Raw genomic sequence first — 1,008,997 nt, 5'->3', positions numbered from 1 at the left:
TGCGTGTTCACATCCTTTGGCCACTTCTTGATTGGGTTGTTTGTCTTTTTGTGCTTGAGTTTTAACACAATCATATAGATTTTAGAGATCAGGCGCTGGTCAGAGATGTCATAGCTGAAAATTCTTTCCCAATCTGTAGGTGGTCTTTTTAGTCTTTTGGTGAAGTCTTTAGATGAGCATAGGTGTTTGATTTTTAGGAGCTCCCAGTTATCTGGTTTCTCTTCATCATTTTTGGTAATGTTTTGTATTCTGATTATGCCCTGTATTAGGGCTCCTAAGGTTGTCCCTATTTTTTCTTCCATGATTTTTATCGTTTTAATCTTTATGTTTAGGTCTTTGATCCACTTGGAGTTAGTTTTTGTGCATGGTGTGAGGTATGGGTCCTGTTTCATTTTTTTGCAAGTGGATATCCAGTTATGCCAGCACCATTTGTTAAAAAGACTATCTTTTCCCCAATTAACTGACACTGGGCCTTTGTCAAATACCAGCTGCTCATATGTGGATGGATTTATATCTGGGTTCTCAATTCTGTTCCATTGGTCTATGTGCCTGTTGTTGTACCAGTACCAGGCTGTTTTGACTACTGTAGCTGTAAAATAGGCTCTGAAATCAGGCAGAGTGAGGCCTCCCACTTTCTTCTTCTTTTTCAGTAATGCTTTGCTTATCCAAGGCTTCTTTCCCTTCCATATGAAGTTGGTGATTTGTTTCTCCATCACATTAAAAAATGACATGGGAATTTGGATCGGAAGTGCATTGTATGTATAGATGGCTTTTGGTAGAATAGACATTTTTACTATGTTAAGTCTTCCTATCCATGAGCAAGGTATGCTTTTCCACTTAAGTAGGTCCTTTTTAGTTTCTTGTAGTAGTACTTTGTAGTTTTCTTTGTATAGGTCTTTTACATCTTTGGTAAGATTTATTCCTAAGTATTTTATGTTCTTGGGGGCTACTGTGAATGGTATTGATTTGGTGATTTCCTCTTCGATGTTCTTTTTGTTGATGTAGAGGAATGCAACTGACTTTTGTACGTTTATCTTATAACCTGAGACTCTGCCAAACTCTTCTATTAGTTTCAGTAGTTTTCTGGAGGATTCCTTAAGGTTTTCCGTGTATAAGATCATATCATCTGCAAATAGAGATAATTTCACTTCCTCCTTGCCAATCCGGATGCCCTTTATTTCTTTGTCTAGCCTAATTGCTCTATCTAGGACCTCTAGCACAAGGTTGAATAAGAGCGGTGATAAAGGGCATCCTTGTCTGGTTCCCATTCTCAAGGGAAATGCTTTCAGGTTCTCTCCATTTAGAGTGATGTTGGCTGTTGGCTTTGCATAGATGCCCTTTATTATGTTGAGGAATTTTCCTTCAATTCCTATTTTGCTGAGAGTTTTTATCATGAATGGGTGTTGGATTTGTCAAATGCCTTTTCTGCATCAATTGATAAGATCATGTGGTTTTTGTCTTTTGTTTTATTTATATGGTGGATTACATTAATGGTTTTTCTAATATTAAACCAGCCTTGCATACCTGGTATAAATCCCACTTGGTCGTGTTGGATTATTTTTTTGATATGTTGTTGAATTCTATTGGCTAGAATTTTGTTGAGGAATTTTGCATCTATGTTCACGAGGGATATAGGTCTGTAATTTTCTTTTTTTGTGATGTCTTTACTTGGTTTTGGTATCAGGGATATGGTGGCTTCATAGAATGAGTTAGGTAGTATTCCATCATTTTCTACGCTTTGAAGTACCTTTAGTAGTAGTGGTGTTAACTCTTCTCTGAAAGTTTCGTACAACTCTGCAGTAAAGCTGTCCGGGCCAGGGCTTTTTTTTGTTGGGAGTTTTTTCATTGCCATTTCAATCTCTTTTTTTGTTATGGGTCTATTTAGTTGTTCTACTTCTGAATGTGTTAGTTTAGGTAGGTAGTGTTTTTCCAGGAATTCATCCATTTCTTCTAGGTTTGCAAATTTCTTAGAGTACAATTTTTCGTAATAATCTGATATGATTCTTTTAATTTCAGTTGGGTCTGTTGTGATGTGGCCCTTCTCGTTTCTTATTCGGGTTATTTGTTTCCTTTCCTGTATTTCTTTAGTCAGTCTAGCCAATGGTTTATCAATTTTGTTAATTTTTTCAAAGAACCAGCTTTTGGCTTTAATTCTTTCAATTGTTTTTCTGTTCTCTAATTCATCTAGTTCAGCTCTAATTTTTAGTATTTGTTTTCTTCTGGTGCCTGATGGATTCTTTTGTTGCTCACTTTCTGTTTGTTCAAGTTGTAGGGACAGTTCTCTGATTTTGGCTCTTTCTTCTTTTTGTATGCATGCATTTATCGATATAAATTGACTTCTGAGCACTGCTTTTGCTGTGTCCCAGAGGTTTTGATAGGAAGTGTTTTCATTCTTGTTGCATTCTATGAATTTCTTTATTCCCTCCTTAATGTCTTGTATAACCCAGTCTTTTTTCAGGAGGGTATTGTTCAGTTTCCAAGTATTTGATTTCTTTTCCCTAATTTTTCTGTTATTGATTTCCACTTTTATGGCCTTATGGTCTGAGAAGATGCTTTGTAATATTTTGATGTTTTGGATTCTGCAAAGGTTTGTTTTATGACCTAATATGTGGTCTATTCTAGAGAATGTTCCATGTGTGCTAGAAAAAAAAAGTATACTTTGCCGCCATTGGGTGGAGTGTTCTGTATAAGTCAATGAGGTCAAGTTGGTTGATTGTAGCAATTAGGTCTTCCGTGTCTCTACTGAGCTTCTTACTGGATGTCCTGTCCTTCTCCGAAAGTGGTGTGTTGAAGTCTCCTACTATAATTGTGGAGGTGTCTATCTCACTTTTCAGTTCTGTTAAAGTTTGTTTTATGTATCTTGGAGCCCTGTCATTGGGTGCATAAATATTTAATATGGTTATATCTTCCTGGTCAATTGTCCCTTTAATCGTTATGTAGTGTCCTTTATCCTTTGTGGTGGATTTAACTTTAAAGTCTATTTTGTCAGAAATTAATATTGCTACTCTTGCTCTTTTTTGCTTATTGTTTGCTTGATACATTTTTTTCCATCCTTTGAGTTTTAGTTTGTTTGTGTCTCTAAGTCTAAGGTGTGTCTCTTGTCGGCAGCATATAGATGGATCGTGTTTCTTTATCCAGTCTGAGACTCTCTGTCTCTTTATTGGTGCGTTTAGTCCATTTACATTCAGCGTAATTACAGATAAGTATGTGTTTAGTGCTGTCATTTTGGTGCCTTTTTATGTGTGTTGTTGACAATTTCATTTTTCCACTTACTTTTTTGTGCTGAGATGTTTTTCTTTGTAAATTGTGTGTTCCTCTTTTTCATAGTATTTGACTTTATGTTTGCTGAGTCGTTATGTTTTTCTTGGTTTTTATTTTGAGTTATGGAGTTGTTATACCTCTTTGTGGTTACCTTAATATTTACCCCTATTTTCCTAAGCAAAAACCTAACTTGTATTGTCCTATATGCCTTGTATCCCTCTCCATATGGCAGTTCTATGCCACCTGTATTTAGTCCCTCTTTTTGATTATTGTGATCTTTTACATATTGACTTCAATGATTCCCTGTTTTGAGTATTTTTTTCTTTTTAAAATTAATCTTAATTTGTTTTTGTCATTTCCCTATTTGAGTTGATGTCAGGATGTTCTGTTCTGTGACCTTGTGTTGTGCTGGTATCTGTTATGATTGGTTTTCTGACCAAACAATTTCCTTTAGTATTTCTTGTAGCTTTGGTTTGGTTTTTGCAAATTCTCTAAACTTCTGTTTATCTGTAAATGTTTTAATTTCACCTTCATATTTGAGAGAGAGTTTTGCTGGATACGTGATCCTTGGCTGGCAGTTTTTCTCCTTCAGTGCTCTATATATGTCATCCCATTGCCTTCTTGACTGCATGGTTTCTGCTGAGTAGTCTGAACTTACTCTTATTGATTCTCCTTTGTTTTATCCCTGGCTGCTTTTAAGATTTTCTCTTTATCCTTGGTTTTGGCAAGTTTGAGAATAATATGCCTTGGTGATTTTCTTTTTGGATCAATCTTAAATGGGGTTTGATGAGCAGCTTGGATAGATATCCTTTCGTCTTTCATGATGTCAGGGAAGTTTTCTGCCAACAGATCTTCAACTATTCTCTCTGTGTTTTCTGTTATCCCTCCCTGTTCTGGCACTCCAATCACACGCAGGTTATTCTTCTTGATAGGGTCCCACATGATTCTTAGGGTTTCTTCATTTTTCTAAATTGTTTTATCTGATTTTTTTTCAGCTATATTGGTGTCAATTCCCTGGTCTTCCAGATCTCCCACTGTGCATTCTAATTGCTCGAGTCTGCTCCTCTGACTTCCTATTGCGTTGTCTAATTCTGTATTTTATTGTTAATCTTTTGGATTTCTGAATGCTGTCCCCTCTATGGATTCTTGCAACTTATTAATTTTTCCACTATGTTCTTGAATAATCTTTTTGAGTTCTTCAACTGCTTTATCAGTGTGTTCCTTGGCTTTTTCTGTAGATTGCCTTATTGCATTTCTGAGGTCATCCTTGTTGTCTTGAAGCATTCTGTAAATTAGCTTTTTATATTCTCCATCTGGCAATTCCAGGATTGTATCTTCATTTGGGAAAGATTTTGATTCTTTAGTTTGGGGAGTTGTAGAAGCAATCATGGTCTGCTTCTTTATGTGGTTTGATATCGACTGCTGTCTCCGAGCCATCACTAAGTTATTGTAGTGATTTATTCTATATTTGCTCACTGAGTCTTATCTTGTTTTGTTTTCTTTCAATATACGTAGACGGGTTACTAGATTGCGCTGTCTTGATTGTTGTAGCCCTTGACTCACTTATGTCCTATTACCAGCTTGTTTGGGCTGTTACCAGATATATAAGCCTGATTCCATTCACTATTTTTGAGTAGAATCTGATTTTGGGTCATCAAGTGTGTGGTGCAGACTGTCACCTATCCACCTAGAGAAGCAGTGGTGATAGTTGTGTGCACCAGATTCTAGTAGCAGCAGGAGGTCACACTCCAGGGGGCAGGATGCTGACAGGCTTCCCCCAAGTGCCAGTGAGGTAGGTGTGTCTCTATTCCTAAAGCTCTTTGGTGGGTGGGCTCTGCAGCTGTACCTTAGGCCCCCAATGCAAGTACCTCTACAGATTGGTAGGTGTCACCCTCCTTAGACCCCTCAGGCAGGAGGCTAGGTGGTCTGGGGGGAGCTTCAGCCCTCAGTTCCCTGTTGTGAGTCAGTGAGGGCTCTGTTGAATAAGCAGAGATATCAGACCTGGGAAACTTGTCTTTCCAGTAATCCGCTAAAACACTTACAGTCAGATCCCTATCAGAAATGCCTTTGCATTATAATAGCCACCTTGTTCCCTGTAGGGATGAAAGCCCAAGACTGTGGATCACATATGCTTGACTGGAGCTGGTTCTGTGTTTTTAGTCCAATTAGGGAAGGATTTTTGGTCCCTGGGTTTTTTGTAGCTGCTTCTCTCAGGCCAGGAGAATGGGTTAGGAAAAGACCAAAAAAAAAAAAAAGGAATAAAGAAAAACTGCAGTGCAGTTCACTCTCTGGCTCAGGAAATTCCAATGTTAATGAAGCCGCCTGAGAAGGGGAGGGGAGGGTTCAGATAAATAGGAGAGAGTAGCACCCCGGAATATAGACAAAGTTACTTATCTTGCTTGGGATGACTGTTTTATCTGAGATTCCTGAGGGGCGCATCGGCTGTGTGTGCTGGCTGGGTAGAGATTGCCCCTGAGGGTCAGGCCCACGTCCCGTGCTTGCGCTGTCCCAGAAGCCGTGGTTAGTTCCTCCACTCCTAGTCCAAAGCCCAGCGCCAAGGTTCCCCGCCTGGGACGCCACACTCCCGGCTCCAAAACCAGTCACTGCCTCCCGGTGACTTCTCCTCCTGTCAGCCGCGTCGCTGCGCTGCCTGCGTGCACTGGCTGGGCTTCCCCCGAGGTCAATTGTTGGGGCCAGGGCTGCGACCCATGTTTGCGCCATCACAGGATGCCGTGCTCACTCCCCTGCGCCCAGTCCAAAGCCTGGCGCCACGGTTTCCTGACTGGGACGCTGGCTCCAGGCTCCAAAAACAGTCGCTGCTTCCCCGTGGTTGTTCGTTCTCAGTCTCTGTCACTCAGGTCAACTCTTTAGATCTGTGTTTGATGGTCAGGGTTCGTAGACTGTCATGTATGTGATCGATTCACTTGTTTTTCCGAGTCTTTGTTGCAAGAGGGATCCGAGGTAGCTTCTACCTAGTCAGTCATCTTGGCCCCACCTCTGATTCAATATTATTTAAGCAGCAACCTGAATGAAGAGGAGTGAGCCTTTCAGATACCCCAAGAGTATGTTGGCAGGTAGACCAGCCAGTTAGGAGGCAATGAGACAACAAAGTGGAACAAGAAGGAGGCCACAGTGAACACAGCTAGCTAGAAAGGAGGAGAGTAGGAGAAGAGTGATAAAAAGCAGAGGGGATAGGATGGGAGTAAGAGTACATACAGCCTCCATTGTAAAAGTTAGGATTTTATTTTAAGTGTAATGGGAAGCTATTGTAGGGTTTGACCAGAAATATAATAGGATCTGACTTGCATTTTTAAAATATCACTCTGAACAGGGGCAAGAAAAAAGAAAGACCATTTAAACTATTGCTAAGGCTCAACCATGAATAATTACATAGTGTCAGAAACCTAAATTGCTTAGAGAAACACCAAAAATTAGTCTATCAGAATATATTTACTGTGAGTAGATATGATTTGAATCGGGTAGCATCACCAGAACATGTGGGCAAGGCGTTCTTAAGAGGAGACAGTGAAAACGGGTTATATATAATAAAAAAAAAAAAAAAAAAAATTATAGCTACATTAATTTCTCAAAAGATAGCATCAAAGTACAGGGCAGGTTACAGCAACAGTCAACAAAGACATGCCATACATCCTAAAACAGCCTCTAGTCAGCCCTAGAGTTCCTGCTTCTTGAAGCTGCCTGCATACAGGTCATCTTCCAGAAGAACCCAATGCCTAAGGCAAAATGATCTCCACTAAGCTGCTTTTTACTAGGCTTAGGCTATTGTTTGACTTGAAGGTGACTTTAGAAAAACAGTTCCTTAAAGGTTCAAGGTTCAAAACGACATCTAAGGGTAGATGGCTTGGGTGGGTCACCCCAACTCCATGAATCCAGAAATCTGGATTCCAGTAGAATCAAAACTATTTTGCCATTAGTCATAACAATTTAAATATTAATATTAATCCTGCCAACATGTATGATCCAATGACAGTGAAATCTCATGATTATAAACCCTATGAGAACACCACCCATGATAATGTAAATTTGGATATAGCATGATTGGTAATTAGCTCCTATCTCCAAAGCAGTCTAACCTTAGATATTTTATTAGCCTTGGAATAACTCAATCTTATACTGTAAGCAATTAAATTTTCAATATTAGTGTTATGGCAGGATTTTTTTTTTTTAATTGGGAAGATGAGGGGAAGGGATGAGTATGTGTATTGCATGTGTGTGTTGTGGTGATTTGGTATGTTGTTGTTATTGTGTGCCATCAAGTCAATTCCTACTCACAGCAACCCTATAGGACAGAGTAGAACTGCTCTGTATGGTTTCATAAGCTGAAGTCTTTACGGGAGCATATTGCCAGGTCTTTTCTCCCATGGAGTCACTGGTATTGTAGGAAGTCACCAGATAACAGTAAAAGAAATCAAGAATAAGTAGAAGTTTGAGAATAGGGGAAGTACCTCCCTTGAAATATGGAGGTAAAAACCAAAAGAAATGCATGCGTGAGGAAGGTCAGAATAGTGGGATAGTGAATGGTCAGAGGCATTTTAGCACAAGTTAGTCAGAGATACCCTCTTTAATGGAAAGACATTTCTTTTCATATTCCAAAGAAGGCAACTACAAGAAAATCTGATAGAAAAGCGTTCCAGGAACAGGAAGATAAAAATGTCTTGAGATAAGAAGGAGCTTGGTTTGTACAAACAAGTGAAAGAAAGAAAACAGCCTGTCTGGAGCTTAGAGAAAAGAGGAGGTAGACAAGGTCAGAGAGGCAGGAACAAGACTGTAATTACAGTCATGTGTCACTTAAAGTCCACTATACATTCTGTGAAATAGGACGTTATGTGATGTGGACATTGTGTGAACACTACATTACATACTTAGCAAAGCTATATGAGATACTGCTGCTACCCCAACAGTGGTTTTGCTGCATTTTTGGGAGTCCCAGTACACTTCACAGAAATATTTTTGAAAGAAAATTAAACAGAGATAATTCTATAACACTCAAGAGAAGCACAATACACAAGATTGGATGCTGCTGCCTACAAGTCAAAGCATACACTGTTCTACAATAAACATTTTTTTTTTGGAAGTAGGGAAATCTCATGTTAAAATAATAACAGAAAGAACAGTATAATACATACATAAGCCAGTAATATAGGCACTTATTATAACTATCAAGACATATGTAGCATAGATTATATATATACTGTACCATCATACACCTGGCAGCGCAATCTCTTTGCATACAAGAGACATGACACACATGTGTTGTATGTAGGAAGCTGTTGCGTTCACTACATCCTGTTCTCTGATCGGGATTTCTGAACTCTGATAAGCTTATGGGACCATGGATATATATGCTGTTGGCTGTTGCCCAAATGAATGTTATATGGGCATGACTATATATTGGAAATTGAAGTAGTTTGGGTGGTTCATTGGAGCTGGTTTGGACTTGCTCAGCAGAGCCAATTGTTAAATTTTTAACAAGTTGATTTTTAAATACAGTTATTATTAATAAAGGTAATGAATATTCAAAACTCATTTTTTACTATTATTATTTATATTTTAGTACTATACATTTTCTTGAGGTTATCTATGTCCATTGCAGGGTTTCTCAACTTTTGACATTTTGCGCCAGATAATTCTTTGAGGGTTATCTTGTGCATCAAAGAATGTTTAGCAGAATCTCTAGCATCTACTCACCAGATGTCAGTAGCACAGCTGTGACAATCAAAAATGTTTCTAGACACTGCCAAATGTCCCCTGGGGGGCAAATTCACCCATAGTTGAGAACCACTAGTCTATTCATTCTGCATGGTGAAATACCAAAAAATGGTGTGCTACTGTGCATCTCTTCCCAACTCCTGAGGCCATGTTGGCAGCTTAAAATCAGCCACGGTGGAAGTATTTACATCACTGAAATTAACAAATGTTACAAATCAGGATATAATTTATCGTTATGTCAGTTGTCTAGATTTAAGAAAGTGATGGCGACAACGTTAATAATGAAGATTAAACTTAAGTGTCATGTCTGTCACCATTACATTGTGAATAGCACATAATATGAAATATTTGTATTGAGGAACAATGAAGTTCCATGTATTCCAAGAAAGAGAATGTGGAAATTGTGTCAAATGTTGCTGAAGGGCCAAATATGTTAAGAATTAAAGAACTAGATTTATACAGATTAAGTTGCTAGTGATCCTTCTGAGAATATTTCAATGGGATATCAGGGAAGAAATTCTGGAGTGGGTTGAGGAAGTAGGAAAATTGAGACAGTGAGTACAATAACAGCTCTTTGGAGTGCTATAAGAGGGAACAGAGAAATGCAGTAGTAGCTAGAGGAAGGGAAATGGATTTGAGAGGTTTTTTTTTTAATGTGGGAGATATTAAGGCATGTTAAATGTTGGTTATGATCCAATAGTGAGGGAGAATTTAAAGATGCAAGAGTGATAAATTAAAAGAGTAAAAGTCTTTGAGTAGGTATAAGAGGATACACTCTAGAGCAGAAAAGGGAACAGGGACAGATTGCTGGCCTTAGATAAGAAAAAATATCGATTTCTCATGGTTATTATGAGGCTCCAAATAAATTAACCAATGTCAAAGCACTTCATAAATTGTACGATACTTAAAAGTACTATCAAAACACTGCTCAGGTAATGAAGGACTTTATTACACTCAGGTTCCACTTGCAGATTCAGATATAAAGATGTGGGAAGTGTATTTATTACTTTGAGAGATAACATGCCAAATCAATGATAACCTTTATTGTAACAGATCATGGGTCCCCTGATCTATTTTTAGGCTTCATGAGAAAAAGTTCACAAGGCAAGTCTTTAGATGCTCAGTTTGGCTTAACTGTTAAAGCTGTAAATAGTTTTAAAATTAATTTGCCAGAAATGGACCCTATACTTTCCCCCTACTAAATAAAGATCATCTTAAAAGCTTGTGAGCAGCCATCTAAGATACTCCACTGGTCTCACCTCATCAGGAGCAAGGGAGAATGAAGAAAACCAAAGACACAAGGGAAAGATTAGTCCAAAGGACTAATGGTTCACAAGTACCACAGCCTCCACCAGACTGAGTCCAGCACAACTAGATGGTGCCCAGCTACCACAACTGACTGGTACGACAGGGATCACAGTAGACAGTGCAGGACAGAACTGGAGAAAAATATAGAACAAAATTCTAACTCACAAAAAACGCCCAGATTTACTGGCCTGACAGAGACTGGAAAAACCCCCAGAGTATGGCCCTCGGACACACTTTTGGCTCAGTAATGAAGTCACTCCTTAAGTTTATGCTTCAGCCAAAGATTAGACAGGCCCGTAATTCAGCCAAAGACTAGACAGTCCCATAAAACAAAAGGAAACTAAAGGGGCACACCAGCCCATAGGCAAGGACTAGAAGGCAGGAGGGGAATTCAAGGCCGAGAAGGGAGAGTGTAGGCATGTCAGGAGGTTGGTAACCAATGTCTTAAAACAATACGTGTACTAATTACTCAATGAGAAGCTAGTCTGTTCTGTAAACCTTCATCTAAAGTACAAAAATAAAGATTCCCCACGTGAACTTTTTCAGTCTTGTCATTTCTCTTTTCCATTTTACCTGTGGCATTTTATACCTCAAGGAGGAAGAAGAAAAATAACTTACTCCTTAAAAATGCTTTTCCCTTCTTCATCTCTAATGTAATGAAGGACGAAAAATCATTTTACGGGTCGAATGGGGAAAAAAAAAAAAGTCCAATAAAAGCGTGAGGCAGATTAACAAGTATCTCCTCCTCGGTCTGAAGCTGCAGAGGCGGGAGCGAGGCTCTAAGAGCCCGCAGGATGGACAGTGAGCGCTTTCAACCAAACCGACGCGATTTCACGGAGGGCTAAGAAGCGCTGGGGAAACGGGCTAATCCCGGGCAAGATTATAAACGGTAGGCTGAGGCCTAGTGGGGGGCTTCAGAGAAATGAAACGTCCTCAAGGGAATGGCTGAGGGCGCGGATCTCCAGGGTATTGGACTTGTAGAGCCCTGAGACTGGGAAGGCTCGGACAAGCCGCCACCGAGGAGAGCCAAATAGGAGCGGTACCTGCTGAGAGGAAAGGGACACCGTTCCCCTCACCTGTCAATCCTCGCTGCCCGGTCCGCCTATTTCCTTGGTAACGAGCGCGGGCGGAAGTTACGTTCCTACTTCCGTTTCGCTTCACCTCCCCTAAGTCCCGCGCTCTACGCCGAGATTCCTGCCTCGCCGGTTTCCGGTGCTTATTTGGCCTTTGTATGGAAGAGGCGTGGAAGTCGGGTTGGAGGTGTAGCAAAGCGGAGGTAAAAACTGGGTTAGCACGATTTTTGCAACTCCGGGGGATCCAAAGCGATATACTATGAAGATGTTAGGACCTGATAGATCTCTCACCACTTGTCAATGGCTTTGAGGTAAAGAATTTTGGAAGGGAATCCAAAGTCGCTTTCTGTAGAATTGGGCTCAATATGTTATAAAGCCCAGATGCTTCACCCAAAGACCGTAAAGATGTTGAAGAAATATAGTGAAATCCTTTTAAAATTAATTTAATTTATTCATTTGTGAATAAGAAAACTTTTTTCCCGCCATTTAACTGTCAAAGAATTAAGTGACGTGAGACCAGCTCAATGCTGTTTCTGAATTCAAGCTTTTATCTAGAAGAACCTAAACCAGTTTTTAAGTGAAAACAAATAACCTCTTAAATGAGTTTTTAAGTAAGCTTAATTTGTACAAATACTGCATTTCTAAAGCAAATCTTGTTTGCTTGAAATCTATCTGACACTGGCAATTCTTTAGTCATATTCTTGCAATGTAGAACAGATCTTGTTTAGAAACTGTCCAGTTCTGCTACTGCCCCCTATGCTCATGCTTGTAATACCACAGCAGAGAAGACAAATGTTTAGGGTGGGAAAACCTGAAACAAATTTTCCCTGTATAATAAAAAGGAAACCCTGGTGGCTTAGTGGTTAAGAGCTATGGCTGCCAACCAAAAGGTTGGCAGTTCAAATCCACCAGGCTCTCCTTGGAAATCCTATGGAGCAGTTCTACTCAGTCCTGTAGGGTCACTATGAATCAGAATCAACTTGACAGCATCAGGTTTTATATAATAAAAACATTTGTACACAAGAAATTCCTTGTAAGCTAACTCAGTGACTCCGGAATTCTTTCAAATCATCACAATCATAATAAGCAAGGGATGAGCTTTAGTTCCCATTCATGTGTTAAGTTAATGCGGTAATTCACAGTTTTTTTTATGAATAGAGAAAAAAAAAAAAAACCTGCTGCCAGACTCTGACCCATAGCAACCCTATAGGACAGAGTAGAACTGCACTGTACGGTTTCTAAGGAGCAGCTGGTGAATTTGAACTGCCAGCCCTTTGGTTGGCAGCCAACCATTTAACTGCTGTGCCATCATTAAACTAAAAATACAGTCACGGAAACATGTACTTAATTTTTAATCTATTAGAAGCTAGTTTAAAATGTTAAATTCAAAAGTAGGCCAGCATATAGCTCAGCAAAAGCTATTTCTAAATGATAAGAATTAAACGTAGAAATATTTGCAGGGTATATGGTTTTCTATATACATTACTTTAAAAATAAGATCTGCGTATGTTTCAGTGAAGCATCTGTCTGCATCACTTATCTAAATAAATATGGTAGTTACTATTTATTGAGCATTTATTATGTTAACCTCTAATCTGATCCAGAAGAGTTCAGTCATTTCTAAGTCTTAGTCTCAGATCTTTTCCACAAAGGATTATTAAGATTTAAAACTCTCAGGTTTTCCTTTTTTTTTTTTTTTTTCCTTATTTGTATGCACTTGCTTATAACTAGGAACAGTTTACTAAGGAACTGGGTAGAACCCAAAGGAACTTCTGGGTGGCCTTATAGAAATGCCTTTCCTTTTATCCTTTACTGTACCCTCATTCTCCTATTCTCTCTCTTGTTATCATTATTTTACAATGTTATACATACTATTTATGAAAACAATACTTTCACTACAGTTAGAAGGCAAAGAACTATATAAACCATGTAAAGAGATGAGGAAACAAACTGGTATGAAAAAGGGGGACATATTTAGTGCAGAGGGAACATAACCATGATTGCATGCCATTTCTTTCCTCTGCTGCTTTGGCACTGGAACCAACTCCAACATGGGCAAGGCAGTCCCTGAATGTGAGCATTCTTTTATACTGTGGACAACATCTCATGCAGAAGAAAACAACGTTACACAGTAAGAGTGTGTGTACGTCAAAGGCATGAATCCTGTAGCAGCCTGAAGGGAGCCAGATGGACCTCCAGCCAGGCCTCAATCGTTCTGCAGCGGTGTAACAGTTTGAAAAGGCTGGGAGTAGGGAGTTGGCACCTTTGGCTAATCCTTTGCACAGAAATTAAGCGCTCGGCTGCTAACCGATAGGTTGCCAATTCAAATCCAGCAGCTAGCTGCTCTGTGTGAGAAAGATGTGACAGTCTGCTTCCGTAAATTTACAGCCTTGGAAACCCTATGGGGCAGTTCTTCTTTGTCCTATAGGGTCACTACGAGTCAGAATTGACCTGGGCTTGGTTTTGGTTTCACCCCTATGACTCTTAAGGGTTTCTCTGTTTATTAAAAGAGGCTAGTGGCATTGAAAGACCGTTCAAAATTGGGGGCCCATATGAGTCAGAAATTCTCTCACTCCTGCTTTAATATTCTGAATAATAGAAAATTTTCCCTGTTGAGTAGAACAATTTAAATTCATTAACAAAAGAATTGTATGGAGGAGGCGGGGCCAAGATGGCGGACTAGGTAGACGCTACCTCGGATCCCTCTTGCAACAAAGACTCGGAAAAACAAGTGAATCGATCACATACATAACAATCTACGAACCCTGAACAACAAACACAGATTTAGAGATAGAAAATGAACAAATATGGGGAAGCAGCGACTGTTTTCGGAGCTTGGAGCCAGCATCCCAGTCAGGTAACCTTGGCGCCGGGCTTAGGTCTGGGCCCAGGGTAGCTGAACTCATAAATCTTCTGACGGCGCAAACAAGGGGCGCAGCCCCACCCCCCTGAACTGAACCTGGGAGGGGGCCCAGCTGGTCTGCGCGGGCTGCGTGGTGACGCGGCTAGTGGGACAAGTCCCCGGCAGGCAGGGACTTGTTTTGGAACCGGGAGTGCAGCGTACCAGCCGGGGAACCTTGGCGCCGGGCTTTTGACTGGGCGCTGTCCTGGCACAAGCACGGGGCGCAGCTCTACTCCCCTGAACTAACCCCGGGAGGGGGCCCATCCGGTCTGCAGAGGCGGCACGGCGACGCGGCTGGCGGGACAAAAAGTCCCTGGGAGACAGCGACTAATTTTGGAGCCAGAAGGGCAGCGTCCCAGCCGGGGAACCTTGGCGCAGAGCTTTTGACTGGGCGCTGTCATGGCGCAAGCACAGGGCGCAGCTCTACTCCCCTGAACTAACCCCGGGAGGGGGCCCAGCTGGTCCGTGGGGGCGGCGCAGCAAAGCGGCTGGCGGCCGAGAAGCCGTCGGGAGGCAGCGACTGATTTTGGAGCCAGGAGTGCAGCATCCCAGCAGGGGAACCTTGACGCTGGGCTTTGGACTGGCAGCGGAGGATCTGACCGCGGCTTCAGTGGGCCAGACCCCCGGGGGCAATCTCCACACAGCCAGCACACATAGGCGACACGTCCTTCGGGAATCTCAGATAAAATAGTCATTCCAAGCAAGACAAGCAACTCTGGCTTTTTTTTTTTTACTCTCCTATCTCTCTGATCCCTCCCCCACCCTCCCCAGGTGGCTTCATTAACATTGGAATTTCCTGAGCCAGAGGGAGAACGGCTCCGGCTCCGTGGTGGCTTTGCTTCCCCCCCCCGCCCTTTTTTTTCTTCTTTTGGTCTTTTCCTAACCCACTCCTCCGGCCTGAGAGAAGGAACCACAAAAAACCCAGGGACCAAAACTCCATCCCTAATTGGACTAAAAACACAGAACCAGCTACAGCAAAGCGTATATGATCCAAATATCGGACTTTCATCCTTACACGGAACAAGGTGGCAGTTATAATCCAAAGGCAGTTCTGATAGGGATCTGACTGCATTTTTTTTTTAGCAGATTTTCTGGAAAAACAAGTTTCCCAGTGATGGCTCGGAGACAGCAGTCGATATCAAACCACATAAAGAAGCAGACCATGATTGCTTCTACAACCCCCCAAACAAAAGAATCAAAATCTTTCCCAAATGAAGATACAATCCTGGAATTATCAGATACAGAATATAAAAAACTAATTTACAGAATGCGTCAAGACATCACAAACGAAATAAGGCAAACTGCAGAAGAAGCCAAGGAACACACTGATAAAACAGTTGAAGAACTCAAAAAGGTTATTCAAGAACATAGTGGAAAAATTAATAAGTTGCAAGAATCCATAGAGAGACAGCATGTAGAAATCCAAAAGATTAACAATAAAATTACAGAATTAGACAACGCAATAGGAAGTCAGAGGAGCAGACTCGAGCAATTAGAATGCAGACGGCGAAATCTGGAGGACCAGGGAATTAACACCAACATAGCTGAAAAAAAATCAGATAAAAGAATTAAAAAAAATGAAGAAACCCTAAGAATCACGTGGGACTCTATCAAGAAGGATAACTTGCGTGTGATTGGAGTCCCAGAACAGGGAGTGAGTACAGAAAACACAGAGAAAATAGTTGAAGATCTCGTGACAGAAAACTTCCCTGACATCATGAAGGACGAAAGGATATCTATCCAAGATGCTCATCGAACCCCATTTAAGATTGATCCAAAAAGAAAAACACCGAGGCATATTATCATCAAACTTGCCAAAACCAAAGATAAAGTGAAAATTTTAAAAGCAGCCAGGGAGAAAAGAAAGTTCTCCTTCAAGGGAGAATCCATAAGAATAAGTTCAGACTACTCAGCAGAAACCATGCAGACAAGAAGGGAATGGGACGACATATACAGAACACTGAAGGAGCAAAACTGCCAGCCAAGGATCATATATCCAGCAAAACTCTCTCTGAAATATGAAGGCGAAATTAAGATATTTACAGAAAAACACAAGTTTAGAGAATTTGCAAAAACCAAACCAAAGCTACAAGAAATACTAAAGGATATTTGGTCAGAAAACCAATAATAACAGATACCAGCACAACACAAGGTCACAAAACAGAACATCCTGATATCAACTCAAATAGGGAAATCACAAAAACAAATTAAGATTAATTACAAAAAAAAAAAATGCTCATAACAGGGAATCACTGAAGTCAATATGTAAAAGATCACAATAATCAAAAAGAGGGACTAAATACAGGTGGCATAGAACTGCCATATGGAGAGGGATACGAGGCGATATAGAACAATGCAAGTTAGGTTTTTACTTAGAAAAATAGGGGTAAATATTAAGGTAACCACAAAGAGGTATAACAACTCCATAACAAGATAAAAGCCAAGAAAAACGTAACGACTCAACAAACAAAGTCAAACATTATGAAAATGAGGATCTCACAATTCACTAAGAAAAACGTCTCAGCACGAAAAAGTATGTGGAAAAATGAAATTGTCAACACACATAAAAAGGCATCAAAATGACAACACTAAACACTTATTTATCTATAATTACACTGAATGTAAACGGACTAAATGCACCAATAAAGAGACAGAGAGTCTCGGACTGGATAAAGAAACATGATCCATCTATATGCTGCCCACAAGAGACACACCTTAGACTTAGAGACACAAACAAACTAAAACTCAAAGGATGGAAAAAATATATCAAGCAAACGATAAGCAAAAAAGAAGAGGAGTAGCAATATTAATTTCTGACAAAATAGACTTTAGACTTAAATCCACCACAAAGGATAAAGAAGTACACTACATAATGATAAAAGGGACAATTGATCAGGAAGACATAACCATATTAAATATTTATGCACCCAATGACAGGGCTCCAAGATACATAAATCAAATTTTAGCAGAACTGAAAAGTGAGATAGACACCTCCACAATTATAGTAGGAGACTTCAACACACCACTTTTGGAGAAGGACAGGACATCCAGTAAGAAGCTCAATAGAGACACGGAAGACTTAATTACAACCATCAACCAACGTGACCTCATGGACTTATAAAGAACTCTCCACCCAACTGCTGCAAAGTATACTTTTTTTTCTAGCGCGCATGGAACATTCTCTAGAATAGACCACATATTAGGTCATAAAACAAACCTTTGCAGAATCCAAAACATTGGAATATTACAAAGCATCTTCTCAGACCACAAGGCAATAAAACTAGAAATCAATAACAGAAAAATTAGGGAAAAGAAATCAAATACTTGGAAACTGAACAATACCCTCCTGAAAAAAGACTGGGTTATAGAAGACATCAAGGAGGGAATAAGGAAGTTCATAGAATGCAACGAGAATGAAAACACTTCATATCAAAACCTCTGGGACACAGCAAAAGCAGTGCTCAGAAGTCAATTTATATCGATAAATGCATGCATACAAAAAGAAGAAAGAGCCAAAATCAGAGAACTGTCCCTACAACTTGAACAAACAGAAAGTGAGCAACAAAAGAATCCATCAGGCACCAGAAGAAAACAAATAATAAAAATTAGAGCTGAACTAAATGAATTAGAGAACAGAAAAACAATTGAAAGAATTAACAAAGCCAAAAGCTGGTTCTTTGAAAAAATTAACAAAATTGATAAACCATTGGCTAGACTGACTAAAGAAATACAGGAAAGGAAACAAATAACCCGAATAAGAAACGAGAAGGGCCACATCACAACAGACCCAACTGAAATTAAAAGAATCATATCAGATTATTACGAAAAATTGTACTCTAAGAAATTTGCAAACCTAGAAGAAATGGATGAATTCCTGGAAAAACACTACCTACCTAAACTAACACATTCAGAAGTAGAACAATTAAATAGACCCATAACAAAAAAAGAGATTGAAACGGTAATCAAAAAACTCCCAACAAAAAAAAGCCCTAGCCCGGACGGCTTCACTGCAGAGTTTACCAAACTTTCAGAGAAGAGTTAACACCACTACTACTAAAGGTACTTCAAAGCATAGAAAAAGACGGAATACTACCCAACTCATTCTATGAAGCCACCAGCTCCCTGGTACCAAAACCAGGTAAAGACATTACAAAAAAAGAAAATTATAGACCTATATCCCTGATGAACATAGATGCAAAAATCCTCAACAAAATTCTAGCCAATAGAATTCAACAACATATCAAAAAAAAAAAATTCACCACGATCAAGTGGGATTTATACCAGGTATGCAAGGCTGGTTTAATATCAGAAAAACCATTAATGTAATCCACCACATAAACAAAACAAAAGATAAAAACCACATGATCTTATCAATTGATGCAGAAAAGGCATTTGACAAAGTCCAACACCCTTTTATGATAAAAACTCTCACCAAAATAGGAATTGAAGGAAAATTCCTCAACATAATAAAGGGCATCTATGCAAAGCCAACAGCCAACATCACTCTAAATGGAGAGAACCTGAAAGCATTTCCCTTGAGAACGGGAACCAGACAAGGATGCCCTTTATCACTGCTCTTATTCAACATCGTGCTAGAAGTCCTAGCCAGGGCAATTAGGCTAGACAAAGAAATAAAGGGCATCCGGATTGGCAAGGAGGAAGTAAAGCTATCACTATTTGCAGATGACATGATCTTATACACAGAAAACCCTAAGGAATCCTCCAGAAAACTACTGAAACTAATAGAAGAGTTTGGCAGAGTCTCAGGTTATAAAATAAACATACAAAAATCACTTGGATTCCTCTACATCAACAAAAAGAACATCGAAGAGGAAATCACCAAATCAATACCATTCAGAGTAGCCCCCAAGAAGATAAAATACTTAGGAATAAATCTTACCAAGGATGTAAAAGACCTATACAAAGAAAACTACAAAGCTCTACTACAAGAAATTCAAAAGGACCTACTTAAGTGGAAAAACATACCTTGCTCATGGATAGGAAGACTTAACATAGTAAAAATGTCTATTCTACCAAAAGCCATCTATACATACAATGCACTTCCGATCCAAATTCCCATGTCATTTTTTAAGGTGATAGAGAAACAAATCACCAACTTCATATGGAAGGGAAAGAAGCCTTGGATAAGCAAAGCATTACTGAAAAAGAAGAAGAAAGTGGGAGGCCTCACTCTACCTGATTTCAGAACCTATTATACAGCCACAGTAGTCAGAACAGCCTGGTATTGGTACAAGAACAGGCACATAGACCAGTGGAACAGAATTGAGAACCCAGATATAAATCCATCCGCATATGAGCAGCTGATATTTGACAAAGGCCCAGTGTCAGTTAATTGGGGAAAAGATAGTCTTTTTAACAAATGCTGCTGGCATAACTGAATATCCATTTGCAAAAAAATGAAACAGGACCCATACCTCACACCAAGCACAAAAACTAAGTCCAAGTGGATCAAAGACCTAAACATAAAGACTAAAATGATAACGATCATGGAAGAAGAAATAGGGACAACCCTAGGAGCCCTAATACAGGGCATAAACAGAATACAAAACATTACCAAAAATGACGAAGAGAAACCCGATAACTGGGAGCTTCTAAAAATCAAACACCTATGCTCATCTAAAGACTTCACCAAAAGACTAAAAAGACCACCTACAAACTGGGAAAGAATTTTCAGGTATGACATCTCCGACCAGCACCTGATCTCTAAAATCTGCATGATTCTGTCAAAACTCAACCACAAAAAGACAAACAACCCAATCAAGAAGTGGGCAAAGGATATGAACACACACTTCACTAAAGAAGATATTCAGGCAGCTAACAGATACATGAGAAAATGCTCTCAATCATTAGCCATTAGAGAAATGCAAATTAAAACTACGATGAGATTCCATCTCACTCCAACAAGGCTGGCATTAATCCAAAAAACACAAAATAATAAATGTTGGAGAGGCTGCGGAGAGATTGGAACTCTTATACACTGCTGGTGGGAATGTAAAATGGTACAACCACTTTGGAAATCTATCTGGCGTTATCTTAAACAGTTAGAAATAGAACTACCATACAACCCAGAAATCCCACTCCTCAGAATATAACCTAGAGAAATAAGAGCCTTCACACAAACAGATATATGCACACCCATGTTTATTGCAGCTCTGTTTACAATAGCAAAAAGCTGGAAGCAACCAAGGTGTCCGTCAACGGATGAATGGATAAATAAATTGTGGTATATTCACACAATGGAATACTACACATCGATAAAGAACAGTGACGAATCTCTGAAACATTTCATAACATGGAGGAACCTGGAAGGCATTATGCTGAGCGAAATCAGTCAGAGGGAAAAGGACAAATATTGTATAAGACCACTATTATAAGATCTTGAGAAATAGTATAAACTGGGAAGAACACATACTTTTGTGGTTATGAGAGGGGGAGGAAGGGAGGGAGGGAGAGGGTTTTTTACTGATTAATTAGTAGATAAGAACTGCTTTAGGTGAAAGAAAAGACGACACTCAATACAAGGAAGGTCAGCTCAATTGGACTGGACCAAAAGCAAAGAGGTTTCCGGGATAAAACGAATGCTTCAAAGGTCAGCAGAGCAAGGGCGGGGGTTTGGGAACCATGGTTTAAGGGGACTTCTAAGTCAATTGGCAAAATAATTCTATTATGAAAACATTCTGCATCCCACTTTGAAATGTGGCGTCTGGGGTCCTAAATGCTAACAAGCGGCCATCTAAGATGCATCAATTGGTCTCAACCCACCTGGAGCAAAGGAGAATGAAGAACACCAAGGTCACAGGACAACTAAGAGCCCAAGAGACAGAAAGGGCCACATGAACCAGACACCTACATCATCCTGAGACCAGAAGAACTAGTTGGAGCCCGGCCACAATCGATGACTGCCCTGACAGGGAGCACAGCAGAGGACCCCTGAGGGAGTAGGAGATCAGTGGGATGCAGACCCCAAATTCTCATAAAAAGACCATACTTAATGGTCTGACTGTGACTAGAGGAATCCCGGCGGTCATGGTCCCCAAACCTTCTGTTGGCACAGGACAGGAACCATCCCCGAAGACAACTCATCAGACATGAAAGGGACTGGACAGTGGGTAGGAGAGAGATGCTGATGAAGAGTGAGCTAATTATATCAGGTGGACACTGGAGACTGTGTTGGCATCTCCTGTCTGGAGTGGGGATGGGAGGATAGAGAGAGTTGGAAGCTGGCAAAATTGTCAGGAAAGGAGAGACTGGAAGGGCTGACTCATTAGGGGGAGAGCAAGTGGGAGTAAGGAGTAAGATGTATATAAACTTATATGTGACAGACTGACTTGATTTGTAAACGTTCACTTGAAGCTCAATAAAAGTTAATTAAAAAAAAAAAAAGAATTGTATGATATTATCCCTGGTATACTGGTAATCCAGATCTCCAAAGCCAAACACAAAATCGTGCTTTGTAGCATTTGCTGATTTCTGGTGCTGAAAATACACCATGACCAAGTTCAAGGTACCAACGAGACTGGAGCAAAATTTAATGGAGAGCTGGTAGGAGCAGGTGCAGCACAGCACCGAACTGAGCTCTTTGCTCGGAGGGAGCTTGCTATCATGCACTCTTGAGCTTGCCATTGTAGCACCCCAGTGTTTTGAAACTTGCACTTTAAAAGCTGCTTTTTATCTGTTCTCTCTCTGATAAGATAGCTATGTAAATCTAAATTGTATCTTCCACTTAAGGAACATTTTAGAGTAATTTGGAGGGAATAGAGAACTTTTGTTGCTGCAACAAGAACAGAATCGTATAATATTTCCCCCCTTCACAAGCCTCCATGTCAGCCAAAGCTATTCCAAACAGGAGCCACTTAGTAAATGACCCAATTTCAAATGATGAAAACATGGGCAGAGGACTTAAGCCATTTTCTTTGGAGGACTTGTTTAGCTCCCACCCAGGTGGAAGTTCTCTTCTGTTTTTGTTCCATTGCTGCATGCTAGTTGTTGTAAACTAGTTGTTGTAGGTGCCGTGAAGTCAGTTCCAACTCATAGCAACTCTGTGTACCACAAAAGGAAACACTGTCCCCTGTGCCACGCTCGCAATCATTATGCTTGAGCCCATTGTTGCAGCCACTGTGTCAACAATCCATCTTGTTGAGGGTCTTCCTCTTTTACGTTTGCCCTCTACTTTACCAAGCATGATGTCCCTCTCCAGGGACTCCTGGCAGCATGTCCAGAGTATGTAAGACACAGTCTCTCCATCCTTGCTTCTAAGGAGCATTCTGGTAGTACTTCTTCCAAGACAGACTTATTTGTTCTTTTGGCAGTCCGTGATATATTAAGTATCCTCCAACACCACAATTCAAAGGTGTCAGTCCTTCTTCAGTCTTCCTTATTCGTTGTCCAGCTTTCACACGCATGTGATGTGATTGAAAACACCATGGTTTGTGTCAGGATCACCTTAGTCTTCAAGGTGACATCTTTGCTTTTCAGCACTTTAAAGAGGTCCTTTCTAGCAGGTTTGCCCAATGCAATGAGTCTTTTGCTTCCATGGGTGTTAATTGTGGATCCAAGTAAAATGAGATTCTTGACAACTTCAGTCTTTTCTTCATTTATCATGATGTTGCTTACTGGTCCAGTTGTGAGAATTTTTGTTTTGTTTATGTTGAGGTGTAATCCATACTGAAGGCGGTGGTTTTTTATCTTCGTCAGTAAGTGCTTCAAGTCCTCTTCACTTTCAGCAGCAAGGCTGTGTCATCTGCATAACGCAGGTTGTTAATGAGTCTTCCTCCAATCCTGATGCCCTGCTCTTCTTCATATAGTCCAGCTTCTCAGATTATTTGTTCAGCATACACGTTGAATAAGAAAGGATAAAACCCTAATGCACACCTTTCCTGACTTTAAACCATGCAGTATCCTCTCATTCTGCCCAAACAACTGCCTCTTGGTCTATGTACAGGTTCCTCACGAGAACAATGAAGTGTTCTGGAATTCCCATTCTTTGCAATGTTATCCATAATTTGTTATGATCCACACAGTTGAATGCCTTTGCATAGCCAATAAAACACAGGTAAACATCCTTCTGGTATTCTCTGCTTTCACCAGGATCCATCTGACATCAGCAATGATATCCCTGGTTCTGTTTCCTCTTCTAAATACAGCTTGAATTTCTGGCAGTTCCCTGTCGATATACTGCTGCAGCTGCTTTTGAATGATCTTCAGCAAAATTTTGCTTGTGTGTGATATATTGTTCGATAATTTCCTCATTCAGTTGTATCACCTGTCTTAGGAATAGGCATAAATATGGATCTGGTTGGCCAGGTAGCTGTCTTCCAAATTTCTTAGCATAGATGAGTGAGTGCTTCCAGCGCTGCATCCATTTGATGAAACATCTCAATTGGCATCCCTCAATTCCTGGAGCCTTGTTTCTCACCAATGCCTTCAGTACAGCTTGGACTTCTTCCTTCAGTACCATCGGTGCCTGATCATATGCTAGCTCTTGAAATGGTTGAACGTTGACCAATTCTTTTTGGTATGACCCTGTGTATTCCTTCCATCTTCTTTTTTTTTTTTTTAATTAACTTGTATTAAGCTTCAAGTGAACATTTACAAATCCAATCAGTCTGTCACATGTAAGTTTACATACATCTTACTCCCTTCTCCCACTAGCTCTCCCCCTATTAAGTCAGCCCTTTCAGTCTCTCCTTTCATGCCAATTTTGCCATCTTCCCTCTCTCTCTATCTTCCCATCCCCCCTCCAGTCAAGAGTTGCCAACACACTCTTCAGTGTCCACCTGATTTAATTAGCTCACTCTTCATCAGCATCTCTCTCCTACCCACTGTCCAGTCCCTTTCATGTCTGATGAGTTGTCTTCGGGGATGGTTCCTGTCCTGTGCCAACAGAAGGTTTGGGGACCATGACCGCCGGGATTCCTCTAGTCACAGTCAGACCATTAAGTATGGTCTTTCTATGAGAATTTGGGGTCTGCATCCCACTGATCTCCTGCTCCCTCAGGGGTTCTCTGTTGTGCTCCCTGTCAGGGCACTCATCGATTGTGGCCGGGCTCCAACTAGTTCTTCTGGTCTCAGGATGATGTAGGTGTCTGGTTCATGTGGCCCTTTCTGTCTCTTGGGCTCTTAGTTGTCCTGTGACCTTGGTGTTCTTCATTCTCCTTTGCTCCAGGTGGGTTGAGACCAATTGATGCATCTTAGATGGCCCCTTGTTAGCATTTAGGACCCCAGACGCCACATTTCAAAGTGGGATGCAGAATGTTTTCATAATAGAATTATTTTGCCAATTGACTTAGAAGTCCCCTCAAACCATGTTCCCCAGACGCCCGCCCCTGCTCCGCTGACCTTTGAAGCATTTATTTTATCCCGGAAACCTCTTTGCTTTTGGTCCAGTCCAATTGGGCTGACCTTCCTTGTATTGAGTGTTGTCTTTCCCTTCACCCAAAGCAGTTCTTATCTACTGATTGATCAGTAAAAAACCCTCTCCCTCCCTCCCTCCCTCCCCCCCTCGTAACCACAAAAGTATGTGTTCTTCTCAGGTTTACTATTTCTCAAGATCTTATAATAGTGGTCTTATACAATATTTGTCCTTTTGCCTCTGACTGATTTCGCTCAGCATGATGCCTTCCAGATTCCTCCATGTTATGAAATGTTTCAGAGATTCGTCACTGTTCTTTATCGATGCGTAGTATTCCATTGTGTGAATATACCACAATTTATTTATCCATTCATCCGTTGACGGACACCTTGGTTGCTTCCAGCTTTTTGCTATTGTCAGTAGAGCTGCAGTAAACATGGGTGTGCATATATCTGTTTGTGTGAAGGCTCTTGTATCTCTAGGGTATATTCCGAGGAGTGGGATTTCTGGGTTGTATGGTAGTTCTATTTCTAACTGTTTAAGATAACGCCAGATGGATTTCCAAAGTGGTTGTACCATTTTACATTCCCACCAGCAGTGTATGAGAGTTCCAATCTCTCCGCAGCCTCTCCAACATTTATTATTTTGTGTTTTTTGGGTTAATGCCAGTCTAGTTGGTGTGAGATGGAATCTCATCGTAGTTTTAATTTGCATTTCTCTAATGGCTAATGATCGGGAGCATTTTCTCATGTATCTGTTGGCTGCCTGAATATCTTCTTTAGTGAAATGTGTGTTCATATCCTTTGCCCACTTCTTGATTGGGTTGTTTGTCTTTTTGTGGTTGAGTTTTGACAGAATCATGTAGATTTTAGAGATCAGGCGCTGGTCAGAGATGTCATAGCTGAATATTCTTTCCCAGTCTGTAGGTGGTCTTTTTAGTCTTTTGGTGAATTCTTTAGATGAGCATAGGTGTTTGATTTTTAGGAGCTCCCAGTTATCTGGTTTCTCTTCATCATTTTTGGTAATGTTTTGTATTCTGTTTATGCTCTGTATTAGGGCTCCTAGGGTTGTCCCTATTTCTTCTTCCATGATCTTTATCATTTTAGTCTTTATGTTTAGGTCTTTGATCCACTTGGAGTTAGTTTTTGTGCATGGTGTGAGGTATGGGTCCTGTTTCATTTTTTTGCAAGTAGATATCCAGTTATGCCAGCACCATTTGTTAAAAAGACTATCTTTTCCCCAATTAACTGACACTGGGCCTTTGTCAAATATCAGCTGCTCATACATGGATGGATTCATATCTGGGTTCTCAATTCTGTTCCATTGGTCTATGTGCCTGTTGTTGTACCAGTACCAGGCTGTTTTGACTACTGTAGCTGTAAAATAGGCTCTGAAATCAGGCAGAGTGAGGCCTCCCACTTTCTTCTTCTTTTTCAGTAATGCTTTACTTATCCGGGGCTTCTTTCCCTTCCATATGAAATTGGTGATTTGTTTCTCTATCCCCTTAAAATATGACATTGGAATTTGGATCGGAAGTGCGTTATATGTATAGATGGCTTTTGGTAGAATAGACATTTTTACTGTGTTAAATCTTCCTATCTATGAGCAGGGTATGTTTTTCCACTTAAGTATGTCCTTTTTAATTTCTTGTAGTAGAGCTTTGTAGTTTTCTTTGTATAGGTCTTTTACATCCTTGGTAAGATTTATTCCTAAGTATTTTATCTTCTTGGGGGCTACTCTGAATGGTATTGATTTGGTGATTTCCTCTTCGGTGTTCTTTTTGTTGATGTAGAGGAATCCAAGTGATTTTTGTATGTTTATTTTATAACCTGAGACTCTGCCAAACTCTTCTATTAGTTTCAGTAGTTTTCTGGAGGATTCCTTAGGGTTTTCTGTGTATAAGATCATGTCATCTGCAAATAGTGATAGCTTTACTTCCTCCTTGCCAATCCGGATGCCCTTTATTTCTTTGTCTAGCCTAATTGCCCTGGCTAGGACTTCCAGCACGATGTTGAATAAGAGCGGTGATAAAGGGCATCCTTGTCTGGTTCCCGTTCTCAAGGGAAATGCTTTCAGGTTCTCTCCGTTTAGAGTGATATTGGCTGTTGGCCTTTGCATAGATGCCCTTTATTAAGTTGAGGAATTTTCCTTCAATTGCTATTTTGGTAAGAGTTTTTATCATAAATGGGTGTTGAACTTTGTCAAATGCCGTTTCTGCATCAATTGATAAGATCATGTGGTTTTTATCTTTTGTTTTATTTATGGGATGGATTACATTAATGGTTTTTCTGATATTAAACTAGCCTTGCATACCTGGTATAAATCCCACGTAATCAAGGTGAATTATTTTTTTGATGTGTTGTTGGATTCTATTGGCTAGAATTTTGTTGAGGATTTTTGCATCTATGTTCATGAGGGATATAGGTCTATAATTTTCTCTTTTTGTAATGTCTTTACCTTTTTTTTTTTTTTACCTGGTTTTGGTATCAGGGAGATGGTAGCTTCATAGAATGAGTTGGGTAGTATTCCGTCTTTTTTCCTTCCATCTTCTTTTGATGCCTGCTGTCTTGTTTAATATTTTCCCCATAGAATTCTTCACTATTGCATCTGCATTCTAGCAGTACTTGGCAATTCAGGTGGTGGTAGGGTTGCTCTGGGGAGGGGAAAGTTAAGGTGGTGGGGTGGGGTATGCAGGGAATTAGTGTTCATGTTTCTACAGCTGGTGCATTGTCATCTGAAGCTTGGTATTTGTTGTTGTTAGGTGCCTATGTACAACAGAACGAAACAGTGCCAAGTCCTGTGTCATCCTTACAATCACTGCTGTTTGAGCCTGTTTTTTGTAGCCACTGTGTCAGTCCATCTCTTTGAAGATCTCTTTTTCGCTGACTCTCTACTTACCAAGCATGACGTGCTTCTCTAAGTACTGGTCCCTCCTGATAGTATGAGACTAAGTCTCGCCATCCTTGCTTCTAAGGAGCATTCTGTATTTTCTCCAAGACAGATTTGTTGTTCTTCTGGCAGCCCATGGTACATTGAATATTCTTCTCCAAAACCATAGTTCAAAGGCATCACTTCTTCTTTGGTCTTCCTTATTCATTCATTGCCTAGCTTTCGCATGCATATGAGGCAATTGAAAATACTATGGCTTGGGTCAGGCACACCTTAATCCTGAAAATGATATCTTTGCTTTTTAACAGTTTGAAGAGGTCTTATGCAGCAGATTTGCCCAATGCAATATGTTGCTTGATTTCTGTACTGCTGCTTCCATGGTTGTTGACTGTGGATCCAAGTAAAATGAAATCCTGCCCACTAATGAAATTGCTGCCCACTAATTCACAATAAACATGTGGATAATAACCTTTTGGAAACCATGGAGGGAAGCTTACTCTCTGCTTATTTGAAATATTCCCTTACCACGTCCTGAACTAAATTATATGGAGCTTATGTATTAATGTATATCATTACCGAAAGGGTCAGGATTTTGTCCCAAACCCTGTGGTTTGGGGTAATATTGCTTGCCTCCTCATTCCCTGATTGTACATACTCATAGCAACTCTATAGGACAGAGAACTGTCCCCAAGGAGTTTCCAAGGAATGCCTGGTGGATTTGAACTGTTGACCTTTTTGGTTAGCAGCGGTAGCACTTAACCACTATGCCACCAGGGTTTCCAGAGAGTCACTATGAATCAGAATCAACTCGAAGGCTACAGGTTTGGTTTTATTTTTTTATTCTCTTACATCAACCCTCACAATTTAGGTGTTACTTAGTTCCCAGAAGTGTCTCCCAAGAATATTCCTCTTTTTTGTTTTTAACTCTCTTCATTTCCTCACTTTGGGCTGTCATGTCTCCCTCTGTGTTTGCTGCCCCCCTTCCAAAACCTGCTATTTCTTCCAATAAAGAAACCTCAATCTCTTAACTTTTGTATGTTGAAGAAATGCAGTGTCAGGTATTAGCGTAAAGTTAGTGGCTCCCTCCCTCTTTCACTCAGCTCTACTGACAGACTTTGCTTAGAAAACACTTAGTTTTTATCTCGGTGTATGGAATGATTCCACAAAAGGTTGGGGGTCAAGGGGGAGGGCAGCAGTGTTTGGGAAAAGGTAACTCTGGTTCTGTGCATAAGGGGGATTTCTACCCTAGAGTTTGTCTAGTTTTCTCCTCAATTATTTGAAGTCAAACATACCTCACCACCAAAAGGATGATTTTCTTTCCCTCCACACAAGAAATTTGTATCTGTTCTATCTTTGGCCTTATTATGCTAGGGGAACATTTTTCTTCTCCTTGTCCTGGGTTGCATTCTCACCATCACCTGAAAATAGTGGCGTCAAGTTCAAATATCTTTTCTTTAATATTAGATTTCTGCCCACTGGGGACTGTGTGATGGTAGTAGAAGTTTTGGCCCATTTAACTGAAGACGTTACAGAACTAAAAGTAGACCAAGTCAGTTACAGAAATGCCAAGACTATAGGTAGTTAGAATCTCTTTCTTAAAACACAGTATTTTTTTCAAACTTTTATTTAGAAAATTTACTTTATTTAAAAAGTGTATATAGTATTTCCTGTAATACAAAATTCTAGCCCTGTTAGAAGCAGCATAATGGAAAATATAAATATCCATTTTTTCCTACTAATATATTTTCTGCAGGTTTGCATTTTTCTTTATCATACAATGTGATTTATACACATAGTAAAAACAATTAAAATACTACAGAAACATTATAAGGCAAATCATAAAAATTCCCCCATCTCCACCCCCTCCCCAGATATTGGTGAATATTCTTCCAGACTTTTAACTATACGGATACTTTTTTTTTTTTTTTACATAAACGGTTTTACAGTATACATGTTGTTCTTTAACTTGCTTTTTTCACTGAACACTATCAGGGAAGTCTTTCATGACAGTATATTTAGGGCCTTTTCATTCTTTTAAATAGTTGTATTATATTCATTGCTGTATGAATATCTATTTTGCCAAATCCTTAATAATAGCTGTTTAGAGTATTTCCAATATTTTATTAATGAAAACAATGCTGCAACAAACATGGTGATAGCTTGTTTATTCAAATCCAGCTATATTTACTTACAGAGTCTTACACTCTCTCCTTTTAAAAATCAGATACTTTAAAATGAAAATTGAAATATTAAAAATGACTAATGGGATACTTGGGTAGTATGTGAATTGATATGAAAAGAATCAGGGTTTTAGTAATCCCATTTTTACTAAATCATATTGAGGCCAACAAAGCAGGAAGCCATGTAAACTGATTCTTTTTAAGGGCTATGACTGAGTTGGTAAGATGGAGGATTATCTAGGTGAAGGCTAAGCTCTCCCTGCAGAATCTCTTGAGGGGCTCCACTTTATTTCCTTCCTTTATACCCTTCCTGTTCCACTCCCAGAAAGAAGTTGCCTGGTGTGTCGCAACTTGTTTCTATTAGGCCTGTTTGGCGGCAGATGATATAAATTAAAAAAATTTAAATGTTTCTTAAAAAATGCTATTAGCCAACAGGACCCAGGGTTGGACAGCAGGAAGACGGCAGGAAGGCATGAGTGAGGCAGCCTTTCTTTTCATAATTTCAATTTTGATGAGCCCAAAACCCTTGATACAATATATAAAAGAAACTAATTCATTAAGGTCTCAGTACAGTTGCTTGTCCTTTGTTTTACACTTTTGTATGTGGTTTTGAACAATTGGTGGGTATTAGAGTTTGCTTTGGACTCTTGGCTTTGATTGCATTGATCCCAAATTTCCTTAGTTTTTGTCTAATTAAAAAAAATCCTGTGTTTATATTTATCTTCAAAGAGAACAGATATGACCACTTTAAAATGGTTACATTATTTCCCAGATGAAGTAAGTGTTTTAATTTGGAGAGTAAATATTTTAAAATTGAGAGTGTAGATAAGATGGCTGTGGTTTTTGGAGCATGTTGTTTAGTGAGCCAAATCTTGGATTGGTGGTACTACAAGGAGTGTGTAATGAATTTCTGGGCTATGATTCCAGAGGAAATTTCCAAAGTCTTTATCTTACCAACAAAAACTACTGAAATAGAGGAGGGGTCGAGTGAAGAATGGGTACTTATATCTGCTGTCAGTTTATTAGTGAACCCCAAGATACCAGGCCTTCTTCAGTCTACTGCATGCATTTCAATGTCTTCAAAGGTCCCTTTTAAAGGTTACAAAAACTTAAAACTCCTTCCACAACTACAGTTATCTTTTATCTATTCAATATATAGATGATGAATGGTACCCATAGGATGCTCCCATCTACTTTAATAACTGTGTTGCCCTTAATGGGTGTACAAGACAGACAGATTGGGAATTACTAGCTTGAAGTGTGACTTTTCCTTTATTTTTATCTGGAGCTCCAGTGAATTTAGCTAAAAATACATGAGCAGTGCCTTAAAAAAAATCCTCTTCACATCTCTATGCTACTTTTAATAACATTCATTCTCATCTTCTTTGATTATTCTTATCAGACTATTACCAAATGCCAAAAATAAGACTATAAGAGGAGAAATCATGTAGTGAGAAAATAGAAAAAAAAAAAAAAATCACAAATATTTTCCCTACATAATTGGAAGGGGAAGAGGGAAAATAAGGGATAGAAATAAACTTATGATATAATTTAGTCTCACAGGGGGTGATTTATATTTTGGCAAGCCTCTATCATCTATGATTCCCCATATTTTCTTTTTACAGAAACTGTGACATTGATGATGACAGTTCGTATTCAAAAGAAGTTAATATAAAAGATATTTGATAATGCTTGCTCTGATATTGCTATATTCAAGTTATATAAAGCCACCAAGAGAACCAGTCCACTGGGTAAAGTCTTCAGTACTGTTCTTCACAGCTTAGAGTCTATCTTAATGCTTCCATTAAAGATGGAGCCGGCATATACAGGAGTGTGAACCAGGGTACTTAAAGGTCTTCTCTTAAAGGCTTCTTCAGGAGGCACTGGCAGAGAGATGTGTTATCACCTGGCTGAGGAACAAGTTCCATTCCATCACGTATTTCAGGTTTACTGGACTGGCGCTCAGCATATTTCTGAAATGTGTGTTTGAAGGCAACAGGAATGTTAGTCCACACTTCATTCCACTGAATCCTCCCCACCCCATTGACTTGGTTCTCATGTCATGGTTTCTATTTCCTGTGTATTTTTAGACCAAAACCAAAGGTCTGGGTTGTTCCAGTCTTAAAGATACATTTTAAAACATTAGTTATTACAGGAAGTGGTGTAATATCTCATAATGTAACAAGGAATCACAATCCACAATTTCATTTTTATATAAGAAGGCTCCACAAAAGGGATGTCAAGCCAAGTGTCCCTACTGGAAACAAACAGCTTGCTGTAGCTGCCCCGAGTCGCCCCAACCCATAGGAACCCTATGTACAATGGGATCTGACTGTCGTGACCAGAGTTTCATTCGCTGATTTTCAAAAGTAGATCACCAGGCCTTTCTTCCTCATCTGTCTTAGGAAGCTCTGCTGAAACCTGTTTAGCATCTCAGCAAAATTCAAGCCTCCCCTGAAAGACAAGTAATGGCTGCACATGAGGTTCACTGGCCGGGAATCAAACTCGGGTCTCCCAGATGGACAGGGAGAATTCTATCACTGAGCCACCACTGCCCTAGAGACAAACAGTACCTGTTAGCATTTATCCTTCCCTTGTTAATGAATAATTGACTTTGTTGAGTACTCAAGTTGGCATTGATGGTAAGCATATCAAAATAAAGTTGGTGGCCTCACACGTCATCCCATTTAGTCACATGCATTTTTTAAATGGTCACAGGCCTGTGAAATCCCCCTCCACTCTGGCCACTGAACTGAAATATTCCTGTAATTGGGACATTTCAGTTAGTGGCTCTGTGTACATTTAGCTGTTCATCCCTGATATTGGGCCAAACCCAACAAAATACTAACATGAGTTCATAAGCCTAATAAATATTTTAGGGGGAGAAACTCTTACTATTAAAATTAAAGCTACAAGGGAAGTCAGCACAACTGGACCAAAGCAAAAGCTGTGAGGTTTCCTGGACACATCCAAATACTCTGAGGGGCAGAGTAGCTGGGGCTGGGGCCTGGGGACCATAGTTTCGGGGGACATCTAGGTCGACTGGAATAATGAAGTTTTTAAAGAAAATGTTCTGCATCCCACTTTGGTGAGTGGCATCTGGAATCTTAAAAGCCTGCAAGCAGCCAACTAAGATGCATCAATTGGTCCCATCCCACTTGGAGCAAAGGAGAATGAAGAAAACCAAAGACACAAGGAAAACAGTAGCCCAAGAGACTAAAGGACCACATAAACCAGAGACTCTACCAGCCTGAGCCCAGAAGAACTAGATGGTACATGGCTACCACCAGTGACCACCCTGACAGGGAACAGAACAGAGAGTCCTGGATGGAGCAGGAGAAAACTGTGGATGGAGCAGAACTCAAATTCACGTAAAAACACCAGACTTAATGGTCTGACAGAGACTGGAGGAACCCCCGAAACTATGGCCCCTGGATGCACTGTTAACCTAGAACTGAAACCGTTCCCAAAGCCCACTCCTCAGACAAAGATTAGACAGGACTATAAAACACAAAATAATACACGTGAGAAGTGTGCTGTTTAGTTCAGTCAGATACATGAGACCAAATGGGCTGCTCCTGTCCAGAGGCAGGATGAGAAGGCAGGAAGGGACAGGAACTGGTCGAAAGGACACACGGAACCCAGAGTGGAAAGGTGGAGTGTGGTGTCACATTGTGGGAATTGCAACTAATGTCACAAAACAATCTGTGTATAAATTTTTGTATGAGAAATTAACTTGACCTATAAACTTTATCTTAAAAACAACTAAAAATAAAAAATTAAAGCTAGACCAGCAGAGGGGGCAGAAGTCCTTTAAAGGCTGGACTGCTTCTAGTAAATGTTATAATTTATCATTTTTCTTTCTTTCTTTTTTAATGAAAGGATAGTATTCAGAGGCATCTGAGGAAAAAATTTTTTCCCTTAGAAAAATAAATTTATTTTTTTCTTCCTGGCTGATTTTACTTAGTAAATGCAAATTAGTTTACCCAAAGACCCAATCCTCAGATTCCCAATAAACATTTGCAGTTCAGGATTTAGCCCTAAGGTGTTAGAATTATAAATATTTTTCATTTGTTTGATTATATAGCAAGCTAAATATTTGCTTTCCACCTTGTACTCTTTCTAAAGGACTCCAGGTTATGATAGGATCTTAGGCAACAAGGAGAACAAGGAGGTGGACATTTTCTTTTTTTTAATTTTTTAACTGAACTTTAGATGAAGGTTTACAGAACTAGTTTCTCATCAGTTAGTATACACATTATCATATGACATTGGTTAATAACCCTACAACATGTCAACACTCTCCCTTCTCAGCCCTGGGTCCCCTATTACCAGATTTTCTGTTCCCTCCTGCCTTCCAGTCCCCACCCCAGGGCTGGTGCACCCCTTTAGTCTTGTTTTGTTTCATGGGCCTATTCAATCTTTCGCTGAGGGGTAAACCTCAGGAGTGACCTCATTACTGAGCTGAAAGGGTATTGGGTACCATACTCTCAGGGTTTCTCCAGTCTCTATCAGGCCAGCAAGTCTGGTCTTTCTTTTTGAGTTAGAATTTTGTTCTACATTTTTCTCCAGCTAGAAGGTGGACATTTTGAGTGGAACGAGATGTTAATGATCTTTAGTCCAACCCTCTTATTTTCTAGATGAGGAAAGATATTGTTCTCTGAGATTCAGAGAATACCTAAACTAGGAATTCCAAGACCCATTTAATAAAATATAGCACTGACAAGATGGGCGGAACATCTAATCTATATCTGTAGAGGCTCTAACCATTGTTTTTCATAATACTGAATGGAGGTCAAAATACAGTGGCCACAAAGGGACTTAGCAGCTAAGAACACTGACCTGCAGTACTCTGTAATAGTAGCAGTAAAGCCTGTGTGGCTGTAGCAGATCCCTGGCAGTCAACTGCCCTTCTTTTGCTATCTTCTTGGCTTCTTCATCATTTTCCTGAAGGGTTTAAAAATAAATAACAAATAAAAATTACTCCTGAGACCCAGAAAGAAAGCTAGGAGGGAGTGTGAGGTACGGCAGGTATGAGGTTGAATGGGAAGAGCATGGGGGAAATGGAACATAATGGAAATATAACTTAAGAATTGAGGCTGTGGATATTGGTTTGAGGTTCTATGAAGATAAGCCTTTCTAAAAAAAAAAAAAGATCGAGACTGTGGAAATAGACAAAGTACCTTCCTAGATAGCTCTGTTAAAAGAGAAATGATCACACATGTTCGGAACCAGCCCAGTAAACATACCTGCCCTGCAACAACACACAGCGTCTTAACAGTGTCTGTCTTGGTACTTACCCACCTACCCAGGAAGTAAGCTTGGGGCTTGTCATCTGTGGCCCCCATCCTAGTAATCTTTGCTTGATATTAAAATGCAAACCAGAATGGAATGAACCAGGTTTCATGTTATAACATCTTTTAAAAGGTCCATTGAAATATGAAGCAGAGCCAAAAAAATGTGTTATAAAATGGTAGTTATGAAAGAATATATTGTGGTTCTAATTAAAAATTCAGCCCTTAGTACCCTAAGGCTGTTCCTTCAGTACCAGGAATAGTCAGCATTTCTAATTATATTTTTGGAAAACAGCTAATCTTCTACCATGCTGCTCACAGGAAAAGACATTTGCAAGCAATTTTGACTCTAATAAAGCTTTGTTTAGAAGGGTCACAAAAATGATTCTGCCTCAAGCACCCAGTTATTTCCATAACCAGATATTGCTTCTCAGAAACTTAGAAACCAAATAAAGTCTTATAATAGAAGGGTAATTTTTTATATTTTTATAATAAAACACAGTACCTTTTTAATACTTTTAAAAATAATTTGTCTTTTATGGGAAACTTGATTTGGGGGATGTTGTATAGCACAATATTCATTAAGAATATGTACCTTTTTTCTACTGAGGAAAAGAAAGAGTGCCGTAATTGCCTTGAATGTTTTCTTGTGCATAAAATCCTTTAACTCTGTTTTTTTACCTGTGATTTACATTTGATATGTTCTTATTTATGTATGTAAGCATAAACAGTGATTCATTTAGAAACATCTATATTCTGTGTAACACTGGACTTAGAGTCTTATAAAAATCCTTAAAAATGTTGATAGAGGGTATACAAAATGATCCCCAAGTTGATCCTTTGGATATTTCAAGGGAACAAAATTTTCAGAAAATAAGATTTCTTATGATTAAATTACGTCATATTAAATTGTGCTGTGATAGACCTCATGTTACTAATATTGGTGAATTTGTCATTGTCTAAAGAAACTAAAATTGTGGAAAACATACCTTGGCCCATTTAACTTTTTCTAGTAAATCGCTAAGATTTCTTTTAATTGGAACATAATGTATCCAAGGCGTTAGTGCTGTGTAGAAATGCTCATAATACGGCGAGTCCTGTTTTAGAACCAGACTGTCACCCAGCATGAGATAAGGATACCTATAAGCAGCTACAGTCCCATCCACATTCACTTGATATTTGTACTAAAAGATTAAAAACAAAAACAATTATTAAAAAAAATCATTTGCTTCACTTCTGCTTCTCAACCACATTGTAATATTAAATACTGAAGAATTATTTTTCACTTTTCGACTTTAGTATTTAAAAGTTGTACACTGTATTTTATAGCTTACATTTCCTTGTATTAAAATCATAAGCAGACTTTAGCAGGTCAATTTTAAGAAACAGAATGCATTTAAAGACAAGATGGTAAAGAATTTTAGGAATTTTAAGAAATTCAACTACGTCTATGTAATAGGGAATTCAGATTTCTATAAGCAGGTAGGGAAACTATTTTCAAATGTTCTATATTTATTAAAGCCTAATATTGGTAAGAATTTACACTTCCCTTTATACATTATCTCATTTGTTCCTTGTACCCACCTATGAAACAGAAAGGCGTTATCTCCATCTTTCAGTATTAGAACTGAGAAGACAAAAGCCTGGAGAAATTTAAGGATTAACAGGATGCTGGCCACTTAGTTTTACATGTGCATACAATTTGTTGGATTAAATAAATTTGGATTTACATTTCAAAAGCACTTTTATTAGGAATTAAACCTCATTCAACTATCATAATGTAAAGTACTATTGTCTTTTTTTTTTTTAAAGAGAAAACTGGTACTCAAATAAATTTATAGAAATCTGTTTTCTGAGTCTGAATCCCATGTTCTTTTCATTATATCATACTGAGATGAACAAGATATGTTCACAGATCTGGTAATTAATTTCTTCTTTTTTTTAATTTTATTTATTTTGTTGAGAATATAAACAGCAAAACATATACCAATTCAACAGTTTCTACATGTACAATTCAGTGACACTGATCACATTCTTTAAGTTGTGCAACCATTCTTACCCTCCTTTTCTGATTTGTTCCTCCCCTATTAACATAAATTCACTGCCCATTAAGGTTCCTATCGAGTCTTTCAAGTTGCTGTTGTCAGTTTGGTCCCAAATATTTTTTTAAAAAGCATAATGCTCAAGGCAGACATTTTTACTAGTTAAGCTATTGTTTGGTTTTAAGAAGACTTCAGGGGTATTTTTGGTTTAATCTTTAAAGATTATCTCAGGGTAATAGCTTCAGGGGCTCCTCCAGCCTCCAGGAAGCCTGGAGTCTGTAAGAATTTGAAATTCTGTTTTATATTTTGATCAGGATTCTTTTATAGACTCTTTGATCAAAATGTTTAGTAATGGTAGCCAGGCACCACCCAGTTCTTCTGGTCTCATAGCAAAGGAGGCAGTTGTTGAAGGAGGCAATTAACCACACTTAATTTCTTCTTAAGTAATTGGTACCAAGGAGTTTTCTAACGTGTTAGATTTTGTCACATTGCTCACATCTTTGGCTTCTTTTGAGCCTCACAGTAATACTCTGAAGGAATTAGGCAGGCACCACGTCGCTAGAGACCAGAAGGACTAATTGATGAAGGTCCCAAAGTTAGTGGCAAAGGCAAGACTAGAGATCAAGTCTCTTGAATCCTAATTCCAGCTCTTATATTACTTATATGGTATTTATGTTTGCTGTTTACAAAAGGTATTTGCGATCGCTTCATGTAAAGACATTTATATTCTAAGTTTATTAAAACAAATACAAAACAGAGAAAAACAAGAGAATAAGTACACCAAACCCTGTGTTAGCCCTTGTACTATATTTTGAGCATTAAATTTATATCTGAGCTATTTGGTAGACAAAGTTAAAAAGCAAAACAAAACAGGAAAACCAGAAACTACAATGAGTTTTGTCATTTCCTACGTCTGATAAGAAAGTTTGTGCCAGTTTATAAAACAGAGGAAATCTGTCCAGGCCCAGCTATTTAGCAGACTTTCACCACAAGTTTATCACTTCAAATCCAGATAACCAAAAACACCAAACCCGCTGCCATCGAGTCGATTCCAGCCCATGGCACCCCATGTATTACAAAGCAGAACTGCTCCAAACTGCTTGTGTCACCACTGCTTGTTTTGTTAGGTGCCTTTGGGTTGATTTCGACTCATAGTGACCCTGTGTGACAGAGGAGAACTGTCCCATAGGGTTTTTTAAGCTGTAATCTTTATGGGAGCAGATCACTATGTCTTTCTCCAATAGAGCCACTGGGTGAGTTCAAATCACCAAACCTTTGGGTGACTAGTCGAGTGTTTAACCATTTATACCATCAGGGCTCCTTTCAGAGCCATATGAGAGGACTTAAATGCATACCTTAAAAAAGTCAAAGAAACCCATCAGCTTTGCTTTTCCAAGCTCCTTTTCCTTCTCTTGGAAAAAGAAATATCCTGTAATTCCTGCATCTAGTAGCTGTGGATTTTCTCTGGACAACTGTACCAACTGAAGCCTTTCCTCTCGGCTGTCTCTGCCTCTGAAGAAAGCTTTCTCTGTTTTATTGATCCAAGAAGGCCCTAGAAATTTGAGGCCATAAAAAAAAAGTAATTACGAATTTGACATTTTTACATGGTAAGTAAAATCACCTTTAATCTATCATTGTCACTTAAGATATTAAAGCTCTTTTATCACCATCTCACCTTCTAAAAGTAGAAGATGCTAATTCCAAAAAATAAGGGACTGAATCTAAATTTGCTAAAGATAACTTTCAGAATGAATCTTTAAAAATAAACCTTTTATTTGGTGTATCGTATTAAAGAATGCTCTAATTCCATCTACTTGTCTACTAGTGTGAGCTCACTCAAATCAAGTGTAAAAAAAAAAATTTTTTTTTTTTGTCTACTAGTGTGAGCTCACTCAAATCAAGTATCAGGGTTTTCCATTCTATGACACTAAAAAATATCCAAAATAATGTTAGACCAAGCATTAGCTGCTTCTATCTTTTGGGTTTCACAATCAAATATGAGTAAGCTTTTGTTCTTAGAGCGACCAGTGAAAACTATATAACTAAGTAATAACCACAAATCTTTAATCATTAGGTTTTTCAGCATTTTGAGCACATCATATTTTGAAAATAAGGCAGACTTCCTAATATGCCATTGAATACAAATACACAGTATATGTGTAACTCAATCATATACCTATATTTATATCTTCTCTTTTTTTGCAAGGGAATTTTTCTGGAAAAATTAATTTAAATCTGTTTGTGTTATCCTAAAGCAAGAAGTTATTAGTTAACATTTCTCAACTTTCTATGGGATGAATCATTAAATACGGAAACTGGAGAGGTCAATCTTTTTACTATTTTAGCACACTTTTCAGTAATTCACTGTTATAAAATAAAAACTAGGTCGGTTTTCATTTCATGTTATCTCTAGTTTATAAAGTCTCTGGTCTCATCTACCAAAGAAGTCCAACAAACCACAATAAGCACAAATAGAAGCTATCAACACAAGGCAGGGTTTTTGCTACTTGAGAGTTTGCTTTAAAAAAAAAAAAAAAAACTATGTTGTACCATAAATCTAAAGCCAGCAAACGGGACAGATTTTAAAGGATGAAGGGAAGTAGAAATAGGAAAGGGGAGAATTCCTTACATGTTGGAGTTAGGAACATCCTAATTATACTGATTATCACAATTCCATTAATTTGCATATTAACTATATTCACACTTTTCTCACATTGCATCCAACATTAAGGTATTAGAGTCAGAATTATATAAACTGGCAATTTTTCCAATCATATATTTTCAAATGGTGTTTACAAATGATCATCTCAAAGGTGACTCAGTTTCGCATGGAGAATAGGTTGGACATTAACAGCTCAACCCGCGTACCTTTAGTTTTGGGGCTAGAAGAATTCTAAACAAACCACTTGAGAGTTTATCGTGCTGTTTGTTGTTGTTGATAATAATGGTTATTCAAATACATGCATTTACTCTCTCTCTGAACATTCTCTTCATTTTTTTTTTTTAACTTGTAGGATTTTTCTTAGAGAATGAACCTTAATTTACCGGTATTTCCCTGAATGGAGAGGAGATCGTTCGTAACACCTCTCATTGCTTCAAGTGTGGAGTGGGTGATGTCATATGTCGGAAGGATAACATCTCTTGAGTCCAGAGAGCCACACCATGAAATGAGAGGTATAGGGCCAGGGGTCTCATTAACTTCCCGATGCTCCAAGGGCCAATCTCCAACATTAATATAAAATTCTACATCAGGGAGAAGGACCTAAATAAACAAAAGTATAATTATCAGTTCTGACAAGACCTCAGTCTTTGGTATGAAATACTCTAATCTTGTGGCTTTCTGACAGAATTGAACATTTGGAAACACTAGGAGAAGAGAGAAGAACGCCTCTTGGTCATTTAATAATATATTTTTAAAAAATTACAGCTGAGGGTGATACATGGCAAATTCATATAATAAGGAATCAGCAACCTCTATTCAGAGGTAGCACTTAAAGTTATGTTTAATATTAATATTAAAGTTATATTTAATATTAAATAATATGTTTAATATTAATATGTGATTGCATAGGGAGGTATGAATGAGCGGCTTCAAGAACTCTCTCTGCCAGCTGTCTAAGTGAAAATCTACAGAGTCAGACCTGATCCCTTGTTTTCCCTAACTGTACCCCTCTTCACATCTCCCTTTGTTTCTGGCATCTGCCACCCAATTTCCATCTCCACCTCCATGATCGATGCCATAGTTTAAGCCCCTATCATCTCTTACCTAGACTGTTGCAAGAGCTTCTTTCCTAGGTGTCCTGATTCTAGCCTCTCCCCACTCTAATCAGCTCTCCACACTGCTGCCCAAATTCTAAAACTCAATATGTCACTATGATGCTTAACAGAACCTTAAGCCTACAGGACAAGGTCTAAACTCTCTGGGTGCCATTCAAGGCCCCAGTATCTTGTCCAGCTTAGTTTGAGCCTTCATCTTCCATTTGCCCACATAGTAGTCAGACTTCTGGCTACACTTTGGAAATGCTATCCATTTTAATATGTAATTCCCTTCACTTGGAATGTTCTTCTCTTATTCACTTGGCAGTCTCCTTCTGTCCTTCAAATCCACATCAGAGGTCACCTCCTCTGTGACCGCCCTCCTCAGGCACTTTAACCCTTGGCACCTACTTTCCTTAATTGCCTATTATGTACTGGTATGATTACTTGTTTATATTCACATTCTACACCCACTTCCAAATAACAAAGCAAGTCCCACTAGAGTGAGCTGCTCAAAGCCTAACCAGGGCTTAGTCTCATTTATGTTAGATATCTTCCCAGCCACCTGACAAAGAACCTGGAACAAAAGGGAAGGGCAAGGGATGTGAATTTATAAACTCATTTTATAAACTAATTTAGCATTTAAAAACTCACTACTTAGCTCAGCATCAGAAGTTCTCACTGTAGAGCAGGGCTTCTCAAAAGCAATACTATTGGCATTTTGGGCCAGATAATTCTTTGCTGTGGGGTATTGTTCTGTGTTTTGCAGGATGTTTAACGATATCCCTGGCCTCTACCAACCAGATGACAGTAGCAACTCCTCAGCTGAAAAAGCCAAAACTATCTCTAAACATTACCAAATGTCCACTAGAGAGCAAAATCACCCACAGTTGAGAATCAATGCTAGAGGCAGTAACCTGAGTACAACCAGTAGGGAAGGAATACAGGGCAGGGTGGACTGGTGGCAGCTCAGAAAGAGAATACCACTTTTAGAATCAGCTGCCCATAATATGCTTGCAGTGTGGGCTGGAGGGAAGGGGTGACTGCTATTGAAAATTAGCACTGACTGAATATTTGGGAAGCTGTATAACTTACAAAGGGAAAGTTGGTTTTTTGTTTAGAAAATCACCTCGATGGTCTCTCTGGGCCAGACAGAGGAAGACTGTCTACACCCAACCATAACCCTGCATGATGTGGAAGCAGGATGTTCTAAAGGAGGGTTTACATTGCTCTGCTTAAGAGGAAGTTAGTGTTTTGCAAATGTTCAAATAGGGACCAAGTAGCAGATAGGGGTTTAACCATGTGGTAAAAGGCCAAGACCTGAAAAAATGGGCAGGCAGTAAGGAATTTCCGACAAGCATTACTGAGAGCTCGGTTAGAACAGGTCCCTTGTCTGTTTTTAAATGTTAGGGTTTTTGTTTGTTTTACTATGCAGTGGTGCAAAATAACCTCTCTCTCTTCGATAAAATGTGTTATGCACACTGTCTTCTAGAGGTGCTTAGGGAAAAACAAGGAAAATGTGCTCTAAGTTAAAGTCATTTTGAGGTGAAGAGAACAACGGCAGAAGGAGAAATATAAATGGAAGGAGTGTTCAGCAGGAACAATGAATTTCAAGAAGTGACCTTGAGGCTATAAACTTTCAGGAGTTCCTAGAAACTTTGGGAGTACACTGTATGGCCTAGTTACCTGGAACGGGGGGCTCCATAAATGTGTAGATTCTATGGACCCTCAAGCCCAGAATAAATTTTCATCCTTTGCGAATATTATTCTATGTATTTTCTAAGCATTTAAATGTTACAATGAAACAATTAAACTCTATTGTTTTTGGAATCAATTAATTGGTTCTCATACCTTTCTTGCCAATGATAGCAAAATCTCATCAGAGAACATTTTGAAGTCTGTGTATTTCCCTAAAGATCTCCGGTAGATGTGGTTATTGAGAATCGTGTAATGAACAATGGCACCTCTCTCATCCCCAAACCTTTTTGGGACTTCATTTAGCATCTGCTGGAGATTGATGCTGGGGAAGGAAAGAAAATCTTTCTCAATCTGCGGTTCCTTGGTTGGACATGAAAGAGTTTTCTGCCAAGCCTGAGGATCCTCTTCTGGACACTCACAGTACTCATGGTACACTGGTCCTAGGGAAGGCAAAACACGTACAATGCCATGCTTCATTAACAAGCACCACACAAAGGGAGTTTCTGTTCCTAATGTGAACATGGGATGACTTCCTGGTGAATTCTGAGATTATTATGACAATGAAAGACTTGCCTTTGACAACTAAGAAGCATTATTACCCTTACAGCCCTAGGGATCATTGCCTTAGATGGAGCCCTCACCAGACTCATGGTAGGTGTTGTTTATAATATTGCCCAGGTCCAAAACATGTCTAGGATCCTTCAAGAAGTCAGTTCTGACTCTGGGCAGTCTGTTGGTCCTGCAGAAGTCCCTGGATTTGCTAGCCAACATGGTCATGAACCACAGGATTGCCTTAGATTTATTTCCTCCTGGCTGGACAAGGGGGCGTCTGTGCAGTTGCAAACAACTCTTGCTGTATGTATGTTAATATCTCTGGGGAGGTAGAGCTTTAGGCTCAGAGAATCCTCCAACATGCTGAACGGTTGAAGACAGCCCATACCCAAATAAGTAACAATATCTGGAACCAGATTAAGGGGCACCTGCTTTCCCTGACTTGGTTCCTTCCCCTTCTGGGACCCACAGTAACAATCCTGTTGCTTTTGTTTGGCCCATGTTTGTTCTAGCTACTGGTCAAATTTGTGACTTCCAGGCTTAAACAATTCCAAATAAAGCTCATGATGCTACAGGGATACCAACCAGTCTTGGCTATAGATAACCCTAGTTCCTATAAATCTCTAGAACAGGCAGAGATTTCTACTCTATTAGGCAAGACAGCACCCATTTGCCAGCATGAAGAAGTTACAGAAGAAGAGACCTTCACCCATGTTCCCTTTAAGAATAAAGGGTATGAAACCTCTCAGGCGGGATTGAGACAGATAGGGTTAACTGTGCTGGTGGAACAAAAGAGCTTTTAAAAGATTACCTTCTAGAAGTTGGGTAAACAGGAACCCACCCTGTCAACATAAGACTGAAACAACCCCTGAATTTCTATCTCCTTCTTAGTGTTTTTCTAGTCCCCTCCTCCTTTACAGGCTCCGCGTGTGCAGAAGAACAAAGTGTGACCGCTGTTTAACCTTCCTTAGCCCTCCGAAGATAGCGACGTAGTACCAAAGATCAAGTGTGCTGGCGCTATATCCCATAATAAGTGCTGCCAAGGGCTGCTGAGAGGACTCCATCTTGAATATCAGCAGGTTCCGTCTTAGATTCCAGATGCGCACACAACCTAATTAACATACACCACCATTCTGAGAAGTACCTGCCCCTTGAAAGAAGACCACTAAATATTCATTACTCTGTTGTCTCCACAGAACCCATATAAGCCCTAGCCTTCCTTCCCTTTTTGAGTCAGTCTTTTGGAGAGGCTTAGATCCTCGCTGACTCCTTTTGCTTGACTCAAGCAAAATAAAGCTTGCTGAAGATAAAGTTTGTCTTTCGCAAGTATTCTTACTTGGGAAAAGACAAGGACCCTTTGTGTCAGATTGTCAATTGTAACAGTATAAGTAATTATTTCAGAGTCTTTCCCATCACCCTGGACAAGGTACTAGAGCAAATTCTGTCTCCCAATCTAATCTACCGTAGTGAATAAACTGAAAAATGCATTTCTAGTGAGGTATAAATTGCTGATAAACATAAACCAATTTACCTTTGTGAAATCAAATTTATGTTAAAAATAGATATTTTACTTCTATTTCAAGAGTGCTTCTCTTATCCATTAATGTAAAAATTCCTGGCCCAAAATTAATCCCCCAGCAGATATTCTTCCCTCTCACCCAAAACGGCTGCTCCAAAGAGCAGACCATAACAAAACCATTAGCCTGTGATTAAATGAGAAAGACTCCAGCTTCTTTCCTTTGAATCTCTGAGGTCTCCAGACCGCAGGTGCACGGAAGGGTGTAACCCTTTTAAATATTAACTCAGTAACCATGAAGTACTTCATCACCGTGGAAACCTGTATTCCTTACGCAGAAGTTATTTAAGTATCTGTGAATTCTCCAATCTTTAGAAGTGGCTTCCTCTTGCATGGGGAGGGGGGATTTCTCCAATTTGCAAATTGTTTATTAAATCATAGAGCTATCAAATATTGTATTATTCTTTTGAATTAATACATGATTATATTTTTAATACCTTTTAACAAGGAAAAAGGAAACACTGATTTTCAGGCATTATTATATAGTAGGGGTGGTGATTTTTTAAGACAGGGTGGGGGTCTCCTTTCTTGAGGCAGGCAGCCTCCGAGCCCAACCTTCTGTGACACACCTGCTCTGGCTTATCCTCCTACACCCAGAAGAAAAATCTGCACATCCTTCTAAAATTGTCCTTGACAAGAAAACCATAGAATGGGCCATAGATGGCCTCAACCCACCTCTGAGTGGAGACTTAACATCCTAATGAAAGAAAATTAACCTCCTCGTCCAACCTGAGGGATTGAACCCTTGTCTAAAGAAAACAGAGTCATCTGAGCACTTGCATAAAGGTCAATCCTGAATATTCATGATAAATTTACATTTCCTTGTCTGTTCTCTGTAAAAGCCCATATCTGCAAGCTGCCTGCAAGCAAACTTGGAGGCAACAGCCCAGATTGCTCCCATCTATGTACAATGAAATACAGGCATCTTTCTGATCTCTCACCTCAGCCTCTTGTTTATTGGCTGTAACAAGTCACACCAAGCAAAACCTGGGTTTTCACCTGGCAATATTCTGATCCCCTAAAATCACCTCCATCATTATGTCTCTGAGAGGAAATGTGTAACCCAAAAGGGTCTGGTGGTGTAATTTTAAGTAGCCAAACATAAGCAAAAAATTTTCTAGGAGGCTCTTTTAAAAAAGAATTCATGCAAATTTTATATCTTGTCCCAAAGTAGATCCATATTTATTTTAATACAAAAATGATTTTTAGAATTTACTTAATTTTCTTAAGGATTTTCACTTCAGACAAGTAACATCTACCAGATTGACCCTCCTACCTGAAACAACCAAAAAAAATCAGGCAAAATATATGAAATAACCTCCTTTAAGACATTGGGCATTGGGTAATAAAGGAGAGTGAGTATGAGAGATGGGAAACAAATGAGGTGAGTCCCCAGCTTACTGCCTAAAAGAATTTCTAGGTCCTGGAGTGGAAAGGGGAAATCTAGGCAAAGCCTGGTAGTTTCACTGTTGAGGAGGGTACTAGCAGAACTTCAAATTAGAGGTATTCAGACTGAGCTCACAGTAATGGGTTAACTCAGAGCGCTCTTGGGCAAACAAGGAAAGATGCAAAACTATGGGGTTGTTCTTTGTTCTCAAAAAATACTCGCTAAAGGTATTCCAGGGAACATGTGACAAAGAGATTATTGAAAAGTGCTTGCATAGCCTGTATTCAGGAAGTATATGATCAACTGATAAAGGAAAAAATTGTGTCATGCTAGACTTTGTGCATAAAAATTCACTCCTGAGCCTCATGTCCAACAGAGCACTTTGTACTTCCACTTAGTACTGCCCAACTTGAGTTGTACTATTCCTCAATAAAACTCATTTCTGTCTACAACAGAGTAAGAATTTTGTTCATTGATATTTCTGGTATCAAAGTGAGATCTTGAAGGTGGATTATCCTTCACGACTCCGAGGCATCAAGGACATGGGTTTTGATACAAGCTGAGCCATTTAAGCTCTCCACTTCTGTGAAATCTCAAGAGTCGTCCTAAGATAAATAACCTCTCAATTCCAAGCTCCGCTCTCTTGCACTGGAAGCTCTTCGAGTTTTATTGCAAGATTTGTTTTTGTACATACAAGTAAGTGTTGACTATCTTCTTTGATCACCTGTTGCTTGAATGGGAAATACCAAATCTAGGGGCAGTTCAGAGCAGCTTTCTGGAACTCCTGCCCACTATCTTTGGCCCTTTAACGTGTGCATTCTTCTCTGGTTGGCATAACCTTACCTCAGATAGTTTAGAAAAATCAGCGGCCAACATGGAATTCTTTTGATCTCTTTAAATCAGTTTTTCTACACAGTAGATTGGAAAATGAAGCTCCTGCAGTAAACTATCTCAATAGGATGCCTATTTTGATTGGTACCTAGAGGTCTCTAAAAGGCACCAGGACAGTAAAATTGCTTCCCTGCAGGACACTGACTCTAAATTAACTAAACAGAATAAAGAGTTGCAATGCCAAACTTCAGCTTCTACCCCTCTGCTGCATTTCCAGCTGCTACTCCTTTGTATTTTTCTCTGCCTTCCTATTTCTCTAATAACGCTCTGTCTGAACTCCCTTTCCAAAGAAACCAGCTTTTTGTCTGAAACGCCTTTTAAAGGATCTGTTGCAGTACGGATGCTGAGGATACTCCTTGTATTACTTTCACCCCTTGGCCTCACTCAGAGTTGTGCGGCATTGTAAAGGATTTCCCAAAACTATGCAAAGAGCCTTATAAGTTTGCTGAGGAATTGAAAATTCTTGTTGAAGCTTATCAGCCTGGGTTCCCTGATTTGTATCAACTAGCCCATATGATAATTGGGCCAGGGAGGCTCAGTTGCAGCTAGAGCAAGCTGAATGGAAGGACCCTAAAGATAGCTTGGCTCTGAATATAGATAAAACAGCTACTGACCTGTTGGAAGATACTTGGGACATGAGCAAAAGTTTGTTGGAAGCTATTCTCAAAGCCTTTCTCTTGCTAGTCAATGGGACAAAAATTCACTACTGTAAACAAAATAAAGATGAAGGCATTTATGATTATTAAACCCAGCTGCTTCAAAAGTTTTCCAAACAGTATGGACATTCCTTATTCACTTCAGGTGCTTTTAATGCTGTTTTTGTATCTGGCCTTAAACCTGAAATTTCAGCCTTGGCAAAACTGCACTGACTGAACTGGGAAATGGCTCCTATTGTTGAATTAACTAATTTGGCCTACAGGTTTTCCCAGACTCTTGACACTGAGAAGGCCTCCAGAGCTCTCAAACTAATGGCCCTCCAACTGCAACAGTTGCAATCTCCCAGTCAGAAAAAGAATCCCAAATCTACCAGTGGCTCCAAAGCTGATATTTGTCATTATTGTAAGAAGCCTGGCCATTGGAAGAATAAACGCTATAAACTGAAAAATAAATGGAAGACTCCTCTGTAGGACACCCTCAACCCAATATAGAATTGAAGGGGCTCCAGGGTAATTCAGGAACTTTTCCCATGGTGGCACTCAACTCGCAAGGGGAAACTACTATATCCATTAATGGAAAACCTTTCCAATTTCTAACTGACACCAGAGCCACTGTCATGGATTGAATTGTGTCCCCCCAAAATATCTGTCTACTTGACTAGGTCATGATTCCCAGTATTGTATGATTGTCTGCCATTCTGTCATTGATGTAATTTCTCTGTGTGTTGTAAATCCTATCACTATGATGTAATGAGATGGATTAGTGAAAGTTATATCGATGAGATCTAAAAAGTTAGATAGTGTCTTAAGTCAATCTCTTATGAGTCATAAAAGAGAAAAGCAAGCAGAGAGACGTGGGGACCTTATACCACCAAGAAAGCAGTGCCAGAAGCAGAGCACATCCTTTGGGCCTGAGGTTCCCATAGTGAGATGCTTCCAGACCAAGGGAAGACTGATGACAAGGACCTCCCTCCAGAGCCCACAGAGAGAGAAGGCCTTGCCCTGGAACTGTTGCCTGAATTCAGACTTCTAGCCTACTGCACTGTGAGGGAATAAACTTCTCTTTGTTAAAGCCATCCACTTGTGGTATTTCTGTTAGAGCAGTACTAGATGACCAAGATAGCCACCTTGTCTGCTATTAACCCTATTTGTTCACAAAAGCCTCTTCCCCGTAGTACAAAAACCTCAAAAGTAGTGGGGGTCACTAATCAAGAACCAAACCCAAACCAAACCTGTTGCCGTCAAGTGGATTCCAACTCATAGCGAACCTATGGGACAGAGTAGAACTGCCCCATAGAGTTTCCAAGGGGCACCTGGTGGATTTGAACTGCCTACCTTTTGGTTAGCAGCCGGAGCACTTAACCACTACGCCACCAGTGTTTCCTAATCAAGAACAAATGCTGAGTACTCCTGGCCTGTTCCAATATCTCTTGGCCCTATTGAAGATTTACATCCCTGATAACAGATTAACAGGAAGACCTCTTTTATCTAAATGAAATTGTCATTTACAATTTAATGAGATGGGGGAACTATTATTGAGCCTACCCGATATCCCAAAGTCAACAGAAGCAGGTTTATAATTGGATCATATCCAAAAGGAAGAGGCTATTTGTTGCATGCCAGCACTTGTCACATCTCTTCAAAACCCTCCTCTCCCTTCTGATATCTTCTCCCTAATTACTGAAACCTTATGGGCCACTACATCCATAGATGTAGGCCAAGTTTCGTCTGCTGAACGTATTAAAATCCAAGTAGATTCATCTAAACCTTTGCCAAAGGTTCTCCAGTATTCACTTAAACGCGAAGCAAAGGATGACTTATACCCATCATTCAAGATTTCCTTTCTAAGGGTTTAATTGTCTCTTGTACCAGCCCTTGCAACAGTCCTGTTCTTCTAGTAAGAAAACCAAACAATAGGGGCTGGAGAGATGTTCAAGATTTACATGCCATCAAATCACATTACTCAGATTCCCAATAGTCCCCAATCCTCTATGCACTTTACAGTTTCAGATCTTTGCAGTGTTTTTTTTTTTTTTAAAGTTTTCCTGTACATTCTGAAAGTCATTATTTATTTTTCTTTATTTGGGAAAACCAGCAATTTACCTGGACTGTAATGCCCCAAAGGTTTACTGAACGCCCTACTTATTTCTCTCAAAATTTGCACGCAAATTTGCAGCCTTTACAATTTGCCAAAAAATCTACTTTATCGCAGTATGTTGATGAACTGTTAATTTGCTCAATATCCCAGAAAGCCTGCCTCAAAAATAGTGTAAATGTATTAAAACATCTGGCTGCTAGTGGACATAAGGTTTCCAAAGAAAAATTGCAGTTAGCCGCAACTTCTCTCAAATATTTAGGTCACTTAATCTCTGCAGAAGGCATCTTCATTGATCCTAAATGAAAAGAGGCTATTTTTGCTTTCCATACACCTAAAACAAGCAATTATGAGGACTTCTAGTCCTCTGTGGCTAATGGTGGAGCCCTGTAGCACAGTGGTTAGGAGACTGGATGATAAACAAAAGGTCGGTGGTTTGAATCCACCAGCCACTCCTTGGAAAAGCTATGCGGGGGCAGTTCTACTCTGTCCAATAGGTTCTCTGTCATGGATTGAATTATGTCACCAAAAAAATGTGTGTATCAACTTGGTTAGGCCATGATTCCCAGTATTCTGTGGTTCTCCTCCATTTTGTGATTGTAATTTTATGTTAAGAGGATTAGGGTTGGATTGTAACACCACCCTTACTCAGGTCACCTCCCTGATCCAATGTAAAGTGAGTTTTCCTGGGGTGTGGCCTGCACCACCTTCTATCTCTCAAGAGATAAAAGGAAAGGGAAGCAAGCAGAGGGTTGGGGACCTTACACCACCAAGAAAGCAGTGCCAGGAGCAGAGCGTGTCCTTTGGACCTGAGGTTCCTGCACCAAGATGCTCCCAGACCAAGAGAAGACTGATGACAAAGATCTTCCTCCAGAGCTGACAGAGAGAAAAAGCCTTCCCCTTGAGTTGGTGCCCTGAATTTGGACTTGTCACCTAGTAGACTGTGAGAAAATTAATTTCTCTTTGCTAAAGCCATCCACTTGTGGTATTTCTGTTATAGCAGCACTAGATGACTAAGACAGTCACTATGAGTTCAAAATGACTCGATGGCAATGAGTTTGGTGGTTCTGGGTGGCTATTGTCAGATTTGGATCCCCAACTTTTCCCTTTTGGTTTAACCCTTATATAAATATTTAAAAGCCTTGGGTTTTTTTAAGCTGGATTCATTCCAGCTGACACCAGAAGATCAAGAAGCCATAGCTCAACTGAAGGAGGTCCTGATGAACACACCTGCTTTGGGTTTTTCTAATTACCACTTAGATTTTTCCTTATTTGTGCATGAAATATCTGAAAATGCTTTGGATATCCTTACACAAAACCACAAGGGACAACAGAAATCTGTGGGATATTATAGTATGCAACTCGACTCTGTAGCCAGGGGATATCTTCCCTGCCTTAGGGTTGTGGCAACTACAGCCAAACTGATCGAAACCACTGCAGATGTAGTATTAGGTAACTTTTCAGATGTTTATGTGTCCTACGCTATGTCTGCTTTACTTAATTCTGCCCCAACAAAACATCTTTCTGTCAGCAGACATACCTCCTGTGAGGTTCTCCTGGCTGCATCTAATATTAGGCTATGTTCTGTGACCTGTTTAAATCCAGCCACTCTTCTCCCTGCAACTAATGAAAACGGCTATCCTGCACATGATTGTCTGGACTTAGCTGAACAGATCTTGACTACTCAAAAAGATTTAAAGGAGACCCTTTCAATAAATCCTGATCTAGTTTTGTTTTTAGATGGCTCCTATCTGAAACCTGATCCTACCAGTTCTCATTATCAAGCCAGATATGTTGTTACAACTTCTACTGAGGTCCTTGAAAGTCAGGTCCTCCCTGAAGTCACTTCAGCTCAACAAGCTAAATTAATTGCCCTCACTAGAGCCTGTAGAATTGCTTCTGGAAAGTCCAGAAAGTACAGACGGTAGATATTGTTTTGGAGTAGTCTATGATTTTGGAATGTTATGGAAACAGAGAGGGTTTTTAACCTCCTCTGGAAATGCCACAAAAAATGTAGCCTTAGTAGCAGACCTCTTGGAAGCTTTATTGTTCCCCTCTGAAATTTCAGTAATAAAGATAAGAGCACACCAATCAAAAGGAGTACTCCAGACTGAGGAAATTAGAATAACCTTGCTGATATGACAGCCCAACAAGCTGCCTTTCAAATTACTTCTGCACTTATAATTAATAAAGACAGTCTCCAAATTTATTTACTGACAATTCCAACCTTTGGGAATTTAAAAAAGCTTTTAAGACACCAACGATTGGCCCAAATGGACAAGACTGAGACACAGAAAAGTCAGGGCGTTACCAAGACCTTGTTACTAAATTATGGACTGGGCCTAAGAAGAAAATCTTTTTACCTAACTTTTTGTATGTTTCCATATTATGAGCCTTACATGAAGGATCCCATATGAGATGAGATGAAATGATTGAGGTCTTAAAAAAATAGTAGTTGGGAAAATTTTTTGAGGCTGCTGAACATGTTGCCACCCATGGTCCTATTTCCCCCCACTATAATCCTGGAAAACATCTTAAAGTCCCACCAGGATGGTATCCTTTACCTTCCAGGCCTATGCTTGAATGGCAGTTAGATTTTATTCAACTTCCACCTTCAACTAGTTACAAATATGGGTAGAAGCCTTCCGCTGGCATATGCTACTGCCTCTTTTGTGGCAAAGAAGCTCCTTGAAAGCATCATATCCATCTGGGGAACTCACTTTACCAGCCAAGTTATCCAAGAGCTGTTGACTTTTCTCCATTTATCAAAGACTACATTGCCCTTAGCACCCTCAGTCTTCTGGACTAGTAGAAAGAACTAATAGGACTATAAACACTCAAATAGCAAAACTTTTTGAAGACTTAAATTTGTCCTTGACCAAGGTTCTTTTCCTTAGTTCTTTTAAACCTGAGATCTGCACTGTTTGGATCCCACAAACTGACCCCTATGAAATAGTCACTGTGGTCCGCCTTTATATTGCTTGCACTGACTCTGAAGTACAACCCAAATTACTAAAATATTGTCAATCTTTAATTTGATATTATAAAGAGTATCTTTCACAGGTGAGGGAAGCCTTTAATGAACAAAAATTGGACTCTCGAAGCCTGCCTAAGATAGCTCTAGGAGAATGTGTATACTGGGAAGACATCAACTAAAAGACTCACTTGAACCTCGTTGGAAGGGACCATCCCTACTTCTTCTCACCAATCCCCGTGCAGCCAAGCTTAAAGGAGTTAAACCTTGGATCCACCTGTCACAACTCAAGAGGGCCAAATCTCCTCTTTGGACTACTCAGCCTTCTGCGGTCTTAAAAATTCCCTGCGGCCAGATGCATATGACATCTGAGGTAGACAGCTAGTCCCAAGATCACAAAACAAGACACCTTACATGTTGCTGAAGTTTGTGGACTTTGTTTAACAGTAGTAGTTACTTTTAATAGCCTTATCATATACCTGATGTCTTATTCCGTGGTAATCTTATTTAAAGTGAAGGTTCATTTAAGTCTTATTCCTCTATTCCTAACAATTCGTTCTAGTGCTTGGACAGAGAATGTGTTTGTTAAGTTAGCTCAATCAGTAGCAAGTACCAACAACATGACTGAGTGTTGGATCTGTCATCCCCATCTGTGATATGGGCATGAAAATTAAGATTCACTAGCATCGCCTCTACTGAACTAAAATCTTGTACCCAACACTACTGTTAATTTCAGCACTACTATCAAATGAGCTATACAGGTTAGACTATGGCATTCCCCTGTGCTGTCAGATCAACCTCAGATACAATGCTTTAACTTGATCCAAAAATGGTTTGGTTGACCTAGACACTTGACCTCACCTACAAAGGATTCCTCTTGCTCCAATAGTTCCCATTCCTCTTCCTCTACTGAACTGTTACAAGAAGCAATCCCATTACATTTGGGATGATTGTCTGCTTGTAGCAATTCATTAACAGAAAACTAGACTGAACAAGTTAATCAATCCATTCCCTCCCCCACAAAATGATACGAAAAATGGTATGATTTTTGCCTCTTATGGGTATGTATTTTTGTGTGGGGGATCAAATTACAAAGAACAAAATCCAAGCAATGAATCTTACACCTGGGCACTATCTTGCTTGGATGGTTGGAGATTGATGGGTCAATGCACAATAGGGCTTTTAGGAGTTCCTTTGAATATCCACTCCTATAATGAAAGTATACTTTGGACTAGTGATCTAAAAATTCTCATTTGGAAAAGAGAGACTATCAGCCCAATTCACATAACCCAATACCTGAGAAACCTGGGATGGGATGGGTGTTCTTCCGAGCACTTCACCCAACTGTGGTGTTCCCCAGCCTGAAAAATCTATCCACAACTTATCTGCTACAATGGCTCAAACTGCTGATAATATTGCAGATGGAATGTCAGCACAACAGAAATCTTTGGAATGTCTTGTTAAGGTTATATTAGATCATAAAATAGTCCTTGATTTTCCTTTTAACCCAACAAGGAGGAGTTTGTGTTATTACCAGCAACTCTTGCTGCACTTGGATAAATAACACAGGAGAAGTAGAACAAGATATCAGAAAAATTCGCCAGAAAGCTACTTGGTTACATTCACTACCTCCAATGCCCAATTCTCCCTTTTTAGACATTGGTTCTTGGTTGCACTCTATACTGCAGACTGGATTAATCATTTTGATTTATTATAATAATTATTATAAACCAAACCAAACCTGTTGCTTTTGAGTTGATTCCAACTCATAGCAACCCTCTAGGACAGAGTAGAACTGCTCCACAGAGTTTCCAAGGAGTGTCTGGTGGATTCGAACTGCTAACATTTTGGTTAGCAGCCGTAGCACTTAACCACTATGCCACCAGGGTTTCCATAATAATTCTTATAGGACTAATCAAAAGCTTTATAAAATGTTTGCCTAATTCTTGTAACCAAAATAAGACCCCCCTTGCTATGCAAAGAACTATGTACCTCAAAGAGACATATAGTATGTAATAACCAGCTTAAGTGATCCCTTTAGCAAGTTCAAGGTAATTTTTTTTTCTGTCTTTACTAATGACTAACTTGTTTGATGAACCCCCTCTGTTTCCCAGAATGTTCTGTTTTGATTCTTATTGTCTGAGCTCCATCTGAATTTGTTCCTTCAGTGTGGCCTTGTCTGCTAAAATGACCCCAATGAAATCAACTCACCCTGAAGATGAGGCCTATTAACCTGGCAAGGTGAAGAAAAACAATTATTGAAACAAACCAAAGTCCCTTGAGGAAGGCAGGTAAAGTCCTTGCAGAAGAAAGACTACTTCATTGCTGGTAATCGACACCCCCTACCTGGGATTTGATCAAAAAGAAGGAATGTGCTAACAGAACTTCAAATTAGAGGTATTCAGACTGAGCTCAAAGTAATGGTTTAACTTGGAGCACTCGTGGGCAAACAAGAGGCAAAACTGTGCGGTTGTTCTTTGTTCTCAGAATATACTTGCTAAAGACATTCCAGGGAGCATGTGGCTAAGAGGTTATTGAAAAGTGCTTGCACAGTCTGTTTTCAGGAAAAATGTGATCAACTGATAATGGAAAAAACTGTAGTCATGCAAGACATTGTGTACAAAAACTCACTTTTGCCTCATGTCCAATGGAGCACTTTGTACTTCCACTTAGTGTCACCCAACTTGAATTGTAGTATTCCTCAATAAAACTCACTTCTTTCTTCTCCTAATAGAGTAAGGATTTTGTTCTTCAACATTTCACAGAGTTGAAAGTCCAGGGAAATCAAGGTAGTAAAGTATGTAAGACAAAATACCTGAGAGAGTTTCAGAGAGCTAAAACCCCAGAGATCGGCAGTAAGTCCCCCTCAAATACTCAGCTGAGTACTGATAAACACATACATCTGAGGAAACTATCCAAGGCCTGGGAAAGAACTATGCAAAAGAGTTAGAGGGAATAGTACCGCTGTTCACAAAGGGCTGTGAATAGTGCCTGTTCACATCAGCCAGGCTGAAAATCTATTTCACAGGGCTTTGGGTAGAGCATGCAGAAGAGAATTCCCTCAGTAGTGGGGAATAATTAGCCCCAGACTAAACATGGCTCTGGTATGCCCAACAAATCATAAAAGCCAAACTCAAAAGGATCAACCTATTTCCATGTAACTTAACTGCATCCCAGAAAGACACTCAAGAAGATTAAAATAAAAAAAATCAAGAGATGAAAAATACACTGAATGAGATTAATGACAAATTGGGCATTGCAGAAGAAAATATTAGTGACTTAAAGACATAGCAATAGAAACTATATGAAATGAAACACATAGATAGCTTCAAGCCTAATATATGAATAACTGGACTCCTTGAAAGAGAGGCTGAGGTAGAAAAAGTATTTGAAGAAATAATGCACAAAATGTTTCCAAATTTGATGAAAACTATAATCCCAAAGATCCAAGAACTCCACAAACACATGAAACATGAAGAAAATTAACAAGGTACATCATAATCCAACTGCTCAAAACCACTGATGAAGAGAAAGCCTTAAAAGCAATGGAGAGAAACAAAGATAAGGATGATGGCATATTTATTGTTGGAAACAAGGTAAGCAGGAAAACAGTGGAGCAACATCTTTAAAGTACTAAAAGAAAAAAAAAACTGTCAACTGACAACTCTATACCTAGCGAAAATGTGTTTCAAAAATGAAGGTGAAATAAAAAAACTTTTTTAGACATTCAAAAGCTGAAAGAATTTATCACCAGCATTCCCTCACTGAAAGAAATGTTAAAGGAAATCCTTTAGGCAGAAGGTAAATGATATTAGATGGAAAAATGGACCTACACAAAGGAATGAAGACACCAGAGATGGTAAGTACATGAATAAAATACATAAGGTTTTTTCTTATTATTTAAGTATCTTTAAATTACTTAGTTTATTTTCCCTTAAAATTTCACGTAAAAGGTGAACTCCAGTTTACCCTGTTGCACATGCCTTGGAGGTCATCATAACCCACTCTGACAGGCAGGAGACCTATATATTAGGCTGGCTCGTCTTCTAATAATATTAAAGGCTTCTCAATGACTGTCCTAATCATGGGCTTTGAAAAAAAAAAAAAAATATTGCTAAGCACCTTCCAAAAAGGAGCTGGGGCATTCATTTGCTACTAAGGAAAGAAAATCAGTATTTGAAACAGATTACCATCAAACTCAGAAAGTAATCATGTTCTCTCTTTGAAGTATGACCTACACCAAACAAAATGTATCCAGAATAGTCACAAAAAATGAAACTGCTTGATAATTCTTGGGTTTAGAAACTCCTAGAAAGCTTTGGTTTAAGTTTCGTTTAGCACTTTTCCCAGACTACGACCTCCTGTTCTGTTCTATTACTGCCATTGTACATGGCTAATACTTTAACAGCCCACATTGTCTGGAAAACATGCTGCCCTAGAAAATTTAATAGAATTACCAGAAGGCATGAATCATTGCTTCCAAAAAACATGCAAGTCATGGGACACCCAGAAAATTAGACCATAAATGGATTGAGATGGAACAGTAAGGACAGTACCTCATCTCTTATTCCTTTGTTTCCTAAAAAGCTCATGTATGTAAAGTCCTATATGTGGGGACAAAGATAATGGCAGATCAAAAAGTTCTGGGTTCTCTTCCCAAATAGGGAACCTCTGCAAATAGTAGCGGGAAAGTGACTGGGAAGGGATTGACTACATTCTGTCAATTTCAGGTTCTAAAAGGTTCTAGAAGTTGATCCTATGTACTATTTCTCGGTAATACATTTCTTTGTGACAGTGTTATATGAATTTCCATTAAATAGATAGGACTTTGGATTATGTAATAATCACTTACCTTTCAAAATATAGGGAGACTGAGCTACATGTTCATCACCGTAAAGTACCTCTATCTTCAGCCCTTCATTGACACTTTCATACATTCTATACCTCATCAAAAATGTTCCATCATTCCTGTCCAATGGTTTAGATACATGAATCCGGACTAACTCCTTAGGTGAAAGTGATTTGATTATTACTTTGAATAGTGTTTGACCTGAAAGAAAGAAAATATATATATACACAAATATATAAATAAGTCTACCACTTCACAGTTATTTTGCCTTAACAATTATTGGATACCAAAATAAAAAAAACAAACCTGTTGCCATCAGGTCGATTCCGACTCACAGCAACCCTAAAGGACAGAGTAGAACTGCCCCATAGGGTTTCCAAAAAGTGCCTGGTGGATTTGAACTGCCAACCTCTTTGGTTAGCAGCTATAACTCTTAACAACTATGCCACCAGAGTTTCCAATTATTGGATAGGTGTGTCTATATTGAAATTATTATTTTTTTGTATTAACTTCTATAAGAAGTTGTACATTTTACCTTGGAAGATCCTTGGCTCAACATTTGATTCATTTGTCATTCAGTGAAGACTTACTGAATGAACAAAATCAAATCATTAAAAAAAAGCACAGAAGAAATGAATTTCTATTTGATCTTTTCTCCTTTGGGTAGGATTGAAGCTCAACCATTCCAGATGGTTAAAAATTCATGAACTCTTAAAATGACAGAGCGCTAAGGTAATCCAACTTTCTACTTGTAAAATACACACAAGCTTTTTTGCAAACCATTTCCATATCTAATAACCCACAATTCTGAAAGAAAATCCCTTTTTAAAAATCCAAATTTGAAGATATACTTTTAAGCCCATTTCCTTAGTTACAAAGATTATAAGTAGTACCAGACTGTGCACAAATACATTATATGCACACACACATCTTTATAAATACTAGGGTTTACTTCTCTGAGTCTGTTTCCTCAGCTTGCAATGAAATGACTATACTAGAATGATCTAACATCCCTTCGAAATCCAAAATTCTATGTTTTCTGTTCTAGGGAAAATAATACCTACTTTTAACAAACCTACCTTTTTCTATTTGCAGTATGGAGTCCCCGGGTGGTGCAAATAGTTAATATGCGTGGCTGCTAACTGAAAGCTTGGAGATTGAAGTCCACACAGGGACACCTTGAAAGCAATGCCTGGAGATCTACTTCCAAAAAATCAGCCATTTAACACCCTATGGAGCACAGTTCTGAAGCAGGCAGTCATGAAAGGGTTATTAACCATCCCACCACAGTTGTTTTTGAGAAAATTCTACTCCTGCTACATTTTTGTTGCAACTTTTACAGCATTTCACCATGATTGATCGAATCCCCAGGTTTCTTGTCTTCTCCTGGCAAGCTGGCCGAGGCACAGGCGCACTGACTCTGAATCTACCTGCGCTATGACCTTCCTGGGGTGGCAGTAGCGAGCTGTCGCCATTTTTTACAGGGCTGCGCACAGTATTTTTAGAGCCACATGCAAAAACCCATTCAGTAAAATTATGCAGACTGCACACTCATCAAAAGACTGAAGATCCTCCCCTCACTGTTCATGCATATGTATGTCACTCCCTATAAAAGGAGCAAATCTGCCCTAATTCAGGGAGCTGGCAGCCTTAGGTCAGGAGACCCTGCCTGTCTCCCAGTTTGCAAACTGTGAATAAACCTTTCTGTCCTTCCAACCCTGTGTCTGGCTGACTTCAACTCGCTAGTCTGCTTGACAAGAACCTATTAGTTGACGGTTGCAGTTCTACTCTGATGCACATGGGGTCGCCATGAGTCGGAACTGACTTGATGGCAACCGGTTATTTGCAGTATATTAGCTAACTTACCTAGGCTTTGAAACAATATTGTTGTAATTAATGTTACGGTGGCCCAGGTAGAAATTTTGGAACCTCTTTCTTCAAAGAGTACGGTGTATATACCATTCAAATCTGATCCTTACCAAAGCAAGAACTCCACGAGCTGACTCTGACTCATAGTGACCTATAGGATAGAGTAGAACTGCCTCACAGGGTTTCCAAGGTTGTAATCTTTATGGAAGCAGACTTACACATCTTTCTCCAATGGAGTGGCTGTTGAGTTCGAACCATTGACATTTCAGCTGAGTGCTTGGCCACTGCGCCATCAGGGCTCCTAATCTGATCCTTAAACCAAAAATCAAACCCACTGCCACTGAGTGGATTCCAACTCATAGTGACCCTACAGGACAAAGTAGAATTGCCCCATAGTGTTTCCAAGGCTGTAATCTTCACGGAAGCAGACTGCCACAGCTTTCTCCTGTGGAGAGGCTGGTGGATTAGAACCACTGACCTTTCAGTTAGCAGCCAAGAGCTTAACCATTATGCCACCAGGGTTCCTTAATCTGATCCTTACCAAGTTTGAAAATAAGGAGCAGTTAATGGCCTATGGGAGCCCTGGTAATGAGTGGTTAAGAGCTTGGCTGCTAACCAAAAGGTCAGCAGTTCAAATCCAACAGGTGCTCCTTGGAAACTATGGGGCAGTTCTACTCTGTCCTATAAGGTCACTATAGGGTCGTTATGAGTCAGAATGGACTCCAAGGCAATGGGTTTTTGTTTTTTTTGAGGAATAATTAATCACCCATGCCAAGGGGAAATGTTAAAAAGGTAGTTAATCCTCTTAAATCCACAGCCCTGGTTAACAGTAAATTGTGACCAAAGTAGTCTTTCATCTTAACATCTATCACATTATGAAATTAAGCATATTTTAATACATAGTTTTCCAAATTACTGAGGAAAATTTGTCTCCTACTCTTAGTTCCCGAATCTAGTTAAGTATAAATTTGTACTTTCTCTTGATCTTCAAGGGTTTTAGTTTTTCTTGTGGGTCAGGAGAAGTGTTTCTTAGCCTCTTCAACTTAAGAATAGGAATCCAGTATCTGGCATCTTGCTATTAAATAATTATGTACCAAACAAATACTTGTTAGGATCCTTGAAACAAGTGTGATAAATTTATAAAAATCTGCTAAAATAAATGAATTACAATGTATAAACTGAGAGGATTTTTTTAAAGGTAATAACTTAATATGAAATTATTAAAAATGTTAGCCAATTACCTGAAATGTTCAAATAAAACATATAAACTTTGCAATATTTCCCATTTGGTTTCAGAAAGGCAAATGGTATGGACATGAGAAAGCCATTTCCTCTGTTCCCTCACCAAACTGGAAAAGTACAAAAAATTTTTTTCTTGCGTCTTAATCAAATAGTCCTGTTCTCTGTAATTTTATGATTTAAATAAGCAAATCAGATATAAGACAAGCATATTAATGACTGATTTTTTGGACAGAGCTGGACTTAAAGAAAACTAACTCTACAACCTTAGGCAAATCACTTCATTATTTGTAAACTGATAAATCTCTGCTGCTGTAGTGGTTAACTGCTAACCAAAGGGTCGGCAGTTCAAACCCGCCAGTCACTTCTTGGAAACTCTGTGAGGGCAGTTCTACTCTGTCCTATAGGGTCGCTACGAGTTGGAGTCGACTCGATGGCAAAGGGTTTGGTTCAGGTTTACATAAATCCTTATGGGCTCTTCCAGTTACAGTATTTTATCTCTGAAATAGAATTTGACAGTTATATTTCAAAATATATATAGAAAAATATAACAATCAGAAATACATATTTTAAATGTTGTTATTTTCATAGTAACCTTCCATGCCTATGTCATCTTTATGTCTAAAATGAATGTACGTTAGGATCAATGCAAAATAATACTGATCATGTACTGCACTGGAAATAAGTAATTCAAACCTCATAAAAGAGAAAATGAGAAGAGTATAATTACAAGTTACTTCTAATAGAAGGAACGTGAATTCTCATTTGTTCTGGGGACTAATATAATACAACAGAACTGACACTCAGTTTGAGTTTTTCTACTCCACAAATCCAAACTTCTTTAAGAGAAACGACTAATTGGATAGGAATGTAGTGATTATGTAGACATAAGAAGGTTGTCAGTATCTGTCTTAGATCATTAGAAGCCGAAATCTCGAACACTTTTGATTTGGAAAGAAATCATAAGCATTTTGTTTTCTTTAATTCACTTACTTAGTACCTATTATGTGCTGGTCCCTAAGCTTGAAATTTTCTCATCTATTTTGTATTTCATTTACTTTCTCCAATTTATTAGGTATTTGTCTCTGCCATTTTCTAGATCAGGAAACCAAGGCTCTAAGAAGTTAAATAACTTGCCCAGGTCTCATACATAACTCATATCGGAGCCAATATTTCGACAAAGCTTAAATCCATCTTCTTTCAAAGCCTGCTCTGGATCTACCTTGTCACACTGCAGAAGGTTAACACATAGAGTTGCAGAATTGAAAGTTGGAGGAATAACCTCTGGCATTCCTAGTACAATGGAGTCATCTTCCCAGTCCTAAAGGAAGTTTATTCTGTAACATAGGATTATTAAAGCTTCAATGCACATTGTTGACCAAATGAACGGAGTCCCAGAAGGCCAGGCTGGTATGCCCTGAGGCCAAATGGAAATCCTCCCAAAAACATCTGGCTGCCTTCTGACCATGGACACTCTCCAGGATCTTATTAAAAACTGATGGTTTTTAATAATATGATTAAACAATCATATTAAGGGTGATTTTATGAAAGGAAAAAAGCACTGAACTAGGTATTCAGAAGGGCTGAGGTTCTGGTCTTAGCTGTGAGATTTACTAGATACGGGACTACATGCAAGACATTTTAGCTTCACTTAAGGGCCTTAGTTTCTTATGTGTAAAATGAAGAGACTATTATTGATCCTTCCAATCTCACAAGATTATCATGGAGAGCAAATTAAAGAGGGCATTTAACACAGTTTATAACTAACGTACTACACAACTAGGAAGTAATATCATTTCATGAAATTATTATTACTGATGAAGGGAAAGGAAGTCTGAGTAGAAAATGAGTATTCATATTCTACCATCTTGGCATATTCCAACCACCGTTTCTCCAGCCCTTCTTTCTTTTCTTCTCCAATATTTACTGAGCATCCACACTAGGCATTGTGCTAGATGCTGGGAATATGACAGTATGAACAGGTCCTGCCTACATTCAAAATAGTAGAAAATGCTCAATTTAAGACAGAGGCTAGTGAAAATAAAGATATAGGCTTTTTTCCCCATCCAAGGTCACAGGCTCCCTGATCTCTATCCATGAACCCCAGTTTAAGATCCACTGCTTTAGACTAATCACATTCACAAAATGGTTGTTATCGAAGTACCTGGATGCATGCCGCTCAAAGGACTTAATAATGGTATTCAGGTAAGTGCTGCACTGTTAAATGGGTATGACAATTCAGAAGGGAATCTTGGTAAGTCATGTTAAGACGGGCTACAACTTGAGAAAAATTTTCCTCTTTTTCAACTAGTTCTTAGGAAAGAAAAGACTTCAGGACTTGTAAGTGAATCATGGGTGGCAAAAAATGTAAGAAACTGGATGGACAAGCTTTTCAGAACTATAAGGCAGCTTTTTAGATGGAAGACAGAAGTCAAATTGCCTACAAGGAAAGGAGGGGAAAACACGGTTTAAGACTTAGGTTGTCTGAAAAAACTTAGTGAAACTTTTTAGTTTTGTTTTTCTTATAACTTTTTTGCTGGTTAAAAAACATGGGCATTTTGTAGACATTTTTTGGAGGGAAAAGAGTACCAAAAGAAAAATAAACTCCTACCATCTTGCTATATACTAATAACACTGATCAGTTTAGGTATGGGTTTATTTATTTATTACAAAATTGGGACGAAATTGTGTAATTTATTTTCTATTTGTTTCATCCTTAACCCAGTACACCCATTGCCGTCGAGTCAATTCTGACTCAGAGCGACCCTATAGGACAGAGTAGAACGGCCCCATAGGAGGAGCACCTGGTGGATTCGAACTGCCAGCCTTTTGGTTAGCAGCCATGGCACTTAACCACTAGGCCACCAGCATTTCCAACCCACTTCAGGCATTATTAAATAATCTATTAAAACATTATTTTAATGTCTATAAGATATTCTATCACATGAATATACCATACTTTATTACTTTATGGTTGGCTACTTAGACTTTCTATAATAAATCATTATAAAGCTGCAATAATATCCTTGCACATAAATCTTTCACCACATTTCTGACTATTTTCTCAGGATAGTTACCTAAAAATTAGATCACTAGATTAATAGGCATGAACAGTTTTTTGGGGGTGAGGGCAAATGACATCTTTTAAAAAATTACATTTTCTAACTATTGAAACTAATTTTTTTAATATTAGGCTTGTAAATGTTTAGGACTTTTGATAGATTTGGAAATTACTTTCCAGAAAAAAACATTTTATCAATTTGTGTTCCCACCAGAAGGGGATAAAGGTCACACAACCCACTGCTGTCCAGTGGATTCCAACTCAGAGCAGCCCCGTAGGGTTTCCGAGGCTGTAATTCCCTGTGGGCGCAGACTGCCGAATCCTCCTCCCACAGAGCTGCCGGGGGTCTCAAACGGCCGACCTTCCGGTTAGCAGCTCATCACTTTAGCCACTGCACCCCCAGGGCTCCTACGAGAGCATCTCACTGCTCCCTTAACATTTGGAGTACTACCACTTAAAAAAAATCTTTGCTCACTTAGGGAACATAGGTACGATACTTCTTAGACACAACCAAACACCTTGTGAGATTGTGGTACTCTGGGTTTGAAGATTGAGGGCCATTGTCTTGTGGGACGACTCTGGCTAATTGGCATAATATAGTTCATACAGTGTAGGTTCTATATTCCATTGTGGTGAGTAGTGTCTGGGGTCTTAAAAGCTTATGAAAAGCCATCTAAGCTACAACTATTGGTCTCTAACTCATCTGGACCAAAAGAGAAAGGAAACCAAAGACTCAGAAGAAAGTAGTCTACAGGACTAACAATCACCACTAACCACGGCCTCATCTGCTGACACCAGAGGAACCAGATGGTACCTGGCTACCATTACCAACCGTTCTGATCAGAGCCACAGCAGGTGGATCCTTACAGAAAGGGAGAGAAATGTGGAACAGAATTCAAATTCTTAAAAAGTTCACACTTATTGGACTAGTTGAGACTAGAGGACTCCCTGAAACTACCGCCCTGAGATACACTTTAAACCTTAAACTGAAAACTTCCCTGGAGGTAAACTTTTAGCTAAATAACAAATTGGCTCATAAAATAAAGAATTATCACCCATGAGTAAAGAGTTTAAGAAAAATCATCCACAGAAGACCAAATTGTCAAAAATTACTCTAAAGCAGAGATAAGAAGGTAAGAGGGCAGGGAAACTACCGTACTGGAAATGGTACAATCAGAAAGGAATGAACAAGAATAATGACACACTGAGAAAAATGTAACCAATAGCACTGAATAATTTGTACAGGAATTGTTAAATGAGAATCTAATTTGCTGTGTACACTTTAACCTTAATCACAATAAAATATTAATTTAAAAAAATCTTTGCCAATATTTTTAGGAAAAAAAGCAAAATTTTATTTGAATTTGTATTTTTCATTAATGTTGCTGTTGTTTTTGTTAGGTGCCATCAAGTCAGTATAGTGACCCTATGTACAGCAGAACTAAGCATTTCCCAGGCTTGCGCCATCCTCACAATTGTTGTTATGCTTGAGCCCATTGTTGCAGCCACTGTGTCAATCCATCTCATTGAGGGTCTTCCTCTTTTTCTCTGACCCTCTACTTTACCAAGCATGACGTCCTTCTCCAGTGACTGATCCTTCCTGATAACATGTCCAGTGTATGTGAGACATAGTCTCACTATGCTTGCTTCAAAGGAACATTCTGGTTGTACTTCTTCCAAGACAGATTTGTTTGTTCTTTTGGCAATCCATGGTATATTCGATATTCTTCGCCAGCGTCACAATTCAAAGGCATCAATTCTTCTTCTGTCTTCCTTATTCATCATTCAGTTTTCAGATGCATATGAGGTGATTGAAAACATCATGGCTTGGGTCAGGAGCGCCTTAGTCCTTAAAGTGACATCTTTGCTTTTCAACACTTTAAAGAGGTCTTTTGCAGCAGATTTACCCAATGCAATGCGTTTTTTGATTTCTTGACTGCTGCTTCCATGAGTGCTGATTGTGAATCCAAGTAAAACAAAATCTGTGACAACTTCAATCTTTTCTCTGTTTATCATGATGTTGCTTATTGGTCCGGTTGTGAGGACTTTTGTTTTATGTTGAGGTGTAATCCATACTGAAGGCCGTGGTCTTTGATCTTCATCAGTAAGTGCTTCAAGTCCTCTTCACTTTCAGCAAGCAAGGTTGTGTCATCCACATATCACAGGTTGTTGATGAGTCTTCCTCCAATCCCGATGCCCCAGTCTTCTTCATATAGTCCAGTTTCTCGGATCATTTGTTCAGCATACAGATTGAATAGGTATGGTGAAATGATACAACCCTGACACATACCATTTCTGACTTTAAACTACGCAGTATCCCTTGCTCTGTTCAAATGACTGCCTCTTGATCTATGTACAGACTCCTTACGAGCACAATGAAGTCTTCTGGAATTCCCATTCTTCGCAATGTTATCCATAATTTATTATGATCCACACAGTCAAATATCTTTGCATAGTCAATAAAACACAGGTAAACATCTTTCTGGTTTTCTCCACTGTCAGCCAGGATCCATCTGACATCAGCAACGATATCTCTTGTTCCACATCCTCTTCTAAATCCGGCTTGAATTTCTGGCAGCTTCCTGTTGGTATTCATGATACTGTTTGATAATTTCCACATTCACTTGGATCACCTTTCTTGAGAACAGGCAAAAATACGGATCTCTTCCAGTCAACTGGCCAGGTAGCTGTCTTCCAAATTTCTTGTCACAGATGACTGGGAACTTCCAGCATTGCATCTGTTTGTTGAAACGTCTCAGTTGATATTCCGTCAATTCCTACAGCCTTTCTTTTCGCCAGTGCCTTCAGTGCAGCTTGGACTTCTTCCTTCATTACCATTGGTTCCTGATCATATGCTACCTCCTGAAATGGCTGAATGTTGACCAACTCTTTTTGGTGTAGTGGCTCTGTGTATTCCTTCCATCTTGTTTTGATGTTTCCTGCATCTAATATTTTCCTTGTAGAATCTGTCAGTATCGCAGCTTGAGGCCTGAATTTTTTCTTCAGTTCTTTCAGCTCGAGAAATGTCAAGCATTTTCTTCCCTTTCTGTTTTCTCTCTCTACATCTTTGTACATCATTACAATACTATGCTTTGTCTTCTCCAGCCGTCCTTTGAAATTTTCTGTTCAGGCATTTTATTTCATTTCTTTCGTTCACTTTAGCTACTCTATGTTCAAGAGCACGTTTCAGAGACATTCATTTTGGTCTTTTCTTTCTTTCCTGTCTTTTTAACGACCTCTTGCTTTCTTTATTATGCATGATATCGTTGATATCATTCTACAGCTTGCCTGGTCTTTGGTCATTAGCATTCAATGTGTCAAATCTATTCTTGAGATGGTTTCTAAATTCAGGTGAGATATACTCAAGGTCATACTTTGGCTCTTGTAGACTTTTTCTAATTTTCTTCAGTTTCAGCTTGAACTTGCATATGAGCAATTGATAGTCTGTTCCACGGTCAGCCCTTTGTCTTATTCTGACTGATGATATTGAGCTTTTCCATCTTCTTTTTCCACAGATGTAGTTGATTTGATCCCTGGGTATTCCATCTGGAAAGGTCCACGTGTGTTGTCGCCATTTATGTTCTTGAAAAAAGGTATTTGCAGTGAAGAAGTCATTGGTTTTAAACAAATTCTACCATGTGATCTCTGGCATCATTTCTATCACCATATTTTCCAAATGCCAATCCTTCTTCGTTTTCAACTTTGCATTCCCCTTCACCAGTAATTATCAATACATCCTGAATGCATGTTCAATCAATTTCAGACTGCAAAAGTGGGCAAAAATCTTCAATTTCTTCATTTTTGGCCTTAGTGGTTGGTGTGTAAATCTGAATAATGTCGTATTAATTGGTCTTTCTTGTAGGCGTATGGATATTATCCTATCAGTGACTGCGTTGTACTTCGGGATAGATCTTGAAATGTTCTTTTTGACAATGAATGCAACGCCTTTCCTCTTCAAGTTGTCATTCCCATTACCGCAGGCCATACAAATGCCTGATTCAAAATGGCCAATACCAATCCATTTCAGCTCAATAATGCCTAGTACACCAATGTTTATGTGTTCCATTTCATTTTTGACAATTTCCAATTTTCCTAGATTCATACTTTGTACATTCCAGGTTCTGATTATTAAAGAACGTTTACAGCTGTTTCTTCTCATTTTGAGTCATGCCAGATCCTGAAAATTTGACTCCATCCATGTAATTAAAGTTGAATCTACTTTGAGGAGGCAGCTCTTCCCCCGTTGTCTTTTGAGTGCCTTCCAATCTGAGGGGCTTATCTTCTGGCATTATACCAGACAATGTTCTGCTGCTATTCATAAGGTTTTCAGTGGCTAATTCTTTTCAGAACTAGACAGCCAAGTCCTTCTTCCTAGTCTGTCTTAGTCTGGGAGCTCAGCTGAAACCTGTTTGCCATGGGTGACCCTGCTAGTATTTGAATACTGGTGACATAGCTTCCCCCATCACAGCAACACGCAAGCCCCCACAGTACGACAAACTGACAGGGCTTTCAATAATAGTAGGATTAACAGTATTTCATTTTGGATCTTGCAATTTCCCTTTTTCATATATAAATTAATTTTTCCATCTCCTTTTCTTTCTTAAGTTTTAGTCTCTAATTACAAAATTCACTTTAGAAAATAAGGAAAACCATAAAGAAGAAAATACACCCCTAGTAAAAGACTCTGAAGCTGGGTTAAGAATCTTTTCTCCTGATCCTTAGGGCAATGGAAAGTTTTTCTAAGACTAAACAAACCAAAGTCATAATTTTCAAGGGTACACCTTCCAGAAACACAGATGTAACCTCTCTTCTGTTAAGATACCTTACAGACACTTTAAACAATATTTCTGGTTTTTGTGTATGTATGTATGTATGTATATACATGTGTACATATATATTTGTTGCGGAAACCCTGATGGCGTAGTGGTTAAGTGCTACGGCTGCTCACCAGGTGCTCCTTGGAAACTCTATGGGGCAGTTCTAGTCTGTCCTAAAGAGTCGCTATGAGTCGAAACTGACTCCACAACAGCGGTTTTTTTTTTTAATTTGCTGTTAGTTGCCATCAAGTTGATTCTGAATCATGACGACCCTACTTGCGCAAAGTAGAACTGCTCCACACGGTTTTCAAGGCTGTGACCTTTGAGCTAGTAGTCAGGTGCTTAACCATTTTGGGCCACCCAGGGGTGATATATAAATCTTTACGTCACTTTAAGTCATATACCACTTGGATTTTACCTGAGGGTCTTCAGTATACATCCTTACCACCCATTTATCAGTTTGTCATACTGTGGTGGACTGAGTGTTGTTATGAACTGGAAGCTATGTCGCTGGTATTTCAAATACCAGTGGGGTCACCCATGGTGGACAGGTCTCAGTGGAGCTTCCAGACTATGACAGAACAGGAAGAAAGGCCTGGTAATCTACTTCCAAAAAGCAGCCAAAGAAAATCTTATAGATCACAACAGAATATTGTCCGATACAGTGCTGGAAGATGAGTCACCTAGGTCGGAAAAACAAAAAATTTTTTTTTTTTTTGTTGGAAGGCACTTAAAATACACAGTGGCTGCCAACAATGGATTCGAGCGTACAAACAATCATGAAGATGAAGCCTCCACCGAGACCTCCCCCTGCTCCGCTGTGGTTCCCTGCCCACCGCCCCCCCCCCCCCCGCCACAGCCCACCAAGCCACAGCTTCTAACTGCAGTTTGGCCATAACCACAGTTTGAATCTGGTGCCAGAATCCTGCGCACGCGCAAACCAAGATTTTGGCACGTGCAGGACCTGAAGAGCTGTGTCCTCTGTCCTTGGACCTGAACATCACTGACATGATTCAACATCCAAACCTCCAAATGTGGACATGGGAGGGCTAAGGGCAGAGAGTTCTGGGCACCAAACCCAACCCCCAGACACCACTGTAAGACAGGGCGCAAACGCCCTGAGATTGGAGGGTGCCTGTTTGAGGAACAGCAGAGAGACTCATGTGGCTAGAGAAGCAAGTAAAAGAGAGAGAGGCTATACTATCAGGGAGGTAATAGGGGGTTGGGTGTGGAACCTAGGGACTTATTAAGACAAGGAACAAAGAGACCCCAAATCTGCAAAGTAACAAGAAATGGACCAGGGCGCAGAAACAAAGCCATTCCCCAGAACAAGGAGGCAGGGTATCTAAAAATAGCCTGCAAACTTCTTTAAAGTTGCCTTTCAGAAGCAGCTGGAGAAAACCAGCCCCAGGGATGCAGAACATCCACCTGTGACCACTTTGTGACTTTCCGCCAGGGACAGTGAGGGGCTGTAGCCCCAGCCGGGGAATCGAACCTGGGGAGCAAGAGGTTGCACAGGCACTACACCCCATAATAAGTCCTGCTAGGAATCCCAGAGGCCTCCGGAACAGGAGCCAGCTTGGAAAGCTGCTGCACGTGCACCTGAGTTAACATATCCCCGCCTGTGTCTATGAATAAACATGAATCTTTTCCTGCCCAAGAACTTTAAAAAATCTGGGGCCGTCTTTTGTTCTGTGAGACGGGGGTATGCTTCGCTCTAGGCCCTCCTTGTCTCAGCCTGCAAGCCTCTCCAATAAAGCTTGCTTTTTTTTTTTCCTGTGGAAAACTCTACATGCCTTACCTACGCATTCTTGACCAGTGAGAGTCAAGAATCTTATTCTGGTAACACTTGGAAATAAAAAGCTCCCCAGTGCCCTCAGACAGCGAGCACATGGCATTATGGTCGCTAGACCCCGCGCTGTTCCTGTCTGTGCAGAAAATAAATTTCCACTTTCTGTTTCCCTTGTAATTGGTGGTGTGGCAACCGTCTTATTTTAATTGGCTAATAGAGTAGGACAAGAACCCTCCTTCGGCTACAATGATGGCGCAAGATCAGGCAACGTTTCATTGTTGTACACGGGATCACCACAGATCAGAGCTGACTTGTCCACAACCAACAACATACACACACCACAGGTTGGCAAACTTTGGCCAGTCCAGCTCACAGCCTGTTTCTGTAAGACCAAAGAACTAAGAATGGTTTTTACATTTTTAAATAGCTTAAAAACAAGAGTAATACTTTGTGACCCATGAAAACTGTATGAAATTCATATTTCAGTGTCCATAAATACAATTTTATTGGAACACAGACATGCCCATTGTTTACAAACTGTATAAGGCTACAAGGCAGACTGAATAATTGTAACAGAGACTATGATCTGTAAAGCCTAAATTATTTATTATCTGGTACTTTTAAGAAAAAGCTTGCCAAACGCCAGTATACACTCATGAGTGCCTGCCAGTAGAGTCAGAATTATTGCGTATAAAGCATATGAAACCAGTTGTCTAAGGATTTAGAGTCTAACTGGTAGACACAGTATCAAAGTGATCATCAGAACAACCTTAGGACAGGTGTTCTAAATCAAATGCAGACAGAAGCCACTGAGGTGGCTAAGGAAGAGGTAGATTCTTGTCGTTCCTCAGCTCCGAATTCTCCAGGGGGTCTCTTATTTAGTTCTAAAATCCTTTGCTTGGCATTCAAGGCCCTTGGGGGATTTTTGGCTACATTCCTTTCTGCTCTGCATCATTTAATTACTTATTTTCCTGAACACCTTTGTATATGCTGGTGCCTCCATTTGCATGCCTACCTAACAAATCCTCTCATCCTTCACATCTCAGCTCCTGAAATCTTCCTAATTGTCCTAGGAGACTGGCGGCTCTTCTGTATTTCCACTGCATTCTGTACCTACCTTCACTAAAGTAATTATCTTGCACAGTAATTGGTTATTTGCGTGCCTGTTTTCCCAACAAACTTGAATTTTTTGATGGGCAGGCAACAGAATACCAAACTGATAGTAGTAAGTAGACAGCCAGTAAATATTTGTTGAATGAATGAAATAAAATAAAATCATTAAATCTAAAAGTGAATTACGTTTGACTCCTAAATTCTCTGCTTTGCCCACACTCCCTAGCCCGAAGCTGAGGCCCATTTCTAGCAGCTATACAAAGTTCCCAGCTCCACTGGCAGAAGAGGCACTGGGTTATTCTGATTGTCTCTTACTGATAAAACAGGGTGTGAGTTGGCTGCAGCCCCAAACTTAAACATAAGTTCGCAAAGTCTGGCTGGCAACGACTTGAAACCAGCAGGACTGGTCGTAAAACGTTGCAAAGGAGACCACGGGAGGATTGGGCGGAAGGGATTCAGGGCAAGAACCATCCTCGTGGAGGGAAAACTTAATGATTTCCAGTCAGTTTCATTAATTCCGGAAACCCTGGTGGCGTAGTGGCTAAGAGCTACGGCTGCTAACCAAAAGGTTGGCAGTTTAAATCCACCAGGCGCTCCGTGCAAACTCTGTGGGGCAGTTCTACTCTGTCCTATAGGGTCGCTATGAGTCGGAGTCGACTCGACAGCAGTGGGTTTGGTTTGGGTTTGGGTTCATTAACTCCTGTAATCTGCTTTCAAAAACTCAAAAGTATAAGAATGAAACAAAAATCTAACATGCAAACCTGCCTACATTTCCCGTATACTAGTTTTTAGTTGGCTGGTTCAAACCGATCAGGCCCGAACATTCTACTCTGGCTTGGTGACTCATCACATTAAGGCACTTTCTGCAAAGTGTAACATTTCAGGCAACTAAGTCAGAGCTGGAACGGCCACCGCCAACGTGTAACCCACACAGAGTTAATTACCACCCCGGGGGCCGGCCACTCTGAACACCAGTTCCCGCACGTTAACGTGGAAACAATTCTGGAATTCATTCATGCATTCAACAACTTTTGTTTCACCCGCCCTTTGTGTCTGGGGGCTAGAAAGGAAGTGACTAAACCCGAGAAAAGGGCAGCACACGCCGGGAGGAAGGGCGCCACACAGGCCGGGGCGCCGATCCCTAAAGAAGAGGTGGCGGCGGGAAGCGCGGCGGGGACGACGGGGGAGCGTGCAGCGGGGCGAGGAGCAGGCCGGAGACTGCATGCTACCTGGGGGCGAGCCAGTGAGGTTCTGGCCGTCCGAGCCGACCGCCTGTAGGTAGAAATAGCGCACTGGCAGAACGACGTCCGCCTGCAGCCCCGGCCCCCACACCAGGCTCCACGGCGCGCTCACGGGCGCCTCGGGGGTCCCGGTGGCTACGAGCAGGAGGAGCTGCAGCAGCAGCAGGGCCCTAGGGAGGCGGCGCATGGTCCCCACGGCCGCCGCGGTCCAGCTCTGTGGCGGCGGGGAGGGTCCGAAGCGCCGCGGGCCCAAGCGAGGCCCACCCGGGGGCGGCTCTGCCCGCGGCCGCTCGCCGTCCCGCCCCCCGGGTCTCTGGACAGGAAGGCCAGGAAACCGGGTCGTCACCGGCCTTGCGCACTGCGGAGGGTGAGCAGTGGAAACACGCCCTCCGCCCCAGCCGGGTGGGCCGGGCGAGAACAGGGATGGAGGGGTGGATATGCAGACACTAAGGTGCGAATCAGCGTCCTTGCACACCCGGCCTCCTTGTCTGGTTGCTTGAATTTGTTGAATTTGGTTGCTTGAATTTGAATTTGATTTAGGGAAAACCATTTTTTTAAAGGACGCAAGCACAGTGGTGGCTGCTGTGGGAAAGAGAAAGGACTCCGCCCGAAGAACTTCGTTGTAGTTTAAGGAAGTGCCTTTCGCCAAGGATTTCACCGGGTTTACAAGGTGCAGAGCAAACCTCGGAAACCCTGGTGGCGTAGTGCTTAGGTGCTGCGTGCTGCTAACCAAAGGGCCAGCAGTTCGAAGCCACCAGGCGCTCCTTGGAAACTCAATGGGGCAGTTTCTACTTCGTCCTGTCCACTCGAGGCACTGGGTTTTTGTTTGTTTGTTTAGAGCAAATATCGCCCTTTCTCCGCGCGCGCGCGCGCACACACACCCATACACACATTACCTTTCACAGTCCTCTGTTCACACCGTTACAGACTACGTTCTACTGTTGTCTGGGTTGTTTCTTCTCAGCTGTTGTCCTGTCTGGACTGTGTTGCCCGCTCCCCTCCCGGCCCCCGCCCCAACACACATACATACACCCTACTTCTTTCAACAAGTGTTTACTGAGCATCTACTGAGTTTGGACTGAACCCTGAGCGGCATGCTAGGCACAGTAGTGAGCAGAAGGCAGGGGTGTGGCCCTGCCCTGAGCTGGGTAGATGAGCTTCCCCTCAAAGCCAGGAACCTCCTATCCCCTGTAATCAGTGAGCAATGGTTGGTCTTGTCCATTCTTCACCGCTCCTCATAGGCTGAAGTTGGATCCTGGAAGAGGCTGGCAAGGACCCTAAGAGCCGGAAGCCCCGGTCTGTCTTTTTAGCAACACTGAGTCTGTACCAATCTGTTTTCTTTCTCATCTTAATCGTGTATCTCTAGATTAACCAATGCTTTGACCAGATTCTTTATCATAAATAAAATTTCATTCATTCCATAAACACTTTTTCCAGTGCCTGTTATGTTTTAGATGTTACACTAAGTACAGGGCAACAATGGTGAATATAATTGTCTTTGTCTTCAATACTCCTATAGCTTAGTGGAGAACAAAGACAAGCGGCAATGTGAATAGTGTGGTGAGTGCTCTACTATGGGTGTCAAGAACCGTTTAGGGTCTCAGATCTTAACCCTATTTATAAGGTACCTAGTTAGCCTGATACCGTTCACGGATGCTGTCAAAAGGCACAAGACTCCTGGGTCAGAGACAAAGGACTTTATTACTCACTGCAAAAGTAGTAGTCAAAGCTTCTTGTTGGTTTGTTTTGGTTCCCCATCCCCCCCGCCCCCGCCCAAATTCTGTGGGGGCAACGCAAATGGCCTATCATGGATGCTTGAAGTGGGTTGCATTACAGAAAAGGCACACTGAGCTTAGGGGATTTACCACTTTTAGAATAAGTGGAATCAAGCCTACTCTTTGTTGGTGGAGAAATGTCATCTCATCCCTCAAGGTTGCTTGCTGCACACATAACCCTGGATAGAGTAGCATCACATTCTTGGCGTATCCAGCAAGAATCTTAAGGGATGTTCAGGGCCCATGACAGATTGCCTCACCTAACAAAAGGTTAAAGGTCAAATAGGAATGAATAGTATAAAGAGGAGGAGGAGGGCGTTGAAGCAGGAGAAACTTGAGGAAAAATGACTCATTTCAAAAAGGTTCACATCCCCTTCACATTCAGATCCATATCGAGCTCCAATCTCACACATAGAATTGCAGTTTCTGTGTGACTCTGGAAGGTCTAAATTCAATAAAATTTTGCAGATGGTACTAGCCCCTGGAATCACACTAAGGTCATGTAAAATTGCCACCTACTGATTGTCCACTCAGTTCTACATTTCCACCTTTTCTGGTTAACTGCTCTTCTTTTTTACTATCTACATGGTGGAAACTCTGGTGGTGTAGTGATTAAGTGCTACGGCTGCTAACCAAGAGGTCAGCAGTTCGAATGCGCCAGGTGCTCCTTGGAAACTCTATAGTGCAGTTCTACTCTGTCCTATAGGGTCGTTATGAGTTGGAATCAACTTGACGGCAGTGGGCTTGGGTTTCTTTTTTTTTTTTGGATCTACGTGGTTAGCAGTGAGGCTTTGTAAAAGATGACCTTAACCCATGGCCACAGTTGATTGGCCCATGGTTTGGAGCCTGCCCCATACTGAACCTGTCAGAATCCTTTTCCTGGGAATTTAAAATCAAGGTTAGGAGATTGCAACTTGTAACTGACTGTTCTCTTAAAGAGACACAATGTTAACTTTGCCATCTTCTGCCTTGTAGACTAAAAATGGAGTAGAAATACAGAAAGCCCTCCATGTTTCCATAGTGTGCTAGGCCCTGGTATAATTCATATTTGTGGCTGAGCTGCCACAATTTAAAAATTGCTCTTTTAACTTTACAGAGTTGTCGTATTTTCAATGTCATTAATTAATAAAAATCTTACACAGGGTTAGAGGAGCTTGGATCCCAAAAATGTACCTAATTTTAATTATTTCAATAATATTTACTCAGCACTCACTTTATGACATGCATTCTGCAAGGTGCTAGGGATATAAACTCAGTCCCAGCCCCTCCAGGTATTATAGCCCATAGGATGGATTTTAGATTATGGGACAATTGGTTTAAATGATAAATTGCATCCATAACCTCACAATATAGGGGTATTTCCTCCTAAAATGTGACCACTTACTGGTCCAGCCTGAGTCAGGCACTTACTCCAGGACTAATCAATTGTGACCAAGAGCTTAGAGTTGTGGAAGAATATTTCTTCCACAGTCAATATGTGTCCTAGGCTGAGGAAGTATCAGTCAGAGAACAGAGTTCCTAGAGAAAAGAAAAAAGTGTCTACTGGACAGACAATTGTGTCAATATCCACTAACCTGTTAAATCCTTTGCCATCAAGTTGATTCTGACTCATAGTGATCCTATAGGGCAGAGTGGAGCTGAAGTAGAGAAAATACATTTTATCTAGTGTTTTAATATTAAAGTAGAGGGAATATATTTTCTAGTTTGTTTTAGTACAGCTTTATAAGCTGTGGTTAATTTCTAGTGTTTGAAAGATGGCACAGGTTCTGTTCAAGATACGGCTGAGCAGCCTGTTCCACTCTTAACGTAATAAGCATGACTGAGCTTTGTTTTATAAATGGTAAATTTTATTGAAGTCAAATGTTATCATTAGAGTAGAAGTAATTTAAGTAAGTTTAATTTGATTATAGAGCACTTAATTTTACTTCTGAAATTCCCCCCAATTGGACCTACTGGCATCTCAAAATTGAAAATGTCCTGTGACCCTAATACCTTGCAACATGTTTTCTCCTATTCAAAATGGGTGATTGAGAGCTTAACATAACTAACACCATAATGATGCTCTAAGTAATCTCTAAACACTTCTTATTGCACCAGCTGCACTGGTCTCTTGCAAAGGGGTGCGGAGCTCTCTTAGCTCCGGTGGCCTTGTTCTCTCTCCTCTTCTTTGTTCTCTTGAGAAATGGCCTTCAGCCTGCAAGATGGCAGCTAGGAAGGCTGCCTGGCATTTTTTGATCTGCAATGTTCTTTCTTGCTCCTTATCTCAGTCAGAGTGGACTTGGCAGAGCAGTTGCACTAGCCGAGAGATTCTTATGTAAGTTTTTTTCAGCCTGTTACAAACATACAGATTAGAGTCCAGATGTCTGGCATACATATCTTTAGTTTAATAAAGAGTTTCTTGTAGTTGTATTGTGATGTATAAGATCATCTATGGGCTACGTGCTTAAAAACATTAAGTAACCCTGACCTTCCCCCTATAAAACTCTCCCATTAGCCCTTTAGAGTTAGACAGAATTTGGGAGAAATTTAACCCCCTCTGTCTCTTGGACACCGGTGTTCAATAAGCCCTCTTGCTGCTTACCTCCTCAAGTCTCAGTATTGGCTTTGTAGCTGGTGGCTCAAATCCATGTCTTGCAGAAACAAAACTACCCCATAGATTTTCCAAGGCTGTAATCTTTATAGAAACAGATTGCTACATCTTTCTCCCATGAAGCCACTGGTGGGTGTAAATCGCTGATCTTTCTCTTAGCAGCTGAGCACTTGACCACTGCACTACCTGAGCTCCTTTCAATGTCCACTACTTACCTCCAAAACATTTCCGGAAGTACTTCCAAGTTTACCCTGGACTTGAACGACAGCATAATCAAGAAGGGATGGTGGGGGACAAATAAATACGGTGATTCAGTGGATTGGCTCAGTCAGCTTCCTGGTTCTTCATCTCCCTGGTTGGCAGCAGCTCCCTTGGCAGTCCAATTTCACACCACAGTTTTAGGAATTGGTCCTGGAATTTCAGCTTGAAATCTATTCCCTTGGCCCTCTCACTGAGTTTCTGAGCAAAGTATAAACCGAAAAACCCTCTACCATGAAGCTGATTCCGACTCATAGAGCAGACTGCCACATCTTTCTTCCATGGACCGACTGATAGGTTCAAACTGCCAACCTGTCGGCAGCTGAGTGCTTAGCCACTAAGCCACCAGGGCTCAAGCAAAGTATACTGTTCAATAAATCCTTTACTATTCGAACCAGCTAAAGAGGAGTCTATTGTCTGCAACTAAAAATGCTGATACAGTTAAAATTTTTTTCTTATTTATTTAAATGTAATTTTTATTGTGCTTTAAGCGAAAGGTTACAAATCAAGTCAGTCTCTCACACAAAAACCCATATACACCTTGCTACACACTCCCAATTACTCTCCGCCTAATGAGACAGTCCGCACTCTCCCTCCACTCTCTCTTTTTATATCCATTTCGCCGGCTTCTAACCCCCTCCACTCTCTCATCTCCCCACCAGGCAGGAGATGCAGACATACTCTCAAGTGTCTACCTGATCAAAGAAGCTCACTCCTCACCAGCATCCCTCTCCAACCCGTTGTCCAGTCCAATCCACGTCTGAAGAGTTGGCTTCAGGAATGGTCCGATCCTGGGCCAACAGAAGGTCTGGGAGCCATGACCACCGGGGTCCTTCTAGTCTCAGTCAGACCATTAAGTCTGGCCTTAGGAGAATTTGGGGTCTGCATCCCACTGCCCTCCTGCTCCCTCAGGCATTCTCTGTTGTGTCCCCTGTCAGGGCAGTCATCGGTTGTAGCTGGGCACCGACTAGTTCTTCTGGTCTCATGCTGATGCAGTCTCTGGTTCATGTGGCCCTTTCCCTCTCTTGGGCTTGTAATCACCTTGTGTCCTTGGTGTTCTTCATTCTCCTTTGATCCAGGTGGGTTGAGACCAATTAATGCATCTTAGATGGCTGCTTGCTAGCGTTTAAGAGCCCAGACGCCACTATTCAAAGTGGGATGCAGAATGTTTTCTTAATAGATTTTATTATGCCAATTGAATTAGATGTCCCCTGAAACCATGGTCCCCAGACCCCTGCCACTGCTACACTGGCCTTTGAAGCATTCAGTTTATTCAGAAAACTTCTTTGCTTTTAGTTTAGTCCAATTGTGCTGACCTCCCCTGTATTGTGTGCTGTCTTTCCCTTCACCTAAAGTAGTTCTTATCTACTATCTAATTAGTGAATACCCCTCTCCCACCCTCCCCCCCATCGTAACCACAAAAGAATGTTTTCTCCTCAGTTTAAACTATTTCTCAAGTTCTTATACTAGTGGTCTTATACAATATTTGTCCTTTTGCAACTGACTAATTTCACTCCGCATAATGCCTTCCAGTTTCCTCCATGTTATGAAATGTTTCACAGATTCCTTACTGTTCTTTTATCGATGCGTAGTATTCCATTGTGTGGATATACCGTAATTTATTTATCCATTCATCCATTGATGGGCACCTTGGTTGCTGCCATCTTTTTGCTACTGTAAACAGTGCTGCAATAAACATGGGTGTGCATATATCTGTTCGTGTCAAGGCTCTTATTTCTCTAGGATATATTCCAAGGAGTGGTAGTTCTATTTCTAGCTTTTCAAGGAAGCGCCAAATCAATTTCCAAAGTGGTTGTACCATTTGACATTCCCACCAGCAGTGTAGAAGTGTTCCAATCTCTCCGCAGCCTCTCCAACATTTATTATTTTGTGTTTTCTTGGATTAATGCCAGCCTTGTTGGAGTGAGATAAAATCTCATTGTAGTTTTGATCTGCATTTCTCTAATGGCTAATGACCGTGAACATTTCCTCATATATCTGTTAGCTACCTGAATGTTTTCTTTAGTGAAGTGTTTGTTCATATCTTTTGCCCATTTTTTAATTCGGTCTTTTTGCAGTTGAGTTTTTGCAGTATCATGTGGATTTTAGAGATCAGGCACTGATCAGAAATGTCATAGCTAAAAACCTTTTCCCAGTCTGTAGGTAGTCTTTTTACTCTTTTGGTGAAGTCTTTGGATGAGCATAGGTTTTTGATTTTTAGGAGCTCCCAGTTATCTAGTTTTTCTTCTACATTCTTTATAATGTTTTGTATACTGTTTATGCCATGTATTAACGCTCCTAACGTTGTCCCTATTTTTTCTTCCATGATCTTTATCATTTTAGATTTTATATTTAGATCTTTGATCCATTTTGAGCTCGTTTTTGTGCATGGAGTGAGGTGTGGGTCCTGTTTCATTTTTTTGCAGATGGATATCCAGTTATGCCAGCACCATTTGTTAAAAAGACTGTCTTTTCCCCATTTAACTGTTTTGGGGCCTTTGTCAAATACCAACTGCTCATATGTCGATGGATTTATGTCTGGATTCTCAATTCTGTTCCATTGGTCCATGTATCTGTTGTTGTACCAGTACCAGGCTGTTTTGAATACTGTGGTGGTATAATAGGTTCTAAAATCAGGTAAAGAAAGGCCTCCCACTTTGTTCTTCTTTTTCAGTAATGCCTTATTTATCCAGGGGCTCTTTCCCTTCCATATGAAGTTGGTGATTTGTTTCCCCATCTCATTAAAGAATGTCCTTGGGATTTGGATTGGAATTGCATTAAATGTATAGATCGCTTTTGGTAGAATAGACATTTTTATAATGTTAAGTCTTCCTATCCACGAGCAAGGTATGTTCTTCCACTTATGTAACTCTCTTGGTTTCTTGCAGCAGTGTACTGTACTTTTCTTTGTATAAGTCTTTTACATCTCTGGTAAGATTTATTCCTAAGTATTTTATCTTCTTGGGGGCTAGTGTAAATGGCATTGATTTAGTGATTTCCTCTTCGACATTCTTTTTGTTGGTGAAGACAAATCCAACTGATTTTTATATGTTTATCTTGTATCCTGATACTCTGCTGAACTCTTCTATTAGTTTCAGTAGTTTCCTGGAGGATTCCTTAGGGTTTTCTGTGTATAAGATCATGTCATATGCAAAGAGACACTTTTATTTTTTCCTTGCCAATCTGGATGCCCTTTATTTCTTTGTCTAGCCTAATTGCTCTGGCTAGGACTTCCAGCACAATGTTGAATAAGAGTGGTGATAAAGAGCATCCTTGTCTGGTTCCCGATCTCAATGGGAATGTTTTCAGGTCTCTCCATTTAGGGTGATGTTGGCTGTTGGCTTTGTATAAATGCCCTTTAATATGTTGAGGAATTTTCCTTCTATTCCTATTTTGCTGAGAGTTTTTATCATGAATGAGTGTTGAACTTTGTCAAATGCCTTTTCTGCATCTATTGATAAAATTATGTGATTCTTGTCTTTTGTTTTCTTTATGTGGTGGATTACATTGTTTTTCTAATGTTGAACCATCCTTGCATACCTGGTATGAATCCCACTTGGTCATGGTGAATTATTTTGTTGATATGTTGTTGAATTCTATTGGCTAGAATTTTGTTGAGGATTTTTGCATCTACATTCATGAGGGATATAGGTCTATAATTTTCTTTTCTTGTGGTGTCTTTACCTGGTTTTGGTATCAGGGATATGGTGGCTTCATAGAATGAGTTTGGGAGTATTCTGTCCTTTTCTATGCTCTGAAATACCTTTAGTAGTACTGGCGTTAACTCTTCTCTGAAAGTTTGGTAGAACTCTGCAGTGAAGCCATCCGGACCAGGGCTTTTATTCGTTGGGAGTTTTTTGATTACCTTTTCAATGTCTTCTTTTGTTATGGGTCTATTTAGTTGTTCTACCTCTGTTTGTGTTAGTTTAGGTAGGTAGTGTGTTTCTAGGAAATCATTTCTTCTAGGTTTTCAAATTTGTTTGAGTATAGTTTTTCATAGTAATCTGATATGATTCTTTTAATTTCAGTTGGGTCTGTCTTAATACCACCCATCTCATTTCTTATATGGGTTATTTGCTTCCTCTCCTGTTTTTCTTTTGTCAGTTTGGCCAATGGTTTATCAATTTTGTTGAGTTTTTCAAAAAACCAGCTTTTGGTCTTATTTATTCTTTCAATTGTTTTTCTGTTTTCTATTTCATTTAGTTCAGCTCTAATTTTTATTATTTGTGTTCCTCTGTGCCTGTGGGTCTCTTTTGTTTCTTTCTATTTGTTCAAGTTGTAGGGATAGTTCTTTGATTTGGGCCCTTTCTTCTTTTTAGATGTGTGCATTTATTGATATAAATTGACCTCTGAGCACCGCTTTTGCTGTGGCCCAAAGGTTCTGATTGGAAGTGTTTTCATTCTCCCTGGATTCTATGAATTTCTTTATTCCATCCTTAATGTCTTCTTATAATCCAGTCTTTTTTGAGAAGGGTATTGTTCAGTTTCCAAGTGTTTGATTTCTTTTCCCTGCTTTTTCTGTTATTGATTTCCACTTTTATGGCCTTATGGTCTGAGAAGATGCTTTGTAGTATTGCAATGTTTTGGATTCTGCTAAGGCTTGCTTTATAACCTAATATGTGGTCTATTCTAGAGAATGTTCCATGTGCACTAGAAAAGAAAGTATACTTGGTGGCTGTTGGGTGGAGTGTTCTGTATATGTCTACGAGGTCAAGTTGGTTGATGGTGGCATTTAGATCTTCCGTATCTTTATTGAGGTTCATTCTGGATGTCCTGTCCTTCACTGAAAGTGGTGTGTTGAAGTCTCCTACTGTTATCGTGGAGCTCTCTATCTCACTTTTCAATGCTGATAGAGTTTGTTTTATGTATCTTGGAGCCCTGTCACTGGTGCATAAATATTTAAATGGTTATATCTTCTTGGTGTTGTCCCTTTAATCATTATATAGTGTCCTTCCTTATCCTTTATGATGGATTTAACTTTAAAGTCTATTTTGTTGGAAATTAATATTGCACTCTTGCTCTTTTTTGATTGTTGTTTACTTGATATATTATTTCCCATCCTTTGAGTTTTTGTTTGTGTCTCTAAGTCTAAGGTGTGTCTCTTGTAGGCAGCGTATAGACGGATCTTGATTTTAATCCATTCTGCCACTCTCTGTCTCTTTATTGGTGCATTTAGCCCATTTATATTCAGGGTAATTGTGGATAGGTATGAATTTAGTGCTATCATTTTGATGTCTTTTTTTGTGTGTTGACAGTTTCTTTTTCCCACTTAATTTTATTTGCTGAGTAGATTTTCTTTATATATTGTCCTTTCCTCATATTGGGTGGGGTTCCTCATATTTGTTTTTGTTGATTTTGTTTCTGCTGAGTCTGTATTTTCCCCTTGTATTTTATTTTGATGAGTAGGATAGTTTGTCTCCTTTGTGGTTACCTTATTATTTACCCCTATTTTTCTGAATTTAAAAATTTTATTTCTTTGTATCGCCGTATCTTCCTCTCTATATGGAAGGTGTATGATTACATTTCTGAGTCCCTCTTTATTATTTTAATGTCGTCTTCTTTTATATAATAACATCACTGTTACCCTGTCTGGGGGTTTTTGTGTTTGGTTTTTTTTTTAAATCTTGCTTTGTTTTTTTGGATTTCCCTGTCTGAGTTGACTTCTGGTTGCTGTGCCCGGTGTTCTAGTCTTGGGTTGATACCTGATATTATTGATTTTCTAACCAAAGAACTCCCTTTAGTATTTCTCGTAGTTTTGGTTTGGTTTTTATGAATTCCCTAAACTTGTGTTTATCTGGAAATGCCTTAATTTCACGTTCATATTTAAGATATAGTTTTGCTGGATATATGATTCTTGGCAGGCAATTTTTTTCCTTCAATTTTTTAAATATGTCATCCAATTGCCTTCTTGCCTGCATGGTTTCTGCCGAGTAGTCTGAGCTTATTCTTATTGGCTCTCCTTTGCAGGTGACTTTTTGTTTTTCCCTTGCTGCTCTTATAATTCTCTCTTTATCTTTGTTTTTGGCAAGCTTGATTATAATATGTCTTGGTGACTTTCTTTTAAGATCTACCTTATGTGGAGTTCGATGAGCATCTTGGATAGATATCTTCTCATCTTTCACAATATCAGGGAAGTTTTCTGCCAACAAATCTTCAACAACTCTCTCTGTATTTTCTGTTATCCCTTCTTGTTCTGGTACTCCAATCACTCATAGTTTATTTCTCTTGATAGAGTCCCACATGATTCTTAAGGATTCTTCGTTTTTTAAAATTCTTTTATCTGATTTTTCTTCAAATATATTAATGCCAAGTGATTTATCTTCAAGTTCAGAAATTCTAGCTTCTACTTGCTCAGTTCTGCTCCTCTGACTTTCTATTCAGTTACCTAATTCTATAATTTTATTAATCTTCTGAATTTCTGATTGCCATCTGTCTATTGATTTTTCCAGCTTATTAAACTTTTCATTATGATCCTGAATAATCTAATTTCTTCAGTTGCTTTGTCTGTGTGTTCCATGGCTTGTTCTGCATGTTGCTTCATTTCCTTCCTGATGTCTTGAAGGGTTCTGTATGTTAAACTTTTGTATTCTGCATCTGGTAATTCCAGGAATGCACTTTCATCTAGAAGATCCCTGGATTCTTTGTTTTGAGGGCCTGTTGAGGTGATCATGGTCTGTTTCTTTATGTCACTTGATATTGACTGTTGTCTCCTAGCCATCTATAAGTTATTCTATTAGTTTATGCTTGCTTACTGTGTCGTAGCTGCTTGCTTTGTTTTGTTTTGGTATACCCCTATGGGTTGCTTGAGTGAGCTAGCTTAATTATTTTCACCTTTGGAGCTCTGGTGTCCTGTCCCCAGCTGGCTAGAGCTGTTATCAGGTATATCGGTCTAGGAGTCCATTCAGTTTCCTTGTATGAATTCAGCTCAGGTTTCTAGTTAGCTGATATCAAGTGTGTGGTACAGACTCTGTCCTACAGTCTTAGAGGGGCAGGGGTGATTGGCGTATATACCGGTATCTGATTGCAGCAGGGGGTCACACTCTGAACAAGACAGTGGGCTGAGAATCAACCCCCAAGTGTCTCTGAGGAAAATGCATCTCTGTTCCTTAGAGTGTGCCACTGGGTGGGTTCTGCCGAGGGACCACGGGTACCCAAAGTTTTTGGGTGTAAGGACAGGGAGGTACCAGTTATCTTTGGACCCCTGTCGTGGGTGTCTGGGTGACCTAAGTGGAGCTACCAGTCCTCAGGTCCCTGATGTGGGTAGGTGAGGGCCTTGTTTAATAGGCAATATCAAACGTCAAACACCCACCTCTCCACTGCACAGCTGAAATGGTTGGAGTTTGCCGACACGGGCCTATTCTCCCGAAATAGGCCTACACAGGTCCATGCAGAAGGGAAAGGTGCTCAAGGTCCACAGACTGTTTATGCCTGGACAGGAGCCACTTCTGTCCTGATCTCCCCCTTTTAAGGGAGCTAGCAAATTGTCTTTTCCCCCTAATTGCAAATTTTTTCCTTCCCCAACGCCGGGAGGAGGGCTCTAGGTGCTCAACAGGGTCTATCTTAGGCCCAGGGATTGAGCTGCTGAAGCTGGCTTGGAGGTGGTGGGGGAGCGGCACGATAAAATATACGCAAGTACGTAGCTTTTGCCAAGAGCACTGTTCTCCTCAGATTCCGGAGGTATGAGTAGGCAGTGTGGCTGGCTGCTTCTCCCAGAGGAAACTGCGGCCAAACACTAGTACCAGCCCGCCGCTGCTGCTGCCCCAGGAATGGTGCCTGAGGGCTCCCCGTGATTCAGGTCTGGTAACTCCTCTCCTCTTCTGAATGGCCTCTTCCTCCCCCTGCCCCCTCAGTTCATTGTCTAAGCTTGCCTTTGATGCTCAGGGCTCCCAGCTTGTCACAAATGTACTTGTTTCACTTGTTTTTTCGGGTCTTTGTTGTATAGAGGGCTCGACGGTAGGGTCTGTCTATTCCACCGTCTTGGCTCCACCTCGATACATTTTAAATTTTAACCAGTTATTTTTAATGAAATGTTGTCCACATTCAAAATTATAACACTGACCTATTCTTAGTAGAGAAAGGGCTTTTGGTTGCTTTCCTAGAAAAGTGGAAAGACTAGTATAAATCTATTAATCAATTTGTTTAACACTTATCTTTCATCAGTGCTGCTGAGCAGTGATGACCCCCAACTCCATGTAGCTCCCTCCTCCTTTATAAAACTGAGAAACTCCAGACAGAAATGCTAAGCGTCTTTATTGCTCCTGTATTATGCAACCAGGCACACTGTGGTAATGTTGATGGGTTGCTTCTTGGTAGAAATGAAAGAGAGAAGCTGCTGTTTTTAAAAACCATCCATATGACTGAGCTCATTCAATAGCCACCAGAAAGATTTTATTTGAATACTTTTGCTTTTTTTTTTAATATCTTCCTGAAACTTTCACATTTAAAAATAATCATTTGAGGATGGGACTAAAAACCAATTAAAACAGTGGATCTGTTTAAATCATTTATTTCCACACAGGCATTGGCTTATATTTGTACCTTGTCTTGTAACACATCCCAGAACAGGTTTGAGAACTACATAAAAGGATTATTTGGCAAAGCTTTAACAAAAGTGCATAAGGGTTATTTGTTTCAGAAATACAGATTTGTTAGTGACAAACAGCCACTATGTGGCAGTACATTCACAAAGTTGCTTGGACAGTCAACTATTTACATATTTACACTATACAATTAAATGGGATATTCTGAAGCATTATTACTAGTACTAATAATAAACTATTAACAACAAGACCTCTTTATCCCTCTGGCATTCAACAGAGGAATTTTCCAATTTGATTCCCATCTGTACCATAACCTAAGTGGATTTTCTTCCACCAGGTCCTACACAGGCACATATTTATCTCCTACACAAAGCAGTTTTATTACCAAACACTCATTAGTGCCAGTTGGAGTTTTATTAACACCAATGTATTTACAACAAAAATTAAATTATTTCGAGGGCGGTCTCTAAAAATTAAAATTATCTCATTAAACTTTAATTGAAATGGACTTTACAGTGTAAAATTTATAGTTATAGAAGTTCATTGTTTAAACAAGTTAATTTTTACAATGTACTTATTAGTATTGATCCCTCATGATTTACTCCATTTATGTGGATATTTATTTCAACAGTGATTATATCTTTTAGAAAACGTCATGACTAAAAACGATTATTATAAATTACCACAGCTGTAACAAAAAAGAACACTAAAAAAGCAGCCATTTGTATGTTAAAATACATAGATATTTGCTATACTTCTTTAACGAAGTACTTTATAAAAATATAAAACTATAGAAGGTGCTATTTTCTTGAATTTTCTGCTTTCTTGATTCTCAAACCCGACCAGCAAGCAAACATTATAAATGGTGCAATCGAGCATTGGTCATCAATTACCTTTGAATTCAGACAGCAGATTCCAGGGCACAGAATCTGGGCCCCAAAGCATTTATTTAGCTTTACCTTAACTTACCTAACTGCTGATATAGCCTAAACTCACTGAAAAATAAGCTGACTTCATTTCACCTTTTGTAGCATACCTGTAGACTTGGAGTATTTACTGAAATAGAGCTTGCAAGCTGATCATTAAAAAAACCAAGCATCTTAACATTAAAATATTAACTCTGAATACCTTAAAACTACACAGAAAACATAGGTCATGGTTTATGAAAATTTACTTAAATAATCAGAAAAATAGAAAAACAAAAGGCAAGGGTGGAATTTACAAACATACATAAAACAAAGAATGAAATATTATTTATTCTTTACTATATAAATTTGAAAAGTTAGAATAGTTAATTTAAAATTCTATTGTCAGTCTCTGTGAGCTCAAGATTAGTCAGAATCTGAAGTTTAAGACAATTTACAGATTTAAGGAATAGCTTTCATGTTAGTTACTGCATCTTCATTAATCCTGAGTTTCATACGAATGATGTAAACTAACCCTGGCATTTTGCTTCTAGGCAAGGCAATAATTAGGAGGATAATAATAATATAGTGGTTTCTTCCATTCCTATCAGTTCCCAATCTCCATACACTTCACGGACACCTATCATTATCCTTAATCTATATGGATGAAACAGGCTAGGTGAGACACATGAAAAAGAGAATTAGGTCAGAAAGCAAATATAAGCCAAAAAAGATGAAACCCATTCATGTTACCTCTCACAGTGCTGAGATCCAGGATGGGATGCTTTATACAGTTCTAGCAAATCATCTTTATCACCATCTATTGGTCTTTGTCCTGAATTAAAACAAACAAAAAAACCCCAAATCCATTGCCATCTAGTTGATTCTGACTCATAGCGACCCTACAGGACAGAGTAGAGCTGCCCCCATAGGGCTTTCAAGGCTGAAATCTTTACAGAAGCAGATTGCCATGTCTTTCTCTGGTGGAGCAGCTGTGTGGGTTGGAACTGCCAACTGTCCAGTTAGCAGCAGAGAACTTTAACCACTGTGCCACCAGGGCTCCTTACCCTGAATTAGAAGGGGAGAAATCACCTACAGTTCTGCATAACAACTAAAGAATAAGGAAAGCCAAATTATTTAGTCTACAAACATTATTGAAAAAAATCTTTGTGACCAGCCCTTAGGAGCTCTGCCTTATGATGAATGATGCTGTAGAGCAGCCTGTGAACCTCAGGGTGTTAGATCTGACTTGGCTGCATTTTGGGGATTTGGCCATGGCTTCCACTTGTTACTCGTGACTAAGATGCCCTACCTGGAAAGAAGTTATATCCTATAAATAAAGAGAATGGGGAAATGAATGTTGTTGTGTGGCATCAAGTGGGTTCTGACTCACAGTGATCTTACACAACTAGGTAGAACTGCCCCATAGGATTTCCTAGGCTGTAATCTTTACAGAAGCCAACTGCTACATCTTTCTCCTGCTGAGTGTCTGGTGGGTTCAAACCTCCTTTTTGTTTGCAGCCAAGTGCTTAATCACTATACCACCAGGACATCTGGGAAAATCGATTTAAAAAAAAAAAATGTTGCTGTCAAGTCAGTTCTGACTCATAGTAACCCTACAGGACAGAGTAGAACTGACCCATAGGGTTTCCAAGGAGCAGCTGGTGGATTTGAACTGCTGACCTTTTGGTTAGTAGCCCAGCTCTTAACCAGGGCTCTGGGGAAATGGATGGTTCTAGGAAAATGGGAAAAACTAGTTGCTGAGAAAGCCTGCAGTAAAGCTAAGACAGCCTCATGAAGATTTACTTATATCCGCCCCTCAGTTATGTTCCCTTCTTAAGCAGAATTTCTGCAGCTCAGCTACCATCTGTGCAGTCAGGTTGTCTGGCCTAAGTTCTTGGCTTGATTAAAATTCAGCCCTTAACAATTTAGCCAATCCCCACAAAGTCTTTCAGAGGAATTCCTAGGAATATTAATGTTCTACTGGCTCTTTTTTTTTTTTTTGTTTTTTTTACTGGCTAGCTAGGGATTCAGCTTTTCACCTGTCACCTCAAATTATGCTTCAAACACGTGCCTCCCTGGCTCTACTATGGATATAACAGGATGTTCTAAATAAAAATTCCCTTATCTTTGTTTGAAAGGAAAAAAAAAAAAAACCCTCTAAACCACCTAAATGTTGATGAGTCAAAGAGGATGATAATATTTATTCTGTTGTCATGATCCCTACATTTTATTTAATGTCATGAGTATAGGGTGTGGAAAAGGCAATAGAGGGTTTTGTGCTGGGTAATTAATAAGCTTTGTACATGCCCAGGATATTATGGCTGTAAATCACAAAGAAAGGTGTAAAAATGTTAGGGAAAAAATAAAGCAGAAAGCCAAAATTGGACCATGCATTAGAGATTAAGTTGGGGGGAAACAAACGCCACGGAACATACGCAGGGGACAGAAAACAGCAAAGAAGCCCTCAAAACAGCATTCATTGTGCTGGAACTCAGGAATGTATATACAGGGTGTGGAAGAAAAAAAGGGAGCCTGGGTTGTTTCGGGGAACCACTGTCCAGACTAGATCTTTTGTATCTATCCTTACCATCAACATACACATTTATACTTTATTACAAGATTTTGGTGAAAAGGTTATTTGTTTTATTGGAAAAAACAAAAAACCTCACAGTTCTGACTCTTTGTCTTTTTCATCCAGGTAGTATTCATCATCTGTGGTTGTGTCTGTGTCACAATCTGAGTCCACTGGGTGCTCCTCATAGATATCGAGTCGTTCAATTGAAGATAAGCCATCTTCTGGTATCTGACTGTTAGAATTTGAGCTTAATGACACTAGTGGGTTGGGAGGGTTAATTATATCATCTTTCAGGAAGCCAGGGTTCTTAAGAAAACTTGGTTTCCATAATCTTCCTTGTGTGAGTGACCTCTTTATATTCTCCAAGAAAGCCAACTGTTGTTCTTTCCCAAAAATCCCATAGTCAATAGGTCTGGATATAGATGTTGCTGACTTGGGACCTGTTTTTGGCCTGTCACTATACAAAGCCCAATTTTCATCACAGGAGGGAAGTTCAGAAAAAGATTTGAATCTTTGACTGTACCCATTGTTGACAGAGAATTCATTCCCAAGGGCCAGCTGACTCAGGGCATCGTCAATAGATGTGCTTTCAGAAAAATGGCGCTCTCTGACTTTTGGAGGGTGATTTTTGTATAGCTTATCGCCATGTACACTGATGCTTCTTACACTCTTTGAACGATACATGTGTGGCTCAAGTTCCCACTCAGGAGTTGAAGCACTCCTTTGTTGCTGCTCACATCTGGCCTCTGGAATGCTTATTGTAGGAGACTTGCATGCGGGCTCCACTGGACAAGGAGGGCTCAACCTCTTCTGACGGTCAGAGAACCCTGCTTCCCTGAGGCTGATGAATGTGGGCTGGTCCAGAGTTCCTGACTCTCTTTCCAAAGCCTGAGCTGCTATTACATCTATAGAATTTTCATTCTTTGGTAATGCCTCTGAGATGTTCTTAAATTCACTCCAATGTGGTTGTGAAATGTTGACGTTAGACTTCTGATCACGTAAGCACGCAGAAAGTTCTCTGTTGGATATTACAGTAACCTGGAGAGGGGTCTCAAATTTCTCCATATCAACTCCATCATTACTCAGTCTTCTGCTTCCATCTGTGGACTCTGCAGATGTTGGAGTGGGTTCAGGGATCAGTGGGTTGCTCTCTCGTGTGCCAGGAGCTAAACCTCCAATACTAGACCTTCTCCCACTTTCAGTGAAAATAGTAGCTACATGTCTTCTTGGGCTTAAATCTTTAACAGGGAATTTTCTGCTTGCTTTGGACATGGTCACCAATTTGTGTTTAACTGCAGACCTGTTTTTTCCTTTTTCTAGGTCATCCAAACTGGCTTTATTTTCGTTACTCCCTCCAGAAAGTGAAAGTTGATCCCATTCCAATCTCTGTATTTCATCTTTAGCCTTCCTGCTCTCTGTCTTATTTACCTCTTGACTTCTTTGAGGTAGTTCCTTGGGTTCAGACTGCAAACTCTCTACATCTGGTCTACCTAAAAAAGTCTCCTCATCGAATTGTAGCTTATGCAAAGCTAGAGTAACAGCAAAGACATGGTTTTCTGAATCAGAAAGTGTTTTATCAGTCATTTGTTGGCAATCTGTTCCAATCTTCCCTCTTACTTCCCTAGTCTGCAACCCACTGGAGCTATCATCTACAGCTATGGCTGTGCTGATATCTTCCGGGGGACATTTTCCACTTCCAGTAGATGTAATAGCTTTACCACTACCTACATTCTCCCCAGAACATCTTACAGTTTGAGAATTTTCAACATTATCGTCTGAACAGGCTGAGAGACTACAGGGACCATCATTACCTGATTTAATGGATTGCTGACAATTTTCCAATTTTTCCTCTGTAAATACTTTTTCCTGAACCATTGATGAACTATGCAGGATTTCCCTTTGCAATTTTTTTCCTTTCTTTTTTCTGCTTCGTGAATCACTTAGAAGTGTTTTAGTAAAGTTATCTGGGAAAATCTCCCTACTTTCAGATTCTCCTTTAGGAAGAGAAACACTTGCCTCAACAGAAGCCATTTCCTGTAATGTAGGTTCTGAGGACCCACTATTTGGTAACTGTAAAACAGTCACATTTGCAGTTGCATAAGAAAGATAAGGGCTGTTCTCCTGAGCAGAGTTACCCGGCATCTTTTGATCTTCAGATGAAGGTGTTCCTGACTGCTCTCGTGTAGAATAATTTAGTTTGTCGTTTTGTGAAGCATTAGGAAATATTTCAGTCCCCACTCTGGGTGATTCTGTAATTGAATCAGTATGTTGTGTATACTTTTCAAGGAGGTTACAGAATTTTTTGCTGTGTTTCCTTGGGAGAGTATAATATATTGAAACCACCTCAAGACATTTTATATTATCATCATCACCAGAAACAGAAAACACGCTAGTGGTTTTATACTTCTGTAATGCTGTCCCACTTTCCTTTCCTGACACTTCTGAGGAAAAAGGTAAAGGGTCTTCGTTTGGAAGGGAAAATATACCTGTCCTGGAGGCTACAATTTTATCATCCTTTTCAGTGTATTCTTGAGGGTATTCGTTTTGATGGTGGCTTTTAGTTAAAGAACAATCCCTAATGGACGAGTCACTTTCCAGAGTGTTAGTGACTCTCTCCCAGGGCCTTTGTGATGGAGCAGAAGCATCAGTGTCTGAGACTGAGCATTTTCCTCTTTCATCATTTCCGGTTGAGGAATATGGCTCCCCTGAAGGACATGACACAGCCCTCCTGATGAGGAAAGGAAGTGCTCCTTTTCTAACAGAAACAGATCCAATGCTTTTCATATTTGTCATCCTCTTTTCTGCAGCAGGTGCTACTGGAACTGAGTCTGAAACTACTTTGGAATATTCGCTGTCTGACTCAAGAGAACTGGGACTGATTTTGTTTGATGTGTACTTCCTGATTGGATCTTCCACATCATTTTTGATTTGGAATGGAAGTGGACAATTCCTAAATGAAGCAGCCCTTACATTACTTTCTGACCTCCTGTTATTGATGAGAAAACTGGGTGATTTTCTCGGTAAGGTACAGTAAATTGTGTAAGGTTCAGGAGCCTTGGAATTGCCTTGATTCACCTCACTGAGGTTACTGCTGTCCTTTGTGGATGTTAATCTACTTTCTGGTTTGCTTAAGTTTTCAACACAGGATACACGACGTCTTATTTTTCCTTTTCCCTTTCCATCCCTGAAAGGATGGTGTGAGTGGCATTTGACAACATCAACCATTTTATCATGTATAGGCACACAATTATCATTATTCTTTTGGCTTTCTATCGGGCTTATAGCAAACTGATTATTTTGGTTCTTGCTAGCATTGTCTTTTTCTTCTCTTTCTCCCAGAGATGGATCGTTTCCTGAAGGACTTCTCCTTGAGAACTCTGTGGTAGAAGGAATCGCCAGAGCATCAAGGAAAGAATTACTCAATGGTAAGGAATCTTGTGGTACATCTGATGACAGGCCTAAGGGATTACATGAGACATTGTGGCTGGCCGCAGACCTGTTGCAGTTGATAGAATGGGTCATGCTACATTGCTCTCGTTCAGAATCTAAAATAACAGACTCTTCTGGAGACTGTGGGTTTTGATTATTAGTAGATTCAGTGCTCCAGTGGTTATTTTTAATAATGATTGAAATATCTTCATTAAAAACTAAATCTTCATTAAAATCTTCATTACGTATTGTTAATTCCCGATGACAACCTTGATTTGGGCTGGGAAAAGACGGTGATGTTCTGCGGTCCTGAAGAAAAAGAGAGAAAGTTTCTGAACCAAGTTTTCTGTTTCCAGAAAAATTCTTTTCTTTTTTAAGTTCATTGGCTTTATCTCTGTGTGATATGCAGATTTTGGAGATCTCTTTCCTGGGAAGGACTCTGGGTGACCTCTTTGAACTTACTGTGGTAGATGCATTAAAAACAAACCGATTGTTCTCCTCGTCTGAGTCCTGGGACACGGGATTTTGAAAATCAGGTAAGGGGTTAGAGATCCCTGTCTGTAAAACAGGTTGTGGTGTTTCACCTGTCATGTTTGTCTGGTCCATTTCGTTTAGTTGTTTGTACTTTTCTACAGTAGAGTCATGCAAGCCCTTCTCGTTCTTCTCGTCTGTGACTAAGATACTAGGTTGGATTCCAGCAAGAGGTGGAGGATCAGTAAAATCATTGTTGGTCACAATGACTTCGGTATGGCTTCTTATTGGAAAACAAACAGGTTTATCGGGAATAATTTCCTGCAAAGTGACTGTGGGATTCTGAAAATTGGAACTTTGAGGGTTCCCTTTGTCATCTGAAATCTGAGAGACGGAAGTTTTGAATGAGGATGCTAAAGGCTGAGGAATTTCAAGTGAGTAAGCTTCTTTGTTCAAATGTCCTTCTCTAGGAGAACGGTCCTGTAGACATTTCAACCCACCAGATTTGATATGATATCTTGAATCAGTCATAGGACAAACATTTGGTGTGCCGAAATGAGGAGTCAACTGGTTCCCATTGCCTTGTGACACCTCCATGCTCTCCAGTGTGGATGTCTGAAAATCAAACTGCCAGGGACATGGCTCTTCTTGGTCTCTGGAAACATCTGGTCCATAACCAGGAGAAAATGATCCCCAGCGTTGAGAAGGGACACTATGGCCACGAGCAGCTGATGCACTATTTGCCTCAATGGAAATCATTTCAAAGTCTCTGTCAGAAGAAGTGAAAGGTTTCCTGTTTTGATAAAAGTCAGACCAGGAAGAATGATCTTCCTGTTGGCCCCAAAAAGGACTTTGTCCAAATCTCTGTTCTCTACCTCGTCCAAAGGTATTGCTAAAGAAAGACCTAGAGAATGGGTTGTCTTGATGGTAGAATGGCATATTCTCTGAGTTCTCGAATGGGTCAGGACTCATTCTATTGTCTAGGGGGGTGTTTAAACCAATACTTTGGTAAATACTCTGTGAATGGTAAAATTCATATCTCCCGTTCTCCTGGAAACACCTATGGTACATATATTGATCAGCAGGGTCAATTTCCATAGGTGATGGGGCCCTCAGGAACTCTTCCTGGTTCTGTCCATCTCTTAAAGAATCTGATCTATTCCATATGATGGATGATAAGGGAGTTCTCTTTGGGCTCCGCTGGTGTCTCTGTGGTATAAACCCAGTCCTGTTCTGAGCTGTGGCTGGAAAATATAAGCTTCTTGCTGTGAAATACCCTGTGGCTGGTAAGGCTGATCGTTGCCTGCTGTCAAAACACAGAGAAGAACTACCAAAAGTATTCTTTTGAACATAATCTTCTTGTAGGACTCTGGGCTTCCTTGTCCTATATGTATCAAAAATTGTCCTTGCTCTAGGAGAAAAGGTATCAAAACCTTCCCTAGGTGCTCCTGGTCTCAGGATGTCATAGATAGACATATTGGAAGTTTCATTACAGCAATTTTTGTGTCTTCCTGTGGTATTACCGGGTCTGTTCCCACGGGAGTAAAAACGACGGAACTGTGTTCGTGATTCATAGTTGAAGGGTGTTCTAGTATTCACTGAGCTTGGAGATTGTTCCCGAGCCAGTGTGCTATCCAAATCATCTAAAACTAAAAGGAGAATATGAGTCAATTTTTTTTTTTTTTTTGGTCTAAGATTTTTATAGTCTAATGATAATTTAAATTCTTGAAGGACCTTCTTGAGGAAACATACTCATTTATAATTTTACTTACATTATACTAATGCAAACACAAATGCATTAATTTTAATTATGCTTAAAAAAATTTTTTTAAGTAAGATCATTTGATTTTAACAAGACTGAGATGGAAGTTGCTTTTTGATACTTCTTTAAACAAAATAAACCTTCTATAATACCTTAAGGACTTAAAACCTAATTTTTTGACAATTAATTTTAATCTTTTTTTTTTAATGCATCTAAAGCATACTCAATTTTTATAAAACATGGCTCTAGTAATAAAGGGAAATTAATAATGTAGATTCTACTACTGATTCTAACATTGAAAAACTATGCAACCACTGGTATTAAGCCATGTCTTTCTGTTTCTTTCAGGTTATTGTCAGGTTGATTCCAACATACAGCGACCCTATAGGACAGAGTAGAACTCCCCCACAGTGTTTTCAAGGAGCAGCTGGTGGATTTGAGCTCTTAACCATTGTGCCACCTGGGCTCCTCAGGTTACTAAGTTGCCATACTACTTCCACCTATGTTTACCTCATGGGATAATAATGGGGATGAGAATTTGTAAATAGCATATGACTTCTCAGTTGTATTGTTAAGAAAACAGTATGTCACTCCAGCATTGACACTAAAGGCTTAACACCTAACTTATAAATATACTCATTTGGCTAGATTCGAGAAATACATAACATTAAAAGTTCTATACAACATTGTTGCATGGTATGCTAATGATACAGTGTCTTTCCTGAAAAAAAATTAAGACCCATTAGCATCCTCATAATTTAGCACTTTCTATGTGTCAGGCTGCAGGAGAAAGATATGGCAGTCTGCTCCCACAAAGATTTACAGCTTGGGAAATCCTATGGGGCAATTCTACTCTGTCCTATAGGGTTGCTATGAGCCGGAATAGACTCGTTGGCAGTGGGTTCGATGTGTCAGGCACTTAATAACTCAATATTTATACACCTTCCAAAGGTGGTACTATTATTATTCTCATTGTATAAATGAAGAAACTGAGGCACAAAGAGATTCAGTAAGTTGCCAAGGTCACACAGCTAGGAAGTGGCAAAGCTAGAACTTGAACCTAGACAGTCTATCTCCTGAGTCCAGACACTCAACCCCTGTGCAAGGCGACCTTTGTGCCATAAAAGCTTGTGTTTCACTTTTTGGTTTTTTATGAGCTATAACGATTTCACTACGTGCTTATATGTTTACAAGGTTGTGAAGTTGCTGTTGTTAAACAATGTTTACTTTTCTCTTGGTGACAACATCAAAGAATGGTGTCCAAGTAAGGGCCTAGTGACTGCCTTATAATACCAAGGACCCAGGCCAAGCTAAGGCTCAGGGCTCATGCTTACCAGGCCACAGTCTCTGTGACCCCAGAGAAGTCCCAACACATTTTCAGTGACATGGTTGGTATTTCTGTGAATTGTGTGTTTCCAATCATATTTGACATCTTTTCCCAAAGAAAAGCCTGTTCAAATTTACAGAGAACAATAACCTTTTAGGGTTTTTAGATTCCCTAAGGCCCAACTTGTGATAAATATATTTTATGATATTCATGTTATAATGAATACAGCCAGATTATTTGTTTACTGAAGGAACTGTCATTAATTAAAATAAAATTCAACATAAGTGATATGTGAGATTATTTAAATTGCTGGAGAAGCTTTTGGTTTATAGAAATCTTTCCTTCAGAGTTACATAAAATGGTGCACTATCCCTGGTTATTTTAAATTATTTGCCATTAAAAAAAAAAGTTATTTTAAGTCTTTAATGACAGGGAAAGTGAGTGAGACATATCTGTATTTGAGGGCATAGGATGTAGCTATGACGGGCCCTTTATATTACGGCAGGTGTTAAAGCGGTCTTTGAAGTCTGTTCTAGACCTTCCCCATCCTATTTTAGCTGTAAGTTGGTGCTATCAAGTCTGCACAGCCAACAGAACTCAGCTTAGCACTAAGGTTGTAACTAAGGAATCCTCCAGGAAATGTTTTAATACAAAAAATATTTAGGACTAATGGACCACAACTCCCACAGCCTCCACCAGACTGAGTCCAGTACAATTAGATGGTGCCCAGCTACCATCATTGACTACTCTGACAGGGATCACAATGGAGGGTCCCAGACAGAGCTGGAGAAAAATATAAAACAAAATTATAACTCACAAAAAAAGATCAGACTTACTGGCCTGAAAGAGACTGGGAAAACCCCAACAGTATGGCCCCTGGACACCCTTTTAGCTTAGTAATGAAGTCACTCCTTAGGTTCACCCTTCAGTCAAAAATTAGACAGGCCTATATCGACTCGACAGCACTGGTTGTTTTTTATTTTTTTATATATAAAGCAAAATGAGTCTAAAGGGGCACACCAGCCCAGGGGCAAGGACTAGAAGGCAGGAGAGAGCAGGAAAGCTGGTAATAGGGAACCCAAGGTGGAGAAGGGAGTGTTGACATGTTGTGGGCTTGTTAACCAATGTCATAAAACAGTATGTGTACTGTTTAATGAGAAGCTAGTTTGTCTGGCAAACCTTCATCTAAAGAACGATAAAAAAAAAAAAAAAAAATTATTTTGTCCCCAGTTCTTAAAAAAAATTCATTACCTACATTCCCAAATCAAATAACCAAACAATATATGACAGGGCAAAAGGAAAAAAAAAAAAAAAGTAATGAGTTAAAACCTGTCTTTTAAACAGATTATAATACCACTTCTTTGAAATCTGTTCTCCCTCTCAAGCTGTTTATGGCTGTTTTTTCCTTTGAATAGTCTTTTTCTGATTCATGCTCATAGCAGAAAACATAGGAAATTATAACTAAAAACAAAAACTCATTGCCATCGAGTCAATTCTGACTCATAGCAACCCTACAGGACAGAGTAGAATTGCCCCACAGGATTTCCAAGGAGCGCCTGATGGATTCGAACTGCCGACCTTTTGGTTAGCAGCCATAGCACTTAACCACTATACAGATAAAATTACCTAGAATCCTACCCAAGTGTAACCACTGTTAACATCCTCATAACTGGGTTTTAACTATTCAAGATCACCAAGAGTCCAAAGTTAATAATGCTGTTTACCGATTACTTCTAAGGTCAGAAAAATTCCTGTTCTTCTCTGTTGTATTTTAAGGGAGGCCGAACCATTTTTTTTTTTTTTCATCCCATAAACAGTAACCTTCCTCTTCAGACAAAACCTTTGCTTTGGAACAGAGATTTTTTTTTTTTCTTTCTTTCTCTAAAGTAGGTTCTCTGTGAGCAACCATCTTACTGAAGCGAGTCCTTAGGCTGATCATCTTGCTGAATGTCTGACTAGCCCATCTGTCCACTCCTATGGGGTCCAGGTGTTGTCCAGGTGATGTCACTGCCTTCACAAAAGGAATTGGTTCCTCGAGGTGAATGACCTCACAGTTCACTTTTCAAAGGGCCAGCCTTAATTTGACATATAAAGGTGAACTGTGCGCACATAATAATAAGATACATGTGCACGTGGTACTTTTGGAATTTGTTCCAATCTTTATCATTATATATTATACAAGGTTAGTTGTTTAATAACAATTAGATTTCATCACAGTGTATTTAGAAGCAATAAAAGTCTATCAAGAACAATAAACTTTATAGGTATACTGCCAAAAGATGTATTTCCTTCTTACCTGAGGTTAAATATTCATATATTTATTGGACCTTGATCAGAGAATATTTGCTTGGATTATATTTGCTTGGATTATACTTAATCATAAGGTACTTTAATATTGCGTTAGTAGCATATAACAGCATCTTCTTCAGATAAGGTAAACAAGAGGAGTGGGAAAATAAATACAGAGTTTGATATGTTTCGAGGATTTTAATGTAACTGTTATTATTTACTTCCTTTTACAAAGGCAATTTAATGCGTAGGCTTACCACGGAAAAACTCATTCTCCAGCAGAGAGGTGTCCCACGGAGACATGCCACTTCCCTCCCTCATGCCTGCTGGCTTGGGGACAAATGCACTGTCAACTGGTTGATTTTCCAGCAGTGAACTGTGTATTTTTGCCTGTTAATTTTAAAGTAAAAAACACATCATTTTTTTTATCTTCTACAACCAGAATACTCACATGTTCCCCCCCAAAATGTTCCAAGCTTAAAAGTCCTAGTCTAAGGACTGTAAATCAATCCTCCTGACATTTCTCAACTGACAATGTTTTGTCATTTTGGCCATTTGCAACTGGTCATCAACTTCATCACATCTACATTAATTCTTTTCATCATGAGGCACTCAGGCAAGACACTCAGCCTCTCTGCCAACATTTCCTACAAATTTACATAATAGCACTGTACAAATCTTGGGAACCCCTGGTTGCACAGTGTTTAAGAGTTTGGCTGCTAAACCAAAAGGTTGGCAGTTTGAATCCACCAGGTGCTCCTTGGAAACCCTATGGGGCAGTTCTACTCTGTCCTATAGGGTCACTATGAGTTGGAATTGACTTGACAGCAGTGGGTTTGGCTTTTTAATACAAATCTTATGGGGGAGGGTTTCCTGGAAAACAGGAACAAAATCAACCTCTCTGGAGTTGGAAGTGTTGTCTCCACAGCCCCACTGGCTGAGACTTTGGATTTCCTAACACTACCTATTCCATCAAGGACCTACTAGCTGGAGCTTGCAGTGGATCTTAAGACTTGTGAACTTGATGAATTCAGAAAGAAGAGTTTCTATCCACAGAGTTAATCTGGAATGGTAGAAACACCCTTCTTCCCTACCAGTCATAAGGGGCTCATTAATAGCTCTGAAACAAAGGCACTGGAAAGTACGATTTTATAAACTTAAAAAAAAAAACATTGCTCATTTTCGGGGATTTAGGAAAATAATACAGAGCTAAAGTTATTCTCTTTACCAGCATATGTTTATCTCAATTTCATCAAACCCAATCACTACCCTACTTTGTCTTCATATCCTTGAGGGAATTATGCACTCCCACACCTTCATTCTCTTTTGTCAAAACTCCATTTGTTTCTTCTCTGCCAAAATGGCTCTGTGGCTCTCATGACTCCCATCCCTGAACAGACTAGCAGCCACTTTCCAGTCCAGTTTCTTTATTTTCAGCTTCCTTTGCTACCCAGCCCTTGCTCTGAATCCTCCCCTTCCCAAGTTCTCCCATTCCACTTGATGTTTGCCATTACGCTTTATCTGACCTTTAATGCCTAAGACCAAACCTTTCCATAACTCCCAATTTTACTTCTCCATCACAGATCCGCCTGAGTCTAAAGTCCAGGTTCTTTTAGCCACACTACATTCCTCACAATCTAGTATTTTCGTTCTCTTTCTCAAGGTCTAGGTCAGTTCTTTCTTTTTAAATTTTATTTTGTTGTTGTTGAGAATATACACAACAAAATGTACACCAATTCAACAGTGTCTGCATGTATAATTTAGTGACATCGATTACATTCTTCGAGTTATGCAACCATTCTCACTCTCCTTTTCTGAGTTGTTCTTCCCCCATTAACATAAACTCACTGCCCCCTAAGTTTCCTATCTAATCTTTGGAGTTGCTGTTGTCAGTTTGATTCCATATACATAGATCTTGAAAGACCACAATGCTCAAGGCAGACATTTTTTACTAGTTATGCTAAACTATTGCTTAGTTTTAAGAAGATTTCAGGGGATATTTTTGGCTTAAGGTTTAAAGATTATCTCAGGGCATTAGTTTCAGGGGTTCATCTAGCCTCTATGGCTCCAGAAAGTCTAGAGTCCATGAGAATTTGAGGTGCTGTTTTGCATTTTCCTCCTTTTAATCAGGATTCTTCTATAGATCAGTTATTTCTTATAAAAGCCCTGCCCAAATTTCTTTGACTGTGGTTTTCGGTTTTATGGACAACTCATAACTGAATACTCACAAAGAAGATTTATTAATAAGGGGGAAAAAAAAACTCCAGTGATAATTTATTGGTCATTGGGTATAATTTAACATACTAATAACAAAATTCAGAGGTTAACAGACATTAGAGGCAAAATATGAGCACAATGAGATACCAACTAGAGGTAATAAAAACATTGACTAATCATTTGAGAAACCAGATCAGCTAAAGTTCTTTTCACTCTGAAGTACTTCAAGGTGTTCTCTTTTGTGCCTTGCCTACTTTCTCCCCTGGTGTTTATTTGTGCTAACAGAAATTAGCATGGATTTTATAAATCATTCTTCCCAAATCTGCAGTTTTGGCAGTGAGTACACAGTAGATACATCTGATTAAGACATTACCAAGTGTCATTATTTTAACCATTTTAACACCCAAACAAATAACTATTGTGGAAAGTAAATGAACTGAGGGCTCAGGTGAAGATTTGAATCTCTCTAGGCTGGGAAGGATTACTCCCATCTAGAGACTCTGAATACAACTTTGGTAATTGTCATGGATTGACTTGTGTCCCCCCAAAAATGTGACTATCAATTTGGCTGGGCCATGATTTTCCTATATGTTGTAAATCCTGCCTCAGTGATGTTAATGAGGGAGGATGGGCGGCAGTTGTGTTCGTGAGGCAGGACTCAATCTAAAGATTGGATTGTGTTTTGAGGCAATCTCTTAAGATATAAAAGAACCGAGAGGAAAGACAGGGGACCTCATACCACCAAAAAAGCAGTGCTGAGAGCAGAGCACATCCTTTGGACCTGGGGTCCCTGCGCAGAGAAGCTCCCAGTCTGGGGACAGATTGATGAGAAGGCCGACAGAGACAGAAAGCCTTCCTCTGGAGCTGACACCCTGAATTCGGGCTTTTAGCCTACTTTACTGTGAAAAAACAAACTTCTCTTTGTGAGAGTTATCCACTTGTGGTATTTCTGTTATAGCAGTACTAGATAACTAAGACAGTTATACTTTTGCCCAGATTCTCTGCTGTAAGAGCAACTCTACTCATCTAACATGTTAAGCATGCTTTGAACATGTAAATTATATGGATAACTAAGAGAAAATATTGAGAGTTTATACTCAGTTTTAATTCAGCAAAGATATTTTTTCTAGTAATAAACTTTTAAAAAAGTAACTGCTAGAGAATGGTAGAGCCCTGGTGGCGCAGTGGTTGAGAACTCAGCTGTTAACCAAAAGGTCAGCAGTTTACATCTACCAGCAGCTCCTTGGAAACCCTATGGGGCAGTTCTACTCTGTCCTACAGGGTCGCCATGAGTTGGGATCAACTTGATGGCAGTGGGTTAGTCAATGGTAGGTGTATCAGACATAAAGAAGATTGAATGCAAACATTGCTCTATAAACTTCTTACTTTTATTTAAGTTATATGTGAGATGTTATTATTATTAGCAGCAGTAACTAAACATTGATTATTCTAGGCTACATGCTAAGGGCTTTATATGGGTTATTTTATTTCATTATTTTAACAACCCTATGGGATTGTTACTATTATTATCCCCATTTGCACTTGAGAAACTGATGCTTCAAAAGGTCAGGTCATTTGCCTCAGACCACAGTGCTGGAGGGAAAGGATTCAATCCCAGTCTGTTGGGTTCCAGAGCCCATGCTGAATCACTTCACTCTACTCTTGATCAAGTTTTGCAGCTCTTGGTTTATTGCATGCTGTATCTCTGAGTCAGGATCGATGCGACGGCAATGAGATTGGTTTCTTTCAGTTTATATCCTAGCAGTAGGCATCCCCTGAGGCCAAATACAAGTATTAGAGCTGCATCTGAAGTTTTCCTTTACCTACAAAAAAAAAAAAAAACCTACAGCAGAGATAAAACCCTCTGAGCCCAAAGCAGGCACTGAACAATTGTCAGGGCTCAGTCTTAGACTCAGGATCCCCCTCAAAACATGCTCTGTGCTTGGAGTTGCCATGTAAGATGATGCTTATTTTCTTTCCTTAGCATAGAGGATAACATTAAAGACTTTTATGGAACAAAATCTGTTAAAATCCTCTTCCAGTTTTTTGATTTTAGCCTTTCCTCCCCCACTCTCTCAGATGCCCCAAGCTCACTGCAACACACTTCTCCAAAATGCCATGTACTTCTAGGCCTTTGTAGCTCTGCTTCTGAACCTTGCTCTTTCTCCTTTTCTTCTCCTGGAAAATAGTGACTTGTCCTTCAGAGTCTAATTTATATATCCTGTCTCTGTGAGCCCTCTCTCAACTCTCCCCGTAAGAATTAATCCCTATAGTATTTTTTTTTAACTGTGGTAAAAATATAACAAAACATTTGCTAACTCAATATTTTTTTACATGTACAAGTCAGTGACATTGATTACATTCATCATGTTATACAACCATTACCACTATTCTTTTCCCAACTATTCCACCACTGTTAACAGAAACCCAGTGCCCCCTAAGCAAGGACTCTCCTTTCTCCCCTCCCATCCACTGTTGGTTACCACTAATAAGCTTTGGTTTTTATACATTTGCCTACTTCATATAAGTGGGATCATACAATATTTGTCCTTTTGTGACTGACTTATTTCACTCAGCACAATGTTTTCAAGGTTCATCCATGTGGCTTCATGTATCAGGACTTCATTTCTCTTTATGGCTGAGTACTATTCCATATTATGTATGTACTGCATTTTCTTCATCCATTTATCTGCTGATGGACATTTCAGTTGTTTCCGCCTTTTAGCTACTATTGTGAATAGTGCTGCAGTGAACGCTGGTGTACAGGTTTCTGTTTGTGTTCCTGCTTTCAATGCTTCTAGATATATACCTAGAATTGGGATTACTGGGTCATATGGTAGTTCTACATTCAGCTTTTTGAGGAACCACCAAACTGTTTTCCACAGCAGCTCTACCTTTGCACTCCCACCAGCTATGAACAGATGGGGGTTCCAATTTCTCTACATCCTCACCAACAGCTGTTATGTTCCTTTTTTGTTTGTTTGTTCGTTCGTTTCTTTATCATTGCATTTTAGTGGGAGTGAGGTGGTATCTCATTGCGGTTTTGACTTTTTACGCATCTCTGATATTGCACCTATTATGTCGTATTGAAAGTTGTTTACATTATTTCAACTTCTACTTTCTCTCTAGACTTCCCTCTTCCTTCCTTCCACAAATTTCAGTTCCCACTCTGTTCTAGGTACGGTACTAGGTACCAAGCATTAAAAAATAAGTTAATTTTTGACCCTGGAAGTGGATCAACTTCTAAAATGACTAAGAAAGTATTCTACTTCATACCGTGAACACCTATCATGACCTGAACAGTATAAGAGATTGATTAATATCGATTGTATTAAATTCTAAGACTACTCTTCCCATAATAATATTTCCTTTTTCTGAGTTTCTTTAACACATTTTTGAACACCCGTTTGATACTGACTATCTTGGCATAGTGGTTAAGTGCTACAGCTGCTAACCAAAGGGTCGGCAGTTCAAATCTGCCAGGCGCTCCTTGGAAACTCTATGGGGCAATTCTACTCTGTCCTATAGGGTCGCTATGAGTCAGAATCGACTTGACGGCACTGGGTTTTTTCTTTTTATCTTATGTCTGAATAAAATCACTCTTTATTCAGTTTTTAATACATACGCTTTCATATGCTCTCTCATTTGATCCTTACAACAAATTTGCAAATTAGGAAGGGATTTTTTCATTCCCAATACACAGATGAGAAAACTGAGTTTCAGGTAAATACCTTACTCAAGTCACAGGAATGATAAAATGGAGGCACTGGACACTCATATGATCTGGACTCTAGCCCTGCTATCTCCACTATATTGATTTGTCCTATTATTTTACTAATATGCATATTTTTTCCAGTTAGATGGTAAACTATCTGAAGAGAAGTACCTTGCTTTAAACATTTCAAGCCCTCCACTGCATGTGGTGTGATACTTTGCACATACTTACAGATTGATTTATAATATACCAAAGAGGAAAACTGCATACATGAGATTTCTAGTAAAGATTATTACAAGAACTGAGACTCACTGAAAATTTACAATATTAGGACTCAGAGGCAGGTGGCATAATGGTTAAGCACATGAGCTCTACATTGGTTCAAATCCTGGTTCTGTCCCTTAATAGCCGTATAACTTTGGATAAGTTACTTAACCTCTCTGTGCCTTAGTTTCTTTTGCTATTAGATAAAAAATAATAATTACACTCACTTCATAAGGTCGCTCTGTGGATTAAATGAATTAATAGATATAAAGCATCTTAGAAAGGTGTCTATAACTTACAAAACCAAAAAACCCATTGCCGTTGAGTCGATACCGACTCATAGCGAGCCTATAGGATGGAGCAGAACTGCCCCACAAAGTTTCCAAAGAGTGCCTGGTAGATTTGAACTGCCGACCTTTTTTAGTTAGCAACCCTAGCACTTAACCCCTATGCCACCAGGGTTTCTGTCTATAACTTAGTAAGTCCTTATTATTAGCTATTACTATGCTTTTGTGGCTCTAGAGAATGTCCTGGAAGACTCCTGCTGATGCTTACAGCCTAATGAGTTGGTAAGGTGACCCACAGGATTAGAGGCCAGAGTCTCAAAATGGTGGCTTTCAGGATCTCAGTTACATTCCCAAACATAGTACGTAAAATAGGCTGAGCAAAACAAGGCTCCTTATGCAACTCCAATTCATTGTACTAATATTGTCTGCAATTCTAACATGACCAGACAACCAAGCCTTCTGTCGCAGAGTAACCGCAGAATATTTGAGAACTTCCTAGGGCAGCCAAACCTGCAGAACAGCTGTCGGAGTTTGTGCCTAAGCTCACTGATCTTATCAAGTGCATTGGCAAAGTCAACAGACTAATTTTTCAGGGTGTTTCTGTATTTGTTCTGTGTCTGTTTTCCCACAAAGATCACATCCACCAATCCACTTGTGGCTTTCAGCCACTCATTCATTTCTCCTTTCAATTCCTGAGGGCTTAGTGTATCCCAGGCCATGGGAACACACCGATGACTCAGCCCCTGCTTCAGGGAGCTCACATCTGCCCAGAAGATGAGCCCAGTGTGATAAGGACCACGGTGGAGGTATGCTTCTAGGGTATGGTCTAACAGTCAGCCAGTCAGCATTTGTTCAGAGATGAGGAGTGATCAAGTGCCTAAGGCCTTATGTTTTGCCTCTATTCTCAAAGATGGCAACTATGTTGACTTTGAATTCCTCATCTGTAAGAAGATGGTTCTTAACTGGGGACATTTTGCAATGTCTGAAGACATTTCTGATTGCCACAACTGTGTGTGGGAGAGCTTCTAGATCTAGTAATTAGAGGCCAGCGATACTGCTAAACATCCTACAATGTGTAGGCTAGCCTCCACAACAAAGAATTATCTGGCCCCAAATGTCAGTGGTGCCCAAGTTGAGAAATTTTGGATAGACGATCTCTAAATTTCTTTATATTTCTAAAAATTCTGTCTTCTGAAATCCTTTGTTTTGTTTAAGTTTATGCAAATGCTTAAATAGAAGCTTTCTTCTTTTCTGAGTGGAAGGTCATCCAACAACGTGGCACTATCTCCCATAAAGTGCTAGAATCCCCTTTGTACCATTCTTGCCAGGCTGCTGGTCACGTGATGGGAAATTCATTAACTCAGATCTTGGCAAGAATGCCATGGCACTAATGGCCAACTTCTAGCTCCTAACAGGCTAAGAGGACAGGACTTTTGTGAATAATGGAAATCTACCTGTCATACTGAACCCTTGTTTTAGACAGTAATTTCATTATTTTCTCAATCCTTTTTATATTAACTATCAACTAGAAGCAAAAATCACTGGCTTGAGTTTCACTTTCATTTTCCCAGCTCTCACCCTTTGGATACTAAAAAAAAAAAACAGATAAGGTTAAATGGTTAAATGCACTCAGCAAATCAAGAGCATCAAAGAAAGTTATCAATTAACCTCAGACTGGATTTTCAATTCCTGAGAATTTCAATTAGCTCTACCATTTTATAACTTCTAGGGGTTTCCATTTCTTTCTTCCATTCCCCATCTGTTTCAGGCTCCATAGCTCTCAAATGGCAGATGATGTGTAGCTCCAAGCACTTCTCCAGAGAAAAGAGTACAGAAGCATCCAGAAGCAGGGCTCTGTCCTACTCAGAGAGCAAAAGCTGCATGCGGAGAAAATGTCACTTCGATCCACCCTCAGTTAAAGAGCAGAGTCTGTTCTGCATAGATAAGGAGCAACTACGGACCACACGCAAACAGGGCTTCAGGGCTACAGGCAGCATTGACTTCTGGCCGTGGACTTACAGAGACCTGCGTTTTCTAATCCTGGCTCTACCATTTACCAGGGTGACCTTGAGATAATCTTTAAATTAACCTCAGTTTCTTCATCTTTAAAATGAGGTAATGACAGTACCTCCTTCACAGATCTTCTATCAGGATTAAATGAAATGATATATGTCAAGTGGCTGAATGATAGTAAATTTTCAATTAGAGTGTGTTGGCGTTAATGTCATTGTTGGGGCTTGAACATATGTAGGAGAGAAAAAAGGATTAATGTTATTATCCAGAAAAAAAGCAGCATTACTCTGGAAAAAAAAAGGAGGCTCAGTTTTGTTTTTGAAGTAAAGAACCTCTGTTTATATGCACTCCTTACCAGAAACCCAGTGCTTTTTGCAAAAAAGAGAAAGATAGGTACTGGTTACTCAAGTCATGATAACCTGAAAAAGTCCTCTTCCTCCTATTCCACTTTTAAGTCCCTTCCAAAACTCTCTGTCACCTTCAACCATAGGAGTTACACAGGAAGAAATGGGTAGATCAAGAGTTATGACCATGAAAAAGGAAGGAACAGAAAATTTATAGCTTCTCAATGTTTCTAGCATATGAACACACTGACTAAATTTAAGCCTTTGGTGGAAGGTCATTTTGGCTCAGTTCCCTTTCAGTCAAATGCTTCTTACCTATCAGTGGCTTCTGCTTTGAATACAACCGATGATCAGATCCAGAAAGAGCCCAGCCCTTTTATTTGCTACCAAAAGTGGCAGCAGCTGCCTCATGCCTTTTCGTATGCCCAACCCTTTAGGGCTGTACAAAAGTGATACATGGTAAAATATGGGAGATAGAACTGATGGCGTGAGTGGAAGTACAATGGCCTTACTTCTTCCTGGCAGAGCCTCCTGTTTGTGCATTTCAGTATCAGATCCAACTGGAAACCAACCACAACTGGGAAACTTTGTTCTTTCTGGGAGAAACCTAGGCTTGTAAAGTAAATTTAAAACAGAGCCAAGGAGAATCCCATTTAAATAGGTAGCCGACCTGGGAGTATACAAATTTTTAATTCCATTGCCAAGTAGCCCTTTAGAACCTTTAGTTCTCTGGTTACTCACCCCAGCAGTTCCCTTCACAGACACAGGAGGTCCTGCAAGCCCATCACATCTGTGGAAAGAATTTGAAATAATTTCTTTGAAGAAAGGCCTAAGTTTTACCAGAAGGAAAATCAACAGCACTGTTGCCGTTATAGCTTGATATCTTGAAATGACATATCTTTAATGCTCTGTAAAAAGACATTTCTTGATTAGTGCATTGCTGGAAGAAAAAAATGAGAAACCTTTTCCTATAATTGCTCAGAAGCAATATTTTACATCTTTGTCTCTCAGGTAGGCAAGAAAAATTTACAGCAGAAAAACATAATATAGCCTCTCCTCACTTAGCAACGTAATTAGGTTCCAAAGACCAGGTTGTTATGCAAAATTGGTGTTATGTAAAAATGCATTGTCTGTTTTTTTCCTTTTCAAACAGTTATAGAAGTCTGTACTGTTAGTGGGACAGCAACTTCCCAAAAACCACGAGTAGTGGAAAATTCAGGTGGGTGCTATATGTACCACTGGTCACATTACTGTGCAAAATAGTCAGATAGTAGATTTTTCACCATTGTCGTCAATGTGAAATGTTGGATAACGAGATGGTTGATAAGTGAGGAGAAGGTATAACAAAAAATAGCTACAGTTGTTAAGTGTTTACTATGAGTCAGATGCTATTCTTATGTCTGTGCATGTTGCTTGTTTAAATATTCACATAACCCTGTGAGATGGGTACTATTACTACTCCCATTTTATAGATGAGAAGATGGAGGTGCAAAGAAGTTAGAGTACAGTGCCGAAGGCACACAGTTAGAGCTGAGCCAGAAGTTGCCGCAGACTGTCTGAATCCAGAACCCTCCTTCTTAACCAGTATGGCACACTGACTCTTCTTGCAAATAGAAAATACAATTTCTGTTCCTGCGTATTTTTATTTTCAAGAGAGGTTAAGTCAGGAATGGACTCAACAATTCACAAGGGAATTCTTAAAAAACCAAACTCTTTAAAATGGCTTCAAGGAGTTTAATTTCATAAGGATGACTTATTTATTTTGAAACCATCTTGGAGGATTGCAATTCTGCTTTTAATATTTGTGTTGCTTCTCTCAGATTCTGCGAAAAGGTGAAAAACAAGACACAGGTTCAAGACTGAGACAGATTTTGGCCTTTTAAATCTATAATCCCATGCCAAAGAGTGCTCTGCTTGAATTACAGCAGAAGTTAACAGACCATAACAACCCAGAGCTCTGTATGAAATCAGGTCCTTTCCTCCAATAAGAGAACAGCCAAGGGAATGAAGAGTTAAAGTAACAGGGACAGTAGGTCAGGTCAGGCAAGGCACAGTTGTCCTTCATTCAAACTCATAGCTGCTTCGTGGTTCACAAAAGTTGAGCATAAGACCTGAGAGGCCAAACGATTTTACCTTTTTAAAATAGCCCTATATATTTTATAGTTTAGCTTACATTTTAAGCAGAAATTTGAAATTAATATCAGAGATATTTTTTATATTACCAAAACATAAGCCTACTAATACCTAGAAGTTAAACCCTGCTTTTATTTTTATTCTTCCTTTCCATACACCTTTATTGAGCTGGCATTTCTCATAAACGCGAAGCAACATTTTGAGTGCTTTGGAGGAAACAAATACGACTGAGATAGGGGCCCTACTGCTGCTGTTGAGTTGATTCCAACTCATGGTGATTCCATGTATAACAGAATAGAACTGTGCTCCATAGGGTTTCCAATGGCTGACTTTTTGGAAGTAGATAACCAAGTCTTTCTTCCAAGATGCCTCTGGGTGGACTTAACCTTCCAACCTTTTGGTTAATGGCTGAGCACATTAACTGTGTGCACTACCCAGGGACTCCTCAAATATAAGCTAAGTTGTGATAAGACTATAAAGACATGGAAGAAAAGTGCAGAGTCCCTGGGTGGTACAAACTGTCAATGCACTCAACGGCTAACCAAAAGGTTGCAGCTCAAGTCCACCCTGCTATGCCTTAGAAGAGAGACCTGGCCTTCAACTTCTGACAAATCAGCCATTGAAAACCATATGGAGCACAGTACTACTCCGACACAGAGTAGAACTTGAGTTGCCATGAGTTGGAGTGGGCGAATAATTCAATTTTCCTGGAGCTAAGAAAACATGCCCTTTATGAAGATTCTTTCCAGAGCCTGAGGTTAGGCTGCAGCTCAACACTCTCACCAGCTCACTAGGCCCCTGTCATATTTGGAATAAGGGCAGCAAGGGTAGGAATCAGCTTCCAAGGGTGGCAGGTAGGTGGAAGATGCAACTTTAGGGGATACCTGGGGCAAAATTGAGGCCCTGATGGCTCAGTGGTTAACAGCTACGGCTGCTAACCAAAAGGTCAGCAGTTCAAATCCACCAGCCGCTCCTTGGAAACCCTATGGGACAGTTCTACTCTGTCCTATAAAGTCACTATGAGTCAGAATCAACTTGACAGCAGTGGGTTTGGTTTTGATTTTTTTGTAGCACAACTGGGGCATAGTGTCACTGAGTGTGAAGCTGTGCAGCAAGTGTAAGGATGCACACACACCTGAGGGTGTGCATAGCCATGTGTGCTAGTGTGGATTTCCGTAGGAAGGTATAGGGATTAGCTGACTTGGAGGTCCAGAGTCTCTTACTCACTTGCAGGTTCTCCTAAAAATTAGTTTATGTTTCTGATGTGAATTGCTTCCCCTTGTGGAATGAATAAAAGGAACAGTGGTGCCATGAAAGCTATAATGGTAAATGTCCTCTGGACTTGATGATTTCCAAGGATACAAAGATGGCCTTAAAAAGAGCAATTTCAATAAAGTGGATGCAGGAGCATATGGATAGAACAATTCAACTCCCTGGGCTTCCTTAACCTCCTGGACTCAGCAACTCTCTCCTGTATCTACACCTTGGGCCTGGGCACCACTCAGACTGCTCCATTCTGAGATATGCATCACTAATATCCTATTCTCTGACTACAATCTTCTGTTCTGAAGCTCTTTTACTGCATTACTCCAACTCTAACTGTTCTTTGACTTTATCAAGACTGCGCTTCGGCATCCAAGCTGGAAATAGGTGGCATATTCAAATGAAATAACTGAGTGGTTTTACTGAAGGGTTAAGTTTGACACTATCCAGGGATGGGGAAGTACCCCAGCATTAGTAAGGGCGGAAAAGCCTTTAAAACCTCTAAGCCAGAAGGGATAAAGGGAAAGAAGAGGTACCAGAATATGGAGAGAGAACCGTAGCCTTATGAAAGGGTGACCACACAGGTGCTGTGCCCTCAATAAAGGAAGTTAGCCAATCGGGGGCCAAATGTGGAGGGATCCTGGAAATAAATACCTGAAATGCACTCTTCTCTTACATGCAGTCTCCAGCTGGTTCTCCCATTGGTCATACCAAAGAGAAAGTCAGATGCCAAGGGAGTCTGTTGATGTTACCCATAGAAGATCAACAGAGCAAGGTGGAGAAGGGTGGAGAGGGATCTGGATAGCCAACAGAGAACATATACCGTGACTTCTCCCTCTATTTTCCCTGATCATCGGCTCCATCCTAAGGAGAGTTCCTGTTCTGTCTAAATTACAAACCTCATTCCATCAGCCTAACACACACTCCAGCACTCTTATCTCGCTCAACTCCTTTGCTTTCCTGATCCCCAGCTTAGGGTCAACTTGTTTGCCTTCTTTGTTTCTACAACTCGGGTACTGAAACCTTTTAGAATAAAGTTACATTGTCCTGGTGATTGTCTATTATAATTTGGGGGAGGGGTCTTATTACCATTAAAAATTCTTTTCCCGTTTCTAGTTAAAATTTTACCACTCTTGAGTGTTCTTTCTCTCTAAAGGTGACTTTGCCTCCTATATTACAGAAAAAATTGAGGCATCACCATGGGATAAAATATCTGTTAAGAATGACACAAAAAGTATGGACAAAGTTTGAGAGAAGTAGAAAAGACATAAAATAGTTATCTCAGAGGATGAAAAAATATAGTGAGGTTACCAGGTATTTCTAAGTGCCCTTCTGATATTGGTGATATGAATGAATTAGTAATACCTAGCTATGTGGTTTTTGCAGCAACTCTCATCTGCTTGCTTAGATACAGTCATGGAGCAAGGAGGTGAGTTCAAGGTATTTTCAAGAGTGTGATTACAATGGTAGATGAAAGGATGTAAGTGAGATCAAGAAAGAAGTGAACACTGCAGAGGTATACAGAAAAAGAAAAAAAGGAGGGATTTGGTGGTCTCGATGGGATTGTGGAACTATTACAGTGGGAGCACTTCAGAAAGTGAGTTGGGAAGGTATGAGGTTTCAGTTTAAGTTTGAAATATTTGCATTAATCACAGAGGTAATATAGTTTCTTAGAAGCTATGTTTCTCAAGGTTTAGTTTACAACCCATTGATGTCAAACTTGGCCATGTGACTTGCTTTGTTAATTAATGTGAATAAAGTGACCTGTGTCACTCCCATGCAGAAATTTTAAGAGCCAATGTATGTTTGGAAACCCTGTATGTTCACCATGTCTCTTTTCCTTCCTTTCCTAAGTTCCCATTTTCTTCCCTCCCATGAAATTCCCCAGGAGTCTACTGCTTCTCTTTTCAGCCTACATACTTTTGCTTGAATATTTTATTAATCTCTATATCTTAAACTGCTACCTATATGCTGATGGCTCCCAAATTCTTGACTTTAGATTAGATTTCCCTTCCTGAGTTTCAGGCTTCTCTACCCAACTGATGAGCTTACACCTTGGTTCAGGTATCATAAACTCATACTCATCATATCTTCACTAAAGCTTCATCAAGAAACCTGAAAGTCATTTCTCTCTATTTGTACCTCATCTTCTTCATTCATTCACTCACAAGACCTATTGATGCCATTTCTTAAATGTTTCTGCCATATATCACCACCTCTCCGTCTCCACTCTCTCCCACTTACTTATATCAAACGTTTACAGTTTTGGAAACCCAGGTGGCATAGCGGTTAAGTGCTATGGCTGCTAACCAAAACGTCGGCAGTTTGAATCCACAAGGCGCTCCTTGGAAACCCTATGGGGCAGTTCTGCTCTGTCCTATAGGGTTGCTGTGAGTCAGAATCGACTCGATGGCAACAGGTTTTGCACAGTCTTTCTCCTGGTGTCCTCTCCATCCTACATACCACCAACAGAAAGAGCTGTCTAAAAGGCAAATTTTATCTTATGAATGCCCTGCTTAAAATCTTACAAGGTATTATCTAAAATCTTAACATGACATAATGCTCTTCTTCTAACTCGTAAGCCCCCATCCAACATTTCACCATTCAAGCTTTATCTTCTCATAGTCCATCCCTTCATACGTACATGTATTCCAGACTTACCAAATTAATTCCACCTCCATAAAATATTCTCTCATGTCTCCATACTTTTGCAGACACTATTCAGAATTTCTGATTCAATAGAGTAGAGTGGGGTTCAAGAATTTTCTTTTCTAAACCTAGAACCTTGGGTGATTTTCCCCAAGTGCTGATGGATCACGCTTTGATAACTAGCCACGGAAGAGATCCATCTGGATGCCCATAGACAATTCATACCCTACGTGTCCAAAAGTTAACTCTACATTCTCTTTCTATCCCTATTACTCTTTCCTATTAAATCTATCAACACATTCTATTGACTCAAACTCAGAAATCTTTCTCAAATGCATCCATCTCTCTACATCTCCCTGTCTCTATCCTAATTAAGGCATTTATTACTATAGCCCCATACTTGTCCTCTGTCTCCAGGTTTTGCTCCCATCCAACTCATTCTCTACACTTTAGCCACAGTAATCAGTAGAAATTGAACATGCCACTTCCCTACTTAATATTTTAGTGACTCCCATTTGCTCTCAGGTTAATGACCAAATTCTTCTTTCCATTTTTAATGCCCCATATGAACTAATCCTGCATAGTTTTTAGCCTCATATCACACCTTCCTGTAGCCCTTCTGCCACAATGAATTTGCCTCACCTCTGAGTCTATGCACATACTGCGTCTTTGCCCAAAACACTTTCCTACCACCTCTTTGCCTGGATAACTAGTTCATCCTTGAAGAATCATTATAAATGTCATTTTCTCAGGGAGATCTAGTCTAGGATACATACCCCTCTTTATGTGCTCCCATAGTATATGGACTTCCCAATCTTAGCACTTCTCTATCTTTCTCTGTTTCCTTGTAGGTATCCTCACAACACTAAAACCCATAAAGCCAAGGACTATGTCTGCTTTGTCTCACTCTATTCTTAACATCTGGCATGGGGCTCTACGTGGAATTCCTTGAGCAGTATTTGTTGAATAAATGAATGAATGGATTCATTCTTATCCTCATTACACCTGCTCTTCCTCCTATATTCTCTACCATCATCTACTGAGTTTCCCAAGCCAGAATGGAAAGTTTACTCCACTCCTCCTTCTTCTTCACCTGCTACATACATCTAACTTCCAGGCTGTCAGGATTCTGCATTCTAAACCTAGTACGAATCTGCTCATTTTTGCCCTCTTCCGTACCTCTGCCTTGGCTTAGGCAGCCACCATCTCAACAGTCCGTTACCTAGTCTCTGCGACTCTAGTTTTGCCCCCTCAGATCTATTCTTCGTGGTACAGCTAGAGCAAAGTCTCTCAGCCTCAGCACTATTGACATTTCGGGTTGGATAATACTTTTTTGTGATAGTCTGTCCTGTGCATTGCAGAAAACTTAGCAGCATCCCTGGCCTCTACTCAGTAGATGCCAGTAGTACTCCCCCTCCAGTTGTGAAAAAAACAAAATGTCTTTAGACATTGCTAAATGTCTCTTGGGAGGAAAATTGCCCACAGTGGAGAACCGCTGAGTCAAAGTAATCTTTTTAAAATGGAAATCTGATTATGTCACCTGTCTGTTTAAAAGCCATCAAAGAAAAAAATATATATATATGCACAAGCACACACACACACATACATATTAAAATACACCAAAATGTTAGGACTTGTCTATGTCAGAGAATTATGGGTGATTTTTTTCTATTAGGTATATATAATAAGGAAAATAATGTTACAATCCCAAAAAGTGACTAATGGCTTCCTATTGCCTACAGGATATTATGTCCAAATTCCTTAGCATTGCATTACATATAAGGTGCCCACATTCTGAACTCTGCCAACCTCTCCCGCCCCATCTTTTTATCAGTCCTTACCTTACATCATTGAATCTCAGTGACCTACATGGATTCCTGCTTGCTCCAGTCTCTGCACCTTTGCTTATGTCCTTCCTTCCCTCTGGTGCCTAGCTAACTCCTACTTGTCCTTCAAAGACTGGCTCTTGTCTTCCAAGCAGTCTTCTTGATCCCCCAGTCTGGGCTGGTGCTCTTCCTATATGTTCTCCTGGCAGGGATATCTGCATCAACCGTGGCACTTACCATACTGGGCCATAATCACTAGTTTACTCAGCTGTTTTCTAGGTGGCAGCTAGTTTATATGGTGCCCCTTTGTGAATTCTAAAAGGCTCCCTTCCTCAAGACCCTTTAACTATTATTTCCTGGAAAATTGTCATAATAAATATACAAATCTACAACAATCATGATGTGACTGCTGCCTCCTGGAGTTCCGTGGTGCACCCTGCCCAGCTGTGCGCAGCAACCTGGTGTTCTCCACAAGATGACAAGATTCTCCGGAGCAGAGACATTGCTGTATTGTCATAATTTTATCCCCAGCACTAAATGCACTGTCTGACACAGAATGGGACTTGAAAAAAAGCCCGATGAATAAATGAAAGAGAAGTTATCACATTGGCTACTACCACCCATGCCAGGATTTTGGAACCATCCATAATGGGACTAGTAAAGAGCTAAGCTGCAGTCATTTCCAAACCTAAATGAACATCAAAATATCCTAAAGAATTGAAAAAACAGAAAATGCAGCTCCCTGTACCCTTCCTGAACCTCCCTGTACCTTCTGAAGCAGAATCTCAAGGTTGCGGCCTGAAAATTTCTCATTACTTTAAAAATTGCTTTTGGTGGTTTTCTCCTTGTCTTACTTCTCCCTACTCCCACCACAACCCAACTATACTTGAAATAGCTGAAGGAACATTTCTAAGGAAGGATCTTGCCTTCTCTGGCTTCTTCAGTAAAGGTGTCTCTGATTCCTGCTTCTTCCAACACAAGTGCAGGTACCTCTCTGGTGGGTTGAATGGTGTCCCTCCTCCCCAAGACATATGTCAACATCCTAATCCTCAGAACCTATGAATGTTACCTTATTTGGAGAAGGGTGTTTACAGACACAATTAAGTTAAAGATCTTGAGATGAGGAGATCATCCTGGATTATACAGGTAGGCACTAAGTCCAACGGCAAATGTCTTTAGAAGAGTGAGGCAGAGAGAATTACACCACAGAAGAGGAGGAGGCACTGTGACCACGGAGGCAGAAATAGGAGGGATGCACCCACAATCATCAATGCAGCCACCACAAGCTGGAAGAGGCAAAGAACACATTCAGTCCTGGAATATCCAGAGGGAGTGTAGCCCTGTTGAATTTAGGACTTCTAGCCTCCAGAACTGTGAAAGGATACATTTCTGTTGTTTTAAGCCATCTGTCGTTGTTAGGTGCAATCGAGTCAGTTTCAACTCATAGCAACCCTATGTACCACAGAATGAAATACTGCCCAGTCCTGTGCCATGCTCACAATCATTGTTACGCTTGAGGCACTGTTGCAGCCACTGTGTCAGTCCATCTTATTGAGGGTCTTCCTCTCTTTTCTGCCGCTCTACTTGACCAAGCATGATGTCCCTCTCCAGAGACTGATCTTTCTTGACAACATGTCCAAAGTATATAAGCCATCCAGTTTGTGGTAATTTATTATGACAGCACTAAAAAAAACCAAAACCAAACCCACTGCCATCAAGTCGATTTCTAGGAAACTAATAAAGGACATTTTGGTGAGAGAAAAAAAAAAGTCCAGGAAAAAAAATACAATCTGCTTTTTTTAACTTTCCAAAACAGTATTTGACTTTTTTCTTAGGTAACTGAGGTTGCAGCTGGACTGTCTAAACTGTATACGCCCTACAGATCAGGCACATTTGGGCATGTCTGAAGAGCAGCTAGGTGGATCCATCCAGGCTCTTTGCATTGCATGGGAAGAAAATATTCCTCAAGGAACTGGGGTGGGCAGGCATACCCAAGATAGCAGTTGCCATTCTCTAATCCCAAACATGCAGGGACTACTCACTAGAATGCAAACACCAGGCTAATCATCAAAGAAGGGGGCCGATTTTAAATTTAACATTGTGCATGTTACCCATACAGGCTTCTGAACTAGTCGCCCTGGACTTTCACTCTGCCCTAGACCTTGGGCTGTTTTTTGCTTATACAGGTTGGTTGTTTTTCTCAGACTTGAAAAAGATCCTCTAAATTGCTTTGCTGATTTGTTCTCCAGAGCACCATGTGTGACAAAGCCAAGCCCTTGACTGCTTCAGCAAGTAGAAACCTGACTGCTGCCTTGCACAGGATGACTGTTTCCTCTGGGCCCTTTGTCAGTTCTTCCTGGTGTGCTCACAGGCAAGGAGGGACTCCTGAATCAGATGTTGTATTTTTGAAGGTTTGAAGTGAAAGATCAGAGCTGCCAAAGAAGGTTCTATCTAAGATTAAAAGGCCCCTCATAATGTATGATATACTATTTATATTACCTGCCATAGTTGTTGTTTGTTGTTGTTAGGTGCCATAGAGTCAGTTCCGACTCATAGCGACCCTATGCACAACAGAACAAAACACTGCCCGGTCCTGAGCCATCCTTACAATCGTTGTTATGCTTGAGCTCATTGTTGCAGCCACTGTGTCAATCCACTATAGTAGAACCACCAAAAACCCATTGCAGAAGAGTCGATTCCGACTCATAGTGACCCCATAGGACAGAGTAGAACTGCCCCACAGGGTTTCCAAGAAGTAGCTGGTGGGTTTGAACTGCCAGACTCTTGGTTAGCAGCCAAACTCTTAACCACTGCACCACCAGGGCTCCCCACAGCAGAGTGCTACCCTTAAAAACAACTCTTCTATGCCCTATATGCATACTTGCTCAGGATTTATATCTAAATATTAGGTCACGTTCATATTGAAAAATAAAAAGAACACACTTCTACATTTTTATTTTCTGAAACCTCCTAGGAGCAGTACCTTCATTATATTTATTCTGCACTAGCAGAATTAATAAATATTAATGCTAATAATTTTTTTAAACATAATGTTAAAATAAATATTAAATATCCCCCTTTCTTTTTTGAAAATGAAATATATTAATCACATGGCAAATTCTGGAAATGCTAAAGATAAAGGCACACACCATATATACATAAATGGTGAAATTTTTTTCCTTTCCGCATGCTGTGTTATATGCTTCAGTTCATCTGGCAAGCAGAAAACTATGAGTCATTTTGGTATATCATAAAGATAGCTGCTAAACTAGAGTTTTGCAAGAGTTTCAATTTGATCTATAACCAAAACACAAAACACCTGGAGTAAAGATTATAGATCATTTATCTTCTTAGATCCACTTTCGCGGTAACTTGCAATATGAGCTTAGAAATGACTTGCCTATAGAGATAACAGGTTCCTCAACTTGTCCCAGTTTGCTATTAAGATTGTTCAGCTATACAAAACTCTGCCTTAACTAACATCACCTAAAACACAAATTACATCTCGAGTACCAGCTATATTACACATGAAGAATATTTCTCTCCTCCTGAAGGAAATACTCGATTTTGAATGTCACCAGTGAAAGAATTAGTAATGTTTCACATATTTTTACCAAGAAAAGTAACTCACCTATTTGAAGAGTATCTCCTTGCAAGTGACTCTGGTAGGAACAATCCCATAAATACACATTTTTTTTTTTTCAGCTCTTCATTGTTTCATCAAAGACAAAAACAGCCTCAGGAGAAAGGTGGAAGTAAAAAAATCCTTCCATCCACCCAAGAGGGGAGGACAATGCCCTGCTCTCAAAGTCCCAGAGCCTCATCTCACGCCCCGCCAGCGGCTCCTGCTATTGTTTTTCAGCAATAGTGATCTCCAACACCTTTTATTTAGCGCTGCAACGCACTCTTAATGGTTTGACGGCACACAGAACACATCACGTGCCAAGCCAACACCTTAACAGGGTGGGGAAGCTTTTCAACCAGGAAGAGATGCCGAAAACATTAAGCAGTCAGCTCAATTCACGTAAGCATAGCCTTGCTTGTTTTTCACGAAACAATCCAACAATAAAATGAGTCAAGATGAACTGATTTATACAGTTTTAAACTGGGAACCATCTGGAGGGGTGCCTCCACTGCTCAAAATCAACCCCTCTCACCTTGGGTTTAAATTCTGGGCAAGGACACTGGAACAGCTGCCCTCGATGTTTCTGGTGACAGTAATACATTGTTTCCCTCTGTTTTAGAATTCAATTCTTCTCTGCTGTCTTTGTTCATCTCATATTTACTCTTATTTAGTCTTTATAACCCGTCTCTCCTTGTAACCATGGACATAAGCCTCTCCCTCCAAATTCCCGAGAGAGGGAGCAGTTTTGATTTAAATACAGCTTCACTTTTTTTTTTTTTTCCACAGCCAGGGCATAGACCAGGCTCTAGGTGCAGTAGAGAAACTGTTAATAACCGTTTTCCAACATTTAAGCCATTGTTCACCAAACGCACCACGTGGGATCTCTGCAGTTGCTTAGAAGTTGGATTTCAGATGAGACAAGTTTCACAATTTCTTAAGAATTTTTGTCACTATGCAAACTAAATTCTGATTCTTTTGTTCCTATCTGAAATTAAATTCTAAGAACAAACATTAAACATTCAGGACACAAAACAGGCTACACGCCTCTGATATCAGATAACTAATGAGCTGTCACATGATACAACTGAGCTCACCCTTTCTGGGCCAGTGCTGGAAGCTTTAAAGACTCCTTTCTGGGTTTTCTGAATGAGAACAGGGAAGCAAACGATGATCCAAAGCTCAGCCGAGAAGAAAAGGATGTTGGGGTTTTTTTATTAGGTAGATTTTTAGATCTTGATGTTTGTAATTCCACAGGATCTAAAGGAAAAATTGTAAACATTGTGCATCATTAAAATATTTCTAGATAAATACATCTCAAAGAACTAAGCCTGCACTTTTGCTTCCCTCTGTCCATCCAGTCTAGAAGCTGAGCAGACATCCCCACATGAAGACCCAGGAACCAAGGAGAGTCCAGGTTGCCTCTCAAAAGTCCTTGCGCTATGACAGTTCTTCTGAGCTAGAGAAAACCCTACAAGTTGTAGTGAACCTTTCGGTATGCACTGAGGATCACAATTCTGTAGAAGGTACCTCTGCTCCTCATAACAGCTGCCTGAATCTTTGTCAACAGGTCTTCTCCGTGCCTATCCAAAACTAATGTTGCTCTTAACCACCTTGTCCTTCAGAAATTTTTATTTTAATACTTTAAAACCATGGTGATAGGTACTATGTAACTTTTTATACTAAAGAAAGTAAAGAAAAAAGAAGTTAAACCATTCAGAATATTCCTTATTCCCTTCCCAAATCTATCTCTGTGTATATCTATTTTCTACACAGGTGGTTTATATATGTGTATTTAGCCCTAGTGGCACAACAGTTAAGCACTCAGCTGCTAAATGAAAGGTTGGTGGTTTGAACTCACCCAGGGGCTCCACTGGAGAAACACTTGGCGATATGCTTCCGTAAAGATTATAGCCAAGAAAAACCCTGTGGGGGTGTTCTACTCTGACAGATGGGGCCACTTTGAGTTGGAATGGACTCGACAGCAACCCCACAGGACAGAGTAGAACTGCCCCATAGGGTTTCCTAGGGCCACCTAGTGGATTTGAACTGCCAACCTTTTGGTTAGCAGCCGAGCTCTTAATCGCTATGCCATCAGGGTTTCCCCCAAATATATATGACTTTTTAATACTCATATAAAACTATATGTATAGTCTTAAGTATATACGAGTATATATCTACATATATAGAGAAAGAGTCTTATATGAGTATTAAAAAATCCTAAGGCAACATCAACATATATAAGTCTATAATACTATAATACTTTTGGACATGCCGAGTATGTAAATATTAGAGGAATTCAAGGTAAGTGGAAAGTCATCAACGCATTTATGGTGTCAATCTGAAACTACATTATGGGAGTTGCAAAATGTTGTCAATTTATATGTTTAGAAATATTGTTACACATTTCATGATGTTCTAATGTCAGTGACATATACACAGAATCAGTCAATGTGCCTCTGTATCAGTAAAAAGACACTTTATACTGTTATAATATTTTATAATTTCTAATGCATTTCATTATTCTCATAATAGTTCTGTGAAAGCAGGTTTTATGATCCTAATTTTGAGATGGAGAAAAAAAAGTGATTGTTGAAGTTAAGTGACATGCTGGTAGTCACATAGTTAGAAGGTCCAAAGAAGGTATCTATTAGAACTCATGTATGCTGTTTTTGTTGCCAAAATACCTCCACCTCCCCCTACTCCTTCCCTTCTCCCCTCCCTTTCCTTGCACCGTCTCCCTCCCATCAACCTCCTTCTTTGTCACCATCCCATTTATTTAAGTGCTTACTGTGTCCAGCCCAGTGTTTTATCCATATAATTTTATGTAATTCTCATAATTTTATGTAATTCTCATAACCTATGAGGTAGGTATTATTATACCCATTTAAAGACAAGAAAAATGAGATTTATAAAGAATAAGTAACTTGAATGGAGTCACACGGATAGAGACAGTGTGGAGATTTGAATCCAGGCCTTTTTTGACATCAATGTCTATGGTTCTGACCACTATATACTATCTTGCCTGGTTCTAAAAACATACCTCAAGACATTATTACAATAAAATCTAACTTTTTTTCTCACCATTTTTTGCCATCTCCCTGCTGAGCCTGCATATAAGTGGTTGTTTTAACATTTGGCTAACATCTGTTTCATTGCAAAACTTTTTTCTTTGAATTTCTTCAAACCATTCACCAGTCACTCCTTGTAGCCACCTGCTATCTCTCTTTGTCTTCTGGAGTTTGCTGAAATAAAACAGAAATATCAATTCACTCTCTAAATTCTTGGGATTTTGGCCCCCATTCACATCTAATGCAAACTCATGTGATGGGCTAAATTTTACCTGGTGTTGGAACAACACAAATTTTAAGCCCAGAAAAAAAAAATTTCCTTTCACCACTGTGTATAAATGTTAGCTGTATTCTTCCAAATATACTGACAACCTAAAAGGTTTTACCAGGAGTTAAAATAATCATGCCAGTGAGGACAACCTGAGCTGAGCAACATGCTAAAACCAGACCTAGTAATGCAATTGAATGACAGAGGCTTTAATGACATGTAGAAACTAGAATATTCTAGTTCTGGTTACTCATTCATTAATTAATTTGTTAATTAAATGTTTGTTGAGCAATGTCTACGTACCAGGCCCTGTGTCGGCAGTTAATGTGACAGATAAGGTTCTCACTGGCCCATCCAGTGGTCAAAAGTAAAAGCTAACACGCAGAAAACTGCTGAATGTAATGGTCTTTGGTATTGGGCTTCTTCCTGAAAACACTAAAGCCCAGGAGTGAGCACAGGGCTAATGCTCAGGTAGTAAGTGACGGTGTGATTTCAGCTGGACAGGAAGGCCGACCAGGGCACAAACGTGCCTGCCCCAAACCTTCCTAATACCAGGACTGCAATTATATCTTTATCTCTTTTCTTCTCCCCTGCTCTTTCCTACTTAGTCCTCTTTCAAATGAAAATGCTGCTCTAAGTCCTTAAATCTGTTGTGATTTGGTTTTGTTTCTTTTTCTAAAGCAGATCATTTCACTCTGTTTCAAGAGGACCCTAGAACTGTTTGGAAATGAGAGCTACTCGATCCAGAGGGTGGCATCCCCTGGACTGAGGGAAAAAGATCAGAAAGGGAATTTTCACAACATTATTGACAAGTCTTACACAGTGGTCAGTTTTACATAGCATTGGTGAAAAAGTTAGGCTTGTTATTGGGTTTCAAGCTTGGGAAATTCTGGGAAGTATTTCATGTGGTACAGCAGCTGTTGCCCTTTATTCGGGGTCTGCTGTGAAGGACCAGTGTTAGGGACTTTGTGTTACTAAGAAGCTGGTCGGCAAGAAATCTGCAAAGTGGCAAATTTGGGGTTAAAGGCAATGAGCCGAGATGGCTGCGAGTCAGGCTCCTGCTTGGGGCTATGATACTGCCATTTCATAAAGTAACTAAGGAAGCCAGAGACCATCCTGCCCAGACTTGCATTTTGAAAAGCATTAGGCAGCAATCATTAAGTTCTACCTGCAGAATTTGCATTAGTGCCTCCCATTTTGCCACTGCCACCCTTCTGACACCTGGCCACTCCTGTCTTCAATGCTACGTCCTTTGTTAACAGACTAAGAAGCCACAGGTATCTGCTTCTAACAAATACTGGCTGCCTCCAACTTATTAACACCTTATCAACTGCCCACATTTGCACCTGATCTCCATTTCCTCTGAGCCCTCCCAAATTTTTGGTTCCCCAGGGCCACTTCCACTCCACCTACTTCTGAACGAACACATCTATTTCATTTCAGAGGACAGTCAAGCTTAAGAACTCCCTAAATAAATAACTTTTATTTCTTTTCTAGAGGCTCAAAGGAGCCCTGATAGTGCAGTGGTTAAGCTCTTGGCTGCTAACTAAAAGGTCAGTGGTTCAAACCCACCAGCTGCTCCGTGGGAGAAAGATGTGGCAGTGTGCTCCCGTAAAGATTAAAAAAAAATCCTACAGGGCAGTTCTACTCTGTCCTACAGGGTCGCTATGAGTTGGAACTGACTTGATGGCAATGGATTTGGGCTAGAGACTCAACGTAACATTGAGTGCCTTAAAATGATCACAGTTCACTTAATCCCACCTGAAGCACTCATTCCACGTTTACACACATGTCCATCATTGTCTGTTTCTTTTCCAGCTTCTGGCCAAGGTAGTCAGAAATTTGTATTTCTTGTGAATCCTTATAGACTTTGAATTCTACTTCAGGAAATAAATTAAAAAAAAAAAATCCTTCCCCAAAATGTATTGACCTAACTAAATATTACACAGTTGCTGAAAATAATTATTCAGGCAACGTAGAATCCTGGGAAAATACATATGACAAACACAAAGCAGGACAAGCAAAATGCAACAGTTTATGATCACAGCTATGTAAAAATAATGCACACTTTGGATACTCTAGGGAAAAAAATGAAAACACCTGATCTCTTTAAAAAAATTATGAGTATCATTGATTATATTTATTCAACAAGTAGAGCTGTTTTTCTTTTAGTTTAATTGTGAATTTTTATTTATATTATCATTTTTCAATCATACTTGTTTTGAGAGACAGGAAAAAAAAACTCTATTTTTCACAGTCCTAACACAATCACTATTGCCCTTTTGGTATGATTCTTTCCTCTGCATTCCTTACATGATTGTGATAAAATTTACTCAGAAACATTTGTGTCAGGCCCTGGAATACATTGGTGAGCATGGCAGATATGGTTCCTGCCCTAGAGGGGCTTACAGTCTAATGGGAGAGATGGGCATGAATCCAGTAACGGTACAGATATATAGTAAATATGATTTAATCATTTAACATGTTTGAACTCTGGGTATAGAGCAGTGAACAAGACAAGTCCCTCCTCTTGTGGCATTTACATTCTGCTGGGGTACAGCAACCAGTAATAAAGTGTCAGGTACTATAAGAGCATATAACAAGGGGACCTGGTCTGGACGGCAGAGACGATTTCCCTGAGTAGGTGACATATGAGCAGAAGGCTGCAGGATGAGGCAAGGGGACAGTGGGCAGGGGATCTGGAAGAGGGTTTTCTAGAAAGAAGAATAGCCACTGTAGAGGAACAAAAATCTCAAGGAAAGAAGCAAGGAACTGAAATGAGGCCCCTCTGGCTGGAGTGTGAAGATGGAGAGGAAAGCTAACCCAAGGCGAGGAGAGGCAGCTGCCAGATCATGCAGGACTTGGGGGTCGGGCTAAGCAGTTTGGCCTTTAGTCTTGGAGCAATGAGAAGTGTTGCCTTAGCAGGGCCCTAACACATTGGGTTTGCTCGGGAGCTGCAGGTGGAGTGTAGATTCCAGCAGGGGCAAGAGAGAGACCTGTTTGCTTGGACCAGGATGGTGGTGGTGAAACTGGGGAAGAGTAGGAGTTCAGAGCTACTGAGAGGATAAAACTGACCTCAAAGTGATAAAGTGACTTTGAAGGCTTAGGGACAGAGGCATGTCAAGAAAGCCCCCTAGATTTCTGATTTACACAAGTACATAGAAGACACCAGTTGTAGAGATCCAAACCCAAAAAACCTGTTGCCATCAAGTCAGTTCTGACTCATAGCAACTCTACAGCACAGAGTAGAACTGCCCCCTAGGGTTTCCAGGGAGTGACCAGTAGATTTGAACTGCCAACCTTTTGGTTAGCAGGTGAGCTCTTAACCACTGCACCACCACAGCTCCTTCAGAAAGATACTGCATATACAATCTTAAACACAACATTGTATAAAAAAACACTTTTAGCATTACTCATCTTTGGAACAATCATTAGATATTTGCGTAATATTTGAACTAGTGTGCTTACAATTCATTGTGTCCTGGTGCAGGACATGGAGGTGTTCCCTTATAAATTATGCTATATTTTGTGCATTTTCCATTTTTATAGTGTCTCCAACAGACACTGAAGTAAAGTATTAGGTCAAAGGATCAAAACTGTTTTGTGACTCTTTATAAAAAAACTAGATGCTTTCGATTCGATTCCAACTCATGGCAACCCCATGTACGTCAGAGTGGAACTTCTCTCCCTAGAGTTTTCAGTGGCTGATTTTAAAGTAGACTGCCAGGCCTTTTTTCCGAGGCACCTCGGGGTAGACCTGAACCTCCAACCTTTCAGTGAGCAGCTCAGTGGTTTAACTGTTCACACCACTCAGGGACTCTGTGATTCTTTATACAGACTACCAAAATGCTTTTCAAAATGGCTATATGTGGTGCAATTGATTACTTTTCTGTGGCCTTTCTAGCCACAGTCTTGTAACTCCCACCGAGGTGATTGGGTGGGGCTGTGTGATAGGGTAATTGTGGCCCACCAAATGGACTGGTCAATTTACAATCCTGCTGAGTTTGAAAATGAGCCACTCCAGAGGAAGGAAAGAGAAGAGCCTACCACCACCAAGGAAGGAGAGACCAACAGGAGAAAGACCTGCAGGAGATGGTGCAGTGGGCTTCCCAGCCCATGGAGCGAGAAAGCTGAGTGCCTTTGGGCAGCATCTGAGGGCCAGGGAGAGGGATGCCTGTGAGCACAGCTGGAAAGAGGCTGTCCTGATGGAAGAATTGTATCCTCGAATGTTCCTGAGCCTGTATAATCATGAGCATGGTCTGTGAGTTCTGTGTGGCCATTGCAATAAATTATGGTACCTGGCAGAGAAGTAGAGAGTGCTGTGGGAGGGACAGTTGGTGTCAGAATTGGTAAAGATGGCAGAGACAGAAGGCATGTTGGACCTCTACCTCATAGGAATCAGCCTTGGGCTGTTGATCTTGATTTCTCCTTCACCACTGTGAATAGAGTAGTGGTCAGACACTGCCCTCACGCTTTTTTCACACTGTACCAATTTTACTCATGCCAGCAACGTTCAAGACTGCCATTAGCATCTTTGGAAGACTAGGTATTTACTTCAAGTTTTTTATTTTCTTAATTTAGTACTTTAAGGTACTGTGTTTATAACTGTAGCAATTATTTTTCTTTTGAGAAGTTTTATTATCTTTGTTTAATAAAACATGCTACATCTCTTTGATAAGGGGTGAGGTATGAACACCTCCCCATATGTGTGTTGACTAATCATATTTTGTGTTTTGGCAATTGTATGTTTTATCAATTTATGAATCAGTATCTCAGAGTTTTTCATTCAAAAGAGACACGTTTAATAAAAATGCTAACTCATTATTTCTCTTAATTGCTCTAAATATTTCCCACAGGCTTTTTAGCTTTTATTTTGATTAAATTTTGAATGTTGGGCCATAGAAACCTGTAAAAGATAACCAGTAAGTATGCTTATGCTAATATTTGTTCCCTGAAGACAATGAGAAATGAAATGCAACCAGCAGTTACATGCCTATATGATACACGAAGGGGCATGATTTAAAGCAATTCAGAAGCTTTTAAAGAAGAAATATTTCACAGATGATCCTGGGTATGGTTGTCAGGAAAGTGGGGGAACTTTTATAGTCAAGACCCAGAAAATTCAAGGTTCAAGTGGTCAAAAATGGCACTGTTTACCTCTTATGAAGGAGTCCCTGAATTGTACAAGCAGTTAATGTGCTTGGCTGCTAACTGAGAGGGTGGAGGTTCGAGTCCACTCAGAGGCACCTGACAACCTACTTCTGAAAAATCAGCAATTGAAAACCCTGTGGAGCATAGGTTCTACTCTGACACACATGGGGTCTCCAGGAATTGGAATTGACTTGATGGCAGCTGTTTTTTGTTTTTTAATTAATTTATTTTTTAACTCTTACCAAACCCTGGTGGTGTAGTGGTTAACTGCTGTTAACCAAAAGGTCGGCAGTTCGAATTTACCAGGTGCTCCTTTGAACCCCTACGGGGCAATTCTACCCTGTCCTGTAGGGTTGCTATGAGTTGGAATCGACTCAACGGCAATGGGTTTGGTTTGGGATTTTTTTTTTTTTTTTACTGAGAAAGCAGAATAGAAATAGTTCTGGCTTTTAAAGTACGGATGACTTAGGAAGGGAAATTATGAATGACGTAAGAGTCTAAACTTCCTGGGTACCTGTAACTCATCTCCTTAACCTTATATACTCAAGAGCCCTGTGTACTGTAAAATAGATACAGTTCGTATATTTATAATGACTATCTTGATTTAGACTCATTCATTTACTTAAGAAATAAAATATTAATGAAGCTCAATACTAGCAAGCAAGGAAAAATTATGAACATAAAGTAGGGATGCAGTGATGTATGAAACTTAAGAGGATGGTATTTTACGTTTCAACTGGCCTCAGTTTGACGGATAAAACATTAGTAAGTGGGATTCAACCACGCACATAACCAGTCTGCCCTGGGCTCTTCCTCATTTGTATTTGTTTGTTATAACTCAGCCAGCTACCTAGAAGATACAGATTGCTGTATGCCAAACAGGGCTTCGAACTGGTTCGTTCTGGTTTGGCCCCTGCTGAGAATTTGCATTTCTACCCCAGATAAACTGAATCGGAATCTACATTTTAACAAGACCTCAGGTGATTCCTAACGTATACAGAAGAACTTTAACAAGATCCCCAGGTGATTCTTAGGTTACCTGGGGATCTTGTTAAAATGTAGATTCTGATTCAGTATATCTGGTGTGGAAATGCAAATTCTCAGCAGGGGGTCGAACCAGGAAGGAACTGATTCAAAGCCCTGATGCTAATGAGAAGAACTTCAGGGTTACAAATAACATATAGGTAAATTGCAAGTACACAGCTTGGCTAATTCTAGCTTGACTCAACATATTAGAAAGGATTGTTGTTTGCACTTCTAATTTGTTTTACCCCCAGGGTGATCAACTTAATTAAAGCTGGTCTTTTCTGCTCTGCCATAGGCCCAGCCCTCTGCTCCAAGTTAAAATGCCCTTTCTTCATTCATATGAATCTTAGTCTGCTGAGTGCTGCCTTGGATTCCTTCCTAAAAAAAACCCAGTTGCCACTGAGTTGATTCCAACTCATGGTGACCCCATGTGTGTCAGAGTAGAACTGTGCTCCGTAGGATTTTCAATGACTGATTTTTCAGAAGTAGATCACCAGGCCTTTCTTCTTCCATCCGAACCAAAAAACCAAACGTATAGAGACCCTATAGGACAGAGTAGAACTGCCCCCTAGGATTTCCAAGGAGCAGCTGGTGGATTTGAACTGCAAACCTTTTAGCTGGCAGCCAAGCCCTTACCCTCTGGGCCACCGGGGTGCCTCTTCCATCCTAGCACCTTCTAAACCAGCATTTCCCCTAAGTTCCTCCTCCTGAGTTAAATTTCATTTTCCTTTATTTCCCAGACTTGAATTAATTCTACCCATAAACTCTCTTCTTCATCTTCAACTGTTCTTTGTTCACCTTTATTCTAAGAAAGTCTTTAACCTTTATTTCTATGACTAATTAAGCACTAAACATTTAAAATGTGCTCGGTAAACGATAGCTCTGTTTGTCTCCCACTGTTTGGCTATACTTGTCTGCTCCCTGTAATCAAATCGTGGTCCATTCTTGAATGGAAAGAGCACTGAACTACGGTCAGGTCATAGCTGGGTGACCTCCTTAGCTTTATTGCCTTTTTGTCAGAGTGGGTTAGATGATGTAGTAGATAGTTTGCAAAAAAGGCCTTAATTCTTCTCATCCCTGAATGAATGCTCCTTTGTAATGTGACTCTGTCAATCTCTTCCTGTCAAGAGGTGGTGTCTCTTTCTCCACCACCTGCCCCCCCCGCCCCCAAATCTAGGCTGGTCTTGCGCTTGCTTTGAGCAATAAAATGTGAATGAAATGAAACTATGATGCTTCTAGGCCTAGGCCTCAAGTGACTGTACAGCTTCTGCTCTCTCCCTCGTGGAACCTTAAGAATGCCATGCAAAGAGGCCCTGGCTAGCCTCCTTGAGGATGAGTAAGCATGTAGAAGAAGAGGTGGAGCTGAGAGTCGTCGCCAACTGCCAGACATGCGAGTGAAGCAGGGCTTTGAACTGGTTCATTCCAGTTTGACCCCCTGCTGAGAATTTACATTTCTGCCCCCAGACATACTGAATCAGAATGTATAATTTAACAAGATTCCCAGGTGATTCTTATGTGTACATAAGATCTTGTTAAAATTCTTACGCATACATAAGAATCACCTGGGGGTCTTGTTAAGCTGTAGATTCTGATTCAGCACATTGGGGTAGAAATGCAAATTCTCAGCAGTGGGTCAAGACAGAATGAACCAGTTTGAAGCCCTGGAGTGAAGCCATCTTAGATCATCCAGACCTCGTTGAGCTGCCAGACTATTAGAGCCAAATGAGTGATCCCAGGTGAGATCATTAGGAGAACCAATCAGCTGAGCCCAGCCCAAATGGATATTTCAAAGAATTGAGCTAATACACAGAAGTTTTTTAAGCCTTCCAGTTTTGGGGTGGTTTGTTATGCACAGCAACAACAACTAAAAACGGATACAAATGAAATTATCTAAAAGATGTCTGCCAGTCTTAAATCTATGGTAAAAAAAAAAAAAAAATCAGCATTCCTCCATCATATTTAAATCACAATAAAACCTCATAAAGCTGAAAGGGCCTCAAGAGATAATCTGGTCAAGCATCCTATCTTCAGGCAAATTGATAACAATAAAAATACAACAGATGATATTTATAGAGCAATAAGCAGTTTAGCCTTGGGTACTAACCAAAAGGTTGGTAGTTTGAACCTACCCACAGGCACCTTGGAAGAAAGGCCTAGCAATCTGCTTCTGAAAGGCCACAGCCATGAAAACCCTGTGGAGCACAGTTCTACTCTGCGTCACATTGGGTTGCCATTGAGTTGGAATCGACTGCACGGCAACTGGTCTGGTTTTTATTTTTTTACTGTTATAGCGTTGCTGTGAATTGGAATCGATTAGACGGCAACAGGTTTGGTTTTTGATTTTTTATCAGGGATTTTACAGCCATTATTGCTAACCCTCACAAGGGTGGTGCAGAGGTTCCAGTGTACTCATCTACAGACAGAACATGACGCTTAAGCAGGCATGTGAACTCATGCCTCTGGTTCTAAAGCCCATGTTCTCCTTACCTTGTATCTCACTGACTTTGGCTGTTATTAGCCTCAATAATAAACAAATAAGCGATCAATATAAACTTAAAGTGACTTCTGCCAATTAAAGAGGGAGAGATAATAATTCAAATATGACCGAGGAGAGAGCAGTTATGCAGATCTTGAAAACAAACAAGACCCCTCAACCAGGAAACAGGACTTAGAGCTTCCATTGTCTTGTCAGAAAAATCTCAATATTTCTCAAAATATCTGAGAAACAAACTCATAAACCCCTCATAAACTCTTCTTGCCGAAGCCTTCAATTCCTGTTTTTGTTGTTCTCACCTCTGCTTTTATCTCCTCACCTGCAAATTTTCCTCCATTTCTCTTAATTCCTTGGCTTCTGTACACATACCTTTTTTCTTTCACAACCAACCTTCTTTTAAGTGACCATCCCATTACACCTTGTTCTGCCTTCCAGTAGGGTGACCATCCTAATTCCTACCAACTTTCTACTCCTGGCTTTGAGGACCTCTTGCTAAATATTTCCCAACCCCCCACCCTATCCTGGTCTTAAGGAGCCCTGGTGGTGCAGTGGTTACACGCTCAGCTGCTAACAGAAAGGTCAGTGGTTTGAACCCACCAGCTGGTCCATGGGAGAGCAGTCAGCTTCCGTAAAGATTTACAGCCTTGGAAAACCTATGGGGCAGTTCTACTGTGTCCTGTAGGGTTGCTATGAGTAGAAATCGACTAGATGGCAACTGGTTTGGGGTTTTTTATGCTGGTCTTACAGGTTCCACTGTTAATGAGCTCCAGAATGAATTGTTCAATTACACATAATCTTGTAAAAGTAGATTTGCCACTTGAATTATATGAAATCAAAGCAGCATTAAAGCTTTCTTCCCACACAGGAATTCAAACACATTTTTGTTTCATATTGCCCGGCAACTACAGCACACAAACACACAAATGGAGCGCATGGGATGGGGAACTGTATCTTCAGTCAGAGCCTCAATTTAGGAAATAATATTGGAATTATTATTTCCTGTCCTTGAACAAAGAGAATGTGACCCAGCTGAAGCTGGGCCCACAAGGACTCACAAGGACACATCAACTGGGCACAGAGATAAAGACAATAGATGGGACAATCTTAGAAATTATCTTTTAGGGAAGAAAAATATCTTTTAGGGAACTTTTCCCATAAAGCCAATCAAACAGAACACAAAAGACTTTCCACTCTTATCTTTTTCTATTAACATTTAATGAATACAAACGTGTTGGACCAATGAAGACCCTCCTGACTGTTGGGTTACTGAAACCTATACCAACGATTGTTAAGAAAGGCAATTTAAAATGTAAGACCACAGTTTCTAGCCAACCTGTGAAAAGGTGAAGCTTTTGACAGTTCTATCCATTTTTTGTGATAATATATACTGATGATTCTGTAACCTTCCTTGTATCTGGGTAGACATTAGCCCTGGCAGCATGCTTGTCTGCTTCCCACTTTTGTCTTTTTGAATATATGCCAAATAAAACTTTCTTTTTACTTTACTAAACTTTGTGATTTTTTTCCCCCAGCTGCAACTTCGGGTTAATGTCATAATGGAGAATGGATCAGTATTCCCAAACGGGAACTTTTCAAAAACCTGAAGCCCCAAGGGAGACTCACCAGTTCAGGAAAAGGTTGCTCCTTTGTTTTCCTGCTCCAGAAGGGGGTTACTTGACAGATGCGGATTTCTTATCACTCATCCGCTAGGGAAAGCTTTCGGAAAACTATTGGGAGTTCTCAGCCAGGAAGACGCAGCGCGAAGGAAGCAAAAGTCCTTGTTCAGTGGCTGCACTGGGGCCTGGCCTCCTCTCCTCTTCTGAAAATACTGTTACTTGAGAGCTTTCGCCGCTGACATCAGAGCCTGTTTTTTAACTCAGCCCACAGCCAAGACTCAGAGAGGGGCAGGGATTAGAAAAAGCAAACAGGTATACTGAAAACATGCCCTTTTGATAATAGTAAAGGTAAGCCACAGAGTAAGGACTGAAGGAAGGGAGACTCAGATAAGCAAAAGCCATAAACCAATCTCAAGAAATCAACAATAGAAAATCTTTAGAGCTCAAAGAGCAGCAACAAAATGATGTCACCAGCACTCAAACCAAGGTAGATAATAATAATAATAAAAAAAAATAATAAAGCCTATCTTAACTTCTTAAAAGGCTGTGAGCAGAGGTCCCCTAACTTACAACCTTTTATTAATTTTTACTTTAATATTGTAGCCTTTCTGGATGTTTATTCTCACATGACACAGAAGTCACAACAGAAGGAAAAAAAGAGATGCAAGTAATAATAAAACAAAAACAGTTGCCATTGAGTGGATTCTGATTCATGGCAACCCCATGTATGTCAGAGAAGAACTGTGCTCTATAAGGTTTTCAATGGCTGATTTTTCAAACGTAGACAGCCAGGCCTTTCTTTGGATGCACCTCTAGGTGGGCTCGAACCTCAAACCTTCTGGTTTAGCAGTCAAGTGTGTTAAGCCTTTGTACCACCCATACTGGTTCAGATCACAGTGAACTTGGTTGGTGATCTGTTACCAATAGCTCCTTACAGAACATAATACAGAAGGGACTAGCTGTCCCTAAGTTCAAATTTAGAGTATAAGAGCCAATTCCTCTTGTACCCATCAGGGCTTTTCTGTCTTCCTAGGTCTATCTTATTCTTTTTTGGGTCCATTTATACCTTTTGGCACAGTGGCTAAGAGCTCGGCTGCTAACCAAAAGGCAGGCAGTTCGAATCCATCAGCCGCTCCTTGGAAACCCTATGGGGCAGCTCTACTCTGTCCTATAGGGTCTCTATGAGTTGGATTCGACTCAATAGCAACAGGTTTGGGTTTTTTTGTTTTGTTTTATTTGGGGAAGATTGAATGTGTTAATGCATATAAGGCCCACAGACCTGGGTCTGGCATAGAGAAGGTACTGAGAAAGTGTGACCCATGAAATACGCAAGACTGGTGTTAAAGTTGGTGTGGAAATTATGAATCACCTTCCCCAACACAAAAGAGGACAAGAGAATCTTTCTTAGGCTTTTCCTTTGCCTGTAAAGTGACTAAAAAGCATCAGCTGTCGAGCTTGAGCATCCGCTACGCCTTGATCTCCATGTTGCACTGAACTCAATAGCATGATGACGAGAGAATTAAACTTTGCAGCGCAGACGATCGCAAACACGCTTCAACAGCACGCTCTGGACAGGAGGAGCAGAGGAGGTGAGGCTCACTGCCCGTCACTGGGCAGAAAGCACTGACTGATGCCAAGGTTTGGGCCGTATGATTACAAAAAATATCACACATTATTTTAGCAAAAGGTCTAAAAACGTATCATTCCACACCTGAATGAGGCAAACACACAAACTGAGAAGCACTTATACTTTTAATTATTCTAAACCTGATTTCAGTCTAACTTCAGGAAGTAACTATTCATTCATCGATGGAACCAGTATTTATCGAACACGTACTGTGTGCCAGGCACTGTTCTAGGGGCTTGGAGCACATTAGCGCACGAGCGAGACAAAGCTCCTTGCTTTCCTGAAGCATCTAGCAGGTGGCTGTATTTGCACAGTTAGCTCCCTGGTCTAAACCACCAGCCTCTACATCGTGGACAGCTGCGGGAACTGCTACCTGTCTCCCTGCTTCCATTCCTGCTCCCCTTCCGAACAGTCTCCAAGCTGTAGCCACAGTGATCTTTTAAAAATGTAGGTTATATCACGCCCCTACTCTGCTTACACCTCTCCAATAGCTTCCCATCACGCTTAGAGTATAACTTCAAACTCCATGGTCTCCAAGGCTGTACAGCATCCGGTCCCCTGCCTTTTCTACCACGTTCATCATGCTGCTCTTCCCTCCCTCAGCACCTGGCCTTCTTTCTCATCCTATAACAACCGAGTATGTTCCCGCTGAGGCTTGCACCTGCTGTTCCCTCCACCTGGAAAGCTCTCCCCTAGTTTTTCACAAGGCCATTTCTTTGTATCATTTGTTATTGTTAGATGCCATTGAGTCAATTCTGACTCACAGTGACCCCATGTGACAGAGAAGAACTGCTCCATACGGTTTCTAGGCTATTACGTTTATAGGAGGAGATTGCCAGGTCTTTCTCTCGTGAAGATGCTGGGTGGCAGCCGAGCACTTAACCGTTGTGCCATCGGGGCTCCTTTGGTGTCGGTTAGGCCTCAGTTAAAATTTCGCTTCCTTAGAGAAGCCTTCCCTGACCTGCCAATATAAATTATCCACTCTCCCAACTATTGTCTCTTTCTATCAAATTACTTGCTTTACTTTTCTTAATCTCATTAATCTCTTTCTGAAATCATCTTCATTTCTTTGCCTTTTTGACTGCTTGTGTCCCCCTGTCTGCCACTAAAATATGATCCATAAGAACGAGGACCTTGCCTGTCTTCTTTAGTATCTCCAGGGTCTGGAATGATAACTGACAAAGAAGAGGGGCTGGGTAAGCCCTGCTGAACAAATGGATGAACGTGAATTTGGATAGCTCTCTTCTCTCTGGACCTACATTTCTTCATCCTCAAAACGAGAGGGTTGGATGTGAGGGTCCTTTCACTCTTTTTATGATTCTAAGGATACTTTTGCTAATGTTTCAAAGGGTATATACCCTAGTATTTGGGGGCAGGGGTGGTTCAGCTGTAGAATTCTCAACTTCCATGTGGGAGACAAGGGTTTGACTTGTCTCCCACCTCAAACACAACTACCTGTCTGTCAGCGGAGGCTTGCATGTTGCTATGATGCTGACCAGGTTTCAGCAGAGCTTCCAGGCTAAGACAGACTAAGAAGAAAGGCCTGGCAATCTACTTCTGAAAATCAACCATTAAAAACCCTATGGATCACAACAGTTTGATCTGCAACCAATCATGGGGATGGTGCATGACTGGGCAGGGTTTTGTTCTATTGTGCACGGGGCCACCAGGAGTCAGGACCCAATTGACAGGAGCTAACAACAGCAACAACTCCCGTATTTAAGAATGTGATTACAAATCCTCGTATAGCTCTGTCTGAGATCTCATGGATTCCAACTCTGTCTCCCTTGGGCCTCTGTTTTCAGTCTGAAAAGTCCCAGTCTTTCGTGTTGTCCTCATGTGTCAGCTGCCCTTTCACTCCCTTTGCCTTTTCTTTCTGCTGCTTCTGTCTGGATCCACGACATTATTGAAATGAAAAAACTAGAAGAGGATATACAATTTCAGACTGACAAGTGACTTTATGGAAGATGAAGATAATCCTTTGTATTATTTCTACTGCTCACATACTTGGGATTCTACAAGAGAAGGGAAGCTGCTCAGAATGGGACACAGGCATCTCTCATACGGCTTTTACCAGCATAGCCACAAGGCGGCTTCGAGACAATAAGGTTCTGATCCATAGATAAAATGTGTGATCTCAACAGCTTGGACTTGTTTATTGCATTATTCGTGGCTTCTTCCCGAAGACGACTACATCCTAAGTTCTGACCACATGCTCTGTACTGCTAAGTACACAGAGTTAGGTAACAAGACAGAATTGTACACGCGCCTACCTAGTGCATCCCTCCTTCACTGCCATTAATAGGAATGCAGAACATGGTTCCCCGCCCCCCCCCCCCCATATTCAGGTAATTTAATGCTAATTCTTTTAACTGTCCTGACAGGAAAAGAAGACAGTAAGAGAAATGGCCTCACAGGAGCCTAGGCAATTCCACGAGATTAAAGGAAACTGATGTCCTCATGGATTCATTCTGGACCCAGGCAGAACCATCACAAGACTATATTGCTTTCACTTCTCACACTGTAATTAAAATCCACAATTATCGCATTCAACTTGATTCAACCTCTATATCATCCAATCTTCCCCCCAAAATCATTTTTTTCTAAATTTTATTTAGTTGTTGTTGAGAACATACACAGCAAAACATACATACACCAATTCAACAGTCTCTACATGTCCTATTTAGTGACATTGATTACATTCTTCAAGTAGTACAACCATTCTCTCCCTCCTTTTCTGAGTTCTTCCTCTGCCATTAACATAAACTCACTTCCCCCTAAGGTTTCTATCTAATCTTTCAAGTTGTTCTTGTCAGTTTGATCCCATATAGATATTCCTTAAAGAGCATAATGCTCAAGGCAGGCCTTTTTTTTTGCTAGCTTAGCTAAGCTAAACTATCGTTCAGTTTTAAGATGACTTCAGGGGTATTTTTGGTTTAAGGTTTAAAGATCATCTCAGGGCAACAGTTTCAGGGGTGTATCCACCCTCTATAGCTCCAGAAAGCCTACAGTCCATGTATCATGTGATCTTAAAGATGCTAGAAAAGCAATCCAAATTCAACATTCTGGAATTAGCTTTAGCCTTAAAGAACTTCATGTTGCAATATGAGACTCCCTGCCCCTTCTTGCCCCTCACGCACTACCATTGACCAAATATGCACACCAGGAGCAAAAAAAGATGGATCTCAAATTGATATTTGTATTTTCTTTAAGACACAGAACACTGAGAAAATGCCCTGAGGTTTCCTAAATGTCACCACCATGAATGTATTGCCCCTGGGTCCCCATTAGGTCCTGTGAAGATTCACAAAGTCCACGACCTGCAAATCGTTATCCACAGCAGAAGGTTTCATTGACTGGATCAAAGCACGTTTGATGCTGACATCAGTTAAAGCTCATTGGTTTGGATTACAACATTTTCAAAATAGTTAATCCTTTGAAGTAATCCGTATCCATACAGTTGGTGCCCCTTCCAAGTGCTCTCTAGTAAATGTGCCTTACAATGATCAGTGTTGTGTATAAATTGCTTTTCTCCATCTATTTTCCTGATATACCAACACTCCACCCCAACAGAAATTACTGCAGAATTACATTCTACTCTGAATGTTTCCCCTTGAAGCCTTTCCACTAAAATTTATCATTAGAATCATTACTGTGCTGATATGTTACTATTTTCCTATAGCATTATCTCATCCAGAGAAGTCCCCACGTGGACCAAATCGTTAATGCGCTTGACTGCTAACCGAAAGGTTGCAGGTTTGAGTCTACCCAGAGATGCCTCATAAAAAAGGCCTGGCAATCTCCTTCAAAAAAATCAGCCATTAAAAACCTTATGGAGCACAATTGTACTCTGACACATATGGGACCGTGAACTGAAAACAATTAGATGGCTTATTAAGTTTTATAAGATTTTTATTTCCCAAAACATACATCTAAGACTCACTCCCAAAATGATCTGTAACAAAATCTATACCAGTGTGAGATAAAGTAATACCAGCAGTATAACTGCATATCTCTACCCTAAATTATATAGCTTATTTATGGAAGCTAAACATTTGTGTGAAAGATTTGTATCTTTGTTTTACATTATCAGTTACTGTCATTTCAACTTTCAGATTTTAAATACTTCTAAATTCTCCTTTCTCAATCTCAGTAACAAACTTTGTGTTCTCATTTCAACTTTCAGATTTTAAATACTTCTAAATTCTTCTTTCTCAATCCCAATAACAAACTTTGTGTTCTCATTTCAACTTTCAGATTTTAAATACTTCTAAATTCTTCTTTCTCAATCCCAATAACAAACTTTGTGTTCTCATTTCAACTTTCAGATTTTAAATACTTCTAAATTCTTTTTTCTCAATCTCAATAACTTTGTGTTCATTCTTCATATGTTGTAAATGCTTTATCATAAACTTTCAGTCTTCGGAGAAAAGGCTTAAATGAACATTTGTTACACAATAAAAACCACAGTGCATCATTGGAGACATTATATACTTTAAATGAATATATCTCAGTGCATCAAGAACAGGTACAGAGTAATTGTACTCAGTCTGTAAACAAGGAACCCATTTCTCAAAGATGAAAAGAAATGTCTATGTAATGAAGCAATAACGCCAGGTGTATTTTACAAGAGAAAAGGAGAAATGAAATGTTTACTTGGTGTATATATGGGTGTGACCTATTCTTTATTAACAATGACCTTAGATTTTAAAAGTAATCATTTGTTTCATTTTGAATCACTTTGGTCTTGTTTGCAAAAATTTTTATTTTCTCTCAGAAGGGATAAAGAAATATGTGCCACAGAAAAAGAAATACGGATGTTTGATCTGCCTCCTCCATCTTCTTTTTTAATCATTCTAGCAATTGTTTTCTTTATTGATATCCTTAAATAGGACTCAATTAAGCCACAGAAGTAATGAATAAAGCATGGTGGTCTAACTGTCTGAGAGGCATGGCCCATTTTTTTAGTGAGCAGGCAGCCCGTGATGTGTTGGAAGCCTGTCCCATTTAAAGCAACATGGTCATGGAAGTTGCTGTGCTTTGGGTCATGTGATCCAAAATCCCTTACATTCCTGGACCTAGGCAACTGAACTAGGGATTGGTGCTTGACCCAAAAGCTGAACATCAGCAAGGATGCCACCCAGCTCATGTGTTCTTTCTGAAGCATGATTAGCCTACTTAGTCACGTCCTTCCTCTTGGCATGTCTTGAAATCATGATGACAAGTAAGAGAGACTAAAGTGACAGAGGATGAGAGACCCACAGCAAGAAGGCATTCAGCAAGAAATACCATGAAACAGTAGAAGCCACGAGGCAATAGAGTCCTGAGTAGGAAGAAGCATGAGGCAGAGAGGAGAGGTGTAAGAACACCATCAGCCTTGACACTAGAAGTGGACGGAGAGACGTAGCGGGGAGTGCTTGAGCCACAAACCAGGCCGTAGTTCAGGGGATTACCAGAGGGCTGCTGTGATGAGCATTCCTGGCTACAGGGTTGAGGCTGCTTCCTGTGTTTCCTTATTTCCCAACTGTATCCTTACAATAAAGGACAGCCCATCACCTGAGGTAAGCTACTATGGGCCCTTGTTGATGAGCATAACTAAAACATCTAGCCATAAGCCATATACGGAGGAATCTGTTCATAAGAGAATTCTTAGCATTGGCATTAGGGAATTTCAAATATCATCAAAACTGACTTCACCATTAAATTTTTTTAAAGTTTACTTTTTCCCTAATTACAAAGGAAATTCTACTCAATGCAAAATTCTTGAAAATTACAAAATAAACCAAAAACCCAGTTGCCGTCAAATCAGCTATGAGTCATGGTGGCCTCGTGTGTCAGAGCAGAATTGTACTCCATGGGGTTTTCAGTGGCTGATTTTTTTAAGGTAGATCACCAGGCCTTTCTTTTGAGGCATCTCTGGGCGGCCTTGAACTTTCGGTTGGCAGCTCAGAATGTTAATCATTTGCACCACCTAGGGACTCCTGAGGAGCCCTGGTGCACAGTGGTTAAGCACTTGGCTGCTAACCCAAAGGCTGGTGGTTGGAACCCACCAGGTGCTCCACGGGAGAGAAGAGCTGGCACTCTGTTCCCATAAAGAGTTCAGCCTAGGAAACCCTATGGGGCAGTTCTACTCTGTCACTGTGAGTTGGAATCAACTCAACAACACACAACAATAGCAGGGACTCCTGAAGAAAAAGAAATCACTCATAACTGCCACAACGAGAGGTATTAAGTATGTATTTGTGTGTGTGTGTGTGTGTGTGTGTGTGTGTCCTCCCAGCCTGTTAAAGCAGGGGTAAAGGGATGTTACATAGCGACTCTGCCTGCCTCAGTTTTAGCTGAGGCATGAAAGCAAGAGATTCTTGAAATCCACACAAGTTGTGAGAAGACAATTCAGGAAAACTTGCTTGGTGGGATTTACAAAAATAAAAGTCAAAGCCCTCTTGTAAGGGTTATAAGTCCTCTTACCCACTTTGGCTCAGAAGAGTAGAGGCAGAGGGAGGATTTTCTTTAGGGAGAGGGGCTTTAAGACTACTGCCTGAAGAGTTTAACGTATGTCCCTTAGAATTTGCGGGAAACACAGACTGGTGTCTGACTCCTGTCTGACAAGTCTAAGTTCAGGAAATTGGTCAGCTGCTTTGACTACAGAGAGAAGGGAGATTGCTTTGCTGGCAATCAGCCTGTCCTTCCAGGGTTTCTCAGGGCAAAAGTGGTGTGTTTCCTGTGGATAAAACACAGGCCACAGGAGAGGATTAAGGAGAGGTGGGGTTCTCTTGATCCATGTCCAACAGAGTTGGTTTGAGGGGTGAAGAGACCTTAGTAGAAAGAGGCTGTGGGTAAATCACTGGATTCCTAGGGATATGGAGGGGTTGCAGAGAGCTGTAGGAGAACAATGCCTAGCTATGGGGACATCACAGAAAACCCCACACAAGCACAAGCAAGAAAAGAGATTTAAACATCAGCCCCAGGCAGGGAGTGCGAAGCCATCTCACAGTCACCCTGGTGAGCTAGAGTTTTTAGCCTACGCTCCACACCCAAACTCAAACCCCCCCTCCCATCCACCCTCCATTTCAACGCTGGTGTGGTAAAAAACAAAACAAACAGAAGCTACTGTCAAGGGGTGGAGAGACAGAGGTTAAAGGGAAAGGGAGAAGGATGAAATTAATCTTCACCGTTACGGGCTCCTCACTGGAGCAAACTACAGCTGTACAAGGGAAAGTGGCTGCTACTTGGAATAAAGTTGGAATGCATTTGGGATACAAAAAAAAACTATTGCCATTGAGTGGGTTCCGACTCATCCCACAATGAATTAAGACTGTGTTTTGTGTTTTAAAATGACCAAAGGACTTTTATTACCTAAGAGGGAGCAGGAAAGTCATGGGACTGCCCATGTTTTCATCCAGTGACATTTAACGGGATAGTAAAAACAAACAAACAAACAAAGCTGCTGTAGAGTCGATTCAGACTCAGGGTGATGCTTTGCATGTCAGATAGAACTGTGCTCCATAGGGTTTTCGATGGCTATTTTTTCAGAAGAAGATCAATACTCCTTTCTTCCAAGGCACCTCTGGGTGTACTCAAACCTCCAACATTTCGGTTAGGAGTTGAGTGCATTAGCCCTTTGCACCACCCAGAGACTACAAAGGGATAGTCCAAAACATCAAACTCACTGTCAGCAAGTCGATCCTCACTCATAGCGACCCCACAGGACAGGGTAGAACTACTCCACAGAGTTTCCAAGGAGCACCTGGTAGATTCGAACTGCTGACCTCTTGGCTAGTAGCGGTAGCATTTAGCCACTACGCCACCGGGGTTTCCAGGAAACAAAAATAAAGATGCTTTCTGATTATATGCTACGACTTCTGCTTGTTCAACATGCCAATTATACATATATGCATTTTTAAAAAGGCTTACACTATTTTGAAGCCTACTTCTCCCACCTAGTAACATATTAAGAGTATCAGTATTCTTTATCAGTATTCTTCTACCATTGTACATCTGTACCGCAATATATGTATCTGGATACTCCTCTATTGTTGGATTTATGAATTGGTTCTAATTTTTCACAATCATAATGTTGAAACGAACACAGTTCAAAATTAGCATTGTGTATATCTCTGATTAAATTCTTAGGATAAATTTCCTTAAAGTGTAATTGCTGAGCCAAAGGGTGAACATGTTTTAACAGCTTAGGAAATATATTGTCAAATTTTTCTACAGACTGATTGTACCAAATGTTTCTCCAACCAGGAGATTCTATGGTAGGGTACATTTTTCCATGTCCTTGCCAACGTTAGTTGTTACTTTTCTTTTTAATCTTGGCTAATCTGAAAGACAAAAAAAAATCTTCCTTTGATTACTGGAGAAATTGGATGTTATTTCATATGTTTACTGGATATCTGTAGGTCCTTAAATGATTTGTCTGTTCAACCCCTTTGCTTATTATTTTAACCCAGGTGTCAGTGAAGGTCTATGAAGTTCATGCCAAGGCGCCAAGGATGGCAGAGTTGGAAATTCTTCGCATGTGCTTCAGAGAGTGGCCCTCAAACTGTTCTGTCTAGTTCTAACCAGGGGCTCAGATTTGGTCACTGCAGCAAACCACAGACCAGTGCTGAATATTGTCCTCGGTACACCTAACTTTCTTAGTGGTTTGCTTCCTGTTGCTCTTGTTCCTGTTCATGTGGCAGCAATAAGAACAAAGAGAGGTATAATAGTGACCTACAGCCACTATTGTCATAAACACTACCACTGTCTTCATCTTTTCCCAGCCAGTTGTCCCCAGACTGGTGTGGTAGCATGAGATCACTGTCTGAGCTTACAGGAGGGTGCTATGCCTGGATGGTGGGGACAATCAGACGATGGGTTCTTATCCCTTTTTCACTTGAGCTGATCAAGTAACATCTCTGTGTATCATTTTCCTTATCTATAAATCTCAATTCTTCCTGTCCAGACCCCTGCCTACCTACCTGGACTTGTCTCCCTATTACTCCCTCATTTCAAAGCCCAGGTGCCAACCATTATAAACTGTTTGCCTTGTTATCTGGGCCTTTTTCCAAGTTTCTACTTGCAATCCCCTTTCTGACATATTGTTTGTCCCACAATCTAGCTCAGTACTGGCACTTAGCTAAGGCATTGAAAAATGTTTGTTGAATTACGCTAAGTGGTATAACCAGACACAAGAGGACTTTCTGGGTGGTACAGATGGTTAAGTACTTACTACTTACTAGCTAAAAGGTTGGAGGTTAGAACCTACCTAGAGGCACCTCAGAAGTCAGTCCTGACAATCTGCTTCCAAAAGGTCATAGCCTGGAAAACCCCATGAAGCACAGTTCTACTCCGCACATGTGGGGCCGTCATGAGTCAGAGTTAACTAAAACACAACCAACAATATGAAATATCTAGAACAGGCAAATATGTAGAGATAGAAAGTAGATTAGTGGTTGCCAGTTATTGCTTAATGGGTACAAAGTTTCTATTTGGGGTGATGAAAAATTTTGGAACTAGATGTGGGGATGGTTGCACAACACTGTGAATGTAATTAGTGTCACTGAATTGTACACTTGAAAATGACTAAAAGGCCAATGTTCTTCATTGTACTTTAGATGACGTTTTACAGAACAAACTAGTTTTTCATTAAACAGTACACATATTGTTTTATGACATTGGTTAACAACTCCACAACATGTCACCACTCTCCCTTCTCAACCTTGAGTTCCCTATTACCAGCTTTGCTGTCCCCTTTTGCCTTCTAGTCCTTGTCCCTGGGCTGGTGTGCCCCTTTAGTCTCATTTTGTTTTATGGGCCTGTCTAATCTTTGGCTGAAGGGTGAACCTTGGGAGTGACTTCATTACTGAGTTAAAAGGGTGTCCAGGGGCCATACTCTTGGGGTTTCTCCAGTCTCTGTCAAGCCAGTAAGTCTGGTCTTTTTTGTGTGTTAGAATTTTGTTCTACATTTTTTTCCAGCTCTGTCTAGGACTCTCTATTGTGATCTAAAAGGGCAAATTTTATGTTACAGGTAGTACAGTGGTTAGTTAGCCCTTGACTGCTAACTAAAAAGTCAGTGGTTTGAACTAACTAGCCGCTCCAAGGGAGAAAGATGTGGCAGTCAGGTTCCACAAAGATTTACTGCCTTGAAAACCATATGGGGCACAGTTCTACTCCATCCTATAGAGTCGCTGTGAGTTGGAATTGACTCGACAGCACTGAGTTTTTTTCTTTTTTTTAGCCACAATTTTTTTAAAAAAGGTTTGTTGACTCAAAAAAATGAATTCAACTATAATAAGGATCTAAATTTGTAAGAACTATGTGAAGACACTAGGAAATTCAAGACCTATTAGTAGAAAAAAGATAAGTAACAAAACAGCTGTGATACAACACCGACATGACAGATCATCTAATAGAAAGCCCATGGATCTTGCTTTGGAGTCAAGGAGATGCTGAAGATTAATTCTGGCTAAGCGCCGGGAAGGCACTCGTGAAGCTGGGCCTTAACGGACAGGTAGGATCACCCTTACTGAAGTGTAAACTCCATTAGGACAGGCTCTGAATCCGCCATCATTCATTAGTTGCGGTGCTCATTTTTCAGTTAATGATGGAATGATCTGGAGTGCAAATATGTTGTGTGGGGAGACGCGGGATGGTTGAAAGTCACAGTGCAAGTCTGGATGCTTCCTACACTCGTGTCAAGAAGATAGCTTGGAGGGGAAACTGAAGTTTTTTTTTTTTTTTTTTTTTTTTGTGGCCTCATACCAGTCACTCACTTACACAAATAGTACTAACACATTGGGTGACTGCACACTAATACAACAAATTCAACTGAAAGCCGGAAATACAGAGAAAAGTGCCACAGACCCCAGACACATATTTAACTTCCATTTTACCAGAAATGATTTTGTGCCTCTCCGTTTGTCATTTACAGAATAAATAAACACAGTTAACCTAAATATCCATCTCTGTGTGCAGGGTGAGGAATCTCTGGGTAATGCAAATGGTTAAGCGCTGGACTACTAACTGAGAGGTTGGATGTTCAGACCCACCCACAGGTGCCTAGGAAGTAAGGCCTGGCAATCTGCTTTGGAAAGGTCACAGCCTTGAACGCCCCTTGGGGTGCAGTTCTACACTGCACACCTGGGGTTGCCATGAGTTGGACTTGACTTGATGGCAACTAACAACATGTGCAAGGTCATTGAAAACCAGTGATCGTTTGCAGAAGTTACTGAAGGTGGACAGATTCCCATGGAGGTGGGAAGGAAAATGTTCCAAGGCAATTCAAGAGTTACCCACAAGAAACAAACGATCATCAAACAAAACCGTTTTTTTTAGGAGTTTAGTTCCCAGTATTGACATGGATATTCTTTCTTGGTTGAATATTTATGCATTACAACTACTAATTAAGTTCAGTGAGTGTGTTATGCAAACTTGGTTCAAAGGCAGAGTTAACAAGCCACAACTGAAAATCATTTTCCACTTATCCGTCTTCCATTTATCCATACACAACCACTTTTCAAGGCGAGGGTGACATTTTGCCTCTTTATGAAGGCTTTCTTAATAATTTTAGCCCCCATCCATCTCTCTCTCACCCCAAAACCCTACTTCATTACTGTCTGTGCCATCCACGAGGCACTCAGTCATGGACAGCCTTATACTGTTATTTAAATTTTCATGTCTTGCCCTCCTAAATAGGTCTAAATTTCTTGAGTCCTGTGCTTTGCACTGCCCAGGGCAGATTGCACAGTCCACTCAAATAGTAGATTCTCAAAATACTTGCCAAATTATCTCTTATTTTAATACAAATGAAAACATCACTAATCTTGACCCCTCAAAGAGGTTGGGGTTCATTTAAGTAAAGTCACATTACAATAAACTCGGAAAGGGGATCTCTCCTTTATCATCGTGCCTGTTGAAGATAGCATTCTCAGCCTTGCTGCTCTGAACCCAGAGGTATGAATTCAGTACATTTAAGCAAATTCTGGAAAACCAGCACCAAATGACCGTAGCAACCTTCTGGGGCTTCATGCTGGCTCACAGCAGCTTACCTGGCGGGTGCTGGTAGCATACAGCAGATGACTTTGCTTCTCGTCCTCAGGGACTCCGGACAGGCTTCCAGCCCGAGACGCACAGTGCCCTGTGCTGGTGGGCAGGGCACACTGAAGAGGGGCAGCCACTTGCTGAGGGTGAAATACCCTTCTGCTGACCCCGTACCAAAAAGGAGAATGCCACTGAAAAGCTGGCTTGTTGCTACTTTAGGGAAGGAAAACAGCAACTTGGAACGGAGTATCTTGCTTTTTTTAGGCAGGGGAGATTTTTAATTATTAGTTGGTGTCACAGTTATCTAGTGCAGCTATAAAAGAAATACCACAAGTAGGAGGTTTTAACAAACAGAAGTTTATTTTCTCACAGTTTAGGAGGCTAGAGCTCTGAATTCAGGGTGCTGGCTCTAAGAGAAGGCTTTCTTTCTCTGCTAGCTCTGGAGGAAGGTCGTTGTCTCTTTCAGCTTCTGCCCCTGGGCCATCTTCATGTGTCTTGGCATGTCTCTTTCCCCGTATCTCTTTTGCTTGTTTAATCTTTTTTATATTGCAAAAGAGGTTAACACAAGATAAACCCTACACTAATCCTGCCTCATTAACATAACAAAGACAACTCATTCCCAAATGGGATCATAACCACAGGCACAGAGGCTAGATTTATAACACTGGTGGTGGGGGTGGGGGGGTGGGGGGGGGGAGCTAATTCAATCCCTAACAGTTGGCCTTAATTGTTTTTGCTTAGAATAGGAGAAAGATAAAGCTCCTGATCCAAGTCCAAAGCCGAAAAGGGAGGAAATGAAGCCACCTGCCGTTTTTCCTCTGACTTTCTCTGTGCACTTGCTATCTGGCAGGCTGTTCACCACATCGTCCCGCATGGGGTTTCCTGTGGCCAATCAGTCCCCTCTTCTACTGGCAGGTGGCCTTCTGGCCTTCACCAGGCCATCTGGAGCTGAGCAACAACTTCCAAGCTCTCTTGCCAGCATTCTGTTTTGAAATCTGCCCATTCTTCCCCTCACCCCCAATCCTGGTCACAGGCCTGAAACCTGAGCTCAGTTGCCAAGATATGAAGTACATCCAGAGTAATGTACCTGATCCCATGTGTATGAAATAGGCAATGCCTACAGACCAAAGTTTAATAGTGGTTACCATGGAGAGGAGGGGAGGGGAAAGGGGGAGTCATTGCTTAGACTTAGTTTCTGTTAATGATAGTGGAATACTTAGAAAAAAGTGTTAATGGTTGTACAACATGATGAACGTGCCAGTGTTATCAACTGTACATGTAAAAATTGTTGAATTGGCAAATGTTATATATATTTTTTACCACAGTGACAAGAAGATAGTGTATCTAATGCTTAAAAGTTGATATTGTTGTTGTTGTTGATAGTTGCCATCAAGTCAATTCTGACACATGGCGACCCCATATGAGCAGAGTAGAACTGCTCCATAGGGTTTTCAAGGCTGTCACCTTTCAGAAGTAGATGGCCAGGCCTGTCTTCTGAGTTTCCTCTAGGTAGCTTTGAACAAATATTTAGATATGGACTATGTTACCTCATCCTGGACTCTCAAAAGTGTTTAGTCCACTTGGATCCACTAGCTTTAGTGTAAACAGTAGGTCAAACCCTAAAAACTAATCCACATCGGAAACCGGTGTTCATATGAACTCCCCCTTTCATCTCCTATAGCCAGTCAGCCACCATGTCCTGCTGATCTAACTTTCCAGTATTTCTTGAATCTGTTCCCATCTCCTCACCCTTGGCCAAGGCCCCCGTATATGTTGTTCTTATTGCTAATTGCTGTCGAGTGGCAACCTTACGTGTAACAGAAGGAGACACTGCCTGTCCTGTGCCATCTTCACGATCGTGTTTGGGTCCATCGTTGTGGCTATTGCGTCAATTCATCTCTTGGAGGATTTCTCTCATTTTTGGTGACCCTCTACAGGATCTAACATGGTGTCCTTTTCTAGCGATCGGTCTTTCCTGGTGACTTGTCCAAAGTAAGCGTGTCAAAGTCTTGTCATCCTCACTTCTAAGGAGCATTCTGGTTGTATTTCTTCTACGACTGATTTGTCCGTTCTTCTGGCAGTCCACAGTGTACTCTTCGCCAATGCCACCGTATGAAAGCATCAATTCTTCATCTATCTTCCCTTTTCATTGTCCAGCTTTCACATGCATACGAGATGACTGAAAAGACCAGGCTTAGGTCAGGCACACCCAACATCTCAAAGTGACATCTTTGCTTTTTAACACTTTAAAGACGTCTTCTGCAGCAGATTTGCCCAAATGCAATACATCTTCAGGCACTTTGGAGACCCAATTATTATCTAGTTTGAATTTTTTGTTGATACTATGTGTTTTCATTAATGAAGGCACGCTGATTAAATTAAAGGGCCAACTCAGAATTTTCATTATGAGTTATAGATTTTTATACCCATTATCTGGGATCCAATGTGACCCAGTGGACTTTGGACAACATAAATCCTACCAATACAAGTCAACGATAAAATCAGTTTTTATTAATTTTTAAATTTTATTTCTTAAAAATTTGCAAAACATGAGGTAAAACATGAAGGCACCTGGCAGTAACTGCACATACATTTTATTCTAGTTTCCTTCTTCTCAGGCTTTTTATTATTTTTCATGAAAATTTTCAAAACATGGTACAATGCATTCTTCCTTGCTGCAAAAGTAGTACTTACAGCCCAGATAAATAAAGGCAAGGGATTTTTTTTATCTCAGGGAAATTACCACTACGATGCATTCTTCATTACTGCAAAAGCAGTGCTTATAAGCCAAACGAATAGAACTAAAGGAATTTGAATCTTAGGAAAATTACCACTACTATGTGTGACCCTAATACTTTGCAACATGTTTTCCCCTTTTCAAAATGGGCGATTGAGAGCTTGACATAACTGGCACCATGATAAACCTATAGGCTTTTTCTGCCTGCCTTCTCCTTTCTGCATACTTTTGTTAATGACTTTGTTTTGTTCTGTCCCCCAGTTGCGACTTGCAACCCCCTCCACATGAAGATTAGAGCCCAGATGTCCGGCATGTATCTCTTTAGTCTGATGAAGAATCTCTTGTAATTATACTGTAATGAATAACTCATCCAGCCATGCCATCTGCAGGCTACGTGCCCTTGCAACAGCGATATATACGCTGTAATGTAAAATTGCCTTCTAGGACTCCATAAAGACAGCCTACATTGCTGCTGGACTTCCCGTTAGTGTCACCTCCTTATTTAGGAGGTGACACAGCCTTCTCTCTCTTTCTGACTTGGAGTACGTTTCATTGGCTCAACTGCTCCAGTGCATGGACCCTAATTGGGCAATACTATGTATTCTCCATTATAACACAGGTAGTACTAACAGCTAAGAAGCAGAAACAGCCACCCCAGAATACCGCAGAACTGCTCACAGCGATGCATTCCACCTGCTACACGTAGAAGCAATGATTGTGCCCTAAAATTGAATGTAGGGTAATAGTAACTTATAGGAGTTCCAATCTCTTGAAAAGTATCACTGCAATGCATTATTCCTTATTGGAAAGGCATTATTTACTGTTCAGAAGCTAGAAAAGAAGGGAGCCAGTAACACTTGGGAGCCAGTAACTTCTTCAAGGAGAAAATGGCCACTATGACTGAAGACTGGCAATTGCTTAGTCTTGAGGTAAGTACATTCTCACAAGAACACAGTAACTGGGAAACTCAGTGAGGAGGCTTATCTCACAGAAATAAAGGCAAATCTGTCAATTCTTCAGAAAATTCACACGTCCATTAGGCATCACCTAAGACAATGCTCAATCTACACAAAATGAGGCTCCAACTCAGGATTCTTGAGTTTCACGCATTTCAAAAGGTTCCCCACCTTAAGGTTAAGGATTAAAATCAGCATGCCTCCTTTCCAAAGAATTCCAGAGGTATAAAAAGTAGGTGGGATACCGTATGCCCCATCTTGAAAGGGTTAAAACTTTAAAGAGGTCTTTTGCAGCAGATTCGCCCAATGCAATACATCATTTGATTTCCTGACTGCTGCTTCCAGGGATGTTGACTGTTGATCCATGCAGAATAAAATCACTGTCAACTTCATCATCATTTACCATGATGTAGTTCTTTGGACCAGTTGTGGAAACCCTGGTGGCGTAGTGGTTAAGAGTTAAGGTTGCTAACCAAAAGGTTGGCAAGTTTGAATCCACCAGGCACTCCTTGGAAATCCTGTGGGGCAGTTCTACTCTGTCCTATAGGGTCAATATGAGTCAAAATCGACTCAATGGCAACAGGTTTTTTTTTTTTTTTTTTTCCACATTCAGGTGTAATTCATACTAAAGACTATAGGCAGTCCTTCAAGTTGTCTTCACTTGCAGCAAGCAAGGTTGTATCATCTGCATATCGCAGGTTGTTAGAGTCTTCCTCTGATCCTGATGCCACGTTCTTCATATAGTCCAGCTTTGTGGATTATTTGTTCAGTAGCAACACACAAGCCACCACAGCACAACAGACAGACAGATGGATGGTGGCCCTTATACATAACTCCCTCTAATCCAGTCTTTACCCTATACCCACAGCCATCTACCTAGGAAGCAAATTTGACCCTGTCAAACTGATCTTTGTCACTCTTAACATTTCAATGGCTCCTCACCTCTAAGTTTATCAAGCCAAGCTCTTTAGCAGGGCACATGGAGCCCTCTGTGACCCACCCCTGTTCACCTCCTAGCTCACTCTCCTGCCAGTCCTTACCTCTCACTTTATATTCTAGTAATATCCACTGTGGGTGATGCTCACACCTCTACCACAGTCGTCGCATCTCAGTGCCTTACCTAAAGATGTTTACTCCATTTGGAATGCTGACTTTTTTCACTATATATCTCCTTCCAGACTCAGTCCAGAAACCTGAATCTCCTCCAGCAAGTCTTCCCTGAGACCTCACATAGGGTTCAATGGCCTCTGTGTCCCTGTGTGTGAGTATTTTATCATTTGCCATGTTATACTGAATATAGTGATTTCAAATCTATCTCCCTTATATAGATTGTAAGATCACAAATAGCATATTTGTATCTCTGGTGCTTGGTTCATAGTAGGATCTCAAAATATACCTGCTAAATAAATGAGTATGGGGTGCTGAACAAAAACACTGTTGGATCGTGCTATGGAAAAAAAAAAAGAATCTACCTTATGGGGTTCTGACTTCTGAGAGGAATGCAGAGGTACTCAGACTCTGAGCCCTGATGTTGGGAAGCACTGTGTGAAGGGCCACCAAGGCAGCCACAGGTTCCAAAGGTGACTGCTTTAACACTAAAACAGAGGAGTTTGTCATACCTGGCTTCTCAAACAGAAAGAGGGAACATTGCAATTCTACCTCCAACACCTAATTTTGGCAGCTAGCTGACCAAGAAAAAACTTCTGGTGAGTGTCCGCCTCACAGGAAGGAAGGCAGCTCCAAACCCAAGGAGTGGCTGGGACCCGGCCAACATGACCCAGGCCCCTAGAGGTGTAGAATCTTCCATCTTTAAGGGGCTGTCACCTGTGACTGCATGCTGCACCTCAGAGATGAAATTCAGGGTAAGCTGAGAACACAAAAGCATTTTTATCACTTTAATGATAAAACATGGAGTCACTGGGTGGTGCAAACAGTTAAGCGCTCCACTACTGGCTGAAAGGCTGACAGTTGGAACCCACCCAGAAAATCCTCAGAAACTTGGCAATGTGCTCGCGAAAAGTCACAACCTTAAAAACTCTTCGGTGCTGGTAATAGGGAACCCAGGGTTGAGAAGGGAGGGTGTTGACATGTTGTGGGGTTGTTAACCAGTGTCATAGAACAATGTGTATACTAACTGTTTGATGAGAAACTGGTTTGTTCTGTAAACCTTCACCTAAAGTACAATAAAAAAAAAGAAAAACGTACCAAAACTAAAAAAAGAAAAAACTCTACGGAGCAGTTCTATTCTGTACACATAGGATCACCGTGAGTCAAAATCAACTACATGGCAAGTGAAAACAACAATGATAAAACGAAAATTGTTTTTGAGCATTGTTTGAAAATTGTGGCATTTACCATATCTATTAAAGTTTTTTTTTTTATTAGTTTGATTTTAGACACACACAAATTGTTTATGACAAAAAAATTATTTATGCAACGTTTCGTTCCCTCAATCTCTCCTTAAGGATCAGGGAGGTCTGGAACAAGTTGTTATAAGCTGACACATGGGGGAGATGAAGAGAAAGCTGGGAAAGAAGCTGGAGCCAGACAGAGCTCAGTAGAACTGGGACTACAAGGTGTCAGGCAGAGCTAGCTGAGGGTGGCGCCTAGTGTGGCTTTGAAGGTAGAGACAGCTACCCTGGAGGGAAGACGTTACTCATAAACTTTTTAAAGAGTTTTGCCTAGATGGCAGTGGCAAGGTAGTTAAATGACTGTGGACAGACATGCCCTAATTTATTGGCCTCTCTAGCTGCCTTCTGTGGAACCTGTGCTGTACTGGGAGGAACCTGCGACTAAGAATGCATTTTGGTGGAGTGAGGTGGGGGATTGCTGAGAATAGGGGAGAAACTAATGTCCTTTAGGAGGGGGAGACACTACCATGCAGACCAGAGAGAGTTGAGGGGGCAGCCATCCCTGCCCTGAAATACTCCCCACAGAGATTTCTCCTACCAACTGACCCAGCACTTTCTCTACCCTGAGGAGTAAAGTCCCGAATACAAGCTACTTAGGGCACAATTTTCAGCAAGCAGAGTTCTCACTTGTACCTTGGTGATCCTGAAGGGGAGCTATGAAGTGCCAGCTCAAGTGCAAAGGTAGCAAGTCAGTCACTTAGACCTACCCTCAAATATGCACAATCAAAAAAGTCATTTTATGTAATTCTATGGCATCTGGAAGGAGCCCTGGTGGCGTAGTGGTTAAGTGCCCGGCTGCAAACCAAAGGTCGGCAGTTTGAACCCACCAGCTGCTCCAAGGGAGAAAGATGTGGCAGTCTGCTTCCATAAAGGCTACAGCCTTGGAAACCCTATGGGGCAATTCTACCTTGTCCTATAGGGTTGCTATGAGTCAGAATTGGCGACAATGGGTTTGGTTTTTGGGTATGGCATCTGGATTACTAGCCGAAATGCTGGTAGTTGGAGGAGTCCCTGGGTGATGCAAACAGTTTCTGCATTTGGCTGCTAACTAAAAGGTTGAAGGGTTAAGTCCACCCAGAGATGTCTCGAAAGAAAGGTCTGGCAATCTGCTTCTGAAAAATCAGCCACTGAAAACCCTATGGAGCACAGTTCTACTCCGAAACACATGGGATCACCATGAGTTGGTGTCAACTCGATGGCAACTGGTTTGACTTTTTTTGGTTTATGGCATCTGGAAGAAAAGAAGAGAGCCACACATAAAATACATGACAGTGATTTTTGAAATAGGCTGTAAAAAGTTCTGGATATTAAAAGCCTAAAAAGAAAAGAATAAACTGTGTTGCCATCTGGGCTATGACACAATTTAAATAAAAATGCTGGCCATTCAGGGGACTTAGTTAAGACTCACAAGACTTATTCTTGGACAACCTGGGAGCCTCTGAGGACTGTCTTCAGGATTCCTTGGTTCCCCTGTCATTGAGGGGCTGAGGAGCAGCAGCCGGTCAGCAGCAGTGGAGCGGGGAGGGGTCTTGCTGTGAAGTTGCATTTACATTTTGGCACGTGGATCTCACTTAGACTGTATGCTTATTTGGTGTGGCTGTACAGGTGGGGGCTGATGGAGATAATGGGGTTCCTCAGCTTGACCCCACACTGCCACTACTATGGGCATTACTCACACATTCTCCTAACTGGTTTTAAACGCCCTTAAAGCTTATGCATCCCTGTGTGGTACAAACAGTGCATGTGCCTGGCTGCTAACTGAAAGGCTGGAGGTTTGAGTAAAGGCCTGGTGATCTACTTCTAAACCAGCATTGAAAACCCTGTGGAGCGCAGCTCTATTCTGACAATTGATTCCATAGCAACTGGTTTTAAAGCTTGCATTAATTTGCTTTCTAATCTGCACATCACGTCACCTTCAAGCCACAGGACACACTGGGCAAGCACTGCAGGGGAGAGTTGGGAGACCTATGTTCTAGCCCCACATCCACCACTTGACTTATGGTGGTCTCGAGCAGATCATCCCTGATCTCATTTTTCTCATCTGGGGAAAAAAAGGGTAAAAATATCGGCTGTTTCTACTTAAAGGATTTGAGGGCATGGAGTGAACACGGGAGACTTTAAAGTATTTTTATATATATTTAAGAAGTCACCAGGGATAATTATAGAATCAGCATAGAAATATATCTAATTCTTTCCTCTTCCTTTTGGCCGATTTATATTGAAACCAAATTGCTTTACTCTTTCAGAAACTCTTCAGGCTTCTATGTTACCCTTTCCTAGCCATTTCCTACTGTCTCACATTGAACATAACCACTCCACAGCCAATGCTACAAATGACTTCAAGAAAGCAAGTACTCAAGGCTTGTGGACATCACAGCATCTGGGTTTATGTGTAACCCACACTTAGTGGGCGGTAAAACAAAACAAAAACTACAAAACGTAAAAAGCAATTCTTCCAGTTGCCAAGTTAGGTAGCTCCAGAGGCAGAAGGTCTCTTTGATCCTGCCAAGCAATTTTAAAGTGGGAAAATACTAAAAACAAGGCTTATTACAAGGTTTCCATCAGACATAGCCCTCTTGATTGTCCTTCGCTAAGACTCCAGGCTTTCCCCTCCCAAGCCACAGAGATTCCTAAGAGATAAGCTGCCTGTCAACTTGTGCAAAAGAGAGGAGTGTGGGAAAGATGTGAAAGGTAAGGTCATTGACCCAAGTGCCCAGGCAGCCAGGATGGAATCCATTACTGCAGATCAGAACCATCTGTTGTTGCTGTTAGGTGCCTGTTGAGTTGGTTCTGACTCATAGTGACCCTATGTACAACAGAACAAAACACTGCCCGGTCCTGTGCCACCCTCACAGTCCTTGCTATGTTTGAGCCCACTGTTGCAGCCACTGTGTCAATCCATCTCCCTGAGTGTCTTCCTCTTTTTTGCGGATCCTCTGCTTTACCAAGAATGATGTCCTTCTCCAGGGACTGGTCCAAAGTACATGAGACGAAGTCTTGCCATCCTTGCTTCTAAGGAGCATTCTGGCTCTACTTCTTCCAAGACAGTCCATGGTATATTCAACATTCGTTCTTCTGGCAGTCCATGGTATATCCAATATTCTTTGCCAACACTGTAATTCAAAGGCACCCGTTCTTCTTTGGTCTTCCTTATTCAGTGTTCAGCTTTTGCATGCATATGAGGTGACTGAAAATGCCATGGCTTGGTTCAGGCATACCTTAGTCCTCAAAGTGACATCTTTGAGGCTCTGCTAAAATTGAGCCTGAACCCTGGCTATAGGTTAGAACCACCTGGGTACCTTTCCAGAGACCCATCTGGGGAGCTTTGAAAAGGAGGGCCATGCCCGACCTGATCACAGACAATTAAATCTGCATGTCTTGGGGTGGGGACTCACTTGGCAGTTTAAAAGGTCCCCAGGTGGTTCTAATCTATAGCCAGGATTCAGAATCTGTCTCAGCAGAGCCTTCGGTCTAAGACCTGTCATTAGAGATGCCAGGCAGACACATCAGGAGACTTGTCATCACCCTTAGTGCACAGGTAGGCAGCAAAGACGGAAGTAGAATGAGTGCAGAGAAAGCAAGTCCAACCTGCCCCTGGACAGGTGAGACTGCCACACCAACATTACATCACTTTTAGCTGAACAGATTGATCTCTAGCTCTTGCTCAGAAAAATCCAGCACTAAGCTATTCTTTCCCCAGGGATGCCACTGAACGGACATCTGACTTTGGGGCAGTCCACCCACATGCTAGCTAGAGCCCCACCAGGTGACCTTGCAGAGAATCAGCAGTTGACGAATGCAGCAGCATGAGGCAAAGGAATCCCCGGCATCCTGGGATGAGGACAACATGGGATGTGAGAGGTAAGCAGAGTGAGTGGCTTGTCCCTAGAGCTCTCTTGGTTCCCCCAAGTCGTTCAAATTCCAGTTGAGTCCATGCATGGCCTTTCTGCAAAGCCCCCTCTCCACCTAACGTGACCTGAGTGAGACTCTTTCTCTCCACCCTAAATCTCTGACTCATAGGAGCATGATGGAGTCTGCCCAAGGCACAGGAAGAACACCCAGCAAGGGGAAAGACAGGGAGAAGCAGTAGCACAGAGAAGCAATGGCAGAGTAGGGCAACTCCCAAAATGTGCAGAAGCAAGAGAAAGAAACTGTAAAAGAGCAAAAAAATGGGCATGAACAATAGTATAGGATAATGGGACGGGAAATGCATGAGAATTTTCAGCCAGGGAAGCAAAGCCTTGGCAGTATAAAAAGTGGACATGAAGCAAATACAGAATCTAAAGGATGACAACGGAGGACAACAGATCGGTCTTTTCCTACTCTGTTCTGTGCAGCTGGGGGACTTATCCCTGCAGGCTACATTTCCAGGGTTCTCACAGCCTGGTCAGCTGCTTCCAGCTGGGCTCGGCCAATGGAAGCCACTTTCAGGAGACTGGCGTGGAGAAGGGAAAAATCAGGGTATTTCTCTCCCTCCTCTGCCTCCTGCAGAATGCTCTCCATGTCTCCAAATCCCCAGACAGACCTACCGAGGCTCCAGCTTCTGATGGGGGTCCTCTCCTGCCCTCTGATTACACCATCTGCTCCCTTTGTCTCTCCAGCCAGTGGTATGCAGGAGCTGGCTTGTACAGGCTCACAAGAACAGATTGCTCAATATTTATGAATTTTGCAAGCTGGTTGTTAAACTGTTGCTAGCTTGACATTGGTCAATGCTACAGATAAGCCCCCTGTCCCGTCCCCCCCCCGCCCCAGCTAGGTGGTTACCAGCACACCACTACCTCCAGCCTAGGGGTGGCAGAGGCTTCCTGCTTTTGCCAATCTCTGGTTTGCCTCACTCTCCTCTGGTTTCTCTGCCTCTTTTTATTACTGTGTAACCAGTTCTCTGCACTAAATTCTTCTTTAAATACCTAGTAGTTAGTTTTCCTGGTTGAACTCTGACTGATAGACAGACAGTGATCTCCTAAAGACCTCTGGAATTCCTTGTGGGGGCAGATGGTTAATGCACTCAGCTGCTCACTGAAAGGCTGAAGGTTTGCGTCTGATCAGACGCGCCTTGGAAGAAAGGCCTATTGATTTACTTCTGAAAATCAGCCGTTGAAAACCCTATAGAGTACAGATCTACTCTGACACACAGGGGGTCGCAGTGAGTCGGAGTTGACTCCCCATAAACTGGTTAAAGATCTTTACCAGCCCCATTGCAAAGGATTAGTTGTTAACACTAAATTCACATCTGATAGATTTTTGTTTGCTTATTTGTCTAGTAATCCTGCTAATCACTTACCCTTGTGACTGAGTAATTAAAAAAAAAAATTTATTGCACTCTAATAAAGTGAAAGCTTGCAAATCAAGTCAGTTTCTCATACAAAAATTTATACACGCCTTGCTATATACTCCTACTTGTTCTCCCCCTTGTAAGACAGCACACTCCTCTCCACCCTGTATGCCCCGTGTCCATTCACCCAGCTCTTGTCCCCCTCTGCCTTCTCATTTCCCCTCCAGACAGGAGCTGCCCACATAGTCTCATGTGTCTACTTGAGCCAAGAAGCTCACTCCTCACCCGTATCATTTTCTATCTTATACTCCAGTTCAATCCCTATCTGAAGAACTGGTTTTGGGAATGGTTCCAGTCTTGGGCTAACAGAAGATCTGGGGACCATGACATCTGGGGTCCTTATAGTCAACTGAGTAATTTTTAAAGCAAAATAATTTTGTTAAAAGTTAAAAACCAGGGTGGAGCCAAGATGATGGAATTGACAGACGCTTCCAGCCAGCTCTCTTTACAACAAATAAGACAGGGAGCAAAGGCCCTTAGATCAAAGGGTGCCTGTTTGAGAAACTGCAAAGAGACTGGTGTGGTTGGAGGTGAGGCAAGTAAAAGAGAAATAGACTATACTATCAGGGAGTTAATAAGAGGTTGAGTATAGCACCGGGAGACTTAGTAAGAGGAGGAACAGAGGGGCCCCCAAATCTGCAAACAAAGTAACAAGAAATAAGCCAGGGCACAGAAACAAAGCTGTTCCCCAGAACAATGGGGCAGGGTATCTAAAAATAGCCCACAAACTTCTTTAAAGTTGCCTTTCAGAAGCAGCTGGAGAAAACCAGGCCCAGGGACATGCTCAGAACATCCACCTGTAACCACTGTGTGACCCTCCACCAGGGGCAGTGAGGAGCTACAGCCCCAGGCAGGGAATCGAACCCGGAGAGCAGGAGACTGTGCAGGCATGACCCACCGTAATAAGTCCTGCTACGAATCCCAGAGGCCTCCAGGACAGGAGACATCTTGGAAAGCTACTGCGCACGCACCTTAGTTAATATATCCCCTCCTGTGCATATGAATACACATGAATCTTTTCCCACCCAAGAACTTTTAAAAACTCAGGCCTGTCTTTTGTTCTGTGAGATGAGGGTAAGCATTGCTTTAAGCCCTCCTCATCTCTGTTTGCAAGCCTCTTCAATAAAGCTTTGCTCATGTGGAAAACTACGTGTCTTACCTGCTCATTCTTGACCAGTGAGAGGCAAGAACCTTATTCCGGTAACACAAAGACCCCAAAAAACAAGTGAACCGAGTATATTTATGACAAGCTAGAAGCCCTGAGCATCAAAGGCAAGCTTAGAAAACAAACTGAGGGGCAGGGGAAGGAAGAGACGGTTCAGAAGCAGAGAGGAGTTACTGGACCTGAATCGTGGTTATCCCTCAGGCACCATTCCTGGAGTGGTGGCAGCGGGCTGGTACTAGTGTTCTGCCGCCATTTCCTCAGGGAGAAGCAGCCAGCCACACACCCTACTCACTCCTCTGGAACGTGAGAAGAACGGTGCTCTCGGCAAGAGATAAGTACTTGCGTATATTTTACAGCGCCCCCCCCACCAACCCCAAGCCGGCTTCAGTGGCTGAATTCCCTGGGCCTGAGATAGGCACTGTTCAGTGCCTACAGCCATGCTCCCGGCCTTGGAGAAGGAATAAATTTGCAACTGGGGGAAAAGATAATTTGCCAGCCCAACTAACCGGGGAGCTCAGGACATAAGCGGCCCCTGTCCAGGCATAAACAGACCGTGGACTTTGAGTACCTTTCCCCTCTGCATGGACCTGTATGGGCTTATTTCAGGATAATAGGCCTTTACCGGCAGACACTAACTGTTTCAGCTGTGAGGCAGAGAGGTGGGTGTTTGATGTTTGACAGTGCTTTGCCTATTAAACAGGGTCCTCACCTACCCACATCAGGGGCCTAAGTACTGGCAGCTCCACCCAGGACACCCAGCCACCCGTGACAGGGGTCCAAGGATAACTGGTACCTACCAGTCCTTACAACCAAAAATTTTGGGTGCCCATGGTCTGTCTGCAAAACCCACCCACCTGTGCACTCTAGGGAACAGGGACACGCTTTCCTCAGAGACAAGAGGGGGATGATTCTCAGCCCCCTGCCTTGTTCAGGGTGTGACCCCCTGCTACAGCCAGATACTGGTACATACACAAATCACCCCTGCCCCTCTAAGACAATAGGACAGAACCTGTACCACACACATGATGATCAGATACCTGGACACCTGAGCTGAATCCATACAAGAAAAGTGAATGGACTCCTAGACAGATATACATGATAACAGCTATAGCCATCTGGAGATATGACGTCAGAGCTCCAAAGGCAAAAATAACCAAGCTAGCTCACTCAAGCAACGCATTTGGTATTTCAAAACAAAACAAAGCAAGAAGCTATAACACAGTAAGCAAGCATAAACTCATACAATAACTTACAGATGGCTCTGAGACAACAGGCAATATCAAGTCACATAAAGAAACAGACCATGATCATCTCAACAAGCTCTCAAAACAGAATCCAGGGATCTTCTAGATGAAAGTGCTTTCCTGGAATTACCAGAGGCAGAACACAAAAGAGCAGAATACAAAAGATTAATATATGCAACCCTTGAAGACATCAGGAAGGAAATGAGGCAATAGGCAGAACAAGCCAAGGAATACACAGATAAAGCAATTGAAGAAATTAGAAAGATTATTCAGGAACATAATGAAAAATTTAATAACCTGGAAAAATCTATAGACAGCAATCAGAAATTCAGAAGATTACCAATAAAATTACAGAAGTAGACAACTCAATACAAAGTCAGAGGAGCAGAATTGAGCAAGTAGAAGCTAGAATTTCTGAACTTGAAAATAAATCACTTGGCACTAATATATTTGAAGAAAAATCAGATAAAAGAATTTTAAAAAACGAAGAAACCTTAAGAATCATGTGGGACTCTATCAAGAGAAATAAACTATGAGTGATTGGAGTACCAGAACAAGAAGGGATAACAGAAAATACAGAGAGAGCTGTTGAAGATTTTTTGGCAGAAAACTTCCCTGATATTGTGAAAGATGAGAAGATTTCTATCCAAGATGCTCATCGAACTCCACATAAGGTAGATGTTAAAATAAAGTCATCAAGACATATTATAATCAAACTTGCCAAAACCAAAGATGAAGACAGAATTTTAAGAGCAGCTAGGGACAAGCGAAAAGTCACCTACAAAAGACAGCCGATAAGAATAAGCTCGGACTACTTGGAAGAAACCACGCAGGCGAAAGGTAATGGGATGACATATTTCAAAAACTGAAGGAAAAAAATTGCCAGCCAAGAATCATATATACAGCAAAACTGTCTCTTAAATATGAAGGTGAAATTAGGACTTTCCAGATAAACAGAAGCTTAGGGAATTCGTAAAAACCAAACCCAAACTACAAGAAATACTAAAGGGATTTATTTGGTTAGAAAATCAATAATATCAGGTATCAACCCAAGACTAGAACACCGGGCAGAGCAATCAGAAGTCAACCCAGACAGGGAAATAAAAAAAAATGGCAAAATTAAAAAAAAAAAATGCTCAAAACACAGTAACAGCAATGTTATTATATAAAAGAAGACAACATTAAAACAATGAAGAGGGACTAACAAATGTAATCATAGATCTTCCATATGGAGAGGAAGATACGATGATACAAAGTAATAAAAGTTAGGTTGAAATTTAGAAAAACAGGGGTACAGAAAAAAAAAATTTTTTTAGTTTTTTAATAAGGTAATGACAAAGGAGACAAACTACCCTACTCATCAAAATAAAATAGAAAAATACAGACTCAGCAAAAACAAAATAAACAACAAATATGAGGAAAGGACAATATATAAAGAAAATCTACTCAGCACACAAAGTTAAGTGGGAAAAAGAAGCTGTCAACAACACACAAAAAAAGACACCAAATGATAGCACTAAATTCATACCCACCCATAATTACTGTGAATGTAAATGGACTAAATGCACCAATAAAGAGAGTGGCAGAATGGATTAAAAAACAAGATCTGTCTATATGCTGCCTACAAGAGACACACCTTAGACTTAGAGACACAAACTACAGCTCAAAGGATGGAAAAAAATATATCAAGCAAATGACAATCAAATAAGAGCAGGAGTGACAATATTAATTTCTGACAAAATAGACTTTAAAGTTAAATCCATTAGGATAAGGAAGGACACTACATAATGATTAAAGGGACAATATACCAAGAAGATACAACAATATTAAATATTTATGGACCCAATGACAGGACTGCAAGATTCATAAAACAAACTCTTATCAGCATTGAAAAGTGAGATAGACAGCTCCACAATTATAGTAGGAGACTACAACACACCACTTTCGGTGAAGGAGAGAACATTCAGAAACAAGCTCAATAAAGGTATGGAAGATCTAAATGCCACAATCAACCAACCTGACCTCATAGACGTATACAGAACACTCCACCCAACAGCAACCAAGTATACTTTCTTTTCTAGTGCACATGGAACATTGTCTAGAATAGACCACATATTAGGTCATAAAGCAAGCCTTAGCAAAGTCCAAAACGCTGAAACGTTACAAAGCATCTTCTCTTATCATAAGGCCATAAAAGTGGAAATCAATAACGGGAAAAGAAATCAAACACTTGGAAACTGAACAATACCCTGCTCATAAAAGACTGGATCATAGTAGACATTAAGGATGGAATAATGAAATTCAGAGAATCCAATGAGAATGAAAACACTTCCTATCAGAACCTTTGGGACACAGCAAAAGCAGTGCTCAGAGGCCAATTTATATCAATAAATGCAGACATTCAAAAAGAAGAAAGGGCCAAAATCAAAGAATTATCACTAGAACAGATAGAAAGAGAGAAACAAAAGAAACCCACAGGCACCAGAAGAAAACAAATAATAAAAAATAGAGCAGAACTAAAAGAAAAAGAAAACAAAAACAATTGAAAGAATTAACAAGACCAAAAGCTGGTTCTTTGAAAAAATCAACAAAATTGATAAACCACTTGCCAAAATGACAAAAGAAAAAGAGGAGATGAAGCAAATAACCCGAATAAGAAATGAGATGGGCGGTATTACAACAGACCCAACTGAAATTAAGAGTCATATCAGATTACTATGAAAAATTGTACTCTAACAAATTTGAAAACCTAGAAAATGGATGAATTTCTAGAAACACATTACCTACTTACTCTAACACAAACAGAGGTAGAACAACTAAACAGACTCATAACAAAAGTAGAGATTGAAAAGGTAATCAGAAACTCTCAACAACAACAACAAAAAAAAACCCTGGCCTGGATGGCTTCACTGCAGAGCTCTACCAAACTTTCAAAGAAGAGTTAAAACCACTACTACTAAAGGTATTTCAAAGCGTAGAGAAGGATGGAGTACTATATAACTCATTCTATGAAGCCAGAATATCCCTGATACCAAAACCAGGTAAAGACACCACAAAAAAAGAAAATTACAGACCTAAATACCTCATGAATGTAGATGCAAAAATCCTCGACAAAATTCTAGCCAATAGAATTCAACAACATATCAAAAAAATAATCCACCATGACCAAGCGGGATTTATACCAGGTATGCAAGGTTGGATCAATATTAGAAAAACCATTAATGTAATCCATGATGTTAATAACATGAAAGACAAAAACCACATGATCTTATCAATTGATGCAGAAAAGGCATTTGACAAAGCCTAACACCCATTCATGATAAAAACTCTCAGCAAAATAGGAATTGAAGGAAAATTCCTCAACATAATAAAGGGCATTTATACGAAGCCAATAGCGAACATCATACTAAATGGAGAGAGCCTGAAAGCATTTCCCCCCTGAGAACAGGAACCAGACAAGGATGCCGTTTATCACCGTTCTTATTCAATATTGTGCTGGAGGTCCTAGCCAGAGCGATTAGGCTAGATAAAGAAATAAAGGGCATCTAGATTGGCAGGGAAAAAGTAAAAGTATCTCTATTTACAGACGACATGATCTTATACACAGAAAACCCTAAGGAATCCTCGAGAAAACTACTGAAACTAATTGAAGAGTTCAGCAGAATAACAGGTTACAAGATAAACATGCAAAAATCAGTTGGATTCCTCTACATCAACAAAAAGAACATCGAAGAGGAAATCACCAAATCAATACCATTCACAGTAGCCCTCAAGAAGATAAAATACTTAGGAATAAATCTTACCAAAGATGTAAAAGACCTATACAAAGAAAACTACAAAGTACTACTGCAAGAAACTAAAAGAGACCTACGTAAGTGGAAGAACATACCTTGCTCATGGATGGGAAGACTTAACATTGTAAAAATGTCTATTCTACCAAAAGCCATCTACATATGCAATGCACTTCCTATCCAAATTTCAACGACATTTTTTAATGTGATGGAGAAACAAATCACTAACTTCATGTGGAAGGGAAAGAAGTCATGAATAAGTAAGGAATTACTAAAAAAGAAGAAGAAAGTGGGAGGCCTCACTCTACCTGATTTTAGAACATATTATACAACCATAGTAGTCAAAACAGCCTGGTACTGGTACAACAACAGGCACATAGACCAATAGAACAGAATTGAGAACCCAGATATAAATCCATCCACATATGAGCAGCTGATATTTGACAAAGGCCCAGTGTCAGTTTATTGGGGAAAGATAGTCTTTTTAACAAATGGTGCTGGCATAACTGGATATCCATCTGCAAAAACTGAAACAGGACCCATACCTCACGCCATGCACAAAAACTAACTCCAAATGGATCAAAGACCTAAACATAAAGTCTAAAACGATAAAGATCTTGGAAGAAAAAACAGGGTTAACGTTAGGAGCCCTAATACATGACATAAACAGAATACAAATCATTACTAAAAATGACAAAGACAAACTAGATAACTGGGAGCTCCTAAAAATCAAACACCTATGCTCATCTAAAGACTTCACCAAAAGAGTAAAAAGACCACCTACAGACTGGGAAAAAATTTTCAACTACAACATCTCTGACCAGCGCCTGATCTCTAAAATCCATATGATTCTGCTAAAACTCAACCACAAAAAGACAAACAACCCAATTAAAAATTGGGCAAAAGATATGAACAGGCACTTCACTAAAGAAGACATTCAGGCGGCTAACAGATACGTAAGGAAATGCTCTGGATCATTAGCCATTAGAGAAATGCAAATTAAAACTACAATGAGATTCCATCTCACTCCAACAATGCTGGCATTAATCCAAAAAACACAAAAGAATAAATGTTGGAGAGGATGTGGAGAGACTGGAACACCTATACACCTCTGGTGGGAATGTAAAATGGTACAATCACTTTGGAAATCGATTTGGCATTTCCTTAAAAAGCTAGAAATAGAACTACGATACGATCCAGCAATCGCACTCCTTGGAATATATCCTAGAGAAGAGCCTTTACACAAACAGATATATGCACACCCTTTTTTTTTTGTTCACAATAGCAAAAAGATGGAAGCAACCAAGGTGCCCATCAACGGATGAATGGATAAATTATGGTATATTCACACAATGGAATACTACATATCGATAAAGAACAGTGAGGAATCTGTGAAACATTTCATAACATGGAGGAACCTGGAAGGCATTATGCTGAGTGAAATTAGTCAGTTGCAAAAGGACAAATATTGTATAAGAACACTACTATAAGAACTTGAGTAATAGTTTAAACTGAGAAGAAAATATTCTTTTGTGGTTATGAGGGGGGGAGGGGGTGGGAGGGGGCATTCACTAATTAGATAGTAGATAAGAACTACTTTAGGTGAAGGGAAAGACTGCACACAATACAGGAGAGGTCAGCACAATTGGACTAAACCAAAAGCAAAGAAGTTTCCTGAAGAATCTGAATGCTTCAAAAGCCAGGGTAGCAGGGGCAGGGGTCTGGGGACCATGGTTTCAGGAGACATCTAAGTCAATTAGCATCATAAAATCTATTAAGAAAACATTCTGCATCCCACGTTGAAGTGTGGCGTCTGGGATCTTAAACGCTAGCAAGCAGCCATACTAAGATGCATCAATGAGTCTCAACCCACCTGGATCAAAGGAGAATGAAGAACACCAAGCTCACAAGTTAATTATGAGCCCAAGAGACAGAAAGGGCTACATGAACTAGAGACTACATTATCCAGAGACAAGAAGTACTAGATGGTGTCCGGGCATAACTGATGACTGCCCTGACAGGGAGCACAACAGAGAGCCCCTGAGGGAGCAGGAAAACAGTGGGATGCAGATCCTAAATTCTCATAAAAAGATCAGATTTAATGGTCTGACTGAGACTAGAAGGACCCCAGCAGCCTCGGTCCCCAAACCTTCTGTTGGCCCAAGACAGGAACCATTCCCGAAGCCAACTCTGCAGACATGGATTGGAGTGGACAATGGGTTGGAGAGAGATGCTGATGAGGAGTGAGCTACTTGCATCAGGTGGACACTTGAGACTATGTTGGCATCTCCTGTCTGGAGGGGAGATGGGAGGGTAGAGGCGGTTAGAAACTGGCAAAATGGTCAGAGGCTGGAAGGAGGGAGCGGGCTGAATCATTAGGGGGAGAGTAAATGGTAGTATGTAGTAAGGTATATATGAGTTTATATGTGAGAGACTAACTTGATTTGTAAACTGTCACTTAAAGCACAATAAATATTATTTAAAAAAAAAAAAATTCCCAGGAACCTAATGGTGTGACTGAGACTAGAAGGACACTGGCGGTCATGGTCCCCGGACCTTTTGTTAGCCCAAGGCTGGAACCATTCCCGAAGCCAACTCTTCAGTTAGGGACTGGACAGGGCTATAAGACAGATAATGATACTGGTGAGGACTGAGCTTCTTGGCTCAAGTAGACACAGGAGACTATGTGGGCAGCTCTCACCTGGAGGCAAGATGAAATGGCAGAGAGGGACAGAAGCTGGCTGAATGGACACAGGGAATAGAGGGAGGAGAAGAGGAATGTGCTATCCCATAGGGGGAGAGCAGCTAGGAGTACATAGCAAGGTGTGTAGAACTTTTTGTATGAGAGGCTGACTTGATTTGTAAACTCATACTTAAAGCACAAAAAATAAATTAATTTATGACATTAAAAAAAAAAAAAAACTCCCAACAAAAAAAAAAGCCCTGGCCCAGATGGCTTCACTGCAGAGTTCTACCAAACTTTCGAAGAAGAGTTAATACCACTACTACTAAAGGTATTTCAGAGCATAGGAAAGGACGGAATACTTCCAAACTCATTCTATAGAGCCAGCATATCCCTGATAACAAAACCAGGTAAAGACACCACAGAAAAAAAGAAATTACAGACCTCATCCCTCATGAACTTAGATGCAAAAATCTTCAACAAAATTCTAACTAATAGAATTCAACAACATATCAAAAAAAGGACTCACCATGACCAAGTGGGATTCATACCAGCTATGCAAGGATGATTCAATGTTAGAAAAACAATTAATGTAATCCATCATATAAATAAAACAAAAGACCAGAATCACGTAATTTTATCAATTGATGCAGAAAAGGCATTTGAAAAAGTCAAACACCTGTTCATGACAAAAACTCTCAGCAAAATAAGAATAGAAGGAAAATTCCTCAACGTAATAAAGGGCATTTATACAAAACCAACAGCCAACATCATCCTAAATGGAGAGAGCCTGAAAGCATTCCCATTGAGATCAGGAACCAGACAAGGTTGCCCTTTATCACCACTCGTATTCAACATGGTGTTGGAGATCCTAGCCAGAGCAATTAGGCTAAAGAAATAAAGGGCATCCAGATTGGCAAGGAAGAAGTAAAATTATCTCTATTTGCAGACAACATGATCTTATACACAGAAAAATGCAAGGACTCCTCAAGAAAGCTACTGAAACTAATAGAAGAGTTCAGCACAGTATTAGGATATAAGATAAACACACAAAAATCAGTTGGATTCCTCTACACCAACAAAAAGAACATTGTAGAGAAAATCACCAAATCAATACCATTTACAGTAGCCCCCAAGAAGGTAAAATGCTTAGGAATAAATCTTACCAGAGATGTAAAAGGCATATATGAAGAAAACTACAATACACTTCTGCAAGAAACTAAAAGAGACCTACATAAATGGAAAAAAACATACCTTGCTCATGGATAGGAAGACTTAACATTATAAAAATGTCTATTCTATCAAAAGCAATCTATACATTTAATGCAATTCTGATCCAAATTCCAATGACATTCTTTAATGAGATGGAGGAACAAATCACCAACTTCACATGGAAGGGAAAGAGGCCCCGGATAAGTAAATCGTTACTGAAAAAGAAGAAGAAAGTGGGAGGCCTCACTCTACCTGATTTTAGAACCTATTATACTGCACAGTAATCAAAACAGCCTGGTACTGGTACAACAACAGATGTATAGACCAATGGAACAGAATTGAGAATCCAGACATAAATCCATTCACATATGAGAAGTTGATATTTGACAAAGGCCCCAAAACAGTTAAATGGGGAAAAGACAATCTTTTTAACAAATGGTGCTGGCAGAAGTGGATATTCATCTGCAAAAAATGAAACAAGACCAATACCTCACTCCGTGCACAAAAACGAGCTCAAAATGGATCAAAGACCTAAAAATAAAATCTAAAATGATAAAGATCATGGAAGAAAAAATAGGGACAACGTTAGGAGCCCTAACACATGGCATAAACAGTATACAAAACATTATAAAGAATGTAGAAGAAAAACTAGATAACTGGGAGCTCCTAAAAATCAAACACCTATGCTCATCCAAAGACTTCACCAAAAGAGTAAAAAGAGTCGGAAAAAGTTTTTAGCTATGATATTTCCAGTGAGCACCTGATCTATAAAAGCTACATGATAGTGTAAACTCATCTACAAAAAGACAACCAAATTAAAAAATGGGCAAAAGATATGTATAGGCACTTCACTAAAGAAGACATTCAGGTAGCTAACAGATACATGAGGAAATGCTCATGATCATTAGCCATTAAAAAAAAAAAAGTGCAAATCAAAAATACAATGAGATTTCATCTCACTCCAACAAGGCTGGCATTAATCCAAAAAACACAAAAGAATAAATGTTGGAGAGGCTGTGGAGAGATTGGAACACTTCTACACTGCTGGTGGGAATGTACAACCACTTTGGAAATAGATTTGGCGTTTCCTTAAAAAGCTAGAAATAAAACTACCATACGATCCAGCAGTCCCAGTCCTTGGAATATATCCTAGAGAAATAAGAGCCTTTACACGAACAGATATATGCACACCCATGTTTAGTGCAGCACTGTTTACAATAGCAAAAAGATGGAAGCAACCAAGATGCCCATGAATGGACGAATGGATAAATAAATTATGGTATATTCACACGATGGAATACTACGCATAGATAAAGAACAGTGAGGAATCTGTGAAATTTCATAACATGGAGGAATCTGGAAAGCATTACGCTGAGTGAAATTAGTCAGTTGCGAAAGGACAAATATTGTATAAGACCACTATTATAGGAACTCAAGAAATGGTTTAAACAGAGAAGAAAATATTCTTTGATGGTTATAAGAGGGGGGAGGAAGGGAGGTGGAAGAGAGGTACTCACTAATTAGATAGTAGGTAAGAACTACTTTAGTTGATGGGAAAGACAACACAGAATACAGGCAAGGTCAGCACAACTGGACTAAACCAAAAGCAAAGAAGTTTCCGGTATAAACTCAATGCTTTGAAGGCCAGCGTTGCAGGGGCAGGGGTCTGGGAACCACGGTTTCAGGAGACATCTAAGTCAATTGGCATAATAAAATCTATTAAGAAAACATTCTGTATCCCACCTTGGAGAGAGGCGTCTGGGGTCTTAAGAGCTAGCAAGCGGCCGTCTAAAATGCAACCATTGGTCTCAACCCACCTGGATCAAAGGAGAACGAAGAAAACCAAGGACACAAGGTAATTATGAGCCCAAGAGACAGAAAGAGGTACACAGACCAGAGACTATATCAGCCTGAAACCAGAAGTAGATGGTGCCTGGCTACAACTAATGACTGCCCTGACAGGGAACACAACAGAGAACCCTAAGGGAGTAGGAGAACAGTGGGATGCAGACCCCAAATTCTCATGAAAAGACCAGACTTAATTGTCTGACTGAGACTAGAAGGACCCCGGTGGTCATGGCCCCCAGACCTTCTGTTGGCCCAGGTCAGGAACCATTCCCAAAGCCAACTCTGCAGACAGGGATTGGACTGGACAATGGGTTTGGAGAGGGATGCTGGTGAGGAGTGAGCTTCATGGATCAGGTGGACACTTGAGCCTATGTTGGCATCTCCTCCCTGGAGGGGAGATGAGAGGGTTAGAAGCTGGCAAAATGGACAGGAAAAGAGAGAGTGGAGGGAAGGATCGGGCTGTCTAATTTGGGGGAGAGCAATTGGGAATATAGCAAGGTGTAGAGCAGTTTTTGTGTGAGAGACTGACTTGATTTGTAAACTTTCACTTAAAGCACAATTAAAAAAAAAAAAGTTAAAAACCACCCTAACAGGATTTTTGTTTGGGTCCTGGTGGGCAGTGGTTAAGCACTTGGCTGCTTACCAATAGACTGGCAGTTGGAACCCACCAGTGGCTCCAGGAAAGATGTGGCAGTCTACCTTCATAAAGATTACAGCCCTGGAAAGTCCATGGGGCAGTTCTTCTCTGTCCTGTAGGGTAGCTAATGGGTTGGAATCAACTCAACATCAGTGAGTTGGTTTTTGGTATCACTAGAACCAGATCTGAATGACCAACAGGTTACTCGATAATTTAAGATGAATGGTCTATATTTTCAGTGGGTTGTGTCACCTGGCACAGAAAATAGGAAGAGGAAGGAAACTAAAATAAGACTCATTAACTATGTACACACTAATAGTGTGTAACAATCACATTTTTCTGTGTAAAAGCCTCTTTCCTAGAATTTCCTTCTCAGATTTCAGGAAAACTTACATTGTAGCATTTTTCCTCAACTCTTTCTTGTTTGTTTGTTCCACAATCTTTTCCCTAAAAGGAATAGATTATAGGCTTTGAAGCAGATAAAAATAAATGATGCCAGTGCAATTGGCTAGCTATTTGGAAAAAACACAATTTATATAATGATCCCACTTTACAAGCAAAATATGCATCGGATTAATTGAACAGTTAAATTTTAAGATATTTAAAAAACGAAATGTGAATATTGATCAAATATCTAAATGGGGTAGAATTTACTAAACTTAAAAACAATATTAAAATTAAAAAAAAAACTTGGTATATTTGACTACATGAAATTAAAAAATCACTTCTATTTTCAAATAAATGAAAGTACTAACTGGAAACCAAGAAATATATTTATAACAAATAGGACAAAAGTCAACTTCTTTCATATATAAAACATATAAATCAATAAGAACAAAACCACACTACGACACACTAAGACAGCGATGGTTGCCTTCTAGAATCTATTCCCCCCGCGTCTTTTCTTTCTGATTTTGTTGTGGGCAGCAAAGTGTTTCATCCCAGGGGATGGATCATGATTGGTCTTGCAATTCCATTTCTTCCTTTCTCAATTCCCTTGCATATGGCCTGATTGTGGTCAACGACACTTAAGAGGAAATGTGCTGGGAAGATACCTGGGAAAGCTATTATTTTACGATAAAGGGGACAGATGCACTTGGCTCCATCCTCTCCCCCTTCTTTCTTCCTTGAGCATGGGTGTGATGTCTGCAGCAGCTGTAGCCACGTTGCATTGCAAAGACACCACCATGACACCCTTAAACCACTGAACTAGCAAGCAGCTACCTACAACCACGTAATGTCTTGTTATGTCAGAAAAATTTACCTCCAATTTGTTAAAGCCGTGGTTAGACTTTATGTTTTTTGCGACAAAAAGCAGTCTTGATATAGACCCTGAAATACAAATGGGATATGAATAGACAATTTAAGAAATGTGAATGACTCAGAAACATATGAAATAAATTCAAGTTCACTGTAACCACAGTCTTGGAAATTAAATCGAGTACAAGATATCTTTTTTTTTTTTTCTCCTTTTGCCTACGAAATTGGCAGGCAATTTTAAAAAAAATAGTAACACTATCCGGTATTGGGACCAGAAAAAAAACCAAACCCAGTGCTGTCGAGTCGATTCTGACTCATAGCAACCCTATAGGACAGAGCAGAACTGCCCCATAGCGTTTCCAAGGAGCGCCTGGTGGATTCGAATTGCCAACCCTTTGGTTAGCAGCCATAGCACTTAACCACTACGCCACCAGGGTTTCCCCAGTTTTGGGAAAGTCTGGTAAAATAGGGGCCATCCCACACTGCCAGTCAAGATGAAATTTGGTATAACATTTTTGGAAAGCAATTTGCTAATATGTTACAAGAATTTAGAAAATATATATATTATTTACACTAGTAATCCTACTTTTTAGAGTTTACTCTATGGAGATAATTTCAATTGAATTAAGGATATAAGCACACAGGTTTGTTACAGAGTTATTTAACATTTAATAAGAAATAAGTTAGAAAAATATGAAGTGGCTAAAATATCAGAAGGGCTACTTAAATTTAAAATGCATAGAGTAGAACAGTATTCAGCCACAAAAAAATGTTAACTCTGAGTCTTTAATTTGAAAGTTTAGTTTTATGTTATGTAAATACGAAACACATGTTCATTTGAGCACAAAAGAGAATGGGGGGGAAAATAGTTTGGTGGTTTCTCAAAAAGTTAAACGTAGAATTGCCATAACCAACCAAAATCACACCCACTGCTGTTGAGTCGATTCCAACAGAGCATAGAACCCCATAGGGCTTCCAAGGCTGTGACCTTTGCAGAAGCAAACTGCCACATCTGTCTCCCGCAGACTGGCTCCTCGGTTTGAACTGCTGACCTTTTGGTTGGCAGCTGAGTGCTTTAATCACTGCACCACCAGCGCTTCTTTAGAACTGCCATATGACCCTACTACTATTCGTAGTAGTCAAAACGTGAACAACTCAAATGTCCATCAATGGATAAATGTTTCAACAAACTATGTTATATACACACAATGAGATGTTATTCAGCCGCAAATGAAGTGCTGATACATGCTATAGTACTGAGGAACCTCAAAACATTATGCTAAGTCAAAGAAGCCAGACATAACAAGTCACAGATTGTTACATTCCATTTATATGAAATATCCAGGATAGGTAAATCCACAGAGACAGAAAACAGACTGGTGGTTGCTAGGGGCTGGGGGGAGGCAGGAATAGGGAGCAACTGCTTCATGAGTACAGGGTTTTATTTTGGGGTCATGAAAATATTTTGGAGCTAGGTAGAGGTGGTAGCTGCACAACATGCCTTAAATGCCACTAAATTGTGTATTTCAAAATGGATAATTTTTTGTTATCTGAATTTTATCTTGGTAAAAAAGTTGTTTTTTTTTTTTAAAGATAAATGTAGGGAATTCCAGTTCCAGGTGGGACTGAGTAAGCACATTCCACCCGTCTTGCCTAATGAATACAGCAATAAAACTTGGGGACAATGAATCGAGCAGTTAATCTGAGAACTCTAATGAGTAAATAAACCCATTGCAATTAGTCAATTCTGACTCATAAGCGGCCCTGTAGGACAGCGTAGAACTGCCCCATAGGGTTTCCAAGGAGTGGCTGGTGGATTCTAACTGCCGACCTTTTGGTTAACAGCTGAGCTCTTAACCACTGCACCACCAGAGCTCCTGATAAGTAAATAGTAGTAGGCAAATTGTGGAAGAATTCAAAGTACCACTGAACCAGCAGTGAATTTGCATTTTTTTCCCCTTTTAGTGTATCTTCTTGTGGACTCAAGGCAGCCTAAAACCCAGAAGTGGGCATCAGTGTGAATGGAGAGAGCTGGAGGAGAGAGAAGCCCTCTCACTCAGGCCCCAGGAGCAGGAACAGCAGTAGCAGCAGGGCACTCAAGCACTTACAACTCTGAGGAAAGGGAAACTTCCCTTCTGATCAGAGGTGCTGTGGTCCCAAAAGAAGGTGGTGAACCTCCTTTCCTTCTTTTCTCTCTTTGTCTTCCCACTACAGGATAGAGACTGATAGGGGGCGCTCCAGGAAATCAGAAATTACTGGGGAGATAGTGGAGAGAGAGGAACTGGTGAAAGCAATCCCATAAAGTGCCGAGAGAAAAGAACCATCAACCCAGAATTCTATATCCAGTGAAAATATCCGTCAGGAATGAAGGTTAAAGAAAGACATTCTTAATTGTAACATTTTTTGATGGGGTTTTCAATGCAAGTTTTAATACATAAGACAGTTACAACATAAAGTAAGGAGGTAAAGGGATCTAAATGGTGGTAAGGCTTCTACATTTCACGTGAAGTAGTAAAATACCCATTCTAGGACCCCGGAGGTCATGGTCCCCAGAGCTTCCGTTAGCCCAAGACTGGAACCATTCCCAAAGACAACTCTTCAGACAGGGATTGGACTGGGCTATAAGACAGAAAATGATACTGGTGAGGAGTGAGCTTCTTTGCTCAAGTAGACACATGAGACCTATGCTGGCAGCTCCTGTCTGGAGGAGAAATGAGAAGGCAGAGGGGGACAGGAGCTGGCTGAATTGACGTGGGGAATACAGGGTATAGAGGAGTGTGCTGTCTCATTAGGGGGACAGCAACTAGGAGTACCTAGCAAGATGTATATAAATTTTTGTATGAGAGACTGACTTGATTTGTAAACTTTCACTTAAAACACAATAAATAAATAAATAAAAATATCCATTCTAAGTAGACTGTGAAAAGTCATGTATGTATCCCTACAGCAACTACCAAAAAAAAAAATATATATATATATATGTATACACACACACGCACACAAAGAGATATAGTAAAAAGCAGAATACTAAAGCATGCTTCAAATAACTGAAAGGAATGCAAGAAAAAGGAAACAGAAGAATAAAAAACTGGGAGCAAACAGAAAACAATAAAATGGTAAAGTTAAATCTAAAAAAAAAAAATTTTTTTTAACATATCGATAATTACATTGAATGTAAATGATCTGAGTGCACCAGTTGAAAGACAGAAATTGTTAGAATGAATTTTTTTAAAAATGACCCAGCTATATGCTGCCTACCTGAAACCCGTTTCAAATATAGCGATATGGGTACATTAAAAGTAAAAAGGTGGAAAAACATATTCCATGCCAATACTAATCAACAGAAAGATGGGGTGGCTACATTAATATCAGACAAAGTAGACTTCAGAGCAAAGAATATTGCCAAGGATAAAGAGTGACATTACATAATGATAAGAGTATCAATTCACCAAGAAAACCTAACAATCTTAAATGTGCATGCATTTAATAAAAGAGCTTCAAAAACATGAAGCAAAAACAGAACTGAACGGAGAAATATATAAATCACAATTATAGTTGGAGCTTCAACACTCCTCTCTCAGTTATCAACAGAACTAGTAGTTGGATAATCAGCAAGAACATAGAAAAACTGAACAACCATGTCAGCCAAATGAATTGAAATGAGATTTATAAGACTTGCTATACAACAGCAGGATACACATTTTTTAAAAGTGTACACGGAACATTCACAATAGACCATATCTTGCATCATAAAACAAACCTTAACAAGTTTAAAAGAATTGAAATCATTTAAAGTATATTCTTGACAATAATGGAATTAAACTAGAAATTGGTGATAGAAATGTAATAGAAAAACACTTCTTAATTCATCTTACAAAGCCAGAATTATCCTGATAGCAAAACCTGACAAAAATACAAAATAGAAAAATATATACCAGTATCCCTCATGAACACAAACACAAAAATCTTCAAGAAAATACTAGCAAATTGAGTCTAAAAATATAGAAAAGAATAATATGCCATAACCCATTGGGGTTTATCCTGAGAATGTAAGGCTGGTTCCATATTTTAAAATGAATCAGTGAAAACCACCATACCAACAGTCTAAAGAAGAAAAACCACATGATCGTGTCAATTGATGCAGAAAAAGCATTTGACAAAATTCAACATACATTCATGACAAAAACTCTCAGCAAACTTGTTGGCTGCCATCGAGTCGGCCCCTGACCCATGCCAACCCCATGTACAACAGGATCGGACTGTTGTGATTCATAGAGTTTTCAGTGGCCTTTCTTCCTAGTCTATGTTAGTCTGCAACTCCTCTGAAACCTGTCCGCATCACAGCAACTCCTCTGAAACCTGTCCGCATCACAGCAACACACAACCTCCACTGACAGACAGGTGGGGGCTGTGCATGAGATGCATTGGCCAGGAATCAAAGCTGGGTCCCCCAAATGGAAAAGCACTGAACCCTCACTGCCCCCAAACAGGAAATACCAAACCAACCAGTGGCCATCCAGTCATGAGGACCCCATATGTATCAGAGTAGAACTGTGCTCCACAGGGTTTTCAATGGCTTATTTTTCAGATGTAGATTGCCAGGCCTTCTTCTGAGGAACCCTGGGTGGACTTGAACCTCCAACCTTTTGGTTAGCAGCCAAGTGTATCAACTGTTTTCACCACCATTTATGTCGTAGTGGTTTCATGAATCTATACACTCAAGTGAAAATATTTAAGGAGACTTTAACCCTTTTCTTATTATTTTATTTGCCTTTTATTCCTGTTATTTCATTATTTATTATTCTTCATCATTTTATCATATATTATAAAAAAGTAATGATGACTATTTCTTTTGATAATAAAGAGATAGAGAATGTCTGGGTATCTTTTTTACCTTCACAAACATGTCTTTTAAAATAATTTTTTTTTAATGTCTGAATATTTTTTGCCCTTGTCATTTTCTTTATAGTATTGATGTGTGCATTGGTAAGTTGGGTTCTCGGTTCCTTGCAGTCGGGGATTGTCTCAGGGATGGACAGCCTCACACACTACCTGGTACTTAGTAGGTATTCATCAGATTAAATGAACCTTGCCTTACCTCTGTGAAGTAAGTAAAAGAGATATCTGGGAAACCTCGTGAAGGACAAGAGAAGATCAGGTTAAAGTTAGCTAGAAAATTCTTCCTTCTGCATTAGCACAGATGGTCTGAAAACTGAGAACCGTCTGAAGGTCAAAGGGAGGTCAGGTTAATTAAGGTTAATCAAAAAATATTTTTCTTCCATGTTAGCACAGATAGGTCTTAAAATTGAGAAACAAAGGGTAGGAGCGAGCCTTGCTGAGACACTACATTTCACCCACACGGATGCATTCTCTCCTTCACCTTCATTCAGGTCTGTTTTTTCTGCAGTTACTCACTGCACAAGCTGTGATGTTTAAGTGGCGTAGGCTCACCTCACTCTCCTCCTCAGGAATGTTTCCTTATTGACATTGCCAATGACTCATTAAAAGGCTGTACTTAAAATATCAACTAGGCAAGGCACCAGGAGCCAGCTTCCTCATTCCACACTGTGTCTGACTTTATAATGATGAAAGAGGAAATCGGGGACTACAATGACCAAATCCATTCAAGAAAGGTTTTGATTTTTAAAATTGATACCAAATTTGCATTGGTTTCAGTTTTAAAACAATGTTTGAAATCAAGCATCTAACAGCAGGTGAAGGAATAAGGCAGGAGGGATAAAAGGATGGGTGGAAGGGTCATACACTGGAGAGTATGCCCAGTAGCCCTCAAATCATACTACGTACGTGCCCATTTACTTTCCCTTTCCTCTCCACCTCTTTTTATTTTTTCTCCTTATTATAAAAGTGATGCCTACTTTCCTCAAAAGGTTAAACACAGAGTTTCTATATGACCCAGCAATTCCACTTCTGGGTATATGCTCAAGAGAAATGAAAACATATGTCCACACAAAAACTGGTAAACAAATGTTCTTAGCAGTATTACTCTTAATAGCCCAAAAGTAAAAGCAACCCAAATATAAACCCAGTCCAACAACCCACTCATACCCAACGGATGAATGGATAAATAAAATGGAATATTATTCAGCAACAAAAAGGAATGAAGAATTGACACATGCAACAAAATGGTTGAACCTCAAAAACATGACGTTAACTGAAAGAAGCCTGTCACAAAAGACCACATACTGTAAGATTCCATTTATATGAAATGTCCAGAAAAGGCAAATCTATAGAGACAGAAAATAAATTAGTGGTTGCCGAGGGCTGAGGAGGTTGGGAGGAAAGAGGGAGTGACTACCTACACAGAAGTAAGGCTAGCCATTTAATTTGATATTGAGTACCTACTAAGTGCCAGGTAGTCTGTGAGGCTTTCCATCCCTGAGATAATCCCTTACTGCAAGGAACTCAGAATGCAAATTATCCACTGTGATAGTGAATTTTATGTGTCAAATTGGTTAGGCCATGATTTTCAGTGTTATGCAATTATCTTCTATTTTGTGATCTGATATAGTTATCCTCCATTGTGATATAATGTAATCACCTCCAAGATGTGATCTGATTTGATCAACCAGTTAGTTATAAGGGTAGTTTCCCTGGTGGGTGTAGCTTGCACTCAATACGTATAAGGATGTTCTGGCAAAGCTCACTTCCTTGCTCTAGATCCTGTTTCTGGCCCAACATCATCTGACCTCCAGTTTTTGGAACCTGAGTCAGCAGCCTGTTGCCTGATCTGCTGACTTTGGGATTCACCAGCTCTGCGGCCCTGTGAGCCAGCAGCCTGTTATCTAATCTGCTAACTTTGGGATTCACTAGCTTTGGCAGCCCTGTGAGCCAGCAGCCTGCCATGTGACCTGCTAATTCTGGGTTCCTCAGCACCTGCAGCAACATGGGTCAGGAGAAGCCTCCAGCCAACACCTGACCCACGGATTTTGGGACTTGCCAGCCTCCACAACAGCATGAACCATTTCTTTAAGATAAATCTCTCTCTATATATACACACATACATATGTGTATATATATATATATATACACACACACATTTCACTGGTTTTGCTTCTCTAGAGAACCCAGCCTAAGACACCCGTGCATACATTCATATTGTAAAGAAAAATAAGTGAAAAACAAGTGCAAAAAAAAATTCAGGTACTAAAAAAATTATTTAAAAAGATGTTTATGAAGGTAAAAAAGATAGTCATACATTTGCATCTCTTCATTATCAAAAGAAACAGTCATTACTTTTTTATAATATATGATAATAAAAATGATAAGGAATAATAAATAATGAAATAACAGGAATATAATAGGGATAATAGAATAGTAACATAAAAGGCAAATAAAACAATAATAAAAGGGTTAAAGTCTCCTTAAATACCATTCCCAAGAGATAATAATTTTAACAGCTTGGACTATATCCTTCCAAAATGATTATATGTATCTTTTTTTTTTTATGGTTTGCAATGCGGTTTTTTTTTTTTTATTGTGCTTTAAGTGAAAGTCTGTAGCTCAAGTTACTCATACAAAAATTTATACACACATTGTTGTATGACCCTAGTTGCTCTCTCTATAATGTGACAGCACACTCCTCCTTTCCACCCGTCATTTCCCGTGTCCATTCAACCAACTCCTGTTCCTTTCTGCTTTCTCATCTCGCCTCCAGACAGGAGCTGCCCATTTAGCCTCATGTATCTTTTTTTTTTTTTTTTTTTATCTACTTGAACTAAGAAGCACACTCTTCATGAGTATCATCTTACGTCCTATACTCAAGCATAATCTTTGTCTGAAGAGTTGGTTCAGGAATGGTTTTAGTTCTGGGTTAACAGAAAGTCAAGGGGCCATGTCTTCCAGGGTTCCTCTAGTCTCAGTCAAACCATAAAGTCTGGTCTTTTTACTAGAATTTGAGATCTGCACCCCACTTTTCTCCTGCTCCATCAGGGACTCTCTGTTGTGTTCCCTGTCAGGGCGGTCATTGGTGGTAGCTGGACACCATTTAGTTCTTCTAGTCTCAGGCTGATGGAGTCTCTGGTTTATGTGGCCCTTTCTATCTCTTGGGCTTATATTTTCCTTGTGTCTTTGGTGTTCTTCATTATCCTTTGCTCCAGGTGGGTTGGGACCAATTGATGCATCTTAGGTGGCCAGGTTACATGCATTTTTAACATAAATGATTACCTATGATTTTTTTCTAGAATAGTAGATATTACTGGTTGCCCCCCAAAATCCATTGCTCCGGGAGGTGGAGCTAAGATGGCAGAGTAGTCAGATGCTTCCAGTGAACCCACTTACAACAAAGACCTCCCCCCCCCAAAAAAAACAACAAGTGAAATAATTATATTTATGACAAGCTAGGAGCCCTGAACATCAAAGGCAAACTTAGAAAATGGACTGAGTGGCGGCGGAGGGAGAGACGGTTTAGAAGTGGAGAGGAGTGGCCGGAGCTGAGTTGCCAGGAACCCTCAGGCTGCAGTGGGCTGGTCCCCACAGTGTCCACAGGGAGAAACAGCCAGCTGCACAGCCTACTAACACCTCCGGAATCACAGAAGAATAGCGTACTCGGCAAAAGCTAAGTACTTGCATGTGTTTTACCATGCCCCCAGCCCCCAAGCTGGCTTCAGTGGCGTTGATTTCCCTGGGCCTGAGATAAGTCCTGTTGTGCACTCTAAGCCATTCTACCAGCCTTAGAGAAGAAAGAAATTCACAACTGGGGAAAAGATAATCTGCCAGCTCCACTACCCTGGGGAGCTCAGGACAGAAGTGGCTCCTGTCCAGGCATAAACAGTCCATGGACTTCGAATACCTTTCCCCCCCTGCATGGACCTCTGTGGGCCTATTTCAGGAGAACAGGCCCTTGTTGGCAGGCTGCAACTGTTTCAGCTGTTTGGTGGAAAGGTGGGTGTTTGATGTCTGACACTGCTTTGCCTATTACACGGGGTCCTCATCTACCCGCATCGGGGATCCAAGGACTGGTGGCTCCATTCAGGTCACCCAGCCACCCACAACAGCGCTCCAAGGATAACTGGTACCTCCCAGTCCTTACAGCTAAAAACACTGGGTGCCCATGGTCTGTCTGCAGAACCCACCCACCTGTGCGCTTTCCTCACAGACACTCGGGAGACAGTTGTCAGCCCCCTGCCTTGTTCAGAGCGTGAACCCCTGTTGCAACCAGATAACGATACCTACACCAATCACCCCTGCCCCTCTAATACTGTAGGACAGAGCCTATACCACACACTTGATGACCAACTACCTGGACACCTGAGCTGAATCCATTCAAGAAAAGTGAGTGGACTCCTAGGCTCATATACCTGGTAACAGCTTTAGCCATCTGGTGACAGGACGTTAGCTTCAAAGGTGAAAATAATCAAGCTAGCTCACTCAAGAAACCTATTTGGACATATCAAAACAAAACAAAGAAGAAGCTAGGATACAGTAAGCAAACATAAAATAAACTTATAGAGGGCTCAAAGACAAGAGTCAATATCAAATCACATAAAGAAGCAGACTATGATTGTTTCAACAAGCTCTCAAAACAAAGAATCCATGGATCTTCTAGATGAAGGTGCCTTCCTGGAACTACCAGATGCAGACTACAAATGATTAACATACAGAACCCTTTAAGACATCAGGAAGGAGATCAGGCAATATGCAGAACAAGCCAAGGAACACACAGATAAGCAGTTGAAGAAATTAAAAAGGTTATTCAAGTGCATAAAAAAATTTAATAAGTTGCAAGAATCCATAGAGAGACAGCATTCAAAAATTCAGACGATTAACAATAAAATTACAGAATTAGACAACTCAATAGAAAGAGAAGCAGAAATGAGCAGGTGAAAGGCAGAATTGGCGAGCTTGAAGATAAAGCACTTGGTGCCAATATATTTGAAGAAAAATCAGATAAAAGAATGAAAAAAAATGAAGAAACCCTAAGAATCATGTGGGACTCTGTCAAGAGAGATAACCTACCAGTGACTGGAGTACCAGAACAGGGAAAGATAACAGAAAATACAGAGAGAATTGTTGAAGATTTGTTGGCAGAAAACTTCCCTGATATAGTGTAAGATGAAAAGCTATCTATCCAAGATGCTCATTGAACACCATATAAGGTAGATCTTAAAAGAAAGTCACTATTACGTATTATAATCAAACTTGCCAAAACTAAAGATAAGGAGAGAATTTTAAGAGTAGCTAGGGATAAATGAAAAGTCACTTACAAAGGAGAGTCAATAAGAATAACCTCGGACTACTCAGCAGAAACCATGCAGGCAAGAAGGCAGTGAGATGACTTATATAAAGCACTGAAGGAAAAAAATTGCCAACTAAGAATAATATATCGAGCAAGAGTGTCTCTCAAATATGAAGGTGAAGTTAGGATATCTCCAGATAAACAGAAGTTTGGGGAATTCGTAAAAACCAAACCAAAACTACAAGAAATACTAAAGGGAGTTGTCAATTAGAAAATAAATAATATCAGATATCAACCCAAGAATAGAACAGTGGACAGAGCAATCAGATGTCAACCCAGATAGAGAAATCACAAAAATAAATCACGATTAAAAAACACTCAAAACAGGGAAACAGTGATGTCATTAGGTAAAAGAAGACAACATTAAAATGATAAAGAGGGACTAAAAAATGTGGTCATAGATCTTTCATATGGAGAGGAAGACAAGGTGATATAAAGAAATAAAATTTAGGTTTAAACATAGAAAAATAGGGGTAAATATTTTGTAACCACAAAGGAGGCTAACAATCCTACTCATCAAAATAAAATACAAGAAAAAAATAGAGACTCAGCAGAAACAAAATCAACAACAACGAATAAAAGGAAAAGACAATATATAAAGATAAACTACTAAGCACAAAAAATTAAGTGGGAAAAAGAAACTGTCAAAAACACACAGAAAAGACATCAAAATGACAGCACTAAACTCATTAAAAAAAAAAAAAAACTCATAGCTGTCCATAATTACACTGAATGTAGACAAAATAAATGTACCAATAAAGAGACAGAGAGTGGCGGAATGGATAAAAAAACATGATCCATCTATATGCTGCCTATAAGAAACACACCTTAGACTTAGAGAAACAAACTACAACTCAAAGAATGGAAAAAAATATATCAAGCAAACAACAATCAAAAAAGAGCAAGAGTGGCAAAATTAATTTCTGACAAAATAGACTTTAAAGTTAAATCCACCACAAAAGATAAGGAAGGACACTACATAATGATTAAAGGGATAATATACCAGGAAGATATAACTATATTAAATATTTATGCACCCAATGACAGGGCTGCAAGATACACAAAACAAATTCTAACAGCATTGAAAAGTGAGATAGACAGCTCCACAATTATAGTAGGAGACTTCAACACACCACTTTTGGTGAAGGACAGGACATCCAGAAAGAAGCTCAACAAAGACACGGAAGATCTAAATGCCACAATCACCCAACTTGACCTCATAGACAAATACAGAACACTCCACCCAACAGGTACCAAGTATACTTTCTTTTCTAGCACATATGGAATGGAACATTCTCTAGAATAAACCACATATTAGGGCATAAAGCAAGCCTTGGCAGAATCCAAAACACTGAAATATTACAAAGCATCTTCTCTGACCATAAGGCCATAAAAGTGGAAATCAATAACAGGAAAAGCAGGGAAAAGAAATCAAACACTGGGAAAATTCAACAATACCCTGCTCAGAAAAGACTGGATTATAGAAGAAGACATCAAGCATGGAATAAAGAAATTCTTAGAATCCAATGAGAATGAAAACACTTCCTATCAGAACCTTTGGGACACAGCGAAAGCAGTGCTCAGAGGTCAATTTATATCAACAAATGCACACATCCAAAAAGAAAGGGCCAAAAATCAAAGAATTATCCCTACAACTTGAACAAATAGAAAGAGAGCAGCAAAAGAAACCCTCAGTCACCAGAAGAAAGCAAATATTACAGCAGAGTTAAATGAAACAGAGAACAGAAATACAATTGAAAGAGTTAACAAGACCAAAAGCTGGTTCTTTGAAAAAAATGAACAAAATTGATAAAGCATTGGCCAAACCGACAAAAGAAAAACAGGAGAGGAAGCAAATAACCTGAATAAAATGAGATGGGTGATTTTACAACAGACCCAAGTGAAATTAAAAGAGTCATATCAGATTACTACAAAAAACTGTACTCTTAACAAATTTGAAAACCTAGAAGAAATGGATGGATTTCTAGAAACACACTACCTACCTAAACTAAGACAGAGGTAGAACAATGAAACAAACCCATAATAGATTGAAAATGTAATCAAAAAGCTCCCAAGAAAAAAAAAAAACCCTGTCCCAGACGGCTTCACTGCAGAATTCTACCAAACTTTCAGAGAAGAGTTAACAGCACTACTACTAAAGGTATTTCAAAGCATAGAAAAGGATGGAATACTTCCAAATTCGTTCTATAAAGCTACCATGTCCCTGATAATGAAACCAGGTAAAGACACCACAAAAAAAGAAAATTACAGACCTACATCCCTTACGAACTTAGATGCAAAAATCCTCAACAAAATTCTAGCTAATAGAATTCAACAACATATCAAAAAAATAATTCACCATGACCAAGTGGGATTCATATCAGGTATGCAGGGATGATTCAACATTAGAAAAACAATTAATGTAATCCATCATATTAATAAAACAAAAGACAAGAACCACATGATCCTATCAATTGATGCAGAAAAGGCATTTGACAAAATTCAACACCCATTCATGATAAAAACTCTCAGCAAAATAGGAATAGAAGGAAAATTTCTCAGCATAATAAAGGACATTTATACAAAGCCAACAGTCAACATCATCCTAAATGGAGAGAATCTAAAAGCATTCCCCTTGAGATTGGGAACCACTCTTATTCAACATTGTGCTGGAGGTCCTAGCCAGAGCAATTACGACAGATAAAGAAATAAAGGGCATCCAGATTGGTAAGGAAGAAGCAAAAGTATCTCTATTTGCAGATGACATGATCTTATACAAAGAAAACCCTAAGGAATCCTCCAGAAAACTACTGAAACTAATAGAAGGGTTCAGAGAGTATGAGGATACAAGAGTTCAGCAGATAAACACACAAAAATCAGTTGGATTCCTCTACACCAACAAAAAGAACATTGAAGAGAAAATCACCAAATCAGTATCATTTATAGCAGCCCCCAAGAAGATAAAATACTTAGGAATAAATCTTACCAGAGACGTAAAAGACCTGTACAAAGAAAACTACAAGACACTACCCCAAGAAACCAAAAGAGAGCTACTTAAGTGAAAAAACATACCTTGCTCATGGATAGGAAGACTTAACATTGTAAAAATGTCTGTTCTACCAAGAGCGATCTATAGATACAACACAATTCCGATTCAAATTCCAGCAACATTTTTTAATGAAATAGAGAAACAAATCATCAATTTCATATGGAAGGGAAAGAGGCCCTGGATGAGTAAAGCATTACTGAAAAAGAAGAACAAAGTGGGAGGCCTCACTCTACCTGATTTTAGAACCTATTATACTGCCACAGTAGTCAAAGCAGCTTGGACTGGTACAACAACAGATGCATAGACCGATGGAACAGAATTGAGAATCCAGACATAAATCCATCCACATATGGGCAGCTGATATTTGACAAAGGCCCAAAGTCAGTTAAATGGGGAAAAGACAGTCTTTTTAACAAATGGTGCTGGCGTGATACTGCAAAAACTCAACTACAAAAAATCAAATAACCCAATTAAAAAGTGGGCAAAGGATATGAACAGGCACTTCACTAAAGAAGACATTCAGGTAGCTAACAGATACATGAGGAAATGCTCATGGTCATTAGCCATCAGAGAAATGCAAATCAAAACTACAATGAGGGTCCATCTCACGCCAACAAGGCTGGCATTAATCCAAGAAAACACGAAATAAATGTTGGAGAGGTTGTGGAGAGACTGGAACACTTCTACACTGCTGGTGGGAATGTAAAATGGTACAAACGCTTTGGAAATTGATTTGGCACTTCCTTGAAAAGCTAGAAATAGAACTACCATACAATCCAGCAATCTCATTGCTTGTAATATATCCTGGAGAAATAAGAGCCTTTACATGAACAGATATATGCACACCCATGTTCACTGCAGCACTGTTTACAACAGCAAAAAGATGGAAGCAACCCAGGTGCCCATCAACGGATGAATGGATAAATAAATTATGGTATATTCACAGAATGGAATACTACACATCGATAAAGAACAATGATGAATCCATGAAATATTTCCTAACATGGAGGAATCTGGAAAGCATTATGCTGAGTGAAATTAGTCAGTTGCAAAAGGACAAATATTGTATGAGACCACTATTACAAGAACTCAAAAAATAGTTTAAACAGAGAAGAAAATATTCTTTGATGGTTATGAGAGCAGGGAGGGAGGAAGCGACAGGGGTTTTCACTAATGAGATAGTAGATAAGAAGTATTTTAGGTGAAGGGAAAGACAACACACAATACAGGTCAGGTCAGCACAATGGGACTCAACCAAAAGCAAAGAAGTTTCCTGAATAAACTGAACGCTTTGAAGGCCAGCACAGCAGGGGCGGGGGTTTGGGGACCATGGTTTCAGGGGACATCTAAGTCAATTGGCATAATAAAATCTATTAAGAAAAGATTGTGCATCCCACTTTGAAGAGTGGCTTCTGGGGTCTTAAACACTAGCAAGGGGGCCATCTAAGAGGCATCAATTGGTCTCGACCCACCTGGATCAAAGGAGAATGAAGAATACCAAAGATACAAGGTAATTATGAGCCCAAGAGACAGAAAGGGGCACATAAATGAGAAGAACTGAGACCAGAAGAATTGGGTGGTACCCGGCTACAACTGATGACTGCCCTGACAGGGAATACAACCAAAAGCCCCTTAGGGAGTAGGAGAGCAGTAGGATGCAGACCTCAAATTCTCATAAAAAGACCAGACTTAATGGTCTGACTGAGACTAGAAGGACCCCAGAGGTCATGGTCCCCAGACCTTCTCTTGGCCCAGGACAGGAACCATTCCCAAAGGCAACTCTTCAGACAGGGATTAGACTGGACTAAGTGATAGAAAATGATACTGGAGAGGAGTGGGCTTCTTGGATCAAGTAGGCGTGTGGGACTGTGTGGGCAGCTCCTGTCTGGAGAAGAGATGAGAGGGCAGAGTGGGCTGAAGCTGGCGGAATGAGCATGAAAATTTAGAGGGTGGAAGGGAGGTGTGTGCTGTGTCATTAGGAGGAGAGGAACTAGGAATATATAGCAAGGTGTGTCTAAGTTTTTGTATGAGAGACTGACTTGGTTTGTAAACTCTCACTTAAAGCATAACAAAAAAATTTTTTTTAAATCCTTTGCTACATTTTCCTTAGTAATAACACACTCAACTTTTAGTTGAGCACCTGGCTTCTTAGAATTTGGTGTTGTCTATTTTCATGGTCCAGTAAAAATAGCAAGAGTATTAATGTAAAAAGATTCTGATTCTGCCCGGGGTTAGATGAGCAATGTGAGGGCAGTCACTTCAACTTCTTTGTATTTTATTGGAGGAGGCAGTACTGCACAGTGGTTAAGTGCAGATGGCGTTCACAAATACGATACTTCCTAGAGGTATTATCTCAAGCAAATTACTTATCCTCTCTAAGCTCCCTCTGTAGAATGGAGATAAAAATATTCCTTAACTCATCAGGTTGTGAGAATTAAATAACATAATGCACATGAAGAGCTTAGCACAGAGCAAGGGCTCAGCAAATATTAGCTATTATTATTAGGTTTTGAAAAGAAGGATAAAAATACCTGCATTATCTGTTTAGTATGAGGATAAAAACAAACAGATATGGAAGACTTTAAAAACTAAAAGAGTTGTCATGTTACAAAGCCTAAAATAAGACACTGCTTGGAATAAAACTATAATATTATAGTACTTTCATGTACATTGCCCATAGAACCCAATCCATAGCACTAGACAGGAGAATGTGTCTGAGAAAAGATTTCCCCAACAATTTGATGTTGTCGAAAAGGGCAGACACTTCAGAGATCCACGATATTAATCTGATACCTTGTTATAAGAAAATTCAAGACTACCGTATTTTTATGCAAATAATGCACATGTATGTTTTTTTGCCAACTGCGCCACCCCCCCCCCCGCCTTACTATTTCCATAAGCAAACTATGCCGCAGTTACATGTATGGGCGCATTATTTGGGGAAAAATACGGTATAGTGCATTCCTGCGATGTCCAAGCATTGTTCTCACGGTCCCTTCCACAGGCCACACAGGAGTGGGCTACATCTATGTGAACACTGCATCCTATAGGGTCCACAACCAACCAAAAGCTTTCACAGACCCACGCAATCTGGTGCAGAATTTCTGTTTTATTCTCTGCCGTATACCAAAAAGCCCAGTGCTGTCGAGTTGATTCCGACTCATAGCAACCCCATAGAACAGAGTAGAACTGCCCCAGAGGGTTTCCAAGGAGTGACTGGTAGATTCGAACTGCCAACCCTTTGGTTAGCAGCCCTAGCACTTAGCCACTATGCCACCAGGGCTTCTACTATGTGAATAACGCCAGTTAAAGTCCTTTCCATAATCCAACAAGAAGTAGAACTGTCAGATTGGAAGTTACATTCTGATTTCCACCTTTTTATTTGGCTCTCAGAGGACTTCTGTAAGGGCTATCCCCAGACTCACAGGGCAGATTAGGATAAACTGTAACACAAGACATTATAACATGTTACAGGGTTCAAAGGAGGGAGAAATCACATCTGGTTGGGCAGTGGGTACTTGGGAGTTAAAAGAAGGAAAAACAAACCGAGAGTGAGAAGTGGGTAGAGCAGCGAAGGACTGCAGCCAGTCTAGGTAATTAATTCCTCCAAGTATTTACTGAAGGCCTATTACATGCAGGCACTTTGCCCTGTCTGTGGTGTTTCTCTCCTCTAAGCTGTGAAATCCTATACCCTTCCCCTCCTCAGCCCCTGCCCACAGCCTCAGGAGGTAGCATCTGCCCAGCATTCCTGCCCAGGCTGTAACTGATCCTTTCCCCCAGGTCTGACTTTCAGTTTTGGCAGGGGTTGGGTTGGAGCTTGGGAGCAGAGGCCCTCCCAGCTGTCAGCACAAGGCCATGCCTTTCAGCAAAACTTTACTGATGATTACTGTGTGCCAGGAGCTGTGTGAGGTCCTGGAGATTCATCAAAAGGAGCAGGGTAGATTTTTGCCCATTTTCTTCAAGTTGCTGTGCATGTGCACAGGTGACCTTAAGAAGCTGCAATAATAGCATAGGGTACCATTTTGTATCCTGTTTTTTCGCATAACAAGGTCTCATGAGCATTTTTCTCAGTTGTATCCATGATAAACTTGAGGTGTCTATAAGAAGCCAAGGCAGTTAGAAATATAAAACTAAAATATCATACAGTGTGGGAGATAATTATTTCTTCATAATTGTCATTTGTAATGACTGCTGTCTAGTTGGATACTTAGCTTTGAAATTTCCCACTACTTTGCTATTATAGGTAATGCTGCAATAAATATCTGAGCAGATACATTTTGCTTTTTCTCTACTGAATTAGATCCTGTGGGAAAAGTATGATATACCAAAAAGAATATTGGAGCCAGATAGATTTCAGTTCAAATTCCAGCTCTGCTATTTATGAACTGTGTTCTCTTGGGCAAGTTCCTTAATCTTGCTAAATTTAGTTAACCAAAAGATCAGCAGTTCGAATCCAATAGGCGCTCCTTGGAAACTCTATGGGGCAGTTCTACTCTGTCCTATAGGGTTGCTATGAGTTGGAATTGACTGGATGGCAATGGGTTTGGGTTTTTTTTTTTTTTTTTTTTCCTGTAAAAAGCACTTAATAATACTCATCCCAAGGGTGAGTTGTGAGGATTTATTCTATGCTGATAGGTAAAATAGTTTTGAGAGAGACCTGGATTTGAATTCTGGCTCTACTGCCTAAATTCAACAAGATCCTCAAGCTTTATAAATTCAGTTTTCTTCTCTGTGAAATGAGAATTAAAGTGTGTACCTAATGGGTTTATTGGGAAGATTAATGAAATACATAGAATATGTTTATTATAGTGCCTGGTATACAGTAAGGGCCCAATAATAATTGTTAGCTGTTATCATAATAATTATTATTATATAAAAAGCCAATACTTAGTAAATGTTGGAGTGGACATGTCCTGCACCTCAATCTCCTACTAATGAGAAATAGCCAAGAACTGGATTACTAGGTCAAGGGTAAGGCTATACCATTCACCAAAAGAATTATATTCAACTTACAATGCCACTAACAATATGTTGAATCTACCAAATTCACTCCAACCCTAACCAACAGTCTTTACTGTTATTTTTGTAGGGACAAAATGGTATCTTGAGGTTACTTGAACTTTCATTTCTTTATTACTGTGAAAGTGAACATTTTTCCATATGTTTTGTTTACTGTTTGGATATCCTCTAGTGTGAGTGGTTTATTCCTATATTTTGTCTATCATTTAGAATTTTGGTGTTTTTCTTGAAAATTTGAATAAACTCTTTATATAGTAGAAATATTAACTATTGCATTTAATGCAAATATTTTCCCAGTAAGCTGGAGCCAGAGAGGTCTGGTACAAATGAACGCCAACCAGGGTAAAGTTCTCTGTGTTCAGGAACATTTCTGTGAGTGGGCTTCTGTCTCCTGTCATGTTGAACTCAAACACTCTCACGACTTTAGCACCCATCTCTGGATATCTCCAACCCTGCATAACACTCTAGTTCTATACTTCTCACGAAGTATAGGATATTTAGTGGTGCCCTGATGGCGCACTGGTTAAGAGCTCAGGCTCTTAACTAAAAGGTCAGCAGTTCAAATCCACCAGCTGCTCCTTGGAAACCCTATGGGGCAGTTGTACTCTGTTCTATAGGGTTGCTATGAGTCGGAGTTGACTTAAGGGCACACAATAACATGGGATATTTATTCTTGGTTGTCTTGTAGACACTTCAAACCCAGTCTGGATATAACTGAACTCATCAGTTGTCCCTCAACCAGCTAACTTTCCAAACGTTCCCATTTGGTCCCGTATTTTCAAGAGATCTTGGGCTGTTTCTCAGTATATATGTATACATTTATAATATATATAGTAAAAAGGCCTCCCAGAGTTTCTCAGACAAGCCTCTTACTGGACTGTCTCCCAAATTATACTCTTGAATTATAAATCATGTATCCTGATTTTTGATTTGGAAAATATGATGATCACACATATCAAGAAAGTGAGCGAAGAGGAAGCCAAGTTCACAAGTTATCTCAGGCCTTTTTTGCATGCCAGCATCTGCTACTGAAACTCATACCTGTGAGCCTGAAGCAGGTAAACACAACAATCCCATGGAGACGGCATCCCTGTCACAGGTATTTGATAGTGGGAGCCAGGAATTAGCGGAAAACAAAGTACTAGAAATCATTGAGTTGGCTACTTGGCCCAAGTATCTACTTTCCTTATTTTTATATTTAATACTGTTCTTTTAAAAAATTGTTTTGGTAATTAGCTATTTTTAATAGTCACAATATTGATTTTGTTTTAGTATTATGACTTTTTCTGTTCATGCTTCAATTAGGATGTGAGCACTATAAAATCAGAAAGTATGTTTTAGCCTTCCTTCTAATGCCTAGCCCAATGGACTTTGCCACCTATGCATAGATCCAGATCCTCTAAAATCAGCTGAAGTGGGCAACATGAGTTACTATAAAGGAAACACAGCAAGGCAAGCATTAGATCAAACATAAAAAGTAAAAATTCCTTTAAATGAGAATTAAAATAAATTATATTACTATTTCTAAGAGAAGCCAAGTTGATAACATACCACATGGGTTTCTCTCCCTCCTGCTATTTCCTCATTCTCCTCCCCTATGTCCCCAAATAAACAGTGGATCACTTAAGAAGTCCCATCCTCTACAGAGACAAGAAACACCTCTGATAACACACACTCAGAGCACCACAGTTTCTCAGTCCTTTTGGATCATGTGTTGAAGCCAAACTCCAAGCAGTACTAAAGTTCTCCTTCCCAGAGTTGTGTGTGCCTATGAGTGGTACATGTGTATATGCTGTGGCACATGTACCTGTGTGTGCATGGATGTGGACATACTGTGCTCATGAAGGTGCACTTTTACACTATTTGGGGAATGATGGACCCTATTTTCCTAAAATCAGAGTAAGATAGCATGAAACCCACATTCACAAGTTTCAAATATTTGTTCCTCCCTCTCCAAGGGTTATGTCCAGGGGAGAAGAGTAAAGACAGAGCTTTAGGCCCAGTGCATTCTAATTCCTTCTACAAAGACCAACCAAGGTTTCTCTGTTTAAGTAGTGTGCTGGGAAGTTTTGGGGGAATACCTGGAAGAAGGTAGGAACCAAAAACTCATATCACCAAAGAGTTGCTCACAAATAACGTGGCTTTCTAAATTCCAATCAATGCTACTCTTTTTTGGCCTGAGGGTGCTGATCTGAATTCCCTTGCCCAGTCAACTAGAGAAGGGTTCTCCAGTTTCTGCCTGTGGCTTCTGACTCTTGACCGCCCCCTGTGCCTCAAAGTAGAACTGCACTCCATAAGGTTTTCAATCACTGATTTTTCAGAGGTAGTTTCTTCCCAGGTGTCTCTGGGCATCCTCAAACCTCCAGCCCTTGGCTTAACAGCCAAGTACTTTAACCCCCTTTTACCACCCCAGGACCCCAGAGAAGTCCTGGGATGCATCTATGTCCGGATTGGTGACCCAAAACCAAACCAAACCAGTTGCCAGTTCATCGATTCCGACTCATAGTGTCCTTGTAGACCAGAGTAGAACTGCCCCAAAGGGTTTCCAAGGCTGTAATCTTTACAAAGACAATGCCACGTCTTTCTCCCACAGAGCGGCTGGTGGGTTCCAGACGCCTACCCTTCCTTTACCAGCCGAATGCTTAACCACTGTGCCACCAGGGCTCGGGATTGGTGAGAGAGTCTCTGTAATTCATTCCGGGTTTTATCCCACACTTCCCGAACAGAAAAACTGATTAATTTACATTGCAGGTGATTATCTGGATTTAATTCACTGGTAAGCAACACCTCACCTACGACACTATGTCGTAAGGTCAAGGGCAACATTCCGCAGCGACTTCCTTCCCACAGCACTACACACAAAAAGACCCACCCACTTCAGCCAATCCTGCGAATTCCAGCCCAGCCCGGTTCACCCCACGGTAATATTTGGCAAATTCATCGAACTCGCGTCCTTGAGGGGGGAACGTTTCTTGTTGGTGAGGTGCCAGCCCTCCCGGACCTTGCTGACTGTCGGCGTAGGATGGGGAGAGGTCATTTCTTAGATGCTCTGAGGCCGAGGGATACGTGTGTTAGGAGGGTGCGGAGAACCTGGAAGAGTGTGTAAGCACGTGGGTGCGCGCAGGCCGCCGAGGGCGGGACTGTCAGAATCAGCTCCACGTAGCGCCCCACTTCAGTTCTCGTGCACCCCATGACCTAAGCCTCAGGACCGCCAAAGGTGCAAGAGGAGCACAGCGCCGCAACGCTGCGCGGACCCCCACCTCGCCGGGACCCCGCGCCACCGGTGGCCGCCCACGTGTGCCGACCCGGGCCGGGCCGCCGCGCGGGACACATCCCAGAGACACTGACGGTGGAAGGCGCCAGCTCAGCCAGGTTCGGGACCTCCTCCCGCCTGCGGAACCCGAGAGGCCCAGTCGAACCCGTCAAGCTGCAGAGTCTGGAGGGAGCAGCAATCATCCCAAAGTCTTTTAAAGAGAAACTCAGCGCAGATTTTTAACTAGTTTGCCTCTTCCGGCCCCGCAGGCCCCGCCCGCAGCGTCGGCCAGGTAGCTGAGCGGAGAGCTCGGCCCTCGCCAGGTGCAGCGTCAGGGCGCCGGGCTCCCCCGCGCACGCCCAGCTCTAGGCAAGCCGCCGGCGCCAGGGCCACCGCTGGACCCAGGGCCACCGCTGGACCCAGGCGCAGAGGAGGGAGAAAGGAATTCGCTCTGTACCTGATCCTCTCCTTCTCTGCCCTTTGTAGCTCCTCATTTCTTTCCAGCACTTGCAGAATCTTCCTGGCTTCTTCATCATTCAAGAAACTGAAGTCAAACCCCTGAGAAACTTTGGTCATCTTCTCCGAGTTACACTTAAGCTCCTTGGCGCCTCCTGTTAGGACGGCATTTTTCAAGGTAGAGAAAACTAGTTTTATGAACCTGATCCCCTAAGTTTTTACGAACCTGATCCCATAGCCAATAATAAGTCCGACCCTTTGAAAATCTAAAACCACAAACCTAGGGAACGGCCCACACCTACAGGGCTTATTTTGACAACACCTTATTGACATGATTCTCTCCACCTGTCCAACCGAGATGCAAATACACGACTAAAGGAAGAGAGGGAACCAATCCTGTTTGCAAAGAGGCGGGCCTCCCGCGTCCCCTCTATTTACCCTCCCACAGCCTGTACCTTTGACTTGTTAAGCAAACAAGTCTACGTAATTCTGTTCCTGAGCCTGAGGCTTAAAAGTTCACTCCAAAGCATTTGTTTTGGCTGTCGCTGTTCGCTCTCAGAATTTGGATTTGACTGCTAGGAGTAAAAAGGAAAGAGATTCATAACTAATTCTCCCTTTCGGTAATTAAGAGCCCACAGGAAATTGAGTTGCAAGTCGGAGCTTTTGTACTAGAGAGTCACCTTATACGAGAGACCAAGGAGGACTAAGTTCACCACACCGCCATTTGTGGGCAGACCTGGCAGAAGGGCTGAAATTACTAGTGTATACTTGGAAATGAATGCTTTGCCAAGCTTCTCATACCTCCCTAGGACACTTCCTAATCCATGTCCCACAAAAGTCAGTCTCAGACTTAATAAGGACATTTAAGGTGTAGGTCTCTTTAGTAGAAGACAGCCCTGGGGCAAAGGATGGTAGTAACACGTGTAGTTTTCTTTAAAGTTTGATAATCTCCTTAGCAAACTGTTTCAGAGAAGCAATAGAAGTGCCACTTTCAAATACTTAATCCTCTGACTAAATGAAAATGTAATTCTATGAAACCACAAAAACTTTTCCAAGATGTAATGAGCAATGAAAGATGATGAAAATTTCCAATGATATTAATATTTATGTGAACATATGTGTATGTATGTATATAAATATAAGTGTGTGTATATATAAAGTTTTGATATATATAAAATCATCAAGCACTTTGCAGAAAACACATTGCTTTTCTTGGCTTCATTTCCCACCCAGAAATTATGTCAGATCAATTTTCCTACCCCATCACCTCAGTTTGGTCCCTTCTGTTAAGTGCTATGGCTGCTAACCAAGAGGTCGGCAGTTCAAATCCACCAGACGCTCCTTGGAAACTCTATCTGGCAGTTCTACTCTGTCCTATACGGTCGCTGTAAGTTGGAATTGACTTGACGGCAGTGGGTTTGATTTTTTTTTGGTTTGAATGTGGTAGTGATGGTTGCTAACATTTAAAATGTACTTCCACTTGTATCATCTCTTCTTATGGCAAATAAAACCAATAAAGATTTTGTTTCTGTATGTTCAAGATATATATGCTGTGTATATTTAAAAAATGGCTATTTATGTTTTGGCTTCTGGGCCTTCTAGCCATCTTGATCATCATTATTTAAGGCATGTTCAGGCAGCTAGTTGTTCAAACAACATTCTGTGGGTGTGTTTGTTATTTGTATGAAGCAGGAAGCAATTCTGTTCACCAATGTTGTATAACACAAAGAACAGCTTTGTAAATAGCCTGTGTTAATGATGGTGGCTTAGAAGTATGTATTGTACATGGTGTCCAGTGCTTTCTACTCATTAATGTGTTCATTATTCACTATTTAGCATATACGTGAGACTTTTCATTGCAGGCACTGCTGGCCTTTAACCCTGTCCCCATGTATCAGTACATTACTTTCAATAACATAACATGGTGCCTATTACATGAAGGTATTCTATACTAAAAATTAGATTGTCCTTGTCTTTAAAAAAAGTTTATAATCTCACAGGGAAGACATCAAACCCTTTACTTGTACTAGGATAACTAAGATTAAAAATATATATATAGCGTTGCTATGGGTCGGAATCGACTCAACGGCACTGGGTTTGGTTTGGTTTTTGGTATACATTGGCAAGGATGTGGGAAAACTGGAACCTTTATCCATTTCTGGTGGGAATGCAAAATAGTATAGTCATTGTGGAAAACAGTGTGACAGTTCCTCAAAAAACTAAAAATAGAACTACCGTATGACCCAGCAATTCCACTCCTAGGTATATACTCAAAAGACTTGAAAGCGGTGACTCAAACAGATACCTGTACACCAATGTTCACTGCATCGCTATCCACAATAGCCAAAAGGTAGAAACCCTCTAAATGGATGTATGGGTAAACAAAATGTGATATATACATACAACAGAATACTACTCAGCAAGTAGGAGAAATGAAGTCTTGATACATGCTACAATATAAATGGAGCTTGAAGACATTATGCTGAGTGAATAAGTCAATCACAAAAGGACAAATATTGTATGACCTCACTTATATAAAAAGACAAGAACAGGCACATGTCTAGAGACTAGGAGTTTATTAGTGGTTCCCAGGGGGAGGTGGGAGGGGGAAAGAAGGGACTTTTGCTCATGGGGTACTGAGTTTCAATTTACCGTCATGAAAAAATAGCATTGATTAAGAGTAGGATTGCACAGCCAATTAATGTAATTACTGTCAATAATTTGTACACCTATAAAAAATTGAACTGGCAAAAGTTGTATGATAGATATATTTACAATAATGACCGAAAAAAAAGAGTAGTTACAGAGGCTGCTTATGTACAACCAAACACCTCATCAGATTTGGTTCCTTGGTTTGGAAGTTTAGGATCATGGTTTCATCGGACATTCCAGTTTATTGGCCTAATACGTTCAGTGCTTCTGTTCTACCTCCTAGTTTACTGCATAGTACCTAGAGTCTTAAAAGCTTGCAAGCAGCCATCCAAGGTCCAACAATTTATCTGAAGTGACAGAGGAAGGGGAAGAGTCAGGAATAGAAGGAGGAAATGGAATGTGTTGCTAATTGCCTCCCCAAACAACTTCCGCCATTGTCATTCGACCAGAAGAACTGGACAGGGCCCGTCTACTATTACTGAACATTTTGATCAAAGATTTATAGAAGAATCCTGATCAATAGGGGGAAAATGTAGAACAGACTTCAAATACACAGGAAATCCAGGCTTTCTGGAGCCATCAAGGCTAGATGAACACCTGAAACTAATGCCCTGAGATAATCTTTAAACCTTAAACCTTTAATCAAAAATATCCCCTGAAGTCTTCTTAAAACCAAACAATAGTTTAGCTTAACTAGTAAAGAATGTCTGCCTTATGCTCTTTTAAGATCTATCTATATGGGATCAAATTGACATCAGCAACTCGAAAGATTAGATAAGAACTTCAGGGGGCAGTGAGTTTATGTTAATGGGGGAGGAACCACTTGGAAAAGGAGGGTGAGAATGGTTGCACAACTCGAAGAATGTAATTAGTGTCACTGAATAGTACATGTAGAAATTGTTGAATTGGTGTATGTTTTGCTGTGTACATCCTCAACAACAATAACAATAAAATAAATTGTGTATGTATATCGAGGATAATTTTTTTTTCACAGAAGTATCTTTCTGGCCTGTTTTTGACTCTCCTTCCTGCAGAATCCGGATGTCTTCTCCTTCAACAGCAGGGGTGAGTTTGGTTGGTGGCTTTCAGTTAAGCAAGTAAACATAAGTCACCTGAATGTAAGACGTTGGTAACATGCCTTTATTAGTAAACAAGAGATACAAAATTTTAAGAACGAAGTTTTCACAGGGAGTTTGCACTGTTGTTCAATTTCATTTTTCACTATTCTGATTGTTCACTGAACAGCTTTGCAAGTCTAGGTAGGAAACTCCTTTTTTGGTTCCCCCTGAGTCTTTAGTCCCAAATCTGCAATTATGGAATAAAGATTTAATGAAAAACAGCAGCTTAAACTTTCTACACATTAGGGTTTTTTTAACCTCTAAAATAAGAATAATGGAACCAACTTCATACGATTATTATAAAAACTCAGTGAGATGATACACATAAAGCAATTGACAGTTATTACATAGTTGATGCTCAATACCTATTAATATTATTTGCACACAAAGCAGCCTACATTGTTTTTTGAAAGTTTATCTTTTTTTTTTTATATTATATTTTATTGTGTCTCAGTGAAGGTTTACACAGCAGTTTAGGTTCCCATTCAACAATTTCTGTATAAGCTGTTCAGTGACATTGGTTACATTCTTCATAATGCATGAACATTCTCATTATTTCCATTCTGGTTGTTCCATTTTCATTAATCTAGTTTCCCTGCCCCATTCACCTTCTCATCTTTGTTTTAAAGTAATTGTTAACTGTTTGGTCTCATATAGATGATTTTTTTAAAGAGACATAGTACTCATGGGTGATAGTCTTTATGTTGTGAACAAATCTATATTTAGCTAAAAGGTGGACCTTAGGGGCTAATTTCGGTTCAAGGTTTGAATTACATCAGGGCAATAGTCTCAGGAGTCCTCCAGTTTCAACTGGTCCAGTAAGCCTGGATTTTTTAAGAATTTGAGGTTGTGTTGCACATTTTTCTACCATTCTACCAGGCTCTTTCTTCCATTTTAACAGGAAGCAGCTTATATTTTTACCATTTTTTGAAGATAGCACATTAACTTTATTTCAAGCCTTTCCATCAGAGGGAAACTTTATTGTTAGCTGCTTTCGACTCACAGGGACCCACGCACCACATTGTGAGCCATAAGGTTTTCATTGGTTGATTTTTCAGTGAGATCACCAGGCCTTTTTTCCTAGACTTCGTCTAGAAACTCTGCTGAAACTTATTCAGCATCATAGCAAAATACAACCTCCACTGACAGGTGGTGGATGCACATGAGGTACATTGGTCGAGAATCAAACCTGGTTTTCCCACAGGAAGGTGAGAATTCTAACACTGAACACTAACAACAACAACAACAACAAAAAAAAACCCAAATCCGTTGCTGGGGAGTCAATTCTGACTCATAGTCTCATGGACACCCTATACAACAGAGCAGAACTGCTCCATAGGATTTCCAAGGAGTACCTGGTGGATTCAAACTGCTGACCATTTGGTTAGCAGCCAAACTCTTAACTACTGGGCTACCAGGGTTTCCACTGAACACTAAGTGGTGGGGAAATGATGGAAGCAGCCTGTAGAGAGATACATCTCCATGTGTAAATCCAGGGTGTACAAGTCAGAAACCTACAGGAAAAGGATGCCCGGAGGCTGCTCCGCAATGTAAAACTTGCCCATAGGTTCTGGCAATACTTATTTTCAGCTGTTAGTCTGCAAAACCTGAGGCTCAGAAAAAACAAAGGGCAGGGACAGGCATGCTGTGGGTGTGGTGACAGGGTTAGCATTATTCTGCCCTCCAGTTTACACTGTCCGAGTCACATTTTAGCCTACATTTTTTAAAAGTAACATTTTCTTTGAATACAAAAGCAACACCCATTTGTTAGAGTTTGGGGAATATTGAAAAAATAAAACAGCAATCAAACAGATGGAGATCAAAATAGCTTCATTACTTCCATATGGGCAGGAAGATACAGCGATACAAAGAAATAAAAGTTAGTTTTAAACTTAGAAAAATAGGGATAAATAATAAGGTAACCACTAAGGAGACAAACTATCCTACTCATCAAAATAAAATACGAAGAAAAAATACAGACTCAGCAGAAACAAAATCAACAACAACAAATATGAGGAAAGGACAATATATAAAGAAAACTACTCAGCACATAAAATTAAGTGGGAAAAAGAAACTGTCAACACACAAAAAAGACATCAAAATGATAGCACTAAATTCATACCTATCCACAATTACCCTGAATGTAAATGGACTAAATGCACCAATAAAGACATAGAGTGGCAGAATGGATTAAAAAACAAGATCCGTCTATATGCTGCCTACAAGAGACACACCTCAGACTTAGAGACACAAACAAACTACAACTCAAAGGATGGAAAAAAATACATCAAAGAAATAACAATCAAAAAAGAGCAAGAATGGCAAAATTAATTCCTGACAAAATAGACTTTAAAGTTAAATCCATCAGAAAGGATAAGGAAGGACACTATATAATGATTAAAAGGACAATACACCAAAAAGATATAACCATATTAAATATTTATGCACCTAATGACAGGGCTGCAAGATACATAAAACAAACTCTATCAGCATTGAAAAGTGAGATAGATAGCTCCAAAATAAAGGTAGGAGACTTCAACACACCACTTTCAGTGAAGGACAGGACATTCAGAAAGAAGCTCAATAAAGACACGGAATATCTAAATGCCACAATCAACCAACTTGACTTCGTAGACATGTACAGAACACTCCACCCAACAGCAACCAAGTATACTTTCTTTTCTAGCGCACATGGAACATTATCTAGAATAGACCACATATTAGGTTATAAAGCAAGCCTTAGCAGAATCCAAAACATTGCAATATTACAAAGCATCTTCTCTGACCATAAGGCCATAAAAGTGGAAATCAATAATAGAAAAAGCAGGGAAAAGAAGTCAAACACTTGGAAACTGAACAATACGTTGCTCAAAAAAGACTGGATTATAGAAGACATTAAGGATGGAATAAAGAAATTCAGAGAATCCAATGAGAATGAAAACACTTCCTATCAGAAGCTTTGGGACACAACTAAAGTGGTGCTCAGAGGCCAATTTATATCAATAAATGCACATATCCAAAAAGAAGAAAGGGCGAAAATCAAAGAATTATCCTTACAACTTGAACAAATAGAAAGAGAGCAACAAAAGAAACCCTCAGGCACTAGAAGAAAACAAATAATAAAAATTAGAGCTGAACTAAATGAAATAGAAAACAGAAAAACGACTGAAAGAATTAACAAGACCAAAAGCTGTTTTTTTTGAAACAATCAACAAAATTGATAAACCACTGGCCAAACTGACAAAAGAAAAACAGGAGAGGAAGCAGATAACCTGAATAAGAAATGAGAGGGGCGATATTACAACAGACCCAACTGAAATTAAAAGAATCATATCAAATTACTATGAAAAACTGTACTCAAACAAATTTGAAAACCTAGAAGAAATGGAATTCCTAGAAACACACTACCAACCTAAAATAACACAAACAGAGGTAGAACAACTAAACAGACCACTAACAAAAGAAGAGATTCAAAAGGTAATCAAAAAACTCCCAACAAAAAAAAGCCCTGGTCTGGATGGCTTCACTGCAGAGTTCTACCAAACTTTCAGAGAAGAGTTAACACCACGACTACTAAAGATATTTCAGAGCATAGAAAAGGACAGAATACTATCACACTCATTCTATGAAGCCACCATATCCCTGACACCAAAACCAGGTAAAGACACAACAAGAAAAGAAAATTATAGACCTATATCCCTCATGAATGTAGATGCAAAAATCCTCAACAAAATTCTAGCCAATAGAATTCAACAACATATCAACAAAATAATTCACCATGACCAAGTGGGATTCATACCAGGTATGCAAGGATGGTTCAACATTAGAAAAATAATTAATGTAATCTACTACATTTTTTTTTTTTTACCACATAAATAAAAGACAAGAACCACATGATTTTATCAATTGATGCAGAAAAGGGATTTGACAAAGTTCAACACTCATTCATGATAAAAATAGGATTAGAAGGAAAATTCCTCAACATAATAAAGGGCATTTATAAAAAGCCAACAGCCAACATCACCCTAAATGGAGAGAACCTGAAAACATTCCCATGGAGATCAGGAGCCAGACAAGGATGTCCTTTATCACCACTCTTATTTAACATTGTGCTAGAGGTCCTAGCCAGAGCAAATAGGCTAGATAAAGAAATAAAGGGCATCCAGATTGGCAAGGAAAAAATAAAAGTGTCTCTATTTGCAGATGACATCATCTTATATACAGAAAACTCTAAGGAATCCTCCAGAAACCTACTGAAACTAATAGAAGAGTTCAGCAGACTATCAGGATACAAGATAAACATAAAAAATCAGTTGGATTCCTCTACACCAACAGAAGAACATCAAAGAGGAAATCCCCAAATCAATGCCATTTTCAGTAGCCACCAAGAAGATAAAATACTTAGGAATAAATCTTACCTGAGATGTAAAAGACTTATACAAAGAAAACTACAGTACACTTCTGCAAGAAACCAAAAGAGACTTACATAAGTGGAAGAACATACCTTGCTCATGGATAGGAAGACTTAACATTATAAAAATGTCTATTCTACCAAAATCGATCTATACATTTAATGCAATTCTTATCCAAATCCCAAGGACATTCTTTAATGAGATGGAGAAACAAATCACCAATTTCATATGGAAGGGAAAGAAGTCCTGGAAAAATAAGGCATTACTGAAAAAGAACAAAGTGGGAGGCCTTACTTTACCTGGTTTTAGAACCTATTATACCACCACAGTAGTCAAATCAGCCTGGTACTGGTACAACAGATACATGGACCAATGGAACAAATTGAGAATCCAGACATAAACGCATCCACATATCAGCAGTTGATATTTGACAAAGGCCCCAAAACAGTTAAATGGCGAAAAGGCAGTGTTTTTAACAAATGGTGCTGGCATAACTGGATATCCATCTGCAAAAAAGTGAAACAAGACCCATACCTCACTCCATGCACAAAAACTAACTCAAAATGGATCAAAGACCTAAATATAAAATCTAAAACGATAAAGATCATGGAAGAAAAAATAGAGACAACGTTAGGAGCCCTAATACATTTCATAAACAGTATACAAAACATTATTAAGAATGCAGAAGAAAAACTAGATAACTGGGAGCTCCTAAAAATCAAACACCTATGCTCATCCAAAGACCTCACCAAAAGAGTAAAAAGACTACCTACAGACTGGGAAAAAGTTTTTAGCTATGACATTTCTGATCAATGCCTGATCTCTAAAATCTACATGATACTGCAAAAAGACAAATAACCCAATTAAAAAATGGGCAAAAGATATGAATAGACACTTCACTAAAGAAGACATTCAGGTAGCTAACAGATATATGAGGAAATGTTCACAATCATTAGCCATTAGAGAAATGCAAATCAAAATTACAATGAGATTTCATCTTGCTCCAACAAGGCTGGCATTAATCCAAAAAACACAAAATAATAAATGTTGGAGAGGCTGTGGAGAGATTGGAACACTTCTACACTGCTGGTGGGAATGTAAAATGGTACAATCACTTTGGAAATTGATTTGGTGCTTCCTTAAAAAGCTAGAAATAGAACTTCCATAGGATCCAGCAATCCCACTCCTTGGAATATATCCTAGAGAAATAAGAGCCTTTACACAAACAGATACATGCACACCCATGTTTATTGCAGCACTGTTCACAATAGCTAAAAGATGGAAGAAACCAAGGTGCCCATCAACAGATGAATGGATAAATAAATTATGGTATATTCACACAATGGAATACTACGCATCGATAAAGAACAGTGAGGAATCTGTGAAATATTTCATAACATGGAGGAACCTGGAAGGCATTATGCTGAGTGAAATTAGTCAGTTGCAAAAGGACAAATACTGTATGAGGCCAATATTATAAGAACTTGAGAAATAGTTTCAACTGAGAAGAAAACATTCTTTTGTGGTTATGAAAGTGGGGAGGGAGGGAGGGTGGGAGAGGGGTTTTCACTAATTAGATAGTAGATAAGAACTATTTTAGGTGAAGGGAAAGAGCACACAATACAGGGAAGATCAGCACAATTAGACTAAACCAAAAGAAAGGAATTTTCCTGAATAAACTGAATGCTTCGAAGGCCAGCGTAGCAGGGGCAGGGGTCTGGGGATCATGGTTACAGGGGACATCTAAGTCAATTGGCATAATAAAATCTATTAAGAATACATTCTGCACCCCATTTTGAAGAGTGGTGTCTGGGGTCTTAAACGATAGCAAGCAGCCAGCTAAAATGCATCAGTTGGTCTCAACCCACCTGGATCAAAGGAGAATGAAGAGCACCAAGGACACAAGGCAATTATGAGCCCAAGAGACAGAAAGGGCCACATGAACCAGAGACTACATCATCCTTAGACCAGAAGAACCAGATGGTGCCCGGGTACAACCGATGACTGCCCTGACAGGGAACACAACAGAGAATGCCTGAGGGAGCAGGAGAGCAGTGGGACGCAGACCTCAAATTCTCATAAGACCAGAGTTAATGGTCTGACTGAGACTAGAAGGACCCCGGTGGTCATGGCCCCCAGGCCTTCTGTTGGCCCAGGACAGGAACCATTCCTGAAGCCAACTCTGCAGACATGGATTGGACTGGGCAATGGGTTGGAGAGGGATGCTGGTGAGGAGTGAGCTTCTTGGATCAGGTGGATGCTTAAGACTATGTTTGCATCTCCTGCCTGGAGGGGAGATGAGAGGGTGGGGGGGGGGTTAGAAGCTGGGGAAATGGACATGAAAAGAGAGAGTGGAGGGAAAGAGTGGGCTGTCTCATTAGCGGGAGAGTAGTTGGGAGTGTGTATTAAGGTATATATGGGTTTTTGTGTGAGAGACTGACTTGATTTGTAAACTTTCACTTAAAGCACAATAAAAATTATTTTAAAAAAATACAATAAAAGTCAATTAAAAAAAAATAGCTTCATTACTGGTGAAGTTGAACAGAACAATGGCTTAGTTCTCCAGGTAAATGGGCTTACTAGTGCCATCCAAGACTAGAACATGGAGAAGAGCACCAGAGGGAGACTTAGATCTGTGGAGCAGAGATTATTGGTGGCAGGGAGAATGAGTCCCAAGTGCCTCAAGCTTTGTAATGAGTTTGTTCCTGTTATGGATTGAATTGTGTCTCCCAGAAATGTGTGTCAAGTGGCTGGGCCATGCCTCCCGGTATTGCTTGGTTGTCCACCATTTTGTAATCTGATATTATTATCCTATGTTGTAAATCCTAAACTCTATGGAATTAATGAGGCAAGATTAGAGGCAGTTATGTTAATGAGGCAGGACTCAATCTACAGGATTAGGTTGTATCTTGAGTCAAACTCTTTTGAGATATAAAAGAGAGAATCAAGCAGACAGGAGAGGGACCTTATGCCAACAAGAAAGAAGCACCGGGAGCAGACTGCATCCTTTGGACCTGGGGTCCCTGTGCTGAGAAGCTCCTAGACCAGGGGAAGATTGATGTTAAGGACCTTCCTCCAGAACTGACAGAAAAAGAAAGCCATTCCCCTGGAGCTGGCACCCTGAATTTGGACTTCTATCCCTAGACTGCGAGTGAATAAATTTCTGTTTGTTAAAGTCATCCACTTGTGGTATTTCTGTCATACCAGCACTAGATAACTAAGACAGTCTTATCCAGTCAAAAAGCATAGATCAAGGAATTACATACTCTTTCTACCCTTCAACAGGTTATCTTCCTCCTCCACCTACCCTGAGGAGTACATAAGGGCTGGGTAGAGAGCCTGGGAAGTTATCCCAGTTTGGTAGAAGTCTCCTCATAGAAAAGTAAGGCCAAGGAATGATTGTTCCTCTTAATAATTTTTAGCATATAAAAATGTAAAAATACTGTAAAGACCCAAAAACCCATTGTCGTTGAGTTGATTCCGACTCACAGTGACCCTATAGGACAGAGTAGAACTGTTCCACATGGTTTCCAAGGAGCACCCAGTGGATTTGAAGTATTAATTATCTGTGATCCAAAACTAATTTTTTTTGTACTTTTATATATTCCCATTTTCTGTGTCTGTATATATACATAGGGAAACATATGTATATATATATACATATTTTTTATATGTATGTGTATGTATTAAATATGTAGTCTTCCATAATGTCCCCTTAAATGGCTGCATAGAGTTGCCTAGGATAATGAGGTATTATGGACCCTTGAGTAACAGAGATATTATGCAAGATTAACAAAGACTTCTAGGGTGTTTAAACAAGTCACTGAGTCCTGATGTGGTAGATGCCGTAAGTGTCTGAAACCCAAGGCATTATATGAGGCAAGAGCACTAGAGCCTCCTGCACATTCAAGTCAAAATTCTATATACCTGAGGTCTAGATTTCACAGACAAAATCTCGGAATGAAGCAACCCACAGTTAGTATTCATTCATCCTAGTCCTAAACACTGAATTCTTCTTCACCCTACATCCTCACTCTAAGAGGCTTTCGGTATTGCTAGTCTACCTGAGAATGAAAGAGAGAGGCAGTGAAATCTGAGATATGTACAAACACCCCAAGTCCCTGTTCCAAAGCTCCGAAAAATAAGTAAAATATTTCTGAGGGCATTTATATAAACCTATTGTTCTCTTATGTGTCCCTGTGTGATGCAAATGGTCAATGCGCTCACCTGCTAACTGAAAGGTTGACAGTTCTAGTCCACCCAAAGGCACTTGTAAGAAAAGCCTGGCAATTTACTTCTGAAAAAATAGCCATTGAAGACCCTATAGAGCACATTTCTTTCTTTCTTCTTTTTATTGTACTTTAGATGGTTTACAGAACAAACTGGTTTCTCATTAAACAATTAGTACACATATTGTTTTATGACATTGGGTAACAACCCCATGACATGTCAGCACTCTCTCTTCTCTACCTTGAGTTCCCTATTACCAGCTTTCCTGTTCCCTCCTGCCTTCTAGTCCTTGCCCCCGGGCTGGCGTGCCCCTTTAGTCTCGTTTTGTTTTATGGGCCTGTCTAATCTTTGGCTGAAGGGAGTGACTTCATTACTGAGCTAAAAGAGTGTCCAGGAGCCACACTCTCAGGGTTTCTCCAGTCTGTCAAGCCAGTAAGTCTGGGCCTTTTTTTGTGAGTTAGAATTTTGTTCTACATTTTTCTCCACTCTGTCTGGGACCCTCTATTGTGGTCCCTGTCAGAGCAGTCAGTGGTGGTAGCTGGGCACCATCCAGCTGTGCTGGACTCAGTCTGGTGGAGGCCGTGGTAGTTGTGGTCCATTAGTCCTTTGGACTAATCTTCCCTTTGCGTTTTTGGTTTTCTTCATTCTTCCTTGCTCCTGAAGGGGTGAGACCAGTGGAGTATCTTAAATGGTCACTCACGAGTTTTTAAGACCCCAGACAACACTCACCAAAGTAGGACGTAGAACGTTTCCTTTATAAACTATGTTATGCCAATTGAGCTAGATGTTCCCTGAGACCATGGTCCCCACAGCCCTCAGCCCAGTAATTTGGTCCTTCAGGGAGTTTGGATGTGTGTATGGAGCTTCCATGACCTTGTCTTAGATAAGCTGTGCTGGCTTCCCCAGTATCATGTGCTGTCTTACCCTTCACCAAAGTTGCCACTTATCTATTGTCTGTTTAGTGTTTTTCCATCCCCACCCCCACCCCCGTAACCATCAAAGATTGTTTCTTTTCATGTGTAAAGCTTTTCATGAGTTTTTATAGTAGTAGTCTCATACAATATTTGCCCTTTTGTGATTGACTTACTTCACTGAGCATAATGCCCTCCAGATTCATCCATGTTGTGAGATGCTTCACAGATTCATAGTCGTTCTTTATCGTTGCATAGTATTCTATTGTGTGTACCTACCATAGTTTGTGTATCCATTCATCTGTTGATGGGTATCTAGGTTATTTCCATCTCTTGGCTATTGTGAACAGTGCTGCAGTGAACATGGGTGTGCATATGTCTATTCATGTGATGGCTCTTATTTCTCTAGGATGTATTCCTAGGAGTGGGATTGCTGGATCATATGGTATTTCTGTTTCTAGCTTTCTAAAGAAGCACCATATCGTTTTCCAAAATGGTTGTAACATTTTGCATTCCCACCAGCAGTGCATGAGTTCCAGTCTCCCTGCAGCCTCTCCAATATTTGTTGTTTTCTGTTTTTTTTTTTTTTTTATTTGTGCCAGTAAAGTCCAGGTGAAATAGTATCTCCTTGTGGTTTTGATTTGCATATGTCTAATAGCTTTTTTTTTTTTTTTTTTAATAGCTAGTGATGGAGAGCATTTCTTCATGTATCTGTTGGCTGCTTGAATGTCTTCTTTGGTGAAGTGTCTGTTCATTTCCTTTGCTATGGAGCTCATTTCTACTCTGACATTTGGTTGCCATGAGTCAGAATCAAATCATTGGCATTTTTTTTCCCTCTTTTTTACCCTGATAACAACACCTGAAAAAGCTAGGTCAATAAACAAACACAAAAGCACATTACAATTTTCCTATGAATGTAAAAAAATAGATGCAGAAAAAATATGTTAAGAAAACCACCAGCAAATCAAAGACTACATTATATAAAATGACTAAGTTGAGTTTATTTCAGAAACGAAAGAATGTTTTAATATTAATATAATTTACTTTATCAGGAAGTCAAAGGAAGAAAACCCTATGATCATCTCAACAGATGCCGAAAAGTTTTTTGATAAAATTCAAGACCACTTTTTGTTAAAACTAAATTAAATTTCAAATCCTTAGTAAGCTAGGTTTAGAAGGATGCTTCCTTGACATGGTAAAGAATATCTGCCCTAGAAAACACCAATATCATAGTTAATGGTAGACCAATTAGGTTTAAAAAAAAACCTCAAAGTTACCTGTTATTAGCCATATTATCTATTATCCGTACAGGGTTGCTGTAAGAATTGACTCGACGGCAGTGGGTTTATACAGGGTCTCTATGAATCAGAATTGACTTGACAGCAATGGGTTTGGTTTTTTGGGTAGTTCTAGTTGATGCAATTAAAAAAAAATGAGGTATAACTCTCAGAAAAGAGAAAATTGATCATAGATAATGATAATTAGAAAAAAGCAAAAAATTCTTTTAAAAATGATTAGAAATAAAGAGTGAATACATATACATGGCCAGTCTGTTGAGTCATTCAACAAATATTTGTGGAGTATCTATATGTGCTGGAAAAAGTCCTAGATGTTGTGTATACAGTTATGATCAAGATAAATAAGTTATTGACCTCAAGCACATTACGTTGTAATGAACAGAGACAAAAAAATAATAGACAAATAACATAAATTTGGAGTGTGATAAGTGCTATGAACCAAATTAAAGAGGGGTGAAGGGATGACGACCTGACCCCAGCGAGTGTGGTCAGGGAAGATTCTAGTGAGATACCACTTGAGCTGAGATCTGTAGGATGAGCTGGACATGTAAAGAACTGGGAAAATAAATGCACAAATGTCCCCGATGTGTCTTACATTTGAATAAAATGTGGGTAAAAATGGGCTTAGGTGCTGTTTATAAAATCTTTTGAACCTATGTCATCATCATGCAAGAAATAATCCATTGTGTTCCCTGTCTCAGATAATGTGGCTCAGAGGTTAAGGGCATTAGGAGTTGTTCAGTGTGCTGTGTGTCAGGCCCTATACCAGGTGCTAGAAACACAGAAGTACAAAGACAAAGTCTCTGCCTCAAGAAGTTTGCATTCCCCGGGGAAGAGACAGATAATATATCAGTAAATAAATAAATAATTTACAAATTGTGATAAGTGCTAAGAAGGAAATTAACAGGTGATGTGAGAAAGAGTAATTTTTGGGAAGAGTGGACTACCCTACATGAGGTAGTCAGGAAGACTACCATGAGGTGACACATAAGTGGAGGCCTGAGGATGACAATGATCCACCCAGGAGAAGGGTTTTCCAAGCAGAGGCAAGTGCAAGTACTCTGAGGTAGGAGAGAGACTGGTATGCTTTGGGCTGATATTGCTGGACCATGGTAAATACAGGAAGAGAGACATAAAAGGAGGTTGGAGAAGTAAGCATGGACCTGATAACATAAGGGATGTTAAGCCAAGGCAAGGGAGTTTAGATCTTATTGTTAAGCGCATGGGCTTAAGACTCAGGAGTCCTAAAATCAAGCTCAGGCTATACAATTTATTAGCTCTGTGACCTTGGGCAGTTATTTCACCTCCTCCTTGTGAGATGAGGGTAATAATAACATCTACCTCATAAGGTTGCTGGGTTAAATGAGATAATGTATGTGAAGTGCTTAGCACATAATTAGCCCTCATGAAGTAATGTATGGATAAGATATAGACAAAGAGAGAATCAGAGAGAGAGAGAGAGAAACCCAGCCTGGGTGACCAGCTGGATTCTGCCTGATTTTCTCCTCACACCTGGCCAGCTTCCAGGGTAAGAAAGGACTTCCAGATGACTTGACTTCTCTTCCTGCCTCCAGTCTGAAGGGAATCTTGCTTTTAGGCAGAATTCACCTCAAATCATTTGTCACTTAATGATTAAAATTGTTTTTAACTGAAAATATAGCATGGTGACATCAAAGACATTTTTGATAAAAGAAAAAGATATTTATAATCATGCCACCCTAATTCAAGAATTATTTCCATTTTTGAGTATTATCCTTTAAGTTTTTGTCTGTGTGTATGTGTGTGTGTGTATATATGTATATAGCGCTGGTGGTGTAGTGGTTAAGCGTTTAGCTAAAAGATCTATAGTTCAAATCCACCAGCCACTTCCTGGAAACCCTATGGGGCAGTTCTACTCTACATATATGTATATGTATGTACATATTTTTATAATCATAATTATATATATGTGTATAATACATATACACACATACACAAAAAAATTGTAATCACAGTGCATCTTTTGATAAAGGTTTTTAACATTGTTGCTGAAGGACCTCTATAAAGGAAAATTTCACAACCTAGCTGGGTAAAAAAAAAAGTTTGCAAAGGCTCTTTAAGAACTCTAAAGTATTCTTCAGAGATAAGATTATTTGTGCTTTTTATATTACCTTGGTAACTGGTTCTGGCCTTTTGCAGTATTCATTCTGAAAATTCTTCCTTACAGCAATTTTGTCTACTTCCATCGTGGTTGCTTTTCTTTTTAGAAGAGAGTGCACTTTTGATAAGTACCCATGTGTGCACATCAAGTGACACCTGGGGAAGAAATCTTTTTTGTTGTTGACGAATCTTCTCATCGGTAAAGAAAGCAGTGAGAACATCCACAGTGCCACTGCAAAGACTTTAATAACTATCGCCATGTCTGCTTTCAATAGAAGATTTTTAAAAAAACTCTCAGTAACTCACTTCTTCAGAATCAAAGGCTTATTTTGGTTTGCTTTGGTAATACTAATTCACTGAACTTGATTTTACTCTTAGAGTCTGGCGGATTGGTATCTGGGTAACTTGAAACATATATGGGAGGTGAGAAGACACTGCCCTGTACTTGCTTCCCTTCTATATTACATGGAGAGTGGGGAAAGCAGGATGGAAAGAGTAAAAGAAAATTGTAATACAGAAGACTAAACTCAGCTTCTTCCAAGCGTCAGAGAAATGTTTGCTGAGAATGAAAGAAGCAAGACTGAAAGTTGCATTTCCCTTTCCCCAACACTGGTACCCAAGAGCCTCTTTGCAACCTGTAATTAGCTGAGACATTATGGCTAATGAATGTACCACTCACATCAAGTCAAGTGGTGGTTCAGACTAAACCAAAGTTTGCTTTTTTTTTTTCCTTCTGTGCATTTTGAAGAGAGTTTACTAATATATTTGGATTTTTTCTTTATGATTCAAAAACGTGGGTTTTAAACAACATAAAATTGACATTTATTTAATGTGATTAGCAAGATTGTAGTTCTTCAAAACTTGTTTTGTGGCTTAAGCAGGCATATTTCCATTTTCTAAATAGAATTCGGTAATTTTATTTCTTATCTCCAAATTCATTATCAGGACCAAGCTAGTGTCTGGTTGGAAGACTTTAAACAGAACTAACTAATCAAGGTCTCCCAAATTTAACCTCCTTAACTTAATTTAGATGTATTCTAAGTACTTCTGGTCCTTCATTTTTTTACTAGTTATTTGTTCTAATATACGTGGCACACTCAATTTGTTCCCTGGTGTCATGGACTGAATTATGTCCCCCCTAAAATGTGTGTATCAATTTGGCTGGGCCATGATTCCCTGTATTGTGTAATTTTCCTGTATGTTGAAGATTCTGCCTCTATGATGTTAATGAGGGAGGATGGGTGACAGTTGAGGCAGGACTCAATCTATAAGGTTGGATTGTGTCTCGAGGCAATCTCTTGAGATATAAAAGAGAGAAGCCAGCAGAGAGACAGGAGGACCTCACCAAGGAGGATATTGACATATAAGTTTCTAAATATGAGCAGTTGAAAGAATGCCTAAGAAGCCTGGATTTATTGAGGAAAGTTGTTGCCATGTCTTGAGAAGCATGTTAACTCCTCTAGCTGAGCCCTTGAATGAGCAAGAATAGTCTACAATAGAGGGGATTTCTGCAGCTAATAGAGTATTCTTGCTGAAGGTAAAAATATGCCATGTATTTTTGCTGTCCCTGAGTTAGAATGTCTAACAAGTATTACTTGAATGGAAAGTCTACTCTCTGAGAACAGAGTAAACTCTAAAACACCCAGTTATAGTTGAGTCAATCTTGACTCATGGAGACTGCATGGGCGCCAGAGTGGAACTGTGCTCCACAGCGTTTTCAATGGCTGATTTTTCAGAAGTAGATCACCAGCCTTTCTTCAGAGGTGCCTCCAGAGGAACTTGAACCTCCAACTTGTTGGTTAGCAGGCTAGCATGTTAACTGTTTGCACCTCCCAGGAACTCCAGAGTACCTTCTAGGTCTTGCTAAATCCTATTAAACTATTATTGTGTAGCTGAAAATACACCAGGGCTCTGATTATAATACTGATACTTACACGATGGTATGTATCATATTAGATGATCAGCTGGTTAAGGAGTTTACTACATAGACAAATATTTTAATTAATAGAATACTTCAAATAATGGCCTTAATGGAAAAAATGCACTTAACATAAAAAAATGCATACTAGGAATAGTAATGCCCAAGACTGACTAAGAAATGGTCATGTAAATTTAAACCACGATAGGCACAATCCAAGCTTATAAACAATTTATATAATAACAGATGTCCTTCTACTTCTGGGTCCTTTTCATTAAAACCTTAAGTACTAGAATTCAATCAACATTTTTTTCGTCAAAGCTGTACTCTCTAGGTATAAAGGTATAAACACAGTCTGAAGTGTTTAAATACATGAACAGCAAAAGCTATAGAAACTTATATCTTAGGTGTAAATATTTGAATACAAAATGATAGATTCTCTATATCTCTTTCCTATTTGTTTTTAAGGTTGGTCCAACTGTAATGACACAGTGACCATTGACACTGCTTCCTGTCCTGGTTTATCAAATTGTCAATGGTTCACCTGTCACTTGAGCCACTATCCCTTGCATCCTGCATCCATTCCCAGGGCATCTATCTATTCATTCATCCTGGGTGATTTTAATTAATTGACTTAGGGTTATTTTTACTCGTTCATTCAAAAATATTTATCGTATAACAATAGACATATATACCAATGGACTAGAATTGAAAGTTCAGAAATAAATCCATGCATCTATGGTCAACTGATTTTCAACAAGGGTGCTAAGTCCATTCGATGTGAAAGGAAGAGTATCTTCAATAAATGGTGCTGGAAAAATTGGATTTCCACATGCAGGAGAATGAATCAGGGTCTATGCCTCATACCATACACACACAGATACAGACACACACACACACAACTGAAACTGATTAAGGACCTAAATGTGAAAACTAAAACCATAAAATTCTTAGAAGAAAATGTAGGGACAAGATTGTGGGACCTAGTGTTTAATGATAGATTATTAGATATGACAATAAAGAGCCCCAGAAGCAAAAGTCAAAATAGATAAACAGAATTACACAAAAATTAAATACTTTTGTACTTCAAAGGACTTCATCAACAAAGTGAAAAGGCCACCTACAGATTGGGAGAAAATTTTTCAGGAACCATATATCGGATAAGGGCTTAATTTCAAAAAATGTACATAAAACTTCTACAATTTAACAATGAACAGACAAACAACCCAATCAAAAAATTGGCAAAGGACTTGAACAGACAGGATATTCAAGTGGCCAAGAAGCATGTGAAAAGATGTTCAACATCATTAGTCATTACCAAAAAAACCAAAGTCGTTGCCATCGAGTCGATTCCAACTCATAGTGGCACTATAGAACAGAGTAAAACTGCCCCATAGGGTTTCCAAGGAGCAGTTGGTGAATTTGAACTGCCACCCTTTTGATTAGCAGCCGAACTCTTAACCATTGGGCCACCAGAGCTCTTCATCAGCCATTATGGAGCCGCAAATCAAAGCCACAAGGAGATATCAGCTCACCCCCATTAGAATGGCAATGCCTACTGATCAAAAAACAAAAATGGAAAACAACAAGCATTGGCAAGGTTGCTGGTGGGAATGTAGAATGGTGCAGCTGCTGTGGAAAATGGTTTGGCGATTCCTCAAAAGTTGAACACAAAACTACCGTAACACCCAGCAATCCCAATCCTAGGCATATACCCAGAAGAAGTGAAGGCAGGGATGCAGACAGAAATCTGTACATCAGTGTTCAATGCAGCACTTTTAACAATAGCCAAAAGGTGGAAACTACTGAAATGTCCATCAACAGATGAATAGATAAACAAAATGTGGTATATATACACAATGGAATATTACACAGTCATGAAGAGAAATGAAGTTCTGATGCACACCACAACATGGATAAACCCTGAAAACATTGTGCCAAGTGAAATAAGTCAGTTGCAAAAGGACAAATGCTTTATGATCTCACTTACATGAAATAAGCAAATATATAGAAATCAAATATCATTAGTGGTCACCAGGATGGGAAGTGGAAAGGGGAAGTTTTTGCTTGGAGGGCATTGAGTTTATGTTAATGGTAGTGGAATATTTTGGAAAATAATAGTAAAAATGGTGGCACAACATGAAAAATGTAATTTATGGAAGGTGCTGTATTGGCAAATGTTTTGGTGTGTGTATTCTGACCACAGGAAAAAAAATTTTTTTGTTGTTTATTGTGCTCTAGGTGAAAGTTTACAGCTCAAGTTAATTTCTCATACAAAAATTTACACACATATTTTTATGTGACATTAGTTGCAATACCTATGATGGGACAGCACACTGCCCATTTCCACCCCGGGGGTTTCTTGTGTCCATTCAACCAGTTCCTGTCCCTTCATGCCTTCTCATCCTGCCAACTGTTCTAGGACTGTTCTTTACCTCTCTATTCTATCCTTTTAGTTTAATTTCCTCCAAATTCCTGCCTTTGTCATTTAAAGCAGTTATTTGCCCCATCTCCTATACCTCTCTTTTTGAAGAGTGTACTCTATATGGATGTATGTTATCCAGCAGTTTTCTAGAAAGACAGGTTACCTGAGCCAGGGGGGGTTTGTCCTGTGTAACTGACCATTTTCTTTTGACTCCCACTTCACTAAATTGTCTTTAACATAAAGTTACTTACAAAGGGTCAATGTTGTTTTGTTGTTGTGTGCCATCGGGTCAATTCCGACTTTTGGTGACCCTAAAGGACAGATGAAACTGCCCCATACAGTTTCCAAGGAGGAGCTGGTGGATTCAAACTGCTGACCTTTTGGTTAGCAGCCTGAGCTCTTAACCACTTTACCATCAGGGCTCCAGTAAGGGGTCAATAAGGTGAGAAAATAAAATAGAAACCCAATACCTACAGCAAATACTGGGCAGGTCATACATAATTTCCCAGGTTAGTTTAAAAATCATATTTCACTGTTTTTGTCCATGGTGATAAAATTACAAACTTTTCCACCTCCACCCCAGTAGTCTAGAGAACAGTCCAAATATAAACTCAGTGTATCAAGCGTAATGCCGTTATTAACTCAGCCTCCTCGAAATCTGAAGCTTAAGTTTAGTTAAGCAGGACAACATTAAGCCAAGAAGCTATAAAACCTTTCCAAGCACAGGGACTCTGTTCTGATTTATCTCCTATTTGCTCCACATGACTTTGAGTGCTGAAACAAATAGGATCTCCACCTGTGGGTGGAGAGCAGTTCCTAACAACCACCTCATAACCATAAGAAGCAAGACTTCCTTACGGATTGACCTGAAGGAAGGAAAGGCTGTTTGTAGGAGGAGCAAGCACAGATTTCAGACATGTCAAGGTAAAGATGGTTGGGAGTCTGGAATGCTGTTGGGGAAGCATCATAAGAGTTATGTTGTTGTTGTTGGCTGGGGCTATTACACGTAAGTAAAAATACACTTGAGATGTATCTAATGGCCCAGAGTAGAAAAGAGGATGTTCTGAGGGTCGTTGATCTGTTTTAAATGTATTTTTGGAGGTAGGCAGTTATTTTTACTATATTTAATCGGGGAGGGGTACTGAATGTTTACACTCATTAAACAAAACCTATTTTCCTTTTCGGAGTCCATGGGTGGTGCAAAAGGTTAATGAGTTCAGCTGCTAATTGACAGGTTGGAGGTTAAGTCCATCCACAGGCATCTTGGAAGACAGGTCTGGCAACCTGCTTCCCAAGAATCAGCCATTGAAAACCCTGTGGAACACACTGTTTCACTCTGACATACATGGGGTTGACATGAGTCAGAACTGATTGGGTGGCAACTGCTTATGGGTTGGTATTTTCCTTTCAATTCGTCCTCTCCTCATTACCCTACCTACCCAACTTCTTGGTGTTTTCTGTATTTATTTCATGTATATTATTATTGCAAATTAGATCTCAGAGAGATTTTCCTACTGAGGAGGTCTGGGCTTCAACCCATTTTTTATAAGCAAATGGCCTGGTTTATAGGTGGCAGGATAGGAGGGCCATGGGAACACTGAGACTATGTCTTTTAAAGAAGAGCATATTGAAGAAAAGTAATCTGGAAGTAGACATGGAGTCTAATAAGAATGCCAATACCTGAGGTTCCTGAAACCCCAGAGACAAAGGGAGGAAGGGAATACAAGAAGTCCCCACCACTAGTAAGCGAGGAGAAAACTCAGGTCATGAAGGCCAAATCAAGTTTTGGCTAAACAAGGAAAGGACACTCAGAGAAAGGTCTGTAAATGTATAAGAAATTTTGATAAAGTTAACAGGGGTTTTGGAGGTCATACTATAATAAAATAGAGTAGGGAGACAGGGTTGAGTTGAATGGAGCTGCGTTGGATGTGACTGACTTGTAAAGAAGACAGTGGACAGAAGGGACGTTTCTCAGATGCAAGATCATAATGACTGGGAGAGGAGTCCCAGGCAGTAGAAAAAATTTTCTAGAAGAGTTTCAAATCAGTCATCGCCAAAGCTGATGAACAGTGGTGTGATACTGAAGCATTCCGAATGGGTGTTTCGAGGTAGAGAATCTTTCACTGCTAAAGAATTTTAACCATCGTTTCCAAAAAGAACTGGTCACAAAAGCAGTAACCCTGCTGCTTGGGCTTTTCTCATCCTGCAAAGACTCAACATCTGAGCACCACTGGCTCGAGGTTTATAAGCGAAAGTGATGGGAAAGAGCTGCCTAGGTGGAACATAGGAGGACATGTTCTTCTTATAAAAATTAGACTTCATATTAGAACAGTGGTCTCATCTGTTGTAATTTAGGATGTAATGAGGGTGATTTTGCCCCCAACAGAACATGTGACAAAGTCTGAGGAAATTTTCAATTGTTTGGCTTTGGTAGAAGCCAGACATGCTGCTAATAACCCAATAACAAAGAAGTATCTGTTCTAAAGTGTCAATAGTTCCCTAAGGTTGAGAAGCCTTGTATTTGAGTGATTTGGATTCAGAGAACCCGGATTCTGAGACATGTTCTAGTCATTGCAAACTCTGTGTCTTTGAAAAGCTACTCAGCTTCTCTGATAGATTAGATAAAGTTACTTGTCAGGCCCACTGTACTAGTGGACATTTATGATAACGAATCATTCTGACACGTATGAAGAGAAATGCAACTGGCAATCCTTTCCCACCCAATCCTGTGCTGCTGCCCCCTCCCAGGCCCTCAGCAGGATCAGAGCAGCCTCTTTGGTGGCCTCCCAGCTTGCACTCTAAGCCCTTTCTTATCCACTGCTTGAAATGGAAACTAGACTTGTTTTCCTGAAATCAGTTGAGGTCTCACTATCACCTTCTACGTAAATTCCTAAATTACATCACTCTAAATCCCCACCATGATCTGAACCCATTAAATCCCTCTATATTTGCTTTCCATCATGTCCTGGCATCTACTCTCCTGTCTTGACTAAGACTCTTTCCCTGCCTTTTGCTCCTGAATATCCTTCACTCTACTTACCTAAATCCTGCTCATCCTAAGGCTCAGTTCAGCTTTACTTCCTTTATAAAGCCCTTTGTACCTGCTCCAACTCAACTGCCCAACTTTTTCAAAACCTTACTGTACCTCTTAATCAGTTCCACACAATTTAATACTAAATTATTCAGTAACTTTTTCATATTTTTTTTGTAATTTTTATTGTGCTTTAAGTGAACATTTACAAATCAAGTCAATCTCTCACACAAAAACCCATATACATCTTGCTACACACTCCCAATTATTTTTTAATGAGACAGCCCGCACTCTCCCTCCACTCTCTCTTTTCATGTCCGTTTCCCTAGCTACTAACCCCCTCCACCCTCTCATCTCCCCTCCAGGCAGGAGATGCAAACATAGTCTCAAGTGTCCACCTGATCCAAGAAGCTCACTCCTCACCAGCATCCCTCTCCAACCCATTGTCCAGTCCAATCCATGTCTGCAGAGTTGGCTTCAGGAATGTTTCCTGTCCTGGGCCAACAGAAGGTCTGGGAGCCATGACCACCGGGGTCCTTCTAGTCTCAGTCAGACCATTAAGTCTGGTCATATGAGAATTTGGGGTCTGCGTCCCACTGCTCTCCTGCTCCCTCAGGCGTTCTCTGTTGTGTTGCCTGTCAGGGCAGACATCGGTTGTACCTGGGCACCATCTAGTTCTTCTAGTCTCAGGATGATGTAGTCTCTGGTTCAAGTGGCCCTTTCTGTCTCTTGGGCTCGTAATCACCTTGTGTCCTTGGTGCTCTTCATTCTCCTTTGATCCAGGTGTGTTGAGACCAATTGATGCATCTTAGATGGCTGCTTCCTATCGTTTAAGACCACAGACACCACTATTCAAAGTGGGATGCAGAATGTTTTCTTAATAGATTTTATTAAGCCAATTGACTTAGATGTCCCCTGTAACCATGGTCCCCAGAACCCTGCCCCTGCTACGCTGGCCTTCGAAGCATTCAGTTTATTCAGGAAAATTCCTTGCTTTTGGTTTAGTCTAATTGTGCTGACCTTCCCTGTATTGTGTGCTGTCTTTCCTTTCACCTAAAGTAGTTCCTATCTACTATCTAATTAGTGAATGCCCTTCTCCCACCCTCCCTCCCTCCCGCATCTCGAAACCACAAAAGAATGTTTTATTTTTATTTTTTTCCTTTCCCACCCTCCCTCCCTCCCCCATCTCGAAACCACAAAAGAATGTTTTCTTCTCGGTTTAAACTATTTCTCAAGTTCTCATAATAGTGGTCTTATACAACATTTGTCCTTTTGCAACTGACTAATTTCACTCCTTATAATGCCTTCCAGGTTCCTCCATGTTCTGAAATGTTTCACAGATTCCTCACTGTTCCTTATTGATGTGTAGTATTCCATTGTGTGAATATACCATAATTTATTTATCCATTCATATGTTGATGAGCATCTTGGTTGCTTCCATCTTTTTGCTATTGTAAACCACCCACTGCCGTCGAGTTGATTCCGACTCATAGCAACCCTATAGGACAGAGTAGAACTGCCCCGTAGAATTTCCAAGGAGAGCCCGGTGGATTCGAACTCCAATAAACATCGGTATGCTTACATCTGTTTGTGTAAAGGCTCTTATTCCTCTAGGATATATTCCAAGGAGTGGGATTGCTGGATCGTATGGTAGTTTTATTTCTAACTTTTTAAGGAAGTGCCATATTGATTTCCAAAGTGATTGTACCATTTGACATTCCCACCAGCAGTGTAGAAGTGTTCCAATCTCTCCACAGCCTCTCCAACATTTATTATTTTGTGTTTTTTGGATTAATGCCAGCCTTGTTGGAGCAAGATGAAATCTCATTGTAGTTTTGATCTGCATTTCTCTAATGGCTAATGATCGTGAACATTTCCTCATATATCTGTTAGCTACCTGAATGTCTTCTTTAGTGAAGTGTCTATTCATATCTTTTGCCCATTTTTTAATTGGGTTATTTGTATTTTTGCAGTTGAGTTTTTGCAGTATCATGTAGATTTTAGACATCAGGTGTTGATCAGAAATGTCATAGCTAAAAACTTCTCCCCAGTCTGTAGGTAGTCTTTTTACTCTTTTGGTGAAGTCTTTGGATGAGCATAGGTTTTTGATTTTTAGGAGCTCCCAGTTATCTAGTTTTCCTTCTACATTCTTTATGTTTTCTATACTGTTTATGCCATGTATTAGGGCTCCTAACATTGTCCCTATTTTTTCTTCCATGATCTTTATCGTTTTAGATTTTATATTTAGGTCTTTGATCCATTTTGAGTTAGTTTTTGTGCATGGAGTGAGGTGTGGGTCTTGTTTCACTTTTTTTGCAGCTGCATATCCAGTTCTGCCAGTACCATTTGTTAAAAAGATTGTCTTTTCCCCATTTAACTGTTTTGGGGCCTTTGTCAAATATCAACTGCTCATATGTGGATGGATTTATGTCTGGATTCTCAATTCTGTTCCATTGGTCCATGTATCTGTTGTACCAGTACCAGGCTGATTTGACTACTGTGGCAGTATAATAGTTTCTAAAATCAGGTAAAGTAAGGCCTCCCACTTTGTTCTTCGTTTTCAGTAATGCCTTATTTACCAGGGGCCTCTTTCCCTTCCGTATGAAGTTGGTGATTTGTTTCTCCATCTCATTAAAGAATGTCCTTGGGATTTGGGTCAGAATTGCATCAAATGTATAGATCGCTTTTGGTAGAATAGACATTTTTATAATGTTAAGTCTTCCTATCCATGAGCAAGGTATGTTCTTCCACTTATGTAAGTCTCTTTTGGTTTCTTGCAGAAGTGTACTGTAGTTTTCTTTGTATAAGTCTTTTACATCTCAGGTAAGATTTATTCCTAAGTATTTTATCTTCTTGGTGGCTACTGAAAATGGCATTGATTTGGGGATTTCCTCTTTGATGTTCTTCTGTTGGTGTAGAGGAATCCAACTGATTTTTTATGTTTATCTTGTATCCTGATAGTCTGCTGAACTCTTCTATTAGTTTCAGTAGGTTTCTGGAGGATTCCTTAGAGTTTTCTGTATATAAGATGATGTCATCTGCAAATAGAGACACTTTTATTTTTTCCTTGCCAATCTGGATGCCCTTTATTTCTTTATCTAGCCTATTTGCTCTGGCTAGGACCTCTAGCACAATGTTAAATAAGAGTGGTGATAAAGGACATCCTTGTCTGGCTCCTGATCTCCATGGGAATGTTTTCAGGTTCTCTCCATTTAGGGTGATGTTGGCTGTTGGCTTTGTATAAATGCCCTTTATCATGTTGAGGAATTTTCCTTTTATTTCTGTTTTGCTGAGTTTTTATCATGAATGAGTGTTGAACTTTGTCAAATCCCTTTTCTGCATCAATTGATAAAATCATGTGATTCTTGTCATTTGTTTTATTTATGTGCTGGATTACATTAATTATTTTTCTAATGTTGAACCACCCCTACATACCTGGTATGAATCCCACTTGGTCATGGTGAATTATTTTGTTGATATGTTGTTGAATTCTATTGGCTAGAATTTTGTTGGGGATTTTTGCATCTACATTCATGAGGTCTATAATTTTCTTTTCTTGTGGTGTCTTTACCTGGTTTTGGTATCGGGGATATGGTGGCTTCATAGAATGAGTTTGGTAGTATTCCGTCCTTTTCTGTGTTCTGAAATACCTTTAGTAGTACAGGTGTTAACTCTCCTCTGAAAGTTTGGTAGAACTCTACAGTGAAGCCATCTGGACCAGGGCTTTTTTTTTGTTGGGAGTTTTTTGATTACCTTTTCAATGTCTTCTTTTGTTATGGGTCTGTTTAGTTGTTCTACCTCTGTTTGTGTTAGTTTAGGTAGGTAGTGTGTTTCTAGGAATTCATCCATTTCTTCTAGGTTTTCAAATTTTTTTGAGTATAGTTTTTCATAGTAATCTGACATGAGTCTTTTAATTTCAGTTGGGTCTGTTGTAGTATCGCCCCTCTCATTTCTTATTCAGGTTATTTGCTTCCTCTCCTGTTTTTCTTTTGTCAGTTTGGCCAGCGGTTTATTGATTTTGTTGATTGTTTCAAAAAGCCAGCTTTTGCTCTTGTTCATCCTTTCAATTGTTTTTCTGTTTTCTATTTCATTTAGTTTAGCTCTGATTTTTGTTATTTGTTCTCTTCTGGTGCCTGTGGGTTTCTTTTGTTTCTCTCTTTCTGTCTGTTCAAGTTGTAGCGATAATTCTTTGATTTGGGCCCTTTCTTCTTTTTGAATGTCTGCATTTATTGATATAAATTGGCCTCTGAGCACTGCTTTTGCTGTGTCCCAAAGGTTCTGATAGGAAGAGTTTTCATTCTCACTGGATTCTATGAATTTCTTTACTCCATTCTTAATGTCTTCTATAATCCAGTCTTTTTTGAGCAGTGTATTGTTCAGTTTCCAAGTGTTTGATTTCTTTTCCCTGCTTTTCTGTTATTGATTTCCACTTTTATGGCCTTATGGTCAGAGAAGATGCTTTCTAATATTTCAATGTTTTGGGTTCTTCTAAGGCTTGCTTTACGACCTAATATGTGGTCTATTCTAGAGAATGTTCCATGTGCACTAGAAAAGAAAGTACACTTGGTTGCTGTTGGTGGAGTGTTCTGTATATGTGTATGAGGTCAAGTTGGTTGATTTTGGCATTTAGATCTTCCGTGTCTTTATTGAGCTTCTTTCTGGATGTCCTGTCCTTCACTAACAGTGGTGTGTTGAAGTCTCCTGCTATTATTGTGGAGCTGTCTTTCTCACTTTTCAGTGCTGATAGAGTTTGTTTTATGTATCTTGGAGCCCTGTCACTGGGTGCATAAATATTTAATATGGTTATATCTTCTTGGTGTATTGTCCCTTTAATTATTATATAGTGTCCTTCCTTATCCTTTCTGATGGATTTAACTTTAAAGTCTATTTTGTCAGAAATTAATATTGCCACTCCTGCTCTTTTTTGATTGTTATTTGCTTGATATATTTTTTCCCATCCTTTGAGTTGTGGTTTGTTTGTGTCTCTAAGTCTAAGGTGTGTCTCTTGTAGGCAGCACATAGACGGATCTTGTTTTTTAATCCATTCTGCCACTCTCTGTCTCTTTATTGGTGCATTTAGTCTATTACATTCAGGGTAATTACGGATATGTATGAATTTGATGCTATCATTTTGATGTCTTTTTTTGTGTGTTGACAGTTTCTTTTTCCCACTTGATTTTATGTGCTGAGTAGATTTTCTTTATATATTGTCCTTTCCTCATATTTATTGTTGTTGATTTTTTTTCTGCTGACTCTGTATTTTTCCCTTGTATTTTATTTTGATGAGTAGGATAGTTTGTCTTCTTAGTGGTTACCTTATTATTTACCCCTATTTTTCTAAATTTGAAACTATCTTTTATTTCTTTGTATCTCCATATCTTCCTCTCCGTATGGAAGGTGTATGATTACCTTTCTTAGTCCCTCTTTATTATTTTAATGTTGTCTTCTTTTATATAATAACATCTGTTACCCTGTTTTTTTGTTTTATATAATCTTACTTTGTTTTTTTGGATTTCCCTGTGTGGGTTGACTTCTGGTTGCCCTGCCCAGTGTTCTAGTCTTGGTTTGGTACCTGATATTATTGATTTTCTAACCAAAGAACTCCGTTTAGTATTTCTTGTAGTTTTGGTTTGGTTTTTATGAATTCCCTAAACTTGTGTTTATCTGGAAATGTCTTAATTTCACCTTCATCTTTAAGAGACACTTTTGCTGGATATATGATCCTTGGCAGGCAATTTTTTTCCTTCAATTTTTTAAATATGTCATCCCATTGCCTTCTTGCCTGCATGGTTTCTACCAAGTAGTCCGAGCTTATTCTTATTGGCTCTCCTTTGTAGGTGACTTTTCACTTATCCCTTGCTGCTTTTATAATTGTCTCTTTGTCTGTGGTTTTGGCAAGTTTGATTATAATATGTCTTGGTGACTTTCTTTTAACATCTACCTTATGTGGAGTTCCATGGGCATCTCGGATAGATACCTTCTCGTCTTTCACAATATCAGGGAAGTTTTCTGCCAACAAATCCTCAACAATTTTCTGTGTATTTTCTGTTCTCCCTCCCTGTTCTGGTACTCCAATCACTTGTAGGTTATTTCTCTTGATAGAGTCCCACATGATTCTTAAGGTTTCTTCATTTTTTAAAATTCATTCATCTGATTTTTCTTCAAATATGCCAAGTGATTTATTTTTGAGTTCAGAAATTTTAGCTTCTACAGTTCTCCTTGGACCCCTGTTGCCGATGGCTGGGTTACCTGACTGGAGCTACCAGTCCTTAGGTCCCTGATGTGGGTAGGTGAGGACCTTGTTTAATAGGCAAAGCAATGTCAAAGGTCAAACACCCACCTCTCCACTGCACAGGTGAGATGGCTAGAGCCTGCCAACAAGGGTCTATTCTCCTGAAATAGGGCCACACAGGCACATGCAGAAGAGTAAGGTGCTCAAGGTCCATGGATGGTTTATGCCTGGACAGGAGCCGCTTCTGTCCTGAGCTCCCCTGGTTAATGGAGCTAGCAACTTATCTTTTCCCCCCAATTGCAAATTTTTTCCTTCCCCAATGCCGGGAGGATGGCTCTAGGTGCTCGGCAGGGCCTATCGCAGGCCCAGGGATTTAGCTGCTGAAGCCGGCTTGAGGGTGGATAAAATATATACAAATACTTAGCTTTTGCCGGGAGTGCCGTTCTCCTCAGGTTCTGGAGGTGTGCATGGGCTGTGTGGCTAGGTGCATCTCCCAGAGGAAACTGGTCGAATGCTAGTACCAGCCCGCCGCCTCCACCGCCGCCCGGGAATGGTGCCTGAGGACTCCCTGCAATTCAGGTCCGGTAACTCCTCTCTGCTTCTGAATGGTATCTTCGTCCCCCTATCCCTCAGTTCGTTGTCTAAGCTTGCCTTTGATGCTCAGGGCTCCCAGCTTGTCACAAACATGCTCATTTCACTTCTTTTTTTGGGTCTTTGTTGTAAGAAAGGCTCGCCGGAACCGTCTGTCTATTCCACCATCTTGGCTCCGCCTCTATATTTTTATTTTTGATTCTCTAATGACATAGTAAATCCTTGAGTTTAAATCTTTTAAAGGCAGGGAGAGTTGTATACTAAAGTCTTGGCTCAAGACTCAACTTTTGTATGAAGTCTTTCCCTCCCCCTTCCTCTATGATTCATCCGGCCTAAATACACCCTCCCTCAAGCCTCATTCTACCCATACAGGCCTTTATCATAACATCTAGAACTCTTGACTGGATATTGTGTTTACATACCTTCTCACCAGCTAGACAGTAAGTATCTTAATTATTTTTGTTTTATTAAACTCTTACATTCTGCTTCAGGTTTAATTTTTTCAAAATACTGATATATTTTTGACATTTATGCACTGTGGAGAGCATTTCCATTTACCCCCACAGACTACAAGGGCCTTAAATGATGGGCTTTTCATCACAGCCACCTAAGAGTCATCAAATTGAGGATCAAGAGAAATTGGAGAGACTACCCAGTGCCCCAGGGCTGTCGAATCTAAAAATAGAGGCTTATCTCAGGAAATCCTTTGAAATATGAATATGAGAACAAACAGCACATTAGCTATTAGGCTGATACAACACAAATATAAAACATCACTAATGAAATTATCACTATCCAATGTAAGATGCTAGAAAAGGGAAGGAAAAGCCTCGTTTCTGTTTGCTTCCTTTATCAGCTGCATGTCACCCATATGCCTTGGAGAACTAGAAGGACTGAAAGATAGAATTCTGTACTAGTAATAACTTAACATTGAGAATAAGAATTATTTTTTAAACCTACTTAGGCCTATATTTAGTAAATGTCTCATGATTTTAGTAGGGGTAGAATATGGAGTCCACTGGAAAAGAACTCATCATAATTTGTCCTCATTCAATGCAAAAAATACCCACAAATAAAATATTCTTGCTTGGAAAAGAACTCGTCATAATTTGTCCTCATTCAATGCAAAAAATACCCACAAATAAAATATTCTTGCTTCCACACATGACTATCAGAGCATCAGACAATTGGAAACCACGTAATTGCTGGTACTTACATCTGGGCAGCTGGAAATGATGATGTGACTGGCATGGTGGGTCTAAAATGTGCTAACAATTGTCTGAGTTTTGTTTGGCTCATACATATATATATATATTTATACTCTTCTAATTTGCATACATAATTACCTAGATACCAAGCAATTACCCACTTTCCTCACACGGTGATTTGTACATACGAGGAATTCTTTCCCTTCACTAATCTTTCATAACTCCACCCAGAGTTGCTTCAAACAAGGACCATGTTCCTGCCAGTTGTCTTCCCTTAGACCAAAACTAGGGACATTTCTGTAGCCTTGGGACTCTGTCCTATTTTCCAGAACTCTTAGTCATGAACCAACTTTTTAAAAATTTTCACTGAAGAAAGTTTATTCAAGCATTTCTGATAAATCAAACGTTTCTAACTGGTTTCAGTATATGCTTATATTTCATCTTCTTTATTAAACTAATATTTCTCAAAGGGTGATCTAACAATCAGAATCACCTGGATTGCTTGTCAATAATGCAAATTCCTGGGGCCCACCTAGACCTACTCAATCAGAAGTGCTGGAGGTACCAGGAAACTGCATCTTAAACAAATATTGGAAGGAAATACTTACGTACACTTAGGTTTGATGTTCAAATTTTACTTTCCTAAAGTAAAGATTTGGATGGCTCTGCTTATCACCTCACAACAGCATTGTGCAAAAAAAGGTGTTTCTGTTACTACTCAGTTTTCAAAATGGGTATTCAGGACAAGCTACTGATATTCTGGATATAGCGGAAGTTTCAAATACACCACTGTTAAACTAAGGTCTTCTTAAAACTCCCATTCCATGTCACATTGGAGAATACATATTTGCTAAGACAGAAGACAACCACTTGTCTGTCAATTTGTTGTGTTGTGGTGGCTTGCATGTTGCTGTGATGCTGGAAGCTATGCCACTGGTATTTCAAATACCAGCAGGATCACCCATGGTGGACAGGTTTCAGCAGAGCTTCCAGACTAAGACAGGCTAGGAAGAAAGAACTGACCATCTACTTCTAAAAAAAATTGGCCAGTGAAAACCTTAAGAATAGCAGCGGAACATTGTCTGATAAAGTGCCAGAAGATGAGCCCCTCAGGTTGGAAGGCATTCAAAAGATGACTGGGGGAGAGCTGCCTCTTCAAAGTAGAGTTGACCTCAATGATGTGGATAAAGTCAAGAGTTCAAGACTTTCATTTGCTGACGTGGGATGACTCAAGATGAGAAGAAATAGCTGCAAACATCCATTAATAATCAGATAGAGAATGTACAGTGTATGAATCTAGAAAAATGCGAAGCTGTCAAAAATGAAAAGGAATGCCTGAAGTTTGGTTTCCTAGGCATCAGTAAGGGGAAATGGACTGGTATTGGCCATTTTGAATTGAATTTTTTTTTATGGTACACTATGTCAAAAAAAAAAAAATTTTTTTTTTTTTTTTTATGTCAGGAACGACAAATTGAATTTATTGTCAAAAAGAACATTTCAAGATCTAACCTGAAGTACAATATTGTCAGTGATAGGACAATATCCATACACCTCCAAGGAAGGTATATTATTCAAATTTATGCACCAGCTGCTATACCAAAGATGAAGAAATTGAAGGGTTTTACCAATTTCTGAAGTCTGAAATTGATCAAACATGTAATCAAGATGCATTGATAATTACTGGTGATTAGAATGCAAAAGCGGAAACAAAGAAGGAAAGTTGGAAAGCATGGCCTTGGTGATAGAAATAACACCATTGACTGCATGATAGAATTTTGCAAGACCAATGACCTATTCATTGGAAATCTCTTTTTCAACAACATAAATGGTGACTATACATGTGGACATTGCCAGATGGAATACACAGGAATCAAACTGACTATAAATGTGGAAAGAGAAGATGGAAAGGTCAATATCATCAGTCAGAACAAGGCCAGAGGCTGAATGTGAAACGGACCGTCAGTTGCTCTATACAAGTTCAGGTTGAAGCTGAAGAAAATTAAAACAGGTCCAAGAGAGCCAAAGCACTACCTTGAGTATATCCCACCTGAATTTAGAGGCCATTTAAAGAACAGATTTGATGCATTGAACACAAAAGACTGAAGACCAGATGAGCTGTGGAATGACATCAAGGATATCATACATGAAGAAAGCAAAAGGTAATTAAGAAGAAAAAGACCAAAATAGATATCAGAAGATTCTCTGAAACTTACTCTAGAACATAGAGTAGCTAAAGTGAATAGAAAAAAATGATGAAGTAAAAGACCTAAATAGAAGATTTCAAAAGGCAGCTCAAGAAGACAAAGTAAAGTATTATAATGAAATGTGCAGACGCCTGAAGTTAGAAAACCAAAAGGGAAAAACACACTTGGCATTTCTCAAGCTGAAAGAACTGAAGAAAAAATTCATGCCTCGAATTGCAATATTGAACGATTCTATGGGCAAAATATTGAATGGTGCTGGAAGCATGAAAAGAAGATGAAAGGCATACACAAAGTCACTGTACCAAAAAGAATTGATCCACGTTCAACCATTTCAGGAGGTAGCATATGACTAAGAACTGATGGTATTGAAGGAAGAAGTCCAAGCTGCACTGAAGGCATTGGCAAAAAACAATGCTCCAGGAATTGACGGGATACCAATTGAGAAGTTTCAACAAACAGATGCAGTGCTAGAAGCACTCACTCATCTATGCCAAGAAATTTGGAAGACAGCTACCTGGCCAACCAACTGGAAGAGATCCATATTTGTGCCCATTTCAAAGAAAGGTGATCTAATAGGGTGCGGAAATTATCAAACGGTATCATTAATATAACAAGCAAGTAAATTTTTGCTGAAGATCATTCAAAAACGGTTGCAGCAGTATATCCACAGAGAACTGCCAGAAATTCAAGCTAGACACAGAAGAGGACATGGGACAAGGGATATCATTGCTGGTGTCAGATGGATCCTGTCTGAAAAAGAATACCAGAAAGATGTTTACCTGTGTGTTTTATGGACTATGCAAAGTCGTTCAACTGTGTGGATCATAACAAGTTATGGATAACATTGCAAAGAACGGGCATTCCAAAACACTTAATTGTGCTCATGAGGAACCTGTATATAGATCAATAGGCAGTTGTTCTAACAGAACAATGGGATACTGCGTGGTATTCCATTTAAAGTCAGGAAAGGTATGCATCAGGGTTGTATTCTTTCATTATACTTATTCAATCTATATGCTAAGCAAATAATCTTTTAGAAACTAGACTATATGAAGAATAACGAGGCATCAAGATTTGAGGAAGACTCATTAACAACCTGAAATATGTAGATGACACAACCTTTCTTGCTGAAAGTGAAGAGGACTTGAAGCTCTTACTGATAAAGATCAATGACTATGGCCTTTAGTATGGATTACACCTCAATATAAAGAAAACAAAAGTCCTCACAACCGGACCAATAAACAACATCATGATAAACTGAGAAAAAATTGAAGTTGTCAAGGATTTCATTTTACTTGGATCCACAATCAATACCGATGAAAGTAGCAGTCAAGAAACCAAAGGATGAAAGCTAGCAAGCTGCCACCTAAGATGCATCAACTGGTCCAAACCCACATGGAGGAAAGGAGAATCTAGAATACCAAAGACACAAGGAAAATATGAGCCCAAGGAAAAGAAAGGGCCACATAAACTATAAACTCCATCAGCTTGAGACCAGAAGAAGTAGATGGTGCCTGTCTACCACCAGTGAATGCTCTGACAGGGAACATAACAGAGAGTCCCTGATGAAGCAGGAGAATAGTGGGGTGCAGAACTCAAATTCTAGTAAAAAGACCAGACTTAATGGTCTCATTGAGACTGGAGGGACCCCAGAAGACATGGCCCCTGGACTCTCTATTAGCCCAAAACTAAAACCATTCCCAAAGCCAACTCTTCAGGCAAAAATTAGACTGGAGTATAAGACATAAAATGATACTGGTGAGGAGTGTGCTTCTTAGCTCAAGTAGATACATGAGACTAAGTGGGCAGCTCCTGTCTGGAGGTGAGATGAGATGGCAGAGAGGGACAGGAGCTGATTGAGTGGACACAGGAAATGCAGGGTGGAGAGGAGGTGTGTGCTGTCACATTATAGGGGGAGCAACTAGGGTCACATAACAATGTGTGTATAAATTTTTGTGTGAGAAACTGACTTGAATTGTAAACTTTCACATTAAGCACAATAAAAAAATTAAGAAATCAAAGGATGCATTACATTGGGCAAATCTGTTGCAAAAGACCTCTTTATTAAAAAGCAAAGATGTCACTTTGAGGACTAAGGTGTGCTTGACCCAAACCATGGTCTTTTCCACAGCTTCATACGCATAGGAAAGCTGGACAACGAATAAGGAAGACCAAAGAAGAACTGATGCCTTTGAATTATGTTGTTGGTGAAGAATATTGAATATACTATGAACCGCCAGAAGAACGAACATATCTGTCTTGGAAGAAGTAGTTAGAATGCTCCTTAGAAGTGAGGATGGGAAAGAGGGACCAGTCCCTGGAGGAAGACATCATGCTTGGTAAAGTAGTGGGTCTGTGAAAAAGACGAAGACCCTCAGTGAGATGGCTTGAGCTGCAACAATGGGCTCAAGCATAGGAACGATTGTGAGGATTGCACACGAGCAGGCAGTGTTTTGTTCTATTGTACATAGGGTCACTGTGAGTTGGAACCAATTCATGTTTCCTGAAGCAACTTCCCAGCAGCTAGGAGAATTGGGCTGATCTTATCTTTGATGATACAGGTAAGTGACCAAGCAGGGATTGCAAAGACTTCCATCTTAGAGGGGCTGCTCTCTGCAGACCAAATTCTCCTCCTCAATGTGTGTATTTGTGACAGACAGAAATGAAAAGAGGAGGAGTGGGGAGAGGAGAGGAGAAAAAGGGAGGAGGTGAGGAAAGGAGAAAAGAGAACAGCTGGAGTTGAAGGCTGATACAAGCTACCACTGTTGCTGAGAATTACTCCTGCCTATTTTAGTCCACCACACTTAGACTCCTTTTGGGTTCTTAGTACCTCATTCTCCACGAACTCTGATAGCTGATATTTTCCTATTGAAGTGGTACTTAACCAGGGAAAATTTAGCTCCCCAGGTGACATCTGGCAATGCCTTGAGACATTTTTGATTTTCATGACTCAGTGCTGAGGTGGTGTGGGGTGGTGGTGCATAGAGGCCAGTGATAACCACTAAACATCCTTCAATGCACGGGACAGCCTCCACGACAAAGAGTTATTTGGTTCAAAATGTCAACAAGACAAAAGTTGAGAAACTCGTCCTATATGACATTGTCCTGCCTGGTCATTCTTCTCTTTCTTCCCAGCCCCCTACCCCATCCCCCTTTGCTGGTGTTTTTTCTACATTTCCACCCTAAGCAGGTTCCTGGTTTGGTTAATTGCCTCAGGCCAGCTTTACCATGGGACCTACCTGAACAAGTAGGACAAATTATTGAGCTCACAAGAGAGTATGTGGTTTCCTGGGCAGCTAGGGTATAAGAGAGACCCAGCCTTGCACTGTTGCTTTGCTCCTCTGCAGAAAAGTCCAGAGACGTTTCTCTCCCTTTCCTTCCATTTATTAGTTAACCTGATCTTTCAACCTCCCACTGGAAAACTGAGTGAAATAATAAAGCTCAGCGTTATCAGAGTGCTATTGCCTTCTTTGCTTCTAAAAATTTCAAGTAATTCTATTGTTATTTGTCATTTAACTTTGTAAGAGGTTCATTAATAATTAATTAAGACGTTAGTAATTAATATTTTAATTAATCCACCCTCTTTGCCTTTTGCCTGGACTTTCTATATGTAGTTACCTGAAATGACCATGCAGGTCATATGGCTGTGGTGAGGGAAGTCACTCAAGAGATCAGGGGAGTTGGGGAGCAGTAAAGGAACTGAGGGTCACACTGTGATGACCTTGGCATAGCTTTATAAACTAGGGGTAATCTCAGAGTTGTTTTTGTTTGTTAGTTTGTTTACGGAGAGGAGGGTGAAAGGATGGAATAAATCTCAAATTTGGCAATACTTCCTTCAGACTTGCAAATTTCATCATGTGCAAAATGCCAATCCTCAAATACAATAGAAAAATACATAGGATTTTGAATAAGTTAATTCAGTATTTATAAGCATCCTAGGAATCTTGAGGCATTACAGATCAGAAGTGGAATGTCACATTTTCCCATTTCCCTGTAATATAATATTGTTGTTGTTGTTAGTTGCCATCAAGTTGGCTGTGACTCATGGCAACCCATGTGCAACAAAGCAAAACTTGCCAGATGGTTGGTATGCTTGAGTCCATTCTTGTGGTCCCTGTACATTTTAAGTGCTACCCAACCTGGGGGTTCATCTTACATTACTATATCAGATAATATTCCGTTGCGATCCATCAGGTTTTCATTGGCTAATTTTTAGAAGATTGCCAGGCCTTTCTTCACAGTCTGTCCTAGTCTGAAAGCTCTGCTGAAACCTGTTCACTATGTGTGACCCTGATGGTATTTGAAATACCGGTGGCATAGCTTCTAGTATCAAAGCAACACGCAAGCCACCATGGTATATAACAAACTGACAGATGGGTATAATAGCTGCCATTTATTTACCTACTATCTTACTAATACTTTTTATGTATTTTCTTATTAATCATCATAGTAGTTGCACAAAATTAAGTATTATACAAATTTCACAGTTCCAAGGTATCCATTTTTTCACATTTAACATCTCTGAAATCAGGATGCATCATACAGGGGCTGATGTCTTATAACTACTGTCAACCAGGCAGCCATCATGACAGTGTTACTGCCGGCTTGTGAGCGAATTTGGTTGTTATTCCTGGTGACGTGAAAATACCAGCATCAAAGCATGACATGGAAGAAAATCCCGGAGGCAACAGTGAAGGCTTCTTTTAAGAAATAAGCATCATCAATGCTCTTGATGGCATAGAGACCAAATACTGTGCAGAAAAATGGGACAGTAATGACTCTGAGTCAAAAAGGGATTCAGAACAGTCTTATTTTGTGACATTTTAGAAATACATTAAGCAATTTACTTTGCTTAAATTTTTATTTTTATCGATGCATCAGAGGGATCTATGATAAAAATCTGCCTAAATATATTAAAAGAGCTCTTTCAGTAAGCATGAAATAAAAATTCTACATTATAAGAAAAAATTGTGTCTAATTAGTAGTGTTTTTGTTTATTCCTGTTGGTACATGAAAGAATGATGAGTCTTACAATAAATAGAATATTAGGTTCAATGAAATATGGTATTAGCTCTGTTTTGTTGATGAAGAAAATGGGCCTTAAAGATATTAAGTGTCTTGCCCAAGGTCACACAACTGATAAGTGGCAGAACTATCATGTGGCCCTAAAACTAATTGCCATTGAGTCAGTTCCTATAGGACACAGTAGAACTGCCTCATAGGGTTTCCAAGGCTGTAAATCTTTATGGAAGCAGATCTTTCTTCCACATCTGCCACATCTTTCTCCCACGGATCAGCTGGTGGATTCGAATCGCTGACCTTTCAGTTAGCAGCCAAGCACTTAACCACTCACCACCAGGGATCTATCAGGCCTCCCTACCCATTACCCGTTGCTATCAAGTTGGTTCTGACTCACAGCGACCCTATAGGACAAAGTAGAACTGCCCCTTAGAATTTCCAAGGAGCACCTGGTATATTTGAACTGCAAACCTTTTGGTTAGCAGTGGTAGCTCTTAACTATTACGCCACCGCAGTTTCCCAGGGCTCCCTAGTGCGCTCCAATTCCAAAACCTAGGTTTATTTTCCACTATATTGTATACTGGTCCTCCACTGAATCTTTCTTGAAAACCAAGACTTGTTAGCTTTTCCACTAATGTTTTGTGGTACTAGAGCTGGAACGCCAGTTTATATTTTAATCTCCCTTAGTTCTTTTACAATGTGATGCATGAACTCAATAAATTTATTAAGTAATACTTTTGGATTCGTGGAAGCAAAATATGACTCTTTGCCTGGAGGACATCTAGCTCAATTGGCATAACATAATTTAAAAAGAAAATATCCTACATTCTACTTTGATGAGTAGCGTCTGGGGTCTTAAAAGCTTGTATCTAAGATACTCCACTGGTCCCACTCTGTCTGCAGCAAGGCAGAATGAAGAAAACCAAAGATACAAGGGAAAGATTAGTCCATAACTACCACAGCTTCCACCAGACTGAGTCCAGGACAACTAGATGGTGCCTGATTACCACCACCGACGGCCCTCACAGGGATCTCAGTACAGGGTCCCAGACAGAGCTGTAGAAAAATGTACAACAAAATTTTAACTCTCTCTCACACACACACACACAAAAGGCCAGACTTACTGATCTGACACAGACTGGAGAAACCCCTGGACACCCTTTTAACTCAGTACTGAAGTCACTCCTAAGGTTCACTCTTCAGCCAAAGATTAGACAGGCCCATAAAACAAAATGAGACTAAAGAGGCACAACAGCCCAGGGGCAAGGACAAGAAGGCGGGAGGGGACAGGAAAGCTGATAATGTGGAACCCAAGTGTTCACATGTCGTGGGGTTGGCTACTAATGTCACAAAACAATATGAGTATTGTTTAAGGAGAAACTAGTTTGCTCTGTAAACCTTCCTCTACAGTACAATAAAAAAAAAAAGTATGGCTCTTTGTTTCTATTTTTACTAGGCCTTATCAAAACATTTTTAAATTTAAAAGATGGAATAAAGATTTATTCAGCTCCTACTCCACTAGGTTTTGTGTTCGTGAGGTATGTATTATCTGCTCTACTTTAAAGACAAAGAAATTGAGGCTCACGGAATTTAAGTAACTCATTCAAGAACATACTACTAGTAAGTGACAAAACTGAGGTTGACTTCTTTTGACTGTGAATGTGGATTTTTTCCCCAATATACAAAAACAATAACCTGTTGCCGTTGAGTCTATTTTGCCTTATAGCGACCCTATGGGACAGAGTAGAATTGCCCCATAGGGCTTCCAAGGCTGTAAATCTTTATGGAAGCAAACTGCTACATCTTTCTTTTGTGGAGCGGCTGGTAGATTTCAGTTACTGACCTTTCAGTTAGCAGCTGAGCGCTTAATCACTGTGATACCAGGGCTCCTACAAAAACAATAAAATGTATTAAATTAGTGCTACTAGATACTATTGAACTGGAGTTCTATTTGTCAAGAAAGAAATAATGTGGTGGATGAATCTGGAAGGTATTATGCTGAGTGAAATAATTCAGTCACAAAAGGACAAATATTGTATGAGACCACTATTATAAGAACTCAAGAAAAGGTTTAAACACAGAAGAAAACATTCTTTGATGGTTATGAGGGTGGAGAGGGAGGGAGAGGGGTTTTCACTAATTAGATAGTAGACAAGAGTTATCTTAGGTGAAGGGAAGGACAACACACAATACAGGGGAAGACAGCACAACTGGACTAAACCAAAAGCTAAGAAGTCTTCTGAATACAACCAAACACTTCGAGGGACAGAGTAGCAGGGGCAGGGGTCTGGGGACCATGGTTTCAGGTGACATCTAGATCAATTGGCATAACAAAGTTTATTAAGAAAATGTTCTGCATCCCACTTTGGTGAGTGGCATCTGGGGTCTTAAAGGCTAGTGAGTGGCCATCTAAGATGCATTAATTGGTTCCAACCTACTTGGCGCAAAGGAGAATGAAGAACACCAAAGACACAAGGAAAATATGAGCCCAAGAGACAGAAAAGGCCACGTAAACCAGAGACTCCATCAGCCTGAGACCAGAAGAACTAGATGGTGCCCAGCTACCAACAATGACTACCCTGACAGGGAATGCAACAGAGAGTCCCTGATGGAGCAGAAGAAAAGTGGGGTGCAGAACTCAAATTCATATAAAAAGACCAGACTTAATGTTCTCACGGAGACTAGAGCAACCCCAGAAGACATGGCCCCCAGACTCTCTGTTAACCCAGAACTAAAACCATTCCTGAAGCTAATTCTTCAGACAAAGATTAGACTGGACTATAAGACATAAGGAAACCCTGGTGGTGTAGAGGTTAAGAGCTATGGCTGCTAACCAAAAGGTTGGCTATTCGAATCCACCAGGCAGTCCTTAGAAACCATACGGAGCAGTTCTATTCTGTCCTATAGGGTTGCTATGAGTCAGAATTGACTCAATGGGTTTGGTTTCTTTTTTTGGTTTATAAGCCATAAAATGATACTTGTGAAGAGTGTGCTTCTTAGTTCAAGTAGATAACACGAGACTAAAGGAGCAGCTCCTGTCTGGAGGCAAGATGAGAAGGCAGAAAAGTTGAATGGACACGGGAAATGTGGGGCGAAAGGGGGAGTGTGCTGTCACATTACAGGGATAGCAACTAGGGTCACATAACAATGTGTGTATAAATTTGTGTATGGGAAACTAACTCGAGCTGTAAACTTTCACCTAAAGCACAATTTAACAAAAAAAAATAATGATGTGAATCTTTCCCTTATACATCCTTCTTTAATATTGTTGGGTATTAAATAGTACTTTGGTATTAACTATTTCTTCTCAGGCAGTCCCAGCCGGACATAAAACTATTTCAGTTACCAGCTCCTCAGGTAATACTTAACCAAAAACCAAAACCAAACCCACTGCCTCGAGTCGACTCCGACTCATAACGACCCTATAGGACAGAGTAGAACTACCCCATGGAGTTTCCAAGGGGTGCCTGGTGGATTCAAACTGCCGACCTTTTGGTTAGCAGCCATAGCTCTTAACCACTATGCCACCAGGGCTTCCAGATTATTACACCACTTAGGTGAGTGTTAATGCTGCATTAGGTTCCTCAGCATCCGTGAGTCCACTGGCAAAGGAGCAGTTTCTCCCTGTGCTCCAATTAGATGCATTGGAGATGCCCAGGGATCGTCCATCAAGACCGCCCATCCTCTAACTGACATAGAAACAGTGCCAATCAACGAATTGCTCCAGCCCTTCATTTTTTTTATGAGCATCCCAGGAACATGGTGCGGAATCATGCAGTAGAATCACTATTGTTTTAAGCAGCCAGTAGGCAGTAAGCTAGTGTTTAAAAAATGTACAATATATATGAATCTCTGAGATAATATTTCAAAGAAACTCAGACCATCAATTCTTGTACAAGTTGTTATCAAACTTAAATGCATTGAAACTTCTGGATTGAAAAAAAATTTTTTTTTAAAGTTCACAAAAATAACAAGATGATTAAAGTGATCATGTACACAGTTTACTTATACAAATAGTAAAACTTAAGAAATGGCTATACAGTCAGGTTTCATTGTTGTGTTAATACTCATCCAGAGGTGCCAAATGAATTACCATTATACTGAACAGGTTGACTTACAACAGGATATGTACAGCCTAATGGCATGATTTTTAAGTTTCTGTTTATGAAGTGTACCAATCAGGCACTTTGTGATGACTGAATTAAAATTGGTGAAAGATATTACAGTCATGAACAATGGAGGAAGGAATTATTTTTCATGCTGTGTCCTTACTCAACACAGATCGTAACAGAGCAGGGAGCTTTGAGTACAATGAGCAGAATACAACACTATAGTCTAAATTGCACTTGTAGGGATTTGTATGCAAGTAGGAGTCCTGGTGTTGTAATGGTTAAAGCGCTCAGCTGCTAACCAAGAGGTCGGTGGTTCAAATCCACCAGGCGATCCTTGGGAGAAAGATGTGGCAGTCTGCTTCTGTAAAGATTACGGGTTTGGAAACCGATGGAACAGTTCTACTCTGTCCTATAGGGTTGCTATGAATCAGAATTATTCAGTGGCAAAGGGCTTGGCTTGGGTTTGGGTATGCAAGTGTTTTTTATTTGGTGACTTCCAAGGTCAACAGGTGGCATTAGGAAAAGCTGCCTCTGTCAGATGCTGTAAAATAGCATTTACCAGTTAGAGAAGTTTATATGGAGGGCCTACCATATGCTCGGCATGCCAAAGTCAAGAAATGCATTAATTCATTCATTTATTCACATCAAATACATACTGGACACCCACTGTGAGGAAAACACTTTGTGGGAAGCCAAAATTGCTAAGGAGGCTGACCAGTAGAGAAAGCTTAGTTGTACAAGGGGTGATACAAAGAGGTTAAAAAGACTTAGAAAAGAATTTTTCTAAGCCTGTTAGAAGCCTATTTCTTTCTTACAACAAGCCAGAAGAAAAGCTTTGTTCATTAATCATACTGATGTATTAATGAGGGTCTGTCATGGGTTGAACTGTGTCCCCCCAAATCTCTGTCAACTTGGCTAGGCCATGATCCCCAGTATTGCGTGACTGTTCACCAGTTTTTCATCTAATGTGATTTTCCTGTGTGTTGTAAATCCTATCTCTATGATGTTAATGAGGTGGAATTAGCAGCAGTTATGTTAATGGAGCAGGACTCAATCTACAAGATTAGGTCGCATTTTTAGTCTAGTGCAAGGATACTTCGGTGGTTTAGAAAGAGGTGGAAGCTTTACCTGTTTATTACTGCCTTGTGGTGCAGATGCTGTTTGTGGTCATGAAAAGTTGAGTCACCTTGCAAAGGTGCAGATGAGGCAAGACCTTTCTTTTATCTCCTCCCTGTATTTTCTACTAATACCAGATGTACACCAGAGAAGTTCTTGACAGGTTAAAAGTGCCCTGGGCTTGTGTCTGATTAGTGCATAGTTAATAAATTTACAGTAGAATTCTGGGTAAACTGAAACACAAAAAAGTCAGCCAAAGCAGAAACTACTGAAGACAACCCTTTAAGCAGGACGCTTAAGGACGTGACTGAGAGTGTCTCACCTGTCCCATCTCCATTTCTTTCCTCACCTCTTGTAAGCTCCTGTGGCACAAAGGAGACTTACCTTTTCCTTTTACTATATATATTTGTTAGAGTGAATAATAAAATTTAAAAAATCATGAAAGTACATTAAAAAAAAAAAACTCATCTGTCTCTGAATAGATGATTTTTTTTAGAGGTTAGAAGTGAGGTGGTATGTGTATGTTTCAAATTTGTGGTCCATTAAGATTTCTGTCTCAGACGCACTTTATTTTTCTAGAGTATTCTTAGGATAATATCCTGAGGCGGAAGTCTAAGAGTATAGCTGCTTCCACTTAGCTCCTAAAACATACTGAATGGAAAAAACTCATATTGTATAGCCTCCTGCTTGAGAAATAATCAATTCTGATTTTCCCTGGAGTTTCTAGGCAGGCTGCAAGTGTCTCTTGCACAATTCATGTCTTCCATCATCCAGAATCAAATGCAGAAACCTTATAAAAAGACTTGAATTTTCAAAATAAACTACTATATTCTCTCCTTTACTCCCTCCCCCACCTATATAAATAAAATTGGAAACATCGCACTCATCATCTTCTTGTGATAAACGTGATTCATGTCTCTAGCAGCCCCTTGCAAAATCTCCTCATTCCATACTACCTGATTTTCTTGGCTGCCTGAGGCTGGTGCATGAGAAATTATGACTGCCATCCACATACTTGGGACTTTAGATCTGCATCTGGTGTCATCTTGCTACTAACGTATACTGCTGCTGTCCCAAAATGACTGGTTAACCACATTTGGCAATTTGTAATTCTTTTGCTAATTCTTATTGTTCCTTCCATTGTGCTCCTGAAAACATTTTGTCTTCTGTTAGATCAAAAGTGGTATAAATTTTGCCTCTATGTCCATGTATTTATGTATAGATTTTGTATCTCCATACATATATTCCACCCCCCCCACCCCAAAATTCTTGCAGTTTGTAACCATTCTCCAACCTTTCGGTTAGCAGCTTAAGGCAATAATCATTGACACCACCCTTACTGTATTCCTTTTGTCTACCAAAACAAGATCTTATAAATAAATCAATCCCTTACAGTCACAGTTATTAAAAATGAGTTTGATCTGGTAAATAATGACAATGCAAATGTGAACTTCATTCTCTGACCCAAACTAGTATGTGGATTTTGACAAGTGTGGCCTGGATCTTTGTTGCCTTTCCATGTAGAAACTGGTCTTGCTCCTTCCACACTTTCTAATATGCTAATATCTTGGCTTTCACTACAGTGACATTTATGGAAGTGGTAGAAGTTCTTAGTCCAGCATTGGGTTAAGAACAGGAATGGAAACTTCCAAACGTGGTAAGGCCGTCTTTGAGATTTGTGGTGGAGTGGGGAGAAGCTGGACTGTCCACACTTGTTGGGGAAATTCCACCTTTCAGCTAGCTCTTCTCTCCTCTCTTGCCTAATGGTTAGGGCAACAGGACATCTCTACTCACCCAGAAGAAATGCAGAAATTGTCTGAGTATAAAAGACCCAGATTATTTGGAGCATGCCCGAGGAGGGAAAAATACATGATTCTCATAGACAACATAGAAGAGATCGTGTTTCAATACATAAGCAATCACGTTGTGAGGTAGATCAGGATTGTTTTTCTCTATTTTGTAGCTAATAAAGGGGAGACTCAAAAAGGTTGAGTTTCTTACTAAGGTTAAATAGCTTTATGTATTACTGCAATTTTTGTAAGTTAAAAAAAAAAAAGGGTCATATAGCAGTTCCATATGGTTCAGAAAACCCAGAACTGCGTGTAGGGATTCCATTTCCCACTCCAGAGTCCTAGTTGACACATCGCTGCTTCTTTCTTGATCTTCAGTGATGATGTCAACTGTCTTTATTTTAATGTTCTTCAATATGTGCAAACATCAGACTAGGCAAAAGCTTCTAATTCATGCAGTTTTTATTCAACTAGATATCTGCAAAAACTTAAAATTAAATAAAAAGAAATCTAAAAAACCAAAAAAAAAAAAAAAAGACAATTTATCAACATGTATTTCAAGAAATAGAGGGTGCTGTTTCACTGAAAGAAAACAATGAACTAGATTTTTTTTAAACCATCAATCCATTACTTTAATGAAATATTAAATTTAATAGCACATTTCCCTATACGATACTGAAGGAGCAAAAACACTGTATTAGGATGTTCCTTCGTTGCATATTTACTGCTACACTTAATGGTCATGAACTGTTGAAAGCTTCTATGTACAGAGATGGAATTTATGTACACACCTGCTCTTTTATGACAACATGCCTTTTATAGTATTTGCTGTATGATGACTCAGGTTAATACTTCCACCACTTGTCTCTATTTGCACTACTCGTAAAACTTCCATTCATTTACACGTTGAGCCTTCACTTGGATTGAATCCACCATTCACGTATTAAGTTTGCTTCCTTTTTTTTCCCCCCGACTGGCTTATAACTAAGTAGTTTGTAATTCTACTGCGTCATGTCTTTTTCGTAAAAGCAAATAAAAGTTTCAACTGATTAACTTTTCAATGAAACCAAAGTTTTTTTCCTATGATAATGGCCTTTAGTTTTACATCATCACTGCAAAAAATAAGTTTGACTTTGTCTTAAAAAAAAAAAGTTAAACATGAGTACTACTTTGAACACAGGTAGCTACTATTTTAATATTAGGACATGCTATTTTTTTTTTATCCTAAAAGTACCCATGCATGCTTATCAACAAATTAAAAATTCAATACTAAACAGCAATTTCTAGCAACCTAGAGAACTAAGATAACAGAGAACCACCCCCCAACTCTAAAATGCTGGATACAATGTAACTATATATAATTACCATGTAGTCATACATAACTATGTAGAGAAGTGAGAAACTTCTAGCTCCAGAAATGGAAAAAAGACCTGAAAACCACATGAGCTGATACTGCAGTGGCCCTGATGGGCAGAGTTAATTGCAGTACCACTTAGTAATTAGCTCTAACATTTAGAAGCATTGGTTTTAGATTTATATTCGGACACTCAAAGGGATGAACCTCTGAAAGAAGGACTAAAAAAATGACTCCCTCTGTCCCAGGGAGATTTAAAGAACGCTTGTTAATGCCTAGGTCTTTGGGCAGAAAAAAAATGTCCATGAGAAATTAAAACCCCAAGCTTGCTCCATGCATGGATTTGGAGTATGGATCTATGTTCCTTCCACGGTCCAGGAACCCCACATGTCAAAACGTCAATGGAAAAATTAGCCTCCGTTGGTGGTAACACTCAGCAGCCTGGCAGAGCAAAAAACAAACTACTCTGAGAAAAAAAAAAAATAGAGACTTCTAAATGTAAGACTACACAGAAAAACTTTTCTAATTTTCTACAAATTTTTAGCAGCAGGTTCGTTTTCATCACGGTTACAGAATTATCCCAAACAGGCTCACATATATTCACTGTTTTGCTAAAGGGTGTTTCATTTGAGATGGGGCCTTTGCTTGGAGATATGCCCATGGTGTAACTGGTATTACTTTTAAAGGCAATCTTCCCCAGGGATCAACACAACTCTGTCCAGCATGCTTTCTGGGTGTAGCAGCTTATCCTGGGATGCAGGCTCATAAAGAGCTCAGGCTTGTAAAAAGCTCCAGGTCCTTCCTGTTCAATCCTGTTGTAAACACAAGTGCTTAAACAGTAGTGAGCTATTCTATCCTTAAATAGCAACTTTCACTGAGCGGCCCTCATTTGACTGGTTCTTTTAGGCTCTTCAGAAATGTTTGAGAAGGTCCAACTTCTAGACCTCTGCCTTTTTTATGCAGGAAAGGACACAGATTAAAGCAGAAATGATATTTAGCATTCCTCAGTTTCACAGTCTATGCTCTGTCCCTTGCCTTCACCAGTTAATCACTTTTGTTTTGATACAGTGGGTGGGGAATTGGCAATTCAATTTAATCCACAGTGAGTAATGAAATGCTTATATAAGTATACAAAACTGGAAACTCAACTAATGCAGATAAGTCTTAAAAGGTAAGCTACTCAATTCACAATACTTTAGTGTTTCTAAAGACTGTTTTGTTTGTTTGTTTTCCCAGAAAGTTGACTTTTTACAATGCAGCAGACTTTCTGGCCTGATCTGATAAAACATATTCAATGAGATAAATGTTATGGTTCCTGTCTTACAAAAAGGAAGAGACTTAGACACAGGGAAATGAGGAGCAGCAACAGCACTGGTAAAGTAAGTCATCATCTGTATCATGGGTAATTGGAAGGGTCCCAGTCCCACAATTTCTTCTCCAGTGGCCCTATCTAGGTGGCAGGTGAGAAGTCAAATAGAGAGAAAACCAGTTCACAAGGGGTCTTCTATAGCATGCTGAGAAACTTGACCTTAACTCTGAGGGCATTACAGGAAGACGTTAAATGATTTTTGCTTTTTTAAATCTTAATTAAATAACTTTATTCATAAAAATGACAAAAAATATTTACCAATGAAGCTGTCATTAACGAGAGCACACCTCTACTCTCTCCCAAGATCCCGTTAAAATTACAGTATTTAAAATGGCCAAAATCCACAAAGACAAAGAAAACAGAAAAAAAGGACATTAGGAAAAAAACTTTGAAAGTTGGAAAGCAAATGGATTAGGGTGATTTAACAGAACCAAGAATGCTAAAACCTGAGAAGTATGGGAAGCCCAGAAGAAAGCCACTTCACGCCACAGAACTGCAGAAAGGCTGGGTACCCCTAAAATCAGGGTACAGTTAAGGTTAAAACAAGAAGGTTAGTTGAAAGTCTATATGAGAAGCAAGTAGATGCGCAGGTCAACTCTCCCATTCTAACAGAAGGAAAAAAAAAAAGACTGGAATTGTAATGCTTTCCAGAAGTAGAAGCAGAGGGACTCTGGAGTGGCTGGCACCATGCTCTGTAATGAAAATGGGCAAGGTGTAAATCCACATACCCAATGGTGAGTCTACTAGGTCCAGAGACACATTACCCAATAAGCAAGGTAAGCATGTGCTTAGGCATCAACAAAACGGGGGTACCAGTTATCCAAGCAGACCTGTAGATGCCAAGCAAACAGGACACAAAGAAAAGTGAGCACCACAGTGGAATGGAACTGATGGAGCACTAAATGAAACCGATACCATTTTATAAATTTTGTATATGATAAAAATTATATTTTCCTTTTCATTTTGGACCAATTGGGTATAACCTCACATTCAGCTCTCTCTTGTCTATCACCTAAGAATGTGACAGCAGCATTATAATCATGTGACTTGTGACATATCTGGTCCTGGAAATTTTTGGGGTTTACTTGAACTTGTTCAGTTTGATCAATTTGCAGGAGGTCACATAGCAAAATATGGTAACACAGGAAAAGACAACCCATTGTATATGTCTAAAGTACATGAAAAGAATTAGTAAACCTAGCAAGTGATATAAAGTTCAACTATTTTCAGTGAAAAAAATATAGCTTGATATTTCAGTTTGTCTGTAGATTCCACTCCTGTTCTTTCTCATACAGATCAGCTAAATATTGTTTTAAGATATATGTCTCCAACAGATGGAAAACATGTTGAACAATTTATCATATTTACTAGCTTGAAAAGTCATACGAGTGAAGAAATTGCAAATCAAGTACTTCACTATGTGAAGTTTGCAAAATTGATTTTTCTAAATGCAGAGGCCAGTCCTATGACAATGCTGCCGATGCGTCAGGGCATTACAAAGGCATGCCACAGAAAATTCTAGGATGTAATGAATATGACATTTTTATACCATGTGCTGTGTGTTCACTTAAATTTGTAGGATGTAGTGCGGTAGATTGTTGTCCGGAAGCAGGCGACTTTTTTTCTACTGTTCAGTTACTCTATTTTTGCTGCCTCTATTCACCAATGGGCAGTTCTTTAAAACATATTTAGGCAATAATCGAGTATTAAAATGCCTTTCTAATATACATTGGGAAGCGCAGGCTGTAGCAACAAGTGCAATCCTGGAATCATACACTCAGATTCTAGGTGCCTTAGAAAATATTGCTGAAGACCAGACACAAAAAGGATATACCAAAAGAGAAGCTGAAAACATTGCCAAAAAAAAAAAAAAAGGCAAACACAAGAGTTTGTATGTATGTTGGTTATGTGGAGTAATACATGGCGTTTCCATTGAATGAGTTAAGATTCAGCAAGTCAAGATCACCAAGATTCAGAAGTACATCTAAAGACATGCACAGATCTCTACTGGTCATTAACAGGATATTTACAAATTTAAGAGAAAATATTGAAAACACAACAAAACAAATACTGCCAAATTCTGATAATCAAGCAGTTCAGTGTTGCAGAAGCATTAGAAAGAAACAATGACAGAAATGCTGCAGAAGTCTTCGGTGCCAGAGATCAATTTCATGTAACCACATAGTACACCATCGTTGACACACTTGAATCTTACATGAAAAGAAGGGTGAAAATGTATGAAGTTCTTTCAAATAGATTTTCCTTCTTAAACAGTGTAGAAATACCTGATGAAGAATGCATGGAGGCATCTAAGAAATTATTGCAGGTATCCTAATGGCTTAAAACTATGCTCCACAGGGTTTTCAAGGCTAGAACCTTCTGGAAGCTGATCTCCAGGTCTGTCTTTTGAGGCATTTCTGGGCGGGTTTGAACCACCAACCTTTTGGCTAGTAGTTGAGCGCTTAACCATTTGTGCCACCCATGGACTCCTTTTGATGTTTAATCCTTAAAAATGAAGAAACAACAGGTCGCTTTTCTAAATAACAAAATAATGTCATCTGTGAGTTCTGTGTTCCCTTGAAAAAAATTACCTATAGGAGACCAAACAATCAACATTTACACTAAAGCATAGATGAGAAGGTTGGGGGGTGGGGGAAGGAAGCTGGATTAATTGTAGCAGAACAACCAGAATGGAAATAGGGAGAAAGGTGGCACAATGTGGAAAATGTAACCAATGTTACTGAACAGTATGTATAACCCCCTGCCATCAAGTCAATTACAACTCATTTCTACCTCATAGGGTTTCCGAGAATGTAAATCTTTATGGAAGCAGATTGCCACATCTTTCTCCCACAAAGCCACTCACAGAATAAATTGTACAGAAATTGTTAAGTGGGAACCTAATTGGCTGTGTAAACTTTCACCAAAAGCTCAATATTTATTTTTTTTTAAATGAAAAAAAAAAAAAATGCCAAGGATCACTGGACTTTTGAGAAAATCTCTAACCAGAAAGAAGGAACTCTTAACAATCAGGGATGAAAAACAGAACGCAGAGGAAACACAATAAAGGGAGAATATATGGGTTTGTTGTATACATATACATGCATATACATATAAAATCCTCATGAAAATATAAAAAATTTGTGTTCAAGAAGCAACAAAAAGGGGCTATAGATGGGAAGATTTGGCAAACAAGATGGAATAAAATCTTGGAAAAATGATATATGAAATAAATTTAATAAAGTGTTGAAAGATCACTTTGAGGAAATTGACCATGAAATTAAGCAAAATGGCAAAGAGATGGAAATCAGGATAAATAAAAATAATAGAGGATCAGTCAGAAGATGAAAAACTAAAGAATAAAATTCCTGACAGCAAGAACAGACAAAACATAGGAGAGGAAATTATCAAAGGAATACTACAAGATAATTTCCCAAACTGAAAAACAGCAGTTTCCTGACTAAAGGAGATTACCACATTGACAAAAAAGACCTACGCAAAAGTACGTTATTGTGAAAGGAGAAAATAAGTAAGTGAATAAGTAGGGATAAAGAGAGATGTGTCACATACGAAGGATTGGGAATTAGAATGGCATCAGATTTCTCAATAGCAATATTGGAAGGTAAAAGTCTATGGAGAAATACGTTCAAATTTCTGAAGGAAAGTGATTTCCAACCTAGAATTCTATTCCCAGCCAGACTACCAAAACAGTGTTACGGTGTAATGAAAACATTTCTGACAAGCAAAGCCTCATCATTTTCATGTCTCACGTGTCCTTTCTAAAGAAGCTTCTGAAGAAGGTACCCTACCGAAACAAGGGAGTAAACTAAGAAAGAAGAAGATATAAATGCAGGAAACAGGAGATTCATCACGATAAAGAAGGGAATGCCCTCCCAGGATGATGGTACAGGAAGGTTGTGGGACAGCAGCTCTGTGGCAAGCCTTGAAAGCAATCAGTTCAAAATGGAAGAGGAGGAAGAAGGAGAGGAGGAGAGATACAGAATGAACTTCAAGATGAAGACAGAAATGATAAGAGTACTTGATGTTTCTGAATGCACTAGAAGGTGACTGGCAACCTGGTGAAGAGTTTGGTGATGAATTAATGAAAAGGACAGAGAAGATGAGGCAAGCAAATAAATGAAAGTTTTAAAAAGTTAATAATAAATATTAACTCCAGGGAAAAGAGCACATTACACCAGAAAAGTAATGACTTAATTATGAATTATATTTACATGGTCATAACAATGCAAACACAGAATATCGGCCTAGCAGAGTTATGTGTGTAGGTAAAAGGGGAGCCATTTAAAAGATCTAAATACGCATCTTCTACCTTAGAAATTCAAGATATAACAAGTCAAGCTGAAAATTAAGAGATAGCCATAAAGCATGTTGAAAAAAAAAATATATGTAGGTAAATTCTGAAAGAAACAGCTAAAAGAGTGTTTAGCTAATACACTAAGAGTCGTTGCTCCTGGAGAGTGCAAGATATTGGATTGGTGTGTGGGAAGCAGTGACTCTTGTTTACATAGCACAACTTGTAGATTTCTGATTTTTACTACTGTGATATATATAACTTGGATAATAAATAACATTCTAATAAAAATAATAACCACACCTTCCTATGGGGCTATTGGGAAGGTTGAGATAAGGTGTGAAATGCTAATTCCAAGTCTAGGTCAGAATAAGTGCTCAGTACATGTTAGCTCTTTCTATTACAGCTGATCTGAAATAATTAAAAATATTACACAATAAAGAAAAGTACAAAGAAAAAGCAATAAATTTGAAATCCAACTATCCAATAATAAGGTGGTCCATGTGTGGTGCAAAAGGTTAGGCGCTAACAGAAAGGTTAGTGGTTATATCCACCCGCAGGCACCTCAGAAGAAAGCCCTGGCAATCTACTTCCTAAGGTCACAGCCATTGCAAACCCAAGGGAGTGCAGTTCTACAATCTGCTTCCTAAGGTCATAGCCATTGCAAACCCAAGGGAGTGCAGTTCTACTCTGCAATACATGGGGTTGCTGTGAGTCGGAACTGACTTGACAGCAGTTGGTATCCAGTAACAAACAGTGTTAAGATTGAGTGACCATGTTATACACAAATACATATATATATATATACACACACACACAAATAGCGGGATGGATTGAAACATAGATGAATAGATGCATAAAAATAATTTTATAAGTGTATGAACATATATTTTTTTTAAACATAATTTTAGATTTATAGAAAAACTACAAAGACAGTACAGATTTCCCAGGTACCCTTTACCCAGCTCCTCCTAATGTTAACATCTTACTTTACTATGGGTCATTTATCAAATCTAAGAAATTAATATTAGTACAATATCGCTCATCAAACTACTGACTTTATTTGAAATTCCCCACTTTTTCCATTAATATTCTTTTTCTGTTCCAGGATACCACATTGCATTATAGTCATTGTCTCCTTTGCCTCCTCCAATATGACAGTTTCTCAATCTTTCTTTGTTTTTCATGTCCTTGATGCTTTTGAAGAGTACAAGTCAGGAGTTTTGTAGCATGCCCCTCAATTTGAATTTGTCTTCTTTTTTTTTTTTGTTTAGACTGGGGGTTATGATTTTGGGGGGAAGAATGCTTCAGAGGCAAAGTGTCCTTCTTATGGCATCATATCAGGGCACAGAATATTGAAATGATTTATTACTGGTGCTTTTGACCTGGGTCACTTGGTGAAGAGGTGGAGAAAAGTATGAGATATAATTTTATATGAATTTAATGGAAGAAAAAATAAACTGAGGAAAAGGTCAAGAAATTATTGGACTCCAGATAGGTTTTTTCACAGTGAGAGATAGTAACTTACAAAGTTCACTAAAATGTTAAGAAATTATAAAATTCATAAATAATTTAGAGCCATTATTTTAAAAACTTCTAAATTTCATTCATTCAGCAAATATTTATTGAGCATCTACTTTGTGTCAAGCACCTATCTAAGCAGTGAACAAAACAGGCAAAGATCCCTATCCTCCTGGAGTTTGCATTCTAGTTGGAGGGAAAGGATTGAGTCAAAAAACAAGCAACAAACATAATAGAACTTTATATAGTACATCTGTACTGTATGTAAGTACATCTCACAGTAGGAAGAGAAGACAATAAATCCAGCAAAGTAAGACGTAGAGCAGGTTAAGGGGTTTCAGGACTGGGAATTGGGGGACAAGTTGCAGTTTTAAATACTGTGTGAATAGACTTCATTGAGAAGTTAGTATTTGAGCAGATAGCTGGGGGAAAACTACTTCAAGCAAAGGAAGATGGTTGTTGTTGTCTTGTGGTGTGCAGTAATTCCAACTCACGACGACCACATGTGTTACAGAGTAGAACTGCCCCATAGGGTTTTCTTGGTGGTTAAGTGCTTGGCTGCTAACCGAAAGGTTGGCAGTTTGAACCCACCAGCCAATCCTCTGGAGAAAGATGTGGCAGTCTGCTTCCGTAAAGATTTATAACCTTGGCTACCCTATGGGGCAGTTATACTTTGTCCTATAGGGTCGTTATGAGCTGGAATCCACTCAACGGCAGTGGATTTCATTTGATTTTTGGTATCAGAAGAACCAGATCTAAATGACCATCAGGTCACTTGATGGAGGCTTGAAAATGAATGGTCCACATCCACTTGGGCTTGCCACCTGGCATAGAAAATGGGAAGAGAAAGGAAACTGAAACAAGACTCATTAACTATGTACACTAATATGTATAACAATCACAGTGGGTTTGGTTTTAATCTATACGGAAGCAGATTGCCAGGCCCTTTCTTCTGCAGCGTGGCTGGGTAGGTTTGAATAGCCAACCTTTCAAATACCAGCTGCGCACAAACCATTTGCACCACTCAGGCACCTTATATTATACTGCTCCTCATCAGTGCAACTGTCCTAAGGTGGGTCTAAAACAAACAAACAAAAAAACCCCACCAGGACAGTCAGAGAGGCTGGAGCACAGTGAATGGAGGGGCCACTACTAAAAGACAAGATTAGGGACATGAAAGGGCTTTGTAGGTTGCAGCAAAGACTTTGGTCTTTCCTATGCATGAAATGGAGCCCTGGTGGTGCAGTGGTTAAGAGCTCAGACTGCTAACCAAAAGGTTGGGAGTTCAAATCCACCAGCCTCTCCTTAGAAACCCTATGGGGCAGTTCTACCCTGTCCTATAGGGTCACTGTAAGTCAGAATCAACTGGATGACAACAGGTTTTTTTTTTTTTAATGCATGAAATGGCAAGCTTTTATAGGGCTTTTGAAGAGAAGAGTAGATGATAAGATGGTATTAATTTACTTGTTCCTATAGCTGGGTTCTGCTGTTATCCATAGGGTTTTCACTGGCTAATTTTTTTTTTTTTCCAAAAGTAGATCACCAGGTCCTTCCTCCTAGTCTTAGTCTGGAAGCTCCACTGAACCCTGTCCAGTATGGGCAACCCTGCTGGTATTTGGAATTCTGGCGGTATAGCTTCCAGCATCATAGGAACGTGCAAGCCACCGTGGTACAACAAACTGACAGATGAGTGGTGGCTCATGATCCAATGGAATAGAGATATTATTGAACAGTATCATTATTGAATAATATCAATATCACATGCAAGCCAAAAAAACTTACTAATGAAGATCAAAGACTACAGCCTTCAGCATGGATTACACCTTGAGATAAAGAAAGCACAACTCCTCACAACTGGGCCAACAAGCAACATCATGATACACAGGGGAAGACTGAAGTTGTCAAGGATTTCATTTTACTTGGATCCAAAATCAATGCCTATGCAAGCAGCAGTCAAGAAATCAAATGAAGTATTATTGCATTGGGCAAATATGCCGCAGAAGACATCTTTTAAAGTGTTAAAAAGCAAAGATGTTACTTTGAGAACTAAGGTGCACCTGACCCAAGCCATGGTGTTTTCAATTGCCTCATATGCACGCAAAAGCAGGACAATGAAAAAGGAAGACAGAAGATGAATTGATGCCTCTGAATTATGATACTGGTGAAAAATGTTGAATATACCATGGACTGACAGAAGGAGGAGGAAATCTCTCTTGGAAGAAGTATAGCCAGAATGCTCCTTAGAAGGGCGGATGGAGAAACTCCCTCTGCTCATGTTATCAGGAACGACCAGTCATTGGAGAAGGATGTTATGCTTGGTAGATGGTCAGTGAAAACAGAGGAAGATACTTAAGTAGATGGATTGACACAGTGGCTGCAAAAATGAGCTGAAACATACTACTATTATGGGGATGGCACAGACCAGGCAGTGTTTCGTTCTGTTATACACAATGTCACTATGAGTCTGAAACCACTGGGCAGCACCTAACAACAACGTGGCTGGGTAGAACAAGTGGTTTGTGATCAGCGGCTAACCCAAGGCTGGTAGTTGGAACCTACCTCGCCACTTTGCTGAAGATAGGCCTGGTGACCTCCTTCCATAAAGATGAAAACCAAGCAGCAGTTCTACTCTGGAACACATGGGGTTGCCATGAGCTGGGGGCTGACTTGAAGGCAGCTACCACCACCACCAACCTGGCTGTTAAGAAACCCTTGGGTGCTGTAAACAGTTAACACACTCAGCTGTTAAAAGGTTAGTGGTTCAAGTCTACCTAGAGGCACCTTGAAAGAAAGTCCTGGCGATTTACTTCCAAAAGGTCACAGCCATTGAAAACCCTATGGGGCACAGTTTTGTTCTGACACATGGGGTCTCCATGAGTCAGAATCGACTTGGGTAGCAACTGGTATGGCTGTTAATGTGAATTACAACCCTCATACATCCTCTAATCTCTCATACCAAAACCCCTAATTTTTGTTGTTGTTGTTGTTAGATTGTTTTTAGGTGCTGTCGAGTTGGTTCTGACTCATAGTGACCCTATTGCACAACAGAATTTTGAAACACTGCCTGGTCCTGTGCCATCCTTGCAATTGTTGCTATGCTTCAGCCCATTGTTGCAGCCACTGTGTCAATCCACTTTGTTGAGGGTCTTCCTCAAGAGGAAGACCCTAATTTTTGTTGCTGATAATATTTACTTTCTTTTCTGCAACCATAATTTATTAGTTTTTAGTTTTAGTCTATATATAAAATTTATCAATAACCAATACCAGTCTTATTTTTTAAAACCATGGTTTACCCCTCAGGCATCTTTTAATTCATGCCTCGATTGAACAGATTTTATTGTCTCCTTTTCAAGGACATTTATCGTTACTCTCCATGTTCCTGGAATTCTCTGATATTTGGGAATGTCTACTTCTCGACTTTATAATTGACCAAAAACTTGAATTGCCATAGTTATGGATCATACATTTGTCTCCTCAGAATTTTGATGACATGTTTCCAATATCTGGCCCGGAATGTTGATTAAGAGAAGCCTGAAGCCATCTTGATTTGTCTTCTATGTGAGTTTTTTTTTTTTTTTTTGCCTGATGGCCTAGAGATTTCTTTCTTAATCCTTTAAATTCAGTAATTTGACTAGGATAGGACTTTAAGTAGTCTGCGTCAATTTTTCCTGTATATCATGTATCCTTTCCATCTACAGACCTAGTTCTTCCTTAATTTCAAGGAAATTTTCTTGTATTAAATCTCTGAAAATTTTTTTGTTGTTGCATTTGTTGAGTTCTCTACTTTAGGAACACTAATTATTTTGATCATCTTTGCCCTCTGTATCGATCATCACCTCTCAAATTGTCTTCATCTTTTGTATGTTTTGTCTGAATTCACTGTGATCTTCTGCAGGCTTCCTTCCGTGCCATTAGATACATTTTCGATCAAGTGTGTCTTACTCCAATCAAGTTCTAATTTATTACCTCAGAAATGGTGGTATTTGGCTTCTTGTTTCCCTAGCTCTATGGTCTCTCTTTTCATATCATACTGTTGTTTTAATATCTCATTTTTCAGCCGTTTATTGAATTTTTTTTTAAGTCTTCTATTGCACAACATACACCCAAGGAATCTACTTTTTTTTTCCAGTTAATTTATTACCCAAGCTTAGTATTTCATCTCTCTTTTGCATGCCATTCTCTTATATTTTCCCTTTTATCTTTTCGTGGTTACATTATATTTGCACGGTTGCCAGGCAATTTCTTGTAAGGTTGATCCTGTTTAACATAGGCAGCTGTGTCTAGACCTATTAATTACTCTGATAGAATGGTGAATTCTCTTTCCTCCTTATGGGATTAGTTTGTTCTTCTCTGTACAAACTTCTGTTTGAGGGCTCAGTGCTACTCATAAACAAGCCATGTTTCTCTGGTCTAAGGTGAGTGCATGCCAGGGAGTGGGGGAAGCACTCAGCTGGGCCTGAGAGAATCCTAGGTTGTGGATATAGGTTCTGCCTTCTCTCTCCTGGGATCGCATTGAAAGACTTTAACCAGGGCTCACTTTAGGCAGCTAGGGTTGTGTCCAACTCTCACAATCTTTAGCCCAAGGAAGGGGGGGAGGGAAAGTATATTCCATATTGCCACAGTCCTCCCCTGACCCATTTCACACCTTTGTCTTACCTATATGTCACGTATAGGCATTTGAGCTTGAGACCCCTGCTTCCAATAAAGTGGGGATACTTACTATCTCCTGAAATATTTTATGCTTTTCCACCAATAAGTCCTTTTTGCCCATATCCTGCCCCTCCACTTGGAATGCTGCCACCTTCTCCTCCATTCCTATCTTCCCTTCCTCCAACCATTTAAACTGTTTCCCTTCCTCAAAAATTCAGAAAAAAATCCTAAATCTTTCATAAAGTCTTCCTAAAGCTGGAAGTGATCAAATAGTTCACTAAAATCTAAACGGTCTCGTTGCTTGTGTGGCCCATTTGAAATACATAGTGCTTTACATTATTAGTTTTCTTTCTATGCATGCTTATCTTCACTCCTCAATTGACTGTGAGGGTCCTTAAGAGAAGATATTACATCTTAAATTTTCTGTATTCTCTTCATTGCAATTACATGAACAGGAACTGGGGAGAGTGTAGCTAATGCTAAATATTAATTCTAGTTAATAGTTTCAACTTTCTGTTTTGCTACTGTAGAAAAAGAAGGAAATTAATAACTACAAATAAATCACTGACTAGGTCATAGCATTTCCATTGTTATTGTCTATCTTAACGTTAAACCTTTCGGTCCAGAACATCTGTATTATCTACAGAACTTCTAACATAACTTATTGGTCTTGTACTAAATCCCCTTTGGTATACCTACTTCCAACACATTTTGGGGGGACACAATTCAATCCATAACACTTGGTAACACCATCATTTCACCCAGTTTCATCCTTAATTTTTCCTCAAATCCCGTATCAAATCCATCTGCAAATCCTGCTGATTTTATCTCCAAAATAATTGCTCTTCAAGTTCTGTCCTTGCTCACATCCACGTCATCTCATGCCTAGTTTTTATTGCACTTGCTTCCTAGCCATGTCCCTCCTTCTAATCCTGCCTAGCTCAAATCTATTCTTCACATCACAGTTGAAGTGACCTTTCTAAAATGCAAAGCCCTGTGTCTTCCAGTTTTTTAAGCAGTTGGGAGCTAATCTACCATGCACTTGCTGTCTGGCCTATTCTCCAAGTGGTATGAAATATTGGCCTGGTGGGAACCTCTGAGAAGACTTTTTTTTTAATTGCACTGTAAGTGAAAGTTTACAGTTCAAGTTAGTTTCTCATACAAAAATTTATACACATTGTTATGTGACCCCAGTTGCTCTCGCTATAATGTGACAGCACACTCCTCTCCACCCTGTATTTCCTGTGTCCATTAAACCAGCTCTTGTCCCTCTCTGCCTTCTCATCTCACCTCCAGACAGAAGCTGCCCATTTAATCTCATGTATCTACTTGAGCTAAGATGCACACTCTTCACAAGTATCATTTTATTTTATAGTCCAATCTAATCTTTATCTGAAGAGTTGGCTTTGGGAATGGTTTTAGTTTTGGGCTAAAGAGAATCTGGGGGCCAAGTCTGGTCTTTTTACTAGAATTTGAGTTCTGCACCCACTTTTCTCCTGCTCCATCAGGGACTCTCTGTTGTATTCCGTGTCAGGACGGTCATTGGTGGTAGCCAGGCACCATCTAGTTCTGGTCTCAGGCTGATGGAGTCTCTGGTTTATGTGGCCCTTTCTGTCTCTTGGGGTAATATTTACCTTGTGTCTCTGATGTTCTTCATTCTTCTCTGCCCAGGTGTGTTAGGACCAACTGATGCATCTCAGATGGTCCCTTGGTAGCTTTTAAGACCCCAGATGCCACTCACCAAAGTGGGATGCAGAAGATTTTCTTAATAAACTTTGTTATGCCAATTGATCTACATGTTCCCTGAAACCATGGCTCCTGCTACTCTGTCCCTCGTTGTATTTGGTTGTATTCAGGAAACTTCCTAGCTTTTGGTGTAGTCCAGTTGTGCTGAATTCCCCTGTATTGTGTGTTGTCCTTCCCTTCACCTAAGATAATTCTTGTAGTTAGTGAATATGCCTCTCCCTCCCTCCCCACCCTGATAACCATCAGAGAATGTTTTCTTCTGTGTTTAAACCTTTTCTTGAATTCTTATAATAGTGGTCCCATACAATACTTGTCCTTTCACGACTAATTTCACTCAGCATAATGCCTTCCAGATTCATCCATGTTACAGTTCGAAGATTCATTGTTGTTCTTTATCATTGCATAGTATTACATTGTGTGAATATACCATAATTTGTTTATCCATTCATCCATTGATGGACACCTAAGTTATTTCCATCTTTTTACTATTGTAAACAGTGCTGCAATGAACATGGATGTGAATATGTCTATTCGTGTGATGGCTCTTATTTCTCTAGTATATGTTCCAAGGAGTGGGACTGCTGGATCATATGGTACTTTTATTTCTAGCTTTTTAAAAAAGTGCCAAATTGATTTCCAAAGTGCTTGTACCATTTTACGTTTCCACCAGCAGTGTATAAATGTTCCAGTCTGTCCACAATCTCTCCAACATTTATTGTGTTTTTTGGATTAACACCAGTCTTGTAGGGATGAGATGGTATCTCATTGCAGTTTTGATTTGCATTTCTCTAATGGCTAATGACTGTGAACATTTCCTCATATATCTGTTAGCCACCTCAATGTCTTTTTTGGTGAAGTGCCTGTTCATATCCTTCGTCAATTTTTAAAATTGGGTTATTTGTCTTTTTGTTGTTGAGGTTATGCAGTATCTTGTAGATTTTAAAGATTAGACACTGATCGGATTTGTCACAGCCAAATATTTTTTCCCAGTCTGTAGGTTGTCTTTTTACTCTTTTGGTGAAGTCTTTGGATGAGCATAAGTGTTTGATTTTTAGGAACTCCCAGTTATCTAGTTTCTCTTCTGGTGTTTGTGCATTGTTAGTAATGTTCTATATTGTTTATGACACACATTAGGGCTCCTAGCATTGTCCGTATTTTTCCTTCTATGATCTTTATCATTTTAGTTTTATATTTAGGTCTTTGATCCATTTTGAGTTAATTTTTTGCATGGTGTGAGGTACGGGTCTTGTTTCATTTTTTTGCAAATGGATATCCAGTTATACCAACACCATTTGATAAAGAGACTGTCTTTTCTCCAATTAACAGGGTTCGGGCCTTTGTCAAATATCAGCTGCTCATAGGTGGATGAATTTATGTCTGGATTCTCAATTCTGTTCCATTGGACTATGTATCTTTTGTACCAGTACCGGACTGTTTTGACTACTATGGCAGCATAACAGGTTCTAAAATCAGGTAGCGTGAGGCCTCCCACTTTGTTCTTTTTCTTCAGTGATGCTTTACTTATCTGGGGCCTCTTCCCTTTCCATATGAAGTTGGCGATTTGTTTCTCCATCTCATTAAAAAATGCCATTGGAATTTGGATTGGGATTACAACGTATCTGTAGATTGCTTTGGGTAGAATAGATGTTTTCACAATGTTGAGTCTTCCTATGCATGAGTAAGGTATGTTTTTTCACTTATGTAAGTCTGTTTTGGTCTCTTGCAGTAGTGTCTTGTAGTTTTCTTTGTATAGGTCTTTTACATCTCCGGTTAGATTTATTCGTAAGTGTTTTATCTTCTTGGGGGTTATTGTAAATGGTATTGATTTGGTGATTTTCTCTTTGAAGTTCTCTTTGTTGGTGTAGAGGAATCCAACAGAGTTTTGTATGTTCATCTTATATCTCGAACTTTGCTGAAATCTTCTATTAGTTCCATTGTCTGGTTCCCATTCTCAAGGGGAATGCTTTCAGACTTTCTCTATTTAGGATGATGTTGGCTGTTGGCTTTGTAAAATGCCCTTTATTATGTTGAGGAATTTCCCTTTTATTCCTATTTTGCTGAGAGTTTTTACCATGAATGGGCGTTGGGGTTTGTGAAATGCCTTTTCTGTATCAATTGGTAAGATCATGTGGTTCTTGTCTTTTATTTATACGACAGATTACATTGATTGTTTTTCTAATGTGGAACCATCTCTGCATACCTGGTGTGAATCCCACTTGGTCATGGAGAATTATTTTTTTGATATGTTGTTGAATTTTATTGGCTATAATTTTGTTGAGGATTTTTGTATCTATGTTCATGAGAGAGTTTGGTCTGTAATTTTTTTTTTTGTGGTGTCTTTACCTGGTTTTGGTATCAGGGTTATGCTGGCCTCTTAGAATGAGTTTGGGAGTATTACATTCTTTTCTATGCTCTGAAATACCTTTAGTAGTTGTGGTGTTAACTCTCCTCTGAAAGTTTGGTAGAATCCTCCATTGAAGCCACCAGGGCCAGGGCTTTTTTTTGGGGGGGGGGGGTTAAATTACCTTTTCAATCTCTTCTTTTGTTATGGGTTTATTTAGTTGTTCTATCTCTGTTTGTGTTAGTTTAGGTAGGTATTGTGTTTCTAGAAATTTGTCCATTCTCTCTAGGTTTTCAAATTTGTTAAGAGTAGGATTTTTCATAGTATTCTGTTATGATTTTTAATTTTAGTTGTGTCTGTTGTGATACTGCCCATCTCATTTCTTATTCAGGCTATTTGCTTTCTCTCTTGTTTTTCTTTTTTTCAGTTTGGCCAATGGTTTATTGATTTTGTTGATCTTTTCTAAGAACCAGCTTTTGGTCTTATTTACTCTTGTTTTTTTAGTTCTCTATTTCATTTAGTCCTGCTCTTAGTATTTGCTTTCTTCTGGTGCCTGAGGGCTTCTTTTGCTGCTCTCTATTTGTTTGAGTTGTAGGGTTAATGCTTTGAATTTTGGCCCTTTCTTTTTTGTATGTGTGTATTTATTGCTATAAGTTGATCTCTGAGCACTGCTTTTCTGCATCCCAAACGTTCTGGTTGCATGTGTTTCCATTCTCATTTGATTCTGTGAATTTCTTTATTCCATCCTTAATTTCTTCTATAACCCAGTAGTTTTTGAGCAAAGTGTTGTTCAGCTTTCATTTGTTTGATTTTTTTTTCCTTGCTTTTTCAGTTATTGATTTCTACTTTTATGGCTTTGTAGTCAGAAAAGATGCTTTGTAATATTTCGATCCTTTGAATTCTCAATAAAACTGTCCTCTGTCCCCTCCCCGCCCCCAAAAAACAAAAACAAACAAAAAAAACTATGATACATGCTACGGGAGTTCTGATATCTCCTTCCTGGATCGACCAAAAGACTGAAGGGAGAAGTCATGATTCGAGTCAACATTTAAAAAAAAAAAAAAAAATTAAATAGCTTAAAAAAAAATTTGTATAATGGGATGTATAAAAGTTTATTATAGTAATACAAGCAATGTTGAAATACAATACACAATTAATTGCCAAATAGTTTTCCAATCTATTTTCCAGGAGGGATTTCTGTTCTGTAATAAAGATGCTCAGTAAAAGAAATAGTATTAATGGTCAAATAAGTTTGAAAAACAGTCATTTTATATGGTTTTCTTGGGAACTTTGCTTTTTACTCTGGCATAGTAAGCCATGGAGAGTTTTAAGCAGGGAAATGACATGATCTGTCTTAGCGTCACTCTGGCTACTGTGTGGAAAATAGAATGTAGGGAATAAAGATCGAAATAGGGAGACTAGTGAGAAGTTATTGCAACAATCAGAGAGAAAGAGATGTGGCTTGGACCAGGATAGTGGCAGTGTAGATAACAAAAAGCAACTTAATTCTGAATGTATTTTAAAGGCAGAGGTGACAGAATTTGTGAGTGCATTAAGGATTTCCATTAAGGGTGACATCAAGGTTTTGGCCTGAGCAACCAGAAAGACTGAACTGTAATTACTTGAGTTGGGGAAGATTGGGAGGAATGGGGGCCTATCTGGGGTTCAGGTTAAGTTGGACATGTTAAATTTAAGATGTTAGTTAGACATCCAAGTGGAGATGTCAAACAGGTAGTTGGGTGTATAGAGTTGGACCACGCAGGAGTTATAAATTCGAGAGTCATCACCATAGAGATGGTATTTAAAGGCATGAGACCAGGTGACTTCACCTAGGGACTGAAGGTAGGTTAAAAAAAAAAAAAAAAAGGTTTAAAAACTTGGATTCTCTAAAATTTAGAGGTCAGGTTAAAGGGGAACCAAAAAGGAAACTCAGAGGGAGTGGCTACAGAGTCAAAAAGAAGGCCACAACTGTGTTTGTGGCCATGTGACAAGTGTTTGAGGAGATATCGACTGTGTCAAATGGTGCTGATGGGATGAAAACTGAGAATTGACCCCTAAGATTGGCACTGAAGTGAGCCTGATAGAGCAGTTGTGGTGGAAATGGTGAAGCAACAACCTCATTAGAATGGATTCAAGAGAGAACGGGAAGAAAGAAATTGAAGACACCAAGTACGGATAGACAGGACAGATGGTGCAATAGCTCATGAAGAGAAGTCCTTGTTTCTGCATTTTTTTTTCCTATTAAAAAAAGCAAAGAAGGAAAAATTGATAATGGAGGAGAAAGGGCGGACTTGCGGGCTGCAGTAAAGTCTTAGGTAGGCTAGAGGGCATAGCATCTGATGCATTCATTATAGGGCTGTCCTAAGATAGAATGATGTTTAGTTCATCCTTAGTAACCTGTATAAAATAAAAAGTGAGAAAGGGTGGTCTTTTGGACTTTGATTTCTTCTAATTTTAAGGACATGGGGCTTTACTGGAAACCCTGGTGGTGTAGTGGTTAAAAGTTTGGCTGCTAACAAAAAGGTCGGCAGTTCAAATCCACCAGGCGCTCCCTGGAATCCTATGGGGTAGTTCTACTCTGTCCCATAGGGTTGCTTTAAGTCAGAATCAACTCGACTGCAATGGGTTCGGGCTTTTTTTTTTTTAGTGGGGGGGTGGGTTTCACTATCTTGTACATTAACTGAAAAGACAACAGGGATTTAATATTTCTATTTTAATTTCACCTTGGGACTTTGATAATGGAAGGGAGTTTATGGTGTTCAAATTTCAGGTATTTTTATATTGTGAATATTTTCTTATTTGGAACACTGCCTGTTGGACTCATTGTATATCACCGTTCATATAAGAATCTACCCATTTAAGATGTACGATTCAAGGGTTTTGAATATATTCATAGACTTATGCAACCATCACCACATTCAATTTTATAACATTATCATCATCCCAAAAAGAAACCTTGTACCCATTAGTGGTCACTTTCCATTTTCCTAACCACCATCTCCCCAAAACTCCCAGCCCTAGGCAATCACTAACCTGCTTTCTGTAACTAAAGTTTTGCCTTGTCTGGACATTTCACATAAATGGAATCATACAACATATAGTCTTTTAAAATGACTTTTTTTTTTTTCCCACTTTGAGCAATGTTTTTGGCAGTGATTTTTTGAAGTTGGACATAAGACTGTCCTGATAGAGTGTTGATGTACTTTTCTGAGGGGTAAATTACACTCATGGATGGCAACATGCTTAATTATTAAGCTGGAGAGTGTTAGGGGACATGGCTTCTCCCCCACGCCTCATGTTTACACAGAGGAATTGGACTGTCTCCGAAGAATGGAAAAGCAGGGGAAGAAATCTTAAATAGCATAGGAATTCAGTGCAGGGAGGGATTACTGTGAGCTTGATGGAGAAAACATTTGCAGTATGCTTGGGGCGATGGCTCAGATTTGGATAGAAGAATCTGAGGGCATACCTAGTGCACAAAGTCAAGGAGACAGGGCATGGGAAATCTGTTAAATTATAAGCCATCCTGCGAAGGCCCAGGGATATTTTGGTTCTTGAGCTTGCATGTTAGAGAGCACCATAATCACCCAAATGGTAAAAACCGCGAATGAAAGGCTTAGAAAACCTCAGCTGAATGTTTATAGTCATATACTGCATAATTTGTTAGTAATAAAATGTGCATAACTGTGTTATGGACTCTATTGGTAAATATTTGGATTTTAAAAACCGGATGCCTCCAGAAATCATTTTCTCCTCTGCTACATTATTCTTTCCCTTGACGACTGCAGTTGCGAATAATTTTAAGTCATCAAATTCAAGGTGTAATTTGTCCGTCATATGAGGGACAAATAGAATTTTGCATCTAATGTGACCTCTAGCATCTTCTGCAATCTGCTGAGAATTTTTCATTTCACACTAGACAGCTGATGCTGACAAGAGTTTTGAAACTGTTTTCTGCTTCCAAATCAGGTTGGTAGATGCTTGCTTCTGAGCACAGGCGGATTGACCTGTTTCTACCCAAGTGATTTGTTTGTGCTGAGGAAAACTTTACCACGTAAATAGCTCTGGCAGAAGGGCTGCACATATCTACTGATGACCAAGCAGGAAATGCTTTCCATTTACTTGCTGCTTATTTGCAGAATAACTTATCTGCCTAAATCATCTAGTGGGAAGCCTTCTCTTCCATTGCTATTCTAAATATTCTACGATAAATGAAAGTATGATTGGCTGTTTCTATTCTTCTTATAATAAAGGAAAAAAAAAAAAAAAACTCTTTGCCATCAAGTTGATTCCTACTCATTGTGACCCTATAGGACAGAGTAGAACTGCCCCATATGGTCTCCAAGGAGAGCCTGGCAGATTTGAACTGCCGACCTTTTGGTTAGCAGCTGTAGCTCTTAACCAGTATGCCACCAGGGTTTCCTCATATGATAAAATAATACCTAAAATGTGGGAATGTGAAATCATCATCAATTTGTATTCTGTCAGTAACTAAATCTGGTGTTAATTCCAGTTGTGCTTTTAATCTATATCATGCTCCAGGAAACTCCACAGAGACATTGTGCGTATTACATCACCAACTGATTAAAGATGCTACCCTTTATTTACCAAGAGCTGTGTTCCAAAAGTTCACTAGTAAATCAACTGTTTATAAAAGTAAATATATTTACAGGGAAACAATATTTTATATTGTGTCTAGTTTCCCTAGACAGTCATCAAAGTCAGTTTGTTCCATATGAAAACCCTTCAATATATTTAGTTTTGAGCTAGATTTATTCTTTCTTAGCTTTCAACTTTCATTTTCTTCCTGTTAAGGTCGTCAAAGAGAGAAATTGATAGCAGGTATCCTGCTTTGATTTTTGGGTTTTCTTACCCACAAAACCAAATATTCACTTAAAAAAAAAATCCCCGACTGAAATTAATCTGCCAGTAGCTTTTCTTTCACTTGAAGTTGCAAATCCTTTCTTTCCTGTTCTTACTAAATTTGAATATCAAAAGCTATGGCTGAGTGGAGGGGCAGAAACTACGCTGTAAACTGATATCACTTGACCTCAGTAAAAGGGAGAGGGCAGGGTTCAATCAATGATGTTAGATAAGCCAGTGGTTATCTTCTATATTTCTCCCTTCTCTTTTCTTTATAGGAGCCCTGGTGGCTGGCGCAGTGGTTAAGCACTCCTCTGGAAAATGGGTTGTGTGAGATTTAGAGATAATGGACATAATAAGTCATAGCACTTCTAGGTGCTCAATAAATGTTAGCAATTATTTACCATTAATTAAAGAGTGCTGGAAAAAAAGAATTCAGGGCATTCCAGAGAAATTTGAGGAGTACTAATTACAATTACAAAGCATGTCCTTAAAACTCAGTATAATAAAAGGCAGATACACTGACCATAAACTGACTACCCCACAGGGTTTCTAAGAACTGCTGACCTTTTGGTTAGCAGTCAAGCTCTTAACCACTATGCCAAACTGATGCCTTGGTGTCTATTAAAAAAATAAATAAATAAAAAAATAAAAACCCAGGCAAAATTAATTCTAACCTCAAGGGAAAGATAGCACTTGATCTTAGACTGCCATCTTCTGGCCCGTATAGGACTAAGAAGAACTACCTGAAAGTTCCAATTCCCCACTAAGTGAAAATACTGATGAAGCTTTAGTTCATCTCAGACAAATGATTAGGGTGTGAGTTTTCAAGTATTTATATTAGTAGACTTCAATATTAGAATCGTTATATGTGACAGCCACAGTAATTTTAACTGATCAACATTGGTGAGTGAAGTTCGTTGCTGATACGCATGAGTATTACCTATAGCTCAAATGTGAATCAAAAGCATATGGAGACTGTATTTTGCACGACTGTATTTTCCTTTCATATGTAATCTTTTATAGTTTTATTATGGCTTAATTTTGGTAAGTTAAACTTGAATTAATTCAAGGTATATAATTGCCAGGAGGTGGTCTGCCTTCACAATTCCCATCCAGGATGCCTAAGCTGAAGCCCTGGACTCAGAACATTCTCACATAGGGAGGCTGGGAATTGGGTCTCTCTCTCTCTCTCTCTACCAGACCCCTCTGTCTGTCAGAGAAAGCTTCTTCCCTGTTCTGGACCCACAGTAACTTTCTCTGTCTTTTTTTATGACTACTTAATTGTACTAAAGTAATTACTCTTGTAGCTAGTGGGGAAGAAATGCTCTTTCTGGTCATACATCCGCAGTCACAGGATTGCCGTCTCGTTTGAATTTTAACAAAGCTTGGCAACAGGATAGTTGGGTCAATTGCAGCTGAGCAAAGGCTCCTTCCTCTAACCCCTTTCTCAGTTCCCATGCAGCGGGCCAATCCACACCTTCTCAGTGGGCTGATTACCAGTTTCCTGGAGGGCTGATTCGCTGCTTCCTGGCAGGCCGATCTGCAGCTTCTTGGCGGGCCAATTCCTGGCTTCCAACAGGGCAGATTTGCTGATTCCCAGCAGGCCCATGCAGGGCTTCCCGGCGGGATGATTCACTGCTTCCTACAGGGAAATAGGCCACTTCCCAGTAGGCTGCAACTGTGGCACAGGAGGCGCCGGTTCCTTGCCACGTGCATTCGTCCCACCCACACGGGCCTGCTTCTTCACTGCTGTGTCTTTGTTGCTGAGGTTGCTTTTTTTGGCCTCTTTTGGTTTTTTCTCTGCCTCTCACCTCCTGCCCCTACTTCCTCTTGAACACCTGACTCCATGTTCCATCTTTGCTTCTTCTTGACAGGTTGTGAAGCACTGCTCAGCTGAAACCTGCCCTGCGCTGACCCCCGGCTCACCTTGTTGGACCCAGTATGTGCCTCAAACAACCCATCCAAGTCCTCTGCTTCAGCTGGACCTGCCTGGCTGCACCATAGCTGAGTGACTGGCCCTGACCATTGGACAAGGAGGTGAAAAATATTGTGTCCACAGATGAGCAAACAACAAAGAATGCGCAGCTTGCCTGCTCAGACATAACCAAATAAAACAAAAAAGCAGGATGAAACAAACAAATCTACAATCAATAAATGAAGAAAATAACTACTGAATGTCCCAAAGACAGCAGGCGATATCGAAACACAAAAAACAGAAAAGGATGGTTCCAATAGGCATCCAAAATAAAATACCAGATGACTTTCCAGTAGAAGAAAAGCCATTAGAACTACCCAAGAGGGAATTCTAATCTCTAATATTCAGAGATATTCAAGAGTTGAAGCAAAAAGCAGGCAAAAATGGAGAAAAATTAGACCAATTCATGGAAAAGGCAGACAAATTCCTGGAAAATACAGACAAAAAAAAAAATGGAAGAATTCACGAAAATAATACAGGAACAAAATACCAACATAAATTCACAACTATAAATCATACAAAAACAACTAGAAATCCAAAAGATAAACAACAAGATTTCAGAAATGAATGGTGTCACAAAAGGGTTGAGGAACAGGTTTGAAACAATGGAAGACAAGATCAGCAAAATTGAAGACAGACACATGGATGCAACTTTGAGAAAAAAATCAGAGCAAAGAAAAACGAAGAAACTCTGAGAATTATGTGGGATACAATCAAAAGCAAAAATCTGTGAGTGATCAGAGTTCCAGAGGAGGAGGAGAAAATGGAAAACATAGAGAGGATCATTGAAGAACTGCTGAAAGAAACCTTCCCCAATATCATGAAAGATGAAAAGCTGACTACTGAAGAAGCTCAACAAACCCCATATAGGATAGACCCCCAAAAGAAAATCATCAAGGCACATCATAACCACACTCAATAAAACCAATGACAAAGAAAGAACCCAGAGAGCATCTGGAGAAAAACAAAAAGTCACATATAGAGGGGAAACAATAAGATTAAGATCTGATTGTTTGGCAGAAACCATGCAGGCAAGAAGCCAACAGGATGAAGTATATAAAATCTTGAAAGAAAAAAATTGCCAACAAACAATAATATATCCTGCAAAACTCTCATTCAAATATGATGGTGAAATTAAGACATTTCCAGAAATTCCCTAAACAGAAGTTAAGGGAATATGTAAAAACAAAACCAAACTTACAAGAATTATTAAAGGGAGTGCTCCGGATTGCAAACAGACAACAGCCTGAATCTCGGACATAAGATAGCACCAGCCAGATATCAACCTAGGAAATGAGCTGTTAAGGGTTATTCAAAACCAAAAGATTTACAACAGGGAACCAGAAACGTTAATCTATAAATGACAACAACGTCAGAACAATAAAAGAGGTAATAAACAGTGTAGGTATAACACTTTCTAATGGAGAGGAAACCAAGATGATACCAAGAAATAATAGACTGGATGAAACCTAGGAAGATAAGAGTAAATTTCAGGGTAACACCAAAGAAAGTTAAGAAAGCTACTCATCAAAATAAAGAAGAAAAACGTAAAGTCTCAGTAAAAACAAAATCAACAAAAACAAAGGAAACAAAAAAAATCCACAAACAAAAGGAATTTGGCACAGGAGAGTAAGAGGAACAAAGAACTAGTCAACAGCACACACACACAAAAACACTACAAAATGACAACAATAAACTCACGTATCAATAATTACACTGAACATGCTTTTGAGTGAAATTCAGTGAAATTTTACTTGTGCATGATATTAATGGTATTGTTAGATAATCTCTGCATTTGGTTGCATCACCTTTCCTTGGAATAGGCATAAGTATGGATCTCTTCGGTCAGTTAGACAGGTATCTGTCTTCCAAATTTCTTGGCATAGACAAGTGAGCACTTGCAGCACTGCATCCGTCTCTTGAAACATCTCAATTGGTGTTCTGTCAATTCCTGGACCCTTGTTTTTCACCAGCGCTGAAGACATTGGACCTCTTTCTTCAGTACCATCAGTTCCTGATCATATGCTACATCCTGAAATGGTAGAATGTTGACCAATTCTTTTTGGTGTAGTGACTGTGTGTATTCTTCCCATCTTCTTTCGATGCTTCCTGTGTTGGTCAATATTTTGCCTATAGAATCCTTCGATATTGCCACTTGAGGCTTACATTTTTTCTTCAGTTCTTTCAGCTTGAGAAATGCCAAGTATGTTCTTCCCTTTTGGCTATCTAACCCCAAGTCTTTGCTTACATTAGTATAATACTTTACTTTGCCTTCCCGAGCTGCTGTTTGAAATCTTCTGTTCACCTCTTCTACTTCATCATTTCATCCTTTTGCTTTAGCTACTTGACGTTCAAGAGCAAGTTTCAAAGTCTCTTCTGACATCTGTTTTGGTCTCTTCTTTCTTTCTTGTCTTTTTAATGGCCTCTTGCTTTCTTCATGTATGATGTCCTTCTTGTCATTCCACAACTCTTCTGGTATTTGGTCATTAGTGTTCAACGTGTCAAATTTATTCTTGAGATAGTCTCTAAATTCAAGTGGGATATACTCAAGGTTGTACTTTGGCTCTCATGGACTTGTTCTAATTTTCTTCAGCTTCAACTTGAACTTGCATATGAGTAATTAATGGTCTGTTCCGCAGTCAGCTGCTGGCTTTGTTCTGACTGATGATAATGAGCTTTTCCATCATCTCTCTTCCATAGATGTAGTTGATTTGATTCCTGTGTAATCCCTCTGATGAGGTCCACGTGTATAGCTGCCGTTTATGTTGTTGAAAAGAAGTATTTGCAATGAAGTTGTTGATCTTGCAAAATTCAATCTTGTGATCTCCTGTGCCATTTCTATCACAAAGGCTGTATTTTCTAACTATCGATCTTTCTTTGTTTCCAACTCTCGAATTCCAATCACCAGTAATTATCAAGGCATCCTGATTGCATGTTTGATCAATTTCATACTGCAGAAATTGGTAAAAATCTTTAATTTCTTCATCTTTGGACTTAGTGGTTGGTGCGTGAATTTGAGTAATAGTTGTATTAACTGGTCTTCCCTGTAGGCGTATGGATATCATCCTATCACTGACAGCATAGCATTTCAGGATAGATCTTGAAATGTTCTTTTTGACGATGAATGCAATGCCATTCCCCTTCAAGCTGTCATTTCCAGAATAGTAGACCATATCATTGTCTGATTCAAAATGGCCAATACCAGTCCCTTTCAGCTCACTATTTCCTAGGATATCAATGTTATGCATTTCATTTTTGAAGATTTCCAATTTTCTAGATTCATACTTTATACATTTCATGTTCTGATTATTAATGGATATTTACAGCTGTTTCTTCTCATTTTGAGTCATGCCACATCAGCAAATGAAGGTTCCAAAGGCTTGACTCCACCCACATCATTAAGGTCGTCTCTACTTTGAGGAGGCAGCTCTTCTCTAGTCATATTTTCAGTGCCTTCGAACCTGAAGGGTCATTTTCTGGCACTGTATCAGATAATGTTCTGCTACTATTCATAAAGTTTTCACTGGCTAATTCTTTGCAAAAGTAGACCGCCAGGTCATTCTTCCTTGTCTCTTAGTCTATTGTTAGTTGTAAAACTGACATATTTTGAAATTAGCATATATTTTATAAGCAAAGAAATATGTTAAAATTATTGGGAAAAGTGATTTGCAGTGTAAAAGACATACAAATATAATATCAAAGAATTTATGAAGAAATTCTAAGATGTTAGATATTAATTGGAAATAGCAGTGCAAACTCATAATATTAAAAAGCATATATTTTCCAGTTCTGTCCACTGAGAGAGCCTTGAAGAAATAAGCAATTAGCCTTCTTATTTAGTGAGTATATCTTAGTTTCAAAATCCAGCTCCCCACTAACATGAACCAATGGTTATTCCCCATTGTGCATTTAAAAGATTGATTCAATGTGTGTCTGGAACAATTTGTTGTGCTGAAGCAAAGAAGACTTATGCAGTTGCATAAAAAGGACCCAGAAGGTCAGCAGGGAGTGACTTTCATTGCCCAATTTGAGATAATTTGGACATTAAAAGGATTATTACCATAATTGGTTAGAAAAGCCGAAAAAATAACAATCCATAGTAATAACAAGAAAGATAAAAAGAAAGAGAGATAGCAGATGAGATGCAGAGCATAAGTGGATGATTGACCTTTGTTTGGAGAAAGGATATTTTTTGTACCGTAACAAACAGGTACAAATAAAGATGAGTTTTTTAGGGTTGTATAGTCACATGATAGCTTTTACTTTTTCAATGAAGCATGAAGCACAGCCACAGATGAAGGTAGAGGAGCAGGGATAGAAGATTAGAAGAGAAGAAGGGATGAAACGGTGGCCTCAGGAAGTGGGAAAGTAAGAGCAGATAGACCAGACAGTACTGGGGCTTATTTGAAGTCTATAATCATAAATTTAAACTAGATTACTCAGCAATGTAACTTTTTCTAACAACATTCAGTGACTCAAGTATAGGCACAGAAGAGACACACGGCAGGATATTAACTCTGGTTGGTGTTCTGGCAAGTGAGTGCTGTGGAAGGAGAAAGGAGAAAGATAGGTGGTGGTATTTTTAAGGGCATGATTGTAATAATTATCATAGATCTTTTTTTTTTGCTTAGCAAGGAGGGGAGTGAAGCCGGGAGGTGAAGATCCTTTGCTTTACTTCATCCATGTCATTATCATTAAGGTTGACTCTATTTTGAGGGGTTGTATTTTGAGTGCCTTCCAAACTGAGGGGCTTATCTCCCAGCATTATACTGGACATGTTCTATTGCTTTCCACAAGGTTTACATTGGCTAATTTTCAGGAGATCTCCAGGCCTTTCTTCCTAGTCCGTGTTGGTCTAGAAGCACCACTGAAATCTGTCCATCATGGGTGAACCTGCTGGTATTTGAAATACTAGTGGCATAGCTTCCAGGATCATAGCAACACACAACCCACCACAGTAAGACGGACTGACAGATGGCTGGTGGTAACGGTAGGTCAGTGATGTGACCCCAATACCACCCAGCATGTTTTCTCCTTTTTCAAAATGGGCAACTGATAGCTTAACATAACTACACACACACAAAAAAAAGCCATGATAAATCTATAAGTTGTTCTTCCTCTGCTTGCCTCCTTCGCCTACCTCTGTTAATGACTCTGTTTTGACCAAATGTTAATGACTTTGTTCTTTGTTTTAAACTGATGCAAAAAGGCTTTGTTCTGTGCAGACTACCTGTGGCATACAACCCCCACAGAAAAGTTGGAACCCAGGTATCAGATATGTATATTTTTCGCCTAATAAAGAAATGTCTGGCAGGGGTCTACAAAGACACTTGTAACCCTTTGTAATAAGATTCTGTATAAGCTCTAATGTAAAACTGCTCTTTGGACTCCACAGAGACAGCCTGTGTTGCTGCTGGGTCCTCGGTGATGTACAAAAAAAAAAAAAAAAAAAACTTAATAAACTTTCTCACTCTTTCTGACTTGGAGTATGTTTCATTGGCTCAATTGCTCCAGGGCACAGACCCTAGTTGGGTAACAGTGACCTGCCTTTTCTTTGGGGGCTGCCTAAATGTCAGTATATCTAAGTCTTTTCTCTTGGTTTGGTCAGTTTCCCTAGAAATGAATCTTCCAGTTTCTTGCCCAGGGTGTATATACTCCTGGCTGCTTCAGTTTTAAGAAGAGGGTGAAGAGTTACAGCTGAGGGTCTGATTGTTCTGTATGTATTTGTTGTTGTTGGTTGACCCCAAGGCAACTCTGACTCACGGAAACCTTACATATAACATATTGGAAAGTTGCCATTGAGTATGTTTGAGCCCATTGTTGTAGATATTGGGTCAATCCATCTCATGGAGTGTTTCCCTGTTTTTGCTGACACTCTACTTTGCCAAACATGATGTTCTTTTATAGTGATTGGTCTTTCCTGAGGCTGTGTTCAAAGTAAGCAAGCAGAAATCTCACCATTTTCGTTTCTAAGGAGACTTCTCATTGCATTTCTTCCCAGACTGATTTGTCCGTTCTTCTGAAAGTCCACGGTATATTCAGTGTTCTTTGCCAACACAACCTACGCTGATATAATCTTTCCTTATTGAGTGTTACTATCCACCACATGAGTATAGAGGTTCTCCAGTTCACCTTCCCCTCCCCATTCGGTAATCCATTTCCTGGTTGAGGAATGGGCAGGGGAATGTGGGGGTGGGGGGGGTGGGTAGTCATCTGGGTAAGTGAATTGGAAAGGGGATTTGAGGGCCCAAACACTCTGCATGTGAGTGGTCAACTCCATCTGTTTTCATTGCTGAGACAACCCCTCCAGCCCTCCCCCATCAGTCATTTAAAGCATTTTAAAATGATGAGATCTAGTGTGCACATGTGATGTGAAGACTCTAGTAAACAAGCCAAAACTTAATTCAGTGAAAGTCATTACACTTAAATGGCCAACTTTTAATTTGCCAAATAACTTTTGCTTAATTTTTTTTTTTTTAAATCATTTTGTCTTCAAAATAGCATTTAAAGGTACATTCAATCTGACTCTGCTCTAGTTCCCTTGCTGCTACAGCTTCTCTGTGGGGCCAGAGGAAAGGGAAAACTCAGAGAGGCGTAAGAGGAATATGCAATGTTTATTCTTCAGTCGCTGGAAATCGGAGGTCACTAACTAGCTGCTTGAACTCTGGAAACTCTTTCGGCTCCCTGGGTCTCAGTCTCTATATACATACCAAACGAATATCGCAGTTATAACTCAAAGGCAGTGAGTGCGTGCGTGCGTGCGTGAGCGAGCGTACGTGCGCGCACGCGCGTTTGGAAAGATTGAAGCAACAGCCAATCTGTACAGTTCTCAAATGTTAAGTGCTATGACGTCACCGTAGTAACAGCAACTAGTGCGCACGCGCATATTTAAAGAGCCGGTGTGCTCTTGGGCGTGGCTTAGCTCCCTCCCTGTCTTTAGATTGCTCCGCCTTGGTTTCCCAGAGACGCCTTGTGAGATGCAAGAAGCCAATCACCGCCCGCGGTTTCCTTGCCGTCATTGGCTTGTGCCCCGATTTCAAAAGTTCGGGGGTGGACACTCGGTTCGCGCAGGCGCTAGTTTCCGCTTTCTCCACGCTGGTTCCGTGTGTCATCGGTGCCTCACCTCCGCCTGGCTGTGGCTGTCTCGTGTTTGAGTGTGATCTGGTCTGTCACCGAGGCCACGATGGGCAAAACTGCTGGCTTTCTGGATCCGGGAGCCCGGCCGGACCCGGTGCGGAGCTTCAATCGCTGGAAGAAGAAACACAGCCATAAGCAGAACCAAAAGAAGCAGCTGAGGAAGCAACTGAAGAAGCCCGAGTGGCAGGTCGAGAGAGAGGTTATCAGCCGCCTCGTGCAAAACTACGAGAAGGTGAGGCGGGCACGGGCTGGCGCTAGGGAAGGGGCGCGGGTTGCGGCCGCTGCCGGGCACCGGGTGGGCAGGCAGTGGGTGTACGTGTCGCCGCGGCGATGGGCTGCTTAGGGGTGGGGTTGGACCTGTCACTGTGGACCCATCCTGGGGGTCCACTGGGCTGGAGAAGAGAGTACGGTGGGCAGGTGTCATCGGAGGCCCTGTTGAGGTCCCACGAATGTTCTGCAGGGCACTGCAACCCGGGCCTCTCGACGTCCATGCTGCTCTAATGCTCACCCCACTGTTCTTGATGAAACGATGGAAATGCAATGATACTTAAGGGTGCGGACACTGATGCTGTAGTAGTTACAGTGATATTAATAACTTTATTGTTGTCAACTATAACGGTAATAATGATGTCTACACTTTTAAGCACTCATCATGAGCATTATGTTGATTGTTTGACTAGATCTGAGTTATGGGTCTCATTATCTCTATGTTATCATATTACAGATGAGGAAATTGAAGGCCTGAGAGGATAAGAGTGTTCCAGGCTCTCACTCTTAGTAGGTGTGTGCGACTGGAACCTAGACACATGCCTTTCTGATTTCAAAGCCTTTGCTCTTAACCATTGTGCCAGACTGCCTCATCAACGTCATCCGTCTTCCTTCCTGTGCCCATCTCATTTTCTCCACTTGCTTCACGTCCCCATCCAAGAATTGGCATAGAAAACCAGGACTGCTTGCTGGTCTGTTCCTGGTAGTTCCCATCTCCACATTGCAGCAGATGTTACCAGATGAGTATCCCTGCAGTTACCAGTTGGATTTCTTGACCGTTTTCCCAGCCCAGGCTCCTTGGGCCTCTCCGCTCCCTCTGCTTCTCCTTTCCTCTAGACCCCCATGTCTTTTGGCCTTCACTCACCTCACTCAGCCTGTCAGTGATTGTCCTTTTCTAGTGTAGTGTAACCGGGGATTTAACATGTGGAACATTCATGGAATTAAACTCATCCCTTGTCTTGGTATAGCTTTCCTTTAAATGACTTGTAGATCAGTAGTAAGATTAGGTAGAGCTTAGTTTGGGGCTTTGGAGTCAAAATGATAATGATTTTGATCCCAGCTCTTGCTCACCATGTGAGTGACTTTGGGCAAGTTACTTAAACTCCATGTGCTTCCTTTTCTTGTCTTTAAAGGCACAATAATATTATTTACCTTTTAAGCTGTTGTGGGGAGTTAAAAAAGGTTTCTGCATAATGCCTGGCACATAGTAGTTATTTAGTGTGCCTTAGTTCAGGTCCCATCCTGTCTTGCTTGGATCACTGCAGTAGCTTGTGCTTATAACAGGGCTCAGCAAAGTTTTTTCTGAAAAAGGCCAGATAGTAAATGTTTTTAGCTTTGCAGGTTATAAGGCTGGAACTAAGGAGCCCTGGTGGCACAGTGGTTAAAGCAGTAGACTGCTAACTGAAAGGCTGGCAGTTTGAAACCACCAGTGGCTCCGCAGGAGAAAGATGTGCCAGTTTGTTTCTGTAGAGATTTACAGCCTCGGAAACCCTATGGGGTGGCTATGAGTAGGAATCAACTCAACAACAGCAGGGTTTTTTTTTTTTTTTTTAGGGTTGTAACTGCAGTCCCTCAGTGGTGCAGACAGTTAATGTGCTCAGCTGCTAATGGTAAGGATGGAAGTTGCAGTATGTCCTAGGAAGAAAGGCCTGGCGATCTACTTCTGTCACAGTAGAACTGTGCTCTGTAGGGTTTTCAGTGGCTGATTTTTCAGAAGTAGATCACCAGACCTTCTGAGGCATCTCTGGGTGGACTCAAACCTCCAACCTTTCAGTTAGCAACTGAGTGCATTAACCATTTGCAAGACCCAGGGACTCCTACATTGCTGCTAGAGTGATTCTTCCCAAGATGAAAATCCAAGATTAAAAGCATTCATTGATTCACTTAGTTTAAGGAAAATGGTCAAACACATTAATGTGTCTACGTATTCCAGTCTAGTGAAAAAGTAAGTTATTTGTGGCTAGGCAGACCTGGTTTAAACCTTGCTCAGTTTGAGTGTTAACTAGCTCTCTGTCTTTGGGAAAGTTCCTTAAACTCTCTATTGATTTCTTCATTCAATAAACAGGGATTATTAACTACCCGGAGTGTTTTAGGGCTCAAATGAGGTAATGTATGTAAGCCAAGTGGTATATGATAGACATACAGGAAGAAACAACGTGAAGTTTTGTGAATTGGTCAGGATCTTTGTTGCCTTTCATGGAGCTGACTCGATGGCATCTAAACAATTCTGGTACTTGATAATTATGCTCCTTGCAGTGAGTAACCCCTTTCCTCCTACCCTGTTGCTGTGTGCTATCAAGTCAATTCGGACTCATAGTGGCCCTGTAGGACAGAATAGAACTGCCCCATAGGGTTTCCAGCTGTAAATCTTTATGGAAGTAGACTGCCATATCTTTCTCCCACAGAGTGGTTGATGGGTTCCAACCGCCCACCTTTCAGTTAGCAACCGAGCGCTTAACCACTGCACTACCAGGGCTCCTTCCTCCTACCCTAGGGCTACCTATTAATCCTTCAAGATTTAGCTCAAGGCTCTCTTCCCAGCCAGGCAGAGTTAGTGCTGCTGTAGCATTTTGTATATACCTTCACTTTAGCATTTACCATGTGGCTGTAGTTATGGGTTTCTTTAACTGTCCCCCTAGATCATGAATTTGCCAAAGTTGGAGACCAGTGATATACTCACCTTTGCTCTTCGCAGATACTGATAGTATAGTGCTTGTCCTTCATAGGTGCTGAATCCGTCTTGCAGTGTTGATTGCTCCATGGCTAGATCTTCTCTTAGGTGGCTTTGTTCTGATTGGTAGCGTTGACTCATTCTCTTTTGTTCTTTGTTATAGTGATAACTATAACATTTATCAAGCTTTTATGTATGTGGACTTCCCATATCCTCACCACAACCAACCATATGGCATTGCTCCCATTATACAGATGAGGAAACTTGAAGACACAGCAGTGTTAAATAATTTGTTCAAGGCTAAAAGCTAGTGAGTTAAAAAGGAGTTCAAAGTCCAACACCAGGGCTCTAAATGACTGTACTTTGGTGTGTTGCAGTATGTTGTTGTTGCGTGCAGTCAAGTTGATTTCTACCCATAGTGATCCAATGTGACAGAGTAGAACTGCTCCTTAGGGCTTTCTTGGCTGAAATCTTTACAGAGCAGATCACTGGGTCTTTCTCCCATGGTGCTGTTGGGTGGATTCAAACTGACAACCTTTTGGTTAGCAGCCAAGTGCTTAACCTTTGTGACACCAGGGCTTCTTGTGTTGTAGTATGCAGATGTTTAAATCCCAGTGTTCTCACTAAGTTGAAGGAGAAGCCTTTCTCCCTGAGTATTGTTTGGTTTTATCTTTTTAATTTTGGAAATACTTTGTTAAGATTTGCTTAAGAAGTAAATGCAGTGTGAGAACAATACCCAGGGCTAGAAATACTGGACAACACTCAGCAGATTTTTTATTTTCTAGGTAATGAAGTGTGTATACGCTCTTCCGTATGTTGTTGCTCAGGTGGCAGCATCTGTGCAGAAAACTTCTATTATAGAGCCATGGTGTACAGGTGGTATTCACTAGCCTTACTGGTGAAATACTAAGAAATTTGGTTTAGCAACGTCTTCCGAATTTAATCAATTTGACAGGTGCTTGTTAAGGGCTGACCTGACCTGTTGCCGTTGAGTCGGTTGCGACTCATTGTGACACTATTGGACAAAGTAGAACTGCCCCATAGGGTTTTCAAGGAGCGCCTGGTAGATTCGAACTGCTGACCTTTGGGTTAGCAGCTGTAGCTCTTAACCACTACGCCACCAGGGTTTCCTGTTAACGCCTGGGTTAAAAAAAAAAGGGGAAAACACATGGCCCTTGTTCTTATGAAACTGTCTGCTATAGGCCTGGAATGGGGCTGATACACATGCTAAAATAGTAATTACAGTGCTATTTAGTCAAAGGATTGTACACTTAGAGAAAAACAAGGCTAGCTTTATCTTGTACACAGCCTCTTCTGTGCAGGTGAGTTAGGAAAACATGTTTCCTCTGGGTACTACCCTTCTCCTGTGGTTGCAGCCTTGGGCCTGGATTGGGAATCTGAGTGCAAGCTGGATTTTGTTCTGTACACCTCAGTGTCACTAGTGCCTTTTGCAGTGCACATACTGTCCAGCAACTTGTGGTAGTCATGAGTGGAGCTGGAGCCCTGGTGGTGCAGTGGTGAAGAGCTCAGCAAAAAGGTTGGCTCTTCAAATCCACCAGCCGCTTGTTGGAAACCCTATAAGTGGAGCTAGTTCTTGAATGATAAGTTCACCAGATGGAAAATATTGCCAGGGGTGTTAATAGGTGTGAAGAGCAATATGAGGAAACAAAAAAAGATGTGAAAGTGCATGGTGTTCTTTGATTGGAGGTATGCCGCTTTGATTGTTGCATGTGTCTCTGAATTGGCTTCAGATGAAGTTGGAGAAGAGGCTCGGAGCTGAATTTTGACTGGCTTTGGAAGCTGTAGTAGGCAACATAATAGCCTCCCAGAGATGTCTGCATCCTAATCCCTGGAACTTCTGAATGTGTTGTTATGTGGAAAGCAGAATTAAGATTGCAGATGGAATTAAGGTTGCTAATCAGCTGATGTATGCTTTATTGACTATGCAGAGGCATTCAACTGTGTGGATTATAACAAATTATGGATTGGATAACATTGTGAAGAATGGGAATTCCAGAACACTTAATTGTGCTCATGTGGAACCTGTACTGTAGACCAAGAGGCAGTCCTTCAAACAGAACAAGGGTATACTGCGTGTTTTAAAGTTAAGAAAGGTGCATATCAGGGCTGTATCCTTTCACCATACCTATTTAATCTGTATGCTGAGCAGTTAATCTGAGAAGCTGGACTGTATGAAGAAGAGCGAGACATCAGGTTTGGAGGAAGACTCCTAACAATCTTTAATATGCAGATGACACAGCCTTGCTTGCTGAAAGTGAAGAGGACTTGAAGCACTTATTGGTGGAGATCAAAGACCACAGCCTTTAGTATGGATTACACCTCAGCATAAACAAAACAAAAATCTTCACCACTGGACCAATAAGCATCGTATGATAAACGAAGAAAATATTGAAGTTGTAAAGAATTTCCTTTTACTTGAATCCACAATCAGTGTTCATGGCAGCAACAGTCAAGAAATAAGACTACCCGTTGCATTGGGTGAATCTGCTGCAAAAGATCTCTTCAAAGTGTTAAAAAGCAAAGATGTCACCTTGAAGACTAAGATACGCCTGACTTAAGCCGTAGTCAGTGAAAAAGAGGAAGACCGTCAATGAGATGAATTGACACAGTGGCTGCAACAGTGGGCTCAAGCCTAACAACAATTGTGAGGATGGTACAGGGCCGGGCAGTGTTGCCTTCTGTGGTATGTAGGGTCACTATAAGTTGGAACCGACTTGGCGGCACCTAACAACAACAATCAGCTAACCTTAAAATAGGAAGATTAGTTTGGATTATCCAAGCGAAGCCAATGTAATTGCAGGCATCCTTAAATGTGGAAGGGGAAAGCAGGGGAATCACTGTCAGTGATGCAGTGTGAGGAAGACCTGACATTGCTGGCTTTGAAGATGGAGAGAGTTTGGGGGGCCTTGAGCCAAGAAATTGGGCAGCCTCTCTAGAAAGTGGAAAAGGCAAGAGAACAGATGCTCCCTCAGAATCTCCATAATGAGTGCAGGTCTTGATTTTTGCCCATGAGACCCATTTTAGATTTCTGATCTTTAGAACTATAAGAGAATAAATTTTTGTTGTTTTAAGCCACTAAGTTTGTGGTAGTTTGTTATAGCAGCAGTAGGAAACTAATACAGACACCATGCTCAGAGATTGTATCTGGAAATAGTGGCAAGTCTGGGAGTAACGTAGAGAATATGTCTGAGCAGTAAATGGTCGGGGGCAAAGAGACCAGGTAAGAGATTATTGGCATAATCTAGATCTTGGGTGCTCTGAGAAACACATGATAATTAAGTGAATTGGAAATACATTGGGGGAAATGCCTGTGGATGATAAAGGAGAAGGAACAGGAGTAGGGAGGAGGGGAAACCTTCAGATCACAATATAGATCTGATTCCTGTGAAAGGAGAGGGGGAAAGATGGATTGGGTAGGAAGCAGGGATTTGAACCGGTTTGGTTATGGCTGATGAATCGAAACTGGAACACACCCAGATTTCTAAAGTCTGGCTGATCCAGAAAACCTTGGTGGCGTAGTGGTTTAGTGCTACAGCTGCTAACCAAAAGGTCAGCGGTTTGAATCCACCAGACGCTCCTTGGAAACTCTATGGGGCAGTTTTACTTTGTCCTATAGGGTCACTATGAGTCGGAATTGACTCGACGGCAACGGGTTTGGTTTTGGTTTTTTGGCTGATCCGGAACCATAACTGGAATGTGAAAAGTTACGGATTGAAGCCCTGAAACGGGAGACTTGGAAGAGGTGTAGTGAGCCCTTTTAGGAGCTTTATGTGTGAGATTAGATAATTGCCAGGACTGAGAGAGACATGCATTCAGAGGGGCACGGTTGGCTGCCATCTTTGAGTGGGACACTGCTGCTTCTGACTGCTGCATAAAATCCCAGGGGCCAGAGATTTGGTTGCTATGCAGCATGTACCAAAAAAAAAAAAGACCTGTTGCCATAGAGTTGATTCCGACTTAAAGCCACTCTATAGGACAGAGTAGAACTGCCCCATGGGGTTTCTACGGAGCAGCTGATGGATTCAAACTGCGGATCTTTTGGTTAGCAGCCAAGCTCTTAACCACTACACCATCAGGGTTCCATGCAACATGTACACTGCCCTTGTTTTCTAAGAGGGAGATTAAGTTTCTGGTAGGGCTCTGACCCATAATTTTTCCCATTTGGTTATGATTCCGGTTCACCCGATTTTTAAAAATTTAGGTCCGTTCCAGTATTGCTTCCTTGGCTTTGATTAAACTGGGAAGAACTGGTTCGAAGCCCTAGTAGGGAGTCTCAGACTGGAGCACGGTTCTGAGACTGCTTCGGCCAGGCTGATGAGTCCTTGAGCCAATGTGTCCTATTAGAGGAATCCCCCTCCTGCAGGAATGAGCCTGCCATGCTCAGCCATTGCCTGGGAGGAGCTGAGGGGAAGCATGGCCTCTGCAGTGGTGGATCGACAAGGGTGACAGCTGCGGCCATCAGTCAGCTCTGTTCCCTGAAGCAGGAGATCTGGGTGGCATATTTCCAAGGCTGTCACATAGGGTTGTGAGTTGGAGGGGCTGTTGAAAGTTGAGGATTGAGGCTTATTGAGAAATGTTTTCATTATTGCCGAATGACTCAAACTCTGATCTGGGATTAATTCATTTAGACTTCTATAGCAGTTGGTTGTGAGTTCTAATCCTGATTAGTTTCTTAATCAAAATTTGATCTGGTGTGATGTGAAGCAAATGGTTTTTCTTTTCTTGATTGCAATAGTTGGAGTATTTTAGGAAGTTTTAAATGTGTTTTTCTTGTGCTTTCAGGATATTATTATTCACCTTCATGAGAAATAGGTATTATCAGAGAAAGGGCTACAAGATATATAGGAGGGTGACTAGTGATATCTACCCCATCTTCCCTGCCCCCGGCTCCAACTTTTCCAGCAAGGTTGGGAAGCCTTTAATAAGGACTAAGGAGCCCTGGTTGCTCAGTGGGTAAGCACTCAGCTGCTAACTGAAAGGTCGGCAGTTTGAACCCACCAGTCGCTCTGTGGGAGAAAGACCTGACCGCCTGTTCCTGTAAAGATTACGACCTAGGAAACCCTATGGGGCAGTTCTGCTTTCTCCAATTGGGTCACAATATCTTGGAATTGATGCAACAACAAGAACTAATAACCATCACTGAAACATCTTTTCTTTGAATTTAGGGGAATGATAATATAGATTTTAGAAGGGAGTGTACAGGGATTCAGGAGACAGGAATGATTTTCTAAGAGAAGAAGGGGATAAAGGGAAGGAGAGGGAGTGTGTTTTTGTAGGAACTGCAGCCATCTTCTGATCTGGCTTTTAAGTATTCCTTGGAATGTACTTGTGAATTTTTTAGATTGAGGTTGGCAAGCTTTTTCTATAAAGGGCCAGATAGTCAATACTAGGCTTTGTGGGCCACGTGGTCTCTGTCACAACTACGCAGACAATGGGTGTTACCAGGGATCTCAGGTTTCACTCCGCCATGCCATAGAGACACGAAACAGGTGAAAGCAAAAGAAGCTTTATTTGGTTGTCTAAGCAAAGGAGCTCATTGGGACTTGTGTCTCCAAGGTGGCTTCCTGAACAAAAGCTGAAACAGCTTTTATTAGGGGTAAAAGCTGAGGAACGGTCTTGGCAGGAAGGAGCAAGGTCTTTGATTGGTCAGGCCTGAAAAGGTGTTCCTGGGGTCATTCCCTTGTCTGCGCTTGCTTAGTCCAAAAGGGGGTTCTCTCAAACCAGACCTTAGACTTGGACCCTTTGCTTCCGAAAGGCTGCTAAATTTTGCTTTTGTCTGGTGGGAGAAAAGTTCTAGGATCACCCAGAGGACAGGGGTTGATGGCTCTGTTCATGTTAGGTGGGCCAGATCTGGTCTTAACTGGTTCGGTGGTCTGCAACCCCAGCCTCTTGTTTTCCTTTACCTTGGGCAGGAAGTTGGCCCATTGCCTAAAAAAATCTGGAGAAACCACTTAGAAGGGGAGGTGGCTCATGCTACCCTATTTATGAGGAAGTTGGGGGTTGGTAATGGTGCCCCGAGGCTGTTGGATTCATGGCTATAGCTTTGCTCCAGTAAAACTTTATTTACAAAAACAGGCAGTGAATTAAACTTGGCCCATGGACCACAGTTTGCCGACTCCTGTTGTAGAATATCAGAAGAATCATAGTTCACTTTTGTTTGCTTGATGACTTCTTTTTAAGAATATGGGGTATAGCTTTATATGGTCACAGTTGACAGAGTGCTGGAAGAGTTTAGTTCTAAGCTTCCCTTCTTGGAAAGATGTGGGATACTTCATTTAAGTAGCCCACTTTGCCTCTGCTCTACCTCTGTTGGGGATTGAAGAGTGTTGCTAGTCTACCTCTTTCTGTAAGCATTTCATTCCCTATAAAAACAGCTTTTTGATAATTCTATAAGTAGAGGGGTGGACCCCACCTAATTTTAATGTTTGGTTTGGGAGATTATCTTCTAACTGAGGTTCTTTGCTGAAACGGGATGTTTTTTAAAGGAACTATTCTCCTTCTAATGCTAATTCGTCGACTCTGCCAACTTTCCAGTGATACCTGGAGTGATTTGTAGAGATTCAGACAATGTTTTAATGTTTGTGTTTTTAATGTTTGAGGGCAGAGAGTAACCCTGCCTGGACTACATTAGGAACCTTGGGAAAGATGATGTGTAGATTGTAAAATGAAATACAAGCTGTCCTGCCTTTACTGCCTGCTGTGTGGAGTGTGATTTAAATAAATGAACCTTACAAATGCGACTTTCCTCTTTTATGAATCATGAATAACTTGGCCGCATATTCCCACATCTGAGGAGTAGTTTCTGCTTTCTGCATCTGCAATAAAATAATTCTCCTGAGCAGCCAGAATGAAATTCAGGAAATTAGGTTTATGCTAATGAAGAACGTCAGTGATGAACATTTGGATAATGTAAAGTTAACGGACAAAATGATACTTATTGTGGCCTCAAAGCATGACAAAGGCGGTTTCCCTGATTATGGTGAAATAATACCTCTCCTTAAGGATGCCCCAAAATGAGTAGTTACCAGGTGGATTTCACACCTCACTGCATTTATGGTGAAAATTTTGAAAGGCCTGTGCTAACAAGACGTATTTATTCAACTAATTTCAATCTGTTCTCCAAGGTTTGTAAATAGAACTGCTCTCATCATGGTCTGTGATTTGTAATCATTTCCTCCTTTATTTCTTAAACTGATATCCCTTAAAGGATGACTGAAAGTTCATTTTCTTCGTAAAACTGATATAGTGATGACTTACTATGTTGTTATTAACATTTTGGAGGGAAAATGTTGTGTGTGTGTGAGTGATAGAAGGGGGGGCACATTTTTTTAAACCAATTGAAATGATTACAAATATTATATTTTTGATTCAAGACAGTTTTCTCATGGCATATTTCTTTTCAGAAGGAATGATAGTTTTTAATTAGAAGTGATGATTGAATTTTGAGTGAACTTGCAGTAGGATGAACTAGATAGCCCAATGTAACTAAATGTCGAGAAATAAAGGGTTTTATTGTGAAACAAATAAGTTGTACAGTAGGTTATTTTTTTTCTTATCTGACGCAGTTCCCTCTTTTTATTTCCCCAGATAAATGTTAATGAAATTACGAGATTTTCAGATTTCCCCTTGTCCAAAAAAACATTGAAAGGTAGGTACACGGTGATCCTGGGACATGTTATTGGATTTCTTGATTTTTTTTTTTTTTTTAAATAAATGGAAGAGGGTTCAGAGAGAGTTTAACCTGAAAAATCTTATTTTGGCAAGTGATTTTGGTATGATGGCAACCTACAACAAGAAATAATATCAATTTATTGAGTTTTACCAATTTGTCGGTCTCTCCATCCTTTCTAAATAGGTTAAAGAACAGTAGTAAAAATACAAGACAGTAGGAGCCTTTGAATAATTCAAATGAAACCTAATTGTGTTAGTAAAATAAGCAAGGAAACAAAAATGTAACGCCTTTTTGCAGGGATTTTCTAAATCATCATTCTCCTCCCCTCCACACTACCAGGTTTGCAAGAAGCCCAGTACCGTTTGGTAACTGAGATACAGAAGCAGACCATTGGGTTGGCTTTGCAAGGTAAAGATGTGCTTGGAGCTGCCAAAACTGGATCTGGCAAGACTTTGGCTTTCCTTGTTCCAGTAAGTATTTTACTCATAATGGGTCGGGTCCCCCATTAGACAATTGTATAACCTCTCCTTTATGGCCCTTGATGTAGGTGCAAATGAATCTATAAAGAGCTGCCTCACATTGGATCTCCTAGCTAGAGTGCAAGCCCCAGCAGGTGGGCCACATCTGTCTTGTTCTCTGTCGTGTTCCCCAGGTCCTAGCACAGTACCATGTACGTGGCGAGCGCTCAGCATCTTATTGAATGAGTGGATTATCATGCCTTCACAAGTCATTACATTCTTATAATGTGGGGCGTTCCCCCATGGCAGGTCAGAATGGTTCTATTCTGCAGTAAGACAGGCGGGGAAAGCTCTTCCTGCTGTCACCTTGCAAACCCGCCAGTTGCATTTACCCTTGCACCTGTTTAGGATAAAGCTGATGTATGCTCACTTGAAGGAGATTTGGTCATTGGTTGAGAATTTTCTGGGGCATTAATAAAACCAAAACCAAACCTGTTGCCATTGAGTGGATTCCGACTCATAGCGACCCTATAGGACAGAGTAGAGCTGCCTCCATAGGGTTTCCAGGGAGTGGCTGGTAGATTTGAAATGCCGACCTTTTGGTCAGCAGCCAAGCTCTTAAATCATTACACCCCCAGGGCTCTGGGACATTAATAGCTGTGCTTTATAACAGTAAAACAAGAAAACCTTTTAGAAATTTATTTACATCTCATTTATGCAGTTGATCTTCTAATTTTGGACTTCCTACGAAATAATTGGCCTAGAAAAATCACATTTTAAGTTTTGTTCTAAGTATTGCAAAATCATTTCTTTCTTTTAAATCTTAGGTTTTTTTTTGAGCAAAGTCTTTCCACTCTTAGAGAATTCAGTCATTGTGTAACCACAGTCATTGTATATATAACCACAGCAGCTACGCAGAGGGAAGCTCACTGTTTAGAAAATGATGATGATAAAGATTTTTGTTTAATCTATTTTAACTGTCTGTGAGGCTGTACATGCCAGTCTGCTGATGGTACAGCTCTGGCAGCAGCTGGACTGCTATGGGGCTTCTTTTTCCAGCCTTGGTGGCGTGGTGGTTAAGAGCTCAGTTGCTAACCAAAAGGTTGGCAGTTCAGATCCACCAGCTGTTCCTTGGAAACCCTATGGGGCAGTTCTAATCTATCCTATAGGGTCGCTATGAGTCGGAATCAACTCAGCGGCCAACAAGTTTGCTTTGGTTTTATGGGTTGAGGATGGACACTCTGGTGGATGGTGGAAAGAAAAAAAAAAAAACAAAAACCATACAGAATCTCACCTTCTGATTGATTGTATAAAACTTGTGTCTGAAAGGCCTTCTGTTTAGAAGGTGCCTGTAATTTGGAGGGGCAAGGTTGAGGCTCAGGGATCAAAAAGATGCCTTTCCTAAGGGGTTATTGACTACTTATTTGCTGTCTGTTTTGAGGTACTGGAAGCCTTATATCGTCTGCAGTGGACCTCAGCAGATGGGCTGGGGGTTCTGATAATCTCGCCTACCAGAGAACTGGCTTATCAGACCTTTGAGGTTCTCCGAAAAGTGGGAAAGAATCATGACTTTTCAGCTGGTCTCATCATTGGTGGAAAGGTTTGTCCTTTTGTCCTGGCCCTTCCTTTTTCTTTCCCTTTACAACTTAACGTTGGGGCACTGTGGCAGTTGACAAGGAAGAGGTGGAGATTTCATTAAAAAGACAGTCTGGGCCCCTAGACAGGGTCTTGGGGGGTGGTAGCATCTTGGCGTGGTCACTGTTGTCTAGAATTTGGTTGTCAGCATTGCAGGCCGAGAAAGTCCGTTTTATCAGAGTATCTGGAATTCGTCCGGCTCTTTGAGACTAATATACTCTAACCAATGTGTAAATCTATCTGTTAATGTACATTAGGAAAGATGCCATTTAATAAGGTATCTAAGAGGTTGAATAAATTCAGGGCATTACTTGGCTAGTAGCAGAAGAAAGGAGGGTAGATAGTTTTGAGGAATGCTTATTTTAGGCCATGGTTAAAAACCTGCTGTTTAACCTTTCCTCTGTCTTATATATATATATAAAAAAAATAGTACACCTAGAATCCTTATATCTGCTAAAGTCTATTCTAGACTGTAAAGATAGACACTTGACTTCTTGATTTTATGTGCAGACATACATGAAAGAAAAAATCGCATCACAGACACTCACCTAGCTCATCACCTACCTTTAACAGTTAACAGCATTCTGCAGTTCTTGTTTCAAGGAGAAAACTTGTGATATGTGCAGAGCTCAGCCATTTTTTCAGTCCACAAGGTACAGTGAATGGTGTCAGGGAGTCTGTTCAATGCTCCTACACCCTGACTTTTTAGCAAATGGAAGTAATTCTAGTTTTTTAGTCAGTTCTGGCAGACCTAATGGGAAATCAAGACTTGGAGCATTCATTTAATGATATTTTTCTTGTCCTTAAAATGTGGGTATAACTGGGAATCTAGAGGAACTCTGAGCTCATTAGGTCTTCAGGAAGGACTTTATTTAGCCTGGAAATTTGGATGTGCTGCAGAGATAGAAGGGAGAAATCAGGTTTATTTCTGGAGAATCTGAATTGCTGTGATGCAGTGCCACATGCATTTTTTCGTAGTCTTGGTGCATTAGCTGCTCAGAGCGATGTGTCTGTGTATTCTAAAGAAGCACCTGTTTTCAGGATCTGAAACATGAAGCTGAGAGGATCAATAACATAAATATCCTAGTTTGCACACCTGGTCGGCTTCTTCAACACATGGATGAAACAATATGTTTTCATGCTACCAATCTCCAAATGTTAGGTGAGTCTAATAGGTTTCTAATGAAAACCCTCAGACTTAGAAGAGAGCCTTTACAAATTTTAATAGTTGAAATGTTACATTAGGTAAATGTTATGGTTAAGAACAATCTGAGGAATAACATGTAAAAACATTTTATTTTGGCCTATGGATTCCAAACTCAGAGAGTATAGCTAGACCTTTTTTTTTTTTTTCATTAAAACAGTAGTGTATAAGTAATCTTACGCATGTGGAATTAGGCACTTGAGCGTTAGGCACTGCAGAGATTTTTTTTAGAGTCCCTGGATGGTGCAAATGGTTACTGTGCTTGGCTGCTAACTAACAGTTTGGAGGTGCAAGTCCATCCAGAGGCGCCACGACTTCTGAAAACTTAGCCATTGGAAACCCTGTGGAGTACAGTTCTCCTCTGACACACGGGTCACCATGAGTTGGAATTGACTCGGTGGCAGTTGGTTTTTAAAGAATTTTTTATTTTACTTTTTTAAGTAACATTCACTTATGATAACTTGGAACATCAAATTGGCATTTTTTGGTGAACCTTTTTTTAATACTTGGTGATATTACCTAATATGTTTGTTTGTTTTTAAATAGCTTACTGTTTTGGAATAATTTAAACTTACAGAAAAGTTACAATGATAATACAGAGAGTTTCCATACACCCTTTACCCAGTTTTGCTTAGTGTTGACATTTTATATAACTATGGTGTCTTTGTCGAAACTAACAGATTAATGTTGCTGTATTTTTACTAGTAAAACTCCAGACTTTATTAGGATTTCATCAGTTTTTCCACTAATGTCCTTTTTCTGTTTGAGAGTCCAGCCAGGATACCACATTACATTAATCCTAATGTATATGTTAAATATTATAGTTCAGCTTGCATTTTCCCTTTTTAGTTCTTGATGAAGCAGATAGAATCTTGGACATGGGCTTTGCTGATACTATGAATGCCGTTATCGAAAATCTTCCTAAGAAACGTCAGACTTTGCTTTTCTCAGCAACACAAACCAAATCTGTAAAGGACCTTGCACGCTTGAGTTTGAAAAACCCTGAGTATGTCTGGGTTCATGAGAAAGCAAAATACAGGTATGCACTATTGGAAACCTTATTTGATTCAGTTAAAAAAAAATGAAGGTTCTCTTTTTTAGTTTAAGAATTTGATATTTTAAATTATTACTTTCTAGGAAATAAAACATTATTTTATGAGTTTGTTATTATTAGATGTGTAAAACATAATAAATACATGAATTAAAATTACTCAAATTTAGCATATACCAGATATGAGAATACTCTAAAGCAGCATTTTCCAAAATGTGGCCGAGGGAACAGATATTTTTTTCTGTAAGATGTTAGTAGGTATGTTACCATTCATCAAGCTACTGTCCACAGATGAGGAGGAGAATATTTCCTGGGTAGATAAACAGCATATGTTGAGTTAAAATCAAACTGTTTTTTTTTTAACATCAAGACTTCTCAGAACCTTTAATATGTCCGTGAACATTGTGACTGTCCGAAGCAGTGGGAAGGGGACATAGCTTGCTGCATTTCCCAAAATTATTTTGGTGTAGAATCATTCTACTCAGGTGTGTTATCCAGGGCTAGTGTGCTATGGAACATATTTTATCAAATACATTAATACTTAGTGAGGTACTTTTCTGTTTACAATTGTTCTAGCAACTGTTGCTTTCGTTTTTGTTTCACTAAAAACTGGAGAATAATGCGTGTATGTTTATGTGCCAGTAAAAAGTGTGTGTGTGTTTCATACATTGGTTGGGGGAAATATGTTTACACGTGTGTTTTGATATGACAACGACATATATGCGTAGATACTCCTTTTTACAATTGCATGGTATTTAATTGCGTAGATGTGGAATGGTTCATTTTTAAAGTTCCCTATTGATGGACATTTGGGTTGTTTTTCATCATTTTTGCTTTATAAATACTGTTGTATCTTTCTGTATGTTTACCAGAGTCTTTAGAATCCTAAAAGTGGGTTCGTTAGCTCAAAGAGTACATGCGTATGTGTTTCTTTTCAACATTTTATTGTGAAAAATTTGAAACATACAGCACAATTGAAAGAATTTTACAGTGAGCGCTATATGCTTGTCACCTAGATGTTACTTAATGGTAGCATCCATTTACTATCCATTTATCCATCCCTCTAGCCATATATCAGAAACCCCGGTGGCATAGTGGTTAAGAACTACGCCTGCTAACCAAAAGGTCGGCAGTTCGAACCTACCAGGCACTCCTTGGAAACTCTATGGAGCAGTTCTACTCTGACCTGTAGAGTCACTATGAGTTGGAATCTACTTGATGGCGATGGGTTTGGTTTTTTGGTTTAGCCATGTATCAGCCCATCTTATTTTTTGATGCATTTCAAAGTAAATTGCAGATATATGTACACTTCTTCTTGACTACAGTTTGGTATTTTTTCATGTAAAATTTACATACAATGGGATGTATAAACCTTAAGTACATTTGCTGAGATTTGACAAATGTGTATACTTGTGCAACCCATACCCCTGATAAGATGTACAACATTGCCATCAGCCCAGTAAGCCCCCTCACATCTCTTTGCAGTCAGTTCCTAATCCCACTCTTTCTGGGACAACCACAGTTTGCATGTATATTTTTAGTATCTATTCTATAATTTTTTTATTCTATAAGGGATTTTGAATGTATCTTAGTCATGCGTTGAATTTATTTCCCAAAGGACAAAAGAAAAAAAGGATTTTTTTTGAGGGATGTGCCACTGTTAAAAATTTAACCGTTGGTGTTTTTTTGGTCTGGGTTTCAAAATTAACCAATAGAGCATATTTTTAATGCTTTTATTCCTCTCAATTCTACAAGCACCCCTGCCACTTTGGAACAGAACTACATAGTTTGTGAGCTGCACCAAAAAATAAGCGTGCTATATTCCTTTATGAGAAGCCACCTGAAGAAGAAGAGTATTGTATTTTTCTCCAGTTGTAAAGAGGTACTGTATGTTTATTTTTCTTTTTGAACTTCTTTATGTTGAATCATCCATTTTAAAATAGCAGATTTGAATTAGACAAATAGTGATTTTTTTCTACTGCGTGAGAAATACAATGCTAGAAGCGGTGAGGGATCTGTAGTTAATGTAGTCTTTGTTCTAAAGACTCTAAGCTCCCAAGAATGTAGAAGCTGTTTCTGTCTTTACTTCAATATCATTAGCACCTATCATCATTGCCCTCAATAAATATTGGTAGAATGAGCATTTGAATGGCCAGGGCAAGCGAGTGTCTTTTCAATCTGACATGCTGCTCTACTCTCCATTGGTATTGATCTGTGTTTGCTACAGCAGTATATGTCATTTATTACCTCTTATTTCCATGCCTCATACTTTTGTTCGTGCTGATCTCTCTGTCTGGAGTGACCTCCCTGCATCCGTTCACGCTAATTCTGGGTAAATGTTTAGTATCTTTTAAGGCTAAACTGGAGTCCCTGGGTGGGGCAGATATTTAACACATATTGGAGGTTTGAGTCTACCCAGTGGCACCTCAGGAGAAAGCCCTAGTGATCTACTTCTGAAAAATCAGCCATTGAAAACTCTGTGGAGGATAGTTCTCCCATACACGTAGGGTTGCCATGAGTCAGAATCTATTCAACTGGTAACTGACGATAAGGCTAAGCTCAAATGCTATACCTGAAAGTCTTTTTCTGACACTCCCCAATTTCCTTTTTAAAATAAATTGCTCTCTTTCCTATCCTTCTGTATTGTTTTTCTTATATCTTTAATTTGTTCAGTTACTAAACATTTCTTGAACACCATCCATGTGCTAGGAAACGGGTTCAGAGGTTTGTAAGAAAACCTGGTCTCTTCCTTTAAGGAAAAAGGACCGCGTTCGATTTTTATGTGTCACTTTTCCTTACCTATATTTCAGAATCCCCAGTGACATATAGTTGTTGCCATATAATAGATTGATTTCTAGATTTACAGCTTTTGGAATAGCTTAACGTGTTAAATTTGTTTCTCTCCAGCTTGTGCGACAGATTAAATGGCGATCTATTGTCAGAGTTTTCCGATGTAATTTTACCATGTAAAAATGATTTCAGATTTTTTTAGGACCTATTTTAGCTTTTCAAAATGTTGCATATCCTAAAGAAGTGAGTTTTTTGGTATTTACCAAAAACAAACAAACAAACAAATCAAGCCCGTTGCCCTTGAGTCCATTTGAACTTATAGCAACCCTGTAGGACATAGTAGAACTTCCCCACAGGGTTTTCAAGGTTGTAGTCTTTACAGAAGCAGACTGCTTCATCTTTCTCCCATGCAGTGGCTGGTTGGTTCAAACCATTGACCTTTCAATTAGCAGTCTAGTGCTAACCACTGCACCACGAAGGCTCCTTTTTTGATATCTGTTAGGTTGTTGTTAGATGTTGTCCAGTTGGTTCTGACTCATAGCAACCCTATGTACAACAGAACAAAACACTGCCCGGTCCTGTGCCATCCACATAATCGTTTTTATGGTTTATCCCGTTGTTGCAGCTGCTGTATCAATCCATCTTGTTGAAGGCCTTCTTCTTTTTCGCTGACCCTCTACTTTACCAAGTATGATGTCCTTTTACGGGACTGGCCCCTCCTGATAACATGTCCAAAGTATGTGAGACATAGTCTCGCTGTCTTTGCTTTTAAGGAGCATTCTGGTTGTACTTCTTCCAAGACAGATTTATTCTTTCTTTTGGCAGCCCCTGGTATATTCCAACATTGTTTTTAGTTTGTTTTTATTTTAAGTGAAAGTTTACACATCAAGTCAGTCTCTAATCTGATTTTTCTTCAAATATATTAGCGCCAAGTGATTTTTCTTCAAGTTCAGAAATTCTGGCTTCTGCTTTTGCTCAGTTCTGCTCCTCTGACTTTCTGTTGAGTTGTCTACTTCTGTAATTTTATTGTTAATCTTCTGAATTTCTGATTGCTGTCTGTCTATGGATTTTTCCAGCTTATTAAACTTTTCATTATGTTCCTGAATAATCTTTCTAATTTCTTCAATTGCTTTATCTATGTGTTCCTTGGCATGTTCTGCGTATTGCCTCATTACCTTCCTGATGTCTTGAAGGGTTCTGTATATTAAACTTTTGTCTTCTGCATCTGGTAATTCCAGGAATGCACTTTCATCTAGAAGATCCCTGGATTCTTTGTTTTGAGAGCCTGTTGAGGTGATCATGGTCTGTTTCTTTATGTGACTTGATATCGACTGTTGTCTCTGAGTCATCTAGTAAGTTATTGTATTAGTTTACGTTTGCTTACTGTGTCGTAGCTTCTTCCTTTGTTTTGCTTTGATATGCCCGAATGGGTTGCTTGAGTGAGCTAGCTTGATTATTTTCCCCTTTGGAGCTCTGGTGTCCTGTCCCCAGCTGGCTAGAGCTGTTATCAGGTATATCAGTCTAGGAGTCCATTCACTTTTCTTGTATGAGCTGAACTCAGGTGTCTAGGTAGCTGATCATCAAGTATGTGGTACAGGCTCTGTCCTACAGTCTTAGAGGGGCAGGGGTGATTGTTGCATGTACCGGTATCTGGTTGCAAAAGGAGGTCACGCTTTGAACAAGCCAGGGGTTTGAGACCCGAGCCCCTCGTGTCTCTGAGGAAAGCGCGTCCCTGTTCCCTAGAGTGTGCAGGTGGGTGGGTTCTGCAGATGGACCATGGGCACCCAGTGTTTTTGGTTGTAAGGACTAGGAGGTACCAGTTATCTTTGAACCCCTGTCGCAGGTGGCTGGGTGACCTGAGTAGAGCTACCAGTCCTTAGGCCCCTGATATGGGTAGGTGAGGACCCTGTTTAATAGGCAAAGCAATGTCAAACATCAGACACCCCCCTCTCCACCACACAGCAGAAATGGTTGGAGTCTGCCAACAAGGGCCTATTCTCCTGAAATAGGCCCACACAGGACCATGCAGAAGGGAAAGGTGCTCAAAGTCCACAGACCGTTCATGCTTGGACAGGAGCTGCTTCTGTCCTGAGCTCCCCCGGTTCGTGGAGTAGGCAAATTATCTTTTCCCCCAAATGCAAGTTTATTTCTTCTCCAAGGCTGGGAGGATGGCTCTAGGCACTCAACAGGGCCTATCTCAGGCCTAGGGAATTCAGCTGCTGAAGCTGGCTTGGTGGTGCGGGGGGCTCGTTAAAGTATACGCAAATACTTAGCTTTTGCCGAGAGTACTGTTCTTCTCTGGTTCTGGAGGTGCGAGTAGGCAGTGTGGCTGGATGCTTCTTCCTGAGGAAGCCGCAGCTGAATGCTAGTACAAGCCCACTGCCGCGGCTCTGGGAGTGGTGCCTGAGGGCTCCCTGCGATTCAGGTCTGGTAACTCCTCTCCGCTTCTGAACCGTCTCTTCCTCCCCCTGCCCCCCTGTTCGTTTTCTAACCTTGCCTTTGATGCTCAGGGCTCCTGCTTGTCGTAAATATACTCGTTTCTCTTGTTTTTCCTGTCTTTGTTGTAAGAGGGCTCACCGGAAGTATCTGTCTATTCCGCCTTCTTGGCTCCTCCTCAAGTCAGTCTCTCATACAAAACCTAATATATACCTTGTTATATACTCTTAGTTGTTTTCCCCCTAATGAGACAGCACGTTCCTTCCCTCCACCCTGCGCTTCCGTGTCCATTCAGCCAGCTTCTGTCCCCCTTGGCTTCACATCTCAGCTCCAGACAGGAGCTGCCCAGATAGTCTCATGTGTCTACTTGATCCAAGAAGCCCACTCCTCACCAGTATCATTTTCTGTCCTGTAGTCCAGTCAAATCCTTGTCTGGAGAGTTGGCTTTGAGGATGGCTTCTGTCTTGGTCTAACAGAAGGTCTGGGGACCATGACCTCCAGGATCCCTCTGGTCTCAGTCAGACCATTAAGTCTGGTATTTTTACTAGAATTTGGGATCTGCATCCCATTGCTCTCCTGCTCCTTCAGGGATTCTTTGTTGTGCTCCCTGTCATGGCAGTCATCGGTTGTAGCTGGGCACCATCTAGTTCTTCTGGTCTCAGGCAGATGCAGTCTTTGATTTATGTGGCCCACTCTGACTCTCGGGCTCATACGTGTGTATTTGGTGTTCTTCGTTCTTCTTTGCTTCAGGTGGGTTGAGACCAATTGTTGCATCTAGCGTTTAAGACCCCAGATGCCACTCTCCAAAGTGGGATTCAGAATGTTTTCTTTATAGTTTTTATTATGCCCATTCACCTAGGTGTCCCCTGAAACCATGGTCCCCAAACCCTGGCCCCTGCTACTCTGGCCTTTGAAGCATTTGGTTTATTCAGGAAACTTCTTTGCTTTTGGTATAGTCCAGTTGTGCTGACCTCTCCTGTTTGTTTGTTGTCCATCCCTTCACCTAAATTAGTTCTTGTCTGCTATCTAAGCAGTAAGTCCCCCTCTCCCTCTCTCTCTCCCTCCGTCCTCTCATAACCATCAAAGAATATTTTCTTCTCTGTTTATACTATTTCTTGAGTTCTTATAATAGTGGTCTTATATAATATTTGTCCTTTTGCACCTGACTAATTTCACTCAGCATAATGCCTTCTAGGTTCCTCCATGTTATGAAATGTTTCACAGATTCATTGTTATTCTTTACTGATGCATAGTATTCCATTGTGTGAATATGCCATAATTTATCCATTCATCCGTTGATGGGCATCTTGGTTGCTTCCATCTTTTTGCTATTGTAAACAATGCCGCAATGAACATGGGTGTACATGTATCTGTTCTTCTGCGTATTGCCTGATCTCCTTCCTAATCCTTTTCCTGATGTCTGGAAGAGTTTTGTATATTAATCTTTTGAATTCTGTATCTGGTAATTCCAGGAATGCGCCATCATCCAGAAGATCCGTTCATTCTTTGTTTCGAGAGCTTGTTGAGGTGATCATGGTCTGTTTGCTTATGTGACTTGATATTGACAGTTATTTTTGAGCAATCTATATGTTATTGTATTAGTATATTTTATGTCTGCTTACTGTATTGTAGCTTATTGCTTTGTTTGTTTTTGATATGGTCAAATGGGTTTCTTGAGTGAGCTAGCTTGATTATTTTCATCTTTGATAATCTGATGCCCAGTCACCAGATGGGTAGAGGTATTATCAGGTATATCATTCTAGGAGTCCATTTGCTTTTCTTGTATGAATTCAGCTCAGGTGTCCAGGTAGCTGATCATCAAATGTGTGGTACAGGCTCTGTCTTACAGTCTTAGAGGGGCAGGAGTGATTGGTGTAGGTTCTGGTACCTGGTTGCAGCAGGGGGTCATGCTCTGTACAAGGCAGGGGGCTGAGAACTGTCCCCTGAGTGTCTGTGAGGAATGCGTGTCTTTGTTCTCTGTAGTGTACTGGTGGATGGGTTCTCTAGACGGACCATGGGCACCCAATGCTTTTGGTTGTAAGGACTGGGAGGTACCAGTTATCCTTGAACCCCTGTTGTGGGTGGCTGGGTGACCTGAGTGGAGCCACCAGTTCTTAGGCCCCTGATGTGGGTAGGTTAGGACTCTGTTTAATAGGCATAGTGGTGTCAAATATTAAACACCTACCTCTTGACTGCACAGCTGAAACTGTTGCAGTGTGCCAACAAGGGTGTATTCTCCTGAAATAGGCCCACACAGGTCCATGCAGAGGGAAAGGTATTGAAAGTCCACAGACCGTTTATGCATAGACAGGAGCTGCCTCTTTCCTGAGCTCCCCATGTTAGTGGCGCAGGAAAATTATCTTTTCCCCGAATTCTGAATTTATTAATATTCCAAGGTCGGGAGGATGGTTCTGGTCACTCAGTAGGGCCTATCTGAGGCCTAGGGAAATCAATAGCCTCTGATGCTGGCTTGGTGGCAGGGGCGCAGTAAAATATACACAAATACATAGCTTTTGCTGAGAGCGCTGTTCTTCTCTGGTTCCGGAGGTGTGAGTAGGCTGTTTGGCTGGCTACTTCTTCCTGAGGAAACTGCGGCTGAACGCTACCACCAGACCGCCGCAGCCGCTCCTGGGAATGGTGCCTGAGGCATCTCGGTGATTCAGGTCCAGCAACTCCTCTCCGCTTCTGAATGGTCTCTCCTTCCGCCTGCTGCTTAGTCCATTTTCTGATGTTTCCTTTGATGTTCAGGGCTCCTAGCTTGTCATAAATATAATCATTTCAGTTGGTTTTTTTGGGCCTTTGTTGTAAGAGCTCTTGCAGGAAGAATCTGGCTATTACATAATCTGGGCCCCAGCTCCTAAAAAAAAAAAAAATTTTTTTTTAATTTTTATTGTTTTTATGATTTCCGTGTATGAGTTGATATCTTGTTCTGTTCTGTGTTCTAGTGTTGGATTGATATCTGATATTAATGATTTTCTATCCAGAGAATTGCCTTTAGTATTTCTTGTCATTTTTGATTTGGTTTTTGTAACTTCTCTAAGCTTCTATTTATCTGTAAATGTCTTAATTTCACCTTCATATTTGAGAGACAGTTTTGCTGGATGTATGACTCTTGACTGGCAGTTTTGCTCCTTCAGTGCTTTATATATGTCATCCCATTGCCATCTTGCCTGCGTGGTTTCTCCTGAGTACCAAACCCCGTGTCGAGTCCATTCCGACTCATAGCGACCTTATAGGACAAAGCAGAATTGCCCCATAGAGTTTCCAAGGAGTGCCTGGCGAATTTAAACTGCCAACCCTTTGGTTAGCAGCCGTAGCACATAACCACTGTGCCACCAGGGTTTCCTTCTGCCAGGTAGTCCAAACTTAATGATTCTCTTTTGTATGTGACTTTTCGCTATTCCCTGGCTGCTCTTAAAATTTTCTGTTTATCTTTGGCTTTGGCAAGTTTGGTGATAATATGTCTTGGTGACTTTCTTTTGGGATCTACCTTGTATGGGGTTCAGTGCATCTTGGATAGCTATCCTTTCATCTTTCACGGTATCAGGGATGCTTGCCATCAAATCTTTAACAACTTTCTTTGTATTTTCTGTTATCCCTCCCTGTTATGGTATTCCAATCACTTGCAATTTATTCTCCTTGATAGAGTCCCATGTGATTCTTAAGGTTTCTTCTTTTTTTTTTAAATTCTTTTATCTGATTTTTCTTCAAATATATTGGTGCCAAGTGATTTATTTTCAGTCTCACAAATTCTGCCTTCCAGTTCCTGAATTCTGCTCCTCTGACTCTCTACTGAGTTCTCTAATTCTGTAGTTGTTAATCTTCTGAATTTCTGAATGCTGTCTCTCTATGGATTCTTGCAGTTCGTTAAATTTTCATTAAGTTCTTGAATAATCTTTTTAATTTCTTCAATTCCTTTATGTTTGTGTTCCTTAGTTTTTCCCAAAACATAAAATTGAGAACTCTCCCAGATGAAGATGTATTCCTGGAAATACCAGGTGTAGAATACAAAAGATTAATATGCAGAACTCTTCAAGACATCAGGAATGAGATCAGGCAACAAACAGAAAAGACCAAGGAACACAAACATAAAGGAGTTGAAGAAGCAATCGTGGTCCACTTCTTTATGTGATTTGATATCTACTGTTGTCTCTGAGCCATTTATAAGTGATTGTATTAATTTATTTTATGTTTGCTTACTGTGTCCTAGTTTTTTTTTTGCTTTGTTTTGTTTCAATATAAGTGCATAGGCTACTAGAGTGAGCTAACTTGGTTATTGGAGCCTTTGAAGCACTAGTGTCCTGTTACCAGATGGCTAGAGCTGTTACCAGGTGTATGAGCCTAGGAGCCCATTCAGTATTCTTGTGTAGATTCAGCTCAGGTGTCCTGATAGTCGGTCACCTAGTGTATGGTGTATGCTCTCAGCTACTGTCTTAGAGGAGCAATGGTGACAGGTGTACGCATTGGTTTCTGGTAGCGGCAGGGGTTCACACTCTGAGGAAGGCAGGGGGTTGACAGCCTTCCCCCAAGTGTCAGTCAGAAAGGAGCATCTCTGTTCTTTAGAGTATTCTGGTTGGTAGACTCTGCAGCTGTACTTTCGGCACCCAATGCTTATATCTGTAAGGACCGGTAGGTGCTGCTATCCTTTTGCCAGTGGCTAGGTCATGTGGATGGAGCCTCCAGTCTCCAGGCCCCTGCTGTGGGCAGATGAAGGCCCTTTTTACTAGGCAGAGTGGTATCAGACCTCGAAAACTTGCCTCTTCCCACACAGCTGAAACAGATACAGTCAGATCTCAGACAGATTTGCCTTTGCTATACAATAGCCACCTGGATCTGTGTAGGGGTGAGAGACCAAGTCTGTGGATGGCTTATGCCTGGACTGGAACGGCTCTTGCTCTGAGCTTCTAGAGTAGGGGACTCTGCAGAGTATTTTTTGCCCGGTTTGCTAATTTGTTCCTTCTCCCAGGCAAGGAGTATGGCTCAGAGAGTGCAGCAGGTTCTATCTCAGGCTGGGAATCAACTGTCAGTGAAGCCATCTGGGGCAGAGAGGTGAGGGATCAGACAGAAGAGAGTTCTTTCAAAATTGTGGTAACTTAGATAAAATCACTTACCTTGTGTCGAGAGTGCTGTTTTATCTCAGATTCTAGAGGCCTGTGTAGCCTGTATGCGCTGGTTCGGTCCCTGCTGAGATTGCCTCGGGGGGTTACGGCTGTGTGCGTCTTGCCTTCTTTTGCTTAAGGAGCTGTGTCCTAAACTCCACAGCCAGTCCTGTGGCCGTCATGCCAGGGGGTCGGTGTGCTGGCATTTTGGTTGCCTTCTTTCGCTGAAGCAGCCGCTTTCTATACGCCGCAGCCAGCCCCATTGTAGACCCGCCACAGGGTCAGGGGTGTGCCACTCTACTTGCTTTCTTTCGCTGGAGCGGCTGTGACTCAGGGAGTCATCCGCACTGGAGTCGCACCAAAGAACAGTGCCAAGAAATTGGAGCTAAGGTGATGCGCGGGCTTGGCAACTCGTTGCTGCTTCTGCATTATCTGTTACTCCCCTGTCGTTCAGACCGATTCCTTAATTTTGCCTTTGATGCTCAGGTATTCTAGCTTGTCGTATGTATGATTGATTCACTTGTTTTTTCAGATCTTTGTTGTTAGAGGGATCAGCGGAACGTACTGGCTAGTTTGCCATCTTTGCCCCACCCTCCATATTCAACATTCTTCACCAACACCACATTTCAGAGGTGTCAATAATTCTTCGGTCTTCCGCATTCATCGTTTAGCTTTCACACGCATATAAGGCGGTGGAAAACACCATGGCTTGGGTCAGGCACACACTAGTCCTTAAAGTGAGATCTTTGCTTTTTAACGCTCTGAAGAGGTCTCTTGCAGCAGATTTTCCCAATTTAATGTATTTTTTGATTTCTCGACTGCTGCTTCTGTGGGTATGAACTGTGGATCTAAGTAAAATGAAATCTTTGATGACTTCAGTCTTTTCCCCTTTTATCATGATGTTACTTATTGGTTCAGTTGTGAGGATTTTTGTTTTCTTTATGTTGAGGTATAATCCATAGTGAAGGCTGTAGTCTTTAACCTTCATCAGTAAGTGCTTCAAGTCCTCATCAGTTTCAGTAAGCAAGATTTTGTCATCTGCATTACGCAGGTTGTTAATGAGTCTTCTTCCGATCATGATGCTGAGTTCTACTTCATACAGTCCAGCTTCTTAGATTATTTGCTCAGCATACAGGTTGAGTAAGTATGGTGAAAGGATCCAACCCTGACCCACACCTTTCCTGACTTGAAACCATGCAGTATCCCTTTTCTGTTCAAGTGACTGCCGCTTGGTCTATATACAGGTTCCGCAGGACCACAATTAAGTGTTTTGGAATTCCAGTTCTTTGCAGTGTTATCCGTAATTTGTTATGATCCACACAGTCAGATGCCTTTGCATAGTCCATGAAACACAGGTAAACACCTGGTATTCTCTGCTTTCAGCCAGGATGAATCTGACATCAGCAATGATATCCCTCATTCCACATGCTCTTCTGAAAGTGGCTTGAGTTTTTAGTAGTTCCTTGTCTATTTACTGTTGCATCCCCTTTTGAATGATCTTCAGCAAGGTTTTACTTGCATGTGACGTTAATGATATTGTTACATAATTTCTGCATTTGGTTGCATGACCTTTCTTTGGAATAGGCATACATACAGATCTTTTCCAGTTGGTTGGCTAGGTAGGTGTGTTCCAAATTTGTTGACATAAAGGAATGAGCACCTCCAGCACTGTATCCATTTGTTGAAACATCTCAGTTGGTATTCCCTCAATTCCTGGAGCCTTGTTTCTGGTGTCTAAATCCTAGGAAATAATGTTGAGAGTTTTCTGTTTAAAATGTCTCCTTTGTAATACTCTAATAGTCAGCTTTTCCTCTTTTTATCTATGACAAACCCTTCTATGTGTGCTCCAGATCTCACACTCTCTTCTGCAGAAGGCCTTTGTTGATGTAATTATCCCCTTTCTCTCCTGTGTCTCCTTTTCCCCCTGTTCTTTACTACTGCCCATATTAAGGATAAAAACAAACCTCATGTCCCTTTACAGTCACTCTGTCTTTTTTCTGCTCTTCTTAGCAAAACTCTTCTAAAGAGCCGTCTCTATGAACTGAATCACTTTCTCATCTTCTATTTTCTCTTTAGTGCTTCACTGAATTGGCCCTAATCAAGGGATACACCTTGCCAGAATCAGTGATCAATTACAAGTCCTTATATTATTTGACCTCTGTTATGGATTGAATTGTGTCCCCCAAAAATGTGTGTCATTTTGGCTAGGCCTAGATTCCCAGTATTGTGTGATTATCCACCGTTTTGTCATCTGATGTGATTTTCCTATGTGTTCTAAATCCTACCTCTGTGATGTTAATGAGACAGGATTAGAGGCAGTTATGTTTATGAGGCAGGACTCAATCTACCAGATTAGGTTGTGTCTCAAGTCAGTCTCTTCTGAGATATAAAAGAGGAATGAGCAGAGAGACAGGGGGACCGTAGACCACCAAGAAATAAGAACCAGGAGCACAGCACGTCCTTTGGACCTGGAGTCCTTGTGCGGAGAAGCTCCTAGACCAGGGGAAGATTGATGACAAAGTCCTTCCCCCAGAGCCGACAGAGAGAGAAAGCTTCCCCTGGAGCTGACACCCTGAATTCAGACTTGTAGCCTCCTAGACTGAGAGAATAAAGTTTTCTTTGTTAAAGCCATCTACTTGTGGTATTTTTGTTATAGCAGCAGTAGGTAACTAAGACAGCTTCTCAGAAGCATTTGATACAGTTGACCATTCACTCTTTCTTGAAACCCTTCTTTAGACTTCTGTGACTCCACACTCAGTCATCTGTTTTTTTTTTCCCCTTGCTTTTTTGCTGCTCTAATGTTAACCTCCTTTGCTGAATTTTCTGCCTCTGCTTCAGTGCTACAGTTTGGAGTGTCTCAGACCTCTGTGATGTCTGCCTTTTACCCATCTGTACTAACTCTAGGTCACCTCATCAGTTGCATGGGTTTAGACTTTATCAATATACTGACAACTTCCAAATCCTAAGCTTTAGACCTGTACATCTACCGGACTACTGTATATTTCCAACTGAGGGTCTAAAAGGCATCTCAAATTTAACATAGAAAATGCAACTTAAGATTTTCTGTCCCTAGTTCTGTTATTACAAGTCTTCCTCATTTCAATAAATGGCTGAAATCTTAATTCCTGCCTTCCTTCATCCAGTCCACCAATAAATCTCATTAGCTTTACTACTTCTCACCACCTGTGATGCTACAGTGAAGTCTGAGCCATATTTACCTTTCTATTAGCCTCCTAATTGGTCTTCTTACTTCTTCACTTTCTTCCCTATAGTTCTTCCACATTATAGCCAGAGTGGTCTTTGAAAAGTGGAAACAAATATGTTACTGCTTTGCTTAAAACTCTCCAATGACTTTTCATATAAATGAGAATTAATTTTAAACTCCTTACTAGAGCCTGCTGTTGTTGTGTGCAGTCAAGTCGATTCCAACTCATAGCGATCGTATAGGACAGAGTAGAACTGCCCCATAGGGTCTCCAAGGCCGTAAATCTTTACGGAAGCAGACTGCCACATCTTTTCCCATGGAGCAGCTGGTGGGTTTAAACTGCTGACCTTTTCCTTAGCAGCTGAGCGCTTAACGATTGTGTCACCGGGGCTCTTTCTACTACAGCCTACTTGACCTTATTCTTAATACCTCTTCTACCTCAGCTAGTTCATTAAAGTGTAGGAATTCAAGGTCAGTCTTGATTCAAGGAATGCAGATTGCAGAAAGTTTTCATGGACTCAGTTTGTTATTTCTTCAATTTCTGCATACACTTTTTCTAAGATTGATTTGTCTGAGAGTGCATCTTGTGCTCTATGGGTTCTCCTTTCCTATGTCCTTTTTCACAGTAGCCCTTCCTAGAGTTTTACAAAAGAAAGACGAATGCCTGTTTATCCCTATTCTTACTGGTACATTGTCCCAGGATGAGAAAACCTCTCCGGTGCCACAGTATTGCTGTTGAGAAAGTGAATGACTCTAAGGATTTGATAACAAATTGTTTTGCAATTTAGATGGCTTTTCGTTCTTTACTTTGAACAAAATTAAAGAGAGACTTAATGGAGTTATTTGTTGGTAAATTATTACAAATTTTGGTCAACTAGCGTAGTGATTTTTGGCATATTACTTTGTTCAGAGTTGAGGTTCCTTCAGTCCCTTTTCTCTATTTAGGTGAACAATTTTTTTAACACCTACGTGGGAAAGAAAATAGACAAAATTCTGTGGGATTATGAAGAGGAAATACGAATTAAAGGAAGAGAAGTGAAATAAAAGTTCTTTCTGTTAAAAGAGTTTCTTCCTGTATCTTTTAAATGGTTGGTGGTAGGTATCAAATTGCTCTGGTAGTTAGATTCCATTGGATCTATTTCTAAGCAGTAAGTATTTTAAAATATCAATATTTACAACATGTCAGAAATTGATATAACAGTATTTGCAGCTATTTGTTTGGAAAAATTTTAGCTATCAACTTAAAAACGTAAGGGGAGCTTATTTTAAAAAATTCTTACAGGAAATAACGGAGAAAAAAAGTTTGAAGACCACAACTCTAGATTACATTTCCCTGCTACTCTATATTTGTGCTTAATTTATTTTTGCTGTTTATGTTTAAGCTTACTTTAGTGCTGCCATTTAGAAATAACAAACTCAATTTTTGCCAATGCCCAGGTTCAGTATCTGTACCGAGTGTTTTGCCGACTACGTCCTGGTGTTTCTATCCTTGCCCTCCATGGTCGACAGCAGCAGATGAGAAGAATGGAAGTTTATAATGAATTTGTCCGCAAGAGAGCTGCCGTACTCTTTGCTACAGATATTGCAGCCAGGGGGCTGGGTAAGAGAACTTCCTACAAGGAAATGTGCTATGATCATGGGAAATATAATTTGCTTATAAATGATGTTTTTCAGGAACCCAAATGTATGTAAATTGTTGGGGTTCTCTTTTGTTTTTGCATGACAAAAACAAGTAATAAGTTACTGACAGATGGTTAACATTAAGGGTATGCCTTGGGGTCAGTGAAAATATCCATAATATCTTAATCTTTTGTACATTTACTATTGTTTTATGGTAATAATTATATTGTAGAATCCTAAGGAGCCTATAAACTCATCAAAGGAAGATTAAAGATACAAACGAAATGTTTTTTTCCCCCACACTTAAATAAGTTTGATTCCATTTCTTTGAAAATTGGAAACTTGTGGGTAAATATTTAAACACATTTAGTAAAAAACTGTGAAATCCATCTTTTCATAAGCCATTCTAATTTTCATTTTAAGATGACTATATTTAATGTATTTAATCTCTCAGAAAGCCATTAAGATAATAACCTACAACTTGGGGGTCAAAGTAGTTAGAGGTGAAACTAGTTTAGTGGTAAGTGCAAAGAACAGTAATTTGAATTTTTAGTCACTTTATTGAATTTTTTGACTGTAATGGGGAATTTACATACACAAAAAGACTAACCTAGTGACCCCTCATATTCATATTATCCAGCTTCTACAATTACCTTTTTTCATGATTTCTCCTCTGCTCCTACCCCTTTTGGAGTATTTTTAAAGCATATCTCAGACATTATACCTGTTGTATCTTCAATCATTTTAGATAAATATGTGGCTAGAGACAGTAGGCAACCATGCCTATTTTAAAAAAGCTTTTTAGGCTATTTTCTCAGCCCCACAGCAACTTACCCCTTCACCTCCTCAATACTATTTGATTAAATAATTTTGAAACATTTTAGTTGTGCTTACAGTACACTCGTTTTTGAACTTAAATAGTTCAGGTCAATAAAAGCAAATTTTGAACTCAAGTTTACCCTTTGATGGATCAGATTCCTTCCTTTTAAATTATAATAATTAAAAAAAAATTTATGCCAGCCACTCGTAGTGAACAGATATTAATATCATATGTTCTTTGGCTTTTTTTTTTAATTAAAGGAATCAAGTATTAATAGATACAGTTGAGATCATGTTTATTCCCTGTCCCATTTCACTCCCTTCCTCTGCCAGCAAAGTTGCTATCAGCTATTTGATGTGTATTCTTTTAATTGAGGGTTCTTGACTTCTAGTCCAAGGAGCTCATGGGATCTGTAAACTTAGATGGGAAAAAATATATTTTCACTAACCTTTAACTGAAATTAGCTTTTTTTTTTTTGAATAATTTATTTACTTTGCTGTCGTCGTTGAAAATTACACACAGCAAAACATGCACCAGTTCAACAGTTTCTGCATGTACAATTAAGTGACGGTGATTACATTCTTCAAGTTGTGCAACCATTCTCACCCTCCTTTTCTGAATTGGTCCTCTCGCATTAACATAAACTCATTGCTCTCTAAGGTTCCTGTCTAATCTTTCAGGTTGCTATCGTCGATTTAATCCCATATAGGTAGCTCTTAAAAGAGCATAATGTTCAAGGCAGACATTGTTTAATAGTTAAGCTAGACAAACTTTGGTTTGGTTTTATGAAGACTTAAGGGGGTATGTTTGGTTTAAGGTTTAAAGGTTGTCTCAGGGACTAGAGGGACCCTGGAAGTCATGGTCCCTGGACCTTCTATTAGCCCAAGACTAGGACCATTCCCGATGCCAGCTCTTCAGATGGGGATTGGACTGGACTTTAAGACAGAAAATGATACTGGTGAAGAGTGAGCTGCTTGGCTCAAGTAGACACATGAGACTATATGGGCCGCTCCTGTCTGGAGGTGAGATGAGAAGGCAGAGAGGGACGTGGTTGAATGGACACGGGGAATACAGGGTGGAGAGGGGAGGAGTGGGCTGTTTCATTAGGGGGCGAGCAGCTAGGAGTACATAGCAAGGTGTATATAAGTTTTTGTATGAGAGACTGACTTGATTTGTAAACTTGCACTTAAAGCACCACTTAAAAAAAAAAAAAAAAGATTGTCTCAGGGCAATAGTTTCAGGGGTTCATCCAGCCTCCATTGAAATTTAGCCTTTCCTTCAATTATGAATGAAAGCAACAAACCACAGTACAGTAGTCCCCTGTTATGCATGGGGAATACGTTCCAAGATTCCCATGGGTGCCTGATACTGCAGATAGTACTAACCCTGTATATATACTGTGTTTTATCTTGTGCATACATACCTGTGATAAAGTGTAATTTATAAATTAGGCACAATTTTAAGAGATAAACAAAGATAAGTAATAAAAAAATAGAACAATTATAACAGTATACTGTAATAGAAGTTTTGTAAATGTGGTCCTTGGGTGGGATGGAGTAGAATGGCACAGGATTTCTTCACTCTACTCATTTAACGTTTTTGGACTGAGGTTGACCGTAGGTAAGGGGGGACTACGGTAGTATTAGTAGTACCTGTGACTTTGTCTCCAATTGTAGTCATAGGTGCTTTCATTTATGTTATGGTTTTGGCACAAGTATCCTGAAATACTGTTTATGCTAAATAGTATTTTGATATTATGGTAGTTATTAGACCTACAACTAGATCATGCTATTTAATGTGTTAATGAACAAGCATATGCATTACTATGTGAGACATTTATTAAAAAGGTTGATATCAGTATTTCATATTTTTCTTTTGTAATTCTATTTATTGTATGCATTTCAAAACATTCTGGGAAGGGGTTCATAGGCTTTATCTATGGCATAAAAAATGTTAACTTCTGTTCTAGGTTACTTAAAAAATACGTTTTCTCCATGTGAATGTACCCGTAGGCAATACGTAATACTGTTTTGCATGTTTTAAACATTTACATTAGTGATACCCTTACACACATTAGTCTGTGACTTGTTTTTGAAATCTTTCCATGTTGATGTATAAAGATCCAATTTATTAGACTTTCCCATAGTATGAATTTAACTAGTTATTTATCAGTTCCTATTATAATGAACATTTAAGTTGTTTTCAGTTTTTTTCTATTCCAAAAATTGTTCAGTACATATTCTGAAACTGTCTTCTTACATATATGTCCAGGAATTTCTTTAGGGAACACCAGTATCTTTTTTCTTAAACTTTATTTTATTTTTATAGTTAAGTTTATTTTTAATAAACTATACATGCACACGGTTAAAAAAGTCAGTTTTAACGAAATGTAGCAGGCCTTGCTCTACCCTTTCTTATTCTCCAGAAGCAACTACTAAAAACTCTTATTTTAGTTCCATATTTCAAAATTCTGTTCTTATATCGCCATTTCGTAATTTATCAACGTTAGAAATTATCTAATGAGTTCCCTTTATGGTAGTTGAGGATTTACCTCTCTAACTACCACCCTTTGACTACCACCTCTCTTCTGCTACCCCCATCTTTCAATAAAGTTATATCATGATTTTGGTTAAATAACATCCAGTATTTACATTGTTTTGACTATGTAATTATTGTATGCTGCTGAGGGAAGATGTATACCAAGATTTTTTTCCTTTCTTGTGTTTTTTTTTTGTGTTGTGCTATGAGTTAATTGCCTCGTTAAAATTTTTTTTATAAGACCGGTCTACCTTCCTTCTTCCCTGTGTCTCTTCCTCCCTCCCTCCCTTCCTTCCTATTGATTTTTCTCTTTCTAGAAGAAGTATTTCACCTCTTTGATTAATCTTGTAATTTTTCTATTTTTTTTTCACTCTCCTGTTGCCATCTCTTTGTCTTCTTGTTCTTCTTGGGGAATTTTTTTGACATTACAACTTTCCTATTAAAGTTTTCATTTTTAAGCTCTAAGAGCTTGTTCTTTTTGAACAGCCTCTTTTTCTTGTTTGATGGATGCATTGTTTCTTTTCACTCTGAGGATGGTACATTGTTTCTGTTCCTGTTGAGTTCCGTTTTCACTCTTTCTGTTGTCTCTGTGTTTCATGCTTGAGGCTTTTCTCACATGTCTGCAGTTGGGTGTCATTTTATATTTATGAGACACAAAAAAGCTTATTTGAAGTAATTTGGACGTGAATGAGACTTGCTGACTGATGATCCTCATTCTAAGGAGGTTTGGACAGAGTTGATCGTTATGTAGGGGGCTCCAGCGTCCAAGTCTTTTCTCTTTGAACATTCAGTTTCTCCAGAAGAATACTCTGATCTCATGAGCAGAGGGATTAACTTTGCTGCTGGCTTTCTGGAAGCCTAGCAAGGAAGTCAGAGAACCCCGGTGACACAGACAGTTAAGTGCTTGGCTGCTAACAGAAGGGTTGGTGGTTTGAACCCTCCTAGTGGCTCCACGGGAGAAAGATCTGGTAATCTGCTTCTGTAAAGATTGCAGCTAAGAAAACCCTATGGGGCAGTTCTGCTTTGTCACGTGGGTCGTTACGAGTCGGAATCAACTCGATGGCACCTAACAACAACAATAGCAAGGAAGTCAACTCAAGGGCCTCCCAGTCAGCCTGCAGACTTTCACTCAGTACCCCTGTTTTCATCCTGGCTGTGGTGTCCCTGCCTTCCACCCTAGATGGTGTCTCACACCCATTCTCTGGGATAAGACTTTCGGCCTCTGTCAGGATATCCAAATGTACAGGATAGCACAGGGGACCTGAAAGTCCAACTGTTGCCTTCAACTTACCTTCTATTTATAGCTCCAAACATGCCCCTGCCTCTGAGGTACCTGGTTACTTCAAACTGAGAGAGAGAGGTTCTTAATATCTCTGTTTTTCTCGCCCTCCCCCACTAAAATTTAAGCCTTTGAATAGATTGTATATGACTTAGTGATAGTTTTGATGCTCAGAAGTATTATCTTCTAATATATATTTTTGGGTTGCTCAGCCCTTTTTCTCTCTGACACAAATTGATCTGAAATCCTTGCAGCAAAATCCATGAATAATCGATTAACAGTAGTTCTTTTAAGGAGACGAGAACAGAGTTTTCTGGAAATAAATGGAGCCTGCAGTCCCCAGAAATATGTGTGGGCTAATTAATGCTAAGAAATGGGAAGGAGGAACTGGAAAGACATCATCAGTTTGAATGGAGTTTGGGAGTAGCAGGAAAAGTAAACCTTCATTTAAATTTAGAAACCAGTTTTATAGTTCACTCAGAGCCCACGAGAAGTGGTTCTTTTAGGTTATTAAGTGAAAATTAGGGTATTTCATTATCTGTCTGACACAAAGCAGTCTGTCTCTTCTGTGTCACATCTGAAGTAATCTTACATTCAAACACTGTTGTTAATTTTAGTTCACTTTGCCAAAGGACAGAAGTGTTTATTATCTCTTGGTACTTGCAGTTAATTTTTTTTTAATAGTGTTCACAGATGATACCTATCAGTTTGTTGTGACTGAGAGCCCTGGTGAGGATGGCTGTAAAATAAAAATAGTGCAGCAGGGCTGGTCTTGAAATTGATTTCCTAACTTGACATTCATTTTGTACAGATTTCCCAGCTGTGAATTGGGTTCTTCAGTTTGACTGTCCAGAGGATGCCAACACATACATTCACAGAGCAGGTAGAACTGCCAGGTAGGTGTCCTAGCCCACCTTGCTTTTGGTGCTACCTAAAAAACAAAGCGTGTGTCCCCAGCTGCAGGCAGAGAATGGAGGAATTCAGGTAAGTGAATGCTGGTTTGGCATTTTCTGCTGTGGGTTGATAGTAATTTGGATAGCTCTTAGAAGTCATTATGGCTGTCACCTGATGAGCGCTGAGAAAAATCACTGAAAATCTTAAAAGCATTATTAACTTTTTGTTTTAGCTTTCTTCCCTTACTAAACTTCTCACCAGAGCTGCTCACTGAGCATCATCTCCTTGAATTCTAATGACCCTGCAGTGAAGCATAGGACTGTTATCCATATTTTCAGATAAAGAAGCTGAATCTCACAGTGGTTAAAGCATTTGTTCAGTGAACAAATCTTGAACCCAGGCAGTGTGAGTCCTCTAGTTTAGATCTTGTGGTCTTAACTTCTGTGCTGACTAGGTGCCAATAAGAGGCAAGGTGGTTTTGCATCATAGATCTTTCTTTTCTGTTTTTTTAGTGCAGGAATTAGAGGTACTGCTGGAGGCTACCTAGGAGAGATATTTCCTCTTCTTTCTGTCCCACCTCCCCTCCAAAAAGCACCCCCATATTTGCCCAAAGGGTCATTGGTAGTTCAGTGGCAGAATTCTCGCCTTCCATGTGGGAGACCCAGGTTCATTTCCCGTCTATCAGTGGAGGCTTGCATGTTGCTATGATGCTGACCAGGTTTCCGCGGAGCTTCCACACTGAGGCAGACTAGGAAGAAAGGCCTGGCGATCTACTGAAAATCAGCCAGTGAAAACCCTATTGCTCATGATGGTCTGATTCACAAGTGATCAGGGAGATGGTGCAGGACAGGGCAGCATTTCGGCATGGGGTTGCCATGAGTCAGGGACCAACATGATGGTAGCTAACAACAGCAAAAAACGTATTTGCCCAAGAGCTGTGGAGAAGTTGTCTGAAAAACGATATAGGAAAATCATAGTCATTTGGGACTAAATGGCATAGGATGGAATCTGAATGAATAAAAGGGTGATAAACTTTTTCATTGCTATTGAGGTTGCATTTTGATGTTTAAAGAATAATAGAGTTTGTGTAGTGTGTATTTCTGTATGTTAGGCATTGATGCTAGGTGCTAGAGGGTATGGCTTAGTTATAAAGACACTGGACTGGGGAACCTTAATTTTAAGCTGTGCAAAAGAGTTAACAGAGCTGGCCTGAGACTGCTGTACTTAGGAAGTCCTGCTGTGATGGCTGGAGTCTGGAAGCTTGGCTAGTAAACAATTCCCTATGCTGATACAAACTTTTCCTAAATGGTAAGGGTAGCTCACTGCACCTGGAGTGTGTAAGCAACAGCTGCATTCATTCTGAGAATCCAGAATTTTGGTGCATGCTGTGAAGAGGTTGCCTACCTGACAACCCCTGATAAAACCGTGGGCGCTGAGTCTCTGAGGGGCTTTCCTGGGCAGAAACATTGCGCACATGTTGCTGCACTTTCACTGCTGGGGGAGGAATGTGCTTTGTGTGACAAGGGAGGCCAGAGCCTGCACGTGGATTGCTCCATGCTCTACCTTTGTCTCTTCCCGTTGTGGTCTGGCTGTGAATTATTTCTACATTGCTGTAGTAAATCTTAGCCGTGAGTACAACTATATACTGAGTCCCCTGAGTTCTTCTAGTGAATCTCTGAATGTGGGGTGGTCTTGGGAATTCTTGACCCATGTCCTGCCGCCCTCAGGATGTCATTTCTTGGCTTGAGTGTCCTCATCTTTAAAATGAGAGACATTGGTCTAGAGGTGATTGATAAGTTATTTACCAGCTTGAAAATTATTTGGGATTTTTTTTTTTTTAATCCTTTGGGTGTATGTTTCTTCTTTTCCACTGTAATTTTTTTTTTTAACTTTTATTGAGCTTCAATTGAACGTTTACAAATCAAGTCAGACTGTCACATATAAGTTTATATACATCTTACTCCGTACTCCCACTTGCTCTCCCCCTAATGAGTCAGCCCTTCCAGTCTCTCCTTTCGTGACAATTTTGCCAGCTTCCAACTCTCTCTATCCTCCCATCCCCCCTCCAGACAGGAGATACCAACACAGTCTCAAGTGTCCACCTGATATAATTAGCTCACTCTTCATCAGCGTCTCTCTCCCACCCACTGTCCAGTCCCTTTCATGTCTGATGAGTTGTCTTTGGGGATCGTTCCTGTCCTGGGCCAACAGAAGGTTTGGGGACCATGACTGCCGGGATTCCTCTAGTCTCAGTCAGACCATTAAGTCTGGTCTTTTTATGAGAATTTGGGGTCTGCATCCCACTGTTCTCCTGCTCCCTCAGAGGTTCTCTATTGTGCTCCCTGTCAGGGCAGTCATCGATTGTGGCTGGGCACCAGCTAGTTCTTCTGGTTTCAGAATGATGTAGGTCTCTGGTTCATGTGGCCCTTTCTGTCTCTTGGGCTCTTAGTTGTCGTGTGGCCTTGGTGTTCTTCATTCTCCTTTACTCCAGGTGGGTTGAGACCAATTGATGCATCTTAGATGGCCGCTTGTTAGCATTTAAGACCCCAGACGCCACATTTCAAAGTGGGATGCAGAATGTTTTCATAATGGAATTATTTTGCCAATTGATTTAGAAGTCCCCTTAAACCAGGGTCCCAAAACCCCGGCCCTTCCTCGGCTGATCTTTGAAGCATTCATTTTATCCCGGAAACTTCTTTGCTTTTGGTCCAGTCCAGTTGAGCTGACCTTCCATGTATTGAGTGTTGTCCTTCCTTTCACCTGAAGCAGTTCTTATCTACTAATTAATCAGTAAAAAACCCTCTCCAACCCTCCCTCCCCCCGCTCCGTAACCACAAAAGTATGTGTTCTTCTCAGTTTATACTATTTCTCAAGATCTTATAATAGTGGTCTTATACAATATTTGTCCTTTTGCCTCTGACTAATTTTGCTCAGCATAATGCCTTCCAGGTTCCTCCATGTTATGAAATGTTTCACAGATTCGTCACTGTTCTTTATCGATGCGTAGTATTCCATTGTGTGAATATACCACAATATATTTACCCATTCATCCGTTGATGGACACCTTGGTTGCTTCCAGCTTTTTGCTATTGTAAACAGAGCTGCAATAAACATGGGTGTGCATATATCTGTTTGTGTGAAGGCTCTTATTTCTCTAGGGTATATTCTGAGGAGTGGGATTTCTGGGTTGTATGGTAGTTCTATTTCTGACTGTTTAAGATAATGCCAGATCGATTTCCAAAGTAGTTGTACCATTTGACATTCCCACCAGCAGTGTATAAGAGTTCCAGTCTCTCTGCAGCCTCTCCAACATTTATTATTTTGTGTTTTTGGGATTAATGCCAGCCTTGTTGGAGTGAGATGGAATCTCATCGTGGTTTTAATTTGCACTTCTCTAATGGCTAATGATCGAGAGCATTTTCTCATGTATCTGTTAGCTGCCTGATTATCTTCTTTAGTGAAGTGTGTGTTCATATCCTTTGCCCACTTCTTGATTGGGTTGTTTGTCTTTTTGTGGTTGAGTTTTGACAGAATCATATAGATTTTAGAGATCAGGCGCTGGTCGGAGATGTCATAGCTGAAAATTCTTTCCCAGTCTGTAGGTGGTCTTTTTACTCATTTGGTGAAGTCTTTAGATGAGCATAGGTGTTTGATTTTTAGGAGCTCCCAGTTATCTGGTTTCTCTTCGTCATTTTTGGTAATGTTTTGTATTCTGTTTATGCCTTGTATTACGGCTCCTAACATTGTCCCTATTTTTTCTTCCATGATCTTTATCGTTTTAGTCTTTATGTTTAGGTCTTTGATCCACTTGGAGTTAGTTTTTGTGCTTGGTGTGAGGTATGGGTCCAGTTTGATTTTTTTGCAAATGGATATCCAGTTATTCCAACACCATTTGTTAAAAAGACTATCTTTTCCCCAATTAACTGACACTGGTCCTTTGTCAAATATCAGCTGCTCATATGTGGATGGATTTATATCTGGGTTCTCAATTCTGTTCCACTGGAATATGTGCTTGTTGTTGTACCAATACCAGGCTGTTTTGACTACTGTGGCCGTATAATAGGTTCTGAAATCAGGTAGTGTGAGGCCTCCCACTTTCTTCTTGTTTTTCAGTAATGCTTTGCTTATCCGAGGCTTCTTTCCCTTCCATATGAAGTTGGTGATTTGTTTCTCTATCACCTTAAAAAATGACATTGGAATTTGGATCGGAAGTGCATTGTATGTATAGATGGCTTTTGGTAGAATAGACATTTTTACTATGTTAAGTCTTCCTATCCATGAGCAAGGTATGTTTTTCCACTTAAGTATGTCCTTTTGAATTTCTTGTAGTAGAGCTTTGTAGTTTTCTTTGTATAGGTCTTTTACATCCTTGGTAAGATTTATTCCTAAGTATTTTATCTTCTTGAGGGCTACTGTGAACGGTATTGATTTGGTTATTTCCTCTTCGATGTTCTTTTTGTTAAAGTAGAGGAATCCAAGTGATTTTTGTATGCTTATCTTATAACCTGAGACTCTGCCAAACTCTTCTATTAATTTCAGTAGTTCTCTGGAGGATTCCTTAGGGTTTTCTGTGTATAAGATCATGTCATCTGCAAATAGAGATAATTTTACTTCCTCTTTGCCAATCCGGATACCCTTTATTTCTTTGTCTAGCCTAATTGCTCTGGCTAGGACTTCTAGCACAATGTTGAATACGAGCGGTGATAAAGGGCATCCTTGTCTGGTTCCCGTTCTCAAGGGAAATGCTTTCAGGTTCTCTCCATTTAGAGTGATGTTGGCTGTTGGCTTTGCATAGATGCCCTTTATTATGTTGAGGAATTTTCCTTCAATTCCTATTTTGGTGAGAGTTTTTATCATAAATGGGTGTTGGACTTTGTCAAATGCCTTTTCTGCATCAATTGATAAGATCATGTGATTTTTGTCTTTTGTTTTATTAATATGGTGGATTACATTAATGGTTTTTTAAATATTAAACCAGCCTTGCATACCTGGTATAAATCCCACTTGGTCGTGGTGAATTATTTTTTTGATATGTTGTTGAATTCTATTGGCTAGAATTTTGTTGAGGATTTTTGCATCTATGTTCATGAGGGATATAGGTCTGTAATTTTCTTTTTTTGTGATGTCTTTACCTGGTTTTGGTATCAGGGAGATGGTGGCTTCATAGAATGAGTTGGGTAGTATTCCGTCATTTTCTATGCTTTGGAATACCTTCAGAAGTAGTGGTGTTAACTCTTCTCTGAAAGTTTGGTAGAACTCTGCAGTGAAGCTGTCCAGGCCAGGGCTTTTTTTTGTTGGGAGTTTTTTGATTACCGTTTCAATCTCTTTTTTTGTTATGGGTCTATTTAGTTGTTCTTCTGAATGTGTTAGTTTAGGTAGGTAGTGTTTTTCCAGGAATTCATCCATTTCTTCTAAGTTGGCAAATTGGTTAGAGTACAATTTTTCGTAATAATCTGATATGATTCTTTTAATTTCATTTGGGTCTGTTGTGATGTGGCCCTTCTCGTTTCTTATTTGGGTTATTTGTTTCCTTTCCTGTATTTCTTTAGTCAGTCTAGCCAATGGTTTATCATTTTTGTTAATTTTTTCAAAGAACCAGCTTTTGGCTTTGTTAATTCTTTCAATTGTTTTTCTGTTCTCTAATTCATTTAGTTCAGCTCTAATTTTTAGTATTTGTTTTCTTCTGGTGCCTAATGGATTCTTTTGTTGCTCACTTTCTATTTGTTCAAGTTGTAGGGACAGTTCTCTGATTTTGGCTCTTTCTTCTTTTTGTATGTGTGCATTTATCGATATAAATGGGCCTCTGAGCACTTCTTGTGCCGTGTCCCAGAGGTTTTGATAGGAAGTATTTTCCTTCTCGTTGCATTCTATGAATTTCCTTATTCCCTCCTTGATGTCTTCTATAACCCAGTCTTTTTTCAGGAGGGTATTGTTCAGTCTCCAAGTATTTGATTTCTTTTCCCTAGTTTTTCTGTTACTGATTTCTAGTTTTATTGCCTTGTGGTCTGAGAAGATGCTTTGTAATATTTCGATGTTTTGGACTCTGCAAAGGTTTGTTTTATGACCTAATATGTGGTCTATTCTAGAGAACGTTCCATGTGCGCTAGAAAAAAAAGTATACTTTGCAGCAGTTGGGTGGAGAGTTCTGTATAAGTCAATGAGGTCAAGTTGGTTGATTGTTGCAATTAGGTCTTCCGTGTCTCTATTGAGCTTCTTACTGGATGTCCCATCCTTCTCCGAAAGTGGTGTGTTGAAGTCTCCTACTGTAATTGTGGAGGTGTCTATCTCAGTTTTCAATTCTGTTAAAATTTGATTTACGTATCCTGCAGCCCTGTCATTGGGTGCATAAATATTTAATATGGTCATGTCTTCCTGATCAATTGTCCCTTTTATCATTATGTAGTGTCCTTCTTTATCCTTTGTGGTGGATTTAAGTCTAAAGTCTGTTTTGTCTGAAATTAATATTGCTACTCCTCTTCTTTTTTGCTTATTGTTTGCTTGATATATTTTTTTTCATCCTTTGAGTTTTAGTTTGTTTGTGTCTCTAAGTCTAAGGTGTGTCTCTTGTAGGCAGCATATAGACGGATCGTGTTTCTTTATCCAGTCCGAGACTCTCTGTCTCTTTATTGGTGCATTTCGTCCATTTACATTCAGCGTAATTATAGATAAATACGTGTTTAGTGTTGTCATTTTGATGCCTTTTTATGTGTGTTGCTGACAATTTCATTTTTCCACTTACTTTTTTGTGCTGAGACGTTTTTCTTAGTAAATTGTGAGATCCTCATTTTCGTAGCGTTTGACTTTATGTTTGTTGAGTCGTTATGTTTTTCTTGGCTTTTATCTTGAGTTATGGAGTTGTTATACCTCTTTGTGGTTACCTTAATATTTACCCCTATTTTTCTAAGTAAAAACCTAACTTGTATTGTTCTATATTGCCTTGTATCACTGTCCATATGGCAGTTCTATGCCACCTGTATTTAGTCCCTCTTTTTGATTATTGTAATCTTTTACATATTGACTTCAATGATTCCGTTATGAGTATTTTTTTTTTTTTAATTAATCTTAACTTGTTTTTGTGATTTCCCTATTTGGGTTGATATCAGGATGTTCTGTTTTGTGACCTTGTGTTGTGCTGGTACCTGATATTATTGGTTTTCTGACCAAACAATATCCTTTAGTATTTCTTGTAGCTTTGGCTTGGTTTTTGCAAATTCTCTAAACTTGTGTTTATCTGTAAATATCTTAATTTCACCTTCATATTTCAGAGAGAGTTTTGCTGGATATATGATCCTTGGCTGGCTGTTTTTCTCTTTCAGTGGTCTGTATATGTCATCCCATTGCCTTCTTGCCTGCATGGTTTCTGCTGAGTAGTCTGAACTTGTTCTTATTGATTCTCCCTTGAAGCAAACCTTTCTTTTCTCCCTGGCTGCTTTTAAAATTCTCTGTTTATCTTTGGTTTTGGCAGGTTTGATGATAATATGTCTGGGTGTTTTTCTTTTTGGATCAATCTTAAATGGGGTTCGATGAGCATCTTGGATAGATATCCTTTTGTCTTTCATGATGTCAGGGAAGTTTTCTGTGAGCAGATCTTCAACAATTTTCTCTGTGTTTTCTGTCCTCCCTCCCTGTTCTGGGACTGCAATCACACTTAAGTTATCCTTCTTGATAGAGTCCCACATGATTCTTAGGGTTTCTTCATTTTTTTTAATTGTTTTATCTGATTTTTTTCCAGCTATGTTGGTGTTAATTCCCTGGTCCTCCAGATTTCGCCGTCTGCATTGTAATTCTCGAGTCTGCTCCTCTGACTTCCTATTGCATTGTCTAATTCTGTAATTTTATTGTTAATCTTTTGGATTTCTGAATGCTGTCTCTCTATGGATTCTTGTAACTTATTAATTTTTCCACTATGTTCTTGAATAATCTTTTTGAGTTCTTCAACTGTTTTATCAGTGTGTTCCTTGGCTTTTTCTGCAGTTTGCCTTATTTCATTTCTGATGTCTTGAAGCATTGTGTAAATTAGTTTTTTGTATTGTGTATCTGATAATTCCAGGATTGTATCTTCATTTGGGAAAGATTTTGATTGTTTTGTTTGGGGGGTTGTAGAAGCTGTGATGGTCTTCTTCTTTATGTGGTTTGATATCGACTGCTGTCTCCGAGAAAAAAAGATATAGTAGTGGTTTATTCTATAATTGCTCACTGAGTCTTATTTTGTAGTTCAGTTTCCCTAGGCCCAGACCTAAGCCTGGTGCCAAGGTCACCTGACTGTGACGCTGGCTCCAGGCTCCGAAAACAGTCGCTGCTTCCCGGTATTTGTTCGTTCTGCGTCTCTAAATCTGTGTTTGTTGTTCAGAGTTCGTAGATTGTTATGTTTATGATCAATTCACTTGTTTTTCCGAGTCTTTGTTGCAAGAGGGATCCGAGGTAGCGTCTACCCAGTCCACCATCTTGGCCCCGCCTCCACTGTAATTTTTAAGAGAAGCATTTATTTTCTGCTTAACTACTTTTCTACTGCCTTTCCACTCCCTCATTCCCTGGCAAGTAACTAGCCTTCCATTTTGCTAGCTTAGAATTAAGGGTTTGTCTCTTAGTCATTACCTGAGGTGGGCAAGATTTTCTTTTAATACTTTATGTTTACAAAGACTTTCCAAAGCCTTCCCATATCAGGTTATTGCTGAGCATAGCCATGAGTAAGGGAGAAAACACACAACTCAGTGTGGTGTTGGCGTTCAGCATGATAGAGGGAATATGACCTTTTGTTTAGTGAAATATTAAGTTCAGGTAACAAGCAGATAAGAAATCCTGGTGGCACAACAGCTAAGCTCTCGCGTGATAACAGAAGGTTGGTGGTTTGAACGTACCCAGCAGCTCCGTGGATGAAAGACCTGGCGATCTGCTCCCATTAAGATTACAGCCAAGAAAACCCCATGGGGCAGTTCTCCTCTGTCACAGGTGGTATCTGTGAGTTGAAATTGACTCGACAGCACCTGAGAGCCACAACAACTAGATGACTTCTGTGTATTGGCTTTTGATGGTCTTACAAAGCTTCTAGAGACTTTTGGAATCTTACAAAACTTTTTAGGCTCCTTAAGCCTGAATTGTATCAAGTAGATTAAATGTGAAGTAATTATTTGTTTCATTTATGTTAATATTTAAAACTGTTTTTTCTGTAGTTTTAAGGGCATTTTAAAAATTACCTTAAACTAGATTTCCCTGGAGGTCGTCTTTTCTTCGTTTATTTTCCTAATAAGGGTTTATGGAACTGCCTCAGTTTGTGGGTTACAGCTTTTAGATTAAATTTGGAAAAATTTTAGCCTCTATTTCTTCAGATATTTTCTATGTTCTTCGTTTTCCTCTCATTTAGGAACTCCAGTTACATGTGTGTTTGATTACTTGATTTCTCTCATAGGTCATTAAAGCGCCGTTAATTTTTCCCCATGTTTTTCTTTCTGTGCTTCAATTTGGATAATTTCTTTTGATCTGTTTTCAAGGTCACTGATCCTTTCTTGTATCCAACACGTTGTGTCTCATCCCATCCTATGAATTTTTTATTTCAGTGATTTATTTCTCAGTTTCAGGGGTTACTTCTGGTTCTCTAAATCTTGCTGGAAATTGTCTTTTTGCTCGTTGTATCCATCTTTAATTGTTGCTATTTAAAAAAGGATATTTAGTGGTTACTTTCACGTCCTTGTCTAGTAATTCCAACACCTGACTTGCCTGCGGGTCTATTCTATTGACTACTTTTTCTCTTGCCTATGAATCACATTCTTCTGCTTCTTTGCACAATTTATAATTTTTTCTTTTAATCTACTGGATATTGTATCTAAAAGAATAGTTGAAGCCGAAATAGATAATGTATTTTATTTCTTTTTTGTCTTTGCCTCACTCCCTCCTATCCATCCGTTCGTCCATCTGTCCATCCATCAGAAGGAGAGTGCTGTTTCCTCTCTGAGGCAGCTCGGGTGATGAGCGTTTAGGTTTGCTTTAATTTGTGGTGGGGCTGTGGCTTTAACTGCTCTAGCGCAGGGTTTTTCAACCTTGGTGCTGTTTTGGGCCAGGTAATTGTTTGATGTTGAGGGGCTGTTCTGCGCATTTGTAGGATGTTTAGCAGCATTCTGGCCTCTGTGCAGTAGAGGCCAGTAGCACCCCCCAAGTAACAACCAAAAATGTCTCTAGACGTTGCCGAATGTCCCCGAGGGGCAGAGTTGCTCTTGTTGACAACCACTGCTCTCGTTGTTGGTAGTTGCTGTGCAGTGGATTTCTACACATGGGGTCCTTTTGAATTTTAAGAACTGCTCTAATAGTATCTTAGAATTAAAAAAGTAGGAGCCTAAGGAAATCTTTTTTGTTTTTCAACCTAGCCACCAACTTCTGTGTACCCACAAAGTTGTTATCTTTGCTCTTACCACAAGTTGATTTATGATTTTGATTAAAGCCTTTGGTTAGACTCAGTTAATCTCTGGCCTCAAAGGCTTTGAGGTTGAGATCAAGGCTGTCTCTTCAGGGTGGCTTGGCATGAAACATCCCAAGATTATTAGACCTTGAAATCTAGGCTACAAGACCGGGCAACTAAGAAATTGGGGGTTATCTTTCCAGCCGTGTTCATAGCCTGTGCTTACTCAACAAAGTTTCCTTGTAAGAGAATTACTTGGTGGAAATATTTTTGCTTTGAGGTCCCTAGATTTAAATCTTACACATGTGCTCATGGCTGCCTCAGATGTTTCACTGGTGTTTTACCTCATCCAGGCTGATCGTACTTCTTTGACAGGGTTACTCTTCCCCTGCGCAGCTGCCTAGTTTAGCAGGTTTAGCAAGTGGCCCAGATGTGAAAGAGTCATCTACCTCTTGTTTATCTAGGAAGGCCCTCTGTAGTTTAGGACTTTTAGATTTCTTTGTGTCCATAGTTCTCCATGACATTAGTGAAAAGTATGATTTTGTTTGTTAGGTGATTTTTACTTCAATTGAAGTGAAGATTTTTCATGTCCTTCTGCATCCTAATCAGAAGTAGAACACTACTTTCATTTTCATTTTCTAATTTTCATGAAAGGTATTTAAGCATATGTTGATTGATTTGTATTTATCCAGTGGGCCATCTTCAGACATGGACTGTCATAAACATGTACTTATTTAAGTTACATGCAAACTACCACATTTTTCTCCTGTGGAGCCACTGGTGGTTTAGGGCCACGAGCCTTTCGGTTAGTAATCAATCACTTTAACTACTGTGCTACCACAGCTCCTTCAGTACATGTACAAAGTAGCTATAAATTTGTGCACCCATGTGTTGTAGGGATGAATTTGTGTACCCATGCACACATTTGCATTTTGTGGTCCTGTGGTCCTCTGGAGAGGTAAGGTTGAAAAACATCTTACTGGTGTATTGGACTAGCAGATTGCAGGCTTTTATCTATACCAGTGGTGTGGACGTGGAGATAACAAACTGATTCCCTTGTAGAATGCATGTAGCTGTATTTTTTTTTTTGTTACTTTTCTTATATGAAGATTATGGGATAGCATACTATTTCAAAATTAAGTTCAAGAAATGGAACTATTTCTGGGTATTTTTTTCCTGGAGAAAATATTGAAAACCTTATATAGTTGAACATGCCATTAAAAAAAAAAAAGACCTGTTGCCGTCAAGTCGATTCTGACTCATAGTGACCCTGTAGAACAGAGTAGAACCTCCCCATAGAGTTTCCAAGGAGTGCCTGCTGAATTGGAACTGCCAACCTTTTGGTTAGCTGCCATAGCGCTTAACCACTAGGCAACCAGGGTTTCTGAACATGCCATGGTGTTAAATTGAACCTTAATGGCTGCAGAGATGAAGAGGGGTTAGAACAACCTCACTAATTGTGTTCGAAGACAGTGAATACTAATTTGAAAAATTGTTTTAGTGCAATTTCTAATGTGGTCATTAATTTTTAAAGTACAAGCCTGTTTGACCCTTTGTAACCAATTAAATATATTTTTAGTTGACTATTTTAAATGTAAATCAGTAGAAATACACTTTAGCATATGTAGTTCTTATTTTTTCTCAGGCAACTTAATGATAACATAACCAAATTGCAGTTTAAAAGTTACCATCAATGGGCATAGAGATAATCAGAAAGTTTTGTGGGCCATGAGACTGGATAATTGAATTGAATAAAGGCGAAATTAAATTTTGAAACTAATTAAAATCCTGTGTATAATGCTGTAATTAAAACCAGGTTGCCAGATAGTGTTTGCCTTTGGAATTGAACTATAATATATGGATATACAAAAATGAACTCACTGTTTGTTTTGCGGCAAAATAGCTAAGGTTTGGGGAATCAGTTTTTTTCTTTTCTGTGTTTTGGTGAAATGAAAATAAAGGTTGATTCAGATATTTATTCAGATATTTGTTGCCTGAAATACTGTGTTTTACTTTTTTTGCCCCTTTTTTTTTTTGCATCAGTTTTACCAATTATTTAACCTTTTTTTTCTGTTGTACTTTAGATGAAGGTTTATAGAGCAAATTAATACACATGTTGTTTTGTGACATTAGTTTCAACTCCACGACATGTCAACATTCTCCCCTCTCGACCTTGGGTTCCCCATTACCAGTTTTCCTGTCCCTTCCTGCCTTCTCGTCCTTGCCTCTGAGCTGGTGTGCTCATTTAGTCTTGTTTTATGGGCCTATCTGATCTTTGGCTGAAGGGTGAACTTTAGGAGTGACTTCAATACTGAGTTAAAAGGGTATCCAGGGACCATATTCTCGAGGTTTCTCCAGTCTCTGTCAGGCCAGTAAGTCTGGTCTTTGTGAGTTAGAACTTTGTTCTACATTTTCCTCCAGCTCTATCTGGGACCCTCTATTGTGATCCTTCAGAGAGCAGTTGGTGGTGGTAGCCGGGTACCATCTAGTTGTACTGGACTCAGTCTGGTGGAGGCTGTAGTAGTTGAGGTCCATTAGTTCTTTGTATTGATCTTTCCCTTGTGTCTTTGGTTTTCATCATTCTCCCTTGCTTCACATGGGGTGGGAACAGTGGAGTATCTTAGATGGCAACTCACAAGCTTTTAAGACCCCAGACGCTACTTACTAAAGTAGAACATTTTCTTTATAAACTGTGTTATACCAGTTGAGCTAGATGTTCCCTGAGACCATGCTCCTCAGCCTTCAGTCTAGTAATTTGGCCCCTCAGGGAGTTTGGATGTGTCTATGAAGCTTTCATGGCCTTGCCTTGGTCAAATTGTGTTGACTTCCCCAGTATTGTGTACAGTTTTTCCTTCACCAAAGTTACTGCTTATCTACCATCTAGTTAGTATTTTTCCTTTCCCACTACTCTCCTCCCTAGTAACTATCAAAAATTTTTTTTTTTTTTTTTTTCTGTGTAAACCTTTTCATGAGTTTTTGTAATAGTGGTCAAAAACAGTATTTGTTTTTTTGTGATTGACCTTCTTCACTCAGGGTACTGCCCTCCAGATTCATCATTGTTGTGAGATGTTTTGCAGATTCATCATTGTTCTTTATCCTTGTGTAGTATTCCATTGTGTGTAGGTACCATGGTTTGTTTATCCATTTATCTGTTGATGGGCACTTAGGTTGTTTCCATCTTTTTGCTACTGTGAATAATACTACAATGAACATGGGTGGGGATATGTCTATTTGCGTGACAGCTCTTTGTTCTCTTGGATGTTTCTAGGAGTGGGACTACTGGATCGTGTGGTATTTCTAACTTTTTAAGGAAGCGCTGTATTGTTTTCCAAAATGGTTGTACCATTTTGCATTCCCACCAGAAGTGCATGAGAGTTCCAGTCTTCCTACAGACTCTCCAACATTTGTTATTTTCTGTTTTTATGATTGTTTTATTTTCTGTCTGAAGAATTGGCTTTAGGAATGGTTCCTGTCTTGGGCTAACAGAAGGACTGGAGACCATGACCTCCGGGATCCTTCTAGTCTCAGTCAGACCATTAAGTCTGGTCTTTTTATGAGAATTTGAGGCCTGCATTCCACTGCTCTCCTACTCCCTCAGGGGTTCTCTGTTATGCTCCCTGTCAGGGCAGTCACTGGTTGTAGCTAGGCACAATCTAGTTCTTCTGGTCTCAGGCTGATGTAGCCTCTGGTTTATGTGGCCCTTTCTGTTTTCTGGGCTTGTAATTACCCTGTGTATTTGGTGTTCTTCATTCTCCTTTGGTCCAGGTGGGTTGAGACCAATTGATGCATCTTAGATGGCCACTTGCTAGCATTTAAGACCCCAGATGCCACTCTCCAAAGTGGGATGCAGAATGTTTTCTTAATAGATTTTATTATGCCAATTGACCTAGATGGTCCCCAAACCCCCGCCCCTCCCACGCTGGCCTTCGAAGCATTCAGTTTATTCAGGAAACTTCTTTGCTTTTAGTCCAGTTGTGCTGACCTCTCCTGTATTGTGTGTTGTCTTTCCCTTCACCTAAAATAGTTCTTGTCTGCTATCTGATCTCTGCCTCCCTACCTTCCCACTCTCGTAACCATCAAAGAATATTTTCTTCTCTGTTTCTCAAGTTCTTATAATAGTGGTCTTATACAATATTTGTCCTTTCGCAACTGACTAATTTCACTCAGCATAATGCCTTCCAGATTCCTCCATGTTATGAAATGTCTCATGGATTCATCATTGTTCTTTATCAATGCGTAGTATTCCATTGTGTGAATATACCATAATTTATCCATTCATCCATTGATGGGCACTTTGGTTGCTTCCATCTTTTTGCTATTGTAAACAGTGCTGCAATGAACACGGGTGTGCATATATGTCTTTGTGTAAAGGCTCTTATTTCTCTAGGGTATATTCCAAGGAGTGGGGTTGCTGGATCCTATGGTAGTTCTATTTCTGGCTTTTTATGGAAGCACCAAATCGATTTCCAAAGTGATTGTACCATTTTACATTCCCACCAGCAGTGCATAAGTGTTCCAGTCTCTCTACAACCTCTCCAACATTTATTATTTTGTGTTTTTTGATTAGTGCCAGCGTTGTTGGATTGAGATGGTATCTCATTGTAGTTTTGATTTGCATTTCTCTAATGGCTAATGATTGTGAACATTTCCTTATGTATCTGTTAGCTACCTGAATGTCTTCTTTAGTGAAGTGTCTGTTCATATCCTTTGCCCATTTTTTAATTGGGTTATTTGTCTTTTCGTAGTTGAGTTTTTGCAGTACCATATAGATTTTAGAGATCAGACGCTGATCAGAAATGTCATAGCTAAAAACTTTCCCAGTTGGTAGGTAATCTTTTACTCTTTTGGTGAAGTCTTTGAATGAGCATAGGTGCTTGATTTTTAGCAGCTCCCAGTTATCTAGTTTTTTTTCTGCATTGTTAGTAATGTTTTGTATGCCGTTTGTGCCATGTATTAAGGTTCCTAGTGTTGTCCCTATTTTTTCTTCCATAGTCATTATCGTTATACATTTTTAAAATTTTTATTGTGCTTTAAGTGAAAGTTCTGAATTTCTGATTACTGTCTCTCTATGGATTCTTGCAGCTTATCAAATTTTTCATTATGTTCTTGAATAACCTCTTTAATTTCTTTATCTGTGTGTTCTTTGGCTTGTTCTGCATATTGCCTGATCTTCTTCCTGATCTCATTCCTGATGTCTTAAAGAGTTCTATGTATTAATCTTCTGTATTCTGCATCCGGTAATTCTAGGAATGCACCTTCATCCAGAAGATCCCTTGATTCTGTGTTTCGAGAGCTTGTTGAAGCAATCATGGTCTGTTTCTTTATGTGATTTGATATTAACTGTTGTCTCTGAACCATCTATATGTTATTGTATTAATTATCTTATATTTGCTTACTATATCCTAGCTTCTTGCTTTGTTTTGTTTTGATATGCCCAAATAGGTTGCTTGAGTGAGCTACCTTAATTATTTTAGTCTCTGAAGCTCTAATGTCCTGTCACCAGATGGCTAGAGCTGTTAGTAGGTATATCAGCTTAGGAGTCCGTTCACTTTTCTTGTGTGGATTCAGCTCAGGTGTCCAGGTAGTTGGTTATCAAGTGTGTGGTACAGGCTCTGTCCTACAGTCTTAGAGGGATAGGGGTGATTGGTGTAGGTACTGTTATCTGGTTGTAGCAGGGGGTCATACTCTGAACAAGGCAGGGGGCTGACAACCATCTCCCAAATGTCTCTGAGGAAAGCGCGTTCCTGTTCCCTGGAGTATATTGGTGCGTGGGTCCTGCAGATGGACCATGGGCACCCAGTGCTTTTGGTTGTAAGGACTGGGAGGTACCAGTTATCCTTGGACCTCTGTCTCGGGTGGCTGAGTGACGTGGGTGGAGCCACCAGCCTTTAGGCCCCTGATGTGTGTAGGTGAGGACCCTGTTTAATAGGCAAAGCGGTGTCAAACATCAAACACTCACCTCTCCACTGCACAGCTGAAACAGTTATGGTTGGACAACAATGGCCTATTTTCTTGAAATAGGTCCATGCAGAGGGGAAATGTATTCAAAGTCCATGGACTGTTTATGCTTGGACAGGAGCCGCTTCTGTCCTGAGCTCCCCAGGTTCTTGGATCTGGCAGATTATCTTGTTCCCCAATTGTGAATTTATTCCTCCTTCAAGGCCAGGAGAATGGATTGGGGTGCTCAGCATGGACTATCTCAGGCCCAGGGAAATTGACAGCCACTGAAGCCATCTTGGGGGCTGGGGGCATGGTAAAATATACGCAAGTACTTAGTTTTTGCCAACAGTGATGTTCTTCTCTGGTTCCGGAGGTGTGAGTAGGCTGTGCAGGTGGCTCTCTCTCCCTGAGGAAACTGTGGCTGTAACACTACTGCCAGCCCGTTGCAGTCGCTCCCGGGAATGGTACCTGAGGGATCCGGGCAATTCAGGTCCAGCAACTCCTCTCCAGTTCTGAACCGTCTCTCTCTCCGCCTGCCACTCGGTCTGATTTCTAACTTTGCCTTTGATGTTCAGGGCTCCTAGTTTGTCATAAATATAATCGTTTCACTTGTTTTTTCAGGTCTTTGTTGTAGGAGGGATCACCGGAAGTGTCTGACTACTTAGCTCTCTTGGCCCTACCCCTGAATGTTTTCCTTGGTGACGTGTCTGTTCATAGCCTTTGCCCATTTTTTAATGGCTTACTTGTTTTTTGTTGTAGAGGTGTCGGATTTCCCTATAGAGTGTAGAGATTAGACCTTTGTCGGATTTGTCACAGCCAAAATTTTTCTTCCCAGTCTGTAGTTTCTCTTTTTACTGTTTTGTGAAGTCTTTTGATGAACATAAGTGTTTAATTGTTAGTTATGGTTTGTATGCTGTTAATGCCATGTATCAGGGCTTCTAGGATTGGCCCCGGTTTTTCTTCTATGATCTTTTCCTTTTATTTTCTTGAATTATCTACACCCCTTTTAACAAAATGATTTCCTTTGGAGACATAATGGAGTGTGAGGTTAAGAATTACTTTACTTCAAGTGGTTTGGCCTTAGTCCCTGGCCTCTGTGAAGTAACTGTTAGAGTGGTTGGGCTCCACTGGCCACACCTGAGGATTTGTACTAATGTGTGGAAGTTGGTCTGGGAGCCCACCTGGTAACCAACAATGAATGTATAGGCTGGCTGATAAAAACCGGAGACACTGAAGCTTGAAGAAGCTTTCTGAGGGAGAGAATCCTTGAAGGAGAGCTTTCTGGTTTAGAAATCTTCCCAAGCCTCACCAGAGTGCCTCTTCATGTTGCTCCTGAGTTACTCTTGGTTGTATCCTGTTACTCTTGCCTGTTGGTATCCTGAGTTATATGCTTTACCCTAATAAATCATACAACCGTAAGTATAGTCTGTGATTTCTGTGTGACATTGCAGCAAATTACCAAACTCAGCAGAGAAATAGGAATGAGGGGGAGGGAGGGCTTGTGTTAGAGACAAGGAGAAGTCAGAGAGCAGAGATATGATTGACCTTTGCCTCTTAGGAACCAGCTCTGTGGTGACTCTTAGGTGCGAAATGATCCATTTAGGGAGAAAAACTCTTGGCCTACTCTTGTTTCCTTGGGTCCATTTGGATGAGGATGAGAAACTTTAACTGAGGCAAGGTCTATTAGTATACTTTTATAAAGCTGTATCCTGTGATACACTGAACCACTTAAAAGGGCCTGCAGTTTTTGGTGCTCGTGAAATGAAGCTCTTGTAAAAATACCCAAATGAAAATTGGCAATGAAAAGTAGGCAAACATCAGATACTCCTGGTATTTTTTTAAAAGCTTTTATTAAGGTAGTGTGATGTGGGTGGAAGATGGGAGTTTATACTGTATATGACCCCCCCAGTGGAGAATAAAATAATTTCAGCATTATTCCAACTCAGCTATATTTGCTTTGCTGCGTTTTGTGAATCTCATAGATTTTATTTATGATTTAGGTAGCAGAATGCGATTCCACTAGGGGACAGCAGAGGCCAAACTTTTGCATTATACATTCACTGGCAGCAGTAGTTTAGGTCTCAACATAGCAAATATTAAGATGGAAACTAGTTTAAAATTTCTAATGTTATAACTTGTGAAAAGTTCATGGTTTGTTTATGAAAAATTCTTGTACTTTATAGAATAGATAATGAGGGAAGTTTTTCTTTATTGTATTTTTAATTGGTTTCTAAATTGAAATATTAAAAGTGAAAAGACAATTTTTATGGGCATTAACTTACTGAAGCTTACTATTTATATCATAGATAGAAGATAGGAATAATTTTTGCTAGTGAAATTTCTCCTTTCTTTAGCTTGATTTTGTGAAGGTCCTATCTTTAGTTAGCTCCTCACAGAGAGAAGCTGATGCTCCCTTATAGGGACTTCTGCCTTTGTCTATTGGTAACTGATTTAAAGCTTTACTAAAAGGGCAAAATCAGTTCTTTATTTCTCATTTTGAAGCAGTGAGGAGGTAGAGTAGAATATAGCCAGTGTAGCTATAAAAAAATCAGTTGCCGTTGAGTTGATTCTGACTCATAGCAACCCTATAGGACAGAGTAGAACTGCCGCATAGGGTTTCCAAGGAGTGGCTGGTGGATATGAACTGCCACCTTTTTGGTTAGCAGCCAAACTCTTAACCACTCCATCACCGGGGCCCCAGTGTAGCTATAGTGGTAAATAAAAGCAAAACTAAAACCAGACTCGTGGCCATGAAGTCAATTCCAGCTCATAGTGACCTTATAGGGCAGAGTAGAACTGCCCCATATGGTTTCCAAGGAGCGTCTGGTGGATTCGAACTGCCGACCTTTTGGTTAGCAGCCTTAGCTTGTAACCACTATGGCACCAGTGGTAGATAAGGGGGCTGATATTTCTTAGGTGTCTGCCGTTTACCAGGCACTTCCCCTTGTGCTCTGCTATGGTCTTTTCTCAACACAGTAGCCAAGTCAGATCATGCCGCTCCTCTGATGGCTTCCCATTTCATGCAGAATAAAAGCCAAAGACCTACTGAGCCCTCTGCTGTTCTTCACTGCCCACTCCTTTCCTGTTATTCGGGGACTTGTTCTTTATGCTCCACACTGGTCTCCTTGCTGTTACTCATACATGCCAGGCATGTTTTTACCTTGAGGCCTTTATATATTAGCTATTTCTCCCACAGGAATGCTTTTTCCTTAAGTATCCACACGGCTGTCTTTCTTTCCTTCCCATCAACCTCTCCTTGTTACTTGCTCTACTTTTTCTTTTTTTTCGTAGCACTTAATCACCTTCAGATACACTGGAGCATTTATTTATTATTTTATTATTTCTCTTTTTCATTAGAATGTAAGCTCCATGATAACACGAACTTTTGTCTATCGAGTTCATTGGTATACCCTGAGTACTTAGAATAGGGTCTGGCATGTGGTAGACACCTGAGATAACCCAGAGAATTGGATTTTTAAATCAGACTCCTGAATCAGAGATCTTACCCAATATATTAGATATCCATTTCTGTGTAACAAATTACCCCACATTTGCATTTTTAGACTTGACTGGGGGTTGAGGGTAGATCCATTTCCAGACTTGCTCAAGTGGTTGTTTGCAGGATTCATTTCCTTACCGGTTGTTGACCAGAGGCTTCCATAGAGAAACTTACCACATAACAGCTGGCTCCACAGGATAGAGCATATGAGAGGGTAAGTGATTGTAAGATGGACATAGTCCTGGAAGTCACACTTCGTCTTATCTGCATTATCCTAGTGGTTACAAAGCCAGCCCTATTTATTATGTGTAGGAGGGACTACACAAGAGTGTGAATACCAGGAGGCAGAGATTATTGGGAACCTTTCTACAAGCTGCCTGCCACACCCAGCATTATCACACTTACTAAAATTTCAAGGATAAAAGTCATCACAAGGTACAGGTGAAATGAGGAGAGGCCTGAGACTTTCATTACAGCTTCCCAGAGCTTCTCTTGCCACATCTGGATGTGCTCTGGTCCAGACCAACATAGTAGTCTCTAAGTGATGTGTGCAGCATATCAGTTAAACACAGATAAGCCGTTTGTATACGCAATTACATAGCGCTGGGAAGACGTAGATGTAAACAAACCTGGTACACCTGTTGAAAGCATTTCGTAGATACAGCTCTTATGTCAGCAGGTGCCCTGTTTATTTCCCAGGAGGTCTGTTATTAGCATATTTACAAAGAGATTTTACCTTACTGCTTTTTTTTTTTCCTGTGAGGCACCCTCCACGCCAATCTGCCACAGGAACCTGTACAGGGAAAAAATGAATTGTTACCTAACCATTTACTTCCTAATGTTCAATAAATACTTGTTGAGTGAATAAATGAATGAACTTGTTTAGCCCTTAAAACAGCCCTGTGAAGGAAATTTTCTTATTAGGAAACTCTTGCTCGGAGACTCTGAGGTAAAATGTGTCCAAGATTACTCAGTTTAATAGGTAGGTAGGTACTAGGGCCGGGATTTATACTCACGTTTTTCTGACTAAAACTGATGTACTTGCCAGTGTGCTCAAAATCTAGCTATTATGGAAGTCATGCAGAATTTTCAGAATGCATGAAAGCCAGGTACTTGGGGAAGGAAGATTTGCTGCCATATGCTGTCATGAAGATAAAATATATTCATGTTTCTTCTTTGTTTATTTGGAGTATGGGAGACAAGTGTCCTATAGTTGATCAAACACTAGCCTTAAAACTCAGGAAACTTAGATTTTAGTTGGGCTGCGTCACCTTATGGCTGAGTACGTTTGAACCTCTCTACACTTCATTTTCTTTTCTTGTAAAGTGTTGTTAGTCATAACTAACTGTCAGTTGTTTCCTGAGTTCTCTTTTTGCTACTTACCTGTAAATTTTTTTATTTTTTTGGGCACAGAGTTGATAGAATTTAATGATTTCTGTCCTTTCCGTGTGAACTCCATAAATCATTGTCCTTATATCAGTTTGTTAGAAGCTTTCTATGCATTTCTATCCATTTATTTTATGGTGAATTTCATTTGTCAAACTGTTGAACCTATCATGGTATCCCTGCTCATATTTCTAATGTCTTAGGCTGCAGACAAGGTCCTTTTTCCGAGAATGGCATTTTCATTTTTAAACCTAGTGTAGAATCTTTAGACATTCTGTAAGATACGCGTTTCCCTGGAATAAGCTCTCCTTTGTACCTGCATTGTGCTGGAGGAACAGAACAGTTGGACTCTGATTCCTTATTGCTGTCTTTCTGCATCTGAATGACTTGACTACATTATTCTCTGCACGGTGACATGAAATTTGTGAAGATGATTGCCATAGGTAAAGCCGAAGTACAGGGAGAATAGAAGGAGATACAGGGAGGGAAGAAGAGAAAAGGGCTGCGTAATAGCAGAGTGTTAACCAGCAATTTTCTTCATTTCTCTACCTCTTCATAATACATACTTATATTGTGAACAGCAACAGATATGTTAATAGAATCTCAGTGGTAGAACTTTAGATCCAGAAGGTACCTAGATCATCTAATTCAACTTACATCTTTATAAATACGAAAATATATAGAGGTAATGTCATTTGTCTAAAGCTATACTGGGACTTGAATCCAAATCTAGTGTTTTATGTACTTATGCAATCTGTAGTGGTTGGTTTGTGTTCATTCACTCAGCAAATATTTATTAAGCAGCCCTTAGATACAAACGCTATGGGGAATACATGTCCTCAGATTTAATGTTCGGGATAAGGAAATACAACAAATACTAGTATGATTAGGATAACTTCTTATGTGTACCTACGTTGTGTTGTAGGAACAGAACAATTGGACTCTGATTACTTACATGAAGTAAAAATGTTAAATTTTTATTGTAAAAGCATTAAATGAAGTAGAAGTGATACAAAAGATAGAGGCTTTGAAAGCATGTAGAGAAAGTTTTTTCACTTTTTTAAAATATAAACATTTCTTCGAGCAGTTTAAGTTTGTAGAAAAATTGTGCAGAAAGTACAGAGTTCCCATATACCCCCTTCACTCCTATGGTATATTTGCTGTAATTGATGAACCATTATTGGTAAATTATAATGAACTAAAGTCCATAGTTTACACTAGCTTTCACAGTTTGTATTATACATTCCAAATACATACAGTTCTGTGTCCACTATTACAGGATCATACAGAATAGTTTCACTGCCCTAAAAATGCCCCATGTTCCACCTGCTCATCCCTCCTCCCTCCCGCAGAGCCCCTGGCAACCACTGGTCTGTTCACTCTCTGTATAGTTTTGTTATATCTGGAATGCTGTATGGTTGGAATCATGCAGTATGTAGCTTTTTCAGATTGGCTTCTTTCATTTAGCAATATGCATTTAAAGTTCTTCCATGTCTTTTTGTGGCTCGATAGCTCATTTCTTTTTATCACGGAATGATACTCCGTTGTATGGATGTACCACAGTATGTTTATCTGTTCATCTTTTGAAGGACATTTGGTTGCTTCCAATTTTGGGGGATTATGAATAAAGCTGCTATAGACATTCATGTGTGGGTTTTTAAGTGGATATGCATTTTCATCTCAATTGGGTGAATACCTGGGAATGTTACTACTGGATCATATGGTAAGCCTGTATTTAGCTTTGTAAGAAACTGCCAGACTGTCTTCCGTAGTGGCTGTGCCATTTTGCAGTACCACCAGCAATAAATGAGACTTCCTGTTACGTCACATCCTTGCTAGCATTTGGTGGTGTTAGTGTTTTGGATGTTAGTCTTTCTAGTAGGTGTGTAGTGATATCTTACTGTTGTTTTGTTTTACAATTCCCTCATGACATGTTGCTGAACATTTTTTCATATGCTTATTTGCCATCTGTATATCTTCTTTGGTGAGCTGTCTGTGCAGATCTTTTGCTCATTTTGTATTTGGGTTGTTTTCTTATTGTTGAGTCTCTACATTTCTTTGTGTATTTTGGATACAAGTCCTTCATCAAGTATGTGTTTTGCAAATACTCCCATTCTGTGGCTTATCTTTTCATTCTTGTAACAGGGTCTTTTGCAGAGCAGAAGTTTTTAATTTTAAGGCTGTCCAACTTACTGATTTTTTCATTTATGAATTGTGCTTTTGGTGTTGGATCTAAAAGGTCATTGCCAAACCCAAGATTACCTAGATATTCTCCTGTGTTACCTTCTAGAGGTTACATAGCTTTGCATCTTACATTTAGATATATGATCCATTTTGAGTTATTTTTTGTGAAAGATGGAAGTTTTGTATCTAGATTTTTTTTTTTTTTTTGCATATGGATGTCCATATGTTCCAGAACTGTTTGTTGAAAAGACTGTTCTTTCTCCATTGAATTGCCTTTGCTCCTTTGTCAAAAATCAATGGACTGTTATTTGTGTGAGTCTATTTCTTTGCTCTCTATTCTGTTCCACTGATCTATTTGTTTATTCCTTCACCAATATCACACTGTCTTAATCACTGTAACTTTATAGTAAACCCCGAAGTCAGATTAAAAAAACCAAAAAACCCATTGCCATTGTATTGATTTCGACTCACAGTGACCCTACAGGAGAGAGTAGAACTGCCCCGTAGGGTTTCCAGGGGGTGGCTAGTGTTTCAGACTCTCCATCTTTTGGTTAGCAACTGAACTCTTAACCATCGCACCAACAGGGCTCCTGAAGTCAGATAGTGTCAGTTTTTTTTATTTGTTTTTAATAACTGTGTTTTATTACAAAAGTAATGCTTATCCAATATACAAATTTTAGATAATAGTGACAAAACAATTAAACCAAAACCCACCACCCGGAAAATCTTTTTTCACTCACATATGTTTATTATTTTAACTAAAAAATGCAGTTATCTTAAATACATTCTTTTGTATCCTGGTTTGTAACCTGAACAACCAGGCTGGGAGAATTGAGGGTGGCTGGCCATCCGTGAACCCTGCTCGATCACGCTACCACAGTCTCTGCAGCTATGAGTGGGCGAGGTTTAATGGACAGTCACAGGGTTCAGCTGGAATGGAGTTTGTGTGTCAAGGTTCAATGGACAGTCACAGGGTTCAGCTGGAATGGAGTCTGTGTGTTGGAGAATCCGAACCTCAGTAGTTAAGGATTTAATGGTTTATGAGTAGAAGGTAAATTTTTGCCAAGATGGCAGGGTTTTTTTTATCTCTCTGGCCACGGTTTGTTTCAAGATTACTTCAACGGGCAAATTACCTCGTGAACCCAGGCGAATGGTCTGGATCTCCTATATTAGCTGGTAATACTAGTGAGATGCAGGATCAGCTTTCTGATATCAGTTAAACAATCATAATCAAACTATTGAGGATCCTTGTTTCTGGAGGAAATAAATCCTGGTACAGTTGTTTAGAAGTTGTACTTAAGTAGACTGGACTGTAGTCTGATGTATAGTAGTAACCAGCTGGTTTAGCCCAATTACTCCACCTTTCAGGAACTTTATTATTTTTTAAAATTCGCTTTCTGCATTAGTTGCATAATTATCAATGCATCTCGATTGCATGTTTGTTCAATTTCAGACTGCAGAAGTTGGCAAAAATCCTGAGTTTCTTCAACTTTGGTATTAGTGGTTGGGGTGGAAATTTGAATAATAGTCATATTAACTGATCTTGCTTGTAGATATATGGATATTACCTTATCACTGACAGTGTTGTACTTAGGGTAGATCTTGAAATGGTTTTTTTGACGATGAATGCAAAGTCATTCCTCTTCAATTTGTCATTACCGGTATAGTAGACCATATGGTTGTCTAATTCAACATGACCAGTATGAGTCCATTTCAACTCATTAATACTTAGGATATTGATGTTTATGAGTTCCATTCCATTTTTGATGATTTCTAGTTTTCCTAGATTATACTTCATACAGTCCATGTTCCAATTATTAATGGGTATTTGCAGCTGTTTCTTCTCATTTTTAGTTGTGCCACACATCAGCTGACGAAGGTCCCGAAAACTTGACTCCATCCACATCATTAAGGTTGAGTCTACTTTGAGGAAGTGCCTCTTCCCCAGTACTGTTTTGAGTGCCTTCCAACCTAAGGGGCTCATCTTCTGGCACTATATCTGACAATGTTCTACAGTTATTCATAAGGTTTTCACTGGCCAGTTTTTTTCAGAAGTAAACTGCCAGGTCCTTCTTTCTAGTCTTAGTCTGGAAGCCCTGCAGAAACCTGTTCACCATGGGTGACCTTGCTGATATTTGAAATACTGATGGCTTAGCTTCTACCATCACAGCAGCATACAAGCCACCACAGTATGACAGACTGACAGACAAGTGATGGATTTCATTTTACTTGGATCCACAATCAATGCTCATGGGATCAGTGGTCAAGAAATCAAACGATGTATTAGGAAGTCTGCTGCAAAAGACCTCGTTAAAGTGTTAAAAAACAGAGATGTCACTTTGAGGAGTAAGGTGTGCCTGACCCAAGCCATAGTATTTTCAGTCATCTCATATGCATGAGAAAGCTGAATAGTGAAGAAGGAAGACTGTAGAAGAATTGATGTCTTTGAATTATGGTGTTGGGGAAAAATATTGAATACACCATGAACTGCCAGAACAATGAACAAATGTGTCTTGGAAGAAGTACAGCAAGTGTTCCTTAGAAACAAGGATGCCATGACGTCGACTCACATACTTTGACATGTTATCAGGAGGGACCAATCCCTGGAGGAAGACATTGTGTTTAGTAAAGTAGAGGGTCCGCGAAAACAAGGAAGACCCTAAAGGAGATAAATTGACACAGTAGCTGCAACAGCGGGCTAAAATATAGCAACGGCTGTGAGGATGACACAGGATTGGGCAGTGTTTCGTGCTGTTATATGTAGGGTTGCTATGAGTTGAAATCGACTCGACGGCACCTGACAACAAAAACAACATTAGTTGTATGCTTTTAAAATAAGCAAATTAATGTAACATAAAGTTCTTCATAAATTCTGAAGAGCTGCATAAATGTAAAAAAAATAAAAAGAAAAATCTTTTTATTTATTTATTTAGTATTAATTCTGATGGTGGGAATGAAATTTACTTGTTTCAGACTCAGGACTTTTTATATAATGCCTGGAATATCTTTTCAAATCTGTCTCAATTTATAGTTTTAAAATACAGGTCTTATGAAGAACATTTATTTCTCCTTATATTTAGCCTCAGGCCTTGGATATTGCTTTTGAAATCTAACAGCAAGCTCATGGGTAAACAGTTTATTCTTGTATCCATTAAAAAAAATGTGAAATGTGCTTATGCCTTTCTTTTAAAAGCGCTTTTATTCTTGGAATAAAAGCTTACTGGAAGTTTTTGGACATTGATGTGTGGGAGATAATTTGTGCTTTACATTGTTTCTGGGAAAAGATGTGTAAAATAGGTAAAATGGCCAGTGATGCACTTTTTAATAGATGATTGTCTTGTGGTATTTGATTTTGGATACCCTCTCACCTTTCCTTTTTTTTTTTTCTCCCCCCGTTTTAAATTTAATCGTTGCAGTCTGTCTTAATCTTTTCTAGCCTTTTATATATATTCAGTTAGCTATATTCTAAAAGGTTTGGGTATAGCCTTTTTGCGACTTCGATCCCGACTCATTCTTCCAAGTTCTCTCTGTGTACATGGAAGAGTAGGTAAAGTGGATGTAGGTGTTTAGACTTCTTACTCTTGATTATGAGTTGGCTGGAAGATCAGAATTCATTCAGCGGATGCCTTTTTTGATCTCTTTTACCCCTTTGCCACAGTTTGTGTCCTGTGTAGACTTTTATTTATTTACTTATTTCATTTTGCCATTTCTGACTTTGGATATAGATAAAAGGGTTGGTTATCCTTTAACCCACTGCTCACTCTCCTTTCTAATTGTTTCTTTTTGGGCCACACAAAATAATAAGCCTTTTCATATTAGAAGGTAAATTCCCTTCACCTCAAGAGTGTGGCTTTCTTGAGGGTGTTTTGGTAAGTGCAACTGTGAAGTGGTCTCTGTTGGTTTGCTAAGGAGGCAGTATTAACTGACACCTTAGTTCTTTCCTTAACCTATCCTTGGTGAGGTCTTCAGGCCTTAGGGTTGTTAATGTCTCTCAGATATCTTGTCTTCAGGTAGTGCCTCAAAGCTTTATATGCTTGTATATCAATAATTTCTGTCTTTATTGGTGGTTTAGTCTAACACTACTTAGGGGGAATGCTTTAAATTTATATTCTTCATAGTAAATTAAGGTGAAAAAAATTGAGTCATGTTATTCTATTTTAAAATACAGTAAGGAGGGTGTTTATACTAGTTCTTAGCCATGAAACAGATATTTGGTAAAAGGAGTAAAAGTATATTCAGCTTTCTTTTACTTTTTCCCCCTGTTTAATACACAAATTTTTAGCAAATAAGCATCAAGAGGACAAAAATTTGTCCACTGGGTCCTCAGATGTGCTCCCTTTCCTTTTCTATCTGTAATACTGAACTCCCATCCTTATCTCAATGTTTGACTGATTCCTAACTATTCTTTAGGGTTCAGCCTACATGTCATTCACTCAGGGCAGTTTTCCTTGACCCTTGGACTGCATTCATTGGACCTCTTTGTCGTATGTTCTCACAGCTTCCTGTCTATTTACCATGACACTTGTAATACTTTATTATTACTGGTTTTAGTGTTTGTCCCTGATAAGCTGTAAATCTGTGAAGGCAAGGACCATGTCTTTTGTATCACTCTCTCTCAGTGCCTTGTTTATAGTTGCACCTTAATAAGAAATTTTTGAGCAAATAAAAGAACTCAAAGAAAAGTTTCATTTCATACTTTTCTCTTGTGTATGAGTCAGCATTGACTTGACGGCAACCGGTTACGAGTTATTGTGTACACATTTATATTTCCCATGTAGGTGAGATTAGAGTCTCATCTTAGTGTAGGAGTTGAGTTTTAAAGTCAATGTGTGAGATAAAAATTACCCTTCAATCCTTAAAATAGAGTACAGTACACTAAGTCAGCCCAGCTAGTCTTCCCCTCCAGCACTGGGTGACAGAGTTCTACTTACATACAGTAGTATTTACTCTCTCTGTACAGAGGCATTCATATTCTCCTAACATAGAGTCTAAAGTGCTTTTCTTGCAATCTTTCCTCTTATCCGCTGATGCAGACCTGCTTCGCTGGAGTTTCTCCTACCTTTAGTTCACTCTCTCCTAAACTTGCCTTGTGTTTTCTGGTTTCCACTCCTGTGTTCATGCTGTTCTCCCCTTTGCAATGCCTTTGCTTGCTCTTTTCTCTTCATCTTCATAACACAGGCTTGGCTCAAATTCCATCATCTATGACTTATTCATACTTGTTTTTCTCTAATACTGAGTGTTCTCTTTTCACTACTGAGATCATGGCATTTACTGACCTTTGCTGATGTGTTTTATTTTATTTTTAATAAATTATGGTAAAATATATATAACAATGCATTTATCATTTCAGCCATTTTTATGTGTACATTTCCCACCCATTGTTCGTCGAGCCGATGCCAACTCATAATGACCCCATAGGACAGAGTAGAACTGCCCTGTAGGGTTTTCAGGGCTGTAATCTTTATGGGAGCAGACTGCCACGTCTTTTTCCCATGGAGCTGCTGGTGGTTTCTAATTGCTGACCTTTCGGTGAGCAGCCAAGCGCTTAACCACTGAGCTACCAGGGCTCCTCATGTGTATAATTCGTGACGTTAATTACGTTTACCATGGTGTGCAGCCATCACCACTGTCTGTTTCCAAATTTGTGGTTGTCTCTTGCCACTTACTTTACTGTTCTGTGACGGTTACCGTGAATCTCCAGTTTCTCTTGCTTTTGCATAGGTTTGTTCTATTTAGATTGTTAGCTCACTAAAGACAGGAATATTCACCTTCTCTTTCTTTGTGTTCTTCACAGTTTATGCCTGGCACAAAGTTTTTCAGTTAACTAGTTATTTGTAAGAATTATTCCTTCATGTTTTATTGTGTGAACCCTGAAGAGAGTGCTTTGATGAAATTGCTATTTCTATTGTTTCTTTAAAAGATTTTCCCGAACAGCAATTTCCATTCTCTATTTTACTGCTTGTAAGTAGCAGCGGATACTAAGGTATCAAGGCAATCTGTATGCAAGTAGCACAAGAAGCTTGAGTAACTACACATGCATTGCTGCCCCTGAAGTACACATTTCTGAAGGTGCAGCATGAAGTAAGATTTTACTAGGTGAGGGAAAGGCGTCCTGGTGGCGTAATGGTTAAGCACTTGGCTGCTACTAGAAAGGTTGATGGTTCAAACCCACCAGTGGTGCTGCAGAAGAACAGAGCTGGTGATCTGCTCCCATAAAGATTATTGTCTAGGAAATCCTATGGGGCAGTTCTGCTCTGTCCTATAGGGAGGCTATGACTTGGAATCGACTCAGTGGTACACAACAACAACAAATGAGCAGTTCGTGTAGGTCATCAGTTCTTAAAAGCTTGCCAGTGGCCATCCAAGGTCCAACAATTCATCGCTGTTCGCCTAGAGCAACAGAAGAAGAAAGAGAATCAGGAATAGGAGGAGGAAATGGAATGTGTGGCTAACCGCCTCCATGAGCCTGCCTCCTTTGCCATGAGACTAGAAGAACTGAATGGTGCCCAGCCACTATTGCTGAACATTTTGATCAAAGGTTCTGTAGCTGAAGCCTGATCAAAAGGGGTAACATGCTGAACAAAATTTAAAAATTTTCATAGAATCCTGACTTTCTAGAGCACAGAAGCTGAGTGAACCCCTGAAACTATTACCCTGACATAGTCTTTAAACATTTAACCAAAAATATCACCTGAAAACTTTTCAAAACCAATCAGTAGTTTAGCTTAACTAGTAAAAATGTCTGCCTTGAGCATGATGCTTGTTGAAGAACTGTGTATATGGGATCAATTGACAATAGCAACTTGAAAGATAGGAAGCTTAGGGGGCACTGAATTTATTTTAATGGGGAAGGAACAACTTGGAAAAGGAGGGCGAGAATGGTTGTGTAATTGGAAGCACGTAATCATTGTCACTCACTTGTACATGTAGAAATGTTGAATTGGAGTATGCTTTGCTGTATATATTCTCACAACAACAAACAGAGAAGTGCATGAATTGGAGACCAGCTTTTTACCTGAGCAGAGATCCATTTTTTCTAACCGATGGATCTGAATAATTTTACTCCCAAAGTAGAAATAAAATCCCTAGGAAGATGAATTGATTTCCTTGAAACATTGGGTGCCATGTTTGTTAAATGACTAATTTTTTTTTTACAGTCCTCCAGTGGCTTGAATGAGAAACTGTTCCCTTACTATAAGTAGAGAACTATGTAAAAATTGCTTTTTAATTGATTCGTTAGCTCTTCTGTGGCATAGCCTAAAAGTCACTAGGAATTATAACTGTTGTTGTTAGTTGCCATCAAATTGAGTCGCACTCAAGGCAACTTGACTAGTGATGAAAATTTGACATAAGCTACTCAGAGCCCTAGTTTTTTGTTGTCATAGAAGATTTAAAGAAAATGATATTCTTAATATTTACTAATTAGATGAACTTGCTTCCTTGTTACTTGCTCATCAAACTGCACAATTTAAAATGCATATTGCATTGATCTGGAAATGATTTTGTTTCTTTTAGGTACAAAGAAGATGGTGAAGCTTTATTAATTTTGCTTCCCTCGGAAGAAAAAGGGATGGTGCAGCAGCTCCTCCAGAAGAAAGTACCTGTGAAGGAAATCAAGTAAGAACTCTGTGTTGCTGTTAGGAAAATGAGAACATGGAATTATTATGCTTAATTATGTATACCTAATGCTCTCCTCCCCTTAATACATTCTGCTGTCTAGTTTGTGACCATTATTTTTAGAAGACTACTAGTGGAGAAAATAAGAGATGAAAGGAAAAGGTTAGTCTCAAGAGGCATTGATGGTTGGAAGGATTAAACCTCTCGAATGAAATTATTTTTAGGATTGTCTGTCTGTTTCCGAGGATTATAGGCTCCTGTTATTAAAATATATAGATTGAGCATCAGCAGAGTCAGTTAGGATCTCTCACTTGTATTGGGACCCTTAAAATACATTGGCTTGATTTGCTTCAAGATATTGTGGCGGTGTTGGTGAGATGGAAAGAAGAGTGGGTGAGGATATAGATGAGATAGGATTGGCCATGAATTGATAATTTTTAAAGTGGAGTGAATGTTTTCCACCCTTACCTATTTTGAAATTTTCTGTAATAAAACTGTAAAAACTACCTCACCCACTGTTATGGATTGAATTGTGTCCCCCAGAAATGTGTGTCAACTTGGCTAGGCTGAGATTCCCAGTATTGTGTGATTGTCCACGATTTTGTCAACTGATGTGATTTTCCTGCGTGTCGTAAATCCTACCTCTATGATGTTGATGAGTCAGGGTTAAAGGCGTAGGAGGCAGGACTCAATCTACAGGATTAGGTTGTATCATTAGTCAATTTCTTTTGAGATATAAAAGAGAGGCAGAGAGATGGAGACCTCATTACCACCAAGCAAGAAGAGCCAGGAGCATGTGTCCTTTGGACCCTGGGTCCCTGTGCTGAGAAGCTCCTAGACCAGGGGGAAGACTGATGACAACGGCCTTTTCCCCAGAGCTGACAAAGAGAGCGCCTTGCCTTGGAGCTGGCACTCTCAGTTTGGACTTCTAGCTTCTTAGACTGTGAGAAAATAAATTTCTCTTTGTTAAAGCTGTCCACTTGTGGTATTTCTGTTGTAGCAGCACTAGAAAATTAAGGCACCCACCATCACCCTGACATTTTAGGAACAAGGTAGTTCTGCCTAAGTCAGGGAAATAAGTGCCATTCCTTTTGTGAAACCTAGTCCCGTGTAAGGATTTCATTCTTTATGGTAGCCTCCCTGGGCAGAGTTAAGTAACATCTCTGTTATATTATGCCTAATTTCTAGATAAAGAAAACACTATTTATATCCCTGACCTCTTGTTTATTATTTGATATTGATTTGTGAAATTTTACTGAAAATGGCAGTATCTACAAAATGACATTAGTTTTCATTTATTCCATTTCATTGACTACCTCTCTCAGGAGGCTGTTATCTTTATAGATTCAGGAAGTGACTAATGCTAATTGCAGTGTTTATCTCAAGCATCTTTCACTCGCTCAGCATGGGGTGTTTCCTTAGAGAAAACATCTGATCATCCATTCCTTTTTTATCTGTATTATGCATAAGATGCAAGAGAGTCAAGTTTATGTCCAGTGTAATTTCAGTCTAATCTGGTTCATAAATGAGAAATAATGTCATATTTAAAAATAATACTGAGGAAAATAGAAAAGTGCTGTGTACTATTTTTAACTTCTAAAAATGAGATGTCTTAGTTTAACTTTTACTTTTGTTACAAAGAATCAATCCAGAAAAACTTATAGATGTCCAGAAAAAAATGGAATCGTTTCTAGCCCAAGATCAAGATTTAAAAGAAAGAGCACAAAGGGTAAGTTCTTGAATTGGATACTTTCATTGCGGTGGAGCATGTAATAAAGTTAAATTCCATTTTTTCTGCTGTTTCTAGGTTTCATGGTCATGCCTCAGATATTCACTGTAATGTTCAGGCCAGTTTAGCTTATTCTTCAGTTTTCTAAAAATATATATTTCTTAGAATAACCTGGAACAATGTCTATTCTTCTTTGTAATCTTGTCAGAGACAGAAAATTCTCTTAAAGATGATTTCTAGGTACACAGTGGTATGGCTTCTAGTACACTCAATGAAGTTATCAACTTTTCATCTCTTCAGTGAAGTTGGTACCACTCCTGACTTCACTTTCTTGACAATAAGATTAATAGTTTTCTCTATTAGGTTAAATTTCCAGATTTCTAAATTATCCTCGGGAATGAGGCTTCTATCTATAAATATGATTTAATGTCTCAAATTTCTTTTCTGGGCTTAGTAATTCTGATTAGAAAATACAGAAAGTGTTAAAAAGTTAAATTTACTTTTTAGCTCTTCGACTGTTCAGCTGTAGATTCTTTGGAAAATGCTTATTTAACATTATTTTGCATTGTGCTTATAGCTGTCCAGTCTTTAAATGAACAAATATCTGAATTTCTATTTTGAAGCTCTTCATTTTTATCACTCTTTCACTGCCTTATGTTGTTATGAGATCTTTGCATCTCCTATAACATCAACAATGAGCTAGAGAGTAGAAGTTCAGAGGTCGGATTCTATTTCAGCAGGTAGATGAAATGGGAGGAAGAAAATAAGGAGGAGATATGAAAAGGGCATCCTAAATAGATGGAGCAGAAAAACAGTCAACAGGCTTTTATGTTATGGTTTTGAAACTGGATATTCTCAGCAAAGAAGTTAAGTTTCATTTAAAGTGAAAATGTTATATTTTTTGCTAACTTATTTTTTATCAACTGTCATCACTGTGCTTGAAATAACAGTATTAATGACGCAGGTAAAACCTGAGTGTTTGCTGTGTGCAGGCCCTGTCTTAATCATGACAGGATTACATGACCGTTTAACGTCCACTGAGTTATTTTATCCCCCCTTGTAATCTGTGACATGGGTCTTGTTGTCTCAGTTTTACAGAGGAGTAAACGTTAGCTCGAAATCATTGAAAGCCTTGTCTAAGTTCACACAGTTATTAAGGGTCAGACTTGAGATTCAGGTCTAGGTTTGTCTGACGTTCTGAGAATTCCTGTGCTACATCACGAGAAGTTGCTTCTGAAATATACCAAGACCGAAACGATGAACCGTGCAAAGTTGGACCTAACTATATGCTCTTTCCACCAGAAACCCAATGAAAAGAACCTTTAAGCAAGTTTTTTTCTTTTTTTTTAAAATATATTTTCTTTGTGCATGCATTTTCATCATGTGCCTGTTTTATCTAGCAAACACACTTCAAGTCAGGAGTTACATTTTATTTTAGAAGTTTGGAAATGGCATGAAGCTTTAGAAGTTTCAGAACACATGAATTCTGATGTATTATGATTTACTCACACCTAGGAGGTCATTCAGTCATGAATCAGGAAATGTGAAACATTGGAAGGATGTTGTCTCGCTGGTTTGTGCGTATAGCAAATGAGCCTTCCAGAACAGAGATTACAGAGCAGCGCATGGAAATCCGTGTGATTTACTGGGTGTCACGCATGGGTTAGCAGAGCGGCTAACTGCATCGCTAGCTGCAGCAGCAAGCTATCTAGTTTCCTAGAAGTGATTGTCTAGCTTTCGATTATGATCTAAATAGAACAAAAACAAGCCACTCGGGTGATTTATTGTGGACAATTGTAGGGGAAAAAAATTTACTCTTGAACTGGCACTATTCGTTGTTTTTCAAGCTTATAGAGATAAAAGTATTTTGAAGATTAGTTGGGTGTAAGGGATTAGTATCAAGTCGGAGAGAATGTGAGGTTGTGTAAATATGGGAATGAGAATTACATGTACTTTACACAAATTCATTTAAAAATAAATAGTAATGTAGACATGTTTCATCATTGTCACCTGTCTAGTTTACAAACCGACAAAGGATCAGGACGACATTTACTTTTTTGATTTGTGTAGCTCTGATATACAGATAGGTTTTGAGTTTTTGTTTTATTTAGACACTGCAAATTGATGAATTTCTAGAAATTATAATAAAAAAGAAAAGCTTTAAAAACGAACTTTTCCTGTCATGATTTTGTTAAGCCTCATTTAATTAATGCCGTAAAGCTTTGTTGGAAAACTTAAGCTCTATTACAGTAATAATTATTATCAATAATAACTAACATTTATTGGTACTTACTATATTCCAGAAGGTGTGCTAGCTATTCTACATGCCTTTTCTCATTTAACTCTCATACTACTCTGTGTAGGTGGTATTGTTGTCACTGATTTATAGATGAGGAAAGTGAATTTAGAGAAACAAGAAACATGCTCATCTAGTAAGATATGGAGGTCAGAGTAGATCCCAGATTGTATTATTCCAAACTGTTTTTTTCCATTGTTCCTTTTTACAGCTGAATGATACTAACTTTTGGAATTGCTTTTAGGGAAGGTTATATTCTGTATCGAGTTCGCTTGATGAGATCGCATTTTAGACTTTTCTAATATTACAGTTCTAAAAGTTAGGCTTTCTTTCTTTTTTTTAAATTATGTTAGATGGAGATAGGCCAAAATATCTTGTAATTCTATTCATTGCTGTTGAATCTCTCTCTTTGGTTAACTTTTTTTATGTTGGTTTAAATTACTTTTCCATTGTTGTTACTGCATACCATACGTTTAAAACTCTTATTTTGTAGTGTTTTGTCTCCTACATACGTTCAGTATATCTGATGAAGGATAAAGAAGTGTTCGATGTGACCAAGTTGCCTCTACCTGAATATGCTCTGTAAGTATTCATAGTATAGTTGTAATTGAAAATCCTTAAAGTCAGAGGGAATTTGTTTCAAACCTGGTTCTCCTAGAGTCCCAGTTTAAAATACCGTCACCAGACGTTTACCTTAAAAGAACCTGGTCGAGCCCTCCAAAGAAAAAGATTCTATAAATTCTGTAGAAAACTAGTTGAGTGTTAAGTTCTTGTCAGAAGGAAGTTTCTTTTAAGTATAAATTCCTTAAAGTTACATAGGCATTTTCATATAGTTTGATCTCAGAGGAGGTGGAGAGAACTGATAAACATCCTTTGAAATCTTTAAATGTCTGTGTAGCCTTTGTAATCCTTTTCTTGTTTTCTGAAACACTGGATTGCCATAGACATTCTACAATGCGTGTTTCTTTACCAGTTCTTCTCCTATTTTATACTGCGATTCCCAGACTGCTTTATTGCTTGAATATTCTATCTCGGTGTTTCTTCCGAGTACTCACAGTTATTGTGGCAAGATGTCCCTGTTTAGTAATGGAGGTTACTGTTGTACAAATTGGAATTATTGGTCTTGTTTTGGCTTAGTATTTGAGGAAGTTTTCTTTCTTTCTTTTTTTTTTTTTTTTTTAACTTTTTCAGCTATGAAGGAGGAGTGTTTGTTTTTCTATGGGTCCTACTTGTGGGGAAAGCATTGACAAAATCCTATAAAAGCACCCTTGAGATTAATCATACTTTGAATATCAGCATGAAATTTTTCAGGCGGTGAGGAAATATGTACTTACAGGCAGAATTCTGCTATCCAGGAATTTGAGTGCCTTGTATCTGGGTCAGCTGTTGTTTTCCATTCTTTAGGTTATATTTTAAGTTTAGTATAACAGGTGATTTGTCACTTGTAACATTTTAGAACCCTTAAAATAACAGAGTAAGGCCACTGACTTTCCATTTAGGTAATAGATGAAAAATCACATGCCGTGGATAGCATTCTTCTCCCCGCTCCACATCATTTATATACCAGTCTGTAGTTTCATCATTTCTGAGTATGATCGGTAATTTAGGTCATTAGTTAATATTTTGTACTCTGTGTGAAGTTCTTCTCTGGTTTTCTAATAGAGTTGGCTGGGATTTTAGAAAGGGGCATCGGTCTTTTATACTGCTGGGCCGTTTTTTGGGGATATTTTGTGGCAACTAGGAGTCTGGTGGTGCAGTGGTCAAGAGCTTGGCTGCTAACCAAAAGGTCAGTGGTTCGTGTCCACCAGTTGCTCCTTGGAAACCCTACAGGGCAGCTCTACTCTGTCCCATAAGGTTGCTATGAGTTGGAATCGACTCAATGGCAACGGGGTTTTGTTGGAGCTATGAGTTGGAATTGACTGGATGGCGATGGGTTTGATTTTTTTTTTGGTTTTGTTGCAGCAGACTTCAGGAAGTCTCACTGTTTACAGTTGAAGGCCATTGCTGGAGATACTTAGAAAAGGCAGAAAATTAACTTCTGAGCCTAACTTATTGATACAATGTAATTTAATGTTTTCATTTAATTTTTGTGGATGTTTAGATGTGTAATTTCCTTGAGATGTATAATTTCCTTTAGAATACTTTGACCCTAACACAATGCTGTGTAGGTAGGCTATAAAAAAGTTTTTAAAAAATATTCTACTAAAAAAATGTGTATCGAATGCCTAATCTGTACAGGTCATCGTGCTAGATATTAGAGCTGTAAAAAAACCAAACCAAACCCAGTGCCGTTGAGCTGATTCTTTCATAGCAACCCTAAAAGACTGAGTAGACCTGCCCCAGATGGTTTTGAAGGAGAGGCTAGTGGATTCGAACTGCTGACCTTTTGGTTAGCAGCCGAGCTCTTAGCCACTGCACCACCAGGGCCCCGTTAGAACTATAGATGTGTAATATGTGCTTGCCACCTTCAAGGAGCTCAAAGTTTTACTAAAAAAAAAAATCTAAAGTTTTACTAAAGTAGCTGAGAAAGATACGTAAATACGATTGTAATACATTGAGAAAAGTGCTCTGATGGATTCAAGTTAGTGATCCTAATCCCTAGCCACCACAGCAGTTATAATGATGACCTCAAGTGCTCAGTCAAAAAACCAAACCCGTTGCAGTTGAGTCAGTTCTGACTTATAGTGACCCTATAGGACAGAGTAGAACTGCCTCGTAGGGTTTCCAAGGCTGTAACCCTAGTGGTGTAGTGGTTAAGTGCTATGGCTGCTAACCAAAGGGTCGGCAGTTCAGATCCCCTAGGTGCTCCTTAGAAACTCCGTGGGGCAGTTCTGCCCTGTCCTGTAGGGTTCCTCTGAGTCGGAATTGACTTGATGGCAATGGGTCTCTCTCTCTCAGTCTTTACAGAAGTAGACTGCTACATCTTTTTCCTGAGGAGCAGCTGGTGGGTTTGAACCACCGGCCTTTTGGTTAGCAGCCAAGCTCTTAACCACTGTGCCATCAGGGCATCTTAATGCTCAATAGTTGCTACTTGTGTGCTAGGTGCCATTTTAAGTGCTTTACATTTGTGAACTTTTTATTCTTTTTTTTTTTTTTTCTTGTGGGTGTGAAGTGGTATCTCATTGTGACTTCGATTTTCATTTCTTTGATGACTAATGACATTGAGCATCTTTTTATGTGCTTCTTGGCCATTTGTATATCTTCCTTGGAGAAATATCTATTCAAATCCTTCACCCATTTTTAATTGGGTTATGCTTCTTATTATTCAGTTATAAGTGTTCTTTATGTATTCTGGATACAAATTTCTTACTGTATATATGATTGAAAAATACTTTCTCCCGTTCTGTGGGCTCTTTTTACTTTCTTGGTGGTGTCCTTAGAAGCACAGAAGTTTTTAATTTTTATGAAGTCCGGTTTATTTTCTTTTGTTGTTCGTGCTTAGAGTATATTAATAAGAATTCTTTGCCAAATCCAAGGTCATGAAAACTTACTCCTGTGTTTTCTTGTAAGAGTTTTATAGGTTTAGCTCTGATACTTAGGTCTTTGATCCATTTTGAGTTAATTTTTATGTATAGTGTGAAGAAAGAGTCCACTTTTATTCTTTTGTGTGTGCAGATCCAGTTGTCCCAGCACCATTTGTTGAAAAGACTTTTCTTTCCCCACTGGATGGTCTTGGCATCTTTGTTGAAGATCAGTTGACCATAGATGTACAGGTTAATTTCTGGACTCTCAGTTCTATTCCGTTGATCTACATGTCTGTTCTTGTGCCAGTACCCCACTGTTTTTTTTTTAATATGTGTGTGTGTGTGAACTCATTTATTCTTAAGAACCCTGTGAAGTGGGTACCATTATCATCCCATTTTACAAACGGGAAAACTGAGGTATATGGAGATTAAATAATTTTCCTGAGATCATGCAGTCAATAAGTATCAGCCAGGATTTGGACATCAGTAGTCCCATATCTGAATCCATGTTTCTCACCACTACGCTCTACTGCCTGTCAGTTTCTATGCCGTGTGTTGTATAGAAAAGGGGCAGAGGATCCATGTTATAATGTTAGTTGTTTTTTATAGCAGACCTTGCTTGAGGATTCTATTTCCAGTCCACCAGTGGGAACAGTGAAAGCTGTTAACTTTGAGCCAAGCTAGGAAAGACCTGACCTTTGAATGAATCTCAGAAGGGGAAAACAAGATTTCTTTTTTTAAATCATATTTTATTATGTTTTCGATGAAAGTTAACACAGCAAATTAGGTACCCATTTAACAATTTTTATATAAATTGTTCAATAACAATGGTTACATTTTTCACAATGTGTTAATGTTCTCATTATTTCTGTTCTGGTTAATTTCCATTAATCTAGTTTCCCTGCCCTCCTTACCATCTCATCTTGGCTTTAGAGTAAATGTTGACCGTTTCGTCTTATAAAAAAAAAAAAAAAAAAAAAGTTTCGTCTTATAGAGATGATTTTTTAAAGGAGCATAGTACTCACAAATGATATTCTGTATTTTATGAGCCAGTCTGTTATTTACCTGACCTCCAGTAGTTTCAATTCAAAGCTTAAAGGTTATCTGAGGGTGATAGTCTCAGAGGGTCCTCTGGTCTTAACCGGTTCAATAAGTCTGGACTTCTTAAGAATTTGAGTTCTGTTTGACATTTTTTCCCCATTCTATCAGGACCCATCTATTTCTTTCCTTCTTTCTTTCTGTCGTCTCTGCTTTACAAAAATCCTTTCTTTTTAATAGGAATGCTTGTGTCCTATTCCCTGTTTCACATGAGGGGACGATGATGCTTGAGTTCATTCTTTGCAGAGAACTGTGTTTTGTCCTTCCATGGCCCTGCCTCTTCCAGTTTATTTAGTACTTATATCTTACAATGTGAATTCATATACTGTAGTTAGTTAACCTGATCTTTACAACAGCTGTGAGTTAAGTCTGGCAGGTGTTCGTATCCTGTGTTATAAGGAAGGTGAGGTTGAGAGCGTCAAACTGGAAATTGGCAGGTCTAGTACTTGAACTATGGTCATCTTCTTACTGACTTAATGCTCTTTATTTTATACCATGTTAACTTCTTAAAGAAAAATGAGGTATCTGCAAATGTTTTCCTACAGGTACTCAGTTTTTTCGGCTTGCCGTTTGGGTCATCTAACCTGTCAGGATTTTCTTTAAAATAGCTTTAAAGACAGATTTCAGCTTTTGAGGAAAAAACACCATTAGTGTATTGAGATAATTATTTTTGTTTTTCCTGTACTTAAGGTCTCTTGGTCTTGCTGTGGCACCGCGAGTGAGATTTCTTCAGAAAATGCAGAAACAACCCACCAAAGAATTGTTAACGAGCCAAACCAAGAGAGTAATTGAGCCAAGGGCTCCCTCCCTGACCAATGATGAAGTAGAAGCATTTAGAGCCTATTTCAGTGAGAAAATGTCCATCCTTCAGAAAGGTGGGAAAAGATCAGAAGAGATAGAATACAGACTGGCTAATGGTAGTAGTGATGAAGAGGAGGAGGAGGAGGAGGAAGTTGAAGAAATAGAAGAGAAAGTGGGAAAATCAAAAGATTCTCGAACTGTTTCTGACACCAGTGAGACACAGAAGATCAAGGAAGTTCCTGTGCAGTTCATGGACAGAGCAGAGGAGGATGATGATGAACCTGATGCTGATTTCTTTAAGGTGAAGCGGCACAATGTGTTTGGGTTGGACCTTAAAGAAAAGAAAGCATTACAAGTAAGTTTCCTCCCAACGGAGGGTCTTCTGTTGTTTCTCACTTCTTTCTGCCGTGTGCTAGTTGTTGCTTTTTGGAAACTATGGGGAATTACGAAGTAGGAGAACATTATAGAATGACTTTGTTTTCAGTGAACTACCCAACCACCCACCATATTTAAACAGAATAGGTGCCGGACTGTTCTCATATTCTTCATAATTTTGGGACCTCTAGGGGGTTGAAAACTTTAATCTTCTCATTTATTGGTTTTCTGGTACTCTGTTTTAAAAGTAGGTAAAGCCATGATCATAACATTAAGGAAGGTGATGGGGTCCCATGGTTTATGGCGTGAGGATCCTTCATTGTGATTCTTAACATACTACTTTCTGATTTAAATCATTACAAATATTCCTTACAATAATTTAATCTCTCTAACTATGAATTTTATTCTTAATGAGACATTTGCTTTTGGGAACCAAGCCAGTATCTTAAATAGAAAACCACTTCTTTTTAAAGGGCACTTATGAAGATTTATTAAAAGATTACATGTAGGTCTTTTGTTTTTCTAGTAAGTACCTGCTAGGAGGAACCTGCTAGGAGGAACAAGAGATAATCTTGATAAAGCACTTATTTTCTAGGATATTTGTAGGTACACAGTAAATGTGGGCTTCTCCTCCTCTTCTCCTGTGCCCGTTTCTACTTTGTATGCCTTTATTCTTGATCATTTCTTTAATGAAAATTGAAGCCCAGCTCTTATTCTTTACACAGTGCTTGCTATATTTTTATGCAAATAATGTGTGCCTTCTATGTTTGTTTGCCAACCCCCCCTTCCTCCACCTCGTGAGGTATTTTCAGAAGCACCGCTATGCCAATTTTTTTTTTAACATGTTGCTGTAAAAAAATTGGCATGGGGAGAGGGTGCAGTTGGCAAACATAGAAGGTGTGTGTTATATGCATAAAATATAGTAATAAGTAAAATTCTAAGACACACAGTATGAAATACATATTAAATTTTGACCTGTGAAACTTGGAAGGGTGTTTCTTTAAGTAACTAAATAATACTAAAAATGAAAGTAGTGAATATACTTACTGAGCCCTTGGTATATATTAAAGCTACTTCAGTAGGCATTTTCTAAATATTATCTCATTCCACCCTTGAAAAAACCCTGTGAGATAGGAAAACCCTTGGAAACCTTATTATCTCATTTACAAGTAAGGAACAAAAACTGAGGCACAGACGATAAAATAGTGAGTGTACAAACTAGTAAGTGGCAAAGGCATGATTTGAACCTGGGTGTTCTGAATTTAGTGTCTGTGCTCTTGACCGATAATCCTGTCCTTTTTACCTACTTCAAGTTTAGCCATTTTAAGTCTGCAATTAAATCTCATTTTACCAAGTGAAACAAGGACTAGAAATTAGATTTTGTTTTAAAAAATTTTTATATACTATTCTCTAAGAATGATGTGAATGACAAATTGAAGTTAAGATAATGAAAGAATGATTATATAATTTTTTAATAACACAAATTGTTCACATTATAAATAAGGTATGTACCTTAAGTACTAATGGCTCATCCAGCATTTAAAACATTAAATGTATGTAGAAAAACTTTTAGCTATTTAAAAAGAAGTCAGTTTAATTGAGATATAACTGACATAGTGTAAAATTAACTTTTTTAAGTGTATAGTTTGATGAATTTTGGTAAATGTATGCCGTTGCGTAATCACCACTACAGTCAAGAAATGGAACAGTTCCATCACCCCAAAGTATTTTCTTGCCTCTTTTTCAGCCAGTGATTTCCCTCTAACCTTAACCTTTCTGATTTTAGTTCTTATAATTCAGCATTTTTCATAATGACATACGCATGTAACTATAGCCTTTTGCGTCTGGCTTCTTTCACTTAGCAAAATGTTGGATGTATTAGTAGTTTGTTCCTTCAAATTACTGAGTAGTAAGTATTTCATTGTATGGATGTACCACAGTTTTTTTTTTTTTTTAACAGGTGTTGGGTTGTTTCCAGTTTTTGGTGATTATGAAAAAACTACTGTAAACATTCATATGCAGGTTTTTGTGTGGACATTTTTTTCATTTCTCTTGGTTGCATATCTAGGAGTGGGGTTGTTGGGATGTATGGTAAGTGTATGTTTAACTTTATGAGAAACTACCCAGTTCTTTTCCAGTTTGACGATTCCACATTATGTTCTGGCCAGCAATGTGTAGGAGTTCCAGTTTTTTTTTACCTCTTTGTCAGTGCTTGGTGTGGTCCGTCTTTTCAATTTTAGGCATTCTAGTAGGTGATGCAGTGGTTAAGCACCTAGCTGCTAACTGGAAGGTTGGTAGTTCAAATCCACAAGGAGCACCATGGGAAAAAGATGTGGCAGTCTTCTTCCATAAAGATTTACAGCCTTGGAGACCCTTTGGGGCAGTTCTACCCTGTCCTCTGGAGTCACTCTATAGTTGGAATTGACTCAGCAGCAATGGGTTTTTTAATTGGTACGTTGTAGCATCTTACTGTAGTTTTAATTTGCTTTCCCTAATGTGATGTTGAACATCTCTTATGCTTTTTGCCATCCATGTATCTTCTTTTATGAAATGTCTGTTCAAATCATTGCCTCCTCCCCCTTTTTAAATTGTGTTGCTTGTCTTCTTCTTATTGAGTGTTAAGAATTTTTAATATATTCTGGATACAAGTCTTTTATCAGATATATATTTTGCAAATATTTTCTTCCAGTCTGTCTTGTCTTTGTATTTTCTTAACACTGTCTTTCGAAAAGCAGAAGTTTTAAATTTGTTTAAGTCCGATTTATTAATTTTTCTTTTATAATTTGTATATTTTGTGTCATGTCTGGTAAATATTTGGGGAGCCCAAGATCACAAAGAGTTTCTCCTAAAAGTTTTATAGTTTTAGCACTTACAGTTAGTACCAGAATTCATTTCAAGTCAATTTTTGTATGTGGCGCTAGGTAAGAGTTAAGGTTCATTTATTTTTCCTGCATATGGATGTTTAATTGATCCAGTACTGTTTGTTGAAAAAACTATACTTTTTTCCATTGAATGACCTTGACTCTTTGAAAATCAGTTGACTAATATATATATATATATATATATATATATATATATATATATATATATATATATATATATATTTGTGTGTGTATGTGTGTGTGTCTATTCCTGGTCTTAATTCTGTTCTACATGTCTATCCTTTTAGTAATAACACTTGTGTTGATAATTATAGCTTTATAGTAAATCTTAAATCATATAGTATGAGTCCTTTATATTTTAAAAATTGTTTTGGCTGTGTTTGGACCATTGCATTTCCATATAAAATTTTGAATCAGCTAGTTAATTTGTACAAAAAATCTTCTGGTATTTTCACTGAAAATGCATTGAATCAATTTGGAGAGAACTGACATCTTAACAATACTGAGTGTTCTAATATCTCATTATTAGTACTTAGGCTGCTTTTAATAATGTAATTTTAAGCACACATCTTGCACATATTTTGTTAGATTCATCACTTAGCATTTTATGTTTTTCAATGCTATTAGAAATGATATTTAAAAAATGTCAATCTTCAGTTGTTTGTTGCCAATATGTAGAAATATGATTAACTTTGTGTACCTGTCTTTCTAAACTTGCCTATTCTGGTGCCTTTTTTGTAGATTTTTTTTGGTATTTTCTCTGTAGATGATTATGTTGTTTGCAAATAGGGATGGTTTCATTTCTTCCTTTCCAATTCGTATGCATTTTTTTTTGTTTTCTTTCCTTATTGCACTGGCTAGGATCTCTAGCATAGTGTTAACTAGCAGTGGGAAGAGCAGACTTTTTTTTATGCCCTAAGGAGAGGGAAACATCCAGTCTTTTACTATTATATCTGATATTAGTTGTAGGTTTTTTGCAGATGCCCTTTATGTGATTGAGAAAGTCCATTCTGTTCCTAGATGGTTTAGTGTTTTTATCATAAGTGGATGGTGAATTTTGTCAGGTGCCTTTTCTGCAAGTATTGAGGTGATCATGTGGTGGTTCTTATTTAGCCCGTTAAGGTGCATTGATTGATTTTCTAATGTTGAACCAACCCTTAATTCCTGTAATAAACCTTTCTTAGTTTTCCATTGTTTATAATGCAAGATTCCATTTGCTAATATTTTGCTAAGAATTTTTGCTTTTTTCATGAGGGATATTGATTTTGTAGTTTTCTTATAACGTCTTGGACTTGGGAAAAGACACATTTTTTAAGAGATTTCGATAGATTTTGCCAAATTAATCCTAAAGAGAGGTCATGCCAATCATTGTCCTACTAGCTATATGCATCAGTGCCCATTAACTCACACCAGCCCTGAATACTAACACATTTTTATTGTTTTGAAAAAAAGTTAGTGAAAAATGTTTTATCTTTTGAATTTGTCTTTCCTTGATGCTGTCATTGAACATGATTGAATTTTTTTTTTAGCCAGTTGTATAATTTGTGTGTATATGTGTAAATTGCTCATACGTATCATTTTTTCCCCATTGTTACATTATTGGTCTCTTACCTGTTGACTTGCAAGATGTCCTCCAACATTAAGGATATTGTTCCTGGTTTTTTAACTTTTTAATAAATCCCCTGTCACATAAAATTGTTTATTTTTATTCCCTATTGGACTCAATTCATTGAAAATACTGTCTTTACTGCTAATTGTATTTTCAGGGCCTGTACAAAGTATCTACCACTTTTTACAAATTCTGTAAATGCTTTATGCATGAATGAGTGAATCGTTTATTTTTTAATATATTCTTTCACTTTGATAGTTGAACATTCGCTATGACTTATATATAGAATTATTTATGTAGGATTTATTCATGGAAAACCTGTAGTTTGAAACTGTGCAAAGCGTACCTGATTGACTTACAGTGATTCTGAAAGTATTTTTGAACTTTCTGTAAATGTGAACATAAATAGCTTATTTATTTGACTGTAAATGATATACTTGTGCAGGCCAACCTTTCTAATTTAGGTGGTAAATGATAGTGGCTAATAGTAATGTAGTGACCCTACCATAAAGTTCTGTTTAGCAAGATTACGCTTGCATGTATACTGTAAAGAGTTCTATCTTTAAAATTCCTGCATGGTTTTTTTTATTATAATAAATTGGAAATATTATGGCATATCTGTCAAGACTGTGAGAAACACTTTGCTGATAAGGAACGTTTTTCTGTTTCGTCCTGCACATTCCCTAGTACCACACACAGAGTTGAAGCTGTTGGATCTTTAGCTAAAATAAAAAGAGAGAGGACAGGCTTGCTGCTTTTCTTCACTGCCTTACCTAGTCTTGCAAGCTTCACCTGTTGTCTGCCTTTGGATTTTGTTAATACTTATTTGTACTCAAATTAATCATCTTTTTGATTCTTCTTATTGATAAGGCATTTGGTTTTGAGTATGATTTTTGCATCCACAATCTCAGTCGGCCTTCTATTTCAACTCTTACTCTTGCATTTTACATTTTACTATTGTCTTGCAGCTGTCCCTCACTGGAGGCTACTTTTCTCTTTTATTAACTCTTTTTAAGGACAGACCTGATAAAATAAAGAAAACCAAACAAACCATACACAAAATGGAAAACAAATATGATCACTTACACATGAGTATATACCCTTTGGGAAAATTTAGTGCTTTTTTTATACACTGCTGCCTTTGTTCAAATATTTTTTGTTGCCCCTGTTTTAGAATTGTCTTTAGAGACAGCATACAAGACACACAAGAGAGCTGGTTTCATTACCTCATGGTCATAGCCTATTCTCTTTGCCTTGATTATATTTTTCCTTCTTTCTTGCCTTCCTGGACAATTGAGAAAATTTATAGAACTAAATTGAAGGTTGGAGCAGATGACATGGAATTTGTTTAATAATCATCATAGTTGTCATCACTAACATAACAATAATATTTGGTGTTTTACCATAGACATAATACCTTCATCATAAGTCATGACAGGAAGGGAAGAAGATATTTATATTTCACAGAGGAGGAAACGAAGACTTTTAAACGGTGTGGCCTAGGCTTGTTTTCAAACCTGTCTCCCATTGCCAAGTCACATTCTCTTTCTATACCTTCTGCCTACCATTGTCTGTGTGTTGTTTACCTTCTGTAAATGGTTAATGTTGGTGTAATTGACAGAGCTGTAAATAATTTTGGACCTACAGTTGTGTCCAGACACTTGGAACACAGAATTGCTATGTTTGGCCCTCTTGATTTAGTTACAAATGAAGGAGAAGTGTACTGAGTGGCAGGTGTAAGCAGTCCCTTCTGGCTGACTGCCTTGTTGCCGTCCTTTTCTATTTGACAGGGTCAATGCATTGAAGTAGAGATAGATAGCCTTGGCAAATGGAGATCTAATATATACCTGCTGGGGTGACCGGACAGTAAGGCAGTAATAGAAGGCTGGTTGACTTCCCGTCATAGTGGGGAGACTTTGGCTTCGGCTGGTTTTATTGGCTCTTAGAAAGCTGACCTCCAGGGAAACATTGTTAGGGAAGAACATGGATATGTGATTAAAGTGATAGCGTTGAAAATGATTGAAAACATTTTCTTAAATATGAGAATGAAATCTTTGATAAGCATACACTTTTGGCTTTTTATGTTTTATAATTGTGTAGAAATGAAACTGACAGGTGAATTCCGTCTGAGCTCAGCAAGTGTCCTTGTAACACTTTCATAACAGTGGACATTTATAGGTCAGTTTTAATTAAGACTTGAACGATACTCATGGATTATTCTGTGTACTTCAGAGTTGATTCTAGATCCTGTTTACCTTGAGGTTTTCATTTTTTGCAGCACTTTTTTAGTATTGAAGGAACTCAACTGTTGGTGGTAAAGAAGAGATTAGTTAACTTTGAAGCCAAGTATTTATACGTGCATTCTTCTTATTAAAATATTCTTAGTTCCAAATCAAGGCTTTGATATATGGGAGCAGGGTTTTTTTTCTGCCTCTTTTCTCTTCCAGTTTTATTTCCCTCTCCACTTCTTTTTTTCTCATTCCAGCAGCAATTAATCAGTACCTAGGTGCTTGGGACAGTACTAAACACTTAGTGACTTCTAGAAGCTTATATTTTGGTTAAGGTACCAGATTATTAAATCAATAGTTTCAGTACAGAATCTCAGCTGTCTGTTCATTCATCTGTGGTAGTGCAATGGTCAAATACTTGGCTGCTAATCGAAAGCTCAGTGGTTCAAACTCAACAGCCACTCCACGGGAGAAAGATGTGGCAGTTCACTTCTGTAAAGATTACAGCCTTGGATTCGTATGGGGGCAGTTCTACTCTGTCCTGTAGGGTCGCTATAAGTCAGAATCAACTTGATGACAATAGGTTGGGGTATTTTTTTGCTACCATAGTAAGGAAGATGTCTTAGAGGAAGGTGTACCTTAAAGAATGGTTAGGAGTCAATAGGAAGGAGAAAAAGTATCCTAAGCAAAGAGTATAGGAATGAGCAAAACCGTGGCAACAAAGTATGTGGTGGGTGTGGTAAGCTATTGTTGTTGTGTTGTTAGGTGCCGTCGAGCAGGTTCCGACTCATAGCGACCCTATGCACAACAGAACGAAACACTGCACGGTCCTGAGCCATCCTTACAATCGTTGTTATGCTTGAGGTCATTGTTGGAGCCACCATGTCAATCCACCTCGTTGAGGGTCTTCCTTTTTTCCGCTGACCCTGTACTCTGCCTAGCATAATGTCCTTCTCCAGGGACTGATCCCTCCTGACAACATGTCCAAAGTACGTAAGACACAGTCTCGACATCTTTGCCTCTAAGGAGCATTCTGGCTGTACTTCTTCTAAAACAGATGTCTTTGTTCTCTTGGCAGTCCTTGGTATATTCAATATTCTTCGCCAACACCACAATTCAAAGGCGTCAATTCTTCTTCGATCTTCCTTATTCATTGTGCAGCATTCACATGCGTATGATGTGATTGAAAATACCATGGCTTGGGTCAGGCGCACCTTAGTCTTCAAGGTGGACATCTTTGCTCTTCAACACTTTGAAGAGGTCCTTTGCAGCAGATCTGCCCAATGCAATGCGTCTTTTGATTTCTTGACTGCTGCTTCCATGGCTGTTGATTTTGGATCCCAGTAAAATGAAATCCTTGACAACTTACAATCTTTTCTCTGTTTATCACGATGTTGCTCATTGGTCCAGTTGTGAGGATTTTTGTTTTCTTTATGTTGAGGCGTAATCCATACTGAAGGCTGTGATCTTTGATCTTCATTAGTAAGTGCTTCAAGTCCTCTTCACTTTCAGCAAGCAAGGCTGTGTTGTCTGCATAAAGCAGGTTGTTAATGAGTCTTCCTGCAATCCTGATGCCCCGTTCTTCTTCATATAGTCCAGCTTCTCGTATTATTTGTTCAGCATACAGATTAAATAGGCATGGTGAAAGAATACAACCCTGCTGCACACCTTTCCTGACTTTAAACCAATCAGTATCCCCTTGTTCTGTCCGAACAGCCGCCTCTTGATCTATGTAAAGGTTCTTCATGAGCACAATTAAGTGCTCTGGAATTCTCATTCTTCGCAGTGTTATCCATAGTTTGTTATGGTCCACACAGTCGAAGCTATTATTGGCATGATATTTAGTGGATAACCTTTCTGAGCCCTAGTGTCTGTCTCTGTAAAATGGGGCCTATAATGATATCTGCTTGACAGAGTTAGTGTGATACTTAGAAATAAATATAAAGCACCCATGACATTATAGAAGGGGCATAATTAACTTCAGCAGTGTCTGAGACAGGTGCTGAAAAATAAGGCCTTTTTCTGAGTGAGGATCCCTTGTAGAAAGAAGAGATAATGCGTTTCCTTTATTTCATCCATAGCATCAGGAATCACTTAACTTTTATGATTATAGAGTAGTTGGTTGATTGAGCGTTTTTCATATTCTCTGTGTGCAAAACCAGCCTGTACCGGTAGCAGAGATCTAGCTCACATAACTGTCTAATGTTTATTAAGTGATAATGTGTATGCAGCACTGTGTTGACTGCTCTACAGCATAGCATGAGTTAAGGAGAGTTCATAACTTATGACAATATAATCAAACCATAAATAGGCAAGCACAGTGCCCAGTAGAAATGAATTGATTGCTTGTAAATAGAATTGAAAATGGTATTAACAAGAGGTATATATTTCCTGTGTGAAGTCATTAAATGAAATTCATTGTTAGTATTAAATATTTTTCTGGGAGTTGTCTGTCCAGTTAATTGGCAATATTTTTATGGATAGTAATACCATACAGTGTATTTCTAAAAGGTGTTTTTTTGTGTAGAAGATAATATCTAATAGATTATGGGTATTGCTTATAGTTTTAATATTTTGTTGGACTAAAAATGGACAGGAGAAAAAGTAATACCTTCTTTTGGGGAGTGGTTGGTCATGCTGATGAGTTGCTTTAGGAGAGTGCTGGTCTAGATGTTTTTACCCTTAAATTCTTTGTCCACTGACCTCTAGATTCTAATTGTCTAGTTTGCTCATATTTTTCTTTTTGGCATTTCATAATATTCCCCCATGAACCTCTTAAATTTTATTTCTTACATACCTAGTGATTACTGAGATTTTCATAACTTTTGTGTGCAAGGCTCTTAGATAATACTCAGTTGAAATAAACAGAAGGAAGAGCTCTTTAAGAGAAAACCTGGGGGTCAAGATTACTGTGTGCCCAATTTTTGGTACCATGAAGTGGAGCTATGGTGGGATAATGTTAAGCGTTAAGTAGTTCAAGTAGGGTATTGATACATATGCTGTTTTGTCTTCTCATAGGTGTCTGTTTCTTGAACCCAGCAGTTAATTTTTTAACTGTAATTTAAACTTCCTTCCAAGTCAAAAGGAACAGTTAACTTAGATGTATGTACTCAGTTGCTATATATATAATTTCCTCCGCTTTTTTGAGTTTTGTATGCAGATGATTTCCTGAGGATGTAAATTTACAGTGGAAAGCTAAAAGCTGCTTTTGGCTTGTTTATTCTCTCACATGCTGGATCTTTGTTGTCTCAAAAATATTTTCACTTGTTTCCCTTCATTTCCTGCTTTTATACAACACTCAATACTTAAAGCATCTGCTGACTTAATATTGCAGAATTTTCTCATGACCTACATTTGTAGTTAAAATTATAGGAATTACGTTTATTAAGGTATGCTTATCTTCATTTTAAGGTAGTTAGAATAGAGGTAATGAAAGAGAAATGGGAGATAGGGCAGGTTATTCTTCACGGTTATGCCCGTTGCTCTTCTGGAGGCTGAGGGTTTCTTTTGTTGCTCTCTTTCCATTTGTTGAAGTTGTAGGGATAATTCTTTGATTTTGGCCCTTTCCTCTTTTCGGGTATGTGCATTTATTGATATAAATTGACCTCTGAGCACTGCTGTCTCTGTGTCCCAAAGGTTCTGATAGGAAGTGTTTTCATTCTCATTGGATTCTGTGCATTTCTTTATTCCATCCTTAATATCTTCTATAATCCAGTCTTTCTTGAGCAGGGTATTGTTCAGTTTCCAAGTGTTTGATTTCTTTTCCCTGCTTTTCCTGTTATTGATTTCCACTTTTATGGCCTTATGGTCAGAGAAGATGCTTTGTAATATTTCAGTGTTTTGGATTCTGCTAAGGCTTGCTTTACGACCTAATATGTGGTCTATTCTAGAGAATGTTTCATGTGCACTAGAAAAGAAAGTGTATTTGGTTGGGTGGAGTGTTCTGTATATGTCTACGAGGTCAAGTTGGTTGATTGTGGCATTCAGATCTTCTGTGTCTTTATTGAGCTTCTTTTTGGATGTCCTGTCCTTCACCGAAAGTGGTGTGTTGAAGTTTCCTGCTATTATTGTGGAGCTGTCTCTCTCACTTTTCAGTGCTGATAGAGTTTGTTTTGTCATTGGGTGCATAAATATTTAATACGGTTATGTCCTTCTGGTATATTGTCCCTTTAATCATTATATAGTGAAATTCCTTATCCTTTGTGGTGGATTTAACTTTAAAGTCTATTTTGTCAGAAATTAATATTGCTACTTCTGCTCTTTTTTGATTGTTGTTTGCTTGATATGTTTTTTCCATCCTTTGAATTTTAGTTTGTTTGTGTCTCTGAGTCTAAGGTGTGTCTCTCGTAGGCAGCATATAGACAGATCGTGCTTTTTAATCCATTCTGCCACTCTCTGTCTCTTTATTGGTGCATTTAGTCCATTTACATTCAGTGTAATTATGGATAGGTATGAATTTAGTGCTCTCATTTTGATGTGTTTTTTTTGTGTATTGTTGACAGTTTCTTTTTCCCACTTAATTTTTTGTGCTGAGTAGATTATCTGTATATATTGTCTTTTCCTCATATTCGTTGTTGTTGATTTTGTTTCTGCTGAGTCTCTTTTTTTCTTGTATTTCATTTTGATGTGTAGGATAGTTTGTCTCCTTTGTGGTTACCTTATTATTTACCCCTGTTTTTCTAAATTTAAACCTAAATTTTATTTCTTTGTATCGGCCTGTCTTCCTCTCCGTATGAAAGGTCCGTGAATATATTTCTTAGTCCCTCCTTATTGTTTTAATGTTGTCTTCTTTTACTTAATAACATCGCAGTTTCCCTTTTTGAATGTTTTTTTTATCTTGATTTATTTTTGTGATTTCCCTGTCTGAGTTGACTTCTGGTTGCTCTGACCAGTGTTCTCGTCTTGGGTTGATACCTGATATTATTGTTTTTCTAACCAAAGAACTCCCTTATAGTATTCCTTGTAGTTTTGGTTTGGTTTTTACAAATTCCCTAAACTTCTGTTTATCTGGAAATGTCCTAATTTCACCTTCATATCTGAGAAAGAGAGTTTTGCTGGATATATGATTTTTGGCTGGCAGTTTTCTTCCTTCATTTTTTCGTTTAAGTCATCCCATTGCCTTCTTGCCTGCATGGTTTCTGCCGAGTCGCCCGAGCTTATTCTTATTGACTCTCCTTTGTAGGTGACATTTCATTTATCCGTAGTTGCTCTTAAAATTCTTTCTTTATCTTTGGTTTTGGCAAGTTTGATTATAATATGTCTTTGTGACTTTCTTTTAACATCTACCTTATGTGGAGTTCGATGAGCATCTTGAATAGATATCTTCGCATCTTTCACTATATCAGGGAAGTTTTCTGCCAAAAAATCTTCAACAATTCTCTCTGTATTTCCTGTTATCCCTCCCTCTTCTGGTACTCCAGTCACTCATAGGTTATTTCTCTTGATAGAGTCCCACATGATTCTTAAGGTTTCTTCATTTTTTAAAATTGTTTCATCTGATTTTTCTTCAAATATATTGGTGCCAAGTGATTTATCTTCAAGTTCAGAAATTGCATCTTCCACTTGCTGAATTCTGCTCCTCTTTCTATTGAATTGTCTACTTCTGTAATTTTATTGTTAATCTTCTGAATTTCCGATTGCTGTCTATGGATTTTTCTAGCTTATTTATTTTTTTACTATGTTCCTCAGTAACCTTTTTAATTTCTTCAACTGCTTTTCTTTGTGTTCCTTGGCTTGTTCTGCGCATTGCCTCATTTCCTTCCTGATGTCTTGAAGGGTTCTGTATGTTAAATCTTTTGTATTCTGCCTCTGATAATTCCAGGAAGTCACTTTCATCTAGATGATCCCTTGATTCTTTGTTTTGAGAGCTTGTTGAGGAATCATGGTCTGTTTCTTTATGTGACTTGATATTGACTATTGTCTCCAAGCCATCTATAAGTTGTTGTGTTAGTTTATTTTATGTTTGCTTACTGTATCGTAGCTTTTTGTTTTGTTTTGATATGCACAAATGGGTTGCTGGAGTGAGGTAGCTTGATTATTTTCACCTTTGGAGCTCTGATGTCCTTTCCCCAAATGGCTAGAGCTGTTATCAAGTATATCAGTCTAGGAGTCCATTCACTTTTCTTGTATGAATTCAGCTCAGGTGACCAGGTAGCTGATTATCCACCATGTGGTACAGGTTCTGTTCTACAGTCTTAGAGGGGCAGGCGTGATTGGTATAGGCACTGGTATCTGTTTGCAGTAGGGGGTCACGCTCTGAACAAGGCAGGGGGCTGAGAATCGTCGCCACGTGTCCCTGAGGAAAGCGTGTCCCTGTTCCCTGGAGCGTACAGGTGGGTGGGTTCTGCAGAGGGACCATGGGCACCCAGTGCTTTTAGTTGTAAGGATTGGGAGGTACTAGTTATCCCTGGACTCTTGTTGCGGGTGGCTGGGTGACCTGAGTGGAGCTACCTGTGCTTAGGCCCCTGATGTGGGTAGAAGAGGACCCTGTTTAATAAGCATAACGGTGTCAAACATCAAATATTCACCCCTCTACCATACAGCTGAAATGGCTGGAGTCTGCCAACAAGGGTCTGTTCTCCTGAAATAGGCCCACACAGGTCCACACAGAGGGGAAAGGTACTCACAATCCACGGACTGTTTATGCCTGGACAGGAGCTGCTTCTGTCCTGAGCTCCCCCGGTTAGTGGCGCTGGCAAATTATCTTTTCCCTCAATTGCAAATTTATTCCTTTTCCAGGGCCTGGAGCATGGCTCTACGTGCTCAGCAGGGCCTTTCGCAGGCCCAGGGAAATCAACAGCTGCTGCAGCTGGAGGGGGGCGGGGTGGTGTGTGGCATGGTAAAATATACGCAAGTACTTAGCTTTTGCCGAGAGCATCGTTCTTCTCTGGTTCCGGAGATGTGAGTAGGCTGTGTGATGGGCTGCTTCTCCCTGAGGAAACTGTGGCCAAATGCTAGTGCTAGTCTGCCACTGCCACTCCCAGGAATGGTGCCTGAGGGCTCCCCGTGACTCAGGTCCAGTAGCTCCTCTCCACTTCTGAACCATCTCTTCCTTCCCCTGCCCCTCAGTTCATTTTGTAACCTTGCCTTTGATGTTCAGGGCTCCTAGCTTGTCATAAATATACTCGTTTCACTTGTTTTTTCAGGTCTTTGGTGTAAGAGGGCTCGCTGGAAGTGTATGTCTATTCTGCAATCTCGGCCCCGCCTCCATGCCAGTTGTTCTTAATGAACCCTGGCTGCGCAGTGGTTATAACGCTCCGCTGCTAATAGAAAGGTCAGCACTTTGAGCCCATTAGATGTTCACAGGAAGAAGATGCAGCAGTCAGCTTCCGTAAAGATTACCCAGAAACCCTAAAGATTACAGCCTTGGAGATCTTTTGGGGGCAGTTCTCCTCTGTCCTATAGTGTTGTGATTTGGAATCCACTCGAGGGCAACTTTTTCGTTCTTTTTGTTGCCCTTCAACTTGACTGTTATATGAGACTCAGAAATAAGATATTAACAAGTACCTGTTTTTATAGCTCTAACAAGTATAACTTTTGAACATTTAGGCTAATATCGCAGATCCTCTGCTTGTTAACGTTCGTTTCCAAAGTGCTGTTTATCAGGTAACTTATCTTTAAGTCTGTTGGTGTGTGTACTTTTACTTGAAATTTTAACGAGTGTGATGGCATTAGACTTACTTACTTTTTAACTTTCTTGAAATTGTCAAAATGTATTTCTAGCTGTTTTTTTTCCCCCAACATGTTTTTGGAAACACAGCTTGAAAGATAAACGCTGAATCTAAGCTAAGGCAGCAGCTGAAACTATTGCCTTCTGTTGGTGACAGTCAGAGTTAACTCACTTTTGCTTTGTAAAATCGAAATGTTCTTTATCTTGAATGTTTACATTTTTGGGTGAAATGGAGGCTTATTAAATAAAGGTCTTACAGGATCTTTAGAAAAATTTATTCACTTTGCATGTATTTATAGAGCATCTGCCCTGTGCCAGGCATTGAGAAGTGTTCGCAAAAGAAACGACATTCCCTGTCTTTGTGGGGAGAAGACAGACAGAAGTGGTCACTTGTGCTATGGGAAAAAAGAAGTAGGATGAGGAGGAGGCACAGTTGAGGGAATGGGGAGGGGTGTTGGACTTTCAAAGGGAACTGTCAGAGGCGGCCTCCCTGGGAACGTCACCCACGAGTGGGTTAAGTGCATTAATGCGTTAAGATGTTTAGGGATTTGAAGACCTGAGAGAAATGGTGCGTTCTCCATCTATAATTTGAAACAAAACTCAAACTAAAGTTTAAAACAGCAGCAAGAAATCCCTTCAATTCTCAGTTTTGCCATGATGACTGCTTCACTACTTTTGTTGAAATAAATTGTTTCAAACATTAGAGTTTTTTTTTTTTTTTTAGCTACTCTAGCTTTGCAGGTACCCTGAGCATATGTATAGTGGGTGTGCTGGTTAAGGGGGTAATGAGTTGCTAGGCCCCGCTGGTGGTCTAGCGAGTTAGAGTGACATTTTAAGATTAACACATAGTTTTCATCATGATTACCATTTTAAGTCTTTAGGCAGTGCTTCTCAGGCTGTTTTTGGTGAAGGACTAATGTTTTGATTTCCAGTTCATCGAGGACCTTAAAGATAAATTACTAGGGAAGTGAAATGAACCAGTTTTTCTTACTCTTTTTCTTCTTTCACTACCTTTTGTGCTTCTTTCTCTATGTTCCTCTAGACTGGATTGTTTTTCTTCTGCGTTTTGACCCTAAACCCACCCTCCTTCTGCATTCCTTTTTCTGTCTCTTCTGTTGATCTAGGATAATACAGTATTATGGAATCTGTTTGTGTATCTGTGTAACTTCATGACTAATGCTCAATGAATGAAACATACTTTTTGTCATTCAGAAAATTGTACAGTTTCTCTGTATCCCATGCCCTATCTTTTGTGGTTTTTTTCTTTTGAGTTATTTTTGATGGATGGAATTTTGCTGCATAAGGGATACCACCACAGTTGGAATATGAGGGCTCCTTAACCCCTTTTGGTATTGTGCACTTCCCCTCAAACAAACAAAAAACAAAAAAGAAGAAAGCCTTAAACTAAGAAGAGTTAGTAAATAGGCTTTTGGTAGACACTTATAGGCTCCCTTGATGATACAGTGAAATGTATAGTCAGATTAATCTCCTTGAGAGCTGGTAACGTTTCTTGCTTGTATCTGTATTCTCTGCAGCGTCTTTCACGTGGTAGACAATGTTTGCTTGTAGTGTGGGGCCATTTTCTTTAAATAAGCCTCTCCCGTGGCGTACGTGGACAGCACTTTCATTCCTAGTATCCAAATACAGGGAATAAAATGGAGTTCTTTGTGAACACATCATGATTAGAAACATCTGTGACTGAAGTTTTGATGAAATTATTTTAATTTTATTTTTTAAGCCAAAAATAGTTTCATCATAGAATGAAAAAGTTTATTTCTATAAAGCTGGCAGCAGATTATCAATCTCAGATGGTTTACACCCCCCCCCCCCCAAAGACTGTTGCTGTTTTTGGTTTGTTTTCTTTTCCTTTGCCTGCTGGCTGTTAGAATAGAGGTGACAGACAGTCCTGATATACTGCTGGGCAGAGATATCTGCTGGTTTTTATTTGGCCTAATAAATGACGGAAATCAGAGTGATATTTTGTTTCAGTTCTAATAAAGCCAACACAGCAGTGATTCTTACAGTGCATTAATTTTAAGCTCCTGAAGCAAGCGGCTTAATATACTGGGCAATGTAACTGTCCCTACAATGTATGAAGGAAATCCTAAGCATTGGACAATGTATAGGATAGAAACCATTTACTACAACTTTTTTTCATTAAAACACATAAAGAATGAAGCTCATGTTTTCAGGTACAGTTTTCCATTTTGTTCATCTATTCCCAACCTACCTCTCACACTGGTGGAGTCAGTGAATCAATTAATATCGCAGTAACAATCACTTTAAAGTCTGACTCCGAATAATAGTCTTATTTTAAAGTGTGCTTTCTAAATTAAAATGGATTATTTCCTAATAAATCTTTTGGGTGATCATGATTAGAACAATTCTTCTACCCACATGCATTTTCCTATCTGCCGCCTTAACTGGTTTTTGTTATGGGAAGCAGTGGAACAGAGGGGTGCTTTCTCTGTTGCTGCAATACCTAATTCTGGAAGGTGTACTTATTTCCAAATGTTTGATGTAGGAAATGTACTCTCTCCTGTGGTTTGATTCAACATTGTTTTCTTTGCATGTTTTGATCTATCTGGACTGTCTTCCTACTTGCTGATATTTCCATAAAGTTGAACTTTACAAATCACAGAGTAGGTAAATTTGTATTAGGCTGTCTCAGCCCAAATGTTTTGAGACTAAAGCCTTTTATTTTTAAATTCAATCTTAAGCATTTTTGATCAAGGTTGTTTAGAATGGGCTCAGTTTCTAGCACATTTAGTGATATGTATTTTAATAGTTATGTGGTTGTTAGGTGCCGTCGAGTCAGTTCCAACTCATAGCAACCCTATGCCTGGTCCTGTGCCATCCTTACAATCATTATGCTTGAGCTCATTGTTGCAGCCACTGTGTCAATCCACCTTGTAGAGGGTTTTCCTCTTTTCTGCTGACCCTGTACTCTGCCAAGCATGATGTCCTTCTCCAGGGACTGACCCCTCCTGACAACATGTCCAAAGTATGTAAGACGCAGTCTCGCCATCCTTGCCTCTAAGGAGCATCCTGGCCGCACTTCTTCCAAGACAGATTTGTTTGTTCCTTTGGCAGTCTGTGGTATATTCAATATTATTCACCAACACCACAATTCAAAGGCGTCAACTCTTTTTCGGTCTTCCTTATTCATTGTCCAGCTTTCACATGCATATGATGTGATTGAAAATGCCATGGCTTGGGTCAGGTACACCTTAGTCTTCAAGGTGACATCTTTGCTCTTCAACACTTTGAAGAGGTCCTTTGCAGCAGATTTGCCCAGTGTAATGCGTCTTTTGATTTCTTGACTGCTGCTTCCATGGTCGTTGATTTTGGATCCCAGTAAAATGAAATCCTTGACAACTTCAATCTTTTCTCCATTTATCATGCCGTTACTCATTGGTCCAGTTGTGAGGATTTTTGTTTTCTTTATGTTGAGGTGTAATCCATACTGAAGGCTGTGGTCTTTGATCTTCATTAGTAAGTGCTTCAAGTCCTCTTCACTTTCAGCAAGCAAGGTTGTGTCATCTGCATAAAACAGGTTGTCAGTGAGTCTTCCTGCAATCCTGATGCCCCGTTCTTCTTCATATAGTCCAGCTTCTTGAATTATTTGTTCAGCATACAGATTAAATAGGTATGGTGAAAGAACACAACCCTGACACACACCTTTCCTGACTTTAAACCAATCAGTATCCCTTTGTTCTATGCGAACAACTGCCTCTTGATCTATGTAAAGGTTCCTCATGAGCACAATTAAGTGTCCTGGAATTCCCATTCTTTGCAGTGTTATCCATAGTTTGTTATGATCCACACAGTTGAATGCCTTTGCATAGTCAATAAAACACAGGTAAACATCCTTTTGGTATTCTCTGCTTTGAGCCAGGATCCATCTGACATCAGCAATGGTATCCCTGGTTCCATGTTCTCTTCTGAAACCGGCCTGAATTTCTGGCAGTTCCCTGTTGATATACTGCTGCAGCCGTTTTTGAATGATCTCCAGCAAAATTTTGCCTGCGTGTGATATTAATGATATTGTTCTGTAATTTCCACATTCGGTTGGATCACCCAACGTGGATCCCCCACGTGTCTGTCAGTTTGTCATACTGTGGGGGCTTGCGTGTTGCTGTGATGCTGGAAGCTATGCCACCAGTATTCAGATACCAGCAGGGTCACCCATGGAGGACAGGTTTCAGCTGAGCTTCCAGACTAAGACAGACTAGAAGAAGGACCCAGCAGTCTACTTCTGAAAAGCATTAGCCAGTGAAGACCTTATGAATAGCAGCGGAACATTGTCTGATACAGTGCTGGAAGATGAGCCCCCAGGTTGGAAGGCGCTGAAAAGACGACTGAGGAAGAGCTGCCTCCTCAAAGTAGAGTCGACCTTAATGACGTGGATGGAGTAAAGCTTTCGGGACCTTCATTTGCTGATGTGATGCGACTCAAAATGAGAAGAAACAGCTGCAAACATCCATTAATAATCGGAACCTGGAATGTACAAAGTATGAATCTAGGAAAATTGGAAATCGTCAAAAATGAAATGGAATGCATAAACATCGATATCCTAGGCATTAGTGAGCTGAAATGGACTGGTATTGGCCATTTTGAATTGGACCATCATATAGTTTACTACGCTGGGAATGGCAACTTGAAGAGGAATAGTGTTGCATTCATCGTCAAAAAGAACGTTTCAAGATCTATCCTGAAGTACAACGCTGTCAGTGATAGGATAATATCCATACGCCTACAGGGAAGACCAGTTAATATGACTATTATTCAAATTTACGCACCAACCACTAGGGCCAAAGATGAAGAAACAGAAGATTTTTATCATCTGCTGCAGTCTGAAATTGATCGAACATGCAATCAAGATGCATTGATAATTACTGGCGATTGGAATGCGAAAGTTGGTAACAAGAAGGATCAGTAGTTGGAAAATACGGCCTTGGCGATAGAAACAATGCCGGAGATCGAAGGATAGAATGTTGCAAGACCAACGACTTCTTCATTGCAGATGCCTTCTTTCACCAGTATGAATGGCGACTGTACACACGGACCTCACCAGATGGAACACACAGAAATCAAACTGATTACATCTGTGGAAAGATACGATGGAAAAGCTCATTAATGAATAGTTATTGAGCTGTTTTATTTAATAATTTGAAAATATTGTTTTGTAATGGGTATTTTTTGGAAATAATACATAGTTTTCTATTTCTAATTCTCTTCTAGGAAGATGAGTGAAGAGAATATGCCAATTTGTAAGTTAAGTTACAGGATTAGGTCTGGTGTTCTGGGTTACTCCTCCTCTCTTCGTCAACTTTCCCTCCTCTTCGCCATGAACTAGTCCAGTTTCATAGCATAAATTGCAAATTCAGTGGGCTTTCCTTACTCATTTACTGAAGACAGATAACCAAAATGATTTCTTAGGGTAAAGAAACTGTGAAGAGTCTTGCTACTTGCAAGTTAACAAGTTAGTCTGTCACATTTTCATATGTGTTGCTAGACAGAGGACTTTATTACTCATGGCACAGCAGGCAGCATGGACTTCACATTTACATTGGTGTCCTTTGCCTTCCACGTCCCCAGGGGTGATGCTGAGGTACACAAAGGTGGGTGCTGTCACAAGTGCGTTTATGTCACAGCTGAGAAACCTTGAGTTTAGGAAACCCCCAAACTCAAAAGGGAAATGCTAGTAAACCTGCCTAACCTTTGTTTCCTGAGGGAGACATTATCCTTATTGTCCTGGTTAGGAAACAAATCTGCCCTCTGCCCCTCGCCCTCCCCAAGGAGATACTATCTCCAGTTTCCAAGGCCATAACCTACATTGAGCGTTGGTGCCGCAGTGGTTAAGAGCTTGGCTGGTAGCCAAAAGGTTGGCAGTTTGAATGCACCAGCCACTCCTTGGAAACCCTTTGGGGCAGTTCTACCCTGTCCTGTAGGGTCACTATGAGTCAGAATTGACTCCAGGTAGTGGATTTTTGGGTTTTAGCATGCTTACTGCCAGACTACCTCTTCAAGGATGCCTCTATAGAGGCATCCTTGAAGAGGTAGTCTGGCAGTAAGACTGATAGAAGGCTTGCAGCAACATAAGAGGCCTGTGGAAGATTGACACTCAATGCTAGGTAGCAGTAAAAAGTCAGGGAACTATTTCCACCTCTCTCTTTTTTTTTTTTCCCAGCTTGGTCCTTTTTTTCTAGATCAGGAAATAGAAAAATTGTTTTAGTTTAAATAATCAACATGAGTTTCAGAGAGACACAGATACCTTGATGCCAAAACTATTGCTTTTATTTGATAAGGTCTTTATACAGTGAGTCCCAAAGTGTGCTGCACATTGGAATTATATGAGGCGTTTTTAAACATTCCTATCTCTGTGGTTATGAGGCAGGCATTTTTTTTTTTTAACATGTGGAGCAAAGGTTAGGAACCACTGTCATAAAAGAAAATTTCCTAATTTTAGCTTTTCCCACCAACAGCCCCTAATAAAACAATGGTCTGTTAAAGCAATTGGTAAGTGAGAAGTATTGTGTTGTAATTCAGAGTGTGGCTTCTGGAATGGAAATACTTGAATGTAATTCTAGACTCTACCATTTAAAAGGAAAATTGTGCATGTCCACCTTTTTGAGCTTTAGTTTTTTCACTTGTAATATAGACTGTAGGGATTCAGTCAGATAACAGAATATTAAAATGCTTAGGACAGACATATGTATTAATGAAGGGATCAGTCTGGGAGTGTGAGGTTCTATAATACCATTACTCATTTTTGGTAGAAACACTTAAATAATTGTATAAGTAATACATGGATATAGACATTCAAATAATACAGAAGTATATAGAGAAAAAAAATGGAGGTTTTTCTTCATTCTGTATTAAACTGAATATGTGTTATTTCAACTTTGATGTCTAAAAGGCGCCTAAAACATAGCATGGCCAAAACGGAACATTTGGATCCCCGCTCCCACCCCCAGCTTGTTCCTCTATCAGAGTTTTTCCCATCTTGGTAGGTGGCAGCAGCATCTATTCGGTTATTCAAGGAAAACAAATCTAGGTTTTATACTTCATTACTTTATTTTTTCTCCCACGCCCACCTCCCATCCAGTTCTGTCAACTCCACATCCAAAACAGATTCTGAATCATTCCATTTCACTCCATCTACACAACTACCACCTTAATCTAAACTACTACTGTCTTCTCCTAGCTAGTCTTCAAACCAAAAAAACAAAAAACACCCCAAACTCTCTGCCATTGAGTAGGTTCTGACTCCTTAAGACCCTGTAGGACAGGGTTTGCAAGGCTGATCTTTACAGGAGCACACTGCCGCATCTTTGCCCCGTGTAACAGCTGGTGTCTTGAACCACCTGTCTTTTGGTTAGCAGCTAAGCACTTTAACCTCTGAGCATTGCCGTGGAGTCAAATTTCGACTCATGGCGACCCTATAGGATAGAGTAGAACTGCCCCCATGTGGTTTTCCAAGACTGAAAATCTTTACTAAAGAAGACTGCCACATCTTTTTCCCACAGAGCTGCACCAGAGGGACATTAAAAAAAAAAAAAAAGATCAGATGACAGCTTGGCCAGTGGTTCTCTGTTTAAAACCTTCCAATGGTTTTCTGTCATATTTAGAGTAAAAGCTAAACTCCTTACTCTAGTTTACAAAGCCTTACTTACTGATCCTTGCTTACTTCTTCAATCACCTCTTATGCCCCCGTCTGCCTTCGCTGTCTTTTAGCCATACTTAGCTTCTTACCTCAGGTCCTTTGTACTCAGATCTTCCTATGGCTGAATGTCTTACTCAGATCTCAGCTGAAATGTCTCCTCAGAGATACCTTTCCATGACCAACTGTTGGAAAGCATCCATTTAGTTGCTTGCTGTCATATTGTTTAATTCTCTGCGTGATGGTGATGGCATTTCTGTTATTTATTGATAGTCTACCTTCCCCCACTAAAATATAAGCTCCCTGAGAGTAGAAAACCAAAAACCTGTTGCCATTGAGTCGATTTGGACTCATAGTGACCCTAAAGGACAGAGTAGAACTGCCCCATAGGGTTTCCAAGTTTGTAAATCTTTACGGAAGCAGTCCCTGGGAACAGCTTTAGCAGCCTGAGTGCTCAGCCACTGTGCCACCAGGGGTCCCTGAAAGTAGGGACCCTTTTTCTGTCTGGTTTACTGCAGTATCCTCAGCAGTTAGAACCATACAACAATAGTAGGTGCTCAGTAAATATTTTAGTGAATGAATGTTGCTTTTAACCTTGTTTCAGAGTCTCAGGACTCTGAAGAGGTACACAGTTGGCAAATTATTTACTGTTTTTTACCCTGACTTCCTCCTCTCTCCCTTCATCAGAAAGTTGGGCCGGGGCAAGGGACAAGGCTAGGATGGGAAATTCAAAAAAATATATATATATTTATATCTAAATATATATGTAGTTGCTATAGAGTTGTGTCCACAGACAAAAAAAAAAAAAGTCACTCCAAAGCTGAGCATGTGACGATGAGCATGAAACTGTAGAATAATTACTAAGGAATTGGCCTTTTTTAAACCTCTTCCTTTATCCTGTAGCTGTTTGTATGTACTATAATTTGAAAGAATACTATTTCTTGGTTATTAGGAAGAATGATTTTTAAAGTTTAATTATAGGTCACAAATTATGATGAGATCTTAAGCAGTGCTATTTCATGGGGGAGAAGACTTTTTTTTAACAGTAGTTTGTAGTAGAGTTTGAAGCTTGTAATTATTTAAATGCACACTGGTATTCTTCTCTGTATGGCTTCAAGACATCATTTGGGAACAAAACTTCACCAAAGCCTACAACTGAAATTACAGTACCCTTTGGGAATGGGGCTTCTTCAATTTGATCTCTATTCACGTGTGCAGTGTTCTTTGATAATACAAACAAAATAAGATACTAGTACGTGGTACGTATCGGTTACCCTGTTTACTGCTCGTAAATTAGACTTGCATATGAAGGGATTGTAATTCTTGTTTTCAGGTGGGAAGAATTTGAAAAACCTAGCTTTTAGGCTTTTCGAAAAATCTTTGTACTTAGTATGAATTACTTTTTCTCTTAATTTAGAAGCTTTTACAATATTTAATTCTCTTACTGAGTCTAAGTTAGGGTGATATTTATCAATAAGTGTGTGATGCCTGTGTTCAGGGTTGTTTTTCTTCTCTGAATCAAGTCTAGAGTGTGCTTTCTGAGCAGTCCATGCGTACTTGTGCTGTCCCATTGTGTTTATTTGTCCCCACTATCCTGTATACCTTTGTGATGGCAGGAAATGTGTATTAATCATTTTTGTGTTTTTATATCTGTGTTTCGGGGTTGCTTGTCATTACCGTAAGTTCTTGATAGCTGTTTGTTGAATGAATGAATGAATGAGTAAAAAAAAGAATGAATGAGTAGAACCTCTTTAATTCAGGTTTGTTTTATCTTTTATCCATACAGTGTGCTTAAGCACTTGGCTGCTAACTGAAAAGTCAGCAGTTAGAACCCACCAGCTGCTCCTCAAGAGAAAAGACTTAGTGATCTGCTCCCATAAAGATTAACCAACCAAAAACCAAACCCATCGGTGTCAAGTTGATCCAACTCATAATGACCTTATAGGACAGAGTAGAACTGCCCCGTAGGGTTTCCAAAGAGTGGCTGGTGGATTCGAACTGCTGATCTTTTGATTAGCAGCCGAGCTCTTAACCACTGTGCCACCAGGGTTCCATCTTATAAAGATTACAGGTTAGGATACCCTATGGGGCAGTTCTACTGTCATATATAGTTGCTGTGAGTCTGAATCAACTTGATGACATACAACACCCCAATTTTAGGCCGTACCATTTGATGGAAAAATTACCTGGAACATACTAAGGGGTCTGTAAATATCTGTTCACCGAATGTCTAACCTAGATAGTTCATGTTGGGTTTGAAAAGCTGGATCAGATACAGAGTAAATATTTTGTGTGAAATCACTCCTAAACCTGAATTAATCCATTCATCATCCTTCATCTTCATATTGGATTGCTTGTTCTCCAGAACATGCTATCTTTATATGATTGTTCAAGTTCTCTAGAAAAATAAGAACTTAAATGAAAAAATTTGTCTACCTACCTCTTCCAAAGATGGGTGAGAAGATTCTTCAGAAAAAATACTGTTTTACATTGAACCGTCAGTGATTTTATCTTAGAGTGAGTTCATTGTAGAGATTAGAGATCAGTTAGATCTTATTGCTGTCCCATCGATGGCTTGTTGTGAGTCTAAATGTGTGTACAGTTTTGGGTGAGGAATGGGGTTAAGATGAAGGGTGAGTGGGTCAATTACTGTTGCCAAAAAACCATTAAAGACAGTTGTACTTCTTCAGCTGAAGATACAACTTTGCAAAGGCAGAGGCAAATGGAACCAAGTTTCCCATTTCTCTGTGCCAGCACAAATGCTCCTCCACAGGCACAGGACTCCACTGAATCCTGTTTTCCCCTCATTGAAGAAGCTTGGAGAAGCAGTCTGAAAACCGCTAGGTAATACTTGTGCTATCCTTTTTGAGGAAACCCTGGTGGCGTAGTGGTTAAGTGCTATGGCTGCTAACCTAAACGTCGGCAGTTCAAATCCGCCAGGTGCTCCTTGGAAACTATGGGGCATTTCTACTCTGTCCTATAGGGTCGCTATGAGTCGGAATCGACTCAACGGCAACGGGGTTGGTTTTTTTTTTTGGTATCCCTTTTGAGGAATTTGAGCAAGCATGATAATCAAGTTACCTCGTTATTTTTAAACCAGAAATGAAAGTAGAATTGTTTTGGCAGGTTTGTGCGTTCACATCTGCTTTGGGTTTGTATGTTCTTGCCAAGAGTGTCTTTAGTATAAAGGAGAAAAATGATTCATGAGCACATTCAAATTCATGCCTACGACTCATTTATACTTAATTATATTGCCATTAATATGAATGGCTTTATGTGGTTTTCTAGGAATTCTTCAGATCGTGAGTTGAGGGAAAGAATAATTTGGTCACAGTTGGGGATCAGTTTTGCATAGCGTTTGTGTATTGAGTCCCACACATCATGTGAAATATAAAGCTGAGCAGATGCCAAGAAATGATTATTTAATAAGGCTATTTATGTCTCTTGTTTTCTCAGGTTGAAAGACACTGCTGGACTACTTAGAACATCAGCTTCTTTCTTATTCTGTTGAGATTTCTATAGATAGAGGTGAAAACACCCACAGCCACTTCAGGGACTGATTTATTCCTGCTTTGAGTGAAGTAGTTCATAGTGCCGAGAATAAAAAATCTACTGAGGAAATAATAAAAATACTGAGCTTTTAGGCAGAGCAGGTTAGCTTGAGCATTTGGGATTGTGTCAATTGACTGTAGATATCCTCTGTTACATTTTCCTATAGTTAATCAAGTGTTACTTTTAATTTAAACAACTTAATATAGACATGTAACTGTGCCAAATATGAAAAAAAATTAGACTGCTGCCAGCCTTTGGTAAACTTACCTAGCTGAGGAGACAGGACATTCTATGGAACCTTTTTTCTTTTTTAAATTAACTTTTATTGAGCTTCAAGTGAACGTTTACAAATAAAGTCAAACTGTCACATATAAATTTATATACATCTTACTCTGTACTCCCACTTGCTCTCCCCCTAATGAGTCAGCCCTTCCAGTCTCTCCTTTCGTGACAATTTTGCCAGCTTCCAACTCTCTCTATCCTCCCATCCCCCCTCCAGACAGGAGATGCCAACACAGTCTCAAGTGTCCGCCTGATACAAATAGCTCATTCTTCATCAGCATCTCTCTCCTACCCACTGTCCAGTCCCTTTCATGTCTGATGAGTTGTCTTCGGGAATGGTTCCTGTCCTGGGCCAACAGAAGGTTTGGGGACCATGACCGCTGGGATTCCTCTAGTCTCAGTCAGACCATTGAGTATGGTCTTTTTGTGAGAATTTGGGGTCTGCATCCCACTGATCTCCTGCTCCCTCAGGGGTTCTCTATTGTGCTCCCTGTCAGGGCAGTCATCGGTTGTGGCCGGGCACCAACTAGTTCTTCTGGTCTCAGGATGATGTAAGTCTCTGGTTCATGTGGCCCTTTCTGTCTCTTGGGCTCATAGTTATCGTGTGACCTTGGTGTTCTTCATTCTCCTTTGATCCAGGTGGGTTGAGACCAATTGATGCATCTTAGATGGCTGCTTGTTAGCATTTAAGACCCCAGATGCCACATTTCAAAGTAGGATGCAGAATGTTTTCACAATAGAATTACTTTGCCAATTGACTTAGAAGTCCCCTTAGGCCATAGTGTCCAAACCCCCGCCCTTGCTCCACTGGCCTTTGAAGCAGTCAGTTTATCCCGGAAACTTCTTTGCTTTTAGTCCAGTCCAGTTGAGCTGACCTTCCATGTATTGAGTATTGTCCTTTATGGAAGCTTTAAGTGAAGTAATACAAGAGAGCAGTGTAAGAACAACAGTGTAAAATACTTAACTCTATATTAAACTTGTTGGAGAACTGCCTGGCTATTTTCCAAAACAGCTGCACCATTTTACATTCCCTCAAACAGGATATGAGAGTTCCAATTTCTCCACATCCTTGCCCACACTTGTTATTATCTGACTTTTTAATTATAGCCATCACATTTGGGTGTGCTCTGCTGATACCCTCTATTCCTTGCCCCCAATGCAAAGGTCCAGGTAACTTATTTTCTTTACCAGGAAGGAAGGAGCTGCTGACGCATTGCAAGAAGAGACTCCTTATCTTAGAACATGCCCTTGAACTCCAAACTTCCACTCCAATTTCTGAATTAAACATGTTGCGCTGTGTAACTTTATTACATAGTGGTATTTCTTTGTTCTTTGAAATAACGAACCTCATACAATGATTGTAGTTGAATAGAAGACCGCTTTTATTATCATTGCCTGCGGTGACTAATGGTTGAATGCTTATTATATTCATGGCAGTGAAAAAAGTGTTGGGAATACATAGAGGTTATGAAATAAGGTCTTTATACTAATGTTGCCTGTAGTTTGAGTATGGAGAGCATAAGCACTAAAAGGGAATTAAAAATACCTGTTAGCTTAGGTTTGTTATAAAAAATGTTTTATAGGGAGGTTGTACAGTGGGCTATAAGGACAGGCCTTGAATTGAGCCTTGAAGAACAGAATTTATCCAAGAACTGTGGTTCCAAGGGCTTTCTGGCAAGGGGGATAGCATGCACAAAGAAAGGGTTAGAGATCGAAATGCACACATGTCATCATGTGAGAAGGGACGTGGTGGAGTTATGAACATAGGGAGTTGCAGCTAAATTTGGGGAGGCTGATTGTGCTAGATTAAGAGGCTAATTGTATAAATTTGAGTTTGATAGTGTAAATAAAAAAAAAAAGGGTCATTAAAAAATTTTTTTTCAGTGATTATATATAAGTTCATCACTCTGGTCAAAGTATAAATCAGGGATAAAACCTATTGCCACTGAGTCAATTCTGACTCATAGTGACCCTGTAGGACAGAGGAGAACTGCCGCATAGGGTTTCCAAGGAGAAGCTGGTGGATTTGAACTGCCAATGTTTTGGTTGGCAGTCAAGCTCTTAACCTTTGAGACACCAGGGCTCCAAAATCAGGGATAGCAGATACAAAAAACATACTGAATGTAAAAAAAAATCCAAATGGAAATCTTAGAACTTAAAATTATAGTGTCTGAGTATAATTCACTGAATAGGCTTAATAGTGGAATGGAGATGATCAAGAGTCAGTGAACATAGTGATGACTCACTGGAAATTATCCAGTTTGGAGAAGAGAGGGAAAAAGATTTAAAAAAAAAAAAAAGTTTCAGATTTGTGGGGCAACAGGAAAAGATCTAATGTACGTGTAACTGGAGCATCAGAAGGCGGGGGGAGAGTGAATGGGACAGGAAAAAAAGTTAAAAAAAAAAAAAAGACTATGAAATTCCAAAATTGGTGAAAGACATAAATTTACAGATACAATAAGCTAGTGAACTCCAAAGTAAACTCAAAGAAAACAATGCAGAAACACATCAAACTGCTGAAAACCAAAGAGAAAGAGAAAAATCTTGAAAGGAGCCAGAGAAAAACAATATGTAAAGTACCAGGGGACAATGATTTGGGTGACTGTGAACTTCTTACCAGAAGTTTTGGAAGTCAGAAGACAGTGGAAGAACATCTTTGAAGTTTTTTTTTTATAATTTTTATTGTGCTTTAAGTGAAAGTTTACAAATAAAGTCAGCCTCACACAAAAACCCATATACACCTTGCTACACACTCCCAATTACTCTCCCCCTAATGAGACAGCCTGCTCTCTCCCTGCACTCTCTCTTTTCCTGTCCATTTTGCCAGCTTCTAACCTCCTCCACCCTCTCATCTCCCCTCCAGGCAGGAGCTGCCAACATAGTCTCAAGTGTCCACCTGATCCAAGAAGCTCACTCCTCACCAGCATCCCTCTCCAACCCATTGTCCAGTCCAATCCATGTCTGAAGACTTGGCCTTGGAAATGTTTCCTGTCCTGGGCCAACAGAAGGTCTGGGAGATATGACCACAGGGGTTCTAGTCTCAGTCAGACCACTAAGTCTGGCTTTATGAGAATTTGGGGTCTGCATCCCACTGATCTCCTGCTTCCTCAGGGGTTCCCTGTTGTGTTCCCTGTCAGAGCAGTCATCGGTTGTAGCTGGGCACCATCTAGTTCTTCTGGTCTCAGGATGATGTAGGTCTCTGGTTCATGTGGCCCTTTCTGTCTCTTGGGCTCTTAGTTATCATGTGACCTTGGTGTTCTTCATTCTCCTTTGATCCAAGTGGGTTGAGACCAATTGATGCATCTTAGATGGCTGCTTGCTAGAGTTTAAAGTTAAGACCCCAGATGCCACTCCTCAAAGCGGGGTGCAGAATGTTTTCTTAATACATTTTAATATGCCAGTTGACTTAGATGTCCCCTGAAACCATGGTCCCCAGACCCCTGCCCCTGCTATGCTGGCCTTCGAAGCATTCAGTTTATTCAGGAAACTTCTTTGCTTTTGGTTTAGTCCAATTGTGCTGACCTCCCCTGTATTGTGTGCTGTCTTTCCCTTCACCTAAAGTAGCTCTTATCTACTATCTAATTAGTGAATGCCCCTCTCCCACCCCGCTCCCTCCCACCTCTCGTAACCACAAAAGAATGTTTTCTTCTCAGGTTAAACTGTTTCTCAAGTTCTTATAATAGTGGTCTTATACAATATTTGTCCTTGTGCAACTGACTAATTTCACTCAGCATAATGCCTTCCAGGTTCCTCCATGTTATGGAATGTTTCACGATTCCTCACTGTTTTTCATCGATGCATAGTATTCCATTGTGTGAATATACCATAATTTATTTATCCATTCATCCGTCTATGGGCACCTGGGTTGCTTCCATCGTTTTGCTCTTATAAACAGTGCTGCAATAAACATGGGTGTGCGTATATCTGTTCGTGTAAAGGTTTTTATTTCTCTAGGATATATTCCAAGGAGTGGGATTGCTGGATCCTATGATGGTTCCATTTCTAGCTTTTTAAGGAAGCGCCAGATCGATTTCAAAAGTGATTGTACCACTTTATGTTCCCACCAGCAGTGTAGAAGTGTTCCAATCTCTCCACAGCCTCTCCAACATTTATTCTTTTGTGTTTTTTGGATTAATGCCAGCCTTTTTGGAGTGAGATGAAATCTCATTGTAGTTTTGATCTGCATTTCTCTAATGGGTATTGATCTTGAACATTTCCTCATATATCTGTTACCTACCTGAATGTGTTCTTTAGTGAAGTGTCTATTCATATCTTTTGCCCATCAATTGATAAAATCATATGATTCTTGTCATTTGTTTTATTTATGTGGTGGATTACATTAATTGTTTTTCTAATGTTGAACCATCCCTGCATACCTGGTATGAATCCCACTTGGTCATGGTGAATTATTTTTTGATATGTTACTGAATTCTACTGGCTAGAATTTTGTTGAGGATTTTTGCATCTACATTCATGAGCGATATAGGCCTATAATTTTCTTTTCTTGTGGGTATCAGGATATGGTGGCTTCACAGAATGAGTTTGGTAGTATTCTGTCCTTTTCTATGCTCTGAAATTCCTTTAGTAGTAGTGGTGTTAACCCTTCTCTGAAAGTTTGGTAGAACTCTGCAGTGAAGGCTTCCGGACCAGGACTCTTTTTTGTTGGGAGGTTTTTGATTACCTTTTCAGTCTCTTCTTTTGTTATGGGTCTATTTAGTTGTTCTGCCTCTGTTATTGTTAGTTTAGGTAGGTAGTGTATTTCTAGGAATTCATCCATTTCTTCTAGGTTTTCAAATTTGAGTATAGTTTTTCATAGTAATCTGATATGATTCCTTTAATTTCAGTTGGGTGTGTTGTAATATCGCCCCCCTCATTTCTTATTCGGGTTATTTGCTTCCTCTCCTGTTTTTCTTTTGTCAGTTTGGCCAATGGTTTATCAATTTTGTTGAGTTTTTCAAAAAACCAGCTTTTGGTCTTGTTAATTCTTTCAATTGTTTTTCTGTTCTCTGTTTCATTTAGTTCAGCTCTAATTTTTATTATTTGTTTTCATCCGGTGCCTTTGGGTCTTTTTTGTTACTCTGTATTTGTTCAAGTTGTAGGGATAATTTTTTGATTGTGGCCTTTTCTTCTTTTTGGATGTGCATTTATGATATAAATTGACCTCTGAGCACCACTTTTGCTGTGTCTCAAAGGTTCTGTTAGGAAGTGTTTTCATTCTCATTGGATTCTATGAATTTCTTTATTCTATCCTTAATGTCTTCTATAATCCAGTCTTTTTTGAGCAGAGTATTGTTCAGTTTCCAAGTGTTTGATTTCTTTTCCCTGCTTTTCCTGTTATTGATTTCATCTTTTATGGCCTTATGGTCAGAGAAGATGCTTTGTAATAGTTCCATGTTTTTGTATTCTGCTAAGGCTCGCTTTATGACCTAATATGTGATCTATTCTAGAGAATGTTTCATGTGCACTAGAAGAGAAAGTATACTTGGTTACTGTTGGGTGGAGTGTTCTGTGTATATCTACGACATCAAGTTGTTTGATTGTGGCATTTAGATCTTCCTTGTCTTTATTGAGCTTCTTTCTGGATGTCCTGTCCTTCACCGAAAGTGGTATGTCAAGTCTCCTACTATTATTGTGGAGCTGTCTATCTCACTTTTCAGTGCTGATAGAGATTGTTTTATGTATCTTGATACCTGTCATTAGGTGCATAAATATTTAGTATGGTTCTATCTTCTTGGTGTATTGTCCCTTTAATCATTATATAGTGTCCTTCCTTATCCTTTGATGGATTCAACTTTAACGTCTATTTTGTCAGAAATTAAGATTGCCACTCCTGATTGGTGTGTGCTTGATATATTTTTTTCCATCCTTTGAGTTTTTGTTTGTGTGCGTAAGTCTAAGGTGTGTCTCTTTTTGGCAGTATATAGGCAGATCTTGTTTTTTAATCCATCTTGCCACTCTCTGTCTCTTTATTGGTGCATTTAGTCCATTTACATTCAGGGTAATTATGGATAGGTATGAATTTAATGCTATCATTTTGATGTCTTTTTTTGTGTGTTGACAGTTTCTTTTTCCCACTTGATTTAATGTGCCGAGTAGATTTTCTTTATATATTGTCCTTTCCTCATATTTGTTGTTGTTAATTTTGTTTCTGCTGAGTCTGTGTTTTTCCCTTGTATTTATGAGTAGGACAGTGTGTCTCCTTTGTGGTTACCTAATTATTTACCGCTGTTTTTCTAAGTTTAACACTAATTTTTAAGTTTTTGTATTGCCATATCTTCCTCTCTGTATGGAAGGTGTATGATTACATTTCTTAGTGCCTCCTTATTATTTTAATGTTGTCTTTTATATAATAACATCAATGTTACTGTGTTTTGGGCTTTTTTTTTGGATTTTTCTGTCTGGGTTGACTTCTGGTTGCTCTGCCCAGTGTTCTAGTCTTGGGTTAATACCTGATAGTATTGATTTTCTAACCAAAAAACTCCCTTTAGTATTTCTTGTAGTTTTTGTTCGGTTTTTATGAATTCCCTAAACTTGTGTTTATCTGGAAATAACTTAATTTTACCTTCATATTTAAGAAAGAGTTTTGCTGGATACATGATTCACGGGAGGCAATTTTTTTCCTTCAACTTTTTAAATATGTCATCCCATTGCCTTCTTGCCTGCATGGATTCTGCCAAGTAGTCCGAGTTTATTCTTATTGGCTCTCATTTGTAGGTGACCTTTCGTTTGTCCCTTGCTGGTCTTATAATTGTCTCTTTATCTTTGGTTTTGGCAAGTTTGAGTATAATATGTCCTGGTGACTTTTTTTTTTAACATCTACCTTATGTGGAGTTCAATGAGCATCTTTGATACACATCTTCTCATCTTTCACAGTATCAGGGAAGTTTTCTGCCAACAAATCTTCAACAATTTTCTCTGTATTTTCTTTTATCCCTCCCTGTTCTGGTACTCCAGTCAGTTGTAGGTTATTTATCTTGATAGAGTCCCACGTGATTCTTAAGGTGTCTTCATTTTTTAAAATTTCTTTTATGTGATTTTTCTTCAAATATATTAGTGCCAAGTGATTTATCTTCGAGTTGAGAAATTCTAACTTCTACTCGCTCAATTCTGGTCCTCTGACTTTCTATTGAATTGTCTAATTCTGGAATTTTATTGTTAATCTTCTGAATTCCTGATTGCTGTCTATGGATTTTTCCAGCTTATTAAACTTTTCATTATGTTCCTGAATAATATAATTTCTTCAGTTGCTTTATCTGTGTGTTCCTTGGCTTGTTCTGCATATTGCCTCATTTCCTTCCTGATGTTTTTGAAGGGTTCTGTATATTAACCTTTTGTATTCTGCATCTAATAATTCCAGGAATGCACTTTCATCTAGAAGATCCCTGGATTCTTTGTTTTGAGAGCCTCTTGAGGTGATCATGGTCTGTTTCTTCATGTGACTTTATATTGACTGTTGTCTCCGAGCCATCTATAAGTTATTCTGTTAGTTTATGCTTGCTTACTGTGTCGTAGTTGCTTGCTTTTTTTTGTTTTGGTATACCCCTATGGGTTGCTTGAGTGAGGTAGCTTGATTATTTTTGCCTTTGGAGTTCTGGTGTCCTGTCCCCAGCTGGCAAGAGATGTTATCAGGTATATCAGTCTAGGAGTCCATTCAGTTTTCTTGTATGAATTCAGCTCAGGTTTCCAGGTAGCTGATATCAAGTGTGTGGTACAGGCTCTGTCCTACAGTCTTAGAGGGGCAGGGGTGATTGGTGTATATACTGGTATCTGATTGCAGCTCTGAACAAGGCAGGGCGTGAGAGCCGACCCCCATGTGTCTGTGAAGGAAACACATCTCTTTTCCCTAGAGTGTGCTGGTGGGTGGGTTCTGCAGAGGGACCACGGGCGCCCAAAGTTTTTGGTTGTTAGGACTAGGAGGTTCCAGTTATCTTTGGACCCCTGTCGCGGGTGGCTGGGTGACCTGAGCGGAGCTTCCAGTCCTTCGTTTCCTGATGTATGTAGGTGAGGACCTTGTTTAATAGGCAAAGGAATGTGAAACCTCAAACACCCACCTCCCCACCACCAGCTGAAATGGTTGGAGCCTGCCAAGAAGGGCCTGTTCCCCCAAAAGAGGCCCACACAGGTGCATGCAGAAGGGAAAGGTGCTCAAGGTCCACAGATGGTTTAGCTCCTGCCTGAACAGGAGCTGCTTCTATCTTGTGCTCCCCTGGTTAATGGAGGTAGCATATTATCTTTTCCCCACAGTTGCAAGTTTTTTCCTTCCCCATGGCAGGGAGGATGGCTTTAGGTGCTCACCAGGGTCTATCTCAGGCCCAGGGATTCAGCTGCTGAGGCAGGCTTGGGGGTGGGGTGGGGTGTTGTAAAATATACCCAAGTACTTAGCTTTTGCCGTGAGCACCATTTTCCTCAGGTTCCTGAGTTGTGAGTAGGCTGTGCGGCTGGCTGCTTCAACCCAAGGAAGCTGTGGCCGAACGTTAGGACCAGCTCGCCGCCGTTGCCGCCACTCTTGGAATGGTGCCTGAGGGCTCCCCGTGATTCAGGCCCAGTAACTCCTCTCCAGTTCTGAACGGTTTCTTCCTCTCCCTGCCCCTCAGTTTTTTTTTGAAGCTTGCCTTTGATGCTCAGGGCTCCCAGCTTGTCACAAATATAGTCGTTTCACTTGTTTTTTTTTGGTCTTTATTGTAAGGAGGGCTCGACGGAAGCATCTGTGTATTCCGCCATCTTCTCTTTGAAGTTTTGAAGGAAAAAAATAATTAACCTAGAGTTCTGTCTATATTTAGAAAAAAATATTCTTTCCCAAAGGAAGGTGAAATAAAGACATGTTCAGTTAAAGAAAACCAAGAGAATTTGTCGCTTGCAGTCCTGCATTGGTATAGTAAATGCTAAAAGAAGTTCTTTAGGCTGAAGGGAAATGATATTGGAAGAAAACCTATGTTTCCAGGAAAGAATGAAGAATGTAGGAAAAAAAATCAGTGATTACATTAAATGTTAATGGGTTGAAGACTCTAATTGAAGGACAGAGATTATCAGAATGAAAACAAATGGAAGACCCACTTTTATGCTGTCTATAAAAGACACACTTCAAATACAAAGATACCGGTAGAATGAATGTAAATGAGTAGAAGATGTTCCATGCAAACGGTAAGGGGTAACAAGGCATAGGTGGTTATATTAACATTAGATAAAATAGAATTCAAGGCAAAGAGTATTAACTAAAGGGACATTGCATAATGTTAAAAGGGCCAGTTTATTCATAAAGACAATGAGAGGTGTGTATGTGCCAAATAACAAAGGAAAAATTCACAAAATTAAAGAAAAAAAAAGAGAAGTAGACAATTCTGGTCATTGCAGGTGTTTTTAACGTCTCTTTGTCAGCAGTTGATAGAGTAAGTAGATTAAAAAATCAGTTAAGACAAACAAAGACAGAATATGGACAATACTATCAACCACCTGGAAACCCTGGTTGCATAGTGGTTAAATACTATAGCTGCTAACCAAGAGTTTGGCGGTTTGAATCCGGCAGGCGCTCCTTGGGAACTCTATTGGGTAATTCTACTCTGTTCGATAGAGGCGCTATGAGTCGGAATCAACTCTACGGCAGTGGGTTTGGTTTTTTTTTTTGTTATCAACCACCTTGACTTAATAGATATTTTAGAATGTTATATCCAACCACTGTAGAATATTCACCCTCTTCTAGTTCATGTGGTGGATTCATCATAATATATCACACACTGGATCATGAAATGAGTTTCGGTTCATTTAAAAGTGTTGAATTCATATGGAATAAATATGTACTTTGATTGCAGCAGAATTAAAGGAGAAATCTAGACATCTAGAAAGACCCCAAAATGTTGGGAAATTATGTCTCTTTAGGTCTTTAGGTAGTGGATGGCCTCATTAATTAGCTGTTTTTGGCTTCTCAGGTCTTGTATTGATTTGCATACTTATTTTTCATGGTGAGGTAGAGTTAGAGAGGAACACAGAATGGGTTACATATCAACTACTGAAGGCCAGAGTGGTGATGGAAATAGAAGTGCATCATTATACACAATTCATAAAATCGAGGTTTGTGACCAAACCAAAAACAAAAACCCAAGCCCATTGCCGTTGAGTCAATTCCGACTGATAGCGACCCTGTAGGACGGAGTAGAACTGTCCCATAGAGTTCCATAGGGTTTCCAAGGCTGTAAATTTTTATGGATGGAAGCAGACTGCCAGATCTTTCTCCTTTGGAGTGGCTGGCTGGTGAGTTCAAATTGCCAAGGTTTCGGTAACAGCCGAGTACTTTAACCACTGCACCATCAGGGCTTAAAATAGAGATTTGAGGTAGGGTACTATATTTCTCCCAAATTGGCGTTTACACAGTAATGTCAACCTTTGTTTGAGAGATAAGCACTGCTGTCATATTTCTTTCACCATTCAAGTTTGTTAGTTTACTGACAAGCTTGTAGGAATTATTAGATCAAAATTAAATTTTTTTGATACTTAAAGGTCAAAGAATGATTTTTTTTTGGTTGTGCTTTTAAGAGGAATTGTATAATTTTTCTATTAAAACCTTCACTTAAATACTTGGCTTTCTTTCCTCATGCTCTTTGAAGGTATCACTGCTATAATTCTTTTCTGTAAATGTCAGTACATATAGTATATATAAGTTAGTGAGAAAATTAGGTAAAAACAAATGTTTAAGAACTGTATTTTGCTGAAATCTTATGTGGAATTTTCACTTCTTTGTGTAGTATGATGGACAGTCCTATAAACATTCTATAAAAATGATTTTTGTCTTGAGCTTGTAATTTCCTTTTTTAAAGAGGAAGAAAAAAGGTTGATTAGATTCCAGTGTGACTGAAACTAAAATAAATTGCAAAATCTGTATCAAGTACAGCTGTTGCTTTGAATGTTGTAGTTTATGGAAATAAGAGGCCTTATTAAGATTCTGTTATGAAAGGTTCCATTTGTGAAATTGGCTGTTGCACAGTGTCATTGTTTTCTTTTGGGGGAAACAACCAGAAAAAGCTAACTTCAAAGAAATCTTTTGTTTCAGTATATTTAGCAGGGAATGATGCTACAGCACCCAACTACCAGCTTGGTTTGCCCTTCATTTACTACTGAATAAACAGGTGTGGTTCAGACTGAAAGTCAGTTACATAGTTGACTGAAAATTTTCTTAAGATTTAGTTGCCCAGAGTAGTAATAGGAAGATAATAGGAAACCTAAATGTTAAGTTTTCCACTAACTAGTTACAAGATATTGAACTAGTCACACAACTGTGTTGTACATCAGTTTCCCTATTGTGCAGGGATTCCTAAACTTTCCCTTTGTCTCTCTTTTTCCTTCTCTTTATTGCTGTGGACTCTTTTGGCAGTCTGAATATGCCTATAGGCCCCGTCCAAGAATAATGTTTTAGATGCATAAAATAAAATATATAGGATTACTTGGTACCAGGCTCATGGTCCCCCTGACTTTTTATCACATATCAAGTCCAGAGTAAGAACTTTTGTCGTAGGAGAATTGAATTAGATGAACACCTTCACTTTTTAAAATCTTTGATTCTAAACCTGTGGAGAATCTCCTTTGATTATGATGAAATATCTTAACTAATGTGAACACTCCTTGTTTTATAATTATTGTGGTTCTTCAGCTGTCCTATACCTACCTTGTCCCAAACCTTATACTTTACTCGTGTTAAAATATATAGCCTGTGTAAAATAAGCACTGAAACATTTGTATCACACATTCAACTTATTAAACTCTTTTCTGAGTATATATTTTAGCAAAGCACAGTGCGCTACAGATACTAGGAATATAAAGCAACAATCATTTTCTTCGTGGAACTTTAAAATATAGTTGGAAGACCCTCTACGTATTAAAACAATGATTTAAGGCTTAAAGAAACTAAGAAACCAGTGAAAACACACAGAATGGAGCCAGGGTGTGAATTAGGGATATTTTCCTCCAAAGCTAAATAGACTTTTTCCCTCCATAGCATGAAGTCTTAATAGTAAAGTTTTCAATGAATGTTACAGACTTTAAGTTCTAAAGCTCTCTCTTGATGAGTTGGGTGGCAAAGATAGATAAATTGTGAAGAATGACACAGACATTTCAACATGGTGAGGTTATGTTTTGGGGATGGTGATGACAGAAAGTTTAGCTGCAGTGACTTCATTTTTACGTGGAGGTGTTAGAAATATATTTGTGGAGGGTCTTCAGGTTTAGCCTGGAGTTTCTCTCACGTCTTGCTTTTGATGCATACTTAACACAAGACAGAGAAAACAGGTAGAGGTGTCCTAGTAATTCCTTCAGCATGTGCAGTGTTTTGAGTTTCTGTCATGGATTTCTATTTCATTTTCTATTCTGTGGCATGAATTGGGTGGAGGTGGCTCACCAAGAAATTTATCTAGCACCTTGATTAAGTTCACATTTGTTACTACCTGATCGCAAGAACATCCAATAGTTTTTATCTGGTAACCATGCCATCATTACTGTGGTTTTGTGCCATTATTATGGATCCATCTGGGAGTACTTCGGAATGTCTGCTCTGAGTGAGTGGGTAGCTGATGACTGTCGTGAGTCAACTGGAACAATTCTGTTGTCTGGTCCAGCAGCCAGATTAGGTATCCACAGGCCATGTGGTAGTCATTCATTGTGGCTGATTACATTGGAGGATTCTTGTGATGTTTATTTAAAATAGTTCTGTATTTGTCATATATTGTATATACTTTTTAAATAGACTTGGTAGAAAATGACAAAACAATGTTTTCCCAGTACCACAGTATAAAGGTAGCCTCACATCTTTGCCTCTGTGAGCAGTAACACTTTAGTTTTTTAATATTCTCCATGTGATTAAATGTTATCTTTTTGATGCTAGATTTTGAGTCATTGCTAAACAGTGAATATCCCAAAGAGATCCATTTTTTACCTTTGGAGCCTGGCATGTAGTAGTTGACCAATAAATGTTCACTGAATTGAATTCTATTAGGGAAGCTATAATGTTGAAAAATATAAAGCGCTTCCTCATAAATTAGAAATGTGTTTGAATATCTACGACCGGTGATTATTAGCAGTCTTTATTTCAGAAGGGAGAGCTTTGTAACCCATAATAATTTGTATAAACCAAATGCATTTAATTGTCTTCTATAGATGGAGCAGCAGCAAGACTTGAATGCTTATTAAAGATATCTTAATCATAAGGCACAAACTTTTCGTAATTACTTAAATGTTTATCTTTGGTTGGGCAAAGAGTGTTTAAATAGAAGTACTGTTTTTAATTTGATATTGGCTTATTTTTACGTACATAGAAATAACAGAAATTGTTAAAAGTATAAGATATAGATTGTTCTCAACATACAAACAAATCTATAAAGTGGAGGAGGCATCCACTCAAACTTGGATAAACATTTACCAAAGGAATCAGCATCACTGTACACACTGTCCTGATACGCATCTGTAAAACAAACATATTTTGATAGTAATTGTCAAAGGTACTGCCAAGTGCCCAACCATTCCCAATCTGTCATGTTGTCATTGGTTACAGTTTTTATGCATCATGAGTAGAAAGGGTTCTTGATACCTGCAAGCCTGATTTAGAACAAAATGGGAATCCAGAGTAAACCTTTAAGACATTTAGTTCCTATATTCTCATTTGAAGATTGAAAAGCATCATGAAAAATTGGAGATATTGAACACAATAAGAAATAAGCATAAGTATTTTCCTGGAACTAATCTGGACTTTTTATACGAATATAAGTTATTGCATGAATGAGTTTAAATTTTAATTTTGAGCCACATGGTGCTTGCTTTATAGAAGTACTGAGAGGTTTAATGAATTAATTCTTAGGCTGTTCTTTAGATGCGTTACGAATAGAAAGTGCTGAGTACAGGATGCTTTAAATATGTCTGTGTAAATTAACATAGTTATATACTGCATTTATTATTATTGGCTGTCCTTCTTTCCCTTTAAAAATTCAATCCATGACATTAATTTCCCAATTTACCTTTTTGCTTCAGTGTTGACATTATTCTCATTCATTAAAGAATTTGTTTCTAACAAAATTAGTTTTGGTGCTGATTTATGTTGCAGTAAAGTAGCGGACTCTCTCCATAGTGGCCTGTTTTCTGTTCACATTTGATATTGCTGTTTTGTCTGGAATGCATTTTATAATGGAATCATTTGTTGTTCTCATAACACAGTATGGATTTTCAAGGCCCAGCATTACTATGACCTTCTCTGTCTTCCTTCCCCGGTAGGTGTTCCAAGTGCAAGGAGTCATCTGCCCATTGGTGTTCTCCAGGAGCTTTATACACTCACATACTTGAATATAGCACTCATTTTACAGGGATTGTTTTGGTAGTGCCAAGTTGGAACTGTAGTAGTGAAATGAGCTTTATGGGACCTTCTTTCTTGATTCTTTGGGAAAACAGTTTGGGAGATTTTGCCTCCAAGCCCTGAGCAGTTACCTTTGCCATAGATTTCTGCTCCAGAGGGTTTGTTAGTTTTGTCTAGGTAGATTGACATTTCCTGGGTAAGCTGTAAACAACTGAATGGTTTGATACTTTTTGTATAGCCCTGGGCTGCAGTCTGTCCTGTGATTGGTCTGTTCTACGTACCTTGCAGGAATTGGTTGGTTTACTGGGTCTATTCAGGGACTTGCACCTCCAGTCCACCAAGGAAATTGATCAGTTTGTAGTCTTGCTGGGAGTGCTATACCTTGAAATAGACAAGAGTTGTTTATATAAGCAGCCAGCCCCTACCTTTTAGCTGTAGAGAGGTGAGAAGAGAGAAGCAGCAGAGAGAGAGGAGGTTTGGAACCTTCTAAAAGAGCTGTAACATGGGTAAAGGGCTGTAACACTAATGACAGAAAGAGGCCTGGAAGAGGCCTTGCATCAGACCTGACAGCCACAGGCCCAGAAGGGGTTCAGGCAAAGAGTTGGTGTAACAGCGGAAACTTGCTGCTAGAAAAGCAGCTAATAGAGCTGAACAAGCTGCTACACACTGGCTATGAGCAGAATCTGGTAGTAGTGGAGAGGCCAAAGGCAGAGAGGCATATGTGGCTGAGAGGGGACATGCACAGCCAAGAGGAAGCTTGTCCTCTGGTAACTGAGAGGAGGCCTGCATGGCTGAGAGACATCACGTAGCCAAGAGAAGGCCTGTTCTGAGGAGGCTGAGAACAGGCTTCCGTGTCTAAGAGGGGATGTGCACGGCTAAGAGGAGACCTATCCTGAGGGGGCCAAGAGGAGGTCTCCACAGCTGAGGGGATATGCACAACTGAGAGGGGGTGTGCATAGCTGAGAGAAGAACCTACTCACTTGCAGGAATGAGAGGAGCTGAGAGAACAGTCTTGCAGTGAAGAAGGGAGGGGGGTATGTTCTCCACTTCGAGGGCGCCTTCAAGACTTTGCATGTTTCCTGATCCTGATCCTGAGTTGTACCCTGTTACTTCCTTAATAAACCACTTAACTGTGAGTATGGTTTGGGAATTCTGTATGGCCTTTGCAATGAATTATTGAACCAAGCAGAGAAGTAGACAGTGCCATGGGGGGTGGGTTGGGGGGATAGCTGGTGTCAGAAATGGTGAAGAATTGGGAAAGTGGAGGTAGTCACACTTCCACCTCATAGGAATTGGCTTTGTGGTGATACAGATTCTTACTGTACGTAGGGAATATAGACGATTTCTGATGGTACCACAACACAGGAACATGCTGCCATAATCTGGTTTTCCAAGTGGAATGTGCTTCATGATGCTAGGGGTACAGGAAGAAGATATTAAAACTTTTTATAATCTTTCTTTTTTTTTCTGGGATTATTAGATTTTATATACACATACAATCAAGTTTTATAAATAAAAACATGTTGAGTGTATTTTTTAAAATATTCCTATGAAAAGATGATTAAAAACATTTGGAAACCAAATAGGTAAAGGGCAAAATACAAAGCCACTGTCCCAAAAAGAATTGGTTGACATTGAGCCATTTCAGGAGGTTGAATATGATCAAGAACTGATGGTATTGAAGGAAGAAGTCCAAGCTGCACTGAAGGCAGTGGTGAAAAACAAGGCTCCAGGAATCGACAGTATACCAACTGAGATGTTTCGACAAACAAATGCAACGTAGGAAGCACTCACTTGTCTTTGCCAAGAAACCTGGAAGACAGCTATCTGGCCAACCAACTGGAAATGATCCATATTTGTACCCATTCCAAAGAAAGGTGATCCAACAGAATGCTGAAATTATTGACCAATACCAGTAATATCACGTGCAAATAAAACCATGCTGAAGATTATTCAGAAACAGTTGCAGCAGTACATCAACAGGGAACTGCCAGAAAGTCAGGCTGGATTCAGAAGAGGACATGAAACAAGGGATATTATTACTGATGTCAGAGAGACCTTGTATGAAAGCAGAGATAGCAGAAAGATGTTTACCTGTGTTTATTGACTACGTAAAGGCATTCGACTGTGTAGATCATAACAAATTATGGATAACATTTTGAAGAATGGGAATTCCAGAACACTTAATTGTGCTCATGAGGAAGCTGTACGTAGATCAAGAGGCAGTTGTTTAAATAGATCAAGGGTGGTTGAAAGTCAGGAAGAGTTTGCATCAGAGTTGTGTCATACTTATTCTATCTGTATGCTCAGCAAATAACCTGAGAAGCTGGACTATATGAAGAAGAATTGGGCATCAGGATTTGAGGAAGACTCATTAACAACCTTTCACACGCGGATGACACAACCTTGCTTGTGCAAAGTGAAGAGGACTTGAAGTCCTTACTGATGAAGATCAAAGACTACAGTCTTTAGTATGGATTATACCTCAACATAAAGAAAACAAAAATCTTCACAACTGGACCGACAAGCAACATCATTGTAAATGGAGAAAATATTGAAGTTGTCAAGGATTCCATTTTACTTGGATCCACAATCAACACCCATGGAAGCAGCAGTCAAAAAATCAAATGATGTATTGCATTGGGCAAATCTGCAAAAGACCTCTTTAAGGTGTTAAAAAGCAAAGATACCACTTTGAGGACTACGAGGACTGTAGTGTGCCTGATCCAAGCCATGGTATTTTCCATTCCCACATATACATACGAAAGGTAGACAGCGAAAAAGACTGAAAAAGAATTGATGCCTTTGAATTATGGTGTTGGTGAAGAATATTGAAGGTACCGTGGACTGCCAGAAGAACGAACAGATCTGTCTTGGAAGAAGTACTGCTAGAATGCTCCTAGATAGCGAGAATGGCAAGACTTAATCTCACATACTTTGGACGTGCTATCAAGAGGGACCAGTCCCTGTAGAAGCACACCATGTTTGGTAAAGTAGAGGGTCAGCGAAAAAGTGGAAGACCGCCCCTTAAACGCTAGCAAGCAGCCATCTAAGATGCATCAATTGGTCTCAACCCACTTGGATCAAAGGAGAATGAAGAACGCCAAGGACACAAGGTGATTATGAGCCCAAGAGACAGAAAGGGCCACATGAACCAGAGACTACATCAGCATGAAACCAGAAGAACTAGATGGTGCCTGGCTACAACCGATGACTGCCCTGACAGGGAACACAATAGAGAAGCCCTGAGGGAGCAGAAGAGCAGTGGGATGCAGACCCCAAATTCTCATAAGACCAGACTTAATGGTCTGACTGAGATTAGAAGGACCCCGGTGGTCATGGCCCCCAGATCTTCTGTTGGCCCAGGACAGGAATCATTCCCGAAGCCAAGTCTTCAGACATGGATTGGACTGGACAATGGGTTGGAGAGGGATGCTGGTGAGGAGTGAGCTTCTTGGATCAGGTGGACACTTGAGCTATGTTGGCATCTCCTGCCTGGAGTGGAGATGAGAGGGTGGAGGGGGTTATAAGCTGGTGAAATGGACACGAAAAGAGAGAGTGGAGGGAGAGAGCGGATTGTCTCATTAGGGGGAGAGTAATTGGGAGTGTGTAGCAAGGTGTATAGGGGTTTTTGTGTGAGAGACTGACTTGATTTGTAAACTTTCACTTAAAACACAATAAAAATTAAATAAATAAATTGGCTCAAGACACAATCTTAAAAAAAAAAAAAAAGTTGAAGTTCTAATTTCTGTACCTGTGAATGTGACCTGGTTTGGAAGTAGGATTTTTCTTTTGTTATATTAAAGAGGTCAAACCAGTAATAGGGTGGGTCCTAAGCCTAATCACTTTTAAGTAGTATCTTAAAAAAAAAGAAAATAGACTTGGAGAGACACACACGAGAAGAGGACAGACACCATGTAAAGATCCTTCTACAAACCAAGAAGTGCCAAAAATGCCCAAGGCTGCAGAAGCTGCACTGGCAAGGAAGAACCTTGCCCAAGAGCCTATACAAGGAGAGCATAGCCTAGTCTACTACCCGAATTCAGAATTCTAGCTTTCAAAACTGTGAGACAATAAATTTTTGTTCTTTAAAGCCACTCAAAAGAAAAGAAAAGGTGGAAGACCCCCAGTGACATGGATTGGCAAGTGTCTGCAATAGTGGGCTCAGACATAGGAATGATAGTGAAGAGGGCGCAGGACTGGGTAGTGTTTTCTTTGCTGTGAGTTGGAACCGACTCAGTGGCACCTGACAACAACAAAGGTCAAAATTAGTGTGGTAGCGTTTGGAATTTGAGAGGAGGGGGACTGCTTCAGGATATTCTCCGCATTTAGCTCTAAGTTGAGTAAGTTGGATAATAAGATGAGTGATAGATGGGTCAATGACAATTCCATTTTCTTGTTCATATCTTCAGTTAGCTTGGAAGAATTGAGAAAACAGAAGATGGAGAACAATCTGTGTTCTCTGTTTTAGCCCTTATACCTGGGTGGGCACCCAGAAGGATAACGTTAAAACTAGAAAGTTAGAGTATCAGAAATGGTTGAAATTTCAGATGATAACATTTACACCTGTTTAATTTGTATATGCTAACTAAGGTGGGCTCTCATACACTTCCTGCCGTCCCTGTTCCAGGAAATCTGATTTTATTTGCTGAATGTTATGGGCCCCCACCCTAATAGAACAGATGCTGTTGATGGTGAATAAACGTGTGCCCTGGTGCAAACTGCTGTGGTTTTGTAAGCCCTGTTCTTGGCAGGAGATACTACCTTCCCAGGGTAGAAAAACCTACTGGTGTCCGTGAGAGGTTACAAAGACAGAAGCTGCTACTAATTAACAAAACAATGCATTTTAACATACAATTAAAAATAAAAATCTGTAAATAAAGCCGCTTGCCCTGGAGAAGGTCCTTGGTGATTCTTATTATTACCTGTTTGCGGATTTTTCTGTAACTTATACAGGAGTCAGAAATTTTATATTATGCTCAACCTTTTAAAATTTCTTTTGCTCACGAACTAGCCCAGGGTTTAGCAAACTACAGCCTCTGAGCTAACTCTGGCCCATTGCCTGTTTCTAAATAAAGTGTTATTTTTAAATAAAGTTTTCTTGGAACACAGCCATGTTCATTTGTCTGTGGTTCCTTTCAGGCTGCAACAGTAGAGTTGAGTAGTTGTGACAGAGACCATGTAGCCCCCAAAAAACCTAAAATATTTACTGCCTGGCCCGTTAGAGAAAATATTTGCTGATTCCTGAACCAGTTGAGTTTGTACATATTTTATGGATAGTTATCTTTTTCCCTTTCCCCAGTTAGATGGCATTTCCTAAGCTTGTATGGAGAAACTTTTTACGTGACTGTGTTAGAATGGTTAACAACATTGGCTCTGGAGTAAAACTTTTATGGATTCAGATCTTGCCTCAGCTGTTTATAAACTGTGTCATTTGGGAAATACTCTCTTTGCTTTAGTATCCCCTTCAGGGAGGGGATTAGGGCTAGTAAGAGTACTTAGCTGAAAGGATTGCTGTAAGAATTAAACCGATTAAGATTCTAGTGCTTGACAAGTGGCTCGGTAAATATTTGCTGTTTTTTACTTCAGGTTTTTTTTGTTTTCTTTGAATTCTGAAGTAAAGGGAAGGTAAAAAGAAGTATTCCTGAAGATCTGCTCTTGTAAAAATTATGCATAGGAAACCCTATGGGGCAATTCTACTCTGTCATATAGGGTTGCCGTGAGTCAGAATCAATTTGATGTCACACAGCAGCGAGATCATGCATTGAGTCAGATGTTTGAACCTTCCCTCGTACTTAGCATCAGGTTACATTGATCGTGCTGCTACAGTATTTCTCCTTAAATATATCTGTTCAAACCACAAGGAAGGTTTGTTTGAAAAAAATATATTATTTAATGTGATTTTTGTTGGTTTCTACATGTCTGTTATTTTTTTGTACATTGATTTAGTAAGTTTCACTTGGAGTCTGCTTGTTGTATTGCCTATGGTATCTGGGACAACTGTCCCAGAATATAGAAGAGAATTCGCTAGTGCTGTGCGACCTCATGTAGCTGGATGTCAAATTCACTTAAATCAAATTGCATTCTTCATCTGCTTTAATCAGATTGCAACATAATGAAGTTTAAATTTATAGTTGTCTTGAGAAGAAGGCCATTGAATAGTCCAGAGATAAATTGAAATTGACCCCATATTTTCACTCAAGGTGATTTACTCGCTTCACTGTGCTGTTTAGCTTTTTAGGTTGCTGCATGTAGTTGGATTTCTGTGTTGCTTTAAGATAAGGCAGACTTAGCTGGTCTTTGTTTTACATTGTACTGAACTCTAGTAGCTTTGTTCCTGTATCATTTTTGTCATTTTGCTACTACAGCTGAAAATTCGTGAGAGCAATGAATTAATTTTCTCCAGATTTCAGGTTGACTACTTGTAGATATCCTCCTCAGTGCAGCCTGACTGAAGCAAATAAGATAACCGTTTTCATGTTATTGTCTGAATATCTCTGTATGCTTTCTTGACAGCTTGTAATGCCCACTAGGTTTTTGGCTATCTTTACAGTGTGAAACATGGCAGTTCTTGTGTTTCAGTAAATTGTTGTCAGCATCTGCCTAGATATATCTTGCTTTCAGATTCTTTTGATCTTAATTGGAGGAGAATTAGTTGCAAAGTGATTTATTAAGTAGAATTATCTCTCCTGATTCTCCAGGCATCTCAGCACACATTAATTATCTCCCCTGACCTAAGAAAGATCTGAGAAACAAATACAGCAAACGGAGCATTTGATTTTAGTCTCGGTTTATGCTGAACTTTTCAGTGAAATAAATTCCCCTCATGGAGTAGACAGAGGGTAAGAATGGTGAGAAAGGTGCTGGGTTGGGAAGCTGAATGACCTTTTGGAGCCTGTGGTCTATGGTTTCATTAGGTTTTCTTAGGCATAACCGTAGCAATCCAATCACAACAGAACTTTCCCTACAAAGAATTCCCCAAATCAAAACGTCAAGGTATTTGTGTTTACCTTCACCTTCATCATTCTTTCCTGTCCCTACAGAAGAAATGTTTCGCATTCCAAGATTCACGTTGCACATCAAAATAATTTGATACACAAAAACTTTATAAATTCAACAAAATTGATAAAAACTGAGCTGCAACCTGTCTAACATAGCGATATCTGTTAATTATAAGTTTATATAATTATCCAGTTAAAAATGTTTATGGGTAACCATATTTTTACAGTTTTGAAGACTATTTACAGGGCTTGGAAGCATATTTGTGCACATGCAACTCATCTATTATGATAACTTCGCAGCTAAAATGGGCCTAGGTCTAAATAGCAAAGGGAATGCTTGGGTGTCACCAATGGTTAAGTCGTCAACTACTAACCAAGAACTCTGTGGTCAAGAGTGGCCCCGAGGGGTTTTTCTGTAAGAGTGTAGTTACCTTCCTTGGGGCCAACCTTAAAAATTAAATGTATATTTCAGCTTCTCTTGATACTTCCGTGATTCTGGCAGTCACTGGGTGATGCAAACGGTTAAGCACTGGACTACTAACTGAGAAGATGGCAGTTCAAACTCTTCCAGAGGCACTTCGGAGGACAGGCCTGGTAATCTGCTTCTGAAAATTACAGCCTCAAGAACCCTACCCTGCACACATGGGGTTGCTATGAGTCGGGGTTGCTATGAGTCAGGGTCGACTCCATGACAACTAACAACAACAAATTAAAAATGAAGAAATTAAGATGTAAAGGACACAAATCATCCCTTCTGGGCTTAAAAGAAAACCAGTTGGGTATATAAGAAGGAAAGGTCTACTGAAACTTATTCATGGTGCCAATTTTACTATAATGTTTTATCTCATTCTACTCCTTCATACACTGAGAGGTGGTAGAAATTTTTTAAATAAATGATTTAAATTTATTTTACTGAATACCCACTGAGCAGGAAACTGCACGAGGTGTTAAGAATACAAAACTACAACTTGTGGCTCAGCTCTTACCTATTCAGTTCCTACTATGGTCCAGAATATAAATTACTAAGGTTTTTAGATTGTTGTTGACATGAAAATGCAAAATTACGAAATTCTTATAGCAGACTTTTAGACCCTTATACCTTATGAGATTTCATCTGTACTGAGGCTTTCAAGACTCCAGCTTGCCAGATACTAAAGTAGGCAGATGTTTTTGTGTCTCATCCTGCTGTCACTGTGTCTTTTCCTTCATGGGATAATATCACATGGCCTAGATGTGCTGTGAATTTCTTTGATCCAGTTGCTAAGATTAGGATGTGGCAATAAAACGTTTGCCTTAAGATACTGCCTATCCTAGATATGATATTTTACCAAGAATTTTTAGTCTTGTTATAAAATCCCCAGGTAATTTTTTTTTTTAATTAACTTTTATTAAGCTTCAAGTGAACGTTTACAAATCCAATCAGTCTGTCACATATAAGTTTACATACATCTCACTCCCTACTCCCACTTGCTCTCCCCCTCTTGAGTCAGCCCTTTCAGTCTCTCCTTTCTTTACAATTTTGCCGGCTTCCCTCTCTCTCTATCCTCCCATCCCCCCTCCAGACAAGAGTTGCCAACACAATCTCAAGTGTCCACCTGATATAATTAGCTCACTCTTCATCAGCGTCTCTCTCCCACCCGCTGACCAGTCCCTTTCATGTCTGATGAGTTGTCTTCGGGGATGGTTCCTGTCCTGTGCCAACAGAAGGTCTGGGGACCATGGCTGCTGGGATTCCTCTAGTCTCAGTCAGACCATTAAGTCTGGTCTTTTTATGAGAATTTGGAGTCTGTATCCCACTGATCTCCTGCTCCCTCAGGGGTCCTCTGTTGTGCTCCCTGTCAGGGCAGACATCGATTGTGGCCGGGCACCAACTAGTTCTTCTGGTCTCAGGATGATGTAGGTCTCTGGTTCATGTGGCCCTTTCTGTCTCTTGGGCTCTTAGTTGTCGTGTGCCCTTGGTGTTCTTCATTTTCCTTTGCTCCTCACCAGGTAATTTTATAGGAATCCATGCTATGCCAAGGAAGAGATATTTTTGTGTGGAAGCTGTTTTTCTTAGTCTTCTTCCATTTTATCATCTTGCTGAATTTGTCTCTGAAAGAAACAGTTTTGATATATTTTTAGATATTGCCTCCTTTGACCTGTGCAAAACAATTATAATCCCTATCTGCGAGAGTTCGAGATACAAATTGTATGTGTGATGGGAGAGTTGACGTTGTCAGGTACCATCAAGTTGATTCTAACTCATAGCCACCCTGTTTACAACAGAATGAAACACTACCCGGATCTGCACTATCCTCACAATCATTCCTATGTCTGAGCCCGTTGTTACAGGCACTGTGTCAGTCCATCTCGTTGAGGGTCTTTCTCTCTTTCATCGACCCTCTGTTTTATCAAGCATGATGCCCTTCTCCAGAGACTGGTCCCTCCTGATAACACATCTAAAGTGCATGAGACGGTTTCATCGTCCTCACTTTTAAGGAGCATTCTGTCTGTACTTCTTGTAAGACAGATCTGTTTATTCTCCTACCAGGCCATGGTATATTCAACATTCTTCACCAACACCATAATTCAAAGTCATCGATTCTTCTTAGGTCTTCCTTACTCATTGTATGGCCTTGGAGTGCATATGTGGTAATTGAAAATACCATAGCTTGGGTCAGGCGCACTGTAGTCCTCAAAGTGACATCTTTGCTTTTTAACACTTTAAAGAGCTCTTTTGCAGCAGTTTTTCCAATGCAATATGTTGTTTGATCTCTTGACTGCTGCTTCCCATGGGCACTGATTTTGTAGATCCAAGTAAAATGAAATCCTTGACAACTTCACTCTTTTCTCCATTTATCATAATGTTGCTTATTGGTCCAGTTGTCAGATTTTTTGTTTCATGTTGTGGTATAATCCATATTGAAGGCTGTAGCCTTTGATCTTCATCAGTAAGTGCTTCAAGTCCCCTTTGCTTTCTGCAGGCAAGGCTGTGTTATCTGCATATGGCAGGTTGTTAATGAGTCCTCCTCTAATCCTGATGCCTAGTTCTTCACATAGTCCAGCTTCTCGGATTATTTGCTCAGTGTAGGTTTTGAATAAGTATGATGAAAGGACATAACCTGCCATACACCTTTCCTGATTTTAAGCCATGCAGTACCCCCTTGTTTTGGTGAAACGACTGCCTCATGGTCCATGTACAGATTCCTCATGAGCACAACTGAGGGTTCTGGAATTTCCATTTTTTTGTAGCATTATCCATAATTTGTTAGGATCCACAGAGTCAGATGCCTTTGCCTAGTCGATAAAGGGCAGGTAAACATCTTTCTGGTGTTCTCTGCATTCAGCCAAGATCCATCTGACATCAGCAGTGAGAGCCCTCATTCTACATCCTCTTCTGAATCTGGCGTGAATATATGGCAGTTCCCTGCTGATGTACTGCTGCAACCATGTTCGAATTATCTTCAGCATAATTTTATTTTCATGTGATACTAATGATATTGTTTGATAATTTCCATGTTCGATTGGATCACCTTTCTTTGGAATGGGCATGTATAAGGATCTTTTCCATTTGGTCGGCCAGGTAGCTGTGTTCCAAATTTTTTGGTATAGACAAGTGAGCCCTTCCAGCATTGTGTCTGCTTGTTGAAACATCTCAATCAATACTCCATCGATTCCTGGAGCCTTGTTTTTCGCCGGTGCCTTTATTGCGTCTTGGACATCTTTCTACAGTAATGTCGTTTCTTGATCATATGCTACCTCTTGAAATGGTTGAAGGTCAACCAGTTCTTTTTGGTACAGTGACTGTGTATTCCTTCCATCTTCTTTTGATCACTCCTCCATGGTTCAGTTTTTTTTCTCCGTAGAATCTTTCAGTATTGCAACTCAGAGCTTGAATTTTTTCTTCAATTCTTTCAGCTTGAGAAGTGCCAAGACTGTTATTCCCTTTCGGTTTTCTAACTCCAGGTCTTTGCATACTTCATTATAACGCTCCACTTTGTCTTCCTTAGCTGCCCTTTGAAATCTTCAGCTCTTTTATTTCATCATTTCTTTCATTCACTTTAGCTACTCCACATTCAAGTTTCAGAGTCTCTTCTGACTTCCATTTTGGTGATTTTTTTCTTTCCAGTCTTCTTAATGACCTTTTGCTTTCTTCATGTATGATGTCCTTCCACATCTCGTCCAGTCTTCAGTCATTAGTGTTCAGTGTGTCAAATCTATTCTTGGGGTGTTCTCTAAATTCAGGTGCAATGTATTCATGGTCGTACTTTGCCTCTTATGGACTTGTTTTAATTTTCTTCAACTTCAGCTTGAATTAGCACATGAGGATTGATGGGTCTACTCCACAGCTGGCCCCTGGCCTTGTTATGACTGATGATATTGAGCTTCTCCATCGTCTCTTTCCACAAATGTAGTCAATTTGATTCCTGTGTATTTCATCTGGTGAGGTCCATATATATAGTTGGAAACCCTGGTGGCACAGTGGTTAAGAGCTTGGCTGCTAATCAAAAGGTCAGCAGTTTGAATCTACCAGCTGCTACTTGGAAACCCTATGGGGCAGTTCTACTCTGTCCTCTCAGGTTGCTATGGGTCGGAATCGACTTGATGGCAAAGGGTTTGTTTTTTTTTATTTGTGTGTGTACTTGCCATTTATGTCATTGAAAAAGTATTTCCAATGAATAAGTTGTTGGTTGTGCAAAATTTTATCATGTAATCTTCAGTGTCGTTTCTGTCACCAAGGCCATATTTTCCAACTACTACAATAAATAAGTGGTAATTTTGGTGAAGGGTAAGACATTACACAATACTGGGAAAGCCAGCACAGCTTGTACAAGCCAAGGTCATGGAAGCTCTGTAGGTGCATCCAGACTATCTGAGGGACTGAATTACTGGGCTGAGGGCTGTGGCGACCATCGTCTCAGGGAACATCTAGCTCAATTGGCATAACATAGTTTTTAAAAAACTGTTCTCCATTCTACTCTGGTGAGTAGCGTGTGGGGCCTTAAAATTTTGTGAGTGGCCATCTAAGATATGCCACTGGTCTCACCCCATCTGGAGCAAGGAAGAATGAGGAAAACCAAAGATACAAGAGAAAGATTAGCCCAAATGACTGATGGACAAGTACTGCAGCCCTGACCAGAGTCCAGCACAACTAGATGGTACTTGGCTACCACTACTGACCGCTCTGACAGGGATCACAATAGAGGGTTCTGGACAGAGCTGGGAAAATGTAGAACAAAATTCTAACTTAGAAAAAAAAAAAGACCGGACTTACTGGCCTGACAGACTGGAGAAACCCCAAGAGTAGGGTCTCCGGACACCCTTTTAGCTCGGTAATGAAGTCACTTCAGAGATTCACCCCTCAGCCAAAGATTAGACAGGCCCATAGAACAAAATGAGACTAAAGGGGCGAAGATCAGAAGGCAGGAGGGGACAGGAAACCTGATAATAGTGAACCCAGGCTTGAAAAGGGGAGAATGTTGACATGTCACGGGGTTGGTAACCAGTGTCACAAAACAATAACGAGAAGTTAGTTTGTTCTGTAAACCTTCATCTAAAGTACAACAACAACAAAAGTTCTTATATTGATCTTTTAGAATTACAGGTGGTAGATTTATTTCGACAGCTCAGGAACCTTATTAGTTTATGGATAACTTGTTTGATGTTGTATTTGTTAATGTAGTACATGTACATCAAATTATGAGCATGCTTTTATTTGGACAATATGAAATCACATTGGGATTTGATTCAGGGCATGTTTCTATTAAAGTGCAGCATAGCATTGTTATAGCTCAGGGGCTATAATAGGAAAGCTGCTTACCCTTACTGTTTATGCCCCTTCAATTTACAGATGAATGACCATGGAGGCAGGAATCTAGAGGTTTTTTTTTTTTGCTTCTTTAAAAAGTTGGCACTTTTGATCTTGGCCCTTGCCATGTATTATTTTTCATGGATTTTTTGATGATTATTTTCTATGATTGACAGATTAGCTACCTACACCTTCCTCGAAGTTATGTAAAAACTCCTGTGGCATAGAACATTAGTAAATAAAGTAGTTCAGTCACCTGAGCACACCCTGTTGGTTCCGACTCACAGCCACCCTATGTACAACAGAACAAAACCCTGCCCAGCCCTGCGCCATCCTTGCAGTTGTTGCTATGCTTGAGCCCATTGCTGCAGCCAGTGTCAGTCCATCTCGTTGAGGATCTTCTTTTTCTCTGACCCTCCACTTTACTGAGGATGATGCCCTTCTTCAGGGACTGATCCCTTCCATTCCATATTCTGATTATTAATGGGTGTTTGCAGCTGTTTCTTCTCACTTTGAGTCATGCCACATCAGCAAATGAAGGTCCAGAAAGCTTGACGCCGTCCATGTCATTGAGGTCGACTCTACTTTGAGGAGGCACCTCTTCCCCAGTCATCTTTTGAGTGCCTTCCAACCTGGGGGGCTCATCTTCCAGCACTATATCAGACAATGTTCCACTGCTATTCATAAGATTTTCACTGGCTAATGCTTTTCAGAAGTAGACTGCCGGGTCCTTCTTCCTAGTCTGTCTTAGTCTGGAAGCTCAGCTGAAACCTGTCCTCCATGGGTGACCCTGCTGGTATCTGAATACTGGTGGCATAGCTTCCAGCATCACAGTAACACACAAGCCCCCACAGTATGACAAACTGACAGACGTGGGGTATTAGAATTCCAGCTGTGTGATAAAATCTGACTCATAGATGGTGCTTATCAGGGTCTGTAGAAAGAATGATACAAATATAAAATAAAAAATGAAATCAATTTTCAAACTCTCATCACTTTTAGTTAGTTCTTTTTTTAGTCTGTGATATGACCTCCTAGGACATGGTTAGCGTTCTCTGCTTCGTCTTGCCCAAGTGTACCAACAGTGTGAGTTAAATGCTCAAAACAGAGAAGTTGTACAGGAAGCCTGATTCTATTATGACAAAAATTTATTATACATACTTGTGTTTTTTTCTCTTCCTTTCCTTTTGGAGAACAGTAGTCTAGAGGCAGACCATTTCCTAATTTTTTTTGTGGTCTTCATTTTGCGTGGGAGTAGCTAGGGGGATTTAGATCACTTTGCTTTGGTCCTCTCTGATTCTGAACTTTCTTTCTAAATGGCTGTTAATGGTAACTTTTTTTGGACCTTCTGGACTTTGAAGCCCCTCTAGTGTAAAATCTCCTTGATTGAGGCTGCTCTTTTTCCTGGCTTGGTGAGAATACTCTTCCCGTATCATTGTATTGTCCTTTGTGATCAGGAGATTGCCTGGAAGAGCGCCTTTGTTAGCCAGGGATGTCAGAGAAATGTTTGACACTATCACTGAGAGAAGTATTTATAGGGAAAGGACCAAGTAAAAATTCACATCTGTTTGCCTTGTAAGACATTTCAGCAGCCCTAGTGTTCTTTCTGATTCAAATTACTTATCTTTTGGCTCCTGCCATTTGGGGACAGAATGAAAAAGGACCATCAGATAAAAGAAGCATCTAGTAGTGAGCAGTGAAACTGAACTGGTAGCTTAGTGGTAGCAGGTGCATTGCAGGGAATTTGTACACTCTGTGGAAGCACAGTGTCTTACTACTATGGGAGCTTTACTAAGAGTGGAATATAAGGTGTGAATTGTAAGAAATCATTTAGTAAATATAATATTTCTGTAGCCTTATAAATATATGAAAAACCCATGTTTGACTTATTGTTCCTTCTTAAAAATGAGTATGATTGATGTTTATTCTGTGGGACTTTTCAGGCTCAATTGTGGCAGTTGAATTAGAACAATAATCCTTCTTTTGGGTTGAACCCCCTGTTCCTGATTTTCTTAACACTATTTTGAAAATGAAGGCCTGCATATATTTAAACAAAGAATTATGAGCAGTGGGATATTGGCTATCCCAATAGTATACCTGGATAAAGGTTCGTTTACTAAACCTGATTCATTTACTAAATCTCTTTTATGTTGAGAACATTAATATTACAGCCTTCCAGGTATGAATCAGAGGTAACCTTTGCTTAACTCTCTATCTCAGACTCCTCCTGATTTGCCATAATTACTGCTTTGTGGATATGATAAAGCTTCTGGTACAGAGCAAGCAACTTGACCTTATTTTAAATGTTAGATGTATTCAATCAAAGTTGGAAAAAGGACTTGTGCCTTAAAAATATTTCCCTGTTGAGTTCTATTTTAACGTAATAACAAAGAATTTGTGCCCAATACATAATAAAAATCAGTCTTAATAATTTAGGTATTGAAATCAAGGGTACATTTTGCTTTTAGCAGTATGAAGTCTGTGAGCATTTAATCTCCAGTAACCCATTCAAATGGACAAGTCTTTATGACCTTACCGTTAAGAATGCTTGAATATGTCAAAATGATAGTTAATTCATATTAATTCTCAGTGACTTCTGTCCTTGTTACAGAGTAAGCACTCAACCAATTTCAACTAAACTGAATTTAAATATTTAAGCATCTGGATTGACTCCAGGAAACTGCAATTTTCTAGTCATGGATTCTTTTCATTTTCTCCATCCTCCCTAATTCTACCCTCTTCCTTTTGCCTCAAACAATGAAGAGTTGATTTTGGCATCATAGAATTATTTGCTTGGCTTCTAAATATTTGATTTATAAAGAAGTACCCAGAAGTTAGGAGAAAGACACTTGGTGAATAAATTTTTTATTTTTTTTAATCTGCTGATAGCTTCTCTAATGGCGGGCCATGCCACTGATGTCTAATTTCATAGGCCTTCTTGAAGGCCATTCTCACTTTGGCTTATTTTTACTTAGTCACTCTCCTATTAATTTAAAGAAAAGCCATAATAATGTAAACATTAAAAAAATACATGTCCACAAGGGCAACCAAAAAATTTGAAAACAGTGACAATGGTTGTACAACTTGGTGAACGTAGTTTATGTCATTGAATTGTATATCCAAAACTGGTAAAAATGGCAAATTTTTTTTAAGGTGTATTTTACCACAATTAAAAAAAAAAATTCACAAGACATTATGTTACTAGAAACAATATGTTAATAACACAAATATAACTTAAAAGCATCAGGTGGGAGATCTACAGTCATGTGGAACACCTAACACGCAGAATGCACACGTGTTAAGGATTTACCATATCACTGAGCACCATGCTTTTTTCAGTGTTGAATTTATTGCATTTGCTTTTTAAGTGGCCTAGGAAGCATTGAATTTTTGAAGTGTTTTCTAGTTGTATTTCGATATGACCTAAGTCATTGGTGGAGAACAGTAGACTTTCTTAATTGAACCTTTAAATTGAGTTTTGAATCATTGGTCAGTAGGTTCTGTTTTAACGGAGAGAAAAAAAATATTTTGTTCTGCTCAAAATACATGTATAGTAAAAGACAGAAGTTTTTATTCATAATAAATATTCAGTACCTAGTAATTTACTTTAGGTTTAAAATCTTGTGTAAGAATAGCTGATATTCGAAGAAAATGTGGGTTAAAGTTTTTTTGCAGAGAATGCAAATTGGCACACATTAATTATCTCAAATATGAAGATTTCATAATTTTATCCACCAGGTGAAAAGAGAGAAGGGAAAATTAGGAGAATGGTATAAATGGACTTTTTTTTTTCCTTTTTAAGAAAACATCTGTGTAAAACCTTTGGTAGGTTTCTGAATGAAAAATCTTTGTATTTTAGTTCATCCTTACGACTCAGACTCATGTATAAGAACTGGCTTTGGAAGTTGTATATGTTGTGTTAGATAAGCAGCAGAATGAAGTTTGCCTCCTTCAATTTTATTTTTTTTAAAGCTTCCTAGCATGGAATTACTAAGTGCAACATCAAAGGAATTTCATTCTTTCCAGTGAATTTTTGGTTTAGCCAGGTAGAACGCAAGATGAGGAGTGAAAGAGGTGCCTACTGGGGTTCATAATTAATTTTTTGGGGTGAGGAAAAGAAGGGAAAAATAGCATCCTGAGGCTGCTTTTAAAAAATAAAGCTCTCTACCAACACAGACCGGTTTCACTATGTTTACAAATAGACATTTTAAAATTAGGATGGCATTCCAAAGGCAAAACAATGACAAAAAAATGAAACAAAAAATGCTTACCCTGATACTTTGGCTGTAACACAGGAAGTAAGTAATAATGTTCAATTCGAGATGGGATGAGGTGTGGCATAGGATGCATTTCTTAACGTTACTCTCCCTGACTTCAGGTCTTAGAAATCTGATGCTGATTGGAAAACTGTGATCATAAACAATGAATAAGTACATGGATAAAATGATTTTTGAAGTATCAAATCTTTGGTGAGTCTAATATAAATTAAAACTTTATTTCCAGTCTATTAGCTGTGGAATAAAAAGCCTGTTCTTTAAAAGTATGTTTTCTTATTTTAGACAGTTCCAACATGGAAAAAAAAAAAAAAGCATATAGATTGCAAGTTAGAATTTTTATCCCTTTTTAAAAAATTTTTTTATTTAGTAAGATAGTAACTTTTATGCCAGGTTTTAATGGACCTTTAAATTTAATAAAAATACGCTAATGAAAGGAAAATGTTTTCATAGACTTGAAACAGAGGAAGAGAAATCAAGAGGAATAATTGTAAAAATGGCATGCAGGCAGCATATGACCTTTTCCAACCTCAGGGTGGGGGAAGGAGAATCAAGACCAACAGCCCAAGTCTGATTCCTGTGAGGCAGAGGTCAAACATGCTTCTTTTCTCCACCATCTTTACCAATTCTGAAACCAGCCTTCCCTCCCATGGTACTCTCTACTTCTCTGCTGGATTCAGTAATTCATTGCAATGGCCACACAGAACTCATAGACAATAGTTATGATTATGGGGGTTTATTAGGGAAGTAATGGCTTACAATTCAGGTTCAGGAAACCACAGGATACAGTTCTTCCATCAGAACAGCCTCTTCGCAGCCATGCCCGCAGGCACCTCTTTGAGGCACACACCCTCGGCCTCTGCCCTGCTAGGGCAAATGTTACAAAGATCTTTTGGCTCTGCAAATAAGTGCCTCAGAAATCCTGGTGGCGTAGTGGTTAAGTGCTACGGCTGCTAACCAAAGGGTTGGCAGTTTGAATCCACCAGGCGCTCCTTGGAAACTCTATGGGGCAGTTCTCCTCTGTCCTGTAGGGTTGCTATGAGTTGGAATCAACTTGATGGCACTGGATTTGGTTTTTTTGGTTTTAATAAGTGCCCAGAGGCACCACACTCAGCCAGTAAGCCTTGGCCTGAGGGTGCTCAGCTCTAGCTCCATAGGTCCGCAAACCTAGCTCTGCCAAGTGCCCAGAGGCACCCTACCCTTCCACCAAGCCTCCTGCTCAAAGGCCCTTAGCTTTCTCCCTCTGTGGGCCGGGAGGTCTACCATATCGTTTCCTGCGGCCATTTCTCTGCTGCTGCTTCTTGCCATCTGCAGTGTTACAGCGCTCTCTCTCTCTCCCCCCTTTGGTCTCCTGGTTCCAGGAGCTTCTCAGTGCAGGACCCTGGGTCCAAAGGACACACTATGCTCCTGGCTCTTTCATCCTTGGTAGTGGTGAGATGTTCTTCCCGCCTCTGGGATGGCTCATATTAAGCCTAGCAGGATGGCAAAATTGACGAATCCCTTTGTTAGGGTTCCATAGACCTGCCCAAGTGATTGAGTTACAAGACCAAGGCGAGAAAGGCCACATAAAAGTAATCCATCCTACTGCGATGATACTCTACCAACATGTGTCTGTCATTCTGTCAAACTGTGGGGCTTGGGTGTAACTGTGATGCTGGAAGCTCTGCCACTTGTATTTCAAATAAACAGCAGGGTCACCCATGGTAGACAGGTTTTAGCTGAGCTTCCAGGCTAAGACAGACTAGGAAAAAGGACTTGGCGGTCTACTTCAGAAGAATATTAGCCAGTGAAAACGTTACGAATAGCAACAGAACATTGTCTGATATAGTGCCAGAAGATGAGCCCCTCAGGTTGGGAGCCACTCAAAAGACGACTGGGGAAGAACTGCCTCCTCAAAGTAGAGTCAGCCTTCATGATGTGGATGGCATCAAGCTTTCCGGATCTTCATTTGCTAAGGTGGCATGACTCAAAATGAGAAGAAACAGCTGCAAACATCCATTAATAATTTAAACATGGAACATAAGATTTACGAATCTAGGAAAATCGGAAATTGTAAAAAATGAAATGGAATGCATAAATATCAATATTCTAGTTATTAGTTAGATGAAATGCGCTGGTATTGGCCGTTTTGAATCAGACAATCCTATGGTCTGCTATGCCAGGAGTGACAAATTGAAGAAGAATAATGTTGCAATCATCATCAAAAAGAACATTTCAAGATCTATCCTGAAATACAATGTTGTCAGTGACAGGATAGTATCCACCCAAGGAAGACCAGTTAATAAGACTATTACTCAAATTTGTGCACCAACCACTAAGGCCATAGATGAAGAAATTGAATGTATTTACCAACTTCTGCAATCTGAAATTGAACATGCAATCAGGATGCAATGATAACAACTGGTGATGGGAATGTGAAAGTTGGAAACGAAGAGTGATCTGTAGTTGGAAAATTATGGCCTTGGTGATATGATACTGGAGATCACATGATAGAATTTTGCAAGACCAAGGGCTTCTTCATTCCAAATACCTTTTCTCAACAACATAAATAAGACTATGTACGTGGACCTCACCAGATGGAATACACAGGAATCAAATCTACTACATCTATGGAAAGAGATGGTGATAAAGCTCAATATCATCAGTCATAACAAGGCCAGGGGCCAGCTGCAGAACAGACCATCAATTGCTCATACAGCAGTTCAAGTTGAAGCTGAGGAAAATTAGAACAAGTCCACGAGAGCCAAAGTATGACTGAGTGTATCCCACTTGAATTTAGAGACCATCTAAAGAATAGATTTGACACGTTGAACGCTAATGACCGAAGACCAGATGAGCTGTGGAGTGACATGAAGCACATCATACATGAAGAAAGCAAGAGGTCCTTAAAAAGACAGGAGAGAAAGAAAAAACCAAAATGGATGTCAGAAGAGACCCTAAAACTTGCTCTTGAAAATCAAGTCGCTAAAGCAAAGCGACGAAATGATGGTAAAAGAGCTGAACAGAAGATATCAAAGGGTGGCTCGAGAAGGCAAAGTAAAGTGTTGTAATGACATGTGCAAAGGTCTGGAGTTAAAAAATGAAAAGGGAGGAACAGCCTTGGCATTTCTCAAGCTGAAAGAACTGAGGAAAAAATTCAAGCCTCAAGTTGCAATAGTGAAGGACTCTATGAGCAAAATACTGAACAATACAGGAAGCACCCAAAGAAGATGGAAGGAATACAAAGAGTCACTGTACCAAAAGGAATTGGTTGGTGTTCAGTCATTTCAGGAGGTAGCATATGCTCAAGAATTGATAGTACTGCAGGAAGACGTCCAAGTTGCACTGAAGGCATTGGTGAAAAACAAGGCTGCAGGGATTGGTGGAATATCAGTTGAGATGTTCAACGAACAGATGTGCACTGAAAGGACTTCCTCATCTGTGTCAAGAAATTTGGAAGACAGCTACCTGGGCAATGACTGAAAGAGATCCATGTTTATGCCTATTCAAAAGAAAGGTGATCCAACCAAATGGGGAAATTATCGAACAATGTCATTAATATCACATGCAAATCAAAACCATTCAAAAGTGGTTGCAGCAATACATTGACCGGTAACTGCCAGAAATTCAAGCCGGATTCAGAAGAGGATATGGAACGAGGGATGTCATTATTGACGTCAAATGTGTCTTGGTTGAAAGAGAATACCAGGAAGATGTTTGCCTGTGTTTCATTGACTGTGCAGAGGCATTCGACTGTGTGGATCATAACAAATTATGGATAATATTAAGAAGAATTGGAATTCCAGAACACTTCATTGTGCTCATTAGGAATCTGTACATAGATCAAGAGGCAGTCTTTCAAACAGAAGGAGATACTACATGGTTTAAAGTCAGGAAAGGTGTGCATCAGGGTTGTAACCTTACTCCACTCGTATGCTGAGCAAATATTCTGAGAAGCTGGACTACATGAAGAACACGGCATCAGAATTGAAGGAGGACTATTAACAACCTGAGTTACGTAGATGACACAACCTTGCTTGCTGAAGGTGAAGAGGACTTGAAGCACTTACTGATGAAGATCAAAGGCCACAGTCTCCAGTATGGATTATACGTCAACATAAAGAAAACAAACATCCTCACAACTGGACCAGTAAACAACAACATCATGATAAACGGAGAAAAGATTGAAGCTGTCAAGGATTTCATTTTCCTTGGATCCGCAGTCAGTGACTTTGGAAGCAGCAGTCAGGAAATCAAAGGACACACATTACATTGGGCACACGTGCTGCAAAAGACCTCTTTGAAGTGTTCAGAAGCAAAGATTTCACTCTCGTTCTGTGGACTAAAGCATATCTGACCCAAACCATGGTGTTTTCAGCGGCTTCATATACGTGTGAGAGCTGGGCAATGAGTAAGAAAGACCAAGGAAGAATTGACGCTGTGGAAGTATGGTGTTGTCAAAGAATATTGAATACACCAGGGACTGCCGAAAGGATGAACGAATCTGTCTTAGAAGGACAACAGCCAGGATGCAGAAGCAAGGATGGCAAGACTTCGTCTCATGTACTTTGGACATGTTATCAGGAGGGACTAGTCCCTGGAGAATGATAGCATGTTTGATAAAGTAGAGGGTAATGGAGAAAGAGGAAGGCCCTCGATGAGATGGATTGACACAGCGGCTGCAACAATGGGCTCGTGCAAAGCAATGATTGTGAGGATGGCCCCGGACTGGGCAGTGTTTCATTCTGTTGTACATGAGGTGGCTATGAGTTGGAACCGACTCAGCGGCACCTAACAACGACAATTTTCCGAAGCAAGTTTGTATACCTTGACTCTGAGGGAGCAAATAATACAATCTATTACTTGCTTTAAATTGATTTAAGTAACTATCACAATAGCTATAGTTGTGCTGAATTTAAAAAGTAAGCTGCTACAGGAGTTTTAAGGTAAGTCTCTATATTGCCCCTTCATTGAATTCTTAAATCCAAATCAAATTAATCATAGTATTTGAAAAGGGATGTGAAAATATTAATATTCAAGTTTCATTTGTAATAGTTTTAGAAAATTACAGCTCTTTAAGAAATGTTGCTTAGGACTAGATGACAAGGTGTCCTTAGTTTTTAGGTAAATTAGGTGCTCCATCTTTAAATTTGGCCCAGAAAAATATTTGTAGCATAATTTCACTTCAGCTGCCAAAATCAAATAAAATATTTTGACTGCAGTTTGAGAAATTTGACAACCGCATATTAAATCCAAGAGTTATTCTGTAATACATGTCAGTTTACTTCTGCATTGCAAATATATTACTAACCATGATTTTTGACATTTGTTCATTCACTTTATTTTTGATCTGAGTATCACAAAATACTTTCGATGTGTGTCTAAATAAATTAGATTTTCTTTTAAGCCAACCAGCTCTCCAGTTCTGCAATTATATAATTTCCAGTGTGTGCTTTCTCCATTACTTCACATACTGAGAGGATATAAAGGTATAAAATGAAAAGGAAGATTGTTGTTACGGTAAAGGGGTTTACATTGTTGATGAATTTGGACATGTTTTAAGGAATTTTAAATGTTTTCACATTAATTTGTTGATATTTAATCAAAGGTGGCTACAAAATCAGATGACTGTAGCATTAGCCACAATTGTATACCTAACTTCAGCAAAACCTTATTTAAGTTTAGTTGATGCTGTATTATTTTTAAAAGTTAATTTGAATTGGTCATTTCCTCCGTGTAATAATCCTTGGGCCTCTACATTATACCTCTAATTATGTTTTCCTTTCTTTCTGTTATTTTTGTATCTTCCTTCTCCTTCAGTAGGCTCTGCACTTACCAGGGTACAGCTATGTTTCGTTTACCTTTATATCCCCCTCAGGATCGAGCCATTTCCTTCAAAAGAAGTTAATGCATGATTTTACAATTGATTTTGTATCATATAGTCAGTATTACGTATTTCTTTTCTTTTTTAATGTCTCATCTGTATCTTTGTAATTTGTTATGAAAATAGTGTAGAATTAAAAAATTTTTTTTTACTTCATTCAAGTACATGTTGATCTTTTTTTTTTATTAACTTTTATTGAGCTTCAAGTGAACGTTTACAAATCAAGTCAGACTGTCACATGTAAGTTTATATACATCTTACGCCATACTCCCACTTGCTCTCTCCCTAATGAGTCAGCCCTTCCAGTCTCTCCTTTCGTGACAATTTTGCCAGCTTCCAACTCTCTCTATCCTCCCATCCCCCCTCCAGACAGGAGATGCCTACACAGTCTCAAGTGACCACTTGATATAATTAGCTGACTCTTCATCAGCATCTCTCACCTACCCACTGTCCAGTCCCTTTCATGTCTGATGAGTTGCCTTCGGGGATGGTTCCTGTCCTGTGCCAACAGAAGGTTTGGGGACCATGACCGCCGGGATTCCTTTAGTCTCAGTCAGACCATTAAGTATGGTCTTTTTATGAGAATTTGGGGTCTGCATCCCACTGATCTCCTACTCCTCCAGGGGTTCTCTGTTGTGCTCCCTGTCAGGGCAGTCATCGATTGTGGCCGGGCACCAACTAGTTCTTCTGGTCTCAGGATGATGTAGATCTCTGGTTCATGTGGCCCTTTCTGTCTCTTGGGCTCTTAGTTATCATGTGACCTTGGTGTTCTTCATTCTCCTTTGCTCCAGGTGGGTTGAGACCAATTGATGCATCTTAGATGGACGCTTGTTAGCATTTAAGACCCCGTATTGCCACATTTCAAAGTGGGATGCAGAATGTTTTCATAATAGAATTATTTTGCCAATTGACTTAGAAGTCCCCTTAAACCATGGTCCCCAAACCCCTGCCCTTGCTCCGCTGACCTTTGAAGCATTCATTTTATCCCGGAAACTTCTTTGCTTTTGGTCCAATCCAGTAGAGCTGACCTTCCATGTATTGAGTGTTGTCCTTCCCTTCACCTAAAGCAGTTCTTATCTAGTAACTAATCAGTAAAAAACCATCTTCCACCCTCCCTCCCTCCCCGCCTCGTAACCACAAAAGAATGTGTTCTTCTCAGTTTATACTATTTCTCAAGATCTTATAATAGTGGTCTTATACAATATTTGTCCTTTTGCCTCTGACTAATTTTGCTCAGCATAATGCCTTCCAGGTTCCTCCATGTTATGAAATGTTTCAGAGATTCGTCACTGTTCTTTATTGATGCGTAGTATTCCATTGTGTGAATATACCACAATTTATTTACCCATTCATCCGTTGATGGACACCTTGGTTGCTTCCAGCTTTTTGCTATTGTAAACAGAGCTGCAGTAAACATGGGTGTGCATATATCTGTTTGTGTGAAGGCTCTTGTTTCTCTAGGGTATATTCTGAGGAGTGGGATTTCTGCGTTGTATGGTAGTTCTATTTCTAACTGTTTAAGATAACGCCAGATAGATTTCCAAAGTGGTTCTACCATTTTACTTTCCCACCAGCAGTGCATAAGAGTTCCAATCTCTCCGCAGCCTCTCCAACATTTATTATTTTGTGTTTTTTGGATTAATGCCAGCCTTGTTGGAGTGAGATGGAATCTCATCGTGGTTTTAATTTGCATTTCTCTAATGGCTAATGATCGAGAGCATTTTCTCATGTATCTGTTAGCTGCCTGAATATCTTCTTTGGTGAAGTGTGTGTTCATATCCTTTGCCCACTTCTTGATTGGGTTGTTTGTCTTTTTGTGGTTGAATTTTGACAGAATCATACAGATTTTAGAGATCAGGCGCTGGTCGGAGATGTCATAGCTGAAAGTTCTTTCCCAGTCTGTAGGTGGTCTTTTTACTCTTTTGGTGAAGTCTTTAGATGAGGATAGGTGTTTGATTTTTAGGTGCTCCCAGTTATCTCGTTTCTCTTCGTGATTTTTTGTAATGTTTTGTATTCTGTTTATACCTTGTATTAGGGCTCCTAAGGTTGTCCCTATTTTTTTTTTCCATGATCTTTATCGTTTTAGTCTTTATGTTTAAGTCTTTGATCCACTTGGAGTTAGTTTTTGTGCATGGTGTGAGGTATGGGTCCTGTTTGATTTTTTTGCAAATGGATATCCAGTTATGCCAGCAGCATTTGTTAAAAAGACTATCTTTTCCCCAATTAACTGACACTGGGCCTTTGTCAAATATCAGCTGCTCATATGTGGATGGATTTATCTCTGGGTTCTCAATTCTGTTCCACTGGTCTGTGTGTCTGTTGTACCAGTACCAAGCTGTTTTTGACTACTGTGGCTGTATGATAGGTTCTGAAATCAGGTAGAGTGAGGCCTCCCACTTTCTTCTTCTTTTTCAGTAATGTTTGCTTATCCGAGGCTTCTTTCCCTTCCATATGAAGTTGGTGATTTGTTTCTCTATCACCTTAAAAAATGACATTGGAATTTGGATCGGAAGTGCATTGTATGTATAGATGGCTTTTGGTAGAATAGACATTTTTACTATGTTAAGTCTTCCTATCCGTGAGCAAGGTATGTTTTTCCACTTAAGTATGTCCTTTTGAATTTCTTGTAGTAGAGCTTTGTAGTTTTCTTTGTATAGGTCTTTTACATCCTTGGTAAGATTTATTTCTAAGTATTTTATCTTTTTGAGGGCTACTGTGAATGGTATTGATTTGGTGATTTCCTCTTCGATGTTCTTTTTATTGATGTAGAGGAATCCAAGTGATTTTTGTATGTTTATCTTATAACCTGAAACTCTGCCAAACTCTTCTATTAGTTTCATTTTTTTTCTTGAGGATTCCTTAGGGTTTTCTGTGTATAAGATCATGTCATCTGCAAATAGAGATAATTTTACTTCCTCCTTGCCAATCCAGATGCCCTTTATTTCTTTGTCTAGCCTAATTGCTGTGGCTAGGACTTCTAGCACAATGTTGAATAAGAGCGGTGATAAAGGGCATCGTTGTCTGGTTCCCGTTCTCAAGGGAAATGCTTTCAGGTTCTCTCCATTTAGAGTGATGTTGGCTGTTGGCTTTGTGTAAAAAGTAGATGCCCTTTATTATGTTGAGGAATTTTCCTTCAATTCCTATTTTGGTGAGAGTTTTTATCATAAATGGGTGTTGGACTTTGTCAAATGCCTTTTCTGCATCAATTGATAAGATCATGTGGTTTTTGTATTTTGTTTTATTTATATGGTGGATTACATTAATGGTTTTTCTAATATTAAACCAGCCTTGCATACCTGGTATAAATCCCACTTGGTCGTGGTGAGTTATTTTTTTGATATGTTGTTGAATTCTATTGGCTAGAATTTTGTTGAGGAGTTTTCCATCTATGTTCATGAGGGATATAGGTCTGTAATTTTCTTTTTTTGTGATGTCTTTACCTGGTTTTTTTTATCAGGGAGATGGTGGCTTCATAGAATGAGTTGGGTAGTATTCCGTCATTTTCTATGCTTTGAAGTACCTTTAGTAGTAGTGGTGTTAACTCTTCTCTGAAAGTTTGGTAGAACTCTGCAGCGAAGCCGTCCGGGCCAGGGCTTTTTTTTTTTTGGGGAGTTTTTTGATTACCGTTTCAATCTCTTTTTTTGTTATGGGTCTATTTAGTTGTTCTGCTTCTGAATGTGTTAGTTTAGGTAGTGTTTTTCCAGGAATTCATCCATTTCTTCTAGGTTTGCAAATTTGTTAGAGTACAATTTTTCGTAATAATCTGATATGATTCTTTTAATTTCAGTTGGGTCTGTTGTGATGTGGCCCTTCTCGTTCCTTATTCGGGTTATTTGTTTCCTGTATTTCTTTAATCAGTCTAGCCAATGGTTTATCAATTTTGTTAATTTTTTCAAAGAACCAGCTTTTGGCTTTGTTAATTCTTTCAATTGTTTTTCTGTTCTCTAATTCATTTAGTTCAGCTCTAATTTTTAGTATTTGTTTTCTTCTGGTGCCTGATGGATTCTTTTGTTGCTCACTTTCTGTTTGTTCAAGTTGTAGGGACAGTTCTCTGATTTTGGCTCTTTCTTCTTTTTGTATGTGTGCATTTATCGATATAAATTGGCCTCTGAGCACTGCTTTTGCTGTGTCCCAGAGGTTTTGATAGGAAGTATTTTCCTTCTCGTTGCTTTCTATGAATTTCCTTATTCCCTCCTTGATGTCTTCTATAACCCAGTCTTTTTTCAGGAGGGTATTGTTCATTTTCCAAGTATTTGATTTCTTTTCCCTAATTTTTCTGTTATTGATTTCTAGTTTTATTGCCTTGTGGTCTGAGAAGATGCTTTGTAATATTTCGATGTTTTGGATTCTGCAAAGGTTTGTTTTATGACCTAATATGTGGTCATTCTAGAGAATGTTCCATGTGCGTTAGAAAAAAAAGTATACTTTGCAGCAGTTGGGTGGAGAGTTCTGTATAAGTCAATGAGGTCAAGTTGGTTGGTGGTTGTAATTAGGTCTTCCGTGTCTCTGTTGAGCTTCTTACTGGATGTCCTGTCCTTCTCCAAAAGTGGTGTGTTGAAGTCTCCTACTATAATTGTGGAGGTGTCTATCTCACTTTTCAGTTCTGTTAAAATTTGATTTATGTATCTTGCAGCCCTGTTATTGGGTTCAATATTTAATATGGTTATATCTTCCTGATCAATCGTCCCTTTTATCATTATGTAGTGTCCTTCTTTATCCTTTGTGGTGGGTTTAAGTCTAAAGTCTATTTTGTCAGAAATTAATATTGCTACTCCTCTTCTTTTTTGCTTGTTGTTTGCTTGATATATTTTTTTCCATCCTTTGAGTTTTAGTTTGTTTGTGTCTCTAAGTCTAAGGTGTGTCTCTCGTAGGCAGCATATAGATGGATCGTGTTTCTTTATCCAGTCCGAGACTCTCTGTCTCTTTATTGGTGCATTTAGTCCATTTACATTCAGTGTAATTATAGATAAATAAGTATTTAGTGTTGTCATTTTGATGCCTTTTTATGTGTGTTGTTGACAATTTCATTTTTCCACTTACTTTTTTGTGCTGAGACGTTTTTCTTAGTAAATTGTGAGATCCTCATTTTCGTAGTGTTTGACTTTGTTTGTTGAGTCGTTACGTTTTTCTTGGCTTTTATCTTCAGTTATGGAGTTGTTATACCTCTTTTTCTAAGTAAAAACCTAACTTGTATTGTCCTATATTGCCTTGTATCACTGTCCATATGGCAGTTCTATGCCACCTGTATTTAGTCCCTCTTTTTGATTATTGTGATCTTTTATGTATTGACTTCAATGATTCCCTGTTAATGAGCATTTTTTTTTAATTAATCTTAATTTGTTTTTGTGATTTCCTTATTTGAGTTGATATCAGGATATTCTGTTTTGTGACCTTGTGTTGTGCTGGTGTCTGATATTATTGGTTTTCTGACCAAACAATTTCCTTTAGTATTTCTTGTAGCTTTGGTTTGGTTTTTGCAAATTCTCTAAGCTTGCGTTTATGTGTAAATATCTTAATTTCGCCTTCATATTTCAGAGAGAGTTTTGCTGGATATATGATCCTTGGCTGGCAGTTTTTCTCCTTCAGTGCTCTGTATATGTCATCCCCTTGCCTTCTCGACTGCATGGTTTCTGCTGAGTAGTCTGAACTTATTCTTATTGATTCTGCCTTGAAGGAGAACTTTCTTTTCTCCGTGGCTGGTTTTAAAATTTTCTCTTTATCTTTGGTTTTGGCAAGTTTGATGATAATATGTCTTGGTGTTTTTCTTTTTGGATCAATCTTAAATGGGGTTCGATGAACATCTTGGATAGATACCCTTTCGTCTTTCATGATGTCAGGGAAGTTTTCTGTCAGGAGATCTTCAACTATTTTCTCTGTGTTTTCTGTCCTCCCTCCCTGTTCTGGGACTGCAATCACACGCAAGTTATCCTTCTTGATAGAGTCCCATGTGACTCTTAGGGTTTCTTCATTTTTTTTAATTGTTTTATCTGATTTTTTTTCAGCTATGTTGGTGTTAATTCCCTGGTCCTCCAGATTACCCAGTCTGCATTCTAATTTCTCGAGTCTGCTCCTCTGACTTCCTATTGTGTTGTCTAATTCTGTAATTTTATTGTTAATGTTTTGGATTTCTACATGCTGTCTCTCTATGGATTCTTGCAACTTATGAATTTTTCCACTATGTTCTTGAATAATCTTTTTGAGTTCTTCAACTGTTTTATCAGTGTGTTTCTTGGCTTTTTCTGCAGTTTGCCTTATTTCATTTCTGAGGTCATCCCTGATGTCTTGAAAAGGATTCTGTAAATTATTTTTTTATATTCTGCATCTGATAATTCCAGGATTGTACCTTCATTTGGGAAAGATGTTGATTCTTTTGTTTGGGGGGGTTGTAGAAGCTGTGATGGTCTTCTTCTTTATGTGGTTTGATATCGACTGCTGTCTCTGAGCCATCACTGAGTGGGACGCTGGCTCCAGTCTCAGAAAACTGTTGCTGCTTCCCCGTATTTGTTCGTTCTCCGTCTCTAAATCTGTGTTTGTTGTTCAGGGTTCATAGATTGTTATGTATGTGATCGATTCACTTGTTTTTCCACGTCTTTGTTGCAAGAGGGATCCGAGGTAGTGTCTACCTAGTCTGCCATCTTGGCCCCGCCTCCATGTTCCTTTTTAAAGTACCTCTGCACTCATGGACTTTTGAGACTCATACTTGAAAACCAGTGTAAGCTAGTTATTATCTTTCAGACCTTTTTCATGATTGTAATCATTATTAGCAGACATTTAGCACCTGCCGCGGAAACCCTGGTGGTGTAGTGGTTAAGTGCTAGTGCTGTTAACCATGAAATCGGCAGTTGAAATCCGCGAGGTACTCCTTCAAACTCTATGATGCAGTTCTATTCTGTCCTCTAGGGTCGCTGTGAGTTGGAATTGACTCGACGGCAGTGGGTTTGGTTTTTTTGTTTTTTTGGTGTAAGATGTGGAGCTCTGGTGACATAGTGGTTAAGACCTTGCCTGCCAACCAAAAGGTCGGCAGTTCGAATCTGCCAGAAGCTGCTTAGAAACCCTACAGTGCAGTTCTATCCTGTCCTGTAGGCTTGCTATGAGTCAGAATTGACTCGATGACAGTGGGTTCAGTTTTTTTTTTTTTTTGGTGTAAGATGTGTTTGTGTTTTCGTCAAAAGTGTTTAGATTTGGAGTTTACATTTTTTTAGTAACTTGCCACGTAGGTCTTAATTTGTGGTCTTCAGAGAATTTTAAACAAAGCAATATACAGGTAGTCCCCAACTTACAATATATTAGAGTTACAATGAACCACATTTAGGAGCACCCGTGTTTTTTTTCTTGGTATATCTTATCATTAGTAATATGTTGCAATGCATAATTTGTTGGTGTTACCAGTCTCAGATGTTCACTTGCAGATGTTCAATTTTATGATTTCTGTTCAAAACACTGCTGGGTTTATAAAGATACTGAAAATAAAAGGCAATAATAATGAAAATAAAACAAAACAAGAGAAAAGAGGTATTCTACTCACACCAGAACCTATTTATGAAGGAGTCATTGTTACAGAGCCCCATTATAAGTAAAGGCAGTTGTAGTTTAAGGACTCCCAAGCCTCTTGAGGTTAAACTGTGATAAGCAGGGGAAATGCAGTGTCATATTTGGCAGGAACATCTGCTTTCATCATGGCATACGCATATTGTCAGTGGCTGGTACATAGTTAACACTTGTTGAGCATTCAAATGACTGACTGAATGAACGAACAATAAATGAATAAGGAAACAAATATAATTGCAGAGGGTTGGTGGAGAATACTTAACTGACCAGGCTGGTGTATAACCATCAGGACTTGAATTGTGAGTCGATTTAAAGGTTTGATTTGACTTCAAGGATATGGACCTCTTAGTGTCAGCACCCCTTATTAAGTAACTGGTGCTAATTGACTAGTGTCTTTAAGAGGTTGTTAGGGAAGACAATCTGACTTCAGCTTTTGAGATATCAATTTTTTCAGCTCTCATATTGGACAGTCAGAGAGAAAGGAATGTGAGACACTAAGCAATAGGAACCTCGTATGTATCCCTAGTAGTCTTTGACATCTATATACCCTTTCAGTAGCCTGCAGATTATTCATCTGTGGAATTGTGTTATTGCTTATTGGAACTCAGTATTGTGATTACTTATTTTATTCTGAGATGCATTCTGAGAAAAGGCAGTATAAAAGTCCATCTATGCTGAAGAAATTCATTTTATCCAATAAAGTAGAAGTCAGGTTTCATGTTCCTTTGGGGCCAAACAATAAAATCCTGTCTACTTTCCAATTCAGGTAGATATATTCAGGCATATGAGACTTTATAACATGTGTATGGAACATTGATTACTTAGAGGAGAAGAAGGTGAAAAAGATTAGACTGCCTCACTACGATCCTTTGGCAGCATTATCACTTACAGTGGTGATAAGAACCTTCTTGGTTTTTAGAAGGACTGAATTGCAGGGATGTGTGCTGTATGAAAACCCAACATCTGAACTGCAAATTTCAGGCTGTTTTTAGTTTTCCTTCATAGCTATCCTGTTTTACCCTTTTGCCTTTTCTCATGCTATTGTGTCTCTTTGGAAAACCCATTACTTAGCCCCTTCTTTGCCTAGTTAACGAATTGTTTATCACAGGAATGGTTATTCCTTCTGGGCCAGCTGTCCCTTCTGTAGAATCCTGGGCATACACCTCTGTCTGCCGTTTCCAAACTGAAAAGCAGGATGGTATGCAAGAGGAAGAGAGATTTTCTATTTACGTCTCTTAAGTAGAAGAAATTAATCTTTGCCAGTATTTATCATATGGATTGGCAGTGGCATTCTCATTGTCTCGTTTGTTGAATAGACACTATTTATATATAATGTGAGGAGTATCCTGAGGAAGAGTAAAAATTTGTGAAACACAGAAGAGTTTGTATCAGTATCTACACTGATTTGTTGACTTTCATCATATTGCAGGGTATTTTAGTTTGTTGTGTGTCCCTGGTTGTCATAAGCATTCGAACTTTGTGGTTACCCTTCATATTATAAAAGCATACTTGACTAAGTCTTAAAGTAACTAATACCTCTACTGTCCTATTATACAATATGAGGCCCTCGGAACACTTTAACTCTAGTTGCCTTTTCCATCTCAAATGTTACTGTGTTCAGTATTGTACTTAAATATTTTGTGATGCTTTCAGAATTAGTGGTTATCCTCTCCCCCAGATACCAGTGCTTGTCATTTAAAGTATACCTGCACAGTTATCTATTTGCTCAAGTCTTTCTTGTGCCTCACTTTTCTTTGTTTTGATTTTGTTTTCTTCTCAAAAGAAGAGACACTTCTCATATCTCTTTCTTTGAGAGTATGTTAGTAGTAAATACTTTGAAAATGTCTTTGTTTTACTCACAAATGTTAGTTTGGTTGGGTATGATAGTTAAATTGGTTAATCTGAAGATATGCTGATTCTCACTTGTGTGCTATAGCCAGTATTAGTCTACTTGCCATTCTTTTGTAGTAATTTTTCTTTACTCCAAACAACAATGTAAATAAGCCTTCACATGTTTCTAACTGTTCATTTAATTTGTTCTGAACTGGGGTGTTTGTGTGCACACCCTTAGTTTCATATTACTGAGATTGGAAACTTTCATTTAAGCAGTGGGAATTAAGTTAATTCAGTTATGTTGTAGCTGCTAATTATTGTGTGCAGATACTGTGTGGAGTTGAATACGGGTAGTTCCAGACTTACAATGTGTTTGAGTTACAGCAAACTGCACTTAGGGCTGTCCCTTTTCTTGTATCTCTTATTAGTAATATGTATTACATACAGTGTTGAAGCCTGTAATTTGCTGATGCTGTCATTTTTGTGCCAAACCACAGAGACAAAGGTTGGATTTATAAAAGTACTTAAAATAAAAGGCAACAATAACGGAAAAAAAAAAGTTCAGTTTATGTCCGAACTGGCTTAATGACGAATCGTTGGAACGGAACCCCATCGTAATTTGGGGACTACCTGTACTCTGAATGTAGATTATTTGTCCCAGGAGGTTACTGAAGCAGGTGGATAGGAGGAGGAGTAAGGTTGTTTTGAAAAGTAGGAATGGTTTTGAGCAGTGATTTTCAAAATTCTGGGCTCAGGAAAGCTGGACACTCTTAGAGACTATTGAGGACCCCAAAGAGCTTTTGCTTCTCTAGGTTATGTCTATAAATGTTTACTGTATTTGAAATTAACACTCAGAAATTTTTACAGTATTTATTAATTAAAACTATAAATGCATCCTAATATAAATAACAGTTTCTATGAAGCATAGCTGTTTTCCAAAATAAAATTTTAGTGTGAAAGTAGCACTGCCATATTTTTTTTTTTTTCAAATCTGTTTAATGTCAAGCTTAATAGAATAAAAGACAGCTGGATTTTTATAATAGTTTATGTGTCCATTTTGTTGCAATATGGTTCATCGAAGAATATAAATAAAATCTGGTCTCATATAGATATGTAGTTGGAAGAGGAAGGAATGTTTTAATAGTTTTTTTTTAGATAATATTGGATATTCTTCTTTGATATTACACCAGAACTCAACAAATGGTCATTTCTGTTTTTAGTTTTATTTATTTTGTTGTTGTTACTGAGAATATACACTGCAAAACATAACACCGTTTCTACATATACCATTTAGCAATATTGATTACATTCTTTGAGTAACACAACCATTCTCACCTGCTTTTCTGAGGTGTTCCCCCCCATTAACATAAATTCACTGCCCCCAAGGTTCCTATCTAATCTTTTAAGTTGCTGTTATCAATTTGATTCCATCTAGATAGTACTTACAAGAGCATAATGCTCAAGGCAGGCATATTTTACCAGTTAAGCTAAACTATGTCCATATTTTCCTTTGTTTTAAGAAGAGTTCAGGGGATAGTTTTGATTTAAGGTTTAAAGATTATGTCAAGGCAGTGGTTTCAGAAGTTCATGCAACCTTCATGGTTCCTGGAAGTCTGGAGTCCTTGAGAATTTGGAATTTGTTGTGCATTTTCCCCCTTTTGATCAGGGTTGTTCTGTAGAGTCTTTGATCAAAATGTTCAGTAATGGTAGCTGGACATCATCCAGTTCTTGTCTCATGGCTATGGAACAAGTGGTAATTTCTTAAAGATTAGCTGCAGGATGGAATCCAAAACCACATCAATGGACCTTTTGTTCTGTTAAAATAAAATCCATTGGTGTTTTTTTTTTTTTTTTGTACTCTGTAAAGACCTTTTACCTCATGTATGATTTTTTAACATCATACTTAGTTGTATTTGGAAAATATTTGTTCTGAGTTGTGCATATCTTCTAAATGTTGACCCATTTCATTATACAGTATACAAAGATTACATTCGTTAATGTCACTACCAATCTCATTATAAAAATTTTTAAATATTGGAAGCCGTCCAGTACACAGTAGATGTAAGTTTTCAAAAAAATAAAATTTTCTCCCTGAAAGCTTGAATTTTATCTTTGACAGCAAATAATGTCCATATTTTCCTTGAAGTAACAGGCTCACTTTGTTCCTTTTTAAGGAAATGTCTGCCAAATGCCCAGAGCCTAGTAACCTTTGTCAGTGCCTTGTAGCCAAAGATCCTGAGGAACATACCTGTATTGGAACAAGTTGAGTTTATTACTTGTTGCAGTGAAGGAGAACGCACACCGTGGAGAACTGCGGGATGCCTTTGTAAGAAGTTGTTGGAAAGAACTTATTATAGGATCTGGGCTTATGATAGATGACTTAGGGGAGGGTTAAAGGAAGGGGACTTTGCTCTGGATTAGATGCTGTAGGGAAATGGGGTGATTCCATGACTGAGGATCTTAATAAATCCTATAAAGAGGGGAATAAATGAAGACTGAAGCTTTGGTAAAGAAGCAACGGTCACTCATATTAGTCAGGAAAGGGGGATATTTGGTCATTTTTCTGTTTGGATAATGTTCATGTTTTTGTGTTCAGACATGGTGTGGACGTGGTCTTGTTTTTATCTTAATCCATCATGGTCAGTGACCTTGTCTGATGTTGGTGTTCTGTTTCACACTAGAGTACTGAGGCTTAGCTGTGAGGGTAGGCCTAGCAACACCCAGACCTCACTGATAGTACCAGACAAATTTCTAGCTGTCAGGGACTCCTTTTCTCTTTTCACTGTAGTTTGTCACTTGTTCTTTCAAGTAAAATGGTATCCATGCAGAAAACTTCTAGTTCAGCTTGCAACTCAAACAATCTTAACAGTGCTTTTCCTTGAGGTGACCATTATACTTTGCTATGCAGCAGAAGTGCTGTATGCTTCCCAGTGCTCACACAGAATATTAAAACGGTTTGTTGTAGTGGGCTGAGTGGTGACCTCCCCAAAAGATACGTCCCTGTCCTAATACTTGAAACTTGTAAATGTTACCTTATTTGGGAAAAGGGTCTTTGTACACGTAATTAAGTTGAGGATCTTAAGGAGATGCTCTTGGATTAACCAAGTGGGCCCTAAATCCAGTAACAAGCGTCCTTGTAGGAGAAAGACACACAAAGACAAGAAGAGAAGGCACGGACAAAGAAGAGTAGAGGCTGTGTGACCATGGAGGCAGCGATTGGAGTGATGTGGCCATAAGCCAAGGAAAGCCTGGAGAAGAAACTGAAAAGGGCAAGGAAAGGATTTTCACCTAGTGCTGAAACATTAATTTTGGACTTCTGGCCTGTAGAACTGTGAGAGAATAGATTTCTATTGTTTTAAGCCAAGTTTGTGGTTATTTGTTCGAACAGCCTCAGGAAATGAGTGCACTTATACTTACAGGTTGAAATGTAATTTTCACTGGTTTACGAAGGGCATTAGAAATTTTTTTTTTTGTTGTAAGATGTATATATAATTAAGAAATTGCCATTTTAACAATTTATAAGTGTGTAATTTAGTGTCATTGATTATGGTCACCATGTTCTACAACCATCACCACTATTTCTAAAAGTATGAAGGACATTTTTAAGTGAAACGGGCACCCTTAAAGTGAGTGCGTGCATGTAGGTGGAGAATACGATGACTATTAATAAAGTTTGTTGCTGCTGCCTTGATTTGTACTAATGTGCCAATAGTTTTACCCACTGTTGCTTTTGCATCGTAACTGCAAATTTCAATTCAGTGAAAAGAGTATTATTATGAAGATATATGTGTTATATATAATGTTATTATGATCTTGTATTCCTGAAAGGATATTGGGAGTCTGGGGACCCTACTTTGAGAGCCAGGTGCATGTTATTTGTGTAAAAATACGATATTACCTTTTCTTATGATTGGTTTCTTGCCAAAAGCAGAAGACACATCAGTTTGTGAGTGGATGGCTGGCAGCAGCTCAACACTTGGTAATTTGTTAACAAGTTTTCTTACCATGCTGTGCTCTTACGGAAAGGACTCAATACCAAGTACCTTTATCAGTGACAGAGTGAAATGTTTTTCAGTACCTATTCAGAATTGGACGTTGGCTCCTTTAAATGGTTGGTATTGCCAAATGCATCCAGTTCTGAACGAAGTGAAATTAATGTGAAAGCTGTCTTTGGTTCATTAATGAAATGAAGGAAACGTTGTGAATATGAGGGTAAACTGTCATGGGAAATTAAATGGAAATGAAAAATGTTAATAATCTTAAATTGGTTTTGCCATGCATACCAGCTTTTAAATGTGACAGGTTACATTGGCAGATGGATGCTGTGAAGACCTTGACCTTCACAAGGAAATACACAGTTCATTTGACAATTGAGAGAATGTGTCAAAATTAAATGAGTGAGATCTGTTTAATTCAGAAATTGGAGACCAGCTAACTGAAAAGAGTAAAAAGGAATTTATGCTAAGCCTTATTATTTGGGTTGGGGTATAGAAACGCAGATATCTGTCAAGTAAAGTATAGCATCTCAAAGCAATGCCCTACAATTTTGCTTTGCTCATTTAGCACCCTGTGGCAAGGAATAGTTTGGCTTCCTTACTTCCCTGCCTAAGTGCTGTTTAAAATTTAAATATATAACTGTGGCATCAAAAAATTATCTTGTCTAGAGAAGTAAAACCAGTGCAGCATATAAATATATGTAGATATTTATAGAAAGGAAATGGCTCACCCCTACATCCTTCAAGTCCTTGACAGTAACAGTTATCTCTGTAGTCCCTCTAGGAATGCCGTATTGTGTTTGGTTTACTATTTTCCTAGGTAGGGGCAGTTCTAATGGCTTCCAGTTGGCTTTTCCTACCATAAAAGCCCTTATTCCACTTGTCAGAAATCCAGCGTGGGGGTTCTGCCAGTTGCTGAGTATAGCAGTGATTGTGAGGATGACATAGGACTGGGCAGCATTTCGTTCTTGTACATAGGGTCGCTATGAGTTGGAACCAACTTGATGGCACCTAACAACAAAGTTGTGTTTCAATTGTATACTGCGTATTCTAGATGCCATATTGTAGAGAATCTAGATTTTATCATCTTTCTCTGAAAAGTATTTTTTTCTAGCAGCAGGGTTACTGACAGACCACCTTGAATTTATGGGGATTTGATTTTAGGCCTTATTAAGGCAGATCTGTTGGGTTTGCCCTTAGATTATGGCACGTTCCTTAGTCCTAGAACCTTTTTGGAGTTGCAGTGGAAACCTTGGCAAGTTGACCTTTTTTGCCTCACCTGCCTCTTACGTGAAAAAGAAAAATTATCCTTTGTACTTGTTGAAGGACTGAATGATACAGTTTAATAGAAAGCACTGGGCAAAGAATGGACACTTAATGGTAGATGAGAAGTTGAAGATAATGGCCATGGCTTCGATGTGCTTGCTTTAATCTTTACCATCTTGCTTTCCAGAGGTAAAATGCCAGTTTATGGTTGGATTGCTGTTTTTTAATAGTCTTCTGTAACTAATGAAACAAAGAGGAACAGCTACAAACAGTAGAGCAAAGGAGAAATGGAAGAACAGAGTTCAGAATACTTGTTGTTGTTGTTGTTAGGGGCCGTCGAGTTGGATCCAACTCATAGCAACCCTATGCACAACAGAACGAAACACTGCCCAGTCCTGCACCATCCTTACAATTGTTGTTCTGCTCGATCTAATTGCTGCGGCCACTGTGCCAATTCACCTTGTTGAGGGTCTTCCTCTTTTCCGCTGACCCTGTACTCTGCCAAGCATGTTGTCCTTCTCCAGGGACTGATCCCTCCTGACAACATGACCGAAGTATGTAAGACATAGTCTCGCCATCCTTGCTTCTAAGGAGCATTCTGGACGCACTTCATCCGAGACAGATTTGTTTGTTCTTTTGGCAGTCCGTGGTATATTCAATATTCTTCGCCAACACCACAATTCAAAGGCGTCAGTTCTTCTTCGGCCTTCCTTATTCATTGTCCAGCTTTCACATGCATATGATGTGATTAAAAATGCCATGGCTTGGGTCAGGCACACCTTAGTCTTCAAGGTGACATCTTTGCTCTTCGACACTTTGAAGAGGTCCTTTGCAGCAGATTTGCCCAGTGCAATGCGTCTTTTGATTTCTTGACTGCTCCTTCCATGGCTGTTGATTGTGGATCCAAGTAAAATGAAATCCTTGACAAGATTCAGTCTTTTCTCCGTTTATCCTGATGTTGTTCATTGGTCCACTTGTGAGGATTTTTGTTTACTTCATGTTGAGGTGTAATCCATACTGAAGGCTGTGGTGTTTGATCTTCATCAGTAAGTGCTTCAAGTCCTCTTCACTTTCAGCAAGCAAGGTTGTGTCATCTGTATAAAGCAGGTTGTCAATGAGTCTTCCTCCAATCCTGATAACCCATTCTTCTTCATATAGTCCAGCTTCTCGTATTATTTGTTCAGCATACAGATTGAATAGGTATGGTGAAAGAATACAACCCTGACGCACACCTTTCCTGACTTTAAACCAGTCAGTATCCCCTTGTTCTGTCTGAACAACTGCCTCTTGATCTATGTAAAGGTTCCTCATGAGCACAATTTCGTGTTCTGGAATTCCCATTCTTCGCAGTGTTATCCATCCTTTGTTATGATCCACGCAGTCAAATGCCTTTGCATAGTCAATAAAACGCAGGTAAACATCCTTTTGGTATTCTCTGCTTTCACCCAGGATCCATCTGACATCAGCAGTGATATCCCTGGTTCCATGTCCTCTTCTGAATTTCTGGCAGTTCCCTGTCGATATACTGCTGCAGCCGTTTTTGAATGATCTTCAGCAAAATTTTGCTTGTGTGTGATACTGATGATATTTGATATTCTATAATTTCCACGTTCGGTTGGATCACCTTTCGTGGGAATAGGCGTAAATATGGATCTCTTCCAGTCAGTTGGCCAGGAAACTGTCTTCCATATTTCTTGGCATAGAAGAGTGAGTACCTCCAGTGCTGCATCTGTTTGTTGAAACATCTCAATTGATACTCCATAAATTCCTGGAGACTGTTTTTCGCCAGTGCCTTCAGAGCAGCTTGAACTTCTTCCTTCAGTACCATCGGTTCCTGACTGTATGCTACCTCTTGGAATGGTTGAATATCGACTAACTCTTTTTGGTATAATGACTCTGTATTCCTTCCACCTTCTTTTGATGCTTCCTGCGTCATTTAATATTTTCCCCATGGAATCCTTCACTATTGCAACTCGAGGCTTGAATTTTTTCTTTAGTTCTTTCAGCTTGAGAAACGCCGAGCGTGTTCTTCCCTTTTGGTTTTCCATCTCCAGCTCTTTGCACAGGTATTTTAATGGCCTTGGTGATAGAAACAATGCTGGAGATCAAAGGATAGAATTTTGCAAGACCAATGACTTTTTCATTGCAAATATCTTCTTTCACCAACTTAAATGGCGACTATACACATGGACCTTGTGAGATGGAACACACAGAAGTCAAATTGACTACATCTGTGGAAAGAGACGATGGAAAAGCCCAATATCATCAGTCAGAACAAGGCCAGGGGCCGACTGTGGAACAGACCATCAGTTGCTCATATGCAAGTTGAAGCTGAAACTGAAGAAAATCAGAGCAAGTCCATGAGAGTCAAAATACAACCTCGAGTATATTCCACCTTAATTTAAATACATTTGATGCGTTGAACACTAGTGACTGAAGAACAGACGCGTTGTGGAATGACATCAAGGACATCATCCGTGAAGAAAGCAAGAGGTCACTGAAAAGACAGGAAAGAAAGAAAAGACCAAGATGGATGTCAGAGGAGACTCTGAAACTTGCTCTTGTGTGTCGAGCAGCTAAAGCAAAAGGAAGAATTCATGAAGTAAAAGAACCAAACAGAAGATTTCAAAGGACCTCTCAAAAAGACAAAGCAAAGTATTAATAATGAGATGTGGAAGGAGCTGGAGTTGGAAAACCAAAAGCTAAGAACATGCTTGGTGTAGATTTCAGAATACTAGCATTGGTATATTGGGTGCTGAATCAGTGCTCCAAAAGATACTAATTGTCCTGGTCTCATGAGTTTGTGCATCAAAAGAAACTCCTTCTGAGATGACTAAGAGGGCTGACTTCTTGGCTCCTTTTTCTCTGTGTAGTGTTGGTTCAGCCTGTCTATTTGGGCCGCTAAAGTGTATTATCTGGTTTGTTTCCACTATAGCTGCTGTTTGAACAATCCAAAATTCTAAAAAAAGAGCTAGAGGTGTTTATCAAGCGCTAATTGGATTTGTAATTTTCCTGCTTTACTACAGTCTCAATAAGTATACTTCTCTCAGTGTCCCAAAGGGTGCTGTTTTATTATAATGCATTGAAATAATATATTCTTAGTATTGTACTCAGAATACTTAGCACTTTGTTAATATAGATGCCTGGGTTATATTGTTACAAAATGTTTCCATGTTATTGATAAGTTGCTCTCTTTTTATTTGGATGGGGCAGTAAATAAAGGTACTTAATTTACATAAGCCTATTAAATAAATTCCCAAGAGGAAGGAAGATAATTTTAAATGCAGCTTATAGTGTGGTGACAGCTGATCCACTTACAAACAAGCTTATTTAATGGAATTGGGATGAATGAAAAAACTTTATGGTTTCCTAACATTTGTGACACACAAAATGGTACTCATAATATTGAGCTGGTTGGAAGGATTTGCTGCTTTCCTATTGGCCTCTTCTGTTTACTCTCCCAAACCCCATAGGATAAAAGAAGAAAGGAGTGTTTGTTTTGTTTTCCAAAATGGTGCTATCAATTTGTGGTTGAAATGGCTTTCTTTTAACTGGGAAGCAAAGAGGCAAAGCTGTAGTTATCAGAGATTCTGTAGGGTTGCTATGAGTCGGAATCAACTTGATAGCAATGAGTTTGGTTTTTGGTTTTAAATGGCACAAGCAGTTAAGTTCTTCAGTACTTGCTGAAAATTTGGTAGTTCAGACCCATTCAGAGGCACCTCAGAAGACAGGCCAGGCAATCTGCATCTGAAAGGTTGCAGCCTTGAAAACCCTGTGAAGCAGTTTTATTCTGTACACATGGGGCTGCCATGCTGCCAACTAACAACAACAAAAGTGTAAAGTTGCAAATCAGAGAATTGCACACTGTTTCCTTTCTTGGATGAAGAATTTGGAGATTGTTCTCTCCCCACCTTGAAGAAAAATTAGTATCAGAGTATGAACAGGGCAAATGAATTGGTCTATTTTTGTTTTCTCTCTAAACATTTTTTAAAGCTTCCTCTGTAATAGTATAAGCAAAGGCTTCTATTTACTTTGGCCGTTGTCTTAGTTATTTACTGCTGCTATGACAGAAATACCACAGGTGAATGGCTTTAATAAAGAGAAATTTATTCTCTCACAGTTTAGGAGGCTACAATCCAAATTTAGGGTGTCAGCTCCAGGGGAAGACTTTCTCTCTCTGTTGGCTCTGGAGGAAGGTCCTTGTCATCAATCTTCCCTGGTCTAAATTCAGTGTTCTGCTCCTGGTGCTTCTTTCTTTGTGGTATGAGGTCCCCATTTCTCTCTGCTCGCTTCTCTCTTTTATATCTCAAAAGAGATTGGCTTAAGACACTATTTAACCTTTTAGATTCATCAATATAACTGCCACTAATCCATCTCATTACATCACAGTGATAGGATTTACAACACAGAGAAATCACAGGATACGACAAAATGGTAGACAGTCATATAATACTGGGAATCATGACTTAGACAAGTTGACAGATATTTTTGGGGGATGCAGTTCGATCCCTGACAGCCGTTGAGTATTAAGAGCATAGCCATCAGAAGACATTATTCTCAGTTTATTTTTCTTTGACCTGTACGTAAGTGAGTTTTCTCCTTGAGAAGGCCTCTCACAAATTGAGCTGATGTAAGAATGTGGAGTTCATTTGTTTAAAGGCATGTATCTTGGGGCACAAATATAACATATCTACTCTACTAAGGTCTGACAGGCTGAGGTGAGGACTTTGATATGTTAGGCTGTGTATGTTATAGGTATGGGCCTTGGTTACTTTAAAAACCAGCTGTTAAGTTTCCGCAAGCAATTCTGCAGAACATTTTCAGATGTAAACCTTAAGGTAGAGGAACTCACATTCTTCAGAAAAAGCACAAGCCTAGAATTCTTCTCCCATCAGTTCATTCAGCAATCTTTTTTTTTTTTAATGTTAACGTCCTCTGGACATGTTTAAAACTTCTATGATCAGTTTTTCTCATCTGTAAATAAATTCTAGATAGACTGTTTAGGTTCCGTGTTTTCATTTCTCCGGGATCAGTTTGTGCTTGTTTCTGTTTAGTACATATTATTAGCCTGTTCTAGTGTACCTTAGACCACTCTTCATAGACTCTATTCTCAGGACTGCTGTGTTTTTTTTTTTTTAATATGTTAATTTGTACAGTACTTCTTAATCAAATCAATTTATTTGGCTGTATTCTGTAATGATAATCCTATGAAGAGAATTGAAGATATTTTTGCTTATAGGTACCATCATTAAAATCACAAATGAAAATGTACCTGTTTCTTCGTAGTAGACCTGTTTGTGGTGTTTACCAAATTACCAGCCTGTAGGCTTGGATTAAACCTTCCCGAGAGCATATACAATGTGAGGAGGATGAGGACAGGACTCCTGGGAACTAAAAGAGAATCCAACCAAAGGGAGGGGTAGGAGGAAAAACGGGAGAGAATATCAAGAAAAGAAGAGAAGTCAATGGTATTGAATTAATTAACCATCTGACAGGTTAATTAATTTCTTCTAGATCCATTCTTTTCTCTCTGTACTCGCTGCTATTGCCAGAGTTTAGGCTGTTTATTCTTTACGCACATGTTCTGACTAAAATACCCTTTCTGTCCATATCATCTTTATGAATTCCTGTTAAGTCTTGAAAGCTCAAAATCTCTCTATTCCTTCAGCTGTATAGTTCTGAGCCCCCACATCCTGTGATTTCCCTATATCACGCATAGCTTTTTGCCATTGAACTTACCCCATAGTGTTAGAATTACCTCCCATTAGACTGTGAGCTTTTTAAGATAGCTGTTGAACATCTTTGAACATCAAGGGCTTAACATAGTGTTTGACTTTAGTTGTTGTTGTTAAGTGCCTTCGAGTTGTTTCTGACTCATAGTAATGCTAAGTACAACAGAACAAAACATTGCCTGGTCCAGTGCTATCCTCATGATTGTTATGCTTGAGCCCATTGTTACAATCACTGTGTTAGTCCATCTTGTTGAGGATCTTCCTCTCTGTCACTGATCCTCTACTTTACCAAGCATGATGTCCTTCTCCAAGGAGTGATCTCTCCTGATAACATGTCCAAAGTATGTGAGATGAAGTGTCGCCATCCTAGCTTCTAAAGAGTATTCCGGCTGTACTTCCTCCAGGACAGATTTGTTCATTTTTCTGGCAGTCCATAGTATATTCAGTATTCTTAGCCAATACCATACTTCAAAGGCGTCAGTTCTTTGGTCTTCTTTATCATCTAGCTTTTGCATGCATAGAGGCGATGTAAAACACCATGGCTTGGGTCAGGCACCCCCGTAGTCCTTAAAGTGACATCTTCGCTTTTTAACACTTCAAAGAGGTTCTTTGCAGCAGTTTTGCCCAAAGCAGTGGATCATTTCTTGACTTCTGCTTCCGTGGGTGTTGATTGTAGATCTAGGTAAAATGAAGTACTTTACAACTTCAGTCTTTACTCTGTTTATCGTGATGTTGCTTATTGGTCCAATTGTGAGGATTTTTATTTTCTTTATGTTAAGATGTAACCCATACGGAAGGTCGTAGTCTTTGATTTTCATCAGTAAGTGCTTCACGTCCTCTTCATTTTTGCAAGCAAGATTGAGTTTCCCTCCAATCCCGATGCCTTGTTCTTCATATAGTCCACCTTCTCAGATTATTAGTGCAGCATACAAATGGAATAACTATGGTGGAAGGATACAACCCTGACATATACCTTTCCTGACTTTAAACCACACAGTTTCCCCTTATTCTGTTCAAATGAATGCCTCTTGAACTATGTACAGGTTCCTCATGAGCACAATTAAGTGTTCTGGAATTCCCACTCTTTGCAGTGTTATCCATAATTTGTTATGATCCACACAGTCGAATACCTTTGCATAGTCAATAAAACATAGGTAAACAGCTTTCTGGTATTCTCTGGTTTCAGCCAGGATCCATCTGACATCAGCAATGATATCCCCGGTTCCACGTTGTCTTCTGAATCCAGCTTGAATTTCTGGCAGTTCCTTGTTGATGTATTGCTGCAACCACTTTTGAATCATTTTCAGCAAAGTTTTACTTGCATGTGATATTAAAAGCTTAAGAATGATCAAGGAAGAAATATGAAGACTACAAAGGGGTTATTTACATTTAGCGATGAGGCAATAATTGTTGACCTTTCCCTGAGTATTTTTAATCAAGTGATGGAGGTGGAAGCCATATTGAAGTGAGTTGACAAATGAATGGAAGAGAAGATGAGTGGAGTGACTACACTGCCAGAAGGTTGGGAGTGGAAGCTATAACTGGCAGAGAAATGAATATATGGTGCAGAGTTTTATACCGATAAAAGAACCGGAAGATGTGGGCATGTTTATAGGTGCTTCAGAGTAGAACCTCTAGCCATTTGGAGAGACAGTTGAGCAGATACATGCCTATTTGTTCAAATATTCAATATTAGATTATTTTATAAGTTGTAGAAAGATACTTTCACGTACAGTAAAATGATATTCTTTGCTGGTTCATTCTTTGCTGTCAACGAAACTGGAGTTCTGCTTCCTGTTTTTAAAACCAAACTTTTATCCTGAAAATTGTATTGCCAGGTATAACATGTAGAGTAATTTTCTATGCTAGTAACAGAAAACACAACCAGAAGTGGCATAAAGAATGAGGAAAATACATTATTTCACATAATGAGAAATCTGGATGAAGACAGTTCTTGGGTCGATTAATTCACAACTGTCAAGGTCAAGGTTCTATCTGTCTTTCTGTGCTTACAGTCTTAGTTCTTCATACCATTGTCCTCAGACTCATCCCTTCATGATTTAAGTACGCTATAACTCCAGACTAACTAAATTGGAATCTCTGGGTGGGGGAACCAGGCCTTGGTGTTTTAAAAGCTTCCAAATGATTCTAATGTGTAGCTAGCTAGGAATGAAAACACTGAATTAGTTTTTTCCTGGAGATTATAAACCCAGCTTCCTTGAATGACGTGACCGCTTGAAATCTGATGAAAACAGAAGTTCTTTTAATAAGGAATAAGGGAGAGGAAGTGACTACTGAGAATTCAACTAACTTTATCCTGCTACAGATAATTTAAAGTTTAAAAAAAAACTGAAACATTATGTTTTGAATTCATGTGCAATCACTTTTATCACTTAAAAAAAAAAGCTGTATAAATTGTTCCCACCTCTTGCCTCAAAGACATATCTCCTGATCCAAACCAAAACCAAACCCAGTGCCATCGAGTCGATTCTGACTCGTAGCGACCCTATAGGACAGAGTAGAACTGCCCCATAGAGTTTCTAAGGAGCGCCTGGCGGATTTGAACTGCCAACCCTTTGGTTTGCAGCCGAAGCACTTAACCACTATGCCACCAGGGTTTCTTATATCTCCTGATAGGCAGCTTTATTAACCCAGTGAACTACAAAGAGAAAATTTTTGACCAGGCCGGAACAGGGGTCTTCGGTATACTTTTCATTCATTTTATACAAGAGATAAATATCAGTCTTTAGGTAAATGTAAAATGACGATCTCCATACCTGGTTCAGAAGAATTGTAGCTACCTCTTGATTAATCAGGACTTTGTCTTGCTTAATAGTATGACTATTTCCCAGAGGATCCAGGTTTGCCCAGAGGCACTGGTCACTGAGACATTTCATTTGTACTCGTGCGGTGTCTCTGGCCAGCACGCTTTCCCTTCATTCTTGATTACAGACGTTTTGCCACTTCAGGACATCTTTTGCTTTTTACCCTTGTAGTATTACCTTCAAAGCGTTTTCCCTCCCCACACCTTCTTCAGTGTCTCTGTGTTCTAATTTATTCCTAATAGTGCTTCTAGAGTTATTATCCAAAAATATAAATGGTATTGTGTTTTCTTGTCCAAATTGATCCCAATTTAACTACGGGGTAAAAATCCAATGTTGTAAATTATCTTTTCCAATATGTTAAAATATCTCCCATCCCCCATTCTTTGCTTTACAGTGTAATTATTTTTTAATATTGTGTTTCTGGTGAAGGTTTACGTAGCAGTTTAGGTTCCTATTCAACAACTTATACACACTTTGTTCAGTGACATTAGTAACATTGCTCACAATGTGTGGACATTCTCATTATTTTCATTCTGGTTCTGTTTCCATTAATCATTCCCCCCCCCCCCCCGCCACACCTTACATTCACATCTTTGTTTTAAAGTGATTTTTGACTGGTATCACATAAAACCAAAACCAAACCCATTGCCATCGAGTCGATTCCGACTCATAGCGACCCTACAGGACAGAGTAGAACTGCCCCATAGAGTTTCCAAGGAGCGCCTGGTAGATTCGAACTGCCAGCCTTTTGGTTAGCAGCTGTAGCACTTAACCGCTATGCCACCAGGGTTTCCTTGGTCTCATGTAGATGGTTTTTAAAAATACTTGATAGTGTTTTAGGTGAAAGTTTACACAGCAAATCAGATTCCCATTCAGCAATTCATACACAAATTGTTCCTTGACTTTGGTTACACTCCCAGCAATGTGTCAGTGCTTCCATCATTTCTACCCGCCTGTCCCGTTCTCATCCATCCAGTTTCCCTGCCCCTCCATGCCTTCTCTTCTTTGCTTTTTGGTAAATGTCAACTATTTGGTCTTGTATAGTTGATTGTTTAAAGGAGCGCATTCATCACGGGTGTTACTGTTTATTTTATAGCCCTACTTTCTGTCACTACAGTTTGGTCTTTTCTAGAAAGGAAAACTTTCTGTACTAGTTTCGGCTGTTATCAATAAATCTGTTGTGGACGTCGTCATGTAAGTCTTCATGTAGACATATGTTTTGATTTCTCTTGGCTAGGAACTAAAGAGCGGGGTTCTTGGGTCATATGGTAACATTTGGTTAAGTTTTTAAGAAACTGCCAAACCTTCTCAAGGTAGTGGCAACTATTTTAGATTCTCAGCAGTGTATTGGAGTTCAGTTGCCCTGTGCCGTAGGCTGGGTTCTCTAGAGAAGCGAAACCAGTAAAGTGCATAATATATATAGAGAGAGAGATTCATATCAAGGAAATGGCTCATTGGATTGTAGAGGCCGGAACCTTCTAAGTCCATGGATCAAGATAGAGGCTTCTCCTGATTCATATAGCTGCAGGGGCTGGTGAACCCAAGACTGGCAGATCAGAGAGCAGGGCTTTTGTTCCTAGGTTTTGAAGATCTGTGAATCCCAAGATCGACAGATAAGCTGCTAGCCCGAGTCCCAAGAACTGGAGGTCAGACAAACATGAGCCAGCTGCAGGATCCAGAGCAGGCAAAAGTCAGAATGTCTACTTATATTTGGATGCAGGCCACGTGCCCAAGGAAACTGCATTTCAACTGATTGGCTACTCATAGCAGATCGCATCATGGGGGTGGTCACATATAAATACTGAGAATCATTGCCCAACCAAGGTGACACACAGTCTTAGCCATCACAACCTGAATCCTCACCAGTTGTAGTGAGTGTGAAGCAATATCTCATTGCTGTTTTAATTTGTATATTCCTAATGACCGAAGGGAAACCCTGGTGGCGTAGAGGTTAAGTGCTGCAGCTACTAACCGAAAGGTTGGCAGTTCAAATCCACCAGGCGCTCCTGGGAAGCTCTATGGGGCAGTTCTACTCTGTCCTGTAGGGTCACTATGGGTCAGAATCGACTCGACAGCACTGGGTTTGGTGTGTTTTTGGAATGACTAAAGCTATTGACATCCTTCCTGTGTTTGCCATCTCTGTATTCTTTTTGATGAAGTGTCTGTTTAAATCTTTCACCATTTGAAAACATTGCTTGTCTTTTTAATACTTAGTTTTAATATTCTTTAGATATTTGGGACTTAAGTTCCCTATCAGATATATCCACCAGTCATTTGTCAGTTTGTCCTCCTGTGACTTACATGTTGCTGTGATGTTGGAAGCTGTGCTACCAGTATTTCAAATACCAGCAGGCTCTCTCATAAAGGACCCTGCTGGTATTTGAAATACTGGTAGTTTCAGTGGCACTTCCAGACTAAGACAGACTTGGAAGAAATGCCTGCTGGTAGACTTCTAAAAATTAGCCAGTGAAAATGTTGTAGATCGTAACAGAAAATTATCTGATACGGTGCTGGAAGATGGGCCTCCTAGGCTGGAGGGCACTGCATGACAGCTGCAACAATGGGCTAAAACACGACAGTGATCATGAAGATAGTGCAAGACTGGGCAGTGTTTCATTCTGTTGTATGTAAAATCGTCATGAGTCAGCTGACTCAGTGGCAACGAACAACAACAAATTATAAATGGTGTTGTTTAAAAATCTTCTGTTTCCAGTTGCTTATTGCTAGCAAATGGAAATTAAGGAATGATTTTTATATAATGACTTTGTATCTTGTGACCTTGCTGGCTCATTAATTTTTATAGATTTTTTTAGGAATTTCGACATTGATGATCATGTAACCTTTGAATAAGGATAGTTTTTCTTCTTTCTTTTCAATCTGTATGCCTTTTATTTCTTTTTCTTGCCCTGTGGTACAGGCTAGGACCTCTAATACAATGCCGAGTAGAAGTGGTGACAGTAGACATCTTTGCCTTTTTATGATTTTAGAGAGAAAGCATTCAGTCTCTCTGCATTAAGTAGGGTGTTTGGCTCTAGGTTTTTTGGCGATGTCCTTTATTGAGTTGAAGAAGTTTCTTTGTCTATTTCAATTTTTTTTTAAATCAAATGGGTGTTGAATTTTGTCAAATGCCTTTTCTACATCTGTTAAGATAATTGAGTTTTTTAAATTTTTTAATTTTTAGTTGGTATTACTCCGGTAATAGGGTGAATTATATTGATTTTCAAATGTTAAACCACCTTTACTTTCTTGTGATTGACTCCTCTTGACCTTGCTTTCTTTTTTTTTTTAATACATACTGCTTGCTTTAATTTGCTAATATTAAGGATTTTTGTTTTTATGTTTAGGAGAGCTTTTGATCTGTAGTTTCCTTTTTGTGTCATGTCTTTGTCTGGCTTTGATATCGTGGTAATGCTTGCCTCATCAAATGATTTGGAAAGTGTTCCCTCTTCAGTACTTTGCACAACTTTGTTATTATTTCTTTCTCAAGCGTTTGGTACAATTCACCAGTGAAACCCTTGGGACTAGAGTTTTCCTTGTGGGAAGGTTTTTAAACTACAGTTTCTCTAATAAATAAAGAGGTATGCAAGCTATCTGTTTCTTCTTGAGTGACCATTGGTGGTTTGTACAATTCTAAGTTACTGAATTTGTGGATACACAGTTATTTATACTACTCCTTATCATCTTTTTAATGTGTATATGATCTCTGGTAATGTCCTGTAGCTCATTCTTGACACTGACTGGAGTTTGTTCCCTTTTTTTCTGATCTTCACGCTTATCAATTTTATCGATCTTTGAAAGAGCCAGTTTTGGCTTCCTTGGTTTCTGTTTTGTGATGACATAACTACTCTTGTTCCTCCTGACCTTTTTAGTACTGATCCTTGTATCTTGTGTTCTAGTTGACTGTATGCTTGTTTATCTCCTAGCAGACAGCATGCTTCTTAGGAAAAAGGTTGTTGATTATTCATCTCTCTTTTTTTCATGAGCTCTTGAATTAAATTGAACTCAGTAATGGTGAATAAAAGATCTTGAAAGTTGGTATAATCAGTTGATTTTCTCTTGTGATAACTGTCTCATATAGAATTCAATAATAAGTTAAAACAAAAAGATTTCATTTTTGGGATGGCAAATCTAACAGCTAATCTAACAGCTGTAACCCAAAAGTTGTCTCTATAATGTAGTATAAATATTTAAATTTTATTATGATTCACATTCTTGTTAATATGCTTTAGATGATTTTGGCATCTGAAAAGGAGACAGGCTCTTTTAGCACCTTTATCTGATTTGGAGCTTTCTCTTTGCCTCATTCTGAGCCTTTTCTGCCATGCTGCAGTAGAAATGAATGTGGAAGTATCCACATTAAAAAAAAAAAAAAAAAACAAAATAGATGAATGATTTCTGTTACAAAAGGATCCACTGTAGAATAGAGACTTCTGTCTAGTAAATAAGGGCTTACCCTGTACATTTAACATGACAATTTTATTTGTAAAATATTTAGAATTGCATTCATTATGTAATTCGTAAGGAGAGCTGTGTCGTTACCTCAGCAGGTTAAATTCTGGGGTGTGTACTTGGCCAGCAGCAAGTAACAGAGCAGTGGTTATTTGCTGACCTTTTCAGACCTTTTTTCAGGTGTGTAAAGGTATAGATAAATAAAGCAATTCTTTGATTCCTGATAAATGGGCTGTAGGCTGAAGAGTAATAGAAAGGGTCTTGTTCTGCATAGTATACAGTTTACTGCCCCTCTGTCTACCTGCTCAGTCAGTTCTTAATAATGATCCCCAGGGAGCAGCACCCAGACTGCATCCTTCCACTTACCCATGCTAGCAGCCTACCTAACTTTGTCTTCGAACTCATCCTTTGACTTCTCACTTCTTTCAGTTTTTCTAAAACTGCTTCGGTTAACTCATTACTTCCAGTTCTCACCCCATCTATTTTAACATACTGTTGCTGTTGTATTAATCTCCCTAAATGAGCATTTCAATTGTGCCCTTTGCCTCCAAATCTTCAATGCCTGTAGAATAAAAGACTCCAAAACTCTTTGTCTTCAGTAAAGGTTCTTTTGGCTTCACTTTCTTGGGACATAGACTCATCCTTAGTTTTTCACCATTCGTTCTCAGTGAGTTTATCAGATCTCATTTTTTTTTTTTATTAACTTCTATTGAGCTTCAAGTGAACGTTCACAAATCAGGTCAGGCTGTCACATATAAGTTTATATACACCTTACTCCGTACTCCCACTTGCTCTCCCCCTGATGAGTCAGCCCGTCCAGTCTCTCCTTTCGTGACAATTTTGCCAGCTTCCAACTCTCTCTATCCTCCCATCCCCCCTCCAGACAGGAGATGCCAACACAGTCTCAAGTGTCCACCTGATACAAATAGCTCACTCTTTATCAGCATCTCTCTCCTACCCACTGTCCAGTCCCTTCCATGTCTGATGAGTTGTCTTCGGGAATGGTTCCTGTCCTGGGCCAACGGAAGGTTTGGGGACCATGACCGCCGGGATTCCTTTAGTCTCAGTCAGACCACTAAGTATGGTCTTTTCATGAGAATTTGGGGTCTACATCCCACTTATCTCCTGCTCCCTCAGGGGTTCTCTGTTGTGCTCCCTGTCAGGGCAGTCATCGATTGTGGCCGGGCACCAACTAGTTCTTCTGGTCTCAGGATGATGTAGGTCTCTGGTTCATGTGGCCCTTTCTGTCTCTTGGGCTCTTAGTTGTGTGACCTTGGTGTTCTTCATTCTCCTTTGCTACAGGTGGGTTGAGACCAATTGATGCATCTTAATGGCCGCTTGTTAGCATTTAAGACCCCAGACGCCACATTTCAAAGTGGGATGCAGAATGTTTTCATAATAGAATTATTTTGCCAATTGACTTAGAAGTCCCCTTAAACCACGGTCCCCAAACCCCCGCCATTGCTCCGCTGACCTTTGAAGCATTCATTTTATCCCGGAAACTTCTTTGCTTTTGGTCCAGTCCAGTAGAGCTGACCTTCCATGTATTGAATATTGTCCTTCCCTTCACCTAAAGCAGTTCTTACCAGATCTCATTTTAAGAGCAGGTTTTTTTTTAGTGGGGAAAAGGTTGAGAATGTTAGAATAGTAGATATCTAAGAAACAATACTGTGGTTTGACCAGGTAGGGTGGAGGAAACTGAATCCGGGACTGCTGAGGTTTTTAATTTTGCTTAGATAACTTGTTAACCTATTTTCTGGGTTGCTTCTAAGTATTAATAATGCCTGAGTTTTTATATTTTTATTTAGGTAACCGTCCATCCTGGACCTAGTTTGTAGCTAATAAGCATACTGATTCTGTTACTGTGTATTTGCTATTCTAAGAATCACCTTTTCCTTGCAGTTTGTGATGTATGTGTTTTTTTCATTGAAGAACTATAAAAATTGTAATATAAATGTCTTTTGGGTTCATGATTAACCAGATAATTTGAAAATTTAGGTTTTTTTTTTTTTTAATGAAAACATGTTTTTATTTTCTACTTCTTGAAAGGCAGTTTTGCTAACTGATGGCTTTTTTTTCTATTGTACTTTAGATGAAGGTTTACAGACCTAGCTCCTCATTAAACAGTTAGTACACATATTGTTTTATGACATTGGTTAACAACCCCACGACATGTCAGCACTCTCCGTTCTCGACCTTGGGTTCCCTATTACCAGCCTCCCTGTCCCATCCTGCCCTCTAGTTCTTACCTCTGGGCTGGTGTGCCCCTTCAGTCTCTCTCTCTTTTTTTTTATAGTGCTTTAAGTGAAAGTTTACAAATCAGGTCATCATCTCATACAAAAATTTACATCCACCTTGCTATACACTCCTAATTGCTCTCCCTCTAATGAGATAGCACAGTACTTCCCTCCACTGTCTCTCCTTGTGTCCATTTGGGTAACTTCTGGCCCCCTCTGCCCTCTCACCTACCCTCCAGACAGGAGATGCCAACATAGTCTCATGTGTCCACTTGATCCAAGAAGCTCGTTCTTCACCAGTATAATTTTCCATCCCCTATTCCAGTCTAATGCCTGTCTGAAGAATTGGCTTTGGGAATGGTTCCTGCCCTGGCCTAACAGAAGGTCTGGGGTCCATGGCCTCCGGGGTCCCTCCAGTCCCAGTCTGACCATTAAGTCTGGTCTTTTTACGAGAATTTGGGGTCTGCATCCCACTGCTGTCCTGCTCCCTCAGGGTTTCTCTGTTGAGTTCCCTGTCAGGGCAGTCATCGGTTGTGGCTAGGCACCATCTAGCTCTTGTGGTCTCAGGCTGATGTAGTCTCTGGTTTATGTGGTCCTTTCTGTCTCTTAGGCTCATAATTACTTTGTATCTTTGGTGTTCTTCATTCTTTCTTGTTCCAGGTGGTTTGAGACCGATTGATGCATCTTAGATGGCTGCTTGCTAGTGTTTAAGACCCCAGACGCCACTCTCCAAAGTGGGATGCAGAATGTTATCTTAATAGATTTTATTATGCCATTTGACTTAGATGTCGCCTGAAACCTTGGCCCTCAAACCCCTGCCCCTGGTATGCTGGCGTTTGAAGTGTTCAGTTTGTTAAGGAAACTTCTTTGTTTTGGGTTTAGTCCATTTGTGTTGACCTCTCCTGTATTGCGTATTGTCTTTCTTTTCACCTCAAGTGAAACTTACCTAATATCTAATTAGTGAATACCGCTGTCCCTTGTTCCCTCCCCCTTTCGTAACCATCAAAGAATATTTTCTTCACTGCTTAAACTGTTTTCCCAGTTCTTATAATAGTGGTCTTATACAATATTTGTCCTTTTGCAGTTGACTAATTTCACTCAGCATAATGTCTTCCAGATTTCTCCATGTTATGAAATGTTTCATGGATTCAACCTTGTTCTTTATTGATGTGTAATATTCCATTGTGTGAATATACCATTGTTTTTTTATCCATTCATCCGTTGATGGGCACCTTGGTTACTTCCAACTTTTTGCTATTGTAAACAGTGCTGCAGCGAGCATGGATGTGCATATATCTGTTCGAGTAAAGCCCCTTATTTCTTTAGGATATGTTCCAAGGAGTGGGAATGCTGGATCACATGGTAGTTCTATTTCTAGCTTTTTAAGGAAGTGCCAAATCGATTTCCAAAGCAGTTGTACCATTTTACATTCCCACTAGCACTGTATAAGTGTTTCAGTCTCTCCACAGCTTCTCCAGCATTTATTGTTTTGTGTTTTTTGGATTAATGCCAGCCTTGCTGGAGTGAGTTGGTGAAATCTTACTGTAGTTTTGATTTGAATTTCTCTAATGGCTAATGATCGTGAGCATTTCCTCATGTATCTGTTAGCCACCCGAATGTCTTTGTGAAGTGCCTGTTCATATCCTTTGCCCATTTTTTTAATTGGGTTGTCTTTTTGTAGTTGAGTTTTAGCATACTTACGTAGATTTTAGAGAACAGGTGCTGATTGTAAATGTCATAGCTGAAAACTTTTTCCCAGTCTGTAGATAGTCTTTTTACTCTTTTTGTGAAGTCTTTGGGTGAACATAGGTGTTTGATTTTTAGGAGCTCCCAGTTATCTGGTTTGTCTTCGGCATTTTTAGTAATGTTGTCCCTATTTTTTTCTTCCATGATCTTTATCGTTTTAGACTTTATGTTTAGGTCTTTGATCCATTTTGAGTTAGTTTTTGTGCACGGAGTGAGGTATGAGTCATGTTTCATTTTTTTGCAGATGGATATCCAGTTATGCCAGCACCATTTGTTAAAAAGACTGTCTTTTCCCCAATTAACTGACACTGGGCCTTTGTCAAATATCAGCTGCTCATATGTGGATGGATGGATGTCTGGATTCTCAGTTCTGTTCCATTGGTCTATGTGTCTGTTGTTGTATCAGTACCAGTCTGTTTTGACTACTCTGGCAGTATAATAGGTTCTAAAATTAGGTAGAGTGAGGCCTCCCACTTTGTGCTTCTTTTTCAGTAATGCTGTACTTATCTGGTGCCTCTTTTCTTGCCTTATGAAGTTTGTGATTTGTTTCTCCATCTCATTAAAAAATGCCAATGGAATTTGGATGGGAATTACATTGTATCTATAGATGGCTTTTTGTAGAATAGACATGTTTACCACGTTAAGTCTTCCTATCTATGAGCAAGGTATGTTTTTTCACTTATGTACGTCTGTTTTGGTTTCTTGCGTAGTGTTTTGTAATTTTCTTTGTATAAGTTTTTTACATGCCTGGCAAGATTTATTCTTAAGTATTTTATCTTCTTGGGGGCTACTGTAAATGGTATTGATTTGATGATTTCCTCTTTGATGTTCTTTTTTGTTAGTGTAGAGGAATCCAACTGATTTTTGTATGTTTATCTTGTATCCTGATAGTCTGCTGAATTCTTCTCTTAGTTTCAGGAGTGTTTTTGAGGATTCCTTTGGGTTTTCTTTGTACAAGATCATGGCATCTGCAAATAGAGATACTTTTACTTCTTCCTTGCCAATCTGGAAGCCTTTATTTCTTTATCTAGCCTAATTGCTCTGGCTAGGACTTCCAGCACAATGTTGAATAAGAATAGTGATAAAGGGCATCCTTGTCTGGTTCCCGATCTCAGTGGGAATGTTTTCAGGCTCTCTCATTTAGGGTGATGTTGTCTGTTGGCTGTGTATAAATGCCCTTTATTATGTTGAGGGTCTGTTGAGATACGGCCCATCTCATTTCTTATTTGGGTTATTTTTTTCCTTTCCTGTATTTCTTTAGTCAATCTGGCCAATGGTTTATCAATTTTGTCAGTTTTTTCAAAGAACCAGGTTTTGGTCTTGTTAACTTTTTCAATTGTTTGTCTGTTCTCTAATTCATTTAATTCTGCTCTAATTTTTATTATTTGTTTTCTTCTTGTACCTGAGGGTTTCTTTTATTTCTGTCTTGCTGTTTGTTCAAGCCGTAGGGATAGTTCTTTGATTTTGGCTCTTCTTTTTGGATGTGTGCATTTATTGATATAAATTGACCTCTGAGCACCCCTTTTTCTGTGTCCCAAAGGTTCTGATAGGAAGTGTTTTCATTCTCATTGGATTCTATGAATTTCTTTATTCCCTCCTTAATGTCTTGTTTAACCTAGTCTTTTTTGAGCAGGGTATTGTTCATTTTCCAAGTATTTGATTTTTTTTCCCCCTGTTTTTTCTGTTATTGATTTCTAAATTTATGGCCTTATGGTCTGAGAAGATGCTTTGGAATATTTCAATGTTTTGGATTCTGCAAAGGCTTGCCTTATGACCTAATAGGTGGTCTCTTCTAGAGAATGTTCCATGTGCACTAGAAAAGAAAGCATCCTTTGCAGCTGTTGGGTGGAGTGTTCTGTATATGTCTATGAGGTCAAGTTGGTTGATTGTGGAAATTAGATCTTCCATGTCTTTATTGAGCTTCTTACTTGGTGTGCTTTCCTTCATCTGTAGTGGTGTGTTGAAGTCTCCTTCTATAATTGTGGAGGTGCCTATCTCACTTTTCAATGCTGTTAGAGTTTGTTTTATGTATCTTGGAGCCCTGTCAATAGGCGCATAAATATTTAATATGGTTATATCTTCTTGGCGTATTGTCCCTTTAATCATTATATAGTGTCCTTCCTTATCCTTTCTGATGGATTTAACTTTAAAGTTTATTTTGTCAGAAATTAATATTGCCACTTCTGCTCTTTTTTGATTGTTGTTTGCTTGATATATTTTTTCCCATCCTTTGAGTTTTAGTTTGTTTGTGTCTCTAAGTCTGTCTTTTGTAGGCAGCATATAGTTGGATTATGTTTTTTTAATCCAATCTCCAATTGGCTCTTTAGTCCACTTACATTCAGCGTAATTATAGATAGGTATGAGTTTCATGCTGTCATTTTGATGCCTTTTTTTCTGTGTTGTTGACAATTTCATTTTTACACTTATTTTTTTGTGCTGAGTTTTTCTTTGTAAATTGTGTGTTCCTGTATTTCATTGTAGTTGAGTTGATTTTTGCTGAGTCCTTATGTTTATCTTGGTTTTTATTTTGAAGTATGGAATTGTTAGTCCTCTTTGTCCCTATTTTTCTAAGCAAAAACCTAACTTTTATCTCCCTATATCTCCTTAATTTCCTCTCCATATGGAAGATCTGTGCCTCCTGTATTTAGTCCCTCTTTTTTGACTATTGTCATCTTTTACATAATGACATCATTGGTTCCCTGTTTTGAGCATTTTTTGTTTTTGTTTTTTAAAATCTTACTTTGTTTTTGTGACGTCCGTATCTGGTATCAGGATGTTCTATTCTGTGTCCTTGTGTTGTGTTGATATCTGATATTATTGATTTTCTTACCAAAGAATTTCCTTTAGTAATTCTTTTAGCTTTGGTTTGATTTCTGCAAATTCTCTAAGCTTGTGTTTATCTGTAAATGACTTAGTTTCACCCTCATATTTGAGAGAGAGTTTTGCTGGATATATGATTCTTGGCTGGCAGGTTTTCTCCTTAAGTATTCTGTATATGTCATCCCGTTGCCTTTTTTCCTGTATGGTTTCTGCTGAGTGGTCCGAACTTATTGATTCTCCCTTTTTGTAGGTGACTTTTCGTTTATCTCTGGCTGCTTTTAAAATTTTCTCTTCATTTGGCACGTTTGATGATAATATGTCTTGGTGATTTTCTTTTGGGATCTATCTTGTATGGGGTTCGATGTACATCCTGGATAGATGTCCTTTCATGTTTCACGATGTCAGGGAAGTTTTCTGCCAACAGATCTTCAACAATTGTCTCTGTATTTTCTGTTATCCCTCCCTCTTCTGAAATTCCAATCACAGGCAAGTTATTCTTCTTGATAGAGTCCCACATGATTCTTAGTGTTTCTTCATTTTTTAAAATTCTTTTATCTGATTTTTCTTCAGATATGTTGGCACCAATTGCCTTATCCTCCATCTCCCCAGTTCTGCATTCCAATTCCTCAATTCTTCTCTTCTCACTTCCTATTGAGTTGTCTAATTCTGTAATTTTATTGTTAATGTTTTGAATTTCTGAATGCTGTCTCTTTGGATCCTTGCAGTTGATTAGATTTTTCACTACGTTCTTGAATAATCTTTTTGATTTCTTCAACTGCTTTGTGTGTGTGTTCCTTGGCTTTTTCTGTACATTGCCTTTTTTCATTTCTGATGTCTTGAAGCGTTCTGTATCTTAGTCTTTTATATTGAATATCTGGCAATTCCAAGAATATATCTTCATCTGGTAAAGGTCTTGATTCTTTGATTTTGGGGTTTGTAGAAGTAATCATGGTCAGCTTCTTTATATGATTTTATATCGACTGCTGTCTCCTTGCCAAGTATAAGTTATTATAATGATTTATTTTATATTTGCTCACTGAGTCTTATCTTTTGTTTTGTTTCAGTATACCCAGGTGGGCTACCAGAGTGCACTAACTCGATTGTTTAAAAAAAAAAAAAAAAAAAAAAATTTTTTTTTTCCCGATTGTTAGAGCCTTTTAATCACTTATGTCCTGTTACCAGATGATTAGAGCTGTTTTCTGGTATATGAGCCTATGAGTCCATTCACTTTTCTTGAATAGAATCAGCTCAGGTGTCCTGATAGCGGGTTACCTAGTGTATGGTGTAGGCTCTCACCCACTATCTTAGAGGAGTAGTGGTTATGGTTGGGTGAGCCGGTTTCTAGTAGTGGCAGGTGGTCACACTTCGAGGAGGGCAGAGTGCTGATAGCCTTTCTGCAAGTGCCAGTGAGGAAGAAGTGTCTCTGTTCTCTAGAGCGCTTTGGTAGGTGGGCTCTGCAGCTGTACCTTAGACACCCAATGCTTGTACCTGTAAAGACTGGTAGGCACCACTATCCTCAGATCCCTTTTGCAGATGGCTAGGTGGCGTGGATGGAGCCTCAGCTCTCAGTTCCCTGCTGTGGGTTAGTGAGGGCTCTGTTTAATAGGTAGAGAGGTATTTTAGCTCCAAAACCTGCCTCTCCACTGCTCAGTTGAAACAATTACAGTCAGACCTCTGACAGAATTGCCTTTGCATTATCATAGTCACCTGGTTCCATGTAGGGGTGAAAGGCAAAGACTGTGGATCTCTTATGCTTGAACTGGAGCTGCTTCTGTTCTGATCTTCTAGTTTAGGGAAGTCAGGAAAAGATTTTTCCCCTGATTGTCAATTGCTAGTTTTTCCAGGCCAGGAGAATGGGCTAGAAAAAAGCAGGGCACTTCTGTCTCTGGCCCAGGGAATTCAAATGTTAATGAAGCTGGGATCAGATGGATAGGAGAGAGTAGCGGGGTAGAATACACAAAATCACTTATCTTGTGTGGTGAGGACTGTTTTATCTGAAATTCCAGAGGATTGTGTAGCCTGTGTGCTGGCTGGGTCCTGGCCGAGTTTGCCCCAGGGTGTTAGAGCCCTTCCCGTGCTTACCTTGTCTCAAGAATCCACCTTCAGCCCCACTGCAGTTACTCCAAAGCCCAGCACCAAGGGATCAGGGCTGGGGTACTGCTTTTGCATGGTCTCTGGCTCCCTTGTCACTCAGGTTGGTGTGTAGCCTGTGTGCGCTGGCTAGGTCCCCGCGGTGACTGACCCTGAGGGTTAGGGCTGCGCCCCATGCTTGCCTTGTGTCAGGAAGGCACCATCAGTTCTGCTGCACTTGCTCCAAAGCCTAGCACCAAGGCATCAGGGCTGGGGTGCTGCCCGCTGGGCTATGGAACCAGTCTGCTTTCGTGCCGTCTCTTGTTCCCCTGTCAGCCAGGTTGGTGTGGAGCTAGCGTGTCCTGGCTGGATCCCTGCCAGGATTGCCCCAGGGGGTTAGGGCTACCTCCCGTGCTTGGCTTGTCTCAGGGAGCCAGGATCAGCCCCACCGCACTGGCACCAAAGCACCGCTCCAAGGGCTCGGGTGGGGCCCTGTGCACCGGCTCCTGAAGTACTTGCTGTTTCAGTGCCACCTTTCCCCTGTCACACAGGCCAATTCCTTAGTTCTGTGTTTGACGGTCAGGGTTTGTAGATTGTCACATATATAATCGATTCACTTGTTTTTTCTAGTCTTCGTTGCAGCAGGGTTTAGCGGAAGCTTCTGCCTAGTCAGCCATCTTGGTCCTGCCGCTTCAATCTGCTTTTCTTTTATGGGCCTGTCTAATCTTTGGCTGAAGGGTAAACCTCAGGAGTGACTTCATTACTGTGTTCAAAGGGTGTCTGGGAGCCATACACTTCAGGTTCTTCCAGTCTCTGTCAGGCCAATAAAACTCATTTTTTTTTTTTTAAGTTAGAACTTTGTTCTACATTTTTCTGCAGCTGTGTCTGGGACCCTCTATTGTGATCTCTATCAGAGCAGTCAGTGCTGGTAGCCGGGCACCGTCTAGTTGTACTTAACTCAGTCTGGTGGAGGCCGTGGTAGATGTGATCCATTAATCCTTTGGACTGATCTTTCCCTTGTATCTTTAGTGTTCTTTATTTTCCCTTGCTCTGGAAGGGTTAAGACCAGTGGAGTATGTTAGATGGCCACTCACAGGCTTTTAGGACCTCAGATGCTACTCACCAAGGTAGAATGTAGAATATTTTCTTCATAAACTATGTTATGCCAGTTGAGCCAGATGTTCCCCGAGACCATGGTCCCTACAGCCCTCAGCCCAGCAACTTGGTCCCTCAGGGAGTTTGGATGTGTCTATGGAGGTTCCCTGGTGGCATAGTTTTTAAGTGCTATGGCTCCTAACCAAAGGGTCGGCAGTTTGAAGTGCTATGGCTCCTTGGGAACTCTATGGGGCAGTTCTGCTCTGTCCTATAGGGTCGCTATGAGTCGGAATCGACTCGACGGCACTTGGTTTGGTTTTGGGTTTTATGGAGCTTCCATGCAAAGTTTGCTTTTTTTCTTGTATAATAGAACATTATTTAATAAACGTAAAAGTTCAGGCTCTAGTTTGTATAGAATTTTTTTTTTTCTCTCTTATTTACTATGTGGTCGATGTGATAGTCTCCTGAAAGGATTGGGTCTTGAGATAAGTGTGTTTTCTGAGTGTTTCAGAGACATGTTTTCAAAGTGTCTGAATGCTAAACTGTTCCAAGACTGGAAGTGGCTTGGTGCATGTAGAGAAAACACTGGTGGACTAGATGTCAGAAGACCTATAAATGTTGAATATACTACGTTTTGCTGACCATTGGCAAGACGTTAACCCCTTAAAGCCTCAATTCTATCATCTCCCCGTTGTGAAAATCAAGTAAGACCATAAGTGAAAATATTTTATAGCCTGTATAATACAGTTGTGAAGTGGCGTTGGTTCCTGTGTTTGATTAATCCGGTTTTATTAACTCAGTTTCCACTTTTTTCTGCCAGAATATATTTTCTACGCTCTTCTCACCTCTTTGTAATGCACACGGCCCGAGAAAGCTGTAACCTGTTCACCTCTTCCTTATCATAAAAACCTGAGTGTTTTTTATGTACCAGACATTGTGCTCAATATTTTGTATATTTAATCTTACTTTTCTTTCCTAATAATCTTACAATTGTGGATACAATTATTGTCCCATTTTCATAGATAAGGAATAAACCTTGGAGAGATTAACTGTCTTTCTTAAAGATGCACATCTACTAAGTAACAGTGTTATAAATCCAGGTCTGTTTAACTCCTGAACTTCTACTGTTAACCAATCCTCTATATCCATTTCCTCAGAGGTTACAGTGTCTTCTAAGTGTTTTCTCTAGAATCAGGTAATACGTTTGGCAGACCATTCAGAACCAACTTTCACTCTCTCTCTCTGTATATATACATGTAAGTGTATATATATCAACTGCCTTTCACCACTATAACAGTAGAATGATCTTGAGCATCTTATTATCTAGAGATAGCTGTAGCCCTGGTGGCACAGTGGTTAAGAGCTTGACCACTAACCAAAAGGTTGGCAGTTTGAGTCACCAGCCACTCCTTGGAAACCTTGTAGGACAGTTCTGCTCCATTCTTTAGGGTCGCTATGATTAGGAATCAACTCGACGGCAATGGGCTTGTTTGGTTTTATGGGTGGGAAGCTTAAAAAAAAAAAAAAATAGAGAGATTCTCATTGTGACACCATTTCAGTGGGATTATGTGCGATCAGGAACAAATAAAATATAATCGATGTGTGCGTGGAGTGTAGCATGTCCTGTTGTAGTTGAACAGGTGGAACTCATCACTATTTTCTCTGTCCAGAAAACTCAGAAATGTATTTGTGTGAATTAATCTGGTGCACCCAAGTAACAGCACATGTATGTAGTTTAAAATGTACTACATCTAATAATAGTGTGACTCAAAACATGTCAGGGTTTTTCCACCTATTAAAATAATCTTTTAAGTTTGTATTAGTCGTCTTTCATTTATATATAGGAAAGATGAAGCACCTGATTTCTTTTATAGAATTCATGGTTGTGATTTGTTGTGTGCCGTCGAGTAGAACTGCCGCATGGGGTTTCCTAGGTTGAAATCTTTACTGGAGCAGTTTGCCAGGTCTTTTCTTCTGTGGAGTGGTTAGTAGGCTGGATCCGTGACCTTTGGTCAATAGCTGAGCACTTAGCCGTTGTGCCGGCAGGGCTCCTTCAGTGGTGATGTAGGCAGCATGTTATTTCCCCTTTCAGATCTAGTTCTGTGATGCTTACAGTAGCTTTTCTTTTTTCTGAAACATTATTCTGTATGAGTTTTTTTTAAGTCAAAGCTTCCTAGATTTAGTTGCTTACATTGCAAAGAAAGACATGTATGTACTTTCTTTTTCTTGTACATTTTTGGTAAAAGTTCCCCTTTGTTAACAAAGTGAATTTTTGAACGGGAAAAAGTTAACTCCTGATACTTGTCTTATGAATATGTCTTCCAGACTTGACTGCAAATAAATTTAATTACTGGACTTGGATATAGATACGACTCTTAAGTATAATTAAGTACTATTAGCAGAGATTCCTTGTAAAATTAATGTTTGCACCTATCATTTTTATAAGTGTACCAAAGTAAAAAGGATAGTTTCCAGAAAAAGCAACCAGATTTGAATTGATTCAATAGAACCGATATTCTGCTGTTATTCTGTTTCTGGAGCCCTGGTGGCACAGTGGTTAAGAGCTTAGCTGCTAACCAAAAGGTCGGCAGCTTGAATCCACCAGCCACCCCTTGGGAACTGTAGGGGGCAGTTCTACTCTGCCCTGTAGGGTCGCTATGAGTGGGAATGGACTCGATGGCATCGAGGTTTTTTTAGAATTCTATTTCTGGCAACTTCCCCCCCTACTTTTTTCATAGTTTCCTCTACTACTGCTTTCTTATTTTTAAACAAATGACTCTTTTAATACTTGATTTGATAATTTTAAGTTTTCTGCTAGCCTTGTTACTCAGGGTCATTTCTGCTCACATGAATAATATTACTTTAGAATCTTTGTTTTTATCATTGCTGTTTTTCTTGTATCTACAGGGCATACATTATGCAAATCAATGTTATTTTTTGAGTTCTTGTAAAATATAGTAATATGTAGTTTTATTTTCTCATTCTTTAATATTTCTTTATATAAATAAATTTGAGGTACTTATTTCAGCAGAAAACTTTGATTTTTAATATTCTTTTGTTTATAAAGCAATCTCTAAGTGAGGGAGTCTCACGAATAACGCAAATTCTTGTGTGTTGGAAATTATTATCTTTGGCTGCTGCCTGTGGACTGTATTTTCCTTTTGCTTGCCTGTGAGAATCATGAAATAAACCCATTCATTAGACATGTTTCTCACTTTAAAGTTCTGTAGTCTCTCATTTTTTTTAGAGTAAGGTGCTGTTGACGGGTCTGTTTCCAAGGCAATTCCAAGCTCCTCTCTTTTGTTTTCATTTTTGCTTGTTCAGTTATCATAAGATTGAAATATTAGTGGGCCTGAAAGAGATGGCTTATGCATTTAAGTTAATTTAATAAGCATTTACTGAGGGCATTGTATATTGAGTTAGTCCACGTGCATCAAAGAAATAAAATCAAACTAGAGAACAGTTCCAGTTTTCTGTTGCTGCATAATAAATTACCACAAACTTAGCACTTTGATTATCTTATGTTTTCTGTAGGTCAGGAGTCTGGGCACATCTTGGTTCTCTGCTTAGGATCTCAAGATACTACAGTCAAGATGTTGGCTAGAGGCTGGGTTGGAGAGGAATCTCATTTAATTTGCTGGCAGCGTTTATTTCCTTTTGGCTGTAGATTGAGGGCTTTGCTTTTTGCTGACTGTCTGCCAGCGGCCACCTGTAGGTCCCGGAGGCTGCTCTTAGTTCCTTGCTGTTGCTTCTCCAACATGGCTGTTTACATCAAGCCTGCAAGAAGAGTCCCTAGCTCTAGTCTGCTAGTAAGATGGAGTCTAATATAAAATAATTATGGGAGGGTCATCCTGTCACCTTTTCCGTGTTCTGTTGATTAGAAGGGTGTCACAGGTCCCACCCGTGCTAACCGGGAGGGGATTACACAAAGGCATTAACACCAGGAGGTAGGGATAATTAGGGGTCAGTATAGAGTCACGCACTGGCAAGATATAAATAAATGGATGGTAAGTAAACCTCAGATGATTAGAAATGGCACATTTTATTGCTTCAGTATTATGTTCGTATAGAGACTAGACTGAACAAAATGTGGCAGCTGGGCCACTACTATGGCTCATTATTGAAGCATGGCCTCTATTTTGACCCAACAAGCTAAGGGTGATGTCTCTCTGTTGAGACTTTACAGTCTCTGTGCCTCACCATCCTGCAGGACATAACCATATATGCTTTGAGACTCAGCAGCGGAGGCCAGAACTCCACTCTGTCCACATTACACTCATTGAGATTTCAGAGATGTCATCACAGTATTCATGTAGTTAGTTGATTTTGTTGACAGTAGCTAGCAGTATAGACATCAATGATAAATTTCTGTTTAGATTAAATAAAAATCTCATAAAAATATTTTGGAAACATCTCTTAGCAATATTGTATATTTTTAGATATCACAATATTAGTTTTTCTTTTAGCTTTAGCTGCTTATTTAAACAGGCAGTGTACTTATTTGCATTGAATGTTTTCATTTTTTCATATGTTTCCTCTTAATAATACATGTCTGTGTTTTATATTGCTGAGCTGGAATTACGAATTTAATGACCTAGAGCAGTGGCCTTTAATTTTGGATATAAGTTAAATTCAAAGATAACCAAATTTCTTGGTATCCTCTTTTTTTTCTTTGCCAGTAGGAACAAGAAATAACAAATGCTTTAATTTTAAAGATTTGTGGATTCAGTTCACATCATTAATATATGTTTATTCTTGGGAAGTATATATAGTGATTTAATATGGGCAGAGGAGCCCTGGTGGCCCAGTGGTTAACTGTTAGACTGCTAGCTGTGAAAGGTTGGTGGTTCAAACCTACCCAGCGGCTCCAAGGAAGAAAGACCTGGCGATCTCCTATAAAGATTACAGCCTAGAAAACCTATGAGACAATTCTCCTGTGTCACGTGGGGTCACTATGAGTCGAAATAGACTCGGCGGCACCCAACAACAACAGTAATGATGAAAGAAGTTGATGCTTCCATTTTTAAACGTTAAATTTATAGTGTAGCCAGTATCTCTATATACATTTTAAACTGTTTTTCTGTTAAGAACAGCAAAACAACAACAAAAATTAGGGTGGAAAGGGACTTTTAACAGATACATCTTTTCTCCTGGAAATATTTTTGATACACGTGATAGTGACATGGGGTAGTGTGGTGTGTATATGAAACTACTTGAAATTCTGTTTGTGTCTACAGTGTCTGTGCATTCACTCACTTATTGAACTACACTGAGACCCTGCTCCGTAGTGCCACAAAATTGGCAATAAGTAGGACAGTAGTGGTCAAGGCAGCATCATGTTAGGGGTAGACACACAAGTAAGTAAAGCAAATTGCAGTATGGTGGGTGCTATGAAGGAAATAAGCAAGGTGCTGTCATTAGAGAAACTGTGGTGGGTGGCCAGCAAAGACCTCTCTGGAGAGGGGTGTTTAAGCTGAAGTCTGAAGTTTAGGAAGGAACCAGCCTGAGTACTGAAGAGGAGCTAACAATCTAAGAGATGGGGAACAGACTTCTAGGCAGAAGAAAGAGCATGTCGGTAGGCTTTAAGGTGGGAAAGAAATTGACATGATCTAGCAACTGGAGAAGGCCAATATGAAGAGAGTGGAGAGTGGTGCAGGATGAAGTTGAAGAGGTAGGCAATTACCAGATTAGGTGGGCATTTGTGGGCCTGTGATAAGGCGTTTGGATTCCATTCTAAGTGTTTCGAGAAGCCGTTGAAGTATTCTGAACGTCTTAGTGACATGATCTTAATCAGTTTACCCGCCTGCTTTTGGTGGTGAAAGTGAATAGATGTACCAGGTACAGTTAAAAGATTATTTGGACTGGGGTAGTGGCTGTGGTGGATGGAATGGAGATAGACTTTTCAGATTAGATTGATGGGATTTCTGAACGGTTGTAATCTAGTGTTGTCAACTTGTCTAACTTCAAGGGGTGAGATGAGAGTCAGAACCAGCCCAAAACCAATTGCTGTGAGGTAGAGGTCAGATATTCCTCTACTCCCCAAACTCTTCACCACTTCTGACACCAGCTGTCCTCTCCACAGCACTCTGTACTTCTCAGCTGTGACCACACAGAACTCAAAAACCATGGTCATGATTATGTGGTTTATTAGTGAAGTAACAGGATACAACTAAGGAGGCAGGTTACAGTTCTTCGATCAGGATGACTTCCAACCAAGACAACTCTCAGCATCTTCTTGACTGTGCCCACAGGCAGGAGGCCTTCTCTTGGACATGCCCACTGATGAGCCTTCTCTTGGCTGTGCCTGCAACTAGGGCTTCTCTTAGCCATGCCCTGCTCGGGCAAGTGTTACAGCTCTTCAGCTTCTCTGACAAGTACCTGGAGACATCCCCACCTACCGACAAGCCTCCTCCTGAGCGCTCTCTTGTTCCATGAGCTGGTAAGCCCGTTGCGACCGCCTTTCATTGGTCTCCTGGTTCCTGCCACTTATGCTGCTGCCACCACTTGTGCTGGCTGCACCGTCTCTCACTGTCAGTGTTACAGCTCTCTCTTTCTAGGAGGTTGTCAGCAAAGGGACCCCAGGCCCTTTGTCCAAAGGATTCTCTTCACTCCAGACTCTTCTTCTTGATGGTAGTGAGGCCGCCCTAAACCTCTGTGCAGTTGACCCTTTCATAAGCCTACTTGTCAGTTTGACAAGACATGGCCCTCCCAGCAGACCATGAACTGACCAGTCCCTTTGGTGTAGGCCACAGTCACTTAATTTGCATAGTAATTGATTAATTTCTGAAAGGTCACTTAATCCTGTTGGGTGGTTTTACACACCAAATTTGTTTAGTAGACTAACCAATCCCTTTTAAGAGTGTGGTCCAGCCAATTCTTTTTGGTAGAATTATAAAACCCAAGGCCAGAAAGGCCATAGATAAGAGAAATCCATTGCACTGCAATGGTTTAGATATAGGAGATGAGAGAGAGGACTAAAGGATGACTCCTAAATTTTGGGCCTGTGCAACTGGGAATTAAAGATTTGTAGATTAGAGAATATTGATGTAGAAGAAGTGGGCTGGAATCAAACCACATTAAGGACTTCGGGTATTATTGCTTAGTGATGGGTAAACAAAAACAAGATCAAATTTATGTTTTAAACTATGTTTGGCAGCAGTGTCAAGACAAGACTCAAAAAAAAAAAAAAAAAAAAAAACCCCAAACCCATTGCCATCAAGTCGATTCTGACTCATAGCGACTCTGTAGGACAGAGTAAAACCAGCCCACAGAGTTTCCATAGAGCAGCTGGTGGATTTGAACTGCTTACTTTTTGGTTATCAGCCGAGCTGTAAACCATTGCGCCACCAGGGCAGAGACGCAAGAGGGAAGGCAGAGAAACCAGTTTAGAGGTTACTTTAGTCACCTTTTAATATTGGTGCTAAGCATTGACTTGTGGCCGTGATGGTGGGGATGTTATGAGAGAAGTTTTGGGAGAAAAAACTGACTGCATGTGGTGACCGTGCCTCACACATGGTAGATGTTTAATAAATATTTGTTGAATGAAAGTGAGGGGTGGCAAGGGAGGGAGAAGAGAAGAGAGACTTGTTTCTGACTTTGATTACTGGGTGGTAGTCAGAAAAAATCATAATTGGATGTTTGTGGGAGAAGATAATGAGTCTTGTGTTTGACATGTCGTGATTTATGTGCCCGTCAGGCATGTAGGTGAAAATGCTTGGTAGACAGTTGGGCTTACAGGTCCAGGTTATGAACTCAGAGAATGTTTGGGATTTGTGAGTTGCCTGTGTGTAGATAGTAGATAGGTGAGTTCATGTAAAAAGGTAAGATCTTCTAGAAAAAAAGAATTTGGGTAGCAAGAACGTTGGAAACAGTATCCTCTGAAGTGGTAAATACAGAGTAGTGGGTAGGAATGGGCATGAGGGAGAGGAAACAGAGAAAAAGTTATTAGCATGGTAAAAGGTGAATGAGGAAGGTTGCAACCTGGAAACGCAGTGGATGAGGGATTGAGGTACAGCGTCATGTCATAGGTAAGTCAGTAAGAGAAGAATTGCAATTGTAAAATAACCATATTCAAGTGATGAGCTTGAACTAGTTTGAGTAATTGAGTGAGAGGGGAAGACTACTTTTTTAAAAACATTAGCTGTAAAGGCAAGTGGAAAGAGAATTGTAGTAAGAGAAATGGTTCATTCGTGGGAATGTGCACATTGTTTGCTAGTTTTGTCATGGTCACGTCTTGAATTCTAAGGTGCTATTATAATGTGGTCATTTGTGATAAGAAAAATATAGCTATTCCTTCACTTTGTGTTAAGGGCATCATCATATCATCAAATTCTCGTTGGGGATATTATACAGTCAGGGAGAAAACCCTAAGAACTTGCTGGGGTTTTATGCTAGATTAATTTTGCTATAAGGAATATGTTCTGCAGGATTATAGGCCTTTTCTTGTCCATGCCTGCTGCCAGGCGATTTCTCAGCCATGACCTGCTTTTTAAAAGGAAGATGCTTTTAAGACCCCAGGTACTATGCAATGAACTAGAAGGTAGAATAGAAGCACTAAACTAGATATTAGGCCAGTTAACCTGGATGTCCCAGGAAACCATGACCCTAAGCCTCCAAACCAAGAAACTAAATCCCTTATGGTATTTGGTTATACATAAGCTTCTCAGCAGCTGCTCTTTTGTTATAAAAACAAAATGAATTAGCCATTAATTTTAAGAATAAAACAACAAATATATTGTTACTTTTCCATGCTCTGCCAACCCTATTTGGTTTAGGAGGCACAGTCTTCAAATTTGACGTTAGGAAGTTGTGTGATTAATTACTGACACATGCTTGTGGAAGTTAGTTTAAAATAAAACAGCAGACGAGGTAAGCAAGATGGAAGCTTACCATTATTTTTGGATGAGTTAGATTTTTTGAATCAATGAGCACTATTAACAATCCGAAGTTTCTTGGGAAATGGATAGTTAATGTTGTTTAGGATATTCAGGGAGCCCTGGTAGCGTAGTGGTTAAGAGTTCATCTGCTAACCAAAACGTCGGCAATTCAAATCCACCAGATGCTCCTTGGAAACCCTATGGGCAGTTCTATTCTGTTCTGCAGGGTCGCTATGAGTCAGAATCTACTTGACGGCAATGGGTTTGGTTTTTGGTTTGAGGATGTTCAGAAGATCTTGATGTCCTCTGTAAAATGGGCATAAGGTTTTGGTGGTTGTAAATAAAATTGGGGACCGTGACTCAAATCTGATTCTTAAAAAGATTTCTGTGGGCTCGGTTAACTTTGTTCCTTTTCAACTTGAACTGAATCCTAAGAAATGGATCTGTCATTCCCTCCATCACAGCATGAAGATGAGGTCAACAGGAGTAGAGTCAGCTTGTTAGAATTCAGTTTAAAATTCCAAAATTTGGTTTTGTTTATTTGCTTAGAGATTGGGTTTAAAATGAAACAATAGCATGCTTGAACAATTAACTAAATTCCAAAGTGTTTAGAGTTTTGGAATTTTGTCTTTGTTTTTAAGCTTTTTAATATATTCGTGCTTTACAGGTTCTTTGTTAATTAGGGTTTTATCCATCAACTCTGTAATTTACCTGTGTTCTTTAAATCATCACACATAAGTTCAATAAAAACTATTCTGTATCTTTTCTCTTTTGGACACTTGTCATGAATTGCCTTCCCCTAAAAGCTTCATCAGAAAGTACAGGATAATATACCAGAAAGGTGAAATTTCTCTAGCTATTCAGATGGGATACACATAGAGTTGGAAGTGGTGGCTTTGCCTTTGCATTATGAATGAAACATGGCCTTGTCTATTGTTTAATTTTATTTTTTTATATAAAGATTGTTATTTATAAGCTAACCTAAAGGATGGCATTTTCCTCTCCTTTTTATGTATCAGATCCTATTGGTAAACATGTCATTTGTTCATTTTTAATTGAGATTTGTGAAATGTTGATTTTCTTTGCTTAGATCTTAAATCATTTGTGACTCTTATCATATATTCTTACAATTTAGTGAGCCCCAGGTGTCGGAAATGTACTCTCAGCTCTGATTTCCAGCAATGTAGGATGACAAATCATTAGACCGTGATCTGTACCTTTTCTTCACGTGCTGGAAGTTACCATCGGACGCTGAACACAATCAAAATGTAAAATGCTTAATGTAAATACTAAGGCAGCATCAGATGCTTTTTGACTGATAAAATCTTTAACATCTCTAGAGTACAAAAACCCCTCAAACTGAAATGACTCTACCTGCAAACATCAGTTTAAAAGAAAAATCACTATCCCTTATGGTAAATTGTAAATTAACAATCATCAGGAAAAAAAAATTGCAATACAGCAATAAATTTCTTATATGAGTAAGTGAAACCAATTAATATTTACGGAATGCCACAATTCACCTTACTATGTTTAGTGCCACTGAAAAATAATTTGGTGAATTGTAAATATAGACCAACTGACAGTGGGGAGGTGTGGGAGTGTGGGGACAGAGAATGACTTCCCTAAGCAATTGCCATTAGGGCTCTTCTAGAAGGATAAGTAGGAATTTTGTACTTACTATAATCTTCTAAGCAAATAACCCTTGTTTTTTTATATTAAAAAAAAAATGAGAATATTTGCTCTTCTGCTGAAAATCTGGAAAGTGGGGGAAAAATGTAAAGAAGGAAATAAATAATCCTGTCACCCACTCTGACATAACTAGCGTTACCATGTGGTTTGTATTCCTCTGAGCCATTTTTTTTCCTGTGTATATGGACACACGCATGCCCCCCTCCCCCAAAACATTTAAAGATACTGAGCAAACATGGTATTATTATAGTCTGATTTATAGGCTTTTTTAAAACAATGAACAATATTGGAAAAGTTTCCAGGCCAATAAATGTACTACTATAATGCCATAATTTAATAACTACATTCTGTCCCACTGTGTGGCTGGATATAGCACATTTTACTCAGCTAACCTCTATTATAATACATTTGGTTTACTTCTGATCCTTCCTTGCTAGGCACAATGAGATAATGAGAGTTCTTTATTTACATCCTTAATTATTTTCTGAGAAATGTACAAACTGATGATTGTCTAGCTTTAAAAAAAAAAAAAGTAATCCATTATGTGGATGAGCTCTAGTCCCAGTAATACTAGATTGAATTCTGCACCCTAACTGTTTGAGAGTCAGGGGAATGAGAAAGATAATGCCTTAAAAGAGATATCTATACTTACTGTCTTCATTGCCTTACCCCATGTTTTCTTTGGAACCTATTACTGGCCAGTTTGGTTTTTTTTTTTTTTTTGTCCCTGCCACTCTATTGAAACCTGTCTTTGTCAAAGTCAGTAAAAGTTTCCGTCTTGCTGAGTTCAGTAATCACCTGTCAAGACTCAGTCGACACCACAGTAACATTCTCCTCTTGGGAAACTATTCCTTTTTGGAATGCCTTGTTTACGTGGCTTTTGACACACCACGCTTTCCTGGTTTTCCTCCTGTCTTATGGAGTTATTCTTTCTTGTTCTGCTTTGCTGGTTCCTCCTTTTTCCACCCTGGCCTACTCCAAGGCTTTGTATTAAACTCCTTTCTCCACCCTTTTAACTAGTGATTTAGTATCTTTTGGACTCTTTTAACGTCATTCACTCAGACCAAAAACTTAGGCATTCTCCCTGAATCCTTTTTTTCTTTTACTTCCCACGTCTATCTTTTTAGGAAGTCTCGTTTATTCTTCTTTCAGAATATATCTAGACCCTATCCGTCTGTCGCTTACTGCCTTAATTCAAAGCAACCTATTGTCCTCACAACAGTAAAAAAGGAAAAAAAAAAAGAGGGAAATTGGATCATGTCATGTCCCTTGCTCAAAACCTGTATTCTTTCTATCATAAAAAAATATACTCAGGGTAAAAATCTGACTCCTTACAATGCCCTAGAATGCCCTGCATAACCCAGAATCTCCCTGTATCTCTGACTTTCTTTCCTGCCACTCTGAATCCTGCTCACTCTGAATTCATTCATTAATTGCTCATTCTGCATTTGTTTCTTGAACACACCAAACTCATTGCCATGTGTTGGCTTTGCATTTACTGTGACCTCTGCTTGGAGCTCTTCATCCAGATCATTGTATGACTTCCTCCTTCACTTCATTCAGATCTCTGCTGAAATATCCCCTCTCCAGAGAGGCCTTCCCTGACTGAAACTGTTCCATTCATCCCAGCCATTCCCTACCCTTTACCCTCTATTTGTTTGTCCCTAGCACTTAACTCTTCTTTACATACACAGTGTACATGTGCTTGCCTGTCTCCCCACTGGAATGAAATTGCTGCTATATATCCCTAATGTCTAGAGTAGTACGTGGAATATGGTAGTTATCCATATTGCTGAATACATGGCTGTGTTTGTTGAATACATGACTGGAGTTCTTTTATTTTTATTTATATTATATATATATATTTACCCTGCTAATTTCATAAGGAATTAAAGTAACTTAAAAATTAAAGTACTTTTAAATGTGATAAAATATAAAACATCAGAGCATGCAAAATATAGATAGAATATAAATGACTGGTGGGAAATTTAATATGCAGGTTGTGATTGGTTTTTAAATACAGATCAGAAATTTGGCTCTGAGGTCTTGATTGCCAAAATGAAAAGGAACACATTTTCCATAGAAGAAAAAATTTCTATGCCTTCAGAGAAGCAGAGCTTTTTCTAATATTTCAGCAACTGTCTAACAAGAATAAAACAATGGATTTTTTTAATGCAGCATTTTTAAATACCATCCTTACGGTAAACTGGAGGAATGATACCAAGATGACACTCTGGGAAAGTAATTCTCTGGAAACTAACACTCAATACACATTTGTATTCATTTTCTTTGTCCATCTCTTTGTGTCATGCACATGTGTTTCTTTGAGTGAGGCAAAGCTTATTTTAACACCTTTATGAAGGTACAGCTCTTTTCTAAATGCCGGAACAGTGAGAGACAGTGTACTCATTATTTCTAAAATGGACAACTCATTCCAAGTCAAGTTGAAAATTAACCAGATAGCCGTTAGTTGAATGACTCTTCCTGTAGGTATCCAAATAGCTAATACAGGGATTCTATTTTGATGAAATGACTTTATGATAGTTTGTGATCTTAGTTAGGAAGTTTTGACATTCCACATCTCAGATTTGTAATTAATGTGGCAAATTATTGATGAGTTTCATGCTATTTATAATTTCAGAAATCCAAATACACTAAGTAGAGACTTAATTGCATTTTAATAGAGAAAGTTCCCGTCTGTTCAATCTATTTACCTGATTTGATTGAAGTTGAATGTATTTAAAATTAGTTTGAGGTAAATCTTTTATTAGGATCATCATTAAGCTATTTAATGTTTTCATTTATTAACAAGTTAGCCAAATCCTTCACATTATTACTTGGTTTAAATAATTGCAAAACTTGGAGAAGAAAGTCTAGAATATATTGGAAACAGTATTGGTCAGTGATAGCATACTAACTAGAAATGACCACACTGAGTTGCAAAGATTCATTTTATGTTTCAATATATCCTTTTCTTTTGGGTTTACTACTTCTAGTATTGTATTTCAGACATTTCATTTGGTGTAAAGGAGAAAATGTTTGGGAGATACCTGGCTTTGCAAGGTTATCTGAGATGTACCATTATTTAGTATCCTGTTAGTGGCTGTTCTAGGGATTCACAAAGTTTCCTGTTGTTGGTTTAACCATTGATTTTATTTTCCCAACTTGCAGTGGGTAGTTTGGTTAGGGGCCTGCTTAAAAAAAAAAACAAACAAAACAAAACCCATTGCCGTTCAGTCAGTTCTCACTCATAGCGACCCTATAGGACAGAGTAGAACTGCCCCCATAGAGTTTCCAAGGAGCACCTGGTGGATTTATACTGCCAACCTTTTGGTTAGCAGCTGTAGCTCTTAACCACTACGCCACTGCCTGCTAGGGGGAAAAATGATTTGTCAGCGTAGCATAGTGTTTTTGCAACACATGACTAATCATGAATGGAGTTTGTTTTCATAGACCTATTCCTGTCCCTTGCCCCTTTTCTTGTGATTTTATTTTCAGATTGTCTTCTTTTATCACTGTAACTGTCTTGATTCTGCACGGCTATCCATTTCCCTGTCTGTTTTGTTTTGTACATGCTGTCTATTTTGGCCCATAGTCTTCCCTGAAGCTTGTCACAGAAAACTTTCCCTGCTTTTTTTTTTTTTCCCCAAACTTTATTTCACCTCTTTCTGTAATTACTATTGTCTTTCTTCTAGAGTGACATAAGAAAATACAATTTGTCTTTCTTTTCAGTACCAGCATAGACCCCTCAAGGGTAACATTGGAACTTGAAAAAAGTATTCATTTTAGGATTTTGACCAATATTAATTGCTTCTTTTACTTGAAAATGACGTGAATTTTTTAGTGAGCCAGAGTAATTTTCCTTGTTGTTTCTGTTGATATAATTTATTCTTAAAAAAAAAAAAAGAACAGGAACAACAGCAATAGTGTCCCAGAAAAATAAATGCCTTATTTAGTGGAGTTCTCTATCAAAGGGTTTATTCAAGTGGAAACCATGAGACTATCTGTCTCTGAGGGAGGTAATGGGCTCCAGCTTGGAGAATAGATGGAAACCTTCCTGAAAGCAATGCTTCTAGAGCTAATTTTAGTCAGTAGATTGTGGAGTCCTAAGAAGAGCATAAGCTTGAAAGTTTGGGAGTATAAACTTTGAGTAGACGTGTGTTTAGAGCCTACCCCTGTCCCTTTTAGCTGGATACCTGTTTAGCCTACTTTATTTATTGTCAGTTTCTTCACCTGTAAGATTCAGGTAATGCCTTAGAGGAGTAGTTATACACAGTAATGAAATATAAAACACCTAGCATAGTGTCTGGCACATGGCAGCTGTAATTCACTACTGTCCTATAAACTCCTCAAAAGTTTACCTCTTGATTTGCTAGGTAAGTTCCATTTGGAGTAACACTTGTCATGCATCAGAGTTTAGGACAAATTTCAGTGTTACATGGCGTGGATAAAGGAATAGGCTTTATTGGGAAAAGAGACTCAGCAAGAGAACGAAAGGCATGCGTTCCCCATTCTCCCAGTATTCCACACAGAAGGACAACAGGACATGGCACAGATTTTCATTCCAGTGGAAAGATCCTATCATCTATTATTCTCTTCTTATAGAACAAGTGGTAGAGCAGTCTTCTCAGTGAATGTCACATCAGCTACTGAGGAACCAGATAATACAGATGTGGATACTTGGTGTCATCTGAGAAATTCAACTGCCCACTATGTGGAGACTTGGGGCTCATTGGAAGGTGGATTTGCTTTATAGGGAGAAAACTATGGTCCCGTGGGAAGCCGAGTGTGGTCGCAGCCTCTCTGGTTGGGAGAAGAGGATGGTGAAGTGATTCCACCTCATTGTCTAGGCAGCCCGTATTGACTCTTGAGGTCATTTTCAGACAGACTTGATTTCTTACATCACACTTTATCATCAGCCTCAGGACCAGTGAATCCATTTCCTAAACAAATTGTTGTCAATCAAATCAGAAATATTTTTTTGTTAAGATTTCTGTACTATTTAAGTAAGTTGATATCAGAATAGGCAACAGTAGAATGTGGTTCAGAGTCTTTGAATGAGTGTTGTTCCCAAGATAATTAATTGGTCTTGATTAGCCCACGCCCAGTTCTTCTCTACAAATAATTATTGATTAGTTCAAGCGCATTGTATGCACTTGCTACAGGAATTAAGAGGTAAGATAAAATCCTTAACCTTAGGAAGTTAAAGGTCTAAGAGTGATAAAATTGCAAGTAGAAGAATTTCTTGAAATAGAAGTAGAGGATAAGTATTGTGAGAAGCATCACCAATGGGTTAAGGGTAGAACGTAAGAAAAGGTCTCAGATATTAAGTGGTGAGTCTTAATAAACTTAAACTGATTTTTTTGGGGGGAAAGAACTTCAAAGATACTGGTAACTCGCAAGTTTTCTAGTCTGTGGATGGGACAATAAGGAGAATGATTAAAAAAAAAAGTTATTTGTACCATATGGAGTTTGGGGATTAGTAAAAACTTCATTTTAATTGTTGTTGGTTGCATTCAAGTCAATTCAGACTCATGGCGATGCCATGCGTACAGAGTAGTACTGCTCCATAGGGTTTTCAGGGCTGTGACCTTTTATAAACAAATGGCCAGAACAGTGAGAGACAGAGTCATCTCTGGGTGCATTTGAATCACCAGTCTCTTGGCTAGTAGTCAAGTGCTTAACCATCTGTGCCATCCAGGGATGTCTTCATTTTAATTATTCTTTGAGAACTGTTGTTTACAATAGTTTTTAGAGTGAATTGTAATTCCTCAAAATTTTATATTAGTGTGGCATATTAACAAAGTAGCAGAGACACATGCTAAAATGGGAGAAAATAGAACAAAGAAACAAACAGAAAATCAAGAATCTGTCAGCAGCCTGCAGTGGCTGCCAGACTTTTTACATAATTATTAAGGGGGGTAGATGGAAATTATAGTATTAATCCCTGTACATCCATTGTGTAATTTTGCCAGGAAAACAAAAAAATAGAACATTGAGAGGTAGAACAATTTTTTCCTATTAGATGCTGTTTCTATTAAATGTGTTTTTGAGAGAAAAAATTAGAGGCTAGATTTAGAGTCATACCTGTGATCCTTCTATGAGATAAGAAAGGAACACCTTCTTAATGCATATTTTGGAGGATTCCTTTCAGTTTATAGAAAACATTTGCTGTCTACTAGTTCCTGATTTTTAAAATGCGTGACGTTTCAAATTCTTGATTTTATGAGATCTTTGACTATTGTTTAGTAAAAGTGATTCTCAGATGAAGGTCCAATCTCTGTGATATTTCTAACTACTGTTGGTATATATGGTGTCAAGGTACGAGCACAGATTAGGTTTTTGGGGAAGTTGAGAGTTCTAGCTCTAATTTAAGGAGCCCTGCTGGCGCAATGGTTAAAGCAGTTGACTGCTAACTGAAAAGTAAGTGGTTCAAACCCACCAAAAGCTCTGTGGGGAGAAAAGACTTCGCTATCTGCTCCCATAAAGATTCCAGCCTAGAAAACCCTATTTGACAGTTCTACTCTGTCCTGTAGGGTCGCCATGAGTCAGAATCAACTGGTCAGCACACGACAAGAAGCCCTAACTTTGCTTGTACTGGCTATGTGACTATGTGATCTTGAAATCCTCTCTTAACCTTTCCAGAGTAGGGTGTGTGTGTGTGTGGTTTCTCTAGGTGATCTTGGAGGGTCTTTTTATTCTTACACATTCTGTTTTTAACAGTGCCATTCTTTAAAAATAACCCGTTATTTGACTCTGCATACTATCATTTTATACATTGTATATTCTTAAGAATGTCCAATTTAAATGATTAGACAACATTTTGTTGAAACATAGTATGTGTGGGCTGTCCTTTGACTTTTTGTTTGGTACTTTTGCTTAACTAATAACTGGTGGTGTAGTGGTTAAGAGCTCAGCTGCTAACCAAAAGGTCAACAGTTCAAATTCACCAGCTGTTCCTTGAAAACCCTATGGGGCAGTTCTTCTCTGTCCTGTAGGGTCACTGTGATTCGGAATTCAACAACAACAATAAGCAAAAAGTGCATAATATAATAAGGCAGATCTTAGAAAACTTTATTGTACACATACGTATTGATGAACATGGCTTGGACATGGTAGTGATGCTTTTTATTTCTCTTTCAGTTAAGATACAGTCCATATATGTTTTGTGACTTACTGATGTTAGTTAGCAATTTTAGAAAAATGCCATTCACTTGCACCATAGATAACTGGTAGTGGTGATCACTTTCTCTGGAGGTACCAGTAAGGTGGTATCAACAGCTTGTAAATGTCTTAAAGTAGTGTGTCAAAAATGGCTAACCAGGCACCAAATCTACTTTGAGTTTAGTTTATATCTTAGTTCCATTATTACAGTACTTTGTGAAGGTTCTAAATGGTATACAGATTCTGTTTCTATAGGTAGAGTGTGTATGCACATGTATAATTTTTAACTTGATGGTTCAGTTAATAGCTAGCATTATATGAAATTGTGTGTTAGACTTTTATGATGAATGAGTTTTCAGAAACTCTTCTTTAGATCACACTAAACAGACTGCCAAGTTGTTATTATAGGTCCTGGAACTAACTGCTTAGTTCTCATTTAAATCTACAATTAAGTAGTCTTGAATGTTATTTTGTTGCTGACTTGGTTTTTTCAAAGAAATTCTAATTAAATTATCTGTTGGTCTCTTCATACTAGTTCTTTGATACCAATCATAAAGAAGGTAGTAGAGGTGTAGATGACTCAGATGCTCCCTAAGAGAAGTGTGCCTTAGTGTCATAATGTTTACAATGGCTTAATACATTATAAATTACCTGAGGCTAAATCCTGTTAAACATTTCTACGTCCCGCAGTGCCTGCCATTTTGGGTATGATACAATAAGCAGATCTATAAAGCATCCAGTGAACAAACATTTATTGTTTTGCTTGATGTGTAATCAGTGAATAGTGAGCTGTCGAAACCAATATAACTGGCTGGTCAGTCATTGAACCATCAGGAATTTTGAGACACTTAAGTCCTAGGACATGATGTAAAGGCTAAGCTAGTCTCTCATTTGCTGTGTGATCTTAGGCATATCTTCTATTCTTCATAAGAAAAACAAGATTACTTAAAAAAAAAAAAAAAAACTATACGTGAATTCATTGATAATTACTGGTGATGGGAATGTGAAAGTTGGAAACAAAGAAGGATCAATAGTTGGAAAATATGGCCTTGGTGATAGAAATAGCGCTGGAGATTGCTTGATAGAATTCTGCAAGACCAACGACTTACTCATTACAGATAGCTTTTTTCAACAACATAAATGATGATTACACACATGGACCTTGCTGGATGGAGTACACAGGGATCAATTGACTACATCTGTGGAAAGACAGGTGGAGAAGCTCAATATAATCACTGAGAATAAGGCCAGGGACTGACTGTGGAACAGATCATCAATTGCTCATGTGCAAGTTGAAGTTGAAGAAAATTAAAACAAGTCCATGAGAGCCAAAATAGGACCTGGAGTATATCCCACCTGAATTTAGAGACCATCTCAGGAATAGTTTTGATGCATTGAACATGAATGACTGAAGACCAGAGGAGTTGTGGGGTGACATCAAGGACATCATACATAGAGAAAGCAAAAAGATCATTAAAAAGGAAAGAAAGAAAGAAAAGACCAAAATGAATGTCAGAAGAGACTCTGAAACTTGCTTCTAAATATAGAGTAGCTAAAGCAAATGAAGAAATGATGATGTAAGCAAGCTGAATGGAAGATTTCAAAGAGTGGCTCAAGAAGACAAAGTATTATAATAAAATGTGCAAAGACCTGGAGTTAGAAAACCAAAAAGGGAGAACATGCCTAGCATTTCTCAAGTGAAAGAACTAAAAAAAAAAAAAAATCAGCCTTCAAGTGTCAGTACTGGAGGATTTTGCAGGGAAAATATTGAATAACACAAGAACCTTCAAAAGAAGATGGAAGGAATACACAGGGTGACTGTACTAAAAAGAAATGGTTGATGTCCAGCCATTTCAGAAGGTAACATATGGTCAAAAACTGATGGTACTGAGGGAAGAAGTTCAAGCTGCACTGAAGGAATTGGCGAAGAACAAGGCTTCAGGAATTGATGGAATACCAATTGAAATGTTTCAACAAACAAATGCAGCACTGTAGTGCTCACTTGTCTATACCAAGAAATTTGGAATACAGCTACTTGGCCAACCAATGGGAAGACATCCATATTTGTTCCCATTTCAAGAAAGGTGATGCAACAGAATGCAGAAATTATTGAACAATATCATTAATATCACACTCAAGTAAAATTTTGCTGAAAATAATTCAAAAATGGTTGCAGGTAAATGGACAGGGAATTGCCAGGAATTCAAGCCAGATTCAGAAGAAGACATGGAACCAGGGCCATCATTGCTGATGTCAGATGGATCTTGGCTCGAAGCAGAGAATACCAGAAAGATGTTTACCTGTGCTTTATTGACTATGCAGAGGCGGTGTGTATCATAGTAAATTGCAGATAACATTGCAAAGAATAGGAATTCCAGAACACTTAATTGTGCTCATGAGGAATCTGTTCATACACCAAGATGCAGTCATTTGAACAGAATGGGGGGTACTGTGTGGTTTAAAGTCAGGAAGGGTGTGTGTCAGGGTTGTATCCTTTCACTATGTTTATTCAGTCTATATGCTGAGCAAATTAATCCAAGAAGCTGGACTATATGTGAAGAATGTGGCATCAGGATTGGAGGAAGTCTCTTGCAGATGACACAGTCTTGCTTGCTGAAATTGAAGAGGACCTGAAGCACTTAGATGAAGATCAAAGACTATAACCTTCAGTATGGATTACATTTCAACAGCAAGAAAACCAAACCCTCACAACTGGACCAATAAGCAACATCATGATCAATGGAGAAAAGATTGAAGCTGTCAAGGATTTCATTTTACTTGGATCCACAATCAACATCCATGGAATCAGCAGTCAGGAGATTAAACCACGTATCACATTGGGCAAATCTGCTGCAAAAGACCTCTTTAAAGTGTTAAAAAAGCAAAGATGTCACTTTGACGACTAAGGTCCACCTGACCCAAGCCATGGTATTTTCAACTACCTAATAGGCATGCATGCAAAAGCTGGACAGCGAATAAGGAAGACTGAAGAAGAATCGATGCCTTTGAACTGTGGTTTTGGTGAAGAGTATTGAATATACCATGGACTACAGAAGACTGAAAAATCTATCTGGGAAGAAGTACAGCCAGAGTGTTCCTTAAAAGTGAGGATGGCGAGACTTTGTCTCATGTACTTTGGACTTGTTACCCGGAGGGACCAGTCCTTGGAGAAGGACATCATGGTTGATAAAGTAGAGGGTCAAGGAAAAAGAGGATCGACACAGTGCTGCGACAGTGGACTCAGGATGGCACAGGACTGGGCAGGCTTCTGTTTTGTTGTACATAGGGTCGATGTTAGTTGGAACCAACTTGAAGGCACTTAATAACAACAATAATATGTGGACAGTGGTGCCATACAAATGCAAAGAATTATTATTATGATCTATATGAATGAAAAGTATATGAAATCATTACCAAAATGATAGCACCTTTCTCTTTCATCTTTGTCTTTTTTGTGTAATAGTTAATCATTTCAAACTGTATTCACATATATTCTCATTTAATCCTTAAAATATCCTGTGAGATAATTTTATTATCTTCATATTATTGATTAGTGTCAGATTTTAAGTGGCCAGTGGGGTTCTCCCCGGGTCTTTTATCTTGGGTTTTTTTTATCACCTTGTCTCCTTTATCTGTTTCCCTTAGCCCTCTTAGGTAAACGGCCATATCGACATGAATTAGCTTCTTTGTTTATACTACAGAATTTTTATGTGCCTTATAAAATTTCTAAGTTCCAGAAGAATTCTGAAAGTTGTAGGAGACAACAGAAATTGATGTAGTCAGTTTGGACATTAGAAATGAAATCGGTATTGTCCTTTCTTGAAGTCTAAAAAGAGATGCCAAAAAGTATGTTATCAGGTTCTTTTTCTCTAAATTGCTTCCAGCTGCCTGCTTCCTAATATAGGGATATTTATTAAAAGTGGCAGGTGAAGAATTGGATTCCTAAGGCAAAATATGACTGGTTCCATAATTTTGTTAAAAGAACAGGAACTATCTCAGATTTTTGCCATTATAGTGGCTCTTTTTTTGGAGTAGTGGTGGTGATGAAACAGATGATATATATTTTCTGGCCAGAAAAACAGAACAGTAAACAGCCTAGATGAATTTGAGTGAACCATGGAAACGTTTCTTAGGTAGTGAATGGAGGAATATGAAATTTTCCTCATGAGTTCCAAACAGTATAAATAAGTATTTGAAAAGTTAGAAGGAACCATTTAAGATAAGTAAGACTTCCAAAGACAATGATGAATTTTGCTGGTCATGAAACTCAGTTGTAGGTGAGGCTTAGAGTAAGAAAATGGCATGAAAGCGATATAAAATATGGTTTGCATGGAGAATAGAAATTTAAGTCTTATTTAGCCTAATTGAAGGCAATGAAATAGATTTAAAGAATTATTAGGCTGAAATGCTATCCACCACCACCACCCACTGCTGTTGATTTCAACTCATAGCGACCTATAGGACAGGATAGAACTGCCCCATAGGGTTTCCAAGGCTGTAATCTTTACAGAAGCACACTGCTACATCTTTCTCCTTTGAAGCTGGTGGTGGGTTCGAGCCACTGACCTTCCTTCCGGTTAGCAGCTGAGCACTTAAACACTGTGCCACCAGGGCTCCTTAGAAACTATATTGGAGATAGATTTGAAAGTTGTATTTTTTAAGGTATTCAGTAAAGGTGACAGGCTCACACTTGCAGAAAGAGAACTACTGTGTTAAAAAGCAGCTTCTGGAAAGGACTCAGTTAAGTTTGTAGATCAGGCACTAGGAATCCTGATGGAGGAATATAGCAATCAAAACCCTTGTATAGAACTGTTTGGGAATGTCAGTAGACGTCATGCTTTAAGATCCTCCTTAATTGGAAGGAAGAAAGTCCAGACAAATCTGAGATCACTACATGTCTGTGTAATTATTGGCCCAGAAAAAAAAGGGTACAGAATTAAAGAGCATTCGTTCATCTGTTTTGCCATTCATCTTGAACCTTTAAGATTATTTAAAGATGAATTATGAGTATTGTAATATTTTATCATTGTTCAGCGTATTAGGCATTCATGAACCATTTTCATCACATTCTACACTGGAAACACAGAGACTACAAGACAAAATAGTAGTGTATAGCCTTATTGATAATATGAATAGATGTTCCTATAATAAAATTTTTACCTGATGCCCAGTTATATTGTAGGTGCTCTTAATTTTAAGACTATAGTTTATGCGCCAATTTCACAAACATTACTTTTGTTACTTACTGGTGGTGATGTTAAGCTTATTTCTTAAGAAAATAATTTCTATGTGACTTCAGCATATAATGTCAATCCATGTGATCCTTAATTTAAACTGTCAAGTTAGAGAATATTTACATTATTGTAGTTCAGTAAATTTATCTGACTGAGGAGTTATGTTTACATAGCAGGCAGTTTTACTTTTTAAAAAAATTTCAGACAAGTCCTAGTAGAATTTGGTTCTGTAGGAAATAGAAAAGTCTAAAGTTAATTATGCTTGTACTTTGAGAGCACAGTATTTGGAAATGTTAAGAAATGCCCTTATCTTTAACATGAGGGGTTTAGCCTCTAGTAGGTAATTTCTAAGGTCTCTTTCAGGCTTGACACTTTTTGTTTGCTTCTTTGTTTTTCCCCTTCACTTTCAGATATAGTTTCAGTTACAAACTCTTAATTACTCTGCATTTGAGAACTGCTTTAAGGAACCATAAATGTCTGATTTCTTTGGACTACCTTTCTCTTTCATTACAACTTAAATCTCCCTATGGCTTTTTTTTTTTTTAATTTTTATTCTACCTTAAGTGAAAGTTTACAAATAAGTCAGTCTCTCACACAAAAATTTATATACACATTGCTACATACTCCCAATTGCTCTCCCTCTAATGAAACAGCCTGCTGCCTCCCTCCACTCTCTTTTTCTGTCCATTTTGCCAGCTTCTAACCCCCTCTACCCTCTCATCTCCCCTCCAGGCAGGAGATGCCAACATAGTCTCAAGCATCCACCTGATCCAAGAAGCCCACTCCTCACCAGCATCCCTCCCAAACCAATTGTCCACTCCAATCCCTGTCTGAACAGTTGGCTTCGGGAATGGTTCCTGTCCTGGGCCAACAGAAGTTCTGGGGGCCATGACCACCAGACTCCTTCTAGTCTCAGTCAGACCATTAAGTGTGGTTTTTTTACGAGAATTTGGGATCTGCATCCCACTGCTCTCCTGCTTCCTCAGGGGTTCTCTGTTGTGTTCCCTGTCAGGGCAGTCATTGGTTGTAGCCGGGCACCATCTAGCTCTTCTGGTCTCAGGCTGATGTAGTCTCTAATTTATGTGACCCTTTCTGTGTCTTGGGCTCATAATTACCTTGTGTCCTTGGTGTTCTTCATTCTCCTTTGATCCAGGTGGGTTCATACCAATGGATGCATCTTAGAATGCCGCTTACTAGTGTTTAAGACCCCAGACGTCACTCTTCAAGGTGGGATGCAGAATGTTTTCTTAATAGATTTTATTATGCCAGTTGACTTAAATGTCCCCTGAAACCATGGTCCCCAACCCCCTGCCCCTGCTACGCTGGCCTTCGAAGCATTCAGTTTATTCAGGAAACTTCTTTGCTTTTAGTTTAGTCCAATTGTGCTGACTTGCCTGTATTGTGTGTTGTCTTTCCCGTCACCAAAAGTAGTTCATATCTACTATCTAATTAGTAAATACCCCTCTCGCAGCCTCCCTCCCTCCACCTCTCATAACCATCAAAGAATATTTTCTTCTCTGTTTAAACTGTTTCTTGAGTTCATATAATAGTGGTCTTATACAATATTTGTCCTTTTGCAGCTGACTAATTTCAGTCAGCATAATGCCTTCCGGTTTCCTCCATGTTATGAAATGTTTCACGGATTCATCACTGTTCTTTATTGAAGCCTAGTATTCCATTGTGTGAATACATCATAATTTATCCATTCATCTGTTGATGGGCACCTTGGTTGCTTCCATCTTTTTGCTATTGTAAACAGTGCTGCAGTGAATGTGGGTGTGCATATATGTTTGTGTAAAGGCTCTTATTTCTCTAGGATATGTTCCGAGGAGTGGGATTCCTAGATCATATGGTAGTTCTATTTCTAGCTTTTAAAGGAAGCATCCAAATCAATTTCCAAAGTGGTTGTACCATTTGACATTCCCACCGGCAGTGTATAAGTGTTCCAGCCTCTCTACAGCCTCTCCAACATTTATTGTTTTGTGTTTTTTGGATTAATGCCAGCCCTGTTGGAGTGACATGAAACCTCGTTGTAGTTTTGAATTGCATTTCTCTAATGGCTGATGATCATGAGTATTTCCTCATATATCTGTTAGCTACCTGAATGTCTTGGTTAGTGAAGTGTCTGTTCATATCTTTTGCCTGTTTTATAATCGGGTTATCTGTCTTTTTGCAGTTGAGTTTTTGCAGTATCATGTAGATTTTAGAGATCAGGTGCTGATCGGAAATGTCATAGCTAAAAACTTTTTTTCCAGTCTATAGGTAGTCTTTTTACTCTTTAGGTGAAGTCTTTGGATGAACGTAGGTGTTTGATTTTTAGGAGCTCCTTTTTTTTTCAGTTATCTAGTTTTTCTTCTGCATTGTTAGTAATGTTTTGTATAATGTTTATGCCATCTATTAGGGCTCCTAACTTTGTCCCTATTTTTTCTTCCATGATGTTTATTATTTTAGATTTTATATTTAGGTCTTTGATCCGTTTTGAGCTTGTTTTTGAGCATGGAGTGAAGTATGGGTCTTAATTTTTTGACAGATGGATATCCAGTTATGCCAGCACCATTTGTATAAAAGACTGTCCTTTCCCCCCATTTAACTGTTTTGGGGCCTTTGTGAAATATCAACTGCTTGTATGTGGAAGGATTTATGTCTGGATTCTCAATTCTGTTCCATTGGTCTATGTATCTGTTGCTGTACCAGTGCCAGGCTATTTTGACTACTGTGGTGGTTAATAGGTTCTAAAATCAGGTAGAGTAAGGACTCCCACTTTGTTCTTCTTTTTCAGTAATGCTTTACTTATCTGGGGCCTCATTCCCTTCCATATGAAGTTGGTGATTTGTTTCTTCATCTCATTAAAGAATGTCTTTGGGAAATGGATCCGAATTGCATTAAATGTATAGATCACTTTTGGTAGAACAGACATTTTTATGATGTTAAGTCTTCCTATCCATGAGCAAAGTATGTTTTTCCACTTATGTAGGTCTCTTTTGCTTTCTTGCAGAAGTGTATCGTAGTTTTCTTTGTATAAGTTTCTTACATCTCTAATAAGATTTATTCTTAAGTTTTTTATCTTCTTGGCTGCTGTAAATGGTATTGATTTGGTGATTTCCTCTTTGATGTTCTTTTTATTGATGTACAGGAATCCAACTGATTTTTGTATGTTGTATCCCGATACTCTGCTGAACTCTTCTATTAGTTTCAGTAGTATTCTTGAGGATTCTTTAGGGTTTTCTGTGTATAAGATCATGTTGTCCTCACATAGAGATACTTTTACTTCTTCCTTGCAAATCTGGATGCCTTTTATTTTTTAATCTAGCCTAATTACTCTGGCTACGACCTCCAGCAGAAGGTTAAATAACAGTGGAGATAAAGGATGTCCTTGTGTGGTTCCCGATCTCAAGGGGAATGCTTTTAGGCTCTTCCCATTTTGGATGATGTTGGCTGTTAGCTTTGTATAAAAAAAAAAAAAAAGCTTTGTATACATGCCCTTTATTTTGTTGAGGAGTTTTCCTTCTATTCCTATTTTGCTGAGAGTTTTTATCATAAATGGGTGTTGAACTTTGTCAAATGCTTTTTGTGTATCAGTTGATAAAATCATGTGATTATTGTCTTTTGTTTTATTTATGTGGTGGATTACATTAATTGTTTTTCTGATGTTGAACCATCCCTGCACACCCCGTATGAATCCTGCTTGGTCATAGTGAATTATTATTATTTTTTTTCCAGGGTATGTCTCCCTCCCCCCCCCCTTTTTTTTAATTAACTTTTATTGAGCTTCAAGTGAACGTTTACAAATCAAGTCAGACTGTCACATATAAGTTTATATACACCTTACTCCATACTCCCACTTGCTCTCCCCCTAATGAGTCAGTCCTTCCAGTCTCTCCTTTCGTGACAATTTTGCCAGCTTCCAACTCACTCTATCTCCCATCCCCCCTCCAGACAGGAGATACCAACACAGTCTCAAGTGTCCACCTGATATAATTAGCTCACTCTTCATCAGCGTCTCTCTCCTACCCACTGTCCAGTCCCTTTCATGTCTGATGAGTTGTCTTCGGGAATGGTTCCTGTCCTGGGCCAACAGAAGGTTTGGGGACCATGACCTCCGGGATTCCTCTAGTCTCAGTCAGATCATTAAGTATGGTCTTTTTATGAGAATTTGGGGTCTGCATCCCACTGATCTCCTGCTCCCTCAGGGGTTCTCTGTTGTGCTCCCTGTCAGGGCAGTCATCTATTGTGGCCGGGCACCAACTAGTTCTTCTGGTCTCAGGATGATGTAGGTCTCTGGTTCATGTGGCCCTTTCTGTCTGTTGGGCTCTTAGTTATCGTGTGACCTTGGTGTTCTTCATTCTCCTTTGCTCCAGGTGGGTTGAGAACAATTGATGGGTTTTAGATGACCGCTTGTTAGCATTTAAGACCCCGTATTGCCACATTTCAAAGTGGGATGCAGAATGTTTTCATAATAGAATTATTTTGCCAATTGACTTAGAAGTCCCCTTAAACCATGGTCCCCAAACCCCCGCCCTCGCTCCACTGACCTTGGAAGCACTCAGTTTATCCCGGAAACTTCTTTGCTTTTGGTCCAGTCCAGTTGAGCTGACCTTCCATGTATTGAGTGTTGTCCTTCACTTCACCTAAAGCAGTTCTTATCTACTAATTACTCAGTAAAAAACCCTCTTCCACCCTCCCTCCCTCCCCCCACCACCTCGTAACCACAAAAGTATGTGTTCTTCTCAGTTTATACTATTTCTCAAGATCTTATAATAGTGGTCTTATACAATATTTGTCCTTTTGCCTCTGACTGATTTCGCTCAGCATAATGCCTTCCAGGTTCCTCCATGTTATGAAATGTTTCACAGATTCGTCACTGTTCTTTATCGATGCGTAGTATTCCATTGTGTGGATATACCACAATTTATTTAACCATTCATCCATTGATGGACACCTTGGTTGCTTCCAGCTTTTTGCTATTGTAAACAGAGCTGCAATAAACATGGGTGTGCATATATCTGTTTGTGTGAAGGCTCTTATTCTCTAGGGTATATTCCGAGGAGCAGGATTTCTGGGTTGTATGGTAGTTCTATTTCTAACTGTTTAAGATAACGCCAGATCGATTTCCAAAGTGGCTGTACCATTTTACATTCCCACCAGCAGTGTATAAGAGTTCCAATCTCTCTGCAGCCTCTCCAACATTTATTATTTTGTGTTTTTTGGATTAATGCCAGGCTTGTTGGAGTGAGATGGAATCTCATCGTGGTTTTAATTTGCATTTCTCTAATGGCTAATGATCGAGAGCATTTTCTCAAGTATCTGTTAGCTGCCTGAATACCTTCTTTGGTGAAGTGTGTGTTCATATCCTTTGCCCACTTCTTGATTGGGTTGTTTGTCTTTTTGTGGTTGAGTTTTGACAGAATCATATAGATTTTAGAGATCAGGCGCTGGTCGGAGATGTCATAGCTGAAAATTCTTTCCCAGTCTGTAGGTGGTCTTTTTACTCTTTTGGTGAAGTCTTTAGATGAGCATAGGTGTTTGATTTTTAGGAGCTCCCAGTTATCTGGTTTCTCTTCGTCATTTTTGGTAATGTTTTGTATTCTGTTTATACCTTGTATTAGGGCTCCTAAGGTTGTCCCTATTTTTTCTTCCATGATCTTTATCGTTTTAGTCTTTATGTTTAGGTCTTTGATCCACTTGGAGTTAGTTTTTGTGCTTGGTGTGAGGTATGGGTCCTGTTTCATTGTTCTGCAAATGGATATCCAGTTATGCCAACACCATTTATTAAAAAGACTCTTTTCCCCAATTAACTGACACTGGGCCTTTGTCAAATATCAGCTGCTCATATGTGGATGGATTTATGTCTGGGTTCTGAATTCTGTTCCACTGGTCTATGTGTCTGTTGTTGTACCAGTACCAAGCTGTTTTGACTACTGTGGCTGTATAATAGGTTCTGAAATCAGGTAGAGTGAGGCCTCCCACTTTCTTCTTCTTTTTCAGTAATGCTTTGCTTTTCCGAGGCTTCTTTTCCTTCCATATGAAGTTGGTGATTTGTTTCTCTATCACCTTAAAAAATGACATTGGAATTTGGATCAGAAGTGCATTGTATGTATAGATGGCTTTTGGTAGAATAGACATTTTTACTATGTTAAGTCTTCCTATCCATGAGCAAGGTATGTTTTTCCACGTAAGTATGTCCTTTTGAATTTCTTGTAGTAGTGCTTTGTAGTTTTCTTTGTATAGGTCTTTTACATCCTTGGTAAGATTTATTCCTAAGTATTTTATGTTCTTGGGGGCTACTGTGAATGGTATTGATTTGGTTATTTCCTCTTCGGTGTTCTTTTTATTGATGTAGAGGAATCCAAGTGATTTTTGTATGTTTATCTTATAACCTGAAACTCTGCCAAACTCTTCGATTAGTTTCAGTATTTTTCTTGAGGATTCCTTAGGGTTTTCTGTGTATAAGATCATGTCATCTGCAAATAGAGATAATTTTACTTCCTCTTTGCCAATCCGGATACTCTTTATTTCTTTGTCTAGCCTAATTGCTCTGGCTAGGACTTCTAGCACCATGTTGAATAAGAGAGGTGATAAAGGGCATCCTTGTCTGGTTCTTGTTCTCAAGGGAAATGCTTTCAGGCTCTCTCCATTTAGAGTGATGTTGGCTGTTGGCTTTGCATAGATGCCCTTTATTATGTTGAGGAATTTTCCTTCAATTCCTATTTTGGTGAGAGTTTTTATCATAAATGGGTTTTAGACTTTGTCAAATGCCTTTACTGCATCAATTGATAAGATCATGTGGTTTTTGTCTTTTGTTTTATTTATATGGCGGATTAAATTAATGGTTTTTCTAATATTAAACCAGGCTTGCATACCTGATATAAATCCCACTTGGTCGTGGTGAATTATTCTTTTGATATGTTGTTGAATTCTATTGTTTAGAATTTTGTTGAGGATTTTTGCATCTATGGTCATGAGGGATATAGGTCTGTAATTTTCTTTTTTTGTGATGTCTTTACCTGGTTTTCGTATCAGGGAGATGGTGGCTTCATAGAATGAGTTGGGTTGTATTCCGTCATTTTCTATGCTTTGAAATACCTTTAGTAGTAGTGGTGTTAACTCTTCTCTGAAAGTTTGGTAGAACTCTGCAGTATAGCCATCTGGGCCAGGCCTTTTTGTTGTTGGGAGTTTTTTGATTACCGTTTCAATGTCTTTTTTTGTTATGGGTCTATTTAGTTGTTCTACTTCTGATTGTGTTAGTTTAGGTAGGTAGTGTTTTTCCAGGAATGCATCCATTTCGTCTAGGTTTTCAAATTTGTTAGAGTACAATTTTTCGTAATAATCTGATATGATCGTTTAAATTCCATTTGGGTCAGTTGTGATGTGGCCCTTCTCGTTTCTTATTTGGGTTATTTGTTTCCTTTCCTGTATCTTTAGTCAGTCTAGCCAATGGTTTATCAATTTTGTTAATTTTTTCAAAGAACCAGCTTTTGGCTTTGTTAATTCTTTCGATTGTTTTTCTGTTCTCTAATTCATTTAGTTCAGCTCTCATTTTTATTATTTGTTTTCTTCTGGTGCCTGATGGATTCTTTTGTTGCTCAGTTTCTATTTGTTCAAGTTGTAGCGACAGTTCTCTGATTTTGGCTCTTTCTTCTTTTTGTATGTGTGCATTTATCGATATAAATTGCCTCTGAGCACTGCTTTTGCTGTGTCCCAGAGGTTTTGATAGGAAGTATTTTCATTCTCGTTGCATTCTATGAATTTCCTTATTCCCTCCTTGATGTCTACTATAACCCAGTCTTTTTTCAGGAGGGCATTGTTCAGTTTCCAAGTATTTGATTTCTTTTCCCTAGTTTTTCTGTTATTGATTTCTAGTTTTATTGCCTTGTGGTCTGAGAAGATGCTTTGTAATATTTCGATGTTTTGGATTCTGCAAAGGTTTGTTTTATGACCTAATATGTGGTCTATTCTAGAGAATGTTCCATGTGTGCTAGAAAAAAAAGGTATACTTTGCAGCAGTTGGGTGGAGAGTTCTGTATAAGTCAGTGAGGTCAAGTTGGTTGATGGTTGTAATTAGGTCTTCCGTGTCTCTATTGAGCTTCTTACTGGATGTCCTGTCCTTCTCCGAAAGTGGTGTGTTGACGTCTCCTACCGTATTTGTGGAGATGTCCATCTCACTTCTCAGTTCTGTTAAAATTTGATTTATGTATCTTGCAGCCCTGTCATTGGGTGCATAAATATTTAATATGGTTATATCTTCCTGATCAATGGTCCCTTTTATCATTATGTAGTGTCCTTCTTTATCCTTTGTGGTGGATTTAAGTTTAAAGTCTATATTGTCAGAAATTAATATTGCTGCTGCTCTTCTTTTTTGCTTATTGTTTGCTTGATATATTTTTTTCCATCCTTTGAGTTTTAGTTTGTTTGTGTCTCTAAGTCTAAGTTTTGTCTCTTGTAGGCAGCAAATAGACAGATCGTGTTTCTTTATCCAGTCCGAGACTCTCTGTCTCTTTATTGGTGCATTTAGTCCATTTACATTCAGCGTAATTATAGATAAGTAAGTGTTTAGTGTTGTCATTTTGATGCGTTTTTATGTGTGTTGTTGACAATTTCATTTTTCCACTTACTTTTTTGTGTTGAGACGTTTTTCTTAGTAAATTGTGAGATCCTCATTTTCGTAGTGTTTGACTTTATGTTTGTTGAGTCGTTACGTTTTTCTTCCCTTTTATCTTGAGTTATCAGTTGTTATACCTCTTTGTGGTTACCTTAATATTTACCCCTATTTTTCTAAGTAAAAACCTAACTTTTATTGTTCTATATCACCTTGTATCACTCTCCATATGGCAGTTCTATGCCACCTGTATTTAGTCCCTCTTTTTGATTATTTTGATCTTTTACATATTGACTTCAATGATTCCCTGTGTTGAGCATTTTTTTTTTTAATTTTAATTTGTTTTTGTGATTTCCCTATTTGTGTTGCTATCAGGATGTTCTGTTCTGTGACCTTGTGTTGTGCTGGTGTCTGATATTATTGGTTTTCTGACCAAACAATTTCCTTTAGTATTTGTTGTAGTTTTGGTTTGGTTTTTGCAAATTCTCTAAAGTTGTGTTTATCTGTAAATATCTTAATTTCGCCTTCATAGTTCAGAGAGAGTTTTGCTGGATATATGGCTGGCAGTTTTTCTCCTTCAGTGCTCTGTATATGTCATCCCATTGCCTTCTTGCCTGCATGGTTTCTGCTGAGTAGTCTGAACTTATTCTTATTGATTCTCCCTTGAAGGAGACCTTTCTTTTCTCCCTGGCTGCTTTTTCGATGAGCATCTTGGACAGATATCCTTTCGTTTTTCATGATGTCAAGGTAGTTTTCTGTCAGCAGATCTTCAACTATTTTCTCTGTGTTTTCTGTCCTCCCTCCCTGTTCTGGGACTGCAATCACATGCAAGTCATCCTTCTTGATAGAGTCCCACATGATTCTTAGGGTTTCTTCATTTTTTTAAATTCTTTTATCTGATTTTTTTTCAGCTATGTTGGTATTAATTCCCTGGCCCTCCAGATTTCCCAGTCTGCATTCTAATTGCTCGAGTCTGCTCCTCTGACTTCCTATTGCGTTGTCTAATTCTGTAATTTGATTGTTAATCTTTTGGATTTCTGCATGCTGTCTCTCTATGGATTCTTGCAACTTAATTTTTACACTATGTTCTTGAATAATCTTTTTGAGTTCTTCAACGGTTTTATCAGTGTGTTCCTTGGCTTTTTCTGCAGATTGCCTTATTTCATTTCTGAGGTCATCCCTGATGTCTTGAAGCATTCTGTAAATTAGTTTTTTATATTCTGTATCTGATAATTCCAGGATTGTATCTTCATTTGGGAAAGATTTTGATTCTTTTGTTTGGGGGTTGTAGAAGCTGTCATAGTCTTCTTCATGTGGTTTGATACCGACTGCTGTCTCTGAGCCATGACTAAGATATAAAGTGATTTATTCTATATTTGCTCCCTGAGTCTTGTCTTGTTTTGTTTTCTTTCAGTATACGTGGATGGGCTACTAGATTGTGCTGTCTTGTTTGTTGTAGCCCTTGACTTACTTATAACCTATTACCAGCTGGTTTGGGCTGTTGTCAGATATATATGCCTGAGTCTATTCACTATTCTTGAGTAGAATCTGATTTTGGGTCATCAAGTGTGTGCTGCACCCTAACACCTATCCACCTCGAGAAGTAGTTGTGATTGTTGTGTGCACCAGATTCTATTAGCAGCTGGGGTTCACCCTCCAGGGGGAGTAGGATGCTGACAGGCTTCCCCCAAGTGTCAGTCAGGTGGGTGTTTCTCTATTCCTATAGCACCTTGGTGGGACGGCTCTGCAGCTGTACCTTAGGCCCCCAATGCAAGTACCTCTGCTGGTTGGTAGGTGTCACCCTCCTTAGACCCCCAAGGCAAGAGGCTAGGTGGTCTGGGGGGAGCTTCAGCCCTCATTTGTTTGTTGTGCGTCAGTTAGGGCTGTGTTGAATAAGCAGGGATATCAGACCTGAGAAACTTGTTTTTCCAGTAACTCCGCTAAAAAAAATGCAGTCAGATCCCTATCAGAACTGCCTTTGCACTATAACAGCCACCGTGTTCCCTGTAAGGATGAAAGCCCAAGATTTGGATCATATGTGCTTGGCTCGAGCTGGTTCTGTGTTTTCAGTCCAATTAGGGAAGGATTTTTGGTCCCTGAGTTTTTTCTGGTTGCTTCTCTCAGGCCAGAAGAATGGGTTAGGAAAATACCGAAAAAAAAAAAAAGGGAAAAGCAAAGCCGTGGAGCCGGAATCGTTCTCCTTCTGGCTCAGGAAATTCCAGTGTCAGTGAAGCCGCCTGGGAAGTGGAGGGGAGGGGAGGGTTCAGAAAAACAGGAGAGAGTGGCATCCCGGAATATAGCCAAAGTTGCTTATTTTGCTTGGGATGACTGTTTTATCTGAGATTCCCGAGGGGCGTGTCGCCTATGTGTGCTGGCTGTGTGGCAATTGACCCCGAGGGTCTGGCCCGCTGAAGCTGCAGTCAGATCCTCTGCTTCCAGTCCAAAGCCCACCGTCAAGGTTCCAAAATCCGTCGCTGCCTCCCGGGGACTTCTCATCCCGCCAGCCACATCGCCGCGCCACCTGCGGACCGGCTGGGCCCCCTCCCGGGGTTAGTTCAGGGGAGTAGGGCTGCGCCCCGTGTTTGCGCAGTGACCGAATGCCGTGCTCAGCTCCCCTGTGCCCAGTCCAAAGGCCGGCGCCAAGGTTCCCAGGCTGGGACGCTGCAATCCCGGCTCCAGAACCAGTCACTGCTTCCCGGGGACTTCTCCTGCCACCAGCCGCTTCGCCACGCCACCCGCGCAGACCGGCTGGGCCCTCTCCCGGGGTCGGTTCAGGGCGGTAGGGCTGTGCCCCGTGTTTGCGCCGTCACAGATGTCGTGTTCAGCTCCCCTGCACGCAGTCCTAAGCCCGGCGCCAAGGTTACCTGACTGGGACACTTGCTCCAGGCTCCGAAAACAGTCGCTGCTTCCCCATAGTTGTTCGTTCTTTGCCTCTGTCACTCAGGTCAACTCTTTCAATCTGTGTTTGTTGTTCAGGGTTCGTAGATTGTCAAGTATGTGATCGATTCACTTGTTTTTCCGAGTCTTTGTTGCAAGAGGGATCCGAGGTAGCGTGTACCTAGTCAGCCATCTTGGCCCCCCCTCAAATTATTTTTTATGATATGTTGTTAAATTCTATTGGCTAGAATTTGTTGAGGATATTTTGCATCTAAGTTCATGAGGCATATAGGTCTGTAAGTTTCTTTTTTTGTGGTGTCTTTACCTGGTTTTGGTATCAGGAAATGGTGGCTTCATAGAATGAGTTTGGTAGTATACCGTCCTTTCCTGTACCTTGTAATACCTTTAGTAGTAGTGGTGTTAACTCTTCTCTAAAAGTTTGGTAGAACTCTGCAGTGAAGCCATCTAGGCCAGGGCTTTTTCGTAGGGAGTTTTTTTTGATTACCTTTTCAATATCTTCTTTTGTTATGGGTCTATTTAGTTGTTCTATCTCTGTTTATGTTAGTCTAGGTAGGTAGTGTGTTGCTAGGAATTATTCATTTCTTCTAGGTTTTCAAATTTGAGTATAGTTTTTCATAGTAATCTGATATGATTCTTTTAATTTCAGTTGGGCCTGTTCTCATTTCTTATTCGGGCTATCTGCCTCCTCTCCTGTTTTTCTTTTGTCAGTCTGGCCAATGGTTTATCGATTTTGTTAATTTTTTTAAAGAACCAGCTTTTAGCCTCGTTAATTCTTTGAATTGTTTTTCTGTTTTATATTTCATTTAGTTCAGCTCTAAGTTTTATTATTTGTTTTCTTCTAGTGCCTGTGGGTTTCTTTTGTTGCTCTCTTTCTATTTGTTCAAGTTGTAGGGATAATTCTTTGATTTTGGCCCATTCTTGTTTTTGGATGTGTGCATTTATTGATATAAATTGACCTCTGAGCACTGCTTTCACTGTGTCCCAAAGGTTCTGATAGGAAGTGCTTTCATTCTCATTGGATTCTCTGAATTTCTTTCTTCCGTCCTTAATGTCTTCTATAACCCATTCTTTTTTTATCAGGGTATTGTTCAGTTTCCAAGTGTTTGATTTCTTTTCCCTACTTTTTCTGTTATTGATTTCCACTTTTAGGGCCTTATGGTCTGAGAAGATGCTTTGTAATATTTCGACGTTTTGGATTCTGCAAAGGCTTGCTTTATGACCTAATATGTGGTCTATTCTAGATAATGTTCCATGTGCACTAGAAAAGAAAGTATACTTTGCCGTTGTTGGGTGGAGTGTTACGTATATGTCTATGAGGTCCAGTTGGTTGATTGTGGCATTTAGATCTTCTGTGTCTTTATTGAGCTTCTTTCTGGATGTCCTGTCGTTCATCAAAAGTGGTGTGTTGAAGTCTCCTACTATTATTGTGAAGCTGTCTGTCTCACTTTTCAATGCTGTTAGAGTTTTTTTTTATATATCTTGCAGCCCTGTCATCGGGTGCAGAAATATTTAATATGATTATATCTTCTTGATATATTGTCCCTCTAATGATTATATAGTGTCCTTCCTTATTCTTTGTGATGGGTTTAACTTTAAAGTCTATTTTGTCAGAAATGAATGTTTCCACTCCTGCTCTTATTTGATTGTTGTTTGCCTGATATATTTTTTCCATCCTTTGAGTTTTAGTTTGTGTCTTTTAAGTCTAAGGTGTGTCTCTTGTAGGCAGCATATAGATGGATCGTGTTTTTTAATCCATGCTGCCACTCTTAGTCTCTTTATTGGTGCATTTATTCCATTTACGTTCAGTGTAATTATGGATAGTTACGAATTCAGTGCTATCATTTTGATGTGTTTTTTTGAGTGTTTTTGACAGTTTCTTTTTCCCACTTAATTTTATGTGCTGAGTAGATTATATATTGTCGTTTCCTCATATTCGTTGTTGTTGATTTAGTTTCTGCTGAGTCTCTATTTTTTTCTTGTATTTTAAATTCTGATGAGTTTTTTTTTAGGATAGTTTATCTCCTTTGTGGTTACCTTTTTATTTGCCCCTATTTTTCTGAATTTAAACCTAACTTTTATTTCTTTGTGTCATTATGTCTTCCTCTCCATATGGAAGGCATGTGATTACATTTCTTAGTCTCTCTTTATTGTTTTAATGCTTTTTTCTTTTATATAATAACATCACTGTTTCCCTGTTTTGAGCTTTTTTTTTTTTTTTAAATGTTGCTTTGTTTTTTGATTTTCCTGTCTGGGTTGACTCTGATTGCCCTGCCCAGTGTTCTAGTCTTGGGTTGATACCTGATATTATTGGTTTTCTAGCCAAAGAACTGTTTAGTATTTCTTGTAGTTTTGGTTTGGTTTTTACGAATTCCCAGAACTTCTCTTTATCTGGAAATGTCCTAATTTCACCTTCACGTTTAAGACGCAGTTTTGCTGGATATATGATTCTTGGCTCGCAATTTTTTTCCTTCAATTATTGAAATATATCATCCCATTGCCTTATTGCCTCCATGGTTTCTGCCAAGTAGTCCAAGCTTATCCTTATTGGCGCTTCTTTGTAGGTGACTTTTTGTTTATCCCTTGCTGCTCTTATAATTCTCTCTTTATCTTTGGTTTTGGCAAGTTTAATTATAATATGACTTGGTGACTTTAACATCTACCTTATGAGGAGTTCGATGAGCATCCTGGATAGATATCTTCTCACCTTTCATGGTATCAGGGAAGTTTTCTGCCAACAAATCTTCAACAATTTTCTCTGTATTTTCTGTTCTCCCTCCGTGTTCTGGTACTCCAATCACTTGTAGGTTATTTCTCTTGATAGAGTCCCACATGATTCTTAAGGTTTGTTCATTTTTTAAAATTCTTTTATCTGATTTTTCTTCAGATATATTAGTGCCATGTGATTTATCTTCGAGTTCAGAAATTCTAGCTTCTACTTGCTCAGTTTTGCCCCTCTAACTTTCTGTTGAGTTGTCTACTTCTGTAATTTTATTGTTAATCTTATGAATTTCTGATTGCTGCCTGTCTGTGGATTTTTCCAGCTTTTTGAATTTTTTATTACGTTCCTGAATAATCTTTCCAATTTCTTCAATTGCTTTATCTGTGTCTTCCTTGGCTCGTTCCGTGTATTGCCTCATTTCCTTCCTGATGTCTTGAAGAGTTCTGTATATTAATATTTCATATTGTGCCTCTGGTAATTCCAGGAATGCACTTACATGTATAAGATCCTTGGATTGTTTGTTTTGAGAGCTTGTTGAGGTGATCATGGTCTGTTTTTTTATGTGGCTTGACATTGATTGTTATCTCCGAACCATGTATAAGTTATTGTATTAGTTTATGCTTGCTTACTGTATCATAGCTTCTTGCTTTGTTTTGTTTTGATATGCCCAGTTCGGTTGTTTGAGTGAGCTAGCTTATTTTCGCCTTTGGAGCTCTGACGTCCTGTCCCCAGATGGGTAGAGTTGTTATCAGGTATATCAGTCTAGGAGTCCATTCACTTTTCTTGTATGAATTGAGTTCAGGTGTCCAGGTAGCTGATCATCAAGTGTGTGGTACAGGCTCTGTCCTACAGTCTTAGAGGGGCAGGGGTGATTGGTGTATGTGCTGGTATCTGATTGCAGCAGGGGATCATGCTATGAAGAAGGCTTGGGGCTGAGGAGCCGAGCCCCGAGTATCTCTGAAGAAAGCACATCCCTGTTCCCGAGATCGTGAAGGTGGGTGGGTTCTTCAGATGCACCGTGGGCAGCGAATGTTTTTGGTTGTAAGGACTGGGAGGTACCAGTTATCCTTGGACCCCTGTCGCACGTGGCTGCGTGATCTGAGTGGAGGTACTAGTCCTTAGGCCCCTGTTGTTGGTAGGTGAGGACCCTGTTTAATAGGCAAAGCAATGTCTAATATCAAAAACCCATGTCTTCGCCACACAGCTGAGACAGTTGCAATCTGCCAACAAGAGCCTATTTTTCTAAAATCGGCTTACAGAGGCCCATGCAGTGGGGAAAGGTACTCAAAGTCCACGTACGGTTTATGCCTGAACAGGAGCTGCTTCTTTCCTGAGCTCCCCCAGTTAGTGGAGCTGGCAAATTCTTTTCCCCCAGTTGCAAATTTTTTCCTTCACCAAAGCCAGGAGGATGGCTCTAGACGCTCAACACTGTCTATCTCAGGCCCAGGGAATTCAGCGGCTGAAGCCGGCTTGGGGGTGGGGTGGGGGGCACTTTAAAACATGGAAGTTTTCCGCTTTTGCTAAGAACTCCGTTCTTCTCAAGTTGTGGAGGTGTGAGTAGGCTGTGTGGCTGGCTGCTTCTCCCTGAGGAAAGTGTGGCTGAAAGCTAGTACCAGCGTCTCTCTGCTGCAGCAGGAATGGTACCTGAGGGCTCCCCGCGATTTAGGTCCAGTAACTCCTCTCCGCTTCTGAATCATCTCTTCTTCCCCCTGCCCCTCAGTTCGTTGTCTAAGCTTGCATTTGATGCTCAGGGCTCCAAGCTTGTCATAAATACACTCGTTTCACTTGTTTTTTCAGGTCTTTGTCGTATAGTGGGCTCACTGAAAATGTCTACGTATTCCGCCATCTTGGCTCTGCCTCCTCCCTATGGCTTTTGTTTTTCTTTATTTCCTTTATAATGCTATTTTTATTTCATCCTTTAGGATATCTGGTAGTAATTTTTCCTTTTTTGTTAGTTACATTGATTGTATCTTTTTGTAGCCCATGTTAAATACATGGTCCTTCTGATTAAAAAAAAAAAAAAACATTATTTCCCAGTGTTTTTGAAAGTGTTATTGTCCTTTCATCTTTCAAGATTACTTGTAGTAGCCTGCTGTAGCTATCACAGGGCCTTCAGAATGACTTGATGCTGTACCTATTTTATATTTTATGATATTTTCCATTCAGCATTTTTTTCAACATTTTTTTTGTGTTTTAGGTGAAAATTTACACAGCAAATTAGTTTCCCACTGAACAATTTATATACAAATTGTTACTTGCCATTCGTTGCCATCCCCACAATGTGTTACCCCTCTCCCCATCTCCACCTTGTCTTCTCCGTTGCCATCCCTCTGGTTTCTATACCCCTCCTTGCCTTCTCATCCTTGCTTTTGGGAAATGTTGCCCATTTTATCTTTTTTAGTTGATTATTCTAAGGAGCTTATTCTTCCTGGTGCTATTGTTTATTTTGTAAATCAATGTTATTTGGTTGAAAGGCGGCCTCTGGGAGTGACTTCAGTTCCAGGTTGAAAGGTTATCTTAGGGCGATAGTTTGAGGGTCCTTTTAGCATTTTAGTTTAAAGTCTAGCATACATGTGCAGGAAGTACAAATGGAAAGAAAATTGCATTTTGATGTTTCAGGCCTTGCCACCAAATCTATCATTATGTTTTTTGGCTGTTGTAAATTTCATTCTTGTACCAATAATATGAAGTTCTTGTAGTCAAAATATAACTCCTACCTAACAATAGGTATAATTTATATTTTGTGTATTAACAAATATAAAAACCCAGTACTAGCGAACACATTCTCTCTGTCTAAAATGGAATGTTGAAATTTCTAAAAAGTAAAATCTGCATTTAAGAAGTTAAAAAAAATTTCAAAAGTATTTTAGTTGGAAAGATACTCTTCATTGTGGCACAACCCAGAAAACATAAAAAAAAAAAAACGGTAAAGTAGATTACATAAGAATTCAAAATCTCTGCTTGGTGAAACAAAAGTCTAAACATAAATGATGAAGTAGGGGGAAATATGAGAGTATCTTAAACAAAAGGGCAATTTCTATAAATTAATAAATACCAGAAATTCATTGGAAATATTGGCAAAGAATATAGACAGTGCAAGAAAAAAATACACTGTGAAAAGATGTTCTACCTTACTTAAAATAATACAAAGGCAAATTAAAAATTCTTTGAGATACATTTTTTTTTTTTTTTTACCTAGTTGGTTGGCAGAGATGAAATGCCAATGATATACTTTGTTGGAATTGGTATGTAGAATGAGTGACTCTCATGTTTTTGTTTTTTTTAATAAATTTGTGTAATCTATGGAAGGTTATTTGGAAATATCTTTCAAAATTTAAAATGCACATACCTTTTGACCCAGTACTTTTACTTTCAGAAACTTATCCTACATATATAAATGCACACATATACGAGGATGTTTATTACATGCAAGGCTATTGATTGCAAGGGGTAGCTCTGTTAATAGTGCTTCCTTTTTGAGAGGCAAACTGAGGTGGCTGATAGGGACGTGAAAGGCACCTTTTTATCTGGATATCCTTTACAGACTACATGTGTTTATATGACCTGGTCAAAAAAAATAATATTAAAAAGAATAACGTCTAGCTAAGTGTAAGCCATACATGAAGCACAGCAGCGGTGGACATTGAGAAATTATTTGTATGTCACTGGTATATCAGAAATGAAGCAATGCTTGGGTTTTGACCGTTGCATCTCTCCCCTCAAAAGGAAATTTTCCTTGACCTGCCCTTCTTACCTCAGACTAGCTAGATCAAGCACCTTCTTACATAGATTAGTCCATCCTGTACATATCTTCCAAGCATTTATAGACAGTGCCCGACTTAAGAGAAGGTTCCGCTCTGAGGACTCCATCATAAGTTGGTGCTGATTTAAGTTGAATACCTTTTTTTTTTTTAAATCAGTACTGCCTTTTATTATCAGTATTTTTATAAATCTGATTTTTATTTGTCATTGGCGATTGGCATGAGAATAACATCAACAAATTACATGCTGCAACATCGTATATAGTACATATTACCATGAAAAAATACAAAGATGCAAATATCCCCGAATTTTTCCCTACACTTTTAGTGGTTTCATGGACTTCCCTATATAGCCATTCTACTAGATTATCTGCACTCCGGTGTTCCACTCTACGTTACTTTTTTTCCATACTGACCTTTATTCTTTTCTCACAGGTTTTGGTATCTTTGCTCTATGATTTTCTTCTCTGGTTCCTGAAATTAGGCTATTGTATTTTATTATCAAAAATTTTAAACATACAGAAAACTTGAAAAAAGTATGCTTTTGGACACCAGTATAACCACCACCCATATTCTACAATTAATATTTTACCTTATTTCCTTTATATATAGCCATCCACCTATCCTTTTTTATTTCATGCATTTCAGAGTCAGTTGCCAACATGATTATACTTTCTGCCATACACTTCAAGTTACATGTCATTAACTAGAGTCTGGTATTTTTTTGATCTAGGAATTTGTATACAATGAAATGCACAAACCTCAAGTATAGCATTCAATGAATTTTAAAAAATGTATACATCCATATAACCCAGCTACTCTCAAGATATAGAGCATTACCATCTTTCCAGAAAGTTCCCTCATGTCCCTTCCCACAATTTTTTTTTTATGTGTACTTGTTTAAGTGATTTTAACTTACTCCTGCTTTTGTTTATATTCTGATAATCCTTTTGGTTTCCACTGTGTGGCCAGCATTCTGTCTACTGTTAGATGAGATCTGATGACAGACTATCAACCAACCCGGATCCTTAAGAAGTGGCCTAACCATAAGACCAAGAAAATCCAGTAGGAGTCAGTAACAAAGTTGTGAACCCTGGTGGTGGTGGCAGTGGTCTCCGATAAGCATTTGTGGGAAAGAGGAGGTGCAGGAGCAATAACTGGGGTGAAGGAAAACAGGGGTCTTTTTTCTTTTTCATATTGTTGAAAATATGCACAGCAAAACAGATACCAATTCAGCAACTTCTGTATGTATGGTTCAGTGATATTGATTCTTGCATTCTTCAAGTTGTGCGAATATTCTCACCCTCCTTTCTGAATTGTTCCTCCTCCATTAACATAAATTCACCCCCCCAAGCTTCCTATCTAAACTTTCAAGTTGCCTTTGTCAATTTGATCCCATATAGATAGTTCCATAAAAGAGCACAATACTCATAGCAGACATTCTTTACTCATTAAGCTAAACTATTGTAGGCACAGCAGTTAAGCATTCTTTGCTAACCATAAGGTCAGCAGTTTGAATCTACCTCAGAAACCCTATGGGGCATTTTTCTGTCCTATAGGGTCACTATTAGCAGAATCAACTAGAAGTCAGTGGGTTTGGGTTGGGTTTTTATTGTTTGGTTTAAAGAAGATTTCAGGTGATATTTTTAGTTTAAGGCTTAAAGATTATCCCAGAACAGTTATTTTGGGGGTTCATCCAGACTCAATGGCTCCAGAAAGCCTGGATTCTGTGAAACTTTGAAATTCTGTTCTGCATTTTTTCCCTTTTGATTAGGACTCTTTATAGAACCTGTGATCAAAATGTTCAGTAATGGCAGCTGGGCATCATCCAGTTCTTCTGGACCCTTGTCAAAGGAGACAGTTGTTCATGGAGGCAGTTAACCATGCATTCCATTTCCTCCTCCTGTGCCAAACAGGGATTTTATTAATCCCCTGTACTTACAAGGTATCCTACAGGTAGCAACTTATTCAGGTTAACAGCCTTCCTGCCACCCTACTTCCTTTCAATTTAGGAGTTTTACTGTCATCCATCTTAGTAAAAATTAACCAGTTAACTCTCTGAAGTGAGATAAGGAAATGAGGATTATAATATCTAGTAAAGGAAAATAATAGCACACTTATGCCTCACTTAGAACCCTGGTGGCGCAGTGTTTAAGTGCTTGGCTGCTAACCTGATGGTCAGTGGTGCGAACCCACCAGCTGCTCTGTGGAGAAATATGTGGCAGTCTACTTCCGCCAAGATTTACAGCCTTGGAAATCCCATGGGGCAGTTCTCCTCTGTCCTTTGGGGTTGCTATGAGTTGAAATTGACTCAGTGCGATGGGCATGGGTTTTGGGGTTTTATTCTTCACTTATTCAGTTATTTGACATTTATGGCAATAGTAAAAGATCTGCTATCTGACTATTTTGTGGCTTAATGAGGAGCCAAAGCAAGGGAGAAGGAGGAGCAGGAAGGCACTGAGGTTTGTGAGAGGAAGAGAGGCATAGTGGGCCGCAGGTGGTTCATCATTACCCAGGTCCGGACGGAGGAGCCAGGCCAGCTCACAGCAAGTGCAGAGCCAGTAGGTGGTGTGCAGGAGGTGGGGGCGCTGAGCTGCCTAGAGCCACAGGAGTTGTACGGGAGGCTCCAAAGTCTGTTTTTCCAAAGAGACCTCTCTGCTACCTCTCTGGGCTCTGGTATCGAAGCTTTACCTGCCTACAGGCTCAGAATCGTCTGCTGCTAAGGCTTATCTCTGGCTGGCAGAGCAGGGATCTTTGCATAGGCCTGAAGTGTGGCCAGTTGATGATGGGCCCTTGCTGCTCTGGAGGCAGTGGGCAACTCCTGACCATCACCACCACCACCACCCTCTCTGGCCCCTGTGGGCTGGCTCCACAGTGATGGGGAAGATGTGGTGGGGATGGGGGACCCACCTGCCATGTGCATCCCAAGACGTGCCATAGGCAACTGATGGGTGGTAGTGGGGTGGGGGGCGGGGGACACTGGTGCAGAAAAGATGGGGCATGGTTCGACTTTCACACAACGCTAAATTTTACATAACAATCTAATCTTTGGAACCTCATCATGCCAATAAGTGAGGAGTAGAGCACAGTGGTGGGGCAGGAGTAGTGTGGGATGGGCACAGCCATTGAGGGCCTTAGGCTGCCAGATGTTAACATTCATGAAGTCATTGACCTCCTGGGGGATGGAGGGGATCCATTGTCCCATAGGAAGAATAAATCTAAAACAACCATCTTTTTTCATACAAATGTTGTGAAGGTAGGAATACTGAATGTAGCATATTAGTGTTTGTCTGAGATAATGAAAATTAATTACCTCAGATACAATTAATCTTTTCATAAGCTTCTTAATGGATTGAAAATGTTAGTAGCTTCTTAAATATGAATTGATCTGTGGTCCTGAAACAGTGTAATTAGATATGTTTTATGTATTGAGAACCAGAAATACGAAAGCAGTGTTGTTAGTAATACCCACATTACAAACAACACATGCCAGAAAAAAAAAGTTGTTTTGGTGTCAAAACAACTTTTTTATATAGGCAGTCACCAGTTATGAATATCCAACTTAAGACAGCTCATTCTTGCCCTTTAATGTTATGTAAATTTGCCCTCACTTTCAAATGATAAGAAACCCTGGTGCCGTAGTGGTTAAGGGTTTGACTGCTAAGCAAAAGGTCTGCAGTTCAAATCTACCAGATGTTCCTTGGAAACCCTATGGAGCAGTTCTCCTGTCTCCTATAGGTCACTATGAATCAGAATTGACTTGATGATGGCAGTGAGTTTGGTTTTTTTTTCAAATGATGGAACCAAGCCCTTACTGGCAACAACTCTTCATCACAGTCCCCTTTACCTGCTGTACATGTAGTTTTTAAATAATTGAAAAGGCTTTGTTATGGATTAAATTGTGTCCCCAAAAAATGTATATTAACTTGGCTAGGCCATAATTCCCAGTATTGTGTGATTGTCCACGTTTTGTGATCTGGTGTGATTGTCCACGTTTTGTGATCTGATGTGATTTTCCTGTGTCATAAATCCTAATCTCTGGGATTAGAGTGGGATATAACACCCCCTACTCAGATCACAGCCCTGATCGAGAGTAAGGAAGTTTCCCTGGGGGTGTGGCTTGTATCATCTTTATCTTACAGAAGATAAAAGGAGAGAGAAGCAAGCAGAGAGATAGGGACCTTATGCCACCAAGAAATATGGGCCAGGAGCAGAGCACATCCATTGGACCCAGAGTACATGTGCTGAGAAGCTCCCAGACCAGGGGAAGATTGATGGCAAGGACCTTCCTCTAGACCTGACAGAGAGGGAGAAAGCTTTCCCTTGGAACTGGCACCCTGAATTTGGACTTACAGCCTTCTAGACTGTGAGAGAATAAATTTCTCTTAAAGCCATCCACTTGTGGTATTTCTGTTACAGCAGCACTAGATAACTAAGAGGGCTTCAAGCTTTTTCTTGACTAAAAAAAAAAAAACCAAACCCAGTGCCATCGAGTCGATTACGACTCATAGTGACCCTGTAGGACAGAGTAGAACTGCCCCATAGAGTTGCCAAGAAGTACCTGGCAGGTTCGAACTGCCGACCCGTTGGTTGGCAGCGGTAACACTTAACCACTATGCCACCAGGGTTTCCTTCTTGACTAAAGTGAGGCTAAATAAGAACTGCATGCACCTGCTCTGACTTACCTACAAATTCAACTTAAAGACACAGTTAGGAATGGATCTTGTTTGTAAGCCAGGGACTAGCTGTACTTAAATCATAATACTGTTCTTGCAGGTGCACTAGCCGATTTTCATAATCACCATGATCATTATCTAAAAATGTAATAGATTAACTTGTCACAGATCTCTAATTTTAAAAGTTTGTTTTTAATTTATGGTGTTTTGTCTTTAAGTATTTATGTATTCATCATGATCAGTAATACCTACTGTGGTAAATGAATCGTTCTTTTTTGCGCATACTTATTGCCATAATGTAATGGGTGTAACTAACGTACACCTTCCTGAAGCTTCGGATACTTCTTGTTTTCTAGATCAATCTGTCTTTTCTTTCTGGTCTTAGAGTTGTTCCCTGTAGTACTGAGTTAAAAATCAGTCAGCTGGGAAGGTAGCAGTTTAAAATTTTGCAAATTAGGCCCTTATGCACTTGGCACGATCTCTTTCTGTAGAAACTTTATTTATACATTTGAGGATCTTACATTACATGCACACAGAGAGAGAAATCAATTGTTTAATTGGAAATATGACTGTGGACATTGAATACATTACGTGTGAGTCCCCCCACCTGCATCTTAGGCATTTATGTTATAGATATGTGAGAATATACAATATATAATCGGAGTAAATTAATATATATTATCATTAATAATATAGAATAATAGTAATATGTAACAGTGATATTTGAGATTTATGGAACACTTTTTTATATTTTACATTTGCTGTTTAATCTTCCCAACAACCCTATTAGATAGGTACTATTATTATTCTCATTTCATAGAAAGCTAAAGTGAGAACTAAAACACAGTGGTTAAGTCCCTTTTCACACCGTACGTAAGTGGTAGAGGTTGGATTCAAATGCATTTTCTTAAATATAGCACCAACTATGCCCATCTAATAGAAGCTGCCCTGAATTAGCCAACTAAGTAACACCAAATGATATTATTGGCTCTAATTTAAGAAAGATACTCATGTCCTTCTCAAAAGTGAATTACCTCTTGTTACTGTCTGATCAGAGCAAGTTGTCATTGGCTACACTATGACTCCAACACTGCCCATCTCAGATAAGTCATTTAGTATTCACTTACCATTTTTTTTTTTACCATAGGTAATCAGTGGTTTTGAATTTTTAGTATCTGTAATTAAATGTAGGATATTAGTTAGGTCCTTTCTTAGTCAGTGTATCCTGTTAAGCACTGTTATTCCATCTATAGTATTCATATAGTGAATTACTCTACTGAGAAGAAGAATATAGAGTCACAATGTATTGAAATCATTTTGCTTTTCAAGTGTACCTTTTCTTAACCTAAAAATTTGTACTTAGGGATAAGAGCTATTTAAAAATTTCTGTTTTATGTATTTAGCTGGGTGATAGCTTTATATTATGTCCATTTACCACATTACCATGTAGTTTCTAGTGCCTCAACATTATCAGGTTGGTGTAGTTTTAGAAGCAGAAGAGAATTTAAAGGTTATTTATGTCTAACATTTATCCTATTCATGCTTAAACCACTCTAGCATTTCTGAGGTAATTAATAAGTCTAATAATTCTATTTCTACATAATGTTTTTGGTGCTTCTTATTAGCCAGTGAGCAGTAAATGTGCTCATCTTTGGAACGTGTACTTGCCAGAGTTAAATTGTAATATAAAGCACCTGTTAAGGTAATCATCTGTGTTTTTTGTCTATTTCCTCACAGAACAAAGAACCCTCTAAATCTAGTGTCAAGAAAAAAGTAACCAAAATTGCAGAAGCAAAAAAAGTAATGAAGAGAAATTTTAAAGTGAATAAGAAGATAACATTTACTGATGAAGGGGAGGTAAGATTCTGTAAATGCTTCTTCATTTCTAAGGTAACTTCCAAGTAGTATAAAGAGTTTGATTCTCCTGCTGATTTACAGTTCAATAATGATAAAAAATAAATGTTTCTCTAAAGCACGCTGGACAATTCCTTTCGCTTACTGTAGGCATTTCATCGACTATAAATCTGTGGACAAGGATGTCTTAATGAAATAAACCAAGATACTTGGTAATAACAACACAGAGTTGGTTTTGAACTTTCTAGATTCTTATCTATAAAGATGATTTTCTCATGTCATGATTTCCATCACCATGTTCTGTGGGAAGAGAGAAATCTTGAATGTAAGTACTGTCAGTCCTTCATATCTGTAGGTTTCATATCTGCAGATTCAACCAGCCGTGGATCGAAAATATTTGAGAAAAAGTAATGAAAGTTCCAAAAAGCAAAACTTGAATTTGCTGCGTGCATTGCACTATGTTGAGTCCATGTGAATGAAATGATGTGTAGGCATACCCTGCTGTAGCCTTACGAATCCTCACTCTCTCTCCAGCACTCGTTGTTTGAGCATTGTTCACCCACCGTCTTGTTCGTTTGCTACGTGTGTGCACCCTTTGTTTCTGTGAAAAAATGGCTCCTAAATAGCAATTAAGTGGTCAAAGCTATCCTTCAAAGGCCAAGAGGGAACATAAGACTTTACAACTATTTTAAGAAATTGGCTGCTAACCAAAAATTTGGCGGTTAGAATCCCCTAGCTGCTCCTTGGAAAACCTGTGGGGCAGTTCTACTCTGTCCTACAGGGTCTCTCTCAGTTGGAGTCGACTTGATGGCAATGAGTTTGGTTTACAACTATTTACATAGTATTAGTATTATAAGCAATCTAGAGATGACTGAAAGTATACAGGAGGATGTGTGTAGGTTATATGCAAATACTATGCCATTTTATATAAGGGACTTGAGCATTCGTGGATTTTGGTATCCAGGGGAGTTCTGGAACCAGTCTCCTGCTGGAACCAATCCCCCACAGATACGGAGGGACCACTGTACAAGAAAAGTGACACAACTACTTGCCACAGCTTCATTGCCTGACTCTGTCCTTTGCATTTCCTTAGATTGTTTATTTGGAGGTTTCTAGTTGTTATTCCCCTACATGTCTGTCAGTTTGTCATACTGTAGGGACTTGTGTGTTGCTGTGATGGTGGAAGCTATGCCACTGGTATTCAAATACAGCAGAGTCACCCATGGTGGACAGATTTCAACTGAGTTTCCAGACTAAGACAGACTAGGAAGCAGGAACTGACAGTCTACTTCTGAAAAGATTTAGCCAGTGAAGACTTTATGAATAGCAGTGGAACATTATCTGATACAGTGCCAGAAGATGAGACCCCAGGTTGGAAGGTACTTAAAAGATGACTGGGGAAAAGCTGCCTCCTCAAAGTAGAGTTGACCCTAATGGCATGGATGGAGTCAAGCTTTCAATACCTTCGTTTGCTGATATGGCATGACTCAAAATGAGAATAAACAGCTACAAACATTCATTAATAATCAGAACATGGAATGTACAAAGTATGAATCTAGGAAAATTGAAAGTCATCAAAAATGAAATGAAATACATAGACATTGCTGTCCTAGGCATTAGGGGCTGAAATGGACTGATGTTGGCCGTTTTGAATGGGACAGTCATGTGGTCTACTATGCCGGGAACAACTTGAAGAGGAATGGCATTGCATTCATCGTCAAAAAGAACATTCCAAGATTTATCCTGAAGGACTATGCAGTCAGTGATAAGATAGTATCCATACGCCTACAAGGAAGACCAGTAAATACGGCAGTTATTCAGATTTATGCACCAACCACTAAGGCCAAAGATGAAGAAATTGAAGATTTTTACCAACTTCTCCAGTCTGAAATTGATCGAACATGCAATCAGGATGCATTGATAATTACTGGAGATTGGAATGCTAAAGTTGGAAACACAGAAGAAGGATCGGTAGTTGGAAAATATGGCCTTGGTGATAGAAACGAAGCCGGAGATTGCATGATAGAAGTTTGCAAGACCAATGACTTCTTCATTGCAAATACCTTTTTTCACCAACATAAACAGTGACTATACATGTGGACCTCGCCAGATGGAATACACAGGAATCAGTTCGACTACGTTTGTGGGAAGAGACAATGGAAAAGCTCAATACCATGAGTCAGAACAAGGTCAGGGGCCGGCTGTGGAACAGACCATCAACTGCTCATATGCAAGTTCAAGTTGAAACTGAAGAAAATTAGAACAAGTACAACCTTGAGTATATCCCATCTTAATTTAGAGACCATCTCAAGAATAGATTTGATGTGTTGAGCACTAATGTCCAAAGACACCAGACAAGTTGTGAAATGACATCAAGGACATCATACATGAAGAAAGCAAGAGGTCATTAAAAAGACAGGAAAGAAAGGACCAAAATGAGGAAATGATGAAGTAAAAGAGTTGAACAGAAGATTTCAAAGGGTGACTTGAGAAGACTGTTATAATGACATGTGCAAAGACCTGGAATTGGAAAACCAAAAGGGAAGAACACGCTCTGCGTTTCTCAAGCTGAAAGAGCTGAAGAAAAAATTCAAGACTCGAGTTGCAGTATTGAAGGATTTATTAAATGACTCAGAAGAAATCAAAAGAAGATGGAAGGAATACACTAAGTCACTATACCAAAGATAGTTGGTCGACGTTCAGCCATTTCAGGAGGTACCGTATGAGCGGAAACCAATGATATTGAAGGAAGAAGTCCAAGGTGCACTGAAGGCATTGGTGAAAAACAAAGCTCCAGGAATTGACAGGCTACCAACTGAGATGTTTCAACAAATGGATGCAGCATGTAAAGTGCTTGTCTATGCCAAGAAATTTGGAAGACAGCTACCTGGCCAACTGACTGGAAGAAATCTGTATTTATGCCTATTCTCAAGAAAGGTGATGCCGTCAAATGCAGAAATTATCAAACAATATCATTAATATCACACACAAGTAAAATTTTGCTAAAGATCATTCAAAAGCATCTTCAGCAGTATACGAACAGGGAACTACCAGAAATTCAATCCAAACTTAGAAGACGATGCAGAACTAGGAATATCATTGCCGGTGTCAGATGGATCCTGGCTGAAAGGAGAGAATACAGAAAGATGTTTACCTGTGTTTTATTGACTATGCAAAGGCTTTCAACTGGGTGGGTCATAACAAATTATACATAACGTTGCAAAGAATGAGAATTCCAGAACACTTAAATGTGCTCATGAGGAAGCTGTACATAGATCAAGAGGCAGTCCTTCAAACAGAGCAAAGGGATACTGCATAGTTTAGAGTCAGGAGAGGTGTGTGTCCGGGTTGTATCCTTTCACCATATCTATTCAATCTGTATGCTGAGCAAATAATCCGAGAAGCTGGACTATATGGGGAAGAGCTCGGCATCAGGATTGGAGGAAGACTCATTAACAACCTGCATTATGCAGATGAAACAACCTTGCTTGCTGAAAGTGAAGAGGACTTGAAGCACTTACTGATGAAGATCAAAGACCAGATCCTTCAGTATGGATTACATCTCAAAGTAAAGAAAACAAAAATCCTCACAAGTGGACCCAATAAGCAACATCATGATAAATGGAGAAAAGATTGAAGCTGTCATGGATTTCATCTTACTTGGATTCACGGTCAACACCCATGGAAGCCGCAGTCAAGAATAAAAAGAAATGTTTCATTGGAAAATACACTGCAAAGAGGTCACCTTGAAGCCTAAGGTGCATCTGACCAAAGTCATGGTGTCTTCAGTTGCCTCCTGTAGCACATAAAAGCTGAACGATGAATGAAGAAGACTGAAGGAAGAATTGACACCTTTGAATTGTGGTATTGGAGAAGAGTATTAGATATACCGCAGACTGCCAAAAGAATGAACAAATCTGTCTTGGAGGAGGTACAACCAGAATGCTCCTTAGAAGAAAGGATGGCAAGACTACGTCTTACGTACTATGGACATGTTGTCAGGTGGGATCAGTCCCTGGAGAGGAACATCATCCTTGGTAAAGTGGAGGGTCAGTGAAAAAGAGGAAGACACTCAATGAGATGGATTGACACAGTGACTCCAACCATGGGCTTGAGCATAACAATGATTGTGAGGATGGCACAGGACCGGGCAGTGTTTCGTTCTGTTGTACATAGGGTTGCTGTGAGTTGGAACTGACTCAATGGCATATAACAACAACAGTTGTTACTAGACTGCCTATGGGCGGGAATTCTCTGCTTTAAAGTAATGTGCAACACATGGTGCCTTGTATTAATCCCTTGGTCTCAGTGTAACCATAGAGCAGGAAGGGGTTACCACTCACAAATCGCTCACAAAAGGTCACTGTATTAGACAATAAATATCTTCGTTTTTAAATGAGGAAATAGATCCAGAAGATCAAGTGAGTCACATAAAGAATCGTGACTACTTAATGGTCATAGCAGAGTCTTGTGAATATCATCTCATATTTATTCTCACCAACCTCATATTTATTCTGACCATCCTAATATATAGCACACAGCACCCCATTTCCTACCATACTCTCATTCCCCTCACCCTACCTTATTTTTCTTCATAGATGGTACTTGCTGTGTGACTTTGCATTTCTCCCACACCAGTGTAAGCTATTTGAGCTAAGGTATTTTGTTGACTTAGTTCTCTGTCGTATCCCTAGCCACTAGAACAGTGCCTAACATATAATAGACCCTCAGAAAATGTTTGTTGAGTGAGTGTATGAATTATAGTCTTAGGCTAGGTTCTCCAGAGAAGCAAAACCAGTAAAGCATGTGTGTGTGTATATCTGTATCTATCTATCTATCTATCTGTCTATCTATCTGTCCGTCTATCTGTCTATCTGTCTATCTGTCTGTCTATCTATCTATCTGTCTATCTGTCTCTCATCTCTGTGTCTGTCTGTCTGTCTGTCTGTCTGTCTATCTATCTATCTATCTATCTATCTAATCTATCTATCTATACCAATAACTAAACCCATTGTCATCAAGTCAACCCCAAGTCATAGTGACCCTATAGGACAAAGTAAACTGCCCTATAGCGTTTCCAAGGAGCAGCTGGTGGATTCGAACTGCCAACCTTTGGTTAGCAGCCAGATGCTAAACCATTGTGTCACCACGACTCCATAAATAAATGTATATATAGAGAGAAATTTTTATCACAGAAATGGCTCATGTGATTGTAGAGGCTGGAACGTCCCAAATCTGTGGGTCAGGATAGAACCTTCTTCTGATTCACGTAGCTGCAGAGGCTGGCAAACCCAAGATCGGCAGGTCAGACAGCAGGGCTCTTGCTCACAGGCTGGGAAGATCGATGAATCCCAAGGTTGGCAGGCAAGATGGCAGGTAAGCTGCTAGCTGAAGTCCCAAGAACCAAAGGTCAGACGAACAGGAGCCAGCTGCAGGATCCAGAGCAAGCAAAATCCTATGAGTCTTGCCAGAAAGTCCACTTATGTATTCAATGTAGACCACATCTTCAAGAAAACTCTCTTTCAACTGATGGCTACTTGCAGCAGATCCCATCATGGAGGTGATCGTATTATGTCCGATCTCACCATGGAAGTGATCACATCATCATACTACTGCCAAACTACATCGTAACTGCCAAACCACTGAGTATCATGGGCCAGCCAAGTTACCACATGACCTTAGTTATCGCAGTCACCGTCTAATATCCTAATAAGTACCAGCTTTTCATACCGGCTATAAGGCATCGCATCTGGCATTTCATCATTGACTAATATAAATGCTGCCTGAGCAGTCCTTACCCAGTGATGTGTTTCTTCTTAATTTTGAAGTAAATAAAGTTTTGATGTTATTTGGTACATAGAGGCTTTGCTGTAGACACCCAGATTTTCACTAATAATATGGAATAAAATGGTGTGTAAGTCAGATGAAAAGGAACAATTCAAAGTTGTTGGAAGTTGCAGAGGAAGGCCTTGAAATTGATAGTCTTTATGAAATTACTAAAAAGAGGTCAGCACCTGAGAAGTAGGCTGAACTGGAACCTAGTTATAGTATATCAGATGCTTACTGTAAAAGATTAGTGCTTTTAGCATAATGAGATTCCTTAGTGAGCTACTATGTTTAACTGCACAGATTATACCAATTAGCTCCAAGCTGAGTGTAAATGCTGAACTATAAAGTGCTTCAGTGTATACTTATTGTAGATGGAAGCTGTGCATGGCTATGAGCCATACTGAAACTTCTAGTCTAAAACTGAAAGAAATACTGTTATTGGTTCAGCTCACAGAGGTGTAAACTTTCTTCATTTTGTGATAGAAATAGGGGCCAGGAGTCAGAGCAGTAGATGGACCTATGGTATTCTTACTGTAACAGCTGGTGCTGCTCGCTGCTTCTTTAGTCCCAGTTACAGCTGCTTATGTGGTAGTATTTGTTACCCTAATGGATTGCCAAAAGTTGGGACTGTACAGGCGTCTTATCTTGAAGAATGGCCATGGTGGCCACAAGAGTGAGAGGAGGGAGAAACGCCAGTGATGTCTATGTCTACAAATTTTCAGTTGTCTGCAAGTTAATTAGTAGTCATTCAGATTATACCAATTAGCTATTTAAATCCTTCTGGCAGCTAATTATCAGATAAAGTAAGAGAATTTTTTTTTCTTTTCTAAATTGTCTAAAGTTTTACTTTGTTAAACCTGGAGGAGGGCTGTAAGATCACTGAGGGAAACAAACCTCTTTATTTTTCAGTTGAAGACATAGGTGCCCAGAGAGAGTAAGTCATTTATTTAGGATTATGTAGTAGCCTAGTAAAAAAGCTGGGACATTAAGCCAGGCCCCTTGACTCCCACATCTGTTCTTTTTTTTCTGTGTCAGCTTGTTCCTAACCATAAACTGTATGTGTAAAATACAGTGGTTTTGAGCAGGCCTGTGAAACGCAAGCTGATTTCCTCTCCTTTATGCTTAGCTTTATCAGTCCTTATATGTAGTACTAGCCCATATATGCCTCATTAATTCATAGTCAATTCAGGGGACCCATTACGTGCCAGGCACTGTGTTGAGTTCTGGGAATACATGCACAAGACAGATGACTGCCCTCAAGGTAATTCTAGTGAGAGAGTAACAGGAAATGAAAACAACAAAGTAGGATGAGACAAGGGCTGTTGGTACACACGGCTGTCATGGCAGCCTGGAGTAGTTGTGTTCTAGTCAGCCTGGCTGGTGCTGCTGTGGAGATAATTTTGGCTGAGTTTTGTCAAGTATATAATACTAACTTTATAGTTTGAGATGTTGAAGAATTTCTGTTCTGCAGTTTTCTTCTCCTCCAAATTATAGCATGATATTTTCCTTTAATTCTCTTCTCTTTGGATTACGGCAGCAGTACTTTATCCTGACTGGAACAATCTTTGCTGTGGCTTGCTCGCTTTAATCATACTTTTTAAAATAAAGTTTGTAGAAAGCTTAAGACAAAGAAGTTTTAAGGCAGAAAGTGGGTATGTGAACCATTTCAGAATCATTATACCAAGCGAAGAACTCTGTGGTGCTGTTTCCCTGTCTCCTACCTCATACTTAACCTTTTTTCTGCTTACAGTTGGTTCAGCAGTGGCCACCGGTGCAGAAATCCATTGCAGAGAACACTGAGGGAGAGGATGATGCTGGTGGTATCAACTTAGATACAGCAAAGGAAAGGCTTCAGGAAGAGGATAAATTCGACAAAGAAGAATATAGGAAGAAAATTAAGGCCAAACATCGGGTGAGCTTTTCGTCTTGAATTAATACTCAGTGAAATTTAACATGCCCCTAAATATGCCTAAACATTCTCTCTCTCGCTCTCTCTCACACACACACACACACACACACACACACAAATTGTAAAGTATTTCAGGTGTTTTTGATAATATAACATTTAGGTAAAGTTTTATATTTCCCCTGGCAAAGAGGTTCCAAAAGAACAATATTTGCAGTAAATATTAGAACTTTTATATTTTAGTACTTTCTTATCCTGGATATTTTATAGTGTTTTTATTTATTTATTTTGTAACTAGAATTTAGGATCATTGTCAAGTTTTATAAAAATAAAAACCTTATTGGAATTTATTGAACCTTTCTCATCTAGTTTTTTAATGTAGTATATAGGAAAATTTGGGTTTTTATTTTATAGGTATTATAATAAATATATTTTAAATTGTTATGGCTAGTTTTATCATTCCTTATTTTTGAGGTATAATTGTTCATTTGTGCATATTTATTTTATATTGAGACGTTTCTTGCATCCTTTATTCATTTAACAAATATTTATCTTGTTTGTATAAGGCACTTATTACATTTCTTCATATAGTAATTCATTCTGTTAGGTATTTGAAATCTTAACCTATCTAAAAGTAAATTATTACTTTTCAAGTATTTATTTCAATTTTTCTTCAATTCTGCCCTCACTAACCAGAACTTCCTAACCAATAATGTCATAGTAGTGACAAGAGAAGATATGGTAGCATATCCTGTTTGTTTTTAATTAAAAAAAAGTCTAAAAATATACATTATATTTTCATGTCTTTTTAAAAACATGGCAGGCATAATATAACCTTTTGCACTACCTAGGTTTACTTAATCTTCTGTTATTTGAGGACATCAAAATAGATTATTATCTAAAGATTTCTAACTATTTATTTAATTCGAGTATGTTTCTTCTCAGTATTAAATGTAGATAACATGGGGCCCCAGCAGGAGTCCTTGAAACTTGTTTTCTTGGAAGCGTTCCTGGTTTTAGCTTGCTCTTTGCTCATCCTCTTAGATGTAGAGTGAAGGGGACAAACTATTTGATCTCCTTAGTTACAGAAGATGAAGGAGGCCCTTTCAAGGAGGTGGTAGAGAGGAGATGAATTTCATTTCATACACCTTTATTAGAGCCTAAATTCATCAAGCCACCCAACCCTCACACCTACAGTCCAACAGACTGTGAAATTTCTTCATCTCTGTTTTTGATTAGTGGCATTCTTTTCTCTGGTACCTGGTGCTTGATATACCACCCGTATTGTTTTTATGGATTTTGTAGCTTTATTATTTTTCTGATTATGTTAGTGTGAGCTCAGGGAAGGAAAGATATAAAAATTGATTCCTGCATTTGATACTTTTGCTAATCATATTATTTTCATTGTTTTATCTGACATTTTTCCTTTTTTTTTTCCTATATCTACTTTGTCATTTTACCTACTCCCTTCTGTCTTCCTTCTGCTGTCATGTTTCTGAGAATGTCATCTCAATCCACATTTGGTCCGAGGTGACTCAAGTAATGTTAGTCTCTCTCGCTCTCTTCTTTTTTTAATTAAAGGTTTTATTTTGAGATAATTAAAGTTTCACATGCAGTTGTAAGATATAATGCAGACAGATCCTACGTTCTCCAGTTCTACACTTTTTCTCATTTCAAGAATATTACGTAAACTGGAATCATACAGTATGTAGCATTTTGGGATTCGCTTTTTTTACTAAGCATAATCTCCTGTAGATTTGTCCAGGTCGTTAAGTGTATCAGTAGTTCATTCCTTTTTAATACTGGGTAGTATTCCATGGTGTGGATGTACCACGGTTAGTTGAATCATTCACCTACTGAAGGACATAGGGTTGTTTCCAGTTTGAGGCTATTATGAATAAAGTTGTTATGAACATTGGTATATGGGTTTTTTTATGTGACCATAAGTTTCTCTGGGATAAATGCCCAAGAGTTGGGTTGTATGGTAACTGAATGCTTAATATTAGATGAAACTGCCAAACTGTTTTCCAGAAAAAGACTGTACGTTTTTTCATTCCCACAAGCAATGTGTGAGTGATGCAGTTTTTTTTGCTTGCTCATCAGCATTTGGTCTTTTGCTTTTTTTTAGCTATTCTGATAGGTGTGTAGTGATATTTCACTGTGGTTTTTATTTGTATTTCCCAATGGTAAATGGTGTTTTCATTTGCTTTTGTTCCATCTGTTTTTCCTCTTCAATGAAATGTCTCTTCATGTCTTTTTGCCCGTGCCCTCATTGGATTTTTGCTTTTTTGCTGCTGAGTTCCATCTGTTTTCTAGATTCTAGTCCCTTGATGGAGCCCTTGTGGCACAGTTGATGAGGCTTGGTGGCTAACCAAAAGGTTGGAAGTTCGAATCCACCCCATGGGGCAATTCTACTCTGTACTGTAGGATCACTATGAGTCGGAATTGACTCAGCGGCAACGGGTTTGGTTTTTGTTTTTTTGTTGTTGGATATATGGTTTGCAAATCATTTCTCCAAGTCTGTAGCTTGTCTTTTCCTCCTCTTAACAGGGTCTTTTGTAGAGCAAAATTTTGAAGAAGCTGAACTTATTAACTTTTCATTTCATACATTTGCTTTTGGTGTTAAGTCTAAGAACACTTTGCCTACCCCTGGGTCCCAAAGATTTTCTCGTATGTTTTTTTCCCGCAAGGTTTTACATTTACATTTGAGTCAGTGATCAATATTTAGTTAATTTCTGAATAAGGCGTGAGACTTAGGTCGAGGTTCATTTTTTTGCCTGTGGAAAATGTGTCAGTGGTCCCTGAGACCATCTATAGGTTTGGTGATTGGCTAGGAACACTCAGAGAACTCAGCACATACTGTGCTCACAGCTATGATTTAATACACAGAAAGGATACAGAGGAAAAAGGTACATGGAGCCAAATCTGGAGGAAACTACTCATGAGCTTGTAAGAGTCCTCACCCAGTGAAATCACATAGGACAGGCTTAATTCATCCAGCAATGAATTGTGTCAACCAACAGGTGTGAAATGCTTTCTACCAGGGCAATTCATTAGAGACTCAGTGCCCAAAGTTGTTATTGGAGGCTGCTAATGTATATACCCCTTGCCTATGTACCAAAATTCTAGACTTCCAGAAGGAAAGCAAGCATTCAACATAAGCCATATTCTTTTGTTTTTACAAACATTTTAAGTACAGGGAACAACACTGAGGTCATTTAGGGCAAGTTTTATGTTATTCTGGGGAACTGTTTGCTGATCAAATTCCTAAGCACTAGCCAAAAGCCATCCTGGCAAGCAGGCCTTTCTAAGGGCAGCTAGCAGTCTCAGGCCTGCTGTGTTAACTCTTTTCTAAACAGAGCATGAATTGCTCTAGCACTATTTGTTGAAAAGGTTATCTTTCCTCCATTGAATTGCTTTTGTGCTTGTGTCAAAATTCACTTGTGCACATTTGTATGGGTCTATTTCTGGATTCCCTATTTTGTTTCATTGCAGTGTATGTCTATCTCTCCACCAGTCCTCATTGCCTTGATAACTGTAGCTGTATAATAAACCTTGAAATGGGGTAGGCTTACTCCTTTCATGTTATTCTTTTTATTCAAAAATTGTTTTAGCTATTCAGGTTTTTTGCATTTCCATATAAATTTTAGAATAATGTAGCCTGTAGCAACAAACAATTTTCTTAGAATTTTGATAGGAATTGTGTTAAACTTCTTTATTTGTGGAGAATTGATATTCTTATTATGTTGAATCTTCTAACCCATGAACAGTATTCTTATGGTTGTTGACTCCTCTTTGGCCTGGTAATTATTTAATGAACTAGTAAACTGTTGTTTTTTTTATTTATTATTAAGAGCAGCATTTCTCTTTTCATTTTTTTAAGAAAAGTAGATACTACATGTAGCTTACAGAAATATGGAGAACTAATGAACCTGAAATATGTTGGTTCCAGTTCCTGAGAGTTTACGTTACTGAGAGGATTAAACATTTCCTGAATTTCTATTTTTAATACAGTACTTTAAAATGAAATCTGGTATTGTTGATTTGTTGTTCAAATCTTTAATATTATTAAGAATGCCAACAGCTTGTCACATTTCAGTTTATAGTCTTCTTTAGAGTATTTAGCTGGGGGAAGATTGAGCAGAATATAAGAATGTTTTACCCTGTATTATTTCTAAGTAGTAGTCAACAGTAAAAAGAAATGAGAATTGACATAAAGGCTTTTCCTCCTTGCCCTCCCTTCTCTTCCCTTCCAGTCCCTTCATCTGTAGATGTTATTACTATATCCAGGTTGTGAAATACTGGCTTCTGAAGCCCTTAGAAAGTTAATTTCAAATTGGTTAAATGTACATTTATTACATACTGTTTGTGTCCTAGGCTATGAAGATAGAATATTTAGTATATATGGTTCCCTCTATGCTCAGGAAGATTATAATTAAAGTATTTGTATGCAACTGGAACTTATTTCTCTCCCTTTCTTATTATTTTCTCCTCTTACACAAAAGGTAGCATATGGCATATAGATCATGCTACGCTTTTTCTTTTTTCACTTATTTTTGAGCTTTTAAATAATTTCTTTTCTTTGCACAATGTTTAAAGTTAGCATACATTTTAAAACCAACCCTGTGATTGTTTCAACAGCAAGGTTGAACAGAGCAGTTTTGAGCTGACATAGTTGTGAGAAACCAAATGAACTTCACATACTACTGGTTCTGAAGTCAGAAGATTTTTTAAAAACAAGTCAAAATTTGTTATTTTATATAAAATAGATAAATTCTTCTTAAGGCAGACCATGACATACCTTCCAACTAAGCCAAAAGCCAGTGCTGTCGAGTCAATTCCGACTCATAGCGACCCTATAGGACAGAGTAGAACTGCCCCATAGAGTTTCCAAGGAACGCCTGGTGGATTTGAACTGCCAACTCTTTGGTTCGCAGCCCTAGCACTTAACCACTACACCACCAGGGTTTAGAAGGTTGAAAGTATTATGTAGCCTGATAAAAGCAAAAGGAAATAACTAGAAAATAGATTAGGTAACCCTAAGAGTCTTCTGTGTATTGAAGTTTAATGTAAATGCTACCCAAGTCTCACATGATTGGTTTCTTGGTACTTTGATCAGTGAGATAGTTATTTATTATTTGTGTGTCCATGTGTGTTAGAGAAAATTATACATTTTGTGAGCACTTTGAAATTAGTGTGCTTATATAATAGCATATATAAAATACCATCCCAGAACCCACCCAGTGCCATCGAATTGATTCCGACTCATAGCAACCCTATAGGATGGAGTAAAAAATACCATACATAAAATACCGTCCAGGTGCTCAAATCAGTTATGTACCAAACTCAATGTACTGGACTTTTGCACAGATGACACAGATGGAATATTTTTAAATAGCAAGTTTTAAATTTTGGCGTAGCGATACAGTAGTGTTTGGTAGAAAGAGTACCAGGTTGTAAGGTGGAATACCTGCATTTGAACTTTGAGTATGGCATTACCTACCCCAAACTGAAGAACTAGTCACCAATTTAGAGTGCACTTTCCTCATCTGAAAAACGAGGGAGGAGGAATGGGAGTTTAATACCAGATAATCAGAAAGATCCTTTTGGCTCTGTGGATCTAGGTATGACATGGGAATAAAATCATCCTTTGCTGTTTCAAAAATGGAATTTTGAGTTTTAATTTTTCCACTGTTTGAAAAGTAGAATTTTCAGTTTTAATTTTCCCCCTTGACCAGTCAGGTTCCTTGCTTTGCTTGGCTTTCCAATGGCTACTAAAATTTTACTTTAAAAACTAAAACAAACAAACAACAACAACAAAAAACCCAAACCCATTACTGTCAAGGTGATTCCAACTCATAGTGACCCATTAAGACAGAGTAGACCGGCCCCGTAGGGCTTCCAAGGAGCAGCTGGTGGATTCAAACTGCTGACCTTTTGGTTAGCAGCCTAGCTCTTAACTACTATGGTACCAGGGTGCTAAATATATTATTAATACTTAAGATGTTATGTTTATTAGTCAGTTGCTCTACCTGAATGCAATATTGTTTTTGAAATCATGTTTTTTTCCTCATTAAGTACATTTTTATGCCAGTGGCAATTCTTAGTTCTTCTAGCACATTTTCCTGGGGTAAATGTTTCCCTTTGAGGTTGCTGCTCATAATTCCGTTACTTCTATAAAAGCGTACTGAGAAGAATTCTTTGTCCCCAGAGAGCATTTAAAATACTAACTTTAGCTTCTAAGAATAGGCTTTACTTCATGAATACTGAAAAAGGCGAAGAGACATTTGACACAGAATTATGAATAAGGAATGTCCCTGAAATAATTTTGCATCTCAAAAGAAAACCCCATAAAACCTATCACCTAAATCTGTATTGGATAAATACATTATACTTTTTAAAAATGTATGTTGATTTTAGAAGCTTTCATACAGCTTTGGAATTTTTTTTCCCAGCGTGGTCAAAATATTTCATCATTATATTTTTGGTTTTAAAAGGGTCGTGTATTTGATATATAAGTGAGTTTAGTCTTAATGATTAAATTCTGTTTTTAATAATTGCTCTTTCTAAAGTAGTTGTTTACCCCTGCTTTATAAAATTAAAAGCTTTGTACTACTGAGATTTAGATACGTACTCAGTCTTTGTAATGTGGGATTTAGGTATTCATTTAGTCCCACCTGTTTTTCCCGCACAGTGTTCCAGTCATCCTTGGCACATTTTTTTTTTTTTTTACCTGCCAGGTTCTGAAAGGTGGATAGTTTTTACTGTAACCAAAGTAAATACCCTTGTCTTAAGATTTAGAAACTGAACTATAGCAACTTTATAGCAAAAGCAAAACAAACCCACCATGGCACCACTGGGAGTAGAACTCGGCTACCCGGCTACCCACTTGTTGAAACTCATAGCTACTCATTTTGTGGCTGTCAGGGGCCCTTCTGGAACTGCCTTGGGTCACGAAGTGAACGTTTTTGTTTGTTCTTCGCTAGTTTCCATGGTATCCCTTTAACCACCATTTTCTTCTGAGCCCACCCAGTCTCCAGCTTTGCCTGGAATTTATAGGTAGCTGTGCTTAACTAGGCCTGCTCCCTTTATTTTCTCTGCTGAACCTTTTGAAAACATTCACCAGAAGTAAAATTACAGCAAAAGCTGTCATTCGAGCATATAAAACCATTAATAAATTAGTAAATTGTAAAAACAAAGCGCTGCTCTTGCATGGAAGCACTGTTTTCTGACAATTCAGTCAGATCTGTGAATGATGGGCCATGGATCACACCATTGAAAGGTTTTTAGTTTAATGGAATGAGAGTCTGTTCTGTGGTGAGTGTTATTATTCTCAGCTCTGAAAGATTACTTGTATTTAGCCTGATAGTATCTGCTGTAGCAGTTGAGAGAATGCAGAGAAACAGTTTATTATGAACCTCTCTTTCATTCCCTTGAAATTTATTTTAAGTGCTTTATCCATATCAGATTGTATATTTAGATAACAGAACCATATCTAGATGTGGCTCTGGGCGGCTTGCATAGAAGGTACAGCATTGCTCTGGGTTTTACTTACTGCTAGCATGAGCATTAGCAAGTTAGGAAAAACCCTGTTTTATTTGTGTTGTTGCTGTTGACACAGAATTGAGTTGGCCTGTAATCCAAGCATCTTAAACATAAATTCATGTGATTTATAGTAAAAAAGGAGAGAAGCAGTAATCAGGCTCTTAGGAATAGTAATAACAATAATATCAATAATAACAAGTAGCAGTTATTTAACTGTGCTCGACCCTAAATACCTTAAATGTACTGTTGTATTACATCCTAACAGTTAACTTCTGAAATAAGTGAGCTAACCTTATTTTACAGATGATAAAACTAAGACTTAGAAGGATCAAGTAATTTATCTAAGGCCCCACAGCTTGCAAATAGCAGCTCTTGGACTCTTACGAAGATTGTTGTTACTTTATTGTTGTTGTTGTCAAGTTAGTTGTAATCAAGTTGATTCCTGCTCACGGCAACCCCATGTGTGCAGAGTAGCACTGCTCCACAGAGTTTTCAAGGGTATGACATTTTGGGAGTAAATCGCCAGGCTTGTCTTCTAACAAGTCTCCAGGTGGGTTTGAACCACCGACCTTTTGGCTAGTAGTTTAGCATTTAATCATGATACTCAGGAACTCCTATTACTCTGTGGACTTTGTTTTTACCCGTTAAGATATGTTGTTACCTACCTCAAGCCAACAGACACTTTCAAGTACATCAGAGTGCTTTGAAACAATAACAAGGTGGAAGATGACGAAACAAGCTACTAGAAGAGAAAAGAAAGTGGTGGAAGGCTTTGAAGACGTAATGGCAAATATATGATGGAAAGGTTCATAATTCAGGAGCAAATTCAGTGGGCTCAAATAGGAATAAAATAAGGGCTATGGCTGGTAGTGTGGGTAGGACCCAAACTAATAACACCTTTCCCTGAATGTCCATTGAGTGTCTCTACAATTACTAGTACTGGGATCCGTTTTTCAGTAACTGGCCATAAGAGTCTAAGGTAATGTGACCCAGCTCACATGGTCTTGGGAAGTTTTACTAAGGTGAAAAATGTCATCATAAGGACAAGGTACTAAAAACATCTGGTGCCTAATTCTAAAATGGACATTATGAGTAAAGTTTAACTATATAAGAGGATCTTTTTCCTGTATAACACACCCTGCCCCCACCACCATTGCAACCCTTCCTACTACTGTCAAAGCCAGGTTTATTATAAAAAGGAGCCAACCTGTTACTATAAAACCTTTGCTTTATAATTTAGTGATATCTGCCTGGGAGGTTTCTTTCTTATTCTCATAAGTTTACAGCATCTAGTGACATGCTTGAGCCCTCCATGTCCAGCATCAAAAATGAGACAAATACTCAAAATTATGTAGATGTTATCCGTCAACTCTTTGGCAAGTCTTTGACTGCTATTTCCTCTGTTTTTACTGTTTTTTTAAATCTGAAGTTCTTTGATTTATGGGATTTTTTTTTTTTTTTTAAACACTGATATGGTATTTGAGAGAGAGTGTGATTGGAAAATTGATGATGAATAGCTGTTGGGAGAGTCAGGTTAGGAACAGGGAGCAGAGTTTGGTCCTAATGGAATTAAGGGGACTGACAGGATCAGGTCATAGACTACAAAGACCACAAGTGACTAGACTGTGATGCTCATCACTACCCGGAGCCTTCACAGAGTCTGGCACATTGTTGCTCAGTAAATATTTGAAAGAATTAATGAGAAATCTAGTGCTTCTGTGTTAATCTGTTTTTCTGTCTTCATATCCTGTTTTGGTTGTTAGTGATATATAGAAGGCATCATTTTTTATGTTGTCCAAACCAAACTGTGTGTACTGGCAAAGTATCAAGGGACCTTGGGTTCTGAGTTCCTAGGAAGGATTTAGGCTTTACTGGGAATTTGTTCTTGGCTGGGGGGCAGGGTGAGCGGGGGGTCTTCTGGATCTAAAATTCTAGAACTTATTCTTTTAGTCACCTTTGTTGACCCAATTTTCTTCTCTACAAGAGAAGTTCCTACAATTCTGAAATAAGGATAGATGTCCACTTCTTCCCTGTGTGATAGCTAGGACTTGGTTCCTTATCAAGTTGCAACAGTTTCCTGAGACTCATTCAAGTGGGTTTTATGCTTTTACTACCTCCTGAAAAATATGAGTTGTATTTCGAAATCTACAAATTTCCAAGTGTTGTCGCTATGGAATAAAAAAAGGTTTGCATAGTCGTGACTGCTGATGAAATTCCTATTTTATAGCACTTTTTTTTCCTGGGAGCTAAGGACTAACAGTGTTTGAAAAGCCAAAAGAAATATAATAACATCTATAAAAGAAGTGTTTTGTACCTTGAAATGTGATTTTCTGTTTTCCTGTCTTTTGCAAATCTGATTTCCATTATTGAATTCACGCTCTCCTTATACTTAATCATTTGTACCATGGCAGAACTAAAGATAAAATTTTGCCTTCTTTTACTGTGGCATAAAATAATTTTGGTACTAATCTGCCCTCAAAAATGAGATGGGAAAATAAAGGATTTAAAGCATTGGAACCATGTAAAATTAAGAGAAAAACCCCACCTCATTTACCAAATTTAATAAAATTCAATTATATCTTATAGTTGAATAAAATTGTAGGTTCAAGTCATTGTACTCCAGCCTTTTATCTCTGTGCCTTGTCATTTATAGCATCTGTTATTCATATATTCTTCTTATAAAAAAAATAATTTATTTTTACCTAGCTGGGCAAAGAAAAATGTTCTTTCTTTCTTGTATCTATCTCCCAGATTATGGGCTACCATAATTCCAGTTCCTGTTCTGCTGCACCTCTGTTTAAAGACTAATTAATGTTTATCCTTTTTCGTCCTTTTCAGACAGAGTGATAACATAGTTTTTTAAAATAAGGAAGGTTTTCTAATGGTTTACTTTAAATTATTTCCCTTTTTGTTTCACCCGGTATTGGAAATGTGTCTTCCTTCAGTTTTATGTCCTGGCTCTGCTCACTTCATGTTTTAAAGTCTCTGACTATTTCTCATCCGTTTAAGACTTACGGCAGAAATCTTTTCCATTTGTGTGCACGTGTGAATTTTGATGATGTTACTGTTAGTGGTGCTTTGAGGTGGCCCCTGGGTTATGGCGACCCCATGCACAAAGGGATCAGACCGTTGTGATCAGTAGGATTTTCATTGGCTGATTTTTTCAGAAGTAGCTTTGTAGGGCTTAGTGTGAAAGCTCTGCTGAAACCTGTTCAGCATCACGTGACACCCAAGCCTCCAGTGGCAGACAGGTGGTGGCTGCGCGTAGGGCACGGTGGCTGCGCGTGGGGCACGGTGGCTGCGTGTGGGGCACGGTGGCTGGGGGTCGGGCCTGCGTTTCTGCACGGAAGGCAAGAACTCTACCGCTGAACTACCGCTGCCTTTTGTGAAGTTGACAATCAATTTAAATCTGAAAATTTGTCTCTTCTGACTATAATGAATTTACTGGGATTCAGTAATAGTATATTAATGAATAGTGTATTTTTTTTCGGCTCTGGTTAAAATGGCTAGGTGGTAAGCCATAGGGTAGAGATTAGTATGTTTACTTGTATAAAAAGGGTGTTTCTGATGAACATATTAAGGTTATTCTTTGGAACTTCGAAGTATCGTTTTCAGATTGTCTAATGTGTTGGGGGAAGCCAGTTATTGCTTAATTACAACAAAAATTTATGTGACTGTAAAATGTGGTTAATTATCTGTTTCTTCTGCACATAAGTCTTGCAAAAATTAAGTAATGTCCACAGAATACCATCAGGAAAAAAAAAAGTACTTTCAGGTTGAAAAGGCCTATACAGTAACAGACCATTATTAATCATAAAAGAAAATGCAACATTATTTGTCTAAAGCATTTTATAAGATAAAAACACTATTTATGAAGCTGTAAAGCTAAATAGGCTTTCTAATGGAGAAGTAAGGGTTGTCGCAGTGAGCTGAGGTTGGGAGTTGAGGGCCTTGGCTCCACAGACCCAATTTTGGTCCCAGTTCCATCACTTATTAGCTGTGTGACATAAAGCAAGACACTTAACCACTTTGACCCAGTTTTTCATCTATAAGATGGGAATAATAATGCTTACCACAAAAGTTTTGCTATCTAGATTTAAAAAGATAAAATGTAAAATGCTTGTCACGCTGTTGGTACTCAATTTAGAGCTATTGGTAAGAAAAATAATAATATGCTAATAGATAAATTTTTATGAAGGTACAGTTTTATTGCTCTCTGTACAAATTACATAGCTGTAATTAAAAAAAATTAGTTTAAGCAGCAGAACATTTGAAAGTCATTGTGATCTTTTTGGAATAATGTAAAATATATGTATGTTTGGAAACCGTGGTGGCATGGTGGTTAAGAGCTATGGCTGCTAACCAAAAGGCTGGCAGTTTGAATCCACCAGGTGCTCCTTGGAAACTCTGTGGGACAGTTCTACCCTGTCTTGTAGGGTTGCCGTGAGTCAGAATCCACTCAACGGCAACAGTTTTTTTTTATGTGTGTGTTTAATTTCAGTATTCAAGACAGGAAAACTTTCTTTGTAGAATAAGGACTACAGCGTGCCTGTGTAAAAGAGAGAAGACATATAAATAGGTGCAGCCAAGAAATATAACAAGCTCTCAAACTAAACATAATTAAAATCAGTTCCATAATTTTCTTTAATATTATTCTGCTCGTCTCATTTATTTTGTCTTATGCTAATGCTCATAGAAAATCAGTAATTAACGCCACCATTTATGAAAAAGTTGGGTGCAAAATTGTTTAGAAATTGCCATTCATGAACTTATTTTTTCTCACAATTTGAGGAAATAGTGAGATTATTCTTAGTGGCAGAATGTCTCCCACAATCTCATTAGAGAGCCGATTCAGGAATACAATTTGGTAACTATTGGATTATACAGCTGCTCGAAAAAATTTTTTTTGTTGTTGTTAAAATACTAGATACTATTTTCTTCTGTTACTAAAGCCTCATCTGCTAATGTTTAGCCTTTAAGATCTTACATTTTAACTTCATTTTTACTAGAATATATTGGAAAAAACACTAGACTTGGTACCAGAAGGCCCTGGTTTGAGACCAGCCTATGACACAAAGTAAGCTCTTTAATAATGAGCAAGTCAAAACCTGTCTGAGTTTTTGTTTCTTTATCTGAGAAATACAAAATTCCACCCTCTCTTCTTCTTTTCCTTCCTTCCAATAAATATTCATAGGGCATTTGTGACATAGAGGCTAGGTTCGAAGTATACAAAGATAAATGAAATCAAGCTCTTGGCTTCAAGTATTTTCCCATATAGTATGCAAACAGTACTATCTATATACTATGGTAAGTGCTTTAACAGTTACAAGGATAGACACGTAAACAAACATGATGAAATGAATAGATATGATAAAATATTAAAATCACGGAAAATGATATAATAATAGCTGATACAGCTAACATTTAGTGAGCATTTATTATGTTTTTTTAGGCACTATTCCAAATGTTTTTCATCTATTAATTTTATTTAATCCTCATAACCACCCTATGGGATTGTTATTGTTGTTAAGTGTCGCCAAGTAGGTATTATTACTAACCCCGTTGTCCAGGAGTATATGGTTAAGCACTCAGCTGCTAACCAAAAGGTTAGTGGTTCTAACCCACCAGCTGCTCTTGAGAGAGAAAGATGTGGCAATCTGTATCTGTAGAAGATTACAGCCTTGAAAACGCTGTGGGGACAGTTTTATTCTGTCCTGTAGAGTTGCTATGAGTCAGAATTGACTTGATGGCCACGGGTTATGTAGTTAATAAGTGGCAGAGTCAAGATGTGAATCCAAGCAGTATTGCTCTGGAGGCAGTGGTCTTAACCTACGTACTATCCTGCTTGTCATTTTGATGAGTATTATGTAGCGATTAGTAGAAAGTACTAAGGAAGCTTAGAGTGATGATTTACTAGATTTACCAGTGGGACTAGGAAATTCTTCGTGGAGGAGTTGATATTTGTTTTGAATCTTAGAATAGGGGTAGAATTTTAAAATGTTGAGGATTGATAATTTTTGTGCAACATGCCAGAAGCAAAACAATGTGAAAGAGAATGGCATGTCCTTGCAAAAAGCTGTTTATAAATTATGTCATCCTGTATGGTCACTATGAGTTGGAATCAACTCGATAGCACACAGCAACAACATGTATGTGTAATGAATAAGGATGATTGTTACTATTCTTTCAGTATTTTATAATGAATCATATAGTCAACAAAGTACTAATTGAATGTATACTGCCTATGTAATGTAGGGAGCATTAAATTAATAAATATGAACTGTATCCTCTAGGACCTTTTTACCTTGGTAATGACATAATTTATGTACCTTTAAAAATTCAGACATAGCACAGCTAAATATAATTAATAATATACAATGCCATGAAATATAATAACAGCTAACTTTTAATATTTTATTAAGGGCTTACTATTGTGCCTAACTACTGTTAAATCCATATAGTAATCTTATGCATTGTTGAAGAATACCTAAGAGCAGAAGCAAAGTTAAAGCAACGTTAGAGATTTATTTATTTTTTTTTTTAGGCAACACACAACATGAGACTGAGTGTTGGCAAAGAAATGGGATCGTATTGGGGTTTAATACTCTGAGGAATAAAGAAGGTTAGGAAAGTCCAGGTGGTTTCAATCAATCTTTCAGATATTCATCAAAATGACTGTTGAAGTTCTTTCTTCTTTGGAAATGTCAGTTTCGTTGAGAAGATGAATGACTCAGGTTTCCAGGTGGCTAGGCGAACGTTTGTCTGGAAAGTAGGGGCTAAAGGTGCTGAATGTTGGTTACACATACATCTGAAGAAGGTATCTGTTTACTCCATTTACTCTAAAAGCCAGGTTCCTTATTGTCTTAAACTTTTGCCCTGTGAAACCAGACAGCAGCCATGTTTTTCTGGGGTTGGCATAGGTGACCCCATCTAGTTTTCAGTTTCTACAGCTACAGTGTTAAGAGTGGTTACATACGTAACCTAGGTTACATATGGTGAGGGAGCTGAAGTACAGGAAGTTACCCAAGAGCACTCAGATCATGAGTAGTAGAGCTGAGATGTGACCCCAGGCAAAACTGTATATGCTTTATTGGTGGCTCTGCTTTGTCCCCAGATTCTTCCCTCTTACACTGGCTTACTTAGTGGCAGGGAAGACTCTAGATCTGTAGGTTATTGGAAATGGCAGAGCATTACAAAAATGTCTAACTTTTTATTGGTGACCAGGTGTAAGACTATATGGAATCTTCATGACTTAACATAGTGGAGGAGTAAGAAGTTTGACTGATCTGACTGTGGCCAGAATTTCCCCCACAAAATCAAGCTTTTACTTTATAAATACGTATACAGGATTTTATATTCAGGTGTTCATTGCTGAAATAGATAAGACAGTAGAGGAAAGTAAAGAAATTAAGATGAAGCTTTCCTCCTTTATCTTTCTACTCTTATATTTATTCCATAAATACTGATGGTTATTATAAAACAGACACAGTTCTATGATTAAGACATGCTAATGATATGATTGGAAACACTGCTGGCCTAGTGGTTAAGTGCTACAGCTGCTAACCAAAAGGTCAGCAGTTCAAATCCACTAAGTGCTCCTTGGAAACTCTATGGGGCAGTTCTACTCTGTCCTATAGGGTTGCTATGAGTCGGACTTGACTCTATGGCAATGGGTTTGGGTTTTTCTTAGTGATATGATATGACACTGTCATCTTATTTCAAAACTAGATATTTCGACATGATGTTATTGGTGTTCAAAACAGGTGGTCAAAAAGCTGCGTCGCTGTTCTTCCCCTATGGACATTTCTGAACTGCATGCCATGAGTGTGGTTTGGGATGGATGTGGATGTCTTTGTGGTAACAAAATGTAGTTTAATGTCTTTTTAAGAGCATACCTCAAAATATATCATGCACTGTTCCGAGACATCCCTCCCACCCTTGTCCTCAGTGTGTTCCAATGTCCTCAGTGTGTTCCAATGGTACTTTGTTTATAGCCTCCATTTTGACCTGTAATGAGTTGTAATTGTTTCCATTTTTTGTATTTCTCTGTGTAGAGTAAGATAATTTCTGCCTTAAGTTTTTTTTAAAATAGTTTTTATTGTGCTTTAAGTGAAAGTTTACAAATCAAGTCAGTCTCTCGCACAAAAACCCATGTACGACTTGCTACATACTCCCAATTACTTTACCCCCATGAGACAGCCCGCTGCCTCGTTCCACTCTCTCTTTTCCTGATGATTTTGCCAGCCTCTAACCCCCTCTACCCTTGCATCTCCCTCTGGGCAGGAGATGCCAACATTGTCTCAAGTGTCCACCTGAACCGAGTAGCTCACGCCTCACCAGCATCCCTCCCCAGCCCATCATCCAGCCCAATCCATGTGTGACGAGCTGACTTGGGGGAAGGTCCCTGTAGTGGGCCAATGGAAGGTCTGGGGGCCATGACCACCGGAGTCCTTCTAGTCTAAGTCAGACCATTAAGTCTGGCCTTTTTATGAGAATTTGGGGTCTGCGTGCCACTGTTCTCCTGCTCCCTCAGGGGTGCTCTGCTGTGTTCCCTGTCAGGGCAGTCATGGGCTGTGGTCGGGCACCATCTAGTTCTTCAGGTCTCAGGATGATGTAGTCCCTGGTTCATGTGGCCCTTTCTGTCTCTTGGGCTTGTTATTATCCTGTGTCCTTGGTGTTCTTCATTCTCCTTTGATTCAGGTGGGTTGAGACCAATTGATGCATCTTAGATGGCCGCTTGCTAGCATTTAAGACCCCAGACACCACACTTCAAAGTGGGATGCAGAATGTTTTCTTAATAGATTTTATTATCCCAACTGACTTAGATGTCCTCTGAAACCATGGTCCCCAAACCCCTGCCCCTGCTTCACTGACCTTGGAAGCATTCAGTTTATTCGGGAAACTGCTTTGGTTTAGTCCAGTTGTGCTGACCTCCACTGTGTTAAGTATTGTCCTTCCCTTCATCCATAATTCTTGTCTACTATCTATTTAGTAAATACCCCTCTCCCACCATCCCTCCATCCCCCCTCTCGTAACCACAAAAGAGTGTGTTCTCAGTTTAAACTGTTTCTCAAGCTCTTATGATAGTGGTCTTATACAATATTTGTCCTTTTGTAACTGACTGATTTCACTCAGCATAATGCCTTCCAGGTTTCTCCATGTTATGAAATGTTTCACAGATTCATCACTGTTCTTTATTGATGTGTAGTATTCCGTTGTGTGGATTTACCATAATTTATCCATTCATCTGTTGATGGGCACCTTCATTGGTTCCATCTTTTTGCTATTGTAAACAGTGCTGCAGTGAACATGGGTGTGCATATATCTGTTCATGTAAAGGCTCTTATTTCTCTAGGATACATTCTGTGGAGTGGGATTACTGGGTTGTATGGTAGTTCTATTTCTAGCTTTTTAAGGAAGCGCCAAATCGATTTCCAAAGAGGTTGTACCATTTGACATTCCCACCAGCAGTGTAGAAGTGTTCCAATCTCTCCACAGCCTCTCCAACATTTATTATTTTGTTTTTTGGATTAGTGTCAGCCTTGTTGGAGTGAGATGGAATCTCACTGTAGTTTTGATCTGCCTTTCTCTAATGCCTAATGATCGAGAGCATTTCCTCATGTATCTGTTAGCCGCCTGAATGTCTTCTTGAGTGAAGTGCCTGTTATATCCTTTGCCCTTTTTTTAATTGGGTTTTTTGTCTTTTTGTGGTTGAGTTTTAGCAGAGTCATGTACATTTTAGAGATCAGGCGCTGGTCAGAGATGTCCTAGCTGAAAATTTTTTCCCAGTCTGTAGGTGGTCTTTTTACTCTTTCGGTGAAGTCTTTAGATGAGCATAGGTGTTTGATTTTTAGGAGCTCCCAGTTCTCTGGTTTCTCGTCAGCATTTTTAGTAATGTTTTGTATTCTGTTTATGCCATGTATTAGGGCTTCTAATGTTGCCCCTATTTTTTTCTTCCATGATCTTTATCGTTTTAGGTTTTATGTTTAGGTCTTTGATCCATCTGGAGTTAGTTTTTGTGCATGGTGTGAGATATGGGTCCTGTTTCATTATTTTGCAGATGGACATGCCAGCATCATTTGTTAAAAAGACTATCTTTTCCCCATTTAACTGACACTGGGCCTTTGTCAAATATCACCTGCTCGTATGTGAATGGATTTATGTCTGGATTCTCAATTCTGTTCCATTGGTCTATGTGTCTGTTGTTCTACCAGTACCAGGCTGTTTTGACTACTGTGGTGGTATAATAGGTTCTAAAATCAGGTAGAGTGAGTCCTCCCACTTTCTTCTTCTTCTTTAGTAATGCTTTACTTACCTGGGGCTTCTTTCCCTTCCATATGAAGTTGGTGATTTTTGTTTCTCCATCTCATTAAAAAATGTCGTAGGAATTTGGATCGGAAGTGCATTGTATATATATAGACGGCTTTTTGTAGAATAGACGTTTTTACTATGTTAAGTCTTCTTATCCGTGAGCATGGTATGTTTTTCCTCTTACGTAGGTCCCTTTTAGTTTCTTGCGGTAGTACCTTGTAGTTTTCTTTGTATAGGTCTTTTACATCTTTGGTAAGATTTATTCCTAAGTATTTTATCTTCTTGGGGGCTACTGTGAATGGTATTGATTTGGTGATTCCTCTTCGATGTTGTTTTGTCGATGTAGAGGAATCCAACTGATTTTTGTATGTTTATCTTGTAACCTGTTACTCTGCTGAACTCTTCCATTAGTTTCAGTAGTTTTCTGGAGGATTCCTTAGGGTCTTCTGTGTATAAAATCATGTCGTCTGCAAATAGAGATAATTTTACTTCTTCCTTGCCTATCCGGATGCCCTTTATTTCTTTGTCTAGCCTAATTGCTCTGGCTAGGACCTCCAACACAATGTTGAATAAGAGCGGTGATAAAAGGGCATCCTTGTCTGGTTCCCGTTCTCAAGGGAAATGCTCTCAGGCTCTCTCCATTAGGATGATGTTGGCTATTGGCTTTGTATAAATGCCCTTTATTATGTGGAGGAATTTTCCTTCTATTCCTATTTTGCTGAGAGTTTTTGTCATGAATGGGTGTTAGACTTTGTCAAATGGCTTTTCTGCGTCAGTTGTGAAAATCATGTCATTCTAGTCTTTTGTTTTATTTATGTGGCGGATTACATTAATTGTTTTTCTAATGTTGAACCATCCCTGCATACCTGGTATGAATCCCACTTGGTCATGGTAGATTATTTTTTGGATATGTTGTTGGATTCTATTGGCTAGAATTTTGTTGTGAGGATTTTTGCATCTATGTTCATGAAGTATATAGGTCTGTAATTTTCTTTTTTTGGGGTGTCTTTACCTGGTTTTGGTATCAGGGGTATGCTGGCTTCATAGAATGAGTTAGGTAGTATTCTGTCCTTTTCTATGCTTCGAAGTACCTTCAGTAATAGTAGTGTTAACTCCTCTCTGAAAGTTTGGTGGAAGTCTGCAGTGAAGCTGTGAGGGCCAGCGCTTTTTTTTTGTTGGGAGTTTTTTGATTACCTTTTCAGTCTCTTTTTGTTATGGGTGTATTTAGTTCTTCCACTTCTGTTTGTGTTAGTTTAGGTAGGTAGTGTGTTTCTAGGAATTCATCCGTTTCTTCTAGGTTTTCAAATTTGTTAAGAGTACAATTTTTCATAGTAACCTGATACGATTCTTTTAATTTCAGTTGGGTCTGTTGTGATATGACTTATCTCATTTCTTATGCAGGTTGTTTCTTTTCTTGTATTTCCTTAGTCAGTCTGGCCAATGGTTTATCAATTTTGTTAATTTTTTCAAAGAACCAGCTTTTGGCTTTGTAAACTCTTTCAATCATTTTTCTGTTCTCTAATTCATTTAATTCTGCTCTAATTTTTATAATTTGCTTTCTCCTGGTGCCTGACAGTTTCTTTTATTACTCTCTTTCTATTTGTTCAAGTTGTAGGGACAGTCCTTTGATTTTGGCTTTTTCTTCTTAGTGTATGTGTGCATTTATTGATATAAATTGACCTCTGAGCACTGCTTTCGCTGTGGCCCAAAGGTTTTGATAGGAAATGTTTTCAGTCTCATTGAATTCTATGAATTTTTTTATTCCCTCCTTAATGTCTTCTGTAACCCAGTCTTTTTTGAGCAGGGTATTGTTTAGTATCCAAGTATTTGGTTTCTTTTCCCTGGTTTCTGTTATTGATTTCTACTTTTATGGACTTATGGTCTGAGAAGATGCTTTGTATTATTTTGGTGTTTTGCATTCTGCAAAGGCTTGTTTTATGACCTAACGTGATCTATTCTAGAGAATGTTTCTTGTGCACTAGAAAAGAAAGTATGCTTTGCAGCTGTTGAGTGGAGTGTTCTTTATAATCTATGAGGTTAAACTGGTTGATTGTAGCAATTAGATCTTCCGTGTCTGTGTCGAGCTTCTTTCTGGATGTCCTGTCCTTCACCAAAAGTGGTGTGTTCAAGTCTCCTACTATAATTGTGGAGCTATCTATCTCCCTTTTCAATTCTGTTAAAGTTAGTTTTATGAATCTTGCAGTCCTATCATTGGGTGCATAAATATTTAATATGGATATATCTTCCTGGTAAATTGTCCCTTTAATCATTATGTAGTGTCCTTCTTTATCCTTTGTGGTGGATTTAACTTTAAAGTCTATTTTGTCAGAAGTTAATATTTCCACTCCTGCTCTTTTTTGATTGTTTGCTTGATGCATTTCTTTCCATCCTTTGAGTTTTAGTGTGTTTGTGTCTCTAAGTCTAAGGTGTGCCACTTGTAAGCATCATATAGACTGATCGTGTTTTTTTAATCCGGTCTGCAACTCTCTGTCTCTTTATTGGTGCATTTAGTCCATTTACATTCAGTGTAATTATAGACATGTATGAGTTTAGTGCTGTCATTTTGATGCTTTTTTGTGTGTGTTGTTGACAATTTCATTTTTCCACTTCTTTTTTGTGCTGAGACGTTTTTCTTTGTAGAATGTTTGCTCTTCCTTTTCATAGTAGTTGAATTTATTTTTGCTGGGTCGTTATGTTTATCTTGGTTTTTATTTTGAAGTATGGAATTGTTAGACCTCTTTGTGGTTATCTTAATATTTACCCCTATTTGACTAAGTAAAAAGCTAACTTGTATCACCCTATATTGCCTTGGTTTCCATATGAAAGACCTATGCCTCATGTATTTAGTCCCTCTTTTTTTGACTGTTGGAATCTTTTACATAATGATATCAATGATTCCCTGTTTTGAGCAATTTTTTTTTTTTTATTAATCTTGTTTTGTTTTTGTGATTTCCCTATCTGAGTTGGTAATCAGGATGTTTTGTTCTGTGACCTTGTGTTGTGTTGGTATCTGATATTATTGATTTTCTGACCAAAGAATTTTCTTTAGTAATTCTTGCAGTTTCAGTTTGGTTTTTGCAAATTCTATAAGCTTATGTTTATCTGTAAATGTCTGAATTTCACCGTCATATTTGAGAGAGAGTTTTGCTGGATATATGATTCTTGGCTGAGTTTTTCTCTTTCAGTGCTCCATATGTGTCATCCCATTACCTTCTATCCTGCATGGCTTCTGCCAAGTAGTCTGAACTTATTGATTCTCCTTTGGAGGTGACTTTTTGTTTATCCTTGGCTGCTTTTAAAATTTTATCTTTATCTTTGGTTTTGGCAAGTTTTAGAACATGTCTCAGTGATTTTCTTTTGGGATCTATCTTATATGGGGTTCAATGAGCATCTTGGATAGAAATATTTTCATCTTTCATGATGCCAGGGAAGTTTTCTGCCAGCAGATTTTCAACTATTCTCTCTGTATTTTCTGTTATCCTTACTTGTTCTGGAACTCCAGTCACACACGCATTATTGTCCTTGATAGAGTCCCACATGATTCTTAGGGTTTCTTCATTTGTTTTTAATTCTTTTATCAGTTTTTCCTCAACTGTATTGGTGTTAATAACCTCATCCTCCAGCTCCCCGACTCTGCATTCCAATTCCTTGATTCTCCTCCTCAGACTTCCTATTGTGTTGTCTAATTGTGTAATTTTATCGTTAATCTTTTGGATTTCTGAATGCTGCCTCTCTATGGGTTTTTTCAGCTTACTAGTTTTTTCAGTATGTTCTTGAGTAATCTTTTTTATTTCTTCAACTGTTTTATTGGTGTGTTCCTTGTTTTTTTCTTTGGATTGCCTTATTTCATTCTGAGGTCATCCCTGATGTCTTGAAGCATTCTCTATATAAGTTTTTCATATTCTACATCTGGCAGTTCCAGGAATGTATCTACATCTGGGAATGATTTTGATTCTTTTATTTGTGGGTTTGTAGAAGCAATCATGGAAACTCTTTTGGTGTAATGTTAAGCGCTACGGCTGTTAACCAAAGGGTCGGCAGTTTGAACCTGCCAGGCGCTCCTTGGAAACTCTATGGGGCAGTTCTACTCTGTCCTATAGGGTCGCTCTGAGTCGGAGTCGACTCGACGGCACTGGGTTTTTTTTTTGTTTAGAAGGAATCATGGTCTGCTTCTTTATGTGACTTGATATCGACTGCTGTCTCCGAGCCATCTATAAGATATTGTAATGTTTTCTTTTATATTTGCTCACTGAGTCTTATCATATTGTTTTGTTTTGTTACTGTACACCCAGATGGGCTACTAGATTGTGCTATCTTAATTGCTGTAGCTTTTGAATCACTTATGGCGTGTTACCAGGTGGTCTAAGCTATTACTAGGTATGTAAGCCTATGAATCCATTCACTATTCTTGAATAGAATCAGCCTAGGTGTCCTGAAAGCTGGTCACCTAGTGTGTGGTATAGGCTCTCACCTATTAGAGAAGTAGTGGTGATGGTTTTATGGGCCAGTTTCTAGTAGCGGCAGGCGGGTCACACTCCGAGGAGGGCAGGATGCTGACAGCCTTCCTCCAAGTGTCAGTGAGGTAGGAGTGGCTCTGTTCTCTGGAGTGCTCTGGTTGGTGGACTTTGCAGCTGTACCTTAGGCACCCAATGCTTGAACCTCTATAGATTGTTAGGGGTCACTATCCTCAGTCACCTTTAGCAGGTGGCTAGGTGGTGTGGGTGGAACCTCAGCCCTCAGTTTCCTGGTGTAGATCAGTGAGGGCTCTGTTTAATAGGTAGAGAGGTATCTGATCTCCAAAACTTGCCTTTCCACTGCTCAGCTAAAATGCTTATAGTCAGATCTCTATTGGAATTGCCTTTGCATTATAATAGCCACCTGGTTACCCGGAGGGATGAAAGGCAAAGACTGTGGGTCTCTTATGCCTTGATGGAGCTGGTTCTGTATTGTTATTCCCATTTAGGGAAGCCAGGGAAGGATTTTCCCTTTGATTGTTAAATGCTGCTTTTCTCAGGCTGGGAGAATGGGTTAGAAAAGAAGATGAAAAAAAAAAAAAAAAAGAACTGGCAGTGCACTTCACTCTCTGGCCCAGGGAATTCCAATGTTAATGAAGTTGCCTGGGGCAGGGAGGGGAGGGATCAGATAGTAGAGAGTAGCGAGTCAAGACAGACAAAGTTACTTATCTTGTTTGGTGAGGACTGTTTTTCTGTGATTCCAGAGGGTTGTGTAGCTTGTGTGTGCCGGCTGGTTCCCCACTGAGACTGCCTCAGAGGTTTAGGGCTGTGTCCTGTGCTTGCACCATCTCAGGAAGCCACAATCAGCTCCTCCACGCTTAGTCCAAAGCCCAGCACCAAGGTTTCCTGTCTGGGGTGCTGCACTCCAGACTCCAATACCATCTGCCTTAACTTTTTATCTCAGTGCTAGAATCATGTCTGGTACATGTAGGATTTCAGTAAGCGTTAGTTAAATGAAGGAGCATTTTAAAGGAACTCAGATTCTAGCTGTAGAAGACATGATTGTATTATAGATGATAAGTGGTTTACATGATTTCAAATAGGAATAAGCATTTCTTTCCATAGAATGTCAGACTGGAAGAACCTTATGGTATATATAATACCTTGAAAAAGCGTTTTGATCCAAGCTGTACTTCACTGTATCCAAAAAATTATATTCCTGCATACTTTTATCAATTAACGCCCCCCAGCCCCGCCTGCAGTTTATTCATTTCCACGTTGGCTTAATCTGCCAGGTACGGAAACAACTGATATAAATGGATTCCTTGCCTTAAATTGATTGGAGAAGTTGTACATCTTTTTGGAAGGAGGCAGAATAACTGTTGAACAGATTCATCAGTTCTGTGTACTTCAGCATGCAAACAGTTAATCTGAACGTAGCAAATAATTCAAATGAAATAGACTTACTTTTAGCTAAAGATAATTTAGAACCACACAGTACTGGGGAAGCCAACACAGCTTGTCTAAGGCAAGATCATGGAAGCCCACACAGGCATCCACACTCCCTGAGGGCTCAAATTGCTGGGCTGAGGGCTGTGGGGACCATGGTCTCAGGGCACATCTAGCTCAGTTGGCATAACATAGTTTATAAAGAAAATGTTCTACATTGTACTTTGGTGAATAGTGCCTGGAGTCTTAAAAGTCTGTGAGCATCTATCTAAGATACTCTTCTGGTCTCAGCCCTTCAGGAACAAGAGAGAATGAAGAAAACTAAAGATATAAGGGAAAGATTAGTCTAGAGGACTAATGGGCTACAACTACCACCGCCTCCACCAGACTAAGTCCAGTACAACTAGATGGTTCCCGCCTGCCACCACCTCCTAATCTGACAGAGGTCACTGGACAGAGCTGGAGAAAAATTAGAACAAAATTCTAACTCAAAAAAAGACCAGATTTACTGACCTGACAGAGACTGAGGAAACCCCAAGAATATGGCCCCTGGACACCCTTTTAGTTCAGTAGCGAGGTCACTCTTGAGGTTCACGCCTCATCCAAAGATTAAACAGGGCAATAAAACAAAATGAGATAAAAGGGGCACACCAGCCCAGGAGCAAGGGCTAGAAGGCAGGAGGGGTCAGGAAAGCTGGTAATAGGGAACCCAAGGTCGAGAAGGGAGAGTGTTGACGTATGTGTCTTGGGGTTGTTAACCAGTGTTTAAAAATAGTATGTGTACTAATTGTTTAATGAGAAACTAGTTCTATAAACCTTCATCTAAGGTATAATAATAATAATAATAATAATAATAATAATAATAATAATAATAATAAAGAACTTAGAAATGCAAATAACAATCTTTAGATTCAAATAGCTTTTCAACATAGACGTTTGTATTTTGAATTTTTTTTTTTTTAATAACTTTTATTAAGCTTCAAGTGAACGTTTACAAATCCAACCAGTCTGTCACATATAAGTTTACATACATCTCACTCCCTACTCCCACTTGCTCTCCCCCTCTTGAGTCAGCCCTTTCAGTCTCTCCTTTCTTGACAATTTTGCCGGCTTCCCTCTCTCTCTGTCCTCCCATCCCCCCTCCAGACAAGAGTTGCCAACACAATCTCAAGTGTCCACCTGATATAATTAGCTCACTCTTCATCAGCGTCTCTCTCCCACCCGCTGACCAGTCCCTTTCATTTCTGATGAGTTGTCTTCGGGGATGGTTCCTGTCCTGTGTCAACAGAAGGTCTGGGGAGCATGGCCGCCGGGATTCCTCCAGTCTCAGTCAGACCATTAAGTTTGGTCTTTTTATGAGAATTTGGGGTCTGCATCCCACTGATCTCCTGCTCCCTCAGGGGTCCTCTGCTGTGCTCCCTGTCAGGGCAGTCATCGATTGTGGCCGGGCACCAACTAGTTCTTCTGGTCTCAGGATGATGTAGGTCTCTGGTTCATGTGGCCCTTTCTGTGTCTTGGGCTCTTAGTTGTCATGTGGCCTTGGTGTTCTTCATTTTCCTTTGCTCCAGGTGGGTTGAGACCAATTGCTGCATCTTAGATGGCCGCTTGTTAGCATTTAAGACCCCAGACGCCATATTTCAAAGTGGGATGCTGAATGATTTCATAGTAGAATTATTTTGCCAATTGACTTAGAAGTCCCCGCAAACCATGTTCCCCAGACCCCCGTGCTTGCTCCGCTGACCTTTGAAGCATTCATTTTATCCTGGAAACTTCTTTGCTTTTGGTCCAGTCCAGTTGAGCTGACCTTCCATGTATTGACTGTTGTCTTTCCCTTCACCTAAAGCAGTTCTTATCTACTGATTAATCAATAAAAAACCCTCTCCCACCCTCCCTCCCTCCCCCCCTCATAACCACAAAAGTATGTGTTCTTCTCAGGTTTACTATTTCTCAAGATCTTATAATAGTGGTCTTATACAACATTTGTCTTTTTGCCTCTGACTAATTTCGCTCAGCATAATGCCTTCCAGGTTCCTCCATGTTATGAAATGTTTCAGAGATTCGTCACTGTTCTTTATTGATGTGTAGTATTCCATTGTGTGAATATACCACAATTTATTTACCCGTTCATCCGTTGATGGACACCTTGGTTGCTTCCAACTTTTTGCTATTGTAAACAGAGCTGCAATAAACATGGGTGTGCATGTATCTGTTTGTAAGAAGGCTCTTGTATCTCTAGGGTGTATTCCTAGGAGTGGGATTTCTGGGTTGTATGGTAGTTCTATTTCTAACTGTTTAAGATGTATTTTGAATTTTTAAAGAATTATGTGTACCATTACAAATTAAGATTTTAGGGGATTAATTATAATAAAATAGAATTGGCATAATTATAGTCCTACGTAATAAGGAAGGCATAAGTAATTATTTTATTTTCTAGTATTTGGTTGATGTTGTCAAAGTTCATTTGATTTCCTGTTTAGAAATATGTAAACCACTTCACTTCTCATCCCTTAGCATACATACACATGTTTAGGATTTATTCTACATATATAACCACTTCAGGCAACCTGGATACGTTATTTGTTGGAAGATGAGTCTTCTGTCACCCATTTTTATTATTTGTCCCTTTCCTTTTCTTTCCTCCTACCTTGGTCCTGGAACTTCCAAGTAATCTTTAGAATGTTCCTCTTGTATAAGTGTACATTGTTTAAATTAACTACCCTGATAAAAAAAAAAGTTGTATGTTTTATTTGGAAGTCGAAGTAATACCCATTTTCTCCAAAGCTAGGGAAGAAAAAGAATCACAGAAACAACATAATGTAACATTATGCATTATTTAGGGGTGTGATAAATTCACAGTTGCTATGTCAATTGGAATTTTTGTTAGTTTGTCTTAGAATTTAGCTTTCCTGCTGTGCAATCTGAAGGTGTAGAAACTGAATCTATTATCTCCATGGGCTCCCCACCTCTTTGCATTAATTAGTGTTTAACCTCCTTGAGACGTTTAGTATTTATATTCTTGGTTTGTCATAAAACAGCCTATAAACCCAGGTATGGTGAATAGTAGTAATCGCCTGGCTTTCTCAATGGCGTAAGCAGCAGAGCAGCCTCAGGCCTGTCTCAGAGTGTGTATCAGAACTGGTTTTTGAATCTGGAGAAAACCATGAATGAATAAAGTATAATGATAATTTTATAGTGACCAGACTTTAACACTTTTTCACCCTCATGTTAATGGACGTTTAATGTAATAGAGAATCATGGTTTCAGCTACATATTAGTTGATGAAAAGAAATGTATTTTTAGTGGTGCTTGGCCACCACCACCTGTTCTGACATGGGTCACAATAGAGGGTCCCAGACAGAGCTACAGAAAAATATAGGATAAAATTCTAACTCAAACAAACAAACAAACAAAGACCAGGCTTACTGGTATGACAGAGACTGGAGGAACCCCTAGAGTATGACCCCGGACACCTTTTTAACTCAGTAATGAAGTCACTCCTGAGGTTCACCCTTCGGCCAAAGATTAGACAGGCCCATAAAACAGGATGAGACTAAGTGGGCACACCAGCCCAGGGGCAAGGACGAGAAGGCAGGAGGGGACAGGAAAGCTGGTAATGGGGAACCCAAGGTGGAGAAGAGGAGAGTGTTGACATGTGGTGGGTTTGGCAACCAGTGTCAGAAAACAATATGTGTATTAACTGTTTTATGAGAAGCTAGTTCTGTAAACCTTCATCTAAAGTACAATTTAAAAAATTAAAAGAAATATATTTGTTTCTGTGCTCTTTTTACATCGACATAGTACTTCATTAAAACTTTAAAAAATATATAAATTGTCAGCTGTGAACTTTGGCCTGAGAATAACCTTTTTACTGTTTTAACACTTAATTTTTAAGGGGAAAATAGACTTCTTAATTAAAATAAGATTTTTCAACTATAGTTGAGCCATTTGCTTTTGAATTTTAATATTTTAAATTTTTTAAATAAGAGTTATATAAAATATAAAAATCTCAGTGTTGCATTTTCTGCCTTTTTGTTCAATCACTGGTAAACTAATGGATGATTTATAAAGTGATTTAAGAATGATAACCCATTGTTTTTCCCAGAATCACTAGCTCCTTTTTTTCTTTGAGAAAATATTGTCAGTTTCCTAAGAACCCCAAGGATGATAATTTCATAAAAAAAAAATCCTCTGTAAATTCTGCTTTCAGGTAGAGGAAAAGGGGAATAGTCAGTCTTTTTTGTTGTTGTTGTTTTCCTTCTTTTTAACCTATGAGCCAACGTTGTTTGTTTACCAGCCGTGGGTCGGACACTGTGCTAAGCACTTAACGTATGTTATATAATTCTTATGTCAGCTTCATAAAGTGCCAGCTTCATTTTAGATGAGAAAAATGAGAAAGAGGATAAATACATTGCCCCAAGTTGCACAGCTTTGGTAGAACTGGGATTCGATTCCAGATCTGTCTGGTGTATAATTAGTGCTTATGAATATATTTGCCAAGCCCATAATGAGCGCTCAGAAAATGTTTTTGAAAATGGATGTCATATATCAGTCGACTTTAAAAAGAAGCTGTTATGCATGTGTTGTCTGATTTATACCTAATATATAGAAGATGTTCATATGTTGTTAAATTGTCTCCTTTTTTTGTAGGAGAAAAGACTGAAAGAAAGGGAAGCCAGAAGAGAAGCCAACAAGAGACAAGTAAAGGTAAGGCTTTACATTTTAACCAGAACAATGTTTATGATGTGGAATTGGAATTTAAATACTCTTCTTTTCAATATGTATTTTATATTCACTTGTACATGATGACATTTGAATTGCATTTAGGCATGCGTGCCTGTCATTTTCTTTCTCATATTCACTCCTGTCTTCTATGATGCAGGATGAAAAATGCCTGAGGATTTAGTTTTTGGGCTTTGCCCCACTCTTCCCAGCCCCTTTCTCCATTTTGCTTTGTGCCTATTAAATACAGGAAACAGTTGACTCCGCGAGCCAGTCCTGATAGACTGTAAACTGTATTATGTTTAGACCAGGTGGAAAGCCTCTGTGAACCCGACTTGATAATAGGAAACTCTAAAAGGATTGCGTTACTTCTGATCAGCTTCTAGAATCTAGGGGAAAGCACTCTGTAGCTCACACTTTCACTGTATTCTGTAAACAATAATTTTCAGTAAATACACATTCACACTTTCCCTCAAATACATTAGTACAATTGTAAACACTATCCACGAGTAGCTATAATTTTTACCTGCTGTATTTGACACTAAGAAGGGTTCAGCTTCTGCATTCTGAGGACATTTAGTAGTCATTTAGTAGAAATGATTTCTTAGAGACAGGGCTCTGTAACGTATGTCATTTCTCATGCCGTATCTCATTATGTTATGCCTGGCTAGCCATGATTTCTTTTTGGCAGTTAGCAAAGAGCCGACTCCCTTGAGTAAGCCTGTAATGTTCTTTGCCATTTTTCTCCATGCTGGCCATAGCGCTTAGAGAGCAAGTCTGAGCTATAGTACTGAAGGGGGAAGCAATTACTCTGCAGCGTAAGATGAAGGGACTGCTTATATTCAGTATTAAATACCACTCTGTCTTCAAAGGTGCCCGAAAACGAGAGTACACCGTGTGCAGCCTCACTGCTAAATCAAGTGGTGGATTCTGCTTATGCTTTTAAAATGCAGACTTGAACCACCATGGCATGGAAATTAGATCGTAGGGGCTGTAGTGGGGACATTTTAAGAAGACTTAAGTCTAATGAAAGTATTTGATGTTTATAAATACTGCATATTCAGTATTAAAAATAAACCTATTTTATTTCACTGAGAAGCTCTTGTTTCTGTGTATGAGAATTGTAAAATAAAAGATACAATCTGGAACCAAAAGAAAGCCCTGTTACTGTATTTCCTTTGTGTCTATTTATGCACATTTGGGTATATTCTTAGATATGGTTTCTTTTTTTTACCCTTGTGGATGCTGTATACTTGATCTTTTATAGTGGTTTAAGTTGTTAACAAATTGCTCTCACCCTCAAGCCTACCTCTTAGATCCCTTTTATCTTATTTCCCTATACATTGGTGTGTGTGGTTGGTTTTAATACTGTGCCAGCTGGGAAAATAAACAACTAAACAGACAAAAACTGTAAAGGCTGTCAAAAACAGGTTTTTCCATTGGGGCAGATTTCTAAAGTGAACTCCTCAAGCCAAGGCCTTCTCTCCATTCCCTTCTTCCTCCCTCTCCCTCCCCATATTTATCATGTCTGTTTGTTTCCAGACATCTAAGAAAGGAGGAGGACTTTGCTGTCAAGAGAGGGTGTCATTTTGTATAGCCACTAAGGATTGTAAGAGGAACAACAAGAAGAGGCTCTGCAGCTGATATAGCTTTGCTGCTCAGCCAGGAGCTTTAAGTAGACAGCGGCTGTTTTATTATTGCTCTGAATAGTTTCTCTACCTCCATTTCACAACCCTTGCTGCCTGAGTGCTCAGAGATGGCAGCCCCTTGTAAGAGTGATATTACCAGAGGGATATCACTGGATGGTTTGTAGCCTGGATCCAAATGTTTCACGAGACTCCAAGCACTGGCAGCAGTGACAGGTTCAGGCTGACTGACGGAGCCCAAGGAATTGGCTTGAATCAACCTTTTTCCAGCCAGCCTCTTTTCAAATGAAAGTGACAGGGGATGAAGGCCCTCATAGCTTTTCAGGTGCCTCTTTGGAAACAGGCTTAGGAAATACTATTTGGAGAGACTGAGTAAAGCGATGATGACCCAAAGTCTGATGCATAAGAAGAAATGTATGATGTGAATTATCAGATCTTCCTACAGTGTGTGTCTGTGTGTGTCTGCATGTGTGTGTGTGTGAATGCGTGTGTTCTTGCCCACGTGTGCACATGTGCTTTAAATGGTGAATACATCTTAGGTAGTTTTAGAGTTAAAGTTGTCCTGTCTTAAATCTTCTGTTTTAAACATCATCATTGTCTGACTTGTGAATGTTAGTTGTTTATTTTCCCAGCTTGACAAAGTGAGGTCCTTTGGTCAGTTTCAGTCCAGAGCATACTTTCAATCCCTGTACCTTGAATATAGCCAAAAGCTGCCTTAATGGTTGGACGAAATGGTATTTGCAGAGTTAATATGCCAGGAACTATAGTCTTACCTGTTTATAATTGTATTAAGGATTAGCATAGGTACTCAAAGTGTGAGAAAGAGAGAACTCACATAGCTGCCCTGTTTTCTTTGTTTTGTGTTTCATTCAGCAGAAATCATATTTTATTACATAAGGAGGAATATAGAGGACCCAGAATTTTTTTTTAATTTTAGAAAAAAAGTCTCTTGAAGAAAAGTTAATAGAATTATCTTTATTTCCTAGAAAAGAGAAGGCTTGATGATAATGTGAGATTTCAGTTTTATAAATGATGATTGGCAATTATCTCTTCTCTGGCGTGTTGAGAGTATTTTGAAGAAAAATTGCTTTAAAGTATGAGTAGGGTAAAATAAAACGGGAATGGACCTTTCAGGAATATGATACACTGTTTTGTTAAAAGATCTAAGATATGTTAAGTGCAGTGTCAGGAGTGGGAGAGGAACTTGAAGCTGTGATTCTCAATGTTTTCTGGGTGCCCAAGATTTAGTGATTTGGGGTATTTAGGTCTCCTGGGTATTAAAGGAGCCCTGGTGGCGCAGTGGTTAAGAGCTTGGCTGCTGACCAGAAGGTCAGCAGTTCAAATCCACCAGCTGCTCCTTGGAAACCCAATGGAGGCAGTTCTACTCTGTCCTGTAGGGTTGCTATGAGTTGGAATTGACTTGATGGCAACAGGTTTGGTTTTTTCTTGGGTAGTAAAAGCTTTCTTTAGCAGAAAAATATTTGAACTTTGCAATAGAATTGCTTATGCTTTTTCTAAAAACATGCACATTCTTGTAACTTAGAAATTTTAAACTGAAATCGGAAAAAATAGTAATAGCTATGATGAATAGACCCACATTGCTTTTCGGGTTCAGAGAGGTTGCATAGTCCTGGAAATATAGCTTCACCTCTTTATTGGCCTGACTTCGTCGTGTTGCTTTGATAGACACGAGCGCTTATACCAACCTCTGTGGCTAGGACTTTGCAGAAATGTAAGAAAAGGAACAGTGTACTGAAACTTGAGGAACTAGATCCCTGGAAACATCTCAGTATGATACTGCTTTTGAAAAGAAAGTATTAGGTTGATAGAGCTCAACACTTAGTATGAAGGAGCAAAGAGCAAGAAACAGCTCAGAGACTTACACACTGGAAAAGCTAAGTGTTGCCAAAAAAAGACCAGACTTACTGGTTTGACAGAGACTAGAGAAACGCCAAGAATATGGCCCCCAACACCCTTTTAACTCAATACTGAAGTCATTGCTGAGGTTTTCACCCCTCAGCCAAAGATTAGACAGAACCATAAAACAAAACAAGACTAAATAGGGACACCAGCCCAGGGGTAAGGATGAGAAGGCAGGAGGGAACAGGAAAGAAGGTAATGGGGAATCCAAGGTGGAGAAGAGGGGAGTGTTGACATGTCGTGGGGTTGGCAACCAGTGTCACGAAGCAATATATGTATTGTTTAATGAGAAATGAATTTACTCTGTAGACCTTTATGTAAAGTACAATTTAAAAAAAAAGTTAAATGTTGCTTTGAATATGTTATAGATGATTATAGTTCTTATTTTTTAGGCGGGGGGTATATTAAAATAACTAAAGTGATGTCATATGTTTTGAAGTTGAAAGTTTATGAAGATTGCAAATTTTAACTCATATTTTTCTGTTTTTTGTATTGCTTTTTTTAATTTTAATTACCCTAGCGCACTTTATTCATTTACTTAAGAAATAGTAGTCTTAGGAAATAAGTTTCTTGTATACCTAAAGTGGTCTCAACTAACAGAAAAGTAGTTTTGAGGCTAGTCCTCTCAGGATAAAAAAAAGATAGGAGGTCCAAAAAAAATAGAAGTTGTGTAATTTTAGAAATTGAATAGACTAGGGAGATGATCCAGACTGATTGACTGGTTTCCTAATCTACTTGTCTGCAGTGATTTTTTTCCTCTGGCCACCTGTAGTTTCAGAAAACACAGTAAACTTACTCATTTTGATATTATGTTCTTTCTCCTTTGGTGCTAAAATGTCCTTTTACTTGTGAAATAATGGTGATAGTACCTGGTAGAAGATTTAAAAAAATGAAAACAAATGAACGTTACTCAACAGAGTAGAAATCTTACGTTAATCCTTCACAACCTTCTTTGAACTGGTACGTGAGATTCAACAGCGTGACATCTGTTGATGCGCTGCAGTAGTTTCAGATAGTACAGAGTGGCCCAGGCATTTGCGGAGGCACTTAGGGACCCCCCGGAGGTGACAGGGTCATCTGGGCAGTACTCTACGACCCCCATTTTATCTTTTAACCCGAGTAGTTCCAAGTTTTTCTCTACTTACATTGAGCTTCCAGGGAAGCTTTTGAAAAGATGATTCTGCTTACATACATACATACATTCAAACTTAGTATTTAAGAGATACTCAAGTAAATAAGGCTGTAAGGGAGTAAGACTTGCCTGATGGTACCTACTTCCTTGGTGGCAGAGCTGGTTTGTGCACCCTGGTTCCCTGAATCCTACTTCACTATTGTTACTGCTCCATGCAGTTTCTTTGTGTTACTTTTTTCCCTCTTTTGTTTTTTAATTTTTCCCTACAAAAGCAGTTTTCATCTATGGCACATGGGCTAACGAGTATTCATAGAAAATTACAAATAGCAAATACATGGATTAAGGCGAGAACTCCGAACTGGGCATCTAGAAAGCCTTTGCATTGCGGGGTGACCGTGGGCGGCATGACTCTAACTCACGGCAGCTCCCTGGGTGCTGGAGTAGAACTGTGCTCCACAGGGGTTTCAGTGGCTGATTTTTGGTAAGTAGATCACCAGGCCTTTCTTTCACGGTGACTCTGGGTGGACTCCACCGCCAACTTTTTGGTTAGTAGCCAAGCGTATTCACCATATATACCACCCAGGGATGTTTAGTCGCTTTAAGTCACGTTCACAGTTGTGTGGTTCCGTGCAGTCTTGATCTGAGCTATGTAGAGAAAGGTACGGATTGTACTCGACACAGTTCCTAGCATAGGGCCTCAGCCTTTCTCAGTGTTCATGGATGACCTTTTCCTCACATCCTACGTGAGTTTACCTGCTAAATTATTATCTCTCATTATGGAGTTACAAATAGGACATTAATAAATGTTGATATTGGTTTTTCCTAACTTTTCTAGGCTTAAGCCTTTGCAGTTACTGATTTTTCATAGTGCTTTATTGATTAGCACCAACTTAAGATTTTTCACGGATTATTTCTCCACCACCTTTTGACATTTTGCAATACTGAAATTTTACCTGTCTGTTTCTTGTTACTATGATTAGGATTTCAAGGGCTGTAAAGGATAAGTTTATTTTAAACCAAACTGCTTTTGATAAAAATAGGATAATGGAAACGTAAGTATGTTTATAGGCCCCGTTCCCAAGGAGAGCGCGGTGCTCCCTGAGAGTAAGTTGCTTTCTCTTTTGAAGGGACTGAACTCTTCCAGGGCACCATCTGCTGCACTGATACAGTCATTTTTTAATAGTGCCCTGAGTGAGTCATTCAGTTTCTCTGAGTGAACCGTTCAAATTATACCTTGTTTTAATGCTATAATAAGACTCATTATCCTTCCCTTCTACTTTTTTAATAACACTGAGTCTTTCAGATGACTTGCTCTTTTCCGTTTAATATCTGCCTGAGGTAACTAGGAAAGGCCAAGTAAATTTAGCTTTTACTGGTGATGCTGGTGTTGGTTTGTTTTGCTTGGAGATTAATGTAGTGGTTTATTTTTTTCTTTCTTTGGTGATAAAGACTCAGAGCCCTGGTGGTGCCGTGGTTAAGAGCTTAGGCTGCTAACCAAAAGTTTAACAGTTCGAATCCACCAGCTGATCCTTAGAAAGGATGAAGCAGTTTTGCTCTGTCCTGTAGAGTTGCTATGAGTCAGAATTGGCTCGAAAGCAGTGGGTTTGTGGGTGGTAAAGGAGGGGAAAAGGACTGCTGCGTTTGAGGTTTTAACCTCCTGCGTTGTGTGAGAGGTGAATTCAGTGTTCCCTGGCCTCCTATGGTCAATGAAGACATAATGTTAACTATGGGAGAGAGAAGAGCTCTGGTCATAACATCATCCTCATGGTGAACACCTGCTCTTCTTTGGAGACTCAGCTTAAGGGTTATCCCTTTAATGAAGATTTTTCAGATCCTGGTGGCACAACAGTTAAGTACTCAGCTGCTTAGTGAAGGGTCGGAGATTCAAACCCTCCAGATGTTCCATGGGAGAAAGATGTGGCATTCTGCTTCCATAAAAATTACAGTCTTGGAAACCTTATGGGCAGTTCTAATCCTTCCTGTAGGGTTACTGTGAGTTGGAATCGACTCCATGACAAGAAGTTTGGTTTGTTTTTAGTTTCAGATATTATTGACACCTGCTTTTGTAACTCCAACTCTAGTCTCCTGGATAGAGCATCTCTGATAGTTTATAGCACTTACTTGGGTACATGTTGGCCTTTCCTCCTCAGTTCTCAGTCTTGTTCCTCTTTGTATCCTTATCAGCTATCACTCTGCTTCGTAATTAAAAAAAAAATTTTTTTTTAAGCCACTTAGTAAATATTTGAATGAATTAGTAGGTAAATAAATTCATGAATGACGTAAAAGGACTTTTAAAGGTAAAATTTATGTGCCTTAAATATTTAGCAGATGAGGAAATGAAAGCCCTTAGTGAATAGAACTGGGCTAGAACCCAGAACTCTGGACACTTACGTGTGTACTTTTTACTCTGCTATGCCCTCTTATAATGATGCGAGAAATATCAAAGAACACTATCTGTAGTTTAGGAATTTATTAGATATATTTAGTTTATGAGGTCACATAAAAATATAACAAAAAGAAGTTACTAATGCTGTTTTCAGTAACAGTCCCAACACTCATCAAAGATTGTAACCTAAGAAATATTGGGAATGTCATTTTTAAATTTGGTGAAATATTGTGTAAAGAGTATCCATTTTTTTCTCTAGAGGAATTGTAATAGCAACATTGTAAACATTAGTTTACATTAGCCAGTGCAAAGCAGGATAAAAACAGTAGCTACTAACATTTATTGACTGTTTATCATGTTGCAAATACTTTCCCAGGTCACACTGCCAGGACATGGCAGAGCCGGGACTTAAATCTATTTATATGACTCCAACGCCTTGGCTCTTAAGCGTCAGTCTGTAGTACCACCTCATTTCTAAGGCAGTCGAGTATCAGCGTTTGAGATTCTTAAAAGTTAAAGGAGAAATTGCAAGTGAACACTTTTTTCTCCTGAAATTGTTCTCCTTATCAAGAATTAGTTTGCTTTTATAGGTGGGTGCATTAAAAAAACAGCAGTTAATTTTGTAGCCATTGGCAGAAAGAGAATATTGTGAGTTTCTCATTGGTTTCTATAAAACTTCAGCACAATCCCAGTAGTCAAGTTCTTATTTATGAATAAAATATTATGAATCATTTATTATTTCTAGTCCACGGAGGTCAGTTAAACTTGCCATATTCTCTTACGCCTCTTTATTTTTACATAAACTTTTCCTAGGAGAGGGTGTCCTTTCTTTCATTCCTTCTTCCTCCTAACATTATTTCCTTTCTGAAGCCTTCCTTGCCTCTTTCAGGCTTTTTTTCCTTTTCTCCTTCCACTGTAGTTTTTGTACATAGTTCTACCATGGTACTTATTGTGATTGCCTCTCTCATTGCTAGACTATAAACTCGTTGAAGGCAGCAAGTGAGTCTTTTCATAGCTGGCACATAATAAGTGCTCAATAAATATTTATTTGAATCAGTGAAATGCAAGTATGTTCTTTTTTTTAGTTATAGTCATTTGTAAAGTTAACATTTTACATGTTAATGCTATGTCAGTGATAGGCTCACAGACACCCAGCAGTAATGGAGTTATATGTATTTAAATTTCTGCCAGACTGTAGATGTAATAAACATATCCAGTCCTCTCCAAGTCGCTGCTCTTCTCCTCTCTCATCTTTATTCATCACAGTTTCAAACAAATCCATTAACTTGTATTAAGAACATAGAGTCATAATATGAGAAAAGAATGGAGTAAATTCTGCAGGCCATCCGGATCCTTTCAGAATGCTTGACCCAACCCCATTTGTTCAGAATTTGTCCAGGCATGGACCAGTAACGTGAAATTTGCCTCCAAAAGTGGATGGTGCTGAGAGATGGAGGAAAGAGGCGGGCGACTCCAATGTGGCAGCAAAAGAGTTTATTAAGGAGACTTACGGATGAGGCATTCCTGGGTGGCCACAGGACCAAAGCAGATCTCTGCACCATGCAGGGGGAGGGCAGAAGTTCTATAGTGGCAGTGGACAGTAGTGGCCATATGCCAGGGACTTACATATACTCTGGCCTGTAGGGTCCCTATGAGTCGAAATTGACTCTACGGCACTGGGTGTTTTTGTATAAGGATGACTTCACAAACTGTAATGAACTAGCAGACCACATGAGGGTGCTCATGTTTGGCCTCACAAAGCCTGTTTTCCCGTCAGAATTGAATAAATTATCTTAAAGAACTGAACAGTCCTAGTAGCTGCATATTGCTTTTTCTTTCCTTTCTCCTTTTTATCTAACTTAGTGATTCTCAAACTTTACTGTAGTTGGGCGTACAAAACTACATAAACCGTATTTTATGGATCATGAAAAAAAAAAAATATAAGGGATATTTTCATTTGTATGAGAGTAATTTGACCATGTTGATTTTCACCTGCATACCGACTTTGGAACTTAACCCACATGGCAGTTGTGACTCACTTTATAATCTAGTACCTTGTGTATAAATGTTTGTTGATTGATCAAAAATGTGAGTCCTACCAAAACTTCTTTGTTGGCAGTTTCATGGTGAATATTGCATTTGTTGCCACTGAAAATGTGCTGTCAGAATAATTAAAATACACGTGCTTTCAATAGAATTCCAAGTTAAAAAAAAATTTGTTCCTGCTTGTTCTTGATTAGATTGTCTTTGTTTCTTTGTTTTTCTGAAATTCTCTTGACTATATAAACTATTTTAGCATTCTTCCATTTTGCATAACATAGGTATCGGCAACTATAGATGGTCAGAGGCTATAAGCAGAACTGTTAGACTGGCTGCAAGACTCCTTGGTGGTTGAGGGTTGTATAGAGATATAGATACATAGATATATGGAAGGAAGGAGTGCCTGGCTGAATCTCTCACAGAGGATCTGGGCTGAGGTGATATTCGAACCCCAACAGCCACCCTTTAGTTTGGAACTTTATCCAGCATGTGTTGCATAGTAATTTGAGTTTGAGTACTTCCTTTGCTGTTTGTAACTTCTCATCCCAACTGCTTATTTTTAAAGCGTATGTTTCTGAGTATTGGCTAGATTTTGTTAGGAAAATTTCTCCCATCTTTTAAAAATATTCCTGTTGTTGTTGTTAGGCTCCACTGAGTTGGTTCCAACTCATAGTGACCCTGTATACAATAGAAGGAAACACTGCCTGGTCTTGCACCATCCTCATGATTGGTGTTATGCTCGAGCCCATTGTTGAAGCCTCTGTGTCAATCCATCTCGTTGACTGTCTTCCTCTTTTTCACTGATCCTGTATTTTACCAAGTGTGATGTCGTATACCTTTTTAACAAAGTGTCATAATCTTTTAGTATGAGCACTTTTGATTTTATTGCAAAAAAGGAAGATACAGTACCTATTGTGCACACCCCAGTGAGTAAGGATAATTGGTCATTTCACATTTGACAAATCTGAATTCTTTGGGGCTTATAATAAGAGCATCTCTCACTAGTCCATTTCTGTGATGCCACGTACTATGTTCTTTACCTGCACCAGTTCAGTCCTCATTGTCACTAGCGTGAACTTGTATTTTATAACCAGATAGACAAAGCCATGAGTGATATCCAGTGTTCAGTCACGTATCATTGCGATATTTTTAAGAACCATCTGCTTTCCTAAGAATGTGAAAAATTTTAGTATTCCTACCAGGGTCAAAGGTCTTTAGGCATAGGCGGGAAAATGTTCATCTTCAGAGCCAAAGAAATATAAAATTGAATCAACTGATACATGGATTGCGAACTTTTGAGAGTTACACATAACGTATAAGTGCTGCAAACTATGTGAACAATATCCCATTTGCTACTTCCCCCCATTCAGGTCACAGCTTAAATTTCTTATAAAACCCCTAGCAAGCAAGAATACGACCCTAAAAAGTACACAGGATCTTAACACAATATATATATATATATACATATATATATATATTTAAAGCCATTGCTGTTGAGTTAATTCCAACTCACAGGGATCCTATAGGTCAGAGTAGAACCGCCTCATACGGTTTCCAAGGCTGTAATCTTTTTTTTTTGGGTGGGGAGTGGGGGGCTCTTCTGGCCTCTTTATTTATTTTTATGGTGCTTTAAGTGAAAGTTTACAGTTCAAGTTAGTTTCTCGTACAAAAATTTACACACACATTGTTATGTGACCCCAGTTGCTCTCCCGATACTGTGACAGCACACTCCTCCTTCCCACCCTAGATTTCCCGTGTCCATTCAGCCAGCTCCTGTCCCCTTCTGCCTTTCATCTCGCCTCCACACAGGAGCTGCCCACTTGGTCTCATGTATCTGCTTGAGCACATTCTTCGTGAGTATCATTTTGTATCTTATAGTCCAGCCTAATCTTTGTCTGAAGAGTTGGCTTCAGGAGTGGTTTTAGTTTTGGGCTAAGAGAGTCTGGGGGCCATGTCTTCTGGGGTCCCTCCAGTCTCCCTCAGACCATTAAGCCTGGTCTTTTTACTAGAATTTGAGTTCTGCAGCCCACTTTTCTCCTGCTCCGTCAGGGACTCTCTGTTGTGTTCCCCGTCAGAGCGGTCATTGGTGGTAGCTGAGTACTGTCTTCTGGTCTGAGAGCTTCTTCTGGTCTCAGGCTGATGGAGTCTCTGGTTTATGTGGCCCTTTCTGTCTCTTGGGCTTGTATTTTCCTTGTGTCTTTGGTGTTTTCCATATTCCTTTACACCAGGTGGGTTGGGAACAATTGATGCATCTTAGATGGCAGCTTACTAGCTTTTAAGACCCCATATGCCACTCACCAAAGTGGAATGCAGAACATTTTCGTAATAAACTTTGTTACGCCATTTGACCTAGATGTCCCCTGAAAACATGGTCCCCTGACCCCCACCTCTGCTACTCTGTCCCTCAAAGTGTTTACTTTTATTCAGGAGACATCTTAGCTTTTGGTTTAGTCCAGCTGTGCTGACTTCCCCTGTATTGTGTGTTGTCCTTCCCTTCACCTAAGATAATGCTTGTCTACCATCTAGTTAGGAAACCCTGGTGGCGTAACAGTTAAGTGCTATGGCTGCTAACCAAAGAGTCAGCAGTTCAAATCCACCAGGCGTTTCTTGGAAACCCTATGGGGCAGTTCTACTCTGTCCTGTAGGGTCGCTATGAGTCGGAACCGACTCGATGGCACTGGGTTTGGTTTGGTTTACCATCTAGTTAGTGAATACCCCTCTCCCTTCCCCCCCCCCACCCTCATAACCATCAAAGAATGTTTTCTTCAGTGTTTAAACCTTTTCTTGACTTCTTACAGTAATGGTCTCATAAAATATTTATCCTTTTGAGACTAATTTCACTCAGCAGAATGCCTTCCAGATTGATCCATGTTGTGAGATGTATCACAGATTCATCATTGTTCTTCATCATTTTGTAGTATTCCATCGTGTGAATATGCCACCATTTGTTTATCCATTCATCTGTTGATGGGCACCTAGGTTGTTTCCATCTTCTTGCTATTGTGAACACTGCTGCAGTGAACATGGGTGTGCATGTATCTATTCGTGTGAGTGCTCTTATTTCTCTAGGATATATTCCAAGGAGCAGGATTGCTGGATCATATTTTCAAAGTGGTTGTACCATTTTACATTCCCACCAGCCGTGTATAAGTGTTTTAGTCTCTCCACAACCTCTCCAACATTTATTATTTTGTGTTTTTTGGATTAATGCCAGCCTTGTTGGGGTGAGATGGTATCTCATTGTAGTTTTGATTTGCGTGTCTCTAATGGCTAATGATCGTGAGCATTTCCTCATGTATGTTAGCCACCTGAATGTCTTCTTTGGTGAGGTACAAGGCTGTAATCTTTATGGAAGCGGACTACCACATCTTTCTCCTGTGGAACAGGTAGGTGGGTTTGAACCACTGACCTTATGGTTAGCAGCCGAGTGCTTAAGCACTGTACCACCAGGGCTTCTTCTAAAAATGTGTAGAACAGTATAATTATTTCCTTTAATTTGGATAAATATCTTTCAGCCTAGAAATTATAGAATTTAGTTTAGAAATGTTCAAAAGCATTAGGACCTCAGCTTTGGCATTTTTATGTTAAGAAATAGTATGTTTAGTATTTTAGGTAATGCTCCTTAGAAGTGAGGATGGCAAGACTTTGTCACAAGTACTTTGGACATGGTATCAGGAGGGACCAGTCCCAGAGAAGGATATCATCCTTGGTACAGTAGAGGGTCACCAAAAAAGAGGAAAACCCTCAACGAGATGGACTGACACGGTGGCTGCAACAATGGGCTCAAACATAGCAATGATTGTGAGATTGGCACAGGACCAGGCAGTCTTTTGTTCTGTTGTACATAGTTGCTGTGAGTCAGAACCGACTCAACAGAACCAAACAACAATAACAAATAGTTGGAAGAATTGGGCCTTGATAAGTGAACCTTAGACTCTAATTTGAGATAGGTGATTAATTAGACTTGTGATTTTTAAATTGAAGTCTTACCATGTTTGTACAGTCTTAGAATGTCAGGAGAACTTAAGGGTTGCCATATTTATAAATTTAATTTAGTAGACCTAGAATAAATATCAAGGAGTTTTTTTCCCTAAAGTCACAGACAGTTGAAGTACTAGTTAGGAAACTGAATATATTAAATTTATACATGCAGCTTTAAATGTCTGAAGGTGTTAAGTTTGTAAATGGAAAGAAATGCTATCCAAAGGCTTTAAGTCTGCTAAAATTTCTAAACTGTTAATGGAATATGCTGAGCATGAATTCTAAAGGAATGATTATACTTAATAAATTGAAAATTATTTTTTAAAGCCAAGTCTTCAAGTAGTCTGTCGTGTACTCAGAATGCCACCATTGAAGGAACCAGAGTACTCGTGTGAACTTTGTGAGGGCATCAATTTTAAGATTAGGAAACAGGGGCACACAAAAGTTAACTAAGTTCAAGGCCGCCTGCTCCGTTGTACCAGAGCCAGGTCGCCCTGTCTCCACTGCCTGGCTCGCGAGCGCTGGCAGGCTTACCGTGAGTGTGAAGGGCGATCGTGTGAAGGGCGACCCTGCAGACCTGTCCTGGGCAAGCCGTTAAGCCGGAGAGTGAGGGGAAAATTTTCACAGGACGGTCAGAATTGTTACTTTTAAACTTTCGATGTAATGCAATGCCAGATTAACTTGCAACAGAATTTTAATAACTATTTCAAAAGGAATTTTCTTTTAAAATCTCTTAGAGAATGTTGTTTCTCTGTGAAACTTGTGAAATAAAATGTTCTAGCTGGGTAAAACCACTAGAAAGTGCACTGATAGCAGTTTGAATAAGGTGCCAAGAAACAGTGTGTGAATCTCAAAACGGGCGTGTCTGTGTCTCCCAGGGACCTAGCCGACCCTGCTCATCCGGGTGTCAGTGAGGTCTACTCCAGTGTGTTCGGACCTTGAGTTCTGATTAGGCCAAAACAGAATAAACCAATCCCCATGATGCTGTTTATATATAGAAAAAAAGAAAAAAATTTTTTTCTTTCTTTTTTTTTTCCTAAATAGTCATGGTTTATTCTGCTTATCTCAAGTCAGAGATAATTTGACAATAATATACTAGAGTTTGAGATTTATAGATAGATCTATCAGAACAGAATAACTTTATTTGAACCATTGTGTCATTGATTTCTGTTTGGCTTTGTGTTATTCCAGTGGTTAATACATAATTTGTAGAGACTATGTATATGTGTGTGCGCCTGTGACCATCATACTTGTCGAGTCTGACATATAGATAATTTGTTAATAAAGATATTTTTTTGTTAATGAAGCTATTACTGGCTAAGAGATTATACTATTATCATTCTTGATCCAGTATACAAAAATCTCAATAAAATATACTGAAAAACAAAAACCATGTAGGTCCTTTTCACCTTTCTTTTCTTTGGTAAGATTTTACTCATAACTCGTGATTCTTTTATACCAAGAAGTAGAGGTAAGAAGCAAAGATGTCACCTTGAAGACTAAGGTGCACCTGACCCAAGCCACGGTGTTTTCAGTTGCCTCATATGCATGCGAAAGCTAGACTAAGAATAAGGGAGACGGAAGAAGAATTGACACCCTTGAATTGTGGTGTTGGTGAAGAATATTGAATGTTCCATGGACTGCCGGAACAACAAACAGATCTGTCTTCGAAGAAGGACGATCAGGAATACTCCTTTGAAGCAAGGATGGCAAGACTACGTCTCGCGTACTTTGCGTATGTTGTCAGGAGGGATCAGTTTCTGGAGAAGGACATCATGGTTGGTAAAGTAAAGGGTCACCGAAAAAGAGGAAGACCCTCAATGAGATGGTTTGACACAGTGGCTGCAACAATGGGCTTAAGCATAACAGTGATCGTGAGGATTGTGGAGGACCAGGCAGTGTTGCGTTCTGTTGTATGTAAAGTCACTGTGAGTCAGAACCAACTCAATGATGGCACCTAACAACAAGAAGCAGGAATAGAGAATTACTGTAAGACTTGATTTTAGTGATTCTAGCCTGTAGTACAAGGATCTGTATGGGTCCTCTGAGTTATTACTAGAGATTTTTTAATTTTCGTAAGCACTCGACATTGGATGTGCATTGAATAAATTATTTACTACTATTGTTTAAAAATACGTGAAGACTTGTAAAAACAGCATGGGGGAGGTGTATGACCTCCTCCAACCCCACAAGGGAGGAGGAGAACCAGGATCAACAGCCCAAGGCTGATTGTGGAGGTCAGACATGCCTCCTCTCTGTCACCTCTACCAATTCTGACACCAGCCATCCCTCCCACAGCACTCTTTACTGGGTTCCATAATTTATTGCAATGGCCACACAGAACTCACAGACCATATTCACAATTATGGGGCTTATTAAGGAAGTAACAGTTATAATTCAGGCTCAAGAACACTCAGGATACAGTTCTTCCATCAGGATGGCCTCTCCCCAGCTGTGCTTGCAGGCGTGCCTCTTCCTGGCCCTCAGTCTCTGCACAAAGGCACTCAGCTTTCTGTCTACATGGGCCAGGAAGCCCACCTCATTGTTTCCTGCTGGGTCTCTCCTTCCTTGGAGGTAGTGGGCTTCTCCCCTCTGCTCTGAAATTGACATTCTTTTAAGGCAAAACTGACCAATCCCCTTAGATTACTGTATCACACAGTTCCACCCAATCACCTGGGTGGGAGTCACAAGACCATGGCTAGAAAGGCTACGCAAAAGTAATCAATCAGTAATCAATGGCACCGCAAGGATATTGAGATTAACAAAATATGAATTAGTATTGTTAAATTCATAGTACCTTTTTGTCAAGTACTTTCTTAAATGACATATGTGGTGTTATCATCTTGTAAATAACTTGGATTTTAAATGTCTTCTAATACTAGAAGAAACTGAGTAGACTGCCATATGGTATATGAACAGGGCCAGCCGTACTCCTGACACTTAGTTCAAATCTAAGATAGTCTATCACAGGTAGGAAGGGGGTAGAGGGGGAGGAAGAGGACACCATTATTTCTTAAAAGGAAGAGAAGGCTGTGTTCACTACTGTTTGAAGGAGGAAGAAGCCATGGGAAGAGGAAATAACATAGAAGCTAAAAAGAAATGAAACACAGGAAAAAGGAAATAAGTTTTACATCAGCTCCTAAGAGGCCATTCTCAGTTTTGGAGACCGGTGATTAGAGTAAAGCTGATTCCTAATTTTCAAGTATTTATGGTACTCACAAACTTTTCTCTGTAAAGAATTTTGTCAGTAAGAGAGCTCTTTTGGGGATAAGCTTTTACTTGCTGCTACGTGAAACCCTGGTGGCATAGTGGTTAAGTGCTACGGCTGCTACCCAAAGGATCGGCAGTTCAAATCCCCCAGGCGCTCCTTGGAAACTCTGTGGGGCAGTTCTACTCTGTCCTATAGGGTCGCTATGAGTCGGAATCGACTCGACGGCACTGGGTTTGGTTTGGTTTTTTTTATGTTGTGTCTGGGCTATAGAAGGTCAAAGCTTTATTTCCCCTCCTTTAGGGATAAAGACTTCCCTGTTGGAGAACACTAGTAACCACAGTGTTGTAAAGAGAAAAGTTAGTAGCTAAAAGAGTTTCCTCCTGAGGGTAATCAGGTGTACCTAAAATATCATTGAGAAGAATTTGTTTTTCTCACTTTTTGGGGGGGGGGGTCCACTAAGGAGTTATTTATGAAGATGTTTTGTAACTCTTAAAGTTCTGTTCAGATAATTTTATCACTGTTATCATTAAAATTATTAGTATCGTCATCCACAATGAGTCATTACTCTTTGCTCCTTTTCCTTGCTTTGGGGAGAGATGTAGCCAGGTATCTGCAATGTTTTATGTGGGAAGATTGCTTTCCTTTGTCTATTAAGTCTTTATTGTTGATACGGAATTTAAAGGTTTCTTTGCTTGTTGAGAGCTTTAGAATTTCTTGTCCGTAGACGATGTCGGTGTAGACTTTTTGTAACATACATGAGAGCGTTTTGCCCTTTTCAAAGCATTTTCATCCAGATCCTCTTACTGGATCAATACATTTATGAAATAAGTTGAAGCATTATAGTCATTGAATAACTGAAAAAGTTTTGACTCAGAGAAGTTAGTAAAATGACTTGGCTAAGGTCATATAACTAATTAGTACACAAAAACCCTCAGGGGGGAAAAAAAAACTTTCACGGTCCAGTATGCAGAGATTTCTTGGTATTACTCAGGAGTTTATTTTATTTTCTGTCCTCTAGCTTTTACGTTAATAGATCTTCTCACCCTGATTGCCTTGAGGTTTTTCTGGAATGTTCAGAAGTCTGAATCTGGGAGTGGTATTAAGTTACAAGACCAGAAATTTATCTCTGGCTCTGTCCCTACATGTTTCCCTATGTTTATGTGCAAAATTACCCTAATTCGTTAAGTTTTATTTTTCCATATCAATGGTACAACCGATTTGGAAAAATGTTTGGCAGTGTTTCCTAGGCTGAATGTATGACTGCCCTCTGTCCCTCGCTTCCTTTTCTAGGTATATACCCAACAGAAATGCATATATATGTACATCAAAAGATGTTCAGATGGCAGTATTATTTGTAATCATCAAATACCAAAACTAACTCAAGTTGTAGAGTATGTAAGTAAGCTGTGGCATATTCATAAGATGAAATAATATAGCTATGAAAGAGCGACTACGTGGACAAATTTCACAAATGTAATGTTGATCAAAGACGTCAGGCAAAAAGAGTAAATGCTATGTTATTCCATTTATTTAAATGACTTAAAGAAATAAAGGCAAAACTAATATTTGGGATTAGCATAATGTCATGACCTTTGGGGGTTGTTACTGGAAGGAGCATAAAAAGGGTCTTCTAGAACTGGGCATATTCTCATTTCTTAATCTGGTTGGTAGTACACGAATGTGTTCTTATGAAAATTGATGAAACTATATGGTTATGATTTGTACATTTTTCTGAATGTATGTCACACTTCGATTAAAAGATTATTTTAATAAGTGAGGAGTACAGATGTCTGTATGTGCCTTCAGCCCAGTTGTTTTAATTTGTGGCTTCAGGAATATAAGTTTAACCCTGGTAACCCTGGTAAGTATTAAGAGCCTTAGTCCCTGGAGTCAGCCATGTTTTATGAAAACTATGAAGGAAAATTAATAATCTATATTGTTCAAATACATATTCCTTTTTAAATCTCCTTGTTCTAAGGAATATGATGTTTGACCTTCTAAAACTTATCAAATGATTTCTCCCGAATAAGAAAATGAATGTCCTTTTGATTTTGATGTAAATTAAAAAAATGTATATTTTTTAAAAGGTACATAGTAATCATTGGGCCTTTCACAGTTTTAACATCCTCCCCACTCCAGTGAATTTTACAGTTTTTATACCAAATGTATGAGTGAGTGAGTGTGTGTTTGTGTTTATATATATGTATACGTATGTATCTAACAAAGGACTTGAAATACATTTCATTTTTATTTCATAAAGTCATCTCATTTCCTCGAGTTGGAAATGGTGCACTCTCTCGAGTTCATCCATTTATTTATATTAATGTAGCTTTCTTTGGAAACTAGAATGTTTATTGTCGTAGGGCTTCAGCCCTATTGAATTGCTTTTAACATGAGTCTAGTCTAAATTCTAAACACGGCTGTTATTGATCACTGCCCCCTGGCATCCACCCAGCCCTAAGATTTTTGCTCTTTTCTGTGCAGCTGGAACATGGCATTTTCACAGTGCTCCCTTGAGGATAACAGAAAGCGAAAGAAAGGAGAAAAAAAAAAATTAAGTCATCTCTAAGCAAAAGAGAAAAATCATAATGGATGATACTATAATCCTAATTGTGAGTTCATCAGTAATGTTAGATCATAGATACGAGGTTATGGTGAACCCTCATCATTTAACTGCCAGGTTGTAGAGCTCTTCCAAAAGAGGACGGGATTTAGAAGTAGCTGACCCAGCTTCAATTCTTACCAGTAAGCTTTAGAATCCAGGGCAGTCATTTCTTTGTGTCTCAGTTTTCTCTTCTATAGAGTAACAACAGTGATGTTGCCTGAGTTGTCAGCCTTCTTGGGTCCTTGTGAAGATAATATGTGCATAAGGGTTTTGTGAGCTATTCTTATCTGCATTATTAGGCGTTGCATTTTTCGTAGGCTTGTACTGAAATACCCACAATCGAAATCAGTGGTTGAATCAGGGGTAGAGTGTGTTGAATTCAAATCACCAAAAGATCTATCAAAATACACGACCCCTCTCCCCATCAGAATACCTAGGGAAAGGGATTTATTTCATGAGTTCAGGCAGTATATATGTGTGTAATTTAGATAATACAAACAGCCCACTAAGAGCTACTGATCTAAATCCAGATAGGCATGTCTGTACTTGCTTACAACCCTGAGGTGTTCAGCCTTTTCCATGTTTGGGTTGGCTCATGCTGCTATGGCAGAGTGTCTGTTAGAAGGTACTGGGATAAATACAAGCCCAGGCTCTTGAATCATCTTGTAAGTTGGCATGACCAGCCTCCAGCTCTCCCTTGGTGTGCCTGATTGCATGCAGGCTGGCACCAGAGAAAGAGCACCATTTTTTCTTGCCCTGCAACTTTCTAGAACAACATGTGAAACCAGAGGCGGGATATAAGGGAGTAAGAGTAGGAGAGTGATGTTTGTCCAGAACCCTGTAAAAGACAAGGACCACCAAGATTTGTCTCTCCATGGCAGGAAAATCTGTAGCCCCTGTACTACTACAGCTCAGTGTGAAGGGAAGGAGAGAGCTCTGTGAGTTGGCTATTCTGGGATAAAGTTGCCCTGGTTTTGTTATGTGGAACCAGTGCCAACTTGAGGGGCTAATGGCCTAGGAACCTGATTTCCACTCCTGACACTGCTGGTAGATCATTGTGTAACGTTGAGCACATCTCTCAACTATTCTGGCTCTCAGTTTCCTGGACAACATGTTCTGCATGACCCCTTTTAGCTCTAAAATTCTGATTTTTATTCAGGAGCCGATGAAATATTCTTTATCATCTTTAGATTCTTTCTAACCCTGCCATGTAATATTTTTAGGTGTGTTGTTTATTCTGTACAATATTTTTGCCAGTGGTTAAAATACATCAAGAGACTGGAACAATTCCTGCATATAGGGTTTGATTGGCATTCTTGGGGCTTTGGGAAAGCATAAGATTTGGGAGGATCTATCAATTTTTACTGCATACAAGAAAGTAGTGGGAGATAGGAGATGGAGAAGTTGGTGATCACAGAGGATCTTGAATGCCAAGATAAAGGTTCAGGCTGATTCAGTAGAGTGTGGGGATGCAGTGAAGTTTTTGAGGAGAGGTGCAAGATGAGTGGTAAGATGAGCCTAGAAGGATTCATTCATTTCCTCCACATACATTTCTTGAGTGCATTCTACTATGTATTAGGCCTCATAATTCCAAGATAAAATTAACGCGCTCTGAGGAACTAGCAATCTAATGGAAGAAATTCGTTAAGTAGTACAACATAATAAATGCTGTGCTAGAGAAGTTTTGGGTGTTGTCTGCATATTTAATGGTTGAAGCCAAAGGAAAAGCAATAATAAAACATTTACTTGGTGCTTTTCTATGGGCCAGATACTATTCTAAGTGCTTTACATGGATTTTCTAAAATGTATTTTATTGTATAAACTTCAGTATTTGAGTTTATAGGTAATATTATTATCCCAAAGAGTTTGGGGGCAGTCCTACTCTGTCCTAAGGTCGCTATGAGTCGGAATCGACTCGACGGCACTGGGCTGGGTATTATTATCCCCATTTGACAGATGAAGAAATTTTAATATAGAAAGGTTGCACAGAGCCTTGTCTGTATTGAATTCAGGATTCCAATCTAGACAGTCTGACTCCAGAGAGTGAATAAGGGAATGAGCCAAGTCACAAATCTTAGGGAGGGAACACCAGTTTAAAGGAGCAGGCAAAGCAGCTAAGGAAATTGTGAAGATATGCCAGCAAGATAAGGGAGGAAGGAAAATTGGTGTGCTGCTGTAGCATGTATGAAGAAAGAATTTAAAGAAGGGACCTGGTCAAGAGGGCTAAATGCCACAGAGAGATGAAATAGGATAAGAACTGAAAACAGACACAGGATTTGACATGTAGAATATCCTAACGGTCTTAACATGATTATTTTCTTAGCATTCTGTTGTTGGATTAGAGCAGCTAGGGAAGTCAGTTAGGAGACCATTTCAGTAGTTCAGATGTTTAGTAATGATGACCTGGGTAGGACAACGGTTGTGAGAATAGTGAGGAAATGACATTTTATTCAAGGTATTCAAAAAGTATAACTGTCAAAGATTGCTAACTAAATAGGAGACATGGGGAGACTGGGAGAGATGAGTCAAAGATCACCCTGAGATTTCCAAAACTTGGCACTTATTATGTACTAACCACTTCAGACCTGTTACCATTGATTTGATCCCAACTCATAGTGACCCTGTAGGACACAGTAGAACTGCCCCATAGGGCTCTCTAGACTGAAGTCTTTATGGAAGCAGGTTGTCACATCTTTCTCCCATGTAGTGGCTGGTGAATTCACATCACCAGCCTTTTGATTAGCAGCCAAGTGCTTAACCACTGTGCTACCAGGGCTCCTAATTTTGCTGTCAAGTCGATTCTGACTCATAGTGACCCGACGCATAGTGACCCATGGATTACCAGAAGAATGAACAAATCTATCTTGGAAGAAGTACAGCCAGAATGCCCCTTAGATGCAAGGATGGCAAGACTTTGTCTCACTTTGGATATGTTATCAGGTGGGACTGGTCCCTGGAGAAAGACATCATGCTTGGTAAAGTAGAGGTGAATGAAACAGAGGAAGACCCTCAATGAGATGGATAGATAAAGTGGCTGCAGCAGTGGGCTCAAACAAAGCAACGATTGTGAGGTTGGCACAGGACTGGGGAGCATTTTTTTTCTCTTGTACATAGGGTTGCTATGAGTTGGAACTGACGCGACAGCACCTAACAACAGCCTAATAATCACTTTAGGGAGTAAAAGACGCATGCCAAAAAAACAAAACTGTTGCCATCGAGTAAGTTCCAACTTATAGTGATCTTATACCACAGAGTAGAATTGCCATATAGGGTTTCCAAGGAGTGGCTGGCGGATTTGAACTGCCGACCTTTTGGTTAGCAGCCAAGCTCTTAACCACTGTACCACCAGGGCTCCAGAAAATACACAGCAGAGAACTATTTTTAATGGCTACCAATGTTGAGCTAGTATCATTTAGCAGACATTGTGCTAAGGCATGTTATTTAGTTCTCACATATACTGTATTTTTTTGCAAATAATGCACACCTTCTATGTTTGTTTGCCAACCACATCCTCCCCCACAAGGTGTTTTCCTGAAGTGCAGCTATGCCATGTTTTTTTTTATATGTTGCTGTAAAAAAAAAAAAAAAATTAGCATAGCGTGCTTATGAAAATACCTTGCAGGGGGAGGGTGCAGTTGGCAAACAAATGTAGAAGACACACGTTATCTGAGTAAAAATACAGTAGTTATTATTAACACAATTTGATAGGTGAGGGAACTCCCTAAAGAGTCTTAATCTAGTAAGAGACAGTCTGTCATGGATGGAATTGTATCCCCTCCAAATGTGTGTATCGACTTGGTTAGACCATGATTCCCACCCAGTGTTCTGTGGTTGTCCTCCATTTTGTGATTGTAATTTTATGTTAAAGAGGATTAGGGTGGGATTATAACACCCTTACCAGGTCACATCCCTGATCCAATGTACAGGAAGTTTCCCTGTGGTGTGACCTGCACCACCTTTTATCTCTCAAGAGATAAAAGGAAAGGGAACCTAGCAGAGAGGGGAGACCTCATACCACCAAGAGAGCAGTGCTGGGAGCAGAGTGCGTCCTTTGGACCCGGGGTCCCTGCATGGAGAAGCTCCTAGTCCAGGGGAAGACTGACAAGAAGGACCTTCCTCCAGAGCCAACAGAGAGAGAAAGCCTTCCCCTGGAGCTGACACCCTTACTTTGGACTTATAGCCTATTAGACTGTGAGAAAATAAATTTGTCTTTGTTAAAGCCATCAACTTGTGGTGTTTCTATTATAGCAGCACTAGGTGACTAAGACACAGTCTAACTCCAAAATCCTGTATTTAACTTACTTTCTATAAAGAAGATCTGGTAAAAGAGATAAAATATTGACATAATAGTAGCACTACCCCTGAGTTGTACGAAGTACAAAAAATCAAAAGTTGGAGAATTTATTTTTCACTGGTAGGATTCAAAAATGAGAGCCTTCCAGAGAGGGTACCATTTGAGTTAGGCTTTGAAGCATAAGTCAAATGAGTGTTCCTGATAGTTCTTTAATTGTAATGGACTGTGGAAATACTAGAGTGACAATAAAACCAAAAACCAAACCCATTGCCGTCCAGTCAGTTTTGACTCATAGCAACTCTACAGGAGAGAGTAGGACTACCCCACAGAGCTTCCAAGGAGTGCCTGGTGCATTCAGACTGCTGACCCTTTGCTTAGCAGCCATAGCACTTAGCCACTATGCCACCAGGGTTTCCTTGAGTGACATTAAATAGGGTTGAATTAGGTTGGCATCAAACAAAGCAAGGGAGCGTTAAGTTACAAGTTATTACAAGCATATTTTTTCCTGGATGGTAGAGGTACTTAAAGTGGAGCAGTATAAGTTGATGCTAGAATTAAAAGGTCTTGAATATTATTCAGTAGATAGTAGGGCACTGTTGAAGAGTTGTGAGCAGAAGTAGGGATGTGTTGATATATACAACTCAAGTTTAAGTGTTTTTTGACATATATTGCATGTTACGTATATTACGTATGTTTAATACTCTGAGTAGAAAGTTGGGACTTTGGAGAATGAGCCAAAACTTTATATGACACTTCGTCTTAGATTTCAGTATATATTTAAGCAAATAATTTTTCAAAATTGGAACCTATTCTAGAGTGACAACACCGCCAGATCCTGCCTTGCTGCACCAAACCTGAGGTGCAACATGGCAAATCTGTGATATACTCTCAGGTTGTACCCATTTTCCAGATAGCCAGGAGGCCATTAGAAAAACGGCCCCAATAACTAAAGTGGATTGCTCCATTTCTGTTGTGTCCTGATCAAAGCTTGAACACACATTAGCACATGGAAAGTAGCCCTTATTACTTGCAAAAAGAAGTGGACATTATACAACAGACAAGCAGTCTCCCTGGCTCAAAAGCTGCCTGTGCAAAGGTGATGACTTCTCCATGTACACCCCACTTTGTATCATGGGTGAGAGACTTAATTGGGACAGTCAGCAGGACATGTCTTTCCCCCCAGCTTCTGGGAACCCAGAATCTATGCCGGTGAATGTAAATTCTTCCACATCTGCACTCCAGCTGACATTGTGGCTGAGGGACACGATGGGAGCCTGCCTACTGCCAGTCTTCCCCTGGCCAGGTAGGTCCACTTAGGTGGGCTGTGAGCTTAATGCTACACGTGCCCCACTGGCACCATAGCTGAGGAGACAAAGAAAACATTCTTTCCAGGAGGTGGCTATAATCGTATCTTTTTTAACCCCTGTTAACAAATGTCCTACTGCATCATACACTCATGACTTCCTTGGGGGTGGGGTGGGGGCCGGGGGCTTGCCCAGAATTGTATCTTTTTAAAACCCTGCTAACAAACAGAAGCCCTGCTGGCCCAATGGTTATTAAAGAGGTTGGCTACTAACCAAAAGGTCAACAGCTGGAATCCACCAGCCACTCCTTGGAAACCCTGTGGGGCAGTTCTACTCTGTTCTGTAGGGTCACTATGAGTCAGAATCAACTTGATGGCAACGGTTTTAACAAATATCTGGCCTCAGTGTGTGGGGTGGGGTGGTTTGTTCTAAGGCCTGAAGATGCCAGCAGGAAGAGGAACAGAGAAGACCATGGTTGCCTGGCTTGTCTGAAGGCCTGCTTCCTCATAATTCTCACCCATGACATAATAACACATCTATTTGAAAATTAACTCCCAGAGTCAAGAACCAGAAAATTCACAAAAAGCCTCTGACCAGTTGATGCAGAAGTCACAACACTTGTGCACAGATCACGGGTAGGTTGCCTCCAGGGCAAGCCTGCACCCATACAAATTGGTTTTCTTTTTAGTCATATCCTAAGGAATGAGTTTATAGGGTATAAGCTTATAGATGATAAATAGCAAATTAGAGCATGTGGTCTGTTAAAGGCCAGTCCACTGATAGCCATGAGAAGAGATAACTGACAGCAAGGAAAGTTTATAGAAAAATTATTTAGAAAAGAAACCTCATAATTCAAAAGCACAGTCATACAGGGGCAGAGTCCCCAGAAATTTCAGTAGACCCAAAGGGTACCACATACTGATGGTTGTAATGTTTGCCCTCAAACATCAAGGAAAAATGAAGTTATATTCTGTCTTCAGGCAGTCCTGCACACTTATAAGGCTTCTGACATATGAATAATAGCTTGAGAGCCAAGATAGTTGGAAACTCGGAATTTTCTAGATATTACAGCTTGGTATTGACTGGATTCATTTTTTCTCTTGCCTACAGTGCTTAAGACTACTGACCCTACTTTCATGTGGGTTTGAAGTCAGGAAAGAAGAAGCAGAAAAAATCTCTTGTTGTCTCATCTAATTTAATACCTGATAATGAAGGGCGTTCATTTGCTTTTCATAGCAGCACTGGGAGATAGCTATTAGTGTTGTTGTAGGGGAAAAAACATCACAAAGATTAGTAAAGCAAAAAGAAAGTTTTATTCAGCATATATTCAAAAAGACAGAAGTTGAGAAGCGGACAAGCTTGCTACCAGAGCTAATATCTGCCTAAGTCCAAGGAAATATTACAGAATAAGCAAGAATGGGAAGATAGACAAGCATGCTGCCCCAGCCATGTCTGCCCGAGTCCAGAGAATATTATAGAACGAACAAGAATGGGAAGATGGACAAGCATGCTGCCACAGCCATGTCTGCCCGAGTCCAGAGAATATTATAGAACGAACAAGAATGGGAAGATGGACAAGCATGCTGCCCCAGCCATGTCTGCCCGAGTCCAGAGAATATTATAGAACGAACAAGAATGGGAAGATAGACAAGCATGCTGCCCCAGCCATGTCTGCCCGAGTCCAGAGAATATTATAGAACGAACAAGAATGGGAAGATAGACAAGCATGCTGCCCCAGCCATGTCTGCCCGAGTCCAGAGAATATTATAGAACGAACAAGAATGGGAAGATGGACAAGCATGCTGCCACAGCCATGTCTGCCCGAGTCCAAGAAAGGTTACAGAGTCATCAGTATATATTAACATTACAAATAACAAAACCATTGAAAGCTTCACCTTTTCAAGACTGGCTAGAAAATGTGATCTTACGTTTTGAATTGTCCCTGTCAGCAATCATTGGTACAGTTTTCAGTAACAGACAGTCAGGAGGGTCTTCATTGGTCCAACAAATTTCTATTCAGTAAATGTTAATAGAAAAAGGTAAGAGTGGAAAGTCTTTTGTGTTCTGGCTTCTGTGAAAGGTTCCCTAGAAGATATTTTCCAAGATTATTCTATTTATTGTCTTTATACCTAAGGGGCCGGTGAGTCCTTACGAGCCCATCTCCAGCTGGGTCACATTCTCTATGCTCAAGGACAGGTAATAATGACTCCCAATATTATTTCCTAAATCAGTGTTACTTCTGTTTCTCAGATGAGGAAAGGAGACCCAGAAAGTGTAGGTAGAAGGGCAGTCCGGGTACGAGCAACATTATTGGTATGGCTAGGTGATTGAAGACCGTGAAGGTATGTCGGTGGAATAGTGGGAAGTCCAAAGCAGAATTTTCCACACTTTTTTTGCCTGGATCCCACCGTAAGAAATACATTTTACGTCCCTTCCCAGTAACATACATGCACAAACATTGAAACATAAATTCACAAAACTTTACTATGGGTGATATACTCAGGATTTTCTATTCCATAACCTTTTTAAAAAATGATAATCATAATTGACTCAGTGACTTCATGATTCATCAATGAGTTAAGATGTGCAATTGGTCTAATAATATGTGCACTGGTCTAATGTGACTTGAAGATAATGACAGTGATGGAAATGGAAAGGGAGGGGGCAGATACAGACTTAAAGAAATCCTAAATAATTGCGTGGACAATTTACTTTTACGTTGAAAGCCCTGTGCATGCCTCCTAAACTCTGGTCCTTTCTTTTCTTGGATAGGTTTTTGGTTATGTTGTAAAATTGCAGGCCATTTACCCACCAAGGCCAGGGTATAAAATTGCCATTATGCTCTGTCACAGCCTATGATAGTTTTCATCACTCATTTTGTCTTTGAAAGGGGCTGAATTGAGAAACCATTTTTCATTGTTTAACGTTCAAATCTGAAAATACTGATACTTGAACTCCAGAAACATATCGTTTGGAATAAGACACCAGCAGGCCTGTTGTCAAATGTGAATTGTTACAGATGTGCTGAGTCTTCTCAGTTGGTATAGATTATTCTTCATTGTCATTGATAAGCTTTCATTAGCCTTTTCTTTTAATTTCTTATGCCTCTGGAAGTCATTAAAAGCGTAAGTCTTGCCCCAAATTTCACTCTGAACCAACTGCAGATCATGGGTGTCAGTCTGAAAATAAAGTATATTTTAAAATCTCAATTTTGTACTTTTCTGATCTTGTATAAGTTTGCCAAAAGAATTTTTGTTTCTTTTACCAGAAAAGCTTGATATGTTTCATACATATCTTGTTTTGTTTTTTTTTTTTTTTGTATCACAGTACTTTTTGAAAAATGTGTTAATTTTTAAGGAAGATTCTTACATTTTGGGAGTTGAGATTTTTAGCTTCATTATATATAATTGTGATAAAATGTAGATATTGATTAGGAGAAGGCTGAAATTGAATTTTTTTTTTTTTTTTTTTTACCATTCACCTGTTTTCCCCAGCCTAGAAACCTGAGAATCATTTCCAGCTTCTTCCATATTCATCACATACAATTGGTCACTCAGTTCTTGCAGTTGTATAAAAATCTCTCTCAAGTTAATGTATCCAGACCAGACTTCTTCTCTGAACTCTAGACTCATATAGTCAACTCCTACTGGCCATCTCCACTTGGGTTTTTAGTAGGAGTCTCAAATTTAACATATCCAAATTCAAACATCATTTTTTTGTCTCCCAAATCTGTTCTTTCCACTGCCTTCTTCACCCCAGGAAGTATCAGTGTCATCTTGCCACTTGTTCAGGCAGAAACAGAGAGATCCTTGACTCCTCTCATTCTTATCTGTACCACAATTTGCCAGTAAATCCTGTTGACTTCAAAAATAGATCCTGAAAAACTGGTGATATCCAAAGAAAGTCTGGAGTTTAGTTAATAGTGATATACTAATGTCGGTTTCTTAATTGTGACTAATATTCCATAAGATGTTAATAAGGGAAACTGGGGAAGGGATATATGAGAACTCTATGCTAGCTTTGCAACTTCCTGTAAATGTAAAATTAAAAAAAAAAAAAAACTATTAAAAATTAGATCCAGAACCAATTTTCAACACCTCCACTACTCTCATTTTGATCCATGTGACTATCATCTCTAAAAAAAACAGGGATTATTAATTGTAATGTCTCTGATTAGTTTCCCTTCTACCCTGTGGCCCTCCCTCACAGTTTTTTTTTTTTAATTTTGTTGTTCGGAATTTACATAGCAAAACATACACCAATTCAGCCGTTTCTACATGTACAATTCAGTGACATTGATTACATTCTTTGAGTTGTACAATGATTCTCATCCTCCTTTTTTATATTTATTGTGCTTTATTTGGAAGTTTACAATTCAAGTCAGTTTCTCATGCAAAACCTTACATACACATTGTTATATGACCCTAGTGGCTCTTCCTTAAAATGTGACAGAACACTCCTTCTCTCTACCCTTTACTTCTCGTGTCCATTCAACCAGCTCCTGTCCCCCTCTACTTTCTCATCTCGCCTCCAGACAGGAGCTGCCTACGTAGTCTCATGTGTCTACTTGAGCTAAGAAGCACACTCCTCACCAGTATCATTTTATGTCTTATAGTCCAGTCTAATCGTTGTCTGGAGGGTTGGCTTCAGCAATGATTTTAGTTTTGGGCTAACAGAGTCCAGGGGCCATGGTCTCTGGGGTCACTCCAGTCTCAGACCATCAAGTCTGGTCTTTTTACTAGAATTTGAGGTCTATCAAATTTTCTCCTATTCCATCAGGGATTCTCTGTTGTGTTTCCTGTCAGGGCAGTTATTGGTGGTAGCAGGTACCATCTAGTTCTTCTAGTCTCAGGCTGATGGAGTCTCTGGTTTATGTGGCCTTTTCTTTCTCTTGGGTTCATATTTTCCTTGTGTCTTTGGTGTTCTTCATTCTTCTTTGCTCCAGGTGGGTTGAGACCAATTGATGATGGCCGCTTGCTAGCTTTTAAGACCCCATACACCACTCACCAAAGTGGGATGCAGAACATTTTCTTAGTACACTTTGTTACGCCAGTTGACCTAGATGTACCCTGAAACCATGGTCCACAGACCCCCCTCTCTGCTACTCTATCCCTTGAAATGGGTTGTATTCAGGAAAGTTCTTAGCTTTTGGATTAGTCCAGTTGTGCTGACTTCTGTATTGTGTGATGTCTTCCCTTCACCTAAAATAATTCTTGCCTGCTACCAAATTAGTGAATACCTCTCTGCCTCCCTCCTCACCCTGGTAACCATCAAAGAATGTTTTCCTCTGTATTTAAATCTTTTTTAGAGTTCTTAAAATAGTGTTCTCATATAATATTTGTACTTTTGTGACTAATTTCACTCAGCATAATATCATCCAGATTTCTCCATGTTATGAGATGTTTCATGAATTAATCATTGTTCTTTACTCTTGTGTAGTATTCTGTTGTATGAATATACCGTAATTTGTTTCTCCGTTCATCTGTTGATGGGCACCTGGGTTGTTTCCATCTTTTTGCTATTGTGAAGAGTGCTACCATGAACATGGGCGTGCATATATTTATTCGTGTGAGGGCTTTTATTTTTCTAGGATATATTTTAAGGAGTAATTCTATTTCCAGCTTTTTAAGGAAGTGCCGAATTGATTTCCAAAGTGGTTGTACCATTTTACATTCCCACCAGCAGTGTACAAGTGTTCCAGTCTCTCCACAACCTCTCCAGCATTTATCGTTTTGTGTTTTTTGGATTAATGCCAACCTCGTTTTTTACCCTCCTTTTCTGAATTGTTCCTCCTCCGTTGGTATAAACTCATTGCCCCCTTAGGTTCCCATCTAATTTTCTGACTTGCTGTTGTCAATTTGGTCCCAGGTAGATAGTTCTTAAAAGAGCATAAAGTTCAGTGCAGACCTGTTTACTAAATAAGCTAAACCATTGTTCAATTTTAAGATGACTTCAGGGGATATTTTTGGTTTAAGGTTTAAAGATTATTTGAGAGCAGTAGTTTCAGGGGCTCATCCACCCTCTATGGCTCCAGGAAGTCTGGAGACCATGAGAATTTGAAATTCGGTTCTGTATTTTCCACCTTTTGATCAGGATTCTTCTATGGAATCTTTGATCAAAATGTTTAGTAATAGTAGCTGGGCACCATCTAATTCTTCTGGTCTTGTGCAGAGGAGGCAGTTGTTCATTGAAGCAATGAGTCACATATTCCATGCCCTCCTCCTGTTCCTGCCTCTCCTTCTTTCTCTGTTGCTCCAGGTGAATAGAGACCAATTGCTGTGCCTTGGATGGCTGCTTGCAAGCTTTTGAAACCCAGGCACTATGCAGCGAACAAGGAGGTAGAACAGAAGCACTAAACACGTTACTAGGCCAGTTAACTGGGATGTCCTGTGAAACCATGACCTTAAACCTCCAAACCAAGAAACCAAATCCCATGAGGTGTTTGGTTGTAAATAAGCAGCCTCAGCAGCTATTCATTTTTTTCATTGTTGTAAATAAATACATCTATCACACAACTTTTGTCAATTCAACTTTTTATAGGTATACAGCTTACTGACAACAATTACAGTAATCGACTGTACAACGCTACCCTTAATCAGTTCGATTTTTTCATCACCGTTAACCCCCCTCTTCCCCCTCCCTCCTGCCCCTGGTAACCACTAATAAACTTTGGTCTTTTTCCTTTTCTTGTCTTTTCATATGGATGAGATCATACAATATTTGTCCTTTTATGATTGGCTTATTTCACTCAGCATAATGTCTTCAAGCTGCATCCACACTGTGACATGTATCAAGACTTTATTTCTCCTACTTGTTGAGTAGTATTTCACCGTATGTATGGACTGCATTTCGTTTATCCACTCATCTGTTGATGGGCGTTTAGATTGTTGACACCATTTGGCTATTGTGAATAGTGCTGCAGTGAACATTGGTGTACAAGTCTGTTTGAGTCTCTGCTTTCAAGTCTTTTGGGTACGTACGTAGGAGTGGAATTGCTGGGTTGTAGGGTATTTCTATTTTTAGCTTTTTGAGGAACCACTACACTTTTTCACAATGGCAGTACCATTTTTCATTCCTACTAGCAATGGATAAGGGTTCTGGCTTTCCCATGTCCTCGCCAACATTCATTCTTCTTTTTTTTTTTTAATCTTATCTGTCCTAAATCAAAACCAAACCCACTGCTGTCAAGTCGATTCCCTAGGGACAGAGTAGAACTGCCCCATGGAGTTTCCAAGGAGCGTCTAGTGAATTCACGGTTGACCTTTTGGTTAGCAGTCGTAGCTCTTAACCACTGTAACTCCAAGGTTTCCTTAGCCATCCTAGTGGGAGTGAATGGTGTCTCATTGTGGTTTGATTTGCATCTATCTGATGGCTAATAACACTGAGCATCTTTTTGTGCGTTTGGTGACCATTTGAATCCCTTCAAGTTATTCTTAATATAGTAGCCAGAGTGATCCTTTAATAGTAAACCACATTATATCATTCTGTTGTTGAGAACCCAATCTTTCAAGGGCTTCCCCATTTTAAAATAAAAGCTACAAAATCCTAAGTGCATGATTTGGCTCACAGCTCCCACTCCGCTCTTATCTCCTCTGTTCTGCCATTCACTCATTTAACTTCAGTCCCTCCTGATTAGTTCTTGAATATACTAAGATCATTTTGGCCTTTACCCTTTGTACGCTAGACAGCTCTGTGATTTGCTTTCAGACTCCCTTCAAGTTTCTGCTAAAATGTCACATTACTAAGGAGGCCTTCACAGACCACCCAATACAAAAATAGCAACCTCCTCCCGCTCTGCACTCCTGGACTCTGTATTTTCTCCATTGTATTTATCTCTTTCAGACAATAGACAAATACTAGTTCATTGTTGTTGATCATCTCACCCCCACTAGAATGCAGACTCCATGACAGGACAGGGACTTTTTGTTTTCATTGCTGTATCACCAGTGCCAAGACTTGTTACCCAGTGAATAGTAGGCGCTCAATATTTATTGAGTAAGTGAAACAGTAACTCTTAAGAGCAGTTACTTGCTTTCATTGTGGAGCTTTCAAAACAATGATATAGCAGAATTATAGCATGTTGTTTATTGGGAGGCACAATAATTTTGGAAATGTTTCAGGGTCATTTTGGATGAAGAATAGAAAAAACAAAACAAAATTAACAGGTAGAAAACAGTGTTACTGGGCCTAAACAGGAATTATTAAATATAGACGATCTCTTACTGTGCGTTTTAGGTCCTCAAAGTTCATTTGTAAGCTAGAGCCTGTTTTTCCATAGAAAAGATGGGATGCGTGGCTAAGTTATACGTGGCGGCTGAATTCCATTATCACCAGGGTGACCATATAAAGTACCATATAAACAGGATACTTTTGAGAGTGAAAAGGGGTGTGATGAATTTTACATAATTGATATTGTATTAAGTGGTTATTTGCACTGAATATCTTTTAAGATCATTGTGTTCTATTTTAGTTTCTGTAAAACCAGCCATTCACTGTACGCAGCTCTTTCAGAGGAAAGCAAATTGGTTATAAGCATAAAATACTTAAGAAAACATTCCTCAGTCCCTTAAAATTAGCACTTATATAAGTTAGCGTAGGGGGTGGAGGAATGGAGGTGTAAGCCTATAAAAAGTATTTGAGTTGCACAAAACCAGGGATACTTTGGGATCATATTCTCCACAGATTTAGACAGTTTCGATTTGCAAAGCAAACTTCCTTTGACAGGGAAAATATGAGTCCATTTTGGCTCAGTGTGCTAGCTTCTCAGCTGACTTATATTATTATTTCTGGTGCAATTATCATTCTGACTCTCGTAGAGAAACTTAATTGTGGTATTTAGGGGTGACTGGTATATTGTGTGTGCCTTTTTTGGGTATTTAAACTTTTTTGTGTATTATTTCACAGTATTCAGTGATATTTTCCAGTGTAAATACTAGTATGTTATTTTTCTACTTGTATGGATGATAATTTCTCCTCTCAGGCCCTCCATCCATTTCTTTCTCTGTCAGTCTTATTCTCTCTCTCTCTCATCATCCCATTCATTCTCTTACTCTCCTACCTCCCGTCCCCATAATATAAAGGCCTGTGAAAACTAGAAATTGCCCTCATTAAATATAGGTTATGCTGCAATTCGAGATCAGGAGCCACTACCCAGAATGGGGCCTGACATAAGATCTGTGAGTAAATATTCGTAGAATGAACATTATAGGTGTAATTCATAATTAAATCACCCTGAGTACTTTCTGCAGTTCTTTATTAGTCTCTCATGAATTAGTAGAAAACTTGACATCTTGTCCCTGAATAGCATGATTATTTATCAGAGATGAGCATGTTGTTTTCCCTCTGAGTCCCCATGGAGAGACCTGTAGTGTCATTCATTTCTCCTTTTCACTGTAATCTTTACATCTCTATACTTGTTATGCCTGATAGTGCGGGCAGATAGTGTTTTTTATACTCTTGACCAACTGAACATTCCCTTTATGTAGAAATGAACCATTATAGGACTTCTCCTAGTCTAGTTGCCTTGTCTTTTATAACACTGTCCCAGGTGTTTCAACCAGGAAGCCTTTTATTCACCTGAGAGCACCTCATTTTTGGGACTAATTTCTTTGTGGTCTGGATCTTCTTCTCTCTTTTTACCTTATGAGGAATCTTGAATTCCTTTCATAAAACCCCTTCCCAGTGAGGTGAAATGGTCAAGAAGGAGGACTCAAACCTGAGGCACTCTGATACCAAAACCACCTGGGAATATTGTTTGACCGGGAATAACCCTTAAGTGTTTTGTCCATGCTACAAAGCTGCCTTTTAAGAAAATTTTATCATTACACAGATTGTATGTTGTTGTTGTTAGGTCCCTTTGAGTCAGTTCCAACTCATAACAACCCTGTGCACAACAGAATGAAACATTGCCCAGTTGTGAGCCATCCTTACAATCGTTATTATGCTTGAGCTCATTGCTGCAGCCACCGTGTCAATCCAGCTCCTTGAGGGTCATCCTCTTTTCCCCTAACCCTGTACTCTGCCAAGCATGATGTCCTCCTCCACGGACTGATACTCCTGACAACATGCCCAAAGTATGTAAGACGCAGTCTCGCCATCCTTGCCTTTAAGGAGCATTCTGGCTGTACTTCTTCTAAGACAGATTTCTTTGTTCTTTTGGCAGTCCGTGGTATATTAAATATTCTTCGCCAACACCACAATTGAAAGGTGTCAATTCTTCTTCGGTCTTCCTTATTCATCGTCCAGTTTTCACTTGAATATGATGCGACCGAAAATACCATGGCTTGGGTCAGGCACACCTTAGTCTTCAAGGTGACATCTTTGCTCTTCAACACTTTGAAGAGGTCCTTTGCAGCAGATTTACCCAATGCAATGCATCTTTTGATTTTTCGACGGCTGCTAAAGCAAAAGGAAGAATTGATGAAGTAAAAGAACTGAACAGATTGTATAGCACTGTCTTAGTTATCTAGTGCTGCTGTAACAGAAATGCCACAAGCCGATGGCTTTAACAAAGAGATTTATTCTCTCACAGTCTAGTAGGCTAGAAGTTCAAATTCAGGGCACAAGCTCCAGGGAAAGGTTTTCTCTCTGTTGCCTCTGGAGGAAGGTCCTTGTCATCAATCTTCCCCATAGTCTAGGAGCTTCTCAGTGCAGGAATCTTGGGTCCAGGTCCAAAGGATGCACTTCCTGGCACTACTGTCTTGGTGGCATGAGGTCCCCGTGTCTCTCTGCTCAGTTCTCTCTTTTATATCTCAAAAGAGATTGACTTAAAACAGCCTAATCTTGTAGATTGAGTCCTGCCTCATTAACATAACTGCCTCTAATCCTGCCTCGTGAACATCGGCAAGGAAGGATTTACAACACATAGGAAAATCACATCAGATCACAAAATGGTGGACAACCACACAATATTGGGAATCATAGTCCAGCCAAGTTGACACACATCTGGGGGGGACGCAGTTCATTCCATGACAAGCTTCAACTGTAAACGCATTACTTTATAAATCTCTTACCTTCTAGGTGTTGGATGAATTGGATCAGACAGTGCATGAGCTGTGTTTCAAATAGCCCCCAAAGGATCTGTTTTTATGAGGTGTTTTAGCTGCCCATAGCAGATGTGCTTACTTGGCCTCCTGAAGGTAGACACATTCTATTTAATCAGTAAGATTGCTGAGTGTCAGAAGGGGTATTGTTTTAGCTGATAATATTGTTTTCCTAGCAGCAGAAAAACAAAACAAAAACAAACTCCACAGTGCTTTACAGCCATGGGATATACAGTAAAGTTGGTGACATGGCTTATGAAAAACAAAAAAATACTATATGTGATGAAGATTAACAGTTGCATAGTGGAAGAACTTTATGACACTTAGAACTCTTGAGAAATGGAATGGGCTCCCTCACGACGGGGAAGTCCTGTGCCCTCCACCTCCACACCATTCTCGTTGAAGCTGGGCAGCGCCCTGAGTCATTCCTGCCCTGGTTGGGGGTTTGGATGAGACAGCTTCTGAAGCCTTCCAGGATTCTGTTTGTTGGGTGCTGTTGAGTCTTTTTGACTCATAGCAGCCCCACGTGATAGAGTAGGACTGCCACATGGGTTTTTCAGGCTGTAATCTTTCAGGTGTAGATCACTGTCTTCTGCGGAGCTGCTGGATGGGTTAAAATTGCCACCCTTTTTGGATAGCAGCTGAGTGCTTAACTGTTGTGCCACCAGGGCTCCTTTGAAGCCTCTTAAAAGCTCATAATTGTGTTCAGAGTAATCCAAGGAGGCAAACAACGTGTGGTCTAGTCGAGGGCTGTCTGTTAGCGTGACCGCTGATTTGGGATTATTGATGTTGTTTGTTAGTTGCTGTGGAGTGGCCGGGCCGTGGTGACCTGAGGGGTTTGGAACCTCGGGATTCAGAGGGTTTCACTGTCTGATTTCTGGGAGCAGATCACCAGGTCTTTCCTTCTAATCTGTTTTAGATTGGAAGCTTCTCTGAAATCATAGCAACACGCGAGCCTCCACTGACAGACGGTGGTGGCTTTACGTGAGGTGTATTGGCCTGAGGTGCACTGGCTGGGAATCTAACCTGGGTCTCCACTTGGAAGGCGAGAATATTACCACTAAACAACCACCTTTAAACAATTCTGAGTACCTGTGTATGCTTTGAAGGAGCCCTGGTGTTCAAGTACCTGGCAGTGGTTAAATACCTGGCTGCTAACCCAAAGGTCGGAGGTTCTCTTGGTTCCGTGAGAGAAAAGACTTGGCGATCTGCTCTCATGAAGATCACAGCCTGGGAAACCCTGTGGGGCAACTCTGCTGTGTCCTGTAGGGTTGCTGTGTTTCGGAATTGACTCAGTGGCACATAACAACAATATGTATGCTTTGAGAATAGCTATTCTGAAATGTAGCTCTGACCTTTCTGACATCTTATTTAACAAATCCAGTCTTCCTTGGTAGCTCAAAAGTTAATTTCAGCAAGACAATTTTTTTTTCAGTTGTAATTGCCAAAGTACTGGAGCCTCAATTAAAAGTGTTGGGGCACTTCACTTTGAGTTCCTTTGTTACTGGCAGTAGAGAAGAGTGGTAAAGAAGGCCGGGTCTGGATTTAGAATATCTGACTTTGATTTCGTAGGTAAATTATTTAAACCCTTAGATCAGTTCCCCATTTCTGAAATGAAAATAGTAATAATACCTGTTTTCATAGTGTTGAGGGATTAAAATGAGATAGTGCAGGTGAAGTTAAAACAACTTAATAAAAGGTGGTTGTTGTTGAACAGGGGAAGGTTGGAATGAATGGTTTTACTTACCTCAAGGAATAACTCTAAACCTAGAAGGAACAAAGGTCTGAAAATTTCATTACTATATATTTTTTTTTATATGTAAAATTTTAATTCTCTTTTAAAGGAGAAGAGACTGGCCAACTTTAGTCTAACTCTGCTGGCTGTCTAACTGGCACTCAGATATTTTCTAAAGTTTTAATACATATACTTTTAAAGTTAGTCTTCTCATGTCTTAGATCTTTGTATCCACTGAGAACTTAATGAGTCATGGTTTAAAAGTGCATCTTCTGGTAGAAACCAGAGGGGCCAATGGGTCACAAGCTTTTAAAAAATTATAGGTACTTCTGATCCCATTTTTAGAACTCCTTGTCACCCTTTTTTTGTCATTATAGAACAGTTTTAGGGTTGTAAGTTCAAAAGGCTCTCTCAGCATGAGATCTGTTGTTACTGTTTTTAAGCTCACATCAGAATGCTTTTTTGCTACTGTTGTGTTAAGAGCACAGATGCAGAGTAGCGCCTGTGATATTCTAATGTTCACCCGAAATAAAGGACCAGGTGTCCAGGAGAGCACAGGAAGTGGTTAGAAACAGAGAGGGTCTTTGTTTCCACAGATTGAGTGCAAAGTTAGACAGTAACTGTAACAACATTGGTTGAGATCAGCATTGTTTTCTAGTTTATGAAGCACTTTTCATATGGCATGATCCTGTTCATCTGTTTCTCACTAGTACCTTCCGCAGTAAAGTGGATATACGGTTACATTGGGGGAAGCTGGAGAGGGACAGTGAAGTTGGAGAGACCAAATGATTGATTTCCAGGAGACATTTATGGATTTTGCTGCTTGATAGATTGGCATATAGTTTATTCATAGCCTTTTAGACTCGGGACCCGGACTTAGAGTGACTAAAGTCATTATGGGCACTAGATCATGAAATGCTCTCAACAAACCTACAACGTAAGCACTGCTGTTTTCCTAGTTTTGAACATGAGGAATACAGCCTTGGAGAAGTTAAATCAATTTTTCATCTGCAAAAACAGCACTTTGGCACGGTTCAACCTAATGACTTACTCAGTGATACTGAATAGGTGTATTTGTATATCCCTGATATAATCCATTTCATGTTGGTTTTTGTGGTTTGACTCTTAGAGGACAGTCTTATTTTCACCCAGTTTTAGGTCCTTAGATGGTACCTTCCCACTGTTACTGTGTTATACTTGACATTTGTTATTTTCCTTTATCAAATTGAGGAGCCTGAGGTCAAAGAGATTAAGTGATTTGTCCAACGTGGCACAAGTTATTACAGGCAAATCTTAGATGCCAAAGTCCTCACTTTTCCCATTTCACCACGTCAGTGAACAAAATGGTGAGGGGACTTTGGAACTATGAAATATGAGGTATGGCTACAGAGGAACTGTGGATATTTAACTTGGATCAGAACATTCATAAGAAGGGAAAACACCATGAACTTTTGTGCCGTACAGACCTTGACTAAAGTCCCTCTTGTTTACTAGGTATGTGATCCTGGACAAGTTTCTTAAACTCTCTCAGCCTCAATTTTTTCATCATTTCATCAAATGTGACTATTAATAACTGTATATATCCTAGAGTTATTGTGAGAAATAAGTGACGTAGTATCTGAGAACCACCTGTTAATGCTTGGCGCCTAATAGCTTTTCCCCAAATGTTAGTTCTTTTTCATACTATACTCACTCTTCAGAAGAAAAGAGATCACATCCATCTTTTTTAAATTATTGTAGAGGTCATATCAAAGACTAATTGTGTGGCATATTTCATCACAGTTTATTAGAGAGGTTTTAGTTAGAGTTATCACATCACACCACTAGTTATGTCCGAATTCAAGTTGAAAGTCTCCTTATTCAGTGTGTTGTAAAGAAGATTCTTGACTACATAATGGTTGGTCCAGATTACTTCCAAGAACTTTCTTAGTGCTGAGATTCTTTGAAGAGTACCCATGAGCTCAGAGACCTAAAGGTTGAAATTTTTCATATTGTCCTCATAAGCCATCAAAATGTTTTGGAAAATTCAAAATTTGAAAATATATTTCCAAAGTTGCTTTTTCTGTGAAACTCTGGAATATATAGTGCCCAATATGAAAAGCCTGAGTGGGTGAAGTCCTAATTGCCTTGCAACTGTTCTTACATATTTGACTTTTCAAAAGAATATTCTCAGATTAAAGCATGGTGCAGACTTGGACAGTCTGTATAAGTAATTACGTAGTTGCTTTATTTTTATGGTCCTTTGACAGTCATCAGCACCATTTGTCTTTTTTCATTATCTAGATGTTATTCTGGGAAAGTAAAAAGTCTAGGAAGTTATGTGTATTTTTAGTTTTTAAAATTATGTAACACTTTCGGTTCTAGCCAGCACAGGTGGAATCTCTTTTTAATGACCTGATCAGATTTCAGAGGTGTTATATCAGAATCTCAATTACAGTTGAAGTCTTTTGTTACAGTATAGTTGTTATAAAGAACTTCATTGAGTTTGTAAAATATTTGCATAAAGCAAACATACTTATCGTGTTGCCAGCAGCAAAGGGGATAGGTTATGCAGTGGTTTACACTTTACAGAGAAAGGCCCCTTCTGAAGTGGAAAATGTACATTGTCCAGGGTTGATCCTTGAAAGATCCATTTGATAATCTAAACTGTAGACCTGAGTAGACATAAACATCCCCTAGTGAACCCTGAGAAGATGTTCACGTAGCTCCCTGGCTAGGAGAATTTTGTCTTGGTAACTGAAAAGTAGCAAAATGCAGATTCCGTTTGATTTGCCATTTGTTATGGCTTTCCAAATTTGGCATATTCATTTCAAGTGAGACAATCTAGCCCAAGGAAAATAAATTTCTCATCATCAAAGCTTATTAGCACACAGCAGGATGAAGCTAGCTGACTTTACTTTTTTATTTTGTCTTGCTTTATTTGGATCTTGGTGATTTTCTTTTTTCCTCCCCCCTTTTTCTCTCTCTTTTTTCCTTCCTTTATTTCAGAAGAAAGGAGAGACTTAAGGGAAGGTTCTTGCACCCCTTTATTTGTTATTTGAAATAGTTTTCAAAACAGTACCAGATTTAATTGCTTTTGAACCTCCACATTATTCTAAATTATTCATATTGGGTTGGTATGTAGAACAAGAAAATTTTTGTTAGAGACAATGCAATGACTTCCATCTCTGAATCTGGAAAAGTTTACAAGGAAATGGAAGAAGTGGTGGATTGAACCCAAGTTTTTGTATGTTTCTTCTTGGAAGGAAGGCCAACTAAGCTGTGATGCACTGAAATGTCATCATATAAAGAGCTAGTTACCTCAGTGAACTTTAAATTTCATGTCAAAAGTTTTACACACACTTAATTGTGGATATAAATGTGTATCGAACTGTTGCCACAGCAGCAGAAAATTTTCTCATCTCTTTGCTTGGCCAGCTACTATTCTTTCACTGAAGTGTGGTCTTTGCACTGATTCCATTTTCTTGCTTTCTTCCCCTAGTGTGACAATTACTGAAGCATGTACATCTCTCCAGTTTTCCTCCTGAGATGAAATTAGTGATTGTTGGAAGCTCCTTCTCCCTTCTTTCAACAGTAGCCCATCAGGTCTCATGGCAAGGTTCCATACGGTGTTTCACTTTGTTTCTTTCTGATGAGGATATTTATTTAACTTCTTGTTATGAGATTCTCTATCTTGAGTACTTCTTAGGTTTATTCCAACACGAAATGCTGTGGGTAAATACTTGCCTTCCTTAGTCAGTTGGTTACCAAAGTCAAGTTTTAGTGCAATAAACACAGACTTTGCAGACAAATGCCTTTTTTTTTTTTTTTTTTTTTAATTCTAATTTTGAAACTTACTAGGTCTGTGAACTGGGGCAAATCATATAAGGTCTTTAAAACTCAATTTGCTGATCTGCAAAGTGAGGGTAGCCTCTAAATGGAGCCAAAATGCCTTTGCTTCTGGGGCAGCCTCCATGGAGTCCCTATCCTGTGCTAACTGTAGCTACGTGGAGTTTCCTAACAGCCTTCTAAACATTCAAAGTTTTAAATTTTCTGTGTTCTTCTAAAGATAGAGTGTCCTTTTTATATAAACAACATTTAACATGTGCTTTACTTGAGGGCGTTCTTCAAATACCTGTAAAGGAACCGTATTCAGGAATAGTAGCTTAATCTCCCTGAAATAGTATCGCTCCTTTTGCAGATAGACCATGGAATTAGATTTGCAATAGACTCTAGGATCATTCAGCACCGCATGGGTACATGACATTCCACCAAGCTGTTTTGATACAGGGATATGTCGAAGTACAAAACCAAACAAAAACCATGCAAACAAAAATTCATTACTTCCACATATTTTTATTATAGAGTAATGACAATAAAATAGGCAAAGTCGACCCTAGCCTGAGCATCCTTGCCAGCTCTGGATTGGTGACAGTCAGGGCTAGAGTAAAAGTTAGGACTATCTCTGCATGCAGTACTTGCTTTAAAAAAAAAAAAAAAATTACGCTCTGACGGGGTCATTCTGACATAACTTCATCATATTAGCCTTGTCAGAATGTCCCTTATTTCATGGTGGTCACATCAAAATGTTCAGCTGTTTTCTTACACATATCAAGAACAGGCTTTTACAGGCATAATTGCATATCTTTTCAACTTTAAGATATAACGTTCAAGAGATGTGTGCTAGTGATTGAAGGAAATTTCCTAATTTGTGGATCTTCTAAGCCTAGCTTTGAAAAACACTCCACAGAATTCTTGGTATTGCATGAAAATTAACAAGACATCATTTCAGTCTTTAAAGGGTTCACTCTCTAGTGTGGAAGTCCAAACTGTAAATAAATGATCAGAATGTAATCAGATAAGTATGGTAGCAGATACATTCAAATGATAGTAGCACACAGCAGAGGAAGCTATTAGCTGTCCAAGATCATAACTGCATGATACTGTCTTAGCTGGATATTGAAAAATTGTAGAAGTTGCTATGAACCAGGAAAAGATAGGCATTCTGGGCAAATGAGGTAGCGTCATACGCCAAGGCTGACTTAAGGTGGTTTGGAGATTAGTGGACGGATCAGATCTTGGAAGCTTTTGTGTGCATGTTAAGGAGTTTAGATTTTATTCTGTAGGTAATAAGGAACCCTAAAGAGTTTTAACTGGGAAAGTGACATAATCGTTTAGAAAGATAGCACTGTGCATTTGGCCCAGACTCCGGAATAGATAGATGTAGAACTCCCTGATTCTTTAAGCACTTAATCAAAGCTACACCCAAGTAATACTTCTAGCTTTATTTCTGGGGAGAGATTTCTTGTACCATGCTTTTTAAGAGTCTTTTCTAATACTGACCTTGAATTTTCCTTGTGCAGGCTAAAGTATTTTTACATTGTTTTTTCCTTAAACTGACTTAAACAAATCTTATTTTTATCACTAACGTATTTATAGATAGATTCTTACCCACCTTTTTAACATTCTCTGAACTAAGCCATATGTATCAAGTGTTTAAAACTTCCCCTTAATCATTTTTGAAACTCTCTTTGAACTCTCACTTTCTCAGTACACCACACGTATTGTGAGCACACAATTTTGCAGTATCAGAAAGGATTCAATGTTTTTATCCCCTAGAAAACTCTGTGAATAGTCATAAACAGGTAGCTTAATGGTAGTTTTCCCCATTTCCTACAAGATGGGGAGGCTGTTAAGTTTTATGGGTAGCAAGAATACTGGCTTTATGTAAGTCTTTCATAGATCAGATTGGTGGTGCAGAAGCCTTAGTTAGATGTCAACTACAAGTGAATAAGCATAGTGTGATTATAATGACAAGACCTGGAATTGGAGGTAAAAACTATCTGGGAAAATACACCTTATAGAACAAGGTTAAAGAAATTTAGAAGTGTCTAGCCTAATTTTTTTTTTTTAGCCTAGAGGAGAAAAAAATTCAAAAATATCAAAGTATTTTTTCCAGATGTTCATGATGGACTCCATTTTCTTTGTGTACAGGACAAAGTCTGTGGGCCTAAGCTTTTCTTAAAAAGAATCAGGTGTAAGTACCTTGAAATGGATTGCCACAGGAGCTCTCGGGTCTCTGGAAACTTCAAGAGGTGTGAGTCAGGCATGGCTTTCTCTGGGAAAGGGTTAAATAGATGACTTCTGGAGGGTCCTTTAAATTCTGTGCTTCTATCTTTAAATACTATTCTCTGGGTGTTACAGCCTCAGAGTATGTTCTGAATGAAGTTTCCCGTGCTTGATGGAAAGGAAAAGTTGTTCTTGCTGGTTAGGGAGCAGAACTATAAATAACTAGCTCTTTGCTTCTACTTCTCATTTCAGCTTGTTAGGTAGGCCCATTTTTTAATGATTAGTTTAAATATTGTCTCTATCTTACCACTAATTACAAACAGGTTAAAATTGCCAACAAACAGAATTCTTTGAGCACCTACGTACTAGAATTAAGGATTTTCTGTGTTACTTTCAGGTGTAGGGGATATTCATTGGTCTTAAACCTCACGGGATTAGTCAAAGCCACCCAGTGCTTCCTTCCTTAAGGGATGTTTCCCTTCCATTTTTCTTTCCCATTGCCACCTACTCCAGCCTGAGATTTCTGTTGCATCCAGCTGTATTGCTGCAGAAGCTGTCTGTGTGGCTCTAAGCTCTCTTAGAGTTGGTTTCCAGGTGGTGAGTTCCCAAATGTTGTTTTAGCCTGTGGTAGAATATCCTTTTAGAGCAAACTTTTCAGAGATCTGTTAACAAGTTGTTGAATTGTCAGGTATAAAAATAATTAATTCTGTTTATTTTCTGGTGTGGAGGACTGATCATCATGGACTAATTAGGAATTGAGAAAGAAGACTAAAAGCATCCCAGCATCCATGAACAAAATCAAATAATCAGTTCAGTTACTTGAGAATTCTCTGAAATCATTTTCTTGCTTTTCTGTATCATCCTTCAGAAAGCAGTGCTTACTTAAAACCCATACCCGTCCCCTCTCTGGGACAGACAGAAGTTTCTTAAGCCCATTTTTGTGTACATTTTAAAATATAACTGTCCTTATAACTCTCCGGGTGTTCTATCATGTTATAATCCACATCTCACCCAGAAACGGAGATAGTGGTTGGAAAAGAGTAAGCGAGCCTGGTCAGTGGGAATCTGGCTGCAACAAGGTACTTGGCATCTGGTTAACAAAAAAAGACTTGTGTTTGATTCCACATTGTGAAGAAACATTTTAAGACCTCATAATAATTTCATGGCGACATCCATAATGTAAGCAGTTAATCCTTAGTTGTATAGGTGACAAGGTAATTTGAAAAATGATTTTAAGTCATTATGGGCCATATTTTTCGTAAATAACATAAGTAATGCGTCCACACATCTAATGCACCTAGTGCACCTAAGAACGCATGGGGGGGTCGCGTGGTTGGTAAAAAGGCATAACGTGCGTGTTGTGTAAAAACATAGCAGTTAGTAAAATGTGTTGCTTTTCGCTGATAGGTGGGAGATGAGATTTATGTTTCTTGTGTCTCTGCTAACTTTGGTTTCTATTTCTGTGAGTACTTTAGCAAATAACAGAAAAATTTATTTTGGTAATGTTACACAAAAGTGTTCTTAATGAGAAAGAATTTGGGACATTAGACTAGAAATAGGACACCATGTTTCCTTGTTCTGGTTCAATGATATGACCTTGAGCAGATTATTTAAATTATCTGGTCTTCACCTTTGCTCATTTATTTTTAAAGTGCTCCTTACACATCTCAAATTCTGTTGATTCAGTAATCTGTTTCTTTCTTGCATTCATTCCTCTGTTTCCCAACGTCTCTGTCAGTTTCTTGTACGTGGGGGCTTGCGTGTTGCTGTGATGCTGGAAGATATGCCGCCAGTATTCAGATACCAGCAGGGTCACCCATGGAGGAGAGGTTTCAGCTGAGCTTCCAGACTAAGGCAGACTAGGAAGAAGGACCCGGCAGTCTACTTCTGAAAAGCATTAGCCAGTGAAAACCTTATGAATAGCAGCGGAACATTGTCTGATACAGTGCTGGAAGATGAGCCCCCCAGGTTGGAAGGCACTCAGAAGATGACTGGGGAAGAGCTGCCTCCTCAAAGTGGAGTCGACCTTAATGACGTGGATGGAGTAAAGCTCTCGGGACGTTCATTCGCTGATGTGGCATGACTGAAAATGAGAACAAACAGCTCCAAACATCCATTAATTATCAGAACCTGGAATGTACGAAGTATGAATCTAGGAAAATTGGAAATCATCAAAAATGACATGGAACGCATAAAGATCAATATCCTAGGCATTAGTGAGCTGAAACGGACTGGTATTGGCCATTTTGAATTGGACAATCATATAATTTACTGGGAATGACAGCTTGAAGAGGAACAGTGTTGTATTCATCGTCAAAAAGAATGTTTCAAGATCTATCCTGAAGTACGCTGTCAGTGATAGGATAATATCCATACACCTGCAAGGAAGACCAGTTAATACGACTATTATTCAAATTTATGCACCAACCACTAGGGCCAAAGATGAAGAAATAGAAGATTTTTATCAGTTGCTGCAGTCTGAAATTGATCAAATATGCAATCAAGATGCATTGATAATTACTGGCAATTGGAATGCAAAAGTTGGAAATGAAGAAGGATCAGTAGTTGGAAAATATGGCCTTGGTGATAGAAACAATGCTGGAGATTGAATGATAGAATTTTGCAAGACCAACTACTTCTTCATTGCAAATACCTTCTTTCACCAACATAAACGGCGACTATACACATGGACCTCACTAGATGGAACACACAGAAATCAAATTGACTACATCCATGGAAAGAGATGATGGAAAAGCTCAATATCATCAGTCAGAACAAGGCCAGGGGCCGACTATGCAGACCATCAATTGCTCATATGCAAGTTCAAGCTGAAACTAAAGAAAATCAGAGCAAGTCCATGAGAGCCAAAATATGACCTTGAGTACATCCCACCTTAATTTAGAGACCATCCGAAGAATAGATTTGACTCATTGAACACTAGTGACCGAAGACCAGACGAGTTGTGGAATGATGCCAAGGACATCATCCATGAAGAAAGCAAGAGGTCATTGAAAAGACAGGAAAGAAAGAAAAGACCAAGGTAGATGTCAGAGGAATCTCTGAAACTTGCTCTCAAACGTCGAGCAGCTAAAGCAAAAGGAAGAATTGAAGTAAAAGACCTGAACAAAAGATTTCAGAGAGCATCTCGAGAAGACAAGGTATTATAATGACAAGTGCAATGAGCTGGAGATGGAAAACCAAAAGGGAAGAACACAGTTGGTGTTTCTCAAGCTGAAAGAACTGAAGAAAAAATTCAACCCTTGAGTTGCAATAGCGAAGGATTCCATGGGGAAAATATTAAACGACGCAGGAAGCCTCAAAAGAAGATGGACGGAATACAGAGTCATTATACCAAAAAGAATTAGCCAATGTTTAACCATTTCAAGAGGTGACATATGATCAGGAACCGATGGTACTGAAGGAAGAAGTCCAAACTGCTCTGAAGGCACTGGCGAAAAACAAGGCTCCAGGAATTGATGGGATATCAATTGAGATGTTTCAACAAACAGATGCAGCGCTGGAGGTGCTCACTCGCCTATGCTTAGAAATACAAAGACAGCTTCCTGGCCAACTAGAAGACACGCATATTTATGCCTATTCCCGAGAAAGATGATCCAACCGAATGTGGAAATTATAGAACAATATCATTAATATCACATGCAAGCAAAATTTTGCTGAAGATCATTCAAAAACGGCTGTAGCAGTATATCGACAGGGAACTACCAAAAATGTAGGCTGGTTTCAGAAGAGGACATGGAACCAGGGATATCATTGCTGATGTCAGATGGATCCTGGGTGAAAGCAGAGGATACCAGAAGGATGTTTACCTGTGTTTTATTGACTATGCAAAGGCATTCGACTGTTTGGATCATAACAATTTATGGATACCATTGCAAAGAATGGGAATTCTAGAACACTTAATTGTGCTCGTGAGGAACCTTTACACAGACCAAGAGGCAGTTGTTCGGACAGAGCAAGGGCATACTGATTGGTTTAAAGTCAGGAAAGGTGTGCGTCAGAGTTGTATTCTTTCACCATACCTATTCAATCGGTAAGCTGAGCAAATAATCCAAGAAGCTGGACTATATGAAGAAAAATGGGGCATCAGGATGGGAGGAAGAGTCATTAACAACCTGCGTTTTGCAGATGACACAACCTTGCTTGCTGAAAGTGAAGAGGACTTGAAGCACTTACTAATGAAGATCAGAGACCCACGGCCTTCTGTATGGATTGCACCTCAACATAAAGAAAACAAAAATCCTCACAACTGGACCAGTGAGCAACGTCATGATAAACGGAGAAAAGATTGAAGTTGTCAAGGATTTCATTTTCCTTGGATCCACAATCAACAGCCATGGAAGCAGCAGTCAAGAAATGAAAAGGCGCGTTGCATTGGGTAAATCTGCTGCAAAGGACCTCTTTAAAGTGTCGAAGAGCAAAGATGTCACCTTGAAGACTAAGGTGCGCCTGACCCAAGCCATGGTATTTTCAGTCGCATCATATTCAAGTGAAAGCTGGATAATGAATATGGAAGACCAAAGAAGAATTGACGCCTTTGAATTGTGGTGTTGGCGAACAATATTGAATACACCACGGACTGCCAAAAGAACGAAGAAATCTGTCTTAGAATAAGTACAGCCCAAATCCTCCTTAGAAGCAAGGATGGCGAGACTGCGTCTTACATACTTTGGACATGTTGTCTGGAGGGATTAGTCCCTGGAGAAGACATCATGTTTGGCAGAGTACAGGATCAGCAGAAAAGAGGAAGACCCTCAAGGAGCTGGATTGACACAGTGGCTGAAGCAGTGAGCTCAAGCATATCAAGGATTGTAAGGATGGCCCAGGACCGGGCAGTGTTTCATTCTGTTGTGCATAGGGTTGCTATGAGTCGGAACCGACTCGACAGCACCTAGTAACAACGGTAACATTCCTCTGTTTTGCTGCTACTGTTTTAAATAATGATTATCATTAAACTCCTTAAACACTGATCTTTAAAGAGGATGAATGGATATGTTGTACTGTTTTTTTTTTTTTTTGACACGTTCTCTGCTTAAGCACATTATGTACTAAAAAAAAAAAATTTTTTTTTTTTGTACTAGTTTCCATTAAAACTCGAATTGTTGCTTAGCATGTCGTTAGTTAAATTTCAGTCAAGAAGACTGAAGATACCACGTAGGTACTATGGTTCATAAGAGCAGTGACCATATTTTAGGTCTTCGTTTTCTTCATAATAGTAATTTTGAGATTTACAGGAAAATTCAAAGCACTCTATAAAGCAGCGAAATCCTATATATGATACATGGTATTTTCTTTTTTACTTTCAGAGCATATGTAGACTTGGACGACAGCGTGATACAAGTAATTATGCAGTTTGTCAGCTCTGTAGTATTGTGTGCAAGTCATACCTCGTTCACATTTGCTTTGTCCTAAGTGGGATTGTCTAGAAGAAAGAACTGGAAAGAATCAAGGAATCTAGGATGTTGTTCTAACTCTGAACAGCGGGCTGTATGACAGTGACCTTGGGGGGGGATCCCTGACCCAGTTCTGTGACCTCTGTTCTTGCAGGAGGTGGAACTAAATTATCTTTGTTACCCTTCTGGGAGCAGTTGCTCTTTCAGTCTCACAACAATCCCATGAGGGCAGATTCTGTTGTCACCCCACCCCATTTAAAACTTAAAAAACCTGAGGTCTAGTAGAGGTTAAATAATTAGCCTCAGGTCACAAAAGTAGTAAGTGGCAGAGCTGGTATTCGACCACGGCCCCCCCCCCGCCCCCGCTCCCACTGGTTGCCTCTGAAACTCATGATTTGAAAACTTCATTCAGTACACGGCCTTCCAACTTTTAAACAGTCTATGGATTTATGGGTTTGTAAATTTCTATATAGAAGTCTTTATCCTCAACAACCTGCCTGTATCAATTGTGATTGTTCCTGTGCACTAAATTTTCTACAGCCCACATGATACCACCTTCCATTTCTGTGACGCTTAGTGCTGTTTCTGAATAACTACAAATAATTTATACTTAACGTTCGCAACATTCCATAGGTTAAGTTAGGCAGCTGAGTTACTAGCAAACAGATGAGAAAGGAGATTCGGCTGGTGTTATGATAGATGAAAACCCTGGTGGCGTAGTGGTTAAGAGCTGCAGCTGCTAACCAAAAGGTTGGCAGTTAGAGTCTACCAGCCGCTCCTTGAAAACTCTATGGGGCAGTTCTGTTCTGTCCTATAGGGTCGTTATGAGTCGGAATTGACTTGATGGTAACGGATTTGGTTTGGTTTTGGTTTTTATTTAGGTGGTAAGCTGGCAGAACCATGTCTAGAACTGAGACGTCCTGAATTCCTGGTTGATCCTTTTTTTTTTTTTTTTTTAACTTTTATTGAGCTTCAAGTAAACGTTTACAAATCAAGTCAGACTGTCACATATAAGTTTATATACACCTTTTTACTCCATACTCCCACTTGCTCTCCCCCTAATGAGTCAGCCCTTCCAGTCTCTCCTTTCGTGACAATTTTGCCAGCTTCCAACTCTCTCTATCCTCCCATCCCCCCTCCAGACAGGAGATGCCAACACAGTCTCAAGTGTCCACCTGATACAGGTAGCTCACTCTTCATCAGCATCTCTCTCCTACCCGCTGTCCAGTCCGTTCCATGTCTGATGAGCTGTCTTCGGGAATGGTTCCTGTCCTGGGCCAACAGAAGGTTTGGGGACCATGACCTCCGGGATTCCTCTAGTCTCAGTCAGACCATTAAGTCTGGTCTTTTTACGAGAATTTGGGGTCTGCATCCCACTGATCTCCTACTCCTCCAGGGGTTCTCTGTTGTGCTCCCTGTCAGGGCAGTCATCGATGGTGGCCGGGCACCAACTAATTCTTCTGGTCTCAGGATGATGTAAGTCTCTGGTTCATGTGGCCCTTTCTGTCTCTTGGGCTCATAGTTATCGTGTGACCTTGGTGTTCTTCATTCTCCTTTGTCCAGGTGGGTTGAGACCAATTGATGCATCTTAGATGGCCACTTGTTAGCATTTAAGACCCCAGACGCCACATATCAAAGTGGGATGCAGAATGTTTTCATAATAGAATTATTTTGCCAATTGACTTAGAAGTCCCCTTAAACCATGGTCCCCAAACCCCGGCCCTTGCTCCGCTGACCTTTGAAGCATTCAGTTTATCCTGGAAACTTCCTTGCTTTTGGTCCAGTCCAGTTGAGCTGACCTTCCATGTATTGAATATTGTCCTTCCCTTCACCTAAAGCAGATCTTATCTACTAACTAATCAATAAAAAACCCTCTCCCACCCTCCCTCCCTCCCCCCCTCGTAACCACAAGAGTATGTGTTCTTCTCAGTTTATACTATTTCTCAAGATCTTATAATAGTGGTCTTATACAATATTTGTCCTTTTGCCTCTGACTAATTTCACTCAGCATAATGCCTTCCAGGTCCCTCCATGTTATGAAGTGTTTCACAGACTCCTCACTGTTCTTTATCAATGCGTAGTATTCCATTGTGTGAATATACCACAATTTATTTAACCATTCATCCGTTGATGGACACCTTGGTTGCTTCCAGCTTTTTGCTATTGTAAACAGAGCTGCAATAAACATGGGTGTGCATATATCTGTGTAAAGGCTCTTATTTCTCTAGGGTATATTCCGAGGAGTGGGATTTCTGTGTTGTATGGTAGTTCTATTTCTAACTGTTTTAAGATAACGCCAGATGGATTTCCAAAGTGGCTGTACCATTTGACATTCCCACCAGCAGTGTGTAAGTGTTCCAATCTCTCCACAGTCTCTCCAACATTTATTATTTTATGTTTTTTGGATTAATGCCAGCCTTGTTGGAGTGAAATGGAATCTCATTGTAGTTTTAATTTGCATTTCTCTAATGGCTAATGGTTGATCCTATTTTTAATAGACCATATTACCTATGGTGATTGCTTTTAAAAGTATCATTTAAAAATACCATTTTTAAATGATACTAATAGAATCTCTGAGATTACTACTGAGAATATTGTAGTGATCCAAGAGAGAACTGCCTTTTATTTCTTCCACTAAGCCTACCAGCCTTCCTGCATCTGTCTTTCCGTTACTGTGAATGAATTGTCCCTGTTCTGTTCCATTGCCAGCCTCTCTACTTGTACACAGGATCCCATTCCTTCAGTTCTACTTGGGGACTTTGCTTCTGAGTTATCTCATGTCTCTTCTGCATCATCGATTTCTCCGTCTTTACCAGATCATTCTTTTTAGCATGCAAATATGCTGCGTCTCTCATCTTAAGGGGGGAAAAATCCCTTCCTAGATTTCGCATTTCCTTCTACTTTGTCGGGTTTTTTTATTTTCCGTTACAGCAAAACTCCAAAGAGTTTTCTGTGTTGCTGTTACCTCTTCCTCATCTCTCATCTCTCATCTCTTCAGGCTGCTCGTTCAGGTTGTCATACTTCCTCTCACAGGTGCCTTTCTTTTCACAATCAACAGCAGCTTCCCTCTTGTCGGGTGGTCAATTCTCAGTCTTCATCTTACTGGACCACTTGGCATGTAACACAGGTGTTCATTATCTCTTTGTTAACATCCTTTCTTCATGAGGGTTCTGGGGTATCAAGTTCTGACTTTCCATTCACCTCCCTGGAAGCTTGTCTCCATCTCTTTTGCTGACTCCTCCACTATTCCCTGACTTCTGATTGATGAAAAGCCTCTGGGCTCTGTCCTTGGACTTCTTTTTTTCTGCCTTCACTCACCCACCGCCCCCCTCCCCGCCCCCCATGAGCTCATCAGTTCTCAGCACTTTAAATACCATTCTAATGTGGGTGCATCCTAAATTTATACCTCTGACTTAATCTCTCTCCTGTGAGCTCCAGGTTCATGTATTGTACTGCCTACTTAATATTTCCACTAGGGTGTCTGTTAGGCATTTCACATTTATCATGGGTAAGCAAACTCTTGATTTCTAAATCTTTACCTCTGTTCCTTCTAAACCTGCGCCTCTCCAAGTGCTCCCATCACCATATATGGCATCATCACTCACCCAGCTGATAGCACCAAAATCCTAGTTCTTTGAACACACCAATTACATTGCAGCCTCTGGACCTTTATACTTAATGCTGTGTCTTCGTAGAATGCTCTTTCCCAGATCCATATATGGTCCCCTTGTTCTCTTTCTTTTCCTCTGTCCCCCCTTCCTTTCCCAGTAACTGTTGCAGGTTACCAATTAGTTGCTGACAGATTTTCTTGACTTCCATGTTATTCTTCTCTGTCTTCATGCCACTCTGCCCTTCTATAACCCCAAAATCATAGTACTGGATCATATCTCACTTTTATTCTACTTGGTGTCTTCTCTTTTGTGTAGCCCTCCTCCCTCAGTTTCATTAACTCTAGTCTCATGCAAAGGAGCCCTGGTGGTGCAATGGTTAAGTGCTTGGTCGCTAACCAAAAGTTTGGCAGTTCCAACCCACCCACTGGCTCATGGGGAAAAGACCTGGTGATTTGCTTCCGTAAAGATTACAGCCAGGAAAACCCTATGGGACGGTCTACTCTGTCGCATGGGGTCACTATGAGTTGAAAATTGTTCGGGGGCACTTAATACCTCTCACCCAATTTGGAATTACTAATCTGATTGGTTCATTTGTATCAATTTTTGTTTTTTGTTTTCCACTTGGAAATTAAATACTTTTCTGCCTCCACATTTCTTTTCTCTTACTGTTCATTTTTTTAATTGCAGTTTTATCCTCTCCTGTAATTTTAACTATGATTCCTTTGCAGTGACAGCCCATGTTTTATCAATGAGCCACCCCCTTTCTTTTTTATTATTTTTTTTACTTGTACTTTAGATGAGGGTTTACAGAACAAACTAATTTCTCATTAAACAGTTAGTACACATATTGTTTTATGACATTGGTTAATAACCCCACGACATGTCAACACTCTCCCTTCTCATCCTTGGGTTCCCTATTACCAGCTTTCCTGTTCCCTCCTGCCTTCTAGTCCTTGCCCCTGGGCTGGTATGCCTCTTTAGTATCATTTTGTTTTATATGCCTGTCTAAAAAAATTTTTTTTTTTTTTTTTAATCTTTGGTTGAAGTGTGAACCTCAGGAGTGACCTCATTACTAAGCTGAAAGGGTGACTGGGGGCCATATTTTCAGGGTTTTCCAGTGTCTGTCAGGCCAGCAAGTCTGGTCTTTTTATTTTTTGAGTTAGAATTTTGTTCTACATTTTTCTCTAGCTCTGTCTGGGACCCTCTGTAGTGATCCCTGTCAGAGCAGTCAGTGGTGGTAGCTGGGCACCATCTAGTTGTACTGGACTTAGTCTGGTGGAACCTCCACCTTTCTTTGACTTCTCCCCTCAACTCCATATACAAATGCTTCTGTAAGCTGTACACCTTCAATGTGTTTAAAATCTCATTAATTACGTAGTCATTAAGATTCTCATTTCCACTCTAGTTTAATACTCTATTTGCCACTTTGTTCCTTTTTGTTGTAGTCAGTTTCTTCATTTGTTCATTGATGTGTGTTACTTTCTACATGACTGATTGCAGATAATTGCAGTATACTAAAGATTTTTTTTTAAAGATTACCTTCAGTCATCTTCATTGTGGTGCCCACATGGTAACCATCCTACACGTCACCACCAGTTGTCTTTCCAAATGCGTACCTGATCTTCTCATCCTCCTCCTGTGATAGCTTCAGTGGTTCCTCCTTCCGTAGTGATTAAATGCAAACCAATTTTAATTGCTCACAGAATTTCTCTTGTCCGTGCTCTCATGCTCTGCTTTACAATTACTAAGATGCTTAATAAAATGTTTTTTAATTGAGTTAAAACTACCATCATGGAAGAATTTAAGGAAGTAGTCAATACCATACATGCTAACAAGAGTAATGCTCCAAAAGGCAACCAATGTCCCCCCAACCAAAAAAAAAAAAAAGCCACTGACATCAAGTTGATTCCAACTTAAAGCAACCCTATAGGGCAGAGTAGAACTGCCCCATAGGGTTTCCAAGGCTGTAAGTCTTTATGGAAGCAGACTGCCATATCTTCCTATGGCAGAGTGGCTGGAGGGTTTTAACCACCAAAAACACAACCATCAGGGCCAAAATTTATGAATAATCAGGCATATTGAGAGACATCATTCTAGAGTAGAAAAAATGCAGAAAATCTTGTATTACATGTAGATCAACAAAGTGCAGTGAATTTAAAAACAAAAACACTTTATAAAGAAAGTGGGACTTGAACTAATCCATAAAGATATAATCCGTAAAGATTGAATAAGACACGAGAAGAAGGTAAGCTACAAGTGAAATTATAGCAGTGGGATTAGCTTCTGGTAAACTAAAATTCATTTGTCCATAAATAATAACAGATTTGTGTTGTTGTTTTATTTTCAGAAGAGGGTAAGGAGCACCCTTCTGCCTCGTGCTCCTCAACACCCATGCACACCCCTTTTTTTGCTTTTGTGAATGGGAACTAGCATTTTTTTTTTCTATAATTTTTATTGTGCTTTAAGCGAAAGTTTACAAATCAAGTCAGTCTCTCACATAAATACTTATATACGCCTTGCTACATACTCCCAATTACTCTCCCTCTAATGAGACAGCCCGCTCTCTCCCTCCACTCTCTCTTTTCGTGTCCATTTCGCCAGCTTCTAACCCCCTCTCCCCTCTCATCTACCCTCCAGGCAGGAGATGCCCACATAGTCTCAAGTGACCACCTGATCCAAGAAGCTCACTCCTCCCCAGCACCCCTCTCCAGCCCATTATCCAGTCCAATCCATGTCTGAAGAGTTGGCTTCAGGAATGGTTCCTGACCTGCGCCAAAAGAAGGTCTGGGGACCATGACCACCAGGGTCCTTCTAGTCTCAGTCAGACCATTAAGTCTGGTCTTATGAGAATTTGAGGTCTGCATCCCACTGCTCTCCTGCTCCCTCAGGGGTTCTCTGTTGTGTTCCCTGTCAGGACAATCAACGGTTGTAGTCAGGCACCATCTAGTTCTTCTGGTCTCAGGATGATATAGTCTTTGGTTCATGTGGCCCTTTCTGTCTTTTGGGCTTGTAATTACCTTGTGTCCTTGGTGTTCTTCATTCTCCTTTGATCCAGGTGGGTTGAGACCAATTGATGCATATTAGATGGCCGCTTGCTAGCATTTAAGACCCCAGATGCCACTCTTCAAAGTGGGATGCAGAATGTTTTCTTAATAGATTTTATTATGCCAGTTGACTTAGATGTCCCCTGAAACCATGGTCCCCAGACACCTGCCCCTGCTCTGCTGGCCTTCGAAGCGTTCAGTTTATTCGGGAAACTTCTTAGCTTTTGGTTTAGTTCAGTTGTGCTGACCTCCCCTGTATTGTGTGTGGTCTTTCCTGTCACCTACAGTAGTTCTTATCTACCATCTAATTAGTGAATACCCCTCTCCCACCTTTCCTCCCTCCCTCCTCTCGTAACCACAAAAGAATGTTTTCTTCTCAGTTTAAACTATTTCTCAAGTTCTTATAATAGTGGTCTTATACAATATTTGTCCTTTTGAATCTGACTAATTTCACTCAGCATAATGCCTTCCAGGTTCCTCCATGTTATGAAATGTTTCACAGATTCCACAGTGTTCTTTATCGACACATAGTATGCCATTGTGTGAATATGTCTTATTTTTGACAGTCCCTGTGAAAGCTATTTAATCCTCACAACAACCCCATAAAGTTGGTGGTTAAATTCCCATTTTGCAGATGAGATGATAGAGTCAGATAGATGAAGTAAACTACCGAAGCAGTTGTCAGAGCTAGGGCTCAAACTCAGAGCTTTCAGCCCTAAAGTCTATGTTCTTGTTATGGTGATGAATTTTCAGGAAAATTATGTAAAAATTCTTGAAAAGAAAATTCATTCTTTATTACCAGGTTTTTAATGGACAGGAAATGAAAAGCTTTTCTCCACCCCCGTACCATCTGGCTTTTTTTGAAAGGACTTATTGAATTTTGCTATGGAAAATCCATTCTCATTCAAATGCTATGTATAGCACTGCTTTGTCTCCTTTGACATCTAAAACATCAGTGGCACCCAGGGTATAAGACAACAGAAACAAAATAGCTTTTATTTGTTTGCAGTGAAACAAATCAAAACCATAAGATAGCAATTAAGAGATGCATTTCATCAAAACAAATCAAATAGACACTTTTCAGTTGTTTAACTACCAAGTTGTTCAGTTGTTCTTTCTTCTGAACCCATGGTCATGCTTTGTTGTTATTGCTGTTTTTGTTTGCCAGCAAACATTCTTTCACTTTTCAGTGATAAAACTAATCTCTTTCTTTATATAAAAATGCACCTGCTATGACATTTGAAGGCTATCTGTTACTTTTATTACCACTGTTTTAGCTTAATGAAATGCTTCCATGTTTTGTCTTCCGGGCTGCCCTTAATCGTCTTCCTCCTCCTTCTGTCCGCCAATGAATATGTAACTCTTGGAAAATGGTATATAATGTGGAAACGTTAGAAGTGAAATAGTTAACTATCTACTTCCCGGTGTGATAGCTTTGTAGATACCCACAAATTACATTTTTCTCTTTTCATAGGAAAACAGGTTAGTTTTTTGTTGTCATTTCTGTGATTTTAAACTTCCAAATAGGAGTGCTTTAGTGCCATATTATACAAGCCATTTAGCTATCATGTAAGGTATTGCTTTACTCAATATAATAGTCAGGGCTGTTAATCACCAAAGAATTCATTGATCTTTAGAATTAAGTAGTTATTTCTAAAACAGGAAAGTGGCAAAGCATATTTTTTCTAAAATCTTAGAGGTTTTTGTTTTTCCTTCATTTATATTTGCCAACAAAATTGGTTGTTTGGGAAAGGGTTGTTCTTAATTTTTGCTCTGTTCTGGTTTTGTCATTTTTTTTTTTACCCCAAGAAAAAACTGGTATAGCAAGTTCGTTAGGCTCTGAGCATGTTGCTAGTCAATTCTCCTGATGCAAAAAAAAGTATATTTGAACTAACCTGAAAATCATACTCTGCTGGAAAACAGTGGTTAGAAATAAAGCATATTTTTCTTTTTAGTTACCAAATTAATTTTAGTTTTTATAACTTCCTGATCAGAGAAAATGGATATTGGTTTGTTCGAGATAGTGTTCTTAACATTTATAAGCCTCATTTTTAAGATTAGATGACTCATGGATTTTAATGGCCCTGTCAGTCATTCACAGACAAGTCTTCTCAACAGAGAGGTAATGATTAGAATGAAAATAAAGATATTAAACCATTTATTTTTTCATAGGCTCTGAATCATAAAGAACATCCATCTATAGAGCATGTCAAATTAAAGTAAAATTAAAATAAGGTGCAGTAATAATACTGTCAGATTTTAAAGTGAGTTTATTAATAGCATGCCTGCAAACACTGTACATGGTAAAATACTCGTACATAATGTATATGCCTCCATCCTCAGCGTTGTAGCTATGTTGGCCAAAAAGGTCATTGAACTGTTTTTTTTTTACCATACAAAAACCCACTGTTCATCTAAGGGAGTTAAATACATATATACTGTCTTGTGGTTGTAAAGTTCATATGCCATTTTACTTTCTGTAGTCGAATGTAGTTGTTAACATTACCCTGTGTAGTCGAATGTAGTTGTTAACATTACCCTATCTTGACCACTTCTGTGTATACTCTGCCCAACTGCAGTCTGTGCACAGATTGCTGAAAGGTTGCACAGCTGCACCTTTATTCTTGATGAGGCTTTATGCCTCCAGATCCCTATTTGCTTTCCTAATTTGGTGAATTAGGCCTCAACCAAAACATTTTACCAAGGAAGTTGGCTATGGTGCATTAGTAATGGACTGTGATACATCTGACAAGATTTATCTACCACCACTGACACTGCCCCCCCCCTTTAATTATTTGAATCCTAACGAGTAGACCTTGGTGTTCATCTCTGTGGTAAAAGTCTAGTTTACTGCAACATAAGATAGTGTGATTCAGTGATAAGAATATAGGGATTTGCAACTAGAAGACTCAATTCCAGTCCAGGCCGAGCCATTTACTAGTAATATGGCCTTGTTGTAGTTATTGTTAGCTGCATAGAGTCAGCCCCCAACTCACAATCTCCATGCAGATTTGAACGAAACACTGCCTGATCCTGTGCCGTCCCCCTGATCAGTTACAGATTGGACCATTGTGATTCACAGGGTTTTCACTGGCTAATTTTCAGAAGTAGATTGCCAGGCCTTTCTTTTTAGTCCATCTTTAGTCTGAAAGCTCAGCTGACACCTGTCCGGCATCATAGCAACACATGAGCCTCCGCTGACGGGCGGTGGCTGCACATGTGGGAAATTGGACCTGGGTCTCCTGAGCGGAAGCAAGAATTCTACCAGTGAACAGGTGAAGGTATTGAAGATCTCTGAGTACTGGTTTTCTTGTTTATAAAATAAACATTAAAGATCCATCAATAGGGTTGGTTTGAGAATTAAGAGTCAACATACTCAATGTGCTTTGTAGCCCATATTGATTATACAGATGTCAGAGCTCTTATTTCTGATAGGTATTATGTTATTAGTCGTCAGTTGCCGTCGAGTCAGTTCTGACTCATGGTGACTCTGTGTGCAGAGTAGAACTGCTCCCTTCACGGGATTTTCAAGGCTGTGACCTTTTGGAAGAAGTCTTCTGAGGCGACCCTGGGTGAGTTAGAACCACCAACCTTTCAGTTAGTAGTCAGTCATTTAACCATTTGTGCCTCCCAGGGCCTTCATTGATAGATATTGCCTTTGTTTAATAGTTCAGGATCTTGTGGTGTTTCCAGGTTATCTTTCTCAGCTCCTGTGATTAATTATATATTTATAAATTTCAAAAATCTTAAGAGATGAAGCTGAATTTTTATAATTATTAACACATATTGCTCTGTCACCTAAAAGTTCAGTGTCCCGTAATTTTTACTTCACTGAAGATTTCAGTTAAATTGTATTTGAGTAATGGAGGTTTTAGTTAGACCTAGAAGTAGTTCCAGCTTATAAAAATTGGACTAAAGCACAAATGGCTGTACAAAAGATACTAAATTTTATAGCCCACATTATAATCTGTATTATAGCAATATGTAGAAAAACGTTTAAAAAGTTCTTTAATTATAGCAATAATAATTTACCTGTGTGTTTTTATGGTTGCTATGAGACAAGTCAGCCAGAACTAAAGAGCACACTGAAAATTTCAGGAGAACCAAGAACAGGAAAGAAAGAGAAGCCTGAGAATGGAGAAACGTTGCTTCGAAGTTGGGCTTGAATAGCCACATCATAAATTTTTGATATTGTTCTGACACTTTCAGGCATTATAAAGAAAATTCAGTACATAACATACCAATTCTTTAATAAATGGGACTTTTCAAAAATTAAACAGATGAAGGAATAGCAGTCTTAATTCCTTTACAGTAGAGATTTCTAGAAAGGTGTGTTGAATTTCCTTATAACTATAAAAATGTATGAAATTTGACATAGGACCAGATATTCTAGACTAGTCAAATAGATCTTAGATATTTGTTAATGTATAGATGCATAGTTTGTCTTAGATAAATACTTTCCTGGGGAATTTCAGCGTTCTGAATATTTGGTAGTTTTACTATATCCTCTACAGAATAATTTAATAGAAATGCCTTAGATAATCCTAATCTACTATAAGAATATAGTGCTTAGATGATAATAGTCTCTAAGTAGGCCATCAGCTCAGGAACTGTCTATATCACTATGATAAACAAGAGCTGAATAAAAAAAACCTCTTCCTTCTGCCCTACTAGTAGCTTGTTGGGAATGAGAAGTGGAGCCTGTAGGGTCTCCTGACAGTAAGATGCAAATTCCGAAGCTGCTGCTTTGTTCTCAAAGCCCCCTCAGTGTTACCTGATGTCTTTACTGCTACTGCACCCTCCCTAGCTTCTGCCTTTTTTTTTTTTTTTTTTTAATACTACTGGAATAAACTTTTCAAATTCCACTTTTTTATGCTACTCTCTTTCTTAAGAACTCATGTAGACCTCGAATTTCTACTCTTTTCAACATTCTGGGTCTTCCATAATCTGACCTCACCCTACCAATCCCACCATAAATTTAGTTACTTGTTTGTTACACCAAGTTTCATTCCATAGAGGATTGTGGGAGCCCATGAGAATATACTGAGAAAATAGTGGTTGCGGTATATTTAGAAATGAGGGAGGGACCATGGAAATACAGACATAAAGAGCTGATAGTTGAGACTAAAGAAGAAATAACTCAGGTGTGCAGGCCATAACTGCTGTAACTGAGTTTAAAGTTTAGCTCTTAACTGCTAGGTACGACCCAATTTCCTACTATCTCCCAGCATGCATCTATTTTAGCGCAGCCCCTCTTTTCAGTGTCTCTCTGTGTTCAGTATCATTTCTCTTGTGTGTGTGTCTAAATTACTACAGAAAGCACAATGCAGCATATTCAGGTAGATGTGTAGGCTTCCCAAGTTTCTCACAGTTGAGTTTGGAGACATCCTCTTAGCAAGTATTTTACTACATGGAAATCTTTTATCCACCAGTCTGGCCTATAGAGGATGCCCCATAAATACTTGCTCAGGAAAGGAAGGAAAAAATGAGGTACACATCATGAGTTCATAAATTTACCTAGTAGCTTCTTGCTATAGATATTGTTTAGGATTCATATTGTTTTGAAGATGATTGTTAATCACCATTGTTCAGATTTCAAAAGACAGTAGGAGATAATTGGTTAAGTTATTCTTTGTGAAAAGAGCTTAGTATTAAATGAAATTTGGGTTCCAGCTCTACCACTAACTATATTTAAATTCTGTAAGCCTATTTCCTTATCTGTAAAACATGAAATTCTAACATATTTTCATTTATTAAGCAGATATTTATGTGCCAGACATTGTTATTTTTGTCTTTAAAATTTATCCTTTAAATAACTTTATTGGTCTTTCTATTTATATTCTGTAAGCCTCTGGAAAATGCCCAAATGTTTTTCATTTTCCCTGATTGCAGCTTGTTTGCCTAGGTTATGCTTTTGGAAAACTACACAAAATAAACCCTTTTGAAAATATATAGTCTCTAGGGATTATAGTCTCAACTGTTTATCTCTAAATAATTATATATGGGTAGATGATTTCAGCTTCGTCCAATACCTGAGTGATACACAGAAATTGCTTTTGTCAAGTCTCTTGCTGGGGAAGCATTGATTGCTAAATAGAATATAAGGAGATTGATATGCAAGATTACCTATGTTTTTGCAACGGGAGGAAGTAATAGAAGATAAGAAATTTCATGCAAATTTATGCAGTGCATGAGTTAGCTAGGATTTCCAGGTACTCACTTCATCAAAATATTTTTCTCCTGTGTAAATAAAACGTTCTCTTTGCTTTTGTCTTGCTGAATTGAAACTTGATTATCTTAATTATACCTCTGTTCAGAGCCACTTATAAATGACTGTGTGGCAAACTCTTGATGTGGAACAGAGAATTTCAGTGCTTGAAGGTTTTCAGCACAAGTGAATTTTATGAGAATCTTAATTTTAGATATTAAAGTCATTAACTAGTTAATTGATTTCTTGGTAAAAGAAAAGGAAGGCTTGCAAGTGAGAGTATGAAGATAATGCCCTTTGACTGCACATATTTAGCAAAGGAGGTACTAGGTTGGTGCTGAGAGGTTTTGTAGATGGCAAGAAGAGTAAGAATTGAAGGAAATAGGAAAAGAAATTGAAGTACCTTAATGCCTCCTTCCCCCAATGTCTGTCAGTTTGTCGTAACGCGGGGGCTTGCATGTTGCTGTCATGCTGAAATTTATGCCACTGGTATTCAAATACCAACAGGGCCACCCATGGTGGACAAGTTTCAGCTGAACTTCCAGACTAAGACAGACTAAGCAAAAGGACCCAGCAGTCTACTTCTGAAAAGAGTTAGCCAGTGAAAACCTTAGGAATGGCAGTAGAACATTGTCTGATACACTGCTGGAAAATGAGCCCCACAGGTTGGAAAGCACTCAAAAGACACCTGGGGAAGAGCTGTCTCCTCAAAGTAGAGTTGACCTTAATGACATGGATGGAGTCAAGCTTTTGGGACCTTCATTTGCTGATGTGGCATGACTCAAAATGAGAAGAAACAGCTGCAAACATCCTTTAATAATCGGAACATGGAACGTAAGAAGTATGAATCTAGGAAAACTGGAAATTGTCAAAAATGAAATGGAACGCATAAACATCGATAGCCTAGGCGTTAGTGTGCTGAAATTAACTGGTATTGGCCATTTTAAATCAGACAGTCATATGGCCTACTCTGCCGGGAGTGATGGCGTCAAGAGGAATGGCATTACATTCATTGTCAAAAAGAACATTTCAAGATCTATCCTGAAGTACCATGCTGTCAGTGACGGGATAATATCCATACGCCTACAAGGAAGACGAGTTAATATGACTGTTACTCAAATTTGCACACCAACCACTAAGGCCAAAGATGAAAAAATTGAAGATTTTTTCTAACTTCTGCAGTCTGAAATTGATCAAACATGCAGTTGGGATGCATTGATAATTCCTGGCGATTGAATGTGCAAGTTGAAAACAAACCAGAAGGGGTAGTTGGAAAATATGACCTTTGTGATAGAAACGATGCCAAAGATCACATGACAAGATTTTGCAAGATCAACAACTTCTTCATTTCAAATACCAACATGAACAGTTGGAGCTTGCCAGATAGAATACACAGGAACCAAACTGACTACATCTGTGGAAAGAGACGATGGAAAAGCTCAATATCATCAGTCAGAACAAGGCCAGGGGCCGAGTGCAAAACAGACCATCATGTGCTCATATGCAAGTTCAAGTTGAAACTGAAGAAAATTAGAACAAGTCCATGGAGCCAAAGTATGACCTTGAGTATATCCCACCTGAATTGAGGGACCATTTCAAGAATAGATTTGACGCATTAAATGCTAATGACCAAAGACCAGACAAGTTGTAGAGTCACATATCATGGACATTGTACATAAAGAAAGCAAGAGATCATTAAAAAGACAGGAAAGAAAGAAAAGACCAAAATGGTTGTCAGAAGAGACTCTGAAACTTGCTGTTCAACATCAAGTAGCTAAAGCAGACAGAAGAAACAATGAAGTAAAAGAGGTGAACAGAAGATTTCAAAGGGCAACTTGAGAAGATAAAGTATTATAATGACATGTGCAAAGACATGGAGTTAGACAACCAAAACGGAAGAACACGTTTGGCATTTCTCAAGTTGAAAGAACTGAAGAGAAGATTGAAGCCTCGAGTGGCAATATTGAAGGATTCTATAGGGAAAATATTAAACGACACAGGCAACATCAAAAGAAGATGGAAGGCAAAGAGGTCTAAGAATTCCACACTTCAAAATAAAAACTAAGAAAAACATAACAACTCATCAAAAATAAATTCAACTACTATGAAAATGAGGAACACACAAGTTACAAAGAAAAACCTCTCAGCACAAAAAAGTAAGTGGAAAAATGAAATTGTCAACAACACATTAAAAAGGCATTAAAATGACAGCACAAACTCATAGTTATCTATAATTACATTGAATGGAAATGGACTAAATGCACTAATAAAGAGACAGACAGTCTCAGACTGGATAAAAAAACACGATCCGTCTATATACTGCCTACAAGAGACACACCTTAGACTTAGAGACACAAACAAACTAAAACTCAAAGAATGGAAAAAAATATATCAAGCAAACAACAATCGAAAAAGAGCAGGAGTGGCAATATTAATTTCTGACAAAATAGCCTTTAAAGTTAAATCCACCACAAAGGATAAAGAAGGACATTACATAATGCTTAAAGGGACAATTGACCAGGAAGATATAACCATATTAAATATTTATGCATCCCATGACAGGGCTGCAAGATACATAACACTTTAACAGAATTGAAAACTGAGATAGACATCTCTATTATAGTAGAAGATTTCAACAAACCACTTTTAGAGAAGGATCGGACTTCCAGTAAGAAGCTCAATAGAGACATGGAAGATCTGATTGCCACAGTCAACCATCTTGACCTCATAGACTTATAGAGAACACTCCACCCAACAGCTGCAAAGTATACTTTTTTTTCTAGTGCACATGGAACAGATTCTCTAGAATAGATCACATATTAGGCCATAAAACAAACCTTTGCAGAATCCAAAAAATCGAAATATTAAAAAGCACCTTCTGAGACCATAAAGCCATAAAAGTAGAAATCAATAACAGAAAAAGCAGGGAAAAGAAAGCAAATACTTGGAAACTGAACAATACCCTGCTCAAAAAAGACTGGGTTATAGAAGACATTAAGGAGGGAATAAAGAAATTCATAGAATGCAACGGAACTGAAAACACTTTCTATCAAAACCTCTGGGACACAGCAAAAGCAGTGCTCAGAGGTCAATTTATATCAATAAATGCACACATACGTAAAGAGCCAAAATCAGAGAACTGTCCCTACAACTTGAACAAATAGAAAGCGAGCAACAAAAGAATCCATCAGGCACCAGAAGAAAACAAATAATAAAAATTGGAGCAGGATTAAATGAATTAGAGAACAGAAAAACAATTCAAAGAATTAACAAAGCCCAAAGCTGGTTCTTTGAAAAAATTAACAAAATTGATAAACTGTTGGCCAGACTGACTAAAGAAATACAGGAAAGGAAACAAATAACCCGAATAAGAAATGAGATGGGCCATATCACAACAGACCCAACTGAAATTAAAAGAATCGTACCAGATTACTACGAAAAATTGTACTCTTAACAAATTTGCAAACCTAGAAGAAATGGATGAATTCCTAGAAACACACTACCTGCCTAAACTAACACAATGAGAAGTAGAACAACTAAATAGGCCCATAACAAAAAAAGAGATTGAAAAGGTAATCAAAAACTCCCAACAAAAAAAAGCCCTGGCCCAGACATCTTCCCTGCAGAGTTCTACCAAACTTTCAGAGAAGAGTTAACACCACTACTACTAAAGGTATTTCAAAGCATAGCAAAGGATGGAATACTACCTAACTCATTCTATGAACCCAGCATATCCCTAATACCAAAACCAGGTAAAGGCGCCACAAAAACAGAAAATTACAGACCTATATCCCTCATGAACATAGATGCAAAAATCCTCCACAAAATTCTAGCCAATAGAATTCAACAACATATCAAAAAAATAATCCACCAGGACCAGGTGGAATTTATACCAGGTACAAAAAGATGGTTCAATATTAGTAAAACAATTAATATAATCCACCATATAAATAAAACAAAACACAAAAACTACATGACCCATTCGTGATAAAAACTCTCAGCAAAATAGGAATAGAAGGAAAATTCCTCAACATAATAAAGGGCATTTATACAAAGCCAATAGCCAACATCATCCTAAATGGAGAGAACCTGAAAGCATTTCCCTTGAGAAGAAGAACCAGACAAGGATGCCCGTTATTACCGCTCTTATTCCACATTGTGTTGGAGGCCCTAGCCAGAGCAGTTAGGCTAGACAAAGAAATAAAGGGCATCCAGACTGGCAAGGAAGAAGTAACATTATCTCTATTTGCAGAAGACATGATCTTATACACAGAAAACCCTAAGGAATCCTCAAGAAAACTACTGAAACTAACAGAAGAGAGTTCAGCAGAGTATCAGGTTACAAGGTAAACATACAAAAATCAGTTGGATTCCTCTACATCAACAAAAAGAATATCAAAGAGGAAATCACCAAATCAATACCATTCACAGTAGCCCCCAAGAAGATAAAATACTTAGGAATAAATCTTACCAAAGATGTAAAAGACCTACAGAAAGAAAACTACAAGGTACCACTTCAAGAAACTAAAAGGGACCTACATAAGTGGAAAAACATACCTTGCTCATGGATAGGAAGACTTAACATTGTAAAAATGTCTATTCTACCAAAAGCCATCTACATATATAATGCACTTCCACTCCAAATTCCAACGACATTTTTTAATGTGATGGAGAAACAAATTACCAACTTCATATGGAAGGGAAAGAAGCCCTGGATAAGTAAAGCAGTACTGAAAAAGAAGAAGAAAGTGGGAGGCCTCACTCTACCTGATTTTAGAACATATTATACAGCCACAGTAGTCAGAACAGCCCAGTACTGGTACAACAACAGACACATAGTTGAGAACCCAGATATAAATCCATCCACATATGAGCAGCTGATATTTGACAAAGCCCCATTGTCAGTTAATTGGGGAAAAGATAGTCTTTTAACAAATGGTGCTGGCGTAACTGGATATCCATCTGCAAAAAAATGAAACAGCACCATGCACAAAATGAACTCCAAATGGATCAAAGACCTAAACATAAAGTCTAAACCGGTAAAGATCATGGAAGAAAAAATAGGGACGACGTTAGGAGCCCTAATACAAGGCATAAACAGAATACAAAACATTACTAAAAATGCTGAAGAGAAACCAGATAACTGAGAGCTCCTAAAAATCAAACACCTATGGTCATCTAAAGACTTCACCAAAAGACTAAAAAGACCACCTACAGACTGGGAAAAAATTTTCAGCTAGGACATCTCTGACCAGCACCTGATCTCTAAAATCTATATGATTCTGGTAAAACTCAACCACAAAAATACAAACAGTCCAGTTAAAAATTGGGCAAAGGGTATGAACATGCACTTTACTAAAGAAGATATTCAGGTTTTTTAACAGATACATGAGGAAATGTTCTCGATCATTAACCATTAGAGAAATGCAAATTAAAACTATGATGAGATTCCATCTCACTCTAACAAGGCTGGCATTAATCCAAAAAACACAAAATAGTAAATGTTGGAGAGGCTGCAGAGAGATTGGAACACTTCTACACTGCTGGTTGGAGTGTAAAATGGTACAACCACTTTGGAAATCAATTTGGCTTTTCCTTAAAAAGCTAGAAATAGAACTACCATATGACCCAGAAATCCCACTCTTGGAATATATCGTAGAGAAAGAAGAGGCTTTACACGAACAGATATATGCACACCCATGTTTATTGCAGTACTGTTTACAATAGCAAAAAGATGGAAGCAACCAAGGTGCCCATCAACGGATGAATGGATAAATAAATTACGGTACATTCACACAATGGAATACTACGCATCGATAAAGAACAGTGAGGAATCTGTGAAACATTTCATAACATGGAGGAACCTGGAAGGCATTATGCTGAGTGAAATTAGTCAGATGCAAAAAGACAAATATTGTATAAGAACACCAGTATAAGAACTTGAGAAATAGTTTAAACTGAGAAGAACACGTTCTTTTGTGGTTACTAGAGGACGGAGGGTGGGAGAGGGTTATTTACTGATTCCCAGAATTTACTGATTAGATAGTAGGTAAGAACTACTTTAGGTGAAGGAAAGGACAATGCTCAATACAGGGGAGGTCAGCACAACTGGACTGGGCTAAAAGCAAAGAAGTTTTCCAGAATAAACTGAATGTTTCGAAGGTCAGCGGAGCAAGTGTGGGGGTTTGGGGACTATGGCTTCAGGGGACATCTAAGTCAATTGGCAAAATAAATTCTATTAAGAAAACATTCTGCATCCCACTTTGAAGTGTGGTGTCTGAGGTCTTAAACGCTTGGAAGCAGCCATCTAGGATGCATCAATGAGTCTCAGGCCACCTGGATCAAAGGAGGATGAAGAACACCAAGCTCACAAGGTATTTATGAGCCCAAGAGACAGAAAGCCTACATGAACTAGAGACTACATTATCTTGAGACCAGAAGAACTAGATGATGCCTGGCTACAACGGATGACTGCCCTGACAGGGAGCACAACAGAGAACCCCTGAGAGAGGAGGAGAACAGTGGGATGCAGACCCCCAATTCTCATAAAAAAGACCAGACTTAATGGTCTAAGACTAGAAAAATCCTGGCAGTCATGGTCCCCAATCCTTCTGTTGGCCCAGGACAGGAACCATTCCTGAAGCCGACTCATCAGACATGGATTGGACGGGACAGTGGGTTGGAGAGAGATGCTGATGAGGAGTGATCTACTTGCATCACATGGACCCTTGAGACTATGTTGGCATTTCCTGTCTGGAGGGGAGATGGGAGGGTAGAGGTGGTTAGAAACTGGCAAAATGGGCATGAAAGGATAGACTGGAAGGAGGGAGCGGGCCGACTCATTCGGGGGGAGAGTACGTGGGAGTATGTGGTAAGGTGTATATAAGTTTATGTGAGAGACTGACTTGATTGTAAACTTTTACTTAAAGCACAATAAAAATTATTAAAAAAAAAAAAAAGAAGATGGAAGTAATACACAGAGTCACTATACCAAAAGGAATTGGTCAGTGTTCAGCCATTTCAGGAGGTAGCATCTGGTCAAGAACCAGTGGTACTGAAGGAAGAGGTCCAAGCTGCACCAAAGACATTGGCAAAAACAAGGCTCCAGGAGTTGATCGAATACCAAGTGAAATGTTGCAACAAATGGATTCAGTGCTGGAAGTGCTGTCTCGTCTATGCCAGGAGATTTGGAAGCTACCTGGGCGAACCGACTGGAAAAGATCCATATTTATGCCTATTCCAAAGAAAGGTGATCCAACTGAATGCAGAAATTACCTAACAATGTCATTAATATCATGTGCAAGTAAAATTTTGCTGAAGATCATTCAAAAGGGACTGCAGCAGCACATTGACAGGGAACTGCCAGAAATTCAAGCCAGATACAGACTAGGATGCGGAACATGGGATATCATTGCTGATGTCAGATGGATCCCAGCTGAAAGCAGAGAATAACAGAAGGATGTTTACCTGTGTTTTATTGACTATGCAAAGGCATTCAACTGTGTGGATCATAACAAATTACGAATATCATTGAGAAGAATTGGAATTCCAGAACACTTAATTGTGCTCATGAGGAACCAGTGCTTAGACCAAGGGGCAGTTGTTCGAACAGAACAGGGGATACTGCGTGGTTTAACTTCAGAAAAGGTCTGTTTCAGGGTTGTATCTTTTCACTGTACTCACTCATCCTGTATATAAAAAAAAATTCTGACTTATAGCAACCCTATAGGACAGAGTAGAAGTGCCCCATAGGGTTTCCAAGGAGCTCCCAGTGGATTCGAACTGCCAACCTTTTGGTTAACAGCTGTAGCTCTTAACCAGTACACCACCAGGGTTTCCTGTCAGTCTGTATGCTAAGCAAATAATCAGAGAAGCTGAACTATATGAAGAAGAGCAGGGCATCTGGAGTGGAAGAAGACTCATTAACAACCAGAGTTATGCAGATGATACAACCTTACTTGCTTAAAGTGAAGAGGACTTGAAGCACTTACTGATGAAGGTCAAAGACCACAGCGTACAGTATGGGTTACACCTCCACATAAAGAAAACAGAAATCCTCACAACTAGACCAATGAGCAACATCATGATGAATGGAGAAAAGATTGATGTTTTCAAGGATTTCATTTTACTTGGATCCATAATCAACACCCAGGGAAACAATAGTCAAGAAATCAAACGTTGCATTACATTGGGCAAATCTGCTGCAAAAGACCTCTTTAAAGTGTTAAAAAGCAAAGATGTCACCTTGAATATTAAAGTGTGTCTGACCCAAGCCATAGTGTTTTTAGTTGCCTCATATGCATGTGAAAACTGGACAATGAATAAGGAAGACAGAAGAATCGATGCCTTTTATTTATGGTGTTAGCGAAGAATATTGAATATACCATGGGCTGCCAGAAGAATGAACAAATCTGTCTTGTAAGAAATACAACCAGAATGCCCCTTAGAAGAAAGGATGGGGAGACTATGTCTCATATACTTCAGACAAGTTATCAGGAGGGATCAGTCCCTGGAGAAGGACATCATGCTTGGTAGAGTACCAGCAAAAAAAGGCAGACCCTCAGTGAGATGGATTGTCACAGTGGCAGCAACAATGGGCTTAGTCGTAACAATGATTGTGAGGATAGTGCAGGAGCAGGCAGTCTTTTGTCCTCTCGTACATAGGGTCATTGTGAGTCGGAACCAACTCTAGGGCACCTAACAACAACAACAACAACAACAACAACGCATCCTTATTGTCTTTAAGGTATTTAAAGATGTGGAGATAGTGAAGAAGTAGTGCATTGATGGTAACTGAGGTTTTCATCCTTTACATACCCATTGCTGTAGAGTTGATTCTGACTCATAGCAACCCTATAGTGACCCTATATAAGGACTTAAAATGGAGATTCCTCAGTAGAATTTTAAAAGGTATATTTGTACAATTTTAAATGAGAGTTAGGAATCTTTTGCCTGGTTCAAAGCCATTGCTCATTAATTATGTGCTGATCCTAGTGTCTCTAACTTTAACGTGCAATTCATATCAATTTAAAAATAGAAGTGTAAAACTAATAATTGAGCTGACTTATCTTAGAGCTGGTTTATTGTTTTTTAAAATATAATCTTAATTCCTTTGTTGCAAAAGTGTCATGGGGAAATAACAAAGTTAATAGGATTCATAATGCCGAGAACCCTGGAACATGATATTTTGCTCATTGAAGCATTCTCCTTTGTACAAGAACTTTAAATCATCAAAAATTAAATCCTCCAAGTAAAGATTGTATGTGAAAGCTGGACAGTACATCAGGAAGACCCCGAAAATAATTAATGTCTTTGAATTATGGTTTTGGCAAAGAATGTTGAGTATACCTTGGCCTGCCAGAAGAAGGAAAAAACCTGTTTTAGAAGAAGTATAGCCAGAATGCTCATTAGAAGCAAGGATGGTGAGACTTTGTCTCAAATAATTTGGACACGTTATCAGGAGGGACCAGAAGGATATCATTCTTGGTAAAGTAGATGGTCAGCAAAAAAGAAGACCCTCAATGAGATGGATTGACACAGTGGCTGCAACAAGGGACTCAGTCATGATGGTGATTGTGAGAATGGCGAGGAGCAGGCAGCGTCTCGTTCTTTTGTACATAGGGTTGCCATGAGTTGGCATCAACTCAAAGGCAGCTAACAACAACAACAAGTCAAAGTACAACTATGTGATTTTCCCGTGAAGTAATTATTGTGAAATTTTAAGGGAACTCAGAGGCAGTTTCCATTTTTGAAGACGATAAGCCTCTTCATTCACTGCTTCTAAGAATATTAAGAGTAATTGCTTTTTTCCTTTTTTAATGGAAATTTCTCTCTTACCCCTATGTTGAACCTTCTATGAAAAATTAGGTTTGTGGTTGCCACCTATGCTCTGGCCTATGTTTCAAATCATGATTACTTTGAGCTATTTCAAAATGAGAAAGAGATGGAATTTTAGGACCTCGTAATTTAAGTCCAGCCAGGTTTGAAGTATCTACTCGGATTAATAGAGGCAAGCTTTGACTTGGGTAATTAAAAAGTAACGCACACTGGGACCAATCTTAGAAATGCTTGGGTGGTAAAATTAGCTCTGTTTTAAAACGTACTAGAGTTCTCTTAAGCCAATGCAATGCTCTTTAGGCAGTTATTTTGTGGAGTATTAAATGTTGTCATTCAGTGAATCATTTATTCTTTTGCATACCTGTGCTTGTCACACATTTTTCACTGAGTCATGAGATTAGTGCCATAGTGTCTCGTTCCGCTTTCATATGTTGTCCTTAGAATGTAAACTCAGTGAGGCCAGAACACTTATCATTGGTCTTTTATTAAATGACTTTATCCCCAAATCTGAATATTATTTATCAATGGGTATTAAGGATTCACTGTTTTTTGTTTTTTGCAACATGTAATATTATATAACAGCTAGATCTAAATTTTGTTTTCAGACCACATAGGAACTTTATTTCTATATTTCAATAATATATTAATTTTTGACATGTACATCTTATAAAATTCTGTATTTTCTCTACATCCTTACGAAATTTCCTTTTTTATAAAGTATACATAATAATAATAATACAGGCTCATTTAATAGTGTTAATTGATTTTAGATATTTATTACCAAACATAACATTTCAAGAGATTAGGATAGACTTGTAGTTCTGATTAATGCAGAGACAACAGAGGAAAGATCAAAGTCCCATTTTAATAGAATTGATTCTTAGACACCAAGCACTCCTTGATACTTCTATTCCAATTGTCTTGCTTTCAGAAAATTCAGTAGAGCTTTTTCAAATAAACCAGAAGTTATCAATCTGTTGCCCAGAATATCAAGTTGTTTTCTTCCTTTGTGGGTAATAGCTTTGTGGTGTGTAACGAACCATTTATGTCAAAAAGAAAGCTATATACAACTTGCACTTTGGAGCAAGTCACCATTTACTAAACAGCACTGGAGTATCTGCATCCATCATCTAACCCACATTTAATCATTCAGAGGATGTGATTCAGAGCTTTTAAGAGAGGCAGGTTAATTAAAAGGGGCTTTAGTAGGAAACCTACTTTGTTGTGATTATATACCCATTTTAGATCATGTAACTTATAACTTAGCTACGAAGAATTGTTACAGAGCAGCTCTTGCTAGTACTGATGATGGCCACGACAAATTGGTGAACATACTGGTGAACACAACATTATGTATCTCTTTAGCCCCTTGATTGTTTTTAGAACTGATGCTTCACTGAGCCATAGTTCTTCACATCTCCTTTTTTCTTCCTGCCAATGCATTCTTTAACTTTTCTCTCTCTGGCCCCTTTAAGGAGGGAATTGGCTTAGGCACATTTCCTGTATGGTGTTGTTTTGGGCAATAAATGGTACCTGTCTACCTGCCAGTCTCCTTTACTCTAAAACATTAACCCATACATGTTTTATGTCTGATTGGTACTAAATTAGAAGACAGAATCTGAGGCTTATTGTTAAAGCAATTTCATACCTGATTTTTACCAAAATTGTCACTGAATTCTGTTTGAAAATCGTACCAATTCTGTAACTGATACATAGTAGGGAGAGTTCAGGGCAGCTTGGTATTAGAAGCCATTCTGATATCTTTTTTGATATAACGGTCTATATGACGACAGCATTATATTGTAGTACAAAGCATACAAATGCAAAATACAGAAGAGGGATATTGTTAAGGCATGTTGTACTAATAACAGAGAGTCAGTAACTAGTTGCTTATATGAAATGCTTCAGAAATGTAGAGTATCAGCTTAGGTATGTTATGTATGCTACATAAACCTAAAAATAATCCAGCAATGTTTAGTAATTTTATTACTATTGCTGTCATGGTATATAGTTATTTAAATAATGCAGAATCTCACAGATGGAAGGTCATAGAATATGCTCAAGTCTTACATATTTTGCTTACTAATAAGCAGCTACTCAATAAGGAATTATTCTCCTGTGATCATCCTCTGAATTTTAAACCAGAAGAAAGATAGGCCAATCACCACACATATCTGAACAGGACAATCCTTTCTCATTAAGCCATAACCAAAATATTTTTTTACCTGTCTACAGGGTTTTAATATCTAGGATATTAAGTCATTATATTCTCAAAAAGTCAAAAAGTTAAGCATAGAATTACCATATGACCCAGCAATCCCATTTCAAGGTGTGTATCCCCAGAAGAATTGAGAACAAATACTGAAGGAAATACCTGTAACAAGAATGTTCTTAGCAGCACTCTTCACAATAGCCAAAAGATAGAAACAATGTAGATGTCTATTAAAAGATGAATGGATAAACAAATGCTGTATATCCATGCAATGGAATATAATGCAACCATGAAAAGGAATGTTGATAACACGCTACAGCATGTATGAACCTCAAAAACATAATGCTAAGTGAAAAAGAAGCAACACACAAAAGGTAACATATTGTATGATTCTATTTACATGAAATATCCAGAATAAGTAAATCCATAAAAACAGCATATTGATGATTGTCAGGTCCTGGTGGGAGGGGAGAATGGGAATTAACTGCTTAATGGGTACAAGGTTTCATTTTGGGCTGATGAAAATGTTTTGGGTCTAGATAGAAGTGATGGTTGACACTAAATGTCACTAAATTGTTCATTTTAAAATGCCTCATTTTAGGTCAAGTGAATTTCACCTCAATTTAAAAAAAGTCATTATGAATTGTATTTTAAATGAATTAAAATACAGTAGGTAATAAAATGTTGGATTCTGAAAGAACTTAAGCAGAAATGTCTGGAAGACTTAAAGGATAATCATGAAGAGACTTGTGGATGTAACTTTGTTAATATTTATTTTGAGAAAATAATGAAAGGGCTGTATTATTCTTTACAAGAAAGATGTTACTACAACATACAATCAGATTTTCTTACTGAGATGAATGCCTGTACTCATCTTCCCAATAAACTATGTCTTTGTTCCTCACGTGACCAGGTGTCTTAGTTATGTAGTGCTGCTATAACAGAAATACCGCTAGTAGATGGCTTGAACTTACAGAAATTTATTCTCTTACAGTCTAGGAGGCTAGAAGTCTGAATTCAGGGTGCCAGCTCCAGGGGAACGCTTTCTTTCTCTGTTGGCTCTGGGAGAAGGTCCTTGTCATCAATCTTCCTTTGGGCCTAGGAGCTTCTTAGCACAGGGATCCTAGGCCGAAAGGATGTTCTCCGTTCCTGGCTCTTCTTTCTTGGTGGTTTGAAGTCCCTCTCCTCTCTGCTTGCTTCTCTCTTTTATATCCCAAAAGAGATTGACTCAAAATGCAGCCTAATCCTGTAGATTATGTCCTGCCTCATTAACATAACTGCCTCTAATCCTGCCTCATTAACATCATAGAGGTTAGGATTTACAACACATCAGGTCGGAAAATGGGAATCATAGCCTAGCCAAGGTGACACACATTTTTGGGGAATACAATTCAATCCATGACACCAGTCTTCATGAAACTGTCTTTCTGGTATGAGGAATACAGTCTCTAATGAAGAATCTACTGGGAACTTGACTGCCTTCGTGGGCTGTAACCCATGCTGATGTTTCTTTTAACACTATAGAGCTGACAAAGGTAGCTAAACAGAAACATAAATCAGTAGTCCAGGGCGTGCAGTGCTTGTTGCTGATGATTTTTGATATTCTTCTAAGGAAATAAGGCACAAAACTATATGTTCACTAGCTATGTTGGTTTCAGAAAAACCCTATGAGTAGATTCCCAGACAAGTACCAAGATGAGCTCACGTGGACCTGCAGTTGCACTTTACACGGTCAGATTTGGTCTTCGTCTGTAGTATCCTGTGTTAGGGATGTGACGATGTAAAGAGAATGGACTTTGGAGTCAGTCAACTTTATCTGTGTCATTAAAACAGTTATTTAGCTCTTCTAAATTCCAGTGTTCAAATCTGAGTCTATATAATAGGAATATTGATACTGCCTAGGGATATAGTATTTACCCCTTTTTAAGATAAAAGGTTAAGGTTTTTTTCCTCATTAAAAATGAGAATTTGACCAATTTATTTGTTTTCTAAATTTAAGTAGTTATAATCTTTTAAAAACTTTCCAATAACGATGGAATTTAAAAACAGAGAAAGTGTTCATAAACGTGTTGGCGCTTTGCTTGAGTGCTGTAGCTGACATCGAGGTGTGCCATCTCTTCTTCCTTTCCTTCCCTTTTTTTGGCTTTTTGTTTTCTTCTTTTTAACTGTACCTGCACTGATCATTTCATAGAAATTAAAGATAATTTTATGTTATTATTTATTCCTTTGTACTTATTGTTAAAGGCAGCATTTCAATTTTTTTGCAGCTTTATATTGAGACTAAAATAAGTAGCCTTTTTTTTACTTTTTTAAAGTTGAAATCTAATTCACATACCATATAATTCACCTTTTTAAAATATATAATTTATTGGTTTTTAGTGTATTTATAAAGTTGTACAGTCATCACTAATATCTAATTTCAGAACATTTTCATCATCCCAGAAAGAAACATAGTACTCACTAACAGCCATTCTCATTTTTCCTCCTCCCTCTCCCCACCCATCCCCTGGCGACCACCAGTCTACTTTCTGCCTCTGAATTCATATCTGCCTGCTCTGGACATTTCATATGAATGGAATCATGTAATATGTGACCGTTCGTGTCTGGCTTCTTTCACTTAGCATAGTATTTTCAAGGTTCAACCATGTATCAGTACTTCATTTTTTTTTATTGCAAATAATATTCAATTGCATGAGTATTCCACATTTTATGTGCCCATTCATCAGTTGAAGGACATTTGGGTTGTTTCTACTTTTTGGCTATTGTGAATAACATTGCTGTGAACATCCATGTACAAATTTTTGTTCTTGCATATGTTTTGAATTCTCCGGAGTATATATATACCTAGGAGTGGAACGGCTGGGTTATATAACTCTGTGATTAACTTTTTGAGGAACTGCCAAATTGTCTTCCAAAGACAAAACAAAACAAAACAAAACAAAAAAAACGAAACCCATTGCCATCAAGTTGATTCCGACTCCTAGTGACCCTATAGGACAGAGCAGAACTGCCTGCCCCACAGGGTTTCCAAGAAGCACCTGGTAGATTTGAACTGCTGACATTTTGGTTAGCAGCTGAACTCTTAACTACTGCACCACCAAGGTTTCCTTCCTTCCAAAGACAAGTAGTCTTCAATCTTAAGGTCCTTGTTTGATCCCTCCTTCCCACCCTATGAGTCACTGCTTCTCTAATATTAAGGGGGAGAGGGGCCAGGAGAAAAAAAAGAAGAAAAATTGTTTATTGCTGTGATACTTTTAATGGAAATTTTATTTAAAACCAGCTAGTCAAAATCGACTCGACGGCAGTGGGTAGTTAGGAATGATCCTATTCTCAGGACGCTGACTGTGGAAGCAGATTGGCCTCAACGGAAGTGACTTGAGGCCTCTCTGTATAAAATGCTAAAATGTACTAGGAGATACACAACTCCACGCACTTGTCAGAACTCATAAAACTGAACACCATAAATAGTTTCACCATATACAAATTAAAAAATAAAGGACCTCAAAAGAATATTTTAATGACATTTAAAAGAGTGTTTGCAATGAATTACTACAGAATAAAGAACCTACCATTAAAAAGAAAAAAAAAAAAAGAAAACCGTAGAGAGGAAACTCCGGGGAAACCCAAACTCAAACCCATTGCTGTCGAATGGATTTCGACTCAGAGTGACCCTACAGGACAGATATTCTCTGCAGGGATTAAAACTGGCTCATGTTTGGTGAAAGACAGCAATTTAAAATCAGAAATAAATTGGATGACTTCAGGTTTTGACAAATGCATATGAATGAATCCAGTAGAATGTGCATACAAAAAGGCAGAAATGCTAAACAGTGGAAAAAACATTCCTACAAATGTAAAAAAATTACAAACCATGACAGATATATATTCCAAGGAAAGACGTCATTTTGATGACACCCAATGAGATGTCACTGAATGAACACTTCCAACCAAAACCATTTTTTATTGTGGTTCGAATCCACCAGGCTCCTTGGAAACCCTATGGGGCAGTTCTACTCTGTCCTGTAGGGTCACTCTGAGTCGAAATCCATTCGACAGCAATGGGTTTGAGTTTGGGTTTCCCCGGAGTTTCCTCTGTACGTTTTTTTTTTTTTTTTTCTTTTTAATGGTAGGCTCTTTATTCTGTAGTAATTCATTGCAAACACTCTTTTAAATGTCATTAAAATATTCTTTTGAGGTCCTTTATTTTTTAATTTGTATATGGTGAAACTATTTATGGTGTTCAGTTTAATGAGTTCTGACAAGTGCATGGAGTTGTGTATCTCCCAGTACAGTCAAAGATACAGAATGGTTTCATCACCTCAAAAAATTCCCCCTTGGTGTGTCTTCCCAGCCTTAGCTCCTGGCAATTACTGATCTGTTTTCTGTCCCTGTAAGTTTGCCTTTTTTCAGAATGTAATGTAAATTGAATCAGTGCGTTGCCTTTTGGACCTGGCTTTTTCCAACTAACAAGGTACACTTAAGACTCGTTCATGTCGTTGAATGTATCAGTCTTCTTTTTTGAGTAATATTTCGTTCATCAAACTTTTGATGGCATAAATTCTAGTTGTTTACTACCTGGTTTACAAAGTCGTACTTTTACTTAGGCTTGAACTACCTTTCCCGTGTACTATGGTTCATTCTAATAGTGATACTTTTATCCTTTGTATATTCTTCATCATTTTTATAGTTTCAACCATCTTCTCTTTTGTATATAATCTTTTTTATTTTCCTACTACCAATACACTGTTTCCTAGGACGAATTAAATCTATTTCATGTTTCTTCCCATGTCAGAATTAGGTTTGGACAAAACAGAAGGGTATATAAGAAGCGTTAGCCTACCAAACTGCTGGTATTTTTTCCTAGGCAGCACACTTCTGGTAAGGATGGTGATAAGCATTAGTGTAGACGCCTTCACATGCATTACTCACTTAATGCTACCAGCAACCTTCAGTGGTAGATTCCCCTGTTCATATTACACAGATGAGGAAACCGAAGCTCCCTGAATGAAGTGTAAATTGCCTAAGGACATACAAGTAGCCAGTCATAGAGCAGACAATCAGATCAGGATCTTGTGACTCATCTCATCTTAAATTGTTCATTATTGCAAGAAGAATGTCAAACTGGAATTGTAATTTTTATTTTAATATCTTAGTGTAATTTTCTTCTGGAGTGAAGAGAACTAGAAACAAAGATGTACAATAATGGGATGCACATTATTTAATAGAGTATTATGAAATTGTAGCATTGTGACTATCCTGTAAGATTCTGTGGGATATTCATATATTAAGTGGGCAAGTGAGTAAGCAATTTAGGAAGTAGATGAGTTTTGTGCAAGGCAATTTTAGAAGAAATTTTATTTTGCCAAAAGCATTATTAAAGTTAAAGTGCTGAGTCGGGGTCCCTCACTGGCATCTCCTTTTATAGCAGTGTTCAACACACGCTTAGTGTGCAGTAAGCAGTTGTTGAATGAATATTACAAATTCTGAAGATTTGTCCAAATTTGGGATTTGCTCTTTGGGTTTTTCAATATTCATATGTCAGCCCCTTGTACCCCTTGCTTACCTTTCTTATCTGTGGTTACTCCATGTATTATATTTTCTCTTCATAGTCTTTCAGTTAGATATTCTGATTCTTATGGAACCATCTTAAAAAAAAAAAAAAGAAGGTGATACTGAGTGAAATTCTAAGAAGTTCTACTAGATTTAAGAGACATTCTATTAGCAACTGGCCTTTTGCCTGAATTCTCCTACTTGTTTCCTCTGGATATTGCTTTTACCATTCACTAATATCCTACATTCCCCTGTTTTTTTCTGGGATTCCTGTTTGGTGAGGTGACCAGAGCTGAAATGTGTTACCTTCCTCTCATTTGCTATGTTGATTCTATGTGTTAATGCTGATGTTAGGAAGGACAGAGATGTTTCTGGGCAGGATCCTTATGGGTGAAGAGCCCAGAGCACTTGATCAAGGTTGGGGTTTTCAAGTGTAGTTCAGCCAGTACTTACTAGCGGTGTAGCAAATACACAAACACACATTTTGGGCAGATGCCAAAGAGCCAAGTGTTAAAACTAGTTAGTATTAAGCAAAAGCCCAACATTATGGAGTAATTCCTGAGAGAGAGAAATAAATTGAAAAATTTCAAAAATATTTTAACTATTACTATACCATTAAAAAAAAAATACCATTACATTATGATTAAATAACAATTACATTATTATGAAAATGTGAAAGGGTCAGACTGTTAAAGTTTGATGCTGTGGTGTAGGGATAGTAATTTCTTAGCACTGCCAGCTGCTTCTGTGTTCACTGTTCTGCACATTTGCTCATGTTCATTCAGCGCGTCTAATAATATCACCAAGTTTTTTGTGCTTGTAGTTCAAAAAAAAGTTTTCAGTAATTTCTTCTATAAGTAACTTTTTACATACAATTTATAGCTTGAGTAAATTTCAAAGCTCTACCCATCTTCAACTCTTGAAGACGGTTGGCTGTCTATAACAATCATTACCTCAACATTTTTATTTTAAAGCTATGAAGAATTATCTTCTTAAAACATCTTTAGAAAGTTGTTTTTAAGTTTGATTTGTAAGAAAAAAATTCATTTTGAATACCTTAATTTTTTTCTAAAATGTTCTTCGCAATCTTTATGTTCTTTATTTTGTCAATATCAGAAATAGTTTATCATAATTTTTTTTTACATTTTGGAATTTTTTTCCTCATGAACTTTTGAGGTAGCAAAGTTGACATTCTGCTTTTAATTCATGCTCAGATGGGGAAACTTAAAGTCCTAATTGGAATTAAGTAACTAAAAACCAAAACAATTCTTTTGTGTGTTTGGGGGCAGAGGGGGAGAATATACACAACAAAACATACAGCAAATCAGAAATTTCTACATGTAAATACAATTCTTAAAGGTTTATTTTGTTTATTTTTATGAATACTGTATGGTATACAGGGGTAATTCTCTGTATTTAGACTTTAAATTGATTTTCTCACTAATAATCACTTACTGACTAGCAAGCATGTGCAAAGCAACCAATAAATAGGGAAATTTTTAAAGAAAATCAGGTAGCAGGTCTCTAAGAAATTAAATGTATCTGTTCTTTCTGTGCCAGTTTTGTTTGGTGTCAGACAACAGACATTTATCATGTAGTTTTCTAAATTCTGAGGGAATGGAAATGAAAAGCTTGTTATTATCTATCATATTTTGTGTTTGGTAAAGTAGAGGGTCAGCGAAAAAGAGGAAGACTCTTAACAATACGGATTGACACAGTGGCTGCAACAATGGGCTCAAACATAGCAATGATCATGAGGATGGCGCAGGACCAGGCAGTATTTCATTCTGTTGTACGTAGAGTCTCCATGAGTCGGAACTGACTCAACGGCACCTAACAACAGCAACATCATCGTATTTTGGGTTCTCACTATATGCAAGGCACTCTTCTAAGAGCTTTACCTATTTTATCTCATTTCATCCTCACAGTAATCCTTTGAATCTGGTGTTATTACTATTCCCATTTTATAGGTGAGGAAGCTGAACATCAGAGAAGTTAAGTATCTTACCCAAGGTCACCCAGATAGAAAGTGGTAGAGCCAGGATTCAAGCCCATGCTGACTAATTCTGAAGTAGAGATGGAGACATACAAGGTGACACAGAAAGCACCTATATATGTTTTATGAAAATATGCTTGATTCTGAAGAAATAGTGTGCAAGCCACAAATCCAAAGCTTTAATGGTGAAAGGTGAGATGCATGGTGTTGTAGGAGACCTAGGGTAAGTCCAGAATGTGTGGCCTTGTATAGGTTAGTCATCAGAATCACAGTTTCTAAATTTTGAAAATGAGAAAAACAATTCTTTTTCTTCACAGGATTTGAAGATCAAATAAAATAATATATGTCAAAGCACTTTGTAAGTTTATTGTAGTAGAATGCCAATTCTCCTCTGTGTTTCTTTCCATCATCAAAGCCAAAAACAAAATAAAAGCTAGTTGGGTAACATGATTTCTTTTTTGAATATTTTCAGCTGCCCTACTTATAACTGAGTCTTCCAAATAACTATTTTAGAAACAGTCATTCCTATTTTAGGTGAATATTTTCCTCAGAGGTTTTAAACTATATTTCAGGAACAGCCAGTTCATAGAAGTGACCTCACTGTATGTATATGAACTACTTTTTTTTCTCAAGGCCTTAAGAAAGGTGCAGGGGTGTGTGTGATGGTAATGGGTTTTTGTTTTCTTTTGAACTAGCTGAGAGGATAGAGAGAGATGAGAGAAAGATCAGTCAGTGAGGAGGAGTAGTCACAGCTTTCAACCCGAAATACCTGAAGAGAAAGAGACATGATGACAGCTAGGATCCATAAACCAATCAGCCATGTGTTTAGGGGATTTGTAAATTATACACCAAATGCTGCTACCAAATGGCATTTACAAGGGCCAGTGGAGTCAGTTCACTTTATATATATATGAAACATTTGCCAGTTCAACATTTTTTGCATGTACAATTCAGTGACAATAATTACATTCAGTGCTGTGCAACTGTCTTAGGCTGGGTTCTCTAGAGACGCGAAACCAGTAAAGCATGTAAATACATACAGAGATTTATATCAAGGAAACAGCTCACACAATTGTAGAGGCTGGAACATCCCAAGTGCATGGATCAGGTTAGAGGCTTCTCCGGATTCACGTAGCCACAGGGGCTGGCGAACCCAAGATCGGCAGGTTGGAGAGCAGGGCTCTTGCACACAGGCTGTGAAGATCGATGAATTCCAAGATTGGCAGGCAAGCTGACAGCTCAAGTCCCAAGAACCGTAGGTCAGACGAGTAGGAGGCAGCTGCAGGATCCAAAACGAGCAAAAAGCCAGAACGTCTGCTTATATTTGAACGCAGGCCATACCCACAAGAAAACTGTTTTTCAACTGATTGGCTTCTCACAGCAGATCCTATCATGAGAGTGATCACATATAAACACAGAGAATCATGGCCCAGCCAAGTTGCACACACAATCTTAACCATTACGGCAACAATCACCACTATCCATTTCCAAATTTTTCCATTACCCTTAATAGAAGCTCAGTGTCCCCTACGAAATTATTCCCTTTCTCCCTCTTTCCAACCCCTTGTTACCTCTAATAAACTTTGGTTTGTATACATTTGCCTGTTCTATACAAGTTGGAACATACAATATTTGTCCTTTGCGATGATTGGCTGCTCCCAAGAGACAATAGAACCTGGCTTTCTTTTTAGTGATTAGGCTGGTAACTGCCATGAGTTGTTCATTACCAGGGCAGGACATTCTCTTGTTTGCTGCTCCATCCCAATAACCTAAAATAGTGTCTGGCATATATAATAGCTATTTAATAGGTGTTTGTTGAATGAAGGCATTTCTGTTAGGCACCTGCACAATATTTACTAAGCCACTTTCTTAGACCAAATTTAACATGGATCTCATGGGTACAGCTGTACTTCTGTGTATATAGAGTCTCTTAAATTCACTCCTTAGCATTTTTCATGCGTGTCTTCCACCTCTATCTCCACTGCCACTTTCTTCATTGAATTCTTCATGTTTCACCTAGATTATTGCGGTTTTTAAACTGACATCCTCCCTTCATATCTTACACCCTCCAGTCATCCTTCACATTGCTGCCAAGGTGCTCCTTTAAGGTACAGATTTAGTTATCCTACTCTCCTGAGTATTTTGGCAGGAGAGTAGCATGACTACAGTAGCATGACTAAGTTTGTACCTTAAAGAAGGAGCACCTTGGCAGTAGTGTTTGCAGCCATCATGTCCCAGTATCTCACAACCGAGTGTGGTACGTCTACCAGAATATTTGTGCTGTCTTTCATGAAAAGAGTTCAAAAGGAGATAAAAATGAGGACGGTGCCATATTTCTAAATTATCTTTTAAACGATTCATAAAATAAGTCTAGAAAGAGAGCAGCTAGAATATCCATTTTCTTTGCCACTTTGTTGTTGTCGCTAGGTGCCCTCGAGTTGATTCCGACTCATAGCGACCCTATGCACAACAGAAGGAAACACTGCCCAGTCTTGTGCCATCTTAGAATCGTTGTTATGCTTGAGCTCATTGTTGCAGCCACTGTGTCAGTCCACCTCGTTGAAGGCCTTCCTCTTTTCCACTGACCCTGTACTTTGCCAAGCATGATGTCCTTCTCCAGGAGCTGATCCCTCCTGACAACATGTCCAAAGTATGTAAGACACAGTCTTGCCATCCTTACTTCTAAGGAGCATTCTGGTTGCACTTCTTCCAAGACAGATTTGTTCGTTCTTTTGGCAGTCCATGGTGTATTCAGTATTCTTCACCAACACCACAATTCAAAGGCGTCAATTCTTCTTCGGTCTTCCTTATTCATTGTCCAGCTTTCACGTGCACATGATGGAATTGAAAATACCATGGCTTGGGTCAGGTGCACCGTAGTCTTCAAGGCACTAATTGAGATCACGTAATACTTTTCATAATGCAGGTATTACATATTTATATATCTTTAATTCAAAGAATGAATAGAAAGACAAAAGATCAGTATCAAAATATCCTTCATTCTACCATCCCTACACTTTCAGCAGTTTGAAATTGTGTTTCTGAGAGGATTGATCATCAACAGTACGATCATCTTGTAAGTCACTGGAACACTGGGTTAGGGATTTATACCAAGTTCCCCCTTCTAATTTATTTTACTTGCTTTACTGTTTAAGTTGTAGATATTTTTTTGAAGAGTATGATTCGTAATGAATGCTAAAGGGCCATATTAAATGATATTAGATACTAAAATACAGTTGAATGATACTTTCTGCTTGAAATGTCAGAGTACAGAGCTCAAAGCCAGCAGAATAGCTGGAAATTAGGGGAATCCCTGGAAGCAAGGCAAAGTAGGGATCCTCTCTGTGGCTTCCTTGCGAGTAGGGCTCATCCTCTCTGTGGCTTCTTCGGGAGGAGGGCTCATCCTCTCTGTGGCTTCCTTGCGAGTAGGACTCATCCTCTCTGTGGCTTCCTTGCTTCATTCTCATTGCCACATTTTACAGGCTCAGGAGTGACCCTCAGGAAGTAAGGCTGAAAAAGCAGTGGTCGGTGGCAGTGGGTTATGGGTAGAAGCCACGAGAACAAAACAGAGATACAAGCAGCTGTATCCTATGGGTTAGAAAGAGTTTGCATTTTGAATCCAGGCAAGGTAACTCCCTATTGGAATAAAAATTCAATAATCCTGTGAAAACATGATAAAATCCAATGTCTCTGTAATGTATTATCTACAATACTCAGTTTTCTATAAAAAATATTAGAGATGCATTGAAACAGGAAGGTGTAATCCATGCTCAAGAAAAAAGCAGTCAGTAGAAACTGAGTCTTATTTAGACCAGATTTGAATTTAGAAGACAAAGACTTCAGAAGTAGCTATTTGAAGTATCTTCAGAAAATTAAAGGAAAATGCGGCATCATGAATAAACAGATTAGTAATTTCAACCAACAGATTTGTTATTTAAATAAAACTGGAAACCTTAGAGCTGAAAATACAATTACTGAAGTAAAATAATGTGCTAGATGGGCTGAATAATAGTTTCAAAATGGCAGAATAAAGTAACACCAAACCTCAGGAAAGGTCGATGGGAATGATTTGCTCTAAAGAATGAAAAGAAAAAGATTGAAGAAAAAGGAACAGATCTTAAGAAACCTGTGGACAATATGAAGTGGTCTAAAAAATGTGTACTTACTATCTTGGAAGGACAGGTGAGAAAGGGGCATAAAAACATTGGAGGAAAAAGAAAGACCAGACTTGCTGGCCTGACAGAGACTGGAGAAACCCTGAGAGTATGGCCCCTGAACACCTACCTTTTCAGCTTACTAATGAAGTTACTGAGTTTGACCCTTCAGCCAGAGACTGGACAGGCCCATAAACTAAAACGAGACCAAAGGGGCACACCAGGCCAGGAACAAGGACTAGAAGACAGGAAGGGACAGGAAAGCTGTTTGAGAAGGGAGAGTGTTGACATGTTGTGGGGTTGTTAACCACTGCCATAAAACAATATGTGCACTAACAACAACAAAAAAAAATTTCTGAACCTTGAAAAAAATTTGAGGAAATAAAAGGGGGAAAATTTCTCAAATTAGATGGGGATAAAAATTTTTTTACAGATTCAGAAAGCCCAAGGAAGGATTAAACACAAAGAAAAAACATTCCTAGACATATCAAAGTCAAACTACTATGATAAAGAAAAATTTGGGAGCAGTCAGAGAATGGTACGTTACTTACTTTTCAAGGAAAACAACTGAAATCATTTGCTGCCAATGATAAAATTCAAGCTTTTAAGCAAAAATAAGCATTTTGGAAAATTTGTACCCACTATTTTTTTTTTTTTTATTACTTCTTAATACTTGAAGATTTTTCTGGTGACATTGATGGTGGTATTAACAAGTGTGATTTTTTTAATTTACAATAAAACCTGTCACCACGTGAGAGATGTTACGAATCTTGCAGTGGTAAAAGATCCATTTCAAAAGCCAGGTCGTCCCCAACTCTGTTCCTGTGACAGCGCCATTAAGTCCGTCGCGACGGAAGTTAAATACCTCCTCTTTTTTTTTCAAGTTTCCATTATTGCCTTTTACTATCAGTCTCTTTATAAATCCGATTTTTTTTTTGTCTTTGAGGGTTGAAAACATTACATGTAAACTTACGGATATATTTTAATACATATGTACATAAATGAAGAAAAACTGAAATTATCTGAAAAGACTATCGAATTAATCCTTTCTTTGCCAACTACCTATCTGTGAGATTTTCTTCATAGATTTCACCCAGAAAAGCATATTGCAGTGGATTCAATGCAAAAAGCAGATTTAAAAATCCAGCTATATTCTCCTAAACCAGGCATTAAAGAGACTTCCAAAAAAAAAAAAAAAAAAATTCTTTTGTTTTACAATTACAGCTTAAAAATACACTATTTATGCTCATATGTATAGTTTATTTTTATTTTAACAAATTAATAACTGTTTTTAAATATTTTTAAGTTTCTTAGCTTTAATTTCTAATACAGTAAATATAAATAGATATCTGTATAAACAAAAACTCTTTAGTGTTCTCTATAATTTTTAAGAGTGTGAAGGTGTCCTGAGACCAGAAAGTTTGAGAACTGTTCGGAGTCTGCTGCCTCAGACAGAAAATTCCTTTAAGAACATAAGACTGTAAAGTTGGAACTGTAGCCCAGGAGATTCACGTTCTTGAATATATGATGACATTGGATTTTTGTTGATGTCTCTGATTGTTTTCAGCCAGATGATAATAGTATGTTGTCAGGTACACTGCTTAATGCTTCTGATGGGCACCTTTCCCCCTCCCCACTTTGATATTTGTTTCTAGGCCTTTTATTTTTACCTGAGAGCTTTACCAGGAAAGTAATAAGGACCAAATCAGCATTTTCTCTACTTCTTCCTCCCTCTGTTATGTTCACAGATTATCAAGGGGGAGCTGTTCAAAAGGCCTTAGGGACTTCTGTTGTCTGCATAGTCAATTACTATGTTATTTTGAGTTGTTACTCAGTTTCTGGAAAAGAGCACTAAAATTTGAAATCAAAGAATCATTGAAGTTTGGCTCACCTGGTGTGAAGAAGAAGTATAAAGGTGGTAACTAAGAGAAATTTCATCTAGTTTTTTTCAAGTCTTATTGATATTCTGTTAAATGTACTTGGCAAGGCCTTGAGAGTTTATCTGCTAGGTGGCATAACTTATCTACCTGAAATGAATTTGTTATAAGGAATGTTCATTGCATAAATGTGCAGTAAGTTGATTTTAGCACTGCTTTATTATGTGCTTTGACAAAAAATAAATTAACCAGCCCCTACAAAAAAAAATTTTTTTTCAATCAAAAAACCCAACACCTACCTGCCTGTTTGCACATTCCCAACTTTTTCCATGCACTCTCTTCCCTTTATCACTCTTCCTTCCCCTCAATGTTCCTCCCCTTTTCCCAGTCTTCTTACTTGCATTTGAATTAAAAAAAAAAAAAAAAACCCTTAGTATAATGAGCTTGTACAGATCTAATGGTTTTCTAAGACTTGCTGTTGTGATGATAAAATAATCAGACAAATGTTAAATTATGCTGTCTCTTTGGCTGTTTATATTTTCAGGTAATATTTTTGGTAATTTTGAGGCTTATATGTATGTGGACAGGAGTACTAAAATAACTTTATACTTTTATTTCTTTGATGATTAAGTTGAGTTACATGGCAGTATTAAAATTGGCAATCTTTCCCTATATTGAGTTTAGGGGACTTAATAGTGATTTACTTTTCCTTTTTTTGTTTCATTTTTGAAATAACATAGGTTTGTCTTTCTCCTTGCAAATGGTTGTAGTTCTGAAAGTCAGAGGCTTTTACCAGAATAGAAGTCTTCTAATTTGAGGATCTAGAGGGGTATGTATTTGGGCCTAGAAATAAGACCTGATTATTCATCAGCTGACCTCTTAAACCTTGATTTCCCTTGTGTTTTCTTAGGCCAGAGATGAAGAGGAAGCCTTTCTGGATTGGAGTGATGATGATGATGGTGGATTTGATCCCAGCACCCTTCCAGATCCTGATAAGTACAGACGCTCTGAAGATTCAGATAGTGAAGATACGGAAAATAAAATTGGGTATGTTCTTACCATTGGTCGCATTAAGCTTGTGGTACTTCTTTTAATAAATCAAAAAAATAAAATAAACCAAACCCGTTGCCATGAAGTCAGTTCCAACTCATAGCAACCCTGTAAAACAGAGTAGTACTGCCTCATAGGTTTCCAAGGAGCGCCTGGTGGATTCAAACTGCCGACCTTTTGGTTAGCAGCCATAGCTCTTAACCACTGCACCACCAGGGTTTCTAATAAATCCAAAAGTCACTACTAAAAATATTACTCAGAGATTTTTCACCTTTACTAATATCCTGGAAACTCCTGCTCCTGTCCCTTTCTCATTCTACCTAAAGTTCATTCTACAAATGCCACCTACTTACCTGATCTTATTGTTTCTATAGTACCTATGAGATACTGTTGTTATGTGCCGTCAAGTGGATTCTGATTCCTAGCAACCCTATAGGACAGAGTAGGTCTGCCCCCTAGGCTTTCTTAGGCTGTAACCTTTGTGGGAGCGGATTGCCAGATCTTCTTTCCCATGGAGTGGCTGATGGGTGTGAACCACCAACCTTTCAGTTAGCAGCTGAGCACTTAACCACTGCATCACTGGGGCTCTCTTACGAGATATTAGAGTGATCAAAGAATAGAGTTTTTTTTTCTCTATCCTTTTTTTCTCATCTCCTTCTTTCTGAATCCTTTATATTTAAAGTAGTTGGTCCACTAGTGTATGTTTAACACAAACAGAGGCAGGGTTTTATTTTGATTCACTATCAAAGGATCTGTTGAGAATGTTAAAAGATTGTCTCTGAATTAAAAAATAAAGCAGTTATGCTTTCACATTGATAATATATGTATATATAATAGAGAACTTCTATATAAGTGCCCATGACAAATTCTCTCAATTTAAAATCTGTTCATTTTTTTTAATGTGGACTGTTTGGTACCATGCCACAAAGAGATGAAATGAATAAAATATGACATGCTCAGCATTTGTTTTCAGAGGACTGTGTATTACTTCACATGGGGATTCTGTTGATGTAAAAGTTGAGAACATTAGACTTCATGAACATTCTAAACCAATGGGCATATTTAGGCAGAAGGGAGGTATTAACGATAGATGACAGGGATGAGTGAAGGGAAGAGGATGCTTGATTAAACCCCTCAATTACCAGCCCAGGAAATACAGAGTTTAAGAAATGGGCCACAGAGAGCTATAATCTGTTCTTAAACAAAAACAACATCCTGAAAAGGTTTCAAAAAGATTATCCTCTTAGGATGAAATATTATGGGAGACCTAGAGACCAATTCAGAATTACTCTCCATTTTAATTTTGTGCTCATGTAAACAGAGTTATTTTATGATATGGGAAATCTACTTATCCAAAATGTAGTCTTTCCAAGTGATGCCAGAAATTTTGAGTCATTTGTTATTGGGCAACTAGGTAGTGAACATATTAGCTTTACTACAAGAAAAAAATAAAATAAAATAAGAGGTACCACAAAATGAACATAAGGATTTAGAAAAATATATAAATATTTTATAAAAGTTAAATAATGTAGATTCAGGACATATTGCTGATCTTTAGAAATTGACCTCTAAGAGCAGATATAGCACACTCTAGGTCTTTAGGTGGCACAGTTTGTGCTCGACTGCTAACCTAAAGGTTGGTGGTTTGAACCCACTCAGCAGGGCTGCAGAAGAAAGGCCCGACGATCTGCTTTCATTAAGATGACAGCCAGCAAAACCCTGTGGAACAGTTCTACTCTGTGACACGTGGGGTCACCATGAGTTGGAATTGACTTGATGGCAGCAGGCTTGTTTTTGTTTTTTACTTTGATAATGTCCTTGGTGCCTGTGTTAGAGACCTAAATCAACTATTGGTACGGTCAAATTTGCTACCTCTTACATTATTATATAAATTTTTCTCTTAGAGTGGTTTACAGGGTCTGTTTTGATAGGATTGATTTAACTTAACATATATGACTTTATATCATTAACTTCCAAATGTTTCTGTGTAACTTGGTTCTCTGGAGGGAACATTAACTGGTCCTTAAAGTTTATTATGCAGCCATATTTTGCACATCTCTCTAACACATCTTCAAAAAAACAAAGTCAGCCTTTGAAGCCTTTGGCAGGATGTCAGCAGTGCCTCTGCCTCTGATTCATATGGAGTGTTTTCCTAACGTTTTTCATGATAGTTTCTGGGTCATCCTTACTCTGTGTACAACATTTTGTTTCATTCTTCTGGCATTTCTCACCTTCATAGTGACATTTCCCTGCTACCACCTAGTTAATGTGACTTGTTCTCTAATAGCTTCATGCATTTCATCTTGTTGATTAGCCTGTAAATGTTTTTGTAGGTAGAAATTCTTGTTTTTCCTGTTTTTTGGTACCAACGCTTCCAACTCCAACCTTCACCTCCATTCCCAACATTAATGTCATGGGCCCAGAGAAGGCCTTGAAATAATTTAATTGATTGATTGATTGTTGGAGAGTTATAAGAGAAAAGTATAATTACAAGCAGCTATGAAATTGCTCCCAATAGCTTAAATGATATAAGAGATAACAGAAGAGATGTTTGGAGAGTTGGAGGAAGCCAAGTTTGATAGTATAATAGTGATAGACAAGAAGGTAGGAATACTTCAAGAGACACCCAAGACATCTTAGCTCAAAGACAAGAAAATACCTAAGAATTACATGAAAATTAGAATATTTCTCAGGCATTAACAGAGATTGAAAGGAATTGGTCAATTTTTCTTAAGATGAAGAAAAATTGTCTATTACTGAGAGAATATCAACAGCTTTATTGCTAACATGAGGGATTTTTATTCTCTTAGTGCATTTAAGGGCTGCCTACCAGTTTTTATTCTTATTTTTTTTTTGTCTGTGAACACAGAGATTATCTAGTCCAACCCTTCTTACAGGTGAAGAAACCAGGGCTTCTAATCCTTTTATTCAGGTTCAAACCTCTGGTGATAATTTGCATTTCTAACAAGTTCACTGCTGAGAATTTGCATTTCCATCCCAGATAAACTGAATCAGAATCACATTTTAACAAGATCTCCAGGTGATTCTTATGTATAACTTCCTGGGAACTTTTTAGAAATACAGATTCTCAGCAGGGGTTCCAACTGAAATGAACAGGTTCAAAGCCCTGGGAGAAACTAAGGCATTGAGGGATAAAATAATTTGTCCATGGTCACAAGACAAGTTAGGGACAGAGCTACGTATTCTGCCTCAATTAAACAGATTCCCTAATTCTGATACCCCAATCAGCTTATATAAAATTTTTTTTTTTTTTTGGCAGAAAACTTAGCTCTTCATTTCTGTGGATTTTGTAACATCATGGAATAGATGTTGGTCTGCTGGGAACTACCCAGAATCATGTGTTCTTGTCTGTAGTAAGTTTTGATGGACTTTTATACTCTTTTGGGACAAAAAGGCCTCAAGTATTACAATTGTGTTTACGCTCATAAATGATTTTTCTTTATCTCCCAAGGAGTTCGTACAATGTCGTTATACTGCTTTCACAGTAAATAGCATTTTGAAAAGCTTGTATATGTGGTGCCAAACCAAGAAGTGGAGCGAGAAACTGCTGCATTATTTAAATCACATGCTACTTAAGAGTTAAAAATATTCACTTGCTCTGTGTGTCTCTGCCATGTTGCCATATTTCTTCTACCCATTCTTTCAGCTAAAAGTATTTTAGTACCCATCATGTGCCAGGCAGGTACAGAGGATCGAAAATTAAACAAGAAATGCCTTCACAGAGTTTATAGTTCAGTGAAGGAGTCTTGGTTGCACAGTGGCTAAGTGCTTGCCTGGTTTGGATCCACCAACCGCTCTGTGGGAGAAGAGACCTGGAGATCTGCTCCTGTAAAGATTATAGCCTAGGAAATCCTGTAGGGCAGTTTTCCTCTGTTCTGTGTGTCGCTATGTATTGGAATCAACTCAGCAGCACACAACCACCACCACCTAGTTCAGTGGGGGTTACAGATAGAAAGCAATTACAGAACAGCGTGGTAGGTAAATGCTGCGATTTGTGCGCTGAGAGAATGTGTGTGTGTGTGTTGGGGTGGGAGGGTAGGGAGGAAATAAACACAGAGAGCATACAGTAATGGACTAGTAGTATAGTAATGGGCCAGGAAGAGCTTTCTGAAGAGAGTGATGTCTAAACTAAACATGAAGTAAGTTTAAGTCTTAATTGGGTAGGGAAAAAGGTAAATTGCCCTTCCAAAGAGTGTGTCCTTTGAAGTGAGACAAGAGTGTCATTGTGTAGAATCTTTAACCGTATTCCAATTAAACTCTTCTTTCAGTAAAATTGTTCCTTTTAGCTGTGCCTCAGAAGCTGAGAGATTTGGCTCTAAGCATGTAATATAAGATTAATTTGTGTATATCTAATAGCATTCATCATGTTTGGTTTGTGGCCATCTTCATGTGAATTGCTAATGGTGTGGAAATTTGCAAAGTATTGAATACAATAAAAAAGAAGCAGCTGGATGTTCCAAATATTCATTACCCAGTCAAATTAAGTTTTTAATATTTATAATCTTAATGTTTTTCAAACATAAAAAGAGAGAGAAAAAAGTTGTGATTAGACTCTTACTACATTATTTCAATCTTTGCAGACTATAGTCCCTGACTAAAGCAGGTGATTTTTGTAAAGAATTGTTGTATGGTGGGGTGTCTGGTGGATTATTCTAGGTGGCATAAGATCAATTACATCTGTAATCTGTACTGAGACTGTTGGCATGATTTAGAGGTGACAACCTCTACATGGATTGATATCTTTTCCTGTACAGAGAAAATGTTGCACATTTCATACAGTTATCTTTTTTACCTAGCCTTACATAGTTCTGAACCAAAAGACTGATCAAGGTTTTTCATCTGTATGTTTGTTGATTTTTGTTTTGTTTTTATAAATATATTCCCTATTGGTTTTCTGGTTTTTTAATGAGTTTACCTGGCTTTAAAAGGAATCTCTTGTATGAAGGAGATGAACTTTTAATCTCTGTAGTGTCCAGTTCTGTGACATCCCTTCAGTACATTTTGCCCAGTAACTACTCTACTCTTCCAAGACTTCTAAGACTTTACAATCAACTTCCTAATAGTTGGAAGGCTTTTTGTCTGGAAAAGAAATGTGTCTGAACCAAATATGAGTTTCTGGGGAAGTAAAATTCCCAGAAAGCATTTTCATTTTTCCTCTTAAATGTTTTTGGTTGCGGCAGGAAATAGCACATTATATATTTGATATAAATTGCAGTGGAATCATTGGTGCCGAATATTGGGAATGATAACTTTTTAAAAGAACTTTTTCTTACTCAGAGCCTAGGTGATTGTAAAAGGAAAAATAAGGTTGACTACATTTTTCTCTTTGAAACTCCGAGAAGATGGGTGAATGGTTCAGGATCCCCGGTGAGCCATCCTTGCTAGCAGAGTTCTTTAGGCAGCCGCCCTAACTTTGGAGCCTGGCAACTTCGGTTTTCACTAAAAAGACTGTTGAGAATGAGTCTTGGGATCATCCTTTTTTCATTTTACATTGCTTCAATTAGAATACTCATGATCATGCCAGTTAACTCTATAATATCCCATCATTTAGTAACACCAGAATTTTTTGATCCATCTTCCCTGTTGCTGGAATTTTAGGTTTTATCTCCCCCCCCAAGAAAAATTCTTTTTAAAATTTTAAGTGGTTGCTTTTGTTTATAAGTTATTCTTTAATTTGCAACATTGTTGAGAATTGGACTTTCTTTCTTTCTGAAGTCATTTGAAGGAATAATGAAGAGTGAGACTAAACTGTAAAACTTGATTTTGCCAGATAGTTGGAAAATTGGAGACATGCTTGGGTTGGTGATGATCTTGAATACTGAAAACTAATCAGTGAAAGAAGTTTGAGAGAGAAGCTGATGTGCTTCTGGGGAGCACAAGATGTCGCACATGCAGATTAGCAGCAAGAAAAACATGTTGTATATACACCCTATTTGTTATGGGTGTTTAAAATATTAAATCTGGGAGAACAGAAATAATTTTGTATGTGTTCTAATTTGCTGCAGAGCAGGGATTCTTCACCTGGACTCTCAGGATGAACTTTAAGGAAATCATGAACACCCTGAAATGGTATGAAAATGATGGTGTAGGTGTGCCTGCAGCATAGACAGTTTCATGTGTTTATCTGAGGAAAGCGGTCTATGAGCAAAAGGAAGAAGAGAGAGAGAGGGTTGTCAGAACTTGTTGGCAGTCCTAAAGGATGTGTGCACATTTTAAAGGAGGAAACATGTACAAGGGTCAGTGGTGTGATGTGCCGTCTTTTGCTTTCTATTTCCATCTTAGCACCCCCAGCCTGTCCAACTTACTAGAATTCTGACCTGAGAGGACGTCTTTCCTCTGTTCTTGCAGTTAAGTTTATAGTGAACTCTGAGCCAATCAATCTTTTCTTTGGCGAAATTGTATTTACAAACCTGTTCTTAGTACTGAGCAGCTAGAGAAGAGACTCTAAAGATGTGATACATTTTCACTTCTATTTCTCCATCGGAGAAAAGCTGGGCAGGTTTGGTGAATTGTACTGCAGTAAGTAAGCTCCATTGGGACCGTTGTGGTAGCCTTGTAAATTAAAATTTGTGATAAGGGTCAAGGTGTCTGGCACAATATATTTGAATACCAAAGTACTAGTGCTTACGGATAAGTGTAAAGATTTGTTGCTTTTTGTTATTATTACATGCTCATTTATTAGTAGCTTTAAATTCTTTAGGAAAAATCCAAATTATGTTTACTGATATGAATGCAAGAAGGAGGGTCTTGTACAAACAGGACACAAGCTGGACACTTGGGTACTAGACTCCGCTCTCACAGTAGCTTTCCACAGCTCGTTTAGCAGCTTGCTGTAAAAGGACACTCCGGCGTTTCTGTGTAAATGAGCACTCACTGTTCTTTACCTCCAGTCACCCAACCTCAGCTTGCAGCTAGATCAATTCACAATTTCACTTGGCTTCTTTCCTTTGCATTCCAAAAAAGAGGTTGAAAAGCTAGGCACAGACTCCACAGTAAAGGAAGCGTCCTTTCCTCAAGTAGCGTTGTCCTGGCTTTTGTGAGATTTCTGAGTAGGCTTACACAGTGATGTCAATGCCCTATTTTATGTTGCAGCACATACGAACTTACACATGTACATGAATAAATGCAGCCACTACAGAAGTGAGGGGCACTAACACGGACATCGGGGCACTTTTTGGCTGTGTCTCTTCTCGAGTGTCTGGTGTACAGAATCCCCAGGGATTCCGGTTGCCATTTTATAACTTAATTATTGGAACTGCTTACCTCAGCATCCTTGAAAGTTTAGTGCTCACTCCACACTATGTCTTGTTTCTGAAAAGGGCTACGTACAGCAGGAAAGAAGTTGACAGGTTTTCCCAGCGGATCTTTTTCTTCTCTGATGCTGTGGCCACAGTCGTATCAGACAGGACGGAGAACATGCTTGAGACCTAGTGTAGTGCTTCTGACTGCAGCATCCTTGCACCCCAAGGAATGTGGTTTCCAGGTTGCAGAGAACATTCTGATCTGATTTTATTGGACTTAATTCACACATCATTTATTTAAAGTATGCTGTTTAACAATGAGTGTTCTTACTATTCATGGCAGGTACCAATAATGACTTTCTTTTCTTGTTGTAATATACCATTCGCCACACTCCCTCCCAGACCTTTAAGCCTGTTGGCTAAAGCTTCCCAAGAACTAGAGAGGGGATAAAAACTCAAGTGGAATAAGACCTAGGAGTTCCCTGTACATGGAAAATATATCAGTGAATCAGTCTCGTCCCCTTTTCCATTTTCTATCAATACATAGGAATTTAAACTATGTCTTGGTTTTTTACATAGCAATTTACACTATGTCTGACCCTGCCGGGATGGTCTCAGCAGCATCTGTATTACAACAATAGCTGCTCTAGCAGATATAAGATATGAATTACATGGCATTCTGTGAACCAAGAGACTGGATGACTTACCCTCATGCACCCCTGCATATATTGTTGTTAGGTGCCATCGAATCAGTTTTGACTCATAGCAACCCTGTGAACAACAGAATGAAACACTGCCTGGTCCTATGCCATCCTCCCGATTATTGTTATGCTTAAGCCCGTTGTTGCAGCCACTGTGTCAATCCATCTCATTGAAGGTCTTCCTCTTTTTTGCTGACACCTCTGCTTTACCAAACATGATGTCTTTCTCCAGGGACTGCCCGCTCCTGACAACGTGTCCAAAGTATGTGAGACATAGTCTCACCATCCTTGCTTCTAAGCAGTGTTCTGGTCATACTTCTTCCAAGACAGATCTGTTCATTCTTTTGGCAGTTCATGGTATATTCAGTGTTCTTCTCCAACATCACAATTCAAAGGCATTAATTCTTTGGTCTTCTTTTTTTTTTTTTTTAATAATTTTTATCGTGCTTTAAGTGAAAGTTTACAAATCAAGTCAGTCTCTCACACAAAAACCCATATACACCTTGCTACAGACTCCCAATTACTCTCCCCCTAATGAGACAGCCTGCTCTCTCCCTCCACTCTCTCCTTTTCATCAGCTTCTAACTCCCTCCACCCTGTCATCTCCCCTCCAGGCAGGAGATGCCAACATAGTCTCAAGTGTCCACCTGATCCAAGAAGCTCACTCCTCGCCAGCATCCCTCTCCAACCCACTGTCCAGTCTAATCCATGTCTGAAGAGTTGGCTTCGGGAATGGTTCCTGTCCTGGGCCAACAGAAGGTCTGGGAGCCATGACCACCGGGGTCCTTCCGGTCTCAGTCAGACCATTAAGCCTGGTCTTAAGAGAATTGGGGGTCTGCATCCCACTGCTCTCCTGCTCCCTCAGGGGTTCTCTGTTGTGTTCCCTGTCAGGGCAGTCATCGGTTGTACCTGGGCACCGTCCAGTTCTTCTGGTCTCATGCTGATGTAGTCTCTGGTTCATGTGGCCCTTTCTGTCTCTTGGGCTCGTAATCACCTTGTGTCCTTGGTGTTCTTCATTCTCCTTTGATCCAGGTGGGTTGAGACCAATTGATGTATCTTAGATGACTGCTTGCTAGCGTTTAAGACCCCAGACACCACTCTTCAAAGTGGGATGGCAGAATGTTTTCTTAATAGATTTTATTATGCCAGTTGACTTAGATGTCCCCTGAAACCATGGTCCCCAGACCCCTGCCCCTGCTACACTGGCCTTCGAAGAATTCAGTTTATTCAGGAAACTTCTTTGCTTTTGGTTTAGTCCAATTGTGCTGACCTCCCCTGTATTGTGTGCTGTCTTTCCCTTCACCTAAAGTAGTTCTTATCTGCTATCTAATTACTCCTCTCCCACTTGCCTCCCTCCCTCCCCGCTCTCGTAACCACAAGACAGTGTTTTCTTCTCAGTTTAAACTATTTCTCAAGTTCTTATAATAGTGGTCTTATACAATATTTGTCCTTTTGCAACTGACTAATTTCACTCAGCATAATGCCTTCCAGGTTCCTCCATGTTATGAAATGTTTCACAGATTCCTCACTGTTCTTTATCGATGCGTAGTATTCCATTGTGTGAATATAGCATAATTTATTTATCCATTCATCCATTGACGGGCACCTTGGTTGCTTCCATGTTTTTGCTGTTGTAAACAGTGCTTCAGTAAGCATGGGTGTGCATATATCTGTTCACGTAAAGGCTCTTATTTCTCTAGGATATATTCCAAGGACTGGGATTGCTGGATGGTCTTCTGTTTTCACTGTCCAGCTTTGACATGCATATGAGGCAATTCAAAATACCATGGCTTGGGTCAGGAGCATTTTAGTCTTCAGGGTGACATCTTTGCTTTTCAACATTTCAAAGACATCTTTTGCAGCAGATTTGCCCACTGCAATGTGTCTTTTGATTTCTTGACTGCTGCTTTCATGGGTGTTAATTGTTGACATAAGTAAAATGAAATCCTTGACAACTTCAGTCTTTTCCCCATTTATCATCATGTTGCTTATTGGTCCAGTTGTGAGGATTTTTGTTTTCTTTATGTTGAGATGTAATCCATACCGGAGGCTGTGGTCTTTGATCTTCATCAGTAAGTGCTTCAAGTCCCCTTCTCTTTTCAGCAAGCAGTGGTTTGTCATCTGCATAATGCAGGTTGTTAATGAGTCTTCCTCCAATCCTGATACCCTGTTCTTTTTCATATAGTCCAGCTTCTCGTATTATTTGCTCAGAATACAGATTGAATAGGTATGGTGAAAGGATACCATCCTGACACACACCTTTCCTGACTTTAAACCACGCAGTATCCCCTTGTTCTGTTTGAATGACTGCCTCTTGATCTATGAGCACAATTAAGTGTTCTGGAATTCCCATTCTTTGCAGTGTTATCCATAATTTATGATCCACACTGTCGAATGCCTTTGCACAGTCAATAAAACACAGGTAAACATCTTTCTGGTAGTCTCTGCTTTCATCCAGAATCCATCTGACATCAGCAGTGACATCCCTTGTTCCACATCTTCTTCTGAATCCATCTTGAATTTCTGGCAATTGTATGTCGATACATTGCTGCAGCCGCTTTTGAATGACCTTTAGCAAAATTTTACTTCCTTGTGATATTAATGATATTGTTCAATGATTTCTGCATTCAGTGGGATCACCTTTCTTGGGAATAAGCATAAATATAGATCTTTTCCAGTCATTTGGCCGGGTAGCTGTCTTCCAAATTTCTGGACATAGATGAGTGAGTACTTCCAGTGCTGCATCCATTTGTTGAAACATCTCAATTGGTATTCTGTCAATTCCTGGAGTCTTGTTTTTCACCAGTACCTTCATTGCAGCTTGGACCTCTTCCTTCAGTTCCATTGGTTCCTGCTTATATGGTACGTCCTGAAGTGGTTGAACATGGACCAATTCTTTTTAGTATAGTGACTCTGTATGTCCCTTCCATCTTCTTTTGATGCTTCCTGAGTCATTTAATATTTTCCCCATGGAATCCTTCAGTATTGCAACTCGAGGCTTAAATTTTTTTTTCAGTTCTTTTAGCTTGAGAAATGCTGAGCGTATTCTTCTCTTGGTTTTCCATCTCCAGGTCTTTGCACATGTATTATAACTCTTCCCTTTGTCTTCTCGAACTGCCCTTTGAAATTGTCTGTTCAGCTCTCTGCTTCATCATTTCTTCATTTCGCTTTAGCTACTTGACATTCAAGAGCAAGTTTCAGAGTCTCTTATCTGTATTATAACAATAGCTACCGTAGCAGATGTAAGATACGAATTATATGGCATTCTTTGAACCAAGAGACTGGATGACTTACCCTCGTGCACCCTTGCATATAGTGGGAAAATATTAATCTGTGTGTGTATTGTAAATTTTGTAACATGGGCAGAAGTTGGAGTTTTGTGAAGTTAAGTCTGTGATAGGACAAAGGCAGGTCCTTTGACACTGTGGACTCAGGTAGGCAGACCTGAGTCTGGATCATACCTTCTTCTACAAGCTGTGAACGTTAGGTAAATTACTTAATCTCTCTGATCCTCACTTTTCTTCATGAGTCAAATGAAGATAATTCTTATTTTGCAAGATTATTGTGAAGGCGTAACGAACATAAGACAGACAGCAGTGTATGACATATAATAAAGTAAATGATAGTCATCTTAATAATTAAGAGCAAAACTGTGGTAGAAGGAGCTTTTTAAAAAGTATATACATTTACAAGTATAAAATGTAATGTCTTCTAGAATATTTACATTCCATTATCTCCTTCAGCAAAATCATTCATTAAGCTCTGAGGTACACAAAGCAACAGTCACTATATTTAAAATAGCCTGCGATAATATCCTACAGACTGGGTGGAAATAATGAGTGATATAGTGAAAATGATATCATGTAACATACATACCCTATTCAACATGTGGATGGAGAGTCCATATTACCCAGTTGGAGTGTGGGAAATGCCCTTATCTGTCTGCCTCCTTCTTGTACATTCCCATTACACAGGCATTCAATGAACTGAATCTTTACCTATGCCTTTCAAAGAGCAATCAAGGAGACAGCCTGAATCCTAGCCCTCATAGACTTTACAGTCCAGTGAGAAAGACAGACCATAAAGATGTAAACAGAAGTAGAAGAGAGATGCTAATAAGGGCCATGAAAGATCAAACTGTAGGGTGATGAGAGTGGGATTAGGAGAGTTCACTTTAGATGAGGTAGTTAGAAAAAGCCCCTGTGAGGTGGGACCTGAAGAGTTATTGAAAGCCTTCTCTTTAAGTAAAGAAGGAGTCATTCATTGCTTGACAGTTTATTAAAATTAGAATGACCATGACTGTACAATTATGTATGTTCCTGACAGAGAAAATTCCTCTGGTTCTTTTCATCCCATCATCCCATGTGTCTTTGCTGAGTGTGATGCTTGCTAGCTTCATGGAAGGTGAAGAATATTAGGAAAAGCTGTTGTTCTAGTCCATAAAATGGCAACTCTTTAGAAAGGAGTATGCCAGCATGAAGTTTATGAGAACAGGAAAGTGACGTTGATATGCCTGAGTACTAGAAATAAAGACTGGATTAGGTAATTTGGGTTATGTATTAAAGAAGCACATAGTTCTTTGGGGTTAAGAAAAGAAAACTGTAAATGTATTTTATATTTAATAATTGAATTAGGTATAATGTGATGTAGTAACTCTTTGAACTATAACAACTTTTATAGTTTAAATAAAACTGTTTTTAATTTGTAAAATATAGTAGGCCCTGACAATAAGATGGTTTATTTTTAAACAGATTCTGGTTATATACTAGGTTAAATCCTATTCCCCTAAATAATGAAATTAGCACAGCCCTTCCTTATGAATGGAGCTGCCTTTCCAAAACTGTCTTCTCGACCTCTCAAAACTAAGGTTTCTTGTCTGAGATAAGGCTAATGATAATACCTGCCTCATAAGGCAGTGGAGTTAAATGAACAGTAAGTGTTAACTGTAATCATTGATCGCCTTCATCTTCTCTTTTTCACCAAAGACTAAATTTACTATTGGTCCTTGTTGAGGACCTTCACCTATCAGGCACCCAGGTTGTCTCCAGGGCTTCAACCCCCCCTCCGCCCCTTTTGAACCCCTGCTGAGAATTTACATTTCTAGCAAGTTTCAGGGATGTTAATGCTGCTGGTTAGGGACCAGTTCCAAGAATCACTAGCAGAGCAGTGGTTCTCAAAATTTATTACACGTAAGAATCACTGGGGATCTTGTTAAAATGTAGATCCTGATTCAGTATATCTGGGGGTGGAAATGCAAATTCTCAGCAAAAGTTCTAATCTATTTGAAGCCCTGGTCATCTCTGTCCTCTTATAGCTTCTGTCCTAGGCTCTTCCCCATCAAGGCCCTGAAGTTCACAATATCCCTTCCCTATTGACCCAGATCCCCAGGAATTCTTTCCATTTGTAGGTCCATATCACTGGGACAAGGGCTCAGCTCCCCAAACTTGAGTTATGGTTTTATGGTTCAGTTCATCTTAAGTTAGTAGGTTTTCACCTTATATGATAAAAGCCAGTATAACCCAATTAACCCATTAACAAAAAATGTAAGATGCTTCTCACCATTGGAAGCTGGAGAAGCAGAAACTTACATTTATTATATACCTACCGTGCATATATCGGAAACCCTGGTGGCGTCGTGATTAAGAGCTACAGCTGCTAATCAAAAGATCGGCAGTTCGAATCCACCAGGCACTCCTTGGAAACTGTATGGAGCAGTTCTACTCTGTCCTGCAGGGTTGCTGAGTCGGAATCAACTCGACGGCAACAGGTTTGGGTTTTTTTTAAATGCATATTTCAACTAAATATTGACATCATTTTACAAATTTGGAAGTTGATGCCCTGTGAGTTTAAACCATTTTCCCAAGTTTTAGGCAGTTGCTAGGGGGCAAACCAGGTCTGAATGACTTCAACCCATGTCCTTTCTTCTATACTAGGACTTTTTAAAAAAATATTAACAATAGTTGCATCGCTGTTAAATAACTGATTTTAAAAAGCAAACATTTCAACATTAAATGGGCAGAACAAAAAAGGAGATATCTTTCACATTATGAGATATATATATATATTCCAGAGAAATCACATGTAAAGTTAAAAAAAAAAAAAAAAAGTCCACAATATACTGTGTTCAACTCAAGAGAGGGGATTACAAGCAAGAGCCAAAAACATGAGGTACTTGATATTATAAAATACCTTTGGCAATATACCTTGAGGAAACTAAAGATCTTTCTTAGGCACCCACTTACGGTTTTTCCTAATTTTGTTAGCATTCGGAGCCCCTGGCTCAGTTTTATCTACAGGTCATTGTAGCCTAGATGCTTTCATTTTCCTGCTCTGCCAGTCTAATAACCCTCTCAAAGAAAGCAGTGAGGTTAGACTGCTACTTTAGGAGCTATTTTTAGTGAGCCAGTGAAAGCTTCTAGAACAGAGATCAGCAAATGTTTCTGTAAAGAGCCAGATAGTAAATATTTTAGATCTGGGGCATACTCAACTCTGCTAATGTAGTGGGAAAGCAGCCATGGACAATACATAAGTGAATGGATGTGGCTGTTCCAGTAAAACTTTTTTTATAAAACAGGCACTTTGGCACATTTGACCAACAAGTATAATTTCCCAAGCAAGTCCTGCTTTAGGAATAACCACTTTCTTTTTTATGTTAGTAATCCAAGTCTGTAATCTTGTTGAAAAGCTTTATGTATCTGCAGAATTTATCTTTTTCCCGATTTTGTATACAGGAACCACTTTTTTTCCTGTCTTCAGTCTTTAAGGATCCTCTACCATTCTCCATTGTAAGAGGGTTTTCAAGTTCTTTTAGAACCCAGCATGTAATTCTCAAGACCCAGAGACTTACCTCATTTTCAGCAGCCCACAGGAGCTTCATATAGTCCATTCATTTTAGGTTTCATTTCCTAGATACCATTTTTTCTTGTATCCTTATTAGTCCAAAGTTTTTTCTCTTTAAAAGAAGAAGGAAAAAAAAAAAAAAATATATATATATATATATATGACAGAGAGAAAAGTAAAAATTGAGGATTTGCTTTTTGGCTTTGTTTTCCATCTATTTGAGTTAATACTTCATCTTCTGTGAAACATGAAAGCAAATTTAATTTCAACTTTCTTTAGCATTATTGGTAATTAAGCATTTGGTTATTTTACCCTGGATGTTTGGTCTGTGTCTTAGCCGTCTAGTGCTGCCATAACAGACATAACACAAGTGGTTGGCTTTAACAAAGAGAAATTTATTTTCTCACAGTCTAGTAGGTTACAAGTCCAAATTCAGGGCCTCTGCCTCCAGGGGAAGGCTTTCTCTCACTGTCAGTTCTGGAGGAAGCTCATTGTCCTTAATCTTCCTCTGGTCGAGGAGCTTCTTTGGTGCAGGGACCCGGGGTCCAAAGAATGCACTCTGCTCCTGGTGCTGCTTTTTTGGTGGTGTGAGGTCCCCCACTCTCTGCTGGCTTCCTTTTCCTCTTATCTTTTGAGAGATAAAAGGTGATGCAGGCCACACCCCAGGGAAACTCCATTTACCTTGGATCAGGGAGGTAACCTGAGTAAGGGTGGTATTGGAATCCCACCCTAATCCTTGCAACATAAAATTACAATCACAAAACGGAGGACAGCCACACAATACTGGGAATCATGGCCTAACCAAGTTGATACACATATTTTTGGGGGGACCCAATTCAATCCATGACAATTTGCTGACAGCAAACTACCCTGAGTCCAAAGTCTAGTGCAATGCTGGGAGACCACCATTTCCACTGTTACTGCATGTCTTATGGAACTTGGTGTTTTTGTCTTGGGGCCACAGTAATTTGCTTAACTGATCTATGTACTTTGTTGAGGGTTAGGTTTTGACATCTCTCAAAGTTTTAAAAAGGTAATAGTTTTATGTTATTGCAAAAAAATCCACTTCTGTGTAATGGAAGAATGCACAGTGGTGGAAGAATACCTAGGAGGGCACTTAACCCAGAGTGAGATGGTCAGAGAGAGCTTCCCAGAGGATATGACACCAGAGCTGAGTTAGGTGAACCCCAAAAAAGAAGGGAACAAATGGTGAAGCATAAACTGGTTGCCGAGGCACGGAGAAAACTTAGATGGATTTGAGAGAAATAAATGACCAATTAAATTCAGGATGTAAAGGAGAAGGTGGTTCAAGGACGGCTTCCAGGATTTTAGTGGGGTAGTACTATTCACTCAGAAGGGAAGTATAGAAGGAAACACAGATTTGGGGAAAACATATGATAGTGGGGGCATGTTTAGTTTGAGGTGCCTTTGAAAATGCAGGTGGAGATATCCAGGAATTGGTTGAATATGTTGATCTGGTGGTCAGGAAAGAAATTTAGGCTGAAGACGTGTATTTTTAAGTTGTTATGGAAGACAGTGAAATATTGAACAAGATGAGAATACTGAAAACGAGTATGTAAAATGAGAATAGTAGAGGGCCAAAGATAAAACCAGGAAAAATCAACACTTAAGTAATGGACAGAGTAAGAGGACACAAAGAAGGTACAATCAAGGAGGTGTAGTAGTTACCTATTAGTACTTGAAATTTAGTTGATTGCCCAATTACATCTCAATACAGTAGTTGCAGTAACGGTAAAATTTTAACAGTCTGCTGTCCATTAACTCAGCACAAGTCATTTTTGGGAAAATGAGTTACTGGGTTTAGCCATAATTTGATCGTTTATGTAATTTTGAGAAACATGCAATACCAGGATTTAGAACACCCGGCACTTACATCATTAAAAACAGAAACAGAAGATTGGTCAGCAGACAGGAGCCCGTGTACCCCAGACTCCCCTGAGTGCTCGCCTCTGTAACTCTGTTGGAAATTTAATTAGAAGGAAAATCTGTTGCAAGTTTGCCTTCTGCATTGCAGAGGTAGTAAATCTCAGGGCATAAAGCAACCTCAACAAAGTCCCGATTTCTACCATTCAGACAAATGGACATTTATCAAATGACTTTTTTATTCAGATCTTTTCCAGAGATGAAGAAGGCAAACAGCCCCAGACCTCAAAAAACTGCTAATTTAGTAGGCATAGTGAAGTAGGCACACAAATTCCTGTCCTATCATTCAGGATCCATGCCACAAGAGGCACAAACAGCACACAAAGTGGAATTGTGCAACAGGGGAACTTTGAGGAGGGGGTGATGTTTGAATTGGGTTTTGAGGATAGGAAGGATTTAGATAGTTGGAGAGCAGGAAGGGGAATTCCAAATGGGGACCCAAGAAGTTGAGAGCATGTTCAGGGAATGAAAAGTAGGCCAAAAGAACAGAGGGTGCATAATGCAGAACAGGTTACAGAGGCAGACTTATCCCATATTGCTATATCCTAAAGGATTATACTAAACAGCCTTTCTGGGGAGCTACTGTAAACTTTGTGAAGAATTTTAAGCATCAAGCTGTGCTTTACAAAGACCACTCTGCTAAGTACACACAGGGCAAGCAGGAATGGAGGGAGTGTGCTGCATGGGAGATGGGAACAAGAACCTTGATCTAAGAGTACATACTTGTTTTTAAACTTCTTCCTTTTTTCTTGGGTTGGAGAGGGAGGAGAGGGGGAGGTGGGCATGGAAAGCACTATTAAATGGCTTCCTTTAGAAGCCTAATATGTAAAAGCAAAAAAGTGAAACTATTAGAAACTTTGACAGATTTCCCCATGTGGTCCATGGAGCACAGTTCTTGAGTCTAAAACAGTGATTCCCCACCTTTTCATCATCATGACGGACTTTCATTTTCAAACGTTAAGGGTCCCATGTTTTGAAAGATTTTTGTCTTTCAAAGAAACTTAGTACTTTTACACATTTGTTTTATTTGAGAAGACAAAGTCTTCAATTCATCTAACCTTCTGAACTGTCAAGTGTTTACAAAGGTCAGTTAATGTAATTCTAGCCAAAATCAAAGAAATGCAACACATTAATTGGCACACGATTGCAGGTTTTTTGAATTAACTAAAAATAGCCCACAGCCCATCTGTCCTGACCTAAGAACTCTCCTCCTCCCCACACTTCTGTAGAGCTCAGCCATCGAAAGAACAAACACCTTCTGTATATGCTTCTGAGCTTTGTGGAATTACAAAGAATAATTGACATATATCCAGCTCCCCAGGACTGTTTTCTTTAGATTTATTTTATTCTCTTTCTTATTGCAAAGAGTAATATAGGCTTATCACAAAAAAAATCAGAAGATATATATACTAGCAAAAAGAACAGTAAAAAAAAAAAAAAATCCAGATCGTTTTCTGTGCAAATATCTTTTTTTTTTTTTTTTTAGCAAAGACGGGCTCTCCTTTCATATTGGTTTTATAACTGTTTTCAGTGTTAATAAGGAAATTTCTGCAACATTGTTTTTACTGGCTGCATAGTATTTATATTTTCATAATTTCTTTAATTAAACCCTTATGGCTGGAGTTTTCAGTTTCCAGCTTTTTGAAATTACAGATCGCTTTGTCTTGATTATCCTTGTAGCAAAATCATTATAACCAAAAAAAAAAAAAAAAAAAAAAGCCATTGCCATTAAGTCGATTCCAACTCATAACGACCCTATAGGACAGAGTAGAACTGCCGCATAGGGTTTCCAACGAGCGGCTGGTGGATTCAAACTGCCAACCTTTTCGTTAGCCGCCTGAGCTCTTTACCACTGTGCCACCAAGTGCTCCAAATTATTTCCTTGGGATAAATATCCAGGAGAGAAATTGCTGTCTTTACATACTTTAAAGACTTTTGAAAGGTGCTGTCAAATTGCCCTCCAGAAAAGTTGTACTAATAGTTTTTATTCCCATCCAGGAGTTTACATTCTGGTTGGGAGCAAGATGCATAGAGGTTAAAAACAAAAAATCACTCTAGCATCAGAAAGTAGCAGTTCTAGGTGCAAAATGACTAATAAACAATTAGAGCTATAGGAATTTAAGAGGAAGTTGAGATGGCTCTTGAAAGGCTAGGGAGGACCCTGAAGGAGGGAGGGAGTGCCACATTCACAGAGAGAAGCAGGTGGGAAAGCAGGAAGAGTGTCCACTGATCTTAAGAGTAAAGACCATGAGTGAGGAGAGCTGGGAAGAAGGACTGGGAGGGAAGACTGACACACACATTGGGTTTCCAAGGCTGTAATCTTTACAGAAAAAGACTGCCACATTTTTCTCCCTCAGAGCAGCTGGTGGATTCAAAAAGCCGACTTTTTGGTTAAGAGCCAAGTGCTTAACCACTGCACCACCATGACACACCAGCCATTACTAATTAAGTCTCTTTTTACTTGGACTATTGAAAGATTTATAGCTCTAAATTCTTTTACTTTGGTTGTTTTTACAGCCGTAGTGGAGCTTTTAGTATTCTGAGCCATGCTTTTCCTTTTTAAGTTGTGTTCTATTAACCGGTATGTTGTGCTGTCTTAACATTAAGCAGTATTGTGGTTATTTTTTATACTTGTCTCATAAATTTGAAGAATGTGGAAAGAGTTCAGGCCCTGATGGCTCAGAGAAATACTGATAGAAAGATAAAATGCAGAGCTCAGGCTCAGATTCTCTGTCCTGTTTTTGGACCACTACCTAGTTGTCAGGCACATTGTGAGCCACTTTACCTCCTTTGGTCCAGTGGAGGACCTTTATTTCATGAGGAGAACTCATAGGGGTGTTACAGCCTACTTCCAACCTAGATTGCATTTCATTCTTAAAGCAGACCTGTTACCTTCAGAATGTTCATCCATCCATTTGGTCAGCTGCACCAATGGTGTGCTGCTGTGGGGCACCTAACAGAACCTTTGATTGAAAGAGACAAGAGCCCCCTCCAGCACTTCCAGAAAATAATTTAAGAACCAACTAACTAGAACTCACTAGTATACCATCTTAGGCTGTTAATAGATCATAAAGAAGCCCTAGTCCTTAATTGTATCCAGTAAACTCCTAGTGAGCATTACCATATTTTTATGCAAATAACACATACCTTGTATGGTTTTTACTAACCACCCATTATTTTCCTAGACATGCTATGCATGTCATATGTGTGTGGATGTGTTATATGCGAAAGTATGGTTAAAAAAAGGGGTCAGAAACCTTCTGCTTTATTCATCAGGATGTAACTAAAACAGAAGCGTCCAGTGCTGCTCCATTTGAAAGAGGCCTTTTCTGAAGAGACTAGATTGTAGCCATATTTTGCCTTCTGTTTACTAATTGCATTCTAGGTTCATTTCATTATCACCTTTTTTGGTGAATCATCTATGGAATACCCATACTATTGCCTAATAATTAATGTCTGTACAAATTATCATTTACTTGCTGTATAAAGTAGTATAGATTGCCTTTCTGTAATTTGAACTGGTCCACAAAGCATCAAAGCTGCTAATTGTGAAAATATTTGGGCTACATCAGTTTCCCGTCTTCCTTTATCATCTGAGCCATCTGTTCTTGCAGGGAATGGAACGTGCAGGAGCCCATTAACAAAGGGTGCATTAGTATAGTCCACTAATGAGGCTGTCTCTGATGATTTGTTCTGAGACACATTTGAAATATAGGCAAAGGCAGAAGTCAGTATTGTACCAAATAAATCATGGCTGCGGCCCAGTGGGATTGGCCCAGAGCTGTCTGGACTCATAAACAGATTAAGGCTCAATACTTTTTTTTTTTTTAATTATTTGAATTCTTTGCTGACTGAATTCCCATCATGGAGTAGTCTTTCATGTTCATCTCTCCAGGCATCCTTTTAAAATTCAGTTGCTTGAGGGCTTAAATAACCTCCTGGTGTCATTTATTTAGTTTGTCTTTCCTCCAGTACTGAGAGAGAATGGCTGAGTCTCACAGCCTTGGGTACTTCTGGGAGGTGAACGGGGAATTAGTGTACAGTTCTACTTTACGCTGGTCAAATAGGGATATGCTGATCAGTCACCTGTGCCTTGACATCCAGGCTGTCTCCTTATAGAGTGATGGAGTCCATTGTAACTTCAGTGGTTTGTTCTCTTTTGGAATACACCGTATGTTTGGGATGTAATATTTCTGTGATGATAAATTTTATGCTTATTATTATATACAGTCAGTGTAAGAATATTTGAAAGGGAGTGAAATGGTTTATAGACAGAAAGGACGCTAACATTCACTGAGCAGTACTAGGTGCTCTCATTTATTTAATTGCATGTAATTCTCACAACAATTCTGCTAAGTAAGTTAGTGTAATCTTCCTCTTTGCAGAAAAGGAAACTGAGACTTAGAAATATTAGTGACTGGCCAAAGTCTCACATTGTGTCTACTCCAAAGCCAATGCTCTTTCCACAACTAATTCTTTCAGTCACTCTCTTCTGGATGTTGACTTAAATGAGACATTTGGATCTGGGTTTGAATCTCAAGGATGTAATCTGGGACAAGTCATTTAACCTTTCTTAACCTTATTATAGAATAAAGCTAATGTTCCCCCCACCAACAGTTTCCATGAAGATTAAATGACGCGATATTTGTGAAGTCGGTAGCACAATGCCGGGCCCTTAGTAATCCCATAATAAATGGTAGCTACTGTTACTGCTAGTGTATAGGTTTTTTATTTTATAGAATGACTGCTGTCTGGAGGCTCTGTATCCAATAATTAGGTCATTTTTAAACTTGATATTTCAAAATGCTTTGAATATGTTGTTTTGCTTTTTCTATTTTTATCAAGTGATTTTTTCTGCCTTCTCACATTAGCTTTACTTTTATGGTTTATGCCTTGGGTATATGCAGAATACTGAAATAATATTTATGTTTGGGTTAGACTATTTATAAGGAGCCCTGGTGGCACAGTGGTTAAGTGCACAGCTGCTAACCAGAATGTCAGTGGTTCGAACCTGCTAGCACACTCCGTGGGAGAAAGATGTGGCAGTCTGCTCCCATAAAGATTTACAGCCTTGGAAACCCTATGGGATTGTTCTACTCTGTCCTATAGAATTGCTATGAGTTAATCGACTTAATAGCAGCAGGTTTGGTTTGGTTTGAGACTATGTATATATGTTAGATATTAATTTTTAAATGGGGAAAATCAATTTGAACTCTTAAGCAATTCATAATGTAATATTTCAAGTTCTATTTTCTTTGTGATCTGTATGACAGAATTGAATGTAATAGAGATAGTAGAATCAGTACCTGGTATTCTGGTATGTTAACCAGGAAATTGCTACCTAAAAGATAAACCTAACTTTAAGTAGGTATGGTTTGATATGGTAGACCAGTCTGAAGGCCCTGTGGGGTTTCTCAGCATCCTTAAATTGGGGGTAATATAGCCATAGCTTCCTCGAATTATTGTGAGGATCATATGATACAATGTGTGCCATGAACCCTGCACTGTGGCAGGCCCTTTCTCCTCATCCACTGATGTGAAAGTACTTACTTATGACACAGGTAGCCTGATGTTACGGTTTCTTTCCCTCTTGAATAATTATACTGCTGTTACCAACTATGTGTTATTGATTATTTTGTCCTATTTGGTTGCTTTCATAATGATGAATTTAAATATCTTAAAATATAAATAATTGGATTTTTTTCCCACCAGTGATACCAAGAAGCAGCAGGGAATGAGAAAAAGGAACAATAGTAAAATAGAAGACACGGGACCACCAAGTCGTAATAGAAAAAAGGCCAAGTGGGAGACATTAGAGCCTTTGGATACGGGCCTATCTTTAGCAGAAGACGAAGAGTTGGTGTTACATCTACTTAAAAGTCAAAGCTAAATAGTTCCTGCTTTTGTCTTCTTCTTGAAACCATGGGTCATGATTGTGTGGACAAGAAGTTGGAAATAATTGGCTTTAGGTCATTCCAGTAACACAAGTCCTGCACCCAAAGGACCCATTCTCCAGACAGAAGTGATTGTTTGTGTAAGCCACTTTCGCGGGACGTGGTTGCTCCCTCACACAGTAAACCCAGAGTTAGAGTGGACTCTAACATTTCCTGATCACATTTTCCAGCATGTGCTCTGTTAGACTTTATCCGTGGGTTCCTAAATCTCGTCACTGGAAATGCTTCCTTTGTTTTACCATCAAGTTCCAGAGATCCTATTCCATTGTTTGAAATTCCCGTCTTGCTTACCATTCAAAAATTTCTATGTATTGTTGAACAGAATTGCTAACAATTTAGTTGTATTTAATACCTCCAGAGTATGATGGACCAGCCCTGAGAAAAAAATGAGTATTTTTAAATTGAGATGATAAAAAAAATAAACATATTTCCTATAAAATAAAATATGAATGTTTTCATTGTGTCCAGTAATAGAAGAACTCCCTGAAGGGGAGGTTTTTTAGGTTAAAGATTTAGGTTAGGTTAAAATGCTTTGCCAGTGCCTGCAACAGTGAATTCATCATGTTGTCGAGTCACTCTTCTCAAAGTTATCACTCAACACTTGCAGACTTGTAGTGTTAGGTCCTGAATCTGAAGACCTTGTGACTTAAAACCTCATCTCTTACTTAGGGCACATTAGCGTTAGGTCTTCTGCACCTGTCCTTTTCAGCAGGTGTACAGATCCCCACCCAGAGCCAGGTTCTGATAATGAGTCAAAAGCAAAGCAAGACAGAGTCTCTTTTTTGTTACAAATAACTCCCAGATTCTTCAAAGAAAAAGGACATGGTAAAGAAATCTGGGCCTTGGCGTGAAACCAGTGATTTTATCATAGATTTGTCACGCTCTCACTATTCTTTTCTTACTTCCCACGTCACATAATAATACAGAAAAATAATTCCAGTGACAGGTGCAAATCAATTCTGAATCCGAGGAAGGCAACTGATGGCAAATGCTTACTGAGTTAAATGGACAGTAATAAACCGAGGTAGTTTTAAAGAGCTACTTAGCACATTGCTCCATCACCTGCGGTAGGAACGATACAGAGTGATGACATGGTTATAAAAGGAGGGAAAAGAAAGCCAGATGAGGAAGAAATTGGGAGTATAACAGCCTGTGAAGATTTTTAAATTAAGGTTTCTGGGGAAGAATCTGTTGGCCTTGAATGTTCTCAAAGGATGTATGATGCAAAAGTGGATAAACTAAAGGTTTACCATTGAATTCACTCTGCGGTTTTAGATTTTGTTTTTTCTAACCCAAATAAAGAATTACGACATTTAAATTATTCTCTTCATCTGAACATAGAATAAAATATAAGGTTCTTGGCTCACTGTAAGTCTATACTCAAAAAATGGATATATACTGAAGAAGTCCAAATTAGCTACTGTTTTTAGCTACCCATTGAGCTTTTTGACCCACCCCCCTTTTTTGTGGGAGTAGACCCTATCATGTCTTGACACCCACGGTGGGCACATGACCCAAATCTGGCCAGCTATGGTAACCCATTCTCCTAGACAGAGAGATTGGACCAGGGGTGAGTATAATACCGAGGCAGGGACGACTAGACTCCCGTAAGAGTGAAAGGCAGATGGTAGACATAAGTTTCTTACGTGGGGAGTTTACTAAAGGAGGAGGGTGTGACTGAGGCTGATGCTGAGAGGCTGTGCAACACCTGGAGGTGAGCAGAGTAAAGAGAGAAGAGCGAGCCCTGAGGGCATCACACAAGCTGCTGTCCCTGGGCTTCCCAGTTCTGTTGCGAGTCAGTACGTTTCTTTTTTACAAAACTACTTTGGTTGTAGTCTGTCCCAAGAACAGAAGGGATCCTACTAACATATACATTTTAGGGGATTTTAGTTTGTTGATTTTGAAAAGTAGAACATCAGAACGGTGTTGATGGAAAACTCAATATTACGTGATAAAAAAAAAACTGTTGCCATGGAGTCGATTCCAACTCAGTGACCCTTTAGAACAGAGTAGAACTGTTCCATAGCGTTTCCAAGGAGCGGCTGGTGGATTCGAACTGCCGACCTTTTGGTTAGCAGCCAAGCTCTTAACCACTGCATCCTCAGGGCTCCAACAACACATAATACTGTATTACTGTTTAGCAAGCATCACTCCTGCCCTTTCCCTCCTTTGGGCTTACCAGAAGCACTCACTTTTGTTGGGCTTGGCCTGGCGGCTTGCTTTAGCCAATGGAATGTGGTGGCAGTGACCATGCATGGATTGTCAGCAGAGACCTTAAGATGCATTGGCATTTCCTTCAGCCTGGGCCGAAAATGAGAAGACACGAGAAGCAGACCTGCAGCCACCCTGCAGGCACCACAGCCAACTCTCAAACCTGTGGACAAGAAATAACTATTGCTGTAATCCACCAAGACATGGGAGTTTACTTGACAGCGTTATCACAGTAAAACCTGACTAACACACAAAGTGAGAGAAACGTGTAACCAATGAAAAGAGCATTCATTAATTCAATAAATTCAGTGACTACCACATACCAGCCCCTGTACTTGGGAGAAACACAGTTCCCTGCTCTGCTGTCATATACTAGGGGAAAGGGAATTAAATCCATAATTCAGTGCACCACGAAAAGACAGGAAGATGAAGATCATTCCATGAGTGAGGGAGCTGTGGCAGTAATGCTAGAAGGAGGGCAGACATAGGAAGTTGCTTGGCCTTGGACCCAGAGACTAATTCTTGGGTGATGTTTAACCCAGGCAGAGAGGCCATCATCAGACTCGCTCATATAAAATGATCCCTAAAATTGCTTAAGTCTGATAGCAGATTTACCCAGCAGCAGAACCCTTTGGAGGACTGCCATCTCATAAGCTTAACATGGCATTTTAGATTTAGGGCCATAAAAAATGGATAAGTTTAATTAAATTTAATTAATTTTGTTATACAACATTTGAAATACCCTGAACGTGTAAAGTCATCTTTATGACTATTAGAGGCTGCCAGAGGATACAGATGTTCCTGGGAAGTACTGGGAGAACTGGGGGGACAGGGGGAGGTAGGAGTGTAAGTAAGGAGGAGAAGCCTGCAACCAAGATTTGAAACCCTGTTTTATATTTTCTTTAAGACTGTTTTAACTAGACATGAAATCATGGAGTGATTTTCTTCCACAGCCCGTGCTGATTGGGTAGCTCAGGGCAGATGAGTTTTCTACCATGTCGCCTAGCGCCTGCTGAATCAGGGATTGGCAGCTAACCCAAAGGCTAGCCTCTAGCCTATGAGAGAGAAAAAACTGGCCAAAAACAGGGATGAATTGGGTGAACAATATTCTTAATCTCAGAGACTGAAATCTAGACAGTGAGCAAAAATAGGAAAATTTATGAGATAGACCTGGGAGCACATTATAAATGAAGTCAAGAGAAGTGAAGCAAAGTTATAAATGGACACAAACACTGGCAAAAAGTTAAAGAGAAATGGTATGGGATCCAACTGGTCATGGGAAGCGAAGCTAGTTAAGTGCAGAATAGTGAGTCGTGTTCAGGCAGAATCGCCAAAGGGAAGACCTGCAGACACCTGTTGCAGAGGACTCAGAGCCACACTGACCTACTTCCTGTCACCATGAGGCTTAACATTCTCGTGGGTCTTAAGAGTTCTGTGCCAGCTGTCTCCATTTCCTGAGGTGTAAGACCCTGTTGCCTGAGTGAGTCTTGGGTTCTTTGTACCCAAAAGAACTTCAATAAAACTCAAAATAGTCCAATACAGTGCTTCTTAGACACTGATGTGCAGAGGGATTGTTACATAGGCTTGGATGAACAGGGTATCTTTTTAAAGTGTACATTCTGAATAGTAGGTCTGGGGGGGCCTGAGATTCTGCATTTCTAACAAGCTCCCAAGTGATACTGCTGGCCCCTGACCACATTAGAGTAGGAAAGCTCTAATGGAATTCATGTTGTTGTTGTTAGGTGCCATCAAGTTGGTTCCGACTCATAGCAACCCTAGGCACAACAGAAGCGAAACACTGCCCGGTCCTGCGCCATCCTTACAGTCGTTATGCTTGAGCTCATGTTATGCTTACAGCCACTGTGTCAATCCACCTTGTTGAGGGTCTTCCTCTTTTCTGCTGACCCTGGACTCTGCCAAGCATGATGTCCTTTTCCAGGGACTGATCCCTCCTGACAACATGTCCAAAGTATGTAAGATGCAGTCTCGCCATCCTTGCTTCTAAGGAGCATTCTGGTTGTACTTCTATGGAATTCATAGAGTTATTAAAATCATTATTCACAATAGGGATTCTATCAGAGTCCCAGCAGGAAACAGATGGCACACACAAATTGGATAATTCAAAGGAGGTTTCATAAAGGGGTTATTTACATAGGTGAGGGCAGGGTATAAGGAAACCACAAAGGATTATGTACTCTGAGGCTAGTATTAGAACTGTTATACCCCTCACCCTGAAGGGATGAGGGGAGCTAGCAGTTGGTTACCAAAACCCTGAAGGAGAGAAAGTAGAAAGAGCAGCTTGAGAGAAATTATAACCTTTAATTGAGGTGTGCAGCCAGCCTGAGGTGGCCACAGGGAGTGAGCCAAGAGGATAAATACCTGACCTCACCCTCCTGCCTCTCCAGATTTTTGCCAGTGGCTCCCATTAGCCCCACCCAGTCAAAAGGCAGAAAGCAAGGTTGCCTGTAGACGTCCATATAGTCAGCCTTCCATACCCAGAGCAAAGAGGAGAATGCTGAAGGATGGGTACGGGGGCAACAGAAGAGAACAAGCACAGAGACGTAGGGTGTAAATAAGTGGACTCTTTAATGGGAGGAGAGGAGAGGCCCTCAGAAACTTAGTTTATTCAACACGTACTGTGTACTATAGGGTTACTATGAGTAGGAGTTGACAGCCAATGGGTTTGGTTTTGGTTTATTGAGTACTAGGCCCTGTTCTATGTACTAGAGATATAGCAAGGATAAACTGACTAACCTCAGGGTTTATATTCTAGATAGACAATAAGCAAAAGAGTATGTATAAAAGACTTTAAGGTAGGGACAAGAATGACAAAAAATAAAGCAGCCCTTTGTGTATCTTAGACAGAAATCCTTTATAAGGTATGGGTTTTGCAAATATTTTCTCCCAGTCTGTGGCTTATCTTTCCATTCTCTTAACAGTGCTTTTTGCAGAGCAGAAGTTTTTTATTTCAGTGAAGTCTGGCTTACTATTTTATTCTTTTATGGATCATGCTTTTGGTATTGTATCAAAAAAGTTGTCGACAAACCCAAGGTCACCTAGATTTTCTCTTATGTTCTAGAAGTTGTATAGTTTTGCATCTTACATTAAGTCTATGATCCATTTTCAGTTAAATTTTGTGAAAGATGTAAGCTGTATGTCTAGCTTTTTTTTTCCTGCATATGGATGGATGTTCAGTTGTTCCAGCACCATTTATTGAAAAGACTGTTCTTTCTTCACTGAATTGCCTTTGCTCCTATGTAAAAGATCAGTTGACTGTATCTGTGTGGGTCTCATTGTGATTTTAAATTGCATTTCTTTAACGCCTAAAGTTATTGAGAACCTTTTCATGTATTTATTTGTCATCCATATACTTTTGGTGAAGTGTCTGCTCAAATCTTTTTTCCTTTATTTATTTATGTTTGTTTTTCTTAGTTTTTTTTTTTTTTTTTTTAATAATTGTGGTGAAAATACATGCAACAAAGCACTGTCTCCATGCTGTCCTCTTCCCCATCAAACAAAGAAGCTCCTTGAGGCCAGAGAGTGTCTGCTCTGTTCATTGCTGTATCTCAGCTCCTAGAATGCCACCTGGCACATAGTAAACACTCAACAAGCATTTGGTGAATGAATGGATACATTCTACCAATTAAACACCCTTTTAGATTAATGAGATTATCTTTTTAAAGGCAGCCCTGGTAGGACAAAGGCTTTTAGTTATTCATACTAAATTGTGCCCATAGTTGCTGATTGCCTAATATCCATCTACATCAGAAGTTCATTGTGGGAGAAAAGAAAGGGGAAAAGTTGAATTTGGAAGATGGAGCCCTTGTCTGAGTGTAGAAGTGGCAAAGGCTGTACCAAGAGTGGTTTTGCAAAGCAGTAGAGCACCAAGAACCTAGGCCCAGAGGTTACATTGACTACTGGGCATGTGGGTACCAAAAACATACCTGTTTATCTGTTTTGAGAGCTGCTTTTATGCCTTAAAAATCAAATCAGTGTCATCCTAGGCCACTGACCAGCAGTATATATGCAGTATTAGGCATTTTGGAATGTGGCTGATGTGTAATGGAACTCCAACACTACCTCTTGCCAAAAAACCCATTGCTGTCAAGTCAATTCTGACTCATAGTGACCCTATAGGACAAAGTAGAACTGCCCCATAGGGTTTCCAAGGAGTGGGTGGTGGATTCGAACTGCTGACCTTTTGGTTAGCAACTGTAACTCTTAACCACATTATCTCTTACTACTGATTAATTGGTTCTGCCTTTACTTAGCTGGTGAACTTGGACATGACATTTGTTGTTTCTGAGCCTCATTTTAGTCTACTATAAAATGTAATAATAATATCCCCCTTCAACAACTCTTGAGAATTAAATGAGAAAATATAATATGTGCCTGGGACTTAGCAAGTGTTCAGTAAACAGCTATCACTAATAAAACCAACAACTGCTCTTGAGATCCAGCTAAACTACTGAATCATGAGAGACTACATGGAGAGAGAGGCCCAGCCAACTACCAGCCATTCTGACCACACCAGCTGAGGTACCAGACATGGAAAAGAAGCCATCTTATACCTTCCACCCCCAGCCAAACTCCCTACTGAATGTACCCTACATGAGTAACCCCAGGTGACATCTCATGAACAGAAAACTGGCCACATCAAACCCACAGAACTGTGAGAAATAATAAATCGTTGTGTAAGCCTATAAGTTTTGTTGTATTTTGTTATTTAACAATAGATAACTGAAACACAGTTTGTTTATCCATGTTCAATGGACACTTGAGTTGTTTCCAGTTTGGGGATAGTATGACTAAAGCTGCCATAGACATTCTTGGATATTTTTAGGTATAAACAAACAACAAACATACAAGGAAAACCAACTCCTGCCTAAATTCTTGCAAGAGACCTTATTGCTCTATAAATCACCAATGTCGTTGTTAGTTGACATCAAGTTGATTTCGACTAATAATGTGACAGAGTAGAGCTGCCCTATAGGATTTTCTAGGCTATAATCTTTATGGGAGCAGATCTCCAGGTCTTTTTTCTGTGGAAATGCTGGGTGGGTTTGAACCACCAATGTTTTGGTTAGTAGCTCAGTGTTTAATAATTGTGCCACCAGGGCTCCTTATAAATCAATAGATGACTCAATAACAAGAGGACTTGCTTCCTCTCCAATGTAAGGGTATGTTAGCTTATTTGTTGTAACTGATCTAATAGATGCAATGGAATATTTAGTGTGACTTATAGCAAAAAAGTTTATTAAATGGGAGAGGCAGGGCCAAGATAGAGTATTCAGATGCTTCCTGTGGCTCCTGTCACAACAAAGACCCGGAAAAACAAGTGCATCGATTATATATGACAATCTACAAACCCTGAACATCAAAGGCAAAGCTGAAGAATCAGACTGAGCAGCAGGGGAAGGGCGAGAGGGTTCAGAAGCAGTGAAGAGTTGCTAGACCTCTCCTGGCAACAACTGACACCCTGCAGGCCAGGATCAACTGGTGCCAACCATAAGACATGCAGTGGAGTTCAGGACTTGTTTTCCGTAATAGGAGAAACCAAGAGGCAGAGAGTCTACTCATGCCTCCAGAGTTGGCAAAAAGCGGCACTCAATTGGCAAAAGATAAGTACATGTGTCTAACTTGCCACACGGATCAAAAAACACCCCTTTCGGAAAAACCCATCTCCCACTTAAAACCTGCCCGCTTCCTGATATACACTGGGTCAGAGCTGGCTTCAGAGACTGCCACATCCCCTGGGCTGAGGTATGACCTGTCCTGTACTCTGAGCCATTCTCCCAGACCTGGAGAGGAAACAAATTAACAAACAGGGAAAAAATAATCTGCCAGCTCCTATAAACCAGGAACGCAGGGCAGAAACAGCTCCTTTGCCTAGGCACAGGCACAAGGGGTCCACAGACTTTGAATGCCTTTCACCCCTGCATACACCGGTGTGGGCCCATTTCAACAGCATAGGCCCTCATTAGCATGGTACAACAGGGTATATACCTGAAGTCTAACTTCAACTGTTTCAGTTGTGCAGTGGAGAGATGGGTTTTTGACATTTGACACTGTTTATTAAGCAGGGTTCTCACCTACATCAGAGGCCTGAGGACTGGTGGCTCCACCCACGCCACCTAGCCACCTGTGACAGGGGTCAAAGAATAATTGATGCCTCCCTTTTATCCCTTAGAGTCAACAGCGTTGGATGCCCATAGTTTGGATACAATACCCACCCATGTACAGGCTGTAGGGAACAGGGACATGCTTTCCTCAGAGACACTCGGGGCAGTTGTCAGCGTGTTACCCTGCTCAGAATGTGACCCATTACTGCACACAGATACCTGTGCCTACACCAATCACTCCTGCTTATCTAGGATTGTAGGTGAAAGCCTGCACCACTCACTTGATGACTACCTGGACACCTGAACTGAATCCATACAAGAAAAGTAAGTGGACTCCTGGGCTCACATACCTAGTAACAGCTCTAACGACCTGGTGACAGGATGTTAGAGCTTCAAAGGTGAAAATAATCAAGCTATCTCACTCAAGCAACCTATTTGGACATATCAAAACAAAGCAAAGCAAGAAGCCAGGATACAGTAAGCAAACATTAAATAAATAAATACAATAATTTATTGATGGCTCAGAGAAAACAGTCAATGCCAAATCACATAAAGAGGCAGACCATAATGGCTTCAGCAAGCTCCCAAAACAGAGAAGCAAGAAATCTCCTGGATGAAGATAACTTCCTGGAATTATTGGAGGTAGAATACAAAAGGTTAATATACAGAGCTCTTCAAGAGATCAGGAAGGCGATCAGACAAAATGCAGAAGAGGCCAAGGAACATACAAAGCAATAGAGGAACTTAAGAAGATTAGAGGAGAGTATAATGACAAATTTAACAGGCTGCAAGAATCCATAGAGAGACAGCAAACAGAAATCCAGAAGAAAACAATAAAATTTCAGAATTAGACAACTCAATAAAAGTCATAGGAGCAGAATTGAGGCAATGGAAGTCAGAATTAGTGAGACTGAAGATAAAGCACTAGACACCACTATATTTGAGGAAAAAACAAAAGAATTTTTAAAAATGAAGAAACCGTAAGAATTATGTAGGACTCACCTGGGTTTTTTTCATCCAGAGGAATAACCTACAAGTGATTGGAGTGCCAGAACAGGGGGGATAACAGAAAATACAAAGAGAATTTTTAAGGATTTGCTGTCAGAACACTTCCCTGATGTTGTGAAAGATGAGAAGATATCTATCCAAGATGCTTATCAAACCCCACACAAGGTAGATCCCAAAAGAAAGTCACCATGACATAATCAAACGTGACAAAACCAAAGATACAGAATTTTAAGAGCAACTAGGGATAAACAAAAACTCACCTACAAAGGAGTGTCAGTAAGAGTAAGTTCGGACTGCTTGGCAGAAACCATGCAGGCAAGAAGGCAATGGGATGACATATATAAAGCCTTGAAGGAAAAAAATTGCCAGCCAAGAATTATATATTCAGCAAAACTGTCTCTCAAATATGGTGAAATTAGGACATTTCTACCATCTGCAAAAAAATGAAACAGGACCCACACCTCACAGCATTGTACAAAAACTAACTCAAAATGGATCAAAGACCTAAATATAAAGCTAAAAACTATGAAGTTCATAGAAGAAAAAATAGGATCAACACTAGAGGCCTTAATACATGGCATTAACAAGATACAAACCACAGCCAACAACACACAAACTCCAGAAGATAAGCTAGATAACTGGGATCCTCTAAAAATTGAACACTTATGCTCATGAAAAGACTTCAAAAAAGAGTAAAAGAACCTACAGACTGGGAAGAAATTTTTGGCTATTACAAATCAGACAAAGGTCTGATATCTAAAATCTACAAGAAAATCCAACACCTGTACAACAAAAAGACAAATAATCCAGTTACAAAATGGTCAGAGGAAATGAACAAACACTTCACCAAAGAAGACATTCAAGTGGCTAGCAGACACATGAGGAAATGCTCACAATCACTAGCCATTAAAGAAATGCAAGTCAAAACCACAAAGATACCATCCCACCCCAGCATTACTAGCATGAATCAAAATAAATAAATAAATAAATAAATGTTGGAGAGGCTGTGGGGAGACTGAACTCTTATGCACTGCTGGTGGGAATGCAAAATGATACAATCATTTTGGAAAATGATATGGCACTTCCTTACAAAGCTACAAATAGAACTGCCATATGATCCAGCAATCGTAGAGAAATAAGAGTCATCACACAAATAGACATATGCACACCCATGTTCATTGCATCATTGTTCACAATAGCAAAAAGATGGAATCAACCTAGATGCCCATCAACAAGATAAATGTATAATCAAACTGTGGTACATACACATGACAGAGTATTATGCAACGATAAAGAACAATGATGAATCTGTGAAGCATCTTATAACAGGGATGAATCTGGAGAACATTATGTTGAGTGAAATAAGTCAATCACAAAAGGACAAATATTGTGTGAGGCTATTAGGGTAAAAACTCATAAAAAAGTTTACACACAAAAAGAAACAAAACAAAATTCTAACTCAAAAGAAAGACCAGATTTGCTGGCCTGACAGAGACTGGAGAAACCCTGAGAGTATGGCTCCCGGACACCCTTTCAGCTCAGTAATGAAGTCACGTCAGCCCAGTAGCAAGGACTAGAAGGCAGGAGGGAACAGAAAAACTGGTAATAGGGAACCCAAGGTTGAGAAGGGAGAGTGGTGACATGTAGTGGGGTTGTTAACAAATATAAAACAATATGTATAAAAAAATAAATGAGAAATTATTTTGTTCTGTAAACATCCATCTGAAGTACAATAAAAAAAAAAGTTTAATAGACTGTCAAAAAAATAAGACCTTCATCACTCCAGGAAAGAACATTTTCAGACATTAAATAAGATCATTAAACTAGGGCAGTGAAGGAAACTGATTAATTAAGTTGCTTTTATTTGATGGATTTGGCATCTCTGCTAGGTAAATAAAAATCATTGTTACAGAAACATCAAAAAAAAGAAATTAGGACATTTCCAGATAAACAGAAAATCAATAACATCAGATAACAACCCAAGACTAGAACACAGGACAGAGCAACCAGATATCAACCCAGATAGGGAAATCACAAAAATAAATCAAAGCTAAAACAATCAAAATAGGGAAGCAAAGACATCATTATGTAAAAGATGACAATATTAAAACAAAAAGGAGGGCGGGGCCAAGATGGCAGACTAGGTAGACGCTACCTCGGATCCCTCTTGCAACAAAGACTCAGAAAAACAAGGGAATCGATCACATACATAACAATCTACGGACCCTGAACAACAAACACAGATTTACAGACGGAGAATGAACAAATACGGGGAAGCAGTGACTGTTTTCGGAGCCTGGAGCCAGCGTCCCAGTCAGGTAACCTTGGCGCCAGGCTTAGGTCTCGGCTCAGGGGAGCTGAACACAAAATCTTGTGAGGGCACAAACAAGGGGCACAGCCCTACCCCCCTGGACTGACCCCAGGAGGGGGCCCAGCCAGTCCGCGCGGGCGGCGTAGCGACGCGGCTGGTGGGAGAAGTCCCCGGGAGGCAGTGATGGGTTTTGGAGCTGGGAGTGCAGCGTCCCAGCCGGGGAACCTTGGCGCCGAGCTTTTGACTGGGTGCAGTCATGGCGCAAGCACGGGGCGCAGACCTACTCCCCTGAACTAACCCTGGGAGGGGGCACAGCCGGTCCGCAGGGGCAGCGCGGTGACGCGGCTGGTGGGACGAGAAGTCCCCGGGAGGAAGCGACTGATTTTCGAGCCAGGAGTGCAGCGTCCCAGCAGGGGAACCTTGACGCTGGGCTTTGGATTGGCAGTGGAGGATCTGACCGCGGCTTCAGTGGGCCAGACCCTCGGGGGCAATCTCCACACAGCCAGCACACATAGGCGACACGCCCCTCTGGAATCTCAGATAAAACAGTCATCCCAAGCAAGATAAGCAACTTTGGCTATATTCCAGGGTGCTACTCTCCTGTTTATCTGAACCCTCCCCCACCCTTCCCAGGCAGCTACATTAACATTGGAATTTCCTGAGCCAGAGGGAGAACGGCTCCAGCTCCGCGGTGGCTTTGCTTTTCCTTTTTTTTTTTTTTTTGGTCTTTTCCTAACCCATTCTTCCGGCCTGAGAGAAGGAACCACAAAAAACGCAAGGACCAAAAATCCATCCCTAATTGCACTAAAAACACAGAACCAGCTACAGCCAAGCATATATGATCCAAATCTCAGACTTTCATCCTTACAGGGAACAAGGTGGCGGTTATAGTCCAAAGGCAGTTCTGATAGGGATCTGACTGCATTTTTTTTTTAGCGGATTTTCTGGAAAAACAAGTTCCCCAGGTCTGATATCTCTGCTTATTCAACAGAGCCCTAACTGACCCACAACAGGGAACTGAGGGCTGAAGCTCCCCCTAGACCACCTAGCCTCTTGCCTTAGGGGTCTAAGGAGGGTGACACCTACCAATCAGTAGAGGTACTTGCATTGGGGGCCTAAGGTACAGCTGCAGTGCCCTCCCACCGAGATGCTACAGAAATAGAGACACACCTATCTCACTGACACTTGGGGGAAGCCTGTCAGCATCCTTCCTCCCCTGGAGGGTGAACCCCAGCTGCTAATAGAATCTGGTGCACACAACTATCACCACTACTTCTCGAGGTGGATAGGTGTTAGGGTGCAGCACACACTCGATGCCCCAAAATCAGATTCTACTCAAGAATAGTGGATAGACTCAGGCATATATATCTGGCATCAGCCCAAACCAGCTGATAATAGGTCATAAGTAAGTCAAGGGCTACAACAAACAAGACAGCACAATCTAGTAGCCCATCCACATAAATTGAAAGAAAACAAAACAAGATAAGACTCAGTGAGCAATTACACAATAAACCACTACTATAGCTTTTTTTTTTTTATAGCTTAGTGATGGCTCAGAGACAGCAGTCGATATCAAACCACATAAAGAAGCAGACCATGACAGCTTCTACAACCCCCCAAACAAAAGAATCAAAATCTTTCCCAAATGAAGATACAAGCCTGGAATTATCAGATACAGAATATAAAAAACTAATTTACAGAATGCTTCAAGACATCAGGGATGACCTCAGAAACGAAATAAGGCAAACTGCAGAAAAAGCCAAGGAACACACTGATAAAACAGTTGAAGAACTCAAAAAGATTATTCAAGAACATAGTGGAAAAATTAATAAGTTGCAAGAATCCATAGAGAGACAGCATGTAGAAATCCAAAAGACGAATAATAAAATTACAGAATTAGACAACGCAATAGGAAGTCAAAGGAGCAGACTCGAGCAATTAGAATGCAGACTGGGAAATCTGGAGGACCAGGGAATTAATACCAACATAGCTGAAAAAAAATCAGATAAAAGAATTTAAAAAAATGAAGAAACCCTAAGAATCATGTGGGACTCTATCAAGAAGGATAACTTACGTGTGATTGGAGTCCCAGAACAGGGAGGGAGGACAGAAAACACAGAGAAAATAGTTGAAGATCTGCTGACAGAAAACTTCCCTGACATCATGAAAGACGAAAGGATATCTATCCAAGATGCTCATCGAACCCCATTTGAGACTGATCCAAAAAGAAAAACACCAAGACATATTATCATCAAACTTGCCAAAACCAAAGATGAAGAGAAAATTTTAAAAGCAGCCAGGGAGAAAAGAAAGGTCTCCTTCAAGGGAGAATCAATAAGAATAAGTTCAGACTACTCAGCAGAAACCATGCAGGCAAGAAGGCAATGGGATGACATATACAGAGCACTGAAGGAGCAAAACTGCCAGCCAAGGATCATATATCCAGCAAAACTCTCTCTGAAATATGAAGGTGAAATTAAGATATTTACAGATAAACACAAGCTTAGAGAAACTGCAAAAACCAAACCAAAGCTACAAGAAACACTAAAGGAAATTGTTTGGTCAGAAAACCAATAATATCAACTCAAATAGGGAAATCACAAAAAACAAATTAAGATTAATTAAAAAAAAAAAAGCTCATAATAGGGAATCATTGAAGTCAATACGTAAAAGATCACAATAATCAAAAAGAGGGACTAAATACAGGTGGCATAGAACTGCCATATGGAGAGTGATACAAGGTGATATAGGACAATACAAGTTAGGTTTTTAATTAGAAAAATAGGGGTAAATATTAAGGTAACCACAAAGAGGTATAACAACTCCATAACTCAAGATAAAAGCCAAGAAAAACGTAACGACTCAACAAACATAAAATCAAACACTATGAAAATGAGGATCTCACAATTTACTAAGAAAAACGTCTCAGCACAAAAAAGTAAGTGGAAGAATGAAATTGTCAACAACACACATAAAAAGGCATCAAAATGACAACACTAAACATTTATTTATCTATAATTATGCTGAATGTAAATGGACTAAATGCACCAATAAAGAGACAGAGAGTCTCGGACTGGATAAAGAAACAGGTTCCGTCTATATGCTGCCTACGAGAGACACACCTTAGACTTAGAGACACAAACAAACTAAAACTCAAAGGATGGAAAAAAATATACCAAGCAAACAACAAGCAAAAAAGAAGAGGAGTAGCAATATTATTTTCTGACAGAATAGACTTTAGACTTAAATCCACCACAAAGGATAAAGAAGGACACTACATAATGATAAAAGGGACAATGGATCAGGAAGATATAACCATATAAAATATTGATGCACCCAATGACAGGGCTGCAAGATACATAAATCAAATTTTAACAGAACTGAAAAGGGAGATAGACACCTCCACAATTATAGTAGGAGACTTCAACACACCACTTTCGGAGAAGGACAGGACATCCAGTAAGAAGCTCAATAGAGACACAGAAGACCTAATTACAACCATCAACCAACTTGACCTCATTGACTTATACAGAACTCTCCACCCAACTGCTGCAAAGTATACTTTTTTTTCTAGCGCGCATGGAACATTCTCTAGAATAGACCACATATTAGGTCATAAAACAAACCTTTGCAGAATCCAAAACATCGAAATATTACAAAGCATCTTCTCAGACCACAAGGCAATAAAACTAGAAATCAATAACAGAAAAACTAGGGAAAAGAAATACTTGGAAACTGAACAATACCCTCCTGAAAAAAGACTGGGTTATAGAAGACATCAAGGAGGGAATAAGGAAATTCATAGAATGCAACGAGAATGAAAATACTTCCTATTAAAACCTCTGGGACACAGCAAAAGCAGTGCTCAGAGGCCAATTTCTATCGATAAATGCACACATACAAAAAGAAAAAGAGCCAAAATCAGAGAACTGTCCGTACAACTTGAAAAAATAGAAAGTGAGCAACAAAAGAATCCATCAGGCACCAGAGGAAAACAAATACTAAAAATTAGAGCTGAACTAAATGAATTAGAGAACAGAAAAACAATTGAAAGAATTAACAAAGCCAAAAGCTGGTTCTTTGAAAAAAATAACAAAATTGATAAACCATTGGCTAGACTGACTAAAGATACAGGAAAGGAAACAAATAACCCGAATAAGAAACAAGAAGGGCCACATCACAACAGACCCAACTGAAATTAAAAGAATCATATCAGATTATTATGAAAAATTGTACTCTAACAAATCTGCAAACCTGGAAGAAATGGATGAATTCCTGGAAAAACACTACCTACCTAAACTATCACATTCAGAAGTAGAACAACTAAACAGACACATAACAAAAAAAGAGATTGAAACGGTAATCAAAAAACTCCCAACAAAAAAAGCCCTGGCCCGGACAGCTTCACTGCAGAGTTCTACCAAACTTTCAGAGAAGAGTTAACACCACTACTACTAAAGGTACTTCAAAGCATACAAAATGACAGAATACTACCCAACTCATTCTATGAAGCCACCATCTCCCTGATACCAAAACCAGGTAAAGACATTACAAAAAAAGAAAATTACAGACCTGTATCCCTCATGAACATAGATGCAAAAATCCTCAACAAAATTCCAGCCAATAGAATTCAACAACATATCAAAAAAATAATTCACCATGACCAAGTGGGATTTATACCAGGTATGCAAGGCTGGTTTAATATGAGAAAAACCATTAATGTAATCCACCACATATATAAAACAAAAGGCAAAAACCACGTGATCTTATCAATTGATGCAGAAAAGGCATTTGACAAAGTCCAACACCCTTTTATGATAAAAACTCTCACCAAATAGGAATTGAAGGAAAATTCCTCAACATAATAAAGGGCATCTATGCAAAGGCAACAGCCAACATCACTCTAAATGGAGAGAACCTGAAAGCATTTCCCTTGAGAACGGGAACCAGACAAGGATGCCCTTTATCACCGCTCGTATTCAACATTGTGCTAGAAGTCCTAGCCAGAGCAATTAGGCTAGACAAAGAAATAAAGGGCATCCGGATTGGCAAAGAGGAAGTAAAATTATCTCTATTTGCAGATGACATGATCTTATACACAGAAAACCCCAACGAATCCACCAGAAAACTACTGAAACTAATAGAAGACTTTGGCAGAGTCTCAGGTTATAAGGTAAACATACAAAAATCACTTGGATTCCTCTACATCAACAAAAAGAACATCGAAGAGGAAATAACCAAATCAATACCATTCACAGTAGCCCCCAAGAAGATAAAACACTTAGGAATAAATCTTACCAAGGATGTAAAAGACCTATACAAAGAAAACTACAAAGCTCTACTACAAGAAATTCAAAAGGACATACTTAAGTGGAAAAACATACCTTGCTCATGGATAGGAAGACTTAACATAGTAAAAAGGTCTATTCCACCAAAAGCCATCTATACATACAATGCACTTCTGATCCAAATTCCAATGTCATTTTTTAAGGTGATAGAGAAACAAATCACCAACTTCATATAGAAGGGAAAGAAGCCTCGGATAAGCAAAGCATTACTGAAAAAGAAGAAGAAAGTGGGAGGCCTCACTCTACCTGATTTCAGAACCTATTATACAGCCACAGTAGTCAAAACAGCTTTGTACTGGTACAACAACAGACACACAGACCAGTGGAACAGAATTGAGAACCCAGAGATAAATCCATCCACATATGAGCAGCTGATATTTGACAAAGGCTCAGAGTCAGTTAATTGGGGAAAAGATAGTCTTTTTAACAAATGGTGTTGGCATAACTGGATATCCCTTTGCAAAAAAATGAAACAGGACCCATACCTCACACCAAGCACAAAAACTAACTCCAAGTGGATCAAAGACCTAAACATAAAGACTAAAACGATAAAGATCATGGAAGAAAAAATAGGGACAACCTTAAGAACCCTAATACAAGGCATAAACAGAATAGAAAACATTATCAAAAATGAGGAAGAGAAACCAGATAACTGGGAGCTCCTAAAAATCAAACACCTATGCTCATCTAAAGACTTCACCAAAAGAGTAAAAAGACCACCTACAGACTGGGAAAGAATTTTCCGCTATGACATCTCCGACCAGCGCCTGATCTCTAAAATCATTATGATTCTGTCAAAACTCAACCACAAAAAGACAAACAGCCCAATCAAGAAGTGGGCAAAGGATATGAACACACACTTCACTAAAGAAGATATTCAGGCAGCTAACAGATACATGAGAAAATGCTCTCGATCATTAGCCATTAGAGAAATGGAAATTAAAACCACGATGAGATTCCATCTCACTCCAACAAGGCTGGCACTAATCCAAAAAACACAAAATAATAAATGTTGGAGAGGCTGCGGAGAGATTGGAACTCTTATACACTGCTGGTGGGAATATAAAATGGTACAACCACTTTGGAAATCTATCTGGCGTTATCTTAAACAGTTAGAAATAGAACTACCATACAACCCAGAAATCCCACTCTTCGGAATATACCCTAGAGAAATAAGAGCCTTCACACAGATATATGCACACCCATGTTTATTGCAGCTCTGTTTACAGTAGCAAAAAGCTGGAAGCAACCAAGGTGTCCATCAACGGATGAATGGTTAAATAAATTGTGGTATATTCACACAATGGAATACTACACATCGATAAAGAACAGTGACGAATCTGTGAAACATTTCATAACATGGAGGAACCTGGAAGGCATTATGCTGAGTGAAATTAGTCAGAGGCAAAAGGACAAATATTGTATAAGACGACTATTATAAGATCTTGAGAAACAGTATAAACTGAGAAGAACACACACTTACTTTTGTGTTTGGGGGGGGAGGGAGGGAGGGTGGTAGAGGGTTTTTTACTGATTAATTAGTAGATAAGAACTGCTTTAGGTGAAGGGAAGGACAACACTCAATACATGGAAGGTCAGCTCAACTGGACTGGACCAAAAGCAAAGAAGTTTCTGGGATGAAATGAATGCTTCAAAGGTCAGCGAAGCAAGGGCAGGGGTTTTGGGACCATGGTTTAAGGGGACTTCTAAGTCAATTGGCAACATAATTCTATTATGAAAACATTCTGCATCCCACTTTGAAATGTGGCGTCTGGGGTCTTAAATGCTAACAAGCGGCCATCTAAGATGCATCAATTGGTCTCAACCCACCTGGAGCAAAGGAGAATGGAGAACACCAAGGTCACATTACAACTAAGAGCCCAAGAGACAGAAAGGGCCACGTGAACCAGAGAGCTACATCATCCTGAGACCAGAAGAACTAGTTGGTGCCCGACCACAACCGATGACCGCCCTGGCAGGGAGCACAGCAGAGGACCCCTGAGGGAGCAGGAGATCAGTGGGATGCAGACCCCAAATTCTCATAAAAAGACCATACTTAATGGTCTGACTGAGACTAGAGGAATCCCGGCGGTCATGGTCCCCAACGCTTCTGTTGGCACAGGGCAGGAAATACCCCCGGAGACAGCTCATCAGACATGAAAGGGACTGGACAGTGGGTAGGTGAGAGATGCTGATGAAGAGTGAGCTAATTATATCAAGTGGTCACTTGAGACTGTGTTGGCATCTCCTGTCTGGAGGGGGGATGGGAGGATAGAGTGAGTTGGAAGCTGGCAAAACTGTCACGAAAGGAGAGACTGGAAGGGCTGACTCATCAGGGGGAGAACAAGGGGGAGTATGGGGTAAGGTGTATATAAACTTATATGTGACAGTCTGACTTGATTTGTAAACATTCACTTGAAGCTCAATAAAAGTTAATGAAATAAATAAATAAATAAAACAAAAAGAAGGGACTAAAAAATGTAGTCATAGATATTTTGTATGGAGAGGAAGTCAAGGCAATGTAAAGACACAAAAGATTGGTTTAAACTTAGAAAAATCTGGGTAAATATTAAGGTAACCACAAAGGAAACTAACAATCCTACACATCAAAATAAAAAACAAGAAAAACATAAAGACTCAGCAAATACAAAATCAACAACAATGAAAAGAAACTATATAAAGAAAAATAACAGTGCAGAAAATTAAGTGGACCAAAGAAACTGTCAACCACACACACAAAAAGACATCAAAATGACAGCATTAAACTCATTGATGATTATGCTGAATGCAAATGCACCAATAAAGAGACAGAGAGTTCCAGAATGGATTAAAAAACATGATCTGTCTAATGCTGCCTACAAGAGGCACACCTTCAACTTAAAGACACAAAGAAACTAAAACTCAAAGGATGAAAAAAATATCAGGCAAACAACAATCAAAAAAGCGCAGGAGTGTCAATATTATTTTCCGACAAAATAAACTTTAAAGTAAAATCCACCACAGAGGATAAGGAAGGACACTATATAATGATTAAAGGGTCAATACACCAGGAGGACATAAGTATAATAAATACACACCCAACAACAGGGCTCCAAAATACATGAAACAAACTCTATCAGCATTGAAAACAGAGATAGACAGTTCCACAATAATAGTAGGAGACTTCAACACACTGCTTTCGGTGAAGGACAGAACAACCAGAAAGAAGATAAAGACGTGGAAGATCTAAATGCCACAATCAACCAACCTGACCTCACAGACATATACAGAACATTCCACCTTACAGCAACCTAGTATACTTTCTTTTCCAACTCACATGGAACATTCTCCAGAATAGACCACGTATTAGGCCATAAAGCAAGGCTTAACAGAATCCAAAGCATCAAAATCTTACAAAGCATCTTTTCTGACCATAAAGCTATAAATGCTGAAATTAATAACAGAAAAAGCAAGGAAAAAAAATCAAACACAAAGAAACTGAATAGCACCTTGATCTAAAACTACTGGGTTATAGAATTTAAGGACAGAATAAAGAAATTCACAGAATCAAATGACAATGAAAATACATCCTACCAGAACTTTTGGGACACAGCAAAAGCAGTGCTCAGAGGTCAATTTATAGCAATAAATGCACACATCCAAAACGAAGAAAGGGCCAAAATCAAAGCAGTAACCCTACAACTCGAACAAATAGAGCAGCAAAAGCAGCCTTAGGGCACCAGAAGAAAGCAAATAATAAAAATTAGAGCAAAATTAAATGAAATAGAGAATAGAAAAACAACTGAAAGAGTTAATAAGACCAAAAACTAGTTCTTTGAAAAGATTAACAAAATCAATAAACCATTGGCCAAAGTGTCAAAAGAAAAACAGGAGAGGAAGCAAATAACTGGAATAAGAAATGAGATGGGCGATATCACAATAGATCCAGCTGAAATTAAAAGAATCATATCAGAATACTATGAAAAATTGTACTCTAACAAATTTGAAAACCTGGAGGAAATGGACAAATTTCTAGAAACACACCACCTACCTAAACTAACACAAACAGAGGTAGAACAACTAAATAAACCCGTAACAAAAGAAGAGACTGAAAAGGTAACTAAAAAACTCCCAACCAAAAAAAAGCCCTTGTCCTGATAGCTTCATTGGAGAATTGTACCAAACTTTCAGAGAAGAGTTAACATCACCACTACTAAATGTATTTCAGAGCATAGAAAAGGGATGGAATACTCCCAGACTCATTCTATGAAGCCAGCATATCCTTGACACCAAAATCAGGTAAAGATACCACAAAAAGAGAAAATTACAGACCAATACTGCTCATGAACTTATATGCAAAATTTCTCACCAAATTCTAGCCAATAGAATTCAACAAATCAAAAAAAAATAATTTACCATGACCAAGTGGGATTCATACCAGATATGCAGGGATCGTTCAACATTAGAAAAACAATCAATGTAATCCATCATATAAATAAAACAAAAGACAAGAACCACATGATCTTTTCAATTGATGTAGAAAAGGAACTTGACAAAGTCCAACACCCATTCATGATAAAAACTCTCAGCAAAATAGGAATAGAAGGAAAATTCGTCAACATAATAAACGGCATTTATACAAAGCCAACATCCAACATCATCCTAAATGGAGTCTGAAAGCATTCTCCTTGAGAACAGGAACCAGACAAGGATGCCCTTTATCACCAATTCTTTTAGTCATCTAGTGCTGCTGTAATAGAAATATCACAAGTGGATGCCTTTAACAAAGAGAAATTTATTTTCTCACAATCTAGTTGGTTACAAGTCCAAATTCAGGGCGTCGAGTCCAGGGGAAGGCTCTCTGTCTATGTAGGCTCTGAAGGAAGGCCCTTGTACTCAACCTTCCCCTGGTCAAGAAGCAGCTCAGGCACAGGGGCCCCAGGACCAAAGGACGCACTCTGCTCCCGGCACTGCTTTCTTGGTGGTATGAGGTCCCCAACTCTCTGCTTGCTTCCCTTTCCTTTTATCTCTTGAGAGATAAAAGGTGATGCAGGCCACACCCCAGGGAAATTCCCTTTACATTGGATCAGGGATGAGACCTGGGTAAGGGTGTTGTTACAACGCCACCCTAATCCTTTTAACCACAGGCAGAGATTATGATCCACAACACAGAGGAAAATCACAAAATGGAGGACAACCACACATGGCCTAACCAAGTTGACACACATTTTTGGGGGACACAATTCAATCCATTACACCACTCTTAATCAACATTGTGCTGTAGATACTAGCCAGAGCAATTAGGCTAGAAAAAGAAATAAAGGGCATCCAAATTGGTGAGGAAGTAGTAAAAGTATCTCTATTTGCAGACGATATGATCTTATATCAGAAAACCCTAAAGAATCTACAAGAAAACTACTGAAACTAATAGAAGAGTTCAGCAAAGCATCAGGATACAAGATAAACACACAAAAATCAGTTGGATTCCTCTACACCAACAAAAAGAACATCGAAGAGAAAATTGAATCAATACCATTTTACAATAGGCCCCAAGAAGCTAAAATACTTAGGAATAAATCTAACCAGAGACATAAAACACCTGTACAAAGAAAACTACAAGACACTACTGCAAGAAACCAAAAGAGACCTACATAAGTGGAAAAACATACCTTGCTCATAGATAGGAAGACTCAACATTGTGAAAATGTCTGTTCTACTGAAAGTGATCTGTAGTCACAATCCAAATTCCAATGCATTTTTTAATGAGATGGAGAAACAAATCACCAACTTCATATGGAAAGGGAAGAGGCCCCAAATAAGTAAAGCATTACTGAAGAAGAACAACAAAGTGGGAGGCTTCACACTACCTGATTTTAGAACCTATTATACTGCCACAGTAGAAAGCCTGGTACTGGTACAGGTACAACAGATACATAGACCAGTGGGACAGAATTGAAGAATCCAGATGTAAATTCATCCACTTATGAGAAGCTGATATTTGACAAAAGCCCAAAGTCGGTTAATTGGGGAAAAGAGAGTCTCTTTAACAAATGGTGCTGGCATAAGTCGAAATCTATCCGCAAAAAAAAAAAAAAAAATGAAAGAAGACCCATACCTCACACCATGCACGAAAACTAACTCAAAATGGATCAAAGACCAAAATATGAAATCTAAAACGATAAAGATCATGGAAGAAAAAATAGGGACAATACTAGGGACAATGCTAGGAGCCCTGATACATGGTATAAACAGTATATAAAACATGACTAACAATGCACAAACACCAGAAGAGAAACTAGATACCTGTGAGCTCCTAAAAATCAAACACTTATGCTCATCCAAAGACTTCACCAAAAGGGTAAAAAGACAACCTACAGACTGGGAAAAAAATTTTGGCTACAGCAAATCTGATCAGCATCTAATCTCTAAAACCTACAAGATACTGCAAAACCTCAACAATAAAAAGACAACCTAATTAAAAAACGGGCAGAGACAAGACAGGAACCATTCCTAAAGCTGACTTTTCAGACAGCAATTGGACTAGACAATGGGAGAGAAAATGATACTGGTGAAGAATACTCTTCTTGGATCAAGTAGACACATGAGACTATGTTGGCATGTCCTGTCTGAAGGGGAAATGAGAGGGTAGAGAGGGTTAGAAGCTGGCCGAATGGACTCGAATAGAAATAGAGGAGTGTGGGCTTTTTTTGTGAGTTAGGATTTTGTTCTACGTTTTTCTCTAGCTCAGTCTGGGATCCCTTATTGTGATCCCTGTCAGAGCAGTCAGTAGTGGTAGCTGGGCATCATCTAGTTGTGCTGGGCTCAGTCTGGTGGAGGCTGTGGTAGTTGTGGTCCCTTAGTCCTTTGGACTAATCTTTCCCTTGTGTCTTTGGTTTTCTTCATTCTCCCTTGCTCCAGACAGGATAGGACCAGTGGAGTATCTTACATGGGTGATCACAAGCTTTTAAGATCCCAGACACTACTCACCATAGTTGGATATAGAATATTTTCTTTATAAACTATGTTATGCCAATTGAGGTAGATGTCCCTTGAGACCATGGTCCCCAGCCCTCAGCCCAGTAATTCAGTCCCTCAGGGAATATGGATGTATTTGTGGAGCTTCCATGACCCTGCCTTGGTTAAGTTGTCCTGATATCCCCAGTATTGTGTACTGTCTTACCCTTCACCAAAGTTACCACTTCTCTATTTTATAGTTAGTGTTTTTCCCTCCCCACCCCTCTCCTCTCTTGTAACCATCAAAGATTGCTTCCTTCTGTGTGTAAACTTTTTTATCAATTTTTATAATAGTGGTCTCAAACAGTATTTGTCCTTTTGTGATTGACGTATTTCACTCAGAAAAATGCCCTCCAGATTCATGCATGTGGTGAGATGTTTCGAAGAGTCATCATTGTTCTTTATCGTTGTGTAGTATTCCATTGTGTATGTACCATAGATTGTTAATCCATTTATCTGATGATGGATATTTAGGTCATTTCCATCTTTTTGCTATTATGAATAATGCTGCAATGAACATGGGTGTACATATGTCTATTCGTGTGATGACTCTTATTTCTCTAGTATATATTCCTAGGAGTGGGATAGCTAAATCATACAATATTCCTATTTCTAGTTTTTTAAGCAAATGCCACATCTCACCAGCAGCCTCTCCAACATTTCTCATTTTCTATTTTTTTGATTCATGCTTGTAATGTCAAGGTGAGATGGTATCTCATTGCAGTTTTGATTTGCATTTGTCAAATGGCTAGGGATCAAGAGCATTTCCTCATTTGTTAGCTGCCTGAATGCCTTCTTTGGTGAAAGGTATGTTCATATCCTTCGCCCATTTTTAAATTGGATTCTTTGTCTTTTTGTTGTAGAAGTGTTGAACATTTCTATAGATTTTAGAGATTAGACCTTTGACGGATTTGTTATAGCCAAAAAAATTTTTCCCAGTCTGTAAGTTTTCTTTTTACACTTTTGGTAAAGTCTTTTGATGAGCATAAGTGTTTAATTTTTAGAAGATCCATGAGTTTCTTCTTAATGCAAAGAAGGATGAAACCACTTTATAAATTATTTTTAAGTGAAAAACTTTTTTGCATTGTTACACTGCATGTTATTTTTTTCTTCTTTTTTTTTTTACTGTGCTTTAAGTGAACTTTTAAAATTCAAGTCAGTTTCTCCTACAAAAATTTATACACACATTGTTATATGACCCTAGTTGCTCTCCCTATAATGTGACAGCACACTCTCCTCTCCACCCTATACTTCCCATGTCCGTTCCCCTCTGCCTTCATATCTTGCCTCAAAACAGGAAATCCGCACTTAGACTCGTGTCTACCTTAACCGAGAATCACAATCCTCGTCAGTATCATTTTATGTCTTATACTCCAGTCTAATCTTTGTCTGAAGAGTTGGCTTCAGGAATGATTTTATTTTTGGACTAACATAGAGTCCAGAGGACATGTCTTCTGGGGTTCCTTCGATCTCAGTCAGACCATTAAGTCCTGTCTTTTTACTAGAATTTGAGTTCTCCATGCTACTTTTCTCCTGCTCCATCAGGGACTCTTTGTTGTGTTCTCTGTCAGGGCGGCCACTGGTGGTAGCTGGGCACCATGTAGTTCTTCTGGTCTCAGGCTGATGGAGTCTCTGGTTTATGCAGCCCTTTCTGTTTCTTGGGCTTCTATTTCCCTTGTGTCTTTGGTGTTCTTCATTCTCCTTTGCTCCAGGTGGGTTGGGACAAATTGATGCATCTTAGATGGCTGCTTGCTAGCTTTTAAGACTCCAGACGCCACTCACCAAAGTGGGATGCAGAACATTTTCTAAATAAACTTTGTTATGCCAATTGACCTAGACATCCCCTGAAACCATGACCCCCAGACCTCCCCCACCTGCTACCCTCGAAGTGTTTGGTTGTATTCAGGAAACTTCTTAGCTTTTGGTTTAGTCCAGTTGTGCTGACTTCCCCTGTATTGTGTGTTGTCCTTCCCTTCACCTAAGATAATTCTTGTCTACTATCTAGTTAGTGGATACCACTCTCTCTCCCTCCCCACCGTTGTAACCATCAAAGCATGTTTTTTCTGTGTTTAAACCTTTTTTTGAGTTCTTATAATAGTGGTCTCATACGGTATTTGTCCTTTTGAGACTAATTTCACTCAGCATAGTGCCTTCCAGATTCGTTCATCTTATGAGATGTTTCACGGATTCATCGTTGTTCTTCATTGTTGTGTAGTATTCCATCATGGGAACATACCATAATTTGTTTATCCATTCATCCGTTGATGGGCACCTAGGTTGTTTCCATCCTTTTGCTTTTGTGAACACTGCTGCAGTGAATATGGGTGCGTTATTGTTGTTGTTAGGTGCTGTCAAGTTGGTTCCGACTCATAGCGACCCTATGCACAACAGAACGAAACACTGCACGGTCCTGCGCCATCCTTACAATCATTGTTATGCTTGAGCTCATTGTTGCAGCCACTGTTTCAATCCACCTCATTGAGGGTCTTCCTCTTTTCTGCTGACCCTGTACTCTGCCAAGCATGATGTCCTTCTCCAGGGACTGATCCCTCCTGACAACGTGTCCAAAGTATGTAAGACGCAGTCTCGCCATCCTTGCTTCTAAGGAGCATTCTGGCTGTACTTCTTCTAAGACAGATTTCTTCGTTCTTTTGGCAGTCCATGGTATATTCAATATTGTTCGCCAACACCACAATTCAAAGGCGTCAATTCTTCTTCGGTCTTCCTTATTCATTGTCTAGCTTTAACATGCATATGATGTGATTGAAAATACCATGGCTCGGGTCAGGCGCACCTTAGTCTTCAAGGTGACATCTTTGCTCTTCAACACTTTAAAGAGGTCCTTTGGAGCAGATTTACCCAATGCAGTTCGTCTTTTGATTTCTTGACTGCTGCTTCCATGGCTGTTGATTGTGGATCCAAGTAAAATGAAATCCTTGACAACTTCAATCTTTTCTCCGTTTATCATGACGTTGCTCGTTGGTCCAGTTGTGAGGATTTTGTTTTCTTTATGTTGAGGTGCAATCCATACTGAAGGCCGTGGTCTTTGATCTTCGTTAGTAAGTGCTTCAGTCCTCTTCACTTTCAGCAAGTAAGGTTGTGTCATCTGCATAATGCAGGTTGTTGAGTCTTCCTCCAGTCCTGATGCCCCGTTCTTCTTCATATAGAACAGCTTCTCGTATTATTTGCTTAACATACAGATTGGATAGGTATGGTGAAAGAATACAACCCTGACACACACCTTTCCTGACTTTAAACCAGTCAGTATCCCTAAAAACAAAACAAGACAAAATGGGCACACCAGCCCAGGGGCAAGGACTAGAAGGCGGGAGGGAACAGGAAAGTTGTTAATGGGGAACCCAAGGTAGAGAAGGGGAGAGTGTTGACATGTTGTGGTGTTGGCAACTAATGTCACAAAACAATATGTGTATTAATTGTTTAATGAGAAACTAATTTGCTCTGTAAACCTTCATCTAAAGCATAATAAATTAATTAAAAAAAAAATAGAAGAAGCCCATGGTTATGGATCCTGGAGAAGGATCTCTAGAGTCTTTCTATCTGAATTTGATGAAAACTGGATTAGCTCCAGCTCCCCCAGATTACTGTGCAGCCTCCAAAAGTCTGGCTACCTAAGGCCTTGGTGTTCAGAGCTTTTCTCTGAAGGTGGGAGGTGCTGCCTCCTGCGCCTGACTTCTATAGGAGGCAGAGGAGCATGACTGGCAGAATTGGGGGAAAGGCACTTCCTGGCCTTGTACCCCCAACCAGTGCTGGATCACGTTATGCTTATATAGCCAAGGAACAAGAGTTTAAGAAAATGAGTAAGATTTACATTCAGTGGACTCCTCTAGCATTTTGCAGTTAAAAAAACACCAGAAAGACTTTATTTGTATTTCAACGTACATATACTTTGTATTTCACAATTTAGTAGTATTTTTTTTTTTTCTAAGTGAGGAGACACTTCGTTCAAAAGGATTTTTGCAAGGGGAGAGACTATTGCAATAGGGAGAACTCCCTGAAAGATATAAAGTGACATGTAAAGTGTCTCCCTTAGTACAATTTTTTTTTTTCTTTTTTGGGGGAGAAGGGAGTTGTACCAATCTTCAGCGATATGTGGTACCAACGGCCTTAATCCAACTCTTCTCATTCAGGGCAAAACAGCACCTTCTTGATTTGTATCTGCTCTCCAGGCTGCTGTCAGTACAGCCTTAGTGCTCCATGCTGGGGCTGTGGTGGGGTGACACCTGGTACTGTGGGGGCAAAGCTGGGCTGGAAGGCTTCTGACTTCAGAATCTAATTTCAGCTTTCTCTAGAACTACCTCTCCGACATTGGGTCAGTCACATAGAAGGGCTTTCGAAGCTCATTTTCTTTTCGTATTTTTAATGAATAAATGTTGTAGAAACTTTAAAAACTTTAGTTATGCAAAAGGAAGCAAATAAAAATTACCTATCCCAGAGACAACCAGTTTAGTGCATGTTCTTCTATATAGACGAAGGTATCTATGTGATCATACTATTTTGTAAGACTTTTTCTGTTGTTATTTAGTGGACACCTTCATATGACATTAAATATCCTTCTACAATATAATTTTAATGGCTTATTAAAATTTCACTGAACACACCGAAGTGGCAACCCAGAGCTCACCCCAGTGCGCACACCTAGCACCCAGATCTTGGTTTATAATACCATTCTCCAATAAGAGGAAGCAAGACTCCTTGAGAAATGTCTGCTTCTAGAACTGGGTAAGTAATACACAAGATGAGCCTAGAGCATCTCATAGTGCCAGCAAGTAAGGAAGCACTAAAATAAACACACAAAAAAACACGCCATATACATAATGATGGGGTATGTCAAAGGGACCCAGGAGACAACTGAAAGAGCTCCCGATGGCCAAAGCTGGAATAATTTGAACAACAAAATAAATTAATATTTTTATTTATCTTTTACCTTATGAAAGCATATAAAATAAATATCCACAAGCCCATACTGATATAAATAAATGATTGAATAAATAAATGAGAGAGAACAGACAAATCTTCTGTGCAGAAGAATTCTAAATAATTTATGTAGATAAGCAAAAAGCCAAAACCAAATCTGTATTGCTGTGAAGTTGATCCCAACTCATAGCGACCCTATAGGACAGAGTAGAACTTCCCTATGGGGTTTCCAAGGAGTGGCTGGTGGATTCAAACTGCCCAATTTTTGGTTAGGAGCGGAGCTCTTAACCACAGCACTACCAGGGCTCCAATTTATGTAGATTAAAGAAAAAAATTATGTAGATATGCTCCCCTAAAGGAGGTGGAGCATAACTTCCCACTCCTCAAATGTGGGCTGGCGTAGTGAGTTTCTTCCAAAGAGTACAGTATGGAAAGGAGAGAAAGAAAAAAAAGAGTAAATTTACAGTGGAGAAACCTGACAAACACTAACTCCTTCAGGTAACCAGGGTTAACAACTGTATTGATAACTCATGCTGATAGTATGTACCCTTGATATGATGTGATGAGAATGGTATTTCACCTCTGTGGTCTTCCTGCCCCAAGCCCATAACTGCAGTCTAATCATGAGAAAAACATGACAAATCCCAACTGAGGGACATCCTACAAAATACCTGACCATTATTCTTCAAGTCCTTATGCTGAGTTTGACCAACCCAGTATAAACAATCTCCAGAGACCCAGAGTACATGAACTGAGTCTTCATGGATTTTATTAGACAACCATTTTAAGAAGAATATTGTCGATTAGTGGTTATCAAGGTGTGGTCCAGTAACCAGCAGCATCATCTTTACCTGGGAGCTGGTTAGAAATGCAAATTCCCAGGCCCCACCTAGGTTCTTCCTTTTCTACCTTGCATCACCAAAAGGATAAATGGAGATCTCTACCTATGCTATGAATCGGAATCAATTCCAGAGTACATAACAACAACATAATGAAAAGAACTTTTCTATTAGTCACTACAGAGATGCAGGGAAAGCTAAAGAATCAGAGACAGCTGAAGGAAAGGAAGCCTCAGTTATAATGAAATTGCTCACTTTTTGATCACAAGGACACCCCTCGCTAATTTATAGCATGTCATTGTATGCTAAAGGTACCCAGGCTCTAAAAAAGTGTTGATGCCTCTTGAAAGGACTCATCAACACTTTGCATTGTAGAGTTCTTGCAACTTTATAATGCCTTCTCTATCTGCACTCTCTACCCTTGCACTATCAATATTCTCATGGAAAGCCATGTATCTCCATTTTACAGATAAGGCCACTGAGGCTTAGTGGAGATTAAAAGACCTGCCTGAGTGATAGGGCTGGTTGTGATAAATTTTGAATCAGAATCAATTCACCTACCCTTAGCCTCCCTAGAACAGTGGTTCTCAGTCCCAGCTACACGTTAAAATCATCGGAGGGGCATTAAAAACACTAAGCTGAGGCCCCATACCTAGAGATTCTACTTAATTCCCCTGAGATGGGGCCCAGTCAGTCATTGGTATTTTTTAAAGGCTTCCAGGGTAATGTTTTTTAATTGCTTTATTTTTTTGGTTTTTTTTTTTTAACTTTTAATTTTGAAATAATTTCAGACTTACAAAAAAGATGCAAAAATTCCCTTCCCCCAGCTTTCACAAATGTTAACATCTTATCACATCACCTCAGTGCAGTTATCAAAGTCAGGATGTTAACATCGCTACAATACTGTTCAATAATCTACTGACTTTATTCGCATTTTATCAATTGCAACCCAGAATGATTATTGCTTTTAGTTGTCATGTGCCCTTAAAACCAAAACCAAACCAAATGGTTATCATTTACCCTAGACCAAAAATGAGAAGGCTGGGGGGACAGGGAAGCTAGATTAATTGGAACAGAACAATCAAAATGGAAATAACAAGAATGTAAAGAATATAACCAATGTCATTGAACAATATGTTGTTAGAAATTGTTAAATTTCTTGTGTAAACTTTGAACAAAAACAAAATAAAACCTATTGCCATTGAGTCGATTCCAACTCATAGTGACCCTATAGGACAGCATAGAACTGCCCCATAGGGTTTCCAAGGCTGTAATCTTTAGGGAAACAGACTACCACATCTTCCTAAGGGCTTAAAACAATTGCAATTCGGGAACTATGGGACTGAACCGCCAACCTTTTGGTTAGCTGCTTAGTGCTTTAACCACTGTGCCACCAGAGCTCCTCATGTGTCCTTAGCATCCTTTAATCTTTTCCAAGGAATTTTCATGAGCATCCAGGGTTGAGAACTGCTGGGGTGGACAATAGAGCCGTATAGTTAGTATTTTATGTGTAGATTTAATTGGCTACATGGTGCACTTCTTTACCCCATTCTCTGACGTGTAAAAACTTTATCTAAAAATCCAGTGTGTTTTTAAGCTATTGTTATGCTCCTAATGGAATAAGTCATTTGGAAGATTTCTAACTATTTTTATGAAGTATGAGTTGTATCTGCCGAGGAAATGAGGCTAGTGATATTCATCACAAGGTTACTCGCACCCAGGTGAAAATGGAAACTGGTGCTCAGGGGAGGGAAGGGTTAGTTTCCAAATCTTAACTCACAATTCAATGGTCTAGGTCTTCGTTGAGCAGAATGGTGTTCTTTGGATGTAAATGTCTTGAATGCAATTTAGATTTTAATTAGAGATGTGCTCTACCTTAATGTAGAAGTATTTATATAGGGAGGCCTAAGAAGCTGAACTGAAAACCTTGCATTTCTCACAGATGGTGTATTAAATTAAAAAACATCGCTTAACCTCTAGTCTTGACCCTGCTGTTGCCAAGATGAGTCATTGAAACATCAGTCTGTCAGTTATTCTGAGTGATTGGATTGCCTACTCCAGCTGGATGCATCACCCCACGCGTGTTAAGCTGGGTAATTCATAGCAGCTTTTGTTTTTATTTTTTCTCCAGTTGAACTACCTTTATCCAATTAGAATTTTCAGCCCCATCTATTTATTATCTCCTGCTTTGGTACAAACAGACCTGCTCATCTCTGCTGTGTACAAATTAGCCTGGCTCCAAAGGCCCCAGGGCTTAACAGAAATCCATGAGTAAGTAAAAATGTCATTAAATTTGAAACTGCATCCCCATCACCAGCACTGGGTTCCTCTAGGCTACAGGTGTTCGCTGTCAGCAAATACTTCCTCTGTGAGCCACCAGATTGGAAGCATTTGAACCTAAATGCATTACATGTGTGTTTATACCAGAAATCATATGCATAGACACGTCAATGGTCTTCAGCTTCCTGAGAGAGCAGCTGGCTCCAGTGGGGGGAAACAGCTGCCAGCGTGGGCCATCACGTAAGTTCTCACGCAGGAGGCTCACTAGTCCTTTGGGCTTTTGAACACACTGCTGTCCTTGCCAAGAACACTCCTTTCTCCCACCAGTCCTCACTTGTTCTTTGCCACGTTAACTCCCATTCAGCCTCAAGACTCTACCCTGCTGCTTTGTCATCTGGGATGTTTTCCTTGATTTCCTTCCCCAATATGGGTTAGAAGTTTTTTCTAAGCATTTGCACAACCAAACCAAAAACCAGTTGTGTGGAGCGACTCCAACTCATGGCAACCACATGTGTTTCAGAGTACAATTGTGCTCCATAGAGTTTTCAATGGCTGATTTTTCAGAAGTAGATCTTGTAAGCCTTTCTTCCAAGGTGCCACTGAATAGACTCAAACCCTCAACCTTTTGGTTAGCTGCCAAGCACATTAACCTTTTCACCATCCAGGGTCTCCATTTGCACCACACTCAGTGCTTATATTTGCTAGTAATGCTATATTGAAATTGTTACTTGTCTGTTTTCTCCATATTCTAACACCTGGCCTAGTGTCTGCCACATAGTAGTGTCTAAAACATATCTGTGTGATCGAATGGATGAATGAAAACTACTTATTCCATCTAACTATATGCCTGCGAAGGACTATGCTAGGATATTTGCATGCATTATCTCCTTTAATCCAGCCACAACTTTGAGAAAAAAAAAAAAAAAACCCAAGACCATTGCTGTCTAGTCGATTCCAATTCGTGGCGACCCTATAGAGCGGAATAGAACTGCCCCATAGGGTTTCCAAGGCTATAACCTTTATGAAAGCAGACTGCCACGTCCTTCTCCTATGGAGTGCTAGTGGGTTCAAACTGTGGACCTTTCATTTAACAGCTGAGTGCTTAACCACCACACCACCAGGGCTCCTCACACAACTCTGAGAGGAAGGTTTTATCATTCCTATTCCTCAGATAAGGCAACAGACTGAGAGGTTAAGTGATTTGTTTCACTTCACACAGTCAGGATTTGAACTTGTATCTAACTGCAAAGTTTGGCCTCTTAACCCTTACCTTGATGCTGCACTGCCACAGCTAAATATCTGAGTGGCTGGCTGACCGCTTTGGAAAAGGAAGGTCTCCACACAGGTCACTGAGCTGTGGGGCCCAGAGGTCAATGTTCGCAGGGCTTCGTTCACCGTTGTAAGGCTTTAATGGTGGAGAAGCAGCCCCTCTCTCCCCCTGGTGGGAAATGGGCTCTCCTTGCTGAGGGCATGAACCATACCTGGTTGTACACTCTTCAGTGGGAGGATGGCCTGAAGGTGTCTTCTGTGCGTAGCAGACAGCCACATGGCCCTGTGCCTTGAACCTCAGAACTGACTGCAGCTCCACCTCCCTCACTGTGTGCTGAGGAAAGTCTCTGACAGCCACACTACTCCAGAAGGACTTCGAGCCAGTTTCTGACTGACTCCTTAGCTCTGCAGCCAGCATGTTGTTTGAAAAACCCAGGTAAGCGAATGGGCAGGCCAGCTCATCCCTAACCATTAGAGGGAGGAGGAAGCTGCCTCTCTGGCAAAGAAGTCACAAAGTGGTGAGTGAGGAATGGGGATTGGTATCGAGGTTGCTTCTCCAAGAGCAAGCACTCCGGTGGGGACTAAAATTCCAGAGGCCCTGATGCCTGCCACCAGTGGCATCACTAGAGGACGCGGACGGTGTGGACCACAGCGCGTTACACTGTCAGAGGGGGTGACACCAAAATCACTGTTTATAAAAATTTTTACCTCTCTGGTAAGATTTATTCCTAAGTATTTTATCTTTTGGGGGGCTACTGTAAATGGTATTGATTTTGTGATTTCCTCTTTGATGTTCTTTTTGTTGATGTAGAGGAATCCAACCGATTTTTGTGTGTTTATCTTCTATCCTGATATTCTGCTGAACTCTTCTATTAGTTTCAGTAGTTTTCTTGAGGATTCTTTAGGGTTTTCTGTGTATAGGATCATGTTATCTGCAAATAGAGATACTTTTACTTCTTCCTTACCAATCTGGATGTCCTTTATTTCTTTATCTAGCCTAAATGTGCTCGTTAGGACTTCCAACACAATGTTGAATAAGAGTAGTGATAAAGGGCATCCTTGTCTGGTTCCCGTTCTCAAGGGGAATGCTTTCAGGCTCTCTCCATTTAGGGTGATGTTGGCTGTTGGCTTTGTATAAATGTCCTGTATTATGTTGAGGAATTTTCCTTCTATTCCTATTTTGCTGAGAGTTTTTATCATGAATGGGTGTTCAACTTTGTCAAATGCCTTTTCTGCATCGATTGATAAAATCATGCGGTTCTTGTCTTTTTATTTATTTATATGATGGATTACATTAATTGTTTTTCTAATGTTGAACCATCCCTGCACACCTGGTATGAATCCCACTTGGTCATGGTGAATTATTTTTTGATATGCTGTTGAATCCTATTGGCTAGAATTTTGTTGAGGATTTTTGCATCTAAGTTCATGAGAGGTATAAAACCAAAGGCCAAACTCGCTGCCATCTAGTCGATTCCAACTCATAGTGACCCTATAGGTCTGTGATTTTCTTTTTTTGTGGTGTCGTTACCTGGTTTTGGTATCAGGGATATGCTGGCTTCATAGAGTGAGTTTGGGAGTATTCCGTCCTTCTCTATGCTCTGAAATACCTTTACTAGTAGTGGTGTGGAAACCCTGGTGGCATAGTGGTTAAGTGCTACAGCTGCTAAACAAAAGGTTGGCAGTTCAAATCTGCCAGGCACTCCTTGGAAACTCTATGGGGCAGTTCCACTCTGTCTCATAGGGTCGCTATGAGTTGGAATCGACTCGACGGCACTGGGTTTGGGTTTTTAGTAGTGGTGTTAACTCTTTTCTGGAAGTTTGGTAGAACTCTGCAGTGAAGACGTCCAGGCCAGGGCTTTTTTTTGTTGGGAGTTTTTAAATTACCTTTTCAATCTCTTATTTTGTTATGGGTTTATTTAGTTGTTCTACGTCTCTTTCTGTTAGTTTAGGTGGGTAGTGTGTTTCTAGAAATTCATCCATTTCTTCTAGGTTTTCAAATTTGTTAGAGTATAATATTTCGTAGTGATGTGATGTGATTCTTTTAATTTCAGTTGAGTATGTTGTAATATCTCCCATCTTATTTCTTATTTGGATAATCTGCTTCTTCTTCTGTTTTTCTTTTGTCATTTTGGCCAATGGTTTGTTGTAATATTTCCCATCTCATTTCTTATATGGGTTATTTGCTTCCTCTCCTGTTTTTCTTTAGTCATTTTGGCCAATGGTTTATCAATTTCGTTGATTTTTTCAAAGAACCAGCTTTTGGTCTTGTTAACTCTTTCAATTGTTTTTATGTTTTCTATTTCATTTAATTCTGCTCTAATTGTTATTATTTGCTTTTTTCTGGTGCCTGAGAGTTTCTTTTGTTGCTCTCCTTCTATTTGTTCAAGTTGTAGGGATAATTCTTTGATTTGGGTCCTTTCTTCTTTTTGGATGTGTGCATTTATTGCTATAAATTGACCTCTGAGCACTGCTTTAGCTGTGTCCCAAAAGTTCTGATAGGAAGTGTTTTCATTCTCATTGGATTCTGTGAATTTCTTTATTCCATTCTTAATGTCTTCTATAATCCAGTCTTTTTGAGCAGGGTATTGTTCAGTTTCCAAGTGTTTGATTTCTTTTCCCTGCTTTTTCTGCTATTGATTTCCACTTTTATGGCCTTATGGTCAGAGAAGATGCTTTGTAATATTTCAGTGTTTTGGATTCTGCTCAGGCTTGCTTTATGCCCTAATATGTGGTCTATTCTAGAGAATGTTCCATGTGCACTAGAAAAGAAAGTATAATTGGCTGCTGTTGGGTGGAGTGTTCTGTATATGTCTATGAGGTCAAGTTGGTTGATTGTTGCATTTAGATCTTCTGTGTCTTTATTGAGCTTCTTTCTGGATGTCCTGTCCTTCACCAGAAGTGGTGTGTTGAAGTCTCCTACTATTATTGTGGTGCTGTCTATCTCACTTTTCAATGCTGATAGAGTTTGTTTTATGTATCTTGTAGCCCTGTCTTTGGGTGCATAAATATTTAATATGGTTATATCTTCTTGGTATATTGTCCCTTTAATCATTATATACTGTCCTTCCTTATCCCTTGTGGTGGATTTAACTTTAAAGTCTATTTTGTTGGAAATTAATATTGGTACTCCTGCTCTTTTTGATTGGTGTTTGCTGGATATATTTTTCCCATCCTTTGAGTTTTAGTTTGTTTGTGTCTCTAAGTCTAAGATGTGTCTCTTGTAGGCAGCATATAGACAGATCGTGTTTTTTTATCCATTCTGCCACTGTATGTCTCTTTATTGGTGCATTTAGTCCATTTACATTCAGCGTAATTATGGATAGGTATAAGTTTAGTGCCGTCACTTTGAAGTCTTTTTTTGTGTGTCGTTGATAGTTTCTTTTTCCCACTTAATTTTTTGTGCTGAGTGGTTTATATATTGTCTTTTCCTCTTATTCATTGTTGTTGATTTCGGTTCTGCTGCGTCTCTTTTTTTCTGGTATTTTATTCTGATGAGTAGGATTGTTAGTTTCCTTTTTGGTTACCCCGATATTTTTCTGAGTTCAATCCTAACTTTTATTGCTTTATATCACCTTGTCTTCCTCTCCATATGAAAGATCTATGACTACATTTCTTAGTCCCTCTTTATCGTTTTAATGTTTTCTTCTTTTACATAATAACATCGCTGTTTCCTGTTGTGAGCATTTTTTTATCTTGATTTACTTTTGTGATTTCTCTATCTGGGTTGACATCTGATTGCCCTGTCCAGTGTTCTGGTCTTGGGTTGATGTCTGATATTATTGATTTTCTAACCAGAGAACTCCCTTTAGTTCTTCTTGTAGTTTTCTTTTGGTTTTTATGAATTCTGTAAACTTCTGTCTGTCTGGAAATGTCCTAATTTCGCCTTCATATTTGAGAGACAGTTTTGCTCAATATATGATTCTTTGCTGGCAGTTTTTTTTCTTCATTTCTTTATATAAGTCATCCCATTGCCTTCCTGCCTGCATGGTTTCTGCCGAGTAGTCCAAGCTTATTCTTATTGACCCTCCTTTGTAGGTGAGTTTTCGTTTATCCGTAGCTGCTCTTAAACTTCTCTCTTTATCTTTGGTTTTGGCAAGTTTGATTATAATATGTCTTGGTGACTTTCTTTTAACATCTACCTTATGTGGAGTTTGATGCGTATTTTGGATAGATATCTTCTCACCTTTCACGATATCAGGGAAGTTTTCTGCCAACAAATCTTCAACAGTTCTGTCTGTATTTTCTGTTATCCCTCCCTGTTCTGGTACTCCAATAACTCATAGGTTATTTCTCTTGATAGATTCCCACATGATTCTTATGGTTTTTTCATTTTTTTTTAATTCTTTTATCTGATTTTTCTCCAGATATATTGGTGCCAAGTGGTTTATCTTCAGTTTCACCAATTCTGCTTTCCACTTGCTCAATTCTGCTGCTCTGACTTTCTCCTAAGTTTTCTAATTCTGTAATTTTATCCTTAATCTTCTGAATTTCTGATTGCCGTCTCTCTATGGATTCTTGCAGCTTATTAAATTTTTCATTATGTTCTTGAATAACCTTTTTAATTTATTCAAGTGCTTCACCTGTGTGTTCCTTGGCTTGTTCTGTGTATTGCCTGATCTCCTTCCTGATCTTCCTGATGTCTTGAAGAGTTCCGTGTGTTAATCTTTTATATTCTGCATCCAGCATTTCCAGGAAAGAACCTTCATCCAAAGATCTCTTGATTCTTTCTTTTGATAGCTTTTTGAAACGATCATGGTATGCTTCTTTATGTGATTTGATATTGACTGTTGTCTTTGAGCCATCTATAAGTTATTGTATTATTTTATGTTTGCTTACTGTATCCTAGCTTCTTGCTTTGTTTTGTTTTGATGTGCCTAAATAGATTGCTTGAGTGAGCTAGCTTGATTATTTTCACCTTTGAAGCACTAACATCCTGTCACCAGGTCGCTAGAGCTGTTATCAAGTATATGAGCCTAGGAGTCCATTCACTTTTCTTGTATGGATTCAGCTCAGGTGTCCAGGTAGTTGGTCATCACGTGTGTGGTACAGGCTCTGTCCTAGAGTCTTAGAGGTGCGGTGGTGATTGGTGTAGGTACCGGTATCTGGTGCATCAGGGGGTCATGCTCGGAACAAGGCTGGGGGCCGACAACCATCCCTTGAGTGTCTGTGAGGAAAGCACATCCCTTTTCCCTAGAGTGCACAGGTGGGTGGGTTCTGCAGACAGCCATGGCCACCCAGTGCTTTTGGTTGTAAGGAGTGGGAGGTATCAGTTTTCCTTGGATCCCTGTCATGGGTAGCAGGGTGACCTGAGTGGAGCCACCAGTCCTTAGGCCCCTGATGTGGGTAGATGAGGACCCTGTTTAATAGGCAAAGCAGTGTCAAATATCAAACACCCACCTCTCCACCGCACAGCTGAAACAGTTGCAGTCCACAAACCAGGGCCTGTTCTCCTGAAATAGGCCCACTCAGGTCCATGCAGGGGGAAAGGTATTCAAAGTCCATGGACCGTTTATGCCTGGACAGGAGCCATTTCTATCCTGAGCTCCCCAGTTTAGTGGATCTGGCAGATTATCTTTTCCGCCAGTTGTGAATTTATTCCTTCTCCAAGGCCAGCAGAATGGTTCAGAGCACTCAGCAGAGCCTATCTCAGGCCCAGGGAAATCAACAGCCACTGAAGCCACCTTGGGGGCTAGGGGCGCAGTAAAATATACCCAAATATTTAGCTTTTGCTGCGAGCGTCATTATTCTCTGTTTCTAGAGGTATGAGTAGGCTGTGTGGCTGGCTGTTTCTCCCTGAGGAAACTGCAGCTGAACGCTTCAACTAGCCTGCTCCTGGGACTGGTGCCTGAGGGTTCCTGGCAATTCAGGTCCAGAAATTCCTCTCCACTTCTGAACTGTCTCTCCCTCCCCCTGCTGTTCAGTCTGTTTTCTAACTTTACTTTGATGTTCAGGGCTCCTAGCCTGTCATAAATATAATCATTTCACTTGTTTTTTGGGGTCTTTGTTATAAGAGGGATCAGAAGGATCTGACTACTCCACCATCTTGGCCCCGCCCTGTTTATCTCTGTTTATAAAATTTTTGTGTGCAGTGTTTCAGCAGAAATTCATTATTTTCTGTGAAAATATCTCCCGGAGTTAGTTATAACAAAAAAATTTGTTTTGTAAGCTGAGCTTACATGTATCAATATACCTAGAAGCCTAAAACTCTATGCTAATTTACTTTTTGAACCTTCTCATGTGGTCCAGTCAGAGCTATCATTATTACTCAATTACAATGATGCTTCAAATCATGTGGTTTTGTCTGCACGTGCTAGAAGTGCACACTGTTGATTTTGTTGCTGCTGGTGTTTTTATAGTTGCCGGTTTTTATCAAATTTTCTGGTGTTTTAGCTACAATATTGTGGTAATTAGCATAGGGGGAGTGACATCATGAGTTACCACACTTGGTGACACCAACTTTAGTGACACCACTGCCTGCCACCTGCACATAAGCCTTGCCAACCAGCTTCTTCAGGTGAGTCATTCGAATTCGCCCTCTTCCTCCTCTGCACACACCTCCAGATGTTCTGGAGAATGGAGAAGCGGACAGGTGAGAGGAGGGATCCCTTTGTGTCTGGAGGTTCCCTGTGGGGAGCCTGTTCTTGCTTCCTGGCTTTTCTGATGAATAGAAATTCATGGTGAAAATAGTCCAGGCACTTTTAAGGCTTCAAAGGCTCAAGATAGAAATTTCTCACTCAGGGAAGGCTCATGTTTCCTTAAAACCCATCTCCATCTCTATCTCCTCTTTCTTCAGGCCTCCCACACCTGACAACCAGAGCTTGTGTGGGGGTGGTTCAGGCTTCAGCATGGCTGCCTGGGTTATCAAGTTTTTTTTAACCGCTCCTCCTTGTCAGATTATCAATCCACATGTGGAGGTCTTTCTGGTACCACAAGTACCACCCTCACAAACAAACAAACAAACAAACAAACAAACAAACAAACAAACACCAGAATAACTAGCTGCCATCCAGTCAATTCTAACTCATGGTGACTCCATGTGTGTATAGTTGAACTGCGTTCTGTAGGGTTTTTTCAAGGCTGTGAAATTTTAGAAGCAGATCGCCGACCCTTTCTTGTGAGGTGCCTCTCAGGGGGTTTAAATCACCAACCTTTTCGTTGACACTGGAGCACCTAAGCATTTGTGTCACCCAAGCTGTCTACCATCCTCACAAAAAGTCCCTTCTAAATTATGGGAGCCCCCATGCTTCCTCCTCTGCAGAAGAGTTGGCCCTATACTCTCTCACACTTCCTGGCCCTGGTTGACCAGATCACAGCTGCAACCCAGCCTAAGGCTGGCAAACTCTCACTTGGCCTAATATGAAAGAGAGAGAGGAAAAAAAGAAGAGAGAGAGCTGGATCATCTTGAGTCCCTTGCAAGAGAATTTAAATTAGAAACCACAGAGAATTGTGGCAATATAGCTGGAAGTGGTTGCCAAAGCCAGAAGTTTCTGGCAGAGAGACTTGAGTAGTGGGTCAGGTCTAAACTGGGATTGTGAGGAACCACGAGCAGCACAAGCTACAGGTAGAGAGATGTAACAACAGTTACATCCCCCATCCACTCGACAGTATTGCATCTTGTCTAAAGTCCTACACTATGGGAACCAAATTTTCATTTTGTTTCTTCTGATCTAAGCATATTAGAATTGTTGCCCCCAGTGTGACTTCTCTGAGCCCTACGACAATTGGTGGGTCTTAACTGTATCGTGTCTGTTTTCAATAGACTGTGCCCCCAGATGAAAAAGGTAAACAATCATTATTGAGGCAGCTTGAATATGGCTGTCTTGTTGAGTCCACAGGGTCACTGCAATCTCTTTCAACACACAAGCCCAAAAGAGACCCAGATGCCTTCAATTTACAGGCAAAGAATGAGGCCCAGTGAGGAAAGAACATTCCATGTTGCCAGCTTATTTTGGCCTTCCTTCCAAATACAGCCACCATCAGACCTTAAGGTTGGCTTCTGGGGAGGCTAAGGAATTTGGAGGAACTATTAGGGCTCTGTGGGTCCGGCATTAAAAGGTGACTAGGAAAAGAATAAGAAGATTCAAGAGTAAACTTAATACTCAAAAACGTGATCTCTGGGCTTCAGAATGATTTCACTTTTAGGCTGTTTAAAGAAAAAATGTGAACATAGAAAATCTTCACTAATGTGTTCTAAATAAGGAGAGCTATTAGCATTATTAAGGAGCCCTGGTTACCCAGTGGTTAAGTGCTCAGCTGTTAACCGAAAGGTTGGTGATTCAAACTCACCAGCCCCTCCATGGGAGAAAGATGTGGCAGTCTGTTTCTGTAAAGATATACAGCCTTGGAAATCCTATGCGGCACTTCTACTCTGGCCTATAGGTCGCTATGAGTTGTAATCGACTCAGTGGCAACAAGTTTGTTTGTTTTTTTCATTAGCATTGTTCGAACTCACCCAGAGAAGCCTCGGAAGACAGGATGGAGATCTGCCTTAAAAACCCTATGGAGTGCAGTTCTATTCTGCACACACGGTGTCTTAGTTATTTAGTGCTGCTATAACAGAAATACCACAAGTGGATGGTTTTAACAAAGAGAAATTTATTTTCTCACGGTCTAGTAGGCTACAACTCCAAATTCAGGGCATCAGCTCCAGGGGAAGGCTTTCTCTCTCTTTCGACTCCAGAGGGAGGCCCTTGTCATCAATCTTCCCTGGACTAGGAGCTTCTGCATGCAGAAGCCCTGGGTCCAAAGGATGCGCTCTGCTCCTGGCACTGCTTTCTTGGTGGTATGAGGTCCCCAACTCTCTGCTTGCTTCTCTTCCTTTTATCTCTTGTAAGATAAAAAGTGATGCAGGCCACACCCCAGGGAAACTCCCTTTACATTGGATCAGGGATGTGACCTGAGCAAGGGTGTTACATCCTACCCTAATCCTCTTTAACCACAGGCAGAGATTATGATTTATAACACATACGAAAAGCACAAAATGGAGGACAATCACACAATGCTGGTAATCATGTCCTAACCAAGCTGACATATATTTGGGGGGGACACAATTCAATCCATGACACATGGCATCGCCATAATGGCAACCAACACACTTTAACATTGTAGGGAACTGGATAGAGTTGTTTTTATCCAAATTTGTGACTGTGAGAGCAAGTTTAGAAAAAAGAAATGCAAACAAATGATGTCATCCAAGGGTGCTCCTGTATTTATTTGGATGGACACAACTGTTTCATTGCTCCATGTAAGGCAAATGCATGGGTGCACTATGCAGTTAAGCTACTGACATGGTTTAAGACCTTGCTTCTGCTTCTGCCATTAAATCTTTGCAGACATTTGAGAGGAGAACTGTAGGGAGACAAGATTTCATCATGGCCACGCTATGGTCAAGGCAGGCCCTTGGCTATGGCCCTGGAAACGGTCCCACTGGCTCCAAGCTGATGAGAACTGGCCCGGGTCTTAGGACAACAACTCTTTCAGCCTTGGACCCCAGAATAACAACTCCCATTGGCCTTGAGCACATGAGAAGGAGCCGTCCTCACTCGAGTTTGATTATGCTTAACTCTTGGGACTTATAAAAACAGCTGCATCCATCTTTTGTTTTTGTTCCCCTTTAACTTTCTCTGCCTCTTTGGCTCTGCGCGGAAAACACTCCAGCCGGCTGCCACTGGAAAGAGCAGCTGCTTGCCCATGTAAGTTTCCCTGAATAAATGTATGAATCCGGAAAGGGCTATGTGTCAGTTCTTCGGATTATCTGTCAGGACACACAGTGAGGGTCTTTCCTTGCTGGGGCTGTCCCCCAATAAGGCCCCTAAGAAATTTTTATTTTGATTAGATTTTTTTCTCTGTGTCAAAGAGAGTTACTGAGTTCTCAGAAAATGGAAATTAGCCCTGCTCAGAGAGTCTCAAGAAGCTGCATTTAAAAAATAACAGAAATGATGGGCTTTTCCTGTTTTACAAATCTTTATTCTCTGTCAGGGACAGCCAGCTGCTTTAGTGGAATTGCTGCCTGGGCACCAGAAGGAAAAAGGTTTGGCACCTGTCCAAGGAAATGCTATGATTTTAAGTGCAGTGAGGGACGTATGGGGCCCAGGATTTTTCCCCCAAATACACAGCACAGTACAGTACAGTGTAACGATAATTAGAAAACCAGCCCACGTAGATTGGTTTTCTGCTTCTTGGGGACAAGTAGACAATATATATCAAAAGCTGTGAATTATGCATCTCCTTTACCCAGCAACTCTACTTTCAGTAATTTGTACTAAGGAAATAATAAAGGATCTGGAAGGATCTTCATTTCAGCCTAGTTTATAACATACAAAAACCTGAAAGCAATCAATCTAAGTACTCACCAATTGAAGAGTGGATGTATAAATTAGATTCAATGAAATATTATACATCCCTTAAAAATTCTGTTGTAAAAATGTTTCCTGATGTGAAAAGATGTTCATGATATTGTTGTGTTAAAAGAAGCCACAAATAATGCAGAATAAAGCATTAAGTTAAATGCATATTTGATAAGGTTATGAATTGTTTTCTTCTTTTTGTCTGTGTTTTATGATTTTCTTCAGAATTTATTATATTTAAAAAAAGAAAGAAATGAAAACTGCCTACTGACTCTTTGTGAAAAGCAAGAAACTTTGTGACACTTCTTGTACTGAGAATGAACGAAGAGGCAACAGGAAAAATGGAGAGTTCCTGGGTTAGAAGATTTGGGAAGAAAGGAGAGAGGATCAGGGCATGAGGATAAGATAAGTTGCTGTTACAAAAAGACCCCAAAGACACTGGGCTTTCGTTAGGGGTGATGGCATAATTTGGGAATGGGTAAGGCTGATGGTTGAACAACATGATGAAGATAATTAATGTCACTGAGCTGTACCTGTGAAGATTGCTGAAATGGCAAATGTTTTATCACATATATATTTACCACAAACACACACTCACACAAAAGACCCCAAATTCAGTGGTATAAATAACAAAATAATTTATTTCTCTCTCACCTTCAAGGTAAGCATTCTTGGACAGGGGCTGGAGCTGCTTCACTTCCTGGTGGACCAGGTTCCTTCCATCTCAAGGCTCCCCATTCTCCAGTGCCTTGTCTGCATGGCTGAGGCCGAGTCGCAGCCACATCTGGGAAGAGAGTATGGAGGAGGCTGCCACACTGTAAAGACAGCAGGCCAGAAGGGACCCATGTTCCTATACATCCCAGTGGTGAGAACTCCATCTGCGACTTCACCTAACTGCAAGGGAAGCTGACAAATGCAGTGTGGCTGGGCAGCCCCATGCCTGGCTTCAGTTCTACTTCCATGCAAAAAGGACAGAGAGGGTCTTAGTGAACCACTAGCCATCTCTGTCACAGGCAGGCAAAGAGCTGAGTGTGGTCACAATGAGGACTGAGAGAAGGTATAAAAGAAATGGAAGCATAACCACTGCTGGCATCTTTCAAACAGTGTTTCCTACCTGATACATCAGGTGATGGTTCTCAATGTATGAGGTGGATGGTATGCAGGAGGGCTAAGCACTTCTGTTCATAACTCCCAGTGTACTAGCATTACCCCTTTCTCCACACTCAGGAAAGAGTATCAGAATTCAAGTTAATGTGACATTCCTGTGAGGAGGACTCCACGGGCTTTTACCTGGACTTCTGCAGAAGCCTCCTCACTTATCTTCTCTATTCTTGTCCTACCTCCAATCTATTTTCTACCGCACAGCCATAGGGACCTTCTAAGACCAAATAAAAACACATCATTTCCCTGCTTTTAACCCTTTAGAGGCTTTTCACTGTTCTTTGCATAAGGTTTAAAACCTTTCTCTTGATTCACAATGCCCTCTGCAATATGGCCCCTGCCAAAGTCAACAGCCCCATTGCTTCAGCATTCTCCCAGTTATACTGGTTGTTTTGGCTCTTGAGTCTAAAGAAACTTTGTCTCCCACTTCAGGGCCTTTGCACATGCTGTTCTCCCTACCTAGAACACTCTTTCCTTTGCTCATTTCCTAGACAACTCATTCTCATCCTTCAAGTTCTCTGAGTAAACATCACTTCAGCACAGGGACTTCTCTGCCCCCCCCCCCAAAGAAGTAGCACCCCCATGCCGTACACTTCCATACCCTCTTGTACTTATAACTCTCATAACACATGTAGCTACTTATGTAATAATGTCTTCCTTATCTGACAATAAGGAACTCTGAGTACAGGGTCCAAATATGTCCTCTTGGACCTATGTTGATAAATAAAGCATTTGGAGTATTGGGCTGTGGTATTATCTTTTCAGATAAAACCCTTTAGAACCAGGTGGGAGTTGTTCTGGGGGAAGGCTGTCAGACATAGGAGGGAGGCTTTCCCTGAGGAATGGTAAAAGGTGAGCAAAGCTTTCACTGACCTTGAAGGAGGAATCTGAGTTACGTAGACATTGAAGAAGTGGAAATAAGTAGGAATCAGGTATTTCAGAAGGGGCAAGAAATAAATGTGTCTGACCTTGTCTTCAGAGCTTTTCAGGCCTCTGGGATATATTTGCATCCAGATATTATTTCCTATTTATAAATTAGCCTGGGAGGGGTAGGTAGGTGGCCTGAAGGAGAATGGAGAGTGTATTTGAGGGGGAGGGGAGGGAAACAATGAAAAATGTGTCCAATATTCAGTAAGTATTTTGTATGTCTATTAAATACATAGTTTGTGACAACTTACCAATGTGCAGGTGTGCTAGACACTTTTGGATGGGAGAGGCAGGTGATAGGTAGAGAGGGGGTTAAAAGCTCAAGGTCTGTGGAAGGACAGAGTGGAAACAACACTTTGCCTAGGCCAGGTGGGAGAAGGCAGCACCAAGGGGGTGAATTTGAACTAGGTCTTAAGAATGAATTGGAATTTTCCAATCAAAAAAGAGAAAAGAAAGGGCATTCCAGAAAACAGAGTAACAGGGGCTTGAAAAATCCCAGCATGCCTGGGCAACGCAAGAAGCTAGAGTGCAGTGTGTGTCAGGAACCAAGGTGGGAAGGCTGCGATAATAATAATAATAGCTGACGTTTTGCGGGTACTGCTTATGTGTCAGACACAGCTTAAGCGCTTACCCATATTATCTCAGCTTGTAAGTGTAGAGCCAGGGTTTTGAGCCAGAGCCCACACTCAAGCAGAGTTCAGTTCTCCACATTGTCAAGGAGAATGAATGCCAGGCTAAGCTCCCAGGAGGGGTGAAGAGTTGGGCAAGATTTTACCCTTTGGAACATGACGCATTTTGACTGTGCTTTAGAAAGACCATTCTGAGAGCCATGTGGAGACAGGCTGTGCAACATCTCATGAGTGACAGAAAACAAGAGATACTGCCCTACCATCAGGAAACTGAAAGTCTTTGACAAACAAAACTCGCAAATGAGCCAATTAAATGCTGGAGTTATTACCACAGGATAGAATTGAATATGAGACCTGAAAGGGTTTAGAGAAAGCTGAGCAAGCTAATTGCATTGAACTGAATGCATTCATTTTAACTTGAGAGAAGGGAGTGTTGAGGAGTCCAAATAAGATTTTCTTTGCCTTTTTGCAGTGGAACGACCTCTATTTAGTCCCCAGAGAAGCTGAGAAACCAGAAGCCAACATCCTGCTCCACTTACCTGATTTTATGGAAGTGCAGCCCACAGCCACATGCAGCGTCGAGGTGAACTCTGATGAAGACAGCATGATCCAGAGCACGGATTTCAGAGCTCAAGTGCCACTCCACTGTTTACTCACTGGATGACTTTAGGTAAATTACCTGATTACTTTGTGCCTTAATTTTGTTACCTGTGAGATTCAGGTAATAGTGGTTGTATTAGTTCCCAAGGCTGCCACAACAAAGTACATACGTTAAAAAGCTGAAGTACATACCATGGTTCATAATAACAGGCACTACTTTGCGACACACATCAAAACGTTACTATTATTATTTCTGTATTATGTTAAAGATGTTTTAGTGTATCTGGGAGCATTTCTTTAATGTTTTTTATGCACAGAAAGGTACACTATGTACTACACACTAAGACAAACATTTGACTAACTGATGTTAGACATGAACTGTACCTAACTGTTCTGAGTTACATACAAATTCGACTTAAAGACAGATTTAGGAACAGAACTCATTCGTAATCTGGGGACTGCCTGCACTGCAAAATGGGTGCCTTAAAGCAATAGAAATTTATTCTCTCACAGTTCTGGAGCCTAAAAGTTCACATTCAGGGTGTCGGTAAGGCAATGCTCCCTCCATGATCCTTTCATGCCTCTCTCTGCTTTTGGTAGCCCAGGTGTTCCTTGGTTTGTGGCAGCGTCACTCCAATCTCTGCCTCTGCATATGGTTGCCCTCCCTGTGTGTCTGTCTGTCTCTTCTCTCTTCTTGAAAGGACACCAGTCATACTGGATTAGGGCCTACGCTACTTCAGTATGACCTCATGTTAACTGATTACATCTGCAAATATGCCGTTTCCAAATGCGGTTGCATTGAGTTATTGGGGATTAGGACTTGAACATATATTTTTGAGGAACAGAAATCAACTCATAAAAGTAGTCCCTACCTCCCAGGTTTGCAGTGAGGATTAAGTAAATTGGTATATGCATGTATTTAGAGCAGTAGTAATTGTTATTATTGTCATCAATGGCATCATTCACTTGGGCTGGGATGGGAAAGAAGATGCTCTAGACCTTCAGTGCTTACTCCCCTCCCCTTCGCTCTAACCAGGCATGCCCCTGCTCTGTGCACTGCAAACTCAACCTTCCAGATCCATGCTGCCATGCAGATAGCCGTGGTGATGAGGGATACAGGAGCTCTGAGCACAGGGGAAGATTATCCAATAGGCAAGGTAAACATTGTGCTTACCTTGCTTACCAGATTATCTGTAGTGAACATCTTTGATGTGGTGAAACCCATGTGAAATTGTTCACTACAGATTAGTAAGTAAGCACAAATAAGTCTGTGCCTACCTTGCTTACTGGGTCATCTACCCCTGTCAGGGATTGTACATTTGAAAAGAGGCTTTGATTCTGTAGGAAGATGCTGTGGGGTCAGAAGAGGGGCCATACCTAGAAGCAGAGTCTTTGATGTGGTGAAAAATGAGAAATTGTTCACTACGGATGATCTGGTAAGAAGGTAGGCACTGTGTTTACCTTGCCTATTGGATAATCCGCCCCTGTCCATGCACATATTGGGCATGATGATGATTAAACACTCATGTGCAGCACAGATTTGGGCCTGCATGTGCCAGTGCAGTGCTCTGCTGTTGGGGAGCCATTTGTTAGTCAGTTGGCATGGAGTTCCGAGGGCCTGCACACCAGGCCTACTGCGAGGTTGTCTGCTCCAGAAAAGGTAATGCAAGTTGCCAAGCGATGCAGAGAGGCCACAGCTGCCAGCTCTCAGGAATAGTACCTCCAGTTCCCACTAGGCCCATTTCAAATGCAAGGGCCTGGGAAGACCTCCAAAAGTATCATTTGGAGCCTCTATTTCCCAGTCCCAGCCTGTCCCACAAGTCACAGGATAGCGACTGCTGAGCACACCAAGTCTGTGCTTCCTGCTGGCAGAAACTGAAGTGTTCTCTGGAGTGCTCACCCTATTAACCTACCCTGGTTTCTTAGGGCTCTTGGCTTCTTTAAATACAGGCTCTCCTACATTTGGGAGTCATTTGTTTCTTCTGCTGTCCAGGATTCTGGCTTAAAGAATACAAACACAAAGAACTGAGTCAAGCGGGGCTCCAAATGTCACCTTTATTTCCCAAAGTGAGGGCTTGGCAGTAAACAATGTAGAATTGAGGCCAAAATGGAACCTTTATCACTTCCTTCCTCTGAATCAGACCTACCTTTTGTGGTAAAGACAGCCACAAATGCCTTGACCCTCCTCCTATCATGAGTAAGATCTGTGTCCCCTACTGCTGAATCTGGGTGGGATCTTTGACTGCTTTGGCCAATAGAACATGGGAGGAATCGACACTGTTCTAGTTTCCTAGCTGCTCCTGCTTCTGGTTTTTAGGAACATTCACTCTTGGAGCTATAAGTGGTGTGTGAGAAGTCTACCCTTCTGGAGGGAATTCGTAGTGAGGCTCTGAGACTACATGGAGAGGAAGAGGCATCCAGCTGAGCCCAGCCTTTCAGCCACACCTGCCTAGGTACCAGGCATATGAGTGAACCCCCCAGCCCAGCCCAGTCACACCTGGTGAGGGGTAACATTGTGATATAAAGTGACTATTGTTTTAACCTATTAAGCTTTGGAGTAGTGAGTTACTCAGCAATAGGTAATCAGAACACTCACTCAGTCCCAGATGGAGAAACTGGAATACAGAGAGGAGAGGTCTAGCTTGACTGAACAGGCAGGTACTCTTTGGTTGTGCTGAAAGCCCAAGGAGAGCCCAGAGTCCAGTGAGTATTAGCCTTTCACCAATTTCATTAATCAGATAAACCTTTCTGGGAAGGCGAAAGTAAAAAGGTAGAGAGAAAGAGAAAGTACCCCTCTTTTTTGTCTTACTTAGTGCTGCCATCACAAAAAATACCACAAGTGAGTGGCTTTAAAGAACAGAAATTTATTGTCTTGCAGGTTTGGAAGCTAGAAGTCCAAATCGGCATTGGCTCTAGGGGAGAGTCCTTCCTTGTTGGTAACACCAAATGTTCCTTGGAGTCCCCTGTTGTTCCCTGGCATTTGCCTTCGCCCTGTGTGTTTGTCTCTGTGTCTATTTTGCTCTTTTTATAAGACACCACTTAGAAGTGATTAGGTTTAGGTTTAGTTACAGGTACACATATTTTTGGGTGACACAATCCAATCCATAACACCTTCCTAGGACTTCATGAGAGAGTGGAAGTATTTGTGGAAGTTTCTTCTGTGCAAACCTGGGGATGGAAGAGTAAATATTATTTGCTAACTGAAAAGCAGAAACAGGTTTTTTGGTTTGACTTTGCAAGGTAAAGATGTGCTTGGAACTCGTTAGACAGAATCTTAGTTTTCTCTTCCTAATTTGTCTTCAATCCAGATCAGACCAGTCCCATTATAAGCTCTCTTGGCACTTTTTATTTCTCCTTTAAGGTCTTTATCACAACTATAATTAATTGTTAGTAGGATTATCTGTTTAAAATCTCTCGCCTCTTCCACGAAAAAGTACCATGATGGCAGGAAGTTTGTTTTCCACAGAACAATGCCAGGCACCTAGCACAGTGCCTTGCTCATAAGTGATGCCTAGGGAGTATTTGTTGAGTGGACAAATGAATAAACAAGGTGTCCCTAATGTTCAGCTTGCTGAGCTCTGACCTCACGTACTCTTCAGGCCTCATCCTATGAGCCCACACTGCTCCTCTCCTGTTCCTCAGCCTCCATGTGGGGGCTTTTCTGCAAGGGGTTCACACCCTTGGCCTTGCCTGTGTGACCCACTTATAGCACAATTACGCTTTCTTTAGTTTGCAATCAGTTGCATTGTGTCAGCAGGAGTAGCAGAAACATCTAAGCATCGGGAGGTAGATTTTTCTGTCCCCACCTTCTACCACTAAACTGGTTGTGTGACCCTAAGCAACTCATTTAACACATTCAATCCCAGCATCATCTTCCCTGCTCCGCCCTCTCCACAAGGGAGTTGTGGGAATCCAATCAGAAAATGGAAACCAAGACATTCTGTAAAGCTCTTCTGAAAAGTTGACATCAGCAGTGGAAGTATGCTCACACGATTTAAATAGTATCCAGACAAGTCCTTTGTCCGTGGCTCAGGAATTTGCTGCTTTGCAAAAGGAATGTGAAGTTGTTCTGGATAGCAGTTATGTGGGGGGGAGGGGGGATGTGGGGATGGCTGTGTGCATATATGTGTATTGTGCGTATGTGTGTGTGGATTTGTGTGTGTGCGCGTATGTGTATGTGTGTGTTGTACCCGGACATGTGCAGAAGCAGTGCTGCTGAGGTGGGTGCCCCTTTCAAATATCATATCCAGGGAATGATTCCTGGCCAATAAATTCCTTGTGACCCTGTAATTCCTGAGCATCTACTCCCTTCTCTGAATGTCATCCCTAGGGGCTTATGTTTCTCAAACAGTTCTGTAATCAATTAGAAGAGTTTGGCAAAAATCAATAAAAGCATCCTGTAAGAATCAATTAGTTGTATGAAGTTTACAATAAAGAGTATTGTAAATGCTATTACTCATTGTAAGTTGCATGTCACACATCTTTTATATCTGTAAAATTTATGATAAGCCTATGGACGTATACACATGTATACATTTTTGCCCCCTTGGGGAACTGTTGTTAAGCATGTACTGGCACAGGCTATCTGGGTAGTCGAGGCAGCAGCATCATTCATTGGGCTGTCTCTCTGTGTCTGAGCAACTGGACCACCACCTATAGCGGGGGCGTAGGGGCAGAAGGGGATATGAACTTTTAAATTTAGCAGGACAAGGCTAGGCAATTGCAATTATTGACTGTAATCTTTCCAGACCCTTGCCATGCCCCTCTGTAACAACCCCTGACGTCTCTTTTCTAGGGCTTGCTTCTTCGGTACTCCAGTTTCCCCAGTAACTCTGAATGCCCTTCCCCCTTTAAGGGATCCCCCTTTAAGTCACCTCCTGCTTATACCCTGGCCCAAGCCTGAGCCCCATGTCCTGTGTCCTGCAAGGTGAATGTGTAAACACACATCAGAATGGGCCCAGTGTGCTTCTCTGTTGGTTAAACAGGCCCTCTGGGGAAGAGCAGTGTCTGGACAGACACCAGAAAGCTATTCTTGTGTTTCCATGCTTTAATTGCAAAGACTTTCCTTGAGTTGCCTTTTATTACAAGCATAGATGCAAAGAGCCTACTGATTTCGCTAGGAAGCAGCTGACATCTCTGAAGTAGGTGCCTCCTGACTTGAGGAGTGTTAATTCTCAGTTGAGGACGGTATCTTTTCTGCCAGAGCCATTTCTCTAGGGCTGACTCGCCACTGCAAGATTCAATGGCTGTTTTTGTTTTCTTTTTAAGGGAGGGCTCACACCTCAGTTCACCAGATTATTTTTCATTTGAACAAGTGCACTCTTGGAAGACTCTGGGGGCAATGATTTTCCTGCCTGTCCTAGCAGCTTCTGGCTCTCAGGCAGCAGATCAGTTCCTGTACATCCTGCCTGTGTCACCAGATGCTCCTATCATTCAGCCACCTACCTAACTCAAAACCAAAAAACTAAAGCAGTTGCTGAGTCGATTCTGACTCATGGTGACCCCATGTGTGCAGAACAGAATGGCTTCAAAGGGTTTTCAAGGCCGTGACCTTTCTGAAGCAGATCGCCAGGCCCCTTTCTTCTGAGAGGCCTCTGTTGGGTTCAAACGACCAGTCTTTCCATTAGTAGTCAAATGCTTACCCATTTGCACCTCTCAGGAACTCCTACCTAACTCATGAGGGACCAGAGTGTTGGGGTGAGGTGCGGGGTGTAGGGGAAGGAGGCCACCTGTCTTTGCTCTGATCTCAGGCCTGACAATGAATGCACACTCTGCCTCTCAGACTCTGAGAGCTTTTACAGTGTTGCTTGAGATAATCATACTCCAGGAAGAATAAAGGCCTCCGTGTTTCATGCCTGCTGCCTGAGCCTGGCATTGCTTCATACTCACTGTCCCCATCCCCGCACACCATAAAAAAAAAATAGGTGGTCCTAATTGTTAAAATGTCAAATCTGCAAAGAAAAAAGCCTCTCAGTGAAAGTTTTGAGAGAGAAAGCCCTGTAACTAAGTGTATAAGCGTTTTTGCAGAACTGATAAGTCACCCAAAGATTAGTGCCATAAAAAAATTGACATATTGATCCCATTGTTAGAGAAAAACATTGGTCAGGTGCTCATGTCATGCCATCCAATCAATTTTACTACAGCTGATAAGCTGGGAGTATTCATTGGAGAGCATGTTAACATCTTAATTCATGCATTCCATAATTTTATCATAAGCCACAGCATGGCTTCTGGGGATAACTGTATAGCTTTTAATGGCAGGTGCCTCAAAGCAGAAGTCATGTGGTATTTCTCAACAGTTATTAAAATGGAGACACATATGAGGTTAACTAGAGAACATCTTCTGGTCCTTGGATCCAAATGAGACAGCTCCTGACCAGCGATTGTCATTAGCTTCTGTCAAGTTGGTCCCCGATTCATGGGGACCCCATACACAATGGAATGAAATGTTGCCCAGCCCTGCACCATCCCCACGATAGGTTGTGGATTGGACCCTTGTGACCCATAGGGTTTTCATTGGCTGATTTTTGCAAGCCTGTCTTAGTCTGGAAGCTCCACTGAAACCTGTTCATCTTCATAGCAACATGCAAGCCTCCACTGACAGACATGTGGTGGCTGCTCATGAGGTGCGTTGGCCAAGAATTGAACCCAGGTCTCTTACATGGAAGGGGAGAAGTCTACCACTGAACCAATGCTTGTATGCAATTCACATGGGAATGTGCTTCTCCACACACAAACGAGAAAGGCCCAGCTAATACCAGGTGCTCATAAGTTATAACTACTATTGTTTTACTGTGCTTGCATTGCATTGAATTGGACTCTGTTCCAGTTTTCTATGCACAGGGGTTTGCACAATGTTTTACAGCCATTACATCATGACTTTCTCGGGCTGGTTTACCTCCCTGGTGTCACCCAGGAGACTTAGAGCTTTCTAGGATGCTAAAACTAGAGCAGCCCCATTTCCCCTGGAGGCTCGTTTCTACACAGCGCTGATAGCACTTACCATGACCCAGCAGTGAAGCATGAGGCTGACTTACCTTCACCAGCCCCCACCCTGTCATGGCCGTGCCATTCGAACATTGCCCAAATGTTTGCAGCCACACGCAAATCCTGAACAAACAATTGCTCACAGAGTTAAATTGTTTGTGGTATTTAGTATTCTGTGCTGCTGTTGTCTCTCACACACTTTATGATTTTCAAATGCAACTGGCAGCAAGCATGTTTTTGGAGAGGGTCCGCAGCAGAGAAGCAGTGTGTGGTGAGAACTTTTGGTCCATTCCAGCCCCCTGTCCTCCCTCCCCCACCTTGCACCTGATGTGGTTATTCCATACTAAAAATAGGAGTGTTATCACAGCTCTTCTGCAGGTGGGAAGCTTTATGGAAAGAGAGAGATTGTTTTTTCCGGCTCCCTTCCCAAGTCCTTGGGTGCCAGATGGAGGGACGCTGTGTGATTATAATGGGTGTGCGTGGCAGGGTGGGGGGTGCACGCTCCACTTGTGCTCACAGCCATGGCCAGGCCAGGGCAGTAGAGCTTTCTGGGTTCTCTGCACTCACAGGATGATCTCACACTGCAGCAAAAAAAAACTTGTATATGTTTTAAAAAAAGATCTTAGAAATCTGCTGAATTTTGCTCTTTTATTGCCATACTTGTGATAATACTTGGGAAAAAAAAGAGATTAGGGAGTATTAGATGTAAATGTGTGGAGAATAAATTCTTAAGTATGTATTCAGTTCCTGCTCTATATAACGCAAGAAAGACTTTCCCAGCCATTGGACTACTGAAACCACCTCATAATGAAGTTCTGTGGTCACTGTCAAGGAGTTCACAGTCTAGTCCCAGAGTCTAAGAATAAACATACAAGTTTTAGTAATATAAGAAATAGTTCACAATAACAACTTTTTAGCATGTATAGAATTGTCTCTTATTTTTTCCAGAAAACCTCTCTGAGGAAAGTAGCTGGCACAACTATGCAAATATACCCAACTAAGCCATTAGTCCCTTGTCTTGGGAGGAATGGATGAGCAGGAGTGAGCTAAGGTGAGGGAGTGTGGTATAGGTGGTTGGATTTTCCAGTAAGCAAAAAAGTATGTCCTAAAAGAACCACTCTAGCCCTAAACTAAGAGTCCCTGGGTTATGCAGACAGTTAAGTGCTTGGCTACTAAGGGAAAGGTTGGCAATTTAAATCCACCCAGAAGTGCCTCTCAAGAAAGGCCTGGTGATCTGCTTCCAAAGATCACAGCCACTGAAACCCCTACGGAGTTCTACCCCGACACACATGGGCTTGCCATGAATTGGAATCGGCTCCACAGTTTTGCTTTGTTTTGTTTTTGGTCTTGGCTGGATGCTAGATTCAAGTTGTGGCAATAAAGAATATCAGCACTGGCAAGATGTGGGAATGAGCTCTATTCAGAGTTACCGAAGGCATTTTGCCCCAGTACATTGTCATTTCTCCTGAATATGCTGCAATGGGCTTGATTACATTCCTTTGCAAGAGAGGATGTCTCTCCTGCCCAAAGTGATGGCAGGCACTTAGGAGAATATCCCGTATGATTCATTGTCAGCTAAGCTGCTACAATGAAAAAATCTCCCAGTCAAGTGGATCAACATTTGTTAGGGGCTGTAGAGTCACTTACAACTGTGAGCAACCCTATGTACAACAGAATGAAACACTGCCTGGTCCTGGGCCATCCTCACAATCGTTATGTTTGAGCCCATTGTTGCACACACTTTGTCAATCCATTTAGTTGAGGGTCTTCCTCTTTTTTGCTGACCCTCTACTCTACCAAGCATGATGTCCTTCTCTAGGGACTGATCCTTCCTGATAACATGTCCAAAGTATGTGAGATGAAGTGTTGTCATCCTCGTTTCTACGGAACATTTTGGCTGTACTTCCTCCAGGACAGATGTGTTCATTCTTCTGGCAGTCCATGACATAGTCAATATTCTTGGCCAACACCATAATTCAAAGGCATCAATTCTTCTTCAGTCTTTCTTATCCATTGTCCAGCTTTCCCATACTCAAGAGGTGATTGAAAATATCATGGCTTGGGTCGGGTTCATCTTAGTCCTCAAGGTAACATCTTTGCTTTTTACACTTAAATTTAGAGAGGTCTTTTGCAGCAGGTCTGCTAATGCAATATGTGATTTGATTTCTTGACTGCTGCTCTCATGGGTATTAACTGTGGATCCTAGTAAAATGAAATTCTTGATAACTTCAATATTTTTTCCATTTATCATGATGTTGCTTATTGGTCCAGTTGTGAGGATTTTTTTTTTTCTCTTTATGTTGAGGTGTAATCCATACTGAAGGCTATAGTCTTTGACTTTTATCAGCAACTGCTTTAAGTCCTCTTCAATTTCAGCAAGAAAGGTTGTGTCATCTGCATACTGCAGATTGTTAATGATTCTTCCTCCAATCCTGATGGTGCGTTCTTCTTCATACAGTCCAGCTTCTTGGATTATTTGCTCAGAATACAGATTGAATAAGGATACAACTCTGACACACACCTTTCCCGATTTTAAGACTCCTGTTCTATGTACAGGTTCTGGATGAGCACAATTAACTGTTCTGGAATTCCCATTCTTTGAAATGTTATCCATAATTTGTTATGATCCACACAGTCAAATACCTTTGCATAGTCAATAAAACACAGGTAAACATCTTTCTGGTATTCTCTGCTTTCAGCCAAGATCCATCTGATATCAGCAATGATATTCCTCGTTCCACGTCCTTTTCTCAATCAAGCTTGAATTTCTGGCAGTTTCCTGTTGAAGTACTGCTGCAACCATTTTTCAATTTTCTTCAGCATAATTTTACTTGTATGTGATATCAACGGTATTGTTTGATAATTTTTGAATTCTTTTGGATCACCTTTCTTTGGAATATGCACAAATATGGATCTCTTCCAGTGCGTCGGCTAGGTAGCTAGCTGTCTTCTAAATTTCTTGGTATAGATGAGTGAGCACGTCTAGCACTGCATCTGTTGAAACATCTCAACTGCGTTCCTTCAATTCCTGGAGCCTTGTTTTTCACCAGTGCCTCCAGTGCAGCTTGAACTTCTTCCTTCAGTACCACTGGCTCTTGGTCATATGCTACTTTCTGAAATGATTGAATGTCGCTCAATTCTTTTTGGTACAGTGACTCTGTGTATTCCTTCCATCTTCTTTTGATGCTTCCTGTGTTGTTCAATATTTTGCCCATATCCACTAAAAAAGCCATTGCCATCGAGTAGATTCCTACTTATAGCAACCCTATAGGACAGCGTAGAACTGCCTTATAGGGTTCCCAAGGAGAGGCTGGTGGATTCGAACTGCTGACCTTTTGGTTAGCACCCGAACTCGGAACCACTGTGTCATCAGGGCTCTGTTTTGCCCACAGAATTCTTCAATTTTGCAACTTGAGGCTTGAACTTTTACTTCTTTCAGCTTGTAGAACACTAAGTGTGTTCTCCCCTTTTGGTTTTCTAACTCCAGGTCTTTGCACATTTTATGATAATATTTTGTCTTCTCCTACTACCCTTTGAAATCTTCTGTTCAGCTCTTTTACTTCATCATTTCTTCCATTCCAACACATGTCTGTCAATTTGTTGTACTGTGGTGGCTTGTGTGTTGCTGTGATGCTGGAAGCTATGCCACCAGTATTTCAAATACCAGCAGAGTCACCCATGGTAGGCAGGTTTCAGCTGAGCTTCCAGACTAAGACAGGCTAGGAAGATGGATTTGGTGATCTATTTCTAAAAAAACTGGTGAGAAAAAACCTTATGAATAGCAGTGGGCCACTGTCTGGTATAGTGCTGGAAGATGAGCCCCTCAGGTTGGAAGGGGGTCAAAATACGACTGGGGAGGAACTGCCTCCTCAAAGTAAAGTTGACCTTAATGATGTGGATGGAGTCAAGCTTTTGGGATCTTCATTTGCTGATGTGACAAACCTCAAAAGGAGAAGAAATACCTGCAAACATCCATTAATAAATCAGGATGTAGAATGTATGAAGTATGAATCTAGGAAAGTTGAAGTTACAAAAAATTAAATGGAATGTTCAAAGATCAATATCCTCAGCATTATGAGTTGAAATGGATTGGTACTGGCCGTTTGAAGTGGACAATCTCTACTGTGGAACCATGGTGGTGCAGTGGTTAAGAGCTATGGTGAGCTATGGCTGCTTACCAAAAGGTTGGCAGTTCAAATCCACAGCTGCTCCTTGGAAACGCTGTGGAGCAGTTATACTCTGTCCTATATGTTGGAATTGACTTGTTGGCAATAAGTTTGGTTTTTTTTGGGGGGGGGCGGGTTATGCTGTACAACACCAGGGATGACAAATTGAAGAGAATGGTGTTGCATTCAATGTCAAAAAGAACATTTCAAAGTCTATCCTGAATACAATGCCATCAGTGATAGGATAATATCTCTATGCCTACAAGGAAGACCAGCTAATATGACTGTTATTCAAATTTACACACCAACCACTACTGCCAAAAATAAACTGAAGATTTTTACCAATTTCTGCACTCTGAAATTGATCAAACATGCAATTAAGATGCATTGATAATTACTCGTTGGAATGCAAAAGTTGGAAACAAAGAAGAAGGATCGGTAGTTGGAAAATATGGCCTTGCTAATAGAAATGATGCCGCAGATCGCATGATAAGAGTTTTGCAAAACCAACGACTTCTTCATTGCAAATCCCTTTTTTCAACAACATAAATGTACTATACATGTGGGTCTCACCTGATGGAATACACAGTAATAAAAAAGATTACATTTGTTGAAAGAGACGATGGAGAAGCTTAGTATCAGTCAGAACAAGGCTAGGGGCCGACTGTGGAACAGACCATCAATTACTCAGATGTAAGTTTAAGTTGAAGCTAAAGAAAATTAGAACAATTCCACAAGAGTGAACTACAACTTTGACTATATCCCACCTGAATTTAGAGACCATCTCAAGAGAGATTTGCCACATTGAAAGCTAAAGACCAAAGACTAGAGGAGTTATGGAATGACATCAAGCACATCATACATGAAGAAAACAAAGTCATTCAAAACACAGGAAAGAAAAGAAGACCACAGTGGATGTCAGAAGAGACTCTGAAACTTGCTTTTGAATGTAGAGTAGCTAATGTGAATGAATCAACACAGTTGTTAGGTGCTGTCCAGTTGGTTCCAACTCATAGCGACCCTATGCACAACAGAATGAAACACTGCCTGGTCCTGAGCCATCCTTACAATCGTTGTTATGCTTGAGCTCATTGTTGCAGCCACTGTGTCAATCCACCTCGTTGAGGGTCTTCCTGTTTTCCACTGACCCTGTACTCTGCCAAGCATGATGTCCTTTTCCAGGGACTGATCCCGCCTGACAACATGTCCAAAGTATGTAAGACACAGTCTTGCCATCCTTGCCTCTAAGGAGCATTCTGGCCGCACTTCTTCCAAGACAGATTTGTTCGTTCTTTTGGCAGTCCATGGTATATTCAATATTCTTTTCCAACACCACGATTCAAAGACATCAACCCTTCTTCGTTCTTCCTTATTCATTGTCCAGCTTTCACATGCATATGATGCGATTGAAAATACCATGGCTTGGGTCAGGCACACCTTAGCCTTCAGGGTGACATCTTTGCTCTTCAACACTTTGAAGAGGTCCTTTGCAGCAGATTTGCCCAATGCAACGCGTCTTTTGATTTCTTGACTGTTGCTTCCATGGCTGTTGATTGTGGATCCAAGGAAAATGAAATCCTTGACAACTTCAATCTTTTCTCCGTTTATCATGATGTTGCTCATTGGTCCAGTTGTGAGGATTTTTGTTTTCTTTACGTTGAGGTGCAATCCATACAGAAGGCCGTGGTCTTTGATCTTCATTAGTAAGTGCTTCAAGTCCTCTTCACTTTCAGCAAGAAAGGTTCTGTCATCTGCATAACGCAGGTTGTTAATGAGTCTTCCTCCAATCCTGATGCCCGTTCTTCTTCATATAGCCCAGATTCTCGTATTATTTGTTCAGCATACAAATTGAATAGGTATGGTGAAAGAATACAACCCTGACGCACACCTTTCCTGACTTTAAGCCAGTCAGTATCCCCTTGTTCTGTCCGAACAACTGCCTCTTGATCTATGTAAAGGTTCCTTATGAGCACAATTAAGTGTTCTGGAATTCCTATTCTTTGCAGTGTTATCCATAATTTGTTATGATCCACACAGTCGAATGCCTTTGCATAGTCAATAAAACACAGGTAAACATCCTTCTGGTATTCTCTGCTTTCAGCCAGGATCCATCTGACATCAGTAATGATATCCCTGGTTCCACGTCCTCTTCTGAAACCGGCCTGAATTTCTGGCAGTTTCCTGTCGATATACTGCTGCAGCCGCTTTTGAATGATCTTCAGCAAAATTTTGCTTGTGTGTGATATTAATGATATTGTTCTATAATTTCCACATTCGGTTGGATCACCTTTCTTGGGAATAAGCATAAATATGGATCTCTTCCAGTCAGTTGGCCAGGAAGCTGTCTTCCATATTTCTTGGCCTAGACGAGTGAGCACCTCCAGCGCTGAATCTGTTTGTTGAAACATCTCAATTGATATTCCATCAATTCCTGGAGCCTTGTTTTTCGCCAATGCCTTCAGAGCAGCTTGGACTTCTTCCTTTAGTACCATCGGTTCCTGATCATATGCCACCTCTTTGAAATGGTCGAATATCGAGTAATTCTTTTTGGTATAATGACTGTGTATTCCTTCCACCTTCTTTTGATGCTTCCTGCGTAGTTTAATATTTTCCCCATGGAATCCTTCACTATTGCAACTCGAGGCTTGACTTTTTCTTCAGTTCCTTCAGCTTGAGAAATGCCAAGTGTGTTCTTCCCTTTTGGTTTTCCATCTTCCAGCTCTTTGCATATGTCATTATGATACTTTACTTTGTCTTCTCGAGAGGCCCTTTGAAATCTTCTGTTCAGCTCTTTTACTTCATCAATTCTTCCTTTTGCTTTAGCTGCTCGAGGCTCAAGACCAAGTTTCAGAGTCTCCTCTGACATCCATCTTGGTCTTTTCTTTCTTTCCTGTCTTTTCAGTGACCTCTTGCTTTCTTCATGGATGATGTCCTTGATGTCATTCTACGACTTGTCTGGTCTTTGGTCACTAGTGTTCAATGCATCAAATCTATTCTTCAGATGGTCTCTAAATTCAGGTGGGATATACTCAAGGTCATATTTTAGCTCTCGTGAACTTGCTCTGATTTTCTTCAGTTTCAGCTTGAACTTGCATATGAGCAATTGATGGTCTGTTCCACAGTCGGCCCCTGGCCTTGTTCTGACTGATGATATTGAGCTTTTCCATTGTCTCTTTCCACAGATGTAGTCAATTTGATTTCTGTGTTGCATCTGGCGAGATCCATGTGTATAGTCGCTGTTTATGTTGGTGAAAGAAGGTATTTGCAGTGAAGTAGTAGTTGTTCTTGCAAAATTCTATCATTTGATCTCCGGCATTTTTTCTATCACCAAGGCCATATTTTCCAACTACTGATCCTTCTTCTTTGTTTCCAACTTTTGCATTCCAATCGCCAGTAATTATAATGCATCTTGATTGCATGTTTGATCAATTTCAGACTGTAGCAACTGATAAAAATCTTCTATTTCTTCATCTTTGGCCCTAGTGGTTGGTGCGTAAATTTGAATAATAGTCATATTAACTGGTCTTCCTTGTAGGTGTATGGATATTATCCTATCACTGACAGCGTTGTACTTCAGGATAGATCTTGAAACATCCTTTTTGATGATGAATGCAACACCGTTCCTCTTCAAGTTGTCATTCCCAGCATAGTAGACTATATGATTGTCGGATTCAAAATGGCCAATACCAGTCCATTTCAGCTCACTAATGCCTAGGATATCGATGTTTATGCATTCCATTTCATTTTTGACGATTTCCAATATTCCTAGATTCATACTTTGTACTTTCCAGGTTCCTATTATTAATGGATGTTTGCAGCTGTTTCTTCTCATTTTGAGTCGTGCCACATCAGCAAATGAGGGTCCCAAAAGCTTTACTCTATCCATGTCATTAAGGTCGACTCTACTTTGAGGAGGCAGCTCTTCCCCAGTCATCTTTTGAGTGCCTTCCAACCTGGGGGTCATCTTCCAGCACTATATCAGACAATGTTCCGCTGCTATTCATAAGGTTTTCACTGGCTAATGCTTTTCAGAAGTAGACTGCCGGGTCCTTCTTCCTAGTCTGTCTTAGTCTGGAAGCTCAGCTGAAACCTCTCCTCCATGGGTGACCCTGCTGGGATCTGAATACCAGCGGCATAGCTTCCAGCATCACAGCAACACACAAGCCCCCACAGTACAACAAACTGACAGACATGTTGAATCAACACTATAGCCATTAAATTCTCACTCATGTCAGTCTAGACTGATGGCTAAATCTCCTCTGAGGGTGGGTGCCTTAGCCTGGGTTTCTTCATTAGAAAGCTGAGTCCGAGACAAGAGCTTGGTGCACAGGCTTTATTTGGGGGACTATATTTGAAGATCCAAGGGACTATGAGAGGGTTGCTGGGAAAACTGAAACAGGGAATGAGGTGAATCCAGTTCAGTTCAGGGTGAGTTATCAAGTTGGTCCTCACCGTGGGCAACTAAGGCACTGTCCCACTGGGACCTTCTAAGGAACTGTACAGACTATGCCTCAGAACTGTCCACCCAAGGGACCAAGGAGGGAAGCGTTTGTGTTTAGGCACCTGACTCCCCTTGTCAGTGTCCCATGAGGTGTAAACTCCTTTGCTCTTCCAGATTGCACCTGTGTGAGTGAGTGTCCAGTGGATCCTGCTGGCCTCCCATACAGTGGCTACAGAGAATTCCCAAGACAAAAAATGAGAGACACATGGAGCAGCCATCAAGTATACCTGTGAAAAGCTGATGAGGTAAAAGCTGGGTTCTGAGGATGGGATGTGAGGCCAAGTGACGTCTGATATGGTGGGCAAGATGTTCTGAATATCCCCTACTCATACTGTGTTGTGATTTCTGTTTATCTGCTTAGCATACTGAGCTGGGAGCTCCAAGAGAGTAAGTTCATGCTGATCTTTCTCACTGTTGTAGCCATGTTTCACAGCTGAGTGCCTGGTACATTAAGGCACTTAATTCATACTAAAAGAATAAAGGGATGTAACTCCACTCCAAATCTCTTATCATGGCTGGATGTTTGAGGGACTTGAAGTGAACACAGAAGGCTACTTAACGTGAATCGGGGACATAGAGTTCTCTCCCCTGTCCCTCTCCCACACACAGTTAAACTGTTGGGAAGGTTACAAAGTGTGACCAGCCTCCCTGTCTCCCCACCCCACTGCCTCTCCCTTCTAATTCTAGAGGGAAGGAGGTACAGGAAGGCATTTAGTTGTTTGTTTGCTGGCTAGTTGTTTTAATTTGATATATCACAACTGCCTTTTTTTGTGAAACCAACTTATACCACCTTATACTGAGTCTTGTGGGTATTTTAATAACAAAATCCCTTTGGACAGGATCCCAGATGGAGCCACAGTAGAACACATCGTGATATAACAAAGTTACTGTGTATTACCATTGTCATTACCCATTATCAACATGGGTTTCCAAAGAGAGAAGAGAGGTCATCTGTAAAGTGGTCATTTAAAAGTAATTTTTAAGGACAGTGAATAAATTCTCTGACTGTGATATTTGCTTCAGGAAAATTCCAGAGATGGATGGAATTCACCAATATTTGTATTCTCTTTGTCTTGCCCCCCCAAAGCTAGACTAATTTTTCCAGTCTCCCTTGCTATTAGGTTGGACAGGAACACAAGTTCAGGACAACGGAATGTGAGTAGAAGTAATACGGGCTACATCCAGCCCTGGCCCCACAAACACCTAAAATTTACAATCATCTCTCTCTCCCCCGGTTTACCAGTAGATTGGAGAAGATTCTGAGGATTTAAAAGAGGGTGGAGTCACAAGGTAGAAGGAGTCTGGGTCCCTTGATTGACTGCATCATCTGTCACTGACTCTCAAAATTATGATGCAAGTAAGAAACAAACCATTGTTGCATTATGCCACTGAGATTTGGGGGTTGTTATTCCACCAGCTAGCTTTATTTACTCTAACCAATATAGTTGATTTGAGAATACATTTTGTTCAGTTACTGCAAAATGGGTGTCCCAATTCTAGGTAGACTGTATTGATGAGAACAATGTTACCTTGTATTTGAATGGGTACTTTTTTCTTTGGTTAAGGCCATTGGTGGTTGGTTGTTTGGTTGTAATAAGGGCTTAAAAAGGCATTAGTTAAAAAAAAAAAAGTTATATTGTGGTAAAATACATATAATAAGTTTCCATTTTTACCATTTTTATGTGCAGAATTTAATAGTATTAATTACATTCATCATGTTATGCTGCCATCACCACCACCCATTTCCAAAAGTTTTACATCACGCCCAACAGAAACTCAGTAACCCTTCAGCAATAACTTCCATTACTCCTTCCCCTCAGTCCCTGGTAATCGCTAAAAAACTTCTGTTTCTATGCATTTGCCTATTCTGTGATCATACAATATTTGTCATTGTGTCTGACATTTCATTCAGTATAATGTTTTCAAGGTTCATCCATGTCATTGTATGTATCAGAACTTCATTTCTCTTTATGGCTGAAAATATTCCATTGTATGTTTATGGATATACCACATTTTGTTTACCCATTCATCTTTTTTTTTTTTAATTTTTATTGTGCTTTAAGTGAACGTTTACAAATCAAATCAGTCTCTAACACAAAAACTTATATACACCTTGCTACATACTCCCAATTGCTCTCCCCCTAAGGAGACAGCCCGCATTCTCCCTCCACTCTCTCTTTTCGTGTCCATTTCGCCAGCTTCTAACCCCCCCTACACTCTCATGCCTCTACAGGCAGGAGATGCCTACATAGTCTCAAGTGTCCACCTGATCCAAGAAGCTCACTCCTCACCAGCATCCCCCTCCATCCCATTGTCCAGTCCAATCCATGTCTGAAGAGTTGGCTTTGGGAATGGTTCCTGCCCTGGGCCAGCAGAAGGTCTGGGGGCCATGATGACTGGGGTCCTTCTAGTCTCAGACTATTAAGTCTGGTCTTTTTATGAGAATTTGGGGTCTGCATCCCACTGCTCTCTGGCTCCCTCAGGGGTTCTCTGTCGTGTTCCCTGTCAGGGCAGTTATCAGTTGTAGCCGGGCACCATCTAGTTCTTCTGGTCTCAGGATGATGTAGTCTCTGGTTCATGTGGCCTGTTCTGCTCTTGGGCTCGCAATTACCTCATGTACTTGGTGTTCTTCATTTTCCTTTGGTCCAGGTGGGTTCAGACCAATTGATGCATCTTAGATGGCTGCTTACTAGCGTTTAAGACCCCAGATGCCACTCTCCAAAGAGGGATGCAGAATGTTTTCTTAATAGATTTTATTATGCCAATTTACTTAGATTTCCCCTGAAACCATGGTCCCCAAACCCCCGCCCCTCCTATGCTGGCCTTCAAAGCATTCAGTTGATTCAGGAAACTTCTTTGCTTTTGGTTTAGTCTGGTTGTGCTGACCTCCCCTGTATTGTGTGTTGTCTTTCCTGTCACCTAAAGTAGTTCTTATCTACTATCTAATTAGTGAATACCCTTCTCCCACCCTTCCTCCCTCCCCCACTCCTAACCATCAAAGAATATTTTCTTCTCTGTTTAAACTATTTCTTGAGTTCTTAAGTGGTCTTATACAATATTTGTCCTTTTGCAACTGACTAATTTCAATCAGCATAATGCCCTCCAGGTTCCTCCATGTTATGAAATGTTTCACAGATTCATCACTGTTCTTTATCGATGCGTAGTATTCCATTGTGTGAATATACCATAATTTATTTATCCATTCATCTGTTGAGGGCACCTTGGTTGCTTCCATCTTTTTGCTATTGTAAGCAGTGCTACAATGAACATGGGTGTGCATATACCTGTTCGTGTAAAGGCTCTTATTTCCCTAGGATATATTCCAAGGTATGAGATTGCTGGATCATATGGTAGTTCTATTTCTAGCTTTTTAAGGAAGCGCCAAATCGATTTCCGAAGTGGTTGTACCATTTTACATTCCTACTAGCAGTGTATATGTGTTCCAATCTCTCCACAGCCTCTCCAACATTTATTATTTTGTGTTTTTTTGATTAATGGCAGCCTTGTTGGACTGAGATGAAATCTCATTGTGGTTTTGATTTGCATTTCTCTAATGGCTAATGATTGTGAGCACTTCCTCATGTATCTGTTGGCTACCTGAATGTCTTCTTTAGTGAAGTGTCTGTTCATATCTTTTGCCCATTTTTAATTGGGTTATTTGTCTTTTTGTAGTTGAGTTTTTACAGTATCATGTAGGTTTTAGAGATCAAGTGCTGATCGGAAATGTCATAGCTAAAAACTTTTTCCCAGTCTGTAGGTAATCTTTTTTACCCTTTTGGTAAAGTCCTTGGATGAGCATAGGTGTTTGATTTTTAGGAACTCCCAGTTATCTAGTTTTTCATCTGCATTGTTAGTAATGTTTTGTATACTGTTTATGCCATGTATTAGGGCTCCTAACCTTGTCTATTTTTTTTCCATGATCTTTATCATTTTAGATTTTATATTTAGGTCTTTGATCCATTTTGAGCTCGTTTTTGTGCATGGTGTGAAGTATGGGTCTTGTTTCATTTTTTGCAGGTGGATATCCAGTTATGCCAGCACCATTTGTTAAAAAGACTGTATTTTCCCCTTTAACTGCTTTGGAGTCTTTGTCAAGTATCAACTGATCATATGTGGATGGATTTATGTCTGGATTCTCAATTCTGTTCCATTGGTCCATGTATCTGTTGTTGTACCAGTACCAGTCTGTTTTGACTACTGTGGCTGTATAAAGGGTTCTAAAATCAGGTAAAGTAAGGCCTCCCACTTTGTTCTTCTTTTTCAGTAATGCTTTACTTATCTGGGGCCTCTTTCTCTTCCATCTGATGTTCGTGATTTCTTTCTCCATCTCTTTAAAAAATATCATTGGAATTTGGATTAGAATTGCATTAAATCTATAGATTGCTTTTGGTAGAATAGACATTTTTTTTTAATGTTAAGTCTTCCTATCCATGAGCAAGGTATGTTTTTCCACTTATGTAGGTCTCTTTTGATTTCTTGCCGAAGCGTTTTTTGTTTTCTTTTTATAAGTCTTTTACATCTATGGTAAGATTTATTCCTAAGTATTTTATCTTCTTGGGGGCTACTGTAAATGGCATTGATTTGGTAATTTCCTCTTTGTTGTTCTATTTGTTGATATAGAGGAATCCAACTGATTTTTGTGTGTTTTTCTTGTATCCTGATACTCTGCTGAACTATTAGTTTCAGTAGTTTTCTGGAGGATTCCTTAGGGTTTTCTGTGTATAAGAGGATCATATCATCTGCAAATAGAGATATTTTTACTTCTTCCTTGCCAATCTGGATGGGCTTTATTTCTTTATCTAGCCTAATTGCCTTGGCTAGGACCTCCAGCACAAGGTTGAATAAGAGTGGTGATAAAGGGCATCCTTGTCTGGTTCCTGATCTCAAGTGGAATGCTTTCAGTCTCTCTCCATTTAGGGTGATGTTGGCTGTTGGCTTTGTATACATGCCCTTTATTTTGTTGAGTTTTCCTTTTATTCCTATTTTGCTGAGAGTTTTTATCATAAATGGGGGTTGAACTTTGTCAAATGCTTTTTGTGTATCAGTTGATAAAATCATGTGATTCTTGTCTTTTGTTTTATTTATGTGGTGGAGAAAAATTTTTTTTTTTTTTTAGATTACATTGTTTTTCTGATGTTGAACCATCCCTACACACCTCGTATGAATCCCAGTTGGTCATGGTGAATTATTTGTTTGATATGTTGTTGAATTCTATTGGCTAGAATTTTACTGGGGGTTTTTGGATCTAAGTTCATGAGGGATATAGGTCTGTACTTTTCTTTTTTTATGGTGTCTTTTTTTTTTTTTTTTTTTTTTACCTGGTTTTGGTATCAGGGATATGGCGGCTTCATAAAAAGAGTTTGGAAGTATTCTGTCCTTTTTCATGCTCTGAAATAACTTTAGTAGTAGTGGTGTTAACTCTTCTCTGAAAGTTTGGTAGAATCTGCAGTGAAGGCATCTGGGCCAGGGCTTTTTTTTGGGGGGAGTTTTAAAATTACCTTTTCAATTTCTTCTTTTGTTATGGGTATATTTAGTTGTTCTACCTGTGCTTGTTTTAGTTTATGTAGATAGTGTGTTTCTAGGAATTCATCCATGTCTTCTAGGTTTTCAAATTTGTTAGAGTGCAATTTTTCATAGTAATCTGATATGATTCTTTTAATTTCAGTTGGGTATGTTGTAATATCACCCATCTCATTTCTTATTCAGGTTATTTGGTTCCTCTGCTATTTTTCTTTTATCAGTTTGGCCAGTGGTTTATCAATTTTGTTGATTTTTTCCCAATAACCTGCTTTTGGTCTTGTTAAGTCTTTCAATTGTTTTTCTGTTTTCTATTTTGTTTTGTTCTGCTCTAATTTTTATTGTTTATTTTCTTCTGGTGCCTGTGGGTTTCTTTTGTTGTTCTCAAGTTGTAAGGATAATTCTTTGATTTTGGCCCTTTCTTCTTTTGGGATGTCTGCATTTATTGATATAAATTGGCCTCTGAGCACTGCCTTCACTGTGTCCCAAAGGTTCTGATAGGAAGTGTTTTCATTCTCATTGGATTCTATGAATTTCTTTATTCCATCCTTAATGTCTTTTATAATCCAGTCATTTTGGAGCAGGGTATTGTTCAGTTTCCAAGTGTTTGATTTCTTTTCCCTGCTTTTTCTGTTATTGATTTCCACTTTTATGGTCTTAGGATCAGAGAAGATGCTTTGGAATATTTCAATGTTTTGGATTCTGCTAAGGCTTGCTTTACGACCTAATATGTGGTCTATTCTAGAGAATGTTCTATGTGCACTAGAAAAGAAAGTATAATTGGCTGCTGTTGGGTGGAGTGTTCTGTATATGTCTATGAGATCAATTTGGTTGATTGTGGCATTTAGATCTTCCGTGTCTTTATTGAACTTCTTTCTGGATGTCCTGTCCTTCATCAAAAGTCTCCTACTATTATTGTGGAGCTGTCTATCTAACTTTTCAATGCTGATAGAGTTTGTTTTATGTATCTTGCAGCCCTGTCATTGGGTGCATAAATATTTAATGTGGTTATATCTTCTTGGTATATTTTCCCTTTAATCATTATATAGTATCCTTCCTTATTCTTTGACGGCACTGGGTTATTTTTTTTTCCTTATCCTTTATGATGGATTTAACTTTAAAGTCTATTTTGTCAGAAATTAATATTGCCACTGCTGCTCTTTTTTGATTGTTGTTTGCTTGGTATATTTCTTTCCATCCTTTGAGTTTTAGTTTGTGTCTCTAAGTCTGAGGTTTGTCTCTTGTAGGCAGTATATAGATGGATCGTGTTTTTTAATCCATTCTGCCACTGTATGTCTCTTTATTGGTGCATTTCGTCCATTTACATTCAGTGTAATTATGGATAAGTATGAATTTAGTGCTATCATTTTGATGTCTTTTTTTGTGTGTTGTTGACAGTCTCTTTTTCCCAGTTAATTTTATGTGCTGAGTAGATTATCTTTAGATACTGTCCTTTCCTCATATTTGTTGTTGTTGATTTTGTTTCTGCTGAGTCTGTATTTTTCCTTTGCATTTTATTTTGATGAGTAGGATAGTTTGTCTCCTTTGTGATTACCTTAATATTTACCCCCATTTTTCTAAATTTAACCCTAACTTTTATTTCCCTGTATCGCCTTGTCTTCCTGTCCACATGGAAGAACTACAACTACATTTCTTAGTCCCTCTTTAATGTTTTAATGTTGTCTTCTTTTACATAAGAACATCGCTGTTCCCCTGTTTTGAGCTTTTTTATCTGGATTTATTTTTGTGATTTCCCTGTCTGGGTTGACTTCTGATTGCTCTGCCCAGTGTTCTAGTCTTGGGTTGATACCTGATATTATTGATTTTCTAATCAACAACTCTCTTTAGTATTTCTTGTAGTTTTGGTTTGGTTTTTACGAATTCCCTAACCTTCTGTTTTTCTGGAAATGTCCTAATTTCACCCTCATATTTGAGACACAGTTTTGCTGGATATGTTTACTGGTTGGCAATTTTTTTCCTTCAATTTTTTATATAAGTCATCCCATTGCCTTCTTGCCTACATGGTTTCTGCTGAGTAGTCCAAATTTATTCTTACTGACTCTCCTTAGTAGGTGACTTTTCGTTTATCCCCAGCTGTTCTTAAAATTCTCTCTTTATCTTTGGTTTTGGGAAGTTTGATAATAGGTCTTGGTGACTTTCTTTTAAAATCTACCTTATGTGGTGTTCGATGAGAATCTTGGATAGATATCTTCTCATCTTTCACAATATCAGGAAAGTTTTCTGTGAACAAATCTTCAACACTTCTCTCTGTATTTTCTGTTATCCCTCCCTTTTCTGGTACTCCAATCACTTGTAGGTTATTTATCTTGATAGAGTCCCACATGATTGTTAAGGCTTCTTCATTTTTTAAAAATCTTTTATCTGATTTTTCTTCAAATATATTAGTGCTGAGTGCTTTATCTTCAAGTTCAGAAATTCTAGCTTCTACTTGCTCAGCTCTGCTCCTCTGACTTTGTATTAAGTTGTCTACTTCTGTAATTTTATTGTTAATCTTCTGAATTTCTGATTGCTGTCTATGGATTTTTCTAGCCTATTAAAATTTTCCTTATGTTCCTGAATAATCTTTTTAATTTCTTCAATTGCTTTATCTGTGTGTTCCTTGGCTTGCTCTGCGCATTGCCTCATTTCCTTCCTGATGTCTTGAAGGGTTCTGTATATTAAACTTTTGTATTCTGCCTCTGGTAATTCCAGGAATGCACTTTCATCTAGAAGATCCCTTTATTCTTTGTTTTGAGAGCTTATTGCGGTGATCATGGTCTGTTTCTTTATGTGACTTGATATTGACTATTGTCTCTGAGCCATCTATAAGTTATTGTATTAGTTTATTTTACATTTGCTTATTGTGTCCTAGCTTCTTGCTTTGTTTCAATAGGCCCAAATGGGTTGTTTGAGTGAGCTAGCGTGATTATTTTTGCCCTTGGAGCTCTGACGTCATATCTCCAGATGGCTATAGCTGTAATTAGGTATATGAGTCTAGGGGTCCATTCACTTTTCTTGTATGGATTTAGCTCAGGTGTCCAGGTAGCTGATCATCATGTGTGTGGTACAGGTTCTGTCCTACAGTCTTAGAGGGGCAGGGGTGATTGGTGTCTGTACCAGTATCTAGTTGTAGCAGGGGGTCACACTGTACAAGGCAGGGGGCTATCATCCCCCTCATGTCTCTGAGGAAAGTATGTCCCTGTTCCCTAGAGTGCACAGGTGGGTGGGTTCTCCAGATGGACCATGGGCACCCAAAATTTTTGGTTGTAAGGACTGGTAGGTACCAATTATCCTTGGACCCCTGTCACGGGTGGCTGGGTGTCCTGGGTGGAGCCACCAGTACTTAGGCCCCTGATGTGGGTAGGTGAGGACCCTGTTTCATAGGCAAAGCAATGTCAAACATCAAACACCCACCTCTCTGCTGCACAGCTGAAACAGTTGGAGTCTGCCGGTAAAGGCCTATTATCCTGAAATAAGCCCACATAGGTCCATGCAGGGGGAAAGGTACTCAAAGTCCATGGACTGTTTATGCCTGGACAGGAGCCGCCTGTGTCCTGAGCTCCCCGGTTAGTTGGGCTGGCAAATTATCTTTTCCCCCAGTTGCAAATTTATTCCTTCTCCAAGCCCGGGAGGATGTCTCTAGGTGTTCAAAAGGGCCTATCTCAGGCCCAGGGAAATCAGCAGCTGAAGCTGGCTTGCGAGGTGCAGGGGTGCGGTAAAATATACACAAGTACTTAGCTTTTGCCAAGAGCGCCATTCTTCTCTGTTTCCAGAGGTGTGAGTAGGTTGCGTGGCCGGTTGGTTCTCCCTGAGGAAACTGTGGCCCAATGCTAGTACCAGCCCGCTGCCGCCACTCCTGGGAATGGTGCCTGAGGGCTCCTCGTGATTCAAGTCGGGTAACTCCTCTCACCTTCTGAATTGTCTCTTCCTCCCCCGCCCCTCAGTTCATTTTCTGAGCTTGCCTTTGATGTTCAGATCTCCTAGCTTGTCATAAATATACTTGTTTCACTTGTTTTTTTGGGTCTTTGTTGTAAGAGGGCTTGCCGGAAGCATGTCTATTCTGCCATCTTGGCTCTGCCTCTCTCTATTCATCTCTTGATGGATACTTCAGTTGTTTCCACGTTTTGGCTATTGTGAATAGTGCTGCAAAGAACATTGGTGTACAAGTATCTGTTTGAGTCCCTGCTTTCAAGTCTTTTGGGTATATACCTAGCAATGAAATTGCTGAGTCGTATGGTAATTCTATGTTTCACATTTTTTTCTTTTTTCTTCTTTTAATGTTTTGCGGAACTGCCAAATTGTTTTCCACAGTGATTGCACTATTTTATATTCCTACCAGCAACGCACAGGGTTTCAATTTCTCCACATCCTCACCAACACTTGTTTTTTTCCATTTTTCTGATAACAGTCATTCTGATCGGTGTGAGGCAAAAGTGATTAACTTTTTGACATATTTCTCTACCCATCACCGCTACTCTCCACTGACATTTCCCATGACCTACTGTCAGCAAAATGGCATTAGATTCAGACTGTATTGACAAAGGAATACATGAAGAGTCTGAGACTTTGAAGCTAGGAGAAAATTAGTAAAATATTGAGTCACAACCGAGGATGATGTAACCCTAAAAAATAGTTCTCTCTTGAATAAATCTTTTCAGTTTCTTTCCAATTCACAGACATATGTACATATACACATTCAGGACTTGCCGAATGCATAGGGCCAAGACCTTCCAGAACAGCATGCTCTATGGATACTTCTTCCTGGGGCCTCAAATCAGGCCCAAATACCTTTGTCCCCCACCTGTCCTATCTATGCCTTGTTCAGCCTTAGTATCTGTCTGTTCCTGTGCCCTTCTTTGTCAGGGCCCTGGCCCTGAGTGAAGCCTTTCTTATAAGGGCACTGAAATAGCTGGAATGGTAAGACCAGGGGTTCCCCAGGCCAGTGGAAGCTAGGTGGAGGGAGTCAACAGGAAAGATAATTGTTCTTGTTGTTAGGTGTTGTCGAGTCAGTTTCGACTCATACCGACCCTATAGGACAGAGTAAAACTGTCCCATAGTGTTTCCCAAGGAGCAGCTGGTGAATTTGAACTGCCGACCTTTTGGTTAGCAGCCTAGCTCTTAACTACTATGCCACCAGGGTTCCAGAAAGATGGTTGGAAGGTGGAATAAGTTGAATGTATTGGTCACTGTTTGGGTGAGGCAGGTCAGGAAGAGTCAAAGGTATTCCCAGGTTATTGCTTGGGTCACTCACTGGGTGGGCAGAGTATGTAGGAGAAGACCAGCTTTCAAGGCAAGTAATGAATGAAGCTTATGTCCATATGCACCTCCTGGAGTCTCTCTGAATTTCATTCTTTTTTGAGCTGTTGCACAGCTTCATGTAAACTTTTATGGTCCATGCCATCAGGAAACAGTTTGCAGTGGCCTTCAGGATACTTTACTGAATCGTAAAACAATTCATAAAAACAGAAGGGTGGTTTGGTTCATTTTCCCATCACACAATGTGTCCTGGGCTCTATGAAAATCATCTATGGCATTGTGTAACTTTGCTGGCTTCCATGGGTGTTTTTCTTCTGTGGATATTTTCCCTTACATATTTGTGTATATTTACACACACGTGCACACAGGCATTTTCTAAAATAGTCTCCCCCGCCCCTCCAGGGAAGTTAGAGACAGAACTTGAAGTTGAGATGAATTTGTTTTTGCTTTTGCTTTTGATGTAATGGGACTAATTTTTCCCCAAGCTAGTGGTTCCTACACACCACTGCTCATCAAGATCACCTGGAAAGCTTCTGCTAGATACATTTTCTTGCCATGATCCCCTCCTCCAGGAGATTCTGATTCAATGGGACTAAGGCATCTGTACTTTTAAGTTACTCAGAAAATTGTCATGAGCAGCCAGGTTTGGGGATCACCAATCTGAGTCACCAGCTCCCAGGTTTATAGCCTCAGTTTTGATTACATCAACATTGTATTTTCTTTGAAGAAAATGTGGGTAATCATTTTACGGTAGAAGTAAATGAGGTTTTATTAACCTAACCAAAACTACTAACAAATTACTGAGCACTTGGTATTGCCAGACATTGAGAGAGATACTTTCTAAGACTTATTTATTTTAATCCTCATTGACTAGTTACACTATGTAGATGAGTAGCATCTTCATCCATGTTTTAAAGCTGAGGAAACTGATGCTAAAAGAGGTTGAAGAAATTCTTCGAATAACTAGTTCAAGTGGCCAAGTGGAGGAATATGGTTTGAACCCAAGTACGTTTTACACAAATAATGTGTGCCTTTCTATGTTTGTTTGCCAACTGCGCCCTCCCTTGGCAAGGTATTTTTGTAAGTGAACTATGCTAATTTTTATTTTTTTTTACAGCAACGTGAAAAAAATTGACATAGTAGCACTTATGAAAATACCTTGCAGGGAGAGGGCATCGTTGGCAAACAAACACAGAAGATGTGCTTTATTTGGGTAAAAATACAGTATCTGTTTCTGGAAGGGAGCTTGCCTCTTTTTTTTTTCTTAATAATTTTTATTGTGCTTTAAGTGAAAGTTTACAAATCAAGTCCGTCTCTCACACAAAAACCCATATACACCTTGCTACACACTCCCAATTACTCTCCCCCTACTGAGACAGCCCACTCTCTCCCTCCACTCTCTCTTTTCCTGTCCATTTCGCCAGCTTCGAACCCCCTCCACCCTCTCATCTCCCCTCCAGGCAGGAGATGCCAACATAGTCTCAAGTGTCCACCTGATCCAAGAACCTCACTCCTCACCAGCATCCCTCTCCAACCCATTCTCCAGTCCAGTCCATGTCTGAAGAGTTGGCTTCGGGAATGGTTCCTGTCCTGGGCCAACAGAAGGTCTGGGGGCCATGACTACCGGGGTCCTTCCAGGCTCACTCAGACCATTAAGTCTGGGCTTTTCATGAGAATTTGGGGTCTGCATCCCACTGCTCTCTGGCTCCCTCAGGGGTTCTCTGTTGTGTTCCCTGTCAGGGCAGTCATCAGTTGTAGCCAGGCACCGTCTAGTTCTTCTGGTCTCAGGATGATGTAGTCTCTGGTTCATGTGGCCCTTTCTGTCTCTTGCAGGGAGCTGACCTCTTAACCGCTAGACTGGGTTGTCAGTTTGTCAGATTAGTGATGATGCTGGAATTTCTCAGCTAGTTTTTCCTTTTGGAGATAAAACTCCTCTCTCTGCTATTAGTGGGAGAGCATTAAGTCAAGACTGACACATCTCACAATTGTTGAGTAGAAAATTAGTGAAGAAAAATCTTGTTATTTCTCTGCCAAAAGAACTAGAGAGGAAAAACAAACAAAAGCAGAAACAAAAGACAAAACAAAAAACCACACTATGGTTTCTTAAATATTTGACCCAGTTAAGATCTTTTATTCTTGGCTTTTTTAAGAGTTAGGATTAAGTCTGTTACTTATAAATAATACCTCTTATTGCACAGTTAATGTATCCAGTTAACTACACCCATAAGACCTTTCTTCTCTTTGCACCACCATAAATCATTGAAAGACTGTTAATAGTAACACTGGCTTAATCACTCTGACGCCTCTTGTTGCTAATGGGGACTATAAAAATAGATGGAGGGGTGACGAAAGCTTTCCGAAGCTTGCCAAGCTTAGATGGAGCAGAAGCACAGAGCTGGAAAGTGAGGCCCACAAAAGCCCTTGGGATGGTGATGATGATGATAACAGCTCCATTACCTTCCTTTTACATGGTTCTTTAGGAAGCACTTTAACTTTCTGATAGTCCTGAGAAGGAGGGTTTTAAAATTTTTTATTAAAATATATTTTTTTAAATGTATTGTGATGAGTATATGTATATATATGGGTATATGTGTATGTGTGTGTATATATATATATATATATTTTTTTTTTTCTCCAGTGAAACCTGTGAGAGCCAGAACTCGATGAAACTGCCTTGTGTTTCTGGGTCTTTCAAGTTTTCTGCCTTTGACAGGGTGTAGTCTTACCACTTTTCTATTGATCATTTTAGTGGAAAATATTTGAGTTTTCCTTCTCTGACAGGTTTCTGCCTTACATAGGTTCTGGCTTTCACAGGTTTTACTGTAACAAAAAAATTGCCATTTCAACTTTTTTTTTACATGTACAACTCAGTGACATTGATTAGGCTCATCACACTATGGAAGCATCACCACTAGCCCTTTCCAGATTTTTCCATCGCTCTCTATAGAAGCTCAGTGTGCCCCAGCAATGAGTCTTTCTTTCCCCTACCTCCTTTCCACCCCTGGCGACCACTAATAGACTTTGATCTCTTTGCATTTGAGAGGCAGGTTTTTGGCTTCCACCCTTCAGATAAGGAAACTTGGACGTAGTGCCACTTCCCTAGAAGGGCTTTCTCCTCTCATGGCCTCTCCCCAGGCCCAGTGGACTGGCGCCTCTCATCGGCCCATTAAAGCTTATTCCTCACTCACAGCCCATGATGCCTCACAAAGACCTTTGGAGCCTGCAGTCTTCCAATGTGCTGATTTTAAGGGAGCTGGGCTGAGACCCAGGAGCAGCTTCAGACTGCACAAATACACTTCAGTCGTTGGTAAAAAGGAAACAGAGAAGCTGAATGGTCATTAGGCTCCTCAGAGGGGCATTAGACATAAATTCTCAGCTTTTTCAGTAGCTCAGCTTTATTAGGGCAGGAGCAGTGATATTTTTCTTCATTTCCTGACTCCATGCTCACACAGGATTATTGCTTTGTAATATTTAGTTTTCTTGGCATTGTAGCTGCATTAAATGAAAACCAAGGGGGATGTGGAAGTGAGGAAAGGGGAAGCATCGCTGCTCTTGACCTACCTTCCCAGCCCAGTTTCCTATGTTTAATTAACACAGATGCCGACATAAAAATTGACCCACATGCTCTGAGCCTCCACAGAATCAGGGCAGGCCTTGCAGAAATGAAGAAAAACATCATTTAAAGTGTTTCTAAAATTGGATTGCTCTTTTTTTTCAGTGGGCAAGTGTAGCAGGCACCTATGTGATTTTCTTGTTGGAACTAGGCTGAGGGGAGGGGGAGAGGTGCACAAAGTATTATTATTATTTTTTTTTAGGTATTTGTGTTTTATTAACCAGCAAGTAGACTAAGATGAACTAGGAAGAAAGACCTGGTGATTTATTTCCAAAAAAGTAGCCAATGAAGACCTTGTGGATCTTAACAAATATTGTCCGATATAGTGCTGGAAGATAGTGTGGGGCTGGGCAATGTTTTCCTCTGTTGTATGTAAGGTCCCCATGAGTCAGAGCTGATTCACAGCAGTCAACAATAAAACCAGTCACCAGTTGTTCTCAAGCTGATTTCCACTCATGGTGACCCCATATGTGTCATAGTAGAACTGTGCTCCATAGAATTTTCAACAGTTGATTTTTCAGAAGTAGATTATCATGACTTTCTTCTGAGATGCCTCTGGGTGGACTCAGAAACCACCAACCTTTTGGTTAGCCGCTGAGTGTATTAACCCTTTGTACCACCCAGGGACTACAACTAACGCCAACTACAGGTAATTTAATTGCATTCTCCATTACAATTTTTCTGCGTCGTCAGGACTAAACAGCAGCTGAAGCTGACTGATGAGCACTGGGTCCAGCTGGGGCTGGATGCTCTGTAGAAGAGGAGAACTCTAATAGGAACTTTACCTCCTCATAGTTTTGGAACGACCATCAAAGTTCATGGGGATTGTAAAGTGGCCGATCCTGTGAGAGCTTGGCCCAGAGAGATCTTGGTATCCCAGGAAGGAGAAAGGCATCAGCTTTATGGGGGCTCCTGGTCCCCCTGGTGCCTAAGAGACGAAAAAAGAGCCAAAGCAGCAGATCGAGGGTCTGTCTCCTTTGAGGTTGATGGGGTGCAGGGTTCTTCTGCATCCTCAGCAGAATCTGCAACTGCCTACTTTTGTACCGTTAGCTGTGGAGACAGAGGTCCCTTCCTGTCCACCACCAATCAGACCTGACTCTACTGGGCCAACAGAGAAAAAGATCCTAGCAGCCAGAGAGAGAGGAAAAGATGAGTCAAAACCAATAGAACACATGCCCAGCAAAACAGAGTTGCTGGAGGAAATAGGCAAGGCAGTAACAAGAAAACTTAAAGACATTTAAGTGCATTATAAGGGCACTGGGTCGGGTAAAGAAAAAAAAATGTCTTTTCTCACAAATCAAATCAGTAGAGGAGCTGAAAGCATTAGCGGTCACTATTGAAACCCACACTGGTGTCCTGGAAGGTCAGAACACAGAGAAAAATCACAAGGAAATGAAAATCATAAGAAAGAAAATAAAAGACTGGAGGCGTAGAACTAGGAAACCTAACCTGCAAACGATAGGATCTAGAGAGGGATAAAAAGAAACTGCAAAATGAGAGACAATAACTAAACAAATAATGAAAGAAAATTTTCTCGGAAGACCTGAATCTACATATTGAAAGTGCTAACCAAGTTCCAGGTCAGACTGATGAGAAAAGACAGAAACCAGACATATCCTGGTAAAAATTTGTGAACTCTAAGGAGAAATCTTGAAAGTTTTTAGACAGAAAGAATACATTACTTACAAGGGAATAAGAGTATAAAACTGGCATCAAGCTTCTCATTTGGAAGCTAGAGGACAGTGGAATAAAATCTACAGAGAAAAATACACCAGAATTCTATGCCCAGCCAAGGTATCATTCACCTGTCAGAGCAAGAAATTATTTGAAGATATGCAATGCTTTTGAATATTTTACTCTATTCACTACCTCAGCAAATACTTGAAAAGAACTCAAAACAAACAGCAAATGAACTAGACCCAGAAGAAGATGAAGCGGAGAAGAAACAGTATTGAGCAAAAAAACCTTGCCCTCTCAGTTATCTGTAGCTCCTAAAAAATGAAACAGTCTCCAGCCCTGGGACCAGCAGTGGAGAGAGCACAGAGAGACCAAGAGAGTTGATGAAAGAACTACCAGTGAAAACAGGCTCCAAGACTAAATGGGTTCATAACACAGATTCATCTAATATTTGAAGAAAGATAGTTGCAATGTTATTTGAACTCTCCCAGGCCATAGAAAAATACGAAAAAGATTTGAATTCATTTAAAGGAGCCTACCTAATTTTGGTACTCAGCTCTAATAAAGGAGGTATAATTGAAAATTTAAAGACTATAAACCAATCTAACACGAACATTGATGCCAAAAAACAAAATGATAAGAAAATAAAACTTAGTGAAGTTTTAAAAGAGTACTACACTGTAACCTGCTGTTGTTAGGTGCAGACAACTTGGTTCTGACTCATAGTGACCCTATATACAATAGAATGAAACACTGTCCAGTCCTGCAGCATCCTCAGAGTCGTTGTTATGCTTGAGCCCACTGTTGCAGCCACTGTGTCAATCCGTCTCATTGAGGGTCTTCCTCTTTTTCACTGACCCTTCGTTTTGCCAAGCAAGAATGATCTCCTTCTCCAGGAACTTGGCCCCCCTGATAACATGTCCAAAGTACATGAGATAAAGTGTTGCCGTCCTTGCTTCTAAGGAGCTTCTGGCTGTACTTCTTCCAAGACAGATGTGTTTGTTCTTCTGGCAGTCCATGGTATATTCAATATTCTTTGCCAACACCATAACTCAAATGCATCAATTCTTCTCGGTCTCCTTATTAATTGTCCAGATTTTGCATGCATACGAGGTGACTGAAAATATTATGGCTTAGGTCAGGTGCACCCTAGTCCTCAAAGTGACATCTCTGCTTCTTAACACTTTAAGGAGGTCTTTTGCAGCAAATTTCCCCAATGCAATATATTGTTTATTTCTTGACTGCTGCTTCCATGGGTGCTGATTGTGGATCCAAGTAAAATGAAATGCTTGACAACTTCAATCTTTTCTCTGTTTATCACGATGTTGCTCATTGGTCCAGTTGTGAGGATTTTTGTTTCCTTATGTTGAGGTGTAATCCATACTGAAGGCTGTAACCTTTGATTTTCATCAGTAAGTGCTTTAAGTTCTCTTTACTTTCAGCAAGCAGGGTTGTGTCATCTGCATAACACAGGTTGTTAATCAGCCTTCCTCCAGTCCTGATGCCCTGTTCTTCTTCATATAATCCAGCTTCTCAGATCATCTGCTCAGCAAACAAACTAAATAAGTATGGCAGAAGGATCCAACCTGGATGCACACCTTTCCTGATTTTAAACCATGCAGTATCCCCTTGCTCTGTTTGAACAACTGCCTCTTGGCCTATGTACAGGTTCTGAATGAGCACAATTAAGTGTTCTGGAATTCCCATTCTTTATAATGTTATCCATAATTTGTTTTGATGCCAAGTGTCTGTCAGTTTATTGTACTGTGGGGGCTTGCGTGTTGCTGCGATGCTAGAATCTATGTCACCAGTATTCAAATACCAGCAGGATCACTCATGGTGGACAGGTTTCAGCTGAGCTTCCAGGCTAAGGCTAGGAAGAAAGAGCCGGCAGTCTACTTTTGAAAAGCATTAGCCAGTGAAAACCTTATGAATAGCAGCAGAATATTGTCTGATATAGTGCTGGAAGATGAGCCCCCCAGGTTGGAAGGCACTCAAAAGATGACTGGGGAAGAGCTGCCTCTTCAAAGTAGAGTTGACCTTAATGACATGAATGAAGTCAAGCTTTTGGGACCATCTGCTGAGGTGGCATGACTCAAAATAAGAAGAAACAACTGCAAACATCCATTAATAATCAGAATGTGGAATGTACAAAGTATGAATCTAGGAAAATTGGAAATTGTCAAAAATGAAATGGAATGCATAAACATTGATATCCTAGGCTGAGCTGAAATGGACTGGTATTGGCCATTTTGAATCAGACAATCATATGGTCTGCTATGCTGGGAATGACATACTGAAGAGGAATGGCATTGCATTCATCATCAAAAAGAACATTTCAAGATCTATCCTGAAGTACGACGCTGTCAGTGATAGGATAATACCCATATGCTTACAAGGAAGACCAGTTAATATGACTATTACTCAAATTTACGCACCACTACTAAGGCCAAAGATGAAGAAATTGAAGATTTTCACCAGCTTCTGCAGTCTGAAATTGATCAAACATACAATCGGGATGCACTGGTAATTACTGGTGATTGGAATGCAAAAGTTAGAAACAAAGAAGAAGGATCAGTAGTTGGAAAATACGGCTTTGGTGACAGAAACGATGCCACTGATCGCATGATGGAATTTTGCAAGACCAATGACTTCTTCATTGCAAATACCTTTTTTCACCAACATAAACAGTGACTACACATGTGGACCTCCCCAGACAGAATACACAAGAATGAAATCAACTATATCCATGGAAAGAGACGATGGAAAAACTCAATATCATCAGTTAGAACAAGGCCAGGGGCTGGCTGCAGATCAGACCATCAACTGCTCATATGCAAGTTCAAGTTGAAACTGCAGAAAATTAGAACAAGTCCATGAGAGCCAAAGAATGACCTTGAGTATATCCCACCTGAATTTAGACGCCATCTTAAGAATAGATTTGACGTGTTGTTAACACTAACGACAGAAGACCAGACAAGTTGTGGAATGACATGAAGGACATCATACATGAAGAAAGCAAGAGGTCATTAAAAAGACAGGAGAGAAAGAAAAGACCAAAATGGATGTCAGAACAGACTCTGAAACTTGCTTTTGAACATTGAGTAGCTAAAGCAAAAGGAAGAAATGATGAAATAAAAGAGCTGAACAGGAGATTTCAAAGGGCAGCCTGAGAAAAAAGCAAAGTATTATAATGACATGTGCAAAGAGCTGGAGGTAGAAAGCCAAAAAAGAACAAGAAGCTTGGCATCTCTCAAGCTGAAAGAACTGAAGGAAAAATTCAAGCCTCAAGTTGTAATAATGAAGTATTGTATAGGGAAAACAGTAAATGACGGAAGAAGCATTAAAAGAAGATGCAAGGAGTACACAGAGTCACTATACCGAAAGAATTGGTCGACGTTCAACCATTTCAGGAGGTACCATATGAGCAGCAACCAATGGTAGTGAATGAAGAGGTCCAAGCTGCACTGAAGGCATTGGCAAAAAACAAGTCTCCAGGAATTGTCGGAATACCAATTGAGATGTTTCAATACATAGATGCAGCACTGGAAGTACTCATTCTTTTATGCCAAGAAATTTGGAAGACAACTACATGGCCAACCAACTAGAAGAGATCCATATTTATGCCTATTCCCAAGAAAGGTGATTTAACCAAATGCAGACATTAGCGAACAATATCTTTAATACCACAAAAAAAAAACAGGCAAGTAAAATTTTGCTGAAGATCATTCAAAAGTGGCTGCACAGTGGTATATCAACAAGAAACTGCCAGAAACTCAAGCCAGATTCAGATGAGGATGTGGAAAGAGGGATATGATTGCTGATGTCAGATGGATCCTGGCTGAAAGCACAGAATACCAGAAAGATGTTTACCTGTGTTTTATTGACTATGCAAAGGCATTCGACTGTGTAGATCATAACAAATTATGGATAACATTTCAGAGAATGGGAATTCCAGAACGCTTAATTGTGCTCATGAGGAACCTGTACATAGATGGAGAGGCAGTCGTTCAAGCAGAAGAAGGGAATACTGTGTGGTTTAAAGTCAAGAAAGGTGTGCGTCAGCATTGTATCCTTTCACCATATCTATTCAATCTATATGTTGAGCAAATCATCTGAGAAGCTAGACTCTGTGAAGAAGAACGGGGTATCAAGATTGGAGGAAGGCTAACAACCTGCCTTATGCAGATTATACAACCTTGTTTGTTGAAAGTGAAGAGGATTTGAAGTACTTACTTCTGAAAATTAAAGACAACAGCCTTCAGTAGGAATTACACCTCAACATAAAGAAAACAAAAATCTCACAACTGGACCAATAAACAACATCATGATAAATGGAGAAAAGACTGAAGTTGTCAAGGATTTCATTTTACTTGGATCCACAATCAACAGCATGGAAGCAGCAGTCAAGAAATCAAAAGATACATTGCACTGGACAAATCTGCTGCAAAAGACCTCTAAAGCGTTGAAAAGTAAAGGTGTCACTTTGAAGACTAAGGTGCACCTGACCTAAGCCATGGTGTTTTCAATCACCTCATAAGCATGGGAAAGCTGGATGATGAATAAAGAAGACGGAAGAATTGATGCCTTTGAATTGTGGTGTTGGCAAAGAATATTGAATATACCATGGACTGCCAAAAGAACGAACAGATCTGTCTTGGAAGAAGTACAACAGGAATGCTCCTTAGAAGCAAAGACGGTGAGAATACGTCTCATATACTTTGAACATGTTATCAGAATGGATCAGTCCCTGGAGAGGGTCATCATGCTTGGTAAAGTGGAGGGTCAGCAAAAAAGAGGAAGATTCTCAATGAGATGGATTGACACAGTGGCTGCAACAATGAGCTCAAGCAAAACAACAATTACGAGGATGACCCAGGGCCGGGCGGCATTTTGTTCTGTTGTATATAGGGTTGCTATGAGTTGGAATAGACTTGATGGCACCTAACAACAACAACCCAGTCAAATGCTTTTGCATAGTCAATAAAACACAGGTAAATATCTTTCTAGCAAGTTTCAGAGTCTTTCTGACATCCATTTTGGTCATTTCTTTCTTTCTTGTCTTTTTAACGATCTTTTGCTTTCTTCACCTATGATGTCCTTGATGTCATTCCACAACTCATCTGGTCATTAGTTTTCAGTGTGTCAATTCTATTCTTGAGATGGTCTCTAAATTCAGGTGGGATATACTCGAGGTTGTATTTTGACTTTCGTGAAATTGTTCGAATTTTCTTTAACTTCAGCTTGAATTTGAATATGAGCACTTGATGGTCTATTCCATGGTCAGCCCCTGGCATTGTTCTGAGTGATGATATTGAGCTTTTCCATTGCCTTTTTCCACAGATGTAGCCGATTTGATTCCTGTGTATAGTCCACGTGTATAGTCTGTTTATGTTGTTGAAAAAAAGGTATTTGAAATGAATAAGTGGTTGGTCTTGCAAAATTCTATCATGCCATCTCTGGCATCATTTCTATCACCAATGCCATATTTTTCAACTATGGATCCTTCTTCGTTCCCAACTTTTGCATTCCAATCACCAACAATTATCAATGCTTCTTGACTGCATGTTTGATCAATTTCAGACTGCAGAAGCTGGTAAAAATCTTCAATTTCCTCATCTTTGGCATTAGTGATTGATGCGTAAATTTGAATAATAGTGGTATTAACTGGTTTTCCTTACAGGTGTATGGGTATTGTCCTATCACTGACAGCACTGCACTTAGGGATAGATCTTGAAATGTTCTTTTTGATGATGAATGCAATGCCTTTCCTCTTCGTCATTTCCCTGCATAGTAGACCATATGGTTGTCTAATTAAAAATGGCCAAATACCAGTTCATTTCAGCTCACTAATGCCTAGGATATTGATCCTTATGTGGTCTATTTCATTTTTGATAATTTCTAATTTTCCCAGATTCATACTTTGTACATTCCATGTTCTGATTATTAACGGATGTTTGCAGCTCTTCTCATTTTGAGTCATGCCACGTCAGCAAATGAAGGTCATGAAAGCTTGACTCCATCCACATCATTAAGGTCAACTCTACTTTGAGGAGGCAACTTTTCCCCAGTTTTCTTTTAACTGCTTTCCAACCTGAGGGGCTCATCTTCCATCAGTAGAGCAGACAGCGTTCTGCTTCTACTCATAAGGTTTCCACTGGGCCATTTTTTCAGAAGTAGACCACTAGGTCCTTCTTCCTAGTCTGTCTTAGTCTGGAAGCTCTGCTGAAACCTGTCTACTATGGGTGATCCTACTGATATTTGAAACAGTAGTGGCATAGTTTCCATCATTGCAGGAACATGCAAGCCACCACAGTATGACAAACTGACAGACAGGACATTTAGAGGTTACACATGCATATTAAGTGAGTGAAAATATCAAACTGACATTGCTAGAGAGGACATTTATGTAAGCCTCCATAAAATGTTTACTTCTATACCAGTAGTTGACATCTCAGACTGACTCCTGGAGACAAAATAAATTCTTCTTCTTCTTCTTATTATTTTGAGTATTATTGATTAGGATTTGAAAGAAGTTTTTGACCAAAACCAGCTTGGAGTTTTGGGCATGGTAAATTTTATTTGAGAAAGTATGCAGACTGATTTATGCTGTCTGGATGAGAAAGAGTGAGAGCAAGAAACAGCATGTGAATATAGAGAGGACAAATAATGGCAGGTTCAGTCCTTGGGATATCCAGTTTTTCAGGCTCGAAATTGTGAAACATACCCTGTGAAAAATGTTTGTTAAGAGTGGAGGCAATGAGGCGGACTGTTCTATATTTGCGCTGTCCCCAAACTTGGAAGAAGGCAGTAAGTACTCCATCTAGGTGTGTAGAACAAGGGAAGCAGAGAAAACTATCATTTAGATCCCAAAGGGTACAAAATATCACTTTCATTACCACTTGCTGCCTCTGAAATCCCATTGGTCCTAGTGGATTTTAGAGGTTACAGCCCCTCTATGTCGAATAATTATTTGGGGGAGTAACATCACAGCATAACGTCTGCCTACTTTTCAAGTAAATGATTACAAAATGATATGGAGTGATTTCTGGCCAGTTTTATAGACTTGGTCTCCAGATTGCTAACGTTTGAAGGAGCCTGGGAAAGAAGTAATTAAGGGCATTTGCTGTGGGTTGCTGTGTTGAGTCTTCCTTCCGGGCACATTCTGCACTTGAAAATAAAATTGGAAATTTGAAAATACAGTCAACATCTCCTCCACTGTTTCTCAGCTTCTGCCCAAACCCCTGGGTTTCTGTCTTTTACACTCTTGGAAATGAAAACGGACTCCTTAGATACTTATGACCTCAAGTTGTTGCTCACGTTTCCACTGAGAGGAGTGTTAAGTGCTCGTGCAGAACAGAAAGATGAGCCACTAGGATTTTTCGAGATGGGGCTAAGTTGTTGTTAATGTAAGATTTCTTAAACAAAACAAAACCAAAACCCCCCAAAACCTAGAAATAAACAAACTCATAATGGACTGAAAATAATTTCTTTTGAATTTGGAAAATTGGAAACAACTGTTTCAATGGATTTAATTTCAATCTTTGCTGACAATTTTTTATTGAATTTGATCCTTTTATTAATTGGGGGTAAATCATGCATTATCAGGTAGATATTGGTTAAAAAGAGGCACTGATCATCTAATTTTCTCTAATGAGGGGGTCTTTTTATTAACATCATGGAGCTAGAAGCGGCCCAGAAGTCATTTTGTCCATCTCCTGCTTATTTTATACGTGAAAAATACGTGAGGCGTGTATAAAATGTTGCAGAGAGGTTGTGGTGCCCCTAGGCCTCAGAGCTAGTTACTAAGTAAGTCAACCTTGTCTGAGTCTCCTGACTGTCTGGCACTCTTTCCACTTCACTGTACTGCACTACAGACCACAATGACCAGCCCTACTCCTTACCTTGAAGGCCATGATTTTCAGTACAGCAAGGGGCTACCTTGGCTCTGCTTATGTTGATGCAGTTTTCCAAGGACTCCATGGGGCTTGATCTTTATAAGCATCATTTGTTTGTTTCTCTGACTAGAAAAATTTCCTTACATACATATCTGAATTTCAATTAAATCAGGCACAGACCCAATAGAATTAGAAGATTGATTACTCTTGGCAGGATCTTAGAGATCATCTAGATCAACTTCTCACTGTTATCTCACCACAAGTAGGGTGGGCCTTCCCTTTCCATCTGGAGGCAGTCTTGATTGGAGGAGGCATGATGAGGTACATTTCCTTATGATGAACTGACCAGTTGAGTCCAGAGCACCTGTGTATTTCTGCTGGAGGAAAGGACCAGAAATGAACCAAATGGGAGCACAGGCATGTGTCTGTCTTTTTCTTAGATGGCTTCAGGCAACAGTGAGCAGAGATCTGGGGGCAGAGCAGAGAGGTCATCTTGTAGATGGCCTTCCTTTAGGAGCTAGGTTAAGCTTCTCACTAGGAGATGGCCTGGATCTTTTTTATTCTGTGACGATACAGGGTTAGGTACTTGGTTGGTGGGTTTGGAGTAGGAGGTAGTGCTTGAACCCTCCCAATAACTGTTCTCTTTGAGGTTCTTGCCTAGGAATCTACACATACAAAGAACAAAGACCACAAGGGAAACACATTATCAGCATTACTAATATAACATAGCTTGGCAAATAGCCAGTCAGGCTACCAAGCAGAAGAGAAGTATGGATGGGCATTTTCCCTGGTAGCAAAGGAGGCCATGACTTTCTTACTGATGAATGCTAGGGAGAGAAAGGAAGTGGGATGAGCCTGCTGTTCACGGTGTAAAAAGTCAAGAGACAAAGAGTAGCACTCACTTCTGGCTTTAAGGTATAGTAACCCTACCAGTTGGCAAAGTGTGATCTAATGAACATTAGACTTTGACCAATCAGACAGACAACCCCTTTTCTTGTGAAGGGAGCTAGGAAGTAAGTGGAGAAAGTGCCAGAGTACAAGCACAAAGAACTGTTTCTGTACTATGGGCCAGGGCCAAAACGTGGGGAAACTAGAATTTCTCTTCTCAGCAAAGCTTTACCATTCAAAGAATAAAGACCTATGAACATTAAATCCATTGCTATTGAGTCGATTCTGATTCATAGCAACCCTATAGGACAGAGTAGAACTGCTCCATAGGGTTTTCAAGGCTGTAATCTTTAGGGAAACAGACTGTCACATCTTTCTCTCATGGAGAGGCTGGTGGGTTCAAACTGCCAACCTTTCAGTTAGCAGCTGATCTTATGGGGTCAGACTAATTAAGGAGAAAGCTCATATGCATTTATGTGAAGCCTAAACTAAAAAAACACAAAAACAAAAACAAAAAAAACCCCAATAATACCATTTTTATCATTTTCTAATATGAAAAGGACCAGTAGGCTAATAACCGCAATTTTGTCTAGGGAAATTTCCCATTTCTTAACAATACTCTCAACAAGTGGTATGTGACCTTGGACAAGTTACTTTATCTCCCTAAGACTCATTTTTCTCAGCTATAAAATGAAGGTTTTGAATTGAACGCTATCTAATAGATCCTTTCTGATGCTAGGATTTTATGACTCTATTACTTGCATTGGGCAAATCAGCTGTAAAAGACCTCTTTAAAGTGCTGAAAAGTAAAGATGTCACCTTGAGGACTAAGGTGTGCCTGACCCAAGCCATGGTGTTTTCAATCGCCTCATATGCACGCAAAAGCTGGACAATGAATAAGGAAGATGGAAGAAGAATTGATGCCTTTGAATTGTGGCGTTGGCAAAGAATATTGAATATACCATGGACTGCCAAAAGAACGAACAAATCTGCCTTGGATGAAGTACAAGCAGAATGCTCCTTAGAAGCAAGGATGACAAGACTACGTCTCACATACTTTGGATATGTCAGGAGGGACCAGTCCCTGGAGAAGGACATAATGCTTAGTAAGGTAAGAGGGTCAGTGAAAAAGAGGAAGACCCTCAGCGAAGTAGATTGACACAGTGGCTGCAACGATTGTGAGGATGGCACAGGACTGGGCAGTGTTTTCTTCTGTTGTGCATCAGGTTACTATGAGTCAGAACCGACTCAAAGGCACCTAACAACAACAACAGTTATTTGGAAAGAATTATTTACAATTGAATAAGACAGGGTGATTTAAGGAGAAGTCTCTACATTTTGTGTAGTGCTCTGGAGAAGTGTACACACCAACTGCTTTTGTGTAAAAAAGATTTAGAAGGTGTCTTAGGCTGGGTTCTCTAGAGAGGCAAAACCAGTGAAGTGTTAACACACACACACACACACATATGTATATATATATAGAGAGAGAGAAAGAGAGAGAGAGATTTATTTCAAGGAAATGGCTCATGAGGTTGTTGAGTCTGGCAAGTCTCAAGTCCCTGGGTCAGGTGTCAAGCTAGAGGCTTTTCCTTACTCATGTAGCTGCAGAGAGGCAGGCAACTGGCTCAAGTCCCAAGAACTAGAGGTCAGATGATGATAAGCCAGACGCAGGGTCCAAAGTGAGCTTCGCCAGAATGTCCATATATATATTGCATGCAGGTCACACCCCCAAGGAAACTCCCCTTACAACTGATTGGCTGATCACATCATGGAGGATGACTACATCATATAACTGTCAAACTACATCATTACATAGCTGCCAAATGACTAAGAATCATGGCCCAGCCAAGTTGACAAACACCTTAACCATCACAGGAGACTTAAGGGACAAGATGGCTACAGTGAAGACGAGTGGAGAAGGTGGCACGGGGAAGAGATAGGAGACATTTTGGCTTTGAGTTCAAGGGGATTTAAGAGAACATTCCAGAGATCTTTGAATCAGGCATTTGATAGAAAAAGATTTCAAGCTAACTAAAGACACAAAAAATTTCAAGTTGAGGAGAAATGAAGGCTTTTACATTTCTGACCTTTCCAAATGTAAAGGACATGGTAGCAATATTGATATTTGGCAAGACTCTGCCTTTACAGGTAGAAAAGCAAACTGTATGTTTATTATTCACATAAAGATACTACTATAATCTTTCTCTCAATTAACCCTTTCTCTGTAACCTTTAAATAAGAGTATTTTCAAGTAGGGGAAAGGGGAAGAACATTGAATTTTAGTATTGTATATTTTATATAATATATATGTATACATATAATTGTGTGTGTATATATATATAAATATATAAATTAAGTCTTTGCTTTTAAAACACCCAGACTTATGAAGATAAATTTTAGGAAGTCTTTTTTTGGGCACAATTGGATTTATAATAATGACTTACTAAAAAACCAAAGATAAGCATTGAAAATTCCACATTAATGAAGTCTGAATTCGTCAGGTTTTACTATACACAATGTTATCCATTAAGCTTCATTTCATGCGAGAGTGTAAGTTAACTTTAAACTCTTCTAACCAAACTTGGAATCTATCATTAAAATTTTCACACAAGAAATCAAAATTCTGCTAGGAAAATCTTATTTGTCTATACATAATTTCTAATTTGTGTTGTGCTATTTCAGAGTAAGAATACTGACATGAAGTAGAAATTGTCCTTTAGTAGACAGATGAAGGTAATTACAGTGATTATAACAGATACTGGCAAATATTGCAATAAATTTCCTCCCTCCTTTCTTTCCTCTCTTCCTCCCTCTCTTCTTTTATCCCTTCCTTTCTTCTTTGAAACCTTTAAGACCTTATTACTTTCTCCCTGAGTATTTACACCTAAACAGTTATATGCCCAAACCCTTTGTCCTGACAGAGGTCAAGGTGCTAAGAAACGGCCACAGGGTCAGAAGCCAGAGGTTAAGAAGGAAGAATATCTCAAAGCATCTTGGTCCGTAACTTGTGTTATGCTGCTCTGCTTCTAGAAAGGAAATGCACTGGACAATATCAATGGATGAAAGAGACAATATATCAGAGCTGAGGTCACCCTTTCTACTTCGGTGGCTACTTTTCCTCTGGCTTGGGCTTTTGGAAAGTTCTCATTTGCAAAGTTGACTTGGCACTGGTTTAATCTAGAGAGCTGGGCCTGCTCAGCCCTTGCTCTTTCTTACTTCCTTCTCAGAAATGATGCTACTTTTCAGCAACCCTTGCAAGTGCTTTTTCTAAAAATGTCTTAGGCAAAACCAGAATCCTAATTATCCCTTCTGAAGCAGATGGCCTAGTGCCACCTGCTCCCCCCTCCTCTTCTTTTCCAAAATAAATTTTCCTCTTGACCAAACTCCCTTGATTCTGCATTGGCATTTTATAGCATTGTACAAATTACGCATCACTTAAATCACACCTAATTACGATTCCTGCCAGCAGGCCTTGCTACCCAGAATGGAAACGGAAGAAGCCAGAGAAGAACCAGCCATCTGAAAGTGGAACTGAGTATTTGCAATTGGCCGTCTTCTGTTACGAAAAACTGGGAATGCAGACTATCAGTTCTTAACCCACCCACAGCCTGCTGAGTAATTCAAAAGACCTTATTCTGATGTGCTTAAAGTAATACCATGTGCCTCAACCTGGCAGAAACAGCTCTACAGTTCTTTGAAAAGATTCATGGAAACTAAGAATGATTATGTCTATGGAGAAGGCTTCAGGCAAGGAGGTCTCAGTAAAGACCTTGCAGAACCACCTCTTTGAATGGAGAGAGCTGATTTAAGTCCAGAGAATGGCCAATAACCTGGGTTTTTGTTATCCCTTTATTTAAAAAATTTCCAATTCTGGTTCGGTTTGTTTTTATGTCCATGTTGTTCTAAGCCAGGTTTTTTTTTTTTTCCCTTTTAGGTTACAGAATGCTCAGGAGATATAAAATAATTTTTAACATTGATTCAAGTCAAATATAATTAGGTGTTAAGTCTTGCAGAACAAAATTTAAATACTTTTTAGCATAACCTGTGCATCCCCCGTTTCCAGCAGCCTGATGGCCCACAGTGAAGAGTAGGTAGGTACACTGTGGTAATGCAATGGTCTTTGAGCCTCGCCACCTGAATATGGAAATCTCAGCTGCCCAACAATGCCTTCCCTCCTCTTAGGACAGAGTTCTGGAGTCACTCACACTCTCTTCTTTGCACCTTTCAAAGTCCTATTGCTGCAGCCCCCAGGACTCATCTCTCATTTGTCTCACCTCTCATTACAGCTACTGAGACCGTTGCTGATGCTGCACTGCATGGCTGGGCCAGTTTTCTGGCCTGCTGTGGTCCTCCCCATACAAATGTTCACACAAATGTTGGAGTTCTTTTGTTAGGCATCCAGACTGTATGGCTTTCCTCCCTTACTATATTGTAGTTCACTGGTGTTGAGTTGGCCCCCAACTCATGGTGACCCAATCCACATGGTCCATCTTAGTCTGGAAGCTCTGCTGAAACCTGTTCAACATGACAGCAATACACAAACCTCCACTGAACAGATGGGTAGTGGCTGCTTATGAGGTGCGCTGGCCAGGAATCAAACCTGGGTGTCCCTCATGGCAGACGAGAATTTTACCACCGACCCAACATTGCCCCCTCACTTTATTACGATCTCCTTAATAATACACGATCTGGTTTGACTCAGGTTTTCAGCTTACTTTCTTGAGGAATGTGAGACAAGTTGCCTAGGTTGGGGATGGATGGCAGCATGTACTGCGGCAATGTCCTGGAGTAAGTTTGAACTTCTTGAGTCTTTCCTGCCTCAGAGTGAACTCCTTGCCTTCTTGGGAAGCTTTCTCAGAGGTCAGGGTACTTTTATTTCTTTAATTTGATTGACTGTCTCAGATCTTCAGCTGCAAGAAAACCAAAAAAGGACATACGGTCTAAAGAATAAGCAGTGTTAACAGTACCTTTATATGATGTTGGGTATCAGCATGGGAGACACTCCCTCCTTGCTGACTTGTGATTTGATAATAGTAGCTGGTCCCTGGCAGAATTATAGATTGCAACTGCTCTGGAGGAGTCATTCGCACTGTGGTCTATCTAATAGCGCCTGTAAGAGTTGTGCAGTGCACAACTCACATGTATGTACACAGAGGCTCTGATTATAGACAGCAATTGCTTAGGTCTAGACAGATAATAACTGGATAAGTATATTTGGTGTTATGATTAAAAAAAACAGAAAAGCCCAATTTTCTTCCTGTAGAGCAACTTTTGTTCTGGCTGAGGTCAAGCTCTGCAGTTAAATGGGTAGACTCCTTTTTATCTTTGTTTTTTTTGTTGTTGTTGTTAACAGCAGATAGGCAGAATAGAACCTGGTTAGAAAAAGTCTAGTGAAATAATTACCTCCTAGAATGCCAAGGACAAAACAGAATTTCAATACTATTCAGTCCAAAAGTCTGGTACCAACCTGATTCTTCCTTTTTTTTTTTTTAACTTTTATTGAGCTTCAAGTGAACGTTTACAAATCCAGTCAGACTGTCACATATAAGTTTATATACACCTTACTCCATACTCCCACTTGCTCTCCCCCAATGAGTCAGCCCTTCCAGTCTCTCCTTTCGTGACAATTTTGCCAGCTTCCAACTCTCTCTATCCTCCCATCCCCTCTCCAGACAGGAGATGCCAACACAGTCTCAAGTGTCCACCTGATATAATTAGCTTACTCTTCATCAGCATCTCTCTCCTACCCACTGTCCAGTCCCTTTCATGTCTGATGAGTTGTCTTCGGGAATGGTTCCTGTCCTGGGCCAACAGAAGGTTTGGGGACCATGACCGCCGGGATTCCTCTAGTCTCAGTCAGACCATTAAGTATGGTCTTTTTATGTGAATTTGGGGTCTGCATCCCACTGATCTCCTGCTCCCTCAGGGGTTCTCTGCTGTGCTCCCTGTCAGGGCAGTCATCGGTTGTGGCCGGGCACCAACTAGTTCTTCAGGTCTCAGGATGATGTAGGTCTCTGGTTCATGTGGCCCTTTCTGTCTCTTGGGCTCTTAGTTGTCATGTGACCTTGTTCTTCATTCTCCTTTGCTCCAGGTGGGTTGAGACCAATTGATGCATCTTAGATGGCCGCTTGCTAGCATTTAAGACCCCAGACGCCACATTTCAAAGTGGGATGCAGAATGTTTTCATAATAGAATTATTTTGCCAATTGACTTAGAAGTCCCCTTAAACCATGGTCCCCAAACCCCCGCCTTTGCTCCGCTGACCTTTGAAGCATTCATTTTATCCCGGAAATTTCTTTGCTTTTTGTCCAGTCCAGTTGAGCTGACCTTCCCTGTATTGAGTATTGACCTTCCCTTCACCTAAAGCAGTTCTTATCTACTAATCAGTAAAAAACCCTCTCCCACCCTCCCTCCCTCCCCCCCTCGTAACCACAAAAGTATGTGTTCTTCTCAGTTTATACTATTTCTCAAGATCTTATAATAGTGGTCTTATACAATATTTGTCCTTTTGCCTCTGACTCATTTCGCTCAGCATAATGCCTTCCAGGTTCCTCCATGTTATGAAATGTTTCATAGATTCGTCACTGTTCTTTATCTATGCGTAGTATTCCATTGTGTGAATATAACACAATTTATTTAACCATTCATCCATTGATGGACACCTTGGTTGCTTCCAGCTTTTTGCTATCGTAAACAGAGCTGCAATAAACACGGGTGTGCATATATCTGTTTGTGTGAAGGCTCTTATTTCCTAGGGTATATTCTGAGGAGTGGGATTTCTGGGTTGTATGGTAGTTCTATTTCTAACTGTTTAAGATATCGCCAGATGGATTTCCAAAGTGGTTGTACCATTTTACATTCCCACCAGCAGTGTATAAGAGTTCCAATCTCTCCGCAGCCTCTCCAACATTTATTATTTTGTGTTTTTTGGATTAGTGCCAGCCTTGTTGGAGTGAGATGGAATCTCATCGTGGTTTCAATTTCCATTTCTCTAATGGCTAATGATCGAGAGCATTTTCTCATGTATCTGTTAGCTGCCTGAATATCTTCTTTGGTGAAGTGTGTGTTCATATCCTTTGCCCACTTCTTGATTGGGTTGTTTGTCTTTTTGTGGTTGAGTTTTGACAGAATCATATAGATTTTAGAGATCAGGCGCTGGTCGGAGATGTCATAGCTGAAATTCTTTCCCGGTCTGTAGGTGGTCTTTTTACTCTTTTGGAGAAGTCTTTAGATGAGCACAGGTGTTTGAATTTTAGGAGCTCCCAGTTATCTGGTTTCTCTTCGTCATTTTTGGTAATGTTTTCTATTCTGTTTATGCCTTGTATTAGGGTTCTTAAGGTTGTCCCTATTTTTTCTTCCATGATCTTTATCGTTTCAGTCTTTATGTTTAGGTCTTTGATCCACTTGGAGTATGTTTTTGTGCTTGGTGTGAGGTATGGGTCCTGTTTCATTTTTTTGCAAATGGATATCCAATTATGCCAGCACCATTTGTTAAAAAGACTATCTTTTCCCCAATTAACTGACTCTGAGCCTTTGTCAAATATCAGCTGCTTGTATGTGGATGGATTTATATCTGGGTTCTCAATTCCGTTCCACTGGTCTATGTGCCTGTTGTTGTACCAATACCAGGCTGTTTTGACTACTGTGGCTGTATAATAGGTTCTGAAATCAGGTAGAGTGAGGCCTCCCACTTTCTTCTTCTTTTTCAGTAATGGTTTGCTTATCCGAGGCTTCTTTCCCTTCCATATGAAGTTGGTGATTTGTTTCTCTATCACCTTAAAAAATGACATTGGAATTTGGATCGGAAGTGCATTGTATGTATAGATGGCTTTTGGTAGAATAGACATTTTTACTATGTTAAGTCTTCCTATCCATGAGCAAGGTATGTTTTTCCACTTAAGTATGTCCTTTTTAATTTCTTGTAGTAGAGCTTTGTAGTTTTCTTTATATAGGTCTTTTACATCCTTGGTAAGATTTATTCCTAAGTGTTTTATCTTCTTGGGGGCTACTGTGAATGGTATTGATTTGGTTATTTCCTCTTCGATGTTCTTTTTGTTGACGTAGAGGAATCCAAGTGATTTTTGTATGTTTATCTTATAACCTGAGACTCTGCCAAAGTCTTCTATTAGTTTCAGTAGTTTTCTGGTGGATTCGTTGGGGTTTTCTGTGTATAAGATCATGTCATCTGCAAATAGAGATAAGTTTACTTCCTCTTTGCCAATCCGGATGCCCTTTCTTTCTTTGTCTAGCCTAATTGCTCTGGCTAGGACTTCTAGCACAATGTTGCATAAGAGCGGTGATAAAGGGCATCCTTGTCTCGTTCCCATTCTCAAGGGAAATGCTTTCAGGTTCTCTCCATTTAGAGTGATATTGGCTGTTGGCTTTGCATAGATGCCCTTTATTATGTTGAGGAATTTTCCTTCAATTCCTATTTTGGTGAGAGTTTTTATCATAAATGGGTGGTGGACTTTGTCAAATGCCTTTTGTGCATCAGTTGATAAGATCATGTGGTTTTTGTCTTTTGTTTTATTTATGTGGTGGATTACATTAATGGTTTTTCTAATATTAAACCAGCCTTGCATACCTGGTATAAATCCCACTTGGTTGTGGTGAATTATTTTTTTGATATGTTGTTGAAGTCTATTGGCTAGAATTTTGTTGAGGAATTTTGCATCTATGTTCATGAGGGATATAGGTCTGTAATTTTCTTTTTTTGTAATGTCTTTACCTGGTTTTGGTATCAGGGAGATGGTGGCTTCATAGAATGAGTTGGGTAGTATTCCGTCATTTTCTGTGCTTTGAAGTACTTTTAGTGTTAGTGGTGTTAACTCTTCTCTGAAAGTTTGGTAGAACTCTGCAGTGAAGCCGTCCGGGCCAGGGCTTGTTTTTGTTGGGAGTTTTTTGATTACCGTTTCAATCTCTTTTTTTGTTACGGGTCTATTTAGTTGTTCTACTTCTGAATGTGTTAGTTTAGGTAGGTAGTGTTTTTCCAGGAATTCATCCATTTCTTCTAGGTTTGCAAATTTGTTAGAATACAGTTTTTCGTAATAATCTGATATGATTCTTTTAATTTCAGTTGGTTCTGTTGTGATGTGGCCCTTCTCGTTTCTTATTCGGGTTATTTGTTTCCTTTCCTGTATTTCTTTAGTCAATCTCTCCAATGGTTTATCAATTTTCTTAATTTTTTCAAAGAACCAGCTTTTGGCTTTGTTAATTCTTTCAATTGTTTTTCTGTTCTCTAATTCATTTAGTTCAGCTCTCATTTTTATTATTTGTTTTCTTCTGGTGCCTGATGGATTCTTTTGTTGCTCACTTTCTATTTGTTCAAGTTGTAGGGACAGTTCTCTGATTTTGGCTCTTTTTCTTTTTGTATGTGTGCATTTATCGATAGAAATTGGCCTCTGAGCACTGCTTTTGCTGTGTCCCAGAGGTTTTAATAGGAAGTATTTTCATTCTCGTTGCATTCTATGAATTTCCTTATTCCCTCCTTGATGTCTTCTACAACCCAGTCTTTTTTCAGGAGGGTATTGTTCAGTTTCCAAGTATTTGATTTCTTTTCCCTAGTTTTTCTGTTATTGATTTCTAGTTTTATTGCCTTGTGGTCTGAGAAGATGCTTTGTAATATTTCGATGTTTTGGATTCTGCAAAGGTTTGTTTTATGACCTAATATGTGGTCTATTCTAGAGGATGTTCCATGTGCGCTAGAAAAAAAAGTATATTTTGCAGCAGTTGGGTGGAGAGTTCTGTATAAGTCAATGAGGTCAAGCTGGTTGATGTTTGTAATTAGGTCTTCCGTGTCTCTATTGAGCTTCTTACCGGATGTCCTGTCCTTCTCCGAAAGTGGTGTGTTGAAGTCTCCTACTATAATTGTGGAGGTGTCTATCTCACTTTTCAGTTCTTTTAAAATTTGATTTATGTATCTTGCAGCCCTGTCATTGGGTGCATAAATATTTAATATGGTTATATCTTCCTGATCAATTGTTCCTTTTATCATTATGTAGTGTCTGTCTTTATCCTTTGTGGTGGATTTAAGTCTAAAGTCTATTTTGTCAGAAATTAATATTGCTACTCCTCTTCTTTTTTGCTTATTGTTTGCTTGATATATTTTTTTCCATCCTTTGAGTTTTAGTTTGTTTGTGTCTCTAAGTCTAAGGTGTGTCTCTCGTAGGCAGCATATAGACGGATCGTGTTTCTTTATCCAGTCCGAGACTGTCTGTCTCTTTATTGGTGCATTTAGTCCATTTACATTCAGCGTAATTATAGATAAATAAGTGTTTAGTGTTGTCATTTTGATGCCTTTTTATGTGTTGTTGACAATTTCATTTTTCCACTTTTTTGTGCTGAGACGTTTTTCTTAGTAAATTGTGAGATCATTTTCATAGCGTTTGACTTTATGTTTGTTGAGTTGTTACGTTTTTCTTGGCTTTTATCTTGAGTTATGGAGTTGTTATACCTCTTTGTGGTTACCTTAATATTTACCCCTATTTTTCTAAGTAAAAACCTAACTTGTATTGTCCTATATCGCTTTGTATCACTCTTCATATGGCAGTTCTATGCCACCTGTATTTAGTCCCTCTTTTTGATTATTGTGATCTTTTACATATTGACTTCAATGATTCCCTGTTATGAGCATTTTTTTTTTAATTAATCTTAATTTGTTTTTGTGATTTCCCTATTTGTGTTGGCATCAGGATGTTCTGTTTTGTGACCTTGTGTTGTGCTGGTGTCTGATATTATTGGTTTTCTGACCAAACAATTTCCTTTAGTATTTCTTGTAGCTTTGGTTTTGGTTTTTGCAAATTCTCTAAGCTTGTGTTTATCTGTAAATATCTTAATTTCGCCTTCATATTTCAGAGAGAGTTTTGCTGGATATATGATCCTTGGCTGGCAGTTTTTTTCCTTCAGTGTTCTGTATATGTCATCCCATTGCCTTCTTGCCTGCATGGTTTCTGCTGAGTAGTCTCAACTTATTCTTATTGATTCTCCCTTGAAGGAGACCTTTCTTTTCTCCCTGGCTGCTTTTAAAATTTTCTCTTCATCTTTGGTTTTGGGAAGTTTGATGATAATATGTCTTGGTGTTTTTCTTTTTGGATCAATCTGAAATGGGGTTCGATGAGCATCTTGGATAGATATCCTTTCATCTTTCATGATGTCAGGGAAGTTTTCTGTCAGCAGATCTTCAACTATTTTCTCTATGTTTTCTGTCCTCCCTGCCTGTTCTGGGACTCCAATCACACGTAAGTTTTCTTTCTTGATCGAGTTCCACATGATTCTTAGGGTTTCTTCATTTTTTAAAATTCTTTTATCTGATTTTTTTTCAGCTATGTTGGTGTTAATTCCCTGGTCCTCCAGATCTCCCAGTCTGCATTCTAATTGCTTGAGTCTGCTCCTCTGACTTCCTATTGCGTTGTCTAATTCTGTAATTTTATTGTTCATCTTTTGGATTTCTACATGCTGTCTCTCTATGGATTCTTGCAACTTATTAATTTTTCCACTATGTTCTTGAATAATCCTTTTGGAGTTCTTCAACTGTTTTATCAGTGTGTTCCTTGGCTTTTTCTGCAGTTTGCCTTATTTCGTTTCTGAGGTCATCCCTGATGTCTTGAAGCATTCTGTAAATTAGTTTTTTATATTCTGTATATGATAATTCCAGGATTATATCTTCATTTGGGAAAGATTTTGATTCTTTTGTTTGGGGGGTTGTAGAAGCTGTCATGGTCTGCTTCTTTATGTGGTTTGATATCGACTGCTGTCTCTGAGCCATCACTAAGCTATAAAAAAAAAAAAAGCTATAGTAGTGGTTTATTCTGTAATTGCTCACTGAGTCTTATCTTGTTTTGTTTTCTTTCAATTTATGTGGATGGGCTACTAGATTGTGCTGTCTTGTTTGTTGTAGCCCTTGACTTACTTATGACCTATTATCAGCTGGTTTGGGCTGTTGCCAGATATATATGCCTGAGTCTATCCACTATTCTTGAGTAGAATCTGATTTTGGGGCATCGAGTGTGTGCTGCACCCTAACACCTATCCACCTCGAGAAGTAGTGGTGATAGTTGTGTGCACCAGATTCTATTAGCAGCTGGGGTTCACCCTCCAGGGGAGGCAGGATGCTGACAGGCTTCCCCCAAGTGTCAGTGAGATAGGTGTGTCTCTATTTCTGTAGCACCTTGGTGGGAGGGCACTGCAGCTGTACCTTAGGCCCCCAATGCAAGTACCTCTACTGACTGGTAGGTGTCACCCTCCTTAGACCCCTAAGGCAAGAGGCTAGGTGGTCTGGGGGGAGCTTCAGCCCTCAGTTCCCTGTTGTGGGTCAGTTAGGGCTCTGTTGAATAAGCAGAGATATCAGACCTGGGAAACTTGTTTTTCCAGAAAATCCGCTGGCTGGGACACTGGCTCCAGGCTCCAAAAACAGTCGGTGCTTCCCCGTATTTGTTTGTTTTCCGTCTCTAAATCTGTGTTTGTTGTTCAGGGTTCGTAGATTGTTATGTATGTGATCGATTCACTTGTTTTTCTGAGTCTTTGTTGCAAGAGGGATCCGAGGTAGGGTCTACCTAGTCTGCCATCTTGGCCCCGCCTCCACCAATCTGATTCTTGTTCATTTGTTGGTATCTTGTCTTTTCTTTTTGTGTGCTTTTGGGGATTTTTTACTTTATTCTGAAATTTCACTAGAAGATGTGGGTGTTATTTAAAATTTATCCAGCTTGGAAACCCCCATCTCAAACTAGAAGCCTTCACTTGGGAGATAGTCAACTTTGTTGTTGTTTTGTTTTGAGAAATTTTTTCTTGTTTTAGACATTGATGCTTCTAATCACAAGTTGTACACCCAAGATGGGAAAGGTCCCACCTGAATGCAACTTTTAGTCTATCTAACAATAGGCTCAAAAGAAGCCCTGGTGGTACAGTGGTTAAGCACTTGGCTGCTAACTGAGAGGAACCCACTGGAATGCACCACTCACTCCACGGAGAAATATGTAGCAGTCTGCGTCTGTAAAGATTATAGCCTTGGAAATCCTATGGGGAAGTTTTCCTCTATCGTACAGAGTTGCTATGAGTTGGAATTGACTCTACAGTAACAAGTTTAATGATCGACCCAGGCATCCTTCCTGCTATTTCTATTTGTTGTCCCTGAGCTTAGGGTTTCTTTAGGCCTTCCTTAGGGGAAACTCCCCCTACCCTTGACTTGTGCATGTTTTGGGCTGTGGTTTTCTCTGTTCTCATTTAACAGTCAATCTAATCCCTTCTGCTTTCTGTCCTTTATGAAGTTCTCAACATCCCTAGTGTGCTAATGACACAATTCTTCTTGTTCCAGTGCTGTTATGTGTGTGTGTGAGAGAGTATATATATATATTCTTCTCATTTTAATGGGATTTGGGGCAGGTTAGAAATTAAATGCATGCATTCCATTTAGTACAACCACATCCGTATCTTACAACTTTGCACATGCAGTCTCCTTTCTAAAAAATGCCTTTTGCCAGCACAACTTGTCCAAGGCAAGGTCATAGAAGATCCATAGACACATCCAAACACCCTGAGGGACCGAATTATTGGGCTGAGGGCTGTGAAGACCATGGTCTTGGGGAACATCTAGCTCAACTGGCGTAACATAGTTTATAAAGCTTGTGAGGGACCATCTAAGATACTCTACTGGTCTCACGCCATCTGGAACAAGGGAGAATGAACAAAACCAAAGACACAATGCTAAGATTAACCCAAAGGACTACTGAACCACAAGTACTGCAGCCTTCACCAGACTGAGTCCAGCACAACTACATTGCCTGGCTACCACCACTGACTGCTCCAACAGAGATCATAATAGAGGGTCCTGGACAGAGCTGAAGAAATATGTAGAACAAAATTCTAACTCACAAAAAAAGACCAGACTTACTGGCCTAAGACTGGAGAAACAATGAGAGTATGGTCCCCAGACACTCTTTTAGCTCAGTACTGAAGTCGCTCCTGAGGTTCACCCTTCAGCCAAAGATTAGACAGGCCCATAAAACAAAATGAGACTAAAGGGGCACACCAGCCCAGGGGCAAGGACAAGGAAGCAGAAGGGAACAGAAAAGCTGGTAATAGGGAACCCAAGGTCAAGAAGGGAGAGTGTTGACATGTAATGGGTTGGTAACCAGTGTCACAAAATAATATGTGTACTGATTGTTTAATGAGAAACTAGTTTGTTCTGTAAACCTTCATCTAAAGTACAATAAAAAAAAAATGCCTTTTTTCCCCCTCCTTTAGCAGCTTTTTCTAATACACCATTCATCACCCTCCCCACAAAGTTAGCTTTTCCTGCACTTGGGCTATGTGTTTTTCTTTGACACTGTTTCACTTCTATTCAGGGGTGGATTATCCTATAGGCAATGTAAACATGGTGCCTACCTTGCTTACCAGATCATCTGTAGTGAACAATTTCATTACAGATTAGTAAGTAAGCACAAGTAAGGCTGTGCTTACCTTGCTTACTGGGTCATCTGCCCCCGTCATGGATTGTAAATCTGAAAAGAGGCTTTGATTCTGTAGGAAGGTACTGTGGGGTTGGGAGAGTGACAGGTGCCAACCATACCTAGAAGTAGAATCTTTGATGTGGTGAAAAAATGGGAAATCGTTCACTACAGATGGTCTGGTAAGCAAGGTATTTTAGTCATCTAGTGCTGCTCTAAAGACATACCACAAGTGGATGGCTTTAACAAAGAGAAATTTATTTCCTCACAGTAAGGTAGGCTAAAAGTCCAAATTCAGGGCCTCAGCTCCAGGGGAAGGCTTCCCCTCTCTGACAGCCTTCTTATCAATCTTCTACTCTAGGAGCTTCTCTGCGCAGGGACCCTGGGTCCAAAGGATGCACTCTGCTCCCGGCACTGCTTTCTTGGTAGTATAAGGTTCCCCCTCACTGCTCACTTCCCTTTCCTTTTTATCTCTTGAGAGATAAAAGGTGGTGCAGGCCATACCCCAGGGAAACTCCCTTTACATTGGATAAGGGATGTGACCTGGTTACCCACCCTAATCCTCTTTAACATAAAATTGATATAATAAAATGGAGGACAACCACAACACTGGGAATCACGGCCTAACCAAGTTGACACATATTTTTTGAGGACACAATTCAATCTATGACACAAGGTAAGCACCATGTTTACCTTGTCTATTGGATAATCTGCCCCTGCTTCTGTCTACTCGTCTACCTCCCAAACTGACGAAGTTTTAGTTGTCTTTTTGACTTAGTTACCACTGCATCCTCTGTGCCCATCACAAATGCCAGGCACATAGTAGGCACCAGGTAGATGTCACTGAATTGAGGAATAGAGCAATCCTGTGCCTTAGCTTGCCCATGCTATCTTTCATTGCTTTTGTGGAAAGAATTGGCAACCTGTAGCAATACTGAGCAATCAGGAGCTGTGCTTTTAGGCTCAGTGTTTAACTGGCTGTCTCTAGGGTCACCAAAACCATCTAGGCTAGAATGGAAAAACACTTTTGAAGATGCCCAAAGGGCCTGGGTGGAGTCTGACACCCATCTCCTCTTATGTGCATAAAGGATTGCTCACAATACTATTATATGTGAAGGTAGCACCTTTTGTTTCCCATTTCAAAGACTAAAAATGGTTGTTGAAATATTTTTGAAATACAGCAAAAAGAGTAAATAGTAAAAGACAGTGAAAAATAAAGTCCAGTCACTAAAGACTAACCAAAACTCTTTTTCTGAAAAAAAAAAAAAAAATTATTATTTTATATTGTATAATATTTGATACAGGAAGCTCTGGCGGTACAATGGTTAAACGCTTGGCTGATAACCAAAAGACTGGCTGTTCAAACTCACCTAGCGGCTCTGTGGGAGGAAGGCCTGGTGACCTGCTCCTGTAGAGAGGATAGCTTAGAAAACCCTGTGGGGCAGCTTTTCCCTGTCACATGAGGCCATTCTGACTTGAAATTGACTCAACAACACCTAACAACAGAAACAATATTTGATAATTTATATCTGATTTCTTTTGATATATATATGTACGTTATAAATCATAGTAAGTTAAACTCCATGAACTCACCACCTAGCTTACAAACTAGAACATTAAAAATGTAATATCCTTTCTTTTTCCACCTACACCACTGTCTTCATCTCCAAGCTAAACGTTCTCTAGCATTTGGGGTTTATCATTGCTATTGCCTGACTTTCAAATGATAGGAGGAAATACTAGGATGTGAGTACTATGGACCCACGTCTTTTCTGTGAATCTTTGTCTGAACTTATCTGATGAGCAATTCTTTCTATGACTCATCGTTACTCCATTCATTAATTTCATAACCATTTGGGTGATTTCTATATACCAGATGCTATACTCAGTTTTGGGGATACAATCATTATTACATATTTAATTGTGTCCCCCCAAAATATATGTTGAATTCCTGGACGCTTTATCTGTGGATGTAACTCTTTTTGGAAATAGGGTGTGCTTTTGTTATGTTAATGAGCCCATACCGGTTTAGGGTGGGTCCTAAACCTAATCATTTCTGAATTATAAAAAGACCAGGATACAGAGACATATACAAGGATGAAAACAGATGCCATGTGTGGATTGTCTATAAGCCAAGAACACCAGGGAACTAAGGAATGCCTGAGGCTACCGACAAGAAAAGAGTCAACACAACTGAGACCCTGATTTGGACTTTTAGCTTCCAGAACTGTGAGAAAATAAATTTCTGTTCTTTAAAGCCACCCATTTGCGGTAAGTGTGTTATAGCACCACTAGATAATTAAGACAACTATGAACAAGTTATAGTTCCTGTCCTCACAGAGCTCATGAGCTAGTGAAGGACACAAGACAATTAAATGAGTGATAAGCATGGCCCTAGGGCTTATAAGGGAGCTCCTAGGAGGACCAGCTCACCAGGGCCTGGAAGTCAGAAAAGGTGATGGACATGGAGTTTAATTCCTGAAGGATCATCAAGAATTAGCCAGGCAAAGGGTAAGGACAGTGGGAAGAAGTGTGTGCAAAGGCCTGGGGCCATAAACAACCTGGAGCACTTGGGGGGAATTGCATGGCACTTAGTAGAATGAACTGTAAAGAGTGGGTTGTGAGTGGGAATGATGAGGCTAGAAAGGAAGGCAGGGCTAAGTCATAGATGACCTTCTATGCCATTATTAACCAAAGAACATTTTTTGAGCATATATTATGTGCAATGCACTGGGCTTGACGCTAGGGATATAAGGAGTTAAAAGGACAAATCCCTGCATCTAAGGAACTTAAAATCTTCTTAGGAGGTGGAACATATATATGGGATTGTGCAAATACATAAAGACCACAAAAATTATATCAACAACAAAGATCACTAGATTCTAAATAATAGTTATCAAGGTTACATGAAACCTTGAAGAAGTATTTGAGGTTGGAGATGTTAACAACATAGTATAAGTCAGGTTTTCCCTTGGAATGTTTAGGTGTTTTGCTGGGCGAATGTAAAAATAAGTATACATTAAATGACAGTCATGCTTCCAAATTTTAAACCTTCCTAAAGAATAGCTGAGTGGCCCTGGTAGTGCAATGGTTAAGCACTTGGCTGGTAACTGAAAGGTCGGCAGTTTGAACTTATGCAGCAGCTCTGCAGGAGAAAAGACGTGGAGATCCACTCCCATAAAGATTACAGTGTAGGAAACCCTATCAGGCAATTCTACTCTGTCATACGTAGGACCCCTATAAGTTGGAATTGACTCTACGGCACACAACAACAACAAAGAGTTATGGAATTCCTTTATTCTAAGCCTGTCCAAAGGCCACCATTTCCCTTGAATGTTATTCCCTAAGACAGTGCTGCCTAACTGAACTTTCTGCAGTGAATGTTCTAGTAGGCTGTTCAAGAGCCAGTTTACCGGCAGACACTAAAGGAACAGGCAGTAATGAGCCTGAAGATGGGGAACCACTACTAAATGAGGAGGGCGGGTCAGCTCGGTTCTCATGTACGTGCTCGGGAAGGCCTGTTCCTACGTGTGAATGAATTCTAAGTAGATGCTGTTTGTGGCTTCCGGTCTCTTCTCTCATCACTTCCTGCACTGCCCCCAATGAACTATTTGATAGCACTTCCTCGCTTCAAGCATGTTCACGCCCCTGCCCATTTGCTTATCCCATTGGCTCTGTTGGTTAAGTCTTCATCATCACTGTGTTACCTGTCTACCCATCCTTCAAAAGGCCCATCACAAAGACAACCTTCTCCAACCACCAGTCACTATCATTTCCTTCTCTGCACTCCCAAGCAGCATGGTTATAATTCTTCCAACATTTGTCATATCTTATTATTGTTCATTGTGATGCAGGTCTGTCTCCCACTATACTCTCAGCCTCCTCGAGGGACTTGCTTATTTATTGCTACATCTTCTTGTTCCCAATCTTGTAGCAGTGATCTGCACATCCTCAAAAAAATATCTGTGGATATCAGTGAAGGGACTTCACTTCTGAGGTGAAAACAAAGGATTTGACTGACTCTGGTGGAGTTTCTTAAAGCTGGAGGCCCAGCACCTCCAAATGACAAATAACCAGTACATCACAGCAACATGCCACTTGTCTTTATGCATTCCTCCTTGTCATGCATTTCCAGCAGTTCTAAGCTCTGTTTCGACAAGCAAGCTGATTAGCTGTACGCAAGACTAAACAGACTTGAAAGAGAAGAGTAACTTGAAGACTTTTATCTTCCAAGGATTAGTTTAAGCTTTTCTTTGTAGTCTTCAGAACAAGAAAAACAAAGGGAGAAATTCATTGCTTGTCAATTCAACCTGTACAAAGGGACTTATAAGTGGGTGCAAATTCATTCAATACAAGCAGAAACCTTAAGTACTCCAGGACCGAAATTGGAAGAGTGGGCTGGCTGAGGCGTCTGGAAAGTGGGAAGATGTTTGTTTTAACTTTGTGGCTAACAGGTTGTGGTCACAATCTCTATAACTATGAAGTCACCTTGTACTCTGAGCTATGAGCTCAACTGTATCCTCAGTTAGTGCCCCTTGGGGACACCTTCAGCAGTGCTTTGAATGTAGATGCAATAGACCTTCATCCCAACAGTGACAGTAATTAGCTGGGGTACTTGGTGTAATAGTCACTAATGTTTATTAAGCATTTACTCTTTGCCTGGTGATGTTCTAAGCCATTTATATGTATGAATATAATTGTCATGAGAATCTTATATCATAGGATGTAAGTACTGGGATATGACTGCTTATGTTGGATGGATCGTGGCTGACAGCAGAGAGTACCAGAAAGATGTTTGCCTGTGTTTTACTGACTATGCAAAGGCGTTCGACTATGTAGATCATAACAAATTATGGATAACATTGCAGAGAATGGGAATTCCAGAACACTTAATTGTGCTCATGAGGAACCTGTGCATAGATCAAGAGGCAGTTGTTCAAACAGAACAACTGTGGTTTAAAGTCAGGAAAGGTGTGTGTCAGGGTTGTATCCTTTCTCCATACTTATTCAATCCATACGCTGAGCAAATAATCCGAGAAGCTGGACTATATGAAGAACATGGCATCAGGACTGGAGGAAGACTCATTAACAACTTGCCATATGCAGATGATACAACCTTGCATGCTGAAAGCCAAGAGGACTTGAAGCACAGACTGAAGAAGATTAAAGACCACAGTACGGATTATACCCCAACATAAACAAAATAAAAATAAAAATCCTCACAACTGGAACAAAAAGCAACATCATGATAAACGCAGAAAAGACTGAAGTAGTTAAGGATTTCATTTTATTTGGATCCACAATCAACATCCATGGAAGCAGCAGTGGAGAAATCAAATGACTTATTGCATTTCGCAAACCTGCCGCAAAAGACCCCTTTGAAGTGTTAAAAAGCAAAGATGTCACCTTAAGGACTAAGGTCAGCCTGACCCAAGCCATGGTGTTTTCAGTAGCCTCATATGCATGTGAAAACCTGACAGTGAATAAGGAAGACCAAAGAAGAATCAATACCTTTGAATCATGGTTTTAGCAAATAATATTGAATTTACCATGGACTGCCAGAAGAACAAACAAATCTATCTCAGAAAAAGGACAGCCAGAATGCTCCTTAGAAGTAAGGATGATGACACGTTGTCTCACATACTTTGGACATGTTATCAGGAAGAACCAGCCCCTGGAGAAGGACATCATGATTGATAGTATAGAGGGTCAGCAAAAAAGAGGAGGACCCTCAACAAGATGGACTGACACAGCGGCTGCAACGATGGGCTCAGGCATAACAAGGATTGTGAGGATGGTGCAGGACCAGCCAGTGTTTCATTCTGTTGTACAGAGGATAGCTATGAGTCGAACTGACTTGATGGCACCTAACAACAACAACAACAACAGTGTAACTCTTTATTTCTGATCATCGCCATCTGCATTTATATGCTGTTGTTATTCAGGATTTTATTTCTATCTTAAAAAACACCCACCAAGTATGATTACTATTTTATACAATCAGGTTTCTCAGATTTGTCTAAACATTTACCAATTTATTTGCTTTGCATCATCTTCTTTCCTCCTGAAGTTTACCAACTACATAATCACTCCCATTTTGCATCTAAAGAAATTGTAGACCAGAGAGGCTAACTTACCCAAGGCCTCACAGCTTGTGTTTGGAGACGCAGCACTGGGATCTAGGCAGTCTGATGAGCGTTATGCTCATTTTTGTTTTCCTAGAAAGAACTGCCAAGGAGACAAGAATACTTGCTTTGGTATGTCCCCATGTTGATGTGCCCTCTATTGGGTGGCTACTTGGCAGCAAAGCCCTCCGGGTGGAGGTCCGCAGCTTACTGACCTCTGGCCAATGTTGGATTCCTAGGTCTTTGTTACATCATCATCAAGTGCAACGCATTAAACTGTGATGAGCTCTGTGACAGGCATTTTGCTGAAGCCCTTTGGGTCTTTCATAACACAGGAGACTGAAGTGCAAAGCCTGGGCAGGTACTTCCTGAAGGCTGAGGTGTGGGAAATTTCCACAGGTGATGGAAATTCACATTTGGAATATCAACACTTTGAAAAAGGCAAGTCCCTCCCTCCTCACCCTTAGCCCTCAACATGGAGCAACAAAAGAAGCCTTTCGGATTACCGTTGATAGAAGCAATATCCTAAATACTGAAGGTTTTTTTTTTTTTTTCTTAAGCTCATTAAAATATATAGCAGATTAGAAAATCCAATTAAAACAAGATCCCAAATGGCATCTCCCTTAATGTGTCTGAGCTTGGAATCAGGTAGGCCTGAGATGAGATCTAACTTTTATGCTGTTTGCATTCTCATGCGAATATTGCTACTTTATTTCATGGACCAAAATATCTTTTTAATAGGCTTCCAGCATGGAAAAACTTGAGCTGTTAAAATGGAGAGGGTACCTAGTCTCTCATTTCTTCATTTTGGCTAACCAAGGGAAGACAATGTGTGTGCCCACGCAAGGACACACACAATACGCACATGCGCGCACGCACAAAGTAATCAGTAATCCTGAGCTCTTTCATGTCTCTCTTTAAACCTCAACAGAGTTCAAAACATCACATATTTGGTTCTGATTCTCAAGCAACCAAGAGCTGGTTTTACGGTGTTTGCAGCTCCTTATTAGCTTGTGTTAAAGGTCGACACTTTTCCTCCAGCAATCAGCATTTCCAGTGCGTTATGCTGTGGCCCGTGTTTACAGGTTAAAGTGCTGGGCTCCTAACTGTTAAGATCGGCGGTTTGAACCCACTGGCTGCTCTGCAGGAGAAAGATGTGGTAGTCGGCTTGGGTACAGATTATATAGCTTTGGAAACCCTATGGGCAGTTCTGCTCTGTCATATGGGGTTGTATAGTTGGAATAGATGGGTTTGTGCTGAGGAAGAAGTAAAAGAAGCGGAAGGTAAGATTGGTTCCTACCCTTACCGTGGAATTGGGCCGATAGGACTCACCGACTTGAAATAATTAGAGCGCTCCTGGATGCCACACTTTGGATTCTTACCACAAATGAAATGGTAGTGACACCCAGAGGGGCCAGAGCAGACTGGCAGAAATATTTTGGGCGGGTCTGCTCTGCTGGCAGCAACTTCCTGGAATTTAGGAACATGCACTCCAGCCACCGAGCCACAGACCTGAGGCAGGAAACCACCAGATGGTGGCTGGGAGGAGCCAAGCCACCATTTTCCCTCCTTCAAGCCCAAGTGCGACTGCGCCAACCCGAGGCCCTCAGCTCATTGTAGGAGCTCTCCACCAATCCCGGTGGACGGTGCCCCTGAACATGCCCTGAAGAAGCACCCCTAGCTGTTTCCCCTCCGTGTGTACACCCCTGCGCCTGCAGTTCAGGGAGCCGTCTTGGCAAGGCGGGTGCGGCTGCTCTGCTTTGCTTGGGCGAGCAAATAGGTTCCCCCCCCCCGCTTTCAACTGGTGTCTCAGTGTGCAGAGGGAGACCTGGAGGCCTGTAACAGGTGGTTTCACAGGTGTACCGTGGACGCCCCCACGCACTCGCCCAGCTGTGATAACAAGGGTAGGTGCTTGTGCCAAGTGCAGCCAGTTAACTCTTCTCCAGCTGGTGTGTGGGACTGACACCCAGACTGAACTCGGGCGCTGTGGGAGCCATTTTCCACTATGGCGGGGAAACAGGCCGCATCTGCAGAGACGTGCGAGCGTGAAGCTGAAGCTGCCTGCAGCCGGTTTCGGCTCTGCACTTGAGTTCCGTGAGCGATGCCCCTTTCTGGCTTTTTTTTTTTTCTTTCTTTCTTTTGTGCTAAAAATATATATAATGAAGCATTCGCCGGTCCATCTATGTTTATATGTATAATTGAGTAACGTTGATTATGTTTGTAATTTGCGACCAAAAAAGTAAAAAACAAAACCCCAGCTGGTTGCGGTGGAGTCAGTTCTGACTTATAGTGACCTCTTGTGTGTCAGAATAGAAGGGCACTACATAGGGTTAAACATATGGGGTCGACATGAGCGGGAATGGAGTTCATGGCAACTAACAGCAGCAACAATGTTACATACGTAGATCGCCAGGCCTCTCTTTCTTGGTGCCACTGGATGGATTTGAACCACCCCGCTTATAGTTAGTAGCTGAGTGCAAGCCATGTGCGCCATGCAGGGAACCTGTGCATCATTTATTGCTATCCTCTTCCAAATTATTCCACCACCATTAACAGGAATTCAGTGCCCCCCAAGCAATGACTCCCCCCCCCCCCCCGTCACTCCTACCATTGTTGTTAGGTGCTGAAGAGCCCTTCTGACTCAGCAACCCTGTGTACAATGGTATGAAACACTGCCTGGTCCTGTGCCATCCTCAAAATCATTGTCGTGCTTGAGCCCATTGTTGCAGCCCCTGTGTCAGTCCATCTCAATGAGGGTCTTCGTCTTTTTCGCAGACCGTCCAATTTTCCAAGCATGATGTCCGTCTCCAGGGACTGATCCTTCCTGATAACATGTGCAAAGTGTGTGAGACGAAGTCATGCATCCTTGCTTCTAAGGAGCATTCTGGCTGTACTTCTTCCAAGACAGACTTGTTCGTTCTTTGGGGAGTCCATGGTATATTCAGTATTTTTTGTCAACACCAGGATTCAAAGGTGTGAATTCTTCTTTAGTCTTCCTTATTCATTGTCCAACTTTCACATGTATATGAGGCAACTGAAAACACCAGGGCTTGGTGTTTTGGGTCAGGCATACCTTAGTCTTCAAGGTGAAATCTTTACTTTTTAACACTTTAAAGAGTTCTTTTGCAGCAGATTTGCCCAGTGCAATACGTCATTTCATTTCATTTCCATGGGCATTGGTTGTGGATCCAAGTAAAATTAAATCTTTGACAACTTCAATCTTTTCTCCTTTTATCGTCATGTTGCTTATTGGTCCAGTTGTGAGGATTTTTGTTTTCTCTATGTTGAGGTGTAATCCATACCGAACGCTATTGTCTTTGATTTTCAACAGTGAATGCTCCAAGTCCTCTTCATTTCAGCAAGCAAGTTTGTGTCATCTGCATATCGCAGGTTGTTAATGAGTCCTCCTACCCTTGGTAGCCACTAATAAGCTTTGATTTCTGTACAGTTGCCTATTTCATGTAAGTGGGATCATACAGTATTTGTCCTTTTGAGACTGACTTATTTCACTCAGCATGTTTTCAAGGTTCATCCATTTTGTAGCATGTATCAGGACTTCATTTCTCTTTACGGCTGAGTAGTAGTGTGTGTTTTGTATCACATTTGTTTATCTGTTCATCTGTTGATGGACATTTAGGATGTTTCCAGCTTTTGGTTATTGTGAATAGTGCTGCCATGAACATTGGTGGGCAGGTTTCTATTTTCTGCTTTTAAGTCTTTTGGGTATATACCTAGCAATGAAATTGCTGGATCATATGGTAATTCTGTGTTTGAGTTTTTGAGGAACAGCCAGACTGTTTTCCATGGTGATAGTACCATTTTTCATTCCCATCAACAATGGACGAAACAGTGGTGGTGTAGCGGTTAAGTGCCACAGCTGCTAACCAAAAGGATGGCAGTTTGAATCCACCAAGTGCTCCTTGGAAATTCTGTGGGGCAGTTCTGCTCTGTCCTATAGGGTCACTATGAGTTGGACTTGACTGAATGGCAGTGGGTGTGGTCTGGACCAACAATGGATGAGAGTTTCCCCTTTATCTTTTTAATAAACTGCTTTGATATATGCTACTTCATTTGATTTCTGTAATCTACAAAATAGAATTCTACCTAAGCTTACCGGTTTGTCAGAGAAGGTCTAGAGGATGGATGATGATGGTGGTGGGGTCTATGGGGAATGCCAAACTAAATATTCCAGGGCAAGAGAGAATTCTAGAAATTTCCCTGGTGAGATGGGCCTCAGAGTCTGGAGAATTATGTTACTGGATTTATGAGGAAGAACTAATCTTTTCTGTGACTGGCCTGTGGGAAATATTGGCCGTTATTCTTGGCTTTCGTCTGCCGTAGCACTGTAATCACTGCCCTTGCCTGTGAACTTTAGGTAGAAATACTGCTTTTATAAGAGCCGGAGACACCTTCTTCAGTTTATTTTGTGGAACCACATACAGAAATTGGCGTGCTTTTTTCTTATTACAACTGGAAAATAGAAAACTGGAAATACGTAGGAAAGTACAAAGAAGAAAAAAATTGCTTAAACTCCTACTACCTGGAGGCAACCATCTTTAACATTTTCTGTTATAAAAGAAAAAATCTAGCTAGCCACGGCTATCTGTCTGGTTCTAAATATCTAGATATATGTATCTAACTTGAAAGCTAGCTAGCTGTTATCTGGCGGATATGTAGTTAGTTGACTCCATTTCTATTCTGTATGTTAATGAAGTTATTATCATATAGTTTTTGCTGTTTGGTGAGCTACCTTTTTTCCTTTGCAACACATCATTAACGCTTTTTTCCCTGTCATAAAAATATTCTACTATACATTTATTCTCAACGGTGGCATTGTATTCCTTTAATATGCCATAAGATATTTACCAGTTGCTATTTTTTTTTATTATAAATAATGGAAACCCTGGTGGCATAGTGGTTAAGTGCTGCAGCTGCTAACCAAAAGGTCGGCAGTTCGAATCCACCAGGTACTCCTTGGCAACTCTATGGGGCAGTTCTACTCTGTTCTGTAGGGTCGCTATGCGTCGGAATCGACTTGACGGCACTGGTTTTGGTTTATTATAAATAATATTAAATAAGTATCTTTATAGAAGATTCTTTGTGCCTAGTGCTTTCTAGAATAACTCATATGTGAAAAACCGTATTGCTAAAGGTAAACTACAAAGGCCAATGATGATTGCCAAATGGCTCCCACAAATGGCTATACCATTTAACTTTTCTGCCAGCGGTTCTTATTTTCCCAAAGTCTTGCTAACACTGGGAAGACATATTTTGTCAGATTCAGTTCTATCAATTACTAGTTGGTAAATTTGGCTAAGTTTATTAGCATCTCTAATCCTAAATTTCTTCGTCTATAAAGTGGAGATAATAAAAATAAATCTTTCCAAGGGCTGTTGTGAGGTTTAAATGAAATAACCTGTGCATACCACTTAGCGCTATGCTTACCACACAGAAAACAAATGTTTATTCTTCTAAAAGAGTGAAATGGTCAAGAGCTTGGGTTTCGGAGTCAGAGTACCTGAATTAAAATTCTGTCTTCAGCACTGTCTAGTTGTACAACTCTTGGTAAATTACTCAATCTCTGTGTGCCTCATTCCCTATCACTTGTAAAGTGTGGGGGATGATAGTAATACCTTTCTCATAGGCTTCTTGTGAGGATTAAATGATGAATTCATGTACTTAGAAGAGAACCTGGCTCATAGCAAATACTCAGTGAATATTGTTAGTTGCTGTCAAGTTCATTCCAACTTTGCTGTTGTCATTTTGTTTCATCTTTGCCCAATTCATATGTAAAAAAATGTTTAAGTTGGTTTTCATTTATTTGATTACTAGCAAAGTTAAATAATTTTTAAAAATAGGTATATTAGCCACTTATATTTCTTTTGCAAAATGCCTGTTCACATTATTTGACCATTGTCTGTTGAGGTGTTCATTTATCATTTCTTTTTGATTTATAAGAACACTCCCTCTCTCTCTTCTCATCTATCTGTCTATATACATATACATCCACTCCTTACTTATCAACATGGTTAAGTTCCAAAGACATGTCATTATGCAAAAATTGGCATTATGCTAAAATGGAGGATGACCACATCAGATCACAAAATGGAGAATGACTGCCTCATTACATAACTGCCAAACCACTGAGATTCATGGTCCAGCCAAGTTGACACATAACCTTAACCATCACATCCAGCGTTACTCTCACCTTGCTCTTTGGCATTGGTTACTGCCTGATGTACGTTGTTAATGTGCAAAATAGTTGAAAGTAGATATTTTACTATTGTCGTAAATGCAAAATGTTGGATAAGGAGATAGTGGGTAAGTAAAGAGTGGTTGTGTATATGTCCAGTAGTTGCCGTATGTGGTATACATGTATTTTTTGATTTATCTATTGACTTTTTTTTTTCTCCCTACCCTGCTAAGGAACTGAGACATGGCATAACTGCATAGAAAAAGATGTGGAACTCCTCTGTGTGCATTTTCCTCATGGAAATTACAGTTTAGTAGAACGAATGAGTCATGTATAAGTAATGAGAGACAACAAAATAATTACTAAATAAATGGTACCGATAGTAAAGATGGGAGTTATCTACTTTGCAAGTAGCCTGTTTCATTGTTGTTCTATTCAGATGAGCTATTTTTGCTTCTGAAGCTGGCCAGCAGTATTTACCCTTGGAGCGTTTGTTATGAAGCGATGTTTACTCTTGAAATTGTGTGAAGGTTGTGTCGGAAAGAAGATTTGAAACCATGAAGTTGTACAGAGTCCTGCTCTAATCTGAGACTGAGGAGGTGAAGAATTTATCTAGGATATGTCGTTAGAAACTTCATGTGGCAAGAGATTCTGGAAAATGTAGTTCCCAGGCTTCTAACCCTTTAATACAGGCAAGAACATAGAAGAGGGGAATTGCTACCAGACAGTCTAGCACAGCTACTGATTTGGATAAGGTAGTAAGGAAAGCCCTTTCAAAAGAGGTATGTCCTATAATAACTCAGATTCTGTTCACTTCTTTCTGCCCTGCTATCGCTGTCGTCATTCTTTGCTATCATCTTATGAAATAGCCTCTTTGCAGATCCTCTCCTCCTTCATTATCATACTCCTGAAATCCATTCCCTAATTTGCACAAAGAGTGGTCTTTTAAAGATGTAAACTAAATCATACTATTATATTGGTCTTCAGGACCAAGTCCAGACTCCATAGCATGACACTGACATACTGCAGCCTTACCTTCCTCTTCCACCTTACCTCTTCTATACCCTGTTCTGATTGCCTCAGTTCCGTGTGTCCTAAACTGCTTGACAATTTCAGTGAGCCATGCTTTCTCTCACCTCACGTATGTGATTCCTTCTCTATTCTCCAACTCATTGCTTGACTAACTCTTGTCTTTTAATAATGTGGGAGTCATTATGGATTAACTGTCCCATAGCCATTCACAACATGCTTTGCTTTTCTTCTAAACCACTCCATTTCTCCACCTTCTCACAGCTAGGGGTGACCATGGGAAACTGTTCCGCACGAGTTCTTGACAGAAGTCCCTGCATAGAGCTGCCATTCTCAAATAAAAGGACAAAGCTTATCCAGGGAGCCCTTTGCCCCTTCACTCTTTTTTTTTTTTTAAATAATTTTTATTGTGCTTTAAGTGAAAGTTTACAAATCAAGTCAGTCTGTCACATATAAGCTTATATACACCTTACTCCATACTCCCACTTACTCTCCACCTGATGAGTCAGCCCGCTCCCTCCTTTCAGTCTCCCCTTTGATGACAATTTTGCCACTTTCTAACCCTCTCTACCCTCCTATCTCCCCTTCAGACAGGAGATGCCAACACAGCCTCACGTGTCCACCTGATACAAGTAGCCCACTCTTCGTCAGCATCTCTATCCAACCCATTGTCTAGTCCCTTCCATGTCTGATGAGTTGTCTTTGGGAATGGTTCCAGTCCTGGCCCAACAGAAGGTCTGGGGGCCATGACCACTGGGGTCCTTCTAGTCTCAGTCAGACCAGTAAGTCTGGTCTTATGAGAATTTGGGGTCTGCATCCCACTGCTTTCCAGCTCCCTCAGGAGTTCTCTGTTCTGTTCCCTGTCAGGGCAGTCATCGGATGTAGCCGGGCACCATCTAGTTCTTCTGGTCTCATGCTGATGTAGTCTCTGGTTCATGTGGCCCTTTCTGTCTCTTGGGCTCATAATTGCCTTGTGTCCTTGGTGTTCTTTATTCTCCTTTGGTCCAGGTGGGTTGAGACCAATTGATGCATCTTAGATGGCTGCTTGCTAGCGTTTAAGACCCCAGACGCCACTCTTCAAAGTGGGATGCAGAATGTTTTCTTAATAGATTTTATTATACCGATTGACTTAGATGTCCCCTGAAACCATGGTCCCCAGACCCCTGCCCCTGCTACGCTGGCCTTCGAAGCATTCTGTTTATTCAGGAAACTTCTTTGTTTTTGGTTTAGTCCAATTGTGCTGACCTCCCCTGTATTGTGTACTGTCTTTCCCTTCACCTAAAGTAGTTCTTATCTACTATCTAATTAGTGAATACCCGTTTCCCACCCTCCCTCCCTCCCCCCTCTCATAACCACAAAAGAATGTTTTCTTCTCAGTTTAAACAATTTCTCAAGTTCTTATAATAGTGGTCTTATACAATATTTGTCCTTTTGCAACTAATTTTACTCAGCATAATGCCTTCCAGGTTCCTCCATGTTATGAAAAGTTTCACAGATCCTCACTGTTCTTTATCGATGCGTAGTATTCCATTGTGTGAATATACCAAAATTTATTTATCCATTCATCCATTGATGAGCACCTTGGTTGCTTCCATCTTTTTGCTGTTGTAAACAGTGCTGCAGTAAACATGGGTGTGCATATATCTGTTCGTGTAAAGGCTCTTATTTCTCTAGGATATATTCCAAGGAGTGGGACTGCTGGATCCTCTGGTAGTTCTATTTCTAGCTTTTTGAGGAAGCGCCAAATCAATTTCCAAAGTGGTTGTACCATTTTACATTCCCACCAGCGGTGTATAAGTGTTCCAGTCTCTCCAACATTTATTCTTTTGTGTTTTTCGGATTAATGCCAGCCTTGTTGGAGTGAGGTGAAATCTCATTGTAGTTTTGATCTGCATTTCACTAATGGCTAATGATCATGAACATTTCCTCATATATCTGTTAGCTACCTGAATGTCTTCTTTAGTGAAGTGTGTATTCATATGTTTTGCTCATTTTTTAACTGGGTTATTTGTCTTTTTGTAGTTGAGTTTTTGCAGTATCCTTTAGGTTTTGAGATCAGGTGCTGATCAGAAATGCCATAGCTAAAACTTTTTCCCAGTCTGTAGGTAGTCTTTTTATTCTTTTGGTGAAGTCTCTGGATGAGCATAGGTGTTTGATTTTTAGGGTCTGGGTTCCTCAGTTATCTCGTTTTTCTTCTGCATTCTTAATAATGTTTTGTATATTGTTTATGCCATGTATCAGGGCTCATAACATTGTCCCTATTTTTTCTTCCATGATCTTTATTGTTTTAGATTTTATATTTAGGTCTTTTTTCCATTTTGAATTAGTTTTTGTGCATGGAGTGAGGTATGGGTCTTGTTTCATTTTTTTGCAGATGGATATCCAGTTATGCCAGCACCATTTGTTAAAAAGACTGTCTTTTCCCAATTGAACTGTTTTGGGGCTTTTGTCAAATATCAGCTGCTCATATGTGGATGGCTTTATGTCTGGATTCTCAATTCTGTTCCTTTGGTCCATGTATCTGTTGTTTTATCAGTACCAGGCTGTTTTGACTACTGTGGTGGTATAATAGGTTCTAAAATCAGGTAAAGTAAGGCCTCCCACTTTGTTCTTCTTTTTCAGTAATACCTTATTTATCTGGGGCCTCTTTCCCTTCCATATGAAGTAGGTGATTTGTTTCTCCATCCCTTTAAAGAATGTCATTGGAATTTGGATCAGAAATGGATTAAATGCATAGATCGCTTTTGGTAGAATAGACATTTTTATGATGTTAACTCTTCCTATCCATGAGCATGGTATGTTTTTCCCCTTATGTAGGTCTCTTTTGGAAACTGTGGTGGCGTAGTGGTTAAGTGCTACAGCTGCTAACCAGTTCAAATCCGCCAGACGCTCCTTGGAAATTCTACGGGGCAGTTCTGTTCTCTCCTATAGGGTCACTGTGAGTCGGAACTGACTCGATGGCAGTGGGTTTTTTGGTTTAGGTCTCTTTTGGTTTCTTGCACAAGTGTATTGTAGTTTTCTTTGCAGAGGTCTTTTACATCTCTAGTAAGATTTATTCCTACGTATTTTATCTTCTTGGGGGCTACTGTAAATGGTATTGATTTGGTGATTTCCTCTTCATTGTTCTTTTTGTTGGTGTACAGGAATCCAACTGATTTTTGTATCTTTATCTTGTATCCCAATACTTTGCTGAAGTCTTTTATTTGTTTCAGTAGTTTTCTTGAGGGTTCCTTAGGGTTTTCTGTGTATAAGATCATGTCATCTGGAAATAGAGACACTTTGACTTCTTCCTTGCCAACCTAGATGCCGTTTATTTCTTTTTCTAGCCTTATTGCTCTGGCTAGGACCTCCAGCACAATGTTGAATAAGAGTGGTGATAAAGGGTATCCTTGTCTGTTTCCTGATCTCAAGGGGAATGCTTTCAGGTTCTCTCCATTTAGGATGATATTTGCTTTTGGCTTTGTATAAATGCCCTTTATTATGTTGAGGAATTTTCCTTCTATTCCTATTTTGGTGAGAGTTTTTGTCATGACTGGGTGTTGAACTTTGTCAAATGTGTTTTTTTCTGCATGAATTGATAAAATCATGTGGTTCTTGTCTTTTCATTTATTTATATGATGGATTATTACATTGTTTTTCTAATGTTGAACCATCCCTGCATAAAAAAAAAATTTTTTTTGTTTTTTCCATACCTGGTACAAATACCACTTGGTCATGGTGAATTAGTTTTTTGATATGTTGTTGAATTCTATTGGCTAGAATTTTTATTGAGGATTTTTGCATCTAAGCTAATGAGGGATCTAGGTGTGTAATTTTCTTTTTTTTTGTAGTGTCTACCTGATTTGGTATCAGACATATGGTGGCTTCATAGAATGAGTTTGGTAGTATTCCGTCCTTTTTTATGCTTTGAAATACTTTTGGTAGTAGTGGTGTTAACTCTTCTCTGGAAGTTTGGTAGAACTGTGCAGTGAAGCCAGCCTGGCCAGGGCTTTTTGTTTTTTTGGGGGGGGGGGTGGTTTGATTACCTTTTCAATCTCTTCTTTTGTTATGGGTCTATTTAGGTGTTCTACCTCTGTTTGTGTTAGTTTAGGTAGGTAGTGTGTTTGTCGGAATTCATACATTTCTTCTAGGTTTTCAGATTTTTTAGAGTACAGTTTTTCATAGTAGTCTGATATGATTCTTTTAATATGAGTTTGGTCTGTTGTAATATCACCCATCTCATTTCTCATTCAGATTATTTGCTTCCTCTCCTGTTTTTATTTTGTCAGTTTGGCCAGTGGTTTATCAATTTTGTTGATTTTTTTCAAAGAACCAGCTTTTGGTGTAGTTAATTCTTTCTGTTGTTTTTCTGTTTTCTAGTTCGTTTTGTTCTGCTCCAATTTTTATTATTTGTTTTCTTCTGGGGAAACCCTGGTGGCGTAGTGGTTAAGTGCTATGGCTGGTAACCAAGAGGTCAGCAGTTCAAATCCGCCAGGTGCTCCTTGGAAACTCTATGGGGCAGTTCTACTCTGTCCTATAGGGTTGCTATGAGTCGGAGTCGACTCAACGGTAGTGGGTTTTGCTTTTCTTCTGTTGCCTGAGGGTTCCTTCTCTTGTTCTTCTGTTTTTCAATTTACAGGGATAATTCTTTAATTTTGGCCTTTCTTTTTGTATGTGGGCGTTTACTGATATAAATTGACCTCTGAGCACTGCTTTTGCTATGTCCCAAAGGTTCTGATAGGAAGTGTTTTCATTCTCATTGGATTCTCTGAATTTCTTTATTGAATCCTTACTGTCTTCTATAACCCAGTCTTTTTTTGAGCAGGGTATTGTTCAGTTTCCAAGTGTTAGATTTGTTTTCCCTACTTTTCTGTTATTGATCTCTACTTTTACGGCCTTATGGTCAGAGAAGATGGTTTGTAATATTTCAATGTTTTGGATTGTACTAAGGCTTGCTTTATGACCTAATATGTTGTCTATTCTAGAGAACGTTCCATGTGTGCTGGAAAAGAAGATATACCTGGCTGCTTTTGGGTGGAGTGTTACGTATATGTCTGTGAGGCCAAGTTGGTTGATTGTTGCATTTAGATCTTCCATGTCTTTATAGAGCTTCTTTCTGCATGTACTGTCCTTCACTGAAAGTTGTGTGTTGAAGTCTCCTAGTATTATTGTGCAGCTGTCTATCTCACTTTTCAATGCTATTAGAGTTTGTTTTATGTATCTTGCATCCCTGTCATTGGGTGCATTGGTAGTTAATATGGTTGTATTTTCCTGGTATTTTGTCCTTTTAATCATTGTTTAGTGTCCTACCTTCCCCTTTGTGGTGGATTTAACTTTAAAGCCTATTTTGTTGGAAATTAATATCGCCACTCGTAATCTTTTTTGATTGTTGTTTCCTTGATGTATTTTTTTCCCCATCCCTTGAGTTTTAGTTTGTTTGTGTCTCTAAGTCTAAGGTGTTTCTCTTATAGGCAGCATATAGATTCTGCCACTGTCTGTCTTTTTATTGGTGCATTTAGTCCATTTACGTTCAGTGTAATCATAGATAGGTATGAGTTTAGTGCTGTCATTTTGATGTCTTTTTTTGTGTGTTGTTGACAGTTTCTTTTTCCCACTTAATTTTTTGTGCTAAGTAGCATATATATTGTCTTTTCCTCTTATTCATTGTTGTTGATTTTGTTTCTGTTGAATCTCTATTTTTTTTTCTTGTGTTTTATTTTGATGAGTAGGATAGTCTCCTTTGTGGTTACCTTAATATTTGCCCCTATTTTTTTAAGTTTAAATCTGACTTTTATTTCTTCATATCCCCTTTTCTTCCTCTCCATGTGAAGATCTATGACTACCTTTCTTAGTCCCTCTTTGTTGTTTTAATGTTGTTTTCTTTTACAGAATAACATCGCTTTTTTCCCTGTTGTGAGCATTTTTTTAAATCTTCATTTATTTTTGTGATTTCCCTGTCTGGGTTGACATCTGATTGCTCTGTCCAGTGTTCTAGTCTTCTGTTGATACCTGATATTACTGCTTTTCTAACCAAAGAACTCCCTTTAGTATTTCTTGTAGTTTTGGTTTTGTTTTTACTAATTCCTTAAACTTCTGTTTATCTGGAAATGTCCTACTTTCACATTCATATTTGAGAGACAGTTTTGCTGGATATATGGTTCTTAGCTGGCGATTTTTTTCCTTCAATTCTTTATGTAAGTCATCCCATTGCCTTCTTGCCTGCGTGCTTTGTGCTAAGTAGTACGAGCTTATTCTTATTGACTCTCCTTTTTAGGTGACTTGTCTTTCATCCTTAGCTGCTCTTAAAATTTTCTTTATCTTTGTTTTTGGCAAGTTTGATTATAGTATGTCTTGGTGACTTTCTTTTAGAATGTATCTTGTGTGGAGTTTGATGAGCATCTTGGATAGATATCTTCTCATCTTTCATGATATCAGGGAAATTTTCTGCCAACAAGTCTTTAGCAATTATGTCTGTAGTTTCTGCTATCCCTCCCTGTTTTTGGTACTTAAATCACTTGTAGGCTATTTCTCTTGATAGAGTCTCACATGATTCTCAAGGTTTCTTCATTTTTTAAACTTCTTTTATCTGATTTTTCTTCAAATATAGTGGTGCCACATGATTTATCTTCAAGCTCACCATTTCTGCCTTCCACGTGCTCAGTTCTGCTCCTCTGAGCTTCTATTGAGTGGTCTAATTCTGTAGTTTTATTGTTAATTTTCTTATTGCCCTCTCTCTGTGGGTTCTTGCAGCTTATTAAGTTTTTCATTATGTTCTTGAATAACCTTTTTGATTTCTCCAGTCGTTTTATCTGTGTGTTCCTTGGCTTGTTCTGCATATTGCCTTATCTCCTTCCTAATTTCTTTCCTGATGTCTGGAAGAGTTCTGTGTATTAATCTTTTGAATTCTACATCTGGTAATTCCAGTAATGCACCTTCATCCAGAAGATCCATTGATTCTTTGTTTTGGGAGCTTGTTTGAGGTGATCATGGTCTGTTTCTTTGGTGTGACTTGATATTGGCTGTTGTCTCTGAGGCCTTTGTAAGGTATTGTATAAGTTTATTTTATGTTTGCTTACTGTATCCAAAGTTCTTGCTTTGTTTTGTTTTGATATGCCCAGATGGGTTTCTTGAGTGAGCTACCTTGATTGTTTTCACCTTTGAAGCTCTGATGTCCTGTCAACAGATGGCTAGATCTTTTATCAGGTATATCAGTCCAGGAGTCCATTCACTTTTCTTGTATGAATTCAGCTCAGATGTCTAGGTAGTTGATCATCAAGTGTGTGGTACAGTCTCTGTCCTACAATCTTAGAGGGGCAGGGGTGATTGGTGTAGGTACCTGTATCTGGTTGTACCAGGGGGTCATGCCCTGAATTAGGCAGAGGGTGAGAACCCTTCCCCTGAATGTTTGTGAGGAAAGCATGTCCCTCTTCCCTAGAGCGTGCAGGTGGGTCGTCTGCAGATAGACCATGGCCACCCAATGCTTTTGTTTGCGAGGATTGGGAGGTACCAGTTATTCTTGGACCCCTGTCACGGGTGGCTCGGTGACCTGAGTGGAACCACCAGTCCTTATGCCCCTAATGTGGGTATTAAATAAAGCGGTGTCAAATACCAAACACCCACCTCTTCACCGCACAGCTGAAATGGTTGTAGTCTGTCAACAATGGCCTATTCTCCTGAAATAGGCTCACACAGGTCCATGCAGAGTGGAAAGGTGCTCAAGGTCTACGGACCTGTTTATGCCTGGACAGGAGCTGCTTCTGTCCTGAGCTCATCTGGTGAGTGGAGCTGGCAAATTATCTTTTCCCTCAATTGTGAACTTATTTCTACTCCATGGCTGGGAGGGTGGCTCAGGGCACTCAATCCAGACCATCTCCGGCCTAGGGAAATCAACAGCCATGAAAGCCGGCTTGGGGGTGGGGGGTGTGATAAAATACATGCAAGTACTTAGCTTTTGCCGAGAGTATTGTTCTTCTCTGGTTCTAGAGGTGTGAGTAGGCTGTGCAGCAGGCTGCTTCTCCGTGAGGAAACTGTGGCTGAAGGCTACCACCAGTCTGCTGCAGCTGCTCCCAGGGATGGTGCCTGAGGGATCCTGGCGTTTCAGGTCTGGTAACTCCTCTCTGCTTGTGGACCGTCTCTTCTGCTCGCTGCTGCTCAGTCCATTTTCTAACTTTGCCTTTGATGTTCAGGGCTCCTAGGTTGTCATAAATATAATCCTTTACTTATTTTTTTTGGTCTTTGTTGTAAGAGGGATCACAGGAAGCGTCTGGATATTCTGCCATCTTGGCCCTGCCTCTGTCCTGGCCTTCTTATAGTACTTGAGAGATAATCTGTAGCTGCTGGATGTAGCAGAACACATTCCTAACTGACACAGACTAAGCTCAGGTATCATCTCTCTCAGGAAGCCTTCCCTAACACCTGTGTCTGGATCATATTTCTTTAATCTGTCATCCTACATGACCCTGCACTTACTCCTAGCCTAGCATTTATCCCATTCTTCATTTATCCTTTTCTCCTACTGGAATGTGAGGTCCTTAAAAGTCAAAGTTATCCATCTTTCTTTTTTGTCTCCCTAGCACCAAGCACAGCGCCTGCTTCATGGTGTTCATTAATGACTCTTGATGTACAGCTAGTCCTACAAAAAGCACTGATTTAGCTGGGGGAGACCACAGTGTTGGTGGGCATAGTGCAAAGAGCCAGTGAAGGGAGAGGAAGAGGAAGATTGGAGATGTGGGGGAGAGGGACTATAGATAAAATGAAGCTCAGAAAGAGTTAAGAGTGGTTAGAATCAAAAGCAGGTGGAAGTGATTGTCTTGGCAAGGGAGCAAGATACTCCTCAGATATGATAGTGAAGGAAGATGAGATGTTTTAAGGAGAGGACTAGGAAAGCTGAGTAAACTCACATTAAATTGTTAAAATCTTCCCAGTAAAAGTAAATTTACCTATAGGAAAGTGATGCGGCACATTGGGATTGAGGCTAATGGAAATGGGGCATGGCGACTGTGGGAAGTGCCACAGAGAGAGCTGAATGAGAGGATTTTCAGCAGAAGTAAGGGTCCTGCCGGAATTAGTAACATTGGGAAGGGCTGAGGGTTATTTTCTTACTTGATGTCCACTTTTTAAGTTCCTAAGATTTTCTAGAGAAAGTGTTGGGGGAGAGGATTTTGCTTAGCTGTGGAAGTACTGCATTTGAATGGCAAACAGGGTTCTAGAACGGAAGTAAGGACATTGCTCAAGTGATTAACTATGGGATATATGCAAATGAACCCCCAGGAGGGTTGACGAGCTGGGAGACTAACAGGAGCTGAGGAAATGGAGATTACAAGAGACTAGAGAGTTAGAGTAAAGGATCAGGAGGGGGAACGATAGAAGTTTATAGACACGGTGGCCGCCTGGCAGCTGTTTGGCACAATGATGATGTCTGGAATTTCTATGCTTGCGGGTGAGTAGAGATAGGGGTTACTAGCTTTTCAGAGGAACTTGGAGGCTAAGAAATTGAAAAGATTGTCAGTAGGGATGCTGGAAATGTCAAGGATGAAGACAGAGGACATCATAGTGGATGGTAGGTTGTGATGAGGAAGGCCAGATGAAAGGTATAGGCTGATGGCCTGGATGTCATTTCTTGAGAGAAGAGGTTGAAGGGTGGTCCAGAGTAGGAAACTAGAGTGCCAGTCCCTATGTCTGGGCATAAGGTGAAGTCCCTTTCACAAACCAGGCTGGGAAAAAAGTGGAATCAGAAGAAAAAAGAGTTCTATTAATAGAAGTGCTTTGAGGAAGATGTGTCAGACTGACACTCTGGAGTCAGACTGACCTGGTTTGAATCTTGGTTCCTCTAAATACTAACTAAGGTCCTTGAGCAAGTGATTCAACCTCCCCGAGCCTCAGCTTTCTCATTTGGAAAATAGGAATACTGGTTGTTACCCATGCTTAAGTAAAAAACCAACAGTGTATGTAATAAATGCTTAATGATGCTACTGTTATATATATATATTTTTTTACATAGAGTAATTTATAACAGAACAGTGTTCTGAAGGGCAGAGGGCAGAAATCCGTGGGTTAATGTGGGTGCTGTGGAATCTGGTTCACCTGGAAAATTTGTGAGTTCAGGCAGAAGGAGCAAGTAGAGGGGTGTGTAGTCTCTATGGGCAAATATCAGTAGCAGGGTTTTGGAAGTCAAGATAGGAAGACACTGTTAAAAAGAATAGCTAGCACATCCTGGCAGCTCTTGGAGACCCTGGGGAGGGAGGCACACAGTGGCAGGCACCGGGCTGGGTGTAGATAGAACCCATCTCTGAACCATCTACAAACACCATGTAATGGAAAGAGCAGGGGCCTGCATTCAGACTTGGGGCTGACTGAGGCCCGCCTCTTTCACCTGCACTAGCGAAGGAACTGTGTGACCTTGGAAAAGCCACAAGATGAGGTATGTGAAAGTGGTGTATAACCAGTTAAGTCCTGTGCAATGTGAGATATTACCAATACATCAGAATGGAGCCGTAAGTAACAGCCCTAGGACTGTGTCAGACATGAATGTATGCACATAATAAAAATAGAGAGTATCATATGGTAGCATGCTAATGAGTTTGGTTACACTAACCTCGGCCTTGATTTTTAGAGTTTGGGAAGGCCTATAAGGAGCCCTGGTGGTGTAATGTAACCCCTCGGCTACTAACTGAAAGGTGGGCGGTTTGAATCCACCCAGTGGCTCCATGGGAGTAGGATCTGGCAGTCTGTTTGCATAAAAAAAAAAAAAGATTACAGCCTAGAAAACCCTGTGGGGGAGCTTACTCTATCATTTGGGGCTGCGATGAGTCAAAAATTGACTCGACGGCACCCAACGACATAATAAGTTTATAGACATTGGTAGTTCAGTGGTAGAATTCTTGCCTTTCATGTTGGAGACCTGGGTTCGATTCCTAGCCGGTGCACGTCATGTGCAGCTGTCACCCGTCTGTCAGTGGAGGCTTTTGCGTTGCTATGATGCTGAACAGGTTTCTGTGGTGCTTCCAGCCTAAGATGGACTAGGAAGAAAAACCTGGTGGTCTGCTTCCAAAAATCAGCCAACGGGATCACAGTGGAACATTGTCTGATCTGCAGTGCGTCATGGGGATGGTGCAGGACCACGCAGTGTTTTGTTCTGTTGTTGGTGAGGCCACCAAAAGTCAGGGCCTACTTGATAACAGCTAACGATAACAACACCATAACTCAGCCACCCTGTGAGTCAAGTGTTGTCATCTCCATCTTTTAGAGGAGAACACTGAGGCTTGGTGAGTTTAGAACTTTGCTGACCCCAGATTTTCTGATCCTCTTTCTACAAAATTATAAGATTCTTTGGAGTGAAAGAGCAGAGGGCTGTGATAATGGTGACTCACTGTTCTGTTTCTGTAAGGTTTTCTGTATGGCTCTGCATGATTCTCTCTTCCATTACAGGAAAACATATTTCGAATCCGCAGTTTTTCCTCTGCATCTCTCTCAGCCAGAGATCTGTCTTTCTGTTTGCTCTAAAGCCCCAGTTGAAATGCTGGTGTCTTCTTTTCTGCCAAATCAGCCCTGAAAGACACACTCATGCTGCGTTGATTTCTCACGCCTTCTTCCAGCCAGTTACTCTCGGCTTCTCCCCATCTCATCTGTCATTAATGGATCTGCACCCCAGCTGCAGCACATAGCCTTCCTCAGAAAAGTGATACGCTTTGCCCTGTCAGGGTGTACATTTCCTTCTGACTGCTTCGCTCTCACCCTTCACTTTTAGATGTGTTATCCTGTGATTCATTACTTTCAGCCAGGCTGTTTCATAAATGAATTCTCTAACGGGATAGACAGGTCCTATAAAAACCCCAGTTCCGTTCTGTAACCTGAAGCTGATGGAGCGGGGGTGGAGGCAGGCATTTGAGCTGGCATTCTGGGAGGAGAGCATCCATGCCTCAAGCCTGCCTATGTGCAGGAGGAGCTGGAGCTGTTTTTCTGGCTCTGTCATTCCCTCAGGAGTCCCTGGTGTTGCAAATAGTTAACACACTCAGCTGCTAACTGAAAAGTTGGGGATTTGAGTCCACTCAGAGGTGCCTTGTAAGAAAGGTGTGGAGATCTACCTCTCAATAATTGGCCATTGAAAACCTGGTGGAGCACAGTTCTATTCTGACATGGGGTCGCCATGAGTTGGAATAGATGCAAAGGTGGTTTTTTTCATTCCTTTGGTGGTGAAGGAGTCCTGGTGGCGCTGTGATTAAGAGCTCTGCTTCTAACCAAAAGGTCAACAGTTCAAATCTACCAGCTACTCCTTGGAAACCCTATGGGACAGTTCTGCTCTGTCCTATAGGGTCACAATGAGTCGGAATCGACTTGGTGGCAACGGGTTTGGTTTTCTGATTTTTGGTGGTGAATTATCAGCGCTTGCCCTCAGCAAAATGAAGGTGGAGGTCCACCTTTGCCCCCTGCTCTCTTCCCCTGTGGCTACCCTCCTGCTTCAAAGGGAAATGACAGTTTGGTGCTCTGGGGGAGACTTGTCGGGAGCTTCGATGGTCCCAGACTTGGCAAAGGTTGCTGTGATGCCACCCACATGGCACAAAAGCAGTGGCATAAGTGGCAAACCTCAAACTGCCATGTGGATAGATGAGTGGGTACTTTATTGGTTCCCTGTGTGCATGAATGACCACAGTCGAAGAGGAAACTTCTCGATGTCTTAGTCCTGCAGAAGACCTGAGATCCTTTCACAATCCCAAGGGACAAACCCTTCCCCCCCAGTCAACAGGTAGAATTATCTGTCACCCTGTTGAAGGGTATCAAACAATGGACTCAGACATTCCAGCAATCACGAAGATGGCGCAGGACCAGACAAAGTTTCTCTCTGTTATATATAAGGTTGTGATGAATCAGAACCAACTCCACGTCAACTAATGACAACAACAGAAGTACATGCAAAAATGGTGATATTCTTGCATATCTGAATTTGTAGACTGAGGTTTATCCCTGCTACATTCTAAACCTGGAACTTGGCTTGTGCGAGATTCATTCCTAGATATTCCTTGTTCCCACTTTACCTTTCAACATTGCCAAGCAGCTTGTAGTTTCAAGCAGATGTCCTGCTCTTCTACCTCAGTGCCTTTGCTCGGGCACTGGAGAAGATGCTTATGAACAGAGCTGTTTATATGTAGGTTAGTGTGCTTTGAACAATATGGCATCATTGCTCTGCATGCAGATAACTTCACCAGGAACAAGCATCTGACACACAGACATCATCGACTAGTAGCCCATCAAGTGGCCTCGCATGAGAACTCTGCCCAGAAGGGCTCCCTGTACTGGATGGGCCCTGGTCAATGGATCTTCTCTCTTGGTGAGTTTGAATGCAATGCACAGAAAGTCAGCAAACAATGCAATGGGAAGAAGTGAAGACACAAAGGCATACAAGGAAAAGGTAGTAGGCAGAGGCTCAGTGGCAATAAGCACTATGAATGAACAGAAACCAGAGGGAGTGCAGTGAAAAGATAGCAGTGCCTGGAGACATAGAAACAGTGGTAGGAGAGAGGGTGAGGGAGACAGAGAGAGATGTTTAGTCACCACCATGATAGAATAAGGGGCAATGGATCCATCTTCTAACAGAATCACAACTGAGTTCCAAGAATTGTGGTCACTCTCAAATGAGGTCTGATGGTCAAGCCTAGATATAGCTTTGTCTCTTTGTTTTAAATTCCTATTAACTGAGGCAAACTTTTAGTCTTTCAATCTAGAAAAATTTAACATGGTTTTGATGTTTCTTTTGCCTGTAAATGTCTCCATTATTGCGTTTGTCTCACTGTGTTGTACTCATCAATCTTCCCTACTAGATATTTTCCTCTTGATGGCAGGGATTATATCTTTTTTTTTTTCTCTTTTTAAAAAATTTTTTATTGTGCTTTAAGTAAAGTTTACAAATCAAGGCAATCTCTCATACAAAAATTTATATACACCTTGCGATATACTCCTGGTTGCTCTCCCCCTAATGAGACAGCACACTCCTTATTTCCACTCTCTATTTTCGTGTTCATTCGGCCAGCTTCTGACCCCCTCTGCCTTTTCATCTCCCTTCCAGACAGGAGCTGCCCACATAGTTTCATGTGTCTACTTGATCCAAGAAGCTCACTCTTCACCAGTATCATTTTCTATCCTATAGTCCAGTCCAATCCCTGTCTGAAGAATTGGCTTTGGGAATGGTTTCTGTCTTGGGCTAACAGAAGGTCTGGGGACCATGACCTCCGGGGTCATTCTAGTCTCAGTTAGACCATTAATTAAGTCTGGCCTTTTTATGAGAATTTGGGGTCTGCATCCCACTGCACTCCTGCTCCCTCAGGGGTTCTCTGTTGTGTTCCCTGTCAGGGCAGTCATTGCTTATAGCTGGGCACCATCTAGTTCTTCTGGTCTCAGGCTGATATAGTCTCTGGTTTATGTGGCCCTTTCTGTCCTTTGGGCTCATAATTACCTTGTGTTTTTGGTGTTCTTCGTTTTCCTTTGCTTCAGGTGGGTTGAGACCCATTGATGCATCTTAGATGGCCGCTTGCTAGCGTTTAAGACCCCAGACGCCACTCTCCAAAGTGGGCTGCAGAATAATTTCTTAATAGATTTTATTATGCCAGTCGACTTAGATGTCCCCTGAAACCATGGTCCCCAAACCCCCGCCCCTGCTATGCTGGCCTTAGAACCATTCTGTTTATTCAGGAAACTTCTTTGCTTTTGGTTTAGTCTGGCAGGGATTATATCTTATTCATTTTTTAATCCTACTAGCAAATGTCAGAACTTGAAATTGAACTCAGGTCTTTACTACTACACTCTTTACTGTTGCTTTATCCTATTTTCCCAGTAGGTTTTTTAACAAGGGGTTTTTCCTAGCACCTTTACATTCCTACAAGTGTAGGCATCTGTATTGCTGAAACCTTTCTACACGTCAGAGTAAGACACACTCATTACTCTCAGGCTTTCTGCTAATTTCTTCAGTTGAAAAATAAAATATACAGTGATTTCTTTTTCTTCGTTGAAGAGTAGTAAGGCTGATAAATTTATGGCTAAACAAATCTTTAAGATCTGTCCCAAGGAGCAAAATATGTAAAAAATATACCAGGCATATGTGTGCCAAAAAAAGGCCTGGAGATTTATAGTGAGCTATGAGTGAATTGAGGAGGAGTCCCTAGTTCCCCACCCTATTCTAGCACAATGCCTGGTACACTGTCAGCACCTAATGAGTGTTCATGGCATGAATAACTTAGTAGGATCTGGGGAAATGAAAGTGGATTAAGCATAGCAGAAGCCATCTCTTTTAGAGTCAAAAGAAAAAATAAACTTATATTTTAGAATGGATAATTTAGATAAGAGACAGGTCATTATATCTCTAAAGCAAGGATAAGTGAAAACTATTTTCTTCTGTAGCAGATTTTTGTCTAGAAAACAGACTAACATTTAAGTGAACCAGTTCAGGCTAGTGATAGCAGACTGAACGAGATGGTCTTTGGAAGTGCCTCTAAGTCTGTATTACATTATTAATTCATTCTTCCCCTGCTACTCTGTCCCTTGAAGTGTTTTCACTGGCAGTTTTTAAAAATCCAGCTTTATGAAGTCTTTTCAAAGTAGTTGACTTAGTTTTAGAAACTAATCTCTTTTCGTGTTCCTATTTAATCAGTTTGTAATACTGTTCAATTAAGTGACATAATTATAATAGGTGCAACTGTATAAGTTTTGGGAACAGACTTCGGATTCTTTTTTTTTTTATTTTAATTTAGGTGAAAGCTTACATAGCAAATTAATTTCTCATTGAATAGTTAGTATACCAATTGTCTTGTGACATTGGTTGCCAACCACTGGATGTGTCAACACTTTCTACTTTTCCACCCCAGGCTCCCTGTTTCCATTTGTCCTGTTTTCTGGTCCTTTCCTGCCTTCTTGTCTTTGCTTTTGGGCTGATGTGCCCATTAATCTCATATACATGGTTGAACTATGAAGCACGTCCCTCATGTGTGTTATTATTGGCCCTACAGTCGTGTCTAATCTTTGGCTGAAGGGTGAACCTCAGTAGTGACAAGGGTGTCGGGGACAGACTTCTGACTCTTGGTAATCATATAGTTGAACTAGGTGCAGAAGTGTGTTAATAGAGTGCCCTAATATAATGTTAACTATAATGTTCATTGTGTCATAGGCATTAATCTGTACGTTTTACAAAAGAATTAGAATATGCTGTTCTGTCAAGTTAGTAAATTAAGAGAATATCTACTAAATGTGAATTATATTGCCAGTTCCGTAATTTGATCTTCCATTTTGGATGGCCAAAAAGTGATCAGACCTAAGATACTGGCTTGGGGTAACAAATATACAGAGTCCTAAGATTATGTCAGTTTATTAATTTATAATGAAGAACAACTGTCACAGGAACCAGGGTGTATTGTACATTGCATGATGAGCACATTCTCTCTATGTTGTTTCAGCCTTCATTTTTTTCCCTGCATAACTTGTCAAAATTTATAATTATCTTAGTATCTGCTTATCTGGTAATTGGAACTGCGTGTTGAAGGAGAACTTTTTTCTGGTTTGTTTTTGTAGTTATTTTTGAAATGATTGAAGAGACTTGAGGTTTCAGTGTCCGTGGGAATGATCCATTAGAAAATAAGAGGCTGAAGTTTGAAGGGTGACACAGATAATTAGAGGTGCAGAGTCCCTGAGGAAGGGATCCAGAACTTAATGCAATGATTATCCTTAGATGGGAGGAGGGGTTTCTTATTGTTGTAACTGGAGGAAGGAGGAAAGGAAAGGTGTGGATGTAGGAAAGAAGGTTAGTAAGTTGGCAGGAAGTTGAGAGAGTTCTTATCAGTGGCTTCTATTTTCTTGGTGAAATAAGAGGCAATGTCCTGAAGGTTTCAGAAGAGTGGGGAAAACTTGAAAGAGCTTGTTACGGATTGAATTATATCACCCCAAAAATGTGTCAACTTGGCTAGGCTATGAATCCCAGTATTGTGTGGTTGTCCTTCATTTTGTAATCCGATGTAATTTTCCTATGTGTTGTAAATCCTAACCTCTATGATGCTACTGAGGCAGGATTAGAGGCAGTTAATGTTAATAAGGCAGGACACAACCTACAGGATTAGATTGTATTTTGAGTCAATTTCTTTTGGGATATAAAAGAAACAAGCAGAGAGAGCCAGGAGGGGAGTGTGTCCTTTGGACCAAGATTCCCTATGCTGAGATGCTCCTAGACCCTGGGGAGATTAATGACAAGGACTTTGACAGAGCCAAAGAGAGAGAAAGTCTTTCCCTGGAGCTGGCACCCTGAATTTGGACCTCTAGCCTCCTAAATTGTGAGATAATAAAATTCTCTTTGTTAAAGCCATTCACTTGTGGTGTTTCTGTTACAGCAGCACTAGATGGCCAAGACAGAGCTGTTCTGGAGAAGAGCATTCTCACCAAGGAAATACATGAGGCTGACTGGAGTTTGTTGGGGCCTAGTTGGGGCTGGAGGCCATGACTGGCAGTGGCCTTGGTTTCCAGTAACCCTCAGAGCTCAGAGGTAGCATGGAGAAAGTGGAGATTGGATTGTTCTGGGTAGCTTTGCCAGGTGGGTGGATGGAGCTTGTAATATTGGCAAGGAATTGGCTGAAGCAGTGACTTTCCTGAGGTGTGCTTTGCCCATGTTCTTGCTTTTTGATTCTGTTTCTTTACTTTGGGGTCACTGCCTGGATGACTGAATAGTGGCTAGCGATAGGGTAACATGCTTGGAATTGTCTTAGGTGCAATTTGTTGGATTTGCCTTATCTTGATGCACTTCATAAACTGGTCACGCATCTTAGGATTTGGCCGTTCAACGGTTCAGCTAAATAAACACTAAAAGAGAATTTTTTTATGGGCCAGTGCCAGTGCCTGGAAATATAAAGATGAATTTGAAGGGGTTCCTATGTTACAGGAGCTCACAGTCTAGTGGGAGAGACAGATAAATAATTATATGAAAAAATTGTCATGTGTTAACTCCCAAGATGGAGACATTATTTGGGGCTGAAGATGGCCCCCAGTGCATTGCAATAGTAATGGGTAGAAGAATGCCCAGCTTCTTCCTTTCAGGTCAGAAGGGATGTACGGAAGGGTAGCATATGGGCAGGGCCAAGGTGCTGGGTTCCTGTATGGAACCTGTGACTGGTTTCTCAGGAGGAAGATGCCAGGCTGCCTTTGAGAGCTGTGGAACCAGCAGGGGCAAAGCTTGGCTTGGAATGAGCCTCATGAGGTGCCTTTGCCAGGCTGTCTCAGCACCACAGTGTGGATTTTCCATGGCAGGGAGCCAAGCAGGAACAATGTTGGGCTTCTGCAGGTTGTGTTTTGCCTCAGAGCACAGGGATTTGCTTTAAAATCTCAGTGAAGGATATGACAGGCAGTGTTGATCAGGAAGGGGCTTCTGCATGCTGGTCTTCTTAACTGTAAAGCTTTGGACTCATCCTCACATCTCATCTGTCTCAACAGCGCCTTCCGAGGCTGTGTGAGTTTTTGGAATGAACATTCAGGTAAAGTTGGGAGGCATCACACACAGCGGCCTTCTTTGGGTTTCACTCTTGTTACTTGACTAGGGGATGAAATTAATGTTAATAATAAAAACTACAAAGACTGCTATCACTACTACTAGTACTGACATTTAGTAAGTGCTTGATTAATGAATGACAGGAATTTGTTAATCTTTATGAATATATATATTTAATTTATAAGGCTATATAAGGTAAACGTTAGGGGCCCTATTTTAAATATAATGACTAAAGGTTTGAAGAGGCTAAGCTTATTCAGAGTCATACACTTTGAACTGACTGAGCTAGGACATAACTTGGGTATGTCTGACTTCAAAGCCCACACTCTTAACCACTATTGCATGCTGCCCCAGAGATATATTATGTTTGTACTTTGCTTTCCAGAATTCACATCACATTTCTCTTCATTATCTCACTTTAACTCAGAGCATTCCTGGGGGGCAAGCAGAACAGGCATTATTGGCCCATGTGACAGATGTGGAAACTGAGGCTCTGAGAGGATAGTTGTGTAGCCTAGTGGTGCATGGCTGGTATATAGCTGAGTTGAACCTTTAACCAACATTTATTGACTTGAACCCTGATGCTCTTTTTCTATCCCACCTGGCTGCACAGTTCAGTTTTCCTTACAGGACTGCAGGGAAGTTGAGAGAGTATAATGCCTTAAAGGAGCTTGAATGCCTTTGGAAACAGCCTAAACCAGACAGGAGGAGAAAGCAGTCCTGAGTTGGGGCTGTTTCTAACACCTGTGGCTATTAATGTAACTACTAGGTGGCCTGTTAATGAGTTTGGAGAAGAGACTGCTAAGGTAGAGAACTGGGCTTAACCCTTGCGTGTAGGCTATGTGACTGGACACGGAGCAATTCTGGGGAAGGCCTGCCTGAGACTGACTCATTAACTAATGGTTGTTTTCCCTCCAGTATACCTTCAGCCCCCTCACCCCAGGTTCTTTGTGCCCCTTGACTGTCCATCTGCACCTTGCTTGTTCCTTGTCATTGATTTCAATCCCTTACACCTGTGCAGCATGCTACTCTTCACCAAGACCTTTTCTGTACATGATCTTATTGACTTCTCATAGTAGCCATGAAGAAAAGAAAGGGCAGAACATTTTATAAATAGTTCTTAGAAGTCTCTAATGACTTTTTCAAGATACATAGATATTAAGTGGCAAAGCAAGGACTCAAGCATAACCCCTTAGCTCTAAAGTCTACGGTCCTTTCACTGTCCTTAATGATTTCCAGAAGTCATCTGTTCTGCCTTCCATCTCCTCAGGGTCTGTATGTTCTCAGGTTTGTGTGTTACTTCTCTCAACATGTTTCAGGAATATTCTAGCAACAAATGCTTAAAATCTGGTGGGAATTCCTAGGGAAAGGTGAGGTACTTAGAGTTGGAAACCTTTTATCAATGCTTCTCCAGTCATATCCTGATAGGCATTTACTCAATTTTTTATTGCCATGCACAAATCTCCCAAATAATTCCGTCATTTTACCCATGAGCCTGATCACATGCCTGGATGTATCGATGCTCAGCAGAGTTCTGTATTGTCACTGATGAGTTGGAGGCCCTATCTTCTTAGAAATGGCACAATTTTCATTAGTTTATCGTTTGAAGAAACACCTTTGCCAACTGCATGGCCGTGCTTACTCTTCATGGCTAAGCCAACCATGTTAGGATGGACATAAAAATTGCCTCAGAAATTTTGGTGGAAAGACTCTTGGAGGCCACAGTCTTTCTCTCATGTTTTATGGATGTATGCATCAGTTGTGATGCTTTTGGCTGCATGTATCAGAAACTACCAGCAGGGTCTTACACCATGAGGACATGTTGTTTACTTAACAAGTCTGGAGGAGATTGGAGTCTACATTAGTTCAGTGGCTCAGTGATGCCCTAAACACTTAGGTTCCTTCAGTTTTTTTCTTCTGCCATGTGTGTGTGGCAGTGTCTCCCCTTAAGGATGCAGGATATCTGCTTCAGTTCCAAGCATCAAGTCTTCTATGAAAGGGTTTCAAAGAAGAATCAAGAGGATGATGAGAGAATGCATTCCTCCTGTATCCCCTATCATCCAGAATCCTTCTAGCTGACTTCCCCAACATCTTGCATGAGACCTTGACTGCAAAAAAGGCTAGAAAAATGAGAATTCAGTTTTTGTAGCCTCTGTAGTGGGAGGCAATCAAGGGAGAAGCGTATTGGAAATATCTGCCCAGTGGCCAGTCATTGGTACCTGACCAGTGAATATACTGAAGTCCTGAGAGATGTTGGGACTTACCTGAGGTCACATAGCCAGTAGAAGGTGGGACTACCCATTGCTGTTGAGTCAGTCCGACTCGTAGCGACCTATAGTACAGAGTATAACAGCCCCATAGGGTTTCCAGGGAGCACCTGGTGGATTCAAACTGCCGACCTTTTGGTTAGCAGCCGAGCCCCTAATCATTAAGCCACCAGGGTTTCCAGAAGGTGGGACTAGAATCTGCATTTTCAGCTGAGTAGCCAAAATGGATAACTGAGTGGATGGAGGAAGAACTTCTATACCAGGGCATCTCTTCTTGCCATTTGATCCACAGAGATCACATGGCCTGATTCTCGACTGAGCAAGATCCCTGAGCTGTAATTTGGTGCCTGATTCTTGACCAAGCAAGATGGCCTTGGCGATCAAGGGACTGTGAATTTCTTTTTTTGTCTCTTAGTACCAATCAGTTTTCTGACTGTCACAGAAAATGTTGATGTTTCTTCTGTCAGAATTCATCTTTCGCAAGTATCGGTGATTTTGTTGGTTAAAGGATGAAAGAAAAGAATTTGAGTCTTTAATTCCCCTAAGGTGAGCTATTTTAGAAATCCTCAGAAAGTCAGGTAGGGAAAGATCACAGTCCAAGATCATACTGCTTCCTGGACTGAGGGAAAAAATGGTTTATTTATGTGCCTGTGATGTTGTTGAGTGCATGCTCAATACCCAGGCCTGTGGTCACATGGACATAAATAACGCCAAGCAGTGAATTATTAAAACCAGGAGTGACTTGCTTGATTCACATCTTCTCTGTTGATGAGACAAAAAGCAACTTCTTCTTTTGACTTCCCTGAAAAAGTTCCCAGAGCTGTGATTTGGGATTACTTTTGCCAAAGATCTTAAAGTTCAATTTGGGTCAAACCCCTCACATGCAAAAATTGTATTCCTAGGAGGGTGTGTGTAAATGCTGTTTGGGAAAATCACATATTTTAATTACACTGCAGAAGCAGGCAAGTTAAAGGAACCTAGAAGCTCAGTCCTTTGCAAAGAGAAGGCTCATTTTGTAAAGCTAATAAACTCCACTCCTCATCTCTACTTACTATGTGATCTACCAGGTAGGAGTTTCTAAAGTGGGGCCAAACTGTGTTTGCACAGTGTGACTGTGTAGGAGGAAAGAGGTTTGGGGTATTTGTTTTCATGTACCTTGGTGCATAAGATTCTGCCTTACAGCAGATGAAACCAAAACCAAAACCCATTGCTGTCGAGTCGATTCTGACTTACAGCGACCCTATAGGACAGAGTAGAACTGCCCCACAGAGTTTCCAAGGAGCGCCTGGCGGATTCGAACTGCCAGCCTTTAGGTTAGCAGTCGTAGCACTGAACCACTACACCACTGGGGTTTATGACCACAGCAGATGAAGGGTTGAAAATGTGTCGGGAGTTGCTCCAGTGGCTTCCAGCATGCCTGAGGAAGTCCAGAAGAGCGTGGTGAAAATTAACATTTGTGTAGAGAATGGAGGGATGCATATGGGCTAATTCTAATCAGTATGCATAGGGACAAGAAGCCCTGGTGGCACAAGGGTTAAAGCGCTCGGCTGCTAACCAAAAGGTCGAAACACACCAGCCTCTCTGCTCCAAGGGAGAGAAGACCTGACAGCTTCCATAAGGATTATAGCCTAGGAAACCCTATGGGGCAGTTCTGCTTTGTCGTATAAGGTCACTATGAATCAGAATCAACCCGATGGCACACAACAACAACGTGCATAGGATCATTGTGACCCTATAGTTGGATAATGCAGAATGTCCCGCTCAGGCCAGCTTTGAGCCTATGATCACTGCATCTCATTGTACATGTACAAGAGGCTGGTCTGGGTTGATGTAACAGTGTCTTTTCAGTGCTGATATCCTTTCTCTGTTCCTGCTGCTGTTTTCCAAGTTTTTAAGTTTCATTAGTCTCCAAACCCTGTATAGTGCTGGTCCCTAGTTAAGTTTTCACTTATACTCCTTCACCAGATGGAACTTGAAGCCCCCTTTCAGACTTTGTGACTATAACTCCTAGGCAAATTCCAAATGTAGGAATTTTTAGAGGAAGAGGATCTGTTTCCAGCGTGCCTGGTCCCTTTCTCTTGGGATTTTCTAATATCCAGAGATCCTGTTGGTCTGTCTCAGCTAATGGAAGAGCACACTCCGTCACCTTCTCTCCATTTTCAAACAACTAGTCCTTTTCAGATTTTAGTATTTTTGTTCGTGCCAAGCCTCTCTTGGAATTCCCCTCACCATCATTGGATAAAATGCTTTGGATTCCAAATCTCAGCAACAAAGTAAAGCTGGCTTAAGTAAAAAAATTTACTGGAAAGACAAATAGGGAGCCTCCAAGAACCCAAAGGCAGGAATGTAACTGCCTCAGGAACCAGGACGTGGGAGGTGGTAGAAATTCAGATGGTATTTTCTGTCCCTCCTTGTTTCTCATCCCTGCATTTTTTCTGCACACTTACCTCATTCTTTGCTGTTTGTGGACTGACTTTCTCTGCTCCATGCTCACGTGATGGAAGACATGGCCCCTCCACGGCTCCCAAGTTTATAAGCTATGGACTCAGCTACCCAGACAGGCTCTCTTTTTTCCTGGGTCCCAATTCCAAATTACATGGAAGGCCTTCTGATGGGTCCATTTTCTGTTAAAGGGCCATTTCTGGGCCAATCAGCGATGGCCAAGGGCCAGGATCAAGTAGTAGAAATGTAATATACTGTTAATACAATGCCTGGGGGCACAATGGGTAGTTTCCAGAGCACAAGGACTGGGCTAATCAAAGGATGTCTGTCATATTCCTTCTTTATGCCTATGAAAGAAATATATTTTTTCCTATCTTCCTTCTTCCCTCTCTCCCTCTTCCCTCCTTCTCTTCTTCCATTCATTCATTTGTTCATACATTCAGTAAGCAACTCAGGCAAAGTGCTAGTTGCTAGAGATACAGCTCTGAACAAAACCTGGTCCCTATTCAAGGTTCTTACAGATGAGCAGGAAACACAAGTACAAGGAAAACTTGTGCTTATCCTTTACAATCCTGTTCAAATATCACTCACATTAGTTGGAGAGGTCTTCCCTGTTGCTCTCCCTATCCCCAGTTCCTACAACTTGGTTGGTGTTACCCTCTCTTTTTATTCTGTATAGCACCACATACTCACCTCTATTATAGTAATCACATTTCATTACAGTTGTTTTCGTGACCCTCTTCCAGTAGCCTGTGTGTTCCTGGAGAGGAGAGATGTCCTTTAAATTCAGAGCAGTTGTCACAAGGTTAGTGTTCAGTGAATATTCATTGAAAGAACTGATTTCCTTTAGGCAAGAATGGGTCCCAGAGGCATCCCCTTCCTCCGAGGTGTGAGGTGAATGGGGGAACCCTGTATGGGTACATGTATCAGTGTAGATGGCTTGGCCTATCTTGGAGGACAGAGCTACCACGGACAGAGGACTTATTCAAGCTGAACAGCAGTTGGAGGGATTAGCCTATTGCCCACAAGAGCAATAGTTGATATCCCTCAATAGCTCCAGTGGGAAATGCTTAGCAGCTTGTTTTTATTACCCAAAAGGCAGGTTAGTCCATTAGCTTGATGGCTTTGTTGAATCTCTAGGTTTTCAACCCTAAAAGGGAGGCTTAAACCCCTAAAAACCCAAACCCATTGCCGTCGACTTGATTCCGATTCATAGTGACCCTATAGGACTGAGTAGAACTGCCCCATAGGGTTTCCAAGGAGCACATGGTGGATTCAAACTGCCAACCTTTTGGTTAGTAGCTGTAGCTCTTAACCGCTATGCCACCAGGGACTGAGTATTTCACTGCTGACTACTCCATTATCATTATGATTATTATTTTTCTTCCCCATCAATCCCCTATTTCTAACAATCTCCAACTGTTGTAATCAAAATTCTTAGTTTATTGAAAGGCAAAATAAGTGAAATTAAATTTGCCAAAAGCACTCTTTGCATGAGTCACCAAACAATTAGCCGTACCCAAGTTTGATTTAAAAAAATTTTTTTTTTTTTAATTAGGAAGTTTCTTAAAGTGTTTAAGCCAGGGCTTGTTATGCTAGTCAGAACTGACTCACGGTCCTTTTGGATTTTTGATTGAATGCCATTGTTAGTTTTCAGCTTTCAACAATACATAATTGGCACCCAACAGCCCCACGTGTTTCCTTTCTCCTCTGAGCAGATCGTGAGTGGCAGCAGGCAGGAACACTTCCTTCAGGTTTGTACTTCTATTCTCTTGACACATCTGCTAATATGCTGGTTATCTCTTTCTTGCCATCCATGCTGGATTGTCCTCTGAGGTGCGGGGTACTTCGAATATTTGGAAGGGAAACTTCTATTGCATTTTCTTAGGCATTCTCCTCTTTTGTATTTTCTCCTTATTTCACATTTTAGAAGAAAACCATTGAAAATTTTGCTCTGAATAATTCCCTTCTCTTCTCCTCCCCTTTTTTTGGGGGTGGGGAGGAATGGCTCAAACAGTAACCACGTTAGTTAGAAGAGAGTTTTCTGTAACCAGAGTGCCATTAGTTTTACTTTCTGTAAAATTAGGATCATAATAGAACATACTTCATAGGATTGTTGTGACAAATAAATGAAAAATTACGTGTAAAGAACTTAGAACAGTGTCTGGCACTCAGTAAAGACACAGTGATGTTGTTGGGTGCCTTTGAGTTGCTTCTGACTCATGATGACCCCATGCGACAGAATAGAACTGCCCCATAGGGTGTTCTAGGCTGTAATCTTTTTGGAAACAGATTGCCAGGTCTTTCTGCTGTGTTGCTGCTGGGTAGGTTTGAACCACCAACCTTTTGGTTAGCAGCTGAGCGCTTAACGGTTGTGCCACCAGGGCTCCTTAGACAATAATATTAGCTGGTATTATATCTCTAAAGGATCCTCCAGCTGTTTACTACTATCATGACATAGGGAAAGGCCAACAAGTCAGTATTCATCTTATATACCTCCCAGCTGTTCCTTGCCACTCTTCTCTGTGGTACTGTTAACCCTGGGAGGAGTCACCAGCCAGTGGCTGGGGCCACCACTGCTGGCTGGTCTTCCATTCTGCAGGCTAAAAGTGCTGTTATCCCAAACTTGGTACCTGTTATGGATTGAGTTGTGTCCCCCAAGAACATGTGTTGTAAATCCGACTATACCTCTGGTTATAATCCCATTTGGGAATGGGTTTTCTTTGTTATGTTAATGAGATAGTATAGGGTGTGTTTTAAATCTCTTTTGAGATGTAAAAGAACAGATGAAGCAAGCAGCAAGCAAGCAGAGATGGGGGAGGATAGATGCTATACCACATGAAGATTGCTAAGGATACCACGTGAAGATCGCCAAAACCAAACCAAACCCACTGCCTTCGAGTCGATTCCGACTCATGGCGACCGTATAGGACAGAGTAGAACTGCCCGATAGAGCTTCCAAGGGGCGCCTGGCAGATTTGAACTGCCGACCTCTTGGTTAGCAACCATGGCACTTAACCCTACACCACCAGAATTTCCGAAGATCACCAAGGAACCAAAAAAACAGAAGCTGAAAAGAGACCAGGACCTTCCTCTAGGAGAGGGAAAGCCTTCCCCTAGAGCAAGCACCCTGAATTCAGACTTCTAGCGTCCTAAAATGTGAGAAAACAATTTCTGTTTGTTAAAGCTGCCCACTTTTTTTGTATTTTTGTTATAGCAGTGCTGGATAACTAAGAGAGTACCTAAAAAATAAATGGAATCCCTCTGTACATATGTGTTTTTAGCCTGTTGCCAGTGAGTTTTCTCTTCTGTTTATCTCTCACTTAAAGTGACCTTTCACTTTAAACATTGAGCAATTGCTGAAAAGGAGAAGAGTTAAGAAATCTGGATTCTAATTAACTTTATCACTAATTGTTATGTAGCTCTGAGTCACCTTTTTTTTTTTTTTTTTTTGGTAAGCAAGTATAAGAACTACAAAGATTAATGAAGGTTGTCAAGACTGATGGAAGAACAAAACCGAAATATTTCCATAATGATATCTTAAGATTCCAATGCTTTGCTTCATTTGATTGCATAAAGCCTGCCAAAGGTAGAACAGTTATTTTTGTTTTGATACGTGAGAAAGCCATAAGCTGGGGCACAGAGGAACAGTCTTTTTCACATGGCTTGGTTTTGATACTCCTCCCCTGTGCTCCTGCCTTCTGACAAAGCCCTCATCGTCCTGTAATGTAATTATTGTTGTCTTCTGCCCTTCTCCCACCAGACTGGGGTCTTCTTGAGCGTAGAATACCATGTTGTTCGTCTTTGTGTCCCTGATTCCAACCTACATGCCCCATAATGCTTGCAGAATGAATGAATGAATAAATAAATACATGCATAAAAGAAAGAAAATAGAACCAGGACCAAAGACTTGACCCTTTGATTTTTAGGCACATGCTTCTTTACTCCTTTACACTGCTGTCCACCCCAGTGTGACCATGAAATTATCAGAGCAAAAGAAGAAATGACAAGTTATAAAGGATATGAACGGGAAGCACTAAACCAAGGACATAAATTTTTTGTTTTTGATTTTTTAAAAGATGGGACAGTCTAAAGGGAACATCTAATCTGTCAACATCAGTCAACCACTGTAGATTTACCGAGGATTTGCTCTGTGTCAGACACTGAACTTAGCATTGCATGTTTGCTGTCTACTCTATAGGAGGTATGTATGTAGAAGGGGAAGGTCCCTGGTGGTGCAAACAGTTTGTGCTCGACTACTAAAAGTTTGGCTGTTGGAACCTACCCAGTGGCACTGCAGAAGAAAGGCCTGGCGTTCTGCTTCTGTAAAGACTTAAAAAAAAAAGCCAAGAAAACCCTATAGAGCAGTTCAGTACTCTAATATATGGGGTTGTCATGAGTCAGAAGTGACTTGATGGCAGTGGGTTTGGACTTTTTTTTTTTTTTTTTAGTATGTGAAAAGGGAGCCTGCAGAATCAGACAGTGAGAACTGTGGGTCCTAAGAGGTAGGAGCGATCAGGGATGGTTGGGGATGACCTCAGGGAAGATACTGGTTTTGGCCTGGGCCCTGAAAGGTCAGAGGGAAGTAGTGAGAGAGTGAAAATCATAGAGGGAGCCCTAGGAGAGGGAAGGCTCCAGAAAGGACAGCGTAGGGTATGTATGGGGACTGCTAGGGGTGGGAGCTCTGTTGGATTGTCAGTGGAAACCAGAGGAACTTTGATGAGGGTGAGAACTTCCCCCATGTCTCCCACTCCAAGCTGGTTCACAGTCACCCTGTATAGTGGTTGCAGTGTGTGCTCTGTTAATGACTCCACCTGATAGACTTGTTCTTTTGTCAGAAAAATCAATATTAAAGATGCTACAAGCAAGAAAGAAGAAAGTTGTTTTGCCAAAGAAGATAGCAAATTGAAATATGCCAGATTTCTCACTGGACACCGCTTGTCCCTACTTTCAGCATGGAGCACGGACATTTGAGTCATACAAAAAAAATGTTTATGTTTGTTATCTGCCGCTATCTAAGTAAACTTTGGAAGTTCTTCATCCTCTCTGAGTCTTAATTTACTCAGGTATACGACAGGTTGCTCACACTCCGTCCTGGGCCCCTTTCTGAGCACATGGGTCTGTCCGCGGCAGGGTGTTGGTGCCTGGTCTTTCAGCTGCTCCGGTGGCTACCACGGTGCTAGCACATAGTTGTTGTTGTGGTTGTTAATTGCCTTGGAGTCAGCCATGACTCGTGGAATCACCACGCACAATGAAGTGAAATGTTGCCTGGTCCTGCACCATGTTCATGGCCGGTTGCAGATCAGACTGTTGCAATCCATAGAGTTTTTATTGGCTGAATTTTGGAAGTAGATTGCCAGGACTTTCTTCCTAGTTCATCTTAGCCTGGAAGCTTTGCTAAAACCTGTTCAGCATCACAGCAGCACTCAAGCCTCTACTGACAGATGGCTGGTGGTAGTGCATGAGGTGCGTTGGCTGGGAATCAAACCCCGGCCTCCTGCATGGAAGGTGAGCATTCTACCACTGAACCCATCACTGCCTCAAAGGAAACCTGGGGGCACAACAGTTAGGAAAACGCTTGGCTGCTAACCGAATGGTTGGCAGTCCAGACCCACCTAGTGGCTCTGCAGGAGAAAGACCTGGCAGTCTGCTCTCCTTAAAGGTTACAGCTTAGAGAACCCTATGGGGCAGCTCTACTCTAACATGGAGTTGTGATGAGTCAGAATCTGCTTGATGGTACCTAACAATAGCATACAAAAGAGTAAAGAAAGCTACCTTGCAAGGTTGCTGTGAGGATAAAATGAGATAATGTAGAAAAAGTGCTTGGTACTTAGTGGGTGCACAGTAAATAGTGTCCAGCACCAAGCTAGATGCACTAGGTTCCAGCTCACATGGCCACGGGGACCAGGCAAATGATGTGAATGAATAATGGCGATTAGGTATAAGGTGAATATAAGGGCCTGATGGAGACTGTGGCAAGATAGGTGGGTGCAAGGGCTATAAAAGGAGCAGCTGCTATTCGGAGCCATCTAATTGTTCTTGTGCTGGGGCCCTTTGTTGTCAGGTCTTCCTGTTTCTAAAAAGCCAGTAATCTGGAATTCCGCATGAAATTTTCTAATTTCAAATGTGGCAACTGTGGCAGAGACTGCTAGTTGTCCCCTAGGATTCTTTCTTGCCGTCTTTCTTTATGTAATAGAACCCTTACATTTTACTTAGGCACATATTCCTCCTTCCCTACCTCCCACTTCCACCTCCCAGCACCTCACAACTAGGTGTTGTATTTTCCAGCTTCCTTTGTGCCTGAGTGTGGCCATTGACCAAGTACTGCGCAGTGAGTGTGAAGATGAGTGACATGTGCAAGTTCTTGGTGGTTATGGGTTGAATTGTGTCCTCCCCCCCGCAAAAAAAAAACCCAAAAGTTACATTGAAATCCTAACCCCTGTAGCTGCGAATGTGACTTTGTTTGGAAATAGGGTCCCTTGAGAATGTTATCAGTTAGCATGAGGTCATTGGGGGTAGCATGAGTCCTAATCCAATTTGACTGGTGTCCTTATAAGAAGAGGAGAGGAGACATAGAAGAAGGATGAGCCTGCAGCTGCAAGCCAGGGGACACCTGGGCTACCAGAAGCTGGAGGAGACAAGAAAGGGCCTTCCCTGAGAGTCTTCGGAGAGAGCATGGCCTTGCTGGCACCCTGAATTCAGACTTACTAGCCTCCAGAGCTGTGAGACAATGAATTTCTGTTCTTATAAGCCATTCGGTTTGTGATACTCTGTATGGCAGCCTTAGGAAACTAACATATAGTACTGGTCATGTCTTTAAAAGGAAGCCCCTGAATTCCATTTCATTTTTTTCTTCTCCCTACTTGTTGCAAATCTGTTTCAACCATGTGGATGGGTTCTTCACTTTTGATGACAGCTTGGAGCAAGAGCTAGGAGCCTCGTTGCCTACGCCCCGGATTGCCTGCCAGTCCAGATCTCTACTGAAAAAAGATTAAACGTATATCTCATTTAAGCCACTGTTATTTGGTCTTAGTAAAGCAGCAGGACCAATACCCTAAATAATACAGCAACTAATTCACAATCACAATAAAAAAAATTAAAAGGCAAACGTTGTGTCTTGGTTATCTGGTGCCGCTATAACAGAAATACCAGAAGTGGATGGCTTCAACAAAGAGAAATTTATTCTTTTATAGTCTAGTAGGCTAGAAGTCCCAATTCAGGGCACCAGCTCCAGGGGAAGGTCCTCCCTCTCCAGCTCTGGGTGAAGTTCCTTGCCATCAATCTTCCCCTGGTCAGGGAGCCTCCCAGCGTGGGAACTCTGGGTCCAAAGGACGTGCTATGTTCCTGGTGCTGCTTTCTTTGTGGCGTGAGATCCCCGTCTCTGCTCCCGTCTCTCATTTATATCTCAAAAGAGATTGGCTCAAGACACAATCTAATCTTGTGGATTAAGTCCTGCCTCGTTATCATAACTGATACTAATCTCATTAAAGTTATAGAGATAGACTTTACAACACATAGGAAAATCACATCAGAAGACAAAATGGTGGACAGTCACACAAAACTGGGAATCATGGCCTAGCCAAATTGATACACATATTTTTGGGGACACAGTTCAATCCTTGACACGTGGTATATATAAAAAACATATCTATAGGTTGAATTTTACCTATGGAATGGTAGTTTTTAAAGGAATTAAACAGTGCAAGACCCAATCCTTGCTTTCATGAAACTTAAGTTCCACTGGAAAATTCAGACTCTTATACAAAGCAGTTATCCCGCAATATAAAACAGTGTCTTGAAATGGTAATGTGGTACAGACTCTGAATGCTATAAGAATTCAGATGAGTCTGGTACCAATGAAAGACCTTCTGTGTTCTGTGCTAGACCACTGGCAGTGCATTTGCCACTACCAGGAGCCTAGCGTGGCAAACAACGTGCTAGAGGTTGGACCGGTGACAGGTGCATTTGATGCCTGCTGATGCTGGCTGGACTCCGGGAGATAAGGAATAAGAACACCTAGGAGGGGGTGATGCTCCCATTTTTGAGCACCCCCATTTTATATTCATTGTATCATTGATCATCCTAACCACTCTCTCCCATTTTACAGATGAAGAAACTGTGGCTGAAAGAGGTTAAATAACTTGCCTGAGGATACACAACCAGTAATTGATAGTACAAGGATTCCAGCCCACAGCTGTTTGGTACTGAGTCCATGCTTCTTTCTTTTGCTCAGCTGTAGCATTTGCTTCCTTGGTGTGCTACATGAGGCTGAGCTACCGTGTTAATTGTATCAGGGAAGATAAGGAAAAATAAGCTCTGAGATCTGGATTTGGCAGTTTAGGAATTGCTAGAAATAAATTCGTAAGACATTCAAGAGGAGACTGGAAAAAGATGAGATGGAAGAAGTGCCTTTTTTTTTTTTTTTTTTTAAGTTGAATCGCCTTGAATAAACCTAGAAGTAACAAATGGTGTTTGGAGGATCATTTTTTTGAGGTTCCTACAATGCATTTTGATCTCTGAGAGGCTCATTAAACAAGAATATTATCTGCTTATTTGGGATGACAAACCTATCCTTATAATCATGGCTGCAAATACTTGAGAATCTGATAGTAAACACATTTTCATAATCCTTGCAAAGATTAATGAGTGATAATTACTTCATTCAATGGCAGAAACCTTGGTTTGGAGTACATGTCATAGTAACAGTTTCTGCTATTCATATTCTAAAATGAATTGACATAATCCATTACGTGTAATTCCTGCTTTTTTCCCCTTCCCTTCAGATTTGCTCGTCGACTCTCTTCATTTTTTAGAATAAAGTAATTCATGTATTTCATGACTGTCAACTACTCCTTTAAAAAAATCACACGTTGGGTTTTAGTTCTCCGGTGAGCTAGGGCCATTACTCAATATTTGTTGACATTGTAGCTGCAGCAGCCTTTGTTTTCTTGAAGTTAAATGAACCGCCATTTCAATATTGAAGTTTTGGGAACACCAAACAGTAGTTCTGAAGTTAGGCAGTTGATGCTCATAATTGCAGTGTAGGGCCTGGAGACCATCACTGAGTTGCAAATTAATAAAATCTTCCTGAAGTGGAAAGGTCATATTCAAAGAGACTGCAGGTTTTAAATTATAAAAACCTAGAAAGGCATTTATGCTGTCATGGGGTGGGAGGGGGGACAACTTTACCAAATGCAGCCCTGATAATCAGTGAGGAATGAAAACAGGAGTGGTATGAGCACCCAGCCCTGATAATCAGTGAGGAATGAAAACAGGAGTGGTATGAGCACCCAGGACAATGTTAGGCACAGAGAAAGCAGGATGTGGGAGGTGTTCAGCAGAAATGGGGGCTGGGGGAGGGTCCACATGCCATATTTGTCCCTTTTCTTTCTTCCATGCCCCAAGGTGACAGAGATTCGAGAGCTTCTTTTCGTGATTACTGTGTGAACTCCTCTAACCTGACTTCTAAGCATGAAAAGCACACAGTAGAAGTGCGATGATAGAACTTGTTTGTTCAACCCCTCAATCCTTTTTAAAATTCTCTTTTCTTTTTACCATGAATTCACATCCCTCCCTGGAGGTATAATTCATCCCTCTAGATCTTACAAAAGATACTGCTTAAGATTTTTATGGAGAGCAGGTTCTTTTTCCACTGCTAAACAACCTCATACCCTGGATTTCAGCACTCATCTCAATATCTTGGCCCACAGGAGCTTTAATTTTTCATTCTTTTTCCTCCTCTTGGCTGTTTCCCTTTTCCATGGTGATTTGCCTCAGCATCTCAGCTTCACAGAGACACGTGGTGGCGGGATCAGGAATCTTCAGTCTTCCTTTTTCCTTTTTACAAGACCCCAGAAATACTTCCCTTGTAACATACACTCTCATCAGATTTACTTCTAGGATCTTAGCCTACTGACTCCCAAAGTCCTTCATTTTCACAAAATCAGGACTGTTGGATCTCCTCCATATTCTCTCTTGCAGCAATAGTGGCCTTTCCAGCCTGTGACTTGAAACTGTGTCCTTCATCTTCAAGGATCCCTGTTGGTGCAATGGTTAAGGACTCAACCACTAACCCAGAAGTTGGTGGTTTGAACCCACCAGTGGCTCCATGGGAGAAAAGATCTGGTGATCTGCTCCAATAAAGATTACAGCCTGGGAAACCTTATGGGCTGTTCTACTCTTTCATATAGGGTCACTGTGAGTTGGAATCTTTTGGATGACATACAACTACCACAGTCATCCTCAGAGTATCCCTGAAAACCAGAGACAGTTCTCTGGCCTCTCAACATTTTTATGCCTGAAAAGGAGGCAGAGCCTAGGTTTTTAGCTCAATCTCTGTAGACCTCAGTTTTCCCATTTTTATTCCTTCCTCTCATCAGCATATGCAGACTCTGTTCCAGCACTTTATCAACTTTGAGGCAAAATTCAGTTTCTTCACTGGTTTCCACAAGATATTCAGGTCGGTTTACTACAGATCTGTAGGGTCACAGCATTTCCCTTGGGAAATCATGATTAGTCATGTCCGTCCTTTTATGTTCCCTGTCTCCCCCACACAGCCGGGGATTCTGCTTGTCTGCTAGTGCTTACCCCATGGAGAGCTCTTCTCCTTTTACTCATTCTTTCCAGTTTTCCTGACATTCCCTGTGGCCTCGAGTTGTTATACGAACTAGCTCCTTTGGCTTTCCTAAAGGAAATCTCGTGCTCAGCCCAATACCCTTGCCATGGAGACTGATTCTTCCTGATTTGGATGAATGGGTTGGTTTATTCAAGAGCTTCTCAACAAATTTAGCTTTCTTCTCACAGAAGGATTCTCTGAGCAGCTGCCATTAACAAAAAGATAAACATTTCTCTATATTATTATTCATTAAATGAGCTTAATACTTCATAGGGCTGCTGAAAGGATGAAAGGAAATAATGAACGTAGAGGATTTAGCAAGGTGCAGTTTATCGTCATCATAGAATGGAATCAGATGATGCTGTATTTAAGTCCTGTCCATATGGATCTGTGTGGCCACCTCCATTGCAACACTTAGAGCTGAGCTGCCTGAGGTTGCACCCAGCTTTGATCTCCCCAAGGGCAAGGCTTCATTACCCATTGTCGTATCTCCAGCACCTGCTGCAGTATCTAGCAGAGGGTGACATGCAATAACTGTTTGTTGAACAATTGAATCCCTTTGGTCTGGGGAGCTTCAGGTATATTCTAAAAAAGCACTACATGTAGAGGAAAAGACAGATCTGGGGAGCAATTAAAACTAAGGTCCAGAGACGTTGCTGAAACCTACTTACATTTAGTTTTTTCTTGTTGAGGAGCAGCCAGGGCACTGGAAGCACTTTGCAGGTAGGGTCTGTGCTCTAGATCCCCAGGGCCTGATCGATAACCATGGCAGGCACAGAGGAGGTGCCAGGCTCTGCACTGATAATAAACTTCTCACATTCACTGTATTTGTTAGCGCTTGATGTTTAATTTTTAAATTAATTTAGTAAATCATTTGTGTTTTAACAAGTAACCTTTAATGTTAATGGATGAAGTTCTGACTGTATGAGCTACTTATCATCTACTGAAAGCAAAGCTGGAAAGAATTACCTATACGAAACTCTATTTTCAACAAGTTTTCACTGTGCTTTACACCTCTTAGTTCTCTTTCCATCATTTGGACTGTCACATGGCTAAGTATGAATGGGAGGAGAAAGGAGTCTCTTTGGTTGTCTGGGGTTTAATTATGCGTGATTCCTTCCCTGTATGCTCTGCTTCTCCCAGGCCCAAGAGGAGTGTGTGTGGACTGTGCCAGAATGTGGGAGCCCCCCAGGAATATAGTAATCATTTGATTTCCTGTCAACCTGATATTCTTAAAATATTTGTTTATCAGAGGCTGAGGACCTATCTCATGGAATAAGCATGCCGATTGTGGACCTCAGCTCCTCCTTACTGCCCCAGGCAAGCCCTATCAGCCCGGAAGTTGTGTGCCCAACTCAGAAAAAAGAAATCTCTGCATTCACCCAATCACCTTTCATAGAAGGCAGCTCAACAATTTATTATAAATTCTTTGTTATGTTCCTGAGAAGGGAAGGAGCTCATCCCAACCCTAGTGGTTTTTTGAAATATTTCTTCCAGCCACATGGATGAGCACCCTGAAAACAGTTCTTGTAAATATATTTTTCCATCTGATTACATTTTCAGTGATGTCTTAGCATCCCTTCTTTATTGATACCCCAGCTGTCCCACACCTTAATATCATTTTGCACTTTCTCCACAATATCATGGACTAGTAAATAGAAAATTTACTGCTTCTTCCACTCAGTTGTCTTAGTGTTTCCATAGGCTGTTGATTGTGAAATAAGCTGGCTTTCCATCAAATCCTCTAACTTGGGAGGTGGTTGCACTCTGGCCTGAAAAAAGTATCTGATGAATGTATGATTTCATTTATTACGTAGGAAGATATGAAGTGAATCTTGATATGATTTATTATTAGTTTTGATCATTTTGGTTTTTTTTTTTTTTTTTTTGCATGTACTATTTTATCGTCACGGCAACTGATGTCTGTTACCTAAGAGGTTCTGAAATATTCTTCCAGCTTTTGCCTCTCTAATAGGGAGGTTCTGGAATGGTGTTCTGGAGTATTCCCCACAAAAGAAGCCCTACTAAGTGGTCAAATAGAATGTATAAATGCATGAATAAAGGACTATCCAGCTGGTGAAAGATCTTGCTTTTATTTTGGGCTCTTATACTGTTCAGTTTTATAAACTGTAAGTAGGAATAATAATTTCTACCATTTTTTAATAAAGTTGTTTTAAGGATGAAACTAGTTAATATCTGATGTCATTCTGGTATGTAGAACACAGTATTTTGGTGCTGAGAGGGACCTTAGGAATCTATCAAACCACTTCTTTTCACAGGTGAGAAGACTGAGGCTAGAGGTTAAAAGACATCTGCAGTTACCTGTCACACAGCAAGAGATCCTTTCTATTTGGCCTATATTGGTGACTTTTATTAAACTGTATGTTTTGCTACTGTCATCATTTTATCAGATTTCTTCCAGATGTAGCACATCTGAGGACTCTACCCATTTGGTTGAGCTGCAGTTACTTCAATCCCCATGCCGTTATCTTTTGTGATTAAGCTGGCCAGTGAGGACAGAGAAAGTTAATCAAATCCAATCTCTTGTAGAAAATTAGCAAACTGATTAACTCATTGGCTGTAGAGATATTCTGAGGTCCAGATGGACACCTGACAGAATCACATCAAATATTCATGGAAGAAACTGGTGCCCTCCACTTAGAGTCACTCAATTATAAACTAACAAACCCCAGCCTACAACATTAAAATGTGATTAGCCCTTTGCTAATAACACATAAGGAACATCAAGGTAATTATGAGTGAGAAACTCTGCAGCATAAAAGGATTCATTTTCAGACTATTTGTTCACCATTTACTCTCCACTGGGTGAGATGACAGGAATTCCTTTGGTGAGACACATCAGCCATTTCCTTTGTTGATGAGACTGGAAAGTCAAAGTTTTTTTTTTTTTAATAATTTTTATTATGCTTTAAGTGAAAGTTTACAAATCAAGTCAGTCTCTCACATTGCTACACACTCCCAATTACCCTCCCCCTAGTGAGACAGCCTGCTGTCTTCCTCCACTTTCTTTTCCTGTCCATTTCGTCAGCGTCTAACCCCCTCCACCCTCTCATCTCCCCTCCAGGCAGGAGATGCCAACATAGTCTCAAGTGTCCACCCGATCCAACATCCCTCTCCAACCCATTGTCCAGTCCAATCCATGTCTGAAGAGTTGGCTTCAGGAATGGTTCGTGTCCTGGCCCAACAGAAGGTCTGGAGGCCATGACCACTGGGGTCCTTCTAGTCTCAGACCATTAAGTCTGGTCTTATGAGAATTTGGGGTCTGCATCCCACTGCTCTCCTGCTCCCTTAGGGATTCTCTGTTGTGTTCCCTGTCAGGGCAGTCATCGGTTGTAGCCAGGCACCATCTAGTTCTTCTGGTCTCAGGATGATGTAGCTGCTGGTTCATATGGGCCGTTCTGTCTCTTGGGCTCATAATCTCCTTGTGTCCTTGGTGTTCTTCATTCTCCTTTGATCCAGGTGGGTTGAGACCAATTGATGCATCTTAGATGGCTGCTTGCTATCATTTAAGACCTTAGACACCACTCTTCAAAGTGGGGTGCAGAATGTTTTCTTAATAGATTTTATTATGCCAATTGACTTAGATGTCCCCTGAAACCATGGTCCCCAGACCCCTGGCCCTGCTATGCTGGCCTTTGAAGCATTCAGTTTATCCAGGAAACTTCTTCGCTTTCGGTTTAGTCCAATTGTGCTGACCTCCCCTATATTTTGTGCTGTCTTTCCCTTCACCTAAAGTAGTTCTTATCTACTATCCAATTAGTGAATGTCCCTCTCCCACCCTCCCTCCCTCCCCATCTCATAACCACAAAAGAATGTTTTTTTTCTCAGTTTAAACTGTTTCTCACGTTCTTGTAATAGTGGTCTTATACAATATTTGTCCTTTTGCAACTGACTAATTTCACTGAGCATAATGCCTTCCAGGTTCTTCGATGTTATGAAATGTTTCACAGATTCCTCACTGTTCTTTATCGATGCGTTCCATTGTGTGAATATACCGTAATTTATTTATCCATTCATACATTGATGGGCACCTTGGTTGCTTCCATCTTTTTGCTGTTATAAACAGTGCTTCAGTAAACATGGGTGTGCATATATCTGTTCGTGTAAAGGCTCTTATTTCTCTAAGATATATTCCAAGGAGTGGGATTGCTGGATTGTATGGTAGTTCTGTTTCTAGCTTTTTAAATCGATTTCCCACCAGCAGTGTAGAAGTGTTCCAATCTCTCCACAGCCTCTCCAACATTTATTGTTTTGTGTTTTTTTGGATCAGTGGCAGCCTTGTTGGAGTGAGATGAAATCTCATTGTAGTTTTGATCTGCATTTCTCTAATGGCTAATGATCATGAACATTTCCTCATATATCTGTTAGCTACCTGAATGTCTTCTTTAGTGAAGTGTCTATTCATATCTTTTGCCCATTTTTTAATTGGATTATTTGTCTTTTTGCAGTTGAGTTTTTGTAGTATCATGGAGATTTTAGAGACCAGGCACTGATCAGAAATGTCATAGCTAAAAACTTTTTCCCAGTCTCTACTTTTTTTTTTTTTTTTTTTTTTAACATAGGTAGTCTTTTTACTCTTTTGGTGAAGTCTTTGGATGAGCATAGGTGTTTGATTTTTAGGAGCTCCCAGTTATCTAGTTTTTCTTTTACATTCTTTATAATGTTTTGTATACTGTTTATGCCATGTATTAAGGCTTGTAACGTTGTCCCTCTGTTTTCTTCCATGATCTTTATTGTTTTAGATTTTATATTTAGGTCTTTGATCCATTTGGAGCTTGTTTTTGTGCATGGAGTGAGGTATGGGTCTTGTTTCACTTTTTTGCAAATGGATATCCAGTTATGCCAGCATGATTTGTTAAAAAGACTGTCTTTTCTGCATTTAACTGTTTTGGGGCCTTTGTCAAATACCAGCTGCTCATATGTGGATGGATTTATGTCTGGATTCTCCATTCTGTTCCATTGGTCCGTGTATCTGTTGTTGTACCAGTACCAGGAAGTATTGACTACTGTGGTGGTATAATAGGTTCCAAAATCAGGTAAAGTAAGGCCTCCCACTTTGTTCTTCTTTTTCAGTAATACCTTATTTATCTGGAGCCTCTTTCCCTTCCATATGAAGTTGGTGGTTTGTTTCTCCATCTCATTAAAGAATGTCCTTGGGATTTGGATCGGAATTGCATTAAATCTATAGATCGCTTTTGGTAGAATAGACATTTTTATAATGTTAAGTCTTCCTATCCATGAGCAAGGTATGTTCTTCCACTTATGTAAGTCTCCTTTGGTTTCTTGCAGAAGTGTACTGTAGTTTTCTTTGTATGAGTCTTTTACCTCTCTGGTTAAGATTTATTCCTAAATATTTTATATTCTTGAGGGGTATTGTGAATGGCATCGATTTGATGATTTCCTCTTCGATGTTCTTTTTGTTGGTGTAGAGGAATCCAACTGATTTTTGTATGTTTATCTTGTATCCCGATACTCTGCTGAACTCTTCTATTAGTTTCAGTAGTTTTCTAGAGGATTCCTTAGGGTTTTCTGTGTATAAGATCGTGTCACCTGCAGATAGAGATACTTTTACTTCTTCCTTGCCAATCTGGATGCCTAATTGCTCTGGCTAGGACCTCTAGCACAATGTCAAATGAATGGTGATAAAGGACGTCCTTGTCTGGTTCCAGATTTCAGTGGGAATGTTTTCAGGCTCTCTCCATTTTAGGGTGGTATTGGCTGTTGGCTTTGTATAAATGCCCTTTATTATGTTGAGAAATTATCCTTCTATTCCTATTTTGCTGTTTTTATCGTGAATGAGTGTTAAACTTTGTCAAATGCCTTTTCTGCATCAATTGATAAAATCATGTGATTCTTGTCTTTTGTTTTATTTACGTGGTGGATTACATTAATTGTTTTTCTAATGTTGAACCATCCGTGCATACCTGGTATGAATCCCACTTGGTCATGGTGAATTATTTTTTTGATATGTTGTTGAATTCTATTGGCTAGAATTTTGTTGAGGATTTTTGTATCTACATTCATGAGGGATATAAGTCTATAATTTTCTTCTCTTGTGGTGTCTTTACCTGGTTTTGGTATCAGGGATATGGTGGCTTCATAGAATGAGTTTGGTAGTATTCCATCCTTTTCTGTGCTCTGAAATACCTTTAGTACTAGTGGTCTTAACTCTTCTCTGAAAGTTTGGCAGAACTCTGCAGTGAAGCCGTCAGGACCAGGGTTTTTTTTTTTTTGTCGGGAGTTTTTTGATTACCTTTTCAATCTCTTCTTTTGTTATGGGTCTATTTAGTTGTTCTACCACTGTTTAGTTTAGGTAGGTAGTGTGTTTCTAGGAATTCATCCATTTTTTCTAGGTTTTCAAATTTGAGTATAGTTTTTCATAGTAATCAGATATGATTCTTTTAATTTCAGTTGAGTCTGTTGTAATATTGCCCCTCTCATTTCTTGTTCGGGTTATATGCTTCCTCTGCTGTTTTTCTTCTGTCAGTTTGGCCAGTGGTTTATCAATTTTTGTTAATTGTTTTCAAAGAACCAGCTTTTGGTCTTGTTAATTCTTTCAATTGTTTTTCCGTTTTCTATTTCATTTAGTTCAACTCCAATTTTTATTATTTGTTTTCTTCTGGTGCCTGTGGGTTTCTTTTGTTGCTCTCTTTCTATTTGTTCAAGTTGTAGGGATAATTCTTTGATTTTGGCCCTTTCTTCTTTTTGGATGTGTGCATTTATTGATATGGCGTCCGAGCACCATTTTTGCTGTGTCCCAAAGGTTCTGATAGAAAGTGTTTTCATTCTCATTGGATTCTATGAGTTTCTTTATTCCATCCTTAATATCTTCTATAATCCAGTCTTTCTTGAGCAGGGTATTGTTCAGTTTCCAAGTGTTTGATTTCTTTTCCCTGCTTTTTCTGTTACTGATTTCCACTTTTATGGTCTTAGGATCAGAGAAGATGCTTTGGAATATTTCAGTGTTTTGGATTCTGCTAAGGCTTGCTTTATGCCCTAATATGTGGTCTATTGTAGAGCCTGTTCCTTGTGCACTAGAAAAGAAAGTATAGTTGGTTGCTGTTGGGTGGAGTGTTCTGTATATGTCTATGAGGTCAAGTTGGTTGATTGTTGCGTTTAGATCTTCTCTGTCTTTATTGAGCTTATTTCTGGATGTCCTGTCCTTCACTGAAAGTGGTGTGTTAAATTCTCCTACTCTTATTGTGGAGCTGTTTATCTCACTCTTCAGTGCTGATAGAGCTTGTTTTATGTATCTTGAAGCCCTGGCATTGGGTGCATAAATATTTAATACGGTTTTATCTACGCAGTGTAATGTCCCTTTAATCATTATATAGTGTCCTTCCTTATCCTTTCTGATGGATTTAACTTTAAAGTCTATTTTGTCAGAAATTCATATCGCCACTCCTGCTCTTTTTTGATTGTTGTTTGCTTGATTTATTTTTTTCCATCCTTTGAGTTTTAGTTTGTTTGTGTCTCTAAGTCTAAGGTGTGTCCCTCATAGGGAGCATATAGACGGATCTTGTTTTTTAATCCATTCTGCCACTCTCTGTCTCTTTATTGGTGCATTTAGTCCATTTACATTCAGGGTAATTATGGATAGGTATGTATTTAGTGCTATCATTTTGATGTCTTTTTTTGTGTGTTGACAGTTTCTTTTTCCCACTTGATTTCATGTGCTGAGTAGATTATCATTATATATTCTCCTTTCCTCATATTTGTTGTTGTTGATTTTGTTTCTGCTGAGTCTGTATTTTTCCCTTGTATTTTATTTTGATGATTGGGATAGTTTGTCTCCTATGTGGTTACCGTATTATTTACTTCTATTTTTCTGAATTTAAAACTAACTTTTATTTCTTTGTATCGCTGTGTCTTCCTCTCCATATGGAAGGTGTATGATTACATTTCTTAGTCCCGCTTTATTATTTGAATGTCATCTTCTTTTATATAATAACATCACTGTTACCCTGTCTTGGGTTTTTTTTTTTTTAAACTTTGTTTTTTTAGATTTCCCTGTCTGGGTTCACTTCTGGTTGCTCTGCCCGGTGTTCTAGTCTTGGGTCGATACCTGATATTATTGATTTTCTAACCAAAGAACTCCTTTAGTATTTCTTGTAGTTTTGGTTTGGCTTTTATGAATTCCCTAAACTTGTGTTTATCTGGAAATGTCTTAATTTCACCTTCATATTTAAGAGACAGTTTTGATGGATATATGATTCTTGGCAGGCAATTTTTTTTCTTCAGTTTTTTAAATATGTCATCCCATTGCTTTCATGCCTGCATGGTTTCTCTTGAGTAGTCGAAGCTTATTCTTATTGGCTCTCCTTTGTAGGTGACTTTTCGTTTATCCCTCGCTGCTCTTATAATTCTCTTTATCTTTGGTTTTGGCCAGTTTGATTATAATATGTCCTGGTGACTTTCTTTTAACATCTACCTTATGTGGAGTTCGATGAGCATCTTGGGTAGATATGTTCTCATCTTTCACAATATCAGGGAAGTTTTCTGCCAACAAATCCCCAACAATTTTCTCTGTATTTTCTGTTATCCCTCCCTGTTCTGGTACTCCAGTCACTCATAGGTTATTTCTCTCACATGATTCTAAGGTTTCTTCATTTTTTTTAATTCTTTTATCAGATTTTTCTTCAAATATATTAGTGCCAAGTGATTTATCTTTGAGTTCAGAAATTCTAGCTTCTACTTGCTCGATTCTGCTCCTCTCACTTTCTATTGAGTGATCTAATTCTGCAATTTTATTGTTAATCTTCTGAAATTTTTATTGCTGTCTGTGTATGGATTTTTCCAGCTTATTAAACTTTTCATTATTTTCCTGAATAATCTTTCTAATTTCTTCAGTTGCTTTATCTGTGTGTTCCTTGGCTTGTTCTGCATATTGCCTCATTTCCTTCCTGATGTCTTGAAGGGTTCTGTATATTAAACTTTTGTATTCTGCATCTGGTAATTCCAGGAATGCACTTTCATCTGAAGGATCCCTGGACTCTTTGTTTTGAGAGCCTGTAGATGTGATCATGGTCTGTTTCTTTATGTGACTTGATATTGACTGTTGTCTCTGAGCCATCTGTAAGTTATTGTATTAGTTTATGCTTGCTTACTGTGTCATAGCTACTTGCTTTGTTTTGTTTTGGTATACCCCTATGGGTTGCTTGAGTGATCTAGCTTGATTATTTTCACCTTTGGAGCTCTGGTGTCCTGTCCCCAGCTGGCTAGAGCTGTTATCAGGTATATCAGTCTAAGAGTCCCTTAGGTTTCCAGGTAGCTGATATCAAGTGTGTGGTACAGGCTTTGTCCTACAGTCTTAGAGGGGCAGGGGTGATTGGCGTATATACTGGTATCTGATTGCAGGAGGGGGTCACGCTCTGAACAAGGCAGGGGGCTGAGAACTGACCCCCAAGTGTCTCTGAGGAAAACGCATCTCTGTTCCCTAGAGCGTGCTCGTGGGTGGGTTCTGCAGACAGATCACGGGCACCCAAAGTTTTTGGTTGTAAGGACTGGGAGGTACCAGTTATCTTTGGACCCCTGTCGCAGGTGGCTGGGTGACCTGAGTGGAGCTACCAGTCCTTAGGTCCCTGTTGTAGGTAGGTGAGTACCTTGTTTAATAGGCAAAGAATGTCAAACGTCAAACACCCACCTCTCCACCACACAGCTGAAATGGTTGGAGTTTGCCTACAAGGGCCTATTCTCCCGAAATAGGCCCACTCAGGTCCATGCAGAAGGGAAAGGTGCTCAAGGTCCACGGATGGTTTATGACTGGAGAGGAGCTGCTTTTGTCCCGATCTCCCCCCGGTTAATGGAGCTAGCAAAGTATCTTTTCTCTGCAGTTGCAAATTTTTTCCTTCCCCAAGGCCAGGAGGATGGCTCTAGGTCCTCTCCAGGGTCTATCTCAGGCCCAGGGATTCAGCCGCTGAAGCCGGCTTGGGTGTGGGGCAGGGCGGGGGGGGGGGCATGGTAAAATATATGCAAGTACTTAGCTTTTGCGGAGAGCGCCCTTCTCCTCAGGTTCCAGAGGTGTGAGTGGGCTGTGTGGCTGGCTGCTTCTCCCGGAGGAAACTGTGGCTGAATGGTAGTATCTGCCCATTGCTGCCTCCGCTCCGGGAATGGTGCCTGAGGGCCCCCCGCGATTCAGGTCCAGTAACTCCTCTCCACTTCTTAAGGGCCTCTTCCTCCCCCTGCCCCTCAGTTCATTATCTAAGCTTGCCTTTGATGCTCCGGGTTCCCATCTTGTCACAAATATACTCGTTTTGCTTGTTTTTTCAGGTCTTTGTTGTAAAGAGGGCTCGACGGAAGCATCTGTCTATTCTGCCATCTTGGTTCCGCCCCCCTCAAAGATATTTTTGACTTATGCTAAGGAATTTTCTAAAATATTTTGTCTTCTTTGGGTTGAGATTCCAGCCAGGAGGGACTTGGGATAGTTTAGCCAATAAGCATTGCTTGAGAGGTTGAAACAACTAGGATTACTCCTTCTGAAGAAGAGACAGCTGAGGAGCACTTGAGAGTTTTCTACTACGTGGCAGAATTTTTCTAGATAGGCCAGTAATAAGCTATCCCCTGTTTCTACTGAAAATAAATTAAATTTTATGGAAACTAAATTAAATTTTAATAGGTTCTGGGTTAAAAATTAATTACCATCGATTGAGGACAAAATTATTCAGAACTCTTGGTTGAAAAGGAGAGAGAAATTGGATTCAAACTTATGTGACAAAAAGAATTCATTGGGTCTTGTAATTAGTAAAATCACAGTTTTAGGGAAGGGTTGATCCAGGTGCTCAGTCATTTCATCAGGACTCAGTTTCTTCTCTCTCCATGTCTTAGCTTTGCTTTCTTTCCAGGGGCACGCATTCCTTTAAAAGCTTTCACTGTGGTATGGTGACAAACCATCTCACTTTGCTCAGGAGAGAGGGGTTTCCCAGGATGCAGGACTTTTAGATTTAAAACCAGGAAAGTTCCAGGCAAACCAGAACGAATTGGTCCCCCTGGTCATGGGAGAGATAGCTCTTGGACATTAGGGTTTATATGATCCTACAGTTCAGACATCAGAAGAAGAAATAGCACATTTTCCCTAATCTTGGGAGCAGACGTGGTGAGGGTTCTGATTGACTTGTGCTGAATTACAGGTCCATCCCTGGATTAGTCTTTTTGGCCTGGGAGATGAATTACTTTGACTGGGCATGTTTGGGCCTTTTGCCTACCTCGAGTTGAAGGATTAGCCTCTTCTCAAACAGTAGGGATGAAATAGGACTGCTATGGGATTGGGGAGGAAATCCTCCAGTATAGGGATTCTGAGCAGATGTATGTTCACCCCAAGCATTTTTATATACTAGGTATTGTGCTTGATGCTTGCACATATGTTATCTCACTGAGTCCTCAGAATAAGGTTTTTGTTGTTGGTGCAGAGTAGAACTGCTCCATAGGGTTTTCAGTGCTGTGACCTTTTGGAAGCAGACTGTCAGGCCTTTCTTCTGAGACACCTCTGGGTGGGTTCGAACCACCAGCCTTGTGGCCAGTAGTTGAGTGCTCAACCATTTGCACTACCCAGGGACACAGTAACCTTACTGGTAGACATTAATACTCCAATATTAAAGATGATGGAAACCCTGGTGGCGTAGTGGTTAAGAGCTACGGCTGCTAACCAAAAGGATGGCGGTTTCAGTCCACTAGGTGCTCCTTGGAAACCCTGTGGGCAGTTCTACTCTGTCCTTTAGGGTCACTAAGAGGCGGAATTGACTCAACGGCAAAGGGTTTGCTTTTGGTATTCTGATCAGAGGTGAAAAAATTGAACTGTAGAAAAGTTATTGTGCATGAAGTTGTGTAAAAATAAGTAAAAAACTAGGGTCAGAATAGGTTTACTTCTAATATGGTACAGTATAAAAAAGAATTTTCAGCCAGTAAGGAGAGTTACTCCAGAAAGAGGTTGAAGATACTTCTTTCAGAGGACTTTGTATCTGGGTCCATTCGGGAAAACAAACCACCCAGTTATTTTAATAGTGAATTTAATATAAAGGAATTTGTTAAACTAGTATTTAAATCCAGAGCCCTGGTGATTCAGTGGTTAAGTGATACGGCTGCTAACCAAAAGGTGGGCAGTTCAAATCCACCAGCCACTCCGTGGAAACCTTATGGGGCAGTTTTACTCTGTCCTATAAGGTCGGTATGAGTTGGAATCGACTTGACGGCAACGGGTTTGGTTTTGGTTTACTTTTTTTTTTTTTTTAATGGGTCAGAATCAACTTGACAGCAACAGGTTTGGTATTTAAATAGCTGAAAAGAAGAAGGGAACAATGAGGTAACATAGCTATAGAAACTTCAAGAAGAAGCTACTACACCTAGGACTGGGGCAATAGAGGCAAGAAGTTGGGGTTAAAGTCTAGGAGAAGAGGCCTGAGCCAGCTCACTGGTGCTGGTATCTCTGAGAGGGTTCCAGTAAGGCTGGCTCTGGGAGTGTGGTAAACCTCAAAACTGGAACAACTGCTGCTGTAGGAACAGGAAGGAAACAGACTCTCCTCCCTTCTGTAGCCTTCCTGTCTCCCGCTAGCACCTAACAGGACCCAGCTAGCAAAGCAGAAATGTGGTGTGCAGGGTCCAAGTCCCAACATTAGAGTATTGCAAGGTAGGTTGAGATCTGAGAGAGAATAGCTTAATTACCAACACTACTTTCAAAAGTGGGATGCTGTTATCTTTCAGGGTTCATGATATGACTGACTGTTCATATATCAAATTAGGAAGTTGGTGAGATGCTTAAATTTTTTTTTTTTTTTTACAATTCCAGCAGCTTTTTATTCTTTGAATTTAAGCTTATTTTCTAGATTTCAAGAATTAGTGTAATTAAAGTTTGCCTTCCTTTGTGCAAATGACTGTCAGGTCTCTCCCCAGTCCCACCCTAGAAAACATCATGCTTGAAACTTTCAGACCATCTCCAATTCATTTCCATTCCGTAATTTATCCATTAAAGTATTGCTTGGAGCTGTTAAGGAAAGATGGAGGGCTTTGAAATCAGAAAGGTGTGGACTCAGTTATTGACTCATCCACTTTGCTTGAGGTTTACTTCTTCATCCTTTAAACTGGCATAGATGTGCTTATCTGTATCATGGAGTTTTTATAGGTTTACATGAAATAGTGTATAAAAAGCTACTGGCATGTAGTTTAGCACAACACTGATGCTTAATAAAAACAAATTACCTTCCTTACCCCTGCTACTTGAGACCAAACCATGAGTTTCAGATATCTCACCTTCCTGCATGCAAAATCTCACTTTGCTGTAGTAGCAGCAAGGGTCAGGCAGGTGTTAGTGGCCGCCCCCCACCCCCGTAACTTCCATCAGCCCTCCTTTAAAGCTCCTCAGATAACCAAACCATTTCAGTGGCAATGTGACCACTTACTGTGTAACCACAGCTTGAAGACAAATGCCCGATCTCCTCTTTCCAACTAGATTGCCATTCTGGGTTCCTCCTACGAAGAGTCTGGACCCAAGGTCTGGTTGTTGTCTTCTCCTTATTTTCCTGAACTCTGCCCTAAGATAGATTTATTAAAAATTGAGGGCAAAGACCCTTCCTGAAATTAGGCGGGGTGGTCTTTGTTAAGTTGCTGTATATTCCAAACATGTGCTTCCAAAGTTTGAAAGATATTTCTGAACTAATGGAAGTGCTTTAGCTTTGGGAAGCATGGGTTAGGGGTAATGCTGCTGAAATGCCAAGTATCTCTTGGGCTACTTTGTAATTATAATTGGATACATAGTCACAGATGTGTAGAAGTCTTGGGTTCCTGCCTCAAAATATGCTCTCCAGAGTAACAGTTATTGTGAGCTGCCGTCAGGTTGACGCTGACTCATGGTGACTGTCATGGATGGAATTGTGCCGCCCCCAAGTGTCAACTTAGCTGGGCCATGATTCTCAGTGTTGCATGACTGTCCACCATTTTATGATGTGATTGTCCACCATTTTATGTGATATTCCTATGTGTTGTAAATCCTATTACTATGATGTAAAAAAGATGGATTAGTGGCAGTTATATTGATGAAGTCTGCAAGATTAGGTAGTGTCTTAAACCAATCTCTTTTGAGATATAAAAGAAGTGAGCAGAGAGACATGAGGACTTCATACCACCAAGAAAGTAGCACTGGGAGCAGAGTGTGTCCTTAGGATCTGAAGGTCCTGTGGTGAGATGCTCCCAGACCAAGGGAAGACTGATGACGAGGACCTCCCTCCAGAGCCAACAGAGAGAAATCCTTCCCCTGGAGCTGGTGCCCTGAATTTGGACTTGTAGCCTACTAGCCTGTCAGAGAATTTCTCTTTGTTAAAGCCATCCACTTGTGGTATTTCTGTTAATAGCAGCACTAGATGACCAAGACAGTGACCCTGTGTAAAACAGAACAAAACATCTCCCCATCCTGCATTATGCTTACAATTGCCAGCATGTTCAAGCCCATCTTTGAGACTATGGTACCAGTCCATCTCACCAACCGTTTCCCATGCCCCAGCTGGCCCTCTGCTTCACCGAACAGGATACCCTTCTTTAATGATTGATCCCTCCTGCTGACGAGTCCAAAGCAAGCTAAGTTGGACAGTATTCGGTTATAATCCATAAGGTTTTCATTGGCTGATTTTTGGATGTAAATCACCAGGCCTCTCTTCCTAGTCTTAGTCTGGAAGCTCTGCTGAAACCTGCCCACTATGGGTGACTCTCTTGGTATTTGAAATACTGGTAGCATAGCTTCCAGCATCACAGCAACATGCCAGTCACCACAATATGACAAACTGACAGACGGGTGGTGGCAGGGTCCCAGAGGGGGAGATAAATGGTCCCTTTACTTTCAGGAAATGAGTAATTGGATCATAATTTCACCTTTACCTCATCAGAGAGTCTTAAGTTTAGTATGTACCTCCCCGTACCATGCCTTTAACTGAACCAGTGAAGAGTCCATGCGTGTCACCTAAGAATTTTCCATGAATTCAGTCGATGAGGGGCAGCATTGCTCCCCAGAGGACCCCCCGTGGAACAAGGTTTTACATATGCCGCTGCCGTGGCTTTCCCAATTGGAAAACACATCATGGAACTAAATGGATTTGGCTTCAGTATCCCCATAGGCCTCTTTCCACGTGGGAGCTAATAACCTGTGAAAACTCAAACTTAAAAACAAGATCACCTTTAATTCACACAAAGGCACAAAAACAGTGCAGCTCTCTGGCTGTCCTCTTTTTAAACAGCCTGTTCCCTTTTTCTTTTTTTCTGTTGGTTTGTTTCTTCTCAATTTTTTATCTTTTTTTTTGAATCAACCTGCTTCGTGGACTGCAAACTCAGTATGTTCCTTTTCTGCCTTGATTGAATTTTTACAGCAAGTCATAAACCCTTGAAAATAGGATTTATAATGGAAATGCTGATCCAGCCCTAGCTAGTGTGGCCAGATAGGTGTTCTAATAATACTGGATACTAATATTCTCTAAATCTAATACTCCATAGATTTTTTCTTGCTGTGACTTATACTGACCCAGTTCTTTCTCTAAACCTCTTCGTTGCCAAAGCTGTGGCTTGCCATGTCCATGAGTGGAAAAGTCAAGTGCCACTTGGGCATGGCTGGGTCCCCTTGGTATTGGCAGAATATGACACGTTTAACTTCTGTGGCACAGTGGCTAAGAGCTCGGCTGCCCAAAAGGGCTGCAGTTGGAATCCACCAGCCGCCCTTTGGAAAACCTATGGGTAGTTCTCCTCTGTCCTACAGGGTTACTCTGAGTCACAGTTGACTCGACAGCAACAGGTTTGGTTTTTTGGTTTAGGCAGAGACTGGAGGGGGTGCGGTTGTGGAATGAGACCAGTTCCCTGGAGTGAAACAGGCTGAGGATGGGGGGGTACACAGTTGGCTGTGGGCTCTGGGGGGAGTCTAGTTCCAGCTGGAAGAGCCCAACTTGAAGGGTAGTTTCCAGGTAAGCAGACCGGCTATCCTGACAGGTGTGCAGAATATAGTCATGGGGAGCCAGGGAGAATTCATGGAAATCCAGGCAGGTAATTCCCTTTAGGAAGGCCTCATGGCAGGTAGTAGTAGGGTTTCAGACCCTGGTTTGTGGTTCCTGGGGAAGGAGGAGTCAAGGGGAGGAGGGTACTGGCAAGAGTAAGGCAGAGTCTAAATATCGGAAAAAGGAAGATCTGGAATCAAACCTTAGGTCTGCCATTTACTAGGTAGGCAAATGATTTAACCTCTCAACTTTGTTTCCCCATCTATAAAATGGACATAATAACGTATTGGTTAATTAAGTGTATTTTTTCTTTTTCATGATTAGTATGTATGTAATAGATAATAAAAAATCTTTGTTCAGTGAATGAGTGAAGGACTATGTAAATAGTAGATAATTTACACAAGGACTCAGACCCAGGGACTAAGTGAGTTGCTTAGATATTCATTAAGATTTCATAGTGAAGGCTAGGTGCACAGGGAGGGTGACTTGGTCCTAAGTGTATGTACAAAGCCACTAAAACCCCTTTACTACCTCCTGTTTGAGATCAAAATTGGGTCTAGATTCTTTGAAGTCTACAGGTAGAAGTTAGGAGACCCCAGCTGTGGGAAGAAGGCGGCGATAGATAGCAGCCATAGAGTGGACTCCAACTCATGGCAACGTTATGTACAAAGAACAAAATGTTGCCTGATCCTGTGTCATTCCCATGATGGCCAACATGTTTGAAACCATCATTGCAGCTACTGTGCCAATTCTTCTCTCCAGTTCATCTCCCTTGCCCTCGCTGGCCCTCCACTTCACTAAACACAGTGTCCTCTTCCAGTGATTGATCCCTTTTGGTGACATGTCCAAAGCAAACGAGTTGGACAATGTTCTGTTGTGATCCATAGGCCAATTTTAGGAAATAGATTCCCGGGCCTTTCTTCCTTTATCTGTCTTAGTCTGGAAGCTCTGCTGAAACCTGTCCACCATAGATGACCCTGCTGGTATTTGAAACACCGGTAGCATAGCTTCCAGCATCACAGCAACACTCAAGCCACCACAGTAAAACAAACTTGACAGGTGGTGGAAGAAGGCTACGGAAGCTGGGATATGGACATGTCTACATATACTATGTAGCAGAGGGGTAGAGAGTGCAGTCTCTGTCCTCAGACTGCTTGGGTTCTTTTCCCACCTCTGCTTGCTAGCTGTGTGACATTGGGCAAATTACCCTCTCTGAGTTTCAGCTTCATCACCCCTAAAGTGGGGTTAAGGGTAGTAAAAAACAAAAAAAAAATTTTTTTTTTTTTTTTTTTACTTACGTAGAATTGTTGTGAGGAGAACTTGAGAATGTATGGGACACATACCTGACACATAGTTATTGATCAGTAAGTGCTGTTATATTTTATTGCTTTCTTATTATTCTCTATGAGAGAGCTGGTTGAATGGTTTGGAGTGGTGCTGTCAGCAAAAGAATCATAGGGGCAGGCTAGGAGTTCTGTGAGCAACCTTAGCAGCTTCCAGGAAAACAAGAGCCTGGGAAAGAAAGTAAAAGAAGCATACATCTCCTCAGAGCAGCTCCAGCTCATCCCAGCATGAATGGAAAATTTAAAAGGTGGGGTTGCGATATTCAGAAGAACTTTCCATTGTTCATCATTTCTGCTTAGAACTTGAAAGCATAATTTCTTTCTGCTGTGGCTTTGTCATTTGCCACTTGGCAAGCTGCAGTCGGGCCTGCCCTAGGTTGAAGTGAAAGTGAAGGAGCTCAGAGCCTTCTTAACTCCTGCTTCAATCAGGGTTTTGAACTGTATCTTTCTGATTCGACCCCCTACTGGTAATTTGCATTTTCACCCCAGATATCGTAAATCTACATTTTATCAAGTGCCCCAGTTAACATAAGAATCACCTGGGGGGTCTTGTTAAAAATGCTTGTGTATACATAAGAATCACCTGGGGATCTTACTAAAATGTAGATTGATTCAGTGTATCTAGGGTGGAAATGCAGATTCTTAGCAGGGGGTCGAACTGGAAAGAACTGGATCAAAGTCCTGGTTTGAACATAAAGGGCAGAGGAGGAGGGGGGTTTGTCTCAATGCTAAGGTGAGCTGAGATGAAGAGAGGCATCTGCCTCGTTAGCTACTCCTGTGGGAGATGCTCAGCAAGAGATCTCACTGTGCACCAAAAAGGGGAAGAGCAAATTGCTTCAGCTCAAAAGATCCTTGCAGATCAATGGACAGCAGATTCATTTAACTCTTTATGTGCAGTTTGGTGACTCATGCTTAGCTAAATAAAGGCTGCAAAGATGGTGTTGACAAAGAAATTCTGAGACTATGTAAGAAACAGTTGTCTGCTTTTCCTATGTTTGCCTGTCTGTGCCTTCCTGTGTTTCTTAAGACACATTAGACAACCTTGCCTTCATCCAGTAAGAGTAATAATAGACTTTTATATAACTTATATACGTGGGAAAGATGCTAAAAGAACTCTGTAGGGTCTACATTACATAGAAAGCAGTGTTAGAGCTGTAAGGAATCTTAGGTAGCACTGACTCCAATCCCCCATTCTTCAGGTAAATGACCTTCAGGTGAGGAACCTGAAGTCCAGCGAGAAGTAACTTGCCTAAGCTTACCTGGCTAATTAATGGTACTTTACGGCACAGTTTGGAAAATTCACCTATTGACACAGTTGTCTTTACGTAAGCTTTGTTAATGAAATTTTGCAGCATAGCTCTTGAACAGAAAGAAGTCGCTGGTGGACTTCCATGGCCGGTGACTAGCCAGTTGGTGGAGTGCAGCAGGATGCCCAGGGCCTAGGGGAGAGCTCAGTAGCGTTTGGGGAAGACCTGTAGGGCCCCCCTGGGGGTATGCTCTCTCAGGTACAGATCTGGATGAGCCACAGTTATCTCTGGTTTGAAGTCCATTCATATTGTGGCTCTTCCTAGAATCCATGAAAGGAAAAAAATTTTTTTTTCTGCTGGTCTTTGGCTCTTCTTTTGATTCTCTCTAAAAGCTTTAGGTAAGCAAGGGCAGCAGTTGAAGGCTGGACGTTTTCATCCTTGTTTACCTGAAGGCTACGTGTATTTCTGGCAGTTAACCTCATAAATAAGGCCTTTAAAGAGGTATGTACCTTTTTTTTTTTTTTTTAATCTACCTTGGCAATTCTTGAAAGCATTTTCCTGGGGAAGCTTCATTTGGCATAGATTAAGAGAGAGAGAGAGGCCCTGGAGCACCTCATGGTGATTTATTTTGACCTCCAAAGGATGTGGGCTGGCACATATGGCTGCATAGGCTGTGTGCTGCATAACTCCAGGGACACGACCCCAAGGTGTAAATGGAGCTCCTGGTGTGTGGCTCTGGAGCTCTGGCCAGCTGTCATTGAGATGATGCAGCTTTAGAAGCCGTTGAGGTTCACTGATGACTAGGCTGCCCCACTTGTCTCTGCTCCCTTTGGAATTTTAGCTCTAAGTTTGCCCTGCTGTTTTTCTGTCTCTTGGCTTCTAGGGAACCCCAAGCCAGGGTTCACTCTTGAGCTGCGCTGTCCTTTACCCTTTGTGCTCTTGAATGTTCTTGCTCTGGATGTGGCATGCTTACCAGGAATATTCACATTTATAAGGGTACATCCGGAGACAAAAATGACAACCTGAAGGAAAAATTTTCGTGCTGGAATAGGAGCATGTTGGAAGTCGAGGGTCTTTGGAGGAAGGCGTCAAACCGTCAGCATTGTGGTTGCCTGCGCCGCCCTCTCCTCACAGGTCTTCTGTCCTCTCCTCGCCACCAGCCCTTGGTGTGCTTTAGCTGGGGGAAGAATGTTACTGTTAGCTGCCATAGGGCGGACCCCCCAACTCTTGGTGACACTGCGCACAATGGCGTGAAACGAAATGCTGCTTGGTCCTGAACCGTTCCCGTGATCGATTGCAGATCTGACCTTTATGACCCATAGAGTTTTTATTGGCTGATTTTTGGATGTAGATTGCCAGGCCTTTCTTCCTAGTCTGTCTTAGTCTGGAAGCTCTGCGGAAACCTGTTCCAGCACGATAGCAACACACAAGCCTCCACTAACAGATGGGTGGTGGCTGTGCATGAGTTGCATTGGCCAAGAATCAGCTAATGAGCTCAGCTGCTAACCAAAAGGCTGGAGGTTCAAATCCACCCATAGGTGCCTCAGAAGAAAGGCTTGCTGATCTACTTCCAAAAAATCAGCCATTGAAAACCCTATGGGGCGCACAGCTCTACTCTGACACACATGGAGTTGCCATGAGTTGAAAATGACTCAACAGCAGTTGGTTAGGGGAAGGATAGTTGCCCAACTAGTCCTCAAACATCCTTTACTGTTTTTGTTTCTTTTGAGGGCAGGGGCTCTCATTTATTCCTGATGCCAACTCTGGGTTAGGGGTTTACTTCTTTCTCATGAAAGTGAGCTTGTAGAACCTATTCTTTGGAAGAAATGCTTCCTTCTCACACTGACTGAAAAAAAAGCCTTTTTTTTTTTTGCTAGGCTGCCAATCTAGTCCTCCTGGCCTGGCCATTCAGGGTTGGGGCTTTTGACCCATGCTGCGCCAGTCAGGTACCTTACCCCTGACGTTCTTCGAGTAGGTTGGTGGAAAAGAGTTACTTTTTTCTTCTCTGATTGTGAAGTTTTAAATCAGAGCTTGTACAGCCTATCTAGAACAGAGAGAATTACAGTAGAGAGCAGCAGCCCTTAGGGAGGAGGAGTTCATGTCTCTGGTGCCAGTTACTCCCAAGAACAAGTTACCCCTCTTTTTTCCAGTTACATGAGCTAGTGCATTCCCTTTTTACTCTAGTGAATTTGAGTGGGGTTTCTGTCACTTGGAACAGAAAAAATGTGGAAAATAGGTACCTCAAACTCACTATGTATGGAATGAAACTCATCTTTCCCCAGCCTAGTCTTGCTATTGTATTTCATTTCCATTAATGACGCCACCATTGATCTAGCCATCTAAGCCAGTTAACCTCGGTTTCATCACTACTCTTTCCTCTCCCTTGCCCTCTTTTCACCCCCTCCCTTCTCTCTTGAATCTAATCGCTTTTCTTTACTCCACCCTGGTTCAGGTCACCATTATCTCTTCCCTGGATTACTGCAGTGGCCTTCTAATTAGTGCCTCTGCCATGGTACGGTGGTTAAGCACATGACGGCTAAACGAAAGGTTGATAGTTCAAACCCAGCAGCTGCTCCGCAGGAGAAAGATGTGGCAATCTGCTTCCATAAAGATTACAGCCTTGGAAGCCCTGTGGAGCAGTTCTACTCTGTCTTACAGGGTTGCTGTAAGTCAGAATAGACTCAGTGGCAACGGGGAACAGGGGCCATCAGTCTTGCTTCCTCTATTCCATTCTCCACTCTCCAGCAAGAGTGATCTTTCTAAGATGAAACTCACGGGGCTGACCGACTTCTACCCCAGACGATTTGGTCATTACGCATTGTGAATATCTAGGAAGGGGTAATTAGACACAATGTTTTGTAAACATATTTAACCACAAAGCTTTATATTCATGAAATGTTCCGTGAGAATAATATTCTGTAGAACACAGTTTGGGCAACAGTATCTTTGGTGATTTTAAGGGCTAGAGTTACAAATTCTTTGCCTCCGCTGTTAAAAAAAATGCTAATAATGCCTGACATTTTTTGAATTTTTATTATAAGCCTGGCCATGCTAAGTATTTTACATACATTATCTTATGTAATCTCCAAAACGTCCCTTGAGGTTGCTTTTATCTCCATTTTGCAGATGAGGAATAGAAGCTTTTAGATTAATTTGCTGAAATTCACACAGGTGATAAATGGGAGAATTGGAACCTGGAACCAGGCTGTCTTGATTCGGAGGCCTGTACAGTCAACCACTAGCCAGTGTTTTTCAGCTAGGGTTTATATAGTTGTGGGGTTCCATAGATAGGCCTCAGAGGCAGCTGCAAGGGAGGGGACAGAGGGAGAAGGTGATGAAGGGGAGATAAACTGTCAAGTTATGGGTTCCTGAGGGTCACTTCAATCAGAGTATCTATGCCTTTATCTCTTTTATAATTGGGAGTTCTGCAGAGATATTTTTCTTGTGCAAATGGTTGGAACATGTTGGAAACTACCGTATTACCTAATACTGGTATTTAAGATGCAAATTTTCTGTCAGGAATCTTGCTTCGGAAGGCTTTCTTCTGATTCTTTAGGCTGTATCTCCATAAAGACACTGAAGGAGCATTTGTCTGACATCTAGAGTTAGCTTGTTCAGCCAGCATTATTGTCATTTCCTGTTTATGAAATCAAAGGCTGCATAAAGTTTATTTAGCTGTCTTCTCAATTACATGAAATAGAATGGGGGTGGGTATAATAAAGTATTCCACCTAAGCGCGCCTGTACCTTATCTCAGATATTAGATTTGGGGAATTGCAATTAGATTAGAGTAGAAAGCTGGCATAGGATATTGAGGGATATTCAGGAGACTGATGCGTCTGGGGAAATTGAAAAAAGTAAAAGAAAAACAAATTGAAACAAAGAAAGGAAATACAAACTGAGTAGAAGAGTTTTCAAAGGGCAGGTTTCTTAAGCATCTCAATAAAATTAGTTGAGAATTTTATTTTGCATGAAATCCATTTCACCTCATGAGATCTGTGCCGTCTGGCCTGGTTCCTTCTCTTCCTGTTCTTGGCTTCTTCATTTAGACACTTGTTTTTTGCCTCCCAGGGGCACTCTGCCTAAGTGTGTATTTATGCACTGGCTTCAGGACTTTTTAAAAAACGTAAACCTCCTGTACTCCTGGGGATTCCCGTTTCATTTCTGTTTCCTGTCTGAGGGCTGGGCCTGTGTCAGAACTTACTTCTCTAACCATGATGGTTAATGCTGTTGGGCCTCAGTAGAGACTCAGGCTGTTCTGAGCTTAGGTCATCACAGTGGTCACTTGAGTTCAACGTCATCCATTCTCCAGTAATGTGCCTTTTAACCATGGCCTTAAGGAAGCCATTCTGATTTGTTTAACTGATTTTTAAATTAATTTATGCTCCTAATGAATTAAATGTCTTTGGAGGAGTTTAGAGCTTAAGTTCCCTGAATGCAGAGGGATTATGTCCTGAATTTAAATTTCAGGAAGAAGATGGTGTTAGGTGACCACCTAGGTTGCAACTCTTATGTTTATTTTTATTATGCTTTAAGTGAAAGTTTGGAAATCCTGGTGGCGTACTGGTTAAGTGCTACGGCTGCTAACCAAAGGGTCGGCAGTTCAAATCCGCCAGGTGCTCCTTGGAAACTCTATGGGGCAGTTCTACTCTGTCCTGTAGGGTTGCTATAAGTCGGAATCGACTCGACAGCACTGGGTGGGTAAGTGGAAGTTTACAAATCAAGTCAGTCTCTCACACAAAAACTTATATACACCTTGCTACATACTCCCAGTTGCTCTCCCCCTCATGAGACAGCCCCTTCCCTCCCTCCAGTCTCTCTATTTGTGTCCATTTTGCCAGCTTCTAACCCCCTCTACCTTCTGATTTCCCCTCCAGGCAGGAGATGCCAACCTAGTCTCAAGTGTCCACCTGATCCAAGAAGCTCGCTCCTCACCAGCATCCCCCTCCATCCCATTGTCCGGTCCAATCCCTGTCTGAAGAATTGGCTTTGGGAACGGTTCCTGTCCTGGGCCAACAGAAGGTCTGGGGGCCGTGACCACTGGGGTCCTTCTAATCTCAGTCAGACCATTAAGTCTGCTCTTTTTACGAGAATTTGGGGTCTGCATCCCACTGCTCTCCTGCTCCCTCAGGGGTTCTCTGTTATGTTCCCTGTCAGGGCAGTCATCGGTTGTATCCAGGCACCATCTAGTTCTCCTGGTCTAAGGCAGATGTAGTCTCTGGTTTATGTGGCCCTTTCTTTCTATTGGGCTCATAAATACCTTGTGTCCTTGGTGTTACTCATTCTTCTTTGGTCCAGGTAGGCTGAGACCAATGGATGCATCTTAGATGGCTGCTCTCCAAGGTGGGATGCAGAATATTTTCTTAATAGATTTTATAATGCAAATTCACTTAGATGTCTCCTGAAACCCCTGCTGTACTGGCCTTCAAAGCACTCAGTTAATTCAGGAAACTTCTTTGCTTTTGGTTTAGTCCAGTTGTGCTGACCTTGCCTGTATTGTATGTTGTCTTTCCTGTCACCTAGAGTAGTTCTTACCTACTATCTAATTGGTGAATACTCCTTTCCCACCGTCCCTCCCTCCCACGTCTTGTAACCATCAAAGAATATTTTCTTCTGTGTTTAAACTGTTTCTCAAGTTCTTATAATAGTGGTCTTATACAATATTTGTCCTTTCCAACTGACTAATTTCACTCAGCATAATGCCTTCCAGGTTCCACCATGTTATGAAACGTTTCACAGATTCCTCACTGTTCTTTATCGATGCATAGTATTCCATTGTGTGAATATACCATAATTTATTTATTTAAATAATTTTTATTGTGCTTTAAGTGAAAGTTTACAAATCAAGTCAGTCTGCCACATATAAGCTTATATACACCTTACTCCATACTCTCACTTACTCTCTCCCTAATGAGTCAGCCCGCACCCTCCTTCCAGTCTCTCCTTTCATGACTGTTTTGCCAGTTTCTAACCCTCTCTACCTTCCCATCTCCCCTCCAGACAGGAGATGCCAACACAGTCTCAAGTGTCCACCTGATTCAAGTAGCTCACTCTTCATCAGCATCTCTCTGCAGCCCATTGTCCAGTCCCTTCCATGTCTGATGAGTAGTCTTCAGGAATGGTTCATGTCCTGGGCCAACAGAAGGTTTGGGGACTATGACTGCCGGGATTCTTCTAGTCTCAGTCAGACCATTAAGTCTGGTCTTTTTATGAGAATTTGGGGTCTGCATCCCACTGTTCTCCTGCTCCCTCAGGGGTTCTCTGTTGTGCTCCCTGTCAGAGCAGTCATGGGTTGTGGCTGGGCACCAACTAGTTCTTCTGGTCTCAGGATGATGTAAGTCTCTAGTTCATGTGGCCCTTTCTGTCTCAGGCTCATAGTTATCGTGTGACCTTGGTGTTCTTCATTTTCCTTTGATCCAGGTGGGCTGAGATCAATTGATGCATCTTAGATGGCCGCTTGTTAGCATTTAAGACCCCAGACGCCACACTTCAATGTGGGGTGCAGAATGTTTTCATAATAGAATTTATTTTGCCAATTGACTTAGAAGTCCCCTTAAGCCATAGTCCCCAAACCCCTCCCCTTGCTCCGCTGACCTTTGAAGCATTCAGTTTATCCTGGAAACTTCTTTGCTTTTGGTCCAGTCCAGTTGAGCTGACCTTCCCTGTATTGAGTATTGTCCTTCCCTTCACCTAAAGTAGTTCTTATCTACTAACTAATCAGTAAATAACGCTCTCCCGCCCTCCCTCCCTCCCCCCTCTCATAACCACAAAAGAATGTGTTCTTCTCAGTTTATACTCTTTCTCAAGATCTTATAATAGTGGTCTTATACAATATTTGTCCTTTTGCATCTGACTAATTTCTCTCAGCATAATGCCTTCCAGGTTCCTCCATGTTATGAAATGTTTCACAGATTCCTCACTGTTCCTTATTGACGTGTAGTATTGCATTGTGTGAATATTCCATAATTTATTTATCCATTCATCTGTTGATGAGCACCTTGGTTGCGTCCGTCTTTTTGCTGTTGTAAACAGTGCTGCAGTAAACATGGGTGTGCGTATATCTGTTTGTGTGAAGGCTTTTATTTCTCTAGGATATATTCCAAGGAGTGGGATTGCTGGATCGTGTGGTAGTTCTATTTCTGGCTTTTTAAGGAAGTGCCAAATTGATTTCCGAAGTGGTTATACCATTTTACATTCCCACCAGCAGTGTATATGTGTTCTAGTGTCTCCACAGCCTTGCCAACATTTATTATTTTGTGTTTTTTGGATTAATGCCAGCCTTGTTGGAGTGAGATGAAATCTCATTGTAGTTTTGATCTGCATTTCTCTAATGGCTAATGATCATGAACATTTCCTCATATATCTGTTAGCTACCTGAATGTCTTCTTTAGTGAAGTGTCTGTTCATATTTTTTGCCCATTTTTTAATTGGGTCATTTGTCTTCTTGTAGTTGAGTTTTTCAGTGTCATGTAGATTTGAGATCAGGCGCTGATCAGAAATGTCATAGCTAAAAACTTTTCCCCAGTCTGTAGGTAGTCTTTTACTCTTTTGGTGAAGTCTTTGGATGAACATAAGTGCTTGATTTTTAGGAGCTTCCACTTATCTAGTTTTTCTTCTGGATTGTTAGTAATGTTTTATATACTGTTTATGCTCCTAATGTTGTCCTTATTTTTTCTTCCATGATCTTTATTGTTTTAGATTTTATATTTAGGTCTTCGATCCATTTTGAGCTCATTTTTGTGCATGGTGTGAGATATTGGTCTTGTTTCTTTTTTTTGCAGATGGATATCCAGTTATGCCAGCACGATTTGTTAAAAAGACTGTCTTTTCCCCAGTTAACTGTTTTGGGGCCTTTGTCAAATATCAACTGCTCATATGTGGATGGATTTATGTCTGGATTCTCAATTCTGTTCCATTGGTCTATGGATCTGTTGTTGTACCAGTACCAGGCTGTTTTGACTACTGTGGTGGTATAATAGGTTCTAAAATCAGGTAGAGTAAGGCCTCCCACTTTGTTCTTCTTTTTCAGTACTGCTTTACTTATCCGTGGCCTCTGTCCCATCCATATGAGGTAGATGATTTGTTTCTCCATCTCTTTAAAGAATATCATTGGAATTTGGATCAGAATTGCATTAAATGCATTGATCGCTTTGAGTAGAATACACGTTTTTATAACGTTAAGTCTTCCTATCCATGAGCAAGGTATGTTTCTCCACTCATGTAGGTCTCTTTTGGTTTCTTGCAGAAGTGTATTGTAGTTTTCTTTGTATAAATCTTTTACATCTCTGGTAAGATTTATTCCTAAGTATTTTATCTTCTTGGGGGCTACTGTAAATGGCATTGATTTAGTGATTTCCTCTTCAATGTTCTTGTTGTTGGTGTAGAAGAATCCAGCTGATTTTTGTATGTTTATCTTGTATCCCGATACTCTGCCAAACTCTTCTATTAGTTTCAGTAGTTTTCTTGAGGATTCCTTAGGGTTTCCTGTGTATACGATCACGTCATCTGGAAATAGAGGTGCTTTTACTTCTTCCTTGCCAATCTGGTTGCCCTTTATTTCTTTATCTAGCCTAATTGCTCTGGCTAGGACCTCTAGCACAATGTCAAATGAGTGGTGATAAAGGGCATCCTTGTCTGGTTCCCTGTCTCAAGGGGAATGCTCTCAGGCCCTCTCCATTTAGGATGCTGTTGGCTATTGGCTTTGTATTAATGCCCTTTATTATGTAGAGGAATTTTCCTTCTATTCCTATTTTGCGGAGAGTTTTCATCGTGAATGGGCGTTGGACTTTGTCAAATGCCTTTTCTGCATCAATTGATAAAATCCTATGATTCTTGTCTTTTATTTATATGATGGATTATTACATTAATTGTTTTTCTAATGTTGAACCATCCGTGCATACCTGGTATGAATCCCACTTGGTCATGATGAATTATTTTTTTGATATGTTGTTGAATTCTATTGGCTAGAATTTTGTTAAGGATTTTTGCATCTACATTCATGAGGGATTTAGGTCTATAATTTTCTTCTCTTGTGGTGTCTTTACCTGGTTTTGGTATCAGGGATATGGTGGCTTCATAGAATGAGTTTGGTAGTATTCTGTCCTTGTCTATGCTCTGAAATACCTTTAGTAGTAGTGGTGTTAACTTTTCTCTGAAAGTTTGGTAGAACTCTGCAATGAAGCCATCCGGAGCAGGGTTTTGTTTTTTGTTGTTGGGAGTTTTTTGATTACCTTTTCAATCTCTTCTTTTGTTATGGGTCTCTTTAGTTGTTCTACCTCTGTGTGTGTTAGTTTTCGCAAGTAGTCTGTTTGTAGGAATTCATCCATTTCTTCTAGGTTTTCAAATTTGTTACAGTTTTTCATAATAATCGGGTGTGATTCTTTTAATTTCAGTTGGGTGTGTTGGAATATCACCCATCTGATTTCTTATTTGGGTTGTTTCCATCCTTTGCTGTTTTTCTTTTGTCAGATTGGCCAATGGTTTATCAATTTTGTTGATGTTTTTCAAAGAAGCAGCTTTTGTTCTTGTAAATTCTTTCAGTTGTTTTTCTGTTTTGTATTTCGGTTTGTTCTGCTCTAATTTTTATTATTTGTTTTCTTCTGGTGCCCGAGGGTTTCTTTTTTGTTCTCTTTGTATTTTTTCAAGTTGTAGGGATAATTCTTTGTTTTTGACCCTTTCTTTTTGTCTGTGTGCATTTTGTTGACAGAAATTGGCCTCTGAGCACTGCTGTCTCTGTGTCCCAATGGTTCTGATAGGAGGTGTTTTCATTCTCATTGGATTCTATGAATTTCTTTATTCCACCCTTAATGTCTTCTATAATCCAGTCTTTTCTCAGCAGGGTATTGTTCAGTTTCCAAGTGTTTGATTCCTTTTCCCTGCTTTTTCTGTTATTAATCTCCACTTTTATAGCCTTAGAGTAAGAGAAGATGCTTTGTAATATTTCAGTGTTTTGGATTGTGCTAAGGCTTGCTTTATGACGTAATATGTGGTCTACTGTAGAGAATGTTCCATGTGCACTAGAAAAAAAAGTGTATTTGGCTGCTCTTGTGTGGAGTGTTCTGTATATGTCTATGAGGTCAAGTTGGTTGATTGTGGCCTTTAGATCTTCCGTGTCTTTACTGAGCTTCTTTCTGGATGTCCTGTCCTTCACTGAAAGTGGTGTGTTGAATTCTCCTACTATTATTGTGGAGTTGCCTATCTCACTTTTCAGTGCTGATAGAGTTTGTTTTATGTGCCTTGCAGCCTGGTATTGCATGCATAAATATTTAATATGATTTCCCTGTCTGAGTTCACTTCTGATTGCTTTGCTCAGTGTTTTAGTCTTGGGTCGATACATGATATTATTGATTTTCTAACCAGTGAAGTCCCTTTAGTATTTTTTGTAGTTTTGGTTTGGATTTTATGATTTCTCTAAACTTCTGTTTAACTGGAATGTCCTAATTTCACCTTCATAGTTGATAGTCAGTTTTGCTGGGTACATGATTTTTGGCTGCCAATTTTTTTCCTTCAATTTTTTTATATAAGTCATCCCATTGCTTTCTTGCCTGCATGGTTTCTGCTGAGTAGTAAGAGCTTATTCTTACTGACTGCTTTGTAGGTGACTTTTCATTTATCCCTAGCTGCTCTTAAAACTCTCTCTTTATCTTTGGTTTTGGGAAGCTTGATTATAAAATGTCTTGGTAACTTTCTGTTAAAATCTGTCTATCCTATGTGGAGTTCAATGAGCATCTTAGATATCTTCTTGTCTTTCATATCAGGAAAGTTTTCTGCTGACAAATCTTCAGCAATTATTTCTGTATTTTTTGTTATCCCTCCATGTCCCAGTATTCCAATCACTCGTAGGTTTTTTCTCTTGATAGAGTCCAACATGATTCTTAAGGTTCCTTCAGTTTTTTCCATTCTTTTATCTGATTTTTGTTCAAATATATTGGTGCCAAGCGATTTTCCATTAAGCTCGTGAATTCTGCATTCCACTTGCTCAATTCTGCTCCTCTGACTTTCTATTGAGTTTTCTACTTCTGAAATTTTATTGTTAATCTTCTGAATTTCTGATTGGTGTCTGTCTATGGATTTTTACAGCTAATTAAATTTTTCATTAGGTTCCTGGATAATCTTTTTAATTTCTTCAGTTGCTTTATCTGTGTGTTACTTCACTTGTTCTGCGTATTGCCTTATTTCCTTCCTGATGTCTTGAAGGGTTCTGTATATTAATCTTTTGTATTATGCCTCTGGTCATTCCAGGAAGGCACTTTCATCTAGAAGATCCTTTGATTCTTTGTTTCAAGAGCTTGTTGAGGTGATCATGGTCTGTTTCTTTATGTGACTTTATATTGACTGTTGTCTCTGAGCCATCTATAAGTTATTGTATTAATTTGTTCTATTTTTGCTTTCTGTGTCTTAGCTTATTGCTTTGTTTTGTTTTGATATGCCCAGATGGGTTGCGTGAGTGAGATACCTTGATTATTTTCACCTTTGGAGCTCTGATGTCCTGTCCCCAGATGGCTAGAGCTGTTATCAAGTATATCAGTGTAGGAGTCCATTCACCTTTCTTGTATGAATTCAGCTCAGGTGTTCAGGTAGCTGATCATCAACTATGTGGTACAGGCTCTGTCCTACAGTCTTAGAGGGGCAGGGGTGATTGATGCAAGTACTGGTATCTGGTTGGAACAGGGGGTCACACTCTCAACAAGGCAGGGGGCTAAGAATCATCCCCCACGTGTCTCTGAGGAAAGTGTGTCCCTGTTCCCTAGAGTGTACTGGTGGGTGTGTTCTGCAGACAGACCATAGGCACCCAGTGTTTTTGGTAGTAAGGACTGGGAGGTAGCAGTTATCTTTGGAGACCTGTCGCGGTTGGCTGGGTGACCTGAGTGGAGCCACCAATCCTTAGGCCCCTGATGTGGGTAGGTGAGGGCCCTGTTTCATAGGCAAAACAATGTCAAACATCAAACACCCACCTCTCTGCCGCACAGCTGAAACAGCTGGAGTCTGCCAACATATTCTCGTATTTCGAGAAAATAGACGGGCACAGGTCCGTGCAGAGGGGAAAGGTACTCAAAGTCCACAGACTGTTTATACCTAGACAGGAGCCGCTCCTGTCTTGAAATTCCCCAGTTAGTGGAGCTACGAAATTATCTCTTCCCCTAATTGCAAATTTATTCCTTCTCTAAGGTTGGGAGGATGGCTGTAGGTGCTCAGCTGGGCCTATCTCAGGCCCAGGGAATTCAGTTGCTGAAGATAGCTTGGGAGCTGGGGTGGGGGGCGCAGTAAAACATATGTAAGTCCTTAGCTTTTGCTGAGAGTGCTGTTATTCTCTGGTTCTGGAGGTGTGAGTAGGCTGTGTGACTGGCTGCTGCTTCCTGAAGAAGCTGCAGCTAAATGCTAGTAGCAGCCTGCCGTTGTGGCTCCCAGGAATGATGCCTGAGGGCTCCCTGCGATTCAGGTCTGTTAACTCCTCTCCACTTCTAAACTGTCTCTTCCTCCCCCTGCCCATCAGTTCATTTTCTAAGCTTTCCTTCGACGTTCAGGGCTCCTAGCTTGTCATAAATATACATGTTTCACTTGTATTTTCAGGTCTTTGTTGTAAGAGGGCTCGCTGGAAGCATCTGTCTAATCCGCCATCTTGGCTTCACCTCAGGTTGCAACTCTTTTGATGATGCATACCAAGCCAAGTGGGAAGACCACCTTTTTGTACCCTTCAGTTCAGCAGCAGCAAGGTAAGGCTGACTTACACACAGAATTAAGTGTGGTCAAAGCTGTATAGTATAGAATCAAGTAAGAGACCAAGCCAGATGTGGGGAGGATATGATAACGGGTGTGTATGTGGAGGGGTGGGGGGGGGGAAGATTTTGCGAAATTATTTCTCCCCACATGTGCCTGTGCATGGAGTTATTTATGTTGTGATGTACTTGGATATTTGGATATGCTACTGTGATAAAAAGTATTATTGGTAGAAATTGCTTATTATTATTGCCATCTTCTTTGTATATAGGTAGTTTTATAGAGAAACGTTTCTTAATAAAAGCCCCGCAGGGGTCTTAGGATGAGGTAAATGTGATGAGTGATGGTAGCATCTGTAACTTTGGTGCCTTTCTTGGTGAAAATAAAATTGAAGAATGTCATACACCCAAGAATGTGACATAAAATTAATCAAATTTAGTGCCTCTTTTCCTCAGGGATTCCCAAATCCTAAATCTCAGCCTTTTAGAAGTTACTGTAAAGATTATAGTGATAAAAATTGTCATATTGAAACCTATAGTTGAGCATTAATTTAAATTATGATAATATGACCTATTAAAGAAATGTGTTCTGGTCTCCCACCAGACCGGACTAAAAGAAATCGATTTTTGTTAATCTTTTGGGTAGCAAATGTAAGTTGTACTAAAAAACCAAACCAAACCTACTGCCATCGAGTCGATTCCAACTCATAGCGACTGTATAGGACAGAGTAGAACTGCCCCATAGAGTTTCCAAGGAGCGCCTGGCGGATTTGAACTTCTGACCTCTTGATTAGGAGCTGTAGCACTTAACCATTACACCACCAGGGTTAAAAATAAGTGAAACTGGCTACAATATATTACCTTTCTCTTTAATGGTGTTTGCACAGGTAATGTATTATCTCTGCCATTTTCTCAGCCTGTGACACCTCTGTATCTAAGCTCTGTACTTCAATGGAGAATTACCAAAAGCACCACAAATTCAGATTAATCCCAAGCAGATTCCTGCCCATGTAAGGAGGAATTGATACAGATGTTCATGCCTGTAGAGCAAAGTGTATATGAGATTAGCAGCATCTGGGACTAGAGCCCTGGTGGCGCAGTGGTTAAGCGTTTGGCTGCTAACCAAAAGGTCAGAAGTTCGAATCCACTGGCCGCTCAACAGTTCTACTATGTCTTGTAGGGTCGCTATGAGTCAGAATCGACTTGATGGTAATGGGTAGCATCTGGCTCTCTTGGAGCTAACAATAGAGTCAGACAAATACTTTACATGAAAACTCAGATCTCAGCAACACTCAAGCCATCCTTTTACCTAAAATACCATTTACAAAGGAACACCACCCTTATCAGAACTCTCCCATTTTATCTTTAAGTTCAGCAGGCAGAAGTCATGATGTTCTAATTGGGGAATTTAAGAATAGGCTTAGACTTTTTTTTAGTTCTGTCCAGCGTGTTTAACAAAATTTCAAGATACCAAAGTATTTGGGTAAAGTTTGAAGCAAAAATCTTTAAGATTGGGATGGGGAAATTAATAAATGAATGAAAAATGAATGCATTTTGTGTGCTAAGATCACAAAGTTGACATCTGTCTTAGTTATCTAGTACAGCAATAACAGAAATACCACAAATGGATGGCTTTACCAAACAGATTTTATTGTCTGTCATGGATTGAATTGTGTCTCCCCAAAAATCTGTCAACTTGGCTAGGTCATGATTCCCAGTGTTGTATGATTGTCTTACCATTTTGTCATCTGAAGTGATTTTCCTATGTGTTGTAAGTCCTGGCACTATGATGTTATGAGATGGATTAGTGGCAGTTATATTGATGAGATCTACAAGATAGTGTCTGAAGCCAGTCTCTTTTGAGATGTAAAAGAAGCAAGCAGAGAGACAGGGGGACCTCACACCACCCAGAAAGAAGCACCAGGAGCATAGTGCATCCTTTGGACCCAGGGTCCCCGCACTGAGAAGCTCCTCAACCAGGGGAAGATTGATGACAAGGATCTCCTCCAGAGCTGACAGAGAGAGAGCGAGAGAGCCTTCCCTTGGAGCTGACACCCTGAGTAGGAATTCTAGCCCCCTAGACTGTGAGAATTTTTAGACTGTGAGAGAATAAATTTCTCTTTGTTAAAGCCTTTCACTTGTGGTATTTCTTTTATAGCAGGACTAGATGACTAAGATATCTTCTCACAATCTAGGAACGTAAAAGCCCAAATTCTGGGTTTCAGCTCCAGGGTAAGGCTATCTCTCTCTGTCAGCTCTGGGGAAAGGTCCTTGTCGTCAATCTTCCCCTGGCTTGAGGAGCTTCTCAGTGCAGGGACCCCAGGTCCAAAGGACGTGCTCTACTCTTGGGGCTTCTTTCTTGGTGGTAAGAGGTCCCTCTCCTCTCTAATTTCTCAAAAGAGATTGACTCAAGATACAGCCTAATTCTATAGATTGAGTCCTGCCTCCTTAACATAACTGCCTCTAATCCTGCCTCGTTAACATCATAGAGGTTAGGATTTACAACACATAGGTAATTACATCAGATCACAAAATGGAGGGCAACCACACAGTACTGGGAATCACGGGCAAGCCAAGTTGACACACGTTTTTGGAGGACGAAATTCATTCCATAACAAGGTCTTAAAAATATCTATGGCACCATATAGATGTAACCAGTATATCAAGGAGTCTTGACTACTTGGGATATAAATGCAAAAATATTTTTCCTCAGTCGCTGCTTTCAACTGAATCCTATTGAACCTCCTTTTCTTTTACCCATTCATTCATTCTACAAATAGTTGTTGAGAACCTACTATATGCCAAGCATTGTTTTAGATGCTGGGGACACAGTGATAAGTGAAATAAAATTTTACCCTTGTGGAGCTTATACTCCTTTAGATAACAGTTCTCTCAATATTAATACTTTTTCAAATGCACAAATAAGAAAATAAAAAGCCACTACAATCTATTAAAGATCTCTTTGTTTTCTGTTAGTTTGTGTGCTGTACTTAATGTTAGGCACAGTAAGTAAAGTGCAGGAGAGACCACACTGATGCAAACAGAGATATAGAAGTAAATTTTTGGCTTTGGCATGTAGGCAGCAGGCCAAGCTACTAGGAGAAAAAGACTGAATGTAGAATAAGCAGAACAAGAAAACCAGATAAAAAGCACAGGGATACAGAATAACAGTGGATCTGGGATGAGTTCCAGGAACTGGTAGCTGGAATCAGGTAAGACATACAGAGTTTGTGGGGGTGGTGGTGAGGCTTGATAAGGAAAGCTCTGAGCCAGAACCAGGTGGGGAAGCCGGATGAAAGGCACAAATAATGATGAGACTCAGGGTAGGCTGTGTGTCAGGCGTGAGTGCAAGCAAACACCATGGTAGAGCAAAGTCAGGCATTCAGGGAACACAGAGCGCAAGATTACTAGAAGCTGCAAAAACAGAATAAAGCCAATATTTTTTTTTAAGACCAGGTAGATGTAGATCATCTACCTGTATTAGGCCCAAAGATAGCTGAATTGAGTGAGCTATGCCTGGTGATGGGACCAGGTAGCCAGTCAAATGAGGTGAGGCTTGTAGAGACCAGTAGTGAATACAGGAAGTTGCAGATTTGGAGGCAGGAAAATCTAAGTTGGAAAAGGCAGGTCCTCATGCAGGCAGGATGAGTATTCAGATTGAGAAATGTGAAGCAAAGAGGGGAAGGAACGTGGGACTATGTACCAGGACCTGATCAGGAATTTCAAAAACCTCTTAACAGGAAGGGTAGGCTAGTTTGAGAAAGGCTGGCAAACTGGCTGTCCTGGGATTGGAAAACCTTGGTTGAAGATGGGAAGTTGATGAGCAAGGGCAGATTTTTGAGGGGCATCTCTGAACATCTGGGGTCCCCTCACCAGGGCGCAGCCCTCTTTGCAAAGGACTCCAGTTCCTGGGGATAGACGGTAACATTTGTGAGTCCTCTTATGCACCAGGCCCTGTAAACCAAAAAAAAAAAAGAAAACAAAAAAACCCATTGCTGTCGATCGATTCCAATGCACAGTGACCCTATAGGACAAAGTAGAACTGCCCCATAGGATTTCCAAGGAGCAGCTAGTGGATTCGAACTGCGGATCTTTTGGTTAGTAGCCAAACTCTTTAACTGCTACCTCACTAGAGCTCCATACTATAAAGGCAGTGCATATAAAAATAATAATGATCGATATTTTCACTATAGGGTTTACTGCTGCTACTTTGCTCCTGTTTTCCACACAGCAGGGAAAATGATTGTTTTAAAACATATGTCAGGGGCAGGACTTCTGGAATGGTGGTGTGAGGAGCTTGGTGAGTCTTCTCCCCAGCAAAAACAAACAAACAAACAAAAGAAACAGCATTTAACTGATGAAAATTATAAAAACAACCATATAAAATCTCTGGAAATTATCAAAAGAGCACATAAAAAAAAAGGAGAAGCACTTATTCAAGAAAATCTACTAAATTTACCACCGCCTCTCCTGCAGCAGCATGTTGCAAAAGCACTACTCCAGGCAGGTGCAGCTAAGAGGACTGCTGCTTCCTTTCCCCACCCAGCTCCCACTCAGAGGGTAAGAGCTCTGCTCCAGGCATCACAGGAGAATACTAAGAACACTGAAAGAATACTAAGGCCCCAATTGTGTTTGCCCTCCTCGCTCATAGGGAAGAGGTTTCACTCTGGGAGGGGCAAGAGATTCTACACACAGGAAGACACAGGACTTAAGGGCAGACAATGCCACAGCTCTGCCTGTGGCCACTGACCTTCTTTGAAATAGAGTACAGAGAAGTTCATGTCTAAGGGTTTCTTGAAAACAGTGGCTATCTTGGTGGTGAGAAATTAACCTTTAATTCCTGGTAGCTCCGTAAAACAAGTAGTATCCCCCTTTATGGGGGACATATTTACCAACTGCCTACTAGAATAGGTCACTTCTGCACATGACTGCCGCCACCCTTCATGTGTTGAGTTTTTTAGTTCTGGCCTTAGCACATTTTCCTGTACTTTTCCAAAATCTGGGAAGACCTTTCTGTAACTCCAGGTGAACCAAATCTATTTCTCTTGATCATCATTTGGCACATAATTTGTACTTAATAAATATTTATCAATTGCTAAAATTAAACTAATTATTAGTGGTGACTAATTATTTTTTAATTATTAGGAAACCCTGGTGGTATAGTGGTTAAGAGCTATGTCTGCTAACCAAAAGGTTGGCAGTTTGAATCTCCCAGGTGCTCCTCAGAAACTCTTTGGGGCAGTTCTGCTCTGTCCTATAGGGTTGCTATGAGTTGGAATTGACTCGATGGCAACGGGGGGGGGGGGTTTAATCATTAGTTATAAGGGCTCAGAGGTGACTCCAAGATGACCTGACATATGACTGGCTATATGTCTCTGTCCAAGGTTAGTCCTGCATCTCCTCCTCCTGCTCCCAATTCCTGCTGCTTTCCTCTGTGGCTTCTTGGCTCTGATACCCAAAGATCTGGTATCAGTTGCAATGTGTCTTGATACCTTTGTTAGCCGCTTCTCCAGACTATCTCCAGGGAAGCTCCTGGTTTCTCTGCAGGACTCCAGAGATATACTCTTAACCACTCAGTTATTCTGGGTCTAAAAATTCCTAAAATTAATAAGCAACTAAAAACAATATTGGTTTCTATTTATTGAGCAAAGAGTTGAAACTCCATTTTTCATATGAGGAAACTGAGGTTTTCCTGGGTGATAGAACGAGGCCTTAAGTCCAGGTCTGACTCCAAAGCCTCATGCTCTTTCAGCCTGTCATGCTGCCTCTCAGTCCTCATTGCATTGTTGTGAGGATAAACCAAGGCAAGCAAGTTAGAATCTGCACAGACCTTGGTTATGTTAATGAGCATGCAAATGTTCCCTAAAGTTTTCTCAGTTTAGAGGGTGGTTTCTGGAGGCAGAATGATTAACACAAAAGAATGATTCTCTGATGATTAGAATCAGATTAGGTTACAGTTATGGGAGGGTGGGGGAGGTGGGCTGAGTTGCTGGGAGTTAGGGAGGCCTTTTGGCAGTGGCCTTAAAGCACATCCTCCAGGGGCTGCTTAGACGAATAGAGCTTTTGTTGGCATTTCTTCTTCCATGGATGACAAAGCCAAGGACAGTGTGTTCCAGCTTTAGGGGGGAAGCAAGCTGTGCATTAGGAGATAAATCTCTGGTTTGCAAAAGGTTGAATAAGATGCTCCTTAAAAAAGCTCACCAGTTGGCCAAATTTAGTGAGGTGAATACCATCCAGGTCAAGAATATTCTTTGGCTTTGGGCCCATAGCATTTTCATTTGACTGGGATTTGGATACATGTTCATTCCCTCCAAGCATTTCTCTTGATTCTCAGTACTTTTGTCTTTGGAGGCAAGAGATTTTTTGCTTATAGTTGGGTGGGGCCCTGTGGCTATCCTTCATGTCCCTCTTCATAGTGACAGTAAAAGATGACCCTTTTTTTGGACATATTTTCAGTGAGTGGTTAGGTATATGTTGTGATGTTTTCCAGTAATCTTACTTGGTCAGTCATCAATCTGGAGGCACCTTTCTTGGCTCTTCTCTGCTCATCTCTTTCTCCACAGCCTTCCCTTCCCTGAACCTCTGTTCTTTTCTTCGAATCTCATTTCAAAGACAAGAAGATACTTGTGAATATGGACCCTTTGCTGTCCATAGATAATAAGTCTGCACGCCTGTTCGTCTGCTTGATGATTCAGTGCTGCCGCCTGAACACCAACTATCATGACTTCAGGGATGCCCAGCTTCCCAGCCAGCAACCTGCTTCCCAGAATGTGAAAATGAACATCCAGATCTATGGAGATTGTGGACTCTGATATCAGGAGGTCCAAGTTCCAAAGTCGAGGCGGGTCCAAGATGATGGAATAGACAGATGCTTCCGGCGAGCCCTCTTACAATAAAGACCCAAAAAAACAAGAGAAACGAGTATGTTTATGACAAGCTAGGAGACCTGAACATCAAAGGCAAAGTAAGAAAACGAACTGAGGGGCAGGGGGAGGAAGAGACGGTCCAGAAGCGGAGAGGAGTTATGAGACCCGAATCACCGGGGGCCTTCAAGCACCATTCCCAGGAGCAGCCGCAGCGGGCTGGTGCTAGCATTTGGCCGCAGCTTCCTCAGGGAGAAGCAGCCAGCCACACAGCCTACTCACACCTCCGGAACCAGAGAAGAACGGCGCTTTCAGCAAAAGCTAAGTACTTGAGTACATTTTACTGCACGCCACCCCCCACAAGCCGGCTTTAGCAGCTGTTGATTTCCATGGGCCTGAGAAAGGCCCTGTTGAGTGCCTAGAGCCATCCTCTCGGCCTTGGAGAAGGAATAAAGTTGCAAATGGGGAAAACATAATTTGCTAGCTCCACTAATCAGGGGACCTCAAGACAGAAGCGGATTCTGTCCAGGCATAAATAGTCCATGGACTTTGAGTACCTTTCCCCGCTGCATGGACCTGTGTGGGCCTATTTCAGGAGAATAGGCCCTTGTTGGCAGGCTCCAACCATTTCACCTGTGTGGTGGAGAGGTGAGTGTTTGATGTTTGACACAGCCTTGCCTATGAAACAGGGTCCTCACCTAACCACATCAAGGGCCTAAGGACTGGTAGCTCCATTCAGGTCACCCAGCCACCCGTGACAGGGGTCCAAGGATAACTAGTACCTCCCAGTCCTTAAAACCAAAAACATTGGGTGCCCATGGTCCGTCTGCAGAACCCACCCACCTGTATGCTGTAGGGAACAGGGACACGCTTTCCTCAAAGACACTTCAGGGACAATTCCCAGCCCCCTGCCTTGTTCAGAGCATGACCTCCTGTTGAAACCAGATACTGGTACCTACACCAATCACCCCTGCCCCTCTAAGACTGTAGGACAGAGCCTGTACCACGAACTTGTTGATCAGCTACCTGGACACCTGAGCTGAACTCATACAAGAAAAGTGAGTGAACTCCTACACTGATACACCTGATAACAGCTCTAGCCATCTGGGGACAGGATGTCAGAGCTCCAAAAAACCAAACCAAATGAAACCCACTGCCATTGAGTCGATTCTGACTCAAAGTAACCGTATAGAGTTCCAAAGGTGAAAATAATCAAGCTGACTCACTCAAGCAACTGATTTGGGCATATCAGAACAGAACAAAGCAAGAGGCTATGATATAGTAAGCAAACATAAACTAATACAATAGCTCATAGATTGCTCGGAGACAGCAGTCAGTATCAAGTCATGTAAAGAAACAGCATGATTGCCTTAACAAGCTCTCTAAACAAAGACTCGAGGGATCTTCTAGTTGAAAGTGCCTTCCTGGAATTACCAGATGCAGAATACAGAAGATTAATATATGGAACCCTTCAAGACATCAGGAAGGAAATGAGGCAATACACAGAACAAGCCAAGGAACACACAGATAAAGCAGTTGAAGAAATTAAAAAGGCTATTCAGAAACATAATGAAAAATATAATAAGCTAGAAAAATCCATAGACAGCAATCAGAAATTCAGAAGATTAAAAATAAGATTACAGAATTAGACAACTCAATAGAAAGTCAGAGGAGCAGAATTGAGCAAGTGGAAGCAGAATTTGTGAACTTGAAGAGAAAGTACTTGGCACCAGTATATTTGTAGAAAAACCAGATAAAAGAATTTTAAAAAATGAATAAACCATCAGAATCCTGTGGGACTCTATCAAGAGAAATAATCTATGTGAGTGATTGGAGTACCAGAACAGGGAGGGATAACAGAAAATACAGAGAGAATTGTTGGAGATATGTTGGTTGAAAACTTCCCTGATATCGTGAAAGATGAGAAGATATCTATCCAAGATGGCCATTGAACTCCACATAAGGTAGATGTTAAAAGAAAGTCACCAAGACATATTATAATCAAACTTGCCATAACCAAAGATGAAGAGAGAATTTTAAGAGCAGCTAGGGATAAACGAAAAGTCACTTACAAAGGAGAGTCAGTAAGAATAAGCTTGGACTACTCACAGAAACCATGCAGGCAAGAAGGCAATGGGATGACATATAAAGCACTGAAGGAAAAAAATTGCAAGCCAAGAATCATATATCCAGCAAACCTGTCTCTAAACTATGAAGGTGAGATTAGGACATTTCCAGATAAACAGAAGTTTAGGGAATTTGTAAAAACCAAACCAAAACTACAAGAAATAATAAAGGGATTTATTTGGTTAGAAAATCAATAATATCAGGTATCAACCCAAGACTAGAACACTGGACAGAGCAATTAGATATCAACTCAGACAGGGGAATCACAAAAATAAATCAAGATTAAAAAAAACGCTCACAACAGGGAAACATTTAAACAATAAAGAGGGACTAAGAAATGTAGTCATAGATCTTCCATATGGAGAGGAAGACAAGGCGATACAAAGAAATAAAAGTTAGGTTTAAATTTAGAAAAATAGGGATAAATATTAAGGTAATTACAAAGGAGACAAACTATCCTACACATCAAAATAAAATACAAGAAGTAGAGACTCAGCAGAAACAAAACCAACAACAACGAATATGAGGAAAAGACGATATACAAAGATTATCTACTCAGCCCAAAAAATTAAGTGGGAAAAAGAAACTGTCAACAACACACAAAAAAAGACATCAAAATGATAGCACTAAATTCATACCTATCCATAATTACCCTGAATGTAAATGGACTAAATGCACTAATAAAGAGACAGAGAGTGGCAGAATGGATTAAAAAACACGATCCATCTATATGCTGCCTACAAGAGACACACCTTAGACTTAAAAGACAGACAAACTAAAACTCAAAGGATGGAAAAAAATATATCAAGCAAACAACAGTCAAATAAAAGCAGAAGTGGCAGTATTAATTTCTGACAGAATAGACTTTAAAGTTAAATCCGTCATAAAGGATAAGGAAGGACAGTATATAGTGATTAAAGGGACAGTATAAAAAAAAAAATTTTTTTTTTTTTTAATACCAGGAGGATATAACCATATTAGATATTTATGCACCCAGTGACTGGGCTGCAAGATACATAAAACAAACTGTATGACCATGTTCCAAAGTCAGTTTTGCTATTTACTGGACAAGTTATTAGGTTCTCTAAGCATCAACTTCTTTATGTGTAAGAAAGTAATATTTTGCAAGCCTGTTTTTTCTATCTTAAGTGAGATAAACGTAGATGCCCTGTAAGTGGTGATTCTCTGTCCTCTTTTCCTGTGAGCAGGAGTTGGGTTGGCCCTCTTACTCTTGCCTCTGCTCTCTGGCATTGCTCATTCAGCAGCACCATTCTTTGGCTCTGTACTCATGCAGCTGGTTCATTGTGAACTCTTGAGAGAGCACCCAGTTTTCACACCTGGGCATTTCTGCTTTCCTTCACCAGGTTTATTGAATTGTTCCTAGTAGACCAGGGTATTTTTTTTATGCAGTCATCATTGTGGAGTTTAAGCAATTTCAATTCATTTATTCAACAAATATTTATTGAGCAGTTCTTTGTGTCAGCACTTCCAAGTACTAGAGACATAGTCCCTGTCCTCAAGAAACCCATAGTCAAGTGGAGAAGATACACAAATCAACATACAACTGCAATACAGCCAGTTAACGCTAAGATAGGCAAAAACGTCCATGGAAAATACACCTAAGCCAGCCTTGAGGAGTCACTAAAGGCTTTTTCGATGCGGGGGCGGGGGTGGTGGTGGAGGGACATATATACTGATTTCTAAAGATGGGTGGGAATTGCCAGGCAGAAGCACAGATGGGTAGAGTGGGTATAAAGGGTAATGAAAGTGAAGACAGTGTATATCTCTGCAGCGAGGAACGTCCTGGGCCTTGGGAGAGATTCAGTGGGTGTTGGTACTGTCTACCTAGAAGCTTCTGAGAAGTTACTGGGCCTGGGGGTATTTTCAGAGAGACACTGAATCATCAGGGATGACTGGTAAGACTTGTCATTTTGTGGAATACTTTAAAAGATACTTTATTACTTTTCAGATGTTATCTTGAAATAGTCCCAGTGTGATATTTTTGTTGGTTAATGGGTGTTTGTGTGCGTTTATGTGTGGAGAGGTGCAAGGTGTAGGGGAAAGTAACCATCTCACAAGTTTTATGGCATGATGTTAAATGTGTTTTCATTGTGGGATGTTCATTATTTAGGCCCAGGCAGTTTGAAGAACAGACTGTGGCATTGTTAGCCTGGCTAGTCCCACTTGCCCATCCCCAACTCTCTGAGTTGATGACATCACTCTCATTGACCCTAAATGAGATGCTGCTGCTTTAGACAGATTTAGGCTGGTCGATGGGGAGGAGGAGACACATAATACCTTAAGCAGGGCCATGGAACCCTGCCCAGACACAACTGTGTGTGTGTGTTTAGAAGTGGGTGAGAGGCCAGCACACCCCCAAAGTTGGCTTCTTACCTGTCCCCTTCTGCATTGCTCCTACCCTGCCCATCTGTTGCATATGGGGAACAACCAGGAGTGCCACTGTAGAATCTGACCTGTTTTAGTCATTTAGGATCAATGTGGTCAATGGTTTTAAGTCTGTTTTGGTTGGATAGGAAACTCTTCATCTGAAACTTGGAGCCATGATCTTGGAGGAGGAGGATTGTCCCTTTTCTCTTGCTGCCCTCCAGCCTTTGGGTGTATAATTCAAGGCAGTCCTGTTTCATCCAGAAGTATCAGAGTTTTTGGATTCTGAGATACTCAGCAGTTCTGACCCCTCTCAGCAATTTTGGTCAACCCAAGACTGATGTCTCACTATATACCATGTGTTGAACATTGTGCTAAGGGATTGTCACATATAGTTACCTCATTGATTCATCATAATAGCCCTTCAGGTAGGGCCGTTGACACTTGACAGCAAAGTAAGTGAATAGGCTCAGAGACTGCAGCAACTTCACTAGCCAATGGATGAAGCTAGAGTTTGGAGCAAGGTCCAAAGCCGGTATTTTTTTTTTTTAATAATTTTTATTGTGCTTCAAGTGAAAGTTTACAAATCAAGTCAGTCTCTTACACAAAAACCCATATACACCTTGCTACACACTCCCAATTACTCTCCCCCTAATGGGACAGCCCGCAATCTCCCTCCACTCTCTCTTTTTGTGTCCATTTCACCAGCATCTAACTCCCTCCAGCCTCTCATCTCCCCTCCAGGCAGGAGATGCCAACATAGTCTCAAGTGTCCACCTGATCCAAGAAGCTCACTCCTCACCAGCATCCCTCTCCAACCCATTGTCCAGTCCAATCCATGTCTGAAGAGTTGGCTTTGGGAATGGTTCCTGTCCTGGGCCAACAGAGGGTCTGGGGGCCATGACCACCGGGGTCCTTCCAGTTTCAATCAGACCATTAAGTCTGGTCATATGAGAATTTGGGGTCTGCATCCCACTGCTCTCCTGCTCCCTCAGGGGTTCTCTGTTGTGTTCCCTGTCAGGGCAGTCATCGTTTGTAACCAGGCACCATCTAGTTTTTCTGGTCTCAGGATGATGTAGTCTCTGGTTCATGTGGCCCTTTCTGTCTCTTGGGCTCATAATTGCCTTGTGTCCTTGGTGTTCTTCATTCTCCTTTAGTCCAGGTGGATTAAGACCAATTGATGGCTGCTTGCTATCGTTACGTAAGACCCCAGACGCCACTCTTCAAAGTAGATGCAGAATGTTTTCTTAACAGATTTTATTATGCCAGTTGACCTAGATATCCTTGAAACCATGGTCCCCAGACCCCTGCCCCTGCTACGCTGGCCTTCAAAGCATTCAGTTTATTCAGGAACCTTCTTTGCTTTTGGTTTAGTCCAATTGTGCTGACCTCCCCTGTATTGTGTGCTGTCTTTCCCTTCGCCTAAAGTAGTTCTTATCTACTATCTAATTAGTGAATGCCCCTCTCCCACTCTCCCTCCCTCCCCACCTCGTACCACAAAAGAATGTTTTCTTCTCAGTTTAAACTATTTCTCAAGTTGTTATAATAGTGGTCTTATACAATATTTGTCCTTTTGCAACTGACTAATTTCACTCAGCATAATGCCTTCCAGGTTCCTCCATGTTATGAAATGTTTCACAGATTCCTCACTGTTCTTTATCGATGCGTCGTAGTCCATTGTGTGAATATACCATAATTTATTTGTCCATGCATACGTTGATGGGCACCTTGGTTGCTTCCATGTTTTTGCTATTGTAAACAGTGCTGCACTAAACATGGGTGTGCATATATCTGTTTGTGTAAAGGCTCTTAGTCCTCTAGAATATATTCCAAGGAGTGGGATTGCTGGATCGTATGGTAGTTCTATTTCTAGCTTTTTAAGGAAGTGCCAAAACGATTTCCAAAGTGGTTATACCATTTTACATTCCCACCAGCAGTGTAGAAGTGTTCCAATCTCTCCACAGCCTCTCTAACATTTATTATTTTGTGTTTTTTGGATTAATGCCAGCCTTGTTGGTTTTTTTTGTTGTTGTTGTTGGAGTGAGATGAAATCTCATTGTAGTTTTGATCTGCATTTCTCTAATGGCTAATGATCATGAACATTTCCTCATATATCTGTTAGCTACCTGAATGTCTTCTTTAGTGAAGTGTCTATTCATATCTTTTGCCCATTTTTTAATTGGGTTATTTGTCTTTTTGCAGTATCATGTAGATTTTAGAGATCAGGCGCTGATCAGAAATGTCATAGCTAAAAACTTTTTCCCGGTCTGTAGGTAGTCTTTTTACTCTTTTGGTGAAGTCTTTGGATGAGCATAGGTGTTTGATTTTTAGGAGCTCCCAGTTATCTAGTTTTTCTTCTGCATTCTTAATAATGTTTTGTATACTGTTTATGCCATGTATTAGGGCTCCTAATGTTGTCCCTGTTTTTTCTTCCATGATCTTTATCATTTTAGATTTTATATTTAGGTCTTTGATCCATTTTGAGCTAGTTTTTGTGCATGGAGTGAGGTATGGGTCTTGTTTCATTTTTTTGCCGATGGATATCCAGTTATGCCAGCACCGTTTGTTAAAAAGACTGTCTTTTCCCCATTTAACTGTTTTGGGGTCTTTGTCAAATATCAATTGCTCGTATGTGGATGGATTTGTGTCTGGATTCTCAATTCTGCTCCATTGGTCCATGTATCTGTTTTTGTACCAGTACCAGGCTGTTTTGACTACTGTGGCGGTATAATAGGTTCTAAATCAGGTAGAGTAAGGCCTCCCACTTTGTTCTTCTTTTTCAGTAATGCCTTATTTATCCGGGACCTCTTCCCCTTCCATATGAAATTGGTGATTTGTTTCTCCATCCCATTAAAGAATATCCTTGGGATTTTGATCAGAATTGCATTAAATGTATAGATTGCTTTTGGTAGAATAGACATTTTTATAATGTTAAGCCTTCCTATCCATGAGCAAGGTATGTTCTTCCACTTATGTAAGTCTTTTTTGGTTTCTTGCAGAAATGTACTGTAGTTTTCTTTGTATAAGTGTTTTACATCTCTGGTAAGATTTATTCCTACGTATTTTATCTTCTTGGGGGCTACTGTAAATGGTATTGATTTGGTGATTTCCTCTTCGATGTTCTTTTTGTTGGTGTAGAGGAGTCCAACTGATTTTTGTATGTTTATCTTGTATCCCGGTACTCTTTTGAACATTTCTGGAGGATTCCTGAGGATTTTCTGTGTATAAGATCATGTCATCTGGAAATAGGGATACTTTTACTTCTTCCGTGCCAATCTGGATGCCCTTTATTTCTTTATCTAGCCTAATTGCTCTGGCTAGGACTTCCAGGACAATGTTGAATAAGAGTGGTGATAAAGGGCATACTTGTCTGGTTCCCGATCTCAGTGGAAATGTTTTCAGGCTCTCTCCATTTAGGGTGATGTTGGCTGTTCAAAGCCAGTATTCTTTCTACCAGGCAACTTGTTCTTGACCTGCTGCACTTGGGCCGAAGAACTGAAGTGCATTGGACTAAGGCCAGGAGTACCTGCCTCTTGCTACTCACAGTATGCCGAAATTCAAACCTGGGTTTGACTAAACATTTTCACCTTTACCCTTTCCATGATGAGAACTTTAGGGCTGAGTCTCTCCACTTAGACATCCCATTACTACATTCCTGACTGAGTCCAATTTCTGCCCTAGCAAGCTCCTGGGGAGTACATTTTTTCTCATGCAACCATCTTAATTCTACCCACATTTATTCTTTGCTTGTGGGTTGGCTAAAGAATATTTGCTGACTGTGGGAGGAATAATTTTAAAATGTAAACTCCTTAGTGTCAGAGATGGATCTCAAATTCTTTCAAGTAGCCTTTCATAATGCCGTACTGAAAAGTCCTCTTGACTTCTAGGTTCGTAGATAGCATATTTAAATTGCCACTTGGAGACCTTATTTATATTACTAGCAGAGGGACTTGGAAAGGGTGGATATGGCTGAAAATGGGATTTTTCTCTTTATGTATTAAAAATTCTCTCTCCAGTTTCTGAATTAATCACAGCTGATTTGAAATGTTTGTCTGGATGCATTCAATTCGTTTAATATATATTGAGCACCCACAGTGTACCGGTCATTGTGGTGAGGACAGTCGGGTTGTGTTATCTCAACTTGTCTTTGACCCTTGGAAGCTGGAGAACTGGGATCTGGAATTTAAAGTAGTCAGTCATGATGTAGTTTTCACAGGATATTTGTTGACCTAGATTTAAGTTATTTCTGTCAGGTTTTGGATATCATCATGCATTTTGAGTTTGATGTGCTTGTGTGTAATGTGCCAGGATGTTCTCACGTGGCTCTACAGTGTCTCTTATTTTCCTGAAGTCATCACAGCATTTCTTCAACAGGCTCCTTCTTCATACACAGTTTCATCAGCCTCCTCCTTGCGTGACAGCATCTTAAAGAAATCCCAAGTCTCAGCACCTTTCTTTTTGGCACATGGTACACATGGCCAGGCAGTTCCCTGAGCCAGACTCCATCTTGTGTATTAAGTCCTGTGGATGCATCTTGAGAAGACAGGCAGGTGTTCTTTCTTCTAGGCTTGTGCCCAAATGTCTGTAATATCCCCAGGCCAACAGCTCTCTGGCTTTTTGTTGAATTACTGACCTATTGCGAGCTCTCACATTATCTCTTCTCCCAGGCCAGCCATAGTTTTTTTTTTTTTTTCAGAAGTGAGCCTCCCAAGGCATATAAAGGGCCAGAAGAACACAGGGAAGAGAGGCAGGGCCTGGCCGACTGAAGATTGTTTGCCCACATGATTGCTCTGGGGTGGGCTCGGAGATGAGGTCGGGGGAGAAGATAGAGAAGAAGACAGCGCTGCTTTTGGACAACAACCCTTCCCTCTTCCCAGAAAGAGACCTGTTCCTCTAGAAGCTTTTGCAGCTGTTTTGAAACTGTCCGGGTAATGTACCACTGTAAGAGGCTGTGAACATCCTAGGAAGAAGAGAGTAAGCCTGCTCTGGAAGATGTGAGCTTAAACCTTTCTTTGTGGAAGTACCTTTCTAAATCCCTTTTTCATATAGTTTGTATCTCCTTCCCTTCAGTTTGTTAGCTTTATCTAGTCCCTCTTCCTGATTTCTGCCTGATTTGATAACTTACCTTACCTCTACCTGAAACTGGCCGGAGCCTCACTGCAGACTGGCTATAATACATTCTGTGTTGATTTTCAGTTGTAGGTTTCAGTACGCCACATCATTGCATTATTCTTGACGGTCTGAGAAGCAGAACTCATATTGGTCTGGAGGTTAAATTAAAGCTGTAAGTGTTAGTGCCTTATTTTAAATGGCCCAAGTGTACGGTGGCAGCCTATACATATGTCCAAAAACCAAACCCACTGCTGTTGAGTTGATTTTGATTCATAGTGACCCCATAGGACAGAGTAGAACTGCACCAAAAGATTTCCAAGGCTGAAATCTTTACAGAAGCAGGGTGCCACATCTTTTTCCCAAGGAGTAGCCGGTGGGTTTGAACTGCGGACCTTTCGATTAGCAGCCAAGTGCTTAACCACTGTGCTACCAAGGCTCCTTTATCTACATGTACTAAATGCGTGATGTTTCACAGTGCATAGTGGTGAATGGTCCTGTGAGGGTCTTAGTTATTTGCCTTATGTAGACAAACACTCACCCAGTACAAAGTGCCAAGGATAGGGCGACTAGGTCCCTGAGGTGAGATGACGAAGATTTTCTCTCTCCAGTGGCATTCAGTCTAGATTATTGAGATGAAAAGGTTGGTGGAGCTGGCTAGACAGTCTCTGTCTTCAATCTCACCTCTTGCAGGTGCATAGTAAGTGGCAAGAATGAGAGAAAAATAGAGATATGGACTTATTCTTTTGAACTCATTTGTTTAGTAGAAAGGACTCTAGAATTATGTGGCTCTTCTCTCCATTTTTCCAGATTTTTTTTTTCTCCCCGCTATATTGTAAGATTGATTTCTGTCTTCAAAACGTGTTTATGGGCTTGAGGGCTTTTCAGTGAAAGCATTACAAATCATCCACAAACATCAGGCATCTTTGGGAAAAGCGAGGCTGTTTCTACAATGCCCATTTTTCACAGAGAGCAGCACCACCTGCCATCCTCCTGTATTTTCAATTTCAAATTGTCCTGGTCTGTGTGAAGCTTGAATATATACATTCCAGATAAGCTTGTATACTTTTTCAATTTGCATGGTTTTAGGAGAAGGAGCAGTAACAGCTGACTGATACAGAAGTGGCTTGAGAAGCCAGGATGAATAAGAAATCCTGATTCTGGTGAAAACCCCACCATGGCTGAGCCCTGGCTTGCACCAATGAGACCACATTTCAAAATGATTTCACAAATGTTAGTTCGTTGACTCCTCCCAGCACTCTGTGAAAGAGGCAAAGAAGAAAAGATGAAGCCCACGTGACAAAAGTAGAAGATGAGAGCTTGAATGCTTTTGTGACTTGCCTTGGCCCAAGGCAGGTTAGTGGCAGAGCTGGGATAAGAAGCCAGTTCTTTTTGCACTGAGGAGCTCTGGTGACTCAGTGGTTAAGCGCTCAGCTGCTAACCAAAAGGCTGGTGGTTTGAACTTATCAGCTGCACTGTGAGAGAAAATATGGCTGTTTCCTTCTATAAAGATTATAGCCTTGGAAACCCTATGGAGCAGCTCTACTTTGTCCTGTATGTCACTATGAGTTGGAATTGACCGCAATGGATCGTTTTCCCCTGTACCTTGAGGGTCTAAGGCTTGGAGAAACTTTGTTGGATGGTAGCAAGGAACTTGGATGAGATCAGAAAATTAACCTCAAAACGTCTGGATTTAAAAAAAAAAAAAATCACATTTTTTTGTTGTGGTGAAATATTTCTAACAAAAGATTTACCACTTCAACTATTTTCATGTGTACAACTCAGTTGTACAACCATCACTGCTGTTTAATATCTGGATTTTTAAATGACAATGAATGTGACTACATATTAAGCCCCTAGCATGTTATTTGGATTATTAAAAACAACAAAAAAACAAAAACAAAAAAACCTTTGCGGTCAATTCTGACTCATGGCGACCGCATATGTTCCAGCGATCCATAAAGTTTTCAATGGCTGTAACCTTTCAGAAGTAGATCACCAGGCCTTTCTTCTAAGGCACCTCTAGGTGAATTGGTACTGCCAGCTTTTCAGTTAGTAGCTGAATACTTACTGTTTGCACCACCCAGGGACTTCTATTGGACTGCATAGTAGGTACTTAATAAATATTTGATGGAATAATATTCTCTCATCTTAAAACCCAAAGCTCTGAGAAAATAGCTCTGCATTAAGTACAGAATAAGATATGAGAGGGCATACCTACAGATATTCTCTCATCTTAAAACCCAAAGCTCTGAGAAAATAGCTCTGCATTAAGTACAGAATAAGATATGAGAGGGCATACCTACAGAGGTACAGCCCAGGGGCTTTGAAAGAGACCTTCGTGGCAGCAAAGAATGTGGTCTAAAATGATACCCTGGTGCCTGCATCTCAGCTACACCTCATTTGTTTGATCCCATAGATTTTAAACTGACTGTTACAGGAACTTTTTTCTTGCATTGCCCATTTAGAGTTTAGAAACCCATATCAGGAAAGTAAACTGGAAATTTTCCATCAGACGTTTTCCACAGCTTCCATAGTGACCTATGACAGGCATGGCCTGACAGATACGACCTTAAGTATTTTAGAGGAAAAGTTGGAATTTGATGTTCTTGGTGCCTCCCAACTTTCTAACCTTCTTTCCGGCTTTTGAATAATATAATACCTTAATGTATGACTCAGATATGATTTGTTGCTTTGGATTTTCTTGATGCCCTTGCTTTGGGCCTGGTATCCTCTTACTGAGTATCTGGATTTTCTCTTTGGCACTCCTGGGCTCCTGATGCTTGATGGCTTGCTTTGCCCTAACTCCATCTTAACCTTTAGCTTTTGGGCACCTCTAACCTCGGCCCCGTTACCTAAGCCATCTTTTAGCCATGTTTCCCCTGACAACTCTTGCCAATCACTGTCCATATAAGGGAGAAGTTTTGTTATAAGTTGAGATCAGGAAAAAAATTATTGAAATATTAACTGGTGGAACTTCGAAATAATTTTGTCAGACTCCTCAATGTGTTGATGAAGAATCAGTCCTGGAGAGCTTTAGTGAATTGCCTCAATTCACAGAGTGAGTTGGTGGACTTAGTCAAGTATAGAACCCAGGTCTCCTGACTCCTAGCTCAGTGTTTTCCTCCCACTGTGTAATGGTGTCTTAGGCTGGGTTCTCTAGAGAAGCAAAAGCTTTTATACACACACACACACATATATAATGTTTATATGTACTTATATGTGTATTTATATATGTATATATTAAGAAAATGGCTCATGTGGCTGTAGAGTCTGGAAAGTCCCAAGTCCATGGGTCAGGCATCAGGCTGGAAGCTTCTCCTGACTCATGTAGCTGTAGGGGCTGACAAATCTGAGATCAGCAGGTCAGATGGCAGGCTGCTGGCTCAAGTCCCAAGAACCAGAGGTCAAATGATGACGAGCTGAATGCAGAATCCAGAGTAGAGAAAAAGCCAGAAAGCTTTTCCAGAAAATCCACATACATTGGATGCAGGCCATACCCCCCAAGGAAACTGCCTTTCAAGTGATTGGCTGCTCCTAGCAGATCTCATCATGGAGGTGATTATGTCATTACATAACTGCCAAACTGCCTCATAGCTGCCAAACCACTGAGCATCATGGCCCAACCAAGTTGACACACAACCATAACCATCACAAATGTTATCTTCTATTTTTCTTAAGTTTATAAAACCATCTAAGCTCCACTGGCCAAGGAACAGGGCCAGTAGAAACATCTTTTGTAATAGAATGGGAATGTTCTCTTTTCCTCTAACCCTTGCCCTTCTTCACCAATATTTAAGCTACTAGGGCAGGAGAGGAATTTCAAATACAAGTGCTTTGATTGCCAAATGCTTCCAGTCTCCCAAGAGCCAAGGGCATGGGCCATTAGCAAAAGCATTACAGTTGGATCCTACAAAGAAGCATAAGGTGATCTCCATGGTTACCATGACCAGAATGGAAATGGCAGCTTGTATTACATTCTGGAGCTAATTGTTGGTCATAGAAAACCACAGACCACAGATATAATGAGGTCCATGGGACCTACTGTCTCAGACTGGTGACATTCGATGCCAGCCACCATTTCTAAGTGAATGGACTTGAACAAACTTGATGTGTTAAGCTGTATACAGAATCAGAGAAATTCAGATTTTTACATCTGGCCTGGATTTTTTCTTGGAGCTGCCTGTGCTCAGCTAGGCGCTATGTATGATGTGGAGGCTTCATCAGTGACTGGGCAATAGGACTGTATTGAGAAATACCCAAGCCGGACAGGCCTAGATTATGTGTTTCCTGCTTTCTCTCCTCTTACGATTTCCTAAATTATTTAATACCATCTGAGTTCTATCTTGCAGAAGAGTGCACATGTTCCATGACCTCCACAGGCCACTGGTCCTGCTTTAGGGACGCTGCTAGGCCCTAGGAGTAACTTGGGTAGACGTCATTTAAGTGGGTGGTAGATATGGAAGCTGCCATGGGCCTTGTTCACTTCCTGAGACCTCTGTTGCTTCCTGGGAATGACTGCAAATCAAGGAACTCCAGGCCTGGGGAGGGGCACGTTGCTGAAAACCACGCGAGAAGAAGCAGTGATTTGGGATAATGTCAGATAAATGCGCAGGTTGTCGGACTTCTTATTACCCCAGGTATTCTGTGTCATTTCTTTGCTTGCAATTTTGTAGTTGCAATCCCCTCTCCACCACTGTATAGGTTTCCTACTTTCAGCTTTCCTTCTTCTCTGTCAGGAAAGGAAGCTGACATTTTCCAACATGCATTTCCCACAACATCAGACGTCTATGACAGGCATGGCCTGGTACACATTACTTCAAATGTGTTAGGGGAAGAGTTGTTGGGATGGCTGTAGCACATTAGGATTCGAAAGAAGGGTGCTCTGGTACTTGTTACAACAGCCGCCTCTTCCATTCAATACCAAACAATAAACCTTCAGTGAACTGTGCAGTGGGCAACTGTACCAGGATCTGGGGACACAAAAATGAATAAAAGAAAGCTCCTTGGAGGAGGTGGTGCCTGAGTGAGCCAAGGAAAGAAGGGCATTCCAGCCGAAAGGGAACATGGAGGCAAGAAGGAGTGAGGGTTGCAAGGATATCACAATCATTTGGATTTTTCTAGAGTATAAAGTGAACCAAAGCAGAAGATTAAAGCAGGAGTATGAGAATCATTTTTTATTATGTGGTGGCTGAGCTCTTTGTTCTATTACTGTTCCTATTTGAGGGACATTAATGAAAGCTATTTTTTAATTATGTTAATGGAGCTTCAGCTACTACAAAATAATGGATAACCCTGTCCAGGGAAAATCCGTCCAGGGAAAGTAGACAGGAGAGAGCATGGGGTGTGAGGCCTGGTTCCCTCCCTTGTTACCAGAGGATGTACTTGAGGCATATGAGGATACTTCTGCAGTATTTTCTTTGCTCTGTCGCTGTGGCGTTCACTCCCAGTACTCCTCTGGGGCCTTCTGAAGGTCCAGGTTTCCTCCCTCTAGCTGCATGTATTGGGGAGTGGGTTTCAGAAGGTTTGGGCTGGAAATAAGTCTCTGGATATGTCCCCACCTTTTAAACTGTGTGACTTTGGACAAGTCACTTCACCTCTCTGAGCCTCCGTTTTCTCATTTGTAAAATAAAGGGGTTAATATTCTGTGAAATCCTAATGGGGAGCTTTTTTGTCCTGTGATTGGCCCAGAGATGGTGCCCATTATGGCTTTCTTGAGTTGTATTTTTCATTTTTTTTTTAAAATTTAGGGTATTAGGGCAGCTATGTTGTCTTTTTTTTTTTTTTTTATGTTGTCTTTCTTAGTTCACATTATAAAGTCTTCTTTGAATTCTGGATATTTTGTGGCATCATCTCAGGGTAAAAACTGCTAGCCAATCCTTACCCCATTCCTGTCTCTTTACACCAATTGCTGTCGAGTAGATTCCAGCTCATGGTGACCACAGGTCTATCCGAGTAGAATTGTGCTCCATAGGGTTTTCAATGGCTGATTTTTGGAAGTAGATTGCAGGCCCTTTTTCTGGGCTTCTGGGTGGACTCAAACCTCCAGACTTTCGGTTAGTAGCCAAGCACATTAACCATGTGCACCACCCAAGGAGCCCACTTCCTTTATAGCACAACCTAGTTGGAATCTGTATTAACTGTGTCTTCTGGGTATATAGGGTGGGAAAGGGAGCTTTTAACCAGGAAATAGGTTAGACTAAAATAGATTGTGGCCTGAAGACATTCCCAGGGCCAAGTGCACGCATTAGCTCTTAGAGGTTGTGAGGGAGGCATTCAATATATTAATAATACAACAGTTACCATTTATCAGATATATTGCTCTTATGCACATTATTGCTAACCTTTATAGAACCTTGTTATTGTTGTTAGATGCTATTGAGTTGGTTCCGGCTCAGAGCGACCCTATGTGCAACAGAACAAAACACTGTCTGATCCTGCGTCATCCTCACATTTGTTGCTATGTTTGAGCATGTTGTCATAGTCGCTGTGTCAATCCATCTCTACTTAACCAAGCATGGTGTCCTTCTCTAGGGACTAGTCCGTCCTGATAACATACCCAAAGTACGTGAGACAAAGTCTTGCCATCCTTGCTTCTAAGGAGCATTCTGGCTGCACTTGTTCCGAGACAGATTTGTTCATTTTTCTGCAAGTCCATGGCATATTCAGTATTCTCTGCCAACACCGTAATTCAAACGCGTCAATTCTTCTTTGGCCTTCCTTATTCATTGTACAGCTTTCACATGCATTTGAGGTGATTGAAAATACCATGGCTTAGATCAGGTGCACCTTAGTCCTCAAAGTGGTATCTTTGCTTTCCAACACTTTAAAGAGATCTTTTGCACCAAATTTGCCCAATGTAATGCGCCATTTGATTTCTTGACTGCTGCTTCCATGGGTGTTGATTGTGGATCCAAGTAAAATGAAACCCCGTGAGGCACATATTCTTTTCCATGTTTCGCAGGTAAGGAAACTATGGTTCAGAGAGGTTTAGTAATTTACTAATCACAAAGCTAGTACATGGGGAGTTGGAGGAGAAATGGATCTTTTAGGAAAGCTGGTTCTTCCTTCTTGGTTCCTCTGCCTGTCAACTATAGACACCTTAGTGTGTGTAACATGCATTAGATGCCCTCACCTGCCCGCAAGTTCCAGGGAGTGATTTAGGCACTGAGGAGTGTAGAAATTTCCTCTTGATCTGGTAGACCACTTGGCCAGGAGATGGGTTTGCAATGATTTTTAAATAAGATTATATACTCAGAGACAGCTAATTATTCTGTCCCTAGTAAAATATTGGGCTATTAACCTAATTATTATAATACGTATAATGCTTGGCTATTTACTTTTTGTGGTGGATACTCCTTTTTTTATCTGCTTAGCACCTGAGCCAAGTTGGGACAGTCAAAGTAACCCGCCATCTTGGCCACAGGCCATTGGCCAGTTTGGGGGTCTGAACATGGGTCATAAAGTTTCTTCTCCAGATATTTTAATTGGGATCAGAAAACGCAACAAGTCAGCCTCTAGAAACATAAGCTTTAAATCTATAACTCTGGGGCTGTTGTTGACCATGCTGTCTTCCATACTGAGAGAGGAATGGAGCAGGGGCACAGAGAGAACCAGAGACAAGAGAATGGAAGGGATCCTGACTGGTACATGTGTGCCTGGTTTGAATTGGTTTAAAACAAACAAAAAGCATTGCTTTCGGGTCAGTAACCCTGTAGGACAGAGTAGAACTATTTCATAGGGTTTCCAAGGAATGACTGGTGGATTCAAACTGCCAACCTTTTGGTTAGCAGCCGGGTTCTTAACTACTGGGTTATTGAGATCCAAATATTCTGGTCTGAGGTTCTATGAGATACCTCAGTATACTTTTTTTTGGTCTAAACTACTTTGGGTTGGGTTTCTGTCACTTGTAACCAGAAGAGTCCTCACTAGTACACTTAGTAATTTTATTTTTTGAATAACCCTAATAATTGTTGATTAACTGGTTTCCACAAGAGGCTTGTTAGTTCAGGTGTTTCGACAACCGTGCTGATGAAGCCAAGGGTTTGCATTACATTGAAATGCTCTGTTGCTATATTGGCTTATTTCATTCTGTTCTTAGCTCATTGTTCTGTAAATTGTCAGTCTTGTTTCTCTGATAAATTTCAGCTTTGGGCCCATCCCTCTAAGAAGTAAGGAGAAACTGATAAGAGGATGTTTCAGGACCTGAATTTCAAAACTCGGAGCCATAAAATAAAAGTGTTTTTGGTAAACTTCTGGACTGATAACAAAAATGTTTCATGCTTAACGCCCCAGTTTTTTGTTTCTTGTTCTGCTCACTTCCAATTTGGTACCTTATCTGGCTGTATTTGTTTCCTGAACTCTGAACTTGACCTCTGCCTCTCGCCTTCAACCAGCTCCACATTGCGGTTGTAATGTATCAGTAATATCTGACATCCTGAGTTCCACTTTTTACTTAGGTTCCCAGCTACCTTCTCCATTTTTAGGCCATGATTCTGCTGGGGGCTTGTAGGAGTTAAGACTCAGCTATGTGCACCTTTGCTAGTAAGAGAAAGCATAAGAATGGATCAGTTAAAATTCATCGTCACTACTTTTGATCACCGATCAATAACATCTTCCAGACAAAGAGCAGCCTCCATATTCTTGTTTGGATGAATTCAAATTGCTGTGAAGGCTTCCAGATAAGAAATAGAGATAGCAAGGAAAGTTAGGGGCCTTCTTTCCCCGTTTTCTGCTACCATGTAGAACTCCTCTTTCAAGTCATATACAAAAAAGTATTTTCTTATGTCTGCTTTTATTTTTAAAGGCATTAACAGTAGTTAGATGGGAAAGGATAAAAGAAAATAATTTTTTAAAAATGTACAAGTTGGCATTCTGCCAATGATTTTTTCCGTGTGTCTCAAACATCACTTTGAACAGAAGATTATTTCCAGCGCAATTAAGAGTATTTCACTCAATACAGTTCCCATTCGGTTTTAAAAAGCATTAGTGCTTGAGTAAACACTGAATGGCTATTTTGCAAAATGAAAATAAGTAGCTAATCACTTTTGGGTCATGTCTAACAAAACTTGGCTATTACCATTGGGATGGAGGAGCCAGCAGTACAATGAGGCTGGCTGCATGGCTTCGTGAAACTCAACTCCTATTGCCTTTAAATGCTTTATAAATATTTGCCAAATAAGTATAGATGGAAAGCACAGCCGTTGTTTATTGAGCTGCATTCCAAATTGGGTAAGAAAGTCCTCTCTTGAGGGACATGCCACTAGGCATGCTCTGGGGCCTTCCCGATGTAAATTCAAGATTTCAGGGCCATGGGGGTTTTTCTGCCCAGGCTATTGATGGTTGTTACCTCACACTCATTTTGAAGTGGTGCTGTTCACCACAACGCAGCATCAGTTGTTATTTTCAAGTGGTAGGGATAGGCATGGTGCTGGCGAAGAGGTGCAGAAGGACTAGGGAGGAGGCGAGAGGGTATGGCTCATGGGTAAGGTACTCTGCTTGGGGGAAGAAAAGAACGGGTGTCTTTTTACTATGTAGATAATGGGCACTTTCTCTCTTTGGTGTGTCTGAGGTCGCTCGGTGGCCTCAGGCTATCTCTAGCCTTATGTCCTGTAATTTCCCATTATATGCCTTACTTTTCAGTTACACTGTTCTCTGAAGAATGGGCAGACATCAGATATCCATACCTTTGCTCACATTGTTTTTTCAGCCTGAATTGCATTTACATATACTGTATCCTCGCTCTTTCTAGAAATTCTCTCCGTTGTGCAAAGCTCAGTTCAAATGTCCTCTCCCTTATGATGTCTTCCCTGATTCCTATATACAGATGTTCTCTCTCCCAACTTTCTATTACCCTTTTTATAGCTGATTTATGCATTTACCCCGTTTTATTCTAGATGGTATAAGCATTTATATAGATGGTATATGCTGTACGTGTTCTTCCGTGACTCGCTTTTCCTCACTGTTTTGTTTTAACATTCATGCACATTGATGTGTATAGCTATAATTGATTTGTTTCACTGTTGTATTAATATGCCAAAGTATCCATTCCTTGGTGATGCATGTTTGAGCTGTTTTTATTTTGTTACTATTTCCATAGAATACTGCTCTGTCTTCTAGTGCACACGTGCAGGTATGTCTGGGCTATATATCTACAAGTAGGATTGTGGATCATAGGGCATACACACTTTCAAATTTAGAGGTAATATCAGATTATTTTCCAAAGAGATTGTATTTAATTATAGTCCCTCCCACTAATGATGAGGGGTCCCACTGTCCTGCATCCTTACCAGAAATTGGTACTGTTAGATTTTAATTTTTGCATTTCTGGTGGTAGAAAATAGTGTCTTATTATAATTAAAACTTGCATTTCTGTGATTGCTAATAAGGTTGACAACTTTTTTACACGTCTGTGGTCATTGTTTTTCTTTTGTAATACGACTGAACAGACTTTTGCCCATTTTTGATTGGGTTATGACTTTCTTATTGGTTTGTATGAGTTTATTACAGATTCTAAGGAGCCTTAGTGGTGCAACAGTTAAGCCCTCGGCTGCTAACTGAAAGGTTGGTGATTCGAACCTACGCAGCAGCTCTGTGGGAGAAAGACCTGGCCATAGGGGCCTGTCTAGGAAAATAGTGCCTATGGCAATTATTTTTAAATTGCTGAAGGATCTCTCACAGCAGGTGATGGAAACTGTGATGGCCAATAGAAACTGCTCATTAGCACCCCTCCTCAGGCAGCTCCCAGGGCATGCACCCACCCTGCCATATCTTAGTTATACCTCTGCCTGGCGATCTGCTCCCATAAGGATTAAAAAAAAAAAAAAAAAAAAGGCTCCCATAAGGATTACTGCCTAGAAAACTGCTCTGTCCCATGGAATCACTATGAGTTGAATCAACTCAACAGCACCTGTAGATTGTAGATTCAGGAAACCAATCCTTTGTCAGTACATGTGCTGCAGCCATTTGTTCCTTTTTTAAAAAAAACTTTTAAAATAGCATCTTTTGCTTACCAAATGTGTCACATTTTGATACAGTGAAATATACCAATCATTTTCTTTGTCTTGCTGGTGGTGCAGTAGTTAAGAGCTTGGCTGCTCCTTGGAAACCCTGTGGGGCAGTTCTGCTCAGTCCTAAGGGTCACTATGAACTGAAATCAACTCAATGGCAATGAGCTTGGTTGGCTTTTAAGTTTATAAAGATACTCTTAGCTGCTTGCTCCTAATAGTTTTGAAGTCATGTATTTTGAAGTTAGGTTTATAGTCTACTTGAAACTGAATTTTGTGTATAGAGGAAAGAAAGAATCAAATTTAATTTTTTTTTCTATATGGATAACCAATTATGGCAATGCCAGCTTTTGGATTGTCCCTCTTTTCCCACTAAGTTACAGGGCCACCTCTGTTATATATTAATTTTCCATATATGAATGGCTTTCTTTCTGAGCTTTCTGTTTGGTCTTTTGGTCTAGTTGTCTATGCCATTACTGATTTCATTACGAAAACTTTATAATGAATTTTGCTATTTTATAAGGCAAGTTTATTTTCCTTGTTCTTATTCAGGACAGCATTGGACATTTATTTCTATATAGTTTTTGTAATCAGGTTGTTAGTAACCACAAAACAGCAAAAATAAAACAAACATTAGTATATTGTTTGGAATTACACTGAAAAAAATATACAATTTGGGAAACTAGCATCTTATAATATTGAGTTTTCCTATCTGTGAACATATGATCTTTCTCTCCCTTTATTTGGGCTTCTAAAAATGTCTTTCAATAAAGTTTTATAAACTTTGTCATGAGGGTCTCTTATACGTTTTTTGTTAGATTTATTCCTAGATGACTTTGCTTTTTGTTGCTATTGTAAAGATTATTTTTTCTTTGTTGCAGAGGTATAGAAATACATTTAATTTTGTATATTGATTTTTTATTTATCTACCTTACTAAACTTTCTTATCAGTTCTCATAACTTGTCTATAATTGCTTTTAGGTTTTATGTATAGAAAGCATTAATTTGTTAATAATTCATTTGTTCATTCAACAAACATTTTTTGAGCATCTATAATGTGCTAGGCCCTGTTCTAGGTAATATTCTAGAAAGTTAACAACACAAGCAAAACTCCCTGCCCTCATGTAGCTTACATAGATGGTTTTTTTTTCTTTCCAAGAAAAAAAATCACGTGGAAGTTAAGGGTTAACAGCTGATTTGTAACCCATCCTCTCTTACGAAGGAAGAGAGGAAAAGAACCCAAAAGAATTAATGATCTGGTCCAATTCCCTTATAAACATAATGGGGAGAACGTATATAGGAAATGCTTTTAGCAGGATGTGCCTAGTCCATCTAGATTACTTATGGTAGACATACCTGTTGTTTATGTATTTATGGGTCATGGACCACTGCAAAAATGTCAGTATCAGCCATGTAATTTGTGGTATACAAAATGAAGACGTTTCATGATGAGAATTGCTTCCCTTTGTTTAAGTGATGTCCAGCATGCCTCATTAGAGAACTCAGGTTAAAACTGGACCAGGGTGTGACCTGTCATAATGCAGCAAGGAAAGATGTTTCAGATTTCTCCATGGTTTTACCTGCTTCTAATAGTTACCTTGATCATTTGAATTATTAATCGAGTTTAATACTGGGTAAGATCTCTGGTTCTTGTGAGTTTGATATGACAAATGACACTTTGTGCCATCACAGTGTCTTCTCGTTTTCTTAGTGAAATACTAGTGGTTATCCATATGGTAATCTTCATTTGGAATGCTTTCTATATATTTTTGGTAGCTATTCTTAATCAGGTTAAGTAAATGCCCTTCCTGAATAATACAAGGGTCTTATAACTCTTTGTCTTCTTGAGCTGCCCTTTGAAATCTTCTGTTCAGCTATTTTACTTTATCATTTCTTTCTTTTGCTTTAGCTACTCTATGTTCAAGAGCAAGTTTCAGAGTCTCTTCTGATACCCATTTTGGCCTTTTCTTTCTTTTCTGTCTTTTTAATGACCTTTTACCTTCTTCATGTGTGATGTCCTTGATGTCATTCCACAACTAGTCTGGTCTTCAGTCATTAGTATTCAATATATCAAATCTATTCTTGAGATGGTTTCTAAATTCAGGTGGGATATATTCAAGGTCGTACTTTGGCTCTCCTGGACTTGCTGCAATTTTCTTTAACTTCAACTTGTATATGAGCAATTGATGGTCTGTTCCACAGTCGGCCCAATGTACAAAGACCTGGAGATAGAAAAGCAAAAGGGAGGAACAAGCTTGGCATTTCTCCAGCTGAAAGAACTGAAGAATAAGTTCAAGCCTCAAGTTATGATATCGATGGATTCTATGGGGAAAATACTAAGTGATGCAGGATGCATCGAATGAAGATGAAAGGAATACACAGAACTACTGTACCGAAAAGAATTGGTCGACATTTAGTCACTTCAGGAAGTAGCGTATGATCAAGAACCAGTGGTACTGAAGGAAGAGGTCCAAGCTGCACTGAAGACATTGGAAAAACAAGGCTTCAGGAATTGACAAAATACCAACTGAGATGTTTCAACAAATGGATGCAGAGCTGGAGGCACTCACTTGTCTATGCCAGGAAATTTGGAGGATGACTACCTGGCCGGCCGACTGAAAGAGAGCCATATTTGTGCCCATTCTAAAGAAAGGTGATCCAACAGAATGCTGAAACTGTCAAACAAGATCATTAATAGCTCATGCAAGTAAAATTTTGCTGAAGGTCATTTGAAAATGGTTGCAGCAGTACACCAATAGGAAACTGTCAGAAATTCAAGCCAGATTCAGAAAAGGACACAGAACCAGGGATATATCATTGCTGATGTCAGATGGATCATGGCTAAAAGCAGACAGTACCAGAAAGATGTTTACCTGTGTTTTATTGACTATGCGAAGGCATTTGACTGTGTGGAGCGTAACAAATTACTGATAAAACTGTGAAGGATGGGAATTCCAGAACACTTAATTGTGCTCACAAGGAACCTGTACTTGAATCAAGAGGTAGTTGTTCAAACAGAACAAGGGGATACTGGGTGGTTTAAAGCGGGGAAGGTGTGCGTCAGGATTGTATTCTTTCACCATAATGTTGAATCTGTATGCTGAGCAAATAATCTGAGAAGCTGGACTATATGAAGAAGAGTGCAGCATCAGGATTATAGGACCAACCTCTTTATACAGATGGCACAACCTTGCTTGCTGAAAGTGAAGCATTTACTGACGAAGATGAAAGACCACAGCCTTCAGTATGGATGACACCTCAACATAAAACAAAAATCCTCACAGCTGGATGAATAAGCAACATCATGATATATGGAGAAAAGTTGCCAAGGATTTCATTCTACTTGGTTCCACAATCGATGCCCATGGAAGCAACAGTTAAGAAATCAAATGATGCATTGCATTGGGCAAATCTGCTGCAAAAGAACTCTTTAAAGTGTTAAAAAGCAAAGATGTTACTTTAAGGCGTAAGGTGTTTCTGACCCAAGACATGGTGTTTTCGATGGCCTCGTATGCATGTGAAAGCTGAACAGTGAATAAGGAAGACTGAAGAACTGACGCATTTGAATTATCGTATTGATGAAAAACATTGAATATACCATGGACTGCCAGAAGAACAAACAAATCTGTCTTAGAAGAAGTACAGCCAGAATGCTCATTAAAAGCCAGGATATTGTGATTTCATACCGCATTCTTTGGCTGTGTTATCAAGGAGGGACCAGACTCTGGAGAAGGACACAATGCTTGATAGTAGAAGGTCAGAGACAGAGAGGAAGACCCTCAACAAGGTGAATTGACAGAGTGGCTGTAACAATGGGCTCAAGCATAACAAGGATTGTGAGGATGGCGTAGGACTGGCCAGTATTTCGTTCTGTTGTACACAGGGTCACTATGAACCGGCTTGATGGCACCTAACAACAACAACAGCACAACTATTTCTCATCATCTCCATCTGCATTTATATGCTGTTGTTAATTCAGGATTTTATTTCTATCTTATAAAAACACAAAGTAGTATTACTATTTTATACAATCAAGTTTTTCATATTTTGTCTAAATGTGTACCATTTTCTTTCTTCCTGAAGTTCATCATTTGGAAGATCGCTTATTGAGTATCTGTTAGTAATAAACTTTCACAGTTCATGTTTATCTAAAAATGCCCTTATTTTACCCTTGTTTTTGAATGATAGTCTTGCTGGGTATGTAATACTAGGTTTACAGTTATTTTCACTCAACAATTATTTCACTTTATTCTGACTGACATTATTGTGGAAAATTTTGATGTCATTCTAATTTTTTATTTTTGAATTATCTGTAATTTGTGGCTGATTTAAAGATCTTTTTGGACTTAAGCAATTTCACTTTGATATTTCTATCTTCATTTTTTTGCTAGGAGTGCATTGTAATTTCTGAGTCTAAAAATTGGTTTATTTCATAAATTCTGAAAATTTCCCAACCATTCTTTCTTCACATTTTAGATCTCCTCTATTCTCTATGTAAGCTCATTTCTGGAACATCAGTAAGACCTCTGTTAGGCTTTTTTGCTTTATCCTCACTGTCGTAATTTATTTTTTGTGTTTCTTATTGCTCTATCTTTTTGTCCTTCATTATGGACAGATTCCTTAAATGTATTTTCCAATATATTAATTATCTTTTCATTTGTTTCTAATTGTATTTAAAGTTCCATTTTAGACTCAGCCTAATCTCTGTCTATATCCCAGTTATAAGGTTTTTAATTTCAGTAGTTAACATTTTTTTATTTCTAGAAGTTCTATTTAAAACTGTTAAAACAGTCTCTGAGAAGGCTTAGGAGTCTACTTTTGAGATGCCTTTGTCTAGAAAGACATAATGTTGTTTTTGCCATGCATCTGGGAGTATTGCCAACTAGGACACACTTTGGTTTACTTTTGGATTAGGGGTTTCCCTGTGCCTATGAGTGAGCAGACATATGATTGTGAATTATAAATTCTTAAGTGGAGGCTATTATTGGTGATAATATTTTATTCTTTTCCCACCACAGCCATAACAGAGAGAGGTAGGTTTCCTTATAGGTTCCCATTACTGGAAGACAGTTTTTTTCTACCTCACAGGTATCTGGTCAGCCTTCTTTGGCAATCCAGTGAAGCCTATGCACCTTTTTCATTATTTCTGAGTGCATAAAATAAAACACATAGGATTGTAATTATATTGAAATATAATTATCAAAAATGTGTAATATAGTAATATATGTACTTGTTTATTAACATATTAAATAATAAGATCTAGTGATTTGTCTAATAACTACCATAATTCTGAAACAGTAATAATGAGCATAAACATTATCTTAAGACATTTGCAACAATTGCTTATATGCAAGTTCAGGTTGAACCTGAAGAAAATTAAAACAGGTTCACGAGAGCCAAAGTATGACCTTGAGTATATGCCATCTCAATTTAGAGACCATCTCAAAAATAGATTTGACACACTGAATACTAGCGACTGAAGACAAGATGCATTGTGGGATGACATTAAGGACATCACACAAGAAGAAAAAAAGGTTATTAAAAAGACAGGAAAGAAAGAGAGGATTAAAATGGCTGTCAGAAGAGACTCTGAAACTTGCTCTTGAACGTAGAGCAGCTAAAGCAAATGGAAGAAATAATGATGTAAAAGAGCTGAAGAGATTTCAAAGGGTGGCTCAAGAAGACAAAGTAAGGTATTATAATAAAATTTGAGAAGACCTGGAGTTAGAAAACGAAAAGGGAAGAATACACTCAGCATTTCTCAAACCGAAAGAACTGAAGAAAATATTCAAGCATTGAGTTGTCATACTGAATTATTCTATGAGTTAAATAAAGGAGCCTTGCTTGGCACAGTGGTTAAGTGCTCGGCTGCTAACCGAAAGGTCAGCAGTTCGAACCCACCAGCCTCGCTGTGGGAAAAAAGATGTGGCAGTCTGCTTGCATAAAGATTATAGCCTTGAAAACTGTATGGGGCAGTTCTACTCTGTCCTGTAGGATTACTGTGAGTTGGAATCAACTTGATGGCAATAGGTTATGGGCAAAATATTGAATAGCACAGGAAGCATCAGAAGAAGATGGAAGGAATACATAGAGTAACTGTACTAAAAAAAAAAATCATTGATGTTTAGCCATTTCAGGAGATAGCATATGATCAAGAACTAATGGTACTGAAGGAAGAAGTCCAAGCTGTGCTGAAGGCATTGGTGAAAAACAAGCCTCCAGGAATTGGCAGAATACCAATTGAGATGTCTTAACAAATGGTTGGAGCATGAGAGATGCTCACTTGCCTTTGCCAGGAAATTTAGAAGACAATTACCTGGATGACTCACTGGAAGAGATCCATATTTGTGCCCATTTCAAAGAAAGATGATCCAACAGAATGCAGAAATTATTGAACAATATCGTTAATACCACATGCAAGTAAAATTTTGCTGAAGATAATTCAAGAGCAGTTGCAGCAGTACATCAACAGGGAACTGCCAGAAATTCAAGTTGAATTCAGAAGAGGACGTGGAACGAGGGATATATCATTGCTGGTGTCAGATAGATCATGGCTAAAAGCAGAGAATACCAGAAGGATATTTACCTGTGATTTATTGACTCTGGAAAGGCATTCAACTATGTGGATCATAACAAAGTTGAATAACGTTGTAAAGAGTGGGAATTCCAGAACACTTAATAGTGTTCATGCAGAACTTGTACATAGATCAAGAGGCAGTCGTTTGAGCAGAACGAGGGGATACCGTGTGGTTTAAAATCAGGAAAGGCGTGCATCAGGGTTGTATCCTTTCACTGTACTTATTCAATGTGTATGATGAGCAAATGATCCATGAAGTTGGACTATATGAAGAAGAATGCAGCATCAGGATTGGAGGAAGACTCATTAATAACCTGCATTATGCAAATGACACAACCTTGCTTGCTGAAAATGAAAGGGACTTGAAGCAGTTACTGACGAAGATCAAAGACTACAAGCCTTCAGTATTGATTACACCTTAACGTATAGGAAACAGAAATCCTCACAACTGGACCAAAAAGCAACATCATGATAAACTGAGAAAATACTGAAAAAAAAAAAGTTTTCAAGAATTTAATTTTAGTTGGATCCATGATGAATGTCCATGGAGGCAGCAATTAAGAAATCAAACAACGTATTGCATTGGGCAAATTTGCTGCAAAAAACCTCTTTAATGTGTTAAAAAGCAAAGATGTTACTTTAAGGATTAGGATATGCCAGACTCAAGCCATGGTGTTTTCAGTTGCCTTAGACGCATGCAAAAGCTGGACAATGACTAGAAGAGCTGATGTGTTTGAATTATGGTGTTGGTGAAGTGTATTGAATATACACACCACGGACTGCCAGAAGAATGAACAAGTCTGTCTTGGAAGAAGCACAGCCAGAATGCTGCTTAGAAGCAAGGATGGCGAGACTTCATCTCACATACTTTGGACGTGTTATTAGGAGGGACTGGTCCCAGAAGAGAAGGATACCATGCTTGGTAAAGATGGTCAATGAAAAAGAGGAAGGCCCTCAGTGAGATGGATTGACGCAGTGTCTGCAATCATGGGCTCAAGCATAGCAATGCTTGTGAGGAGGGGTTGGTAATAACCAGTAAGCCTGGTATGCACAGGCTTACACTAAGCAGTGTAAACACGAGTTTAATTGTGCTTATTAATCTGTACTGCACAACTTTCATCACAGCAAAAACAGGTGAAATTGTGCACTACAGATTAGTGAGTAAGCACAATGAGCCTGTGTTGCTTGCTTTTTGGGTTATCTGTCCCCGATTGTGAGGATGTTGCAGGACCGGGCAGTGTTTTTTCTGTCGTACATAGCGTTACTAGAAGTTAGAACCGGCTCGATGGCACTTAACAACAACAGCAACAATGTGGTAAGAAGTATCTTTAATTTCTGTTAGAGGCATAGACAGTTATTGTTCAGATTAGTGTAATTTGTTGCCTATATTTTATAACTGAGAGATTTTTAAAAAAGATTTTTATTGTGCTATAAATGAAAGTTTACAAATCAAGCCAGTCTCTCATACAAAAAATTTATATACATCTTGGGTTTTTTTTTTTTTTAATATGTATACTCCTAGTTCCTCTCCTCTTAATGAGACAGCACACTCCTTCCCTCTACTCTCCATTTTCGTGTCCATTCAGGCAGCTTCCGACCCACTCTGCCCTCTCATCTCCCCTCCAGACAGGAGCTGCCTACGTAGTCTCATGTGTCTACTTGATCCAAGACGTTCACTGTTCACCAGTGTCATTTTCTATCCCATATTTTTCAGTCCAGTGCAATCCCCATCTGAAGAGTTGGCTTTGGGAATGGTTCCTGTCTTGGGCTAACAGAAGGTCTGGGGACCATGACCCCTGGGGTCCTTCTAGTCTCAGTCAGACCATTAAGTCTGCTCTTTTTATGAGAATTTGGGGTCTGCATCCCACTGCTCTCCTGCTCCCTCAGGGGTTCTCTCTTGTGTTCCCTGTCACGGCAGTCATTGATTGTAGCCAGGAACCACCTACTTCTTCTGGTCTAATTGAGAGATATTTTAATTAAAGGTATATAAAAGAACGATGTAATTTTTTTTTTGCCCATCCAACTCCCTTGATTTCCCTCCATGAACACCTTGACAGTTCAAAGACTCCGGGTTATGAACCTCAGGAGAGGAATCCTGTTCCCTTCTGGATAATCTCAAAACTCTAAAACCGGCCAGCTGCTGTCAGGTCAGTTCTATCCTGGCACCCCCATGTATGTCAGAGTAGAACTGTGTTCCATGGGGTTTTAATGGCTGATTCTTTGGAAGTAGATGGCGAGAAATTTCTTGGGAGGTTCTTGTGAGTGGACTCACAAGAGCATGTTAACTGTTTACACCACCCAGGGACTCCCTCAAAGCTCTAAACTCCATGTATTAGCACTTGTCTTCCAGTTACCCCTGGCTTCGGTCTGAAAAGTCACACTCTGATTTCAACCCGATGTTTCTTTTTTCCCATCCATAAGGATCCCCGTACTTTCTTAAAGCTCAACAATATGTTTCAAAGTTTGCTTTTGTTACTTATGCAGGCCCTACTTGTTTTATAGCAGGAGGACTTTTTAAAAGAATATCTAGTTTGCCACACTGCCAGAAAGAGAATTGTATGTTTCTTCTCTCAGTTTAAGATGTGATAGGATAGAGACTTTTTATATTTTGTTGTTGTTAAATCCATAGCAATAGACACAGTGCTGTTTGTTGAATAGATAAATAAATGCAGATTAAGTCAGGCTGAGTCTTACTTCTCAGGACCAACTCTGTGAACTATTCAAGGAATTTTATGGTCTCAGGGTTTTGAGTACCAATCTCCTGTGACTACAACATGACCTGTGTTCACAGTGAATATTCTATCTACAGATCTATATATAGAGATAATGAGTGAAGCACATACCAGGCACAGCTATATATAGATTTATCTAGCTCCAGAGAGCAAGGGAGATTAGAACAGAGGTCTTACACAGCTTTATCAAGATGGTACCATTTTCTGCATTTTTAATTGGTCTAATAAAATCATTTTTAAAGAGAGGCATTTTACAAGATCAGCTCTCAAACAGTCAACTTTAAGTACCACACTTCTTTCTGAAGATAGATTTTTCCTTTTTTTTTTAATATCTTAACCTCAAGGGCAAAATCTGCCAAACTCCTCACTACTGCTGCTTCCTCATAAGCTGCTGCCAAATGGAAGAGGAGTGATTATAAGTCAAACTTTGGTACAACTTTAGTACTAAAGGAACAGTTTCCCCAACAGTTATTTTGAGCTACTATTAAGAACAAACAAAAACACCCAGATATGTTAGTGACATTTTCTTATAATTTCTTTAATTCTTATATAATTTTTATTTCTTATAATTCTTATAATTATATATAATATATAATTTCTTATAATTCTTTTATAATTTCTTATAAAGGATTGAAACTGGGTCCTTGCTATGTTTGGTTCCCACTGTCATTAGGCTTTCCTTTATAAGACGTCATTGCTCCATTACTTCTGTGCCATTTGTTAACAGCAAATTACATTTCACTTTTAGCATTTTATTCACCTACCTACCAGGATGTGCTGAATAAGAAAAGGACATTTTGTTCAGATTGCACAGTGTTATAGAATGCCAACTCTGTTTAGAAAGAAGAAAATGGGAGTGCAGATAAAGAAACCACGGCAGAGCCATTTCAGATTTATTGTGTTCATGCCTGACACACTGGAATGCGCACATACACACCCACTTCAGCGAGGAGAACTGTGGGTAGCTTACGCATCCCTTCAGCTAAAAGGTCAAGAAAGAACTTTTTCCATCTTGTTTGCCACCAAGACATAGTTCTCCCACTTTGTGGGAGCCATTCAGGTAATATTAAGGAAAAAAAAAAGATAAATAAGGGAGCTGGCAAGAATGTTTTCTGGTTTTGTTACCTTTTGCTTTTGCCACATGTCCCTGTATTGAGTTTTAGGAGGTGAGTAACTGATCTTTGGTAAATGGCTAATGGCAGGGAAGTGAGAAGGGATAGTGGCTGTTGTTCACCAATGGGGTGCTTTCTGGACTTAAATGATTTTGGATAATTCCCTGTAGTATTTACTTCATTTGCTTTTTGCTTGGTTTTAAAGCCCAGAAAAAGGCCAACTGCTTTATCCCAAGGCCCACAGGGATCTTTTGGGTTGTAGCTACATTTACTTTCTTTGTCTTTTTTGTTATTATTAAGAGTAAACTTAAAAAAAAAAAAAGGCACTATTATTCTTATCTTGATAAATTGAAAAATTCCTCCCTTACTCCTATTTCCAGTACAACTTTTCTCATTGTCATTGAATTTTCAAACTCCCCACACATTTTCCATAAACAGAATCCTAGATATTGGGAAGGATAAAGTTATGAACAAACAAGAAATAGAAAAAAGAAGAGCTTCCGGGGTCTCAATTTTTGTTAAATAAAAACAATGTTGACATGCTGTGATTTTCTGAGGAGGGGTCCTTTGGGTCAATCCATATGTGGTACTGTGGGCTAAGGCCTCAATTCTTCCTGGGAGCCTTCACTAGCTGGGCCCTGCCCCAGAGCACCTGAGGTTACCTCTTTCAAAGCACCAAGCTCCACTGAAATGATCTTTCTTTTTGCTAACTTCGCATCTCTGTCTCTTTTTTCTGTCCTCCGCTAGATTCTGAGGGCCTCTAGGGCAGGGTCCTATTTGTATTCCATCTTTGTGTTCTTCATTTTCAGCTCAGTGTCTGGCAGATACCACCTCTCAGCCTTGAAACTACATATTCTGCCCTCAAGGGCTCCATAGTGCAAGCTGGCATCTCCTTTTCAAAGCAGCATTGACAAATGGAAACAGCTTTCTATTTCAGCCCTCATTTGTTAATGCTGCTTTTAAAAAGAAGTGCCAGCATGCTGTACTGGTGTAGATACCACCATAAAAATAAAACAAAGTCATCTACGCACAACAAAGCCAATCCTGAGCTGGCCACTGCCTGCCTGGGAGGGAGGCGTGAGAGAGGAGTCAAAATATTTACAGATTTTATCTCCCTGGATTTCTGCTTATTTATGTTTTTCTACCCTAGTCTGTCACTGGCAATGACTTCAGTTTACTGTGGATGCCGTGGCTTTAAATTAGTGATGGCGCTGCCATGGACTTTTGGGATCAAATCTAAGCTACTCTATATTTTAACTGACCTGTCAGGCGTTGCCAGCAGTGGCGAATTAATCTGATTCCCCTCACCCTACTATACTTGTTGGCTGGGATTTACTGGCTGCGGCTGCTCTGCGTTAACGCACTGCTTGGAGTGGGACAGTCCTGGAGATGATTATTTATTTTCAGGAGGCGTCCTTCTTGCAGAAGCCGATCAGTCCCCATGTCAGCGCAGCCTTGTCCACCAGCTGCTGCGGCTGCCGTGGGCATCTGGCCAACCTTACACTGATGTCCAAGAGTGGCTTTCTCTGCTTCCTCTAATTCCCCTTCCCTACCATGTGTATTTCCATGATAAATTACCCAAGAAAAATTTTCAGTGCGTTTTGACAGGATGAAACTGTGTGATTCTGCTTGATCTCATTAAGAGCCCCAGAGCCATAACACTCCAAAGCCGGCAAGGCAAGCTTGCATCCCTGCCTTGCAAACTGTGGATGGCTGTCTTTCTAGCTAAGGGAGAAAGATTGAAAGGCCTTAACTGACACTCTGCTGACTTTCTGCCCTTGACCCCAAACAAAGGAGGGATATTTATGGCATGTTTTCATTTGCCAAGTCCCAAATGTGTAAGATCAAAGGCATTCAGTAAGATTTGAGCACCCAGGGTTCTAAAGAATATACTAGCCCTCATTGTTTCATTCCATGAACGTGTGAGTGCTAAATGGACAGTATACAAAATCAGAAGTAAGGCAAAAACCTATGCCCTCAAGTAGCTCAAGGTGTGATGGGGAAGAGACACATGTAGATAGATACTTATAGGCCAATATGTGCAGGGCAGTGGTATAAAAAGCACCAAGTATTACAATGAGGAGGGGCTCCAGGACCCATCTGGGAGGGATGGTGGTGGTGAGGATTAACTTCCCGATGGGTGCCTAGGCTGGAGTTTAAATGGTGAGTAAAAGTAAGCTGTGGTCATAGTGGGATGTCTTAGGCAGAGGGGACAGCAGGGAGCAAAGGCCTTCTTTTCAGCACCTGTTGCCTTCAATTTCAGGATTTGCTCGTTGGCAGTGATTCTCATGCTTGTTCCTTTGTGTTCTCCATCCCCAGATATGTGTTAACTGGGTACCTAACCCTAGCCTGCCGTTACTCCATGTGGATTTCATTGCACGGACAAGGTTTGAGCATCCTGCTTAAACAGGTCTTGACTGTCTTCAGCCCACCCCTTGCTTTTGGGTTCACTACTTTCCTCTTAGCAGTTCTACTCTGTCCTGTAGGGTTGCTATGAATCAACTCAACAGCAACAAGTTTTTTTTAACTCTCCTCTTAAGGCAGTAGTGGTTTAGTGGTAGAATTTTCATTCTCCATGGAGGGGACCCTGCACCTCATGCATAGCCACAACCCATCTCTTGGTGGAGGTTTGTGTGTTGCTATGATGCTGAACAGGTTTCAGTGGAGCTTCCAGACTAAGACACACTAGGAAGAAAGGCCTGGTGATCTATTTCCAAAAATCAGCCAATGAAAACCCTGTGGATCACAATGGTCCAATCCAGAACCAGTCATGGAGATGGGCAGGAACCAGCAGTGTGTTGTTCTGTTGTGCGTGGGTTGCCATGAGTCAGGTCGACCTGAAGACACCTAACCACAGAAACAACTCTCCTCTTGATACTGACAGCTTGTAGTGATTTTTACTGACTATGCAGCCAGTTTAATGATAAACATGTCCAGGTTGACAAGAATTTTAAGGCTAAATTTGTGTCTTTTCCATCTTTTTTATTCCCAACTGCCTTACGCATAAGAGGGGCTCAGTATATATTTAGTGAGAGAATGAACAAATGGGTGGCCCAACTAATAGGCATTCTTCTTATTCAGTCTCTTTTCTTATTCTTTCTCTTCAGAGAGCAGAGAACAATGGTATTCATGCCATTTTTATGAAAGTTCAGCTTATCTGCACAGTCAGAAGGAGCCTGTAGGATTTGAGGCAGCCATACTGTAAGCCATATACAGAAAGGAGAGTGCCTGAGGAGTCAATGCAGGAACCTGGAGAACAGAGCCTTCAGCCTGGAAAATCAGTGGGAATGGAGATGAAGACAGATTTGTCTTTATCTCGTCTACGGTGGCACCTATTTAGGACTCTTTACCTTGGCTAGACAGGCAGATGCTTTTATTCTGCGTATGAGAGAGGCAGGAATGCTTTTTCCAGGCATTTAGCTTAAAAAGAGTGCAGTTCCTTGGCTTTGCTGAAATGCCAGAAAAGATTATGAAGTCTCTAAAGATCAGAAAAAAACCAGTGTGGTAAATGACATTTTACTCTTTAGGATGGATATCCAGGTATTCTGGGCCTCTGAAAATGTTTTGCCCTTTGTACACTGGGATGGGCCTTTGGGGATGCCATTAGCCATAATAACAGCAATAAAACCACCTTACATTTCCATGGTACTTTGCAGTTGAAATGTGCTTTTATGTATGTAATCCAAATTATAGAACTGACTTCTTGTAGGGGGAGGATGGGATGAGGAGGTTTTCAAAGAAGAGTGACTGTTCCTACCCTTTAGGAATTTTAAGAATCAGCTAAACCGTAGTCTCCAGAATTTGACTCAGGCTCAGTAGTTGAACAGTTCACCCTGTAGGGCTTCATAATTAGGAGATGGAACTTTCTGGGCTCCTCCAATCGTGCTGTGCTTCAGTTGCCATCACAAAGAGAGTCCGTCCTGGAAAAGCCCTGGACTAATCCAGACAGCTCCACTCATAGTGGTCTATCGCTTCTTGCAGTCTTGGCTTCTGCTTGTGAGTGTTCAACTTCTAGAGACTTTATGCTGAAGAGCAGAGCTTAGTTTATGATTGGCTGGGTGGGTGCCTTCTGCTTGCTCCCTTGGACCACAGGCCTGGATGTCTCTGCCACTGAGACAGGGCTGTAGCACTGACCCCTCCACTGGGGCTATGTTCTGCCTTTTTTTTAATTTTTTAATTTTTTTTGCAGCTTTTGCCACTGTGGTCATCATCTATTTTGATGCTAATAGTTTCGCTTAGTCTCTGTGTTATACCTACTGCCACCATAATCACTGCTGCTACCATTTTGTGCCTGTTTTACCAATTGTGGTATGTAGGCAACTAGATGACAACTGATTTCCTGTCACAATTTGTATTCTTTCGGGTCCTTCCACCTCGTAAGTTCATGGGGCCAAAAAGCAGGATCTCATGCCATAGCTCTCCCACTTACTACCAGACTTGCCTCTCACTTTCCCAGCTAACAGTCCTTGCAGAAGTGTGGGTATCACTTCACCTTTCCCTTAAACCCCACTTGATAGAGAAAACTTAGTTGAACCCAAAAAGATTTTGGGCACATTTCAGTTATAGACTTTCAATACAAGAATATGTGATTAAATTCGCAATTCCTGATCCAGCAGGACTAGTAATAATAACTTCCTACAAAAGGCCAATAAGGTTTTGGTGGTTCAGTGGTAGAATTTCCATCTTCGTTCTGGAGACCTGGGTTTAATTCCCAGCCAGTGCACCTCAGGCACAGCTTCCACTCCTCTGCCGGTGGAGGCTTGTATATTGCTGTGATGCTGAATAGGTTTCAGCAGAGGTTCCAGACGAAGGCTGACTAGGAACAAACATCTGGCCATCAACTTCTGAAAACAGCCAGTGAAAACCTGATGGATCACAACAGTCAGATCCGTAACCAATCCTGGGGATGGCACAGGACCAGGCAACATTTGTTCTGTTGTACGTGGGATCATCATAAGTCAGGGGTCAACTTGATGGAAGCTCGTAACAACAAAAAGGCCAAACAAGTAATGTGCATTGATTCTGATTCTTACAACTACCTTACATGGATGTTATCCCCATATTGTAGGTGATGAAACCAAGGATCAGAGAGGTAAACTAACTTTGCCAAAGTCATACCAATGGCAAGGGCTGGAACTGGATTTTATACTCGGATCTTTCTGGCCTCAAAGCCCATGCTCTTAACACTCCATGATGCTGCCTGCTCCCCTTCCATTCTGCACTCCATTCCTAGGCCAAGTGTCCAAGGCTCCCAGAACATGTGCAGTTTATCCAAAAGCACTGAATCTTTTTTTGTCCTTAGTAATTTTGAGCTGTTGTTACTAGGTGCCGTCAAGTCAGTTCTGACTCATAGCGACCCTATGCACAACAGAATGAAATGCCACCTCGTCCCGAGCTGTTCATTTTTTGCAGCCACTGTGTCAGTCCATCTTGTCGAGGGTCTTTCTCTTTTTCACTGTCCCTCACTTTACCTAGCATGATGTCCTTCCCCAGGGACTTATTCCTCCTGCTAACATGTCCAAAGTATGTGAGACATAGTATCACCATCCTCGCTTCTAAGGAGCATTCTGGTTGTACTTCTTCCAAGACAGACTTGTTTGTTCTTTTGGCAGTCCATGGTATATTCAATGTTCTTCCCCAGCACCAAAATTCACAGGTGTGAATTCTTCTTTGGTCTTCCTTATGCATTGTCCAGTTTTTGTATGCCTATGAGGAGATTGAAAACACCATGGCTTAGGTCAGGCACATCTTAGTCCTCAAAGTGACATCTTTGCTTTTCAACACTTTAAAGAGGTCTTCTGAGGGAGATTTGCCCAATGCAGTGCATCTTTTGATTTCTTGACTGCTGCTTCCATGGGTGTTGATTGTGGATCGAAGTGAAGTAGAATCCATGACAACCTCAATCTTTTCTCCGTTTGTCATGATATTGCTTATTGGGCCAGTTGTGAGGATTTTTGTTTTCTTTATGTGGAGGCGTAATCCATACTGAAGGCACTTTGATTTTCATCAGCAAGTGCTTCAAGTCCTCTTAACTTTCAAAAGGCAAGGTTATGTCATCTGCATATTGCAGGTTGTTAATGAGTCTTCCCCCAATCCTGATGCCCCAATCTTATTCATGTAGTCCAACTTCTCAGATTATTTGTTCAGCATACAGATGGAATAGATATGGTGAAAAGATGCAACCCTGACGCACATCTGTCCTGACTTTAAACCACGCAGTATCCCCTCTTTCTGTTTGAACAACTGCCTCTTGATCAATGTACAGATTTCTCATGAGCATGAAATGTTATCCATAATTTGTTATGATCCACACAGCCGAATGCCTTAGCGTAGTCAATAAAACACAGGTAAATATCTTTCTGGTATTCTCTGGCTTTCAGCCAGGATCCATCTGACATCAGCAATGATATCCCTGATTCCACATCCTCTTCAAAATCCAGCTTGAATTTCTGGTAGTTCCTTGTTGATATACTGCTGCAGCCGGTTTTGAATGATCCTCAGCAAAATTTTACTTGCATGTGATACGAAAGATATTGTTTGATAATTTCTGCATTCGGTTGGATCACCTTTTTGGGAATAGGCATAAATATGGATCTCTTCCAGCGGGTTGGCCAGGTAGCTGTCTTCCAGATTTCTTGGTACAGATGAATGAGCACTTCCAGCATTGCATCCATTTGTTGAGACATCTCAGTTGGTATTCCTTCAATTCCCGGAGCCTTGTTTTTTGGCAGTGCCTTCAGTGCAGTTTGGACTTCTTCCTTCAGTATCAACATTCAGTATCAAAGTTCCTGAATTTTGAGTTTTACAACTAAATATTTGTTATTTGAGCCTCACAAAACATCTGTGAATTCCATGTGACTTTTATTTTATCCTCAGAATTACATGTGACTTTTATTTTATCCTCAGAGGGGTTTGTTTTTTGTATTTTCCATAAGAAGCATCTTGTCTTTGTAATCAGATTAAAAATAAGAATGACTTTTAAATGCATGGGGTTTGATACAGAGAACCCAGAGGTGGGTCTGGTAAAATAAAAATAGCGGTTATGAAAATAGTAGTTGTAGATTGAAGAAACTGAAGCTTAGAAAAATTAAATGATTTCTCCAGGGTCATAAAGCTGAGAGGTAGTGGAGAACAGACCTACCTCTGGGTTCTCTGTATCAAACCCCATGCATTTAAAAGTCGTGCTTATTTTTAATCTGATTACAAAGACAAGATGCTTCTTATGGAAAATACAAAAAACAAACCCCTCTGAGGATAAAATAAAAGTCACATGTAATTCTAACTTCCAAAGGCCCCATGTTCTCCCGTCTGCCCCTCCGGTGGCTGGACGGACACTTTTTGCTGTTCCCATGCTTGTGGTGACCCATTGCTCTGGGCTACGATGTTGCCCAGCCCTGAGGTGACTAGGCTGGGTAAAGCACTGAGATGGGCAAATACGAATTATCTTTTCCTCTCTGTGACCCTCATTAGCCTCTTCACATAGCTTTGACTTTGTACCTGGACCTCTTCAGCTTTGTCACTTGCGGTTGGAGATCTGGGTTTTATACGGGACTGCCCAGGACTAGGAGCTGCTATAACACTTACCAGGCTTGGTGCTTAACCAAGATTTTCATGGTATATGCTGATCTAAGGGTATCAGGAGCTGCCTTGGACAGAAGAGATCAGAGAAATAAAGGGCAAATGAACCGTTCACTTCCTTAAAACTTAAGAGAGTGAATGATCAGGGACTTGTTCAAAAAGTTGTCTCATTAAGGAACAAAAATTTATTATAATTAAACTAAATTGTGAGGGGCCAAATGGAGAGTGATATGTTCTTGATTTTGATCAGTCGGTCTTTTACTGGAGGCAGTGACCTGTGCGCCCTCAGCTGAGACATGAAGGAATAGAGCTGAGCCCATTCAGGGTCCTCCGAGGCAACGGAGGAGGCGCGAGAGCAGCCTGAGGCAGGCGTCTGAGAGTGGCCTGAGCAGGTTCTGGAGGATGGAAATATGATTTCTAGTTTGTTCTATTCGTCAGTTTTCTCAGATCCACCATTTCTGGACTTGCTTCTATTTGGCTTCCTGGAACGCATGAAGTATTTTCATCACTGCCTTAGAAATTCCGGCTTATCAAATTCACACAGACTCAGGAACACTTTAAATCAAACACAGAGATTTTTCAGATATAACATCTGATCAAAAGTCAGTTTTATGTTCTCACTCACCCTTCTGCAGGCTGGGTGTGAACTCACTGAAAAGCAGTGTGATTTTATCTCTAACAGACATGCCTATCTTTGCTTCTTTTTCTGCCCTTTCTCTTCCTTCACCTTCATCTCTCAGTCTCAGCCGAAGAAGCCGAGCAGTGCTCCTCAAACTTGAATGTGAAAGCTGATGACCAAGGATCTTGCTAGAATGTGGACTCTGATTCAGGAGCCCTGAGGTGGGGCCCAAGAATCATAGGGGCTGGTGATACGCTAGCTTATGTGAGGCTCACACTCTGAGGACCCAGCTCTGAGCCTCTGTGGGGTTATGTACACCAACCTGTGTATACGGCTCCTAGGTCTAGGAGACCTGTTACTAAGCTGATGTTAGCACAGGGTGACCCAGAGGTGTCAACATTGAGGAACAATACAACCACTTGACTCACTCCCTTCTCCTTCTTGAGCTGTAATGTGACCAGGATCAGGCCCAGAGCTGTCTCTGTCCCTTCTGGGTCCACTGCGCTACTCTGATGCTGCTGTGATTGCTTCTGAATTCTTAGCTTACCAAGCATTCCAGCTATAGTCAGGGAATGGTTGATACTAGAAATCTTTGCTCGTTGTCTCCCTGGCCTGTTTTCCTGTAATGAGAGAACTACTTTTCTCTGGTTTTAGAAACATGAGGGCCGTGTTTACATGACAGTTCCAAAATGTACCAGGAGTGGGGAGAAAAAAAAAAAGGAGAAGGTGGAATCAGTGGTGCTCTGATCATCAAGCTGCTCTTGATATTTAGGCTTGATATTGACTGACTTCACTGTTTTTCAACAGTTAAAAACAAAAACCCCATTGCTGTCAAGTCAGTTGTGACTCATAGGGACCCTATGGGACAGACTAGAACTGCCCCATTGGGTTTCCAGGGAGCACCTAGTGGATTTGAACTACTGACCTTTTGGTTAGCAGCCATAGCACTTAACCACTACACCACCAGGGTTTTGTTTCAACAAGTAAGAGACTTGTTTTGATTAGTTCCCCCCGCTCCCCTTGCATTTTATTTTCCCAGACTGATTACCAGACTATGACTAGAAAAATTTGACTGGTATAACCTAACCGTTAGGCAGCCGTTTGTGATAGGGTTAATCATATCTAAATGGAATTTTAACCATAGTCTCCTTAAACAACCTCGTTTGCTCCTCTGGGCTCCCTGTCTTAGTTGGGCTCCAGGGAGGCAAGACACTAGTTTTCTAATTTAGAAGGGTAGTCCTTGAAGTTTACTTGCCCTTGAAAAGATATTGCTGTTAGGTAGTTGAGGGCCTAAATAATTTTTGACTAAAATGTTCGGGCCAGATGTTTTATGTAACTTTAGGTAGAGACAGAGCCTGTGCTAGAAATCTGAAAGGTCCTTGGGTTCTCAGGCAGATTCTGAACTGAATGGAATAGAATGTGGCCTATGGTAGGGTTTGAGGGAGTTAGGGAAAGGCACCTATGCTGGTTGTCCTAGTCTGTGGTGGAGGAAGGGAACCGACCCGACTCCATTGTAGCAATCAGGAGGTGGCAGGAGAATGGACTTCTGATGCACCAGGTTGGTAGGAGAAAGCCTTACTGAGGAGTGCTCTATTGATCAAAGTGGTGGGAGGTGTCAGGGAGGAGGTGACTTGAATGTGGCACAGGGGAACTGTTGAAGCAGTCCATGAGTGGAGTCAGGAACTAGGGGGTGAAGAAGTTAGGCAGGCCCTCCCCCCTGCCCGGGAATCTTTGCTAGGTTGGCCTGATTGGTGTACCCGCCTACAGTTTTTGCCCATAGTACCACTTCTAGCCACCACAAACTTCAGCACTTCACTTTTCTTCCCCTTTGGCCACAGCTCATTGGTCCAGGGTGGACATGTAATGAAAAAAAAAAAAAAAAATGTAATGCCAGGGTGTTAATTCATGTTCTGGCTAGTAGCTCATGACACGTTCTAGGCTAAGTGTCTGCCTAAAGAAGGATGAACAAGATGAGAGATAAACAAGGTTTCATCTGGGTTAGTCACAGATGACCTGGGTAAGTCAGAGATGAATCAGGTTGGTCAGATGAATCAGGTCAGTCAGAGGTGAATCAGGTCAGTCACAGATAAACTGGGTTAGCAGAGTTCTCTTTCTGGAGAATCTGAAACCAGAACCATTGGTCAGGGATGGGTGTGGATGATAGAGAGTGATGATGGAAAGTGATGATAGCGAGCTGGGACTGCTAGCCATGCTGGCCATATGTAGGCAAGTTGGCAGAGGAAACTGCTAGGAGAGAACATGCCTCCTATTTCCATGGTAGAGACACAGGGAGCAACATTCCTGACCTCTTTTTGCACACTCACTGACTCCTTTTGAGAGGAGCTGAGGTAGCTTATTGATTAGAATCTATCTCCATCTGCCACACAGTCACAAGGTGAGCTTAAAGGTAAAAGCCCTGCCTTTGCAAGTGACTCAGATATGCCTGGGTAGCTACATTTAATTCAAGGCTGAAATGTTAAGGGAACCCAGTTGGCCCTGACCTAAGCTATGTTCTACAAACAGCTTTATGAGTAATAAAGACAATATTTAAAAAAAAAATTATTGTGGTAAATACGTGTGTGTATAAAACAAAACATTTGCCATATCAACATATTTTATGTGTATAGTTCAGTAACACCAATTATGCTCATCACGTTACCCGTAACAGAAGCTCAGTGCCCCCTCTTTCCCTTTCCATCCCACCCCTGGTAACTACTAATAAACTTTGGACCCTGTATACTTGCCTATTCTAGATATTTCATATAAGTGGCATTGTGCAATAGATCTTTTTGTGACTGACTTGTTTCACTCAGTGTAATGTTTTCAAGTTTATCCATGTGGTAGCACACATCAGGACTTCATTTCTCTTATGGCTGAGTCATTTTCCATTGTATGTATGTACCACATTTTGTTTATGCATTCAAAAGAAAATGCTTTTATCTCCATCTACCCAATCCCTGTGTCCAGCTCTCAGTTGGTTCTGTATTTGACCAAATAAGGGATAATTTATTGATTCCCTGCCCCCATCCCCAAACACCAACAACTGGTACATGATTTGAGGACCTTGAAAGGAGATAAAATGTAGAATTAGGGGGCCAAAATAACTGGTACAGCCTGGGCTGGTGACTCTAGTCAATAAGTGCTAACAAGTAGAGGCCATGTAGGTTTTTCATCTTGGCAGCCTGCAGCAACCTGTATTTTGTTGTGTGGCTAGCTTTTACTGTTACATAGTTGGCTTCTAATAGGTTTGGTCTTGTAACTGGATTTAGTGAGTTATATGGGAAAATGGTCTTGGTGGGTCACTGCCAATTATGGCAGCTTTGTCCGTAGGCGAGAAGAGAGAGATATATATATATATATATATGTATATGTATGTATATGTATGTATGTATGTATATATGTATATATGTATATGTATACATATATGTATATGTGTATATATACACGCATACATACACATACAGGAAAGTGGGTGTGTTTCTATACAGGCAGGTCTCTATATATATAGGGACTGCTTGGGTTTTAGCAGATGCCCAGCGGAGTGGCACAGTTTGTCTTGGTATTGCAGGGAAGTCTGAGAGAGGGATTTAAGCATTTAGAAAGAACCGTTGAGTCCTAGTGAAGGTTTACCTTACAAAAGGTGCAGCCCTAGTAACCTTTTTTTTTTTTTTTTTTTTTTGCCACTCTTAGCTGTGCTTCTCAACAAGTCTGCAAAGGTAGCTAAGTTCCATGTGAAACTCACTAGTGTGTGTGAGGTTTCTAGTTGTAAATTGTCAATGCCAGGTATAAGTAGTCTGTTGAATTGGCTGCCTTAAATTCTGTTAACTACACTCGGGGGCAAAGGAGGGAAAGTGGGGACAGTCTCTAGTGTTCATGTCTTAAGAGTCACTTCTTCATCCTTACCCCACTACAAGGTTTCACGTAGGCATGGTTTGTGTTTTAGTTTGGGTTACCCCAAGAGGACTGGGTGCAGATAGTTTTTTGTTTTTGTTTTTTGAGATAATCTCAGGAATTCCAGGTGATAGAATGGAGCAAATGAGGCAGCGAGGAAGGAAAAGCAGTAAAAGGTTTATTATGGAGCTGGTTTTCATCATGGGCAATGGGTACCCTCTAGGAACTGAGTAGAAAAGATGAGAAGCTGGCATATTTATCCAGTGACTCCTGTTCCACTGGGTTGAAAAGAAACCCCCACCCCACCTCGTTCTTCTGGGCTATACCTGCATAAGGACTGAGTGGCCTTTGAGGCTTTGGAGAGAATCCTAAAACAGAGAAACCTTGAGAAGTACTTGAGGAGGAACTTTGGACGTACAGGGACTGTCCATCTCAGCTGTGCTGAAATCAAATGTGCTGAGGGGATGTGGCATGGGGCCCGAGAGCTTATGCTACTATTTATTAGCAATCTAAACTTGGACCATGACTTTAGATTTATGAAACCCATGAAATAGTAGTAGATTTTAGGAATAAACAAATGTAAAAAGTCCTTATGATGTGTACACTATATGCTATTAAAAAGAACTAAAGAGAATTATCTCAATGAAATGACTTCAAATCCAAAGACTAAAAAGGCTTTGGCCTGGAGTCCTGAGTCTCTAGAAATCAAATTAACACAGGAAACCAAGGAAGAACAAGAGTAGTTTGAAAAAGATATTTCAGTTTTACTGTCAGAAGAGAAAATAAGAGAAAAAATTTTGTTTAAGCTGTAAAAAAGAGGACTTCCTCAGGAGATGTGTTGCAATGTAGAGGACAAACTAGAGGACATAAAATAGAAAATTAGATATTTGAAGGCTAAGATAGGCAGATAATGGAAGGGAAAATGAGGTATGCTTAGATGTAATAGCTCTTGAACAGGACTTTAAAAAGTGGGAAGTATTTTAGATATTAAATCAGAAATAGCGACTAGTGCCCAACAAACGTAAGAGAAGCAATGTTTCAGGGAGAAAACTGGACTGGCTCCTTTAAAGATGCCAGATTTGTAAATATAGACTTCAAAATAACTATCTCCTGTAGGTTAGTGGCTATGCCAAGAGGTTATAGAAAATTTAAGAATACTAGGAAGAAGCATTATTTGGAAAGCTCCAGTGTGACACAGACATCACCTGCACCTTGAGGGAACATACCCAAGAAATGTATGGAGCTAGTACGGTTAAGAGAAGGCACAGCAAGAAGGAGATATTAAATGGGAACCAGTCAGATAATAACAGATGAAGTTCAGGCCTGGGTTAAACTATTGGGAGGATATGTCCTGAATGGGATTATACAACCCAGTGGGTTTTTGGGTGGGATGGTTTGTTTGAACAGTGGATGATTGTGATAGATCTAGATCTTTATTTATTTTTTTTAATTATAGTCTTAAAAATTTAATACACTTTATTTTTAGAGTGGTTTTATGTTTACATAAAAATTGAATGGAAAGTGAAGAATGTTCCTGTATATTCCCTCTGCCCCTGCACACAGTTTCCCCTATTATTAACTCCTGCATTTGTGTGGTACATTTGTTAAAATTGGTGAACTGATATCGATACATTATTATTGACTAAAATCCATAGTTTACATTAGGGTTCACTCTATGTTGTATAGTTCTGTGGATTTTGACAAATGCTTAATGTCATATACTCACAGTATCATATGTCATAGTTTCACTCCCCTAAAAATCCCCTGTACTCCGTTTATTTATCCCCTTCTTTCTCCCTTTGAACTCCTGGCAACAACTGATCTTTTTTTTTTTTTAATTTTTATTGTGCTTTAAGTGAAAGTTTACAAATAAAGGCAGTCTCTCGCACAAAAACTTATATACACCTTGCTACATACTCCCAGTTGCTCTCCCCCTAATGAGACAGCCTGCTCCCTCCCTCCACTCTCTGTTTTCATGTCCACTTCGTCAGCTTCTAACCCCCTCTACCCTCTTGTCTCCCCTCCAAGCAGGAGATGCCAACATAGTCTCAAGTGTCCACCTGATCCAAGAAGCTCACTCCTCACCGGCATCCCTCTCCAATCCATTGTCCAGTCCAATCCCTGTCTGAAGAGTTGGCTTTTGGGAATGGTTCCTGTCCTGGGCCAACAAAAGGTCTGGGGGCCATGACCACTGGGGTCCTTCTAGTCTCAGTCAGACCATTAAGTCCAGTCTTTTTATGAGAGTTTGGGGTCTGCGCTCCTCCTCCCTCAGGGATTCTCTGTTGTGTTCCCTGTCAGGGCAGTCATCGGTTGTAGCCAGGCACCATCTAGCTCTTCTGGTCTCAGGCTGATGTAGTCTTAAGTTTATGTGGCCCTTTCTGTCTCTTGGGCTCATTATTACCTTGTGTCCTTGGTGTTCTTCATTCTTTTTTGATCCAGGTGGGTTGAGACCAATTGATGCATCTTAGATGGCTGCTTGCTAGCAAACAGCTGATCTTTTTACTGTCTCTATACTTTTGCCCCATCACTTGTCTGTCAGTTTGTTGTACTGTGGTGGCTCCCATGTTGCTGTGATGCTGGACTGTATGTCACTGGTCTTTCCAATGCCAGCAGTACCCCCACTGTGGACAGATTTCAGCAGAGCTTCCAGACTAGTACAGACTAGGAAGAAGGACCTGCGATGTACTTCTGAAAAAAATTGGCCAGTAAAAACCTTATGGATAGCAGCAGAACATTGTCTGATATAGTGCCAGGAGATGAGCCCCTCAGGTTGGAGGGCACTCAAAATATGACTGGGAAAGAGCTGCCTTCACAGTAGAGTCAGCCTTAATGACGTAGGTGGAGTAAAGCTTTCAGGACCTTCATTTGCTGATGTGACACAACTCAACACGAGAAGAAACAGCTGCAAACATCCATTAGTAATTGAAACATGGAATGTACTAAGTATGAGCCAAGGAATATTGGAAGTTGTCAAAACTGAAATGGACATTGACGATCAATATCCTAGGCATTAGTGAACTAAGTGGACTGGTACTGGCCATTTTAAATCAGACAATCATATGGCCTACTATGCCTGGAATAACGAAGAGAAGTGGCATTACATTCATTGTCAGAAAGAACATTTCAAGATCTATGCTGAAGTACAGTGCTATCAGCAACAGGATAATATCCATATACCTACAAGAAAGACCAGTTAATTCAACTATTATTCAAATTTACACACCAACCACTAATGCCAAAGATGAAGAAATTGAAGATTTTTACCAATTTTTATAGTCTGAAATCGACCAGACATAAAATTGAGATGCATCGATAATTACTTGTGATTGGATTGTGAAAGTCGCAAACAAAGAAGACGGATTGGTTTTTGGAAAATATGGCCTTGGTCATAGAAATGATGCTGGAGATTACATGATAGAATTTTGCAAGACCAATGAGCTATTCATTGGAAATACCTTTTTTTCAACAATATAAATGACAGCTATATACGTGGACCTCGCTTGATGGAATACACAGGAAGCAAATCAACTGTATCTGAAAACAGAAGATGGAGAAACTCAATATCATCAGTCAGGACAAGGCTGGGGCTGACTTCTGAATGGACCAACTGCTCATGTGCAAGTTTAAGTTGAAGCTGAAAAAAATTAAAACAAGTCCACGAGAGCCAACTTTGTACTTACAACCTTGATTATATCCCACCTGAATTTAGAGACCATTTCAAGAATTTTTTTTTTTTCAAGAATAGATTTGATGCATTGAACACTAATGACCAAAGACCAGAGGAATTGTGGGATGAGATCAAGAACATCATACGTGAAGAAGGCAACAGATAATTAAAAAGACAGGAAAGAAAGAAAAGACCAAAATGCATGTCAGAAGAGACTCTGAAACTTGCTCTTGAACGTAGAGTAACAAATGGAAGAAATGATAAAGAGCTGAAAAGAAGATTTCAAAGGGCAGCTCAAGAAGACAAAGTAAAATATTATAATGAAATATGCAACGACTTGGAGTTAGAAATCCAAAAGGGAAGAACATGCTCAGCATTTCTCAAGCTGAAAGAACTGAAGAAAAAATTCAAGCCTTGAGTTGCAATATTTGAAGGATTCTATGAGCAAAATATTGAATGAGACGGGAAGCATCAAAAGAAGCTGGAAGTAAGGCGTATATAAGTTTATATGTGAAAGACTGACTTGATTTGTAAACTTTCACTTAAAGCACAATAAAGATTATTTAAAAAAAAAAAAGCTGGAAGGAATACACAGTCACTGTACTAAAAAGAACTGGTCGACATTCAACCATTTCAAGAGGTAGCATATGATCAAGAATGGATGGGACTGTAGGAAGAACTCCAAGCTGTGCTGAAGGTATTGGCAAAAAGAGGCTCCAGGAATTGACAGAATACCCAATTGATATAACAAACAGATGCAATGCTGGAAGTGCTTACTTGTCTATGCCAAGAAATTTGGAAGACAGCTACCTGGCTGACCAATTGGAAGAGATCCATATTTGGGCCCATTCCAAAGAAAAGTGAACCAACGCAACAGTAGTTTTAGTAGTTTTAAGTTTACATAAAAATCAAATGAAAAGTGAAGAACATTCCTATATGTGTCCCCACTGCCCCCTGCACAATGCAATGTACAAATTACAGAACAATATCATTAATATCACACTGGTCTGATGAATTACTTAGTATGCCCTAATGACGTATGATATTGACCATCTTTGCAAATGCTTATTTGCCACCTGTATATCTTCTTTAGTGAGATGCCTGTTCAGATCTTTTGCTTATTTTTTAATTGGGTTATTTATTTTCTTATTGTTGAGTTTTAAGGGTTCTCTATATTTTAGATACAAATCATTTATCAGGTGTGTGTTTTGCAAATATTTTCTCCCAGTCTGTGACTTGTCTTTGCATTCTCTCAACAGTGTCTTTTGTAGAGTAAAAAAAGAAGTTTTAAATTTTAATAAAGTTCAAATTACACAATTTTTTTTTTCATAGATTAAATGGCTTTAGGTGTTGTATCTAATAGTCATTGCTGAATTCAGGGTCACTTAGATTTTCTCCTATGTTATGTTCTAGAAATTTTATAGTTTTGCATTTTATGTTTAGGTATATGATTCATGTTGAGTTAATTTTTTCAAAATGTGTCAGGCCTGTATCTAGACTTATTTTTTGCGTGTGGTCATCCAGTTGTTCCAGTACCATTTGTTAAGATCCACATTGTTTGTTTTCATATTTCTTGCTATAGGTGGACCTGCAAGACAAAGTCAAAGGTATATTTCCAAAAAACAAAACTATGTGTTTGAAAATACGAAGTTTGAAAGTATGAAGGAATATTTAAAAAAAAAAAAACAAAGGGAAACTAAAAGGAATAAAGCTAGAATCTTGGAACCGTCTACCTTTGAGTTAGAGAACAAATGAATGTCCTTAAGAAGTAGGTTAAACAGTAAGAAATTCAGCAGAACCTTACTGAAAGGAATAGGGGAACAATGGATGGAAATAGGACATAAAGACAGTGCTCAGTATTTTCCACTTCTCCATCCTTCTGGGCCCTCTTTGCCTCTGGAGGCGGGATCTCTTTAACTCTGGCTTCTTTATCCTCCAGATGTGTTTGGATTTGGCCATTGGAAGGCACCAGCAGTGATCGGAGGGCAAGAGGGGAAAGGCTAGAGTGTTTATTCACTGGCTTCCTCCCTGTCAAGCCACTTTTGGACTGTGGCTGAATTTCCCTTGAGCAGCCCCTTTCCCATGGCTATAGACTCCTCCCAGGGTACCTGCAGGTCTGGGGCTAGTCATCGCTTCTCCTGGGTGCTCCCCTTGTTGGTTATGCTAGCCTGCCCACACTCCTGTAAATTGTCTGGTGATTAAACTCCCTTCAGCTACCAGTTTTCTGCCAGGTAGTACAGAGATGTATCCTACTATTGTAGAAAGAAGATAGAGCCAAAAAAAGACTACTGAAGTCTTGGAACTTTCAAAGCTGAGGAATATCAGGGAGTCCATTGCAGAAGTATTTGTCCTCACTGATTAGAGGTATAGGCTTCAGATGTATGAAGAGGCAGAGGAGTCTTAGCTCAGAGTGATTCTCTATCTGAAACATAAGAGGCCGAGAGGGAAATTTCCTCAGGAGACAGGTACATTAGGCCTAAGCAATTCCATAGCAAGAGTACCTGGCAACTGCTAGAGCAGGACTGGAAGAGCCTGTTTGAGCTCACAGTAAATCCAGCACTGGAGTTTGTCAAACATGGTGCTCAAAGGCAAAACGAAAATTAAGAGGCTTTAAATCATGCAGAAGAGAAAGGCATCTCAAATAAGATCTGTTAACTGATGCTGTTATCACTGAAGATCTCGAAACTTTGCAGTAACAAAGTTATTTCTTGCAAGAATGGGTCAAATGCTACTCTTGGAGGGAAAGACAGTATATGAGAGTGAATTTCCCTTCAGATATGGTAAATACATAGTGTCAGAATTAACCTATTAATGGGAGGTTTCCCTATTGAGTTGAAAGGCACAGACTAGGATCACCCAACTGACTCCCAGCAGGCAACAGAGACTTAGTCTGCCTGCTTTCTTTCCCTCCAGAGCACTGAGTCTTTGCTATGGCCTGTGGTAACACAAAACACTGTTTTGGGAACATATAAATGCAGGCATTAATGCTTTAGGTCTTTATTTTGTGAGTGTGGGTCTAGTGCTGTGATAATCTTATATATCCCATTAAAATTTTTTGATTCTTTAAAAGTGAAGCATATGCGAGACTTGGCATTTAATTCAACCTTGGAGATCCTGAAAAAGTTAAATTCATATAGTAGACAATAGCCTAGGCATCAGATATTGAAAAATCCAGTTTACCCAGTCAATCAAGTGGGTTAGCTGTGATTTTAAATTCTCTTAACTTTTATCTTTGCAAGGCAAGTGTATTTGATTTTGGGCTTTGATTTGCAAAACGATTTATTTTCAGACATTAATTTCTCCTTGGAAAATTCATAATTGGAGAGGACTTATTTCAATTTTGAGGAAGTTTACCATTGGTACTTTTAAAAATTAGAGCACAGTATTTGTATGTTATTTAATCTTATAGCAGATCCTCTGATAAGCTATATTAGATTTCTTGGCTAGGCCAAATTTGGGATAAGAAATGGAATAAAAAAAAAAAAAAACAAAAAAAACGAGAGTGCAAATTTCAGGAGTTAATTGGATTTAATAAACTGCATTGACCTATTTCAGAAAGAGCTTTTGGAGGGGTAAATGCCAAACTCCACAAGTCACAGAAGATTCCACAAAGAAGCACAGTATTGGGAAACTGACCAACCTCATGAAGATGGGCAAGACTTCTGACCTTCTCCCTCATTCATCTACTTCATGCTGGTTCTCCACTTTGTCCACTCATTAGACTCACTTAGGCAGCTTTTAAAAATCTCAACACTCAGGTTACATCCTAGACTTCTTAAATGAGAATCTTTAGGAATGGGATTCAGCAGGCATCAGTATTGTAAAACCAGGCTTTGAACCTGTTTGAACTGGTTTAGTCATGGCTGATGAAGCGAAACCAGAACAGACTCGAATTTTTACAATTTGGGAGATCCTGAATGGCAACTGGAATGGGAAAAACTATGGGTCAAAGGCCTGGAATAGGAGACTCAGAAGAGGCGTAGTGAGCCGTTTCAGGAGCCTAATCCCTGAGATTGGTTTTTGCCAGGACTGTGGAGAGCAACACACATTCAAAGCAGTGAGGTTAGCCACCATCTTTGGGCGGAGCACCACTGTTTCCCCTTGTGCTCAAGATCCCAGGGGCAAGAGATTTGGTTGCTATGCAATGAGTACACTACCCTTGTTTTCTAAGAAGGAGATTAAGTCTCTAGCAGGGCTTTGACCTATAATTTTTCCCGTTCCAGTTACTGTTCTGGTTCACCCAAAGTCTAAAAATTTGAGTCTGTTGCAGTTTTACTTCCCTGGCCATGACTGAACTGGGAAGAACTGGTTCAAAGCCCTGTTTTAAAAGCCTTTGTAGTGTTTCCAGTGGTGGCTAAACTTGAAAACAATTTGTTTAATGGTTAAGAAAAAACAATCACACCATGTGTTAGGCCGAAAAGAGTTTCCTCCCTGCCCTGTCTTGTTTCCAGGTGGGATGATTTTGGGATTAACAATTCTGGCTATTTTCTGCTCTAACTCATTGGCTTCAAGGTAGGTGGCCCAAATTTTGATTGAAGCGTTTGGAAGAAGTAGCTGGGAGCACATTTCGCATCCTCTGTCCCTCCTTTTGATTCCCCTACAGAGAGAAGTGTCTGCTCAGCTCTGGCTACAAGGTGAACTTTAGTATTAAAAGCCCTATGCTTTTTTTCTTTTTTTAGCAATTCATTTTTTGTTGTTGTTCCTGGATTGATCCAGCTCTGCCAGTGACTTGGTGTATTGGATTAATTCAGGGCCAAGATACCAGAAAGGCCACTTGGCCCATAATTTAGTTATGTTCTCCAAACAGCTTTATAAGTTGAAAAAAAGTCAATATTTTTTTTACCTTCATCCACCTGACTCCTCCTGTGTTTTCCTCTGACTTTGTTCTAACCTCAAGAGAGGAACAGAATAAGCTGGGACCTGGGCTGGACTGATAGATGTGGATGTGAATAATTCAATAACCCTTCAAATCAATGCTTAAAAATACTTGCTCACATTTATATATGGGAGGAGGGCAAATTTATATTTTGTTAATGAAAATTGTATGCCTCTTTTTGTCAAAAATTGCATGCATTTTACCAAATGTAACATAGTTTTATCTTATTTGGATTATCTTTCTCAGTTTTTATGTCTCTCATGATTGGATAGCTTTAGTTACTCAGACCCACTAAAATAGGGGTCATTTACATAGAAATACTTGCTAAATCTTTTCTGGCTTATATGTCGACAAATTATTTGCTACTTCTTTGTTGTTTCTATTTTATCTTCATTTTTTTTTTTTTTCGTTTTGGAATTTTCTGAACCAGACAACTTCTTTGAAGCCATACTAGAAGGTTTATGACATAGGTAATGCAATAAAAGGCATTACACAATGCTGACTGTTACTACTGGCTTCATATTATTGTAGTTGCATCATAAAATGTACATGTGTACATTGTGGAAATAGCCCAGGGAGGCCAGCAGCAGCAAGGAGTATCTTTTTAAATTTTCAATTGAGGGTACTGCCTACCTCTATGTGAGTTGGACCAAAATACATTTTGCAAACTACTAATGAAACCACAATTCCTGGGTTTGTTAATGCTTTAGTATCTCTTGTAGACTGGTTACACTGGGTATCTACTTTTATGGATCCTCCCTTAATGAGATTCAAGACTAGGATGCAAGAGGAGAGACTAGCAGCTAAAATATCAAAGAGAGGTCAGGCTTCAAGTTAGCACATTTTGGATTATTCAGTAGAGTAACAAGTTCTGATAAATTGGAAGTGCTGGGCTAGGGCTTGTGTCCATGCCTCCTTTAATTAAAGTTCCTGAGTGCTTACCAGGTATATAAATGTGGGATGGATTCTTACGATGAGGCGTTTACATGAATGCAGTGATTCTTGGCTTACACAGCTAGGGTTCCCAGTGCAGAGTTGAAGCAAAATAAAATATTTTCCCTATCTGAGATAAAATGGACTACACTAAGTTTTAATGAAATAATTAAAAACAATTGGCATATATGCCTGTTGCTATTGTTACATCAATTACATAAATGTAGTATTACGGGAAATTTGCATTAATATATAACTGGATAGTTGATAACAAGAATCTCCTCTGTGTCCAATTTCTTCAGAGAAAATCTGAACCTAACATCTGCAAAGATAATTAAGCAAAGAAATATTGGATTATTTGGCCCGCTTAGGAACCAACTGACTTCGCCAGCCTAGAATCTCTCAGTCTTAAAACGTGTTACTGCTCTTTTATTCCCCCTCTAATCAGGTGGAAAAAAGTAACGTAAAAGCACTTTGGAGCTCAGGGTTGTTCGTGTCTTACCTATAATTAACTAGGAGACCCCTTCTCAATCTAGAGTTTCTTCAGAATGAAATTTGTATCACTGTATTATTAATGGTGTTTCATGTAACTTACCACCTTCTTCTACCTTGGAAGGTCTACAAATGGCCTAATATTCCTGTTTTATACCTACTATTTCTGTGAATTAGGGACTTCTCTCAATGTAAAAAGTAAGAATTGTGTCTGTTTCATCTCTATATCTCCATCATAATTTCTAGTACATAGTATATATTCAATAATGCCTTTTGAATAAAGTAACCTATTTCTGGAGACTCTACCCACCAACATGTTCATTAAACACATTAAGAAATCCATAAGGTACAGCTTGCTGAAAACTTATCAACTACTATCTTGTTTTAAAATGCCAAATGACCCATGAGTCAAATTTATAGTATCTTGATATCCTTTAGAAGGGCTCCAAATTTGGTAAAAATCTGTCATCATTTTTGAGTGTTTTTGTTTGGTACTGTAGTATAGATAGAAATGTAAAACAAAAAGTGGTTAAATTGGGTGATAGTTCACTTTGTTCCTCAAATCAATTTTTTAGCCACTAAGAGTTGGCAGGAATGTTATGGAACATTTGGACATATAAAAAAGACACTTGGCAGATCCTGTCTCATTTACACGTTGAAAATTTGACAGTTTAGCAAAGAACAATCAATAATAAGTCCTAGGAAAAGACAAGAAGCATAAGTGCTTGTATTTATTACAATTAATCCCCCCTCCAACCCACACCTTTCTTCAGATTGTATTAGTTTCTGGGGCTCTGTCTTTAAGTTTACTGATCCTTTCTCCTGCCATGTCCAGTCTGTTGTTTAGCCTATTGAGAAAATATTTCACTTCGGATATTGTAATTTTCAATTCTAAAATTTCTATTTTATTCTTTTTATAGTTTCCATTTTCCTGCCAGGAATCCCCATCTATTTATTCATTAAGACTATATCTTCTTTAAGACCTTGAATGTATTTATGATAGCCACTTAAAAGCTGTTGTCTGATGGGGGGAGGAACAATTCAGAAAGGAAGGGTGAGAATGGTTATACAACTTGAAGAACGTAATTAGTGTCAATGTATTGTACATGCAGAAATTGTTGAACTGGTATATATTCTGCTGTGCATATTTTTAACAACAATAACAAAATAAATTGTTTTTAAAAAAAGCCATCTGAAAAATACAGCATCTAAGTCATCTCAGGGTCCGCTTCCATTGATATTTGTTTTTGTTGGTCATGGGCTGCATTTTTCTGCTGCTTTGTGTGTCTGTTGTTGTTAGGGGCTGTCAAATCAGTTCTGACTCATACCAACCCCATGTACAACAGAATGAAACACTGCCCAGTCCTGCACCATCTTCAAAGTCATTGCTATGCTTGAGCCCATTGTTGCAGCCACTGTGTCAGTCCATCTAACTGAGGGTCTTCCTCTTTTTCACTGACCTTCTACCTTACCAAGGATGATGATGTTCTCCAAAACATCTAACTTTGTTAGAGTAAGCCTAGAGCAGGACTGTCCAATGAACCTTTATGCAATGATGAAAATGTTCTGTATCTGTGTTGTCTAATATGTTAGCCATTAGCCACTAGCCGCATTTGGCCATGGAGCATCTGAAATGTGGTTAATAAGACAGAGGAGCTGAATATTAAATTTAAATTTAAACTTAAAGCTGCATATGGCTAATGGTAATATATTGGCTGGCACAGATCTGGGCTAACCCTTATTCTAGGGTATGGTCCTTATTCCTAGGCTTTTCTGGAGTCTCAGCTGAATATCTGGGGTGTTGATGGCTCTCATCATTTTGACTCAGCTTTAAAGCTTCATTGTCTCCCAGAATTGTATAACCTCTATTATCTCTATTCCACTTTTAACTCTGTAATAGCCACTTTTCTGCCAGGCTTCGTGGAGCCTCTCCCAGAATGTGTGCAGTCTAGCCCTTGGACTTGTAGGCAACCACCCCACAGACTCATGCCACTGAATTACAGGCAGTCCCCAGGTAATGAATGAGATCTGTTCCTAACCCTGTCTTTAAGTCAAATTTGTGCTTAGGTCAGAATAGGTACATATGGTTCTTTTTTAGCATCAATTAGTCAAATGTTTGTCTCAATATATACTATATATTCTGCCTTTCTATGAATATAAAGGAGCCCTGGTGGTGTAGTAGTTGAAGAGTTTGGCTGCTAACCAAAAGGTCAGCAGTTCAGCTCCACCATCCGCTCCTTGGAAACTCTATGGGCAGTTCTGCTCTCTCCTGTAGAGTCACTATGAGTCAGAATTGACTTGATGGCAATGGGCATGCATAAAACATTTAAGAAACTCTTCCAAACCATGCAGTGTTTTCATAAACTTTACAATGTAGTGTGTGCATTTATTATTACAAACCATTATATGTATTTAGAACCCTGGTGGTGCGGTGGTTAAGAGCTCAACTGCTAGGCAGTTTGACCCCACCAGCTGCTCCTTGGAAACCCTTGTGGGACTGTTCTGCTCTGTCCTATTGGGTTGCAATGAGTTGGAACCAAATTGATGGCAACGGGTTTGGTGGGTTTTTTTATTATATGTGTTTAATCCAAATTTTTAATATAATAAGCTTTATGGCAGTCTGTTCTTAAGTATGAGTTGTCTTTAAGTCAGACAGTTGTAACCCAAGGACTGACTACACTATAATTTAGAATTTTTTTGTATATTTTGAGTTTGCATATTTCATTATCCTTTCATCGTCCCTAAGGATGACCATGAAATTGTGATCTTTAGGACTTAGAAAGCATGAAAAGTTATGATTTTTTGGCCCCTCCTTCATGTTCCTGAAGCACTGTTTTCATTCCCTCATTGTATTTCTTACCACATTCCTCTAGTGAGTTATATACATGTCTGTCTCCCCAGCTATTCTTTGAGCCACTTAAAAGCAGGGACTGTGTCGCTTTCACTTTTGTGTCTTACCTAGCACCTGATGGGTGGATAATAATACCAATATTTATTGAATTATAGAGGAATTGACAGAAGGCAGGAGAAACTCAACTTTTAACAGGCCACAGAAACCGGCACTGCAAAAGCAAATAAGCCCTCAAGTGACCTGTCCAAGGGAAATAGGCAGTCAGGCAAGCATTGGATAAGGTACGAGCTGTTTCCGGATTATTGTCACATTACTTCACACTCATAGTCTCTTTAAGTAAGTCGGGAAATTGAAAAGACTTTGTGATTCCCACCATCATCTCACTGTTCCAATGGGGTCTTAAGATAGCAGATCCTGATGGCAGTGAAGAAAACTGTGAGAGGCACACTTGTGAATTTCTCCTCATGCCCATAGTGAGGATAACAGCTAACGTCTTTGGGTAACTTTTATGTGTCAGGCATTACATATTTTACATATATTAGCCACTCACAGCAATCCTATGAGATAGATAGTATTATCTCTGTCTAACATACGAAGAAACTGAGGTATAGAGGAGATAAAACTTGACCTGGTGATACAAACTAATTCTTGTCAGAGAAGGGATGCATACCCAGGTAATGACTCCCGAGCTCATGCTTTTAGCCTCTACATAATCCTGCCTCTCATATTCCTTTTTTTTTTTTTCATTTTTTTTTAAAAATTAAACTTTAGATGAAGGTTTACAGAACAAACTAGTTTCTCATCACACAGTATACACATTGTTGTATGACATTGGTTAACAGCCCCACGACATGTCAACACTCTCCCTTCTCAACCCTGGATTCCCTGTTACTAGCTGTCCTGTTCTCTCCTACCTTCCAGTCCCTGCCTGAGGGCTGGTGCGACCTTTTAGTCTTGTTTTGTTCCATGGGACTGTTCAATCTTTGGCTGAAGGGTGAACCTCAGGAGTGGCCTTATTATTGAGTTGAAAGGGTTCCAGGGCGCATACTCTCAGGGTTTCTCCAGTCTCTGTCAGGCCAGCAAATATGGTCTTTCTTTTTAAGTTAAAATTTTGTTCTACATTTTTCTCCAGCTCTGTCTGGGACCCTCTATTGTGATCCCGTCAGAGCAGTCTGTGGTGGTAGCTGGGCACCACCTAGTTGTACTGGACTCAATCCGGTGGAGGCTGGGGTAGATGTGGCCCATTAGTCCTTTGCACTAATCTTTCCCTTATGTCTTTAGTTTTCTTCATTCTTCCTTGCTCCTGAAGGGATGAGACCAGTGGACTATCCTAGATGGCCACTCACAGGCTTTTAAGACCCCAGATGGTACTCACCAAAGTAGAATGTAGAACATATTCTTTATAAACTGTGTTATGCCAATTGAGCTAGATGTTCCCTGAGACCATGGTCCCCGCAGCCCTCAGCCCAGCAAGTCCCTCAGGGAGTTTGAATGTGTTTATGGAGCTACCATGGCCTTGCATTGCACAGGTTGTGCTTCATACTCCTTTTCTTGATTAATATCTTGATGCAAGGAAGAACAATGCTTATCAGCATTTTCAGCATCGGTATTTTCATCAGACACACGTACTCTGTGCGGGACTGTGCTAGACATCAGGGGTACAAAGATGTGTAATATAGAGCCCTGGTCTAAGAAACTTATAATCTTGCTGGGCGAATATGACATAGAGCTAAAAATTGAACAGAGATATAAAAATGCAGATGCTAGTGACAAAGATAAGCTATCGTCAAAATTAGTACGTGGGATGCTTTGGGTAAAGCGGTATATCATGTAACCTTTCCTCATTTCACAGATACGGAAACTGAAGTACACAAAGGTTAACTGAGTTGTTCAAGTCCTTAACCATTCACTTGTGCACCTGTCCAGTATCTGTCTGTCCATTGTTCTGTCCATTTGTCCATCTGATATTTGTCAGGTACCTATTTTGTTTAGAAACTCTGCTTAGGTGTTAGGGATTTATGTAGGTAGAAAGCAATCCCTGTTTTCAAGGATGAGCCCAGCCTACTTATCACTACCTGATAGACTATGTGGAGGAGCCCTAGTGGCACAGTGGTTAAGAGCTTGGCTGCTAACTGAAAGGTGAGCAGTTCAAACCCACCAGCCACTCTGAGGGAGAAAGATGAGGCAGTCTGCTTTTGTAAATATTTGCAGCCTTGGATCCCTGTGGAGCAGTTCTGCTGTCTTATAGGGTCACTATGAGTTGGCATCAGCTCGACAACAATGGGTTAATGCATTATGTAATGTGTTTTGTTCTGTGTAGTGTTTGTTTGTTCTCCATTAGGGAGGAGGCAGAGGTATATTTTTTCTGTTTGTTTCACTCCTATGTCCCCCTCTCAGGTAGATCTAAGTTTATTGGGCCCATTAAAACCAACCAACCAACCAACCCATCAATCCCTTGCCCTCAAGTCGATTCTGACTCATAGTGACCCTATAGGACAGAGAACTGCCCCATAGGGTTTCCAAGGAGCGGCTGGTGGATTCAAATCGCCAACCTTTTGGTTTTCAGCCATAGCTCTTAATGACTGTGCCACCAGGGTTCCATTGGGTCTACAGTTTATAAAAAAAATTTTTTTAATGGGGGTTGGGGAGTCTTTAAGAAAAAGAATTCAAACATGTTAGCACAAAATTAGGCCTCAGTGGATATTTGTTTGGAATAAGAGAAGAAATCACAACAAACTGCACATTTAAAAAAGCTAACAAATACCACAAACATCACAATCCCAGAAAAAAAAAATTATATTCTCATTAATTAAATACCTGTTACTGCTAAAATACTTTTTTAAATGCAGTTTTTGGCTGAATACTCTCTGTCATATTTTATGACACATTTACAATTTATTCTTTATATAAGAGATTAGAATTAAATTTGTTCTTTCTCGGTTGATCAAAATTTGTTTTTTTATTGATGGTTTAGAAAAGTGTCCCTCAGCTTCTTACTTATTTTTTTGTCAGAAGAGCTATTATAGATGTACTTGTTGTCTGTAGTATAGTTATAGGTTTGTGCCCTACAAAACACAAGACTTCTGATAAATTCTATTTTTCAAGATTCTCTTCTAGAAAATATATGTTTTTTTAATGGCATGCGTTGTGTTAATGGATATATTTTGGACAGGAAGAATCTTTTAACTAGGTGTTGATGAGGACCAAATTATCTGGTTATAATTTTCTATATCTGATGTTTGGAAGGACTTTGAACAGATTAGCTCCTGGCTAGTGCATTTAAACCTTATTTCTCCTCACCAAAAATACTCCTGGGGCTGGGAAGTATAGGACATACTCATATTGCAAGACCACATCTGGCCCTACACCTCTGTGTCACAGTGACTGGTGGATTAGCACAGTGCAGGGTGGGGGTATTCCTGGAAGCTGTTCCTACTCTAGGGAGGATAACGATAGCTTAAGTACGCCCAGAAATGTCTGGGAACAGCTTAAATACATATATTCATAATACACAAAATAACGTTAGTGATCAGTGTTACAAAGAAAAATAAAGCAGGACAAAGAAGTAGAATGTGACAAGAAGATCTTAAATGACCTCACTCAGGTGGTGACATTTGAGTAGAGAATGGAATAAGTCAGACAACCGTGAAGCTATTTAAGGGAGTAGTATTCCAGGCAGAGAGAACAAATGCAAAGGGCCTAAAAGCATCTCATACATTGTATTCCTCTCCAGGCGACCTTTTTATTGAATGTTTTGGAGGAGATATGCTCCAAGGATGGAATCTGGTTTTGGCTGCTCTGTCACTGTTACCGTTTTCCAGCTGAGACAGCTTCAGTTTCCTAAAGGAAAGTGCAGGGCTGCCTACTCTGAAACAGAGCCAACAAATGGGTCCTGGAGCCTGGGCTTTGTCATCATTTGATGTATACACACATCAGGACTGTTGCAGCAAGGGCTTAGTTCCCTTAAGTGGAGTTCTTTGGAACAGGGTGGCCAATTTTTGTCTCTAAATAGGTCACTGAGTTTTCTGTCTGCTGCAGACACAGCCTCAGGAGTCTCTGGAATCTTACTTTTCAGCAATATTATCTTTTATTGCAAACATAAGGTCTGTTTTTATGGATTACTGCCCCTAGCAGCAGATAGTCTCAGTGCTGTGTTTGGTTATCTGTTTACTGTATCCATTTGCCAGTCAATGCCCAGCTGAGATGTCTGGTGTAAGATGGTGTGGACATTCTGGAAAGAGTATGGGGTGCTCTGAGGTCAAACTCATCCACTACTTGTGACACATGGCCTCAGGCACATGATTCCACTCTGGGATTCATTTATCCACCTGTAAAATGGCTGTGGACCACTGTGTTACTCTACGGTAACATCACTCTTACGTCCATTCAGCAAATCCTGAACAACTCCTGGATGTGGTAGTGTGAAATTACTCTAATTTACCTGGCAATTAGGGGAAGAGACATTCAAATACACAGTGAGCTTGTTCCCTGGATTGAAGGCTTGTCTGGCTCTGCCCGCAGACAAACTAATTTTAATGATCACTAGTTTTCCTACTGACAAACACTAGTTGCTGGCTCTTAAGAGTGTCAGTCCTGTTACTGGACACAGAGGATGGGAAAAGAATCAGAGTGTCTAAATACCTTGACACATAGTTTCAACCGTTGCCCACTAAGCTATGTGGGTGGATCCAAAGGGACTTGGGAGCTTAGATACCTGACCTGGAGGGTATCAGCTGATATTCTAAGGCTTGAGGTCTAGGGCCAGAGTGATGAGAATCTCAGTGAACATTCACTGATAACTCTGGCAAGAGCAGTGTTTTACCAGGGGAGAGCAGATACGAATAAACAGTGTTCGTGAATGTGCAGAGTTGACATTTGAAGTTTTTTTTTTTTTTTTTAAGTCCAATATCTCAATCTTCCTAAAACCCTTAGGAGGGAGGTAGGGTGGGTATTATTCTTTCCATTCATTCATTTTTGAGCCTATGGTGTCTTAAGAACAGGCTCTTTCTTATTGTCTAATCCTCAAGACAACCTTGAAAGGAGTTCTCAGGGTTCCCATTTCCCACATCGGAAGGCAGTCTCAGGAAGCTTAAATATTTACCCAGCATCGAAGCAGGGCTAATATTCAGAGGCATAGCAATGTGGCTATATATTTTTTGTTAAAACATCAAAATACTTCCAAAACCTCTGGTAAATAGGCTGGAGCCCTTCAAGCACCCCCTTTCCCCTGTCCCGGCCTCTCCCCTTCAAGCCCATGCAGTTTCAGCAACTGAAGGGTTAACACCTGCACAGCAGGCAGTGGCCAGGATCCTGCTTCAGCGTTAAAGCCAGTAGTGGTTTTCATTGGTCTGTGCCTCAGCCATACAGGTCAGTAAATATTTGAATATCACCCCTGGACAAAGCAATTAAATGTGTTGCCCAGAGAGTCCCAGGTTAGGACTCAAACCAAGGTCTTTTGATTTTAAGTCGAGTTTGTTTCATATCACTATCCCATCTTTTCAGTGAATGGAATTAGAAACAGTGGGTCTACCAATTTTACATTTTCTCTCAATAAATTTTTAAACCCGATAGGGCTTATTTTTCAACAGACAATTTAATACACATTCCCAGCTGGAGTGGTTAAAACCTTTATCAGAGAGAACCAAATAAGGGATGAGTCATCTTCAGACAGTTTGGTTCTGATATACTCTTAGAATGGCTGGGGCATTTACTAGGGTGGAAGATAGCTCACTTTTAAGGAGTATACTTCTGTTCTCATGCATATCTTATTTGACACTCACAACCACTGTGTGGACAGAAAGTCTTCCTGGCAGGAGTGTCCCTGAAATTTCCAAGCATTTGTAGTGCAGTCCTTTACTTTTTCTTTTTTTTAATGTATTTTTACTTTTGTTTTTTTTTCTAATTTTGTGCTTTACGTGAAAGTTTGCAAATCAAGGAAGTCTCTCACACAAAAACTTATATATACCTTGCTACATACTCCCAATCGCTCTCCTCCTAATGAGACAGCCCGCTCCCTCCCTCCACTGTCTCTTTTTCTGTCCATTTCTCCAGCTTCTAAACCTCTCTACCCTCTCATCTCCCCTCCAGGCAGGAGATGCCAACATAGTCTCAAGTGTCTACCTGATCCAACAAGCTCACTCCTCACCAGCATCCCTCTCCAACCCATTGTCCAGTCCAATCCCTGTCTGAAGAGTTGGCTTTGGGAATGGTTCCTGTCCTGGGCCAACAGAGGGCCTGGGGCCCATGACCACCAGGGCCCTTCTAGTCTGAGTCAGGCCATTAAGTCTGGCCTTATTACCAGAATTTGGGGTCTGCATCCCACTGCTCTCCTGCTCCCTCAGGGGTTCTCTGTTGTGTTCTCTGTTGTCAGGGCAGTCATCAGGTGTAGCCAGGTACCATCTAGCTCTTCTGGTCTCAGGCTGATGTAGTCCCTGGTTTGTGTGGCCCTTTCTGTCTCTTGGGTTCGTAATTACCTTGTGTCCTTGGTGTTCTTCATCCTCCTTTGATCCAGGTGGGTTGAGAAAAATTGATGCATCTTAGATGACTGCTTGCTAGCGTTGAAGACCGCACATGCCACTCTCCAAGGTGGGATGCAGAATGTTTTCTTAATAGATTTTATTATGCCAGTTGACTTAGATGTCCCCTGAAACCATGGTCCCTAAACTCCCGCCCGTGCTGTGCTGGCCTTCGAAGCAGTCAGCTGATTCAGGAAACTTCTTTGCTTTTGGTTTAGTCCAGTTGTGCTGACCTCACCTGTACTATGTGCTGTCTTTCCCTTCACCTAAAGTAGTTCTTATCTACTATCTAATTAGTGAATGCCCTTCTCCCACCCTTCCTCCCTCCCCCCTCTCAAAACCAGAAAAGAATGTTTTCTTTTCAGTTTAAACTCTTTCTCAAGTTCTTGTAATAGTGGTTTTATGCAATATTTGTCCTTTTGCAACTGACTAATTTCACACAGCATAATGTCTTCCAGGTTCCTGCATGTTATGATATGTTTCACAGATCCCTCACTGTTCTTTATCGATGTGTACTATTCCGTTGTATGAATATACCATAATTTATTTATCCATTCATCTGTTGATGGGCACCTTGGTTGCTTAGATCTTTTTGCCATTGTAAACAGTGCTGCAGTGATCATGGGTGTACATATATCTGTTCGTGTAAAGGCTCTTATTTCTCTAGGATGTATTCCAAGGAGTGGGATTGCTGGATCATATGGTAGTTCTATTTCTAGCTTTTTAAGAAAGTGCCAAATCGATTTCCAAAGTGGTTGTACCATTTTACATTCCCACTAGCAGTGTAGAAGTGTTGCAGTCTCTCCACAGCCTCTCCAACATGTATTGTTTTGTTGTTTTTGGATTAATGGTAGCCTTGTTGGAGTGAGATGAAATCTCATTGTAGTTTTGATTTGCATTTCTCTAATGGCTAATGAGCATGAGCATTTCCTCATGTATCTGTTAGCTACCTGAATGTCTTCTTTAGTGAAGTGTCTATTCATATCTTGTGTGCATTGTTTAATTGGGTTATTTGTCTTTTTGCATTTGAGTTTTTGCAGGATCATGTAGATTTTAGAAGTCAGGTGCCGATCAGAAATGTCATAACTGAAAACTCTTTCAGTCTATAGGTAATCTTTTTACTCTTTTGGTGAAGTCTTTGGATGAACATGGGTATTGGATTTTTAGGAGCTCCCAGTTATCTAGTTTCTCTTCTGCATTCGTAATAATGTTTCGTATACTGTTTATGCCATGTTTTAGTGCTCTTAATGTTGTCCCTATTTTTTCTTCCATGATCTTTATTGTTTTAGATTTTATATCTGGGTCTTTGATGCATTTTGAGTTAGTTTTTGTACATGGAGTGAGGTATGGGTCTTGTTTCATTTTTTTGCAGATGGTTATCCAGTTATGCCAGCACCATTTGTTAAAAAGTCTATCTTTTCCCCATTTAACTGTTCAGCTGCTCATATGGGGTTGGATTTATGTCTGGATTCTCAATTCTATTCCATTGGTCCATGTATCTGTTGTTTGACCAGTACCAGGCAGTTTTGACTACTGTGGCGGTAGTAGGTTCTAAAATCAGGTAGAGTGAGGCCTCCCACTTTGTTCTTCTGTTTCATTAATGCTTTCCTTATCTGGGGCCTCTTTCCCTTCCATATGAAGTTGGCGATTTGTTTCTCCAACTCATGAAAGAATGTCGGAATTTGGATCAGAAATGCATTAAATGTATAGATCGCTTTTGGTAGAATAGACATTTTTATAATGTTAAGTCTTCCTATCCATGAGCAAATTATGTTTTTCCACTTAGGTAGGTCTCTTGGTTTGTTGCAGAAGTGTATTGTACCTTTTTTTGTATACGTCTTTTACATCTCTGGTAAGGTTTATACTATAAATGGTATCGATTTCGTGATTTCCTCTTCGATGTTCTTTTTGTTGGTGTAGAGGAATCCAACTGATTTTTGTATGTTTATCTTGTATCCCGATACTCTGCTGAACACTTCCATTAGTTTCAGTAGTTTTCTTGAGGATTCCTTAGGGTTTCATGTCATCTGGAAATAGAGATACTTTTATACTTCTTCCTTGCCAATCTGGATGCCCTTTATTTCTTTATCTAGCCTAATTGCTTGGGCTGTGACCTCCAGGACAGTGTTGAATAAGAGTGGTGATAAAGGGCATCCTTGCCTGGTTCCTGGTCTCAAGGGGAATGCTTTCAGGCTCTCTCCATTTAGGATGATGATGGCTATTGGCTTTGTATAAATGCTTTTTATTATGTTGAGGAACTTGCCTTCTATTCCTATTTTGCTGAGAGTTTTTATAGTGAGTAAGTGTTGAACTTTGTGAAAGGCCTTTTCTGCATCAATTGATAAAATCATGTGATTCTTGTCTTTTGTTTTATTTATGTGATGGATTATATTAAGTGTTTTTCTAATGTTGAACAATCCATGCATCCCTGATACAAATCCCACTTGGCCATGGTGACTTATTTTTTTGAAATATTGTTAAATTCCATTGGCTAGAATTTTGTTGAGGATTTCTACATCTAAGTCCATGAGGGATCTAGGTCTGCAATTCTTTTTTTTTTTTTTAATGATTTTTATTGTGCTTTAAGTGAAAGTTTACAAATCACGTCAGTCTCTCACACAAAAACCCATATACACCTAGATACACACTCCCAATTGCTCTCACCCTAATGAGACAGCCTGCCCTCTCCCTCCACTCTCTCTTTTCGTGTCCTTTTCGGCAGCTTCTAACCCCCTCCACCCTCCCATCTCCCCTCCAAGCAGGAGATGCAAACATAGTCTCAAGCGTCCACCTGATCCGAGAAGCTCATTCCTCACCAGCATCCCTCTCCAACCCATTGTCCAGTCCAATCCCTGTCTGAAGAGTTGGCTTTTGGGAATGATTCCTGTCCTGGGCCAACAGAAGGTCCGGGGGCCATGATCACCAGGGTCCTTCCATTCTCAGTAAGACCATTAAGTCTGGTCTTATGAGAATTTGGGATCTGCATCCCACTGCTCTCCTGCTCCCTCAGGGGTTCTCTGTTGTGTTTCCTGTCAGGGCAGTCATCGGTTGTACCCGGGCACCATCTAGTTCTTCTGGTCTCAGGATGATGTAGTCTCTGGTTCATGTAGCCCTTTCTGTCTCTTGGGGTCGTAATCACCTTGTGTCCTTGGTGTTCTTCATTCTCGTTTGATCCAGGTGCGTTGAGACCAATTGATTCCTCTTAGATGGCTGCTTGCTAGCATTTAAGACCCCAGATGCCACTCTTCAAAGTGGGATGCAGAATGTTTTGTTAATAGATTTTTGTTATGCCAGTTGACTTAGATGTTCCCTGAAACCGTGATCCCCAGACCCCTGCCCCTGCTCCGCTGGCCTTCGAAGCATTCAGTTTATTCAGGAAACTTCTTTGCTTTTGGTTTAGTCCAACTGTGCTGACTTCCCTCGTATTGTGTGCTGTCTTTCCCTTCGCCTAAAGTAGTTCTTATCTACTATCTAATTAGTGGATACTCCTCTCCCACCCACCCTCCCTCCTCTCGTAACCACAAAAGAATATTTTCTTCTCAGTTTAAACGGTTTCTCAAGTTCTTTTAATTGTGGTCTTATACAGTATTTGTCCTTTTGCAACTGACTGATTTCACTCAGCATAATGCCTTCCAGGTTCCTCCGTGTTATGAAATGTTTCACAGGTTCCTCACTGCTCTTTATTGATGCGTATTATTCCATTGTGTGAATATACCATAATTTATTTATCCATTCATCTGTTGATGAGCACCTTGGTTGCTTCCATGTTTTTGCTGTTGTAAACAGAGCTGCAGTAAACATGGGTGTGCATATATCTGTTCATGTAAAGGCTCTTATTTCTCTAGGATATATTCCAAGGAGTGGGATTGCTGGATCGTATGGTAGTTCTATTTCTAACATTTTTTAAAAAATAATTTTTATTGTGCTTTAAGTGAAAGATTACAAATCAAGTCAGTCTGTCACATATCAGCTTATATACCCCTTACCACATACTCCCATTTACTCTCCCCTTAATGAGTCAGCCCACTCCCTTCTTCCAGTCTCTCCTTTCATGACCGTTTTTGCCAGTTTCTAACCCTCTCTACCCTCCCATCTCCCCTTCAGACAGGAGATGCCAATACAGTCTCAAGTGTCTACCTGATAAAAGTAGCTCACCCTTCATCAGCATCTCTCTCCAGCCCATCGTCCAGTCCCTTCCATGTCTGATGAGTAGTCTTCGGGAATGGTTCCTGTCCTGGGCCAACAGAAGGTTTGGGGACCATGACTGCCGGGATTCTTCTAGCCTCAGTTAGACTGTTAAGTCTGGTCTTTTTATGCGAATTTGGGGTCTGCATCCCACTGTTCTCCTGCTCCCTCAGGGGTTCTCTGTTGTGCTCCCTGTCAGGGCAGTCGCGGGTTGTGGCCGGGCACCATCTAGTTCTTCTGGTCTCAGGATGATGTAAGTCTCTAGTTCATGTGGCCCTTTCTGTCTCCTGCTCATAGTTATCGTGTGACCTTGGTGTTCTTCATTCTCCTTTGATCCAGGTGGGTTGAGACCAATTGATGCATCTTAGATGGCCACTTGTTAGCATTTAAGACCCCAGACGCCACACTTCAAAGTGGGATGCAGAATGTTTTCATAATAGAGTTTATTATGCCAATTGACTTAGAAGTCCCCTTAAGCCATAGTCCCCAAACCCCCACCCTTGCTCTGCTGACCTTCAAAGCATTCAGTTTATCCTGGAAAGTTCTTTGCTTTTGGCCCAGTCCAGTTGAGCTGACCTTCCATATATTGAGTATTGTCCTTCCCTTCACCTAAAGTAGTTCTTATCTACTAACTAATCCGTAAATAACCCTCTCCCACCCTCCCTCCTTCCCCTCTCTCGTAACCACAAAAGAATGTGTTCTTTTCAGTTTATGCTATTTCTCAAGAACTTATAACAGTGGTCTTATACAGTATTTGTCCTTTTGCATCTGACTAATTTCACTCAGCAAAATGCCTTCCAGGTTCCTCCATGTTAGGAAATGTTTCACAGATTTGTCACTGTTCTTTATCGATACGTAGTATTCCATTGTGTGAATGTACCATAATTTATTTAACCATTCATCTATTGATGGACACCTTGGTTGCTTCCAGCTTTTTGCTATTGTAAACAGTGCTGCAATAAACATGCGTCTGCATATATCTGTTCGTGTAAAGGATCTAATTTCTCTAGGGTATATTCCAAGGAGTGGGATTTCTGGGTTGTATGGTAGTTCTATTTCTAACTTTTTAAGAAAATGCCAGATAGATTTCCAAAGTGGTTGTACCATTTGACATTTCCACCAGCAGTGTAGAAGTGTTCCAATCTCTCCGCAGCCTCTTCAACATTTATTATTTTGTGTTTTTTGGATTAATGGCAACCTTGTTGGAGTGAGATGAAATCTCATTGTAGTTTTGATCTGCATTTCTCTAATGGCTAATGATCGTGAACATGTCCTCATATATCTGTTAGCTGCCTGAATGTCTTCTTTAGTGAAGTGTCTATTCATATCTTTTGTGCATTTTTTAATTGGGTTGTTTGTCTTTCTGCAGTTGAGTTTTTGCAGTATCATGTAGATTTTAGAGGTCAGGTGCTGATCAGAAATGTCATAACTAAAAGCTTTTTCCCAGTCTGTAGGTAGTCTTTTTACTCTTTTGGTGAAGTCTTTGGATGAGCATGGGTATTGGATTTGTAGGAGCTCCCAGTTATCTGGTTTCTCTTCTGCATTTGTAGTAGTGTCTTTTATACTGTTTATTCCATGTATTAGGGCTTCTAACGTTGTCCCTATTTTTTCTTCCATGATCTTGATTGTTTTAGATTTTATATTTGGGTCTTTGATGCATTTTGTGTTCATTTTTGTGCATGGAGTGAGGTATGGGTCTTGTTTCATTTTTTTGCAGATGGTTGTCCAGTTATGCCAGCACCATTTGTTAAAAAGACTGTCTTTTCCCCATTTAACTGTTTTGGGGCCTTTGTCAAATATCAGCTGCTCATATGTGGATGGATTTATGTCTGGATTCCCAATTCTGTTCCATTGGTCCATGTATCTGTTGTACCAGTACCAGGGTGTTTTGACTATTGTGGCGGTATAATAGGTTCTAAAATCAGGTAAAGTAAGGCCTCCCACTTTGTTCTTCTTTTTCAGTAATGCCTTATTTATCCGGGACCTCTTCCCCTTCCATATGAAATTGGTGATTTGTTTCTCCATGCCATTAAAGAATGTCCTTGGGATTTGGATCAGAATTGCATTAAATGTATAGATTGCTTTGGGTAGAATAGACATTTTTATAAAGTTAAATCTTCCTGTCCACGAGCAAGGTATGTTCTTCCACTTATGTAAATCTCTTTTGGTTTCTTGCAGAAGTATACTGTAGTTTTTTTTGTATAAGTCTTTTACATCTCTGGTAAGATTTATTCCTAAGTATTTTATCTTCTTGGGGGCTACGGTAAATGGCATTGATTTGGTGATTTCCTCTTCAATGTTCTTTTTGTTGGTATAGAGCAATCCAACTGATTTTTGTATGTTTATCTTGTATCCCGATACTCTGCTGAACTCTTCCATTAGTTTCAGTAGATTTCTTGAGGATTCCTTAGGGTTTTCTGTGTATAAGATCATGTCATCTGCGAATAGAGATACTTTTACTTCTTCCTTGCCAATCTGGATACCCTCTATTTCTTTATCTAGTCTAATTGCTCTGGCTAGGACTTCCAGGACAATGTTGAATAAGAGTGGTGATAAAGGGCATCCTTGTCTGGTTTCCGATCTCAATGGGAATGTTTTCAGGCTCTCTCCATTTAGGGTGATGTTGGGTGTTGGCTTTGTATAAATGCCCTTTATTATGTTGAGGAATTTTCCTTCTATTCCTATTTTGCTGAGAGTTTTTATCATGAATGAGTGCTGAACTTTGTGAAAGGCCTTTTCTGCATCAGTTGATAAAATCATGTGATTCTTGTCTTTTGTTTTATGTAATAGATTATATTAAGTTTTTCTAATGTTGAACCATCCCTGCATACCTGGTATGAATCCCACTTGGTCGTGTTGGATTATTTTTTTGATACGTTGTTGAATTCTATTGGCTAGAATTTTTTTGAGGATTTTTGCATCTAAGTCCATGAGGGATCTAGGTCTGGAATTCTCTTTTTTGTGGTGTCTTTGCCTGGTTTTGGTATCAGGAATATGTTGGCTTCATAGAATGAGTTTGGGAGCATTCTGTCGTTTTCTATACTCTGAATTACCTTTAGCAGTGGTGGTGTTAACTCTTCTGAAAGTTTCGTAGAACTCTGCAGTGAAGCCATCCAGTCCAGGGCTTTTTTTTGTTGGGAGTTTTTTCATTACCTTTTGAATCTCTTCTTTTGTTATGGGCCTATTTAGTTCTACCTGTTTGTGTTAGTTTATGTAGGTAGTGTTTTTGTAGAAATTCATCCATTTCTTCTAGGTTTTTAAATTTGTTAGAGTACAGTATTTCCTAGTAATCTGATATGATTCTTTTAATTTCAGTTGGGTCTGTTGTAATATCATCCGTCTCATTTCTTATTCAGGTTATTTGCTTCCTCTCGTGTTTTTCTTTTGTCAGTTTAGCCAGTGGTTTATCAATTTTGTTTATTTTTTTTTCAAAGAACCAGCTTTTGGTCTTGTTAACTTTTTCACTTGTTTTTCTTTTTCATTTAGTTCTGCTCTAATTTGTATTATTTGTTTTCTTCTGGTGCCTGAGGGTTTTCTTTTGTTGCTCTCTCTCTGTTTGTTCAAGGTATAGGGATAATTCTTCGATTTTGGCCTTTTCTTCTTTTTAGATTTGTGCATTTATTGGCATAAATTGACTTTTGAGCACTGCTTTCGCTGTGTCCCAAAGGTTCTGATAGGAAGTGTTTTCATTCTCGTTGGGTTCTCTGAATTTCTTTATTCCATCGTTAGTGTGTTCTATAATTGAGTCTTTTTGGAGCAGGGTATTGTTCAGTTTCTAAGTGTTTGATTTCTTTTCCTGCTTTTTCTGTTATTGATTTCACCTTTTATGTCCTCATGGTCAGAGAAAATGCTTTGGGATATTTTGGTGTTCTGTATTCTGCTAAGGCTTTCTTTATGACGTAATATGTGGTCTATTCTAGAGAATGTTCCATGTGTGCTAGAAAAGAAAGTATACTTGGTTCCTGTTTGGTGGAGTTTTCTATATATTTCTATGAGGTCAAGTTGGTTAATTGTGGCATTTAGATCTTCCGTGTCTTTACTGCACTTCTCTCTGGATATCCTGTCCCTCATCTAAAGTGGTGTGTTGAAGTCTTCTATTATTTTGGAGCTGTCTATCTCACTTTTCAGTGCTGATTGAGTTTTTTTTATATACCTTGCAGCCCTGTCATTGGGTGCATAAATATTTAATATGGTTATATCTTCTTGGTATCTTGCCCCTTTAATCAGTATATAGTCTCCTTCTTTATCCTTTGTGATGGATTTAACTTTAAAGTCTATTCTGTCAGAAATTAATATTGCCACTCCTGCTCTTTTTTGATTGTTGTAAGCTTGATGTATTTGTTTCCATCTTTTGAGTTTTTGTTTGTGTGTCTAAGTCTAAGGTGTGCCTCTTGTAGGCAGCATATAGATGGATCATGTTTTTTAATCCATTCTCCCACCATCTCTTCATTGGTGCATTTAGCCTATTTACATTCAGCATAATTATGAATAGGTATGAATTTAGTGCTCTCATTTTGATGTGCTTTTTGTGTGTGTTGTTGAGAGTTTCTTTTTCCCACTTAATTTTATGTGCTGAGTAGATCGTATGTTGTTTCCTCTTATTCGTTGTTGACTTTGTTTCTGCTTAGTCTCTAATTTGTTCTTGTATTTTATTTTGATGTGAAGGATAGTTTGTCTCCCTTGAGATTACCTTATTATTTACCTGTATTTTTCGAAATTTAAACCTAAGTTTGTTTCTTTGTATCGCCTTATCTTTCTCTCCATATGAGAGATACATGACTACCTTTCTTTGTCTGCCTTTATTGTTTGAGTGTTGTCTTCTTTTACCTAATAACATCGCTGTTACCCTGTTGTGAGCGCTTCTTTAAATCTCGATTCATGTTTTTAATTGGTCTGTCTGGGTTGGCTTTTGATTGCTCTGCTCAGTGTTCTAGTCTTGGGTTGATAGCAGATATTATTGATTTTGTAACCAGTGAACTCCCTTTAGTATTTATTGTAGTTTTGGTTTGGTTTTTACGAATTCCCTAACACTCTGTTTATCTGGAAATGTCCTAATTTCAGCGTCATATTTGAGAGACAGTTTTGCTCGTGTATGATTCTTGGCTGGCAGTTTTTTTCCTTTAGTTTTTTATGTAAGTCATCCCATTGCCTTCTTGCCCGCATGTTATGTGCCAGGTAGACCGAGCTTATTTTTACTGGCTTTCCTTTTTAGGTGACTTGTCATTTATCCCTAGGTGCTCTTAAAATTCTCTCTTTATCTTTGGTTTTGGTAAGTTTGATTACAATATGTCTTGGTGACTTTCTTTTAACATCTACCTTATGTGGAGTTCGATGAGCATTGTGGATAGATATTTTTTCATCTTTCATGATATCAGGGAAGTTTTCTGCCAACAAATCTTCAACAATTTCTCTGTATTTTCTGTTACCCGTCCCTGTTCTGGTACTCTGACCACTCATAGGTTATTTCTCTTGATAGATTCCCACATGATTCTTAAGGTTTCTTCATTTTTTCAAATTCTTTTATCTGATTTTTCTTCAAATGTATTAGTGCCAAGTGGTTTATCTTCAAGTTCAGAAATTCTGCCTTCCACTTCCTCAGTTCTGCTCCTCTCAGTGTCTGTTGAGTTGTCTACTTCTGTAAGTTTTTTGTTAATCTTCTGAATTTCTGATTGCTGTCTGTGGATTTTTCCAGCTTATTAAATTTTTCATTATGCTCCTGAATAATCTTTTTAATTTCTTCAGCTGCTTTATCTGTGTGTTCCTTGGCTTGTTCTGTGTTTTGCCTCATTTCCTTCCTGATGTCTTGAAGAGTTCTGTTTATTAATCTTTTGTATTTGCCTCTGGAAATTCTAGGAATGCATTTTCATGTAGAAGATCTCTTGGTTTTTTGTTTTGAGAGCTTGTTGAGGCAATTATGGTCTCAGTCTTTATATGACTTGATATTGACTATTGTCTCCGAGCCATCTATAAGTTATTGTTATCAGTGTATTTTATGTTTTATTACTGTGTCGTAGATTGTTGCTTTGTTTTGTTTTGATGTGCCCAAATGGTTTGCTGGAGTCAGTTAGCTTGATTATGTTTGCCTTTGGAGCTCTGATGTCCTGTTCCCATCTGGCTAGAGCTGTTATCAGGTATATCAGTGTAGGAGTTCATTCACGTTTCTTGTATGAATTCAGCTCAGGTGTCCAGGTAGGTGAACATCAAGTGTGTAGTATAGGCTCTGTCCTACAGTCTTCATGGGGCAGTGGTGATTGGTGTACATACTGGTATGTGGTTGAAGCAGGAGGTCATACCCTGAACAAGGCACGGGGTTGAGAATTGTCCCTGAAGTGTCTCTGAGGAAAGTGTGTCCCTCTTCCCTAGAGCATACAGGTGGGTGGGTTCTGCAGATGGACCATGGGCACTGAATGGTTTTGGTTGTAAGGGATTGGGAGGTAGCAGTTATCCTTGGACCCCTGTCGCGGTTGGCCGGGTGACCTGAGTGGAGCTACCAGTCCTTCGGCCCCTGATGTGGGTAGGTGAGGATGCTGTTTAATAGGCAAAGCAATGTCAAACATCAAACACGCACCTCTCTGCCACACAGCTGAAATGATTGGAGTCTTCCAACAAATTTTCCTGTTCCAGGAGAATAAGCCGCCTCAGGTCCATGCAGAGGGGAAAGGTACTCATAGTCCATGGACTGTTTATACCTGGACAGGGGCCGCTTCTGTCCTGAGCTACATCGGTTAGTGCCCTCGGTTAGTGCAGCTGACAAATTATCTTTTCCTCCAGTTGCAAGTTTTTTGCTTCTCCAGGGCCAGGAGGATGGCTCTAGGTGCTCAGCAGGGCCCTTCTCAGGCTCAGGGAAGTCAGCTGCTGAAGCTAGCTTGGAAGCGGGGAAGGGCATGGTAAAATATATGTAAGACCAACGACTTCTTCTTGCAAATACCTTCTTTCACGAACATAAACAGCGACTATACACATGGACCTTGCCAGATGGAACACATAGTAATCAAACTGACTACATCTGTGGAAAGAGAGGATGGAAAAGCTCAATATCATCAGTGAGAACAAGGCCGGGGGCGGACTGTGGAACAGACTATCAGTTGCTCATATGGACATTCAAGATGAAACTGAAGAAAATCAGAGCACGTCCACGAGAGCCAAAATATTACCTTGAGTATATCCTGCCAGAATTTAGAAACCATCTGAACAATGGATTTCACACAGTGAACACTAGTGACCGAAGACCAGACAAGTTGTGGAATGACATCAAGGACATCATCCATGAAGAAACCAAGAGGTCATTGAAAAGAAAGAAAAGACCACGATGGATGTCAGAGGAGACTCTGAAACTTGCTCTTGAATGTCGAGCAGTTAAAGCAAAAGGAAGAATTGATGAAATAAAAGAAGTGAACAGAAGATTTCAAAGGGCGTCTCAAGAAGACAAAGTACTATAATAACATGTGCAAAGAGCTGGAGATGGAAACCCAAAAGGGAAGAACACGCTTGGCATTTCTCAGGCTGAAAGAACTGAAGAAAAAATTGAAGTCTCGAGTTGCAATAGTGAAGGATTCTATGGGGAAAATATTAAACAACACAGGAAGCATCAAAAGAAGATGGAAGGAATACCCAGAGTTACTGTACCAAAAATAATCAGTCGATGTTCAACCATTTCAAGAGGTGACATATGGTCAGGAACCGATGTTACTAAAGCAAGAAGTCCAAGCTGCTCTGAAGGCATTGGCAAAAAACAAGGCTCCAGGAATTGATGGAGTATCAGTTGAGGTGTTTCAACAAAGAGATGCAGCGCTGGAGGTGCTCACTCGTCTAGGCCAAGAAATATGGAAGACAGCTTCCTGGCCAACTGACTGGAAGAGATCCATATTGATGCTTATTCCCAAGAAAGGTGATCCAACCGAATGTGAAAAGTATAGGACAAAATCATTAATATCACACACAAGCAAAATTTTGCTGAAGATCATTCAAAAGCGGCTGCAGCAGTATATCGATAGGGAACTGCCAGAAATTCAGGCCAGTTTAAGAAGAGGACATGGAACCAGGGATATCATTGCTGATGTCAGATGGATCTTGGCTGAAAGCAGAGAATACCGGAGGATGTTTACCGTGTTTTATTGACTATGCAAAGGCATTCGACTGTGTGGATCGTAACAAATTATGGATAACATTGCAAAGAATGGGAATTCCAGAATACTTAATTGTGCTCATGAGGAACCTTTACATAGATCAAGAGGCAGTTGTTCAGACAGAACAAGGGGATACTGATTGGTTTAAAGTCAGGAAAGGTGTGCGTTAGGGGTGTATTTTCTCACCATACCTATTAAATCTGTATGCTGAGCAAATAATCGGAGAAGATGGGGTATATGAAGAAGAACGGGGATATCAGGATTGGAAGAAGACTCATTAGCAACCTGCGTCATGCATGACACAACCTTGCTTGCTGAAAGTTAAGAGGACTTGAAGCACTTACCAATGAAGATCAAAGACCACAGCCTTCAGTATGAATTGCACCTCAACATAAAGAAAACAAAAATCCTCACAACTGGACCAGTGAGCAACATCATGATAAACGGAGAAAAGGTTGAAGTTGTCAAAGATTTCATTTTACTTGGATCCACAATCAACAGCCATGGAAGCAGCAATGAGGAAATCAAAAGGTGCATTGCATTGGGTAAATCTGCTGCAAGGGACCTCTTCAAAGTGTTGAAGAGCAAAGATGTCACTTTGAAGACTAAGGTGCGCCTGACCCAAGCCATTGTATTTTCAGTCACATCGTATGCGTGTGAAAGCTCTGCAATGAATAAGGAGAACCGAAGAAGAATTGACACCTTTGAATTGTGGCGTTGGTGAAGAATATTGACTGTACCACGGACTGCCAAAGGAACAAAGAAATCTGTCTTAGATGAAGTGCAGCCAGAATGCTCCTTAGAAGCAAGGATGTCGAGACTGCGTCTTACATACTTTGGACCTGTTGTCAGGAGGGATGAGTCCTTGGAGAAGGATATCATGCTTGACAGAGTACAGGGTCAGGGGAAAAGAGGAAGACCCTCAATGAGGTGGATTGATACAGTAGCTGCAATAACGAGGTTAAGCATAACAACAATTGTAAGGATGGCTCAGGACTGGGCAATGTTTCGTTCTGTTGTACGTAGGGTAATAATGAGTTGGAACCAACTCAACGGCACCTAACAACAACAACAGCACTTAGCTTTTTCCGAGAAGGAGGTGTGAGTAGGCTTTCTGGCTGGCTGGTTCTCCCTGAGTAAAATGTGGTTGAACGCTAGTACCAGCCTGCTGCCTGCGCTCCCTTGAATGGTGTCTGAGGGCACCCCGCGAGTCATGTCAGGTAACTCCTCTCTGCTTCTGAACTGTCTCTTCGTACCCCTGCCCTTTAGTTCATTTTCTAAGCTTGCCTTTGATGCTCAGGGCTCCTTGCTTGTCGTAAGTATACTCGTTTCTCTTGTTTTTTCGTGTCTTTGTTGTAAAGAGGGCTTGCTGGAAGCATCTGTCTATTCCGCCATCTTGGCTCCACCTCTCTTACTGTACTTTAGCTTAAGGTTTACAGAGCAAATTAGTTTATCATTAAATAATTAATGTACATGTTGTTTTGTGACATAGGTTGCCAACCCCACAAAATATGTCAACACTCTCTCCTTCTGTACTCTGGGTTCCCCATTACCAGCTTTCCTTTCCCCTTCTGCCCTCTCTTCCTTGCCCCTGGGCTGGTGTGCCTCCTTAGTATCATTTTGTTTTATGGACCTGTCTAGTCTTTGGTTGAAGTGGGAACTTCAGGAGTGACTTTGGTACTGAATTAAAAGGGTGTTCGGGGGTCATATTCTTGGGGTTTCTGTAGTCTCTGTCAGATCAGTAAGTCTAGTTTTTGTGTGTGTGTGAATTAGAATTTTGTTCTCCATCTCTGTCCAGGACTCCTTATTGTGATCCCTGTGAGATCAGTTGGTGGTCGTAGCCAGGCACTATCTAGTTGTGCTGGACTCAGTCTGGTAGAGGCTGTGGTAGTTGTGGTCCACTAGTCCTTTGATATATTGTTGAATTTTATTGGCTAGAATTTTATTCAGGATTTTTGCATCAAAGTTCATGAGTGATATAGATCTGTAGTTTTCTTTTTTTTTGTGGTGTTTTTATCTGGTTTTGGTATTAGGGAAATGCTGGCTTCATAGAATGAGTTTGGGAGTATTCTGTCTTTTTCTATGCTCTGAAATACCTTTAATAATATCTACTAGTCCTTCAGACAAATCTTTTCCTTGTGTCTTTGGTTTTCTTCATGCTCCCTTTAAGCAGGTCCTTTTCTGAATGTAGAATTCAGGACTGGAAGAAAGCGTTCTAAGTCTGGGCAGAGAGATTTCCTAAAGGTGATGCTTCATGGCTGCTGAGTCTCAGAGCTAAAAAGGCTTTAGAAATTTCCTAATTCAATTAGTCAAATAACTGTAAGTGCCAACTATGAACTCGGGTATGGGAAGCTCTGAGGATACAGAGCTAAAAATCACAGTTTCTCCTTGTAATGGACTCAAAGTGTAGTTGATAGACCGTTAGAAAGATATAAGTATAAACTTTAATATCACTGTTATGGAAATTTAAAGAGGGAGCCAATCACAGAAGTCAAAAAATACAGCCTAGCAGCCCTAAGGACACTTCCATGATTGGAATGAACCTGCTGTTTTCCATCAGAAAAAACCAACACTGGTTTGAAACAGGATAGATATATTGGGTGGATATGGTGGGCGGGGCAGAAGGAGGGCTGGTGGTTTAAATGATAATTCACAAGTCTGGGCTAGTTAGGGTAGGATGTGAAGCTGATAGTTTGGGAGAAAGGGGAGGGTAATTGGCCTGAATGTCTTAATGAGGTCAGAGTTAAGGTTCAAAAGAAGTAAGACATGTCAATGTTCAGTTGTGGGATGGAGGAAAAGGTCCGGGGAGTAGCCACATTAAATTGGTGAGGTGGTATAGATTGAAGAAGCAGGCTTTTGTGGACAAGCCAGGCTTCAGTTAAGGCATGTTGGGGAAGGGAGTGTTCTATGAAGGAGTTGAGAGTATTGTGGGCTATACAAGAGAGTAGAAGGAGGTGACTGTAGGAGGATTGGAGTATTACGGTGGCCAGTGGTGTGAAGAAAGCACAGAGCAGCATGAGAAAGTAGATGTAAGAGGGAATAAATGATTGTAGCCTGGTATTTGGGACAGGAGTCAAGGATGGTAAGGACATAAAACTGGCCTCAGTCTTCCAAATGAAGCACCCATTGAGGTTGTGTCAGTGCTCAGGGGGCTGAAGGTTCAGTTGGGTTCAGTGAGTCAGAGCACCTGTCAGCAGATGTGCCTTTGTTTCACGTGCCAAATGAGGTACGAGAAGAGACTTCCAATGTGCCTCCAGATACATCGTTGTCCATCTGGACCAGGGATATATTTACTCTGTTCCCAGAATCCTCACCTCTGTTTGGAAAACTCAGACTTCTGGCAGAGCCAGCTGAGGCCTATGTGGATCCTGCCCTTCTAGGAATCCCTGTCCAATGTGCAGATACCGGGATTAGTCAGTTTCTAGGATCTTACCTTCGTGTAGTAAACATTGACAGCCATTAGCTGGTGCTCATAAATGTGTTAGATGTCAAATTTGAAATTCGCTCAGGTAACCCTCCCCCCCCATCCCACCCCAAGAAAGGATATAGATAGTTTCTGGGAAAGTCTGGTTATATTACGATTCTTTTTCTTTCAATTTAATTCGGAAGTCTAAAAATTGGAAAAACGACATTTCTGTTAAAAACCTATGCCTTTGGAGGACATTCTGCATTCGGTTAACTTTAACTCTTATTTTTGAGTCTGTGTAATTATTTCAAAATGTGACCAGAATTCATTCTCTCTCACTAAATAATGAGTTCTTTAAGAGGAGCACTGACACAACCTCAATGGGTGCTTCATTTGGAAGACTGAGGCCAGTTTTATGTCCTTACCATCCTTGACTCCTGTCCCAAATACCAGGCTACAATCATTTATTCCCTCTTATATCTACTTTCTCATGCTGCTCTGTGCTTTCTTCACACCACTGGCCACCGTAATACTCCAATCCTCCTACAGTCGCCTCCTTCTACTCTCTTGTATAGCCCACAATACTCTCAACTCCTTCATAGAGCTCATAGCTGGGTTTTGACCTTTACTGTCTTGATAGGATGGGGCTGCTGTTTCTTCTGTAACAATGCCTTTTTCAAAAAGCCCTTCTTTTGCAATTTCGCTGCCCCCCTGTCCCGTAATAGTGCAGCCTCTAATATATCATTCCACTCTATGTGCTTCTTAACTGGCGTCCTTCCCCCAATCCCTGCCTTCTCCATTGCGTACTGCATATAATTGTCTTTGGTATCTTCATGAAAACATCATCTTTACTATGTCAATTCTCTGCTCAGCAGTCTTCAATGGCTCCCCATTCCCTAAAGGATAACAGCTGGAATTCACTGTGTACCATTCAGTGCCTTCCACAATATGACCATACACATCCTCAACCCAGTCTTCCATTTATCCTTTCTGGGAATTGCCTTTCTAGCCAAACTGATCTGTTCACTACCTGTTGTTCAGGCCTTGCACTTTTTCGTTTTTTATTTCATTTTTTATGTCTCCCTTGCTTGGAATAGTAACCTTTTAGCCTTCTGCTTATTTTTTGCTTTCTGAATCCAGTACATGCTAATGAAGTTCTGTAGTATTGACTGTAAATCCAGTTGAACTCATTTGATGTGAATTCAGTCATTCAGTTACCCAACCAAAATTTATTGGTCAATGTAAATCACAATAATAGTAATAGTAGCTAACCCATATGTGCTAGACACTGTTCTAAGTGTTTTGTATAATTACTTAATATACTTTATCAGTTTACCTCTATTCATATTGCTTTAATGTAAATGTGAACCAGATACAGTCCACTCTCACAGGGCTCACAGCCTTGCTGCAGGAGACAGACAGTTATAGTCAGTCATGATACAGTTTGAGAACAAGGTTAATCAGAAAGTACTATGAGGTTACATACTACGTTAGTTTTATATTACTGTATAACAAATACCACTAACATAGAGGCCTAAAACAACACCTCACAGCTCTGTAGGCCAAGACCCTGGGCACAACATTGCTGGATTCCCTGTTTATGATACTTTATCAAGGTATCAGCCTGGCTGCAGTTCTTACTTGGGTTTCCATAGTTGTCGACAGAATTCATTTCCTTGAGGTTGTAGGGCTGGTGTCCCTATTTTTTAAGAAATAATATTGTGTTTTTGGTGAAAGTTTACACAGCAAATTAGGTTCCCATCTGACAATTTCTATACAGATTGTTCAGTGACATTGGTTACCTTTTTCACAATGTGTCAACATCATCTTTAATTGCGTCTGGTTATTCCTTTTCTTGTACTCTAGTTTTCCTGACCTATATCTTCTCATCTTTGCTTTAGAGTAATTGTTGACCTTTTGGTCTCATATAGATGGTTTTTTAATGGAGCACTGTACTCATGGGTAAAATCTTTTGTGTGCCAACCTGCTATTGCACTAAAAGGTGACCTCAGGAGATAGATTTGGTTCAAAGTTTAAAGAATATCTCAGGGGAGTAGTCTCAGGCAGTCCTCTTGTCTCAACTCTGGTCCAGTAAGCCTGAATTTTTTAAGAATTTGAGTTCTGTTCTGGGTTTTTCTCCCATTCTGTCAGGGTCTCTCTGGCCCTGATCAGAATAGTCAGTAATGGTAGCTGGGTACCGTCTAGTTTTTCTGGTCTCAGGTTGGATGAGCCTATTTGTTGGCTCTTAACTGAGGTTTGCTTTTAGCTCGTAGGGGCCACTCTAAGGTCCTTTCCATGTGGTCCCCTTCATCTTCAAGCCAACAGTGGTACATCAAACCTCCTTCAGGCTTCAAATTTCTGACTGTATTCTGCAACGAGCCATAGAAAACTGTACTTCTAAAGGGTTCATATGATTACACCAGGCCCACCCAGATAATTTCCCTTCTGATGAACTCAGAATAAACTGATTAGTAACCTTAATTATATCTACAAAATCCTTTTTGTCATGTAATGTAACAATCATGGAAGTGATGTCCCACCATATTCATGGGCAGCGAGGGAGTGGGAAAGGGATTGTACTAGGGCGAGGTTCATTGGAGGTCATCTTAGGATTCTGCCTACCTTACATAGGATGATCATTTCATCTAATTTGGATGGGGATGGGTAGAACAGGAGAAGGTTTTCAGGGGAATTGACATCTAAGCGCAGAACTAAATAATTTGTAGAAATTACCAGGAGAAGAGGGTAGAAGTGAAGATAGGGAGAAGCTTCCACATCCATGTGGTAGGGGGGATTTTTGATATCAATGAATGTCCTTTTTGTTCCTGATATTTTTTTTTTCTGCACTGAAATATTTTTTTTTTTTTTTTTTAATTTTTTTGTCCCTTCTATTTTCCTTTTGCACTGTAACCTTTCTGTTTATTTCAGGTGGCAGTTTAGGGCAGTCTGGGCTTAGAGCTTCAGGGAAAGGATGGGTCAGTATTTCAGCTTTTGTGTTCCATAACAGACTTTAAAAACTCATGGCAGAGCCAGTAGGGAAAAAGCAAACTTTTTTTTCAATCTCAAGTGAAAACCTTGAAGGACTCAGACATCGAGCTTTGAATTAGAAGACGAAGTAATTCATCAGAGCCAGTTTTTCCAAATGAGAAGAGATAAATCTTTCTGGGAAAAGAAGGAGAATTGACCAGAAGAGCAACAGAGGTAGAAACTGGTATGGGTACCTGATAAGAGGCAAGGTACCCTGCGTTTACTTGATTGAGCCCTGCCTGGGTTGAACCTTGCCTGAATGAGGGCAGTAGAATCACCAGGTAGAATTTGGGGATCTGAGAGCAGAGGGAAGCTGAACCCTGCTTCCCTGTTTGGAGTTTTGGAGTCTATCAGTCTCTGCAGAGTTCCCTTGCTTCCAGGTTAAGAGGTCGTCTGTAAAGAGATGGCTCTGGGGAATATTTAAACAAAGAGGCCTGAGATTATTAGCTGCCCTTGAGTCAGCTGTGACTCACGGAGACCCTACGTACAACAGAACGAAATGTTGCCTGGTCCTGTACTGTCTTCACAATTATTGGTGGGCTCGAGTCCATTGTTGTGGCCCTGTGTGTTTTGGGCAATATTCTATTGGAATTTATAAGGTTTTCATTAGCTACTTTTCAGAAGTAGATTGTCAGGCCTTTTGTCTTAGCCTGGCTTACTATGGAAGCTCTGATGAACATGACCGTGCTGATATTTGAAATACTGGTGACATAGCTTCCAGCATCATAGCAACACACAAACAACCACGGTACGACCCACTAGCAGACAGGTGTTGGGGCCTGAGATAGACTCACTCATTTTTCTACCACCTATAGGCGCAGAGAACATGAACCGGCAGACCACACTGGGCCTTGTGGTCAGGATGACAAGATGCAGCAGAGAATGTAGATTAGGACAGGGACCAAATGAGAACTCAAGTCCAAAGCAAATGTAAGTGGGGAAAGAAACTATGCTGATGATGTTAGATATCTCAGCAGGTGCCAGAATGGAGAGTGGACAATGCCAAGGTCTTATCTCATCCTCACCCATATCTAAGCATTGTGTAAGACTCCCTGAAGTTTAGATGCACTCCAAAAAAGAAAAGGAAACTAAAAATCTAGAACTGACTGAGAAAACTCTGATCTAACTAAGAAAAGCCTAATATGACTAAGATTAAACTGCTTCCTATAGTTGAAATGGGATGTTGAGATAGAAATCACATTCAATTCCGGAAAAATAGAGTTACATTCTTAAACATTTGAGTTTGTAGTCTGAGAAATTTGTGCCCACTGCGTAATTCTGAAAATGACGAAATCAATTGTGACTAAGGAGGCCGGAGGGGGAGGGACTCGAGATGGATTTGAAAGAATTTGCTGCATACGGTACAGTTGGGTCGGAGGAGAAGTGAATAAAAAGCGTGAACAAAGGGAAAGAGGTATAATATGGGGGCAGGCAGGGGATAGAGCTTAGCTGGGGCACAGAAGTCATACTGGGGATTTAGGAGCACACATGGTTAGATGTTGAGAGTAGAACCAGATTATGGAGGACTTTGGTGGAACAGGAAGGAATATGGTCATAAAATTTTCAGTTTAACAGCAAGGAGAAACAAAGAAAAAAAAAACAACATTTAGTAAGTGCTTTCTGAGGGCAGAATACTCTACAGATTATAAACCATTTATTCCTCATAAAATCCTTTAAGATACGCATTTTCCCCATTTTACAGATGAGGACACTGAGGCTCAGACAAGTTACTTAGATAAAATTCAAATTACTGGTTGGTGGAACGGAATTTAAGCTCTTATCCTGGGATCCAAAGCCTAGGAATTCCCTTCTGTACCCCAGAGTATGCCTGTGGTAAATTCTTGAATAGGACAGAGAGCTGAAAAATTAGCATTTTTGAAAGATGGGTCTGGCAGAATTATGAATGCTGGATTGGAGACAGAGGAGGCTGCAGAGCAGAAACTGAAGCCATAATTTGGGAAGCAAGTGATACTCTCTAGATTTGGGAGATGCTGATGGAAATGAAGAGTAAAGATGTTTTCAAGAAACACTTTGAAGGAAGAAGCATGATATAGATTTGATAGATGAGGGAGCGTTTTTATTTTTTTAGTCTTAATTATTTACCTCCCTAGTTTCTATGGGTTTCAATTGCATTTTCCATAAACCTGCAGCCATTAACAAAATCATAGAACATTAAAAAGAAGTAATAGCCCAAGGCTTTTCACTTTTGGGAGATTTATTCAAGGATATCCAGTTTTCATAATTAGTTTCCAAAAGGTATGAGCTCTAACTCCAGTGTTTCAAAAAAAAAAAAAAACAGTTTAAATTTATCCAGGTTCATTGATAGGAAAATTCACTTAGCCACTGTTGCAGCTTGCCACATATCCAGAGCTACACAGATTGTTCTTTTTTTTTTTTTAATTAACTTTTATTGAGCTTCAAGTGAACGTTTACAAATCAAGTCAAACTGTCACATATAAGTTTATATACACCTTACTCCGTACTCCCACTTGCTCTCCCCGTAATGAGTCAGCCCTTCCAGTCTCTCCTTTCATGACAATTTTGCCAGCCTCCAATTCTCTCTATCCTCCCATCCCCCCTCCAGACAGGAGATGCCAACACAGTCTCAAGTGTCCACCTGATATAATTAGCTCACTCTTCATCAGCATCTCTCTCCTACCCACCGTCCAGTCCGTTTCATGTCTGATGAGTTGTCTTCGGGAATGGTTCCTGTCCTGGGCCTACAGAGGTTTGGGGACCATGACCGCCGGGATTCCTCTAGTCTCAGTCAGACCATTAAGTATGGTCTTTTTGTGAGAATTTGGGGTCTGCATCCTACTGTTCTCCTGCTCCCTCAGGGGTTCTCTGTTCTGCTCCCTGTCAGGGCAGTCATCGATTGTGGCTGGGCACCAACTAGTTCTTCTGGTCTCAGGATGATGTAGGTCTCTGGTTCATGTGGCCCTTTCTGTCTCTAGGGCTCTTAGTTATCGTGTGACCTTGGTGTTCTTCATTCTCCTTTGCTCCAGGTGGGTTGAGACCAATTGATGCATCTTAGATGGCCACTTGTTAGCATTTAAGACCCCATATGCCACATTTCAAAGTGGGATGCAGAATGTTTTCATAATAGAATTATTTTGCCAATTGACTTAGAAGTCCCCTTAAACCATGGTCCCCAAACCCCTGCCCTTGCTCCGCTGACCTTGGAAGCATTCATTTTATCCCGGAAACTTCTTTGCTTTTGGCCCAGTCCAGTGGAGCTGACCTTCCATGTATTGAGTATTGACCTTCCCTTCACCTAAAGCAGTTCTTATCTAGTAACTAATCAGTAAAAAACCCTCTCCCACCCTTCCTCCCTCCCCCCCTCGTAACCGCAAAAGTATGTGTTCTTTTCAATTTATACTATTTCTCAAGATCTTATAATAGTGGTCTTATACAATATTTGTCCTTTTGCCTCTGACTAATTTCGCTCAGCATAATGCCTTCCAGGTTCCTCCATGTTATGAAATGTTTCACAGATTCGTCACTGTTCTTTATCGATGCGTAGTATTCCATTGTGTGAATATACCACAATTTATTTAACCATTCATCCGTTGATGGACACCTTGGTTGCTTCCAGCTTTTTGCTATTGTAAACAGAGCTGCAATAAACATGGGTGTGCATATATCTGTGTGAAGGCTCTTATTTCTCTAGGGTATATTCTGAGGAGTGGGATTTCTGGGTTGTATGGTAGTTTTATTTCTAACTGTTTAAGATAATGCCAGATAGATTTCCAAAGTGGTTGTACCATTTTACATTCCCACCAGCAGTGTATAAGAGTTCCAGTCTCTCCGCAGCCTCTCCAACATTTATTATTTTGTGTTTTTTGGATTAGTGCCAGCCTTGTTGGAGTGAGATGGAATCTCATTGTAGTTTTAATTTGCATTTCTCTAATGGCTAATGATCGAGAGCATTTTCTCATGTATCTGTTAGCTGCCTGAATATCTTCTTTAGTGAAGTGCGTGTTCATATCCTTTGCCCACTTCTTGATTGGGTTGTTTGTCTTTTTGTGGTTGAGTTCTGAGATTTTAGAGATCAGGTGATGGTTGGAGCTGTCATAGCTGAAAATTCTTTCCCAGTCTGTAGGTGGTCTTTTTACTCTTTTGATGAAGTCTTTAGATGAGCATAGGTGTTTGATTTTTAGGAGCTCCCAGTTATTGGGTTTCTCTTCATCATTTTTGGTAATGTTTTGTATTGTTCATGCCTTGTATTAGGGCTGCTAAGGTTGTCCCTATTTTTTCTTCCATGATCTTTATCGTTTTAGTCTTTATGTTTAGGTCTTTGATCCACTTGGAGATAGTTTTTGTGCATGGTGTGAGGTATGGGTCCTGTTTCATTTTTTTGCAAAGGGATATCCAGTTATGCCAGCACCATTTGTTAAAAAGACTATCTTTTCCCCAATTAACTGACACTGGGCCTTTGTCAAATATCAGCTGCTCATATGTGGATGGATTTATATCTGGGTTCTTAATTCTGTTCCATTGGTCTATGTGTCTGTTGTTGTAGCAGTACCAGGCTGTTTTGACTACTGTGGCTGTATAATAGGTTCTGAAATCAGGTAGAGTGAGGCCTCCCACTTTCTTCTTCTTTTTCAGTAATGCTTTGCTTATCTGAGGCTTCTTTCCCTTCCATATGAAGTTGGTGATTTGTTTCTCTATCACATTAAAAAATGACATGGGAATTTGGATTGGAAGTGCATTGTATGTATAGATGGCTTTTGGTAGAATAGACATTTTTACTATGTTAAGTCTTCCTATCCATGAGCAAGGCATGTTTTTCCACTTAAGTATATCCTTTTTAATTTCTTGTAGTAGTACTTTGTAGTTTTCTTTGTATAGGTCTTTTACATCCTTGGTAAGATTTATTCCTAAGTATTTTATGTTCTTGGGGGCTACTGTGAATGGAATTGATTTGGTTATTTCCTCTTCGATGTTCTTTTTATGGATGTAGAGGAATCCAAGTGATTTTCGTATGTTTATCTCATAAACCTGAGACTCTGCCAAATTCTTCTATCAGTTTCAGTAATTTTCTGGAGGATTCCTTAGGGTCTTCTGTGTATAAGATCATGTCATCTGCAAATAGAGATAATTTTACTTCCTCCTTGCCAATCCGGATGCCCTTTATTTCTCTGTCTAGCCTAATTGCTCTGGCTAGGACCTCTAGCACAATGTTGAATAAGAGTGGTGATAAAGGGCGTCCTTGTCTGGTTCCCGTTCTCCAGGGAAATGCTTTCAGGCTCTCTCCATTTAGAGTGATGTTGGGTGTTGGCTTTGTATAGATGCCCTTTATTATGTTGAGGAATTTTCCTTCGATTCCTATTTTGGTGAAAGTTTTTATCATAAATGGGTGTTGGACTTTGTCAAATGCCTTTTCTGCATCAATTGATAAGATCATGTGGTTTTTGTCTTTTGTTTTATTTATATAGTGGATTACATTAATGGTTTTTCTAATATTAAACCAGCCTTGCATAAAAAAAAATAATAAATCCCACTTGGTCATGATGGATTAATTTTTTGATTTGTTGTTGAATTCTATTGGCTAGAATTTTCTTGAAGATTTTTGCGTCTATGTTTATGAGGGATATAGGTCTGTAATTTTCTTTTTTTGTGATGTCTTTACCTGGTTTTGGTATCAGGGAGATGGTGGCTTCATAGAATGAGTTAGGTAGTATTCCGTCATTTTCTATGCTTTGAAATACCTTTAGTAGTGGTGGTGTTAACTCTTCTCTGAAAGTTTGGTAGAACTCTGCAGTAAAGCCATCTGGGCCAGGGCTTTTTTTTGTTGGGAGTTTTTTGATTACCGTTTCAAACAGATTGTTCTTTTGTAACGTGTGGGGAAAGAACAATGAAAGCACAGTCCTCTGAGATGTTTGAAATTTATGCAATTTTATGCCCACATTTTCTTGGAATTTGTGATAATAAGACATCTGAAAGCTTGGTATCAGCAGTCTGCCACAGGCAGCTGGTCCCTATTTCTGAGGCAGGTCTACATACTAGGGACTCCCAACGTTTTGTAAGTAAATTTTCGATTCCTAATTCTTTCTTTTTGCTTTCAGTTACATTCTTGATGATAATGGTCCATGTTGTAGGTAATGTTTAAGATTCATTAGTTACAAGCAATAAGAACATACCTCGGCTGGCTTACACCAAAAAAATAGAAAAGTATTGAATATTACAGGGATATTTCATAGGGCTGAAGGAAGAGCTAAAAAGCCAGTGAACGAGGGCAGCTTTAGAAATATCAGCAGCAGGAGTTGGTGGACCTCTCTAGAATTCTGAAATTAATGCTGTTCAGTTCTTAGGACTTGGGTCTTCTCATTTCCAATGTCAAATTCCTGGAGTTAGAATTTAATTGGCCCAACTCCGGTTAGATGTGGGGCCTGCCTCTGTATCGAAGACAGTTCCAGAGAAGGGGACTTGGTTTGAGCTAGGCAGCCATCCTATGGTTAGTCTACAATAATGGCCTTGCAGTCAGACAACAGACCTGGTTAAATCTCATCTGTTCTCCATTCATTCACTCATACATATTTATTAAGAATCCATCAGCACTCTTATCCACTGCTGGTGGAATTGTAAAAATTGTGCAACCATTGTGAAAAACAGTATGGCTGTTCCTCAAAAAATTAGAAATAGAGCTAATATATGATCCAGATATCCCACTCCTAGGAAGATACCCCAGGGACCTAAAAGTGGGGACACAGACATATGTATGCCATGTTCACTGAAACACTGTTTACAATAGCGCACAGATGGAAACAACAAAAGTGCCCTTAGATAAATGGATAAACAAAACGTGATGCATATATACTGTGGAATACTACTTAGTCTTAAGGAGCAAATGAGGTCTTGATACATGCTACAGCATGGTGAACCTTAAAGACATTATGCTGAGTGAAATAAGTCAATCATAAAAGAATAAATATTACGTGGTCTTACTTAAATGACAAGAATAGGTAAATACATAAAAATCAATGTTACTAGTGGTTACCAGGGGCACAGAGTTGGGGAGATGGGAAATCATCCTTTGGGAGGTGGTGAGTTCCTGTCTATGGTGGTGGGAGGGTTGCCATAGATGGAGGGTAATGGATATATAATTTTTATAGCTGATGTCACCAAACTGTACACCAGTGGGGGTAAGGGCAGGCAGTGAAATGGCAAAGAGAATGTTACATATAACTTTACAAAAAAAAAAAAACAACTCCCCAATAATAATAAAAGGCTGGAGCTGTTGATACTACATAACTTATAAATAACACATCATAGGAATGGTTTTCTTGGTTCAGTGGTTTGGGGGTATGGTTTCTTGGGCCTTTCCAGTCGTTTGGCCTAATATTGTTTTTAGAGTTTCTGCTCTACCTTCTAGTTCAGTTAGTAGTTCAGTGAGTGGTGTCTGGGGTCCTGAGGGCTTGGAAGTGGCCACCCAAGATACAAAGGTTGGTCTCTGTTCACCTGGAGCAGTAGAGGAAAAAGGAAACCAGGAATCAGAGAAGGAAAAGGTCTGAAGTCTAGTTGCCTCCGTAGACTTCTACCTCCTTTGTTACGAGACCAGAGGGGGTGGAAGATACGTGAAAGCTCTAAGATTGAGACACCTGACATTACTAGAATGATTGGCTTAGCTCTGAGGCGTAACTCTATCTTAATATAAACCTTAACTTCTGCTTGCTTCCCAGCAACCATTAACCTTTGAACAGACCGAATCATGCAGATAAGGAAATGTTTTTCTTTGTGGTTAATTAAGCTGAGGATTTGAAAAGAATAGTTGTGAGGAGACTCTTGATGCAAGCCCCTTATCAGAAATCCCCCGCACAAGCAATTCTCTAGGAGAGCTTGCTAAAAATCCTGTCTTAATAGAATGTTCCCAGGAAAGAATGTCCTGTGATTGTTTTGTGACCAGCCTGTAAACCCCCCTTTAGTCACATATTTCTGCAGTTATTTCACGTAACCAGTCTAAGAGGCACACATGTATGATTCAAACCAATAATATTAATAGTCTCATTCAAGTTGTCCCACCTCTTACTTCCCTAAGTACTTGAAAACCAGTCAGAAAAATTGTATTATAAATCCCTGATTTTACCATATAAATGTATCTGCTTTCTGTCACTTCTGGGGATTGTTTGGTTTCACTGATGTATCCCCTGGTTTGAACTTCTTTGAGACTTCGATAAACCTCTTTGCTTTTACATTTAATAGAGTATACATTTTTACTCTTTGACATTTTTTGGTGTCAGAAGTGGGATTTGAGGGTACATTATCTTCGGCAGTCCTGGAACAGTGAGGAAATCGGAGCCTTGGTACTGGTGTGCATCCCTTGAGCCCTTCCATTTCCCACGGGATCCCAGGAGTCATCCCAGGTAAAAGCCTTTCGAATCAGGCTCTACAGTCTCTTTGTGTACACACTATTTGAGATTTATTGTTGGTTTTTGCTCACGCTTTCATTTCCAGTTCACTCTCTGAAAGTTTTGCAGAGTCAGCTGCCAAATGGGGTTTGGCAAGGCTGACATCTAGTGGCAAATCACTGATAACACTATGGTCTGATCTCGGGAAAGCCAGAGGTTTCAGCCAATTAAGTTTGAACTCGTTTTTTCTTCAGGGCACATTCAGGTTTCAGCATGCATTTAAGTTTTGGTGCGCATTCAGGTTTTCAGTGTACATCCAGGTTCTTAAGTAGCACATGCAATTCACTGTTTTAGTAAAACGAGGAATGTCAGTTCTAAAGACTCGGAAGGGCCACCTTCAGGCACCCTAGCTGCTCATAGGAACAAAAACTTTGGCCTCCACACTTGCTTGTTCTTGAATCACTGGCATGTGTTTAATAAAGACAGTCCATAAAATCAGTGGCTGCTAGGATGCTCTTTTAAGCTGGACAAACTAGTTTTTCTATGCAGCAAATTAGAAAAGAAAGGTCCTGAATTCAGCATCTACAATGGGATGCTGATTTTGATAGGTATCTGGAAGACTCTAAAAGACATCAGGAAAATAAACCAGCTAGTAAAATAGCTTTTATGCAAGAAAGCATTTCTAAATTGACTTAAAAAAAAAAAGAAAAAGAAAGTGCAGTGCCAGGCATCTGCTTCCATTCACTGTGTTCCTCCACTGGCTGACTCTTCTTTATATTCATCTCTGCCTTTTATTCTGCCACTAACACCTTCTCTGAACTCCCTTCTTATTCTGAAGAGGCTACTATGGAACAACTAAATAAACCAGTCACTGTAGCTCTTCCTTAAATGCCCTTTAACATAGAATACCCAGAGAAGCCAAAGAAGCCTCCACAAACTATTTCTTCCCCTTGGTCTAATGCCAAGCTGCGTATTATAATAAAAGAATTTCCCAGCATGTGCGAAGATGCTCAAAAATTTAAGAATGAATTTTAGATTCTGACAGAAACCTATGAGCCTGCGTTGTTAGATTTATATCAATTAATAAATGTTAGTAGGACCCAGGGAAGCCCACTTATGGATGGAAGAAGTCCAATGGAAAAATCCTGAAAGATCTTTAGCTGTGGGAACAAATGTTTCTGGAACTGAATTAGTAAATCAGGCGAAGAATTGTGTCTAAAGAACTTTAAATGCAATACCCAAAGTGTTTCCAAAGAAAATGAATTGGACAAAGGTTCAAAGTTGCAAGCAAGAAAAAGGTGAAAGCATCTACAGTTACGAAGATTGCTTGACTAAAATTTTTGCAGAACATTCTGGATTGCTCATGGAGAAAGAAAGAGCCGAGATAGCTTTTAGTCCCATGTTCACAAGGGAGCTATTCCCAAAGCTGTCTGATCTGGCCAAACACCATAGGTTAGATAGGGAGACTATTCCCATTTCAGAATAAACTGCCCTGACTTATATGTTAGCTCAAACATTGAAAGAAAAGAAACAGGCATTAGGACAAAAGACACAAGCTGAACAAAACGAATGATGCTGCAGTTGTGGCAATTACAAACCCCAGGCCCAAAAAAAAAAAAAAAAAAACCCCAAGAAATAATGAGCCTGGGACTGTTGTCTGTCACTATATTGTAAGAAACCTGAACATTTTCAGAAAGATTGTATAAAATTAAAAATGAAGTTGAACAGCTTGCCCCCAAACAAAGCCGAACCTAAACAAAAATGAAGGGGCTCTGGGGACAATATGGGGGCTTTTTTGATGGTGGCTTTAAAGTCTCAAGGAGAAACAATTGTTCAAGTCAGTGAGAAAACTTGCAGATTTTTAGTTGACACTGGTGTCATCCTCTCTGCCATCAAGCTAACATGTTTATAAAAGCCTCTGCCCTGGAATACTAAAACCTCTAAGGTTGTGGGGTTACTAATAAAGGGCAGACTTTAATATGCTCTAAATGTGTCCCCACATTCCTTAGTCCTATAAGTATTTATGTCCCTTTTTACTCAATAATGATACTCCAGTTAAATTAATAGGAAGAGCTTTGTTATCTAAATGGAATTGTCATATACAATTTAATGAACAAGGAGAGATATTATTAGAGCTCTCCAGCAGCCATTGCAAAGTTGAGGTAATCTCAAAGGAAGAGGCTCTTTGCTATTTACAAGCACTTACTCTACCCCTTCAGGAATGCAATTCTACTGCCCCCCCCCCACTCCTTTAGACTGTGTTTCTGCAGTGCCAGAAACCCTCTTGAGTCTCTACCTCTACAGCTGTTGTCTGGGTACTGTCTGTTGATCCAATTAAGATTCAAACTGATACCTCCAAATCTTCGCCTAATTTTTCTCAGTACCCCTTAAAAAAGGAAGCAAAGGAAAGCTTGCTCCTATAATCCGAGATTTCCTTACTAAGGGTTTAATTGTTCCTTGCACTGGCCCTTGTAACACCTGTTTTCTGGTTAAAAAAAAAAGAAAAGAAAAAGCCCAACAACCAGGGATGGAGGTTTGTGCAAGACTTGTGTGCCATTAGCTACACAGCCATCCCTAGACTCCCCATGGTCCCCAGTCTTCATTTGTTCCTTTCTAATGTCCCCTCTGAGGCTACTCATTTTATAGTTGTCAATTTGTGCAATTTTTTTTTTTTTAATATCCCTGTACATCCTGACAGCCATTATTGTTTGCCCCTACTTGGGGAGACCAACAGTATACCTGGAGTGTGATGCCTCAAGGCTTCACTGAGTCTCCCACTTACTTTTCTCAGATTTTATATGCAGACTTGCAGCCTTTGCAGTTTGACCATGGATCAACCATATTACAATATGTACATCATTTAGTTATCTAATCTCTCAATAAGCTTGTCTTGAAGACAGCATTCTCTTATTGAGACATTTGGTCAATGGTGGGCACGGAGTCTCTAAAGAGAAATTGCAACTGGTCCAGCTGAAGTAAATATTTAGGACATATAGTCTCAGCAAAGGGGATCGCTAGTGACCCTAAAACAAAGGAAACCCTCTTAACTTTTCCTGTCCCTACCACAAAGAAACAGTTAAGAGGACTTTTGGGATTTTGTGAATCTTGCCAAACTTGGATACCAAATTTTCTCTGCTCACACAGCCATTATATTGGTACCTAAAGGCTTCAGAGCCTGATCCTTCCCAGCTTTCAGAGAATGGCACAGAGGCCATATTAAAACTAAAAAGAATCACTAATCAACACACCAGCCTTAAAACCCAAAACCAAGCACGTTGCCATCGAGTCGATTCTGACACATACACCAGTCTTAGGATTCCCTAATTATAATTCGGATTTTTCACTTTTTGTTAATGAGGTATCTGGGAATGCCTTGGGGATCCTAGCTCAAAAACACGGAAGACAGTGGATACGCATTGACTAGTATAGCCTCCAACTAGATTCAGTTGCCAGGGGTTATTCTTCTTGCCTTAGAGCAGTTACTGCCAGTGCCTGACTAGTGGAAGCAGCAGCACATACAGTTTTAGGAAATTTCCTTGATGTTTATGTTCCTCATGCAGTGTCTGCTATTTTAAATTTCACTTCAGCATAGCATCTGTCAGCTAGCAGGCTGACTCCTTATGAGGTCCTACTCCTGGCTGCCTCTAACATTTGGCTACATATGGTAGCCTGTTTCAGTGTTGCCATTCTTCTACCTTTGTGTAATCATGGTATAACCATCCCTCTCAGGAATGGCGTAGATTTAACAGAACAACTTTTGTCACCCAGGAGGGATTTAAAGGAAACTCCTCTTACCAACCAGACCTAGTCTTATTTACAGATTGGTCATGTTTAAGACCTGACCCTACTTGTTCTAATTACCAGGGAGGATATGCCGTCACCACTTCAACTGAAGTTACTGAAAGTGGCACCCTCCCTGAAGGTACCGGCTCAGCAAGCCGAATTGATCACACTTGTGAGGGTTTGCAGATTGGCTTCTGGACTGTCAGTAAGTATTTACATGAGCTCAAGGCATGTTTTCCGAGTTACCCATGATTTTGGCATGTTAAGAAAACAAAAGGGTCTCTAACCTCTTCACAGATCCAGATTAAGAATGGCTCCTTAGTGCCTAGAGGCCCATTTTCTTCCCTCTGAGATTGCAATGATTAAAATACAAGCCCATCAACCTAAAGGAATACCTCAGACAGAGGAAATCAAAGCAAATAACTTAGCCGATACTACAGTCAAACAAGTGGCTTCCCACTGGCTTCTTGCTTTAACAGTACTCAACTAGATTTTTATCTAGGATTGTGACACTTTTAATCCCAATCATGATGAAAAAAAAAAGGGAGGGATAAAATCATGACATTTATGTGACTTTAGAGCTCTTTTTTAGGCACCAACAAATAGCCCCATTGGATCAAACTGAGACTTGGGAAAAAAACTGGCTGTAACCAAAACCTAATAGCTAAGTTTTGGTAGGGCCTGAAAATACCATAGTCCTGCCAAAGTTTTTGCATGTCCCCATAATTCAAAATTTACATGAACATGCATGTTCCTGGCAAAATGAATGGATTGCTGTATTGCAAAAATGTCGGTGGGGAGATTTTTCTGGAGCTACCAAACATGTTTTCATTGCCCTGCCTGTTCTCAACATAGTATTTTGGCTCCTGTAATTTGGGGAATTTTTAGCCATGATCATAAAGGATAAGGATCTTTCTTATTATAGAAGATGACTGTACTCCAGGCAGAATTTCTTTCGAACACCTTTTTGTAAATCAGAGTTTAGCGTTAAAAGATGGAATTGATGTGTGGAAGAAACATGATTGTTCCCAGGATTAGGGATATGGATGGGACCTAATCACCTGCCAATCCTTCCCAAATCTCTCCAAATCCCCATGTTGAAGGCATTACAAATGAACTCCCATTTGGGAGGAGATAAAATGATGGAAGCATTTAAAAAATACTAGTAGGGATACTTCTTTGAAACAGTTAACTATATAATTTCAAATTGTTCTATTTGCTTTCAGTTTAACTCAGGAAAACCTTGTAAAGCCCCATTTGGAAGATATCCTATGCTTGGGGCCTATGCTTGAATGGCAAATTGATTTTATTTAATTTCCACCTTCCAATATTTATAAATTTATATTAGTAAAGATGTGTAGATTTTCCCATTGGGTGGAAGCCTTTCCCAGTCATCAGGCTACTGTAACCTTTGTAGCAAAGAAACTTCTTAAAAATATTATCCCATTTGGGGAGATCCTAAAACCCTTTGCAGTGACTGAGGAACCCATTTTAGTGGGCAAGCAAACAAGGGAATATGTGAAATTTTTCTTATTTTTCAAAGACTCCACTACTCTTGCCATCCTTAGTTGTCAGGCCTTGTGGAAAGGACCGACGGAATCATAAAAACCCAGTTAGCCAAACTTTCTACATCTTTACACTTGTTCTGGGTTCAAGTACCCCCTTTTGTCCTTTTGAATTTAAGATCTACTCCATTTGGGCCCCACAAGTTAACCGTCTAGGAAATCATTTCTGGATGGCCTATGGCCCTCCCTTACCTATCAGCCTGGACTGACTCCAATTTAATTCAAACAAGTTTAATGAAACATTGTCAATCTTCAGTAGAGTACTCCATGGAGTACTCTGTGCAGGTAAAAGTGGCTCAATAATCGTAAACCATACCTGTCCTATCAACCTCCTGTTAAACCTGGAGATTATGTTTATTGGAGAATACATCAATTAAAAGGCTCCCTTGAGCCTCATTGGAAAGGGGCATATTTGGTCCTCCTTACTAACCCTTGTGCCACTAAATTACAGGGAGTTAAAACCTGAATATATCTGTCCCAACTATACAAAACCAGGGTTGACTCTACCTGGACTGTTCAACCTACAGAAGGACTCAAACTGAAATTCAAGCACCCAAGTAGCCAGAAGCAGACTCCTCCAGAAGCAGACAGTTTCTGCTAAGACCAGGAAAAGACCCCATGCCAAGCTCTTGAAATTATTAGACTTTGTTTAATCCTTATTGCTTTTGAAATCATCTTGTTTTATCAGCTTGGCTTCATTGACTAGTAAAGTAAGTTTATGCATTGATGATTCTTATTCTTACATTAGTAACCCTTATCACTATCATATTTTAATAGGTATATTGTATTATTTCAATTAGAAACTAACTTATGCAGCCGACTGATATCTTTACACTCTGCTTTATTGTTTTTGCTATCCTTTTCTTGATTGCCCTATTACAATATTGTGGTATTATTCCTTGTTTCAACATTTTGTTTTTCCCATACAGATAACCGAAGGAGAAATTTGTTTTATTGTAACTATTATCTTTATGATTTATTTGCCTGATTGTACTATTTCTGGTTAGTGTTTTTACATTATGAAGTTTACCTTAAGTATTCTCTTGCTGTATCCTGTGGCTTCCCTTTCAACTCCTGGCTTGAAAATGCTTTTGTTAGATTAGCGCAGTCATTACTTAGCACTGGCAGTTTCACTGATTGCTGATTTTGTCATCAAATTCCAAAATGCAGACACGACAATTCTGATCCACTAATAGTACCCATTTTGAACTACGGTCTTATTGATACCCAGTGATACTGTCAATACCATTGCCATTGCCAAATGATCCGTTTATGTCCAGCTATGGCAGCCACCTGGATCACACACTTACCCTTTAGTGCCTTGCTTTTATCTCACTTGTGTCTGGATATGCCCTAAGGTTATGTATGCTGATGGACACCCTATTCCTTTTATTGATAAGAATTGATATTATACAGCCCCAGTAGACACTTCTAATGCAACCAATCAAAAAGCTCCAATTTGCCTTCGTCTTAGAAAACAATCAGAATCAGGAGAACTGTCTATTTGCAATGACTCCCTTACTGAAAGATGGCTTAAAGAAACAAATCAGACTATTCCTTTCTCTAATGGCCAAACAGGAACAAGAATAACTTATGCACCACTTGGATATATATTTTTATGTGGGGGATCAGCCTATTTGAGAAAATACTATGGTATCGAATCTTTCTCTTGGGCTTTGCCTTGCTTAGATGAATGGATCATGAATGGCCCTGGGACCTCTTGGAGTCCCATTAAACCTCCATTCTTATAATGAGAGTTTGCATTGGACCAGTGGATTAAACATTCTAACCTGACATAGACGAGATCTTGCATAATGTAACAACAGCCTTTTAGTAGATAGACCCGGGGACAGATGGGCCTCGTACTGCTTGTTCGTATCCATGAACTTGAAATCTATTTGCAGTTTGTCTGGTTAAAAAAAAAAACCGTTGCCGTTGAGTTGATTCTGACTCATAGCAACCTTACAGGTCAGAGTAGAACTGAACTGCCCCACAGAGTTTCCAAGGAGCACCTGGTGGATTTGAACTGCCAACCTTTTGGTTAGCAGTGGTAGTGCCTAACCACTACTCCACCAGAGTTTCCAATTTGTTACTATGTTCTAAATAACCAGTGAATGTGCTGATAGTGTAGAAGCTCAACAAAAATTCTTAAACTCTTGTTAAAGTTGTACTAGACAATAGAATTGCCCTTGATTTTATTTTAGCCCAGCAAGGGGTGTGTGCAGTTGGAAATACTGCTTGTTGTACTTGGGTAGACACATCAGGAGAAGCAGAACAAGACATCATACAGGTTCACCAAAAGGCTGCCTGTCTTCAAGCATCTCCTACGCATAACTCCCCCTTCCTAAAAAAATTGGCTGCCTTCCATGTTGGGATCCTGGATTAGATCTGTATTGCTGACTGGATTAATGATACTTGTTGTAATAATACTGAAACAATCAAATGCTGTATGAAAATTACATCCAATGTTTTGACTCAAAGAACAAACTTGATGCCTATGAGGAGAATTATGTGCATAGATAAGACTTCTCTGATGGATTCTGGCTCCCACCTTAAGCCAACTTATATCAGTAAAGTTATTCCTATAATGTAACCTTGTTCCACCCTAACCCTAACAGAGAGATCACAGAAGTAGAATACTAAGCCACGCATGGCGAAGAGGTCAGGTGATGCCTAGCTATCCTTTGGTACTGTCTGAGGTCTTAAAGGCTTACTTAAGTAAGCAGTCATCTAAGGAATTATAAATTATCTCAAGCCCATGCAGAAGAAAGTGTTCTTTAAATAGTGATCAAAGAATTCCTATAGAAATCCTTGATCGAAAGGAGGGAATTTTGAAAGCTCTGGAATTGAGGCACCTGACATGACTAGGTCTGAGTGCTGACTCCAACTTAATATTCATCTTAACTTCTGCGTGTTTGCTAGCAACTATTAACCTTTGAACAAACTTAATCATGTAACTAAGGAAATATTTTTCTTTGTGGTTAAGCTAAGGATGTGAAAAGAATAGTGCTGGGGGGGTCTTTATACAGGCCCCTTATCAGAAATCCCCTGCATAAGCAATTCTCTGGGAAAGTTTGCTAAAAATGCTATCTTAACAGAATGTTCTCAGGAAAAAATGTCCTGTGGTTGTTTTGTGACCAACCTGTAAACCCCCATTTAGTCATATATTTCTGCAGTTATCTCATGTAACCGATCTAAGAGGCACGCATATATGTTTCCAACCAATCATGTTAAGATCCCTACTTCAAGTTGTTCTGCCTCTTGCTTTCCTAAGTGCTTGAAAAACAGTCAGAAAAATTGTAAATCCCTGATTTTACCATATAAATCTACCTGCTTGCCTTCACTGCGTATGAAAGCTGGACAATGAATAAGGAAGACCGAAGAAGAATTGATGCCTTTGAGTTGTGGTGTTGGCGAAGAATATCGAATATACCACGGACTGCCAGAAAAACGAATAAATCTGTCTTGGAAGAAGTGCAACTAGAATGCTCCTTAGAAGCAAGGATGGCCAGACTGCATCTTAACATACGTTGGACATGTTGTCCGGAGGGATCAGTGTCTGGAGAAGGACATCATGCTTGACAAAGTACGGGGTCAGTGGAAAAGAGGAAGACCCTCAATGAGGTGGTCTGACACAGTGGCTGCAACAGTGGGCTCAAGCATAACAACGATTGTAAGGATGGCTCAGGACTGGGCAGTGTTTCGTTCTGTTGTACATAGGGTTGCTATGAGTCGGAGCGAACTCCACGGCACCTAACAACAACAACAGCTTGCCTTCACCTCTGGGGAGTGTTTGGTTTCACTTTGTGAGATCTGATGTATCCCGTGGTTCAGGCTGCTTCAAGACTTCAATAAATTGCTTTACTTTTAACAGTACACGTTTTTACTCTTTGACAGTGGTTTCTGGTTACCATTGCAGAATGTTTTGATCAAGGACCCAGTAGTTGGATCTTGGTCAAGAAGAGGAAAAAATGTGAAGCAGAACTTCAGATTGTTACTGGAGACCACGTTTACTGATTACACTGAAACTGGAGGAACCCCTGAAGCTACTGCCTAGAAACAACTTTTGGCTCTTGAACTTAGGCTGTCGCATGACGTCATCTTTAAACAACAGTTTAGCTCATTTGGTAGGGAGTGTTCACCTTGGGCATTGTGCTCCTTTGGAGAGTTGTCTATGTGGGATTAAGGGGACAACAGTAACTCTAAAACACAGACGAGAACTTTAGGGGGAGAGAGTCTGAGTAGCGAAACTGTGGGCAGAGATGGAGAAGAAGTGTTTAGGGCAGCAAGTGGCTAGGTGAGCTACTAGATAAGACTTCATCATTGATTCCAAAAATGTGAATTTGTACAAAATTTTCAGGCAGATGAAAAATAATATACATTGTGAACGAAAGAGTTTCAAACTGGAGGCACTCCTGTCAGACATAAGATTGAGGCAGCAGAAGGTTAGAATGTAAACCATTTGTTCATGGGAAGAATGTATCAAGATGTAAACAACTTGTTCTCAAAGGAAAAATGTGTTCATGACTGAAATTACATCTAACTGGCTGGTGCGCCTCATCTAGGTAATAATTCACTCTTTCCTAGCCAAATGGCCTATCTTTACATTTCAAAGGACTCCAAACTGAAGCTGAACTTATTCTGTAATCAGTCATTTACATCCTGTCTTTTCTTTGTTCTCTGTGTTTGTAGACCCCTCTCTCTGCTTGAATGGTGGAGTGCTTTGTATTTTTACTTAGTGCTGCCCAGCTTGAGTTGTATTACTGCACAATAAAACTTTTTTCTTTCACTCCTAGCAGAGGATTTTCTTCTTTGACAACATAAAAAGTCATAAAAAGGTATGGTTTTTGACTCCACTTTTAAGCTTTATCCAGTGGAAACAATCTGGCAAAGGTATAAATATTATACTATAAAATGTTTAATATAGCCCATTAAATTTTTTTCTTTTTTATATTTAGAAAAAATCTTTAAGTGTGTTCATGTTGTTGTTGTTAGCTACTGTTGAGTCAGCCCCCAACTCACGGGGACCCCACGTGTTACAGAGTAGAACTACTCCATCCTGTTTTCTTAGCTGTCATATTTATGGAAATGGAGCTGCTGTGTGGGTTTGAACTGCCAACCTTTAGGTTAGCAGCCCAAACTACTTGTGCCGCCTGGGCTCCTCAACATAGCAGATTAAAAATATCAAAACAATTTCAATGTTTGAAAGAAAAGAATTATAAAATATATGTAATTGACCATCTAGTCATTAAAATCATGTTGTAAAAGACTACTTATTGATATGAAAGATGTTAAATTAATGCAAAGAGCCTATGAAATAGTAGTATTTCAGTGTTTTTAGGATATGTACATAGGTTTTTTTCCCTAATGATAACAGTACTTCCAAATAGTGATATTATAGGAGTTTAATTTTTTTTTTAACTTTTTAATGCTTGTTTGTATTTTCAAATATTTCTAAAGTAAAAAGCATTGCTTTAATAATTTGGAAAAAAGCTATTAAATATTTTTTAAAAACTGAAAAAACACACCCCAATGATGCCAATCTGCTGCTTTGGTAAACTCTGCAAGTACTTAAGGCCCAAAGTTGCTTGGTTTACTATTTTGATTAATCAACCAGATCCTGCCTCCTTTGCTGACTTTTGTTCTTTTCTGCCCTCTCATAAAAGAATGATCTTTTGAATGGTTTGCTGCAGGCCACCATCAGAACATCACAACATGGGAAGTAACTGGGGTTGTAGGGCAGTGGTGGTGGTGGTGGGGTGGGGGGGGGGAATTAAAGGACTTGCAGATAAAAGTAAACAAATGAAGTGAAGATGATTTCAGGAGCTGCCAGAGCTGCAGGTTTCTTTGTTCCCTCGGTCCTGCACTTAGCAAACAAGAGAAGCTCGTGATTTATGTCTCAGCTACCTATGTCCTTTGCTTTAAGTGCATCGTGGAGGTATTGATGCTGCTTCTCCTTTAGCCACAAAAGCTGGGCAACAACTGTAGTCTCTTCTTCTCCTGGGCTGGTTTAACTTTATCTTGAAGAGCTTAGAAGGAAGGGGGTATGTAGCTCCCTTTGAGTATCAAGTGCTTTTCTTTCTTTTTTTTTTTTTTTAATAAATGGTTAATTCTTTGCTATTTATTTTGGAACAATTATCAAATACTGTTAGAGTCTACCTAAGTATTGTGTTGGAAGAAATTATGTGACTGTTAGCTCCCCATGCACACAGCTGAAATGCTGATGTATTTTTTGCTCGTTTCTTGACAGGACTTTCTGAGTCAAAAGCTTTGAGGAGGAAGAGCCAGCTGTATATTTTGAATATCAGATTCTGAGCACACAGCACCTCTGTGTCTTAGTTTATCATCTGTAAAGTGGAAGCCATAGTGTCTGTCTTAGTATTTTGAGGTTTAGTTATGTATGTAAAACATCTAGCATATTCTCTGCTGAATTCTAAAACCAAAAACCAAACCAGTTGCTGTTGTGTCGATTCTGACTCATAATGACTTTATAGGACAGAGTAAAACTTCCCCATAGAGTTTCCAAGGAGTGGCTGGTGGATTTGAACTGCTGATCTTTTGGTTACGGCTGAGCTATTAACCACTGTACCACAAGGCTCCTCAGGTGCATTGGTAATACTAAAACATGGTAACTATGTCATTATTTAGGATGATAATGTTGCAAGCCACAGAAAATCCAACTCAAAGTAATAAAGGAAATTTATGGGCTTACCTGTCTGAAAAGGTCAGAGGTAGGAATAGCTTCACATGAGATTTAATTCAGCTTCTTAATAATGGCCCCAAAGGGCAGTTTCTTTTAATCTCTGCCATCTTGCCCCCCCACTCATTTTTAACCCCATCCTCTTCTTGAAGCTCTAGGCACTCTTTTTTTTGACAGCAACGGTTCTAGATCTCAACTCCTCAGTCTGTCATACAAGGAAAAAGGAAAATTCTTTTCTGAGATACCTAGTTGTAAAGAGAAGGTTTTCTTTACTTGAAGTTGCAGCAACATACCTTCATGTTGTATTAGTTCTGGTTGGGTTTCACATTTATACCAAACATTGTGACCTGAGAGATGTCAATTGGATGTGGTCAGTCGAGATCCATTCCTAGAGTTGAGGTTGAATTGGACGCCACCCAAACTACACAGTTGAGAATGGAGAAGAGGTGGTTTTATAAAGGAAATTTGATTATAAAGGAAATGTAGAATACTTCAGAAGGACAAGGAATAGATGTTAAACTGTAGACAACTGTGGCTTTAATTTGCTTTTCCCTGATGAATAATGATGTTGAGCAATTCTCATATGCTTTTTGGATTTTCCTCTTTTGTTCATTAAAAAAAAAAATGTTGCCTTTTTATTGATTTGTAGGAGGGCCTTTTATATTTTAGAAATGAATATTTTGTCAATTATTTGTGTTGCAGGTATCTTCTCCATCTGTAACTTGCCTGTTCATTCTCTTAATGAAATCCTTTGATGAACAGACTTCTTAATTTAAATAAAGCCCTACTAATTAGTGGTATCCCTTGTGATCGATACGTTTTATGTCCTGGTTAAAAACTTTTTTCCAATCCCAAACTGTCATTTTTTTTTTTAATTGTTTATTATTTTACTCTCCACATTAGGTCTACCATCCATCTGGAATTAAATTTAGTGTATGAAACCACATGACCTTGGAATTATCTTGTGGTAAGATTTTTAATTATAAGTGAATATCTTTACCAGATGTGGGGCTATTCCTATTTTTTTATTATTTTTTTTTGTGTTTGGTCAGTTGTGTTTTTCCAGAGATGCGTTTATGTCAGTTAAATTTTCTAATATATTTGCATAAAGCTTTTTAAAAGAATTTTTATTGTAAAATATATATAACATGTTTGTTGTTGTTAGGTGCCCTCGAGTCGGTTCCGACTCATAGTGACCCTGTGTACAACAGAACGAAACACTGCCTGGTCCTGCGCCATCCTTACAATCGTCATTATGCTTGAGCTTATTGTTGCAGCCACTGTGTCAATCCACCTCGTTAAGGGCCTTCCTCTTTTCCGCTGACCCTGCACTCTGCTAAGCATGATGTCCTTCTCCAGGGACTTGTCCGTCCTGACAACATGTCCAAAGTATGTAAGATGCAGTCTCGCCATCCTTGCCTCTAAGGAGCATTCTGGCTGCAATTCTTCCAAGACAGATTTGTTCGTTCCTTTTGCAGTCCGTGGTATATTCAGTATTCTTTGCCATCACCACAATTCAAAGGCGTCAACTCTTCTTCTGTCTTCCTTATTCATTGTCCAGCTTTCACATGCATATGATACAATTGAAAATACCATGGCTTGGGTCAGGCGCACCTTAGTCTTCAGGGTGACATCTTTGCTCTTCAACACCTTGAAGAGGTCCTTTGCAGCAGATTTGCCCAATGCAATGCATCTTTTGATTTCTTCACTGCTGCTTCCATGGCTGTTGATTGTGGATCCAAGTAAAATGAAATCCTTGACAACTTCAATCTTTTCTCTGTTTACCATGATGTTGCTCATTGGTCCAGTTGTAAGGATTTTTGTATTCTTTATGTTGAGGTGTAATCCATACTGAAGGCTGTGGTCTTTGATCTTCATCAGTAAGTGCTTCAAGTCCTTTTCACTTTCAGCAAGCAAGGTTGTGTCATCTGCATAACGCAGGTCGTTAATGAGTCTTCCTCCAATCCTTCCTCTTCATATAGTCATATTATTTGTTCAGCATACAGATTAAATAGGTATGGTGAAAGAATACAACCCTGACGCACAACTTTCCTGACTTTATACCAATCAGTATCCTCTTGTTTTGTCCGAACAACTGCCTCTTGATCTATGTAAAGATTCCTCATGAGCACAATTAAGTGTTCTGGAATTCCCGTTCTTCGCAGTGTTAGCCATAATTTGTTATGATCCACACAGTTGAATGCCTTTGCATAGTCAATAAAAACACAGGTAAACATCCTTCTGGTATTCTCTGCTTTCAGCCAGGATCCATCTGACATCAGCAATGATATCCCTGGTTCCACGTCCTCTTCTGAAACTGGCCTGAATTTCTGGCAGCTTGCTGTCGATATACTGCTGCAGCCGTTTTTGAATGATCTTCAGCAAAATTTTGCTTGCATGTGATATTAATGATTTTGTTCTATAATTTCCACATTCGGTTGGATCACCTTTCTTGGGAATAGGCATAAATATGGATCTCTTCAGTCAGTTGGCTAGGAAGCTGTCTTCCATATTTCTTGGCACAGACGAATGAGCACCTCCAGTGCTGCATCTGTTTGTTGAAACATCTCAATTGATATTCCATCAATTCCTGGAGCCTTGTTTTTTGCCAATACCTTCAGAGCAGCTTGGACTTCTTCCTTTAGTACCATCGGTTCCTGATCATATGCCACCTCTTGAAATGGTTGAACATCGACTAATTATTTTTGGTATAATAACTCTGTGTATTCCTTCCATCTTCTTTTGATGCTTCCTGTGTCGTTTAAAATTTTCCCATGGAATCCTTCACTAATGCAAGTCGAGGCTTGAATTTTTCTTCAGTTCTTTCAGTTTGAGAAACACCGAGCATGTTCTTCCCTTTTGGTTTTCCATCTCCAGCTCTTTGCACATGTCATTATAATACTTTGTCTTCTCGAGACGCCTTTTGAAATCTTCTGTTCAGTTCTTTTACTTCATCGATTCTTCCTTTTACTTTACCTGCTTGACGTTTGAAAGCAAGTTTCAGAGTCTCCTCTGACATCCATCTTGGTCTTTTCTTTCTTTCCTGTCTTTTCAATGACCTCTTGCTTTCTTCATGGATGATGTCTTTGATGTCATTCCACAACTCGTCTGGTCTTCGGTCACTAGTGTTCCTTGCATCAAATCTGTTCTTCAGATGGTCTCTAAGTTCAGGTGGGATATACTTAAGGTCATATTTTGGCTCTCATGGACTTGCTCTGATTTTCTTCAGTTTCAGCTTGAATTTGCATATGAGCAATTGATGGTCTGTTCCACAGTCGGCCCCTGGCCCTGTTCTGACTGATGATATTGAGTTTTCCATCGTCTCTTTCCACAGATGTAGTCAGTTTGATTTCTGTGCATTCTATGTGGTGAGGTCCATGTGTATAGTCACCGTTTATGTTGGTGAAAGAAGGTATTTGCAATGAAGAAGTCGTTGGTCTTGCAAAATTCTATCCTTCAATCTCCGGCATTGTTTCTACCTCAAGGCCATATTTTCCAACTACTGATCCTTCTTCTTTGTTTCCAGTTTTCGAATTCCAATCGCCAGTAATTATCAATGAATCTTGATTGCATGTTCAGTCAATTTCAGACTGCAGCAACTGATAAAAGTCTTCTGTTTCTTCATCTTTGGCCCTAGTGGTTGGTGTGTAAATTTGAATAATAGTCATATTAACTGGTCTTCCTTGTAGGTGTGTGGATATTATTGTATCACTGACAGCGTTGTACTTCAGGATAGATCTTGAAACGTTCTTTTTGATGACGGGTGCAGCACCATTCCTCTTCGAGTTGTTGTTCCCAGCATAGTAGACTATATGATTGTCTGATTCAAAATGGCCAATACCAGTCCATTTCAGCTCACTAATGCCTAGGATATCGATGTTTATGCATTCCGTTTCATTTTTGATGATTTCCAATTTTCCTAGATTCATACTTCATATATTCCAGGTTCCAATTATTAATGGATGTTTGCAGCTATTTCTCATTTTGAGTCATGCCACATCAGCAAATGAAGGTCCCGAAAGCTTTACTCCATCCACGTCATTAAGGCTGACTTTACTTTGAGGAGGCAGCTCTTCCCCAGGTATCTTTTGAGTGCCTTCCAGCCTGGGAGGCTCATCTTCCAGCACTATATCAGACAATGCTCCGCTGGTATTCATAAGGTTTTCGCTGGCTAATGCTTTTCAGAAGTAGACTGCCAGGTCCTTCTTCCTAGTCTGTCTTAGTCTGGACGCTCAGCAGAAACCTGTCCTCCATGGGTGACCCTGCTGGTGTCTGAATACCGATGGCATATAACATAAAATTCACTATCGAAACCATTTTAAATAATACAATTCAGTGGTGTTTAGTACATTCACAGTGTTATGCAGCCACCACCACTGTCTAGTTCTGGAACATTTTCATCACTCTAGGAAGAAAACCCATGCTCATTGAGCTGTCAATACCCATTCCCCCCTCCCGCTAGTCCCTGGAAACCACTAATCTGCTTTTGATCTATATGGATTTGCCTATTTGGGATATTTCATATAAATAAAACTATACAATATTTGGCCTTTTGTGTCTGGCCTCTTTCACTCAGCATAATGTTTTATAGTTTCATCCATAATGTAGCATGTATCGTTAGTGCCTCCTTTTTATGGCTCAATAATATCCTTTTGTGTGGATATACGACACTGTTTATCTCTTCATCTGTTGATGGATATTTCAGTTGTTTCCACATTTTGGGTATTGTGAATAGTACTGCTATGAACACTAATGTACAAGTTTTTGTTTGCATACTTGTTTTCAGTATTTGGGGTTATATACCTAGGAGTGGAATTGGAAATTGCTTATATGGTAATTCTATGTTTGTATTATTGAGGAACCACCAAACTGTTTTTGCAAAGCTGCTGTGCCATTTTACGTTCCCACCAGTAATGTATGAAGGCTTCAATCTCTCCACCTCTTGCCAACATTTGTTTTAATTATAGTCATCATAGTGGGTGTGAAGTAATAATCTCCTTGTGGGGTTTTTTTTTTTTTTTTGGAAGTAATTTTTTAAAAATTAATAGACTTCTTATTTTTAGAGCAGCTTATAGTTTAGAAAAAAATTGAGCAGGAAATACAGGGTTCCCATATAACTGCCCCCTCTTTACCCTATTATTAACTCCTGCATTGGTGTGGTATGTGAGGTATACGTGTGGTGTGTGTGTGTGTATATATATATATATATTAACAATTGATGAACCAATATTGGTACATTATTATCTAGTGTACATACTTTACATTAGTATCACTCTTTGCATTGTACAGCTCTGTGGGTTTTGAAAAATGCAAAATGTCATGTACCTGCTTTTATAGTATTTTACAGAATAATTTCACTGCCCTAAAAATATTGTGTGTTCCACCGATATATCCTTACATCTCTCCCCGCAAACCACTGGCAACTACTGAAAATCTTACTACCTTTCTTGTTTTGTCTTTTCTAGAATGTTATATAAAAACAGAAAAAAACCAAACCTGTTGCCGTCGAGTTATTTCCAACTCATAGCAACCCTATAGGACAGAGTAGAACTGCCCCATAGTTTCCAAGGAGCGCCCGGTGGATTTGAACCGCTCACCTTTTGGTTAGCAGTCGTAGCTCTTAACCATTATGCCACCAGGGTTTGGACTTATTCAGTATGTGGTCTTTTCAGACTCATTTATTTTACTTAGCAATATGCATTCATGGTTCATCCATTTCTTTTTGCGGCTTGTTAGCTCATTTCTTTGTGTTTCTGGATAATATTCTGTTGCAAGAATTGTACCACAGTTTATCCATTCACCTATTGAAGGACCTCTTGGCTGCTTCTAATTTTTGAGAATTATAAACATTTGTAGGCAAGTTTTTGTATGGACATATATTTTCAAATCATTTGGGTAAATACCTAGGGTTTGCGTGGTGAGACTGTGTTCAGCTTTAAGAAACTGCCAGCTCTCTTCCAAAGTGACTGCACCTTTTTCCATTCCCACCAACAATAAATGAGAGTTCCTGTTCCCGTTATTCCACATCCTCACCAGGATTTGGTGTTGTCAGTGTCTTGGATTTTAGCTTTTCTGTAGTGATATCCCATTGTTTTAATTTGCAGTTCCCTAATGCCATATAATGTTGAGCATCATTTTATATGCTTATTTTCCATCTATGTATATTCTTTGGTGAAGTGTCTTTTCAGATATTTTGCCTACTTTTTAATTGTAGTGATTGTTTAAGGGTTCTTTGTATATTTTGGATAAAAAAAGAACAAAAAAAACTCAGTGCTGTCGAGTCGGACAAGTCATTTATCAGATAATATTTTTTTTTTTTATGTTTTGCAGATATTTTTCCCTATCTATGGTTTGTCTTTCCATTCACGAAGCAGAAATTTTTAATTTTAATGAAGTCTAACTTACAAATTTTGTTCCCCATGGGTGGTACCATTTGTTCTGTATTTAAAAGCTCACTGCCAAACTCAAGGTTACGTTGATTTTCTCTGGTTATCTTCTCAAAATTCTATAGTTTTGTGTTTTACAGTTAAGTCTATGACCCACTTTGAGTTTTTTTTGTGTGTGTGAAAACTAAGGTCAATGTCTAGATCCATTATTTTACAGATGGATGTCCATTTGTTCTAGCACCATTTGTTGAAAACTGTTTCCTTTCTCCATTGGATTGCCTTTGCTTTTTTTTTGTCAAAGATCAGTTCACTGTATTTTTGTACATCTGTTTCTGGGCTTTCTATTCTGTCCTGTAAGTTTGTCTATTCTTTTGCCAATACCGTATTGTATTGATTATTGTAGCTTTATAGTAAGTCTTAAAGTCAGATAGTGTCATTCCTTCAACTTTGTAATTCTTCAGTATTCTGTTGGCTAGTCTAGATCTTTTGCCTTTCCATATAAAGTCTAGGTTCAGTTTGTCAATATCCACAAAATAACTTGCAGAGATTTGGATTTGGATGGTATTGAATTTATAAATCAAGTTGGAAAGAACTGCCATCTTAACAATATTGAGCCTTCCTGTTCATAAAGATGGAATCTCTCTCCATTTATTAAGATATTCTTTGATTTCCTTCATCACAGTATTATAGTTTTCCTCATATAGGTTTTGTCCATTTTCTGTTAGATAGCTAAGTATTTTTTTTTTTGTGGTAATTAAATGATTTTGTGTTTTTAATTTTAAATTCCAGTGGTTAATGGTTGTGTATAGGGACACAAATGACTTTTGTATATTAATCATGTCTCTGCAAACTCGCTATAATCATGTATCAATTCCAGAAGATTTTCTGTTGATTCTTTGGAGTTTTTCATGTAGGCAATCATGTCAACTCCTAAGAAAGGAGGTTTATTTTTTCCTTCCCAATGTGTACCTTTTATTTGTTTCATTGCATTACTTAAGGCTTCCAGTGCAATATTGAATAGGAGTGGTGATAAGGGACATCCTTGCCTTGTCCCTGATTTAGTTTTACTCCATTAAATATGAAGCTAGCTGTAGGTTTTTTATAGATGTCCTTTATCAAGTTGAGGAAGTTTCCCTCTATTCCTAGTTTGAGGTTTTTTTTTTTTTTTTTTTTATCATGAATGAGTGTTGGATTTCATCAAATGCTTTTTTGCATCTATTGAAATGATCATATGATTTTTCTTCTTTGGCCTGTTAATATGATGGATTACATTAATATTGGTTTTTGAATGTTGAACCAACATTATGGTTTCCTTTTGCTAAATCAAGTTATAGAGGACAATAACAGGAGCCTAGGGCAGAATGCTTCTTGTGGAGAGCAATGTGTAAACTTTACATGTAATTCCCTTCTAAACCCCTAACATTCTAGTCTTCATCACAAGGAAAAAATGGAATCTGACTTATAATGTCACCCTTAAAATTTCTAGGGTTTCTTTATTTTAATATCATGTTTAAGTTACATGTAGCATACCTGAATATAGTAGGAAAGAATAATCTGCTAATTTATGAATTAAAATCCTAATTAATTTATGAATTAAAATCCTAATTCACAATGAGAACTTGGAGGGGCTCCTGAAGGTAAAACTCATGTAAGTGTGGGAGTTCCCCTAAGGCTGGGCCTCCTGGATTTTTAACTCTCAAACTAGTCCACACTGAGTCTTCAGCAATTAATCAATTATAGTTCAAAGTGTTCCTATGGTACTGGCTCTAGCTGTGAGCTTTCTGCTCCTGGGCTTCTGCTTTCAGTAGTTGTGATTCTCTGCAATCCGCTTGTCTGTCTCTCCAGTTTTGGGAGCATCAGTTTGCCCTGTGTCCTCAATTCTTTAGTGAATCTAAGAATTGTTGATTTTCAGCTTTGTTCTTGTTGGACAGATAGGAGTGACAACTTCAAGTCTTTATATGTCAGACCAGAAACTGAAGTCCTTTTCATGTGGTTTTAATTTGCATTTCCCTACTGACTAACAACTTTAGAAGCCCTGTGGAGCAGTTACCCTCAGCACGTCAGAATTGAACTGACTCAATGACAGCCAACAGACAACAATGACTAATGATTTTGGACATCTTTTTATGTGCTTGTTATGTCAGTTATGAAGTGAGAAGTGTTAAAACCAATAAAGATTGTGAATTTGTTGATTTCTGTCTATAGTTCTGTTAGTTTTTACTTTATATATTTTGAAGTCCTTTTATTAGGTACATGAATGTACCTTTTATCATTAAGAAATACTCCTCTTTAACTCTGGTGATATTCCTCATCTTTAAGTCTTCTTTCTGTAATATCAGTAGAGCCATAACAGCTTTCTTATGCTTATTCTGGCGTGGTGATCTTTTACCATTGTTTTACTTTTAGCCTGTGGGAGGAAAGAATTGGCAGTCTGGCTCCATAAAGATTGCTGCCTAGGAAACCCTTTGAGGCAGTTCTTTTCTCTCAAGTAGGGTTGCTGTGAGTCAGAAGCTACTGGATGGCACACAACAACAATAACTTTTAAGCCTATCTCTGTCTTTATACTTAAAGTGCAAATCTTGTAGATAGCAATTAGTTCGGTCACCCTTTTGTTTTTTCTTTTTAATCCAGTTTGACAATCTCGGTCTTTTAGTTTATCATGTTTCGGGTCGATTCCGACTCATAGCAACCCTATAGGACAGAGTAGAACTGCCCCATAGAGTTTCCAAGGAGCACTTGGAGGATTTGAACTGCTGACCTTTGATTAGTAGCCGTACAACTTAACTGCTACGCCACCAGGGTATCCTTATTTGTTTTACATTTAATATAATCATTGATATAAAAAAAAAAAATAGCTAGGTTTAAGTCTGCCCTCTTGCCCCCTCCCACTACTTGTTTAATCAATTTTCTGTTCATCTGTTCCTCCTTTCTTGTCTTCAGTTGAGTTAATCAGTATTTCTTAGTATTAAATTTCATTCCTTCTGTCTATGTCTTGGAGCCCTGGTGGTGCAGTGGTTAAGAGCTCTGACTGCTAACCAAAAGGTCAGCAGTTCGAATCTACCAATTGCTCCTTGGAAACCTTATGATGTAGTTCTCCTCTATCCTATAGGGTCACTATAAGTTGGAATTGACAGCAACAGATATCAGTATCTTAGCTATACTCTGTTTTTATTATTTTAAGTGAGTTTTTTGTGGATTTCAATGTGTATTCATACCTTACCAAATTCTACTTAGAATTAATATTATGTAATAACATGTAAGAGACTTACAGTTATGTAGCTCCATTTGTCTCCACCTTGTGTCCTATTGTTATAGACATTACTTATATGTATGTTATAAATTCTGTATAGTAGTGTTTTTATTTTTACTTTATACAATCAATGTCATTTAAAGCATTAAGAGAATGAAATATAGTTTTAAAATTTGCGCACATATTTACCATTTCTGATTCAGTTCTGTATATCTGAGTTTCCCTTTGTATTATTTCTCTTTAGTTTGAAGACTTTACTTAAGGATTTCTTGTAGTGTACTTCTTCTTACCCACCACTTGTCTGTCAGTTTGTCATACTGTGGTGGCTTCCATGTTGCGGTGAAGCTGGAAGCTATGCTACCAGTATTTCAAATACTAGCAGGGTCACCAATGGTGGGTGGGTTTCAGCAGAGCTTATGAACTAAGACAGACTGAGAAGAAGTACCTGGTGATCTATTTCTAAAAAAATTGGCCAGCAAAAACCTTATGAATAGCGGCGTAACATTGTCTGATGTCGTGCCGCAGGATGACCCCCTTGGGTTGGAAGGCACTGAAAATATGACTGGGAAAGAGTTTCCTCCACAAAGTAGAGTCAACCTTAATGACACGGATAGAGTAAAGCTTCCAGGACCTTCATTTGCTTATGTCGCATGACACAAAATGAAGCGAAACAGCTGCAAACATCCATTAATAATTGGAACATGGAGTGTACGAACTATCAAAATTGGAAGTTGTCAAAAATGAAATGGAACATTTGAAGATCAGTATTCTAGGCGTTAACAATAACAACAAAACCCCCTGTCGTCGAGTTGATTCTGACTCAAAGTGACCCTGTAGGATAGAGTAAAACTGTGTTATAAGGTTTCCAAGGCTGTAGTCTTTACAGAAGCAGACTGCCACATCTTTCTCCCACAGAGCAGGTGGTGAGTTTGAACAGCTGACTTTTCAGTTTCCAGATGAGTGCTTAACTGCTGCATCACCAGCTATGAGCTGAAATGGACTGGTATTGACCATTTTGAATTGGAAAATCATATGATCTACTGGGCCAGGAATGCCAAAGTGAAGAGGGATGGCATTGCATTCATCGTCAAAAAGAATGTATCAGAATCTATCCTGAAGCACAGCACTGTCAGTGATAGGATAATAGCCATATGCTTGCAAGGAAGACCAGGTAATATGACTATTATTCAAATTTTGCACCAACAGAAAAACCAGGGAAAAGAAATCAAATACTTGGAAAATGAGCAATACCCTGCTCAAAAAAGACTGGGTTATAGAAGACATTAAGGATGGAATAATAAATTCATAGAATCCAATGAGAATGAAAACACTTCCTATCAGAACCTTTGGGACACAGCAAAAGCAGTACTCAGAGGTCAATTTATATCAATAAGTGCACGTATACAAAAAGAAGAAAGAGCCAAAAACGAAGAACTATCCCTAAAATTTGAACCAATAGAAAGAGAGCAACAAAAGAAACCCACAGGCACCAGAAGAACACAAATAATAAAAATTGGAGCAGAATTAAATGAATTAGAGAACAGAAAAACAATTGAAAGAGTTAAGAAGAACAAAAACTGGTTCTTTGAAAAAATTATCAAAATTGATAAACCATTTGCCAGACTGACAAGAGAAAAATAGGAAAGGAAGCAAATAACCTGAATAAAAAATGAGATGGACGATATTACAACAGACCCAAGTGAAATTAAAAGAATCATATCAGACTACTATGAAAAATTGTACTTTAACAAATTTGAAAACCTAGAAGAAATAGGTGAATTCCTAGAAACACACTACCTACCTAAACTAACACAAGCAGAGGTAGAACAACTAAATAAACCCATAACAAAAGAAGAGATTGAAAAGGTAATCAAAAAATCCCAACAAAAAAAAAGCCCTGGCCCGGATGGCTTCACTGTAGAGTTCTTCCAAACTTTCAGAGAAGTAACACCACTACTAAGACACCACAAAAAAAGAAAAGTACAGATCTATATCCCTCATGAACTTAGATGCAGAAATCCTCGACAAAATTTTAGCCAATAGAATTCAACAACGTATCAAAAAAATAATTCACCCTGACCAAGTGGGATTCATACCAGATATGCAGGGATGGTTCAAAATCAGAAAAACAGTCAATGTAATTCATCATATAAATAAAACAAAAGACAAGAATCACATGATTTCATCAATTGATGCAGAAAAGGCATTTGTCAAAGTTCAACACATTCATGCTAAAAACTCTCAGCAAAATAGGAATAGAAGGAAAATTCCTCAACATAATAAAGGGTATTTATACAAAGCCGGTAGCCAACATCATCCTGAATGGAGAGATTCTGAAAGCATTCCCCTTGAGAACAGGAAGCAGACAAGGATGCCCTTTATCACCACTTTTATTCAACATTGTGCTGGAGGTCCTAGCCAGAGCAATTAAGGTAGAGAAAGAAAGAAAGCACATCCAGATTGGTAAGAAAGTAGTAAAATTATCTCTATTTGCAGATGACATGATTTTATACACAGAAAACCCCAAAGAATCCTCAAAAAAAAAAAAAAAAAAAAAACCTAAAAATAATGGAAGAGGTCAGCATAGTATTAGGATGCAAGATAAACATACAAAAATCAGTTGGATTCCTCTACATCAACAAAAAACATCGAAGAGATCACCAAATGAATACCATTTAGAGTATCCCCCAAGAAGATAAAATACTTATGAATATATCTTACCAGAGATGTAAAAGACCTATACAAAGAAAACTACAGTACACTTCTGCAAGAAACCAAAAGAGACCTACATAAGTGGAAAAACATAACTTATTCATGAATAGGAAGACTTAACATAGTGAAAATGTCTGTTCTACCAAAAGCAATCTATACGTACAATGCAATTCCGATCCAAATTCCAACGACATTTTTTAATGAGGTGGACAAACAAATTACCAACTTCATATGGAAGGGCAAGAGACCCTGGATAAGTAAAGCATTACTGAAAAAGAAGAACGAAGTGGGAGGCCTCACCCTACCCAATTTTAGAACCTGTTCCACTGCCACAGTAGTCAAAACAGGCTGGTACTGGTAGAAAATGGATACACAGACCAGTGGAATGAAATTGAGAATCCAGACATAAATCCATCCACATATGAGCAACTGATATGTGACAAAGGCCCAAAGTCAGTTAAATGGGGAAAAAGACAGTCTTTTTAACAAATGGTGCTGGCATAACTGGATATCCATCTACAAAAAAAATGTGCCAAGACCCCATACCTCACACCATGCACAAAAACTAACTCGAAATGGATCAAAGACCTAAATATAAAATCTAAAATGATAAAGATCATGGAAGAAAAAATAGGGACAACTTTAGGAGCCCTAATACATGGCATAAACAGTATAGAAAATGTTACTAACAATGCAGAAGAGAAATCAGTGAACTGGGAGCTCCTAAAAATCAAACACCTATGCTCATCCAAAGAATTCACCAAAAGTGTAAAAAGATTACCTGTACAGATTGGGAAAAAGTTTTTAGCTAGAACATTTCCGATCAGCGTCTGATCTGTAAAATCTACATGATACTGCAAAAACTCAACTGCAGAAACACATATAACCCAGTTAAAAAATGGGTAAAGTGTACGAACAGGCACTTCACTAAAGAAGACATTCAGGCAGCTAACAGATAACAGGAGGAAATGCTGACGATCATTAGTCATTAGAGAAATGCAAATCAAAACTACAATGCGATTCCATCTCACTCCAACAAGGCTGGCATTAATCCAATAGACACATAATAGTAAATGTTGGAGAGGTTGTGGAGACACTGGAACACTTATACACTGTTGGTGGGAATGTAAAATTGTACAACCACTTTCAAAATCGATTTGGTGCTCCTTAAAAAACTAGAAATAGAACTACCATATGATCAAGCAATCCCATTCCTTGGAATATATCCTAGAGAAATAAGAGCCTTTACACAAACAAAAACATGCACACCCATGTTCATTGCAGTACTATTTACAATAGCAAAAAGATGGAAGCAACCAAGGTGCCCATTAGCAGATGAATGGATAAATAAATTATGGTATATTCACACAATGGAATGCTATGCATCAATAAAGAACAATAATGAATCCATGAAACATTTTATAACATGGGGAAATCTGGAAGGCATTATGCTGAGTGAAATTAGTCACTTGCAAAAGCACAAATATTGCATAAGACCACTATTCTAAGACCTGGAGAAATAGTTTAAACAGAGAAGAAAATATTCTTTGATGGTTACGAGAGGGGGGAGGGAGGAATTGGATGGAGAGGGATTTTCACTAATTAGGTAGTAGATAAGTTTTATTTTAGGTGAAGGGAAAGACAACACACAGTACAGAAGAGGTCAACACAGCTGGACTAAACCAAAAGCAAAGAAGTTTCCTGAATAAACTGAATGCTTTGAAGGCCAGTGTAGCAGGGGCAGGGGTTTGGGGATCATGGTTTCAGGGGACATCTAAGGAAATTGGCTTAATAAAATCTATTAAGAAAAGATTGTGCATTCCACTTTGGAGAGTGGCTTCTGGGGTCTTAAACACTCGTAAGCAGCCATCTAAGATGCATCAATTGGCCTGAACCTACCGTGAGCAAGGGAGTATGAAGAACACCAAAGACACAAGGTAATTATGAGCCCAAGAGACAGAAAGGACCACATAAACCAGAGACTACATCAGCTTGAGACCAGAGGAACTAGATGGTAGCCAACTATAACCGATGACTTCCCTGACAGGTAACACAACAGAGAACCCCTGCGGGAGCAGGAGAGCAGTGGGATGCAGACCCCAAATTCTCATAAAAAGACCTGACTTAATGGTCAGACTGAGACTAGAAGGACCCCAGAGGTCATGGTCCCCAGACCTTCTTTTAGCCCAGGACAGGAACCATTCCCAAAGCCAACTCTTCAGACAGGGATTGGACTGGAATATGGGATGGAAAATGATACTGGTGAAGAAAGAGCTTCTTGGATCAAGTAGACACATGAGACTATGTTGGCATCTCCTGTCTGGAGGGGAGATGAGAGGGTAGAGGGGCCAGAAGCTGCCCAAATGGACATGAGGAGAGAAAGTGGAGGGAAGGAGTGTGTTGTCTCATTAGGGGGGGAGCAATTAGTAGTGTATATCAAAACCAAACCCAATGCCATCAAGTCGATTCCGACTCATAGTGAGCCTATAGGATGGAGTAGAACTGCCCCATAGAGTTTCCAAGGAGCGCCTGCTGGATTTGTAATGCCGACCCTTTGGTTAGCAGCCATAGCACTTAACCACTATGCCACCAGGGTCTCCAATAGTAGTGTGTAGCAAGGTATATATAAATTTTTGTGTGAGAGACTAACTTGATTTGTAAACTATCACTTAAAGCACAATAAAAATTAATTAAAAAAAAAAAGTTTATGCCCAAACTACTAATGCCAAACAAAGATGAAGAAATTGAAGATTTTCATCAACTTATGCAGTCTGAAATTGGTCAAATATGTAGTCAAGATGCAATGATAATTAATGGTGATGGAATGTGAACGTTGAAAACAAAGAAGAATCATTAGTTGCAAAATATCGCCTTAGTGATAGGAACAACACTGACCGCGCGATAGAATTTTGCAAGACCAGAAACCTATTCATTGCAAATACCTTTTTACAAGAACTTAAGTGACAGCTGTACACATAGAGTTCACTGGTTGGAACACACAGGAATCAAATCAACTACATCTGTGGAAAGAGATGATAGAGAAGTTCCATTCAATCAGTGAGAACAAGGTAGGGACCGACTGTAGAACAGACCATCAGTTGCTCATATGGAAGTTCAAGTGAAGCTGAAGAAAATTAAGTCCACAAGAGCCAAAGTACAACCTCAAGTATATCCCAGGTGAATTTAGAGACCATCTTAAGAATAGATTTGACGCTTTGAACACTAATGACTGAAGACTAGAGGAGTTGCGGGATGACATCATGAACATCATACATGAAGAAAGCCAAAAGGTCATTAAAAAGACAGGAATGAAAGAAAAGACCAAAATGTGTGTCAGAAGAGACTCTGAAACTTACTCTTAAATGTAGAGTAGCTAAGGTGAATGGAGGAAATGATGAAGTAGAAGAGCTAAACAGAAGATTTTAAAGGGCACCTTGAATAAAAAAAATAAAATATAATGGAATGTGCAAAGAGCTGGTGATAGAAAATCAAAAGAAAGAATATGTTCAGCATTTCTCAAACTGAAAGGACTGAAGAAAAAATTTAAGCCTCGAGTTGCAGTATTGAAGGATTCTGTGGGTAAAATATTGAATGATGCAGGAAGCATCAAAAGAAGGAAAGAATACATAGAGTCACTGTACATGGCTTTTCTCAGGCTGAACAAGCTCTAGTGAGGGCAATTCATTTAGCTTGTTGAGCTGAAGTGGTTTCAGGGAGAGCCTGACTTTCAAGGTCTGTAGTAGAAGTTGTGGAAACCCCGGTGGCATAATGATTAAATGCTATGGCTGCTAACCAAGAGGTCGGCAGTTCGAATCCACCAGGCACTCCTTGGAAACTCTGTGGTGCATTTCTACTCTGTCCTATAGGGTCGTTATGAGTCGGAATTGACTCGACAGCAATGGGTTTGGTTTTGGTTTAGTAGAAGTTGTAACAGCGTATCCAGCTTGATAGTGAGGACTAGCAAGATTAGGTTTTAAATAGGAACCACCGACAGACAAAACTAAGGATTGGTTAAAGGGATCTCTTCTATATCTTTCCAAGGGGTTAAATTTTGCTTAGTTAAGCCTAGACAATCTTGTTTAGGATAGTTGTTCTCATTAGTTGTGGGGAGAAGAATAGCTGGATTTAAAAGGGCCACAGAGTGTAGTCTAATGTTAGGTGTAGCCAGGAGGAGAACTTACAGGTAGTGAGCCTGCTGGCAGAAAGATTTTGTGTTAAAGCCGAATTACATAAGGCAGAAACAGTATGAGGCACAGAAACATCTAAAAAGTTCCTCAGCACCACATCTCCTGTGGTTTCCACTAGTTCAGTAGTAGCAGCCACAACCCTAAGGCAGGGAGGGTATCCCCTGGCTACAGGGTCAAGCTGCAGGTTATAATAACCTGTGGGTTTTTGTTATCCTACTTGTTTTTGAGTTAGTACACCAATAACATTTCTGGATACTTCATGTGCAAATAAGGAAAAATTTAGGTGATAATTAGGAAAAGCCAAAGTAGGCGTGTTCATTAAAGCCCTTTTTTATTGAACTACCACCTCTCAGTCTTATGGTGCAATCTGGAATGAATCTCACTCAGAGGCTTTTAAATATTTCTGTAAAGATTGAGCCAACAAAGAAAAATTGGGAGTTCAGGTTTTACAGTAGCCATGCAGTCCTAGAAACTCCCTTAGTTGTTTCTTTGTTTCTGGTAAAAGAAAGACAGGAACAGCTAATTTCAATTTAGAATCAATAAAGATGCCTTCTAAAGAAATTACATGTCCCAAATATTTAACAGAAGGCTGAGCTAATTGTAATTTTTCTTTGGAAATCATATGCTGACCTGCAGCTGTATGTTTTGATAAAGCTACCTTGTCACTATGAGTCAGAACCCACTCAGTGGCAATGGGTTTGGTTTTTGGGTGGTCATTAAGGCAAGCCTGCTGGGAGATTGAGTAAACTAGCAAATCATGAATGTATTGCAGCAACGTGGATTTGTTGTAAGCTTTAAATCTGCAAATCTGCGAGCAGAATCTGAGAAAAATTGGTGGGAGATTCAGTAAATAGTTGGGGCATTACCGTCCAGGTAAATTGTTGCTTTACCCAGGTAAAAGCAAACAAGTATGCACAGACATACTGAAAAAGATTCTTCAAAGATCCGCAACTGTAAAATGAGTTGCATCGGAAGGGACATTAGAAAGTAATGAATGAAGATTAGGAATTACTCTGAATCTAGGAATAACAATATGGTTGATTGCATGCAAATCTTGAACAAATCTCAAACTGTTATTATTTGGCTTTTTAACTGGAAGAACAGGAGTTTTACAAGGGGTGGTAAAGGGACAATTAAACCTTTATAAAGGAAAGTTTATATGTTGGGAGCTAGTCCATTTGCTTCTCATTGGCAGAGGTTCAGATAAATCTGTTCAAATATTAATCAGCTCTGGTGACAGAACTCGACTAACGTCTGTGGATGTGGTGGCTCATAAACTTTCAGGAACTAGGGAAAAAATGTCAGACAGGATGGGATTAGGATGAGCTGAATTTTGGAGAGACATGACAAGTGCTTGCATATAGAAGATAGTTTCGTCTTCTTAAATATTGTGTCATTCTGAGCCTGTCTCTGTTGACTTAGGGTTATCAGGCAGACAGAAATAATATTTCCCCCTTTTCATTAAATTGTAAATGGTAGTTCCATTTGAATGAAAGCTCTTTTCCCAGTAGATTGACAGGAGTATCAGAATTGAGCAAAAAAGGGTGTAAATCTTCAGCTGGTTGAAGAGCTAATGGAACTGGTTGAGAGTGGATCAGTGTTTGTTCCTGATGGGTAATTCCCTCTACTTTTGAGATTTTAGTACTCTGGATCAGGGTTTTTGTAAACAGGTAGGGTTAATAGCTGGTAGTGTAACTCCCGTGTCAATTAAAATTACCAAGGTTCTCTGTTAATACCTAAGTAGTTTCTCCTTGAACGTTATGATCCTCCACAGTAAAAGTCCCTCTTTTGTCCCTGGAGCCCCTTGATTCTGAACCAGATTGTAAGTTGTTTTTTTTTTTTTAAAGGGGGTTATGTCAATCTTTTGTTTGTTTTTAAACTTATAACATTGGTTTTTCTAATGGCCAAGATTTTTTTTTTTAAACAATAGGGGCCAATACCTGCCTTTGTGTCATTGTAAGGTTTAGCTTTTTTTTTTTTCAACTGGGAGATTGTAACTGTTGCAGCTGAAGGGCCATTAATTTATTAGCCTTAGAAACCTGTTCAGCTTCAAGCATCTAGGAAGTTGGTTAGCTTGACAATAGGAGCTGTCTCCCAGTCTAATGAATGTCACTTTACTAAGGCTGAGATCTCAGGTTTAAGACCAGGTAAGAAGACAACATTGAAATTGCTGGAGGTACCAAGCATGGTCGAATTCAGTCCAGAGAGTGTTCAGAAAACTTCTGGAGCTGCTGAGGCTGATAATCATAAAAGCTTTCATCTTAATTTTGTTTACAAGAGTGAATTTTAGTCCAATCAAATAGTGGAGGAAAGGCCTTTGGGATAGCCTATAGCAGTTTTTTACTCACAGCCCAAGAGTCTTCCAGCAGCTTGGTGGCCACTGTATCAGTATTATGGCTAAACTGTCCTTGGGGTCTTTCCATTTTGCCTGTTCTAGTTATAATTGGGCTTCTCCTGGGCCAATAATCATATGAACAAACTGATACAAGTCAGGGATTCCAGGCTGGTGGGATTCAACAGGGATTTTAAATTCTTCAGAAAATTTGTAGAGGTCCTTGTGGAGTTTAGAAAAATTTTCACAATACTACATAATTCTGAGCATGCCCACGGGGCAAAAGTGATACTACAGGAATCTTTGGCATCACTATTAGGGCATGTTTTAAAGGATGTTTTAGGCAAGGCTTTATTTGCTTTTTTTTTTTTTTATTTAGGGGAAAAGGTAAGTTCAGATAAAGTGTTATCAGAGAACTAGGAAGACAAAGAAGGGTATAAAGAGGTAGCAGCTGGCAAGGGAGAAGAAGGAATGGGGCAAAATTTGACATTGTAAATCTTTATGATCCTTCATTAATTTAGACAGTATCATGTAGGTAAGCAATTTTACTGTCTTGGTGTCCTTTAGAGACCTCAATATACTAATCAAAATAGGCATCCCACTCGGGCTATTTAATTCGGAGCTTCAGTTCTCTTACTGTGTAAAAAAGTTAACTTAGGGAGATCAGAAGAACCTCAAAGTAGCCACTGATTTTCCAAACCGTATCTAGTGAGGTTATGCCAGACAGGCAAGAACATTCAAGTTAAGGGGACCATAATGCTTGTTTATGTACTGAGCAGGAATACCAGAAGGTGGCTCCAAATCTCATTTAGACATGACAGTGTCCATTTTATGACAGTAACAACAAACAAACTTTTATTGCAAAAGCTAAGACAAATTTACAATAAAACGTGAAGAGCTATCAGTGCAAGGATTATGGAGCTTGGATATGAGAGGCCTTTTTTTTAATTTAAACTTAAATGATTCCTGAGAGTTTGTGGAAGTGAAGAGCTCAAAGCAGCTCAGTAGGTACCACGCCCATGTCCAGATCATCAAAGATATTGGGTCTTCAACATCCTGCTTTTGACACCAGAAATGTCAAAAGATGAAAATCTCATACTCTGTTAGGAATGAAAGAAAATGAATTTTATTGAGGCATAATACAGAATGAGCTGGGCAGCACTAAGTAAAAATACAAAGCACTCCACTGTTCAAGTGGAGAGAGGGGTCTATATACATAAAGAATAAAGGAAAGGTAGGGAGTTTATGATCGATTATAGATAATATCAGCTTCAGCTTGAAGTCTTTTGAAATGTAAATATCAGCCACTTGGCTAGGAAGGAGTTACCACTTAGGTGAGTGGCGCCAGCTGGTTCGGTTATATATAATTGCAGTCATGAACACATTTTTCCCGGGAACAAATTGTTCACATCTTGACACATTCTTCCCATGGACAAATGGTTTACGTTCTGACCTTTTGCTTCCTGGGAATGCATGTTGGTCCCGTCATTCTTATGTCTGACACGAGTGCCTCCTGTTTGAAACTTTTCCATTTACAGTTTGCTGAATCTGGCAACCCTGCATGGGGAAGAAAGTCACTTGGAACAGAGATTGTGAAATCTACATTTTAGGACATTTAGGATACAAGGAAATATAGACCTGGGAAGAGAGCATGAAACCCCTGCAGTATATCACCCTGGCAAGAATTCTCCAGCATTTTTTCTTTTCAAAACACGTGCCAAAGTAATTTCCTAGATTGGGGTAATGAATTTCAGATCTTTTAATACCTTGTACTGTAATTAGCTGGATAATAATCTGTAATTAGTCAGGGAAAGTGAGCCCATGTATAAATTATTAGTGTTATAAACTGTACTCTTTCAGTGGAAGGACTTTTGGCTTTTTCTAATCAGCTATGGCATTCAGAATTCTCTGATGAGTATTTGGCACTGTCTACTGGGCCAGTAACTTCCTGCCCGCACCATTCACCTGGACCCTTCTAACTTTTTTGGAATGACCTGGCAGGTGATGCTGGATCTGCCATGTCAGTAGATGGCACAGAGCCCAGACCAGGCATACAGAAAGCCACGTGAGTTCTGTGAAGCAGAAGGCCGGGTCGATGCTTCTATAATAGTTAGGAATGTAGGGATATGTGGTCTGGATATTGGGAACCAGTCAGATAGAAAGTGGGGGATACTGTATATGAAGGGCCCTCTAACACAAATCATCTCCCATGAATATTTCCAATGGGATGAGGTTTTTATACATAGCACCTCCATTCAGATATGGCAGTTGTCAAACTGAAGTAAGAAAAGTTTATCGTTTGAGCTCACTTTTTTTTTCTCCCCAATAATTTTCTCATTTTTATAATGCCCTTTGCTTAATTGCTAACAGTGTACTGCATAATCACTCTCTGAAGAATTTGGGTTTTAAAAGAGGAAGTCTGGAAAGGATTTTTTTTTTTTTTTTTAGTCTTAATCTAAGAAACAAGCCTCTTAACAGTGAAATTTCAAACACTATGGAGACCGGGGGAGGGGGGAGATATTCTAGGAGGTGGGGACTTTCTGGTGTTCCTTGGTTCATTCTTATGGATAATTGATGTAAGGCAAGTCATGTCTCTCTCTTGGGGCTGAAATATGGAGAGGGCCCTGTGTGGTTACAAACTGTCTCAGCACTTGCACCCTTGAACTGCCATAACAGTGAATTCATGACCCCTCTGACTGAGGGGTCAGACATCCAAGAGTCTGAGAATATTTCAGATGTCTTCTAACAGACTTTCATATGTTCACTGTTACAGAGTTTCTGTTTTTGCATTAAACTTGAGAGGTGAAAATAATCACAGTAATGCTTATATTTATTGAGTACAAGGTGTGTGTTAAGTATCTTATTATTTCATTTTAATCCTAACAGTGTCCCAGTAAAAATATTATTGGACTTATTTTACGTTTTAGCAGACTGAGATTCATTGTGGTTAAGTGATGCTCAAAGTTAGTGAGTGGTGGAGTAAAAACTTGAACCCATATCTGCTCACATACAATTTCATTTGTGAACTCTCATCATTACATTCTTCTGTAGTGATACCTGGCAAAGAACCTGCCACTGTTTAAATTTTATGAAAACATTATCTTGCCCAAATTTTTACATTTTGAAAGTTAGAAAGCTGAGGCCAGGGTATCTAATTCCCTTAACCAGTTAAGGACAAGTCTGGAATTAGAATCTATCTTTCTTATCAATACTATTTCAGTTTAACTGCTGCGTGACTGTCTGCACCATGCTCCAGTTACACATAGATTAGATTTGCCTATCTCTGAAAGGGGTTCTCACACCAGTGTTACTGTCTTTGTGATCTATGAAGGTTTGGGAATCAGGTCTGCCTAGTTGTCTTTTTATATACTCTAGTTCCATATCAGGAACAGTGAGAAACTTGATGGTGTTCTTTAGAAGGTTTAGATGGAAGAGACGTAAAGGTATCCTTCAGCTAACACATACACAATCAGAAAGCAAAGCATTAACAGTAGAACAAACAAAAACAACTCCTCTACATATCAATGTCTAATTGTTGACAGATGAGCTGTTGTTGTTGTGTACCATCAAGTCGATTCCAACACATAGTGGCACTATGGGTCAGGGTAGAACTGCTTCTTAGGGTTTCCTAGGCTGTAATCTTTACAGGAGCAGATCGCCAGGTGTTTTCTCCCATGGAGCCACTGGTGGGTTCAAACCTCTGCCCTTTTGGTTAGCAGCCAAGCACTTAACCATTGTACCTCCAGGACTCTTTGATAGATCAGTTAGTTGAATAGAAATACAAACAAATTTTGAGAGCCATAGTTCTGATATTTGCTAATAATTTTTCTTGCGTACAACCTGATTTCACTTGGGCCTTGGGTTTATGTTGATATGTATTAACTGGTGATATTTTCACAAGTGTAATCTAAACTAGAACACACAACTGTTAGGACAAGCAAGCTGACAATTTTTCTGCTTTGAAGGCTGTATCAGGCACTGTTACTTATGACCCAGAGTCCCATTTGCCATTTCCAAACTTTAACATGAATTCTGAAATAGGAAGCATTCTCATTGATTGATACCAACAAATAGTTAATGAGTTCCTGCTATAGCTTGCACGTTGATTAGGAGCTAAGGGAAATATAAAATGCAGTCTCATTCTCAAATGTATTTATAATCCCACCCACTGCCGTCGAGTCGATTCTGACTCATAGCGACCCTATAGGACAGAGTAGAGCTGCCCCGTAGAGTTTCCACAGAGCACCTGGTGGATTTGAACTGCCGACCTCTTCGTTAGCAGCCGTAGCACTTCACTTAACCACTATGCCACCAGGGTTTCCGTACTTATAGGGAAATACACCTGAAAATCTATACAATAGAATGAAAGACCAAGTAAGTGACAAATGAGTGGCGTGCATGGTAAGATCAGAAGAGAGAGGTCACTTTGAGCTGGTATGGGCAGGGGAGGATAAAATAGAAAATGAGCTGAATCTGAAGTTCATTTAGAATATTCAGGTGACACTTGGACATATTCACAGAAGTCTGAAGGACAGGTGTGGAATTCAGGTGTGGAGAAAAGGTCAGAAACTGACAAAGCAGACTCTAAGAAGGCTGTGGTCACTTTGTTTCTCATGAGAAATAGAAAAGGATGTAGTTCATTTATTCTTTCAACATACTTTTGTTGAGTACCTACTATGTATAGGGAATTCATTGGTGAGCAAAAACAGATATATCCTGTTGGAGATATTGGGAGAACCCATGTGCCTTCTTGTTTTCCGCACATACCTAAGGATCTATTATCTAGATTCTAGGTAATGAGGGCTTGAAAATGTGAACTTCCTAGAAACAGAAGAAAGCAGATGGAGAATAGTTGGTACTTTTGGACAGAGAAAGGTCAAGAGATTGTCAAAAACACCTGTATTACTATTATTACATTAAAAGCAAGTCTGACACTTGTTAGGTGCCATCAAGTCAGTTCTGACCCGTAGCGACCCTATGCACAACAGAATGAAATATTGCCCAGTCCTGTGCCATCCTCGCAATTGTTTTGCTTGAGCCCATTGTTGCACCCACAGTGTCAAATCGATCTTATCGAGGATCTTGTTCTGTTTTGCTGACCCTATACTTTCCCAAGCATGATGTCCATCTCCAGGGACTGATTCCTCCTGATAACATGTCCAAAGTACTTCTAAGACAGATTTGTTCATTCTTTTGCCAGTTCATGGTATATTCAATATTCTTTGCCAACGCCACAATTTAAAGGCGTCAGTTCCTCTTCGGTCTTCCTTATTCATTGTGCAGTTTTCGCATCCATATGAGACAACTGAAAACACCATGGCTTGGGCCAGGCTCACCTTAGTCTTCAAGGTGACATCTTTGCTTTGTAATACTTTAAAGAGGTCTTCTGCAGCAGATTTGCCCAATGCGTCTTTTGATTTCTTGACTGCTGCTTCCATGGGTGTTGATGTGAATCCAGGTAAAATGAAATCCTCAAGAAAGTCAATCTTTTTCTCTGTTTATCATGATGTTGTTTGGCCAGTTGTGAGGATTTTTGCTTTCCTTATGTTGAGGTGTAATGCATACTGAAGGCCGTGGTCTTTGATCTTCATCAGTAAGTACTTTAAGCCCTCTTCACTTTCCGTAAGCAAAGTTGTGTCATCTGCATGATGCAGGTTGCTAATGAATCTTCCTCCAATTCTGATTCCCTGTTCTTCTTCATGTCGTACCGCTTCTTGTATTATTTGCTCAGCATACAGATTGAATAAGTCTGGTGAAAGGATACAAACCTTTCCTGACTTTAAACTGCACAGTGTTTCCTTGTTATGTTTGAATGACTGCCTCTTGATCTATGTGCAGGTTCCTCATGAGCACAATTATGTCTTCTGGGATTCCCATTCTTTGCAATGTTATCCATAATTTGTTATATCCACACAGTTGAATGCCTTTGCATAGTCAATAAAACATAGGTAAACATTTTTCTGGTATTCTGTGCTTTCAGCCAGGATCCATCTGACATCAGCTCTGATATCCCTGGTTCCACATTCTCTTCTGAATTGGGCTTGAACTTCTGGCATTTCCCTGTTGATATACTGCTGTAGCCACTTTTGAATGATCTTCAGCAAAATTTTACTTCGTGTGATATTAACGATATTGTTTGGTAATTTCTACATTTGGTTGGTTCACGTTTCTTGGGAATAGGCATAAATATGGATCTGTTCCAGTGGGTTGGCCAGTTAGCTGCCTTCCAAATTTCTTGGCATAGATGAGTGAGCACTTCCAGCACTGCATCAGTTTGTTGAAACATCTCAATTGGCATTTCGTCAATTCCTGGAGCCTTGTTTTTTTGCAATGCCTTCAGTGCAGCTTGGGCTTCTTCTTTGAGTACCATTGATTCTTGATCATATGCTACCTCCTGAAATGGTTGAATGTCTACCAATCCTTTTTGCTACAATGGCTTTGTGTATTCCTTCCATTTTTTGGTGCTTCCTGCTTTGTTTACTACTTTTTTGTAGAACCCTTCAATATTGCACCTCAAGGGTTGAATTTTTTCTTCAGTTCTCTCGACTTGAGAAATGCTGAGCATGTTCTTCCTTTTTGGTTTTCTATCACCAGCTCTTTACACATGTCATTATCATATTTTACTTTGTCTTCTTGAGCTACCCTTTGAAATCTTGTGTTCAGTTGTTTTACTTCATCATTTCTTCCATTGGCTTTCACTACTTGCAGTTCAAGAGCAAGTTTTGGACTCTCTTCTGATGTCCATTTTGGTCTTTCCTGTCTTTTTAATGACCTTTTGCTTTCTTCATGTATGATATCCTTGATGTCATTCCACAACTCTCTTGGTCTTCGGTCATTGGTATTCAACGTGTCAAATCTTTTCTTAAGATGGTCTCTAAATTCTGGTGGGATATACTCCAGGTTGTACTTTAACTCTTGTAGACTTGTTCTAATTTTCTTCGTTTGTTTTGAACTTGCATATGAGCTATTGATGGTCTGTTCCACAGTTGGCCCCTGGCCTTGTTCTGACTGATAATATTGAGCTTTTCCATCTTCTCTTTCCACAGATGTAGTCAATTTTATTCCTGTGTATTCTATCTCACAAAGTCAACATGCATAGTTGCCATTTATGTTGTTGAAAAAAGGTATTTGCAATGAAGAAGTCATTGGTCTTGCAAAATTCTATCATGTGATCTCTGGCATGGTTTCTGTCAGCAAGGTCATATTTCTAACAACTGATCCTTCTTTGTTTCATCTTGTGCATGCCAATCACCAGTAATTATCAATGCATCCTGATGGCATGTTTGATCAATTTCAGACTGCAGAAGTTGGTAAAAATCCTCAATTTCTTCATCTTGGGCCTTTGATACTTAGTCTAACACTGATCATGCATAAATGGAGTCTCACTAGGTAAGCAAGTGGACACATTATACGAAGGTAGATAATTTCATCATTCCTTAGCATCCAGACTTTTTTTTTCTTTCATGGATTAAGACCATATACATGTGCACACACTCACCAACCCACACCCCCTCCCCCCCCCACACAGCAGTATGTCCATGATCCATTTCTTTCTATCCTAGTCCTATTTCACTTTCCCTCTACTTCTAACCCCCGTTCTCATTCATGCCTTCTCTAAGAAATAAAATTCAAGAGACTTTTAAGTTCCCCGTATTATAAACACACCTGGATATTTTCAGATTCTCCACATTTTGTTCTACTGTAATTTCAAGCTGTCACTTTTCTTTCCTGAATCTGGGCAGTACTGTGCCCTCAATATTTGTGCCTTCCTGACTTCCAGCTAGAGAACTGGTCTGCTGTAACAGTAACTGTGTATTTATGCATAAGGGTTGAAGCTGGAACCCATTGTGTGTGCTATCAGGGGAATTCACAGAACAGTTACTGTGGGGAAGTGATTGTTCACAGTTTGGTAGAAAACAGTCTAGTTGACTTGTGTGCACTGCAAGATAATTTAGCTCTGAAATATAAGGAATAATAACTGAGTCATTTCTTGAGAACCTGTATAAGTGAATACCACAGCCACAGCAGCTGACTATATTTGAGTTTAGAAAATGCTATTGGGAGCAGTTTTTAACCTCTGAGAAGCAGTTATATAAGCCTTGTAAATGTGCTGTTTTCCTTTTTGCTCTACAGATGGACAGAACCCATCACTCCTTTCACCTGAACTGTTCAGGGTTTGGGAGGGATTCTCTCAGACACTCAGCCCACTCCTCTGCTGCTCTTATGGCTAATGCAGTTCATGGTGGAGGGATGTGTTTTTGAGCTAATCCATAGTAAAGGAGTAAAGTTAGTCACTAGCAGGCTGAAAAAATAATCTCTCTAGAAAAAGTTTTTTTTTTTTCCCCCTGTGGTAAACATATCATTTGTCATGGATTATGCTTAAATTGTTTTAATAATAAAACATTTTGACCTTTGAAAAATTTCCAACACCTTTTTCCAGAGAGTTTATGTACTTTATATAGGAAATTAATCCCATTGCTGTCTAGTCAATTCCAACTCATAGCGACTTTATAGGGATGAAAAATTTAATGCCGGCTTTGTCTCTAATGACCTTTGTGTCTCTTGTCAAGCCTCTTTGGTGACAGTGATGGGCATGGGGGTCAGTTTCCTTATCTGTATGTAGCTTTCGGGGTATAATTGGCTGATCTTGAGCATAGATTGGGTTCCAGTAGCCAAAGCCCATCTTCCACTTGGCCTATTCACATGAAATGATTCTTCTCAGGCAGGAAAGAGAGGAAGCACATTTTTGTAAAGGTGCAAGGGTAGAACAAGAAAAGATTAAGATAATTAAGGGGTAATGTTCTGATCACCTCCTGTTCACTTTATTGGTGAAAAGAATCTTCCATCCTAAATGGTATGAGATGGCTCAACACACAACATCTGGTGCTGGGCAGATGTGATTGACAGCAGTTCATTAGTCACATATCACATACCTGGGGAGGACACAGCATGTAATGCAGAGCCATACTCGAGTTGTATCTGGGAGCAAAGTGAACCAGCAGTGTCTGTATGGGAGGCAGACTTGTGGTAACAAGAGGGTGGGGTGCCTCCTGTTTGTACAGGAGGATGTGATTGGCTTCTTTGAATCATTTCATGGGCTGACAGGGAACTGAAGTCTGTTAGGTTGAGGACCAGATGGAGTACAGCTAGTTTTGCTGATAGGAGAAGTAGCTAGATGGGAAGCCTTTCCTGCTGGGTGGGTGGCGGCATATCTAGTGAGAAAAAGGGAACTCACAGGCCTTTGGGGCCCTATAAGGCTCAAAGATATCAAGGTAGGTCTTGAAATTTTAAGTTTTATATTACAGGCAAATAATTTGGATTGATTTTGAGCCCCTACAGCAGTGTTATTAGCAATAACATCAGAAGCTAAAGAAACAGTTTTTGTGAGTATTGGTGAGTCACTTTGTATGGGCAAAGCTGTTTCAGGACTCAGTTGGTAAAATAGAGTCCAGAAGTGGAAAGAGTGCTATTCTCTTCCATCAGCCTCATGGAGAAGTTAATAAATGAAGAGAATTCAGATTAAAGCATTTTCAGATTTGAGGAGGTTGACTGCTCTTTGGGGGAGGTACCTGTGAACGGTTCTTGAGCCTATAATTTGGATGCTGAATATCCAAAAAGACAACCTTTTTTTAGAGAAAAAGGGCAGACAATGTCAGCTCTGGATAGACTCCTTGGCTGTAATATACCTCTCCCACAGTCCCAAGCTTTGGCATGCCATAAATAAATAATTTTTATGGCAGAGAAATGTTGAGGAAACTTGAATAGCCTCTTGCAGAAACAATGACATTATAAAACTAAAGATTTTCTTGGAGAGACCTCTTTTAGCCTTAAGGGAAGACCTTTGAACTTTGGCTGTAACATGTCGCTGCTCTGGCAGGGTGTTGTTGGACAGCTTGCATGGCTTTTCACTGAAGTTTGTCCATCTGCTATGGTAGGCAGTGGCTGCATTGTTATAATGGAGAGCTTAGGCATACTTAACAGTTACTCAGAAATATAGCACACAGTAGAACCATGCAGGTTAAGTTTTTTAAGTCTGACCAAACGGTAAGGAATAGACTGTCTTTACCTACGTGTGATTCTTGCAGAAAGCCATTTATCACTCCACAGATGGGTAGTTAACCATTTTGTTAATAATCAGCAGAGCAGTAGCAGTGCTCACATTGCAGAAATCAAGACCAGAAAACAAGCATCTAGATCATTTCTGGGCGTAGTGCATTTCAGGTCCTATGGTGTTGATTACTATTGTTTCACAACTTTAATGCTGGAGGAAGGAGACTAAAACCGCTCAAGTGCATATTACCCTCCTTTCTAGGCCCTAGACAGTTTCTTTCTCTTTTCAAACACCCTCTGTTCATGGACTGGATCCTGGGAAATTGATTCCATCTCTTCCCCAGCTCCTTGATGATAATAGTCTTTTATCTGAGCATTCGGCAAGTGATTGTAATGACCCAGTTTGTTGTAATATCGTGTGCATGACTGTACTGTGTATTGTTACACTGCATTAGGCTATAGTGATGGCTTTATTTGCGCACAAGGGACATTTTCTGGAATGTCTGCTGTGTAATTTGAGGATATTACTATGCTGCATATGGACTTGCCTCAAGAACTGCAGTTTAAAAAAATTACACTAAAATATAATAACTCTGAAGTGGAATGATGCAGCAGCGAACCTTGCTTTCTTTTACTTCCAAACGTGGACCCATAAGAATTGTTCAGAGACACCAAACATACAGAGTGCAGGGAAAACCAAGTTTTATTGAACACGATTTCTTTTGGTGAATGCAGGTCAAACCAACCGTCTTAACCCCATCTGATCGGATTGAAAAGGCCCTCCTGTCCTTTAGTGTATATTCTAGCTGTCCGATGGTATATGTGAGTAAAAGGCACAGACTGAGATTGTCTTGACACAGTTTCAAGAGTTCCCAGTGTATCGGCAAGGGCAATAATCATTTGGTATAAAATCCTTCAACTGCTGTATGTTCAGGGAGACTCATTTCATGCTTTTTCTTCTTATGTATCCTTTCTTTTTTTGGACCAGCCTCAGAAGAATGATTTGATAGCTGGCTGATTAGTTACAGGATTCAGGTTGCAGACTTCAGTTGTTTATTGGTGACCTCTGGGTTCGAGTAACCAGCATCTTCACATTTTTCTTGAAAGACGTCAGTCAGTGGGGATTGTTGTTCTTGTTTCTGTCTCCACCCCCCGCCGCCGGGCCCATCAATGTGGCATGGGTAAGGACATCACATGGAGAACTCTGGGAAAAATAAAAAGCAATAGGGTTTTCAGTGCTTTAGGCAAATAGCACACAAAGACATGCAAATGGGCTTTGGGGTTTTAGTCCTGAAGCCTAGGAATAGTTGTAATTTGTCCTGGAACATACTTCTCACCAGCCGTGGCTTCATTCCAGCGGTCCATTCTGCACTGCGGGCCTGAGTACTCCTGGGCTTTGGCTATCGTATTCCTGTGTATTCACCCTCTCATTCCTCCTGCTGTTTATTTCTGGGTTACTGAAGTTAGAGGTTTTATGGACTGTCTTGGGTCCTGTCTGGGTGAAGCTGGAAAACTTGGGACATCAGCTGAGTTCTGCCCAGAGAGAAGTGAGATTTGCCAGGGAACTTGGCTTTGGGTAGACCTGGTGTCTTAGGTACACTACCTATGTCTGGACATGTGCTGATGAGGGAGGAGGGAGATTTTACCCCGGGATGTGAGGGTGGTAATGGGCAGAAGTATTGTTGGGAAGAAAGATGAGATTTATATCCTTATATAGTAAAACTACCAAAAAAACCCATTGCTGTCGAGTCAATTCTGACTCATAGGGACCCTACAGGACAGACTAGAACTGTCCCACAGTTTCCAAGAAGCACCTGGTGGATTTGAACTGCCAGCCTTTTGGTTAGCAGCTACAGCACTTAACCACTTCGCCACCAGGGTTTCCATGGCAAAACTAGGAAATGGAAATTATCATTGGGCTCCTGCTACAGGTAGGCCCACCGCCATTTGGCTGACCTAAATCAGAGGAGAATTCTGAACCAGCATCTTGAGGCTGTGACAGTTCTTTGCTTATTCACTTGCTTACTCATTCTTTTAACCATTCATCCATCATTCATTAATCATTTGTCCATCATTCATTAAGGAAACATTTATTTAACATGTATACATCAGGGCTTGAACTGGTTTCTTTTGATACAGAAAAAAAAAGCCACAAGTTCCCTCTCTCCAATTCTAATAAGAGAGACAGAAGAGACTGGTGATTATAGCCTAGTGTGGTGTTGTGCTAAAGGTAAGCATAGTACTGTGTGAAGACACAGAGGAGGAGCATCCCTTATAGCCTTGGAAGGAGGACTCAGCTGAGTCTTTGTCGATGAGGATGGGTGCCTTGTGAAGAAGGAGGAGACAGGCCTTCTTCCATCTTCAGACTGGCTGGTGGAGGCCTGGTATCATCTGAGTGTTCATGAACTGACCTGCCAACTTTGAATCCATATTTTTCCTCTGGATGATTGTTTAATTCTCAGGAAAGTACGTGAGAGCTACTGCTTATATGATCTCAGGGAAGGCTGATATATGTGTGTGCTGTATGGATAAAGACCTTCTCTGTGACTGCTGTTTTTTTTTTTAATGAAATTCATAACAAGCTTTATAATGAAATAATTCTGGTTAAAAATATCCCCACAAGGAAGTTGGAACCCTCATCCATGGCCAATGGGACTATAAAATGGTACAGCCACTGTAGAAAATTTTGGAGGTTGCTCAGAAAGTTAAAAATAGTTTCCACATGACCTAGCAATTCCACTCCTAGGTGGTATACCCAAAAGAAGTGAAAACAGGAACATACATGTACACTAATGTTCATTGCAGTACTGTTCACAGTAGCCAGAGGGTGGAAACAATTTATATGTCCCTCAGCGGATGAATGATAAACAAAATGTGGTACATACATACAATGTAATAATGCTTAGCCATAAAGAGAAATGAAGTCCTGGTACATGCTACAACATGAATGAACCTTAAAAAAACATTATTCTGAGTGAAATTAGTCACAATAAGACAAAGATTGTATGATTCCACTTACATGAAATATCTAGAATAGGCAAATGTATACCAAAACCAGACCAAACCCACTGCCGTTGAGTCAGTTCCAACTCATAGCAACCTTACAGGACAGAGTAGAACTGCCCCATAGGGTTTCCAAGACTGTAAATCTTTATAGAAAACCCTGGTGGTGTAGTGGTTAAGTGCTATGGCTGCTAACTAAAAGGTCAGCAGTTTGAATCCACTGGGTGCTCCTTGAAAACTCTATGGGGGCAGTTGTACCCTGTCCTGTAGGGTCACTATGAGTCAGAATTGATGGCAAACTTTTTTTTTCTTTATTAGGTTTCAGTCTTTACAGAAGTAGACTGCCGTATCTTTCTCCCATAGAGCAGCTGGTGGGTTAAACAGCCGACCTTTCGGTTAGTAGCCAAGCACTTTAACCACTGTGCTGTCAGGGCTCCCTGGAAAATATATGAAGTCCAAAATTTATTAGGGTTACCACAGGTGAAGGGGGGGGAGGCATTGATTACGGGATGCTCAGATTCTGTTAAACCAAAACCAAAAAAAGCCAAACCTGTTGTTGTCAAGTTGATTCCAACTCACAGCAACCCTATAGGACAGAGTAGAACTGCCCCATACGGTTTCCAAGGTGCGGCTGATGGATTCGAACTGCCAACCTTTTTGTTAGCAGCCGAGCTCTTAACCACTGTGTCACTAGGGCACCAAGATTTTGTTAAGAATGATGGAAATTTTTGGAAACGGATAGTGGTGATGGTTGTAGCACAACATGAAGAATGTAATTAATTTGTCTGTATATAAATATTGAAATGGCAAATATTTTGTTATGTATGTACTTTCCACAATAAAAAAAAAAACACCTACCAATGTATATATAAGAATTTATATATAAGAATAGTCTTGGGGATTTTCCTCTAAGATTTGTATTCAAACTGAGATATCTGAGGTCAGCAGATGAGTGTTTACAAAGGTGTTTGAAAGGGAACTCTTAAAGAAATGCTCTAACAAAATGAGTCAAACTTACCACCCTGGTGCTGTTCCTTGAAGAGCAGGCCCAGCTTTGATCCTTTCAGATGGAACCGACAGTGATTCACAACCTACAGTGTCTTATCATTTATCTTGCTCCCCCAGTATACCATTCTTTCTTTTGCCCAGCCATAAGCTTGTTTTTTCATTTCTCGCTTTTTCAAGATGACTGAGAGGGCTGGAGATATTACTTAAACCGCAAACAACAGATGCTGTATCTGACTGAGAAATTGCCAAAGGTAAGAGAGGCCCTTTTCCAATATCACATGAAGGTGTCTGGGTATTTTTTCCTCTCCTTTCTGAAGCGGGGGGCGGGGGGGAAGGGAGGCCGGGAGGTGTAAACACTGCTAGCTCCCATCAAACCCAGCATCCCAAGAGAGCTATACTCCTCCTAAGCCTGAAGCTTGTTTCTCAGCAAGGTTTTATGGCGAACACTGAGTGACAAGAGGTGGAGGCGGGGTAATTAGTACCCTAATTGGTGCCTGCTTTGAAAATGCAGAGGTTTTTCCAAAGGTAATTAACTTCCTCAGATATCTGGCATATTCTGAGACAAGAGGAAACTCTCCAGATCAGAGAAATCTTTTTTTAATGTGCTGGGGCAGGGGATGATGTGCACTGGTGGTGGTTCGGAGAAGGGAATTGAATCAATAGAAAGGGAACTTTGAGCGTACATGGTGATTGAACCCATGACTTTGATCCCATTCCTACCAAACTCAAGCAACTCACATTCTTGAGGAGTTGGAGGCAGGGATGGTAAAGAGACATCGTGTGAAGTATGCACAATGATATCAAACAGATCTGGATTTTCTATCTAGGTCACCTACTCAAGGGCTGTGTGGCTTTAGACAAGTTGCTTAACCTCTCTGATTATCTGTTCCCTCATATAAAATGGAGATAATTTCAGGATGAAAATTAAAGATTACTTTATTAAAATTAGGGTAGAAAGGGGTTGCACAAAAATGGTTAGTACAGTGCCTGGCGAAAGTATACCTGAAATAATAGAAAAATTCAGCTGGTAGGTAAGATATGTAGGTAAGATAGGACTTGAAGCAGAGACAGGTATCTGCACTTGATCTCTAGAACAATGGCGACCTTCTAGTGCAATTAATTACACAATTGAACTTCCCTACTTCAAAGTCAATAATAGTAGGAATAACAATAACAAATTCGGGTTATGGTAGGATTCTGATGTAATTAAGTGGCATAGCTAGAGTCCCAGCAATTCTCAAATGCTGTCCTGACATTTACTGCACCCCCACCCCCACATCCCACCAGAGGTGTGAGTTTGAAGCCTAATTAGCGCTACCTTTTTTGAAGGCTTGCACCTGAAATCCTCATATTGGCAACATGAAGGACATTGTTAGAAACATGGGGAAGCTGGTCTTCAGAGGAGACCCTGGAGTTAACTTCCGCACCCAGTGGTACCCCTGGAGGTAGTAGAAAAGCAACAGAGAGAAACAGCAGGGCTGGCTCTCTGGGCAGTATATTTACCCATCATGGTGCATACTGGGGAGGATAGGCCACAATGCTTAGGGTGATGCCCATACCTTAGGAAAATGCGGCCCAAGTATATACCCTGCAACTCCTTTACCACTGGAGGAAGAGGGACGAGGTGAGAAGATGAAAAGCTTCTCTCCCCTCATCTATAACAGTGGCAGCTAACATTTACTGACTACCCACAGGCAGGTCTGTTTGGCTCAAATCTCATGTTACTAACCTTCCTGTTAAAAAAAAAAAACAAAAAAACCATTGCCTTCTAGTGGATTCAGACTCATAGCAACAGGATATAGGACAGCATAGAACTGACCCCATAGGATTTCCAACACAGGCACATGAGGCCCTGTAGAATGCACTAGTGTGCGTAGTTAAGGCAAAGTAGATTCAGCTACAGCATTAAACCAAAACCAAACTTTGTTGCCATTGAGTCAGTTCCAAGTCATAGCAACCCTATAGGACAGAGTAGAAGTGCCCCATAAGTTTTCCAAGGAGCACCTGGTGGATTTGAACTGCCAACCTTTTGGTTAGCGGCTGTAGCTCTTAACCACCAGGGTTTCCAGTCATTAGGTGCTTCTAATTATATACTCAGGATTGTAGAAAACACCCTCATTATCTACATCCTTCCTATCTTGGGGGACATACAGGAAAGGCAGGCTGCATCACAGCAGGTGCCCTTGTTTTGCTCTGGGGCCTGTGATTCTTTTCTGTATACCTTCTGAGGAAGCCTGACAACTTAATGGACGGGTTTTATAAATAGGAAAACCCCACCCTAATATTAACCTGTTCTTACTACTATCATTTCAGCAAAAATGCAGTTTTGTTCAAAGAATGTTTATTAAGTAATTTCTATGTGCCTAGTGGGAGCATATTCTGGGAGTTCCTGGGTAGTTAAGATGGTTAATGTGCTCAGCTGCTAACTGAAGGGTTGGAAGTTTGAGCCCAGCCAGAAGCATCTTGAAAGAGAGGCCTGGCAATCTGCTACTGAAAATCAGCCATTGAAAACCCTGCAGAGCACAGCACAGTTTTACTCTGATGTGTGTAGGGTTGCTTGAGTGGGACTCAACTTGACTGTAACAAGTTTCCACTGAGCATATTCTAGATGTTTTGGAGAATTAAAAAAAAAAAAGTCACAGAACTTTGTTTTTTCTTTAAGAAGATTCTAATTTACTGGGCATATCTGTCATTCATGAAAAAAAAAGAAACTGAAAGAGTTAATTAAATGTAGAAAAAAAGAAAAAGTGGGAGAATAAGCATATTAGGAGATCAGTCCTTAACCACAGTACTATCACAGTCAGTTGTGAGATTTGTTTCAGGCAATTGATTATCAATAATAGCTGAAGACAGAAAATTTGTGAATGGTTTATTTTTCATATGAATTAGGATGGATTTAATATAATCCCTTTTGTTTGCATGTGATATGATTTCTTGAAGGAGAGTAAATGGGATTAAAGCTGAAAGCTGTTGCCGTTCAGTCAATTCTGACTCATAGCGACCCTATAGGACAGAGTAGAACAGCCCTGTAGAGTTTCCAAGGAGTGCCTGGTGGATTCAAACTGCTGACCTTTTGGTTAGCAGCCATAGAACTTCACTACTGTGCCACCAGGGTTTCCAAATGGGATTAACAAGCTGCAGTTACAATCAGTACTGCTTAGTGAGCAGCCTTGGTGGTGCAGTGGTTAAGCTCTGCCTGCTAACCAAAAAGTTGGTGGTTTGAACTCACTGGCTCCTCTGCTCCACAGAAGAAATATGTCACAGGTCTGCTTCTATAAATATTGTAACCTTGGTAACCCCACTGGACAGTTCTTCTTTGTTCTGTGGGGTCACTATTACTCAGAATTGACTTGACTGCAATGAGTTTATTTATTTATTTTACTGCTTTGTGGTTAGGTATTTGAGCCTTAGAGTCAGGCAACCTGAACTCAAATCCCGGTTTCCCTACCCCTGAGACTCCTAGTTGTGTTATGAAGATGCAAGGAGATAATCTGTGTGTGGTCACGCTTACCTTGCATGTAGTAACCGCGAGATAAATGTCAGCTAGTGTCATTATTAACTGTAGACACCCTGGGTACAGAGCTGTTCTAAGAGACCAGAAATGGGGCATATAATGTTGGCTGGAGTTAAGAAGGAAGGCCAGTGACCAGGATCAGTGCAGGGAATGGAGCAAGGTTAGAAAAGGAGTTGATTCCACTTTTGTCTGAATCTGCCCCAGCTGCACATCATTCCAGCCTCAAGACTCCACCTGACTTCCTGCTTTTTCCCAGTACGGGTGGTCCTCCACTTACAACAGGGTTCCGTTCCAACTACCCCGTTTTAAGTCAGTTCTGACTTAGGTTGAATACCTGAGGTTTTTTTGTTTGTTTGTTTTTAGTTTTCATTATCATTGCCTTTAATTACCAGTATCTTTATAAATTCGATCTTTATTTGTCTTTGAGGGTGGGAAACATTACATATAAATTTACAGATATATTTTAATAATACATATGTAAAAAATATACAAATCATAAAAATTTACTACGATGAAGAAGAGTTGAATGGCTTTGACGTTTTGTCATTTGTAGTAATAATTCCACTTATGGAAGGTTCTGGATCATCTGGGTTATCCTTGGGAATGGGGATGGAGTTTCTACTCGGAAAATTAGTGAGAATTGTCTGTATGGTCCTTTTCTTTTTTTTCTTCATATACTTCTCAGTAACATCTCACTGCTTCTCGAATCTGCCTATCAACTTTAGCAAAGCGATCAGCATTTGGGCCATGTTTTCAAGCAACTGAAGCCTCTGAATTAATTTAGAAAGAACTTCAGCTAATCCTTTCACTAGAAAATTTTTGACAACTTTTCCCCTTTCTCTTTCTCATTATTCTTTCATCTTCAGCATTTCTTTCCTCTTCAAAATCCAGTAAGTCCTGATCTGTCAGTTCCCCTTCTTTGTGGTCTATAAGCTGTTCCACACTGGCAGTATCAAGTTGTAAGTTCAGCATTCTTGCCATGTGGATGATTTTTTCACTGATCACTTAAATCATATTATCCTGATCAAATGTAGTCCATAGGTACTTTGAAGATAGTAATTGTCCCTGGATCCACAGGCTGAATCACAGCGGTCATATTGGGAAGTAGATGCACGACTTTCATACCTTGATTTAGATCATGTGCAGAAGGAGGCTGTCCTGGGGCATTAGGAAGCAGCAGCAGAATCTCGAATGTTCTTCAAGGCAGTAGGCATGACCTTCTGGGATGAAACAATTTAAAAACCAGTTTTCAAATTGTCATCCAGATCTTGGAGTTATACCTGTAGTAGACTGGCAGTTTATTTTATCACTGTTTTTGAATGCTCATAGTTTTTCAGACTAAAAAACAAGGAAAACTTTTAATTTAAATCTAGCAGCATTTCATCCAAGCAGCAGTGTGGCTCTGTCTTTAAATGCCTTGAAATCAGGCATCGACTTTGCCTCTTTGTAATATAGGTCTGTTGTGGCATCTGTGTCCAAAACAAGCCTGTTTAGTCCATGTTCAGAATCTGCTCTGGTAGGTATTCTTCATCTTGTATTATCTTGTCCAACTTATCATTGAATTTTTTGGCAGCTTGAACATCGGCACTTCCTGCTTCTCTAGTTATATGCATTTTATTTAAACCAAATCTCTCTTTAAAGCAATGAAACCAGCCCCTGCTCACATTAAAGTACTCACAGTAGTCTCCTTGGTGTTCCTTTAGGTGTTCAAAAAGGCTGCATACTTTCATTTGAATCATCTGTACACTCATAGGAATTCTCTTCTGGATTTAGTCTTCTATCCAGATCATCAAGAGCTTCTCCATCTCATGGATTGGTTCTTGCCTCTTCTTTGTTAAAATTGTTGATTTTATACCAATTGCTCATTTAACTGTTGTCAGGCACGTGGACAGTTCAGTTGTCATATGTCCTTCGAGTTGAACACTGCCCAACTTTCTACCCTTTACGACTCCTGACACTGACAATGACTTCGTTGTAGGCCAGGCCATAGCCTGCTATATGGCAGTGTTTTGAGCAGTAAATCATAAAATTGAACATCTGTGAGTGAACATCTGAGAATGATAACATCAGCAGATTACGTGCTGCAACATTGTATGTAGTTCATATTATTAATGATAAGATGTAGGAAAAAAAATTCATAAGTGCGATTTGTCATAACTAAAATATGGCATCAGTCGAGGGCTACCTGTACTGACAAGCCTGTCTTATACTTCTGTAAGGTGTCCTTGGAGTTTAGTTTGATCTTCATGTGATCTTCATCAGATTGTTTGGCTTTGAGAAGATATCTGTGTAATGTTCAACAATTATTTCTTCATGTACATTCCATTGGTCTTGATGTTTCATGGATTTACATTTCATATGTTAGGAAAAAGAACAGCACCGATGCCCAAGAGGAGTAGACGACATCACCAAGCCAGTCTGCCACTTGATTCTCTGTCACAGACTTCTGTTGCTGATTCCAATCATGACAATTAGCACTTTTACTATAGTGAAAGCTGATTGGACCAGAGATTAACTCCTGGAATATATGGACAATGTTCTGGGAAGCCCCAGTTACATTAGTTAGAAAGGCTTGTGCCTCATCCTTCTAACTATTTCTCTGTAAATGTGCCTGGTGGCGTTTGGCAGTCAGAGAATCTGAACTCATACCTAACAAGAAAAATATTCCAAAGAATAAATTTTACTCTTCACTCTCAAATTTAGTGTAGGGGTATCTGTAAATATTTTTCTTTCCTAACTTTATAAATAGCAATCAGCGTATTCTGAAGTTTTTCTCCCTTTATGTAATAAAGTTTCATCTTTACCCACAGAGAGCATCAACCAGGACAACATTGTTGATATTTTGCCCTATATAGTTCACCAGTAACCTTGATTCTCTTTCTCCCTCCTACGCCAATACAGACTGGCACCACCCAAATCATGACCTTCACCTTGAGGTGAATCTTTGTGGCATCCTTCAAACCTTTTGTTTTTGGGCAATTCTACCTTACCTCGGCAGCTCTTTAAAACCATCATTTCCCTTAAGTCCACTAATCAGACTCATTCTTTTTTTTTTTTTTTTAAAGAAAATAGTTTCATTACCAATATTTTAAAAATACATAAAAGTAGTCATAATGAACCTTCATAAACTTATCCTCATACTCAATAATGGGGAAGAGTTTGGTTTATTTACTTTATCTACCCCATTTTGCTTTGTCTTTGTTGAAGTATTTTAAATCAAATCCCAGGTATCATGTTATTTAATCCCTGTATACTTAAGAATGCATCTCTGAAAAATAAGGACATTTTCTTAAATAACCACAATGCCATTATCACACCTAACAAAATAATTCTTTGGTATCATCAACTACCCATCCCATCATTAAAATCCTTTTTATAGCTGGTTTGTTTGAATCAGGACCCACACAAGACCCACATTTTACATTGCATTGTGTGTTAAATGTCTTTTAATCTAGATCAGTCACCCCCATAATGCCCTTCCCTGCCTTTTTAATCCTTCAATTGACTTACTGAACAGACCAGTCCATCTTACTTAGGAGTGTCTAACATTCTGGATTTATCTGTTTGCTTCTTTATAGAGTCATTAGTTTGTTCCTCCATCCCTTATATTTCCTGTAAATACAGGCAGAAGGTTAGGTACAGAGTCAACACTCGCAGCAAGAATACTTTGTAGGTGATGCTGTGGGCTTCATATTGCATCAACCTGAGGTAACACAATGTCTGATTGTCACAGTTTTAGAGATGCTAAGAAATCCAAGCTGCACTGAAGGCATTGGTGAAAAAGAAGGCTCCGGAAATTGAAGGAGTATCATTGAGAAGTTTCAACAAACAGATGCAGCACTGGAGGTGCTCACTTGTCTATGCCAAGAAAGTTGGAAAACAGCTACCTGGCCAACTGACTGTAAGATATCCACATTTATGCCTATTCCAAAGAAAGGTAATCCAACAGAATGCAGAAATTATTGAACAGTGTCATTAATATCACACACAAGTAAAATTTTGATGAAGATAATTAAAAAGTGGTTATAGCAGTTCATTGACAGGGAACTGCCAGAAACTCAATCCAGATTCAGAAGAGGACATGGAATCGTTGCTGATACAGATGGATCCTGGCTGAAAGCAGAGAATAACAGAAAAATGTTTACCTGTGTTTTATTGACTATGCAAAGGCGTTTGACTGTGTGGATCATAACAAATTATGGATAACATTGTGAAGAATGGGAATTCCAGAACACTTAATTGTACTTATGCAGAATTTTTACACAGACCAAGAGGTAGTTGTTCGAACAGAACAAAGGGATAGTGCGTGGTTTAAAATCCAGAAAGGTGTGCATCAGAATTGTATTCTTCCACCATACATGTTCAATCTGTATGCTGAGCAAATAATCCGAGAAGCTGGACTATATGAAGAAGAACAGGGCATCAGGATTGGAGGAGGACTCATTAACAACCTTTGATATGCAGATAACACAACCTTGCTTACTGAAGGCTAAGACGATTTAAGCAGTTACTGAATGAAGATCAAAGGCTGTAGCCTTCAGTATGGATTATACCTCAAAATAAAACAAAAATCCTCACAACTAGACCAATAAGCAGCATCATGACCCAAAACCAAAAACCTGTTGCTGTCAAGTTGACGCCAACTCATAGTGATCCTATAGGACAGAGTAGAACTGCCTCACAGGGTTTCCAAGAAGCGCTGGTGGGTTTGAACTATGACTTTTGATTAGCAGCCAAGCTCTTAACCACTGTGCCACCAGGGTGCCAACATCATGATAATCAGAGAAAATATTGAAGTTGTCAAGGATTTCATTTTGCATGGATCCACAATTAACAGCAGGCCAATCTGTTGCAAAAGACTTCTTCAAAGTGTTAAAAAGCAAAGATCTCACTTTGAGGACTAAGGAGTGCCTAACCCAAGCCATGGTATTTTCAGTTGCTTCATAGGCATGTGAAAGCTTGACGGTGAATAAATAAATGAAGGAATAAATCACTAATTGATGTCTTTGAAGTGTGTTGGCAAAGAATATTGAGTATACCATGGACTGCCAAAAGAACGAACAAATCTGTCTTGGAAGAAGTGCAGCCAGAATGCTCATTGGAAGCAAGGATGGCAAGATTTCATCTCATGTACTTTGGATGTGTTATCAGGAAGGACCAGTCCCTGGAGGACACATGCTTGGTAGAGGGTCAGGGAAAAAGAGGAAGACCATCAATGAGATGAATTGACACAGTGGCTACAACAATGGGCTTAAACATAGAAAAGATTGTGAGGATGGTGCAGGACGGGGCAGTGTTTTGTTCTGTTGTACATAGGGTCATTGTGAGTCAGAAGTGACTGGACAGCCCCTAACAACAACACAACAAGATTAATCATTGGGCTCAGGTGATCAAAACTTGACCCCTTCATTCATTTTGAGTCTTCATAAAAGAACAGGATATATCTTCCCATTTATTTAAGTATATTTTTATCGTTCAGTAGTGTTCAAAAATTTTCCTTATGAAGGTGTTGCATAGTTCTTGCTAAGAATATGCATAGGTATTTTGACTTTTAAAAATGGAATTTTCTCTCCCAGTATTTCTCATAATGGTTTAGTTTTTGTATAAGTGGAAGCTGTTGATTTCTGTATGGTAATTTTATATCGTGGTAATTTACTAAATTTTCTCATTTTTCAGAGTATTTTTATAATATACAGATCTATTATCAAAAAAATAGAACTAACTTTACCTCTTAATTGCTTTATTTTGTTTAAGTTCATTAGCTAATTGTTCCAATGGCGTGTTAAATAGTAGTGCTGATAGTGGGCAACTTTGCTTTGTTTCTTACCTTAATGGAAATGCCTGGAGTGTTTCCCCATCATAAGGATGCATGTTCAATTGTTTCTTATTTTACTGAACAAGGGTGTGTGTATGATCAAAAATAAATGTTATATTTTGTCAAATTCTTTTTTGTCATTGTTGGAGATGATGATGAATATATTTTTCTCTTTTGGTCTATTGCTATGATGAATTAGTGGATTTCTACATATTGAATTATCTTATGGTCCTGGAATAAGTTCAACTCGGTCATGATGTATTTTCTTTCAATATTGGCTATAAGTTCTATTGTTAATACCTACCTCAGTTATAGTTTTGCTTTAGATTTTTTGTATGATCTTTATATGATTTTCATTTCTGACTTAAGTGGACTTTGTATGTTTTTTTTTGTGTCTTTTTTATGATTTAGTACAATGTAAGCAACATTTAGACTGTATTTGATGTTTGGTAGCTTTCCCTTTTAAAACCATGTGAACCTGGTGCTTTTTTTGCAGAGTTAACTTTTTGAAAACCTTCCCAGTTTCTTGTGTAATAACTCGTCTCTTTGGATTTTCCATCTCAATATTTTATTTCAACTAAAGTTATCCATTTCATCTAGGATTTCAAGTATCTGCATAGAATTGTGCCAAAGTGATTACATAGAGTTAAAAAAGTTCTTTTGATGGATATTTTCTCTTTATCATATTTAGTTTCATATTTGTACTTTTGACCCCCCACTTACTAAAAAATGAAGTCAACTAGAAGTTTATCCATTCTGTTGATTTTTTAAAAAAGAATTATCTTTTTGATTGATTTATTAGTGCTGTAATTTTTGTTTTACAATTAATTTATTTTATATTCTGCTTTCTTTTGATATCCTTTTTATCCTTTAGATTTGAGTGTTTAGTTTTTCCACTTATATTGATACAGATAATAAAGTTATAAAGTTTTACCTGAGCATTTACATCTGCTGTATCCCCTAAATACCAATATCCTGCATTTTATTTATTGTTGTTTTCTGGAAATTCTACAATTACGTTTTACGTTTCTTCCTTGACATAAGATTTGTGTGAATGAGTTTGTTTATTTCCAGGTGAAATGACTTTTAAAATATTTTATTAATTTCTAGTTTTATTGCAATGTGGTCAGAGTATACTTTTGTATGTTTGGAACCTATTATAATTTTTTTTTGTGGCCTAGTATATAGTTAATTTTGTAATTTGTTCCAAATGTCCTTTTAAAGAAGATGCATTCTCTATTATTGGAGTGTAGGACTCAATCAGTATATAAGATCTATCTTATTATTTAAATATTTTATATCCTTACTAACTGCTTTTATCCATTTGATATACCTGAAAAATGTTTTTACACTCTTACGATCAGCATCTGTTTATTCTTCTTTCATTTCTTCTTTCTACTTTGTGAATATTACTCTTTGTTATTTGATGCATGGGATAATAATAATTGTAGCTTCATGCTAAAGTCTTCAACATTATGAAGTGCCTTTTTATTTTCATTTAATGCGTTTGGTCTTGAATTCTGCCTTAGCTGATAGACCCCTTATTGTTATTTGCGTTTGCCTGCTATGGCATACCTTATCCTTTGATTTTTATCCTTTAAAAATGACTTTGCTTTTAGTATATATTTAAATCAGTTTAGAATTGAATTTTTCTTTTTTGGCCCATATGAGAATATTTTTTTCTTCAGGTGAGTTAAACCCACTTATATTTACTGATATGACATGTATATTTGGTATCATTTTATGTTGTATTTACTTTACGCTCACATTTTCTTTGCCTTTTTGGCGTTTGTTGTTGTTATTTGAATGTTTTATTGTTTGTTCTAATGGACACATTTATATCAATACCTGGTATAATACTTATTGAAACCCCTTGCCATTGAGCCAGTTCCAACTCATAGCAACCCTATAGGACAGAGTAGAACTACCCCATAGGGTTTCTCGGGGGCAGTTGGTAGATTCGAGTTGCCAATCTTTTGGTTAGCAGCTAGGGTCTTAACCACCGCACCACCAGGGCTCCCTTGGTGTAATACTTAGCCATCTCTTCTTATTTAGATATAGCCTATTGATTTCCAGTGATAACTAGTACTGAAGCTAACTAGTAACCATTTTTTCTTTTACTCTTCAGTTTTAGATACAAGTATTGTCTTAGCATTATTTTTTTGTAGTTTTAAATGTACTTAAGCTTGTACTACTTGATTTCTCATCTTTAAGACACATACACACATATCCAGTTATAACCTATAAAATATTTCCATTTATTCTCTTCCTTGTATTCTTTTTGTATTACATTTTTCTACATTTTTAGAGCATATATCATTTCGTATGATTATATTACACTTATCCTCATCCTTTAGTCTTATTTTCACAGATAAATATATTTAGTCCTTACACATAAAACCTTAAAATCTCTCCAATTATTTCGTGGCTTATTTTTATGTTTTTATTGTGCTTTAAGTGAAAGTTTACAATTCAAGTCAGTTACTCATACAAAAGTTTATACACATTGTTATGTGACCCTAGTTGCCCTCCCTACAGTGTGACAGCATACTCCTCTCCACCCTCTGTTTCCCATGTCCATTCACCCAGCTCCTGCACCCCTGTGCCTTCTCATCTCGCCTCCAGACAGGAGGTGCCCACATAGCCTCATGTGTCTACTTGAGCTAAGAAGCATGCTCCTTACCAGTATCATTTTATGTCTTATAGTCCAGTCTAATCTGTGTCTGAAAAGTTGGCTTCGGGAATGGTTTTACTTTTGGGCTAACAGAGAGTCCAGGGACCTGAACCTCTGGTGTTCCTCCAGTCTCAGCCAGACCATTAAGTCTTGTCTTTTTACTAGAATTTGAGGTGTGCATCCTACCATTCTCCTGCCTCATCAGGGGATCTCTGTTGTGTTCCCTGTCAGGGCAGTCCTTGGTGGTAGCTGGGCACCCTCTAGTTCTTCTGGTCTCAGGCTGATGGAGTCTCTGGCTTATGTGGCCGTTTCTGTCTCTTGGGCTCATATTTTCCTTATGTCTTTGGTATTCTTCATTCGCCTTTTCCCCGGGTGGGTTGAGACCAATTAATGCATCTTAGATGGCCACTTGCTAGCTTTTAAAACCCCAGATGCCACTCACCAAAGTGGGATGCAGAACTTTTTTTTTTTTTATAATTTTTGTTGTGCCTTAAGTTTACAAATCAAGTCAGTCTGTCACACAAAAACCCACATACACCCTGCTACACACTCCCAATTACTCTCCCTCTAATGAGACAGCCTGCTGTCTCCCTCCACTCTCTCTTTTTGTATCCATTTTGTCAGCTTCTAACCCCCTCCACCCTCTCATCTCCCCTCCAGGCAGCAGATGCCAACATAGTCTCAAGTGTCCATCTTATCCAAGAAACACTCCTCACCAGCATCCCTCTCCAACCCATTGTCCAGTCCAACCCATGTCTGAAGAGTTGGCTTCGGGAATGGTTCCTGGCAGAACGTTTTCTTAATACACTTTGTAATGCCAGTTGACTTAGATGTCCCCTGAAACCATGGCCCCCAGACCCCTGCCCTTGCTATTCTGTCCCTGGAGGTGTTTGGTTGTATTCAGGGAACTTCTTAGCTTTTGTTTAGTCTAGTTGTGCTGACTTCCCCTATACTGTGCATTGTCCTTCCCTTCACCTAAGATAACTCTTGTCTACTATCTAATTAGTAAACACCCCTTTCCTTGTAATGCCCACCCTTGTAACCATCAAAAAATGTTTCTTTTCTTGAGCTCTTATAAGAGTGGTCTCAAACAATATTTGTCCTTTTGCAACTAATTTCACGCAGCGTAATGCCTTCCAGATTCCTCCATGTTATGAGATGTTCACGGATTCATTGTTGTTCTTTATCGTTGAGTAGCATTCCATTGTGTGAATATACCATAATATAGATATCTATTCACCTGTTGATGGGCACCTAGGTTGTTTCTATCTTTGTGCTACTGTAAACAGTATCAGTACCAGGCTGTTTGGACTACCGTGGCAGTATAATGGGTTCTAAAATCAGGTAGTGTGAGGCCTCCCACTTTGTTCTTCTTTTTTTTCAGTAATGCTTTACTTATCCAGGGCCTCTTCCCTTTCCATATGAAGTTGATGATGTTTCTCCCTCTCATTAAAAAATACCATTGGAATTTGAATTGGGATTGCATTGTATGTATAGATCGCTTTGAGTAGAATAGACATTTTTATAACATTGAGTCTTCCAGTCCATGAGCAAGGTATGTTTTTCCACTTATGTAGGTCTTTTTTGGTTTCTTGCAATAGCGTCTGGTAGTTTTCTTTGTTTAGGTCTTTTATATCTCTGGTTAGATTTATTACTAAGTATTTTATATTCTTGGGGGCTATTGTAAATGGTATTGATTTGGTGATTTCCTCTTGAACACTCTCTTTGTTGGTGCAGAGGAATCTTAACTGATTTTTATTTTTATCTTGTTTGCTGATACTTTGCTGAACTCTTCTTTTAGTTCCAGTAGTTTTCTTTTGGATTCTTTGGGGGTTTTCTGTGTATAGGATCATATCGTCTGCAAATATACTTTTACTTTTTCCTTACCAATTTGGATGCCCTTTATTTCTTTTTATTGTCATGGCTTATTTTTGATAAATTTTTCAAAATGAGCTTACGTAAGCAATATTCCTTGAGTTTTTGTATGTCAGTGGTCTTTGTTCTTGAAGGAAATTTTAGATGAATTTTAAATCCTAGTTTGTTTTTTCTTTCTTTGACTATCTTAATAATACTACATTGCTTCCTAGCATGGAATGTTCCTGTCAGAATGTTTGCTCTGATATGTTCTTTTTCTGTAAATGTCTTTGACTTTTCCCAAAGATTTTTTTCCTTGTATTTAAAGACCAGTTTTTTAAATTTTACTAGGAAATGTCTCTGTGTCGGCACTTGAAGATCGATTTTCTGTGGTAAAAGTATTCCTTTCAATATATAGATTCAAGTTTTCTTTTACTTTAGAAAAAAAATTGAAATATAGTTTCAAACATGTGTTCTATTCCTCCATTTCTTTGTTTTCCCTTTTTAGGGAGAAAAATTCTATATTTATTGAATCTTATTTGCTTGTCTTTTATATTTATTACTTTCTCTCAAACATTTTTAAAACTATGTTTGAATGTTCCTGACTGATTTTTTATTTCTATTTTATTATATTTTTTACTTCCATTTCATCCTTTATTTCCATTAATGAACTTTATTTGTTAATGTATTCACTTGTGCGTTTCTTTTAATTTAGTCTTAGTTTCTGAAAATGATTTTATAGTTCTTTTCTGAGACTTGTCAGTTTTTGCCTTTTCTGCTGCTCTTGTATAGTCACATAATATTTCAGCTTTTCTGTTTCTGATTTACAGTATTGTTTCAATCATTATTTCAATTTAGTTTACTTCATTCTGAAATATGAAAGTTTTCATGTTCTTTGTGGCCACATTATTTGTCAGAATGTCTTAGGTGCTTTTCAACATTTTTTTATGTAATAATTTCTATGGGGGTTATTATTTTGTTGTTTTGGTTGTTGTTTTTAGTTGCTGTTGACTTGGCTCCAACTCCTGGCGACCTTATGTAAAACAGAATGAAATATTGCCTCCTCCTGTGCTATCTTCATGATCATTGGTATGTTTAAGTACATGGTTGTAGTCATTGTGTCAGTCCATTTCATATCACTTACTTTCTACTTTACCAAATACAGAATCCTTTTCTAGCAAGTAGTCTTTCCTGATGACGTGTCCAAAGTAAGTGAGCCGAAGTCTTGCCATTGTTTTTAAGGAGCATTCTGGTTGTATTTCTTCTAAGACTGATTTTCAAATTCTTCTGGTAACCCACAGTATATTCAGTATTCTTTGCTAGTACCACAGTTCAAAAGTATCAATTCTTCGTCTGTCTTTCTTTTTCATTGTCTAGCTTTCACATGCCTGTGAGGTGATTGAAAAGATCATGGCTTTAGTCAGAGGCACCTTAGTCATCAAAGTGACATCTTTGCTTTTTAAACTTTGAGGTCTTTTGCAGAAGATTTGCCCAGTACATGGATGTTGATTGTTGTATCAAGAAGAATAAAATTGTTGACAACTTCAATTTTTTCTCCATTTATTATGATGTTGTTTATTGGTACAGTTGTGAGGATTTAGTTTTCTTAATGTGTTTTGGTTTTTCTACTTATTTAATTTACTATGTTATTCTTGGGATCAACAATAAAAAGGAGCACTGGTGGTACAGTGGTTAAGAGCTTGGCTGCTAACCAAAAGGTCAGCAGTTCGGATCTATCAGTTGTTCCTTGGAAACCCTATGGGGCAGTTCTACTCTGTCCTGTGGGATCGCTGTGGGTCAGAATTGACTTGATGGCAATGTGTTTGGTTTGGGTTTGGCTGTTCTTGGGCTATTGGGAGAAAATTTCTATGGGACAAAAGAGCTATGATAATTTTTCCCTGAGTTTATGATTCAGGTGCTCTCTCCTATGTGATTTCCATGAAGGACTCCAAATATGGCCTCTCTCAGAGCTAACCTTGGCTTAGGACAATTTTCTGGTTCCAGCCTTCATACTCTATAGACCGTGCTTTCTGTGGTGGTGCACTCATCTTTAGTACTTGCACCTTACAGTTGCAGGGCTTTCTGGTATATGCATCCTCTGTGTCCCACCATGTGAACCTTCCTTCTCTCTCTTTCCTCTGTGTTTTTGCTGTTCTTAATTCGATTCCTCTTTCCAGTGGATTTTCTTCAGAATGAGAATCAGTTCTTCTGGAAATAATTGTTAAAGCATTCTGAGATTAGAGAGCCACAACCTTCTTTCATCTTTTCATGTCTGTGTGCAGATTTTTATGGTGACCTACATCATAGAGACTGATTTTCTCAATTTTACATGTCATTCTGCATTTATCTGTTCACCTCAGAGTAAGGTTCTCTCTTTGGGGGGTAATTTTTGGGGCAGTTATTTTTAGTTTACATAACTTGGTGGATCAGTTGGCAGTCCCTTTTTCTCTCTGGTCACTTAGCTGTGAATCATAAGCAGGTCAAAGCTGTTGGTGGTTTGGTAGCACTCACCCACATTCTGGGTTTATGGCAATTTTCTGTTGATGCTGTCTGTGGACTTATTTTTATTTTGAGATCATTGTTGATCTTTTTAGTTAGAAGGCGGTATTATGGGAAGACTCAGAAACTACACTGTCATCAGGATCATGTTTTTGCTGCCTTTATTACGTGAACTTGCTGCCTCTTTCAACAAGAAATTTAAAGTCATCAGTACTCTCTTAACTTCCTGCCTATTTGCCCCATATACAAATATATCTATATCCAGACCTATTATTTCCTTCTTTTTTTCAGACTCAAAGAGTAGTAGATGAGAGTAGATGACACCACTAAGAAGAATATGTAGAATGAGAAAACAAGTGGGCTAGGAATAGCGCCTTAATAAGCAGAAATGTTAAGAGGTGGGCAGAAAAAGAGACACCAGTGAAGAAATAGAGAGGATTTACAAGGAGAAACAGGAGAATATAGGAGGACATGATCAACAGTTTCAATATAACAATAAATAAACCATGGACAGGCTTAAAAACTATCTGTAGGTTTGATTCTCTCTCCTCTTGCCACGTCTGGGAACTTACTGTATCAGTTGTCTCCACTTTCTCCTTCATCTTCAGCTTCTCTCTCTACTGGCTTCTTCCTCTTAGCCCATAAACATAGACTTAAAAAATATACTTTCTTTTAATACTGTATCCCCTTCAAGATGTTATCTGATCTCTCTTCCTTTTATACAAAAACATTGATGATTTGTAGTCTTTATTTCTCACCTCTTAGTTACTCTAACTCACAGCAAACTGCCTTCTGTTTCCACACTTTTTTGAAATGCATCCTGCTATAGCCCTGGTGGCATAGTGTTTAAGAGCTCAGCTGCTCACCAAAAGATCAGCAGTTCAAATCCACAAGCAGCTCCTTGGAAACCCTATGGGGCAGTTCTACTTTGTCCTACAGAGTCACTGTGAGTTGGAATCAACTCAGTGACAACAGGTTTGGTTTGGTTTTATGGTCACCAATGAGTTACTGATTGCAAATATCTCAGTTATCTAGTGCTGCAGTAACAGAAATACCACAAGTAGATGGCCTTAACAAACAGAAGTTTTCTCTCACAGTTCAGGACGCTGGAAGTCCGAATTCAGGGCGCCACCTCCAGGGGAAGGCTTCCTCTCTCTGGGGGCTCTGGGATCGGGTCCTTGTCATCAGTCTTCCCCTGGTCTAGGAGCTTCTCAGCAGAGGGACCCTGGGTCCAAAGGACACGTGTGCTTCTGGCTCTTCTTCGTAGTAATGAGGTCTGTCTCCTCTCTGCTTGATTCTCTCTTTTATATCTCAAAAGGGATTGACTCAAAATACATCCTAATCCTGTAGATTGAGTGCTGCCTCATTAATATAACTGTCTCTAATCCTGCCTCATTAGTATCGTAGAGGCAGGATTTACAGCACATAGGAAAATCACATTAGATCACAAAATGGTAGACAACCACACAATGCTGAGAATCATGGCTGTCCTAGTTAACTAGTGCTGCAATAACAGAAATACTACTAGTGGATGGCTTTATCAAACAAATTTTTTTTCTCACAGTCTCATAGCCTTGAAGTCCAAATTCAAGGCGTCAGCTCCAGGGGAAAGCTTTCTCTCTCTGTCAGCTCTAGAGGAACGTCCTTGTCATCAATCTTCCCCTGATCTAGGAGTTTCTCAGTGCAGGACCCTAGGCCCAAAGGATGTGCTCTGCTCCTGACACCACTTTCTTGGTGGGATGAGGTCCTCCTGTCTCTCTGCTTGCATCTCTCTTCTATATCTCAAAAGAGATTGACTCAAGATACGCCTAATCTTGTAGATTGTGTCCTGCCTCATTAATGTAACTGCCTCTAATCCTGCCTCATTAACATCATAAAGATAGGATTTACAACACACAGAAAAATCACATCAGATGAAAAAATGGTGGATAATCACATAATACTGGGAATCATGGCCTAGCCAAGTTGACACATTTTTGAGGGACACAGCTCAATCCATTGCAGAATTGAGTGCACACTTTTAGATTTATCTTATTTGACCTTGCATTTATATTGAACCTGTTGATCGTGTCCTCCTGTACTCTCCTGTTTCTCCTTGTAAATCCTTTCTGACAATTCCTTTTCTATTTCTTCACTGGCTCCTCTTCTTCTGCCCACATTTTAACATTTTTGCTTATTAGGGTTCTATTCCTAGCCCACTTGTTTTCTCATGCTATATGTTCTTAGTTTTATCATCCTTTCTCATGGTTTTAACTACTGCTCATAGGCTGGTAACTTCTAAATCTTTATATTCTACCCAGATCTCTCTTCTGAGCATAAAATCTGCTTTTATGTGGGCTAGGCATTCCCAAACAAATGTTCCAAAGATACCTCAAGTCACCTGACATACCATACTGCAGTAGTCTCTATATGTTTTTGCCTCTTCCTCAAAAGTCTTCATTCAGATTCTCAGATTAAAAAATCTAGATACCTAGAGGTCACCTAATATATGTTATTGAACAAACCCCCACTTTGAGTTTTAGCATTATGGGCATAAGGAAGAGCATGGTTGTTGCATTAAATTTTTTTTTTTAGTATCAATTGCTATATCTAGCCCAGCGTCTTGTACCTACCAAAAGACCCAAAACCCGTTGTTGTCGAGTCAATTCTGATTCATAGCGACCTTTTAGGACAGAGTAAAACTGTCCCATAGGGTTTCCAAGGAGCAGCTGGTGGATTCGAACTGCTGACTTTTTGGTTCACAGCCAAGCTCTTAACCACTGTGTCACCAAGCCCCCCGCCCTGTACATACCAAAAAAAAAAACCAAACCCATTGCCGTTGATTCTGACTCATAGTGACCCTATACTACAAAGCAGAACCGTCCCATAGAGTTTCTGAGGAGCACCTGGTAGATTTTAACTGCTGACCTTTTGGTTAGCAGCCGTAGCACTTAACCACTACACCACCAGGGTTTCCCTTGTACATAGTGAAAAAAAAACAAACCCACTGCCGTCGAGTCGATTCCGATTCATAGCGACCCTACAGGATTGTACATAGTAGGTACCCAGTAATTATTTGGTTATAGGTAAAGTTGATTGCTATCTGTGCTCTTAAGGAGTGCAATTTTTGATAAAATAGCCAGACCACGGGAAAAATCTCTCAGGCTTAAAATAGGAAGAAATATGGCTTAGAGAAAGCATCAGTGAATGAGGTTATCTGGAGACCCAGTAACTCTCACTAACTAGCTCTGACCTTGTAGGGCAGACTTCCTAAATCTGTGAAATGAGGTGGACTAGGTTAGTGCTATGATCCCTCATAGCTCTAAAATTTGATTGAGTAATAAACCAGCTTGTTATTTTTTTAATAAAAAAAAAAAAAAGCTATTTAAAATAATATGTAATGGTTTAGAGCTAGCCTGGTGCAGTGGGCTGACAGCTTAAAGAAAATCTGAGATTAAATCGTTAGCATCAAATATCTTCCATGTAGACACAGATTCATGAATTCTCACCAGATGCTGTGTATGACCTTAGTTTCATGCCAGCCCTCCTCCACGTTTGAGCCCCCACTCGTTCTGTTCCTCCCACCCACAACGTTCTTCCATTCCCCTCTGCCAACCCATCCTACCCTCCCTCCCTCAAGGCCCAGATCACATCCTACTTTCCTGTTCATATTTATCCTTTCATTGTACTGCTTGCTGTTTATTGGTATTATGATCACTACCACACTTCTGTTTAATTGTTCCCCGAATACTTAATATGGCTTAAATTTATCCTCATGATGAGAGTTGTAAGCACCTAGAAGTCTGAGAAAAGCCCCTTTAAAATCTTCAGATTCTCATCAGGGGCTAGCACTGTATTAGACTCATTGTGGGTCCTTATTAAGTCCTAGCAGGCTGGCCTGTGGTGCCAGTGTTAAAATAGGTGGACATTGAGCTGGAACAGTTAGTGTTGTGGGGAAATTTCCAGCAGTTTTCCTCTCAGAGAAGCTTCACATTTCAGACCAAGCATAAGGCCTATGCTGTGAATCTGAAATCTGCCACAGATGCTCTTTGTATAGTTTATTTTCAGGTTGTTGGTACTAATTGATGATGATCCCATGCTGAGGAATAAAGTGAAATATGTTTTGGGACCTGTGATTCTGCCCTCTTGAAATCACACAAGGGTTGATCTTTGGTTATTGGATACAGCATCACTTTAACAAAGCCTGCCACTATCAGTGAAGTTGCCTCAGCCTCTGTAGGACAGACTCCTTTGCTCAAAAAGAGCTGCCCCAATCCTAATAGCTTCCTGCTGAGCTGGTCTCACTGCCACCGCTGTTCTCAGCAGTCCACAGCTTTGCACAACACTTGAAGTGTAACACCAGGCCATTCTTAAAGAATTCTGCTCTCCCTTGCAGGGTCATGGGCAAGCTCACCTGTGTGACATACTCTACATCAACTGGCAGATGGAGCCACCAAAAGCAACCCTTCTGGAGATCTGCGAGGGAACTGAATGGAAAATACATTGGGTACAACTCAGCTGGACAGGCGCTGAGGATGACAGATGTGCTGAGTCAAGGACCTCTGTGCTGCAGAAGAGGGCAGGCACGTCCCTGTGGATTTTGACTGAGGACTCATTCCATACTTAGGAAACCCTTCACTTCTCTCAGATGGAGACTTGAGAATGTCTTTCTCACACATTTTTTTATAATGCACTTATTCCTAGATGCAATGTCATGTTTTTTCAAAGACCTTTTGGCAGAAAGTTGTAATCCGTACCTTTCATGAACACTTACAGAATGTGGCTTTTACTACATTAAGATCTGATGTTTAAGTTCATTTTAATTCAACAAATATTTGTTAGGAGGCTGGGGTGCTGGGATTACAACTGTGTGTAAAATAAATATGGCATATGTTCTCTGAGATTATAGTGAAAATTCCTCTTATGTTTTCTTCTGGAACTTTTAAGATTTTATTTTTACATTTTGACACAAGGAATAAAAGAGATCCAATTTTTATTTTCTAGATGGTGGCCCACGCATCCAGTCTCCTGAATGAATATCTTTCTTCCTCCCATGTAAAAAAACTCCCTTTATAATAATGGAGTTCTTACCCTGTGTTGAAACCCTGGTGGTGTAGTGGTTAAGTGCTACGGCTGCAAACCAAAGGGTAGGCAGTTCTAATCCACCAGGTGCTCCTTGGAAACTGTATAGGACAGTTCTACTCTGTCCTGTAGGGTCGCTGAGTCAGAATAGACTCAACGGCAGCAGGTTTGGTTTTGTTTGGTACCCTGTGTTAGGAAGGTAATTTAATCTCCTGAGTTCAGAATCTTACTGTTGTTTCAATGGCAAAAAATTGTATGGCTTCCTGAGTCTCAAAACAAAAACCTTTTGTGCTAAAACAATCCTATGCCCTGTTGAAATTTAACAGTAACTTCAATAATTAATATTTAGTTGTCACAACGTAACAAAGACAGGTTTCATTAATTTCTCTATAATGTGGCTGTCTACTGGCACTCATTCATACCTTTCAGAGCTGTACTGTTAAGATAATCCTAACAAAGCATTTATATGATTTTCCATGTTTATGTAATTGAATTCTTAAAGCAAAAGAAAAAAAAAATCAGTGAAATCAATGTAAATGAAGAACTCATCACTGTTATTTACTAGAGTATTTTGAGAGGAATACTGAACAGAACATGCATGAACTATCCCAACTCAAAGAGGTCTGCGTGGTGGCTCCAATTTCACAGAATCCTAATTTGTATCCCTAAATACAATTTTTTTTTTTTAGTTTGTATCCCTAAATAGATGTAAATCCTTTATGCCAAAGCAGAGGTATTAAATGAAATTCTTCAGAATTTGAATATTTACCATTTGAATGGCTATACCACAAGCTATGGCTGTACTAAATCTAGTATGTATTTATATCTACTTTTAGTTACCACTATCCTGTCTTATTTTCTGTCTGTGTAATATTCTTCCAGTTATTATAATCTGATAATGTTTTAATACCATTACTCATTACTTCTTTTTTCCAGAATTTTTTTGTTTTATTGCTACATGTTTAGTTTTTCCATATATACTTTAGACACAGCTCTCTGTCTAGTTCTAAAAAAAAGTCTACTGCTATTTTTATTGAAATTTCAGGACATTTATGATCACTTTATGGGGAATTAATTTCATCATGCTATTGAATCTTCCTGGACAGGAACAAGTTTTACTCCTTCATTTATTCACATCTTTTTTTATGGTATATCTTCACAGCATTCAACAACTTCATATGATCTTGCATATTTCTTGTTAAGTTTATTTCCAGGCCTTTAATCCTTTTGGCTGCTCTTTAAAGAGGATCTTTTCTAACTGGTTATTTTTTGTACATAGGATGACCATTAATTGTTGCGTATTAATTTTGTATCCAGTTAATTAAATTATGCTGTTGTTTGTTATAAATTTTCGGTAGGTTTTCTTAACTTTTCCAGTTATATAATCAATTATTTATTCATTACATTTAGAGATTAGCACAGTAAGAAAGTATTCATGTATTAAGAGGTTGTCTTAATACATAAGTTTGCTAGTGCTGCCGTAACAGAAGTATCACAAGTAGGTGGCTTTAAAGAACAGAAATTTATTTTCTTGCAGTTCTGGGGGCTAAAAATCCAAATCAGGGTCTTGGCCATGCCGTTTCCTTCCGTAGGCCTCTCTCCTAGAGTCTGGTGGCTTCCAGCAATCCTTGGTGTTCCTTTACTTGTAGACGATCCTCACGTGACATCTGTCTTCCTCCTGTGCCTGCGTCTATTCTACTTTTTAAATTTTTTATGAGATTCCACTCAGAAGCAATTAGGCTTAGGACCCACCCTGCTCTGGTATGACCTCATTAGCATAGCAAAAACCAAAACCGAACCCACTGCCGTGGAGTTGATTCTGACTCACAGAACCACATAGGGTTTCCAAGGCTATAAATCTCTGCGGAAGCAGACAGCTGCATCTTCCTCTGTCACAGCCACTGGTGGTTTCAAACCCCTGATATTTTTTTGGTTAGCAGTCCGGCACTTTAACTACTGTGCTACCAGGGCTCCTTATCATAGCAAAATAAAGCCCCTATTTCTAAACAGAGTCATCTTTACAGGTACCAACCCCCCCCCCAAAAAAAAAAACCATTGCCTTCAAGTTGATTCTGACTCATAGTGACCCTGTAGGACAGACTAGAACTGCCCCATAACTATTTCCAAGGAGTGGCTGGTATATTTGAACTGCTGATCTTTTGGTTAGCAGCTGAGCTCTGAACCACTGCACTACTAGCGCTCCTTTACAGGTAACCCCCCCCCCAAAAAAAAAAAAAACCATTGCCATCGAGTTGATTCTGACTCGTTGTGAGCCTACAGGACAGAGTAGAACTGCCCCATAGGGTTTCTAAGGAACACCTGGTAGATTCGAACTGCTGACCTGTTGGTTAGCAGCCGAACTCTTAACCACTATACCACCATTCATAGGTACAGGGATTAGGAATTCAACACATGTTTTGGGGGATACAATTCAATTCATAGTAGAGGTTTTTGAGATTGGTGATTCATACAAAGAGATTCCTAATATTTAACATTGTTACGTTTTTGGAATTTTAGGATACAATAATTTATTTTTTAGTGTGCTGTGTATATTTTTTATATTTAGAATTATTGCATTGATATTGATAAATAACACCGGCCTGTAAATTTTTGTATGTGCTATCATTTTGGGTTTTGGAATCTATTTTATAGTAAACAAAATCAAACCCGTTCCTTTTGGGTCGACTCTGACTCATAGTGACCCTTCCCCCCCAAAAAAAAACCCTTTGCCGTCGACTATAAATTCTTAAAAAGAATATCCAGAAATAGTTTAAAGACTACGAAATTATCTGTCTAGTCTAAATTTGATAGAATCACTCATGAAACATCTGGACATCCTCATCTGGTACCCCTCTGGGGAACGGCTCTGTCACACATTTAGATTTTTCTCCTATTCTGATTGCTTTGATTACATTTCCTCTCCTTTTGGGTGAGCTTTGATAATTTATATTTTCCTTGAAAATCATCCATTTCATCTAGGAATACAATTCAGTTGGTATAGATTTTGATAAAATGGTCTCTTATGAAAAAGTTTTTCTTTGTGTCCTTTTATTTCTCAACCTGATTCATTTGTTTTAGTTACATTTGTTGAATAGAGCATATGGTTGGGTTTTGGTTTATATTCTAATTTGAGAATCTTTTGATATAATAACTTATTATACCATTTACATTTATTAGTATGGACGGATATGCTTGGTTACTGTGTTTGGTTTTATATTTTTACTGCTTTTGTCATTATGTGTTCTCTGTTTTCTTTGTGTTGTTTTTGTGTGCACATTTGTTATGGCATTTTGAAAGTTTTGCATTTTGCTTTTAGTTCTAGTGATGACCTTTATAATGAAAACTGATGTAGTAGCCTTAAATTTTAATTTTGTTAGACCGTATTTCTTGATTCTCCACAAACATAAGCAATAAAAAAATTGAAGACTTTCTCTTCCTCCTGTGATCTTTCATCCACTCTCTGATTTTAATTGGATCTATTGTTATTTTTCTTATTTTTGGTGTTTATTTTTCTTCTTTTAAATGTATTTGTACTTTTATTACCTTTATTACCTTATTAATAACTTTTCAATGGTATGTTTTTTCAGTTAATTTGTTTTATTGTTAAATATTCTTTAAAAAATTACTTTGTTATTGTCTAGAATATGCACAGTAAAACATACATACACCAATTCAACAGTTTCTACATGTACGATTCAGTGAATGGATTACGTTCTTCCAGTTATGCAGTCATTCTCACCCTCCTTTTCTGAGTTGTTCTTCCCATATTAACATAAACTTACTGCCACCTAAGGTTCCTATCTAATCTTTTGAGTTGTTGTTATCAGTTTGATCCTATATAGATAATTCTTAAAAAAGCATAACGCTCAAGGCAGATATTTTTTTACTAGTTAAGCAAAAATATTGTTTGGTTTTAGGAAGACTTCAGGGGGTATTTTTGGTTTAAGTTTTAAGGATTATCTCAGGGCAATAGTTCCAGGGGTTAGTCCGGCCCCCGTGGTTCCAGAAAGCATAGAGTCCATGAGAATTTGAAATTCTGTTCAGCATTTTCCCCATTTTGATCAGGATTCCTCTATAGACTCTTTGATCAAAATGTTCATAATGGTAGCTGGGCACCATCCAGTTCTTCTGGTCTCATGACAAAGGAGGCAATTAGCCACACATTCCGTATCCTCCTCCTAGTCCTGACTGTCCTTCCTCTGTTGCTCCAGGCAAATAGAGACCACTTGTGCCTTGGATGGCTGCTTGTAAGCTTTTAAGACCCCAGGCACTATGCAATGAACTAGGAAGCAGAACAGAAGTACTAAATACATTATTAGGCCGATTAACTGGGATGTCCTGTGAAACTATGACCTAAACCTCCAAACCAAGGACCAAATCCTAGGAGGCATAAGCAGCCTCAGCAGGTACTGTTTTTTTTTTTTTTTTTGTCATTGTTGTAAACACATCTATCACATAACTTTTGCCAGTTCAGCTTTTTACAGGTGTACAACTTATTGATAGCAACTACGGTAATCAGATGTGCAGTCCTACCCTTAATCAATGGGATTTTTCCATCACTGTTCAGTGTGTCTTACTTTCGTTCTCCCTTAATCTTCAACTTTTGCTTTTCTTTTAAAAGAGAAAAATATTATTTCCATATCATTGTGGTGTACTATTTATGTTTTTTAATTATAATTTTCACAGTTGTTTTTGTTCTCTAAATGCTCACAGTCAATATAGCTTTTTTTTTTTTTTTTTTTGCATTCATCTCCTAATTGGCTTAAATTCAGCTTCTAGTAGGCTTTTATTTCAAGATGATGTATTGCCCCCAACCTTGGGTTTTTCATATTTAGAATTTTTTTCTGCTTCCTGTATATTTAAATGGTAACTGTCTGGTGTGACAGAGACTGCTGGCTGCTCACTCATGTCCTCTTTTTCTTCACTAAGTTCCCCAGCCTACCTTGAAGTTTGATGTGGCCTTGTAGTTGAGTTCTAGGCAAAGGAACATGAAGGGAACTGATGTGCACCACTTTTAGGACTAACTTTTGAAAACTTTCCACTCACATGTTTTCATCTTATTTTTTCATTTAGTCTGGCTAAATAACTCTTAGAGTGGTAAATAACTCCTAGAGTGATTCTAAAAGCCAAGTGTTCTATAAGACTGAGTCCCTTAATGGCCATGTAAAGAAGAACACCACATTTATTCACTTACTCTTCACTGTTACATAAATAAGTAGACTTCTGCTATTTTAGAGCCATTGAACATTTGGGTTTACTGTTGCAATAGCTAGCAAATTATCCTAACTAATATAGAAATTTGTACTTACTATGGGGTGGTGCCATCACAAGAACCTACAACATGTGGCATTGTTTTAGTGGTCAGATGATTGGCAGAAAGGAGACAGTTACAGAAGGTTGGATGACTAGAAAGCCTTGTTATGCCATAACAAAATTTATGATAAGATTGACACCGTAAAAATTTGGAAGGCAGACCAAATGCCTACTGAGCCAGATAGCTCTGGAGAAAGTGGTTAGAAGAAGCCAGAATGCGTCTATGACTTGGTTGTTTCTCAGTATAGCAACAAAATATAGTTGAGCTCAGAAAAGAACTGGCTGATTTTCAAGCAGCAGTGGAATGGAATCAGTATTTGGGACCTCAGATTTGGAAAAGCCAACTGCATTTAGGCCCCAAACAGAATGGAAATAAAACTGAAAAAGGCTTTAAGTGAAAGAAGTCCATTAAATGTTCTCTGTTAATGAAAGTGATGGCATTAGAGATCAGGTTAAGAGAGCTGCATTCTCACCCAAGTTTCAAGTGTCCTCAAAGTCGCTGCCATTGAGAGGCAAGAGATAGAGCTGGAAGCAAGGAAATAAAAAAGGCCAAAGACTTATGTCTGGAAAAGAATTTTGATAGTGTCCTGGCACATGGAATTGACTAGAAGCAAATAGAGCAAAAGTTTATAAGATTTTGAGGGGACTTCACTGCCAAAGAGCCTTGAGACTTTGGTGAAAAAGCCTGTAACTATAAGATGACTTTAGGGTCTCCATAACTGTACCAGCAAGAAGCAGATTGTGAAAGCTGTGCAGGTTCCACAGAAGACATATCCCTCAAAAGTTCATACATTGCCAAGGAAGAATCTCAGTGACAAGGAAACTCTTCTAAGAGAACAGACTCGATGTCTAAAAAAGACCTAAGTCTACTGTCAGGAGACTTCCTAGTATCCCCCAGCACAATCCCATCACTGTTCTGGTGCAGTGACTTCTATGGGTCCCCAGATGGTGCAAATAGTTAATGAGCTCCACTGCTAATCGAAAGGTAGGAGGTTCACATCCACTCAGAGGCACCTGGGAAGAAAGGTCTAGTGATCTACTTAAAGAAAAATCAGCCGTCGAAATCCCCTTGGAGTCGTTCCACTGTGACACACTTCGGGTCACCATGAGTTGCAGTCAACTCAGTGGCAGCCAGTTTTTACCGATAGTGATTTCTATGAGTCTTCTCCTTTATTCCTCTTTCAAAATGAGAGATTCTTAATTGCAGTCTTCCAGTTCTTTTCCCACCCTTGTACATTGAATATATGTATATGTGTTAATAGCTCTCCTAACCATGAGGAACAATATCCAGACTTGAAGAAGAGGACTGAGCATCGCTCAGAGATCCTGTACCACAGTGCTGAATGGTCCAAAAAAGACCTGCTGCCAGCCAGTACATTCGTTCTTGTTGTTTTCAACAGGCTATTGTTTTGTTTCTCAAAGCACACCTTAGAGAATTGTCCTGTTTTTTACAAAATCTTCATCTAAAAACTTACTCCTTTTGAATCTTCTTGCACACTTGTTTCTTCCATTCATCTGGCAACTATTCTTCATGCTTATAATTCAGGATTATAAATGTTTGTTTTTTTAGAGGTGATTTCAAGATGAGTGGGGGCACAGATGTTTATACTCTGTCATCTTAATTCTGGAAGTCTAAAACAAGTCCTTTTATAAAAACAGTTAAAGTTTGAGGTTAAAACTCAAGTTTGGTGATGGTGATTTACAGGTGGCAACAATTCTCGTATAAAGGATTTTAATGTCTTTTTGGTAAAATTTGAGTAGGTCGAAACAGTGTTATAGGAAGCATAGTGGCAGTTACTAGGCAAGGAGATCGGTGACCCAACTAACCAGGCTAAGGTTCAGGACTGAGAAACTGGATTAGAGAGACTTGGTGAAGATTAGCTAGGTAGGAAACAACCTGACATGTTTGTACATATCTAGAGTTGCGTTCACTTTTGCATGAAAGGGCTCTGACTATATTTAGATGTTTCTCATGTGCCAAGGGAGCTACCAATAAACTCCAACACCTGTTTTCCATTAATTAGTTGATTCATTCAACAAATGGATATTGAACACTTACTGTAAGCCAGGTACTGTTCTAGGGGCTTAAGATAAGACCAAGTTCCTGCTGTCTCAAAGATGATTATATTGAGATTGAGGCAAGAGAATGTAAGGAGAAGAAAAACCTGGGCAGGAAAAAATAGTATGATCGAAGCCGGGAGTATAAACTGTTGGCCGCATTTGGGAGACCGCATGGAGTTTGTTGTGGCCAGAATGTAAATGGTGAGTTGTAATGGGCTGCGTTGTGAGAAATGGAGCTGGTGGGGTTGGCAAAGGCCAGGTTAAGAGGTTGAGTGTAAACAGTGAAGGAATATTGTCAGTTGCACAGTGTCAATCAAGTCATTCTGAGAGCATTCCAGAGACTAGACCAGACTGGCGCTGGACAGGAGCCTGGATGACCATTTAGGTAACAAGTTCAGGTGTCCAGGTAGAGGCTTAGGGCAGGCGGACTTTGGGAGGAGGAAGTGTTAATGAAGTAGAGTTAATAAACCTTTGTTAATGATCAGATGTGAGGGATAAAAGAAAGGGAGGGGCTGAAGATGAGTCCCAGGTTCTCAGTGTGAGTGGCCAGTGGTGCCATTGACTTGGACAGGTGTACAAGAGAAAGACCAGGTCTTATCCACATGCTAAACTACAGGGTTAAAAACACTTTAATGTTTTTGATATCAATCAAGATTGTTGCTTATCTAAAATTTAGGGGAAAATGCATTATGATATCTCTAGTTTGTGCTTGTATTTTTTCCCCATAAATGGTTAATTTGTATGAAAAAAAAGTTTTGACATTTTTCAGTTGCCCTTTGAGGTTAAAATTGAGGTAGAAGGTGTAAGTTCAAATTGTGTATTTTTTCACGTTGTTTTTATGCCTTACCTTGTGTGTTATGCTTCTGTTCACAAATGTTTGCATTATTTACCTGCAAACCAAACTGAATAAGCATGATTTTTAAGTGGGTAGTTTATTCACAGCTTGACTTGGAATTTTTAAAAAGGAGTCAGTTGCCTTTAGAAAGTATTTTCTCATTTCTCTTAATGTCTTTTCACACTTCTTAGTACAGACTGTTATCATTCTTATAGGGAATGTATAGTTATGAATCACAAGTCTAACAGTTCATTGTAATAATCATTAAATTTCAAAAAAGGAAGCTGTCAAAAGTACATAAGGACACTTGTCCAAATGACATTTTAGTATTTTTAAAATTTAGTGAAGCAAATATTTAAGGTATAGTTTAAGTTGTAAGTGAAGGCTCTCTGAAGTTAACTCATAGATAAAAAAAAATTGAGATTTTTATCTATATGCTTATCATTAGGCTCAAAAATATAAGAGCATTTTTATAAGAGTAAGCAGAGTAAGAGAAAACCCTGGTGGCATAGTGGTTAAAAGCTACTGCTTGCTAACCAAAAGGTCAGCAGTTCGAATCCACCAGGCGCTCCTTGGAAACTCTATGGGGCAGTTCTCTTCTGTCCTGTAGGGTCGCTATGAGCCAGTATCCACTCAACAGCAATGGGTTTAAGCGGAGAATAAATTGCTTCTCACGTATCATCTATTTACTGACCTTTTCTTACTGTTAAAAATTCACATGCATTCAGAACTAAAAATGTGATAATGGAATTATTAAAAGCAACTCAAAATACTAAAATTATACCAGTATAAAAATTCTCAGATTCATGACAGTTTGATGTAACAAGACTTTTTTTGTTTATATGGTATAATCTTAAAAAATACATAGAATATTCCATGAAGTCTTCTTTAAACCAAACAACAGTTTAGCTTAATTAGTAAAAAAAGTCTGCCTTGAGCATTGTGCTCTTTTAAGAACTATATGGGATCAAATTGACAACAGCAACTGGTAACAGTAGATGGGAAACATCGGGGGCAGTGAGCTTATGATAATGGGGAAGGAACAGTTTGGCAAAGGAGGATGAGAATGGTCGTACAACCTGAAGAATGTAATCAATGTCATTGAATTGTATATGCAGAATTTATTGGATGTTATTGAATATACACAGTATGTTCTACTGTGTATATTCTCAACAACAATAAAAATTAAAGAAATTTTAAAAAGATCTTAAGAATATATAGAAGATGTTGTTTTCCATCAGTGTTTTTAAAACATAGTTGTGAGTGTTGTACATACTTTGGAACTACATGAAGTTAATGAAATTGTTATAATTTCATTTAGAAATTTACACATTTTTCTTTCATTCTTCACACAACTTCTCTAGAAGTTTAGTAAATTATGTACTAGGCCTGTTCTTTTTATTCTACATTTTTTTCCTTTTTTGCCAAGTGTAGCTTTTCTTTTTTTTTTTAAAGATTCTTCAAACTAAACGTTCAGTTTTCATAGCATAGTTTCATGCTTTCCAGGTGGCCCTTTGTGTGTGCTAGGCAAAATCAATCTTCAGTTTCACTAAAACATTCTGATTTGGGTTGGTGACGTTCTTTCCTTGCCAGGTTTTTCATATTTAGGTCTATGAATTTTTTTTTTTTTTTCCGTAATACCATCTGTCTACTCTTGTATCTTCTTTAAAACTGCTGGCATTCTTAGATTAATGGGTAGGAAAGTGAGGCATATTCTAGAAAAAGAATGTGTGTTCTAAGATGTTTAAACCAAACTGTGTGACTAAGGATGTCAGAAGCCCATCTTATACTCAGCAGCAGCGTTAAAGCAACTTAGCCCCTTTCCTCCTTGTCAGTGTGACTCCTCCAATTCTTTTTTTTTTTCTCCCTGGGTGCCTCACTTTTTTTTTTTTTTTTAATTTTTATTGTGCTGTAAGTGAAAGGTTGCAAAATCAAGTCAGTCTCTCATATAAAAATTTCTGTACACCTTGCTATATACTCCTAGTTGCTCTCCCCCTAATGAGGCAGCATACTCCTTCCCTCTACTCTCTCTTTTCGTGTCTGCTCAGCCAGCTTCTGACCCCCCTCTGCCCTCTCATCTCCCCTCCAGTCAGGAGATGCCCACATAGTCTCATGTGTCTACTTGATCCAAGAAGCTTACTCTTCACCAGTATCATTTTCTATCTGGGTGCCTCACTTTTTAACTAAACTTTTTATTTTGAGATAATTGTAGATTTATATGCAGTTGTACAAAATACTACAGAGACATCCATGTATCTGTAACCCATTTTCCTCCAATGGTAATGTCTTGTGAAGCTAGGTAGTACAACATCACAACCAGTATGTTGACAGTGATACAGTTCACTGATCTTATTCAGATTTCCCCACTTTTGCATGTATTCAGTTGTGTATGTGTTTTCAGTTCTATATAATTTTATCACATGTAGGGTCTTGTATCTGTCACCAGTCAAGATACAGAACATCTCCATTACTACAAAGAGCCTTTGTGTTTTCCTCTTGTAACCACAGCCACCTTTTTTCCACCTACACCCCAAGTCACTATCACTTAGCAACCAATAATGTGTTATTTCTAAAAAGTTGTCATTTCAAAAATGTTGTATAAATGGAATCACACAGTATGTAATTGGCTTTTTTCACTCAGCCTAATTCATTCCTTTTTATTGCTGGGTAGTATTCCATCATATGGATGTGCCACAGATTGTTTAGCTCTTCATTCTTTGAAGGACATTAGGGGTGTTTCCAGTTTAGGTATACTATAAATAAAGTCGCTGTGAACACTTGTGTATAGACTTTTATGTAAACAAAAATTTCTCCAGGATAAATGCCCAAGAATCTAATTGCTGGGTGTTATGGATTGAATTATGCCCCCCAAAAATGTGTGTTAACTTGGCTAGGCCGTGATTCCTAGTATTGTGTCATTGTCCACCATTTTGTGATCTGATGTGATTATCCTGTGTGTTGTAAATCCTAATCTCTACGATGTTTGTTTCAACAAACGGATGCACCACTAGAGGTGCTCACTTGTCTATGCCAAGAAAGTTGGAAGACAGCTACCTGACCAACTGACTGGAAGAGATCCATATTTATGCCTATTCCCAAGAAAGGCGATACAACCCAGTGCGAAAATTATCAAACAATATCATTAATTTCACATGCAAGCAAAATTTTGCTAAGATCATTCAAAAGCAGCTGTAGCAGTATATCGACAGGGAACTGCCAGAAATTCAAGCCAGATTTAGAAGAGGACCAGGAACCAGGGATATCATTGCTGATGTCAGATGGATCCTGGCTGAAAGCAGAGAATACCACAAAGATGTTTACCTGTGTTTTATTGACTGTGCTAAGGCATTCGACAGTGTGGATCATAACAAATTATAGATAACATTTCAGAGAATGGGAATTCCAGAACACTTAATTGTGCTCATGAAGAATCTGTACATGGATCAAGAGGCAGTTGTTCATACAGAACAAGGGGATACTGATTGATTTAAAGCCAGGAAAAGTGTGCATCAGGGTTGTATTCTTTCACCATACCTATACAGTCTGTATGCTGAGCAAATAATCTGAGAAGCTGGACTATATGAAGAAGAATGGGGCATCAGGATTGGAGGAAGACTCATTAACAACCTGTGCTATGCAGATGACACAGCCTTGCTTGCTGAAAGTGAAGAGGACTTGAAGCACTTACTTATGAAGATCAAAGACCAGATCCTTCCATATGGATTACACCTCAACGTAAAGAAAACAAAAATCCTCACAACTGGACCAGTAAGCAACATCATGGTAAACAGAGAAAAGATTGAAGTTGTGAAGGATTTTATTTTACTTGGATCCACAGTCCCATGGAAGCAGCAGTCAAGAAATCAAAAGACGCATTGCATTGGGCAGATCGGCTGCAAGAGACCTCTTTAAAGTGTTACAAAGCAAAGATGTCACCTTGAGGACTAAGGTGGGCCTGACCCATATTGAATATACCATGCACTGCCAAAAGAATGAACAAATCTGTCTTGGAAGAACAACCAGAATGCTCCTTGAAAGCAAGAATGGTGAGACTGCGTCTCACATACTTTGGACATGTTATCAGGAGGAATCAGCCCCTGGAGAAGCACATGGTGCTTGGTAAAAAGTGGAGGGTCAGCAGAAAAGAGGAAGACTCTCAACAAGATGGAGTGACACAGTTCAGTGGCTGCAACAATGAGCTCAAGCATAGCAGCAATTGTGAGAATGGCGCAGGAACGGGCAGTGTTTCGCTCTGTTGTGCATAGCGTCCCTATGAGTTGGAGTCAACTCCATGGCACCTAACAACAACAATAATGATGTTAATGAAACAGGATTAGAGGCAGTTATGTTAATGAGGTAGAATTTAATCTTCAGGATTAGGTTGTATTTTGAGTCGATCTGTTTTGAGATATAAAAGAGAGAATTGAGCAGAAAGGTGAGGGACCTCATGCCACCAAGAAAGAAGCACTCAGAATGGAATACGTCCCTTGGACCTGGGGTCCCAGAGCTTAGAAGTTCCTAGACCAGGGGAAGATTGATGATAAGGACCTTCCCCGAGAACCGACAGAGAAAGAAAGCCTTCCCTTAGAGCTGACACTCTGGATTCGGACTTCTAGCTTCCTAACCTGTGAGAGAATAAACAGCTGTTTGTTAGGGCCACCCACTTCTAGTATTTCTGTTATAGTATCACTAGATAACTCAGACAGTAGGTTATATAGTAACTGAATGTTTAGTTTTATGAGAAACTGTCAAACTTTTCCAGAGTGGCTATACCATTTTTTATTGCCATGAGCAATGTATGAGTGATCCCGTTTTTCTGTATTCTTGTTGGTGTTTGGCATTGTTTTTATTTTAGTCATTCAGATAGGTGTGTAATAACATCTCATTTTGGTTTTAATTTGCATTTCCCTGATAGCTAACGATACTGAACATCACTTCATGTACTTATTTGCCATCTGTGTATCTTCTTCAGTGAAATGCCTGTTCATGACTTTTGCTCAGCGCTGGGATCGTCAGGATTACTCATTTTGCCCCTTACCTCTGTTTATGCCAATAACCTCAAAAAGTCTGGTTTCCTGGGTCATTTTTCATCCCCAGGACACTCATCCCTATTTATTGTGTGTAGAATGATGCCATCCCCATTGCCCAACACCCTTAACCCTTACCACTATCTGACATACTTCTTTATTTGTTCATCTCTTCTTCTGCCCCTCTAGAATATCAGCTCCATGAGGTCAGGAATTTGTGTCCATTTCATTCGCTGTTGCATTATCCAGCCAGCAGTGTGCTGGACCAGTTTACTCTATAGAGCGAAAGGGAATTAAGACTTATGGTATCATTGCATGAGGTAATGTCTCTCATTCCTCTTAGGGCTAGTCCCTGGAACAGATGCTAGCTTAGGGTACGAGCTTCGTAATGTTTGTGGAATGAAGAGTTGCATTTCCTGGATGATTCTGTTCCATATGCTAGGAGCCCTATTGGTGACGTTGGTTCTTGAGGCGCCCAGCTTGGATTTAACCCCTGCAAGGTTGGCCTTTTTCCTGGGCAAGCTCTCTGGAGAAATGACCATGGCAAATGGCTTTCCCAAAGGACAACAGCTGGCACTGGAGATCTGTCTTTTGCTTTGTAAAGTTTTCATGGCACAGCTGAGAATGTTCGCACAATTTTACCTAATGCTGTCTAATTGCATTTTAGAATTTTGCTCAATACCGTATAATTACATTTTAGAGCTTTGTCATCTCAGTATGCAGCAATTTGGGTGGCTGAGAGTGAATAGTTGTGGATGATGATTCTGGCCACTTCTGTGTATGTGTAAATCTTCAGTGTGAGCCAGAAAAAGCTTTAGGAATTGAGGGAGCAGTGGGCTTTTTTCTCTTATCAGATGATATTATAAGATGATAGGAGAGCCCTGATAGCAGGAAAGACCAACACATGGATAGGAATGAGACGTTCACATCAGACAGATTGGGTTCAAATCCTAGCCCTGACATTCAATAGTTATCTGGCCATTAACAAGTTAGATAAGCTGCCTTAGCTTGATTCTGCCTCTGTAAAGTATAGATAATATTTAATACTTTGCATTACGTAAGAATTGAATGAGATTAAAATACATAGAATGAAGCCTATCATAAATTGCGTACTCAATAAATATTAATTTATTTCATTCCTACCCTGTTTTTGGAAACTCTGGCAATGTAGTGGTTAAGAGCTACCACTGCTAATCAAAAAGTCGGCAGTCCAGATTCCCGGCGTTCCTTGGAAACCCCGTGGGGCAGTTCTACTCTGTCCTGTAGGGTTGCTGTGAGTTGGAATCGACTCAGCAGCAAAAGGTTTTTTGTTTTACCCTGTTTTAGACTTATGAAAATGAAGAACTCTCTCCATCTCCAAAAACATTTGCCCCCATGTCCGTGATGTAATTTGCCATTGGTCGCAGTCAGACGTATTGTGGAACACTGGGAATTTGGCACAGACAACAGTTAATGGATATTCAAGCACCTCTTATGAGAATGAGCATGCAAGAAGAGAGCAAATGAATGTGGGCACATGTCCCTGTAAAAGAATAGATGGAATTCAAAGGTACTCACAAAGACTATGCTTATTTCCATTTTCCGTTTTTCTGTTGCAAGTTGGATGTGATCTCAGCACTATCTGTTTGTCTCTGCTGATTACATGTCATCTGTTTAGGTTTCAGTAGCAGATTTCAAGCACCCTTACAGCAATGGGTGTATCATAGCTACAGTTTCATATTTCCCAGACTACATAGTGTGCTTACAGGGTATTTTGTAGGTGTGATAACATTTCCTCTTGATTATGCATTTTTTTGTAATGCGTAAGGATTACAGTGATCTCTGAGAACCTGGAAATGAAGGAGAGAAAGAGCGCCCTCCAGGATAAACTAAAATATTCATCCGTAATTAACCAGGACAGACACATGCAGTCCCTCATTAGAGTCAGGACTATAACCTGATTGAAAGCTAAGCTACCCAAAGATGCCATTAAGATTTTGAGTTAGATAACACCCTTGATTTTGACTCCATGCTTACCAAACAACACTCTGATTATAGTTTATTTTCCCGTATGGCGTGTTAACAGAAAGAATGTATTGGCTGGAGGATCTAATGGTTCTTATCCCCTTGAAAATTTTATGTATCATTTAAAAATAATAACAATCACTCACGGTCTTGGAAACTTTGTTGTTTTGATATGCTTTTGATGTATGGACAATATTGGGTTTATGAGCCTGTAAGACTGAGCACTAGATTGCTGACCAATGCAATTTATTTGAGAAATCCACTCTGGGTGTCCTCTAGGGAGGTGACATACTGGCTTCACAAGTGACACACAACTAATTTTTGGCTCTTTTCTTCCTATTTGGAATATCCTTATGAGGCAACTTGCCTGGAAAATCACAGTACATATTTTAGGAGACATTATGGGCATAAAGAGTAACCAATTTAAAAAAAAAAAAACTTGAGTAGTTTTGGATCTGGGAGTGATCTCATATTCTCTTTATACATTGTTGATGAAAATATTACATAGTCTTAGGTATGGAAGAATGCTAAGGTTCTATCCAGTATTATCTCTCCACTTATCTAGAGATTCTCTTTACACTATCTCTGGTAGGTTATCGTTAAGCCTTTGATTGAAGCTCATTATTTCACAGATCATTGATAATTGACGTTAAATGTGTATATACAGCAAAGTGCACAGACCTGGAGTTACAGTTAGATGAGTTTTGATAAATATGCGTGCCTGTGTGACTGCCACTCCAAATGAGTTATAGAACATAATTGCTACATTTTTAAACTGATGTGATTATTGAAAGTTTTTTTTTTTTTTTATATTGAAGCAAAATCTGACTGTTTGGAACTTCTTACTGTTCCTGTTTTTTCTTTGGAGCCAGGTACGTTCAGCCTCTCTTCTCCTTGATAGCCCCTCAAATGAGAATTGGATGAGAAAATAAACATAAGCCCTTCAGAGTATAGTAAGAATCACATGTTCCAACATGATTCTAGAACATATTTTGATGTATTTGTTTATTTAGGCTGTCTTGTTTATTTAGGATGTCATGGTCTTTGGAATCCAGCTGACTTAGATTTGGAATCTGCTACTTCCAGTTACTAATTGTGTGACCTTGGGAAAGTTAATGGGCCTCCTTAAACTGCAGTATCCTCACCTGTAAAATGAGGACAATATGCAGCCTATAGGGTTGATGAGAAAAAAGTGATATAATGTATCTAAAATGCTTAATATTTCCTGACACATAGTAATATATACAATAACCAAAAAATCAAACATGTTGCTGTTTAGTTGATTCCGACTCATGGTGACCCTATAGGACAGAGTTGAACTGCCCCATAGGGTTTCCAAGGAGCGGCTGGTGGATTTAAACTGCAAACCCTTTCATTAGCAGTGGTAGTTCTTGACCACTGTGCCACCAGGACTCCATATATACAACAACAAAAAAAAAAAAATATACAACAGAAGGTATCAAATATATACAACGTTGTTGTTGTTGTTAGGTGCTGTTGAGTCAGTTCCGACTCATAGCGACCCTACGCACAACAGAATGAAACACTGCCTGGTCCAGCGCCACCCTTACAATCATTGTTATGCTTGAGCTCATTGTTGCAGCCAATGTGTCACTCCACCTCATTGAGGGTCTTCCTCTTTTCTGCAGACCCTGCCAAGTGTGATATCCTTCTCCAGGGGCTGATCCCTCCTGACAACATGCCCAAAGTATGTAAGACACAGTCTCGCCATCCTTGCTTCTAAGGAGCATTCTGGCTCTACTTCTTCCAAGACAGATTTGTTCATTCTTTTGGCAGTCCATGGTGTATTCAATATTCTTCACCAGCACCACAATTCAAAGGCATCAATTCTTCAGTCTTCCTTATTTGTTGTCCAGATTTCACATGCATATGATGTGATTGAAAATACCATGTCTTGGATCAGGCACACCTTAGTCTTCAAGGTGACATCTTTGTTCTTCAACAGTTTAAAGAGGTCCTTTGCAGCAGATTTACCCAATGTAATGTGTTGTTTGATTTCTTGACCACTGCTTCCTTCCATGGCTGTTGATTGTGGATCCAAGGAAAATGAAATCCTTGACAACTTCAATCTTTTCTCCATTTATCATGGTGTTGCTCATTGGCCCAGTTGTGAGGATTTTTGTTTTCTTTATTTTGAGGTGCAATCCATACTGTAGGCTGTGGTTTTTGACCTTCATCAGTAAGCGCTTCAAGTCCTCTTCACTTTCAGCAAGTAAGGTTGTGTCATCTGCATAATGCAGGTTGTTAATGAGTTTTCCTTCAATCCTGGTGCCCTATTCTTCTTCCTATAGTCCAGCTTCTCGGATTATTTGCTTGGCATACAGATTGAATAGGTATGGTGAAAAGGTAAAACCCTGGCGCACAACTTTCCTGACTTTAAACCAATCAGTATCCCCTTGTTCTGTCCGAACAACTGCCTCTTGATCTTTGTAAAGGTTCCTCATGAGCACAATTAAGTGTTCTGGAATTCCCATTCTTCTCAATGATATTCATAATTTGTTATGATCCACACAGTTGAATGCCTTTGCATAGTCAATAAAACACAGGTAAACATCCTTCTGGTATTCTCTGCTTTCAGCCAAGATCCATCTGACATCAGCAATGATATCTCTGGTTCCACGTCCTCTTCTGAAACCATCCTGAACTTCTGGCAGTTCCCTGTCGATATACTGCTGCAGCCATTTCTGAATGATCTTCAGCAAAATTTTGCTTGCGTGTAATATTAATGATATTGTTCTATAATTTCCACATTCGGTTGGATCACCTTTCTTGGGAATAGGCATAAATATGGATCTCTTCAGTCAGTTGGCCAGAAAGGTCTCTTCTATATTTCTTGGCATAGACAAGTGAGCATCTCCAGAGCTACATCTGTTTGTTGAAACATCTTAATTGATGTTCTGTCAATTCCTGGAGGCTTGTTTTTCACCAATACCTTCAGAGCAGCTTGGACTTCTTCCTTCAGTAGCATCAGTTCCTGATCATATGCTATGCCTTGAAATGGTCAAACATCGACTAATTCTTTTTGGTATAAAGACGGTGTATATTCTTCCATCTTCTTTTGATGCTGCCTGCATCGTTTAATATTTTTCCCCATTGAATCCTTCACTCTTGCAACTCGAGGCTTGAATTTTTTCTTCAGTTCTTTCAGCCTGGGAAATGCTGAAAGTGTTCTTCCCTTTTGGTTTTCTATCTCCAGCTCTTTGCACACGTCATTATAGTACTTTGTCTTCTCGAGATGCCCTTTGAAGTCTTCTATTCACTTCTTTTACTTCATCATTTCTTCCTTTTGCTTTAGTGGCTCGATGTTCTTAAGCAAGTTTCAGAGTCTCCAGTGACATCCATCTTGGTCTTTTCTTTCTTTCTTGTCTTTTCAATGACCTCTTGCTTTTTTCATGTATGATGTCCTTGATGTCATTTCACAACTCGTCTGGTCTTCGGTCACTAGTGTTCAGTGTGTCAAGTCTATTCTTGAGATGGTCTCTAAATTCAAGTGGGATATACTCTGGATCATATTTGGCTCTTGTGGACCTGTTCGGATTTTCTTCAGTTTCAGCTTGAACTTGCATATGGGCAACTAATGGTCTGTTCCACAGTCAGTCCCTGGCCTTGTTCTGACTGATGGTATTGAGCTTTTCCATCGTTTCTTCCCACAGATGTAGTCAATTTGATTTCTGTGTTCCATCTGGCAAGGTCCATGTGTATGGTCGCCGTTTATGTTGGTGAAAGAAGGTATTTGCAGTGAAGCAGTGGTTGGTCTTGCAAAATTCTATCATTCATTCTCCGGCATTGTTTCTATCACCAAGGCCATATTTTCCAGCTGCCGATCCTTTTTCTTTGTTTCCAACTTTTGCATTCTGGTCACCAGTGATTATCAATGCATCCTGATTGCATGTTTGATCAATTTCAGACTGCAGCAGCTGATAAAAATCTTGTATTTCTTCATCTTTGGCCCTAGTGGTTGGTGCATAAATTTGAATAATAGTCATATTAACTGGTCTTTCTTGTAGGCATATGGGTATTATCCTATCACAGACAATGTTGTACTTCAGGATACATCGTGAAGTGTTCTCTGTGACGATGAATGCAACATCGTTCCTCTTCAAGTTGTCATTCCCACCGTAGTAGACTATATGATTACCTGATTCAAATGGCCAATACCTGTCCCTTTCAGCTCACTAATGCCAAGGGTATTGATGTTTATGCGTTCCATTTCATTTTTGACGATTCCAATTTTCCTACATTCATACTTCGTACATTCCAGGTTCCGATTATTAATGGATGTTTGCAGCTGTTTCTTCTCATTTTGAGTCATGCCACATCAGCAAATGAAGGTCCTGAAAGCTTTACTCCATCCACATCATTAAGGTCGACCCTACATTTAGGAAGCAGTTCTCTAGTTGTCTTTTGAGTTCCTTCCAACCTGGGGGGCTATATCAGACAGCGTTCGCTGCTATTCATAAGGTTTTCATTGGCTAATGCTTTTCAGAAGTAGACTGCCCAGTCCTTCTTCCTAGTCAGTCTTAGTGTGGAAGTTCTGCTGAAACCTGTCCTCCATGGGTGAGCTTGCTGGTATCTGAATACTGGTGGCATAGCTTCCAGCATCACAGCAACACACAAGCCCCCACAGTATGAAAAACTGACAAACGTCCCCCCAAGTGTGTGTCATATACAGTAGAAGATATCAAATATTATTAGAGGAGAGGTAGATTTAACATTCTTGAAAAATCTCTGGATAAAACTTGTTTTTAATTCTGTCTTCTTTTTTAGACAGGGATTAAAAGAGCATAAAGTAGTGAAAAGGGAACTGGATTTAGAATCAGATTACCTAGGTTTTAATCCTGGCTCATCTGTTTATTAGCCATGTGATTCTTAACAAAACACTTAACCTTCTTCACCTATTTGCACAGTCTAAAGAAAGGATGATAATACTGCTTTATCCACATCATAGTGTTATCGAGCAGTTCAAGATTAAAATACAGGGTGAGTTAAAGCTCCTTTAAAGTTGTAATTTTGTATAAAGACAAGGGGAGAATAAAATGATAGTGCTCACAGGGAGGTGAGAAGGGAATTACCAACCTAAAGTATGAACTATACCTGTAATTGTGGAATTACAGGTATAGTTCATATAATGATGGCACACAAGAGCGCAAGGTATAAGCGGGCTATTAGTACCCAAGTGTTGCTCCTTAGACACTGCCTTCATTAGAACATTTTTCTGCTCAAGAGACTCAATGGTGGAGCACATCTAGGTTGTGGATGAGTACATGTACTCTACACACTCCCTTCTACTCCCTTACCTCGCTGAAATAGATACCTGAAGAGTAAGAGCGCCTGGCTAGGTTCACAGACTCTTTTTCATTAGTGGCTATTTGCTCCAGTAGAAGATACCTACTGGACTCTCCTTTGCTTCCTTCAACCTAGTGAATAGAAATTCAAGTCAGCATTCAGTGGCCATGAAGCACTTCTGGGTTTTCTCTCTGAACCCCAAACAAGGGTTTTTGTTGTCTGTTACCCTATTTCCATGTTTTCAGAATATCTTCACCAACATGTGATTAGAAAGAAAGCAGCATTAACATTAACACCCAGGTGATAGTGTCTGTAAGTGTCCTTCCTTGAATGTAGCACTCAAGTTTTCTCACCACCCCACCCCTCCTACCTCAGTTCTTCCCCTCCTATTTCTGGGAAAGCCCTGGCACTAATAATGTACATAACATCATACTTAATGGAGACAGACTGCATGATCTCTCTAACATCACGAACAAGGATATTTGCTCCTACCACTTCCATTTGACATTGTTCTAGACTGTGCAGTAAGATAAGACAATGAAATAAAAAGTAGCCAGGTTGGAAAGGAATAAGTAAAACTGTATTTTCAGATGGCATGATTGTCTATGTATAAAACCCAGTCATATCTACAAAAAAGCTTCTAGGAATGAGAAAGGTCATCAAGGTTGCAGGATATAAGATCAATATCCAAAAATCAATTTCATTTTTATATAGTAGCAATGAAATAAAAAAAAAATGATGATGGCAGTGGGTGGAGCAATGAAATATTCTGTATGCTAGTAATAAAGAAATTGATAAACCGAACTCTGTGAAAGCTAATATCTTCTGTATGTGAAAAGATGCCATTAAGAGAGTATAAACATAACCCACAGAGTGGGATAATATATTTGCCATACCCATATCTGACAAGAGAGTCACATGTATAATATATGAAGAAACATAATGGCCAAGAAACATGAAAAAAGGCTCAACCGCTTTTGTCACCATGGAAATACAAATTAAAACGATCTTATACCACTATACAACCACCAGAATAACTAAAATGAAAAAGATGGTAGACGCCAAGAGTCGGTGAGGATGACTAAAAATTAGAACTCTCACTCTGCTGCTGGGGGGTATAAATTAGTATGCTCACTTTGGAAATCTGCTCAAAAAAATAGAAATGATGCTTATGCTATGACTGAGCAGTTTTATTCCAAAATATACATCCAACAGAGATGACTCCTTTTCCCCACTAAAAGACACGTACATGTTTGTTCACAGCAGCACTGTTAAAAGAGTGAAAATCTGGAAACTATCCATATGTCATCACACAAAGTAAGACAGCAATGGAAGTGAATGAACTACAGTTACCTGCTACTGTGTTTATCATTCTCACAAACATAATGTTGAATGAAAGAAGCCAACACAATACAATTTTTAAATATATATACCAATTACAAACAGGAAAAATGAAGCTGTTAAGAGTCAGAATCATAACTACTCTTGGGGAAGTTGTAATGTCTTGATTAGTTCAAAGGCTGATTAGTTTATGAAAATTTACCCAGCTGTAAAATTATGTACACTTTTCTCTAACAAAGAGTAGGAGAGATGCAATTGTCCTAGGTTTGGCCAGCAGGCATCCCTGTGCACTGGCCTCTTCATCTTTGCAACGTTGGCCACCCCTTCTTGAGCACTACCTTACTTTCTGGGATAACAAATCTGACTGATTATTTGGGGTGGTGGAAATGGTTAAGTGCTGGATTACTAACCAAAAGGTTTCTGGAGATTCAAACCCACCCAAAGGCACATTGGAAGACAGGCCTGGCAATCTGCTTCCGAAAGGCCACATCCATGAAAACCCTATGGAGTAATTCTACTCTGCACACATTCGCCATTAGTGGTAATCGACTTGACAGCAACTAACAACAATAACAAAGCCCTGGTGGTGCAGTGGTTAAGAGTTCAGTTGCTAACCAAAAGGTTGGCAGTTCAAATCTACCAGTCACCCCTTGGAAACCCTATGAGGCAGCTCTACTCTGTCCTGTAGGATCGCTGGGAGTCAGAATTGACTTGATGGCAACAAGTTTCATTTTTTTTTCTTTGTTAACAATGATAACGGTTAAATTTCACCTTTTCTAGGGTAAAATCCAAGACTAACTCTGCCCCAAAGGTGATTTTAGTTTTCAGCACATTGTACAGGTTATACTGAATTCCCTCATTCTTGCTTATACTTGGAAAACCCTGGTGGCGTAGTGGTTAAGTGCAATGGCTG

At 39.6% G+C, this 1,008,997-nt stretch overlaps 3 protein-coding genes across 11 annotated transcripts; 1 reads left to right on the top strand and 2 right to left on the bottom strand.

Moving 5' to 3' along the window:
- Positions 1-29,208: 29,208 nt before the first annotated feature.
- Positions 29,209-72,921, bottom strand: POGLUT3 (protein O-glucosyltransferase 3). 5 transcript variants are annotated; one of them, XM_049889368.1, is made up of 9 exons: positions 72,606-72,680; positions 58,565-69,154; positions 57,489-57,686; positions 42,659-42,945; positions 40,097-40,313; positions 38,407-38,603; positions 35,999-36,193; positions 34,558-34,662; positions 29,209-31,688 (listed from the first exon to the last, which is right to left on the bottom strand). In XM_049889368.1, the coding sequence occupies exons 3-9, from the start codon at positions 57,583-57,585 to the stop codon at positions 31,563-31,565; spliced, it is 1,224 nt and encodes a 407-aa protein (XP_049745325.1). In that variant the 5' UTR covers positions 57,586-57,686; positions 58,565-69,154; positions 72,606-72,680; the 3' UTR covers positions 29,209-31,562. The 5 variants fall into 5 exon arrangements, with proteins under 5 accessions (XP_049745325.1, XP_049745326.1, XP_049745324.1 ...); XM_049889365.1 differs by lacking the exon at positions 58,565-69,154 and having other exon boundaries at positions 31,207-31,688; positions 72,606-72,921; XM_049889366.1 differs by lacking the exons at positions 29,209-31,688; positions 58,565-69,154 and adding an exon at positions 32,294-32,478 and having other exon boundaries at positions 72,606-72,816.
- A 12,699-nt stretch (positions 72,922-85,620) lies between these two features.
- Positions 85,621-193,826, bottom strand: EXPH5 (exophilin 5). Of its 4 annotated transcripts, none has more exons than XM_049889352.1 (6): positions 193,464-193,826; positions 121,959-122,119; positions 119,972-120,134; positions 108,123-108,171; positions 98,799-98,931; positions 85,621-94,812 (listed from the first exon to the last, which is right to left on the bottom strand). In XM_049889352.1, exons 1-6 carry the CDS (start codon positions 193,580-193,582, stop codon positions 89,354-89,356), a joined length of 6,084 nt encoding a protein of 2,027 aa, XP_049745309.1. In that variant the 5' UTR covers positions 193,583-193,826; the 3' UTR covers positions 85,621-89,353. The 4 variants fall into 4 exon arrangements, with proteins under 4 accessions (XP_049745309.1, XP_049745310.1, XP_049745312.1 ...); XM_049889353.1 differs by lacking the exon at positions 193,464-193,826 and adding an exon at positions 132,508-132,882; XM_049889354.1 differs by lacking the exons at positions 119,972-120,134; positions 121,959-122,119; positions 193,464-193,826 and adding an exon at positions 118,884-118,967 and having other exon boundaries at positions 87,166-94,812.
- Positions 193,827-270,950: 77,124 nt separating this feature from the next.
- Positions 270,951-985,849, top strand: DDX10 (DEAD-box helicase 10). Of its 2 annotated transcripts, XR_007518135.1 has the most exons (23): positions 270,952-271,371; positions 281,686-281,746; positions 282,110-282,240; positions 283,670-283,828; positions 284,905-285,025; positions 285,917-286,106; positions 287,874-288,000; positions 301,086-301,248; positions 306,717-306,801; positions 337,714-337,815; positions 339,457-339,544; positions 342,334-342,422; positions 347,093-347,558; positions 495,685-495,804; positions 503,381-503,542; positions 531,943-531,999; positions 620,169-620,305; positions 686,900-687,539; positions 689,864-690,061; positions 705,760-705,890; positions 823,230-823,372; positions 964,957-965,030; positions 985,511-985,849. XR_007518135.1 is itself a non-coding variant. In XM_049889361.1 (18 exons), exons 1-18 carry the CDS (start codon positions 271,186-271,188, stop codon positions 642,943-642,945), a joined length of 2,622 nt encoding a protein of 873 aa, XP_049745318.1. In that variant the 5' UTR covers positions 270,951-271,185; the 3' UTR covers positions 642,946-644,259. The 2 variants fall into 2 exon arrangements, 1 of the variants encoding a protein (XP_049745318.1); XM_049889361.1 differs by lacking the exons at positions 686,900-687,539; positions 689,864-690,061; positions 705,760-705,890; ... (1 more) ...; positions 964,957-965,030; positions 985,511-985,849 and adding an exon at positions 642,768-644,259 and having other exon boundaries at positions 270,951-271,371.
- Positions 985,850-1,008,997: the final 23,148 nt, after the last annotated feature.

Source organism: Elephas maximus, chromosome 7, assembly GCF_024166365.1.
Source record: "Elephas maximus indicus isolate mEleMax1 chromosome 7, mEleMax1 primary haplotype, whole genome shotgun sequence".
Lineage (NCBI taxonomy): Eukaryota > Metazoa > Chordata > Mammalia > Proboscidea > Elephantidae > Elephas > Elephas maximus.
This window is presented reverse-complemented; position numbering and strand designations above follow the sequence as displayed.

Bases quoted from the DNA above. Each gene is read 5' to 3' on its own strand.
- POGLUT3 (XM_049889365.1), bottom strand. From the start codon at position 72,804: ATGCGCCGCCTCCCTAGGGCCCTGCTGCTGCTGCAGCTCCTCCTGCTC. The intron at 38,604-40,096 runs GTAAATTAAGGT...TCAAATTTCTAG, and splicing joins CTCCATTCAGGGAAATACCG to GGCCTTCTTGGATCAATAAA. The intron at 31,689-34,557 runs GTCAGTGTTCTT...CACACATTTCAG, and splicing joins ACTATTACAGAGTACTGCAG to AAATATGCTGAGCGCCAGTC.
- EXPH5 (XM_049889352.1), bottom strand. From the start codon at position 193,582: ATGACCAAAGTTTCTCAGGGGTTTGACTTCAGTTTCTTGAATGATGAA. The intron at 108,172-119,971 runs GTGAGCTCAGTT...TTCTTTCCACAG, and splicing joins CCAGCACTGGCCCAGAAAGG to ATGTGATGGGCTTGCAGGAC. The intron at 94,813-98,798 runs GTAAGCCTACGC...TTCTCCTTTTAG, and splicing joins GGAGAATGAGTTTTTCCGTG to TTTTAGATGATTTGGATAGC.
- DDX10 (XM_049889361.1), top strand. From the start codon at position 271,186: ATGGGCAAAACTGCTGGCTTTCTGGATCCGGGAGCCCGGCCGGACCCG. The intron at 271,372-281,685 runs GTGAGGCGGGCA...TTATTTCCCCAG, and splicing joins TCGTGCAAAACTACGAGAAG to ATAAATGTTAATGAAATTAC. The intron at 283,829-284,904 runs GTTTGTCCTTTT...ACCTGTTTTCAG, and splicing joins GTCTCATCATTGGTGGAAAG to GATCTGAAACATGAAGCTGA.